Source organism: Pinus tabuliformis, chromosome X (genome assembly GCF_031772625.1).
Source record: "Pinus tabuliformis cultivar Carrire ecotype Pingquan chromosome X, CPIR1, whole genome shotgun sequence".
NCBI classification, from domain to species: Eukaryota; Viridiplantae; Streptophyta; class Pinopsida; order Pinales; family Pinaceae; genus Pinus; species Pinus tabuliformis.
In genome coordinates this window covers 739947049-741100481 of record NC_142308.1, presented here as the reverse complement: position 1 = coordinate 741100481, position 1153433 = coordinate 739947049, and positions in this window count along the sequence as shown.

Sequence of the window (1153433 nt, the reverse complement as noted above, 5' to 3'; positions counted from 1 at the left end):
GCAACAGAGAAATCAACTCCACCGATTATTTGATAATAATTCAAAGTCTTTAAGACTTTGATCATTTCTGGAGCGTAATGGCTGTCCCATGTGTCATCAAGCAATCTGAAATAAATTTTCACCTGTAAATTTGGTAGAGGATAAACCTTCACCAACTCTTCATTGAGATTAAGAAAAATACCAACATTTTTATGCTGCCAAGCCTGGCATTTTTGAATCCACTGATTTCTTCTTAATCGTAAACCAATGACCTTCTTTATTTCTTCAACAAGGTCAGGTAAGAGAAATTCTAATATCTTAAACCTCTGTACAAAAGTTTCAAAATGATCATCAAGAGCAGATTTATCTGAAATATCAAACATACTATGTTTATGTACATGAACCTTATTCATTTCTCTTGTCAGAGCATCAACTAAAAAATTTGAATTTCCTGGGATCCATTCAACATCAAACTCATACATCTGAAACCACATTTGCCATGCTAACAATCTTCCTCGAGCTAGCTGTTTTGAAATCTTTGCATTCAGGAAATATTTAAAATTCATGGAATCAGTCCGAATTAAAATTTTTGCAGGAGCCAAATAGATTTCAAACTTTTGGATTCCATTAAAAATAGCAAGGGTTTCTTTTTCAGCAGGGAAATAACCTTTTTGATGTTTCTGAAATTCTCCCGAGGCATATGCACAAAGAACTTCTTCAATTTCTTTTCCTTCTCCTTTTCTCTCAAGAAGAGTGGCTGCCCAAAAGTTATCTGATGCATCTGTTTGTAAAATCAAAAATCCATTACCTGGCGGTTTTAATGCTGGCAGATTCTGGCATTCTTGCTTAAGCAACTGAACCGCTTTAGTAGCTTCATTAGACCAAACTCCGTTAGTAAATTTACGAATTGGAGAAGTTTTTTCAGAGAGATTCGGAATATATTTATGTACATAATTTAAAATTCCTATAAATCTCTGAATCATATGTTTATCTGCTAGCTGATCAGGAAATTCAGAAAGTTTTGTTAACACATGAGGCTGCATCTGAATTTTCCCATTGCTGACATGTATTCCAAGAAAATCAATACTTTCTTGAAACAAGATCATTTTCTTTTCTGACAAAACAAGACCATGTGCTTTGGCCTCATCAAGAAATATCTGTAAATGTTTCAAATGAGATTCTAAATCTGAACTATGTACAAGAATATCATCAATATATACAACGATGAAATCATATTTGCTGAATATATGATCCATTCTTCTTTGGAAGAAGGCAGGAGCATTCTTCAGCCCGAAAGGAACAACTTTCCATTGAAAGAAACCTACAGGACATGTGAAAGCAGTCTTGTGTCGATCTTCTTCTGCAATCTGAATCTGATAATAACCTGATTTCATATCAAATTTGCTAAAGATTTTACTTCCTTGAATTTTCTGCAGAATGGTTTCCTGTCTAGGCATAGGATAATTAAAGCTTTTTGTTATTGCATTCAATGGCTTATAGTTAATAACCATCCTATCCTTTCCACGCACAATTTCTGAATGATTTCTGACAAGGAATGCAGAACAGGAGTAATGAGATTCGCTTCTTTCAATCAACTGAAGATCTAACAATTCTTGAATCTGCTTTCTCATTTCTTTCTCTTCAGCAGGGGTGCATGGTATTAGTTTACCAGTTACCCCATTATCATGTAATGTTATAATTTCTTGCTGTGGACTTTTTGTAGTCCAAAATGCCTGAGGGTTATTTGAACAACACTTTAACAATTCCTCATATAAACTGATTTGTTCAGTTGACCAATTGGGATCTCTATTAGCTTTCTGGGTAGGTTGTGATTTAGCCTCATACATCATCAACACTTCTCTCCAATCATGAGACTCATTCTTTATTTTCTTGGAACCTACCTTTTTTTGACTCTGCTCCTTTCTAGCTTCTGAGTTTGCCATTGTCAGTCTTGGAACTGCTACTGCTTTCTTTTTGACATTGCAAATAATTTTGTCTTCACTTATTGTTACAGGAAGTACTGAATTAATAAATGGAATTCCTTAAAATAGACTTGCAGAAGCATCATAATGCTGAATAGTAGAAATTTTGATAGTAACCCCCCCAAGTTTCAAAGAAACATTGTCGACATAATGGGTAAGGTTAACAGATCCACCAATAGTTTCTGAGACAATAATATGCTGCAATGGCTTCCATAAGCCTTTGAAAAGAGATGGGCATGCAAGATTATTGGATCCACCGGTATCAATAAAAGCATCAACACTAACCCATTCACCACGAACTTGGACTTCAACTGGAATGTACGAAAGATTATTTGATTTGACCATCTTTTTAAGAAAAGCATTTTCTTCATCTAGAGCAGAATTATTTACAGGGAGTGATGAGGATGAAGACGCGACTGTTTTAGGATAAGGACATAAAGAACTCACAGGTGGCTGTGGAGGCAAGGAATTTAAACTGGGAAATGAGTCCTTTAAGTCTGCTATAGTAACAGTTTCAATAGAAGAATGATCTGACTCTTCTTCTGTAAAGTCTCCTGTATCTGTCTCATCACTATAATGATGTTCTTCTTCTTCAAATTCACTTGGTTCACTTTCAAAACCAGAATAACAAATATTCATTTTTTGGCTGACTTCATGCATAGATTCAGTGTCAGATAGAGAAGCATCAGTCAAAATATATACATCACATACTTCATCATTTGAATCAACCACTGACCAGTCATCTGCAATTTCTTCAATTTCAGAACAGGCTTTCAATTTATTAGAGGAACTCTTGGGACATTTTCGGGCGAAATGTCCTTCTTGCTTGCAGATGAAGCAAGCATTATCTCTTTTTGGTTGTTTCCTCTTTTTAACATATCTAAATTTTCTGAATGGCCTTCTAGGATTAGAAACTCTTTTGGGTCTGTATTTACCATACTTCTTAGTTCGTCTTTTTCTAAAAGGAGTCCAGGGTAATACAGAACGACACACATTCAGATTTGGAGAAACATTATGAACCTGTTTTTGCCAGCACAAATATTTAACTTTTTCTTGACACCTGAATAGGAGATCTATCCAATAGATTTGTTCAATCTTTTTATTTTGAACTTCTATATCTTTCATAATCATATCTCCTAAATTTCCAGGTAATTTTGATAAGAAAGCAACCTTCTGGGTAGGGTCATTATTTAAATTTGCTTTAAACACTTTAGCCATGTACTCAGACCCAAACTGATCTAGATCTTTTAAATCTTTCAACTCCATTCTTGTTAGATCAGTAATTATTTGCTTTCTTTCATCTGTAGGTTCTGGAACAAATTGAGTAAGCAACAAAACTTCTAAAGTAGCTAAACCCAACGCTGCAACATTCTGTCTTTCTTCATTAGAAGCAGACATCCACCAGTCCCACACAATTCCTGCCATACGTTTCTCTGCTAGCAAGAAAATTGAGAAATTATCTAATTTAGACACAACTTGCATTTGGTACAAAGCACCAATCCATATTCGAATCGATTCAGCTGGATTTTTAGATTTATCCAAATCTAGAACATATCCAGATGAATTAGTAGCAAATAAATCCTCTTCAACTCGTGGATATTTTGGTTCTTTATACCTATTAGCTTTTTGCAGGGAGGGCATTATGAATGATGGAAATAGAGTAGCAGCATTTTCAAAGGTAGCCAATTCACTTTTATTTCTATGAATTGTAGTTGAATTGGGCTTCTCTATTTTGAAACCAATTTGGCTGTTGCTAGATTCAGCTACTTCTTCTTGGGAATCACTAGTTTCCCATTTTTGTGGAATTTCCATAGTTTTAGAAAACTTTGGAGGCTGCGATTCTTTCTTTTTCTTTTCTCTTCTTCTTCTTTCTCTTTCTTCTCTATGCTGTCTATCGGCTGTCTGTTCATCATGTAGAAGTTTAAGATTTGCCAGAATTAATTCACTTTGGCAACCCAAATCATATAAAACTTCTTCTGCATGTGCACAACATGTAGTTATATAGTTGCCGATCTAATATGTCTCATCGAGATCATTTGTATTTTGTGCATTATGTTCAATCAGGGGAGCACAATCTGCACGAGTGATTGGTTGTCAAGAAGAGGAAGAAGTAGTGCAGAACTTTGTGCGAGGAGGCCATTTGCCACCCTTGACAAATCTGCGATTGGCATATTGCCATTCTTCAACAGGAGGAAAACGACCTATGCGATGCATTTTATTTACAGTGGGTAAAAAAGGCTTAGAATCTGGTATGTACAATGTAGTGGATGACATTACAGGCTCAGTCTGACTCTGACTGGCTTCTTGGATAGTAGACAAATTATGACTACTTGAAGGAACTTCAGTTGGAGCAATAGGAAACACATATCTTTTTTGCTTGGTAATAGGACGAGGTACCTTTGGCCTTGGAGGAATCAATTTGACTTGGCCATTATCAATAGCAACTCGTTTTACTTTCAGTTCAGGCTTCTTTTCATCAGCTATAGATTTATATTGGAAATACCAATTTCCGGGTAATTCAGTAGGGTCATACAGTACTCCTTCAACTTGAGCATTAGATAGACCAACAGTAACACAGTCTTTAAGTACAGGCTGTTTCAGCTTTGGATGTGCAGTATTAGTAAGCTGAAATGAAGCTTGTCCTATCACAGAGAGGTATTCACTTTCTTCTGCCATAGCTAACCCTTGAACCCCAGTTAATAATTTCCAACAATCTTTCAAATGTACATCATTCAGGCTGATGGCATAGTCAGGATATATTGTTCCATATTGACAACCAGTAGCAAGGTTTCCCATAATAGTACCAATTCTAGCATGATCATAATTTTGATGACGGGTATCAAACAGTTCAGCAATGCAAGGAGTATTTATTCCATGATGGAATAGTGGTGCAAGTCCTATCCTTATACCTCCAAAATGAAGATAAAAATATTTTCCATCCTTAGCATACTGACGAAACTTTTGAATTTCATCATCAGAAAATAAGTTCAAAGCAAGGATTTGAGTAGAGGGTCCAGAAATCTTTATAGTTATCTCTAGTTCTTTCAGAAAAGTCTTTCTCTTTAGAACAAAGGTCATAGGAAGTTTATAGACATCAGTAGCATGCAAAGCAGGAGGAGTCCAATTTTCAGGATTCTCAACAATCTCATGATTTTCGTTTTCAGCAATTCAGACTCGTTAGACCTTGATGAAACTTCAGTAATGACTTTACGATCTATCGAAGAGAATGAGCGTAAAATATTGGCCATATTGTATAATCTAAACCAGAGATTGACCAAAGAAAGCGTTTATCTACTCAGCACAATGTTCAACAGAGATGCCTTTCGAAGGCTGCCTGGCTTTCTCTAGGCTCTGTCTGTAGATTATAGACTCAGGATTTTAGAACAGGGCTCTGATACCAATAAATAGATGATGGACTCAGTAACTTACTTGAACCAATTAAAGTGGACGCTTTCAGGCAGATTTCCTCACATCAATCTGAGAAATGCGCAGACTTACGCGACCCTTTCGCTTCTCCAACGCGCCTTACAATCTCATTCCATGCGATGATCTTGGAACAGAACAGTCCTCAGACTGGCGGCCTAGCAGGCTTCAATATTAATTCAAAATAAGATTACACACCATAGATAGCCTCAAGTATGAGAGCTCTGAATATACACACACTCACTCACAAAACACACGATGTAGAACTCCTTGAGAGTTCTTTCTTAAATAGCCTAAAATCGAATCTAACTTAGCTAAGTCATGTCATAAGATAGAAATAATTGAGGGTCCTGTCGGTATCTTTTTCCACCGACGATCTCTACTCAATTTTTCTTTTTGTACAAAGATTCCTGTCACAACATGTGATCAACAGTATCACACTGCTGACAAGAGATTCTTTACCATGAACCTTGCGGACTCCTATCACTATCAAAATCTGCTTCAAACTCTGAATCTGGTGGGGTCTTTATTCTTTGCCAAGAGTATGTTAAATTTGAAAGCGCTTCCTGTGGATTTTTCCATGAAGACGTAAGTCATGATAAATATTCCTTTTCCCAAGTAGGGTCATTTTGTACCTGAGCATCTTGATAGACATTGACAAATACGGTCTCTTTTTCTTCTCCAACTTTTGCTTTTCCTTTATAGTCATGGATTGCTATTGAAGATGCCTCTTTTTGTGGTGCATGTGAACTTTGGCCTGTGTCATACGAAAATTTTATGGAATCTGCAGTCTTCCGTAGACTCTTTGATGGAAAGAGATAATCATCTTTATTCCAGCTATTCACATATGCGAATGGATCTAGCACGCCCATCTCTTTTCAAAGGCTTATGGAAGCCATTGCAGCATATTATTGTCTCAGAAACTATTGGTGGATCTGTTAACCTTACCCATTATGTCGACAATGTTTCTTTGAAACTTGGGGGGGTTACTATCAAAATTTATGCTATTCAGCATTATGATGCTTCTGCAAGTCTATTTTTAGGAATGCCATTTATTAATTCAGTACTGCCTGTAACAATAAGTGAAGACAAAATTATTTGCAATGTCAAAAAGAAAGCAGTAGCAGTTCCAAGACTGACAATGGCAAACTCAGAAGCTAGAAAGGAGCAGAGTCAAAAAAAGGTAGGTTCCAAGAAAATAAAGAATGAGTCTCATGATTGGAGAGAAGTGTTGATGATGTATGAGGCTAAATCACAACCTACCCAGAAAGCTAATAGAGATCCCAATTGGTCAACTGAACAAATCAGTTTATATGAGGAATTGTTAAAGTGCTGTTCAAATAACCCTCAGGCATTTTGGACTACAAAAGGTCCACAACAAGAAATTATAACATTACATGATAATGGGGTAACTGGTAAACTAATACCATGCACCCCTGCTGAAGAGAAAGAAATGAGAAAGAAGATTCAAGAATTGTTAGATCTTCAGTTGATTGAAAGAAGCGAATCTCATTACTCCTATTCTGCATTCCTTGTCAGAAATCATTCAGAAATTGTGCGTGGAAAGGATAGGATGGTTATTAACTATAAGCCATTGAATGCAATAACAAAAAGCTTTAATTATCCTATGCCTAGAAAGGAAACCATTCTGCAGAAAATTCAAGGAAGTAAAATCTTTAGCAAATTTGATATGAAATCAGGTTATTATCAGATTCAGATTGCAGAAGAAGATTGACACAAGACTGCTTTCACATGTCCTGCAGGTTTCTTTCAATGGAAAGTTGTTCCTTTCGGGCTGAAAAATGCTCCTGCCTTCTTCCAAAGAAGAATGGATCATATATTCAGCAAATATGATTTCATCGTTGTATATATTGATGATATTCTTGTACATAGTTCAGATTTAGAATCTCATTTGAAACATTTACAGATATTTCTTGATGAGGCCAAAGCACATGGTCTTGTTTTTTCAGAAAAGAAAATGATCTTGTTTCAAGAAAGTATTGATTTTCTTGGAATACATGTCAGCAATGGGAAAATTCAGATGCAGCCTCATGTGTTAACAAAACTTTCTGAATTTCCTGATCAGCTAGCAGATAAACATATGATTCAGAGATTTATAGGAATTTTAAATTATGTACATAAATATATTCCGAATCTCTCTGAAAAAACTTCTCCAATTCGTCAATTTACTAACGGAGGTTGGTCTGATGAAGCTACTAAAGCGGTTCAGTTGCTTAAGAAAGAATGCCAGAATCTGCCAGCATTAAAACCGCCAGGTAATGGATTTTTGATTTTACAAACAGATGCATCAGATAACTTTTGGGCAACCACTCTTCTTGAGAGAAAAGGAGAAGGAAAAGAAATTGAAGAAGTTCTTTGTGCATATGCCTCGGGAGAATTTCAGAAACATCAAAAAGGTTATTTCCCTGCTGAAAAAGAAACCCTTGCTATTTTTAATGGAATCCAAAAGTTTGAAATCTATTTGGCTCCTGCAAAATTTTTAATTCGGACTGATTCCATGAATTTTAAATATTTCCTGAATGCAAAGATTTCAAAACAGCTAGCTCGAGGAAGATTGTTAGCATGGCAAATGTGGTTTCAGATGTATGAGTTTGATGTTGAATGGATCCCAGGAAATTCAAATTTTTTAGCTGATGCTCTGACAAGAGAAATGAATAAGGTTCATGTACATAAACATAGTATGTTTGATATTTCAGATAAATCTGCTCTTGATGATAATTTTGAAACTTTTGTACAGAGGTTTAAGATATTAGAATTTCTCTTACCTGACCTTGTTGAAGAAATAAAGGTCATTGTTTTACGATTAAGAAGAAATCAGTGGATTCAAAAATGCCAGGCTTGGCAGCATAAAAATGTTGGTATTTTTCTTAATCTCAATGAAGAGTTGGTGAAGCTTTATCCTCTACCAAATTTACAGGTGAAAATTTATTTCAGATTGCTTGATGACACATGGGACAGCCATTACGCTCCAGAAATGATCAAAGTCTTAAAGACTTTGAATTATTATCAAATAATCGGTGGAGTTGATTTCTCTGTTGCTGTTTATGTCTCTGCAAAGATGTTAGATCTTGAGGAAGTTAATATGAATGGGTTAGTTGAACGATTTCTAAAATCCCTCAAGATTCCTGATATGTTTGAAGAATTAGAGGCAGCCTTTTTGCAACAAGCAGATGAAAATTTTGTATCGACAGATTCTTTTCCACAATATGAATTGTTTCAACCTTTTGCTGATTGGGAAATAAAAAATGGCAGATGTCAAAAGAAAGCTCAGATCAAAGCTTCCCAGTGTGTAATGTGAACCCTTCAATATCTTATAACTTTTACAGAACCTTGGGATTATCAGAGTATGGAATTCCGCAATCCAATAGAACCTAATCCGTTCGCACAAGTGTATGGCACGGATAGCATTCTAGAATCTACATTGGCTGAAAATCCAGAGCAAATAAAAAAGGTTTCTTTGTGGCTTCAAGAATTCCACTCATTAAAATTACCAGAAAAGATCTCGATGATTAAAACACTGGAGCCGATGCAAGGAAAAAGAGGAGTGTTAAGGTTAATCATTAATCAAAAAGCATTAATATCTATCAGTGTTTCCTCAGGGAGCTGGACAGAAGATTCTGTATGTCTGATAAATTTGCTATTATCAAATCGGGTATGTTCAGCAATGATATTTGAAGTTGGGTGGCAAGATCAAGGACATGTCAGTCATCAGTGCAAATTGTGGGTTCAAGCAGCCATCGAGCAGTTAGTCAGCATGTTTCAAATTTTTAAGTGGGATTTATTAGATGGGGTTGAATTGGCAGTCCAATCCTTGCCAAATTTTAGAAAAAGTAAGAAAGATTCCTTCCTTGGGATTGAAATAGATCCATTCGCATATGTGAACAGATGGAATAAAGATGATTATCTCTTTCCATCAAAGAGTCTACGGAAGACTGCAGATTCCATAAAATTTTCGTATGACACAGGCCAAAGTTCACATGCACCACAAAAAGAGGCATCTTCAATAGCAATCCATGACTATAAAGGAAAAGCAAAAGTTGGAGAAGAAAAAGATACTGTATTTGTCGATGTCTATCAAGATGCTCAGGTACAAAATGACCCTACTTGGGTAAAGGAATATTTATCATGGCTTACGTCTTCATGGAAAAATCCACAGGAAACGCTTTCAAATTTAACATACTCTTGGCAAAGAATAAAGACCCCACCAGATTCAGAGTTTGAAGCAGATTTTGATAGTGATAGGAGTCCGCAAGGTTCATGGTAAAGAATCTCTTGTCAGCAATGTGATACTGTTGATCACATGTTGTGACAGGAATCTTTGTACAAAAAGAAAAATTGAGTAGACACCGTCGGTGGAAAAAGATACCGACAGGACCCTCAATTATTTCTATCTTATAACATGACTTAGCTAAGTTAGATTCGATTTTAGGCTATTTAAGAAAGAACTCTCAAGGAGTTCTACATCGTGTGTTTTGTGAGTGAGTGTGTGTATATTCAGAGCTCTCATACTTGAGGCTATCTATGGTGTGTAATCTTATTTTGAATTAATATTGAAGCCTACTGGGCCGCCAGTTTGAGGACTGTTCTGTTCCAAGATCATCGCATGGAATGAGATTGTAAGGCGTGTTGGAGAAGCGAAAGGGTCGCGTAAGTCTGCGCATTTCTCAGATTGATGTGACGAAATCTGCCTGAAAGCGTCCACTTTAATTGGTTCAAGTAAGTTACTGAGTCCATCATCTATTTATTGGTATCAAAGCCCTGTTCTAAAATCCTGAGTCTATAATCTACAGACAGAGCCTAGAGAAAGCCAGGCAGCCTTCGAAAGGCATCTCTGTTGAACATTGTGCTGAGTAGATAAACGCATTCTTTAGTCAATCTCTGGTTTAGATTATACAATATGGCCAATCTTTTACGCTCATTCTCTTCGATAGATCGTAAAGTCATTACTGAAGTTTCATCAAGGTTTAACGAGTCTGAAGTTGCTGAAAACGAAAATCATGCGATTGTTGAGAATCCTGAAAATTGGACTCCTCCTGCTTTGCATGCTACTAATGTCTATAAACTTCCTATGACCTTTGTTTTAAAGAGAAAGACTTTTCTGAAAGAAGTAGAGATAACTATAAAGATTTCTGGACCTTCTACTCAAATCCTTGCTTTGAACTTATTTTCTGATGATGAAATTAAAAAGTTCCGTCAGTATGCTAAGGATGGAAAATATTTTTATCTTCATTTTGGAGGTATAAGGATAGGACTTGCACCACTATTCCGTCATGGAATAAATACCCCTTGCATTGCTGAACTGTTTGATACCCGTCATCAAAATTATGATCATGCTAGGATTGGTACTATTATGGGAAACCTTGCTACTGGTTGTCAATATGGAACAATCTATCCTGACTATGCCATCAGCCTGAATGATGTACATTTGAAAGATTGTTGGAAATTATTAACTGGGGTTCAAGGGTTAACTATGGCAGAAGAAAGTGAATACCTCTCTGTGATAGGACAAGCTTCATTTCAGCTTACTAATACTGCACATCCAAAGCTGAAACAGCCTGTACTTAAAGATTGTGTTACTGTTGGTCTATCTAATGCTCAAGTTGAAGGAGTACTGTATGACCCTACTGAATTACCCGGAAATTGGTATTTCCAATATAAATCTATAGTTGATGAAAAGAAGCCTGAACTGAAAGTAAAACGAGTTGCTATTGATAATGGCCAAGTCAAACTGATTCCTCCAAGGCCAAAGGTACCTCGTCCTATTACCAAGCAAAAAAGATATGTGTTTCCTATTGCTCCAACTGAAGTTCCTTCAAGTAGTCATAATTTGTCTACTATCCAAGAAGCCAGTCAGAGTCAGACTGAGCCTGTAATGTCATCCACTACATTGTACATACCAGATTCTAAGCCTTTTTTACCCACTGTAAATAAAATGCATCGCATAGGGCGTTTTCCTCCTGTTGAAGAATGGCAATATGCCAATCGCAGATTTGTCAAGGGTGGAAAATGGCCTCCTCGCACAAAGTTCTGCACTACTTCTTCCTCTTCTCGACAACCAATCACTCGTGCAGATTGTGCTCCCCTGATTGAACATAATGCACAAAATACAAATGATCTCGATGAGACATATCAGATCGCAACTATATAACTACATGGTGTGCACATGCAGAAGAAGTTTTAGATGATTTGGGTTGCCAAAGTGAATTAATTCTGGCAAATCTTAAACTTCTACATGATGAACAAACATCCGATAGACAACATAGAGAAGAAAGAGAAAGAAGAAGAAGAGAAAAGAAAAAGAAAGAATCGCAGCCTCCAAAGTTTTCTAAAACTATGGAAATTCCACAAAAATGGGAAACTAGTGATTCCCAAGAAGAAGTAGCTGAATCTAGCAACAGCCAAATTGGTTTCAAAATAGAGAAGCCCAATTCAACTACAATTCATAGAAATAAAAGTGAATTGGCTACCTTTGAAAATGCTGCTACTCTATTTCCATCATTCATAATGCCCTCCCTGCAAAAAGCTAATAGGTATAAAGAACCAAAATATCCACGAGTTGAAGAGGATTTATTTGCTACTAATTCATCTGGATATGTTCTAGATTTGGATAAATCTAAAAATCCAGCTGAATCGATTCGAATATGGATTGGTACTTTGTACCAAATGCAAGTTGTGTCTAAATTAGATAATTTCTCAATTTTCTTGCTAGCAGAGAAACGTATGGCAGGAATTGTGTGGGACTGGTGGATGTCTGCTTCTAATGAAGAAAGACAGAATGTTGCAGCGTTGGGTTTAGCTACTTTAGAAGTTTTTTTTCTTACTCAATTTGTTCCAGAACCTACAGATGAAAGAAAGCAAATAATTACTGATCTAACAAGAATGAAGTTGAAAGATTTAAAAGATCTAGATCAGTTTGGGTCTGAGTACATGGCTAAAGTGTTTAAAGCAAATTTAAATAATGACCCTACCCAGAAGGTTGCTTTCTTATCAAAATTACCTGGAAATTTAAGAGATATGATTATGAAAGATATAGAAGTTCAAAATAAAAAGAGATGGGCGTGCAAGATTATTGGATCCACCGGTATCAATAAAAGCATCAACACTAACCCATTCACCACGAACTTGGACTTCAACTGGAATGTACAAAAGATTATTTGATTTGACCATCTTTTTAAGAAAAGCATTTTTTTCATCTAGAGTAGAATTATTTACAGGGAGTGATGAGGATGAAGACGCGACTGTTTTAGGATAAGGACATAAAGAACTCACAGGTGGCTGTGGAGGCAAGGAATTTAAACTGGGAAATGAGTCCTTTAAGTCTGCTATAGTAACAGTTTCAATAGAAGAATGATCTGACTCTTCTTCTGTAAAGTCTCCTGTATCTGTCTCATCACTATAATGATGTTCTTCTTCTTCAAATTCACTTGGTTCACTTTCAAAACCAGAATAACAAATATTCATTTTTTGGCTGACTTCATGCATAGATTCAGTGTCAGATAGAGAAGCATTAGTCAAAATATATACATCAGATACTTCATCATTTGAATCAACCACTGACCAGTCATCTGCAAATTCTTCAATTTCAAAACAGGCTTTCAATTTATTAGAGGAACTCTTGGGACATTTTCGGGCGAAATGTCCTTCTTGCTTGCAGATGAAGCAAGCATTATCTCTTTTTGGTTGTTTCCTCTTTTTAACATATCTAAATTTTCTGAATGGCCTTCTAGGATTAGAAACTCTTTTGGGTCTGTATTTACCATACTTCTTAGTTCGTCTTTTTCTAAAAGGAGTCCAGGGTAATACAGAACGACACACATTCAGATTTGGAGAAACATTATGAACCTGTTTTTGCCAGCACAAATATTTAACTTTTTCTTGACACCTGAATAGGAGATCTATCACTTATTGTACTGATTTCTTTTTGACATTGCAAATAATTTTGTCTTCACTTATTGTTACAGGCAGTACTAAATTAGTAAATGGCATTCCTAAAAATAGACTTGCAGAAGCATCATAATGCTGAATAGCAGAAATTTTGATAGTAACCCCCCCAAGTTTCAAAGAAACATTGTCGACATAATGGGTAAGGTTAACAGATCCACCAATAGTTTCTGAGACAATAATATGCTGCAATGGCTTGCATAAGCCTTTGAAAAGAGATGGGTGTGCAAGATTATTGGATCCACCGGTATCAATAAAAGCATCAACACTAACCCATTCACCACGAACTTGGACTTCAACTGGAATGTACAAAAGATTATTTGATTTGACCATCTTTTTAAGAAAAGCATTTTCTTCATCTAGAGCAGAATTATTTATAGGGAGTGATGAGGATGAAGACGCGACTGTTTTAGGATAAGGACATAAAGAACTCACAGGTGGCTGTGGAGGCAAGGAATTTAAACTGAGAAATGAGTCCTTTAAGTCTGCTATAGTAACAGTTTCAATAGAAGAATGATCTGACTCTTCTTCTGTAAAGTCTTCTGTATCTGTCTCATCACTATAATGATGTTCTTCTTCTTCAAATTCACTTGGTTCACTTTCAAAACCAGAATAACAAATATTCATTTTTTGGCTGACTTCATGCATAGATTCAGTGTCAGATAGAGAAGCATCAGTCAAAATATATACATCAGATACTTCATCATTTGAATCAACCACTGACCAGTCATCTGCAAATTCTTCAATTTCAAAACAGGCTTTCAATTTATTAGAGGAACTCTTGGGACATTTTCGGACGAAATGTCCTTCTTGCTTGCAGATGAAGCAAGCATTATCTCTTTTTGGTTGTTTCCTCTTTTTAACATATCTAAATTTTCTGAATGGCCTTCTAGGATTAGAAACTCTTTTGGGTCTGTATTTACCATACTTCTTAGTTCGTCTTTTTCTAAAAGGAGTCCAGGGTAATACAGAACGACACACATTCAGATTTGGAGAAACATTATGAACCTGTTTTTGCTAGCACAAATATTTAACTTTTTCTTGACACCTGAATAGGAGATCTATCCAATAGATTTGTTCAATCTTTTTATTTTGAACTTCTATATCTTTCATAATCATTCTCCTAAATTTCCATGTAATTTTGATAAGAAAGCAACCTTCTGGGTAGGGTCATTATTTAAATTTGCTTTAAACACTTTAGCCATGTACTCAGACCCAAACTGATCTAGATCTTTTAAATCTTTCAACTCCATTCTTGTTAGATCAGTAATTATTTGCTTTCTTTCATCTGTAGGTTCTGGAACAAATTGAGTAAGCAACAAAACTTCTAAAGTAGCTAAACCCAACACTGCAACATTCTGTCTTTCTTCATTAGAAGCAGACATCCACCAGTCCCACACAATTCCTGCTATACGTTTCTCTGCTAGCAAGAAAATTGAGAAATTATCTAATTTAGACACAAATTGCATTTGGTACAAAGCACCAATCCATATTCGAATCGATTCAGCTGGATTTTTAGATTTATCCAAATCTAGAACATATCCAGATGAATTAGTAGCAAATAAATCCTCTTCAACTCGTGGATATTTTGGTTCTTTATACCTATTAGCTTTTTGCAGGGAGGGCATTATGAATGATGGAAATAGAGTAGTAGCATTTTCAAAGGTAGCCAATTCACTTTTATTTCTATGAATTGTAGTTGAATTGGGCTTCTCTATTTTGAAACCAATTTGGCTGTTGCTAGATTCAGCTACTTCTTCTTGGGAATCACTAGTTTCCCATTTTTGTGGAATTTCCATAGTTTTAGAAAACTTTGGAGGCTGTGATTCTTTCTTTTTCTTTTCTCTTCTTCTTCTTTCTCTTTCTTCTCTATGCTGTCTATCGGCTGTCTGTTCATCATGTAGAAGTTTAAGATTTGCCAGAATTAATTCACTTTGGCAACCCAAATCATCTAAAACTTCTTCTCCATGTGCACACCATGTAGTTATATAGTTGCCGATCTGATATGTCTCATCGAGATCGTTTGTATTTTGTGCATTATGTTCAATCAGGGGAGCACAATCTGCACGAGTGATTGGTTGTCGAGAAGAGGAAGAAGTAGTGCAGAGCGAGGAGGCCATTTGCCACCCTTGACAAATCTGCGATTGGCATATTGCAATTCTTCAACAGGAGGAAAACGACCTATGCGATGCATTTTATTTACAGTGGGTAAAAAAGGCTTAGAATTTGGTATGTACAATGTAGTGGATGACATTACAGGCTCAGTCTGACTCTGACTGGCTTCTTGGATAGTAGACAAATTATGACTACTTGAAGGAACTTCAGTTGGAGCAATAGGAAACACATATCTTTTTTGCTTGGTAATAGGACGAGGTACCTTTGGCCTTGGAGGAATCAGTTTGACTTGGCCATTATCAATAGAAACTCGTTTTACTTTCAGTTCAGGCTTCTTTTCATCAGCTATAGATTTATATTGGAAATACCAATTTCCGGGTAATTCAGTAGGGTCATACAGTACTCCTTCAACTTGAGCATTAGATAGACCAACAGTAACACAGTCTTTAAGTACAGGCTGTTTCAGCTTTGGATGTGCAGTATTAGTAAGCTGAAATGAAGCTTGTCCTATCACAGAGAGGTATTCACTTTCTTCTGCCATAGTTAACCCTTGAACCCCAGTTAATAATTTCCAAAAATCTTTCAAATGTACCTCATTCAGGCTGATGGCATAGTCAGGATAGATTGTTCCATATTGACAACCAGTAGCAAGGTTTCCCATAATAGTACCAATCCTAGCATGATCATAATTTTGATGACGGGTATCAAACAGTTCAGCAATGCAAGGAGTATTTATTCCATGACGGAATAGTGGTGCAAGTCCTATCCTTATACCTCCAAAATGAAGATAAAAATATTTTCCATCCTTAGCATACTGACGGAACTTTTTAATTTCATCATCAGAAAATAAGTTCAAAGCAAGGATTTGAGTAGAGGGTCCAGAAATCTTTATAGTTATCTCTACTTCTTTCAGAAAAGTCTTTCTCTTTAGAACAAAGGTCATAGGAAGTTTATAGACATCAGTAGCATGCAAAGCAGGAGGAGTCCAATTTTCAGGATTCTCAACAATCTCATGATTTTCGTTTTCAGCAACTTCAGACTCGTTAGACCTTGATGAAACTTCAGTAATGACTTTACGATCTATCGAAGAGAATGAGCGTAAAAGATTGGCCATATTGTATAATCTAAACCAGAGATTGACTAAAGAAAGCATTTATCTACTCAGCACAATGTTCAACAGAGATGCCTTTCGAAGGCTGCCTGGCTTTCTCTAGGCTCTGTCTGTAGATTATAGACTCAGGATTTTAGAACAGGGCTCTGATACCAATAAATAGATGATGGACTCAGTAACTTACTTGAACCAATTAAAGTGGACGCTTTCAGGCAGATTTCCTCACATCAATCTGAGAAATGCGCAGAATTACGCGACCCTTTCGCTTCTCCAACGCGCCTTACAATCTCATTCCATGCGATGATCTTGGAACAGAACAGTCCTCAGACTGGCGGCCCAGCAAGCTTCAATATTAATTCAAAATAAGATTACACACCATAGATAGCCTCAAGTATGAGAGCTCTGAATATACACACACTCACTCACAAAACACACGATGTAGAACTCCTTGAGAGTTCTTTCTTAAATAGCCTAAAATCGAATCTAACTTAGCTAAGTCATGTCATAAGATAGAAATAATTGAGGGTCCTGTCGGTATCTTTTTCCACCGACGGTGTCTACTCAATTTTTCTTTTTGTACAAAGATTCCTGTCACAACATGTGATCAACAGTATCACATTGCTGACAAGAGATTCTTTACCATGAACCTTGCGGACTCCTATCACTATCAAAATCTGCTTCAAACTCTGAATCTGGTGGGGTCTTTATTCTTTGCCAAGAGTATGTTAAATTTGAAAGCGTTTCCTGTGGATTTTTCCATGAAGACGTAAGCCATGATAAATATTCCTTTTCCCAAGTAGGGTCATTTTGTACCTGAGCATCTTGATAGACATCGACAAATACGGTCTCTTTTTCTTCTCCAACTTTTTCTTTTCCTTTATAGTCATGGATTGCTATTGAAGATGCCTCTTTTTCTGGTGCATGTGAAATTTGGCCTGTGTCATACGAAAATTTTATGGAATCTGCAGTCTTCCGTAGACTCTTTGATGGAAAGAGATAATCATCTTTATTCCATCTGTTCACATATGCGAATGAATCTATTTCAATCCCAAGGAAGGAATCTTTCTTACTTTTTCTAAAATCTAGCAAGGATTGGACTGCCAATTCAACCCCATCTAACAAATCCCACTTAAAAATTTGAAACATGCTGACTGACTGCTCGATGGCTGCTTGAACCCACAATTTGCACTGATGACTGACATGTCCTTGATCTTGCCACCCAACTTCAAATATCATTGCTGAACATACCCGATTTGATAATAGTAAATTTATCAGACATACAGAATCTTCTGTCCAGCTCCCTGAGGAAACACTGATAGATATTAATGCTTTTTGATTAATGATTTACCTTAACACTCCTCTTTTTCCTTGCATCGGCTCCAGTGTTTTAATCATCGAGATCTTTTCTGGTAATTTTAATGAGTGGAATTCTTGAAGCCACAAAGAAACCTTTTTTATTTGCTCTGGATTTTCAGCCAATGTGGATTCTAGAATGCTATCCGTGCCATACACTTGTGCGAACGGATTAGGTTCTATTGGATTGCGGAATTCCATACTCTGATAATACCAAGGTTCTGTAAAAGTTCTAAGATATTCGCATTACACACTGGGAAGCTTTGATCTGAGCTTTCTTTTGACATCTGCCATTTTTTATTTCCCAATCAGCAAAAGGCTGAAACAATTCATATTGTGGAAAAGAATCTGTCGTACAAAATTTTCATCTGCTTGTTGCAAAAAGGCTGCCTCTAATTCTTCAAACATATCAGGAATCTTGAGGGATTTTAGAAATCGTTCAACTAACCCATTCATATTAACTTCCTCAAGATCTACCATCTTTGCAGAGACATAAACAGCAACAGAGAAATCAACTCCACCGATTATTTGATAATAATTCAAATTCTTTAAGACTTCGATCATTTCTGGAGTGTAATGGCTGTCCCATGTGTCATCAAGCAATCTGAAATAAATTTTCACCTGTAAATTTGGTAGAGGATAAACCTTCACCAACTCTTCATTGAGATTAAGAAAAATACCAACATTTTTATGCTTCCAAGCCTGGCATTTTTGAATCCACTGATTTCTTCTTAATCGTAAACCAATGACCTTCTTTATTTCTTCAACAAGGTCAGGTAAGAGAAATTCTAATATCTTAAACCTCTGTACAAAAGTTTCAAAATTATCATCAAGAGCAGATTTATCTGAAATATCAAACATACTATGTTTATGTACATGAACCTTATTCATTTCTCTTGTCAGAGCATCAACTAAAAAATTAGAATTTCCTGGGATCCATTCAACATCAAACTCATACATCTGAAACCACATTTGCCATGCTAACAATCTTCCTCGAGCTAGCTGTTTTGAAATCTTTGCATTCAGGAAGTATTTAAAATTCATGGAATCAGTCCGAATTAAAAATTTTGCAGGAGCCAAATAGATTTCAAACTTTTGGATTCCATTAAAAATAGCAAGGGTTTCTTTTTCAGCAGGGAAATAACCTTTTTGATGTTTCTGAAATTCTCCCGAGGCATATGCACAAAGAACTTCTTCAATTTCTTTTCCTTCTCCTTTTCTCTCAAGAAGAGTGGCTGCCCAAAAGTTATCTGATGCATCTGTTTGTAAAATCAAAAATCCATTACCTGGCGGTTTTAATGCTGGCAGATTCTGGCATTCTTGCTTAAGCAACTGAACCGCTTTAGTAGCTTCATCAGACCAACCTCCGTTAGTAAATTGACGAATTGGAGAAGTTTTTTCAGAGAGATTCGGAATATATTTATGTACATAATTTAAAATTCCTATAAATCTCTGAATCATATGTTTATTTGCTAGATGATCAGGAAATTCAGAAAGTTTTGTTAACACATGAGGCTGCATCTGAATTTTCCCATTGCTGACATGTATTCCAAGAAAATCAATACTTTCTTGAAACAAGATCATTTTCTTTTCTGACAAAACAAGACCATGTGCTTTGGCCTCATCAAGAAATATCTGTAAATGTTTCAAATGAGATTCTAAATCTGAACTATGTACAAGAATATCATCAATATATACAACGATGAAATCATATTTGCTGAATATATGATCCATTCTTCTTTGGAAGAAGGCAGGAGGATTCTTCAGCCCGAAAGGAACAACTTTCCATTGAAAGAAACCTGTAGGACATGTGAAAGCAGTCTTGTGTCGATCTTCTTCTGCAATCTGAATCTGATAATAACCTGGTTTCATATCAAATTTGCTAAATATTTTACTTCCTTGAATTTTCTGCAGAATGGTTTCCTGTCTAGGCATAGGATAATTAAAGCTTTTTGTTATTGCATTCAATGGCTTATAGTTAATAACCATCCTATCCTTTCCACGCACAATTTCTGAATGATTTCTGACAAGGAATGCAGAACAGGAGTAATGAGATTCGCTTCTTTCAATCAACTGAAGATCTAACAATTCTTGAATCTGCTTTCTCATTTCTTTCTCTTCAGCAGGGGTGCATGGTATTAGTTTACCAGTTACCCCATTATCATGTAATGTTATAATTTCTTGCTGTGGACTTTTTGTAGTCCAAAATGCCTGAGGGTTATTTGAACAACACTTTAACAATTCCTCATATAAACTGATTTGTTCAGTTGACCAATTGGGATCTCTATTAGCTTTCTGGGTAAGTTGTGATTTAGCCTCATACATCATCAACACTTCTCTCCAATCATGAGACTCATTCTTTATTTTCTTGGAACCTACCTTTTTTTGACTCTGCTCCTTTCTAGCTTCTGAGTTTGCCATTGTCAGTCTTGGAACTGCTACTGCTTTCTTTTTGACATTGCAAATAATTTTGTCTTCACTTATTGTTACCACTATTGTTATTATTGTCCCCTTACATTATTATTGTTATGTCGCTTTGATTATATTATGACCCTTTAGACTCCTATATATAGAAAGGAGTTCTTGTCATTTGTATCATCCAAGAACTGGTAATGTAAAGGAGGTTTCCCCCTTGAAGAGGCTTATTTTGACGGTGTTTATCTATCTTTTCTATCTTTTTGTGAGCTGGTTTCATAACATTTGGTATCAGAGCTTTGGATTCTAGGGTTTTGCTGCTCCAAACAGGTCATCATGGAATTTTCGCTATAATTGTTTCGGTACAAAGTTTTAGAAGCTAAAAAAAACCCATTTGAGCAGAAATCGGTCTAAACCTTGGGTCTGAATTTCAGATCTTGTCTCGCTATATTTTCAGAGATATGATCTGAGAAAGTTAGGGTTTTTGCAAGCTCCTGAATTTCATCTCAAACAGGTCATCGTGGAATTTTCACTATAATTATTTTTCTACACAATCTCAGACTTTGAAATTAAAACCCATTTGAATAAAAAATTTGGTGAATCTCGGGCCCAAATTTCAGATCTTTTTTCGCTATATTGTCAGAGATACAGTCCAAGACATTTAGGGTTTTTGCAAGCTCCCGAATTATATTACAAACATGTGACCTTGGGAAAATCGTCATAACTCTCTCTCTGAGCATCTGATTCAAATTTCATAAAACCTGACAGAAAGCAGACAGACTTTAGTTTGTTGGGTATCATTTCAGAACCTAAGGTCGAAATAGTGATGCATGCCATGTCGTACAAGTTCGTTCTGCTAAACCAATCTATAATTAGGTCATTGTGGGAGATTGGGAATAACTCTTTCTTCGGGAATCCAATTGCAATCTGACTTGCGGAGTTAGAAGGAGGACTTAGAGGGCTAGCATAGGTTGAAATTGCAAAACTTAAAGATCCGAAATTACAAAGTTACTGTAGTTTCAATATCAAGCTCCTAAAATCAAGAAAAAGTGACATGAGGAAGTTTGATGAAAAGGATCCAGTAAATTGGATACTATAGATGGAGCAATATTTTGATCTACATGAGGTGCAACTGTTACTAAAGGTACATATTGCATCTTTGTATTTAGAACCGAATCAATTTTTATGGTATAAAGGGATTTGTTCTCGTAAAGCACTTGTCACTTGGTCAATTTTCACGGAAGAAATGATAACACATTATGAGGATACAAAGAGTAACACCTTCTTTAGCCAATTGATAAATCTCAAACAAAAAAGTTCAATGGCAGAGCACATTGAGGACTTTCAAAAATTGAATATAAGGGTAAATGATATTCTAGAGAAGCAAAGGATTGATGTCTTCATAGGGACTTTAAAGGATAACATTCAACATGAGGTTCATCTTTGGGAACCTGATTCATTGGAGACGACATTCAAGTTGGGAAGAAAAATTGAAAGCAAAATTATGGAAACAAGGAATCCCACCATTCACAACTATAATTATGGAAGTGTTTTTTCTCCTAGCCTTCCACAACCTACAAGGTTTACACCACAACAATTGGAAGAAAAAAGAGAAAAAGAGCTTTGTTACAATTGTGATAGCAAATACACTAAAGGTTATAAGTGTGCCAAGAAGAAATTATTTTACAAATATTATGAAGAGGAGGAAGAAAAGGATCAAGAAACATAAAAAGAAGAGGAAATACACTAGGAACCAACCCCAGATAAATAAGAAATGAATCCGACCATATCTTGTAAAGCATTGGCAAGAATTACCACTCCTCAAACTATCAAGATAGAAGGACATATCAAGAAGAAAAAGGTTCAAGAAGTGAAAGATCACATCGAGAAAGAAGAAATGAATCCGACCATATTTGGTAATACATTGGCCGAAATTACCACTCCTCAAACTATAAAGATAGGACATATCAAGAAGAAAAAGGTTCAAGCAGTGAAAGATCACATCGAGCATCAACAACAAGTTCTCCAACTTTTAAAGGATAACGCCACTTTGGTGCAGAATCGAATGAAACAATAGGCAGATCAACATCATAGTGAAATAAGTTTTGATGTAGGCGATTGGGTATTTTTATGGCTACATCTCAAACAAGCTATTTATGAGAAGGAAATGTCAAAAATAACACATGCACTTAAGAAATGGCGACCTTACCTAATGGGAAGACACTTCAAGTTAAAAATGGATCATGATAGTCTTAAATAATTTTTAGAACAAAGATTATCTTTAGAAGAACAGAAAAAATGGGTCACAAATATGTTGGGTTATGACTTTGAAATCATCTACAAAAAAGGGAAGCAAAATGTTGTTGCAGATGCACTCTCAAGAAGGGATGAGGATGTGGAAGTGTTGTTTTGTGTTATTTCTATTATCTAACCAGATTGGATAAACAAAGCAAGGGATGAATGGAAGAAGGATGAAGAAGTGTGGCCACTCATTCAAAAGTTGTAGAACATCCCAGTTCAAACAATATTTCCAGAACTTGGCGAGGAAGGAAAAATCATATTGGAACCTGGAGCAACCACAGAAAAAGAACCCGACAGCTACGAAATCGATCAATTTCAGAGTATCTCATCAACTTGAAGAACTTATCCGCTGAAGATTCCACATGGGAGGACAAGAATTTTATACAGAAGTATCAAGAACTACTCAAGTGTTGAGGACAACACTTTTTGAAGGAGAGGGGCATGTTAGGTCCCTATACTACGAGTGTAACCCCTTATTGTTATTAGTACAACCACCTTATTATATTGTTGTGCCCATGTAGTCCCCATATTGTTATTATTGTGCCCCATAGAATCCCACTATTGTTAGTATTTTCCCCTTACATTATTATTGTTATGTCGGCTCTAATTATATTATGACCCCTTAGACTCCTATATATAGAAATGAGGTCTTGTCATTTGTATCATCCAAGAATTGTTCATTGGTGTAATGTAAAGGAGTTTGCCCCCTCGAAGAGGCTTATTTTGAAGGCATTTATCTATCTTTTCTATCTTTTTGTGAGTTGGTTTCATAACATTATTCGACTGGTTAGGGTAGTTACTAGAATTCAGGGTGATAATCATGACCAAGTCCTCTACCCATAGAAACATTTTATCTTGTAGAAGTTACCAGTGGTAGACAGAGAAACAAATAGAAGCAAAGCCATAGAATAAAGTCCAACACAGTGCTAGGTTGATCTCCAGGGTCATCAAGTCCAAAAATTTCTTTTCAGGAGATAGTAGTTACTAGCTGAAGAATCCCATACTTGCTAGTAATGATGAGCCAAAATTCTATGGTCGATGCAACTTGTTCTCATAATTTCCAAACAAGTGGAAAAAATCTCAAAGTTTGTGCCAGTAGCTATCAAGACACGAAACTCCCAGCAAAAATGCGTCGATAAGCAAGACTCCCAAGGCACTTAAGGTCATCATTGTAAGGTTTTTTTTACTTTAATTCATGACTCAATTAGGTAAGGATTTGCTAATCAGTTAGATATCACCATACTCGATACTGTGAGCCATCACCCCATCCTACCAGGATGGATTGTGCATGCATAATTTCCCCGTGCAATCTAATGATTTGAGTTTTCCCTATCTACACAATCCTTTTTCATAATAGAATTTTTTTATTCCAATTTATCCATTTACCTTCTTGTTCGCTTCAACTATATGAAAAATTGAGGTTTTTGGTTCTTCCCCACAAAGGACGGTATGGCCCCAAAACCTCCAGTCTTGGGATTTGAACCTACCAGTTCTGAATATCTCGACATATTTTCTTAGGGCCGTAAATAATTTGAGCAGGTTGGTCGGATTAAGTTTTTTCAAAAGGTTTAGGATATAAATTTAAAGTAAAGAGAGCCTTTGCAGAGAATTTCAATGGGAGGGTGGCTCGTTCCAACTAGCTCAAGTTGTTTGTCTAAGAGGAATCCATTGCACAACGTACATGTCTTTTGTAGGGAGGAAAATGTTGGTTCAAGGGAATAATGAAGGAGTTTGATTGTGACTAGTTCACGATCCTTCATAAACAAGGCCTGAATTGGAGCAAGGGCATACCTCGAGAATGGGTGAATAAGGAGTGGCATGAACCTCTATATTTGGTTCAGAAATACATCACTTGTGAAGGTAGATATACTGTCACTTTATGGTACCATATCAAGTTTCTGATTTTTTTTAAAGATAAGCAAAATATGAACCTTCCATTTTACTTGTAAAATATTTTGACCAAAATGGCCAAAAATGTTAAGGCTTGACCTAAAAATGTTGAGAATAACATGTTCCACCATGGCGTAATAAAAATTATAGTAGAAGTGGAATCACATAAGTAGGGTAAGACATTGGAACAATTTCTTTAGTATTGAGGGTTTTTGTAATGCATTATATTAGATATCATTTTGGATTCAACTATGTTAAGTAAGTCATTCATCTATGACCATTTCCATGAGAGGTAGTCGTAACTGACTAATTTCTCATGATTTTTGAATAGTCCACTTAGCACTCATTGCATCGGGTGATGCTCATAGGGGTGAAGAAGTGGGATTAAACTAGTGAAATGAATCACATAGCGTCAATCATCACTTCCGGGGCTTGCATGCGGTAACCAAGACTTCTCAGGAGGTCACCCATCCCAGATCGCCTCTGGCTCAAGCGTGCTTAACTATGGAGTTTTCCCCACAATCAAGCCCACTTAGCTTGCTACCCCATTTGCAGAACCTTAGCAAGTATTGTGCCTCATGAAGCATTCAAGTAGAGTTCCCTTCACTCTTTTGAAAGTGTTGGGGGTTTTCGCGGTGCATTATATTAGATATCAGTTTGGTATTCAACTGTGTTAAGTAAGTCATTCGTCTATGACCATTTCCATGAGAGGTAGTCATAACTGACTAATTTCTCATGATTTTTTAATAGTTCACTTAACACTCATTGCATCGGGTGATGCTCATAGGGGTGAAGAAGTGGGGAAGTAAGTCATAGATGAATGACTTACTTAATGCAGTTGAATCCCAAAATGATATCTAATAATTTCTTTTCTGGGGTGGATATGGGAAGACTTCCCTTTCATCTCCCTCAAACTAATTTTTATCTACTTCTCCGAGGAAATGAGACTTAGAAGATGAGTGTTCATATGAAGACCTAGTGTGGAGAAAATGAGTAGGGCACCAATGCACAAGAGAAACCTCTGTTTCTAAGAAGAGTAAAACCCTCTAAGAAGAAACCCTAGATGACCCCCTGTGTAAAAAAGAAGAATAAATAACATATGAGAAGGGGAAATAACCTTCATTTGAAGAGGAGGACATCCTAGCTGTAGAAAAGAATAAGCCTAGAGGGAAAGGCCATAAACAAAATAAAAGAAGGCACTCATGCAGAAGAAGACCAGGAAGAGTAAAAAGGTGTTTAAGGTAATTTCTCCTACGATTGACCATGATGAGTTGAATTCAAAAAGAAATATAAGTCTGAGGGAAATTCATATGAGGTGGTGGTCGTTAAGAGTGTACCTCATCGTCCCCACACCTGTTCATCGCTTAGACAGTCTACATGTTGGGAAGGGACAAATGAACCAGTGATAACCGCAAAAAGTTCAACCAAGGAATTTAATTTGTTAAAAATGGTATCTCATGTATGTCATGAAGTGAGTTAAAGTCTGTTTCATTTACCATATTATGATTCTAAAGAAGAGGGAGTGGGAATCCCTAGTTCCAAATTGAATTGGTGAAGGATGAGGATAATGTTGTGAAAAATGTTGTTAATGAGAATGTTGAAGATGTCTCACCCTTAGATGGTCCTAATATTGAAATGGGAAAGGAATTCCAGGCACTAAGTGCCTCTGGAGATAAATTACCATGAATAGTTCCAATACCAAAGTTACCTGAAGCCGGTATCAAGGAAAAGGTGGGAGTTGCTAAATTAGAGAGGTTTGCTAAAATTGTAGAATTAAACTCATAAATAGAAGCTTATAAGGAGGATGTGGAGTCTTTCTTGGGTGAGCCTGTGGGTTTGAAGTTACCATTTCTAGTTATAAAAGCGAAAATTTCTAGAAAGGAGAAAGTGTTGAGTTCTCCTAAGCTAGAATAACTCAAGGATACCCAAGAGTTTTGATAATGTTGGCATTGATGTCAAATGATCATGTTAAGGTCATTAATCTAATTGATGGGTGTTGATTGTGTTAAGATTAATTTACGTTGCTTGGAATGAAAAGGCTGAAAGTGATGTGAAGTGCAAAGACTATGATAATTAGTGTGAAGGATGAACATTGTTGATTGGTTGTGCATAGGCTATGATAATTAATGTGAAGGTTGAACATTGTTGATTGGTTTTTGATTGATGAAAAATGAGACATGATACATTGAGATAGAAGCTGGAGAACATATGCTTTCATTAAATAAGAAAACTATGTGGTACATGGTTGGAAAAGTAGCCAATACAAATCTAATTTGTCTCTTGTAATCATTACTTTTGAGCTATATTATTTCAACTCTATTTTATATTACAAAATTCAGTTTCAGATTTGGAAATAAAGATATAGGTAGGGAATAGTTTTAGAAGACCAAGAGACAATGCCTCATTTCATATTCCTGTAGAGAATAAAAACAACCAATAAGACATGCTTATAAAATATACATTGTTGAATGGAAAATGGAATTGGGTGGAGTTAAGCAATTTTTGTGAGAAGGTTCATGAGCAACAACAGAAGAGGAAACAAATTAAATAAGAGAGGCAGAGAATATGTGCAGTAGACTTGAAAACATAAATTAATGTCAGGTAACTAGAACACTTGAATTGGTATTATGATTGGGAAATTGCAGTCTCTTTTCATGTTGTAGCTTGATAAAGAACAGGTTGTACTCTATTGAGATAGGAGCCTCCTGTGGGTTGTAGCCTGCATAAAATTTGTGGGAGCTGGAACTTCCTTTGAGGTAGGAGCCTACAAAAATATTATGTAATGGGGAAGTAGGAGCTTTTCTTCACATCACTTTCAGCCAAAGGTTCGTCGTTTTCTCCCTTATGAGTTTCCACTTATATCTGATGTCTTCATGAGTTTTTTCTTGAATATTGTGTGAATTCTCTTGAATTATGAATAAGTACATATTCAAATATATCTCTCTAGTAACTGCAAAAGGAAACCATTAATAATTGAGTATATACATAAACCATTAGTCTCATAAGAAGAAATCTAAGTTAAGCAAAAAACAAAATTGAAGTTTTAAAATTACTGATTCCCCCCCTCTCAGTAATTTCCAAACATAAATATCAACTGGTATCAGAGCCAGTTCCTTCAATATCAGATTAACAAATGGAAGGAGGTCCTAAGTCAGTAGGATTGCTAGACTTCAGGAAGGATGCTCAACAAATAAAGCCCCCCTGTTTATTTGTACAAATTATGCCTTATGGAAAGTGAGAATGAAGACATATTTAATGTCTCTTGGAGTAGAAGTTCGGGCTGCTCTGATGTTAGGGTATGAAGAACCAAAGGAAAGGACTAGTGATAAATATGACAAACTAGATTTTATAGCTAATTCAAAAGCTATGAATGCAATTCTGAGTGGATTATGTGAACCTGAATTTATTGAAGTAATGCACTGTGGGACAACTAAAAATATCTGGGTTAAATTGGAAAATATTCATGAAGGAGATAAAAAGGTAAATATGTCTAAACTGTAAGTATATTGAACACATTTGATACATTAAAAATGAATGAAGATGAAGATATTGCTAAGTTCTTTTTAAGGGTTGATGAAGTTGTAAATGTCATTATGGGTGTAGGAGAAACAATCAAATAAAGTGTAAAAGTTAAAAAATATTGAGGTCATTACCTTCTAAGTTCAATCCCAAGGTTTCAGCTATAGAGGAGACAAAAAAATTTGAGACTTTGAACAGGAATCAACTACTTGCTTCCTTGACAACATATGTCATGATAATTCCAAAATGGAATTCAGTCACCAAAGATGCAACTTTCAAGGCAGACAAGTCTATAGAAGAAAAGGAATGTTCATTCTTAGGTTCTGATGAAGAAGAAGAAAAATTTGTTAGAAGGTTGAAGAAGAGTACATGTAAGTACAAAGGAAAACTTTCATTTAAGTGTTTAATTGTGGAATACTGGGGAATTATGCTTCAAATGTCCTCATAAGAAAGAAGAAAATTAGCCTAAAGGGAAAGAAAATAACAAGTCTAATAAGGTGCAAAAAGAGAAAAAGTTTAAAAGGAAAATATTCTATGCTTAAGAAGATAGTAGTATATCTAAAAGTTCTAATGAATTCTCTAGTGAAGACGGAACTAGTGAATTCATGTTGATGGCCTTGGAATAACTTGAAAAATATTATGAGGAATATGAAGAAGAAGAGGAAGGTAAGGTAGATATTAAGGGGGAGTTGATCCGTTCCTTCGATGAAATAGATATGCTTAAAAAAAACTAATAGAAAACATAAAGAGATATTGTTGAAATATTTAAAAGAAGAATCAAATTCAGAAGAAATTATCAAGTTGAAAGTTGAAAGTTGAACTTGAAGAATCAAATAAGTTGGAAGGCATTATGATGCAGTAAATAAAGGAGAAAATCTAAGAGTGTGAAAGATTGGAAGAAGAGGTGGTAAGTCAGAAAAGGAGGCTAGAAAAGGCACAAACTAATTTAAACATGAATATTCAACATATAAAAGGATATGAAAAACTAGATGTGATATTAAATGCTTAGAGGTCTCCACTCATGAAGGTTGGGTTAGGCTATGAAGGAGAATCCAGTGAATCCAAGGCAGAGGACAAAAAGACAATTAATTTTGTAAAATTTTTCAAGGGAGACAATGATAGTTCGCATTAATATGAGAACAAAAATTTAAACAACACTCAACATTAAATGAACAACTGCAAAGAAACACTACCCAAAAAGTGTAGAAGACAAAAGGAATGAACAATCAAACAACAAACTATTAGAGACCATACTTCTTTAGGAGACAAGATTATCAAATGTTAAGATGGTTATATCCTCAAACAACGTCCACTACCAGGTACATAAATTTTTTCTATGGGTATTGTTACTGTTGTAAAATTTTTGGACATAAAACCATAGGTTGTAGAACTTATGTCAAAAGAAATGATCTGGGGAATTCTAAGAGAAGTGAGGCTAATAATAGATTCAAAAACATCAAAACAAACATGAATCTATACAAAAAATCATTTTCTCCTCTCCTTAATATCACTGAATGTTTCTACTGTCATAACTTTGGGCACAAGTCCTATGAATATCTGTTTAAAGACAATAGATTACCATCTCAGAAGAATTGTAGAACAAATGACTGCATGCAGCGGAGAAAGAAGAAGGAAGAGAAGAAATTTAATAAGTGTGACCTAGTTATATATGCTCAAGATCAAAACAGTAAATGGTACGTGGACAGTGGCTGCTTTAGACATATGATAGGAGATAAAAGCAAGTTTGTATCCCTAGATGAAAATAAAACTGGAAATTTCACATTTTGCAATGATGAAGCAGGAAGAATTAGAGGAAAGGGCACAATTAGTCTGAATAATGGAAGAGGAAAGGCTTAGAATGTAATATTTGTAGATGGTCTAAAAAATAATTTGATGAGTGTAAGTCATATGTGTGACAAAGGCTGTGATGTTCTATTTAGAGCTTAAGACTATGAAATTAGGTCAAAAACTACTCGGAAGATTTTGGCTAAAGGATTTTGAATAGAGAATAATGTATATATTTTGAAGGAAGAGAATGAAGAATGCTACATCAGCAAACAAGATGAATCTTGGCTATGGCATAGGAGATTGGGGCATCTCAATTTTGATCACATCATCAAGCTTAGTAAGAAGAGAGAGTCATAGATCTACCAAGAATAAAGAAGCCTCAAACAATTACATGCAAGTCATGTCAAATGGGAAAACATACATGGATGTCATTCAAAGTCAAAGATAAATTGTCAAGTAGTAATCCTTTACAACTAGTTCATATGGATTTGTGTGGACCTTCCAGGACAAAAGCACCAGGAGGAGAAAAATATTTTATGTTGATAATTGATGATTATTCTAGATTGACATGGGTGGCATTTCTTAGAAATAAGTTAGAAGCATTTGAGAAGTTCAAAATATTCAAGACATTAGTAGAAAAACCAAACAGGTGCAAGATAAAGTGCATAAGGTGAGACAAAGGAGGTGAATTTACTTCAGATGAGTCATAAAACCGCAATATACTATTGTAGACACACCTCAAAAAAATGGAGTTGTAGAGAGACAAAAGAGATCTGTTCAGCAAATGGCCAGAGAAATGCTGCAAGAAAGAAACATTCCTCAAACCTTTTGGGCAGAAGCGATACATACAAGAATACATATTCTTAATAACGCACATCTCAGACTAAACTATGATAAGACACCTTATGAATTGTGGCATGGTAATCCAACTTCAATCAAACATTTTAAAGTATTTGGGAGTAAATGCCATATCAAAAATAATGATGAAAATCTAGGAATGTTGATTCTCCATTAGATGAGGGAATATTTTTGGGATATTCATAAAAAATTAAGGGATACAAGTGTTATAATAAAAGACTGCATAAGATTGTGGAATGCATAGATGTAAAGTTTGATGAAGAGTTACCTGATAAGAACAAGAGCACATGTTTTATCAATCCTCCAGACATCATCATCATGAAAATAAATAAAATGAAGTACAAGATGAAGAATTAGACAATACAAAGGCTCATTCAAAAGGTCCCTCAAGACACACACAAAAGAATCATCCCGAAAGTCAAATTATTGGAGATAAAAGTGAGGGAGTGCAAACAAGGAGGAAACTTGCAAAGAAATTAAACCAAGTTCATATTGCTATGTTGTCACAAATTGAACCAAAGAACTTTGATGAAATAAGTAAAGACAAAAACTGGATAGATGTTATGAACAAGGAGTTAGAACAAATCGAAAAGAACAAGACTTGGGAACTAACACCAAGACCAGTTAGAAAGAATTTCATTAGCACAAAATGGGTATTCAAAAACAAGATGAATGGACAAGGTTAAATTTTTAGAAACAAAGCTAGACTAATGTGCAAGGGTACAAGTAGAAGGTATTGACTATGAAGAAACTTTTGCAAGATTGGAGGCAATAAGGATTTTTTTGGCATTTGCTTGTTACAATGATTTCAAAGTATATGGAATAGAGGTGAAGTATGCTTTTCTAAATGGAGAACTTGAGGAAGAGGTATATATGGAACAACATGAAGGATTTTTATTATCAGATAAGCCTAACTATGTTTTCAGGTTAAATAAGGCATTGTATGGTCTTAAACAAGCACCATAGGCATGGTACTCTAGACTAGACAAGTACCTTCAAAAATAAGGTTTCAATAGAGGAGGAGCTAATAGTAATCTATACATAAAGGTTGCTGGAGATGAATTACTAATTTTGGTTGTGTATGTGGATGATATTATGTTTGACAACAATAAAGATCATCTAGTAAAATGGTTTACTAAAGGCATGAAGTTTGAGTTCTAGATGTCAATGATTGGAGAACAGGGAAAAATTTAAGGATGGAAAATTATCTTGAAGTTTAAAGACATTGGGGAATATCACTAGTCCCTAATATGCAACTAAAAAATGTTTATTGATATATTTGTAAAATAATTAAAATTTATAATGGTTTTATATATAGTCTCTATATAATGTTGGCTATTTCTAAGGTAAAATAATTTTATATTGTAAAATTTGGGCTAATCCTTTTTATAAAAAATGGAAATTGCAAATCTTTTTTGTGGAAAAATAATGGAAAATTAGTCCACCTACAAATATTAGTTCCTAAAATTTTCCATGTTGGAGAACTTACCTTTTATCTAGGGCTACAAATCTTACAAAAGTCTAGAGGCATAATCATTTCTCAAGAGAAATACCTAAGAGATATGTTGAAAAAAAATGGAAGACTATAAACATGCCCTCAACCCCCATGACAACTAGATGCAAGCTATGTGCAAATTATGAATGGATTGATGTTGATGAGAAGCTTTACAAATCTATGATAGGAAGCTTGATATACCTAACAACTTCTAGACCAGATATAATGTTGGTAGTCAGATTAGTGGCATTATATCAATCAACACCTAAAAAAAGTCATCTATTAGTAGCAAAGAGGATATTAGATACTTGAAAGGGACTACAAACTATGGACTATGGTACCTGTTAGGTTCCTATACCAATAGGTTTCATTTTTCATGATTGACTATGGAAGTGCCAAATATGTTCATCCTTGCATGCTGCAATGGTTCCATATTTTGTATAACAAAAGAAGAAAATTAAAAAATGTAAAGAGGGTATGCCCTAAAAGAAAAATCAAAGGGCAAAAAGAAAAATGAATTGGTCAGAAAAAATGATAGAAATGAACCCCAAAGAAAGACCAGGAAAGTGGCCAGTCAAAATGCCACTGCTATCTTGTTTGCAAGTTTACAATGTGAAAATACTGCTGCTTGTCACACTTGATGGATGGCCCAACAGTTCAATATGGACCACTCCATATTTAAATTTGCTGTTGTAGAATAGAGAAAGAATATCTGTCCAAACAATTTAAACTTGGCAGATGAGCAGATAGGTAGAGAAAGTAAAGGAGCCCAACTGCTTAATCTGGGCCCTTGGAAGAGATAAGGGTAGATTTAGATAGGAGGACAGTCAAAGAGGACGACCAGGGTTTGCCAGTTCAAGTGCACCCAATCAAGAGGAAGAAAATATGTTAGGTGTATTAGGCTGGGTAGGCAGTTTGAGGTTGCAGAAGTAGGTTTATGATTACTTTTGTCTAGTTAAGAAGGACTCATTTCATTAATGAAATTGGTACCATGGCAGTTGGTTGGCTGTAGAACAATGGAGGCATGACTAATTTCCCCTTTCACTCCCCCAGACATATTTTACTAACATCCCCTAAAAGAGCTTGGGATCTGCCCAAGGGTCCTGTTTCACTTCATTTCATGATAAAATGTTGAGTTGAGTCTTAACTCCACTTAGTGGAAAGAAGCCACATTTCTTGTGTAAAAATCATCATTACTCCATACCCCTTTCATCTTCTTATGTCTAAGTTCTTACTCCACATACTTAGCATTCACCCATACAATTTCAGTTCATAAGGTCATATTAACCTCTAATTCTATTATTTAGCTCCCTAACTCATTTTCCTATCCCTATAATACAAAAACTATATAAAAAACCCCAAAGAAGTGTAAATATCCCCACCCCTTGGCACTATAGCCAAATAACCTAAGTTTGGGAAATACTAAAGTCCATTTGGGACTTATATTAGCCCTTCCGCGTATATACCTTGGGATTAATTTAATATCCGGTTAAATTAATAACCATGCGCCCCCCCCCCTCACACATAAACCATACTTTATTAACCTTCCGCGCTCATATATTTCGGGGTTTGTTTGATATTTTAATTAAACAAATAACCATTACCCCAGCGCCAACACATACCCATATAACCTAAAGTTTTGAACCCCGCATATATTATAAAACATTAAAATATGCGCGGGCCCCCTCATTCCAGAACCCCGCAGCTTTCAATGTTCCGACCGCCGTTCGATCCAGGGCTTCGAAATCTAACGGTGGGCAGTTATATCGCGCGCCCCGATCTGCCAGAGATTAGCGTCCGGGGGATGGGCGGTATTGTTGTCGTACCCCTGCCACACGTCGATCTCCCAGCATGATTAGAGGCCCTCTCTGCAAAACTACCGCGGGCCAAAAGTGGTGCGGGGAAAACCAGAAACCACCCGCCCCTGCTTAATGACGGCAGGCCCCCGTCACCTTGTGACGTTGCGACACGTTGGCCCGTCGTTGCCCTATACCACTGCCACATCATCCGTCGGCGTCACCGCCCCACCACCGTGTCATGCCATGTCACCTCACACGTCATGCTGACGTCATCCCCGAAAAGCGCCAAAATGACCAAAATTCATTAAAAAGTCGTGAAAACGACTATTTTGTTTGTTTTCTATTGTGCGCCCGTGGAGTCGTTTGCATGCGATTTTACGTTCAAATCGCCCACCAACCTGCACAGTGCGTCCACCCACGAATTCGTCGCCATAGCTCGACTCCACAGTTCAAGGCACCCCTGCAAACTGTCCTCGGCGCCATAAAAAACAGGTATTTACCCGCTGTTGACCTATAAACCTTGTTTTTCCACAGTTTCCCCATTAAAGTTGATTAAACATCTGAAAATCTACACTAAAAGGCACTCGGCCCCCTGAAATTCTACCTGTAAACTCACTTGTCAACCCCTTGTTCAAAGGTAACCTGGAAAACTTGCCTACCTCTGCAAATTCACTGGTAAAAACGCATTTTGAGCTCATTTCCACCGGCAGTTCCCCAAACTATCCTGGCATTCACTTCCTTTGCCAAAATTCTCTGTAAAATTTCACTCCTTTGGCTAGAAATCCCCATTTCCCCTGCAGTTTACCAACAGAGCCTATCAATCCAATGATTTCATTTAAATAAAAAACTGTCTAAACTCTGCAGAATCTGCTCTTTTACCATAAATTACACATAGTGAAGGCCAGTTCCATATCTAAGCCCATTCTACAACTTCCTGACAAAGTTTCCAAGGAAATTCTCACTGTTTAGTTGTTTCACCAATCCAAATTTCAAATTACAGCCATAGAGCATGCAACATGGCCACTCCAGCAGCCTTGAGCATTGCTCCCCTTAATGCACCTCACAAGGAACTTGAAGCATTACCCCTGGCTGATAGGGACCACCTAATTCAGGATTTGGTTGGGGAGAGAAACCACTTGCAGACCTTCTATCAGCTAAGGAACAGTTACCTGAACAACAATGATATTTATGGCATTTGGGAATCAAATTTACCCATCTACTTTCTCCCCTCTGTCAATATTTTCCCTGAAATCATTCGTCTCTGCTGTGAAAACTATGACCCAATTTAAAGAGAAGTCAAGTCTCCATCTGGGAGCACCCTCTTCCAAATAACTCCTGATTCCATTAACCAAATGTTAAACTTCAAGCAAACCCAGCTTCTGGTTCCCCTCTCTATGAAATTCCTGCTTGATGAAGGTCCTAAACTCTCCAGCTCAGAGATAGCCCGAATTGCCAAAGTTTTCATGAGAGCAGACCGCCAGCCTACAGGGCCACCTCCCTTTCTCTATGAATGTTTCAATGAAGTGGGCAAATTGTTAGTAGATATGATATCTTATGTACTGGGCTTCAAGACAAATGAACATATTGATCAAACCATATTGGTCTTACTATCTGCATTCAGTCTAGGACAGCCCCCTGCTGTCAAGTACAATTATGCCAAATTCATTTCCAATAAGATACATGACCAACTGGTAAAACTGGACAGGGAGGGAGTTTTCAAATATTCATCATACATTTATCATCTATTCATGTTTTATCAGCCAGACTGCTTCCAATGCCCCATCAAAAGATTGGACTCTAAAGGAGAAAAGAGGTCTGTGATTTTCTGGACCTCAGTCTTTCATGAAGTCCACAGCTCCCCCTACTCTTACTATGAGTTCATTGACCTATTTGTCTATTCAGTCTCTTGTCTCCTAATGAGAACTCCTCCTGCTAGGCTATCCTATGACATGCATAAAATATTACAGCTTTCAAAGAACTACAAAATAGGTGACTGGTACTTTTACCAGAATCACACTGTCATTAGGATCTATGGCTGTGAGCTCTGTCCCTACAGGCTCCCAAGATATGTACCAATGAGACTGTTTTCGTTGGAGTATTATAGGCAACTCATCAATTCAGATTTAACTCATTTTCACAGTGCCAAGAAAAAGGCTCGCCTGAAATTCAAACACCAACTAGGCCCCTTTGTCATGAACAAGAAAGAAGGTTGGCAAGACGTTGATCAAATATTGGGCAAGAAACTCAAGTTAAAGAGAAGTTTTTGGTGGGTTCCTTATGACCCAGATGGCTTCATTAGTGCCAGAAAAGTAAAATATAGGCTGACAGCCTATGACCATTGTAAAATCCCACAAATTGAACAATATGCCAACCAAGGTGAGTGGGTGGCAGGGAAACTAGTTGAGGAATTCACCCAAGAAGAAATTATGGAGAAAAATGTCAAAAATTTGGAAAAAAACTCTTGACTTGGATTCTTTTGAGCAGGTAACTTTCAAACTGCCACAAAAAGTCAGAGAAGGCCTATCAATTGCTGCAGCTTCACAAGCTTCCCAACAAAGGTCTACACCAGCAACAGGTACAACAAAAGGCAAGGAGCCAATGGATGCAGAACAAGAAAAAATGACAAAACAACCAACCACCTTAAGGGAGCAAGGTCAAGGGCAAGCCCCTCCACAGTAGACTAAGGCACCATAGATTCCAGCTTTACAGACCCCTCTTAATGAGGAAAGAGGTAAAAAGAGGGACAGGGAAGAAACCACACCTCCAAGTGGGTCAATCCAGCAACCAGAAGCCAAAAGACAAAGAGTTGATCCTCAAGTTGAGGAAGAGATAAGTGAAGAAGTCATCGAAAGCCTGAGGAGAGAGAGGGAAACAAGCCAGCAGACACCTACTAGCTCATTCCAGCAAGAACAAGAGAGGCAACATGGTATGGAGGTGTCTTCCTCAAGGCAGCAAAGCAAGCAACCGCCTGGCATCAAAGCAACTTTCATGGAAATCAAGGCTCAGAATGAATTGTTAAAAGTGCAGCTATATGATCAATTCCTCAAGGCAACACCCTCCAAATAGCAGAGATTAATGGCAGCTTATGACTTCAAGGAGGAAAAGATGATTCTGAGTCATTTTAAGCCCAAGATACCACAGCCCCAGACAGCTGTAGATTATATAAAGACAAGCTTAGAGGTCCTCTCCAAGGACATACATTTGATGGACCAGATAGAGCTGCACAAGCAAACAGGTGAGATGGTCTATGCCACCCTAGCAGACAAGGCCATGCTGGCTCATCAACTGAAGGAGTCATTGAAAAACACAAACACTCAATTGGATTTGGAAAGAATGTCTTCCTCTGCCAAAGATAACCGAATAAAGACATTGGAGGAAATCATTGTGGATCTAGGGCATGATCCTAAGAAGGATGCTAAAGCCATCCAGGCCCTCATAAGGAAAAAAGAGGATGATATTGCTGCACTCAAAAAACAATTGAGGCTGCCTTCAACTATGCACCCACAAACTGCAGAACTTGTGCAAGAGAAAGAAGGTGAGGATACAATGGATCTGCTGATGCAAATGAACCAAAGAATAATTCAGATGGAAGAAGAGTTGGAGAGAGCACTACAAGGCAAGCAGGGAGAGTCGACCTCCCAGCCACCTCAAACAACTCCAACTATGGTCACTGTTCCTCCTACACAAGCAGTAGAAATCCCTCCTATTATCCCAACATCCACAACAACTGCAACAACCATAGATGCTACAGCAGCAACAACAACAACACCTGAATCTAGCATGAGCATGGAAGAAATGATGAAAGCAGTTAAAGAGCTAGAAGTTCAGGTAACAGAAGTGAAAGAGGCCAAAGAAAAGTTGGCCAAACTGGAAGTAAGCTACGATAAGTCCAAGATGACAGTAGCTGAAAAAACAAGGGAAATAAAGACCTTGAATGAAAAAATAAAAGCCTTAGAGAAGGAGCTTAATTTGGATAAAACTCTAGCTGAAATAAAGAAGATTTTGTGGGCCAAAATTGGCCAATCAATCACTGACCAGTGGCGATCGATTCAGGCCATATATGAACAAATACAATTGATAGGCCTAGCTCAATTTGAGAATCAAAGGGCCAGAGTAGCATTGGGAAATATGCCTGAGCAGGCCAATAAAATGATTCACTTCCTGAACACTCATACTAAAGAGGAGTTGGCAGCATTAGACATCAGTAATAGGACAGATACTATTCTGACAACAAAGAAGGTGCTGACCCTAAGAAGTTTTGTGCAAACTCTAGAAAGAAAGTGTCAAGAAATGCAAGCAGAAATAGATGACTTCAAGCTAAAAATGGCAGCATTGCAGAGCAGAGGATTGCCCAGCCTATTGACCAGCGCTGGAAGACTGCTGACTCGTGAGCAGTATGCTACCAGGATGAATAATTATATTTCAAATCAGATTACAACATCCTCCAGTACCTCAGAGGAAACAGGGCCTCCCTCGGGACAAAGTCTTTATGACAAGTTAGAGAACCTGTTTTATATTGAACATGAAATAAATCATATTTTTGAGGTTCCACCAAATTTCTATAGATACACTGAAGCTGATGAAACACTCATAAAGATACAAAGACATCAACTGCCTAAAGAATATTGGTGGCAAGCAATGCTGGAGATTTTGCCAAGGTAATTTCGGTCCTTTCCCTCTTTTGATTAGCTTCAAATTTTGGTCAGCTATAGGTCAGCGAAATTGGGTACACAGGCCACCGGTTAAAGCATGAAGACAGCAGGCAAAAGAAGTCAAAATATGACTACAACAATTTTATAAAAGACCAAGTATGCATGCCAAGAGCAGGACAGCAAAGCAATGACTCAGCAAAGCACCAGCAAAGCAAACACAGAAACCGTAAATTAAAGACGCAGCTTCAGCCGACTCAGTTGGCCCAAAAAGTCAAATTTCTCTGACAAAGTGAACAGCTAGGGCACCAACAATTACTGCAGCATTTATTTCTTTCATTTACTTCCTTGAATAGTTGGTGAGGGAACTTATTACATGAAGACTTATCTGCAAGATATTTTGTATCTCATTTTTGTATAAATACCTCCCCATAGAATGTATTTGGGGTTGGTGATTTTCTCTCTAAGCTGCGCTGTAATTTCTGAGACTCTCTAATACAAATGGCGGTTGAAGTTCATGGTTTCTGTGCTATCTGGATGTGTGTTTGATGTTCTGGGACCTGCTACTGAATTCCTGAGTCATTCGATGGAACAATAAGTTATTCTAACTGTGTTATATGTTTTCTGTGTTTACAAATTTCACATATGTTTCATAATCTTGATAACAGGGAGAAAGAATAGCCCAGGATTTGTTTAATTACACCCTGTGCTCAATTTTTGCTATTACTTGTGTTTTCCTCAGAATTAGTCATAGATATGAATTCTTAACTGCTCATGTTTGTGCTAATTCCTTCACTTTGAATACTGTTTAGGAATTCTTAACTGCTCCTGGACAATACTCATACACTTTCCCTCTGTCAGCATAATGAAAGATTCTTGATTGCCTTTCATTTCCTAACTTCATTCCATCAATTCCAAATTTGAAAATTGTTCCTAGACTGCCTACCTTGCTCTGTAGCATTACCATTTACCCCAAGAGACATTTTCAGCTGTACACCATCCCTGAATCCATAGCCTAATGGAACAGACTGTCTTAGACTTTCTCCTCATCTCTGCTTGAAATCACCATCCAACAAACTTAAAACAAAAAACTGTGCATAATAACTAGCCTAAAATACTCCAAAAACAAAGCTAAATTACAAAGAGAGAGCCCTCTCTGGTTGCAGGTAGGCTAGGACCTGCAGCTAAAATATTGGTTAGTGGTTACCTCAGTCATATTCCCTCTAGGAGGCAGGGAACAAACTGAGTGATAACAGTACCCAAAAGGTAATAACTTTACGTTGACGACTTACACTAATGTGGACTTGACCAATTGTGTGGATGACAGAAAAAGTAAAAGTGGTCTTGCATTCTACTTAGGAGACTCTCTGATTGCATGGTTAATCAAGAAACAATCATCAGTTTCTCTATCTACAACAGAAGTTGAATACATAGCAGCTAATTGCACACAAATGTTGTGGATGAAACTAACTCTACAAGATATGAAGTTGACTCTACAATACAAGTACAATAATCATTTCGAAAAATCTTGTGCTTCATTGCAATACTAAACATATCCCTATAAAGTATCACTTCCTTAGAGAACAAGTGGTTCAAAAAATAGTGAATATGGATTACATACCCACAAAAGAACAAATAACAAATATATTTACAAAGCCTTTTGCTAGAGAACCATTTGAATATCTGATAAACAAGTTAGGGATAGTTCTTGCAAATTCTTCTCACTAATGTGACTTCAAAAGGAGAACCAAAAACATTATAGAGAATATGAAATCTAGTGCAGTATCTAAGGGGAGACTATATGAGCACGAAGGAGTAAAGAAGAGGAACAAGAAACGTATGATTATGTCTAGAATTTGAAGCAGTCAAGAAGTAGCAAGAACAAAGGACCATATCAAATTGATCAAGTCATATTCTTCATAAACTAGCAACATCAATCAGGAGGCTCATTATTTGATTCAAGATTTTTTTATGCAAAATTGTGCATATATATGTATATTCTGTATATAAACATGTAAATAAACATTCTCAAATATACATAGTCCAGTTAGGCATATCTAGTCATTCCAGTTAGGCATATCTAGTCAAACCATGTTGAAAGATGAGTTTAGCTCATTGTATATTGGCATCATCTGAATTTTCTCAGAATTATTCAATTTATGATGAATTTGAATACGTATATGGAATGAATCAATGTATATTATGATATCTCATGTATTCAACTGACATTTGATCTATGAAAAAAAACCGAGGTCTATTCAAATATATATACATGCAAGCAACAACAAAGGTGTTGCAATCCCAGGAGAAGATCATATATATTCTTATGTCTAGCTTGTAGAAGCCTTCATCATGAAACATCATGAGATTGACCTCTCAACCATATTATTTGCAAGTACAATATTGGTGTAAAGGATCATTTCAAGCATATATTTTTTATGATAAAAAAAGACTATTGTTGAAGAAATCAATAAAAATGATTCTTCAATTAGAAGTCTGACATGAGATTGAGTCACTAGGATCTATCTAAATCCTTTAGCTTTGTATGTTGAGAACAAATATTTGAATGGTAGAGTTAAATGTATACACATGGTAGATGCTTGAAGTATTGGAGAAGAAATTCCTTGAAAAGCTTCTGTAACATAGAGTTCATTCTGTAAACAAGAAATGACATTATATGAAGAGATCATTCTCCATTTCTCTGGAAGAGACTATCTTTGACATAATGTTTTTGTGTACATCTATGAATAAAATAAAAATCTAAATGAAGATGACATGGAAGAAGCAAGTGCAGAAATCTAAGCAAATAATGAAGAAAAATTCAAAACAATACTATTGCAAAGGCATTTCACTAGCCACGAGTGCATGCCATTGAAAGAAATATTAAGAGCGTTGAATAACCAAATACATTGAAATTATACATATAAAAATGAAGCAAGGAAGAAAAAACCCTAAACATAAATATTTAGATCCATATTATGTGAATCAATCACAAACAAAGACCAATAGACTCTAAATGATCTTGATTGAGATTGTGGGCACAAACCTATGTCACTAAGAAAAAAGGGGATTCATAGCAAGACATTCACATACATCCTATCACAATAGAGAAATTTAAAATTGGGTAAAAGAGAACTAAAGAACAAGAAAATTGGGCATATATATATTTCACAAAAGGATTCTCAAGAATGAAACACAAGGTATGAATGCCAGGTATGAGGTGAAAGTGATAGACTGAACAAAGGCAGAGGTAAAAGGTAACACAGGAGATAGGGAAGCATATAATAATGACTCAGATAAAATATAATTAGTACATTTATTGGTTGATGTTATTCCCTATGCTATGTGTTATAATACTCAATAATATATTGCTCATCAATACTTAATATTGATACTACAAGCATTTCTCTGAGGGACAATACAAATCCTATTGACATATAAAGGAATATGACAATTGTATTTATGAAAAAATATTTTTGGCAATTCACTTTTTGAATAATTCACATTTCATTTATTCTTAACTATCCAACTAAGTATTACTACGAAATTAGGGTTCTCCACATATGGACATTAGTGGAATAATTCAATAAGTAAAATCTGGCTTCAATTATTAGACTTATTTGGAGAGAAAATCTATTATTCATTGGACTCTTATTTATTCTTTTTAATGTATTATCATATGGTATTTAGTGCTCTACATTCCAATGTTCACAATACATTTATTGTAGTGGCATTATTCAATTTTATGACATTCAATTTGACATCCATTTATTTTTTCTGAGCAACAAATTTGAAAATGGAGCAATGTTTACAAATGAAAGATCATTTAGGGTTTTATGCCCTAATGTGGACATTGTTCTTGAACAAATTCCTTAACTCCCACCTCTTGTGATGACTACTTGAAATTATTTTGTATAAGAGAATGTGTGAGAATCAATGTTAATCACATGAAAAACATTGCCAAGCGCAGTCTTCTTCTGATGCTCTGCGATATGGTATTCCAACGTTATTATGTATTACAGTGGTGTCCCCAAAGTTAATCTAGTATTACAATGGTGTGGAGTAGCGTTGATTTGAGTTGATACTACAATTATAGTGTTGAGCAACATTGAATTAAGTGTTTTGAGTTTGTACTAAAATGGCGTGAAGCAACATTAATTGTTGGAGAATCTAAGCCTGTGTAAGACTCCTTGAGAGTAACATAGAGAGACAAGTTTGCATAAGACTCCGTCAGAGAGCAGCAACATGAGTGAAGAGAAAGTGTAAGCCTCTTTGAGAGAGAAGCAGAATTTTAGTGTAAGCCACTTTGAGAGAGCAGCAAAAGTTTGAAGAAAAAGCTTTTTTTTATTCAAAGGAAGGGATTCATTTGAATTTTTTTTTTCAAAAAAATATATTTGTGAAAGTGTTTTTAAAGAAGGTTCAGTGAAGAGGCATAGTCACTATATTTCAAGTTTGATTTCTTTGTTGAGTCGCATTTCATCGGTGATCAAATGGGAAAATCCAAGAGGCTAAGAAAGTCAAACGAAAACATGAGATGTTTGAGATCTTTTTAGACTTAGAAATGAAGAGGAAAAATGACGACTTTGCATTGTGTTGTGTTCTTCAACAACCCCCCATTTATTAATAATAGTAGTTAATATTACGTTAATAAATTGGGACCCTTTAAAAAATCTATCCAAAAAACAAAACTTAGCATCTAGGCATTCCTTTTATTTTTGGAATAAAGCACAGATAACAATCAAAATCCCCCCTTTTTAAAAAAAACTACTAAAAACTTATCTTCTCACATATAGCATGATTAAAACCCTCCAAAAGACCTTTCTAACCCTCCAAAAATGATTAAGTAAGGACTCTATGCTCGAAACTATCATAAAATCCAACATAAACTAAGTCCTTAAGATTTTTAGGCTTAAGTCTCGCATCGCATATCACCATTCATAAAGGACCCGCTTTAAAAAGGTTATTGCGAAACATGCGAGATAAGAAACTACGATGGCATTGTAACCTTTATCACATCTCATTTAGGGAATTCAAATGAACACCGTATACTTACCACCAGCTAATATTGCGAAATGTGATCAAGACCTGGACCCACTCCTTAATATATCATAAGCAAAAGTTTTAGGTCTGCCACTCAGTAAAAAAAGGGTCTTTTACTTGGGATAAACCTGGCAATTAGCTACGTTTTGAAATGACTAACGAGCGGCTCGCATCTTGCATCTCGTAGAAACACATTGAGAGGTAAGAAAGACAAAAGGCATATTGCAATATTGCGATCTGTGATATTGCTTCACAAATCGCACAATCATTATCATCGCAGTTCAAAGGCTCGTCATCCTAGAAGCTTTCTTCCCATTTTACGATGCAAACATTTATGAGCATTAAAGTTAAGGGATAACGAATCATTAGTGGGCATTTAGTAAGAGATAACTGCATTTATGTGTGAAAATCCATTTAGAGTGATATGATATCTTCTTACATGCATTCAAATAAAACTCCTTTTATCACCTTTACAAGCTATCTGCATTATTTCGTTTTACGTTCATCTTTATGTATCCAATACCTCTTGTTCTTCACTTTCAGGAAAAATCCATAGAGCAAAGAGTTGAGAACAATGGTGAAGAAAGGCAAGGTATTCGCCTCTGAGAAGTCATAAATGACTCCTCTGTTTACGGATATTACATGCAACAGAGAGGGAGGAACCTCTACATGGGAGGATATGTATAATTTACTAGAGGAGGAGCAACCAAGGATTATGGAAACAAAAATTACAGTTGACGGACGTGATTCCTCAGACGCTTCCATGTTAGAGATGACATGCTCATTTTTGCACCACATAGCTGAAGATAATCCCTTATACCGACATGGTTAAATGGGTTATTGATGAAGCCAACATCTCAAACAGAGAATTCAAGATAGGAAGCCAAGAGGTTATGGGATCTTTTACCCCAGACAACCTACGACTTAAGTACCACCTTCCAGAGCCACAAGTCATCTACAACAGGAAGTTTGTGGAGAAGTTTGCCAAAGAGAACGATGACCCAGTAGACTACACCCAGACCTGGTCGAATAATGAGGAAAAAATCAAGAAAGACAAAAATGGTATGTACACTACTTCGTCTGTTTGTCCCCCTCATAGTTTTGCAATGGCCATGTTATGTAGACTATTTGACAAACCTGATAGTACTAAGTTCTCCCAAAAGTGGTTGGCATTAATAGATGCAGCTATTAATGCAACTGTAATGAATTGGGCACAAATTTTCTCTGACAATTTAGCGAAAACAATTCTCGAGTATAGAAGGAAAAGAAGCGTTGCTTCAAGGGTTTACCCTCCATTTTTTATGAGCGCCTATGTCATAGATGCAATTTGTTTTAGTTAGAAATTCCCTATCATGGGATGGAAATGGAATGTTCGAAATCCGCGTCCCATACACATATACCATAAGGACATGTGGGAATCCAATTTTCAACCACATTTGTTCATGATTTGTCATGGAGTTATTCTCCCTATTCACAAGCAGCTTTATAATTGAGATGTCCCCAAGTTTTCTCAACAAGCTGAAGTAGACATCCTCCAGGTGGCCAGATGGTTTCGGGAGGAAATATTTACATATATCAGGGTTTGTGGCAGCATCACCTCCCCCCATGTCCTTCCATACTATGTTCCAGATAAATTGATGGCTAGAGAGATAGCCTATCAAACAGCTAGTGAGGGAGGAATGAGCAAGACATTGAAGGAGTAAAAAAAGGCCATCTGGCCTACAGTCCCTGTAAAGTGTGGAGCATTTGCATTACATGACTAAGGGCATGCATTCAAAGAATAAGAGAACATGCTATCTCTGTGATTACCTAAATTCCCTGGAAGGCAATATGACCCGTTTGGCACTGTCGAAAATTTCACCTCTCTGGTGAAAATAAAAGTACTCAGTAATGAGGAGGATGCCTTTGATGACATCTTTTTGCAAAAAAACACCTTCAAAGAGGTGAAGCATATAGCACAACTACTTTTTGACCGTGAAGATCTGGAAAATTTTTACAGTTACAGAGAAAGGAGGTTAGCAAAGGTCCCATTGGACCAATTATTGATTGAACCAATAAGGGAGCTTACTTCTAGTGTGACTATAGAAGGTGACTCCAAAGAAAATTCTAAGACCAATTCTGAAGCGTAATCTCAAGAGAAGCCTACCAAGGAATCACAACAATCATCGCAAAAATGGGAAAGCAGAAGCATGGAGTCAGTAAAGGATACAACCTAGTCTACACAGAAAATAGCCGAAGAAACTTCAGTCAACAAGCACGCTAAAATCCCCACTACCTCTGCACAACCATTAAAACCCTTGGTACTTGATTTAGAGGAAGAATGGGACAATTTTAATAAAAGTCTCAACACAGAGGAATAGATGCCATAGTTGTAAACTCCTCAACAGAAAACAACTCTGAAAATTACAGTGGAAGAAACTGGAAATAGACAAGAGGTAGAGAACATACCTGTGACCCCCACTTCTGAAATAGTTTTGAGAATTGAAGAAATTCCCCCTCTAGATATGTTTTATATCCCACAGCATAAGGCCGTGGTATAAAGACAAAGAAAGAAAAGGAAATTGGACTCTACAGCTGCTACTACCCCTGAAAGTGAACCAATGGATGTTCTATGGAAAGACTCACCCATTGACCCATCCACCAGCCTTACTAGACTCTCACAGTTTGCAGGTGCTTACACTACAACGACCATAGACAAAGAAACAAAAGTAGAAATTTTACTTAGAGAAAAGGAAGATAAAATAACGTCACTTGAGCAACAATTACAACAAGAAAAATTCGACCAGCAGGCAGAGATACAGTTAGCCAAGATACAATGGGAATTCGAGGAGATGAAAATGGAACATTGAACCAGATTAGCCAAGAAGGAAGCATAGATACAGGAAATAACTGATCTACACAAAGACAATTCAAAAATTGATCAGTATGTTATCGAAGCACTTGGTCTTAACTCCCCGCTGATGCACAGAAAGAATTATTTTGCCAGAATATTTCACAGTGGAAATCTTAGTTTGAAACAAGCGATAAACTGACAAGTCAAAACATGGAAATGAGACTTGAATACGATGAGATATTTGAAAAGGTCTTCGATTTTATCGCCTGGAAAAATACATAATATGGGAGAAAGGCCGACCTTCCCAAGCTAGAATAATCGCATAAAGAAATCCTATTTGCGAGCTGGGATTCTCGGCTTAAAGAAGCAGAAAAGGCAACAACAGACGCAATGGCAGCAAAAAACAGTGTCATAGAAAACATAAATGAAAATTTACATAGTGCCAATCTTGTGGCATAGTCCATTCTAGGTTTCCTTCCTAATTCGAGACAACTTGAACAACAATGGAAACAGGTAGTGGAAGAAAAAGCAGAAGTGATAAGGCAAACGACCATGTTAAACTAGGAGGCATATGGGCAACATTTGGTAAAACCTCACAGCCAATGGATGACCCTGCAATGCCTAACCACTTCTATGGAGAAAATGGCGCTAGCACTGACCGATGCCATATTCGTTGGATAGTTGAAAGCTAAAGTCGGCTAACCAACACAGCTTGACAAGCCCATGATGGATATTTGCAATCTGAAGGACCAAATGCAGGATAGTTAATCACCTTGTTTATTTCCATTTTGATTTTATTTTTGCACCAATTGAGGCAGGTCATTTAAACCTCCTTAACTATTTTTGTAATAATCTATTTTTAGTTGTATAGTTTAAGTATTTAAACCCCTCTCATGCACTTAGAGAGGGGTCTAGAATTTTATCAGAAACAGTCTTCAAAACATGCATTTTTGTCCCTTTGAGGAAGTTCTGGTGAAATTAATGGAACAAGATTTATTTTTATCTGATTTAACATCTTCTACTGAAATTGTACTTTTGTACTCTTAGATGGTGTTGAATGGATTGAAGATAGATCAATATTGTTGAAACACATGGGTAGGATGTATTATAAATAGTACTTTTATCCCCTAATTATTTTTACTTGTGTATTAAGCAATGATTTATTTTCGAATTGTTTATGTATGAAAGTCTGAATTTTGATTGCCATTATTGCACTTTTGTATGGTGATGATCTATATTTTATACTGAATACATATATAATTCCTTATGCAATATATATTTCACAATCATTTCGGCTAAATTTTTATACGAAACGATTATTGTTAAAACAGATTCACTTCTCATCACAATTGAATGATATTTATTGCCAATTGCTTTAAGATATTATTGTAGATCGCATACATCAATTTAATCCCAGGGATATTTATAATTAGATAGTGCTTAACTTAGGATAAAATGCATTGGATTGTTAGCTTAGACTAGATTACTTTTAGCTTAGAAATTACTTTAAAACATCACATATCACCTCATTAGAACAAGCATTAAATAGATTGGGAAACTGGTCCTATTATCCCCAATCGGAGCCACTACTCCAAACGGAAAAGGAGCTGCCAACTAAGGTCCGGACCGGGTGGTTTTCCCTCATGTTGAAGCAACAATTTTCGAGGCTTCAACATTTTGGCACTAGAAGGAGGGCCTGACTGTGAATGGTAAGTAAATCTAATTAACAGGCCATTCTAAGAGTAAAACTCCCTCACCATCACCTCCAACTTATTGAAAGTCTTCCAAATCCCCTAATCCTAAGCGAGAAGTTGCACATAATATTATACAACCCGTTGCTGAAATCCCAAACAAGCTAGATCATTCTTCTTTTACTGAAGCCCCTGAAGTCCAATCTTTGATTCATAAATTATAGGGGATTTTTCTATCTCAAGAAGAATATGATTTATCCCAGGATAGTGTTACCTCTCAGTTCACCCCATCTCAACGATTAACTAAGCATAGAGTGAAAAGTTTGGAATTCCTTTATTCGAATTTCCTCTGCTAAGTCGTAAGAAAGCTAAGAAAACACCATCTGAATCTCACAGTGAGGTTTTATCATCATCTTCATTCATTCCATCTATACCCCCACAAGATCAATCATCTACCTCACCACTCCAGATCGTGATTCACACAGGTACAGGAGCTACATCTTCCTTTACCCAATCACCTTCAAACACTACTGTTACACCTTCCCCTACCCACATACTAGCAATGGCACAGAATCTTCCAAGGCCATGGAAAAATCAAGGGGCTGTTAGGATGGTTGGACCTTTACATCAATTACCAGCACACCTAGAGAAATGGGTGCCCAAATTCAATCCTGATAATGGCCTATTAGTTGAGGAACATATAAATATTTCTATGGTGTCCATTAAATTGAATGTAGTGGAAGAAAACAAAATTGTAAGATTATTCCCATATACTTTACAGGGAGCAAAAGAATCATGGTACTTTTCGTTACCATCAGGTTCTATTAATAGTTGGGATGCTTTTCAAGAGCAATTTTTAACTAAATTTGGAGATGATATATCTATGGCTACCCTAATCAATGATCTTTTCAATTTGAAAGCTAAACCAAAAGAACCCATTAAGGACTTCAACTCTCGCTTCAATAAATTATTGAATAAGATACCAATGGAATCTAAGCCTAGTGATGAGGTCCAAAATGAGTGGTACATCTCTGCTCTACCGTCAAACACAACTATCTTCGTTGATAGAGATGCCAAGATGCCAAACCCACTTTGGCAGAAAATATGAAAGAGGCAATAGCTGTGGAAAAACACATTTTAGCTGTGGAAAAGAAAAATGCATTAGAAGAACGGAAATCTAAGAAAGTAACCTTTAGAGATGACTCTAAGAAGAAACCACCAAAAGATCCTTTTGATCTTGAAGGGTTACAGAAAGTCCTCAAGACCATGTCTAACGAAATGGTTGATATTAAAAAACAGGTAGCAGAGACTTCCTCTAAAAAACCATTTACACCATTCAAAAGGAATTCCTTTGTTGATCCTAAACCCCCAAATGCCATACCAAATGCTGAATCAGATGTAGATGAGGACGAAGTTTCAACAAACGAAGAACAAACGGATGATGAAGAAATAGCAGAATTACAAGGAATATGGGATTTTATCCTTCCCAATGAAGAAACTCAATAAGCATTACCTATTGCTACCTAAAGTAAAAATCATGTTGAATTGTCACAAACAAATTTGAAACAAAAGGCTTCAATGACACCCCCTAGGGACAAAGCAACAAGTAAGAAATCTGTACCGAAATCCACTCAAACTACACCTGCTTAGTTGGATCCTTCTCCTTCATCTAAAACTTTGATAATTTCTGTTGAAATGGAATATAATGGTATTGGTGATATGAAGAAGACTAGGGCAAACATCACATTTCATTAGCTTAGTAAATTGAAACATCAGCAGAAGTTACTTCTTAAAGAACTTAAAGCAGTACTTACTGCGCCACTTCCTGCTGCCATGATCTCACAAGCTGCCCAAGAAATGGGAAGAACCCCTAGTGCTTCTTTGAACAAGATTGATCCAAATGATATAGCTTTATTTGGGGGAAGGTGAAAATCCCACACTCCGCCATTTCTTCTTAATTTTGAAGTCTTTAACAAAAGCTTACACAAATGTCTAGTTGATTCTGGAGCTTCATCTAACATGTTACCCAGAACAATTTGTGCAAAGTTGAATGTTCAGCCTTATAAATCTGTTGTACGAATAGTTTAGTTAGATTGATCTCATGTCAAAGTTGTTGGGGAACTTAACCAAGTAACCATTAGACTGTCATCAAACCCTAAAGTTTGCCAAGTCATTGACATACTTGTAGCTGACATTCCTGAGTTCTATGGCTTAATCCTTAGTAGAGACTGGTCAGAAAAACTTCATGGTTATTTTTCAACTAACTGGTCTCACATCTGGCTTCCCTATAATGGAAAACCAAATCAAATAAGGGTTGATCACGAGAAACATCAAAAGTTCATAGCCACAGAATTAAAGGAGAAAATGAACTAGTCGCATATAGCAACAATATCATCGGAAATTATTCTGTAGAATCATTCCTAGGGAATTTCAATGCTCATACTTCACCTTTATTATAAAACTTTGTTTTCTCTCACATTGAAATTTTTTCTCAAACAGACACTTCTAAATGTGTAAATTTTGTAGATAAACCTGTAGTTAGATCTTTATTTTGGAAATCATTATTTGGTGGATCTAAATCCAATGATGGAGTAGAAGCAGGTTGCATCTTAGTCAGCCCAGAGGGGGGAAAAACTATGTTAGCATGTAGACTTGAATTCGATTGCACAAACAACATCGATGAATATGAGGCACTAGTTCAAGGTTTGTATAAGGCAATTAGCCTTAACGTTAAATATCTCCAAGTATTCGGAGATTCAGAGATTGTCATAAAACAGGTGAGAAATACCATACACTGTTTGTCAAGACATTTGAAACATTATAAGTCATTAGTCCAAGACCTGACTCTCCACTTTACAACGTTTAATATTTCCCCTATTCCAAGAATTCAGAATGCTAGTGCCAATCTTCTAGACAATGTCACTTCCAAGCTTATCCCACCAAAATATTATAGCCCAGATCGATTTTCCATTGAATTAATTTTTAGGAATTCTATTCCTGACAATATCACCAATTGGAGAGTCTTTAATAACGATCCGGATATGATAAGCTTCCTAACCTCAGAAGACTCTTACGATGACCAGATAGTTGATGAGGACCAACATGATAACCAACTTAAATAAGAAACAATCATTAATGTTATACCAAAATCTGTAGTAAAGTTGGAAGATTTATATGACCTTAAAGACAAATTTAAACAATCCACCAATTCAAAACTTCAGAGTTCAACTCTGATGTTTGAATTGACCAATCTTGGGACTGATTTAAAACCTCAAAATATTAACTTAGGTCTCGGTCTTACGTCAAACGAAAAGAAAGCTTTTATAGGTTTGTTGAAAAGATACAAGAATGTCTTTGCATGGAACGATGATGATCTCAAGACATATGACACCTCTATTATTCAACATACTATTCCCATGATATCTGATGAAAGACCTATTCAATAGAAATTGAGGAAGATCCATCCTAATTTGGAAATTCAAATTAAATTTGAGTTGAATAAACTACTGAAAGCCAAAATTATTTTTCTTGTCAAGCACTCCCGGTGGGTTTCCAATCTTGTCCCAGTCAGAAAAAAGAACAACGATATTTAGATATGTATAGATTTCCGCAACCTCAATAAAGCTTGTTAAAAGGACAATTTCCCATTACCCCATATGGAATAGATTTTGTAATCAGTAGCAAGCTTAGAGCTATGTCTTTCCTAGATGGATTCTCAGGTTATAGTCAAATCTTAGTACATCCATATGACCCGCTGAAAACTACATTCAAGACAAAGCAGACCACTTACGCTTATCAGAAGATGCCATTTGGATTGATTAATTTCAGTGCCACTTTCTAAAGAGCTATGAATATAGCCTTCAAAGGTTTAGTAAAACAATTAGTAGTGATCTACTTAGATGATATAATGGTATACTCCAAAAAACGCAGTAATCATCTAAGAGATTTAAAACAAATCTTTGAACATTGCCAAAGGTATGGAATTTCTCTGAACCCTAAGAAGTAATTTTTTTGCATTAAATGAAGAAAAGATCGTTGGATTCATTGTGTCCAAAGCAGGAATTCATATTTACCCTAACAGAATTAGAGAAATTTCTGAAATACCTTTACCTCATAACAAAAAATCAATGCAAGCTTTCCTGGGTCAAATAAATTTTGTTAAAAGATTTGTCCCTGAATTCTCAAGAATTGTTTTACCTCTTCAATCCATGATAAAGAAAAATTCTCTTTTTAAATGGGAACATTCGTAACATGAAGCTTTTAGCTTGATAAAACAAGCAATTATAAACGCCCCATCTTTAGCAACACCGAATTTTTCCAATCATTTCATTCTATATACTTTCGCTTCTGAGAAATCATATGCGGCCATATTGACACAAGTAAATCAAGAAAAAGTTGAAGCCCCAATCTCTTTCTTTAGCTCCAATTTGCAAGGAGCTAAATTAAATTACTCAGATGTTGAAAAACAAGCTTTTGTTGTTTTCAAATCTATAAAACACTTCAGACCTTTTCTCCTCAAAACCCACACTAAAGACATAGTACCATTCTCAACAATGAGAAATATTTAAATACAAAGGGATGTAGGAGAAAAGAGAGAAAATTGGGTGACAGCCTTGCAAGAATATGACATAGAAATTAAACCAGCAAAAATTGTAAAAGGTCAAGGTTTTTGTAGGATGTTGGCAGGAGCATCGAATCTATCAGAATTGCAGCATTCAGGTGATGATGTACAAATCTATGAGGTAAGCCTTAATGACACCAAATCAAGGTATACTGATATCATATTTCACTTAAAATATGGATACGCACCAACCCAATTAAATTATACAAAGAAAAGAGCCTTGAGATTAAATGCTAGGCAATATAAAATTGTCGACGATGTGTTTTTTAGAATAAATTATGATTTTATTTTGCTTAGATGCTTTGAAAAATCCGATACAAAGAAGGTGTTGTAGGAACTTGATGATGGACCAGTTGGTGGTCACTTTGGAGGTGATACTACAACACATAAAATCCTGCATGCTGGCTATTACTGGCCAACGATATTCAAAGATGCACACAGTTATGTAAGGAGATGTAATATTTGTCAAATAGTGGCTGGAAGACAGAGAAAACCCATGCTTCCATTATAGCCATTCAACATTGACCAAGATCAATTTATCATCACTAGGTTTGGCTTACCATCTACTTTGATGTTTGATAATGCATCTTACTTTTCAGGCAATGCTATGACAAAGTTTTCTCTTAAAATAGGTTTTAAGCTTAAGTATTCAGCCAATTACTATCTGCAAGGAAATGGATTAGCCAGATCCACAAAAAAAAATCTCATCAGGATTATTAAATGAACTGTTGACCAAGGCCAAAAGCATTGGCATAAGTCGTATTCACTCAGAAAGTCTCTATTGGCACTTCTCCTTTTAATTTGGTCTATGGGAAAGAAGCAGTCTTACCAACAAACGTAGCTATTCCCTCCTTAGCCTTAGTTCAATTCATTGGAGAAACTCCTTTCTCATCTATGCAGGATACACAATTACAAATTCTTAAGCTTGAAGAGGAAAGGGAAAAATTCAGGACCACACATGCACATCATCAACAGTTAGTCAAAGCCTCCTCTGATTCAAATTTTGTAACTTCAAAGTCTTTTCAACTCGAAGACCTAGTATTAAAATGGGATAAAGCCCATGAAGAGAAAGGTAAGCATACCAAGTTCCCATAGATGTGGCTTGGCCCATTTCAGATTATGGAACAAATAAGCCTGTTGACATATCTGCTACAAGATTTATCAAGTAAGAGAGAGTCTCTACCTGTTAATGGACAGGTTCTAAAGAAATACTTTCCATAGAAGATGATCTCTTTTGTTCACTGTATAATATTGCCTTTAGTTAAGAATTTTCTTTTAGAAAGAATAATACCAATTGAAAAGAATTTACTTTTGGTTTTACAAAGGATAGTCTCTTTTTAATTTTGACTTTCCATTTGTTTAAGTAAAGATTGTTATGAAAGTAATCTTCACATATGAAATATATAGTTAAGTTCTGTTGCTCTTAAACTGCCTATTTTCTGCCTCAATTATCTGATTTTTTGATAAAACTTAGCTTTAAGAAAGAAACTTCTCCTTTACATCAGTCCAGAAAAGTATCTATAACAAAGCAAAGTCCCTCTCTAGAAAGGCATCTTTAAAACTCTACAATTGTCGTCCAGAAACTCTTAGGGAGCCAATGATTCTCCCCACTTAATCATCTTTCATTTTTAGAGTGTAATTCTAAAATATACTTAAACTTAAAGGATAAGAGGTCTCATCAAGAGCCAGCTTACCATGATCATAAGATTATAACTAACTGACATTACCAATACTGCATATCAAAAAAGAGTAATGGCTTAAGATTACAGTAATCAAAAGACAAGGGGTCTCATCATGAGCCAGCCTGTTCAGTTAAGTTATAAATCAAGTGAATGGCATAGTCAATATTGGTCACCAAACCAAGACATCATCCTTTAAGAAATAAAAAATGAAGAGCTGAAGCAACAATGAATTACTTCAGAAAATAAGGAAAGCAATAAGTACACTTACGAGCTTATCTTTAAAATTGCATTATGATTTAAGTGGGATACTAGATCATTGTTGGTTAAAAGGTAACCCTGTCGAGGCTATGAACGCCTGTTGGCAGCAAAGGATCTACCTATGACAACTGAGTATACCAAAAACTGATCTGAGGAGAGACTTATTACTTTTATCTTTAAAAAACCGAGTAAATATTGATGTAGCTAGAGTGACTTGTTATGGGAAAGAATAATCAAAAGAACGGTAATTAAGTATATGTTGTTTTATTAATAAAGAGCAGTACTTCTTACTGTATATTCCATGTAACTTATTTTATTTTCAAAACTATCTTTATTATGGAAGTTTTAGAAATTTCAAAAAGCTCTCAAAGATAACTGGTTCTTCCAAGTGAATCACCAGTTGTTGTGGTATTCAACAACCCCCCATTTATTAATAATAGTAGTTAATATTACGTTAATAAATGGGGACCCTTCAAAAAATCTATCCAAAAAACAAAACTTAGCATCTAGGAATTTCTTTTATTTTTGGAATAAGGCAAAGATAACAATCAAAACCCCTTTTTTAAAATAACTACTAAAAGCTTACCTTCTCACATATAGCATGATTAAAACCCACCAAAAGACCTTTCTAACCCTCCAAAAATGATTAAGTAAGGACTCTATTCTCGAAACTATCATAAAAGCTGACATAAACTAAGTCCTTAAGCTTTTTAGGCTTAAGTATCGCATCACATATCACCATTCACAAAAGAACAGCTTTAAAAAGGTTATTGCGAAACATGCAAGATGCGAAACTATGATGGCATTGTAACCTTTATCGCATCTCATTTCGAGCATTCAAATGAAAACCATATACTTATCACCAGAGGAATTTTTGAAATGCGATCAAGACCTGGACCCACTCCTTAATATATCATAAGCAAACGTTTTAGGTCCGTCACTCAGTAAAAAAGGGTCTTTTACTTAGGATAAACCTGGAAATTAGCTACGTTTTGAAACGACTAACGAGCGGCTTGCGTGTTGCATCTCACAGAAACACGGCGAGAGGTAAGAAAGGAAAAAGGCATATTGAGATATTGTGATTTGCGATATTGCTTCGCAAATCGCACAATCGCTATCATCGTAGTTCAAAGGCTCGTCACCCTAGTTTTTCATGGAAAACTAGTGTCGATTTGAACTGCTAGTCCCACTAAGATGGGTAGCTATCTTAGAAACAAACAATCAAATCAATTTGAGATTTCTTTAAGTGTAATAGATAAGAGGGAAGAAAAGAGGACCAACTTGGATCTTCCGCTTTGATCCTTGCTTGATTTCTCTTTCCCTTGATAGAATTTGCCACTCCTCTCCTACTTGTCTCGCTTCAAAGAGTACCTGTAGAGTCAAAGTAACAGAAAACCATCAAAGAATCTCTATCTAAACATCATAAACAATGCAGAATCAGAAACACATTGACCATACAATTGCATTCATAAACAATAAGATTGACAAATACACGATTATATGACAGAAAAGTCAAAGAACTTTATTAATAGTAGAAGAGAGGATTACAACCCAGCTGTCTGATCCAGCATCATCCTCCCAGCATAGAATCCCTCTTCACCTCATGAAAAGCAAGATCACCCAACAATACAATGTCTCTTCTCACAGATAAACCAACAACACTTCCTTACAAATTACAAAATTCTAGCCTCTAGATCTCTCATATGAGGGATCCATTTATAGATGTTTTGCAAGGGTGTGAGTCAGTTCTGCGTTTTTGATTAGTGTCATTCCACTGATAGTTCTTGGTTCCACTTGGAGATTTCATTGATCTCTTACTCATCCCTGGGCAAATTCAGAGAGGCAAGTGTCACAGGAGAAGTTTCTGGAAGATTCCATGATCATCCACTTAGAAAAATGTCTCTACCATTTGTATTTTCTCGCTCATTGCACCCCACAGAAGGCCATTTCAGTATGCATCACACTTGGCTAGTGTGGCAGCCAGTATGCATCGCACCTTGACCATGGAGCAGTCAGTATGGTCCAGTTTTGGCTAGTTCTGAGTAGTTTTTCATGTGGAACTTCTAGGAAATGATGTAATTAGTTGACCATGATCCTTTAGGGTATGAAGCAACACTTTTAGGGACTAAAGAGCCCTTGGTTTATGGACATATGAGTTTGCAGTTGCAGTGCCCAAATATGTCTATAACTGCTACCCCCTAAAGCATGAGGTCATAAATCTTCTGATGTCGGGTGAAATGCTTTATCATGAGGATCTAAGGTATTCGAACTGGAAGGTGACCTATATAAGATACAATACAATACATTATCATCATATTATTTTCATGATCTAGCTGAGGCGGGCATTCCCATGCTCAGCTTCATAAATTCATTTTCATGTACATAGGACAGAGTGATTCTTCATATGAAAAGTCATCTTCTTTTGCTTAGATGACCATCTGTGTAGATTCTATATACACTTGATGTCTTTATGTTCCTTAATATATCGCAGCCCAGATGGATGAAACTAGATCCAGGGTCTTCAAACTCATTCAATCTTTGCCCGATTGTACAAGTCGATCCATGTGAAAAAGATGTTCTGAAGTCGAACATGGAAGGACATCGTTTGATTACTAGCCAATAATGTAAGCTATTAACAAGCGCGAGAGGAATCACCAATAATGATAATGACCCTCAAGGTACTACAGTACAATTCATGTGGCGTGAATATATGAGCTGATGTTGAACACCACGCAAAATCTTTCGGTCGAAGGTCATTGATGTAAACCTGTCGCCAGAAGTGAGAAACTTGCCATTAAGGCATGGAAGCTTCAAAGTACTGAAAGGGTTGTTTCTAAGTCAACTTCTTGGATAATGAGCTGATGTCGACAAGAAGTGACCTGTCGTAGGAGGGCCTTGACGTATCCCACATCTACGATGCGAAACAAAGCAAATGATTTTTCTAGAGGTGAAAACGATATGATGATATAAGGTTCAGGAATGGTGGTCATGAAAAATGAAGGGTGGAGGTATTGCAGTGGATGAGGCATTTGCTGGATGGGGAATTCTCTGAATGACTTCTCTTAAACATGTCGACGACACTGATATGGACTGGTAGCATTAACTCCATGGATGGTATGGAAGACTAATGGTGATATGGTGAACAGAAAAACCAAACCCAACTCAATCATGGTGATGGAGTGAAAGTGTGATTTTCAAGAGTTATTTGTTACCAATAAAATTCAAGTTTTCTTCCCTTTTTCCCCAGTCATTGCTGACCAGTACCTCTTTATTTTTGTCAAGCTTGAGGAGGATAACATATGCTTGGTCTATAATTTTCCCTTCGGGCAAACTTGTCGCTCTATTTTTAGCGAGCCTAGTGTCAGTGAGACTCGTTCTTGTCTAGGTGGACAAGTTTGTCGCTATTGTTTTAACGAGTTTAACGAAAAAGATAACTCGTCCTTTTCTTATTTAGAGTTTGAAAAGGGATGAAAAGGAAACTCCAATAGTCCTTTTTCGTGGCATAATCCCTTAAGTCCAAAAAAGTATAAAATAATATGAAAGGGATGACTTTTCGATCACTTTAACGAGCCGAAAAAGACAAGCGCTTGATCTTTTTGTTTGATAATCCCTCAGGTCCAAAAAGATTAAAATATATGGGAGGGATGGCGTTCCCCTTACTTTAACGAGCTAGAAAGGCCAATGGCTCGACAATATTTTTATATTTAACGAGTCTAAAAAGAGTTTAAAAGGGACTCGTTTTTTAGGAACGAGTGGTATTTCCGGGTAGCAACTGGTTCCAGGTATGTTTGGAACTTCTCAAAACATGGCAGTGTGAAGAGGGTGGCAATTAGAATCACTCATCGCAGTTGTTCCTCAAAAGGGTAAATAATCAAGTGGAAGCGTATGATCGGCCAAATGAATGGAGGTGATGGTAGGAACACAACCAAGGTTCAAAAAGGTTGATAGCAAGGCGATCACAAAGGTTATTTACCAAAGGTGGTTTCATTTTTTAATGAGCTCGAACTAGGAGAAACTATGCTCAGTGGCAGGTTTATTTTTTAACGAGCTTGAACCTTGTGGGAACATTTCTCTTACCAATCGTTTGAATATGTCTCTTGGTAGATTTATTTTTAAATGAGCTTGAACACTACTATAATATGTGCTCATTGCCTTTTTATGTAGGTTAGAAACGACCAAGCTAATAGGCTAAAGGGTTGAGAACCTAAAAAACTAAAAAATCAAAATTTGTTTTTCACTTGCCTACAAAGGTTTGCATGTCCCCAGGTCTTTTAGAAAAGGAGATTTTCCAGGTTACCAAATGGAAGTTCCTGCAGTTAGGCAGGATTGTTCTTGTCGGCAGACAAAAACTCTTCCTTGGCTTTGTTCATCGAAATAGACGAAGGTGAATGGTGTGAGCTTCCAATCACATAACATATAAGGAAATATCTACTTTAGATTGATCAAATATCTGAACAAGGAAATGATTTTTCAATCCAATACATGACCTTCAAGAAAATATCTCTTTTCCTCTGGGTACACTTGCCGAAGCAGACCAGGCTGCATGCCCTCTAAACTTCAGAACATTCACTAAACTACCCGCGGTAATTAGGTGGATGGAATGAAGGTTGAAGAGACATTGTTGATGCAAAGAGACCATTTAGAGATGATGGTTGACATGTGGCTATGTTTGAGCCAGGAAATGAAAGATGGTCGACAAATTGCACTAGTTTACCTTCAAGTGGAAAACACATCACTCGAAAGAGTGTGGAAACAATAGCTTCCATGCTATATATATAGTCACGTCCAAGGAGTAGATTGTAATCTAAAGGCCCTTGAACTACCATCACGTTCAAATGAACGGTTTTCTTTCTCAAAGTTATCGGCAACTTTGGAAGGATCCCTAACGGTCGACTAGTTCCTTTGTTGAAGCCAGACAAATTTTGAGTTTCAGGCAAAAGCGATGGCGAACCAAGCACTTTCCAAGCAGTTGAGGAAAGGATACTCACTAAAGCCCCTTCATCTATAATAGTGCCAAACACGATCATTTTGTAAACTTGTACTATGATTCAGAATGGTACACTAGATGGAAGGCGGGGTTTTGCTAGTTGATTTGAATCAAATGAAATGACTAGACTGCTCGGAGGAGGTACCAGATAAATGGCCGGATAAATCTCATGAACTAGAGGGGTTTCTTCCTGTTGTAAAGGAACGGGTGGATTTTCCCCAAGCTCATTAGACTCTGTATGGACAAAAAGAATTTGAACGGTGTCGTTCTCATTCTCTTTGGAAATTGTATCATCCAAAGGTGGGCCTTGTGAAGGCAAGACTGGGTTGACTGCCATCTCGACCAGTTGTCTTTGGTCTGGTATGGACTCAGAAGGTTTACTTTCAATGATAAGCGATTCGATCGACAATTGAGTTATGCCAATCGGGTTTTCAACTAGCAAAGGACTTGGCAAGAGTTTCCTGTATCTAGGTGGAAGTCACTGTGGTGAAGCAGGACAGTTATCCAAAATGCTTTTGGCTTCATCCAGAAAAGGACAACGGGGAAGAGTATGATTACCTTCACATAACCCATAGGGAAATCAGACATGTCCATTAAGTTTTTTTTCACTAGCTGATGGTATACTGTCAACCTAATGGCTATAGGTTGATGACACTGAATGGTTCAAACGGGGAGACCATTCTCTCAAGATTCGCGAAATTCAAGGGCAATCTTGATGGTAATGGTTTCCTTTGCAAATTATGCATGGAGATTTTGGTTTGGAAAGTTTAGTGTGCGGATTTTCACCGGATGATGCATGGTTGCCTCCTTGTTTAGCTGGATTCTTGTTCTTCTCCTTCCCTTTCTTTTTCTTCTTAGCTACTTGGTTTTTAGTGTCACTAGTTTCACCAAGCGAAGAGGAAGAAGGGGAAGGAGAAACAAACAAAGTAGAAGGTGAAGGGGTAACTTCAGTATCATCTGGCTGCTGATTAGATTGTTGAGAAATTACGGTGTTTTGAACGACGAAGGCCGAGAAAAGCCATACCGGCAGGACGATTGTGATTCCTGGAAGGGACAATGTAGCCATATACGGAGAACCAATATCTCCCCAAGAGGAGAAAGGACTAGGATTCCCTCCAAGAGGGATCCCTTGATTGGTGGACTCCATTATCTCATCCTCAGATCAATGAAGGAACAGGGATGTTATTCCGATTTAAATAAATTTTAAGACACTTTGACACAACTTTCTTTTTCAATTTTTAAGAGTCGAGAAAAAGCTAAAGGTGACTCTAGTCACCTTCGATTTTTAACGAGCTCGAAGTGACAAGTGCTCAAATGGACTTTTTCTTTTAAGGAGTCGAAAAGGAATGAAAGTGACTACTCTGGAAATCTAGACAGAGGGATTACCAAACCAACCGCAAAACTGCAAAATACACCTTGGCGATAAATGGTAGATAAATTACCAAGGACTTATGTACGACAGTCAATCTTCCCGAATGCTGTGTTCAGTGCATTGCGATCGATAGGGCAGCAGACATGGCTTCCTAGGATAAAGGATATCAACCTATTGTGGTCTCCCAATATATACTCAACGGTACGGGGAGCACAAGTTTGTACTGGCACTTGTCATATCAAAGAGGAGGAATCACCCAACCTTCAATGAAAACGATAGTTACTAGGTTTTACGACGCTGGAACACGTCTCTAGCCTAGACTTCTAGATGTGTTGCGTTAGGTTCCAAAGCATTTTTATATTCATTGATATTTATTTTAGAGTTGATCTTGCTTAGAAGTTTGTCTTTCAAGGTTTACCGCGTGATGTAGATGTAAAATTCCTAAATATGCAATCTAAAATGATAATTAGTCATTTATTTTCTTTTAGCAATGAAAATTATAGCTACAAAGGAAAGAAGATTATGATTTTTCTTTCAGCAGAAAGCATAGAGCACACACTAAATGCACTTTCCTAGATCATATTCCGCATGCAGTCAAAATGCAAATGCACATGCATGTATTTGTTTTCCGTTTCCTTAATGTGTGAATGCCAAAAAGAAAAGCTAAGTACATATTTGAACTATTTTCTTTTAAAGCGACATTTTTAACAATTTCTTTCAAAACGAAAGGAAGACTAAGACAACACTTTTCGATTTTGAATTGAAAACTACTTTTGACACTTCAAATATTAATAACTCAAATCAAGTACAATGACAAAAGTACAATCAACTATCTAGAAGAGGAAGACTTTATGACACTCTTCTTTTGATTCAAAATGACAATTACGACACTTGCATCAAAAATGACAGTTCGATTAAGATACTTTTGGCAAAGGAAGACTGTAAATGATAGACAAATACACAAAAACATTTACAATTCCTAACTAATGGAGGCTGAAATATGTGAAGGAAGAAGGTTTCAGCAAGAAGATACTGATCATGAACAGCAAAACTACTGAATAGAGCTGAAAACAAGGAGGAACAAAACAACTTTCAGAGAGAGAAACAGTATCACTCAATCATCGCACCTGCAACATAGGGAAACAGGGATGCATCTCACCTGTAACACATGGGAGGTGCGATGCATACAGGCTGCCCAGTTACAAACAATGCGATGGACTAGGGAGCGAAATTGAGCTTGGTTTTTGCTCAAAATTTGCAGCTAAGTTCAGTGATTTACGTTGAGTTATGATGGCTAGTAAAAGCAAAGTATAGGGGTATGATCTTATGAGGTTATGAGCTACCACAAGGGAACTTAGAATGCTTGTAATTCAGATGTTCAGTTCATAAACCATCTCGGAGATTGACTGAAGTAGCATTCATCTACTTTGCAATTTCATAGCAAAGGCATTTCGAAGGCTAGCTAGCTAACTTCAGGCTCCGTCTGTAGTTTATAAAGCAAACAATAAATAAACAAAACAAACTATTCGTTCCCCAATGGAGTTTCCATTTTGTTTCAGGGAAAATTACTGTCTATTCGAACTGCTAGTCCCACTAAGATGGGTAGCTATCTTAGAAACAAACAATCAAAGCAATTCGAGATTTCCTTTAAGTGTAATAGATAAGAGGGAAGAAAAGAGGACCAACCTGGATTTTCCGTTGTGATCCTTGCTTGATTTCTCTTTCCCTTGACAGAATTTGTCACTCCTCTCCTACTTGTCCCGCTTCAAAGAGTACCTGTAGAGTCAAAGTAACAGAAAACCATCAAATCATCTCTATCTAAAACATCATAGACAATGCAAAATCAGAGACACATTGACCATACAATTGCATTCATAAACAATAAGATTCACAAATACAAGATTATATGAGGGAAAACTCAAAGAACTTTATTAATAGTAGAAGAGAGGATTACAACCCAGCTGTCTGATCCAGCATCATCCTCCCAGCATAGAAGCCCTATTCACCTCATGAAAAGCAAGATCACCCAACAATACAATGTCTCTTCTCACAGATAAACCAACAACACTTCCTTACAAATTACAAAATTCCAGCCTCTAGATCTCTCAGATGAGGGATCCATTTATAGATGTCTTGCAAGGGTGTGAGTCAGTTTAGGGTTTTTGATTAGTGTCATTCCATTGATAGTTCTTGGTTCCACTTGGAGATTTTATTAATCTCTTACTCATCCCTGGGCGAATTCAGAGAGGCAAGTGTCACAGGAGAAGTTTCTGGAAGATTCCATGATCATCCACTTAGAAAATTGTCTCTGTTATTTTTATTTTCTCGCTCATTGCACCCCACAAAAGGCCATTTTAGTATGCATCGCACTTGGCTAGTGTGGCAGCCAGTATGCATTGCACCTTGACCATAGAGAAGTCAGTATGGTCTAGTTTTGGCCAGTTCTGAGTAGTTTTTCATGTGGAACTTCTGGGAAATGATGTAATCAGTTCACCATGATCCTTTAGGATATGAAACAACACTTTTAGGGACTAAAGAGCCCTTGGTATGAACATATGAGTTTGGGGTTGCAATGCCCAAGTATGTCTATAACACCTAGAATCTTTCTTCCTGTTTTATGATGCAAACATTTATGAGCATTAAAGCTAAGGGATAACAAATCATTAGTGGGCATTTATTAAGAGATAACTGCATTTATGTGTGAAAAGCCATTTAGAGTGATATCATATCTTCTTACATGCATTCAAATAGAACTCCTTTTATCACCTTTACAAGCTATCTGCATTATTTCATTTTACGTTCATCTTTGTGTATCCGATAGCTATTGTTCTTCACTTTTAGGAAAATTCCGCAGAGCAAAGCGTTGAGAACAATGGTGAATAAAGGCAAGGAAGTTGCCTCTAAGAAGTCAGAAATGACTCCTCTATTTACAGATACTACATGCAACAGAGAGGGATGAACCTCTACATGGGAGGCTATATATAATATACTGAAGGAGGAGCAACCAAGGATTATGGAAACAAAAATTACAGTTGACGGACGTGATTCCTTAGACGCTTCCATGTTAGAGACGGCATGCTCATTTTTGCACCGCATAGCCGTGCGGTTGAAGATAATCCCATATACCTACATGGTTAAATGGGTTATTGATGAAGCCGACATCTTAAACAGAGAATTTAAGACAAGAAGCCAAGAGGCTATGGGATCTTTTACCCCAGAAAACCTACGGCTTATGTACCACCTTCCAGAGCCACAAGTCATCTACAACAAGTAGTTCATGGAGAATTTTTCCAAAGAGAATGATGACCCAACAGACTGCACTCAGACCTGGTCGAATAATGAGGAAAAAATCAAGAAAGACAAAAGCGGTATGTACACTACTTTGTCTGTTTGTACCCCTCATATTTTTGCAGCAGCCATGTTATGTAGACTATTTGGCAGACTCAATAGTACTAAGTTCTCCCCAGAGTGGTTGTCGTTAATAAATGTAGTTGTTAACGCAACTGTAATGAATTGGGCACAAATTTTGTTTGATAATTTAGCAAAAACAATTATCGAGTATAGAAGGAAAAGAAGTGTTGCTTCGAGGGTTTACCCTCTATTTTTTAAGAGCGCCTATCTCATAGATGCAATTTGTTTTAGTTCGAAATTCCCTATCATGGGATGGAAATGGATTGTTCGAAATCCACTTCCCATTCACATATACCACAAAGACATGTGGGAATCCAATTTTCAACCACATTTTTTCAAGATTTTTGATGGAGTTATGCTCCCTATTCACAAGCAGCTTTATAATCAAGATGCCCCCAGGTTTTCCCAAGAAGCTGAAGTAGACATACTCCCAGTGGCTAGATGGTTTGGGGAGGAAATATTACATATATCAGGGTTTTGGCAACATCACCTCCTCAAATGTCCTCCCATACTATGTTCTAGATAAATTGATGGCTAGAGAGATAGCCTATCAAATAGTTAGTGAGGGAGGAATGAGCAAGACATTGAAGGAATAAAAAAAGGCCAACTGGCCTACATTCCCTGTATAGTGTAGAGATTTTCATTACATGACCTAGGGCATGCATTCAAAGAAGCAGAGAACATGCTATCTTCGTGATTACCTAAGTTCCCTGGAAGGCAATATGACATGTTCGACATTATCGAAAATTTCACCACTCTGGTGAAAATAAAAGTATTTAGTAATGAGGAGGATGCCTTTGATGGCATCTTTTTGCAAAAAAACACCTTCACAGAGGTGAATCATATGGCACAACTACTTTTTGACTGTGAATATCTAGAAATTTTTTACAGTTACAGAGAAAGGAGGTTAGGAAAGGTCCCATTGGACCAATTATTGATTGAACCAATAAGGGAGCCTACTTCCAGTGTGACTGTAGAAGGTGACTCCAAAGAAATTTATAAGACCGATTCTGGAGCTGAATCTCAAGATAACTTTACCAGGGAATCACAACAGTGATCACAAAATGGGAAAAGCAGAAGCATGGAGTCAGTAAAGGATATAGCTGAGTGTACACAGAAAATAGCTGAAGAAACTTCAGTGAGAAAGCAGGCTGAAATCCCCACTACCTCCGCACAACCAATAAAACCCTTGGTAATTGATTTAGAGGAAGAATAGGAAAATTTTAATAAAAGTATCAACACAGAGGAATAGGCGCCAGAGTTGCAAAATCCTCAACAGAAAACAACTCCAGAAATTACAGTGGAAGAGATTGCAAATACACAAGAGGTAGAGCACATCCCTGTTACCCCCACTTCAGAAATAATTTTGAGAATTGAAGAAATTCCCCCTCTAGATGTGTTTAATAGCCCACAGCATAAGGCCGTGGTAAAAAGACAAAGAAAGAAAAGTAAATTGGACTTTACATTTGCTACTACCCCTGAAAGTGAACCAATGGATGTTCTATGGAAAGACTCACCTGTTGACCCATCGGCCAACCTTACTAGACTCTCACAATTTGCAGGTGCTTATGCTACAGTGCCCGTAGACAAAGCAACATAAGTGCAAATGTTGCTTAGAGAAAAGGAAGATAAAATAATGTCACTTGAGCAACAATTACAGCAAGAAAAATTTGACCAACAGGCAGAGATACAGTTAGCCAAGCTACAATGGGAATTTGAGCAGATGCAAATAGAACATTGAACCAGCTTAGCCAAGAAGGAAGCACAGATACAGGAAATAACTGATCTACACAAAGATGATCCAAAAATTGATTAGTTTGTTACCGAAGCACTCGGTCTTAACTCCTAGCTGATGCACCAGAAAGAATTATTCTGCCAGAAGATTTCACAGTGGAAATCTTATTGCGAAACAAGCGATAAACTGACAAGTCAAGTCATGGAAATGAGACTTGAATAAGATGAGATCTTTAAAAAAGTCTCCGATTTTATCTCCTGAAAAAATACAGAAGATAGGAGAAAGGCCGACCTGCACAAGCTAGAAGAATCGCATAAAGAAATCCTATTTGTGAGCTGGGATTCTCGGCTTAAACAAGCAGAAAAGGCAACAACATACGCAGTGCAACAGTAAACAGTATCATAGAAAACATTAATGAAAATTTACATAGTGCCGATATTGTGGTAGAGTCCATTCCAGGTTTCCTTCCTAATGTGAAACAGCTTGAAAAACAATGGAAGTAGGTAGCGGAAGACAAAGTAGAAGTGCTAAGGCAAACAACCAGGTTAAATTGGGAGGTATATTGGCAACATTTCGTAAAACCTCATAGCCAATGGATGACCCTGCGATGCCTAACCACTTCTACGAAGAAAATGGCGCCAACACTGACCGATGTTGTATTCACTGGATAGTTAAAAGCTGAAGTCGACCAACCAACACAATTCAAGCCCATGATGGATATTTGCAATCTAAAGGACCAAATGCAGGATAGTTATTCACCTTGTTTATTTCCATTTTGATTTTATTTTTGCACAAATTGAGGCAGGTTCTTTAAACCTCGTCAACTATTTTTATAATAACCTATTTTTAGTTTTATAGTTTAAGTATTTAAACCCATCTCATGCGCTTAGAGAGGGGTCTAGAACTTTATGAGAAACAGTCTTCAAAACATGTACTTTTTTCCCTTTGAGGAATTTCTGGTGAAATTAATGGAACATGATTTATTTTTATCTAATTTAGCATCTTCTACTAAAATTGCACTTTTTTACTCTTAAATGGTGTTGAATGGACTGAAGATAGATCAATATTGCTGAAACACATGAGTAGGATGTATTATAAATGGTACTTTTATCTCGTAATCCTTTTTACTTGTGTATTAAGCAATGATTTCTTTTTGAATTGTTTATGTATAAAAGCCTAAATTTTGATTACCATTATTGCACTTTTGTATGGTGATGATCTATATTTTATACTGAATATATGAATAATTCCTTATGCGATATATCTTTCACAATTGTTTTGGCTAACTTTTTATACGAAACGATTATTGCTAAACAGATTCACTTCTCATTGCAATTGAATGATCTTTATTACCAATTGCTTTCAGATATTATTATAGATAGCATACATCAATTTAATCTCGGGTATATTTATAATTAAATAGTGCTTAAATTAAGATAAAATGCATGTGATTGTTAGCTTAGATTATATTACTTTTGTCTTAGACATTACTTTAGAACATCACATATCACCCCATTAGCACAAGCATTAAATAGATTGGGAAACTGGTCCCATTATCCCCAGTCGGAGCCACTACTTCAAATGAAAAAGGAGTTGCCAACCAAGGTCTGGACCGAGTAGTTTTCCCCCATGTCGAAGCAATGATTTTCGAGGCTTCAACACATTGAAATATATAAAAGAATCTGTCAATGAAAATATTCTTCCCCTGATTTCAGAATCCAAGACAGCCAAGGAGGCCTGGGATACTCTTGAGAGATGTTTTGGTGCAAGGGGGAGCGTTGAAGTTGAAGATGAAGGTGGATCTACAACAATATATCTACAACGAGATGAAAGGATTGTTGAATCCCACTATGCTTAGCCATAATTGTATGATGTCTGTGAAGAAGTCGTAGAAACAATAGAGAAGGAGCACGTAGATGTTCACGAACCCCACTGTGCACAGCCACAAGTGGACAAAAATTTGGTGATTCCAGCAACAGAGCTTGTTGATGATGAAAATTTGATGATTCCAGCAATAGAGCTTGTTGATGAAGAGTTGGTAAATCCAACAACAGAGCTTGCTGATGAAAGTTTGGTGAATCCAACAACAGAGCTTGCTGAAGACAATGAAACTGCCATTGGAGCAGTCTATGCTATGGTGAATCCAACAATTAATATTGCTGATGTAAAATTTGATTAAGAGAATTTGGCTAATGATGAATCGTTACAGGTGATGCAGAAAAAACATCATATTGACATGATGTTATTTGGTGAGACAGTTGAAGGCAACCTGCTTGCAGTAGTACAAGGTTAGTACAGAAACAAAGGAAGAGGCAAAGAAGGAAGCCCAAAAAGAGAAAACAGAGATAGATGCAGAAGCAGCAGCTCAGAAAGTAGTGCAACAGGAAAAAGCTCTCATTACATAGCAGAAATAATAGAGCCAATGTGGTTATGTAGATGTTTTTAAACTTACCATTGATTTCCAATGTGCAGGTACAGAGAATGATTTTGAAGAACAGTTAAATTTTCTTGAAGCATGGCTTGCAACACCATGTCTAGATGAAGTTTTCATAAACGCTGCAAAAATGATCCTTGAAGAAAGCTTGGATGGTGAACAAATTAATGAAATTTTCAGGTATTGGAGTCTTGAAGAAATATTATTTTATTATAATCTTATGTTGCAACAAATTGATGATGAAAACAACACTATAGAAGATAATATGTGGCAGCAGCCCACATAAAAGTCAGTTCTTGAAGAAGTCTAGGGTATGGTTAGAAAGCCTAGAAGAATGGAAGAACTGCAACAGCAAGTGAAGAAACTAAGATTTGAAGAATACAACAAAGAGAAAAAGTTAAACAATTTAGAGGCTATAGGATCTAGAAAAGGAGAAGAATAAAAGTTGAAGTATTTTTTTAAATTGTAAACCTAGCTAAGACATAGACCAACAAGTATCTTAATTGAATTTTTATGTGGTTGTAGTTAAGGGGGAGTGTTGGAGAATCTAATCCCAACCACATGTTAGGTGTTAAAACCGTCCCTCCAAGTGCTCCAGTTCAGTTTTAGTTAGTTGAGTTTAAGTCGAGTTTAACTCCAGTCATTTATTAGTGATGTTTCCAATGTAATCTTATTTAACTCTTTTGTAATACTGAGAAGAGCAAGTCCTCTGCTCCACATTTTTTTCTCTTCCATTTTTGTCATTTATTAGTGATGTTTCCAATGTAATCTTATTTAACTCTTTTGTAATACTGAGAAGAGCAAGTCCTCTGCTCCACATTTTTTTCTCTTCCATTTTTGTCATTAATGTTGGGTTGTGTTATATTCTTTTCACGTAGTTAACAGGGGGTTTGAAGGGCACCTGTAACCCCACTTTATGGGGTCCGGGGCAGCGCCCCGAAAAATTTTGGTTTTAGACCCTATGTTAGGTTGGGCGGACCCACCTATGGTTTTGTGCATGATTTTCGCACATGTTTTTTTTGGACACAATGGTTTTTCAATCCATGGTATTGGATGTGATGGTTTTTAGTCCATGGTAATGGATACTTCGGCATGTATAAATATGTATTGTAACATTGAAAGGAATATAATGAAAAATCAAGCTGGTAGTCTCGGTTTTGGGATCCAGGGGAAAATCTCTATGTATATGTGTTTTATGTGTTATGCTCTCACATTGTTTATTTTCTATGTTTTAGAATTTGTATGCAGGTAATTTCTGTATGGGGTTAAAACCTACATTTGGTATCAGAGTTGTTTTGGCTTCAAGGGGATGCCTTTGTTGCTGAGGGGTTTCGCTCGGGCCTGTGGTAGACCCTATTCAGTGGGAGATCTGTGAGATTGATTCTGGTGGTGAAAGAAGATGGCAAGTAGTGGAAAGATAGAGATCGAGAAATTTAATGGTCAGAGTTTTGAGTTGTGGAAACTCAAGATGAAGGATCTGTTGTTGGATAAAGACCAGTGGATCGCGGTAGATCCAGGTATTAAACCAACGGGAGTGTTCGATGAAAAATGGAAGAAGTTGGATCGGAAGGCAAAGAGCACAATATGATTGTGTGTCTCAGATTCAGTATTGCTGAATGTATCAGTGGAAGCTACGACGAAGGCTTTGTGGGACAAGTTAGGGACTCTGTACCAATCTAAGTCTCTGGTGAATAAACTGTTCCTGCAGAAAAAGTTGTATAACCTGAGGATGAAAGATGGAGACTTTGTGACAGAGCATCTGAATGCATTTAACACTGTGGTAAGTCAGTTAGCATCTGTTGATATTAAAATTTCAGATGAAGATAAGTGCATCAGTTTTTGTGTTCTCTACCAGATTCATGGGATAGTCTGATTATTGCAATAGGTAGCAATGCAACTGCCTTGCATTTTGATGAAATAGTCTCGTCCTTGCTGACGGAGGAGATGAGACAGAAAAATATGGAGAGCCAAAATGGTGATGCCTTGTCTGTACGAGGGCGAACCCAGAACAGAAACAAAAATAAGTCATCAAGTGAGAGATCTAAATCTAAAGGGAGATCTAAATCTCTAGGAAAACCTGTAAAGGTGGTGTGCTAGAAATGTGGAAAGAAAGGGCACTACAAAAGGGACTGTAAATATAAAGCTCCTAAGAAAGGAAAGGGATCTGACGAGGCTTCTTCTGCAGAGGCGAAAACCACCTCAGATGAAGGTGGGGATGTGTACTTGGCTTCTTCAAGTACACATGTAGATCATGAGGCATGGTTGATTGACTTAGGTGCATCCTTTCACTTCACTCCCCATAGAGAGTGGTTCTGTGAGTATGAGAAATATGATGGTGGTGATGTCTTCTTGGGGGATGATAAGAAGGCTAGAATCGTTGGTCGCAGAAAAGTAAAGTTGAAGTTGCAAGGTGGAAGGGTTAGAACACTTCCAGGTGTTCTACATATTCCTGCATTAGCCAGAAATCTGATTTCCGTTAGCAAGCTGGATGATGCAGGTGTAAAGATAGTGTTCGAGAAGGATACTTGCAAGGTGGTTCGGGGAGCACTGGTATTGATGCGGGGAGTTCAGATTGGAACTCTGTACAAGCTGCAAGGTAGCACTGTTATTGATGGGTGCAATAATTCTGTGGTTCCTGAAAGTCGAGCAGAAAATCTAGTGGTCTCTAGAAAGAAGACCATGCTATGGCATCAAAGGCTTGGACATATTGGAGAAAAGTGTCTTGGAATACTTCATGGTAAAGGTATGGTAGAAGGTATGGGTAATGGTTCTGTGGATTTTGATTTCTATGAAAATTGTGTATATGGGAAACAGAATCGGGTGAGTTTCCCCTCTGGTAGTAAGAGGACGAAATAGATACTAGAACTTGTGCACAGTGATGTGTTTGGACCTATGAAGGTTCCATCACTGGGTAAGTTTGTGTACTATGTATCATTTATAGCTGACTTCTCAAGGAATACATGGATATATTTCCTTAAGAAGAAACCTGAAGTCTTTGATAGGTTTAAAGAATTCAAGGCTCTAGTGGAAAACCAGACAGAGAAGAAGATAAAGGTGCTGAGGACAGATAATGGTGGAGAGTTTTGTAATAAGGAATTTGAAGAATTCTGAAAGAAGTGTGATATAGCACGACAGAAGACTACTCCATATACACCTCAGCAAAATGGAGTTGCAGAAAGAATGAATAAGACGTTGATGGAAAGGGCAAGAAGCATGCTCAGTGGTGCTGGGTTAGGACAAGAATTTTGGGCAGAGGTAGTGGATACTGCATGTTACCTGGTCAACAGGTCACCTTCATTAGCGTTGGAAGATAAGACTCCACAAGAGGTATGGACTGGTAAGAAACCCTCTCTTTCACATCTGAGGGTATTTTGATGTGATGCATATCTACATGTTCCAAAGGAGAAATGAACCAAGTTGGATAGTAAATCAGAAAAGTGCATCTTTATTGGGTATAAGGATGGTTTGAAGGGTTATAAGCTTTGGAACGCAGTAACAAGGAAGGTTGTGTACAACCAAGATGTGGTGTTCAGAGAGGTGAAAGATGTTATTAAACATGAAGTCCAACCAAAGGAACCTGAGAAGATAGAGTTTGAGCTAAAGGAGGAAGAATCAGACTCTACAGCAGAGGAGGAATCAGGAGATGAAGAGCCACAAACTCCGGCTTTGAGAAGATCAGTTTGAGAAAGAAGGTAGCCAGAAAGGTATAGTCCATCTACTTTCTGTTTAAATTTTGCTTTGTTTGTTATTGATGATGATCCCAGAACTGTGAAGGAAGCAACGGATTCAGAGGATGGAAAACTCTGAAAAGAGGCCATGGTTGATGAATGGCATCTTTGCACAAAAATGAGGCTTGGGATCTGGTGGATTTTCCAGCTAGAAGGAAACCCATTGGCAGCAAATGGGTGTTCAAGAAGAAGACAAATGCAAAAGGAAAGGTGGAGAAATACAAAGCTCGGTTGGTAGCAAAATGTTATTCCCAGGTGTCGGGAATTGATTTTGGTGATATTTTTTCTCCTGTTGCCAAGGTAACTTCTATTAGATTACTTTAATCTGTTGCTGCTGCTTTTGATTTTGAGGTAGAACAAATGGATGTGAAGACAACATTTCTTCACAGGGATCTAGAAGAGGAGATCTAAATGAAACAACCTAAAGACTTTGCGGTGAAGGGTAAGAAAGAACTGGTATGCAAGTTAAAGAAGTCTCTGTATGGGTTAAAACAGTGACCAAGGATGTGGTATCAGAAATTTGATACGTTTATACAGGGACTTGGCTTCACTAGAAGCAAAGTAGATCACTGTGTGTATTTTAAATTAATTGGCGACCGTGTTATTTATCTGGTCTTGTGTGTGGATGATATGTTGCTGGTTGGAAACGACAAAGAAATTATCCAGGATTTGAAGACCCAATTGTCCTCCAAATTCGACATGAAAGATCTTGGTGCTGCAAACTATATTTTGGGAATGGAAATTAAAAGAGATCGGGCAAAGAGGAAGCTCTAGTTAAACTAGAGGAAGTATGTTGAGACAATACTGCAGAGGTTTAATATGCATAATAGTAAACCGGTGAAGGTTCCTATTCCTGTAGGTGTGAGTTTATCTGCTGAACAATGTCCCACGACACAAGAAGAGGAAGAGGACATGTCCCGTGTTCCATATGCAAGTGCAGTGGGTAGCCTGATGTTAATATGATATTATAGTGGTATTACAAAAGTGTTGAGGCCAAGCATTGATGAACCAAGCATGAATATGTCGTGTGGCGTTGATCCCTAGCCAAGCATTGCCAAGCCAAACATAAATATGCGGTTGAGTTGGAGTGTTGAGGTGGTTAATGGAATCACCCACAATTGTTTTAGGGTTTATGCCCTAGCAGCGTAAAGTAGCAATGGCATTGAAATGGTGGTATTATGTTAATTTTATGTTTGGGATTAAGACTCATACTCCAACGTTAATATATAAATGCTCCAACAATAATATATATGCTCCATGTTTGATATACACATGATCCAATGTTTAATATACAAATTCTCTAGCGTTAAGATGGAATGGATGGAAGTGTTAATATATTATGGAGGATAGTGTTGCATGGATTGTCTTATTTTAGTGGCAATATTAATATATTCCAACAATGTTAAATCCTGGCACTAGGAGGGTAATTAATTCAACGTTAATTCAAACTCAGCGTGGTATTAATTCAATAGTGGAGATGCAACATTAAGGCCCCTAACTCCTATTCAACGTTAATTACAACTTAACGTTAATTCTAATTCAACATTAATATTATATATGTGTTAACTTATTACAATGCTGCAATTGAGAGTCATGGTTGATTCGTGCTTTGAACTTAACATGGGTATGTCATATATACCAACAACATCATACATGTTATCTTTTTGTTAACATATACAACATATATACCATCATATATCGATCAGTGATTGGTATCGTTAACATATATATTTTTGAGGTGATAATATATGAATAATGATCTATATATACATAATTCCACATGAGGTGTATAATGGGTATGATGAACTTATATATTGTCAATAACAATAGATGGCTAAGAATTAAATAGAGTTATTTTTATTAATTAAGTCAGCAACATTTACTTGGGGTGAAACAACCTTGGAAGTAGTTTAAACACGTAACATTGTCTATATGCCCCATGTGCCCACTTTAATGAAGCAATTGCGTGTAGGAGTGTTAATATTATTAATACTATTTTTATGAGTTGTTTTCCCTAATTAGGGTTCTCCACCAGTTATTTCACATGATCATTCCTAGTAAAAATGACATATACAATGATTTATACACATTGGAGCAATGTTCATTCTTGCAAATTTGTTTCCTATTACATACACCGTTATGTAGTTTTTTTTGGCATAAAACTCAATTTTTTTTGTTACCTATTACATTCGAGATGCCTTTCCAAAAATTGCCTCTTTCTGAAGTGAGATTGGTTGGTCACTACTAATCCTTGTCATTGATGTCAAAGAAGGAGGTAGGCAAAAGTATGAGGCAGTTGAAGAAGAAGAAGCTTCCTTTGTCCATGATAAAAAATTATTGTGTTGTTGTCAATGCCAAAGCGGGAGAATGTTGATAATGTTGGCATTGATGTCAAATGATCATGTTAAGGTTATTAATCTAATTGATTGGTGTTAATTGTGTTAAGATTAATTTAAGTAGCTTAGAATGCAAAGGCTAAAAGTGATGTGAACTGCAAAGACTATGATAATTAGTTGAAAAATGTGAACATTGTTGATTAGTTGTGCAAATACGATGATAATTAATGTGAAGATTGAACATTATTGATTGGTTGTCATTGATGAAAAATGATACATGATATATTGAGACACAAACTCGAAAGCATATGTTTTCATTAAACAAGAAAACTGTGTGGTACAAGGCTGTAAAATTTAGGTAATACAAAGATGACTTGTCTCTTGTAATCTTAACTGTTGAGCTAAATTATTTCCGCTCTATTTTATATTACAAAATTTAGTTTTTCAGATTTGAAAATGAAGAGACATGTAGTGAACAGTGTTAGAAAACCAAGAGACAATGCCTCATTTCATATTCCTATAGAGAATACAAACAACCAATAAGCCATGCTTATAAAATATACATTGTTGAATGGAAAAAGGAATTGGTTGGAGTTAAGCAATTTGTATGAGAAGGTTCATGAGCAGCAACAGAAGAGGAACAAAAATGAAGAAGAGAAGCATAGAAGATGTGCAAAAAACTTGACAACAACAATTAATATAGGTAACTAGAACACTTGACTTGGTATTGTGATTGGGAGATTGCAGTCTCCTTTCAAGTTGTATCTTGATAAATAATAGGTTGTAGCCTGTTGAGGTAGGAGCCTACTGTGGGTTGTAGCCTGCAGAACATTTGTGGGAGTTGGAGCTTCATTTGAGGTAAGATCCTCTTGTAGGTTGGAGCCTACAAAATATAATGTAATGGGGAAGTAGGAGCTTGCCTTCACATCACTTGTAGCCAAAGGTTCATGGTTTTCTCCCTTATGGGTTTCCACTTATATATGTGTATTCATGAGTTGTTTCTTGAATATTGTGTGAATGTTCTTGAATTCTAAATAAGTACATTTGCAATATATCTTTCTAGTAACTGTAAAAGGAAACCATTAATAGTTGAGTGTATACATAAATCATTAGCTGCATAAGAAGAAATCTAAGTTGAGAAGAAAAAAAAAATGAAGTTTAAAAATTACTCATTCACCCCCCTTAGTAATTTCCAAACATAAATATCAAGGAGTTGCTAGAGATTGATCCGAAATGTTAGTAGATATGGAACTAAATTATATACGCTCTGGGAAGCAGTCAAAAGTAAACAAAATCCAAAAAGAAGTTAAGAAATTTGAACTTAAGTGTGTTCAATTGGATTTGGAGAATTGATCTCTCACTCAAAGTAATGATCATTTGAGAAAATCACAAGACCAGTTGACAGTTCGAAATCCATTACTGGATAAGTAGGACGAACCCTGGAAAACTAAGATGGATCGCGTGATGCAACATTTTCAGAGAATGCAAGTAAAATACTCCTAGAGGAAACAATGTTGGAAATAATGAAGGGGGGGGAGGTGAATCAATATTTCCTTTTACAATTGTTATTTTATACGAGTTAAGATCAATTAAAAACAAAATACAAAAATGTACAACAAAATAATAAACTTAATAATAATAATAATAATGAGGACTCCAATCCTATTTAGAACAAATCATGTACAATGATACTTCAGGGCTCCAACCCTAGATGGAGACTCCAATCTTCAAATCAGACAAGCTCCAACTTTTTCTATACCACCAAGCTCCAACTTGGTCTTATTTGAGGATTCCAACCCTCTCAAAAATTCATGCTTCAACCTAGTTTTCCATAACACTCCAACCTTGTGTGAGGACTTCAATCCTATAAGGCTCCAACCCTATCAATCTAGTTCATTTCTTCAAGGTGGATTCTCAAGACTTCCAAAATATTTCTTCAACAAGTCTTGAATAACATGTCACAAGGTATTCAAATAATTACTCCAATGTGTTCTTTAAATTTAGCCTCAAAGGGTTTCGAGGATGTCTTCAATGTGTTTCTCCTCAAGTACTTTTTAATTTGGCTTTTTGAAAGTGTCTCCAAATATTTCTTCAACAATGCTCCTACAGGGGTCCACTATCAACTTCAAAAGTACACCAAAATCTTCCTCCACAAGATCTCTTTCATGCCTCCTTGAAAGATTCTTCAAGGTTTTTTTCAAATTTACATCAAGATTTTTTCAGAAAGGAGACAAAAATTGTTCCAAACAAAAGTTCTCTATTATATTTTCAAGTCCCCTTAATGCTTCCAACAAAGGAAGGTCTTTTTTTTTCACAATGCCTAAGTAAATTCTCAAGGCTGAGGCTTGATGTTTTCACATGTCTGAGACAGGGTTTATAGTAGTTCCTTAACAAGATTTCACAAGCAGAAAAAAACTCGTACCAAAACCTGATCCAACCAAAGGTATTGAGGAATTGATTGAAGGTCTACAATTATGTATGTAAGTATTACAATTATATAAATATAGAGCTCTGTTTTCCCTACGAATCCTATAAAGCATATGTCACAACAAATTTGATTTCCCACCATAGACAATTCACTCTTTTTCTTCACCTCAGATCTTATGTGTTCTTGCCCTTGATCGAATATGTATTGACTAATCTCTACTTATTTATGTGATGTATTCCTTTAGATCCATGAAAACATCCTGTCAAATACACAATTTCCCTTCCTTTTCTTCTTTTCTACACCAATATCACATCCAAATGGAGGAGTATCTTCTTTGTATTTATACACTATCATGTCATTAAGGAAGGGTTGACTTGTAGTTTGAACTGTTGATGTAATATGTGGCCATCTTGTTAAGTTGAGAAACAAGCTCCTTGTCATTTGGAAGATGTAGGATATTGATGTCTCCACAATATGAAATCAGGCTCATAGAGCCATCCTCTGAAATGTCAAAGAATGGATAATCAATGTAAACAACCTTTGTAACATCATAGTTATAGGAGGATGGAAAAATCATGGAAACACTTTTCAGTCTTTGATGTGGAGACTTCAACCACCATGCAAGATATTTTCTTGATAACACTATAGTTTTTTTTTTAAATAGTTCCAACTTTCTTGAGGAAGGACTTAGAAGCCCCCGATTCATCCTTGTGATGAAAGTAATGCTCCTTATCTGACATGGCTATAAATTGAACTCACCTCCTTCTTGTTTATATATTATCAAGTCTTGGAAATATAGCTAGAGTCTTAAATTGTAGACATAAGAGTATGTGGTAATAGACTGAGTTTGCATGTTATTGCTATGAATAAGCATTGTGAAATCTCGAGCTTGTATAACAAATAAATGGATTACTTGAAGTCTTCACAAGTCTAATAGAGTATAACTTTTATGATCATAATATTCACATAACATAATCACTTTTTATGATTATCATGCTTAGGTGTTTTTCATGCATATAGGGTTTCATCTCCTCACTTAGGGTTTTCTTCATCTTTAACAATGTTAGGATCATCAATGACAACTTTATTCAACAATCTCCCCCTTTGTCATTGATGGAAATACTCTCCTTTCTTTAAACATTCTCTCCCCCTTTGACATCAATGGAAACTTCCTCATATGGATCAATGGAAACATCCTCAGTTTTCACTCCCCCTATCATTGTGTTTCTCATACTGCTCTTCCTATCATACTTCCCTTTCGTTAGTTTCTCATGCTACTCCCCCTACACTCTTATTGTCACTTCTTTGATATGTTTTACAATGTATTTTATTATTTTGGTTTTTCTCTTGGCACCCATGGTTTTAATTCGACCCGTCGTATAATTGAGATTGAGGCCAGTAACACCTTCAATAATAATGATCATACTCTTTCACATTTTATTCACCATCATTTTTTAGGCTCGTATGATAGTAGAATGAGTAGTCGTGTTCAATAATCCATAACTAGGATCCCTCAACACTTTATCATTCAGAATATTCACATCAAAATTATTCTCAACAAGTGCTTCACTAGACAAACCACACTGTGATCCTTACTCCGGGAAGCTCCAAGAGAAGTTTCTTCAACATGTTGAGAAAGAGTAACTGGCACATTTAAATTCGAAGAAAAATCAACCATTCTAGCTTCTTCAAATTGAACAAAGAATGCACATTTGGTTCAGTGGCTTCATCGTTAAAAAAATGATTTCCCACCAATTAGATTTCCTCCATATAACAGCTCTTATATGTCCAAAAGCACATGAGATAATACAAGGGGAAATCCCTCAAAAAGTGCCTTTACAAGCTCTTGAAGAGATACTTCATCAACTGCTTGAGGAGTACATAGACCAGCCTTATAAAGCTATGTAGCCCTTGTGCCCTTTACAAATGGAATTGAAGATTGGTTAATGATCTCTACTCTTACACCAAAGAAGACAAAATTTTTAAATTTTTAAACCAATCTTTTCAAATCGTGCAATCCTAGTCTTTGTGTCATGTCCCTTCCCAAATGAATTTGTAACAGGTTTTGGTCTCTCCACAATTTTGTATAAGATTTTGATAAGTAAAGGACCCAAGCAATTTTGAATTAGGGACTTAGGAGAAACGAAGGCTGGATTAAATTACTAGTGGAAGGTGGGGGCCACCCACATGGGAAAATGCATTAGGCATGTGGGAAATTCGAATTGCCTTAGAGGGAAAATTGTATGGCTTATGGAGTGGCCCACATGGGGGGAAAAGGAGGCCCACAAAGTTATAAGGATGAATAGCTCCTCAATTTAGAATTCATTCATACTTGCACATCGAAATCACTTGTATGTTTATTCGAGCTGCTTAGCCAAGTCAACTGGTTATTATCCTCAAGTCTCCCAGGCGGGAGATTCAACCCTACCTTTGGGGGACTACGCATACCACCCTAGGAAGGAATTTTAAGATTACCTTGAGGAGCATTGGGGTGATTATTGGTCATTACACTTAGTTAATAGACCAACATAGTGTATTTCTGGACCACGCATAGAGAGGAACACATAGTTGTGATCAGGGGCTCATCCGAGTAACACTTGTCGAATAAACTTGGAGAGTTGAAGTACATCAGGAGACAAGCCTTTGGGAGGAGTTTTGGAGCAAGTGGGTGCAACATTTGGGCAATTTTAAATTCATCCTTGGAATATTGCGTAGAGGGCCAGACTGGGATCACGTGGGTATTGAGGGAGAGAGCTACAACGGTGGGATTAGATTGGAGAAAGGTGGAAAGTCATAGGGGATAGCATCTTAGTGTTTTGGGGCAGATTTGGAGAGCCTTCCAAGAACATTTTAGATAGAAGAGATTGGCAACTTGAGGAGGAGGATGAGCTCCTTGGGGGTTGATTTTCAGGGGTCTAAACTAGGCCAAACCCTTCTTGGGTTTTGATTGAGGATCCGGGAGCTGAAGTTTCATAATTTTATGAGCAAGGGAAGTAGTGGTTTCAGCACATCCTTTCTAGTAGACAGCACAGTTTCTAGGGCAGTGTGGATCACTTCTAGAGCAGTAGTTGGGCAGGCATCAGATCATCATTTTCTCACCCAGGTTTTGTCACACTTATCCTTGGAGACAAGACCAGGTGCACCATTCCATTCACTGTTGTATTTACCCCATGGCGATTTAATAAAATGGCTCAGAACTTCTCTATTTCTAGCGTTTTCATGGGTGTTTAGTGATTGCATGTCATTTCTGGATGTTGGTTTATCTATTTGCTTTGTTTATCATTGAATTTCCTAGTTAGGAACATTATAGTGGTATTAGAGCCTAGATCTTGGCTCAACCATGGGGATTTTCTCTTGTGAGAGAAGGGGACCAACATAATATTACATACAAGAGGCAGAGGTATCGAAGCAAAGAAGGCGAGCTAGAGATCACTCTAGACACTGGGGATAAGGGAAAGGAAACAGTAGTAGAGGAAGACATGGGAGAACCCAAGAGTATGGAGGAGATGGCCTTTGATAGCCTCTTGAAGGCTCTAAATTATCTAGAAAAGGGAAAGAAGGAAATGTTAGAGGAGATCAAAATGCAGAACTAGGAGAAAACCACTCCTAGGGGATTCCTATTTGGGGAGACTTCAGGGGCCTCTCAACAATTTGACCACCCTTCACCTGCAGCACAATCTGCATTAGTGAGTGGGCCAACTCAAGCTACACTTCCCTCTTTTGTGCCTTTGGCATAGGTTGAACCAACAGGGGCTGAAGACCCTTCACAAATGGGAGAACACTTCAGAGAATGGCAGTCCATGGGAGCAGACTTCAAGGAAGCACTCTCTTTTAGAGATTTCTACAAGCTCAAGCAGAATGAGAAGAGCAAGGGCTATGGAGGACAGGGCACGTAGAGCTATGAGTTGTAGAGGATGATAGGGAGGATGTACTTCCCCACATACAATGGCACTACCAAGTGCATTGCTTGAGCTTGGGTTGAGAAGATGGACACTTATTTCCAGCTTAATCAGATGATGGAGTTGGAAGCCATCAAGATGGCCATGCTACACATAGAGGGGAAAGCCCATGACTGGTGGTTTCATGGCTTGGCTACCTTGGGGCATGCCAATGTGACTTCATATGAGGATTTCACTAGGAGGGTGGTGCAATGCTTTGACTAGAGGGATCCGGAGGCTCACTTCAGGGAGCTAACTGAACTCTGACAAACATGCAACCCATAATATTACATATCAGAGTTCTTGAGAGTCTCAGTGATGATGTCGGACCTATTAGATGCTCAGAGGGTATACACCTTCATAGGGGTCTTACTCGAGCCCTTGCGTGGGCTGGTGAAGTCACACAGACCCACCATGTTGCATGAAGTAGTTATGTGTGCCAAAGGTTTACAGGGGGGCATCCCCAAGACACGAGCACCCTTTCTTGCACATACCCCCAACCCCAGAAGGGGAATGATACTAGACCCCCACCTCAGATAACCACTAAGGGATGGGTCCAGTTGGATGATGAGACACGAAAGGACCTTAGGAGGAGGAAGTCGTGCTTTACTTATCGAGAGCCTTGGGCACCAAGCCATCGGTGCACAACTAGAAAAGCACACTACATTGAGGTCTTCTTAGATAATGACGAGGAGGACGAGGTGAAGCATGGGTGTGGTATGGGAGACATTGAGAGTCCAACAGAGAGGGTACGACCACCACCACCTCCACAGGGGGGGGCATCCTTTTCCCCATCTGGGGGAGTCCTTGCTTCTTTATGCAGGGTCCCCAAATTTCTGACATTGAGGATCAGAGGCACGCTACAGGGGTAGCGGGTATTAGTCTTAGTTGACATTGGGGCTACCTACAACTTCATAGATTCCCAGTTGGTTTAGAGGAGGGGCCTCACCATGACCGAGTTTGAGGGCTTTTCAGTCTTGGCGTCGACTGACTGTACCATGCAATGCACTCGCTATGTGCCCACCTTGATGGTGGCCATGGGGAACTATTCTATGAAAAACCATTTCTTTGTGGTTGATGTGCCAGACACCAACGTGGTGATGGGTGTCCAGTGGTTGTACTCTCTTGGGCATGTTACCACTGATTGGAAGAATATGGAGATGGAGTTCACTGACCCGGATGGAAAATCGGTGGTCCTTAGAGGCATGCATTCATACCCACCATAGATAGTCTCAACGCATAGGATGGGGGCATATCTGCGACATGGAGACATAGCATGGGCAGTGGAGCTTAGGGTTTCATAGGTTGGAGGGAAAGCCCAACCGCTACCTCTAGTTATACAAGCCTTGCTAGACATGTACTCAGTGGTATTTGGAGATATCACGCTAGGGCAGCCACCAGACAGGGGATTCGAGCACACCATCGAGCTGGAGCCTAGTGTGCAGGCAGTGATTACCACCCCTTATAGGTATCCTTAGGCCTATAAGGATGAGATTGAGCGGGCCATCAAGGAACTGTTGGCATTGGGCGACATCAGGCCAAGTTCTAACCCCTTTGCTTCTTCAGTGGTGCTAGTGAAGAAGAAGGATGGAACCTTGTGCATGTGCATTGACTATTGGTCTCTCAACATGAAGACATTGAAGAATCGGTACCCCATACCTCACATCGATGAGTTGATGGATGAGCTTAGAGGAGCCAAGTACTTCTCCAAGATAGATCTACGTTCGGGGTACCATCAAATCAGAGTGAGGGATCAGGATATCCCCAAGACAACTTTTCAATGCCATTTTGGGCACTTCGAGTTCCTGGTCATGCCCTTTGGGTTAACCAATGTGATGACTACCCTTCAGTCATGTATGAACCATGTGTTCTAGAGGCAGTTGAGGAGGTTTGTATTAGTTTTCTTCAATGACATATTGATATACAACAAAACTTGGGAGGAGCATCTCCAGCACTTGAAGGAGGTGTTGTGTATTTTGGAGGAACAATAGTTCTATGCCAAGTTGTCCAAGTGTGAGTTTGGCCTAACCGAGATGCTCTACTTGGGGCATATCATTGGCGCAGATGGAGTGAAGATCCATGAGGAGAAGATATGAGCTATTTGTGATTGGTCGGTACCCAAAGATGTGATAGCACTGAGGAGCTTCTTGGGCATCTGCACATATTACCGGAAGTTCATCAAGGAGTTTTCGTAGTTAGCAGCTCCCCTCACGGATTTGAATAAGAGAGGGGCTTTCACATGGATAACTGGGGCATAGTTAGATTTTGACCATCTCAAGGAGGTGATGAGTAGTTGTCTAGTATTGACACTTCCGAACTTCTCCCAACCCTTCACTGTGGAGTGTGATGCATCCGGGGAGGGAGTTGGGGCAGTACTATTGCAAGATGGGCACCCCATTTCTTTTGAGAGTCGAAATATTTTACCTCATGAGAGTTCATATTCTATATATGACAAGGAGATGTTGGCCATAATGCATTCCTTGGCCAAATTTTGATAGTATTTGGTGGTTAACAGGTTCTGGGTGAAGACTGATCACAACAATCTTCGTCACTTCATGGGGTTTAGGGCCTCAACAACATATAGCAAAGATGGGTTGGCAAGGTGTAGGCCTATGATTTTGACATAGAGTATGTCCTAGGGAAACACAATGTGGTGGATGATGCCCTATCCAGGAGACCCGCAAGCCTATCGCTCATGAGCATTTTCCATGATTGGAAGGCCCAGTTGTTGTTTGAGTATTCTAAGGACAGGAGGGCATGTGAGATTCTATAGGGGACCCACACAGATGAGTGCTACCAGGTGATGGACGAGGTTATCTACCACAAGGGGCACATATTTTTGGTCCCCAACTCATATTTGAGGGAGAGAGTGCTCCAGGCAGCACATGACTCGCCATTGTCAGGGCATCATTCAGGAAAACATACATGGTAGTGAGGGGGTGTTTTACATGGAAGGGCCTCAAAGGGTACATGTTGAGGCACATACAGGAATGTGAGGCATGTCAGAGGAACAAAGGGGAGTTGATTCATCTCGCCGAGTTATTACATCCGCTTCCCATCCCTGAGGGGAAATGGAAGAGTATCTCCATGGACTTCATCACTAGGCTCCCCACAGTATAGGGCAAGGATTTCATCTATGTAGTAGTTGATTGGTTAACCAAGTATGCCCACTTTTTTTCCATCCCAGCCTAATATTCAGCTTCACAGGTTGCGTATTTGTTCTTCAGGGAGGTCTTTCAGTTACACGGGCTTCCTAAGAACATAGTAAGTGACCGGGATAACAGATTCATGGGAGGATTCTAGCAGGAGCTCTTTAGGTTGGTTGGTACTGAGCTCACCCTTAACATGAGCTAACACCCCCAGACAGATGGCCAGACCGAGTGAGTTAATCCATGGTTGGAGGGGTACTTGAGGAACTATGTGACTGGGCAGCAGAGGGCTTGGATTCAATGGCTGCACTTGGGCAAGTATTGGTACAACACCACCCATCACATGTCCAGCGGTATGACTCATTTCCGTGACTTGTATGGCTATGATGCATTGTCTTTTGGTGACGTTGTTTTTTGAGATAGCCAGGCCCCAAATTCCAAAGATTGGATCCTAGATAGCCAAGACATCCTCAAGGCTCTCAAGGATAACTTAGTGACAACACAAAATCGGCAAAAGATGTACGCAGATAAGCACCAAACTTAGAGGCACTTTGAGGAGGGGGATTTGGTGTACCTCTGGTTACATCCATACACACCGTCCACCTTGAAGTAGAAAGGACCCGAGAATCTACAACCACATTTTTATGGGCCATACAAGGTAGTCAGACAAGTTGGGGAGGTGGCCTACAAGCTAGAGCTGCCTCCAGGGAGTAGGATTCACAACGTACTCCATGTCTCATGCCTTAATAAAGTGCTGGGACAACAGGTGACAATAGTAGTTGAGTTACCCCTATTGGATGATGAGGGCCATTTGGTTTTGGAGCCTGAGGCCATTTTGGAGAGACATGAGAGGAAGCTAAGGAGCAGGATGATTAGGGAGTTTTTGGTGCATTAGAAGAACCTGCCGGATGAGGATGCCACATGGGAGGGTGAGCACATTTTGGATCATCCAACGTTGAAGTTGCTTGAGGGCAAGCAACATTTGGGAGGGGAGGAATTTCATGCCCCTTCTCAAATGAATTTGTAACAGGTTTTGATCTCTCCACAATTTTGTATAAAATTTTGATAAGTAAAGGACCCAAGCAATTTTGACTTAGGGACTTAGGAGAAATGAAGGTTGGATTAAATTACTAGTGGAAGGTGGGGGCCGCCCATGTGGTTAAACACACTGGGCACTTGGGCAATTCGAATTGCCTTGGAGGGGAAATCATATGGCTTATGGAGGGGCCCACATGGGGGGAAAAGGGGCCCATGAAGTTATAAGGAGGAAGAACTCCTCAATTAAGCATTCATCCATACTTGCACATCGAACTCACTTGTATGTTTGCTCGAGCTACTAAGCCGAGTCAATTGGCTGTTTAGCCACGAGTCTCTCAGGTGGGAGATTCAACCTCACCTTCAGGGGACTATGCGTGTCACCCTAGGAAGGCATTTTAAGATTACCTTGAGGAGCACCGGGGAGATTTGTGGAGATTACACTTAATCCATAGGCCAATAGAGCATATTTCTAGACCAAGTAGAGAGGGGAACACACAGTTGTGATCAGGGGCTCATCTGGGCAGCACTAGTCGGAGAAACTTGGAGAGTTGGAGTAAATCAGGAGACCAACCTTTAGGAGGAGAGTTGGAGTAAATCAGGAGACCAACCTTTAGGAGGAGTTTTGGAGCAAGTCGGTGCAGCATTTGGGCAGTTCGAAATTAAGCCTTGGAGGACTGTGCAGAGGGCTAGATTGGTCTCACTTGGGTATTGAAGGAGAGAGCTACAATGCTAGGATCATATTAGAGAAGGGTGGAAAGTCATAGGGGATAGAATCTCAGTGTTTTGGGGTAGATTTGGAGAGCTTTCCCAACACATTTTAGATAGGCTCAGTTTGCCAGCTTGACGATGAGGATGAGTGCCTTGGGGGTCGATTTTTAGGGGTTTGAACTAGGCCAAACCCTTCTTGGATTTTGGTGGGCTTTGGTTGAGGATTTGGGCGCTGAAGTTTCATAATTTTATGAGCAAGGGAAGCAGCAGTTTCAGCACATCCTTTCCAGTAGAAAATGCAATTCCTGGGGTAGCGTGGATCACTTCTAGAGTAGTAGTTGGGCAGCCCCCAGATCATCATTTTCTCACCTAGGTTTTGTGATGGTTATCCTTGGAGTCAAGCCCAGGTGCACCATTCCATTCACTATTGTATTTACCCCATGATGATTTAATAAAATGGCTCATAAGTTCTCTATTTCTAGCGTTTTCATGGGTGTTTAGTGATTGCATCTCATTTATGGATGTTGGTTTGTCTGTTTGCTTTGTTTATCGCTGAATTTCCTAGTTAAGAACATGACACTTTGGAAGAAAGTAGAATCCATTGAATTTCTACAATTGGCACCAAAGATAGAACAAGTAGCTTATTTTGGATAGAAAAAAATGTGAGATTTTCATGCCTCTAGTTTCTTTTTTAGATGAATTTGATGAAGATTCCTTTGGAAAACACTCATCCTTTACTACAACATCATGCTCAAAGCTAACAAGGGTTTTTAATGAAATATTTAGTTTTTCTTTAACCAATTCATAACAAGCTTGGAAAACACTATATATACATAAAGCCTTTAATAGAATTTTCTAACAGATAGGAAATATGTTTCCTTCTCTCATTCTATTCACAAATCCTCCTCTCTCCTATCATAATCACGTCGAAGCAAAGATCTGTCATCATTATGACAATCAAAACAACTAGATCCAATGCTATATCCTTTATAATTCGATCATGACCCGATTCAGTGTTTGTTGCATCCATAGTGTTCTTTAATTCAATATTCAAGTCCTCTGGAGGGTAAATTCTTTTTAAAAGTAGGAATAACATCTTCAACATTACTCTTTCTAATAAGACATCAGGGTTATTTTGGAAAACATGTGAATATGAGTAATTGAATGATTGTAGGTACATCATCCATTCCTAACATCCAACGCCATGTTCTTAGTGTTGGAAACATTTAGTATGGTAACTATCTTAAGTAATTTTCCTTATCCTTGATAAAACCTTGTGAAATTATATTATCTTATTGTGTTCTTTATTAGATTATTTTCATCAAACAATTATCAAGAGCATCAACCATGAAGATCATTAAATACAATGGATGTCAAGTATAGGCTCCAATCTAGGGAAAAACTCCTCCAAGGGGAAAAATTAGAAAGAATTTCTTATCTTCCTATAGAATTTCATTCAAATGAGAACACCAAGACCAAAACCCTAACATCATCTAAACTCTACATTCTCCATATGAAGAGCCACATTTCACTCCTCTAGAGCTTAATATCTAGCCTAACATCTAAATTCCCTCTCCACGGAGCCTGAAGTCAAGCCAGCTAGCCTTCAAACTGCATTTGCTATGCAAGTGCAAAGTAGATCAATTCTGCTTCAGTCTATCTCCGGGTTTTGTTTATGAACTGAACAATCGATTTACAAACTCTCTAATTGCCCTTGTGGTGGCTCTAGTAACCTCCTTAGATCTACCCCTGTGATTTATTTACTGATTATCACTTGCTCGGCCAAAATCCCTGAACTGTGCTACAAACTGTGATCAAGAACTAGATTAAAAGTCTTGCATTGTACCATCGCACCCTCTCTTCAAGGATATCAGTATGCATTGCACTTCCCGTGTGCTGTAGGTGGGATGAATACTGGAATCCCTGTGTAACAGGTGCGCTGATCAAAAAGGGCTAATTTTGCCTCCAGACCTTGCTTTTTCACTCTTTTCAACTCTATTCAGGAGTTTTGTTGTCTGTAGTCAGTATACCTCTGTTGGAAACCCCCTTCCTTGCCATTATTCCACCTCCATTGTGCAAAGAACTGTAAATGTTTTTATGTATTGTGAGCCATTTTTAGTTCTCTTTTACAAAGAAGTAGCGTAATTGAACTGTCGTTTCTTGATTTGAAAGTGTCGCAAGTGTCGTTTTCAGTCATAGAAGAGAATCTGATTGTTCTTGATAGTCGATTACACTGTTACTCTTGTATTTGATTTGAATTAATAGTTTTTCAAGTGTCGAAAGCAAATTTTCAATTCCAAATAACAATGTGTCGTCATCGTCTTCATTTTGTCTTGAAAAGAAACTTGTTAGTAATGTCGCTTTGAAAAATAATTCAGATTTGCGCTTAGCTTTCTTTCTATCATTCACACATTAAGAAGGCTGAAAAAAAATACATGCATGTGCATTTGCATTTAGACTGTTTGTTGGTTTGATTTAGGACAGTGCATATAGTGTGTGCTCTCTGCTCTATGTTGAAAGAATATTGTCTCTCTTTCCTTAGTAGCTAGGATTTTCACTGCAAAAAGAAGATTAAACTATTGTTTATCATCTTAGATTGCATTTTAGGAATTGTATATTTACATCATGCGGTGAACCTGAAAGGCAAATTTCTTAAGCAAGATCAACTGTAAAATAAATTTAATGAATCTAAAAATGCTTTGGAACCTAATGCACAACATTTAGAAGTCTAGGCTAGAGACATATTCCGGCGTCGTAAAGCCTGGTAACTGTTGTTTTCATTGCTGGTTGGGTGATTCCTCCACTTTGAGAAGATAAGTGCCAATACGGACTTGTGCTCCCACATACCATCGAGTGTATATTGGGAGACCACAATAGGCTTTATCCTTTATCCATAGGAAGCCGTGTCTGCCGCCCTATCGATCGCAATGCACTAAACACACCATTCAGGAAGATTGACTGTTGTACCGTAAAAAGTATTTTGCAGTTTTGCGATTGGTTTGGTAATCCCTCTGTCTAGATTTCTAGAGTAGTCTCTTTCATTCCTTTTCAGACTCCTTAAAGGAAAAGGTCCATCTGAGCACTTGTCACTTCAAGCTCATTAAAATCGAAGGCGACTAGAGTCATCTTTTGTTTTTTCTCGACTCTTAAAAATTGAAAAAACAAGTTGTGTCAAAGCGTCTAAAATTTATTTTAATCGGAATAACGTCACTGCTCCCTCGTTGGTCTTAGAAGTTAGTCTCCCTTCATCGCAAGTTCTTGTAGAATCGCTAGGAAATATTTTGGATAGACTAGATATGTCTAAACAACCATCGACATCCAGGACTGTGTCAACTGACGCAGCAGAAGCAGAACCTCTTGCTGCTACTCCAACAATGTTTGCTGGTCTACCATCTGTCCTGGCAAGTTATCAACAACAAGACGGAGTCCAATTAGGGACTGTTTCGATGACATGGTCAGTTCCTATTTCTTCATCCAGATTATCATCTGGTATTTCTCATGTTGAAACTCAAAAAATTGATCCAATGTGTCTTCAAAGGCCAATCTACCCTTTAAGTACTGGATTGCCACCATATGGAGGGTAGTATGCCTTTTCATTGTTCCCTCCCGGAGAACAACCATATGGGAGTTTACAACAAAGTTCAGGTCAAACTGGAATTACATCCAACGGTTGGGTACTAATATTGCCTCAGCAACCAAGGGTTTTATATTCAATGAAACTAGTCCACCCTGTGTCGAATATTCCCACTATACCTGCTATGGTGACTGCATCGCAAGTACAAGCACTACCTGTTGTATGTCAACCCCAAGTTTTTCAGGTTGCAATACAACAGCCTCTCGTCTCAACGATTCAATCACAACCTCAGGTTAGTGCCTCCGTATCTGGAGTGACTCGGGCTAAAACAAGTACTATGACTCCTCATCTTAGTCAATCATTTAGTATTGGACAACAGCAAATGGTCCAACAACCATGGTTGGTTCAATCTCAACAACCGCAATTCCAGCAATCATATCAAGGACCTGAGCAACAAGTCTTTGTAAGTAATGGGCAACCGCATTTCCAAAGCAGTTATCAACAACCATACTATAATGGTTATGCCCATCAACCTTATCAATGTTACCAACATCAAAAACATTATGCTGGTATGCAAAGACCCACTGCTCACACGATTCCATCTTATCCTGGGTATGCTTCACCTAACCTGAATCAACAGTTGCCCTTTGTAGCAACTCTAGAATTACCAGATCTAAACCAGCTGACGAATGATCCAATTTCTTACGCCCCTTGGTGGCCAGCGATTCCACATAAACTTCTGTAAGATATTCCTAAATTTAATGGAAATCTAGGTGAAGACCCGTCGAATCATGTGATGACCTTTCATCTGTGGTGTTCATCAAACACCCTAAACGATGATTCGATTAGGCTTCGCCTTTTTCAGAGAACGTTAATTGGTCCGGCAGCAAAATGGTATATCAAATTACCTAGAGCTTCGTTTGATAACTTCAGTACCCTAGCCACAACCTTTTTAACCCATTTTCAGTTACCCACAAGGTACGAAACGGAAACAGAACTTCTTACCAATTTCAAATAGACAATGGCCACTCACATATCTGATCATATTCATGAGTGGCGACGTCGTCACAGAATGGTAAAAACATATGTTCCTTATTAGCTGCTAGTTGAATGGTTTATTAAGTCATTATTACCTTCTATCATAGAAGATGTGGCAAAGGGAGGAGTCGTCACTGAAGAGCAAGTTATTGCTCATGCACAATATCTAGACTCGATCTATACTCAGTCTGGCACGCTCTATGATAAAATACCTTATGCTCCTAGACCAGAATTTTTCGTTCCCCCCCTCCTAAATCAAACAAAGACTGTCATGCCGGAGATGGCGTGATAGGTATGACAAGCACGAAATCGACAAAGGCTACATCTAAGAAAGCGCATAATATTTCTGATCAAAATGAAAATGAAGAACTTCTCACCTCGGAGGTAAATGTCGTGTCGATCGACAAGGGCAAACAAATGAAGCAACCAGGGGGCAAGAAGAAAAAGAAAGGGAGGAAAAAGAAGCAGGATTACTCATCTCCTGAAAAACCTTCTGCAAACCCTTCTAGGTAAAGGAAACCCCCTGCGGGGTGTCAGATATGCGATGAGGATCATCGGACGAGAGATTGTCCACATAAAGCTAAAGTTAAGAAACTCTTTAAGAGTTCAAAAACCTCAGCGGTATTAACTGATCCGTTTCCAAAGCCGGGAAACAAACTGGTTGCTAATCAAAATGCTTCACGATCCCAAGTGCTTATGTTGAACATTTCAAAACAGCAAAATGATGCTTTGATATCGACAAGGAATAAAGATTACGGGAATCCACAGCTGTCGAACAACAGGGCTACTGATCAACTGAGTAGTTCGACAACAACTTCAACCGAAGTTGTGCCACCCATCATTCCTGAGCCAACAATAAAGCCGCCAAAGGGAGTAGTACACAAATCGACATTTAATCCTTGTGCCAAAGTAGCACAGAATTATAATATAGTAGAGGACCCAGCCCAATCACCGTCCGTTATGTCGACACTTGAGGTACCGCAAAATTGCCCCTCCCAAAAGCAGGCTCTATTATCAGTAATAGGTGGGATTGACCCAAGGGATTCCAATCTTGTATCCTTTAATCACAAAGGATATGACCCTCAGTTACCAGCTCAACTAGCTTTCCTTATTCAAGTGAAAGCCCTCAACAAAACTGTTCATCGAACAATTATTGATGAGGGGGCATTTACATGTACTATGTCGATGAGTTGCTCGAAAAATTTAGGCTCACCACCCTTGTCGCGATCGTCAACGATGTTAAAAGCATTTGATGGACGATCATACACTCCATACGGGATTTTAAGTAACTTGCAAGTTGAACTGGGGGAAAAACAGTAGAAATTGATGTTGAAGTAATCGACGGAAACCTCGATTACAACATCCTACTGGGAAGGCCCTGGATATATGCCATGGCCACAGTTGTGTCGACCTACTTTAGGAAGATTGCATTTCCCTTTCAAGCGGGAATTACAATCGTCGACCAACAAACATTTCTCCCCAACAGTTCACAAGTTACGGGAAGCATTCCAATGATACATGGAAGCAATCATTTGCTTCAAAATATCAGAGTAGGCCTCCTAAAAGACCCTGCCTTAATGGGTACTTTTGCCCTACCGCCTCTGAGTAATCTGGCGGAAGTGGCCACAGTGGAAACCTGCAATATGAAATCTTCTATATCTAATGGATTCATAAGATTCCTGAACATTTTGATAGCATGGGTCATCACCATTTTAGAAATATTGTAGCAATCAATTTTCTTGGCTTGGGGGACAAACCCAAATCAACGCTCATCAAGTGTTTGGATAGATAGGTCTAAGGAATATGGTACCTCTTCAGATCCTTGGTCGAATCTACATTCTACAGACAAAGGAATCATTCATTCAATGATGTTAGGAGAGGCACCATGGGAAGATTACCACCATCATTCCCATCTTCCGGATCACCACGAAGATTATTCCAGTGACCTTAATCATCCTTCAGTTTTTTATTTTCTATTAAATACTATAAATACAGTGGATTCTGAGGACAATTCCTATCTAATGTCAACCTCATTAAAAAATGAAACAACTCCCTTTCCAAATCGAGTCTTTGATTACGATCTCGTAAAATCCAAGTCGAGTCTTTCAAAGATCTCAAAGGTAAATCTTCATTCCAACCACCGCAATGAATGCAATGAAGCTTGGGGGGCATGCACCTCGATTTGTGTTATTATGCTGGGGGCATGCAAACTTATCACAAGCAGTGTTACCGCAGGGTTCAAGCTCGTTAAAAAATAAACCCGCCTCGAGCAGTTTTTATGTGGAGTTCAAGCTCGTTAAAAATTAAACATAAGCAATGAGCAAATGTTTCCTCCAGAGTTTAAGCTCATTCATTAAAAATGAACCAATTTCCGGTAAATAACCATCGTGAATGAATTATCATCAGCATTTGAAACCTTGGTCGTGTTCTCATCATCACCTCCACTCTATATTGGCCGATCATTCACCTCCATTTGATGGTTTACCCTTTTTGAGGAACAGTTGCGAAGAGTGATCCAGTTAGCCATCCTTGTGACACTGTCGTGATTGGAAAATTCGAAACCTTACCTGGAATTAGTTGCTACCCGAATTTATCACTCGTTCCTCGAAAAACGAGTCTCCTTTAAGCTCTTTTCATCTGACTCGTAAAATATGAAATGATTGCCGAGAAATTGGCCTCTCCAGCTCGTTAAAGTGACCGGAAGTGCTATCCCTCCTTTATATTTTAATCTTTTTGGACTTGAGGGATTATTACACAAAAAGATCGAGCGCTTGTTTTGTTTGGCTCATTAAAATTACTGAAAATCCATCCCTTTTGTATTATTTTATACTTTTTCGGACTTAAGGGATTATATGATGAAAAAGGATTATTGGAGTTTTCTTTACGTCCCTTTTTAGACTCTCTAAAATTGAAAAGGACCAAGTTATCTTTGTCATTAAACTCGTTAAAACCGAATAGCGACAAACTTGTCCATACAGACAAGAACGAGTTTCACTATCGCTAGGCTCGTTAAAACATAGCAATGGGTTTGCCGGAAGGGAAAATTATAGAACAAGAATATGTTATCCTCCTCAAGCTTGACAAAAATAAAGAGGTACTGGTTAGCAATGACTGGGGAAAAATTGGGAAGAAAACTTGAAGAAACTTTGTTGGTAGCAAGTCGCTCTTGAACATGACACTTTCACTCCGCATCCGAGTCGGGTTGGGTTGTTCCGTTCACCGGTCATATCACCATTGGTCCATCACACCATCCATATTTGGCGTTAACGCTACCAATCCATCATGTCAGTGTCTCCGATATGTTCAAAAGAAGTCGCTCAGTGAATTCACCTGTATCTCATCCACTGCAATACATTTACGCTCCATTCTTTCATGACCACCACCCTAAACCTTATGTCATCAGATCATTTTCACCTCCATTAAAATCATTTGCTCCATTCCGTGTCATTGATGTGGGATTCACTAAGGCCCTCCAATGATGGATCACTTCTTTTTGACATCAGCTCATTATCCAAGAAGTCGATCTAGGAACAACCCTTTCAGTACTTTGAAGCTTGCATGCCTCAATGGCAAGTTTCTCACTTCCGGCGATAGGTTTACATCAATGGCCTTCGACCGAAAGATTTTGCGTGGTGTTCGACGCCAATTCCCTTATTCACACCACGTGAATTGTACTGTAGTACCTTGAGGGTCATCATCATTATCAGTGATTCCTCTTGCGCCTGTTAACAGCTTACATCATTGGCTGGTAATCAGGCGATGTCTTTCCATGTTCGACTCCAGAACATCTCTCACATGGATCGACTTGTACTTTGAGTGAAGATCGAATGATATTGAAGACCCCGGATCTAGTTTCATCCATCCATGCTGCGATATATATTCAGGAAAATAAAGACATCAAATGTAAATCATTACTACATAGATAATCATCCAACCTAAGGGACGATGGCTCTACCAGAATCATCAGTCTGCACACAGACGATTGTCTGTCTTATGTACATGAAAATGAATTTATAAAGCTGAGCATGGGAATGCCCGCCTCAGCTAGATCATGAAAATATTACGAAGATAATGTGTTGTATTGTATCTTATTATAGGTCGCCTTCCAGCTCGAAAAAACTTCGGATCCTCATGATAAAGAATTTCACCCGACATCAAAAGATTAACAACCACATGCTTTAGGGGGCAATTGTTATAGACATTTTTGGGCACTGCAACCCCAATCATAAATGTCCATAAACCAAGGGCTCTTAAGTCCCTAAAAGTGTTATTCCAACCCCTAAAAGAACAAGGTCAGCTAATTACATCATCTCCCAGAAGTTCTCCATGAAAAACTACTCAGAACTGGTCAAAACTGGACCATCTCACCTGCTCCATGGTCAAAGTGTGATGCATCCCACCTAATGCACATGGGAGGTGCGATTCATATTGAAAATCCCTTCTATAGGGTTCGATGGATGAGAATAGACAAGTGGTGGAGACAGTTTGCGAGGTGGATGATCATGGAATCTTCCAGAAACTTCTCCTGTGACACTTGCCTCTTAGAATCGCCCAAGGATGAGTAAGAGATCAATGAGATCTCCAAGAACTATCAGAGAGAAGACACTAATCAAAAACCCAGAGCTGACTCACACCTCTACAAATATCTATATATAGATCTCTCATCCCAGAGATCCAGAGGTTGGAGGCTGGAATTTTGTATCTTGTAAGGAAGTGTTGTTGGTTTCTTGGTGTAACATCATAGTGTTGGGTGATCTAAGCTTTTCATGAGGTGAAGAAGGGCTTTCTTACTGAGAGGATGACGCTGGGTCAGAACAATTGGTTGTAATCCTCTTTGCTATTCTTGATTATTAATAAAGCTATTTAAGTTTTCCTCCACATTCTTGTATGATTGATGATATATGCATTTGTGTGGTCAATATATATCTGGTCCTATATTGTTTATGATAGTAGATCTCTGTTCTTGGATAGTGTTATGCTGCTTTGATTCCATAGGTGCTCTTTGAAGCTGGGTAGATGAGGAAGCGAGTGGCAAAGATCTATCAGAAGGGAGAGGAATCAAGCACAAGACAGAGGTTGGTCTCCTTTATTCCCCTCTTATCTACTTCTCATAAAGGAAAACAAAAGTGGTTTTAACTTGTTTGTTTCTAAGGTAGCTACCAGCCTTAGTGGGACTAGCAGCTCTGCATAGACACTAGATTTCCTCATAACAGTTGTATTATTGCAATTGCAACAGGGATAGGGGCCTTTTACCAAGCTTCATATTGTTTTTCCGATGGGATAGACCTAAAACTTTAACAAACACAATCTATAAAATATCGCATCTACCATCTTTATCGCATCACGATCAGAGAGGGGCCTATGTATTACATGGGGGCATAGGATGGACGGATGTGAAACACTTTAAAATATAGCGAAAAATCCTTTCGGATCCATCGCAATCACAATATGGAGGGGGCTTGCGGAGTTTTTTGACATATAGGAATTGTGATTGTGATCACAATTGATAGAATGAGTAGGAGTAATAGGGGCTATGACATAGAACTTTGCGATATGCAATAGCGGGATCGTGTGATAACATGTGGCTAGTGGGTCCCGGGTCTATTTCAGTGGGAGTGGAACCATAAACTCGGACCCGAAAACCTTTCAAATCTAGCCTATAAAAGAGCGCATCCACTGGCTTTCACCTGATCACATCGCAAACGAAGAGGGGATCTACAATTAACTTGCTATGTGAAACATGCTATTGTGATCACGCAATCGCAATCGGCAAAGGGAAGAGGTTTGGGGGCATGAAAATATTGAAACGTGCGACATGGCGACACATGGCCTGTGGGCCCAGTTTATGCTTCCGAGGTGGTGGGTTTTATATAATGCAATATATATAATAAAACGAACTTGCGACCATGGTTTATGAATGTTTTAAAACATTTAAAAGGGGAATAGGGAACACAACTAGAGTTAAATGTATAATACAAAATGGAAATGTGGCTAGAGTTGGACTATGAGACGGATTTCGGCTAGAGTTTGAAGATGAGTTTTTCCAAGGGAAAAATGAGTTTTGGCTAGGATTTAAGGATCTTCCAAGGAAAAAGGGGTTTTAGATAGAATGAGAGGATTTATGAGGGAAGGTTGAGGGAGGTATATGGAGTATGAATAAGGATGTTGAAACAAAATGAAATCTCTTTGAACATTTTTTCCCTATTTACTACTCCCATGATGATGATCTAGGTGATGTCATGACTCTTTTTTGACCATTTTGATGATTTGACCTTAATAATGACACCTAATGGATTTATGAACTGATGATTTGAACCTTGAACCTTGCAATATGACTGACCATGAGATGATGACTGAGATGGTTATTAAGAGATTTTACTGATGACTCATCACAAGGAGTGATGGCATGACCAAGATGGAATTTGGACCATGAAATGAAGGGAGTAGTAAGATACCTAGACACACTAACCAGTGACCAAATTTTTATTTGAAAACCTATTGAAACTATAAAAATTTTACTTAGGACCATATCAACCATATTGAAAAAGTACATTTGGTCACTAGTGACTAGTAGGATTGGCAGACACTAACATTGGCTCCAGCTGGGGATGACAGCTCCTTTAGGCAGTGTTAAGAACATTGTAGACCAGGTAGCCTCATCCATTGGGTGATGGAGTCAAAAATAAAAATCCAAACTCAATACTGAAATGATTGACTGATTGAACTTTAGGAAAACTAAAATTGACTTGACTTGACTGAAAAACTGACTTTACAATTTTAAAAAGGAAACAATAGTTGTTCATAGAAGCCTTATGCCCTTCTCCTTAGGCTTCAAACTTCTGATGGTAACTGCCCACATGCTGAAGATATATATACAATCATGTGATATGATCCCTACAGTGTAACCAATCCAGCAAATGGCTACTTACTTGAACCCTTCTTGTACTTTCCTTAAGCAGGCAAGGAAAACAAAAGATATCCAACTTGAAGTGTCCACTAAACATGTGCTCATGATCCATAAATACAAGAAAAGACATCTCCCTTGATGACTGAAATAAATTAGCAAAAGGATCTTCAAACAAATGTGCACTAAGTTTTAGCTCATCCAACAGATTGTAATTCTACTCTAGATGGTCTTTATACCAAGAATATAAATTTTCATTTTCATCCTTACTCGTGCGATTCTAACTTGTAATTGTCCTGATATGACTACAAATTTTTGGATGAAATTTGTAATGGGACTCTTGTTGAACATGACAATGAAGCCGATTGTCTGATCAAGTTTTTATCATCTCTATTTTTAAGCTCATAGTTAGCTAATGGACAAGGAATTTGACTATAGATATCATCCAAAACATCAGCTATTGGATCATGGAGACCCTAAGAAGACTGTTGCAACTTGTTATACATTGGTTCCAATGAGACTACATGATTTTATATAAGCTTGTCATTCTTTGCTTCAGCGATATTATAAAAAAATTTCTTCAAAAAGTGAAATGAATCAAAACTCAATGGTACAAAATTATCCTGTATCAATTGATATAATGTTTCAGGTTCTAAGCTTTCATCTGCGGTTCGAAACTCAATGTAACTTAGTGGCTGTGATTCTGGAGCAAAAGAAGCTTCCATATCATAAGTGACATCCTCAACCGGTTCATGAGAAAATTTCTCATTTATACTGTTGACCACTCGCTTATCTACTTGCTTATAGTTCTCTCTTATTTTTGCAAATGAGGAGAAACACAAGGGTAAGGAGTCTCGATCAAGAAGTTCATTGTCTTCTTCATGCTCAATATCAAAACTGAAAGACTGCTAATTATTTAGTTTTGGGAAAGTTTTCTCTCAGAAATTGAAATGAAGTGAAACATTAAGGCAAAGACCTTTCACTTACTTTGAAATTTTATACATTTTCTTCATTTTTGTCATGATTGATATGCATAGGCTAAGTGCTATATTTGATTTGTTGTAATTGAGCTTCCTCCTCCCAAAAACATGTTGTTGATTTCCTTGAAGAGTCAGCCTCTATTTCGACAACGTAATCAGCATCATACTGATCATACTTGGGTAACTCATCAATATAAGGAATTTCGTCAAGCATACACATTAGATCAGTAGATTTCTTCTCCGCATGTTGATCTACAAATCCAATTTCATAACTGTCCATAAATGAATACAAAAAACAATCATTCTTTGATCTATGGTAACTGGGATTAGCGGCAAAATGGTTAGGATCAACAACCTCTTATTCTTCTGCAATAAGTAGGACATGGTGTTTTTTAACAAAAAGTTCATCTCTCATGATGATCTTTTGCATCATTTCTTCCATCGTACTTACTAGACTGTTGAGCTTCAATTCTGAAGATGTCAGGTGCTCCTTCTCTATGTTCTCCCTTTCTTCTGCCTTCAACTTTGACCTTTTGACCAACAGATTAGCTTCCACATCTATTGCACTGTCCTGCATTCCTTCGAGTGTGGTAGTGTCCCTTTCTCTCAATTAAAATGCCATTTGTGGATCAAAGGCATCCTAGTGTAAGAGAGCTAAACCGGGAGGCGATTTTATATCAGCAGACATTGAATGGTATACTGTCACACGGAATCTGTCAAGGGTGCGGACACGACTGACCTTCCTAGAAGTCTAAGACATTCTAATGACAAACAAGACAAAATGGAGTGATCTTTCTCTAAATACACCTTTTACAACATGAAAACTACAAGTGTTTAGGCTTACCTTATTCCAAAACGCTGTTGTTGAAGTCCGTTCTTGACGATCCGGATGAGCTCCTCCTTCAAGTCAATTCCTGCAACCACAAACAATCAAACAATTACCAAGCACTTGCATTTCATATAATAAAACATATATTCAACATGCAGACCAAGGAACACATGAAATAACTCATTAACACAAGCTATTGAGAAAAATAAACCAGTTTGTATTAATAACGAAACAAAGAAACTCTTACAACCTGGCCTTGGTGTTGTGCAAGTTCCTCCCAGGGTCCATCAAGGGTTTTCCTCTACTTTGACAAAGCTCACCCTCTCCCAAGTAGAATCTAGTGAAGACAATCTCTCCTCACAAAGGCTCTAATGGAAGACCTAAATCCTGCAGCATTTACCCAAAGAAAATGTATAGCTCCAACCTCCTCTCCTTCTGGCTCAATGCCTTTATTTATAGTGCTGTAAAGAGGTTATTCAGGTCCACTATCAATGGGATCATCCCCCTCTATGGGTGGGATAGCTCCCTTATTGATGGGATAAGTTCCCCCTTAATAGAGATACATGAACCAACTGGAGGCGCATCCATTTCATCAAACCGACCTCTAGAATGTTCTAGAAGTAACCACAAGTAACTTTTTCAAGATAAAACTCGCGCATTTTGCCTTTTACAGAGGGACGCACCTGTCCCTTAACATACAGAGCGTCCATGGACGCAGATTTTGTGAACATGGTCAGCGTCCCCGCAGGTAAGGCTAGAGAGAACCTGCGACCCCAGAGATAAACATAGTTTTTACAAGACTTTCTCTCTTCTTTGAGTTTGAGATGGATAACAGAGGCATGAGACTTGCCTAAGAGGGTAGCATGACTGTTGATTTGAGCCATACTAACTGTAAGTAGTCAAGGTGACATTTTTTAGTGTAACAGATTGCCCCCTAAAGTGCGAAGCCTGGAATAGAATAGGGTTTTGTAATTCTAGGAAGGGTGAAGCGCTTTATCATTTCAAGGATTGCCTTGTGGATGGCCTGGTTGGAACCTGCAATTTTCAACACAAAATACATGGATAAGATTATATCATCACTGAGGTAGGCATTCCCATACTCAGATTCAAAACTTTAACTAATGGACTAACTATTCTGATACAGGAATGATCTTGCAGTACATCATTTTTATAGACTTTTGTAGACAAAGTATGGACGCAGCCATCTGTTTATGATTAGTCTACATAGACAATGAATACAAAACTCCTCGCAGCCTGGATGGTAGAAACTAGATCCAGGGTCTTCACTTCTACTTCCCGAATTGGTACGATTCTAGCCATGTGATTAAATGATTCGATGTCGAACATGGTAGAAACCACTTGATTACCAGTCAATGATGTAAACTGTTAACAAGCGTGAGAGAAACCACCAGTAATGTCAATGGTTCTCAAAGTACCAAGCACAACCCGTGAAATGTGAATAGATGTTTTGATGTCGAACACTTCACGGAATCCTCTGATCGAAAGTCAATGATGTAAACTGACGTCAAAGGCGAGAAACCTGCCATTGATGCATGCAGACTTCAAGGTACTGTCGATTCCTAAGTCATCTTTCTAGATAATGTGTCGATGTCGATAGAAAGCGACCCGTTGCAGGCAAGCCCACAACACGAAATCATTGTTCAAGTTGAAGAAATGTTGCTGTAAGGACTGACTCAGGGATGGTCAAATGGATGACAAGTATTTTGCAGATGAAAGTTTTTTCTTGCAGACCTCTTGAACACATAACGACACAACAGATGGTTTGGTGACGTATAACTCAAAGTTAACCCCTGGAACCCGGTTAAAGACTTTCAAAGTGATTTGGTCAACTGTGAGGTAAAAGATTTCCCAACCCAGGTGAATGAAAAGTGTCGTGTTCAAGAGTGGTAATAAAGTTTCTTCCGAGACTAAAGGTGACAAACAGGTTCATTCTTCTCTTTTTCCCCCACCATTTCTGGCAAGTACCTCTTTATTTTTAACAAGCTTGAGGAGGATAACATATGCTTGATTATAAGCTCATCCTTCGGACGAGTCCAACCTAGTTTAAATTCGAACCCTAGGAAGGAGTGGTTCGTTCCTGTTTGTAATTGAACAGGTCCTCTACTGTAAAAGTTTAACGAGCCCAGTATAGGAGAAACTCGGCGTTTTTCAATTTTAGAGAGTCTGAAAAAACTAAAGGAGACTCCACGTTGAACTTTTTCGTATATTTGTGTCCCTCAAGCCCGAAAAAGTATAAAATAATACCTGGGGGAACCGCTTGATCTTGCGACCAAGGAGTACTTTCATGATAGTGTCGTCGACCTGAAAAGTAAAAAGCGATCAAGGACACGTCGTTTTATTTCCTTATCGAGTTCGAAACGACAAAAACCCGGCAATCTTTTCCTGATTTTGCGGTCAGAAAAGAGCTAAAAGGGGACCGTCTTTTAATTCCGTTTTAACGAGTGAAAAAGAAACACTCGGCGATCTTTTCATGTTTTAGGAGTCAGAAAAGGGCTTAAAAGATGACTCTGATATTTTGTTTGTGAAAAAATTACAATTTCCCTCGAAATCCCTTTGTCCTGCACAAAAACGACACATTACTCATACCTGTTTAAAATAGGCAAAAATACATTCAAAAACATCTTTTCATGGTAAAAAATGAACTAATTCATCCAAAAAACCTATAAAAAGACCTTTTACCATGTCATTTTTACCGTTTCACTGTTGAGGTTGAAAAAGGAGCTTTTGACAAGAAACTTCCCGTGGTCGCTGCGGAAAATCTGACCGTTGGAATCGAACGCCGTCTCATCCAGGTATTTTACACATCCTACTCTGCATTTCTATCCGTTTAGAATCAATTTTTAGGTTTTAGTTTCATTTTTTGGGGGGGTTTTGGTTTTGGAATGCGCTTCTCGGTGGACGCAGGTGCCCTTCGGGTGACCTGCGTCCCCCGACTTTTTCTCATACGGGAAAACGGTCGGAAGACGCAGCCCGCCTTCAGGCCAGCTGCGTCCGGGCGCCCTGTGCTACAAAGCCGGGGTGCGTCCTCCGAGAAACGCGCATTTCAAAACCCCAACTCTCTCAAAAAACCACCAAAAATTCCCAAATTAATTTCTAATTGCTATTTTTGATATGCAGGGCATTAATCATGTTAGACTGGAGAGAAAGAGAGCATGTAGAGGAAGATGAAGCTGCGATAAATCATCAACCTTCCCTGGATGCCCTAAGAGCATGTGGATTATACAAATATTGGACCATACCGGGCATGAGGGGCCAGGTAAGATTTTTGGAATGGCTGGTTGAGCGATGGAACGTACAAGAACAATGCTTTTACATAGGAGGGCACCAGCTCGAGATAGAGCCCTCGGATGTATACTTTCTCACTGGCTTGCCAAACAGAGGTGAGCAACTCAGTCTTGCGGGGACTAGGCCGGGTGGCCAATCCCTTGATAGTCTCCGCGAGAATTGGTGCACACCTGGGGCTCATCATTCAAAAGGCATAGAAATAAAACACATCACTCTGCCGGAACTCAAAGTCATAGCGTTCACGGTTACCAGAATTTGCGGCGCGGCCGCTTTACACATTGCTTCCGGATCCCAAATGCGGATGGCAATTGACTGTTACCAAGGCACCATTTTCAACTGGTGTGAAGCTGTGTCGGCTCATATGAAGAGCCAACTGACCAAGGCAAAGAACGGACGACTAAAGACTTTTGGATATGGGCCTATAGTCGTGAGCTTTGCCTTGGAGAGAATTCCAATGCTGATCCCTCAGCAACTCACTGTTGATATCTTGGGTCCCCAGCAGCCAAAGCTGATACGATGGGTTGCGGTGATGGCCCGGCATCCTGACGAGGGCGCGACAGTAGTTCGATTCTCAGATAGTTATTTTGACTGGTTAGAGGGCCAGCTTTTTGTGATACAGGACTTTCCGTATGCCGGAATGGATTTCAGAGGTGATCCGGACATGGTTCTTCCACAGGGAGAACAATGGGACGACAGAGGTACTTTTTATTTTCACAAGTTTTCTAGTTATGTATTTTTTGTATTTTTTATATATATCGTCTCAAAACTAATAGTAAATCTTTCAAAATGCAGATGTTGGTCCACAGCGTCCAGCCAACCTCCGGCCTTATGATAGACTACATCCAGCTGCACCGGTACCGGCCCCACAGGATGCGACAGCAGAAGTACTAGCTGAGTTGGAGCATGATCTAGAGCGTCTCACGGCAGATATACCTGAGACTACTATGGACGACATTCCTATCAGGCTTCAGCGCTTCGTAGTCGCGGTCCCTGGACCGTTTAGGAGATTTTTGCGTAAGGTAGCCCGCGCAGTGGTGTCGTACAGAGAGCACCACCAGTGATTGACTAGTCACTTTTGTAGTCGCATGTGACACTTTTGACTTTTTGTACTATCATTTTGCCGATCATAAGGTGTTTTAAACCTATGATCGAAGACGATGTATATATTTTTTGACACACTTCTATCTATATATATCACTATTACCGGCTTATCTTGTTTAACATATGTGATGAAATGTTTTTAAATTTACTTGCATGATTATCGTAAATGTCTGTCCAACATTCGAGAAGCAATTGCATCTGCTAATGTATTCAAAGACCTTGGAATATGTTGATATTCAATGTAATCAAATTCACGTTCCAAGAGACGCACTCTCAAAAACAACCTTAATAACACAGGATTTCTAATGGCATAAACTCTATTAAGCTGTAATACAACAAGTTCAGAATCTAACCTCACTATCAAACGTCGAATTCCAAATGAAATAGATTCGGATAATAATTCAACCACTGCACTGTATTCTGCAATGTTATTCGTTGTTTGACCGAGGCTTACCCCATGCATAGAAACTAACTCGTCAGAGGGCGAATAGATAACCCAAGCTGCGGAAGAGATATTCCGTGTATTACGACAAGCACCATCAGCAAATCCAATGTATGTTTGGAGAGGCGTCGACATCTACAATATCAAGAGTAAAACCAAGATAAGCCAGAATAATGACGAAAAACCACACTTGCTAAGCTAAGCACACTGACTAAACTAACACACTTGCTAGCTAGAAAGAAAATCTAACCTATCTAAAAATTTCTCCATACCCATCATTTTAAGCATAATACCTCTTTAGGTAAAGTCCATTTCTGGGTTTACCCAAAGAGTCCCCATCAAAATCAACTAACTCATAAGCCCCTTTTGCTAACTTTCGTTTTACAATGTAGGGCCCATGCCACATGGGAACGAATTTTCCGGCACCTAGCTTATCGTTAGCTTGATCATATAATAGTACTAGGTCTCCTTCCGAAAAACTTCGAGGGGTTACATTTTTATCGTACTGAGCTTTCATTCGTTTCGCGTGAGTCTCGATAGCTAAAGTAGCGTCACGTCGAGTCTCATCTAATTTAGCCAAGTATAATAACCGTTTCTCCTCTTCGAAAGTAGCTGGAAGTAATTCGACAGCCATTTGAAGTGATGGGATTTCGCATTCAATAGGTAACACAGCTTCTAAGCCATAAACTAGCTGGAAAGGGGTGAAACCTGTTGAATTTTTCACTGAAGTTCGATATGCCCATAGCGCCGAAAATAACATGTTATGCCAATTCGTTCGATGGATACCAATGATCCGTCGAATCATGATGACTAGAACTTTGTTGATTGACTCAACCAAACCGTTGGCTTGCGGATAATAAGGAGTAGAGCTATCGTGGCGCAAACCAAGCTGGCTTGTAAGCTCAGTCATCATGACGTTTCGAAAATGGCTCCCATGGTCAGTAATGATTGCTTGTGGGACACCAAACCTAGTTATGATATGATTGAATACGAAAACTGCAGCTGTCTTGCCGCTTGCGTCGAATGTAGGCATCGCCTCGGCCCATTTTGTAAAATAATCAACCGCGAGGATGATATACGCATGCCCCCCGGCCGAGTGAGGGTTACAAGTAATAAAGTCAATGCCCCATTTGGCGAATGGACCAGCGGCAATTATAGGGTGGAGAGGAGCAGGTGGAGCGCGCATCTTTCGATCAAACACTTGACAGTTGTGGCATGTTCTGACAGCAAGGATACAATCTTTAAACATAGACGGCCAGAAATAGCCAGCGCGCAACACCTTCTGAGCTGTGGCATACCCAGACATATGACCGCCACATGCTCCAGAGTGACAATCATTCAAAACTCTCTCAGCCTCTTCGTGAGTTAAACAACGTCGAAAAACTAAGTCTGCCCCCCGGCGATAAAGTGTATCTCCAATAATTCTGTATTGCTGGGATCGAAACCGAATTTTTCGACGGTCTTCCTTGGAAGCTTCAGGCCGAAAGGTTTGGGTTTGGAGATAGATGATTATATCCCCATACCACGGATCTAAAGTGCTAATAAGAAACAAAGATTCGTCCACAATGGACTCCTCTGCCACAGTCTCTGTGTCAGCACTCGGGAAATCACACATCAATTCCGCAAAAACTAAAGATTTCTTAGACTTGGACTTCTCGAACTCCAAGTCGAACTCTTGCAGGATAACAATCCATTTAGAGTACTTGCCCCCTAGCAGTTGTTTTGTCAAAATATAAATCATAGGGTTGCAATCCGAAATAACTGTAGTCTTGCGGAGAAGAATGTAGTGACGAAAACGCTGGACAGCTTGAACGGCTGCCAGGGCCAATTTCTCCACATGTGAATATTTTAACTCAGTGGGATTTAAGGTTCTACTAAGATAATATATCACATGCTCTGCTTTGAATTCATCTTCTTGAACTAACACCATTCCAATGGTGGAATGCGAAGCTGCGAGGTATAAGAAGTAGTCCTGGTTGTAGTTGGGAGGATGCAATAACGGTGCATGGGTCAACGCGTGTTTTAGTGCATCAAAAGATTGTTGGGCAATCTCGTCCCAAAAGAATTGTGCATTCTGTTTCAACAACCGTGTAAAACCTTTAGTGACCTCGGCGTAGTTTGGGATGAATCGGCGTAAAAAGTTCGCTTTCCCTTGCAAACTTTGGAGTTGGCGCAAACTCGAAGGAGGAGGCAATTTGATGATAGCCTCGACTTTCGAGGGATCGACGCGAATGCCGGCTTTTGAAACAACAAATCCCAGCAATCGACCTGTTTCTATACAGAAAACACACTTGTGGGGATTCAACCGAATTCGATAATGCCTACACCTCATAAAGATTGCTCGTAGGTGGACAAGGTGATCAGCTCGTTATAAAGAATGAGCAGGCAAATCATCGAGATAGGGTTGCACAATGTGCTTGATGTCATGAAATGCATAAGACATCGCCCGTTGAAAAGTAGCGCCGGCGTTCTTAAGCCCAAAAGGTAATTTGCAATAAGCAAATGTCCCCCATGGACAAATGAATGCCGTTTTTGGTTGATCGGCAGGTAGAATATTGATTTGATTATAGCCTGAGAAACCATCCATGAAGGAAAACATCTCACTTCCGGCACAATCATCAATAATTTGATCGATATAAGGCGTAGGATAGTTGTCTTTTGGACAAGCTCGATTGATATCCCTATAGTCGATACAGATTCTTATTGTTCCTTGTTTTTTATTGACGGGAACAATATTCGATACCCAATCCGTTAACGGGATCGGATAAATGAAACCTGCTTTCAACAGCTTTTCGACTTCTGCTTTAATCGCAGCCGCTTTTCGAGGGTGAATCTGACGCAACCGTTGCCGAATGGGTTTAGCATCCGGGTAGGTTTTGATTTCATGAACAACAATGGCAGGATCAATTCCCGGCATTTCCTCGTAAGACCAGGCAAACACGTCGCGGAATTCTTGGAATAGGGCCTTGTAAGTTTGGATTTCTTCTTCAGTACATGCGGCACCTATATGAATGTTCTCCTCGATTCCGGGCTTCACTGAAATATCAATGGGAATAGTACGAGAAATATTCCCTAAATTCAGCTCTGAATCAGAATGTTTCGTTGGATCCTGAGCGTCTTTGACATATTCAGCGGTAAAGATAGATGAAAAATCATTTTCAAATGCATCATCCTTAGGTAAAAACGAAGATCTGTGATGGAGATCTTCCCATGGTAGATCGTCTACACTTAGGATTTCGCGAAGTTGTTCGTCAGATGACACTTCTTCGGGAAACGTTATCCGTTCTAAGGGTGAGGTGAAAAGTGACTCCTCACTGACCACATTCATTTGGTCGGTTGAATGAAAGTCGGTAAAAGACATAAGAGCTTCATAAGCAATCTCATACGGACTCAACGGCATAACATCACCGAGTGAGTCTAGCTCAGAGTCAGAGGGAACATACCAAGGATCATCATAAATAATGTTTTCTGACGTGATCATATGAATTGTTGCGAACGAAGGGTCTGCATTGAGTGGAGGGAGAGGAAAAGTTCCCAGTAAACCGGAATCCTTAACTAAACCTACACCAATGTCCCTATAAGGGATTGTCGTTTTACCAACATGCTGGATAGTTTCTAAAGAGGTTGGGTCGGATGAAAAGTATGTCAGCTGATCAATAGTCACGATCTTACCGTTATGTGGAAATTTAATGACTCTGAAGACCGATGAAACGACCGCTGTCATAGCATATGACCAACTTCGACCCAAAAGAAGGTTGTAGTCTAGAGGGGCATCAACCACTTCCACATCCAGACTAACGGTTTTACCTTCGACCCCTATAGGCAATTCTTGTAGAATACCAAACGGACGGAACCCACGGCCATCAAAGGCCTTAAGGATGGTGGGGGATTGGTTCAACGAAGGAGAACCAAGCGATCTCCAACATTGAATCGACATAATACACGTAGAAGCTCCCTCATCAATCACAGTCCGATGAATAGGCCTGTTTTTGACTATCACTGGAATTTGGAAAGCCATTTGATGGGGGAGACGTGGTGTACTACTTTCTAGATCAAAGATCATTAGGTTCGGGTCCTGAACATCGACAGCTCCAATAGCCGACAAAAGCAATTTTCGTTGCGCTGGACATGATTGCAGCACTTCGAGTGCCGACATTGCTGAAGGTGAAACAGCTAAGTCTTCAACAATGTTGTAATTCTGGGCTGCTCTCGCATGTGGATTGAAAGCAGACCTTCGAAGTACACCCTTGGCGGGCGGCTTAATCACTAAGTCTGGGTTAGGTTTTTCGATTGTAGTGGATCGGAACCAGGAGCTGAGGTTGATGGGTTAGAGTGAGAAGATTCTGCTTCTTTACCATCAACAGGAGCCTTACTACCATAATCTTGCGATCGAGTCGCAATCCTGACATGAGACATCATCAAAATGGGTTCTTCACTGGCATTCGAAGAAGAACCTATCATCTTATTCTCCTGCTCTGGAAATGGATTTTTTAACACAGCAGGAGTGGGAGAACCTTTGACTATTTTCACTACCTCGGCCCGATGAGGGCAGTCTCTCGTAAAATGATCTTCTTCACAAATAAGACAAGGATAGCGAGGTTTGCGCTTTTCGTCATTGGTTTCCGACTTTTCCGTTTTCTCCTTTGGAGCCTTGTCTGCTTTAGCCTTCTTCTTTCCTTTCTTCTTTCCACCGTTTTTGGATTTGGCCGTAGATGACTCTACAGCGTGAATGTCGGCGGTAAGTTCAGGAGGAGAAGACTCTCCTGTCGGAGAATCAGGCAAAGTGATAATTGGAGTATTGGAGGTCTTGGAAGACTTCTTCTTACTCTTCGTAGTCACGATACCGATCATACCATCAGCGGCATGAGATCCCGAAGGAGCAGCAGCGATTTGGTTTGACTTTGGAAGATCCGGAATTTTCTCATGTAACGTACCCGACTGAGTGTAAACTAAGTCAAGGTATTGTGCCTGAGCAATGACTTGCTCCTCAGTAACTACGCCGGCCTTAGCTACATCTTCAGTAATTCTTGGTAATAATGATTTGACAAACCATTCAGCTAAGATTTGGTCCGGGATAAAAACTTTCACTAATCTCCTTCGACGTCTCCACTCATGGATGTGATCAGAAATGTACGTGGATGTCGATTGTTTTAGCGAAGTTAATAATTCTGTACCATTATCGTATCTGACTGGTAACTGAAAATGAGTTAAGAACGAGGTAGCTAACTGGCTAAAGTTGTAAAAAGAGGCCCGTGGTAACTCAATGTACCACTTGGCTGCGAGACCAATGAGTGTACGCTGGAAAAGACGTAAGCGGATGGAATCATCTGAGATGGAATTTGATGCACACCAGAGGTGGTAAGTCATCACGTGATTAGACGGATCCTCTCCAGACTTACCTTCGAACTTGGGTATATCGCTGGGCAACTTATTTGGCATTGGCGGCCAGAACGGAAGATATTGAATTGGATCGTTCGTGAGGCGCGTCAAGTCGGGTAAATCTAAAGTCGCAATAAACGGTAACTGCCGGTTAGGATCTCTAAAACTCTGAGTCACAATACCAGCCCCAGGAGGAGGATATCCAGGATAACTAGGAACAGGAGTCGCATTGGGGATATTATATCCTCCTGGAAAACCAGGATTAACCGGACCGTACTGGGGTTGTTGAGGTGGTTGATAAGTGTACCCAGGATACGGTTGATACTGGTAAACCGGTTGTTGGGCAGCTTGCCCAGGTTGATACTGTCCCTGGTACGGAGGTTGAACAAATTGAGGTTGAGTAGTAACAACCGTACTTGTACCAAGTTGGCCTGCAGGCATCTGGACTGTGGTTTGAACCGTGGGTCCAGACAACGGTACAGATGTCTGAGGAGTGGTTACAGGGACAGTAGAAACCGGAGCTGCCGATACTCCAGAAGTAAGCATGGTAGATGAAGCGGTAGTTGCTACAGCCGTGTGAGGTGGAGTACCAGGTGCAATTGGCGGCTGAGTAACTACAGAAGTTACAGGGGTCTGAACACTTGACTGGACAGGTTGCGGTTGCTGGGGTGGACCAGGAACTGCAGGTTGTCCTGCTTGAGGTACCGACTGTATACTTGGTTGTGACATCTGTTGACCCTGTGACGGATCCCATGTTAACATTCCAGGGTATTGACTCGTAACAGGTTGAGGATACTGAGATCCATAGCCGTATTGAGGATAGGGTTGATAACTGTAAGGTGCAGTCCCATATGATTGCCCTTGAGGTGGTTGATAACCTTGACCAGGGTATTGACCCGTAGGTTGATAACCTTGAGGTAAATACGAATACTGGGGTTGACCTTGACCTTGAGGTTGGTATCCTTGAGGTTGATACCCTTGGGGTTGATACCCTTGGGGTTGCCATCCTTGAGGTTGCCATCCTTGAGGTTGATACTGATACTGAGGTTGACTTTGGGGTACATATTGAGGCTGGGGTTGATACCCTTGGGGTTGATACCCTTGAGGTTGCCCCCCAGTCACGAATGAAGTACCTTGAGGTTGCCCCCCAGGCATTAACGAAGGTTGCCCCCCAGGCGGTAATTGGCCACCTTGGGGTTGGTTAATGGGAGTTGAACCTGACATCATATAAACTTCACCTATACTCAATGGTACATTACCACTGTTTCCAACCAATAACCCATGATCAATGGGTTGAGGAGATGCTCCCACAAAGGTACCAGAAAGTGATTGATACCCAGTAGGAACAGAAGGACCGCCATGTAAAAATGATTCAGGACTTTGTGAAAACACAGATGACTGACCAGACATATTTACAGGAGAATGAATTCCTCTGGGTGGAACCGGAGTACGAGGTGTAGAAAAACCTACTGAGTTGTCTAAAAAATTGGTTAATGCAAGGTACCAAGATTCACTCCTAGGAGGACTGTAAAAGATGGATTCACGCTCCCTTAGATCAAGGGTAATTAGATCTTCAGAATCAGAAACGCCTATTTCTTCCTCTGGAACAAGTTCTTCTATAGCAATTAATCCAACAGGAAGATTTTCGGTGATAATTCTTTCTATTCTTGGTGAATCAGGAACACTAGGAGTTGGAGTAACAGGTTCTGAAATTTCAGGTTCTTCGCCTGTTTCACTGGCAGATGAAAAACTACCAGCAAGCTCGGAAACTGTAACAGCTTCGGGATTGTAACCTGTTTCTAAACTTTGGTAATCTGGATGGACTACCAAGGAAGATTCTCCTTCTTCAGGTGATCCTACTCTACTGCCACTAGGAGGAGTTACAAGGACCTTTAACCCTTCTAAATGACCCGGAATGTCTTCAGGAGATTCACCCCGCGATTTACGGAGTTTTCTTAACAAATCTATTCCGGTAACAATCTCAGGAGACTTGCCCCGAAGTCTACGGGACTGTCTCGATAATTCCGCCACAATTAAAGATTTTAACTACAACACACGAAAACAAAGTAAAAAATTTCAAATCAAACCACCTAAAGTCTTCTAAAGAACCAATCAAATTTGAAGCACACGCCTAAATAATCTAGAGCGTCAAACCACACACAAACAGTAGTCTTCCGGACCAAAAGCGCTAGTTGGTGATTAGGCCCAACCTCGCAGGATTCAGTACAGAAATAGTGGGTGGAACAGTTACCCCGGCAACCTGCTTAATGAATAGACTGGACCAAGTTCCTCCACTTTAACCGTCTCGAAGTGAAGCGAACCCCCCAGAAAATCCAAGTGAGTATAACCGACGTCTGCTCCAGGTACAGTGGGACCTTCCCTCCACCGTCACCTTGGGTAGAATCCTAGATATTATGGCCACTAAGGTTACCAATCACAACAATTACACCTGGGGGAACAGTCTAAACTCCGACAGCACGCAAGGGCAGAGTAGCAAGCTCCAATCCCCTTACCGGCTCCTTGACAACAATCCAAGGTTTACCGATAAGTGACCCCTGGCTCCTCGACAATGGTTAATCCGAGGTTTACCGTTTGTAATACGTACTGCCTGGCGTCGTTCCCAACGAGGGAGGAATGATCCCCTCACTGGTTCGGACACGAGCTCGTGCTTCTCCTTTAAGAGGAGCTTTCCCAGAATGTAACTGAAACAATTGGATTTGTTCTACTCAAGATAGACTATCTGTTTGGTTTTGTAGTCTTGGAGAGTTAAGTACTCACCTACTCCAAGACCCTAGCCTAAGCTATGTTGGTGCTTCAGAGCCCTAGAAAAAATAAAGATTACTAGATTGATTTTAATTTAAGCGTTACTTTTAAGGTTGTTTCTTAAGTCAAAAGGTGATGGAAGTGAAACTAGTGGTGTGTTGACTCGACTCGAAACCACTACAAAATGCACCTAGAATGATTTATCCACTACTTTACTTTTTCGATGAATTGCTTAACTAAAAAGTTGAGAGAATGCAATCTTTATAAAAGCAACTTCTTAATTGAAGACAATCAAAGAAACAATTCGTTTTTCTTTTCCAAGCATAAAAACATAACTTCTCTTTACATGCACGAAAAAACTCTTTTCTTCTTTTGAAAACAAAAAGCTACTTGAAACAAGACTTTTTAAGAAGATGTTTTTGTATTTTTCTTTTAATAAAGCAAGTAAATCTAATGTAACCAAAAATCAATCTTAACAACTCTTAAAATCTATGAAAATGCACTCATAAGCAAACTAAAGGCAAATTTACTCTAAGCAATCTTAACGAGGCCAAAACTAACAATGATTATTTCTAAGGTGTTTTACTTGATCACAATCAAATCAAGGACTAGCTTATTGCAGAATCAAAAACTAGCCAAAACAAAACTCTAATCTTTTTGTTCTTTTTGTAAAATGGAAATCAATACTTTATAAACAAGTAATTCGAGATTTGACCCAAAACAACTCAAATGGCAAGTTGCTCACAAAAGGAGACTTTACGACAGGCCTGACTTCTAAGAAGGTTGACTAACCAGAGAGATCTAAGGCTGGACAACTTTCTACTATCAAAGTCACTACAAAGCCTTTCCAAAAATCAAACCCTAGGTCTAAACTTCGTTGAAAACCACTAAAACACTCAAAGCTCACAAAACAAGTTTAGGTGAAAATTCGTGACAGGGTACTAAAGGATCTGGGCAGAAAACACTAAGGAAAAACAAAATCTAAAAGCAATTTAAAGCAAAAATGGAATTTTCTTAAGTTTTACAGGAAGACGCAGGCAACCCGTTGTCACAGGTGCGGCCCCGCTCTGTGCGGACGGAAACAGCGCGTCCAAAGACGCACTGTGCAGTACTAAGAGGGTGCGTCCTTCTGGAAAAATGAAGAAAAACCAAATCTAACTAAATTTAAAGCTAAGCCACCCAAATACTAATTCTCACAGTCAAAAACCAGAAAATAAAAATGATTTTCTCAAAGCAAAGTTCATATAAAGGAAAAGACTCTCTCATTAATGGAATCCCCAGCGGAGTCGCCAATTTGTCACACGGAATCTGTCAAGGGTGCGGACACGACTGACCTTCCTAGAAGTCTAAGACATTCTAATGACAAACAAGACAAAATGGAGTGATCTTTCTCTAAATACACCTTTTACAACATGAAAACTACAAGTGTTTAGGCTTACCTTATTCCAAAACGCTGTTGTTGAAGTCCGTTCTTGACGATCCGGATGAGCTCCTCCTTCAAGTCAATTCCTGCAACCACAAACAATCAAACAATTACCAAGCACTTGCATTTCATATAATAAAACATATATTCAACATGCAGACCAAGGAACACATGAAATAACTCATTAACACAAGCTATTGAGAAAAATAAACCAGTTTGTATTAATAACAAAACAAAGAAACTCTTACAACCTGGCCTTGGTGTTGTGCAAGTTCCTCCCAGGGTCCATCAAGGGTTTTCCTCTACTTTGACAAAGCTCACCCTCTCCCAAGTAGAATCTAGTGAAGACAATCTCTCCTCACAAAGGCTCTAATGGAAGACCTAAATCCTGCAGCATTTACCCAAAGAAAATGTATAGCTCCAACCTCCTCTCCTTCTGGCTCAATGCCTTTATTTATAGTGCTGTAAAGAGGTTATTCAGGTCCACTATCAATGGGATCATCCCCCTCTATGGGTGGGATAGCTCCCTTATTGATGGGATAAGTTCCCCCTTAATAGAGATACATGAACCAACTGGAGGCGCATCCATTTCATCAAACCGACCTCTAGAATGTTCTAGAAGTAACCACAAGTAACTTTTTCAAGATAAAACTTGCGCATTTTGCCTTTTATAGAGGGACGCACCTGTCCCTTAACATACAGAGCGTCCATGGACGCAGATTTTGTGAACATGGTCAGCGTCCCCGCAGGTAAGGCTAGAGAGAACCTGCGACCCCAGAGATAAACATAGTTTTTACAAGACTTTCTCTCTTCTTTGAGTTTGAGATGGATAACAGAGGCATGAGACTTGCCTAAGAGGGTAGCATGACTGTTGATTTGAGCCATACTAACTGTAAGTAGTCAAGGTGACATTTTTTAGTGTAACATATACTTGATTGAACCTAGCTGAAAAGTGTTGTACTGTTTCTCCTGGTTGTCTTTTCAAATGATTATATTCTTCTAAAATCAGAAAATTATTCCTCTTGATCACCCATTTATCAAGGAAGACTTTCACAAACTAATGGAAATCGAAAATGCTTGTAGCTGGCAAGTTTTTGAACCATTTCTTGCCTTCGCCTTGCAAAGATAGAGCATACTGAAATCATATTCTTCAACCTCAAAAAGGTCGAGAAAATTTTCAAAACTATGAATGTGCTTTTTACGAATGATGTTACTATATTCTCCATCAAACCTGGGAAGATATTTGTAATAATTTTGAGGGAACTCATGGAGTACGAGGTAAGATGAGAGGCTTGTAGCTATCTGGAATTTTACAAGGTATAGGAGTACGTAGAGAAGCTATGGGATTATTCTTGATCTCTTGAGGCTCATCAAGTTGAATATGATCAACATAAGTTTCAGAAGAAGGGACTTGATCAAAATCAAAATCGTAAGGAGAATTTGTATTCACAAGCTTCAAAGGAAAGGAATCAAATGCAAGTCTAAGATCTTTTGTCAAATATAGTATACTTTGGAAAAACTTCTTGACATTCTCAGGAAAAGTGAAGAAATAATTTAAAATAAAGCATATAATGTCTTAGATGAAATTCCAACTTGAATACTTGATCTTTCTATATTGTTTTTTCATGTTTCTGTTGGTAGGGTTCATCCTCCAGTGGAGTCTTCAAATCAGGTTGAAAGTTGATTGGAGTCATCAGTGAATGGTTCTGCTTTCATATGTGTTTGACTCTTGTCCACCATTAGCAAATCGGATCTAAAATTTGATAATGTTTCTCGAGGAATATGAAATTTTTCACTTCCCTAGTATGGTCACCAAAAATCTTAGCACTCCTCAGTGTCCCAAGGCTAAGAAAGGAAGTTTTTATCCCTTACAATTTCCTAGGCTAAGGAGGAGATCGAGAAGGGTAACCTCGTACCACTTTCAGCTCAGTAGCTAGCCTAACTGAGCCAAAGAGAGATATCTCCAATGATTTGTCAATGAACAACTTTAAAGAACAAAGTTTTTAGGCTAGATATGCAAGTTTATTTGTGTGTTTGTGCATTTGAGATTTTAAGGTTTGTTGGACTAGGGTTTAGAGCAAGTGATTAGGTCTAGGATTTAGGAGTGCAGAGACAAGTGTGAAAGGAGCTAGGTTATCAGTAGGTTACGGTGTTACTTGGAATGTTTGTCAATTTAGCATAGATTAGAGGTTTATGAAACACTGATAAGCATAAGTAAATATGATTTCATTAGTCTTAGAAGAAAATTAACATAACTATGAATTCCACATAAACAGAGCTTGAAACTCAAGAATCATGTCTATATATCTGCAAGGAAACTCATAAGAATATGATAAAGAATGTGAAGATAGATGATAAAACCATTATAAAACTGATAGAAAGAATAACAAACACCATGCACTCACTGAACTAGAGTTCCTTAAAAATAGCTGCAACTGCTCCTATATTAGCTGAAGAAAACATAAACATGCAAGCCTCTCCACAAAAGTCCAACCCTTCTCACTGAATGAGAAAACATACATATAGACTCCCAAAACCATTTCCCCACCTTTAGGGGTCGAATCCTAAGGTGGTGGAACAGTTAGCAAAATTCTCTCAACAAACAGGAAGAAGTAAGAAGGTCCAACACAAACTCTTCTTTAAGACTTCAAATTGAGTTTTGCCACCTTTATGAGGCTTTAAATAGACACTAAAACAACCTAGCATGTCTATTAACTTCACAATTACATCAGAAAGTCATTATTACATCCACATTACATCATTAAAAACAAAACTGGTGAATTTACATTAAAAAGTCTACTATAGGAAAATATAAACAGTGTAGGTTTTGCATAAGCATAGTGTCGGTTTACAGACCATTTTTGGAAGTCTTCCAGAGGTCAAATATGAAATGCAAGAGAATGGTTAACTAGAATTTTGAGTCTAGTTTCTTGATCAGTGCGAATTTTTGAAAATGGAGCACGGGAAGGCCTCCAAAATCGATTCTCCCGAGGTGACTCTGTACACACAACACATGTCCAAAACAGTGGCAGAATGTATGTTTTTTTACCTTTTTTGGCTTTTTTTCTCTTAACCAGTTTGCCAGTTTGCTCCCAAAAGTTGATTTCTGACATCCTTATGACAAGATCTATCCAAGCATGTATATTTTTCCTCATTTGGAGCTCTAAGGTGAAAGCGTAGCACCAAAGCGCTGCGCTTATAGAAATCCCTGAATTTGCAAAAACAGTCAAAAATGCCCAAAAATTTGAAAATGACAAAATTTTCCCCAAATTTCTTCAAAATTGTTGAGTAGGAGTAAAATGAAGTGTGTTAGGCCATGAGTGAGGCCTCAGCAAGTATCTCAAGGTTGTCCTTGTCTTTTTGGCCAATTAGGTTTTCCTTGAGTTTGTTCTTTAGCTGTTTGATTTTGACTTGGGATATCTTGTTCTTGGTGCAATAATGCATTGCCATGTGCCTCTGCAAGTTGTTATTCTTGTTGGCCTTCTTGAGGAGCTGCTCCAGGTATCCATTCACCTTGTCAAGCCAATAAACTCTATCTTCATTGATGTTTCTAGCGATTAGGTCATCTACCATAATCAACTTCTTTGGTGGTGAAGTTTCTCTTTGCTGCTCAAAAGCTCTCTTGGTTTCTCTAGTCCTAGGTCTTCCTGATGCAACTTGTTTGCCTTTACCTTTGGACACTTCAATTTGAACCACTACCTTTCCCTTTGTATCTTCCTTCTTTGACATTGTTGCCTTCTTGTCTAGCATCATCTGGTTCACCTTCAGTTGCATGTTCTCTTGCTCTAGGCATGCTATTAGAGCATTTTCCTCTATCAATTTTCCCTCTAACTTCTTGATTTCAGCCTCCTTAACCTTGATTATCTGATCTTTTATTTTTCCCTCTTGTTCTTTCTCTTTTGTTGTCACATGTGTGTCCGGATGAGAGGACTCTTCATGCTATGAGGAAACTACTTCTTTACCTGTTGTAGGCTTGGCCCCTTCAACCACCTCTTGAGAAAACACAAGCCTATCACCTCTAGAGTAGGTCTGAGACCCTTCTGACCTGTCCTTTCTCTTAGTTGATCTGCTTGAGGAAGCTATCTCTTGTTGCATAGGTGAAACTGTAGGCATGGTTTTATCATGAAACCTAGTTGAAGAAGATGAAGGAAATGCTAACTTAGAAAAATGGTCCCAAGACACATTTGCTTGTGCAAGTTGATGACAAACCAACACTTTGACTAGGCCATGATGAGACAAATTAGAGTGATATTTCTCCCCTTGTGATTGCACCTTCTCTGCCATTTTGACCAAACTCTTATACAAAAAATAGGACAAGTTTACTTGTTGTACACCAGTGAAATGCATGAGAAGTTTCATGTGGTACTTGTAAATCCTTGAGAACCTACCTTCACATGTGAAATACCTCATGATCATCTTCATAAGAAGGGTGTATTTATCCAACAAATGTATGAATGGAAAAATATAGGTTGGAGTTGCCTGGTACTGTGGTTTTAGGTATATTTTATAGAGTTGAAGGTCAAGCTATTCCCTTTTGAACCAATTCTCTCCAATGTATGGAATCCTTGTAGCTGAGGAGACAAGTTGGCTTGACACAATGATTTGGAACCCTGCTATGGTAGCTTTGTAATCTTGTAGCTTGGTGGAAAAGGAACTTGTTAGTTGGTCATGATATTTCAATTCTTCAAGATTTTGACAAAACTTAAGGCAGCCAGCATCTTCAAATGTTTTCATGACAAAGAGAGAAGACAAAACTTCATGGTTTGATGTGGGCTCATGCCTAATGACATGCCCTCGTCTATGCTTCTTTTTCTTTGAAGTTTCAAAATCCATTTGGTCTGTTAGCTCTTAGGATGGAAAACTAGGGTTAGACTTGTTGAAAATAAGGGATTTTAAAGGGTTGCGTGAGAGTTTAGGAAACTTGAGTTCGGTGAAAAGTATGTAGGTAGGTATATTTGAGGTAGATAATGGTGTGTGAGCACAAACATGTGAGTTTTATCAACAATTTGACAAGGAAAGAGTAAAACTCTCACAAAATGTAGAAATTTTGAATAATATGACACATATTCAACAAAGATTATCCCGATTATACACTTATAAGCGGAACATGCATAATACGTAACCTCCTCTACGTTGATCATCAATTTACAGAAGCAAAAACATTCACAGGTGCACATAGAAGCATCAATCAAACTCATTAACACAGTATGTATCCCGGGGAAAACATCTCGCTAAAAACCTCATCTGTATATTATAGTGATTGAATCATGTAACATTACAAAGTACAATGCTTATCACAAGCAATCAAGTACCAGCTCCACCTGTTACACACAATATAGCTCAGATCTGATCTCCAAATCTATTCCACTGCTTGCCTGCCTCTCCATCTCAATACCTGCTCAAGAACTGATGAGAATGTTTTACCAAACTCGTATTTCACCTGCAAAGAATCACTCACACTGTGTTGGACGTGAGCACAGGCTACAATTCTTGGTATTGGCCAATTCATTGGCATACTCAACCCCTCTGATTGTGCAAATCGTCATGCACAGCTATAGTCACAACTGATAGCAATCTGATCCTCTAACACCTGTCCCTGCTGAACTGAACATGCACTAACATGCAACTGAGTTAACTGATGTATTCTATAGTTGCATTATGAGTTAATAACTTGTGAATTAATTAATAACTAATTCACCCAGCTCATCTCTAGTCTATTGATCAGTTAGACTAAATACAACTAATTTAACAAAGTTAAATTGAACACAACTCCATCAACTGCACCTCCAGTCCACTAAACTCAACTCACTTGAGTTCTAACTGAAGTCCTGCATGCAAATATTAGTCATCCCATAGGTAACCACGTATTTCCTTCTGGGATCTGCATGTACCACATCCGTAGCTCATCCTGAAGTGCTCCAAGAGAATAAGATCAAGTTTATAGTCCAAATATTATTATGAGACAATAATATTTGACTTTTCTATTTTTGACAGCCAGTCTAAAAATAGACTTTGATCACTCATACTGTGATCACCCATACTGTGGTCACCCATACTGTGATCACCCATACTGTGATCATCCTTGCTGGGATCAAAAATAGAACTTGCGCCATAATTTGCATGCAGGCCCACTTAGTGAAGGCGACTCCTTTCCACTAAGCTCCATCATCTTGTTGCATTCTCAAAAAGCATTTCTTGTTGCACACTTTTCAACACTCCCTCTCAACAAGAAAGTCTTCCTCTCAAACCCAATCTTGTAACTCTGGAATGTTCTCTATGCAACACATCTCGCCGGTCCACTTGCTCTGTCATCAAAGTCTTTGACTGTTATTGCCTCTGTCGACTGAAAACTCTGCATCTCTGTTCTCTTCAGTATCTGACTGCTCTAGCCTCTTTCACTTTGATCTCTGACTGCATCTGTGCTGCTGCTAGTTCTATCTCCCAACATTGCATCCGCACTGCACCTCCCAACTGACCTCCTTGTTGGGCTAGAAACACCCTCTGATGCTGAAGCTCTACCTGCTGCTGACAAGTGCTCCCTCTCTGACATCTGCGCTACTGCAACATCTCCATGCATCTCGCACCATTGCACACCTCTCTGTGCCACCTAGCACTGTGCAAAATACTTGTGCCTTTCGCATTGCTGCAGCCTGCTAGCTATGCGATGTCCTGGGATTCCCTGCACTGTCACTCTCTCTGCTGCTCCATCCGCATCTGTCTCTACCCAATCAGTCAGTTCCTGCTACTACACATCTGGGGCTCCAGTAGCAAGGTCTCATCCAAGAGGTTGGGTACCTCAAGGATCCTACCCCTCCTCCTTGGGACGATCAATCCACATCACCCCACCTCCTACCTGGAGGTATGGCTGCATGCGATCCCTCAGCCCACCTGGCTCGAAGTTTCCCCCTACTGGAGGTCTCTGGATGAGTAGATGTCTCTACTCGATCTCCTCTCAGCTTCCCCTATTGTGGCTCCTCCACAACCTCCTGAAGCTGCTGCACCAATCGTGGCTCCTCCACAATCATCTGAGACTTCTTCTGGCTCTGCATGTTAAGAGGTAATACACACTCCCTCTCAACCACCAAGTCTGAATCAGTTGCCTCGTTGCTCAAGGCTTTGCATGCATCTTGAACCTCAAGAGCATATAGGTTCCCGACCCGTGAACCAATCTCATGACAACGAAAGCATCTCACCTTCGACTTGTCAACCTTCTTCCCATCACTGGAAGAACTAGATTCGGAAAGAGAACCCTTCTCCTTCCCCTTCTTCACCTTACTCGCTAAGGCACAGTTCTCCTCATCCTGCATGGATGAAAAATCGTCTCTAGTGCTCCGTCTAATCTCCTCCTGCACAAGATCCGACCAAAGTCTCTCCCATCCTGGCAGTTTCTCCCTTCCATTCACCGAGTCCTGGTAGCTATGCTAACTCTTAGGAAGGTCAAGGAGTTCTAGACTCACCATCCTCATCCGACAGTCACCCCCACACTTTCCAGCTCATCCCGGCATTTGGTGAACTTCGTGAGATATAGGGCATACTGTCTCCATTCTCACACTTAATGTTTCTGAGTTTTATCTCTTGCTTTGAAATTAAATTCGAATTCCACCAGCACAAAACTAAACCACTTCCAATCTAGAATTCGTGAGAACAAAGTATTTCTTGTACAGAGATCGACTATATGGGCATTCACCGGATATCTCACCTTCCAAAAGAAGGATGAATCTAGAGGCTACCTGGCCTGATTACAGACTCTGCCTGAAGAAATAAAATGTAAACACTTTCTGAATAATAGATCCGATGATCAATCCTCACTTGATATCCTGTAAAAATCTCTTATACAAATCAAGCAACTGATACCATGTAGAAATTTTGAATAATATGACACATATTCAATAGAGATTATCCTGATTATACACTTATAAGTGGAACATGCATAATACATAACCTCCTCTACGTTGATCATCAATTTACAGAAGTAGAAACATTCACAGGTGCACATAGAAGTATCAATCAAACTCATTAACACAGTATGTATCCTGGGGAAAGCATCTCTCTAAAAACCCCAACTATCTGTATATTATAGTGATTGAATCATGTAACATTACAAAGTACAATGCTTATCACAAGCAATCCAATACCAGCTCCACCTGTTACACACAATATAGCTCAGATCTGATCTCCAAATCTATTCCACTGCTTACCTGCCTCTCCATCTCAATACCTGCTCAAGAACTGATGAGAATGGTTTACCAAACTCGTATTTCACCTGCAAAGAATCACTCACACTATGTTGGACGTGAGAACAGGCTACAATTCTTGGTATTGGCCAATTCATTGGCATATGCAATCCCTCTGATTGTGCAAATCATCATGCACAGCTATAGTCACAACTGATAGCAATCTGATCCTCTAACACCTGTCCCTGCTGAACTGAACATGCACTGACATGCAACTGAGTTAACTGATGTATTCTATAGTTTCATTATGAGTTAATAACTTGTGAATTAATTAATAACTAATTCACCCAACTCATCTCTAGTCTATTGATCAGTTAGACTAAATACAACTAGTTTAACAAAGTTAAACTGAACACAACTCCATCAACTGCTCCTCCAGTCCACTAAACTCAACTCACTTGAGTTCTAACTGAAATCCTACATGAAAATATTAGTCATCCCATAGGTAACCTCGTATTTCCTTCTGGGATCTGCATGTACCACATCCGTAGCTCATCTTGAAGTGCTCCAAGAGAATAAGATCAAGTTTATAGTCCAAATATTATTATGAGACAATAATATTTGACTTTTCTATTTTTGACAGCCAATCTAAAAATAGACTTTGATCACTCATATTGTGATCACCCATACTGTGGTCACCCATACTGTGATCACCCATACTGTGATCAGATCTGATCTCCAAATCTATTCCACTGCTTGCCTACCTCTCCATCTCAATACCTGCTCAAGAACTGATGAGAATGGTTTACCAAACTCGTATTTCACCTGCAAAGAATCACTCACACTGTGTTGGACGTGATCATAGGCTACAATTCTTGGTATTGGCCAATTCATTGGCATACGCAATCCCTCTGATTGTGCAAATCATCATGCATAGCTATAGTCACAACCGATAGCAATCTGATCCTCTAACACCTGTCCCTGCTGAACTGAACATGCACTGACATGCAACTGAGTTAACTGATGTATTCTATAGTTTCATTATGAGTTAATAACTTGTGAATTAATTAATAACTAATTCACCCAACTCATCTCTAGTCTATTGATCAGTTAGACTAAATACAACTAGTTTAACAAAGTTAAACTGAACACAACTCCATCAACTGCACCTCCAGTCCACTAAACTCAACTCACTTGAGTTCTAACTGAAATCCTACATGAAAATATTAGTCATCCCATAGGTAACCACGTATTTCCTTCTGGGATCTGCATGTACCACATCCGTAGCTCATCTTGAAGTGCTCCAAGAGAATAAGATCAAGTTTATAGTCTAAATATTATTATGAGACAATAATATTTGACTTTTCTATTTTTGACAGCCAATCTAAAAATAGACTTTGATCACTCATACTGTGGTCACCCATGCTGTGATCATCCCTGCTGGGATCAAAAATAGAACTTGCGCCATAATTTTCCTGCGGGCCCACTTAGTGAAGGCGACTCCTTTCCACTAAGCTCCATCATCTTGTTGCATTCTCAACAAGCATTTCTTGTTGCACACTTTTCAACATAAACTACCTTCAAAAACCCTAGAAAAAGAGCTGGGACATAATGAGCTTAAGCAAAGAAAACCAAAGAGTATAAACCCCAAGGCAAGACTACCAACCTGTTTCATATGCAAAGAAGAGTCACCATGAAGAGGCCAGCAAGTGTAGAAAGCCCACTCCTTGGAGAAACGATAAAGCAGCAAACAGTGAATTCGTAGCAGAGGCAGATTTTTTGTGTAGCATAGGTTTCAGAACTTGGTTTTGAGTGCAAATCACCCTTCTTGGCATGGCATATTTATCTCACTGGAGTGATGTGGATGATTTGGTGCTCTGTGAATGGAGGAAATGACATGAAAAACTGTTAGGTGCCTATAATACTAATGATTACCCCATTACTATTGTAGTTATATCCCTTATTAATATTGTTGTGCCCCTATTGTCCCCATATTGTTATTATTGTGCCCCATAGAATCCCTCTATTGTTATTTTTATGGCTTTATATTATCATAGTTAGGTCGGTTGGGTTATATTGTGACTCCTTAGACTCCTATATATAGAAAGGAGGTTTTTTCATTTGAATCATCCAAGAATTATTCATTTATGTAATGTAAAGGAGGTTGCCCCCTCGAAGAGGTTGAATTCTAAGGCGTTGATCTATCTTTTCTATCTTTTTGTGAGCTGGTTTCATAACATTTGGTATTGGAGCTTTTGATTCTAGGGTTTCACTACTCCAAATAGGTCATCGTGGAATTTTCGCTGTAAATTTTTTTCTGCGATGTTTCAGAAGCTAGAAAAAAACCCATCTATGAAGAAATTGCGCTGAACCTCGGGTCCAAATTTCAGAGCTTTTCGCACTATATTTGTGGAGATATGATATGAGGAAGTTGGTATTTTTTCATACTCTTGAATTACATTCCAAACAGGTGACCTGGGGAAAATCGTCATAACTTTCTCTCTAAGCATTAGATTGAAATTTCATAAGAAGGTACAGAAAGGGGATGGACTATAGTTTCTTGTATATATTTTTCATAGCCAAAGGTTGAAACAGTGACTCGTGGCACGTCGTATAAGTTCGCTCTATTGAACTAGTCTATAATCAGGTCACTGTGGGAGATTTGGCATAAATCTTCCCTAGAGAATCCAATTTGGATTATACTTGTGGCATTGGAAAGAGGACGCAGAGGGCCACTACAGGTCACAATTTCAGGACTGGATGATCCGAAATTACAGAGATACATCAGATTCAATATCAAGCTCCTACAAAGTGAAAAAAGGTGTGTAGTTTTTTTAATTTTTGCATAAGCTTGGTTTGAAAAATTAGTTTGAAGGAATTAAAAGGGTATAGTAAAGAATTATTATCGGTAATTGATGTCCCAAGGAAAGAAAATGCAAACACCTAGTAAGCAACCTGAAAGCTCTAGCATGACTCATGAAGAAGAGGAAGAAATGCAACATGATATCTCAAAATTACGAGACCAAGTGCAACAAGTGTCACTTGCACAAAAAGTAACAGAATCTAAGATGGATGGTCTAAAGAAAGATGTAGAAGCTAAGATGGATGGTTTAAAGAAAAGCGTAGAAGCTAAGATGGATTGTTTAAAGAAAGGTGTAGAAGCTAAGATGAATGATGTGGAAACTAAGATGGATGATTTGAAGACAGACATGGAAGATTTAAAGACAGATTTGACAAAGTTTCTACAAAAAATGCTTACTAATGGTGAAAGGGTAGTAAAGGAAACTCATGATGAGAATGAAAGAAATGTTAATCATGATTTCATAGACTCTAATGTTGGACCGAAGACCCACCATATTCCAAAAATCGATATGAGGAAGTTTGAAGGCAAGGATCCCGCAACATGGATATTACAGATGGAGCAATTTTTCGATCTCAATCATGTGCAAAACACACAAAAGTTATGTATTGCAACTTTATATTTGGAACCAAATCAGTTTGTATGGTGTCAATGGCTTTTCTCTCGTAAACAAATTATCACTTGGGCAATTTTTACGGAAGAATTGACAACACATTGTGAGGATACAAAAAGCAACACTTTTTTTAACCAATTGATAAGTCTCAAACAAAAGGGTTCAATAATGGAGCACATTCAGGAGTTCCAAAAATTGAACATAAGGGTAAAAAATATTCCAAAGGAGCATAGGATTGATGTGTTCATAGGGACTTTAAAGGGTAATATCCAACATGATGTTCGCCTTTGGGAACCTAATTCATTAGAGAAGGCATTCAGGTTAGCAACAAAAATGGAAAGCAAAATTATGGCAACCAGGAAGCATACAACTCACAAATATAAATATGGAAGTGTTGTTGCCCCTAGTCTTCCACAACTTATAAGGTTGACACCACAACAATTGGAAGAAAAAAGAGAAAAAGGGCTTTGTTACAGTTGTGATAGCAAATACACTAAAGGTCATAAGTGTGCTGATAAGAAATTATTTTACATAGATTGTGAAGAGGAAGAAGAAAAGGAGAAAGAAAGTTCAAAAGAAGAGGATATACTCTAAGAACAAAGCCTAGATAAAGAAGAAATGAATCTGACCATATCTTGTAATGCATTGGCTGGAATTATCACTCCTCAAACCATCAGATAGAAGGACAAATCAAGAAGAAAAAGGTAATAGTGTTGATTGATTCAGGAAGTACCCACAATTTTATTCATTGTAAGATAGCAAAAATTATTGAATTGCTTCCTATATCCAGCACCAGAGTGTCAAGTGATGGTTGCAAATGGAGGAACGATAAATTGCTCTGGAAAGTGCCATAATATCAAGCTATCCATGGGAGAATATGTATTGACTAGCCCAATGCTTTCCATTCCAATGGGAGGTGCTGATGTTGTACTAGGAGTCCAATGGCTACAATCCTTGGGTAAAATAGCTTTTAATTTTCAAGAACTTTTCATTAAATTTTCTACGGAAGGAAAGAAAGTTGAATTAATGGGTATTGCAGGGAAACCGGCAAAGACAATCAGCTCTAATGGTATGACAAAGCTTCTAAAAAAGGAACAAAGAGGTGTAATTACACAATTATGTTCACTAGATGTTTCCACATTGGAATCATTTATTTCTCCATATCTCCAAAAAGTCTTGGACAATCATTCCAAGGTATTTGAGACTCCCAAAGGTCTCCCACCTATTCGTGATCATGGTCATTTTATTCATCTGATTCCAGGAAGTGTTCCTCCAAACATCAAGCCGTACAGATATCCCTATGCCCAAAAGAGTGAAATTGAACGTATGGTTGCAGAAATGCTAGAGGCTGGTATAATTCAACCTAGTCAAAGTTCTTTCTCTACTCCAATAGTATTGGTGCACAAGAAGGATGGATCATGGCGCATGTGTCTAGATTATAGGGAGCTCAACAAGCTCACTATTAAAGATAAGTTTTTCATTTCGGTCATTGATGAATTACTGGATCAATTTCATGGATCAATTTACTTCACCAAGTTGGATATTCGTTCAGGATATCATCAAATCAGAATGAAGACTGAAGACATTCCAAAAAAAACATTTAGAACTCATGAGGGTCATTATGAATTTTTGTTCATGCCTTTTGGCCTCACTAATGCACCTTCTACATTTCAAGGTTTGATGAATTCCATTTTCAAACCCTTCCTTAGAAAATTTGTGTTAGTATTTTTTGATGATATACTAATCTAGAGCAAGTCTTGGAAGGATCATGTTGAACATGTTGACAGGGTGCTACAACTATTGGAGGAGAAACAATTATATGCAAAGAGATCCAAATGTTTCTTTGGAGTACAAGAGGTGGAATATCTGGGTCATATTGTATCTCATGAAGGAGTTAAGGTAGACCCTAGCAAAATTAAAGCCATTAAGGAATGGAAAATCCCCACATCCATAAAGCATCTGCGAGGATTTCTTGGGTTGAAAGGGTATTATCACAAGTTTGTTAAGAATTATGGGAGAATAGTTGCACCTCTAACAACATTATTGAAGAAAGATGCATTTTCATGGACTCCAGAAGCAACAAAGGCCTTCGAACACCTTAAAGAGGCAATGTGCCAAGCACTGGTCTTAGCTACACCGGACTTCACAAAAACCTTTATTGTGGAATGTGATGCTTCAGGAAATGGAATTGGTGTTGTTTTAATGCAAGATGAAAGACCTATTGCTTTTGAAAGTTGTCCAATAAAGGGAAAGTTTTTACACAAAGATATTTATGAGAAGGAAATGTTGGCAATACTACATGCACTTAAGAAATGGCGACCCTACCTAATGGGAAGACACTTCAAGGTAAAAACAGATCATGATAGCCTTAAATACTTTTTAGAACAAATATTATCCTCTGAAGAGCAACAAAAGTGGGTCACAAAGATGTTGGGTTATGACTTTGAAATCATCTACAAAAAGGGGAAGCAAAATGTGGTGGCAGATGCACTCTCAAGAAAGGATGAGGATGTGGAAGCATTGTTGTGCGCCATTTCTATTATCCAACTAGATTGGATAAACAAAGCAAGGGAGGAATGGAAGAATGATGACGAAGTGTGGGCACTTATTCGAAAGTTACAACAAGATTCCATTACATCTAATACATTTAGCTGGCAAAATGATTCGTTATGGTACAAAGATTGCTTATACCTCTGTAAGAATTCCCAACTCAAAAAAAATATTCTTATGGAATTGCACACTTCTCCCTTGGGAGGGCACTCAGGATTTTTAAAAACTTATCACAGGGATAAGAAGGAATTTTTTTGGGAGGGCCTTAAATCGGATATTCAAAAGTTTGTGGCGGAATGTTTGGTCTACCAACAAAATAAAGTTGAAACAATTAAGACCCCGGGTCTATTACAACCTTTATCCATTCCAAGCCAACGTTGGGAGGAGGTTTCGATGGATGTTATCACAAGTTTACCCAAGTTTGAGGGAAAGAGTGTCATCATGGTGGTAGTTGACAGACTTACCAAGTATGCACACTTTTGTGCATTATCACATCCATTTAAAGCCAGTACAGTTTCTACGACATTTATGGAAACAATTCAAAAGATACATGGAAACCCAAAGATTATTGTAAGTGATAGAGATCCCATTTTCACTGGAAATTTTTTGACAGAAGTATTTTCTTGTCTTGGTACTTAGTTAGCTCATAGCTCATCTTATCATCCTCAATCTAATGGGAAAACTAAGATAGTAAAAAAATGTTTGGAAGGATATCTTTGTTGCTTTGTATCTGATAAACAGACACAATGGGTCAAATGGTTGCCTCTGGCTGAATGGTGGTATAACACTTCCTTCCATACAGCAACAAAAATGACCCCATTTATGGCACTTTATGGATATCAGCCACCATCCATCACATCATATTTAAGAGAAAATTCTAAGGTTCAAGCAGTGGAACATCACATCGAACATCAACAACAAGTCCTCCAACTCTTAAAGGATAACCTTGTGTTGGCACAGAATATAATTAAACAACAGGTAGATCAACATCATAGCGAAAGAAGTTTTGATGTAGGTGATTGGGTATTCCTATGGCTACAACCATATAAACGAATGTCCCTCAAGCAAGCTAAGAAGGATAATAAATTATCACCAAAGTATTATGGTCCGTACAAGGTGTTGCAAAAGATTGGTACTATGGCATACAAATTGGAGCTTCCTGTAGCTTCTCGAGTGCACCCAGTTTTCCATGTTTCATGTTTAAAGAAGGTTATAGGTGACCAGCTCCCAGTTCAAACAATATTGCTAGAACTTGATGAGGAAGGAAAAATTATATTGGAACCGGAAGCAGTCACAGAAACAAGAACTCGACAGCTACGAAATCGATCAATTTCGGAGTATCTCATCTAGTGGAACAACTTATCTGCTGAAGATTCCACATGGGAGGATGAGAATTTTATACAGAAGCATCCAAAACTACTCAAGCGTTGAGGACAACACTTTTTGAAGGAGAGGGGCATGTTAGGTCCCTATAATACTAGTGATTACCCCATTACTATTGTAGTTGTATCCCTTATTAATATTTTTGTGCCCCTATTGTCCCCATATTGTTATTATTGTGCCCCATAGAATCCCTCTATTGTTATTTTTGTGGCTTTATATTATTATTTTTAGGTCAGCTGGGTTATATTGTGACTCCTTAGACTCCTATATATAGAAATGAGGTTTTGTCATTTGAATCATCCAAGAATTGTTCATTTATGTAATGTAAAGGAGGTTGCCCCCTCGAAGAGGCTGAATTCTAAGGCGTTGATCTCTCTTTTCTATTTTTTTGTGAGTTGGTTTCATAACAAAAACAGTGACCAGGAGCATGAAAAAATGAGCTGATTTTGACCATCTGGGAGGATTATGAATCGTCGATATGGGCCTACTAATCTGGGCCAATTAAATCTAGGTTGTTGATCTGATATGTTGTATTATCACAATTGCAACAAGGAGAGGGCCCTTTTACCATGCTTCATATTGTTTTTCCGACCGGCTGGACATGAAACTTTAACAAACACAATCTATAAAATATTGCATCTGCTAGACTTATTTCATCGCAATGGGAGAGGAGCCTATGTATTACAAGGGGGCGTAGGATGGACAGATGCAAAATACTTTAAAATATAGCATAAAATCCTTTCGGATCCATCGTAATCGCAATGTGGAGGGGGCTGGTGGAGTTTGTTTACATATAGGAATTGCGATTATGATCGCAATCGGCGGAATGAGTAGGAGTAATAGGGGCTATGACACAAAACTTTGCGATAACACGTGGTTGGTGGGTCCCGAGTATATTTCATTGGGAGTAGAACCATAAAACCAGACTCGAAAACCTTTCAAATCTAGCCTATAAAAGAGTGCATCCGTTGTCTTTCACCTGATTGCATTGCAAATGGAGAGGGGCTCTACAGTTTAATTTTTATGTGAAACATGTGATTGCAATCGCAATCAATGAAGGGAAGAGGTTTGGGGGCGCAACAATATTGAAACTTGCAACATGGCAACACATGGCCTGCAGGCCCAATTTATGCTTTGGATGTGGTGGATTATATATAATGCAATATATATAATAAAATGGACTTGCGGCCATGGTTTATGAATGTTTTAGAACATTTAAAATGGGAGTGGGGAACACGGCTAGAGTTAAATGTATAATACAAAATGGAAATGCAGCTAGAGTTGGACTATGAGATGGATTTTGGCTAGAGTTTGAAAATGAGTTTTTCCAAGGGAAAAATGGGTTTTGGCTAGGATTTAAGGATTTTCTAATAAAAAATGGGTTTTGGATGGAATGAGGGGATTTATGAGGGAAGGTTGAGGTAGGTATATGGGGTATGAATGAGGATGTTGAAACAAGCTAAAATCTCCTTGAACATTTTTCCCGAATTACTACTTCCATGATGATGATCTAGGTGATGCCATGACTCTTTTTTGACCATTTTTATGATTTGATCTTAATAATGACACCCAATGGATTTATGAACTGATGATTTGGACCTTGAACCTTTCAATATGACTCACCATGAGATGATGATTGTGATGGTGATCAAGAGATTTTATTGATGACTCATCACAAGGAGTGATGGCATGACCAAGTTGGCATTTGGACCATGAAATGAAGGGAGTAGTAACATACCTAGACATACTAACCAGTGACTAAATTTTGATTTGAAAACCTACTGAAACTATAAAAAAATGACTTAGGACCCTATCAACCATATTGAAAAAGTATATTTGATCACTGGTGACTGGCAGGACTGACGACACTGACACCCTCTGCGCCTTCGACTATATGGTAACTTTTGGAACCTAGGGTTGGGGCCAAGCCCAAGCCCTCGACTCCCTTTCTCCTGTGGTCTTGCGGGTGTAAAGGTGACCAGGGGCTAGGGGCTTAGCCCTGACCCCATCCCCCAAATGAAATCCATCGGAACTTTATATAGCATTTGGGGCCTTTGTATGTTAAGACCAACCATAGGCAGACTGATAGAGCGCAGTGTTGTTTTTTGTGAGGTTGGGCGTTTGAATCCTATGGAGGCTTGCCCAACCATAACCATATTATTGGTCTGCCTCAAATGACCACAAACTAATCAAATTCTCCCAAATTCAAACGAACTGGAGGATGACACTTAGAAGCCTCTAATTGGCTCGTACCCTACATAGTCATTCTACTGACTCGACAATACGGTCAACCCAGTCAACTACCCAGTTAATAGACCTGCTCAAATTTTACATGTTTGGCAAAACGATCAGAATATGATATCTGGAGCATACAGTGTCAGATTGAGGTGAAATGAATGTCATTGGATTTTGAACAATGAGCACTTCAAATTGACACTGGTTTCAATACTTTTTGTGCACTTTCATTTTTGAGCAAAAAAATGATCACCTGATCACACCTCCCCACTAGGAACTTTTGGACTCCAAATGTTTACTTCCCTAGTCAATATAATGAGGCGGAAACTCAAAAACACCTAAAAACTCAATCCAAAAAGCTTACTTTTCAATTGGTGCTCTTCAAGCTCCAACTAAGGCACTTCACCTATCTTCTTCGTGAAGACCTTCTGTCCTATTAAGAATTGAGCCAACATTCTTATCGCTTGATGTAGGAACAAAATACTTATGAGTGGAATACGACCATTCTCTTTAATCTCATCTTTACATGGCTCAAAAACACTTCATCTTGAAGTTAAACTATTGAAGACAAACTTGAATCCATCTTGGAATTCATAAGCAACATAAACTTGATTTAACGTCTTCAAACTGAGCTTGTACATAAAAAGTACATTGTTGCAAATTTTTCAATGATATAATTGTCCTTGCCTACAAAACATAGTCATCTTGTACAATATTGAAAATAAAGATTCTATTCACACAAATTTCATATCGAATACTTGCATCAATGAACACATGACAAACTTTTAAGACAACTTTGAACGACAATCTTGTACATTCACAAGAAGTACTTGAACATGTGGACTTGTAATCTAGCAAATATATACATCAATGAAAAACACATACTTGTTGAACATAGTGACATTAATTATTCACTTTACAAAAGTACCTAAACAGGTAAACAAAAAGAAGTAATTACAAGATTTACAAAGCAACTTTACAATAAGTCTACCCAAACTTTTCCTGTTCTATTCCTATCGGTTCTATTTTTGCATCATATTTACCTTGAAGGTTTCTTAGGATTGCGGCGAGTCCTCTTTTCCACCTCTTTCTTCCCTTGCATTATGTTGCCCAATCTCTTTTCCTTTCTTTGAATGGATCTTTGGATGTAACTTCCAACATTGTTCAGTTCCATGTCCATGCATCTTGCAATGGGTACAGAAGAACTTTCTCTTGTTTACTGATGCAGAAGTTCTCTCATGCAAAGGAGAATCATTATGCTTGATGCCTGAAATATGATCCATCCTTTTAACCATTATCATACATTTCTCACATACATCCACAAAATGTTCAAATGCATCATAGAAAGTACAAGGGTACTTATTCCACAAGTATTCAAAATTATCATGCATTTGAAAACACCCATGAGAATTATACTCGTCTCTAGGGTTGTAGCTTTAACGAAGTGGAGTGGATGATGCCATGCAAGGTACCTTCAATCATTCATCTCACTGGGAGATGAATTAACATTGTCACAAGGTGGTGACATCTCATCCTCGTATGGTTAATGTACCTCAAGACGTTTGGAGCATTCTCAAAACTCCCTTCGACCATATCCCAATCCTTGATACTTCAATCTCTCCTCAACCATGATTGGATTGGTAATACCTTGGTCATTTATGATGAGGCCTCCACCTTCATAACCCATATTGGAAAGAAGCTTCATACCTATGCGTTTGGTATGAAGCTCAAATGCTGCAAAAGAGGTGCTATACACATAAGTAGAAGGAATTGTACTTGAAATGATAATTACCTCTTTAAACTTGCCATTCATCTTTTCATCTTCTAATGATGATGACAATGATATTGCATATGACTCTAGCCACCCACTCTTATCAACTAGCATATTACATGCTTCTTGAAGATGCTTGCAAAATGCACATGCATCATCTTCCTCATATGGTCCATAACCACTGTTTGAACCATGAACACGTACTAGTTTCATTATGGAGGTTTCTCTTGCTGGCACATGAGTAAAAATTTTAGCAACTTCTTCTTCTACCACATGCTGCAACTGAAGTCACATGTTCCTTTTCTCCTCTTCATCCATCTCTAGCATCCTTCTCAACTCTATGTTCTCCATATGAAGAGCCAAATTCCACTCCTCTATCTCTTGGAGACTCTTTTTGCTGCCCATTCTTACAACTTGGTCAACTGGTGCTCTTATACCAACCTGATATGAAAATGGAGTATGTGACTTCTTCCTCTTCTCCATAATGAAACAAAATAAAAATAGGACCATTCTAACGTTTTTCAAGGTAAAATGGGTCTTGTCACAAAACAAGTTTTTCTGTTGTTTCTTCAAGTCATGAGTTAGTATTCACATGTAAACTTAACATACGAAACATAATAGCACATAACTAATACATGCATAATGAAGAGCATAACAAAATATTTGTTAACAAAGTTCACCCCTCCTGGGCTACATCTTTGGGTCTTCCAACATAGCTAGACTACTCATACATTCAATAGAAAAAGGAAGTACATAAATGTTTTCTGATGGAAACATGTGGTTATTAACCCTACAAGGTAATGTTCTCCTACAAATAACTCTCACATACAGCAACAACACAAAGCATCTCCTACAAAGATTCCATACTCCAACTAAAATGAGCTAAAATGAGCATGTGAGCACTTCAATTCCATATTGAAGTACATAAAAAAAACTTCCCTCAACATAAAATAATGAGAAAAGTAAAACTGAGATGAACCTTGCAAGTAAAAACTGTTGCAGTAGACTTCTGAAGGTGAGAATACCCTTACAAGGTCTTCTCCATGCTCAAACACCTTCCACAACTACTTCCAAACCCTAATTGATCCATACACCCTTAGTCTCAAACATGCAAAATACTACTTAAATGTGCTCAAATAAGAAATTAGAGGTTACCAATGGATTCATAACATCCAAAACCCCTAAGTGGACTCTTTTTAAGCTCAATTTGGCCCAAAACTCCAAAATATATGGCTCCCAAGATCTCATATGAGTTTCACTATTAATTATTCTACAAATCGGACCAACACTCTAACTGTCCTACAAATACGTCATATTTTTCACTAACCGAGTGACAAATTTGCCCTTCGCCAGTGCAGTTTGTTGGAATTTTAATTTCACCAATAACCCTCAAGTCTGAAAAATAGGGTCACATTGGCACATAAGGTCATGGGTTGGGCCTTAACGCTTGCCCCCGCTGGCCTAGCCCTTATCCGCCATGCCACAGTTCTAACTTCTCCATAAGACCAGCGGCTAGCCCCCGAATCTTTGCGCCTACTCCTTTGCCCCTTCCGCCTTACACTATCAGTGGTTCTATGTGCCAATGGAACCAGGATATATGACTCCTCCTAAGTGCCCTCTGTAAGCACCCTCTGACATGGTCCTATGGTTACAGGTGACTAGGACCTGAGCTACCACCGAGCCCCTTTGTAGTTGGCACCTTCCCTTCGTGCCTCTAACTATATGGTAAGTTCCAAAACCTTAGGCCAGGTCTAATCCTGAGCCATCAAATCCATTTCACCTATGGTCTCGTGGGTGTAAAGGTGACTGGGGGCCAAGGGCTTAGCTTGACCCCAACCCCCAAATGCAATCCATCGAAACTTTATATAGTATTTGGAGCCTTTGTATGTTAAGACTCACTGTAGGCAGATAGGTAGAGCATAGTTTTGTTTGTTGTCAGATCAGGGGCTTGAATCCCATGGAGGATTGGCCGACCATAAACAAACTTTTTCATGACACTAGAATGCCACGTGGTAGCCCATGACTGGGCCATGTGGCACCATATTACTGGTCCACCTCAAATGACCACAAACCAATCAAATGCACCCAAATTTGAATGAACTGGAGGGTGACACTTGGTAGCCTCTCATTGGCTCATACCATCCACAGTCACCCTATTGACTCAATAGTACGGTCAACCCAGTCAACTGCCCAGTTAATAGATCTACTCAAATTTTACCTGTTTGGGAAAATGATTAGAACGTGATATCTGGAGCATACGGTGTTAGATTGAGGTGAAATGAATGTCACTGGATTCTGAACGACGAGAACTTTGAATTGACACTAGTTTCAATACTTTTTGGGAACTTTCATTTTTTAGCAAAACTTTAATCACCTGATTAGTGAATAATAACAATACTTCCTACTCCCTCTAAAGCATAAAGGAGATTCTTTTACTTCCTTTCAATTTGGAAGTCATAATCACAATATTTATAGCTTCTCTTCATAAATGTATCAACTACCAGTTCTTCCTGGGGATAATTGCATGGCTCCCTTTTTCCTTTGCGTATCATCATGTTGAGCTTCTTTCTTCCAAGATTTTCTAGAGCCATTCTTCCTTCAATATTGTGACAGGGTTGAGGCCATCTTCCTTACATATCACTTTCCTCTTTTTATCATTAATGGAGGCATTTTATTGAGCCTTATCAAACTTCAAGCTAGTAATAGCTTCTTCTAAACATTAAAGTGAACATGTACATCAGGTTATCTTCTTACACTACTACCTTTCAATCCCAAGATGATGATGTAAACATCTTGACTACATAGTTTCCAATATTCTCAATCCATATGTTCTTTGAATTGATTTCTACACCAATAATTGAACTTGCCTCAACTATCATCATGTATTCTTGTAATATCTTTCTAGACAACAAAAAAATATGTTAACAAGATAACCAATGTCAAAATATTCTTATCATGATGGTCCCTTTAATCATAGTATTTTATTAATTGAGTCTTTTGAGATCAACATCCTTTTGTATGATCCATCTCCATGCATTCATTTAATGAGAGTGCCAATTGATGAAACTTGATTACCAAGTTAAAATAACTTCCTTGGAGTTGTCATGGTTAACTCCCTTTCTTTCTTTCAAAGAATATGCTTGATGTTGATCAATATTGTCATATTTATGCCATGAAATCTTGTGTGAGAGTCTTGATCGCTTTTCATTCTAAAGCATGTCAAATTTCTTCTTTCAAGCATAATACAACTATATGGAAAACTTATCAAGCACACTTTTATAGCCAACTCCTTCTTAAGATTCTTGTAGATATGAACCCTACCCTAGAGAAGAGTTTGCATACCTATGCTTCCATACAATCATCTAGTCATCGTTTCTTGAACAAGCTTGATTCTTATACCTGTAGAAGGTAACTTCCTTTTCCCAGAAGTAGAAAGATTTTAATTTTGTCTTTCATACTGTAATTTGGCCATCTACATTCCTTCATCCTTCAATAGTATTGTTTCCATGCTAGATGGAATATATACCAGTCATGTCATAATGCTCCTTCCAAGAACCTTCCAAAATGATTGTTCTTATAGGATCTTGATGATCCCTCTTGACAAAATGATTACCTTTATCATTGTGTTAGACAATGATTGGATGAAATATAATACGCAATATGATCCTGTTCTTCTCATTTTTGTAAGCTATATCATTTCTATCAAAGAAACTTGATCATGTAGACTCTAAATCTTCTGATGTCATATGATTTTTTCTATGATGCCATGCTTCATATTTTGTTTTTCCTAGAGAATATAACAATGCATACTACATTATTAATGAACTTAGTAGCATCAATTCCTTCAAGGTCCTTACAATTCCCTCCTTTCATCATGCTTAGCAATTTCAAGGATTCATCAACAAGCATGAGTGTTTCTTGTTTTGTTCTTTCATCCTTCTTATTTTTCTTCCACAGTTTTGATGGCCTTCAAAATATACATGCAATTCTCAATAGAAAGTACAACCAAGAAAAATATACAAAGAGCATGATGTCAAATTTTTCAATCTAGGGTTTCTGTGATTTCTTAGAAGGTGAACTTCTAGGGTTTTAGTTACAAACCCTGTATATCTTGATCTAAACCTTGTTATGATTTTAAGGGATATCAGCCCTAGGTATTTGAATTTCAAGACCTAGTATTTATTCAATCCAACCCTTGCTAGGGTTTTATCGCATACCCTAAATTATCTTTTTAAAAATTATATTTGCAAACCATATATGTTAAGAGCTAGGGTTTTCTTAGAGGGAACAACCAATTAGGGTTATGGTTTTCGCTCCTAGGGTTAATTCAATATAAACAAAGAGTCCTCAAGACTACACATATATACAAACCCTAACAACTCTATAGTTATCAAAATCTACCATAAAGGAATTTCCAAAACCCTAACTGCAAGACCTCAACCATACAATAGACATATCTTGTATGCATGGACATATATTACATGAAAAAAGTACATACCTCTCTCTTCCATGATTAATGGGAGTTTCTTCAAAGATCTATTCGAACTTCATTTAGTTCCCAAATCATTCATTTCTAACAATCCTTAAATTCCTTCTTAATTATCAATGTTATGTTGTCCTTCTTTTTCTTGGTTCATGTAGCTCCCTTCTTCAATTTCAGCCCTCTGATTAGGGTTGATTGTAACTATATTCATAGTCCTACAATTAATGACAAAATTGTCTCCAAACATTGGGGCTTAGCAATTTTTGCAAGTCACTTCCTTTTAATCCCATTGCCAACCCACTGTAGGCTTTTTCATTCTTACAAATAGTCACCTACAGGTCTTCGACCTACAACTAGGGCACGCTTCAAAGAACTAGGATATGTTTCATATGGAAAGCAGTCATAAAATAGGCATATAATTGTCCTACGTAACTCATATTCTTCCATGTTTCTCCTCCAATCTCAACCCAAACAATTTATGAAAAAACTATCCCAAACATAATTTTCTCCTCCTTTGCTTGGCCTCTTTAGATCTATAGCTATTTCAAAGGTGATTTCTCCTTGTTTCTTTCAAGATCCTTCAAAGATTTCCTTCCTTCAAGATATATGCTCTTCTTCAAAATAGTGGAATGCACTTAGAGAACCTTTAAATAGAGCTTATAGTCTTCTTCCTCCTAGGTCGATAGATGTTCTTCTAAAGCCTTTACTTATGTCCTTTTGAAAATGGTTCCTTTTGACAAGTAATCTCTTCTTATGCCCATAAGATGATTTTCAAGATACCTTCTATTCTCGCTTTTGTTATGTTACCATGTTGGAAAAATTAAGTATGGCAACTATCTTAAACAATTTTCCTTATCCTTGATAAATATTGTGAACTTATATTATCTTCTTGTGCTCTTTATTAGATTATTTTCATCAAACAATTATCAAGAGCATAAACCATGAAGATTATAAAGAAAATGGACACAAAATATAGACTCCAAGACAGGGAAAAACCCCTCTAAGGGGAAAACCCAGAAAGAGTCTTTTCTCTTCTTATAGAATCTGCTTCAAATGAGGACACCAAGACCCAAAAACCTAGACCAAGTCCTCCTCCAAGCACCAAGTCATCCCTTCAAGAATTGCTTCCTCAATTAAGATCAAGTCAACAAGTTCAATGAAATTCAAACTCATTTCAATATGCTCTAAACTTAGATTTCACCCCTTTGCATCAAAATCTCAGCCTCCTATAATAGACCTGCAACTTTAGCCTCGCTGCAACTCTGATTTTTTACACATGTGAGATAGTATAGGGAAGATTTCTTTTCTTCTGGAATTTGGTTTCTTCTTATTCTAACCTTGACTTATTTTCTTAATTTTCTTTCTAATTTCACTCCTTATTCAAGAGATTGAACTGCCTATGTGTGTCTCAAATGAGGTCGAGCTCCTCTTATTTATAGTCTTCACATGAGGTTGAATTATCCCTCTCTAGGATGACTTGTCTTTGACTAGGTCCAACTTGGTATTAAAGGCATATTTGACTCTCTAAACTCATAATTTATATCTTTTACATGTTACAACTTGCCCAATAGAGTCTTATACATTTGAAAAATACTTTCTTAACTAAAGAAAATTATTCTTTTGACATGACAAACCCTAGAAGCATGAAGAAAATACTTTACCTAGATGACCATCAAAATGGAACATGAAACCAATGCTTAAAAATAATATTTTTCTTTCTTCTTTTTCTTGTAGCATAAGATATACATAATGATTTGAGTACATTGACAATTATGAAGACCAAAACTAGTTACATTTTCCAATACCTGGAACCTATGTGAATCCATAATTTACAACAAACTAGAAATTGGTGACCATAAGAGTATTTATGCTAAGAAATGCTCCTCCTAACAGTATGCATCATATTCCTTTTTCTAAGAGGAAGAATCTTGCATCATGGTTTCTGCCTATGATGCCTATATTTGATCAGCAACAAGAATCAATTCCCTGGTCATTCAAGGCACACCCAAGATGTTATTTTTTGCTTCAACATGCTTCCTTCTCCAAAATTCTCTTTTTCCATGTTGGAATGATGATTCTTCATATTTTCTAGGAACCCAATTTAAGTTACAATCATGAGCCATATGTCCAATATTATGACATTTGAAGCATTCAATTATGTACATGAATGAGGGAGCATAAGTTTTGCTGGTGAACACTTTGGAGTAACTTCCTACAACTTTCCTTTTGTGGAAATGATAAGAATCCTTATAAATCTCTTTGCTATATAACTTGCAATCCTTTTCCATGTGCCCAAAATTTGTACAAGAGTAACAATAACCAAAAAATATAGTTTGATACCTGGAAGAGGAGGTTTGCCTTGGTGCACTTTTGAAGTTGTTTTTCCTTGAGTTTCTTTGATGATATTCATTGATGCTTGCATAATATCTTCTTGGAGCAAAGGTTAGTCGAGTGTTATTTTGAATCATCTCCTTGGTTCTACTGGAGTTGGGGGAATTTTCACAACTTTCAAGATTCTCCACATTCTTGTTCTTTCATGCTTTAGGGTTTGCATCACTTTTTCTATAAGGCTCACTTTCTTATCCAAGACTAGATTTGTTAAGTGGTGATATTTGATGACTTAGGATTTCATCCAAGGCTTGATAACTTTTCAGACTCTTAGATAGCTTGTCCGCTTCATTTCTCAAGGAACCAATCTCTTCTTCAAGCCTTTAATAGTTGTATTATTTATTTGTTAGTTGGATCTTCATTACTTGTTCTTCTTTCTTTGATTCCTTTATCTAAACATTTAGGAAGTTGACTTCTTCTTCATGTTTACCAATTTTTTCTTCAGATTTATTCAAGTCCTCATATGTTTGGTTGAGATGACTTATCAAAATGTCTTCCATTTTCTTTGCTTCTTATAGTTGAGTTGTCAAAAAGGCTACTTCTTCATTACATTTCTTCTCATTCTGATGCAATTATGTCGTAATCTTGTTGAGATCCTTACCTCTTTCTTGTAACTGATACCTTAAAAGGAAAAATTCTTCCTTTATTTTGACAAGGTCATGATCAACATTTTCTACCTATTTCTTGATTTCCTCATTTTCCTTTTCAAACTACTTATCTCTTCTAGAGTAAACACAAGTTTTCCCTTAAGGACTACTTCAAATACCACTTCAATGTTCTCTTCATCATCATCCTCTTTTATGCAATTGGTTCCTTCATCCTTGTTTTCAGCTATCTTCTATGGTTTTAGATTATATTTGTGCTCTTTACCACCATATTCTAGATCCGAGGTAATGAGAAAAATTCCTTTTGTGTTAATATATTGAAGATTATCCCAAAGATATTTTGTTGATGAAAATTTATCCATTTTGAATTTTATGTGATATGATATTCCACTCAAGATTGCTTCCATTGATTTTGTATTGGAATCATCTGACTCATTTGTAGTAGTATGTTCAATAATAACTAATTCCCATACTTCACATCCTAGGGTCATCAAAAATTTCTCCATTCTTCTCTTCCATATTTCAAAAATTTTTCCATTGAATATGGGGGCTTTTCACATCTGATTGTCTTCTAATTTCTTAACTAAGGAGGAGACATATTCAAAGGGTTTGGAGCCTTTCTTCCTTGACTTTTCCATTTGTCTTCTAAGGATATACCTTCCAGTTATTAGGCTGAGAGTGAAGGTACTAGCTCTGACACTAATTCTTGGAAATATTAAGGGGCAGGGGGGTGAATCAATATTTCGTTTTACAATTATTATGCTATACCCGTTAAGATCACTTAAAAACATTACACAAAAATGTACAACAAAAGAATAATTTTTTAATAATAATAATGAGGACTCCAATCCTCTTTATAACTAATCATGTACAATGATACTTCAAGGCTCCAATCCTAGATGAAGACTCCAATATTCAAATCAACTAGGCTCCAACTTGTTCTATACCACCAAGCTCCAACTTGTTCTTATTTGATGACTCCAATCCTCTCAATAGTTCAAGCTCCAACCTAGTTTTCCACAAGGCTTCAAGATTGTGTGAGGACTTTAATCCTCTATGCTACAACCCTCTCAATATGGTTCAATTCTTCAAGATGGCTTCTCAAGAATTACAAAATATTTCTTCAACAAGTACTGAATAATATCTCACAAGGTCTTCAAATAATGTCTCGAATGCGTTCTTCAAATTCAGCTTCAAAGGGTTTCCATGATGTCTTCAATGTGTTTCTCCTCAAGTCATTTTTAATTTGGCTCTTTGAAAGTATCTCCAAATCTCCCTTATAATTAGCTTCAACAATTCTCTTACAGGGGTCTCAATATCACCTTCAAAAGTACACCAAAATTTGCTTCCACAAGATCTCTTTCATACCTCCAAATATTCTTCAAGATTTATTCAAATTTACTTCAAGGATGCTTCATAAAGGAGACAAAAATTGGTCCAAAAAAAAGTTTTTTGTTATAGTTTCAAGTCCACTTAATTCTTCCATCAAAGGAAGGTCTCTGTTTTTCACAGTGCCTAAGTATATTCTCAGGATCAAGGTCTGATGCTTTCATAGGTCCGAGATAGGGATTGTAGTAGTTCCTTAACAAAATTTCATGAGTAAAAAACTTGTACCAAACCTGATCCAACCTAAGGTATCAAGGACTTGATTCAAGGTTTGCAACTATAAATGTAAGGTCTTGCAATTATATAAATATAGATCTATGTTTTACCTACGAATCCTACTAAGCATATGTCATAGAAAATTAAATTGCCTACCATAGAGAAATCACTCCTTTTCTTCACCTCAGATATTATAACTTCTTGTACTTGATTGAATATATCTTGACATAGCTCTACTTATTTATGTGATTTTTTCCTTTAGATCCACGAAAATGTCTTGTCAAATAGATGATTTCCATTCCTTTTCTTCTTTTCTACACCAAGCTCGCATTCAAATGGAGGAGTATCTTCTTTTTATTTATACACAATCATGTCACTAAGGTAGGGCTGACTTTTATTTTGAATTGTCATGTCTTTAGAGGAAGAGCCAACTTGTAGTTTCATTTGTTAATGCAATATGTGGTCGTTCTGTTAAGTTGAGAAACATGCTTCTCATCATTTAGAAGATGTAGGTTATTAGTGTTTTCACAATCTGAAAGTAGCCTCATAAACCCATCCTATAAAATGTCAAAGAATTGATAATTAGTGTAAAAAACCTTTGGAACATCATAGTTATGTGAAAATGGAAAAGTCGTGGAAATGATTTCCAGCCTTTGATGTGGGGACTTCAACCACCCTACAAGGTCTTTCCTTCATAACACTATAGTCATTTTTTCAAATAGTTCCTACATGCTTGAAGAATGTCTTAGAAGCCCTCAATTCATGTTTGCAATCAAAGTAGTGCTCCTTGTCCAACATGGCTATATGTTAAACCACATAATTCATGTTTATATATTATCAGGTCTAAGAAAACTAGTTGAAGACTTAAATTATAGACCTAAGTGTATGTGGTAATAGACCGATTTTGTGTGTGTTCTTTTATGAATAGGAAGTGTGAAAATATCTAGCTCGTATAACAAAGAAATGGATTACTTGAAGTCTTCACAAATCTCATAGAGTGTAACTTTTATGACCATGATATTCACATAATAGAATCACTTTGTATGATTATCATGCTTAGGGATTTTTCATGCATTCAGGGTTTCATCTTTGCACTCAGGGTTTTCATCATCTTCAACAATGCTAGTGTCATAATTGACATCAATGAAAACTTTATCCAACGAACAAGAGGAGAGACAAGAGAAGCTTGACCATCCCGGTTAAGATTTTGATGGAATTGAGTACTAGCACATGAAACTGTCTGATGGGGGGGATGAAGAGCCTCAAAATCAACCTGTTTCCAACACATCCTAACCATCTCTAATGACTCGAAACCTCAAGCATTGACTCACATTTTCTTACAATTTACTTTTATTTCTTACTATTATGTGCCTTTAATTTCATCTCGATTATCAAAGGTGATTATCATTGTTTTTATGCGTTTTCCTGCTAAATTGGTCTGCACTTTAGTAAATTATGTTATCTAATGGTTGTAAGACTCTGCAACCCTTATTTTCCTAAGTACCAGGCTGTATGATCACTGGTTACTGGATCTAATGTTGCCTCAAAATCTATTGGAATGATCCATCCTATATGGTTACGGGAAGGGTGGATGTAATGTTCACTTTACATGCCATCTTGGATGCTCTGACCGTGACTTGCAGAGTCAAATCAATTGTTATTTTGTTATCTTTTAATATATTGTTCGAGTTTTATTTAGAACGATATTTTAGTAGTTTCATCCATTGTTATATTTCTAGAAAGACTAGCTGCTTAGTTATAACACTTTTCGTTACTCTTCGGACTGGATTGGATGATAATGGCTTATATATTTTATTATAACCAACTGAAGAAAGTTCGCTATAATGTTCTCGTGAGACTGCTGAAGCGGCTATACTTAGTTCTAGACTCTGTACTACATTTTTTATGACTTTATAATATATTTCACATTTTTTCTAATTAGTTTGTTGGAGTAACACATTTTTTTACCTGCAGTGCTTCTAGCCAGGTAGGCCCCCTCTGTCCAGAATGCACTTGCATAGGTTATGTATGTTCAATAGGTTAAGTGTGGTGCTTCACGATTTTTGTAGACATGTAACATTAATGTTGTAAATCATTATCTCATATTTTTTCCATTGCAATTGTTTAATGTTATTGATTCCTTTCTGAGCATTTCATTTCGATTTAAAGAAGTTGGATTGTTCCTCATTATTAAGGGCCTTGATTGTGTGTGTTAAGAGGCTACTAACCCAGGGATCCATCAGAGGGTTGAGAGACACCCCTAGGACTCATACCTGTATCCCTCCTAAATGTGTGGTTTTATTTATTATTTTTAGCATAAGTGTGAATTGATTGAGTAATTGTTACTATTACTAAACGTTTTTTTAACATTGATGAATGTAAATTTCTTTTGGGATTAATGTGTAGTAAATATTTGTTAACTGAGGGATGCATAAAATCATGTCCAGTAGAAAGTAATTATTAATTAAATGTTGCAACATGTGATAGAATTTTCCATTCATATATAATCCTGCATATATTGTGTCAGTGCCCAATTAACTTACTAGTCTCGGTTGATAATTTAATGAACTTCCAATTTAAGAAATTAAATTTCGCTTCACCTTACAAGCCTTAGAACACGACCTAGATTCCAAGTTGATCAATTGTAGTTTTATTACCAATTACCTACTAAGTACAAGCCATAAATTCATACATCCTAGCGGGGCACTCATGGCTACAAGGCACACATACCTTTAATGACCTCTAGACAATTCTCTTGTATGCTAGAGATGATGACAAATACTTGTTAGTCGCATCCTAATAGGGTTTCGTATTTCAAATCCCAGGTGCTACAACCAGTGGAAAATTCGTAGGGTAATTTGATCCCCAACTAACAATCAGCATCACATGAGAGGAGATACCACAAGTTGAATAATCACTAGATGTCATAATAATGAACTCAAAATTATTCACGGCCAACTTAAAGCCAAGGAGAGCTAGACACCATTTCCTTAGGTGTGGCACGAGTTACTAGACATGTCATAACTTCAACATAACTGGATTTGAGGACTCAATCATACATGTAACATACCTATTCTGCACAAATGTGATTAGTAAAATAAAATATGAAAGGGGTAATGACTAATGACAAGGAACACTTGCATGACACAAGTATAATGGTTTCTCATTCTTATTATTCTTTGGGTTAGGTGAGTAGTTTCCAAAAACACTATAGATTGGAACAATTTATGGTAGGAATATGATGAATCCACCCTGGAGATCCTTATAAAACCTTGATTTCCATGGAGTCATAACCCGCTCTAATACCACTGATATGGATCTTGAGGAGACTAAGATTCCTACCATGAAACTAAGCACATGAATAGCATTAAAATATTGTGTGAAATGAATACATCCCCAACAAAACATTGAAAAACACTTGAAAATAAAGAGAGAGAAAAAACCAATTCTATATTAATTTGCGAAGAAGACCCTTTCATAACCACATTGTGGAGGACCAATTTTTCTTTTTACTAGGTGAGGCCTATTATTTATGGTATGCCAGTGCCTTAATAAGTTATATCATTCAATACCATGGGTAAATACTATGGGTATTTACCACTTTCCATTTGGATCTACAAAAAATGGAAAAGGTATAGGATCTGCTATCCACCTTGCCTTTATCAATCCTGATAAAAAAACCGGTTATCTTGGTAAACCTATCTAAACCCTATCTATTTGACTCCATCTCCCGATGAAATATTGATTTCAGACCCATCCAAACCCTACATCAACACTACTTATCTAAAGATCTAGCCACAGTGTAAAGATCAGAGAGAGCACTCTTTGGATTGAAAGGGCTAGCCTTCAATCTATAAGTTGGAGTGAAAAGGTTACCTTCTAAACTTCTCTCCTATAGCCAAGAGAATATTTCTAAGTGCTAACATCTTGGCGACCATATTTGGAAATACAAAGGATTCATTTTCCCAAAAAATATTCTTCTTGATTATATATGATTCCACGGGAAATTAGGAATTTATACACAATAGAGTGTTAGTTTTCCTTGGCGAATCCATTTTCAAGAATCCAGAGTTCAAAGCTTCTGTGATGACTCCATTTGTCAAACGATCTAGAGCTTGAAACATGAAGGGGGACTCCATTGTCTGATGAATCCAAAGCATAATTGGAGATCCATTGACGTAATTAGTCAAGATGACAAGGTATGCTCCAATGAACCTTGAAAATATACCAAGTTTTCCAAATCTCATTTTGTGCATAGATTTGCAATCATATTTGCCAAAATTCAGAGATAAGAAAGGAGATGATGCAACTCTTCATTTGGTTAAATTTCATATGCAAATACATAGGCTAGGAGTTGAATTTCCTTAAGACTGTATGATGAAGATATTTATGGTAACCTTAGAAGAGAAAGAAAGATCTTGGTATGAAAGTTTACCATATGCTAGAATTTACTCCCTTGAATATTTCTATTCAACACTTTGTGTAAACTACAAAGAAAGATACCCTTCTATAGTGTTGGTTAAAAAAATTTGTGGAAATCTTGAAAGCCTTTTTTCAGCCATGGGAATTGATATTGATGATGAGGATCTAATGGAGTATGAAATCGAAAAATCCCTTTATGAAATGCCTTCTCATTATGAAGAAATTATGGAAGATAGTTGTCATGTTAATCAGAACACTTTTCAACGAACAATATTTACTCCCTTAGCTGAAAATAAAATCGAGCGGGTTCTTAATGATGATAGTCATATTCCATCTGAAGATTTGCATCAACTTTGCTAGTCTTTGTGTGATCAAAGGGAATCCTTAGGGAGTGAAATCATAGATGATCAAGATTACCCAGAATTGCAAGAGACTAGACAAGAGAAGCATGATGTGCTTGATCTATCATATGATGCAAAATCTGTTTTTAAAGGGTCTTCTCTTGAAACCATAAGTTCAGAAATTTTGTATAATCTGGATTGTTGTTCTTTTGAATTGCATAAGGTATATATTTTAGTCATTGTTGAGGTTATATTTCAAGAATAAACAATGTTTTTTCTTGAAGAGTATGATAAACCAGAGGAACAATTTGCTGCCATATTTTTTAAGAGTGATGTCGAAAATGAAGGTGTAAAATAGGACCAACCAACAATTATTAATGACGAAAATGCTTGTTTGTTTCTTGATTATGAAGAAAGGGTATTCATTCATGTATTTGAATATTCTTTTGCCAAGTGGTTGCACTTGTCACAAAAGGTGAGTTTTGTGTTATTCACCGGTGTAAGAATTGGACGTGAGTTGGATTTCGAGTTGCCATCTTATGTTATTTTCTTTCTACTCGATGAAAGTGTGAGCAACATTCTAGTGAATGGCCATCTAATTTCATGGCTACACTGGAAATTCTGTATCACTTGAATGAGCAAGGTGGTCAGCAGTTTAGTATAGGTAGAAGTTTGAATAAGCTCAATAGTTTCAGAATCTTTTTCAACATTTTTCAGATTTCAATTTCAACAGTATGCAATTATTTTCAAGTTTTAGTTTTTGGTTTTCAACAATGCATTTTCAGTTTGCAATTTTAGTATGGACTTCAGTGTGGTACATTTTACAGGTTGCAGGGTTACTTGGGATCATCCCAATGGATCAGGCTGTTGGGTCCCTATAATACTAGTGATTACCCCATTACTATTGTAGTTATACCCCTTATTTATATTGTTGTGCCCCTATTACCCCCATATTGTTATTTTTGTGCCCCATAGAATCCCTCTATTGTTATTTTTGTGGCTTTATATTATTATTGTTAGGTCGGCTGGATTATATTGTGACTCCTTAGACTCCTATATATAGAAAGGAGGTTTTGTCATTTGTATCATCCAAGAATTGTTCATTTATGTAATGTAAAGGAGGTTGCCCCCTCGAAGAGGCTGAATTCTAAGGCGTTGATCTATCTTTTCTATCTTTTCTTGAGCTGGTTTCATAACATTTGGTATCAAAGCTTTGGATTCTAGGGTTTCGCTGCTCCAAACAGGTCATTGTGTCATTTTCGCTATAACTTTGTTTCTATGACATTTCAGAAGTCGCAAAAAAAACCCATTTGAGAAGAATTGGCGCTGAACCTTGGGTCTAAATTGTAGAGCTTTTCGCGTGATATTTTCGGAGATATGATCTGAGGAAGTTGACATTTTTGCAGACTCCTGAATTACATTCAAAACAGGTGACCTGGGGAAAATCGTCATAACTCTCTCTCTGAGGATCGGATTGAAATTTCATAAAAAGGTACAGAAATAGGACGGACTTTAGTTTCTTGTATGTGTGTTTTAGATTCAAAGGTTGAAACAGTTACTCGTGGAACGTCGTACAAGTTTGCTCTACTGAACCAGTCTAAAAGAAAGTCACTGTGGGAGATTTCACATAACTCTTCCTTGGAGAATCCAATTTGGCTCAGACTTGTGGCATTGGAAAGAGGACGCAGAAGGCTACTACAGGTAGCAATTTCAGAATTGGATGATCCGAAATTACAGAGATACATCAGATTCAATATCAGGCTTATATAAAGTGAAAAAAGGTGTGTAGTTTTTTTTTTTAATTTTTGTGTAAGCTTGGTTTAACGGAATTCAAAGGGCATAGTAAAGCATTATTATCGGTAACTGATGCCCTGAGGAAAGAAAATTCAAACACCTAGTAAGGAACCTGAAATCTCTAGCATGACTCATGAAGAAGAAGAAGAAATGCTACATGATATATCAAAATTACAAGAACAAGTGCAACAAATGTCAGGCTCACAAAAGCTAACAGAAGCTAAGATAAGTGGCGTGGAATCTAAGATAAAGGGAATGGAAGCTAAGATGGATGATTCGAAGACAGATTTGAAGAGAGACATGGCAGATTTGAAGACAGATATGGAAGAATTGAAGAAGTTGCTACAAGAAAGGGTCACTAATGGTGAAAAGGTAGTAAAGGAAACTCATGATGAGAACAAAAGAAATGTTAATCATGATACCATAGACGCTAATGTTGGATTGAAGAATCACCATATTCCAAAAATCGATATAAGTTTGATGGCAAGGATCCCGCTACATGGATATTACAGATGGAGCAATTCTTCGATCTCAATAATGTGCAAAATGCACAAAAGGTACGTATGGCAACTGTATATTTGGAACCAAATCAGTTTGTATGGTATCAACGGCTTTTCTCTTGTAAACAATTTATCACTTGGGCAATTTTTACAGAAGAATTGATAGCACATTATGAAGATACAAAAAGAAACACTTTTTTAGCCAATTGATAAGTCTCAAACAAAAGGGTTCAGTAATGGAGCACATTGAGGAGTTCCAAAAATTGAACATAAGGGTAAAAGATATTCCAGAGGAGCATAGGATTGATGTGTTCATAGGGTCTTTAAAGGATAATATCCAACATGATGTTCGCCTTTGGGAACCGGATTCATTAGAGAAGGCATTCAGGTTAGCAAGAAAAATGGAAAGCAAAATTATGGCAACCAGGAAGCATACCACTCACAACTATAAAGACTGAAGTGTTGTTGCCCCTAGTCTTCCACAACCTATAAGGTTGACACCACAACAATTGGAAGAAAAAAGAGCAAAAGGGCTTTGTTACAGTTGTGATAGCAAATACACTAAAGGTCATAAGTGTGCTGAGAAGAAATTATTCTACATAGATTGTGAAGAGGAAGAAGAAAAGGAGCAAGAAAGGTCAAAAGAAGAAGATATACTTGAGGAACAAAGCCTAGATGAAGAACAAATAAATCCGACCATATCTTGTAATGCATTGGCGGGAATTACCACTCCTCAAACCATCAAGATAGAAGGACAAATCAAGAAGAAAAAGGTAATAGTGTTGATTGATTCAGGAAGTACCCACAATTTTATTAATTGTAGGGTAGCAAAAGAATTGAATTGCTTCCTATATCCAGCACCAGAGTGTCAAGTGATGATTGCAAATGGAGGAACAATAAATTGCTCTGGAAAGTGCCATAATATCAAGCTATCCATGGGAGAATATGTATTGACTAGCCCAATGCTTTCCATTCCAATGGGAGGTGCGGATGTTGTATTAGGAGTCCAATGGCTACAATACTGGGGTACAATAGCTTTTAATTTTCAAGAACTTTTCATCAAATTTTCTTCGGAAGGAAAGGAAGTTGAATTAAGGGGTATTGCAGGGAAACCAGGAAAGATAATCAGCTCTCATGGTATGACAAAGCTTCTAAGAAAGGAGCAAAGAGGTGTAATTGCACAATTATGCTCGCTAGATGTTTCCACATTGGAATCATCTATTTCTCCAGATCTCCAAAAAGTATTGGACAATCATTCCAAGGTATTTGAGACTCCCAAGGGTCTCCCACCTATGCGTGATCATGATCATGCTATTCATCTGATTCCAGGAAGTGTTCCTCCAAACATCAGGCCGTACAGATATCCCTATGTCCAGAAAAGTGAAATTGAACGTATGGTTGCAGAAATGCTAGAGGCTGGTATAATTCAACCGAGTCAAAGTTCTTTCTCAGCTCCAGTAGTATTGGTGCACAAGAAGGATGGATCATGGCGCATGTGTCTAGATTATAGGGAGCTCAACAAGCTCACTATTAAAGATAAGTTCCCCATTCCTGTTATTGATGAATTACTGGATGAATTGCATGGATCAATTTACTTCACCAAGTTGGATCTTCGTTCAGGATATCATCAAATCAGAATGAAGATTGAAGACATTCCAAAAACGGCATTTAGAACTCATGAGGGTCATTATGAATTTTTGGTCATGCCTTTTGGCCTTACCAATGCACCTTCAACATTTCAAGGTTTGATGAATTCAATTTTCAAACCATTCCTTAGAAAATTTGTGTTAGTATTTTTTGATGATATACTAATCTACAGCAAGTCTTGGAAGGATCATGTTGTACATGTTGACAGGGTGCTACAACTATTGGAGGAGAAACAATTATATGCAAAAAGATCCAAATGTTTCTTTGGAGTCCAGGAGGTGGAATCTTTGGGTCATATTGTATCTCATGAAAGAGTTAAGGTAGACCCTAGTAAAATTAAAGCCATTAAGGAAAGGAAAATCCCCACATCCATAAAGCATCTGCGAGGATTTCTTGGGTTGACAGGGTATTATCGCAAGTTTGTTAAGAATTATGGGAGAATAGCAGCACCTCTAACAACATTATTGAAGAAAGATTCATTTTCATGGACTCCGGAAGCAACAAAGGCCTTTGAACATCTTAAAGAGGCAATGTGCCAAGCACCGGTCTTAGCTACACCAGACTTCACAAAAACCTTTATTGTGGAATGTGATGCTTCAGGAAATGGAATTGGTGTTGTTCTAATGCAAGACGAAAGACACATTGCTTTTGAAAGTCGTCCAATCAAGGGAAAGTTTTTAAGCAAAGCTATTTATGAGAAGGAAATGTTGGCAATACTCCATGCACTTAAGAAATGGCGACCCTACCTAATGGGAAGACACTTCAAGGTAAAAACGGATCATGATAGCCTTAAATACTTTTTAGAACAAAGATTATCCTCTGAAGAGCAACAAAAGTGGGTCACAAAGATGTTGGGTTATGACTTTGAAATCATCTACAAAAAAGGGAAGAAAAATGTGGTGGCAGATGCACTCTCAAGAAAGGATGAGGATGTGGAAGCATTGTTGTGTGCCTTTTCTATTATCCAACCAGATTGGATAAACGAAGCAAGGGAGGAATGGAAGAATGACGAAGAAGTGTGGGCACTTATTCGAAAGCTACAACAAGATTCCAGTACTTCTGATACATTTAGCTGGCAAAATGATTCGTTATGGTACAAAGATCGCTTATACCTCTGTAAGAATTCCCAGCTAAAACAAAAGATTCTTATGGAATTGCACACTTCTCCCTTAGGAGGGCACTCAGGATTTTTAAAAACTTACCACAGGGTTAAGAAGGAATTTTTTTGGGATGGCCTTAAATCAGATATTCAAAAGTTTGTGGCGGAATGTTTGGTTTTCCAGCAAAATAAAGTTGAAACAATTAAGACACTGGGTCTATTACAACCTTTATCCATTCCAAGCCAACGTTGGGAGGAGGTTTCAATGGATTTTATCACAAGTTTACCCAAGTCTGAGGGAAGGAGTGTCATCATGGTGGTAGTTGACAGAATTACCAAGTATGCACACTTTTGTGCATTATCACATCCATTTAAAGCCAGTACAGTTTCTACTGCATTTATGGAAACAGTTCAAAAGCTACATGGAAACCCAAAGATTATTGTAAGTGACAGAGATCCCATTTTCACTGGAAATTTTTGGACAGAATTATTTTCTTGTCTTGGTACTCAGTTAGCTCATAGCTCATCTTATCATCCTCAATCTGATGGGCAAACTGAGATAGTAAACAAATGTTTGGAAGGATATCTTCGTTGCTTTGTATCTGATAAACAGACACAATGGGTCAAATGGTTGCCTCTGGCTGAATGGTGGTATAACACTTCCTTCCATACAGCAACAAAAATGACCCCATTTATGGCACTTTATGGGTATCAACCACCATCCATCACATCATATTTAAGAGAAAATTCTAAGGTTCAGGCAATGGAACATCACATCGAACATCAACAACAAGTCCTCCAACTCTTAAAGGATAACCTCGTGTTGGCACAAAATAGAATGAAACAACAGGGAGATCAACATCGCAGTGAAAGAAGTTTTGATGTAGGTGATTGGGTATTCCTACGGCTACAACCATATAAGAAAATGTCCCTAAAGCAAGCTAAGAAGGATAATAAATTATCACCAAAGTATTATGGTCCGTACAAGGTGTTGCAAAAGATTGGTACTACGGCATACAAATTGGAGCTTCCTGCAGCTTCTCGATTGCACCCAGTCTTCCATGTTTCATGTTTAAAGAAGGTTATAGGTGACAAGCTCTCAATTCAAACAATATTGCCAGAACTTGATGAGGAAGGAAAAATTATATTGGAACCGGAAGCAGTCACAGAAACAAGAACTCGACAGCTACGAAATCGATCAATTTCAGAGTATCTTATCAAGTGGAAGAACTTATCCGCTGAAGATTCCACATGGGAGGATGAGAATTTTATGCAGAAGTATCCAGAACTACTCAAGCGTTGAGGACAACACTTTTTTGAAGGAGAGGGGCATGTTGGGTCCCTATAATACTAGTGATTACCCCATTACTGTTGTAGTTATACCCCTTATTTATATTGTTGTGCCCCTATTACCCCCATATTGTTATTTCTGTGCCCCATAGAATCCCTCTATTGTTATTTTTGTGGCTTTATATTATTATTGTTAGGTCGGCTGGATTATATTGTGACTCCTTAGACTCCTATATATAGAAAGGAGGTTTTGTCATTTGTATCATCCAAGAATTGTTCATTTATGTAATGTAAAGGAGGTTGCCCCATCAAAGAGGCTGAATTCTAAGGCGTTGATCTATCTTTTCTATCTTTTCTTGAGTTGGTTTCATAACACAGGCACAGGGTCTACGTGTTCTTTACTACCTCCTAGGGAGACAATATCCCCATTGGAGCTAGCTATTAGCACCATCTAGATTTTATGCAGGCTCATGGGTGTTGCCAATTTTTTTCGTAACCCCCGAAGTTTTGGATGTTTTTGTAGTGCTTAAATTTTTGGATGTTTTCATATTTCCAACTCCACCAATGTTGGAACTGGTATGGTAAAACGAAAAATAGGTACAAATTCGAAAAAATTGCCTATTTTTGGGCAAATAAAAAATATGGCTTTTAAAGCCAATTTGGTCTCCAATTATGCTCTTGGGTCTTTATAGGTTTATTATAAGTTTTTATAAAATTTTATTGGGCCTAGATGCCACTCTCCATATAATTCAACATAACATCGAATGGTACAAGTCACGATAGACCAAGTATTAGATAAGCCACGTAAGTCTCAAGGGAGGAGCTCACAATGGGGCACACGTTTTCCGCACTTTGCATTGGCATGAGTGGTAGCCTGGTAGGTACTCATGTATATAAATTTGTGAAAATTGATTTGCATAGTATGAAACCCAACATTGAACTTATCAAATGCTAAAGGTATCAAACTGATTCCTTGTAATTAAATCCCAAGTGTCACTAGATAAATTGCTAAATGTAAAGAGGTGCCAAACAAATGTCAAAACCCTGGCTTACAGTTAGAAAATGAAAATGCCCAAGTGATCAACGCCAAAACATTAATAGTGGTTGAGCCTTATACTTAAGGATAAAGTTGGCTCATCTCAAATAGAAAACCTCCAAAATACATAGCTACAGTCAAACATGAATAACACTCATCACACAAAGTATCGAGGAAGGAAGTGCTCACAAGGAGCCAAAATAAATGTTCAAATGCTACAGGAGCGTCGTCAGATGATGGATATTGGTGCTACAGAATTTGGAAGAAGATATTGGTTTGATTGAGAATATTCTTATCAAACATATGACCAATGCAAATGTACAAGTTGGAACTATAGCTCTTCGAAAGTTGTTGCAGAATTTATTAATGGATGGTGAACTTCTCATGTGAATTCGAATTTGGTGTTCATGGACAATTTTAAGAGGGCCTCAAACATATTCAAAATGCACCATGGTTTTTACCCGTTTGAATTGGCTCGGTGTTTACGATTCTTATAAATGAAGAGTAGTGGGGTGCAGCGCAGAGTGTCTCTAGACAACAAAGGGACAATATTTGAAATTAAGGTTGGTATTGAAGCACACTTTTCAAGTTTGGTGCAGTTTGATGGGTCAACTATTGGTTGAAGCCCGATGTTCAGAGTTTACTGCGCATCAACAAAACTCTTAATCATTGGCTCTCTTGACAATGACCTGTAAGCAGATCGCAGTGTCACCCAAAGTGATTATGGAAGGTTGCAAAACCAAGTTTTCACAGCCTGAGGGATACTACGATGTGACTTCTATATTTTCTTGGGCTTTAATGTTTATAATCTACTTCTCATTCATGAAATACTTCGCAATTATATATTACTTTACATAATTAAACATTCATTGCTTAACATATTATAAATATCCATAAACTTCACAACATTGAAATCGAGTGCAAATATTAAGCAAATAAACACATGAAGACACATATTTTACCGTGATTCATCCCAATGTGGGACTACATCCACAAGGACTATTGCTTATAATAGAGAATTTGGCACAATAGTTCTTCACCTGCACACACAACTGCAGGTGGTCTGCGCACTAAGATGTACACACTCAGCTGTGGACCTAGGCCTCTGTGCACTCAACTCAGCTGTGGACATAGGCCTTCACACACTCAACTACGGAGCCTTTCCCTTTTCTCTGAAGTATAGATCACAAAAATATAACCATAAACAAGGATCTAAATCAATAGATTGATGTCCTTCTCTCTATTATTTATCCATATATATACTATTACATCGAGGAATCTTCTTGATATTACCATGGACTACCATGGTTTCCACAATACAAGGGACTATGGTCGAAAACCATCCAACTTATACAATATTATATTATTTTACAAAAAGGAGGGGCTTCGCCACAAAGTCCGTATATGACGCAATGAGTTGGTTGTGTGGTCCTTGTGTGGTCCATTTCTCTGCTGAGTGGTCCACTTTGCACTTCACGACATCCTTTATATTATGTGCTTTATCCACAAAATCCACATTCCTTGTCCAAAATCTGGCCAACTTGGGTTGCCCCCAACATCAACATACTCAAATTGTTTAAAAAGGAGGCATTTCCCATTACTGGCCCGAGCATATTGTTATAGACATATTTGGGCACTGTAACCCCAATCACATATGTCCATAAACCAAGGGCTTCTAAGTCCCTAAAAGTGTTGTTTCATACCCTAAAGGAGCAAGGTCAGCTGATTACATCATCTCCCAGAAGTTTTCCATGAAAAACCACTCAGAATTGGTCAAAGCAGGACCATACAGACTGCCCGGTGCAAAGGGTGCGATGCATCTTACCTGCCACATTCAAAAAGTGTGATGCATACTGGAAAGCCCTTCTGTAGGGTGCGATGAGCGAGAGCAGACAAATGGCACAAGCAGTTTGCTAGGTGGAGACCCTGAGAATCTTCTAGAAGCTACTCATTTGACACTTGCCTCCCTCAATTCGCCCAAGGATGAGTAGGAGATAATGAAATCTCCAAATGGAACCAACAACTATCAAAGAGATGACACTAATCAAAATCACAAAAGCTGACTCACCCCCCTACAAATATTTATAAATGGATCCCTCATCCCAAAGATCCAAGGGTTGGAATTTGGTAATTTGCAAAGATGTGTTGTTGGTTTCTCTTTGAAGACATTGTTGGGTGATCTTGCTTTGTGTGAGGTGAAGAGGGCTTTCAAGCTAGGAGGATGGCGCTGGGTTAGACCAAGTGGTTGTAATCCTCTCTTCTACTACTTTTACTAATAAAGCTACTTGAGTTTTCCTCCATATTCTTGTGTATCTCTGAATATTGTGTTGATATATGCATTTGTATGGTCAATATATATCTGATCCCATATTTTTTACAGTGAAAGATCTCTATGTTTTGATGGTATTATGCTGTTGTGAATCTACAGGTGCTCTTTGAAGCGGGACAAGTAAGGAAGTAGTGGCGAGATTCTGTCAAATGGGAAAGGAAACAAGCAAGGAGCCAAGCGGAAGACTGAGGTTGGTACTCTCTGTTTCTTTCTCATCTCTCTCTCATAAAGGAAAAACAAGTGACTTTAATCTATTTGTTTCTAAGATAGCTACCCGTCTTAGTGGGACTAGCAGCTCTGAATAGACACTAGATTTCTCGATAACAAAATGGTGACTCCATTGGGGAGTGATTAGTTTTATTTCTTGTCTCTATTTGTTTGATTCATAAACCACAAACGGAGCCTGAAGTTAAGCCAGCTAGCCTTCGAACTGCATTTACTATGCAAGTGCAAAGTAGATCAATGTTGCTTCAGTCAATCTCTGGGTTTGTTTATGAACTGAACAATTAACTTGCAAACATCCTAAGTTCCCTAGAGGTAGCTTGAGTAGCCTCATTAGATCAGCCCATGTACTTTGTAGTTACTGATTATCATTTTCTCAACCTAAATCCCTTAACTAGGCTGCAAACTGTGACCGAAAACCAAGTTAAAAAGTCTTGTCCCTGGACCATCGCACCTTCTCTTCTTGGCAATCTGGATACATCGCACCTCCTATGTGCAGTAGGTGGGATGCATCCCTATTTCCCCGTGTTACAAGTGTGATGATCAGACAATACTAGTTCTGCCTCCAGATTTTGGTTTTTCTTCACTCTCTTCAACTTTATTCAGGAGTTTTGTTGTCTGTGATTAGTAGACCACTGTTGAAACCCCCTTTCTTTGCATCATCCAACCTCCATTGTACAAATATTTGTGAATGTTTTTATGTATTTTTCACCATTCACAGTTCTCATTTACAAAATGGTAGCTTAATCGAATTGTCGTCTTTGGATTTGAAAGTGTCGCAAGTGTCATTTTCAGTCAAGGAAAATAATCCTTCTCTTTTTGATAGTCGATTACACTATTACTCTTATATTTGATCTGAATTAATAGTACTTCAAGTGTCAAAAGAAGTTTTCAATTCAAAATCGCAAAGGTCCATCTGAGCACTTCTCACTTCAGGCTCATTAAAAATCGAAGGTGACTAGAGTCATCTTTAGCTTTTTCTCGACTCTTAAAAATTGAAAAAGCAAGTTGTGTCAAAGCGTCTAAAATTCATTTAATTCGGAATAATATTTTTCCCTCTTATTTTGAGTTAATTGAATAATCCACAATTGTGGAAGAAAGTCAATCAAAACCCCATCGTTAGCGGAGACTGACGAGTCAACCATCTTTGACTCTGTAAACGAAACCATTCCGAGCCAAGCAAACTCGTTTAACTGGGTCAAAGTCTCCTAGTTTGTTTGAAACTTGTGTTTCAAAATCCTCTGAGACTTCGGTTACTCCAACCATTTCTGGTATCCCTGCCTCTATAGAAGAAGTTCCTCAGTTACAAGAGGACATTGGGACTGATCCTAGTGTAACAGTAAACACTTTGATTCCTGAATCAGCTCCATCTAGAATTGATTCGGAAGGTGTTATCCCTCTAGCATCTATTGCTGCAGAATCTATACCCTCTTCGGCACCAGAAATATTTTATGGACCTAATGGTCTGCCTCTTCCACCCGGATTGATTGCTATAGAAGAGATTACGGAGGATCTCCCATCCAGTATTCCATCGCATTTTGGGACTGGGATCCACCTATATCCTTCTACTTTAGAAGTTAATACCCCTTCATCGAAGTTCCTGTAGAATCACTAGGAAGTCTTTTGTATAGACTCGATATGTCTGGAAAACCATCGGCATCTAGAACTGTGTCATCCGATACAGCGATAGTAGAACCCCCTGCCACCACTCCAACGATGTTCGTTGGTATACCATCTATCCCAACTAGCTCTCAACCCCTAGAAGGATTCCACCCAGGGACTGTTTCGACAGTATGATCTGTTCTTGTTTGTTCATCCGGAATAGTATCTGTAATCTCTTATGTCAAATCTCAACAAATTGATCCTTCACAACAATATCAATTTGGGCAGTCTGGTCTCCAAAGGCCAATCATTCCTTTGAGCACTGGATTGCCGCCATATGGGGGTCACTACACCCATTCATTGTTCCCTCTGGGAGAACAACCATATGAGAGTTCACAACCGAATTCAGGTCCAATTGGAATCACATCCAATGGTTGGGTGCCAATACTACCTCAACAACCAAGAGTTTTATACTCAATGCAACCGAGTCTACCTGTGTCGAATATCCCTACTACACCAGCTATTGTGACAGTGTCGCAAGTACAAGCATTGCCTATTGTATTCCAACCTCAAGTTTCTTAGGTCATTGTACAACAACCTCTTGTCTCCGCGACACAACTGCAATCACCAATTAGTGGCTCCTTAACTGGAGTGACTCAGGCTCAAATGGGTACTATTACCCCTCATCTTGGTCAAATGTCCAGTATTGGGCAACAGCAAATGGTTTCACAACCATGGCTGGTGCAACATCAACAACCGCAATTCCAACAAGCTTACCAAGGACCCAAGCAACAAAACTTTGCAGGTAATGGGCAGCCGTATATTCAAAATGGTTATCACCAATCGTCTCAAATTGGTTATGCCCAACCACCTTATCAAAGCTATCAACATTAAATACATTATGCTGGTATGCAAAGACCCACTGCTCAGGTGATCCCATCTTATCCTGGGTACGCTTCACCGAACCTGAATCAACAGTTGCACTTCGTGGCAACTCTAGAGTTACCAGATCTAAATCGGCTAACAAATGATCCAATCGCTTATGCCCCTTGGTGGCCGGCGATTCCTCATAAACTTCCGCCAGATATTCCTAAATTTAATGGAAATCTGGGTGAAGACCCGTCGAATCATGTGATGACCTTTCATCTGTGGTGTTCGTCCAACACTCTCAATGATGATTTGATTCAGCTTCGCCTTTTTCAGCGAACGTTAACTAGTTCGGCACTAAAATGGTACATCGAATTTCCTAGAGCTTCATTTGATAACTTCAGAACCCTTGCCACAACCTTTTTAACCCATTTTCAATTACCAATAAGGTATGAAACAGGAACAGAGCTTCTTACCAATTTCAAGAAAACGACAGCCACTCACATATCCGATCATATTCATGAATGGAGACATCGTCGTAGAATGGTAAAAACATATGTTCCTGATCAGCTACTAGCTGAATGGTTTATTAAGTATTTGTTACCTTTTATAACAGAAGATGTGGTGAAGGGAGGGGTCGTCAATGAAGAGCAGGTCATTGCTCGTGTGCAATATCTAGACTTGATCTACACTCACCCTAGCACGCTCTATGACAAAATCCCTGATGCTCTGAGACCAGAATTTTCCGTTCCCCCTCCTCATAAATCAAACAAAGACTCTCATGCCAGAAATGGTGTGATAGGTATGATGAGCATGAAATTGACAAAGGCTACATCTAAGAAAGCCCGTAAGATTTCTAATCAAAATGCAAATGAAGAAATTCTAGCCTTAGAGGTTAATGCCATGTCAACTGACAAAGGAAAAGAACCGAAGAAACTAGGAGGCAAGAAGAAACAGGATGATTCGTCTCCTGAAAAATCTTCTGCAAACCCTTCTGGGCAAAAGAAACCTACTCAGCCATGCCTCATATGCAATGCGGATCATTGGACGAGAGATTGTCCATATAAATCTGAAGTTAAAAAATTCTTTAAGAATTCAAAAACCTCAGCAGTATTGACTGATCCATTTCCAAACCCAGGAACCAATCTGGTTGCTAGTGACAATGCTTCCCCGTCCCAAGTCCTTATGCTATCCATTTCGAAATAGCAAAATGACGCTTTGATATCGACAAGGAATAAAGATTACAGGAATCCACAGCTGTCGAACAACAAGGCTACTGATCAACCTAGTAGTTCGACAACAACTTCGACAGAAGTTGTGCCACCCGTCATTCCTAAGCTAACGATAAAGCCATCAAAGGGAGTTGCACACAAATCGACATTTAATCCTCATGCCAGAGCAACACAGAATTATAATATAGTAGAGGACCTAGCCCAATCGCCGTCCACTATGTCGACACTTGAGGTACTACAAAATTTCCCCTCCCAAAAGCAAGCTTTATTATCAACAATAGGTGGGATTGACCCAATGGATTCCAATCTTGTGGCCTTTAATCATAAAGGATATGACCTGCAGTTACCAACTTAGCTCGCTTTCGTCATTCAAGTGAAATCCCTCAACAAAACTGTTCATCGAACAATTATTGATGAGGGGGCATCTACATGTATTATGTCAATGAGTTGCTGGAAAACTTTAGGCTCACCACCCTTGTCGCAATCGTCGACGACATTAAAAGAATTTGATGGATGAACATACACTCCATATGGGATTTTAAGTAACTTGCAAGTCGAACTGGGGGGCAAAACAGTACAAATTGATGTGGAAGTTATCAATGGAAACCTCGATTACAACATCCTACTGGGAAGGCCCTGGATTTATGCTATGGCTGTCGTTGTGTCGACATACTTCAAAAAGATTGCATTTCCCTTCCAAGGGGGAACTACAATCGTCGGCCAACAAACATTCCTCCCCAACAGTTCGCAAGTTACGGGAAGCATTCCGATGATCCAAGGAAGCTCTCAGTGGCTTCAAAATATAGGAGTAGGCCTACTAAAAGACCCTACATTGATGGGTACTTTTTCCCTATGGCCTCCAAACAACTTGGCGGAAGTGACAACAGTGGGAACCTGCAATATGGTATCTTCCGTTCAGAAGATGTCCGAACACAATATTAGCATGGATCGTCACCAGGTGTTGCCTCCAAGCCCAATACAAATATTGTAGCAATCAATGTTCTCAGCATGGGAGGCAAACCCCAATGAATGCTCATCAAGCATTTGGGTAGATAGGTCTAAGGAGTATGGTACCTCTTCAGATCCTTGGTTGCAAGTAAATTCTACAGACAAAGGAATTGTTCAGTCAATGAACATACAGGGGGTACCATGGGAAGATTACCACCATCGTTCCCATCTTCCGGATTACAACGAAGATTACCCTGACAACCTTAATCATCCATCAGTCTTTGATTTTCTATCAAATACTATAAATACGGTGGATTCCGAGCGACATCTGTCCAATATTGAAGAAACTATTGCCATAAATATCTTGACCAAACCAGATGTTGTAGAAAATATTCATGTTGGCAAATCTTGTTCTTCTTCAGAACTGGAAGTATATTACACTCTCTTTCACGAGTTTAGAGATGTCTTTGCATGTCATATGAAGAAATGCCAGGCATCGACTCGAGCATAATTGAACACGAAATTAAGATGTATCCAGATGTCAAACTAGTAAGACAACAGCTTCGGTAGGTGCACCCAAAGAAAGCCGCTGCCATCAAGGCAGAAGTTGAAAAACTTCTTCATGCTGGTTTCATTTACTTAGTTCCTCTAACTGATTAAGTATCGAACATTATTCCTGTGATGAAGAAGCAAGGAAAAATTAGAGTGTGCGTCGATTACAGGGATGTAAACCAAGCTTGTCTAAAGGATAACTACCCTACACCCTTCATTGACCAGATAATTGATGAATGTGATAGATGTGAAATCTTTTCGTTTATGGATGGATTTTCCGGGTATAATCAAATAAATATCTACCCACAAGACCAGTCAAAGACTGCATTTATCTGTCCGTGGGGCACATTCGCATACTGTAAGCTACCTTTTGGTTTAAAGAATACAGGGGCAACTTTTCAGAGGGAAATGAATTATGCCTTCCATGACATCAAGAACATCGTTCAACCATACCTCGACGATCTTTCGGCTCACTCGTGAAAGCGGACTGATCATCCGCAACATTTGAGAGCAATATTTCTACGTTGCCGACACTACAAAATAAGACTCAATCCACACAAGTGTGTGTTTTGTGTCGGTTCTAGTCGTTTACTTGGCTTTGTAGTTTCTAAGGACGGAATTCGTCTTGACCTGTGCAAGGTTCAGGCAATCATCGATTTGCCTCCACCTTCAAATTTGCTTCAAATTCAGAAACTCCAAGGGAAAGCAAACTTTCTGAGGAGGTTCATTCCAAATTATGCTGAACTTGCTAAAGGTTATACACATATTTTGAGAAAAGAAGTACCCTTCAACTGGGATTAGGTCGCGCAAGCTTCCTTTGATGCTCTAAAGGAATCCCTAATAAAAGAATCATTAATGTACGCTCCTGATTATCAAAGAGACTTTAACCTGTATCTAGTTGTAGCAGATACGACCATCGTAATGGTTTTAGTTCAAGAAGACAATGGAATCGAACATCCTGTTTATTATTTAAGTCGAAACTGAAATGATACAAAAGCAAGTACTCATATGTTGAAAAGCTATCTCTCGCTGCCGTTCAATCAATACAGAGATTTTGACACTATGTTCTCTTTCGAAAAACTACCATTTTGTTAGATTGCAACCCATATCTTGTCGCGATAGTTTCTTGGGGGCAAATATTCAAAGTGGGTAGCAATTTTGCAGGAGTTTGATCTGGAATTCGTAAAATCCAAATCAAAGAAAGCTCTGGTTTTCGCGGAGTTACTATGTGATTTCCCATCATCGTCCAAAGATTCAACATCCAAAACAACAATCATGGATGAATCTTTGTTTCTGATATCTTCAAGCGATCCGTGGTATGGAGATATAATCATTTATCTCCAAACCCAAACGTATAGGTCTAATACCTCTCGCTCAGAACAGCGACGTACTCGATACCAAGCAAAAGACTACATGATCGTCGGTGATACGCTTTACCATCGTGGTGTCGATATAGTTCTGTGAAGGTGCCTCACCCACGAGGAGGCCAAAAAAGTCCTGAATGATTTTCATTTAGGCGCATGTGGGCAGCATCAATCTAGTTATGCTACGGCACAAAAGATTTTACGAGCAGGATACTTCTAGCCAACAATGTTCAAAGATTGCATAACTGCAGTCAGAAGTTGCCATGCTTGTCAAATCTTTGACCGCAAAACCAGAATACCACCCGCACCTCTACAACCAGTAGTTGATGTTGGGCCATTCACCAAATGGGGCATAGATTTCATGCAATGTAACCCCACCTCGGCCGGGGGGCATGGGTATATCATAGTCGATGTTGACTATTTTACGAAATGGGTCGAGGCGCTCCCTACATTAAACAACAGTGGCGAAACAGCCGCTCTTTTCTTTTCAATCATGTAGTCGCCAGGTTTTGCGTTCCACAAGCTATAGTCACAGATCATGGATCACATTTCCACAATCACATGATGGTTGAATTGGCTGCCAAATTAGGACTTTCCCACGATAGCTCTACTCTGTATTATCCACAAGCTAACGGGCAAGTTGAGGCAATCAACAAAGTCCTGAAACGCATGCTGCAAAGGATGATTGGAGTCCATAAACGGAGTTAGCACCTAATACTATACTCAGCCTTGTGGGCATACCGGAAATCGGTAAGAAATGCGACCGGGTTTACACCCTTTCAGCTGGTGTATGGCCTGTACACGATCTTACCAGTTCAGTGTGAAATTTTGTCTCTCAAGCTCACAGTTGACCTCCTCCCCGGTATTTAAAAGGAAGAGGCTCGTTTCTTAGAGTTAATCCAACTGGATGAAACCCGTCGTGACGCCACCTTGGCTAATGAAGCACATAAGAAACGGGTCAAAGCACAATTTGACAAGAATGTCAAACCTCACATTTTCTCAGAAGGTGACCTGGTCTTGCTTTACGATCAGGAATCCGATAAATTGGGAGCAGGTAAGTTCCAGTCTTTGTGGATGGGTCCTTATATTGTTAAGTGTGCATTAGCAAAAGGGTCCTACGAGCTAGTAGATTATGACGGAATTCCACTGTCGCAACCCCGAAACGGGTTGTACCTTAAGCGTTACTATGCTTGACTCGGTATGGTAACCTCTTCATATGATTTTGTTACATTTTTGTTTTCATTAAGAGTGATCGTTTTGGTTAGGTAATCCACTTTTGCATTTTGTTGCAGATGTTGAACCCATTGGAACCATTTGTTGGATATGCCGACGGGGCGAGTCGTAGTATGCGGAACCTATCTTCTGTAGCTTGGGCCATCTTTGATCCAAGCGGCGAGTTAGTTAGTTTCAGAGGGGTGTGTATCGATCAATCAATGAACAACATCACTGAATATAGCGCATTGATAGAACTCCTCTCTGATGCCATCGCGCATGGCATATGCCGACTTGTCGTCAGGCTAGACTCATAGCTCATCATTCTACAGCTTACAGGCATCTATTATGTTCGGAATCCAGCCATCTATCGTATGTTCCTAAGGGTCAAGATTTTGGAAAGGCAGTTCGATTCTATTCAATATCAACATATTCCCATAAACTTAAACACATTAACCGATTCATTAGCAAATTATGTGTTAGATAGACATTTGTAACATTTGTAAAAGGAAAGCATTTTATCAATAACTGCATCAGGATCATATAACTCAACTAAAATAAAACTCCGAAAATAAAAAATATATATATGACTGTTTATAGCTTGTACATAGTGTTCTGTGTCCAGCACAAAATCGGTCATATGACCCAAAAATTCAAAATGCAAGGGGCACCCTAGTCTAATGATGTTGGTGATAACTTGTCACTGCCTATGCAATCATGCGTAAGAGCCTAGTCCAACGGCTCGGCACGCCAGTGGTATGGCATTGTAATCTCAGAGGCAACTCATCGGTCCTCACGTCAGGAATACCAAGGGTGAGACCCTCGATCTGATCCTGCAACACTGCAAGGGTCTCGGATACATCCAGGTCACGAAGGATGGCCCTCCCTACAGCCTCTCCTGCTGGAACAGCAGCTGCTACTCTCGGACGCACTGTTGGTCGCACAGGCCCAATATCTGCATAAGCACATGAGTTTTGATTAGTCTTGATGAACATTTGAAAAACACAAGAACATTATAAAAACAATAAACAGAGATATGGTCAGAGATTTTCACCTATGGCACCCCACTGCTCGCCAGCCAGCAGCACCAAGTCTGGGTCACCCCGGAAGTCCATCCCAGCATATGGATACTCGGCATAAGTCATCAGCTGACGGTTGAACCACTCGAAGAAAGCATCAGAGAATGAAACCTGCGATTGACCAGCATGTCTGGCCATAAGGTCGACCCATCTCTGCATCCGTGGCTCAGTCGGTGGTGGCAAGCCAAGTGAGATGTACTGGGGCTGCATCAGTGGGATCCTCTCCAAGGCGAAAGTGGTCAGAATTGAACCATAGCCAAAGTTCTTAGATCTTCTGGTTTTCACCTTGGTGAGTTGTTCTTTGATCACCAGAAGTACTGCATCACACCAGTTGAATACCTTGGGTTCGAGACATTCCAAGGCATACTGCATATAGGACCTGTTGGCCAAGTGAAGGGTCGCGCTACCAGCCAGTCTAGCAAAGGTAAATAAAATAGTCCTCAAGGACCGGTCTATGACATCTCGGATACTGATCTTGCCATCCCTGCTCGGCTGAGATCCTTCTCTACAATATCGGCGAATATAATCCCTCACGGATTCGCCCCCACGGGTAGAACCTGATAGTGAGAGAGGGGCACCACGCCTCGATAAACCGGTCAAGAAATAGATGTCCTCAATAGTCATGGGGATGGATTTGCCTCTTATCTGGAACACTTGGTCGGTAGGATCCCATGCATCGAGGAAATATTGCAACAAATTGATTTGTTTCCTCATGCTAGACATGCGGAAGAACTTGAGCAAGCCACAGTTACGCAATGTAGTTACCATACCCGGATCATGAAGGGAAACCATGTCCTATTCTTCATGCTCGCATTCACTCCATGTAACAACCATTTTTGCTCCTATGAATCTCTAAAAAACAAACAAGAGAAGAATCAGGACCCTGATTTGGCAAAAAATAGGCAAAATTTCCATGAAAAATCAGTGCAAAAGTTTTCCTCCTTGCACCCATCGCACCCTAGCTGTGCACCAGGTGAGATGCATCCTACCTGGCCAGTGGCCAACCTAGGATGCATCACACCTTTCGATGTATACTAGGTGCGATGGGGGCAGAACGAAATTTTCAAACCCCAGGGGCCCAGAAAAGCAGGAAAACATGCTCAGAATTCAAAAAGGAAAGAATGCAATTGAAGAGCTTAGGTTTAGCTCCTACCTGGTCCAGATGGCACCGAAAATCATCCACAGAATCTCCCAGAATCAGCTGATGAAAATCAAGGGGGAAAGCACCTCCAGAGCTCCAATAGTCACAACTCCAAAAGAAATGGTAAAATGAGGGGTAAAAAACTATTTTAAGTTACTTTTCACGTAATTTAAGTAGGGTATTAGATTTTTAATTCATTTTTCAAGCATCTGTCCTCATTTCTAATCAGTTTGATGGAGCAATTAAACAGGTAGTACAACCGTCAAAAGAAAATAGTGTTAACGATGAATCGAATATCAATAACCATTATCACAAGCAGTTTTACGCGAAGTTCAAGCTTGTTAAAAATTAAACCTAGCAATGAGCATATGTTCCACCAGAGTTTAAGCTCATTAAAAAATGAACCCACCTCCAGTAAATAACCATTGTGAATGATTATCATCAGCTTTTGAGCCTTGGTTGTGTTCTTACCATCACCTCCACTCCGTTTTAGCCAATCATTCGCCTCCATTTGATTGTTTACCCCTTTTAAGGAACAACTGCGACGAGTGGTCCTATTAGCCACCTTCTTTAGACTGTCGTGATTGGAAAGTTCCAAACCTTACCTGGAACCAGTTGCTATCTAAAAACATCACTCGTTCCTCAAAAAATGAGTCTCCTTTAAGCTCTTTTCATCTTACTCATAAAATATGAAAAGATTGCCAATCAATTAGCCTCTCCAACTCATTAAAGTGATTGGAAGTGCTATCTCTCCTTTAGATTTTAATATTTTTGGACTTGAGGGATTATTACACAAAAATATCGAGAGTTTGTCTTGTTCGGCTCATTAAAACTATCGAAAAGTCATCCCTTTCGCATTGTTTATACTTTTTCAGACTTAAGGGATTATATTACGAAAAAGGAATATTGGAGTTTTCTTTCCGTCTCTTTTCAGACTCTCTAAAATTGAAAAGGACCGAGTTATCCTTGTCGTTAAACTCGTTAAAACAATAATGAAAAACTTGTTCATTCAGACAAGAGTGAGTTTCACTATTGCTAGGCTCATTAAAACATAGCGACGGGTTTGCCCGAAGGGAAAATTATAGAACAAGCATATGTTATCCTCCTCAAGCTTGACAAAAATAAAGAGGTACTGGTCAAAAATGACTGGGAAAAATTGGGAAGAAAACTTGAAGAAACTTTATTGGTAGCAGGTCGCTCTTGAACATGACACTTTCACTCCTTCACCATGATTGAGTCGGGTTGAGTTATTCCATTCACCGGTCATATCACCATTGGTCCACCGTACCATCCACTTTTGGGGTTAACACTACCAATCCATTTCAGTGTCGCCGATATGTTCAAGAGAAGTCGCTCAGAGAATTCACCTACCCAGCTTGTGTCTCATCCGCTACAACACCTTCACGCTTCATTCTTTCATGACCGCCACCTTGAACCTTGTATCATCAGATCGTTTTCACCTCTACAAAATCATTTGCTCCATTCCATGTCGTAGATGTGGGATCCATTAATGCCCTCCTATGACAGGTCACTTCTTGTCGACATCAACTCATTATCCAAGAAGACGACCTAGGGACAACCCTTCCAGTACTTTGAAGCTTGCATGCCTCAATGGCAAGTTTCTCACTTCCGGCGACAGGTTTACACTAATGGCCTTTGACCGAAATATTTTGCGTGGTGTTTGACATCAACTCATGTATTCACACCATGTGAATTGTACTGCAGTACCTTGAGGGTCATCATCATCATCAGTGATTCCTCTCGCGTCTGTTAATAGCTTACATCATTGGCTGGTAATCAAGTGATGTCCTTCCATGTTCGACATCAGAACATCTTTTCACATGGATCGACTTGTACTTTCGGGCGAAGATTGAACGAGTTTTGAAGACCCGGATCTAGTTTCATCCATCCAGGCTGCGATATATTCAGGAAAATAAAGACATCAAATGTGCATCATTGTTGCACAGATAATCATCCAAACTAAGGGATGATGGCTCTACCAGAATCATCAGTCTGCACATAGACAGTTTTCTGTCCTATGTACATGAAAATTATCAAGCTGAGCATGGGAATGCTCGCCTCAGCTATATCATGAAAATATTATGAAGATAATGTATTGTATTGTATCTTATTACAGGTCACCTTCCAGTGTGAAAAACCTTAGATCCTCATTATAAAGCATTTCACCCGATATCAAAAGATTTACGACCTCATGCTTTAGGGGGCAACTGTTATAGACATATTTGGGCACTGCAACCCCAATCACATATGTCCATAAACCAAGGGCTTCTAAGTCCCTAAAAGTGTTGTTTCATACCCTAAAGGAGCAAGGTCAGCTGATTACATCATCTCCCATAAGTTTTCCATGAAAAACCACTCAGAGCTAGTCAAAGCAGGATCATACAGACTGCCCAGTGCAAAGGGTGCGATGCATCTCACCTGCCACATGTAAAAAGTGTGATGCATACTTGAAAGCCCTTCTGTAGGGTGCGATGAGTGAGAGAAGACAAATGGCACAAGCAATTTTTTAGGTGGAGACCCTGAGAATCTTCTAGAAGCTGCTCATTTGACACTTGCCTCCCTCAATTCGCCAAGGATGAGTAGGATATCATGAAATCTCCAAATGGAACCAAGAACTATCAGAGAGATGACACTAATCAAAATCCTAGAAGTTGACTCACGCCCCTGCAAATATTTATAAATGGATCCCTCATCCCAAATATCCAAGGGTTGGAATTTGGTAATTTGCAAAGACGTGCTGCTGGTTTCTCTTTGAAGACATTCTTGGGTGATCTTGCTTTGTGTGAGGTGAAGAGGGCTTTCAAGTTGGGAGGATGGCGCTGGGTTAGACCAAGTGGTTGTAATCCTCTCTTCTACTACTTTTACTAATAAAGCTACTTGAGTTTTCCTCCATATTCTTGTGTATCTCTGAATATTGTGTTGATATATGCATTTGTATGGTCAATATATATTTGATCCTATATTGCTTACAGTGAAATATCTCTATGCTTTGATGGTATTATGCTGTTGTGAATCTACAGGTGCTCTTTGAAGCGGGACAAGTAAGGAAGCAGTGGCGAGATTCTGTCAAATGGGAAAGGAAACAAGCAAGGAGCCAAGCGGAAGACTGAGGTTGGTACTCTCTGTTTCTTTCGCATCTCTCTCTCATAAAGGAAAAACAAGTGACTTTAATCTGTTTGTTTCTAAGATAGCTACCAGTCTTAGTGGGACTAGCAGCTCTGAATAGACACTAGATTTCCCGATAACACATATTTGTTAGATCCAAATAATATAAGTGGTCCAAACTATGGAATAGCTTTGTCTACAGATGCCTAAAAGGTTGTTATGTCCAAAAGTTTCCTACGTCTAGGTTTCAATGTAAAATAAGTACCCACAAAACAAAATTAGTGCTAAAGGAATTACACATAAATGTTGAATCTTGTAGTCTTCAAATGATGGTATTAAAATCTAAATTCATCAACGCACAACCATGGTTTAGTTACCAAAATAAAATGGGTGTTGTGGGGTTGCATAGAGACAAGTTGACTACAGGATTCATAGAATGTTGAATATGTCATGCCAATTCCAAGCAGAATTAGAGCTTGTTTTCTTGGTCCAGACAAATCCCTATATTTCACTAAAATTTTTAGGTTTCATATTTCCATCATCTCAAGGAACTTTTATGCAGTTTTCTACCCAAACTGATCAATGAGCTCGAGGAATGCTATTACACTATGGAGAATATACTCCCCTGCAAAATGCAGGCAACAAAAACATCTAAGTTTGTTTGAAAAGGAGCTCAGTTAGTATAGTTGATTCCCTCTTATCTGTTAAAGGTATGGAATAAAGGGTTGCAGACTGGCAGAAAAAAGAATGATCGCCAGGACATAGCACAATACCACTCATAGGGTTTCTTAATTTTATTTTTTCTACTATGCCAAAGGCATTGAAAACATCCAAGGAATTGTTCGAAAATATTCAAACCCACCAAGAGGATCTCTTCTTGAGATTTGAACCACACTTAAAGATATTGCCAATGTGCCAATTTAAGAGCGTGTGAAGGGAATTTGGCATTTTTAGTTTTTAAGGACAGACCGATGGGTTTTGTAAGATTTTTTTGACAAAATTTCTCAAGCTTGAATGTAATTAGTTCAAGAGAAAAAATAGAAAGATCCTGTGACAAGAAGTTGCCAAATCGCACACATCTTTGCCTTGAATATGTCATCCAGGAGCCTGTCCCTCAGTTGAAACGTGTCATAAAAATTTATGATAATACACTCTAGTTCCTAGTTTTTATTTTGAAAGTGTGAAGTCATGTCTTTATTATCTGAGGATTTTTCTACAAGCACTAAATAGAGTAAGGTCATTTCTAGATCAGCATTGGATCATCTATGAAAATTAACTTCAGATTACTAAGGTATTAAATTATTAAAACTTCGATGGGAATATTTGAAGCAGTTGGTAAGGATAAAAAAACATATTCATTGTTCTCTGGATGATACCTGAACTATGATCAATGGTGCATTTTTTGAGCAATCAAAGGCAGCTGACAAATCAGATCTAGTTTTTTAGGAGAAAAATCAATAATCTAGGTTTTGGTGGTTGATAATACAATGTGGCAATCAAAGGATCTTGATCAGATTAAGAACAGGATACTTGGAAACTAGATTGAAAATCATCCCAATCTTGTAGGCACAAAATAAACCAAAGAAGGTAGAACCAAATTTCAAGGCAAGACATTTCTTGAAATACAAGTTGCAATTTTCGTGAAGCAAAATCAATATTCAGTTTTGTTGGTAGATTTGAACAGATTTCAAGAGAATTTGCAAACATAAATTTGCACACAAAGAAATAGAGATCCCATATTTTATGGCATGAGATCCAGATATCAAGGAATAATTCCATACTTGTAGAGCACAACTGGTAGATGGAAACTCTAGCATTTCGAATCTAGTTTCTAAATTTAGTTTATTTGATTTGATTTTCTTTCCAGAAAACCAATGAAGAGGATGCGTACAACAATTTTAAAATGTGTTGACCAATTTTAAAATGACAAATAGAGATTCGAATAGCTACAAGGATAGGTTTTTAAATATGTTTTGTAAATTAAACTCTCAGATAATGTAAATATTTTGGAATTATTGCTACCATACTTCAAGGAGCTGAAACTCTTTTGTATTTTCTATATATTTCATGAAGTATATGAAGAAAGGGTTGGATTTTGTGAAAAATACAGTCAATGTCTGTGTGCGTTTGAAAGCTTCAATTATTTCATTTTCCAAGATCAGTGGATTTTGACCAGTGATATAAAGGTCCATGCGATAGTAGGTTTTAGTATGTATGTTATTTATGTTTTTTTAGTTTCTCTATTTTAATCTCATGAATGTATTCCTTCTGAATGTTTGGAAAATATTAATTGATTCAGAATTCATCTCTATATTGATTCTTTGAGTTAAGCTTTTCTAAGGTTCCCATTTTGATCCTCTAAATCCACCATAAGTTTCATTGTATATGCCCTATTGTAGTGCATTGTTCTTCTTTTTCTTCATCCATCTACAACAAATGGCAAAGGTCTAGGATCTACTATCCACCTTGCCTTTATCAATCCTGATCAGACAACTAGTTATCTTGGTAAACCTATCTAAACCCTAGCTATTTGACTCCATCACCCAATGAACTATTGATTTCAGGCCCAACCAAACCCTACATCAACACAACCTATCTAAAGATCTAGCCACAATGTAAAGGTCAGAGAGATCCCTCTCTAGATTGAAGGGGCTAGCCTTCAATCTATAAGTTGGAGTGAAAAGGTTACCTTGGAAACTTCTCTCCTACAACTAAGAGAAACTTTCTAAGTGCTAACAATATTAAATAATTACTAGCAAGGATAACATGTAAATTGTGGTGTATTTTCATGACATATGAATCATGAAAATATTATTTCCACTTGGCAATGGCCTTGAGTTGTTTCAACTGTTAACCCTTCCCACATTGGATGCCTTCTTTTTTCTTGCGGTTAACCATAGTTGTGGCCATGGAGTAGTGCCTTCCTTGTCTAGATTGGAGTTGATTTGACGAACATCAAACCATCTTGGCATACCTAGAAACAAAACCCCTCTGGTGGATTTTCCTCTATATGTGTGTGAGTGTGCCAACCAATGATCAAGGATACAAGATTTGTATTGGGGTGACATGATATACAAACTATGTTAGAAAAAACAACTTATAACTCAACTAATTTATCAAAATAAGGGAAGTTATTAAAATTTGACAACTTCATACATTATGAGCTTGTTGTATCTATTTTCCTTGAGAATACAAGTGAATATGATAAAAGGGATAACAACGAGGTGGGAAGAGAGAGTGAAAAGGGTCAAACTTGGAACTTTGCAAAGTGAAAAATAATTCATAATGAAGGCCTAACATCTCCCCCACACTTGATATATTGCATAACCTCATGTGATCTGGGTGGACAACCAATAATGGCTTCAAAATTAATTCCAAAACTCTTCAAAGCTAAACAAAATTGTGTCTTGTTATATAGTATTTTGTCACACTCCCCGTCTCGTATCCTGAAGTGTCATAATGGTGAAAGATGTTAGTGTGTTCACCATGAAACATGTTCAGAAACATCCCTGAAGGAAAGAAGAAGAATTTCCTAGAGAGAATTATGAAGAAACTTGTCAAAAAACCTTGTTTTCAGGATCAACGCGTTTTGCGTAATTGGTGACCCGTGCTGGTAACGTGTTTCTCTATATAGTACTAGTGTTGTCAACGTGACTTTTATCAGGAAAAACTGTGTTGAAACTCTTCAAGAAGTTTTTCCTAAAGTGGAGGAGAAGCTTATCTTACTAGAAGTCCCAAGAATAGCGAGTTGGTTACAGGTGAATGAGGATTTCAACGATATCTCCTATTCTTGGTTCTTGATCCTATTTTCATGAATCTTTCCCTTGAGATGTGGAACATCTCCCTCCTTTAATGGATCCACAACTCCCTCTCCTTCCTTATAAATGAGATCCATACTATCCACTAATAGTTGGCTAATAATTGGTTGCCTTCCTAGTGCTGAAATATGCCCAATTGCTGCCCATTTTGCTAAGGAGAAAGGAGTGCTTGAAGGTTAAGGATAGGAATTGGAAACTCACCTAAAGGAGGCTTCCAAAATCAAGGCTTAAGTGGTTGTAATTCTCCCTTTACCATATATTAATAATACATTATCTATTTTCTTTCCATAAATGTGTCAATTAATGCTCATTTAGTGTAATACTCCTTGATATGTTACATGGTTTATATTGGAATGAATTTTCTATGTATGTGTTTTTTGTCTCCACGTGATATTCCTTGCAGGTATCCATCCATTATAGTGAAGAGGATATTGAGCTTGGAAACAAAAGAATCAAGGATGACACCAACGAATGTTAGCATCAGAGTGAGGTAGGTCATCTATCCTCCTTTGTGTTTTCTGGTATAAACTAGGAAAGTTTACACATATTTGTCTCGATTGTTGCTAGATCCTCCCATAGGACTAGAGGGATCGTTTCTGTCTGCAGAAAGGATTTCTTGCACAACAAAATGGTGACTCCACTGGGGAGCTTATAACCCTTCAAACCTCCTTTTTATGTTTGGTATTTTTGATTAGTTTGGCCAACCTCCTAGTGATTTGTAATTTAGGTTCATTATGGGGTCCAAATTCTGAGTAGTATGTTATTTAGAGTGTCAAGTTTGGATCTCTCTTTGAATTTCATTTATTTCATAAGTCTTTCTTTCCCAGCATGTTTTCTGCATAAACAATTGTGTTGCTAGCACTTTTATTGGCATTACAGTCGCACTAAAAACCCTGTCAGCACAGATTTTGACTATTACAGTCATGTTGATCCATAAAAATTGAGAATTTTTAGGGTTTATACCAGAAATTTCTAGTGTGTCTTGATCTCTTAAGTGTCTTCCTGCTTTGTGTGCATAGAATTTTCCATTATTTTTGTTGATTTCTTATTGGTTTGCAAAATTCCATCCCATTGTTTGACGTCATGAAAGTGAATTTTGGTTGAGTCTCTAGTTCTCTAGGTTAATTGAAATTATTGTTTGTTGCTTGTATGTGTGGAAGGAATATTGATTTTCTGTTGGTTAAAGCATTATTAATTCTATTAAAAACCATAAAATAAATGACATTTGTGTTTGCTTAGCTTTGATCTCAATTTTTACTTTTCAAAATTGCATTAGATTACATTTCATTGAAAAGTCATTTTTGGGATTATCATTGAGCATAGATTATATTGCTTAGTGTTCAAAGCTGAAAGGTGCATTCTCATTTATTGAAAATAAAAATGAAAAATTCATGTAGGTACATTTTAGTGAATAGAAATCATTTTACTTTTGGTGGGTGCATTGGAATAGTGAAAGTGCAAGATCTAGTTAGGAAGCCTTTTTTGTAGCATACTTGGTCGTCGTATCAATACTTGAACTTCTTCCCTATGCTAGATAGCCTTCATTGAAATGGAAAGAGTATTTTTTTCATACTAGTTGCATCATATGTGTGTTCAGGTGACATCAATTTTTGAGCTTTGAAACTAAAACATAATTCAAGATCAACTTTAAATTTATCTCAATTAACCTAAGGATAATTTGGAACAGTAAAGAAAACATCTAGAGGTCTAGGCTAGATATGTGTTCCGACATCGTTAAATGTAGGACTTGTCTTTATTTTCCAACATTATATCCCAGGGGTGAAATCTTGTTCCATGTATGTAAGTGTATAGGATCGTTCTACACGTACCTTCGAGTATATCAGATGGCACTTCACGCATGAAAAGTATAAAGGAACACTCTCATCAAATGGTTACACATTAGACAACACTACTACGGACTTCACTCCCACATACCATCACGTATATATTGGGAGTCCCCTATAGGTTGCTATTTATCCATAGGTAACCGAGTTTGTCGCCTTGTATACTGTGATATACCGAACACAACATTTGGGGAGATTGGATGGTGTGCATTAAGTCCTTGGTTCACCAAGGTGTATATAGCAGTTCATGGTTACCTAGTAAACCTTCATGCCTAGTTACCCCTTTTTGATTTATTTTTTGTTAATTTATAAAATCAATTAATTGACAGTGGAACAACATCCTTCCTATGGAAAAACTCCTTAGTACATCTTAGGTTGAGACAAATGGCAACAGTTCCTGAGTCCACCAATCAAGGAAACCCCTCTTACGAGAATCTAGGTCCTTTTCCTTCTTTTGGAAATACTGGTGCTCCTTATATGGCAATGTTGTCCTTTCCCTGATTTACCATTGGTTTTCCAGTTTGGTTATTTTCGACCCCTATGGTTCCGAATGTACAAACTGTTTCTTAATTGGGTTTTCCTCCACCTGAACAATATCAGCCTCTAGTTGATCATAAAATTGACTCCTTGCCTTCTTTGCCTATTCGGTCTTTTTTCTCTTCTTCATCTTCATCTAGTGAAATCTTGCAAGTAACCAAGTGGATAAGAAGAAGAAGAAAAGGAAGATTAAGAAGAAGAAGAATAAGCAGGGGGACAACCAAGACACCATTTCTATGGATGCAACTAGTGTGGAGAAACCTTCCAATCAGCCACGCAAATTTAAATTCTTTTGCATGATTTGTAAGTGTGACCACCTTCTTAGAGACTGTCCTGGTATTCCCAAGGTATTATAAGTATGGTCTACATGCTCGTATCAGCCTTTTTCATCAACCTTTGGAGATCATGCTGGTGATAAAATCTCAATTAGTGATAGTAAGGTCTATGGGAAGAAGGGTAAATTCAAGTTTCCCTGTAGGTTATGTGAAGGGAATCATCCTATTCACCTTTATCCTTGTATGGATGAAGCCTCAAAAGTGTTGGACAACCTTACAACTTCTCAACCTCATCTTCCGACTGGTTATCGAAAGCTTTCCCCTGATCCTTCATTAGTTGATCAAGTGATTGATCAGAATTTAGTTCTAATCAATCTCACTCTCTCTGAAAGAAAATCCCATGAGTCTATTCTGAACCAACCATTGGTTGAGAAAATGGTTGACTCAATTCCACCTTTAGTTGATCATACCTTTCCCGTAGAGAGTGAACTTCATACCACTAAGGTTCTTCTTGTTTCTTTAGATTCCCATGAATTTTGGGTAATCTTGTCGTTCCTACGGTATAGGGGGTGATCCTCCCATTCCCATAATGTAAGCAAGTAGTTCTCCCATTCCCATAGCACCCCCTCCAAGTAGTATGGTCACTTCCTTTGATTGAAGTTGACTCATAGGATATCGTCTTCCTTCTTACATGCCTTTTCAGATCATAATACAAGCTTATAATATACCCATACCTGGAATAATCATAGATGAAGGCGCATCTGTTAGTATTTTGTCCTCAACTACTTGGAAAACTTTAGGTTCTCTGCAGCTTGTGCCCATTACCTAGAATCTGTTGGCTTTTAATAGAGGAACACGTTAATCGTTAGGGATCCTTCCTAAGTTTCCTATTACTTTGGGAGGAAAAATCATCTATATCAATGTGGTGGTTGTCCAAGGCCCTTTAGATTTTAATTTTCTCCTTAGCCATGAATATGTTTATGTCACAGGAGCTCTTGTCTCTTCTCTATTTCATGTCATATGTTTCCCGCATAAAGGAAGAATTGTGTTCATTGATCAACTTTCATTCGTTGGTCTGATTTGACTCCCCATCAATTGTCTTCCCTAAATGGTCCTTGTATGCAAGTGGTATCACACCTATTCCATGCTCGCATCCACTGATGATCTAGTCGGTGATATAGTGTATCATGTACTAGGGACATTGGATCCTGATCTTTCCATATATCCCTTGACATGTATCCCTTCCAGAGCGTTGTTCTCCCATCTGATGAGAACCTCTTAGAATCCATGGCCTCTTATGGGCCATGATCAAGTTTCTTGGAGCACAATTCCTTGTCTTGTGTCAAGCTCCTTAAAAAATGAATCAAGGGTTTTGGAGCACAGTTCCTTTTCTTGTGTCAAGCTCCTTAAAAGTGAATCAAGGTTCCCAAAGTAGGGTTCTTTGTCTTGTGTCAAGCTCCTTAAAAAATGAATCAAGGCTCCCAGAGCGGAGTTCCTTTACTTGTGTCAAGCTCCTTAAAAAATGAAACAAGTTTTCAAGAGCACGGTTCTTTTCCTATGTCAAACTTGTTAACAAATGAAACAAATCCCTTTCTAATTCGAGTTTTTTTCTAGATCTTGTAAATTCCTAGTGGAGTCTTTCACTTGATCTCATAAATGAACCTTTATTTTGTCTACCTGTTAGTAATTAGTAGCCTACTTAGGTGAATGAAATGAAGCTTGGGGGGGATGTAACTCGAATTGAGTCATTGTGCTGGGGGCATGTAGACTTATCTCAAGCATATTTTTCTTTGTTTCAAGCTTTTGTAAAAATGAAACCAATCGCAAGCATAGTTTGTCTCCGTTTCAAGCTTGTGTAAAAATGAAACCAAATCTAAGCATAGTTTTTTCTCATGTTTCAAGCTTGTGAAAAAATGAAACCATCTTCAAGTATCTTCAATAATAGTTTCCCATGTTTCAATCTTGTGTAAAAACATTCCTACTTTACTTCTCATGATTGCCATTTTTATCAGCCTGTTTTTCTAGATGAGCCTTGACTTTTCCATCCCATTTTCACCATCTTTTTGGCCGATCATACGATTTCACTTGGTTGTTCTACCCTTACCTAGGGAACATCTACGATGAATGGTCTTATTACCCAACCTCTTGAATTTTACATGTTTTGAGCAATTCCATCATCACCGAAACTAGTTGATATCCTGTTATACCACTCGTTCCTCTAGATGGAGTCATATTTCAGCTCTTTTCTAACTCTTGAAATATGAAAAGATTACCGAGCACTTGTCTTTTCAAACTCATAAAAGTAAATGAAAATACATCTACTCAGTATAATTTTAACCCCTTTCTGGATTGAGATAGACTAAGTTTCGAAAAAGGAATACCTTAGTCACATGTGGCTAAGAGGTTCTCTTGAATATTATTTTCTACCTTTTCGGATTCGAGAGACTATCTACGAAAAGGGACCTCTGGAGTTTCCTTTTTTCCTCTTTTTCAAACTCTCTAAACATGAAAAATATGTTGGTTTACCCCTCTGTTGGACTCGTAAAACTGAAACAACGAAGGACTTGTCACCATGACGAGACCGAGCTACTCCTTCCTAGGGCTTGTTATAAATACTAGGATGTATTCGTCTAAAGGATGAACTTATACGACAAGTATATGGTATCATCTTCAAGCTTGAGATTAAAAATAATGAGATACTCACAAGAAAAAGTGGGGAAAATAGAAGTAAACATATATCCTGTATTTTGTAAAAAGGCATCATTTCGCTCTTGAACATGACACTTATTTGTTTCTCGTGTCAGGTTTGGGTTATCCTCACTTTGTCACTTGCCTGATTGGGTTTTGGGAATCCATTTTCCTCTCATTTGATTTTATCCTATTGTCACCATGACCTCTGATCCTATGTTGAGTCAAATGTTTCCAAATTCTGGAGTCGTGTCATTGATATGTTCAAGAGAAGTCCCATCTGCAATTCAAACCACTTATACCCTATTTGAAATTTCTACAACAATACTGAATCAATCTTGCCAACTCTGCAACATCCTATGTTTCGTGTCGATAATGTGGGATACATTATGGCCCTCCTTCGACATATTACTTCCTATCGACTCCAACTAATTATCCAAGAAGATGGTCTAGAAACTCCCTTTCATTACCTTGGAGCTTGCATGCCTTAATGATAGGTTCTTTGCATTCGACAATAGGTTCACATCATTGGCGTTCGATCGAATGATTCTGCAAGTGTTCGACTTCAACTTCATTTTTCAAACTCGTAGACTGTGTTGTTGTACCTTGACAACCATTGCCATTATTGGTGGTTTTATATCATGTCTGTTAACGCTTCACATCACTAAATGGTAATCAGGTGGTTTCTACCATGTTCGACTCCGACATATCTATTCACATGGTGGGATTCATACTTTGGTTGGATTGAGACAGAGATGAAGACCTTGGGTTTCATCTGATAAATTCAGGTTGCGTGGAGTTATTAGATATTCATGATTGTACACAAAATCCCTTCTATTCAGATCGCTGCATCCATATCCTTGATCCATACACATGATCCCTTCTATTTGGATGGTTGCATCCATGTCGTGGATTCATGTATTGTTCAATTCCTACTCAGAGATGTATGTTTATGCATACTTACATCAGAGATGTCAAATGTATTGTATTATTCTTGATTTGCAGGTCTCTTGATGGTGTTTCTCTAAGTCCCTGCCTTGGCTTGTAAATAACTTCAACCATCACTTCTCGGTCTGCCTTCATGAATTAGGGGAAATATGTTATACAATATTTTTTCACACTCCCCATATCATATCCTGAATTTTCAGAATGAAAAAAGTTGTCAGTGTGTTCACCATGAAATATGTTCAGAAGCATCCCAGAAGAAAAGAAGAAGAATTTCCTAGAAAGAATTCTGAAGAAACTTGTCAAAAAACTTTGTTTTCAGGATCAACGTGTTTTCCATAACCAGTGACCCATGATGGTAACTTGTTGCACAATAGAGTCCAAGCACTGCCAGCGTGAATTTTATTAGGAAAACCTGCGCTGGACCTCTTCAGGCATTTTTTCCTAAAATGGAGGACAATTTTCCTTTTCTAGAAGTCTTAAGAACGATGATCTGGTTATAGGTGAATGAGGATTGGAACGTGACCTCCCATTCTTGGTCCTTGATCCTACTTTCATGTATATTTCCCTTGAGATATGGAACCTCTCCCGCCTTTTATGGATCGTCAAATCCCTCTCCTTCCCTATAAATGAGATCCCTACTATCCACTAATGGTTGGCTAATAATTGGTTGCCTTTCTAGTTCTGAATTATGCCCAATTGCTGCCCATTTTGCTAAGGAGAAAGGAGTGCTTGAAGGTTAAGGCTAGGACTTGGAAACTCACTTAAAGGAGGATTCCAACATCAAGGCTTAAGTGGTTGTAATTATCACTTTACAATCTATTAATAATACATTATGTGCTTGCTTTCCATAAATGTGTAAATTATTGCTCATATAGTTTAATACTCCTTGATCTGTTACATGGTTTATATTGGAATGAATTTTGCTATGTATGTGTTTGTTGTCTCCATGTGATATTCCTTGCAGGTATCCATCCATAACAGTGAAGAGGATATTGAACTTGGAAATAGAACAATTAAGGAAGACACCAGTGGATGTTAGCATCAGAGTGAGCTAGGTCATATATCCTCCTTTCTGTTTTCTAGTATAAACTAGGAAAGTTTACACATATTTGTCTCGTTTCTTACTAGATCCTCCCATAGGAATAGAGGGATTGTTTCTGCCCACAGAAAGGATTGACTGCACAACATGGCTTCCAAAATAACTTTAGGAAAGGAAAGCAACATTTATCAGGGTCCACTTGAAAAATGGGGTTTGGATGTAATTGGAGAGATCACTCCCAATACTTCTCAGCTTCAAAAGTATATTATATACTTGACAAAGTATTACCCTAGTTGGATTGATGTTGTTTCCTTGAAGCAAGTTAATGAAAATAAGGTGATTTTATTCATCTAAAATAATATCATTACTAGATTTGGTGTTCCAAACTCACTTTTATTTCATAATTCTACTTTTCATCGTTAAAATTGATCGACTTTGCTTCAGAGAAAGGGATACAAATTAAATATCCTACTAAGTATTATCTGCAAGGTAATGTTGTTGCATAATCTACGATTTTTTTATTTGTATCCTTAAAAAGACTTATGGTTGAACACCAAAGGGACTAGCATCATGCCTTGTCAAATGCATTGTCGACTGATAGGGTCTCACCCAAGGTATCCTCAGGAAATTCTCCTTTCTTCCTTGTCTATGGAAAGGATGAAATATTTCCCCTTAATTCCTTCCTTCCCTCTTTACAATTGGCCCAATATTGTAGGGAACATGTTTGTATAGTAATGCAAATAAGAATTAATTCTTTATTAAAAAATGAAGAAGAACAAGAAAAGGATAAAAATAAGTTTCATGAACATTGGAAATTGGTCAAGAGGTGGTTTGATAAACACTCAATAAGCACTAAATATTTCCAGTTTTGTGATTTAGTGTTGAAGTCAGATGAAGCCAATGAGGCTAAAGGGAAGCATACTAGGTTTCAATAAATTTTCCTTGGCCCATTTCAGGTTGTTGAGAAGACCATTCACAAAACTTTTACACTGAAGACCTTGGAAGGAAAAATGAAAAATCTCCTTGTCAATGGTCAAATCTAGAAAAACAAATCATGACCATTTGTTGGTGGTCTTTATTATCCTATATGTAGTAGATTTTTATTTATTATGTTTTTCCTTAGTTTGATTTTGTTTCAATTTTTTATTGCTTTCATTTTTATCTATAGTTTTAAGTTCATATTTTAGTTGTATCCTATTGTTTCAAAATTTGCTTTCCTTCAAGTTTTGATTTTTTCTTTATGCTTTTGTTTTGAATGTGAATATCCTTTTGATATCTATTTTCAACTCCTAGGATCTTTAGTATAGGGGTAGGCCTGATTCTAGTCACAAACTAGATATATTCCTACAAGTAATAAGTAACCAAAGGTTATTATATCCAAAGTTTTCTCATAAAGTTCTTGAATATATGGATAGTAACCAATAGATTGTGGTGGAACTCGCACACCTTACAAACGATGTAATGGAAATATAAGAGGAAAATAAAGTGTGTATCTATCATTTTCTTGTGATATTCATGCACTTCAAACTAATAAACTAGTATCTACTATGATGTAAATAGGAAATACCCATGGGTTAAATTTAAAATGCAAATCATATGCTAAGCATGTCAAAGTACAACTCATAATCATAACTATATTATAGAAGCACTTAATTGGAATGAAAAGCAATGAGTTTCTTATTAATTGAATTGACGACAATACAAGACTTTGAAGTGTTTCTCTTTGGATTCGTATGCCTGGGAGTTACATCTTTAGATCAACATTAGGTGGTTGGCAATGGAATTTTAGGTAATGTGGCAGAGAATGAGGGTGGTGAGTGAAAAATCCCAAAAGGTGATGAGGAAGGGCATGACATTGGTATGAGAGATAAGATACTAAGAATATGTGTGTGTATGTGTGTGTGTGTTAGTGAATGGGTAATCATAATCAAATTGAAATAATAGGAAAAGGATCACATAATGATAATATACAAATATTTACAAAATCTCATAGTAGTTGTTCATAATTTTCCCATATTTTCAATAAAACAAAGATTTTTGAAAATTTCTTTTACCTTATGCTACTTAAATAATAACCCGGGTTGGCACTTCTAGATTCATTTATACATAAATTTGAAGAATGTAAATGAGGAAGAGAATACCAAAACTTAATGATCTTTGCACTATACAAAAGGAATGTTGATACTTTTCTATTGAGAAATATCAAGGCTGATGTTGAATGTTGGCATTGGATCTTAGAACAAATAAACATGTGTTGTTGCAGAAAAAAACATGGAGAGATGAAGTATAAGGCTATGAGTCACTTGGGCACGTATAACCTTCAAATTTGAAGTTGGTTTAAAAAAAACTCAGGCTATGAGACAAACCTTAAAGTGCACAACACAAAACATCTATTAATTATTTTGGAGATCTAGTAACTAATGAGAAAATTTCTTGAATGATGGATTGATTAATGTCAAAGTTGTTATTGGATAATTCTAGGAGTGTTATCATGTTCAAGGCACAAATTTTGAATGTTAACCTTCTCCTTTTTCTAAGAACATAGTGGGCTCTTGTAATAGATATCATGGTCACCCTAAATTTTTAATGTATAAAGTTTAAACCTTGAATGCTCTAAAAACCTATGGACCTAGATTATTAGGAAGGTTGTGCTAATTAAGTTTGCAAGCCTCCCACTTATTGTTGGAACTAAAAAATAAAATACAACTAATTTATTCTCTCACCTTAGGTTGCAAGAGATAATCTAATCTACTAAATCTAATATGGGATTTTGACCTACAACCTAGAAAAAAGAAAATGAATATTGAATTTTCACTGTTGAGGAAGGTGGAATGATAAATTAGTTGATAATTTTATGGGACTAATCTTACTTTATTGTATCTATAAATATAAGTATAGGATGTATTTTAATTTCTATGTATATGTATTTATAAGGATTTTAAAAGAAAGAAAAAAAAGAAATAAAGAAAATTTACAACATTTTTTTAATATTATTGTAGTGGAGTTTTATACCAAAGAAACAATAGACATGACTTTTTTTCTCCTATCCAAACTGAGCAAATTGAAGAGGTTTCAAGGGTTGGGCTTAGGAACCCAACGAGGGTTGAAGTCAGAGTAGAAGAAAAATATATGATTTGATAAGCCACTATGACTAATATGTCTTGCTTGAGGACACCTAAATAGACTCACATTGAGACCAATGGCATGAATCCAACTCATCTCACCATTTAAGGATTGTCCTAAAGCCCTAACTTTGTTCTGTAAAAAAAACACTAGGGCCTAATTCGTCCCAACCTTAAGACAAGCTACTGAAAAGAATTTGGCCTTGGTTAGGGATGTCTTGAGGTCACATTTTGAGACCCTTTGGTGCCTGACAGACAATAATATTTGAAGCAGGCCCCTTATTGTTTGAACAAATATTCTAGTTTTTGGAGCTAGTTGTGATAAAATTATTAAATAATAATTAAGGATTACAATTGTCTTATGTTGTGGACAAAATTGGTGAAGGAGGCCACATGCCTAGAAGAGGTCGAGTACCTCTATCTTATGAATAGAAGGAAGAGAAATTTTATGAAGATTAAGTCAAGGATGAACCTTGTATGGATCATTGTATGAAGAGAAAGGAACAAGGTTGACATTTGAGACATAAACTAGAACTTATTTGATGTTAGTTCTAAGTCAAATTTGAACTTGTGTTTGGGCCACAATAGCCCTGTGGAGGCCACATCTTGGGGCATCAAGTTTTGATCTAAGGAAAGAGTGAGGTTTGTTCTTTATTCCAAAAGGATGATTCATCTCAAGCATAAGTCTTAGACATATAATGATTGAACAATGAATGGATCTATAATAGGACTCAACTATTGTCTGAGAAAATATGAACCAAATTATGACCTTTATTAAGACTAGGTTGAAGCATTCTTGGCCTAGTCCAAGGCCCCTACCTTTAAGATAAATTTGAAGACAACAAGGGTTGATCCAAGAATTGGATCAAGCATGATGATCATTGTTGTTTAACATTTGCTCCATGGAGAATGAAGTCCTACTACCTTTGGATGTTGATGATGGGTTATATGGATTTATTCTTTGGTTGTTTTGGGACTTGGGAGAATTAATGCAACGAAGAAAGAAAATATAGCATATTAAATGACATACTATCTTTTATCTCAAAAAAATTAGATATAAAGTGACCAAGAATTCTAGTAATTGTGGATGAAATTTTCTATGTAGAAACATAAAAAAATTTCCTTTTAGGTTAGAAGACAAGATAATTCTCTATAATATGAAATAAAGGAGTATAGTTTGGACCTCCATACTCCATTTGTTAAATACATTGTCCAATCAGGTGACATAGGAAATGCAACCTAACTTAGCAGATGTCCCCTGCATAAGACTATTTGTGTTAAAACTTAAGAATGGTGTCTAGGATGATAATTGTTATTCATACAACTTTGAACTACATTATTGTTGTCTTCCAAGCATAGATGGTGGCCTCATTAGAACACTTAATGTTTCAATATGCATAATGAAGGCAATGCTTTCTTCGCTACATTTGTAGGGTTTAGCAGGGTAGAGTGAAACTTTGTTGCATTTGCAAAAGATAGAGATGTTAAATGTCATTGGTATACATTTCTAACTAAGGTCCTTTGGAAAAGGAAATGATGGCATTGTTGAATATGGTTACCAAAGATTAAATAAATATTGAAAGGGTTTTCATCATGGGATATATTGATAATTTTTCTAAGATGTTGGGGATTGCAGAGATACACTGATGTTAGGGTATGGAGTTGACATCAGAAAAAGATCATGTGTTATTTTTTATTACATTGCGATGAACACCATTATTTCAAAAGGATGCCTTTCACTAGTATTTTAATTATGAGATAAAGATTGTTTTACTAGAGTGTTATTGGTTGATTTTGACTACTGCTAGAAACGAAAAGGTTCCTCACCTATGAAAACTATAATGATGATATTCTCATATGGGTTATGATTCTCAAGGATTCGACTTGAATAAGAAATACCTAGGCCCTTATGGGTAAAACCCTAGAGCTAGACCTAGAATGGTGTTTCCACTAAAAGAATAAAACATGTTGATGAAGAGGATGCAGATGAGGATGATGAGTTTGTAGATGGATGATTTCTGTAAGAAGGAAAGGATCAAGAGGAAGCTGACAAATGGATGATTTAGATAGGCTAGTTACTTGTTTGGTAATTTGAATTCATTTCCTCTTCAAAAAATTCCATAGCAAGATTTGTCATAACCTCTTCTTTTGCTAATTGTTTTTTCTCATTGAAGGTAAATTTTGTCAACCAATGAGTGATAACTCTATCAATTCACAACACTAACAAAAAAAATTCAAATAAACAAATGAAAGGAATTTGAATTGTAAGAGTAATTTGGCTAGGTATGTGAATAAAACACCTAGGGGATGTAAATTTTCCTAGGCAATGAACAAAATGCACATGGGAATGTAAATTCACCCATTCATTTGATAAAACATCCAAAGATATGTCAATTTACCTATGTAGTGGAAAAAATGTTTAGTATGATGTAAATTCATTTAGTGATGGATAAAATGCTTGAAGTATGTAAATTCACTTCAATTAATGTATAGCTTTGTGGAAGAGGAAAAACAACAAAAAATAAGTAAAATGCTATGGATGGCCTATGGGAAAAGGAGAAACTCCCAACAAGAAATGGAATACTATGAATGACTTGTGAACAAAGGAAAAACATCCATCAATACCAATTTAATTCAGGGATTACGACGAACTAGTGTTCTATTAAATTAATGAACATAGCAAGGTGCCTACACTATGTTTATAAGACTAATGTTTTTGTAGCTCCCATATTGATCAAGTACACAATAGAGTAATGAACACATACTAGAGCCATGAAATTCAAACCATCACATATATATTTCTACATCCTTCTAAGACAAAATGTGGGATATTAAACTACAATGTAATTTTCCACAATATCCAATGTAAATCCTAATACATGCTAAGGGAATGGAGTATGTGGCCCATGCCCTTTATTTGATAGTTGTCCTTGCATAATCTTGGCTGATATAGCCCCAGAGATCCAACTCCAACTCATAAAACTTGCTTCCTACGCACAAGGGATCAAGAACACCAATATAAAACCCTTTCAAGCAATAGGAATATTGACTACGATTATATCTAACCTAATATACTCAAGGAAGATTATATCTACTATTTTTTTCCATAAAAGACTAAATACACAAGATAACTAAGGGGGAAATCATATATATCTATATCCATAACAAGAGACACTTTACATCAACCAAGAATTTTTACCTTGAGTCCCAATTGAAGGTATCCTATATTCTTACTCTAGCTCCTCCTTGGCCCTCACATAAATATGAACGCTTTGATCTCTAAAGGTTGTTGCAGAAGAGTTTTGTAGAAGATTCAATCAACACTTAAGGAATAAAAAAAATTAACAAACATTTTATGACTAAATAATAATTAAAAATACTTGAGTGTATGAATACATGAATTAGCTCCTCTTGGTTTCAAGAATAATTTATTGAATTAGTCTAATCTATGAGAAAATATCCCTTGATTTGACGCAACAACAATGAAGTCAACATTTACTTTGTTGTTGCTCTATTTTATAAAGGGGGGTTTTCTCCAAGATTATTAGAATCCTAATTTATTCTCTACTGAATGGGGCCAACCATGTGAAGGTGAAAACTCTTATGGCCCCTCCCCACCTCGCATCACTGCCAATTCCCTAGTACCCAAGCTATCTAGAGAAAATAGTTGAAAGCAACACATTAAGATTCATGCATAAACACTAGAAAAACAAAAATTAATAAATAAAGATATGTGGTTTTGTACATAAAGAAACATATAGAAATCATTCATTAACACATAAAATTAATTTATTCATAATCATAGACAAAAAATACTTCATCTCAATGAATTTTATCATAAAAAATGAGTTTCCATAATATGGTACATGATGTTTCTAGTTATATAACTAGTTCAAAGATTTATTTATTTTTCATTTTATTTATTTTTGACATGAATTGAGAAGGGAGGAACTCAATTTATTCTTCCAATTTAGTTATTATGGCCTCTGGAACCCTTCTCAACAACTTGGTCATGTCCTCATGAAATGGAGATACTACAAGAGGCGCAAATGATCAACTGCAACAAGAAACAAATGTCAAATTGATATTTTTGTTATTATTATTACAAGTATTTCATTAATAAAAAGAGCATTAGAGTGTTCTTTACATGCTTGAGTAGCAGAGGTAGGTAGAGTAGTTTCTTGTCTAGCCTCATCCTCTGCCTTCTCTGTAGCTAACACATGAAAGTTTATAATTACTACACCATTTGCAATTAAATAAATTTTAATCCTCTTTCTAAATGAAGAAATGGTGAGGCTACCCAACGATTCAGAGAACTCATTCAAAGGAAATATCATTGAATTAGTTCATTAATACTAAAAAAACCTTTGCAATGGAATTATTTACCTAGTGCACTAGTCAACACTATTAGAATGGCTACCGTTGTGCTCCTCTTCTGGTAGAAGATCCTCATGTATGACAGGCTTTGTCATTCAAAGAACAAAATTTATAAGTACAAAATCACAAATTACCATCATAAAATTGATATGCACAATCATGACATAGGACTCATCTAAAGTAATATCATGGGGTTGCACCCCACTTTCATGGGGTTGCATAAGAGAACCATGTTCTGGTTGCACTCCACTATCAACAAACTGCTTGTTGATATTGTTGCTCCCCTGCTTAAAATAAAGCAACACATTAAATTTTTGGATGATATCAAACATGATTTTATTTTGTAAGTAATGAAAGGCTAATGTAGATTGATTTTTATTTATCATGTCCTTCAAACTGGATCTTTGAGTTTGTCCCATTTTTATTTGGAAATCAACAACAAATTGAAAGCCAAACTTGAAACCAAGTTGAAAGTATTCCTTTGTGGCTTCGGTTCTAAACTCCTCACCCTCCAATGCACAAGAGTATTTAATTTTTTATTGTCTAGCATAATTCCCAGATAGTTGGAAGGCAATATAACAAATAATATTGTTAATAATTTTTGGGTACTTATAACTCTTGTCTGTAAATTTGAATAACTGCCCTAGCCTAGTTTGTTTTTACCATATTTCTAAAGCCTTTACTTGGTGTATTTTAGAGTGTCGGGGAGCCTACTAAAATTTTTAATTATGTTATACATCAAAATTTTATTTAAAACTAAAGAAAATTAAAATTATTGAATTGAAAATATTATTTACCACGGTGCACTAGGTGGCATTTTTTCTTCTTTTCTCTGTTTCTTCCCCTCTACATTAGCAATGAGGGCCTTCCATTTCCTCATAGGAATCATGGGAGGATTCTCATACCTAGAGTTCTTTTCTAGGTTACCCCTATACATGTCTCATATATATTTTAAATAATTTCCGACTGCGGAGGTGACCGCGCTATTATTGAAGGTATATACCCCAAATATGTCTTCAAGGTAGTGCACAATTTCTTTCTTCATGTTGGAATTTTGGGATTTCCACCCTATATATATCATGTGCCCAATAATCAACAACAATTTTCCATTCATGTGTTTATAGAACAAGTTGTTTCTTACATGCAAAAAATACGATAATTAATTTGAAAATAAAAATCTAGATTATTTATGTTTGGGAGAGACAACATGAAATAGTTAAAACATTAAAACGTATCCATTATTTTTGGTGTTTTTATTGGAATTCCTTTCTCATTCACCAAAAATGTGCAAGGAATTGTCTCCATGCTGGTAACACATGACGATCTAGGAAATGAACCCATAGTCTCATCAATGGGGTCACCTCCATCACCACCTCCAGAAGTTGATTGTGTGTTTGCCTTTGGGGACATGTGCTCAGGGGTTGGAGCCAAAGGTGTGGACCCAGTCTAACTATTGGGGTTATGACACTCAAAGGTGGAGAAGAAAATAGCTTCAGAAATATATGTTGGATCATGGTGGTTAGATGGTGTGGCATCTTTGCTAAATAATTCCATAAAAGAAAGAAAATGCTTTTTTGATTAGATAATGTAAAAGTAAAAAAAAAAAAAAAAAAATTCATAATTCAACTTATGACATAAAAAAACATCACTTTAAAATATGGTTATTACCTCATATCTCTTAATATCTTTGTTCAAGAGGTGCATCCTTTGTTTCATCTTAGGAGTTTTATCTCTAATGTGAATCAAACAAACAAGTTCTTTGTTCACTTTAACCACAAGTTTTTTTATTGTTTGTACTGGGTTGGGAGAATCAAACGACTCTTCCTCATTAAACCAATCACGATAACTATGGTCAAGTCCCCCGTACTACATATTTCAATAAAAGAAAAGTGTTTTCTATTATTTAAACAAATAATAAATTTCACATTCAATGTAAATTGAAATTGTTAATCATTTACCTTTCTGACTCTACTGGCGCTTTTCCATGATCATCTTGCCACATTATAATAAATTTTTTGTCTTAATAAATACATAATAAATCAGATGAAGACCAAATTTGGACTCTGGTTAGTTGGATCATATATACCCATTCTTATAAAAAATTTAGACAAAGATTCATTTATTTACCCCTCAAAAATGAAAAATGACAATAGATATAACTTTTTTATAAGTGAGTCATATGATGTTCATTGGCCATGAAATTTTGATACATGCCACCCCCATAATAGCAATGCAAACTGTATTCGATTCAAGTTGTAATTGATCAACAACTCTTCTCCTATAGCTATTGATTTTATTGCACATACGAATACACAATTTCATTCATGTCCCTCAAATATGCAATTGGGTTGCTTATTTGTTGTCCCAGTTTCTAAACTATTTATAAACCATGCAATATTTCTTGATGCTTTTGGCCTTCCATTAATATAAATAGATGATCCTTTATTTTAATCATTGTCTCTTAGTTGAATATATTTTGCAGCCACTCTATGTAGCTACATATCTCTCATATATTGGACCAGGTGGATCTAATCATTGTAAATGTAATATGGTCTGACATACTTCATTAATTCATTTAATCCACCATAACAAACCTTTATGCCATCCATGAAAAATAGCCCCAAACCATGTAATGATGATGGAATAATGCGATATATCCTCTCGTTGAGACAAAAATCTGTGTTTACTAGAGGAAGGTCTTTGGGTACCCATCGTTTCATTAGATATTTGTACCTCAAGAGCACCTCAATGTTGTCTATGCTCTCATCATCATAATAACATGAGCCCCATTTAGCAAGAAAAAATTCCATGTGTCTAGTGAATTCTCTTCTAATCTTCTCACTAGTTGATCTTTGTCTATTAGACATAATACATATCTAGTCTTCCTCTACTCTACTTGAACTTCCCTTGCTTGATGAAGATAGATCTGATAGGTACCTATTTGGTTGTACCTGTAGCCCATCAAATGAGAGAATAAGTTATCAAATTGATGGCCTATAACATGCAACTTATTTCTATCCAAAGAACTTTGAAGATACTTCAAGGTGGTTATCTAGCTGGAAGTAGTCTAAGAGAACCTCATTGACTCACAATATGGTTCATCATAGATTTGTTGTGTATGTATCTTGTTTTTCCTATCATATGTATGTTGTGCCAAGTATAAGGGTCGAGCATATGTATGTTTTGATAAGAACATGACTTGAAAACTTTGTAGCTTTGCAGACTTGTTTGTGGGATGTCATTACATGAAGGAACTATGAGAAACATATTTAACATTGTTGAATGGAACACATAAATGGGAAAGGAACTCCATATTAGAAGTATTCAAAAGAGGATAAGGATGTATGTAAAAATATATCTTTCTCAATTACTATTAGTTGGGATATATTGAGGTCTAGAAATGATATTAGTTTCAAAGATGCCCCATTTTCTCCAGTACACATATATTGGAGTAAAATTATGCTATGAAGAATACACAAACACTATGAAGAATAGGAAAAAGCATAAAATTAATCCTTTTGTAAGTGATGATTCTTGCCCATGTAGCTTCTTTGATGGTGCTTCCCTAGAAAATCCAAGTAAATATGGTGCATGGGATTGTCTTTATTTTAGTTCCTCTCATTATCTCTCTTTTTCGTTGGATCTTGGATAAGGGACTAATAACTAGGCATAAATATCATCTCTAGTAGCCCTTCTTGGATTAGCCATTAATAAGAATGTAAGTAGTGTCCAAGTCTATGGGAACTGGAAAGTTTCAATGGATTGGTTCAAAGGAAAAATCAGCATGCATAATTTAGGTCTTCAAGCAGTGACGAATTAGATATGATCAACTATAAGAAGACACTTTAACACAATCTATTTTTATTAGGTTTTTCATGAACATAACTCCAAGGTTGATTCTAAACTAAAGTTGGTGATCATTGGAGGCTATAATGATGAAGTTTATGGAGGAAAATGAGGGCGTTATCTTAGAAAATCCACCTATCTACCTTCTCTGATCTTCCTTTGTATTCTCATCCATTGATTCCTCTAGTGGCATAGTTTGATGATGTTCATGGTCTGTTGGTTGGTAATATTCCTATTTATTCTTGATTTTGTTGTGGAGTATGGATTGTAATGTAATCTTGCATATGAAATAGATTAGCTATAGTTTATATGGATGCGGTTGGTGATTTATGATAATATTGTTGGTATAATCCAATATGGCCAACAATTTTTGTGAAGTGAAGTACCATGTTGTGCAGAGGCACAAATTAAGAAGTGTAATTTGTTTGTTTTAACTTTTAATACACACACGCACACACATATATGCATTGTTTTCTTGTGGTGAAAACATGCACATGTACATGAAGCATGAATGTCATATGGCATTGTGGCACGATATGGAGTGTTACATTAAGCATGAATGCCATATGGAATTATGCCAAAATATGATTTGTACAACTCCCAAAGTGGTGTACCCTCTAAGTCTATCTCTCCACATTTCAAGCACTTCTTTAAGCAAGATGGTGCATACTCGACCAATGGTTCTTCAACTCAAGTGCTGCTTCTCAACATATGTGCAAGATGACTTTAATGATCCTAAGGCTCTATGCCCAACCTCACAATGCATAAAACCTTACTCCAAGGTGGTTATTCCACATGTTCTAAGTCTCCATCCTCCTCAATGAGAGCCCCCATATAGAAGATGTCTAACTAAAACGTGTGCAAACTACCACATCAAGAAGTGTGCTCCCTGTTACTAATCCTAAATTTAAGCATGTATTTTCTAAGCTTTCCAAATGTAAGTCAATAAAAACATAATAAATTAGCTAGGGGACCACAATCCCTCCCCATCACATGAAACACTCAGCTAGCTAGGTGAAAACATTTTTCAATCAACCTAAAGCTAACATCAAATTGTGGGAAATCTTTAGGACCAATGTTTTTCTTTGTTGACATCTAAGGCAACTTTAAAATAAATTCTTCAATAAATGCTTGAATATAAGTAATTTCATGAAATAAAAAATTGGCATAAAAATTTGAATGGTTAACCTCATTTCAAAGGGTTTGGTGGAGGAATCAAACCCATTAGAGCTCTCATGATGTAGATAGATTTCATGCATTTTTTTCAACTAAGAAATATTTTATAATTTATGCAAATTTGTAACCTATAACCACTTGATTATGCCTTACCATGACCTCATTTTCCACAATGAAAATAAATCCTTCCTTTCTTCGTGCTTCCTTCCCTTTGCCTTTACCCATTTTTTCTTTGATTTCCCTTTTCTAAGGAAAACAAAAAAAATCCTTAGTATCTTTGTCATCATTCTTAGGTTTCTCCTTTTCCATAAGAAATAATCATGGATCCCAAAGATTGTAATGGGATGTGAATGAGTGTGAATAAAATATTATTATGATATAAGGGTAAGTTGTTTAACAACATTTCATTAGCATCATCTTTTTCAACTTTGATGCCCACTTTATGTAGTTGTACTAATGTATTTCAAGCATTAACATGACTATACATTGACTCTACTAAACTGTATTAAATACAAGTATTTTTTCTTTTCTTCTCATCCAAGTAGCCTATTTAATTGCTCCCAAATTTCATTTGAACTTTTATATGGATCAATGTGATGAAGTTTTCTATTAGATCCACTCCTAAACCTATAACCTCTTTCTCATCTCTTAATATCCAGTCAATTTATTTACCACACATTGTTGGTATAATTATTTTTCCACTTCTATATTGCATACACAACGTGCATTGAGTGTTACAATAGTTTGAATTCCATGCATGAAAAATCCTTCCATTAAATTTCGTCAACTTGCTTGTATACTTTACCATGCTTTTTTCAGAATAAAAAAAAACCTTCTTGTTTATAAATTTTATAAAGTAACAAAAAAATAACACCTCCCTGCAAACCTAGATCACACTTAACCCATTTCTACAAAAAGAGCTCTTGGAAAATAATAATAATAAAAAAAATAGGAATAATTTTGTCCTCCCTCCATTGAAAGCTCCTACTGTTGTGCATTATTTAGGTATTCATTTTCTAATTTCCAAACCAAGGTGCAAATCAAGCTTAGGTGTGAAAAAAATCATCTCCATCCCACGTTTCGATTGCTAGCTCCTACTATTATTTTTTCCTTTTATGTTTTCTCAAGAATATATTAAAAAAATTCAAACTATCATACACATATAAATTAAGCCCTGGCTTGGAGATGCATAGTATAATGTTTAGTTAAGCAGAATACTAGCTATGTGGTAGCATAGTTTATTCTGTGTACGCATGCCTATGATGCTTACTCAATAGGGATGTTATTATATTCTTTGTATCACATATTCAATTCGTATTTGGAGGGCTAATTTTTTTGATTGATTAAAGGTAGAAGGATAGGCTTGCTCAATAGGTGGATCCTAAGAATAAACAAATGTTAGAGCTCATGGTTAGAAGAATCTTCTCCAACTCCCAAAGGGAGAAATGTTGGTTGTTGTGTCTACTTGACATGTGGGTCTTCCGACTCTAAATAAATGGTTTCTTTTAGAAATTTTTATTAGCTAGTGAATAAATAAATGATCAATGATGTATTCAATTCTCAATCTGTAGGCTTGTGCAGATTTCGAAGATGGAAGAAAATGATGGGGTGCAAATGGTAAGAGGATTATTTCACTCTCTTTTACTCCATATTTCTAAATGTTTCCTTACAACTGGAAGGCTAAGCTCTTATTCACATACACTCATTAATTGGAAATAATTGTTACAATTTTCCATCTTCAATACAATTTAAGCAACCTTCATTTTCCATCATAGTATACATCAAAATAATGTCAATCACTAAATTCCACCGACATATAAAACCTTATTGATGTATATAGGTTAAGGTTTTCCATCACTATGGAGGGTCGAGATCTATTGAGGTTTTCCACTGATGTGGGTTTATCATAGTGAGATAATTTTGGAAAAAAATTAGAGGTTGTTGAATCATGAACTAACACCTGTGAATAGTGCTTGGAGACAACTCTAGATTGAGAAGGTACAGAGGCAAGGACATCACCATTGGTTGGAGGAAGAAAACCACGTCAAGGCTCTGGATTTTGTCCACATCTCGGAGGAACAAATTAAGCATCGGGTGGAAACGAGAATGAGCCTGGGGAAATGAAAACACAAGGAGTGGGTGACCAATTTTTTATTTTTATAATATACTGAATTACATTTGCAAGGTCATATTTCAAAAAAGATGTGTAGATAAGACAAATTTATTCACCTTATTGTTCGAGTTTGAGATTAATCTAGGGTTTGATTTAAAATTCGTCGAATAGGGGACAAATTGGTTTGAAAAACCATTTTGACATAAAATTTAGACAAAACATATGAAATGCATCAAATTGGGGCTAAATTGGTTTCAAAAACCATTAAAAAAAAAAACATAATTTGTGATACTTGATATTTCCATATGAGTTCAGACTTGCCTCCATCTCACATCCTGGTACTCTCTTGGTGACCTTCTAGTGCTCACAAAATCCAAATATTCTTCCCCTCGAGAGATAGCTTCCTTTATTCAAGGTTTATGACACATAAGGCTGAAAATAATATAGTCTTAGAGATGGAAGGCTCACTTATGACTTGATGGAAAGAACAACCTAGACAATGCTCTCGTGATTAGATGACAAGAACAACCAGGACAACACAGAGGAGATATTTTGTTAGGTTTGGCCTGATGGCATGTTGGTTAGGGTTATAGCACATGACCCACAAAGAACGCCTACAGAGAACACAAGTAGGCATGTTGATCAAGGTTTATGGCATGCAGCCTGCAACAAACACCTATGGAGAATACAAAGCAAATTAAATAATATTATGGGTTGGCCTATGAAATAATATGGGTCGGGTGTTCATATATTGTGTTATAATATTATGATGGGTTAGGTGTTATATTGATTGTTGCATATATATTATATGTTATATATTATGTAGAATATATAATGTATTATATAATATATACTATATACATTACATTAAACATTTATATATTATATATTTTTAAATATTAAACATTTAAACACACATATATATATATAACATTTAAACCATATATTATAGAGTTTTTCATATGTTAAAATTTAAACATTTATTTATTTATTAATATATTATAAATTATATAGTTTTTTCATTTTATTGATATAATGTATGATCCGTGAGCAAGGTTTAGACACTAGTTAGCGAGTGGATGTGGCCCAAAGAAGAGATATGACCTCTAGAGAGCATGAATTAAATGCTCACTCAACAAATCAAGATCGACTATGGGAGTGAGAGAACCCCATAACATGTATGAAAATAAATTTAGCAACTCCTAGTCTCCTCTATTTTCCATATCCTCAAACCTCGTCATTGTTGACCATCGTATAACATGTCATGGCCAATTGTATAAATTAAAAATTAAATTTTTTTTTGTTAAATATTAAAGATTATATATTCCTTTTAATTTTTGAAAAATATTTCCTCTATATAAAAAATATATTTACATCAAAAACTCAAAAAGGGAAAGGAAGGGTACATATAGAGGATATTAAATATAGAGGTACATATATATGATAATTTTTTTTAATAGGGTTGAGATGTGTTTAATTTGATTTGAATTATTAATGGTGGAACTAATTGTTAATTGAGGCATATATTCCTTGAAGGAAGATTAGGATAAGAGGGCTAACAATATTTTTATTGTTAAATCTCATCATAGACACTAATCTTTAATTCCACTTCAATCTTGTGTTGGTGTTTTGTTATTATGAAAATTGAGAAATTTAAAATTTGAGGCAACCATGTGATGATGATTGGTATGTTGTTTCTTCTAGTAGTTGCTAGGATTTTTGCTTCTATGATCACATATTGCTACCCACATAATTTCATCTCCTTGACATTTATGTTATAATTTTGTCGAATTATTTTTGTGAGTCATATTTGTGTTTGGGAACCCTCCCATACCTTCAACACATGCATCTACAATAACCATGTCAAATTTTAGTGCATACAAGCACAAATTGAATTTTTTTCAACATTGGCCACATTCACAACCCTCGGCTATGTGTGAGGCCAATTAATTAAAGCATGATTTCCATTGGTTGCTAAATGTTAAGTGGATTGAACATTTATCTGACCCTGATAGTGTCAAGAGAATTGAACCCATCACCTCTCAATATAAAATTAAGGTGCTTTGAGGATGGTTTCTCGATCAATTGTGTGCCTAACCCTCGACAAGGCTAGTAAATACATAGGATGATAAGGATAGTGAAAAATAATCAATATTTTCATCTCCTCGAATTTTATGTTATAATTTTGTTGAATTATTTGTACGAGTCATATTCGAGTCTCAAAACCCTCCCATACTGTCAACGCATGCATCTACTATAACCATGTCAAATTCCAGTGCATAAAAGTATAGATTGAAAAAAATTCAATGTTGGCCCCATTCACAACCCTCGACTCTACACAGGGTCAATTAATTAAAACATAAGTTCGGCCAACTGCTAAATGTTAAGTGAATTGAACATTTACCTGACCCTAAGAGCATTGAGATAATTGAACCCATCACCTCTCAATAGTAAATTAAGGTGCTTTAACGATGGACACTCAACTCATTAAGTGCCTTGTTGAAAAATGTAACTAGGTTCAATCGTCATAATTATCATTGTAGTTGTATCAATATGAATTTCATGTAAAACAAAAAGAAGAAAAAAGAATTATTAAATTATTATTTTCTAGTCAAAATGTGTTCTTCATGCTTCTAGGGTTTATTGAGTCAATAAGAAAATTTGTTATGATTCAAAGTCCCATTTGGACTATTTGTAAGAAAATAAAAATTTTATTTTGAGTCAAAAGAGTCAATTTTTTCACGACAAGACCAGCCCTCCAAATGGACAAGTTGGCCAACCCATAAGTTGTGTCTCTTCATATGGTCGAACAACTATATATATTGGCAATTTTTCTCCACATGTTGGCAACCAATTCTATTTTTGTGCAAGTAAGAAGAAGTAAATCAATGGAGTCAAAGGAGAAAGAGAATGAGTCAAAGGAGAGAAAAAGTCTCGTGTTTTTTCCCTAATCCGTTCACACGTGCAAGTATCTTCTACATATTTTCAGAGCTATTATAGTGCCGAAATTTCAGGACCCAAAATTTCAGGGAGTTGATTTTTTAGGGATTGACCAAAATTGAGAAAGTTGACCAATGCTAACTTTTGTTGACTTTGATTTGTTGAAAATGGATTAAAGAAGGGATGAATTGAATCTTTGTGGAAGTTTTGGTCTTTGTATTGGGTGTTAGATATCTCACTTTGATATGATTCTATAAGAAAAGGATATTTTTTTGTTTTCCCCCTTGTGGGGTTTTTTCCTAGCTTGGAGCCCTACATCTTTGTATTCTTTGTCTCTTGTAATCTTTATGTTTTGTACTTTTGTTAATTGTATGATGAATAAGAGAACATTAAATTAATAAGAAGTTAATAAAAATTCACAAGTAATTATCAAGTTAAGATAAATCTACCCTAATCTACATGCATTCTGATTTCTCAACACCCCTGACCCTTGACGGGGCTAGTAAATACATAGCATGATAAATAAAGTAAAACAAATCAATAATTTCTTCTCCTTGAAATTTATTTTATAATTTTTTCAAATTCTTTTTTTGAGTCATATTTGAGTCTCAAAACATTCCCATACTATTAAAGCATGTGTCTACTATAACCATGTCAAATTTTAGTGCATACAAGCACAAACTAAAAAAACTTCAATGTTGGCCCCATTCACAACCCCTGACTTTGTGTGGGGTCAGCTAATTAAAGAAAAATTTCCATCGATTGCTAAATGTTAAGTGAATTGAACATTTACTTGACCCTAAGAGCATTAATAGAATTGAATCTTAATGATCTTCTCTTGGTTTCAAGAATAATATACTCTCTACTGAACAAGACCAACCACGTGAAGGTGGAAGCTCATATGCCCCTTCTTGCATCACTCTCAATTCCCTAATAGCCAATTTATATATTATGAAATATCTGAAAGCAACATAGTAAGAATCAACCATAGCTAAAAGTTACTAAGAAAATAAAAATTTAAGGCAAATGAAAGTGGACAAATCAACTGAAAACATATAAACACATACCTCATACATTTCAACATTTTGATATCATTAATATTATTCTTCATCCAAGTCAACACCTGTAGCATCCAGTTTATAATTGATGTTGAAAGGATTGTCCATATCAACATCATCATTAATGTCATCATTTCCAATCATATCATCATCGTTATCATCATTAGGAAAATTGTCTCCTATGTTTCGTTCAAATTCTTAAATTTATTCATGTTGGATAGTTGGCACTGACTAGATGGCTAGTGGAAGAAAATGTGTTGGGTTGATGAGTTCTTGGAAAGAGCTCTCCTATGGTATGAACCCTACAAAATACTTTAGAAGAGCAGGTTCCAGGCACAAGAAGAAGGGTCAATGTGCAAAGAATAAGAGAGAGTTTGAAGCCAATTTTCAGATAGAAAATCAAATCAAATACTACATCGAACCTACTCAAATGGAAATTGCTTTGAAATATCTTTCCAATGATATAAAGAAGTCTGCAAATGGCCTCCTGGATCAAAATTTTGAGGTAGTCAAAGTTGGCCTACTGTTATAGACATATTTGGGCACTGCAACCCCAATCACATATGTCCATAAACCAAGGGCTTCTAAACCCATAAAAGTGTTGTTTCATACCCTAAAGGAACAAGTTCAACTGATTACATCATCTCCCAGAAGTTCTCCCTGAAAAAATACTTAGAACTGGTCAAAACTGGACCATACAGACTGCTCCATGCATAGGGTGCGATGCATCTCACCTATTACACACAGGGGGGTGTGATGCATACTGGAAAGCCCTCCTGTAGGGTGTGATGAGTGAGAGCAGACAAATGGTAGAAGCAGTTTGCTAGGTGGAAACTCAAAGAATCTTCTAGAAACTGCTCATATGACACTTCCTCTATGAATTCGCCCAGGGATGAGTAAGAGATCATGAAATCTCCAAGTGGAACCAAGAACTATCAGTGAAATGACACTAATCAAAATCCTAGAAGCTAACTCACTCTCCTGCAAACATCTATATATGGATCCCTCATCCTAGAGATCCAGAGGCTGGAATTTTGTAATTTTCAAGAAAGCGTTGTTGGTTTCTCTTTGAAGACATTGTTGGGTGATCTTGCTTTGTATGAGGTGAAGAGGGATTTCATGCTGGGAGGATGATGCTAGATCAGATAGCTTGATTGTAATCCTCTCTTCTACTACTTCTATCAATAAAGCTATTTGAGTTTTCCTCCATATGTTTGCATATATCTAAATCTTGTATTTGTGTATGCATTTATATGGTTAATGTACTTTTGATCCTACATTGTTTATGGTTATAGATCTCTATGCTTTGATGGTATTTTGCTACTTTGACTCTACAGGTGTTCTTTGAAGTAGGACAAGTGAGAAAGGAGTGGCGAAAGCTCTATCAAGGGAGAGAGGAAATGAGCAAGGAGACTAGCGAAATACTGAGGTTGGTACTCTATACTTCTCTCTCATCTATCTCTCATAAAGGAAAACACAAGTGACTTTAGTTTGTTTGTTTCTAAGATAGCTAACCGTCTTAGTGGGACTAGCAGCTCTGAATGGACACTAGTTTTCCCGATAACAAAATGGCGACTCCACTGGGGAGTGAATAGTTTGTTTGTTTTGTTACTGTTGTTTACTTTATAAACCACAAACAGAGCCTGAAGTTAATCCAGCTAGCCTTTGATCTGCTTTTGCTATGCAACTGTAAAGTAGATCAACGTTGCTTCAGTCAATCTCCAGGTTGGTTTATGAACTGAACGTGTAGCTTGCAAACATCCTAAGTGCCCTGGTGGTAGCTCAAATAACCTCATTATATCAGCCCCTATACTTTGTGTTTACTGACAATCATTAGCTCATCCTATATCCCTGAACTTAGCTGCAAACTATGAGTGAAAACCAAGCTCATTCTCATCCCTAGACCATCGCACTGTCTCTTCTTATCAATCTGGATGCATCGCACCTCCCGTGTGTTGCAGGTGAGATGCATCCCTATTTCCCTGTGTTACAGGTGCAATGATTGACTTGGACTGTTTTTGCCTCCATATTTTGGTTTTTTCTTCATTGTCTTCAGATTTATTCAGTAGTTTTGTTGTCTATGATCAGTATATCTCTGTTGAAACCATATTCCTTTGCATCATTTAGCCTCCATCAAAAGGAATTGTGAATGTTTTGTTATGTATTTTTCATCATTTACAGTTCTCCTTTGCAAATAGTGGCTTAATCGAAATGTCGTCTTTTGATTTGAAAGTGTCGCAAGTGTCGTTTTCAGTCAAGAAAAAGAGTGTCGTAAAGCATTCCTCTTTTAGATAGTTGATTACACTTTTGCCATTGTATTTTATTTGGATCATTAGTATTTCAAGTGTCGAAAGCAGTTTTAAATTCAAAATCGCAAAGTATCATCTTAGCCTCCCTTTTGTTTTTTGAAGAGAAAATTGTTAGCACTGTCGCTTTGAAAGAAAATAATTCAGAGTACTTAGTTTTTTTTTTGTCATTTCTCACATTAAGGAAACCGAAAAGCAATACATGCATGTGCATTTGCATTTAGACTGCATGCTGGAATTGATTTAGGAAAAGTGCATCTAGTGTGTACTCTCTGCTCTATGTTGAAATAATTTCATTTCTCTTTCCTTAGTAGCTAGGATTTTCATTGCAAAAAGAAAGTAAACGACTGTTTATCATCTTAGATTGCATATTTAGGAATTGTATATCTACAACACGCGGTGAACCTTAAAGGCAAACTTCTTAAGAAAGATCAACTATAAAATAAACCTCAATGAACATAAAAACGCTTTGGAACCTAACTCACAACATTTAGAAGTCTAGGCTAGAGACGTATTCCGACATTGTAAAGCCTGGTAACTATCGCTTTCATCGTAGGTTGGGTGATTCCTCCTCTTTGAGACGATAAGTGCCAATATGGACTTGTGCTCCCACGTATCGTTGAGTATATATTGGGAGACCACAATAGGCTACATCCTTTATCCTTAGGAATCCGTGTCTGCCGCCCTATCGATCGCAATGCACTGAACACAGCATTCGGGAAGATTGACTGCCATACCATAAAAAGTATTCTATATTTTTGCGATTGGTTTGGTAATCCCTCTGCCTAGATTTTCAGAGTTGTTACTTTCATTCCTTTTCAGACTCCCTAAAAGAAAAGGTCCATCTGAGCACTTGTCACTTCAGGCTCATTAAAAATCAAATGCAACTAGAGTCATCTTTAGCTTTTTCAACCTTTTCTCGACTCTTAAAAATTGAAAAATCAAGTTGTGTCAAAGCGTCATAAAATTTATTTTAATCGAAATAATGTCATTGTTCCCTCATTGGTCTTAGGTTTAGAAATGGAGTCTACCAATCAAGGATTTCCCCTTGGAGGAAATCCTAGTCCATTCTCCTCTTAGGGAGATGTTGGTGCTCCACACATGGCTACATTGTCCCTTCTAGGACTCACAATCTGCCTGCCAGTATGGCTTTTCTCCAAATGATCTTGAAGTTTCTGCCCCACCTTCCACTACATTTGTTTCTCCCTCTCCTTCTTCCTCTTCGCTTGGTGAAGCTAGTAACGCTAAAAACCAAGTAACTGAGAAGAAGAAGAAAGGGAAGGAGAAGAAGAAGAAGAATCCAACGGCAAAAGGGGGAAACCGTGCATCGTCTGGTGAAAATCCACACACTACACCTTCTAAACCTAAATCCCCATGTGTCATTTGCAAGGGAGACCATTATCATCAAGATTGTCCCTGCATCCCACAGATCCTGAGGGACTGGTCTCCCCGCTTGCACAATCCGATGTCTTCAACCTCTGACAATCCCATTGAGAGCAAGCCATCAACTAGTGAAAACGAAGCCAACGGAAAGAAAGGAAGATCTAAATTTCCTTGTAGACCGTGGGAAGGCGACCATGTCCTCCACCGTTGTCCTTTCCTAGATGAAGCTAAAAGAGTCTTGGATAACCATCCTGCGTCACTGCAGCGACTTCCTCTTGGATACAAGAAAATCTTGTTGAGTCCATCGCTAGTTGAAAATCCGACTGACACACCATTGTTTTTGGTCGAAGCACCTATCATTGAAGATAAACCCTCTGAGTCCACACCGGACCAAAGACAACAAGTCGAGACGGCAGTTGACCCAATCGTGTCTTCAGAGGGTCCACCTTCAAACGATATTGTCACCAAAGAGAATGAGAACGACGTTGTTCAAATTCCTTTCGTAAACACAGAATCCGATGAACATCGTAGCAATATACCCATTCCTTTACCATAGGAAGGAGGTTCCTCAGAGATTTACCCGGCTGTTTATTCGGTCCCACCTCCAAGCAATCTAATCGTTTCCTTCGATTGGAATCTACTAGGCAGACCCCGCCTACCATCTAATGTACCATTCGAATCATAGTACAAGCTTACAGAATGATCATGGTCGGTACTATTATAGATGAAGGGGCTTTTGTGAGTATCCTTTCCTCAACTGCTTTGAAAGCACTTGGTTTGCCATCGCTTCTGCCTGAGATTCAAAATCTGACAAGCTTCAACAAAGGAACTAGTCGACTGTTAGGGATCCTTCCAAATTTGCCTATAACTTTGAGAAGGAAAACCTTTCATCTAAATGTGATGGTAGTCCAAGGACCTCTAGATTACAATCTACTCCTTGGGCGTGACTACATTTATAGTATGGGAGCTATCATTTCCTCACTCTTCTGAGTGATGTGTTTTCCACATGAAGGCAGAGTGATCCACCTAGTTGACCAGCTTTCATTCCCTGGTTCAAACACAGCTATTAGTCAAATGCCATCCCTAACTGGTCTTTTTGCACAAGGAATGTCTCATCAATCTCCAGTCTATCCTCCTGATGATCGCGAGTGATTTGGTGATTGTGACTGGAACCCAGGAGGCATGTGCCCTGGTCTGCTTCGGCAGGAAAGCCCTGGATATAAGGTAGGTTTCTGCGTAGGAATATGAATCTTTTGACAATCCTGTCTGTTTAGGAAAATGGATCAGACTGGAAAAGGATTCCCCCATCAAAGCTTATGTGATTGGCACTGACAACAGTCACCTTTGTCCATTTCGATGGACATTGCCAAGGAAGTGTTTTGTCTGCAACATGGATGGAACAATCTTGCTAATGCAAGAACTTCCATATGGTGACCTGGAAACTCTACTTTATACCTGGGGGCATGCAAACCTTTTTGCATGCAAGTGAAAAGTGACCATTTATTTTCTTAGTTTGTAGGCTCTTAACCCTTTAAACTCGTAGGTTGGACGTTCCTAGCTTGCATAACGAAAGGCTCGGGAGAAAAGTTGCGCATGGCGCAAGCTCCCTAAAAAATGAACCTACTGATGAGACATCCTTATTATATGACTGGCACGAGCAGTTTTATGCAAAGTTCAAGCTCGTTAAAAAATAAACCTAACCACGAGCAGTTTTACGCGAAGTTCAAGCTTGTTAAAAAATAAACCTAGTAATGAGCAAATGTTCCCCCAAAGTTCAAGCTCATTAAAAAATGAACCCACCTTCGGTAAATAACATAATTATCAGCTTTTGAACCTTGGTCGTGTTCTTACCATCACCTCCACTCTTTTTTAGCCAATCATATGCCTCCATTTGATTGTTTACCCTTTTGAGGAACAGCTGTGACGAGTGATTCTATTAGCCATCTTCTTTACACTGTCGTGATTGAAAAGTTCCAAACCTCACTTGGAACCAGTTGCTATACAAAAACATCACTCATTCCTCAAAAAACAAGTCTCCTTTAAGCTCTTTTCATCTGACTCGTAAAATATGAAAAGATTGTCGAGAAATTGGCCTCTCTAGCTCGTTAAAGCAATCAAAAGTGCCATCCCTCCTCTAGATTTTAATCTTTTTGGACCTGAGGGATCATTACACAAAAACATCGAGCGCTTGTCTTGTTTGGCTCGTTAAAACTATCGAAAAGTCATCCCTTTCGTATTATTTTACACTTTTTTGGACTCAAGGGATTTCATTATGAAAAAGGACCGCTGGAGTTGCCTTTATGTCTCTTTTTAGACTCTCTAAAATTGAAAAGGACCGAGTTAACTTTGTCGTTAAACTCGTTAAAACAATATCAACAAACTTGTCCACGCAGACAAGATCGAGTTTCACTATCGCTAGGCTCGTTAAAACATAGCAACGGGTTTTCCCTAAGGGAAAATTATAGAACAAGCATATGTTATCCTCCTTAAGCTTGAAAAAAATTAAGAGGTACTGGTCAGCAGTGACTGGGGAAAAAGGGAAGAAAACTTGAATAACTTCATTGGTAGCAGGTCGCTCTTGAACATGACACTTTCACTCCGTCACCATGATTGAGTCGGGTTGGGTTATTATGTTCACCAGTCATATCACATTGGTACATCGTACCATCCATTTTGGGGTTAATGCTACCAATCCATTTCAGTGTCGCCAATATGTTCAAGAGAAGTCACTCAGAGAATTCACCAACCTAGCTAACGCCTCATCCCCTGCAATACCTTCAATCTCCATTTTTCATGACCACCACCCTGAACCTTATATCATCAGATCATTTTCACCTCTTAAAAAATCATTTGCTCTGTTCCGTGTCATAGAAGTGGGATTCATTAAGGCCCTCCTACAATGAGTCACTTCTTGTCGACATCAGCTCATTATCCAAGAAGTTGACTTAGGAACAACCCTTTCAGTACTTTGAAGCTTGCATGCCTCAATGACAAGTTTCTCACTTCCAGCGACAGGTTTACATCAATGGCCTTCGACCAAAAGATTTTGTGTGGTGTTCGACATCAACTCATGTATTCACACCACGTGAATTGTACTGCAGTACCTTGAGGGTCATTATCATTATCGGTGATTCCTCTCACGCCTGTTAACAGCTTACATCATTGGCTGGTAATCAGGCGATGTCTTTCCATGTTCGACATCAGAAAATCTTCTCACATGGATCGACTTGTACTTCGAGCAAAGATTGAACGAGTTTGAAGACCCCGGATCTAGTTTCATCCATCCGGGCTGCGATATAGTCAGGAAAATAAAGACATCAAATGTACATCATTGCTGCACAAATAATCATCCAAGCTAAGGGATGATGGCTCTACCAGAATCATCGGTCTGCCACACAGACGATTGTCTGTCTATTGTACACGAAAATGAATTTATAAAGCTGAGCATGGGAATGCCCACCTCAGCTAGATCATGAAAATATTATGAAGATAATTTATTGTATTGTATCTTATTACAGGTCACCTCCCAGTTCGAGAAACCTCAGATCCTCATTATAAAGCATTTCACCCGACATCAAAAGATTTGCAACCTCATGCTTTAGGGGTCAACTGTTATAGACATATTTGGGCACTGCAACCCCAATCACATATGTCCATAAACCAAGGGCTTATAAACCCCTAAAAGTGTTTTTTCATACCCTAAAGGAACAAGGTCAACTAATTACATCATCTCCCAAAAGTTCTCCCTAAAAAACTACTCAGAACTGGTCAAAAATGGACCATACAGACTGCTCCATGCATAGGGTGCAATGCATCTCACCTATTACACACAGGGGGTGCGATGCATACTGGAAAGCCCTCCTGTACAGTGCAATGAGTGAGAGTAGACAAATGGCAGAAGCAGTTTTCTAGGTGGAAACTCAAAGAATCTTCTAGAAACTGCTCATATGACACTTGCCTCTCTAAATTCGCCCAGGGATGAGTAAGAGATCATGAAATCTCCAAGTCGAACCAAGAACTATCAGTGAAATGACACTAATCAAAATCCCAGAAGCTGACTCACTCTCCTGCAAATATCTTGGTGGGCTCCAGTATTGTAGCAATAATGCTACAACTCCTGGAACTCCCTTCTTTAATTTTATCAACCCGGTAGTTCGTAACAAACTTGGAAGCGACGACGCTGTATGCACAAGTACTAGCTCTTGCCGCAGCTGTCACTTGGTCAGCTGGCACAAGTCCGCTAGGAGCTTAAGCCAACTTCTATGAGCTCTTAGAAGAAGCTTTCTAAATGATGAACGAAGACTATCTGAAAGGAAATTAACCTACTTTGCAAGAATGAACTGAAAGCCAACAAAACCATGGAAACCCTAGTAAACCCTAATCTGACTAGTCTAATCTCTATGATGCAATGGTGGGAGTGCAAAATTCTAGAAATGATGCCATTACTTCTAGTGATATGAGATGCATGAATTTAAACTACTTCTACTGAAAAGAACATTGTTTTTGTATTTTTGCTTAAGTGGTTGGAGTTATTATGATTTTGTTTCTTATTAGGGTTTGACTGTGCAGGGGTAGTTCGAAGGGAAAGAAAGCTTGGGAAAGGTCAGGAGGGCTAGGAAAGGTTCCAGGGGATCCAAAACATCATTCCACAGAAGACCACAATGTTCAAGTGCTCGGCAACCGAGTTTGCAGGCTTCTACAGGATGTCTGCAGGAGATCCTACAGGATGTTCAGAGATTTCTACAGGATGTTCTGAAATGGGATTTTGGAGCATGGGTGAGTGAGGGAAGATGCATGAGTGGATGTGGAGGTAGGATAGGTGTCTGAAGTGGCCTAGGAACTGATGGATGGAGCTAAGGAATGGCGAGGATGGTTCAATTTGTTCAAGGGAGAGTGAAGCAATGTTGCACAAAAATTAGGGTTTTGGGATCGAATGGCAAACGTGAAGCAAGGGTTCTAAGTAGAGGGTGGAGTGGATGGTGCTGATGGAGAATAAGCAGATGAAGGAGTGGTACAGGCGCTCTGCAAGTCGTTTTTCCAATCTGAACCAACAAAGACTTATGAATTCAAAGACCTAATTACGTTGACCTAATTTGCTAGCTGTTAGTAAAGAGAATGAACAGAAGTGTGACCTGAAATGAAACCATGTATTTTAAATCATGCAAATAAGCAAATGAAAGTTTGAACTTGTAACCAACTTCTACACATGAAAATCAAACACTAGTGATTGCATGGCAAAGCAAAATCAGTGTTTTTGTGGGCAGCAAAGTCATCCTAGTCACAGCTCCTGATCCATCTAAGGGAGAGGTGAAACCACAGATGTTTGTTGGCCCTTTTCTTGAAGCTTTTTCTGTTAACAACCTATCAACTAAATCTGAGCATGAAAATCTATTTTACACATAAAAAAAAAAACAAACTAAATAACAACACAAGAGTTAGATCTAAAGAGCAGATTTTATTCTAAGAATGCAGCAAAAACACATAAAGATAATCAAAGGAGGTATTGGGCGCTTGAGATGGGCCCAACCCCAAGAGCTACAGCCTCCTAAGAGAGATTTAGAGCTGGTGCAAAGCTGGATTCATCTTTATTGATCAAGAAATGAAGAGTTACATCAAAACTATCCACAAGAAGAACTTGAACATGAGCTGAAAGCAAAGCTAATCTATTGCATACAAATCGAATTACAAAATGACTACAACAAAGCTATGAAATGACTAACTACTAGCTACTATCTACTGGCTAACTAGCTAACATCCACTGGCTACACTGGCTAACCCAAATGAGGCCCTAAGCCTTCTTATTTATACAATTTGAGGACCCAACAGTCCTCCTAAAATTTAGGGACTTGGCTGCCCAAGACTTGTAGTTAACAGCAGTCCTACTTGACTTGCTTGGCTGTCCTTGTGCTCATTGATTTGGTGGCCTTTGAACTCCGAGCTGATGGTGGAGAATTCGAGGTAAGGGCCCATAAATGAGGGGGACACCTTCCTACAAATCCTCTAGCTTGTTCTCCCACGAATTTGGCTGCCAAGTGCTCATTAAGACCTTCAATTTTGTCTCCAAGTGGACCAAAAAGGCTACACAAAGCACCCATTAGACTTGTTGGCATAATGACTAACCAAATTCACTCTATTAACATAAAAATAATCAAAAACATGCAATAAACTAATGAGAATGGTGGATTAAGTCAACTTAGGAGGTTGAATGAGCCCAAATAATTGTCCATTTTTGGGGCTCATCATCACCCCCCTACTGAAAGTGTTGCTCATCCTCTGAGCAACCAATCTCTCTCCCCATCTTTGATGGCCCTGGTGGCCTCCTTGGCTAAAACCTCGGCCAATTTCTCCTTCTGCTGCCCTTTCTCCAAACTTCCTGTAGAAACAGTTCTCTGTCTTCCTGTAGAAACAGTCTGCTAACTTCCTGTTGAACCAATTTTCTCTGATTTTGCTTGCTTGGCTGGGGGTGCCTTCTCCTTGAACTGTGCTGCTGGTTTGATCCTCATAGTTATTATTCTCGATGGAGCTTGGTGGACTTTGGGATCCAAAAAACCATCTCAATGAGGTCAATCTCCCTTTTGATCTCAGCCTGGTTAGAATTAATAGAATTATCACTCATATCATCATCTATGTTACAACCCAATAGCATATCAAGGTCAATATTTTGATCAGATGAATCACCATCTAACAGAAATGGGAAGTTGATGTCAGCATTAGACTCCATTTGAAAAGCTCCACCTCCTGCTACTACTACCTCAGAGTAGTCAGTCTTGTCTGGAGATGTGACTGCATTGGCAGATCCAGAACCCTTTCCATTACCAGTACCATTCATTACAAATTCACATAGAGGAATGCTATGGCTGCTGTCCATGGGAAAAGGGTTAGGATAGTTTTCTGGGTTGAATGTAAATGGCCCATCATCTCTTTGTGGAGATCCATCATCCTGAATCAAATGCAGGGTACTTGAGACAGTTGATCTAGGGTCTCCATGATGGTGATGCAGTTCTTCTTGAGTTTACATATTCATGATGGAATCACCTCTTTCAATTTTCTGCATATCCCCATGATGGTGATCCTTTTGTTCTTCAGTTTGCATGTTCATGATGAGTTCACCTCTTTCCATTTTCTGCATATTGAAAAACAAAGAATTGCAGGAATAGGAGGAAGTTGTATGAACATTTTCTACGTCCCAGGGTTTCCATACCGGGATACTTACCTTATTGCAGTTGTTGGGAGAAGAGGCCAGGCAATGAAACGCATTGTAGTTTTCTTGCTGCAGTTGAACCTGAACCTGTAGCAGCTGCTCATGTCGCTGCCGATCCCCTTGATCTGAATTAGATGACATTGCATCTAATATTGGTACCTCTTTCCTATCCTCATTGCAGGGCACTAATTCCTTCTTCTCGGCTTCTTTCAAATTCCTTATGTAGTCTGTTAAAATCGAACTTCTGTGTTTCCTATCATCTATAAAGCCATCCAGAGTTCTCCTTGATCTTCTGCGAGCAGTTTGCCTGCGTTTACCTGCATTCCAGTGGTTTTTTATGGCATTCTCCGTTCTTCCCGGAAGACGTTTGGCAATTTCTGCCCACTTATTCCCCACTTCTGCGTGAGCCTTCACCAATAATTTTTCTTCTTCTTCAGTCCACAGATCTCTCTTTCTTCAAGCTCCAAACTTGATGAAGAACCTTAGGCTTCTCTGCTCCGGAAGTCTCTGCTGCACTTTCCTGTAGAAGACCCCACCCGTTTCCTGTAGAGTGTGATTCTGCCTTTGAGTGAGCCCGATGCACCAGTGAAATTCGAGAACAGGTAGGAAACTCAGCGGAGGACGATAGGTTAAGCCGATTGTGGAAGCAGAGGATGTATACTTCGAGTTGAACAGGATGCAAGTGCAAGTTAACAGCAGTCTATGAGTTTCAGCTGAGCGCTCAGATTTCTGCGTGATTTTTGGAGTGAGGTGGCAAAACGTGTGCTGGCCCGGATGAACTGCTGTGCTATCATGAACTGCATGTCTTCTTCTATTTGTTAATCAATTGATGCCCTGTGCACTGAAGTTCAACAAATCTTCCATTGCCTGCGTTTCTCAACTTCCACGTGAATGACTATCCACGCATGCTGCGTGATTTTCTCGTGAGTGCTAGAGAACTGAGTGTCTTGCTACATTCATGGCTTAATTTCACCATTCCATTCGTTCATGCAATGCTTAGACTAGATTCATGCAATAGATGAACAAGGTTTAGTCACGTACCTGAAGTCAAACGGCTGCTTGTGAAGCTTTTTTCTGTTGCATGCTCTGATCTGCTGCTGCATGCTCTGATCCTTTGATTGCATGAGGCTTGGTTGATGATTTTGATTTCTTTTCCTTGTGCAGGTGTCCTCTGGCCGAATCTGAGCTGCATGCCATTGTTTTCACGTTCAGATCTGCACGTTCAAGCTGCTGCTGCTGCAATGTCACAGAACCAAAACTTGTTTTCGCCATTTCTCCCAAACGGTAAAGCGGATTGATCTGAATCTTGCTAAGCATGTTTCTATCATCATTATGCATCTCCCATAGCAAAATCATGATCAATGGATGCACGGATTTCGAGAAAAATGGAAAATGGCTGAAGATTTCAGAGATCGATTTCTCAGAAACCGTGCATCGGAATTGGCTGAAACTGCTTGGGTAGGCTACTATCACCCATGTACATCTCCCCATGAAACAGGTTTTAAAACGGATGCATGGATATGGAGAAAATGCAAAAAATGGCTGATGGTGATGGAGGATGATTTATTGGAAACCGTGCACCGAAATTGGCTGAAACTGCTCAAGCATGTTGCCATCACCCTTTTACAATTCCCCATAAAGCGGTTTGTCAAATGGATGCATGGGTTTCAAGTTATGGCAAAAACAAATTTTGTTCTATGGATTTTTGCTTCAAGGCACTTTGCATGTGTTTACATGGAAGGAAAAACTGAGCTTGGGCTGTGATGCAGGTATGGAGATGATGGAGGAGGAGTTGGAAGATTGCATGAGGGCTTCTGAACCCTTGAGGAAGCTACAATGTTCGCCAAACCACTTTTTGAAATCCATGTCTAGTTTCCCACAATTTCTACAGGAAGTTCCTGTAGAAGGACAATGAGGTGGAAAAAATGATGGAGAAAGGCAAGGGATGGACACACAAGTGCTTGTAGGCCTAATCAACAGATTCCCACCATTAGATTCACTTTTGAAATTGGATTTGGCTCGTCCAAAGGTTCTACAGGATGTTTCCTGTAGAAATACAGAGCTTCCTGTAGAAGGCACAAGAAAGATTCCTTTAACCTTGATTTGAGTGCTCCTCCTGTCATGAAACGTCCTTCTTGCAACCTGCAATGTCATTGCTGCAACATGAAATTATTCAATGGAGATTAGCTTTATTTTTCTTTTCCTTTTTCTTTTTTTTTTTTTTTTGAAAAACAACTAGGGCGCCTCATGGAGGTTTTCACCCTAATTGCCTGCCTTGGGCGCCTCCAAGGGAGGTTTTCACCCAAAGATCTTATTCTCTTTTCTCTTTTTTTCCAACCCATTGACCGCCTCATGGAGGTTTTCAATCAATGAGCCAATCTAAGGCGCCTCCGAGGAGGTTTTCACCTTAGATTTCTATTTTCCTCTTTTTTCATTTTTTTTTTTTTTTTTCTTTTTTTTTTTTCTCTTTTTTTCTTTTTTTTCTTTTTTCTACCCTACCCTACTTGAAAAACAAAATCATTTTCAAGTATAAGAATACTTCCAATGGAGCCATGTGCACATCGAGATTAGAGAAAAAATGATGTGAAGGCTCGAAATGCATGCTTTGATAGGTATCCAAATCTCAGAGACCAAATGATCTGACTTTGAAGGGATCAAACATAGCTGAGGAAGAGAGTACTGCTGCAACTTAGTGACCTTCAGAAACCATATCTCAATATAGCTTTGATATCCATGGTCCTTTTGCTAATGTGGATCATGCTTCATGTCACCTTCTATCATGACCTTCTCATCTTCCTCTTTTTGCTGATCTTTCTCTTGAGTACATGGAGGATTTGATGGTAACCATGAGGAAACTCTCTCGGTCTTTGATTCTGATCTATTCTCTTCATCAAGTGCAGCCCATGGTTCTTTGATCTCCTCTTTTGAATCTTCTTTTGCTGGATGTGATCCTTCAATGCTTTCAAGATGATCTCTTTTTTGCAATGCTTTTCCTGAGCTATGGTGAAGATCATTGAGCTCAAGAGGAGTCATTTGGATATATTGTGCCTCAGCTTTGCAATTGGGTTGAGCTGCTCCATTGTATGGTTTTGGAAATGGTGGTATGGGTAGCTGAGTGGGAGTGTGAAATTGAGATGGAGATGGATGACATTGTGGTTGGTAGGCATTTGGGGTTGCCTTGGTGGAGAAGGAGGCGATGGTTGTGGATGAGCAGGTGGTGGAGGAAACGAAGTGGGAGGAGTGTTGTACTGGGGCCTCCACCCCTGATGAGGTGCATTCCACTGAGGCTGTGGCTGAGCATAAGAGTGAAACGAATGAGCAGCTAGTTGGGCATAATATGGATCCGTGAAGGAACAAGGAGGAGGTGTGAACCAGGAAGGATGAGCAGGGGGACCCCAAGAAGGCATGAAAGTGGCTTGATAGGGGTCATAATAGGTCTCGGGTGTCCCTTGCAGTTCCTGCTGGTAAGATCTAGGTCCATGCGGCCAACTTTGGTTCATATAATAGAGTGGTTCAGTGGCTCCTTTGGCTCTCTGATATGCAGCTTTGATTCTGGGTAAGGAAGGGCACTGATCCGTAGGATGGTATTCTTCACAGACAAAACACACTTCTATGGAGTACAATGGACATTCGTTCCTAGGATGCTTTCTAGTGCACCTAGGACAAAAAATGACCAAAGCCCTCTTGGCTTCCTCTTGCTTCTGTTGGATCCGCAAGGTATCTAGTTGCATGGCAAGAAACTGCCTCATATCACTCTTGAAATCTTTGATCTGATTTTCAAATTCATCTTTGGACAAGATGTTGCTCCCAACATTTCTACTTGTAGCCATTTGCTCCAGAGGAATGTTTTCTTCTTCTTCTCCCCTAGAGGTTCTTTAAATATGCCTTGATGTCCACCCAGGGGTTCTTTAATCACAGCCATCGAAGAAGAGAGAACGTTGGCTGTGTGAAGCAGTGGGGGTGTTGTACAATCATTTTTCTAACTGATCTCTACTCCTACAAGGCATGAAATGAAATCTTTTTGGTTGATTTTTGCTTTTTTTCTACTTCTACTTGCAAAACTGAAATAGATTGAACTGCAACTAACTATCTTGCTAAAATGAAAATGCGGAATTAAAACGAAAGCAGGAAAGGACTAATCTATTTTGCTCAAATGAAATTGCAGGAATGAAATTCTAGTCTACGCTTGCGGAATTGAAATGCTAATCTACGCTTGCAAAAATGAAATTGCGGAATTGAAATGCTAATCTATGAAAGCGGGAAATGCTAATCTATGAAAGCGGGAAATGCTAATCTACTTTTGCATAAACGAAATTGCATAATGGAAATGAAATAAACTACTTAGCAGAAGATTGTAGTGGAAAATAGAAGAAAAGCGACAATCACCAATACTCTGACGCTTCCCCGGCAACGGCGCCAAAAAGATGGTGGGCTCCAGTATTGTAGCAATAATGCTACAACTCCTGGAACTCCCTTCTTTAATTTTATCAACCCGGTAGTTCGTAACAAACTTGGAAGCGACGGTGCTGTATGCACAAGTACTAGCTCTTGCCGCAGCTGTCACTTGGTCAGCTGGCACAAGTCCGCTAGGAGCTTAAGCCAACTTCTATGAGCTCTTAGAAGAAGCTTTCTAAATGATGAACGAAGACTATCTGAAAGGAAATTAACCTACTTTGCAAGAATGAACTGAAAGCCAACAAAACCATGGAAACCCTAGTAAACCCTAATCTGACTAGTCTAATCTCTATGATGCAATGGTGGGAGTGCAAACTTCTAGAAATGATGCCATTACTTCTAGTGATATGAGATGCATGAATTTAAACTACTTCTACTGAAAAGAACATTGTTTTTGTATTTTTGCTTAAGTGGTTGGAGTTATTATGATTTTGTTTCTTATTAGGGTTTGACTGTGCAGGGGTAGTTCGAAGGGAAAGAAAGCTTGGAAAAGGTCAGGAGGGCTAGGAAAGGTTCCAGGGGATCCAAAACATCATTCCACAGAAGACCACAACGTTCAGGTGCTCGGCAACCGAGTTTGCAGGCTTCTACAGGATGTCTGCAGGGGATCCTACAGGATGTTCAGAGATTTCTACAGGATGTTCTGAAATGGGATTTTGGAGCATGGGTGAGTGAGGGAAGATGCATGAGTGGATATGGAGGTAGGATAGGGGTCTGAAGTGGCCTAGGAACTGATGGATGGAGCTAAGGAATGGTGAGGATGGTTCAATTTGTTTAAGGGGGAGTGAAGCAATGTTGCACAAAAATTAGGGTTTTGGGAGCGAATGGCAAACGTGAAGCAAGGGTTCTAAGTAGAGGGTGGAGTGGATGGTGCTGATGGAGAATAAGCAGATGAAGGAGTGGTACAGGCGCTCTGCAAGTCGTTTTTCCAATCTGAACCAACAAAGACTTATGAATTCAAAGACCTAATTACGTTGACCTAATTTGCTAGCTGTTAGTAAAGAGAATGAACAGAAGTGTGACCTGCAATGAAACCATGTATTTTAACTCATGCAAATAAGCAAATGAAAGTTTGAACTTGTAACCAACTTCTACACATGAAAATCAAACACTAGTGATTGCATGGCAAAGAAAAATCAGTGTTTTTGTGAGCAGCAAAGTCATCCTGGTCACAGCTCCTGATCCATCTAAGGGAGAGGTGAAACCACAGATGTTTGTTGGCCCTTTTCTTGAAGCTTTTTCTGTTAACAACCTATCAACTAAATCTGAGCATGAAAAGCTATTTTACACATAAAAAAAAACAAACTAAATAACAACACAAGAGTTAGATCTAAATAGCAGATTTTATTCTAAGAATGCAGCAAAAACACATAAAGATAATCAAAGGAGGTATTGGGCGCTTGAGATGGGCCCAACCCCAAGAGCTACAGCCTCCTAAGAGAGATTTAGAGCTGGTTCAAAGCTGGATTCATCTTTATTGATCAAGAAATGAAGAGTTACATCAAAATTGTCCACAAGAAGAACTTGAACATGAGCTGAAAGCAAAGCTAATCTATTGCATACAAATCGAATTACAAAATGACTACAACAAAGCTATGAAATGACTAACTACTAGCTACTATCTACTGGCTAACTAGCTAACATCCACTGGCTACACTGGCTAACCCAAATGAGGCCCTAAGCCTTCTTATTTATACAATTTGAGGACCCACAATCCTCCTAAAATTTAGGGACTTGGCTGCCCAAGACTTGTAGTTAACAGCAGTCCTACTTGACCTGCTTGGCTGCCCTTGTGCTCATTGATTTGGTGGCCTTTGAACTCCGAGCTGATGGTGGAGAATTCGAGGTAAGGGCCCATAAATGAGGGGGACACCTTCCTACAAATCCTTTAGCTTGTTCTCCCACGAATTTGGCTGCCAAGTGCTCATTAAGACCTTCAATTTTGTCTCCAAGTGGACCAAAAAGGCTACACAAAGCACCCATTAGACTTGTTGGCATAATGACTAACCAAATTCACTCTATTAACATAAAAATAATCAAAAACATGCAATAAACTAATGAGAATGGTGGATTAAGTCAACTTAGGAGGTTGAATGAGCCCAAATAATTGTCCATTTTTGGGGCTCATCACATCTATATATGGATCCCTCATCCTAGAGATTGAGAGGCTGGAATTTTGTAATTTGCAAGGAAGTGTTGTTGGTTACTCTTTGAAGACATTATTGGGTGATCTTGCTTTGTATGAGGTGAAGAGGGCTTTCATATTGGGAGGATGATGCTGGATTAGAAAGCTTGGTTGTAATCCTCTCTTCTACTACTTCTATCAATAAAGCTATTTGAGTTTTCCTCCATATGTTTGTATATCTCTGAATCTTGTATTTGTATATGCATTTATATGGTTAATGTACATCTGATCCTACATTGTTTATGGTTATAGATCTCTATGCTTTGATGGTATTTTTCTGCTTTGACTCTACAGGTGTTCTTTGAAGCGGGACAAGTGAGAAAGGAGTGGCGAAAGCTCTATCAAGGGAGAGAGGAAACGAGCAAGGAGACTAGCGAAAGACTGAGGTTGGTACTCTCTGCTTCTCTCTCATCTATCTCTCATAAAGTAAAACACAAGTGACTTTAGTTTGTTTATTTCTAAGATATCTACCTGTCTTAGTGGGACTAGCAGCTTTAAATGGACACTAGTTTTCCCGATAACACCTACAAGAGTCAAAAACTCAACAGCCTGAAACCCCGGAATCCTAGAAGGTCAGAGCCCAAAGGTTTATTTAAAAGGGCAATGAGATTACAATGAACTGGGGAAGTGTAATCCTGAAATCCCAGAAGGCTCGGAAAACGGGTACCCCAGAAGGTCAAAACCTTGTAACCTCTTATTAGTTAAATTCCTTAAAAGCATCGGGGTTGCAGGGAGTAGGGATTTACAAAGGAAATCACTTGCAAAACCAAGGATCGAGGGACCCTTTCTCTCTCCTCTGACATGATACATGGTAGCATTTGATTGAATCTTAGGATCTGATGGTGACAGATGATGTCAACATGACATGGTTGTATGGGAGACACATGGCAGTCATATTTAGCATTTTTAGGTGGCCTAATGGGGAAAATCCAAGTGACACATGTCACCACTCAGGATATGCCACATGGGGTTGATGAAATAAGCATGATGTCACCTTGGCAGTATATCCCCAAGGTCAGAAATCATGTAACTTCTTTATATTTTCATTTTGATGAAGTGCGAGGACGGGAGCTTCAATCATTGTGTTGGTGCTTGGTCATGTAATCGTGAGAACTGGGGGTGTAAAGTGTTTATACATGGAGATAGGCCCTCAAAGGGACTCGGAAGGGCTTAGCACCTAAGCGCTCATCCACGGGTCACAAGACCTAGTCCTATGGTGGAAAATCAATAGGATCCGGAGCGAAAGGGCCTAGAGGCCATGCCCAAAACCCGATGAGTTCGTAAAGAACTTGAGAATCAATGTTAATAAAAGTTACAAGATGCATGGATACAAGATTGAAACACAAAGGTGTATGAAGGATGAATGAGTCGGAAACCAAGGGCAAATGCGCGTAGAAGAGTTGGTCACTGGAGTAAATGGCGACTGTCAAGATCATTAAGTCAAGGCAACGAGGACCACTACCAATATGACTCATGCTTCTCCTTCAAATACAAGCCTTTATACATACATATATCATCCTAAAAGGTCCTTTCACTTGCATCATCCAATATGTTGAATAAATATGCATTTTGCAAGTGGAAGGTCCCGCCATGCATTACATCATCATGTTCCTTTGCATTGAAACTTCATAATCATCATAGATTTTGTTGTTCAAGGAAAAAACATCAAAGTTTCCAATGGAATATACACAAACAAGTCAAGATTTAGATTATATTTCTCCATTTGGACAAATTTCATAATTTGGTATTCCTTCAATTTAAGAGTCTCAACTATTTTAGGAACTTCCTTGACTTTACCATCATAAAAACATATGCTCTCATTTCTAAAGACAATTCCCTATTTAGTTAGCTTTAACACACTAAACATGATGTCATACCTCTGGTTGAACTTAGAAAGTGTTATTTGCAAAGCCTTTTACTTTAATGAGTGACGCAATTATTATTTATCCATGCATGAAGGCAACATTAATGTTATGCATCTCTTGATATCCCTAACAAATTGGCATGTATCACATTGAAACTAAAATAACAAAGTTACTGATCAAATGAGAACTATTACCTCAAAATGAGAACTCCAGCCAAAAAACGCCAAAAAAACATGAAAAAACAGGCTGAACACGAAAAGTGTTGACGCTGAAATAACAATTTTTTTCAGAGTAAATTTTCAACATTTTTAAAAATGGCAGTGAAATTTTTTTGCGCAGAAGACACCCTGAAAATGAAAAGTGTTGATGCTGGAATAATGTCTTTTTAAGGGTAAATTTTCAACATTTTTTAGTAATACGTTAAAGATAAAATATCATGACTCCAAAAAACATTAAATTTCCAACGTTTTCAATCATGACATTAAAGATAAAATATCACATCTTTGAAAAACCTTAAAATTCCAACAATTTTTAGGCATGACATTAAATATAAAATATCACGTCTTTGAAAAACCTTAAAATTCCGACAATTTTCAGTCATGGTGTTAAAGAAAAATTACGTATAACTATTTCAACTATAGCATTAAAGATAAAATATCATGACTTAGAAAAACATTAAAATCCTGAAAATTTTTCAACCATGGAATTAAAACCAAAGATTATTATGACTACGAAAAAACCTTAAGTTTTCAAAATATTTTAAGCATGACATTATGGAAAAAATGTATGACTAAAAAAACTTTAAAAATGAACACCTGAATGAAAGAGTTATTATATCAAAAGTAATTTGTTTTTTAAATGTTAAATGTATAGCGATTTTAAAATCTTAGCCTAAGACAATTTGATACATTGCAACAAAAATTTAAAAATCAACCATCAAATTGACATGCAGTGTTGGTGAACTTGACCCATTGTAATGAAAACTTAAGGACCAACCATGAAATTGACACATTGTGGGGCAGACTCTATTCATTATAACAAAACTATTAAAATCAATTATCAAATTTCACATAATAAGATCAGGGGTTGCTAGTCGAGCATCAACACAAACCCTACACAAAAAAATAAAAAAATAAATAAATAAAAATAAAAACAAAAACAAAAATTCAATTATTGAAAAAATAAAAACAATAAAAAAAAGCACAAAAAATTAAAAAATAATAATAACATGTGGTAAAATAAAATAAAAAATTAAAAACATGACAAAAAAATTCAAATATATAAAATACATAGAAAAGACAAAAATAAACTATAAAAATGTAAAAAAGACAAATTTAATTTGTAAAAATTAAATATTTAAACACAGAATAAAAAAGATGTGTCCAATATTATAAAAAAAGACATAATTCCAGAAAAGGAAAAAAAATCATCAAAAACAATTTTTTAAAGTAAAAAAAAAACAAAAAAAAAGCAAAAAAAAACAAACCATAATTTTATATTTATCTATATATATATATAAAAGTTGAAAAAAAAAAAAAAAAAAAACAACAACAACTATAATTAAAAAAAAATGAAAAACAAAATTTAAAACAATTTTAAAAAATAAAAAATCAAATTTAAAAAATAAAAAATAAAAATTCAAAAAATTAAATTAGAAAAAAATTAAAAATTAAAAAACTAAAACAAATTAAATTTAAATCAAATAATTTTTTTGTTTCAATATTATTATTATTATTATTATTATTATATAATTTTTTTTTATTTTTTTTTTTTATTTTTTTAAATTGTTTTAATTTTTATTTTTTTACTTAAAAAAATTGTTTTCAATTTTTTTTTAATATTTTCCCTTTTTTTCTTTTTTTTTCTTTTGTTTAAATTTTTTATTTTGACAAGTTAATTTTGTTTTTTTTAACATTTTTATATTTTTTTGTCTTTTTATATATTTTATATATTTGATTTTTTTGTCATGTTTAATTTTATTTTTTATGTTTTATTACTTGTTATTTTATGATATTTATTATTTTGCTTTTTGTTTTTATTTTTTTTTGTTTAATTTTTTTATTTTTTTTATATAAATTTTTATATTTGATTTGTTTTTGTCATGTTTTTTATTTTATTTCTATGGCCTTTTACCGACATGAAAATAAAAAACCTTTTTAAAAAAATCCAGACTTAATACATTAGAAAATTTAAAGTGCAAAAAATAAGCCCTCTAAAGAAAAATAGTTGATGTTGCATCAACACTTTTCAAAATCAGCATGAAAATCACTAACATTTTAAAAGAAAATGTTCATACTTGATACATAAAAAAATTAAAGTGTAAAAAATAAGCCCTCTAAAAAAAAAAGTGTTGATGGTGCATCAACACTTTTCAAAATTATCATGAAAATCACCAACATTTAAAAAAAGGGTTACATAAGAAAATTTATAATGTCAAAAATATGCTCCAAAAAAAAGGTGTATTCTAAATAACCACTTTTCAAAATCGGGTGATTTTTTTGCTACCTCAAAAAAAGGGGTAATCGTTAATTTTCTCGTTTGATCGGTAACTATGTTATATATGCAAGATATCTTATAGTCTTCTAAAAAATTGTGACAGATGTTTATGGGATTTCAATAAGCATAAAGAGACAACAAACCTTATGTTAATCAGGCTCATATTTTGTACAGAAATTGAAAGATTGACTTTGCATGATTTATATTCTAAACACAGATATACTAACTTGTAAAGTATCAAGCACCTACTACACTTTCAAAACGCGCAAAACTTTCAATCCATTGGAAAAAAATATTATTTATTGTCAATGGGATTGTAGGTTAGTGGTGAAGTATGGGGCAAGTCAGGCCACCCACCAAGGTTGAATTCCTCCAAGGACATGAATAAGCAGTTGGAGCCAGGTGTGGATCCTAGGTAAATTTGATGAAACACTACCCTCCCTATTGCAGCAATCACATAACAAAAGTGCCTGGTGATCATTAATTCCAGGGAAAATTTTAAGGATGGAAGTTAATCTTAAAGTTTAGATACCTTGGTGAATCTTACTAGTCCCTAATATGCAAATTGTAAATTTTTTAGTGATATTTTTGTAGAAATATTTAGATTTACAATGATCTTATATTAGTCAATATAATATTTTGGCGATTTTTAAGGTAAAATAATGGTGTACTATAAAATTTTGGCGAATCATTTTAGAAAAAAATGGAATTAGTGATTTTTTTTTTAAACATGGAAAATTAGCTCACCTGCGAATATAAGCCCCTAACATTTTTCCTCATCAATTCATCACTTGAGGACCTTCTTTCCCAAACAGGAAGACCACTTGTGGTGACCAACCTATTTGGGCTAGTCGAAATGCCTTTGAACTGGTTGTAATGCATTTTTGCATTTAAAGGAAGAACTTTCAAAACAATAGGGGGTTTCAAGAACTCTTTGAGATGGAGAAATATATCAAAAGAATAGAAAGATGAAGAACCAAAAGTAATACAAAGTGCTACCCTCCTAGAAAATAAATGTACTATGTGGTTTATTAAGTAAAATTTTGTTTCGTGCTACAACAAATAAAGTTATTTGAAAACATTAAGCCAAAAACAATAAGACAGACTCCTCTCCAAGTGTTCGGTGAAACAATGAGAAACATTTACCTTGCAACAATTCCAAGTGAAATGGGGAAAGATGATTACATTTGATATAATGGAAATGCAATTCTACCCCCATGGCGTCTCTCCACCAATACCAAACCGATCAAAGTATCGCCTCTTCTATGACTTTGACATCTCGTTGGCATCCCTTTTGCTTGATGCTACATTCATCCTATATGTTTGACTCAATACATCCATATTTTCACTATCACAATCCTACAACCAATCCCATGTTCAATTTTAACTCCATTTACTTGATAAGTTTGATCTACTCACAACAATAACTTCTCAAGCCCAATGTTCTGAAAGTTTGCAAACAAAATCATATATTGGTGAAAAAAATCTTGGGTAGAACAGTTACCATTTCTTCCATGTGAGTTTGTTTTGCATACAAATACATTAACCCTTTTAAAGGTTCCAGGAAGAAAAATCTAGAAAAATAATGAGAACTCTTAGGAAATCACTCAAATAAACCTCAAGAAGCATTTTTTATGGTGTTAGAATTATTAAAAGAATCTAAAAAATAACTAAAAATTGGCTTCCCTAAGAAGAGCACTACCTATGAAACTTGTTTCGGATAAAGAACACTTTGCTTGGTTTGACACCAAGGTTGATCCAAGTAGTGCAAAAACATATTAAATTCAACAACAAAATTTCACCTCATCACAATGCCATATAAATAAAAAGAAATAGGATCTAGTTACATTCAAGGATACTATAAGTAAATTCTAGAATCTAAAATTGAAAAAGAAAATTTTCAATAAAAATCATCGAATAGGAAATTAAAAACCAAACCCTTAATGGATGTGGAGTGTAAACTATCATCATGTGATTTGCCTCAGGTAATGCAAAAAATGAGTTAGAACTATCACGTGCTTTAAAAAAGAGGTCATGGAGTGGGGGTAAAACAAAACTTACAAAATTAAAACAAACAATAAAACCATTAGATCAATTTCATTTGAACATGACTTCTGGTAAGAAACAAGACTAAAATTAGGAAGTGTCAGTTCTATCACGACTAAGATATATCAACAGTTAATACTATCACTAAGAGGAATATAACATAACTGCAACCACATTCTTAAGAATAAAAAACCCTAGTAGGTTTTCCTTCAACAACTCTGCAAGATTGTAACACATATTCTCTCCCATCTAATTTGATGCTTGTTAACAAGAAGCAATGAAAATTTAAAATAAAATTTCACCACTCTGATGCAAACATTTGATGCCATTCTGTAAACCATAGTAATAGAAGGAACATTATTAGAAAACTCACCTTTCCATCATGATTTCGTACCTATCATTTTGAATATATTAAAATGAACTTATTTTAATTTGAGGCCTCAACTATACTATCTAAACATCCTATGAACAAATTGATAGCAGTCAAAAGAAAGGTGGTGAATGAAATGCATACACCAGGACAAACCATTTAAAAAAACAAACTAGCTCAATTATATGCAAAAAATTCTTACATCGGAGTTGCACATATTAAATGTCACATATATTGCAACGTTCCGAATAGTCTATTCAAACCTACAACAACTTATGCTAGGATATCTAAAGTAGGAAGTAATGAGTCCTCCAATGACTCAACGCAAACCTACAGTAGGATGCATAGGAAAGATGAAGCACACTATATAGGAAGAGGGCAACAAGATCCTCTTTGCTCAAAACCTGAAAAATATATGATGTAAATTTGTACATATGTTTAGGTTCCTAGTGGAAGCCCAAGGCCATGGCCACACTAGAGAAGACATTAGACTTTGAGATCATAACTTTTCCTAAGTTGAAGTACTAAACAGGGAAAATTTTAAGGATACGAATTTATTTTTAAGTGTAGAAACCTTGATTAATCTTACCATTGTAAATATGTAAATTATAAAATATTTGTGATATTTTTGTAAAAATATTCATATTTCAAAAGACTTTATACAGTTTCTATAAAATTTTGGCATTTTCAAGGTAAAATAATTTTATCATATAGAATTTGGACGAATTATTTTTTTAGCAAAAATGGAAATTAGTGAATCGATTTTTGAGAAAAAACATAGAAAATTAACCGAAGGGTGAAATTTAGGCCCTAAAATTTTCCTTGGTACAAAAGTAAATTTTTAAGTGACAATGATGTAAAAATATGAAATATAATATAAGCTACCAAGTGAATGTGGAATATTGATTTGCCTAGGAGAAAGAGGGGGGTTATGACACAACAAGAAAGGAAAAATGAAATGGACATAAGATGAAAAAGCGAATAGTTAACTCTGCCAATTGTCAAACTCCCATACACACCCCCAAAAATAGAATTGATTAGTGAAAATGCACTCCATTTAAAGTGAGAAATCTAAAGAACACCTTTGATGTTGCATCATATGTATATTAGGATCGATGTTTTTCCTCTTCATGCATGTTGAGTAACCTTATAATATAATAGTTTATGAGAGGAGTCTTCGGTGAAAATCACATCATATTTTATTTGTTGACGCGTTTCGAACCCACGAGTGTGGTTCATCATCAGGATGAGTTGAAGAACCGTTGCAACTCGTCCTGACGATGAACCACACTCATGGGTTCGAAACACGTCAAAAAATAAAAATGATGTGATTTTCGCCGAGGAATCCTCTCATAAACCTGATATGGATCATAGAAGCCTCAATTCTACAATATAATAGTTGTTAGAGGGTGGTTAGGTTGGTGTTTATGGAATACCATAAATCGCACAAACACCTGGTTGTCATATCAATTATTCATGTCTTGAAGGATTGTCAATAATACGCGGAAACCCATCGTAGTTGATGTTACTACTAGCTACAAGAGTTCACTTATGAATTAGCAGTGATTATCATTATGAAAAAATAATTCAAAATTTGAAGGGTTGAGGAAGGATTTAGCTGATCAATATGCCTCAGGAAAATGGAATGGTGGTTGCAACTTTAGGCATCATTTCAACACTTTACTAGTAGCAAAATACATTTTATAATTACATAAAAATATTTTAAAAATTTGTACAAAGAAAATATGGAAGGGTATATATAATAGTGATCATATCCTCTTCCTGAAAGCAACAAGAGCTAAAAGAAAGTAAGAATACTTAGCTAGGTCCTATTATCACACAAACTCATGCTTAGAGACAAAGTCCAAAAAGCTCAATTTGGATTTGAGTGAAACTAAGAGGGCCTCACTGCCACCTCACCAACCCTCTTCTACACTTTAAGTCACTCTCTCTAGTTCAATGGGGGCTTCCCTAGCTTAAGATTTCTAGTGTTTTAAGGCAATGAATATCAAGGTGATATGAAGACTAAACCCAAAAAACTATTTTTGAAAGAATTTAGGATATGAAAAGTCATAAGAGGACCAAAGACTAGTGTATTTTCATTGCGCATATAGGAACAACTAGGTCTCTCTTGAAGAAGGTAAAGAATGGGTATTTAGTTAAGGTTGTCCACTACTAGTCTTAAGAAATCCTCCTATAAGGTGATAACTAAGGTTGTCCACTACTAACTTTAGAAGATCCTCCTATGTCCTTTAACAAGGTCTTAAGATAATATCAAGGGAAGGTTCTTCAATAGAAACCTTCCTAGGGTTTACAATGTAGGATCTATTCAAGAAAAATACAAGGAAAAAGCACCTTCACCACTTTGAGAAGCGCATTTGCACTTAATACCTCCAATAAATTAATTCACAAAGACTTAAAAATACCACTTACTAGGTAAATAAATGCTCATCCATAAAACCCAACCCTGAATTTGTTAAGAAATCCTTAGGGCAACATAGTTAGGATAATTATTAAATTGATTTCTCTTTTTTTGAAACTTTCTTGTAATGTTTCTTATTAATTCTTCTTTCCAATTATTGTATTCTTATCATCGAGACAAATTCCAAACAATGAATATCACAAACACAATAGAGAACACAAAATGTAGGCACTCAGCCTAGGCAAAGCCCCTCTTCTAGGGGAAAACCCAAAAAATCTTCTTCTCTTCTTTAGAAAAAAATAAAATGAGACAATTTAGACCTTTTTTACCAAGAAATAAACATCATTCATCCACCAGGTCAGCCCTTAACATAAAATCTTCAAATCAAAGCATCAAAAATCTTGAATTCTCCCCTACAACTCCTGAAATTCGGCCTGCACCTTCGACCCCTGCAACTTGCCTTAGATACTTCACATGCATGGCACATAAACACAAAATTTCAGTCTTCCTTGCTTGATAAAATTTTCTTCCTTATTTTCTTGAGGTGTCTCTTCTTTGCATCCCTTTCTTGGCTTCATTTTCACTTCGAACTACAAAAATTTGTCTCGTGGATGATTACTGCAATAGGTCGAGTGCTCCTTTTATTTATAGTCTTTACAAGGTGGAAACATACCTTCATGAGGCCACTAGACAATTGAAGGAGCTAACCTAGTGGAGGAGGGACAAGACACATTTTTATAATCCTTTTCTTTTGTGACACAAAATTCCCAAGGAGGGTCTAGAATATAATGATAATAACAAAGATTCAAGACACAAACCTAAAAGCCTTCAATGGAGGCTTGACCTAGAAACACAATACATAGAGAAAGAAACCCATGCTCATAAATAAATTTTCTTTTACAATAATTTTTCCTTTTTACAAATACATTACATCATGACTCAAATACAATTATGAAGATCGATACTATTTACATTTCTCAATATAATCATCCATCAAACTTTAGAAAGCATCCACAATTAGTCTCCTCAATAAAGGTGACTTAGCCTTCCATACAAAGCGCAAATCCAAAACAAAATTATTCCAACAAATTTTAAAAAATTCAAAATTTCTAAAGGATTTCTCCCACAATCCAACCATGAGAAAATGAGCGGAAGTGCATCTCTATTTATAGAAAATATTCTTAACTTAATTTGCATTAAAATAATAATTTATCATACTAAAAACCCCTAGTATAGCCTATGGAGGGTCCAAATATCCTCTTCACCATTTAACTAATCTAAAATATAGAAAAAGTTAGTTGTTCATGCCACATGTTCAATGATTTGTACCCAAAACCCCTCACAGAGAGGGACACTTACACAATTGATGGAATCAAAGGGCTTCATTATGTAGCATCCATCCAAAAAAGGCGCTTCAAGGTGGCAGTGTCCAACCTCCAAAGGAATCAAAGGGCTTCATTGTGTAGCATCCAACTAGAAAAGTCCCTTCAAGGTGGCAGTGTCCAACCTCCAAAGGCCCTTCCAAATGTGGATTCCCTGCCCAGTCTTCCCAATGTGCTGATGTGTCCCCTTAGGATCTCTCCAAGTGGGCGTATGGACATTAAGAATCTTCAAATGACCCAAACCGTCTCCACCTTAGCTTCATGAACCATGTATGAAGGAACCAACCTTAAATTTACTTAACTTTCAAATATTATAGGGGTCAGTCCCTCGATATCAACTCCGCAATCAAGACATCCAAAGGTAAACCTAACCATCAATATAGGTTAGTCTAATCAATTTTTTTAAGCGTATAGCGACCTTAAAGCTAGAACAAGTCAACAAGGTCAAATCTTTGTTTCAGGTTGACCCAATTCAATCCTACATTTTTTACATGTGCACCTTGAACTACATTAGGGCTACTCTGAAATACCTCAAACAAGAGTGTATTATGAAGCAATGGAGCATTGTCTTGGATGGTGCTAATTTTCAGTGGTTTCATATTATAGTTTCTATCTCATGTAAGCTATCCAATGGCCATGAATCTCAACTAGACCAAAAAAAATCTATTTAGGCCTGATTTCCCTCAGATTTCTGTTCACTTCTTTTAATCAGCATTACTGGGTCAGACATTCAAACCTGAGTCTAATGGGTTATCCAGACTGTGAAATATGGTTCTTTTAGCCTTCGATTTTCTTTAGTTTTCATGTCAAAAGCAGAATGCATGTATTTCTTATATTTAAGACTAAAAGCATTGATTACATCATCCTTGAATTGACCTTTTGTTCTAAGGAAAAACATTAATGTTGGTTGTAACACATCATCTTCTAGTGCTACAAGACCGAGGAATAACACCAAAAGGTTATGCATTACAACTAGCAAGCACCAGAAGATGGAATATTACAACCCGAATAAGTCTCTAAAGGACCAATGTCCAATATCAAATATGTTGAATAAATATCCAATATGCCAAATATTTTGTGGTATGTCGAGTCACCACAATCTTGATAAAAAAGGCTTTGTGACAGCAAAACCTTCCCTTGATAGTTTTCATAATATATCTAGATTCATAATCAATGATTGAGGGAAAACAAGGTTGGGGGTGTCCTTATTTGAAGCATTGAGGCCTTTTTGCAATTAGATAGGAGATTCATTGAAGAGGTTAAGACAATTCAACAGTGGTGAATTCCTTGGCCGCGGGGCCACAACCACAGGTCCTAGGAACAATGAACCCGATACAACACTTAAGGTAGTAGGATTTTAAGCGAGGGTTTGTCCACTATAATTTTAGTAGGCATCTGGCTCACTGGGGAATTATTAACCTAGAATAAATCTTTAGAAAGTTTGAATATTAATGGTTAAATAAAAAAATTATTTTGTAATTAATTGAAGATTGCTTGTGGATTAGTACTCATGATTTGGTTTCAATACTATTGGTGAGAGTTGGAGAAATAGCAAAGCCCCACTCTTCACCAAGAACAAGCATGCATGCTCACTCTAACTGAACCTTGAACATAGTTTCTTATGCAAGAGACAATATTCTATGTGTAAGTGGATAACACTATATGCAAGGCACACTTAAATGTAACTAGATAGATAAGATTAAGTTTGAAATAAACTACACATATCCACCATGACTAGTGTACCCTATTGGGTATGATAATTCCTTTACCATAAATAATTTCCAACCAATCATCACCCTGCAAGTATGATTCCATGTAACACCTATTTGATTTCTAACTTATTGTACATTTAGATTTTGCATAAATAAATGTAAATTCTAAGTTTGTCATGAGAAATTTTGTTCCTGTGAGGATGTTGTACTTGGTACAATTGAGTATGGATTCTACAACTTTAATATTAAAGAAATAAGGATACAAGTACCTAGTTGTGTTTATGGGATTCTTAGTTTTGCCAAGTTGTGTTAGTGGCTAAAGAGGCAGCTAAGTATGCAACATCGTAGCAAGATTTTGTCCAATAGCCATAAGATGCATAATGTTATAAACACTCAATCAATCGTGCATTTTGAATCAAATAAGGCTTTTACTTTTGAGGCTCCTAACCAAAATTCCTACTGAAAATGGAATTCTTGGGTGTTTGTATTCACTCTTGATGTGCTTTGATTTCATATATTAATTCTATTATTTCTTACCACGAAAGATTCCCTTTTTCTACTACAATCATTTTTTGTGTTCTATTTTATTTTATGTATTTTGTGTTGACTATCTTAAACTAATGACATATACAGTCATCAAATATTGTACCCTAACCCTGATTCGTAATCAAAATCAGAGAAACAAAGACATGAATTAAAAGTTAGCTGACATGGACAAAATTCCACATTGTCATGTAGCACGTGAAAAGATACCAAGAAATTACATAAGGAAAACCTAACCACCATTGACATGTTATCTTTATGGAAAAAATAGCACTAGAGAAGATGGGTCTAGGTGGAGTTCATGCAGTCATTTTCAAGTGAAGGAAGACGTCCAATCTAGCTCAACATCATAAACTAAAGACCATCAAAACTCACTGGAAGAAAGGATTATTGTCAAACCAGCAAAGCTCCTCTTGGTTTTAATTATTCATGTGAATGGAAAATATTGATTTGTAAGATGCTAATAATGCAATCCTAGATAATTTTTCACCCCAAGAAAGTTTTTGTACCATTGTAACACATATATGTGTAAATTATAGTGTGAATTTATTATTAGTTGTCTCACTTACTGCATAGTGGTTGTATATTATCGCTGTTAAATTCCTATTATAGTAGAGTATTTTTCATAAAACATAGGTGTAGAAGCATTTAATTGTTTTTATTTATTATTTTAAGTTATTTCTCATTCTATTCTTTGTTTATTTTAATTTCTCTCGAACACCTCTGTTGAATCCAACAAGGGCGTGCTTTGAAATCAGATCCATTTGCAACAATTCAAGAGTGATTTAGCCATTGTGTTTTTCAAAATTCTTGTTTTTCTAGAGAATTCCAAATCAAACCCAAAGACATGAAAATCAAATCTTGAAAACATGAAAACGACCAGAAATAAATGAAATGCATGCTAAGAAAACATAATAGTTAACGAAACGTATGTGTTTTTATCATGGAAACAGAGGCATTTCCAACATGTTCTTATTTGCAAAGCATATAGAGGTGTGGACAAAAGAAGTATCCAAACTTTTATTAACATATTTAATTGTAGATGTATAAATATTATTAATAGACAGGGAATTGAATACCTAAATTTCAGAATGACAAATCTCAAGAAACAATTATCTATCCATATTTGCACAATGATATTTCTCATATTGAGAAGATTGGCTAACGTGTAGATTTCCTTTAAATCAAAACTCTAAGAATGCATATGATTCATCAAGCAGTTGATCATGCAAGGAAGGAAATATTCAATTTATGAAATGAGTGGTCATAGAGTAGTTTGTAAAGGAAAAATATTCAGTGTAATATCGATTCCCATAAACCATCAGATCAATTTCCATAAACATCATCCAAATATTTTGAAAAAGCAGATAAACAAGGGCACAAAGGGTTGTTTCTCCTCAAATTTAGTCAATTGCAAAGGAGGGTCATCAATGATGAAATACGTTAAGGTCAACAGGTGACTACTTAATTTCATTTGGGGCATATTACATTGATTTGGTTCTCCATGAATAGTAAACATTGAAAGGTTGATTCAATACCACATTTCATTAAGATTCTTTTTTGAATAGTAACAAAAAGAAATCATTGCAATTTCATATACCCTAATAACTAGAATTATATTTTCATTGTTAAGGATTCAAAGAAGATGTCTACATACATGGTCTAACTTTAAGGTAACAAGAGCAATGTTTGAGGACGGGTCAAAAGTAAAATCAATTGAGGAACAAGAGCCATGGAAGAATGAAAAATACCCCATAGAATAAATTGCAAGCCTTCTTCACACAATCTTCTAGTTTGGTGACTCTAAGGGTGCCATCAACAGTCAAACACTACATAATGACCATGTAATAACTCTACTTGTCAAGTGATTCATCATACATGTAATTTCTTTTCATTCAATGTTAGGGTCGATTTGCACTTGTGCTAGTTGGGTTAAGCCTAGAAGACCTCTTGGTCATCATTGTTATTGAATATTTGACCAAATACCCAATTAGGTCCACCTACAAAGAGGTTACTTTAATGAAGCTCGTTCAACGAACTTGCACAACTTATATTATTGGGATCAAAACCCTGACATGAAAGAACAATGATACAACTGAAAATGGAGCAGTTTACCAGTCAGTTTTTGAGATAAAATAATTGATTTCATGCTAACAGGAATCATAGGGTGGGACATGGTGATGAAAATAAATAAATATGCCATGGAATTACATGGGATAAAATTTGACTAAGGGGTATAATGATATTGGATGTATAACACTACTCAAATCATCATGTATATACTCAAATCATCAAGATGGCACATTAAATTATGAAACACCATGGAACAACTTAGTTTAGAACTTATATCCAAAGCATCTAAGAGTTATAATAGAGTACTAAAGTGATCACAATAAAAATAATACGCATTGGAGATATCATATACACATGGATCATATATATCAAGTTAAATGTGGTAGTTAAAGTAACCTCTTCCCACACCTAGTGTCCTATATGGCCAAGGCAAGGTGTCATCAAACTAATGATACATCCATGAATTACATATAGATCCATATATCTTAGTTGGAAAATGATCAATGTCACAAGAATCACGAGGGTTGAGATGACAATAAATATTTAAAATTGTCCTCTGAAAACTCATATAGAAAGTAGGGTAACAAGTCCTATGACATCGAACCTACAATTTGTAATGGGAAATCCTCAAAAAAAATTATGAAGAAAGATGTCCCATTGAGGGGGTCGAGAAGAGGCATGAGTCCCCACTAATTTTTGGCTCTAAGTGGTTAAGGGCTTCAAGCATTAATGGTTAAGGGCTTCAAGAGTTAAGGGTTAAGGGCCAAGGGCTTGGGGGGCAGGGGATTTAGGGGTTAAGGGCTTAAGAGTTAAGGGATTTAGTTGTTAGGGGTTAGGGTTTAAGGTGTTTAGGGGTTAGGGGTTAAGTTTGAAGGGTCACAAGTTAAGAGCATAACGGGTTAAGGCTTAGGGGGTTCATGGATTATAGGTTAGGAGTTAGTGGCTTAATGTTTATTGGGCGTAGGGGTTGATGGGTTATGAGTTATGAGTCTATGGGTTAAGGGATTATGGACTGGGGTTAAGGGGATAGGGAATTTAGTGTTTATGGGTTAATGGCTTATGGGTTGTGATAATGGGCCCCCTAATCCCCGTATCATCACTATTGGGGGTTCCCTTTTCAATTTCTCTCGCTACCTTCCTTCTAGGCCCCTTAGCCCTTGTGACGTTAGTTCCTAAGCCTCATTCTCATTCTCTAATGATAGGATTATAGATATTAGTAAGCCATGCTTGGACAGTCCACTTCTACCCATCCATGTTACCCTTGTGTCCCCTTGTCTCGTTCAATACACCACAAGATACTCCTCCTAGATTTTTGGTCATACCATTCAACTTCTAATGTTATGAACCCAAAATTTTGTCCCATTTCCCCTACAACTACACACTTGTCCCCTGTTGGATAAGATATTAAATTCATCAGGGCTTATGGGTTGTGATAAGGGAGCCCATAATCCCCTTATCACAACTATTAGGGATTCCCCTATCAACTGCAATTGCATCATATAGAAGAGGAATTGAGAGAAAAAGACAAGGAACTTGGAAAATTGAAAGCAATTGTTGAAGAATTAATGCAATGGGAAGCTACCATGGAGGTGGGAAAATAAAATGGTGGAGTTGATCCAAAATTGACCAACAATGTAAGAATTACATGTGTAGACTATTTAATTTTTTTATATATGTTTGAGCTATGTTTGGCAATAAGGTTGAGTTCGACCTATGTTTTCTCCTCGTGTTGTATCTTCTATCCCTGCATATGTTGAGATTATTAGTGTAATTATGTTTAGAAGTAACCCCTTCCTAAAGAATAGGGTGATATTCTCACCAGATGAAAAAGGGATACCTAATTGGAAGATGACCATCGTCAACTTCGTATTGAAGGAATGAAAAAGGGGATCAAAAGGGGATGAACCTAGATATGGATATCTTGAAGATTGTTCCAGGAGCCTTTGGTATTCTCTACATTGCTCAGAGTACTCATGTTACCCAAGTCAACAAAGGCTACCTAACGAGTATTTGCGTTAAGAATTCTCTAATTCTCTTAGGATTAATAACTTCACTTAGTTTCCTTTTCACATTCCTCGTCCCTGAAAAAAATGGAAAATCCCTAGAGGAGCTATTTGGTGAAAATGGTGAAGAGAAAGGAGTTGAACTCAAACGAACTCTTTCCAAATGCAAAACTACACCAATTGAATAGATGGATAATTTGAATTTACTAGAACAAAGTTGTGAGAAAATATTTTAATAGTAAGTGCAATAAGCTAATCTAGTTTTTTGCAACACTATTATAGATGCTTGTTTATATTTATACTCTCCATACACATATCTACTAGGTGCGCATTTTAATCTTTTGAGTGTCATAACTTCCCCTTCCATTAGTTATCTTGCACACTATTTTACAGGTTGTATAATATATGTAAGTGTGATTATTCATAGCGTTTTCCACTTAATGTAAGTTGAACTAAACTTTTTTTGGTTTGTTTTTTTCGTATTCCCCGCATAAAATTACAGTCTCCATTAGTCTGATGCTATGGTAATGTGCGGGGTATGAAATGAGTTTGTGCAGAGCTCTACATTCTTGCACAATGAGCTAGTTCATTGTGTGAGAGTGCGGAGCTCCACACAATGAGCTACTAGGTCATGTTGACATAATTTTTAATTTATACAACAATCCCAATGCTAATTATGCAATTATGAAATATCCAAAAATTCTATAATACTATTATGTCTATTAAATCGATGGACTCTTTATCTCCATGTGGAGACCATAACCTAATGTTTTGTGTTATGTCAATAATATTAAATACTCTTCGCACTTATAGTTACTAAATAATAGCTATGTAAATAAATATTACCATTGGTTTTTTATTTAGAACAATTAAGTCTTGGGTTATATTCCAAAAACCCTGTCCCAACTTAATTTCACATAGATTGGTGAGAACAACGGCTTTGCTCTTGCATGCCCAAAAAAAATCACAACTCTACTCATAACTCCCTATCATTGAACAAAAACCTTGTTTCTTTAATGTTAATGGTAATAGCCTAAGTTATAAATGTGTAGAAGCTATGCAGAACGAGTTTGTGCAGAGAATGGTAATGTGTGGGGTGTGGAACAAATTTGTGTAGAGAATGGTAATGTGCAGGGTGCTAGAAAAGTTTGTGTAGAGCTTTGCACTTATGCACAATAGAGTGGTGGGGATCGGAACCACCTCGTAAATGTTTGTTGATTGCCGGCACACTTCCATGAATGCAAGTGCATCTAGGACCCGCATCAATTAATAAAATATTTGAATGTTAATGACTCACCGAAGGGCATTATTGAGAGTGGAGGAAGCGTGTGTGGAGGAATCTGTGCTGACTTGGTTGTGCGGAGGAAGATGTGCAAATAACAAATACTTGCGCACAGAGCTTTGTGTGAGGAGAATCGATTAACTAGCAGTAGAAGTAGGGACTATGCTACATCACAATTATTAATCTTGTTTTCATCCTTGTTAAAGTGATCAATAATACATGTTTTTTGGAAAAGAAATCACACATGTTTTTGTGAAGTGAAATTGTAGATGCATTTTTGTGAAGTGAAATTCAAAGTGAGAGTAAAAACTTAACATGTGGAAAAATTGAATTTTGAAATATGATATTCACATTTAATTAAAGTTATCACACCCACCCATCAACTATTATGTGTCATCTCTCATCCTATGTGTCTATTTCAGGCCTAGGTTCAAAGTAACCAAGGTGGTTTAATGAAATGCTTAAGCCATAACAAATTCAACATGCTCTCTCTTTATTTCAATATGTATTTGATTGATAACCATGGCAATATTCTATGCATGCTCATAGATGATGAAATTGAAGACATATAGAGCCCTAGTTACTGTAAATATACTTTTTTTTAAGAAATACATTTTTTAACTAATTCATATAACCTTTTTTTGCTTAACAATTAAAAAAAAAAAAAAAAAAAAACCAAAATTTATATTGCTCTACTAGAGATTATCATCTACATGTTTTCTTAAAAATCCATTTTCTTTATGTTACAACCTTTAAACACTGCACAAACACTTGATAGATTAATTTGTTGTGCACTCATAGACTTTTTGGTTTTTGTTGTTGGAATATGACAATATAATTTTAGGTGAGATTGTGATTTCTTATTATTTAAAATGCAGTTTTAATGTATAAATAGCACATTGTAGAATCCCTAGGGAATTAGACCTTTTGGCTTTTGTTGTTGGAATATGACAATATAATTTTAGGTGAGATTCTGATTTCTTATTATTTAAAATGCATTTTTAATGTATAAATAGATTAGCACATTGTAGAATTCCTAGAGAACTTGGATTTTATAGTACACAACTCAAACTTAAGATTCTAAAAAATTCCAATATTTTGGGTAAAATTAACAAAAACTGATACTTGAGAAAATGTCAAAATGTCTATTAAATATTTTGAATTTTGTAAATTTTTATTTTTGTTATACATGCTATATTAATTACATCATTTAGATATTCAAATTCCACTAATACAAACATTACATCTTATACTCTTCAAAAAAAAATTGAAAATTTTCAATAAATAAAAATTATATATTTAAAAAAAATTATTCAATTTCATACATTTCATCTCCTTACCTAAAATAATTCACTGTTTAGGTATCTAAAAATATCCATCCAAATTAAGTGACGGTTGTTTTTCCATATTCCTATTCTATCCAATGTCTTAAAAGGAGCCATCATCACCTAATTATCAAATGTGCATGTAAAAGTTAAAAAGATATAGACGTTAACTACACATAATCTAATATAAAAGTTAAAGCTTAAAACATGGAGAAATGTATATCTCTTAGGTTACAAAAAGAAGGAAAGTGTTGTGCAAAGTCATCACACTCATACACATCCATTTTGACAATAACTATGTATGCATTCCAATTGGCGGCAAGGATTAGCTATATGATAGTTATCAAATTTTGTATTTTTACCTTTCATTATGGAGGAGATGATTATTTTGGGGGAATTTTAATTATTATATATTTTTTTAGAATTTAATAATATAATTTTTGGTCGATAATTATTTTTGTTGTTTAAAATATATTTTTGAATTAATTCAATAATAAAATTTTTGGTGAGCTTATTATTTTTGTTATTATTTGAAATTTATTTTTGAATGCATAAATAAATTAAAAAACTCTAAAAAAATCTGGAAACATTTAATCTCTATATATTTTATTATTCAAAATTTTTATTTCAACGATTTTTATCTATTTTTAAAAAAAATTATTGAAAAATATTTCAACCATCCTTTTATCAAATTTTGAGAATAACTCATCTAAAATAAATTATCTTCAGTAAAACTTTTTAGATTTCATGGTTACCCAATAAGTGTGATTTTCCCGTTGATATAATTAATGTAATGATATATTGATTTTATGTATCCTCACACTTCCGACAGCAGGTCCTTCCACAGCTCTGACTCGCATATGTAGGGTGGATAAGGAGACGATCATTCAATAACGTCGTGCCAAGAATTTCAAATTTTATTTTGGCGCTTAAGACTTCAAATTAAAAAGTTGCGCGGTAAATTCGATCTATAGATTCATTTACAAGGAGCTTCGGGTCGCCATTAGTGGGTGTATACACCAAAAATTTTGGGCGAGGGGAGTTTCGGCGAGATTTACAGGGGCGTTCTCCCCAGGCCCAAAGAAGTAACTCTGTCGTAGGACGTTTGAGAGTCTGGTGATCAAACAACCCCGATGGCAAAGGTGCCGATAGTTCAATCTCCGCCCGCCAGATTGAACCGCGCTTCAGCGCTTAGCCCATCCCATCCCAGCCCAGCCTGCAGGGAGGTAGCATAGTGGATAGGAGTTCTTGTAAAAGGAAATCAAATAGAGAGGATAATATGAGCAATGCAGTTACTTCACTTGTTTTTACTTGGCCATGTAAAACCAACCAACCTGGATTAGCAATATTATGTGAAACCTGCTTTGTTCAGGGTGTGATTTATTTTCTATGACTGGGTGTGCTATTATTTCTCAAAGTAAGTTGCAGCAAAAACGGTCGGCGTACTGTTGATTTCAGAAAATTCAGCAGGGAACTTGTCGAGGATGAGAATGAATGCGCACCTAGTCGTGGTGGCCATGGCTCTTCCCATATTCAAATTCAACAATATCTGCGATAGCTTTTCAATACTTGAAAAGGTCCAGCAGCTGTTGAGAGGAAAAGAAACCCTAAGCCTCACCGCACCTCACATCAACGTATCTCAAGTCTGTCCATAATGAACAAATAAATAATTGAAATTTTAACATAGCGACCATGTAAATATCCTTGAGTCAAGTTTAAGAGGGGAATTAAAATTATCCAGAAAATGTAACTAAGATAGATAGATTTATTAACAAACAAAACACACATAATTTTAATGTTCATCCTGAAAAACCCACTCCAAGGAAAGACCAACTAAAAGAATATTCTATTAGTGTCTTTTGGCCAAGATGACTAAAAGAGCCTTTACCAACATCTTAGGCACATTACAATAAAGTATTTCCAAGTCCTTTAAAGACTTCATTACATGTCATCCATGACTACGAAACCATGGGAAACCAAAACCATGTACCCCAAACCACTGGTATTTGACTCAATAGCTTTAAATATTTCATGAAAGCAAGTTTTACCTAACATCCATCATCAATATTATCCGGGCCGTGTAAACAAATTAACCACTGGTATTTGACTCAATAGCTTTAAATATTTCATGAAAGCAAGTTTTACCTAACATCCATCATCAATATTATCCTGGCCGTGTAAACAAATTTTCACCAAGCAATCGGATATAAGAAAACAATGCATATACAAATGTTGCGTATATAGGAAATCTAAATCTAGTGCACATAATTATTATACAATTATTATAAAATTTAATATATTTTAACCAAACCAATCAACCAACCAAAACTAAGGGCCTTTAATGGTACCGATGGTCTAAGTGTGTCATTTTATCCTTCTCTTATATTAAATTCATCCCATTTCATCTTAGTTGGTTTCTTTAGGTGTAATTCTTCAAATATTTGTTTATTTTTCTCTCCAAGGACTCATGAAACTCTTATAAATTGAACATTCATGTGTGCATAGGTTATCTTATAGGCCCAGATTAAGTATTGCAAACAATAGAGCCAATGTTGTAATCTAAGGGTCTGTATGCAAATGTTATTAATAGTCCTTTACATAAAGTCATATGCAATTGATATACAAGTGTCATACAATAATATAGATCACAAAGATATAAGAGAGAAGGAAGATAAAAATTGTAATATGAAGACAAAAAATAATCACTTTATACAATATCAATACTACCACAACATCCACTATATGTTACATCCATGATCATATTTATATTGAGCTTTTAGTTACAACTACTGAACTACCTTGGTTAGTCGACTGGACTCGACAATAATCAACTGACTTACATCATTGACTATCTTCCTCTATTGACTAACTTTACTTGTGAGGATTGATGGGTCTACTTGATAGAGTCAACTAGCACCTCCAATAGTTTGATAGTTTGAATTGCCATCAAAGAGCCAATAGGAGTCAATATGAGGAGATTATTAAATTAGTTTCATATTTTCCCCAAATGGTGATAAAAGAGGATAATGATGATATATAAAAGGTGATATCTAGGAATGAGTTATCGTCTTTCCTTTCCATATCTGAGAATGAAAAAATTGTTAGTCTAATTGGTTGGACAATTGATTTCTATTTGTGTTTGTTTGACTTATTAAGTAGCAACTTATTAAGGGTGGTGAATAATGCCAATTCCTTTAGGAAGGTTCCAATATCATTAAACTTAACATTTGTTGCCTTGATTTTGAACGTTGATAATCCTAGAACATTTGGTGAGTTTGAACTCAAGTTTCTCTATAACTGCATTTATAAGATCGTTTCAAAGGTGTTGGCATTAAAATTAAAGAAGTTCATGTTTTATGTGATTTCCTTGAAATAGTTTGGCTTTTTGGAAGGGAGATAGATACATGAAGCTATTGTATTTTCATAAGAAGTTGTTCACTCTATTAGATCAAAAAATATACTTGGCATAGTGTTAAGACTCTATATTTCCAACAAATATGATAGATCTAATTGGTTTTACTTAAGACAAATTGGTTTCAAATAATTTGGAAGTTGTCAATTGCATAATGGGTTGCATTTCCTCTATCCCATTTGCTATACTTATTAATGGACACACCTTGTCATTTTTCACTCTTATAGGAGGACTAAGGCAAGGATTTATGTTTGTATTCCTATTTATTCTTGTTAGTTGCAGATGGGCTTAGCATGGCCATTCTAGAAGCCAAAAGAAATAGAGTTATTAAAAGGATTAGAATTGGTGAGAAAGAACTCACTCATGCTTCTCTAGTTGAAGGGAAAAAATGGTTCTCTACTTGAAGGGAAAAAGTTACAGGAGATTTTTCATTTGTATTGCAAGGCTATGGGAATGAAATTAATGTACATGCATCTATAATTAGTTCTAATAATATAATTGAGGAGATAAAAGGTTTTTTTTTCTAGAAATCTGTTCTCATAAATCAAATTCAATTTATATGTTTGGCTCAAATACTTTAGCTTTGTTTTGAAACCAAATGGTGAGAGGAAACATGGTTGGCATTGGCTTATTGGAATCCTAAAAGGAAAATGTCTAAACTTCTTTGGAAAGCTTTCATTAGATGACACATAAAGTGCATATATTATTATGGCGATATGATTTAATGTCTTAAAAAGGCATTCTGAAATGTATAGGTAGTGCAGCCATATAAATTAAATGGTTTCTAAATGCCTATAGGCATTGATCCATAATAATCATGAAAACACCTTTATAATACATCCACATTACTAAAATTAAAAAATGCTAAAAACAACTAAATTATAACTTTATTTTGAATTTTATTATTAGTAATTATAAAAAATTAATATATATGTTAAAAATATATAATTTTGGAAAAAGAAGGAACATCATTCTTATCTATGGAGATTCACACCTACTTTACCATGGAGAGGGAGGCGGGAACAGATTCTTACATTGATAGTTTGCACAGTGGAGGAAGTAAGTGGAAAATACGTAACTAATAAATCATCCATTTTTTACAAAGACCAAGTTTTCTTTTCAAGTGGGCTAGAAGGTATTGTCATTAGTTGTGGGAACAAGAGCAAGGAGGGTTTGAAATATTTTCTGGTAGAGGATTTGGGGTCGTCAGAAGCAATAAGGGGGAAATGACTGGATAGTACAACTGCATGCAAGAGTCCATTGCATTTACAGACTGGGGAGAACACTCGACAAGAAGTAAATCCCAATTAAGAGGTTTTAAGGGAAACTGGTTGGACCAAGGGTTTAAGGATTTTTCAGAAGTTTTTTGAGGCTGGGCAGGTGGTTGGTAGTGAGCAGCTTAGAGGGGAACTATTTTCATTCCTCTCGGCGGATCGGGAAGGATTCAATTAGACAACGCGACATCCAGAGGCGTGGGATATACCTCGCTCTGTGTGGGAGGAGGGCCAAATAGGGGAAGGTTTTTTTCTCATCCACCAAAGCAATTTGGGGGAGGGATGTTTAGAGCCACTCTTTGCAGCAGGTACCAATGTGGAGGAGACCTCACCAGGGACTGTGGAACAGGGGAGGAACCAGACTACAGGGGAGAAGAGACAGAAAAATAAGTTGATTAAAAAAAAGGAGATAATCCTGAATTTGGTGCTAGGAGTAGACTTACAGATAAATGAAGAAATGGAGGTGGCAGAAGTCACATTGGTCAAGAGGGCCAAAGGTAAAAAATACTCAGCAAATTACATCAAAGAATGGACTACAAAGGCTTGGAAGGAGGCACCAGACCAACATTTTGAGGTATCCACCCTTGCTAGGGGATGGTTCATGATAAAATTCAACAAGGGTGAAACCCTTGAATAGGTTTTGAAACGTAATTGGTGTTTTAGAAAAATCCCAATTTTATTTAAAGATGGAATCCCTTGTTTGATGCCCAAAGTGAGAAGGTGGATGAGACTCTGGTTTGGGTGAGGCTTCTGGGTTTACCCCCACCCTTTTGGACATAGTCGATCTTCAAAGAAATTGGTAATATGTTGGGTCAGTTTCTGGAAGCTGACATGTCCTTCTTGCAAACCATGGATAAAGGATTAGCAATAATTCTAGTAAGCTTAAACCCAAGGGAAGGGTTGGCAAAAGGAATTCACCCCAAATATAAGGAGTTAGCCTTTCCCCGGATGATTGATTATGAACAACTTCCTTTCCACTGTCATCGATGCCATAAATACGATCATCTTGCTAGAGAGTGCCCCTTCGGTTTTAGAAGAAGAAGAAGAAGGCAGAGAGGTGAAGTGGGAGTGGCAGAGAGAAATCAGGAGGAGGAGAAGGGGAAGGTCTATGTAGAGGGGAAGGGAGATAGGAAGGAAGGGGAAAAGATTCAAATGGAAGTTGAAGAATCATAGGACATGAAGATAGAGGAGAAACTTGTTTAGGAGCATGAGCATCTGGGGGAGCCGACTCGGGCAGAGACAATGGAATGTGAAGAAGTTGTTTCTGTAACTCAGTTGGAGGGTATGGTTCTGGAACCTATCCCTTCTTTTAATTCATCTTTCTTGTCTATGCTCAATTTAATTTCGAGGCCTAGTCCTTCTAGGCTTTTGAACACAAATATTTTACATGTTGATTCTATAAATGAAGCTCTTGATAACATCATAACATCTATACCTGAGATTCATCTGAACCATTATTTATTTTCATGCCTGGAGACCCATAGCATTTCATGTACTCCTTTAGAGAAGCCTCACTATAATCTTAGGCCTTGAGAGAAAAAAATTATTCCCTGGGAAGCTGTGGGTGGGTTGGGTACCCATTCGATTTCGGTTGGCCCTCACAAATCTAGAGGAAGGAAGTCAAATTTATCAAAGGCTCAACAAAGAGAAAAATCGACATTGCAGACAAGAAATAGTTATCACTTTCAGGGGTGCTTAGAGCAGCATAGAACCCATCCCATGGTTTTAAATGATTATAATGTCTTTTAATTGTCCAGGGTTTGCTAGTGCCACAAAAAAACTAGCTCTAAAGGCATTAATAAAAACCTATGAACATGATGTCATAATGATGCAAGAAACTCTTGGAGCTGGAGAGGAGATTAGTGGGGCATTAAACAAAATGTTTCCAGGCTAGAACTTTCAATCTATGGATGCCAAAGGAATATATGGGGGTTTGACGACAAGAGTCAAAGAAGGAAGACTGAAGGTTTTAAACAATTGGGGATTGGAACAAGTTTTGGGAGTAGAGGTATACTCGCTAGAGTTATGATCGAACTTATTACTCCTAAACATATATGGGCCTTGTCAGGACAAGATCTCTTTATGGAATAACCTTTTTTCAAAATCTTTTATGGAGAGTTTGAACCTGGTGAAAGGTGGGGATCTGAATTTCTATTTGGGCCTTTAAGAAACCTGGGGACCCTCAGCTCATGTTGACCCTCTGGTAGATTTTTTCATGAACAATATCAGCTCTAGGAAGCTTATAGACATCAATCTAATTAAGTCCAAGCCAACATGGAGGAATAGGAGAGTAGGGGAAGCTAGGGTGGCAAAGTGACTGGATCACTTTCTACTTAAAGAAGAGTTGGTGTCTAGACTTTTGGGTTTTAGACAATTGGGTGGGGGAAGGAGGAGACTCAGACCACGTCCTTATCCTGGTATAGATGAAAGGCCAAAATCAAAGACATGGCTCTCCGTCCAAATTCAATCTACTATGGCTTAAGGATGAATCTTTTAATATCTTGTTCAAATCCACATGGAGGCCAAGGGATGATGATTAGGATAGGGAGAAAGCTTATTTTTTCATGGAGAATATAAAACGTATGAGAAAGGAAACCATTGAATGGGAAAAAATCAAGAAAGCCTTAGAAGAAGCTGATCTAATAAAGATATGAGAGGAATTAGACCTTCTAGAGAGTCTGGAAGAGGATGGGTATGAGTCAACAGAGGAGAGGGATAGGATTAAGATGTTGGAATCTAATTGAAGTAAAATCCTCACTAATAGGGAAGAGTAGTGGAGACTAAAATGTAGAGCTATTTGGTTGGAAACCAGGGATGAAAACTCAAAATTATTCCAAAATTATGCCAAAGGAAGGAAAATATAAACACTATCTGGGGCCTAAAATCGGAAGAAGGTGACACTGCAAATTCTTTCGAGGATCTGTCCCTTCTAGGAAGAAACCATTTCAAAAATATCTTTAAAGCCCCAACAGAGGTTTCTATAGCTGAGGTGATTCGGGTTGCACAAAAATTACCAAGGTATGTAGAGGAGGAGGAGAATGATATTATCATGGGGCCAGTGACTATAGGGGAGGTAGAAGGGATCTTAAGGTCAATGTAGAAGGATAAGAGCTTAGGCTCGGATGGGTGGATAGTGGAGTTCTTCCAACACTTCTTTGTGACCATCCAGGATGAACTTATAGGGGTGATCAAGGAATCCCGGGTCAAAGGATTGATATATGAACCATTTAATGCCACTTTTTTGGCCTTAATCCCTATGACAGAGGATCCTTTGTCTTTTGAGGATTTCATACCTATCTCTCTATGTAATTGTATTTACAAAATTATTGCAAAAGTAATATCAGTCCAATTGAAACCCATACTCTCAAGGAACATTTCAAAAGAGAAATTTGGGTTTTTGGATGGAAGAAAGATCCATGAAGTTGTGGGGGTAGCATAGGAGACCTAACATAGAAGAAAAAGGAGTCGAAAAAAAGGAGAAATTGTTAAAATCGATCTCTCAAAATCATATGACCGTGTCAGTTGGATTTACATTAGAATGCTCCTAACTCACTTTGGGTTTAACATTGAATTCATAAAATGGGTGATGGGATGTATCACAAACATCAGTTTTGTAGGCCTGATCAATGGGGCGGATACTTCCTTCTTCTAGATCCAAAGAGGTCTTTGTCAAGGTTGCCCTCAATCCCCTCTTCTCTTTCTTCTAGCAGCTGAGGGCCTTAGTCAAATCATTTTAGAAGTAAGGAGAAGAGGAGATATAAAAGGTATTGAAGTGGTTGTCAACTTACATATATCTCACTTGTTGTTTGTCGATGACATACTTATTTTTAGTAATGGAAGTAGGAGTGATATCCGTAAAATAAAATCAATACTTGATCTGTTTCTTATAGCCACTGGAATGTGCATTAATGCACAAAAATGTTCTTTGATCCTTGAAGGACTCACAAGGGAGGAAACTAGAAGGATATCATAGGACCTCCCTTTCAAAACAAAGAGGATGACAAACAATTTTAAATATTTGGGATTCATCTGAAGCCAGATACATACATGATTCAGGACTGGTTTTGGCTGGCGGCAAAAATTGAGAATAGGGTAAAACACTGGATATATAAATGGTTTTTGAGAGCGGGAATGCTAGTATTGATTAAGTCAGTGATCATGGTGATCCCGATCTACTAGTCCATATTAACACGGGTACCCAAAGGAATACTATCACGAGTAAGGAAAGTTTGCAGCAGATTCCTGTGGTCCAGAAAAAAAGAGGACTCAATTCTACCATGGGTGGCCTAGGAGAAAGTGGCTAGGCCTATGGAATGGGGGGGGGGTGGGGTATAAAAGACCTTTTAGCATTTACTCCATCGTTAGCAGCAAAATTGGGATGGCAACTTAAATCTATGGAAAACCTTTGGACGACGATTGCCAAAAAAAAATCAACCTGATTCTAATGGATGAGTGGCTTAAAAACTCGGAAAAGAGATGCCCTCAAGCCTCTGTCATGTGGAAAGTTACACTAGACGTGATCAAGATTATTGAACAAGGGATTTCCTGGCATGTTGGGAATGGAGAGAAATTTAGACTAGGTCAGGATCCTTGGGTTAGATGCAACGAAGGATATGCCCTATCCCAGGATATCATTGATCATCTAAAGTCGAGAGGGGTGTATAGACTCAGCTAGATTGAGAAGGTAGGTCAGTTGACAATCTGGCACCAAGCTTGGAAAACAAGGGAGGATTTGCAAATGGAGCCCCAATGGTTAGAGGAATGGCAGAACTTCATTAAGGAACTTATGAGATCCAACGTCCACCTCAGAGATCATCCAGATTTACTGAGATGGGTACACACCCCCTCCAGAATATATTCACAAACGTATGGATATAATTATTTAATGTCGAGGACGGGGTGGGATGAGCCAGAGTGGTGGTGTAAATCCATCTGGAAATTAAAATGCCCAACAAAATCTAAATTGTTCTTCTAGTGTATCTTAAGGAATACAATTCGAACATGGGACAATCCCCAAAAAAGGAATAAGATGGGGCCAGGTTGGTGTTCTTTGTGTAAGGGACAGGAGGAATTGGTGCAACATCTATTTCTCAAGTGCCCTTTTAGCAAAAGAGTATGGGAAGAGTCTTTGAGGTTAACAAAGAAATCACAGGGATGGGGTGGAGATAATATCATAGAAGCGTGGCAAAAATGGTGGAATGATTCTTAGGAGGAAAATTTGAGAAACCTTTCGTTGATAATCTCATGGGGCACCTCGTTGGCTCAGAATAGGAGTATTTTCAAGGAGCTAGTTCCTTCCCATGAACAGATTGTGGTTGAATGTGCATCAATCTATGAGAGTATCCCTTTACCAAATCCAAAAAAGAAAGAGAGGGATATAAGGGAAGAATAGATTAGGGGAGACATCCCATGGGCATATTTCGATGGTACTTCTGATCAACAGATTATATGTGAGGCAGGAATAGTTATCCACACAAATGCACAAAAAAATTTCAAAGCCTCGATTGGCCTTGGAGCAGGAACCAACCATTATGTTGAACTACAATCCTTAAAAATGTTACTATGCTGGCTTATACATCTGGGTTTGAGATTAGTTCATATATTTGGAGACTCACAGGATGTTATCAAATGGTTTGATGGAGATTTCAAATGTCAAAAGTATATGTTGATTCCCTTGTTAGAAGAAGTCTTACTTTTGAAACATCATTTTAATTTTATTACTGTGTGCCATTTTTACAGAGAACGAAATAATGATGCAAACCTCCTATCTATGGAGGGTGTACAACTAGTTGTGGATGTTTGGAGTACAAAAGAAACAAACAACGATATGATCTGTGTGTTGAATCATCCATCTTTTGTGCATTGAAGTTTAAATATATCTGCATTTTCCTTTATATGGTTTTCAACTTGTATCTCCATGCTTAGACTTTGATCTATATGTAACAGGGATTTTTAGGACAAACAATTAAAAATCTTTGGTGTTATTTTTGTTTTTTTGCAACATGACACTTAACTGTTTATTTTTTTAATGAACATACAATATATCGAATGCTTTGGTGCATATACTATGTACTTTTTATTGCTTAATAGAAAGTTAGATTTTTCTCTGGAAAAAAATAATAACCAATTAAAAATAATATGATAAATTGTATAATAAATCAATATTTATTAATTAACTAAATATTAAAAATATATATTATTGCAAAATTCATTTTTTAATATATTTTATCCTAGTAAATAAATTTTCGTTTTGTGATTAGCCTTTCAAAAACTGAAAAGGGAGAAAATATTCCATTATTATTCCCGTCCCCTCCGATTTATGAGAATGACAATGGTTAAGTCATTGGTCCTTTCCACATTCATAATTAATATTCAAAATTTCAATTACTTATTTGTTCATTATGGAGAGACATGAGATACGTTGATGTGAGGTGGGGTGAGGCTTAGGGTTTCTTTTCCTCTCAACAGCTGCTGGACCTTTTCTTAGGGTTTCTTTTCCTCTCAACAGCTGCTGGACCTTTTCAAGTATTGAAAAGCTATCGCAGATATTGTTGAATTTGAATATGGGAAGAGCCATGGCCACCACGACTAGGTGCGCATTCATTCTCATCCTCGACAAGTTCCCTGCTGAATTTTCTGAAATCAACAGTACGCCGACCGTGTTTGCTGCAACTTACTTTGAGAAATAATAGCACACCCAGTCATAGAAAATAAATCACACCCTGAACAAAGCAGGTTTCACATAATATTGCTAATCCAGGTTGGTTGGTTTTACATGGCCAAGTAAAAACAAGTGAAGTAACTGCATTGCTTATATTATCCTCTCTATTTTGTTACTATTCCAAGAACTCCTATCCACTATAATACCTCCCTGTGGGTTGGGATGGGCTGAACGCCCAACTGCGTTTCAATCTGGCGGGCGGAGATTGAACTATCGACACCATTTCCATTTCCATTTCCATCTCCATCGGGGTTGTTTCATCACCTGACCCTCAAACAATGATCCGATCCGACCCGATCCTCTCCTCTCCCACCACAGATAGATTTACTTCTTTGGCCCGCTAGGGAGAACGCCCCTGTAAATTCATTTGGTCTCCGCATCCACTAATGGTGACACGAAGCTCCTTGTCTATATATCCAATTTACCGCCCAACTTTTTAATTTGAAATCTTAAGCGCCAAAATAAAATTTGAAATTCTTGGCACGACGCTGACGCTGACGCTGTTATTGAATGATCGTCTTCTTATCCACCACACATATGTACTGAGTCAGAGTTGTGGATGCGGACATGCTGTCATACATGTGATGATGACCATACATAAAATAAACATATCACCATCACATTAATTATATGAACCATAAAATCACACTTCTCGGGTAGCTGTGAAACTCAAAAAGTCGTATTCAAGACAATTCCATCGAAAAAGATATCTTAGGGAAAGAGAAAAATAGAAAATTTTAAATTAAGCTTACCTGTAATACTTTTCATTCTTAATATGAATTTAAAAATTATTAATATATAAAAAAAATATATATATATATATTGATTATAACTAAAATATTTTAATGTCTAACTTAAATAAAATATTTTTTTGCTAAGAGAGAATGATTCTTAGTCTCAAGACAAGAGTGATATTATTGGTACTAATTCAAACCATAATTGTTTGAAGCCATTACAATAATAATCACCAAAACATCAAATTTCATCATATCACTAGTGAGGATTTGAATTTGTATGGGTAAGATAATAGTCATTTTGCTCAACAACTTGATATAATCTCAATTCACACACACATGTCAACATCCATATTAAATAAAATATCTAAATATCAACTTTATACATAAAAATTAGTTAAAAATAAAATATTTATTATAATACATTGTTTAATATGAAGAAGATGAATGCAACATGGAATTGATATGTGGCACAGACATTCACACGCACATATAAAACCAATATAAATCCATCTTAGCTTTGATCTAAATTTAATGTGATTTTTTTCTTAAATTAAAAAAAATACATTTCAATGGATTTAACCACTTTCAAAGCATGATACATCGAAAATTAACATAAATCTACATTGTTGGTTAAAACATATAAATGAAATGTTAGTCACTATGAAGGGGATTTGTAATTCGTTTCATACTCAATATGCATTGGCATGTGTCACAAACACACGGATATGCAAAGAATGAATGCAAATTCATCGTAATTCCAAATTTATTATATATTGAGAGTGATCACGTCATTTAACACACACACAGTTTTTTAAACAGATTTAAAATAATAACCTAACTTCACTTAAAATAGAAATACCTTATAACCACTTTAGATCCTAGATCTATCTTAACCCCACACACGGATATGCAAAGAATGAATGCAAATTCATCGTAATTCCAAATTTATTATATATTGAGAGTGATCACGTCATTTAACACACACACATATTTAATATATATATATATATATATATATATCTATATATATATATATATATATATATATATATATATATATATATATATATATATATATATATATATTAAAATTTAAGTTTTTTAAACAGATTTAAAATAATAACCTAACTTCACTTAAAATAGAAATACCTTATAACCACTTTAGATCCTAGATCTATCTTAACCCCGGATCTATCAAGGGCGAAGAGGGATCAAATCTGTTGAGACACAAACATCGTTTTTTAGTGCAAAACTTGAGGAAAGGTTTGCACCTCGAGAGTTTTGATCCCTCTTAGTGCTTGATAGATCTAGGGTTAGGAAGGATCCAGGCTAGTTATATAATATCTAGATTTGTATCTATGTGTCTCTTTCTTATTATATCTTTCTATATCACCTCCCAAACATACACACTCTCTCTCCATATCTATATATCTCTCCCTCCCTCCCTCTTCCTCTCACACACTCTCTCTTCCGCTTCTCCCCCTCTCTCTTTCCTCTCTCTCTTACCTCCTGCTCTCCTCTCTCCCCCACTTTCTCTCCATCTCTCCCTTTTCACTCACTCTCTCTCCCCCTCAACTCCATATTTCTCCTTCTCTTTCTTGAGTCCTTTCTCTCCCTCTCCCATCTCCCTCTATCTCACCCCCCCATCTCTCTCTCTCTCTCTCTTCCCTTTAACTCTATCACTATCTCCCTCCTTCTCTACTTCTATCTCTCCACTTAATCTCTATGTCTCCCTCTCTATCGCTTCCCCTTCTCTCCCTATCTCTCTCCTCTCCTCTTCTCTCTTTTCCCTCCTCTCCACTCTCCCTCACTCTCTTCATATCTCCTTTGTCAATCCATCTCTCTCTCCACCTCTATCTCTCTATGTATTTATTATTTCCTCCCTCTCTTCCTCTTGAAATCCATCTCCCCTTCTCTCCCTCTCTCCTTCTCTCTCTCTCCCCTCCTCTCTCTCTTCCTCCCTCTCTCTCCCCGTCTCTCCCACCTCCCTCCCTCTCCCCACCCCTCTCTCCCCTCTTAAATTTTATCTCCTTGCATTGTGTTTAAGAAAGCATCTAATTAAAAAAACTCAACTGGTTGTAAAATATGAAAATTAATCATGTCAAAGAAAATACAATAATGAAAAATTTAAAAGAATCATCCACTATCTTTCCTATATTATTGTTAGTCACTTTTCTTTCTCTTGTTGCTTGGATCCTTAGTTAAGATAAATCATGTTGGTTCTTAATAATATTATTTATATTATATAAATTTCACGTCTTTATATATATAACTATTCTCATTTTTTATTTTATTATAACTTTGATTCAATTTCTATGGGAATATTTTCAATCGTGAGGATGGAGGGTTTAGATATATATAAAAAGTAATTATAATATTTTACCTGATGATGAACCATTGGATTCTTAGTTAAGATAAATCATGTTGGTTCTTAATAATATTATTTATATTATATAAAATTCATGTCTTTATATATATATAACTATTCTCATTTTTTATTTTATTATAACTTTGATTCAATTTCTATGGGAATATTTTCAATCGTGAGGATGGAGGGTTTAAATATATATAAAAAGTAATTATAATATTTTACGTGATGATGAACCATACGTTAGAAATGCGTAGACAACAAAAATTGAGATGTGATTTAAGGAAGTATTCTCTCATAATCTTTTTCCTTTTAGATTTAATTAAAAAAAAGTTATAAAATTATATCAAATTAAAATATTTATAAAATATTTTGATTTTGAGATAAGTTATGATTTTTGGGCATGTGGTATTGATAAGCCATGGTATTGTAACAAAGTGTATTTACAAGTTAATAATATCCATGATAAAGTGAGGATGAATATCCAAGGTTAAGAATCTGGTCATATTTTTATAAAATATTTTGATTGTGAAATAAGTTATGATTTTGGGCATGTGGTATTGATAAGTCATGGTATTGTAACAAAGCCTATTCACAAGTTCATAATATCAATAGCAAAGTCTGGTGAATATCCATAGTTAAGAATCTTGTCATATTGTTATAAAATATTTTGATTGTGAAATAAATTATGTTTTTCTTGGCATGTGGCATTTGATAAGTCATGACATTGGGCCATGATATTGTAACAAAACCTATTTACAAGTTAATAATATCCACGGTAAAATGGATGTAAATATCTATGGTTAAAATTCTTGTCATATTGTCATAAAATATTTTGATTGTGAAACAAGTTATGGTTTCTAGGCATGTGGTATTGATAATCCATGGTATTGTAGCAAAGCCTATTCACAAGTTAATAACAAAATCAAAATATAACAAATTTAATTTTATTATTTTTATTATTAATTGAGCCAACATTTAAATGTTCTGCGACACTAGGGTTTATATTACTTTTAACATTTTGTTAGCTACTTTTAAATTTTTATTATTAATCAAGTCAACATTTAAATTTTTACACTCATCTCCGATATCACTTTTAACTTTATATTACTTTTTAGTTGAGTTGACATTTAAAATTGTTTACATCTTATGGGACTGGAAAACCACTCAAACTCTTTTTGGGTTGATTCTCTATGGTTGTCAATTGTGGGCCAACAGTACATTCGACATGCAGTGGAAACAAGTTGAGAAAATTTAGAAGCATTTGATTACAAACAAATTCAAAATTAAAAGCGCAGTTCCTTATGCTATCTTGTTAAGTGAAACAGAGGCTGCTCCTATTGAAGCAATTGTTATGGTGCAAGTCATAAGGTATTTAAAAAAAATTGAACAAATGGAAGAGGGAAGATGGCCTAAGGTTGTCTTTAATGACATACTGTGCAAAAGAAAAAAGACTTGGGTGCAACAAAATAACAAATGGTTTAGTAAATGGGGTATTTTCTTGAACGTGTGTCCCATAAAAAGTAAAGAGATAAAATCCTTTGTTATGGATAAGTTCCACAAGTACTTGGGATAAGGAGCTAGGGAGAAATAAAAAGTATTATATTGAAGTGTTTAATCCCACTCATAATCATCAACAAAAAATGTACATAGAGGCCAATATTTCTTGGAGATCCAAAACTATTATTGCTCAGTTAAGGACTAATTCTCATCAACTCCATTATGAAATAGGGCATTGGAAAAGGCCAAAATAAGTGTGGGAGGAAAGAGTGAACTTTTTGTTCTTCCGAAAAAGTGGAAACATAAAAGAATTTCATTTTAGAATGTGAGGCATTCAAAGACAATGGGGAAAGTTATGCAAATATTCTGGCGGCTAGTTCTTGGGATAATCTATTTAGTGAGGGTTTTATCACGAAGATGGGAGCATTTATTGTGAGGCTTCACAGGAAAAGAGCCAAATACATCAACCAAATGAAGAAGCAATTTTTCCCATAGGCTATTTTTAGCCACGTGAACGTTAAAATAATTTTCTTTCTTTATTTATTTCTTACACTACACCTACACTGGGTTGTAGAATACCTCTTAGTGCAACAAAATATAGGTAACAAATACATAATATGAAGTCCATTGCAACTGCAAAAAAATAATCAAGAAAAATTCACGTCCATTGATACATCCTAAGACTACAATTATTGGTGTCATTTGATTCACATGTGTTTGGAATGAAATAAAGTTATTAGTCCCTACCGAAAGTACATACATGATGGATTAATCATTGAAAAAGAATTAGTTTCAATTTGACCATACTTTTTCAATTTGACCATATTTATTTTTAACAATTTCCAATGTTTGAAATATATTTCATTAGGAAATAAAAGTAGTTTGGGAGATTATTGTGTGCATCACTCTTCCTGATGTATATTTTTCCATTACATTAGCCTTTGTACTCTTATCATATAATTTTCATATTCCTTTCAAAGTGAAACCTCTCATTTTTTCCTTCAACCACCTCCCACCCACCATTCCATCACTTCTTTCTACCTACTGCTTGTCTGGGAAATGTGGTTACTATATCAAACCTACATAAAAAATTGCAATCACTATATCATAACAATTTGCAATCATTATATTATGCCTTACTTTGAGTGAACCATGCACCAAGCAAAGTGCTTGCCCAATCCAAAATTAAAGTTCTATGGGGTTTATGCTCTAGTCGTCACCTATACAAAAGAAACTATAAATTGAAATTAGATGAAACTCTAGAAGAGACTGCACGAAGCTGACATGACATTTCGTAATCTAATGCACTGATCCCAATATCCACTACTGGAAATTTTCATCATTATTATAATAATTTTACCCCAAAGAAAAATATATAATCATTATTGAAGATAAAAAAAAATTACTTTTATTTTATTATGTTTCTTTGGCCTTGATGGAATGGAACATGAAAAGCCAAAAAATGGGAAAATTGGTTATAGGTATGGCATTTCAATGCCTAGGAAATGTATTTTTTAATGCAATTGTGTAGAAAATATGGTTTTCTATGTTGTTGTTGTGCACTAGACATATATGTGATTCTAATGTTTGTATATAGACTTATAATTTCCTAACCACATGAAGTTGAGATCCCACTTGAAGAATAAGTGGAGGAATCCTTAGAGGAAGTTTTCTCATGTTTCTTTTTAGTGAAAACTATTACCGAAGGAGAAATGAATTGATTTGAGTGAATGAAGTAGTGAAGCATGTCCAACCTCACTCTTAGATTTAATGTCTACATATAAAGAATGATCTAGGAGAAAAGATTTGGAGATGATGTATTCATTAAATGGGAAAGAATTTGTAATCACAAAAATGATCGATACACATTCTCGTTGTACGAATAACTACGTATATGTTGTTTTTCAGGTAAGAAGCTGTTTGAAATGATATTGAATTGAAACCTTATTAGTAAGTACAAAGTATTCAACAGTTAGCATAATTGTTAAACATACAAACAAATATAGGAAATAAACCAACTATAAACACATGGAGCATGCATGCCCTTATCACCATTAAATAGATTTTACAATAAATCAAGAATGTTATAGAATTGTCTAGGACTAACCACTTCTATTGGTATATAGGATTCACAAGAATTTTCTAAAAATATATGGACTAACAATGTCTGAAAATACTAAGAAAATAAATAGAACTTCTTCACTAATTTTTCAAAACATAATACAAGACTAGAGTAGTGCCACAAGTTCTCAAGGGTTTGTAATGAAAATGAAAAACTCCAAAATTATTTAGGGCTAATTTGATGCTACCTTGGGAATAGAAAATGGGATCTATTAATACTACTAGATGATATGAGCCTAGTCCTTCAATCAAATAGGGATTTTAGCGCTTTTATACCAAAGGCTTTTTGGATTAAGATCCTTATACTTTGATGGCTATCTTTTGGTTCCTTGGAGTTTGACTTCAAGGAGATGAGCTAGAGGATCTTCTTTAATGCCTGATTGTGAGCTGGAGGTAGGTGAAGAGACATGATTCCTTTTTTTTCTCAAGCTACTAGGATAGAATATCCTTTGTGATTCAACTCGCCACATTAGTATACATATGGCACTAAGAAAGCAAACTTGGTCATAAGTGTAAAAATTATATAGTCATGAATGTTAATTGACTCATAATGCATATATTTTATACCATGCAAGGTCAAAAGATACATCTCATAAGTAAAAAAGGAGTTTAAAGAGTGTCATTATAGGACTCTAGGATAGAAAATGTGGAGTCCCATCAACTTATACACATAAGTTAGGGACATAGGACCTAATAGTTTCTTCTATGATTGAGACTCATTCAAAAGGCCTGAACTTCCATATAGTTCATGTGAATATGTAACCTTTCAAATATAATTAGTATATAGTTAGGATTTAAAATTCTATGTAAAAAGGATGGATGTTTAGGTCTAGGCCATGGTTTAGAACCATAAACTAGAGACATAAACCATAATACTTTTCTCTAGGGATCGGTCTCACTACCTCATGGAATTTTTCAATGCCAAAAACATTAGACTTAGATCCTAACAATTTGTCTTATATCTCACGATGAATGCATAAGGTCTTAGAGTGCAACAAATTCCCTACAAAGGGAAATATTTACCCCTAAATGGTATATGGGAATAACCTTAATGATTGGTGTATCTTGGGTGAGCCTACTTTGGAGTATGAACAAAGACATAGGTGATAATGGTTCCCCAAAATACCAGGGATATTATCATGAGTTCCAAAGTTTTGGTTATATATGAAACTATAAGCTAATAGGTATTTTAATCTAGTCCTTGCAATGCGCCCCTTGTACCTATAATCTAGTTCCTCCCCCCATCACCACCTACCAATGTTTTTTTTTGAATTGTTAGGAAACCTCTTTGAAGACACCTTTATTATGAACACAAATTTATTTCCTCAAGATCTTGGTGTGGCCTTGCTAACATACATTTAAGTAATAGTTTCAAGTGGAACATCCAAAATTATGAAATTCATGAAGTAAATCATCCAATAGAGTTTATTGCAACTATGGAAATTCCCACCAATTAGATATTTGTTTGGTCTACCACTTTAACCATAAACGAACATTTACTTAACATTTAGATTCCCCATTTATTCATGCATATAACCTCAAAATCACCTAAATAAATTCAATAGGGAATATTTTCCTGTGATTTGTATACATGCACAATTTTGACATTTAGTGTACATAATGGATGGGTGTCACTACCTCATGCAATTTTTCAATGCCAAAAACCCTAGAATTAGATCCTAATAATTTGCCTTATATCTCATGGGGTATGCCTAAGGTCTTAGAGTACAACAAATTCCCCACAAAGGGAATTTTTACCCCTAAAAGGTATATGGGAATAACCTTAATGATTGGTGTATCTTGGATGAGTCTGTGTTGGAGTAGTACCAAGGACATAGGTGCTAATGGTTCCCTAAAAGACCAAGGACATTATCAAGATTTTGAATGCATTGGCTAGATGTGAATATCTAGGCTACTGGATAAATCAACCTAGTCCTTGTATTTCTCCCTTGTACCTATCATCTAGAGCCCCTCCCCCCAACACCATCCCATCACCACTTCGCAAAAAAGATATTTTTAATTTTTTGGAAACCTATTTGAAGACACCTTTATTATGAACATAAATTTATTTCCTCGAGGTCTTGGCATGGCCTTCCTAACAAAAACTCAAGTGTGGAACATTAAAAATTATTAAATTCATGAACTTAATCATATGATAGAGTTTAGTGAAACTATGTCTATTCCCACCAATTGGATCTTCATTTGGTCCACCACTTTAACCATAAATGAAAATTTACTTAACTTGTAGATTCCTCATTTCTTCATATTCTAGATCAATATTAAATGATAACTTTTTTTAACCCTCCATCCAAGATAGCCTTTTAGTAGTTCCCAACTAACATAATTGGTTGTTATGTAGGTATTCCTCACACTAGTCTACCAAGGGTAGTTTTGGTATGCATTCTTGATATAGGGAGCATAATTTTCCATCTTAGGTGAGATAGGAATCAATTTGAGGCACACATTGTATTTTAAAATGGAATACAATTATGCCTCTTGAATAGGTGGGTTAGTGCTTCTATATCAACATTAACTCATTTATCTTCGATTGAAGTGCAATGTTTAACTTTGTGTGCCTAACCTCACTTTATCTTTCTCTTGGTTAACTTCTTTTTAAACAAGACTTTTTTAAATCTTAGATCTATCATTTCAAAGTATTCTTCATATTTGATTATGACTTGTTATTTAACTTAAGATGAGGACACTATTTCTCAATCTATACTTCAAAAATGTCATCCATAATGATTGATTTTCATTTTTAAACTTCAGTGTATATAGCAATCAATTGGGTAATCATGTTAATTTGGGCCTTATACTTGATTCCTTTGATATTGATTACATTATTTTTTGTAAGTTTGGCATTGGTGAGGCTACGTCATGGTCATATCCAAGAATAACACCCGAATAGGGCGGGGATTTGAACTTGTGACTTAACATCTAAGAGTGCCTTAACAATGAACCCGATCACCATATATCCAAGACCCTATTGACTTGATGATGATCAAATTGCATTGTTGGTCCCTTATTAAAAAATAAGCAAACTCAATCAGTTAAACCCATTGTAGTAGTGTTTTTGTAGCAATGGGGTACCAAAAGACACCTTCTTAGTAGTTGGTTGTTCCCTACAAAGAATAGCAGATAGATGGTTGTTGTTAGTGGACAATCATGAATAAAAAATGTAGAGTAAATGATGAAAACAAACATAAACAATAAACAAAGTTATAAACACATAAGTAATGCTTAATGAACAAAACAAGTCAACAAAGTAATGGAAAAGGGATCCCTTTATTGCCTATTGGTGGTGGAAGATGAATACAAGAGATGAATACTAAACACTCGGACAAAATTCTTTGAGCGATGGTGCTAAAAAATCCTCAACAAGGAGGTTCCTTTCCTCAATATCTTTCCAATATTCTCCTCTCTCTCAAAGAAGTATGAATACTCTCTCAATGGTGAACTCTTGTTCCACTAGAATGATGGATTGCTAAGAAGAATATTTTCCAACATACTAATGTTCTACTTCTTCTCAACAATGAAATGTAAGATTGCTTGAGAGAAATTTTTCTAGCATAAAATTTCCTTCTCTTTGGTTCTCCAATGGCTTGTTTATATAGAATTTTTTGAATCCCTCTTCCATCTCTTGGTTCATGAATAAAAATGACTCATGAGTAGGACAAGAGGATCCTTTGGGGCTACATATATTAAGGGAACTCAAATCTGATTGTCCTTGACTGGAACATGTTAAGGAATCTCATCTTCCAAGTGTGTGAAGTGGTATTGAATTACTAAGTCGAATTTTTATTTGACTGCACAACTATCAAAGGAAAAGCCATGCAGTCATCAATTTGGTCATTAGATAGGCCACGCAATTCAATTTTATACATGAGACCTTTGGAGAATTTTGATTTTTGTATTTCATGATGTATTCAGCTGGAAAATATTCACCTATATGTTTTGTTGGACGACTTTGGGCATCATTTGGATTGTACAAATATGTGTATGATTTTCTAGTGTTAACATTTTCCGCTTGATGTATGAGGGTAGGAGCAAACATATAACTGAAAAACATCATGTTTTTATTTTCTGACTAAGAGTTTGATAAAATTTTTGAGAGAAAAAATAACTTGCTACAGAGATGAGTAAGGAAAAACCTTGATTGAGGATAAAATATAACCATGCTCTGAAGAAAAGTTGATAAAAAAGTGCTTTATATGAAGTGGGCATGTCCCATGCTTGTTGTGATGACTAGTGACTAATTATTACAATCATACAAAAAATAGACCTATCAAGTCAACACTGTGGTGGCTGATGTGTTGATGGTTGATGATGATAATTGTTGATGCCCAGGGGTGCTTCTTGACAAATAGACCGAACTAGGCGCCCCCATGCATCAAAAAAGGTGAAGCACTACTTGAGTAAGGTGCTCGTGGATGCATGGGTCTTTGACTGTGGGTACCTCCCATGCATCAAAATGTAAGAATTGTTGAATGAGGTGTTAAGTGATGCACGAGCCTTTGACTAAATGAGAGAATTGAAATGCTCACGAAGTACAATACCACCCTGACATGAAAGCTTATGTTGGTGTCAAATTTCAGGGAGACCGATGACATCAATGGGAAAAAATTGTTTCCCATTGTGCCACTCGAGTATGTCCCTTAAGGGCGGAAGCACCAAAGTTAGTGCCTTGATCTTGGAATATGGGTGTCGAAGTCGACATGAAAGAATCTCCATCTGCTCGAAATGTTGATCCAGGGAATCAAGATATGGGATGGAAAAGACTGTAATAAGGTGGGTCAACAAGGAATGATAATGAAAGATGACGACATGAATGGATATGGACAACTTACCGAGGTCAAAGTTGTAATGCGAGTGGAGGAAGTCAAAACAATTATTTTGAGAGGAGTGGTCCTGGAGTTGGTAGGAAATCCAGGGGATGTGTAAGTATGTTTTGACTAGTGTGAAGAGGCTAAATGAACATGGATGATGTGTGAGCTTCGACCAAGGGTTACTATAAACTGCTACCAAGTACAAGGCATGAAAATATGGCTGGGAACCCTTTTCCTAAAAAAAATTGTACACTTGCCAAAAGAATGTAAAGGTGGTTTGGGATGTACATACATGGAGATGGGTCCCCCATGAAAATGGAGACCTGCATGATGATGGAGGTAAGGTGTTGTTTGCAGAGGGCAGGAACCCCATTGGTTGGTCTCGGTGTGGCAGTGATGAGGTGGATGATGTGACGCAAATGAGCTTATGTTGTATGGAGAGGTGACAGGTCAAATGTAGAATGCGAGGGTGAATTCATCTTGATCCGTCGCAAATGAATGAGGTGGCTTGGGAGGAGGTTTAGTAAGAAATAAGTGAAGAAGAGAAGGATGAGGCTAATCTTCAAGGCATGCAATTGAAATGGTTCTCAGGTCGGAGTGGATGGTCATGGATCCTAATAGTATGTGGGGGCTTATAACATGAGGTGATCTATGAATGGTGAGGTTCTATCAACCAACATGGACATTTACCCCATGCAAGGGGAGGTGTTGGTAGACGTGGTAGAGATTATGGACCCTATGGTGCATTTAGAGAAAGGATGTTAGGATATGCATATCTTTGTAAGAAGCCTATCATGTTGAGTTCCTACACTATCGACAACCACCAGGGTACTAATTTTGATGGGAAGTTACTGATTTACCTGCAACTTCGAAAACCAATACCCCAAGTGAAAAAATCTCGGTGAAAACATATATAAGCTTAAATTTGTTGAAAAAGATGAATCGAAGAACATGAGAAGGCACACCCAAAAGGTACTCTGAGCATGCGGTAGGTCCAAAAAATGGGTTTGGGTTGAAATGGAACACAGTGTACCATGATGAAGATGACATGGTCCTAATCCTTATGTCTTTGCAATTTTTGAGAATGGAGGTCTTGAGCTTTTGTATTGGGCTCTAGAACATGCAAAGAGGGAAATATATAGGGAAACATGGGCCATAGACCACCTCATTTGTACTTGTTTCTTTGGAGTGTTGAGTGGTTCCAGGAGTTGTTTTCTCTTGTTACGATCAGCCTGTGCACTCAGGAAGTGCACGAGGAGAGACATGTAAGAGATCATAACCAAAAATTTGTGATTTTGGTAGGTTAGGTTAGGTAGGTCGTACAGGGTGACCTGTACGAACCTATTTTGAGGCTACAAAGGTCGATCATGTGGGCGACTGTGAGATAGTCGCATGGTCCCCGCAAGCGACCGAGGATTAGGTGAGGGTTCTCCATGGGTTTAGGGGATGTAGTCGCACAATTTGTGTGGCTACGGGTAAAACAGCCGCGGGGTCTTTACATTGAAGACCTCACAACTTTTAGGGTGATAGACACGCAATTTGTGTAACTGTCAATGAACCAGTTGTGTGTTCTAAACTTCTGCATTTAGAATAGACCCGTGGTCATGAGGCTGACATCCCTGCAACTTAATGAATGACATACATGCTAACTACCAGTATGGATGGCACCATTGCATGGTGTATTGTGTGTCTTTGAGAGAAACAGACACGCGGACATGTGCCTGTTATGAAAACAAGCGTGTGAGTTTGTAAAAAGGGTTATTTTTTGAGCCTGTGAGGCTAATTATTTTATTTTTTCATCCTTTTGGCAGGATGGGTATGATGTGGAGAGAGTATGACTATTAGCCTCTCCACTCTGTGATTGTTGGTGATGCTACTATGAGCACCACTTTAGCGAGATGGGGGTTACTGAAGTTTTCTCAGAACCCATTGTTGAGGCCGTAGGATGAGTTCTTGCATTTTATGATATGGTGCTGGGACCCAGATCAAGAGGTGTTTCAGATCCAGGGTAGACAGGTGCCCTTTACTATTGTTGTCGACATTTATTTTGTCACATGATTGATGCCACACAGGGAGGTACTACAAATGCCACTTTGACTGGGTGAGTGGACATTCATGTGCGGGTGAGGGCCCATTGTGGGCCCAACGATGTTGATCAGGGTAATGTCTGAGTTGATTCCATTGTGGAATTGGCAGAGTGGGTTTCTTTGGAAATGATCGTGCACCTTGTTGGGCCAGCTACCTCTCAACGAGTGTCTGGGCCATAGATTTTTGTATTTGAGAGACTTCATGAGGGCCATTTCTTTGACTTGGCCTGATTTATTTACAAAGGGATGATATCACAGCTCACATAGGTGCGTCGGGGCCAGTCTCAGAGTTTTTTCTTTGAGAGCATCCTGTGTAACATCCTTTATGATAGGGTTGTGATGTTATGTCCCATACTAGCAATTCCGCCAACGCTTTCGAGACACCCACTGATACAACGATGGGATCCAGTGATGCCACGAGTAGGTGGGGGCAAGGTGGGGTGCTACTGGAACCCCACATGGAGGGTTGGTTTATGTCCAACCCTTATATGATTCTAGAGTACCCCTACCATGGTGTAGACTACGAGGGTGATCTAGACATGAGACTTCCTCCTGGTGATGCTTGGGGATCGGTAGGTATGTGGTTTGTGTTTTTTTTCATTTGTGCTTACTTTCATGTATTTATGATGTATATTTATGATGATACTTGTTATACACAAAATGACCTCCTCGTCATCTCAGAGGAGAAGGACACTATTGGCTTGATGGGCCCTGATCCACGTTCAACATTAATTAGCCAAGCTAATCCCTACACTACTGGACCTTTCGGCATCAATCCAAGGAACATGGACTGAAGTCTCACCTAAAGTAGTATGGGGGGATGCAGGAACCAAGTTTTTGCACCATGAGATGGTAGTGATGTTGTTTTATTCCCTAACCCTTCACACAGACCGATAAGCCCTTTAGAGCTTATCGATATACTTCTTTTGTTCGGCTTCGATTCCTTCACGAAGGTTTGCGATCGTCCTTCCCGTACCCTAAATAGATAATTCAGAAACTTACACACCTCTATGACTACTCTTACTGTCGTATTTACCCAGATTAGCTTAAGGGTTGGATAACTTCATCATGCATTAGGATTATCTTCGCGTAAATAGATATTCTTACTTGCATTCATATAACAAAGCAAAACACATATATTTGCACATCAATACATCATTAAATCATAAACCTAATATTCAACATAACATAACTGCATACATTCATAACAGAATTAAAATATCTCATACACAGGTATCTTTAGAATAATTATCTTTATTGATGTTCAGATCTACTTTATAGACTCTGACTACCCTACGCACACAGCTATAGGGGTCCGTGCACTCAGCTGCGGACTTCTACCCTAGGCCTCTACAAACTCAGCTACAGAGCATATTTCCTACACTAATATGCTTCGCTCTTAGCCCTCATAGGCCCATTACATTAATTAATTTCCAAAACCTACTAAGAACTACTTAGACTCTTCTAAGGCTCTCCTTTTTATACATTCCCATGGTCCATGGACCAAGGGTGGATCTCATAAAGCCGACACAAGTCACCTAAATTAAGGGCAGAAACCCTTGATGAATTTTTACATCTTAGCGCTCCGTGACCACAAAATGCAAATACTTTACATTCTTTATACAAAACTTGGGCCTTTAGTCCCAAAACTTGGGCTTTTAACCCCAAAATTGACCCTAGGGGACCCGTTCCCAACAGGTCCTCAACACAAATTTGGTGACTCACCCTCAAGTCAATTTTTTGGCATGAAGATCTTATCACAAAGACCTCCCAGCTCTACTTACACTACTGTGACCTTGGCGGTACACTGCGTCGCCGCCTGCTTTGCCTACTTGACCAATTGTTCCGTTGCTAGTCCTGCACTATCTGCTTGTATTTTTTGCTGCAGACTAGACAATTTTCCTTCAATGGAATATGTGAGCACATAGGCTTCATCTAGCCAAGGCCCAAACTTGGCCTTCAGTACTACCTCCTTACGCTCTGCTACATCCACTATTCCTTTAGTGCCTTTGCTTCCTGCAGCTTTGACAACCTCTGTGTGATGGGACGGCGTGCGCTGTCACTTTGACCTCGTCATACTTCTACTGCAGTTCCCTTTCTTTTGTTTCTAGCCATTGTACATTGGGATCTTCCTGCAGGCTGGTAACTATTTCGAGCGACTGCTTGAAAAGTGAAGTGCACTCCTTCCAGGTGCCAAACTAGTTGACGCCATGATGCTCCGCCCCACACTGTTTAGCACTAGAGTGGCCTGCATCTGCAGCTCATGTAGACCCATCTGAATGGCGACCAAGGCTTTCTTTTGCTAATATTTGAACTGCCACAGTAGTTCTGTGGTCGCATCCCTCACCATGTCCCCAATATTGTTAAAATCACCTTCAGTTAGAGTGAGTGGGTCAAGTGAGGACTCGTTGGCCTTGGACTTCCTCTGCAGCCCTACTTTCTCCTACTCCCTCATGTGCTTAACTCAGAAAGGAATAGTCTCCAAGTCTGCTCCTCCCTATTCTAAGCGCTGCTCTTCTTCCTCTGTCTGCGGGGAAGGAGACTTCTGACTTCTATCAGAGTCGCGCTCTTCCTCTTCTTCCTCCCATTCTGCTTGCTTTTTGGTAGTGCACTCTGCTTTGGCTTTGTCCTCGGCTTCCTTCTTCCTTCTTTCAGCGAACTGCTCCATCTTTAACCTGGCCTCTTCCTTCATCCTCTTTGCAACAGGCTTACTAGATCCAACTGATAAGTCTGAGGCCGCGAGCCACTCTACTGGCCAACTCTCTAGCATCATGGCAATTGCATCATCTGTCACCAGGTATGGAAGATCATACCATTTTTGCTCAGGGTCCTTCCTCGTTCTGATGGAAATGCAGTGGAAGTTCGCCTTGAACTCCACATATTCAGACAACTACTCAAAGATAGTTGTTGAGAGCCTTTACTTGCGGTTGATTGTGGCGTGGATGCTTGATTCCATTAAGACCCAAAATATGTTACTGTCCTTGACCCTTTGGGGGTCCTTTGTGGCCCAGAGTGAAGCAAACTTCATTGCTTCTGGCAGATCTGATGCAATCATTGGAAATTAACTGTCATCTAGTAACCCCCATGAAACCAATACAATTGACAGCAACAACCATGCATAATGGAAGGTCTTGCTTTGGTCTTGTGCTTCTCTGTAGTTTGCGAGGAATTCACTGCAGAGGTAGCGGGCCCAGTTGAATTGTACGCCCTCTTTGCAATGGGCCACTAATGACACAACTAGTGCCGACACTCCATCTGTGCGACACTTCCTCATTATTTTCCTAGCCAGGATTTGGGTGGCTACTTTAACCGCGGGGTCGGTTATGCTGGAAATGGAGTAGCCACGTGGCTTCTTGGCAAGCTTGAACTTGTCCTCCATTCATTCGACGAGGTCGAACTCACCCATTTTTCCACCAAATTCCATGGCTGGATTCAATCCTGAATGCGAAAGTAGAGTGATATTATGGATCAGCATGTCGGTGATCAGTATTGGTTCTCCTAACCATAGGCACCCATCGTGCACCAAGAATAACATCTGTTTGATCACTATCAAAGTTATGGGTGCACAGTTGTAATGTGGCACCCATAGTAGGTTCAACAGTCCTACCTTATTCACCCCTTTTATCCATTATCTTGGCTCCAACGTGGTCACACCAGAGTCTTTATACAAGACATGGTGCATGAATGTATCAGTCGCTAAGTGGGGAAACCGCTCAGTATCTGCTAGGTCCCAATCCTCGAGTTTTAAATGGGGGACACGAGTCAGGCGCGAGCCTTCGAATGTGATCTTGTCTAGAAATAGCAGTGTGTGAAGTGATATTTTGCTGTCATCGAGGTCCTTTGGGATCTTCACCTTGCCTCAGCGCAGAGGAACGTAGTTTGGTAACTTGGAGATAATGTCTGACCCCTCAACATCAATGTCTTATGCATCCATATCAACGTCTTCCATGCCCATATCAATTTCTTCTATGTCCTTGTCAGGTTCTAGGTCTACTACCTTGCCCTTCTCCTGCGTAATGGGCTTTTCTTTCTGTGGGTGTTTTCTAGGTGATGTGCGCACTAGCTGTGCCACTTTCTGCTTATCCTTCTTTGGTTTTGGACCCTCTCTAGTCGGTGTAGGCCTTGGCCTGGGTGACCTCAGTGATTTGGGTACTTCTGCAGGTACCTCTACACTCGCTACCTCCGGGGCAGCTCCCTCAGCTGCCATCACTTCTCCAACACTTGTGATCTCCATGGGTGCCGACATGATGCTAGTTAAGAGCTCCTGAGTTTCCTTCAGTAATTTCTCAAACACTGAACTCACTACTAAAGCCTCGAAATAGTCAAGGTTCATGCACGCTTGATAGCTCAACACCTCAATTCTCAAAATGCCAAGTGTTTTTCGTTGGGTGGCCATCTGTAATTTATAGGCAATTTCGAATTTGAATCTGACCGTTCCCCCAAAATCTGTTCATAAATGCTCTATTGGTGGCAAATTTCCAAATATCTTGTGCTTAAATTCCAACTTAAATGTGCCCCCCTGCTCCATTTAGCCATTTTCTCACTATCAAATCATGAACAGTGACCATAATGGTCACTTTCAGGCTGGCCTGCGCGGTCTCTCCTTCTTTAGCGCAACTCCCTTTGCGCTTCTGCCGATACTGTGACATTCCTTCCTTCCACGCAATTCCCCAGTCGCGGAGCTCTACAACCCAAGCAATGTAGTTTATAGTCTTGCACCTCCTTTCAGCTACCTGGAGTGCTAATGTGCTTCCACCATATAGTCATCTGGTTGGATCCCCGTGTATGTGATCCGAATAGGATCCATGAAGAAGAATCAAAAGAACCATGGCTGTACCAGGTCGGGACAGACTTCAAATAATTCAAAACAACGGTAAAAAACACCTCTAAACTAGTGGCAGTGGCAGCCAGTGTGGAACAACGAGGACCTCAGTTAAAGCTTGCTGATCGAGGCCCATGGAGACTGCATGGGAGGCTAAATTAGCCCCTGGGAGGCCTAGATCGGGAAACAAAGGAGGTTTTTGATGTGTGATTGGGCAAAAACTCAAAATGGGAAGCCCCAAGTGTTGGTCGCATGGAAGAGCCGGGAACAGTAGGGAAAAGGCTAAAGCTAAAAGGTGGGACCTGCTCTGAAATCGACGGTATTGATCGGGGGCTCCTTGAGCAGTAAGCAGAACTGGTGAAATTGGAGTGATCCCACTCAGTGCCCGACGCGTGGCAAGCGAAGGAGAGAGAAAACCGCTGCTCATCGCACACAACGGTCGAGCAAGTCAACCACGTGAAATGAGAGTGGACGGCGTTGGATCTGGGCGATCCAGATTTGACGATTGACATTGCACCCGAAAACAAGATCGGATTTAACAAGAGAATAAGCTACGATTTAGAAGGATTTGAGGTCTGCTTTTACCACAACGGTGGAGGAAGACTTGTTCGACAACGTAACCGAAGAATTGAACCGACGAAGTAGGCTAGCGCAGTTACAGGAGGACATGTGGCCACTCCCTATGAGCCTGATGATGACACTGAACAGGAACTCCAAGCATAGCTGCAGTAGGCGATTCGACGGAGGAGGAAGAGGAACTGAACAGACATGGGAATGAATGGCCTTAAAGCCATGCACAGGTAATGCAGAAAGACACTAGAACTTGAGAGGAGGACAGAACATAGAGAGAGGAAGACAGAATACAAGAAGCAAAGAAGACAGTGAAGCAAAAGCATTAAGAAGATAGAGGGTCGAGTTGACAAAGGCAGTGTCGAGCACCAGAGAGCTTGAGAGATTCAAGCCATCCCCAAGAGGATCTGTCAGACCAGAGAGGTCAAAGAGCTGGTAGGCAAAAGAGTCTATGCACTCTAGTGGCTTGGGGAATCCAAGAACCACCCTGCCAAACAAACTTGTTTCAGGAGACTCATATTGAGTCCCTGCATTGTAATTCTCTGCTTAAGACACAATAAAATAAGGCCACCACTGAGAGCTGGACCAAAGATGTAGCCTTGGAGGATAGGGTGAACTCCTTATTAATTTCTTGTGTTCTTGTATTTGCTTACTGTATTTCTCTGCTGTCTTTCCATTTCAAGTGTCTATGTATTTCTATCTGATCGATCCGTTGCTTAAATAACATAGACACACACACACCAACATATGTCTATAATACCTTTATTCAATAAATCTTTAACTGATGTCACTCATAGGGTGATTATCAGATCAAGTGGTATCAAAGCTTTAGGCTATAAGGTTAGACAAGCTTGTGTTGGTTTAGCTGTTGAATGCTCACTAGATCAAAGCTCAAATTAGGAGAAGGAGAGTTGGTCAAAACTAATCCTAAATTGGGAGAGTCTATCCTCGGAATACAATGTCAGAGGAAGGTTCTGTGGGGCCAAACCCTCAATTCATATCCTAGCTATAAATTCTATGGTAGAAGAAATGTATAGGGACTTTAGAAAGCATAAGGATGAGGATTCATCAGGTTCTAAACAAGACAAAGAAGAAGATGAGTCTCATTCCCATGACCACTCCAAGGGAAAAGGGAAAGAGGAAAGCTTTCTCACACCTCCTAATAGCCCTATGCATAACAAGAAAGCATCTTTGATCAAGCTAGATGTTAAATTTGATTTGCCTATATATGATGGAGAGCTAAATGCTAAAAAGTTGGACAATTGGATTAGACAAATTGATGTGTATTGCAGAGTACAAAACATCGACTCAGACAAGAGCAAGATTCAGCTAGCAGCCTATGCCTAGGAGGCATTGCCTTGGTTTGGTGGGAAGACAGAGCTCAAGCTGACATGAAAAGACATGGTAAGACTGGTGGGCTCTAGTATTGTAGCAATGATGCTACAACTCCCGGGACTCCCTTCTTTACTTTTAACAGCCGGTAGTTCGTAACAAACTTGGAAGCGACAGTGCTATATGCACAAGTACTAGCTCTTGCTGCAGGCTGTCACTTGATCAGCTGGCACAAGTCTGCTAGGAGCTTAAGCCAACTTCTATGAGCTTTTAGAAGAAGCTTTTAACTGTGATGGATGAAAGCTAATTCAAAGGGGCTAGTCTACTTGCAGAAAGGAGATGAAAGCTAAAAGGAAATGAAAACCCTAGCAAACCCTAGTTTTACCGACTAACCCTACTGGTGCAAGAAAAGAGATGAAATTTGCTGAAATGGATGCCATTGATTCTTTGAAAGGTAAAATGCATGTGACTAAGCTATTTCTAAAGTAAAATATGGAAAAAACATCTTTTTGTATTTTTGAGTAATGTGCTAATGTGCTTCCACCATATAGTCATCTGGTTGGATCCCCGTGTATGTGATCCGAATAGGATCCATGAAGAAGAATCAAAAGAACCATGGCTGTACCAGGTCGGGACAGACTTCAAATAATTCAAAACAACGGTAAAAAACACCTCTAAACTAGTGGCAGTGGCAGCCAGTGTGGAACAACGAGGACCTCAGTTAAAGCTTGCTGATCGAGGCCCATGGAGACTGCATGGGAGGCTAAATTAGCCCCTGGGAGGCCTAGATCGGGAAACAAAGGAGGTTTTTGATGTGTGATTGGGCAAAAACCCTCAAAATGGGAAGCCCCAAGTGTTGGTCGCATGGAAGAGCCGGGAACAGTAGGGAAAAGGCTAAAGCTAAAAGGTGGGACCTGCTCTGAAATCGACGGTATTGATCGGGGGCTCCTTGAGCAGTAAGCAGAACTGGTGAAATTGGAGTGATCCCACTCAGTGCCCGACGCGTGGCAAGCGAAGGAGAGAGAAAACCGCTGCTCATCGCACACAACGGTCGAGCAAGTCAACCACGTGAAATGAGTGGACGGCGTTGGATCTGGGCGATCCAGATTTGACGATTGACATTGCACCCGAAAACAAGATCGGATTTAACGAGAGAATAAGCTACGATTTAGAAGGATTTGAGGTCTGCTTTTACCACAACGGTGGAGGAAGACTTGTTCGACAACGTAACCGAAGAATTGAACCGACGAAGTAGGCTAGCGCAGTTACAGGAGGACATGTGGCCACTCCCTATGAGCCTGATGATGACACTGAACAGGGAACTCCAAGCATAGCTGCAGTAGGCGATTCGACGGAGGAGGAAGAGGAACTGAACAGACATGGGAATGAATGGCCTTAAAGCCATGCACAGGTAATGCAGAAAGACACTAGAACCTTGAGAGGAGGACAGAACATAGAGAGAGGAAGACAGAATACAAGAAGCAAAGAAGACAGTGAAGCAAAAGCATTAAGAAGATAGAGGGTCGAGTTGACCAAAGGCAGTGTCGAGCACCAGAGAGCTTGAGAGATTCAAGCCATCCCCAAGAGGATCTGTCAGACCAGAGAGGTCAAAGAGCTGGTAGGCAAAAGAGTCTATGCACTCTAGTGGCTTGGGGAATCCAAGAACCACCCTGCCAAACAAACTTGTTTCAGGAGACTCATATTGAGTCCCTGTATTGTAATTTTCTGCTTAAGACACAATAAAATAAGGCCACCACTGAGAGCTGGACCAAAGATGTAGCCTTGGAGGATAGGGTGAACTCCTTATTAATTTCTTGTGTTCTTGTATTTGCTTACTGTATTTCTCTGCTGTCTTTCCATTTCAAGTGTCTATGTATTTCTATCTGATCGATCCGTTGCTTAAATAACATAGACACACACACACCAACATATGAGTCTATAATACCTTTATTCAATAAATCTTTAACTGATGTCACTCATAGGATGATTATCAGATCAAGTGGTATCAAAGCTTTAGGCTATAAGGTTAGACAAGCTTGTGTTGGTTTAGCTGTTGAATGCTCACTAGATCAAAGATCAAATTAGGAGAAGGAGAGTTGGTCAAAACTAATCCTAAAATTGGGAGAGTCTATCCTCGAAAGACAATGTCAGGAGAAGGTTCTGTGGGGCCAAACCCTCAATTCATAGAAGGTTTCCTAGCTATAAAGTCTATGGTAGAAGAAATGTATAGGGACTTTAGAAAGCATAAGGATGAGGATTCATCAGGTTCTAAACAAGACAAAGAAGAAGATGAGTCTAATTCCCATGACCACTCCAAGGGAAAAGGGAAAGAGGAAAGCTTTCTCACACCTCCTAATAGCCCTATGCATAACAAGAAAGCATCTTTGATCAAGCTAGATGTTAAATTTGATTTGCCTATATATGATGGAGAGCTAAATGCTAAAATGTTGGACAATTGGATTAGACAAATTGATGTGTATTGCAGAGTACAAAACATAGACTCAGACAAGAGCAAGATTCAGCTAGCAAGCCTATGCCTAGGAGGCATTGCCTTGGTTTGGTGGGAAGACAGAGCTCAAGCTGACATGAAAAGACATGGTAAGACTGGTGGGCTCTAGTATTGTAGCAATGATGCTACAACTCCCGGGACTCCCTTCTTTACTTTTAACAGCCCGGTAGTTCGTAACAAACTTGGAAGCGACAGTGCTATATGCACAAGTACTAGCTCTTGCTGCAGGCTGTCACTTGATCAGCTGGCACAAGTCTGCTAGGAGCTTAAGCCAACTTCTATGAGCTTTTAGAAGAAGCTTTTAACTGTGATGGATGAAAGCTAATTCAAAGGGGCTAGTCTACTTGCAGAAAGGAGATGAAAGCTAAAAGGAAATGAAAACCCTAGCAAACCCTAGTTTTACCGACTAACCCTACTGGTGCAAGAAAAGAGATGAAATTTGCTGAAATGGATGCCATTGATTCTTTGAAAGGTAAAATGCATGTGACTAAGCTATTTCTAAAGTAAAATATGGAAAAAACATCTTTTGTATTTTTGAGTAATCTTGCAGAATTATTATGCATGTGCTTTAACTATTTTTGGCTGTGCAGAGGTTGATTGGTGAAAGGAAATGGAATGGGCACTTGTAGGAGGTTGGGAAGGTGAGAAAAGGGCCTAAGGGGTCCCTAGCACCCTTCCAAAGAGTTTCACAGCGATCAGATCTCAAGAAACTGCTCACGTGATCTTCTACAGGAAGTCTGCAGGGGTTCTACAAGAAGATCCGAAACAGGATTTTGGAGGGTTGATGATGGAAACATGGTGGGAAAGTGGAAATGGAGGATGGATGAGGATGTGAAGAGGTCTAAGACTTGGTAAATGAGGCTAAGGAGTGATGAAGATGGTTGGATTTGTTCAAGGATTGAGGGAGCAATGTTGCACAAAAATGTAGAAATTAGGTCAAATTGGAAAAGTGTGGCAAATGGAGGGAAGGAATCCAGAATTTGGGGTTGGAGCAGGTTGTGTGATGAAGGAAGGATAGGCAGGGATGTATTATAGCTGATCTGCACACTATCTCTCAAAACTAATCAAAAGAAGACTAGAGAAATCAAAGATCTATCTACTTTGACCTAATCTGACCTGAAAACCAGAAACATGATGAACAACAAGTTGTGAACAGGAAATCATGCAAGATAACTATGGAAACCTAAGAAAGAAAAGATCTAAATATGCAAGCATAACTGGTATAAACTTTTCCAACTAAAAATCTAACACTTGCAATTGTATTGAAAGGAAAAACAGTGTTTTTGTGGCAGCAAGTATGCCTTGGTCTCAGCTCCTGGTCCCAAGGAGGGAGAGATGAGATCAAGGTTTGGTTGGTTGCCTTTTTGTAGATATTTTCTATTATCAAACTGTCAAATCAACCTGAAGCATGAAAAGCTATTTTAATCATAAAAAGAAACCTAAGTAACAAAGCAAGATCTTAACCTAAATAGCAGAAATTATTCTATGAATGCAAAGAAAACACATAATAGTACACAAAGGAGGTACTGGCACTTGGGTTGGGCCCAAGCCCAAGAGATGTAACCTCCTAAGAAAAGCTCAGAGCTGGTGCAAAGTGAAATTTATCTCCATTACTCAAAAAATAACCATGTCACAAAAATGTTTACAGCAAAAGCTCGAAAATGAGCTGAAAGGCGGAGCAGCACCAAAGTGCAAAAAACAACTGTTCAAGAGCTAAACTGCCAAGGCCTGAAGCCTTCCTACTTATGCCCCACGAAGACCTCCAACGACCCTTCTTAACTTGAGGGGCTTGGCTGCTCAAAACTGCAAGTAATCAGCCACTTCACAAAAGCTGCTCGACTGCCCTTGGAAATCATCTTTGGTGGGCTGCTGAACTCCGAGCTGATGGTGGAGAACTTGAGGAAGGGGCCATTTAGTGCAAGAGACACCCTTCCTACTAATCCTCAGCCTTGTTCCCTCGTATTTGGCTGTCAACTGGCTCATAAATGCTTGACCTTGGTCCAAAAGATGTCCAAAAATCTGCAATAAGCACATATTAGACTTCATGGTCAAGTCACTGTTCTCATTCATTCAATTAACATAAATATACTCAAAAGTATGCATAAACTATGAAGAATGGTGGATTAATTGAGAATAATAGGAAAAATGAGCCCAATAAGTTACCCATTTTTGGGGCTCATCATCACCCCCTACTAAATGTGTTGCTCATCCTCTGAGCAACTAATCCAGCTCATCATCTTTGATTGCTTTGACTGCCTCTCTAACATCCCAGGCTTTCGAGGTGATGTCCTCTTCTTGGTCATGAAACCCTGCTTTTCTCTCTACTTCCTCCCATTGCCTGTGCTCTTCTTCTTCTTTGACCCCTTCCAGCAGTCCTAAAAGCAATGGAGGACTGAACTTTAGGCCGATCCAGTTGGCCTGTAGATTTTGCATTGACTATTTATAGAGTGGTACTCTTGCCAAGGCCTCCCTCATCCTTGTTGGGGAGTGGTATTCTCTTATTTTCAGACTGTGGGACAGTGTGTTCCATCTCCTTGTGTAAGCAGGAATGCAGTAATCCCCCAACGTCTTTCCATGTCCTCAAAGTGAGCAATGGCCTGAGCTTTTCTTTCAATGTAGTTTGGGAGAACCTGGGGGTTGTTGGCGAGGTTCCAAGGGGCATACACTAAAGCTGAGGGATCCTCTGGTTCTGCTCTGATCATGAGTGGCTCCCTTAGCTCCCTGTCCATAACATTTCAAATTTCTGCTGCCCTCTTTTCCTCATGGTTTAACCAAGAGGCCATGGCTGTGAGTTGCACATCTCCCAATGTAGCATTGGGGTCCCACAGATTCATGTTTGGAAGGGCCAAGTTGTTAAATAGAATTCTGATAACTTGGCCTTAGCTTCTATTGAGCTATTGTCACATAAGTTATAAACTAATGGTAATTCTGAAATGGAATGGTGCCCCTCTGGGCCAAGGTGTTAATTTGAAATTGCAACCATTGATCTTAAAGATATAAGGCATATGACTTAGCAGGTTGCCTACATTGTAAGGCTTCTATTGCCCAGCTGGCCATGCAGGCCATTTGGGCATCTTTTTCTTGCAACTGTTGTTTTAAACCCTGTATCTTTTCTGCTGCTTGAGACTCCTGTTCTTGCAACAGTTTTGTGAGCATCTCCACATTAGCTTGTAGCTTTGCCTCCTTTTGTTGTTTCTCAGTTGTATCTTTATCTACTGTAGGTCCTTCTTGCTGCTATTGCTCGCCCAAAATGGACAGCCTACCTTCGTTGTGGACTTCCCGTAGCTGTAACTGTTTTTTTAGCAGCTCATTCTCCTCCTGCAGCTGGGCTCTTTTGCAGCTTTCTACATGCCTGACCATGGCCAGTTCTCCTCTTAATTCTTTTAGCTTCTCCTCCATGTGGCCTATGTCCTCAATTCCCTTAGATTTCACAATTTTCATCCATGTGTGTGTTCTGATCCTCTCTTGTTCCAATGCAAAGAAGAGTGGCACAACAAATTTTCATGGGATGATTTTCCCACCCTCTAACAGATTGTAATATGAGCCCAAGCTAGGCTGAGGGGTAGGTTCAAGTATTTCTTTAGTTTTTCTCTCCCCTTGTGATTGTTTAGCTACTTTCTCCTCCAATTTCTCAGTCTCTTTTAACTTGGCTAGAGTTTTCTGTAGATATGTTGCAACTTCCTGTAGAACTACCTTTGAGTCCATCGAATTAATTTTCTCTTTCCACGTAGAGGTTTTTGGGCTTCCTCTTTCATAGGTGATGGAAATCTTGGAAGGAGACTCTTCTTTTGGTTTAGTTGTTGTGTCGTCAATGACAATTGGCTCCTTTGATTGTGGTTGGGGTCTGCCCACTTTGATCCTTGTGCTTCTCCTTGCTTTAAAGTACATGGAGGTTTTCCTCTTTCTCTTCCCTTTTTGTTTTGGAGTTGTGCTTAAGGCAGCAAGCACAGCTGATGCCTCTCTTGCCAACATCTCAGGTGATTTCTCCTCTTGTTGTTTTCTTTCCTTGCTTCCTGTAGAAACCTCTGTGTCCACTGTTTCTGTCTGTGTTGTTGACATCTGAGTGTGTGTCTTTCCCTTTTCTTTCTGTGTGCCTACTTTGGCTATGGCAGCCTGCATTTGGGATTTCTCAGCTTTTTCTTTTCTACTATGCATCCTTTTTTCCCTTGGTGCTTTTGCTGTTGTTTCTTCCTCTGTTTTAGGCTCAAAAATCCGGCCCATTTCCCCTTTTTCTTTTTGTTCTTTTTGTGTTTGAATGTCTTGTGTTCCTTCATCATTGGTTTCCTCACCTTCTTCAGTGTGTTCTCCCTCCTCACTGCTGGATGGGGTGATGTTTTCGGCCAAAATTCTAATATTGTCATGCCTGGACATGTTTCTGAAGATTTCCCAAGATATGGGGACAATGTAGGTGTACAAAACATCTTCCACCAATAGTTTGATGAGCCCATGATGGGCCAACTGATCTGGGATCCCTTCATTTAAATTTGTACCACATTCAATTAGTGACTGAAGAAGGAAATAGGGGATGCTCAGTTTCTTGGCTGGAGGCAAGTCAATGCCATGCCTTAGTTCACATAGCAACCTAAAATGATATCCATAGATGATGCTAAACCTCCCTTCACATGTGATATACTTCATAATTTGAAAACTAACTTCACTCGAGAGAGGAGGCAAGATGGTTCTTCTAACCCCATTTTTATCTTCTACAGGATGCTCCGTGGGCAGAAAAAATGACTTCTTAGAAAGTTGGCCCAATGATCTCTCTTCTTTGCTCCAAGGGAGCCCCAATGGTAGACCAGTAACTCCATTGATGAGCTCAAGGGTGAGTTCTAGGGTCAAACCCCTAAAACTAACTGTGGCATGTGTTTTTGATTGTGGTCTTAAGGACATTAAAAACTCCTCAGTTATCTCCTCATCATGCCACTGAATTTTGTCAAAGAAGGATATCCAATTTTCTCGGGTGAAAAGGTTCACCACCTCAGGATGCTCGTGCAGTTTGCTAGAGTCCGAGGGTTCTTTCCTTATGAATCCTCCTGGCATGGTGAGAGTGCTCTTTTTATGTTTTAATCAGAAAAGGAAATGCTCAGGCAACCAAACAGTCAATCTGAAACAGAGGATAGATGAATTTGGTTTCCCCTGAACTCAAGAAGGAATTTCTCGCATGTTCAATATCAACTAGCAACAATTTCCTTGTTTTAAGACCGCTGTCACCCAGAACTCGACTGTCTGTTTATGAAAGGAAGAATTTTGTTTTTACAGACAGAGCATAAGGATCAGGTTCCCTTCTCAGCACACACATAGATATGCAAATTCAAATTTTTTTCACACACAGGCTAGCCTCTACGGCTGTATATATCTTTCTTACAGGAGAATTTAAAAAGAAAATGTGGAGGAGATTTTTGATGCAGAGAAACTGGGGAAACTCAGTGCAATATGCAGGCAAATGTTTTACTTCCAATACACAGGTAGACTTTTCCTCTGATTTTTCAATCTGATGCCGTTCAATTCACCACCTTGCACAAACACATCATGCATAGAGGATTTTTTTCGAGCCTACCTCGTTTGGAGCTCCAAATTCAACGAAAATCCCAGGTTTTCCTGCTCCGTAAAGCTGTTCTGCCTTTCTTGTAGAACCCTTCCTGTAGAAGGCCCCGGTTCCTGTAGAATGACACTGCGCTTTTGAGCGAGCCCAATACGCGGGAGATTTTCGAATACAGGCAGAAAAACTAGTGGAGGACAACTGGTTAACTATTTTTGGAAGCGGTGGACACGTACTCTAGTCGAGGACATTGTGAGTGCAAAGTGAACAGAAGGTGGTGCATGTTTCAGATGGGCATCTTTTAACTGCGGTGTGATTCGTGGTGAGGGGATGAGGTTGCTGGACCGGATCATTGGTTCGACGTCACAGCCATAATGTTTCTACGTGTTTCTGACCGCCATCACCTCCTCTCTGCCATTATTTGCCGCCACCATTACTAGTCCCGACGATTTCTCCCTGAATGGACACTCCACACATGCTGGCTGCACATCTCGTCGACAATTTTGAATGTAACGGGGCTCATTTGGATCCCACGAGGATATGTAATTGGCCGAGGGTGGCCAGTTGACTGGCCACCGATTCCACTCAATCCGAACCATTCCCATAGGCATGCAGCTTTTAAAATATGATTTATGAAATTTCTGAATGAGTTTAGGCACTTACTTGTGTGGTCACAGCTGCGTTATGCAGATTTCGGGTTTTGGAACCCATTCCTTCGTTCGCTGTTGCTGCATGCATGGGTTTTGGAACCCATTCCTTCATTTGCTGTTGCTGCATGCACACTACATTCTTGGCTTCGGCTGCTGCTGATATTATTACGTTCACAAAGAGCTCTTTGCATCTATCTTTTGCCATTCTTGGCTGTCCCTGTCTCCAGAGTATGTATTCCAGAGGGATCAGCTGCTACAGGATTCCTGTAGGATGTCTTGTAGCTGCTTCTCCTCTTATAATGCAAGCTAGAATGAGTAGGGCTATACTGTTGATGAGGATTTTGGCTAATGAGGAGTCGAGATGGAGATTGACAGGTATGGTGAGTGAGAAACTGCTGCTTGATTTATCAATAAAAGTTTTTACTGGCAGTATGAAGAAAACAGGGTTTTCTGTGTGTGACTATGCAGGAACAAATAAAAGGATGAGTGAAACGGAGGTGTAAAATGATGGAAGAGGGTGACATATGGTGATGGACGGAAACTTGGATGTTTGCAGGTCTCATAGGCAGATTCCCACCCTTCGGATTCTCTTCCGAGATCAATTCTGGATTGTCTATAGGTTCTACAGGATCTTCCTATAGAAGACACAGAACTTCCTGTAGAAGACACAGAACTTCCTGTAGAAGACACAGAACTTCCTTTAGAAGGTGAAATCTTAACCCGGATGAGATAAAATCTTAGGAAAGGGTAGTGGTCATGGAGGAATTGATTGTGAGGGATGCTTGTAGCCTGGTGCTGACTTTTGTCCTTGTTTTGTGTGATCCTCCTAACTTGCAATGTCCTTCCTGCAACCTGCAATTTGTTCAACAGAAGTCAGGTTTATTTTTGTGTTTTTTTCTTTTCTTTTCTTTTTTTTTTGTTTGAGATAGTCGGGGCACCTCTAGGAGTTTTTCACCCTCACTACCTGCCCTGGGTGCCTCCAAGAGGTTTTCACCCAAGGATCTTTTATTCTTTTCCTTTTTTTTTTTGGTGCTCAAAATGTGGGTGGGGTGGAGACAGGGGCGTGTTCCACTACCAGCACTGATTTATCCAGAGTTTCAATGAACTCCTACTTAGAAAGGGGCTTCTTGTAGATCTTCAATCGATGCCCATTGACGAGCATGGGGATGGATTCTTCATCAATGGTCCTGATAAGGACTGAACCATTGTCATTACATTTCTCCACTGTATATGGTCCCAACCATCTTGTCCTTAGCTTCCCTTTGAAATCCTTGTATCTTGAATCATATAACAGCGCCCAATCTTCCGGCTGAAATTGCTTCTCTTTAAGGTGTCGGTCATGCCATATTTTTCTTTGGAGTTGGACCACCTCTTAGCAAAGGTGGCATCCAAAGCCAGGTGATTCAAAGCCAGAAGCAGTGGAGAGAGTTGCAGTTGTACATTATTCTCGTGTTATGTGTAGGTACCCGCCTTATTTGAAACACTCTTTCTTCATCTAGTCCATTCAGTTGAAGTAGTCTTTCCTGTTGTGCATGGCTGAGATCTAGGTCCAGCTGAGCTACCAACCTTAATGTGTTGTATTCAAATTCTATGGACAACAAAGCCTTCTTCCCGTAGACCAGCTCATAAGGTGTGAAACCTGTTGTAGTTTTCCAAGTAGTGTTGTAGGCCCAGGTGGCCTCAACCAAGTGATTTGCCCAATATTTTCTGCTGCTGCTCACCACTTTAGTCAAAATTTCTTCCAAAGCCCTGTTAGTGACTTCCACCTACCGATTTGCTTGTGGATGATAAGGGGTGGTTTGTGCTTAATCTTGTGATGAGAAAGTAGGTCTTCAATCAGGTTATAGGTAAACTAGCTTCCTTGATCTATGACTAATTATCTTGGGTAGCCAAACTTATAGAAGATATTTTCTCTCAAAAACTCAACCACTTTTTCTTCTGTTGCTGCCTTGATTGCCTTCGTTTCTACCCACTTTGTTAGGTAGTCCATGCACACAATGATGTAAGACCTTTGTTTTGAAGGAGGGTTGATAGGACCCACAAAGTCCGTACCCCACTTCTCAAATGGCTCGAAAGTCACCTGAGGTTGGAGGGGCATTTCATCCCTTGGAGTCGGTTTCCCCATCCTTTGGCATCGGTCACATTGGCTGATGTATCTTATGACATCTTGATGAAGAGTGGGCCAATAGTAGCATGCCTGTAGAATTTTGAAAGCGGTTCTTTTTGCTGCAAAATGGCCTCCATAGGGTCCATCATGATAGGTTAGGAGGATGTCAAAAACTTCCTCCTCCCTGACACAATGCCTCAAAATCTGATCTGCGCCAAGTTTGAACAGGTTTCCCCCAATCCAACTGAATGGGGCGCTTTTCCTCACGATCTTGCTCTTCTCTTTTGAGGATAGGTGTGGAGGGAATTGTGCTGAAACCAAGTAATTTGCTATATCAGCAAACCATGGAGAGAGTACTGAAATAGAAAACAGGTGTTCATCTGGCAATTGATCATCCACCACCCCTTCTTCACCTGCACGCAAATCTAGTCTAGACAGAAAATCAACAACAACATTTTCCTTACCTGGCTTATCAACAATGGTCAAATCAAATTGCTGCAATAAAAGTAAATATCTATTGATACGAGCATTTACATCAGGTTTATTCATCAAATACCTAATTGCAACATGATCAATGTGTATGAATGTTTGATAATCAGTGATGTAGTGCCTGAAGTTGTTTAGGGAATGGACTACAGCTAGGAGCTCTTTCTCAGTTACAGTATAGTTTAATTCTGCCTTGGACAGGTTTGTACTGACAAAATATATGGCATACGATAGATTCTCTTCAACTTGTCCTAAGGCTGCCCCAATGGCTTTGTTCGAGGCATCTGTGTGGATGTGGAAAGGTAGGGCCTAGTTTGGACCTCTCAAGATTGGGGCAGTTATCAGCTTATCTTTCAACACATCTAGAGCCTCTTGACATTTATCAGCCCATATTAACTCGACATCTTTCCCCAAAAGACCAAACAATGGAGAGGCTAGCTTACTGAAATCTTTAATGAACCTTCTATAATATCCCGCTAAGCTTAAAAAACTCTGTAACATCTCTTACCTTTTGAGGAGGTGGAACCCTTTGGATGATAGCAATCTTGTTGGGATCCACTTGTAAGCCTTGCTGAGAAATTGTATGACCTAGCATGGTCACTTCAGTCATCAGGAATTCACATTTCTCAGGACTGAGGGATAGGTTCATCTCAATACACTTGGTTAAAAATTTTCCCAGGTTAGTCAATGCTTCTTGGAAGTTGGACCCATAAGGAGTAATGTCATCCATATGGATTTCCACTGAATCATGAACCACCTCAGCAAATATGCTCAGTACTTCTCTTTGGAAAGTGGCAGGAGCATTGCATAATCCAAAGGGAAGGACCTAGTAGGCAAAGGTACCCCATGGACAAGTGAAAGTGGTCTTATCTTGGTCTTCCGGGTTTATTTGGATCTGATTATACCTGCTAAACCCATCTAGGAAGGAAAAGAACTTCTTCCCTGCCATGCCATCTAATACTTGATCTATGAAAGGCAAAGGGAAATGGTCCTTCTTGGTAGCTTTGTTAAGTTCTCGATAATCTACATAGATTCTCCACTTCCCATTTTTCTTGGGCACAAGCACTAGAGGAGAAACCCACTAACTGTTAGAGATGGGGTAGACGAATCCTGCATCCAACAACTTTTGAAATTCTTCTTTGACAATGTCCTTAAGGGCTGGGTTCATTCTCCTCTGAGGCTGCCTGACTGGTTTACAATCCTCTTTAATGTAAATGTGATGGGTACAGACTGAAGGGTGGACTCCTTTCATCTCCTTATAGCTCCAAGAAAAAGCATCCAAATGGTGGTTCAATAAGCTACACAACTCCTTCTCTTGAGAGGGAGATAGGGATGAGTTGATCTTCAAGGTTCTTTCAGGGCCAAATTCCACATTCTTAACTTGGGAAGAGGTTGGATGATCCAGATTTAAACATGAACGCAACAAATTACAGAGATAACCATATACACAAAGATGCAGCGGAAATAATACTTCATTTCATTAATGGAAAATACTGAAATATGCTTACAACTAGAAATGGAAATAAACCAGCTAGGGCGATGGTAGCTTATCTCTGAGAAGAGATGTGATGGCTACATGCCTCTGCATTGTGTTACAATGAGGCTCGAAGGCCTATTTATTGTTGAGAAACAATGGAAAACCCTTAACATTCCAAAACCTAACCCTAGGAGATGAAACGCCAAACTGTGGGCCCCGTTTGGGGGTAAATTGGTACATCAACTTCCCGGGGTCGTAACTTTGGCATATGATCTCCGTTTGACGCGTACAATAGCTCATTAGAAAGATCTATCCGAGCACTATCATTGTTGGAAACCCATGTTGCCCTCGGATTCCCAAAAAACGTCGTTTAGGGCCTCAAAATGGCTCCGGAAGTTCAGGACCCGAAAAACTGCTAAAAATAGTAAGTTGTGCTACAATTAAGGAAACTGAAAATGCTGAGAAAGACAATGGTGGGGGTCCAGGTGGACTTGGCAGGTGGCCACCAATATCCACCTGGATCATTCCTCCCCCCTTAGGAAGCAATGGTCCCCATTGCGTTGAGCTCCTCCATGAGATGAGGAAACTTCTGCTGAACTTGTTCCCTGGTGAGCCACTTGCCCTACTGAAGGAGTTGGCCTGCTTTGACAACTCGATATAGTTGGATATTCTGTTGGTGAGTGTTCTTGATCTGTGTGTCCATGATCCGATCAGTTGCAGCTTGTTCCATGCAATCTGGATTTAATTCTGTGGGTTTGAGCTGTTCTGCAATGTCGGATGTGTCTAGCAATGGTGGAAAGTATGGCCGAAGGCGGTCCACATTGAACACTGGGTGCAGGCCAAGGAATGGGGGAATGCTGAGCTCAAATGCATTGTCTCCCATAGCCTTAGTAATGGTGTAAGGACCATATCGAAGTGGTCTCAATTTCCGATAGGCTCCAGTAAGGCGTTCCTTTTGCAAATGCAACCAGACTTTGTCACCCACCTGAAACTTGTGTGGCACCCGGTGTTGATCATGTCGTTGCTTGTACTTGGCATTTGATTTCTCAAGAATGTCATGGACTTGCTGGCGAATATGTTGGATGCGCTCAATGAAGCTGGTGGCCTTATCTGTTTCGGACTGGACATGAGCTGAATTCATGTGAGTAGCTGCAAGGGGCATAGCCACATCAATGGGGCATAGTGGCTGGAATCCCAAACCCACCTGAAAAGGGCTATGGCCAGTGGAGCTGTGAAGAGCTCGGTTGTAGCTGTGCTGAACATAGGGGAGGCTCTCGTCCCATGTGCGTGGATGCTTTGAGTTATACATGCGCAGAATGTGCACAATCATCCTGTTGACAACCTCTGTCTGGCCATCAGTTTGAGGATGGAAGGCTGTGGACTTCGTGAGTTTGGTGTCCAACATTGACCAGAGACTGGACCAAAATGTGCTGAGAAACCGACTGTCCTGATCTGAGATGATAGACTGTGGGATCCCAAAGTGCACCCACACTCGTTCAAAGAAGAGTTTAGTAGTGGCTTCTGCTGTGATATTCTTCTTGCAGGCCATCATAATGGCCATCTTCGAGAACCTGTCGACGACCACAAAAACACAGTCATTTCCATGCTTAGTGGAAGGAAGGCCTGACATGTAATCCATGGAGATGGATTCCCAAGGTCGACTAGGGGTAGGCAACAGGGTATAGAGGCCGTGCTTCTTAATGGTCGGTTTGGCAATGGCACACGCAGTACATGATTGGATGTACTTCCCAACATCCTGTCGAAGATTCGGCCAATAGAAATAATTTTGCAGTACTGCCACTATTTTCTCGACCCCGAAATGCCCAGCAGCCCGACTGTAGTGTGCTTCCCAAATCATCTTGGCACGCTTGCTTGAAGGAACACAAAGGTGACCGAGGTGGCATAATAGGGCGTCCTGGAGGTGAAAATCTGCAACATGCCGACCCTCCAAGAGTGTCTGGTATGTGTGGCTGAATTCTGGGTCGCTTTTGTAGAGAAGTGGCCAATCAGAAGTCTCGTGCCCACAAGAGTTGAGCACGGTGGTTAGCGCCATGATCGGTGGCCGACTGAGGCAATCTGCAACATTATTGGTGCTCCCTTTTTATACTTGATATTCAAGTGAAACTGTTGCAGGTATGTAGACCACTTCTGATGGCGATCATTCTGCAATTTCCCTTGGGTCTGTATGAACTGCAGAGGTCGGTGGTCTGTGTGGATGACTGTTTCCTTCCCCAAAATGTAATGCTTCCATTGTCAGCAGGCCTGTACAATGGAATACATCTCTTTATCATAAGTGGGGTACTTCCGGACTGTGTCTGAAAGTGTTTCACTGTGATATGCCACTGGATGTCCATGTTGAGTAAGGACTGCCCCAATAGCATAGTCAGAGGCATCTGTCTCGACCTCAAATGGTTGTTGTAAATATGGTAACGCGAGCACTGGTGCCGTGCAGAGGCAATCCTTCAACTCCCTGAATGCCTTCTGTTGAGATTCAGACCAAAAGAATTTTGCTTTCGCCCCGCCCTTGGTGACTTGACTCAAGGGCCAAGAAATATGAGAAAACCCCAACACAAACCTGCGGTAGAAATTGGCAAGACCTAGAAAGCTGCGGAGCTCTGTTAGAGTGGTTGGAGAGGGCCAATCCCGAATGACTTGGATCTTGGCTAGATCGACATGCACCCCCTGTTCATCAATGATGTATCCCAGATACTGAACCTGGGTCATGCCAAAAGTGCATTTCTCCAAATTGGCACATAGCTTGTGTTGCCGCAGTGTTTGGAGAACCTGTCGGATGTGGTGGAGGTGCTCTTCCCAACTCTGGCTGAAGATCAGAATGTCATACAAGTATACTACTACAAAGGAGTTGGTGAATGGCCGCAAGATGTCATCCATTAGCCTCATAAAGGTTGCAGGAGCATTCGTCAATCCGAAAGGCATGACCAACCATTCGAAGAGGCCCTCCTTGGATTTGAAGGCAGTCTTCCACACATCGGAGGGTTCGATTAGTACCTGGTGATATCCTGACTTCAGATCGATCTTGCTGAAATATTTTGCCCCCTTTAGTTGGTCTAGGAGGTCATCAATCCGCGGGATCGGGTACCTATTACGGACAGTGATCTTGTTCAGCGCCCGATAGTCAATACAGAGTCTCCACGTCCCATCCTTCTTCTGTACCAACACGATCGGGCTCCCGCAGGGCGATGAACTCGGATGGATGTGACCTTTCTGCAGGAGCTCCTGAATCTGCCTCTTGATTTCATTGTTCTCCAGAACGGAGCGCTGATAAATTGGTCCATTGGGTAGCGACGCACCTGGGGTCAGATCGATGGAGTGCTTGACTTGACAGTGCAGAGGAACCCCTCCCGAGGAGGTGAAGATGTCCTCGTACTCCTCCACAACCTTGTCCATCTGTAGTTGTCGTGCAGAGGGACCCCGTTTGGAGGCCGCGACCACTGTCTTCTTCTTTCCTTGAGGGCGTATCATCAGGAAAACAAATTTCCTGGTTTTGGAAATGATCTTACTGCATTGTTTTGCAGTAATCAAAGAGATGGCGGCAGGTGGTGCTACCTCTGGTATCCTGAACAACTTATTTCCCAATGTAATAATAACAGCACGGGGCCTTGATTCATACACAGCATGTCGCTTCCACAAGTATGGTTGTCCTAGTAATACATCACAAACTTCAAGGGGAGCAATGTCACACAATACCTCATCTGTGAAGGGCTTGATGTTGTATGGAAGGCGACACTGCTGGCTCACGCGAAGATCTCGTCCTTGGTGAAGCCACCCAATGGTGTATGGTTGTGGATGTGTTGTGGTCGGTAAGCCCAACCGCTTCACGACCTTTGCTGAAATGAGGTTCTTTTGAATCCCGCTATCAACAATGAACTGTATCGGGGAGCCCTTTACCCATATCTGGGAGTGGAAGAGACGCTACTCCTCCTCTGGATCTTCGGGTTCATTTTTTTGGATCTTTGCGGTAGCAACAGTGGCACTGGGATCTGCATCAATGATCTGCTTCCCTTTTTCATACCCCTTATCGGGTTCTGACTCAGAGTCAGAACATGCATCTGATTCTGAAACCTTTAGCTCAGCCACCAGTGACTGCTTGGCCCGACACTCACTTGTGTTGTGAGTGGAGCTCTTATGGAACTCACACCATTTTCCCGTGTCATTTCTCGGCTTCGCGGCACTGTTCTTTGATTGCAGCTTCGGCTGGTTGTCTTGGGCTGTCCCACCTTGGCTTTGTCCTTTGTTCTGTGGTTTAGGGGCACCTTTCCCCTGCTTTGGATTCGCAGATCCAAAGTCTCGCTTCTTTTGTTTAAACTTCTGTTCGACCTTGACGGCATATCGGTATGCTGCGCCGAGCGAGGGGATGTTTAGGAATTGTATTTCTTCCTGGATGTACTTGTGCAGGCAACCATGGTATTTGAGTATCAAATGTTGCTCCGAATCCTTGATACCCAACTTTGTGCGAAGGATATGGAAAAGATTGGTGAACTCCAGCACGTCTTGGTCCCTTCCCTGCTGCAGCGTGGTCCACTTTATGTATTCATCCTCATAGCTTCCGACAGGGTAGTACTGCTCCTTGATGGCATCCCGGAACGAATCCCAGGTGGGTGCGGCTGAAAATAGTGAGCCAGTACTTTCATCCTTCTGTTCGTAGTATGTTTCCCACCAGTCCTTGACGTGGGGGGCTGCTTTGAGAAGAGCAAAAACAATCTTTTCCCGACTCGAAATTCATGAACAGAAAAATAACCCTCTAGCAGATTTAACCATTTATCTATGGCATTTGTGTCTATCTGACCCTCGAATATGGGGATTTCAAAATTAACTTGTACCTTAAAGGGTGTGGCGTTTCCAGAGTAGCTGCAGGAAGCCGATGCGTTGCTTCTGGGTAGCCGCTGAAGGATCTGGGTGAAGCTGTCCATCATCGTGTTCCATTGTCACTCGAGGGCTTCTTCGAGCAAGATTTTGATGGGATCTCCTGCCCCCTCGTCTTCCTCAAACGAAACATACCTCTACTGAGTGCAATGGGCACTCGTTCTTAGGATGCTTCCTTGTGCATCTGGGACAAAAGATGGCTAAAGCCCTCTCAACTTCCTCTTTCTTCTGTTGGATTTGAAAAGTATCTAGTTGCATGGTAATGGTCTATCTCACCTCACTTTTAAGGTCTTCCATCTGATTTGTAAACTCATGTTTGGAGAAGGTGGCACTAGCTGAAAGTGGATTCCCCCTACCTCTTTTCCGGGTTGGCCTAGAATGGTTTCTAAACACAATATTTATGTCATCATAAGGTAGTTGGTAGATGTCTCCTCCAGCTAGCAAATGGAGGGTATCTACAAGGTCTTCAGGGACTCCTCGGAGTAGAACCAGCTTCAGAGATTCGGGGTCAAGTGTGCACCTGGCCCTTTTATAACTGAGTTGGAACCTTTCTTCATAGTCTTCCAAAGACTCATCACTTCCCATGGTCATTTGGAAGATTTCTCCCTTCGTCTCCTTTGACCTACAGTAATCCCGGTATTTTTTGTTAAAGTCTTACTGCATCTGAGCCCAAGTTGTGATACTGTTTTCAGGTAACCCCATGAACCAACATAGTGCTGCATCCTTGAGGGTAGAGGGAAAGAGTTTCAACTTTTTCTCGTCTTCTGCATAGTCATAAGTTCGACAAAGGACAACAAACTCAAACAAGAAGGTATTAGGGTCTTCAGTGGTCAATCCATGGAAGTGAGGTAAGGTTGAGGGACTTATGTTTTTCATTTTTTCGTCCCCTTTTGTCTCTCGGATGGGAAAGGCACCTTCTATTCTCTCCTCATTCCCTATACTGTTCTTCTGTTCAACCATGGTCTCAGGAGGAACGTTTTCTTGCTCTTCTTCTGTTATATGATCTTTGTATATCTATGGAGGTTCACCTATAGGTTCTTCTGGATCACTGCCACCAAAGAAGAGAGAAGGGTGACTCAGTGATGTGGTGGGGGTGTTGGGTAAGAATTTTCATGTATTGTCTTTGTTCCTACGAGGCATTAAAGTAAATATTTTTGGTTGATTTTTGTGTTTTTTTTTTTTTGCTTGTACCTACAAAATTGAAATAGATTGAAATGCAACTAACTAAAATATATCTTGTTGAAATGAAAGTAGGAAAGGATTAATCTATGTTGCTGAAATGAAATTACAGGAATGAAATGCTAAGCTACGCTTGCAGAATGGAAATTGCAGAATTGAAATGCTAATCTACGCTTGCAGAATTAAAATTGCGGAATTGAAATGATAATCTACACTTGAAGAATCGTAATTGCAGAATTGAAATGCTAATCTATGAAAGCAAGAAATGCTAATCTATGCTTGCTGAAATGAAATGAAAGCAGGAAGTGCTAATCTACGCATGCTGAAATGAAATGAAAGCAGGAAATGTCTAATCTACTTTTGCGTAAATGAAATTGCAGAATGGAAATGAAACAACTACTCTACTCTTGCTGAAATAAACTACTTAGCAGAAGGTTGAAATAGAAAATAGAAGAAAAGCAGCAATCGCAAATACTATAACGCTTCCCTGGAAATGGCGCCAAAAAGATGGTGGGCTCCAGTATTGCAGCAATGATGCTGCAACTCCTGGGACTCTCTTCTTTACTTTTATCAAACCAATAGTTCGTAACAAACTTGGAAGCGACAGTGCTATATGCACAAGTACTAGCTCTTGCTGCAGGCTGTCACTTGATCAGTTGGCACAAGTCCGCTAGGAGCTTAAGCCAAATTCTATGAGATATTAGAAGAAGTTTTTAACTGTGATGGATGAAAGCTAACTCAAAGGGGCTAGTCTACTTGCAGAAAGGAGATGAAAGCTAAAAGGAAATGCAAACCCTGGCAAACCCTAGTTTTACCGACTAACCCTACCGGTGCAAGAAAAGAGATGAAAGTTGCTGAAATGGATGCCATTGATTCTTTAAAAGGTAAAATGCGTGTTACTAAGCTATTTCTGAAGTAAAATCTGGAAAAAACATCTTTTTGTATTTTTGAGTAATCTTGCAAAATTATTATGCATGTGCTTTAACTATTTTTGGCTGTGTAGAGGTTGATTGGTGAAAGGAAATGGAGCGGATGCTTGCAAGAGGTTGGGAAGGTGAGAAGAGGGCCTAAGAGGTCCCTAACAACATTCCAGAGAGTTTCACAGCGATCAGATCTCGAGAAATTTCTCACGTGATCTTCTACAGGAAGTCTGCAGGGGTTCTACAAGATGTTCTACAGGAAGATCCGAAAGAGGATTTTGGAGGCTTGATGATGGAAAAACGACAGAAAAGTGGAAATGGAGGATGGATGAGGATACAAAGAGGTCTAGGACCTAGTAAATGAGGCTAAGGAGTGATGAAGATGGTTGGATTTGTTCAAGGATGGAGGGAGCAATGTTGCACAAAAATGTAGAAATTAGGTCAAATTGGAAAAGTGTGGCAAATGGAGGGAAGGAATCCAGAATTTGGGGTTGGAGCAAGTTGTGTGATGAAGGAAGGATAGGCAGGGATGTTTTACAAGTGATCTGCACACTATCTCTCAAAACTAATCAAAGAAAGACTAGAGAAATCAGAGATCTATCTACTTTGACCTAATCTGACCTGAAAACTAGAAACATGATGAACAACAAGTTGTGAACAGGAAATCATGCAAGATAACTATGGAAAACTAAGCAAGAATAGATCTAAATATGTAAGCACAACTGGTATAAACTTTTCCAACTAAAAATCTAACACTTGCAATTGCATTGAAAGGCAAAACAATGTTTTTGTGGCAGCAAGTATGCCTTGGTCTCAGCTCCTGGTCCCAAGGAGGGAGAGATGAGATCAAGGATTGCTTGGTGGCCTTTTTGTAGATATTTTCTATTATCAAACTGTCAAATCAACCTAAAGCATGAAAAGCTATTTTAATCATCAAAAGCAACCTAAGTAACAAAGAAAGATCTTAACCTAAATAGCAGAAATTATTCTATGAACACAAAGAAAACACATAATAGTACACAAAGGAGGTGCTGGAACTTGGGTTGGGTCCATCCCCAAGAGCTACAACCTCCTAAGAAAAGCTCAGAAATGGTGCAAAGAAAAATTTATCTCCATTACTCAAAAAATAACCATGTCACAAAAATGTTTACAGCAAAAGCTCGAAAATGAGCTGAAAGGCAGAGCAACACAAAAGTGCGAAAAACAACTCTTCAAGAGCTAAACTACCAAGGCTTGAAGCCTTCCTACTTATGCCCCACGAGGACCTCCAACAACCCTCCTTAGCTTGAGGGGCTTGGCTACTCAAAACTGCAAGTAATCAGCCACTTCACAAAAGCTGCTCGGCTGCCCTTGGAAATCATCTTTGGTGGGCTGCTGAACTCCGAGATGATGGTCGAGAACTCAAGGAAGGGGCCATTTAGTGCAAGAGACACCCATCCTACTAAACCTCAGCCTTGTTCCTTCGTATTTGGCTGTCAACTGGCTCATAAATGCTTGAACTTGGTCAAAAAGATGTCCAAAAATCTGCAATAAGCACGTATTAGACTTCATGGTCAAGTGACTATTCTTATTCATTCAATTAACATAAATATACTCAAAAGCATGCATAAACTATGAAGAATGGTGGATTAATCAAGAATAATAGGCAAAATGAGCCCAATAAGTTACCCATTTTTGGGGCTCATCAAAGACAATCTTTGTTTGGAGTGAATTTGTTTCTGCAATTAAAAAGTAGTTCTATCCATTGGCCTACATGCAACAAGCCATGATGAGTTGGCAGAGTCTTTGACAGTTGAAAGAGAAAAGTGTGCAAGGCTACACTCAAGAATGTAGAAGGAGAGCATTGATTCTAGGGATCTCATTAGACTCACCAGAAACTATTTTGAAGTACATTGGTGGTCTACACAGCTACACGAGGCATACCATCCTCATGTTTAATCCCACTAGTATAGATGAGGTATCTGTACAAGCTACTCATCTAGAAACTAGAGGAAAGAATGGAAATCCAGAAGTTGGGGGACCATCCCAACCCACTGCAAGCAAGAGCAAGGAGAAAAGAAAGCAGAAGTGGAAAGAAAGGAAGGCTAACACTGAACAGAAAGCAAAGCTTCATGCACTCATTGTAAAAAGGATGGGCATGATGATGAGCATTGTTGGATTCTGCATCCAGAGTTGAGACCTAAGAAGTTTGAGGGCAAGAAGAAGAAGACTGTTGTAGCTGTTCAAAAGGATTTGGGGTCAGACTCAGGAGATGAAACAACTATTGCAGCCACAGTTATAAAAGGTAAGAATTCTGAAGCATCTACTAGTAATTCTGCTCAATCTGTTATTGATGAAGAAAATGAGAGAAAAAGACATGAGCTTTTCCATATTCGAGTTGTTTCCAAGCATCAAAAGATTGATACTTTGTTTGATAGTGGCTCACAAGTAAATCTAATTTCTGAAGCAATTGTAAAGAAATTGCGATTAGAAACTACACCTCACAAGAAACCATACCCATTAGGATGGTTGAATGATAAAGCATAACTACAAGTGACTAGACAGTGCAGACTCAAGTTTTCTTTTGGGTCAGCATTTGTAGATGAGGTTGAGTTAGACATGATTCCTTTGGATATATGTGGAATTGTTTTAGGAAGTCCTTACTTGTATGATAGAAAGGCTATTTTCTATAGAACTGAGAACAAGTATCTGCTTGTTAAAGATGGAATTGAATACTTTGTAAGAGCTCATAAGCTCAAGAATAATTACACTCTCATAAACTCAGGGTAGATGAAAAGAATGATAAATTCATGCAAACATTCTTATTGATGGTTGTAAAGGAAAAGAAACATGATAAAACCAATGTATTTGAGGGTTGTAATGCTAAGCAGCAAGCTCATATAGAAAAGGTTGTTTCAGAGTATTATGTCTTATTTCAAGAACCTAAAGGTCTGCCACCCAAAAAGGAAATAGTACATGATATTATTTTGTAGCAAGATGTTCCATTGCCTAACATTCGAATGTACAGGTTGTCTGCTTTAGAGAATGCTAAAATCAAGAAGTAGGTGCAGGAGTTGCTCGAGAAAGGGTTCATCAGGCCTAGCACCTCACCATGTGAGTCACTAATTGTTTTGATGAGAAAGACAGATGGCTTGTGTAGAATGTGCATTAATTACCAAGCACTGAATAAGATAACAACAAAAAATTGTTATCCCCTTCCTCGCCTAGATGATCTTTTAGATCAATTGAAGGAAGCTGTTTATTCCACCAAGCTAGACTTGCACAGTGGATACCATCAGGTTAGGGTTGCAAAGCAAGACACATGGAAGACTACTTTCAAAACAAAGTAGGGATTGTATGAGTGGTTGGTTATGCCTTTTGGCTTAACTAATGCTCCTGCTACTTTCATGAGATTAATGAATGATGTACTCAGACATTTTATTGATGATTTTGTTATTGTGCACCTGGATGACATTCTGATTTTTAGTAAAACATGGGAAGAACATTTAAAGCATGTTAAGCAGACACTATATGTTTTGAAAAGAGAAAAATTTTATGTTAAACTCTCAAAATGCAAATTTGGCAAGACATCTCTAAACTACTTGGGTCATATAGTAGGGGGTGGTGAATTGAAAATAGATCCCTCTAAAGTGGCAGTCATTGTAAACTGGCCTAAACCCAAGTCTGTTACAGAAGTGAGAAGCTTCTTAGGAGCAACACAATATTGGAGGAAGTTCATTTCTAACTTTTCCTCAATTGCAGCTCCCTTACATGCTTTAAAAGGATTGAACAAGGTGTTTTAGTGGGGAGGCAAACATCAGAAAGCCTTCGACACCTTGAAAGAAAGGATTAGTACAACACCTGTACTAGCACTGCCTGATCTGCAAAGACCATTTGAGATCAAAACTGATGCCAGTGACTATGCCATGGGAGCAATGTTGACACAGCACGGTAAACCCATATGTTATCATTCTGAGACTTTTAATCCTGTAGTAGTTAACTATCCTACATATGATAGAGAATTGTATGCATTAGTTTAGAGTGTGAAAAAGTGGAAACATTACTTACTGTGCAAAGAGACAGTAATACATACTGATCATCAATCATTTCAATATTTGCACTCCCAAACTAAGTTGCAGAAATCAAGACATTACAAATGGATGGGTTTTCTACAACAGTTTCATTTATTCATCAGATATAAAAAGGGCATACTAACAAAGTTGTAGACATGTTATCTAGACCCATTATAAATGCATCCACCATACTTAAGCATAATTTTGTACTACATGAAAGCTACATTGAACAATATGATCAGGATATGGACTTTAAAGATGTTTATGAAACTTTGAGTCAAGGAAAAAGAGTAGAAGAATTGGATTATCATGTGAAGGATTGACTCTTATACCATTATGGGAAACTCTGCATTCCACAAACTGAGAGAGTAAAGATAATTAGGGAAGCACACACTTCTCTGATATTAGGTCACTTTGGGGTAAGTAAAACAGTTGCACAGCTGCAAAGGTTTTGTTATTGGCCGAAAATGAATGAGATAGTTTCTAGATATGTGAGAGGATGTACTATGTGTGCTAAAATCAAGCCCAGTAACAGAAAGCTAGGCTTGTACACTCCATTGCCAGTTCCTTCTCACCCTTGGGAAAGTGTTTCCATGGATTTTGTTGGAGGACTACCTAAATCTAGGAAAGGTCATGATTATCTATATGTTGTTATGGATAGGTTCAACAAAATGTGTATTTTGATACCTTGTAATAAATAGATTATAGTTGAATAGACTGCAAAATTATTCTTTGAACATGTATGGGTTCATTTTGGACTACCCACTTCTATTATATCTGATCGAGACACCCGATTTGTGGGGAAGTTTTGGTCAAGTCTATGGGAACTGATGGACACCAAACTGAGGAAAAGCACAGCTTTTCATCCACAAACTGATGGCCAGACAAAAGTAGTTAACAAAACAGTGATCTAGTTACTGAGAGGATATTGCAGTAAACATCCTAAACTTTGGGATGAACATTTATGTTATGTGCAACATGCTTACAATAGAGCAAAGCATTCTTCTACACAAAGATCTCCTTTTGAGACCTGTTTTGGTTTCACACCAAGGTCTCCTTTGGATTTTGTCTTTGGTAAAGATACCATGGTTGATGGACATAGTGATGTGGACAGGGCAACTAGGTTCATTGAACAGATCCAGGGGATCCACCAGGCAGTACAGGAACAGTTGGAAAAGAGCCAAGCCAAATACAAAGCTAGGCATGACAAGCATTGGATGAGCATAGTTTTCAAGTTGGTGACTAGGTTTGGCTATATATCAGCAAGGACATGATGCAAGGTGAAGGTAAAAAGCTAAAGCCTATTAGGTATGGACCCTTTAGGATACTTGAGAAGATTGGTGAAAATGCTTTTCGCCTTGATTTACCAGCTCACATGCACATCTACTCATTCATAAAAGCAGATTGCTTGAGATTGTTTGAACCTTCAATGATTGAGGACCCTGAAGAGCAGAGTCAATTGCCTTCTATCGATGACCTACTACCTTAATATCTTAATGAATTGCAGCAAGACACCGTACTGGACAGGAAGGTAAGGATGATGCGCAGGGGAGATGTGGAGTACCTCAGGATTGGGCTCAAAGATTCAAAGCCAAGCAGTGCAAAATGGATTGAGCTTGGGCAAGTGAGAAAAAAATACCCTCACTTAGTCGATGCTTGAAAACCAACTTTTGGTGGTCCAAAAGATTTTCAGTGGGAAGGCCGTGATCTGAATTGGATCCATGAAGAAGAATCAAAATAACCATGGCTGTACCAGGTCAGGACAAACTTCAAAGAATTCAAAATAGCAGTCAAAAACACCTCTAAACTAGTGGCAGTGGTAGCCAGCATGGAATGACGAGGACCTCGGTCAAAGTGCACTGACCGAGGCCCATGGAGACTGCGTGCGAGGCGAAATTAGCTCTTGGGAGGCCTAGATCGGGAAGCATAAGAGGTTTTCGATGTGCTATTGGGTGAAAACCCTCGAAATGGGAAGCCCTGAGCATCGGTCACATGGAAGAGCTGGGAACCGTGGGGAAAAGGCTAAAGCTAAAAGGCGGGACCTGCTCTGAAATCGGGTATTGATCGGGGGCTCCTTGCGTAGTAAGCGGAATTGGTGAAATTGGAGCTATCCCACTCAGTGCCCGATGCATGGCGAGCGGAGGAGAGAGAAAACTGCCGCTCATCGTGCGCTAACAGTCGAGCAAGTCAACTACGCGATCCAGATCTGACGGTTGACATCGCGCCCGTCGACAAGACCAGATTTAACGAGGGAATAAGCCACGATTTAGAAGGATTTGAGGTCCTCTTTGACTGCCAGGGTGGAGGAAGACTCATTCCACGACATAATCGAAGAATTGAACTGACAAAGCAGGCTGGTGCAGTTACAGGAGGACATGTGGCCACTCCCTATGAGCCTGATGATGACGCCGAACAGGGAACTCCAAGTGCAGCGATAATAGGCGATTCGACGAAGGAGGAAGAGGAAATGAACAAACATGTGAACGAATGGCCTTAATCCATGCACAGGTAACACAGAAAGACACCAGAACCTTGAGAGGAGGATGGAACACAGAGAGAGGAAGACAGAAGACAAGAAGCAAAGAAGACAATGAAGCAAAAGCAGTAAGAAGACAGAGGGTCGAGCTGACCAAAGGCAGCGTCGAGCACCAGAGAGCTTGAGAGATTCAATCCATCCCCGAGAGGATCTATCAGACCAGAGAGGTCAAAGAGCTAGTAGGCAAAAGAGTTTGTGCACTCCAGTGGCTTGGGGAATCCAAGAACCACCCTGCCAAGCAAACCTATTTCAGGAGACTCATATTGAGTCCCTGCATTGTAATTCTCTGCTTAAGACACAATAAAATAAGGCCACCACTGAGAGCTGGACCAGAGATGTAGCCCTAGAGGATAGGGTGAAGTCCTTATTAATTTCTTGTGTTCTTGTATTTGCCTACTGTATTTCTCTGCTATCTTTCCATTTCAAGTGTCTGTGTATTTGCAATCTGATTGATCCGTTGCTTAAATAACATAGAGACACACCAGAATATGAGTCTGTAATACCTTTATTCAATAAATCTTTAACTGAGGTCACTCATAGGGTGATTATCAGATCAATATGGCTTCAATCCACTACCATTCACCTTCCCTAGAAATGGCTCTCCATTCAACTTCACCAACTAAATTTCTCCACCATCGGTAACCTTGATGACATAAGGCCCTAGCCAATGCATCCAAAATTTTCTTGGAAATTTATCAAACTTGTTGTCATATAATAACACTAAATCATTTACCTTGAAGGTGCACAATTTGATGTGTCGATCGTGTCATGCCTTTTCGCGCTCCTTCTGAAATTGCTGATGGAATACAACCAAAAACCTATCTTCTTCCAGTTATGTTAGCTGTGCGAGCCTTTCCTCCAGGGCTTCGTGATCTGCCATTCCTATGAATGCTGCTATGTGTAGACTAGGTACAATCGACATCATAGCTTCTATGCCATAAACCAACCTTAAAGGCATTTGTCCAGTCAACTTTTTGCAAGTCATCTTGTAAGCCCATAGCACCGCAGGTACGCACACATCCCAATCATTTCTTTGTGCATTGCAGACCTTTGTCAGAACGTTCTCCAAGATCTTATTAAATGCTTCCACCGTCCCATTAAACTGCGGGTGATAGGGTGTACTCTTTTGATGATAAACCTGGAACTCCTCCATCAGCGTGATGATTGTCTCATTAAGAAAATGTGTACCGCGATCACTCATCAAAATCTTTGGGAAACCAAATCTAGTCAGCACATACTCAAAGAGGAATTTTGTTGTTGTTTCCCCTGTACAATCCTTCACAGGATGCGCCTCCACCCATCTGGTTAAATACTTAGTCGCGGTGATGATTTACCACGTACCCATCTTCTTTCCTGGAGGCTGAATTGGTCCTACAAAGTCAATCGCCCACTTTTAGAACGACTATAACGAAATTTGTGGATTCAGGGGAAGCTCATCCCTCCATGATGGTGTACCTATCCTCTGACATGCATCACATGCCTTACAATAAGCCTTTGAATCATTATGAAGCATCAACCACCATAGCCTAGCGCATAAAATCTTTTGCGCAGTAGATTTCCTGCATAATGTCCTCCCGCGGCTCCTCCATGAGCTTCAGCAAGGATGCTCTTCCATTCAAGGTCAGGTACATAACGTTGCAAAATTTCATCTGAGCCCATTTTATATAAATTCCCTACAATGACAGAAAATTCTGTTGCCCGCATCACTAGCTCCTTCTTTTATTGACTAGTATACCATTCTAGAGCCGTCCCCGTCATTAAAAAGTGTATGATATCTACAAAGTAGTTTTCTGCGACATGCACTACAAAGAGTTGCACGTCAAGAATTCCTTCCTCCAAATTAGTGGGCTCCTCTCCTATTTCAATGCACGATAGATGATCCGTTCTGACATTCAATCATCGTAGCTTCACAATAACTTAGAAATCATATCTTGAAACAACAACAACCATCTGCATATCTTCCCCCCCAACACAGGCTTGTTCACCAAGTACTTCAATGCATAATGGTTTGTATACATCTTAAAGTGTCCGCCTAGCAAGTAGTGTTTGAACTTCTGGAGTGCGTACACCATGGCCAACCCTTTGCGCTTGTTGAATAATTCTTCTTAGCTTTAGACAAATTCATACTTGCAAACAATATAGGATGATCCAATTCTCCTTCACTGACTTGTGTCAGTACTGCCACAAGCGCAATACATGACGCGTCCACATGCACGTGAAATTCCTTTTTCCAATCCAGAAATACTAGGATCGGTGCGGTGACCATCTTTTCCTTTAACACATCTAAGCTTTACTGACATTCTTCATTCCAACAAAACGTAGCATCCTTCTTTAGCAGCTTCTCCATTGGTGCGGTAATCTGGGCATAGCCTTTAATGAACTTTCTGTAGTACCCTGTATGCCCCAATGTTGCACGCAATTGTTTCACACTTCTTGCTGCCTCCAAATTAATTATAACTGCAATATTAGTAGGGTCTACCACCATGCCTTGTTTGCATACCACATGACCCTTCAAGATCCTGAAAGGGACATAGAACAAGCATTTCTTCTAATTGAGCGCGATCTGGTACCTTCGACATGTATCCAAAATCAAGCGTAGACTAGCTACATGGCGCTTTACCAACCCAAACATCGTCCAATCATCGAAGTATACCTCCAAAAACTTGTGAATGAAGTCCTTGAACTCTGCGATGACCATGCACGAAAAGATCACTAGCGTGTTCTTCAACCCAAAATGCATTACCATATACTGGAAGCACCCCCACTCTGTGGTGAAGGTCATCTTACTTCTATCCTCCGACGCAATCTTAATCTGATGGTACCCCGAGAATCCATCAGTGAACAAATATGCTTCCTATCCTCCTACATTATCCAGCACCTCATTAGTGAACGGAGTTGGAAAGGGATCATGTACGCAGGACTCATTCAACTTCCTGAGATCTACGCGTATCCTTATTTGATCCTTCTATTTCTTGTCCTAAACTACCATTGGGCTTACCCAATCAGACTCTTCTTCTGGTTCAATGATGCCTGCCGCAAGCATTTTATCCAACTCTAAGCAGAACCTTTCTTTATACTTCCGATTGAGGCGATAAGACCTTTTCTTAATCGGCTTTGTGTCTAGTTTTAGTGTAATTTTCATCACCCCCAAGTCTCCTATTATCCCCTTTAGGTCTGAGAATTTCATAGGAAGCAAGTCCTAGTATTCATGGAGCAATTTAGCAACCTTATCTATGGTTGTGCCATTCCAGTAGTCCATAATCTTTGCAAACTTCGGCTCCACCTCTGTCCCAATGTTTACTTGTTTTGTTTTTAGCGGTGCGGTGATATCTGGATTTTCAATTTGCAGTCCTTCAACTTCGTGGTGACCCTCAGTCTTTGGGATGTTAATGTTCCTTGGGTTCTCGTGCTCTTCTTTGATAGTCACATTGTAGCACTCTAGCATGTGGCTTAGCTGGGTGGTCCAATCCGGTTGAATTAAGTCCAAGGGATCCTGTGGTACTTTGAAGATTGCTGCCTTAACTTCCTGCAATGCCTCGTTAATACTCTCAAACCCATCCTCAAAGATAAATGTCAGCAAGAATCCCTATCACAAAACATCCCATTCTTCCATGCCATCGCGAAGCTCTATTTCTAAGTACTAGTTCATCGGTATTACATCCAAAGTATGACAAAACAGATGCACCCATTCAAGCTGAGGCTCCGTTCCATAAACCTTAGTCCATTTGGCCAGGTGATCGCAAGGGTCATTCCTTCCATCATATTTCTCAATTAACTACACTTGTGGGTGACCAAACCGCACTCTCATCATCTTTCTATACACACGCCAATCATCAAAACTGTCCTTATGCATGCCCCACCATCTCACAGGTGTAGCGCGCAACACCCAATCCAAGGTCTGGAAGCAATGCTTCTCTGGCACTTTTCTCTCGAATGCATCCAAAAAGTTATCAACATTAATTAAACCATAATAGTAAGGCAATTTATTACCTCTGACGATACATAGTGCAATGACTTGGTCATCATATTACAGTGCAACATAGATACTTCATGTAGTGGGTTCTACCAGTTTTCCAACTCCTCATCTAAATCTGAAGTGTGGGAGCTTTCGCAGTCCCATGAAACACATCCATCCGCTATCGGATTCACCCAATCCTGATCTCATGCCATTATCTTATAAATCTAGTCCAAATTGTGATCACTTTGATAATCGCAGACTGGTTCAGTATAGCGCGGTCCTTCTGCAGGGTCCAGGGGCACCACTACATGGAGTGATTTCTCCTCAAATATCATCTTTCGTTTCTTAAAATTGATTACCCCATTCATGTTAGTGGCCTAATCGATCCCAAGGAGCACAGGGTAGGGATTGCTTTCATTCGCAATATTTAACACTTCGAAGTCAGCTAATGTGCTCATGCCCTCAATATCAACTATCACTCCCTACAATCTTCCCATGGGGATAATTTTCTACTGATTTTCCATTCTTAACTGAATCAAATACCACTGCAGCATAGGTTTCCCCATTCTCTCCTAGGTCTATTTAGGCAAGACATTCGTGTCCGACCCCAGACCCAAAATTACTTGATCCATCTCATATTCTCCTATCTGTGTAGTGAGCCTGATCTCATGCCTCGTTCTTGCCTTATGATTACCAATCTATCTGACTACGCGCGGTCCATTAGGAGCGTTTTATTTCCTTGCACAATTATTTATCAGTTCCTGTAGCCCCTTCACAACCTTGTTGTCACGCAACAACTTCATACAGGTCTCCAAGAAAGTAGTAAGCATGGACAGGTCCATCTCTTCAGTTGACTTGTCCTAACTTCCTGAGGTAGAGGCCTCAACGAAGCTCTTCTTTGCTTCCATGAATGTTTCCCGTGCATGTTTCAGATCAAAGTCAACCTCCTTTTCTGGAGATTTGCGGAACCATTCACTTTCTTTAGGCTGATTCCCCTTATCTTCGCCAATCATCATCCCACTCCACAACACAATATTTACCTTGGGATGCTTTTCGCAGGGCTCAACCCTCATCATCTGTAGGTTCTGAGTCAATTGCGGAGGTTGTGCCCCCTTTTCACATATCTTAGCTAGCAATACCAGGCAATCTTCAGTTGCGTGGTCAAACTGAGTAAAATATCGGCATGACAGATGTGTTGGATTCGTGTAGTCTCGCGCGTAGTGTCCTGGTCCTCCACAGTTGTAACAAATGACCTACCCTCGACCCCTACCAAGTCCTCCTCCACCTGGGCCTCATCCACGCCACTGATATTCACCTCGCGCTCCCCCAACACCTTGGTTCGGAGGCTGGGTTTCTACCTGCACCCTATATGTAGGCATTTTGTCCATCATTAATACATAACTATGGAAGTTACGCTCATCATGACCCACCGATTGATAGAAGTTGCAGAAGAGTTGTTGCGGTGTCTGTACGAATTTATGCAGCAAATGGAAATTGTCTATCGCATGTTTTCCAACTACTTGACAGTTAGCACACCATACCACGGGCCTTGTACTTGGCCCTTCTAGAGCTTCTGTCCTTAGAGGCATTGGTCCCCTTGCTGCAATGTAATTTGCGAAGACTGGACAATGATCTTTGTCATGCCCCTGGCCTTTGCACTTCAGACACCAAACTTCTTCGCACCTTGGGCCGAGCTGTTCTATCTTTCTTCAGAATCTGCATTTCTAGGCAAAGGTTCTATAACTGCGCAGGAATCTGCTAAACCCCCAGATTAGCATCTTGCATTGGTGTCTCATGCAATCTCATCGTAATTTCTAGGGCTTTCACCTGGGTCCCAATATTTTTTTATGAGAGCGCAACCCTTAGATGAGGCAGGAGTGAAGCCACAAACCATTCGTGGTGCTGCCCATCAGTCAGATTCATGTTAGCTTCGCGGATTGTACACTTCAATCTCTGATCCAGATCCCAAGGTGTCTCACTAGGCTTCATCATGATCTCTTTGAATCCCACAATTGATTGCGCTTCAGACTTAGGTCTACTGAATTCCTTATTCAGTGTGGTCTGGATATCTGCCAGCGTAGACATTGGGTTATCAGTGCAGTACTTAATATACCACATTAGCACGCGATCCCAAAAAGCACTAACAAACATTGCTTTCTTCATTTGATCATCTATGATACCCTGAGCTTCCCATACAACCTTCATGATGAAACAAAACGGTTTTGGATCTTCATTTCCCAAGCCCTTGAAAATGGGTGCTTTACAGAGTTCACCATATTGAACGGTGGCAGAGGTGGCGGTGGTGTCGGCGAAGGTGTATGCAGTGGAGGTGAAGATGGAGGAAATGTGGGTGGATGGGGTATTCGCGAGAAACCTTGCTTTATCAACTGAACAACGCTCTGTGGAGAAGACTGTGATACTTCCTTGTCATCACTCAGAGGAGGTTCAATTAGTAGGTTATATTCAGGTCTTGTTTTCCCTTTGTTCTTGAATGTGCTTCCACTTCCCGTAGCCCCAAACATCAAGGTGCTGCATAACATTTTTTTCACACAAGAACATATTAATCCAGGCATTTAAGAAATTTAAATACTTACCTCGCATCCCCTTGAAGAAGCGGCGCTCTGCTTCATTGTAACTGACTGAGGTATTGACTGCAAATTCTGTCACGAACCCTCCTATGATTCAATCGTGTCAATGATTGACAACGCATGTGATCTTATCATCAGAGGCTTCTAATCTCTGTACTAACTCCAAGGTACAGAATATTGGACCGTCAAGCCTCCACCTTCCTTGGCCGTATGCCAATTTCGTGATCCACTCGTACAACTTGATCGGAAAGGAATAAAAGAAGATCTCATGTATCTCTGTGTATAGGTATCTGTCCAACCATTGTTCTTTCGTCAATCGCAGATTCCTGTTCTCTTGTGCCGCGAATTCATGGATCTTTCTATCCAACTAGTCTTCGATATTTTTCTTAGTTGGATTCCAGTGATGCGACATCACACATTTATTTATGTAGATCTCGATCCCGACAATGGAACCATTTGTTGGCTTGATGGGCCCTGACCCAGGTTCAACATTAATTAGCTAAGAAAATACCTACACTATTGGCCCTTTCGGCATTTATCCGCAGAACGCGGACTGAAGTCTCACCCGAAGGAGTATGGGGGGATGCAAGAACCAAGTTTCTGCACCTTGAGATGGTAGTGATGTCGTTCTATTCCCTAACCCTTCCTTCGTGCAGATCAATAAGCCCTTTAGAGCTTATCGATATACTTCTCTTATTCAGCTTCGAGTCCTTCACGAAGGTTTGCAATCATCCTTCGTGTACCCTAAATAGGCAATTCAGAAATTTATGCGCCTCTATGACTACTATTACTGATGTATTTACCTAGATTAGCTTAAGGGGTGGATAACTTCAACATGCATTAGGATTATCTTTGCGTAAACAGATATTCTTACTTGCGTTCATATAACAAAGTAAAACACATATATTCGCGCATCAATACAACATTAAATCATAAACCCAGTATTCAACATAACATAACCGCATATATTCATAACAAAAGTAAAATAGCTCACACATAGGTATCTCTAGAATAATTATCTTTCTTTATGTTCATATCTTTTTTATAGACTCTGACTACCCTACGTACACAGCTGTAGGGGTCCGTGCACTCAGCTGCAGACTTCTACCTTAGGCCTCTGTGCACTCAGTTGTAGAGCCTCTTTCCTACGCTAAGACTCTTCACTCTTAGTCCTGACATACCCATTACATCAATTAATTGCCAAAAATTACTAAGAACTGCTTAGACTCTTCTAAGAATCTCCTTTTTATACATTCCCATGGTCCATAGGCCAAGGTTGGATCTCATAAAGCTGACACAAGTTACCTAAACTAAGGGCAGAAACCCTTGATAACTCTTTACATATTCATGCTCCGTGACCACGAAATGTGGAGACTTTACATTCTTTATACAAAACTTGGGCCTTTAGCCCCAAAACTTGGGCTTTTAACCCCAAAATTGACCCTAGGGGACCCATTCCCAACATACACTTTGACTGGAAGAAAAACACTAAGTTGTAGGCCCATTTTCCAAGGTAATGATCCCCAGATACAGAGAGAGGGAATTATAATGTTGCCCATGATGAAACAGGGAGCATTAGACCCTAGGTTAACACTATGCTTTTCCTAAAGGGAACCATTATTGGATATTGTGGGACTATGTAGGTCAAAGCACAAGTTGACTTACTAACACTCTACTTTTCACTCAAATGTCAGCTTGAAAAGTAGGAAACATCCGCCTCAAACCTAACTAAGGACATTGTTAATCCTAGAAAAACTACAAGGGAATGGAAAGAGAAATAAAGCAAGGAAGCCTCTAAGAGGAACTCATGGAGAAATTTTCAAGGAAAGAGCCTCTCCTCATCTATAAATCAGAGGCTAGGCCATTGTAACAAAGATAGAAATATTGAGATTAGTATTGTTATGTCATTGAAGAGTTGAGAGAGAGAGGGGGAAAGGAGATAAGGAGCTAAGGAAGACTTGATTAAGAAACCATGGTTATAATCATTCTTCTCTCATCAAATAATATAGATCTTCTCCTGTTTCGTCTATTTGATGATGTTGAGACTTCTTTTCTGTATATGTTGATGTGATTTCGAGATTGACAGTCCTAATAGATGCATGTTAGTTTTATATTCTCTTGTATGTTAATGTTTTTAATTATCAAGGTTTATATGTTGTGAAGGTTATTTCTTTTCTTTTCTATGTGAAGGTTGTGTTCTAGGTGGTTCTCCCTTTGTCCCACTGAGATCTCAGGCGGAACTACACTAGAGATTGAGAGGTAACTCTTCTCTTTTAATTTGTCGATCCTAGATTACCATGGATATGTTCATGTGTCTTTGCGAAATTTTAGGTCATGTAATCATGTTTGCCTTGGGTCCTGGGAGGTCCGAGATGGTTTTTCTGTCCTCAACCACCTGTGCATTAATCCCTACAACAGAATTTGCGACTCTGCTGGGGAACACTCTTAGTTCCCAACTTTTCTCTTCTTGTTCCTAGATCTCTCTTTTTCTCCAAGCCTTCCTACTTTTCTAGATTCATATTCTAATCACCCTATGTTCTTCTCGACCTCTTCTGTTACTCACAACTTCTGATTAGACCTTGGCACCTGTTGTGTTGAAAACACAACCCCCCCATTATTGACTTGCTCAACTCAATAAATGGGGACCCTTTCTATAAAAATTTTGGCTAAACACCTTTTTGGATTTTATTTAGTTGATTTCCCTACGCTTTTGTTAATTTTTCATTTTCATTGGATTCTTGTTTTGATTGCTTTGTTAAAATCAATTTTTTATAAGCTTCCCATTGACGCTTGTTTCGCCTCATTTGGTCAACTGGTTTGAAACTGACACTCCTTTGAAAGTCTGATCATTTATGTAGCCTGGGTTAAAAATGCATAAAATGTACAATATTGCATTTTGTAAATAAATTAATTCAATAATGCATTCATTTTAAATATTAACCGGTAGTGAGTTTTTACTAACATTTTTCCATTTTTAGTTATGCAACCAAATCATGAAGCATCAGAATTTTAGAAATTTACTTCAATTTCCAAATTTATTACTATTCTCGAAAATTTAGAACATCGAAGTGGCTGTAGTTTATTTTTATTCTTTTTATTTATTTTCCAAGTGGCTATAGTTTAGAAACTAAAACTCATAAAAATAAAACCAAAATAAAAAAAAAAAAAAAAAAAAATGATATTAAATTTTAAATTAATTAATATATTAAATATAATTAATTTAATTTTTAATACATTAAAAATATATATACTACAAAATAATAAAAAAGAAAATCAATCGCATCGGGGCTTTGGATCGGATCGGAGGTTTTAATCGGCACATATCATTTTGAAACCTCGATACCTCCGATCCCCGATACATACATACCCCCGATCGCCGATAAGCATAAGTCAAAGGATATTTACCAAATGCTAATAATACATTCGTTTGGCTTTTTAAACTCACTCATACGTGAGAGGAACAAATAAAATGGGAGTGGCAAGGCAATTTAGTTTAATATTAAAATTAATTTTTATTTTTTTACCCAATCAGATGATCGGAAATCGGAGCTATTGCATATGACAAGTTTGAAAACCCCCCGATAGCCTCCTTCCCCGATTGCCTATGCAATGGTTCAATAAAGCATGGGGTATTAAAACAAAGGCATGCCATAAGTTTTACATTTGTTTGAGTTTTCAAATGACTCATATGTATGAGTGAATTGAATAAATGTGAGGTAGTGTAGGATTAATTTCATATTAGAAATAATATTTATTAATTTAAATAATAATGTTTAAATTAATTAATATATGTAATATAATTAATTTAAATAAATAAAAATGTAATTATTATTTAGATTAATATTATATAGTTGGTAAATAATTAATTATATATTAGTTAGTGAGATTAATATTAATTAATAATTAGTTTAGTTTATAATTAGTGATTAAATTAGAATTAATTATTAGATAATTAGAATTCTAATTTAGGATTAGATTTTTAATTAAAACTCTGATTTTTAGCCTAGCAACAGAATTTCCAGATTTATGCCAGATTTCATCCATCAACTTTGGAAGCTCATAGATTGAGTTATACTTGGCCAAATGAGGCCCACGACGGCTCATTGGAAAGATAAAATCAAGGAGAATATTTTTGAGGAGGTTTCACTAACAGACTTAATCATTAATTGAGTCAAAAATCATGCAGAAGATCAAGCTTCGAATTTCTAAAATAAAATCAATTTTCTGAGTTATTTTCTGCATTTTCATTTGTCCAAAGCCTCTTCTAATTGCAGATCCATTGGTTAATAATATTCTTGGCCAATTGAACCATCTCAAACATCACTAGAGAGCTTATATTTTATTTTCAATTATTTATTTAATTGAATTTGATTGGATTTATTTTATTGCCAGAAATGATATTTTGATTTTATTGTTGCATCTTAATTCATTTTGATTTATTTTACAGGAAAACAGTAGAATAAATATGGAGAAAATGATCTCAATCAATGAGAAGGCTCTAGCAATTAAAAATTGGAATTTTGAGCAAATAAAATTGGATCTGACAGATTTCTCTTCAACAAACTTTCCTCTCAACAATTCCTTCACAAATATTATAAATAACAGATTGCAGAATGTAATAAAGGGCTGCTCTCCTCTGCAATTCTAGACTTCTAAAAGCACTAATGTAATAGGAATTTAGAGTTGTAGGAGAGAGGAGAGAAAATCTCAGAATTGGGGATTATTGAGGATTTTCCCTTTGTATCTTGAATTATACATGAAGGGAAAAGTTTGCACTATTGTGGCTTTAGCTTTGAAAGTAGAAGTTCAAGCAATGTAAAGAGCTGTTTGAGACCAGGGACAGAGAGATGGATGCAATAAATTGGTATTTCTAATACTACTGTTTTAAATATCAATTTTATTTTTATGGTAACATGAATGTGTCATTTTATTCATGTTTGTGCACTATTGTCAATATGGGTAATTTGTCTCAATGTTGTTATTATGTATCTCTGTTTTTATGAATTAATTTCTCATTTTTGAGTAACTACTTACTCAAAAATCTGTCTTATAAAACTGATTTATTGAATGGTAATGTGTTGTGAACTATTTCCACATATCATTATTCAATTATTGGATTTACTGATTTGATAATTAATATCATTTTTGTGAACTACTTCCTGAATGTTGTTGGTTTATTATTTCAGTTAAAAGGTCTCAATAGGATGTGTTTTGGTAACCATAATATCAGTTAATTGAACTACTTCATTAACTTGATATTCATTATAAACAAGACATATTTAAATCCCAATACTTTAATTATCTTGCTCTTAGTTGGGTTAGATCTATATCTGCCTAATTAAGATAGGATTTAGATTAGTTTCTTTTGCTTGCATCATAAAATAAGCTTGCATTTAGAGTAAATTCTACATTCTTTTAAGTCCTCTCCTCAAAGAGGAAAAATTTTAGTTGTGGCTTGGCTAAACCCAAATTAGCTTAAGGGTCATTCTCTTGCCTGATCAGCAAGAAGAAGTGATCTGATATCCCTGTCTATTGGTAGGTAAAGATACATCATAAACCAATAGCAATAGGGAGAAGGTCACTGGACCTAGTTAAACCAGTCAGAGCCACCACACCAAATGGAAAAGGAGCTGCTTTAAGGTCCGGACCGGGTGGTTATCCCCCATTGTTGTTGCAGTGATTTTCGAGGCATCAACATTTTTGGCGCTAGAAGGAGGGCTTGAGACTTTTTGTCTATTGGAGTCTTTTCAATTTTAACATTTTATTTAATCACGATGGCTCCTCTTAAACTTCCAATTTGGAGTTGTATCCATGGACGTGCATCTTCTAATACTCAACCTGAAGTGGTAAGACTCTTGTCTCAGGTAAAGTTCAATGGTAAGAGAAATTATTCTGCTTTTAATCATGTCCTTCAATTTATTCAAAACGTTTCAAATTATGATTTTCAAGGAATTGATGAAGGCATTTTATGCAGAATTTTTACTCTCACATTTGCAGTAAAAGCCAGAAACTGGTGTAGAACTCTTCCAGTTGCTTCAATTCACAGCTGGGATCAATTTATTACAATTCTCATTTCTAAATTTGACGGCTGTGATTATGAACATGTATGTGATGAAATTGAATATCTACGAAGATTTGAAAATGAGTCTGTTAATGATTTTAATACTCGATTTCATTTGAATTGTTTAATATTTAAAGTTGAAAATAAACCTACGAAAGAAGAATCATTAGATTGGTTTGAATATATTTGTTCTCTTCCTCCCATTCCCAATCCATATGAAATTAGTTCAAGTTTTGTTCCATTCTCTTCCAAAATAAATGAGAATTCCAATTTGGATGTGCAAATAAATTGTGATGAAGTGGTTTCACAAAGCTTGAAAAATATTTCTATTCAAATGCAAGAAGACAACATCAGCAATTTTGGAGAAAGAGCCGCCTTGAAATCTGAAAGCTACTTTGAGGTAAATTCAGAAAATCAGATTGGAAATCAGCAAGTGCAAGTAGCAATTAAAGTAAATAATAAAATGAAAACTATTGTACAAATTTCTGAATCTTTCCATGATGAACAAATGCCAAAATCAGAGCAGCAAAGCAGCCTTCTTCAAGAAAGCATGAACACGCAAATGAATGATCTGCAATCTGAAATTTACAATGAGCATAATGCACAAGAGTTCTCAAATAGAGACACTTTTAAATACATTGTTTCAAGTTCACATTTTTCCCTTTATCCTGATATTTTTAATGATGGTAATTTTTCCCCTCTTGGTATTAATGATATTTAAAAAAATACAGAGGCTGATCTAAATGAATTACCATTAAGTTTTCATCAAGATAGAGAAACAATTAACGATCTTTCTTTTGCCATTAATAAACATGAAATTCTTTTTTCTCCTTGTTTGGATATATTGGATAAGATTGAAGGGAATTATAGAGAATCTTGTGAGGTCATTTATGATAATTACTCTGACATTGAGGATGTTGATTTCAATTTTTCTCAAGAAAATTCTCATGATAAAATTCAAATAACATCTGAGAATGAGGAACGCTTCAATTTAGGAATTATTCCAACCTATCCTCATTTTAGAGCAACAAATTATCTTCATGATTTCACTATTCAAGAAAACATTCCAATTTATGATTCATATCATGATCAAGCTCTCATTCCTACTCATAATCATAATTCGTTTTCTAATTCACAAGTTGGAATTCAAAATTACTCAAATTCCATAATTCTGGCCAATCCTTGTGAAAACGAAATTATTTTAAAACGATCCCAATTGTGCTGTAACATTAGTTGTACAAATAGTGATTTCATTTTATTTTTGTTTCCTCACTTATTTTGTATAAAATCAAATTTAATTTCAGATTTAATTTTTCAGTTTTTTCACACTTTTCGCTGGCATATTGAGCACTTTACTATCAAACATTCAATTGATGCATTGCCCTATTGGGAAATTGAAGTTTCATGTTATAACCATGAGCATAAAAAACTATTAACATATCAATGTCAATCGATGTTCATTGCTTATCAAAAGCTTCTATCTTCTCAAAGGCAATATCAACGAAAGAATGTATTTTTACAATCTGTCCAGCAATCCAATTTAATTAATAATTTTCCATTTTATTTGAAAGACTTCCATCCATTTTTCATTAACCCATTTGAAAATTGTTTGGAATTTTTTCCTTCAAGGAAAATTGTCAATGATTTAACATTTTTACATAATACTAACAATTTTTTTCAGGCCTTTGAATTTAAAGGTTCATCTTTACAATCTGGCCTGTTATCTCTTCCTTTGAACATTTTTCAATCCTTAATAGAAATCTATCCAGATTTCTATGATCCAATTGGTATTCAATTGGAAAGGAAATTTCAAGAGAAAGAGATTTTAATTAAGTTGCTAACAATAACTGTACATTCTGATTTCAAATCTATTTTCCTCAGTTTAGTTAGATTTGTATGTTTATTATTAACATTTTAACCGTACATATATGCGGGAATAAAAATGAGAGAATGGTTACACTGGAAATATGACTATACCTAGTCATCTTCATGTATATGGTTAGAATAGGAGTAGAATTAGTTTAATTAGTTTGTTTTAGGTAGTTGATTTATTTTTAATAGTTTTGCAGATTAAAAATAAAGAAAGCAGTCAGCCCTTCTCATACATGTTCAGTGAAAACATTTTCTTCCTATCAGAAAATTTTAATTCTTGCTCTCCTTTTTAAAATTTCTTACAACAATACTTCTACTCTGTCTATTTTGAAAAATGTATTGATTAAATTCAATTAAAGTTGCACTTGGCATCAATTGCCTCAAAGCCACTTTTCTTCATTTCGGGATTTCCTTCTAAGATTTTCTTTTGAAATTTATATGGTAAGGATTTGAGGATATAAAAGCTTCATGACCCCATTATCCCATGAAATGTATGACTGTTTATGATAAGATTAATTCTAATTCAATCATTATTAGTCAGTCTAACCTTTCACGGTAATCATATGAAGTTCATATTATCTTCCTCGGAATTTGCTAAAGCTGACCTTAAGGATGTCCATTTTGCTGAGTGCACACATTCAAATTTGTTTTGATATTTTTCCACAATTAGTGGCTTTATCCTCTTCTGATCTTTAGTTGAATACTTGATGCTGCAATACGCATCATATTCATTTACTAAAGGCATTATTAAACAGTCGCTATAACAATACATATTTTTTTCAAGTTATTTAGAATAAGCAGAGGTAATAAATTGTTGTTTCAATTCAAAAGGGAAACCTATTTTTATATTTATTTCTGGTAAATTTTATATTTCCTGAACATGAATAAATAGATTTTATTTAGGCTGATTGCACACTTAGATTTAGAATAAAGGATGAGATGATTTTGAACAAAGGCAAAATTTTGATAAATCAAAGGAAGAATTTGAAGATTTATGAGGTAAAATCAATAGACAATTTCCTTCCAGGTACGCATCTACAAGTTCATTTTCATCTATTACTAGTTTCTATTTTTCTTAGTTTATTTTTTATTCTTGTTCTGTTTTAATTTGCAGGTTTTCATTTGTTTTCAAAACTTGAAGTAAGCAACAAACCTAGTTCAAATTTGCAACAGGTTCAGGGAAATTTTATTTGTTATTCATTAGAATTTGAACATTCTTTAACTTTGCTTTTATTCACTTAGAAAACCCAATTGAAATTTCAAGGAATATCATAAGACCATTTGCATCATAAGATTTCATCAGAAGTAGTTCTTAGCATTTCTTTGATAACAAATTGTTCATAAAATACCTCCGATGTATTATCTTACTCATATGCCATATCACATTTCACATATTGGAGCTTTGCAGTTAAAGTATACTTCCATTATCGTGAATCGCCCATCTCCGATAATCGACTTTACCGATATTGCTATGAACACATAATTCCGGACCCGGTATGAAATTCAAATCAAATTCATAAAAAATATTGCGTCTGATTAATCGCAATAATGGCAGGAGCATAACTTTAAAAGGGCCGATGTCTCGAATCCGATATGTTATTAAAATCCCATCATAAAAGTTATCGGGTCCGCTCTTCATCGCATATCGGCATCGCAAGAAATATATTGTGTTACATCAGATGCTTAAGCTTGCCAATCGCCGATTAGTTATGTCATCCATCGCATCGCCAATATTGCAATTGCTTCCTCGCATTTTTATTTATGGCCATATCACTATTCCAAATTTGCAATGCGCAATGTGCAATGTGCAAAATACAAATCGCGAGATGCGGTGTGCGATCTATGAATTGTAGCATGACTGTCCCCGATTCGCGATATAACAGTTTTTCAGTAGTGTGATCACTACATCTCATCACACATATTTTCCTCGCATAATCTCATATCTGCAATTTGCTATTGCAACCTCCGATGTGATAACTTCCAATGCATGCCTCTAAGCCATTAATATTTAATCGATATATGGCATAGCGACAAAGGTGAAGTCTTGCTTATTAAACTTGAAGCATGGTAAAGAAACATGTGATGCGAATCATCCGATACGACGATGTGTTATTTTAAAAGCAAGCTTGGGTAACCACTATGGTAAGAAAGCAGTTAATGACCAATTTGCAGCATATTTAAATCATTTTCATTTCTCATATATTTCAGTTTTAAATATATAATTCCATAATTAAAAAAGGAATTCAAGACCTCTCTATCTTCATATTTAAATTTTATTATCTTGGATTTGGTCTTGATTCTGGACAATTTATAAAATCATGGAATTTATATGAAACTTATAATATTTTGAGAAACAGTCATTACTGCAAATTTCCATTCTCATTTCTTCTAATTTCAATTCCCTTGAACACTAAGCATTCCATTTTTACATTTTACTGCTTGCTTTAGTTTAAATAAAATAAATAATGATTTTGGGTTACAGGATTTTGGTTAGTTTGACTTCTTTATGTTTTTAATGTTAATTAAAATAAGAAGTCAGCTAGTTTGGAGAAATTGATACTTTTCAGGTAAGATCAAAAGCAATTATCCAATGGTAAGATTCATGTACTCACTTTCATTAATTTCCATTTTGTTACTTTAGTTTCAGTTTTGTTTTTCTGATATATAAATCTGTTTTTTAGCTCTTCATAAATCCTCTGCCGGATCATATTTTCGAAGTCCTATATTTTTCTCTCGGCTCTATTTCAAGAAGCAGCGATAATCTTCGTCAAAACAGCTACACCAGGAAGTTTCTGAACCTTTAATTTGTTTCTTTAAGCATTCATTTTTTATAAAATGATTAAGATGATGTTTTGAAACAAGAAGATTGATATCAGATAGAAAGTTTTCATTGTGGCTGAATTTTATCGTCGCTGCTATCTAAAAGCCTAAAACTCTTACAACTCTGCAAGGTATGATTTTTCTAAATCTCGACATAAGAAGGAATGATTACACGATTATTTTCTTTTTCTTCATATTGTTGAGACATTGGTATAAACATTCTTGTTTGATTTTATCTTTTGAAACTTGGATTTTCCTTTCCACTTTTAAAATTTCTCTATTTTTATTTTGATTACTGATTTCTTTTCTCACTTTAGCATAAGAATTCTTTTCTTTTGGTTTTCAGTTTTGATTTTGGTGACTTTGCCATAATTTATATGGAAGGCCTACTTGTTACCTAACAATGGTCAACATACATGGAGAAAAATTGTTAATAGTCACCTATTAGCTTTTTCTTAAATCTCTTAGTAAAGTTTGATTTTCTTATTATAAAGGTAGACACACTTAAGGAAGAGATTACTAATCAAGAGAAGTTGGCAAAGTATTATAAAATCTAAAAAATTTCTTTTTCATCGAAATTGTAATCATTTTGAGATTTCAAAATTTTATTAGATCTTTCAAAGTTCTATTATCAGTCAAGAAAAGTTATTTTCAACCAAGTAAAGACACTTTACAGCAAGGCACCTTTAACTCTGAAATTGTCATTCTTAACTCTTAAGGAGTCAATGATTCTCCCTGTCCCAAATAGTCTTATTTTTCTAGAGTGTGATCCAAAAATATATTTAAAACTTAAAAGATAAGAGGTCTCATCATGAGCCTGCTTACCATGATCATAGGGGAAAATTACGTTGACATTACCAACACTGCTAAACAAACCAGGGTAATGGCTTATGATTGCAAACAATTATAAGATAAGGGGTCTCATCACGAGCCAGCTTGTTCAGTCCAATTATAACCAGTGAATGGCATTGTCAACTATCTGGCTACCATACCAGGACAATGGCTTTTAGGAACAAAAAAAATAAAAATAAACATATATAAATGGATTTATCTCTAGATCAATAATTCTTAAATAGATGAGATTCTGAATCATTTATGATTAAAAGGTAACCCTATCGAGACTATAAATGTTTGCTGGCAATGGTGGTTCTACCCATGACAAATGAGTATATTTTAAAAGCTAAGCTGTAAAGTGACCCCTGCTTTATCTCTACAACTAATTAAGGACTGATATAGAGTTTTGAAATATTTTAATTTATGAGAAATTTTAAGAAAAATTACATTTAGATGATTCTGGCTTTTATTCAGATTAATAAACTTAGTCAAGCATTTCAAGCATAATTCTCTCTTCTTTAATTATTTTTACTTTAATTTTAGGAAAATCTCATTCATATCAAAGAGAGATAACTGGTTCTTCTCCCGTGTGTCGCCATTGTTGTGGTGAAAACACAACCCCCCCATTATTGACTTGCTCAACTCAAATAATGGGGACCCTTTCTATAAAATTTTGGCTAAACACCTTTTTGGATTTTTATTTAGTTGATTGCCCTACGCTTTTGTTAATTTTTCATTTTCTTTGGATTCTTGTTTTGATTGCTTTGTTAAAATTCATTTTTTATAAGCTTCCCATTGACGCTTGTTTCGCCTCATTTGGTCAACTATTTTAAAAGTCGCACTCTTTTGAAAGTCTGATCATTTATGTAGTCTGGGTTAAAAATGCATAAAATGTACAATATTGCATTTTGTAAATAAATTAGTTCAATAATGCATTCATTTTAAATATTAACCCGTAGTGAGTTTTTACTAACATTTTTCCATTTTTAGTTATGCAGCCAAATCATGAAGCATCGGGATTTTAGAAATTTACTTCAATTTCCAAACTTATTACTAATCTCGAAAATTCAGAACATCGAAGTGGCTGTAGTTTATTTTTATTCTTTTTATTTATTTTCCAAATGGCTGTAGTTTAGAAACTAAAATTCATAAAAATAAAACCAAAATAAAAAATAAAAATAAAAAAAATATATATTAAATTTTAAATTAATTAATATATTAAATATAATTAATTTAATTTTTAATACATAAAAAATATATATACTACAAAATAATAAAAAAGAAAATCAATCGCATCAGGGCTTTGGATCGGATCAGAGGTTTTAATCGGCACATATCATTTTGAAACCCCGATACCTCCATACCTTCGATCCCCGATACATACATACCCCCAATCGCTGATAAGAATAAGTCAAAGGATATTTACCAAATGCTAATAATGCATTCGTTTGGCTTTTTAAACTCACTCATACGTGAGAGGAACAAATAAATGGGAGTGGCAAGACAATTTAGTTTAATATTAAAATTAATTTTTATTTTTTTTACCCGATCGGATGATCGACAATCGGAGCTATTGCATATGACAAGTTTGAAAACCCCTGATAGCCTCCTTCCCCGATTGCCGATATGCGATGGTTCAATAAGGCATGGGGCATTAAAACAAAGGCATGCCATAAGTTTTATATTTGCTTGAGTTTTCAAATCACTCATACGTATGAGTGAATTGAATAAATGTGAGGTAGAGTAGGATTAATTTAATATTAGAAATAAATAATAATTTTTAAATTAATTAATATATGTAATATAATTAATTTAAATAAATTAAAATCTAATTATTATTTAGATTAATATTATATAGTTTGTAAATAATTAATTATATATTAGTTAGTGAGATTAATATTAATTAATAATTAGTTTAGTTTATAATTAGTGATTAAATTAGAATTAATTATTAGATAATTAGAATTCTAATTTAGGATTAGATTTTTAATTAAAATTCTGACTTTTAGCCCAACAACAGAATTTCCAGATTTATGTCAGATTTCATCCATCAACTTTGGAAGCCCATAGATTGAGTTATACTTTGCCAAATGAGGCCCAGGATGGCTCATTGGAAAGATAAAATCAAGGAGAATATTTCTGAGGAGGTTTCACTAACAGACTTTATCATTAATTGGGTCAAAAATCATAAAAAAATATCAAGCTTCGAATTTCTAAAATAAAATCAATTTTCTGAGTTATTTTCTGCATTTTCATTTGTTCAAAGCCTCTTCTAATTGCAGATCCATTGGTTAATAATATTCTTGGCCAATTAAACCATCTCAAACATCAATAGAGAGCTTATATTTTATTTTCAATTATTTATTTAATTGAATTTGATTGGATTTATTTTATTGCCAGAAATGATATTTTGATTTTATTGTTGCATCTTAATTCATTTTGATTTATTTTATCGGAAAACAGTAGAAGAAATATGGAGAAAATGATCTCAATCAATGAGAAGGCTCCAACAATTAAAGATTGGAATTTTGAGTAAATAAAATTGGATTTGGCAGATTTCTCTTCAACAAACTTTCCTCTCAACAATTCCTTCACAAATATTATAAATAACAGATTGTAGAATGTAATAAAGGGCTGCTCTCCTCTGCAATTCTAGACTTCTAAAAACACTAATGTAATAGGAATTTAGAGTTGTAGGAGAGAGGAGAGAAAATCTCAAATCTAGGGATTATTGAGGATTTTCCCTTTGTATCTTGAATTATACATGAAGGGCAAAGTTTGCACTATTGTGGCTTTAGCTTTTAAAGTAGAAGTTCAAGCAATGTAAAGCGCTGTTGGAGACCAGGGACAGAGAGCTGGATGCAATAAATTGGTATTTTTAATACTACTGTTTTAAATATCAGTTTTGTTTTTATGGTAACAGGAATGTGTCATTTTATTCATGTTTGTGCACTATTGTCAATATGAGTAATTTGTCTCAATGTTGTTATTATGTATCTCTGTTTTTATGAATTAATTTCTCATTTTTGAGTAACTACTTACTCAGAAATCTGTCTTATAAAACTGATTTATTTAATGGTAATGTATTGTGAATTATTTCCACATATCATTATTCAATTATTGGATTTACTGATTTGATAATTAATATCATTTTTGTGAACTACTTCCTGAATATTGTTGGTTTATTATTTCAGTTAAGAGGTCTCAATAGGATGTGTTTTGGTAACCATAATATCAGTTAATTGAACTACTTCATTAACTTGATATTCATTATAAACAAGACATATTTAAATCTCAATACTTTAATTATCTTGCTCTTAGTTGCGTTAGATCTATATCTGCCTAATTAAGATAGGATTTAGATTAGTTTCTTTTGCTTGCATCATAGAATAAGCTTGCATTTAGAGTAAATTCTATATTCTTTTAAGTCCTCTCCTCAAAGAGGAAAAATTTTAGTTGTGGCTTGGCTGAATCCAAATCAGCTTAAGGGTCATTCTATTGCCTGATCTGCAAGAAGTGATCTGATATCCCTGTCTATTGGTAGGTAAAGATACATCATAAACCAATAACAATAGGGAGAAGGTAACTGGACCTAGTTAAACCAGTCGGAGCCACCACACCAAATAGAAAAGGAGCTGCTTTAAGGTCCGGACCAGGTGGTTATCCCCCATTGTTGTTGCAGCGATTTTCGAGGCATCAACAGCACCCTGATTCTCTGTAACACACCTCCCCGTGTATTTCAGAGCATTATAACGCTTCTCAGTTTTTGGAAGAGTGTGTTAATTCTGCCACCAACACTCTGATTGTCCTTCTGGGATTTGTTACTGAACCATTCTCTTTACATCCACCCTGCTCTGTGGATTCTTGGGTTGATAGGTTTCCTATGTTCTGGCCTTGGGATTTGAAACTGTGAAGTTTGCGTGGTTAGATACTTGCATGGTCATTTCTCTTTTTAGAGAATCACTTAATTGCATTTAATTTTCAAAAAAAGAAAATGAAAAAAATAGTTTAGCTTTCTGTTTTAGCTAGTTTGTTTGTGATTATATTGGGTTAGTTGTTAGAAAATTGTATCTTTGCATTTTGTGCCTATGTTTTTACTGCATTTGGATGTGTATTGCTAGAATGATGTATAATCTCTCCATGTAAGAAGCTCTTTTACATCGAATGAAAAACTTAAAGAATTTTTCTTGCATGGTTTGCGTCAAAGTCCCAATGAACTCCATACATCAACACCCCCTTTGGAGACATTAAGACAAGTTCACATAAAATCAATTGCTTAATAAAAGTAATTAGAAACTCTCTTTTTTAGCTTACACACATATTAGTTTAAGCTAGGGTCTTGGGCAAAGCAGTGGTGCGTAAACCTCCTAAGATCACGAAACTGAGACTAGTATCATTAATGAGAGTAAAATCCTTTCGCACTCATATCATCTGAGGCTGGTCCCCTAACAAAGGAATTAAGTGCGAGACAACATCAGATTGGGAGAGAAGGTAGCCTGCTTTTGATTTCATTTACGGTCGGTATTATATGTACTAGGGATCCCCTTGTGGATATCAGAATTGAGTCGGGGACTCAGGTGTCCTGCCCACACAGTGTACTATCCATGACCGTGACCCCCCCAGTGGTGTTTATGATTTGTGGTAACCTTAGTGGCCATAATTTTTAGGGGCGAACACAAGGTGGCTGGGGTGAGCTTCCTTGGTACCTAAATAGATGAACCTACTTTGTATTTGGTTTTTTTGGAGGATGCATGTCTTCACGAGAGTACTTGGCCCCTTCTTACCAAGGTTCGGGAAAAGCTCAGGAGTAATCATAATTGTACATTTGGTCATCTCTCTCTTTTAGCCACTATGATACTAGGTTTCATCTCCATCTAGTGGTGGTTATTAGACAAATTTATTTTCCATGACTGCTTAATGATTTCCTGTAGAGTATTTTATTTTTATTTTTAAGTGTTTTATTATTGACAGTGAGACTATAACAAATATCACTATTTTTATTTTTTTATAAAATATATCTATTAATGTGGCTACATTAGGCCCTCATTGTTTATCTAGATGACAATGAGGTCTTCCTCCACTGACCCTGGAAGACCTGTCGAGCCTTGGTGAGTCAGATTCTCCCTCTTCAGGAAATCAACCTCCAATGTCCAACACTGGATCACATAACACCTCCCAAGAAACCTTACTTTCTAAGGAATTTTTCCACGAAGAAGTTGTACCTCCTTACAACCCTCCTCTCACAAATCCTCTTGGTCCATTGTTGGTTTAGGAAACACTTGTACCTTTCATGTCTTCATTAGTTCCCACATCCAATATTCCTACGATGACTAATGGTTGGTGGTCCTTTGTGGACAATTTATCTCCACCATCACTTCCCCCGCCTATGGTCAGTACTACACAGCTGATTGGTCATCTTTTTATTCAGACTATGCCTAGTCTAAGAAACCTTGTTACGCTAGTTATGAGTGGAGTCCATTACATCCCAGTCTCCACCCATTTTGTGTCAGCTCCTAGACCACAGACTATCACTCCTAGTAGCATTGTTAGCACTACCTCCTTCAGTAACCCTTTTGGTTGGAACCCATTGCCAAGTTCTAATGCCTAAGTTCAAATGCCTAGGGGAAATGTTCCCAACATGCATATACCTTTCGGGGACATTTATGTTCCCCTTCAACCTATAGGACAACCTAGTTCTTCTCTTATCATCTTACCTTTTCTAAGTGGAAGTTATTCTAATGTCAGTCATGTGGCTACTGCAATCTATGTGGCTAGCGGTATTCCTCAACCTAGTCCTACTACATCCATTTGGGAACCACCTCCTAAACCACAATTGAGCCATGGGGTAAATTTCTATCTAGGGGAAACCAGTCTTTTGCCACCCAACCTAATATTCGATATGGACCTCCACCTTATATGAATGTACCACCACAACTAGGAAGTTATTGTAACAACCCTGGTTAAAAACTCATGTAAAAATATATAAGGCCATGGTTGATGGGACAGATATTCCAAGATGCATGTTGGGCAAGACATCCTAGTGTGGGTGTTCATTGGTTTAATGGATGAGGAAATTGGCAAAGGAAATGGCTAAGGCTCTAGAAAGGAAAAATGGAATTTTTGGCACAATTATTTACGAAAATAATGGAAATTAGGAGAAAATTAAGGTGAAAGGTCACAGGTTACATGCGAGGAGGAAAATGAAGGAAATATAGGCCACATTAATAAAAATGCTTCTAAGGATCAGTGTGCAAGATTTATCAGTGTTAAGCTCTTGGCTTAAGCTTTTGCTCAGGTGTTGCATTGGATAAAGAAAAGAAAATGAGCAAGTGACGAAGAGAAGGATCAAGTAGCTACATCAGGATTCCTTGCAGGCATCGATTTGCATGCATGCTTTCCTTGCTAGATTTGGAATGCATGGTATTTCATGTGGTTATTTTTTGTTATGGCATGGGTTTTTCTAGGTGTAACAGTGTTTTCAGTCTAGCCTTTTCATTTCTAGATAGCCATTGTGTGATGGGGTTCTCATGTTTTGGTTCAGCTGGATTGCCTAATGGATTTGAAGTTGAGTGAGGTGGATCTCTGAATGATAGAGCATGTGGCCTAGTGGTCCTTGAACCAGATTGTGGATCACAGTAAAGCAACTAGCCTAGTGACCCCCGAGCCAGACTATGGATTGTGGTAAAGCCATGATTGTGTTGCCTTGTTGGGCTTAGGAATCATTGTCAGTGAATGGAAATATATATGGTAAAGCCAAGAGGTGGTTTACTCTCTGTTGGGCCTAGTAATCTTGAGTTTTGGATATGCAGTAAATCCTAGAGAGTGGGTCTCTATTTAGGGCTTAGTGATCCAGGTTTGGATTGTGGTAAAACATGAATGACTAGGAGACAAGAAAATTCCTCATATAGTAGGTGGAGAAATTCAGTGGCATCCATGCCTGTTTTGCCTAGTGATTGGGTGGAGATCATGATCAAGCTTGTTATGATGCGTTCATTATGTTGGCCTAGTGATTCAGGATGGATTACGGTAAAGCCTGGTTCCTATTGATGAGGGTGAGGTGGTTTATCCTCAGTATGCCCTGGTTGGTTCTTTTGGTTTGAGTCCCACATTCATGCTTGGAATATGGCACGGGAGTGAATGGCTGAAGAAATATTTGGCTCAGTCATTCTATGGTCAGGTGGAACGTGGAAGTCCCATCTCGGGTTTGGATTTGGCATCATTAATGAAAGGTTATTTCTCCTTGTATTTCTATGAGTATTATGCTGGATTATATGTGGTCTATATACCTGTGATTTCATTGGTATTTTTGCTGCTACTATGCTAGTTTATATGTATGTGTTTTATGATAAAAACTATTTATGGATCTCATCATGTTTCTAGTTGTAAATGAATGAACAATGTATCTATGACCTAATGGATGGAATGGTAGTTAATGTGTTGAGGCATCAATTATTCATGGAGAATCTCAGATAAGTATGAGACCTCTATGCTCAAATTTGTTATGTACATTTGTATATTACATGTTTTTGGTGTGTTTGACTAAATGCTTGTCATGGCTAGTAGGGGTCCAGTCAAGATCTTATTGAAGTGATTGCATTAGTACTGTTATTTTCATATTAACTTATGGTTCTAAAGGTGTCATTTAATTCTGGGCAGTGACTTGGGCTCTGGGCCTGAAAATGTGGCTTAAATCCTTGGGACGATGGCACATCACTGAGCAAAAGAGCCCTTAGACGTTGGCGGGAAGGCCTGTGATAGCAGCCAAAGTTCCTTAGGCACCGACATGCCCATAACATGATAGTGTCCAGAGGTCAAGTTGTCCAAGAGTTTAGTGGGACCCAGGGGTTGGTTGGCTGGAAGGTTGGATTGGTCCTTGAGGGTCCTAATGCTGATGTTAGACTACTATATGGTGTGATTCTGTCAGTTCCACATCCTTAACATGACTTAGGAGGTCGATTCATATCATAGTGGCCTCTCATTGTAGAAATTCTACAAATTCTCTACAAATCTACCTCTGAGATCTATGTAGAAAATCTGACTGTAGATTAATCCAATAATGCAATATAACTAGAGCAAAATACTATAATCTACTTCTACTATCAATTTTCTTTATGGAAGCTTAAAGATCAAGTTGAATCAAAGTTGAACACATATAACCATAAGAAGAAGAATCAATGCACATGAAACACAGAAAATACTGAGGGGAAAGCCTCCGCTAAAATCCCCACTATCTATATTATCATACAAGGTGGAAATACATCAAGATTATACAAAGCCTTAGCTCTCACAGCTAGCCAGTTCTCAGTACAATCCTCCTGGATGCTCACAGGCAATCAAAGCTTCTCATAAGCCTTCTCCTCTACCCTCCAAGCTCCTATTTCCTTGTGCAGTTACCTCTGGGATGATCTCCTTCACCCAGTGTAACACTGCTCTCACACACTGCTCTAACACACTGTCAGAACTGCACAATCCTCAAGGAACCTTTCCTTGACTGCACCGATGAGTTTCCTTTATAGGAAAACACATGCAACTGATAATACATTTTCCTTGACATTTAGCTCAACTGGATCTTTCTTTGAATAGACATGCATGAGTTTCTGATGAGGGAATATTCAGTTATTTGGAGTACACTAGTTGAGTGCATGCATGCATCAACTGACTGATAACTCACAATTAGTTCCTCAAATAGTTTGGAACTAATTTAACTGGACTTAACTCAGTAAACTGTGCTAACTAATTACAACTCAAATATAACTCAATCTTATCTCCTTAATTAGGGGATAATCTCCTTAATTTAAGGGATAATTGTTGCATGACTTCAGAAATACTTATAACTTGAATTTATCCAACTAATTAAGCCATAATGAATTTATTAATTATTTTTCAAGTAGCTGGTGAGACTAAATTCGAATTTTAATTCACAATTTTAATTCAAGGACAATTAAAATTGGAATATTCTGGATTCTATTTTTATCATTTCTTGTTGCTATTTTCAACAATCCCTCTCAACAAGAAAGGAATTCAACTCAACCCTGATCCTGAACCTTTGGAATGTTTTGCATGCAACACTTCTCTCTAGTGTTGTTGCTCTAGTAACTCCAGAAACAAAAAAAACATCCAACCTAAATCAATATGATGCATCTGTCATCAAAGTCTTTAACTGCTATTGCCTTTGTCGACTGAAAACTCTGCGCTTCAGTTGACTCTGCCTTTCTACACTATTGTCAATCCTTCTCTACGCTCTTCAGTATATGACTACTCTAGCCTCTGTCATTTTGATCTTTGATTGCATCAATCCCACTGATTTCTCACGCTACTATGTACTTTGGGCTCCTGTAGCAAGGTATGATCCATGAGATAAAACATCTCAATGGACCCTGCCCAATTTCAACCTTCTTGAGACTGTCACTTCACATCGCCCCACCTCACACCTGGAGGTATGGCTACATGTGATCCCTCTGCCCACTTCTCCAATTGTGGCTCCTCCATAATTGTTTGAGACTTCTTCCGGGGCTGCATGTTGAGAGGTAATTTACTCTCCCTCTCAACCACCAAGTCTCTAACATTTTCCTTGCTCCTCAAGGTTTTTCATGCATATTGAACCTCAAGAGCATACAGGTTCTTGACTCATGAACCGATTTGTTTCACTTGTCTCGTGGTGATGTGTCTAAGGAAAACATTTCCCTTAATAAAGACAACATCATAGCCTTTTTCCTCCAACATCACAACCGATACCAAGTTCTTCTTCAGTCCAGGCACATACTTCACATTGGTCAGGGTGATAGGTGCTCCATGCTCCCTCTGAAAAGCAACTGTGCCCACTCCTAAAACACTAAACCTTTCGTCGTCACCCATCTCTATGTGAATCTTGAGGTCTTTCTCCTCCAAGGTACTAAATAAACTTTTATCGTCGGTCATGTGGAATGAGGCTCCACTGTCAAGATACCAACCACAACCCATCATCGATGACACCATGCATGCGATGAGGGTAAAGTCCATTTCTAACTTAAAGGCCAATGCCTCACCTTCTGATCCTTTCGAGGATCCCTTCTTGGACTTCTTCGATGGGAAATTAGTCGCATAATGTCCCATCTCGTGACAATTAAAGCATCTCACTTTAGACTTGTCACCCTTCTTCCCTCCATGAGAAGAATTCGATTTGGAATGGGAAGCCTTCCCCTTCCCTTTCCTTGCCTTACCTTCTAAGGCTATATTTTCTTCATCATCATTCTTGGATGAAGAACCATCTCATGCGCTCCTCCTAATCTCCTTCTGCATGAGATCCGACCACAGTCGTTCCTAATCCGACAGTTTCTCCCTTCCATTCACAGAGTCTTGGTAGCTATTCCATCTCTTTGGAAGGCCAAGGAGAGTGAGGCTCACCATATCATCATGGGCAGTAGTTATTCCCACACTACCAAGATCATCTCTACAAGTGGTGAACTTGTTCATAAATGTGGAAATAGTGTCGCCATTCTCCATCTTGATTCTTCGATGCTTATCCTTGAGTGCCAATTTCCTTTGGTCGCTACTGTTTGGGTAGAGGTCCTTCAATGTATTCCACATTGAATATGGAGTATCCTTCCCATGGAGACTGAAGACAATATGGTCTCAAACTCCCTCAAGGATGATCTATCTTGCCCTCGCCACACACTTCTTCCACTCAGCCAACTCTTGTGCATTAGTTGAACCTGGCTTTGGGATTTCTTGATCAATGAAATCCTTCAAGCCATTGTATTCTAATACAACCTCCATGCGATCCTTCCATGCTATGTAATTCGAGCTACCTTCCAAGGCATACTTGAGTCTCAATCCATAGAATGCCATTGGCCAACCTTGAAGTATGATAAGAATTTGATTTGCACCTGCAACCCCAAACTTCAAACTTTGAATTCTCTTCTCCATATATTGTTCACAACTCCGATAAACTAGGCTCCGATACCATGTAGAATTTCTCTATAGATCAACTACCTCTGATACCATGTAAAAATTTTGAAAATTCTCTACAAATCTACCTCTGAGATCTATGTAGAAAATGTGACTGTAGATTAATCCGATAATGCAATATAATTAAAGCAAAATACTATAATCTAATTCTACTATCAATTTGCTTTACGGAAGCTTAAAGATCGAGCTGAAACAGAGATGAAAACATATAACCATAAGAAGAAGAATCAATGCACATGAAACACAAAAAATACTCAGGGGAAAGCCTCAGCTAAAAACCCCACTATCTGTATTATCATACAAGGTGGAAATACATCAAGATTATACAAAGCCTTAGCTCTCACAGCTAGCCAACTCTCAGTACAATCCTCCTGTATGCTCACAGGTAATCAAAGCTTCTCACAAGCCTTCTCCTCTGCCCTCCAAGCTCCTATTTCCTTGCGCAGTTACCTCTGGGATGATCTCCTTCACCCAGTGTAACACTGCTCTCACACACTACTATAACACACTATTAGAACTGCACAATCCTCAACGAACCTTTCCTTGACTGCATGGATGAGTTTCCTTTATAGAAAAACACATGTAACTGATAGTACACTGTCCTTAACATTTAGCTCAACTAGGTCTTGTTAGCTCTGCTACATACTTCAACATTTGAGGGTCAAAGATAGCTTAGCCGTGTTGTTTGTGCCTAAAGAAAGCTCGCATCAATCATTCTTCTCTTGCTCCTTCACTCCGTTCATACTCTCATAAACCCCACTACCTACGTTCTTTCCTCCAAAACCCGGAATAAGCCTTACTTTTCCAAGCCTTGAGTACAAAACCTAAGCCTTGTAAAACCATAGTCATGTAACCCCGCGCTCCCATAGTCCATCACCACCTTTTGATCGTGGTCGTTGATTACCACAACTGGATCTAATGGTCCCTGCTGCATTCCATGAATGATCTGTCTGTTTATTTCCTCAGCCATCCAATCATCTCTGTCGTGATCGAACAACGATCGCTTCCCCCGCTGCCATAATCTAACCACTCGTTAACTCACGATAAAGGTGGTTTCTGCCGTGTCCCGTCATCCACGTGTCGTGCGATGAATGGGATCGCACGCCCGCGTACGATTACCACCCATCCTCCGAAAGTAGTGCGGGGAATATCGCTTATTGCTCGAACTGTTCTCCCACTCGTTATCTCTCGTGTACCTTCGACTCTCGATAGCCATTGGATCTGCTTGCTTGAGATCCAACAGCCAGCCTCGTTCCTCCATTCGGTTTGTCCACCTGCCATGAAGTTCATGCTTCTTAACTACTCTATGTGCCCAAAGGATGAGCATAATCAGTTCCTGGTACCGTTTGTAGCAGATCCTCAACCACCGCTTTTAAGAGACAAAATGGCTGAGAAGGGAAAGGACTAGCCTCAAGTAGATAAAACATTTATCAGTTATGGAACTTCTTTCATACAACACTCTACCTGCTCGAGAAGTACAACAGAGCATCAGAAAAGATCAAATTCATTCATTGAAGCAGACAGATCGCACCAAAGGCTCCATCAAGCAGTTAAAGCGGTTAGTGGTCCATTATGACCCCTCCACGCCTAGAATAGAAAAATATCTTTGTAATCAAACTATATATATACTCACAACACAGATGTAATCAGGGTTGATGGTTGTTGTTTTGGTGTAAGGTTCAAATTATGGAGACTGTAAATACTTTGATACTTGCAGTGTCTGGTCTTCATTTTCAGCTAATACAAGCTTCTTTTGCTGTTAATTGCTCACTTTCCATTTCTGCTTTGTTCTAGGTTGTGCCTGTTATGCATTTATTCATGTGCTCTTGATATTTAGCATTAGAGGGGCTGTCATCCCACCTCTGTGTTGAATTCTAGTATGTATCATTGAATGTGTTATGCAGGTTTTTGTTTACTTAATGCTAGAGAGTTGTCATCCTGTCTGTGCATTAGGAAATAGATTTGCAGACCTCTTTACTGGTTGCAGCTGGCCATCACATGGCCTTGTGCATCTGCTGGTGTGATTAGTATTCTCCATGTACACCTAATCCTCAAACTATGAGTGATTGGTGGTCTAAAGCCTTGTAGGCTGGGGGTGTTCACCCATGTCTGGAGTTAAGCACAGTAGAAGTGGTTATCTAGCTTGAACAAGAATCATTCCTTCCATTCATCCATTTCCAACATTTTGTTGAGTTTGTAGTGTTCTCGAGCATCTCCGAGATACAACCTAGGAGAGTTTCTTGGGGTGATAACATTAATTGGCATCATTTCTGAGGAGAGGAGATTGAAGCTTAGCTTCCCTGGGAGACGACACAGTTCCAGATTTTGATGATAGACAAAGTCTGAGCATATTTCTGGTTGTAATTATCTATCTGGCGACTCCACTGGAGGAAGACCAACCTTTGGCGACTCCACATTACAGTCCTGGCTCAGTTTGTGAGGCATACTTGAAGAAATCCTCAGAAATCACCAGCTGTCCCAGTGCTTGACCCTGAGAAGATTGTTAAGCCGAAGAAAACTTTGCAGAAAGGAGCATCAGGATCAGGTAAGCCCAGGAAATCTTATTTTTCTCTGCATGAGAAGTTTTTAGTTGAAGAAACATAGTTTGAGGATCTAGAACCTAGTACTGATAGGGAAGAATCAGCTGCAGAGATTTATAAAGCTCCTTGCTCATTTTTTCCACTTTGGATCTTAGTCCAAGGAATGCATCCCATACAATCCATAACATCACTTTGTCTCTGTCATCCATTACATTGCTTCAAACTACTCAGTCTGCCAGTATCCTTCCACATACCCCAGTCATGGTAGGCCAGCAAGCACCCACGAAGATAGAAAGAATTGTTGCTGCTAGATATGGACCTTTGGTCTTGCTTGTTCCTTTGAATCCCATGCCTGCGGGAGAATATCAGAAATATATGCCCAAATTCACTGGTACAGAGGGAGTAACAGCTGAAGAACACCTTGAATCTTTTTATAGTTATGCTGATAACCTGGATATCAGTGAAGATGATGTGTGGATGAGAGTTTTTGTCTAGAGCCTTGATAGAGAGGCTAGGAAGTGGTTTAGAGAATTGCCCCATAGGTCCATAACAGACATTGAAGTTTTGGATGATGCATTCCTGAAGCAATGGGGAGATACAAAAGACCTGCTCTACTACCATACAGAGTTTGGAAACCTAAAGAGGGAAAATGGGGAATCATTGCCTGATTTTAATAAAATATTTAACCGTATGTATAGTAAGATACCAGCTGAAGTAAATCCTACCCCCACCTCTGCCAAACTCACTTATGCCAGTGCCTTTGACTCTGATTTCTGCTTGTTGTTGAGAGAAAGAAGATGCGCTACCCTAACTGAAATGCAAGATGCAACACTAGAGGTAGAATCTAACATTATGGCTGCAGAAAAGCTCAGGAGTCATGCTGATAGGAGGAGGCAGAGAGGTGAGGCATCTTCTTCCTCTACCTCACCTTCCGATCCCAAATTTGATAAAATGACTAAGATGATCGAGTCATTGGCTGCTAAAATATCTAAGCTGGAGGTTGAGCAGAATTCTGGGAAGACAAGGTTTCCAAACACATTTGCTCCAAGAAACCCAAATCCATTCAAGAGAGCAAATGAGCAAATGCAAATCATTCAAAAGGGTAAAGAAGCTAGCGAAGATCAAAAGGTTAAAGCTCCTTTTCAAAATATGGCCATGGAGGAGGAGCAGATTGAAGATGAGGATGAAATTCTTTGTATGGAAGATAAAGGCAGTGCTCCATTTTTTACCTTCGCTGCGTATGAGGAATATTTGCTGCAGGAACAAGAAAGTCAAAGGTGGGACAGAGAGGCTTTTCTAAAAACTGAGGAGTAGCAAAGATATAATCTGAGGTCAAATGCAAAAAATGTCAAGGAAAATCTTGCCCAAAGAGCTACTGTCCAGGCAGAGTTACAGAATGTCAGACAGAAAAGGCTAGCAGGTGACCCAGTCATTCTCAAAGCACCAGCTCAAGAGGTAAGAGGTCCTAACAAGTCCCCTTCCCCTTCCAGTCTTGAATCAAAAGTCCAGAAGTTGAAAATATCTGTACCTCTGTTAGAACTTGTAAAGAGTGAAGTGTTTAGAAAGCCTATCCTTGAAGCTCTTGAGCTGAAAGCCATACAAACCTCCACCGACTCTGACAATTTGCAAGATGATAGGCCTGCAGTTGTGCTTAGCCCAATGACAGAACCTACTGATGATAATTCTCCATCTTTTTATGTCTCCTTGACCATTCATGATTAAATCCTCCACAATTGCCTACTAGACATAGGAGCTAGCCACAATCTGATGCCCAAAGCTGTCATGGAAGAGTTAGGCCTTGAAATCACCAGACCGTATCATGATTTATTCTCATTTGATTCCAGAAAGGTGAAATGTCTGGGGTTGATTAAATATTTAGCCATTACCCTAACTCAGCTGCCCATGAAGAGTATGATGATGGATATTGTGGTAGCAAATGTCACTCCGAAATTTGGCATGTTATTGTCGAGAGGATGGATTAAGAGACTAGGTGGGACATTGTAGAATGACCTATCTTATGCCACTGTCCCAGTTTTTGGAGGAGAAAGCAGGAGATTGTATAGAGAAGCACAACTGGCATATACCGTCAGTGATGAGAGGAATCCTTCTAACCATCCTATTTATGCTGTGGACACTAATTTTGGAGCATGCATCCTCCAAATTGAAGAATCTCAGAAGGCCTCGTTGCAGCTCAAGTCCTTGCCTGATAATGTCCACCATTGGAAAGTTTTTGAGGATGATGATGAAGCGAACAGATTCTTGCAAGTCATTGATGAATTTTCTGAAATTCAAATTGACCAAGAGAATGAAGCCTTGCAAGAAAGCCCACAATTCCAGCTTAGAAATAAGATTGGCAAAGATAGTATTGTCCATCTTCCCAGCAATCATATTCCTAAGGGTCTAATTCCTTTAGAAAGACTGTTTGACCAGAATGACGTGCCTTATAAAGATGCCCAAAATGAAGATCAGTCTACAGTCTGTAAGCATGATATAGGGATTCTAGGTCAGCCAAAATATTTAAATCTGTCCACTCATCTGTCTGCTGACCAATGTTCTGAATACTACAATTTAATGAGGCAGTTTGTTGATGTCTTTGCCTGGGAATATAGTGACCTGAAAACGTATGATAAGAAAATCATCCCGCATAAGATTACTTTAGAGAAATATGCCATACCTTTCAAGCAAAAGCTGAGACCAATAAACGCTTTGCTCCTTCCTCTGATTGAAAAAGAACATAATGAGGAAGAAGACATGGCAGAAGGGATCACTGACTTAGTAGAGGTTCATCAGATCAGAGAACAACTGATTGAAAGGGCTGCAGCACATCAGAATAAGATCAAGGAAGCTTTTGACAAAAGGACAAAAATAAATAATTTTCAGGTTGGAGACTTGGTTCTGAAGTGGGATGCACTAAAAGAAAAGAAAGGAAATCATGGGAAGTTTGATGCTTTCTGGACAGGGCCTTTTATCATTTCTCAGATTAAAGGGAACAATACCTTCATGTTGAAAAGCATGGGAGGAGAAGCAGTTTTTGATGGCCCAGTTAATGGACATTTTCTGAAAATTTATGTGATTTAAGGTCTTTTGGCCTTAAAGTTGTAAATATTTTGTTTTATCAGTTTAGTGTAAGCAAAGTAGACTCCATGCCCAATGGAACACTAGCAATTTTGCTAATTTGTTTTCACAGGAAAGGCATTGATTTGCAGGTTCTTGAGACCTAACAGGGAGGATCTCATCCACAGAAGGAGCCAGTGTTAGCTCTTCTACATACTTCACCATTTGAGGATCAAAGATAGCCTGGCCATGTTGTTTGTGCCTAAAGAAAGCTCGCATCAGTCCTTCTTCTCCTGCTCCTTCACTCCGTTCATACTCTCATAAACCCCACTACCTACGTTCTTTCCTCCAAAACCTGGAATAAGCCTTGCTTTTCCAAGCCCTGAGCGCAAAACCTAAGCCCCGTAAAACCACAGTCATGTAATCGCATGCTCCCATAGTCCATCACCACCTTTGGATCATGGCCGTTGAATACAACAACTAGATCTAATGGTCCTCGCTGCATTCCATGAACGATCCGTCCGTTTATTTCCTCCGCTGTCCGATCATCTCCACCGCGATCGGAGGCGATCGCTTCCCCCGCTACCATAATCTAACCACTCGTTAACTCGCGGTAAAGGTGGTTTTTGCCATGTCCTATCATCCACGTGTCGTGCGATGAATGGGATCGCGTGCCCACGTACGATTATTGCCCATCCTTCGAAAGTGGTGCGGGGAATACTGCTTACCGCCCGAACTGTTCTCCCGCTCGTTATCTCTCGTGTACCTTCGACTCTCGATAGCCATTGGATCTACTTGCCTGAGATCCAATGGCCTGTGTCCATCCCGATCTCATATCTCCCGATTCCTCCTGCAAAATGATCCCCGCCATCCATCTGCACGATCTGACGGCCAGCCTCGTTCCTCCATTTGGTTTGTCCACCCGCCATGAAGTCCATGCTCCTTAACTGCTCTGTGAGCCCAAAGGACGAGCATAATCAATTCCCGGTACCGTTTTTAGCAGATCCTCAACCACCGCTTTTAAGAGACAGAATGGCCGAGAAGGGAAAGGACTAGCCTCGAGTAGATAAAACTTTGATTAGTTATGGAACTTCTTTCATACAACACCCTACCTGCTCGAGAAGTACAACAGAGCATCAGAAAAGATCAAATTCATTCATTGAAGTAGATAGATCGTACCAAAGACTCCATCAAGCAGTTAAAGTGGTTGGTGGTCCATTATGACCCCTCCACGCCTAGAATAGAAAAATATCTTTGTAATCAAACTCTATATTTACCCACAACACAAATGTAATCAGGGTAGATGGTTTTTGTTTTGGTGTAAGGTTCAACTTCTGGAGACTGTAACTACTTTGATACTTGCAGCGTCTGGTCTTCATTTTCAGCTAACACAAGCTTCTTTTGCTGTTAATTGCTCAGTTTCCATTTTTTCTCTGTTCTAGGCTGTGCCTGTTATGCATTTATTCATGTGCTCTTGATATTTAGCATTAGAGGGGATATCATCCCACCTGTGTGTTGAATTCTTGTATGCATCATTGAATGTGTTATGCAGGTTTCTGTTTACTTAATGTCAGAGAGTTGTCATCCTATCTGTGCATTAGGAAATAGATTTGCAGACCTCTTTACTGGTTGCAGCTGGCCATCACATGGTCTTGTGCATCTGCTGGTGTGGTCAGTATTCTCCATGTACACCTAATCCTCAAACTGTGAGTAATTGGTGGTCTAAAGCCTTGTAGTCTGGGGGTGTTCACCCATGTCTGGAGTTAAGCACAGTAGAAGTGGTCATCTGGCTTGAACAAGCACCATTCCTTCCATTCATCCATTTCCAACATTATGTTGAGTTTGTAATGTTCCCGAGCATCTTCGAGCTACAACCTAGGACAGTTTCTTGGGGTGATAACAGGTCTTTCTTTGAATAGACATGCATGAGTTCTGATGAGGGAATCTTCAGTTATCTGGAGTACACTAGTTGAGTGCATGCATGCATCAACTGACTGATAACTCAAAATTAGTTCCTCAAACAGTTTGGAACTAATTTAATTGGACTTAACTCGGTAAATTGAGCTAACTAATTACAACTCAAATATAACTCAATCTTATCTCCTTAATTAGGGGATAATCTCCTTAATTTAAGGGATAACTATTGCATGACTTTAGAAATACTTCTAACTTGAATTTCTCCAACTAATTAATCCATAATGAATTTATTAATTATTTTTCAAGCAGCTGGTGATACTAAATTCGAATTTTAATTCACAATTTTAATTCAAGGACAAATTAAAATTGAAATATTTTGGATTCTATTTTTATCATTTCTTGTTGTTATTTTCAACATTCATCGCATGTTTACCTCGGCTAGCCAGTTGCTTGGGTAGATGTGGGAGGAGGGTGTTACAGAGTGGTATCAAAGTGTGGTTTCACTCTCCTTGGGATGTGTGTTGATCATGCTTTCATGTGTGTCCCTTATGCATGTAGTCCATGTGCTTGTTGCATTTGCATGGTGTTGATCATGGTTGTAGTGATGTCACCATGTGAAGGTTGAAGGTGTTTTCATGGAGTATGTCTTCATGTGTGTATGATTGATTATGTATTTTTATGCATGTCAGTGTTTGCATGTTATCAAAATGCATGGGATGTGGTTGTTGTTGTCATGCATGAGCTCATGGTTTGTGTATTTGGTATGGTCATGCATTGATGACTGGACTGTAGGTAGAATGATGTGTATATGGTTTGGTACTCATGTGTTATACCTCTATATGCAGTTGTTATGCATGTATGGTCTTGGTTATAGTTATGCATGAATAGTAGGTCAAAAATGCCTTTTGAAGTCATGGTATGCAATTTAGGTCATCATGGTGTTATTGGTATGTTGGCTGAGATAGAGTAGAGATGCAGATCATTAATGTGAAGTCGTAGCACTGGACCTCGAGGCAAGAGCATGTCATAATACAGGTTTGGATTTCGGGCATGCATGTATGTTAGTTAATGGATTTTTATATGCATTATGTTTATATACATTAGGTTCATGTACATCTATTGATGTTATGGTTACATACATGATAGATGTTAGTTGATTAGTGTAATTATATGATCATGTGTTGGATAGTCAAGAATGATAGTAACCTATGGTTGTATGCATTTCTATGGTTATTTTAGGTTAGATAAGTTGTTGTGATTATGTTATATGTTATATGTGGTTGTTGAATATGTTGTAGGTTAACTTTTTGTTGTTATATGATAGTTATCTTGATGTTTAGGGTTATTACATTAAGATCTTGATGTTGCATGCATCATGCTAGCTTGGATTGGTCTATGCAGATGATTATGGCGATGATATTCAGGTATGAGTTAATATGTTGTGATATTATGTCATACTAATCTAGACTAGTTGTACATATGTGATTGTTATGCATGAACGACAAATGTTTTTGAGCTTATGATGATAACATGTTAGTTAGTTACTACCATGGATATCATGATATTATTTATGTTTGAGTTGATAGGTTGTGAAGTTATATCATGCTAACTAGATTGATTGTGCAGATAAGATAGCCTCCCCTGAGATACATTAAGGTATGAGCTTGCTTATGTCATCCACTTTGTGCTTGAATTTTTGATTATTTCATCTATTTGGTGTCTGAGTTTTTGGTGTCTATTATGTCGACTAGTTGATCTATTTAACATGGTATGTTTGCAAGCTGGTTGAATGTTTGATGAATTGCATAATATGAGTATGTGTTCAAATGATCTTGTTTTAATATGACTGTACTAATAAATATGTTGAGACAATTAATATGTATTCGAGTGTAGTAGGTGACAGTTGTAGCATTATGTCTAATGGCTATGAGTTGACTATAGATTATGACATGATTGTTAGTCTTGGTAAAGGTTGATTGTCTTGATATTGGAACATGTGGTTGACATGTGTGAGAAGTTGTAGGGTAACATGCTTGGTATTAGCATGACAAGGTAACAATAGATGTGTTTACATAACTAACAATTGGGTCATGTGACAACGCATAGTAACACTCAATTGCAATAAGGAAAAGGTTAAAGAAAGGAATTAGGCAAGAATTCTTTTCGCTATGTTTGGAAACCCTGATTCCAAACACATGAGTGATTTGCATACAGGAAGTCTTATTAACTTTAATGTTGTCTGACATTATGTGGATATGTGCTAGATTCATGAACATGTACCTTACAGGTATACTAGCTAGTCTCTAGTTACAGGTGGATCTCTCAAGATAATTGGAGTCCCTTCAGACATGGCACATATGTGATTAGATACGGGGCAACATGCTTGGCACAACAAGATAAGGTAACTGGTGTATTGTTATGTTATATGTGCACTGATAGTTATGTATTTATGGTAGTATGATGTAGGGGATTGCATGGAAAAGGAAATTTCCATGAAATATTGAAGAAGGATCATGTTGAACTTTCCTTGGGAACCATGGATATTGAGTCATGGTGTCTATTGTTAGTCTTGTGATTTTGGTATTTTTCGATTGTTGCGCTTGATTTTCGATTTTGAGTGTGTTTAGTGCATAGATATGCCAATTTGTTTGCGGCGTCATATTGTTATTGAGTTTCCTGGTTTCCTTTTATGTTTCAAGAGACTTTGGAATTGGTTGGGAAAAGAGGAAAGTTAATGGATCTCGGGGAGAGCTATGTGGTACTCAACAGATAATGTAAGACGATGAAGCTCAATGTATGAGGAAGTGCAGTAGAAGTTAAGACTATGACAATCTGTTAGATTGGTTTGGTCCATTGGTGTAAATGGACAATGGAACTATAGTCATGAGAAAGGTAACATGAAAGGTGAAGTAAAAGGATCTGAGCTATCAGATGCCTTGGCTATGTTGGGAACGCTTTTTCTCAATGTTGTGCATGTTGTGCACAAATAAGGAATTTCTCTTAACCTAGACTTATGTTATCTAGTAATTATGTTTTGATCATGACTATGTTGATGTTTATATATGTATACATGTATGTATGTATGTATGTTGTGTTTGATAGGGTTATCATGGATCATGGTTGTTTGATGTATATATGTGTGTATGTATCTCATTGTCTGATAGGATGGTGATTATTTTATGATAATGATTATATATGTATGTCTATATGTATCTGTGTCATCATCTGACAGGGTTGTCAGGGATTGTTCTTGTGGAGGAATGATTGCTTATGCAACTAAACGGCATGAAGAGGTTCCTGGCTATGAGGAATCAAGTGGTAAGAGTAGTCCTAACAAATATACGAGGTCATTATCATGTGGTTATGAGTTGATATTATGTGATTATATTATGTATATGTTATGGAAACATTATATGAAGGGATACATCAGCGAAATGAATGCAGTATGGTATGCGACATGCTAGGACAAGCATGAATAAGACACTAGAAGCAAGGTTGCTTGGTAGAGACAATGTGGTTTCGGATGTGTGGTAGTACTGTTGTGCATATGTTGCATATGTTGTACATGTTTCATCTGTGATGTTGTGCGCATGCGGTGTGGTATATATATAGTGTGTATACATGTTGGAGATGTAGTGCTATGTACATATGGTGTTGTGTGCATGATTGTACAAGTGGTGTTGTGTGCATGTGGTGTTGTGTACATGTTGTACAAGTGGAGTTGTGTGTAGGTGGTGTTGTGTACATGTCATGCATGTGATGTTGTGTACATGTCGTGCATGTGGTACTATGTACATGTGGTATTGTGTACACGTTGTGCAGGTGGTGCAATGTGCATGTGGCGTTGTGTACATGTTGTGTAGGTGGTTCCATGTACATGTGATGCTGAGTAGACATTGTGCAGGTGGTGCTTTATACAGGTGGTACTATGCACGTGTTGTATAGGTGGTATTGTGTATGTGTTGTACAAGTGGTATTGGTGTACATGTTTATTATGTGTATGTTGTGCATGTTGTGTTGTGTACAAGAGGTACTATGTATGTGCATTGTGTAGTCATGTTATTGTGACATGTGTACTCGTTGTATTGTACTTTGTGTATTACATATATTGTGTGGCATTGTACATCGGGTATAGATGGATGTATTGTGTTGTACACTAGGTTTAGGTGTACATGTTGTATGTTAGGTGTAGATGTATGTATTGCATGGTGTTGTATGTCGTGTGTGGTTGTATGTGTGTGATGCACACTATGTGTATGTAAACATGGTTGAGGAGAAGGCACTGGGTGTTTGTCGGGTGTGGAAACCAATCCGAAGTGCATAAGAAATAAGGACAAAGGTTGAAGCTAAGGATTGATTAAAGGATAAGTATCAATATTTTATTTCAGTTTTATTATGCATGTGATCTATGATTTTGGTTTATGATGGTTACATGTGACTTATGATTTTGATCTATGGTGGTTTTGTTTCGAGCTAACTTGATGTGATATTTTTATACATGTTGAGTTTGTCAAATATGTTAGTTTGACTTTTTGTGATAGGAAGTAAATAGGATTGCAATTGTACCTTATTAACAAGCTACCGATGAGGTATGATTTGAAGATATTTCAATTTATTTTAAATCTGATGGAAGTTATGTGCTTGGTATAGGAAGTACAAAAATGATTGGTTGGGTGGTTGAAACTGACTACAAGAATTAGCAGCATCATAGAAAGGAATAGAAACATGCAACAATATGTTGGTAAAGCACTTCAGGAGAAGGGCCATTGTGGGACACTAGTTCCAATAGTCTCCATTAATTTCCATGAGAATGTTATGACCAGTATGATGGTTTTGAGGAAGGTATATGCCTTGGTTGTTGACCTTTCAATGTGAGGAAGCCTTGCCAAGGAATGGATCACCTGGGATAGGGGATGTCGGGGAACTTGGACGGTGAGTGACTTCACAGAAGGGGGTGACCAGATTGCCCGAGGAACTGTGTAGAAGAGAAGGGAAGGTTGGGGATGGATTTGTTTTGGTCATTATCATTTCCATATAGAATCAGATGCACATTGAGAGTGTGCCTTGGAAAAATGAGTTGGTAAATGTTCACTGAGAGGACAAGTATGTTAAAATTGGCAACTAGGGCCAAACTCCATGTGGGTCATCTTATTTATGGTAGCTGATATTTTTATTGGATCCCTCTCATCGAGAGGTGTAGGATTAATCTAAAGATGATCCGATTCCGATAAGTATTCATGGAGTTATGAATTTATTTATGTTATAATACAAATTGTCAAGTCGACCAACAACTTGTGTAGGCTCAGAAGCCCAATAGTTGTGTCTATTCGTCATCTACGTTTTAGTATAAATATAGAGGACTTGAAGTCATTTGAAAAGACACATACTCTTCATGTGTGGTCTCCTCCTCTCCACATCTTTGGGTTTTGGTGAAGGAGAGACACAATGAAGATACGCTGGCCTAAAGGTGATGCTCTAGCCACAGGATGATCTATGCAGCAAATAGAGACCCCTATATGCTGTCTAAGGAGATTCATACGCTGTCCAAAGTTGTAGTCTAGGAGGGTTCTTTATGCAGCTAAAGGAGGCTCTTAAACGCAGTAAAGGGGAGGACTTGCCACTGCCCTCCGTAGTCCTAAGTGCCCTAATTGCAGGCCTGATCTGCTGCTCTTGAAGAGCCCCCATACGCAGTCCAACAAGGAGTAATCTAGCCGCAGTCAAGGGAGCTCCTATGCACAATCAACGTGGTTAAGGAGATGCCTAATCTACATTTCCTAGGATGCTTCTATAACGCAGCTAGGAAAGGTTTTATCGCAGTCAAAGGAAGCCCTAAAAGACCCTAACCGTAGGTCTAGAAGAGACCTTAACTACAACATCAAGAGACCTAATTGGTAGTGTTATAGAAATTTTTAGGCACTGCAACCCCAATCAAATATTTCCATAAACCAAGGGCTCCTAAGTCCCTAAAAGTGTTGTTCCAACCCCTAAAAGAACAAGGTCAACTGATTACATCATCTCCAAGAAGTTCTCCATGAAAGACTACTCAGAACTGGTCAAAACTGGACCATCTCACCCGCTCCATGGTCAAAGTGCGATGCATCCCACCTAATGCACACGGGAGGTGCGATGCATACTGAAAAGCCCTTCTATAGGGTGCGATGGATGAGAATAGACAAGTGGCAGAGACAGTTTGCAAGGTGGATGATCATGGAATCTTCCAGAAACTTCTCCTGTGACACTTGCCTCTCAGAATCGCCCAAGGATGAGTAAGAGATCAATGATATCTCCAAGTGGAATCAAGAACTATCAGAGAGAAGACACTAATAAAAAAACTAGAGCTGACTCACACCTCTGCAAATATCTATATATAGATCTCTCGTCCTAGAGATCCAGAGGTTGGAGGCTGGAATTTTGTATCTTGTAAGGAAGTGCTGCTGGTTTCTTGGTGTAACATCATAGTGTTGGGTGATCTAAGCTTTTCATGAGGTGAAGAAGGGCTTTCTTGCTGAGAGGATGATGCTGGGTCAAAACAATTGGTTGTAATCCTCTTTGCTATTCTTGATATTAATAAAGCTATTCAAGTTTTCCTCCACATTCTTGTATGATTGATGATATATGCATTTGTGTGGTCAATATATATCTGGTCCTATATTGTTTATGATAGTAGATCTCTGTTCTTGGATAGTGTTATGCTGCTTTGATTCTACAGGTGCTCTTTGAAGCTGGGTAGACGAGGAAGCGAGTGGCAAAGATCTATCAGAAGGGAGAGGAATCAAGAAAGGAACCAAGCACAAGACAGAGGTTGGTTTCCTTTGTTCCCCTCTTATCTACTTCTCATAAAGGAAAACGAAAGTGGTTTTAGTTTGTTTGTTTCTAAGGTAGCTACCAGCCTTAGTGGGACTAGCAGCTCTGCATAGACACTAGATTTCTCGACAAAAAAATGGTGACTCCGCTGGGGAGCGAATAGATTGTTTGTTTTTCTATATTTGTTTGCTTTATAAACTTACAGACGGAGCCTAAAGTCAAGCCAGCTAGCCTTCAAACTACATTTGCTATGCAAGTGCAAAGTAGATCAATGCTGCTTCAGTCTATCTTTGGGTTTTGTTTATGAACTGAAAAATCGATTTACAAGCTCTCTAATTTCCCTTGTGGTGGCTCTAGTAACCTCCTTAGATCTACCCCTGTGATTTATTTACTGATTATCACTTGATCAACATAAATCCCTAAATTGTGCTGCAAACTGTGATCAAGAACTGGATCAAAAGTCTCGCACTGTACCATCGCACCCTCTCTTCAAGTATATCAGTATGCATCACACTTCCCGTGTGCTATAGGTGGGATGCATACTGGAATCCCTGTGTAACAGGTGTGCTGATCAGAAAAGGCTAATTTTGCCTTCAGACTTTGGTTTTTTCACTCTTTTCAACTCTATTAAGGAGTTTTGCTGTTTGTAGTCAGTATACCTCTGTTGGAAACCCCCTTCCTTGCCATTATTCTACCTCCATTGTGCAAATAACTGTCAATGTTTTTATGTATCGTGAGCCATTTTCAGTTCTCTTTTACAAAGAAGTAGCGTAATTGAGCTGTCGTTTCTTGATTTGGAAGTGTCTCAAGTGTCGTTTTTAGTCATAGAAGAGAATCCAATTGTTCTTGATAATCGATTACACTGTTACTCTTGTATTTGATTTGAATTAATAGTTTTTCAAGTGTCAAAAGCAAGTTTCCAATTCCAAATAACAAAGTGTCGTCATTGTCTTCATTTTGTCTTGAAAAGAAACTTGTTAGTAATATTGCTTTGAAAAATAAGTCAGATTTGCGCTTAGCTTTCTTTTTATCATTCACACATTAAGAAGGCTGAAAACAAATACATGCATGTGCATTTGCATTTAGACTATTTGTTGGTTTGATTTAGGACAATGCATATAGTGTGTGCTCTCTGCTCTATGTTGAAAGAATATCATCTCTCTTTCTTTAGTAGCTACGATTTTCATTGCAAAAAGAAGATTAAACGATTGTTTATCATATTAGATTGCATTTTAGGAATTGTATATCTACATCACGCGGTGAACTTGAAAGGCAAATTTCTTAAGCAAGATCAACTGTAAAATAAGTTTAATGAATCTACAAACACTTTGGAACCTAACACACAACATTTAGAAGTCTAGGCTAGAGACGTATTCCGATGTCGTAAAGCCTGGTAACTGTTGTTTTCATTGCTGGTTGGGTGATTCCTCCACTTTGAGACGACAGGTGCCAGTACAGACTTGTGCTCCCACGTACCGTCGAGTATATATTGGGAGACCACAATAGGCTATATCCTTTATCCATAGGAAGTCGTGTCTACTGCCCTATCGATCGCAATGCACTGAACACAACATTCGGGAAGATTGACTGCCGTACCATAAAAAGTATTCTGCAGTTTTGTGATTGGTTTGGTAATCCCTCTGTCTAGATTTCTAGAGTAGTCTCTTTCGTTCCTTTCAGACTCCTTAAAGGAAAAGGTCCATCTGAGCACTTGTCACTTCAGGCTCATTAAAAATCGAAGGCGACTAGAGTCATCTTTTGTTTTTTCTTGACTCCTAAAAATTGAAAAAACAAGTTGTGTCAAAGCGTCTAAAATTGATTTAATTCAGAATCATTTCCCCTTTATTTTGCGTTGATCGAGTAATCCGCAATCATGGAAGAAAGTCAATCGAAATCGCTAGAAAATCTTTTGGATAGACTAGATATGTCTGAAAAACCATCGACATCCAGGACTGTGTCATCTGACGCAGCAGCGGCAGAGCCTCCTACTGCTACTCCAATGATGTTCGCCGGTATACCATCTGTCCCAGCAAGTTATCAACAACAAGCTAGAGTCTAATCAGGGACTGTTTCGACGACATGGTCAGTTCCTATTTCTTCATCCAGGTTATCATATGGTATTTCTTATGTTGAAACTCAAAAAATTGATCCAATGTGTCTTCAAAGGCCAATCTACCCTTTAAGTACTGGATTGCCACCATATGGAGGGCAGTATGCCTTTTCATTGTTCCCTCCCGGAGAACAACCATATGGGAGTTTACAACAAGTTCAGGTCAAACTGGAATTACATCCAGCGGTTGGGTACCAATACTACCTCAACAACCAAGGGTTGTATATTCAATGCAACTAGTCCACCCTGTGTCAAATATTCCCACTATACCTGCTATGGTGACTGCATCGCAAGTACAAGCGCTACCTGTTGTATGTCAATCCCAAGTTTCTCAGGTTGCAATACAACAGCCTCTTGTCTCAATGACTCAATCACGACCTCAGGTTAGTGCCTCCTTATCTGGAGCAACTCAGGCTCAAACAAGTACTATGACTCCTCATCTTGGTCAATCATCTAGTATTGGACAACAACAAATGGTCCAACAACCATGGCTGGTTCAATCTCAACAATCGCAATTCCAACAATCATATCGAGGACCTGAGCAACAAGTCTTTGTAAGTAATGGGCAACCGCATTTCCAAAGCAGTTATCAACAACCATACTATAATGGTTATGCCCATCAACCTTATCAAAGTTACCAGCATCAAATACATTATGTTGGTATGCAAAGACCCACTGCTCAGGCGATTCCATCTTATCCTGGGTATGCTTTGCCTAACTTGAATCAACAGTTTTCCTTTGTAGAAACTCTAGAATTACCATATCTAAACCGGCTGACGAATGATCCAATTGCTTACACCCCTTGGTGGCCAGCGATTCCGCATAAAATTCCGTCGGATATTCCTAAATTTAATGGAAATCCGGGTGAAGACCCATTGAATAATGTGATGACCTTTCATCTGTGGTGTTCATCTAACACTCTGAACGATGATTCAATTAGGCTTCGCCTTTTTCAGAGAACGTTAACTGGTCCGGCAGCAAAATGGTATATCGAATTGCCTAGAGCTTCATTCGATAACTTCAGCACCCTAGCGACGACCTTTTTAACCCATTTTCAGTTATCCATAAGGTACAAAATAGGAAGAGAACTTCTTACTAATTTCAAGAAAACGACAGCCACTCACATATCCGATCATATTCATGAGTGGTGACGTCGTTGTAGAATGGTAAAAACGTACGTTCCTGATCAGCTGTTAGCTGAATGGTTTATTAAGTCATTATTACCTTCCATTCGAAGATGTGGCAAAGGGAGGAGTCGTCACCAAAGAGCAAGTTATTGCTTGTGCGCAATATTTGGACTTGATTTATACTCAGTCTGGCACGCTCTACGATAAAATCCTTGACGCTCCCAGATAGGAATTTTCCGTTGCTCCTCCTCCTAAATTGAACAATGAATCTCATGCTGGCGATGGCGTGATTGGTACGACAGACACGAAATCAAAAAAGGCTACATCTAAGAAAGCCCATAAGGTTCCTGATCAAAATGTAAATGAAGAACTTCTCGCCTCGGAGGTAAATGCCGTGTCGACCGACCAGGGAAAACAACTAAAGAAACCAGGGGGCAAGAAGAAAAAGAAAGGGAGAAAAAATAAGCAGTATGAGTCATCTCCTGAAAAACCTTCTGCAAACCCTTCTGGGCAAAGCAAACCCCCTGCGGGGTGTCTGATATGCGATGAGGATCATCGGACGAGAGATTATCCACATAAAGCTGAAGTTAAGAAACTCTTTAAGAGTTCAAAAACCTCAGCGGTATTGACTGATCCATTTCCAAACCCGGGAAACAAACTGGTTGCTAATCAAAGTGCTTCCCGATCCCAAGTGCTTACGTTTTCCATTTCCAAACAAAAAAATGATGCTTTGATATCGACAAGGAATAAAGATTACGGGAATCCACAGCTGTCGAACAACAAGGCTACTGATCAACTGAGTAGTTCGACAACAACTTCAACCGAAGTTGTGCCACCCATCATTCCTGAGCTAACGATAAAACCGCCATAGGGAGTAGTACACGAATCAACATTTAATCCTCGTGCTAAAGTAGCACATAATTATAATATAGTAGAGGACCTGGCCCAATCGCCGTCCGCTATGTCGACACTTGAGGTACCGCAACATTTCCCCTCCCAAAAGTAGGCTCTATTATCAGTAATAGGTGGGATTGAGCCAATGGATTTCAATCTTGTATCCTTTAATCACAAAGGATATGACCCTTAGTTACCAGCTCAACTAGCTTTCCTTATTCAAGTGAAAGCCCTCAATAAAACTGTTCATCGAACAATTATTGATGAGGGGGCATCTACATGTATTATGTTGATGAGTTGTTGGAAAAATTTAGGCTCACCACCCTTGTCGCGATCGTCAACGATGTTAGAAGCATTTGATGGACGATCATACACTCCATACGGGATTTTAAGTAACTTGAAAGTTGAACTGGGGGGCAAAACATTAGAAATTGATGTTGAAGTAATCGACGGAAACCTCGATTACAACATCCTACTGGGAAGGCCCTGGATATATGCCATGGCCGAAGTTGTGTCAACCTACTTCAGGAAGATTGCATTTCCCTTCCAAGGAGGAATTACAATCGTCGACCAACAAACATTTCTCCCCAACAGTTCACAAGTTACGGGAAGCATTACAATGATCCATGGAAGCAATCATTCGCTTCAAAATATTGGAGTAGGCCTCCTAAAAGACCCTGCCTTAATGGGTACTTTTTCCCTACCACCTCCGAGTAATCTAGTGGAAGTGGCCACAGTGGAAACCTGCAATATGAAATCTTCTATATCTAATGGATTCGGAAGATTCCTAAACATTTTGTCAGCATGGATCATCGCCATTTTAGAAATATTGTAGCAATCAATTTTCTTGGCCTAGGGGGCAAACCCAAATCAATGCTCATCAAGTGTTTGGATAGATAGGTCTAAGGAATATGGCACCTCTTCAGATCCTTGGTCACTTGTACATTCTACAGAAGAAGGAATCATTTAATCAATGATGATAGGAGAGGCACCATGGGAAGATTACCACCATTGCTCCCATCTTCCGGATTACCATGAAGATTATTCCAGCAACCTTAATCATCCTTCAGTTTTTGATTTTCTATCAAATACTGTAAATACAGTGGATTTTGAGGATGGTTCTTATCTCATGTCGACCTCGTTAAAAAATTAAACAAGGAGTCCGAGGACAATTCCTATCTTGTGTCAACCTCATTAAAAAATGAAACAACTCCCTTTCCAAATCGAGTCTTTGATTACGATCTCGTAAATTCCAAGTCGAGTCTTTCAAAGATCTCAAAGGTAAACCTTCATTCCAACCATCGCAATGAATGCAAAGAAGCTTGGGGGGCATGCACCTCGATTTGCGTTATTATGCTGGGGGCATGCAAACTTATCATGAGCAGTGTTACCACAGGGTTCAAGCTCATTAAAAAATAAACCCGCCATCGAGTAGTTTTTATGTGGAGTTCAAGCTCGTTAAAAATTAAACATAAGAAATGAGAAAATGTTTCCCCCAGAGTTTAATCACATTCATTAAAAAATGAACCAATTTCCGGTAAATAACCATTGCGAATGCATTATCATTAGCCTTTGAAGCCTTGGTCGTGTTCTCATCATCACCTCCACTCTGTATTGGCCGATCATTCACCTCCATTTGATTGTTTACCTTTTTTGAGGAATAGCTGCGAAGAGTGATCCTGTTAGCCATCCTTGTGACACTGCCATGATTGGAAAATTCCAAACCTTACCTGGAATTAGCTGCTACCCAAATTTATCACTCATTCCTCGAAAAACAAGTCTCCTTTAAGCTCTTTTCATCTGACTCATAAAATATGAAAAGATTGCCAAGTAATTGGCCTCTCCAGCTCGTTAAAGTGACCAAAAGTGCTATCCCTCCTTTAGATTTTAATCATTTTGGACCTGAGGGATTATTACACAAAACGATTGAGCACTTGTTTTGTTTGGCTCGTTAAAATTACTGAAAATTCATCCCTTTTGTATTATTTAATACTTTTTCGGACTTAAGGGATTATATGACGAAACACAATTGTTGGAGTTTTCTTTACGTCCCTTTCAGACTCTCTAAAATTGAAAAGGACCGAGTTATCTTTGTCGTTAAACTCGTTAAAATCGAATAGCGACAAACTTGTCCATACTGACGAGAACGAGTTTCACTATCGCTAGGCTCGTTAAAACATAGCGATGGGTTTGACTGAAGGGAAAATTATAGAACAAGCATATGTTATCCTCCTCAAGCTTGATGAAAATAAAGAGGTACTGGTCAACAAGGATTGGGGAAAAATTGGGAAGAAAACTTGAAGAAACTTTATTGGTAGCAAGTCGCTCTTGAACATGACACTTTCGCTCCGCATACGAGTCAGGCTAGGTTGTTCCGTTCACTGGTCATATCACCATTGGTCCATCACACCATCCACATTTGGGGTTAACGCTACCAATCCATCATGTCAGTGTCACCGATATGTTCAAGAGAAGTTGCTCAGAGAATTCACCTGTGTCTCATCCACTGCAATACATTTATGCTCCATTCTTTCATGACCGCCACCCTGAACCCTGTATCATCAGACCATTTTCACCTCCATTAAAATCATTTGCTCCGTTCTGTGTCATAGATGTGGGATTCACTAAGGCCCTCCTATGATGGATCACTTCTTGTCGACATCAGCTCATTATCTAGGAAGTCGATCTAGGAACAAGCCTTTCAGTACTTTGAAGCTTGCATGCCTCAATGGCAAGTTTCTCACTTCCGGCGATAGGTTTACATCAATGGCCTTCGACCAAAAGATTTTGCGTGGTGTTCGACGCCAAGTCCCTTATTCACACCACGTGAATTGTACTGTAGTACCTTGAGGGTCATCATCATTATCGGTGATTCCTCTCACGCCTGTTAACAGCTTACATCATTGGCTGGCAATCAGGCGATGTCTTTCCGTGTTCGACTCCACAACATCTCTCACATGGATCGACTTGTAATTTGAGTGAAGATCGAACGAGATTGAAGACCCCAGATCTAGTTTCATCCATCCGGGCTGCGATATATATTCAAGAAAATAAAGACATCAAATTTACATCATTTCTACACAGATAATCATCCAACTTAAGGGATGATGGCTCTACCAGAATCATCAGTCTGCACACAGACGATTGTCTGTCTTATGTACATGAAAATGAATTTATAAAGCTGAGCATGGGAATGCACGCCTCAGCTAGATCATGAAAATATTATGAAGATTATGTATTGTGTTGTATCTTATTATAGGTCACCTTCCAGCTCGAAAAAACTTCGGATCCTCATGATAAAGCATTTCACCTGACATCAAAAGATTAACGACCTCATGCTTTAGGGGGCAACTGTTATAGAAATTTTTGGGCACTGCAACCCCAATCAAATGTGTCCATAAACCAAGGGCTCATAAGTCCCTAAAAGTGTTGTTCCAACCACTAAAAGAACAAGGTCAGCTGATTACATCATCTCCCAGAAGTTCTCCATGAAAAACTACTCAGAACTGGTCAAAACTGGACCATCTCACCTACTCCATGGTCAAAGTGCGATGCATCCCACCTAATGCACACGGGAGGTGTGATGAATACTGAAAAGCCCTTCTATAGGGTGTGATGGACAAGAATAGACAAGTGGCGGAGACAGTTTGCGAGGTGGATGATCATGGAATCTTCCAGAAACTTCTCCTATGACACTTGCCTCTTAGAATCGCCCAAGGATGAGTAAGAGATCAATGAGATCTCCAAGTGGAATCAAGAACTATCATATAGAAGACACTAATAAAAAACCTAGAGCTAACTCACACCTCTGCAAATATCTATATATAGATCTCTCATCCCAGAGATCCAGAGGTTGGAGGCTGGAATTTTGTATCTTGTAAGGAAGTGCTACTGGTTTCTTGGTGTAACATCATAGTGTTGGGTGATATAAGCTTTTCATGAGGTGAAGAAGGGCTTTCTTGCTGAGAGGATGATGCCGGGTCAAAACAATTGGTTGTAATCCTCTTTGCTATTCTTTATATTAATAAAGCTATTCAAGTTTTCCTCCACATTCTTGTATGATTGATGATATATGCATTTGTGTGGTCAATATATGTCTGGTCCTATGTTGTTTATGATAGTAGCTCTCTGTTCTTGGATAGTGTTATGTTGCTTTGATTCTATAGGTGCTCTTTGAAGCTGGGTAGACGAGGAAGCGAGTGGCAAAGATCTATCAGAAGGGAGAGGAATCAAGCAAGGAACCAAGCGTAAGAAAGAGGTTGGTTTCCTTTGTTCCCCTCTTATCTACTTCTCATAAAGGAAAACGAAAGTGGTTTTAGTTTGTTTGTTTCTAAGGTAGCTACCAGCCTTAGTGGGACTAGCAGCTCGACATAGACACTAGATTTCCTGATAACAGGAAGCCACCATTCGCAGTCTTATTTTCTGTCATGAAACTGCAGAAGAAGAGGCCCTAATTAGTAGCATATAAAGACCTAAGACGCAGAAAGAAGAGTGGACTTATGCCTCAGCAAAAGGAAGTATCTTAGGGTTAAAGTCACATACCTGTAGCTGACATCGTGGACCGTTCTAGGCATGATCAAGCTATTCTTGAACTCGATATGCTGGGAAGAAGAATTTGCAATAAGAAAGAGCTAGAGCCTGTTGTGTAAGGGCTGTTTGGGTCACTGTTTGAAGGGACCCAAGTTACAGTCAACTGCTGGGCTAGGCCACAAGCCATAGCCAGCATTTGGAGGCCTTTTCGGAGCTGCGTTCTGGAAGTTAGCAACCCTATAATGTAGAGTATGGTTGGATGGTCTGTTTGAAGGAATACATATGGCAACATAATGAAGCAAAAGAAATATAGTGCAACATAATGATGAATGATGTAGCATGATGGGCATGAATAATGATGATTGAGACAGCATGATGATGATGAATAATTCAGCATGGTTATGGGAGCAGCATAGTGATGGGGGCAACTCAGTGACCAGGTGTAGCACAATGACGGGTGAAACATGAGTATGAGTTACAACACCATGATAGGTGAACCAGTCACCTTGGAGAATTAGTTGAAGCAATATGTCTTCAAATGATCTCATGCAGATATCATAAAGTCAAAATGTTGACTTCTATTGTAAATGTACTATCTCTCTCTCTCTCTCTCTCTCTCTTTCTTTGCTAAACTTTGAAGAACATAAAGGAAGAATTGATCAAGGGTTTCCCCACATTGGGGTTTATCCCTAGCTAGCACCACATCTTGTGTCCTGTTGTCTTGGCTTGCCTTATTCGATTTATATTTATGTTATATCTGATGTTTACTTTAATGCTAATGTGATTGCTAATCTGGAAAAGATACTGTGAAAATAAAATAAATTGCTCTAGCATAGAACATACCAAAAATTAACATGGTATTAGAGCTGAGGTGAAGACAATGCCCATGCAAGAGTGAAAGAGCAATCATCAAAGACAGTTAGGACAGGACAAAAGGATCAATGGGTTCATCATCCCTCTTCTAATTCACCTAGGGTGAAGTCGAAGCAGAGAATATTATCAGAATGGTGCAGTGGAAGTTTCTGATGGCCTACCTAAAGATCACTTCATTAGGAAGTTCAGATCTAAGGGTGGAAGGAAAGGCGGATTCCTTGGTTGCAATAAGTTCGGTCATTATGCGAAGGATTGTCCGAATGGCAGAGACACATCTCTTGATGAAGATAATAATCATTCCAGGGAAATCTTCAATGATATGAGGAATGATAATTAATGCAAGTCATCTAGGGCATGGCCGACTCTTCAGAGAAAGAAAGGAACCCCAGGTATGAAGAGTCAAATGTTGTTTATGATAAGATAAAGAAGCGTTATCTTGTATTTTCCCTCTCCTTCAGATTCTTTGGGAATCTGGATTATTGATTGTAGTGCTTCAAGGCACTTGAAGAACCTGGTGTACATTTCAGCAATGGAAGTCTAAGGTTATGAGGCGGCACTCATCGATGAAAAGTAGGTCGACAGGCTTGGAACAATCCGAGGAGTTTGAAATTGATGATCAGGAATCTCATGTATGCATGTGGAAGAAAGCCCTCTATGGCTTGAAGCAAAACACCCCAGGCGTAGTATGAGAGGATTGATAGTTGTCAGATGAAGCTGAGATTCACTAGGAGTGAAACCGATCCAAACCATTACTTGAAGGTTGTGGATGATAGACCTCTCATACTGACACCTATGTCTGACAAGTGCAGACCCTCTTGTTTGTAGAAGATAGAGGGAGTTGGATTCCAAATGTGGAAATATAAACTGCAAGCCTGTGACTACCTTGAGGATATTAACTTTCACAAGTTATATGGTAGTGATGTCGGACCAGATTTGGGAAATGCTTCTGAGTTTCATAAACTCATTCGCGTTGATGTTCTTGGTGAACCTCCGTCTAGACATATGTTTTGCAGTTAGCATGGTGAGCTCATATTTGGTTGAGCTTCACTAGATTGGTGCCTAGAATCTTCTGGGATATCTTTAGGGCACAATCTCTCATGGATTGAAATACACTTCCTGGAATACGAAACCACATGATTATTCAAATGCTGAGTGGGTAAGCAATGTGGAGGATCATTAGAGAACTTCTCAGTGCTAGTTCTCCTTGGACTCTACTTTGATATCATGGATGAGCAGAAAGCAGAAGTTGGTTGCTATAAGCATTGTCGAGACCGAATACATAGCTACGAGTATGATCTCGTGTGAAGCTGCATGGTTGTAGAAGCTCTTAAGTGAGCTATTTTTTCACATGATGAATACCATTGTGATTCTCTGTGACAACTAGAGGTGGGATTTGATTATTGAGGAATCCCGTATTCGATGACTGCTCCAGCAGATAAACATTAGATACTGCCTTATCTGGGATATGGTAAGTCGATGAGCGAGGAGGCTCCATCGCATTGAGACTGATGTAAAGGTCGCAGGCATTTTGTTTAAGCCCCGAAAAGGTCAAATCTGTGACTTTCTTGAACGACTTGGTGTCATTGAGAGACCTTCTTATAAGGGTCCTGCATGTTGCATGCACTGAGCTCTGGGAGCTCTAGGGGGCGTGGACACTTCTTGGAGCAACATATGACCACAAGGTGACTCACCATCCCTTGGTGGTGCACTTGTACAGGGTAAAAGAATCAAAACTTTCCCTGTGACACCCAATGGTGACTATGTAGCAAGATTATTAGTTCTCCTATGAGGTCTGGATGACGTGTTCTCTATGACGATTGTGTAGCAGGATGATTAGTTCTCCTGTGAGGTCTAGATGATGTCTTCTCCATGACAATTTTGTAGCAGGATGATTAGTTCTCCTGTGAGGTCTGGATGATGTGTTCTCAATGATGATTGTGTAGCAAGATTATCAGTTCTCCTGTGAGGCCTAGATGATGTGTTTTCCATGGCGATTGTGGAATAAGATGATTCTCTCTCCTGTGGGCTAGGATGATTAGTTCTCTATGGCATCCACTGGACAGGATGATTCGCTCTCCTGTGGATAGGATGATTAGGTCTCCTGTCGAGGCATCCTACCCATGTAGTCTAGAACTCATGGGAAGTACCTCTCATTTGATCAATGAGTAGAAAAATGAGGATAGGGACCATAGTAGTACTGATGGATGCATCGTTGTATCTACCATACTCCCTATGCTAGGATGACCTTTATTGATCTGAGATCAATGATACTAGTTTGGGACCAGTGGTAGGAGTTTTACCCATTATGACACTGACTTCAGGTCAGTAGAGGACTGGTCTGGGACCAGTGGTACATACTCTGAGACTAATTTTGAGTCAGTAGAGTACTGGTTTGGGACCAGTGGTAGGAGTTGTACCTACTATGACACTGACTTCGGGTCGGTTGAGGACTGGTCTGGGACCAATGGTACACACTCTGAGACTGACTTCAGGTCAGTGGAGAATGGTATGACACATTCTCAATCAATTCTTCTTCTTCATGGTTTAGCAGAGCTGAGTAGAGCAGAGTAGAGCTGAGCAGAGTAGAGCAAAGCCAGCAGAGCTGAGCAGAGCAGAGTAGAGCTAGTAGAGCAGAGCCAGCTAGCAGAGTTGAGCGGAGTAGAGAAGAGCTAGTAGGGATGAGAAGAGTTGAGAAGAATAGAGCAGAGCCAACAGAGCTGAGCAGAGTAGTGCAGGACACTGATGGCAGAGATAGTACAGTTGGGCATATGGATCAGCGAATGGAGTTCTCCCTAGTTGAGAGGGAGTGTTAAAATTAGCAACTAGGACCAAACTCCATGTGGGTCATCTTATTTATGGTAGCTGATATTTTTATTGGGTCCCTCTCATCGAGAGGTGTAGGATTTATCTAAAGATCATCCAATTCCGATAAGTATTCATGGAGTTATGAATTTATTTATGTTATAAGACAAATTGTCAAGTCGGCCAACAACTTGTGTAGGCTCAGAATCCCAATAGTTGTGTATATTCATCATCTACATTTTAGTATAAATATAGAGGACTTGAAGTCATTTGAAAAGACACATACTCTTCATGTGTGGTCTCCTCCTCTACACGTATTTGGGTTTTGGTGAAGGAGAGACACAATGAAGATACGTTGGCCTAAAGGTGATGCCCTAGCCGCAGGATGATCTACACAGCAAACATAGACACCTATACGTTGTCTAAGGAGATTCATACGTTGTCCAAAGTTGCAGTCTAGGAGGGTTCTTTATGCAGCTAAAGGAGGCTCTTATACGCAGTAAAGGGGAGGCCTTACCACTGTCCTCTGCAGTCCTAAGTGCCCTAACTACAGGCCTGACCTGCTGCTCTTGAAGAGCCCTCATCCACAGTCCAACAAGGAGTAATCTGGCCACAGTCAAGCCATGCCCTAGCCGCAGTCAAGGGAGCTCCTATACACAGTCAACGTGGTTAAGGAGAGGCCTAATCTACGCTGTCTAGGAAGCTTCTATAACGCAGCTAGGAAAGGTTTTATCACAGTCAAAGGAAGCCCTAAAAGACCCTAACCGTAGGTCTAGAAGAGACCTTAACCGCAACATCAAGAGACCTAATTGGCAGCCACCATTCACAGTCTTATTTGCTGTCATGAAACCGCATAAGAAGAGGCCCTAATCAGCAACATATAAAGACCTAAGACGCAGAAAGAAGAGTGGACTTATGCCTTAGCAAAAGGAAGTATCTTAGGGTTAAAGTCACATACCTGTAGCTGACAGCGTGGAATGTTCTGGGCATGATCAAGCTATTCTTGAACTTGATATGTTGGGTAGAAGAGTCTACAAGAAGAAAGAGCTAGAGGCTATTGTGTAAGGGCTGTTTGGATCACTGTTTGAAGGGACCCAAGTTATAGTCAACTACTGGGCTAGGCCACAGGCCATAGCCAACAGTTGGAGGCCTTTTAGGAGCTGTGTTCTGGAAGTTAGCAGCCCTATAAGGTAGAGTATGGTTGGATGGTCTGTTTGAAGGAATACATATGGCAACATAATGAAGCAAGAAAAATATAGTGCAACATAATGATGAATGATGCAGCATGATTGGCATGCATAATGGTGATTGAGACAACATGATGATGATGAATAATGTAGCATGGTGATGGGAGCATCATAGTGATGGGGGCAGCTTAATGACCAGGTGGAGCACAATGACGAGTGCAACATGAGTATGAGTTACAACACCATGATAGGTGAACCAGTCACCTTGGAGTATAAGTTGAAGCAATATGTCTTCAACTGATCTCATGCAGATATCATAAAGTCAAAATGTTGACTTTTATTATAAATGTACTATCTCTCTCTCTCTTTCTCTGCTGAACTTTGAAGAACATAAAGGAAGAATTGATCAAGGGTTTCCCCACATTGGCGTTTGTCCCTGGTTGGCACCACAACTTGTGTCATCTTGTCTTGGCTTGTCTTCTGCGGTTTATATTTATGTTCTATCTAATGTTTAATTTAATGCTAATGTGATTGCTAATTTGGAAAAGATACTGTGAAAATAAAATAAATTGCTCTAACATAGAACATAACAAAAATTAATAAAGTAGGATTATAACGTTGGACAATGATTGCAGATTTGACTTTGATAGTGGATTTTGGACTTCCTGGGTAGGAGGTGAATCTTGGTATTACTTTGAGGATGGAGGTGTGAGCCTTTGGATTACCTTGTTGCAAATGAAAGCATCATATCCTTTCATTTGCTGGTGAATAAAATGTGTATGTGTGTATATGTGGTGATTATTGTAAATACCGTAATGAGTTGTGTTATAAAGCTCCAGTAAATGGTATGTTTGCCATGTTTTAGTAGATGGTCATTGTAAATATGGCAATGAGCTATGTTATAAAACTCCATGGGCAGTATGTTTTGTTTTCAAAAGTCTTTTTGGTTATAGGTGTCATTGAACACCGAGGACGATGTTCCCCCAAGGGGGAGGGTTTTGTAACAACCCTGGTTAAAAACTCATGTAAAATTATATATAAGACAATGGTTGATGGGACACGTATTCCAAACTAAATGTTCATCAGTTTAATGGCTAAGGAAATTGGAAAAGGTAATGGCTAAGGCTTTGGAAAGGCAAAATGGAATTTTTGGCACAATTATTTATAAAAAAAATGGAAATTAGGAGAAAAGTAAGGTGAAAGGTTACAAATTGGATGTGACGAGGAAAATGAAGAAAATAGAGGCCTCATTGATAAAAAGGCTTCTGAGGATCAGTGTGTAAGCTTTGTCAGTGTTAAGCTCTTGGCTCAAGCTTTTTCTCGGGTTTTGCATTGGATCAAGAAAGGAAAAGAAGGAGCAAGCAAGTAAGAGAAGGATGAAGCAGCTAGAGTAGGATTCTTTGCAGGTATTGATTTACATGTATGTTTTCCTTGCTAGATTTGGCATGAACGGTATTGCATGTGGTTATTTGTTTTTATGGCATGGGTTTTGCCAGGTGTAATAATGTTTTCAGCCTAGCCTTTCCCTTTCCAGATAACCATGGTGTGATGGGGTTCTCATGTTTTGGTTGAGCTGGATTGTCGGATGGATTCAAAGCTGAGTGAGGTGGATCTCTGAATGATAGATCACATGGCCTAGTGGTCCATGAGCTAGATTGTGGATCATGGTAAAGGCACTAGCCTAGTCACCCTTGAGCCAGACTGTGGGTTGCGGTAAATCCAGGATTGTGTTGCCTTGGTGGGCCTAGGAATCCTTGCTGGTGAATGACATGATATATGGTAAAGCCAAGAGGCGGTTTTCTCTTTGTTGGGACTATTAATCCTGAGTTTGGGATATGCGATAAATCCTGGAGAGTGGGTCTTGGTTAAGGGTCTAATGATCTGGGTTTGGATTGCGGTAAAGCACGAGAGACCAAGAGATAGGAAAATTCCTCACAATGTAGGTGGAGAAATCTGGTGGCATCCATGCTTGTTTGGCCTAGTGATCAAGTGGATATCACGGTAAACACTGTTATGATGTGTTCATTGTGTTGGCCTAGTGATCTGGGATGGATTACGATAAAGCCTAGTTCCTATTGATGAGTGTGAGGTGGTTTAGCCTCGATATGCTTTGGTTGGTTCTTTTGGTTTGAGTCCCACATTCATGCTTGGAATATGGCATGGGGGTGAATGGCTGAAGAGAGATTTGGCTTAGCCATTCTATGGTTGGGTGGAACGTGGAAGTTCCATTCAAGGTTTGGATTTTGCATCATTAATGAAAGGTTATTTCTCCTTTTATTTCTATGAGTATTATGTTGGATTATATGTAGTCTATAAGGTTTTGATTTCATTGGTATTTCTACTACTACTATGTTGGTTATGTATGTGTTTTATGGCAACATCTATGTATGGTTCTCATCATGTTTCTACTTGTAGATGAATGAAAAATGTATCTATGACCTAATGGATGGAATGAAAGTTAATGTGTTGAGGCATCGATTCTTCATGGAAAATATCATATAAGTATGAGACCCTTATGCTCAGATCTATTATGTACACCTGTAGATTACATTTTTTTGATATGTTTGATGAAATGCTTGTCATGGCTAGTATGGGTCCAGTCAAGGTATTATTGAAGTGATTGCATTAGTAATTCTATTTCCATGTGTTGTGGCAAAACACAACCCCCTCATTTTCACTTAAATCTCATTACGTGGACCTTTCTAATTGATTGATTGGTATTATTACTATTTGATTTTGATAGTCTAGATTGCTTCAATGAGTTCAATATGTTCTTATTTGCCTATCATAACTTGTTTGACCTCATTTGGATTAATGGTTTGCAACTCATTCCTATTTGAAGATTGGATGTTTTCAACTGATTTGGCCTTATATATTGTACATTATCCTTATATTTTATTTTTATCTCTTTATTTATACTTTGTAATTAATTCACTTTTTATAAATATTACTTTTTATTTTTTGTATTTTATAAATATTATTTTTGCATTACATAACCCCCGAGACTAAGAACCATATCTAGGCCCTAGGCCTAAACCATATTACAAAGTGGAATATTATTATCATATCATAACTAAATTGAAATCATATATCAGAGTTATATATATAAGGCCATAACCCAAAAAACCCAAACTTTTTCAAAGAAACATTAACCCAAAGGTCGATCATATAGGGGGGTTTTATATAATACAGATAACCTAAATCTGTAGGTTATAAAGTGGTTGTAGTTTATTGAGGGGAGGCTCACGTACCACATAACCCTTTTCTGCTCCCTTTTTATCAGAGAAATCACATGTCACAACTTTGTTATGTGTTACCATGCTAACAACTCTGATTTGCTAAGAGCTCCGATACACAGACCCAATATAATAATCAATTATAGTCTATAAATTATCACATCTAGATGAATTAGAAATTTTTAATGGTTCACCACTTCAATCCTCCGATAGATAGATCCGATATTGATATTAACTATAATTTGTAACAATATCACATCCAGTTCCTAATCCACTCCCGCTCTAATCTCCGATTGTGATATTCCATTCACCTCTGATATGCCATCCCATCGATATTGCGATATAATTATCACTCTGATTATGATAAACCGCCATGTCACTTCAATGGTTGTCGATTTGATCTAGACCTGATATGGTATTAATTCCTATTTAATCAGGATTTCACATCTGCCTCAATCTCATAACACTTGTCATGTGAAAACATTTGAAATCGCAGATAAAATGGATGCAATATAGTTATTAAAGTGGGTTTAATCATGATTTCACATCTTCCCATATTAGAGTTTCCCAATATCGGCAAGTCGGTGTTTTTTTTTGGAGCCATCATTAAAATTTCTCATTCCCATTTCTCTGATATCACCATTTCTTTGGTATACGCTTTCCATTGGCCACCTATTGCCACCAGTCTCTAATTTGGTTTTTGGTTGTGATTTGTGGTTATGTTAAGTCCTCCCTCTATTGGATTTTATTCATAGTGGAAGTTTTAGCTTGTGTAACTCTGTTGGAAATCCCTGATATACATTATTTCTATGATGGTTTCTGTTGGATGCCACTCGTCTTACCAGGGGGCCGTTGTGTTTGTAATTTGTTAATTATTATAACTGTCTCTGTATATATTTGAAAGATGTTAGATTTGTATTGGTTTTGGTTTATAATTGGAATGATTTTGATATTGTTTCTTCCCTATTAAATAGTTAATCTATGATTTTATTATTGTTCTGTTGTAACAAGAATTTCCAGTCAGAGAGAGTATTAAAACTAATCCAGTCAATCAGTAACAGAATTCCTCTTGGTGGTAGAAAGAATCTCACAATTGGTAAAGAGGTAAAATTCCACAACTGTGAACTCCTTTAGATTTAAAAAATACTGGAAACCACTGATATTACTCTTATTCACTCATACCAAATTGGGCAATTCAATTCACCTGCTCCTATCGGGATTTTTGCCAGAGGTCCAATGGAAGAATTCATTCTATTGCACGATGGTTGTAATAGATTTTTCTTTTGAGGGATTTATGGGAAACCATTACTGTCCCCTGTCATGTATAAATATGCATTGATGGTTTGGGAAAAAATGGATTTGAATCATGGAAAAAGGCCTTCTTTACTCTGCAATTCACAATTCTAAAAGCACTACTATAATAGGGAGTTAGGGTTTGAGATTTTAATCTCAGATATGAGGAATAGAGAGATTTATATTTTACATATATGAACTATGTATGATATTACAACTTTTGTTTCATTAAACAAGTTTATGAGTTGTACGGGATTGTTGGAGATCAAAGCAAGGGAATTGGACTTAATAAATTGGTATTCATGACACTATTTTTTTAATACTAGTTCATTTTATATTAGCAGAGACTTGTGATTGTCAGTCATATTGGTGCATTATTTTCCATGTGAGCACTTTATTGCAATTATCTATTGTTTATCTCTACTCCTATGTGTTGAACTCTGATTTCTGAGTACTACTTACTCATAGAACAACCTTTTAGTTATGCCTTAACAAACAATAATATTATGTGAACTATTTGCTTGTGTTATTTTTTAATCATTCGAATTATTGGATTACTAATCATCATCATTTTTGTGAACTACTTCCTAAATGTTGTTGATTAATAATTTTGGTTAAAGGATCTCTGAAAAAGATATGTTTGGTAATCATAATATCAACTAATTAAACTACTTCATTAACTTGATATTCAATATAAGCTAGACATCTGTAAATCTCACTTAAATTAGTTATATTTCTCTCGGTTGGGTTAGATCTACATCTTCATAATCAAGATAGATTTAGGTTTTCTTTCCTTTTGTTTGTATTCTAGTGTTAGTTTATATTTAGATTGATTAACACATTCCTAAAAGTCCCCTGATCAAAGAGGAAAACTTTAGTTGTGGCTTGGCTAAGCCCTAGATCAACTTAAGGATCACTTTCTTGCCTAATCAGTGAGAAAAGTCGATCTGATATCTCTTCTCTATTGGTAGGTGAAGGTCATACTTTAAGCTAGTAGAGATAGAGAGAGGGTAATTGGACCTAATTGAATCAGTCGAAACCACCATTTCAATGGAAAAGGAACTATTTTAATTTCCCGACCGTGTGGTCTTCCTTAAAATGTTGAAAGGTCATTTTTTATGATCAACATTTTTGGCGCTAGAAGGAGGGCATGCTTTAAAATTTGAATTATGGGTTCCTCCCAAAAAAATCCTTTGAGATGCTTTAGTATATCACAATCAAACACTACTCCAATCAAGGGATTTAAAACATTATCAAATGTAAAGTTTAATGGTAAGTATTCTTCTTTCAATCACCTTCTTCAATTCACTTTAATTTCTCAAAGATTTAATATTGATGAGGTTGATCTTGGCAGGATTTTCACATATGCTTTGACAAGACAAGCAAATACTGGTGTCTTTCACTTTTGGTTGCCTCAGTACATAGCTGGGATGCGTTTGCAGCAATGTTACTTCAAAATTTTCAATGATATAACTACAAAAAGGTGTGTAAGCAGCTACTAGAATTGCATAGGACAAAAGGTGAATCTTTGGACCAATTCTCAATGCGATTTAAATTAACATTAATTCTATTTATATCCAATGATTTACCTCCTAAATATCAATTAACAAGTTGGTTCAAATATTTAATTTCGCTTCCTTGTAATTCTCACGAAGAATCATATAATAAGGAAGATACTAATGTAATTGTTTGTAATAATGAAAACATTGAACATTGTTCTTCTTCTTCTTCAAAAACAATTTTAATGATTTACATTCTTCAAATGGCTCTCTTTTTGAAGTTGAAAAAGATAAAAGTCCAAACATTTATTTTCATCTTCGTAATGATTTCAACAATCATGAATCAACTCCAGTTTGTGACTCCTACAATCATGATATACCTTTTTGTAGTCAAAATATTGAAATTTGCACATCCTTACAAGTAAATGGTAATAATGATTTTAATTTCATAATCACTTGCAGAAAGGAGATCTTAATAAATAAACTCCCACTATGTTGTAACATTATTTGTAACATTAATGTATACTACCGATTTCATTTTTCTCATTCTTTCCGATTACATTTTCTTTCTTTGTTGAATTTTATTTCTGATTTTTTTAATACCTTGCGCTGGCATTTTGAACAACATTACATTAATTTCTCATCTAATGCATTGATCAACATAAGTGAAGATTTATTTCAGAATTGCAATTATGAATATCGAATACTTATCTTTTTGAGATTATGTTTAATGTTTATGTTTGCCCAATTTTCGGATTTTCAAGTTAATTATTCATTAATGTTGACACTTGAAAGTTCATCAATGCATTCTGGCTAGCCATGTACTCCCTTCAGAAACCTTCCTCATTGTTATCCACTCAACTCTTTTGAAAAAAATATCTCTGATTTTTCTTTTTCTTTACAACAACCTTTCATTTGCAAAGATTTAACATTTAATACTGGTGTGACGTTTCCTCTTTCTTTGAATTCTTTTCAAACATCTAACTCAAATTCTTATCTTGATGATCATATAGAAAGATGTTTGGAAGAATTTCAGAGAAGGAATTTTGTAAATAAGTTGTTCTTTCTACATAATTTTTTTTTAGATGTATATAACATATTTAGTTTTGTTTTTGTTGGTATAGTTGTGCTTTTGTTACCGATATTTGACTGGTGTATACGTGCAGTAAACAAAGGACTTGAATGGTCACATTGGAAGTTTGATCTCACCTAGTATTAATGTCATTTTTAGATTAGGATTAGGAATAGATTAGGTTTATTTTTTATTAAATAAAAAGATGTTTTTAATAAATACATGGAAGAAGAAGAAGATCCATGAGGTAAACGTATTCTTGAATTTTTTCAGGTATGCATTGTTATTATCATTTGTTTGTGTGTTTTCATTTCAATTTGTTTTATTTTTTGCATTATCTTATATTTGGTGTTCTTTTTGCAGGTTGGGTTTAGTCCCACTTTTTCAAATAAGATAATTGTGATAAATACAAATGCTAAAAGGAGAAACTTTTCAAGACTCATTCAGGGAGATTTTAATTTTCCTTATCATTCTTATGATAAGTTTTTAAAGCAAATTTTGATGAAGGAAACTCATCCCCATAAAGCCCTTAAATGAAATTGTTAATCACAACTCTTCATTGGTTAGTTTTTAATAAACTCTTGAATAAGAAACACATTTAAACCAGACAACATTTTACTTGACAAATACATAAGAAGATCTTAATGCCTTATGTCAAGATATTACTTTTATCTTATTTTCGTAGTTTCTATTTCATGATTTTACTTGCAGTAGTTTGCTTTTATTTTTCATTTGATTGCATTTCTCTTTGCTCCTATTTTCGGATTCGATTTCATGGCATTTAATTTTATATCTCTTTGAAAATCCCCTTGTGTTCTTTTGGTTATATTACCAATATTTTAGTTGAAATGATTCTTTCAACCCATCTTTTGTCTGATACATGGGAAATTTTTACTCTTAGTTAATAAAATTCATGGGTAAAAGGAAGAACATCAAAATGAATATCAAGATTTCTATCTTTTAGATTTATATTTGGAACTTTGATTGTGTGTTTTCTTATCATTTTGATAATCTCACTTTATAATATAAGAGATATGATATTTTGCGACAACTTATCCTATAAATAGCTCTTGCTAAAAGCAATGCAAAGAAACATATAAAATTTTAGTTTTTAAACTCTTCCATGTCATCCCAAATCTCTTAAGGAGATAATTTATCTCTCCACATATTATCACCAATTATTAGAGTATAATTTGAAAGGTATAAGAACCTGAAAGATAGGGGGGTTTTGTAAAGAGCCAACCTACCATGATCATGGGTTTTGATAGTTATGACATTATCGATCTAGTTACTAAGCTAGGATAATGGCTCACAAATTCTCACTGTAAGGTAAGAGGTCTCATCATGAGATGACTTGTTCATAACTATCCAAGCTTGTGAATGGAATTTTCATGATCTGGCCACCAAGCCAGGGTGTTGGTTTTTAGTGTTTTAATAAAATAAGTTTCCTCTAAGTTACTTAAACATAGATGGGACAATGACATCTTCTTGGGCTAAGAGGTAACCCTGCCGAGGCTGTGGACGCCTACTAGAAACAGTGGCTCTACCTATGAAAATAAGAGTTCATCTTTATTACTAAACAAAATAATACACTTTTGTTCTTTAAGTTTAAGTTGTCACCAATTTAATTGTTGTTGTCAAACATAACTCTTATAATCAATTTCAGAGATACATAAAATGATAACATGTTGATATATGTTATAAGAGATTTAAATGAAAAGTCTAAATCCTAGCACTTTGATTAAATTTAAATTTATTCCTTTTTCCTTATAATTTTATCATCATTTTTGTAGAGATAATTAGTTCTTCCCAGTGTGTTGCCATTGTTGTGGTAAACCACATCCCCCCCATTTTTCACTTAAATCTCATTATGGGGACCCTTCTAATCGATTGATTGGTATTATTACTACTTTATTTTGATAGTATAGATTGCTTCAATGAGTTTGATATGTTCTTATCTACCTATCATAACTCGTTTGACCTCGTTTGGATTAATGGTTTGCGACTTGTGCCTATTTGAAGATTGGATGTTTTCAACTGCTTTGGCCTCATAGGTTGTATATTATCCTTATATTTTATTTTTATCTCTTTATTTATACTTTGTAATTAATTCACTTTTTGTAAATATTACTTTTTATTTTTGTATTTTATAAATATTATTTTTGCATTACATAGCCCCCGAGATCAAGAACCATGTATAGGCTCTAGGCCTAAACCATATTACAAAGTGGCATATTATTATCATATCAGAACTAAACTGAAATGATATATCACAGTTATATATATAAGGCCATAACCCAAAAACCCGAACTTGTGCAAAGAAACATTAACCCAAAGGTCGATCATATAAGGGGGTTTTATATAATACATATAACCTAAGTATGTAGGTTATAACGTGGTTATAGTTTATTGACGAGAGACTCACGTACCACATAACCCTTCTTTGCTCCCATTTTATTGAAGAAATTACATGTCGCAACTTTGTTATATGTTACCACATTAACACCTCCAATCACCGATATTGCAAAAGCTCTGATTTGATAAGAGCTCTGATACACAAACCCAATATAATAATCAACTGTAGTCTATAAATTATCATGTCTGTATGAATTGAAAATTTTAAATGATTCGCCACTCCAATCCTACGATAAGCGGATCCGATATTGATATTAACTATAATCTATAACAATATTGCATCCAGTTCCTAATCCACTCTTGCTTTGATCTCCAATTGTGATATTTCATTCACCTCCAATATGCCATCCCACCGATATTGTGTTATAATTATCCCTCTCATTGCGATATACTACCATGTCACTTCTCTGATTTTCGATTTGATCCGAACCCAATATCGTATTAATTCCCATCCAATCGGGATTTCGCGTCCACCTCAATATCGAAACTTTTTTGATGTGCAAACATTTGAAATTGCCAATAAAATGGATGTGATATAGTTATTAAAGTGGGTTTAATCATGATTTTGTGTCCACCCATATAAGAGTTTCCTAATATCGACAATTCGACATTTTTTTTTTTAGCCATTGTTAAAATCTTTGATTCCCATTGTGGTATACGCTTTCCACTAGCCACCTATTGCCACCAGTCTCCGATTTGGTTTTTGGTTGTAATTTGTGGTTATGTTAAGTCTTCCCTTATCAAATGTTATTGATAGTGGAATTTTTAGCTCGTGTAACTCTTTTGAAAATCCTAGATATACATTATTTATTCGATGGTTTCTATTGTATGCCACTTGTCTCGCCAGGGGGCCGTTGTGTTTGTAATTTGTTAATTATTATAACCGTCTCTATATATATATTTGAAAGATGTCAGATTTGTATTGGTTTTGGTTTATAATTGGAATCATTTTAATATTGTTTTTGCCATATTAAATGGCTAATATTTGATTTTATTGTTGTTCTATTTTAACAGGAATTTCCAATCGAGACCAGTATTAAAACTAATCCATTCAATCATTAATGGAATTCCTCTCGGTGGAAGAAATAATCTCACAATTGGTAAAGAGCTCAAATATTGTTTTCACCACTATGAACTCCTTTTGGTTCAAAAATGACTGGAAAACACAAAGATTACTCTTATCCACTCATACCAAATTGGGCAATTCAATTCACTTGCTCCTATCGAGATTCTGGTCAGAGGTCCAATGGAAGCATTCATTCTATTGCACGATAGTTGTAATAGCTTTTTTTGTTGAGGAATTTTGGGGAAACCATTATTGTCCCCTGTCATGTATAAATATGAATCGATGGTCTTGGAAAAAGGGGATTCGAATCATGGAAAAAGGCCTTCTCTACTTTGCAATTCACAATTCTAAAAGAACTACTGTAATAGGTATTTAGGGATGTAGAGGAGAGAAGAGTTTAATATCATATATGAGGAATAGAGACATTTATATTTTACATATATGAACTGTGTATGAGGAGCAGAGCTTGCACTATTGCAACTCCTATTTCATTTGCAGAGTTTATGAGTTGTAGAGGACTGTTGGAGATTAGAGCAAGGGAATTGGACTTAATAAATTTGTATTCAAGACAATATTGTTTTAATACTAGTTCATGTTATAATAGCAAAGATTTGTGATTGTCAGTCATATTGGTGCATTATTTTCCATGCGAGTGATTATTACAATTATCTGTTGTTTATCTTTGATTTTTTGTGTTGAACTCTGATTTCTGAGTAACTACTTACTCAAAGATCAACCTTTTAGTTCTATCTTAACAAATAGTAATAATATGTGAACTATTTCTTTGTATTATTGTTTAATCATTTGAATTGTTGGACTACTAATCATCATCATTTTTGTGAAATACTTCTTAAATGTTGGTTAAAGGATCTTTGAACAAGATATGTTTGGTAATCATAATATCAACTAATTGGACTACTTCATTAACTTGATATTCACTATAATCTAGACATATTTAAATCTCAATTCAATTAGTTATCTTTCTCTCTGTTGGGTTATATCTACATCTTCCTAATCGAGATAGCTTTAGATTTTATTTTCTTTTATTTGTATTCTAGTGTTGGTTTATATTTAGATTAATTAATACATTCCTAGAAGTCCTCTTATTAAAGAGGAAAAATTTACTTGTGGCTTGGCTGAGCCCTAGATCAGCTTAAGCATTACTTTCTTTCATGTTCAGCAAGAAGCGTCGATCTGATATCTCTTCTCTATTGATAGGTGAAAGTCATACTTTAAGCTAGTAGAGATAGAGAGAGGGTAACTGGACCCAATTGAACCAGTCAGAACCACCATTTCACTGGAAAAGGAACTGTTTTAATTTCCTAACCCGGTGGTCTCCCTTAAAATGATGAAATGTCATTTTTGTTGTTCAACGCCATGTTAAATTATGGTTCTAAAGGTGTCATTCAATTCTAGGAGGTGACATGGGCTCTGGGCCTAAAAATGTGGCTTAAATCCTGGGGATGCTAGCACTGAACTAATCAAAAGAGGTCTTGGACGTTGGAAGGAAGGCCTGTGAGAGTGTCTAGAGGTCCCTAGACGCTGGCATGCCCATAGCATGAGAGCGTCCAGAGGTCATGTTGTCCAAAAGTTCAGTGGGACCTAGGGGTTGGTTGGCAGGAAGGTTGGATTGGTTTCTGAGGGTCCTAATGCTGATGTTGGATGTCTGTATGGTGTGTTTTTGTCAGTTCCACTTCCTTAACGTGACTTAGGCAGTCAAATCATATCATAATGGCCTCTTATCGCATGTTTACCTTGGTTAGCCGGTTGCTTAGGTAGATGTCGGACGACGGTGTTAAAATTATTATTTGATGAATCCCATGTATCATGTTGGAAACAACTTGATGGTGGGACCCTTTGGTCCTTCAAGTCATCTTGCACCACCTTGGTCAGATTCAGGGGCACCTACACCTTTTCCTCTTGGAAACAGTTGATATCCCCGATCTATATAAGTTGACTAATGACCCCATCAATCAAAACTTTCATTGGCCTCTAATCCCGCACAAGATACCCATAGACATTCTGAAATTCGAAGGGAAAAAAGGTGATGATTTGACTACACATCTCACCACCTACCATTTATGGTGTGTATCAAAATCCATGGTTGATGACAATATGCGGCTCAAACTCTTCCCCCACACCCTTATTGGAAATGATACCAAGTGGTACATTGAGTTACCACGTGTGTCAATTAATACCTTTGGTGCCCCAGCAATGGAATTCTTATATCACTTCCAAATTCGTGTCTGTTATTTAACCAGAACGGAACTAATCACTACTCTACGCCAAGACACCTCTACCCACATCTCTGATCATATCCCTGAATGGAGACACAAGAGGAGGCTTGTCAAAGCCCCCATTCTAGATCACTTATTAGCAGATTGGTTCTGTAAGTCACTTCTTCCCCCATTGCCAAGGATGTTGAAATAGCTGGTGTGGTCATGGAAGACCAATTAATTCGTCGTGCCCAACATTTAGATTTTATGTAATCTTAATATGGCACACTCTATGATATAATCCACCATGCCCTTTGAACTTCCAATACTCCCACTACTTATCAACTTGACGGCCTCATTGAAACTACCTATGGGGTTTCTATAAAACAACTTAATGGGAAACCTGCCTAGTTACTGATCAACACAACTCCTACTTCCCAATCAGTTTCTCTTCCAAGTGTTGCGATAAAATCTATGCGGTCTACACAAAAACAAAGCGGTAAGAATAAGAAGAATAAGAAAAAGACCTATCCTTCTAAGGAGAAGCCTGCTACACAAAACAACCCCAAACAGAAAGTTGCTGCCAAATTTGATATCGGGAAGGAAAAATCTGTCAAGTTTCCTTATAAGATCTATGCAGAGGAGCACATGACTTACAAATTTCCTCACCTTCAAGAATGCACAGACCTTGTTACACAAAAGGACACTCGCCGAAAAGTATTACAAACTTGTCCAACACAAAGGAAAGCTTTACTTTCAGAAATTGGTGGAATTGACCCTCAAGATTCCACTCTAGCAATTTTTGACATGGGAAAAAGTAAGCCTTGCATTTCCCATCAACTTGCATTTCAGGTGCAAGTTATATCGAAAGGCAGAGCTATCCATCAAACTATCATTAAGAAAAGTCCTTCGACCTGCATAATGTCCACTTCATGTTGGCTCACCTTGGGTTCTCCCACTCTTTCACCGTCATCAAATTCCCTCAAAGCATTCAATGGCCACAATTTTGTTGCAAAAGGATAACTTGTTAGCTACCCCATCATTCTCAGTGGGAAAATGGTAATGGTGGATATTGAAGTCATAGATCGTCATCTCGACTATAATCTACTTTTGGGCCACAGTTGGACTTACGCCATGACTGCCATTGTTTCTTCGGTCTTTCGACTCATCCTCTTCCCTTTGGATGGGAAAATAGTCATAGTGGATCATATATCCTTCTGTACCTGAAATTAATCCTCGTTACCTAGCGATACCATGCCCTTAGTGGTTGGTATACCTGACTCCCATGTCAGTGTTGGTATCGATATTATGAAGGGTTCCTCCATTTTAGGTTATTTTCCTCTCCCGCTGCTCGAGGTTCCATAGACGGTTTCAATGGTGTCTTCCATCCCTAATGGCCCTACTGACCCCTTCAAAAACTGATACTATGGAGAACATATGATGCTTTCACTAGTTGAATTGGCTTATCAAGCTATTCAATCTGCGTTTGATTCTTCTGCTACTTTTGTTATGACTGATGATACCACTTCCTCTCCCATCGCCACTCTTTCTAAAACTCTCCTCAATGAATTCATACCTTTAGACGAAGCTATTCGAGAGATCATGTCTTTAGAAACACGACCTTGGGATGATTCTCATCACCACGCTGCGATATCTGATTCAGACGCAACATCTATAGAAATCCTACCTTTTGACCCACCTGAGATTGTTCCTTCGGCTTATATGACTATCCAAACTATGGATTCATAAGGTAAATTGGGAAATATTTTAAAAACTATTCTCATCGATATCTCAGTCAAAATAGGTATTTTGGAAAACATTCAGATTGGAGATAATTGTAGTCTTGAGGAAATTGTGAGCTTCACCTATCTTTTTATGGAATTCCATGATGTTTTCTCTTGGTCTTACGAGGAAATGTATGGCATAGATCCTTCTATTGTCAAGAATGAGATCAAGGATTACAAAAATTTTAGGCCTATCTAGCAAAGACATCAACCGATCCACCCTCGCAAAACAATATCTATCAATAGCAAGTCGAAAAATTGTTAAGTGCTAGTTTTATCTACGTCGTTCCCTTGACTGAATGGGTTTCTAATCTAGTTTCTGTAGACAAAAAACAAGGTACCATCCATGTCTGTGTCGATTACCATTATTTTAATGTTGAATGTACAAAAGACAACTATCCAACTATGTTCATTGACCAAATAGTTGACGATTGCGGCAATTGTGAATCTTTCTCCTTCATGGAAGGATTCTCGGGGTATGACCAGATTGATATCAAAGCTAATGAACAGCACAAAACTTTCTTCATCTATCCTTGGGGCATATTTTCATATTAGAATCTCCCATCTGATCTTAAGAATGTGGGTGAAACCTTTCAGTGGGCCATGGACTATGCCTTTCATGATATCATACATATTTTTCAAGCTTACTTGGATGATCTTCCGACTCATTCTAGGAAACGAGCCCAACACCTAGCTCATCTTTGAGAAATATATCTTAGGTGTAGGTTCTATAACATTTGCCTGAATCTACATAAGTGCGTATTTTTTGTTGAATCTAGACATCTGCTTGGGTTCATTTTCTCTAAACACGGGATATGGGTTGATCCCGATAAGGTAAAGGTGATTACTCAATTTCTCGCACCACAGTCCAACCTATAACTCCCATATCTATTTTCAGACAACCGTCATTGCATTTGCCACCAAGTTAAGCACTACTTAGTGTTGAATGATAGTTTATATCATTGTGGCACTGATTGAGTTCTTTGATGTTGTCTTAAACATGTAAAGGTTGAACACGTTCTTAACGACTACCATGCTGGGGAATGTGGTGATAATCTTTCTAGCATGGCTATTGCCCAAAAAATTTTATGCGCAGTATACTACTGACTAACCTTGTTCAAATATTGTATTACTGTAGTCCAACAATGTCATCCTTGTCAAATATACACAAAGAAAATGTGTGTGCCCCCTTCCCCTCTTCACCTAGTTATTTCCATTGACCCCTTTTCTAAATGGGGCATTTACTTCATCACTCGTAATCCCACTTCATCTGACGGACACAACTACATTATTTTGGATGTAGACTACTTCACGAAATGGGATGAAACCATTCCCACTTTTCAAGCTGATGGAGAAACCACTGCTCTATTCCAGGTTAATCAAGTAATATTTCATTTTGGTGTACCTCGAATGATCGTTATAGACCATGGCTCCCAATTTCAGAACCATATGACATCTTAACATATTTTCTCAGTTTTTGGCAAGAACATTCTTCTTCCTACTACCCTCAGGCTAATGGCCATGTGGAAGCCATAAATGGCATCCTCAAGATCATGATCCATCGGTTGGTAGGAAATCATAAAACCCACTGGCATCGAATGTTATATTCTGCACTTTGGGCATACCTAATGTCAGTGAAAACTATTGTAGGGTTCATGCCATTTCAGTATTCCTATGACCTGGAAGAAATTCTTCCTATCGAGTGTCAGATTATCCCCCTCAAACTAGTTGTTGAACTCCTGCTGAACACTACTATCAAAGGAGAGCGCTTGTTGTCACTAAATCAGTTGGATGAGACTCTTCGAGATGTCGCACTGGCTCTCAAATCACATAAGCAATGAGTCAAAGCTCAATACGACAAGCATGTCAAGCCTCAATCTTACTAAGAGGGTGACCTTGTCTTACTTTACAATCAGAAGCACGACATATTGGGGGAAAGAACAATTCAACCATTATAGGTCAGTCCATATGTCGTTACTAAGGTTATTTCTAAAGAAGCCTATAAACTTCATGATTGCGATGGAATCCCATTCGTAGAGCCCCGTAACGGGGGGCTCTATATGAAAAATTATTTCACCTAGTGTATTATTGGGCATATGCTTTATAGTTTTATGTATATAAGTTTTTGTTATTTTGGTGTGTCTAGATATTTTTGGCTTTTAAATGAGTATTTGTCTCATACTCATCTCTCTTTGCACATATGTCTTTGTCACCCTTAACATATGTTGGATATGAAAATGGTGCGAGTTGTCAGACATGGCACATTGCATCAGCTACTTGGGTTCTTTATACACCTGAGTCAGGACTACTTAGTTTTTGGGGGGGGGGGGGGGGTTTCTTGGTTATTCCACCAATAATATTGTTGAGCACATGTGCTTGAAGCTACATCTCGTGCCATCACCAATTTGGTTATCAGGTTAGACTCTCAGCTTGTTGTTATCCAGTCTTGTTATGTTACTTTTTAAGGGTAGAACTTTTAGAAAATAAATTCGAGTTATTTACTTATGCACACATTCCTAGAGAATCTAATGCATTAGCTGATTCATTGAAGAATTATGTATTGGATTGGCATCTGTCACTTTCTTTATACATACATGCATGAGTGTAAAATTTTCATCATGAAAATTTACAAAAAACACAAAACACATAAACCATCAAAATTTCCAATATATATATATATATATATATATATATATATATATATATATATATATATATATATATATAAATATAGATTGTTTCCAGTCTATTTACATAAAAAATTCCCAAAACTTGGGTGTTTTAATACAAAAATGGATCTGCTAAGCTGTTGGTACTATTTTATTGCTATTCTTTTCTTCTAAAAATCCATCATTTATCTACCATTTTCTTCCATAAACTCCTCATAGTCCATTGAAATTGATTAATGAAGCATTATAATTGTTATTTTACATTAAATTTAATTTATGGATTTTTATGTTAAAAATTGGAATTTTTCAACAAAATTACGGGATGTAATGACTTCCTATAATTGGTTTATGTTGTGACATGTGGCATGGCAGGAAAATTGAAACAGAAGATAAGGACGTGATCTAGGATGTACATACATGGTGGAAAATATATTTAGCATCGAATTTGGAGCTCCTGAATACATGGTCAATGCTGGTCAAACCCAGCCTATTCAGTAGAAAAATCTGAAGTTATAATGAATGTACTTGATCTTTTGCTTAAGATTAGGGACCCTAAACTGATTTCGATTTGTTTTAGAAATCAGTTAGGATTAGGAAGAACGAAAATAGCCTTTTTGGTTGTAAATTTTAATAAATAGGAGGATTTTGATTATTATTAAAAAAAGAATGCTAGTGAAGACATTGAAAAGAGCAGACTTAAGACTGTAAGCGTATTCCAGAACTCTGTCTTAATGTAATCTATTCTTAGAACTTAATCAAAGGCAGAATTTCATCAATTATGGTGTTTATGAGTTACCGTTCTTATCACTTGAAGTTTTTCAAAGTGTGCCATTAAAGGTGGAAGGGCCCTACGTGAGGATTTGTACACTTTCTTTTCTGTTTCATAGAATTTAGTATTCAGATCTGAATAGAGTTTTATTTCATTTCATTGCTTGTGAGTTTATCAATTTAATTAGAAGTTCTTGTGATTGCTATTTTATGATTCATAGTAGTAGCTTGAAAATTCAATTGCAAAATTATTGAATAAGTCCTTGTAAAAGGTTTAATTGAACATTGAATTTCATAATATTTCTATGAGCTCTGTTTTCATGAATTTGATTTTTAGTATGATTAGTGTGTTATTTTGAAAGATATCCTTGTAAGAGGATTGAGAACTCAGACTAGTAACACTCTGTTTTTTTTTAGAACAGTTAATTAAATTAGATGATATAAGTGTTTAAATTGTGAAAGGAAACATACTTCAATCTCTTGTAAAAGAGTGTTGTAGCCTGTCACACTAGATACTTATTTAGACAGATTAGATCCTTTTAGGTCTATAAAATTTAGACATGTGCCTCTAAGTTTACCTACCTTGGTTGACATTACATTTAGTCTAATCTAGAACCCTGGATTGGTCTCTACATAAGCCTCTCTCTAATACCTGATGGCCATAATATACTCCTTTTGATCCTCTTGCTCATGGTAACAGATCATTTCTCTAGATAACCTCCTCATAGGCACCAAAAATCACTCTGTCACACCCACTGTGCGTTGCTACATGTGGATAGGTATCTCTCTCATGGGAAGAGGTGACACACCCATGCTCAAACCTTTGAGGTTCCTAGAAACCTCATGTAGACTATGTGTGTCATCTTCCTCTTCGATGGTTTTCACATCCTATATTGTTGCTTTAGCCCCTAGTAGTTGATCACCTCGTCTAACATGGACAGGCATATCCGCAGGACGAATCGGTGCCTCATATGTGTCAAGAAAAAAATTCATGTCAAATGTTTTCACCCATAAATAAGTAAAAAATTGACATAAACTTCAAAAGACAAAAAATACTTTTAGCTTTGATCTATCCTCTTACATAGTGGCCCCCACTAAGTGTTGAGTGAAGATATCAGTTTCGGGTCCCTTGTATAGTTCATTTTGGCATACAAATAATCCTCAATCATGGAGATATGGCCTCTTACACACTTAAAGAATTCATCCTAAAGTAGATTTATAATCTGTCCCCCTCCTGTGTGAGGCAATAGGGATGCCCATCGATCTTTTCTAGGCTCCCTAGGACTAACTATATCAAGACTCACTCGAGACATCATCACGGGAAGTATCTCTTGTATGAAGGATATGATCAAAGTACCATACCCAATCTCTCTTTGGGCCCAAGTCTTACATATGTCAACTCTTCTTTCACCTGATGGAGGACTCCCTAACACCATTTGAACACTTTTGGTTGCAAGTAATCCAATGCTAGCAGCACCTAGGATTTTTTCGCCACATGTTGACTCTTAGCCCCTGCCAAGCACATGATCATCCATAGAATACACCTCAACGGTCTTGATGTTGTCCACACTATTGGAATATTGTTTCTCACTTGCTGAAAACCTTCAATGCAATGTGTTCAGATCAAATCCATAATGGTCCTTAGATCTACTCTCCCTCTTGTGAGGTTTACATGTAAACCTCTACATGATAAAACAATGAGGAAATGTATATTTTCTCGCTTGATTGAGAGCTCATGGTCCCAAATCTTGAACAATCCCTGTTGTTCATCCCACAGTTGGATAATCCAACTCAAGAGATCCTCTTGACTTTTCATCAGGTCAAGTATGGCATACTTTAGCAACCCACATCATCTCAAAGTTGCCAAACATGTAGGATCATTCAACATTTGTAGCTCCTCTTGGTCATGGGCTCTTTCTCTCTAAAGACTCATCTTATAAGCCTGATCCCTGCATCACACAACCCTTTTATTGGTTTCTAGATGGAAAAAAAACTTGGGAGATCAATCAACTCAAACTATTCTTGCACTTAGCCAGCTAACGCGACCCTCCTTTACTCACAGAGTGTGTTAATGCCCCTCCTCTTCATGGGAAATGTGTTTAATGCACCTCATGACCTGCGCGACCACGTTACCCAAACAAGCTACCTAGGGATTTATAAAAAATGATAAATTTACAAAAAACAAACATAAATTAAGGATTCAAATGCAAGATAAGGATCAATCCTCTTACCTAGAACTGAAGGAATGTTGAATGGTCTTCTGGATTGCTCACAATCACTTTGGAAAGTTCTACTCTTATTTCTTTCCAGAGCACTCTCACAAACTTCAAACAGTGAAAATGAGGGCTTGTCACCCTTCTTATAGTCACTGTGGAGGTATGACTCACTTGAGCTAGTCTTTGAAATTGAAGCTATTCATTCCTATCTTGTTTAAACATGCAACATCTCGCTATTCTATCAAATTTTTACTTATGATCCGATGATATTTTAGTGTTTTTATGCATAGTTGACCAAATTTGACTATGGATGAGCACATTCTTTTTTGGGACTTTTTCTCACTCTCAAACTGAAAAACCCTCGAATTACCTTCTTTGGGCTCATAAACCTCCTATGAAGAATATTTTAGCAATTCTTTTTATCTCTTTTTCTCGCTCCCAAAAAATAAAAAAAAGATATATCGAGTTTTCTTCATTTGACTCGTTCAAATTTTATGAAGGTATATCGAGTTTTCTTCATCTCACTTGTTAAAATTTTATGAAGATATATTGATTTTTTCTTTGTCTGACTCGTTAAAATTTCATGAAGAATATCGATTTTACTTTGTCTCCTCGTACTCGTAACAAAATGAGGCAGAAGTCTATTAAGCATAGGTTTCTCACTTTATCTAGACTCAATTGACTAACTTTAAGAAAAGGAACCGTGTTAGGTATACTATTAACCCTTTGTCACACTCGATCATCAACGTTGACAAATATACCCCTTGGAGTTGTATTTATGATCCTTTCAGACTCTCTAAATGTGAAAAGACCACCGAGTTTACCTATCTGAACTCGTTAAACTTAATCAGATTGAGAAAAATTGGATAGAATAGTGGCTCAATATCTATATTCTGAAGGATATTTTGGTAGAAATACTCTTATCACTCCCTTGAACATAGAACCCCCTCAACAATCCTCTTTGTCAGCTTCTCGCTAAAGCCTATCATCCTATGAGTTTAGCCTTGATAACCTGATGTTCTTGCATCCCTGTATCCTAACACTCTTTTGTGTTCTTGAGTCTAAGCTACCTGGTAACCTTGATGTCGTGCCTTCTATTGTTCAAGGGATTCATATACTCTCTACTCCATGTATCGACCATACCATCATATGCCTGAAATTTCCATCCATCTATTTGCCCCATTTCTCTAAATCTATCTCCAAAACAATCATTCTTGTCTCATTTCATGTCAACTAATGTAGGACACCTTATTGCTTACCTTCAACAGATATCTTCCTATTGACTTCAACATCATATCTAGGAAGAATATCTAGAAACATATCAGTACCATGGAACTTGCAGTCCTTAGTGGCAGGTTACCCTACCTTTGATTAGTGGTTTTCACTATTCGCTCCCAATTGAATTATTCTATGAGTGTTTGATGACAACAAGCTTTTCACACTCGCTAGATTATACTGGACATCTTGGAGACCATCATACTTATTAGTGGCCATCCTTGCGTATGTTAACAATTTCCATCATTAACGGGTAATTAGACAATTTCTCACATGTTCAACTTCAACTTCTTTATTCACATGTGCAAAAATATGTCATTCAGAGAGGCAGTGACCAAGAGCTTGGGTAGATGCTTACATCACTAAGCCTCATTTTTGCTCCCATGTTGCTTTAATTGTTTTCAAAGACAACTGTTCAGATTGATCATATTATGACACATCTTCCTCATTGTGCCTATCGGTGGACATGACAGTGATACCTCTTGTAATAATCACTCTTATATAGCTACTAAGCATGGGAATTCCCATCTCCGGACATGTTTACATATTTTTGACACATGTTGTTGTTTTCAGGTCTCCTACAGTTTCAAAGCGCTAATCCTCTCTCTCTCTCTTCAATTTATATAAAGTATTTTGTCCATTGTCTTCGTATTTGATGTCACACTTTAGGGGGAATCTATTATACACAAAATGACCTCCTCCTCAGCTCAGAGGAGAAGGGAACTTTGACTGGAAGAAAAAAACTAAGTTGTAGGCCCATTTTCCAGGGTAATGCACCCTAGAAATAGATAGAGGGTGTTATAACGCTGCCCATGACTCAACAAGGAGCATTAGTCCCTAGGTTAAAGCTCTGTTTTTCCTAAGGGGAGGCGTTACTAGATATTTGTGGGATTCTGGAGGTTAAAGCATGAGTTGATTTACTGAAACTCCACTTTTCACTCAAATGTCAACTTGAAAATTAGGAAACATCCGCCTCACTCCTAACTAAGGACATTGTTAATCCTAGCAAAGCTACAAGGGAACAAAAAGAGAAATAAATTGAGGCAACATCCAAGATTTTTACTCATTGGAACTCTTGGAGAAATTGGAAAGCAAAGAGCCTCTCCTCATCTATAAGTCAGAGGCTCGACCATTGTAACCAAGATTATAATATTGAGATTTGTATTTTTATGTTGTCGAAGAGTTGAGAGCGAGAGAGAGGGAAAGGAGACAACAAACTAAGGGAAGACTTGATTAATCAACCATGGTTTTCATCATTATTATCTCATCAAATAATATAGGTATGCTCCTGTTCTATCTACTTGATGATGATGAGACTTCTTTTCTGTATATGTTGATGTGATTTTGAGATTGATAGTCCTCTTAGATTCATGTTAGTTTTATATTCTCTTGTATGTTAATGTTTTTAATCATCAAGGTTTAAATATTGTGAAGGTTACTTCTTGTCTTTTCTATGTGCAGGTTCTGTTGTAAGTGTGGGTGGAGCAGTTATCCCTTTGTCACACTGAGATCTCCAATGAAACTACAATAAATATTAAGAGGTAACTCTTCTCTTTTACTTTATAAATTCTAGATTAACATGAATATGTGCATGTGTCTTTGAGTAGTTGCAGGTCATATAATTTTGTCTGCCTTGGGTCCTAGTGTTGATTGATAAATGGTGCCTTTTAAAACTCCTATTTATCCCACATTAATTATCAACCAGGGGAAGTGCTCTTATTTCAAGAGTGTATACAGTATGTGGCTGCTATTAATTCAGAGAGTAATGTTTCCTAAATCGTATTATAGATCTTTTAACACAAGAGTAAATAGATGCATCTAATAAATTCCAATTATAATTAAAGAAAACTCAATCCTCTAACGAAATCAAATCTTACAACAATGCAAGTAACAACAGCATTAGTTGAGAGTACAGTAGTGATAACTCATCTCTTCTTAACTGATTTAATCTAAGTCAAGCTCAATCTTCATTAAATAAACCAAACAACAATGATATCAATCTGAGAGTCCAATAGCGATAATTAAACCCTTTACAGTTGATTAAATCAATTCGAAAGTAATTCAATCTGCAATGAAGATAAACAGAATCAAACGACAATGCTATAAATCATATAAAGAAGAGATATTCTATCAATACAAGAAAACAATAAACAACGAAGGAGATAAAATCACATAAAGCAAGAAAACTATCAAACCATCATACTTGCGAGAATAAAAAATGTATGGCACAAAGAAAGCAGTTAAATCCACCAGAGGTTAGGCCCTTAGCCGCCAGCAAACACTGCTAATTTACTTCAGATAACACAAGGGAACAACAATTTCAACTATGTATTAATCATCGAATTGAAAGAGCATTACAATATATTCGTGTTCTTCTCAACAGCAAGAGTCTGTAATTAAAATTACAATTTCAATAATAACAAAGATTCCCCCCCTTCTTCTTACAATCATCTTCTTTTATAATCAGAAAGGGTAAAAGATAAATGGTAAATATGATCCCTCAGGATCTCTCGATCCTTAGGGATTTGCAACAGATTTCTAACTTTAGACATCCTTTCCTTTCTCGCAATGATCCTTCTTATTTTCCTTTAGCCTTGTCTGTAACCGCCGCATTCCTTTCGTTGCTTATTGGTTTTTGTTGTTCCTTCATTAGGGAACAACAATTGTCCCTTTTGTTGTTTTCCTACATAAAGAAGGATAAAAGTTAGCTAAATCGTAACTGCAAATAATTCCTTCATTTCTTACCATAATTCCTCAATAGATTAATGCATTAAGATATAGAAAAGATAAGAATAAAGAAAAAGGATGAGGATGATGAGATTAATAGTAAACACATACCCATTTCATGACTTAACATACTCCCCTACTTACCCTGTTTCATGGCCTCACGAAAAGCAAGTAATTCGTATGTAGAGTAGTTAAGGTGTAGGCTGGAGAAGGAACGTCGTAAAGTGGTCTAAAGCCATGATTCTAGGCCAAGAGCTCGAAGATGGGCCCTGTCTGTCCTTTAGGAAACTCGTATATAACCCAATGACCTTCAGCAGGATACCAAATGATAGGGCTACGGAACCGACATCCTAGCCAATAAGGCCCTTCTCTCAAAATGAGATTGCTATACGTGACAAAACGGTTTGCAACTAGTTTAAAATTTCTGTAATTAAATGGCTTTCTATCCTGTACACTACTAGTGGAGACTGTCCACTTGAGCTTGGCTACAACCAAAGAGATTTCCTAACTGGAGAGGTACTCCCTTCTGTACAATCTCTTTCTGAATATGCCCTAAAATTTTAATCACCCCTTCCCTTGTCATCAGATTCTTGTGATTGGCAAGCATTCACAAAGGGTGCTTGGGTTCACTTCTTACCCAAAGGTCCAATCCATGCTCTTGCCGTTGGAATTTTTTATGAGCCTTGAACCATTTAAGCTGATTGACTGCAAACGAGATAAAGGCTTGGAATTGAACATCTCCCACAAAAGGGTTGGGGTTCTTTTCCACCTCTTCCTCTAATACAAAATTGTGTAAGTAAAATTCACAAAGGAACCTTTGAACTTTTACCCCATGCTATTTACAGAAATTTATAAAATCCTCAATTGTTTTTAGTTCAATTGGTTTTCCAGCTCTCACGGCTTTGATTTTCAATAGCAAGTATCTTTCTAGCAAAAACAAGGCATAATTATTAGCAGGGGATCTGCATGCCAAGACATCTGTATATAGCGAGCAAAGAGTGTATGTTTGAATTATGACCTTATCTAGCCTGAGCTTGGTTTTCTCAAATTTCTCTTTTGCCTTTCGACATTTGTCAAAATTCTCGCTTTTTTCTTTTTTCACGTCCTGAAGCTGCCTCTGCAATTCTTGGTATTTTTGCTTGGAGACAGTTTCTTGTTCAAGCCATTCTAAGGCAAGCTGAGCTTGTGCTAATTCCTCTTGAAGATTCACTATAATGGGGTCATTGCGTGTCATAACATCTTTGGCTTGAATGGTTGTTTGAGTACTTTTGTTATGAGAAGGGATGCCTACTGTCTGTGTTTCTTTATTATGGAAGGTCCAATCCTCTGTCTGGGTAGCCATGTTGTAGGAGGATGCCATCTCCATCTGAGTAGCTATGTTATGGGAGGGTACAGCCTCTTTCTGGGTAGCTACTTCTGCAAGAATTTCATGTTGTTCTTTCCTAAGCTTCTTTAATTTGGCTCTATAATTTTTCGGAGGAGCTGCTATTTTGTTAATAGTTTCTTCTTCTAACGAGCCTGATTGCTCATCCTGACTCTGTTCTAATAGGACCGTGTCTCCAGATTGGTAATCATTTTCCTGGGTTATTTCTACTCCTTCAGTTTGGCCTATATTCTCCGTGTTTCGGCATGCCTGGCTAGGTTCTCCTGAAGGCATGTCACCAGGTTGGTTCACCTCTTCTTGAATAGCCTTTGCCTCTATTTCTGCTTCGCAACTTACATTTTCTGATACTCTCAAATTAAAATTGGGTGGGCTTTTAGGCTGTATGAAATCATTCATATTGGCCAGGATCTAGGCCAATTCGATATCATGCAATAAATCAACTTGGGGACTTGTGCTTGGTGTTGAGGGAAGTCCCAATTCATTTCTTGGTTCATCTCGAGAATGCTCTGTTTCTTCCTCATGGTTTGATTCAGGGTTATTCTGGCCTTCTATTTGCAAGTGTTGTTCACTTCTTGGGCTAGAAAATTCTATGGGTTGGATGACACTACCTTGAGGATTCTCGGCCACTCCTATTCTTGATCTCAGCCTTGAGGATTGTCTACGCTTTTGGGGTATGTTCCTTGCAAGGGTAGTCCTCTTTCTTTTAAGAATAGGGTTAGGCACAAGCAGAGCTAAACCTCCTCCAATAGAAAATATTAGTTCCTCCTAGCTTGATTGTTGTTGGGCGAGGTTATAACTAACTATCCGTCTGATAAAACAGTGGTGGCTTACTACAGTTTTGTATAGGTCGAGAACTTCTTATCCTTTCAGCGGTGTCATGCAGTAGAAAATTCAATAATGCAGGTAAATTCACAGAGCACTTTTGTTTCAAAACTGCTAAGAGTTTAAGTTGACGCGGCCTTACCATGTCTTTGCGCCCGTCGCATGTGATGTAATTCTGGACGATTCTTGCTAGTTCTCCCCATGGTTCTCCAAGGGATGATGGTCGAACACCTTTGTCTTTGATGATTAGCTCCTATCCTTCGTCCTTAAAGGCTTTGATCGCAGCATGCAATTTCAAACGTTTGTTAGCCCATATAGGTCCTTCAGCCGACAACCCATATACCTCTACTATCACAACGTCTGATACAGTGATTTTCCTACCCCTTACCATGGACTATCCATTCTATAGATTTCGTATGAATTCTATGGCAATTTCCTCGCTGGGTATCTGAAATCACGTAAAGTATGTTATCCACCCAGATCGAGCTAAAATTTCTCTGGCTGCATCAGAAACAGCTAGTATTAGTGGTTCTCTGCGCACTGTTCTTCCTCCCATATTGCTTGAATTCTACCAACGGTTAGTGTAACAGAGATAGCACAGTAACAAACAGAGCCGATTGGTGGAACAACAAATTGTTATAATGGATATATCAGATGATACTTCATAAATATACATACCATTATTGAGGGCTATCATCATACCACATGCTCTGTGATCATAGAATGTCGTATCATTCTGCAAAACCTAATGAAAATCTGATAGCATATGCATAAGTACACTGGAGGTCCCCACCACCTTCGAAATGTTAGGTCACCTATGAACGAATGAATGAAAGGGTAAAGTGCTGGCAGTGAAGTACAAGGGTGATGTATTGGCAAGGTATGCTTATTAATGCAAGGATCATAACGAATATTGGAGTGGTGAACTCAAGGCTTGTACTCGAGAATTATCAATAACTGATAGGTTGCCGTGATGTGATATGATAGGGAAAGAGGGATAATATGTGCTAGAAATAATACTTTACTGCCTTATCCCACGTAAAACTATTGTGATTGATTTTGTACAAAATTACTCATGCATAAAGGTTCAAGGGACTTTAGGGACATAGTCTCTCCGTAAAAATAATCATAAGAATAGGGTATTATAATAATAATTGATGTAAAATAAAGCTTCAATACCATCAGCATAGCTTCTGTTTCCTGCAGGCGTCCATAGCCTTGATAGAGTTGCTTTCTAACCCTTGGAACCATGGTCCTCTATGTATAATTTGGGGAAGTGTCTTATGAAGTCCATAATAGAGACCAATGTGTTGGCTTGGTAACCAGGTGAGCACATTGCCATTCACTGGGAAGTAGCGAAAGTGGTCAGGCCGGCTCATGATGAGACCTCCTGTTTCCAAGGACTTTGTTTATTTATGCATCCATTGGATTATATCCCTGGTGTGGTGGCCATAGTGGGAATGCTACTTTGCTGCTTCCTTATGATCATGGTAGGCTAGCTCGTGATGAGACCCCCTATCCTCCATCTATGGAAAAACATCATAAAACTTGTTAGTGAATATATATATATATATATATATACATATACATATACATATATATATATATATATATATATATATACATATATCTATATATATATACATATACATATATATATATATGTATACATATATATATATATATATATGTATATATATATATATATATGTATATATATATATATATATATATATATACATATACATATATATATATATATATACATATATATATATATATATATATATATATATATATATATATATATCTGGATGTATATATATCTGTATGTATATATATATATATATGTATATATATACATACAGATATATATATATATATATATATATATATATATATATATATATATATATATATATATATATATATATATATATATATATATATATATATATATATATATATATATATATATATATATATATATATTACATAGAGGGTGGCTCATCACTCCTTAAGAGTAGGGATGGCAGAAGAAGTTTGACATATCAATATAAAAAATATACCCATAATCTTATCGATACTACACAGAGAGGGTTATACAGGAAAGGGTGAACCAGCATGGTATAGATAATCAATCAGTTTGGCTTATAGTGAAAGTGAGAACAGTGAAGTGATATAGATAACTATGTCCTTTCCTTTTTTGATCATCACAAAGCAATCTTGTTAAAGATGATAGTATTCAAGATATTTTCTTGTTCCACTAGACTCCATATTTGTTGTCCTTAAATATGTATTGTACCTTTCATTCCATTAAGAGGGTTATAAAGAGTGAGTAGGGATGGTCATGCAAAGGGAAGAAAGGGTGTTCTCCAAAAAAATACTCACAAAGTGTTATGAAACAGCAAAAGAAAACTCCACACAAAAGGTGTTGTTCCTTATAGGGAACATCAAGGAAAGACATGCAAAAAAGGTGTTGTTCCTTAGAGGGAACAAAAAATGAAAAATATACATAGACCGTGCTATTCCCTATAGGGAACAACAGTTGTTCCTTGCAGGGAACAGCAAAAAGATATATATGCAAACGTGTTGTTCCTTATAGGGAACAATAGCTGTTCCCTGTAAGGAACAACAAAGGTAATGCATACGAAAATTGTTGTTCGTTGTAAAGGAGCAACAAGGGAAATACATGGTAAGTTTTTTTTTTGTTCCCTGTAGGGAACAACAAAGAAAATGCACGCAAAATGTTGTTGTTCCTTATAGGGAACAACAGTTGTTCCTTAGAGGGAACAACAACTGTTCCTTAGAGGGAACAACAACTGTTCCTTAGAGGGAACAACAACTATTTCTTGTAGGAAACATCAAGAAGAAAAAATGCATGCCGAAACTTCTGTTCCTTAGAGGGAACAACGACTGTTCCTTAGAAGGAACAATGGTTGTTCCTTTTAGGGAACAACAAGAAGTAAAACTACACGCCAAAACTGTTGTTCCTTAGAGGGAATAGTGGTTGTTCCTTATAGGGAACATCAGTTGTTCCTTAGAGGGAACAACAAAGTGAAATATACAGAAAAATTATTGTTCCCAGTAGGGAACAATAGCTGTTCCCTATAAGGAATAGCTAACCAAAATACACACAAACATTGCTGTTCCCTGTAGGGAACAACATTTGTTCCCTAGAGGTAACAACAAAGGCAAATAAAAAAACTAATATACAATAAATTATCCAAGCAAATCCAATCAAATATAAAGAAAACAGAAAGGTAAATTTATGTACAGGTTTCCAAAAAAAGAATAAATTCTTCACTGGACTGGTGTTATGGGAGGGTTTCCCTCCTTAGCAAGAAGTTGTATTGTGGGATCTTCACATATGTGATGGCAAAAGGAATCCCTTGTAAGGGGTTTATGGTAGAGGCGCACTCTATGCCCATTTTCTTTAAAAGAGTAACCAGACCCATTGATGGTGGTTAATGTAAGGGTGCCATTATGGTGCACCTCCTTTATCTTGTAAGGATCTAACCATCTGTTCTTGAGTTTGCCCAGGAAATCCTGGAACCTAGAATCATACAGTAGTGCCCAATCACCTTCATGGAATATCTTCTTCTTGATGAGGGCATCATGCCATTTTTCTCTTTGTTGTTGGATCAATGTAGTATGCTGAAGAGCTGATAGCTGGATTTCATCCAATTCATTAATTTGATGGAGTCTATTAATCTGTGCTTCATTCAGGTCCAAACCTACTTCTTGAGCTATCCTCAATGTTTAAATTTCAAATTCTATTAGGAAGATAGGTTCTTTGCCAAACACTAACCGGTATGGGGAGTATCTTGTGGTGTGCCTCCATGTTGTGCGATATGCCCACAGGGCTTCTGGAAATCAGGTAGCCCAGTCACGTTTATGAGATGCGACTGTCTTTGTCAGTATAGCCTCGATTACTTTATTGGTACTTTCTACCTAGCCGTTTGCCTGTGGGTGGTATGGAGTTTTGTGCATGATATGATGATTTTTTAATGTAGCAGCCATCTTGTGGCCCTCCATCCATGATTATTTCACTAGGCAAGCCATACCACACGAAAATCTAGAAAAGAAAGTGGATTACCGAATCCTCCATTGCCCGTGGTAATGCTTCTGCCTCCACCCATTTTGTCACATATTCTGTTGCAACTAGTGTATATGTATTTTGATTAGATGATGGGTTCACTGGGCCGATAAAGTCCAACGCCCATCGTTCAAAAGGTTCAATGACTAACTATGAATGTAGGGGCATCTCGTCAAACTATACAGGGCGACCCATTCTTTGGCAGTTATCACATGCTTGAACAAACTTCTTGGCATCTTTAAAAATGGTGGGCAAATAATAGCCCATATGTAAGACTTTGTGACCAGTCCTGTGGTCTGAAAAATGTCCACCGAAAGGTCCATCGTGGCAATCTTTTAGGATGTCAAAGATTTTGTCTTCCCTGACACACCTTCGGATATGCATATCGGCTCCTGTGTGAAAGAGGTATCCTCCGATCCAGGAGAACCGAGTGTTGCGTTGTACTATTTGTTTTCTTTCACTAGGCGTTAGGTGCTTGGGTAATTTTCCCACTGCTAGGTAGTTCGCAACATCCGCGTACCATGGTGTTTTTACGGTTATAGAAAATAATTTCTCATCAGGGAACTGGTCTTCTACTGTTGCCGAGTCGTTTGTCTTTGGCATACGTGAGAGGAATTTTGCCATTGGATTTTCCTTTCCCAGTTGATCCTTAACTGTTACGTCGAATTCCTGCAAAAGGATCAACCATCTTGACACTCTTCCATTCGTAACAGGTTTATTAGCTAGATATTTAATAACAGAGTGATCAGTATGCAAAACCACAGGATATCTTGTTATATAATGTTTGAATTTATTAATAGCCTAGATTACAGCCAGAAATTCTTTTTCGGTCATAGTGTAATTCAACTTAGCAGGAGATAGATTTTTGCTGATATAGTATATCGCATATGGTTTCTTATCTTCCTCCTAGCTGAGAACTGCTCCAATGGCCGTATCTGATGCATCGGATGAGATCTGAAATGGAAAATCCCAGTTTGGGCCCCGTAATACTGAGGCTGTTGATACTAGCCATTTTAAATCTTCAAAAGCAATGTCACATTTATCAATCCAAATGAAATCAATATTTCTTGTTAATGCATATAATGGTGCAACAATTTGGGAGAAATTATTTATAAATCTTCTATAATATCCAAAAAATCCAAAAAAACTACGTACCTCAGTTTTTGTGGATGGGGTAGGTATTAAGAGAATTATCTGAATTTTTGCTGGATCTACCTGAATTCTAGTTGCTGAGATGTAGTGACCCAAGATGAGGCCCTTGGTCATCATCATGTGTCATTTTTCATGGCTTAAACAGAGCCTCGTAGCAATGCATCTTTGCAGAACTTTCTCTAGTGTTTGTAATGCCGGCTTGAAGTCATCTCCATAGGGTGTAAAGTTATCCATGTACACCTCGAGCCCTTCATTTATTAAGTCTAAAAAAATGCTGAGTATAGCCCTCTGGAATGTGGAAGGTGCATTGTACAGTCCAAAAGGTAAGACCTTGTAAGAAAATGTTCCCCAAGGGTAGGTGAAGGTAGTCTTATCCTGGTCTTCAGGGGCAATTTGGATTTGATTGTAGCCGCTGAAGCCGTCTAGGAAAGAGAAGAAATTTTTTCCTGCCAATGTGTCCAAGACCTGGTCGATGAACGGGAGGGGAAAATGGTCTTTTTGGGTTGCTTTATTAAGCTCTCTATAATCGACACATATATGCCACTTTCCATTCTTTTTAGGCATGACAACTAATGGAGAAACCCATTTGCTATTAGATATGGGATAGATGAAATTTACATCTAACAATTTTTGTAGTTCATCTTTAACGACATCTTTAAGGTGAGGGTTTAACCTTTGTTGAGGTTGTTGAATGGGCCTCGCATCTTTCTCTATATAGATGTGGTGCATGCATAATTGAGATCAATCCCTTTCATGTCCGGGTAATCCCAAGAAAAATCCTCTTTATATTTTCTAAGGAGTTGAACAAGCCTTTGCTCCTGGTCATCAGTCAGGTTTTTGTTGATGTTTAGGAGTTTCCCTGGCTTAATTTCAATGGTTTTGCTGTTATAGATAGTAGTTGTTGGTATTGTTTGGTCATTAATATCTTTTAAGGGATCTTCTTCCATTTCGTTATTTAGAGCTGCTTCGATCATGTGACATTTTAGATTGGATACGACATCTGGTTGGTTAATGTAAGTGCTAATGATGTCATCTTTTGTTTGATCCTTAAATTCGAGAGAATCTTCTACAGTTAGTGGTGATCGAGTGTTTTCAGTTAAATATGATACAGGTTGTTTTCTAGTTTTTATTATTGTTAGGCTTGGCTGAGCTGGAGGATATAAAGCTAGATTTTTCTCATTACTTCCTCTTGCTATCGTCATGCTGCCTATTCGATAGCTTATGTAAGCATCTGCGGTCGCTAGCCAACGTCTACTAGAATTAGGGGATGTCCATCTAGGTAGTTTCTAGGATTGATAATTAGGAAATATGCTGGGTATTCCCAAGAATCTACAGACACCATTACATCCTGTAGTGTCCCTTCTGGTTTGACAACTGATTGGTCAGCAAGTTCCAGTAGGGTTGTAGTTGGATCCAAGGCTATAATGCCAAGTTTTTGACAGGTTGTTGTTGTGAGTATATTAATGGCTACTCCTAAATCAACTAATGCATTGGGGAAGAAACATCCATTTATTTTTACGGTGACTATAGGGTTTCCTGGGTCCTCATATTTTATCAGTGTTTCTCTGACTGATAATAAATCAGACAAAGTTCCGACTACGTGGACAGTTAGGGTTGTTTTTATTTCCCTCTTAGGCTTTTTAGTACACAATTCCTTAATATTTTTTGCATAAATGGGAATGTCCTGAATAACCTGGAGGAGGGGTATTTTTACACAAAGATTTTTTAATTCTCCCAGAAGATCGAAATCAGGATATTCTATTGCACGGGGTATAATCAATCTCTTTGGGAATGGTGGAGAAGAGGTAATAGTTTGATCGTGAATTTTCTGTTTAACTGTATTCTCCATTTGAGGTGTTTGTTCTATAGGTAACAAATCTTCTATTTATATGTTTTTTTCCCCTCTGACTCAATTATCCGCCCAGACCTTAATTTGAGTTCATTACACTCCCTCAACTATGTTTCTAGCTCCGGTCCTTCAATAATTTGTACAGATTGGATGGGTCTATTGTTGGGATTTGGGTTGGGCTGGGCTGGGAGCTATGGTCGTAGATTGGTTTGAGGGTTCTGTTGCAATGTGTAAGGTGCTGGTAGTGTAGGTTGAGATAGGGGGTTGTTCCTGCTGGCTGGTTTGTAGGTCTTTGCCAGCTAGACTGCCAGTTCTAGTTCTGTGAAGTGGAGGGTGGCCATTGGGGTTGATATATATTGTTTTGCCAAAATGGTGGGAAGTAAGGGGAATTTGGCCAACTATTATTTTGGTTTGATTGGTTGGACCAAGGTGGCATAGAGAATGGTTATTGTGACCAATTAGGAAAATGTGGCTCGTTCTGCCACATAGCTCCTTGTGTATTGTTGAGCATTATATTGCAAGGGATGAAAGGAAGAAGATGGGTTAGTAGGCGTACCTATTTGTCGTGTTTTCCATTGGCGACGCTGATTTAACAGGTAGACTAGTTCTGTTTCTTCCTTTTCCTTCTTGAAAACTACTTTTAACCTTGGGAGTGATGGTAAGCTTTCTTTGGCATGATATTTAGTACATATGGCACAGGTCTGTACCATATCTAATGGGCACTCTTTGTGACTATGATTCTTCCTATATCTCGGGAAAAATATCACCAGGTTCTGTTCTACTTCAGCTTGCTTCTGCTTGGCTTGCATGATGTCTAATTGTGTCGTCAAAGTTACCAAGATATATGTTTTGAAATCCTCTAGCAGGTTACCGATTTCTACACGAGTGATGCTTCCGCCAGAGATTTCTCTATCCTTGGTGGTCACATCATGTTCTACTAGTTTCAATCTTGCACTGCCTCTTGAGCACCTGATACACAATTTAATAATGTCAGCACAGTCTTCTTGATATATATCACCTTTACCCATAATATTTAATGTCTCTATCCATTGTTCTTTCATCCCTTTAATCAGTGTAGTTTTTAGCACATTACCAGGTAAAAGCAGATTTGCATAGGGAGACCTTTAGGGGTTATATTGGAAGCGCTCCACATACTCTTCCAATGTTTCACTGGGTCTTGCTACCATTTGAATATTTTGTCTTTCAGTTCCCTAGATCTACAATAGTCCTGATACTTTTTAAGCAAAGCAGTTTTCATCTGATCCCAATCATTTATGGTTCCCCCACCTAGTCCCATAAACCAATGTAGGGCTGCTCCTTTTAACGTAGAGGGAAACAACTTTAGTTTCTGGGGGTCGGTGGTGTAATCATAACCCAAACATAATACATCAAATTCGAACAGAAATGCATCTGGATCCTCTAATGTGAGTCCATGAAAGGTGGGAATATTTTGTAGAGGGATAGCTTTCATGGGTGCGTTGATAGTTGTATCAACGATGGGATACTGTAATGTAGAGGTTTGGGTGCTTGCAGATTGTTGGCCATTTGATCAAATATGAGCTAGTACCCTTCCAGGATTTTTGGAGCTGGAGAGTTATCCCTAGGGTGTCTAGAAGGGTTGGCAATGATCTTAAAAACACTCCCTCGGTCTAGGATACTGGGTGTTCCTTGCTCAATTACTACCTGAGAGGATATTAGCTCCTCTGTTTCCCCTGTTTCTCCTCCTCCTTCACGAATATTACAAAAATTCCCTTCTTGTGAGGAAAGTGGGCATGAATTTTCAATTTCTTGAAAACTCTACTCAGTTCCTACCGTTTTGTTGTGGACCTCAGAGTAGGCTACAGATGGTGAGCTTGTGGCCCGAAGGGAGATAGTAGGTTGCCTGGAAGCAACGTTTCAGGGACCTATTGATGGCTGAGATTCAGCTTTCTTCAAGATGTCATCTATGAAAGTTTATCATTCAAGGGTTACCAGTCCCTTAGATTTTTTAGGTTTGGGTAGTGGAATTGGATTGTTTTTAGGTTTTTTCTTCTTAGTCATTCATGCAAACAATTCAAATGTTTATCTCTACCCTAAGTTCCTAACAATTCTGCTAGAAAGAGGGCAGGGGAACAGGAATTTTTCATGCTCCATACGTAGGTTCTTACCTTTCGTTTTTAATACCCAGTGCTGAAAAGCGGGCGAAGGAGAAAGAACTTTACTTGCTCGTTACGTAGGTTCTTACCTTCTGCTTTCAATACCCAATTCTTCCTCAACATCAATTATCATATGTACATCACTCTTTGTAAATGGCTACACTCTCCCCAGCAATAGTGCCAAAATGTTGACTGATAAAAGGTGCCTTTTAAAACTCCTATTTATCCCACATTAATTATCAACCCGGGCAAGTCCTCTTATTTCAAGAGTGTACACAATATGTGGCTGCTATTAATTCAGAGAGTAATGTTTCCTAAATCATAGTATAGATCTTTTAACACAAGAGTAAATAGATGCATCTAATAAATTCCAATTGTAATTAAAGAAAACTCAATCCTCTCACGAAATCAAATCTTACAGCAATGCAAGTAACAGCAGTATCAGTTGAGAGTACAATAGTGATAACTCATCTCTTCTTAACTAATTTAATCTAATTCAAGCTAAATCTTCATTAAATAATCCAAACAACAATGATATCAATTTGAGAGTCCAATAGTGATAATTAAACCCTCTACAGTTGATTAAATCAATTCGAAAGTAATTAAATCTGCAATGAAGATAAACGGAATCAAACGACAGTGTTGTAAATCATATAAAGCAGAGATATTCTATCAATACAAGAAAACAATAAACAGTGAAGGAGATAAATCACATAAAGCAAGAAAACTATCAAACCATCACACTTGCGAGAATCAGAAATGTATGGCACAAAGAAAGCAGTTAAATCCACCATAGGCCGTGCCCTTAGCTACCAGCGAACATTACTAAGTTACTTCAGATAACGCGAGGGAACAACAACTTCAACTATGTATTAATCATCGAACTGAAAGAGCATTACAATATATACATATTCTTCTCAACAACAAGAGTCTGTAATTAAAATTACAATTTCAATAATAATAGAGATTCCCCCACCTTCTTCTTACAATCATCTCCTTTTATAATCAGAAAGGGTAAAAGATAAATGGTAAATGCGATCCCTCAGGATCTCTCGATCCTGAGGGATTCACAACAGATTTCTAACTTCAGACATCCTTTCCTTTCTCGCGCTGATCCTTTTGATTTGCCTTTAGCCTTGTCCACAACTACCGCGTTCCTTCTGTTGCTTATTGGTTTTCGCTGTTCCTTTGTTAGGGAACAACAATTCTCCCTTTTGTTGTTTTCTTGCATAAAGAAGGATAAAAGTTAGCTAAATCGTAACTGCAGATAATTCCTTCATTTCTTACCATGATTCCTCAATAGATTAATGCATTAATATATATAAAAGATAAGAATAAAGAAAAAGGATGATGAGATTAATAGTAAACACATACCAATTTCGTGACTCAACACCTGGGAGACCCGAGACAGTTTTTCTATTCACAACCATCCGTGCATTAATCCGTACAGAAATACTGATACCATGTATGTTTTCTTGCAAACGTGGGGCCCCGTGAATGACTGTTGGCTTACTCAGTGGTAAACGATGCCTGACAATTGGGTATATCTAGTGCGGAGGATGTGTCGATATGATGTAAAAATGATAGGGTTTAAGATGACCCTGAGAGACCACCTCAGTGCCATTGAATGAAGATAGGTGGTCCCTTTGGAGAGGGAAGTAGCACATCAACCCCATATTAGGTGGTGAGGTTTTGGGAGTGTGCAAATGATGTATAGGCTCATGAGGATGCTACAGAGGCATAACTCAAGGAGGCAGAGGATGATTGGAGTAGAGTGGCCACTGTGCTGAGGGGGGTGCCGAAGGAGGGTTGGCCGATGCTGTGGGAGGAGATGGTGTAGACAGTCATGGCTTGAGATGAAGTGTGGAATCCAGTCCTTTGTCGCCTTGTGATGGCAGTGATGACTGCTCCTCCCATCTTAGCTACAACACTAGATGGGGTTGGGGGACCTCAGGCGGGGGGTGGGCTTCAACCTTAGATGTTTTTATATGTACCAAGGAAAGCACCCATTATGAGGATGCTCCCCTATTTGATGAATTTTGTTTTTTTAGCTCGTGCCGAGAGATGTACACATATTTTTTTTGTACTCATATATTTTTTGATATATATTCGAGATGGTGATTTTTTCATCTATCATGATTTATTCTTATGTATAGGCTTCTATGCATGTGATGTATTTCTGCATTTATTTGATGGATATTATGTTTATGATTTGTGTCTTGATGATGATATATATGTGATACATGCCAGTCTAGGATTTTATTAGCTAAGATATCAACTATATGATTTTAATCTCTTGGTATATGTGTAAATGTGATATGATAAAAAATATGAGCTAACCTTTGTGCATGTATATATTTCCAAAAAAGGCATGGATCACGAACTTTGAAGGTTTTGTTCAAATGTGATACAAAAGTCTAGGAATCAAGGAATACATGCAGGTGACTGATACTTAGATGGGAAGCATCGACCAAAAGGCCTATGAAGACATCATATTCAACTTGATTATTTGTGACTGCCCTGATACATAGTCCATTGGTGTGACCTGGTGTGATTTCAGGAGAGTATATGGCACAGGTCGCTGCAACGAGGTTTTGTGACCATCGAGAAGCACCATTAACGAACCTGTGATGATAGGTTGGCAGATGATCCATCTATGCCACATGATGAGAGAGTGGGTTTAGTGTACATCCATGATGAGGTAGTCATCATAAAAATAAGTTACGGTGCATACATTGAAATTTGTAATGCTATGGATGGAATTTTTTAAGATAGATTCCATTGACGAGATCTTTCAGGCAAGTCTCATTGAGCTCTGCTAAGATGTATGCCCCATTGAGTAGACAATGTTTAATTATGTATGGGCCCTTCCTCTGCCCTAACACTTCTTTGGCAACATCGTAGCGAAGGACTCGTTCCCCCTCATTAAATGATCATGGGGTGACATTGAGGTTGAAAGAGGATTTAGTTTGCTTTTTGTGTGGTTCATTTACTGGAGAGACTCTCGTTGGCTTTCGTTAATGTGTTCCAGCTGCACCAATTTTTTCTATAAAGTTGTGGTGTTAGAGATAAGTTTGATGGTCGAGTGTAAGGTATGGATCTCACACTCGATGAAGAGAAAAAATTCAACCGCATAGACTAACTGGAAGTGCGTGAAGCCCATAGATGCTTTGACTACCATTTAGTACGCCCATAAGGATGAAAGAACCATGTGGTGCCAATTGGTTTTATGGTTGTTCACCATACATTTCAACATTGTTTTGATAATTTTGTTGACAAATTCTACCTAGCCATTGGACTAAGAGTAATATGGGGAAGAAAATTCATGAGAGAAACCAAGGTGTTGGGATAACTCCTGAAATATTTCATTCTTGAAATGTTTTCCATTATCAGAGACCAACTCTTTGAGAACACTAAACCGTGTTATGACATGGTTAAATAAAATTATGAAGTAGTGTCTGTGGTGTTATTATATGTGGGCATGGCCTCTACCCATTTGGTGAAGTAGTCGATAGAAACCAAAATGTACTTATGGTTTCCTAATGATGGGTGGTTACAAGTCATGAAGTTTATGCCCCATTTGCAGAAGGGGTCAACGATAATGACTGGGTGTAGGGGAGCTAGTGGGGCTCATGCCTTATGAACATATATTTGGCACTGCTCACATCTCTTGGCTTCTTGAATACAATCATGGAAAATGGTGGGCTAGAAATAACTGGCACGAAGTACTTTCTGAGTGGTTTCCGTCCCTGAGAGGTCACCACCACAAGCCCCACTATGGAAATAATTTAATACCTACTCAATTTGTTCATGAGTGAGGCATCAATGAAAGATGGTGTCAATGCCCCATCGATAGATGATGTCCCTTGGAAGGAGGTAACAAAGGGATTTGTGGTGCATGTGCATTTGGTTGTCACAAGTAAGCTGAGGTTTGAACTTCTGAGTTCATAGAAAGAGGAGGATATCACCATACGAGGGGTCATCTAGTGATACTAAGAACAGATATCTATTGGGGAAAGCATCATTAACGAGGGACCCTTGGGTCTCTTTAGGGAGATTAGTGATGAAATCGACAAGGATAAGGGCCTTCTTGATCTTGGGGGAGGAAAATTGTAGGTCAAATTCCTACAGAATAAATACCCATCGAGCGTATATGTGGTTCATCATATGGTGAGTGAGAAAATATCTCATGGGGTTGATATTTTCTATTATAGTGGTGGTCTGTAAAATGATATAATGTTGAAGCTTTAGTATGAAGTGTAATATTGCTAAGGCTATCTTTTTGGCTGGCTCATACTTCAAGGCAGGCCTAAAGAGGTTCTTGCTGATGCAATAAATTAGGTGCTCTCTATTATTAGGTCCTTCTTGGACTAATACCCCTACGTTAGATGGTAAGAGGTAAAGGGTATAGTCCTTGTTGTGGTTAGAGGGGCTAATCAAAGGGGCTTGAGGTAATGCATCCTTTAGGGCTTCAAATGAGTTTTGTGACTTTTGATCCCAGTGGAAATGTATATCCTAACGAAGCATGAGCAAGAAGCAGTCTGCAAAGTGGTTTAGTCAGGAACAAAACAATGTAAGAAGTTTGCCTTACCCTGCAAGCTTTGCAGTTTCTTTAAAGTTTTTAGAGGTGATATTTCCTTGATGGCCTTGAATTTGAAAAGGTTGAATCTAATACTTTGCTAGGAAATAGTGAATCCCAATATTCTTCTTGCGTTGATACAGAAGAGACACTTGAGAGGGTTCAAGCCTAGGTTATATTGTTGACATCTCTGAAATACCAGGCATAGGTTCTCCAAATGATCAGTGCGCCTTTTGAATCATATAGTAAGGTCATCCGAATACGTGAGGATGAGATGAGTCGGATCGTGGAAGATGTTCTTCATAGCCTACTGGAAGGTGGCACCAACATTTTTTAAGGCCAAAGAGCATGCCTTGGTATGCGAATCTGCCCCAAGGGGTTACCAATGTAATTTTATACTGATCCTTATGGTGAATCTAAATTAGATTATACCCGCAGAACCCATCCATGATGGATAGGGCTTCATGTCTATCAAAAGCATCGATAACTTGGTCGATGAATGGTGTAGGGTAATTTTCCCTAGGACATGATTTGTTCAGATCTCGAAAATTAGTACAAATGTAAATGGTGCCTTGTTTTTTCTTAATGGGTATAGGGTTGGAAACCGAAGAAGTGTAAGTGGTAGTATATATGAAACCAACTTTGTGTAGTTTATCAATTTCCTGCTTGATCACTTTTTCCTTAGAGGGATGGAGTTGACGTTGTTTCTTCCTAATGAGGCAGGCATTAGGCCAGGTGTCAATATGGTGTTCCACAATGGTGCGATTGATACTTGGAATCTCAGAGTAAGCCCATGCAAAGATATCCCTATATTCTTGGAACATGGCAATGCATGAGGCCACATCCTCTTTAGAGCATGTTGTCCACAGCGATATCTCTTCAACTATGCCAGGTTTGTTTGAAATATAGACCTTAATGGTAGGTGAGATATTTGACATGTTCCATTTCTCGAATGCATATGGTGTGAGGATGGGATTCTTAAACCCAAATACCAGTATTGGTGGTAGGAAATCCTTTGATTCTATGGCACAAATATTGTGGCTTCATGCGTCAGTAGGCACAAATGATTTTTAGGTAGAAAAACCGAATGATGGTGCATGGCATCCCATGGACATTTAAGTTCTATCATGGCCTCTAGAATATCTTTGTCTGAGTGAAAAATATTATCTAATGTTGAATTAGGTTGTGTAAGGTTGTGAGGGTGGAGTTCAGGCCTAGCTGTGATGGTAGACAAGCAAAAATATGATTTGGTGGTTGATTACATAGAACCTAGTGAAGTTTACAATGTGCATATGGGATGGATTTTGACCATCAATGATGGTACCACTGGTGTGGTGGGTTTAGTAGTATCGACACCAAAAAATGATGAGAAAACAACAAGAATTAGGGCATGTGATATTGTGTGTCGTCAACATTAGGCGGTGGTAAAGTTTCCGTAATGGATATTTGATAATGAGTGGGAGGAAGTTCCTGAAACCTCGTTGGAATTTGAGGAGCCAAAGTATCTTCCTCCATGTGAGGTTGGTGTTGAATCCTAACTTGTCTAAATGTTTGTAACATCAGACATATCTCAGAACTATGAGAGTTGTTGGAGATCCAAACTTAAACAAGAACGCAAAAAATTATAGATATAAAAATAAATATAGATATGTAGCATAAATAACACTTCATTTCATTAATATCAAAATATTGAAATATGCTTACAAACATAATGGAAATAGACTAGGTTGGGCGATGGTAACTTATCTTTGAGAAGAGATTTTGCAGCTACATGCATCTGAAATGTGTTACGATGAGGCTCAAGGGCCTGTTTATTGTTGAACAATAAGAGAAAACCATAAACAACCAAAAGACTAAACCCAAGAGATGTAACACCAAGAGTTTGCGAGACCTGTTGGGGTTAGTTGGGCAACCAACTTCCCGGGGTCGTAACTTGGTCATATTATTTCCATTTTGTGCATACGATACCTTGTTGGAAAGGTCCCCCCGAGTACTACAAGATTTGTGGCAAGCCCTTGCCAATGGAAATGGGCCTACATCAAACCTCAAAAAACACCATTTAGGGGGTCAAAATTGCTCCGGAAGTTCAGGATTTGAAAAAATGCTAAAAATAGTAAATGCTGAAATAAATAAGAAAACATATAAAACCAACTAGAGGTCTAGGTGGAATAGGTGGGTGGCCACCAATATCCACCTATATCAGTCCTCCCCCTTAGGAATAAATGGTCCCCATTGTGTACAGTGCCTCCATGAGGTGAGGAAAGTTTTGTTGAACCTAATCCCTAGTGAACCACTTTCCTTAGTAAAGGAGTTGGCCTGCTTTCACAACTCGATATAGCTGGATCATTTGTTGGTGAGTGTTCTTCATATGTGTGTCCATGAGATGATCAGTTGTGGCCTATTGCATGTAGTCTGGGTTGAGCTCTATTGGTGTGAGTTATTCTGCGATTTTAGATGTGTCCAACAATGGTGAAAAGTATGGTCGAAGGTGGTTTATATTGAACACTAGGTGCAAACCAAGGAATGGTACGATGCTGAGCTCAAAGGCATTTTCATTGACATCCTTGGTAATGGTATATGGACCATATTGGAGTGAGCGAATATTGCGGTGAGGTCCACCAAGGTGCTCCTTCTACAAAAGTAGCCAAACTTTATCACCCACCTGGAACTTGTGCGACACTCGATGCTAATCATGGTGCTGCTTGTACTTAGCATTGGCATTGTCCAATATATCATGGACCTACTAGTGGATGTGTTGAATGTGCTCAATGAAGTTGTTAGCCCTATCTGCTTCAGACTGGACATGAGCCAAATCTTCCTGAGTGGTTGCAAATGATATGGCCACATTAATGGGACATAATTGTTGAAATCCCAACCCTACCTGAAAGGGGCTATGGCCTGTTGAGCTGTGGAGAGATCTATTATAGCTGTGCTAGACATAAGGGAGACTCTCATCCCATGTGTGTGGATGCTTCTAGTTTTATATGCACGGAATGTGTATGATCATCCTGTTGACAACCTCTGTTTCGCCATCAGTTTGGGGATTGAAAGATGTGATCTTAGTAAGTTTTGTATCCAACATCAACCAGAGACTTGGCCAAAATGCACTCAAGAATATGTTGCCTTGATCTAAGAAAATAGACTATGGGATCCAAAGTGTACCCACACTCTCTCAAAGAAGAGCTTAGAAATGGCCTCTGCTGTGATACTCTTATTGCAGGCTGCCATGATGGCCATATTAGAGAATTTGTCGACGACCATGAAAACACAGTCATTGTCATGCTTAGTAGAAGGAAGGCTCAACATGTAATCCATGAAGATAGATTTTGAAGGTTGACTAGGAGTAGCTAGAGGAGTATATATGCCTTGCTTCTTGATGGTTGGTTTGACAATGGCACAAGCAGTGTAAGATCTAATGTACTTACAAAAATCCTAACAAATTTTTGGCCAATAAAAATACTTCTACAATACCACCACTATTTTCTCTACTTTGAAATATCCAGTGACCCGACTGTAGTGCACCTCCCAAATCATCTTGGCACACTCACTTGAAGGAACACATATGTGTCCCAGGTGGCATAATAGTGTATCCTGAAGAAACTTTCTTCCCTTCTAGGAGTGTCTAGTATGTGCTACCAAATTCTGGATCGCTCTGTTAAAGATGCAGTCAACCTAAAGTCTCGTGCCCACAAGAGTCAAGCATAGTGATCGGTGCCATGAATGGTGGTAAATTAAGGAAGACTGTGACATTATCGGTGCTACACTTCTTGTACTTAATGCTCAAATGAAACTATTGCAGGTAGGTGGACCATTTCTTATGGCGATCATTCTGCAACTTCCCTTGTGTTTGTATGAAGTGTAGGGGCCAGTGGTCTATGTGGATGGGCGATTTCCTGCCCTAGAATGTAATGATTCCATTGATGGTAGGCCTTCACAATGGAATACATTTCTTCGTCGTAAGTGGGATACTTTTTTACTATGTTTGAAAGTGTCTCACTGTGGTAAGCCACATGATGCCTCCGATGAGTAAGAACTACACCAATAGCATAGTCGGAGGCATTTGTATTAATATCAAATGGTTGCTACATGTCTGGTAATGTGACCGCTAGTGCAGAGCAGAGGCAGTGCTTCTTGGCATACGTCTTATGTTGGGTTTCAAACCAAAAAGACTTTTCTTTCACTCTTCCCTTGGTGACTTGACTTAAAGGCCAAGTGATAAGAGAACCCCAACACGAACCTCTGGTAGAAATTGTCGAGACCCAGAAAGCTACAGAGCTTTGTTAGAGTGGTTGGGGCTATATAATCCTGAATGACTTGTATCTTGGATGGGTCCACATGCACACCCTTCTCATCAATGATGTACCCTAGATATTGAACCTGTTTCATGCCAAAAATTAATTTCTCCAAATTGGCACACAACTTGTGCTGTCGCAGGGTTTGAAGGACATGTTCAATATGGTGGATGTGCTCTCCCCAAATCTTGTTGAAGGTCAAGATCTCATATAAATAAACCACCACAAATTCATTGGTGAAGGGTCGTAAGATGTTTTCCTTCAACCCAAAAGGCATGAACAACCATTTGAAAAGGCCCTCCTTGGATTTGATGGCAGACTTCAACACATCAGAGGGTTTGATAGGCACCTAGTGATAGCCGGACTTCAAGTCAATTTTGCTGAAATACTTGGCCCCTTGAGGTCGTCTAGAGGGTCATCAATCTATGGCATTGGGTACCTATTCCATATAATGATCTTTTTTAGTGCCTAATAGTCAATACAAAGTCTCCAAGTCCCATCCTTCTTTTGTACCAATACAATCGGGCTCCCACAAGGTGATGAGCTTGGCTTGATGTGCCCTTTCTGTAACAACTCCTGAATCTGTGGCTTGATCTTATCGTTCTCCAAAACAAAGTGTCAATATATTATTCCATTGGGTAGAGGCACGTTGGGGGTCAGATAGATGGAGTGCTTGACCTGAAATTGCAAAGGTACCCCTATAGGTGACACGAAATGTCCCTGTACTCCTCCATGACCTTTTCCATTTGTTGTTGTTGTGTGGTGGAGCCCTGTCTAGAAGCTGTGGCCACAAACTTATTCTTTCCCTGAGGGCATATCATAAGGAAAACAAATTTCCTAGTATGGGAAACAATCTTACTACATTTATTTTCCGTGATTAAAGAGATGGTGGTAGGCAAGGCTACCTTTGCTATCCTGTACAACTTATTTCCCAAAGTAATATTCACAGAGATAGGTGTAGGCTCATAGACACCATGTCACTTCCACAAGTATGGTTGTCCTAATAATACATCACAAAATTCAAGAGGAAAAACATCACACAGTACCTCATCTGTGAAGGGCTTGATGTTATAGGGAAGTTGAAACTTCTAGCCGACACAAAGATCTCGTGGGAAGGAGACAATGCTAGTTGACGCGAAGATCTCGTCCTTGGTGAAGCCACCTAATGGTGTAAGTATGTGGGATGTGTTGTCATCGGTAGGCCCAACCGATTAAAGCTCTCTGCTGAAATGAGGTTCTTTTGGATCTTGTTATCGATAATGAATTGTAGCGGAGAACCCTTCACCCACATCTCTGAGTGGAAGAGGCATTCCCCCTCCTGTAGATCTTCATGATCATTCTTATGGATATTGGTGGTGGCCATAGTGGCACTAGGCTTTGCATTAATGATCTACTTCCCTTTTTCATTCCCCTTGTTGGGTCCTGACTCAGAGTCAGAACTTGTGCTTGACTCAGAAGCCTTCAGCTTTGCCACTAGTGACTACTTGGCTTGACACTCACTTGTGTTGTGAGTGGAGCTCTTATGGAACTCACACCATTTTCTCGTGTCCTTCTTTGGCTTCATGGCGTTTTCATTTTCTTGTGGCCTTAAAAGGTTGTTCTGGGTCGCCCTTCCTTGGCTTTGGAATTTAAACTATGGTTTGGGGAGCCTTTTCCTTTCTTTAGATTCGCAGATCCAAAGGTTCGCTTCTTCTATTTACACTTCTTCTCTATCTTGACATCGTATTGGTATGTCATTCCAAGTGAGGAGATGTCAAGGAAATCCATCTCAACCTGAATGTACTTTTGTAGACAACCACGGTACTTGACTACCAAATGCCGCTCAGAATCCTTTATACCAAACTTCGTGTGGAGGGCATGGAAAACATTTGTGAACTTTGACACATCTTGGTCCCTTCCTTGCCATAGCATGGTCCACTTTATGTATTATCTTCATATCTCCTGACAAGGTAATATGGTTCCTTGATGGAGTCTTGGAAATAATCCCATATGGGTGCAGCTGAAAACAGTGAGGATTCACTCTCGTCCTTTTGTTCACAGTAGGTTTCCCACCAGTGCTTGACGTGTGGGGCGGCTTTGAGAAGTGAAAAATTAATCTTTTCCTGATTGGAAAAGTCATGAACTAAAAAATATCCTTCCAATATATTCAACCATTTATCTATAATGCCTGCATCTATCTGACCCTCAAATATGGGAATATCAAAGCTAACTTGTGCCTTAAAAGGAGTGGCACCTCCAAAGTGGCTACTAGATGGAGATGCGTCACTTGTGGGTAACCCTTGAAGGATCTGGGGAAATTTATCCATCATCGTGTTCCTCTATCACTTGAGGGATTCCTAAATTGATACTTTGAAAGGATGTCCTGCCCCCTCATCTTTCTTTTCTTCTGCCATGGGAGGCCATCGTGGTTTGCGAGGCTAGTCTTGCAAAGGTTCAACTAGATTGAGCCCTAACTCCTTTTACCATGAACTCGTTGGAGACATGAAAATAAAAACAGAGAATGAGTAGACCGCTCTTATACCACTAATATGAACTTAAACAAGAACACAACAAATTATAGATATAACCATAAATACAGAGATGCAACATAAATAACACTTCATCTCATAAATATCAGAATAGTGAAATATACTTAGGCGATGGTAGCGTATCTATGAGAAGAGATGTGGAAGCTACATGCATTTGAAATATGTTATAATGAGGCTCAAGGGCCTATTTATTATTGAACAACAAGAGAAAACCCTAACCTTAGGAGATGTAATGCCAAAAGTTTGTGGGCCCCATTGGGGTTAGTTGGACATCCAACTTCTCGGGGTTGTAACTTGGTCATATTATCTCCGTTTTGCGCGTACAATACCTTGTTGGAAAGGTCTCCCCGAGTACTACAATATCTATAGTAGGCCCTTGCCCATGGCTATGGTCCTACAATGGACCTCAAAAAAGCATCGTTTAGGGGGTCAAAACTGCTCCAGAAATTTAGGACAAAAAATGCTAAAAATAGTAAATGTTGAAATAAACAAGGAAAAAGATAAAATCAGCTGGAGGTCTAGGTGGAATAGGTGGGTGGCCACCAATATCCACTTGGATCAATTGGTGAAAATATTGCACGTAGAATGGGTAGTAACAGAATAAATGGTGTGGGTTTTATCATTGTCCATAGTGTGAGACGATGACACATGGTTAGAGTCTTAAGAAGGGGCATTTTGGGGTGTTGGCCATCTCGGGATCTTAGTATAGACATGTTGTGATTACCCAAAGTTATTTGTCTCAGTGGTGTTCTCACTACTTGAAAACGTGGGAGGTACTAGAAATTCCACGTATGATGTGCTTGGGAACAGATGTGACACTAATGGTGTGAGTGTCTAGAGTGGTTCACATGAGTAGGTCATGAAATATGGACCAATAAGAGAAAGATGTCTCTAATCTTGCCCAATTCCTAGCATTGATTTACCATATGGTTGGGTCTATTGCATAGGGCACACATGTGGGGTGATTTTGACAATATTCCCTAAGGCATTTTTTTCTTCCTTCTAGATCTTAACCGATGGTGGTGGGAGGTAACATGTTGATGGTTTCTTGGTTGTATTGCAGGCGATGGTTTTTCCTCGAACATGCATAAGATGGTCTTAGATCCATCGTCCCCTACTGGTGTGGTGTTATCTAGGGATGGGGTATTTGGTTGGACTAATGCTGAGTTATAAACAATGAATTGATGCATAAAATCCATTGTTACATGGAATCGAGGAAGGTGTGAAAAAAACCACGTATGATGGTTTTATGCACAAATGTATCAACTATGATGTCTACACCTAGGTTTATTGCTAGGCACAAGATGGGGGATCGAGTACCATTTGTTAAATGCCCACAACTCAGGACACTGGTTAATCAAATAGTCTATTCCATCACATAAGGTGCATATTTAGGCGGGTATTGCTAATTCTGTTTGCCTCCTTTTCTGGTGGGTTTTTGGGTCTCTTTTTTGAGAAATGGAAATAAGAAATTACAGTTTAATTTGTCCTTGAATTAAACTGTGAATTAAAATTGAATTCTACTCTCATAAAAACTTGTAAATAATTAATTAAGTTTAATCAATTTAATTTGCTTAGGAATTTCTAGTTGAAGTATTTCTGTAGTCATGGATATGTTCTCCCTAAATTTTAGGGGTCCGGGATGAGTTTATTTTAGTTGTAATTAGATTAACTCAGTTTAGTGAGTTATGGTCATTTAAATTAGTTCTAATTGTTTTTGGAACTAATAGAGGACTAACAATCCGTTGGTGCACTGATGCATCCATGAGTGTTACTCTAGTTAACTGAAGATTCCCTCATGAGAAACTCATGCATGTTAGTTTAGAGAAAGACCCAGTTGAGACTAGAGTGCAGGGGCAATGTACTATCAGTTGTATGATTTACAGAGTTTTAAATATCATGCATGCAATCAGAGAAGGACCTATGTTTGGATTGCACAGTTTTGGAAGCATGAATTCCCTTTAGAAAAAGGCTATTCATCCTAGGAATTGTGCAAGGAAATAGGGGCTTGTCAGGCAGTGGAAATTGGCTAAGTTTTGGCTAATAGTTGGCTTGTGAGGTAGAGAGTAGAGAATATTTTCTTTGGACTTTTTCTAGTGAGAACAATATTTGTATCTTCACTCATATTTGTGATTCAATGCTATATATATAGGTGATATTTTGAGTTGTGGATTTCCTTAGGAAAATTATTGTTTTATGTGCCATTAATTTGTGTTCTTCTTGTTCATATTGTTTTCATTGATCTGTTGGATTATGCTGGTTGAAAGTAGAAGTAGATTCTTGTCCTATGTTTTAGTACATTGCATGAGCTTGTGAATCTATAGGAAATGCTACATGGTATTGGAGTTGAATTCGATATACTAGAGGAGATTTTGAAGTTTTGGGTTACAGGTGAAATTTGAATTTGCAGAACATACTTTAGGATCGGTAGGTGGCATTCTATGGTTTACTGCTCGAGTATGCCTTGGAAGGAAACTCGAATTTTATAGCCTAGAGGGACAAAATGGAGGCTATGCTAGAGGATAATGGATTGAAGGAATTTGTTGATCAAGAAATTCCTAAGCCAACAACATTAGATGCATAGAATCTGGCTGAAAGGAAGAAGTGTGTGGAAAAGGTGAGGTAGATAATCCTTGAGGGAGTTCAAGACCACATTGTCTCGAGTATCCATTGCAAGCAAAACTCTGTATGCTATGTGGAAAGCATTGACAAACTTGTATCAAAACAACAGTAACCAAAGGAAATAGGCACTGAAGGACAAAATTCAAAAAATCAAAATGGAGAAAGGCGAGACTATTCCAAAATACTTGACCAAGCTCACTTAATGTCATGATGAACTTGGAAGTGTTGGAATCACAGTTACTGAGGATGATATTGTGAGTCTTTCTCTTCTGGGACTCCCAAAGAGTTGGCATAATTATCATAACTCTGTCAATGGTCAAGAGAAGCTACCAAATTGGGAACGAATATGGTCAGATTTGATGTAGGAGGAGATCAGGGTGATGGGGAGTTGTTAGTGTCTCAAGGTAAGTATGCCAACGAGATACTGAGGAGGTTCCACATGGAGAGTTGGAAGCCTATGGAGACTCCTCTAGGTGTTAACTGGAGGAAGGAGAATGCTACTTCAGGAGAGGTAGTGGAAGCTACTATTTACAAGAATCTTGTGGGTTCACTCATGTACTTGGTAAACACAGGACCGTAGATGTTCTATACAGTTAACCAACTGAGTCAAGTGATGGTTAGGCCTACTAAGCTATATTGGAAGGCGACAAAGAACGTATTGAGATACATCAGGGGCACTACTCAGTACAAATTATGGTACAAATGGATAGAGGGAGTGAAGCTTCAAGGCTTCACCGATGCAAATTGGGCAGGGAGTCCATCCGATCAGAAAAACACATTAGGAGGGATTTTCAGTATTGGGTCAATGATAGTTTCTTGGTACAACAGAACACAGAGATCTGTTGCACTCAGTTCGGCAGAAGCAGAGTACATGGCTGTCAGTGAGGTAGCATGTGAGGCCACCCGGATGAGGAATATCTTGGTTGGTCTGTTTGGCTAGTAGATGGATCCGACAACGATTTACTGTGATAATAAGAGTTGTTTCAAACTATCTGAAAATCCAATTTTTCATGATAGGTCCAATCACATTGATATCTGATATCATCACCTTAGAGATTGTGTATTGAGGTAGATCATGTTGTTAGAGTACATTCCCATGAAGGAGCAAGATGTTGACATTTTGACAAAGGCATTGTCAAGATGTAAATTCGAGTTTCACAGAGATAGGATCGGGGTAGCAGATAATCCCTTTCTTGTTGAGAGGGAGTGTTGAGAAATGGAAACAAGAAGTTCAAGTTTAATTTGTCCTTGAATTAAACTATGAATTAAAATTGAATTATATTCTCATAGAAACTTGTAAATATTTAATTAAGGTTAATCAACTTAATTAGCTTAGGAATTTCGAGTTGGAAGTCTTTATGTAGTCATGTATATGTTCTCCCCAAATTTTAGGGGTCTAGGATGAGTTTATTTGAGATGTAATTAGATTAACTTAGTTTACTAAGTTATGGTCAGTTAAATTAGTTCTAACTATTTGTGGAACTAATAGAGGACTAACTGTTAGTTGGTGCACTGGTTCATCCACAAGTGTTACTCCAATTAACTGAAGATTCCCTCTTGTGAAATTCATGCATGTCAATTTAGAGAAAGACCTAGTTGAGACTAGACTGCAGGGACAATGTACTATCAATTGTATGATTTACTGACTTGTAAATATCATGCATGTAATCAGAGAAGGTCCTATGTTTGGATTGTGCAGTTTTGGAAGTATGAATTCCCTTTAAATATGAGATATTCAACCTAGGAATTTCACAAGAAAATAGGGGCTTGGTAGGAAGTGGAAATTGGCTAAGTTTTGGCTAATAGCGGGCTTGTGAGGTAGAGAGTTGAACACACTTGTTGGGAATTATTCTAGTGAGAACAAGCTTTGTATCTTCACTTATATTTCTGATTTAATGAAATACACGTAGGCGAGGTTTTGAGCTATGGATTTCCCCATAAAAAAATTATTGTGTTGTGTTGCATTGATTTGTCTTCTTCTTGTTCATATTGTTTTCATCGATCTATTGGCTTCCACTGGTTGAAAGTAGAAGTAGATTATTGTCCTGTGCATTAGTACATTTCATGATCTTGTGAATCTACAAGAAATTATATAGGCTATGGGTGTGAGAGGAATATGGTCATGAAGCTTCTTCCCCTAAAACATAAAAGATGGTTTTGGATACATCATATGGCAGCGACGTGGCAGGTACTGATGGAGTGTCGGTATTGGCTTGAACGAGTGCACTCAATGCATCTCAATATCGAGGTATTTCAGGTAAATGATGAGTGTAATGCCCGTATTCCATGCATATAGTCCATGCATGGTTAGTGCACAATGCCTTGTTACGTGCTATTGTGGCCTTCTCTCCAACAGGTGGAGGTGGGGTCACTTGAATTTTTGCGGCATGCAAAAGAGATTTTAACTAGTCTAACCTAGGGAATATATTAGTAGGGTGCCCAAATACTTCAAAAAAATCACAGGGTAGATGTACCCTAGATGAGTTTGACACCTCCACCTTTTTTCCTTTTTTCATATCCCTTTTACTAGCTGTTGAGCCTCAACCTTGCACTCATTTACCTGTCCTCCCAACAGCTTTTCCTCATTCACTTCTCTCTTCTGACATCATTTCCTCCATCAACTTGTTAAATTCATTGCATTATATGTCTTTTAACATGATTTGATTGACTGTGCTAATGATTGATTGTTTGTTTAGAATTTTGGTACATGTTCAGCAATTCCGCAGCTGTTCTGCAATTCCGCAGCTACTCAGCAATTCCGCAGCTATTCAGAGATTCCGCAGCCTTTTTGTTGTTTGCTATACTCCACGTGTCTTCTCCAGGAACGAGCCACATGGGCATGTTGGTATGGATGTCCACATGGATCGTATGCTATTGGTTGGGCCAAATCAGTCACGTATGCCCCCGGTCAACGCAGGAGCACCCACGGTCAAACAGTCAAGTTGCAGACGGTGGCACGGCTCTGCGTGAGCAACTGAGACATGGATTCACAGCTGGCACTTCCTCCACGCCACGAAGACAGCAGGGGACAAGATCTAACCATATATTTACTCCCCATGATGACCGTTTCCTCCAAATGTGCACAGAGCTGCCTGCGTGTTGCTGCGTAGTTAATTAGTTAGGCTTGTAGTTGCTTAGTTTACGCAGAGGGCAGTTTACCCCTATGCCTATAAATAAAGCGTTCTTCAACGCTTAAAGATTAGCTCTTATTATTGTAATTGCCATAATCATTTTGGTTGTAAAACTCTATTTTAAAGACTGCTGTTACAACACTTTTTCACTGTATTTTGACATGTTGAATTAATAGAAGAAGACTGTTTCTGCTCATCTCTGCGTAGCTGATATTTAGTTGGTTGAGTGGATGGAGGGCCCCCATCTATCACAACCTATGTACAGTAGCATTTAATTTTATTTTCCTGCCTTTCTTTGTTTTCATTTTCACATGTACAATAATGTATAGTTTGATTTCTGCAATTTTTCATTTCTTTGATCATGTATAATAATGTACAGTTTGATTTCATGCCTTTACATTTCCAGCACTTTTCAGAACTGATCAGTTTGTTTATGCAGGTGTGATAGAGCCCGGGATAGTGTGTTTTTATTTCACTGATGGTATTTGAAGTTGTCTTGTCTTAGCTGCTGATTTTTACTTTGCTTACGCAGTTTCATTGCTAGTTTACTTTTTAAAGTTTTGACAAGTTGCTTACTAACTTTTTGATGGTCTTCTTATCATAATTATCTAACTTTTATTGGACCAGAATATCATTGAGTGACAGCTTGATTTGGTTAACTTTTTGACTCATATTACTGATCTCTTCTTAACTGTTTTTCACATGAACAATTACAGCTAGAGGCAGAGTGTTAAGAATGAATGAAGTGTTATGATTTGTCATTTAAGTTTTGCAGTTAAAGTAGTGTTTTTCACTTTCCATTGAGTTAACATAGATGCTATTTTTTTTTGTTCTTATCAGCAGCATAGATAGTAGACTAGTGCCATTAGTCATTTTGTTTAATGCTTTGCTTTCATTCGAAGTTTCAATTCCACTGTAAGTCATTTTTCAAGCTTTCTCTTTAAAAAGTTTTAGGAGTATTTAGTAATCACCATATACACACACACACTCATCTGTTTATAAATCCATCACTCCATCTTAGGAAGTTAAATCAACCACAAACATCATCTAAAAACGACAAAAAGAACTAGGAAAGGTTACTTAAGTACATACAGTACATATCACTTCATCAGCTTACGAGCCCCGGGTTGACAATTAATGATAGCAATTTAGACAACACTAAATTGACCAAACATTTTGGCGCCGTTTCCGGGGAAGTGAAATTAGGTAGCCAATTCTAAAAAAAAAAATTAAGAAAATTTCAAGAAAGGGAAATTGATAACCTCTCAAAGTATGCTCTCCTCTTGCACCTAGAGTGATCTGGAGGATCAGAAAAGAGAAAGTTATTGGTTTAATAGTTTCTCAAGTATGCTCTCTTCTTGCACCTAGAGTGACCTGGAAGATCAGAAAAAGAATTATTAACCTGACTTGAAGAAAAATAAAAAAATGACATGCATAGAGCTAGAGATTCTAGGGGAAGGTTTTTAGCTAGAGCCAAGAGTTCGATTTTTACAAGTCCATCTACTCCAAGGGATAGACAAGAGACACCTCCTTTATCTCCAACTGATACTCCTAGCCCTAGGGTTCCCGAAATTCAGGAAGCAGGAGTTGAATCTCCCATACCTTCCATCGAGTCTGAAAGAGATCCTTTCCTTCTTTCTCCAGAGAGGCAAATTATAATTGAAGAAGTAGAAACACCTGAAGAAGAAGGAGGGAATCCTTCTCATACACCCTTAGTAGAAGAACCAGAAGACTCTGAAGTCTCTGGGGAAACTACCATGGCAGAGGAAGAAGCACCTGGATTCGGTAGAGGTAGAGGTAGAGGAGGAGGAGGAAACAACAATGGAGGAGGTAGAGGTAATATTGGAGGAAATAGGGATGGGGATAACTCATTCGGATTCCCTATAGTTGATGAGGATTCCCAAGCCACCATGAAAAACATCTCACCATCTGTCCTCCCAAACTTTCATGGATCAAGGAATGAGGACCCTGAAACATTCTTATTTGAGTTTGAAGTTGTATGTAGAACTTATGACTATTTGGATGACACTCAAAAACTCAAATTGTTCCCTTCCACATTGAAAGGACAAGCTTTGAAATGGTTCATGGGGTTAGTCACTCAATCCATTAGGTCTTGGAATGATATGAAACAGACATTTTTGGATAGGTACCTGGACTATTGTATGCCCACCAACCACAAGGATGAGGTATTCAAAATGGTACAAAAATAGGATGAGAATTTGGAGGAACTGATTGAAAGATTTCAATATAATTTGAAAAGAGCAAAAATGAGTAACTTGGATGAAGAGACCTTGAAAGCCCTATTACTAAAAGCCATTAGAGATGAATGGATAGATCTTTTGAATATGATGGGGAAGGGAGATATATCTCAGCTTCCACTTTCTGATATAGCAGAATTATGTGTCCATCTCTCAAGGGGAAAATCAAAAACTCAAAAAGGGCCTAGGGATCCTTCACTCCTCAGAGCAAATAAATCTGCAACCGGATCAGTAAGTAGGGCTGAAATCGGAAATATGCTCGATGAATTCAAAACTGATATCTTAGGGAGTCTTAGTGAACAATTAGACACCCTTAAGATCCACAATAAACAGAAAGCAAAGCCGAGGCCTTGACCATCTTTTGTCCGAAATGTAGGAAGAAACATGCTTTAAGGGAATGTCCCCTAGAAGCACAAGTTGTGGAAACATGTGTAATTTGCTCAGAAAACCATGAGACCAAGGTTTGTCCTTCAATCCCTGGACTCAAAGCAGTCTTTCAAGAAGATCCAAATACACTTGAATCTCTCTGTTTTGTTGCAAGGAGACCATGGCAGGGGCAACAAACTCAAGGGTTTAACAACTCTATGAATTTTCAACCCCAACCAAATTGGAATCCTTGGCAACAACCTTGGCCTCAACCTCAAAATCCTTTTCAAGCATGGATGCAAAGCATGCAAAATCATTATGGGAGATTTGCTCAATTCTATCAATATCCTCCATCTTTTCAGAATCAGCAAGCTCCACAACTTCCAAATCAAAGTCAACAACTCTCATTACCATTCCCTCAACAACAACAACCTTCTCCACAAAATCAAAACTCTCAACTCTTGCTCCAATCCCAACAAAAGCCAAATCAACTTCCATCTCAGCCATTGCCAAACCCCAATAATAGGAACCCTCAAAATGCTTACATGATGGAAGGTCAACCATTCCCTACCTATATGATTGTTCCTCTCAATGAAGTACAACTTAGATCAGGTAAAATCTTAGATCAACCTTCTATAAATGTTCAACAACCAAGCATTTCTGAGGAAGAATCTCTTAGAGCTAATAAGGGTTCTGAAGCATCCCTTCAACACCCAAACATTCAAACAGAAAAAGAAAAAGAAAAAGAATCAACTCCCATAGTTGAGCAACCTACATCTGTGGCCACACCTCCTTTTCCTGAAAGGTTACAAATCGACAAAGGAGTGGAAAAGCAAATTTGGTTGCCTGACTATAATTTTCTAGATGAATTGAAGAATGTCTGTATCAAGATTCCCTTGTTACAAGCCATTAAAGAAATTCCAATTCTAGCAAAAACAATAAAGGAGTTGAGCCTTAAGAGACCAGGAAGGAAACCAAGAGATACCAGAAAGATCCACCTGGTAGGAAAAATTGCAGACATTATGATGGGAAAGATTACCATGCAGAAATATGTAGACCCCGACAGTCCAATTGTCAAAACACATATCAATGGGGTAGAAATACCAAATACTTTGATTGATTTAGGGGCTGCTATCAACATTATGAGTAGACAGACCATGGACCAGTTAAAACTTCCTAACCTTCTCTTTACACCTACTTTACTGCAGCTTGCAGATAGATCGATCATTAAACCTGATGGTGTATTGGAAGATATTCCAGTCTCCCTAGACTCTTGGGAATATCCAGTTGATTTTATGATTTTAACTCCCAAGAACAATCTAGGAGGACATCCTCTTATTTTAGGAAGACCTTGGCTGGCCACAGATGATGCTTTCATAAGTTGTAGGTCTGGGGACATGTATATTTCTGATGGCAATTCAACAAAGAAGTTCAATTTGTATCCTCCAGCGAAAGCAATTACAGAAATAGGAGAGAATGAGTGGGTTGATGATGAAGATACTATACAACCTGTCTTTACCATTTCTGAGATTAGTGAAGACAGTCAAATTCTGAATACATTAGAAAATTTCGAACCATCTTCAGAATATGACTCTACACAATTTCAGTTGGATTCTGACATAGAGTGTCTATCATCTAGACAAATGTCTCTTTTCTCTATGGAAGAATTTGGTAGTTCTGCCATTGAAATCTTTCCTGGAAAAACATTAAACATTAACAAAAACTTGGAAAAATTCCAACAGGAAGAGCTAACCAAAGTCTTGCAAAGACATTCTACTGCTTTTGCATGGGAGTATACCGACATGAAAGGTATTGACCCTAAGACTTGCATTCATCACATTTACATTGAGGAAAACAGTAGACCAATCAGACAACCTCAAAGAAGGATGAATCCAAATTTTAGGGAGATAGTGAAAGAAGAGCTCCAGAAGTTACTCAATGTAAACTTCATTTACCCTATTTCAGATAGCCAATGGGTTTCTCCCTTGGTCATAGTACCTAACAAGAACGGTAAATGGAGGGTTTGCATTGATTACAGAGAATTAAACAAAGAAACCTTGAAGGATCACTTTCCTTTGCCCTTTATTGATCAAGTATTAGATACTTTAGCAGGTAAAAAGTTTTTCTCATTTTTGGATGGTTTTAGTGGTTATAATCAAATTCAAGTAGCACCTGAAGATCAAGACAAAACCACATTTACTTGTCCTTGGGGAACTTTTGCTTACCGAGTACTTCCTTTTGGATTATGCAATGCACCCGCTACATTTCAAAGGGCTGTGCTAGGAATTTTTTCAGATCTAATTCATGATTGTGTAGAGGTCTACATGGATGATTTCACAGTATATGGTAATACATTTGAAGAAGCATTAGAAAATTTGGAAAAAGTTCTAATTAGATGTAAAGAAACAAATCTTTCATTAAGTCATGAAAAGTGTTTTATGATGTTTACTGAAGGAATTGTTTTAGGACATCATATTTCGGGAGATGGAATTAAAGTTGATAGATCCAAAGTAGAAGTCATCTCCAAGTTACCTGTTCCAAATTTCCAAAGAGATGTTAGGAGTTTTCTTGGGTTTACCGGATATTACAGAAGATTTATTGAAAACTTCACTAAGATAACATCTCCTCTTTTCAAATTACTTACCAAAGACTGTGAGTTCAAATGGGATCCTGAATGTCAGTCTGCCTTTGAAACTTTAAAGAATAGAATATCTGAAGCACCCATTTTGAGAGGGCCAAATTGGAAACTCCCTTTTCACATTTCTACTGATGCTTCAGATACAACTCTAGGAGCTGTTTTGGGACAAAAACATTTGGTCCCTTATGCCATTTATTACACCAGCAAAAATTTGACTCCCACTGAGTTAAATTACACTGTGACTGAAAAAGAATTCTTAGCCGTTGTTCATGCAATCAACAAGTTTAGACACTACATAACCGGCTATGAAACTTTTGTCCATACTAATCACTCCGCAATTAGATATCTCATGAACAAACCTATTACTAATGGCAGAGTTACAAGATGGCTTTTACTTTTACAAGAATTCAACATTACTGTGTTAGATAGACCAGGAAAACAAAACACAGTAGCTGATTTCTTGTCTAGAATCCAAAACACTAACGAAGATTCTCCTGTGGAGGATAAGTTTCCAGATGAATACTTGTTTGCAGTAACTACCAAGACTCCTTGGTATGCAGATATTGCTAATTATCTAGTTACAGGGAAGCTACCTCCACACTTATTTCCTAATGAGAAAAGGAAAATCATTCAGGAGATTTCACATTATTCTTGGATTTCTAATGAATTGTTTAAAACAGGGCCAGATTGTATGATCAAAAGGTGTGTTCGGGAAGATGAAATGCCTGACATCCTTAAGGCATGTCATGATGAACCATGCGGCGGACACTTTGCTGACAAGAGGACAGCCTATAAAATCCTTTCTTTAGGATATTATTGGCCTTCTCTCTTTAAAGATGCAAAGCAATATGTTAGAAGGTGTGACAACTGCCAAAGAGTTGGGAGACCAACTCCTTCAAATGACATGCCACTACAGCCACAGGTATGCATCGAACCCTTTGAGAAATGGGCTCTAGATTTCGTTGGACCTATTAATCCACCATCTAGGCAAAAGAAGTATATATTGGTTTGCACTGATTATGTTACTAAGTGGGTAGAAGCCAAGGCATTGCCTTTTGCCACTGAAAATTCAGTTGTTCAATTTCTTTTTGAGGATATTTTTACTCGTTTTGGTGTCCCAAGAGAAATTGTGACAGATCAAGGAAGCCAATTTACATCTAAATTGATGGAGAAGCTGATGGAGGAATACAAGATCAAGCATAGAACATCTACTCCATACCATCCGCAATCAAATGGTCAAGTGGAATCTACAAATAAAGTCCTTGAAGGCATTATCACCAAGACTGTTCATCTTCATAGAAGAGATTGGGCGGAAAGGCTTCCTGAAGCCTTATGGGCCTATAGAACTACATGGAGAAACACAACAGGACATTCTCCCTATGAACTTATTTATGGGAAGGAAGTCCTGCTCCCCATTGAGTTCCAAATTAAGACCTTCAAGATGGCAGTTCAATTGGGGATGAGCCTATCGGAAGCTCAAAAACACAGAATGGACCAGCTAAATGAGCTAGATGAAATGAGACAAGATGCAATTCTAAGGACCGATCTAGTTCAGCACCAAAGAACTAAATGGCATGATCAACATATCAAAGAAAGAAAGTTTCAGAAAGGAGATTGGGCACTATTGTTTGATTCCAAGTTTAAGGACTTCAAAGGAAAATTTCAAACTCATTGGCTTGGGCCATATGAGATTGATGAAGTCTTTAAAAATGGAGCAGTTCGAGTGAAGACCATTGATGAGCTTCAGACTCCTCTCATTGTGAATGGCCATAGATTGAAAGTCTACCATAAGCCACTCTCAAGAGAGGAATTTGTTAAGTTGTTCCAAGAAGATTCTGCAATGAGGCTAGTGGAGAAGAATTCTTCTCCTCCATCAGCCTGATCTTTGTTTCTTTCAGTTAAAAAAAAAAAAAAAAAAAAAAAAAAAAAAAAAAAAAAAAAAAAAAAAAAAAAAAAAAAAGAAAAAAAAGAAAAAAAGAAAAAATCTCTTGTATAAGCCTGAAAACCAATCTTGGATTGGCAGTCTTATGCAGAAAATATGAAGTGAAAATCAGGGTCACCTGACGCTTTATATTTTCTCTTTTGTTTTCCTTCCCATCTCATCCATCTCATCCATTTCATCATTTTCATTCCACCTCATTTTCCTTCAGTCCATTCATTCCATCTCATTTTCACCAATAAAGTCCCTCTCAGGACTATTCCATTCAGTCAAGTTGTTTTAATCCTCTTTGTGCACGCAGAAAAGTGTTGCTGCAATTTCCACAGCTAGAAGCCAATTCCGCAGCTGACATCAAGATTCCGCAGCTAATACACTCTGTTCCTGCAACCAAAACAAACTCTGTTTCAAAAAGAAAAAAATCTGCAGTCAAAAGCACCAGCATCATTAAAAGAGCAAGGACACATGGCATATACACAGGCAACAATAAATCAAAGGTTAGGGATCAAAATGCAATGATACGAAGGTATGTTCAAAATCTCTAACTAACAGTCATATCATTTATGTATGGTTTTCGGATTGTGGTAGGAGGCATGTAATGTAATGATTGACAAGATCCCCGTCCACTCCTCACAATCCTCAACCATTACGCTGCGTAATCCACCTCACTGCCTTCCTAACGGTTCCCTAATCATTGTGATTTGAACTTAATACGGCCTGCTCTCTCTCATCAATTCTTCGTACCAGAGTGACGTGTACTGTTGTACCACGGCTCTCCAATTGGTTATTCCGCAGCCAAGTGTACGCAACCACCCGACGTTCAGGGATTCGGCCGTTGTATCCTCTACCCATAACTCCGCTTCTCGCATGCATAACCTCATCTTCGCATTGTTATCTACGCCCTCACCGTTTTCACTTCCAGTTTCATTCATCACGCTGTTTCACCGTGAACATACTCTGTTCTATTTCTCACCTCTCCGCTCAAAACCCTGACCACCAGTTTCGTAATTGCATCACGGCCATTCTGATGTAGCCGTAAAACCACTGCTGACCATTCTGCTGAAGCCGTAATACCCACTGCTGAGCACTGTTTTTCCCGTATTCGAACAACGCTGTCAGAGCAGCAAGAGAGCTGGTAACCGAAATGGGCAAGTTATTAAGAGCAGAGCCGGACAGTTCTAAGTTTTTAGACGGTTACCCACAAACGAAGAATGCCCTGCAGAAGGCCAAGTGGTTAAAATTTATTCAGAAGTTCAAAGGATATCACAAGGAAGTCACCAAGGCCTTTGCTCGGTCGTTTGATGGAAAAACAAATACTGTGGAGATTGGAGACCTACAATTCACTGTCACCGAGAGCAGCCTGGCTCAAGCAACTGCTTTGACTCGTACTGGGGAACGTTGGTTCAAAAATCAAACTGTTGAAGGCCAGGAGTGGAAGAACATGTTGAAAAATCCAGGTATGGATACCACTATCTTCACCAAAGGAATACCTGTAAGTGTCATTAAAAAGGAATGGACTGCCTTACTTTTGCTAGTTCAGAAATTTTTAACATGTGAAGGCAGATTTGGTATAATGTATGTTTATCATACAAAGATAATGATGCATTTTATGGGTGAACATACCATCAATCTTCCTTATTTCTTGCAGGCTAGTCTAAAAAAAATGAGTGCCACTGTTCAGAAACATGTGGGAAACATTGAGCCCCACCTATATCACCATGGACTCATTAAAATCTTGATTGAGGAGCAGTTGAAAATCAGAAAGGATACATGGGAGAAATTCCTTGTTAGAAACCATTTTCAAGAGGCAGCAGAAGCCTCTAGTAGCTCTCCTAGGGTGCCAAAAAGAAGTAGAAGAAAAGGGAAAGGAATAGTCACCCAAGAAGAGACTGCTGCCCAAGATACTGCTGTAGAAGTTGAAGAAACTGCCCAAGAAATTGTTACAAAAACTCTTCAAGAAATTGCCCAAGAAACTGTTCAAGAAACTATTCAAAAGGAAAAGAAAAAGGGGAGCAGAACAAAAAGACAAAAGGAGGATAAAGGAAAAGCAATTTTGCAAGAGTCATACCCTTCACCTGAACCTTCAAGTGAGGAAGATACCCAAACATTAGCTCATAGGCTTGCTCAGCTTCATGAAACTGCCAGCTCCAAAAAGAAACAAAAGCAAAAACAGCAAGAACCAAAAAGTACGAGCCTACAAATAAGGAGAAGCAGTAGACTTATATAGAAGAAGAGTGTGATTAAAGAGAAACAGTCTCATTTCATTGATTTGGGCACACCTGAGAAGACTCCAATTCAGCTAGCTGTTGAGCTAAGTCCTCCAAGAGAGGAAAGTCCTGACCAGCAAGAGAGAGAAAGCAGTTTTCAAGGATTTGAATTTAGACCAAGACAAACACTTGACATTGACCCTGTCCAGCAGGAGGCATATGATTATTTGGAAACATTAGAGCAATCTGTTGCTGGCCCTAGTACTGTCTTGCCCCTTGAACAACAGGTTCAATCTTTGAAGCAAGAAGTATTTGAGCTAGAGGTCCTAAACCGTCACATCAAACAGGAAAATGAAACACTGAAAGAACAGAGGAACGTGGACAAGATGATCCACGATAATATAATGCTTCATCTGGGTCTTTGGCAAAGAAAGAACAGGAAATTGAAGAGGAAATGCAGGAAATTGAGCAGAGCCTTGGTCAACTTGAAATTCAGATGCTTGGTTAAGAAACCAAGAACAAATGTGGCAACAGGAAGGAAAAGGAGAAGGTTGGATGTCTTGGCAGAGGCATCCGAACATGTGAACTGAAAGATTATGATAAAATTTTGGTTGCATGAGGACATGCAACACCCTCGCAGTGGGGGTATGTTGAGCCTCAACCTTGCACTCATTTACCTGTCCTCCCAACAGCTTTTCCTCATTCACTTCTCTCTTCTGACATCATTTCCTCCATCAACTTGTTCAATTCATTGCATTATATGTCTTTTAACATGATTTGATTGACTGTGCTAATGATTGATTGTTTGTTTAGAATTTTGGTACATGTTCAGCAATTCTGCAGCTGTTCTGCAATTCCGCAGCTACTCAGCAATTCCGCAGCTGTTCAGAGATTCCGCAGCCTTTTTGTTGTTTGCTATACTCCACGTGTCTTCTCCAGGAACGAGCCACATGGGCATGTTGGTATGGATGTCCACATGGATCGTATGCTATTGGTTGGGCCAAATCAGTCACGTATGCCCCCGGTCAACGCAGGAGCACCCACGGTCAAACAGTCAAGTTGCAGACGGTGGCACGGCTCTGCGTGAGCAACTGAGACACGGATTCACAGCTGGCACTTCCTCCACGCCACGAAGACAGCAGGGGACAGGATCTAACCATAGATTTACTCCCCATGATGACCGTTTCCTCCAAATGTGCACGGAGCTGCCTGCGTGTTGCTGCGTAGTTAATTAGTTAGGCCTGTAGTTGCTTAGTTTACGTAGAGGGCAGTTTACCCCTGTGCCTATAAATAAAGCGTTCTTCAACGCTTAAGGATTAGCTCTTATTATTGTAATTGCCGTAATCATTTTGGTTGTAAAACTCTGTTTTAAAGACTGCTGTTACAGCACTTTTTCACTGTATTTTGACATGTTGAATTAATAGAAGAAGACTGTTTCTGCTCATCTCTGTGTAGCTGATCTTTAGCTGGTTGAGTAGATGGAGGGCCCCCATCTATCACAACCTATGTATAGTAGCATTTAATTTTATTTTCCTGCCTTTCTTTGTTTTCATTTTCACATGTACAATAATGTATAGTTTGATTTATGCAATTTTTCATTTCTTTGATCATGTATAATAATGTACAGTTTGATTTCATGCCTTTACATTTCCAGCACTTTTCAGACCTGATCAGTTTGTTTATGCAGGTGTGTTAGAGCCCGGGATAGTGTGTTTTTATTTCACTGATGGTATTTGAAGTTGTCTTGTCTTAGCTGCTGATTTTTACTTTGCTTACGCAGTTTCATTGCTAGTTTACTTTTTAAAGTTTTGACAAGTTGCTTACTAACTTTTTGATGGTCTTCTTATCATAATTATCTAACTTTTATTGGACCAGAATATCATTGAGTGAAAGCTTGATTTGATTAACTTTTTGACTCATATTACTGATCTCTTCTTAACTGTTTTTCACATGAACAATTACAGCTAGAGGCAGAGTGTTAAGAATGAATGAAGTGTTATGATTTGTCATTTAAGTTTTGCAGTTAAAGTAGTGTTTTTCACTTTCCATTGAGTTAACATAGATGCTATTTTTTTTTGTTCTTATCAGCAGCATAGATAGTAGACTAGTGCCATTAGTCATTTTGTTTAATGCTTTGCTTTCATTCGAAGTTTCAATTCCATTGCAAGTCATTTTTCAAGCTTTCTCTTTAAAAAGTTTTAGGAGTATTTAGTAATCACCATACACACACACACACTCATCTGTTTATAAATCCATCACTCCATCTTAGGAAGTTAAATAAACCACAAACATCATCTAAAAATGACAAAAAGAACTAGGAAAGGTTACTTAAGTACATACAGTACATATCACTTCATCAGCTTACGAGCCCCGGGTTGAAAATTAATGATAGCAATTTAGACAACACTAAATTGACCAAACACTAGCACCAATTGGTGTTGATGTAGGAGTTGCTCGATTTTAGGTGGTTTCCTTGGGGGAGGGTACAAGAATGATGCTTGTTGAGGTGATACCTGAGTTTTTTGACATGACCAGAGGGGCTAGACACTAGACTGGTATAGTGAGAGACATATTTGGCAATGTAAATATTTCCATGTCTTGGTGTGAGACAAAACCAGGTGGAGGGTATAAGAAGGGTGTTTGAGTGATAATATATGGTAGTTATGTAGAATAAATAGTTACAACACTCATGGTGTCTAGAACTGGTTCTTGAATTGGGGGGGTGTTTGATGAACTCATCATGCACACTGAAGCTATTGTGGCTACAAGAATGTCCTCCAGCAAACGGGGGTCTCCAGGGTATGTACCGAGGAGTGTTGATGGTTTAAATTGTTTAGGTTTGAATTTAGTGTAGGTTGTTATTAACTCAGGAGAAGATCCTACAAATGGTAGCACACCATCAGGGGAGGTTAATGTCCTTTTCTCATACTATGTGAGTTGGTCAACTATAAAAAATTTTCCTTCATGGGGGGACATTATTATCCAAAATACAGAAGATTTCACTACATTCATTTCATACATGTAGCTTGGGCCAAGTAGGATATTGTAATCCAACTGTGCGTCCAGGACTTCGATGTCAATGAGAATGGTCTTACCTGAAAGTTGTACCGACACATCTTGGAACAACCCTACGGGGGCTGAATGGCGCCCATTATATGCTCTCAAAGTGATGTTAGATGGTTTGAGTTTGGGAGATCCATGTTTTTGAAATTTTTTTTTGGACATAATACATGTGGATGCTCCTTCATCAGCTATGCAATGGTGAATGGTGATATTCTGGATTGTAACTAGGTTTGGGAAGAAAATTATCGATGGAAGACACATGGCAATGTTATCTAAGTTGAAAGCCATTAAGTGAGAATCAACAAGGTCAATTTCTCCTAATGCGAAAAGTAGGACTTTCCATTGGGTTGGGCATTTTTGTAGAAATCCCAATACTGATACAGTTGATGGAGACTGAGTTAAGTCATTGACTATGATGTAGCTATGAGTAGCCTTCGATTTATGTCTTGTTCAACGTAAAGGCCCTTTGACCATTTTTGGAATGGGCTCTATAGGATGTCGAGGGATTGTCAACGATGTTATAGAACTGCAGTGGTCGAGGTGGACGGGTTAGTTTTTGGTGGGGTTTCGTAATCTTGGTTTCACTTCTGTAGGATAATGTCTTCCCCTTCCATATAAATGTCGTGACTTGAGGTATTTTGGGGACCCCCTCTAGGAGGGTTTTTACGTTGTTGGGAGGGTTCCTACTAAGTATTTACAACTCCCTAATGAGGGAAGGGATTATGCATTTATGTATTTTGTTGGTCTTTCCCTCACCTTCCCCCTAGTATCTTTCATCATTTTTAACTTGGGGAGTTGACGAAAATGATGTGTATAATGTTTGTATTCCCCACAGATGGAACAAGCATGACTAGTTTGTAGATTGGGGTTCTTTTTTTTACTCTATGGGTTATTATTGGTCTCTCCCTAGTTTGGATTCTAATTGGGGTTGCCCCTAGTTGGTTCTTGCAAAGGTTGTTGTTGATTGTTGCCCCCCTGGACAGACTCTCCCTTTGGCTTGCTCTTTGATTTTTTCTTACCAGCGTTAGGTGAGTTAGTTGTGTTTAGTTGTTCAAAATATTATTGTTGTTGAGGGAGATAAGGTTACATTAAATTAACTCCTACATTAGCTTTGACTAGTGGGTTATTCTGTTGGGTTGTGGGGAAAGGGAAATAGGGATTCCCCTGTCCTTGGTTGGAATATTTGTTTTGGGAAGAGGGAATTGCTTCAACATTCTTAGGGGGTGATGATTTTCTTGTGAGGGAGGAAATGAGCCACCCTGCATGTGATGGTATTGGCATTAACGGAATTTTGAGGTCTAACATGGGCCTCCTAAGGAAATTATAAAATAATAGTGAAAATAATAAAATAAGATTAGATTACATCATCAAATTTTAGAGAGAAAAAAGGAAAAACTATTTTTTCAACTTATCTCCTTACGGGTTTACTCAAATTTCGAGCTGTAACACTTGTTGGATGCAGAATTTGATTCCTCATCCATGGAGTACCCATGTTGCATACTTTCGATGGACTTGGCTACACGAAAAATGAGAATTACATGAAAAATGTGATTGCAATAACGTTTTTTCATGTCTTTCTCATTTTTAATATAACAGGGTCCATCAAAAGTATGCAACATGGGTACTCCTTGGATGAGGAATTAAATCTTGCATCCACTGAGTACTCCCACTAGAAATTTTAGTAAAAACTTAGGGAGATAATTTTAAAATACGAGTTGAAAAAGTAGTTTTATTAGTTTATTATTTTTAAATATTTTTATTTTTTTACTCTAAAAATAGTGAATCATCCCCCATGGTTGACATCATCATATTGAATCCTATTGGTTCTTCTAAAGTTTATTTTAGTTGTACATTTTTCTTAGGAGGCCCATTTTAAACCTCAAAATTCCCTAATGCCACCCTGCATGGGCTGGTATTGGTTAACCTGAATAACAAGATTCTGCATAGGTGTAGGTTGATAGGGGTAATATCTTGTATTTTGTGGTGGTGGTGATGCAGGTGTGGCACTCAATGGTTGGCCACTATAAGTATATCCAGGGTAATGGAAGGTGTTGCCAGGTTTATTTTGGGTTATGGTCCCAATCAATCCTTCGAAAACGTAGGATGCAGCTAGTAACTCTTGTTTAAAAGTACACAGGCGGGGGGCATCTAGAAGAACATGGTAGAGGTATCCAAATTGTGTGTATATGAGCTCTAATTGTTGAGATTTTTTGATATCCTTTTCCTCATTTTGTGGGGATGAATTCACCACATATTTTGAGATTTTTGATGTGAGAGATATAAAAAATAGGTCGAGGAGGAGTTTTGCTTCCAGATGAGCTTTGCACAAGCTAAGACGTTTCTTCCATTCATAGATGTGGTATGATATGTGTGTAGAAAGTGTGTTACACAAAATTTTGTCACTGTCCTTGTACTCCCCATTCCTTGATCCTGGAGGAACTCTACAGTGAACCTACATGCTTTTCCTTCATGGAGAAACTCCCATTATGCCCCTCTTCATGAGCAGATCATTTCCCTTTTGCACCATTTCCCCCGAAACTTTCGTTTTTCCCAATTTACAAGATCGACGCTAATGACCTTTGTCTCCCCTACATCGATGTGCAGAGATTAGCACTATTACCTGTGCCGATCGGTGCAACTGAGCTGTGTTCCAGTTGCATCGGTCCTGTTATGGATTTTTTTTTTTTAAGTTAGAGCTGAAGCTTCCATCTCTAGAAGCTCTGTAATGGAAGTCTGGTAAATGGTTTGGCCGGATGGGGTCGAGGATGATAGTTTGGGCTCCTTTCCCCTATAATGATGGAACTACTTCATGGGATAAGTCCTTCTCCCATGAGAAGAGGATCCATCTCCCATCCATCTTTCCTATATAAACCTCCCTTCTTCCCAAGCATAGACTAGTGTGAAAGACAAAGTCAGAGTTTTGGCTGAGTCTGAATATACAATTTTAGACAAGAAAGCTATTACTAGTTGTAGCCATCTAGTTGTGTGAGGGAGAAGTGTGTTTGGTTTGGAGTGAAGCCTAAAGGGAAGAGTCTTTAAACTTTTGTTGTTTGAAGCCATCATGAAGTGCTAGCAGAAGTGTGTAGGAACTTGGCCTTGTTAGAGGAAGACTGTGACGTCAAGATGAATGGTTGTAATCTCTCTTTGAATATTAATATATGCAACTATCAATTTATTTCCTACATGTTTTGTAATATTACATATTCGTGTCTTAATGCTTCTTGACTTATGAAGTAGGTTGAATAACAATTTGTCTATTATTATGTTTGTGTGTTGCTGTTGTTTACTTGTTTTAGGAGCTTGAAGAAGGAAGCAAAGATTGTTGGAGTGAGTAAGCGAGGACATCATCAAACAGGATAAGTGACCAAGAGGTAGGCCCTCTTGATTGATTCTAACCTAAGGAAATATTCCATAGAATGTATCCAATGTGGCTGGACCCATTATTGGGCTAGAGGAATTCGTTCATGTCCGCACTTATAATTTTACTTCACCACAAATTGGCGACTCTGCCGGGGACATCCCATCCTTTTCCTTGTTTTGGATTTCATGATTTCGTGAGAACTTTGCTAGTTTCACATTTTCCCTTTTGTTCTGTTGCTTTTCTCCTGCTTACTGGCCTAAGTCTAAAATCCATAGTAGCAGATCTAGTCCTTGTTTTGATTTTTTTTTCTCCTTAGTTCCCTCAGACAATGCGTTTAATCGGTTGACAGTCGCACTGATCAGTGTGAATTGCGGAGGAACAGTCGTGTCGACCCTCCTTTGGCACTTTTTGTCAGTTAGGCAATCACGCCGGTCCTTGTAAGTGAAGATTAGGGCTAGACCCCAATCTTGGCCAGTGTGTTTTTCTCTTGTGTTTTTGACCCAGTGAGCCTTTTGATTGTTTTCTCCTTGATTAGAAAGCTACTTTTCGTTTGGTTTTTGCTTGCTTGTAGGCTTGTCATCTTGCTATTTGATTGATTGAGCCATTGAGTGGACAACAACACTAAGACATATAGTTAGTCATCAATTTAGCAACTTGTGGACTCATCGAGTCTGGCTAAAGGTGTGTTTGCTCCTTACATTTGTTTTTGGTCCTCTCTATGATTTTGGTCTCTTTTGCACAAGTTTTTTGAAAAAGTTTCGTTTACTAAGTTGAACATATTTTTCCGGCATAGATTACATTGTCGGCCTTGTGCTTGACAAAGTCGGTGTTTTGTTGATTTGAATGAACTTCTCTTTTTATGTTTTCATCTGCTTGAAGAGCTCATAGTCTTGGAAACTTTTTCATTGAAGGATTGTATTCGAAAAGTTTGTTTCATTATTTTATGAGAAAGTGTGAAATTCTAGCTTGTTGCAATAGTACAATTCACATCTCTTAAAAAACTAGAATTACATCAGCATTTGAAAAAGTTGTTTTTTTGTTCTCTCATTTTGAAAGGACTAATAGATAAGTGCTTGTCAGGAAATTAGGAATTGCAATGCATTTTTCGTTAGTTTATTATCTGAAAAATAAAGTAGTGAAAAATCATTTCGTTTTCAGTTGCTTAGCTGTTTGCATTTTGATTGAGCGGTTTCTACTCTCTCTAGTGTAAGAATTTCATCGAATTGAAAGGGTATTCTCTCATTTAGTTGCATTTTTAGGTTTTTTGAGTAGCATCGCTAAGACCTGAAAACTGAAACTTAACTCAAGATCAGCTCTAAAATGAATTGAATTAACCTAAGGTGCATTTGACATTAACGATCACATCTAGAAGGTCTAGGCTAGAGACGTGTTCTGGCATCTGTAAACTAACAGTTGTCATTAAGTTTGGCATTAGACAATGCTAGCACGAATTTGTGCTCCCCATACCGTCGTGTATATAACAGGAGACCTCACCAGGTTGCAATCCTTTTATCCTTAGGAAGCTGAGTCGGCCGCCTTGCGAACGTGATACACCAAACACAACATTCAGGGAGATTACCTGCTTGTACTTCTTTGTTCACCAGGAGGTATTCTGCAGTTCATGGTTGCCTGGTAATCCTGTTTACCTAAATCATCTAGAGTAGTAATTTGATCTTTTTGACTCATTAAACTTAAAAGATCATCCAAGCACTTGTCCTTTCGAGCTCGTTTCCAATCGAAAGTGATAGAGTCATCTTTGTTTTTTTATCGACTCTTAAAAAATGAAAGAACTTCAGCCATTTATGCATCTTCAATAATTGATTGCCCACAATCCAAAACATCCTGTTAGATTTTTGACGGAATCGTAAGTTCCCTTAAAAATACATTTTAAAGCCTTGAAGTTATTTGTTCTATCGACTACGACAAGGCCATCGTGGCTGAACCATCTGGTTCACCCATTTCCTCTTCCTCTCCTTCGTCTGAAATATTGTCTGAGGAGCCGCCTCCTGAGTTATCAGAGGTGTTTGAGGACCAAAATTTTGAACTCGCAATTTTTTTGAGTGTTCAACATTTATCATCTCATCCTCCACCTACTTTTTCTTCAAGGTAATCTACTAGTCTTGACTCGGAATCTCCAGATAATCTTGTTCGAACTCCAGAGAACTCACCGACCACTGATGTTCAACTTGGATTGGTTATCTATCCTCCAAACCCTCTGTTTGATGCTATTGAGATATCACCACAGTGCCCTTATAGTCCATACGATCAACCGGGTGTTCCTTTGGAACTATCCCCCAGTACACGTTCGGCTGCTCGTCGTTGTTTTTTTTTCAGACATGGAACCTGAAGGCGATGCTCCAGTCACCTCTCCTAATGAGTCCAAAGTCTCAACTCCACACGCTATTGAGGGGGAAGAATTGAAGTTTCAGTTCCCTCTTGAGGTTTTCCCTTATTCAGAAGGTATTCCCGCCAGCTTGCCACCCAGCTATGTGTCTTTGGGACACTTAGTTTTAGGCACACCTGTGACCTAGTGCCACATCACTCTACCATAATTCTGTTTGCGCGTTAGGCGTCAAGCCTATGTCAGGGCCATTTGTCATGAACATGACTTCCCAACCAGTTGTTACTTCAGTCCTGGTGCAACCCACCATCCTGAACACTCTTGTATCATCGATCCCAGTTACGCGTCGATCTCAACCGGTGGTTTCAAAGATAGTCTCTACTAGTTCTTCTGTCCCGTTAGTCAGTGGCAAGATTGTGCCACCATTTGGGGGGTAGAACCTGAATGTCTCTATGGTGTCAGGTGCCACTAATGTGAGTGGTTCACAAGCTCACATGCTTGGTATAAACCAACCCTCTTCTGGTATTATTTACAGCCCTACTAACCCTACTGGATCAAACAATGTCCATTACCAACATGTTTAGAATCCTGGTGGTCCATCTGGATCGAGCAATGTTTAGTATCAGCAGCCTTATGGGGCTCAGGTCCAATAAAAAAATACTTAAGTTCCATATGGTTCTCAAGGATTGGTTAATCAACCTTACACCCTCCAACCTGGGCAGTACATCCATCCTGGCTACGGCCAGATTCAGTTCGGTAATTTCTCGGGCACTGTTCAAGTACCCTTGCAACAACAAGGACAACTTTTGCAACAACCTAGGCAACCTTTGTTACTACAAGGGCAACCTTTGTTGCAGGAAGGGCATTCCATGCAACAACAAGGGTAGATTATCCCGCAGCAAGGTTACTTGCAACAACCTCTAGGTGAGTCCTTTCAACAGTTGCTGCAGGCCACGCATCAGCAGATGCAATATGATATGCATACCTCTCAATCCATACCCTCGCAGGGCTAAACTCTACAAACCCAAGGACAAATTTTTCTACTGCAAGGTCAAAAAAGCCAACCTGGGCAACAACAACCCTTGTATACCTATTAACAAAGGGGTTCAAGGTCAAGTCCTGCACCAGCAAGTGCAGAATCCTCTTTTCTAGGGCCAACAAGTTTAGAATTCTGTCGGCTAAGGGAACTGGGTACAAAATCCCTACGTCCAAGGGCAACCAGCATATCAACCTTATGCCTAAGGACTGCAGGTCCAGAACCCTCTTGTTCAGGGAAAACAGGCCCAACAACCCTATGTTTCATGACAACAAATCCCATACCCATATGTCCAAGGTCAACAGGCCTTTCACCACCAAAATCGATCTCTCAAATCTCCCACTGAACAGGGTCTACCACAGGCCTGAGCAAAACCCCTCAGCAATAAAGGCATCCTCTTCAAGCCAAAACAACTCTGATACCAAAAGTAGGTTTTAACCCCGTACAAAAAGTACTTGCATACGAATTCTAAAACACAGAAAATAAATAATGCGAGTGCATAACACATAAAACACATATACACAGAGATTTTCCCCTGGATACCAAAACCGAATCTACCAGCTTGATTTTTCATTATGTTCCTTTCAATGTTACAATAAATATTTATACATGTCGAAGTATCCAATACCAGGGACTGGAAAACCATCGCATCCAAAACCATGGACTGAAAACCATCGTGTCCAAAACCATGTGCGAAAATCATGCACAAAACCACAGGTAGGTCCTCCCAACCTAATATAGGGTCCAAAAAATAATTCCCTAGGGCACTGCCCCGAACCCCGCAGAGGGTGGCTACCCACCCCTCTCAAACCCCTGGAGTTACTACAACACATAAAATCCTACGTGCAGGCTATTACTGGCCAACCCTATTCAAATATGCACACAGTTATGTAAGGAAATGTAAGATATGTCAGACAGCTGCCAGAAGACAGAAGAAACCAACATTACCGTTACAACTAGTCAACATTGATCAACCATTTGAACAATGGGGATTGGACATAACAGGTGAGATCGTTCCTCATTCTTCTAAGCATCATAAATATATCCTTACAGCCACTGATTACTTCACCAAATGGGTTGAAGCAATTCCACTCAAGGTAGCCAACTCTGAGAACATTATTGAATTTATATATCAATTTATTATCACCAAGTTTGGTTTACCTTCTGCCTTAATGTTCGATAATGCATCTTACTTTTCAGGCAATGCTATGACAGAGTTTGTTCTTAAAAGAGGCTTTAAACTTAAATATTCTTCTAATTATTATCCACGAGGAGATGGGTTAGCCGAATCCACAAATAAGAACCTTATTAGGATTATTAAACGAACTGTTGATCAAAGTCAAAAGAACTGCCATAAATCTTTAGTGTTTGCTCTATGGGTAGATCAAATAACTCAAAAAACCTCCATCGACACGTCTCCTTTTAACTTGGTTTATGGGACAGAAGTTGTCTTACCAACAAACATAGATATTCCCTTGTTTGCCTTAGTTAAATCCATCGAAGAAACTCCTTCCTCATCTATGCAACTTAGACAATTACAAATCGTTAAACTTGAAGAGGAACAAGAAAAGGCTAGAATTACCCATGCACATCATCACCAGTTAGTCAAAGCATACTTTGATTCAAATTCTGCATCTTCAAAAAATTTCCAAGTCAGAGACTTAGTGTTAAAATGGGATAAAGCCCACAAAGAGAAAGGAAAGCATACTAAGTTCCAATGAATGTGGTTTGGCCCATTCCAGATTGTCGAGCTAATAGGCCCATCAACTTTTATTTTACAAGATTTAGCAAGTAAGAGAGAACCTCTACTTGTTAATGGGTAGGTCCTAAAGAAATATTTTCCATAGAAGATGATCTCTTCTAATCATTGTATATTATATTCTTTAGTTAATTTTCTTTTGAAATAATAATACAAGTTGAAAACATAGATGGTGACTCTAAGGAAAAATCTAAAACCAATTTTGGAAAGGGATCCGAGAAGTCTTAAAAAAATAAGAAAATCAGGAGCAGGGAATCAATCCAGGATACAGCCCAGTCTGCAGCAAAGACAGATGAACAGACTTCTACCATCAAGGAGATTGAAACCCATACTCCCTCTATACAGCTGATAAAGACTATGGTAATTAATTTGGAAGAGGAGTGGGATAATTTCAACAAAAAAATCAACATAGAGGAACACGCACCAGAGACAAAAATGACACATCAAGCAACAACTCCAGAAATTATAACAGGGGGAACTGTGAATACTCAAGAAATAGAACATATTCATGTTACCCCCACCACTGAGATTGTTTTAAGAATAGAAGAAATTACCCCTCATGATGTAAATTACAGCCGACAGCACAAGGTTGTTGTTAAGAGACAGATAAAGAAAAGAAAATTGGAATCCACAACTACTACCACTCCAAACAATGAGCCGATGGATGTCCTCTGGAAAGACTCATCCACCGACCCATCGACCAACCTCACCAGGCTATCGCAATTCACAGGTGCATATGCTACGGAAACCATTAACAAAGAAATAGAGCTGCAACTGTTTCTTAAAGAAAAATAAGACAAAATTTTGACACTCGAACAACAGTTACAGCAAGTCAAAGCCAACCAACAAGAAGAAATACAATTGGCTAAGTTACAACAGAAGTTCCAAAAAATGCAAATAGAACATCAAAGCAACTTGGCAGGTAAGGAGGCACAAATATGGAGCATAACAGATCTGCATAAGGAAGACCCAAAGATCGATCAGTTTGTCATTGAAGCACTAAGCCTCAACTCCCAGCTCACACACCAAAAAGAATTGATATGCCAAAAAATCTCGCAGTGGAACTCTCACTGCAAAACAAGCGACAAATTAACAAGCCAAGTTGTGGAAATGTGACTTGAATATGATGAAATTATTAAAAAGGTTTCATATTTCATAACTTGGCAAAATTATGAGAATTAGAGAAGAGTCGACATGTGCAAACTGGATGAATCACATAAGGAGATCTTATTTGCAAGTTGGGGTTCTTGGCTCAAAGAGGCAGAATAGGCAACAAAGGATGCGGTAGCAGTGACAAACAACATCATTAAAAGTGTAAATGAAAATTTGCATAGTGCTAATCTTGTGGCAGAAACCACCCCTAGTTTCCTTTCGAATGTAAAACAGCTTGAATTATAATGGAAACAGGCAGCAGAAGAAAGAACATAAGCAATTAGGAAACTGAGCAGGTTAAACAGGGAGGCATATTGACAATATCTAGTAAAACTACACAGCCAATGTATGACACTGAATTGCCTAATTGTTTCTAACAAGAAAATGGTGCCAGCGCTCGTCAATGCCGTATTTACAGGACAACTGAAAGCCGAAGTCGGCCAACCTACACTCCTCAAGACCATGCTAGATATTTGTGATCTGAAAGATCGAATGCAGGATTAGTCATTATGCACATCTCTAGTTTTTTTTTTTTTTCTTAAACTGAGGCAGGTTGTTTAAACCTCCTCAACTTTTTTTGTAATAATTTATTTTTAATTTCATAAGTTAGTATTTAAACCCCTCTCATTGTTAGAAAATTATATATTATAGAGCAATGGAATGCATAGAATATTTCATAAATATAAACACAAAAAACGCATAAAACCAGAGAGACACAGATATAGATGGTTCACCCAGTTTGGGCTACGTCCACCCCGAACAGCCAGTCCTTCCTTTCTATTATCCAGCAAAATGAAGAGATACAACCTATAGCAGATCCGCTATAACACTCTCTTCTCTCTCAATCTCCTCTCTCTTTCTCACTCAGAATATAGAACTACAAAGATGCAATACAATTCCCTCATATATCATGAGGGGTTGTCTTCTAGAGCAAAAAACCCTAAATTAAACATAACTTATGCCGTCAGATCTCCGCTTAATGAACGACCCAGATTGACTAGAAATTACTATAATTTTACAAGGCAATTTTATATCTGTTCTTAGCTTCGAGGGCACTACCCCCGAAACCCCCCGCCATGGGGGGGCTCCCTAAAGGTCGTAGCTGCCCCACCTAGAACCCCCCCGCAACAAATATTTTACGGGCGGCGTTGCTGCCCCATTTTGAACTAGGATCCAATGCGGTGATACCTTTGAATACAGAAGATAATCAGGCTCCACACCCAACAATCTCCCACTTGGAGACTGATTATAGCAACTCCATCGCTGCTTCATTTGCTGGACAATGACTCCTCTTTGGACTTGGCTATTTCTCATCTTCATCGTCATCCTTGAAGACCAATTGAAACTAAGGATATTCTCAGTTTCTCCCTGGTTACAACTTTTGTTAGCATATCTGTAGGATTCTGGCTAGTGTGTATCTTTTCCAGCTTCAACTCTCCACCTTCCAACACTGATCGTATGAAATTGTACTTGAGCTATATGTGTTTAGTCCTAGAATGAAATGCTGAGTTCTTTGCAAGATGAATGGCACTTTGGCTATCACTATATAATGTTCCCATATCATGCTCCTTACCCAACTCACCCATAAACCTTTGTAACCAAATCATTTCTTTACTAGCCTCTGTAGCAGCGACATACTTTGCTTCTGTTGTTGAAAGTGCAACAACACTTTGGATTTTTGAAACCCAACTGACAGCGGTTCCACCTATAGTAAATACATATCCTGTAGTGCTCTTCCTGTTATCTCTGTCACCTGCCATATCTACATCAACATATCCCTGTAGAGAAATGTTTGAACTACCAAAGAATAATGCTTGATTTGTGGTACCTTTCAAATATCTGAAAATCCATTTCACTGCCATCCAATGTTCCCTTCCTGGATTTTTCATGTACCTACTTACAACTCCCACTGCATGTGCAATATCAGGCCTTGTGTAGACCATTGCATACATTAAGCTTCCAACTACTAATGCATATGGAACTTTAGACATATAATCCATGTCTTCTTGGGTCTTTGAGCACATTTCCTAACTAAGTTTAAAATGGCTAGCAAAAGGTGTACTAACTATTTTTGCATTGTGCATATTAAATCTTTTCAACACCTTTTGTATGTACTCATTCTGAGACAATGTTAGTTTGCAATTTTTCCTGTCTCTAGTTATTCTCATACCAAGGTTTTTTTTTTCAGCTCCCAAATCCTTCATTGCAAATGAATTTGCCAATTTTCTTTTGAGCACATTTATTTCCTACATATTAGACCTTGCAACAAGCATGTCATCTACATACAATAACAATATAATATAGCTGCCATCATTTTGCTTTTTCAGATAAACACAATGATCAGAGTGACATCTAGTATAACCTTGTTCAGACATAAACTTGTCAAATTTTATATACCACTATCTTGGAGCCTGTTTTAAGCCATACAAGCTCTTCTTCAACCTACACACTAGTTTCTCCTTCCCTTTTACCTCATATCCTTGTGGTTGCCGCATATATATCTCTTCCTCCAAATCCCCATGGAGAAAGGTTGTCTTTACATCTAACTTCTCAAGATGCAAATCTTCAGCTGCTACTAGACTTAGAATAGTTCTGATTGAAGTCATTTTAACAACAGGAGAAAATATTTCATCAAAATCAATACCTTTCTTCTGTGCAAACCCCTTCACCACAAGTCTAGCTTTGTGCCTTTGTTTTCCTCCATCTTCTTCCTTCAGCCTATAAACCCATTTATTCTTCAATGTAGTTTTTCCTACGGGCAACCTGACTAAGTCCCAAGTCTGGTTATGCATTAAGGAGTCCATCTCTTCTTCCATGGCTAGCTCCCACTTCTTCCTACTTTCAACCTGCATTGCTTCTTCATAACATTCGGGTCCACCAGAATCAGTCAACAATAAATAATTTAATGAAGGAGAGTATCGTTCAAGGGGTCTACTTATCCTGGTAGATCTTCTAACACCACTTTTAGGTGTTTGGGGTGCCTGTTGCTGTTTTGGTGGTTGTTGTTGTTGTGGTTGTTGATTATTATTATTTGCAGGCACCTTTACTTTTTCAATGATCTCATCAAGAACTGCGTATTCCTTGTTTTCTTTTTCATGTTTCTTTTCTTGCAACTGATTCTTATACAAGACCTTTTCATTGAATATTACATCTCCACTCCTAATGATTTTTTGATTTTCATAATCATATAAGCGATAACCAAAATCATTAACACCATATCCAACAAAGGTACATTTATTTGATTTTGCCTCAAGCTTTGTTCTATTTTCTTTATTAATATGGACAAAGGCCTCACAACCAAAAGGCTTTAAAAAAGAGTAGTTTACCTTTTTACCTATCCATGCTTCCTCTGGAACACCACCATCCAAGGAACTTGAAGGCCCTCTGTTTATTAGATAAACAACAATATCTATAGCATCTGCCCAAAATTGTAAAGGCAATCTTGCATGCAATCTCATGCACCTTGCACGCTCCATGATTGTTCTGTTCATCCTTTCTGACACACCATTTTCTTGTGGTGTTCTTGGAACTATCTTCTCTCTACAAATTCCATGCTCTGAACAGTACCTATCAAACTTGTTGCTGTAATATTCACCTCCATTGTCTGATCCAAGACACTTCAATTTCTTTCTTGTCTCAATCTCAACCAAAGCTTTCCATTTCTTGAAAGTATCAAATACATCAGATTTATTCTTAATACAATAAATCCAAGTTTTTCTAGTTGCATCATCAATAAAAGTAACATAATAATGAGAGCCACCGAGAGATGATACCTGAGCAGGTCCCCATACATCTGTATGCACAAGCTCTAATTTTTTGCTCTTCTTTTCTTTCCCAACTCTGAGAAATCCAACTCTCTTTTGTTTTCCATAAATGCAATTCTCATATAAGTGCAAATCAACATTCTTCAAACCGGCAACAAATTCCTTGAGTGAAGGATCTTCATCCCCTTCTCACTCATATGTCCGAGCCTATGATGCCATAATGTTGCATCTGCTCTTTTGGAAGTTAAAGCATTAACAAAGTTAGAAATACCATTGCATAAATACAATGTACCAACCTTTTCGCCTTTTGCTATTACTAGAGCTCCTTCGGTGACCTTCCAAGCTTTATCTGTGAAAGTTGTCACACAACCTTCACCGCCTAACTACCCTATTGAAATCAATTTTTTTTTCAGATCTAGAACATGCCTTACCTCCTTTAGTAGCCATTGGTTTCCATTCTGCTGTTTTACAAGAAACTGACCCATTCCAACAATTTTACAGGGTTTATCATCACCCAAACAGACTTGTCCAAAATCTCCTTGAACATAGTCATGAAAGTATTTCTTATCAGGTGTGGCATGGACTGAGGCCCCTGAATCTACCACCCAAGAATCAGTAATATTTTTGAAAGAAAGAATCAAAGCATCTTGTAACACCTCACCTGTCACATTTGCTTCATGATTGTTTTCTTGTTGTGCTTCTCCTTCTTTTCCCTTCCGAGATCTACAGTATTTCTTTAGGTGTCCTTTCTTTCTGCATTTCCAGCAAACTATCCCCGATCTAGACTTGGATCTTCCTTTCCTTGATTTACTGCGATATCCTGAACTCTTTCCTCTTTCCATTTTTCTTCCCCTAGACTCTACACTCAAAGAATTACCCGATGTCTCACCGGAGCTTTTCCGGCGCATTTCCTCGCTAAGGATAGCACCGACAACATCATCAAACTTTAAAGTACTAGATCCAGAAACAGAGTTACTAATGGCCATTACTAAACCATTCCAACTTTCTGGCAATGAGCACAAGAATAACAGAGCTATAACTTCATCATCAAATTTTACCCCTACAGAACTTAACTGACTTGTAATAGTATTAAAATCATTTAAATGGTCTGCAACAGATCCACGTTCCGACATCTTCATATTAAATAACGGTTTCATAAGAAATACCTTGTTTGAGGCCAAGGGTTTTTCATATAGTTTCGCCAGCACCTCAATCAAACCCTCTGTCATTGTTTCTTTTGAAATGTTGAATGTGACCGACACTGCGAGGCACAACCACACTGTTCCGAGTGCCTTTCTATCGAGAATGTTCCATTCTTCATCTGTCATACCCATTGGCATCTTTGTTTTTCCGCCCAATGGTAGGTACAGATCTTTCTGATACAAATAATCTTCCATCTGCATCTTCCACAGTGAGAAGTTTTGGCCGTTAAATTTCTCAACCCTAAACTTACCATCTTCCGCCATTTCTCCCACTCGAACCAGGAACCCTTCTCTCCTGCGAGTTTTTCAGCCAAATAGACCTTCGGCTCTAATACCAGTTGTTAGAAAATTATATATTACAGAGCAATGGAACACAGAATATTTCATAAATATAAACACAGAAAACGCATAAAAGCAAAGAGACACAGATATACATAGTTCACCCAGTTTGGACTACGTCCACTCGAATAGCCAGTCCTTCCTTTCTATTATCCAGCAAAATGAAGAGATACAACCTACAACAGATCCCCTGTAACACTCTCTTCTCTCTCAATCTCCTCTCTCTTTCTCACTCAGAATACAAAACTACATAGATGCAATACAATTCCCTCATATATAGTGAGGGGTTGCCTTCTAGGGCAAAAAACCCTAAATTAAACATAACTTCTACTGTCAGATCTTCACTTAATGAACGGCCCAAATTGACTAGAAATTACTATACTTTTACAAGGCAATTTTACATCTGTTCTTAGCTTCAAGGGTGTTGCCCCTGAAACCCCCCGCCAAGGGGGGCTCCCCAAAGGTCGCAGCCACCCCCCCTCGGACTCCCCCTGTAGTGAATATTTTACGGGCGGCGTTTCTGCCCTATTTCGAACTAGGGTCCAATGTGGCGATACCTTTGAATACATAAGATAATCAGGCTCCACACCCAACAATCTCCCACTTGGAGACTGATTATAGCAACTCCATCGCTGCTTCATTTGCTGGACAATGACTCCTCTTTTGACTTGGTTGTTTCTCATCTTCATCGTCATCCTTGAAGACAAATTGAAACTGAGGATATTCTCAGTTTCTCCTTGGTTATAAATTTTGTTAGCATATCTACAGGATTCTGGCTAGTGTGTATCTTTTCCAACTTCAACTCTCCATCTTCCAACACTGATTGTATGAAATGGTACTTGAGCTGTATGTGTTTAGTCCCGGAATGAAATGTTGAGTTCTTTGCAAGATGAATGGCACTTTGGCTATCACTGTATAATGTGCCCATATCATGCTCCTTACCCAATTCACCCATAAACCTTTGTAACCAAATCATTTATTTACTAGCCTTTGTAGCAGCAACATACTCTGCTTTTGTTGTTGAAAGTTAAACAACACTTTGGATTTTTGAAACCCAACTAACAGCTGTTCCACCTATAGTAAATACATATCCTATAGTGCTCCTCCTGTTTTCGTTGTCACCTACCATATCTGCATCAACATATCTCTGTAGAGAAATGTTTGAACCACCAAAGCATAATGCTTGATTTTTGGTACCTTTCAAATATCTAAGAATCGATTTCACTACCATCCAATGCTCCTTTCCTGGATTGTTCATGTACCTTCTTACAACTCCCACTGCATGTGCAATATCAGGCCTTGTGCAGACCATTGTATACATTAAGCTTCCAACTGTTGATGCATATGGAACTTTAGACATATAATCCATGTCTTCTTGGGTGTTTGGGCACATTTCCTTACTAAGTTTAAAATGGATAGCAAAAGGTATACTAACTATTTTTGCATTGTGCATATTAAATCTTTTCAACACCTTTTGTATGTACTCATTCTGAGACAATGTTACTTTGCGATTTTTCCTGTCTCTAGTTATTCTCATACTGAGGATTTGTTTTGCAGCTCCCAAATCTTTTATTGCAAATGAATTTGCCAATTTTCTTTTGAGCACATTTATTTCTTGCATGTTAGACCCTGCAACATGCATGTCATCTACATACAATAACAATGTAATATAGCTGCCATCATTTTGCTTTTTTAGATAAACACAATGATCAGAGTGACATCTAGTATAACCTTGTTCAAACATAAACTTGTAAAATTTTATATACCACTGCCTTGGAGCCTGTTTTAAGCCATACAAGCTGTTCTTCAACCTACACACTAGTTTCTCCTTCCCTTTATCCTTGTGGCTGCTGCATATATATCTCTTCTTCCAAATCCCCATGGAGAAAAGATGTCTTTACATCTAAGTGCTCAAGATGCAAATCTTCAGCTGCTACTAGACTTAGAATAGTTCTGATTGAAGTCATTTTAACAACAGGAGAAAATATTTCATCAAAATCAATACCTTTCCTCTGTGCAAACCCCTTCGCCAAAAGTCTAGCTTTGTACCTTTGTTTTCCTCCATCTTCTTCCTTCAGCCTGTAAACCCATTTATTCCTCAATGTAGTTTTTCATGCAGGAAACCTGACTAAGTCCCAAGTCGGGTTATGCATTAAGGAGTCCATCTTTGCTTCCATGGCTAGCTCCCACTTCTTCCTGCTTTCAACCTGCATTGCTTCTTCATAACATTCGGGTTCACCAAAATCAGTCAATAATAAATAATATAATGAAGGAGAGTATCATTCAGGGGGTCTACTTATCCCGGTAGATATTCTAACACCACTTTTAGGTGTTTGGGGTGCCTGTTGCTGTTGTGGTGGTTGTTGATTATTATTATTTTCAGGCACTTTTACTTTTTCAGTGATCTCATCAAGAACTGTATATTCTTTGTTTTCTTTTTCCTGTTTCCTTTCCTACAACTGATTCTTATACACGACCTTTTCATTGAATATTACATCTCTTCTCCTAATGATTTTGTGATTTTCATAATCATATAAGCGATAACCAAAATCATTAACACCATATCCAATAAAGGTACATTTCTTTGATTTTGCCTCAAGCTTTGTTCTATTTTCCTTATTAATATGGGCAAAGGCCTCACAACCAAAATGCTTTAAAAAAGAGTAGTTTACCTTTTTACCTATCCATGCTTCCTCTGGAACACCACCATCCAAGGAACTTGAAGGCCCTCTGTTTATTAGATAAACAACAGTATCTACAGCATCTGCCCAAAATTGTAAAGGCAATCCTGCATGCAATCTCATGCACCTTGCACACTCACCACCTAGGAATCAGTAATATTTTTGAAAGAAAGAATCAAAGCATCTTGTAACACCTCACCTGTCACATTTGCTTCATGATTGTTTTCTTGCTATGCATCTCCTTCTTTTCCCTTCCGAGATCTACAGTCTTTCTTTAGGTGTCCTTTCTTTCCGCATTTCCAGCAGACTATCCCAGATCTGGACTTGGATCTTCCTTTCCTTGATTTATTGTGATATCCTGAGCTCTTTCCTCTTTCCATTTTTCTTCCCCTAGACTCTACACTCAAAGCATTACCCGATGTCTCGTTGGAGCTTTTCCTTCGCATTTCCTCACTAAGGATAGCACCGACAACATCATCAAACTTTAAAGTACTAGATCCAGAAACAGAGTTACTAATGGCCATTACTGAACCATTCCAACTTTTTGGCAATGAGCACAAGAATAACAGATCTCTAACTTCATCATCAAATTTTACTCCTACAGAACTTAACTGACTTGTAATAGTATTAAAATCATTTAAATGGTCTACAACAGATCCACCTTTCGACATCTTCATATTAGATAATTGTTTCATAAGAAATACCTTGTTTGAGGCTGAGGGTTTTTCATATAGTTTCGCCAGCGCCTTAATCAAACCCTCTGTCGTTTTTTCCTTCAAAATGTTGAACGCGACTGATGCTGCGAGGCACAAATGTATTGCTCCGAGTGCCTTTCTATCAAGAAGGTTCCATTCTTGATCTGTCATACCCATTGGCATCTTTGTTTTTTCGCCCAATGGCAGGTACAGATCTTTCCGATATAGATAATCTTCCATCTGCATCTTCCACAGTGAGAAGTTTTGGCCATTAAATTTCTCGACCCTAAACTTACCATCTTCCACCATTGCTCCCACTCGAACCAGGAACCCTTCTCTCCTACAAGTTTGTCAGCCAAATAGACCTTCAGCTCTGATACCAGTTGTTAGAAAATTATATATTATAGATCAATGGAACACATAGAATATTTCATAAATATAAACACAGAAAACACATAAAACCAGAGAGACATAGATATATGTGGTTCACCTAGTTTGGGCTACGTCCACCCTGAATAGCCAGCCCTTCCTTTCTATTATCTAGCAAAATAAAGAGATACAACCTAAAGCAGATCCAATGTAACACTCTCTTCTCTCTCAATCTCCTCTCCCTTTCTCACTCAGAATATAGAACTACATAAATGCAATACAATTCCCTCATATATAGTGAGGGGTTGACTTCTAGGGTAAAAAAACCCTAAATTAAACATAACTTCTACCGTCAGATCTCTGCTTAATGAATGGCCCAAATTGACTAGAAATTACTATACTTTTACAAGGAAATTTTACATCTATTCTTAGCTTCATGGGCACTGCCCCCGAAACCCCCTGCCAGGGGAGGGTTCCCCAAAGGTCGCAACCGCCCCCCCTGGACTCCCCCCTGCAGCGAATATTTTACGGGCGACGTTGCCGCCCCATTTCGAACTGGGGTCCATTGCAGCGATACCTTTGAATATAGAAGATAATCAAGCTCCACACCCAACACTCATGCATTTAGAGAGGGGTCTAGAAATTTTATCAGAAACATTCTTCAGAACATGCACTTTTGTCCCTTTGAGGAAGTTCCGGTGAAATTAATGGAACAGGATTTATTTTCTACTTCAATTTGACATCTTCTACTGAAATTGCACTTCTGTACTCTTAGATGATGTTGGATTATTTGAAATTAGATCAAGTTATTTATGTATGGAAGTTTGAATTTTAGATTGCCATTATTGCACTATTGTATGATGATGATTTAGTTTATGCTCAATACATGAATGATTTTTATGCAATATATCTCTCATATCATTTTGATGAACTTTTATACGAAACAATCATTGTTAAATGGATTCACTTCTTATCGCAATTGAATGATCTTTATTATCAATTGCTTTCAAACATCATTTTAGATTGCATATATCATGTTACCCTCGGGATAATCATAGTTAGATAAATATGCTTAATTACGACAAACTACACATGCCTATCAGTTAAATTAGATTTGTTTGAGGCTAGGTATTACTCCAAAAATCTCAAAAATTCATCCCATTAGCACAAGCATAAAAATATATTGGGAAACTGGTCCCATCATCCCCAATCAGAGCCAATATTCCAAATGGAAAAGGAGTTGTCCGAAGGTCTGGACCGAGTGGTTATCCCCCTTGTTGAGGCAATGATTTTCGAGCCTTCAACACATTGGAATCTTCATCTCTCCCAAAGACCATGTCTAAGGGATCCTTTGGAAAATATCCAAAACATGTCTCGAATGGTCAGCTCTGAGTGTATGAATGCACAGTCATGTTGTATGCATGTTGTACATAAGGAACCTTCTCATCGGACAACTTGGGATACTTGCCACAATAGCTCTGGAGTAAATGTATCACTGTACAATTTACAACCTCTATTTTCCCGTCATTCTGCAGATGAAATGTCTTACTCCTATTCATTTTGGTGTCCATCATTCTCCAAAAACTTGTCCAGAACTCTACAAGGAAACAAGAGTCTTGATGAAACATAATAGATGTGGGAAACCCAAAGTGGACCCATGTAAAATGGGAGAAGAGATGAGTAGTTTTCTCTACGATGATCTTATTTTTAAAAGGAATTAAGACACACATTTTACTAAATCGATCCACAATGACATATAAATAGTCATTACCTTTCCTATACAGATGAAAATCGCCAACAAAATCCATTGACACACTTTCCCATGGATGACTAGGGACGGGGAGTGGTGTGTAGAGCCCCAATTTTCTATTAGTGGGATTGCAAACAGAACACACAACACATCCCTTTACATATCTTGTTACAATGTTTTGCGTGTGAAGCCAATAACAGAACCTTTACAAACGACACAAAGTTTTCCCTACACTGAAATGACCCGACACATGAGAGGTATGTGTCTCCCTGATTACATGTATTCTTTCAACGGTCAGGATATAAAGTTTTCCAAGGTGGTACAACAATTTTCCCTAAACATGGTAATTGTCTACCTGCGATCCATGAGTTAGTTTTGCATAAATCTCCTTAAATATTCATCAACAACATACTATTCAACATAACTTTCAAAAGACAATGAAGCATTTTTCAAAACAATATATGTAGTAATAAGAGGATGAGAGGGAATATCTTGCACTTTCTTTCTAGTTCCTATCTTATACTTTATTGGCAAATGAAATTGTTGAAGAAATCCCATCCATCTGAAATGGTGTTCCTATTGAAGCTTGGTTTGTGAATGGAGGTACCATAAGGGCTGGAGATCTGTGTGAATGATGGTCTCCTCACCAATAAAATAGGTCTTCCACTTCTTCACGCTTTGGACCGAGGCATACAACTCCTTGTCATATGTGGGGTAGTTCACAACAGCTTGGGAGAATGTCTCTGAATGGTAACATACAAATTTCATTTTTTGCATCAACATGATTCCCATGGCATATCCAATGGCATCAATTTCAATTTCAAAATTTTGTTGGAGGTCAGGCAATGCCAAAACTAGTGCAGTACTAAACTTCTCTTCCAGTGTATCAAAGGATTTCTTTTGCTTTCCTCCCCACTAAAAGGTATGCTTCACACTCATCAAAACATGCAAGGGGGATGCAATGACAGAGAAGTTGGCAATGAACCTTCTCCAATATTGTACGACATCCAAAAATATATGAACCTCTGTAACATTACTGGGCTTAGGCCACTTTACAATCACATCAACTTTAGAAGGATCTATTTTTAACTGGCCACCTCCAACAAGGTAACCCAAGTAAACCAAAGAGGTCTTACCAAATTCACACTTAAACATTTTGACATGCAATTTTTCGTTTTGCAAAAGATTAGGCACCTTTTCAACATGACTCACATGATCTTCCCAAGTTTTACTAAAAACAATAATGTCATCAAGGTAGACAATTACAAAATCATCAAGAAAAGATCTAAAATTGTCATTCATCACCTCATGAACATTGTTGGAGAATTTCATAGTCTGAATGGCATTGCCAGTCATCCAAAAAACCCCTATTTTGTCTTGAATGCGGCCTTCCATATATATTGTTCTGCAATCCTTACCTGATGATAGCCACTGCGCAAGTCCAGTTTTGTGAAATAGAATTTTTTTTCAATTGGTATAATAAATATCAATGTGAGGGAGAGGGTACCGAATATTCATTGTTATTTTGTTGAGTTCCCTACAGTCCACGAACATCCTCCATGTGTCATCCTTCTTTGGAACCAACAGGATGGGTGAGCCACATGGAGAAGAACTTGGCCTTATGACTCCTTGGTTCAACAATTCCTACACTTGTTTCCTTATCTCCTCCATTTCAATGGTTGATAACCTATATATACCAATATTTGGTAAAGGATCATCCTACTGGAAGTGAATTTCATGTTTGATCTCATGCTTTGGAGGCAACCTAATTGGTTCTTGAAAAACCCCATTATAGTTAGAAACAATTTCTTACAATTATTTTTTATGAGTGGGATCCCAACCTTGGAAACTTTTAGATGTCTCTGCATATTTTTCTCTCACAACTATGAGCACGCACCCGTTTCTAGAATTTTTCAATCTCTTCATCTAACCTGCACTTACATGAATTTCACTAATCTTGGCCTGATGAGCCCTAACAATGTATTCCACCTCATATTTCGTGAGATGGTATTTGTTTTCATGGTGAAATAAAACAACTTTCCTGTCATACAAATATGGAGGTTCCCTAATACAATGCCAAAAATATATAAAGGTACAACATCAAGATCAACCTCATCTACAAGTTTGGATGCAATCATAAATCGAGCCCTACATTGTTTGGCTACATGTAATTTCTCTTTGTGACACATGCAACCAAGAGGGTATGGTTTTCGATGAGGCTTGGTCTCCAATCCTAATTTCTTAACCAAGGATTCTAAAATCAAATTTACTTGAGAGCCCAAATCAAACAAGGTTTCCTATTTAGTATGTTTCATCTCAATTCTAATATGAAACAATTCAGTCCTCTTTTGTTCATTAAAAAGAGACTCATTTGAAGAACTTGTACTTGCATGCATTTCAGAATTTTCATTAGCATGAAGAGAAAGGTTACCTTGTATGCCAGTTGTTGTGATTTGTGTCTCATCACCAGAGTCAGATCCAAGGTCCTGCTACACGGTTTCCACTATCTTTTGTTTTCTGTTTCCACCAAATATATTTGGTTTCAATTCTAGATACAACTTCCAACAATATTCATCATCATGGATGCCCTTCTTTCAATGTGTTTAAGATGGATTTCCTCCTTCCTTATTGGTTGTAGTTGCCTTCTTGTCCTTTCCCTTTCCTTCTCATTTAAACTTTCCATTATGAGGTTTGAAACATAATTTCTTGGGATGATCCTCCATGACTTTTTTCTCCCTGCTTTCAAGGTGAATGGACTTCACACTAGCCACATCAATAGTAGTAGGTTCAAACAACAACCAAGAATTCTTGATATAACTATGTAATGCACCAATATACTTTGTTATGGTTTCTGGAGAATCAAGTGGAATTCCCAAATTTAAAGCTTGTTTTCAAAACTATTTTGTGAAGCTAAACACATTTTGACCCTTGCCTTATATTAAATATTTCTATTCCATTAAATCATTTTTTCAATGTCCAAAAGGATGGAATTGATATTTTAATGTGGACATAAAATAGGACCAACAAGAAAGGATATTACCCAAATTTTTTCTACCTTTCTATCGCTTGCTCTCCCACCAAATGAGAGTGGCTCCACCCAATTGAAGCAATGCTAATTAGATCTTGGCCTCATATTTATTGATCTGTTGAATCTAGAAATAGATCTCAATCTGTCTAATCCAATTGTCCAAGTTTTATGCATGGCATTATCCATTATATGTGGGAAAATAAAAAATTACATCAAGCTTTAAAAATGGCTTTTTATATGCATTCCTATGATGCATATTATAATGATGAGAAGAGGAAGAAGAAGAGCTTGCATTGGAAGATGGAGAGGGATGTTCAAAAGGTTCCCCTCCTTCTCCATGATTTACTGAGGCACAATCATTTGGCTCTTTCTTCTTTGGCTTCACCATTATCTTATTCATATTCTGCAAACAATTTGTCCACTTTTTCTACCATGGTGTAAAAGATCTTGCGATAATTTCGCTTTTCCTCCACCTGAGCTTCCTCATCTTCCATTTTCCATCTCCGTGCTACACACCCCACTTCAGGATCAAAGGATTTGAGTTTTCCTTCACCTCTTTGGAGCTTCTTCATGGTTAGCATTCACTCATGCAATCCTCATCAAGAAGACCCACTTTGACACCAAACCTGATCCATATATTTTACTTCAAGCATGCATACAAAATTGCATTTAAAAAAGCATGTAACCATATCAAGAATACATATAAAATAAGTGGAAATAAAAAGCAACCATGAGAACAAAGGCACAAAAACAAGTTGATAACAAAGTTCACCCAATGTGGGTTACGTCTTCAGGCCCTACTCAATGTGGGGAGGTCTCTTTTATTAATATGCATCGAAATCAAATTACATGCAATTACAAAATGACACCTTATACCTCCACTTCTGGGGATTGCATGAAAATGTAGACCTTTGTTGAAGAAATAGACTGTACCATTGAGTTTGTGGCAAAAAACCATGAAAAATGACTATAAAGTTGACCTTGTTCTGTGTTGGTGACCTCTGGGGCTCTAGCGAATCTTTTAGATTCCCTACAAGATTCTTTCTAGGAATATTCCCAAAAGACTCCTAGGAACCATTCTAAAAAATTGTGCCCATTTTCGATTTGATATCGGTTCATTGTGTTTCGAGGACTTTGAAAATTTGGCCTTCTAGGAACCTCCTAGATCAGAGAGAGTTTTCATACTTCTTTGAGAGAGAAACAATGTAAACTTTGAAACGGGAACTGATATTGTTACCCATTTGGTAGAGATAGCAAAAAGGTGACCTAATTTTGAAAGGGGGTGATGCAAAACACACATGTTTTTTTTAGAGCATAGTTTTTGCACTTTATTTTTTTTTATGTACATTGCTTTTTAGAATGGTAGTGATTTTCATGTTGATTTAAAAACGTGGTAATTCTGCATCAGAACCTTTTTTTAAAAGACCTATTTTTTGACTTTAAATTTTCTAATGTATAAAATGTAAATAATTATTTTTTAAATTTAATAATTTTTGAAGTGGTCGTTTTCTTCATATTTTCTTGTTTTTATTTTCTTGTTTTGCATTTTTAAATTAGAAGGTCGATATTTTGAATTTTCGATATTCTACATATTTATACATCCTTAATTAATTTTTCAATCCACATGAAATAATTGTTTCTAAAAAACAATATTTTTTAACAATGACCATAAAAATAACCATTTTTAATGTAAATATAATTAAAAAATTACACGTTTTGATAATTTTTTGCTAGAATTGACATGTCAAAATCACAATTTTTATACGAAAATTTTAACTAAAAATGGTTAAATAATAGTTTTTTTATGAATTTCATGTCAAAAAAATAATAATAATAACTTTTCTTTTCAAAAAATAATGATTAACTTAAAAATTAATTCAAAAATCACATATTACAAATATTGAACGCATAACAGTATCAGTTCCCGTAATCGGAATCGAATAACCACTGCCCGACTGCCCATGCGGGTGGCTATCTGATTCTCGGAATTGGATAGCCATCATCCGACCACCCCCACGGGTGGTCGAGCGGTGGCCATCTGATTCTGAGAATCAGATAGCCACCGCGGGTGGCTGGGTAGTGGCTATCCGATTCGAAGAATCGGATAGCCACTGCCCAGCCACTCGTGGGAGTGGTCGGGCGGTGGCTATCTGATTCTCAGAATGGGTGGCCAGGCAGTGGCTATCTGACTCTCAGAATTACATAGCCACCGCCCGACCACCCCCACGGGTGGTTGGGCGGTGGCTATCCGAATTCGAGAATCAGATAGCCACCCCGATGGGCAACCGGGCGATAGCTATTCGATTCCAAGAATTGGATAGCCACCCGCACGGGCATCTGGGCGATGGCTATTCGATTCCGAGAATCAGATAGCCACCACCACGGGCGGTCGAGCGATGTTTTTTCGATTCCGAGAATCGGGTAACTACCCCTGACCGCCCTTGAGGTGGATATCCGATTCTCAGAATCAGATAGCCATTGAGCGGTGGCTATCTGATTCTGAGAATCAGATAACCACCACTCGGCCACCCCCACAGGCGGCTGAGTGGTGGCTATCTGATTCCGAGAATCGGATAGCCACCGCACAACTGCCCATGGGGGTGGCTGGGAAGTTGCTATCTGATTCTTGGAATCGAATAGCCACCACTCGACCGCCCGTGGGGGTGGTGGCCAATAAAATTGTTTTTGTTTAAATAAAAAATAAATTTTGTTAAATATGTTTATTGTATATATATATATATATATATATATATATATTTCAAATGTTTTTTTAAATTTTATATATATTTGTAAATATATATATTTTAAATATTTTAAATGTTATTTTAAAAAATATCAAAAATATATTTAGCTTTTTTTAATTTTAATGTTTTTTTGAAAATGATGTTTAATTTGAAAATATGTATTTTTAAAAAAAATTAATTGTTTTTCGAGTTTTTATTTTATTTTTAGTTTCAGCGTATTTTTGTTTTTTAGGGTTTTTTGAAAATGTTTTTAATCTAAATTTTTGTAGTTTTTTAATCTAGTTTGTTTTTAATTTAATTTATTTTTTTAGTTTTTCTTAATGCTTTTTTAAAATTTCCTACTTTTACTTAATTTTATAGTTTTTTTTTTTTTTTTCCAAATTTTTTTATGGATTACCACATTTAAAAAAATGTTATTTTTTGAAAATATGTTTTTCTTATTATTTATTTAATTTTTTTATTCTTATATTTTATAGGATAATTTTGTTTTGTTTTGTTTTGTTTTTTTTTTTTTTTTTTTTTTTTTCCATTTTTATGATTGTTGTTGTTGTTGTTGTTTTTAATTTTATGTTTTGCTTTTAATATATATTTTTATTTATGTTTTGGTATTTTTTTAAACTTTTTTTTGTGTTTTTTTCATTGTTTTTATTTTTAATTTTATGTTTTCATTATTTTTTTGAAATTTTAATGTTTTTCGGAGTCATAACAAAATCTTTTACACCATTATTTCAAAATGTTGAAAATTTACCCAAAAAAAAAGTGTTATTCGAGCATCAACACTTTTCATTTTGAGGGTGTTTTTTGCACAATTTTTACACATAAAAATTCGGTTTTACTGGCATTTTTTTAAAATGTTGAAAATTAACTCTAAAAAAAAAACCATTGTTCCATTATTAGCACTTTTCATTTTCAGGCTGGTTTTTGCACAATTTTTGCACAAAAAATTCGTTCTCACTGCCATTTTTAAAACATGTTCAAAATTGACCTTAAAAAAATACCATCGTTCTAGTATACACACTTTTCGTTTTTAGCATTATTTTTCATGTTTTTTCGGGATTTTTTGGGAAGAGTTCTCGTTTTGAGTTTATAGTTCTCGTTTCAAAGTTTACATTGTTGATAGGAGAAGCTTGCAAAGAGATTGAAGAAAGGAACCTCCTTGTTGAGGATGTTTTAGCACCATAGCTCAAAGAATTCTCTCCAAGTGTTTAGTATTCATACATTGTATTCATCTTCTAACACTAAAGGGATACATTTTCCATTGCTTTGTTGATTTGTTTGCTTCATTAAGCATTACTTATGTAGAAATTAATGTGTATATTCAATATTGCTCATTTAATTTGCTAAATCACAAGACTTGAAGCTACTCTACTAATCTTTTAAAGTTAAGTCACCATCTATAATAAGAATCATAGACATGCAAAAGGAAACATCACACATGAACATAGATAAATATAGGGGAAAGCAACTTCTCAAAACCCCTTACTATCTATATTACATTAATCAAAAAATAGAGATGAAATACATATGCTTTCTCAAGTCTGAGCACACCCTACAACTATATAGCCTATCCCTCTATCTGACTCACTAACTCTAGCCAATTTTCAAGCCCTCCAAGCTTCTATTTGCTTGAATTGTTTCCTTGGGAAATTGACCCTTATTATTTAGGAATTTCCCATTATTGAATTGTGCAATTGCCTAGGGTCCTTCCTATGACTGTATGCACCACCTGTACACATTGGAATATGCTACAATTGATAGTACACTTCCTTGGAATCTCCATCTCAATTGGGTAACTTGAATTATCTACATGCAATAATTATTTTGGGTTGATTGATCAGTGAACTAGTTGATCACTGAGTGTGATTGAAGTTCCACTTCCACACCTTTACCTCCTTTAGTTCTTCTTAGAGTTAGAACTAGTTGAACTCACAACAACTCAAATTAACTAAAACAGATTGCCACAAATTAGTAATAAACATATTAAATTAAACGCAAGCTTCCCCAACTCGAATTAACTAAGTTAACTGAGTGACAAGTGCCATGTCACCTCAGTTAACTATCTCCAAGTATTCTACTCAAATTTTCTCTAGTTTGATCAAGGAAAATTCAAATTGAGATTTTCTTACTGTAGTTTCAACACTTCTTCTTAGCAAAATGATGATTGTAGGCCACCCCTATCCAGCACCTGTGGAACTCGCACTTCCCTCTTGACAATTCCTTTGTCAAAATATCAACATATTTTTCCTCTATTGGAATGTACTAAAACAACATAATTCGCCTTTGCACACAATCCCGTAGATGGTGATATTGAATATCAATATGCTTGGATTGATCGTGAAAAATAGGATTCTTAGATTGTTTGATACAACTTTGATTATCACATTAAATTATAATATGATCCATCATCTGACCAAAAAATCCAACAAGTATCTTTCTCATTGAGATCGACTCACATGCTTCTTGACTTCCATCCATGTGTTATGCTTATGATGAGCTAAGGGCCACTAATATTTTCTTCCTGCTATACCAAGAAACTGTTGTGGACCCAACACTAAAATTTCCACCTAATGTACTCTTCCATTCTTATGGACTTCCCTCCCAATATGCATACATGAAGCCACACATCTTCACTCCCTTTGTCCATCTATACCAAACTCCAAACTAGGTAGTACCTCTGAGGTACCATAGAACATGCTTAGCTTCCCTCCAAAATAATTTGGTTGGCGGAACCATAGCCTGAGTTAGCTGGTTGACTACAAAGTACTTGTTTGGTCGTGTTTTCACAAGATACATGAGTGAACCAACCAAATGTTAGTAAATATTTGCATCCACTTCCTCACCTAAAGTTGCATCCTATTTCCTCGAGTTGGTTGCTAGAGGAGTCTCCATGGGTTTGAACCTATCCATGCGGAACCTTTAAAGTATCTTGTTGGCATACTTTCCCTGAGAGACAAACATTTCCCCATCACCTTGCCATACTTCCAACCCAAGGAAGTAGTTCATGACACCCATGTCCTTCATCTCAAACTCTCTTGCAAGGTCCTCCTTGGAAGATCTAACCAACTACTCACTACCAGTCAATATCAAGTCATCAACATATAAAACAATAATAAACAATTCACCTTCTACCAGAATATGACATAGTTTTGCATCCACTTCACTTTTGGTGAATCCCAAACTGGTGAGATAGTTCCATCTTGGTGTACCAAGCACAAGGTTCTTGCGTGAGACAATACAACGCTTGCTTAAGTCTTCACACATGAAACTCTTGATCAAAATTCTTAAAGCCTTCTGGTTTCTCGATACACACCTTCTCCTCAATAAATCCATTGAGGAATGCAGTTTTAACATCCATTTGGTGGATCTTCCACCCCATCTGTGTAGCCAAATCAAGGATTGATCTAATGGAGTTGTACCTTTATATAGGAGAAAAGGTCTCCTCATAGTCAATCCCCTCCACCTAAGAGTACCCCTTGACCACAAATTTGGCCTTGTACTTTTCTATCTTTCATTTGTTGCATGCTTCACCTTGAAGATAAATCTTAAGCCCACAACCAATTTGTCTGTTGTTCTTGGGACCACTTCCCAAACATTGTTCTTCACAATTGATTTGTCCTCCACCATTCAATAATCCCATACAAGTTTCTCTACTGCTTCCTCGAAATAGGATGGCTCAGTCTCTACTAGATTAGTCATTAGAGCCATGTAGCCAGTGTACCGATCTGGTGAGCTTCTCTACCTATGCTGATTAGAAGGAGCACCCACATTCTCCCTCGCATCCTGCACAAGTATCTTAGCTTCTCTATTTCTCTTCTTTCCTTCTCTATATGGTCCTACTTGAGTGGTTTTCCCCACTCTCTGCTCCTCAACTTGTGGTTTATCCATAAACTCATGAGGCTCCTTCTTTAGAGCTAAAAGCTCCTCCTCTAGTGGGATCTGAAGCTCCCTCTCAAGAGAGCACCGCATGGCTTTGTCTTCATCAAATTTTACATCCCATCGCACAATTATCATTCTGAGGGATAGAAAATAAACACAGTAGTTGTGAGGAGTTTTTGTGTAACCAAAAAATACCCCCAACTTTGTTGTCGGCTCTAGCTTCTTCCTTGATTATGGAGGCATGGTGTGATCATGCTAAGAATCCGATGAGGACTCTTATTCTGCAAATAGACCACCATGTTTCATGCTTTAGCCCACAAGTGCAGAGGTAGGATTTGGTCATGCAACATCGTCTGTGTTGCTCCCACAATGTTGTGGTTCTTCCTCTCAGCTACCACATTCTACTATGGGTTGTGGGGTCTTATCAACTATTGTATAATGACTTATTTTTCACACAAAAAATTGATCTCATTCGACACGTACTCACCTCCATTATTGCTCCTAAGAGCCTTCACGTTCCTTCCCATTTCTTTCTCTGCCAGTGCCTTGAACTTTTAAAACTATGAGAAAGTATCTTCTTTATTCCTCATGAATAAGTTCCAGCACTTCCATGAGTAGCCATCAATAAACATGACAAAATACTTGTATCTAGGAGTGAAGGTTATCAATAAAGGTCCACAAACATCAGAGTGGATCCTTTCAAGGACTACATGTGCTATGTTTTCCCAATCATGGAAAGTGTCTTTTGTGTAATTCCCCAAGGTACACCCTTTACATGTGTCATGTTTCTTTAGTTGTCTTTTAGGGAGGCATGTGATAGTATTCTGCATGATCTTCAAAGCTCCATGATGCAAATGACCAAGTCTTCTATGCCAAAGCTTTCTAACATCATGACCCTGCACCTTCTCCACCTTTGTGCTGAATGCAAAAAAATTCACCACATCTAGCTTGTAGAGATTATTCACATGAATACTAATCTAATTCACCTGTCTCGTGGCTATGTCTCTCAAGAATGCCTTTCCTTTGCTGAAGATCACATCATAACCACAATCTTCCAAAACAGTAACGGAGACAAGATTCTTCTTTAGACCTAGAACAAATATCACATCCTTGAACCCGAGAGGGGAGCCTGAATCCCTCTAAAAAGTGAGTGTACCAATCTCGTTCTCATTGTACCTTCCATCATCTCCCATATTGATGCGCATTTGGAGATCGTTCTCCTCCAAATGACTAAAAAATATTTATTCCCCATCATATGGAACGAGGCACCACTATCAAGGTACCATAAACTTCCCATCATTGTGTTGGCACATGCTCCTCCTCCTGAGGTCTTCTTTCTTGTCTTCTTGTGTGGACACTTTGTGGCACAGTGCCTAAATTCATGGCAGCGAGAGCACTTAGTTTTGGATAAGTTTTTCTTCTTGCCCCCATTGACTAGATTTTGCTTTGGATTGGGATTTCTTCCCTTTCCATTTATTTTCCTTTCCATCCAAGGCATAATTAACCTCATCCTTTCCCTTAGATGAAGTCTCATCTCTGGTATTCTTCCTTATTTCCTCCTATATTAGGTTTAACCATAATCGCTCCCAAATTGGTAGTTTGTCCCTACCATTTATTGAATCTTGATAGCTATGCTAGCTCTTGAGAAGGCCCAAAAGGGCTATAGATACCAAGTCTTCTTCAAGGACATTAACACCAACCCCTCCAAGTTCATCATGACATCGTGAAAACCTGCTCAAATACTGTAGAATTGTGTCATTCTTCTGCATGTTGATACTTCTAAGATTTTCCTTGAGTTCCAGCTTCCTATGGTCACTATTGCTCTCAAACTATTCTATCATTGTTTTCCACATTGTGAATGAAGTCTCTTTTCCATGGATATTTGAGAAAATATGATCCTATACTCCCACCAATATGATTATCCTAGCTTTGGCCACATCTTTCTTCCACTAAGAAATATTTTGAGCATCCTATGCTCGAGGTTTTTCTACATCTGTCTTGATTTATTATAGCAGCGCATTGTCATCCAATATTGCCTCGATTCAGTCGTTCCATGCAACAAAGTTTGAGGTGCCTTCCAAGGAATACTCGAGCCTGAGTTCATTGAAAGCCATATTCTCGGTCCTGAAGAAAACCTGCAACACTGATCTTCAAATTCGAACATCCTCACTTTGAAATATTTTTTCTTAGTGATTCCAACTCCGATACCATGTAGAAATTAATGTGTAGATTCAATACTACTCACGAAATTTTCTAAATCACAAGACTTGAAGCTACTCTACTTATCCATGGAAGTTAATTCACCATTTAGAATAAGAATCATAGACATTCAAAAGGAAAAATCACACATGCATAGATATTTATCTAGGGGAAAGAAATTTCTCAAAACCCCTTACTATCTATATTGCATTAATCAGAGAATAAAGATGAAATACATATGCTTTCTCAAACTTGAGCACACCCTCCAAGTGTAAAATCTATTCCTTTTCCTAAAATCTGGCCAACACTTGCAATTTTCAAGCTCTCTAAACTCCTATTTCCCTATCTTGTTTCCTTATGAAATAAGCCCCTATTATTTAGGAATTTCCCACTATTTAATTTCACAATTTTGTAAGGTCCTTCCTCTGACTGCATGTACCACCTATATACATTGGAATATTCTACCACTGATAGTACACTACATTGGAATCTCTGTCTCAATTGGGTACCTCGAATTTTCTGCATGCAACAATTATTTTGTGTTGACTGATTAGTTAATTGTTGATCACTGAGTGTGGTTGAAGTTCCACTTCCACAACTTGACCTCCACTACCTCTTCTGACAGTTAGAACTAGTTAAACTAACAATATCTCAAATTAACTGAAATATATTGCTACAAATTAGCAGTCAAACATATTGAACTAAACTCAAGCTTCCCCAACTTGTATTAACTAAGTTAACTGAGTGAAAAATGCCATGTCACCTCAGTTGAATACCTCCAAGTATTCTGCTAATAAAGAAATTTGAATTTTCTCTATTTTGACCAAAGCAAATTCAAACTTAGATTTTCATGCTGCATTTTCAACAAATTATGTGTTTATCTCTTTTTTTTTAGTTTATGTTTGTGTATGCATTGTTTTCATCATTTATAGTGTTTTTTCTATTCATTATTGTACACTAACAAAAACCATATTTGTTTTTCTTTACAGGGAACAACCAGCTGCTAAAAAGGTGTCTTTTGGTACCCCATTGATATAAAAACACTACTACGTTAGATTTGGCGACACCATTATCCACAAATTATTTATTTATTGTGAAAGGAACAATAAAAAATTGGTGTAATTAGGAGGATATTGTAAATGATCATCACATATCCACATCTTATCACACTTTGTATATTCACTTATCCACTTGCACACACATTACACGTCACACACTAAGATTTTATAAGCTTTGTACTTAGTTTCTGGAGCTTTTGGACTTAGTTTATTTTTTCTTACATTTACACACCATAAGAGAAGCAAGACTCCTAAAAGAAACCATAACTTGAACCAACTAAATTTCCCCACAGGGGCCACAAAATAATTTATAATTTAGGTTAGGGCCATTAGGGGTAGGCATCCCAAAAGCCGCCATGGTCATGTTACATCTTTGAAACATATAATTTTACTTTTAGGGTGCTTAAAATACTTCATCATCCCACGAAAAAGACTACCCTAGCACATCTGAAACCTGATTCAAAGGGGCTTCAACTTAGGTCTAGTGTGTTTGGTACTATTTTGGGCTACCCAACTCATCAAGTGCTCAGTACTAGTAACTGACTACCAATAAGCTAAAGACTCGATTTCTCATGTAGAATGAAGGTATCTTAGTGGAAAAAATGTAGGGCATCCTTTCCTTATAGGAGGAGGTGCAAGAAGAACTAAAGCTACTTGAAAGCGTTGGCTATTTTCTCGGGATGTTGCCCTAGTACCCATCAGAAGATATCTCCATAAGGCCTAGTTATTTTGAGAGTGGAAATGATGAATATGTCTTCATAGGGTCTTTTATCATACACAAGAATAAATGAAAGCCATTTTTTTTATTTATCACATCATATAAGTTAAAGGGAAAGTAATCATTTTATTTTTTTCTTTGTTTTATGTATGTGATTTACTTACTTAGTATTTATGTCCTTCACTCAATCACACAAAGTAACCCACACTCTACTTGACACCATAGGGGACCCCACGATTCCCCATTTCTCTAGAATTTTTCAAAACCTCCTGCCATTATTGGGAGGTGTGCTAGGTTTCTCGCCATTTAAGTGTAGAAGACACCAAACAAACACCGTTATAATAGGATCCTCTTTTATCGGTGCAACTTTGCTTGGCACCCTTCCCTATCAAAACACCCCTTTAACTACCCTTAAGGTTCCCCACATGCTACCCATTTGGGAAGCCTGCACACCACCCCTCCGGAAAGTCCACAAGGCACCTACTAGTGTATCCTTTCTCACACTTCCCCATAGAGAACCCCTTTGCATATAATTTTTCAAAATAATTTTTCAATGGCGAACAACTTTTAGGTCCCATTTTTAGCCTCCATAAATCCCCCTCATTTAATTCATTAAACCAATGACCCTATCGCACATGGCCCAAACTGGCCACCCATGCCAACTAATTTACCTTCGAATGTGCCAAAATTCAAAGGGAATCAAGGAGAAGATCCTAGAAACTATGTCATGACCTTTCACCTTTGGTGTTCATCCAATAGTATCATGAAAGACACTATTTTCCTACGATTGTTTCAATGCACCCTTATAGGGGCTACAAACAAATGGCAAATAGGTCAACCCTATGAGACACATGGAAACTTTGGTTGTCTAGCTACAAGTTTCCTTACATTCTTCTAGCTCCGGGTTTGCCAAGACTCGGGCCTGGAACTCCTAACCCATTTTAAGAAAACACCTTGTGGTGAAATAAAATTATAAGTGCGAACACGAACAAATTCCTCTAGCCCGATAATGGGTCTAGCCACAATAGATACATTATATGGAAGAATTCCTTAGGTTAGAATCACTAAAGAGGGCCTATCTCTGGTTGCTTATCCTATTTGATGATGTCCTCACTTGCTCACTCCAGCAATCTCTCGCTTCCTTCTTTAAGCTCTTAAAACAAGTAAATAACAACAACACACAAACAGAATAATAGAAAATTTGCAATTCAACCTACTTAATAAGTCAAGAGGCATTAAGAAATAAATATGTAATATTACAAAACATGTAGGAAATCAATCGATAGTTGCATATATTAATATTCAAAGAGAGATTACAACCATTCATCTTTACATCGCAGTCTTCCTCTAACAAGACCAGGTTCCCACACACTTATGCTAGCACTTCATGATGGCTTCAAACAAAAAAAAATTAAAGACTTTTCCCTTTAGGCTTCACTCCAAACCAAACACACTTCTCCCTCACACAACTAGATGGCTACAACTAGTAATAGCTTTCTTGTCTAAAATAGTATATTCACACTCAGCCAAAACTCTAACTCTGACTGTCACACTAGTCTATGCTTGGGAAGAAGGGAGGTTTATATAGGAAAGGTGGATGGGAGATGGATCCTCTTCTCATGGGAGAAGGAATTATCCCTTGAGGTAGTTCCATCATTATAGGGGAAAGGAGCCCAAATTATCATCCTCGACCCCATCCAGCCAAACCATTTACCAGACTTCCATTACGGAGCTTCTAGAGATGGAAGCTTCGACTCTAATTTAAAAAACTTTCCATAATAGGACCAACATGACTAGAACAAAACTCAGTCACACTGATCAGCATGGGGAATAGTGCTAATCTCTGCACATCAGTGTGAGGGAGACAAAGGTCATTAGCGCCGATCTTGTAAATTGGGCAAAACATAATTTTCAAGGGAAATGGTGCAAAAGGGAAATGATTTTCTCTTGAAGAGGGACATAATGGGAGTTTCTCCATGAAGGCAAAGCATGTGGGGTTCACTGTAGAGGTCCTCTAGGATTAAGGAATGAGGAATACAGGGGCAATGAAAAAATGTTGTGTAATAGATGCCCCTTAAAGCGTGAAGGCCGAGCCAGAGTGAGGGATGAAATGATTTATAAATCAGTGCGAGGAACCGGTCTGCCATTGGAAAACCTGCAAGAAAGTACATATACATATACATAAAATGAGATCTTTGTCAAACGATACATGAATCATGGCATGGACGCAGCCATCCAGAGAATGATCATGTAAATGGATCTAGGCATGGGTGCAACCATCCATCAAAGAGGATCATAATGAAACCAAGGTATGGTCACAGCCATCCAAATAATGAGAAGGATCACATATGATAACTCATTGTCTGTCTGCAGCTAGCCACTTGAAAGAGACATGCATATCATTATAAACCATGTCACACCACTTCGCAACTTGGACTTTCATGATCTGAGTCCAGGGTCTTGTGCTCCAACACGACCCAATAAAAGTACAAATTCTAACATGTAAATAGATGTGTTGACGTCGAGCATGCTAGAAAGTCACTTGATTACTAGTCCATGTTGTAAACTATTAACAAGCATGAGAGAAACCACCAATAATGATGATGGCCCTCAAGGTACTATCAGCACAATCCACAGGATGTGAATACAGGAACTGAAGTCGAACGTTCGCCAAATCACTCGATCGAAAGCCAATGATGTGAACTTGTCATCGAGTGTGAAGAACTTTCCATTAGGGCATGCAAGCTCTAAGGTACTGGAAGGGAGTCTCTTGGTCAACTTCTTGGATAATGAGTTGAAGTTGACGAAAAGCGACCATGTCGAAGGAGGGACATAATGAATCCCACATCATCAACACAAGATGAGAGCCTGAAAAATGATTTTGGATGATACAGAGAATCAGAGGTAAGTGTAACTGTAGAAGGGCAACTCTTGAACATATTGACGACACAAACTGGAAGTCTGACAGCTTTTAGATCCATAGTATCAATGGTCATGATGATGTGGGAGAGATCAAATGGAAGGAAAAAATGAACGACCCAAACCCAGGAAGGTCAATGATACAAAGGAGGATATCCCTACTTGACACGAAGCAAAGAGTGTCATGTTCAAGACTGAGCTACCGACACAACTGATGGATTTCAAAATTTCCCCCCACCATTTCTAGCGACTACCCCAATTATTTTTTGATTGTAAGCTTGAAGGGGATATCATATGCTTACACTGTAAGTTCATCCTTCAGATGAATCCAACCTAGTAAGTTTAACAAGCCCTAGGAAGGAGAAGCTCATGTTCATCATGATGATGAATCTGATGTTGTTTAATAGTTTAACAAGTCTGAAAAAGGTGTAACGCGGTATCTTTTTTATGTTTAGAGAGTTTGAAAAAGACACGTAAAAGAAAAATCCACATGGTCCCTTTTCGTACATTTGTGTCTCTCGAGCCCAAAAAGGTTGAAAATAATACTTGAGAGAATTGCTTGAACATTTCAGTCAAGGAGTACCCTTTTTGTAAATAGTGCCTCCTAGCCTGAAAAAGGGGTAAAATTATACTGGGCGCATGAAGTTTCGCATCCATTAATGAGTTCGAAACAACAAGGGCTCAGCCATCTTTTCGTTTTTAAAGGGCCAGAAAAGAGTTGAAAGTAGACCCACCATTTTTATTCTCTTTAACGATTCAAAAAGGGAAAAATACCCAGCGATCTTTTCACATGAGTTTAACGAGTCGAGAAAAGAGCTGAAATATGACTCATCGCCATTGTTGAACATCCATCACCTGTCACTACACAAGCAAGGCAAAGTGTATTATCGAGTCCTTGAGGCAAAATAGGTTGAAAATATTTACAAAACTTGATATTTTCATGAAAAATGAATAAAAAGGGAAAATGTAAATATATTTTTACCATTTACCATTTTACCTTTGTAGTGAAGACTTTTTACCCACTTTTCCCTAGTTATTCCGGAGCGGATTGCGAGAGATCTGGGAGGTCAATCAACAAACCATCAGTTCTAGGTAATAGCCAAAGCCCGAGCTCCATTTTCATGCTATTCATTTCTATTTTTAGCCATTTTTTTGGATTTTTAGGGAGGTTTTTGACAAAAAAATTTGCCCTCGGCTGGCGCGATTTCCGGGCATGGGACCGCGCTGGCTGAGGGTGATTTGCACACCTGGCTATGCCGACCGGTGTGAATGTTTCTAAAACGGGCACACCGACACCATGAAAGGGGAAAAATGATTTTTTCTCAAGAACTGACCGTTGAAATTTGGATTTTATGTGCCAAAATTGATCACTAACTTAAATAAATGGCTTTTGCAGGAAATAAATTATCGAAAATGGTGGATTGGAAGGAAAGAGAACACGAAGATGTGGACACCCAGGCAATGAATGATCCAAATTGCCCGAAGGCTTTGAGGGCTTGTGGGCTCCTCAAATTTTTCCTTACACCAGGGATGCGGGCCCAGCCCGAATTTCATCGATACTTGATAAGCCTTTGGGACATCAATCGTGAGATTTTTGTCATTGGGGATCAAGAGCTGGAGTTGACAACTTTAGACATATACTTCATCACTAAGTTGTCCCACAGAGGTGATTCAATGAACTTGTATGGGTCACATCCGATCAGGGCAAGCATATCTTCCCTAACTGTCGAGCATTGTCCTAAGGCCCTGAAATTCAAAAGTGGGAAGATCGAGATTTCCAGTGTGCGGGATTTGACACTGAGGGTGCTTTTGTTGACCATCAATAGAGTGGCAAGGTCCCAGGTGGAGCATGAGACTAACAAATCAAAGTTCCTTTACGCTGTTGACTACACAACTCCTACAATCTTCAACTGGGTAGAGGCCATGAAGATGAACATCAAGTGCCAATTGTCCAAGGCCAAGGCAGGAAATATGAAGCAATTTTGCTTTGGATCAGTACTTGTGACCTTTTTCCTAGAACGAGTGCCATTGTTCGAGTATCATTTGACTGAGGTTGATCCTCCTGTGCCACGTGATTCGCAGATGGCGCACTGGAGTTGTTTGATGCCCAGGATCACTGGGGGTCAGCAAATTTCCTACCGACCAACATTCTTTTCATGGCTACGACGATAGAAAATCATCGTGGAGGACTGGCCGTATAACAGCACTGATTTTTGTGGAGACTCGGATATGCCCTTGCCAGATGGGGAGGACTTTGATGACAAAGGTAAAAACCAATCTTTTGATTTTGATGTATATATATATATATATATATATATATATATATATATATATATATATATATATATATATATATATATATATATGCATGCTTATAATATTTCACTTGTGTATGCAAATGTTGGAGCAAAGCGGCCAGCTGAGATGTCCCCGATAGCCAGGTGCTACCCCTGTCCTATTGATGGTGTCATCCCTTATTAGGAAGGGAGTGATAATGAGGAGGATATTGCAAGGAACCTCGAGGGGTTGACTCGTGGTATCCGAGAGTATGCTCGGATAGGAGACATGCCTCGGCGATACCAGAGGCACACAGTGGGAGTCTCAGACCGGATCCACTCATTGTTGAGTCGCGTCATACGAGTTGTCTCATGCTATCATGACCACCATGCTGAGTAGTTCCTAGGTCCAATACTTACATATTTTTTGAGGTCTCCGTGCCACAGACGTTCGAGGCCTTCAAGCCACTTATGTTATTATGGACATACATATTATTTTTTGTGGTTTTAATGTATCAAACATTCTCACACACACACACACACACACACACACACACACACACACATATATATATATATATATATATGTTGTATTTTCCTAATTATTATGGTATAAATGGTTTGTCTTATCTTTTACATGTTTCGCAAATGTCTATCCAACACATAATTAGCTAATGCATCTGTCAATGTATTCATGCGTCTAGGAATATGATGATATGTAATATAATCAAAATGTCTTTCCAACGGACGGATACAAATATACATTCATAAAATTTAAGGGTTTCTGATGGAATATTGCCCATTGAGTTAAAGGATGACAAGCTGTGAATCCAAGTTGACAACCAATTCTCTGATACCCAGAGCAATGGCTTCTAATAACAGTTCAATGACCGCATTGTACTCAGCAATGTTGTTGGTTGTACGACCTAGGGAGATACCTTGAGGTTAATCAACTCACTGTTATGGTTATAGATAGCCCATGCCGCGGATGATAGGTTCTGGGTACTACGACAAGCACCATTGGCGAAACCAACATGAGGAGACGCAAACATCTGCAAAGCAAGAAAAGCATAGTAAACAAGAGGGTTGTTTGAAAACTTATCACACAAAAGGATGTTGTACAAAAGTGAATCACACACTAATTTACATAAGTAACCATGCAAGATGACTTATGCATAGTAATTTTTGAGGTAAATCCCATCACGAGGCTTATCGAGAGGATTTACTTCATAATCAATAGGTTCATTGGCTCCTTTCCACAAAACGTGTTTTACAATATAGGGCCCGTGCCACATAGGTTCAAACATTCCTGCCCCCAACTTATCATTAGCTTGGTCGCATAGCAGGACCAAATCACCCTCAGAGAAAGCGCGAGGGGAGACTGACTGGTCGAAATGGGTTTTGACCTGTTTCTTTTGTTCTTTGATGACCATGGCAATGAGACAACGAGTCTCATCCAGTTGTTCTAGCTATAAGAGGCGTTCCTATTGAGGTGATGTTTCAAGGAGGAGTTCAACAGCTAACTTAAGTGAAGGAATCTCACATTCGATTGGTAATGTTTCTTCTAGACCATAGACTCGCTGGAACGGTGTGAAACCAGGGGCGTCTTTGGTTGAAGTTCGATAGGCCACAGAGCTGAAAAAAGCATGAGATTCCAATTTGACTTGTGCATCCCAATAGTACACTGAAGCATGGTGACCAAAACTTTGTTCACGGCTTCAACTTGGTCATTGGCCTGAGGGTAATATGGGGTCGAGCCATCGTGGCTCAAGCCCAATGTAAATGTCAGTTCTACCATCATGTAATCTCTAAAATGGGAGCCATGATCTGTGACAATGGCTTGGGGTACGCCGAACCTGGAAATAACATGGTTAAAAAGGAATTGAGCTGTCGTCTTACCATCTGCAAAATATGTAGGCATCGATTCAGCCCATTTGGTGAATTAATCCACAGAAATGATAATGTAGCCATGCCCCCCGACAGAACAAGGGTTACATGTCATATAATTGATGCCCCATTTGGAAAAGGGACCAACAATAATGACGGGGTGTAGGTGAGTGGGTGGGGCACGCATATTACATTGGTAGATTTGGCATTCATGACACTTGCAGATAGCAAGAATGAGGTCTTTGAAGATGGATGGCCAGAAATAACCAGCGCGAAGGATTTTCTGAGTTGTAGCATAACCAGATATATGACCATCACATGCCCCAGAATGGAAATCATTGAGTGCTCTTTTAGCTTCCTCAATTGGGAGGCATCGGCGAAGAACAAAATCGACATCGACACGGTATAAAGTATCACCAATAATTCGATAGGGTTGAGAATGATGTCGAATCCTTCGATGATCATCTTTGGTCAATGCAGACTGAAACGTGGAGGTTTGGAGATACACGATGATATCACCGTACCATGGATCAAGGGTGCTAATCAAGAAAAGGGTCTCATTTGGGAGTTTTCGAATACTTCATGGTAAAGTTATGGTAGAAGGTAAGAGTAATAGCTCTCTAGATTTTGATTTCTGTGAAATTTTTTTTGGACCCTATATTAGGGGTGGTGGACCTACCTATGGTTTTGTGTATGATTTTCGCACATGGTTTCGAACGTGATGGTTTTTGGTCCATGGTTTTGGACGCGATGGTTTTTTAGTCCATTGTGTTGGATGCTTCGGCATGTAAAAATATGTATTGTAACATTGAAAGGAACATAATGAAAAATAAAGTTGGTAGTCCCAGTTTTGGGATCTAGGGGAAAATCTCTGTGCATATGTGTTTTATGCGTTATGCACTGACATTGTTTATTTTTTGTGTTTTAGAATTTGTATGCAGGTAATTTCTACACGGGGTTAAAACCTACATTTGGTATCAGAGCTGTTTTATCTTCAAGGGGATGCCTTTGTTGCTAAGGGTTTTTTTTCAGGCCTATGGTAGACCCTGTTTAGTGGGAAATCTGAGAGATCAATTCTGGTGGTGAAAAAATATGGCGAGCAGTGGAAAGATAGAGATTGAGAAATTTAATGGTCAGAGTTTTGGGTTGTGGAAACTCAAGATGGAGGATCTGTTGGTGGATAAAGATTAGTGGATTGTGGTAGATCTAGGTACTAAACCAATGAGAGTTTTCGATGAAGAATGGAAGAAGTTGGATAGGAAGGCAAAGAGTACAATACGATTGTGTGTCTCATATTCAGTATTGCTGAATGTATTAGGGGACGCTACGACGAAGGCTTTGTGGGACAAGTTAGGGACTTTGTACCAATCTAAGTCTCTGGTGAATAAACTGTTCCTACGGAAAAATATGTATAAGCTGAGGATGAAAGATGGAGACTCGGTGAAAGAACATCTGAACACATTTAATACTGTGGTAAGTCAGTTATTATCTATTGATATTAAAATTTCAGATGAAGATAAGTGCATCAGTTTATTTTGTTCTCTACCAGATTCGTGGGATAGTGTGGTTATTGCAATAGTTAGCAATGCAAATGCCTTGTAGTTTGATGAAATAGTCTCATCCTTGCTGACAGAGGAGATGAGACGGAAAAATATGAAGAGCCAGAATGGCGATGCCTTGTCTGTATGAGGACGGTCCTAGAACAGAAACAAAAATAAGTCATTGAGTGGGAGATCTAAATCTAGAGGGAGTTCTAAATCTCCAGGAAAACCTGTAAAGGTGGTGTGCTAGAAATATGGAAAGGAAGGAAAATACACAAGGGACTATAAATCTGAAGCTCCTGATAAAGGAAAGGGATCTTATGATGCTCCTTCTGCAGAGGTGAAAACTACCTCAGTGAAGGTGGGGATGTGTACTTGGCTTCTTCAAGTACACATGTAGATCATGAGGCATGGTTGATTGACTCAGGTGCATCCTTTCACTTCACTCCACATAGAGAGTGGTTCTGCGAGTATGAGAAATATGATGGTGGTGATGTCTTCTTGGGGGATGACAAGAAGGCTAGAATTGTTGGTTGCGGAAAATTAAAGTTGAATTTGCAAGGTGGAAGGGTTAGAACACTTATGTGTGTTCTACATATTCCTGCATTAGCCAGAAATCTGATTTCTTTAAGCAAGCTGGATGATGCAGGTGTAAAAACAGTGTTTGAGAAGGATACTTGCAAGATGGCTTGGGGGGCACTGGTATTGATGAGGGGAGTTCGGATTGAAAATCTGTACAAATTGCAAGGTAGCATTGTTTTTGATGGGTGCAACAGTTCTATGGTTCCTGAAAGTGGAGCAAAAAGTCTAGTGGTCTCTGGAGAGAAGACCATGTTGTGGCATCAAAGGCTTGGACATATTGGAGAGAAGGGCCTTCGAATACTTCATGGTAAAGGTATGGTAGAAGGTATGAGTAATATCTCTCTGGATTTTGATTTCTATGAAAATTATGTCTATGGGAAGCAGAATTAGGTGAGTTTCCCCTTTGGTGGTAAGAGGGCGAAACACATATTAGAGTTTGTGCACAGTGATGTGTTTGGACCTATGAAGGTTCCATCACTGGGTAAGTTTGTGTATTATGTATCATTTATAGATGAATTCTCAAGGAATACATGGATATATTTCCTTAAGAAGAAATCTGAAGTCTTTGACTGGTTTAAAGAATTTAAGGCTCTGGTGTTAAACCAGACAAAGAAGAAGATAAAGGTGTTGATGACAGATAATGATGGAGAGTTTTTCAGTAAGGAATTTGAAGAATTCTGTAAGAAGTGTGGTATATCACGGCAGAAGACTACTCCATCTACACCTCAACAAAATGGAGTTGTAGAAAGAATGAACAAGGCGTTGATAGAAAGGGCAAGAAGCATGCTCAGTGGTGTTGGGTTAGGACATGAATTCTGGGTAGAGGCGGTGGAGATAGCATGTTACCTAGTTAGTAGATCACCTTCATCAGCATTGGAGGATAAGACTCCACAAGAGGTATGCACTGGTAAGAAACTCTCTCTTTCACATCTGAGGGTATTTGGATGTGATGCATATGTACATGTTCCAAAGGAGAAACAAACGAAGTTGAATAGTAAATTTGAAAACTGCATCTTTATTGGGTATAAGGATGGTTTAAAGGGTTATGAGCTTTGGAACCCAGTAACAAGGAAGGTTGTGTACAGCCGAGATGTGGTGTTCAGAGAGGTGAAAGATGTTATTAAACATGAATTCCAACCAAAGGAACCTGAGAAGATAGAGTTTGAGCTAAAGGAGGAAGAATCAAACTCTACAGCATAGGAGGAATCAGAAGATGAAGAGCCACAAACTCCGGGTGCGAGAAATCAGTTTGAGAAAGAAGGCATCCAGAAGGGTATAATCCATCTTCTTTCTGTTCAAATTTTTCTTTATCTATTACTGATGATGATCCCAAAATTGTGAAGGAAGCAGTAGATTCAGAGGATGGAAAACTCTGGAAAGAGTCCATGGTTGATGAAATGGAATCTTTGCACAAAATTGAGGCTTGGGATTTGGTGGAGTTGCCGGCTGGAAGGAAACCCATTGGAAGCAAATGGGTGTTCAAGAAGAAGACAAATGTAGAAGGAAAGGTGGATAAACACAAAGCTTGGTTGGTAGAAAAAGGTTATTTCGAAGTGCCGGGAATTGATTTTGGTGATATTTTTTCTCCTGTTGCCAAGGTAGCTTCTATTAGATTACTTTTATCTGTTGCTGCTGCTTTTGATTTTGAGGTAGAACAGATGGATGTGAAGACAAAATTTCTTCATGGGGATTTGGAAGAGGAGATCTACATGAAGCAACCTAAAGGTTTTGTGGTGAAGGGTAATAAAGAAATGGTATGCAAGTTAAAGAAGTCTCTGTATAGGTTCAAACAGTCACCAAGGATGTGGTATCAGAAATTTGATACATTTATACGGGGACTTGGCTTCACCAGAAACAAAGAAGATCACTGTGTATTTTAAATTAATTGGTGATCGTGTTATTTATCTGGTCTTGTATGTGGATGACATGTTGCTGGTTGGAAATGACAAAGAAATTATCCAAGATTTGAAGACCCAATTGTCCTCCAAATTCGACATGAAATTTAATCTTGGTGCTACAAACTATATTTTGGGCATGGAAATTAAAAGAGATCGGGCAAAGAGGAAGCTCTGGTTAAACCAGAGGAAGTATGCCAAGACAATATTGCAGAGGTTTAATATGCAAGATAGTAAACCGGTGAAGGTTCCTATTCCTGTAGGTGTAAAGTTATGTGCTGAACAGTGTCCCAAGACACAAGAAGAGGAAGAGGATATGTCCCGTGTTCCATATGAAAGTGCAGTCGGTAGCCTGATGTATGCAATGGTCTGTACTAGACTAGACATTGCACATATAGTGGGAGTATTGAGTAGGTTTATGTCAAAACCAAGGAAGGAGCATTGGACAACACTGAAGCGGGTTTTCAGGTATTTGCATGGCACTAGTGATTATGGTTTGTGCTACTAAGGAAGACCAGGATTGGACAAAGTTTTGGATATCCATGGCTTTGTTGATGTGGACTGGGCTAGAGATTTGGATCATAGAATATCTACAAGTGGGTATGTGTTTAACCTATTTGGAGGTGCAGTCAGTTGGATGAGTAAGAAACAATCTGTAGTGGCACTATCAACTACAGAGGTAGAATACATGGCAGCCACTCATGCAAGAAAGGAAGGATTTTGGTTGCAAAGATTGTGTTCAAGTATGGGGTTAGTATAGGGAGCTATAAGGATAGACTGTGACAGCCAAAGTGCAATTTTCTTGGCAAAGAACCCTGCTTACCATTCAAAGACAAAGCACATTTATGTTTAGTATCACTTTGTGAGGGATATGATAGAAGACAAAAAGGTGTTGCTAGTAAAGGTGGACACTTTGAAGAATACTATAGATGCATTGACAAAATCTGTGAGCTCTGAGAAGTTCTCATTGTGTAGAGAAAAAATGGGCGTTGCAGGGCTGGATGAATGGCTAAGCTCTCTTGTGGCCCCTTGTCGAAAGAAAACAACAAGTGGGAGAATTTTGGGTTGTGTTATTCTTTCCATGACTAGCCCACATTTTGGACCCTATATTAGGTTGGGCAGACCTACCTATGGTTTTGTGCATGATTTTCACACATGGTTTTGGACACGATGGTTTTTTGATCCATGGTATTGGATGCTTCAACATGTATAAATATGTATTGTAACATTGAAAGGAACATAATGAAAAATCAAGCTGGTAGTCCTGGTTTTGGGATCCAGGGGAAAATCTTTGTGTATATGTGTTTTATGTGTTATGCTCTCGCATTGTTTATTTTCTATGTTTTAGAATTTTTATGCAGGTAATTTCTGTATGGGGTTAAAACCTACAAAATTTAACTACGGAAAACAAGGGAATATCTATGTTTGTTGGTAAGACAACTTCTGTCCCATAAACAAGGTTAAAATGAGAAGTGTTGATGGAGGTTTTCTAAGTTATTCGATCTGCCCATAGAGCAAACACTAAAGATTTATGGTAGTTCTTTTGACTTTGATCAACAGTTCATTTAATAATCCTAATAAGGTTCTTATTTGTGGATTTAGCTAACCCATTTTCTTGTGGATAATAATTAGCATAATTTTTAAGTTGAAAGCCTCTTTTAAGAGAAAACTCTATCATAGCATTGCCTAAAAAGTAAGATGCATTATCGAACATTAAGGCAGAAGGTAACCCAAACCTGGTGATGATAAATTGATCTATAAATTCAATAATGTTCTCAGAGTTGGCTACCTTGAGTGGAATTTCTTCAACCCATTTGGTGAAGTAATTAGTGGCTGTAAGGATATATTTATGTTGCTTAGAAGAATAAGGAACGATCTCACCTATTATGTCCAATCCCCATTATTCAAATTATTGATCAATGTTGACTGGTTGTAATGGTAATGCTTGTTTCTTCTATCTTCCAGCAACTGCCTGACATATTTTACATTTCCTTATATAATTGTGTGCATCTTTGAATAGGGTTGGCCAGTAATAGCCTGCACGTAGGATTGTATGTGTTGTAGCATCTCTTGCAAAGTGTCCGCCAGCCAGTCCATCGTGAAGTTCCTGCAATACTTTCTCTACTTCAGATTTCTTGAGACATCTACGCAAAAAAAATCATAATTCATTCTAAACAACACATTGTTGACAATTTGATATTGTTTAGCTTTCAACCTCAAGGCTCTTTTTTTGTGTAATTCAAATGTGGAGGTGCATCTCCATTTTTTAAATAGAATATTATATCAGCATATTTTGATTCAGCATTGTTAAGGCTTACCTAATAGATTTGTACCTCATCACTTGAATGTTGTGATTTTGACATATTCGATGCTACTACCAACATCCTGCAAAAACCGTGACCTTTCACAATGTTTGCTGGTTTGATTTCAATGTCATATTCTTGCAGATACATAACCCAAGTTTCTCTTTTTTCACCCACATGCCCTTGTACTAGAAGATTTCTTATTGTTGGGAATGGTACTATCACCTTGGTGTGGGTTTTGAGAAGAAAAGGTCTGAAGTGTTTTATTGATTTGAAAACAACATAAGATTGTTTTTCAACATCTGAGTAATTAAATTCAACTCCATGTAAATTAGAGCTAAAGAAAGAAATCGGGCCTTCAGTTTTGTCTTGATTTGCATGTGTCAATATGGCTGCATATGAGTTCTCAGAAGCGAAAGTGTACAAAGTGAAATGATTGGAAAAAATCAGCATTGCTAAAGACAGGGCGTTTATGATTGCTTGTTTTATCAAGTTAAAAGCTTCATGTTCCAACTGACCCCATTTAAATAGAGAATTTTTCTTTATCATGGCCTAAAGGGGTAATACAATTCTTGATAAGTCAGGGACAAATCGTTTGACAACATTTATTTGACCAAGGAAAGATTGCATCGATCTTTTGTTATGGGGTAAAGGTATTTCAGAAATTTATTTAATCCTTTCTGGGTCAATATGAATCCCTGTTTTGGACACAATAAATCCACGGAGTTTTCCTTCACTTAACACGAAAAAAGACTTCTTGGGGTTAAGGGAAATCCCATACTTTTGACAATGTTCAAAGATTTGTTTTAGATCTCTCATATGATTACTACATTTTTTGGAATATATAGTTATATCATCTAAGTAGATTACCACTGACCTCTTTACTAAACCCTTGATGGAAATGTCCATAGCTCTTTGGAAAGTGGCACCAGCATTAATTAGTCCGAACGACATATTTTGGTAGGCGTAAGTGCCCCATTTTGTTATGAATGTCATTTTCAGTTGATCATTTGGATGGACTAAGATTTGATTGTAACCTGAGAAACCATCTAGAAAGGACATTAGTTCTGAGCCTGCAACTGATTGCAATATTTGTTCCATAGGAGGCAACGGAAAATTATCCTTTTGGCAAGCTTTATTGAGATTGTGAAAGTCTATACAAATCCGAATATCACCATTTTTCTTTCTAACTAGGACGAGATTGGAGACCCACCTAGAATGCCTGACAGGAAAAATAATTTTTGCCTTTAGTAGTTTATTTAACTAAGATTTAATCTGGCTTTCTAAATTAGGTTGAATTTTCCTCAATTTCTACTAAATAGGTTTTTCATCAGAGGTCATAGGAATAGTATGTTGAATAATAAAAGTGTCATAGGTTTTAAGATCTTCGTAATTCCAAGTAAAGACATTCTTATATTATTTCAACATACATATAAAAGCTAATTTTTCTTCCGATGTGAGTCGGAGACCTAGATTGATGTTTTGTGGTTTTGTGTCAGTTCCAAGATTTGTCAGTTCCAAGATTTATTAATTCATACCTCAGAGTTGAACTCTGAAGTTTTGAATTAGTAGATCGTTTGAATCTATCTTTGAGGTCATATAAATCTTGCAATTTAACTACAGATTTTGGTATAGCGTTGTTGTTGTTTTCTTGCTTAAGTTGGTTGTCATGCTTGTCTTTATCAACTATCTAGTCATCATAAGAGCCTTCTGAAGTAATGAAGATTACGATATTGGGATCATTGTTAAAGAATCTCCAATTGGTGATATTATTAGGAATAGACGACCTAAAGATTAATTCAATGGAGAGTCGATCTAGGCTGTAATATTCTGGTGGAATAAGCTTGGAAGCTACATTAGCTAGGAGATTGGTGCTATCATTTTGGAGTCTTGGGATAGAGGAAATATTAAACGCTGTAAAATGTGAGGTCAGGTCTTGGAATAATGATTGATAGTGTTTCAAATGTCCTGACAGACAGTGTATAGTATTTCTTACTTGTCTAATGACAATTTCAGAATCTCCAAACACTCGGAGGTATTTGATATTAATACCAATTTCTTTGTACAAACCTTGAACCAACGCTTCATATTCAACAATATTGTTTGTGCAATCAAATTCAAGTCGACATGCTGGCATAGTCTTTTCCCCTTCTAGGCTAACTAATATACATCCTGACCCTGCTCCATCATTAGATCTAGATCCATCAAAAAATAATTTCCAAAATAAAGATTTATGTACAGGTTTATCTACAAAATTCACACATTTAAAGGTGTCTGTTTGGGAATAATTTTCAATTTGAGATACAATAGAGTTTTATAAGAAAGGTGAAGTATGCGATTTGAAATTCCCTAGGAATGACTCAACAAAATAGTTTTCGATTATATTATTTCTATACGTTGCCAGCTTATTTTCTCCTTCTAGTTCTGTCACTATCTATTTTTGATGTTTCTCCCATTCAACCCTTATCTGATTTGGCTTTCCGTTATAGGGAAGCCACATGTGAGACCAGTTAGTTGCTAAGTAACCATGGAGCTTTTCTGACCAATCCCTATTGAGGATCAAGCCATAGAATTTAGGAATATCAGCTACAAGTATATCAATGACTTGACAAACTTTTGGGTATGATGAAAGTCTAATGGTTACTTGATTAAGTTCTCTGACAACTTCGACTTGAGACCGATCTAATTGTACTATTCGTATTGTAGATTTCTGAGGCTAGACATTTAACTTAGCACAGATTGTTCTAGGCAAAATGTTAGATGAATCACAAGAATCAATTAAACAGTTGTGCAAGTTTTTATTAAAGACTTCAAAAGTAAGGAGAAATGGTGGATTATTAGATTTAGATATTCTTCAAATTAGAGTGATTTCGGTTGGATCAATTTTGTTTGCATAAATACTAGGGGGTCTTCCAATTTCCTGAGCGGCCTGTGATATTACTGCGACAGGAAGCAGGGTAGTGGGAACTGCTTTGAGTTCTTTCAGAAGTAGCTTCTGCTCATGTTTTAATTTACTAAGCTCATGAAAGGTGATGTTTGCCCTATTTTTCTTCATATCCTCAATAATATTGTATTCCATTTCGTCGGGAATTATTAGAGTTTTGGATGAAGGTGAAGAATCTGTTTGGGTAGGGTTTGTTTGAGTAGATTTTGGTGAAGATTTCTTATCTACGACTTTATCTTTTGGAGGTGGCATTGAAGTTTTTTGTTTTGAATTTGATTGAGGTGGATCATGCTGATTTATGCTTCTAGTGGCAATAAGTAGTGCTTCCTAATCCTCTTCGTATGGAAGGATAAAATCCCACATTCCTTGTAATTCCGCTATTTCTTCATCGTTAGTTTGTTCTTCAATCGAGGCTTCTTCCTCATCTCCATCTAATTCAGCATTCGATATAGCATTTGGAGGTTTAGGATCGGTTGGGGCATTCCTTTTATATGGTCTAAAAGGTTTCTTGGAAGAAGATTTTGTTACTTGCTTTTGTATGTCAACCATTTCGTTAGACATGGTCTTGAGGACGTTTTGTAACCCTTCCAGATCAAAAGGATCGTTTTGTGGTTTTTTCCTAGAATCATCTCTAAATGTTACTTTCTTAGATTTTATTTCCTCTAATGCGTTTTGATTTTCTACGGTGAAGATACGTTTTTCAACAGTTATTGCTTCTTTCATATTTTCTGCTAACGTTGGTTTGGAAGCTCTATCAATGAAGATGATTGTATTTGAAGGTAGAGCAAAAATGTACCATTCATTTCAGACCTCCTCGCTAGGCTTGAACGCTATAGGTATTTTATTCAATAACTTATTGAAACATGAGTGAAGTCCTAAATGGGTTCTTTTGGTTCGGCTTTCAAATTGGAGAGGTCATTTATCAAAGTTGCTGTAGACCTATCATCTCCAAATTTAGTTAAAAATTTCTCTTGAAAAGCATCCCAACTATTAATAGAGCCTGATGGTAACGAAAAGTACCATGATCCTGCTGCTCCTTGTAGAGTATATGGGAATAATCTTACAACTGCGTCTTCTTCTGCTACTCCATTCAAATTAATGGACAACATGAAATTATTTATATGTTCTTCAGCTAACAGGCCATTATCAGGGTTAAATTTAGGTAACCATTTTTCTGGATGTGCTGGCAATTGGGACAAAGGTCCAGCCATTCTAATAGCTCCTGGGTTGGTCCATGGCCTTGGTTGAGGTTGATTTTGTGCCATTGTTGGAATATTAGTAGAAGAGGGTGAAGCAGTGGTTGAAGGTGATTGGGTAGAGGATGGTGCAACTCTTGTACCTGTGTGAATCACGATCTGGAGTTGGGAAGTGGGCATGTTACATTGCAATGATATGGGTGAAATGGATGATGATGATGAAAGAACCTCACTTTGAGATTCTGATGGTGTCTTCTTAGCCCTTTTATGACCTGGTAGAGGGAATTTAAATGGTGGGATTCTAAGTTTTTCACTCTGTGATCTAGTTAGCAGTTATGATGGGGTATATTGAGAAGTTACACTGCCTTGTGATAACTCAGATTCTTCTTGAGATATTGAAATCCCCTGCAATTTGTGGATCAGAGATTAATCTTTAGGGGGTTCAAAAGAAGAGCTGCTTTTCTTGTTTAGGATTTCAACAGTGGGCTCTGTATTTTTCTTTTCAACTTCTCGCATGGAAATAAGATATTTGGAATGCGAACGAGAAGTTGGAGGTGATGGTGAGGGAGTTTTACTCGTAGAATGACGTGTAGATTTAGATTTACTTGCCATTCATAGTCATGACCTCCTTCTAGCGCCAAATATGTTGAAGGCTAAAAAATTGTTGCCTCAACAAGGGGGATAATCACCCGGTCCAGACGTTGGGACAACTCCTTTTCCATTTGGAATAGTGGCTCCGACTGGGGATGACGGGACAAGTTTCCAAATCTATTTTTATGCTTGTGCTAACAGGATGATTTTTTGAGATTTTTGGAGTAATAACTAGCCTCAAACTAATCTAATTTAACTAATAATCATGTGCAGTTTTTCCTAATCAAACATATTTATCTAACTATCACTATCTCGGGAGTAACATGATATATGCGATCTAAAATGATGTCTGAAAGAAATTGATAATAAAGATCATTCAATTGAGATAAGAAGTGAATCCATTTAACAATGATCGTTTCATATAAAAAGTTAGCCGAAACGATATGAGAGATATATCACATAAAAGTCATTCATGTATTGAGCATAAACTATAAATCATCATAATACAATAGTTCAATAATGGCAATCTAAAATTCAAACTTTCATACATAAATAACTTGAAGATAATGTATTGCTTGACACATAAGTAAAAAGAATTAATAGATAAAAGTACCATTTATAATACGTTCTACTCATGTGCTCCAACAATATTGATCTACTTTCAAACCATCCAACATCATCTAAGAGTACAGAAGTGCAATTTTAGTAGAAGATGTCAAATTCAAGTAGAAAATAAATCTCATTCCATTAATTTCACCAGAACTTCCTCAAAGGGATAGAATTGCATGTTTTGAAGAATGTTTCTGATAAAATTTCTGGAACCCTCTCTAAATGCATGAGAGGGGTTTAAATACTAACTTATGAAAATAAAAATAGATTATTACAAAAAAAGTTGAGGAGGTTTAAACGACCTGCCTCAATTTAAGCAAAATAAAACAAAAATAGAGATGTGCATAATGACTAATCCTACATTCGATCTTTCAGATCGCAAATATCTAGCATGGTCTTGAGGAGTGTAGGTTGGCCAACTTCAGCTTTTAGTTGTCCTGTAAACATGGCATTGATGAGTGCTGGCACCATTTTCTCGGTAGAAACAATTAGGCATTTCAGGGTCATACATTGGCTGTGTGGTTTTACCAGATATTGCCAATATGCCTCCCAGTTTAACCTGGTCACTTTCCTAATTGCTTCTGTTCTTTCTTCTACTGCCTGTTTCCACTGTAATTCAAGTTTTTTTGCATTAAGAAGGAAACTAGGGATGGTTTCTTCCACAAGATTAGCACTATGCAAATTTTCATTTACACTTTCAATGATGATGTTTTCCACTACTGCCACATCCTCTGTTTCCTGTTCTACCTCTTTGAGCCGAGAACCCAAACTTGCAAATAAGATCTCCTTATGTGATTCATCTAGTTTGGGCATGTCAACTCTTCTCCCATTCTTAGAATTTTTCCAAGTTATGAAATCTGAAACCTTTTTAAGAATTTCATCATATTCAAGTCACATTTCAACAACTTGGCTTGTTAATTTGTCACTTGTTTTGACAGTGAGAGTTCCACTGCTAGATTTTTTGGCATAACAATTCTTTTTGGTGTTTGAGTTGGGAGTTGAGGCTGAGTGCTTCGGTGACAAACTGATCGATCTTTGGGTCATACTTATGCAGATCTGTTATGCTCTATATCTGTGCCTCCTTACATGCCAAGTTCTTTGATGTTCTATTTTCATTTGTTGGAACTCTTGTTGTAACTTAGCCAATTATATTTCTGCTTGTTGGTTGGTTATGGCTTGTTGTAACTGCTATTTGAGTGTCAAAATTTTGTCTTCTTTTTCTTTAAGAAACAATTGTATCTCTGTTTCTTTGTCAATGGTTGCCATAGCATATGCACCTGGGAACTGTGAGAACCTGGTGAGGTTGGCCGATGGGTCGGTGGATGAGTCTTTCAGAGGACAACCATCGGCTCATTGTCTGGAGTGGTAGCAGTTGTGGATTCCAATTTTCTTTTCTTTCATTGTCTCTTAACAATGGACTTGTGTTGTGGGCTATAAAATACATAAAGAGGGGGTATTTCTTCTATTCTTAAAACAATCTCAGAGGTGGGAGTAACAGGAATGTGTTCTATTTCTTGAGTATTCATAGTTCCCCCTGTTATAATTTCCGGAGTTGTTTCTTGATGTGTCATTTGTGTCTCTGAAGCTTGTTCCTCTGTGTTGAGTCTTTTATTGAAATTATCCCACTCTTCTTCCAAATTAATTACCAAAGGATTTATCAACTGTATAGAGGGAGTATGGGTTTCAGTGTGCTTGATGGTCGAAGTCTGTTCATCTGTCTTTGCTGCAGACTGGGTTGTATCCTTGATTGATTCCCTGCTCCTGCTTTTCTTATTTTCTGAAGACTTCTCAGATCCCTTTCTAGAATTGGTTTTAGATTTTTCCTTAGAGTCACCATCTATGCTTACACTAGGAGTGGGCTCCCTTATTGGTTCAATTAACAATTGTTCCAATGGGATCTTTGGTAAGCTCTTTTCTTTGTAGCTATAAAATGTTTCAAGACCCTCTTGATCAACAAGTATCTGTGCCATATGCTTCACTTCTCTGAAGGTATTCTTTTGTAAGAAAACATCATCAAATGGGTCCTTATCATGGCTGAATATTTTTACTTTGACCATAGTGGTAAAATCCTTGACAATACCGAATGGGTTGTATTGTCCTCCAGGGAACTTAGGTAATTGTAGAGATAACATATTATCTACTTCCCTGAACGCACGTCCAAGGTCATGTAATGAAAACACTCACATGACACAGGAAATTGAGGCCAAATGGACTTCTTTGACTCCGTCAATGCTTTTCTCATCCCACCTTCACTACATGTATGATAGGCTATCTCTTTAGACATTAATTTATCTGGGACATGGAAAGGGAGAACATGGGGAGAGGCGATGCTACCAAATACTTTGATGTATGTAAATGTCTCTTCCCTAAACCATCGGGCTACTGGGAGGATGTCTATCTCGGCTTCTTGGGAGAATCTAGGGGCACCTCGGTTATAAATTCGTTTATGGATAGGAAGCATAACCCCGTGACAAATCTTGAAAAAATGTGGTTCAAAATTGGATTCCCACATGTCTTGTGGTGGATGTGAATAGGAAGTGGATCTTGAATAGTCCACTTCCATCCCATAAGAGGGAATTTATAACCAAACAAATAGCATCCATTACATAAGCACACATGAAAAATGGAGGGTAAACCCTTGAAGGAATACTCCTTTTCTTTCTATACTCTATAATTTCTTTAGCTAAATTATCAGGCAGGATTTGTGCCCAATCTATTATTGTTGCATTAATGGCTGCTTCTATTAAGGGCAACCATTCTGAGGAGAGTTTGTTACTGTCGGGTTTGCCAAATAGTCTAGAGAGCATAGCCACAGCAAAACAAAAAGGGGAACAAACAGATGTGGTGGTGTACATACCATTTTTGTATTTCTTAATTCTTTCTTCATTATTTGACCAATTCTTTGTGTAGTTCGTCGAGTCCTCATTTTCTTTGACGAATGTCTCAACAAATTGCCTGTTGTAGGTAACCTATGGCTCTGGTAGGTGGTACATAAGCCTTAGGTTATCTGGAGTGAAAGATCCTATAACTTCCTAGCCTCGTGTTTTGAATTCTCTGTCAGATATATCAACGTCGTCAATGATCCACTTAATCATGTCGATATAAGGGATTACTTTTGGACATGCAGCTATTTGGTGTAGAAATGAGCACAAAAGTTCATTTATGGAAGCATCAGAGGAATCGCACCCATCAACTATAATCGTTGTCTCAAGAATCCTTGGTTGTTCTTTCTCCAATAATTGATACATAGCCTCCCATGTAGATGTCCGTGCTTCCCTATTACAGGTAGTATCCGTGAACAGAGGAGTCATTTCTGACTTCTATGAGGTGACTGCTTTCACTTTCTTCACCATTGATTTCAGCTCCCTGTTCTGTGGCATTTTCCTGAAAGTTTCAAGAGGAACATTTTATCGGATAAAAATGATTTTGAACGTAGGAATGAATCGATGAAGAAAACCAGTAAAGGTGATAAAGGTGTTTTATTTGAAATCACATAAGAATATATCAAATCACTCTAAATGGCCTTTCACACATAAATGCAGTTACTTCTTCATAAATGCCCACTAATGATCCGTTATCCTTTAATTTGAATGTCCATAAATATTCACATCGTAAATCGGGAAAAAATCTCCTAGGGTGGTGAGCCTTCAAACTGCGATAGTAGTGATTTTGTGATTTGCAAAGCAATATCACATAATTTTTTTCATTTAACTTACCACTTTTTTAGTTTGTGCGAGATGCGAGATGCGAGAAACAAACGTCATTACTTATCGGGCTTCTTTTTAATGAATAATGGACCTCCACATGTGTTGGTGGAAATATTAAGAGGTCGGTCAAGGTTGAGATCGCATTTCACAATATCGGCATATAATAGGTTGAGGCTTGTGTTGGGTGCAGGAATTGCACTTAAGGAAACTCCTCAACACTTAATTATTAACCCGAGGGATTCGTAAACTTAGAGATGAAGCACAGGAAATACCAGAGATGGTATGAATATTTCTAATGTCAATCTCTACTTTCTTTAAAGGAAAGATTGCGGAATCAAACTAAAGAAGGAAAAATGGCAACTTGAACCATTAGAATAATCCAAGATTGGAACAAGGAATAATGCATTTGCAAAAGAGATTTAAGAATAAATGAACAATCACTCTAGCTAACTATTGATTAACTACTGAGTGTGTGTTTTCCTTTAGCAGAGACACTTTAGCAGTCTCAACAAATGGGCCCTTCAAACCTGCTTATATAGAGATTACCTTCTTGCACTAATCTATCTTGCACTGGTGCAGTCTGCTTGCACTAGTGCAAGAACAAAATTTTATGTAGAGGGTATAAATGGTGTCTGTACTAAAATTGTTTTCCTTCGTGCAAGGACTTGAAATTTCTCAAGTTCAGAGCATTGAGATCCTATGGCAAGAAACTGGTTCTTGCACCAAATTAGAGCTTCTTACACTTAGTATTTAATTCTTCAAATAAAAGCTTAACTACTGCAAATGTTGTGAAATCAGATTGCACAAATGAATGTTTCTGATTTTAACATAGTACAAAAAATAAAGAAACAATCCTTATAATTTATCCTATCATGAAGTATTAATGAAAGCAAGAAAACTGCTGGAAGTAAACTAAAAAGGCTTACTACATCACACTGACGTGCACTGGTGCAGGTTCATTTCTCCTACTTATACCAGGTGGGAAAACCAAATCAAACAGAACTGTAGAAGGTGAATAGCACACCAACATGCACTGGTGTAGGGTGATTTCTCCTGCCTGGACCAGGCGGGGAAAACCAAATCAATCAAAACTGCAGGAAATGAATAGCACACAAACGTGCACTAGTGCAGGGTGATTTCTCCTGCTTGGACTAGGTGGGGAAAACCAAATCAATAAAAATTGCAGGAAATGAATAGCACACCAACGTGAACTGGTGCAGGGTGATTTCCCTTGCTTGGACCAGGCAGGGAAAACCAAATCAAAATCAGATGCAGGAAAATAAATTCTAACTACTTCACACTACGGATCCGCTTTCATTCAAACAAGAATTCATGTGTTGTACATTAAATCACACTTAGCAGTATAAACATGAATTACAAGAACAAAAAATAGGATAAACGTGCTAGGTTGGTTGGGCCCTAGCCAACCAATGCATTTCCCTTTTTAAATAGAAACGTTGCTCAACACTTTATCAATTCGTCAACTTTTAAACAAAAATATGATTCATGAAAACATAAGGCAGAGCTCCCTTCTTATTAATTCATAGAGGAAAATACATGTGTGATTACACAGTCCAGCTCAGATTTTGGCGATAACAAAAATACAAGCCTGTTACCGCCTTCCTGGTTATATCTCTATTCTATACAAACTTATCAAAAATTATCTCGTCCTATTTACGTTCCTTGTTATATAGATCCTTGGCCGAAGGCCAAAAGGATCATTTAACCAATTACATAACTAATATGCAGAAATTAGCTTTTGGCCTTCAAAATTAGGTAGTTTAAGAAAACTAGCTATAGCCCATGTCCAGCTGTTCTTTCTTCATAAATCCAATCTCAGCTACCTTTGGATTGCCTTGCTGTTGTAGCTGGAGCTTGGCTGCCTTCAGATCTAACCTACTATCATGGTTGAAGTGGCGCAAAACAAGGAAATGATCAAGGAGGTCCGGATCTACTATAAAGATTCATTATGCTAGCACTGGTGTGAGATCTGATCCTGCATTAGGATCAACGATCATGGTAAGCACTTGACTATCAATCAACATTGGAGATATCGATAAGTTACAAGAGTGATTATAAGCAAGAAATCATGTAATAAATAATTAATTAATGCTAAGTTAAGTTAAAAATATGAAATGTAAATTTCATGCAAAATATGTCATCGTTCTTGGACTTGTGCAAGATGAGGGTGTATAAGTGAGGTAAAACAATGGTAAATAGTCATGATTTAGGAAGGGAAAAATGGTCAAAAAGGAGCAAATTAGGGGGATAACATCCTCCCATCCCTAAACTGTTATGTGTCCTCACACAACTCTTTACCTCTACAAAAAAATTCAAAACTTTAAGCACTCCCTCTCAATCCTTCTCAGGCATACTGTCATCACCCTGCAATGTTTCAGACTTCTTCTTTTTGGCACTCTTTAACATCTTGGTCACCTTTTTAAGCTGCCTAAACATTGCACAGCTCGGTACTTCCAGAATTTAACTTATTTTTTCTTCTTCTGTATTTCTGCCGTCAATTCTCCTCTACTCTTATTCTTTGTCCTCCTGTGCTTTGGCTACAAGCTACTCTAAATTTTGTACCTGAAGTTCTAACTTAACTATCTGAGCATTAACAGTTACCAATTCCTTCTCTTTTTCTGTTTCGGTAGGAGCTGTGTCTTTCTCAGGGACCTCCATATTCACCATGGTTACATCAGGAAACTCTTCTCCCTCTCATCCCTTTTCTTCCAGTTCTTCCTCCTCTGGTTCTTCTTCTTCTGGTTCCTCCTCCTCTGGTTCTTCTTCTCCTGCCTCTCCTTCTCCTGCTTATTCTTCAGATTCCACCTCTTCTTCTTCTTTTTTTGCTTCATCTTCTGTAGGGTCTGCCTCTTCTTTTTTGGGTTCCGCCTTTTCTTCTTCAGATTCTACTTCTTCTTCTTATGTGGGTTCTTCGTCATCTGGTTCTTCTCCCTATGTCTCTTCTTCTTCCACTTCTTTCTCCGGCTCTTCTTCTCGCACTGGTGCTTCTTCCTGTAATAGTGCAAGAGGGGATTCCATGCCTTGTGGGGACTGTGGTTCTTTGCATTCATCAGAGACTCTACTCTTTCTTCGGGCCTTCTTGATAAAATTGGCCAACAAAGCATCGTCCTTGACCTTTGCAATCTTGGCTGCGTCTGCAAGGACTGATAGGTTGTCATTTCCAGGGGTCGAAGTGGTCTCTTCAGCTGGTGTGCTAGCCATCCTCTCATTTGAAGGCGAGGCCTTCTCTGCTTGTTCATATCACTTCTTTTTTGCACTGGTGCAAGAAGGACTTTCCTTTTCATTTTTGCTTGGTCTCTTGCTTGTGTTGGCAGGGTCCTCTATCCCCTTTCCAGCGGCTGTCCCTTTGTGCAGCTGTTTTAATAGCGCTTCCCATGTCATACCTTTCGCTTATAATTATTTCAAGACCAAGATTTTTATCAGGCCATGATGATATAACCTTGTGTCACCCTAGTCTACCCTACCGTCCTGTACACTTTTAGCCATTTTCTCCAAGATTTTGAGCAAAAAATAAGGGAAATTCATCCTCCATTGGACATGCCGGCCGGCTTCAAAATGTTGTAGCATCCTAAAGTGATATACCGAGGTGCAGGTATATCTTCCTTCGCAGGTCACAAACTTTTGTAAAATGAAGAGGAGATCTTTCCACTGACCCAGCAAGGCGCTGCATGGAACTCCTACTTTCCAGTCTACCTCTATCTTTTTATCAATGATGAAATGCTTCCAGCGTTTCCTTTCTAGCTTCTTATTCTTGAACCATTGTTCTCTAGTGTTCTCTAAGCCCGTCGCTGCTACTATGAATTCCTCAGTGACTTTGAATTTGAGAGGGCCAATTCTCACTCGGTCATTTCTAAAACTCCTTGCGAAATGTAAAGCCACTTCCCTATCATATCTGTCAAACTTCTACAGAAATGGAAGAAAACTTGAGTCTCGCAATAGTGAAAGACTATTGTGATACTCGGTGGTCTACTCTATTTTGCTGAGAGACAGGGGTTCATTCCGAACAAGCGACATTTCTGCTTAACGGCTATGAACAGTCGAGTCCTAAAATTTTACATGCAATATCGACGAAATCAGTCCTTATAAATAGAAATCTAATTGCCCCCCTATCCTTTCCATCAGATCACCAGTTCAGTCACCGTAGATGCATGTCATCTCTGAGGTCAGGCCGGATTGGTACTTGTGGCGGTGGTTTAACAACTAGGTGAGGTAATAATTATGAGTAAAGGACATTTAGGATTATGGCAGAGAGGGGTAATCATGTCCAAGAAACGATTAAAGTATTTCTGCATTCCTTCATAATTCAAGAAAAGAACTTAGCAATTATTAAAAAAAAATCATGATTTCTAACTTAAAAACACCTTGTACTTTAAATAATTTCTCCTAGTTAGTATGATAGCATAAGTACTTCGTCGGTTAAGTGAAAGGACTTCATATAGATTTCATGATGACCACTTTCCTATGCCATATGTTATAAAAATAACTTGTACTATGTTGTTGATGAGGTGTATGCTTGCACTGATATGCTTGCACCACTTAAATCTGCTGGTACTTTTCTTCTTATTTTATCATATAGGACAACACACTTGCACTAGTGCAAGCATAATATCTAAAACAAAGAATTTAAATAAAATATAGGCTGGATTTTCACATGACTTCCTCAACTTATACTGAAAATTTGCTTCGCCCTTCTTGATGCTTTAGAGCATATCCTTTTGCTGTTTGTGTGAGATCCTACAATAAATTCATGAGGGAATAAAGAAGTGGGAAAGGGGAATTTTCAGAATGGGAAGGAATTCTGTTATAGCGATTCCAGGAATAGTACCAAAAGAGGGAATAAATAGAAGTGGGATAGGAAAAAAATTTCAAGGGTAAAGTGGGATTTCTTCAAAGCGGATAGGGTAAATTTAGAAGAATGTGGGAAGGTTAATCATCTGGGATTGAAGAAGCAAACTGAGGGGATATTACGAAAGTGGAATATGGAGAAAGGCAGAAAATTTTATGGAAGGTCTTCCTATACTGGTGCAAGAAAAAATAACTGCAGCGAAAATTAAGCGTTACTTGAGTAAAAATATCCATGCCAATTACCCCAACTATAAAGGTTCGTTATGTAGAACCTGGTTTTACCTGGTGGTAGCTAGCATATCTAAAGATCAAGCAACATTTTCTTTTTATTAGAGATTTTTGATCTTCCTGCCAGCAAGCTGGTTTTCAGGTTGATCCTTCTGCAATCATGTCAGCGCACTGATTTTCATAATTACATGGAAATATTTTTTCTTTACTTTTTTTATTTTTTATTTTTTTATTTTTTTAAGAAGAAAGAGAATTCATGTTTTCAAAAGGTTGGTATTACCATTCACCACTACCGTCCCAAATTGTTGTTGGACTTGTTGTGTAAAATCTTTCTTGGTAGGTGGCTGAAAATACTTCCTTAGCCTGTGTCCATTTACCAAGAATACTGAATCTTGTCCATCAATAGTTTTAACTTCTACTGCTCCATTCTCAAATACTCGGATCACTTCATAAGGTCCCATCCAATGTGTATGGAATTTCCCTTTAAAGATTTTAAATCTAGAATTGTAAAGGAGCACCCAATCACCTGGTTGGAACTGCTTTTTCTGAATAGACTTGTCATGCCACCTTTTACGTTGCTGCTGAATTAGTATGTTCTATTGAACAACATCCCTACAAAATTCATCTAGCTCATTTAATTGGAGAAGACGCTATCGTTGTGCCTCAAAGAGATCTAGTCCTAACTAAACTACAGTTCTGAAAGTTTTGATCTGGAATTCAATTAGTAATAGAACATGTTTGCCATATACCAGCTCATATGGTGTATGTCTCGTGCTATTTCTCCAAGTGGTTCTGTATGCCCACAAAGCCTCTGGTAATCATTCAGCCCAGTCCTTCCGATGCATATTGACTATCTTTGTAAGAATGGACTCGATCACTTTGTTCGTGGATTCCACCTAGCCATTTGCTTGTGGGTGATACAACATGGATTTCTTGTCCCAAATCTTATATTGCTCCATCACACCCTATACCAGATTAGAAATAAACTGCAAACCATTGTCAGAAACAATTTCTCTAGGCACACCAAATCTAGTAAAGATTTCACTAAAAACAAAATCAACAACAACTTTTTCTGTAGCAAAAGAAACAACTTTAGCTTCTACTCATTTTGTAACGAAATCTGTACAAACCAAGATATGATTTTTACTTAATGATGTTGGATTTATTGGCCCTATAAAATCAATAGCCCATTTTTCAAATGGCTCAATCATAACTTGAGGGCACAAAGGCATTTCATTAGTTTGATTAGGCTAGCCCATTTTCTGACAGCTATCACAATGCTTGACATATTGTTTGGCATCCTTAAACAAGGAGGGCCAATAGTAACTAGCACGCAATACTTTATATGCAGTCTGCTTATGAGTGAAGTGACCTCCACAAGATTCATCATGAGCAGATTTCAAGATGTCAAACACCTCCTCCTCTCTTACACACCTACGGATAATCAGATCTGGACCAGTGTAAAAGAGATCTCCTTGAATCCAGGAATATGCAACACTTTTTTGAACAATACTCCGCTTTTCACGAGCGGACAAGTGGGGTGGTGTTTTCCCAGTAACCAAGTAATTAGCAATGTCAGCAAACCACAGGGAATCTATTGACATAGCAAAAAGACGTTCATCTGGAAAATCATCATTAACAGGAGTTTCTTCACCAGGATTATCTAATCTAGAAAGAAAATCTGCTACAACATTAGATTTTCCTGGTCTACCAACAATAGTAATGTTAAATTCCTGCAACGATAGTAACCACCTAGTCACTCTACTGCTAGTTAATGGTTTATTCATCAAATATTTAATCGTTGAATGATCAATATATACAAATGCTTCATCCTGTAATATAGTGCCTGAACTTATTAATCACAAAAATTACAGCTAAAAACTCTTTCTCTGTAACTGTATAATTTAATTTAGCGGAAGACAAATTCTTACTAATATAATAAATAGGATAGGATTGTTTATTTTCCTCTTGTCCTAAAGGTGCACCAATAGCCAAATCTGAAGCATCAGAGGAAATATGAAAAGGTAGAGACCAGTTAGGACCTCTTAAAACTGGTGCTCGCACTAACTTTTCCTTCAATGTTTCAAAAGACTGTTGGCAAGCTATAGTCCAAGAAAATTCACTATCCTTAGCTAGAAGTAGAAAAAGAGGAGCAGCTATCTTAGAAAAATTTTCAATGGATCTCCTATAATAACCAGCGTGTCCTAAAAAACCTCTTACTTCCCTTTGAGTTTTGGGTGCAGGAAGATGTAGAATGATTTCGTTCTTTGCTGGATCAACCTGGATACCTTTAACAGAAATGAAATGGCCAAGTACTATTCCCGCTTTGCACATTAATCTACATTTCTTGTCACTCAAGGCGAGATGGGCTTCCTAACAGCGAAGAAGTACTTTTTCCAAATTTTCGAGAGCTTCCCGAAAAGAACCACCAAACACAGAAAAGTCATCCATATAAATTTCTATAAATTCTAGCTCAGCAAAAATGGCCAAGACTGCCCTTTGAAAGGTAGCCGAGGCATTACATAAACCAAAGGGGAGCAATCTATAATAAAATGTACCCCATGGACATGTAAAAGTAGTTTTATCCTAATCTTCGAGTGCAATATGTATTTGGTTATAACCATTGAAGCCACCCAAAAAGGAAAAGGATTTGTTTCTTGCAAGGGTATCAAGCACCTGGACAATGAAGGGGTGAGGGAAGTAATATTTGAGAGTGGCTTTGTTTAATTCTTGATAATCAATACAAATACGCCATCTTCCATCTTTCTTAGGTACTAGCACTAATGGAGAGACCCACTGACTGTCATAAATGGGATAGATAAACCCAACATCCAAAAGCTTTTGTACTTCTTCCTTCACAATATCTCTTAGAGTTGGATTCATTCGCCTTTGGAGTTGTCAGACAAGTCAGGCTCCTTCCTAAATATAGATGTGATGTGTACAAGTTTCAGGGGTGATGCCCTTCATATCTTCATAGCCCCATGCAAAGGCACTAAGATGGTTTTGCAACAAATTCACAAGCTACTCCCGCTAAGATGAGTCCAAATATGAACTAATATACATGGATTTACCAGGGCTAATCTCAAAAAGAGTAGTATCAGGCTTAGGAGTACTCAAGGGGGTGACCAAATGCAGCTGCATAGAAGAATGAGAATCATGGTTATCTTGAAATTCTAGCCTGAAGATCTGGCTCAATAGCTCAAATTAGGCATAGTGTCTAGATTATTCAAGAAATCTTGAATCTCATCTTCTTGTGAAGATCCAGTATGCTGATGGATAAAGGAAATGGGCTGAGTCTCCTCATCACTGCTCTGGTCTAACCATAAAGTATCTCGAAGGTCCTGAATGGATCTGGCAGGGGGGTATAAGGTAAATTTCTTCCTATAATCCCCATGTGAAATATACATATCACGGAGCGACATCCAATATATGCATCGGTTGTAGCAAGCCATGGTCAACCCAAGATCAAGGGATGTCTTCCTACTGGGTTCTTTGGCTGAAGCATAATGAAATCAGTAGGATATTCCCAAGAATCTAATGAGATAATCACATCGTCCAATACTCCTTCTAGATTAATTTTAGATCTATCTGTTGATTCAAGCAGTGGGAGTAGGGCGAAGATGAGATAACTGAAGTTGATCCATGGTTTGCTTAGTCATGACATTAATGGCTGTCCCTAGGTATATAAGAACATTAGAGACAACGAAATTACCAATCTGAACTGAGACAACAGGGTTTCCGGGATTAGTATATTTTTCCATAGACACACATCCCATCATCAACTCATCTGCCCTACCAACAAATTGAATGGTTTGGGGTTCCAATATCTTCCTCCCAAGTTGCTTGAGAGAGAGTTCCTTGATAGTATTAGTGAAAATAGGGATCTTTTTGATGGTTTGGAGCAAAGGTATCTTAATGAAAAGATTTTGAAGCTCTGATGCCAAACTAGTCTCAGAAATAGGCTCACTTCTTTCAATTACTAGCCTCTCTGGGAAGGGAGGCTGGTTGGAAGAAGGTGACAAGGATTCAGAGGGTAAGGGCTTCTTAATGACAACTTTTGGAGAATGATTAAGAGTTTCCTCTTCTTCTTTCTCTTTAACAATCACTCTAGGTTGCTTCTAATTTTCTGATGTCACAGTCCTTCTCGATCTTAATTGAATATCATGAACCCCAAATGGAATAGACTGGTACTTGAATAAAGGTGGGTTTGTTACATAGATCATTTGCACTGCTTTATTATTGTTAGGATTGGGCATGGGCTAAGCAAGCAACTGAGGAGGTCGAAAAGGTGGAGGTAAGGGTAATGGTGAAGTAGACTGACTCGAAGGTTGAGGCATTGGATAAGGTGCATGTGTAGATGGATATGACTGCATGGGTGGCTGGTAGGAATATGGAGAATGAGTTGGCCCTCTCCAACCTTGTTGCCATGGTTGAGAAGGTTGCCCATGTTGATATTGGTTTCCATACTGCCACTTTTGATTAGTGTTAGGATAATAATATACATGTGAATTATAACCAAAATAGTGTGGAGAAAATTCAAGAGTCATACTTGCACCTACCTGAGGCTAATTTTGTTTTGCTCCCATAGCATACAAGTATTCAGCTTCAGGTTGTCCCCCTGTAAATACAACTTTAAGTCCTGGTATGGAGGGACATTTTTCTGTGATATGGTCTTCTGCACAAATAACACACTTATTAGCTTCTTTCAAATTAAGAGGACATTCTTTAGGAGGGTGCTTGTCTCTACATTTAGGATAGAAAATACTTAATCACTCTTGTTACTTAATGAGTTTTTGTTGAAATTTTAAAGAGTCCAACTATTTGGTAACAATATTCATTATATCAATTTTCATTTTTTCCATTTTATTTTCTAGTCCAATAATCATTGCATCAGTAGATTCGGTTTTCTATTTCTATTTCAAGTTCCTCTACCGGATCTATACTGATTCCTGGAAAATTTCCTGCATAATTCACAAATTTGTTCAAAAGTTCGCTGAAAAATATCACCTTGTCCTAACAGATTTAAATTATTTCTAGCATTATCAGTAAGTCCTCTTAAGAACAAGGTTCTAATAGTACTGGAATCAAGCTTAAGTTTTGACCTTTGTAAAATATATAGAAATATTTCTAGATAGTCTTCAAGGGTTTCATCATCATCCTATATGATTGTAAAATTCTCATCCTACATGTCCTGAGTTTTGCAATATTCTTGATATTTAGATAAAAACACTCTCTTCATCTGATCCCAAGAGGCTATAGTGTTTCCTCCTAACCCCATAAACCAGTGCAAAACTGAGTCCTTGAGAGTAACATGAAATAATATTAGCTTCTGAGCATCAGTTGAATAATCATAACTTCTACACAAAATATCAAACTCAAATAGAAAAGAGTCAGGATCTTCATGAACTTTACCATGGAAATGAGGGAGAGCTGATGGTGGAATGTTCTTCATTTGTGCCACAGTATCAGGTTCCACAATTGGAAACAAAAAAGTAGATTGTTCCCCACTTACTTGGTTTTCATCAGTCCTTTCCTCATGATATTCACAGTCTGCCATTGTTTCCCTTTTGCTCCCAACAGACTGAACCACACCTGAGTTGTCGTTACCAGAATCCAGGTGGACTGTTCCTGCATGATGGGTTTGAATTGGATTGGGCTTCCTGCTCATAGAAGGAGACCCAATATGAGAGTGGTTTTCAAAATTCTTTCGGCCCTTAGTGGGCTTTGAACCCCTATCTTTTCTAGGCATTCATTTCAAAAAAGAAACAAAAATAAGCAGAACAATTTCTAATAAAAAATGTTGTCAGAAATCAATCAACACCAGTAGAATTCCTTCAAAGAATCCTCAGCATGATACTCAAAACTGTATCACGATGTTGAACGATAACGCAGGTACATGTTGCAATATGCAAGTCACGCATGAAAACAATGATTACAACACGCAGAAGAATCCTCAGTCCATATCTCAGGTATGTGCTGCAACAGTCATATATACGCAGACAAACAATGATTACATGGATCCTCTTGAGACAACGCAGGTTGAAACCAATTACCCCCCATCTAGCGCCCATTTAAATAGCTCAACTTTGAAAACTAATGAAGCTCCCCACGCAGATGCCACTGACTACATCAAGAACCCGACAAATTCAGTCAACAACTCAATTAGAAACACAACCATAATTAACCTCTCACAACTAGCATTAGACGATAACCTGAAATTGCTCTTAGAAAAAGGTCTAAATTTCGCTTTATCTCCAACCAAAATTCCTATAAATGACATCATAAGCAACATTGAAGTCATTATCAAAAACATTGATCAAAATGCTGCAGAAGAAATAAGACAAGACGTTTCCAGAATTCTCAGAAATGCTAGACCTCCTCCTAGCAACATATCCATAGAAGAAGCCAAAGCTTTAAAGAACATCAAGAGTAACAAAAATATTATAATCTTAAAAGTTGACAAAGGAAATGCCACTGTTATTATGGATAGGAAAAATTAGGATTATAAGATGGAAGAACACCTAAACAAGAGTGGCTGCTATAGATTTCTTAACAAAGACCCTAGTAGCAAAATCCTTCGCCAAGTGAGTAACAAAATTAAAAACTCCTCTCTTGATTCTACTATTAACAATAGATTAATACCTAATAATGCCATTATCCCTAGAATATATGGTGTGCCTAAAATCCATAAAACCAGAGTTCCATTGAGACCTATAGTAAACACTATAGGATCTCCCACCTACTAGTTAGCAAAATACCTTGCTAACAAACTTAGACCTTTATCTGGTAACACTCCCTCTTACATCAAATATTCTACTTCCTTCATAGAATGGATTAAAAACCTAGAAATTTGTGACAATAACCTAATGGTTAGCTTTGACGTAGTGTCTCTCTACACCATGATTCCAGTGGATGAAGCCATAGAAGTATTGAAGAAAATCACAGAATATCTTTTCAAATAACTATTAATAGCTCCATATTTTTCACGCCCTCTCTTCTCAAAATACAAATCACATTGCCCTGATGATGGACTCACCAAGCTAGTCCGAAACGTTGGTTTCATAAACTGTTCACACGTTTTTCCACAAACATAAAATTAAAAAAATAATGCAAAAATGAAGGAAAAATTACCTATATAGTATAATTAGAAAATTCTTACCAAATCAAATCGCTTCCCTAGCAACGACGCCAAAATGTTGGGTGCAGAAATTGCACTTAAGCAAACTCCTCAACACTTAATTGTCAACCCGGGGGATTCATAAACTTAGAGACAAAGCAGAGGCAATGCCAGAGATGGTTTAAATATTTCTAATTTCAATCCCTACTTTATTTAAAAGAAAGATTGCAGAATCAAACTAAAGAAGGAAAAATGGCAACTTGAACCATCAAAATAATCTAAGACTAGAACAAGGAAGAATGCATTTGCAAAAGAGATTTAAAAATAAAGGAGAAATCACTCTAACTGACTATTGATTAACTACTGAGTGTGTGTTTTCCTTTAGCAGAGACACTTTAGCAGTCTCAACAGATGGGCCCTTCAAACCTGCTTATATAGAGATTTCCCTCTTGCACTAATCTATCTTGCACTGGTGTAGTCTGCTTGCATTAGTGCAAGAACAAAAGTTTATACAGAGGGTATAAATGGTGTCTGTACTAAAAGTGTTTTCATTCGTGCAAGGGCTTGAACTTTCTCAAGTTTAGAGCACTCAAATCCTATGGCAAGAAACTGGTTCTTGCACCAAATCAGAGCTTATTACACTTAGTATTTAATTCTTGAAATAAAAGCTTAACTACTACAAGTGTTGTGAAATCAAATTGCACAAATGAATGTTTCTGATTTTAACAGAGTACAAAAAATAAAGAAACAATCCTTATAATTTATTATGTCATGAAGTATTAATGAAAGAAAGAAAACTGCTGGAAGTAAACTAAAAAGGATTACTGCATCACACCGACGTGCACTGGTGTAGGTTCATTTCTCCTGCCTGTACCAGACAGGAAAACCAAATCAAACAGAATTGTAGAAAGTGAATAGCACACCAACGTGCACTGGTGCAGGGTGATTTCTCCTGCTTGGACCAAGCATAGAAAACCAAATCAATCAAAACTACAGGAAATGAATAGCACACCAACGTGCACTGGTGCAAGGTGATTTCTCCTACTTGGACCAGGCGGGGAAAACCAAATCAATAAAAACTACAGGAAATGAATAGCACACCAATGTGCACTGGTGCAGGGTGATTTCTCTTGCGAAGACCAGGCGAGGAGAACCAAATCAAAATCAGATGCAGGAAAATAAATTCTAACTACTTCGCACTGCCGATCTGCTTTCATTCAAATAGGAATTCATGTGTTGTACATTAAATCACACTTAGCAGTATAAACATGAATTACAAGAACAGAAAATAGGGTAAATGTGCTGGGTTGGCTGGGCCCTAGCTAACCAACGTGTTTCCCTTTTTAAATAGAAATGTTTCTTAACACTTTATCAATTCATCAACTTTTAAACAAAAATACGGTTCATGAAAACATAAGGTGGAGCTCCCTTCTTATTAATTCATAGAGACAAATACATGCGTGATTACACAGTCCAGCCCAGATTTGGGCGATAACAAAAATACAAGTCTATTACCGCCTTCCTGGTTATATCTCTGTTCTATACAAAATTATCAAAAACTATCTCGTCCTATTTACATTCCTCTTTATATAGATCCTTGGCCAAAGGCCAAAAGGATCATTTAACCAATTACATAACTAATATGCAAAAATTAGCTTTCAGCGTTCAAAATTAGGCAGTTTAACAAAACTGGCCATAGCCCATGTCCAACTATTCGTTCTTCATAAATCCAATCTCAGCTACCTTTGGATTGCCTTGTTTTCATATCTAGAGCTTGGCTACCTTCAGATATAACCTGCTGTCATGGCTGAAGCGGTGCAAAACAAGGCGGTGATCAAGGAGGTCCGGATCTGCTGCAAAGATTCACTGTGCTGGCACTGGTGCAAGATCCGATCATGCACTAGGATCAGCGGTCACGGTAAGCACTTGACTATCAAACAACATTGGATATATCGATAAGTTACAAGAGTGATTATAAGCAATAAATCACATAATAAATAATTAATTAATGCTAAGTTAAGTTAAAAATATGAAATATAAAGTTCATGTGAAATATGTCATCGTTCTTGGACTAGTGCAAGATGAGGGTGTATAAGTGAGGTAAAACAACGGTAAATAGTCATGATTTAGGAAGGGAAAAATCGTCAAAAAGGAGAAAATTAGGGGGCTAACAACTTGTGTCATATGATTGAAATGCGATGCGAGAAGGCTATTATACCATCACAATTTTGCAGATCGCAATCTCATAGATCGCAATATTTCGGGGTAACCTCTTAATAGAAGTCTTTTATAATTTGCGATGCGAGACTTTAGCATTTTTTTAAAGAAGCTTGAAGGACTTTCTATCATTATGACTGTCTTTCAAATATAGATTTGCTTTTTTGATTATTTTATTGTTTCATCGTAAATCGTGGTGGGTTAGAAAGGTATCATTTGTGATGCATTTCATGCTAAATAAGAAAAAGTAGCATTTTAATGGTTTTATAGGTTTTTTTTGATATCTTGATTTATTCTAAAAATAAAAGAAATACCTACATGCTAGGATTGATTTTTTGGGTATATAAATTTTTTTGAAAGGGTCCCCATTTATTAAAGTAATATTTTACTACTAAAGTTAATAAATGGGGGGTTGTTGACAAGCACAACACAATGAAAAAAATGACAAGGACAAGGAACAAAAATTCATTTAGTGAATTCAAATTATTCACTAAGCATTGCATGAGCAATTGGAGAAAAGTCAATGTCAATATAAGGCTCGACATGACAAGCACCATGGAAAATTTTAGGGGCTAATGTTCACCCAGTGGGCTAATTTTCCATGATTTTTCCACAAAAAAGATTCGCCAATTTCCAATTTTATAAAAGACGATTCGCCCAAATTTTAGAATATAAAATTATTTTACCTTAAAAATCGCCAACATTATATAGAGACTATATATAAAATCATTATAAATTTGAATAATTTTACAAATATATCAATAAACATTTTATAGTTTGCATATTAGGGATTAGTGAGATTCGCCAATGTTTTTAAACTTCAAGAAAATTTTCCATCCTTAAAATTTTCCTTGACAAGCACCAAGTTTATCACCAATTTCAGGTTGGAGACAAGGTGTGGCTCCATATCAAAAAATACATAATGAAAGGGCAAGGAAAGAAGTTGAGACAAATTCGATATGGTCCTTTCAACATATTAGAGAAGATTGGAGACAATGCTTTTCACCTCGATTTTCCAGAATACATGCAGATGTAGTCAGTGGTGATTGAAAACTTGAAGCTCTATGAGCCTGCTTTGATCATGGACACTAAGGAGGGTTGACAAGTTCCTAGAGTGGAGGATTTTGCACCTGAATACATGGACAAACTACCTAAATATAACATTCTTGATAGGAGAACTAGGACTTCATAATGGGGAGATGTGGAGTACCTTCGTATTGGCTTCAACAAAATGCATCCAAGTAAGGCCTATTGGATTGAAAGGGATAAAGTGGCGAAGAAATTCCTTCACTTTCCAATTGAATGATAGGGCTTTTGGAGGCACAAAATATTATTAGTGGGGAGGAATGATCAAGGAGGATTCTAAAAGGCCAAATTTTCAAATTCTTCGAAATGTAGTGAAGCTAAACTCAAACTGAAGAGATCATCATTTGAATCCAACAACGTAAACGACACCTCAATTCAACATCGTATGACAAACTTATGGCTTGCTGAAGATTTTGAGAAACAACTATTTTTTTTTGCATGTAGGACCCTCAGGAGGACACATGGCACTGGCATCAACAATACAGATGTTGATGTCATCCATACGACTGATGAAATTAGCATGATGTCTTGGCATTACGCTCAATAGCAAGCCAATCGAGATATGACACATGGTAGGTGACATTAGCATGATGCCAGCAACCTAGTCAATGCCCTAATTGGTAGTATAGATGAATCATAATGCACCTTGTGGCATGTAGTCAGAATTCATTTGGTTTCTTAAGGAGGTGAAAATTTTCACCTTTGCAGTAGTCAGCAGTGACGAAATTTTCACTTGATTAATTTATCCAGTGAGCCTAAAAAGAAGTTGGTGGGAAAAAGTCTGTTGAGCTATATTACATAAGAATTAAAAAAACTACCATCGGTCGGCAGACGGTCAAACCCCGCTAGCTAACCCATGGTGGTATATATATATATATATATATATATATATATATATATATATACTTGCATGTTAATTTTGATTTGAATTTTGTTTGGTTGGAGTTTGCACTGGCACAGGCAGCCATGCCGGGCGAGTTTGACTCATGCAAACCAATGACATGAGTCAAACTCGCCCGGCATGGCTGCCTGTGCCAGTGCAAACTCCAACCAAACAAAATTCAAATCAAAATTAACATGCAAGTCAGGGGGTTCGACCTCGGGTCTCCCAGGCCCAAATCGGGTGGCCACGAATGCACCAACAAATGGACTTTGGTTTGTCTTCCCGTCCACCTATATAAAAGGCCCTTCAATCCAAGAGCCAAATAGAAGGAGCCTGCATGGGGCATTGTTAGAGGCCAAGGACCATCAAAATTATAGTTTGCAAAACCTAGAGTGAGAACCACACCCTGCCTAGGTGTGATTTTTGAGAAATATTTCTAAGAATCTTGAGAGGATATTCCTGCAAATAATCTTGCATAGAATCTAAAAGATTCCCTAGAGTCCTAGAGTTCACCAGCACATAACAGGGTTGCCTTTATAGTCATTTTTCATGAATTTGCACCACGAACTCAATGGTGCAGTCTATTTCTTTAGCAAAGATATAGATTTTTAGGTCATCCCCTGAAGTGGAGGTATAAGGTATACTTTTTTAATTGCATGTAATTTGATCTCACTACAAATTAATGAAATATGCCTCCCCACATTGAGCAAGGGGCAAAGACATAGCCCACACTTGGCAAACTTTGTTATCAACTTGTTTTTGTGCCTTTGTTCTCATGGTTTATTTTGATTTCCACTTCTTTTATGTGTATGCTTCATATGGTTACATGCTCTTTTAAATGAAATTTTGTATGCATCCTTAAAGTAAAATATCTGGATCACTCTCAATGGTGAACTCTTCTTCCACTAGAATGATGGATTACTAAGAAGCAATTTTTCCAACATACTAATGCTCTACTTCTTCTCAACAATGAAATGTAGGATTGGTTGAGAGAAATTTTGCCAGCATAGAGTTTCCTTCTCTTTGGTTCGCCAATGCCTTGTTTATATAGAATTTTTTGAATCCCTTTTCCTCTCTTGGTTCATGAATGAAAATGACTCATGAGTAGGACAAGAGGATCCCTTGGGGGCTGCATATATTTAGGGTGACTCAAATAAGGTTGTCCTTAACTAGAACATATCAGCGAATCTCATCTTCCAAGTGTATGAAGTGGTCCCGAATTACTGAGGCATTTTTTTCTTTGACCGCACAACTATTGAAGGAAAAGTCGTGTGATCATCAATTTTTTCCTTTAGATAGGCAACGTGGTTCAATTTTATACATGAGACCTTTAGAGAATTTTAATTTTTATTCATGATGTCTTCAACTGGAAAATATTTACCTGTACATTCTACTGTATGACTTTGGGCATCATTTGGATTGTATAAATGTGTGTACAATTTTCTAGTGTTAACAGCCATAATGAGTGATTAATCCTTTCCTTGTCCTTCTGTCCTCATTTATGTGCGGGAAATGAAGTGTACTACACCCTTTACATGGTACACATGATAGTAAGAAAATTATTATTTTATATAAGTGTGGGTTGTGGGTAGTTGGTCTAATGTGTTATAGGTCAAGATCATTCCAACACTAAGGAGGGATATTGCTTTTGGACATTATTAAAGTGATAAATCATACATGTGCTTTGGTGAGATGAAATTACATACACATTTTAGCAAAGTGAAATTCAAAGTGTAGGAAAAACATATTGGAAATACTAAGAAGGGGGGTGAATCAATATTTATTTGAATTGTTAGATTATTCTAGTTTAGATCATATCGCAAATTACACCTGAACACAAGACATAGAATACAAAATAATTTTATTAATAAACAAAGTGAGGAATTCATTCCTCTAAAATGGTTCAAGCTCCAACCAATACAACAAAAAGCTATTTATTTCAATGCTCCAACCTTGAATGAGGACTTCAATCTTCAAATATCAATCTAGGCTCCAACTTGGTCTTAACAAGGCTCTGACCTATTATGAGGACTCCAATACTTGAGTGATCCAACCCTCTCAATTTAGTTCGATCCTTCATGGTGGCTTCAATACTTCCAAAATATTCTTCAAAAAGTCTAGAAAGAGTCCTCCAAAAAACTCCTTTAATGCTTCAAGGATTGACAAAAGGCTTCTCCAGAATTGAGTAAAAGTATGCACCCAACAAGGTTGTAATACTTCACAACTACAATTTTGTTGTAGCTCAATCACAAGGCTGAAATATTAATAGGTTTATGTATGCTATATCTCCTCAAGTCTACAACAAGGAATCTCCAAGTCTGCTCATAAAATTATGCTTCAAGAAAGTTCTTAATGATATGCTAAAAAATTCTTTAATAAGGATGCTCTAAAATATTTGCTTCAAAAACTCCAAGTCTTCCCAAAATTATTCTGCAATAGCCTTCAGAAATTACTCCTAAGAAGCTTATTCAAAGTCTACATAAGTTTAGTCACAGGAGGTTGAGTTCCATAGGTTCGAAATATTCCTACCAAAGGACAGGGGATTCTTCTCCAGGAGGACGAGATTCTACTCCAAATTTGTCCATAGAGGAGGCCCTAAATAGTAGTTTGTAGTTACCTTAGATCCATCATTTATTAGAGGTATAAATTTAGAATATTAATGCCAAATTCTAGGTAATAGATCTCTTCAACAATCTTCAAAATGCTTGAAAAAAACACTTATGTTTGTCTGAACACTCTTTTTCATTTCTTCCACGAGATTTGGATTTTCCTTGACTGAATTCTCCTTGGAAGTATTTTTTATGTCCTCTACCTAATTCAATTTTTTCTCATATAGTCCTCATTTCTCTTGTTGATCCGTAAACTGTCGTGGATGTTCCACTAGAAAGTTCATCATAATAGATATGAATAAATTATATTTAAACTATGAATTTCTATACTATCACAATTTTATTAGATTTCAGGATTTTTGTATTTATTGTTAATAATGTATGCATGTGAATTTAAAATTATGAAGATAATAAATAACAAAAAAACAAAACCTCTGAGACACATTTGACACAAGATATGATATGGGGAACCCTTTTGAGAGAAAAACCCAGTTGGAAGGTGAGGTCACTCTGCTCTCTTTCTCTTAATGGAAATATAGTAAGAGTACAAAGAACTATGGCCTGTTTCCCATGGGCTACTATAGTTCATAAATCCTCTTTATGTGTTCGATCTCCTATCCCTCTTAGATATTTTTTCTCAACTATGGAACAAATTCACTTGAAATAATGCAACCCCTTTTCCTCCTAGTGGCTCGATTATAACACAACCTGATAACCTACTAGTGGTTAAGTTTGAATACCTAAACTCTTAACCATAGTTACAATATAGACTCTTCTAGAGTCTTCTACATAATAATCATATGGCTAACCCATTTTTCAAGAATAATGAGGTTGATGTGGTATCCTATCGAATTGTGGTGGTGAAAACAGGAAGGATAACTTCAAAGTGGCATAACTTTTAGACATGGACTCTTTGTGTATAAAATAGGAAGAAAAGGTGTGGCACTAGAGTGACAAAGTTTCACCCCAAAAAATGTCATTTGATGCCTCAAAATACTCCTGGAAGGTTTCAGACCCCAATTTGCCAAACTGGCTCCCGCTAGTAAAAATGATCCTGAGAGCTTATTCCTCCACTTTTTTCCATTCTAAAATCACCATTATGGATGACAAAAAATATAATGATTGAATTTGGATCACTTGTTTTCTTGACCAAAATCATTTACAGATTAGACAATTTTTATACCACCTTTTCACCACTGAATTTTGTGTCATATTGGAAGACACATTTGTATGTATAGTGGATGTAGAGTTATAAAGGATCCAACATGTCCTTTTAAAGAGACACATTTTATTTAATCAAAGTTGACTTTCTTACAAGCTTATGTAAATAATTAATTCATAAATTAAATTTTTAATTATTCAAACCATCAATTTGTTCGATCAATTTCATCTTTGTTCCTGATTCATAGGTGGACAACATTGATAGTATAAGGCTCTAAAGAAGATAGAGTGATCAAGTGATCAATATTTAGCTCAAAAATTAGAGTGCTCAGAATTGCTCAAACACTGAACGACCACGCCCGCCTCGGTGATACAATCCCAATGCAACTTGTTTCACACAAAACAGAGCTCGTATGAGGAAGATATCGTGTTCTGTCTGCTTTTCCACATAGAGGAATTTTGAAAAAAATGGTATAGTCACTACACTGTCAGTAGTTTGTACTACTGACGTGGCATATGGCTGTGCAGGTCAAAGGTTGGTCAACGGCCAATGGGGTCTTACCAAGTGGCGCAAATTAGTTGGTCTGCATTTGGTGAGTTGGCTTGATTTTATTGGTTGGAGGAGGACCAATGAAGAGGAGACATGTGGCAAGCCCGGAAGTTTTCACGTGTCCCTTCCCAAAGGCCTGGGCATCAGCGCGTAGTGGAAAATTATTATGGGAAGGTCGGTGGAGTCGAACCTGTGACCTCGCCCGCACAAGACCAACACTACACAACTATACCCCCAAAGCATTACTTAACATGTAATGAGCACGTTGATTATTTAAATGTTATGACATTGGAGTTTGGAGGTAAACCGTTAGCGGTAACCCCTCCCATGTGATCACTACCACAAACCGAAGGCTAGTGCTAACCATAACTGCACCATTAAACGCGCTAACTGCAGATTAACCTTTAATTAATCAAGCTTATCCATAATTAAATCACATTTTAAGTTGGTAGTAATTTTGGTGGAGCCGACAAATTCGAGATTTTATCCAAAATTGGTGGAGCTAATTGGAGTTTCTTTAGTTTTAGCGGAGATTTCCTAGGAGAAATGGTTTTGGCCATAACTTTTGCAATTTTCGACGAATTTTGGCTCATAAAAAGTCATTCCTAGATGATTTTGATGTTCTGAGCACATTGAAGCAGGTTTTATGAGTAGTAGAGCATTGTAAATACCACTTTTTTCCATTTTGATCTAATACATAGGCCTAAGCCATGGAAGTTGGACCAAGGAGATGTAGCCCAGGAGGGGTTAACTCCATCAAAACACTATGTTAAGTGTTCATTTTGATGGTTTATTATATATTTTATTGACTTTGTTCAACACTTTACTTACATGCTATATTCATCGTGAATTTGACATAAAACTTGACATATTTACCTATTACATTCACAAACACCATAAATGAAACCTATGCACATAAAGCAAATGATGAAAAATTGTTTTTAATTGTAAAGTTGAAATTAGCACAACAAAACTAACATTCAACGACTGATCAAGTTGGTATCAGAGCAAAGGTTATTTTCTTGATTTCTTGAGTTTTGTGCAAGTAGGGTTTTAATGGTTGCAAATTTGTGATGCTTACAAGGTTAAAGTTGCAGAGGGGAGAAGGGAAACTATTGGTTGAAAATACTGAGGTAATCCCAGAAGAAGGAGAGCCACAAGGCCACAATTTCCACCCAAAGTTTCAATCCCAGCTAAACTTGAAGCACATCAAGTTTTACCTTCAATTGAGATTGAGGAGGTACAAGCTGTACCAGATGGTGAGCTTGAATCCAAAGCCATCATGTCTGGAGCAAGAGAGACTGAAGGTCTTTTAGAAGAGGAAGCATACAAGAAAGATTTCTATGACTTAACTGCCATTGTTAGAGTCCTGTTTGAAGAAAGGAATACTACAATGGTTGGAGAGAGTTCTAAGTCCCCACATGGAGAGGGAAGCTCAGAAGATAAAAAAGATGAAAAGAAGGATTCAAAAGGTAATGGAGGAAAAACTCCTCCATTTCCACCATATTCATCATCTTCCTCATCATATTTGTTATCACCAAAATAGGACCCTGATAGGCTGTTGATCAGACTATCTCAGTGTAACTATTTCAAACCAATCTTTTAGCTGAGGGTTAGCCTCCTCAGCCTGAGAGGGCTCTCTCAAAGGATTAATGATATTGATTGATGATAATATAGATGGCTAACTCTATCTTGGTTTTGTGTGTTTGTAGGTTGAAAAGATGAAGGCTTGCTACCATTGGGCTATGGAGTCAACAAGTCAATAAATTCAGTGGTAAGGTTTCTTGACATGAAAGCTAAGGCAAATGGGGTTTTCAAACAAAGATAATTCACTCAAGGAAATAGGTCATCACAATAGTTCCATTACTAAAGGAAGTCAGAGCACATGGTTTTGAATTCTGAGTAATAACAATGAGATCTACTTCATAAACACAACAATTCCATTACTAAAGGAAGTCAGAGAATAGGGTTATGAAATCTGAGTAATGGTAATGAAACTTGTTGCTAGTAGTTCAAATATTGTTTACTCACAAACTGCAAAAAGACACAGTCATCTCATTTCTAAAAGAAGTCAGAGCACATAGTTGTGAATTCTAAGTAATAGCAATGAGATCTACTGCAAATGGTTCAAAGTAACATATAAATCAAGACAACATTAACCCCATGAGAACTCAGATCTGTTAAGTAAAACCTCTCTGCATTACTGATCATAGATCATAGCATAAAGCAGCAGCTAGGCCAAAAAGTCTTCAACCCTTTGCTAATTCGACCTCTTGCTAGATATATAGCATTTAAAATTAGGATTCCATCATCCCTCATCAAGAGAATTCGAATTTTCCATCAGTGACACCTATTCTAACCATAAAACAAACCTTTAAATGCATTTGACATCTAACTAGCAGTCCTAGAGACCTAATACAACTAGGAGTGTAACTCCTTATTATGATTACAAAAACATTATCTAAACACTTAAATGCATTCTTTGACAGATGAAACCTCATGAAGTCGAATTTGATGAAGCCTCCCACGTGGTCACCTAACTGTTGATGACAAACCCTAGAAATTAGGGAACATGTTTCCCTGTTTTTAGGTTTAGATCCTTGAAAATTGGCTCGTGGGACAGAGCCTTTATCTCCTCATCCAAGACACATTTTACGAAACTGAAGGAGGTTTTTGTACTCCATGTTGTCTAGAACAAAAACCTCTACTGGTTTTTTAAAACATTCCTCCAGCTGTCCCGAATTTATCCTTGAAAAACACGTGTCAAACAGGAAAACTCCATTTTCTGAAATTAAGGTCTCAATGAAAGCTTAGTATCTCCCAACTGAAAACACTTATGAAGAGAGTGAGATAGGTTATTGTAGTTGGAGAGTTTATGAAGAGAAAACTCCTTCAAAATTCCAAAATACCTTTTCATCTGACCAGAAACTTATCTTGAAAAAGACTGCTAAAACCAGAAGACCAAGCTTGACTTTCAGCAGTTTCGTAGTGCACGTTTAACCATACATTCCTCCCACCTCAGAACGAATTTGAAGAAAATGAAAGAGGTTTTTGTAGTTTTGCATGTTAGGAAGGAAAGCCTCTTTTTTTTTTCAAAATTGAGTTCTCATCTCCTCAAGAACCCTTCTAGAAGTTGACTAGTAAAAGCCGAAAATAGAGACTTTTGTGCTAAAACAGGCTTTTTCAGGGGTTTCGTAGCGCGCTATGAAAACACTAATTTCATAGCACAAAATAGGATTTTTACATTGTCTACGCTACGAAAACGTGGATTCATAGCTAGTTTCAAAATTTTCTCTAAAATGATGTGAAATCTGACCTCTAAACACATGGTGAGGCTTCTAGGACATGGAATGAGGCTGTCAAACTTTATTTGAATATGGACGTGAGAATCTAACCCTATGAATTAGAATCTAAAACATAAAAATGACTTGAACATGACAGATAGAAGAATTGAGAAACCATGTAAGTTGTCCAAATTTTTTTAAGGAAGCTTTACAGTGATAACAATGGCTCCACTAGGAATAGTGTGCCCTTGTGGTACATTAAGAACCTGTAGCTCCAATGCCGCTATCCATCCTCTAGAAGAAAACTTTGAACTTCTGCCCAATTTGCTCCTCAAGCCTTTAATGATTTCTGAATGAAGAATTCCAGCTGCACCTACTGAAACAGATGCTCAGTCAACCTTGAGCTTATTTGCATTTTCCTACCTACCTACTAGCTGCAATTTCCACTTTAGGTCAAGCAACATGGTATTTCCAATAAAGCCAATCAATTGTCCTTTCTGATATTGGAGGCTCTTGACTGCATTCAACCTCAAAATAACCATGATAGTGAGATGACCAAATCAACTTATAATGTATATGATCTTCATAATGCAAATGAAAATGAAAAACTGGTGTGCAAAACTTTGCCATGTATTCATTTATAGGGTCAAAGAAAACATGGTTATTTTGATAATCATCATAACATTCTATCTCTTCAAACAATTGATCCTCAGCCACAAAAGATTCCTTTGATGTACTATCCAACTTCCTTTCTACATGATTCTCATAGACAATGTAATTTTCCTCACTATAAAGATCATTCTTTGATGCAAGCTGCTGCAAGGAATTACAAAATTGAAAAACCTTTTCCTCCGCCTGAGGGCTATAAAAGCTATTTTCTAGTACTTCTTCTTGATGTTTGCAATCAATTTCATGCTCATAATGATCTGAAGCTTGACAATTTTTCTACATCTTCTCATTTATATCAAAGGATGAAACATGGTTTTCATAAGTAAACCCCTGCTGATCTTCACGCTGCATTTCATGAGATGTTATACTTTCTTCTTGGTGTTGAAATGCATTGTTATGAAGAGCCTCTAAAATTTCTTCATCCATAAATTCATCATCATCATAACAATCCTCCAAGTACTGAATAATACTTAAAGAATGTCTACAGCAATCTTTGAGCAACAATAACGAAGGATGAGATTCTTTATACATCTCATAGAATTCATCATGAAAATTAGCAAGCGAATATATTTAACCATTTTCCAAACCTTTATACCAAGACCATGCTTTTCCTTCTAAAGTGGTCATAAACATCTTCATGAGACAATCTTCAGGGAAATGAACCTTAAGACTGTGTACATGCATATGGAACCTAACCAAATGAAGAGCAGCATTGTCTTTCTTTTCATCTTTGAATATTGGAAGATCATCTAACCAATCAACCTTTGGCATAGGATTTGGAAAACCAGGGATATGAGACCGATTCATAGGGGCATACCTGGCATTCATTCTTGCAATGGAATTCATTTTGAAACTTCATCAAGCTACCGATCTTCTAGCAGTGGAGTCACCTTCCAATTTGTTATTTGATGTGTGGAGTCGCCAAGGTAGTTTTGCAGCCTCAAAAAGATGTCTGAGCTCCTGCTACCTTCAGAAGTTCAGCTTCTTGATTTCAGGAATGAATAGACTTTAGGCTCCCGGCAGACGCACCAAAATGTTATCACAAAAATAGGACCCTGATAGGCTGTTGATCAGACTATCTCAGTGTAACTATTTCAAACCAATCTTTTAGCTAAGGGTTAGCCTCCTCAGCCTGAGAGGGCTCTCTCAAAGGATTAATGATAATATAGATGGCTAACTCTATCTTGGTTTTGTGTGTTTGTAGGTTGAAAAGATGAAGGCTTGCTACCATTGGGCTATGGACTCAACAAGTCAATAAATTCAGTGGCAAGGTTTCTTGACATGAAAGCTGAGGCAAATGGGGTTTTCAAACAAAGATAATCCACTCAAGGAAATAGGTCATCATAATAATTCCATTACTAAAGGAAGTTAGAGCACATGGTTTTGAATTCTGAGTAATAGTAATGAGATCTACTTCATAAACACAACAATTCCATTACTAAAGGAAGTCAGAGAATAGGGTTATGAAATCTGAGTAATGGTAATGAAACTTGCTGCTAGTAGTTCAAAGATTGTTTACTCACACACTGCAAAAAGACACAGTCATCTCATTTCTAAAAGAAGTCAGAGCACATAGTTGTGAATTCTAAGTAATAGAAATGAGATCTACTGCAAATGATTCAAAGTAACATATAAATCAAGACAACGTTAACCCCATGAGAACTCAGATCTGTTAAGAAAAACCTCTCTGTATTACTGATCATAGTTCATAGCATAAAGCATCAGCTAGGCCAAAAAGTCTTCAACCCTTTGCTAATTCGACCTCTTGCTCTATATATAGCATTTACAATTAGAATTCCATCATCCCTCATCAAGAGAATTCGAATTTGCCATCAGTGACACCTATTCTAACCATAAAACAAACCTTTAAATGCATTTGACAACTAACTAGCAGTCCTAGAGACCTAATACAACTAGGAGTGTAACTCCTTATTATGATTACAAAAACCTTATCTAAACACTTAAATGCATTATTTGACAGCTATAACCTCATGAAGTCGAATTTGATGAAGCCTCCCACGTGGTCACCCAACTGCTGATGACAAACCCTAGAAATTAGGGAACATGTTTCCTGTTTTTAGGTTTAGATCCTTGAAAATTGGCACGTGGGACAGAGCCTTTATCTCCTCATCCATGAAACATTTTATGAAACGGAAGGAGGTTTTTGTAGCCCATGTTGTCTGGAACCAAAACCTCTCCTGGTTTTTTAAAACATTCATGCAGCTGTCCAGAATATGTCCTTGAAAAACACGTGTCAAACAGGAAAAATCTATTTTCTAAAATTAAGGTCTCAATGAAAGCTTAGGATCTCTCAACGGAAAACACTTATGAAGAAAGTGAGATAGGTTATTGTCGCTGGAGAGTTTATGAAGAGAAACCTCCTTCAGAATTCCAAAATACCTTTTCATCTGACCAGAAACGGATCTTGAAAAGACTGCTAAAACCATAAGACCAAGCTTGACTTTCAGCAGTTTCGTAGCGCAATTTTAACCATACATTCCTCCAACCTCAGAACGAATTTGAAGAAAATGAAAGAGGTTTTTGTATTTTTGCATGTTAGGAAGGAAAGCCTCTTTCAGTTTTCAAAATTTAGTTCTCATATCCTCAAGAACCCTTCTAGAAGTGGACTAGTAAAATCCGAAAATAGAGACTTTTGTGCTAAAACAGGCTTTTTCAGGGGTTTCGTAGCGCGCTACGAAAACACTGATTTCGTAGCGCAAAATAGGATTTTTACACTGTCTGCGCTACGAAAACATGGATTCGTAGCTAGTTTCAAAAATTTCTCTAAAATGATGTGAAATATGACCTCTAAACACATGGTGAGGCTTCTAGGACATGGAATGAGGCTGTCAAACTTTATTTGAATATGGACATGAGACTCTAACCCTATGACTTAGAATCTAAAACATAAAAATGACTTGACCATGACTTGACAATGACTGATACTAGAATTGAGAAACCATGTAAGTTGTCCAAATTTTTTTAAGGAAGCTTTACAGTGATAACAATATTCATCACCCTCATCATCACAAACAACATAATCTTCCACTTCCGCCACAAAAAGTATTCGTACTCATTCAAAAACCCCAAGAAAAAAAACTCCCTTACTCAAATTCGACACTAACTTTGAACTTCCCATGTACAATGGTGAGTAAATGCAGAAAATTTGGACAATTGGATTCGACAATTGGAGGTATATTACAGAATTCAAAACCTTGAAGAAGATGACATAAAGATCCACTTGGCTTCATTGAGGCTAGAAGGAGCAGCACTAGTTTGGTGGGAAGCAACGACTCAAGAGGAAATGTGAATTCATGGTAAGATATCCATTTCTTGGGTTGAATTTTTTTCTTCAATTAAAAGACAGTTTTATCCTTTAGCCTATATGCAAACAACCACTATGAGTTGGAAAACCTTTAGGCAACTCAAGGGCCAAATAGTTCAAGACTATACCCAAGAGTTTAGGAAAAGGGATTTGTTGTTAGGAGTGAACTTGAATTCCCAAGATACTCTCTTGAAATATATTGGGGGTTTACATTCCTACTTAAAACACACTATCCTTATGATCAATCCAAGAAATTTAGATGAGGTATGTCTACAAGCCACACACCTTGAAGCAAGAGGAAAGAACATTCAGGAAGAGGGTAGTAAGAAGAATCCATTCAAGGGTAATGTTATAGAGATTTTTGTGCCCTACAACCCCAAGCATGAAATGTCCATAAACCAAGGGCTCCTAAGTCCCTAAAAGTGTTTTTCTAACCCTAAAGGAACAAGGTCAACAGATTACAGCTTCTCCCAGAAGTTCTCCATGAGAAACTACTCAGAATTGGTCAAAACAGGATCATTGCAGCTGCTCCACTGGCTAAGTGCGTTGCATCTCACCTAAATACACTGCGAGGGTGCATTGCATTTCAAAAGTCCCTTCTGTGGGGTGCGATGGGCGAGAAATGACAAATGGCAGTGTCATTCCACAAGGTGGATAGGCAATGGAAGCTTCCAGAATCTTCTCCTGTGACACTTGCCTCACTGAATTCGACCAAGGATGAGTAAGAGGCCCTCAGTCTCCAAGTGGAAGCAAGAACTATCAGAGAGAAGACACTAATCAAATCACAAGCTGACTCATCCCCCTTACAGATATCTATATATGGATCCCTCATCCTAGAGATCCAGAGGCTGGAATTTTGCATATTGTAAGGAATTGCTGTTGGTTTCTAGAGACAAACATCAGATTGCTGGGTGATCTAAGCTTTGTTTGAGGTGAAGAGGGGCTTCTTTGCTGGGAGGTTAATGCTGGGTGAGAACAACTGGTTGTAACTCCTCTTGGATCTTTTCTTGTTTATCAATAAAAACTATTTGAGTTTTCCTCCATGCTTTTGTATCATTGATGCTTGTTACATTTGTATGGTCAATTTACATCTGATCCTAGATTGTTTATGATTATAGATCCATGTCTTTGTATAGTGCTCTACTTCTGTGATCTTACAGGTATTTTGTGAAGTTGGGCGTGCAAGGGAGCAGGTAGCTGAGGACTATCAAAGAAGAGAGGGATCGAATCGAAGGATTAGCGCAAGACAGAGGTTGGTCTTTCTGTTCCTCTCTATCTATAATTCATAAAGGAAAAACAAAAGTAGTTTTTCTTTGTTTGTTTCTAAGGCAGCTGTCACACCTTAGTGGGATAGAGCAGTTCTAAATAGACACTTTTCCCTGTAACAAAATGGAAACTCCGCTGGGGATCTAATTAGTTTGTTTGTTTATCATTCTTTGTTGTCTATTTCATAGACTTACAAGTAGCATTCGAACTGCATTTGCCATAACAAATGCAAAGTAGATAACTGTTACTTCAGTCCATCCACTGGATCTGTTTATGATTTAAACAACTGATTCACAAACTATCTGATTGCCCCTGTGATAGCTCTTAGATCCTCCTTAGATCTACCCCTGATTGTTGCATCACTGATTGCTTTTTACTCGGCCAAAACCCAAGAACTGAACTGCAAACTGTGACCCGGAACCTGAACAGAGTCTCGTTTCTGGCCCAGCACAGGTACTGTTCAGAGATTCTGAATTTCAGCGCACTTCCCGAGTGGACAACCTGTGCTGCATTTCAGATTCTCTGTGTTATAGGTGCACTGATCAGGCTAGCTCTGTGTAGCTGTGGCTTCTGTGATTCATTCTTTCCAGTTCTATTCCTGAATCTTGCTACCTGTGATCAGTATATGTCTATTTGAAACCCCTTTTCCTTGCTGTTATTCCGCCTCCTTTGTACAAAAGAACTGTAGATGTTTTTGTGTGTTTGTTGAGTCATTTGCAATTCTCCTTTGCAAAAGTAGCATAGTCGTACTGTCGTCCTTTGATTTGAATCTGTCGCAAGTGTCGATTTCGATCGTAGGTAAAAGTTTGATTGCTATTGATGGTCGATTATCCTGTTACTATTGATTTTGGTCTAAATTTGTAATTTTCTAGTGCCAAGAACAAGTATTCATTTCAAAATTGTAAGGTGTTGTAATCGTCTCCATTTTTTGATTTCGAAAAGAAGCTTGTTTATATTTGTCTCTTGAAAAGAAATTAAGAATTGTGCATCAACTTTCTTTTTAGCATCCATATACTAAGAAAGTCGAAAAACAAATACATGCATATGCATTTACATATAGACAGTCTGATTGGCTTGATTTAGGAAAGTGCATTTGGAGTGTGCTCTTTGCTCTTTGTGAAAAGATTCTGTCTTTATTTTCCCTAGTAGCTAGGATTTTCATTGCATAAAAGAGATAAAAAGTTTGTTTATCATCTTAGATTGCATTTTAGGAATTACATCTACATCTCGTGGTGAACCCGAAAGGCAAACTTCATAAACAAGATCAACTTAAAATAAATTCAATGAATCTAACAACGCTTTGGAACTTAACGCACAACATTTAGAAGTCTAGGTAAGAGACGTATTCCGACGTCGTAAAGCCTGGTAACTGTTGTTCTCACTGATGGTTGGGTGATTCCTCCACTTTGAGACGATAAGTGCCAGTACGGACTTGTGCTCCCACGTACCGTCGAGTATATTTCGGGAGACCCCAATAGGCTTAATCCTTTATCCATAGGAAGCCATGTCTGCTGCCCTATCGATCACAATGCACTGAACACAACATTCGGGAAGATTGACTGCCGTACCGTAAAAAGTATTCTGCAGTTTTGCAATTGGTTTGGTACTCCCTCTACCTAGATTTCCAGAGCAGTCCCTTTCGTTCCTTTTCAGACTCCTTAACGGAAAAGGTCCATCTGAGCACTTGTCACTTCAGGCTCATTAAAAATCGAAGGAGACTAGAGTCATCTTTTGTTTTTTCTCGACTCTTAAAAACTGAAAAAACAAGTTGTGTCAAAGCGTCTAAAATTCATTTAATTCGGAAACATACTTCCCCTTTATTTTAGTTGATCGAGTAATCCGCAATCGTGGAAGAAAGTTAATTGAAACCCCGTCATTCGCGGAGACTTACGAGTCAACCGTCTTTGTCTCCAGAATCGAAGCCAGTACGGACAAAGCGAACTCGTTTAACTGGTTCCAAATCTCCTATTAAAGTTAGAACAAGTGTTCCAACGACATCAGAGACTCTGGTTACTCCAAACATTTATGGAATCCCTGCCTCTACAAAAGAAGTTCAGCAGCCACAGAAGGACAGTGATACTGATCCTAGTATGAGAGTAAACACTTGTGTTACTGAACCAGTTCCATCTACAACCGATTCGGAGAGTCTTGCTCTTCAAACATCTATCGTTGCCGATTTCACACCTTCTTCGGCACCAGAAATATTCTATAGAACTGACGGTCTTCCCCTTCCACCTGGTCTGATTGCCATAGAAGAAATTGTAGAAGATCCTCCAACAAGTACTCCAATGCAATTTGGAGTCGGGGTCACTCTATATCCTTCTTCATCAGAAGTTAGTCTACCACCAGCGGAAGCTCCTGTAGAATCGCTAGGTAATATTTTGGATAGACTACAAATTTTTGAACAACCGTCAACATCTAGGACTGTGTCGTCTGACACAGCGACGACAGAACTCCCTGCTATCACTCCGACAATGTTCGCTAGTATACCATCTGTCCCGACTAGCTCTCAACCGCTAGAAGGAGTCCACTCAGGGGATATTTCGACAGTATGGTCTGTTCCTGTTTGTTCATTTGGAATAATATCTGGAAACTCTTATGTTGATTCTCAACAAGCTGATCCATTTGGAGGTCAATTTGGGCAGTCCGGTCCCCAAGGGCAAACAATTCCCTTGAGTTCTGGATTACCACCGTATGGGGGGCAGTATACCCTTTCATTATCCCCTCCAGGAGGATATCCATACGGGAGTTCACAACAACATTCAGGTTATACTGGAATTACCTCAAGCGGTTGGGTACCAATACTACCTCAATAACCAAGAGTTGTAAACTCAATGCAACAATGCTTACCTATGTCAAATATACCAACTACGCCAGCTATTGTGATGGTATCGCAAGTTCAAGTGCTACCTGTTGTATGCCAACCTTAGGTTTCTTAGGTTGTAATGCAACAGCCCCTTGACCCTGCGACTCAACCACAATCACCGACTAGTGGAATGACACAGGTTCAGATGGGTACGATTACCCCTCATCTTGGTCAAACTGTTAGTATTAGTCAACAGCACATGGCTTCACAACCATAGCTAGTACAATACCAACAACCGCAATTCCAACAAGTATACCAAGGTTCTGAGCAACAAATCTTTGCTAATAGTGGACAACCGTACATTCAAAACGGTCAAAATCAACCATTTTACAATGGTCATGCCCACCAACCTTACCAAACATACCAGCATCAAAGGCATTATGCTGGTATGCAAAGACCAACTGCTCAGGCAATCCCATCTTATCCTGGGTATGCTTCACCTAACCTGAATCAACAGTTACCCTTTGTGGCAACTTTGGAGTTACCTGATTTAAATCAGTTAACAAACGATCGAATCGCTTACGCCCCTTGGTGGCCAGCGATTCCACATAAACGTCCATCATATATTCCTAAATTTAATGGAAATATGGGTGAAGATCCATCGAATCATGTGATGACCTTTCATCTATGGTGTTCATCAAACACCTTAAATGATGATTCGATAAGACTTCACCTCTTTCAGAGGACGTTAACGGGTCCGACGGCAAAATGGTACATCGAATTGCCTAGAGCTTCGTTCGACAACTTCAGTACCTTAGCCACAACCTTTTTTAACCCATTTTCAGTTACCAATAAGGTACGAAACGGGAACAAAACTTCTTACCAACTTCAAACAGACAACGGCCACTCACATATCTGATCATATACATGAGTGGCGACGTCGTCGTAGAATGGTAAAAACATATGTCCCCGATCAACTCTTAGCTGAATGGTTTATCAAGTCATTACTGCCTTCCATCACGGAAGATGTGGCAAAGGGGGAAGTCATAACAAAAGAGCAAGTTATCGCTCATGCGCAATATCTGGACTTGATTTACACTCAGTCCGACACGCTCTACGATAAAATACCTGACGCCCCTAGATCGGAATTCTCAATTCCTCCCCCTCCTAAATCGAACAATGACTCTCATGCCGGCGATGGCGTGATTGGCACAACAGACATGAAATCGACAAAGGCTACATCCAAAAAGGTCCGTAATATTTCAAGTCAAAATGCAAAATATGAACTTCTTGCTTCGGAAGTAAATGCCGTATCGATAGATAAAGGCAAAGAAACCAAACAACCAGGAAGCAAGAAGAAAGGCAAAGGGAAGAAGAAGAAACAGGAGGAATCATCACTTGAAAAATATTCTTCAAACCCTCCTGGAGATAGGAAACCAAAAAATCCATGCTTCATATGCAATGAGGATCATCGGACCGCAAATTGTCCACACAGAGCTGAGCTTAAGAAATTCTTAAAGAATTCAAAAACCTCTGCAGTGTTAACTAATCCGTTTCCCAATCCAGGAACAAATCTGGTTGAAAGTGGAAATGCTTCCCCGTCTCAAGTGCTAATGTTATCACTTTCAAAACAACAAAATGATGCTTTGATATCGACAAGGAACAAAGATTATGGGAATCCACAGCTGTCGAACAACAAGGATAAAGATCAACCTAGTAGTTCGACAACAACTTCGACAGAAGTTGTGCCGCCTACCATTCTTGAATTGACGATAAAACCGCCAAAGGGAGTAGTACACAAGTCGACATTTAATCCCCGCGCTAGAGTGGCACAACATTATAATATAGTGGAAGATTTGGCCCAATCGCCATCCGCTATGTCGACTCTTGAAGTACTACAGAATTGCCCATCCCAAAGGCAGGCTTTATTATCAGCCATTTGTGGGACAGACCCAAAGGATTCCAATCTTGTATCCTTCGATCATAAAGGATATGATCCTCAATTACTAGCTCAACTAGCTTTCCTTGTTCAAGTGAAAGCCCTCAACAAAACTGTTCATCGAACAATTATTGATGAGGGGGCATCTACATGCATTATGTCGATGAGTTGCTGGAAAACTTTAGGATCTCCAACCTTGTCGCGATCTTCGACGACATTAAAAGCATTCGACGGAAGGACATATACCCCATATGGTATTCTAAGTAACTTGAAAGTTCAACTAGGAGGGAAAACAGTAGAAATAGATGTTGAAGTAATCGATGGAAATCTTGATTACAACATCCTACTAGGAAGGCCATGGATATATGCTATGGCGGCTATTGTGTCGACCTATTTTAGGGAGATTGCATTTCCCTTTCAAGGAGGGATTACAATCTTCGATCAACAAAAATTCCTCCCCAATGGTTCTCAAATTACAGGAAGCATTCCCATGATCCATGGAAGACCCCATTCGCTTCAAAATATCGGAGTAGGCCTATTAAAAGATCCTATACTAATGGGAACTTTCGCCCTTCCACCTCCAATCAACCTGGCGGAAGTAGCATCGATAGGAACTTGCAACATGATATCTTCTAAAAAGATCTCAGAAAACGATATCGACATGGATCATGCAATGGTTTTGCCCCCAAGCCTAACGGAAATATTGTAGCAATCAATGTTCCTAACATGGGAAGCAAACCCAAATCAACGCTCATCAAGCGTTTGGATAGATAGGTCTAAAGAATATGGCACCCCTTTAGATCCTTGGTCGTGAGTGCATGTCACCGACGAAGGGATTGTCCAATCAATGGTAATTGAAGGGACACCATGGAATGATTCCCACCATCGTTCCCTTCTTCCAGATTGTGGAGAAGAAACTCAAGATGACCTTTATCATCCTTTAGTCTTTGATTTCCTATCAAATACTGTAAACATGGTGGATTCCGAGCGAAACTTGTCCAACATTGAAGAGACTATCGCCATAAATATCTTGACCAAAACAGATGTTGTAGAGAATATTTATGTTGGCAAATGTTGTTCTCCTTCAGAACTGGAAATATATAACGCTCTTTTTCGCGAATTCAGAGATGTCTTTGCTTGGTAATACAATGAAATGCCAGGCATTGACTCGAGTATCGTTGAACACGAAATTAAGATGTATCCAGATGTCAAAATAGTACGACAGCGGCTAAGGCAGGTGCACGCCAAGAAAGCTGTTGCCATTAAAGTGGAAGTTGAAAAACTTCTCCATGCTAGTTTCACCTACCCGGCTCCTCTAACCGATTGGGTATCGTATATTGTCCCTATTATGAAAAAGCAAGGAACAATTAGAGTGTGTGTTGATTATAGGGATGTAAATCAAGCTTGTCCAAAAGACAACTATCCTACACCCTTCATTGACCAGATAATTGATGAATGCGCCAGATGCGAAATCTTTTCATTCATGGATGGATTCTCCGGGTATAATCAAATAAATATCTGCCCACAGGACCAATCAAAGACTGCATTTATTTGTCCGTGGGGCACATTCGCATATCGAAAATTACCCTTTGGTTTAAAGAACGCAGGGGCGACGTTTCAGAGGGCAATGAATTATGCCTTCCATGACATCAAAAACATCGTTCAACCATACCTCGACGACCTTCCGGCTCATTCGCGAAAGCGGACTGATCATCCACAGCATTTAAGAGTGATATTTCTACGTTGTCGACACTACAAGATACGACTCAATCCACACAAATGTGTATTTTGCGTCAGTTATGGTCGTTTACTTGGCTTTGTAGTCTCCAAGGATGGGATTCGTCTCAACCCATGTAAGGTCCAGGTAATCATAAATTTGCCTCCACCTTCGAATTTGCTTCAAATTCAGAAACTCCAAGGGAAAGCAAACTTTCTGAGGAGGTTCATTCCAAATTACGTCGAACTTGCTAAAGGTTATACATGTCTTTTGAAGAAGGAAGTGCCCTTTGTCTGGGATCAGGATGCGCAAGCTTCCTTTGATGCTTTAAAAGAATCCCTAATGAAAGCATCATTAATGTATGCTCCTGATTATCAAAAATATTTTAACCTGTATCTGGCTGCAGCGGATACAACCATCGCAATGGTTTTAGTTCAAGAAGTCGATGGAATTGAAAATTCTATATATTATTTAAGTAAAAACTTAAATGATAAAGAAAGCAAATATTCTTACGTTGAAAAGCTAGCACTCGCAGCTGTTCAAGCGATACAGAGGTTTCGACACTATGTCCTCTTTCGGAAAACTACCATTCTGTCAGATTGCAACCCCATGACTTATATATTGTCGCGACAGTTGTTGGGGGGAAAATATTCAAAATGGATAGCAATCCTTCAAGAGTTTGATCTGGAATTTGTAAAATCCAAGTCGAAGAAAGCTCTAGTTTTTGCAGAATTATTATGCGATCTCCCATCGTCGTCCAACGATGAAACATCCGATGAAACAATCGTGGACGAAAGTTTGTTTCTGATATCTACAAGAAATGAGTGGTATGGGGATATAATCATTTATCTCCAAACCCAAAAATATAGGCCAAACACCTCCCACTCTGAACAAAAACGTATTCGATACCAAGCAAAAGACTACATGATCGTCGGTGATACACTTTACCGTCGTGGTATCGATACAGTTCTAAGAAGGTGTCTCACCCATGAGGAGGCCGAGAAAGTCCTGAATGATTGTCATTCAGACGCGTGTGGGGGGCATCAATATGGATATGATACAACGCAAAAAATCTTACGAGCAGGATACTTCTGGCCAACAATGTTCAAAGATTGCATAACCGCAGTCAGAAGTTGCCATGCTTGTCAAATTTTCAATAGCAAAACCAGAAGACCACCCGCACCTCTGCAGCCAATAGTGGCTGTTGGGCCATTTGCCAAATGGGGCATCGATTTCATGACATGTAACCCCACCTCAACCGGGGGGCATGGGTTTATCATAGTCGCAGTTGTCTCTTTCACCAAATGGGCCGAGGCGATGCCTACATTAGATAATACTGGTGAAACAACTGCCCTCTTCTTTTTCAATCATGTAGTCGCCAGATTCGGCGTACCACAGGCTATAGTCACAAATCATGGATCACATTTTCGCAATCACATGATGGTTGAATTAGCTGCCAAACTAGGGTTGTCTCACGACAACTCTACTCCATATTATCCGCAAGCCAACGGACAGGTTGAAGCAATCAACAAAGTCCTAAAGCGCATGTTGCAAAGGATGATTGGAGTTCACAAAAGAAGATGGCACCTAATATTGTACTCAGCTTTGTGGGCTTACCGAATATCGGTAAGGAATGCAACCGGGTTTACACCTTTCCAACTGGTATATGGCCTGGAAGCAGTCTTACCAATCCAGTGCAAAATCTCGTCTCTCAAACTCGCAATTGATCTCCTCCCCGGAACTTCAGAAGAAGAAGCTCATTTCTTGGAATTAATCCAACTGGATGAAACCCGTCGTGATGCCGCTTTGGCTAACGAAGCTCATAAGAAATGAGTCAAGGCGCAGTTTGACAAAAATGTCAAACCCCATGTCTTCTCAGAAGGTGACTTGGTCTTGCTTTACAACCAAGAATCCGATAAATTGGGAGCACGTCAATTTAAGTCTTTATGGATGGGACCCTATATTGTTAAACGAGTGTTAGCAAAAGGAGCCTACGAGTTAATGGATTATGACGGAATTCCACTGGCGCAACCTCATAATGGGTTGTACCTCAAGCGTTACTATGCGTAATGGTAACTCGTATGCTTTTGTTATGCTTTTGTTTTCGCTAAAGTGTTTATTTTGGTCAAGTAATCCACTTTTTACATTTGTTGCAGATGTCAAACCTATTGGAGTCATGTGTTGGATATGCCGATGGAGCGAGTCGTAGTTCGCGGAACCTATCTTCCGCAGCCTGGGCTATTTTTGATCCAAGCAGCGAGTTAGTAAGTTTCAGAGGGGTATGTATTGGTCGATCAACAAATAACATCGCTGAATATAGCGCGTTCATATAACTTCTCTCTGATGCCATCACACATGGTATACGCCGACTAATTGTCAGGCTAGACTCACAACTCGTAATACTACAACTCAATGGTATGTATTCCGTCCGAAACCCAGCTATTTATCGCATGTTCCTAAGGGTTAAAATTTTGGAAAGACAATTTGATTTTATTCAATATCAATATATTTCCAGAAACTTAAACACATTAACTGACTCATTAGCAAATTATGTGTTAGATAGACATTTGCAACATTTATAAAAAGAAACATATCATCAATGTTTGCATTTGGATCATGTAACTTAACCAAAATAAAACTCCGAAAATCAAAAACATATTTATAACTGTTTATGGTTTACACATAATGTTCTGTAACCAAGACAAAATCGGTCAAGTGACCCAAAAACTCAAAATGCTAGGGGGCACTCTAGTCTAATGATGCTCGTGATAGCAAGTCACAGCCTGTGCGATCATGCGTAAGAGACGAGTCCATCGTATTGGCAGACCAATAGTATGCCACTGTAGCCTCAAAGGTAGCTCGTCAGTCCTCACATCTGGAATACCAAGAGTGAGGCCCTCAACCTGCTCCTGTAATGCTGTGAGAGTCTCGGCCACGTCGAGGTCACGAAGGATAGCCCTTCCGATGGCCTCTCCTGCTGGGGCAGCAGCTGGTACTCTCAGGAGAACTGCTGGACGGACAGGACCAACATCTACATATACACATGAGTTTGATTAAAGTCTTGATAGAATAAAGCACAAGGACATTATAAATGAAAAACCAGAAATATGGTCAAAGATTTTACCAATGGCGCCCCACTGTTCACCATCTGACAGTACTAGATCTGGATCACCCCGGAAGTCCATGCCAGCATATGGATACTCGGAATAAACCATCTCCTGATGATCAAACCGCCTGAAGAAGGTATTAGAAAATGAAATCTGAGACTGGCCAGCATGCCTAGACATATGGTCAACCCATCTCTGCATACGTGGTTCAGTAGGAGAAGGTAAATCGAGTGCAATATACTGCGGCTGCATCAGTGGTATCTTCTCCAAGGCAAAGGCGGTCAAAATAGAACCATACCCAAAGTTCTTCAACCTCTCGCTCTTTATCTTGGTCAACTGTTCTTTCATCACAAGAAGTACTGCGTCGCACCAGTTGAACACCTTCGGTTGGAGGCATTCCAAGGCATACTGCATATAAGATCGGTTGGCTACATGAAGAGCCACACCACTGGCCATCCTACCAAAAGTAAACAGAATAGTCCTAAGGGACCTGTCAGTGACATCACGGATGATGATCTTGCCGTATTTACTCGGCTGAGATCCTTCTCTGCAGTACCAGCGAACATAATCTCTCACAGAGTCGCCTCCCTGGGCCGAACCTGATAAAGAGATGGGGGCACCCCGCCTCGACAAGCCAGTCAAGAAATAGATGTCTACTACGGTCAAGGGGATAGATTTTCCCCTGATCTGGAAAACCTGGTTGGTAGGATCCCAAGCATCGAGCAAATACTGCAGTAAGTTGATCTGTTGTCTCATGCTAGAAATGCGGAAAAACTTTAGCAAGCCACAGTTCCGCAGTGCGTTTACTGTAACTGGATCATGTAGGGAAAGCATGTCCTCTTCTTCATGCTCACGTTCTCGCCATGTAATAGTCATCTTACTCCAAAGATCTCTGAAAAACAAACAAGAGAAGAGTTAGATCCTAATTTTGGTAAGAAACAGGCAAAAATTCCATCAAAAATTGTGCACAGAATTCCTTCTCTGCGCCCATCGCACCTACAGCAGTGCTCTGGGTGCGTTGCATGTCAGATGCCCTCCAGACTGGCCAACATTCAATGCACCTTTCGATACACGGAGGGTGCACTGAAGGTAGAATGAGTTTTTCAAACCCCAGGGGCTCAGGAAAACTAGGAATCAAGCTCAAAATGCAAAATGGAAACCATAAAATGAAAGAGCTCAGGTTTAGCTCCTACCTAGTCAAGACGGTGTCGAGAATCGTCCACAAAATCTCCCGAAATTAGCTGATGAAAATCAAGGGGGGAAAGCACCTCCAAAGCTCCAACAAACCGAAGTTCAAATGAAATGGTAAAATGAGAGGTAAAAACACTTTTTCATTACTTTTTACGTAGTTAAAAGTAAAATATTGGTGTTCTAACTCGTTTTCAAGCATATATTGTTCATTTCTGACTAGTTTGATGAAGCAGTTGAAAATACAGTATAATATTTGAAAGAACAAAGCTATTTATGGTAAAATCAAAATGGGACCATTCAATCGAGCAGTTTTAACACATAGTTCAAGCTCGTTAAAAAATAAACATAAGACATGAGCAAATGTTCCCCCCGCGTTTAAGCTCGTTAAAAAATGAACTATTCCCCGGTAAATAACCATCGTGAATGTAGTACTTCAGCCGTTAAAGCCTTGGTCGTGTTTGCACCGTCACCTCTACTTTTTCATTGGCCGATCATTCACCTCCATTTGATTGTTTACCCATTTTGAGGAACAGCTCCAAAGAGTGATTTCACTAGCCATCCTTGTGACACTGCCGTGATTGGAAAATTCCAAACCTTACCTGGAATCAGCTGCTACCCGTTTTATCACTCGTTCCTCAAAAGACGAGTCTCCTTTAAGCTCTTTTCAACTGACTCGTAAAATATGAAAAGATTGCCGAGCCATTGGCCTTTCCAGCTCGTTAAAGGGACGTGAAGTGCTATCCCTCCTCTAAATTTTAATCTTTTTGGACCTGGGGGATTATTACACAAAAAGATCGAGCGCTCGTTTTGTTCGGCTCGTTAAAAGTATCGAAAATTCATCCCTTCTATATTGTTTTATACTTTTTCGTACTTAAGGGATTAGATGACGAAAAATGAATTTTGGAGTTACCTTTACGTTCCTTTTCAGACTCTCTAAAATTGAAAAGGACTGAGTTATCTTTGTCGTTAAACTCGTTAAAAAGATTAATAGCGACAAACTTGTCTATAGACGAGAACGAGTTTCACTATCGCTAGGCTCGTTAAAACATAGCGATGGGTTTGCCCGAAGGGAAAATTATAGAACAAGCATATGTTATCCTCCTCAAGCTTGACAAAAATAAAGAGGTACTGGTCAGCAATGACTGGGGAAAATTGGGAAGAAAACTCAAAGAAACTTTGTTGGTAGCAAGTCGCTCTTGAACATGACACTTCCACTCCGTGTCCGAGTCGAGTTGGGTTGTTTCATTCACCGGTCACATCACCATGGTCACGCCATACCATCCACATTTGAGGTTAATGCTACCGATCCATCACATCAGTGTCACCGATATGTTCAAGAGAAGTCATTCAGAGAATTCACCTGTGTCTCACCCACTACCATACATTATACTCCATTCTTTCATGACCGCCACCTTGAACCTTATATCACCAGATCGTTTTCACCTCCATTAAAATCATTTGCTCCGTTCCGTGTCATTGATGTGGGATTCATTAAGGCCCTCCTGTGACGGATCACTTCTTGTCGACATCAGCTCATTATCCAAGAAGTTGATCTAGGAACACCTCATTCAGTACTTTGAAGCTTGCATGCCTCAATGGCAAGTTTCTCACTTCTGGCGACATGTTTACATCAATGGCCTTCGACCAAAAGATTTTGCGTGGTGTTCGACGCCAAGTCCTTTATTCACACCACGTGAATTGTACTGCAGTACCTTGAGGGTCATTATCATTATCGGTGATTCCTCTCGCGCTTGTTAACAGTTTACATCATTGACTGGTAATCAAGCGATGTCTTTCCATGTTCGAATTCAGAACATTTCTCACATGGATCGACTTGTACTTCGAGTGAAGATCGGACGAGATTGAAGACCCTGGATCTAGTTTCATCCATCCGGGCTGCAATATATATTCAGGGAAATAAAGACATTAAATGTACATCATTGCTGCACAGATAATCATCCACTCAAAATGATGATGGCTCTATCAGAATCATCAGTCTACACTCAGACGATTGTCTGTCCTATGTACATGAAAATGAATTTATAAAGCTGAGCATGGGAATGCCCGCCTCAGCTAGGTCATGAAAATAGTATGAAGATAATGTATTGTATTGTATCTTATTACAGGTCTCCTCCCAGCATTGAAAGAACCTCGGATCCTCATAATAGAGCATTTCACCCGACACCAAAAGGTTAACGACCTCATACTTTAGGGGGCAACTGCTATAGACATTTTTGTGCCCTACAACCCCAAGCATGAAATATCCATAAACCAAGGGCTCCTAAGTCCCTAAAAGTGTTGTTCTAACCCCTAAAGGAACAAGGTCAATAGATTACAGCTTCTCCCAGAAGTTCTCCATGAGAAACTACTCAGAATTGGTCAAAACAGGATCATTGCAGCTGCTCCACTGGCTAAGTGCGTTGCATCTCACCTAAATACACTGTGAGGGTGCGTTGTATTTCAAAAGTCCCTTCTATGGGGTGCGATGGGCGAGAAATGACAAATGGCAGTGTCATTCCGCGAGGTGGAGAGGCAATGGAAGCTTCCAGAATCTTCTCCTGTGACACTTGCCTCACTGAATTTGACCAAGGATGAGTAAGAGGCCCTCAGTCTCCAAGTGGAAGCAAGAACTATCAGAGAGAAGACACTAATCAAATCACAAGCTGACTCATCCCCCTTACAGATATATATATATATGGATCCCTCATCCCAGAGATCCAGAGGCTGGAATTTTGCATATTGTAAGGAATTGATGTTGGTTTCTAGAGACAAACATCAGATTGTTGGGTGATCTAAGCTTTGTTTGAGGTGAAGAGGGGCTTCTTTGCTGGGAGGTTGATGCTGGGTCGGAACAAGTGGTTGTAACTCCTCTTGGATATTTTCTTGTTTATCAATAAAAACTATTTGAGTTTTCCTCCATGCTTTTGTATCATGGATGCTTGTTACATTTGTATGGTCAATTTATATCTGATCCTATATTGTTTATGATTATAGATCCATGTCTTTGTATAGTGCTCTGCTTCTGTGATCTTACAGGTCTTTTGTGAAGTTGGGCTTGCAAGGGAGTAGGTAGCTGAGGACTATCAAAGAAGAGAGGGATCGAATTGAAGGATTAGCGCAAGACAGAGGTTGGTCTTTCTGTTCCTCTCTATCTATAATTCATAAAGGGAAAACAAAAGTAGTTTTTCTCTGTTTGTTTCTAAGGCAACTGTCATACCTTAGTGGGATAGAGCAGTTCTAAATAGACACTTTTCCTTGTAACAGGTAAGGATAAAGAGAAGGGTGGAAAATGGAAAGGAACGAATAATCCAAGTCTAAAGAAAGAAGGGGAGAAAACTATATTCAAACATTGTTCCAAAGAAGGGCATGATGACACCCACTATTAGAAACTACATCCCAAACTAAGGCCTATGAAACCAAACAATAAGGGGAAACAAAAGATGATTGCTACCACACAACATGATCTTGGATCTGATTTTGGTGATGAGACAAAGATTTCAGCCATGGTCACAAAAGGAAAGGAAGCTATAGAAAGAACTAGTTCCTCACATAGTCACAACAAAACTCCAAATGAAGAATCAAGGATAGAGTTTATTCCATGTAAGGGTAATCTCAAATCATACAAAGATTGATGCATTATTTGATAGTGTGTCACAATCGAAGTTAATTTTGGAAGACTTGGTCAAAAATCTTAACCTTGAAATTGTACCTCATCAAAAGCCATATCCCTTGGATTGTATGGTCAATAATGCAAATTTACAGGTTACAAGGAAATACTTATTCAGGTTTTCCATTACTAAAAAATTCATTGATGAAGTTGAGATAGATGTAGGTCCACTTGACATCTCAGGAATTATTCTACGGAGCCCATATTTGTATGATAGGAAAGAGGTATTTTATCACCATGAGAACAAATATCTATTGCTTAAGGATAGAGTGGAGTATATTGTGATATCCCATCGCAAAAAGTTAAACATTTCTTTGGTTAATGCAGGGAAGATGAAGAGACTAGTAAATGCAAGTAAATTTTTTGTGCTTCTCATGATCAAGAAAAAGAATGATATTGATTATGAATCTTTTGAAGGTTGTGATGATAAGTTAAAATCTGATTTGTTTGATGTGGTAAGAAAGCATGGTGAGATATTTAAGGAACCAAAGGGGTTATCTCCCAAGAGGGGAATTCAACATGAGATATAGCTGCAACAGGATGTTCCACTTCCAAACATTGGCATGTATCACATGTTGATCATGGAGAGCATGGAAATCAAGAAGCAAATTCATGAATTGCTAAAAAAAGGTATCATACGCCCATCTACTTTGCCATGTGGTTCACCCATTGTCTTGGTGCCAAAGAAGGACGTGACTTGACGCATGTGTGTGGATTTCCATGCACTGAATAAGATAACGGTAAAGAATCGTTATCTACTCCATAGAATTGATTATTTTCTTGATCAATTGAGTTATGAAAAGTATTTCACTAAGTTAAACTTATGAAGTGGTTAAAATCAAGTTATAATAGTTGAAGAGGACATTTGGAAAACCACATTTAAAACTAAACAAGGATTGTTTGAGTGGCTTGTTATGCCTTTCAGTCTTACAAATGCTCCAGCTACTTTCATGAGAGTTATGAATGATGTATTGAGACCATTTATAGATGATTTTGTCATTTGTTACTTAGATGATATTCTCATATTCAACAAATCCAGAGATGAGCATGTCATGCATGTGAACAAAGTACTTGATGTCTTGAGAAAAGAACAATTATTTTTAAAGATTTCAAAGTGTGAATTTGGCAAGACTTCTTTAGTGTATTTCGGACACATTTTTGGAGGAGGTGAGCCAAAGATAGGGCCCTCTAAGGTTGAGTTCATTGTGAATTGGCCCAAGCCCAATATAGTTACAGAGGTAAGAAGCTTTCAAGGGGCAACAAAATATTGGAGGAAATTTATTGCTAATTTTTCTTCCATTGCAACACCACTACATGCATTGACTAGTGTCAAGAAATTATTCCATTGCATAGATGTACATCAAAAAGCATTTGAAGCTTTAAAACAAAAGATCAGTTCAACACCGATATTGGCTCTTGCAGATATTAGACAACCATCTAAGATTCAAATGGATGCTAGTGATTATGCCATGGGAGCAGTTCTTATGCAACATGGTAAACCCATTTCATTTCATTATGAAAATTTTAATGGTGCTATGACTAACTATCCCACTTATGAAAAAGAACTTTACACATTGGTACAAAGTGTTAAGAAATGGAAACACTAATAGATGGGGAAGGATACCATTATCCGTACCAACCATCAACCATTGCAGTACTTACAGTCATAGTCAAAGTTACAACAATCACGACACTTCAGATGGATGGGTTTTCTACAACAGTTCATTTGGTTATCAAGTACAAAAAGGGAATCTACAATAAGGTAGCTCATATTCTTTCTAGACCTATTGTAAATTCATCTATTATACTCAAGCACAATTCTATTTTACATGAAAGTTACATTGAGCAACATGCATATGATAATAACTTTCAAGATGTGTATGCAAGCTTGAGGCAAGGAAACCAAATTGAAGAGTTAGATTACCATGTACATAACAATTTGTTGTATCACTTGGGCAAGTTATGTATTCCACAGGGAGAAATAAATAGTATCATAAGGGAGGCACACACTTCATTGATCGCTGGAAATTTTGGTGCAGGCAAGACAATAGCGAATCTCCAAAGGTATTGTTATTGGCCAAACATGTTTGATAATGTATCTCGTTTCATTAGAGGATGTTATTTGTGTGCAATAAGTAAGCCTAGAAATAGGAAACTAGGATTGTACATTCCACTTCCAGTACCTTCACATCCATGGGAGAGTATCTCAATGGATTTTGTAGGAGCTCTTCCATTGTTAAGGAAAGGTCATGATTACTTGTATGTAGTTGCAGATAGGTTCAACAAGATATGTATTCTAATGCCATGTAAAAAGAAAATTACAACTAAACAAACAACTCATCTTTCCTTTCAAAATATTTGGGTTCATTTTGGTCTTCCTACTTCCATTATAAGTGATCGAGATTCTCGATTTTTTGGGAATTTTTGGTCAAATTTGTGGGACATGATGGACACTAAGTTGAAGAAGAGTACAACCTTTCATCCGCAAACAGATGGAAAAATCGAGGTGTTCAATAGGATAATAATTCGTCTTCTTAGAGGATATTGCAGCAAACATCCCAAGTTGTGGGATGAACAAATGCATTGCATACAACATGCATACAACAGGGAAAATCATTCTTCCACAAACACATTGCTATTTGAGGCATGTTTTGGGTACTTTCTAAGATCGCCATTGGACTTCATCTTTGAGAAAGATGTCGCCATCGATGGTCATAATGACATCGATAAGGAAAGGAAGTTCATTGATCAAATTCAGTTAATACATCACACAATGCAAGAACAACTTGAAAAGAGTTAAAGAAGCTACAAGGCGGGGCATGAAAAACACCGTGTCGATCATAAATTTCAAGTTAGAGATGAAGTTTGGTTATATATTAGCCAAGAGAGACTTCAAGGCGAAGATAAAAAGCTGAAGCCAGTCCGTTATGGTCCTTTCAAAAGTCTGGAAAAGATTGGTAACAATGCATTTAAGCTAGATTTGCCTCCTTATATGCAAATATACTCTATTGTTAATGTTGAGAATTTGAGATCGTTTGAGCCTCCTTTGGTTGATGATAAAGGAGAGCATGTTCAACTGCCGTCAATAGATGATTTCTCACCATAATATCTTGATGAAGTTCAACAAGATCTCATACTTGACAGAAGAACCATAACTTCAAAGAGAGGGAATGTCAGATACCTTCGAGTGGGACTCAAGGGACAAAATCCTTCTAAGGCCAAATGGATGTAGATTGAGAAGGTGAGGGAGTTGTACCCTCACCTCCTGAACAATTGATAGTATCTTTTGGGGTCCAAAAAGGCTTCCAATGGGGAGGAATGATTAGGTGATCAATATTTAGCTCAAAAATTAAAGTGCTCAAAACCACTCAAACACTGAACGAGCGCATCCATCTCGGCGATATGAACCCAACACAATTCATTTCACTCAAAACAGATCTCATATGAGGAAGATATCATGTTCTATTCGTTTTGCCAAACATAGGAGTTTTGAAAAAAAAAAAAAAGGGTAGAGTCACTACATAGCCAACTGTCTGTACTACTGACATGGAAGATGACTATGCAGGTCAACAACCAATGGGGTCTCACCAAGTGGTGTAGTTTGGTTGGTCTACAGTTGGTGAGTTGGCTTGATTTTATTGGTTGGAGGAGGAAAAATGAAGAGGAGACATGTGGCAAGCCCGAAGGCCACCTCGTGTCCCTCCCCAAAGGCCTGGGCATTAGCATGCAGTGGCAAAATTATTATGGGTAGGTTAGCAGAGTCGAACATGTGACCTCGCCTACACAAGATAAACACTCCACCACTATACCACCAACATGTTACTTAACATGTAACGGACACGTTGCCTATTTAAATGTTATGACGTTGGAGTTTGGAGGTAAACCGTTAGTAGTAACCCCTCCCATGTGACCACTACCACAAACTGTAGACTAGCGCTAACCATAACCGCGCCATTAAACGCGCTAACCACAGATTAACCTTTAATTAATCAAGCTTATCCATAATTAAAGCACAGTTTAAGTTGGTAGTAATTTTGGTGGAGTTGACAAATTTGGGATTTTCTCCAAAATTGGTGGAGTTAACTAGAGTTTCTCCAGTTTTAGTGGAGATTTCTTAGGAGAAACTGTTTTGGCCATAACTTTTGCAATTTTCAACGAATTTGGGCTCAAAAAAATTCATTCCTAGATGATTTTTATGTTCTGAGAACATTGAAGAAAGTTTCAGGAATAGTAGAGTAATGTAAATAACACTTTTTCCATTTTGAGATAATACAGAAGCCCAAGCCATGGAAATTGGACCAAGGAGATGTAGCCCAGGAGGGGTGAACTCCATCAAAACACTGTGTTAAGTGTTCATTTTGATGGTTTGTTGTATATTTGATTGTTGTTGTTCAACAATTTACTTACATGCTATTTTTCTCATGAATTTGACATAAAACTTGACATATTTACCTGTTACATTCACAAACACCATAAAGGAAACCTATGCACATAAAGCAAATGATGAGAAACTATTTGTAATTCTGAAGTTGAAATTAGCATAGAAAAACTAACATTCAACAAAAAATCATAGAGTAATGGCTATTTTGTGTTTAAGTATTTTCCTACTATGTACAATTTTAAATTCAAAACTAGTTATGACAATTGTCTCAGAGACATTTAGTATTTGTGAATTGTGCAATTTATGTTCCTTTTTTAAGCCCAAATTCAAGTGTTTATAGCCATTTTGAATTTCCTCTCTCAATTGCAAGATATAATACTAGTAAAAATGAATTTGTAATTCCATCAACCAGTTCTGCAACTTTGAGCTTGAAAAGTCATCAATGACAAGTCTGCCTAATGTCAATGATAAATCTTGCCCTGTGGTCTCCCCCTTGTATTGACATCAAGGAAAATTCTTCAACACAATGTTAACACGTGGCAAATTTGAACTTCAAAATAGCATGCTTGCATTTAATAATGGTTATCCCACCCTCCCATCGCCTATTAAATGTTATCTCTTATCCTATGTGTCTCTTTTACACCTAGGTTGAAGTAACCAAGGTAGTGGAAGGAAGTGCATAAGCCATAGAAAATTAGAAAATTCAACATATATATATTTTTTTCAATATCTATTTGTTTGGTAAATAATCATAATATATTAGATATACTCATAAATAATAAAACTACATACATACGTGCCTTGTTCATGTAAATTGTAAATATACAACCTTTTAAAAAATAAATATAATATTTTGTGTTTAATTTCTTTTTCTAATTTCGTCATGATATAACTTATTCCTATAGATTTTTCATTCCATAACAATTTCGAGAAAACTAAAAATATATTACACTACTAGAGGCAAGTCTTTACATGTTTTAAAAACCATTTTCATTATGTCAGAACCTTCCATCACTACAACACTTACACATACTAATTTCGATATAGTGCACTTTCTCAATGAAAAATAATTGTGAAACAATTTTTATTTTATTTTTATTTTATGTTTTATTTAGACAAATAACCCCACATTATTACCCTTGGTTTTCTACACATATCATTTTTATTTATTGATTGTATCATTTAGGCACTTGACACCTTATACTCTGAATGAAAAATAAAATATCAATATTAGAAAATATCAAAATTGATACAACTATTAAAAAAAAAATCAATACAAAAATATTACAAAGCTTAATCAATTTCACACCTTTCATATTTTTATCCTAAATATAGATTCATTGTATAGGTATCTAAAAATATCCATGCAAGTCAAGGAATACTTGTTTTACACTACTTTTACGGTATGTGTAATTTATTAATTTAAAAAAAATATAAATTAATTTTTATTTTCTTGGAAATATATGGCTGCATTAGTATTCCTTTTCTTCTACATATATTATTTTTTTATTTATCATTTCTATCATTTATATACTTAAATTTTGCACACCTTATACGCTTCACAAAATGATAAAATGTAAATGTTAAAAAATATCAAAATTGATACAAATATGAAAAGTTCCAATACATTTATAAAAAGAACCATATATTTAAAAATATTATTTAATTCCACCTTCTTACCCTAAGTAGCTTCATTGCATAAGTAGATTCCTTTTAATAGTTTATATAATTATAATAATAACAAGGGGCTGCGAGGCATCAAGTCCTTGCCTTGAGTGGGGCAGTAATTAAGCCAAAACAGACATAGTGAAATACATAACACAACCTTATATAAGTTACTTTATCTGCTGAGTGGATTGATTTCTAGACCTGAAGTGTAACTGGACAGAGACAGTACATAAATGATTCTTGTGGACAGTGTGAATTAGTAGGAACAATAAAGTGCTTAGGTCATACTCCCATGGTGACAAGCTAAGAAGTAATGTTTATGAGCTTTGTACAAGTATACTAAAGCATGGGAAGGTAATTACTCTAACACATTGTTATGTAGTAATGTAGACAACGGTAGCTTAAAACAAACAATTGAAGCCTTTGCACAAGCTAGTAAGCACTCAATCCCAGTTGCATCATAACAAAATGAATTTCTTATTGCTCATAAATAGCTTAGACACATTATTTGTGAGTTTGCTATCTACTTCTGAACTTAATATTGTTCACTAGTAGGCAATACCTTCCACTAGTTAGTGGTTATAGGAAATCAGAGGTATCAAACGATCTGCTTCCATTCTTGATTGTTAAGAAAGCCAGCATGGTATTCATTCTAACTTGCTTGCCAAGATATTATACATCCCATGCTTTCTCAAGACCACTTTTGGAAATACAAACAAAGAGAATTATTGAACACATGCAACTTATGAAAATACCTACAAATAACACTGGTTGCAAATATTTAGTTCTTACATGGATGCACTCTTTCATAATTCTCAATGTAGTTATTTCTCAAAAAAACAATTTTTGCAACAATTAACCCAATTATTTACTCAATCCCTTATTTATAAGGGCTTCAGAAAAGTAGGAATTAAGAAAAGCAAGAATTAAAATAAAAAATTACATTAGGAACAAAATAAGAAGCTGGAGGGTAGCTTGAGAGAGAAAGAGAATTCTCAAAATGCCTTAAGGACCAAAATTTGTTAGCGAAACAAGTTGCAAGTCCTTCTTGGTTCTTAGGTATAATTTACAATTATATAGGAAAGATCCAGAATATTCTAGGGATTACAGGCAACCAGGAAATGGAATCATTCTGAAATCAAGAGACTTGAATTGTATTTAAGGAAACCAAAATGGATCAAGGATAAAAAATTGTTTGAAAGAAAGGGGTGAGAAACACTTTTGAGAATTGTTCATTATGAAAAACTAAACTAAAAAATCATAGGTCGTGTGGAAAGTATGACAAAGATAGCATAGATGATAGAGTTGCTTACCTTTATCCAATTCAAGCTCTATGGATTCCAAGTCCATCTAAAGCTTGGTTACTATATCCTGTAGATGATCAACTTGGGTGTCCACAATGTGCACAAGGAGATTGGAGACCCTAGTGGGCATAGGGTTATCAGCCTGCTCGGAATTATTCACAATCAACAGAAACTCTAGAACATGCTCTCTGATGACAATTCCATTGGGCTCTGTGGCTTGTTCAACATCCATGTTGCTATTTCATACCTCAGAAGTTTCTTGAGACTAATGCGAGAAAATGCATGTTGGGCTTTAATCTTACATTCATAAATTTCAAAATGTATGATTGTTGCACATAAAAGTTACAAATTCCTTATTGTAGGTTGTAATTATATTAGAGTAAATACACATGATAGTGATGGCATGCATATTCAAAAGTTAAAAATTCCTTAATTTTATATTATAATTATATTAGAGTAAATATAATTATATTAGAGTAAATAGTCATGCTTAGAAAATAGTGATGTCATGTAAATTCAAGAGCGAAAAGGAGAAGGGAAATTGATTACATTATTCGAAATCCTATTGATATTCAGAAAATCCTCATTTTGTAGAGTATTTACCCATATCAAATGGTCTAAATGAGGGTGCGTTGCTAAACCAGAATCTACATACATGAATCTTAAAAATCAAAACACATAATAAAATAATCATAAAAATAGGAGAAAACAACATAGCACAGCACATTTGCCATGGGTTCACTAGTCCGTCCGTCTGTGGCCTTTATGTGGTGGCGTACAATGTCCATAGGTCTCATATATTTTCCCTCACTTTATTCCTTTTTCTTCTAATCTAAGTAAAATAAAACCATCATACTATGCAGGGCAAGGTGTTACATTGGGATTGATGAGAACTATAGACTTACAGAATTCCTGACTGGAGTTTGTTCATCCCTACTGGAAAGCATGCATTGGTTGTGTTTGTTGTCCACTCAAACACTACAACGACCATGGCTTTGTACAAACTGCCCCCTCATTTAATGTTGTTGTATGCATAGATTAGTCCGTGAAGATAAAGATATTTCTAACAAAATAAGTTGCAAAGTTTTGCATAAAATTAACTGTAACGTACTTCAGGAAAAATTAACTGTAACACACATCAAGAAAAATTTGGGGGTATCGATGAACAAAACTTCACGATATGGAGCAAACAATAAATTTGTTGGGACCAAAGAACCCTTTCTTAACTTCAAATAGGAAACTTGACACAATAAACCTCAAATTTTATGGTATTTGAATGCAAACCTCTAAATTTAGGTTTTTTGTCTCCTTTTCCATGTTAATTTCTAGTGCTGAGTAAAACGCTCCATGACTACCATCGAATTGGTTGTGTAAGAATATCAAAATCACCATTATCTGGGAGTTTCACCCTGCAGAAATGGTTTGTTTACTCTTGGGGTTGATATACATTATATATTTCTAGAAGAGCAACCTCATAAACAAAGTGTTACATATATAATACCACTCTTTTTCTTGGAATTTCTCACAACTTTATAAGTTAGGAACATATGTACAGAAGAAGACCTAAAATGAAAATGATGGTTCAAGCCAGGAAACACAGCGCACTAGCACTGCAAGAACCAGATTGAAGAAACAGAGTGTGCCAGCACAGCAAAGCACCTCACCTGGTTCCATTTCCGGCGTTCCATTGCCCCTAGAATTTTCGAGAGCCTATTCTTCTGCGTATAATTAGAGTAATCCCACGACAACACATCCCAAACCTCATAATTCAGTTGTTTAGCTCACGACACATCATTGGCCGACATTTGCATGAATATATAGGTGGCAATGACAAAGCCCCCTGGTAGAGAAAGAGAACATCTTCAATGTATGTCAATATGTAAACATAACAATATAACATAAAATGCCACGAACTAATGTCAGCATTACTTAATTGACGTTGGAAGTTTTTGTATGAGTCCATTTTTATCCTAAGTATAACTACTTATTGCCTCGATATGAGGCCAAATAAGACCTCTAAACTGTTAATTGGTTGAAATGACGGTTAAACGAAACTTATTGGATGATAAAAATATAGTTTATAGAATATAAATGGAAAACATAGACTTTAATTTATTTGTTCACCTTTGGTTTTTTTGCAATCACTAATGAAAAGCGGAGAGCTGATTACAATAGTCCCTACCATCCTCGAAGGGGTAGGGACTAAAAAGAATCATATATTTAAAGAGCTTATTTAATTCCACACAATTCATCTTCTTACCCAAAATAGATTCATTTCATAAGTAGATTCCTTTTAATAGTTTATATAATTATAATAATAAATATGGTTCCCCAAAAAATACTAAAAAAATTATAAATGAATATAGTATTGATTTCATGTATAAAATTAAAATTAAATGTTTCCCAAAAAATATATAAATTTCTTTAAAAATTTGTAATAATATATATATATTTTTAAATAATAATCAAGGATTTTGTATTAAAAAGTTATGTGTTGAATTCATAAGTTACATGTTATTGATATCAGGAGAGGCTCTCTCGATGATTCGTGATTCAAAATTTTTACCATTCTTATGAGTTAAAATTTATTTTTTATATTTTTATTTCTAATTAAGCTACAACAACTTTTGTAACATATACAAAATCTATTTATTAGGAAACAAAAGGAGTAATGCATTTAAATACCGGAGAGAGATTGGAATCCTTAGCATGCACTGTCTTCCTCATGTATGTCTCGTGAATGTTGATTTTGAAGCCTGTTTGTGTCGTTTACCAGAGGGACCTTCACGCTTTAAACATCTCTCATGTCTATATGATTATGATTGATCTAGAATTTTGAGTAGAATGTAATATTGTAATGTTTCTTGTGAGAGGAGATGTTGACTTCAATTGATAATTCTCTTATGGGGCTTGTTTAATAACCAGGCGGCTGAGCCCTGAATTCTACACAGAGAGAGCACCTAAAAATTGAATTCCATAGACTTTTCCACCATGGTAGCATCAATTTTTGTTCTGGGTTTAGAGCTCAATGTGATTTATATCAAGGGATCATCCCTAGACATTATAAAATAGGGCAACCAAACCAAAAAATTTAGAAGGGCTAGGTACACGCCACCCCCATTTGTGACCCAGGATAAACTCAAACCAAAATATATAGCGAGAACAAACACACAAATACTTATAGTCTGCCACAGAGGGGCCCAACATTATAACATTATCCAAAGATGTAGTTGATTATGAAGCAAATCTCAAGAACTACCCCTGAAGAGCAGATCCTATATACAAGTAATCAAAACAATTGAACTCATAGAGACAAGGACCAATCCTTTGATATCTAATCCCCTCGATCGGTAGTAATGCTCCACCAACCACCACCAATTTTCCCCATAATGTCGCTTAGTATTGTCCTCCACTTGTGAAATTATGTAATGAACATTGCTCCTCACATAAAAATCAAATGCTCCCTCTTGAAGGAGCCAACAGGCTGAATTCTCCATGATCATCATTGAATCAACATGTCAGCTCATTCTTCCATGTCGATGAGGTGTGAAATATTTCAAAACCTACCTGAAAATGATTACGAAGTACCATATATGAAATGGATCGAAGCTTATGGGTGTCATCTCCAAGTGAGGGCACCTATATGGGCCTTCTATGTCGATGATACATCCATAATGAGATTTGTGTTGTGACCTTTATAAGAATTCCATGAGATAAGTTATGTGGGGGCTCGTATATGAGTTTTCCATTCCATTCAAGGTTTCCCTTGGGGAGAGATGTCCCATGGTAATTGTTTTCATAAAATTTGGAATTATTTACCCTCTACTCATGATAGAAGTGAGATCTTGGGACATGATTCAAAAGCTTGAGGATTCTTGAGATGATTTGAGTAATTATTACATCTTGGGGTAGATTTTGTTTTGTTATCCTTGATATGATAAGGAGGGAGTCTCCTATCATGTGATTTCTTGTGTATTCATTTTCACAACTTATTTTATCCCTTGAAAGAGAGTGTAGGATTTAAAAACATTATTGGTTTCATATCCCAATCCCCAAACATATTTATATTCTAGATGATTCTCAGGATGAATAATCATCCCTCGCCCCCACTCATGTCACCCCTGGATTTACTTTCTCTACCCCGTCAAAAAATAATATAATGCTTTTATGTTGGGATACCCATTTCTTAGAGTATTCTCTTGTTGTTCTAATTTTCCAGTTCTCTTTGGGAGTTATGAGTTTCATTGGTGAATAATATATGTTGAATGTGTTGATATAGTCAGATTCATGGGGGTCCAAATTGGAATCCTCATCTTTTATCCCTTTAGCCCTAATAATTTATCCTATGAGAGCAATGATCCTAGTTGTAACTTTAATATTGTTTGTTTCCTCATTTTGAAATATGATTTTGTTTCTTCTCACCACTAAAGGATTCCATATAGCAGCTAGATCATCTTCCTATTATATCAGAAATGTTGTTAGGCTCCCTGATTATGTTTCTGAACGGATTGAAGACTATGCAATGGGTTTCCTTGGTGAATGTACACTCAATAGTCAAATGATCAATGATCTCTTGATTTTTCTTACATAGAACACACCAAGAGGGACCTTGAATTCCTCGCTTTAAGAGATATTTAACTATTAATATTTTTTTATGTGTTAAGGTACACCAAAATACATTAATCTTGGGAAGGCATCTAGGGTCCCAAATTTTCCCCAAAATTGGTCAAGTAGAATAGATCGACCAGGGTGAAGGAGGGAATTGTATCCTTTTTTAACCAATAAGGAAGACGACCCCCAACCTCTAGATTCCTCCTTCGATAATAAGGTCAGGGAACAACTGAATAATAGGGATTCCATTTATTTACTTGTTGTTATAATCCTCTCTGGAATGTTTCTGCAATACCAAGATTCCCAGATGACATCTGCAGACCATACAAAGACATCATCGAGGGATAATTTATTATGTCTATGAAGCCACTCCTATATGGGATGGAGGGAGGGAGTCATTCCTAGGGGATGTCCTCCCAAGATGTTGAATTTGCATAGGCTAATATGCTTTGTATTCCTAGGAATCTAAGTAATTTTAGACAAGATAAGAATTATAAAACCTTCAAGGGTTATCTAGATTTGAGAGTTTCCCATGTTTGGTAGTTGATGGAGGAAAGAATGTATTTCCCTGAAGAAGTATTTGAAATGGAAAATATGCTTCCACCAATCCTGATTACCTATTATTAATCGACACACTAATCTAACTCCCGTGGAAATATTCAATATGATTGGATCACTAATTCCTAATCCCCCCATATTTTTAAGAAGATGAACCATTTTCCAATTTGATTACATGAAATTTTTTAGTGTTGTATTTTCCCCCTTTCCATTGAAATTTCCTAATTTCCTAAGCCATTTTATGCTTCACAAACATGGGAGTTAAGAGAACCAAAAATTTATATATGGGCAACGTTGAAAGGACTACTTTTATTAGGATTATTCTTCCTGCAATGTTCAACCATTGAGCTCCCCATTTCTCAAAATTATTTTTAAATTTCTCTATCAGACTATTCCATGAGGGTTTGGGAGAAGGCTCGAGACAAATGGGAATCCCTAAGTATTTGAAGTTAGACTGGGAACCTTTACCAGATATCTTGAGGATTTGAAGGAGCTTCTGTTGAAGGTCTTTGCTAGAATTCCAGCTACATAAATGGAATTTCCTTCATTCATTTTACACACACAAATTTCTAGGAAATCATCCAAAACATACCTGAAGTTTCGCACTATTATATATGAATCTCCCCCTAAAATATTTGTATTGTCAACAAATTGGGAATGATTTATACTTTTGATTATTTTCGTATATCTAGTTCCTAGAAATTGAGAGGTGATTCAGTCTTGTTCTAGTCTCCTGCTCAAGGATTCTTCCATCATGATAAAGAAAATGGGGGGGAGAGAGCACCCCTACCTGAGTCTATGAGAGGCTCGAAATAATCTCACAAATTTTCCGTTGTTTAGAGGAGAAATCTAAGGAGACGATATACATGGATTTCCAATTTAAGAAATCTTCAGGAAAGCTCATTTTTTAGAGAACAATGAATAAGAAGGAATGTCTTATTCTTTCAAAGGAATTAGCTAAAACTAGTTTAATTTCCATTCCTTTTTCCCCTTGATATTTACTAGAGTGGATGGATTCTTGAAAAATGATGATGCTATCTAGAATTTGCCTTTGTTTTATGAAGCCAATTTGATTTTCATAAATGAGGATGGGAAGGATAGGTTGCAATCTTTTTGACAAATTTCTTGTGATTATTTTGTAAGTTGAAATTGCATTAATAAATTAGAAGAAATATTTCAAAATATGAAGATTTACCTATTAAGGGACCAAGTAAAGGCAGGTCGAATTAAGAGCTCCTCCCATTTTCCTAGATTTTTGGACAAAGGAGGCCATCTTGTATAGCTATAACTTGACCAAATCCTAAAACTTTTGATAGAACAATCTAGTGAATTCGACCGGGCCTAGGGCCGAATTGCTTCCCATATTTCTTCATATGTAATGGTTAACATTACCTTTCCATTGGTTCCTAGAGTAATAAACTTTGGGATGTGCTACATTTACTTGAATTTGATTGATATTGTTTCTAAATTCCCTCATTTTTGTTTTCTTATGAAAAAAAAATGGTATTTATGTTCCCGAATTTTAACCATAGCCTTCTATATTTTAGTTTCCATGACTCTTCTTCCTCTCTTATTTTTTATGTTGATTTTCATATGTTTCCTTTTATTTTGTAAGGAGCTCCTCAATTTTTCGTTGGGTTTCTTTGAGTTGTTTTTGTAGGAGTTGCACTCTAATGGATTTGGAACTGTATATATCTCAAACTTGTTTCTTTATTTCTTCCTCTATGCCTTTTTTTTGTTCCCATATGTATATTAGAGAGACCCTTATATATCATTGGATAATTATATGAATTCTGGATCACATGCCCAAAGGGGATTGAATCAAAAGGGGATCAAACCTTGCTTTGATATCCATTCTATGCTAAACCTGATAGGAAAATGGTCAGATCCCCCCTAAACAAGATGAAAGGAGGAGATGGAAATTGCTTGACCAAGAAGATAACTCCCAACCAAAAATATATCCAACCTAGCCACTATGTGGCCTAGGCCTATTATTTTATTGTTCCAAGTGTACTTTGACAACTTTGGTTTTATATCTACCGGGGCAAGCTCTATAATTAACTCCTCCATTTTTTTCTTCAAATTTGTCTCTAACTGGGTTACCCCTTTCTTCTCCCAGTGATGTCTCATGGCATTCAAGTCCCCTTATAATATAATATGAGAGTTTTGAAGAAGCTCTAAATTTTCAAGAAAGGAACCCCAACATTCAAATTCATCTTGATCATTATTTGGTATATATATAGATTGAAAATATTACAAAATTTCCGTGTTGGGATGTGGAAAATTTTGGATTTTATCCAATGATATGATTTCTCTTCAAAGATGAGGTGAATCCAAGAAGAGGACCACATGGTGAATAATCCCCTCGACACCCCTCAAATCCCACTGGCACATCATTAGAATTTTGAAATATCCTTTGACATATCTAGAGAGCATAAACCTCTCCTAACTTAGACTCCTATAGAAGCAAAAAGTGTGGATTCTATAATCTTATTATATTTATAATCTCTTGTTCCCTTCACTCACCACTAATCCCCTTGTAATTCCAAGAGACAAAATTCATTGTTTATTGTTTTCTTTGAAATATCCCTATAGTGAGGAGCCAAATGGACCATTTTTCTTTTGATTTATGAGGATTTTGAATGTTGTACTACTCGTCACTCCCTGTGTGCCTCTTTATTTCTCACATTCAGCAAGTTTATGCCTAACTTCCTTGTTGGATTTTCTCCTGAGTTTCCTTGTGTATCTAGTTTGAACCGCCACTTAGTCAAGTTGTGAGTCTAATTTCTCCTTTGTGGAGATGTTATTTTCATGTAAACTCATTCTTTCCTTTGGGTATTTTGTCTCCTCTTCATACTTCAAATATTGTGTTATTGGAGGGGCTTATTCTAATTCAGATATTCTTATTGAGCTTCTGTCCTCACCTTACATTAGGGGAATTTTGAGATGTAAAATGAGCCTCCTAAGAAAAATGTAACACCAAAATAAACTTTATGAGAAACAATAGGGTTTAACATGATGATGTTAACCATGGGGGATGACTGACCATTTTTGGAGTAAAAAGGTAAAAAGATTAAAAAATAATAAAATAATAAAACTATTTTTTCAACTCGTATTATCAACTTATCTCCCTAAGTTTTTACTAAAATTTTGAGAGGGAGTACTCTTTGGATGCAAAATGTAATTCCTAATCCAAGGAGTACCCACATTTCATGCTCTCGATGGATCCTGCTACACGAAAAATGAAAAGCAAATGAAAAGATGTGATTGCAATCACGTTTTTCATGTATTTCTCATTTTTCGTGTAGCAGGATCCATCAAAAGTATGCAACATGGGTACTCCTTGGATAAGGAATAAAGTTTTCATCGAATGAGTGTTTCCACTTGAAACTTGAGTAAACCCATAGAGAGATAAGCTGAAAATACGAGTTGAAAAAATTGTTTTTTATTTTTTCCCTCTAAAATTTGATGATGTAATATAATCTTATTTTATTTTTTCCACTATTATTTTATAACTTCCTTAGGAGGCCCATTTTAGACCTTAAAAATCCCATAATGTTCCTATGTAATGACATTGTTTGGATTTCCTTGTGGAGTTTGAGTATCTCCTTCTTCCATTTCCACATTTGTGGCATCCAAGGAGGCAAAATGATTTTTTGAGTGAATTTTTTTCATCTTTTCCTCTCCCATCTCTGGTGGAGATTTCCTATTAGGATGGGGGGAGGGCCATAGGTTTCATTCCATTTACCACATTATTAATTCTAACAAGCCTATTTTTTCCTTTTCCTTTGAGCTTTCCATTGGCCTTCTTCCTCTTAATTTGTATCCATTCCTTCCTTCATAGGAAATTTTTTGGAAAAGTGACCATGTTCATGGAAATAATGACATGTAAAAGGAATTTGATCATATTCTACTAGTTGGATTAAGGACCAAACATTTAAATAAAGTTGGAGAACTTTAGGTAAACCTTTTTCTAGATCTACTTCAACACATATTCTAGCACAAGCATACATAGATTATCTTACCTTAACTCTATCAATATATTTGTTGAGAGTGTTCCTCATATTTTTTATAGTTTCCTTGTCCCAACAATGAAGAGTCCATCATGCATAGTTGAAGGAACATCATTTTCATAATTGAGATATAGTGTCCATCTATCCAGATATAGACCCTAAGCTCCCATGAAGTAAGGTCCATTTTTTAATATGAGATCTTTGTCCTACTTCATCTCAAAAATGAATGTATAGAATCCTTTCCCACATAAGACACTTTCAATATTCCATTTCATGAAATGTTTCGAGTTTTTTCCAACCCATTGATGTAGGGTTTTTGGGGATGGCCATATCCTAATGAACTAACCCACAAGCCTACATTCTTCCATATTGAGAGTTTTAGATATGGATTTATTAGAGTTTACTATTGGAAAATGTGACTAGGTGTGGTCTTCATAATGTCTTATGTAATATTGATTTTATTTGTTTGATGTAAAGAGAAAAGAAAATATATTATTAATTTTTTTGTAGCACGGGTTCATGCTCTAGATCATTTTATTTATAGGTAAAGCACCCATTGTGTGCTTCTAGGATTTTTCATTGAGTCAAGAAGTCAAAGAGTCATTGAAACATGAAAAATACCCTATTGGGCATCATGTATCAAGTCAAAGGAATTTATGTGAGTCAATTTGTGTCATAAATACCCTCCAAGATCAAGTCAGCCTACAACCAGTCAACAAGTTAACCTACAAGTAGAGACAACTTAGCCTCATTAGGGTTGTTCGAGCTCCAAGAAAATCCTATGTATAAGAGGTACTTGACCTAATTTGATGAGCACATACAAGGAATTTGATAAATGACAGAAAAAAGTCCGATCTCAATAGAAAATAAGTCTAAAGATAAAGAAAAGTTAAAGTAATTAAATTTGAAGTTAAAAAATCTATTTTGAGCCTCCATCTCTCACATGTGCGAGTTGTAGCTAGGGTTTCTAAAATTACAAATTCTAGTCATCATAAGAACCAAAATCTATTGTCAATAAGGTCACACTTGCAAGCCAAAATACTAAAGAAAGAATACAAATTCAGGTGAAAGATAGAGAAGGCATGTTTCACCATCATTTCCTCACATGTGAAGCTATGGTTTCTGCAGTACAACCATAATTATAGTCAAGAAGTTACAAGTCTGAATTTGTGATGTTGCAACAGTTTTGGGACAATTTAACTTGGGTTGAATTTGTGAATAAAAATCTCATCAAAGGGGAGGTTGACTTGTTATTGGAGGGGTATTTGTTAATATTCTTAGGTATTGGAATTCATCATTTAAAGGTTCTATAAGAAGAGAAGAATTCTTTTGGGTTTTCCTCTCAAGAGGAAAGGTCTTGGCCCTAGCTAGTAACCTATATTTTGTTTCCTCTTGTCTCATTGATCTTCATAGTTTTATAGTTGTTTCAGATGATAAGAACACAATAATAATCAAGTGAAAGAAGAAGCTAATTACAAGTACATCAAGTTAAGTAAAATAACATCACAAGCAGTTATCAAAGTAAGTAAATCACCCTAATCTAGCTTCCCTTGATTTCTCAACACGGTTTCAGAGCCAAGGTGATAAGAAGAAGAGGAAGCTTTAAGATAACTCCATTGAAGAAGGATACATAAGGGCCAAAAATAAGAACAGAATAAAGTAAATCAAGTCATTAAGGAAAAATAAAGAGCATCAAGGAAGACTACTTTACACATCATATTGAAGGAAGGAACTCTTGAAAGAAGAAAGAAGACCTCATGGACCCCACCTCCACTCAAAATACTCTACACACTTGAATTATTATTGGAAGCATTCTCATTTTGTCCAAAGGAAGCAAGAAGAAGCACTTCATCATCAAAGGAATCAAAGTGATATCCCTCACATTGAAGAAAGGATCACATCTCAAACTTCCTTGAATAAAATCATATTTCCCCATCTAGAAAAAGAAGCACTTCCTTTTTTGAAGAAAGAAGATCATAAAGAAAGAAATTGTCATCAAGAAGGCGTATTCAATTGTCAACAACAAAGGAGTAGTGGAAGTCAAAATAATCAAGAAGGAATCTAGTTGAAGATATCATTGTCAAATAAGAATCTTCACTTGACAAGTAAGTATTTTATATTTTATGTCTCAATCTACAATGACTTCTTTCTGTAAGGAGAACAATAAACATGTTGGGACATTGAATTACCTTGTATGGAAGAAGAGATTAGATTTTATCCTCATATAAAATAAAGTTAGTGAATATGTCACGAGCTCAATCATCTAACCTCCTCAAGAGAAATATCAAGCACTATCAAAGTATATGAAAGGAGAAGTAAGAGCTCAAATAATCCTTATTGAGTCAATTAATAATTCCCTCACTCCCTATCTAGAAAAGTTGAAGACATCAAAAGATATATGTGAAAAATTGGTGGAATTTTTCTCAGTAAGTACTGAAAGAGAAATTATATCATTAAGAACTGAAATATACAAAATGAAGGTATCAAAGGAAGAAGGGGCAACCTCATACCTTATTAGGGTATCTCAAATAAGAGATCAACTACAAGAGTTATGAGAAGTAATATCTGATTGAGAGATGACCACCATTCTGCTCAATGCATTACCCGGTGAATGGGGCAACTTTGTATCAAGTATCTATGGAAAGAAAGAAACTAAACAATTCAATGATCTATGGTCATTATGCAAAATTAAGGAAACTAGATTGAAGTAAAAGAATGATGTTGGATCAAGTGAAAATCTCGAGCATATGCAGTTATGGAAAGGAAGAAAGCAAAGTCTCATAAAATATTTCAAAAGAAAATTGACATGTCTAAAATTCAATGATGTGAATGTCATGAATATGGGCTTTTCAAAAGGAATTGTCCTAAACTCAAGAAGGACAACAAGAAGTGAAAGGAATGAAATAAAGTCCATATCACCAAAAAAGTAGAAGAACTAAATAAGAATATTTCAATGAAGGAAGAAGTGATAGACCTGCACTATTAGAAGGTCTCTCACACTCAAAATTTATATTTCAAGTACATATAAGTTAGCAAGTAAAATTAGGAAGCATCACAGTCATGATAATATGCATTATAGCAGATATTAGATGACATCCCCATAGAGGAAAGGAAGGATAGCCAAAGTAGAAGTTTATATGGTTGAATCAATCATATTACATGATAGAAAGGAAGTAGCTCATGACATCTTCATTGGTATCATAGAAGGATAACTGAAGTAACATATTAAATGATTAAAGAAATTCATCTAGAAAGATATGAAGATTAAAGTTTGTCACACGTCATCTTCATTAGAAAGAATCATTTGCAGAATGAGGATCATTAAGATCCTCCATCAAAATCTTTGTTAAAAGGTTCACTTCTATTTAGAAGAAGCAAGTGTCTCATAGACAGTCTATAACCCACCTATTGTGGAGTCTACTGGTTAAAAGGATAAAAGTATGGTGATAGAGGAGTGCAACATGTCAAGTTGGTTGAAGCATTTCTGTCTTCAAGCATGGAAAGGAAGCTTCCAAAGGAAGTCTAGATGACCACATGAAGGAGAAGGTATGTATAACTTTGGTAATAGATAGATAAATTCATTTCATCACATAGTTCTAGATAGAATGGTTAGAATGTTCTATATCATAAGCATGATGAAAGAAAAATGAACTCTTCCTTATGTATGATACATGAAGGCATGGATACTATGTGCCTTGAACTCTTCTACATGATGACATGATATGACCTCATGAAGACTATAAGGTGATTGACAACTATGGTTGCTATGATGAAGGAGCTATGTCTAGAAGATCATGAGGAAGCAATATGTGAAGAAGATGAAATAAGAGTTTGTAAAAGATGTATCTATAGTCAAGAAAGATAAGATAAGTGATAAACACATATAATGTGAATAATTAGCTATGAAATATCCATGGAGAAGGTGTGAAGACCCTAATATATATATGTTGGCTTAGTGGGTCCTGACCCAGGTTCAAAGTTGATTGCGCCAAACAAAACCATACACTACTAGACCTTTTGGCATCAGCTTGTGTAGCGCAGACTGAAGTCTCACCTGAAGCAGTATGGGGGGATGCTGGAACCAAGTTTCCACATCCAGAGATCAGTGTGATGTCTTTTACTGCCCTAGATATACCTTCGTGTAGATCTATTGTTTGGGTTGTGTTATATTGGGGGGTTTGATGGGGGCGGTAGCCCCACTCTACGAGGTCCGGGACAATGTCTCAGGGAAATTTTTGTTTTGGACCCTATATTAGGTGGGCAGACCTACCTATGGTTTTGTGCATGGATTTGGCACATGGTTTTGGGCGAGATGGTTTTTGGTCCATGGTATTTTGTAGATCCAGTCAAGGGAACTACGATTATGTTCTAATCCAGGGTTAATGGATTGGGATTTATGGATGCTTTTGCATGTATATATATGTATTGTAACATTGAAAGGAAAATAATGAAAAATCAATTTGGTAGTCTCGGTTTTGGGATCCATGGGAAAATATCTGTGTATATTTGTTTTATGTGTTATCCTATTACCTTTGTTTATTTTCAATTTTTAGAATTCATATGCAGGTAATTTTTGTACGGGGTTAAAACCTACATTTATAAGTCTGTAGGGTTCAGTATTGCAACTTCCTCTAAACAGCCTCTAGACCTTCGCATAGGTCTACAATAGGTCTTTGTGGACCCTTAACAGGTGAATCGGCCACTTACACACACCATAAAATAACCCTAGGTCTGAGTTCACGCAGATCTACTTAAGTACTTAATAGACATAAGAGAATGAATTATAATCTTCGCGAAAGTACTTAATAGACATCGTGTTCAGTTAATAAGATTTATGCAATAGAGTCTCACATCAATAGATCAATATTCATAAATGAATTATTTCATCACAACATATATCACAACATAAATAACAGAAGTAAACAGATGAACACATGAATTTCTTCAACAATCTTCTTTATTGATCTTCAATACGAGGTTGCAGACTCAAAACTGCCCTACGCACTTAGCTGCAGGGGTTCACGCACTCAGCTGCAGACTCTACCCTAGGTCTCCGCGCACTCAGTTGTGAAGCCTTTTACCTTCTATCTACCCGCTGCTTACTTGTCCTTTTTTCCTCTCTCAAACATAGACATCAATATCTACCTTAGACTCTCTAAGATACACCTATTTATAACTTTTTACATACAATCCATGGTCCGCGGACCATGGGTGGATCTCAAAAATAGACTTGAATTTACATAGACAAGGGGCTAAAACCCATTTTGACTCCTAACTATGTACATGCTCCACATCCACAAATTGCAGAGACTTTACATCTTTTTACCAAAATTTACATAAAATCATGGGTTTTTAACCCCGAAACTGACCAAGGGGACCCCATCCCAATAGGTCCCCAACACAAAGGTCATGAATCGCCCTTGCATCACTCAGCTAGTGCTGTGATCTTGCTGCGAATATCCCCAAAATCCACCTGCACAACTGCAACCTTGACAGTGCTCTGCGTGGCTACCTTCTTGACCTCTTCTACGAGCTATTCTGTAGCTGGTCCTTTCGTGACCATCTTCATATTTTGTTGTGTTTTCTGCAAGCCCGTCATCTTCTATTGAATATTGGTTGATACTTGGTAAGATTCTTCTAACCAAGGTCCCAACCTGGCCTTAAGCATGACCTCCTTCTTCCGAGCTGCTTCAACCTGAGTGACGAGTTGCTTCCCCTCCTGCAACTTGGCGAGCCGTTGCACTATGAAAATTGAATGTTCTATCACCCTGAACTCATCGTAATGCTTCTAGAGCTCACAGGTCTCTGTATTCAATATTTGTAGGTTTGGGTCTTCCTATAGAGTCATAACCAACTCCATCGCCTGTTCAAACAAGGTCGTGCAATCAGCAACTGCGGAATCCAAAGTGGCCATCCCTTCCTTGATGGTAGCTCTACGCTACTCCCTGACCTCAGGCAGAGTTATAGGTTGTAATTTGAGCTGAAGATCTATGATCTTCATATTGATTTCAAATTGAACTCGCCCAACTTCTACCGTCACCTCGTGCACGCCTGCAGCTAATTTCTAGATCTTGGCTTTTGGATGTGCGTCCTCTGGTATGTGCAACTCTAGCACTGTTCTGCACGCCTCTGCTACCGCGGCCTCCAGCCTAGAAATTTGTGCCTACATTGTATATTTTTCCTTCAATGCCTGCGTTTTCTCGGTGAACATATTTCGTTGTTCAACCTGTATTCTCTTATTAAATTGAGAGTGCGCTGCTCCCAAGCTCTCAATTTCTTCATCACGCCTGCCTGCGGCACATGAAGAATCTCATTGGGAAGCATTGCAATGTTCAACCCAATGTTCTTAAGGGTTCTTAAGATTATGCGGTCATCGTCGACTCTGCACAGAGGGACCCTTTCGGTAAAGAAACTATGCGAAGGTACAGGGTCCTTACCAATTATGCATCCTGACTTGTCCTCGGTGCTAGGCTCACTTGTGTTGTGCTCGCTTGTTTCACACCCACCTGTATCCTTCTAGTTTGGATCTGCAGCTCATGCAGATCCTTCTAGATGCTCCTGAGTTTCTGCATATACTGTTGTTCAAATTGTTGTAACAATTTAGTTGTAGTATCTCGGACTTTGTCGACAATCTGATTAAGATCACCCTCTATAAATTTCATGGGATCAACATGCATTTTGTCTGACTTTTTCTTCTTATGGGGACCTTCCCACTGCTCCTATCTGCGCTTCCTTAGCCGAAATGGGGTGCTTTTCCCCTCATCTTCATCACCGCCCTGTTCATATTGTTCTTCCTCCTATGTTGCAGGCGAATTTGATTTACTGCTTCTCTGTGATTCATGTTGCTCTTGTTCAGCCTGCTCCTTAGTAGCACACTCCTTCTCCATCTAAGCCTTCTTTGCGGCTTCCTTCATCGGCTGCACGACCAACTTCTGCATAGCCTGCTTTGTTGGATCTTTCCTTTTCTTTTCAGCCTAGCTGCCTACACCCTTACTGGTTCTGACATCCAAATCTGATGGGGCACGCCATTCTACTGGCCGTTGCTTGATGACCTCCTGTATGTCATGATCTGTGACCAAGTATGTTAAATCATACCATTTTTTATGTGAGTCCTTTCGTGCCTAAATGTAGACGCGGTGGAAGTTAGCTTTGAACGTGGCATATGCCGACAAGTACTCATACAAGATTGTGGACAACCTTTGCCGCTAATTGATGGCCATGCAGAGACTCATTTCCATCAGGACCTAGAATATTTTTGTTTCAGTGACCCACACGGGGTCCTTCATGGCCTAGAGGGAGGCGAACTCGGCCTCCGACAATCCTTCCTTCAACAGAGGAAATTGGTTGTCCTCTAGTAGCTACCATTCGACCAACATGATGGAGAGAAGCAACCACATATAGTGGAATGGCTTGGTCTCATCTTGGACCTCACAACAATTCACGAGGAATTCGCTACATAGGTACCTTGACCAGTTAAAATCCACACCCTTCACGCATTGTGCCTATAAAGAGACCACAGGCGTTAGAACCTCGTCCGTGCAAAACTTCCGCATTACCTTTCCTGCCATGATTTATGAGGCAATCTGCATCACGGGATCGTTGATAGATGTGATCGAATATCCACGCGGCTTTTTCACAAGTACAAACTCCTTTTTCAGCTTGTCCACCAATTTTTTTTCTCTTGCCTTTCCACCAAACTCCTTGGCCGAATTCAAGTCCTCATTCGGCAGGTGCGTGATCTTGTGGATGAGCATGTCAGTGATGGGTATAGGCCCTCCAAGCCATAAACAACCATCGTGGACTAGAGTAAGCAACTGATGCACATAGGTCATGTTAATAGTGGTGAGGTGATAATGGGGTACCCACAATAGGTTCGACAACTCGGAATTCTCCACTCCGCGGATCCATTCCACTATTTCTAACTCAGTGACACCTGAGTCTGGGTTATAGACATGCTTCATATAATTTTTTGTCACGACTTGAGGGAATTGTTCATGGTTTTCTAGGTCCCAGTATTCCATCTTCAGCAGGGGGATCCGCACAAGGCATGAACCTTCAAAGGGGACCTGCTCCAGTAGCAGGGGTGTAGAAATAAAAAATTTGTCTAAGTCTAGGTCCTTGGTGACCTTTGTTTTCCCCTTGCGCTGAGGGATATAGTCCAACAACTTTGAAATGGGATCCATTCCCTCAGCATCTATATCCTTAATGCCCTATCCTTTGTCGGCCTCCAAATCGACAACCCTCTCATGCTACTTGTATTTCTTCTGCTTTTGGGTTCCATAATATTTCCTATGTGACTCATGCACTAGCACCGACTTCTTTTGTTTATCCTACTTAGGCTTCTGGGTTTCTCTAACAGGGGTAGGCTTCGACCTAGGTGACTTTGATGCCGCAGGCACAGGTGTCGGAGCTTCCATACTCACCACCTCTCGAGAAGCTCCTTCAGACGTGACATCTCCCCCCTTGCTCACAGTCTTAGCAGGGCTTGGTCCTAAAATGATGTCAAGGATGAACTTCTGATTCAACTCTGGTAAATTGGCAAATGCAGGGCTCACGACCAAATCTATAAAGAATGAGTGATTCATAAGCAACAGAGAACACAACTCAAAAAATCTAATTGCGCAAAGTGTTCTCTATTTCACCAACACATGTAATTTATAGGGGTTTTTGAATTCAAATCCAGTCGTTCCCCCAAAAATCTGATCATTAATGTTGTTTTGGTGGCAGATCTTCAAATATTTTGACTTAAATGTCGCCAGCCTTCTCCTATTAACCATCTTCTGGATGTCAAATCATGAATAGTGACTCTAATGGTCACTTTCCTGCTATTTTGCGTGACACTTTCCTCCATATCATAGCTACCTGCGCGCAACTTCTTATACTGTAAATTCTCCCTTTTCTGCACAACCCTTCTGCCGCGTAGTTCTCCAATCCTGGTAGAGTAGTTTATAGTCCTAAACTCCCTTACAACTACCTAGAGCACTAAGATTGTCCTATCGTCATATAGTCATTGAGCTGGATCTCTTGTATATGGCTTCAATTAGATTCTATTTACCCTTCCCGGAAAAGGTTCTCCATTCATATTTGCGAGCTGAACCATGCCTCCATTTGTATTCTCTTTGATAACATATGACTAAGGCCAGTGCATCTGAAATTTCCTCGGAAACTTAGTGAACTTTCTATCATATAATAAAACCAGATCATTTACTTTGAACATGCACAACTTGATGTGTCAATCATGCCATGATTTTTCACGCTCCTTCTGTACTTGCTGATGGAATCGAGCTAAGAATATGTCTTCTTTAAGCTCCATCAGTTGCATGAGCCATTCTTCCAAGGCTTCACGATCTGCCATACCTGTGAAAGCTGTTATGCATAGACTAGGCACAATATATTCCATAGCCATCAGAGCTTCTATGCCATAAACCAATCTAAAAGGTGTCTATCCTGTTAGATTTTTGCAAGTAGTCATGTACGCCCATGGCACTATAGGTACAAGCACATCCCAATCATTCCACTGCGAATTACAAATCTTCGTCAGCACGTTCTCCAAAATATTATTAAATGCCTCAACTGTTCCATTAGCCTGAGGATGATACAATGTTCTCTTCTGATGATAGACCTGGAACTCTTTAGTCAACACGCTGATCATTTCATTTATGAAGTGCACACCCCGATCACTCATCAACACTTTTGGGCAGCCAAATTTGGTTAACACATACTCAAACAAGAACTTCATTGTTGTAGCCCCTGTACAATCCTTCCCCGACTATGCCTCCATCCATCTAGTTAGATACTCCATCGCGGTGATGATATATCGTGCACCTGTCTTCTTTCCTGGGGGCTGAATGGTCCCAACAAAATCAATTGCCCATTTTTCAAATGGATGCAACGATACTTGAGGATTCATTGGCAAATCGCCCCTTCTAGATGGTCTTCCTATTCGTTGACATGCATCGCATGCCCTACAATATGATTTAGAATATTTATGTAGCGTAGGCCACCATAAGCTTGCACACAAAATCTTTTGCACTGTCACCTTTCTTGCATAATGTCCTCCCGCAGCCCCTCCATAAGCTTCAGCGAGGATGATATTCCATTCAAAATCTAGCACATATCGTCACAATATCTCTTATGGCCCCATATTATACAAATGTCCTGCAATCACTAAAAAAATTTCCTCATGCACTACTAGTTCCTTCTTTTGTTGACTGGTATATCCTTCCAGCATCGTTCCTGTAGTCAAAAAGTGGATAATATCTGCAAAGTGGTTATTTGCTATGTGCACTGTGAAGAGCTATGCATCGGGCAATTCTTCCTCCAAATTAGTAGGCTCCTCTGATGTTTTGATCTGTGATAGATGGTCAGGTCCTCCATTCAACCTCCCTAGATTCAAAATCACCTCAAATTCATACTCTTGGAATAGCAACAACCATCAGCATATATTCCCCCCCAACACAGGCTTATTGACCAGGTATTTCAAGGCAGAATGATCTGTGTACATTTTTAAATGTCCACCCAATAAGTAGTGCCTGAACTTTTGAAGCGTGTATACCATAGCCAATCCTTCACAGTCTATCTTTGAGTAATTATTCTCGGCCTTTGATAATTTCCTGCTCACGAAGGCTATAGGGTGGTCCATCCCTTTCTCACCGGCGTGTATTAGCACTTCTCCCAACGCAATGTAAGAGGCATAACATGTACATGGAATTCCTTTTTCCAATCCAGGAAGACCAAAATCAACACAGGACCATCTTATCCTTCAATACGTCCAAACTGCCCTGACATTCTTCATCCCAACATAATGTAGTGTCATTCTTTAGCAGTTTCTCCATGGGCGCGGTAATCTGAGCATAATCCTTGATGAAATTTCTATAATATACTATATGTTTGAGCATTGTCCGCAACTGTTTGACACTTCTTGGGGCCTCTAAATTTACTATCACCGTGATCTTGGCAGAGTCCACCATCAAGCCTTTCTTGCACACCACATGACCCAGCAAGATCCCAAAGGGGACACATAATAGACACTTATTCAGGTTCAACGTGATATGGTATCTGCAACATGTATCCAACATTAGACGCAGACTTGCTACATGGTGCTTTACTAAACTGAACACTGTCCAATCATCAAAATACACTTCAAACACATAGAAAAACTTATCTACATTAGTTAAACCATTATAATAGGGTAAATTTATTACCTCTAATGACACACAACGTAGTGATTTAGTCATCATGTTGCAGCGCAACGCAGATACTTCATCCAACCTATTCTGCCAATGCTTCAATTCTTCATCTGAATCCAAGGTACAGGAACATTCCTGGTCCCATGCAATTTGTCCACCACCTGTTGGATTAATCTAGTCTTGATCTAGTGCAGTTATTTTATAGATCTAATCCAAGTCATCATCACTCTCTTCATAGTCACAAACCAGTTCAGTATAGCGCGATCCTTTTGCAGTCCAATGGTACTACAAGCTGAAGCGATTTCCTCTCAAACAACATCGTCCTCTTCTTTAAGTTGATGACTCCATTCATATCAATGGCCTAGTCAATTCCAAGGAGTGTGGGGTATGGGTTGTTGTCGTCGACAATCTTTATTACATCAAAATCAGCCAGCGTGCTCGCACCTTCTATATCTATGGTGACTCCATGTAGTCATCCCATAGGGATGATCTTCTGTTGGTTTTCCATTCTAAGCTAGATCAGAGACCACTGTAGCATAGGTTTCCCCATTCTCTCCCATGTATGTTTAGGAAAAATGTTCACGTCAGACCCTAAATCCAAAACAACCTGGTCCATCTCATAATCTCCTATCTACACGGCGAACCTCATCTCACACCCTGATATTGCCTTATGTTTGCCACTTTTTCTTACTACGTGGTCTCCATCAAGAGTGTTTTCTTTACCATCACACTTGTTTATCAATTCCTGCAGACCTTTCACAACCTTGCTATCGCGCAAAATTTTCATGTAGGTTTCCAGGAACTTGGTAAGTATAGACGGATCAACATTTGTAGGCGCGCTGGTTTCTAGTACCTTTTTCTGACTTCCTGAGGTAGATGCCTCATCGAAGCTTTTCTTGGCTTCCATAAATGATTCTTTTGCATGCTCTAGATCAAAGTCGCCTTCCTTTTCTAGGGCCTTGCAGACCCATTTGTCCTCTTCAGGATGCTTTATCTTATCATACCCAGCTGTTATTCTGCTTCTTAGCACGATATTCACATTCAGATCTTCCTCACAGTGTTCAACTCATCATTTGTAAGTTCTGCGTGGGTTGCTGAGGCTGTGCCTTCTCCTCCTGCATCTTGGCTATCAACACAGGGCATTCTTCTATGGTGTGGTCAAACTAGCTACAATATTGTCATGATGGGTGTGTCTGATTCTGAGACTCCTGCGCATAGTGCCTTGGTGTCCCACAGTTATAGAAAATAACCTGACTGCGACCTCTACCAGTTCCTCCTCCTCCTTGGCCCCATCTTCTTCCTTGATAACCTCCATGTGCTCCTCCTACGCCCTGATCTAGAGGCCGAGTTTCTGTTTGCATTCGGTAGGTAGGTGTTCTTTTCATCATCATCTCATAGCTATGACAGTGGCGCTCATTGTGGCCCACCGATTTGCAGAAATCATAAAACAATTGTTGTGATGTCTGAATGAACTTTTGCAACAAATGACAATTATCCGTTACGTGTTTTCCATCCACCTAACAAATAGCACACCACAGTGTGGGCCTTACACTTGGTCTTACTAGAGCTTCCTGCCTCATGGGAATCGCTCCCTCCCATGTAATATAATTGACGAAGACAAGGAAGTGGTATTTATCATGCCCCTGACTCTTATGCTTGAGGCACCAGACTTCCTCGTGCACCTCTGGCCTAGCCTCCTCTTTTTTCAAGCTCTGTAATTCCAAGCAGAGGTTTTGCAACTACGAGTGAATTTGTTGAAATCTGAAAGTTGCATCCTGAATAGCCGTCTTGTGTAATATCATCGTGATTTCTAGGGCTTCTGCCTAAGTCCCTATCTTCTATTGGCATTATGATAGGTGTTGTCCTTGATGGAAACTCACTCAGATGGCAGATCACTGTTCAGGCTCTTAGAATGAAAGAAAAGGAGATATATGCAGGTTTCCTTTGACTAAGTTGTGTATACACGCGGTATTGCCATTCAAAAGTCTCATATGCATATGCACGCATTTTCATGCACGAAAAAGCGTGTACGTGTGGGAAAACATATTTTTGGTCCATGGTATTTAGTCCTTGGTATTTGGACCTATGGTTTTGGACCATAGTATCTTGTCTGAAGTGTTGAACCCAGGTATTTGGTCCAAGGTATTGATTCGTTATGGTTTTGGACCATGGTATTGTGTAAGGCCTAAGACTATAAAATGGGAAGGAGATCATTAGGCATGGACAATTGACTTAAGTATTGAATATTTGATGAAGAGCTAAATCTAAAATACTGGTCATTGGGTTATTGTGCATAGCTAGATCTGAATCTAGAAGGAACCTGAGCGTAAGAAGAAGGATAAGTACTATTGATGGGTCAAGATCTTAGGGCTTGAATAGTAGTATCTTTGTGTGATTTTTGATCTGTTATTTTTGGCGCATGACTTGATCTATAAATCTAATAATCTGGGTATAACTAATGTCTGAATAAGTAGAAAGGATGAATTATCTTTTATAGATCTGTACGCAGGTTCAGTGAAGAAAAGGCGCGTATACATTCACAATAGCGTATACGCAGGTTGGCCTTAATTCAGAAGCGTATGCACACAGGTTGTACACATTGAAGTAGCATATGTCTCTTGATATATGTTTTAGCTACTTCTGTTTATTGCTGCAGTGGTTTGGGTTCAGAATTGGTGTCTGGTTACTGTTACTATTTTCTGGGTACAACATTCAGAGAAGTGACTATTTGATTTAGTTTTGTTTGGTGCAAAGGAGATTGGTTGATACAGATATACTTGATGTTTGATTGATGTTATTCATGGATCCAATCTGAAAATTTATGAAACGTGGTCCCTAGAAGAAAAGAGAAGGTTGTAGCCTTCTATAGGTCAGCACATATGTACTAGTACCTCAACTAGTACAAGAGCTAAGGGGATTGTAGCTCCCTTCCAGGAGAAGCTGGAGAACGAGAGAAGGTTGTAGCCTTCTACAGGTAGCAGCCTGCGTACTGGTATAAGACTGCACTGGTACAAAATCATTGTAAAAATAAGTTTCTAATTAAAAGAAGATAGAGGCGAATTGCAGCAGGTGGTTTTCACCCACATTGGGTTTCCACCTTATATCTTTGTGTCCATGTGTGTGATGATCTATTCTTTTTTACTACTCCTGTTTACTGTTCTTATGATTAATGAAGTCCTGATTCATTGATTAAAGATAAAAAATTAATGAATCTTAAGTTTTCTGATATACACTGGTTTCTTTAGACACAATAGCGTATATACACAGTTTCCCATAGCTGAAGTAGCATATACAAATCTAATTGTGAAATGAAAAATAATTGATTTGACAATACTAATTCACCCCCCCCACCCCCCCTCTCAATATTATTTCCAACAATTGGTATCATAGTAGGTCCTTCAGAAGAGGCTTGATTGCTTGAAGGAAGATCTATCATCATGAGCAACTACGAAAAGGAGGCATCTATCAGGCCACCGATCTTTGATGGAAGCAACTAAGTCTATTGGAAGGTAAGAATCACAGCCTATCTTCAATCTCTTGGTACAGAAGTTTGGGATATCGTGGAAACAAGATACACATTTCCATCAACAACTCCTACAGATACGACTGGTAAAAAGCAGTATGAAACAAATGCAAAGGTTGTCAATACTCGATTAGGGAGTTTATCTCAATCAGAATTCGTCAAGGTTATGCAGCACAAAGCTACAAAAGAAATATGGGACAAGATCATTCTGAGCTATGAAGGAGATGATCAGGTAAAACGTGCAAAACTACAAACTCTCAAAATCCAATATGAAAATATCAGAATGCACAATGATGAAAGTGTGGCTAATTATTTCTTACATATAGATGAGATTGTTAATTGTATGAAAAACTTGGTTGAAGAGATAAAAGAAGCTACTTTGGTTGAAAAGGTTCTAAGATCTTTGTCTTTTAAGTTTGAATCAAAAGTTTTGGCCATAGAAGAAAAGTAGAATCTTAAAAGCATTACCATGTCACAGTTGCACGGAATCCTAACTGCTTTCGAAATGAGAAAAAGGGGACCATCAGACATTAGAGAATCTGCATTCAAAGCCTCAGGAAAAGGAGAATACAATGAGTCAAGACATATGTCAGAAGGATAGGAAGAATCAAACTTTGTCAAGAACCTTCAACGGGGTTCTAGAAGATTAAGAGGTAAGCTACCTTTTAAATGCTTTGCTTGTGGAAGAGTCAGTCACTATGTAGCCAAGTGTCCTCATAAAGATAAGCTTGATAAAGATAAGGAACCAGTTAGATGGAACATAAAACAAAATGTAAGTAAGAAGAGCTATTATACACATGAAGACAGTGATGGATTTTCAAATAGTGATGAAGATGAACAAGGTAATGATTATAGACTTTTGATGGCTTTTGAAGATGATGATTTCTTGGATGTTATAGATGAAGAAGGTCTTTATGAAAAGATTTCTAAACTTAAAATTTGTTTAGAAGAAAAGAATATGATTATAGATACTCTGACATTCCAACTTGCTGAAAGGGAAAAACACAATGAAAAGTTAGAATGTGAAATTGTGGGACTTAGAAAATATATTGAGAAAACAAAAGCTCTTAATCTTAGATTTGCTAAAGGATCTAAAACTTTATATGAGATTATCAAAGTGCAACGTTCTTCTCTAATCAAGACAGGTCTTGGGTATACTAAAGAAGAATCTCAAGCACAAAAGCCATCTACCTCCAAAATTTATCTTGAAGTAGCAAGGAGAAGTGAATAGGTTGACAATCGACAGCAAAGGAACAATGTAGATCACCAGGTAAATCAGGGAAAATTTACTTCAAGAATGAACAGAGATCACCAAGTAAATCGAGAGAAATCTACTTCAAGGATGAACAAAAGCTACAACAAACCGCAGGTAAATCATTCTCAATTTACCTCAAGAACGAATGACTATGGAAATTACAATCACCTGGACAGAAGGCTTGATAATCGTAGGAATTTCTTCAATGGCCAATGTTTCTCTTATCATAACTTTGGGCACAAAGCAGCTCAATATGTTGCCTACAAGACCATCATGACCAGAGAAGCACAAAGTCAAAGGAGTGTGACTGGAATCATGAAAAGAACCTACAATAAATTTTATGCTCTTGAAAATGAAATAGAATGTTCTATTTGTAACAACTTCGGTCATGAAGATTTTGAATGCAGGAGTAGGTTTCGGAAAAAAACTCGGAAGGAGCAAGCTTCATTGAGTCCCAAAACATGGAGGAAGAAAGAACCACAACCAGAAAGATGTGGTATAGCCTTATATGCGGAAGGGCGGGAAAATCAGTGGTACATCGACAGTGGATGCTCGAAACATATGACAGGTGATAAAGAAAAACTTCAATCATATAGTGCCTTAGAAAAGGAAAAGAAGGTCTCATTTGGAAATGACACCCATGTATTCATAAAAGGTAAAGGTTCTGTCTTTTGAAAGAAAAGGTCAAAGCTAGAAATGTTATGTATGTTGATGGCTTAAAGCATAATCTATTGAGTATAAGTCAAATGTGTGATCAAGGAAATGAGGTAATATTTCGATCAAATGGATGTATTGTTCGTGAGCTTGATACAGGAGAAATAGTGATCAAAGGCATAAGAACACCAAATAATTTATACATACTCAAGGGAGGACAACAACAATGCTATCTAAGCAAGAATGATGAACACTGGCTATGGCACAGAAGATTGGGGCATCTAAGCTTCTCTCAGATAAGGAAAGCATGCAAATATCAGGCGGTTCGTGATCTCCCTAACATCAGAATTCCAGACAATACAATATGCAAATCATGTCAGTTTGGGAAGCAAACTAGAACTAATTTCCTTGAGAACGAAGGATCAACTAGTAGGACACTTGAACTTGTCCATACTGATGTATGTGGTCCAACTAGGAAGAGGTCACCTCGAGGAGAAGAATACTTCATTTTGTTCATTGACAACTTTTCAAGGATGTGTCGGATAGGACTCCTGAAGCATAAAGACGAAGCTTTCGAAAAGTTTAGAGAATTCAAATCCTTGGTTGAAAACGAATCAGATCGCAGAATCAAATGCCTTAGGTCTGATCGAGGAGGGGAATTTACCTCAGATGAATTTTTCGATTTTTGTGAAGAACATGGAATAAGAAGGGAATTCTCTACTACAAGGACTCCTTAGCAAAATGGAGTAGTGGAAAGGATGGATAGAACGGTTCAACAAATGGCTCGTGCTATGCTTGATGAGTCTGGAACTCCCACAACCTTCTGGGTGAAGCTGCATTTGCTGCGGTTACTATTCTCAATAAGACAAACATCGGGGTGAATAGCACTCAAACTGCTCATGAACTTTGGTATGATAATACTCCCACGGTTAAATACTTCAAGCTTTTTGGAAGCAAATGTTGCATCAAAAGGACTGATCAAAACCTTGGCAAGTTTGAACCTAGAGTAGATGAAGGCATTCTCCTTGGTTATTCTCCCCACAGAAAAGGATACAAGTGTTACAATAAAATACTTGGAAAAATTGTTGAAAGTATTGATGTAGTGGTTGATGAAGAAGGAAACATTCCTAGGTAGGTCAAACCCAAATATTTCGAAGATGATGAGGACTATCCTTCAACATTAAATCAAACATGATGAAGAAGATACCCATGAGGCACCAGAAGATCAAATAAGGATAGAAGAAAAGACTCCATCTAGGTACGTTCATAAGAATCATCCAGAAACTCAAATTTTGGGGCAGAAAGAGGTGTGTGTACAAACAAGAAGAACTATTTCAGAAGCTTCAAGCTATCTAGTATTGCTCTCCTCCACTGAACCACAAAATGTAAGAGAAGCATGCAAAGATGAATGCTGGGTCAAGGCCATGAATGAAGGACTTGAGCAGATTGAAAAGAATAACACTTGGGAGTTGGTTCCTAGACCAAACGATAAGAATGTCATAGGGACAAAATGGATATTAAAAAACAAGCCGAATGAAAATGGAGATGTTATTAGAAACAAGGCCAGACTTGTTTGTAAAGGGTATGATCAACAAGAAGGTATAGACTTTGAAGAAACTTTTGCACTGGTTGCTAGACTTGAAGCCATAAGAATGTTCCTTGCTCTTTCTAGCTTTCAGAAGTTCAAAGTTTTTGAAATGGATGTGAAATCTACATTTTTAAATGGAGACTTTGAAGAAGAAGTGTATATTGAGCAATCGGATGGATTCATCCTTGGAAATGATCCAAAACTTGTATGCAGACTTAAGAAGGTACTCTATGGTCTTAAACAGGCTCCAAGGGCTTGGTATTATCGTCTGGACAAATACCTCCATCAACAAGGTATTTCAAAGGGATCAGCATATAGCAATCTATATGTAAAAATTGAGAATGATAAATTGCTAATACTTGTTGTGTATGTTGATGATATCATCTTTGGTAGCAATGAAGAAGCCACGAGTCAAAATTTTTCTTTACTGATGCAGAAAGAGTTTGAAATGTCCTTGTTTGGTGAGATGACATATTTTCTTGGTTTACAAGTCCAACAAAATAAAGACGGTATTTTTTTGTCACAAACCAAGTACCTCAAGGAGATCTTGAAGAATTATGGCAGGGAAGATTCAAAACTAGTATGTAACCCTATGGTAATAGGATGCAGCCTCAGCGCCAATGATGATTCAGTAGCAGTACATCAACCAACTTATAGATCCATGGTTGGTAGTCTGCTCTATCTGACAGGTACCCGACCAGAAATCATGCATGCAGTGGGAATAGTTGGAAGATTCCAGGCAAATCCGAAAGAAGCACACCTTCAGGCAGTTAAAATAATTTTCAAATATCTTCAAGGGACACAAAACTATGGCTTATGGTATCCTAGAGATACAGATTTCACACTTCATGCATATGCCGATGCAGATTGGGCAGGGAGCGTGGATGACAGAAAAAGCACTAGTGGTGGTGCATTCTTTATGGGTTCCAGATTAGTTTCTTGGTTCAACAAGAAGCAAATTTCAATTGCTTTATCTATAGCTGAAGTGGAATATGTGGCTGCTGCATCTTGCTGCACACAACTCCTTTGGATGATGCAAATTTTGCAAGATTTTCTAATCACTCGTACTCCACCTATCTCTATTTTATGTGATAATACAAGTGCAATCAACATTTCAAAAATTCCAGTCATGCATTCAAAGACCAAGCACATACATATCAAATATCATTTTCTCTGGGAACGAGTGCTTGAACAAAAGGTCAAATTGGAGTATGTTCCCTCCAAGGAACAGGTTGCTGATATACTAACCAAACCACTGCCCAGAGAGACATTTGAATATCTCAGACAGAAGCTGGGAATAGTTGATGCATCATCTTGCTGTTGAAACTTGTTTGTTTCAGAGAAATGTGGTTGTACACGAGTTTAATGAGGAGAATTCGCATACATACGCCAGTTTATGTGGATACAGTCGCGTACATGTTGGTTTGAAGACAAATAGTGGGCCAGGCTTAGGATGAAAGGAGTCTGATATGGATCAGACAGAGACCATCTAGCACAAGTTTAGGGGGAGCATATATATTCTTCTAATAATGCATTGTTGGCATTATCTTGGTTCAAGGTCACAGTGTTTTGGTTTCAAGGGGAATAGGTGCAGAAGAAGAACATGGTTGCTGGTCTGAATGATGATTGACAGATGTTGTTGATGATAGTTGTTGATAACTATCATAGTCTGGTTCTAGATATTTCGTCTCTATGTCATGTATTTCTTTTCTTATTAAGGTCATGTAACGACCTACTTTGGTTTCCCCACTATGCCTGGGATGGACAATGTAATGTTCTTGTTTTATCTTGTGTAAACTTTTGGTGTATCCCGACTTGGTTGGGTGAATGAGTCAATCCCCACTTGGTTTGGAGATGGATGTATGTATGAGTCTTTGGTGGGAGGAAGGTCATTTATGATGTATAAAGTTATGTATCTTTTTGTAGAACATCTTCTTGTAGACCTTGCCTACAGTCAGGGGGAGAATGGTTAGCACAGTAGAGCAAAGATTTCAGCATGAACTCAGGGGGAGCATAACCCTTTTCCCTTGATGTCAAAGGGGGAGAATGACTTTGAGTGACTTGGGGTTGCCATCAAGTTTGAAGGGGGAGATTGTTGGCATTATGATAGGTGTTGTCCTTGAGCATGATTGTTCAGAGGTCTTTGTTTCAGTTGGATGTATACCCCAGGAAGTTTTGTACACCCCTCCACGCGGGGTTTTTTGCCCTAGAAGGCAACCCCTCTCTTTGTATGAGGGCATTGTATTTGAGGCTATGTGATAGATGTGTATTATGTGAGTGAGAAACAGAGAGCTGAGACTGTGAGAGAAAACAGAGGATATTACAGCGGATTTGTTGTAGGTTGTATCTCTTCATTTTGCTGGATAATAGAAAGGAAGGACTGGCTGTTCGGGGTGGACGTAGCCTAAACTGGGTGAACCACGTATATCTGTGTCTCTCTTGTTTTGTGCGTTTTCTGCATTTATATTTCTGCAATATTTTATGTGTTCCATTGCTCCGTAATATATAATTTTCTAACAATTATCACTACGATGGAGTATTTGACTCATTGGGCAGAAGCACAGCCGGTGAAGGATTTCACGGGCACAACTACCGCGAATTTCTTTTTTGAGCATGTACTAACATGATTTGGATGTCCAAATATCCTGATGAGTGATCGTGGTATGCACTTCTTGGATGAGACAATCAACGCACTGACGGAGGAATTTTAGGTATATCACTAGAAGAGCACAACTTATCACCCATAGGCTAATGGGATAGTAGAGGCATTCAACAAAGTGCTCAAAAATGCGCTAACCAAGGTTTGCAATGCTCAGTGAAGATATTGGAACCTACAAATACCTGCAGTACTGTGGACTTATTGGACGACATGCAAGAAGTTGACTGGACAAACCCCTTTTAGGCTTGTCTATGGCGTGGAAGCAATAATGCCTATGGAATACATTGTACCTAGCCTGTGCATAAAAGTGCTCACAGGTATGACGGATCACAGAGCCCTGGAGGAGAGGCTCACGCAGCTGGATGAGCTTGAAGAAGAAATATTTTTAGCTAGATTTCACCAGCAAGTCCAAAAGCAGTGCAAAAAGGCATGGCATGATCGACACATCAAACTATGCACATTTAAGGAAAATGACCTGGTTTTATTATATGATAGTAAGTTTGATAAATTTCCAGGGAAATTGAGGATGCACTAGTTAGGGCCTTATGTTATTAAGGAGATTACCAATGAAGGAGTGGTACAGCTAGTCAAATTAAATGGAGAACCCTTCCCAGGAAAGGTGAAAGGCACTCTCTTGAAGCCATATATCGGTGGTCCAGACATGTAACTAAATGAAAGTAGCATAGTCTTAATGCTCCAGGCAGCTGAAAGGAGGCACGGGACTATAAACTACACTCCCGAATTTGAGAGTTGCGCGATTGGAAGATGGTGCAGAGTGAGGACGTGTCATTGGGTTTGTCGCAGCGCGGAAGGAGCTGTGCCACCCAGGGAGAAATCATGCAGGTCGGCTGGAAAGTGACCGTTAAAGTCATTGTTCATGAAAAGACGGCAGAAGTGAGGCCAAATGGAGTGGGAAGTCATCATTTAAGACAAAATTGATGGCTTAGATCATTGTAAATATGCCACCAATCCAGCATTAATGAACCGATTTTGGGGGGAACTACCAGATTTGAATTCAAAATGCCCTATAAATTATAAGTGGCTATCTAGCGAATAACACTGGCATTTTGAGTATTCAGCGGTTGAGCTCTGAAGTGCCTATGAAGCGTGAGAAATACGAGCTTTTGATAGTTTTTGGGGTATTTGCAACTTTGTCGGTGAACACACAGGAATTCTTGCGAAGTTCATGTCAGTGCCCCCAAAAGTTATCAATACACAGCAAGTAGTAGAGGAGCCGACATAGGAAAAGGAGAGAGAGGCTGAAGTAGTTGCCCTGGATGTGGCCGAAGTTTTGTGGAGGTCCCTAAATCCCTAATAACACTGAGACCAAAGCCAATCCCAACCAAAGAGACCATGAAAGACAAGAAGGGCAAGCAGCCTGCCATACCGGTGCGCGTGTCGCCAAGACAAAACCCACCAAAGCCCACTGCCCAGTAGAAAGGCAAGGTCATAAATCTAGAGGCAAAAGAGGCGGATATCGAAGACATCCGCATGGACGATGAGAATGTGGGAGTGGAAATAGAGGAGTTTGAAGCCCAGGGTGTGTACCCTATCACATGATTGTTGAAGTATGTCCCTCCGAGCAAGCCTAAGTCCAAGGGCCCAAAGGAGATTGATGAAAGTAAGACTCCCCTGCAAACCCCTCTACTACCAGATGAAATCACTTTCGACAGTCCGCGTTTGGCACGGACGCTGATTTTGAACCTTGAAGACTGGGACTTGGAGAACCATGAGAAGTTCTTGCACCTGGAAACTGAATAGTTTATGCACCACATCATATACATGAATACGGGGATGACTGCAATGGAGCCACGGAAGTGGCTTAAAGGAGTAGAAAAGGCAAGATTACTCAACCTGCTCTAGGTGCCGTACAATAACCACACCCCCATGATAGTTTTGGTCATCAAGCAACTACTGTTCTTGGTGCATGATGGGTGTTTGTGGCTGGAGGAGCTAATACCCATCACTGATATGTTGATTCACAGAATAACGTGCCTGCCATATACTGGTGAAAATCCATCTATGATCTTTGGCAACAAGGGTGGCAGCAGGTGCTCGCAAAATCAATGAAAGAGAAGTTCAAACTGGTGAAGAAGCTATGTGGGTATGCTATCTCTAACATTTGCAACCCCACTGTGAAGGAGGTAGTGCAGATCCTTGCAGGGAAGGTGATGTGGAAGTGTCGCGCCGACGAGGTGTCAACGCCTGTCATCAGACTCGCACAACAATGAGCGGAAGGAGTCTATTTTAATTGGTGAGACTACCTTCACAGAGAGTTCCTGGTGAACTTCCACAAAGCACAAGAGTAAAGCAAGACCTTCCACTACGCATGGCTCTTGCTATCGATCATGCTTGTAGCGTGGGAGCTACCAAAGGAGAACCAATTCCACTCAGTTGTGCTAGACCTTCCTGAAGTAGCGAAGTACGCTTCGCTATGGGCGACCAAAGACGCGGAGTGCGTTCAAGACAACAAGATCTTTTGGATATTGATGGAAATGAATATCAGGATGGCTATCAATCACAAGCCATGATTTTTGCCCATGGTATATGCTAACTTGCATAGATATGCCGAGTTTAATGTTGATTTCCTTCGGATTTCAACCAGGGCGTGGAAGGACCCTGCGCAAAAGTGTTATAATTTGTTTTACCTAGCCACAGATGATGCCATCGATGCGGTGCTGGATAAATGGCTGGCAGAGTGGCGCATTACCATGGAATTGGCGGTGGGTGGAAGCAAGTCCACCGCAAAGAAGAAGAAGGAAGAGGCCATGCTGAAGATGGCACAACTAGTCGAAAAGAGGAAGAAGGAGGCCATTGAGAAGGGCTAGGCAGAATAGACAGGAAAGGAGGCAAGAAAACAAATAGCTGGCATAGAGTAGGGCTCTAACAAGGGCACGCAGTCACCTTCACCTGAAACTCAAGAGGAGGACAGAAAGCAGCATGGTGCGGTCCCTCAGGAGACGTCCTTGTTGGACTAAAAATTGTCACCTTGACATTTTGCTATCTGTGTGAGTTCATTACCACTCACACTTTCCTCCTCTGCAAGTCTAAAACATCAGTTCCTCATATCAAGTCTAGAAAATAAGAGAAAATCTCTCAAAAGTTCTTAAGACTCTAGTTCTGCACTTTCTCTTTGTCTTACCTGTTGTCCCACACCTAATGGTCATGTCTCCCGTGCACCTGACCGCACTGTCTCTGTATTAAAGGTGTGGACCCCTATAAAAGTTAAAAATGCGCGAGTATACTCTAAAAAACTCACTTTTAGTTATTTCTAGAGGCTTCTAGAAGGAATATTGAGATGGCAAGTTCACTCTTTTAACGTTCATGTATCCCATACCTTAAGGAGCTAACCCCTTGATGTGAGGAGCTTATCCCTTTAAAGGAGGATTCTATCCCTTCACAGGTGGACCTGTAACCTCCTCCTCTACACTATAAAAAGAATCATTGGGCTGGTTACTAGGGAGAAGCTTAGTATTTTTTGAGGTGAAATGCTACTGGAACTTAGTCTTCTTTAGTTGAGTTTTTATGAGGAGAGATTACATACCTCTAAGATCTCATTTAGAAGAGTGCAAGACTTGTCAAAGTAAAGGAAATTCCTGTTTCAGACCCCAGGAAGAGCTTGTTCAACATCAAGGCTGAAAAGGTTGTAAGGTTCTTCTACTATTCAAAGTTAATACAAATATATTTGTTTTTCTCAATAAGCTGTTAATTCATGGTTTATTTTATGGATTCCTTGATCACCATAATAGACATGATTTATAATATTTTCTATGCAAGTGCTATTTAATGTTTGCTTGTTTGTGATTGCAGGTCTTCAAAGGTAACTCTTTCGAATGACTAGAGGATGACTACTACGAACAAGCATTGGATCTAAGGTAGGATCTCGACACCTTTGTAGTATTTACTTATAAATCACATATGTCTAGAGAAAGATAGGTTTGTTTGTCCATTTTTTGCTAGACTATCTTCTGATACTAGGGAGATCGGTCTTGTCTGTAAGATCAATTTATCCGGCCAACAAATTGGCGACTCCACTAGGGATGGTATTTGATTTTTGGTTTTCCTTTGTTTTGACTTGAGAAAATTGTTTCCTTTTTGGTTTTTTGATTTATGTATGCTGGCTTGGGTAGCTTTCAAAATCTGGAAGTGTTTTTGTTTTTTTTTAAGTTTTCGAGGGACTGCACTTTCTCTTTACAGATAGTGCAGGCATCTCCGCATTTTTCCTTTAGTAAACAGTGCGGGACAGCACCTGTTGCTTCTGGAGCCTGTGGACCCTGTAAAAGTTTTTGAAAAACCTAAGATATCTTCTTCCAGTTATGTTTAGGTTTGATTTAGGATTTTTAGTGTCTACCCAGATCTGCATTTTTCCTGTCAAAAATCTCTTATGAGTGAGTTCCAATGGTAGTTTTGTTTTGAATGATTTTCTAGAAGTTTTGCAGGCTTGGAGTGGTTTTCACTTTGTCTCTGTAGTGACTCAAAGATCAGAAGCTTGAGAAACCTTAGATCACCCTGGTGTCTTTTCATCTTCTTGATGAGTCTGACTTGGTTGTGAAATCTATCCTTTGTGAGAAATAGATTTAGTTTTCTCGTTGAAAATCTTTGAACAAACTTTGTTATAAGTTCTGAACTTCATTTTTACAAAAGAAAACATATCTGGATGTTTTTTATTGGTTTGTTATTCTGAGCAAATGAATCCTTAGTTTACTGAACAACTAAGTAAAACGTCCTCAAAAAATATTTGAAACTTTTATTCAATTAGATTTTTAAAGTTTTTAGATCTCAAAATTAGTTTTTGTAGTTTTGAGTGTTTTTCTAGAACTTGTAGATCTCTTTTCAAGCAAATTGTTTTTTTTTGTAGTTTCGAGTTTTGAAAAATGGAAAGGGATTTATTGTGAGAATTAATTATTTGCCTCGTTTTGAGTTCTCATTTAAAAAGACAAAAATATTTTCTTTCCATTTCCATGTTGAAAAAAGAATTGTTTCTTAAAGAATTGCATTCTCGAACTCTTTCTTTTAGCTAGAATTTCATTGAAAGAAAAACAAATTGCTTATCATTTTAGGTTCATTTTTTAGTGTGTTTGGAGTTGAGTCTTCACATCATCAAAGTTTCATTTCCATACCTATCAACTTAAAGAACATCCCATAAAAGCAACGCTTCATTAAAATTGACCTAGTAATCTTTTCTATTTCTAGGGCTCTTATCACCAATATAGCTTAGGGTAGTATCTTGGAGTAGGGAGTAATTAACTCTCCAAGATAGTTAAAACAAACAAGTAGATACATCTAGTGGTAGGAAATAAATCCAATTGTAATTCATAAATTCTGGGAAGCTTCTCTTAAAGGAGTCAATCACGAGATCATGTTTGAACCTTTGAGATAATCAATTATGTTTCATTGGGAAAGATAGAATATTTTCACGTATTATAAATGGTAAACCTCGGATTAACCATTGTCGAGGAGCCTGGGTTCACTTGTTGGTAAACCTCGGATTAACCATGTCGAGGATCCTTTAAGGGGATTGAGCTTTGTTACTCTTCCCTTGCGTGTAGATCGGATCGTAGACTGTCCCCCTAGTTGTATTTTTTGTTGTTGATAACCTTAGTGTCCATAAACTTAAGATTATTTCCTAAGGTGACGGTGAAGGAAAGATCTCATTGTACCTAGAGCAGATGTCGACTAGACTCACTTGGACTCTTTGGGGGTTCTCTTCACTCAAGATGGTTTTGTGAAGAAACTTGTGCCATTTTGTTTCATTAAGTAGGTGTTCAGGGTAACTGTTCCAACCGCCCTTTCTGTATTAAACTCCTACTATGTTGGATTCCATCACCAACTAGTTTTTTTAGTACGGGAAGTTATTGTTTGTGCACGGTTTGAACTCTTAGATTTTTTAGGCATGTGATTCAGCTGTTTGTTTCTTTAGAGACTTTCAGTGTTTTTATTGAAATTTTCTTTGTTTGCATGTGATTAATTAATATTTAATAGTGGCCGAATTACCGAGAAAATCTCGTAAACTTCAGGGGAAACCTCCTCAATATACACCAAGCCAACTTGAAGGGCTACAAGCTCTTGTATCACCTAGTGACAATAGAGTTGGATCACCAGAAGCCGAAGAGTCATCTTTAATTGTTCATCCTGATTATCAAATACAAACAACAGAATATATTCAAGAGCCAATTTCATTTTCCAAAGTTACTGGTAGTATTTCTCCTTCCAGTGAATTAGTTGAAGAACCTGAAATTTCTGAGCCTGACACTAAACCTGTTGTTTTGGAACCATCTTCAAGATTTGTTACTCCAAATTCTAGTGATCCTGGTTCACCTAGGGTAAGAAATATCATTACTCAAAATCTTCCTTCTGGCCTCATTTCTATTGAAGAACTTATTAGTACAAACGAAGACGTAACTCTTCCTGAAAACCAATAGACTTTAAATCTTAGGGAGCGTGAATCAATATTCTACAGTCCTTTTAGGAGTGACGCTTGGTATTTATCATTGACAAATTTTTTAGAAAACCCGGGTCTTAGTTTTTCACCACCTCGAATTCCTTTTCATCCTACACCAAGAGGTTATTATCCGTCATCGATCATGTCAAGACAGTCATCTATGTTTTCCTAATCACCGGAAACATTTTTATCCGGTGGTCCTTCTGTTCCTTCGGGGTATCAGTCACTCTCTGGTACTTTTTCAAGAACAACTCCTCGACCAACTGAACAAGAGTTATCATCTGGTAGTAATGGAACTCAAATGTTGAACGCAAAGCAAATCCTTACAATGTCTGGTAGTATTCCAAATCCTAAACCTCAAGGTAGTCAGTTATCGCCTAGGGGGCAACCCCAAGGTAGTCAATTACCGCCTGGGGGGCAACCCTAGGGTAGTCAGTTACCGCCTGGGGGGCAACATCAAGGTAGTCAGTTACCACCTGGAGGGATACCTCAAGGTTTTCAACCTTCAGAACAGTACATACCCCAAGGTCAACCCCAGACTCAGTACATATCCCAAAGTCAACCCTAGACTCAGTACATACCCCAAGGTCAACCCCAGATTCAATACATGCCTCAGGGCTATCAACCTCAAGGTTATTACCCAACTCAAGGTTTCTAACCACCTTCTAGCCAATCAGTTTTACTAGAAGCTGGAAATGTACCACTTAATTATCAGCCCTACGTTCAACGAGGTTATGGTCCTCCATATGCACAACCTTTTATGGGTCCATACTCCAGAATGAACATGGTGTGGGATCCGTCTCAATCTCAACAGACTATGCAACCTAATGTGCAGTTACCTAATCAACCTGGAAAACCTTTGGTTTCTGGTCTAACCTAGCAACCTGTCCAACCTACTATTCAAATCCCTGCACCTGGTTTAGTTCAGTAGCCTAAACCTAGCACACCTCATACTCCACCTCAAACTGATGCAACTACTGCATCTTCTATTCAACCTACAACACCTGTTTCTGGAGTATCTCTAGCTTCGGTTTCTACTATCCCTACATCAGTGCAAATTCCTCAAGTCTATGTGCCACAGTCAGGACCTACAGTTCAGACTTTAGTCCAGATGCCTGCAGGACAAGCTAGTACAAGTACGATTGCCACAAGTCAACCACAATTCATCTATCAACCATACTAGGGACAATATCAATTTGGTCCTACTGTACAAAACCCATTTGATTAGTATCAACCATATCCTAGCTATACTTATCAACAACCTCAACAACCCCAGTTTGGTCTAGTTAATCCTGGTTTTCCAGGAGGTTATAACATTCCTAATGCAAATATGATTCCAAGTTATCCTGGATATCCTCCTCCTGGAACTGGTCTCATTACTCAAGGTTTTAGTGACCCTAACTGTCAGTTACCATTTATTGCAACTTTGGATTTACCTGATTTGTCGTGCCTTATGAACAATCCGATTTACTATCTTCCGTATTGGCCGCCAATGCCTAGTAAGTTTCCTAGTGATATCCAGAAATTCCAGGGTAAGTCAGGAGAGGATCCGTCAAATCATGTTATGACTTATCACCTCTGGTGTGTATCTAATTCAATCATTGATGATTTAATTTGATTGTGTATTTTTCAACGGACTCTTATTGGTCTTGCCACCAAATGGTACATTGAGTTACCATGAGGCTCTTTTCATAATTTCAATCAGTTAGCCACTACTTTCTTAACTCATTTTCAATTGCCTGTCATATACGACAATGGAACAGAACTGTTAACTTCACTGAAACAATCCACGTCCACGTATATTTCTGATCATATTCATGAATGGCGACATAGAAGGCATTTAGTGAAAGTTTTCATTCCAAATCAAATTTTAGTGAAATTGTTCATTAAGTCATTGTTACCCAAAATCACTAAAGATGTAGCTAAGGGAGGAGTTTTTACAAAAGAGCAAGTCATTTCTCAAGCTTAGTACCTTGACCTCGTCTATACGCAGTCAGGTACTTTACATTAAAAAACCCCTGATCTTCCAAAACGCGGTCAAATAATTGCAGCTCCTTCAGGGTCTCATGCTGTTGATGGTATGATTGCTTCAATTAGTACTAAAAGTAAGAAGAAATCTTCAAATAATTATTCTCCTATAATAACTTTACCTAATTCCATGACAAGATATTCTTCCGCTAAAATTTCTGCCGACATCCATGTCGTAGAATCATCTATGACCAAATCAAAATCTAGTAGTAAAAATAAGGGGAAGAAGAAAAAAAAACAAAATTCAAAAGATAAAACAGATAAAAATGAATCTACTGACGAAAAACGGAAACCTCGCTATCCTTGTTTCATTTGCGATGAGGATCATTTTACCAAAGACTGCCCACATTGAGCAGAGGTTTCGAAATTCATTAAAGGTTCTCAAACGCTTGCTATCTTGAAGGATCCTTTTCCTACTCAAAATAGTAATATGATTGGTTCTTCCTCGAATGCCTCAAAAGAACCCATTACGATGATGTCTCATGTCAGGATTGCGATGCGATCGCAAGATTATGGTAGTAAAAATTGTGTTGGTGGTAAAGAAACAAAATCTTCTAATTCAAACACATCAACTACACCTCCTCCTGGTTCTGATCCACTACAGATCAAGAAACCCAACACTGACTTAGTAATCAACCCGCCTGCTAAAGGTGTACTTCAGAAATCAGCATTCAATCCACATGCGAGAGCTGCTCAGAATTACAACATTGTTGAAGACTTAGCTATTTCCCCTTCAGCAATGTCAGCTTTAGAAGTGTTGCAATCGAGCCCAGCATAGCGTAAACTACTATTGTCTACTATAGGAGCTATCGATATTCAAGATTCGAACCTAATAATCTTCGATTTAGAGAATAGTACACCCTACCTACCTCATCAAATGGCTTTCCAGATTCCAGTTTCAGTCAAAAACAAACCTTGCTTTTGGACTGTGATTGATGAAGGGGCTTCTACGTGTATTATGTTGGTCCAGTGTTGGAAATCGCTTGGTTATCCCACACTCAATTAGTCTCCTACAATTCTAAAGGATTTTGATGGTTGAGGGTTCCATCCTTTTGGTATTTTGCAGGATTTATCTATAGGGGTTGAAGGCAAAACTGTAAATCTAGATGTGGAAGTGGTCGATGCCCCTCTAGATTACAACCTTCTCCTGGGTTGCAGTTTGTCTTATGCTATGACTGCTATTGTTTCATTGGTTTTTTGGCTTATCAAGTTTCCTCATAATGGAAATATCATTACGATAGACCAGCTGACTTATTTTTCATCTGACCCAGCCTCTACAGATAGTATTCAGCACATCGGTAAAACGACTATCCCTTACAAGGATGTTGGCATAGGTCTGTTTAAATATTCTAGTTTACTGGGAACTTTTTCATTCCCTCCCCCTAATGTATCACCTTCTATTGCAAATATTCATATGATTTCATCGAATACTGTTACCTTTGATGATCCTTGGATCGTACCTTCTGATTCTGAGGTGGATTCATTTGATGGCGTGATGCCTTTGAGTCCCTTTGAAATTGCATATCAGGCTGTACAGTTGTTTTCTAATTCCTGTTCAACCGAAACTGATATTCACCCTATAATTGCTGTCAGTCCTTTCACAAAGTGGGGTATTGACTTTATTACAGGTAACCCTCACTTGGCCAAGGGGCATGCATATATTATCCTAGAGGTAGATTATTTTACTAAGTGGGCCAAGACAATGCCTACATTTTCGGCAGATGGAAAGACTGCTGTAACTTTCATATTCAATCATATAATTGCTAGATTCGGTGTTCCTCAAGCTATTATTACTGATCATGGAAGTCACTTTCGAAATATCATGATGACTGAACTGATAGATCAACTTGGTCTATGCCACAATAGTTCTACTCCGTATTACCCATAGGCTAATGGTCTGGTTGAAGCTATCAATAAAGTTTTAGTCATTATGATCAAACGAATCATTGGTATTCATAAGTCAAATTGGCATGCCATGCTATTTTCACCACTTTGGGCTTATCAGACCTCAGTAAAAACATCCACTGGTTTCACTCCTTTTCAACTAGTCTACGGTTTGGAAGCAGTGTTACCTATTGAATGCAAAATTTCATCTTTACAGTTAGCCATAGAATTACTCTCAGCTACTTCTAAAGAAGAGAAACTTTTTTTGTACATAGCTCAGTTAGATTAGAATCGACGCATTGCTGCAATAGCAAACGAGACTCATGTGAAATGAATGAAAGCTCACTATGACAAAAGTGTTACACCTTGTAATTTTTCAAAAGGATACCTAGTTGTAGTATATGATCAAGCGAATGATAAGTTGGGGGCTAGAAAATTTGTACCTATGTGGCATGGTCCTTACATTGTTAAGCAAAATCTGGCAAAAGGGGCTTATGAATTGATAGATTTTGATAGTGCCTCTTTGGGTAAACCCAGAAATGGACTTTATTTGAAGAGATATTATGCTTAAATTCTGTGTGGATATTTTTTGTTAGATTAGTTTCTTTACAGCTGGTGTGTTTTAGATTATAAAAAGTGTGCCTCGTTTAGAGGGTTATCTTATCATTATTCTTTCTGTTAACACCCAGGTTGTTCCCTATGACTCCCAAGGGAATACGGCCGGGGTAACCACTAACCAATCTTTGGATCACGGTTTCTAGCCAAACTGTGATCAGAGAGGGCTCTCTCTTTATGATTTGTATCTGTTATGATGGTATTTTTAGGCTATCTATTATGCTCAGGTTTTGGTTTGTGTTTTGGTTGAAGGATTTCTTTCAGGTCTTATGATGTAGTGTTTAGATAGTGAAATACCATTGGGCAATGGAGTCTGGAGTTGTAAAATGGCTTGATATGCTGAAATGGTAATGTTTAAAATGCAGGGCCTATTGTGTATTTGGACCAACAAAATTAGATTAAATGGTGATGTATGTCAACCAACAGAAAGCATTTAAGAATTTTCTGTTAAGTTGGTGAGGTGAAAGTGAACACACTGCACAGGAGCAAGACTTGAATTCCTGTGACAAAGGCCACTGTGAGAGGTGTATTCTGAAAGTGTAGCATTTAAGAATTACACTTATCTAGATTACAGCTGAAGAAAACATTCATAAACAACAAAGATTGAACTCAGGGTACTCAGTGAATAAATCCTGAAAGTTATTCTTTTTCCTCGTTGTTTAGTATTGAAAATCAGAGAAACACATAAGGATTATAACAAAACAACTAAACAAGAGAGAGAGTTATAGAGACTTATTGTATGGAGAAATACACAGGTATCCAGCAATTGTCAACAGGCACCGGAACGCATTCAAGACTTCAGAAATCCGAGAAATTCCATCGCTTTCTTTATTAAACTTCTGAAAGGATTACAGCATAAGAATTTCTTTAGGAGAAATCAACCAACCCCTCATACTAGTGTGAGAGGCATATATATAGCATTTTACAAAAAATATCTATGGCGTTGAGTCATCTGAGAAATCAATGCTTCACCAACTTTACACATTACATCAGAAAAGAAGTTATTGTTGTTTTGATTACAATCATAAATGCAAGGTCAGAAGATATTTCAGCTTTGGTAATCCAACGAGTCGGTTGGAGTGACCGGTCATTAATGATAGATAACGCGTCCTTTGAGCCGTTCTGTTGTCTTTCTTTGTTCTGGACACCTGTATCTTACTTTTCATTGCTGGCTTCAATGTCTGCTGAGTTGGCTCAGCCTTTATTTCAGTCGCTTGCTGACTTTGCTGATCTGTACTGTGGGTGACAGTTTTGAATTTTCCGCTGTAATCAAAAATTTGGTGGGCGGCTCCCTTTCTCATAAAATCTTCTGAATAGTCTGTGTCCACCATGTCTGTGTGGGTAGCTGATGTCTGAGGATGGCTTCCATTGTTTCCTCTGCTTCTGTATACTTGTAAAAATTTGGAGCCACATCAAATAAATGATTAATCTCATTCATTTTAAAAAACAAATTTTCTATTTTACCATAGAAAGCTTGCCCTGTAATAGGCCCTGCTTCTTCAGAAGTGCTGGCCTTTTCATTGATCTGGGTGGAGGCAAACACATTGACTCTCTTGGCATATTGCTCATGGGTAAACAATTTCCCTCCGCTGTTCAGCAAGCTGGGGAGTCCTCTGTTCTGCAATACCTGGAACCTTTCCATGAACCTGTTTACTTCTGTCTGCATGTCCTGGGTTCTTCTTTGTAATGTTTGCATCAGACTTCTTAAAGTAAGAACCCTTTTGATCAGCTGAATGGTCTCAGTTCTATTGGTGATTCCCATAGTGGCTAACTGAGAACTTGTCTTGTGGTTCAGCACATTGATCATCCTGGTGGCAACCTCAGGCATATTTCCCAATAAGGCTCTTGCTGTTCTAACCTCTTTTTGTGCCTTTGGGATGAGTTCCAGCTGCTCATGTATTGTCTCAATGTATTGCCATTGGTTTGTGATTGATTGGCCAATATTAGACCATATCATTGCTCTGAGTTCAGATATGATTTTATCTAGCTTGAGCTCATTCTCAAGCCCTTTGATCCTGTCTTCCAGGGCTTTGATCTCCCTGCCCTTTTCTGCTACTTCCCTCTTTGTTTTGTCATGCCTCTCATTTACCTTGGCAAGCTTTTCCCTGGTTTCATGCAGCTCTGTCATCTGAGCTTCCAAGATTTGTATTTCATTCTTTAATTTCTGCATATCTAGGCTCTGTGCCTGTTCTGTGCTTGTAGGTGCTGCTGAAGTAGATGTGGTTGTTTGTTCAGCTTGCTGAGGTGGAGGCACAGTGGTAGGAGCAGTGTCCTCAAGATTGATGACTTGAGGAGGAGGTTGAGATGTCTGACCTTCTTGTGTTTGCTTCAGTGCTGCTTGCAAGGCCGCTTGAGCAGCTTCAGATTCTCCTAATTTATCTTGTGCCTGCACAAGCTCTCTGTAAATGGAAATTAGCAAGGCAGTAGAATCCTGCTCATGCCTTTGCTTGGCTACCTCATCTGTCTGTGGATGGATGGTGGCTGGAATTTTGACTTTCTTCCTTAGTGCAGCCATGTCAGCATCTCTTAGTTTCAAGATCTCCTGAATCCCTTTGATATCATTGGGATTATGCCCAATTTCTACAATGATGTCCTCTAGGGATCTTATCCTATTGTCTTTGGCCTGAGATGAAGCCCTCTCCAGTTCTAGTTGGGAAGCTGTGGCATTCAGACTGCTTGTTAACTTATAATTTTCCAAAGTCTTGTTGGCCAAGGAAGCATACATCATTTCACCAGTTTGCTTGTGTAGCTCAATTTTGTCCATTGGGTGTATGTCCTTGGCCAGGACTTCTAGGTTAGTCCTGAGATAATCAGCAGTAGACTGTGGCTGGAGCGCTGTAGGCATGAAGTGACTCATGGTCAACTTGCCTTCTTGTACATCAAAGGCGGACATTAACCTTTGTTGATTAGAGGGAGCCAATTTCAACAAGTGGTTATATAATTTAATCTTCATAGGTTCACCTCGCCTCTTCATATCTATAAACTGTTGTTTGATTCCTACCTCTCCTTCCCTCTGCTGGCTGGAGGAAGTGACCTCTCCTCCCATGGTCCTGTCTTGTTCTTGGTGGAAGGAGCTGACCGAGGCCTCCCTGCTGGGCGTGCCCATACCCATTGCCTGTCTGATTGTTGCATCTTCCTCAGGGAAATAATTTAATCTCTGTCTCTTTTCCCCTTGGTTGATGGATGAGGTCACGGGAGTTTCTCTGTCCCTTTTCCTACTTAGGTCCTCCTTCTGTGGGGTTTGAAGGACCGAGGCCTCAGTAATGATCTCAGGTCTTAAGTGCTCTATAATCTGGGCCTGTTGCTCAGTGGTAGTTGGAGTGTCTACCACCTTTTCTTGCTGTAAGGGCTGCTGTGTTTCAGATTGCCCTTCTCCTTGCTGCTGTCGCTGTTGTTGCTGCTGCTACTCCTGCTCCTGCTCTACCTGCTGTTCTTTCTCTAGCTATTCTGACTCTATCTCCATCTCTTTACCTTTGCCTTTCTCGGAAATGTTTTCAACAACTCTTGTGGCTTGCTGTTGGGCAGTTGAAGAGGACGTTGCTGCTCCAATTTGTGTGCTTGGCAGTGAGGTGACCTGTGAATAAAACTCAAGGTCAGCCATCTTCTTGAGGTTTCTTAGAGCTCTTTGATTAAGCTCTTCTTGGGAAACACCTTCTTCTAGAGTCCCTCTCCTCCATTTGCTTTGATTTGCATGTTTTTCTATGTGAGGGAGGCTGCAGTGATCATAGGCTGACAATTTATATTTAAGCCTTCTCATAGTAATGAAGTTGTTGGGGTCATAAGGTTTCCATAAGAAACTGTATTTGAGACCAAGGCCCCCAAGCATTCTATCTGCTTCCTTCCACCCTTCATCCCTTTTGTTATAGAGGAAATGGCCAAGTTGACTTTTGACCTTTAGCTGTGCCTTCTTACCTCTCCCTGAAAAGTGGAACATATCCACAAAGCCAAACTGCCTGAAATATTCTAAGGCAAATAGCCTCATAGGCACATATCTGGGTAGTCTATATGGGGGCAACTCACACCCATATATTCTGATGACGGTGTGGTGTTGGTAGAAGTACCAATCCCCAATACTGTATGCTTTTGATAAATGCAGGATTCTTTGCATGTCATCGGTCAATCTTGGAGGAGGTGAGCCCAAAAGCAAAGTCAAGGCTGGATGGATGAAGAGATCAATGAACTCATAGTAAGTGTATGGAGAATTGAAAGTGTCATGAAAAACAGATGTCCAGTACACTACCGATCTTAGATTTCCCTGTGCATCCTCTCTCTTCATTGGGAAGGAGAACTTCTCATGTTGGAAGTATAGAAGCAAATGATATATGTAGGAGGTGTATTTGAATACCCTCTCTCTTGATAGGTTCATCAACTGCTCATGCATCTTATCTGAGATGTATGTGGCATAGTCATAGCAGACTGGTTTTCTACCTGGAGAAAACATGAGCATTATGTGCATAACCGTTTCATCCACATACTCCACTGAGTCATATCCCAGGATGGGACTGATCATGTCAACAAGGTCCAGGCCCAATTGGTTGAGGTAGACAGAATTGATAGGAGGAGTTTGCACAACATCAGAATTGATGAACAACTGGTTAAGCTTTGTAATCTGGGCCTCTGTTATTCTGGCTCCCTGTACTATCAAATCAGTTAGTGATAGAGGGACCAATTTCCTATCTATCTTGAACTGCAACATCTCCCTGATGGCTTCAGGGGTAATGAGAAACAGAATTGTGCTTGAAGAATCGAGCACTGCCCTCTGGGATGCATCATAATATTCAGCACATAGGTGGATGATTTCTAGGAACTGGTTGACCTGAGGTAGCTTGAAGATTGGGAGAAAGGAATCCCAAATTCCCAAGATGTCTGTCCCATTCTGATGCTTGGTTTTAATTTCATTTAATATTTGGAGATGAAACCTGCTCCGGCTTAGCATTTCTTCTGATATTTTGTAGTCTAAGTCAGCTAATGCTTTCCAGCCCAATGCTTTGTGAGAGGCATTCAGAGGAGCTACATTGAGGGCTATGGGAGCCACAGGGGGATCCATGATTCTCCTTGGGATTTTGTTCTTCTTAGGACTGGTGTTACTATGCAGAGTAACACAACCAGAGTTTCTTGCCAAAAATGAAAATTTTCTGAGAAAAGGGTGAATGTAGAGGCTGCAGCAGTTGAAATACTGCCTTTGAGTTAATAGGTGAGTTGCAGACCTGAGTAGAGTTTGTTTTTGAGGCAAATTAGCTTCTTGCAGGTGACTGGTTTACGATTGTGTGAACCAGTGATAAGTTTACGTTCAACTTGCCTAATGTGGCCCTATAAAGGTGTAGTGTCAGCTCTAGTTTGGTCTGAATGCTAGTTTAGTGGTCTTTTAATGGTGAATTTCGAGTTTGGAGGTCTGTTACTAGTTATACCCGAAATTCAGTGAAAATGGAGCTTTAGAGTGCAAATGAGAAGTACCTGTAGAATCTGGTCGGTTAGAACTTGCTAGCACTTTGAGGGATGGACGTTCTAGCGGTCCGGAAGTCTTTTCCACAGCTGGTGCAGGTTTGGACGTGAATTTACATGCAGAACAAACAACAAAGCTTGCGCCCAAAAATAGCAAAAAACACGATTTTTGGCATAAATATACTTTTTGGTGATTTTGGCGCGTTTTCGTGCTGACGTCACAGGTGGGGTTAGGGTCGGATGATGTCAGCAGGACGTCATCCGGCCAGGTGGCGGCCTCTGGTTGGTCCACGGGGACAGTGAGATGGCAGGACAGGTGGACCAGTGGTTGAGCGGAGAAATGATGCGACGGCGTACCTGGGGGTGACGTGGGGTGACGGAGCAGTGATGTGGCGGTGAGGTAATACAAGTGGGAATGATAAAACTGGAAACCGAGGCGGTTTCATATCGCACCGCCTACGGTACGGTGGCGGTATGCGTCAGTGGTACCTCCGATGGGCTGTGGAGTGGACGCGTGGCTGCCGCATGACGTAGCCAGAATACGGCTGTCGGGAGATATCGTTCGGGCAGCAGATCGGCTCCGATGCTATAGTGGCCGTCGGATCTGGAGGAGAAAGATCTAACGGTTGTCGGGAGCTTGACGTGACAGGAGGATAGTACAGTTAATGATCGGGCGTCAGAAGGGGTCCGATGTGATCAGGGCCGTCGGATCTGGAGTTGCTCGATCGGACGGTCATCGGGAAGGTGAAGCGATAACCAAGTACGGGGAAGGGCGGAGGCTTATTTTAATATTGTCCTGGGGATCTGCGCACTGGCGGAAGCTTTGGAACAATGGGTTTTCACGATTTTTGTTGAAAATAGACCCGCCCTTTAGACTTAGGATAAGAGAAAAATGTTGGTTTTTTGATGTTTTTAGCCATTTTGAAGCAGGTGAGGGTAGAAACTAGGCTCTTAGGGGGTTTCATGTGCAAATGGGGGTCAAAAAGTGAGGAAATGAATTTGCAAAGGAGAAGGGAGATTTAGCTTAGGTTTATCAAGATGACCAGGTGTCATCTGATCCCTGACATGTAACTTATTGGCTATAATACCAAGTGGAGGGTATTTATATAAGAGTTGGGGTTTATACACCATGGTGTTAGTAATATTAGGGAAAAAGGTGATATAAGGGATTTATATAATAGGGTTAGTGTTAGCATGGATAATGGAAGTGAATGAAGGGGAAACCATTAAGTTCATTTGAAACAAACTTGGTTTTAAGAGTAGATCAAAATGAAAAGAATTTTAGACAAGAAATGTGGCTTCCAAAAGATTTGATTTCAATCATAAAACCACAAATAGTTCCTTGGAATGCCCACTGAAAGGGGATATTAGTAAATGACATGGAAGAGGGATAAAAGGGAAATTAGACATGCTCCATAGCTTTCCTTTCTTTTTTGGATTATCATGATTGGAATTTGAATTGAAGGCCATTTCTGCCACTGCTTCTACCTACCCAGCTACTTAGCCTAGCATTTTTTGTTTCTTCTTGGAGGGTGCATTTAAGCTTGCAAACCCTTATTTGCCTTTTCTTTTCTTTGGCTTTTTCTTTTGTTGTCCTATCTACTTCTACCCTTATAGCTTCCAAGGTCCCAGATTAAACAGTTGGGAACCTTACTTTCTCTACCTAGGCTAATTGTCTGCCAAGATTAAGCAGTTTGGACAGACTTCTTTCTCTATTCTACAACTGAAAAATTGAAAGCATGGCATGACCCAGATTAGACTGTTGGATCATCCATCAAAATTGAAACAAGGCCATCAAATTTGAACCAAGGAGAAGCTCTTTACACACCTTGTCTCTTATAGAAAATATGGGATCTTTGTGAAGTCAAAGCAGAGCATATTTGGGCTTTTCCCTTGCCAATCATGAAATATGAAACCTATTGGTATAGGTATCCAACAGTGGCTCCACATGGGGATGGTTTTTCATTTGAAAGACCAAGAACAGCAGGTCAGATTGCCTTGGCTCCTTGAACGCTGCCTGGTCTTAAACTTTGACTTATGCTGCTTTGAAAAATCAAAATTGCTTTTCCTTCTTGACATAGCTCTGAGTCTGTACTTTTGCTGATATTCAAATAAACTTGAGAATTGCATTTTTACAACCTACAGAAAATAATATATACAATCTGCATATGTACAAGGGACCTTCAGTGTACTCTCATGGGTGGTATTCAAAATAGTGTTTGAGCATCCTGCCATTCACAGGACCTTCATCCAAATCGGTTTCACTTAGGCTTTTCAGGAAATAAGTGTTGTTTCCTTGTACTGCTTGGACAACAAAGGGTCCTCTCCATAAGGAGTCAAACTTTCCATGTTTTCCTTTGTCTTCTCTTCTTGCATCCCACTTGAGGACTTTGTCTCCCACATTGAAATCTTCTGCTTTGGTTCTTTTGTCAAAGGCCTTCTTTAGTTTTTCTTGTAATATCTGAACTCTGCTGAAAACTTGATCTCTGGTTTGCTGCAGACATATGATCTGATTGATCCTTCTTTGCATACCATTAGGTTCCGCTTGGCTTTCTTGAAGAAGCTTCATAACAGGCACTGCTAATGATGAAGGGAATTTGGCTTCTAGTCCATAAACCAACTCATATGGGCTGGTCCCAATTGATCTTTTGGTTGTTAGTCTATCTGCCCATAAGGCATTGACTAGTTTCTTATGCCAATTCTTTTTATTTTCTTCTAGTACCTTCTTTATGATGTTCACCAGGCTTTTGTTAGATGATTCAGCTAGGCCATTTCCTTGGGGATAATAGGCAGTGGAATGACCCAAAGTAATATGAAACTTGTGGCAAAAGTTCACCATTTTCTTGGACCTAAAAGCAGCAGCATTATCTGTTATTATTTTGTCAGGGCACCCAAATCTAGCCAGTATATTGTTTTCCAAGAACTGAATGATTGTTGAGTCATTTGCTTGTCTGCATGGGGCAGCTTCAATCCATTTGGTGAAATAGTCTGTGGCTGTCAGAATCCATCTGTGTTGTCCTGAAGATGAGGGATGAATTTCCCCAATGAAGTCCAAACCCCACTGTTGAAAAGGTCTTTCTGTGGCAATGGGTCTCAGGGGAAGTGGCAGCAACTGTCTTTTGCCCTCAAACACTTGGCATTTGTGACATGAGGTTGTAAATTTCTTGATATCAGAGAACATGGTGGGCCAGTAATAACCAGCCCTCAGTATTTTGTCCACAGTGGATTTCCAGTACAAATGTCCACCACAGTCTCCTGCATGAAACTCTTGCATGATATTGTTAGTTTCATTTTCCATTAAACAATGCAGCAATATTCCTTCATGGTTTTTCCATAGTAGATTTCCATCCATCACACAAAATCTTGATGTTTTCATTTTTAAAAATCTGCATTTAGTTCTGGACAGTCCTGGGGGAGCACACAGGTTTTGCAATACATAACAGATATCAGAGTACCAAGGGGATTGTTCAAAGGCTACATTGATCTTTGGAGTCGCCAGCTCTGTTTCACTGTCCAGCTGATTGATATCTAGGGCTTGGAAATTTGCTTCTGTCATTAACTTGGCCAGACCTTGCCCTTTTATTAGTTTTGTGGGTTTGATTTCAATATCAAATTCCAGGATATTAGCAATCCATTTTCCTCTTCTGCCTTCTAGGTTTTCTTGAGTGAGTATGTCCTTTACAATAGGACTTGGCACATATGCTATGACATGTGAACAAAGGATATAAATCCTAAAATCTTTGATTGCTTTGACCAAAGCATAAGCTTGCTTTTCCATGATTTGATATTTCAAAGGTGCATCTCTAAGAGCCTTGCTAAAGAAAGCAATTGGCTTTTCATTACCTAGATCATCTTTTTGCAGTAGGACAGCAGCAATAGTATGCCGGGAGGCGAAAGAGAAGATGATAAAGTCCCTGTCAAACTGAGGATTGGTCAAGACTGGGGTTTGAGTGAGGGCCAATTTTATACCTTCAAAGGCCTGATTGGCTTCAACAGTCCATTTGACTTTGGAGTCCTTTCTAAGCATGTTATTTAGCAATCTGATTAGCTCTGCTAAATTCGGGATAAACCTTCTTAAGAAATTGATTTTTCCCAAGAATCCTTGCAATTCCTTGACATTCCTTGGGTGGGGCATTTGTAGGATAGCTAGTATCCTATCTGGGTCAATTCTAATGCCATCCTTTTAGATGATGTGTCCTAAGAGCTTGCCTTCTTCCAAACCAAACAGAGATTTCTTAGGATTTAAGGAAATTCCATATTTTCTGCATGTTAGGAAAATTTGTCTTAAGCGTTTTAGATGCTCTTGGTCAGATTTTGAAAAAGGTGTTAGGTCATCTAAATAAATGACTAAGAAGTCATGAATTTCCTTCGCAAAAGCAATATCCATTGCTCTTTGAAATGTTGCCCCTGCATTTTTCAATCCAAAATGCATTTTTACATATTTGAATGTTCCCCATGGGGTTGTAAATGCAGTTTTGTCTTGGTCATCAGGGTGTACCAAGATTTGATTAAAGCCTGAGAATCCATCAAGCAATGAGATCCTTGAGGCACCTACCACTCTTTGGAGAATGTGATCCATTTTGGGTAAGGGGTAATTGTCTTTGAGAGACACTTGATTTAGATTCCTTAGGTCCACACAAAGTCTTATCTCACCAGTTTTCTTTCTTGTGGGGACTAGGTTTGAAATCCAATTAGAGAACCTAATTGGTGCTATGATACCAGCTTTGAACATTTTTTGTAATTCATTTTCAATTGATGGGAGGAGCATGGGATTGATCCTTCTCAGTTTTTGTTTGAAAGGTTTTTGGTTAGGCTTGAGGGGAATGGTATGCTGGATGACTGAGGTGTCATAGGATTTTAAATCCTCATAGCCCCATGCAAAGACATCTTGAAACTCTTTAAAGAGATCAATGTATTTGGGTTTTTGATCAGGGGGCAAAGATGCAGACAGTTTTACTATTTTGGGCTTATCAGTGGTGCCAATATTGCATTCTTCAATGACTGCATTTAATGGTTGCATTTTTGGCTTTCTAGGAATGTCATTTGAGTCAAAGATGTCTTCTAGAGGAGTAAGGCCTGTGGGAAGAAAATTATCTTTCAGTTCTATAATTTCAGCTTCAGCACTGGCCACCTCTTCACAATTGATTGGTTGAATGTTTTGAATGTTTTCCTTATTAAAAATGGTTGGGTGCAGTATTTGTTTTGCTGTCCTAGGTGATATTGGGTGAGCAGTTTGTTGAAATTGTAGTTGTGATTGACTTGCTCTATCAGTGTCAATATTTAACCCTGCAAATTCTTGTTGTAAGGTTAAAAAATTGTTTATTTGCAAATCATCTTCAAATACTTGCCAGTCTTTGACATTGTTTGGAATTGAGGGTCTGTGTTTTATTTCAGCTGTAAAACAGTTGTGGGGCTCAAAGGGCAGCCTACAGGTACTCGCAAAGGTGGCTAGACTATGAGCATGTAGATTTTGTGTTCTGGGAATTTTCGTAATTTGGAATTCAGAGAAAAAGTTTAGTACCTCAGCAACAACAGCTCTATAAGTCCTTAGTCTTTTGTCATTAGTGACAAAGTTTCCTTTCACTTGTTGGATAACTAAATCTGAATCACCCATGATTGAAACCCTGGCAGCTTGTAAGAACTTTACTAACTTGAGGCCTAGTAAAAGAGCTTCATATTCTGCCATGTTGTTGGTACATCTGAAATTCAATCTATAAGCTCTACCCTCTGCATGACCATTTTCTTCATTGTGTATCCAAATTCCAGCTCCTGCCCCTAACTTGTTGACTGAGCCATCAAACTCAAGGAACCATAGAATGTTTTGTCGGGAAGGAGATTTGGTGACCTTTTCATGGGATGGCAATGTAAGCAGAAGTTGTGGTTTCTTCTCTGGCTTGTTTTCTAGGACAATTTCATCATTTAGTTGGGTGTTCTTGACAATTAAGGCAGCAGCACTGTCAAATGTTTGATTGACTGTTGTTTCATGAGTGATACTACTCTCACTTACATCTTCCTCCTGTATGAATATCTTGGTTTCAACTGCACCTTTTGAGGGAGTGGTTGTATCATTGAAGAGAATGTATGAGTCTATGTCTGAATGGACAGCATATATAGGAAAATTTTGAGGTTTTTCTTCACTGCTGACCATGTATTTCATGAGTGTTTCTCTGTACAGTCTTTTTGGTTGCCCAAACACAGAGATGGTGGCATATGACATGTCTAATTGTAGGGAACCTTGGAGTTTGGCGCCCCATGATCTTGACAACAGCATCCCATACTTAGGTGGGATATCAGCAACTACCACATCCATTAGGATTGTCTTGTTTGGAAATTGAACTAGAGAAACACATAAGTCTTTTATGAGACCTAGGCACTTGACTTGACTAGAGTCAAAGGAAAAGAGATCTTTGTATGGTCTTGTTATGTCTAAATTTAATCTCTCCATGACTGCTTTTGGCATAAGATTGTGAGAGGCACTTGAATCAAACATTGCATTATGTAGTATTTTGTCATGAATATGTAAACTGACATAAAAAGGCAACACCCCTACGACTACTGTTTTTCCATCCACTTCTAGACCGAACAAGAGTTCTAGGGTGTCATCCAGCACATTGACATCATCTTTGTTGCTGGTGAGTTGAAGAGACCTTTTGATTTGCCATTTGTAGCTGTCATGCTTGGCTAATTCCAAAAGAGGAATAGCTATTTTTATTTTGCCAATTTTTGTTTCAAGATCAAAAGATTTTTCAGATTGGGCCTTGGAGTTATAGGTGATAGTTCTTTTCTTGCTCATTGCATCTTCTTCTTGATTTTTGTTTTGACTTTGAGATTTATCCTTTTTATTCATCTCTTGAGGAGTAAGATTGGGATGAGAAGGTAAAGTGTCTAAAGACTGCTGTCTTAAGGACAGTGGCTGAGTGATTTCTTCAACAATCACTTCTTCTGTAGGTGAATTCAGTTTGTCACTAGGTTGTGTGACTATCACTTTTTCAGGCTGCTGATTATCCTTTTTCTTCTCAGGCTGGTTAACATTCACAGTTCTGCTCCTTAGCTTGTATTGTTTATGGACTTCATAAACAGCAGTATCATAGCCTTGCTTAAAGTCAAAGGATTCACCTGATTTAGTTTGGAATAGTTTGATTTCATCATCCTCATGATCCTCTTGTGTTAAGAACACTTGACTCTCACCATCTAGACCCATCAAGTTAATCTCAGGGTCCTCATTGGGTTCTGCTGATGTAGAAGTTTCTGCATAATTTTCTTGGAAAGGAGGTCTTATGTCCTGCTCAGCACTAGTTCTACCCATGCCTGGGTTTTGAGTTTTCCTAAAATTTGGATTCCTAGGAGGATTGTTTTGAGGTGGTTCCCATGATGATTTTCTTTCAACCGATTCCACTCTTTCACCTAATCCCTTCATGCTATTTAGTATTGCATCCAACTTTTGATCAAAGCCCGAGGGTTCTTCTTTATATATGCTTCTGTTTTCTAACCTTGCCCTGTTTCTTTTGGCAATCAGGTTTGCTTCCACTGTGACAGCAGCCTTTTGAGCGTCTTCAAGGGTTTCAGGTTCTCTTTCCTTCAACTGATATGCCATGTCAGGATCAAATCCATCAGGGAATTTGTACAAGGCCAAATCAGGAGGAGGTCTTAGATTTTGCGGTATCGCATTGTACACATTGTTGAATCTAGCACAATACTCCAGAACGGTCTCTTGAGGACCTCTCTTGATTGTCTCATATTCAGCAAGTATGTGCAGGGGATCTTTCTTCTTCTCCCATCTGGTAGTAAAGGCTTGATAAAGCTCATCAGGTGTTGCAATAGAATTTGCATTCAGGGATCTAAACCAGGTCCTAACATCCCAGTTAGGCTTTGAACAAACATCCTCATTCTGACACTGTCATCATCTATTTCATAGGTTTCAAAGTGGTCCTGCATTTTCTTAGCATGTTGAACAGCTGTCAGGGGGCCATTGGAGTCAAAATATGAGATTTTGGTTTGGTAGTCTTGGGGTAAGGCTGCAGCATTAGCTGGTATCTGTAAGGGTGCATATCTGTTAGCCATATTCACAAGGTTTAGGGGATTGACAGGGGCTAATTGAACAGCAGGGATGACAGGTATAACAGGGTTGATGGAAGGGGTAGAAACTAGGATGTTGGTTAAAGGGGTATGTGCAGTGGATAAAGGTGTGAAAGGAGGGCTTTGAGATGTGGAGGGGGAACTAGGGGAGTCAAGGGTAGATCGAAATAAAACCTTGATTGGAGTAGGAACAGGGTTTGGATGAGCTGCCTCAGGACTCAAATCAGCAGGCTGCTCCTGCCTTTGCTGCCTCCTAATGTTTCTTGAGATGGTATTTGGATTATCAACAATGATAGGTGGATTAGGGTCAGGATTCGCCCTAGTGTGCCGTGGATTTTTCTTGGGAGCCAGCTTCCAACTGTTTTTTAGGATTTTGAAAGAGATTTTCTTTCTTTATATCTGAGAGAATTGGATGAAGACTTTTGAAATAGCTATATATTCTCAGGGCTAAGATGAAGATTCCCAAAACAGCTCTTCCCTAGAACTGTCAATGTTATACAGAAACAGATTTAAGGCCTCTTGACTTATTTCCGGCTTGATAATAGCTCATGGAAGATATACAGTAATTAAAAATCTTAAGCAGTCCCCAGTGGAGTCGCCAATTATGTTAACACCCAGGTTGTTCCCTATGACTCCCAAGGGAATACGGCCGGGGTAACCACTAACCAATCTTTGGATCACGGTTTCTAGCCAAACTGTGATCAGAGAGGGCTCTCTCTTTATGATTTGTATCTGTTATGATGGTATTTTTAGGCTAGCTATTATGCTCAGGTTTTGGTTTGTGTTTTGGTTGAAGGATTTCTTTCAGGTCTTATGATGTAGTGTTTAGATAGTGAAATACCATTGGGCAATGGAGTCTGGAGTTGTAAAATGGCTTGATATGCTGAAATGGTAATGTTTAAAATGCAGGGCCTATTGTGTATTTGGACCAACAAAATTAGATTAAATGGTGATGTATGTCAACCAACAGAAAGCATTTAAGAATTTTCTGTTAAGTTGGTGAGGTGAAAGTGAACACACTGCACAGGAGCAAGACTTGAATTCCTGTGACAAAGGCCACTGTGAGAGGTGTATTCTGAAAGTGTAGCATTTAAGAATTACACTTATCTAGATTACAGCTGAAGAAAACATTCATAAACAACAAAGATTGAACTCAGGGTACTCAGTGAATAAATCCTGAAAGTTATTATTTTTCCTCGTTGTTTAGTATTGAAAATCAGAGAAACACATAAGGATTATAACAAAACAACTAAACAAGAGAGAGAGTTACAGAGACTTATTGTATGGAGAAATACACAGGTATCCAGCAATTGTCAACAGGCACCGGAACGCATTCAAGACTTCAGAAATCCGAGAAATTCCATCGCTTTCTTTATTAAACTTCTGAAAGGATTACAGCATAAGAATTTCTTTAGGAGAAATCAACCAACCCCTCATACTAGTGCGAGAGGCATATATATAGCGTTTTACAAAAAATATCTATGGCGTTGAGTCATCTGAGAAATCAATGCTTCACCAACTTTACACATTACATCAGAAAAGAAGTTATTGCTGTTTTGATTACAATCATAAATGCAAGGTCAGAAGATATTTCAGCTTTGGTAATCCAACGAGTCGGTTGGAGTGACCGGTCATTAATGATAGATAACGCGTCCTTTGAGCCGTTCTGCTGTCTTTATTTGTTCTGGACACCTGTATCTTACTTTTCATTGCTGGCTTCAATGTCTGCTAAGTTGGCTCAGCCTTTATTTCAGTCGCTTGCTGACTGTGCTGATCTGTACTGTGGGTGACAGTTTTGAATTTTCCGCTGTAATCAAAAATTTGGTGGGCGGCTCCCTTTCTCATAAAATCTTCTGAATAATCTGTGTCCACCATGTCTGTGTGGGTAGCTGATGTCTGAGGATGGCTTCCATTGTTTCCTCTGCTTCTGTATACTTGTAAAAATTTGGAGCCACATCAAATAAATGATTAATCTCATTCATTATAAAAAACAAATTTTCTATTTTACCATAGAAAGCTTGCCTTGTAATAGGCCCTGCTTCTTCAGAAGTGCTGGCCTTTTCATTGATCTGGGTGGAGGCAAACACATTGACTCTCTTGGCATATTGTTCATGGGTAAACAATTTCCCTCCGCTGTTCAGCAAGCTGGGGAGTCCTCTGTTCTGCAATACCTGGAACCTTTCCATGAACCTGTTTACTTCTGTCTGCATGTCCTGGGTTCTTCTTTCTAATGTTTGCATCAGACTTCTTAAAGTAAGAACCCTTTTGATCAGCTGAATGGTCTCAGTTCTATTGGTGATTCCCATAGTGGCTAACTGAGAACTTGTCTTGTGGTTCAGCACATTGATCATCCTGGTGGCAACCTCAGGCATATTTCCCAATAAGGCTCTTGCTGTTCTAACCTCTTTTTGTGCCTTTGGGATGAGTTCCAGCTGCTCATGTATTGTCTCAATGTATTGCCATTGGTTTGTGATTGATTGGCCAATATTAGACCATATCATTGCTCTGAGTTCAGATATGATTTTATCTAGCTTGAGCTCATTCTCAAGCCCTTTGATCCTGTCTTCCAGGGCTTTGATCTCCCTGCCCTTTTCTGCTACTTCCCTCTTTGTTTTGTCATGCCTCTCATTTACCTTGGCAAGCTTTTCCCTGGTTTCATGCAGCTTTGTCATCTGAGCTTCCAAGATTTGTATTTCATTCTTTAATTTCTGCATATCTAGGCTCTGTGCCTGTTCTGTGCTTGTAGGTGCTGCTGAAGTAGATGTGGTTGTTTGTTCAGCTTGCTGAGGTGGAGGCACAGTGGTAGGAGCAGTGTCCTCAAGATTGATGACTTGAGGAGGAGGTTGAGATGTCTGACCTTCTTGTGTTTGCTTCAGTGCTGCTTGCAAGGCCGCTTGAGCAGCTTCAGATTCTCCTAATTTATCTTGTGCCTGCACAAGCTCTCTGTAAATGGAAATTAGCAAGGCAGTAGAATCCTGCTCATGCCTTTGCTTGGCTACCTCATCTGTCTGTGGATGGATGGTGGCTGGAATTTTGACTTTCTTCCTTAGTGCAGCCATGTCAGCATCTCTTAGTTTCAAGATCTCTTGAATCCCTTTGATATCATTGGGATTATGCCCAATTTCTACAATGATGTCCTCTAGGGATCTTATCCTATTGTCTTTGGCCTGAGATGAAGCCCTCTCCAGTTCTAGTTGGGAAGCTGTGGCATTCAGACTGCTTGTTAACTTATAATTTTCCAAAGTCTTGTCGGACAAGGAAGCATACACCATTTCACCAGTTTGCTTGTGTAGCTCAATTTTGTCCATTGGGTGTATGTCCTTGGCCAGGACTTCTAGGTTAGTCCTGAGATAATCAGCAGTAGACTGTGGCTGGAGCACTATAGGCATGAAGTGACTCATGGTCAACTTGCCTTCTTGTACATCAAAGGCGGACATTAACCTTTGTTGATTAGAGGGGGCCAATTTCAACAAGTGGTTATATAATTTAATCTTCATAGGTTCACCTCACCTCTTCATATCTATAAACTGTTGTTTGATTCCTACCTCTCCTTCCCTCTGCTGGCTGGAGGAAGTGACCTCTCCTCCCATGGTCCTGTCTTGTTTTTGGTGGAAGGAGCTGACTGAGGCCTCCCTGCTGGGCGGGCCCATACCCATTGCCTGTCTGATTGCTGCATCTTCCTCAGGGAAATCATTTAATCTCTGTCTCTTTTCCCCTTGGTTGATGGATGAGGTCACGGGAGTTTCTCTGTCCCTTTTCCTACTTAGGTCCTCCTTCTGTGGGGTTTCAAGGACCGAGGCCTCAGTAATGATCTCAGGTCTTAAGTGCTCTATATTCTGGGCCTATTGCTCAGTGGTAGTTGGAGTGTCTACCACCTTTTCTTGCTGTAAGGGCTGCTGTGTTTCAGATTGCCCTTCTCCTTGCTGTTGTCGCTGTTGTTGTTGCTGCTGCTCCTGCTCCTGCTCTGCCTGCTGTTCTTTCTCTAGTTGTTCTGACTATATCTCCATCTCTTTACCTTTGCCTTTCTCGGAAATGTTTTCAACAACTCTTGTGGCTTGCTGTTGGGCAGTTGAAGAGGACGCTGCTGCTCCAATTTGTGTGCTTGGCAGTGAGGTGACCTGTGAATAAAACTCAAGGTCAGCCATCTTCTTGAGGTTTCTTAGAGCTCTTTGATTAAGCTCTTCTTGGGAAACACCTTCTTCTAGAGTCCCTCTCCTCCATTTGCTTTGATTTGCATGTTTTTCTATGTGAGGGAGGCTGCAGTGATCATAGGCTGACAATTTATATTTAAGCCTTCTCATAGTAATGAAGTTGTTGGGGTCATAAGGTTTCCATAAGAAACTGTATTTGAGACCAAGGCCCCCAAGCATTCTATCTGCTTCCTTCCACCCTTCATCCCTTTCGTTATAGAGGAAATGGCCAAGTTGACTTTTGACCTTTAGCTGTGCCTTCTTACCTCTCCCTGAAAAGTGGAACATATCCACAAAGCCAAACTGCCTGAAATATTCTAAGGCAAATAGCCTCATAGGCACATATCTGGGTAGTCTATATGGGGGCAACTCACACCCATATATTCTGATGACGGTGTGGTGTTGGTAGAAGTACCAATCCCCAATACTGTATGCTTTTGATAAATGCAGGATTCTTTGCATGTCATCGGTCAATCTTGGAGGAGGTGAGCCCAAAAGCAAAGTCAAGGCTGGATGGATGAAGAGATCAATGAACTCATAGTAAGTGTATGGAGAATTGAAAGTGTCATGAAAAACAGATGTCCAGTACACTACCGATCTTAGATTTCCCTGTGCATCCTCTCTCTTCATTGGGAAGGAGAACTTCTCATGTTGGAAGTATAGAAGCAAATGATATATGTAGGAGGTGTATTTGAATACCCTCTCTCTTGATAGGTTCATCAACTGCTCATGCATCTTATCTGAGATGTATGTGGCATAGTCATAGCAGACTGGTTTTCTACCTGGAGAAAACATGAGCATTATGTGCATAACCGTTTCATCCACATACTCCACTGAGTCATATCCCAAGATGGGACTGATCATGTCAACAAGGTCCAGGCCCAATTGGTTGAGGTAGACAGAATTGATAGGAGGAGTTTGCACAGCATCAGAATTGATGAACAACTGGTTAAGCTTTGTAATCTGGGCCTCTGTTATTCTGGCTCCCTGTACTATCAAATCAGCTAGTGATAGAGGGACCAATTTCCTATCTGTCTTGAACTGCAACATCTCCCTGATGGCTTCAGGGGTAATGAGAAACAGAATTGTGCCTGAAGAATCGAGCACTGCCCTCTGGGATGCATCATAATACTCAGCACATAGGTGGATGATTTCTGGGAACTGGTTGACCTGAGGTAGCTTGAAGATTGGGAGAAAGGAATCCCAAATTCCCAAGATGTCTGTCCCATTCTGATGCTTGGTTTTAATTTCATTTAATATTTGGAGATGAAACCTGCTCCGACTTAGCATTTCTTCTGATATTTTGTAGTCTAAGTCAGCTAATGCTTTCCAGCCCAATGCTTTGTGAGAGGCATTCAGAGGAGCTACATTGAGGGCTATGGGAGCCACAGGGGGATCCATGATTCTCCTTGGGATTTTGTTCTTCTTAGGACTGGTGTTACTATGCAGAGTAACACAACCAGAGTTTCTTGCGAAAAATGAAAATTTTCTGAGAAAAGGGTGAATGTAGAGGCTGCAGCAGTTGAAATACTGCCTTTGAGTTAATAGGTGAGTTGCAGACCTGAGCAGAGTTTGTTTTTGAGGCAAATTAGCTTCTTGCAGGTGACTGGTTCACGATTGCGCGAACCAGTGATAAGTTTACGTTCAACTTGCCCAATGTGGCCCTATAAACGTGTAGTGGCAGCTCTGGTTTGGTCTGAATGCTAGTTCAGTGGTCTTTTAATGGTGAATTTCGAGTTTGGAGGTCTGTTACTAGTTATACCCGAAATTCAGTGAAAATGGAGCTTTAGAGTGCAAATGAGAAGTACCTGTAGAATCTGGTCGGTTAGAACTTGCTAGCACTTTGAGGGATGGACGTTCTAGCGGTCCGGAAGTCTTTTCCACGGCTGGTGCAGGTTTGGACGTGAATTTACATGTAGAACAAACAACAAAGCTTGCGCCCAAAAATAGCAAAAAACACGATTTTTGGCATAAATATACTTTTTGGTGATTTTGGCGCGTTTTCGTGCTGACGTCAGCATGACGTCACAGGTGGGGTCAGGGTCGGATGACGTCAGCAGGACGTCATCCGGCCAGGTGGCGGCCTCTGGTTGGTCCACGGGGACAGTGAGATGGCAGGACAGGTGGACCAGTGGTTGAGCGGAGAAATGATGCGACGGCGTACCTGGGGGTGACGTGGGGTGACGAAGCAGTGACATGGCGGTGAGGTAATACAAGTGGGAATGATAAAACCGGAAACCGAGGCGGTTTCATATCGCACTGCCTACGGTACGGTGGCGGTATGCGTCAGTGGTACCTTCGATGGGCTGTGGAGTGGACGCGTGGCTGCCGCATGACGTAGCCAGAATACGGCCGTCGGGAGATATCGTTCGGGCAGCGGATCGGCTCCGATGCTGTAGTGGCCGTCGGATCTGGAGGAGCAAGATCTAACGGTTGTCGGGAGCTTGACGTGACAGGAGGATAGTACAGTTAATGATCGGGCGTCGGAAGGGGTCCGATGTGATCAGGGCCGTCGGATCTGGAGTTGCTCGATCGGACGGTCATCGGGAAGGTGAAGCGATAACCAAGTATGGGGAAGGGCGGAGGCTTATTTTAATATTGTCCTGGGGATCTGCGCACTGGCGGAAGCTTTGGAACAGTGGGTTTTCACGATTTTTGTTGAAAATAGACCCGCCCTTTAGACTTAGGATAAGAGAAAAATGTTGGTTTTTTGATGTTTTTAGCCATTTTGAAGCAGGTGAGGGTAGAAACTAGGCTCTTAGGGGGTTTCATGTGCAAATGGGGGTCAAAAAGTGAGGAAATGAATTTGCAAAGGAGAAGGGAGATTTAGCTTAGGTTTATCAAGATGACCAGGTGTCATCTGATCCCTGACATGTAACTTATTGGCTATAATACCAAGTGGAGGGTATTTATATAAGAGTTGGGGTTTATACACCATGGTGTTAGTAATATTAGGGAAAAAGGTGATATAGGGGATTTATATAATAGGGTTAGTGTTAGCATGGATAATGGAAGTGAATGAAGGGGAAACCATTAAGTTCATTTGAAACAAACTTGGTTTTAAGAGTAGATCAAAATGAAAAAAAAAATTAGACAAGAAATGTGGCTTCCAAAAGATTTGATTTCAATCATAAAACCACAAATAGTTCCTTGGAATGCCCACTGAAAGGGGATATTAGTTAATGACATGGAAGAGGGATAAAAGGGAAATTAGACATGCTCCATAGCTTTCCTTTCTTTTTTGGATTATCATGATTGGAATTTGAATTGAAGGCCATTTCTGCCACTGCTTCTACCTACCCAGCTACTTAGCCTAGCATTTTTTGTTTCTTCTTGGAGGGTGCATTTAAGCTTGCAAACCCTTATTTGCCTTTTCTTTTCTTTGGCTTTTTCTTTTGTTGTCCTATCTACTTCTACCCTTATAGCTTCCAAGGTCCCAGATTAAACAGTTGGGAACCTTACTTTCTCTACCTAGGCTAATTGTCTGCCAAGATTAAGCAGTTTGGACAGACTTCTTTCTCTATTCTACAACTGAAAAATTGAAAGCATGGCATGACCCAGATTAGACTGTTGGATCATCCATCAAAATTGAAACAAGGCCATCAAATTTGAACCAAGGAGAAGCTCTTTACACACCTTGTCTCTTATAGAAAATATGGGATCTTTGTGAAGTCAAAGCAGAGCATATTTGGGCTTTTCCCTTGCCAATCATGAAATATGAAACCTATTGGTATAGGTATCCAACACCTTCTTATCTTGATTTTACTCTTGATATTGCAGACGTCGACGTCTCTTCAAACATACATTGGTTTTGCTGATGGTGCTTGTCGTAGTACATGGAATGTTTCTTCCACAACTTGGGTTATCTATTCACCCTCTGATGAGTTAGTATCTATGCATGGGGTAAGCCTCGGTCAAACAATGAATAAAATTGCATAGTATAGTGCAGTGATTGAGTTATTATCTGAATCCATCTCATTTGGGATTCAGAGTTTGACTGTTAGGTTGGATGCTGAACTCGTTGTATTACAGCTTAACAGGGTTTATGCCATTAGAAATCCAGTGTTATTAAGGTTATTTTTGAGAGTTCATCTCTTGGAACGTGAATTTGATTACATTAAATATCAGCATATTCCAAGACATTTAAATACATTAGCAGATGCAGTTGCTTCTAGTATGATAAATAGACATTTGCAATAATCAAAATAGTAAATTTAAAACATTCGATAACATGTTACATGATATAGCCAGTAATAATGATATATCATAGCATAGAAGTGTGTTTCAAAATATATATCATCTTCGATCATAGGTTGAAAAACACCTTATGATCGGCAAAAATGATAGTACAAAAAGACAAAATGTCGTGAGTCTACAAAATCGATCATCCTATCCCTGGCGATGATCATGATAAGAAACTACTACTCAAGCCACCCTACATAGGAACCTCCTAAAAGGTCTTGGGACCCCAATCACATATCTCTGTAACCTAAGTGGAATATCATATATATCAGTCTCTAGAATATCTAGTGTCAAGCGCTCTAGATGATGATCCAAGTCGGTTAGGATCTCTATTGATTGGTCCTGTGGGGTTTGTGCTACTGCAGCTGGTTGTCTCCTCTCATAAAGCTGGAGAGCAGCTAGTCATCATGGACCCACATCTGCATTTAAACTTTTGATTATCAATTTTGGACGATTTAAAATATAAAAAAAAATGAAACTTAGAAAGTGTTGAAAATGGTTTTTACCTGAATCATCTAATTTCTCTCTTGGTGGAAGAATCATGTCTAGGTCATCGCGGTAATCCATCCCGATGTATGGAAAGTCCTGAATCACAAAAATTTGGTTGTTCAACCAACGAAAATATTCAGGCAGAAATTGAACAACCTCTGTGACCTCCTCAGGGTGACGGGCCATCAAAGCAACCCAACGCACCATTCTAGGCTCTCGAGGAAGACCAACATCAACAGGAATATGCTATGGGGCTAACATGGGGATCCTCTCTAGAACAAAGCTGACTATGATAAATCCATATCCAAAGTTTTTCAGCTCCATTCTTTGCTCTGGTTAGTTGGCCTTTCACATTTGCCAACACAGCCTTGCACCAGTTGTATATGGTGCCTCGAAAACACTCTATAGCCATCTGCATCTAGGATCTAGTAGCCACATGCAATGTTGCACTTCTACATAGTCTGATAACAGTGAATGCAATAAATCTAAGCTCAGTACGACTGATAGTTTTAATATCAATCCGTTTATCCTTGGGGTTTGCTTGATCATCGCAAAACTCCAATGGAAGATTAGCGACAGACTGGTCACCTAGCCTAATCCCGAAAAGAGATAATTGTTCACCCCTCCTGGACAAACAAGTCAAAAAGTATATGTCCTCCAGCTCGATTTCGAGCCGGTGGCCACCAATCACGAAGCACTGGTCCTGTGTGTTCCATCTGTCTACTAGCCATGTCAAGAGGTCTACTTGGGCCCTCATGCCCTGTATGCCCTAGAACTTATACAATCTGCATGCTCTCAATGCCTGCAATGTGGGCATATCATTCATTGCGGCATAATCTACATCCTCGTGCTCGCGTTCTCGCCAAATAACCATTTTGAATGTCCTACAATGCATAAAAAGACATATTAGAACAAGCTTGTTCGAAAAAGTTTGGGCAAAAGTGGAGAAATTTAAATTTTAAAATTCGTTGAGCGGGGTCCACACCCGCTACTTACAAATTGTGCATAGGTCTGCATGTCTTGTGAGAATAGGTGCGGACCCATGACTTTTTTCTTTATAGAAAAAGTCAAGGTTCGCAGGGCCCGTGTGTTGCACCTGCGGACCCCCGCGAGTGACTTTTTAAACCTATTTTTCCTTTAAAAATCAAATTTAAAGCCTAAAAACAAAATGTAAACAGATGAAATGCAAGTTAAGGAGGACATGTATTACCTGGAGCTGGCGGTTTTTGATTCCGACGGATGGATTTTCTAGAATATTCATAGGAACCTTTTTACCCAAAAGCTCTCACTTCTCACTCTAAACTCAAATGGTAAAAATGAAGTTAGAAAAACCCTTTTTATAAGTTTTTTCGAATAAATGAATTTTTAATTTATCTATTTTTCACTTTAAAAAGGTAAATTTTTAAAACATTTTTATTTATCTTAAACAGGTATGTGTAATGTTTTAAGTTTTTGTGCAAAATATTCGATTTTTCAGGGAAATTGACTATTTTTCAACAAAGAGCATACTTTTATCACTTTTTCAGACTCTTTCAAAAATTTACAAAAAATCAAAACATTGGAGTCCTCTTTAAGCTCTTTTTAGACTCTCGAAAATTGAAAAGATTGCCAAGCACTTGATTGTTCGAACTCATTAAAATAAATGAATAATCGTCCCTTCAATATAAGTTTACCCCTTTTATGGACTGAAATGGACTATTTACGAAAAAGGTATACGTTGACTAATTAAGGTCAATAGAGTCCTCTTTAAACCCTTTTCAAGCTCATTAAATATGAAAAGATTTTCGAGCGCTTGTCTTTTCCAGCTCCTTAAAGTATTGGTAATGTCACCCCTCCTATATTATTTTATCCTTTTTCAGACCTGAGGGATTAATTTATGAAAAAGTACCCCCATGGAGTTTTCTTAAGTTTTTCTTCTGACTCCCTAAAATTTAAAAACACCGAGTTTTTCCTATATTGGACTCGTTAAAATTTAACAGTAAAGGACCTGTTCAATTTTAATAGGAACAAACCACTCCTTAGGGTTCGAATTTTAAACTAAGTTGGACTCATTCGAAGGATGAGCTTATAAACACACAAATTTTATCCTCCTCAAGCTTGTCAAAAATAAAGAGGTACTTGCCAGAAATAGTGGGGGAAAAGAGAGAAAAATGAACCTGTTTGTTACACTTTGTTTTTAAAAAAAAAATCCATCAACCACTCTTAAACACGTGTTGGGTCCCTATAATACTAGTGATTACCCCATTACTATTGTAGTTATACCCCTTATTTATATTGTTGTGCCCCCATTACCCCCATATTGTTATTAATGTGCCCATAGAATCCCTCTATTGTTATTTTTGTGGCTTTATATTATTATTGTTAGGTCGGCTGGATTATATTGTGACTCCATAGACTCCTATATATAGAAAGGAGGTTTTGTCATTTGAATAATCCAAGAATTGTTAATTTATGTAATGTAAAGGAGGTTGCCCCCTCAAAGAGGCTGAATTCTAAGGCGTTGATCTATATTTTCTATCTTTTCTTGAGCTGGTTTCATAACATTTGGTATCAGAGCTTTGGATTCTAGGGTTTCGCTGCTCCAAACAGGTCATTGTGGCATTTTCGCTATAACTTTTTTTCTGTGACGTTTCATAAGTCGCAAAAAAAACCCATTTGAGAAGAATTCGTGCTGAACCTTGGGTCCGAATTTCAGAGCTTTTTGCACGATATTTTCAGAGATATGATCTCATGAAGTTGGTCTTTTTGCAGACTCTTGAATTACACTCAAAATAGGTGACCTGGGGAAAATCGTCATAACTTTCTTTCTGAGCATCGGATTGAAATTTCGTAAGAAGGTCACTGCGGGAGATTGTGCATAACTCTTCCTTGGAGAATCCAATTTGGTTCAGACTAGTGGCATTGGAAAGAGGACATAGAAGGCTACTACAGGTCACAATTTTAGAACTGGATGATTCGAAATTACAGAGATACATCAGATTCAATATCAGGCTTCTACAAAGTAAAAAAAGGTGTGTAGTTTTTATTTTTTATTTTTGCATAAGCTTGGTTTGAAGGAATTCAAAGAGCATAGTAAAGCATTATTATCGGTAACTGATGCCCCGAGGAAAGAAAAACAAACACCTAGTAAGGAACCTGAAAGCTCTAGCATGACTCATGAAGAAGAGGAAGAAATGCTACATGATATATCAAAATTACAAGAACAAGTGCAACAAATGTCATGCTCAGAAAAGCTAACAGATGCTAAGATAAATGGCGTGGAATCTAAGATAAAGGGCATGGAAGCCAAGATGGATGATCTGAAGACAAATTTGAGGACAGATTTGAAGACAGACATGGCAGATTTGAAGACAGATTTGACAAATTTTCTACAAGAAATACTTACTAATGGTGAAAAGGTTGTAAAGGAAACTCATGATGTGAACAAAAGAAATGTTAATCATGATTCCATAGACTCTAATGTTGGATCAAAGACCCACCATATTCCAAAAATCGATATGAGGAAGTTTGATGGCAAGGATCCCGCCACATGGATATTACAGATGGAGCAGTTCTTCGATCTCAATAATGTGCAAAACACACAAAAGGTACGTATGGCAACTTTATATTTGGAACCAAATCAATTTGTATGGTATCAATGGATTTGCTCTCATAAACAATTTATCACTAGGGCAATTTTTACGGAAGAATTGATAGCACATTATGAGGATACAAAAGCAACACTTTTTTTAGCCAATTGATAAGTCTCAAACAAAAGGGTTCAATAATGGAGCACATTGAGGAGTTCCAAAAATTGAACATAAGGGTAAAAGATATTCCAGAGCAGCATAGGATTGATGTGTTCATAGGGTCTTTAAAGGATAATATCCAACATGATGTTCGACTTTGGGAACCTGATTCATTAGAGAAGGCATTCAGGTTAGCAAGAAAAATGGAAAGAAAAATTATGGAAACCAGGAAGCATAGCACTCACAACTATAAAGACGGAAGTGTAGTTGCCCCTAGTCTTCCACAACCTATAAGGTTGACACCACAACAATTGGAAGAAAAAAAAAGCAAAAGGGCTTTGTTATAGTTGTGATAGCAAATACACTAAAGGTCATAAGTTTGCTGAGAAGAAATTATTCTACATAGATTGTGAAGAGGAAGAAGAAAAGGAGCAAGAAAGGTCAAAAGAACAGGATATGCTCCAGGAACAAAGCCTAGATGAAGAACAAATAAATCTGACCATATCTTGTAATGCATTGGCGGGAATTACCACTCCTCAAACCATCAAGATAGAAGGACAAATCAAGAAGAAAAAGGTGATAGTGTTGATTGATTCAGGAAGCACCCACAATTTTATTCATTGTAGGGTAGTAAAAGAATTAAATTGCTTCCTATATCCAGCACCAGAGTGTCAAGTGATGATTGCAAATGGAGGAACAATAAATTGCTCTGGAAAGTGCCATAATATCAAGCTATCCATGGGAGAATATGTATTGACTAGCCCAATGCTTTCCATTCCAATGGGAGGTGTTGATGTTGTACTAGGAGTCCAATGGCTACAATCCTTGGGTACAATAGCTTTTAATTTTCAAGAACTTTTCATCAAATTTTCTGTGGAAGGAAAGGAAGTTGAATTAAGGGGTATTGCAGGGAAACCAGGAAAGATAATCAGCTCTAATGGTATGACAAAGCTTCTAAAAAAGGAGCAAAGGGGTGTAATTGCACAATTATGTTCGCTAGATGTTTCCACATTAGAATCATCTATTTCTCCAGATCTCCAAAAAGTCTTGGACAATCATTCCAAGGTATTTAAGACTCCCAAAGGTCTCCCACCTATGCGTGATCATGATCATGCTATTCATCTGATTCCAGGAAGTGTTCCTCCAAACATCAGGCCGTACAGATATCCCTATGTCCAAAAAAGTGAAATTGAACGTATGGTTGCAGAAATGCTAGAGGCTGGTATAATTCAACCGAGTCAAAGTTCTTTCTCTGCTCCAGTAGTATTGGTGCACAAGAAGGATGGATCATGGCGCATGTGTCCGGATTATAGGGAGCTCAACAAGCTCACAGGATATCATCAAATCAGAATGAAGATTGAAGACATTCAGAAAACGGCATTTAGAACTCATGAGGGTCATTATGAATTTTTGGTCATGCCTTTTGTCCTTACCAATGCACCTTCAACATTTCAAGGTTTGATGAATTCAATTTTCAAACCATTCCTTAGAAAATTTGTGTTAGTATTTTTTGATGATATACTTATCTACAGCAAGTCTTGGAAGGATCTTGTTGAACATGTTGACAAGGTGCTACAACTATTGGAAGAGAAACAATTATATGCCAAAAGATCCAAATGTTTCTTTGGAGTCGAGGAGGTGGAATATTTGGGTCATATTGTATCTCATGAAGGAGCTAAGGTAGACCCTACCAAAATTAAAGCCATTAAGGAATGGAAAATCCCCACATCCATAAAGCATTTGCGCGGATTTCTTGGGTTGACAGGGTATTAGCGCAAGTTTGTTAAGAATTATGGGAGAATAGCAGCACCTCTAACGACATTATTGAAGAAAGATGCATTTCATGGACTCCGGAAGCAACAAAGGCCTTTGAACATATTAAAGAGGAAATGTGCCAAGCACCGGTCTTAGCTACACCGGACTTCACAAAAACCTTTATTGTGGAATGTGATGCTTCAGGAAATGGAATTGGTGCTGTTCTAATGCAAGATGAAAGACCCATTGCTTTTGAAAGTCGTCCAATCAAGGGAAAGTTTCTAAGCAAAGCCATTTATGAGAAGGAAATGTTGGCAATACTCCATGCACTTAAGAAATGGTGACCCTACCTAATGGGAAGACACTTCAAGGTAAAAACGGATCATGATAGCCTTAAATACTTTTTAGAACAAAGATTATCCTCTGAAGAGCAACAAAAGTGGGTCACAAAGATGTTGGGTTATGACTTTGAAATCATCTACAAAAAAGGGAAGAAAAATGTGGTGGCATATGCACTCTCAAGGAAGGATGAGGATGTGGAAGCATTGTTGTGCGCTATTTCTATCATCCAACCAGATTGGATAAATGAAGCAAGGGAGGAATGGAAGAATGACGAAGAAGTGTGGGCACTTATTCGAAAGCTACAACAAGATTCCAGTACGTCTGATACATTTAGCTGGAAAAATGATTCGTTATGGTACAAAGATCGCTTATACCTCTGTAAGAATTCCCAGCTAAAACAAAAGATTCTTATGGAATTGCACACTTCTCCCTTAGGAGGGCACTTAGGATTTTTAAAAACTTACCACAGGATTAAGAAGGAATTTTTTTGGGATGGCCTTAAATCAGATATTCAAAAGTTTGTGGCAGAATGTTTGGTTTTCCAACAAAATAAAGTTGAAACAATTAAGACACCGGGTCTATTACAACCTTTATCCATTCCAAGCCAACGTTGGGAGGAGGTATCAATGGATTTTATCACAGGTTTACCCAAGTCTGAGGGAAAGAGTGTCATCATGGTGGTAGTTGACAGACTTACCAAGTATGCACACTTTTGTGCATTATCACATCCATTTAAAGCCAGTACAGTTTCTACTGCATTTATGGAAACAATTCAAAAGCTACATGGAAACCCAAAGATTATTGTAAGTGACAGAGATCCCATTTTCACTGGAAATTTTTGGACACAATTATTTTCTTGTCTTGGTACTCAATTAGCTCATAGCTCATCTTATCATCCTCAATCTGATGGGAAAACTGAGATAGTAAACAAATGTTTGGAAGGATATCTTCGTTGCTTTTTATCTGATAAACAGACACAATGGGTCAAATGGTTGCCTCTGGCTGAATGGTGGTATAACACTTCCTTTCATACAGCAACAAAAATGACCCCATTTATGGCACTTTATGGGTATCAACCACCATCCATCACATCATATTTAAGAGAAAATTCTAAGGTTCAGGCAGTGGAACATCACATCGAACATCAACAACAAGTCCTCCAACTCTTAAAGGATAACCTCGTGTTGGCACAGAATAGAATGAAACAATAGGCAGATCAACATCACAGTGAAAGAAGTTTTGATGTAGGTGATTGGGTATTCCTACGGCTACAACCATATAAGAAAATGTCCCTCAAGCAAGCTAAGAAGGATAATAAATTATCACCAAAGTATTATGGTCCGTACAAGGTGTTGCAAAAGATTGGTACTATGGCATACAAATTGGAGCTTCCTGCAGCTTCTCGATTGCACCCAGTTTTCCATGTTTCATGCTTAAAGAAGGTTATAGGCGACAAGCTCCCAGTTCAAACAATATTGCCAGAACTTGACGAGGAAGGAAAAATTATATTGGAACCGGAAGCAGTTATAGAAACAAGAACTCGACAACTACAAAATCGATCAATTTCAGAGTACCTTATCAAGTGGAAGAACTTATCCGCTGAAGATTCCACATGGGAGGATGAGAATTTTATGCAGAAGTATCTTGAACTACTCAAGCATTGAGGACAACACTTTTTGGAAGGAGAGGGGCATGTTGGGTCCCTATAATACTAGTGATTACCCCATTACTATTGTAGTTATACCCCTTATTTATATTGTTGTGCCCCCATTACCCCCATATTGTTATTAATGTGCCCATAGAATCCCTCTATTGTTATTTTTTTGGCTTTATATTATTATTGTTAGGTCGGCTGGATTATATTGTGACTCCATAGACTCCTATATATAGAAAGGAGGTTTTGTCATTTGAATAATCCAAGAATTGTTCATTTATGTAATGTAAAGGAGGTTGCCCCCTCGAAGAGGCTGAATTCTAAGGCATTGATCTATCTTTTCTATCTTTTCTTGAGCTGGTTTCATAACAACACGACACTTTTTGTTCACCTGGGTTGGGAAAATCCTTTGCCTAACAGTTAATCAAACCAAATTGAAAGTCTTCAGCCGATTTCTGGGTATTATCTTTGGGTCAATTGTCACCAAGCCATCTGTAGTGTCATTATGTGTTCAAGAGAACAGTTCAAACAAACCATTCATCTGCAAGATATATGTCATCCATTTTGACCATCCCTAATTCAGTCCTTGCCAATATATTTCTTCAAAACTTGATCTATGATTTCGTGTTGTGGGCTTGCCTACGATGGATCGCTTTCTATCAACTTCAGTATATTATCTCGGAAGTTGATCTAGAAATCATCAGTACCTTGAAAACTGCATGCCCTAATGGCAGTTTTCTCTCCTTCGACGATAGGTTGCATCATTGACCTTCGATCGAATGATTCTATGAGATGTTCAACTTCAGCTCATTTATTCACATTTCATGGATTATACTGGGTACTTTGGGAGCCATTGACATTACTAGTGGTTTCTCTCACACTTGTTAATAGTCCACATCATTGACTAGTAATCAAGTTTTTTTTACCATGTTCGACTTTGACACATTCATTCACATGGATAGAATCGTACTAGTTCGGGAAGCAGAAATCAAGACCGTGAATCTATTTTCTACCATCCAGGCTATGAGGAGTTTTTTATTCATTATACAGTGGACTATTCATAGATAGATGGCTTTTTCCATACTATGTCTACACATGTCCATACTCTTGATGTATTACAAAATCATTCCTGTATCATAACAGTTTAATCAATTTTCTAGTCAGTTTTGATCTGAGTATGGGAATGCCTACATCAATGATGATATGTCTACATATATATATTTTGCATTGAATGTTTTTACAGGTTCCGACTGGAATGTCAACAAGATGATCCTTGAAATGATAAAGTACTTCACTCTTCATACATGACAAACTTTATTTTCATCTATTACAAAATTTGCACTTTAGGGGGCAATCTATTGCACTAAAAATTGTCACCTTGACATTCTACTATCTATGTGAGTTCATTACCACTCATACTTTCCCCCTCTGCAAGTATAAAACATCAATTCCTCATATTAAGTTTGGAAAATAAGAGAAAGGCTCTTAAAAGTTCTTAAAACTCTGGTTTCACACTTTCTCTTTGTCTTACCTGTGGTCCCACACCTAATGGTCATGTCTCCTGTGCACCTGACTACACTGCCTATGTGTTAAAGGTGTGGACCCCTGTAAAAGTTAAAAAGGTGCAAGTATACTTTAAAAAACTCACTTTTAGTTATTTCTAGAGGCTTCTGGAAGGAATCTTGAGGTGGCAAGTTTGCTCTTTTAAGGTTCATGTATCCCATACCTTAAGGAGCTAACCCCTTGATGTGAGGAGATTATCCCTTTGAAGGAGGATTCTATCCCTTCATAGGTGGACCTGAACCTCCTCCTCTACACTATAAAAAGAAACATTGGGCTGGTTACTAGGGAGAAGCTTAGTATTTTTTGAGGTGAAATGCTGCTGGAACTTAGTCTTCTTTAGTTGAGTTTTTATGAGGAGAGATTACATACCTCTATGATCTCATTTGGAAGAGTGCAAGACTTGTCAAAGTAAAGGAAATTCCTATTTTATACCCCAGGAAGAGCTTGTTCAACATCAAGGCTAAAAAGGTTGTAAGGTTCTACTATTCAAAGTTAATACAAATATATTTGTTTTTCTCAATAAGCTGTTAATTCATGGTTTATTTTATGGATTTCTTGATCACCATAATAGACATGATTTATAATATTTGCTATGCAGGTGCTATTTAATGTTTTCTTGTTTGTGATTGTAGGTCTTCAAAGGTAACTCTTTCAAATGACTAGAGGACGACTACTATGAACAAGCATTGGATCTAAGGTAGGATCTTGACACCTTTGTAGTATTTACTTATAAATCGCATATGTCTAGAGAAAGATAGGTTTGTTTGTCCATTTGTTGCTAGACTATCTTCTGATACTAGCGAGATTGGTCTTGTCTGTAAGATCAGTTTATCTGGCCAATAGTCCTCCTGCATTAAGCGCCCGAGAGAGCTAGAGAAGGGAGGGTCCAGAAAGAAATCCAAGGCAACCAAGACCTTGCTGGACCCTATCACATTAACAAAGGGCGAATTATGTGACATCAATGACACAGTCCGAGATGACACTATGGAGGCCTTGCAACAATTTGAAAAGCAACAACAGATCATCCTACGGGCCATCCAATCTAGACTGCAAGAGTTGCAGACCCACGCGTCGTAAGTTGGTACGATGTCTACCAGCTTGGCTATCAACACATCAGAGGCTGCCGATATGCTGCGCACGAAGGCTTCCAGCAATGTGCTAGTGGTACTGGATGGAGCACTGACAACAGAAAATGAGGCTAACAGGCCCATTGTCAGCACCTTGAAGGCAGTGGGATTGAACCTAGCAGCACTCCCGCGCGAAGCACTCCACCTCTTACAGGATGGAGTAATTGCAGAGTTGAGGGCCCATGAGCATAACGCCCTCGAGGTGATCAGTGAACAAAAGATAAACAACGAGTAGATGGCCCTACAAAGGAATGTTTGCATCGCTGTTGAGGCCGAGGCGACCAGCGAGAGGAAGAAGATCCTATAGGTCGTGGAGGAGGCATGCAGAATGGTATCAGAGTTGGCCATTTCGGAGGAGGAGTGAGTCAAGGTCTACATTGGCAAATTGCCCACAGGGGTGCACGACACTTAGATAGAGATAGCGCGGGTTCAGTTGGAGTTGAACCTCTAGATTACAGAGGTCTAGTTGAGGGATCAACCTTCAACACCACAAGAGGTAAAGGAACAGTGGGCGGATGCTATCACAAAATTAGTTGCGACAGTGGAGAGTGCAGTAGCAGACTGCACATAGTTGTTGGAACAATCGTTTTAGGTCGTGACCAGCCTGCCGGAGGACCCAAACATCCAGAGGCTAGAGATGGAAGTGTGTGAACTCCAACAGTGCAATGACGAAGTTAAGGGCATAGGTGTTGACACAAAGGTTAGCCAAGCTGCAGGAAGCCAAGTAGCTAAAGGAACAGGTGGACACAGCTCTGCACAAGGAAGTAGTGTTGAAGGCGTGACTACAGCCTGGGCTGGAGGAAGCTTATGCAATCATAGGAAACATTGAAGGTGAGCTTACAACTCTATAAGCGATGCAATAAAAACCTCTGGCTAGCAGCGTAGGGGCGGTAACCTAGCAAAGAATTGAAGATGTGAAGCATGCAGCAACTCAGTGCACGACCAAAGTTGCGGTCATTAAGGTCGAGCTAGATGGACTCTGCGCAAAGATCTCCCTGCCTACCGAATGACTCGACGGTGAGTCACGATGTTTGTGTTGAGGGCCTGTTGGGAGCGAGATCCCCCAAGGGCAGTTTTGGGGCTAAAAGCCCATGTTTAAGTCAATTTTTGTAATATTATTATAAATTCTCTGCATTTTTTGGTCATGGAGCGTGAAGGTGTTATGTGTTATAAAGGGTATTCTGCCCTTAGTTTTGTAAAGTAGAGTCATCTGTAAGAGATCTACCCATGGTTTGTGGACCATGGGATTGTATAAAAAGAGCTAAGCTCTAAATACTTTGAGAGACACAACATGTAAGGGAGTCATTTCCTTAGAGGAAGAAATCTAATTCTTAGGTTGTAGTGTAGGTAGAGGCTCTGCAGCTGAGTGTGTAGAGGCCTAGGGTCAAAGTTCGCAACTGAGTCCGTAGACCCCTACTGCTGTGTGCATAGGGTGAATAGAGTTTAGAACTCTTGGAAGATATTAATAAAAGGAGTTATTCTGCAATTTTTGTGTATAAATTTCCTTTAGTAAGCTTATATGATGCGTGAATGAATGCAATTACATTGAATAATTAAACGCAATTACGAATATCTAATTACGCGGTGATAGCTTTAAGTATTCAGCAAGATAAGAAAATCACTTAGGGTAATTGAGGAATCTGCACGACGCGCTGCCATAATAGCACGAAAGTACCTGAGCCACAAGTTAGGGCTCGCAAAGTTCAATCGTATACTTTTACGAAGGTATTGAAAGCCGGAATAGAGGGTTTGTCTTACAAGCCATAGAGTGAGATCACTTGCATGAAGGTAGGGATAAAAGAAATCAAACAACATCACAACCATCTCAGGGTGCCTAAACTTGGTTCTAACATCACCCCATATTGCTTCGGGTGAGATTTTGGTTTGTGCTCCATGAGCTGATGCCAAAAGGGCTAGTAGTGTAGGGATTTGTTTGGCTACTTAATGTTGAACCTGGGTCAGGCCCCCTTAAGCCAACAATATCACTATTCACATCAGCTCATTGATCCCACAATTAGCCAAATTTTAGAAATTTCCCCAATAACTTAGCCTCCTCCAACCATCCTCAACTGCACAATGCGCAGTTCCAACCCTCAAGCTACAACCTTTCCCCTTGAAACCGTGCAATGTGTAGTTCCTGCCATCGAGGACTCAACAATTTTTAGTTCTAGTACTCAACACCAGACCTTGGCCCCTAGAATTACACAATCTAGCCCTCCATCCTCGCCTCAACAATGAACTTCGTAGTATCTAACCTCAATCTCATCCATTGAGCTCTTGACCTACATAATTGTGTAATCACCAGGTCTTCTTCGAATCCCAAATCTACATAGTTGGTTGCAACAATGCAAAACTCCTCAACCTAGCCCACTAAGTCCAAAAACTATGAAATATTCCTACCTAGTCCTACCTAAACTATGCATTAGATAGTCCTAATGCTTAGGCTTCACCCATGACTACCTGAATTATGCATTTTCACAGTCACTGATCCTCTCCCTCAACCTACCACTCGGTTTCATCTTATTAAGTGGATCAATATGCACCATCTTATACTAGGGTTTTATCAGATTGATGTTATCTCATCATGAGTGAATTTCATATGCAGGTACTCTATCATACCATGCCTAGATGATGAATAAGGATATGAAGAATGGAAACATGTTGAAATACATCCTTGTAGCTGATTATGCAAGATGACCAATCAAGAGAAAGAAAGGGACACCAGTTTGTGACCACATCTCAATACTTGATATCATTGAATACTCCTTACATCTAAGCCATATGGAGGAGGATAGAAGAGCATACTCAATAAGACACATAGCAAGGAGCAGTAAGAATAGCCTGACATTTCCATGTCATCATCCAGTCTATACCAACAGTATCATGTCATGTCATGTCAAGAGTTTTCATATGCCACATCATTATTTTGGATTATGTAATTATCTATTTAAAATGTATTGTAAAGTTGAAGTCCAAATGACACATACAAAATGTCAAGAGTCATGTAAATTCAAAAATTCATAGGAAGTCAAATAGTCATGAGGATAGTCAAAGAGTCACAAGGAGGTGATGCATCACCCAATTGGTTATATATACACCCTCATTGTATGAGAAAAGGACTTTCCACCTTGGCTTCTCCCATAAGGTATCAGAGAGACAGAGTTAATACTTTTGGGGATAAAGTCATGGTTCCAATGCTCCATTATTGGAGCTAGTGATGCTTGTTGTATTCATGTATCATGGAACTTTTAATTAATACTTGAAACCTGATGGATAACACATTTTCATGCATGGATTGTGAATATTTGTAATATTCTTGTGTGAATATTTGTAATAATTTTCTGTGAATATTTATTCTTCATGTTTTCTTTCACCTGTACTAAAGTAGTTGAACTATTTTAGTTATTTTAGTGCTTATATAATTGAATATATGTTGTAATGGTTGTAACAATCGTTGCATCTATTTGGACTACTTTGATTATGTTAGGCAGTTATCTTTTCACTTGTGTGTTCCTCTACTAGGGTTGTAATATTACCTCTCTCTTAAAGGCTCACCTTTCTTCCCTCCATAGTAGAAGAACCTAGATACACTGGAAACCGAACATTCACTAGGCACGCTCACTTGCTTTTCGCAAAGGCACATATACGCTTCTCTCTCTTGTTTATAGTTAAAGCTAAGAAAATCTATAAGAAATTATGGCAAGGTCGATTCTCTGAATCGGGATCCTATTCCAAATAGTGTGAGGTCTAACTGGGAATTCACATTGGGGAGACCCTCTCGGTTGATGGATTTCTAGCACCATCAAAAGTACATTTCTCTTTTCTTTGGAAAACCTTTGATATCAACAAAATCCATTTTCAACAATATCCCCCTTTGTTATTAATGAAAATACTTTGATATCGACTCTTTTGACAGGTACTCCCCATGTTTGAATTATCTCCATACTTCTTGTTAGTTCCTCCCCCTATTTACCTATTTTCAACACTTCCTACTAGTTCCTAGCATGTGATCCTCTTTTTCTGTCATTGAGGATTGTTTCCCCTAAGTCTGTCTCTAATATTCATCTTCATATCAATGATTTTCATCCAATGTTGAAAATGGATGTCTTGCTCCATAGCTCAAAACATGACATGTATATAAATCACGTGTGATACAATTATGCTTCATTTAGTTGACTGTTATATGTATGTTTAAAGTGTCCTCATGATTTGATAGACCTAAATCCACCATGTAGAAAGTTCTCATTCTTTTGTTCCATTGATGAGGTAGAACTTTATTCTTTTAGGGAAGTAGAAGCTATATCTTGGGGATAGCATTGATTGTTGTAAATTTCTATCCACAGATACTTTTGTTTTTGTTACCATCCAACATTCCTCCTGAAAAATAGACAGTAACCCATGTATTTTGTTCTAAATGTTGCCTTGATCTTATAATCCTTTTCTAGTGTTGACATGATAATGACATCTCTCTTTAGTGTAGTGGTAAATAAAGAATGGGGGTGTAAATATTAGGTCCAACAAATCTATTTTTCCCCACCACAATGTCTATATACTCTTTTCTATTTCATCAACACACCCAATACATACAATATTGTCTCTTAAACCTGTGGTAGATGCCATGAAACGACCAAGTTTCGAATCTTGTGGAGACCTTTTTCATTCCAATATGAACATTAAGATTTGAAGAATTAGCCAATACTAGGCCATCTACCAATGAATTTTCTTTCCTGGAATCCTGTGTTACTTTATTTTATCAATTCCCAACTATACCAAGTTGTCATCACAAATAAATTTTAGAGGATAACAAAAGTACAAAGAAAATTGGTGCAAATTTCAATTCATTCTCCACTTGAAAACCTTATTTCCATTGAAAAATAGTAGAGATCAACACTTTGTGTGAATTCACTGATTTGAACACACTGTTTTTCACTCTATAATTTTTTTTCAATCCTAAATTTTGTTTTGGAATTATCTCCATGTGAGGAACTAAAATACAAGCCATCTTTTCATTAGACAATAACATGAAAGTTTCAACAATTGTTGGAAATGCTCCAATAATGTTTGTTTCTTTTCATTGTACATAATATTCTCTCTTCAACAATGGTATTCTAAAAAATGAACTTGTAGCTTTGACTATAGGTTGTTACAAACTCCCCATGTTTGAGACAACAAAGTACAAATTTTTGGGGAAAGAGAACTTGCTTATTGATACAGACGACATGTATATCAAATTGTTGAAAGAACTGAGAGACATCAAGGGTTGTAAAACATCTAATTGAGGGATATTGGACATTTATCGAACTATATAATCACTTTCCTCCTTTGTTGGGACATGTAGAGTTACTTGTGCAATAATTGAGGACATGATCCAATCAATAGGTTTGCAAGAAAAGAAAAAACATCGTTAATATTTCAATGTTCTAGCTCACAAGATCCTCTATTTTTACTTCTATTGAAAAAATCCTTAGGTGGTGGTGATTTAATAAACTTTTAAAGGGACTTTTACCTATATATACCTCACATTTGTTCCAATATTTTTTATGAATCTCCTCTTTTCCAATATTTTTAGGCATTGGCGATGATTTTTTTCCCTTTCATAAATCCCTTTCCAGAATATTTCTCTAGTAGAAGGCCATTGTTGTCTTTTTGTAAGGTTCTCATAATATACCTCATTTTCCAGATCCTCATCCATGGCCTTTAAAATATTGAAATCAAACCATTCTTCCCACATATGATCTCCCTGATGCTCAAAATTGTGGTGGTTTTGCATGACACTTATTTTTGGGTTCACATAAATCACTCTTTGTACACTGTGATATGCCTACACATTTAGAAGCAACTCTAGAACCATATAGTAGTAGTGATGACCCTCCATATATGAAAGGATCAATTATTCATAATGTTGTGCATGCAAGGAATCAACAAACATTCTTGGAAAAATAAATAACTCTAGAAATGATGATGTTGGCATTGCCCAACTATGCAAATAAGACTAGGACTCCCCATCCATAGGCATGGCTGGAAGTCTCTTCCAACTTGCAGGTAGGTTGTACATTCTTTTGAATGCATCAAAGAACACAACCTTAGTGTGATCAATATGTAGTCAAACATAACATCATATTTCATAGTAAAGACTTCCCTTTCTTCCACTACCTCATAGCATTTAACCTTGCATATACTTGAAGAACCTTCCAACAACAATTTAGATCTATGTCTTGAGCATACAAATCCATATTTGGCTCTTCCTCTTTTTTCTCCACACCTTCGTGTATTTTTATTTATGTCTAATAGAAATATCTTCTTCCTTGTTTTATTTAGGATACCATCTCATGTTGCTTCTTTAGTCACCTATTATATGCCCAAAATTGTGGAATTTGTAGGAATCTGTATTGTAATTCAATAAGGGAGTGAATGGATTATGATTTCTATTGATTTACACATTAGGATATATGATTTTATTGCCTGTAATTTTTCTTCTAGGGGTCTGATCAATGCCTCTTTCACTTAAATAATCATTTCTGGCAGAGTCTCTATAATCCCTTGCTTTATGTCCAAATTTTGTACATGAAAAACAATGACAAAGAAATATGGTTTGATATATGATTAAGAAGGACTATCTTGATAAAACTATTCTTTTGAAGTTTTTCTACCTTGGAAAAGATTCAACTCTTTTTTAATCATTGTCTCTTATTACATTTTTTCTTGTATTGTGTAGGGACCTCTTGAGGGCATCAACATATCTTCTTGGTGAAGTATTTCTTCCAAACTCATCCTAATTTCTTTCCTTGCTTTCACTAATATTGGGCATGGAATAATTTTATTTTTTGGTGACTAAGGGATTAGATCCTGTTTGTATGAAGTCTCACCTACATATTGAAAACCTATTTTTTCTTGTGGTGATATTTGATTCCTGAGAATAACATCCAACATTTGATAACTTTCCAAGTTGAGTGTGTCTTCTTCATTCCTTAATGAGACAATTTCTGCTTTAGTTTTCTCATAGTAACTTCTTTTTTTTGAGGATGAATTTTCATCACTTCTTATGTTCTCTTTGCTTCTTCTAGCTAAATTTTCAAGGAGTTTAATTCTTCCAAGTTTTTCTCTTTTTATTTCTATTTTTGATCAACTTTTTCTTCTATCTTCTCATCAGCCTCAACCTTTTACTTTAGTTGACTTAACAACATTTTTTCTCTCTTCAAATATTTATAACTTCTCATTAAGCCTTATATTTTCTTTCTAGAGTGTGACTACTTGTTCTTGAGAAGCCAAAAATTCTACTTTAGAAACCATTTCAGTGACTTATCCTTTCTTTACATATCACTGTCTCTTCTGATTGTATTCATATTATTTATAATTTTATGTATTAATGGTTATAGAGGAGACTTATTTCAAGGGTTTGGAATCTCACCTTCTTGAACTTGCCATATATGTTTCTAAGGTCCACCTTCTAGTTGTTAGGTAGTGCTTGAAGAAACCTACTCTCAAAGAAATTGTTGGAAATAATGGGGGGGGGTGAATCAATGTTTTGTTACTATTAATAATTTTTATTTTTTAAAAACATTTGATGCACATAAATAATGAAACACAAATATTTATATAAGAAACTCTTATACATTTTTTCTTTGTAAATATTTTGTAAACTTCCCTGTACAAAGTGATAACCAACTTACAAATTTTGCAGGAACCATCCTATAGGAGATTTGAATTCTTTAACAGAGCATCAAATCAAAAAAATTGTAGGAACCAACCTATATGAGACTCTAATCCCCTCAACTGAGTACAAACTCAGCTATTTGTAGGCACCAACCTACTTTTTAAAAGACATTCACAACTCTTCCTAGTTCACAAAAATTACTTTTCTTTAGTAGAGTTGTCACCCAACCATGTTGTTGAAATATGTAACTAGGTCTGGTCTTCATATTGTCTCATGTAATAATCATTTTATGTATTTTATGTAAAGAGAAAAATAAAATGTATTATTGTTATTTTGTAGCATGGGTTTCATTCTGTAGGTTAATTTATTTATAAGTCAAGCACCCATTGAGTGCTTCTAGGGCTTTGTCATGAAGTCAAAAATTCAAAGAAGTCATTGACATATGTAAAGACCCTATTAGGCATGTTGTATCGTGTAAGAATAATTTATTTAGAGTCAAAATATTCAAATTTCCTCCTCCAAGACCAAGTAATCCCGCTAGAAGACAAGTCGACCTAGTTGTGACAAGTTGGCCTCATTAGGGCTACTCTACCTTCTCAAAGAAGCTGTTATATAAGAGAAACTCAACCTCATTTTAAGGTGTATCCAATTAAGTTCGACTATAAGAAAATAAGCATATTAACCAAAGAATAAGAGGAGAAAAAGGGGGAAGATAAATTGAATTTTTGGAGGATTGTTTTAGGGTTGAATGTCTCACATGTCCAAAAAGGGTTAGGGCATCATCTTATTGTAGCAAGACTGAATTGAAAATATTCCAAGAGAAGGGGAAGTTTGGGATCAAAGGGATCACATTTGTAAGACAATTTACAAAGGAAGAAGAAACATACCAAGTGAAGGAGAAAGGAGTCTCAATATACCATATTTCACCCACATGTGCAAGCTAGGATTTCTATGGTAGAGACTGAAAAATGCAGACCTAAAGCAGTGACCGAAAATTTGAAACAAGGCTAAAAGCTAAAGGTTTGGGGTACTTTTACTTGGGTTGATTTTGTGAAGGAAAAGCTCATCAAAAGGAGAAGCTTACTTGGTCTTGGAGGGGTATTTTTCAAGGGTCTTAGGTCTCGAAATTCATCATTTGAATATTCTATAAGAAGAGAATAATTCTTGTGGGTTTTCCTCTCAAGAGGAGAGGTTTTGACCATGGCTAGTAGCCTATATTTTGTGTCCTCTTGTCTCAATAATATTCATAGTTTGGAAAATATTTAATGATAAGAAAATAATAATAATCAAGTGAAAGAAGAAGTTAATTACAAGTACATCAAGTTAAGTAAAATAACATCACAAGAAGTTATCAAAGTAAGAGAAATCACCCTAATGTAGTTGCCCTTGATTTTTCAACATGGTATTAGAACTAAGGTGAAAACAACAAGGAAAGGAAGCTTGAAGATCATCTAATTGAAGAAGGATACATAAGGGTCGAGCAAAAGGATATCATCAAGGATAACTAAGAATCATCAAGGAGAACTATCCATCTCATCACAAGGATCATATCATCTAGAAGGAAAAACACTTTAAAGAAGAAGAAGACCTCAAGGACCCCACCTCTATTAGAAAATCAGAAAGGAAGAAAGGTTTTCTTATGTCGATAATTACTTGTGATATTTTTATGTTCTTATTAACTTTATTATGTTCTTATTTTAACTTTGTTTCATTAATAAATTGTCAAAATAAAAACATGAATATCAGTGACACGAGATGTAGGTGGACATCCAGGGCTAAAACCCCTATATAGGGGATAACCCAGTCAAGAACTCTTCCTTCAGTAATTTAGATTGAGATGGACCAAGAACCTAGACCAATATACTTTTCTCCTCCTCCATGTTAGCCTTCCAAGATGATATAGTAGTGTATTATTCTCTAGTAGTTATAGCCCAAAAACAATCCATAAATTCGACTTCAGAGTTATAGAATTTCGACACTCAACAATAAAATTTCGGCCTCCCTGTTTTTGTGGAATTTCATCACCCTTCCAGTAGCACAACTTCACACATGTGGGAAAGAGAGAGAACATTTCAACTTCTTAGGCTTTTGAGATAACTCCTTCTCCTTTGCTATATTTCTTCCTCTTCTTCATTGAAATTCACACTTTTTCTAGCCCTCGAAGTTATAGATCGAACTTGTTGTGATTGAGTGACAAATGAGGTTGAGTTTCTACCTTTACATAGTGATTCTGCTACCCCATTGTAGGCCGAATTATATGTTTCTTAGGCCCATTGAGCGTAGAAGGCCTAAAAGACTAATTTTAATATAAAATACATTTCTTTCTTGACAAATAATTCCCAAGAAGGGTTCCTTACATTATGACATGGACAACAACACTTGACACAAACCTTAGAAGCCTTCAATGGAGGCTTTGACCTAAAAATAATTGACCCAAGCATTAAATACATGTTTTAATAATTCAATTTAACAATAATCAAAATCAATTTTTATTTATTTTTACAAATACATTATACTGTGACTAAAATATATTTATGAAGACCAAACCTAGTTACATTACACTCCCTCTTAACTAGGGATGTATTCATAATTATAAATATAGATAGGTACATGGAATATCTCCACTATGAACTACGAACAGTGCTGAGGATTAGATACCTAACCAGGGTTATCTATCTGGGTGGGACTAAGATGGACTAAAGCTTTTAGCTAGTCTAGGTACCATCAGGTTTACTAACTAACCATCAACCCAGGGATCTACATGCATATCCAAGGTTAGTGATCCAAGGCCAATGCCACCCCCCCTCTTCGGGATATAGACATCAACATATAGGCTGACCAGATGTCCTCTGAAGCATCCACCACTATATTATTCAACTCTCCTAATAAACTAGATATATCCATTTATCTAAGCATGCTTCTCAAGTGATCATCTTTCTTCATGGAGAGATTTACCTATACAATCACAACCCCAATGAGTAATAAACTTTCAAATATATATGTAAGTAAACAAAAACCTTCACGGTCCTCAATATTACTGATCCTCCTTTCATCATCAAGTTATTCATATATAATTTGTTGGAAGCTTTCTTCTTCTTTCATTTCTTTGGCAACACCAAATACATCCTCAGATCTTCTCAAGTCTATTATTTGCAACTTCATATTCATGAATAGTACTTTTTCTTACTTCAAGGTATTTATTTTCATAATATTCCCTCCCTCTCAATTGGGGAGATATACCCTTTCTTCTATCTAGGATCCCTCTTAACTTAGGGAGATCAACTACTTTCTTCTTATATAACATCAGAGAAGCTTCAACCTTTCATAATTTCATCAAATTCACCTTGATCATGTTTATATAGACATCATGTGTACCTGCAAAAATTTAATAGCAAGTGAAACCTATTATAAATATATAAAAGAATGAAGTTAAAGTTATGTCAATATAATGGAACCATCAAAACAATCAAATACTTTAGACATCAAATACCTAAACCTAGTTAGGTTCATAATCAATAAGAAGCATATACTTCTAAACTTCAACTTCTTGCTAGGGTTTTGTTACAAACCATACAACATAAAGCAACTTAGATCAGTACCATTCTATATAGATCCTCAATATTATTTTCAAATATATATGACAAATTCTATTATGATCCATTACAAACCCTAGATTTCATCTTATAGACACAAAACCTTAGATATCAGTAATTAATAACAATTCTGCCATGCATATAATGTTTCAACAATGTTATAATTCACTAAGGTGATGCGAACCCTAGACTAAATCATATCGGAAATAAAATCATGATATCGTAGAATATCAATCTCTTCTAGGGCTTTGTTACAAACCCTAGAATTTACATGAGTAACAACAATTAGGTTAGAATACTCAAATATACATATCTAGGATGCATTTCTAATTAATATTTATTAGGTAAACCTAGGACACAAACATCAATACATTAAAATTAGATATATAACAATTTATTCAGACTAGGGTTTTTGGTCATACAAACGAATATACACTTAGGGTTTTATCCCTAGAATCTTACTATAGACATTACAAAGGTTTTGGTCATAAACCATAATTTAGCAAACCCTAAAGTTTTAGGTTTAGGGTTTCATTTAAACATTAAAAACAAACCATAAAGTATTAGGGTTTCTATTATAACAATACCAAGACTTTAAACATAAAGAGAATAATATTTCTAGACTTCACCATAAACCCTAAGTAGACTAGGGTTTGATATATATAAACGTACCCTTAGGTTAGGGTTTTATAGAGAACCTTTTAGGGTTCCATACGAATGGCCAAAATATAATGAGGTTATATTCAATATAATGATTAATCACTCAAACAAGAATCTCTTACTATTCAAAACCATCGACATAACGATGTTAGTAATGTATAGAAAAATTTAAAAGAAGAATAATTGTACCTTTATATGAAGAGAAAATTTTAGAAAATCTTATAGGCTAAGACATACCTCGGGTTATTTCTTAACAAACCTTGTAGGACAAAAATTCTTGAAGGGTTTCAATAGAACATATTTCGTGCTTCAAGTCTATCCTTTGAAGTCTTCTCCATAACCCTTGAGCAATTAGCAAGATCTCCTAGCCAAAGAAGATAGGTTATTAGCATATAATACATACATATATAGATATGAGAGAGAAAATAAACACAAAAGAGGAGAATATGAATAAAATAATTATCTTTTGGTAAATGATGGAGGCTCCCTCTTAATCCAATCTAGAGGGATACCTACAACATTATCAAAATAAAATGTGTTCTAACAAGACCCGTTAGACCTACAAATTATAGAGATCAAAACATAGAGGAAAACAATTCAAAACTTAGAATAGAAGACCAAGGAAGGATATGTGTAAGGGAGGACTTAGTAGTATAATTCATTGACTTCTAATTCTTCTTCAGTCTTGTTCTTCTTATATGGAGCTTCATCAACGACATTATATTGATCCCTATTTCTTTTCTTATTTCTTGGATTCTCAAGACAATGAAGTTGGTAATGTCCCTTGTTGTGGCAATTGTAACATTCAACCTTGGATAGGTCCATTTTATTATTTGGTCCTATGAACTTCTTGAAGGTTTCCCTTCTTTTTGTGATGAGAAGAGTAAGAATTCAAGGTGTTTTCTTCTTCACTCTCCTTTTTGTTTTTTACCACCGATATTTTGGCTTCTTCTAGAGTACACACATTCCACATTTGTTCAAATGTTGGCATATCTTTTCATCTGCTGAGTCCTAAGGCAAAGGCACTCCAAGATTTATGTAGTCCTATAATTACAAGCTCCTTTTCTGGGATGAATTCATGTATTGCTTGGATTTCACTTATGATTATATATATCCTTATAAAGTATGATGAAACAGTATCATTATTTGTCATCTTAACAATTCTTAGTTCTTTCTTGAGGCTTTCTATTTGACCAATGTTCTTGATTGTGAATAACTTGGAGAGATCCTCATACATTTCTTGATCAGAATTTATGTTTGATATGTATGGAATTAATTTATCCTTAACTCCATCCACTATTAGATTTATAGCCACAATTTCAAGTTCTCTAAACTTCATGGATTACTTGATTCATAGTAGGATTCTTGACATTCCCTTGAACAAGATCTAAACTTTTATTCTTTTTCAAAACGAGATCTACTCTCCTTTTCTAGGCCTTGTAGTTGGAGGCTCCGTATAGTTTGTTCTTTGCCTTCATTGAGTTTGTCATGTTGATATCCTCTATTTCTAACCTTGAAACTCCTTATTCTCCTTTTATCAGATCTTCAAGCTTCATTTTTCCTTCCTTATTTCACTTTATCTTATGTTGATAATTACTTGTGATATTCTTATGTTATTATTAACTTTCTTATGTTCTTCTTTTATCTTTATTTCATCAAGAAATTATCAAAAGAAAAACATGAAGATCAGTGACACCAGATGTAGGCAGACAACTAGGACAAAATCCCTATATAGGGGAAAATCTAGTCAAGAACTCTTCCTTTAATAATTCAAATTAATATGGACTAAGACCCTATACCAATCAAATTTCCTCCTCCACCAAGTCCGCCTTCCAAGATGATATAGTAGTATCTTATTATGCAGTAGCTCTAGCCCAACAACAATCCAGAAATTCAAGTTTGCAATTGCAAAACTTCGAACCCCGGCAGGAGAACTTTGGCCTCCCAGTTATTGCAAAATTTCAGCCCCCTTCCAACAACTACATAGCTTCACACATGTGGGAAAAAGAGAGAAAAATTTGACTTATAATGCTTGTGAGATACCTCCTTCTCCTTCGTTATCCTTCTTCCTCTTCTTCCTTGACATTCACACTTTTTTTGGCCCCAAACGTTGTTGATTAAACTTGTTGTGAGTGAGTGACAAATGAGGTCGAGTTGTTGCCTTTATATAGTGATTTTTCTACCCTTTTCTAGGTTGACTTATCCAATTTTGAGGCTGATTTGGTGGAGGATGCCTAGAAGACTAATTTTAATATAAACTGAATTTATTTCTTGACAAATAATTCCAAATAAGTGTTCTTTACATTATGACATGGAAAAGGACACTTGACACAAACCCTAGAAGCCTGCAATTGAGGCTTTGACCTAAAAAAATTGACCCAAGCATGAAAACCATGCTTTAATAAGTCAATTTAATAATAATCAAATTTCATTTTTCTTTCTTTTGACAAATACATTATATTGTGATTTAAATCCATTTATGAAGATCGAACCTAGTTACATTCTTCAACAACCTCCACTCGAAATACTCTATACACTTGAATTATTCTTGGAATCCTTCTCATTCTACACTACATATAAAGAAAGCAAGAAGAACACTCGATCATCAAAGGAATCAAGGAAATCTCCTTCTCTTGGAAAAAATATCACATCTCAAAAATCCTTAAAAAGGATCATGAAGCAATCATCATCAAGGAGGCATATTTAATTTTCAAAGGAGTAGTGGAAGTAAACAACATCAAGAAGGCATCTAGTGAAAGATATCATCATCAAAGAAGCATATTCACTTGAAAAATAATTATTCTATATTTTATGTCTCGGTCTACAATGAATTTTTTATGCAAAGGGAACAACAAACTTGTCGGGACATCAAATTACCTTGCATGGAATAAGAGAATATATTTGATCCTCTTAGAAAATGAAGTTAGTGAATATGTGACGGGATCAATCACCAAACCTTGTCAAGATAAATCTAAAGCACTATCAAATTATATGAAAGGATAATTAAGCACTCAAAGAATCCTTATTGAGTCAATCAAGGATTCCCTCATTCCCTATGTAGTAATGTTGATTAGAGAAAGAAATATATGAACAAATGGGTGGAACTATTCTCTATAAGTATTGCAGGAGAAATTATATCATTAAGAACCAAACTATACAAGATGAAGGTATCAAAGGAAGAAGGGGTAGCCTCATATCTTATTAGGTTATCTCAAATAAGAGATCAACTACAAACTCTAGGGGAATTGATGTTTGATAAAGAGATGACCACCGTTATGCTCAATGGACTCTTTGATTAATGGGGAAAAATTGTATCTAGTGTTTATGGAAAGAAGGAAACTACCCCATTCAATGATCTATGGTCATTATGCAACATTGAAGAAGCCAGATTGAAGGCAAAGAACAACATTGAATCAAGTGAACAAACTCAAGCATATGAAGCTATGGAAAAGAGGAAAGGGAAGTCTTCAAAAATATTTCAAAAGAAAATCGACATGTATAAAATTAAATGTAATGAATATGGGCATTTCAAAAGGAATTTTCCTAAACTCAAAAAGGACGACAAGAAAAGAAAGGAAAGAAATGAAGCCCATGTCATTGAATAAGTAAAAGAACTAGAAAAGAAGAGGTCAAAGAAGGAAGAAGTGATATACCTCCACTATTAAAAGGTCTCTCACACATTTAATCTATTTTCAAGTACATAGAAGTTAGCAAGTAAAAGTAGGAAGCATCACAGTCGTGATAAGATGCATTATAGTAGAAATTGAGATGACATCATCATACAGGCATGAAAGGATAGATGAAGTAGAATTCCATATGATTAAAACAAACGTCATGATATAAATGTAGTATCTCATAGAATATTCATTGAAAGCATAGAAGGATAATCAATGTAGTAGTTTGAATGAATAAAATCATCTAGAAAAATAACCAGATAAGAGATCATCACACCTCATCATCATTAGAAGGAAGAATTTGATGAATAGGGATCAAGTTCCTCCATTGGAATATTTGTTATAAGATTCACCTCCACATAGAAGAAGCAAGTGTCACATATATGGTCTACATTCGACCTTGAGTGGGATCCACAATCTAGAAGTATGATGGTATGATGACAAAGATGTGCAACATGTCAAGTTGGTTGAAGTATTTTCATCTTCAAGCAAGGAAAGGAAGATGCTATAAGAGATTCTAGATGACCACATGAAGGAAGAGGTACATATATATTTGGTAATAGGTTGATAACATCATGTCATCATATGGTTGCAGATAGAATGGTTAAAATGCTCCATATCATGAGCATGACAAAAGAAGAAGCAACTCTTCCATAAGAATGATACATGAAGGCATGTAAAAAATGTGCCTTGAAATCTTCTACATATTTACATGATATGACCTCATGGATAATATGATGTGGTTGAAAACTATGGTTCCTATGATGAAGGAACTATGTATAAAATATCATGAGGAAGCAGTGTGTGAAGAAAGGTGAAAGAATATTTCATTATATATCTATCTATAGTCACATAGCATAAGATAAAATATCAACATCTAACAACAAGAAGGATTAGCTATGAAATATCCATGAAGAGGGTATGAATACCCTAATATGTACGTTGGAGAAGGAGAACCTTGGTAATGTATGTCTTGGATATGGATTCATACATTATGTGAAGGATGTTGATGTTGCAAGAAGTAGATGTCATGACAAAGTTCCATCATAAAGAGGTAATTTTAATTTGATATTAATTTTTTATTTTTGAAAGAAATCATCTTGTTGGGGTGTAACAGGGTTACCAAAAGAGGGTTGTAGAAGTTCATCTACAACTAAGATTCGATGGAAGAACCTTGAATAATCATGATTTGCAAGAGGTAGTAGTATGAAAGTTAAATAGATGATGAATAACAAGGTCACTTCCTGCTGAAGAGAATGATGACATGACTATCGGTTCAATACTATGTTTCGTTGAAGGGAAGTAATGGAGAATATGGTCGATGCCCTAAAAATAAGTTCTAGAAAAAGATGGCTCCATGATGAAGAATTTGAAGTTAATATATGGCATGATGATGTAGATAGGAGGATCTCTACAAGCAACTGATAGTACCATTATCTTCACCAAAGAGTAGATATTTTTTTGTTGTAAACAAGTCCCTAGTTAAGAGGGAGCTTGGGAAAGTCCCTAGTTAAGAGGGAACTTGAGGTATATTCCTTTTATAGGAATTAGTACATCCTCCCTAATTTAGAGGGAGATATAGACACATCATTATTGTCTTCATGTCATGAAGAAAGAATGGAGGATTGGATAAGAATCTAAATTCTGACACTCTTTGAGGATGAGGTATGGCATCCAATACATAAGAGTAATCAAAGAGGAAATTCCTTGAGGATGTGTCAATCCAAGACATGAATGGTCCTAGAAGGAAATGCCTTGTGAACATCTGGATGGAGTATGTGCCTTGAGAAACAATGTTGAAGGTGTCTATAAATCATTTATCTCCCTAACATTGTGCTCTAATCTAGTGGAGAGATAGATTTATTAGTCAAGGCTTTGCTATATGACATTGTTGGTTGATATGATGAGATGCATTGATATAATATGAATAGATAGCTTATGAGATGGCTTACCAATATGAATCTTCTTATGATAATTACTTAGTATGAGAATGTACATGTACCTTTCATATATTATGAATACCTCCCTAGTTAAGAGGGAGTGTTGGAATATGTAACTAGGTTCGGCCTTCATAATGTCTCATGTAATCATGATTTTATGTAAAGAGAAAAATAAAATTTATTATTGTCATTTTGTAGCATGCGTTTCGTGCTCTAGGTTAGTTTATTATAGGTCAAGAACCGATTGAGTGTTTATAGGGCTTTGTCATGAAGTCAAAGAGTCAAATATGTCATTTTCATATGTAAATACCCTATCGGCCATGTTGTATCACGTAAAAAGATTTTATTTAGAGTTAGAAGAGTCAAATTTCCTCCTCCAAGAACATGTCGACTTGCTACAAGACAGCTTTTCCTAATTGTGGCAAGTCAACCTCATTAGGGTTACTCAACCTTCTAAAAGAATCCTATATACAAGAGAACCTCGACCTCATTTGAAGGTGTATCCAATTAATTTCGTCTACAAGAAAAGAAGCCTAATAACTAGTGAAGAAAAGGAGAAAAAGAGGGAAGATAAATCAAATTTTTGTAGGAATTTTTTAGTGGTGAATATCTCACATGTGTGAAAAGGGTTATGGAATCATCTTATTGCAGCAAGACCAAACTATAGATCTACCAAGAGAAGATGAAGTTTGGGATCAAAGAGATCACATTTGCAAGCCAAGTTACAAAGGAAGAAGAAATATACCAAGTGAAGGAGGAAGGAGTCTCAATCTACCATATTTTACCCACACATGTGAGCTATGATTTTTGTAGTAGAGGCCAAAAATTGTAGATCTAAAGCATCGATGAAAAATATGAAGTAGAGGCCAAAATCTGAAGGTTTGGAGCAAGTTGACATGGGTTGACTTTATGAAGGACAAGCTAATCAAAAGGAGAAGTTGACTTGGTCTTGGAGAGTTCTTTTTCAAGGGTCTTAGGTATTGGAATTCATCATTTGAATATTATATAAGAGAAGAATTATCATGGGTTTTCCTCTCAAGAGGAGAATTTTTGGTCCTCGATAGTAGCTGTTGGACACCTAATCCTAATGGGTTAGTGTGGAAGTCGAATGGACAAAAGCAGTCCAAGAGACCTTGGGATCTGAAACCCAAGAGTCACATAATGTACTATAAATGTAAATCATTTGTCAATAAAAATGGAACTGTATGATTATCGTTCATATCTTTCTTTGTTGTCCATGTGTGTTTAACATGGTATCAGAGCAGGCGTATTCCTGAACTGCATAATTAATGTGAGCCATTTGTCTTATGGCCTTTATGTGCAGATCATTTCTGCCATCTATTCTGCATTTCATGAATATTTTGTCATGAATATTTTCTCAGCTAAATTTTAGCTGCAACCTGTTATTTCCCAGCGCCATTTTTATTCACCTGCCTTCTAAAAATGCTCCTTGTTTAGACCTGCCATCTCTGCCGCCCTAGCAAGAACACACCTCTGACTTATCATTGTTGGCACGTTTTTTACGAGTGTAACGTCTCTTGGTCTTCCAGAACTGGAGCGTTGAATCTCTATGATGACTGCTCAGCTTCCGCGTCGAATCTCTATAATGAAGGCCCTCTGTTAAAAGATCTGTTGCAAACACTGTGTGAGTGTCATAGACGTTTTATATTCTCCGTAACTCTTGCTGAATCTTTTGGCTGCATTACTTCTCTGCGCTGAATTGAAGGCTCTGCATTAACCATCGCTGCTCCCGCGCTCTCTGTTTCTCTTGCCCTATCAAAACTTTGCTATTCTAAACCCATAATTGTTCGAGTCACTGTATTATTCTTTGTGATGAATAGTCGGTTTCTCAGCTTTCTCGGCTTCAGAAAGACGTTGTGACTCTTTGCAAGCTACTGTATCAGATTTTTTAAGTATTCTATCACTGAAATACCATGAGCTGTGGGTCTCAGAGTTTGATAAAATCCTTCACCTGCAATGGCTCCATTACCCACTTTCGTATCTGGTTCTAGCGGGTAAAGGCTTCTGTCCAGCAAAATTTTATTTTCACTGGGGTGCTCTCAAATCAAAATTTCCAAACTGTCCCAGTACTGGAATTCCTTGAAATTCACGCCATTGCTGATTCCGGATATCTAAGAAATTACACAGAGATTTTCCATCCTTTCTGTGCGTATATTGGACGGTGACATTGTATTGAAGGAGGGCGGAACTACTGATGCTACTTTCATCGATATGCCGAAAAACACAGCTGCTCCTTCGATTTCAAGGCTGCCGGTTGTGAGGCCATTGCCAAAGCCAACCCTATCGTGAAGGCTACCAAGATTGATAAACTCTGACTGGATTTTAAATGCTTTTAGATTCTATTTGACAAAAGGCCACGACATCATGAAGAACCGGATTGATTCTTGGGTGGAGTTCAGATCCTTGAACCGCATCACACCTTTTCGTTATTAATTGGCTTTCAGTGTCTTTTAGTTTCAGTGATTTCTGGTCTGTGTTTGCGTTAAGCTTTCGAGGAGAAATCATGGCGGAAGCTGGTGAAGTTGAGACCTTTGCGTTCCAGGCTGAGATCAACGAATTGTTTGTCTTGTCTGGGATAATGTGAATAAACAGTTCTGGTTTTGCATCCAACTTACTCTTGTCCGTGAGACTCTCAAACCGGATCTTGTCCAAAGCTTCTGATGGGTTGCAGTGCTTTTAAAAGAATGCGGAGACATTCAACTTCGATTTGGTATTAGTGAAGGCGTTTCTAAAGATGATGCTATTATTAATGTTGTTCCTCAGGACCACAATGAAACTGTAGTTGACAAAGTGATTTCTGATAGGTTTTTAACATTCAAGGATATTCATGGAATGGTGGAACAAAATTGTCAGCTTCGTAGCTTAGTGCGTACTCTTGCCCTACACTCTGAACGTGACCGACTTCATTTGGAAGCAACCTATGCTCGTGAAAGGTTAAATTCATTTATGAAGGATTCAGAAAACCGGCGGAATGAGATGAATGCTATTCTAGCAAGGAATGTAGAGTTTTCCCAAATGATAACAGAGTATCAACGGAGATTGCATGAAAGCTCTCAGAGTACTCAGGCAGTTGAGGAGCGTGCTCGGAGGTTTCAAATGGAGGTCTCTGTACTAGAACATGAAAAGGAAATTCTATCGAATGCAGAGAAAAGGGCATCAGAGGAAGTGATTCTATTGTCAGATAGAGTACACCGATTACAGGCTACTGTGGATACAATTCAGAATGTAGATGAAATTCGTGAGAGTTCAAGGCAAGCGGAAAGAAAAAAAGAGTTTGCGCTGGTGGGCACTGACAAAGTACAACAGATGAAGAATGCAGCACAATTGCAAAATATGCAAAGCTCTGGTGTCCTTGAGCAGAACTTGAATGGTCAGCAATATTTCCCTACAACTAGGGACAATTCTTTGAGAATTGGCAGTTCAAGTGACTCGACAATGAATGTGAGTCCCCTATCTGGCAGAGGTGTGGAGATGTCTAATAATTTAGGAGATATTGAAGGTGATTTTGATTGTATACCATGCACTGTAGCATCGAATTTGTCCAAATATGAGAATCATGAATCAGTTAGGGAGATATCCATCCACCAAAGTTCTATGGTTACAACTTCTTCGAGTCGTGTTCATCATGTTTTTGATAGTTATGCACAAAATGACATCTCCGACCTTGAGAATTGTAGCATAATGAGGGATAAACTCAAAGTTGGTACAGGTCTTGGAGGCCCGCTTACATCAAAGCCATCCTCTACTTGTGATACCTCTTTTTTGACACAAAAAGATTCAACAACTCGAGTCCCTGAGGACACAGTTATGTCGATAAACATGGAGGACAAAATAGAAGATGTTGTTGGGTTTATAGAACGTCTGAGTGAGCATGCATCTTCAACATACCTGGAGGCAAAGAAGTTTTTGACTGCTGAAATTGAAAAACCAAGCATATCACAAACTAAAATGACCAGACTTGATAATGCATTAGAGTTGTTAAATACTCTGATACATTCCACTGTTGATGAGATGGTTAAGATCAACAAAACCTCTCTATTCAATATTAAAGTATGTCTACAAAATGCACAGGAGAATATTGAGTTTTTGCAGCTTGAGACAAAGCTACAGCAAGAAGAATTACAGCAGTGGAGTCATCATTCTGAACCTATTTCTATTCAGAAAATTGAAATAGACTCTCATAAACAGCAAGACATTAATGTTGCAAATTCATTGCCTAATACAACAACAGATTTGCATGCAGATGTAAAAATTCAATCTGCACTTCCCAAGCCCATCATCAGACCTTGGGAACAACTTGTCCACAACAAGCACAGAACTGGTCTTGGATATGACAAGGACTTGTCCTTTCATATTCCAGACTACTCAAAGCCCATTCAGTTTCAGAGTGCTGGATTTATTCATGACAGCTCACCTGCTCTTCATGACAGTTCACCTCCAGCTATTCCAGATTCTGCCCCTCTTCCACAACAACAACAACAACAACAAAAACAACAGATCGTGAAATGCCAACACTGTGATCGAGTTGGCCATCTGAAATATCATTGTTTTGATCTTCATCCATGTAAGCACTGTCATAAAACCAGTCATTCTTCAAACAGATGCTTCAAAAACAAACATCCTACAAGAACAAAGATTCATCTTGGATGGATCGCTTCTTGGCAATGGGCATCAACAGCCAAGAAGATATTCCAAACACATGTCAGAACTTGTTCCAGAATATTGAACAGTCTTGCAGTTGAGTTTTCTCCATCTTCTCACCTTGTATCTGACAGGGGAGGAAATGATGGTCATCTACAAGCTTCAAAGCCACATCAAGCGAGCCTGAGCCACAACCTGCCACACCAGTTTCAGAGTTGTAGCCAGAGACAAAGATGCCTAAACATGCCTTCAGTTGGAAATTTGGGACACTTCCTCTAGCAGAAGACTCCAGCTTCTTGCCAGTTTTGGAAGAGTTCCAGGAATCGCAGAGTTGTTGGTCATCCTTAAACCATCACAGATTAAGAACACTTCCTCTATTTAGAGAGAATTTTTCGGCAAAAATCACAAGGAATATCATTTGTCGACGCGTTTTGAACCAACCAGTGTGGTTCATCGTCAGGACAAGTTGAAGAACAGAACCAGCTTAGCGTGTTTAAATAGCTAGAGCAGAGACACCAACGGTTACCAGGGGGAAAGGTTGACTCAAGGAGCAAGGTCAAATTTAGTTATATTAGGTAAAAAATAAACAAATAAAAATCTAAATATATAAATGATGAATTATAATATAATAATAAAAATATATAAAAATATATATAAAAATATAAATTTAGTTATACTAGGTGTAAGAAAAATATAAATTAACAAATATAATAGTAAATCAATTATAGTAATATTATTAAATAAATTAATTTAGTTATATTAGTTATATAAAAGTAATAAATAAATTAATTTAGCTATATTAGTTATATTAGTAATTTAGTTGTATAATAGTAAATAAAATAACAAATATAATAGTAAATAAATTATAGTTATATTAATAAATAAATTAATTTAGTTATATTAGTTATATAATAAATAAATTAATTTAGTTATATTAGTTGTATTAGTAATTTAGTTATATTAGGTAAAAAATAACTAATTATCTAAATATATAAATGATAAATAATAATATAATAATAAATAAAAATAAATAAAAATTCTTATATAAAAATATAAATTTAGTTATATTAGGTGTAAGAAAAATAATAATAAATTATTCATTTAAAATATAAATGAAGAATATTAATAAACTTTTTTTATTTATTAAATAAATTAATTAATTAATAAATATAAAAGCAAAAATAAATTAATTAATTAATTTATATAAATAAAAATAAATGGTATCATTAGCAGGGTAAATACATCCATATATAAATTTAGTTATATTAGGAGTAAGAAGAAATATAAAACTAATAGTAAATTATTTATTTATTAAATAGATAATAATAAATTTCTTATTTATTTATTAAAAAGGAATAAATATATAAAAATAAATGAAAATATATATATATATATATATATATATATATATAAATAAATATATATATATATATATATATATATATATATTAACAACTATAATAGTAAATAAATTTTTTATAAATGAAAAAATATACATGTTACAAATTAAATGGAAGAAGTTACGCACCGAGTTAATTAGTTAGAATTAAATAATCCAATAAATAGGAAGAGGAAATAAGAAAATAAAATAAACTAATTCTAGTTACTAAAAGGGTAATATAACTAATAATAATAATAATAATAATAATAATAATAAAATATATATATATATATATATATATATATATATATATATATATATATATATATATATATATAAATATAATAAAATATAATATAATAATAAATAAATAATAATAATAATAATAATAATAATAATAATAATAACAATAATAATAATAATAATAATAATAAAATAAAAACAAATAAATAAATAATAAATAATAAAAACAAAAATAAACCCTAAGGAGGAGGGCGGAAGCCCACTAGGAAGAGAGAGCAGGGACCCAACATCTACTAACTTTCCAGCCATCGTCTCTATTAAGATTGCTAGGCCTTTTTTCAATCTCAAGCGCTTCCCTAAATTTACGATGATGGAAATGCGAAACCCTAGCAATAACACTAGCCTCCTCAATACAAACATGATGATTGGTTTTCTCAGCATGAACAGCTAAAGCGGAAGACTTAGCTCTCCTATGCCTAAGGTCCGCAGCGTGCTCGCTAATCCTTTGATTGATGGAGCGACCGGTCTCTCCAATATAGGGGGTCCCACAGGAACAAGGGATCAAATAAACACCTTTCATATCCTTAGGGTCGATCGGATCCTTTACAGATCTTAGGGACCCATGAATGGTGTTCAGGGGCCTGAAGGACACAGGGATACTATGCTTCCTGAGAATCCTTCCAATTCTATCAGTGGTCCGTTGAACATACGGAAGAAGGACACCAGGAATCCGCTCCTTCGGTTCCCTCTTAGTAAGAGAATTCTTAGAAGCCTTAAGAAAAGCCCTCTGACCCAAGAATCTACTATAACCATTCTCAACAAAGACATCAAGCAGATGGGATTTTTCTTCCTCAAAGCTCTTTTTGTCGGAGATTCTTAGGGCACGAGTGGCAAGGATATTGAGGACACCCATCTTTTGAGCCGGGAAATGGTGGGAATTGGCATGAAGATACTGCTCCGTATGAGTTTTCTTACGAAAAACCCGATGGGCGAGGGAACCATCACTATTCTTAGAAATAAGAATATCAAGGAATGGAAGACATCCGTCAACTTCCTGCTCTTTAGTGAACTTAATGGCTGAGGATTGACTGTTGAGATGATCAAAAAAGAGATCAAGCTCAACCTGCCCATGAGGCCATATGACATTGGTGTCGTCCACATACCTTCTCCATAGCTTAGGCAAGAGTCGAGAAGAGCGAAGAGCCTTGGACTCAAAATCTTCCATAAACAGATTAGCAACAACAGGGGAAAGGGGGGAACCCATCGCAACCCCGCAGGTTTGCTCAAAGAACTCACCTTCAAAACAGAAAAAGGTGGAAGTGAGACAGATCTCAACCAACTTGGCCGTGTCAAGATCTGTTAGACGATGGATCACCTCCATGGCTTCATTGATAGGGATGCAAGTGAACAAGGAGACAACATCGAAACTCACCAGAATGTCCCCAGGATCAAGCTTAATGCCCTTGAGCTCCTCAATAAATGAAGCAGAGTCTTTTACGAAGGACTCTGTTCTACCAACCAAGGGTTTAAGCTTTAACGCAAGAAACTTTGCAAGAAGGTAGGTAGGACCCCCAATGGTGTTTACGATAGGCCTTAAGGGGGCACCTTCCACCTTTTTCTGTTTTGAAGGTGAGTTCTTCGAGCAAACCTGCGGGGTTGCGATGGGTTCCCCCCTTTCCCCTGTTGTTGCTAATCTGTTTATGGAAGATTTTGAGTCCAAGGCTCTTCGCTCTTCTCGACTCTTACCTAAGCTATGGAGAAGGCATGTGGACGACACCAATGTCATATGGCCTCATGGGCAGGTTGAGCTTGATCTCTTTTTTGATCATCTCAACAGTCAATCCTCAGCCATTAAGTTCACTAAAGAGCAGGAAGTTGACGGATGTCTTCCATTCCTTGATATTCTTATTTCTAAGAATAGTGATGGTTCCCTCGCCCATCGGGTTTTTCGTAAGAAAACCCATACTGAGCAGTATCTTCATGCCAATTCCCACCATTTCCTGGCTCAAAAGATGGGTGTCCTCAATACCCTTGCCACTCGTGCCCTAAGAATCTCCGACAAAAAGAGCTTTGAGGAAGAAAAATCCCATCTGCTTGATGTCTTTGTTGAGAATGGTTATAGTAGATTCTTGGGTCAGAGGGCTTTTCTTAAGGCTTCTAAGAATTCTCTTACTAAGAGGGAACCGAAGGAGCGGATTCCTGGTGTCCTTCTTCCGTATGTTCAAGGGACCACTGATAGAATTGGAAGGATTCTCAGGAAGCATAGTATCCCTGTGTCCTTCAGGCCCCTGAACACCATTCGTGGGTCCCTAAGATCTGTAAAGGATCCGATCGACCCTAAGGATATGAAAGGTGTTTATTTGATCCCTTGTTCCTGTGGGACCCCCTATATTGGAGAGACCGGTCGCTCCATCAATCAAAGGATTAGCGAGCACGCTGCGGACCTTAGGCATAGGAGAGCTAAGTCTTCCGCTTTAGCTGAACATGCTGAGAAAACCAATCATCATGTTTGTATTGAGGAGGCTAGTGTTATTGCTAGGGTTTCGCATTTCCATCATCGTAAATTTAGGGAAGCGCTTGAGATTGAAAAAAGGCCTAGCAATCTTAATAGAGACGATGGCTGGAAAGTTAGTAGATGTTGGGTCCCTGCTCTCTCTTCCTAGTGGGCTTCCGCCCTCCTCCTTAGGGTTTATTTTTGTTTTTATTATTTATTATTTATTATTTTTTTATTATTATTATTATTATTATTATATTATTATTATTATTATTATTATTATTATTATTATTATATCATCATATTATTATCATCTATTATTTATCATATTATCATATATTATTATATATATATATATATATATTATATATATATATATATATATATATATATATATATATTATATATATATTATATATTATTATATTATTATTATTATTATTATTACCCTTTTAGTAACTAGAATTAGTTTATTTTATTTTCTTATTTCCTCTTCCTATTTATTGGATTATTTAATTCTAACTAATTAACCGGTTCGTAACTTCTTCCATTTAATTTTACCTTACTATTGGTAACATGTATATTTTTTCATTATATAAAAATTTAAATAAATTTAATATTATATTATTTATATATAGTTATTTATATATATATATATATATATATATATATATATATATATATATATATATATATATATATATATATATATATATATATATATCATTTATTTTTATATATTTATTCCTTTTTAATAAATAAATAAGAAATTTATTATTATCTATTTAATAAATAAATAATTTACTATTAGTTTTATATTTCTTCTTACTCCTAATATAACTAAATTTATATATGGATGTATTTACCCTGCTAATGATACCATTTATTTTTATTTATTATTATATTATTATTTATCATTTATATATTTAGATAATTAGTTATTTTTTACCTAATAAAACTAAATTACTAATATAACTAAATTAATTTATTTATTATATAACTAATATAACTAAATTAATTTATTTATTAATATAACTATAATTTATTTACTATTATATTTGTTAATTTATTTACTATTATACAACTAAATTACTAATATAACTAATATAGCTAAATTAATTTATTTATTACTTTTATATAACTAATATAACTAAATTAATTTATTTAATAATATTACTATAATTGATTTACTATTATATTTGTTAATTTATATTTTTCTTACACCTAGTATAACTAAATTTATATTTTTATATATAAATTTATATATTTTTATTATTATATTATAATTGATCATTTATATATTTAGATTTTTATTTGTTTATTTTTTACCTAATATAACTAAATTTGACCTTGCTCCTTGAGTCAACCTTTCCCCCTGGTAACCGTTGGTGTCTCTGCTCTAGCTATTTAAACACGCTAAGTTGGTTCTGTTCTTCAACTTGTCCTGACGATGAGCCACACTGGTTGGTTCGAAACGCGTCGACAAATGATATTCCTTGTGATTTTTGCCGAAAATTTTTCTCTAAATTGATATGGATCACAGAAGCCTGAACTCTAACACTTCCTCTAGCAGAAGACTCTAGCTTCTTGCCAGTTTTGGAAGAGTTCCAGGAATTGCATTAAGCATTCCAGAGTTGTTGGTCATCCTTAAACCATCACAGATTAAGAACACTTCCTCTAGCAGAAGACTCCAGCTTCTTGCCAGTTTTGGAAGAGTTCCAGGAACTGCACTAAGCGTTCCAGTGTTGGTGGTCATCCTTAAACCACCGCCCTTTATACCAACATTTCATAGAGCACATTCAGCCTAGTGCTGCCATGCATTTTTTTGCACATTTTGTATTACAGCTCTCTTCTTGGACTCATACATAACCCTTCGGATTAAGGGGGGGAATGTTGGACACCTAATCCTAATGGGTTAGTGAGGAAGTCGAATGGACAAAAGAAGTCCAAGAGACCTTGGGATCTGAAACCCAAGAGTCACATAATGTACTATAAATGTAAATCATTTGTCAATAAAAATGGAACTGTATGATTATCTTTCATATCTTTCTTTGCTGTCCATGTGTGTTTAACAGTAGCCAATATTTTGTGTCCTCTTTTCTCATTGATCTTCATAATTTGGTAGTTGTTTGATGCTAAAAACAAAATAATAATCAATTGAAACAAGAATTTAATTACTAGTACATCAATTTAAGTAAAATAACATCACAATAAATTATCAAAGTAAGATAAATGACCCTAATTTAGTTTCCCTTGATTTCGCAACACATGCCACTCTTAGATTTTCTCCTTAAATCCTAATCATAACTAGTTTTCTTGATATTTTTCCATGTCCTAGTCATTGGATCAGGCCATTTAGGCTTTGCTCCACATCTTAGGTCACTATATCGTCTGAATTTTATATAAATTTCCCAACCTCAAAACACTTGAAGTTTCTCACAAACAATTGCTCTTATCCTATTACTAATGATCATTATTGTCTATGGATTAGGAAAATGCCTCCTTTCTGACCTCGAGAGATCACCCTTGTTTACCACTAAGATACTATAGTAATAACAAAAAATTCTCTTTGTTTGTTCCTTTTAGTATGCCCTACATTCCTTCATAATCGTCTTCTCTTAATCTCTTTAAAACCCTCCTAACCATAATGAATTCTACACAAATTTCCACAAAAATGTCACTTTCTTAAGCACTTGGCGTTTGGTATTTGCAGGGGTTAGTTCAAGCATTCCTTTGCAAAATTTTCCTACTTCAATACACGGTAGACACAAAGATTTTTTAATCAAAATAAATTTCTCTATTCGAAGCTTTTAAACACAATAAATTTTACCCATAGAGATAACCCATAAATCATTTTCACTTCTCTTTAACTTTCCCTACAAGCTTGTGGCCTAGATAGACTATGGATCAACTTTATCTAGAAACAACCTAGGATAAAAACACAAAATGTGACCTGTGTCCTAAGGCTCAACCTCTGTTGGCTTGTTGGGGCCTGACCCAGCTTCAGAGGTGATTTATCCCAACAAATCATGGTACTATTGGCCTTTTCGCAACAGTCCATGGAGCGCAGACTGAGGTCTCACCTGAAGTAGCATGGGAGGGTGCTAGAACTAGGTTTCCACACCCTAGAGATGTTTGATGGTATCAAGTGGTCTGCGGTTCGACCTTGTGTGTACGTCGCTACGCACACTTACCTGTACCTCACAACCTGAGATGCTGCCTTTGCACAACCCTATTTGGGGACCGAACAGTGTTATTACCCAAGTCCTTACTCATAGCTTGATATTAGTTGATTAACTGAACTTATTTATACCCTTTTAGTTATACTTAACAATGCTCACAATTCATATAAGTGTGCGCAGTAAACATACAATATAATTGCAAATAATATCAAACATGTAATAACTCAGAACAAATACACAGGATTCAGATAAAACTTCTCTTTATTATTTTCTTCATTCTATTACAGACTCAACCTTACCCTACACACTCAGCTGCAGGGGTCCGCGCACTCAGCTGTGGACTCTACAGGGCCTCTGCGCACTCAGCTACAGAGCCTCATCCTACTACTATGACCCAACACACTTAGACTCTTGCTCTATGCTTCACTATCTTTCAGACTCCATCCATTGGTTAACTCCTTTACAACTTAGAGCCTCACTCTATTTATATAATCCCATGGTCTGCGGACCATGGTTAGGCCGACACTACCTTCAAAACTTAGGGTGGATAGCCCTATGACTCTAACATACAATTCGCGCTCTGTGCCCACAATTCACAGAGTTTTTACAACAAACAACTCAAAACTTGGGCTTTGAGCCCCAAAACATACTATGGGGGGATTCCATGCCCAACAGGCCCCCAACACAAACATCATGACTCATCCTTGAGTCACTCTATTAGTGCGACAATCTTGGCGGGAGTCCCTCCAACTGATCTCAAATGGTCTTGATGTCTGCAACGCACTGAGCTGCTGCTTGCTAAACCTGCTGCATTCTCTCTTATGAGGCCTCTGTAACTAAAGCATTCTCATATAGTTGTACCAATATGTATTTATAGTCCCGCATCCTTATCCGGCTTTCTGAAGCGTGAAGACTATACTCTTGTCGGCTAGTCATATAGCCGACCCAACTGTATAAGGCTTCAAACGACTCCTGTTCACTTTTCCTGGGAAGGGTTCTCCATTTAATTTGACGAGCTGGACCGCGCCTCTGTCTGTGACTTCCTTAACCACGTATGGTCCTAGCCAATGCATTTTGAATTTGCCTGGAAATTTTTCAAACTTACTGTCGTATAGCAGTACTAAGTCATTTACTTTGAATGTGCGCAACTTAATATGGCAATCATGCTAAGATTTTTCACGTTGTTTCTGAACCTGCTAATGAAAACTTGCCAAGGACTATTCCTCCTCAAGTTCTTCCAGTTGCGCGAGTATTTTCTCCAAAGCTTCATGGTCTGTCATCCCTGTGAGTGTTGTTATTCATATGTCATCCCTGTGAGTGTTGTTATTCATAGACTAGGTACGATATATTCCATTGGCATGATAGCTTCCATGCCATAGACTAACCGGAAAGGGGTTTGTCCCATCAGCTTCTTGCATGTCGTTCTCTAATCCCATAGTGCTACAGGTATGTGGAGGTCCCAATCGCTTCGCTGCACATTGCATACTTTGGTCAGCATGGTTTCGAGTATTTTGTTGAATGCCTCTACTGTCCCATTCGCTTGTGGGTGATATGGTGTACTCTTTTGATGATATACCTGGAATTCTTCCGTGAGCACACTGATGGTTTCATTTAAGAAATGTGTTCCGCGATCACTCATTAAGATTTCCAGACAACCAAAGCGGGTTAATAAGTTTTTGAACAAAAACTTTGTAGCCGTAGCAGTCGTGCAGTCTTTGACTAGTTACGCTTCAGCCCATTGTGTCAGATACTCCGTTGTGGTGATGATGTAGCATGCACCCGTCTTTCCCTGAGGTTTGATAGGTCCTACAAATTTGATTGCCCATTTCTCGAATGGTTGTAGTGTCATCTGCGGATTTAATGGCATCTCGTCCCTCCGTGATGGTTTTCCAGTCCTTTGACATATATCACAGGCCTTATAGTGCACTTTCGAATCCTGGTGCAGGGTTGGCCACCACAACCTTGCATGGAGAATCTTTTATGTAGTTGTCCATCCTACATAATGTCCTCCTACCATTCCCCCATGTGCTTCTATGAGGATCTGACTTCTTTCAAATTCAGGGATGTATCTTCACAATATCTCATCATTTCCCATTTTGTATAGGTGCCCCGCGATGATAGAAAAATATGTCACGTGCACGACCAATTCCTTCCTTTGTTGGATGGAATATTCCTTTGGTGCAGTCCCTATTGTCATAAAATGGATTATATATTCAAAGTCCTTGTCCGTGATGTGCACCGTAAAGAGTTGTGCATCTGGTAATCCTTCCTCCAGATTAGTGGGTTCCTCGTTTGTCTCAATGCATGATAAATGATCTGGTCTTGCGTTCAGGTGTCTCGGATTAACTACAACCTCAAAATCATATTCTTGGAACAATAAAATCCACTTTCATATGCGCCCCCCCCAACACAGGCTTATTGACCAGGTATTTCAGTGTGGAATGGTTGGTATACATATTGAAATGTCCTCTGAGCAAATAATGTCGGTATTTTTGGAGGGCATACACCATTTCCAACCCCTCGCACTTGGTGGTGGAATAGTTCTTCTCTGCTTTATACAATCTTCGACTTGAAAATGCGATAGGGTGATCCACACCCTCCATGCCCTCCTGTGTGAGTACTGCTCCCAGCGCAATACACGACGCATCAACATGTACATGAAACTCCATATCCCATTTTTGGAAGACAAGGATTGGAGCAGAGGCCAATTTCCCCTTCAGGACATCCAAAATCTTCATGCAATCATCATTCCAGCAAAATGTAACATCCTTTTTCAATAGTTTTTCCATTGGCACTATTATTTGGGCATAGCTTTTGATGAAATTCCTATAGTACCCTGTATGTCCCAAGGTAGTGCATCGCTATTTAACATTTTGTGGTGCTTCCAAATTTAGAATAACGAAAATCTTGGTAGGGTCGACCATTAGCCCTTATTTGCAGACCACATGTCCCAACAGGTTCCCAAAGGCAACCAAAAATGTGCACTTCTTAAGGTTTAGTACAATCTGGTGTCGTCGGCAAGTATCCAGCATCAAGCGTAAGTTTGTTATGTGGTTCTTAACCAATCCAAAGACCATCCAGTCATCCAGATAAATCTCCAGTAACTTGTGGATGTATTCTTTGAACATGGAAACAACGATGTGCGAAAAGATGGCAAGTGTGTTCTTCAATCCAAATGGCATGACAGTGTATTGAAAGCATCCCCATTTTGTTGCGAATGTTGTTTTGCTCCTATCTTCTGGCGCAATCTTGATTTGGTGATACCCCGAGAACCCATCCATGAACGAGTATGCTTCTTGTTTACCAACATTTTCCAACACCTCATCTGTGAACAGTGTCGGGAATGGATCGTGTACACAAGCATCATTCAGCTTCTTGAGGTCGATGCATATTCTTATTTCTCCCTTCTACTTTTTCTCCTGTACTATCATAGGACTCACCCAGTCTGATTCTTCCACTGGCTCAATAATTCCTGCAATGAGAATTTTTTCTAACTCTACACGAACCTTTTCCTTGTACCTAGGATTCAAGCGATAAGGCCTCTGCTTGACTGGCTTCGTGTCAGGTTTTAGATTGATCCTCATCATTCCTAGGTCACCAATGATCCCTTTTAAGTCCGTAATTTTGGTCAGTAATAAGTCTTGATATTTGCAAAGTAACTCTGCAACCTTATCTATTGTGGCATCATCCCAATAGTCTCCAAGCGTTGCATACTTTGTTTCTGACTCCATTCCAATGTTTACTAGTTTTGTTTTTTGCGGCGTGGTGATGTCAGGGTCCTCAATCAATGGTCCTAGAACCTCACGACAACCTTATGTTTCTGGAAAGTTAATATTTCATGGGTCCTCATCATTCTCCTCAACATTTACATTGTAACACTCTAGCGCGCAACCCAGCTGTGTCTCCCATTCTGGCTAAAGCACGTCAATTAGCTCCTGGGGTATTTTGAAGATAACTACTTTTACTGCTTGTAGTGCATCATCAGCAATATCCCACCAACAATCTTCAAATGTGAAAGTTAACAAAAATCCTTCACTCAAAATATCCCATTCACTCATACCATGGCAGAGCTCCATCTCAGTATACCAATTCATGGGTATGACATCCAAGGTATGACAGAACAAATGTACCCATTTAGGCTATGGCTCGTCCCCGTAGGCCTTGGTCCATTTCACGAGGTGTTTACATGGATCATCTTGTCCATTATACTTTTCTGCTAGACACATCTGTGGTTTCCCAAATCGTAGGCACATCATCCTTCTACATCTGTGCCAATCCTCAAAGCTTTTCTGATGCATACCCCACCACCTTGCGGGCATAGCATGCAATGCCCACTTCAGAGCGTCAAAACACTATTGTTCTGGCACTTCGCTTTCAAATTGGTCAGAAATTCATCCACCACTCTCAACCTGTCAAACCTAGGCAGATCCCTTATCTTTGTTGTCATGCAGCGCAGTGATATTATCATCATGTTGCAATTGAGCGTGGTTACTTCATGTAACCGATTTTGCCAGTCCGAATTCAATGTGCAGGAGCTTTCTCACTCCCACGAGATCCTACCATCTGTTGTTGGATTCACCCAATCCTGCTCTTGAGCAATTATCTTGTAGATACGGTGGATATCGTCATCACTATCATCATCGTGCACCAATTCTATGTAGCGTGCTCCTTCCATAGGGTCTAAAGGTACCACTACGCGTAATGACTTCTTCTCAAATATCATTTTGTGTTTCTTTAGGTTTATGACTCTGTTCATATCAGTGCCCGAGTCTATGTCTAGTAATGCGAGATAGGGATTGCTATCATCGACAATATCTATCACTTAGAAATCCAACAGTGCACTCACACCTTCAATATCCAAATTAATCCTTGCAATCTTCCCATGGGTAGGATCTTATGTTGGTTCGCCATTCACAATTGAATAGGAGACCATTGTAGTGTGGGTATGCATGCGCATTCTCATGTTTGTTTTGGTATTACATTTGCATCTGATTTGAGATCCAGAATTACTTGATCCATTTCGTACTCTCTGATTTTCATAGTCAATCTCATTTCCCTTCTTGTTCGCAATGCATGCTTTCCAAGTTTCCGGAATACACGTGGTTATCCTAAACCTGCGCACCTAGTGATAAGTTCTTGCAGTCCTTTTACAACCTTGCTATCCCGCAGCAGTTTCATGCATGTCTCCAGAAATGTAGTGAGCATTTAAGGATCCATCCCTAGTTCTAGTTGATCCTTACTACCTGAAGTGGAGGCCTCCGTGAAGCTCTTCTTAGCTTCCATGAATGTCTCCTTTGCGCTTTCCAAATCAAATTTAGGTTCCTTTGTAGGAGCTTTGCGAACCCACGCACTTTCTTCTGTCTTCTTACCTTTGTCATCTCTGGTTGTGATACCACTTCAAATCACTATGTTTACATTCAAGTCCTCTTCACGTGGCTCAGACCTCATCATTTGTAGGTTATGAGTCGGGGGAGGCTAGAGTAATCCTTTATCGTGCAACCTCACTATCACTGTAGGGAAGTCCTCTGTCGTATGATCAAACTGGGTATAGTATAAACATGATGCTCTCGTCGGATTCATACAATCGCAGGCATAGTGCCCTGGCCCTCCGAAATTGTAACAAATCAGTTGTCCGCAACCCCTTCCTGGTCCCATTCCACCTTGACCTCGTCTGCGCCACTAAAATCCAACATGCGCCATCCCTGCATTCAGATCAAGGGCTCGTGTTTCGGTTTGCATTCTATAGGCAGGGGTCTGATCCATCATCAGTAACTTCTATAGGTGCCCTCATCATGGCCTACCGACCTACAGAAATTATAGAACAATTCCTAGGACGTCTGCGTATACTTCTGCAATAGGTGACAGTTATCTGTATTGTGTTTTCCTCCTATTTGAAAAATTGTGCACCATAATCCAAGCACCATTCTAGATCCTGCTTGTGCCTCTGGTCTTAACGGCATTAGCCCTCCTCCCGCCAAGTAATTCATGAAAACTGGACAATGGTCCTTGTCATGCCCCTGGCCTTTGCATTTTATGCACCATACCTCCTCATGCACCTTTGGCCGAGTTGTCCTATCTTGTTTCAAACTCTACATTTCCACACATAAATTTTGCAGTTGCGCATGGATTTGTTGGACTCCCAGACCAGGATCTTGTATAGGGGTCTCGTGCAATATCATTGCAATCTCCAAAGCTTCGGCCTGGGTGGATAGCTTTTGTTGTGACAGCGCCGTCCTTAAATGTAGTGTTAGTGACGCTACAAACCATGCACAAGGTTGTCCATCTATCAAGGTCATGTTCGCTCCGCGAATCATACTCTTCAGTCTTTGGTCCAGATCCCATGGCGTCTTGCCTGGAAGCATCACAATTTCCTTAAACCCGATAATCAACTGTGTCTCTGATGTTGGTCTATTAAATTCCCTGTTTAGCACGGCCTGGATATCTACGATCCCTGCGTTTGTATGGTCATTAGAATGCTTAATGTACCACGTTAGTGTGCGATCCTGCAACGCGCTTACTAGCATTGCCTTCTTTATATTGTCATCCATGACTCCTTGTGCTTCCCATATAGCCCTTACTATGAACCAAAATTGGTCCAGATCTTTGTTCCATACTCCTTTAAATACCGACAGTTTAATCATGCTTTCCATATTGAACTGTGGTGGTGGCGGAGGTGGTGTGGGTGGAGATGGGGGTGATGATGGTGAAACTGGTAGCAGCGTAGGTGGGGGTGAGATGCGTGGAATTCGTTTCCTTATCAGATTGTTCACGCTTCTCGGAGAAGCTTTCATGAACTCTTCCTCACTTTCCTGTTGCGGTGAAATCAAGGGGCTATTTTCTATCCCTACGCTACCTTCATTTCTGTAAATCCTCCCACTTCGCATAGTCCCAAACATGAATTTATTCATATAACCCGCTTTTCACACAATAGAATTTTGATCCAAGTGTTCAATGATTTAATGTACTTACCTCACTGTCCCTTGAGGAAGCAATGTTCCGCCACGTTGTAGCTGACGGTCATATCTATCACGAACTCAGTGATAAATCCCCCTATAATTTGATCAAGCCAATGGTCCACAGTGCGCACGATCTTATCTTTTGATGCTTCTAGTATGCGCACCAATTCCAAATTCCACACAATCGGTTTGTTGAGCCTACACCTTCCCTGACTGTCTACTAGCTTTGTGATCCACTCGTACAGCTCAGAGGGGAAGGATGCAAAGAAAATTTCATGGATTTCTGTATATAAGTATCACTCTAACCACTGTTCGTTTGATATTCGCAGATTCCTATTTTCCTGCATCGCAAACTCGTGAATCTTCCTGTCAAACCACCCTTCTATTTCTTTCTTTCTTGGATTCCAGTGACATGACATCAGAGATCCCTTATGCAAATCCTGGTCCCGACAACAGAACCATTTGTTGGCTTGTTGGGGCCTGACCCATGTTTAGAGGTGCTTTAGCCAAACAAATCCAGTACTACTAGCTGTTTCAGCAATAGTCCGTGGAGCATGGACCGAGGTCTCACCCAAAGTAGTAAGGGAGGGTGCTAGAACTAGGTTTCGGCACCCTGGATATGTCTAATGGTATCAAGTGGTTAGAAATTTGACCCCGCACGCACGTCGCTATGTGCGTGTTGGGCCTTAGTTTTGGTCTTATTTTTTCTCTAAGAAACTTACTAATCCATCTATTTGCCATCCATTTTCCCTTCATTCATCCCATTTTGATATATATTTGATATCCATTCAGGTATTTAATTTTAATTTTTCAATTTCTAAAGTTTTTATGAAAGTTTGGTTTTAAGTGCAAAATTGGCAGATTCAGAAATTCCCGTAATAGCTCTATGGTTGATATGGTTTCAGGACACTTCGGCATGAATTGAATGCATGGATGGATAGCTTGGGAACTAGGACTAAGCCAACTATGCTTAGCTCGAACAGAACAAGCTTAATTAGGCCCATTTAGTGCTAGTCAATCATGACTAGTCATTCAGAAATCCCATAGAAATAGGGCAGTTTTGAGATTCTATGAGATTGATCATATCTCTTGGGATGGGAGTGATGAATTCAACTTAGATAGATGGATAAGAGTAGATGGGTTTGTTTTAGTGAATATAGATCAGTTTTTTTCATGAGACTTCTTATTTAAGAGCCAAGACTTTGATGGCTTATGTATTGACTTATTATACTTTTATGCTGAGACACTTTTGGATCGGAGAGTTAATCTGAAGACTTGTGTTATTATTATTTTTCTGCTCAATGCTATGGATGTGTGACTGAATTTGAGCTTCTGATATCACTTCTCAAGTGTGCAAAGCAAGGGTGGAGGGCCCCCATTCCAAAATAAGTACACTTCCTTGTTAACTAGTTTTATTTCTTGTAATCTGGTTATTGTAGAACTGGGTTTTCATGCTTTATTTCAAATTGCTTTATGGTTAATGTATGGTGATTGATTTCATTAGATATTAGCTTATTCATCATCTTATTAAGTTGGAAAAACAAAGTGTTCAAGTTGAGCACCCCTTCTACTAATATGATGAATTGAAACTAGTTTCCTTTGATTGCATGCAAGTAGTTTCTTTATGTGATTTTGGTATTGAGATGAATGAATTATGATGAAACACATTATGTGTCTCTTAAGTTAGGATCCTTATTTCATTAATAATTTATCCATCTTAAGTTCTCGGTTTTAATCTCTGATTCATTAAGTTGTAATTGAGACAGAAGTGGACTTCTTGAGTCAAGAACCAGTTCAATATTTTTCCTCTTTTCAAACCAATTGAATTAGAGTTGTAGGATATATTGCTTTAAGCTTTAAATAACTTATCTTTCAAGGTTTGATTATATCTGATCTTCACATATAGTGAACTTTCCTCAAAGCATAAACAACCCGGATTGATAAGAAATATTTGTGTTAATTTTCGGTAAATAAATTAGCTCAACATTTTGGCGCCGTTGCCGGGGAGGCAAATATCGGCATAGTCAATAGAAAGATAAATTTCAAATTTTTCTAAAAAAAAACAAAAACATTAGTTACATTCCTTTTTAGTTATGTTTCTTTATGCCTAGATATAGAGATCCTCAAGGTAGATTTGTTAAAAACCCCCCACAAGTAGAGATAGGATCATCAAACACCCCAGTTACTGGTAATCCAATAATTGAGGAATTGGCAGAAAAACAAAGAACTGGACAAAGATTAACTTTGATTGAGAGGCAAACTTTGTTAGCTTGGGAAGAAAAACAAAAACAACCCTCAACTTCAGGAAAACAAAAAGAAATTATCGAAGAAAAACAACCTATCTTTCCATCTATAAATCAACCTGCCTTCCAACAACCTGAATCTCCACTCAAAATTGAAATAACTAAACCAATGGCAGAAGACAGACATGGATCTGCTATTTTCACTCCTCAACAACGAATTGAGTATGAAAGACAACAAAGAGAATGGAGAAGAAAAAGAGAGGAGGAGGCAAAACAAGAAAATGATAGGAAGATAGAAAATGATCGGAAAAGACAAGAAGATGGTCATGATCAAGAGGCTACCTTTGGCTTTCCAATAGTAGACACAAGTGCAATATTAGGAGAAGAGGTGAAACTGAAAAATATTCCACCTTCTGTATTGCCAAATTTTTATGGAATGTCAACGGAAGATCTTGATGCTTTTATGTTTTAATTTGATATTCTATGTAGAACATATGGATACACTGATGACATTCATAAACTTCATCTTTTCCCTGCTACATTAAAAGCAGCAGCTTTAAAATGGTTCATGGGTTTAGGAGAACAAACAATAGCTTCTTGGGATGATATGAGATCGGTCTTCCTTAAAAAATATCAAGCTTATTGTAGATCTAGAGATTCAAAGGAAGATGTTTTCAGAATGACACAACAAGAAGATGAAAGTTTAGAAGAATATTTGGAAAGATTTGCATATAATCTACAAAAATCTAAACAACACTCTCTAAATCAAGAAACCATTCGAACAATCTTTCTCAAGGGTGTAAGGGATGAATACCTTGACATTTTGAATGTGATGGGTAAAGGAGACATTTCAAACCTACCATTCGAAGAAATTGTTGAGTTATGTCAAAAATACTCTAGAGGAAGATCCAAAACTGGAAAGAGAGAAGCAAGTTCAAAAGCAGCAAAGTCAGCTGCAGGAGGGATAACAAGAGCGGAAATAGGAAGCTTATTGGAAAACTTCAAAGAAGACCTCTTAAGTACATTAGGAACACAAGTGGATGTTCTAAAGGCAAATAAGAAGAAAGAAGAGCAAGAACAAGCTCTAGCAATCTTTTGTTCCAAATGTAGAAAGAAACATCCATTGAGAGAATGTACTTTGGATAGTATTCAGGTATGTGGTCTTTGTACAGAAAATCATTCCACAGAAAACTGTCTAAGATTGAAAGAATTACAAATGAACTCAATGGAAGAAGTGCCAGGAATAGAAGGTTTTTATTATGTAGCACCATGAAGACCATGGCAACCTAGGATGCCTCAACAAAATCAACAACAATTCCCTCAACAAAATTACCTCTATCCACCTCAAAATCTTTGGACCCCTCCAATTCCATGGCAAGCTTGGCCTCCACAACAATATCCACAAAAACCTGCACAAGGTTGGAGAGGATATGGTTATGGAAACCAGCCACCTCAACAGTATCAACAACAATACCAGCAACAATACCAACAGCCATTTTCATATCCACAATATTCACAGTCCATACCATTTCCGCAACAAAATTCTGCATATCCACAATCCATGCCATTTCCACAGCAGACTCCACCACCATTGTTGACTCAAACACAACAGTTACAGCTACCCACAAATCAACCCAGACCAACTCAATTACCAGCCCAACCAATGGCAAATCCAAATAATAAGTTGGACAAATCTGCATACACTATAGAGGAAGCAGCATGTTTTCCCACATATTCTATTCTTCCTCTTAATGATGTCCATCTAAGGTCTGGAAAATTTCTTAAAAAGGATTCTCCTCCAATCATAGAAGAGCCAACTGAACAAGGAGAATCACCTGAAACATCACAAACTGAGATACAAATTCAGAAAGGAAAAAACATTACAACTCAAACACCACCTTATCCTGAAAGGTTAGTGGAACAACAAAGAGAAATGATCCTTCCTGAATTTGATATTTTAGATGAGTTAAAAAATGCTTATGTAAAAATTCCTTTGTTGAAGGCAATTAAAGAAATACCAATATATGCTAAAACAATAAAGGAATTGTACATTAAGAAAACAGGAAAAAAGAAGAAGGATCCTACTACAATCCAAGTCATTGGTAAATTAGCAAGCCTCATGTCTACACAAACCATTGTAGAGAAATATATTGATCCTGGTATCCCTATGGTTACTATATCAATAAATAATTTCTCAGTACCAAACACATTAATAGACTTGGGAGCAGCTATAAATGTAATGACAATGGAGACAATGAAAACTCTGCATTTAAACAACATTAGATCAACTTCTACAATTTTAGAACTAGCAGAGAGATCTAAAGTTGTTCCGGAAGGAATATTAGAAGATATCATAGTCTCTTTGGATTCATGGGAGTATCCTGATGACTTCCTTATCTTGCAACCAAAAACAAATTTGGGAGGACATCCTCTAATCTTAGACAGACCATCGTTAGCTACCGCTGATGCCTTTATAGGATGCAGATCATGAAGCATGATTATTTCACATGGAGATGAAAGGAAACACATTGCTCTTTATTCACCTGCACAATCATCTTCTTTAGAATCAGTACTTGAAACTCAAGAAAAACAGCAAACTAAATCAGTTTTAAATATAAATCAATTCTTTGACTTTAGAGAAGAAGAAGAGAATGAAGATTTAATGGATCTTTTCATTTCAGAACCAAGTATTTCAGAGCAACTTAGAGAGGTTCAATATGAAGCTGCAAGTAATCTTTTGAATCAATGCTTTTAGGAAACTTGTACTGTTCAAACTTTGCGGAATTCTTTTATAGACATCTTTCCTGTAAACACAATCTCCAATCCAACAATAAAAACAATTGAGGTATATCTTGGAAAACATTTGAACATTGAAAACCAGTTGCAATCAACACAAGAACAAGAGGTAATTGCATTAATACAGAAATATTCAAAGCCTTTTGCCTGGGATTATACTGACATGCAAGGAATTCATCCCAGCACATGTATCCACCACATCTATGCAAATGATCAACTCAAACCTGTAAGGCAACCTCAAAGATGAATGAATCCCATGATGAAAGAAATAGTGAAAGAGGAACTGCAAAAATTGTTAAATGTTGGATTCATCTATCCTATTTCAGATAGTCAATGGGTTGTCCATTGGTTATAGTACCAAAGAAAAATGGAAAGTGAAGGGTATGTGTGGACTATCGAGAATTAAACAAAGCCACATTAAAAGATCATTTTCCACTACCATTCATTGACCAGGTGTTAGACTCATTAGCTGGAAAGAAATTTTTCTCCTTCTTGGATGGGTTTAGCGGGTACAATCAGATTAGAATAGCAACAGAAGACCAAGACAAGACAACATTCACTTGCCCATGGGGAACCTATGCATATAATGTTTTGCCATTTGGTTTATGCAATGCACCTGCAACCTTCCAATGAGCAGTGCTTGCAATATTTGCAGATCTAATTCACGAATGTGTAGAGGTTTATATGGATGACTTCATAGTTTATGGAAACACCTATAATGATTTCCTCAACAACCTTCAGAAAATCTTCAAACGATGCATTGAAACAAATTTGTCATTGAGCAATGAGAAATGCTATATGATGTTGATAGAAGGAATAGTTCTGGGACACCATATTTCCGCTTCAGGAATTAAGGTGGATCCAGCAAAAATCCAAGTCCTAGTTAACTTAATGCCTCCTACAACACAAAAAGAGGTAAGAAGTTTCTTGGGCTATGCAGGCTACTATAGACGATTTACTGAAAACTTTAGTAAAATAGCCCAACCTCTGTTCAAACTATTAGCAAAAAATATTGAATTTCACTGGGCAAATGATTGTCAAAATGCATTTCAAATTCTAAAAGAAAAATTATCAATTGCACCCATTCTCCATGGGCCACACTGGTCTTTTCCATTTCATATTTCAATTGATGCATGTTCTACTGTTCTCACATAAATTAAATGTAGGAAATTATCCACAGACAACTGACTTGAGGACAAGTCAAATCTTAAGCAAGGGGGAGAATTGCACAAGAACTTTAGCTATGCAGCTGAAGTACAGATGGAACTTGTATTGTCAACAGCTGGGACCTGAAAATGTCAAAGCAACATGTACATATTCCATAAGCATTACAGAGGGACCTGAATCAAGAAATCATTACAGAGGGACCTGAAGGACCTGAAAATGTCAAAGCAACATGTACATATTCCATAAGCATTACAGAGGGACCTGAATCAAGAAATCATTACAGAGGGACCTGAATAATAATTCAAGAACCAGAGGATGCAGAACAAGGAGCAGCAATAAATTTTAATTTTCAATCCATCTACAACATTTGATCAACTGATTTCATCCCACTTGTACAGACATCATCCAAGGGAGTATATGTATAGTCATTTTGTGCTTGAAAATTCAAATTTTTCTTAGAAATTTTTAGTCTTTGTTAAGTTGGAATTAGTACCTAAAGATATTAATTATCATTCCATACCCTATATTCCCTATACATACCCTATAACCCTTACACATCCTATTCCTTTTCATATTCATAAATATCCTATCCCATTTCATGTTCATTAACCCCTAGGTATTTTTCTTTAGAAGCATAAAAAGACCAAACTAGGACAACTTTTCAACCTGCACATACAACTCAATGATTAGCAATGGTGATAATTTTAAATATGACCCACGACGGTCATTTTAAAATTATAAAGATATGCATATAACCTTAGAAGTAATGCGCTATATGTAAATCTATATATGCCATATGCAAAACAAACAAATATGTAATGCGCTATAGGCAATATGGAATAAAAACGAAATAATATGCATATATAATAAACTTTGGATATAAGGCAAGGCAATATGCATATAGCGCATAGCATAAGGAGGCTTGACCGCATGCAATACAAAGTCAAATTTATAAGTGGCAGCAGGGTATTGCATATTGGCAAAAGGTTAGTTGTGCATCACCCAAAATCATTGCATATACGTGAATGAGTGCCAAGCAAGGTTTTAGCATATACGTGAATGAGTGCCAAGCAAGGTTATAGCACACGACAGTTTATATGATGGTCCTATATAGTGCGGAAATCATATAACATGCATCTAAGGTAGAGCAGGTCATGAGTAAAACGACAATCCAAATCAACACGTCACACAACGCAGGCCAGCACACAGGTACGGGGTAAACAACGTGGCATGGCGACCATTTCCCATTGGACAGTGCGTTGTGTAGGGAGTTATGCACATACATTCAAACTAAAAACATAATTCGGCCATCCTCATGACACAGTCGGGCGACTGGTCAATAGGACAACCATATCAACCATACGTTGAAGCGCCAATAAGACTCAGTGCACTGTACACCCATGAAACGGTCATGAACTGACCGATGGTTCCTGCACTGTTCAAAACTAATTCTTCATCACCGAATAGCTCAGAACGATTGTGTTTGAGAGCCGCAAGCTAGTAAAAGGGAAACTGAAGCGGATTTGTGAGGATATAAGAAGGAAATTGTCCCGAACATAACGCCGAGTGATCACTGAACTTTCGGGATCTATTCAGGTAACGGTGTGATTTGTTGAGTTCAGAAACTATGAGATGTGTTGTATACTTCCTATGATTAATGATCAATGCTCCTGCTCTTGCCACCAGTCAGCCGAACGTAGCTACAGGGATTCAGAGCGCCATTTAACACTCCTCAGCGCTCGTTGACAGCCAGGTAAAAATGATGAAACCACGCATTAATTCTTGAAGTAACAACCTTAAGGTCGGTTGACAGCAGTTAATAAATATAAGGCTAGGCGATAAGATTCATCGCGTATATCACGGCATAAAAAACTATGAAACAATGCAACAATTTAGTTCAATCTTGTTGCATGTATAACACGTTAGTGGCATGGGCTCGCATGTGGAGTTTTGCAAACCAAAACACAGTTTATAAAACAGAGGAGGCAGAGTCTAGTTGCTAGCGCCGAAGATGTGATTTTTATTATGATATGCTTGTTTTTGTTGCACACTGTTGGTTGATTTCATTGTTTTTATGCCTGATATATCGCATGCCTTTGAATGGAAACGGCCTATAAGGAGAAAAACATGAAGGATGTGTCTTTGTTCTGGTTAATACAATGGGTTGGAATACTATAGTGAAGTTTGTGTAGGTCGAGCCATTTAAAGTGTTGTGTGATGTTTAAGTTTTTTAGGAGGCCGAGCACTGATTTCCAGAGAGAATAAAGGCCGAGCCATTTAAATTCCATCTTATTTAAATGTGCTATTTGGTTTTTCAAAAGTTTTCATTTGAGGCAGAGCGCTGTTGATTTTCATGTTTTTAGATAAGCAGGCCGAGAACCATTTTGGTGATTTTTAAGTTTTTATATTTGAGCCCGAGAGCCATTTGAGAATGCACTGTTAGTTTTTAAGAGCTTGTATATACACAGTAAATACATTGTTTGTTTTTAATGACTATATATACATAATAAACGTGCTGCTTGATTTTGGTGACAGTATATACAGTGCAGGGTGATAGGCATACATGGAACAATATAAGAATAATTCCTAAACAAATACATTAGAAAACCAAGGACCCTTTACGGAAAAGTTGTTTTCATATGTATTTTGTTTACCAGAACAGAGTTTAACATATTGACAGGGATATACAGGTGTTTGATTACTTGGACAGGGATTTAAAACATTGATGCTACAGAGAAAGGGTAAACAAAGGCTGAGGAAATCAAATTCAAATTGTTGTGAAGAAGCAGGTAAGCTTCTCTGCTTTCAGAATTTCATTTTGGAAAGAACAGTAGTCATAAATTATTATTGTCAAGATGAAATTAATAACAGCAGAAGCGTATATCCACTGGTTTTCAGAAACAATGTCAGCCAGAGTAGAGCCAAAATTTCAAATAGAGAGCTGGAGGAAGGAAACTATAGAAAAACTTTACCAAGCAGGACTGATAGGCTTTTTGCAAAAATTTGATGGCCACTCTGAAGAAATAACCAGGGACTTCATAAACAATTACAGTCAGGACCAGACACAGGTAGGAGATGTTATTATTCCTGTGACTCAGGAATACCTTTCCCAAGCTTTAGATCTTCCAATGATAGGTGAAAAATATTACAAAGGCATGCACTTCAAGGAGAAAGCATGGACATTCTTTCTTGAGAAGAACCGGAAAGGGACTTTTGATAGAACAAAGGGGATACCAAGGGAATGGTTCAATGAACCATGGGGTGAGTTGGTTCTGGTCATCCAGAAGTTTTTGACTTGTGATAGAGGATATAGTGTTGCCCACCTGTATCATGTCCAGCTTCTACAGCATATTAAGGGAGAGGATAGGATTAACTTGCCATATTTCTTATTTAGGAGCCTTTTGAGAATGATTGAAACAGTGAGACATGAACACAGGCCCAAAGTAGGACAAATTTACCAGCAGGGATTGATCAAAATCCTAGTTGAGTATCAAGTGAGGTCACAAGGCATAGTATGGAGGGAGTTCATGTCTAAAAATCAGTTTACTGAACAGATTAATGAAATACAGGATAAAGTATAGCAGGAAAATAGAGGATTGATGAGTTCACCCTTGTATCCCAGAACAAGAGCTAAACAGCAAAATAACATGGCCATGCAGGAAAATGAAACATCTGTTATGTCTATTCCTAGAAGATTTAGGAATAAAAGTCCCATTGACTTAGAAAAGGAAGTAGATACATATTCTCCAAGAAAACAGGAAGAAAATGACATTGCACAAGAAGTATTTGAAAGGGATTCTTCATATGATGATGCAGCAGTAGCATCACTAATCAAAACAACACAAGATTTTGAAAAAGAGATCAATTTGGGAAGAATCAGGGACTTAACTGACCAATTAGAAATTAGTAAAATCCTAGAAAAACAATTAAAAGAGGAAAACAAGGCAAGTAAGAAGGATAATACTAAGTTGGTCAAGGCAAATGAAAAGCTAAATGAAGAGCTAGGGAGACTAAAACGGAAAAATGATCTACTTTCTAAGCAAGCATTTAAATGGTTAAAGGAAAAGAATATATGGCAGGAAAAGTATGAAAAACAGAAGGTAAAAGCAGATTTGTTCAGGGAAAGACATGACTCAGGTTTGGATTGTTTGGTCAGGGCAGCACAACAGGAAGCATCTACAGGTACAACATCTACTACAGAGAGAAGAAGATCAAAGAGGAGTAAGCAAGCATGGGGACATGCTTGATGATAAGCAAGGGGGAGATGTTGGGCCTTAGTTTTGGTCTTATTTTTTCTCTAAGAAACTTACTAATCCATCTATTTGCCATCCATTTTCCCTTCATTCATCCCATTTTGATATATATTTGATATCCATTTAGGTATTTAATTTTAATTTTTCAATTTCTAAAGTTTTTATGAAAGTTTGGTTTTAAGTGCAAAATTGGCAGATTCAGAAATTCCCGTAATAGATCTATGGTTGATATGGTTGCAGGACACTTGGGCACGAATTGAATGCATGGATGGACAGCTTGGTAATTAGGACTAAGCCAACTATGCTTAGCTCGAACAGAACAAGCTTTATTAGGCCCATTTAGTGCTAGTCAATCATGACTAGTCATTTAGAAATCCCATAGAAATAGGGCAGTTTTGAGATTCTATGGGATTGATCATATCTCTTGGGATGGGAGCGATGAATTCAACTTAGATAGATGGATAAGAGTAGATGGTTTTGTTTGAGTGAATATATATCAGTTTTTTTCATGAGACTTCTTATTTAAGAGCCAATACTTTGATGGCTTATGTATTGACTTATTATACTTTTATGCTGAGACACTTTTGGATTGGAGAGTTAATTTGAAGACTTGTGTTATTATTATTTTGCTGCTCAATGCTATGGATGTGTGACTGAATTTGAGCTTCTGATATCACTTCTCAAGTGTGCAAAGCAAGGGTGGAGGGCCCCCATTCCAAGCTAAGTACACTTCCTTGTTAACTAGTTTTATTTATTGTAATCTGGTTACTGTAGAACTGGTTTTTCATGCTTTATTTCAGATTGCTTTATGGTTAATGTATGGTGATTGATTTCATTAGATCTTAGCTTATTCATCATCTTATTAAGTTGGAAAAACAAAGTGTTCAAGTTGAGCACCCCTTCTACTAATATGATGAATTGAAACTAGTTTCCTTTGATTGCATGCAAGTAGTTTCTTTATGTGATTTTGGTATTGAGATGAATGAATTATGATGAAACACATTATGTGTCTCTTAAGTTAGGATCATTCTTTCATTAATAATTTATCCATCTTAAGTTCTCGGTTTTAATCTCTGATTCATTAAGTTGTAATTGAGGCAGAAGTGGACTTCTTGAGTCAAGAACCAGTTCAATATTTTTCCTCTTTTCAAACCAATTGAATTAGAGTTGTAGGATATATTGCTTTAAGTTTTAAATAACTTATCTTTCAAGGTTTGATTATATCTGATCTTCACATATAGTGAACTTGCCTCAAAGCATAAACAACCCGGATTGATAAGAAATATTTGTGTTAATTTTCGGTAAATAAATTAGCTCAATAGTGCGCTTACCTATACCTCGCAGCCTGAGATGTTGCCTTCATGCAGCCCTATTCGGGGACCGAACAACGTTATTACCCAAGTCCTTACTCGTAGCCCAATATTAGGTGATTAACTGAACTTATTTATACTCTTTTAGTTATACTTAACAATGTTCACAATTCATATAAGTGCACACAATAAATAAATAGTATAATTGCAAGTAATATCAAACATGTAATAACTCAGAACAGATACAGAGGATTTAGATAAAACTTATCTTTATTGTTTTCTTACTTATGTTATAGACTCAACCTTACACTGTGCACTCAGCTACATGGGTCTACGCACTCAGCTACGGACTCTACTAGGCCTCTGCGCACTTAGCTTCAGAGCCTCTTCTTACTACTATGACCCAAGACACTCAGAATCTTGCTCTATGCTTCACTATCTTTTAGACTCCATCTATTGGTTAACTCCTTTACAACTTAGAGCCTCACTCTATTTATACAATCCCATGGTCCGCGGACCATGGGTAGGCCGACACTACATTCAAAACTTAGGGAGGGCAGCCCTATGTCTCTAACATACAATTCCCTCTCCATGCCCACAATTCGCGGAGTTTTTACAACAAAAACTCAAAACTTGGGCTTTGAGCCCCAAACATGTTGTGGGGGGATTCCATGCCAAAAAACCTCCTTCAAAACCAACAATATTAAACACAGAATGTGACTAATGCTTGACCTCTTTTATAACCAACAAGAGTACTAAAGAATTTGTCCTGGCACAGAGTAAAACTATAAAAGATATAAACAAATATACCTATGAAATATTTGGTATTTTGGCATCCTTCCTTAGCCAATTCTTGTTCAGTCTACTCCTTACTCATCAACCCGACATTATTCTTCCTTAACTCAAACCTTATGTGGTTTATTTCAGACCCTATTCCTCACACATACATCGAGTTGATGTCTCAATGAGCCACACAAGTGGCCTATTTATAGTAAATATTTGGGGGTTCAAAGGGCCAACTTGTTCCCTTAAATAATGGATTAAATAAGGCTTTGATAGAGGGGCCTACTTGAGTTTGGGTAACAATATATAATTAAATGTATTAAAAATTTTATTTCTCCTTAACTGTGAGGAGTTAGAGGACATGGCACCTGCCATTCGAGAGGTCCTGAAAAATTCTATTTGACTATGTAACTTTCCCTTTTCTTTGGACAACCTTTGACATCAGTAACAACCATCTTTAGTAGGGTTTCTAACCAACAATGGTAAAACAAATTAATGACTGTAAAAATAATAAATTAAAATATGATAATAAAAAATAACAATAAGTCACAACTCTTCATTAAAATACACTTTAAGCCATATTTATAGGTTTATCCCTCCTAATGTATAACATTTCATCACACACACACACACTTCTTATGTCATTATTTCAACAATAGTTGAATGGTCTAGTTGTACTTGCAATGGTTGTTGACTTGTAGTTCTTAAAGTAAATATTGTACCATATACTACTTTAATTTCATGTTTTTCTAAAGAAAATAAAAAGAGAATTCTTCGAGTTAAAAGTTAAACCGAAAAATAATATTTCTGTAATGAGAAACATGACTGAGATTAACTCAAGCATAGAGAAACTAGAGAGAAAGTCTTAAAAAAATTACAAAAAACTTGAATAAAAATTTGATAGAAACCATAAAGAGTTAAACGAAAAAATTAAAATCTTAAATATGAACTAACATGCATTCTCAGAGATGAGATTACTACATACAAAGAAAAACAAGATAAATCAAAGCATAGATAAGATAAGAACATAAGAGTTCAAGAAGAAAATAGATGACCAATTAACTTCTTGGTTAGATAGAATTGAGAAGCATCTTAGGAACAAATAACCCTTGGTAGACATGAACCCATGAAATATGACTCCTTAGCAACCTATGTATCCAACTATGCACTCAACAACCTAACCCTATGAGTGCAACTAGCATGCAAAAAAGGCATGTTTTCATAGGGCTTACCAATTGCTAATGTCAACTAATAACAACCTATTTCAACTCAACTAATATTCAAATACCCAATGATGTTAAAATTAGAGTTACCCAATTTGATAGAGATGAAAAAGAGAGTGTAGATTAGAGTAACCTAATTTGATAGAGATGAAAAAGAGTGTGTGGCTTGTAATAAGGCAAGAGAATATTTCAAGATGCACAAAATTCATTTTGATGATGAACAAATATAGTATGTTTTTATGCATCTTAAGGACTACGCATATAACTAGTATATGTCATAGAAGTTTTCAACCAAGACAAGCCAAAATTGTTGGGCTAGGTTCAAAGTTGAGTTTTTAAAGAGGTTTCAAGGTATGAGAGAACATTCTTTTTGTAAAAATATCTTGAATTAACAAATAAATGTATATGAGTACACTTACAAATGGGAAGAGTTATCAACATAAGCCCCTAAATTATAAAAATAGCAATTACTTCAGGCTTATGTGTATGAATTAATTCCTTACATAAGGGGGGATTACAAATTAATAATATTACGAGCATGGAGAAGGCTTGACATAAGGAAAGACTCATCAAAAATAAGTTTAAAAAGTTATCAAAAAAAACATTGACTGGGTTTATTCAATGAATAAATCACCTCAATGCACACATTTTGAAATTCAAAGTATATTTCATTCCATTCCAAAGAACAAAAGTTATAATTTAGAATTCCAATGATAACGAGAGGGAAAACTAAAATATTGTGAAGACAAGTGGTCACCATGGCATAGATTCAATGATCAAAAGTCATACAATTATGAAGATGAAAAAAATTAGACACCATAGTTCCTTATAGGTCATGGAGATAACCATAGAGTCTCGGTAAGTCTCAGGATAATATCATAGTACACGACAATATCACAGTAGAATATTGAAATAGGTCTTGGGGAAATCATACCTATCAGGAGCAAATACCAGTCCCCAGAGCTAAGAAGAATCCATCCTTCCTAACAGACAATATAATGAAGCAATTGGATCTATGAATGTTTTCTTTATTCTAGCTAGCTTTACTTATAGTGATTTAACTATCACTTTCTCTTTATCTCACCTTGGAAGCAATGCACTCCTTAGCTTCCCTCACTTACCATTATTAGTGAGTCTGAATGAGTGGACTAGGTGTTTCTCCTTCACTAGCATTCTTAATGAGGGATTCTGAATGGGAGGGATAAGCTGTTGATTAGTCATTTTCTTCTGTAGAAGCAAATTAAACACATCGGTAGCAAAGCTAGATAGCTAAGGTACGGTAGACATAGATTGAGATACAGATATAGATACACCAGTAGCAAAGACTAGGGATGTAGGATCATAGGCTTAGACCAATGCAAAGCTAGCAAAACCAAGAGTAGCATATACAGTCCCAAGAGATGGTTGAAGCACATGTTTATTAAGAACCACAAGAAGAGCTAATTGCATAATAAGTAAACGCAGTACCAATGGCATAGAGAGAACAACCGGAAAGGGTTGGGGGGGGGGGATAATTAACTTATTGATAGTTGGAGATAATATTGCATTGAGAAGCATAAGTGGCGTCGATTATGAGGAAAAAATGGAAGGAAAATAATTGTTGAAAATGCTAAAAAAAGATGGTTTGAAGGCCATAATTATGCATCTAAACATCTATATCATTGAAAAATTATAAACAAAAAGGAAGTATAGGTTTTTGTTGAGGAAGGAATTTCATATTGTTATAAAGATGAAAAATCACCAAAGGTATCATTAGCATTAATCACACATATGAAGAGAGATTATAGGGAAGATGAATGAAGGGGTTTTAATGAGGCTACATCATGTTACATCCCACCTTATTTGAGAAATAATGGTATCATATATAATAATGATGGTGGATAACCCATCATATAGCTTCTTGTATTTATATGAAAAATGGAGCTAAGAACCATAAAATTCAAGGGAAACATTAAGGGTAAAAAAATCACAATATGTGTAGGTTTGAGATGTATGCACGATTTCATAGATATTAAACTCACTAGAGAATCAAATATTGTTGTGTATCCTATAAGGAACCTCGTGTCTACAAAAGCCAATGGTTAGTGAGTCAAAGTCCTAAGATGATGTGATAAAGGCTCTATACAGATACAAAATTTGGAACTAAAATCTAGATATTACACTTTACTCAGCATAATAAACAGTGTTAGGGGAAAAATGGTTGATGAAATTGGGAATCATAGCCACAAACCTATAATGCCAATTAATGGAATTCAAGTGGATGTGGAAGAATTACAAAGTACATGTATTAGAAATATTACATCCCTCTCTAAATGAACACTCTAGTATCCAAAAACAAATTTGAAATCAATATGCCTTTGTACGATTGAAGAAAAAATCCTCCAAGATTTCTTTGAGAAAAAAAAAATTAAGGGGAAGAAAATGATATATAAATAATTATAATATATAAAGTTCAAATGAGTTTCATCAGATATCATAGGTTACCAAGAATAATGAAGTGTAAATCACCAATAGTAGAACCATTTAATGATGGTACAAATAATAAATTAAATATAATAATAGAGAATAATAGTAGTAAGTGACAACTATTCACTAAAGTCTATCTTAGGCCATATTTATAGTTGTTAAATTCTTAATAGATATCATCTCATCATTTTAATCATTATTAAACATATATAAATTTATACATCTCTATGTTATTATTTCATCACATTATTATTTTAGCAATTAATATCTATTGTAGATATTTTTGGATTTTTATGCACTCTTCCCCTAAAGGTGCATGTCCGTAAGTAGGATCCATGTGTTACCCCTTATATGACATGAGTGTTAAACATATATTTATAGGGGTAACATTCCTTATTTCTTTGGTTTGATATGGTTGAGCATAGTGGACCTCTTGGATGGGTCATGTGGTATGCTTGGTGGTTTCTTTCTTCATGTTTTCTTGCTCTTTGGTTGATGGTATTAGTTCACGCTACATGGTTACATTAGATGCCTAGCTCGTTAATGGTGATATGCTCCTAAGTACTATCACATGATCAACTTGATGATGTTGTTAATTCCTATTACATGAGTTTGTTGCTTGCATATAATATGATGGTCATGGTTTTGGTTCTCTTCTTATAGTTTCACATTCTGGTGGATGAAGTTTTGTAATGAAAAACTTTTCTCTTTAAATTTAATTTGAATATTGGAAGCAGAGTGGTATTTTTATAGCCTTAAAGAAAACTTATAGAGTGTATCTAATGGTTATTAGTTTCATTTACCACATACGTGTAGGTATGAAATACTAACAACACCACAAGAAGCAATAATAAGTAAATATAATGTTGGAGACTTATTTATTTTATGATTTATTGTATTTTTGTAGGTTCCTTAAGTCAGAATCCTTGCATGTCATGATCCAAATCAATTAAATTAATAAATTTCACAAAAAATAAAGAGATAAGGAAATATAAATAAGACATAGGGAAAGACAAATAAAGACATAGAGAAAGACAACTTGAAATAAAATTTAATTATGACAAGTGGAATCCTCGGATCTAGTCTTTTATGATGGATGGAAACTGTATAAGAAAGGGAGAAGTAAGAAGAGGGGCATATTTTTGGGAAAGAGAAATTCTTTGTAAAGTCTAGAAATAATAGATTGAGCTTCTGTTGACTACTGGGAGGAGAGTCATTTCTTATCCAAAGGAAAAAAATTGAAAAAGGAATTCCTCAAAAAAGGTATGCACCTTAGCCTTATTATTTTATAGTATTACATGTGGTGTTAGAGTGATTTTCAACCCTTGATACCTATGGGAATTAGCCTTATGATAAAATGGTAGATATAAAAATATTCTAGCTCTAGTTGTAGCTCTGGTTGTAACTATGATCACCTTCTAGTATTAGATGTTAATAAATTTATAATTTCAATTCCATATTGCAACATGGTAGTGGTGTGTATTTTAGATATAAGCTATAAATAATAATATTGATAACCAAGTAAGTCATACATGAAGAGAAAATGTATTTAATCTAGTGGATAAGTGTACGCTACAGATCTAGGTTGATCTCTGATCCAGATCAAGTCAAAGTTATTTAAACAATTCTTGTAAGTTGTTGATCAACAATTTGTATAAGTTCTCTTTTATTAGAAATCTTGCATTTTTGTCTTATAATCCAACGCTGATAAATTATTTATATATGCAATAAAATATCTATGATTTCTATCACAATGCTTCCAAATTTTTTAATGAGAAATAATAATAAAAAAATTGATGCTATGAAAAAAATATTTTAACCAATCCAATATGCGATGGACGCTTCTAAGATTGCTTGAAATTCTATGCAATAAGTGTTGTCATGTCAAAATAAAAGATTTCAGATTCTAAGGTTGTCATTATTCATGTTTATTGATAAATTTTCACCCACATGTATGGTAGTTTCAGGCTTAAGCTATAAGAAGGATGAAAATGAATATACACAATTAAGATCATGAGAGGAATATATAAGCCTTAAACAATACTCTATAGGGATTCAAAGCCAGTTGATCACTTCTAGTGGTATAATGACATTATTAACCCAATCAGGTCCTCCTAGTCATCTTGATTCCAACCTTGTATGCTTGTTAAATAAATAAATAAATAAAAATCATTAGATATAGTTGTTTTTCATTTAGTTGGAAACTTTTGATATTATGAAAGGGATTTGGTTCTAAATGGAGCCTGGTTTCCCACTTCAATTAGGGTTCTGAGTAATTTTTCAATATAATCATACTAAGAGTCATCCTCACCATCATACTTTCAACAAAATTGGTTGCAATTGTAAACTAGTATGGATATTTTCAACAAAAGGCTATGAATCTTTGTAGATCCTAAAATCACGAAGCAATGCTCACATATCTTGAAAGTAATAACCCATGAAAAATACAACTTATACATTAGAGTGGCTATTGAGAAGAGGAATAAATGTGATAATTTATTGAAATAAGCCCAACAGTGAGATCTTACAAGATACAATCTAGATATCATCGCAAAAGCTTAAATTATTTTCATGGTATGTAGACCATGGCCACACACAACTTGGGTAAGTTGTGGGACAACTCATTACTAATTTAAGATTTATATTATTCTTTCATATCTGAGTGTATGGGGCTATGTTTAAAAGGAAAAGAAAAAATAGAAACATTAATCACAAATAGAAATAGAAGAAATCACACATAAAGAACACCTAGAATTACTTTGGGGAAAAGCCTTGACTCTGGGGAAAAACCCAGCCTAGTAGAATTCTTTTAGTTTTATACCAAAACTATGACCAAGAATGTTGGGGAGCCCTGCTCAACCCATGGTCCCATACATTAACCGGGGAGACCCTGCTCAACCCTTGGCACCTTAATTCTTGGCACACTTACAATGGAGACAAATAAGCCATTATTAGGCTTCATTCCAACCAAATACAACTCACATAAAACCACGTGTCACAATACCATGTGCCCTAAACCATTAGTTGTACACTATCATTCCCGAGTCAAGGTTAATCCTAACATATGGTTCCAAATCACATATATTTTAACAGTGGGAATCAATGCACCATGATTTTGGAAATTGTTGTATATGGATGTCTTACTTTGAAGTAATTTGGATGCACTAAACTATTTACTATGCATTTTATCACTAACTGCCATTTTACCATGGAATTGAACTAATTTCCACTAATTGTGTTCCATTGAATGCCTTATAACTAGAGTTATCCCTTCATTCATAAGGCATTTTGACAGGTGTGGGTTTCATTTTCATGTATGAAATAGCAGAAAATATGATCAGTTATGAAAATGAATGTACATTGATTTGTTACAATTGGTTACAACTTTTTGAACATACTACATCTCTAAGAAATCACTATGGTTGTTATGAGTTGGTGGTGCAATTTGTGTGGTTACTTTTGATTTCCGTTCGCAGTGGGCTTCTTTGAGGGACTACTTCTTTGAGGGAATATGGTTTTTTATGCCATGAAAGTAGTAATGATCCATAGATTGAGAGCTATTTATTGATTCTATGGGTGATGGTTTATTTTTCTTTAAAATTGGTTGTCTTTGGCTTTCACTTTGATGAGAAATGTTTCCTTGAATTCTCATGGAATGAATGTGTGCATGGAACTTGTGCTTTACAATTACATAATTCATGTGTTTTCAATATTTTATTTCGGGTAAAGCTTTGTGTAAATTATTTTTTTATTTTAACGTGGTTGTGCTAATAATTTGTGAATCACTTATGGTTAGGTTTGAGTTTTTTCAAATATATGGAATATAATTTTAATTTTACCAAGTTTCCTCTCAATTTTAATGGAATATTTTTTTCTCTTTTATGTTAAAAAAATTTATAGCAATAAAAAGGAGGTTCCATAGATTTTTTATTTATTTTTTAAATATATGATTATTATTCATTTTTTTAATGTTAATTTAACACATATTCCCACGTAAAGAGAATAAGTTATAAACTTTATCCACCTTTTGGTGTGAGATAGGTCATCCATTTAAATTTTTTAGTAGCAAATTATAGCATGATCATATCGTTATTCCATTTCAGTAGAAATCGTGGTCATTACTGTGGAATATTCATTATTTATTAGAGTATTCTTACACTACAAATTATTTCATTTCTATTTTCTATTTTCTTGATCAAATTATTGGAGGCTACTAGGACAAGTCGAAATTCTATTGAATCTTCTTACTTTGAGGACATCTGTAACAGGGGAATAATGGTATTAATTTGAAGTAATGTAATTTATTTTCACGTGTTAAATTTTGAAATCAATCTGTTATCTGAAATATTGAGAAGTACTCATGGCTCCCAAGCTTGAAAGACAATCTCTGGTAAATCTTGAAGTTGAAACCCCACTTCATGTTGACTCAGGGGTTGGAACCCTAGCTAAGCAAACAAGAAATGAAAAATATCTTTAAAGATTGTATTGCTAGTCAAGGTCAATGGAAAGGGAATCATAATAGAAACAATGGCAAGACCAAGACCTTTCTACCAATGCCAGGAGAGGTATAGAAACAATATATATTATGAAGGAAGTTCAAAAATCAAAACTAATTGAATTCATAAGTCAAGATGAGGGTTCCTTAGAAAAATATTGGATTTTTGGGATTAAGAGGACTCTACCATTTAATACATAATCCTAAATGGAAAATGCAGATATAGAAATGAGCCTTCTCAAGGGAGAAACTCTATTATGGTGATTAAATGAATAAACTAAATTACAGGTTAATCCTTTGCATGTTACACAAGTAATGCTTGGGGACTCATTTAGAATGAGGTTCTTGTCAGAAGAATACAAACCCCAATAGGTAGGATCCTTTCATGCACTGAAACAAAATGGAAGATCAATAAATACCTATGAAACATAATCTATGCATTAGTCTATCATGTGGACTATATGGTTGATGATAAGTGATAAGATGAAATATTTTTTCATGGGATTGATCCTTTTCTTCAAGCTGAAGTTGCCATGCAGAAACCCACCACCATGGAAACAACAAAAATTTTGGCTAAACAAATCCAAAAGATGATATATATGAATAATCAACTAAATAAACCTGAGGAAATGATCAAATAAATCTCCAAAGAAAAGACCAGGAGAATTGGAAGGAAACAATGGGTCCTATGAAAATATACAAATCTATCTAGGATGGCTAGTGAAACTTGTGGGTCACCTTTAAGGAGATTGAAGTTACTGAAGCCTCCAACCCATTTGAGAGGAACAATAGGGAGAGGAAGATAATTGGATGGTAAACATCAAGATCATACAAAGAATCAAGGTCCATTGAATTGTTGGGAATGTGGTGGCCCATATTATAGATAGTTTTCCAATACTTCATGTTGGATCCAAGTAGCAAGGACGTACATCAAGAAAATATCAACCTTAGACACAACACCAAAGTCATGCTATCATAAAACACCACCAAGTGAAGCATTGGGCCAAAATAGTGGAATTTGATGGTATGATAAAAAAACACTTCCCTCTCTATATTAATTGATTCAGGTGTCATTGATATTTTTATATCTCCTTCTACTTTAATTGGATGTGGGTTGGTATCTCATGACCAAATTAAATTTAACTTGGTAGAAATGGAATTAAGGGTTAAGAAAGAAGTAGGCTAACAATGGGGATTGTATTACAAAAATGAACCTATATAACACAATTCTAGGGTCCTATGATTTAGTTGTAGGAATGGGTTGGCTTGAACTCCATCAAGCCTTAGTAGATGCTATAATAAAGTTGTTATTTTAAAAATTGATCAATGGGATCCTATAACAATTAAAGGGATTAAGTTAGAAGTTACCCTACACCTCATTTCAACCAAGAAGATAAGTAAATTTATGAAAAAAGGGTGTAAAATTTATAACTAATGAAGACAAATATCCTTCTAATATACTTCATTTGATTTTTTTTTAATTTACATATGTATTTCCTCCTAGTCTACCCTCTGTAATAGAATTTGATTTCTAAATTTCCTTGAAATTGGGGTCAAAACCCATATCTAAAACTCCTCATCGAATGATTATTCCAAAACTTAGCAAGTTAATTATACAACTTAAGAAACTTATTGATAAAGGTATGATTAGGCTCGACGTGTCAAATTGGGGAGCACCAGTGATCTTTGTGAAGAAGAAAGATTGAACTCTTAGGTTATGCATTGATTATTGTGACCATAACAAAGAAACCATTAGGAATAGGTATACCATGCTTGGTGTTGATGTTCTCTTTGATCAATTAAAGGGGGCTTCTATTTTTTCTAAGATTAACTTGTAGTTGGATACCACTAGTTAAGAATGGAGGAGGAAATACCAAAGACTATATTTAGAATAAGGTTTTGTCACTATGAGTTTATTGTAGTTCCACTTGGGTTGACTAACCCCAATAACCTTAATGAACTCGATGAACAATGTATTCGACATCTATCTAGATCCTTTTGTTCATGTGTTCCTAGATGACATTCATATATACTCTTAAAGTGAAATGGAAAATCTAGATCATTTAACATTGGTACTCCAATTACTAAGAGAAAATAAGAATGGAAAATTTTAGGGGCTAATATTCGTAGGTGGGCTAATTTTCCATGGTTTTTCAAAAAAAAAAAATTGCCAATTTCCATTTTTTCTAAAAATAATTTTCCCAAGTATTATAAAAAAAATTATTTTACCTTAAATATTTCCAAAATTATATAGAGAGTACATGTAAAATAATAATAAATTTGAATGCTTTTATAAATATATCACTAAATATTTTATAATTTTCATATTAGGGACTAGCAAGATTTGCCAAGGTTTCTAAACTTTAAGATAAATTTCCATCCTTAAAATTTTCTTGAAAGTAAGTTGCACGTAAAACTATAAAAATGTTCATTCTTCCAAATATAAATCCAATATTTTGGCCATGTCATTAATGGAAATGGTATTGTAGTAGGCATAGTAAAAGTGAAGCTACAATACACTATCCTACTCCGAAAAACACCAAGGAAGTGTATGAGAATGTACCAAGGAAACTATTTAAAATTTTCTTCTTATCCTTAATAATTGCTTGTGATATTTAGTAAGATTCTTCTTATTCTTTATTATATTCTCTTCATCAAACAATTATCAAGAGCATAAAACAATAAAGACAATAAACAAGAAAAGTAGGCTCTAAGCTATAGGGAAAAACCCCTCCAAGGGGAAAACCTAGAAATAATCTCTTCTCTTCTTATAGAATGTACCTCAAATGAGAAAACCAAGCCCAAAAATCCTATACCAATTCCTCCTCCAAGCACTAAGTCAACCCTCTAAGAAACAATCCCAAACAAGTTAAATTTTGACCAAGTCAACCAAAGTCAAATCACATTAAATTAGCTTCACTTCAAAAATTTCAGTCCTCTGCATCAGATCTATAATTTAGGCTTCTAGACTTGTAGAAACCCTAACTTACTTTTAAGAGTAAGCTCTCCAAGAGATCCTTATTCAAACTAGAAGTCTGCAAAGTCAATAAGATTCAAACTAGGTTAAAATAATATTTCGATCCTCATTCCAAGTCTACAATCTCAACATGCAATATTTGACCGTGAAAGAATTGCAAAAATCCTAATTCCTTCACATATGTGAGAGAAACTAGGTCCAAAAAGGAGTTATTATTTTCTCCTTTGACTTTCTTCCTTCTTCTTTGACTTTCACTCATTTTTTTATGTCTTTCTTGCTTCAGATCGAGTTCCTTCTTATTGAAGATCGATTTATGTTCTAAGGAGGTCAAATTTTCTCTTATATATACCAATATAAGGAGTTCAAATAGCCTCTTCTAGGCCGAATTGTCATTGGTAGGGCCAACTTGCACTTGGAGTCTCACATTGACTTTCTAGACTCAAAACAATATCTTATACATGTTACAACTTTCCCAATATGGTCTTATACAAATGATAAAGTCTATCTTGACTCAAGAAAAATATTATTTTGATTTGACAAACCCTAGAAGCATGAAGAACATGCTTGACCTGGTTGACCAAAAAAATGGAGCATGAAACCCATGCTTAAAATAATATTTCTCTTTTTACTTTTTCTTGTAACATAAGATATACATAATGACATGAGTATAGTGACAATTATGAAGAACAAAACTAGTTACACTTTCCAACACTCCCTCTTAACTAGGGAAGTATTCATAATTGTACAACTGGTACAAGGATATTCTCAAACATAAGATTTCTCATAAGAAGAATTGAATTTGTAAACCATCTTTAAGCATCAATATTATGACCATCATTTTCAACATAGTAAGGCCTTAACTTGACAAGATCTTCTCATATCAAAGAATAATGTTGGGAGGCTTTACGTGAGATACCACACTACCTCTTCAAGGTACATGCCCCATCTAGATGTTCACTAGCTATGTCCTTTTAGGATTATTCTTATATTGGATTCTGTTGTAGTGGCTACAACCACTCTCCAAAATTTTTCCTTAGCCTGTTTTGGAGCCTCCCTACCAACCTTCACAATAGATTGCCTTGCCTCATCATGTCCTCAAGCTTCAGTGTCTTTCTTGCTCAAAGCCAGCCTATCGATCACAGTTTGATCTTTTCCCCTCACAGGCTACTCACCCGGACTTGGTTCAGCTGTAGGTTGAGCAACTTCCCAGTGAAATTTGTGCACTTTTGGAGGGAAACCAACCTTCCCTCCAAGAATTGTGCAATTCCCTCTAACAGCCTAGTCTCTAGGATTGCACAATCCTAATATCCAACCCTCCCGACAGAATTTGCACAAATTTGGGCAGCACTCAGCTATTGGGCCCAGAAATTGCACAATCCCCTTAGGAAGTCAGTGCAGCTTATAATCAGGAATGCACATTTTTCCCAAGCAGTTGAGCACTAGCATGCATGGACAGTCTGGTTGACTATTTCCACCCGGGACCGAGGAAACTTGACTTGCATGCATGCATGATTTGATCTTCCCGAAATAGAAGGGGACAACATGCAAAGACATCCCATGATTTAGGGAGCTATTTTTATCAGCCAAGGCTTACATGAAAAATTGTTTTAGAAATTTCCCTCCAAGTGTCGCTTTTTCCTAGATTTGTGGTATGCCCGTGTTGATACCAAAATTATTCATTCGATGCTTCATAGCTCTTACATTCACATCAATCTTGTAGCTTGTTAGTGTCGGTATCTTCATCCCTCCTTGAGTGATCAAATTCCTCTTTTTGCATGCATATTAGGTGTCCCATCTGATCAGTTGCATTCCATTAGGTCATGGATCAAGTGATGGTAGTGGTTCTTTGTCAATTTCCCTCATGTCATTTACCTGCTAGCCTGTTTTCACATGTTCAGGTCATTTACTGTTATTTTATTTCATTCCATTTACCAAATTCATTTCAGGGTTTTAGGTCTCACTGGGTCTAGGGTTTGTCACCATGGTCTTAAAAAACTCAATAAATGGTTAGCAGGCACATGAGGATGTCTAATAATTCCATTAGATAAAAATTTCACCAAAGCTTTTCTCAATAAATGGTTTTTACCTCAAAATTCTGTTTTGAGGTGAAAATAGAGTTTTTATTTCTATGTACCAAAATTCTATGTAATTTCAATATTTTCTATATGTAATAAGTTTAAAGCTGCTGCCCTTGGTCACCTTGCCAACTCCAACCATTGCAAGCAAAACACAAGCATCAAAAGAATCAAGTTTACCAAATGATTAAGGAAATTCAATTCCAATGGAAAAACAAAGCTTATGATCAAAAGTGAATGGGACATTAGAAAAGTGGGTTTGTATGAGTGAAAAATTTAAAGTCATCTATATATAAAGTGAAAAGGGAGTTATTCATCATTTTATTGTTGCAAAAGACTATTGGAGAGAAAAAACGCGATTTGGAGCAAAGGAGATCAAAAAACCCTATTTTCCAAAGAAAAATGCCTGGCGCTATGCATCATAGGCAGTGCGTTGTGCATCAGTGGTTGTCTTGCAATGTAAATTTGCACGGGCACTGCGCATTCGGCCCATTGCGCTACGCATCAGTCTATAAGCTGCCAAATCACTCCAAATTGCTCAACAACCCTCAAAAACACTGCATTTTCGTGCTACAAGTAAGTAATCATCATTCTAAAGCTGAATTTGAGGTCATACTTGTGTTCTTCTTAAATCTTGCATGTTTAAAGTAAAACCCTATCTTACCTCGTTATTTGCCATTTCATTGTCAATTTTCACTCCATGGTCATAATCCATATCATTAAAACCCTTTTCCCTCTCTCATTACCCTAAATTACTCCATTTATCCCATTTACCCTATTCCACTCCCCTAAAATAACTAAATCCCTCACCAAACTCTAATTCCCTTCACTAAACCCTAGTTTCCCAAAAACTAATTCCTCCATTCCCAAATTCCATTTCCTTTGTAAATCTCGTTATACTCATCATTGTTGTCCTCCCTCATTACCATTTTTCACCACATCATCATCATATCACTTTCCTAAGAAAAGCACTAGCACCATGGCAAGAAACAGTAAATCAAGCTATGAGGAGGAGACATTAAGTGACAGTTCAAGAGAAAGGAATGTATAGTCTAGGAGACCTCACAAGGGTGGGAAAATTATCAGAGAGGAACCTATTAACATTGCTGAACTCCTTGCTTGCCCCCTTGCCACAACTTGTTTCAGATACCAATCTTTCTTTGAGTTTTGTGAGATGGTTGAGAGGGTTAAGTATCACCATGAATTGGCAAGGCAAATTTTCATCAACATGGAGGACAATATGGTAAACCTTGCTCGCATTAATTTCACTCTTTCACCAGCCATTATTGCAGAAGTAACTAGGATGCCTGATGTAGGAGACAAGTGGAACAAAAGACAAAATATCAACAAACAACACCATGAACCATACATTAAGGCAAAATATCATGGAAAATTGAGCAGGGTGTTTCCTTTCAAGTTCTTGGAGGACCGGTATGTTCCACTTATGAAACTCATCATCAAATACTTCACATGTGAGGGAAGCTTCTCTAGACTCTATGCTTATCATATCAGATTACTTATGCATTTTACTAGGGGAAGAATGATGAGTATTCCATATTTCATTTGCAAGAACATAGAGAGGATGATTGTGATTGCAAAGAGAAAACCATACCCACAGCAGCTTAACAGTATTTATCACTTTGTTGTCATCAAGATTATTGGTGTGCATCAACTTACTCAATTGGGAGTGTCATGGGACACCTTCATTGCCCATGAAATCTTCAAGGGGCCTCAAATTTTTTCAAATCTTCAAGAGGAAGGTGGACCTTCCAGGAAACAACAAGAGCATGAAAGAAAAACTAAAGAGACTCACATTCCTGTGTTTATAACTTATAAAAGAGGTACAAGAAGACTTTTGCAGCTGCCAAATGAGTATTATCTCCACCAGGGGTGGAAGGGGTCTCGTTTCCTTCACCAGACCATAGTAAAATGCTATCTTCACCTAGGGTGAAAGGGGATTTGCCTTCTTCTTCAGCAGTACAGGTATAGGATAAAGGAAAGCAACCTTTGCATGATGAAGGGTCTTTTGAAGGTCAAGATACAGATTTTGTTTTGGTTCAAGAAGAGGACATTGATTTGGACTCCCAAAACCCAAGACCCAAGACTTAAGGAGATTATCAAAGAGAAAGAAGTTGACATCCATGCCTTATCACTTGACCTTGAGAGGGCTAATTGGATCATTAACTTCCTTGAGCAATAGAACAAGCAATTGGAGGACAAACAAACAATCATGGAGCTGCAAACCATAAGGGAAAACTAGCAAGTGGAAAAAAGAAGGAAAGTCAAGATGACATCACTAGAACAAGAAATAGAGGCTAACCGAGAATCATGGTTGGAAAAAGTGAATATCCACCTTGAGAAACTGCTTGATAAGGCTAACAAGGAGAAGAAAATGTTGCGCGACATGGCTTATTACTATTTGGCCTGGAACAAAATTTGTAAGACAAGAATAAGTAGCTTAAAAGCCAAGTTAAAGAGAGCCTTAGAAGCTCCAACTTAGAATTTTGGCTGAAGCTTCCTTGGCTCAGTAAAGCAACTAGTAGGCTTTCCACTTGCCAAATTTGAGGCAATTTTGAGAATTTTTTGTCATTTCCTAAATTTTAATTGCAAAACACAGGAAATTTCCTCTGATGCACAACACCACTGGCGTTGCGCATTAAGCTGGGTTGGAATTTTGCAGAATGGTCTACATTTTTGGATTCCTCATGGAAAAATACTTTAACCCAGAAAGTTTCATGAATTTTGGAGGAGATCTGGGTCACCTAAAGGGAAAAAAACACCTAAAAAATACCCTCTCCACCACTTTTTGGACCCACAGGAAGTAGTCTTGGGAGAAGTGATTTTTGAAGGGGAAAATGGACTCCAAATCCAAAAACTCAAGTTTTCCTAAAAAGAAAACAGATAGAACTTTCCAACAAGCCCTTTTGGAGCTAATTTGGTGAAGGGGAAGGCCTTCAAACTCAGCCTTGAAGTGGTGTTATGCATTAGGCAGATGGCGCTGTGCATTAGGTAAAATTTTGCCAATTTTGCTCAGAAACTCAGAATTTTGCCTAGTTTTCTACCAGTTTGACTTTTTCTTCTCTCATGCTCAGCTTCATGATGTAAGATGATGTAAATTGATATAATATGATGTAAAAATGATGAAAATTGACTTAATAAGGTAGATGCATCAGTTTTAGGTGGTTTTGAACTAAATGAATCAATTTCCATAGTTTTAGAGGCAAGTTGTTCCACTGCCTATTTTTCAGTTCCTAGTTTAGATCTTGTTGAAACAGCTCCTTGACTCATGGATTCGACCCCTAATGGCTAGCATAGGTGGTTCTATGCCTATATCTTGTACTTTATTAGTCATTTGTCAAGGTTGGACTCTTGTGGATGCATTGAGCACTATTGTACATCACTTTTGCAGTTTGGCAAGGAAATAAACTAGGGTTTTGCAGACTTTTCTAGGATTCTTGTGGCAAGGTGAATTAGTATTGTTTTCTCTCTGTTATTCAGTTTATCATATGTTAATGTGTGCCATCATCTCTCTCTTTTTCTGCATAACTAAATGAATCAAGTGTAAAGTGTGGAACTCATTGATGTTCGGTGCTCTTCCTTGGGGTTTATTTAGTTTTACATGTTTTTTGTTGTTTAAAGAGGACTCATGAAACTTTCATGCCCTATCCAACTCCTCACCAGTCTTTAGACTCACTATTACACCTAATTCAAAGTGCTAAAACACTTGCCTACCTCGCTCCACAGAAACCTCTGCAAATCTGAGTTCGTTTCTCGGACCCAAAACTACCTTCCTCATCTGATCCAACAAACAACCATTAAAATCAATAAAACTCCGCTGAGCATATACCTAGCCTGAAATTAATATTTAAATCAGTCATCTCTTGCATTATTTGTCATATTTTCCTAAGATTGACAAGGAGAGAGCCCTCTCCCGACTTGGTAGGGCTAGCTACCAAGTTAAGCATGATTTGATGTTACCCTAGATGTTATCAGGAAAAGTGTCTATTTAGAACTGCTCTATCCCACTAAGGTGTGACAGCTACCTTAGAAACAAACAGAGAAAACTACTTTTGTATCTCCTTTATGAACTATAAACAAAGAGGAATAGGAAGAACCAACCTTTGTCTTGCGCTAGTCCTTTGATCCAATCTCTCTCCTCTTTGACAGCTTCTAGCTACCTGCTCCCTTACTTGCCCAGCTTCACCAAGTACCTGCAAGATCACAGAAGAGGGAAACTATACAAAGACATGGATTTATATTCATAAATAACTTAGGATCAGATTTAAGTTAACCATACAAATGCAACAAGCATCAATGATACAAAAGCATGGAGAAGAAACTCAAATAGTTTTTATTGATATACAAGAAGATCCAGGAGGAGTTACAACCGATGATTCCTGACCCAGCATCAACCTCCCAGCAAATAAGTCCCTTCTTCACCCCCAACAAAGCATAGATCACCCAATTCTCTGATATGTATCTCAAAACCAACAGCAATTCCTTACAATGTGCAAAATTCCAGCCTCTGGATCTCTGGGATGAGGGATCCATATATAGATGTATGCAAGGAGGATGAGTCAGCTTATGATTTGATTAGTGGCTTCTCTCTGTCAGTTCTTGCTTCCACTTGGAGACTGAAAGCCTCTTACTCATCTTTGGTCGAATTCAGTGAGGCAAGTGTCATTGGAGAAGATTCTGGAAGCTTCCATTGTCTCTCCACCTCGCGGAATGACACTGCCATTTGTCATTTCTCGCTCAATGCACCCTGGTAGTGCATTTAGGTACGTTGCAACGCACCTAGCTAGTGGGTTTAGCTGATATGCAACGCACTTGGCTAGTGGAGCAGCTGAAATGATCCTGATTTGACTTATTCTGAGCAGTTTCTGGTGGAGAACTTCTGGGAGAAGCTGTAATTTGTTGACCTTGTTCCTTTATGGGTTGGAACAACACTTTTAGGGACTTAGGAGCCCTTGGTTTATGGACATTTCATGCTTAGAGCTGTAAGGCACAAAAATGTATATAACAGTTGCCTCCTAAAGTATGAGGCCGTTTATCGGGTGAAATGCTTTATTAGGAGGATCCGAAGTTCTTTCAATGCTGGGAGGAGACCTGTAATAAGATACAATACAATACATTATCTTCATACTATTTTTATGATCTAGCTGAGGCGGGCATTCCCATGCTCAGCTTTATAAATTCATTTTCATGTACATAGGACAGACAACCGTCTAATGGTAGACTGATGATTCTGATAGAGCCATCATCCTTTTGGTAGGATGATTATCTGTGCTGCAATGCTGTACATTTCAATGTCTTTATTTTCCTGAATATATATCGCAGCTTGGATGGATGAAACTAGATCCGGGGTCTTCAAACTCGTCCGATCTTCACTCGAAGTACAAGTTGATCCATGTGAAAAATGTTTTGAAGTCGAACATGGAAAGACATCGCTTGATTACCAGTCAATGATGTAAACCGTTAACAAGCACGAGAGGAATCACCGATAATGATAATGATCCTCAAGGTACTACAGTACAATCCACGTGGTGTGAATAAAGGACTTGGCGTCGAACACCACGCAAAATCTTTCAGTCGAAGTTCATTGATGTAAACATGTTGCCGGAAGTGAGAAACTTGCCATTGAGGCATGCAAGCTTCAAAGTACTGAATGGGGTGTCGCTAGACCAACTTCTTGGATAATGAGCTGATGTCGACAAGAAGTGATCCGTCATAGGAGGGCCTTAATGAATCCCACATCAATGACACGGAACGGAGCAAATGATTTTGATGGAGGTGAAAACGATCTGATGATATATGGTTCAGGGTGGCGGTCATGAAAGAATGGAGTATAATGTATGGTAGTGGGCGGGACACAGGTGGCCTTTCTGGATGACTTCTCTTGAACATGTCGGCAACACTTATGTGATGGATTGGTAGCATTAACCCCAAATGTAGATGGTATGGCGAGACCATGGCGATGTGACCGGTGAATGAAACAACCCAACCCGACTCGGGCACGGAGCGGAAGTGTCATGTTCAAGAGCGAATTGCTACCAATAAAGATTCTTTGAGTTTTCTTCCCAATTTTTCCCCAGTCATTGCTGACCAATACCTCTTTATTTTTGTCAAGCTTGAGGAGGATAACATATGCTTGTTCTATAATTTTCCCTTCGGGCAAACCCATCGCTATGTTTTAACGAGCCTAGCGATAGTGAAACTCGTTCTCGTCTAAAGACAAGTTTGTCGCTATTAATCTTTTTAACGAGTCTAACGACAAAGATAACTCGGTCCTTTTCATTTTTAGAGAGTCTGAAAAGGTACGTAAAGGTAACTCCAAAATTCCTTTTTCGTCATCTAATCCCTTAAGTCCGAAAAAGTATAAAACAATACAGAAGGGATGAATTTTCGATTAGCTTTAACGAGCCGAACAAAACAAGCACACGATCTTTTTGTGCAATAATCCCTCAGGTCCAAAAAGATTAAAATCTAGAGGAGGGATAGCACTTCCCGTCGCTTTAATGAGCTGGAAGGCCAGAACTCGGTAATCTTTTCATATTTTACGAGTCAGAAAAGAGCTTAAAGAAGACTCTTTTTTTGAGGAACGAGTGATAAAATGGGTAGCAGTTGATTCCAGGTAAGGTTTGGAATTTTCCAATCACGGCAGTGTCACAAGGATGGCTATTGCAATCACTCTTCGCAGCTGTTCCTCAAAATGGGTAAACAGTCAAATGGAGGTGAATGATCGGCCAATGAAAAAGTGGAGGTGATGATGCAAACACGACCAAGGCTTTAATGGCTGAAGTACTACATTCACGGTGGTTATTTACCAGGGGATAGTTCATTTTTTAACGAGCTTAAACGCGGGTGGAAACATTTGCTCGGTCCGGGTTTATTTTTTAACGAGCTTGAACCTCGCGGTAAACACTGCTTGATCCGGGTTTATTTTTTAACGAGCTTTAACCTCGCGGTAACACTGCTCGATTAATCCAGTCATATGATAAGAATGTCTCATATAAAAACGACAATTTTTAGAGTTTTTCCCCACATCCTTTCTTTATGCAAGTTAAGTAACGACTAATCTAAAAAACAGATAAATAATCGCTCTTTGCTTGCACTCCAAAAGGTTTGCATGCCCCCAGGTATAAAACAGAGTTTCAAGGTCACCCTCTATTCGAGCTGACAAAACATTTGTTTTATTAGGAAGGGTATACCTCTTACAGGCTACCCAAAGATTGTTCTATTCGCGACGCAAACAAAACACTTCTTCGGCGATGTCTACCGAGATAAACAAAGGTGAGTGGCGGCGCTCGCCAACTCACATAACTTTGATAAGAGAATCCTGTACTAGAATAACCCCCTCTTCCAATCACGGACGGGGGTATAGACTAGGCATATTCTCCCGTGGAAACCTACTCTATACCCGAAGTTTTCCTGCCAAAGCAGACCAGGATGCATGCCCCCTGGGTTTCAGTCATACCCCTCCGAATTACTTGCACTCATCGGGAGGACGGACTGGATATTGAGACATTTCTTTGCTTGAAAAGACCATTTAGGGACGGTATATGACTATTTGCTATGCGTGATCTAGGAAATGAAAGTTGGTCCACGAGCTTGACCACTCTTCCTTCGTGCAGAAAACACATTACTCTAAAGAGTGAGGAGACAATGGCTCCCATGCAATAAATATAGTCTCGTCCAAGGAGTAGGTTATAATCCAAGGGTCCTTGAACTACCATTACGTTCATGTGAACTATCTTCCTTCTCAATGTTATGGGCACATCGGGAAGGATCCCTAAAGGTCGACTGGTTCCTTTATCAAAGCCTGTCAGATTTCTCATCTCAGGCAAAAGCGATGGCGAACCAAGCACTTTCCAAGCAGTTGAGGAAAGGATACTCACAAAATCCCCCTCATCTATGATGGTACCAGCCATAACCATTCTATATATTTGAACGATAATTCGGAACGGTACGCTAGCTGGTAAACGGGGTCTGCCTAGTTGATTCCAGTCGAAGGAGACAACTAGGTTGCTTGGAGGTGGGACCGAATAGACGGGCGGGTACGACTCTGACGAACTTCCTTCCTGTGGTAAAGGAACGGGTAAATTGCCCCCATGTTCGTCGGAGTCTGTGTTTATGAAGAGAATTTGGATGGTGTCATCCTTATTCTCTTCAGTGACTGTATCATCTGAAGATGAAACTTCTGAAGGCAAGACTGGGTCAACTGCCGCCTCGACCTTTTGACTTTCATCTGGTATGGATTCAGATGGTTTATCTTCAATGATAGGTGCTTCAGCCGACCGCCTGAGCGGGCCAGCTGGATTTTCAACTAGTGACGGACTCGGCAAGAGTTTTTTATATCCAAGAGGAAGTCGTAATGGTGAAACCGGACGATCATCCAAAACTCTTTTAGCTTCGTCTAAGAAGGGACAACGGTGGACGGCGTGATTGCCTTCGCATAGTTTACAAGGAAATCTAGCTTTTCCTTTTTGTCCTGGGACTTCACTTTCACTAGCTGACGGTGTGTTTTCAACATGATCATCAGAGGTTGACGACACCGGGTTGTGCAAACGAGGAGACCAGTCCCTTAGTATCCGGGGGATGCAAGGACAATCTCTGTGAAAGTGGTCTCCTTTGCAAATGACACATGGCGATTTAGGCCTGGTCGGTGCAGTGTGTGGATTTTCGTTAGACGACACTCGTTTTCCCCCATTCGCCTTTGGCTCCTTCTTCTTCTTCTCTTTCTTCTTCTTTTCCTTCTTCTACTTAGGAACTTGGCTTTTAGCTTTACCAGCTCCATCAAGCGAAGAGGAAGGAGGGGAGGAAGAATTAGAGGAAGTAGAAGGCTAGTGGGCAACTCTGGACTCGTCTAATTGCTGATTCGATTGTTCAGGAATGGTGGTGTTCTGAACGACAGAGGTTGAGAAGAGCCATACAGGCAAACCAATTGTCAGTCCTGGAAGCGACAATGTGGGCATATGGGGCGCACCAACATCTCCCCAAGAGGAGAAGGGACTAGGATTTCCACCATGGGGAATTCCTTGGTTGGTAGGCTCCATTTTCTCAACCCAAGATCAATGTAGGAAAGGGGTATGAATATTCCGTTTAAAATAAATTTTAACACGCTTTGACACAACTTGTTTTTGCAGTTTTTAAGAGTCGAGAAAAAACAAAATATGACTCTAGTCTCCTTCGATTTTTAATGAGCCTGAAGTGACAAGTGATCAGATGGACCTTTTCCGTTAAAGAGTCTGAAAAGGAATGAAAGGGACTGCTCTGGAGGTCTAGGTAGAGGGAGTACCAAACCAATCGCAAAACTGGAGAATACTTTTTACGGTACGGCAGTCAATCTTCCCGAATACTGTGTTCGGTGCATTGCGATCAGTAGGGCGGCCGACACGGTTTCCTATGGATAAAGGATTTAAGCCTATAGGGGTCTCCCAATATATACTCGACGGTACGTGGGAGCACAAGTCCGTACTGGCACTTATCATCTCAAAGTGGAGGAATCACCCAACCATCAAAGAGGACAACAGTTACCAGGCTTTACGACGCCGGAATACGTCTCTAGCCTAGACCTCTAAATGTTGTGCGTTAAGTTCCAAAGCGTTGTTAGATTCATTGAATTTATTTTAAGTTGATCTTTCTTATGAAGTTTTCCTTTTGGGTTCATCATGAGATGTAGATGTAATTCCTAAAATGCAATCTAAAGATGATAAACAAACTTTTATCTCTTTTCAGCAATGAAAATCCTAGCTACTAGGGGAAAAGAAAGACACAATATTTTCGCAAAGAGCAAAGAGCACACTGTAAATGAACTTTCCTAAATCAATCCAAACAGACTGTCAATATGCAAATGCACATGCATGTATTTGTTTTTCACTTTCTTAGTATTGATGCTAAAAAGAAAGTTGATGTACAAATCTGAATTTGCTTTCAAGCGACAAACATAAACAAGCTTATTTTCGAAATCAAAAGGTAGAGATGATTACGACACTTTATGATTTTGAAATAAATACTCGTTTCGACACTAGAAAGTCACAAATTCAAACCAAAGGCAAAAGTAAAAGCATAATCAACTATCAACTGCAAATAAACTTTCTCCTATGATCAAAATCGACACTTGCGACAGATCTAAATCAAAGGACGACAGTACGACTATTATACTTTTGCAATGGAAAACTGTAAATGACTCAACAAACACATAAAAACATCTACAGTTCTTTTGTACAAATGAGGCGGAATATCAGTAAGGAAAAGGGGTTTGAAACAGTCATATACTGATCACAGGCTGCAAAAATCAGAGACAAAACTGAAAGAATGAAGCAAAGAACCTCAGCTGCACAGGGCTAGGCTGATCAGCGCACCTGTTACACAGAGAAACTGCATTGCAGCGCAGGTAGCCCTCTCGGGAAGTGCGTTGAAATGCAGAACCTCTTCACAGTGCCTGCGCTGGGGAAGAAACGAGAATTCTATCCGGGTTCTGGGTCACGGTTTGCAGTTTAATATTTGGTTTTTGGCCGAGTAAAAGCAATCAGTAATGTACAATCAGAGGTAGATCTAAGGGGGGTCTAAGAGCTATCACAAGGGCAATCAGTTAGTCTATGAATCAGCTGCTCAAATCATAAATAGATCCAGTGAATGGATTGAAGTAGCAGATGTCTACTTTGCATTTGCTATGGCAATTGCAATTCGATTGCTACTTATAAGTTTATGAAATAAACAACAAGAGAAACACAAACAAACTAATTAGACACGATCCCCAGTGAAGTCGCCATTTTGTTATCGGGAAAAGTGTCTATTTAGAACTGCTCTATCCCACTAAGGTGTGACAGCTACCTTAGAAACAAACAGAGAAAACTACTTTTGTATCTCCTTTATGAACTATAAACAAAGAGGAATAGGAAGAACCAACCTGTGTCTTGCGCTAGTCCTTTGATCCAATCTCTCTCCTCTTTGACAGCTTCTAGCTACCTGCTCCCTTACTTGCCCAGCTTCACCAAGTACCTGTAAGATCACAGAAGAGGGAAACTATACAAAGACATGGATTTATATTCATAAATAACTTAGGATCAGATTTAAGTTAACCATACAAATGCAACAAGCATCAATGATACAAAAGCATGGAGAAGAAACTCAAATAGTTTTTATTGATATACAAGAAGATCCATGAGGAGTTATAACCGATGATTCCTGACCCAGCATCAACCTCCCAGCAAAGAAGTCCCTTCTTCACCCCCAACAAAGCATAGATCACCCAATTCTCTGATATGTATCTCAAAACCAACAGCAATTCCTTACAATGTGCAAAATTCCAGCCTCTGGATCTCTGGGATGAGGGATCCATATATAGATGTATGCAAGGAGGATGAGTCAACTTATGATTTGATTAGTGGCTTCTCTCTGTCAGTTCTTGCTTCCACTTGGAGACTGAAAGCCTCTTACTCATATTTGGTCAAATTCAGTGAGGCAAGTGTCATTGGAGAAGATTCTGGAAGCTTCCATTGTCTCTCCACCTCATGGAATGACACTTCCATTTGTCATTTCTCGCTCAACGCACCCTGGTAGTGCATTTAGGTATGTTGCAATGCACCTAGCTAGTGGGTTTAGCTGCTATGCAACACACTTGGCTAGTGGAGCAGCTGAAATGATCCTGATTTGACTTATTCTAAGCAGTTTCTGGTGGAGAACTTCTGGGAGAAGCTGTAATTTGTTGACCTTGTTCCTTTAGGGGTTGGAACAACACTTTTAGGGACTTAGGAGCCCTTGGTTTATGGACATTTCATGCTTAGAGCTTTAAGGCACAAAAATGTCTATAAAACTAGACCTGCCTTTCTCAACCTAAGGTAGATTTAGGCCATAACAGAGCTCTAACATCCCACATCACATCTAGGACTCTCCGACACATTCAACTTAGCTATTCATGGGTAAGTGGCCTCAACTTGTCTTTTTCAACATTTCTGTCTCTTTTTGTGTATTCGCTAGTGTGAGTGTTGTTTTCTTGGTTTCCTTGAATACCTGCTATCATTTACATATATTCTAGCTTGCCCTAGCTCTATTTCAATTTCCTTTGCTATCTCATTGTTGTCACATGCATGAAACTATTTTGCACAAACGTTCACCCAATTGGCAAATGGCCTCACTCACATGTATGTTAATCTATTTGCTCAATCTTCCATTAACATTTTTCATGCATTGTTTATCACTTATGCTATCACTTAGTTTTTCCATGAATTTCATTGACTTACTTGATTTTAGTTGCCCGTCAGCAAGTTGGGCCAACCTTGGCCCGGTATTTGCCTTCATCAAGGCTGCATTGCACAATTTGGAGAAGGAAGGCTCGCCTTCCTCTCCAAATTTGGGCATTCTAGCTTAGCACTCACCTCCTAGATTGAATTGCACATTTCTAGAGGTCAGTGGCTGCTTGGCCCAAAAATTTGCGCAAATTTGTCCCTGGGCCCACAGTCTTTCCCAGCTGTAATCACACATTAGACAATCCCAACAGCCAACTACCCAACTGGATTATGCATTGCATAGGTCCAGTAGTCATTCAGTCTCTCGGAAGCCTAGACTATGCCTTGTGTAGTCTTGGCAGTTGGTCTCCTGACCTCCCGACCAAAATTGCGCAACCTTCATGATCGTTCACCTAGGTTTGTTGCATGTTAGTTCTCATGCTCATTTTGGTTTTCAACTGATAGATTGCTTATTATGAGTGTTGCCATGTCTCTAGGTATCATAAGTGTTCATCTGCCTCTCAATACAAGTATAATGGTCTCTAGGAGAGCAAAAACGAAGACACCATTCAGAGCACGCTTGGGGATGCAGTAGATCAAGTGTCCATGGGCTTACCTACTCACAAAGACATCAAATTGTTCATGGACAAGGACATCAAGCACCAGCATCATAGTAGCAACATCATGAACAGTGGTTGAGGGCAGCATACCGAATGCAACGAACACAGTGAATGCAGTGAATGCAGCAAACACAGCGAATGCAAGAGGAAGGTTGTTGACAACCTAGAGGTGGAGAAAAGTTGCAAGATCAAGCAAACCTACTAATAATGAAAGAAACTTTGGAGACCCAGGCTATGAAGTGACAGTGCAACATGAAGATCACGCGAAGGCAGAAGATGGAACAAAGAAGGAGTCACATATATTGAAGCAACAACTCAGGAAGAACATGAAACTGCACAGACATTCCAATGAGTTGAAGTAGGAATAGGAACAACTATGGGTGTAACATGCACTCACAGATGAAACTGCACCAGTACAAGTTAAGGATCCATCCCAACAACTGACACAGAGCAAACATGGTGAGTAGTGTTGTTTATCACATGCAAAGGGTCCAACAACATGCATGTCATTGAGCACACGCATGCAATCCAACCCATTCAACACATCCAACAAGGCGAAGACAAGAACCAAGTCCAACTGGGGATGAACATGCACTTCAACAAGTTGATGCGCATGACCACCAACACACACTTGAAGATCAACATAGACACTATGCATCAGTGTGTTTCCAGTTCAAGTGTACCCAAGAAAACCATGTTCATGTTAGCAGACGAGTTGGATGAAGAGGCCGAACCAATGCACCAGTTACAACGGAGGTAAGAGTTCGCTTCAGCAAGATGTCACAATGAGGTGCATGCACACCATCACGGACGACTAAGATTGGCATCATCTCACCAACTTCACCATCACAAGAATTTCAAAGAGTTGGTCTCACCATAGTGGACCGAGTGTAAGTGATGTCTTGCAAGGCTTTCTCAAGCCATGATGTCTCACATGAGTACATGTGCATTGTATTGTTGAGTCATGTCAAGTGTAAGTCGAGTGTCAACAATTAGATGTAACAGTCATAGAGTAGGTGAAGAGTCATGAGGGTAATTGAACTGTCACCATGGGGAATGTTAAGGGTCACCCCACCCTTTTCTATAAATAGTCCCTCATAACTCATTGTAAGCGCTTTTGGTCACCCAAGCTTCTATTAAGACTATCTTGAAGAAGGCTTGGATAGTATTGTAGCGTGCCTTGGCTTCTCCACTACACGGAGCTAGTAAATCTCTTTGGAGGAGCAGTTAGATGTGGTTGTAACATTCCACTGATGGGGATAGCAGGTTTACACGATTTATTATATGATTTGACTTACACTTATTTAATAGTAAGAGCCAACACATTTTCATTCATATATTGTTATTGTAGTTGGACTGTTCTGGTCACCTTAATGATATATGTTGTTTAACTTATGTACTTGTATATGAACTGATTTGTATGCATTTATATGAATCTTGTTGTTAGTGTGTTGCATATGTTGTTAATGTTGTCACCGTCCGTGTCGATTTCTCTACGGACATCAGAAAAACCTTTCTCTAAACCTTGTTATATCAACCGTCACACTCATCTCGAACTAATCCATGAGTGTTGTTCATGTTATCTTACCTTGTATGTTGTGACTGTCGTATCTTGTCGACTACTCTGCCGAAATCTATGCACGTTCTTTGTGTTGGGTGTTCCTAGCCAAGTTGGGACTGATCCCTTTCAACATGGAACTCACCTTCACCTTCCTCTCCCTTCAAGTGTTGGAACCTCTCATGCTAACTCCTTCACTCTCTGCATTAGTCACACCCTTGCTACTTACAGAATTATCTCACTTTCCTCTATCCTGACATCGACGTCAAGGCATTACCTTACGACCCACTACTAAGACTCCTACACCAAATGGTCTGAGGTCTAATTGGGACTTCTTACCAAGGAGATCCCCTTAACACGTTGGCAGGTCCAGCACTGTCAACATTTTTGGTGCTAGAAGCAGGGCTTGATGGCAAGCAGTGTCCTCTCATCCAGTTTTGAACCTTTGCATATCTTTCATGGAGTCTTGCATTCTTCTTCCCCCGTGGTGTTTTTAGAATCATGAAGATGTCTCCATCTTGAGGAAGATTTTCAATCTCTTGTCCACTCACACGTATGATGTTGAAGGTGAAATTGCCTAACCTGAGCACTTACATAACTTTATTTCCATGATTTATGAGGAAGATGAGTTTACTGATGAACATGTCGGTTTGCTGCTTGCATACACACTTCGCGGATCTCCATTTCGTTGGGTGCTCAGCCTACCGACTGCCATCGTGTACTCATGTGAGAAATTTTGTGATCTTCTTGAAGACACATTCTATCATTTTGATCCAGACCATCTTGACCAGAAACTGTTACAACAATGAAGGGCTCTGCATGAATCTGTTACTGATTTTTTGCAGTGATTTTGTGACTTGCAGTTCCAAGCTCCGAAGAGCCAGATGAAACTTGCTTGTCTTTGGGACTAGTTCGAGTATTGCCTTAAGAAATTTTCCCGTCCCAAGAGGAAGCTTGATATCAAGCCTCACTTACCATTCTTCATTGATGGAACTACACAATCTCATGTGGGAGTAGGCACTGTCTCAACGAACTATCCACCTCCCTCTCATTCAATAGTTCCACCATCACCATGTGATGTTGAGGATCACGTTCACACACCTATTCAACCTTCACACCCTCCTAACATCACTCCACACAATTTTCGTGTAGATTTGGTTGTGAGTCCTTCGAGTTCTCATATGCATATTTTTTCGACCTCCATCTTTGCACCCAGGTGTTCCTCTAGATGATGTTGTATTCTGTTCATCCATTCTAGACTCTTCACTTGTTGTGAATGAGGAACAACCCACTCACAAAGTTGGTGTTGCAAAACCAACATGCGCTGTCATTCATGAAGAGTATGAGTGGGAGCTTGAGCATCAACACGCGGTGAAGGATGCCTCCCTTTAGTCCCAGCCCCCTCCGTTCTTTCCTAACATCATCGGTGAACCTGCCATCCATGATTTTTCATGTGTGTCTTCATCTATAGATGCATCCATTGTTGATCTTTCGCAGGACACATCGTATGCTTTCCCATCATACGATAATGGGGAGGACCAATCATTCATTGAAAATCCACTTGATCTTTCATCTGCTCTTTCCAGAAATACAGAGGGTGAACATCCTTCCTTCTCATCTACTCCTGTGTGTGATTCATGAGGTTGTCGACCAACATCCCGAATTTTCTGATCTTGGTTGTCATGATCTCTTCACCTCATCATCTAATCACGATGTTGATTCACTCGTTGTTAATCCGTTTAAGCCACTATTCTCTGAAGATCCATCTGTCAACAAAGTCAAACCCCATAGACCGTCAAGGCACTTTAGCTTGAGTTGATGGTTATGTTAGGCCCTTGCTGTCCTGAGGTTGGTTTTGCTTCTGATCAGGAAATTGTTCAAACACTCGACGCTCCTCATCACTCATCTGTATGCACTCAAGATCAATCTAACACTCAGATCACACTTCCTCCACTTGTCCTGCATGATCCCATTTCTCATGCATTGGAGGAGTCTTATATTGCAAGCACTGGTGCGTGACGCAAGTTATCCTTGTTTATTTTATTTTCTTGCATGTCATAGTCAAGAGTGTGATTGTGCTTCAAAGTTGCACGTAGTGTCACACAACACCATGATAAGTCCACAAACTTTCCATCATGCACATGCACTCACTTATGTCCTGTGGGCACTTTGAAACACGAAGTGTGGCTGTCTTCACTGTTATATCTTTCTTGAATGTTGGTCCACATGACTGGGTTACTCGCGTACCAAGCCTTCACCAACTTGGGTCTACCAATGCACCAGTGGTTGCATTGGAAGTATCGCTTCACGTGATCAGACCCATGCACTGTTAGTGTAGGAGTAGGAGTAGTTTTTTTCTTTCATTTGTTTGCTTGCATGCTTGTTTTCTTTCATGATTTGATTGCTTGTTTGTTTGTTTGCTTGTTTGTTTACTTGCTTCACTTTCATTTTTTCTTCTACTCTTGGTTTTCTTTGTTGATTGTTAGTTTTTTCACTTGTTTTGTTTGTAGGTTAGTTCGCATGAAACCATGTGTGACTCATGAAACAAGTTGGGTAAAGCACAAGAGGGTTTGTACAAATATCACTACTTGGTTATCTATCATCTTGCCTTTGTATGATGAACTTGTTACTCTTAGTCCATGATATGTCGAAGGAAAATATGTACTCTTCAAAGTGAACCTTGGTGTAAATACAACGCTTGCACGCTAACTAGTGTCACCTACTCTAGTCGGTTGTTTTTGGGTTAACCCTTTTCAGCTCAGTCAAGTAGAGCAAGGTGAGGAGGAAAACCTTAACAAGAATGTCAGAGATACAATAAACTACTTCTCTGCTGGAACAACCTCTTTTTCTCTTAATAAGTTGAGATCCCTCTTCTGCCTCCAAAATGAATAAGTGCTATGCACAGTGTAAAATGAAAAAAATGAAAATTCAAAAAATTCAAATGAAAAATGGATAAGGTGAAAGAATAGAAAGGTTTCTTGCTCAGGGAGGTGATGCAAGTAACTCCGCCGGACTACTGACTAGGCTCGCTAGTAGCGGAACCATGATTGTGTTCCTATGTGACTCCACCGAGGTACTGTCCAAGCCTACTGGCAGTGGAGCAACACCAGAGATGAAACTTAGACTCTGATGACTATACTGCTTGTGCAGTTATATACCCCTCAACACCAATCGAAATAGATGTGTTGCCTTAGCTTGGAATGTGTGTCAATCGACCAAGGGTTGGACAGATGCTACACCTTACATCAAGCTAGTGTGAAGCCAGGACGAGCTGAGAGGTGAACAATACTTCCGGAGGTCTTAGACTTGATTTTCATGAACAAGGTCCATTTAGAGAGTTGGAGTTCTACCAGTGTGTCACCAAGTGTTGTAGCGGTTACAACCACCCTCCAAAATTTTTCCTTAGCTTATTTTGGTGCCTCCCTAACAACCTTCACAGCAGCTTCCCTTGCTTCGTCAAGTCCTCATGCGTCATTGTCTTTCTTAATCAAAGGCAGCATGTCGATCACAGTTTGATCCTTTCCCTTCACAAGCTACTCACCCGGACTTGGTCCATCTACAGGTTGAGCAGATTCCCAGTGAAATTTGCACATTTCTGGAGGGCAACCAGCCTTCCCTCCAAGAATTGCACAATTCCCTCTAACGACCTGCTGGGCTCTAGGATTGCGCAATCCTACCAGCCAACCCTTCCAGCAAGATTTGCGCAATTTTTTCCATCAATAGGCCGTTTAGCCTAGGATTTGTGCAAATCTAGGAAGAAGTCAGCTGCTGGGCCCAAAAATTGCTCAATCCCCTTAGGCAGTTAGCCCAGCTTACAGTCAGGAATGCACATTTTTCCCAAGTAGTTGAGCACTGGTATGCATGGACAGTCTGGTTGATTAGTTCCACCTGGGACTAAGGAAACTTGACTTTCATGCATGCATGACTTGATCTTCCCGGAATAGAAGAAGACAACATGCAAAGACATCCCATGATTCACATGCAAAGTTGTTTTATAAATTTCCCTCCAAGTGTCGCCTTTTCCTAGATTTGTGGCATGCATGTCTTGAGAAAAAACTTATTCATTCTACACATCATAGCTCATTAATTCACATCAATCTTGGATCTTTGACATCCCACAACACATCCAGGACTCTCCAACACATACGACTAGCTATTAACGGGTAAGTGGCCTCAACTTGTCTTTTTCAGCATTTTTGTTGCTTTTTGTGTATTCACTTGTGTGAGTGTTGTTTTATTGGTTTCTTTGAATGCTTGTTGTTTTTTACATATATTATAGCTTGTCCTAGCTCTGTTTCAATTTTCATTGCTATCTCACTGTTGTCACATGCATGAAACTGTTTTTAACGGACATTCGCCCAACAGCCGAATGAACTCACTCACATGTAGGTTGATATGTTTGCTCAATATTCCATTCATGTTTTTCATGCACTGTTTACCACTTCTGCTATCACTTAGTGTCGCCATGCATTTCATCAACTTACTTGCTTTTAGTTTCCCGTCAGCAAGTCGGGCCAACCTTGACCTGATCTTTTCCTTTACCAAGGCTGCATTGCGTAATTTGGAGAAGGAAGGCTCACCTTCCTCTCCATATTTGTGCATTTTGTTCCAGCACTAGCCTCCTGGACTGAATTGCACATTTCTGGAGGTCATTGGTTGCTTGGCCCAAAAATTTGCACAAATCTGTCCCTGGGCCAACAGTCTTTCCCAACTGGAATCACGCATTGTGCAATAACAACAACCAACTACCCAACTAGATTGTGCATCGCGTAGTTCCAACAGCCATTCAGTCTCTCAGCAACCTAGACTGTGCCTTGTGTAGTCTTGACAGTCGGTCTCCCAACCTCCCGGTCGAAATTGCGCAACCTTCATGATTGTTCACCCAGGTATGTTGCAAGTCAGTTCTCATGTTCATTTTTTCTTTCGAGTGATAGATTGCTTTCTATGAGTGTTTCCACGTCTCTAGGTATCCCAAGTGTTCATCTGCCTCTCAGTAGTATAGGTACAATGGTTTCTAGGAGAGGAGAGATGAAAACACTGTTCAGAGCATGCTTAGGGATGTAGTCGATCAAGTGTCCATGGGCTTACCTACCCACGAAGACATCAAGTTTTTCATGGACAAGGACATCAAGAAACAACATCACAGTGAGAAGCATCATGAATAGTGGCTAAAGGAAGCATACCGAGTGCAGTGAATGTAGTGAATGCAGTGGATGTAGTGAATGCAAGAGGAAGGTTGTTGACAACCTAGAGGTGGAGAAAAGTTGCAAGATCAAGAAAACCTACTGATAATGAAAGAAACTCTGGAGACCTAGGCTATGAAGTGACGGTGTGACATGAATATTGCACAAAGGTAGAAGATGGAACAAAGAAGGAGTCACATGTGTTGATGCAACAACTTAGGAAGAACATGAAGCTGCAAGAACAGTCCAATGAGTCATAGCAGGAATTGGAACAACAACGTCCAACATGCACTCACGGATGAAACTACACCAGTACACATTAAGGATCCATCCCAGCAAATGACACAAAGCAAACATGGTGAGCAGTGTTTTTGATTGCATGCAAATCATCTAGCAATATGCATGTTATTGAGCACACGTATGCAATCCAACCCATTCAACACACTCACCAAGGCGAAGACAAGAAGCAAGTCCGATTGGGGCTAAACATGCACTTTGGCAAGTTGATTCACATGACCACCAACACACACTTGAAGATCAGCATGGACACTATGAATCAATGTGTTTCCAATTCAACCGTACCCAAGAAGACCATGTGCATGTTAGTGGATGAGTTGGATTAAGGTGCTGAACCAATGCATTGGTTGCAACGGAGGCAATAGTTTGCTTAAATGTCACCATGAGGTGCATGCACACCATCACGAACGACCAATCTTGGCATTAGCTCACCAACTTCACCATCACAAGCATGTCAAAGAGTCGGTCTCACCATAGTGGAATAAGTGTCAGTGATGTCTTACAAGGCTTGCTCAAGCCATGATGTCTCACATGAGTACATGTGCATTGTAATGTTGAGTCATGTCAAGTGTAAGTCGGGTGTCAACAATTGGATGTAATAGTCATAGAGTAGGTGAAGAGTCATGAGGGTATTTGAACTGTCACCAAGGGGAATGTCAAGGGTCACCCCACCCTTTGCTATAAATAGTCCCTCATAACTCATTGTAAGGGCTTTCGGTCACCCAAGCTTCTACTAAGACTATCTTGAAGAAGGCTTGGACAGTATTGTAATGCACTTTTGCTTCTCCACTGCATGGAGCTAGTACATCTCTTTGGAGGAGTAGGCAGATGTGGCTGTAATGTTCCACTGATGGGGCTAGCAAGTTTACATGGTGTATTGTATGATTGTGACTTACACTTCTTTAACAGTAAGAGCCAACACATTTTCATGCATATGTTGTTATTGTAGTTGGACTATTCTGATTGCCTTAATGATATATGTTGCTTAACTTACGTACTTGTATATGAACTAATTTGTATGCATTTATATGAATCTTGTTGTTATTGTGTTGCATATGTTGTTAATTCTATCACCGTCTGTGTCGATTGCTATGTCGGACATCAGACAAACCTTTCTATGAACCTTGTTATGTCAACCATCACACTCGTCTCAGACTAATCTATGAGTGTTGTTCATATTATCTTACCTTGTATGTTGTGACTGCTGCATCTGTGTCGACTGGTTTGTCGGAAGCTATGCATGTCCTTTGTGTTGTGTGTTCCTAGATGAGTTGGGACGAATCCCTTTCAACATGGAATTTACCTTCACCTTCCTTTCCCTTTGAAGTGTTGGAACCTCTCATGCTCATTCCTTGACTTATGCATCAATCACACCCTTGCTACTGATAGAGTTATCTTACTTTCCTCTGCCCAACATCGCAGTCAAGGCATTACCTTACGACCCACTGCTGGGACTCCTACACCAAATGGTTTGAGGTCTAATTGGGACTTCTTACCGGGGAGATCCCCTTGACATGTTGGCAGGTCCAACACTATGAACAGATTCACAATCCTCAAAGAACATTGCTCCTCTTCAACCACTCATGTCTTGGAAACCTATCCAATCTTCAAAGAGTGTCTGTCAAGAAGAACATTTCCTATCTTGGATTCTTTATCCTCAAGGATTATTAATATTTGATTCTTATCCAATATTCCATTCTCCCTACCATGGCCTTGATTTATGTGTATAGTTGTTATTCCTTACCTAGTGCATGACACATGATAGAAATAGAAGACAATGTACATCATCACCCCCTCTCAATTAGGGAGGATATCCTCATTCCCTCTTAATTAGGTAATAGATCCTTGCTCCTTTTTAATCATTTAAGGAGACTCCTTTACTCCTTCTCAAATATAGAGGACATACCTAACTTCCTTTCAATTGGGAATTTATTACCACAAGCTCTTTGGCTTGTCTTCATAAATGTATCTTCTACTAGTTCTTCATGGGGATCTTCAAGTAGTAGTTGCATGGATCCTCCTTTCTTTCATATCTTATCTTATTGATTTTGTACCTTCCTGGATATTAGGGAGCCATCCTCTTCCTCTAATCTTGTGATAAGGTTCAGGCATCAATATTACACATCACTTTCCTTTAGTCACCATCAATTAAGGCATTATGTTAAGATTATCATAGCTCCCTCTAAACATGAAAGTGATCTTCATTGTTATCGAAACATGAACATCAAGTTATCTTCTTATACTGCTAACTTTCTCTTCCAAGATGGTTATGTAAACATATTGAATACATAATCCTTTAAGGATTACCAAAACCATTCACTCAATCCATATGTTGTTTGAATCGATTTCAACAACAACAATTGAACTTTCCTCAAATGCCATCATGCATTTCTACAATATCCTTCGAAGTAGAAAACAATATGTTGACTAGATAACCAATACCAAAATATTAATATCAAACTTACCTTATCATGATGGCCCTTTCATTAAAATATTTTCTTACTTGAATACTTTAAGATCAACATATTTTTGCATGATCCATCTCCATATTGTACGATAATATTTTTCCATGCATTCATTTTTAATCAAGGTGCCCATGGATCGAGCTTGATTATCAAGCTATAATATCTTTCTTGGAGTTATCATCATTAACTCCCTTTATTTCTTATGGAGACTATATTTTATGTTGATCCATATCATCATGTTTATGTCATGTTACCTTGTGGAAGCGTCTTTATCTTTTAGCCATTTTGAAGAATATTAAACTTCTTCCTTCAAGCATCGAGTAACCACATGGAAGACTTACCTAGCACACTTTTATAACCAACTCTTTTTGTGGGATTCTTATAGATATGAACTCTACCCTAGATAAGAGTTGCTTAAAATATGCATACCTTTTTTTCCATACAACCATCTAACCATCCTTTCTTGAATGAGATTGCTTCCTATCAAAGATATGTTTCTTTTCCCAAGAGTAGAAAGAATTTAATTATGACTTTCATATTGCAACTTGACCATCTACATTTCTTAATCCTTCAAGAGTATTATTTCCATACTAGATGGAATATATACTAGTCATAATGATTATTCCAAGAACCTTACTAGATCATGGTTCTTATTAGATCTTGATGATCCCTATTTGCAAAATGACTATCTCTATCATGATGTTAGAGAATGTTTAGATGAACTATAATATGCAATATGGTCCCAATCTTCTCATTCTTTAAAGCTATATTATTCCTTTCAAATAAACTTTATTACATAGAATCTAATTTCTCTACTTCGTATGCTTATTTTTATGATGCCATGATTTTACAAAAACAAGTCTCTTATGAACGCTACTCTACTTTATACTTAATAAGAGAGAAAAATTTCATAAAAACCCTGATAGAGATGAAGCTTGCTTTAATAGTAAAGATCATTGGGATATTCTCCTTTTGGCCTCTTCTTAGGTTCTCCCTTTTATTCAGCTATGTGAGCTTCACTTATTTCCTTTATTTTGTTTTTCTTCTTATTTGAACAATCCCTCTTAAAGTGTCCATACTCATTGCATCCAAAGCATTGAATCTTGGACATATTTGGATTTCATTTGGACTTTCCAAACTTTCCTTTCTTCTACCTCTTTGATCCAGGTGGATCTTTAGACACCATGGCATGGAAACACTCAAAAAGAAAAGTGATCATAATGATGTCAAACCAGGACCAGATCGAAGAGCTCATCTTCCTGATTGTGGAGGTGTGAATGGTTCGTTCATCCGAATCCAGATGATGAAGTTATTGCAAAAAGAAGGTGGCTCTGTTCCTTAAGAAAATGAGACATTTTCTCATAAAAATGGGTTTCTTTTGCCTTAAAGGCAAATTGCAATAGGCATAATCCAAAGGGTGGACTTAAGGCGGGCCTTTAGGACCCCGATCAGCGATCTCTGATATCAGAGTCGGAGCATGATAGTTGCGATATCGGCGCTATATAGGCTTGTGAACCGGTGATGGAGGATCGGTGTCGACGAAACCCAAAGGCTGAGGACTGAGACCCCTGCGATTAGCGATCACCGATATCGTCGATCGGCGATCAACAATCTGTGATCCCGAGTTGTGATTAGGCGCAGACCCAATGGAACTATAGATCCAATCTAATAAAATTTGAAATCTGGGGATTCAAAATTTTCAGTGTATTCCTGTATATTTGTGGTTTTAGTCAAATCCACTATTCGATGCGATAAGCTATTAAAGCAGACCCGATAAGGTTTGTAGGGCTCATTTAAACTGTTTTGAAGTCTAGCTTTAAAGGGATTTTGTCAGGATTTATTAGTTTTTTGAGTATTTTCTGTTTAAACAGAAAGAAGGCTATTTTCATGGTTTTGTTGCAACAGCCGATGCTTCTATGAAAATGGCTTACATTATAAACAACAGACCTCTGATTTGTATGTGGCCATGTCCCAAACGTGTATAAAACATGATAGGTGATACAGAGCCTAGGGGGAACGTGGAAGGCTGTGTAACAGTGGTATGACAGAAAGCCTGGGAAGCTGCGTGCGAGAGGAATAAAAAGGCTAGAGAGAGCCTGTGCTACAGAGAGTCTGCATAATAGAGGGAGAGAGAGAGCTTGAGAGCATGTGCTGAGTGCCAAAATCACCTCAATGAGGAGGTCACCTCGATCAAGATCCGCAACACGAGAGTATCAGATAGCCATAGGTAGCTAGACAGTGTCGCATTCACTCAGAGAAGTTGGAAAGCTTGCTAGCTAGAGCGCCACAGGGGCTGAGTGCATAGAGCGTGATTGAAGTACTACGAGACCTGCAGGGGCTGAGTGCCATAGAGCGTGATTGAAGTACTACGAGAAGGCAGCGAAGAACCAGAAGTATAGGCAAAGCCACAGAGCTGCAAGAATGTAGCCAGAGCACTGCAAGACACCAGATAACCCAAGAGCTATAGAATGAGAAGACCCGAATGCTTTGAGATCGATGTTTCAGTGAGCTTTAGCACTTTGACAGTTTGCTTCAGATGCCCACTTCTTCATATGGCTAGTTGTAGTGAGACCATGACAAATTGGGAACACTCTATGCCTATGCATTGATGATGTGAACCGATGTTCACTATGGATCATTTTATCCACTTCTTCATTCATATCTTCAGATGGCTCGTGGTTGGTGTGAGGTATATGATTTATTCATATATTTCTTCTTTTACATTATGTTGCAGATCCTTGACTGATATTGATGCAGGATCTTCTTTATTTCTTGTTGTCATGATTCCTTGCTTCATGTTATGAGGAACCTTTATATGATGTACTTTATGCTTTGAGATCCCTTGTTGTATGTTGCTGGGATACTCTTGTTGTCATTGTGCATGTCTTTTTCTTTGACATACCTTTTGTGCCTTGTTGGCGGGATGCACACCATGCATGTTTTTGTATCATACTGATAGGAGTGTTTTGATTGAGTGTTCTAGTTGTAGAACATCTCATAGAGCCACTCCTGTGTGAGGGCCTTCTTCCTTGTATGATCGAGACATCATCTCTTGTGTACATCACTTCTTTTGACAACACATAATGCAGCAGCCTACACCACCTTGAATGGGGCCCAGAGACGTAGTCCCTCCTAGATGAACTCCGTTAACAACGGCTTATGTTTTCACGGGATGATGATTATTATGTTCCTCTTCTTTTTCCGCATGCAGATGTATTCGTTTATGTTATTTTAAAAAGCAATTTTAACACATCATGAAAGCAAAAGGTCTTGGAAGGGTCCGTGCTTAATATTTCCAAGAAAGTGGAAATTGTGTTTGAAACTCTACAAAAAGAAACAGAGGAAAAGGAGCAATTACAACTTCAGTTGAAAGCCACCGAAGAGGCCATGGAGGAACTGAGGCAAAATAAACATAATATTCAAACCATGAATGATGAATTGAATATTTGTCTACATGAAGAGAAAGAGGAGAAGCAAAGTTTGCTACTACAACTGCAAGCAAAGGACGAGGCCTTGGAAAAGCTGCAGTGAGACCCATGTGAGGTAAAAAGTAATTCTCCATCTTCATGTATGTTTCCTGATGATGATTTCGTTATGTTTGAAAATCATACCACAAGAATTGGCTCCAAACTGCTGAAGAGAATGGGATATGAAGGAAAATGCTTGGGCGTTAATGGCCAAGACATTGTCAATCCCATCAAAGTAGAGGAATTACCCCGTCAGGAAGGACTTGGGTATGTCAGGAAAGAAGTTGGGAATGTGATCCACCAACAACAAATGATGAGAAACCCTCATAAATTCTTTCCAAATCGAAAGATAAGGTAAGAGATGTTGATTTCCTTTCGATTTCATCTTCTGATAGTATGATGTCTGTTGGAGATTTGGAGATCCCAATTACGGGGACAAATATGAGGCTCCTTACAAAGACAAGGCACGAGGAGAAAGAACTTAGTGCTAATAACCAAGGAATCACTCAACCCTTGGAGGTTATGCAAGAACCTTGATTTGCAGGCTCAAGGTACACTAAAGGAGAGTGCTAAAATGTGTCATATTCATCCGAGACTTCGTCAAGGAAAGAGAATGATGGGAAAACATCCCCATCATCCCATGGCAGTTTCCATTATAGGGAGAGAGCTGGGGCAAGCTCTCATCACCATACTGACATCAAAAACAGCAAAGGAAGGTATAATCACTTTCGATCTTTGAATTTTCATTATGATCATGTTGTAAATAAGGAACGAAGACAAAGGAATAGAAAAACATGCACTTTTTGTGGTTTACCTAACCATACCTTTTCCAAATGTTGGAAAAGAATGGTAGCACTCATGAGGCGTGAAAAACCCTTTAGAAAGCATGAAAAGAAATAGGTTAAGCAGGTATGGAGGAAGAAAACATACTGCAGTCATTGCGACAGAAATGGCCATTAGAGAGCCACTTGCTGGAAGCTCCATCTAGAGCAGTGCCTTAAAGACAAAACATTGGTGCATGAACCAGGTAAAGCAGTTGTTCGGCCAGCAAAACCACCTCAAGGAGGTGACCCATTGACAAAGATAAGTGAGAAATGGTTTCTAGACATGTTCGCATTTCATGGTCATTCTTTTGTAAATCATTTGTTGCATTGATCCAAGTGGATATTGGTGGCCACCTGCCAAGTCCACCTGGACCCCCACCATTGTCTTTCTCAGCATTTTCAGTTTCCTTAATTGTAGCACAACTTACTATTTTTAGCAGTTTTTCGGGTCCTGAACTTCCGGAGCCGTTTTGAGGCCCTAAACGACGTTTTTTGGGGAATCCGGGGGCAACATGGGTCCCATTCCAACAATGATAGTGCTCGGATAGATATTTCTAATGAGCTATTGTACGCATCAAACGGAGATGAAACGCCAAACTGTGGGCCCCGTTTGGGGGTAAGTTGGTACATTAACTTCCCGGGGTCGTAACAAGTTACGACCCCGGGAAGTTGATGTACCAACTTACCCCCAAACGGGGCCCACAGTTTGGCGTTTCATCTCCGTTTGACGCGTACAATAGCTCATTAGAAAGATCTATCCGAGCACTATCATTGTTGGAACGGGCAACATCGGTCCATTCCATGGACCCATGTTGCCCCTGGATTCCCCAAAAAACGTCATTTAGGGCTTCAAAACGGCTCCGGAAGTTCAGGACCCAAAAAACTGCTAAAAATAGTAAGTTGTGCTACAATTAAGGAAACTGAAAATGCTGAGAAAGACAATGGTGGGGGTCCAGGTGGACTTGGCAGGTGGCCACCAATATCCACCTGGATCATAAAATGTAAACATGATGATGTGTTTCTATCACGTAGTTGGCAACAATGATGTCTGGTCATGTTTTGAGTCATATTTTGAGTTGCATGTTAAAACTCTAAAAGTGATGTTATGCTTCCATCACTTGTCCACACAATAGTGTTTGGCCTTATGAATGTAAATCATGTGTTTCAGTGATGAGGTGTTTTCCATCACTTTTTGAAGAAACCATGATGAGTTGGCCTTGTTTTCATAGCTGGAGTATTACATCCATCTTGTTGATAACTTGACCAACAAGTATGAGTTATAAACTCGTGCCAAGTATGGGATGTTTGTGTCTTTAGTTGGTCATGTCATTTAGAGCATGTAATTTCCAAATAATGTACTACAGGTTTCAAAGGTAGCTGGTGTCTGTTCATCGCGTAAGGCTCTGAAGAACAAAGGTTAAGGAGATGGAAGTGAGACCTTTTCAGGACATTTATGATGTAGACAGGGTACAGAGAAAGATGCAGATTACTTTTTATGCATTTGGAGGACCAAAAGCTCCTTAGTGGGGAGGATTGATCCAGGTGGATCTTCAGACACCACGGCATGGAAATGTTAAAAAATCAAAGTGATCAGAATGATTTCGAACTAGGACCAGATTGAAGAACTCATCTTCTTGATTGTGGAGCTGCAAACGGTTCGTCAATCCAAATCCAGATGATGAAGTTATCACGAAAATAAGGTGGCTCTGTTCCTTAAGAAAATGAGACATTTTCTCATAAAAATGGGTTTTTTTGGCCTTAAAGGCAAATCACAATCAGCATAATCCAAAGGGCGAACTTAAGGCGGGCCTTTAGAACCCCAATCAATGATCTCCGATATTGGAGTCGGGGCATGATAGTTGCGATATCAGTGCTATACAGGCTTGTGAACTAGCGACGGAGGATCAGTGTCAGCGAAGCCCAAAGGCTGAGGATCGGGACCCCTGCAATTAGCGATCGCTGATATCAGCGATCGGAACAATCGATGATTGGCAATTAGCAATCTGTGATCCCGACTTCGGATTTGGTGTGGACCTGATGGAACTATAGATCTGATGTGATAAAATTTGAAATTCGAGGATTCATACTTTTCAGTGTATTCCTGTATATTTGTGGTTTGGGCCAAATCCACTATGCGATGCAATAAGCGATTAAAGCAGACTCGATAAGGTTTGTAGGGCCAATTTAAATTTTTTGAAGTCTAGCTTTAAAGGGATTTCGTCGGATTTATCTTCTATTTAAACAAAAAGAAGGCTATTTTCACAGTTTTGTTGCAACAGCCGATGCTTCTATGCAAACGGCTTCCATTATAAACAATAGACCTCCAATTTGTATGTGGCCTTGTCCCAAACGTTTATAAAACATGATGGGTGATACAAAGTCAAGGGGGAGTGTAGAACACTGTGTAGCAGTGGTATGACAAAAAGCCTGGGAAGCTGTGTGCTAGAGGAAGAAAAAGGCCAGAGAGAGCCTGTGCTATAGAGAGCCTGCATACCAGAGGGAGAGAGAGCCTGAGAGCCTGTGCTGAGTGCCAAAATCACCTCAATGAGGAGGCCGCGCCAATGGAGAGCCACAGCACGAGAGTATCAGATAGCCAGAGGTAGCTAGACAGTGACACGTTCACTCAGAGAAGCTAGAAAGCTTTCCAATCAGAGCGCTCCAGGGCCTGAGTGCCACAGAGTGTGATTGAAGCAATGCGAGAAGGCAGCCAAGAACCAAAAGGACAGGCAAAGCCGCAGAGCTACAAGAATGTAGGTAGAGCGCTACAAAACACTAGATAGCCCAAGAGCTATAAAATGAGAAGACCCGAATGCTTCCAGATCGATGTTTCAGGGAGCTTCAGAACTTTGATAGTTTGCTTCAGATGCCCGCTTCTTCATATGGCCAGTCGTAGTGAGACCATGACAGATTGGGAGTAGAATGTGCCTGCGCATTGATGATGTGAACAGATGTTCACTGTGGATTTTTTTATCCACTTCTTCATTCATATCTTCAGATGGCCCATGGTTGGTGTGAGGTATATGATTTATTCATATATTTCTTCTTTTACATTATGCTGCAGATCCTTGATTGATATTGATGTGGGATCTTCTTTATTTCTTGTTGTCATGATTCCTTGATTCATGTTATGAGGAACCTTCATATTATGCACTTTATGCTTTGAGATCCCTTGTTGTATGTTGTTGGGATACTCTTGTTGTCATTGTGCATGTGTTTTGCTTTAACATCCCTTTTGTGCCTTGTTGGCGGGATGCACACCATGCATGTTTTTGTATCATACTGATAGGAGTCTTTTGATTGAGAGTTCTAGTTGTAGAACATCTCTTAGAGCCACTCCTGTGTGAGGGCCTTCTTCCTTGTATGATTGAGACATCATCTCTTGTGTACATCACTTCTTTTGACAGCACCTAATGCAGCGGCTTCCACCACCTTGATTGGGGCCAGGAGATGTAGTCCCTCCTAGACGAACTCTGTTAACAACGGCTTATGTTTTCATGGGCTGATGATTATTATGTTCCTCTTCCTTTTCCTCATGCAAATGTATTCCTTTATGTTTTTTTAAAAATAAATTTTAACACATCATGAAAGTAAAAGGTCTTGGAAGGGTCCTTCTTCACACCTGGACCTCAGATCATTTGTGTACCTCGCAATAAAGGCTTGAGATAGTTCATTTATTTTGTGTCATCCTTTACCTCTATCCTAGATTCTTCTAAGATACATTGAGCCCATAACAAATCAAAAGGAGCAGTATCCTTTTTTGAGTAGATACTAGTTTCAAAGTTGCTCCAATAAGGTGTTCAAGCATTTAATACACAAGTAGTTATATCATAATCAGAAGAAACTTCCCCAAGCCCTTGCAACTAATCTCTTATTTGTGATATCTTCTTAAGATAAGTGGCCATATCTTCATTCTTTGATTTCCATATTCTATATAGTTGATTCCTTAAGGGTATATTTTGACCTGACGTACTTATAGAGTACAATTTTACCAACTTATCAGTTTTTTCAAATCAGAAACAAAGGGAACATGATGATATTTTATGGATTCAACAATGATCCTTTGTGCTCTAACTTATCCCTTATTGTATTTTGCTAACTCTTGAGTCTTCTCTTTGTCTGGTACAACAACTTCCCCAAGAACATATTCCACAACTTCATTTTCTATGAGTGTCAAGTCAATCATCTTCTTCCATGCTAGGAAGTTTGTTGATTCAATGAGCTTGTTGCTTTCCTTGCAAAATGTAGTCATATGATCTACAGATTGAGACATAGAATATAATATGAAACTTACTTGTCAACCAATATTTCTCCCTTTAAATAATTTCTCTAACTATCTTGATTCTTTCAATACCTTTAAAGAGACTTTACATATGCCCTAGAATGATTATCTCTAGGATGCCTTCAATAATAGTGTCTTCAAATAGTTTCGATGAGAGGATGATAATCCAAATATTATTTGATGCTTCCCCTTCTTCAAGATGATGGAGTGCACTAGAGAGCCTTCAATAAGAGCTTATTCTTCCTTCCTTAAATAAGAGCTTGATGATGAGGTTTTCAATGAAATCTTGATGTAATAACCTTTCTTCTAGGTCATTATATCTTATTCTTATATCCTTGTGTCATTTTGAAAATTATTCCCCTTGAAAAGAAATCTTTATAATGTCAACAAGATGTTATTCAAGCTGTCTCTCTTTCTTTACCTTAGTTCTGATACCATGTTGGGGAATGTAGCAGGGTATCAATTTAAACTTTTCTCCTTATTCTTAATAATTTCTTGTGATCTTTATTTATATGCTTATTATTTTTTATTATAGTCTCCTCATCAAAAAATTATCAAGAGCATAAAACAACAAACAAAAAACACAAGAAGTAGGCTCCCAACTAGAGCAAAACCTTTCTAAGGGGAAAACCCAGAAATAATCTCTTCTCTTCTTATAGAATCTTCTTCAAATGGAAAAACCAAGACCCAAAACCCTAGACCAAGTCATCTCTCCAAGAATAAATGCCAAACAATTCAAAGTTTTACCAAGTCAACCAAGGTAAAATATCATTAGAAATTTTAGTCTTCTACTTCAGATCTATAATTTTGGCTTCTAGATTACATAAACCCTAACTTACTTTCAAGAGTAATCTCTCCAAGAGATCCTTATTCAAACTAGTTTAAGTATCTGAAGTCAATAAGAGTCAAACTAGGTTAAAAAAAAAATTTGGTCCTCCTTCCAAGTTTGCAATCGCACCCTGCATTCTCCAGTCTTGCAACAACTATAGAAACCCTAATTCCTTCACACGTCTGAGAGAAAATAGGTCCAAAAATGAGTTCTTCTTTTCTCCTTTGACTCTCTTCCTTCTTCTTTGACTTTCACTCCTTTTGTTATGTATTTCTTGCTTTAGATCAATTTCTTCTTGTTGCAAATCGAATTGTGTTCTAAGGAGGTCAAAGCTACTCTTATATATGTTGATCTCAGGAAGTCGAATAACCTATTCTAGGACGACTTGTGCTTGGAGGCTCACATTGACTTTCTAAACTCAAAGAAATATCTTTACATGTTATAAATTTCCCAATATAGTCTTTACAAATGATAAAGACTCTCTTGACTCAAGAAAAATATTATTTTGATTTGGAAAACCCTAGAAGCATGAAGCATGCTTAAACTAGTTGACAAAAAAAATGGAGCATGAAAACCATTATTAAATTAATATTTTTCTTTCTTCGTTTTCTAGTAACATATGACATACATAATGACATGAGTACAATGACAATTAGGAACACTGAAACTAGTTACATTTTCCAATAAGAAGTACACAACTTTATGGGACTGGCAAGTTACTATAGGAATTTTTTTGAAGGATTTACTTGAATCACCAATTCCCTATGAAATTGTATAAGAAGGGTATCAAATTGAATGGAGCAATAAATGCGAGGAGGTAGTCATCAAGCTAAAATAATGATTAACAATTGTCCCAATTTTGAAAGTGCTATACATGGACAAAGACTTTTGTGTATGCACAAATGCATCAAGCGAAGGATGAGGAGCAATATTATTGCAAAGGATGAGTGATTTCTTATGCTTCATGTAAACTTAGGAGTGATAAAGTAAATTATTCCACCCACAATATAGAGATAGCTGCAATAGTAATGGATTTGAATCAACATTATCGAATGGGACTTTAATTTGAATTTAAGACAAACCACAAAGGTCTTGAGCACATTTTTACTCAAAAGGACCTCAATGCTTCACAACAACAACAGAGTGAATGTTTCAATGAATATGATTTAAAATTATATTTCATAAATGGGAAATAAAATAAAGTGGTAGATTCCTTAAGCATAAGGCACAGACTAAATTCAATACTATCATTGAAAGCAAGCCTAAGTGACTAGATTTTAAGCCACCCTGTAAAATACCATTATGGTCAACAAATAAAATCTTCCTTCGAGGGAGGAATACCAATAAAATTTAATAAGGGAGGATATACAATATACAATTATGGATTATTTTGTTATAAACATAAGATGTATGTACCATAAAACAAAGAGCTTAGGAGATTGATATTGAAGGAAGCCCATAGAGCTCCTTATGTTGCACATCCAGGACTAAGAAAATGCATGAGGAATTGGAAAATATGAGGAATGAAAAAGGATATATCACAGTTCGTAGCTCATTGCCTAGAAAGTCAACTAGTTAAAGTAGAAAATTGTTACCCTATAGGACTACTAAAACCACATGATATTTCAAAAACGAAGTGGGAAGTCATTTAAATGGATGTTTTTGGGGTATTTCTATAACACCCCAAAGAAATGACTACATTGTGGTAGTTGTGGACAAACTCACTACAAGTGACCACTTCATTCAAGTTCAAATCACCTACCACTGCTATTACTCAAGTTATTCTAAAAGAGCTAATCTGCTTGCATGGAGTGCCTTGAAAATCATATCCGATAGAGATTCATGGTTTACTTCTAGATTTTGAAAACCCCTCCTAAATTATATGGGAATGCAACTCAATTTTGGTACTAGATATCATCCAGAGATTGATGGGAAAACATAAAGAGTAAGCCAAGTACTAGAGGATATGTTGAGAATGTATGCCATGGATCAATAGAATCAATGGAAGAAATATCTTCCCTTAGTGGAATTTTGTTATAATAATAGCCATTGTAATTCCATTAAGGAAACTCCATATGAAATTCTCTATGGAAGGCCTTCTTGTACACCCCTAAGATAGGATAGATTGGAAGATGGAGTGATATTGGGACCAAACATGTTGCATGAAATGGAAGAGTGGATTATTATAATAAATCAGAGATTGAAGAAGGCAAGGGACCGATAGAAAATTTATGCTAATGCAAAAGGAATTGATGGAAGTTATAAGGAAGGTGGAAAGGTTTTTATTAGAATTAGACCTTCAAAGAGTTCCTTTAGGTCTCGCAAAGGATCCAAACTATCCCTAGGTTCATCGTCCATTCAATATTCTAAAAATTATTGGACCAGTAGCTTAAAAGTTTGAGCTACCACCTGTTGTGGCAAAACAACAACCCCCCATTTTTACTTTATTATATTCATAATAATAATGAGGACCTCCTGTGTAAATTTTGGTCATATCACTACCTTTAATGATTTGGTTTGGTTAATTTTGTGGGATTTTCACTTTCTTGATATTTGTGTTTTAATTTCTTCATTTGGTGTGGTTTCTTACTAGCCTCCTAATAGCTATGATTTCGCTGAATTTGGACTTACTGTTTGTAAATGGTGCTTATTCAAACTTTCGGTGATTTTCATTGTCTAGGCTTAAAATAAATGCATAAAATGTATTTTACTTTTATTTGTAAATTTAATTAATTTTAAAATGTAAATAAAATTATTATTTAATTAATTGTAATTAATTAAGCTAATTAATATGTAAATAATAATTGTTAATTATTTCATTAATTCAATTTAATTAGGACAATTATAAATTAATTTGTAAATATTAATATTTACAATTATTTAATTAATTTAATTTTTAATTGATTGTTAATTTTAACTACCGTACAAAACCACCGAACCAAGATTGTATATATATTAACAATTTTAAATTATATATTTTAAATAAAAATAAAAAAATATATAATAAAATACTTGGAGCCCGGAGGAAAATCTAATTCATTTCAAAAAGTTTATAGGCTTACGGTCTCCCAAGCTTCTCAAGGAAAAAATAGCATAGTGGTGTAGTTTTTTCTTGTATATAATATGGAGAGAGGGTCCCACCTCCATATGGGCCTCCGCTCCTCTCCCTCCTATCTCTTTTCTACCATTTCGGCTCCCATTTCCAACTCCCTTTGGGCTCCCCTTCCCTTTGGGGCTATGGGTTCCTTCTCCCCCTCCTCTCCTTTCTCCTTATTACCCGACTCCTCATTTCTCTTGGGTCGTGGGCCCTTCCCTCCCCCCTTATAACTCCTCCCACCTTATAACTACATTCCCTCTCTATTAATACTCGCGGGATCATTAATGAGCCTAAGGTCCACCATATAATACTTTTTAATATTTTAATAAATGTTGTTTATTTTTTGTGATTTAATTATTTCATATTTTTAACTTAATTAATTTATAATTCCAATTTTATTTAATAATTGTTTAATTTAAATTATTTCATTATTAAAAAAAGTTTATAGTTAGAATTTTATTTAATTTTTATGTATGTGTATATATGTTATTAAAAATACTAAAATATTGATTAGGCAAGTATTTTTTAGAAATCTCGCAGTTTTGACACCTCAACTTTCGAGAGCTTTATTTTGAGTTTTATTTGGCTAAATGAAGCCCAAGAAGGATTGTTGGAAAGTTAGAATCATGCAGAAAAATATAGAGGCATCAAACCAACCAGATTTTGTCATTAAATATGCCGAAAATTAAGCAAAAATGAAATTATGAAATTGTAACAAAAAATTAATTTGAGAAATTTGTTTTAAAACAATTTCAACTACTAAAACCTTTGTTGTTGAAAATTGGTTTGAATTTAACCCTCTTGAGCCATAAAATTCTTGACCATGATAAATGACAAGCATGATTTTATTTTAATTAATTAATTTAATTTGATTTTAATTTGAGATTTTGTTTTCCTAATGTTGATCATTTGATTTTAATGAGAAAATTCATTTATATTATTTTGCTTTTTATTGATTTTTATAGGAGATTTGTTGGAGAGGTTGAAGCTAAGGTAATTTGGAGCAATGGTATTGCACCAGAAACAAATAAATGGAAGATTTCAAGCTCCAAAATTGATGGATCTGAACCACTCCCAATAACTCTCCATTTTTAGAATTATTTGTAAATTATTAATATGAGTCTTGAGGATGAGTAAAGGGTTTTTCTCCTCTGCAACTTAGAATCTCTAAGAAATTTTGTAATGATAATTTGAGTTCTAAATAGGGAGGAAAGCTCTGATATGGGTAATTAGGGGTTTTATTTTTTAGATCTAGTCTTTATATTAGAGGCAAAGCTTGCACTATTGCAACTTTTTCCATTTAGTGGCAAAGATTATGATTATGGAAGGATTGTTGGAGATTGAATCAAGGAATAGAGCAAAGAGACTAAGTTTCATCAGTTTGTATTTGAATACTCTAATTTAAAATGTAAATTTTATTTTTTGATGGTAGATCTGTGTAAAAAATTTCATATTGTGCACTCTTATTTAATACGAAGACACTTGCCTTTTGGATTAGCTATCTAATTCATTAGTATCATGGATTTTTTGTTAATTTTCACTTTGATCATATGCTCCAATCATATTTCTGAGTTACTATTTACTAATCAATCTGTCATTTAAATCAATTTAATTGTCATCAGAATTAAGTGAACTATTTCCTAGTTTTAATGGAACATCAGTTTTATTTTAAAATATACACACAAAGCATGCCATGCAACCACTATATTAGTTGGTCGAAGTTTTTATATGATCTAATATTCATCATAAAAGGGACATCTTAAATCCCCATTCATTTTAATAACCTTTCTCTCGGTTGGGACTGGATCTACATCTTCCTAATCGAGATAGATTTGTTTTATGTTACTTGATTCTTAGAGTAGATTTGCATTTAGATTAATTTGCATTAAAAATAATTTTAGAAGTCTCCTAATAGAGGAGAAGCCTTAGGTGTGGCTTGGATGAGACTTGATTTCAGCATAAGGGTCGCTTTCCTACAAGAGAGTAGATTTGATATCTCTCTTCTTGTTGGTAAGTAATAGAAATATCACAAGTCAATGAGGAGAGAAAGTGGGTAACCAGACCTAATAGAACTAGTCAATGCCATCATTTACAGATAAGGGCATGATTTGGGACTCTGACTTGGTGGACTTATCAAATGTTGATGAAGCCACTATTGGCCATCAACACCACCCATCTAAGAAAGATGTGTGATCTCTAAGTTTAGGCTTATGTGATGTAAGCAATTTTGATTTAATACTTTCAAATCTATCACGTTATATTTTTTTTGTTGATGTTTCAATCCAACAAGCGTGTCTCATCATTAGAACGTTGATGGTAAATATGTTCAAGCTTTTTTAAATAAATACGCGAGAGATGCTGAGGGAAAAAACAGAAAATTGTGATTATTTAAAATTGTGATTTATTGTCTTCTTTTTATTTTTTAATCACCACATATTTATAATTCACTATTAACAAGTGTTTATGGTTACTTATATGATCATTATACTTACTTTGTCCTTTCAATCTATAGTAATGATTTAATTTTGTTTTTCTAATGCTTTAGATTATTAAGATCATATGCTCTTTTCAAAAATCACAATAAATCACAATGCATGAGGTGGTTTTGGATATATGTAATCCATTGCTCAAATAGGTGGAAAAGCGACAGAGTAGTTGTTGTATTAATCAATCATATCTTTATATTTTGTCTATTTTTCATGGATGAAAAATTATTGAGAATATTTTATGGAGGACGTAATCCTAAATCCAAGAGGGATCCTATCAATGTGTGTTTTTTATTAAGTTTGTGTCCTAGCAAATGTTGTAGTGTGTAATTGTAGCAATTATTCTGATAGACATCTCCCGATTGAAAGTTCACATATTAATTTATTTTCTCATCTAAATATTTACGTTAAAATCATAAATGATGCTACCATATTGTTATAATTATGAAGTTGTCATACAAAATTATCTGGGTGCAAACGACAAGCTTACGTAGGACATTTGCTAGTAAATAACAAAAATTAGTCTATGCAGATTCAATTAACTCTCACTAATATTATGGGATGTTTTGGTTGGCCATGTAAAATTGAACATTTAGCACAACTTGATATTCAAGTTTAGATTGAATTTTAATTATCTTAAATCCATATAACATCATATCTATCATACATCCAGAGGAATCAAATCCATCCAGGTGCAAACCTTGTTTTGGAGTGTAGAAAATGAGGAAAGGTTTGCACCTTGAGGCATTTTATTGCTCTAAGTGCATGATAAATCCAGTGTTATATGGATCTAAGCTAGGTCGAGTTGAGGTAAAAAATGTCACATTTTTAGGTTATCATTATTATGTATATGTTTGAGATAAACTTAAAAATCCACATTATGTTTTCTTTGTTTGACTTAGTCTGTGATTCTTGCCTTGAATGGTTTGTACATCTGTGTTTGGATGCTTTGAGTAGTTTGTGTGTTTATGTGTTTGGATTTGGATGGTAATGTTTGTGAATGTTGTAGTTATTGTGTTATATTTCTATATGTGTATGTAATTATGTATTAGTAATTAGTTGGTGATGAAGAAGGGAGACAATCCTACTAATAATTTGTAGGAGGATTGATAATGCACATCTATTTCATCTAATTTTAGGCATCACAACTTTTGACAACTAGTTAACTCTTAATAACGTCCCTCCTAGTATTAATAAATATATATTGAAGAGTAGTTTTAATAATTTACTATGTTAGGATTACTCTTGAAATAATTTTTTTCTTTGCTAATGTTTGAAATGGTTTATTTCCTTCAAGAATATTTTGATTTGTTTTGAATGTTTATAAATATATATTTCCCTCTAATAAATATTTTGAATACATTATTGTATGCAATTATTTATTAGTAATTTTGAATATATGTAATTATCTATTAGTAATTAGTTGGTGATGAAGAAGGGAGACGATATTGTCAAGAATTAAGTTGCACTTTGCAAAAGGATTTGTTATTCCCATCTATTTCATTTTAATTCTATGCATCACAACTTTTTATAGCTAATTAATTCTTAATAGTGTCCCTCGAGGTATTATTAAATATATCTTGAAATATATTTTTAATAATTTACAGTGTCAAGATTAACAACGTTTAATGCATCTAATGCAAGGAATCAAATAGGATTAGAAAATAACATATATCCTTAAATTAATGCAACTAATGAAAGCAATCAAATAAAATTAGAAATCAACATCTACAATGAAATCAATGTATTTAGTGCAAGAAATCAAATATAATTGGAGATCAACATCTACAATAAAATCAATGCATATAGTGCAAGAACTCAAATAGGATTAGAAATCACCATCTACACTGAAATCAATGCATCTAGTGCAAACAATCAAATAGGATTAGAAATCAACATCTAGACTGAAATCGATGCATCTAGTGCAAGTAATCAAATATAATTAGAAATCAACATCTACACTTTAATTAATGCATCTAGTGGAAGAAATATTCTTCCCTCTCTCCCCACTCCATCGATAACTATATCTCCCTCAATCTCTCCTTCTTTGTCTCTCTATCTCAGCCCCCCAAAACACATACAAACACACACAGTCCATATCTATCTATCTCACCCTCCCTCCCTCGCTCTCTCTATCTCTCTCTTCCTCCCTCTCTTCACCTTCCATATATATATATATATATATATCCTCTTGTCTCTTTATATGACCCCTAAAACAGCACACTCTTTCTCCAAATCTATCTATCTCTCCCTCCCTCTTCCTTGTTGGAAAATCTAACTAGATTCGGTCTTCATAAATAATTTTGTAATCATGACATTAGATATTTTATATGAAAAGAGAAAAATATTTTTTATTTATTCAAGCATGGGTTTCATGCTCAAAGTCTAGGTCAAAGCACATTCTTCATGCTTCTAGGGTTTCTTGAGTCAAATAAGAATTTTTGTCATGTATTATTATCCTATTTAGTATTTAGACTTGTTGTAACAAAAGAAAATCATTATTTTTAAGTCTAGTAAGTAATTTTGTCCTTCAAGATCAAGTCGCCCCTGCCAAGGAGAAGTTGGCCTAGAAGAGGCCTATTCGACCCCTTGAGAAGAGTATATATAGAAGAGACATTTAATTCCTTGGATCATAATCATCAAGTTCGATATGCACATGGAAGAAGAAAGAAATCAAGAGTGAAGGTCAAGGAGAAGATTAGAAGTCAAAGCAAGATAGGAAGAATCAAATTTTTGTCATTCTCCACCCACACATGGGAAAACACTAGGGTTTCTGGGAAACTGCAGGACCAAGAATTGCAGGTTTAAAATTTAGAGCTATGCTAGAAGGCTGAAATTTTGAGTGAGAGCATAGTTTCAGAAGTTTGACTTTCATTGACTTCATGAAGCTTGACTTGTTTAAGGAATATTTTGTTGGAGGGATGACTTGGTAATTGGAGGAAGCCTTGGGTCTTGGATTTCTCAATTGACCTTATTCTATAAGAAAAGTATAGTTATTTCTAGGTTTTCCCCTGGGAGGGGTTTTTCCCTAGCTTGGAGCCTATATCCTGTGTTCATTTCCTTTTCTTGTGATATTCATGCTTTTGGTAATTGTTTTATGAAAAGAACATAATAAGAATAGAATAAGCTAACATAATATCACAAGAAGTTATCAAAGTAAGGAAAATCAACTCTAATTTGTAAATACATTGATTTTCCAAGATGGTATCAGAGCTAAGGTATCATAGAGGCTGCTTAAAGATCAATCATGTTGGCATAGTTTCATATAGATCTATGATAGTTCCTGCATCGAAGAATCTATTTAAACAAATGCAAGATTATGTGGCAAAGAAGGAAAGTTTTCCTCGTAACAGAGATTCGAAATTGGTTGATACAAGTACAAAGTATGAAAGATATCTATGCTTGGCACATATAAAATTTGTGTTCTAAAGCATAACAAGTAATCTGAGTTCCCTCTAAAATAAATAAGGGCTATTCATTGCAAAGATGATATGAAGATTCAATCCAAGTTATCTCTTGATGCTAGAGATCTGAGAATTATCTATACAAGTATGATGAACGGGTCCTATTTTGATAAGAATTGATACAACTGTAAAATGAATTTTAGAGAAGGCATAGAACTTTTTGTTGACCGAAATCTAAGCATGTGATTCAAGGTATTGTGATGTGAGTTCTCTAAGGAATGAAGGTATCCAAATTATGAAGACATCAAAATTGTATATTTGTGGAAAGACATCCAAATCATGCTTCTGTAAAAATCTATTCGAATTATTTTTTGGAAGGTTCTACATGAATATGTTAGCCAAAGTTTTGTTCCTGAGACGGATATCCAAATTCTATTGGAGATGTAACAACCCTGGTGATAATTTCAAGTAATAAAATTTAGAAACAATAACCACGGATGAATGGCACACTTATTCCAAGTTGAATATTGCACAGGACATCCTAAAGGGGTGTTAATTTGGCTGTTTATGTCTAAGGAAATTGGAAAATGAAATGGCTAAGGATTTGGAAAGGAAAAATGGCATTTTTGGCACAATTATTTATGAAAATAATCGAAATTAGGAGAAAAGGGAGGTGAAAGGTCATATGTTGCATGTGAGGAGGAAAATGAAAAAAATAGAAGCCTCATTCATAAAAAGGCTTATGAGGATCAATTGGTAACCTTTTGTCAGTTCATTTTTGGAGAACTTGCATTATTCTCTCTCTCTCATACTCTTGGACACTTGGAGTTTTCTTGGAGCACTTAGATTTTTCTTGGAGCCTAGTAACCCCTAAACCGGGTTGTGGGTTGCGGTAAAGTCGGATTTTGTGTTGCCTCGAATGGCCTTGGAATCCTTTCCAATGAATGACATGATATGATAAATCCTAGAGGTGGTTATATCTCCGTTGCGCCTAGTAATCCCAAGTTTGGGATACACGATAAAGCTTGGAGGGAGGGTCTCAGTTTAAGGCCTAGTGATCTAGTTTTGGATTATGGTAAAGCTTGAGATACTAGGAGACAGGAAAATTCCTCACGGTGTAGGTGGATAAATCTAGTGGCATCCATGCTTTTTTGGCTTAGTGCTCGGGTGGAGATCACGGTAAACCCTATTATGATGTGTTCATTTTGTTGGCCTAGTCATCTAGGATGGATTATGATGAAGCCTGGCTTCTATTGATGGGGGTGAGGTGGTTTACCCTCGATATGCCCTGGTTGAGTTCTTTTGATTTGAGTCCCACATTCATGCTTGGAATATGGAACGGGGGTGAACGGCTGAAGAGAGAGTTGGCTCAGCCATTCTATGTTCAAGTGGAACATGGTAGTCCCATCTCTAGTTGGTTCATTTCATTAATTAACGAGAAATTTATTCCTTTGATTTTCATGTGAAAATGTATTGACGTATATATGGATTTTGATGGTTGATATGTTTATGGTATTTATGTTCCTATTATGTTGGTTATATGTTTAGTTTGTGACAATAGTTATGTATGGCTCTCAGCATGTTTTTAATTGTAATTGAATGGATATGGTATCTATGACCTAATAAGTGATAAGGCAGAAAATGGAATGAGGAAACAATGGTTCATAGTGATTCTCAGATAAGTATGAGATCCCTACACTTAATTCTATTGTTTACACATGTAGGCTACATGCTGTCAATATGTTTGATGAAATGCATGTCATGGCTAGTAAGGGTCTAGTTAAGGTCTTGATCAACTTATTTTTTTTGCATCATTGTTTCCCTGTATTTTACTTGCTTATGAGATTTCATTCCATTCTAGGCAGTGGCCTGGGCTCTGGGCCTTAAAAAGTGGCTTAAATCCTGATGTCGCTCGCATATAAATGGAAACTTTAGTCTGTAGTCACTCGCAAGCAGTCCTATGAGAGAAAATTTAGGTCTTTGGTCGCTCCCTTGCCTATAGCATGAGAGAGACTATGCCCTAAGAGGTGTAGAACAACAGTGGGACCCAAGGACAAGTTGTCTGAGTGGTTGACTTGTCTCCTGAGGGTTATGTTGATGATGTTGGATGACTTTGTGTGATGTTCCATCGATTCCACTTCCTTAAAGTCACATAGGAGGTCAAATCTAATCATATTATCCTCTCGTCTCATGTTTACCCCAGTTGGCATGGTTTCTTATGTGGATGTGGGAGGAGGGTCTTACAAAGTGGTATCAGAGCATGGTTCAACTCTCGGACTAGATGGGTTGAATGTGTTATCCATGCATGCATTTCAGTTGCATGTGCTTCTCTTACACTTATATATACTTGTTGAAATTTTTTGATGTTGGATTAGGTTTGTAATATGGTTATCATGGAGAATTTGATGTTGATTTTGTGAAGAATATTTGACATGAGTATGTGACTAGTTGTATATGGTTATTTTTCGCTTACATGTCAATTTTATGGTGCTTACATTCTTGAATATTTGGATTACATGTATTAGTCTTGTAGGTTGATTACAAAAACTAATTGATTATGTTCAACTACATGCCTTTATGTGTATTTGTAGTTGGCTAGGCATTGCTTATGCATATTGTGAATTGCATGTATAAATGTGTATAGTGGTGTAACGATTTTTGCGTGCATGAGGTCATAGCATGCATTGTTGATATGGCCTTACATTGATGACTAGATCCTAGTTAGAATGATGTTTATGTGTTGATACACTTACTTGCTTATGTCGATATCCTTTTAGGATTATGTTATACGTGTATCATGATAATTTGGTGATATTGTTGACAAGGTATCCTCCCCGAGCTATACTAAGGTACGTTGGTTTATTTTGATTTCGTTTATCTGACATATTATGCATTGTAGGAAGAGAAAGATCAAATGGCTAGCAAGATGGTTGACGATAAAGACTCTCCCTGCGAATCCGAAGAGCAATATGGTGTTGGGAACTCTTCAGATTTGGTAGTTACTATCGAGAAGTTTGAAGGAAGAGATAAGGATTTGTAAGGCAGATAATGATCGAATCATATAGGCACAAGAGAAGAAAGCAAAGTTCAATGTTATACTTCTTCAGAGTTTGTCAAAACTGCAGTGATAAGGTCTGCTTCAGATCAGCCATGGACATGCAGATCGAACTAATGGGGCATATGGGAGTAGATCTCCTGGTAGACACAGGTCAGATAGATCTTATACAGTGAGAGATGGTAGGTTATTGGACACTCCAAAAAGGAGGGGCGATGAGTATAGGGTTTATTCTAGTTCTGATTTTCATAGACATCATGATCGTTGTCGCTATCATCCTTACAGGAGGAATGATAAGGGATACATTTTGGATGAGCTCAAGAAAGAAAAACCACCTACATTTGATGGAGATATGAAGAAGTCGAAAGATGCATAAACTTGGATACTTGGAATGAACAAATGTTTTGAGTTGTGTGATTAGACAGATAACATGAAGGCTAGAATAGTTATCTTCAACTTGAAAGGTAAATCAGACATCTGATGGGAAGATGTTAAGTGGGTTAGAGACATCAGGACAGATGAATTGATCTGGAGGGAGTTCAAGAGACTTTTTAGGAAGAAGTACTTGTCATAAAGGTACTATGATAGTAAGGACAAATAATTCTATGAGCTAAATATGGGATCAATGGCGAACGAAGAGTACACAACCAAGTTTCTAGATCTATAGAGGTATGCACCATATCTTACTAATGAGAAGTATAAAGTTCAATGGTTTTTCAATGGTTTTCCATTAAAATTTAGAGATCAGATTGAGTATCATGAGCCTCGGTCACTTGAGGAATTTATCGGGAAACTGAAGCATTTCTATGAGCAATAAAAGCGTAAGAATGAATCTCAACATGGGTGGAAAGGAAAGGACAAAGGTAAAGGTAAATGGAAGACTGAGAGGACAAGGCCTCAACATATAGATGAGAAAGAGATTGTGGCTAACCGCAAAAGAGATTTAATGTAGCTAGATAGGGACATGAGTCACAATAGCAACATAGAGGTGTTGGTATTGGTTGGTTGGAATGTTGGATATGTGGCAAGGAACTGTACCTTAAGATAGATTCTCCACAAAACTAGGGTGGTAGGCCTCATATGTACAGTGCATAGGAGGTGCATATTGTTAGGGATGTTGGTCAGAGTATTCCATATATCTATACAGCAGTGGACAACAGGTGGGCAGAACACCATGTATCTATCATTGAGATGGACGGTAAGCTTTGTGATCAAGTTATTTCTATTTTGATTGACCTTGGATCTAATTATAGCTATGTTATTCCTAACTTGGTGGATAAGTGTGGTTTGAATAAGGAGTTGCATGCAAAGTCTTGGTTAGTGCAGTTGGCTACAAGTACAAAGAAGTGAGTTCATCATTGGGTAAGATCTTGTGCATTTGATTTAAATGGTATGCCTAAGACAACACATTTGAATGTGTTACCATTAGGATCATACAATATGTTGTTGGGCATGGATTGGTTGTATCTACATAGAACCAAGGTTGGATGCTATGACAAAGATATTGAGTGTGAAGATGACAATGAAGAATGAAGGGTCTTGCAACGTAAGAAGAAAGCCACATCGGTTAGGATAGTGACAACTATGCAATCAAAGCGTAGTCACAGGAAAGTGCAAGCTATTTTCAATACACATTTATAGTGATAAGGGTAAGGAGGTTAAGGATGAAAATGTGTTGAGTAGATACCCAATGTTGTAGCAGTTTCAGGATGTATTTCCAGAGGAAATTACAGAGTTTCCACCTCATAGGGAGGTAGAATTTTCTATTGAGTTAGTGCCAGGGGCATCTCCAACATCTAAAGAAACTTACAGGATGAGAACACCTGAGTTGGTTCAGTTAAAACTGCAGCTGGAGGAAATTCTGGACAACGGATATAATAGGCCAAGTGAATCACCTTGGGGTGCACCAGTCTTGTTTGTGAGGAAGAAATATGGTACCCCCGGATTATTCATTGATTACGGGCAACTGAACAAAGTGACTATCAAGAAAAAATATTGTTTGTCGAGGATTGATGACTTGTTCAATCATCTGAAGGGAGAAGTAGTGTTCTTGAAGATACAATTGAGATCTGGATACCATCATGTAAGCATTAAAGAGGAGGACATTTACAAGACTGCATTCAGGACCAAGTATGGCCATTATGAGTTTGTTGTTGTTCCATTTGGCCTAACTAATGCTCCAGATACATTCATGTGTTTGATGAATATTGTGTTGCATCCATATTTGGATAAGTTTGTTATTGTGTTCATTGATGATATACAGGTATATTCTAAAAATGAGGAAGATCACATCGAGCACTTAGTAGAATTATTGAGATTGTTGAGAGAGCATTAGTTGTATGCTAAGCTCAGCAAGTGTAGTTTCTTTCACTCAGGTGAACTACTTGGGTCATGTTGTCTCCAAGGAAGGCATTGCAGTAGATATAGATAAGATAAGGGCCATCATGGAGTAGGTAGCTCCTAAGAATGTGGATGAGGTGAGATCCTTCAAGGGTTTGGCAGGTTACTACATGAGGTTCTTCAGGAACTTCTCACAGATTGCTTATCCTATCACATCTTTGCAAATAAAAGGTAAGAAGTTTGAATGGACAAAGGAAAGTGAGGCTAGTTTTGAGCAGCTCAAGAAGTTGTTAACGCATGTGCTAGTGTTGAAGATTATAGACTCGAACAGAGAGTTTTGTTGTGTGCACACATATGTGAAAGAGAGGACTTGGTGGAGTCCTTATGTGGGATGGATAGGTAGTATGTTATAAGTCACAGAAACTGAATGAGAATGAGTATAACTATCCCACGCATGATCTTGAGTTAGAAGTGATTATGCATGCATTGAAGATGTGGAGGCACTATCTTGTTGGAGGGTGGTTTATGCTTATGAGTGATCACATTGAGGTATTTGTATGATCAGCCGAATATGAATTCCAGGTAGTCTAGATGGTTGGCCACGGTTAGCGAGTTTGATTTTGAGATCAGGTACATCAAAGGTAAAGAGAATTGGGTGGAAAATTCTCTCAGTATATGGGTACATGTACATCGCTTGGCAGTTATGAGCTCCTATGATATGCACTTATAGGATAGGATCTTGCAGGTAGGACAACATGATGTCAGATATATGGATATTGTGCACAGGTTGTAGTAGGGTGATAGTACAAGTATAGGTCATGGTATAGGTACAGGTATAAGTATAGGTACATGTAGTGGTACAAGTAAAATTGAAAGTACAAGTATAGTTATAGGTACAAGCATAGGTACAGGTGAAGGTGCACAGGGCATGGACTATCGTCTTACAGTAGATGGATTGGTTAGATTCTAAGACAGGATATATGTACTGGATAACAGTGAGCTCAAGAAGGTGATCTTGAGGGAGTTTCATGTGAAACCATATTCAGGTTACCTAGGTTATCAAAATACACTGACAACAGTGAAGAGATATTATTATTGGCCGAACTTGAAGAGGGATGTAGTAGAGTTTGTGGTTAGATGTTTCGACTATCAGTGAGTGAAAGAAGAGTGTAAAGATCTAGGTTGATTGTTACATCCATTTGTGATTCCAAAATGGAAATGGGAGTTCATTTCCATGGACTTCATCACAAGGTTTTCGAAGACATTAAAGGAGCATGATTCCATCATGGTCATTGTGGACAGGTTAACAAAGGTTGCAGACTTCATTCCAGTGAAGTCTACATTCTCAGATACTGATGTGCCACAGGTGTTCATCAGAGTTGTGGTTAAAATACATGGTGTTCCGAAGAAGATTGTGTCAGACATGGATGCAAATTTCACTTCCAAGTTTTGGAGGGATTTATTTGCAGGTTTTGGGCACAAAGTTATCCTTCAACACAACTTATCATCCGAAACAGATGGACAGACAGAGAGGGTCAACAAAATATTGGAGCACATGTTGAGGATGTATGTGATGCATCAACAGGGAAAGTGGAAAGCATATCTCCCTTTGTTAGAGTTCTCATACAACAACGGTTATTAGGAGTCATTGAGGATGAGTCATTTTGATGCATTGTATGGGCGGAGTTGTAACACTCCCATTAGTTGGAATGATCTGGTTAGCAGAGTGTTTATTGGACCAGTTATGTTGGAAAACATGGAATAATAGATCCAGGTGATCAAGAAGAATCTCAATGCAACATAAGATAGGAAGAAGACTTATGTAGACAATAATGAGTTGTTCAAGGAGTTCTAGGTTTGGGAACAGGTGTACTTGCACATCGAACTGAAGAAGAGCTCCTTGCGGATTGGATCATGTGCCAAGCCAACACCACGATTTTATGGACCCTTCAATATCATTGAGAGGATTGGGCCAGTAGCCTGTCAACTTGCACGACCTCCGACAGTGAATGTCCATGATTTTTTCCATGTATCTTTGCTTAAGAATTATGTTAAGGATGTTAATCATGTGATTGACTGTTCTGTATTATGGGTGGAACCAGATGGAGAATTCCAGCCAAAGCCTGAGTGTATATTGCAGAAAAAGGTGATCATGCTCCAAAACCAGGCAATTAAATAAGTAAAATTGCAATGGAAGCACTTTGGGCTCAATGAAGCTACATGGGAGATGGCGGATCATATGTGGGCCATCTATCCTTCCTTGTTTTCTAGTTGAGGCAAAGAAGCTTGATATGGTGGTTTGGTAATTGCTTATGGTGGCTTGATATTTTCTTGTGGTGGTTTGGTAATTTCTTATGGTGGTTTGGTATTTTTTTATGGTGGTTTGGTACTTGCTTATGGTTGTTTGGTATTTGCTTTATGATGGATTGATATTTTCTTTATGATGGTTTGATATATGCTATATGATGTTTTGATATGTGCTTAGACATGGTGTTTAGTATATTTTTTGATATATTCTTTGGTATATGATTTGACATATGTTTTGGTATCTATATTTTGATGATGTTTTTATATCTACACATAGGTTGGATGTAAGTACCATAACGAGCTAAGTTATAATGCTCCATTATGCGGTATGGGTGTCATGTTATTATTCTATCATGTGGCTATGTTATCATGATGTTATGATGTTATATGAGTTGGAACTCAATAGGATTATCATTGTAAATACCATAATGAGTTGTGTTATAAAGCTCCACTATGTGGTATGTTGTCATGTTGTCATGATGTTTTTCTCTTGAGCAGATCTTTCATTGTAAATATTGCATCGAGCTATGTTATAAATCTCCATGAGAAGTATGTCTTCTTTTAGTGGGTTGCTAAGATATATGAGTGGTTGAACACTGAGGATGGTTTCCCCCAAGGGGGGGGGGGTTCTATAACAACCTCGGAAAAAATTCCATGTAATAAAAATTAAAAACAATAACCATGTATGAATGAGACACTTATTCCAAGTTGAATGTTTTGCAAGATATCCTAGGGGGTGTTAATTTGGTTGTTTATGGATAAGGAAATTGGCAAAGGTAAGGCTAAGGCTTTGGAAAGGAAAAATGGCAATTTTGGCACAATTATTTATGAAAATAATGGAAATAAGGAGAAAAAGGAGGTGAAAGGACACAAGTTGCATGTGAGGAGGAAAATGAAGGAAAATAATGGAAAATGAAGAAAATAGAGGCCTCATTCATAAAAAGGCTTCTGAGGATTAGTTGGTAACCTTTTGTCAGTTCAGTTTTGGAGCACTTTCATTATTCTCTCTCTCTGATACTCTTGGACACTTAGAGTTTTCTTGGAGCACTTTGGCATTGGAGCAAGAAAGGAAAAGAAGCTAAGAGGAAGCAAGGATCAAGTAGGGAAAGGCAAGATCAAGCAACTACAACATGATTCATTGTAGGTATTGACTTGCATGTGTATTTTACTTGCTATATTTGGCATGCATGGTATTTCATGTGGTTTGTTTTTATCAAATCATGGGTTTTTCCAAGTATACTAGTGTTTTAAGCCTAGACTTTCCATTTTTCAGATAGCCATGGTGTGATAGGGTTATCATGTTTGGTTGAGTTGGATTGTTGGATGGATTTGAGGTTGAGTGAGGTGGATCTCCAAAATGATAAAACACATGGCCTAGTAACCCTTGAACCAGACTGTGGGTTACAGTAAATCCAGATTTTGTGTTTCCTCAAATAGCCTAGGAATCCTTGCCAGTGAATGGAAAGATATATGGTAAAGCCTAGAGGCATTTTTCTCTCTATTGGGCCAAGTAATCATGGGTTTCGGTTATGCGGTAAATCCTAGAGAGAGGGTCTCCTTTTAGGACCTAGTGATATGGGTTTGGATTGCGGTAAATCCTGAGAGACTAGGAGATAGGAAAATTCATCACAATGTAGGTGGAGAAATCTGGTGGCATCCATGCTTGTTTGGAGTAGTGATCAGGTGGAGATCATGGTAAAGCCTGTTATGATGTGTTCATTGTGTTGGCCTAGTGATCGGGTGGAGATCACGGTAAATCCTGTTGTGATGTGTTCATTGTGTCGCCCTAGTGATTCGGGATGGATTACAGTAAAGCCCGGTTTCTATTGATGATGCTGAGGTGGTTTAGGCTCAGTATGCCCTGGTTGAGTTCATTTGATTTGAGTCCCAAATTCATGCTTGGAATATGGCACGAAATTGAATGGATAAAGAGAGATTTGGCTCGGCCATTCTATGGTCAGGTGGAATGTGGTAGCCCCATCTCCGGTTGGTTCATTCATTAATTAATGAGAAATTCATTCCCTTGATTTTCATGTGAAAATGTAATGATATATATATATATATATATATATATATATATATATATGGATTTTGATCGCTGATATGTTTATGGTATTTTTGTTATTATGTTGGTTATATGTACATTTTGTGACAACAACTATGTATGGCTTCGAGCATGTGTTTACTTGTAATTGAATGGATATGGTATCTATGACCTAATAAGTGATAAGGCAAAAAATGGCATGAGAGAACAATAGTTCATAGCGATTCTCAGATAAATATGATATCCCTACACTTAATTATGTTGTTTACACTTGTAGACTACATGTTGACAATATGTTTGATGAAATACCTGTCATGGATAGTAGGGGTCTGGTTAAGGTCTTGATCAAATTATTGATTTTGCATCATTGTTTCCTTGTATTTTACTTGATTCTCAGCTTTCATTCCATTCTAAGTAGTGGCCTAGGCTCTGGGCATAAAAAGGTGGCTTAAATCTCAGGGTTCTAGCACAAAATTGGCAATTTTAGTCCACAGTTGCTGGCAGACATGCAGAGGGGATTCACTCAATGAACCTCTGGCATATCGCCTGCGTTCATGACATACTAAACAATACCCCTAATTTGACTACATATTGGAGAATACCTCTAAAAATCACATTATATAACCCCATACTAATATGAACCCAATACACCTCCCCAATTTAAAAAAACCCTATTTTCACTAGATATTATAGGTATCCATTTTTTCCATTAACATTTTTTATACCCCTTTATATTTTTTCATTAACTTTGAGCTCCATTTTTTATAGCCATAAATATAAAAACCCTTTACCCCCTATATATCCCCCAATATATTAAGTCAATTTTACCTCAATATATCTCCCCCAATATGAACCCACGTGGTATGGTATTGGTACCCCAATGAATCCCTCGTGCAAGCAGGCCTATGAAAGTGACTTTAGGTCACTGGCAACTCCCTTATGCATATCACAAGAGAGATTATGGCATAAGAGGTCCAGAACAATAGTGGTACCTAGGGACATGTTGTCTGAGTGGCTCACTTGTCTCCTAAGGGTTCTGTTGATGATGTTGGATGACTGTGTGTGATGTTTTGTTGATTCCACTTCCGTAAGGTCACCTAGGAGGTTGAATCTGATCATAGTAACCTCTCGTCTCATGTTTACCCCAGTTGGCATGGTTACTTGGGTGGATGTGGGAGGAGGGTATTACAAGAGAGATACATGAGTTCTTACCTAAAATGATATATGAGATCCAAGAGAAGGAAACCTGAATTCTAAGAAAGCACTATATTTTGTTTTAAAGAAAGAAGGGCACCAAGTCCTATCATGAGAAAAGTATGATACTTGAGCTGCTACAGTGTGAAAATATAGTATGACATAACAATAATATGATGAAATATTGGTAGAAGTTTAAAATGCTACTAACAATGACATTTCTATGCTTCACAAGTCTAAGAACCTATCTACAAAGTGAATCTCTTGGAGAAATGTAAGAGACGTGATTTGGTTATGGGTATAGCAAATGAGAAATCTGGACATTAACATGGGATAATAATCTAGGAACAACAAATTTGATTGGACTTGAAGAAGAATCAAATCTTCAAGCTAAAATGGATAAGGTATTTACAAATTTTAGGTACTTTTCATGTTACGTGTCAATGGTAATCAAGAAAAAGGATCTCGATAAATATTAGTGACAACATCATGAAAACAATTGATGATATGCTATGTCTTATAGACTAATAATTTCATTGGTGTTTTGCAATATGATAATAACTTTGAAATTTCTAGTGTTTATATAATATTTATATGATAGATCTTGAAGACCTAAAATTTATGGTTTCACAACTAACCTTCCAAACTGATGAATTCATTTGAGGAACACATTGAAAGAACCCAGTTGCAATATGAAGATAGAACATGCAAAATAATGTTGATTTCAGAGGGAGAAAGTAGAAAAAATTAACATGGCACTCTAACTAGATGATATAATTTGGAAAATCTAATATTGAAGATCTAATTGGGATTTTACTTGGCTCCTTGAAAGGACATATTGCAAAAAAAATTGAAAAGGATGGAAGGAAAGTATGGGTGATGACACTAATCAACATTTGATGTGATCTATTGAAAGAAGTAAGCAATGACAACTTCAAGTAGGAAGGTTGATCATGACAAAAATAATATCATGGACATGATGTTAAACCTGGTTGATTAGCTCATTCCATAACCATGTTGATTGATGATTGATATCATGGTGAAAGCTTTTGATATAATTTGAAGAAAGACCATGTGAAAGAATGTTTATTTCAAAGGAAACAAATAAGAAAAATATGTTACCTTAACGAGAGGCCATCATTTTGAGGTAATTATGATATTGATGTTTTGGTATTGGTTATCTCTATGGTATATGGTTTTGCTACTTGGAAGAATGTTGCAGAAATGCATAATGGAAGTTGAGGCAAGTGTATCTATAACTATTTTATTTTGGAATCAATTCAATAAATTCATGAATTGAATGGATGACCTTGATAATCCTTGGAGGAAAATATGGTCAAGATGTCTACATCATCTTAGGATTGAAAATTAACAATACAAAAATATAACTTTATCTTTATGTTTCGATGGAAATGAAAATCACTTTCATTATTAGAGGGAGCTATTATTAGCTCTAATTTGATTGGATCAATATAATGTCTTTGTTGATATTTACTAGAGGAAAGTGACATGAAATTTTAATGGCTTGAACCCTATCTATTATGTGTAATTCTCACTATTGCGAACAAAGGTGAATTCCCTAGATCTAGTGGTCTGATATAGAACAATAAAAGGAAAAAATATCAAAGTTTAGATTAGAGAAGTTAGAGTATGGGAAAGAAGCCTACCTATAATCTGTATCAAGCATTCCTTTCCTCCTTTCTTATAAGCTCCAACTCTAGCTCCAAATGTTATAATTAGAACCTGCACACACGACTAAAAAAAGAAAAAGAAACAAAATCCACGTAATGTTCTCTAAAATATCTATTCAATGAGTTAGCTTGAAATCAAAATACATGAGTGCAAATATAACACAAAAAATATAGGAAAACAAGATGCTTCTTGTATAATTGATATAGGAGAGAATTTACAACTATAAATATGTTGTAGAGGCTACAAACACCCTCCAAAATTTTTCCTTAGCCTATTTTGGAGCCTCCCTACCAACCTTCACAGCAACTTGCCTTGCTTTGTCAAGTCCTCAAGCTTTAGTGTCTTTCTTGCTCAAAGGTAGCATGTCGATCATAGTTTTATCTTTTCCTTTCACAGGTTGCTCATCTGGCCTTGGTCTAGCTACAAGCTGAGCAACTTCCCATTGAAATTTGTGCATTTATGGATGGAAACTAGCCATTCCCTCCAGGAATTGTGCAATTCCCTTTGATAGCCTACTGGGCTCCAGGATCGCACAAACCTGCCAGCCAACCCTCCCAACAGGAATTGCACTTTTTCCCATCAACGGGAAGTTTAGCCCAGGATTTGCACAAATCTGGGTAGCAGTTAGCTGCTGGGCCCAGAAATTGAGCAATCCCCTTGGGAAGTCAGCCCAGCTTACAGTCAGAAATGCACATTTTTCTCCAGCGATCGAGTAGTCGCTTGCATGTGCAGCTGAGTTGACCGGTTCCCTCTAGGACTGAGAAAAACATACTTGCATGCATAGGCTTCTTCTCCCAAGGAAGAATGAAAAGGCATCCCTTGTTTCAGGGATCTATGTTTAGCAATTGGAGATTACATGCAAGGAGTAATTCTGAAACCTCCCTCCAAGTGTCGCTTCCTCCTAGATTTGTGGCATAAGCATCATAACCTCGATGTTATCAAAACTCATCAACCAGATGCTGCAGAGCTCATTCCTCACATTAACCTTGTAGCTATAACATCCCACATCACATCTAGAAGTAGTTGGCACATTCAACTCAGTTGTTTTTTGGTAAGCTCACATCCTATGCCTTGTTCTGAATTTATGTTGCTTTTTGTGTATTCTCTTGTGTGAGTTCTGTTTTCTTGATTTCTTTGAGCGCCTACTATCATTTACATGTATACTAGCTTGTCCTAGCTCTGTTTCAGTTTTCACTTCTATCTCATTGCTGTTGCATGCATGAAACTGTTTTGTACGAATGTTCGCCCAACTTGCGAACTGCCTCACCCACATGCATGTTTATCCATTTTCTCAAACCTCAATTCATGTTTTGCATGCACTGTTTATCACTTCTGCTATCGCTTAGTGTTTCCATGCATTCATCGACTTACTTTCTTTCAGTTGCCCATCGGCAAGTCAGACCAACCTAGGCCTGGTCTCTGCCTTCACCAACGTTGCACTATGTCATTTGGAGAAGGAAGATTCACATTCCTCTCTAGATTTGTGCAATATGGCCCAGCACTAGCCTCTTGGACTAAATTTTGCATTTCTGGAGGTCAGTGGCTACTTGGCCCAAAAATTTGCGCAAATTTGTCCGTGGGCCAGTAGTCCTTCCTAGCTGGAATCGCGCATTCTGCAATCCCAACAGCCAATTGCCAAAATGGATTGCACATTTTGTAGTTCCAATATTCAGTTAGTCTCCCAGCAACCCAAACTATTCCTTGTGTAGTTTTGGTAGTCAGTCTCCCAACCTCCTGGCTGAAATTACACAACCTTCATGACCATTCACCCAGGTATGTTTCAGTTCATTTCTCATGTTCATTTTGGTTTTCAACTGACATATTGCTTGCTATGAGTGTTTCCATGTCTCCAGGTATCACAGGTGTTCATCTGCCTCTCAGCAGTATAGGTACAATGGTTTCCAAGAGAGTAGAGACAAAGACACCGTTCATAGCACACTTGGGGATGTAATTGATCAAGTGTCCATGGTCTTACCTACTCACGAAGACATCAAGTTGTTCATGGACGAGGACATCAAGCAGCAACATCACAGTGAGCAGTATCATGAATAGCAGCTGAAGGCAACATGCCAAATGCAACAAATGCAGTGAATGCAGCGAACACAACAAACACAATGAATGCAAGAGGAAGGTTGTTGACAACATAAAGGTGGAGAAAAGTTGCAAGATCAAGAAGATCTAATGATAATGAAAGCAACTTTGGAGACTCAGACTATGAACTGACGACACGAAATGAATATCACACGAAGGTAGAAGAAGGAATAAATAAGGAGTTGCATGTGCTGAAGCATCAACTCGGGAAGAACATGAAGCTGCATAGGTTGTCCAATGAGTTGCAGTAGGAACAGGAACAGCAGCGGGTGCAACATGCACTCACGAATGAAACTATGCTAGTACAAGTAAAGGATCCATCCTAGAATAGGACACAAAGCAAACATGGTGCGAAATGTTTTTATCGCATGCAAAGGATCTAGTAGCATGCATGTTGTTGATCACATGCATGCAATCCAACCCATTCAACACACTCACCAAGGTGAAGACAAGAAACAAGTCCAACTGGGGCTGAACATGCACTTGGGCAAGTTGATGCACATGACCACCAACACACAGTTGAAGATCAGCATAGACACTATGCATCAGTGTTTTTTCCAGTTCAACCATACCCAAGAAGGCCATGTGCATTTATCAGACGAGTTGGATGAATGGGACAAACCAAGCACCGGTTGCAATGGAGGAAAGAGTTTGCTTTAGTGAGATGTCACCATAAGGTACATGCACACCATCACGGACGACCATGCTTGGCATCAGTTCACCAGCTTCACCATCACAAGCATGTCGAAGAGTTGGTCTCACTATAGCGGACCGAGTGTCAGTGATGTCTTCCAAGGCTTGCTCAAGCCATGTTGTATCACATGAGTACATGTGCATTATAATGTTGAGTCATGTCAACTGTAAGTCAAGTGTCAACAGTTAGATGTAACAGTCATAGAGTAGGTGAAGAGTCATGAGGGTAGTTGAACTGACACAAAGGGGAATGTCAAGGGTCACCCCACCCTTTGGTATCAATAGTCCCTCATAACTCATTGTATAGGCTTTTGGTGAGACAAGCTTCTACTAGGACTATCTTGAAGAAGACTTGGACATTATTGTAACGTGCCTTAGCTTCTCCACTGCATGGAGCTAGTACATCTCTTTGGAGGATCAGGCGGATGTGGCTATAACGTTCTACTGATAGGGATAGTAGGTTTACATGGTGTATTGTATGATTGTGACTTACACTTCTTTATATAATAAAACCCAACACATTTTCATGCACATGTTATTATTGTAGTTGGACTGCTCCAGTTTCCTTAATGATATACGTTGTTTAACTTACGTACTTCTGTATGAACTGATTCACATGCAATTATATGAATCTTGTTGTTAATGTGTTGCATATGTTATGAATGATGTCGCTATCCGTGTTTACTGCTCTTTCGAACATCAGACAGACCTTCCTCATGAACCTGGTTATATCAACTATCACAATCATCTTGGACTGATCTATGAGTGTTGTTCATGTTATCTTACCTTGTATGTTGGGATTGTCGCATCTATGTCGACTGCTCTGTCGAAAGTTGTGCATGTCCTTTGTGTTGTGTGTTCTTAGCCGATTTGGGACTGATCCCTTTCAACCTGGAACTCACCTTCACCTTCCTCTCCCTTTGAAGTGTTGGAAACTATCATACTCATTCCTTGACTCATCGCATCATTCACACCCTTGCTACTGATAGAGTTATCTTACTTTCCTTTGTGCGACATCGTGTTCAAGGCATTACCTTACGACCCACTGCTGGGACTCCTACACCAAACAGTCTGAGGTCTAATTGGGACTTCTTACCGAGGAGATCCCCTTGACATGTTGGCGGGTCCAACACCATCAAAAAAATAGTAATTGACTTTGTAGGTGTCTCCCCAAGTTGACTTGTCCTTCCTTGTCACAAAGCACACCTCAATATAAACCCTAATGCATGAATATGATGACTCTTTTTGGTTAAAAGTAGTATCATGAGGGCACTAGCAATCTCTAAAAGCCAACCCAAACCTTATGGGAGGCAATAAATTTATAGGATGAGTGTGGTAGTTTAGGATTTACCATTATGGGCTTGAGATCCACATATGATGGGAGGATGAGTTCAAGGTATAAGAGACGAGGTCTCCAAGATAGGATCATATAGGAATTCTAGCTCTCTATCTCTGGTAAATAGTTAAAACTACCTTGGAATCTTCAGAGATATTTTTTAATTTTCCCAAATTTCTAAACTGAGGGCACCTACAGAAGGGAGCAACATGTGCTAACTAGTTATGGTGAACAACCATGAAGCATACACTAAATGCAGGTGACCAAGCAAAAAATGTGCACTGGGGCTAAAAACAATGTTTTTGAGCAATTTTCCCAAAAACTCAGACTTTTTGGAGAAGTGATGCTTAGGGATTTGTGAAGGGACAATGACAAAATGTTCAAGGATGTTGATTGATCCAGTTTGCAGGCCTATTGACTAGATGTGACAAAATGGCCATAACATTGTCATAGACTAAATAAATGTTGGCTCTATTACAAAAACTCAATAAGATGAGATGCAAAGGAGAGGAGGAGCCATGCAAATACTACTTGAAGATATCCATGAAGAACTAGTAGATGATGTAGTGATGAGTTCTGTGATAGGTTAAAGAGGTTTTGGTTATGTCTTCCTAATTAAAATGAAGTAAGGAAACTCCTTTATGCTTGAGAGGGAGTAAGAAGTCTCCTTAAATGTTTATGAAGGAGAAAGGACCTATTCCCTTTAAAGAGGGAATGAGGATCTCCTCTCTAGCTAAGAGGGATTTATGTTAGACATCATATTATCTATGTGGAATGGACTAGACCAGGAAAAACAACCATAAGTCTAGTGAAGGCACTAAGAAGGAGAATGGAGGATTGGATAAGAATCTAAGGTTGATACTCCTTGAGGATATAGAATCTGACATAGGAAGTAGACTGGAACTCTTTGAGGTTTCGATAGGGTATCGAAGACAAAAGTGGTCGAAGAGGACCAACATTCTTTAAAGATCGGGAATCCAAGATAAGGATAACCCTAAAAGGACATATCTAGTGAACATCGAGATGGGGTATGTGCCTTAAGAGGTAGTATGGTGTCTCACGTAAATCATCCCAACATTATGCTCTGATAGAAGTATATATTTTTAGTTAAGGCCTTGCCATGTTGATAATGTTGGTTATGATGTTGACGCTTAAAGAGGTCTTACCAATCCAAATCTTCTTATGAGAACATTTTAGATTGAGAGAATCCTTATACAAATTATGTAATTATTAATATCTCCCTAGTTAAGAGTGAGTGTTGGAGAATGTAACTAGATTCGGTCTTCATAATGACTTTTGTAATCATGATATTGTATATTTTATATGAAAAGAGAAAAATAAATTTTATTTGTTCAAGCATGGGTTTCATGCTCAAATTCTAGGTCAAATCATGTTCTTCATGCCTCTAGATCTTCTTGAGTCAAACAATAATTTTTTTCATGTATTGTAGCCCTATTTAGACTTGTTGTAACAAAGAAAATAATTATTTTTTAGTCTAGTAAGTCATTTTCTCCTCCAAGGTCAAGTCATCCCTACCAAAGAGAAGTCATCTCATAAGAGGCATATTTGACCCCTTGAGAAGAGAATATATAGAAGAGACTTTGACTTCCTTGGATCATAATAATCAAGTTCAATCTTCACAAGAAAGAAGAAATAAATCAAGAGCAAAGTTCAAGGAGAAGATTATAAGTCAAAGCAAGACAAGAAGAATTGGTTTTTTGTCATTCTCAACCCACATGTGCAAACAAGCTAGGGTTTATGGGAAACTGCAGGACTGAGAATTGCAGGTATGAATTTTAGACCTATGTTAGAAGGTCAAAATTTTGACTGGGAGAAGAATTTCAGAAGTTTGACTTTTGTTGACTTGTTGAAGCTTGACTTGTAAGGAAGGTTTTGTTGGAGGGTTGACTTGGTGCTTGGAGGAAGTATTGGATATTTGATTTCTCATTTGATTTGATTCTATAGGAAGAGAAGCGTTATTGTTGGGTTTTCCCCTTGGAGGAGTTTTTCCTTGGCTTGGAGCCTATATCTTGTGTTCATTGTCTTTTCTTGTGATCTTCATGGTTTTAGTAATTTTTTTATGAAAAGAACATAATAAGAAGAAAAGAAGCTAACATAATATCACAAGTAATTATCAAAGTAAGGAAAATCAACTCTAATTTGCACACACATTGATTTTCTGACATTCCTCTCCCTCTCTATCTCTCTCCCTTCTCTCCCTCTCTTCCCCCTTCTATATCTCTTCCCTCATTCTCTCCTCTCTCCTTCTATCTCCATCTCCCTTATCACTCCCTCTCTCTCTCTCCACCCTTATCTATCTATGCATTTCTTCTTACCTCCCTCTCTCCCACCTTCTCTCCTTCTATCTCTCATGTCCTCTCTCTCTCTTCTTTCCTCTCTCTCCCTTTCTCTCCCAGCTTCCTCGGTCTCACTCCCTCATCTCTCTCTCTCTCTCTCTCTCTCTCTCTCTCTCTCTCTCTCTCTCTTTGCCCTCCAACTCTATCACTATCTCCCTCCCTCTCTGCTGGCTTGAGGGGGCTTGGACCCAGGTTCAGAGTTAGTTGTGCTAGCCAACAAAACCCTAAACTACTAGCCTTTTCGGCAATAACGCACATAACATAGGCTACAGTCTCACTCGAAGCAATATTGGGGGATGCTAGAACTAGGCTTCTGCATCCATAAGGCTATGTGATGTGGTTTAAGGTGTTTCTTATCATTTTAGTTTTGATATGACCTTCGTGAACCCTTATTCATGAACTTAAATGATTTTCTATTAAATAAAGTTATAAACTATGTGTAAATATTTAATCATGCATAAAATAACATATAACAATAGATCTTGATCTTCACGGAGTTCTTAAGATAAAATATAGATAAATGTCATTTTATTACGTGAAAATATAGAAAATACACAAGTGGATAAAATTAGACACAAAGTTGCTTCAAATATCTTTTATTAATTTAGATCTTCCTTATACAACTTTCCTAACCCCGCACACATAGCTACAGGGGTCCACACACTCAGCTATGGACTTACCAAGGTCTCTGTGCAATTAGCTGCAGGAGCCTTCCTATTCACCCGAAATCAGAAAGATATTACAAAATCGGACTCAAAAGTATTTCATCCCTCAAGTAATTGATTCCCTTAGACCCACTAAGACACCTATTAATACTCTTTTCTATTACAATACCATGGTCCGCAAACCATGAGAGGATCTCAAAACAATTCCAAAATATAAGGGGTTTTGACCTTCCTAAAACCCCTTGACTCCTATTTGACCTGCGCTACTCATGCTCCACTCCTCAAAATGCAAAGACTTACATATTTTAACAAAATGGACCCAAGGGACCCTGTCCCAATAGGCCCCCAACATAATTATGTGACTCGTCCTTGAGTCACACCTCGGGTATGATTTGGATGTTTTCTTTTAGGCTGGTGAACAAATAGTTCACTCGGTGAAGCACCTCCATGCATTGAACTACTTCATGTCGAACGTATTCAACAAACTTTTTCATTGTTGGCCCTTCTACTGTTAGGCCGATGGTTTGCTACGTCTGCTACATACTCTTGAGTGTGCCTTCCACAGTTTGTGAGAGTTTCCCTACTTCTTTTTCCCATGGCTGCATTTGTGTAGTGATGATCTACATCTTCTTCTACAGCTCCTTGATCATTCCTTATAGGGATGTCCCCTCTTTCAATCGGGAAAACCGTTGCACAGGGGCTAAGATGTGTGTCGTTGCCTTTATCTCTTAATACTACAAATTTTATCCTGAATGGTGATTTCGATCTTTTTCACTTGTGGGTCCTCTTGTAGCAAGGCCCACAGTTCTAGAGTCTCTTCAAACAACTAGCTACACTCCTTGATTACAACATCGAGCTTTGCCTTGTCTATTCTGATGGCATCATCATGTTACTCTCGGATCTCCGATGGTGTGGTGGTCTATAGCTTCAATTGAAGATCAGTTATTTTTAGCTACAGATCAAAGCAAACTTTATCCACGTGTGGCTTTTATTCTCTAAACACATATGCCATCTACTGCACTATTTCTTTAGAAGTGAACTCTGACTGAATTTAGAGCTTAGGGAGATCATTGCATACTCTGGAAATGGACTTCTCTAATTGTGCCCTTCTCTCAGCTGCCTCATCACGATCCTAGAGAGCTTCATGTTTTTCATCTCGCATCTGTTGACTAGTGATCTGTGCATCCTTGATCACCATGAGAGATTGTTTCTCTCACACTTGAAGCTCATTTATTACACCCTAGTGTAGCTCATGTAATGTTTATAGGGGGAGAACTACGAGGTTAGTACGTATGTCTTTAGGCAGCTAGCAACTTTCCCATTCTGCGACATCATTCAAATATAGAGATCAATCAGGTAAGGGTACAACATGGAGCTCTGAAGTGAGGACCGACTGCACACTACCAAATTCCGTTGGTTTCTCACTCGCTTGAGATCAGCTCGCTTGAACCATGCTCACTTGAACCTGGCTCACCTGAACTTGCAACTATGTGAGGCCTGCATGGACCTTTCTCAAAACAGACTGATATTGTTCTTCAATTTGGCCCCAAATTTCTTTTGTCGCAGACCTAATAGTATCTCCAATTTCATCAAAGTCCCCCTCAGTGAGGGCCATGGCCTCTGCACCAACAAACTTATTAGACTTGTGCATATTTTGTGTGCCTCCCACACTTGACTTTTCATATAGTTTAAGAATAAAGGGAGAATCAACATTCTCCTGGTCTACAAAGGGGTCTTTAGTACCCTAATCCAGTTCTTTTTTATGTTGCACTTCATTGTGCTCACCCTCTAGTTCCTGCATGGTATTTTTCTCTAGGTCGATGGTCACCATCTTCTTTTCCTTTTGTGCCTCTTCATTGGTGCTTGCTACACCTTCTACACTAGTCCTTGTTATACCTTCGACAATATATGTTGGAAGAGCTAGTCAGTTGGCCACTGAAGGACCAAAAATGGCAACGCCGTCCATTTCTTCATCAAATCATGCCTCACACAGATGTATACATGATGGAAATCATCCTTAAAATATGCAATGTGCTGATATTATTTGAAAAAAATGGGTGACAATCATGGTTTCTGGTTAATCACCATACGCACTTCCATTTCAAACATTACCCATAACATCATATTTTCAATGACACAGGCAGGGTCCTTTGTTGCCCACAACGAGGAAAATTTGGCAGCCTCAAATAACACTAGACCTGTCATTGGGAACTAGCAATCCTCTGACATCCTCCAAGCTATCAACGTGATCAATAATAGTAGCCATGCGTAGTGGAATAATTTTCCTTCCTCCTGTTCTTTGCGGTAGTCATTAAAGAATTATTGGTATAAGTACTTTGCCCAATTGAATTGGACCCCCTTGCTACAATGTGCAGCAAAGGATACCACTGGTGTTAGTACTTCATCGACACAACATTTTCTCATGATTTTTCTTGCCAAAATCTATGCAGAAAAATGCACAGCTTCATTTGAGATAGAACTAATGGCATAACCCCATGAGTTATTCACCAACCCGAAGTCACTTTTCATTTGGTTTGTGAGATTTTTCTCCTATGACTTCCCCACAAAATCATCTGCAGGATTCACACCCTGATATGGTGGCACTGTGATTCTGTGGATCAACATATCATCAATTAGGATGGGCCCTCCCAGCTAGAGGCACCCATCATGAACCAGTGCCAAAAACTGGCACCAAAAAATGATAATAATAATGTTGTGGCTAAAATGTGGGACATACAACATATTGAGCAACCCTGCACACTCAATATTGGCTGCCCACTTCATTGGTTCAAGTCTTGTAACGCTTGCCTCCTCATAGTAGACTGTCTTTAAGTACTTACTAGGTTCCAATTGTGGAATTTTCTCATGATCGCCCAAATGGTACCCGGGCCAATAAGTTGTCCTCAGTAGGTGATTCCTCTGGCAGTAATGGCATGAATACCTTAAATTTCATAGAGTCAGGGTCCCTAGTTACTTTGGTAGTTGGTTTTCATGGGGTTATATGCAGCAGAAGTAGAGAAATTGGCTCCACGCCTTCTATGATGATATCCTCAATCCCCACATTCATCTCTTCTTTGTCTAAGTCCTGGCGTTCCATAGGATGCTTGTTTATACCCATATAACCCTTCTTTCTCTACTCATTTCGGATCTTCCATGGCGATTTTTGAATCGGGGGTTGTTGTGGATTTTTCTACTTTTTCTCTCCTGTCGCAGAGGAAATAGGCTTTGGCCTAGTTGACTTGGGTGTTGTAGTAGGGATTGGGATTGTTTCATTCATGCTGTTTCATACCCCTCTCTTCAAGAATTCTAGCTCAACTTTTTCTCAATTCAGGGAATCGGACATAAAACAATACACTTAGCTTTTTAAGAAAAACAACACATAACAAATTCTCAAGAAGAAAAGTGGCCAAGTGTGGAGCGGGGTGTGAAATTTATAACTTGATTCAAGTTCAAACTGTACATTCCACCATAAAGCTTTCTCATAAATGTGATTTTGGCAGCAGATGATCCCATATTTTCACCTTAAATGCACTTCCCCCACTCCTTTTAATGGAAAATAGTTGTCAAATCAACTGTAGTTGCTCCATCAATCACTTTCTGGGTAGGATGCATGACAATCCTCCTTGTGGTGTAGCTACATTGTCACAGCTTCCATCTGCACACTCTCCCAACACATCGCGCAACCTTCCTTCATCGATAAATTTTTTCCTTGGAAGAGTAGTTTATAATCCTGCACTTTCTTTTAGTTACCAGAAGCATTAAGACTTTCCTATGTCCATGTAGTCATTGTGCAAGGGCAATATCATCCCTATAAACCTTTAGCCTTCTCCCATTAATCATGCCCGCAAATAATTCCCCATTTAGCTTCCCGAACTACGTCACCATCCGAAATGTTCTTAATTGCATATCATCCCAACCAATGCATCTGAAATTTCCCCATAAATTTGGTAAAATTACTATCATACATTAGTATCAAATCTCCATTTTTGAAGGTGTGCTGCTTGATGTGATGATCGTGCCATGCCTTTTCTATACCTTTTGTACCTGCTAATGGAAGCTAGCCAAAAAGCGGGCTTCCTGTAATGACAGCAACTATGTGAGGTGTTCCTCCATGATGTTGCAATCTTCCATCTTAGCTACTGTTTTGATTCTTAGGCTGGGCACTATGCATTACATCGGCATTACTACTTCTTCTCCGTAAACCAGTCAAAAGGGTGCTTTCCTAGTCAATTTCTTATAGGTAGTCCTATATGCCCATAGAACCGCTGGTATGCGTACATCCCAATCATTCCTATTAACATTATATACCTTTCAAATGGAATTCTCCAATATCTTGTTGAAAGCTTCAATAGTGCCATTCGCTTGGGGGTGATATGGTGTACTCTTCTTATGGTACATCAAGAACTCTTCTATTAAAGTTGTAATTGTCTCATTTATGAAGTGTGACCCTCTCTCACTCATTAGAATCTTCGGGCATCCAAACCTTGACATAATAAAATGAAATATGAACTTCACAGCAGTGTCCGTGATGCAATCCTTCATAGGTTGTGCCTTGGCCCAGCTGGTTAAGTATTTTTTCGCAGTGATAATATAATGTGCTACCGTCTTTTTTCTCAGTGGCTGAATAGGTCCAAAAAAGTCAATTTCCCATTTATCAAAAGCTTGTAACATGAAATGCAGATTTAATGGAAGTTCATCCCTTCGCGATGCTCTCCCAGTCCTTTGAAACACATCACATGCGTTTTAGTATTCCTTGGAATCTTTATGTATTTTTGGCCACCATAATCTTGCACGTAGTAGTAGCCTGACCTCCATAGTGCCTTCCAATGACACCACCATGTGCTTCAGCTAGAATATTGTGTCTTTCATATTTAGGCACATATCAGTGTAGAACTTCATCTGACCCCATATTATATAGTTGTCCTACAATCACAAAAAAATTGGTAGCCTTGACAACTAGTTCCTTCTTTTGTTGTGTTGTATAACCTTCAGGAGCTATGCCAGTAGATAAAAACTAAATGATGTATGAAAAAAGCGTGTCCGCGACCCTGACAGTAAAGAGCTATGTGTCAGGTAATCCTTCCTCAATATTTGTATGTTATTCACCATTTTCGATCTGAGAAAGGTGGTCCGATCTAGCATTCAATCTCCCGGGATTCACTATTACTTCAAAATCGTATTCTTGGAAAAGGAGAAACCATCTACAGATTGCCCCACCCCCAACACAAGCTTATTGACCAGGTACTTCAAAGCAGAATGGTTTGTGTACATCATGGAAAATTTTAGGGGCTAATGTTCGCCCAGTGGGCTAATTTTCCATGATTTCCACAAAAAATATTCGCCAATTTCCACTTTTTATAAAAGACGATTCGCCCAAATTTTAGAATGCAAAATTATTTTACCTTAAAAATCACCAACGTTATATAGAGACTATATATAAAACATTATAAATTTGAATAATTTTACAAATATATCAATAATCATTTTATAGTTTTCATATTATGGATTAGTGAGATTTGCCAGTGTTTTTAAACTTCAAGAAAATTTTCCATCCTTAAAATTTTCCTTTGTGTACATCTTAAAGTGCGCACCTAGTAGATAATGCCTGAACTTCTCTAGCACATAAACCATGGCCAAACCTTCGTGCTCTACAGTTTAGTAGTTCCTTTCATCCTTAGAGATTTTCCAACTGGCGCAGGCAATTGGGTGATTGATATCTCCTGCCCCTGGTTGTGTTAAGACAACTCCCAACACTATGAAAGACACATCCACATGTACGTGAACTTTCTTCTTCCAATCCAGGAATACTAGGATTGGCATAGTAACCATCTTCTCCTTCAGAATATCCAAGCTCTTCTGACAATCATCGTCCCAAAAAAATGTAACATCCTTCTTTAACAACTTCTCCATGGGCGTAGTGATCTGTTCATATGCCTTAATAAACTTCCGATAGTACCTGGTATGAGCCAATGTCGTGTGTAGATGCTTTACATTCCTAGGGGGCTCCAGATTGATAATTACAATGATCTTAATAGGGTCTACCATCAATCCTTGCTTACAGACAACGTGACCTAAAAATATTATGTAAGGTACACAGAAAATGCATTTCTTCAAGTTTAAAGAGATCTGATACTTCCTACAGGTATCCAACATCAGGCATAGACTAGAGACATGCTTCTTGACTAGCCAAAACACTTTCTAATAATCAGAGTAGACTTCCCAAAACTTATGAATGAACTCCTTGAATGTTACAACAACCACCCTACAGAATATTGCAAGAGAATTTTTGAGTCCAAAAGGCATAATTGTATACTGTTGTAGCATTTTTTGGTTTTGATAAGATAGAATAAAATAGTCAAAAGATAAAAAATGATATTTTGAAAAAATGTTAAGTTAGGATATGGACATAATAATAGTGAATAAAATGTTTTTGAAAAAAATATCTTGATGATGATGTCCATATCAAGGAAAATGTTAGGTTAGATGTCCTAAAAAAAATCAAGACAAAAAGAAAATGTTAGGATAGAAAGAAAAGAAAACAAATAAACTCTGAAAGTAAGCAAGTCTAAATGCCACTACTATTGTTTTTGCAAAATAATGGTTGTGTGCAGCTTGTTTTAAATGCCACAACCCATGAAAGTCAAACTGTTTAATCTTGACTGTTTCATGCTTTAAATTTGATGTTATAGTTAGAGAATAAAGATCTGGCCAAACTGTTTAATCTTGGCAGATCAGTAGTTAGGTAGAGAATAATAAGGTTCTCAACAGTTTAATCTGAGCCCTTGGAGGTTATAAGGTTAGAATTAGATAGTTTGTTTTTTGTAAAATAAAAAGAAAGGAAAAGAGTTTTCTAGCTTAAATGCACCCATTAAATGAAGAAAAAATGATAGGATAAGCAAAGGGTAAGTAGAAGAAAGATTGCAGAAGTATGATAATTCATTGGAAAAAATGTACATTTATCATGTTTTACTATATTTTTTTATGTCCATGAGGCAATTACACAAAGCAAATGAAGGTCTACAAGATAAATTAATTAACTTCCCTCATCCTCATTCATCCCTATGTTTACTAATTTCCCCTTCCACCTTCATACATTTCATATTCATTCATTTTGCATAAAAAACCCCTTTTCCTAAGGTTAAAAACCTTTTTTCCTAGGAAAAGTGAAAACCCCATGCTAAATCCCCTTTTACCCTAAATCCCACAAAAAGTTGTTTAGCCTAAGTATTAATGTATATATGTGAAAAGCAAATAACTCATAAAAAGCATTATACTTAGTCTATTTTCCCTTTCTGCTCATATTTCATATTAACACTAACTTAACGTATTAAACCCCTAAAAGTTCACTTTCCCGTATATATTAACTCCCTTTATTAAAATACCCCGAAACCATTAGTTTTATTATAAAAACTTTATATTTAATAAAACATCACGTCGGCGGATCACAAGACTTTCAATGTGCATACACTCTCCCCACATTGTGATATGAGATGGACAATGGGCCCTGACCCGACGCAATATATATCACAATCCATTGCCATATCGCATCCGCCCCTCATTGCAAGTCCCGACTAAAAAAATAACCCTCTGCCGTTGCAATCTCCGATTACGATGGACCCGAACCTGACGCAATATGTCTTATAATTCATTGCCATTTCGCATCCACCCCCATCGCAACTCCCGGTTAAATCATATACCCTCTAACATTGCAATCTCCGATATGTGATGGGAACCTGGACCCGATCACAGTATTAACCATTTTTTATTTCCACGTCGAGTCCGGACCCTATCACATTCCTTTGCGATGGGACTTCCTCCACTAAACTGCGATTGCGACATGCGATATGAACCTGGACCCGATGCCATTTATCCGCCCACATTCATATTATTTCAAGTCTGCCATATCTGTTTTGCAAAGGATTTCTTTGTTAAAAGAATTTTATGGTTTAAACATAAAACACCGCTAATCTGGGTTCTTAACCATAATAAAGCCCATACCACCATGATTAACCACTGGGTCCCTCCATTGCTCTTTCCTCTTCCCTCCACACTAATCTTTTGCTCCAACACTGTCTTATCTAAGGCATTCAAATCCAACGACCCTCAACAATTTCGGGTTGGCTCTCTGTACGAGCATTACCCTCCTGAAAAGCGGTATTCCACTGACTTCCCTTTGCTACATGTCAGGCTCAGATTATTTCAGGTGACCCCTCCCAAAACCGCCCACGCCTCATAAAGCAGTGCAATGAAAACCAAAACCACCTCTCACATATCGACAAAATAACCACTATTCACTTTTCCCCATATTTAAAAAAGAAAGCCATTTTTCAGTTTAAACGCAAAAAAAACACCATTTTTCGTTTGTTTCGCCTGTTTTCACAGTAAACCCTTCATAAGCCTCTGCGACCAATAAAGCCATTGTTTTACCTTCTGATACGCTCTGGACTCCTTCCAATATCCTTTTGAGCTCAATAAAGCCATTGATGTCCTTCTCTATTGCCCATGTTTTCTTAACAATTTCTGTGTTTTGCAGGTAAAAACTTATATTCCGGGCTTACAAAGAAAAAATCTTGCATACACTTTGAAGATGAATACGAAGAACTTACTGTTGAAAAACACAGTAAAAACCTGAAATGCATAGTAAAGGTAAAAAGGAACACATTAAAGGTTACTCAGCAAGGTCAAAGGATATTCACAGAGTTTAAAGAGAATCAGATGAAAGATCAAATGAAGAAATTAACCAGCGTAAAGGATACAAAGAATCAAGCAGCTTAAAGGGGAAAAATATCAGACAACAAAGCCAGCACAACCTAAATAAAAGGAACAACAAGAAGCAGTTCAATAGCTGCCCCTATCTTCTTGTATGAAGATCTTTCCTTTCCTAGAATAAATCTTAATCAATTTTAAGATATTTTCTTAGTTTCATTATTGTATAAATAACTCTCTTTTCAAGTTGTTATAGGTTCGAAGTTAAAGAGTCATTATTCATTACTTGTTAAGTAGCGACTGTTCATTCTAATTTTAACCTAGATTGCACCTTTGAAGGGAGATTTTCTAAACACTTGATGTACTCAATCTTTCTGGAACCTTAATACAAAGCAGAGGATTCTGAATTTGGTTTTACATAGTTTGTGTTATCCTATAAGTTTTCCCAGTTATCAATCATTATGTTTTTCTTCATATGCGTATGACTTATAGAGATATCTAGGTAGGAATAATTGTGTCTCAATTAATTCCTATAAGCTCCTGAAGTGATCATCTATTAAGAGAATGGATTAATGAACTGTCTGTTTAGCTAATCCCCTCTAATCAATAAATCATCAGCATCTTTTGTAAGCTTAATTATATTTCCTTGAATATTTAGAACATAGTTCAGAAGGTTTTCACACTTATGATTGTTCTCTTTTACAGTCTGGAAATTGTGATAATCATATTATTTTTTGTCTTCTTCTCACCACTATTTTTTATCTATATCACTGTGTAAAGCTTTATAGCAGCCCTTTGCTGAGATATTAATATAACCCAAAGGTTTAAGTATTTCAATTATACATCTGTCTTCATTCATTGGTCTTCCAAAACAAAAACCAAAAACCCAAAAACAATTATTTTAGATGCTCTGACATTGGTAGTTGACCTACTACTATCTCAGAGGTACAACATGCATAAATTTTTGAGTTCAACAAGCATAATTGTATACTAGAAGAATCCCCATTTTGTAGTGAAGGTAGTATTTCTTCTATCCTCTAACTCTTTCTTAATTTGGTGGTATCATGAGAATCCATCTGTAAATGAATAAGCTTCATGTCCACCAACATTCTCGAGAACTTCATCTGTAAATGGCATAGGAAATGGATCATAGACACTTACATTGTTTAAATTTCGTAGATATACGTAAATCTTGATATCACATTTTGTCTTCTTCTCTTGGACCACCATAGCACTGACCCACTCAGATTCTTCTACAAACTTGATTATTTAGGCCACGAGCATTTTATCAAGTTCCTCTCATACCTTTTCCTTGTATTTGGGGTTCAAGCGATATGGGCACTTCTTAAGTAGCTTCGCATCAGGTTTTAAATTCATCTTCATCACCCCCAAATCTCCTACTATCCCTCTCAAGTGAGAGAACTTGGTTGGAAATAAATCCTTATATTCATGTAATAATTCAACTACCTTATCCACTGTATCTTCATCCCAATAGTCATAATTTTTTGTGAATTTTGGTTTTGCTTTTGAACCAATGTTCACCTACTTTGTGTGCACCAGTTGCCAAATATCAAGGATCTATGCACTAGGTCCAAAAACTTCACATTGTACCTCTAATTCAGGGATATTAATATTCTATGGATCCTCATCAACTTCTTCCATTGTAACATTATAACATTCTAAAGCATGCTGCGTCTGGGTACTCTAGTCAGGTTGTACCCACGTGATATGTTTGATGGGTGTTCGGAAGATTGCTGCTTTAATTTCCTAAAGTGCTTCATCAATGCATGTGAACCCATCTTCAAAACTGAATGTCAGCAAGAAACTTTCTTTCATCTCATCCCAGTCAGCGATCCCACGCCACAACTCTATTTATAAGTACTAGTTCTTTAGGATAACATTCAGGGTATGAATAAAGATATGAATCCACTTAGGTTGAGGTATCTCACCCCACGCCTTAGTCCACCACGCCAGATGTTCACACTGATCATCCTTCCCTGTGTATTTTTCAGTGAATCAGGTGTTTGTGTAGCCAAATATTAATTGCATAATTCGACAATATTCCTTCCAGTCAGCAAAATTATCCCTGTGCATACCCCACCATCTTGTAGGCATAGCTCTTAATGCTAGATCTAAGGCCTAGAACTGATGTTCCTCTGGTACATCCCTTTCAAAATGTTCAAGAAATATATTGACATCACCGAAGCCATCATAATAGGGTAACTTATGTACCTCAGTAAATACACAACGTAGCGATTTTGTAAGTCGGTTACTTCTCAATGTAGAGACCTCATGCAACTGATTCTTCTAGTTTTCTAACTATCCATCTAAATTTGATTGGCAGGAGTTTTCCTTCTCCCAGTGGATCCTTCCATCCACAGTAGGATTGATCCAATCTTCATTTCACGCAGGTAACTTGTAGATGTTCTCAATGTCGTCATCTTCATAATAGTCATGGTTTGGTTTTGTGTATCACACACCTTTAGCTGGATCCAAATGGACGATTACTCGAAGTTCATTCTTTTCAAATACCATGCTTCACTTCTATACGTTAATGATTTCATTCATGTCAAAGGCCCAATCAATCCTGAGGAACGTTGGGTATAGATTACTATGATTGATGATCTCAATAACTTAGGAAATACGTTAGCATCGGAGCACAAGTCTAGGATTCGTGGTCCATTTCAAAATCACCAATCTGTGCAGCCAGACGCATCTCCCTACCGATTATTTTCTTGCCTTGGTTTACCTTATTGATTGTGTGTTGTCCTAGAAATGGCTTATCCTTACTGGCATAGTTATCTATCAATTCTTACTGTCCCTCTACTGCCTTTCGATCTCGTAGTAACTTCATGCAGGTCTGCAAAAATGATTTCAACACTGTGGGATCTGAATCTTGTGTTGCAATAGCATCATCAAATTTCTCCTTTTGCGAGACTATCAACATTGGGTTTTGAGATGTAGAAGAACCTGGACTCATAAAATTATTTCTTTCCTCCATGAATGTCTCTTTTTCTTTATGTAAATCAAACCCAACATTCTTCTCACTAGTTTTTCAGAACCATGACTCTAATTCTGGCTGTTTTCCTTCAACCTTGTCTTCACCAGTGGCTACACTGCTTCGCGTGACTATGTTGACACTGGGATTGTATTCACGTGGCTTAGATCTCATCATTTTAATATTCTGTGTCAGCTGCTGGTTCTTCTTCTCTTGTATCTTCGCTATTAAGATCAGACAATCTTCTATAACATGATCAAATTGACGACAGTACTGACACAAAGGGTGTGTTGGATTCTGATAGTCACACGCAAAGTGCCCTAGATCTCCGTAGTTGTAACAAATAATCTAGCCCTAACCTCTTCCATCTCCTTCTCCTCCTCCTCTTCCCCATGCTTGAAATCCTCCACGAGATGTAGGTTAGTCTTGTTCATTCTTCACAGGTTTTTCAACCTACATCCTATATAACGGACTTTTTTCTACCATTAGTTCATAGCTTTGACAATTCCTCTCATCATGAGTAACTGATTTATAAAAGTTACAAAAAAGTTGCTTTGGAGACTGTATAAACTTCTATAATAGGGAATAGTTATCGGTCAAATGTTGTCCTAAAACTTGGCAAATACTACACCAGGTACTTGTACCGGTGCTTGATCCAATAGAATATTCTGGTTTTAGCGAGTTAGGACCTCCTGCAACTATATAATCCTTGAATACAGGGCATTGATCATTATGATGACCTCCAGTGTTGCATTTTGTGCACCAAAGTTTAGAATGTGTCTCTGACTTAACCTCCTTTCCCTTCTTTAAATCCTGCAACTCCATATGCAGGCTTGCTAGTTGCGCCTGGATCTGCTAAAATCCTACATTCGTATCCTAGATTGACAAAGCTTCTAGCTTCATTGTGATTTCAAATGCTTCGACCTGGGACCCAATCTTCTGTTGAGATAACGGTAATCTTATGTGAGGTAATAATGAAGCTATATATCAATCCCTATGTTGTTCATCTGAGATCTTAAGGTTAGCTTAACTTAGTAAGAACTTTAGTCATTGATCTATATCCCACGTAGATTCATTAACCCTCTTCTTAATCTCCTTAATCTCGGTCACACATTGAGCTTTCGACTTCGGCTTCGTAAATTCCGCATTCAGCACATCCTTTGTTTTAGCCAATGAAGTAGTCAGATGAGTCGTATTGTATCTAATATACCAGGTAAGCACCCTTTCATGTAGCACTCTAATTAGTTTTTCTTTCTTCATATCATCATCATTGATATGCTGTGATTTCCACATAGCTTCTGTGATGAACCAAAATTGTTTGGGATCCTTTGATCCCTAACCCCTGAAAACAGGAATTTTCACTGTATTTTCCATACTGAATAGTGGAGGTGGAGGTGTAGGTGTATGAGGTGGAGGCAAAGGTGGAGGTGGAGTGGTTGGATGTTGAATTATATAAGTACTCTGATCTACGGTCTATGCCACACCTCTGGGCATACTAGGGCTACATCGTTCTTCTTCACTTTCAGACTCTCCCAATAAGGGACTCTATTCACTTTTGACAAATTTGTCTTGATCTACTACGAATCGCTTTCCACTTCGCGTAGATCCAGTCAGACCCCTCTTAAACATTAAGGTAAAGACATAACCCTCTTTTCACACAAAAGAATTTTAATCTAGGTTTTTAGCGATTTTAGGTACTTACCTCTCGGACCTTTAAAGAATCATCGTTCAACTTCGCTATAGGACACAGATGTATCTATTGAATATTCAGAGAGGAAACCACCCAAGATACTATCAATCCAGTAATCAACAACCCTCTTAACCTTATAATCAAATCTTTCAAGATGTTTGACTAATTTTGGAGTCAATACAATAGGATCATCATGCTTCTAGGTAGGTTCACAATCTGCTAATTTGGATAGCCACTCCTATAATTGACAAAGGAATGATGAAAAGAAAACTTTGTGTACTTTTGTGTAAAGATACCTCTGTAACCACTTTTCTTTTGGTAAGTGTGTATTCCTATTCTCTTGGCTTGCAAAATCATGCATCTTTCAATCTATCCACTTCTAGATTTTCGTTTTAGTTGGTATCCACTTATGCCACATCACACATCCCTGAGATAGATCTTGGTCCCGATAACAGAACCATTTGTTTTCTTGAGGGGGCTTGGACCCAGGTCCAAAGTTAGTTGCGCTAACCAACAAAACCCTACACTGTCAGCCCTTTCGGAAACAACCCACACAGTGCATACTACAGACTCACCCGAGGTAGTATTGGGGAATGCTAGAACGAGGTTTCTGCATCCAGAAGTCTATGTGATGTGGTTTAAGACATTTCCTGCAGTTTTAGTTCTGATCTAACCTTCGTGAACCCTTATTCATGAGCTTAAGTGATTTCCAGTTAAAGAAAGTTATAAACTGCACATAAACATCTAATCATGCATAAAACAACATATGACAGAAGATCCCAATCTTCGCGGAGTTCTTATGATAAAATACAAATAAATTTCATTAGGTTGTGTGAAAATATAGAAAATACACAAATGCATAAAATTAGACACAAAGTTGCTTCAAATATATTATTTTATTACTTTGGATCTTCTTTATACAACTTTCCTGACCCTGTGCACACAACTGCAGGGGGCGCACACTCAACTGCTGAATTACCAAGGTCTCCACGCACTTAGCTGCAGGAGCCTTCCACTTTGCCTAAATATATAAAGATCTTACAAAATCAGACTCACAAGTATTTCATCCCTTAAGTAATGAATTCCCTTGGACCCGCTAAGACACCCTTTTATACTCTTTTCTATTATATTACCATGGTCCACAAACCATAGGAAAATCTCAAAACAATACCAAAATATAAGGGGTTTTGACCTTCCTAAAACCCCTTGACTCCTATTTGACTTGCGCTACTCGTGCTCTGCTCCTCAAAATGTGGAGACTTACAATATTTTAACAAAATGGATTGAGGCGACCCCGTCCCAATACTCTCTCCTTCTCTCCCCCCCTTCCCTCCATCTCTATTTCTTTGTCTAACTATCTCACCCTAAAGCATACACACTCTCTCTCCATCTCTCCCTTGTCCCTCCCTCTATCACTCCACTTTTATCTCTCTATGTCTTTTATCTTCCCTCCCTCTTTCCCCCTCCAACTCCATCTCTTTGTTTCTCCCTCTCTACTCCTATCTCTCCCTCCCTCTCTCCTCTTCTCTCTGGTGTTTCCTCTCTCTCCCTGTCTATGCTACCTCCCTCTCTCTGCCCCCATCAATTTCTCTCTCTCTCTCTCTCTGCCCTCCAACCTTGTCACTATTTCCCTCCATCTCTCCTCCCCTCTCTCCCCTCCATCTTTGTGTCTCCCTCTCTCTCTCTTACCCTTCTCTCCCTATCTCACTCCCCTCTTTCTCTTTCTCTCTCTTCATTCCTCCTCCCCCCTCTCTTTCAGTTTATCTCCATCTTTCCCTTTTCACTCCCTCTATCTCTCCACCTCTATCACTCTATGTCTTTGTTCTTCCCTCCGGTATATATCTAGAGTTAATGTATATCATGATATATTAATACATATTATAATAATATAACAAATATTATATTATATTATATTTAATGTTGTATTAATCCAAAGTTATTAAATTTAATAATATTAATATTAATCTTTTAATATTAATATTAGATTTAATGACATTTTTTACATGGCACGATAACAAAATTTGTAATAAAATTATATCAAATTAATAATTTCAAATATTACAACTTTGATGTGGAAATATTTGTCTTTAAAGATTATAATATATCCATAAGACGTGGTTTTTCGTTTTAAAGATTTATTTTACAAATATTTAATTAAAATAAATATTAAAAGATTTTGGAGCGATTCTTTGTGTTGAAATAACCTTTTTCCTTTGATTTAATAAATGGTACTGACTTTAGTAAAAAGTAAAGATATTTAAAAACTTACCTAACTTGAAATTTTAATATGGTAAATTCTTTTCTTGAAAATAAATTTATGATCCATTCAAATTCAACATATATGATAAAAGAACTATTAAATACATAAGATAATTTGTTATCCATTCAAATTATATATAACCATACATAGTTATTTTATAATAATTAATCTTAATCTATTAATAAAATCAAAAAATTATGTATAATCTAAGATTCAAGTTTTTCTTCAAACAAACATAAATCTAACAACCTCATGTATGATACTTAACACACACATTACTTTTATTCAGACACATTCTATTAATTATATTGCAGCCTTGAGTCTTAACACGCATTCTATTTAGACACAATCTATTAATACTACCACATTTTGAGCCTTACAATGATTTTTCATCATGTACATTAACAATAATAATAGAGAACTATAGTGAAACTATAAAAATAAAAAAGTTATATATAATCCGAAATAAAAGAATTTAAAATTTAAAAGCTCGACACATTCGGAATACATAATAATATTTTAAAAGGAAAATTTACCTCCATAATACGTGATTTACTTATATGTGCTCTTGATTAAGGATTCATGTAGGTTTTAATGTACGTTTAGCTATAACCTTCGATCTTTCACTTTTCACTTTAGTAGAAATGTATTTTCCAATTGAATGGAAACCAATGAATTTGTGAAAACTTACGGTCAACTAAAACAATATATTAAATTCAATCAACTAAAACAATATATTAAATTTAAATTAAATTGCCTTCAGCAAAGAAATTATTCTACCTAAAGGGAAATTAGAAATAAGATTTTCAAAAATTAAGAAAATAAATTTTAAGTTATTGAGAAATATAAATATTTAACATTTTTCAAATTATTTTATATAAGATAAAGGGAAATTAGAAATAAGATTTTTATAAATTAAGAAAATAAATTTTAAGTTATTGAAAAATGTAAATATTCAACATTTTTCAAATTATTTTATATAAGTAAAAATTAGAAATAAGATTTTCAAAACTTAAGAATAAATTTTAAGTTATTGAAAAATGTAAATATTCAATATTTTTCAAAAACTTTAGTTAAAGTTACTAAAGAATTTCAAAAATTTGGTAAACTAATTCAGAGTCAAAAGACTTTCACTATGAGGCAATTGCTATAGTCCATGACAGAGACAAGGACTAATAACCTAATACAAATATATTAATAAATAACTAAATAAATATTAGGTTGTTTATTTTAGTAATTTATTAATATACTTGTATTAGGTTACTTATTTTATATATATATATATATAAAAGGCCTTTATCCCTGATTCTTACATTGTTATTTATTTATTTATATACATATTTATTACATTATTATATGATTTTATTAATATTATATTTATATATTACAGACTCTTCAAATTATTTAGTTTTTTTTTTGTTATATTTTGATTTTTTTAACGTTTATTTGACCTAACGGTCATTATATTTTTTCTATTTTTTATTCCCTCAGCATCTCTCACCTATTTATTTAAGGAAGCTTGATCACATTTACCATCAATGTCCTAATGACTAGCCACACTTGTTGGTCCCAAATGCCGACCAAAAAAACATAATGCGATGGATCTAGAAGTATTAACTCAAGGATGCATGATGTTTTTCATCTTTATCTGCTTTGGAATTATGTACTTGACCCATCCCATGTAGTAAAATTTGAGGATTTGGAGGTTTTCGAGGGGTGTTCTCTCCAAATCGAACCATTCTCTATACACCACAGGGTTTGATGGCTCAAGAACCAAGAAATTGCAAACGTTAAGGTCCAATGGGACCAATATAGTCTAGGGTCTACTGTTTGAGAGGACACCAACACTATGCATCATGATTTTCCTTATTTATTTTATTATGATTGATTAACATAAACGCAAGATGAGAGTTTTTAATAATTTTCTTTTGATGGATAAATTGTGTCTAATTGAAACTATATTATTATGTTTTAGTACATGATATGATGTGACATAATGTGATTGTATAAAATTATATGACGAGGTGTTTAATGAGTCATGCACAAAAGTAATCAAATCTGTGTGGATGGTATTAGTAGCAAAAACAATATGTCTTTTATGATGACATGAATTTATAAAAGTTCCTACTACTCATAATGTGGATTTATTTTCTAGAAGAAAATGATGAAATAATTACATTAAATGAAGGAGAGCCAATTTATTCAATGAACTAGATGAAGCTAATTTATTTGATGATGGATGGTATGTAATGAACCAATGAATCATGACGATAATGCTTTTGAGAATTATGGGTTTGTTCTCTTCGTAAGATATTTGTTTATGTATTATTTGGGTCCGTGATCCATATTTATGAAGGGACAAATTGAAATACATATATAAACATAAACACAAAGATACAATGGAAACAAAACTCCAATTCATTAATAAAAAAGTATTGAAAATTGTTTACATGCAGAATGGAAATAAACTAGCTCAGACAATGGCATCTTATCTCTAAGAAGAGATGTGGCATCTACATGCAATGAAACTCGAAGGCCTGTTTATTATTGAGAAATAATGGAAAACCCTAAACATCCAAAAACCTAACCCTAGGAGATGAAGCGCCAAAAGTCTATGGGCCTCATTGGGGTAAATTGGTACCTCAACTTCCCGAGGTTGTAATTTTGGCATACGATCTTTGTTTGATGTGTATGATATCTCATTAGAAATATATATTTGAGGACTACAAGTTTTGGATAAAAGCCCCTACCGCAAGTTGGTGGTTTTCCCATTTTCTAAAAAAAATTCATTTAGGGCATCAAAATAACTTCAAAAGTTCAAGACCCAAAAAATACCAAAAATAGTAAAGTGTGCTACAATTAAGGAAACTAAAAGAAACAATGGTGGGGGTCCAAGAGGAATAAGACAAGAGGCCACCAATATCCACCTAGATCAATCTTCCCCCCTTAGGAAGTAATGGCCCCCATTATGTTGAGTGCCTCCATGAGATGGGGAAACTTATGTTAAACTTGGTCCGTGGTGAGCCACTTGCCTTCATGCAGAAGTTGGCCAGATTTGACAACCTGATACAGTTGGATATTCTACTAGTGAGTGTTGTTGATTTGCGTGTCCATGATCTAATCAATTATGACCTATTCCATGCAATCTGCGTTTAGATCTATTGGTGTGAGTTGCTCTACAATGTCTTATGTGTCCATTAATGGTGGAAAGTATGGCTGAAGGTGGTCGACATTGAAAATTGGGTGTAGGCCAAGGAATAGGGGAATGTTGAGCTCAAAATAATTTTCTCACATAGCCTTGGTAATGGTGGAAGTCCCATATCAAAGTGGTATGAGCTTCGGATGGACTTCAGTAAGACGTTCTTTCTACAAATGCAACCAAACTTTTCACCTGCCTGAAGCCTATGTGCCACCTGATGCTGATCATGTCTTTGATTTTTCTTAGCATTGGACTTATCCAAGATGCCATGCACCTATTGGTGGATGTGTTGGATCCATTCAATAAATCGGGTTTCTTTATCAACCTCAGACTATACATGTATGGATTATGTTTGTGTAGTCCCATGAGGCATGGACACATCAATCAGAAACAATGGTTGAAAACCCAGACCCACTTGAAAAATACTGTGGCCAGTCAAGCTATGGAGAGCTCCCTTATTGTTGTTGGGAAAAGTATCCAATATGGAATGACCCTATCCCACTCTAAGGGTGATAGTACCTCAGCAACAATCAAAGCAAAGCTATTCAAGATTACTTCTTTATGAGATGTAAGAGAGAGGAGAAAGAGATCCACTAACCGTTATCTTCCGCTAATGATTGATCCAATCTTCCCTCTTTGCTACTTGCTCCCAGCTCCTTGCTCTTTCACTGGCCCAGCTACACAAAGATCCTGCAAAAGCACAAGAAAGGGAAACTACAAGAAGCATACATCCATAATTGATTCAAGGATTAGAATAAATCAAATATACAAGCATCAATACGCCACAGAGACACATGCATATAGAAGAACCTCAAATGCTTTATTAATGGAAGAAGTAAAGTTTTGAGAGTGTTACAACCATAAAAGGCCCAATCCAGCAACACCTCCCAGCAGAAAGAAATCTCCTCTTCACCTCCTTCAAGCAAATCACCCAATAGTTCTACACTCAAACCAACAACACTTCCTTACATTCACAAGATTCCAGCCTCCCTAGACCTCATGAGAGAGCTCTATATATAGGAGATTTGGAGAAAGGATGAGTCATCTTGAGCTTGGCATGAAACTGACTAGTGTCCTCTCCCACTTCAGTTATACTTCAGTTCTTGAGTCCACTTGGAGTTTCTTGCTTCCACTTGGAGACCTAGATCCTCTTACTCATCACAAGGCGAATTCCCTGATCCAAGTGTCATTTTGGAAGCTTCCTGGGCATTTGACACCTTGCAGAATGACTGTGCCACTTGGCCAATCTCGCCCAGCGCAGGTAGCCTTCATTGCTTTTGACATTCAGCGCAGGTACAGAGTGGAGCAGTTGACATTCAGCGGAGATGCTCAGTGGAGCAGTTGACATGATCCAGAATTAGCCTGTTTTTGAGTGTTTTCAGGTGGAGAACTGATATTTAGTGCTGTGGTTTGCTGACCTTGTTCCTCTAGGGGTAGGAACAACATGTTTAGGGACTTTGGATCCCTTAGATTATTGACATTTCATGCTTCATGCTGTAAGGCACAAAAATGTCTATAATAGTTGCCCCCTAAAGTATGAGGTCGTTTATCGGGTGAAATGCTTTATCAGGAGGATTCGAAGTTCATTCAATCGCTGAGAGGCACCCTGTAATAAAATACAATACAATACATTATGATTTATTCTGCTTTCATGATCTAGCTGAGGCGGGCATTCCCGTGCTCAGCTTTATAAATTCATTTTGGTACATAGAACAGACGATCGTCTGATGGTAGACTGATAATTCTCTGCTGAAATTATCATTCTTTGAGAAGGATGATCATCTGCTGCAATGATGTACATATCAAATGTTTTTATATTCCTGAATATATATCGCAGCCCGGATGGATGAAACTAGATCCGGGGTCTTCAAACTCGTTAGATCTTCACTCTAAGTACAAGTCGATCCATGTGAGAATTGCTCCGAAGTCGAACATGGAAAGACATCGCTTGATTACCAGTCAATAATGTAAACCGTTAACAAGCGCGAGAGGAATCACCGATAATGATAATGACCCTCAAGGTACTGCAGTACAATTCACGTGGTGTGAATAAAGGACTTGGCGTCGAACACCACGCAAAATCTTCTGGTCGAAGGTCATTGATGTATACCTGTCGTCGGAAGTGAGAAACTTGCCATTGAGGCATGCAAGCTTCAAAGTACTGAGGGGGTTGTTCCTAGATCAACTTCTTGGATAATGAGCTGAAGTCGACAAGAAGCGATCCGTCAAAGGAGGGCCATAATGAATCCCACATCAGTGACACGGAACGGAGCTAAGGATTTTAATGGAGGTGAAAACAATCTGTGAAATATGATTCAGGGTGACGATCATGGGTGGATGAAGGATAATGTATGGCAGTGGATGGGACATGGTTGACTCTTTCTGAACAACATCTCTTGAACATATAACGACACTGATGTGATGGATCGGTAGCATTACCCCAAATGTGGATGGTTTGGCGAAGACCATGGTGATGAGACCGGTGAATGAAACAACCCAACCCGATGTGATACGGAGGACAAAGTGTCATGTTCAAGAGCGACTTGCTACCATTAAAGCTTTGAGGTTCTCCCAATTTTTCCCCAGTCATTTCTGACCAGTACCTCTTTATTTTTGTCAAGCTTGAGGAGGATAACATATGCTTGTTCTATAACCTGCCCTTCGGGCAAGCCCATCGCTATGTTTTAACGAGCTTAGCGATAGGGAAACTCGTTCTCATCTAAAGACAAGTTTGTCGCTATTTAATCATTTTAACGAGTCTAACGACAAGGAAAACTCGGTCCTTTTCATTTTTAGAGAGTCTGAAAAGGTACAGAAAGTTAACTCCAAAATTCCTTTTTCGTCATCTAATCCCTTAAGTTCGAAAAAGTATAAAACAATACAGAAGGGATGAGTTTTCGATAACTTTAACGAGCCGAATAAAACAAGCGCTCGACCTTTTTGTGTAATAATCCCTCAGGTCCAAAAAAGATTAAAATCTAGAGGAGGGATAGCTCTTCCGGTCAATTTAACGAGCTGGAAGGCCAAAACTCGGCAAACTTTTCATATTTTACGAGTTAGATGAAAAGAGCTCAAATAAGACTCGTCTTTTGAGGAACGAGTGATAAACAGGGATAGCAGCAGATTCCAGGTACAGGTTGGAATTTTCCAATCACGGCAGTGTCACAAGGATGGCTAAGTGAAATCACTTTTCGCAGCTGTTCCTCAAAATGGGTAAACAATCATATGGAGGTGAACGATTGGCCAAATGAAATGGAGGTGGCGGGTGCAAACACAACCAAGGCTTTTTATGGCTAATAAATTTACGATCACAATGGTTATTTACCGGAATAGGTTCATTTTTTAATGAGCTTAAACTCTGGGGAAAACTCTTGCTCACGCTTTTCTATTTTTTAACGAGCATAAATTCCGCGGTAAAACTGCTTGATCTTATGTTTATTTTTTAACGAGCATGAACTATGTGCTAAAACTGCTCGATATACCAGTCATAAGATAAGAAATGTCTCCTGCAAGATTCCAATTTTTATAGAGCTTGCACCTCACATAAGCTATGCTCCCTCTCATCCTTTCTTTATGCAAGTTCGGAAACGGCTAATCCCAAAAAAAAATAAATAACCGCTCCTAGCTTGCACTCCAAAAGGTTTGCATGCCCCCAGGTATAAAGTACAATTTCAAGGCTGCCCCTACTTATCCGATAAAACATTCGTTTTAAAGGGTGAGGCTTGCCTCTTTCTGGTTACCCAAAGATTGTTTTGTTAACACCATCAAACGAAAACACTTCCTCGGCACTGTCTACCGAAGTAGACAATGGTGAATGACCTTTTTCAAACAAGTAACCTTATCAAAAGAATCTTGTTCTAGAACAACCCCTCTTCCTTCCACGGACGGGGTACGGACTAGTCATATTCCTTCGCGGAAATTCTACCTTATACCCAAGGTTTCCTCTGCCCAAAGCAGACCAGGATGCATGCCCCCTGGGTTCCAGTCCCATCTTTCCGAATCACTTGCACTCATCGGGAAGGAGGACTGGGGGTGGAGACATTTCTTGGGTGAATAGACCATTGAGGGTTGGTATTTGACTATTTGCGATGCGTGATCCCGGAAATGAAAGTTGGTCTACGAGCTTGACCATTCTTCCTTCGTGTGGAAAACACATTACTCTAAAGAGTGAGGAGACTATAGCTCCCATGCAATATATATAGTCTCGTCCAAGGAGTAGGTTATAATCCAAGGGTCCTTGAACGACCATCACGTTCATTTGAACGGTCTTCCCTTTCAATGTAACAGGTACATTGGGGAGGATCCCTAATGGTCAACTGGTTCCTTTATCAAAACCCGAGAGATTTCTTATCTCAGGCAAAAGCTCCGGGGAACCCAGTGCTTTCCAAGCAATAGAGGAAAGGATACTCACAGATGCCCCTTCATCAATGATAGTTCCAGCCATTACCATTCTATAAATTTGGACTATGATTCTGAATGGTATACTGGCTGGTAACCGGGGTCTGCCTAGTTGGTTCCAATCAAAGGACACAACCAGGTTGCTTGGTGGTGGAACCGAATATACGGACGGATATGACCCTGACGATGTTCCTTCATGCGATAAAGGAATGGGCGCATTGCCCTGATGCTCATCAGAGTCTGTGTTGATGAAAAGAATCTGGATGGTGTCATCCTTATTCTCTTCAGTGAGGGTGTCATCTGAAGATGAATCTTCAGTGACGGTGTCATTTGAGGATGAAACCTCTGAAGGAAGAACCGGGTCAACTGCCGTATCGACCTTTAGACTTTCGTCTGGTCTAGATTCAGTGGGTTCATTTTCAATGACTGACTCTTCAGCTGACCACTTGAGCGGGCCAGCTGTATTTTCAACCAACGAAGGACTTGGCACGAGTTTTTTGTATCCAGGAGGAAGTATTACCGGTGAAACCGGACGATCTTCCAAAACTCTCTTCGCTTCGTCTAAGAAGGGACAACGGTGGATGGCGTGATCGCCTTTACACAGTTTGCAGGGGGATCTTGCTCCCCCTCTTTGTCTTGAACCTTCACTTTCGCTGGTTGACGGTAAGCATTCAACATGGCTATCAGAGGTTGATGCTCCCGAATTGTGCAAACGAGGTGACCAGTCCCTTAGTATCCGGGGAATACAGGGACAATCTCTATGGAAGTGGTCTCCTCTACATATGACACATGGCGATTTAGGCCCGGTCTGTGCTGTGCGTGGATTTTTGTCAGATGTCTTTTGCTTGCCCCCAGTCGCCTTAGGCTCCTTCTTCTTCTTCTCCTTCTTCTCCATGGGAGCTTGGCTTTTGCTGGCTCTACCTTGCGAAGATGAAGGATTAGAGGAAGAGTTATAGGAAGTGGAAGGCTGGTGGGCAGCTCTAGACTCATCTAACTGTTGACTCGACTGTTCAGGAACCATGGTGTTCTGAACTACATTGGTTGAGAATAGCCAAATAGGCAGGCCAATTGTCAGTCCTGGAAGCGACAATGTGGCCATGTGGAGCGCACCAACTTCTCCCCAAGAGGAGAATGGACTAGGATTTCCATCATGTGGAATTCCTTGGTTGGGGCGTTCCATGTTCTCAACCTAAGACCAACGCGGGAATAGGAGGTGATTATGTTCCGTTTAAAATAAATTTTATAACGATGCTTTAGACACAACTTGCTTTTTCACTTTTTAAGAGTCGAGAAAAAGCTAAAGATGACTCTAGTCTCCTTCGATGTTTTAACGAGCCCGAAGTGACAAATGCTCGGATGGACTTTTTCAGTTATAGAGTTTGAAAAAGGCCAAAAGAAACTGCTCTGGAGTTCTAGGCAGAGGGTGTGCCAAACTTTTCGCAAAACCACAGAATACGTTTTACGGTACGAGTGGTCGATCTTCGTGAATGCTGTGTTCACTGCATTGCGATCAGTAGGGCGGCCGACACGGCTTCCTATGGATAAAGGCTTTGTTCCTATAGGGGTCTCCCAATATATACGCGACGGTACGTGGGAGCACAAGTCCATATTGATACTTATCGCTTCACCGTGGAGGAATCACCCAACCACTCAACGCTAAGATATCACGTTTAACGACGCCGGAACACGTCTCTAGCTTAGACCTCTATGTGTTTGCGTTATGTTTCAATGCGTTGTTATGTAAATTCAATTTATTTTAAGGTTGATCTTGTTTAGCAGTTTGCCTTTATGGATCACCACGAGATGTATGATAACACTCCTAAATGCAGTCTAAGATGATAAGCAAGCTTTTCAATCTTTCAACTTTGAAAATCTTAACTACTGAGGGAAAAGAAAGATAACATCTTTTCACACAGATCATAGAGCACACACTAATGCACTTTTTCTTAAATCAACATGCAAACTGTCATAATGCACATGCACAATGCAAGTATTTCTTTTCTCTTTCTTAATGTTTGTGCGACACAAAAAGAAAGCTGTTGTATAACTTTGAATTCAATCTCAAGTGAAAGCAAACAAGCTTGTCCAAAATCAAAAGACACCTTAAGATTTACTTGTTTCGACACTAGAAATATATAAATTCAAACCATATGACGAAAGAAAAAGCTCAATCAGCTATGAACAGCAAACAAACTAACTCTTAAGATCAAAACGACACTTTATCACAGGTCTAGATCTAAGAGGTCACAACAAGACTAGTTCACTTCCGTTATGGGAAACTGTAAATGATACAAGAAATACACAAAGAACAAACACAGTTTCTTTATACAACCGAGGCGGAATAGTGGCAAGGAAAGTTGGTTTCAGATAGGCACATTGACTGGTAACAGGTAGCAAAAACAAGAGTGAAAACAGGGCAAGAAACAGCAGGAAACCCCAGTAGCACAAGGCAAGACTGGTCCAGCGCAGGTGGTACACAGGCAGTTTGACCTTCAGTGCAGGTAGCCCCTTCGGGAACTGCGCTGAAATGCAGACAGCCTTCACACAGCCTGCACTGAAGAACGAAACTTTCGTTTCTCTTGGTTTCCGGGTCACAGATTGCTAAAAAATTCACAGTTTTTGGCCAAATCAGAAGCTATCAGTCAAGGACACACTAAGGGATGAAAAGGAGGATGAAAAGCTATCACTAAGAGCTTATTAGAGTCCTTGTGGATCAGCTCTTCAAATCATAAACTTGCCCAGAAACCGAGCTAGAGTAGCTGCCCTCTACTTTGCATTTGAAAGATCCAAATGCAGTTCGATTCGGTACTCCCTGTGTTTATGAAATGAATAGCAAAAACACAAACAACCAACAAGATATGATCCCCAGCGGAGTCGCCAATTTGTTGTTGGGAAAAGTATCCAATACGGAATGACCCTATCCCACTCTAAGGGTGATAGTACCTCAGCAACAATCAAAGCAAAGCTATTCAAGATTACCTCTTTATGAGATGTAAGAGAGAGGAGAAAGAGATCCACTAACCGTTATCTTCCGCTAATGATTGATCCAATCTTCCCTCTTTGCTGCTTGCTCCCAGCTCCTTGCTCTTTCACTGGCCCAGCTACACAAAGATCCTGCAAAAGCACAAGAAAGGGAAACTACAAGAAGCATACATCCATAATTGATTCAAGGATTAGAATAAATCAAATATACAAGCATCAATACGCCACAGAGACACATGCATATAGAAGAACCTCAAATGCTTTATTAATGGAAGAAGTAAAGTTTTGAGAGTGTTACAACCATAAAAGGCCCAATCCAGCAACACCTCCCTGTTATCACCCAGGTTGTTCCCTATGACTCCCAAGGGAATACGGCCGGGGTAACCACTAACCAATCTTTGGATCACAATTTCTAGCCAAACTGTGATCAGAGAGGGCTCTCTCTTTATAATTTGTCTTTGTTCTAATAGTATTTTAGGCTAGATGTGAAGTTTTAATTTTGGTTCAATTGTTTGGTTGGAAAAGTTTCAGTCAAACGTGTATGCTCTTACCAGCATCTTATATAACATTGGGCAATGGAGTCAGTGGTCCTTTGGTTTCGTGTGCTATGTTGATACAGTAATGAAAGCTGCAGAGCAGGGTAATTGTCCGGGGAACAAAGCTTTGAAATTGGGTTTGTGTACAACATGTTCAGGATAAGAAAGGCAATTAAGGATCTTTCTATAAACTGGTATGAAAGGAAATGCAATTGTTACCTGGAAGCATCTAAGAATTTCTAGATAACATTCACAACATGGAATTAAATGTGACATGAGCATTTAAGAATTCATGTCTGTTTTAATCCTGAAGAAAACACTTACAGCAATATAAGATTGAGCACAGGGTGTTAAGAAACATGTCCTGAACTATTCTTTTTCTTTATTGCTAGATATGATGAAAATATGAAAATGAAATAACATAGGGAAACGAAACAGAGTTTAAAGAAGACATATCATTCCACCAGACAACGCAAGGATTCTGCAACAGCACTTAAATTATCAACAAGACACCATAGCTTCAGGAAATCACTGAGCTGAAATTTCTCTTTGTATTAAACTTTTCTGAAAGTACAGAGTATACATTCCTCAGAGTAAAAATTACCAACCCCTTATGCGTTACTAAGGGGAGTATATATACAAATTTACATAAGAAAATATCAGAAAGGAGAGTGAATGTTCCATAAATGCTCAGTTAATTGCTGGAGTGTAGCCGCTGAGAGAGTAAATGCTGTGATTACTTTTTAGTCCCTTAGCTGTCAGAAAAAGGTCAGAGACTGCTGACTTGATGGCTCTTGGAGTTGGTTAGGGGTGTACCGCCAAAATTTAAGCATTTCTTTATCTTTTTGGCTAGCCGACATAGTCTAAATGCTGAGTCTGCATTCAGCTGATTTTAATGCTCACTTTATCCTTCTGTTTGTTTTTTAGTGACCTGGAGCTGGCAGTGACTGAACAGCTGGAGCTACCGTGGCAGAATTTGAAGCATTGCTTACCACCAATCTTCTTTTGGCATCTGATGCCTCCTAATCTTTATTAAGGTCTCGTCGGCCTCCGTATACCTGTAAAAATTAGGAGGAGTCTCAAAAAGGTGGTTCACTTCATTTTCAATAAAGAAAAGGCCTCCCAGTTTATCATATAAGCTCTGTCCTGAGGGGGGCCCTGTCTGTTCAGATGTACTGCTTGATGAAGTAATCTGATTCTCAATGTATGATGCCATTCTGTTGGTAAATTGATCTTGGGAGATCAATTTTCCTGCACCAGTTAGGAGGCTGGGGAAGCCTTTTGCCTGTAGTTCTGCCAATTTGACCCTGAACTCTTCCACATCTGCTGTGATCTCATTGCACTTCCTCTCCACATTTTGTACATAATTCCTGAGAGTGAGTACTTTCTTGGCAGTGAGTACGGCTTCTGTTCTGTTGGGGATACCTATGGCTGCCAGTTCCTCCTGTTCCTGCCTGTTTAGGAAGTCTATCATTCTGTTGGCCTGTTCTGGTCTGTTTCCCAGCAGTGTTTTGGCCTTATTGATTTCTGTATGTGCTTGGCCCAACAATTCCATCTGCTGATGTATCGTTTTTATTGATTTCCATTGTTGGGTGATAGATTGGCCTATTTTGGCCCATAAGATCCTTTTTATTTCGGCCATGGCTGTTTCTAGATTCAATTCTTTTTCTAAGGCCTTTATTTTGTCCTTGAGGGCCTTTATTTCTCTGCCCTGCTCTGCCACAGTTACCTTGGACTTGTCATATTTGGAATCCAACTCTGCCAATTTCTCTTTGGCTTTCTTTATTTCATTGGCCTGGAGTTCCATCTCTTTGACAGCTTTGGTCAATTCCTCTATACTTGGACTGGCCTCTTGGGCTGCTGTTGTGCCTGCTGCTTCTGTTGTGGGGGCCACTGCTGCCCCTGATGTTGCTGCTGTTGCTGATGTAGTTGGGGGAGCTTGGGAGGTGGAATCTGCCTGTTTTTCCTGTAGTATTCCCTCCAGCTCTTTCTCCAGCTCTATGATCCTTTGGTCTTGCTTCATTAGGAGGTCTAGCTGGTCGTCTGCCCGTTTTTGCTCTTGGAGCTCTGCTGTTTGAGGGTGCTCTGTGGGCTGCAGCTTTAGCCTCTTCTTCATTGCGTTTAGGTCATCATCCTTTTTCTTCAGGAGGGCCTTTACACCTGTTGGATCACTAGGATCATGTCCTAGATCAACAATGATCTCCTCAAGAGACTTTATTCTATTGTCCTTGGCCTTAGAGGACATTCTCTCAAAATCCAGCTGAGTATTGGTGTTCTTTAGGGATTCCTTCAGCTCATGGGCCAATGTGGCCTTTTCAACCAAGGTGGCATAGACCATCTCCCCAGTCTGCTTGTGGAGTTCAATCTGGTCCATGGGATGTATATCTCTAGCTAGGACCTCCACCCTTGTTTTTATGAAATCTGCAGCTGTCCTAGGCTGCGGCCCTTTGGGCTTGAAATGACTGAATATTATCTTTTCTTCTTGGATGTCATAAACAGACATCAGTCTCTCTTGCTGGGCTGGTGTAGCATCTATGAACTGTTTGTATACCTCAGCCCTCAATAGCTCATTCTGAGCCTTTATTTTCTTGAAAGAAGCCTTGGTGCTCTTGGGCTTCTTGCTTTGTTGTGAAGGAGAGGATACCTCCAAGCCAAGCTGTAAAGTTTGCTCCTGTAGAAAGGAGCTTGTTCCTGTGTGCTGGCTGCCCTCCTTGTCTCTTGCTGTACTGTTCAAGACATCTTCAGTAATGTCTTCCACCTCTGGGGAGTCTGCCCTTTGCCTTTTGGCTTCTGGCTAGTGGGAGGATCCACTGAGAGGAGTGGACTCTTCTCTTTCTCTTTTGATTCCCCTCTCTTCATGTGCTGGGGTCTGCAAAATTGGGGCAGTCAATGGCTCAGTTTGAGGTGGCGGTGTTTGCATTATGGGGGTCTCTGGCAGCCCAGTCTGTGGCAGAACAGTTTGTCCTTGTTGCTGCTCTGTTTGCTGATCTGTTTGCTGCTCTGACTGTTCTTTTCCTGCTTCATCCTCTGCATCCATTTTGCCTTTGCCTTTATCTATTGCTGCTGCTGATGTAGAAGGTGCCTGTGGTGCAGTCCTTGTAACTGAGGTCCCTTCTCTCACTGAGTGAGGCGGTCTGAAAGGTACCTGCTGCACATAATCCAGGTCAATAGTCTTCTCAAGCTCTTTCCTATTTTTAAGCATTCTTTCTTCTTCAGTTAAGCTCTCAGATAGAGTGTCCAGCTGCCATTCTTGTAAGTTGGCATATTTTTCTATGTGTGGGTAGTGGCAGTGCTTAATAGCTAGGAGCCTATACTTATTTCTCCTAGCAGTGATGAAACCCTGAGGGTCATAAGGGACCCATCGAAAACTATAGGACAACTTATATTTGTCCTTGAGGATCAAGTCTGCAGCCTCCCATCCTTCCTTCTTGTTCATAATGAAGGGGCCCAACTCATGTTTGAAATTAAGGTGGGCCTTTTTCTTGGAGCTGTGAAAATGGGTGAGGTCTGACTGAATTAATTGCCTGTAATACTCTAAGGCAAACAACCTCATAGGTACATACTTGGGGAGCCTGTATGGACAAAGCTCACATCCATAGATCCTGAATACAGTGTGGTGTTCATATAGGTACCAGTCACCTATTTTATATTTCTTAGAGAGCTGCAGAGCTTTCTTGATCTCATTGGATATTCTGGGAGGGGGGGACTTCATTAGCATACAAGAGATTGGGTACACAAATTGGTCAACAAATTCACAGTAGGTATAGGGTGAAATTGTGACTTTGTGATAAACTGAGGTCCAGAAGATGACAGATCTTCTCTCCCCTCTATGGTCCAGCCTTCTGATGTAGCATGGGAAGGCTTCAGGATGATGGAACATGAACAGGTGGTAGATGTAGGCTGAGTATCTGAAGACCCCCTGTCTGTCCACTTTGCTCAATTGACCATGAATCTTATTGGCTATGAACTTAGCAAAGTTATACTTTTGGGCAGGGGGTTGGTATGGGCTGTAAACAGACAGCAACACTAGCATGGCTTTGTCCACATGCTCACTGTTTTGGTATCCCAATACATAGGCTATCATGTCTAGTAACAGCCTGCCTATATCATTGAAATGTACACTCAGATAAGGAGGTGGCCCTGTAGGCTGGCACTCAGGTCTCATGAAGGTCCTGGTGACCTTTTGCAGCTCCTCACTGGTCATCTTGTCACCAGCTTCCAGCAAGTAACTCATGGAGAATGGGATCAGCAACTCTGTCTGATCAAAATGTAGCATCTTGTTGATGGTTTCAGCATTTATGTAGAAAAGGATCCTCCCTGATGGAGTATTGACAGCTCTGTGCTGGACAGTGTTTAGCACATAGGTGAATGATTTCAGGGAAAACATTCACGGCTGGGAGACGGTAATAGGGCAGGTTTGACTCCCATATCCCATGTGTGCCATGACCATCTTTATAGTCTTCCCTCAGTTGAGTAAATATCTGCAGGAAGTCCCTGTTTCCCTCAAAATCTCCAATGAGACAATCCTTGTCAATAATTTGCAAGGCCTCCAGCTCCTTATTTGTTTGATTTAGTGGAGCAACAATGAGGGACGAGGACGCAGAGGCTGCCATGATATAATCTGAATCTGTACAGGTAGAGGTAATGGTTTGACAGGTCCTTCAAGATTTGAGCAGCAGGTCCACTGTAAACATAGGCTAGTGTCTTCCTTTAAATGAAAAATGCAAGCTGGCTTTTGTGGTTTACTGCAAATTCACAGGGATGTGAATTGCTAATGGCAAGCTTCAGAGACAGTGATGTTTCTTTGGTAAGAATGCAGGTGGTCTGTGCTTGGCAAAAGGGAACAATGCCGAGCACCTGGGGGGCAATTTCACAGTTTCAGCCCGCGGAATGAGCGCTCCAATGTCAAATTATGTTTCAGGGGTGGCGCAGGTTGCTTGGGCTCACTTCAGATGGCAGGCAAAGCTGAACTTAGGAGTTTTAGCAGTCTTTTAAAGGTGAATTTTACAGAGAATTGGAATGCATGGGCAAAGTAGGAAAACTGGTGAAATACCTGGAAAAAATGACTTGAGAGCTTGCGGGCCGGCCTGTGGAGGCTTAATGCCGTCGAATCCTGAACTTGCAGCGGTTGAACTGTCGAATTTGATGGCTGGAGGACAAATTTCGCGGCAGCTGGTCGACAACGGCTACTTCTTTTGCGCGTGAAAATGACCGAAAACGACTCATTTAGTCGTTTATAACGTTAATTTTGGAAAAAATGTGCATTTGGCGCTTTTCCGCCGATGACGTCAGCATGACGTCATGGCGGGGCCCGGGTACGGAGGTGACGTGTCTGCTGAGGTGTCCGCCAGGGTGGCAGGACATGGTGGCGGGTGGATGCAGTGGCAGGACTGCGTGGAGGGCCACGGGACGCGGGGGCGGGCATAGGTGAGGTGACGTCAGGATGACGTGCGCATGACGCAGGGGGAAGGGTGATAACAGGGAGGGTGGTAAGCGGGTTCCCCGCACCGCTTTTGCTGGCGAGTGGTATTGGCGAGGGGGGCTCCGAACAACCCCAGCGATTGACACACGTCCAGGGTACGGAGGTGGCAAAACCGCTTTCCCCGGACGCTAAAGGTCGGCAGGTCGGGGAACAGCAATGACCGCCCACCGTAAGATCTGGGCGGCTCGAGATCGGACGGCTGGCGGGTCCTCCGACGGATCGTGCAGGTTGGGGGGGACCCGCCGGCCGATTAAAATATTCTTTTTAAATATTTCGGGCGGGGACCTTAGGATAGTGAGTTTTTATGGGTTTTTTCGAGATTTCTTGGGTTTTTTCAATAATTTGAATGGGGTTTATGGTTAGAAAGGGTTTTTATAGGCTTTTCTTTGCAAATGAGGGTTAAATGAGTGGATTGAGCTGTAGCAAGGGAGAGAGAGACAGTGTAGGTTCATCAAAAATGACCAGATGTCATTTTGATTCCTTTTTAGAGAACATATGGCTATTATGCCAAGGGGAGGGATATTTATAGAAAATTTGGGGTTTATACACCATGGTGTTTAATACTAGTAGGGGAAAGGTAAGATAGGGGAGTTATATAGTAGAATTAGAGGTTAATATGGATGAGGAGGGCAGATGAAGGGGATATCACTAAGTTTGTTTGAAACTCACTTAGTTTAAAGAGTAGATCAAAATGAAAAGAAGTTTACATAGGAAATGTGGCTTTCACAGCCATAAGAACCACCATGAAACCATGAATTTTTCCAAGAATCCCAACTGATGAGGAGATGTTAGTAAATGACATGAAAAGGGAAAAAGGGAAGTTAGACATGCTCCTTTGCTTGCTGCAACTTGATGCAGAAGAACACCTTGTCAATTGATTGACTTTGCTTTGGAAAACATAGTTCACACATCTGTAATGGTAAAGATAACCTTTCTGCAACCCCAACTACTTACCCAGCTACTTGCCTAGCATTTTTTATTTCTTCTTGGAGGGTGCACTTGGACTTGCAGACCCTTGCTTGCCTTTTCTTTTCCTTGGCTTTTTCTTTTGTTTCTCTATCTACTTCTGCCCTTATTTCTTCCAAGGTCCCAGATTAAGCTGTTGGGAACCTTTTTTTCTCTACCTAAGCTAGTTGTCTGCCAAGATTAAACGGTTTGGACAGACTTCTTTCTCTATTCTACAACTGGAAATTTAAAACATGGCATGATCCAGATTAAGCTGTTGGATCATCCATCAAAATTGAATCCTTATCAAGATATGTACATACCTTGTCTCCTTATGAAAATATGGGATCTTTGCATCATCAAAGCAGAGCATATTTGGACCTTTGAAACCAATCATGAAATATGAAACCTATTGATATAGGTAGCTAACAGTGGCTCCACATGGGGATGGTTTTTCATTTGAAAGACCAAGAACAACAGGTCAGATTGCCTTGCCTATTGACTGCCTTTGCCAATCTTGAAGTTTACTACTTTGAGATATCAAAATTTTGTGCCTCCCTTCTTGGTAATCCTCTGATTCTATCTACATTTTGCTGACAGTCAATAAACTTGAAAAACTGCATTTCTACAATCTAAACAGAAAATAATATGTACATCTGCATATATACAAGGGAACCTCCGGCTGCACTTATGGGTGATATTCAAAATAGTGCTTCAGCATCCTGCCATTGACAGGACCTTCATCCAAGTCAGTTTCATTAAGGCTTCTTAGAAAGTAAGTGTTGTTACCTTGCACTGCTTGGACAACAAATGGTCCTCTCCATAGAGAATCAAATTTTCCATGTTTTCCTTTGTCTTCTCTTCTTGCATCCCACTTGAGGACTTTGTCTCCCATGTTGAAATCTTCTGCCTTCGTCCTTCTATCAAAGGCCTTCTTTAATTTCTCTTGTAGCACTTGAACTCTGCTGAAAACTTGATCTCTGGTTTGCTGTAGACATATGATTTGATTTATCCTTCTATGCATATCATTTGGTTCAGCTTTGCTTTCTTGCAGAAGCTTTATGACAGGTATCCCTAGTGATGATGGAAACTTGGCCTCTAGTCCATAGACCAACTCATATGGGCTGGTCCCAATTGATCTTTTGGTTGTCAATCTATCTGCCCACAAGGCATTGACTAGTTTCTTATGCCAATTCTTTTTATTTTCTTCCAACACCTTCCTTATGATGTTCACCAGGCTTTTGTTTGATGATTCAGCAAGACCATTACCTTGGGGATAGTATGCAGTAGAATGGCCCAAAGTAATATGAAATTTGTGGCAGAAGTTCACCATTTTCTTGGATTTGAATGCAGCAGCATTGTCTGTTATTATTTTGTCCGGGCATCCAAATCTAGCCAAAATATTATTCTCCAAGAACTGAATGATAGTGGAATCATTTGCTTGCCTTCATGGAATAGCTTCAATCCACTTGGTGAAGTAGTCTGTGGCTGTTAAGATCCATCTATGTTGGCCTGAAGATGAGGGATGAATTTCCCCAACGAAGTCCAAGCCCCATTGTTGAAAAGGTCTTTCTGTTGCAATAGGCCTTAAAGGAAGTGGCAGCAGTTGTCTCTTTCCCTCAAATACTTGGCATTTATGACACGATGTTGTGAATTTCTTGACATCAGAGAACATGGTGAGCCAGTAATAACCAGCCCTCAGTATTTTGTCCACGGTGGACTTCCAGTATAAGTGTCCACCACAGTCACCTGCATGAAAGTCTTGCATGATATTGTTAATTTTATTTTCAATTAAACAGTGCAGCAATATCCCTTCATGGTTTTTCCAAAGCAAATTACCATCCATGACACAAAATCTTGATGTTTTCATTTTTAAGAACCTACACTTAGTTTTGGACAGTCCTGGGGGAGCACACAGGTTTTGTAACACATAATAGATATCAGAATACCAGGGGGATTGTTCAAAGGCTTCGTTGATCTTTGGAGTCGCCAGCTCTGTTTCACTGTCCAGCTGATTGATGTCTAGGACTTGGAAATTTGTTTCTGTCATTAATTTGGCCAAGCCTTGCCCCTTTACTAGCTTTGTAGGTTTTATTTCAATGTCGAATTCTAGTATGCTGGCAATCCATTTTCCCCTCCTGCCTTCTAAATTTTCTTGAGTGAGAATGTCTTTGACAATAGGACTTGGCACATATGCTATAACATGGGAATAAAGGATATAAATCCTGAAGTCTTTAATTGCTTTGACTAAAGCATAGGCTTGTTTTTCCATAATTTGGTACTTCAAAGGTGCATCTCTGAGGGCTCTGCTAAAGAAAGCAATTGGCTTCTCATTTCCTTGGTTATCCTTTTGTAACAAAACCGCAGCAATAGTATGTTGGGAAGCAAAAGAGAAAATGATAAATTCTCTGTCAAACTGAGGACTGGTCAGGACTGGGGTCTGGGTAAGGGCCAATTTTATACCTTCAAATGCTTGATTAGCTTCAACAGTCCACTTCACCTTTGAATCTTTCTTTAACATGTTGTTTAATAATCTGCTTAGTTCTGCTAAGTTTGGGATAAACCTTCTCAAGAAGTTAATTTTTCCCAAGAATCCTTGTAATTCTTTGACATTTCTTGGGTGAGGCATTTGTAAGATGGCTTGGATTCTATCTGGGTCAATTCTTATGCCATCCTTTGAGATGATGTGTCCTAAGAGCTTGCCTTCTTCTAAACCAAAGAGAGACTTCTTCGGGTTCAAGGAGATTCCATATTTTCTGCATTTTAGGAAGATCTGTCTTAAATGTTCGAGATGTTCTTGGTCAGATTTTGAAGAAGGTGTGAGGTCATCTAGGTAAATGACTAAAAAGTCATGAATCTCTTTGGCAAAAGCAATATCCATTGCTCTTTGGAAAGTTTCCCCTGCATTTTTTAATCCAAAAGGCATTTTTACATATTTGAAGGTTCCCCATGGGGTTGTAAACGCTGTTTTGTCCTGATCATCAGGGTGTACCAAGATTTGATTGAAACCTGAAAATCCATCTAGCAATGAGATCCTTGTGGCCCCTACCACTCTTTGGAGAATGTGATCCATCTTGGGTAAAGGGTAGTTGTCTTTAAGGGATACTTGGTTCAGATTCCTTAAGTCCACACACAGCCTAATTTCACCGGTTTTCTTTCTTGTAGGGACCAAGTTGGAGATCCATTCAGAGAATCTGATTGGAGCTATGATGCCTGCCTTAAACATCTTCTGTACTTCTTGTTCCATCGCTGGGAGAAGCATAGGATTGATTCTCCTCAATTTTTGTTTAAAGGGCTTTTGATCAGGTTTGAGAGGGATAGTGTGCTGGATAACAGAGGTATCATAGGACTTTAGATCCTCATAACCCCATGCGAAGACATCCTGGAATTCTTTGAAGAGGTCAATGTATTTAGGCTTTTGGTCAGGAGGTAAAGAAGCAGATAATTTAATTATTTTGGGCTTTTCCACAGTCCCAATGTTGCATTCTTCTATGGCATTGTTGATGGGCTGCATTTTTGGCTTGCTGGGAACATCATTTCAATCAAAAATGTCTTCCAAAGGAGCTAAGCCAGTGGGTAAAAAATTGTCTTTCAGCTCTATGATTTCAGCCTCAACGTTGGCCATTTCTTCAGAATTGATTGATTGGATTTGCTGAATGTTCTCTTTGTTGAAAATGGTTGGGTTTAGCATTTGTTTTGCTGTTCTAGGTGATATTGGGTGAGTAATCTTTTGAAAAAGTATTTGTGATTGACTTGCTTTGTCAAGTATTTGTGATTGACTTGCTTTGTCATTGTCAATATTTAGTCCTGAAAATTCTTGCTGCAAAGTCAAGAAATTGTTTATTTGCTTGTCATCATCAAACACTTGCCAATCACTGACATTGTTTGGGACAGATGGTTTGGGTTTTACCTCAGCTGTAAAGCAGTGGTGGGGCTCAAAAGGTAACTTGCAGGTACTTGCAAATGTAGCCAAGCTATGGGCATGAAGGTTCTGGGTCCTAGGGATTTTCATAATCTGAAATTCAGTAAATGAATTTAATAATTCAGTAGCAGCAGACCTATAGGATCTCAGCCTTTTGTCATTGGTGACAAAATTACCCTTAACTTGTTGAATAACTAAATCTGAATCACCCATGATTGAAACCCTGGCAGCTTGTAAGAGCTTTACTAACTTGAGGCCTAGTAAAAGAGCTTCATATTCTGCCATGTTGTTAGTACATCTAAAATTCAAGCTATAGGCTCTGCCTTCAGCATAACTATTTTCTTTATTGTGTACCCAAACTCCAACTCCTGCTCCTAACTTGTTGACTGAGCCATCAAACTCAAGGAACCATAGAATGTTTTGTTGTGAAGGAGTTTTTATGATCTGTTCCTGGGCTGGCAATGTAAGCAGAAGTTTTGGTGCTTGTTCTGGCTTGTTTTGTAGGGCAGTTACATCATTTACTTTGGTATGCTTGAAGTCTAGATCATCAGCGGTGTCTAGTATTTGATCAACTGTTGTTTTGTGAATTATGATTTTTTCATCCGAGTCTTCTTCTTGTATGAGTATATCAGTTTCAACATTGTTTTTTATGAGAGCAGCACTGCTGTTAAAGAGAATGTATGAGTCTATGTCCGAATGGACAGCATATATAGGAAAATTTTGAGGTTTTTCTTCGCTGCTAACCATGTACTTCATTAGTGTTTCTCTATACAGTCTTTTTGGTTGCCCAAACACGGATATGGTGGCATATGACATGTCTAATTGTAGGGAACCTTGGAGTTTAGCTCCCCATGATCTTGATAGCAACATCCCATATTTAGGTGGGATATCCGCAACTACCACATCCATTAGGATTGTTTTGTTGGGGTATTGAACTAGAGAGACACATAAGTCTTTTATAAGGCCTAGACACTTGACTTGGCTGGAGTCAAAGGAAAACAGATCCTTGTATGGTCTTGTTATGTCTAAATTCAATCTCTCCATGACTGCTTTTGGCATAAGATTGTGAGAGGCACCTGAGTCAAACATTGCATTATGTAGTATTTTGTTATGAATATGTAAACTGACATAAAAAGGCAGTACCCCTGTGACTACTGTTTTTCCATCCACTTCCGGGCCAAACAAGAGTTCTGGGGTGTCATCCAGTACATTGACATCATCTTTGTTGCTAGTGAGTTGAAGGGACCTTTTGATTTGCAATTTATAGCTGTCATGCTTGGGTAATTCCAAGAGAGGAATAGCTATTTTTATTTTACCAATTTCTGTTTCAAGATCAAAAGGTTTCTCAGATTGGGTCTTGGGGTTATAGGTGACAGTTCTTTCTTTGTTCATTAAGTCTCCTTCTAGATTTTTATCTTGACTTTGAGATTTATCCTTTTTACTCATCTCTTGAGGAGTAATATTTAAATTAGGATGAGAAGATGAAGTGTCCAGAGACTGCTGTCTTAAGGACCGTGGCTCAGTGATTTCTTCAATAATCACTTCTTCTGTAGGTGAATTTAGTTTGTCCCTAGGTGGTGTGACTATAACTCTTTCAGGCTGCTGATTATCCTTTTTCTTTTCAGGCTGGTTGACATTCACAGTTCTGCTCCTTAGCTTGTACTGTTTATGGACTTCATAAACAGCAGTGTCATAGCCTTGTTTAAAGTCAAAGGATTCCCCTGATTTAGTGTGGAACAATTTGACTTCCTCATCCTCATGATCTTCTTGTGTTAAGAAAACTTGACTTTCACCATCCAGCCCTATTAAATTAATCTCAGGATCTTCATTGGGCTCGGCCGAAGTGGAGGTTTCAGCGTAATTTTCTTGGAATGGGGGTCTGATTTCCGGATCAGCATTGGCCCTGCCATTGTTTGTATTTGGGTTCCTCCTAAAATTTGGATTTCTAGGAGGGTTATTTTGCGGAGCTTCCCATGATGCTTTTCTTTCAACTGATTCCACCCTGTCACCCAGTCTCTTCATGCTATTGAGTATGGCATCAAGTTTTTGATCAAAGGCTGTGGGTTCTTCTTTGTATATGCTTCTCTTTTCTAACCTTGCCCTGTTTCTCTTGGCAATCAAATTTGCTTCTACTGTGACAGCAGCCTTTTGAGCGTCTTCAAGGGTTTCAGGTTCTCTTTCCCTCAACTGAAATGCTATGTCAGAATCAAATCCATCAGGGAATTTGTACAAGGCCAAATCAGGGGGGGGTCTCAAGTTTTGTGGTATTGCATTGTACACATTGTTGAATCTGGCACAATACTCCAGAACAGTTTCTTGAGGACCTCTCTTGATTGTTTCATATTCACCAAGTATGTGTAGGGGATCTTTCTTCTTCTCCCATCTGGTAGTAAAGGCCTGATAGAGCTCATCAGGGGTTGTAATAGTGTTTGCAGCGATCGACCTGAACCAGGTTCTAACATCACCTGTCAGACTTTGGACAAAAATTCTCATCCTCACACTGTCATCATCTATCTCATAGTTTTCAAAATGGTCTTGCATCCTCTTAGCATGTTGGATGGCAGAGTAATGGCCAGTGGAGTCAAAATATGAGATTTTGGTTTGGTAATCTTGGGGTAGAGCTGGTGGATTAGCAGGTAGCCGCAAGGGTGCATATCTATTTGCCATATTTGGTGGGTTGGGTGTATTTATAGGGACTGCTGGGATAATAGGAACAATGGGTACCACAGGGGTAACAGGTGAGGTTGAACCTGAATGATGGTTGAAGGGGATATGTGCAGTGAATGAAGATGAGGGAGGAGGACTGTGAGATGTGGATGGTGAACTAGGGGAACTTGGAACAGACCGAAAAAGGACTTTAAGTGGAGTAGAAAGGTTGGGAAAATCTGCAACGGAGGTCAAAATAGCAGGCTGGTCCTGCTTTTGTTGCTTCCTGATGTTTCTTGGAATAGTGTTTGGATTATCAACAATGAGGGGTGGATTAGGGTCAGGATTAGCCCTTGTATGTCGAGGATTTCTCTTAGGAGCCAGTTTCTAACTGTTTTTCAGGACTTTTATAGGAAGTTTTTATATATGCAAGGACTGGATGAAGATTTTGGAATGGCTATATATGTTTCAAAGCTAAGATGAAGATTCCCTAACTAGCTCTTCCCTAAAGCTGTCACTGTGGTACAGAAACAGTTCTAAGGCCTCTTGGCTGGTTTCAGGCTTGATGGTAGCTTTGGAAGATAGATAGTAATTGAAAACTCCTAAGAATTCCCCAGCGGAGTCGCCATTTATGTTATCACCCAGGTTGTTCCCTATGACTCCCAAGGGAATACGGCCAGGGTAACCACTAACCAATCTTTGGATCACAATTTCTAGCCAAACTGTGATCAGAGAGGGCTCTCTCTTTATAATTTGTCTCTGTTCTAATAGTATTTTAGGCTAGATGTGAAGTTTTAATTTTGGTTCAATTGTTTGGTTGGAAAAGTTTCAGTCAAACGTGTATGCTCTTACCAGCATCTTATATAACATTGGGCAATGGAGTCAGTGGTCCTTTGGTTTCGTGTCCTATGTTGATACAGTAATGAAAGCTGCAGAGCAGGGTAATTGTCCGGGGAACAAAGCTTTGAAATTGGGTTTGTGTACAACATGTTCAGGATAAGAAAGGCAATTAAGGATCTTTCTATAAACTGGTATGAAAGGAAATGCAATTGTTACCTGGAAGCATCTAAGAATTTCTAGATAACATTCACAGCATGGAATTAAATGTGACATGAGAATTTAAGAATTCATGTCTGTTTTAATCCTGAAGAAAACACTTACAGCAATATAAGATTGAGCACAGGGTGTTAAGAAACATGTCCTGAACTATTCTTTTTCTTTATTGCTAGATATGATGAAAATATGAAAATGAAATAACATAGGGAAACGAAACAGAGTTTAAAGAAGACATATCATTCCACCAGACAACGCAAGGATTCTGCAACAGCACTTAAATTATCAACAAGACACCATAGCTTCAGGAAATCACTGAGCTGAAATTGCTCTTTGTATTAAACTTTTCTGAAAGTACAGAGTATACATTCCTCAGAGTAAAAATTACCAACCCCTTATGCGTTACTAAGGGGAGTATATATACAAATTTACATAAGAAAATATCAGAAAGGAGAGTGAATGTTCCATAAATGCTCAGTTAATTGCTGGAGTGTAGCCGCTGAGAGAGTAAATGCTGTGATTACTTTTTAGTCCCTTAGCTGTCAGAAAAAGGTCAGAGACTGCTGACTTGATGGCTCTTGGAGTTGGTTAGGGGTGTACCGCCAAAATTTAAGCATTTCTTTATCTTTTTGGCTAGCCGACATAGTCTAAATGCTGAGTCTGCATTCAGCTGATTTTAATGCTCACTTTATCCTTCTGTTTGTTTTTTAGTGACCTGGAGCTGGCAGTGACTGAACAGCTGGAGCTACCGTGGCAGAATTTGAAGCATTGCTTGCCACCAATCTTCTTTTGGCATCTGATGCCTCCTAATCTTTATTAAGGTCTCGTCGGCCTCCGTATACCTGTAAAAATTAGGAGGAGTCTCAAAAAGGTGGTTCACTTCATTTTCAATAAAGAAAAGGCCTCCCAGTTTATCATATAAGCTCTGTCCTGAGGGGGGCCCTGTCTGTTCAGATGTACTGCTTGATGAAGTAATCTGATTCTCAATGTATGATGCCATTCTGTTGGTAAATTGATCTTGGGAGATCAATTTTCCTGCACCAGTTAGGAGGCTGGGGAAGCCTTTTGCCTGCAGTTCTGCCAATTTGACCCTGAACTCTTCCACATCTGCTGTGATCTCATTGCACTTCCTCTCCACATTTTGTACATAATTCCTGAGAGTGAGTACTTTCTTGGCAGTGAGTACGGCTTCTGTTCTGTTGGGGATACCTATGGCTGCCAGTTCCTCCTGTTCCTGCCTGTTTAGGAAGTCTATCATTCTGTTGGCCTGTTCTGGTCTGTTTCCCAGCAGTGTTTTGGCCTTATTGATTTCTGTATGTGCTTGGCCCAACAATTCCATCTGCTGATGTATCGTTTTTATTGATTTCCATTGTTGGGTGATAGATTGACCTATTTTGGCCCATAAGATCCTTTTTATTTCGGCCATGGCTGTTTCTAGATTCAATTCTTTTTCTAAAGCTTTTATTTTGTCTTTGAGGGCCTTTATTTCTCTGCCATGCTCTGCCACAGTTACCTTGGACTTGTCATATTTGGAATCCAACTCTGCCAATTTCTCTTTGGCTTTCTTTATTTCATCGGCCTGGAGTTCCATCTCTTTGACAGCTTTGGTCAATTCCTCTATACTTGGACTGGCCTCTTGGGCTGCTGTTGTGCCTGCTGCTTCTGTTGTGGGGGGCACTGCTGCCCCTGATGTTGCTGCTATTGCTAATGTGGTTGGGGGAGCTTGGGAGGTGGAATTTGCCTGTTTTTCCTGTAGTATTCCCTCCAGCTCTATGATCCTTTGGTCTTGCTTCATTAGGAGGTCTAGCTGGTCATCTGCCCGTTTTTGCTCTTGGAGCTCTGCTGTTTGAGGGTGCTCTGTGGGCTGCAGCTTTAGCCTCTTCTTCATTGCGTTTAGGTCATCATCCTTTTTCTTCAGGAGGGCCTTTACACCTGTTGGATCACTAGGATCATGTCCTAGATCAACAATGATCTCCTCAAGAGACTTTATTCTATTGTCCTTGGCCTTAGAGGACATTCTCTCAAAATCCAGCTGAGTATTGGTGTTCTTTAGGGATTCCTTCAGCTCATGGGCCAATGTGGCCTTTTCAACCAAGGTGGCATAGACCATCTCCCCAGTCTGCTTGTGGAGTTCAATCTGGTCCATGGGATGTATATCTCTAGCTAGGACCTCCACCCTTGTTTTTATGAAATCTGCAGCTGTCCTAGGCTGCGGCCCTTTGGGCTTGAAATGACTGAATATTATCTTTTCTTCTTGGATGTCATAAACAGACATCAGTCTCTCTTGCTGGGCTGGTGTAGCATCTATGAACTGTTTTTATACCTCAGCCCTCAATAGCTCATTCTGAGCCTTTATTTTCCTGAAAGAAGCCTTGGTGCTCTTGGGCTTCTTGCTTTGTTGTGAAGGAGAGGATACCTCCAAGCCAAGCTGTAAAGTTTGCTCCTGTAGAAAGGAGCTTGTTCCTGTGTGCTGGCTACCCTCCTTGTCTCTTGTTGTACTGTTCAAGACATCTTGAGTAATGTCTTCCACCTCTGGGGAGTCTGCCCTTTGCCTTTTGGCTTCTGGCTGGTGGGAGGATCCACTGAGAGGAGTGGACTCTTCTCTTTCTCTTTTGATTCCCCTCTCTTCATGTGCTGGGGTCTGCAAAATTGGGGCAGTCAATGGCTCAGTTTGAGGTGGTGGTGTTTGCATTATAGGGGTCTCTGGCAGCCCAGTCTGTGGCAGAACAGTTTGTCCTTGTTGCTGCTCTGTTTGCTGATTTGTTTGCTGCTCTGACTGTTCTTTTCCTGTTTCATCCTCTGCATCCATTTTGCCTTTGCCTTTATCTATTGCTGCTGCTGATGTAGAAGGTGCCTGTGGTGCAATCCTTGTAACTGAGGTCCCTTCTCTCACTGAGTGAGGCGGTCTGAAAGGTACCTGCTGCACATAATCCAGGTCAATAGTCTTCTCAAGCTCTTTCCTATTTTTAAGCATTCTTTCTTCTTCAGTTAAGCTCTCAGATAGAGTGTCCAGCTGCCATTCTTGTAAGTTGGCATATTTTTCTATGTGTGGGTAGTGGCAGTGCTTAATAGCTAGGAGCCTATACTTATTTCTCCTAGCAGTGATGAAACCCTGAGGGTCATAAGGGACCCATCGAAAACTATAGGACAACTTATATTTGTCCTTGAAGATCAAGTCTGCAGCCTCCCATCCTTCCTTCTTGTTCATAATGAAGGGGCCCAACTCATGTTTGAAATTAAGGTGGGCCTTTTTCTTGGAGCTGTGAAAATGGGTGAGGTCTGACTGAATTAATTGCCTGTAATACTCTAAGGCAAACAACCTCATAGGTACATACTTGGGGAGCCTGTATGGACAAAGCTCACATCCATAGATCCTGAATACAGTGTGGTGTTCATATAGGTACCAGTCACCTATTTTATATTTCTTAGAGAGCTGCAGAGCTTTCTTGATCTCATTGGATATTCTGGGAGGGGGGGACTTCATTAGCATACAAGAGATTGGGTACAAAAATTGGTCAACAAATTCACAGTAGGTATAGGGTGAAATTGTGACTTTGTGATAAACTGAGGTCTAGAAGATGACAGATCTTCTCTCCCCTCTATGGTCCAGCCTTCTGATGTAGCATGGGAAGGCTTTAGGATGATGGAACATGAACAGGTGGTAGATGTAGGCTGAGTATCTGAAGACCCCCTGTCTGTCCACTTTGCTCAATTGATCATGAATCTTATTGGCTATGAACTTAGCAAAGTTATACTTTTGGGCAGGGGGTTGGTATGGGCTGTAAACAGACAGCAACACTAGCATGGCTTTGTCCACATGCTCACTGTTTTGGTATCCCAATACATAGGCTATCATGTCTAGTAACAGCCTGCCTATATCATTGAAATGTACACTCAGATAAGGAGGTGGCCCTGTAGGCTGGCACTCAGGTCTCATGAAGGTCCTGGTGACCTTTTGCAGCTCCTCACTGGTCATCTTGTCACCAGCTTCCAGCAAGTAACTCATGGAGAATGGGATCAGCAACTCTGTCTGATCAAAATGTAGCATCTTGTTGATGGTTTCAGCATTTATGTAGAAAAGGATCCTCCCTGATGGAGTATTGACAGCTCTGTGCTGGACATCATAGTGTTTAGCACATAGGTGAATGATTTCAGGGAAAACATTCACGGCTGGGAGACAGTAATAGGGCAGGTTTGACTCCCATATCCCATGTGTGCCATGACCATCTTTATAGTCTTCCCTCAGTTGAGTAAATATCTGCAGGAAGTCCCTGTTTCCCTCAAAGTCTCCAATGAGACAATCCTTGTCAATAATTTGCAAGGCCTCCAGCTCCTTATTTGTTTGATTTAGTGGAGCAACACTGAGGGACGAGGACGCAGAGGCTGCCATGATATAATCTGAATCTGTACAGGTAGAGGTAATGGTTTGACAGGTCCTTCAAGATTTGAGCAGCAGGTCCACTGTAAACATAGGCTAGTGTCTTCCTTTTAATGAAAAATGCAAGCTGGCTTTTGTGGTTTACTGCAAATTCACAGGGATGTGAATTGCTAATGGCAAGCTTCAGAGACAGTGATGTTTCTTTGGTAAGAATGCAGGTGGTCTGTGCTTGGCAAAAGGGAACAATGCCGAGCACCTGGGGGGCAATTTCACGGTTTCAGCCCGCGGAATGAGCGCTCCAATGTCAAATTATGGTTCAGGGGTGGCGCAGGTTGCTTGGGCTCACTTCAGATGGCAGGCAGAGCTGAACTTAGGAGTTTTAGCAGTCTTTTAAAGGTGAATTTTACAGAGAATTGGAATGCATGGGCAAAGTAGGAAAATTGGTGAAATACCTGGAAAAAATGACTTGAGAGCTTGCGGGCCGGCCTGTGGAGGCTTAATGCCGTCGAATCCTGAACTTGCAGCGGTTGAACTGTCGAATTTGATGGCTGGAGGACAAATTTCGCGGCAGCTGGTCGACAACGGCTACTTCTTTTGCGCGTGAAAATGACCGAAAACGACTCATTTAGTCGTTTATAACGTTAATTTTGGAAAAAATGTGCATTTGGCGCTTTTCCGTCGATGACGTCATGGCGGGGCCCGGGTACGGAGGTGACGTGTCTGCTGAGGTGTCTGCCAGGGTGGCAGGACATGGTGGCGGGTGGATGCGGTGGCAGGACTGCGTGGAGGGCCACGGGACGCGGGGGCGGGCATAGGTGAGGTGACGTCAGGATGACGTGCGCATGACGCAGGGGGAAGGGTGATAACAGGGAGGGTGGTAAGCGGGTTCCCCGCACCACTTTTGCTGGCGAGTGGTATTGGGGAGGGGGGCTCCGAACAACCCCGACGATTGACACGCGTCCAGGGTACAGAGGTGGCAAAACCGCTTTCCCCGGACGGTAAAGGTCGGCAGGTCGGGGAACAGCAATGACCACCCATCGTAAGATCTGGGCGGCTCGAGATCGGACGGCTGGCGGGTCCTCCGACGGATCGTGCAGGTTGGGGGGGACCCGCCGGCCGATTAAAATATTCTTTTTAAATATTTCGGGCGGGGACCTTAGGATAGTGAGTTTTTATGGGTTTTTTCGGGATTTCTTGGGTTTTTTCAATAATTTGAATGGGGTTTATGGTTAGAAAGGGTTTTTATAGGCTTTTCTTTGCAAATGAGGGTTAAATGAGTGGATTGAGCTGTAGCAAGGGAGAGAGAGACAGTGTAGGTTCATCAAAAATGACCAGATGTCATTTTGATTCCTTTTTAGAGAACATATGGCTATTATGCCAAGGGGAGGGATATTTATAGAAAATTTGGGGTTTATACACCATGGTGTTTAATACTAGTAGGGGAAAGGTAAGATAGGGGAGTTATATAGTAGAATTAGAGGTTAATATGGATGAGGAGGGCAGATGAAGGGGATATCACTAAGTTTGTTTGAAACTCACTTAGTTTAAAGAGTAGATCAAAATGAAAAGAAGTTTACATAGGAAATGTGGCTTTCACAGCCATAAGAACCACCATGAAACCATGAATTTTTCCAAGAATCCCAACTGATGAGGGGATGTTAGTAAATGACATGAAAAGGGAAAAAGGGAAGTTAGACATGCTCCTTTGCTTGCTGCAACTTGATGCAGAAGAACACCTTGTCAATTGATTGACTTTGCTTTGGAAAACATAGTTCACACATCTGTAATGGTAAAGATAACCTTTCTGCAACCCCAACTACTTACCTAGCTACTTGCCTAGCATTTTTTATTTCTTCTTGGAGGGTGCACTTGGACTTGCAGACCCTTGCTTGCCTTTTCTTTTCCTTGGCTTTTTCTTTTGTTTCTCTATCTACTTCTGCCCTTATTTCTTCCAAGGTCCCAGATTAAGCTGTTGGGAACCTTTTTTTCTCTACCTAAGCTAGTTGTCTGCCAAGATTAAATGGTTTGGACAGACTTCTTTCTCTATTCTACAACTGGAAATTTAAAACATGGCATGATCCAGATTAAGCTGTTGGATCATCCATCAAAATTGAATCCTTATCAAGATATGTACATACCTTGTCTCCTTATGAAAATATGGGATCTTTGCATCATCAAAGCAGAGCATATTTGGACCTTTGAAACCAATCATGAAATATGAAACCTATTGATATAGGTAGCTAACACTCCCAACAGAAAGAAATCTCCTCTTCACCTCCTTCAAGCAAATCACCCAATAGTTCTATACTCAAACCAACAACACTTCCTTACATTCACAAGATTCCAGCCTCCCTAGACCTCATGAGAGAGCTCTATATATAGGAGATTTGGAGAAAGGATGAGTCAGCTTGAGCTTGGCATGAAGCTGACTAGTGTCCTCTCCCACTTCAGTTATACTTCAGTTCTTGAGTCCACTTGGAGTTTCTTGCTTCCACTTGGAGACCTAGATCCTCTTACTCATCACAAGGGGAATTCCCTGATCCAAGTGTCATTTTGGAAGCTTCCTGGGCATTTGACACCTTGCAGAATGACTGTGCCACTTGGCCAATCTCGCCCAACGTAGGTAGACTTCATTGCTTTTGACATTCAGCGCAGGTACATAGTGGAGCAGTTGACATTCAGCGCAGATGCTCAGTGGAGCAGTTGACATGATCCAGAATTAGCCTGTTTTTGAGTGTTTTCAGGTGGAGAACTGATATTTAGTGCTGTGGTTTGCTAACCTTGTTCCTCTAGGGGTAGGAACAACATGTTTAGGGACTTTGGATCCCTTAGATTATTGACATTTCATACTTCATGCTGTAAGGTACAAAAATGTCTATAACACTTATAACTATGATGCACATAAGAAAGTCTCTCATCCTACTTTCATGGACGCTTGGAGTTTTACATGTGTAGTATGTTCACTATCATCCTGTTGACGAAATCTATCTCGTCATCATTCTAAGGATGGAATTTAGTCAACTTGGTGAGCTTAGTGTCCAATAATGTCTAGAGGCTCGACCAGAATGTGCTTAGGAACATTCTATCCCAATATGATATAATGGTATGAAGGATTCCAAAATGTATCCATACTTGTTCAAAGAAGAGTTTAGCAATTTCCTCTGTTGTGATACTCTTCTTGCAAGATGCCAATATAGCCATCCTAGAAAATCTAGCCATGACCACAAATACCTAGTCATTACCATGCTTGGTAGAAGGGAGCCTCGATAGATAGTCCATGAAGATACATTCCCATGGCTAGCTGGGAGTAGGAAAGGAGTGTATAAGCCATACTTGTTGATGGTTGGCTTGGTAATGGCATAAGAAGTGCAATATCTGATATATTTTCCAATGTTCTATTGGGTTTTTGGCTGATAAAAATGTTTTATAGTATGACCACATTTTTCTCCACACCGAAGTGTCATGTGACCCGACTATAGTGTGCCTCCTAAATCTGCTTTCCACGCTCACTTGAAGGCACACAAAGGTAGCCTAGGTAGTATAATAATGCATCCTAGAGGTGGAAATTTGGAACTTTCTTACCATTGACTAGCATCTGGTATGTGGTTGAGAACTCTAGATCATTTTTGTACAATTGCAGACATCCGCGGGTCTAATGGCCGCAAGAGTTGAGAAACGTATTAAGTGTTGCAACTGGGGTTCGAATGAGGCAATCTACAACATGATTGGTGTTTCCCTTCTTGTATTTAAGGTTCAAGTGGAATTGTTGCATAAACTAAAGAGGTTGGTGATTTGTGTCGATGATCATCTCCTTCCCCATAATGTAATGTTTCTATTGTCATCATGTATGAATGATGGAATAGATCTCTTTATCACGGGTGATTTATTTCTGAATTGTATCAAAATGTGTCTCACTGTGATAGGCCACCAGATGCCCCTGTTGGGTGATAAATGCGCTAATAGCATAGTTGAAGGCATATGTGTCAATTTCAAATGGTTGTTGTAGGTATGGCGATATAAGTACAAGTGTAGAGAAGATGCGATGCTTTAGCTCAATGAACGCCTTTTGGTTGTACTTAGGCCATAAAAGAAATCTCTCGCTCTACCCTTGGTAACCTGACTCAGAGACCAAGTGATATGAGAGAATCACAACATGAACCTCTGATCAAAATTGGCAATGCCCAAAAACCTATGAATCCCTGTTAGAGTGGTCAGGGCTGGCCAATCCCAAATGACTTGGACCTTATCTGGATCCACATGCATTCCTTTAGTATCAATGATGTAGCCCAGATATTGGACCTGCCTCATGCCAAATGTGCATGTATCCAAGTTGGCACATAGTTTATGCAACCACAGTGTTTGAAGGACATGTAGAATGTGTTGTAGGTGCTCTTCCCAACTCTTGCTAATTATGAGGATGTCCTCTAGACTTACATACATGAACGAGTTGGTGAAGGGCCACAAGATGTCATCCAACAACCTCATAAAAATTATAGGGGAATTTTTCTACCCGAGAGGCATGACTAACCACTCGAAAAGGCCCTCCTTTGATTTGAAGGCAATCTTCCATACATTTTTGAGTTATATTAGCACTTGGTGATAACTAGACTTCAAATCAATCTTGTTGAAATACTTGCCCCCCTTGAGCTATTTAATAAGGACATCAATCCATGGGATTCGATACCTGTTCCTAACAATGATTTTGTTTAGTGCTCAATAATCAATTCAGAGTCTACAAGCCCCATCTTTCTTCTATACAAGTAAAATCAAGCTCCCATAAGGTGAGGAACTTAGTCGGATGTGCCTTTTTTGCAGAAACTCCTGGATCTGCCACTTGATTTCTTCATTTTCCATAATAGAGTAGTGGTATATTGAATGATTAGGTATAGGTGCTCCAGGAGTTAGATACATCAAATGCTTGACCTAAAGTGAAAAGGTACCCTAGTGGGTGAGGCGAATATGTCCCTATATTCTTACATGACCTTGTCCACCTACTTCTACTAAGTGGGGGAACTCTTCCTGGGGGCCATGTATGTGGCCACTAACTTCCCCTCGCTTTGAGAGTGAATCAGAAAGAAAAAATTTCCCAGTCTAGGAGATGATATTATTGCATTACTTAGAAAAGATCAAAGAGATGGAAGTAGTTGGGACTACCTCAGGAATCCTGTATAACTTATTACCCAAAGTAATAATAATACTGTGAGGCCTAGACTCATACATGGCATGACACTTCCAAAAGTATGGTTGGCCTAATAACACATCACAAACTTCAAGAGGATATTTTCCATTCGTGAAGGGCTTGATGTTGTAGGGAAGGTGGCACTACTAGTTGACGCGAAGATCTCATCCTTGGTGAAGCCACCAGATGGTGTATGGATGCAGGTGTGGTGTGGTTGGTAGGACCAAATTCTTCATGACCTCTATTGAGATTAGGTTATTTTGGTTACCATTGTTGACAATGAACTGTAGCAGAGAAACTACCACCCACATCTATGACTGGAATAGACGCTCCCCCTCCTCTGGATCTTCAAGCTCAGCCTTTTGGACCTTGGTGGTTTCAACAATGAAACTATGTTCTATGTCAATAATATTCTTCCCCTTGTTGGGTTCTGGCTTAGAATTAAAACATGTATCTAACTCTGAAGCTTTCATCTCGACCACCAATGATTGATTATCGCAACACTCATTTATGTTGTGAGTGGGGCTCTTGTGGAACTCACAACTTTCCTGTTTCCTTGTTCATCTTCATGGTGCCATTCTTTTCTTGTTGATTTGATGGGTCATCATAAGTCGCTCCACCTTAGCTCTTTCCTTTGTCTTGTGGTTTGGGGGCTCTCTTGCCCTACTTTTGATTCGTAGATCCAAAGTCACACTTCTTTTGTTTAATTTTTTTTTTTTTTTTTTTTAATCTTGGTATCATATCAGTATGTTGCACCAAGTGAGGAGATGTCTAGGAACTCCATTTATTCCTAAATGCATTGTGTAGATAGTCACAGTACTTTAGTACCATATTTCGCTCATAGTATTTGATACCAACTTTGTGCGTAGAGTATGAAAAATATTTGTGAGCTCATGCACATATTGGTCCCTTTTATGTTGTAGTGTGGTCCACTATATGCACTTGTCCTCATAGCTCTCCATAGGGTAGTATTGTTCCTTGACAACATCTCGGAAAGAGTTCTAAGAGGGGGTGGCTATAAACAAAGAGGGTTCCTTGACCCTTTTCATGTAGTAGGTTTCCCACTAGTCCTTGATGTGGGGGGCAACCTTAAGTAGTGCAAAAGTATTCTTCTCCATATTGAAGAAACTATGGACCAAAAAATAACCTTCTAACAAATTCAACCATATATCTAAAATATTTTCTTCTATTTGGCCTTCAAATATAGGGATATCAAATTTCACTAGTACTTTGAAGGGGGTGGCACCTCCAAAGTGACTACTCGATGAATATGTGTCACCATTGGGAATCTGTTGAATGATTTGGGAAAAGTTGTCCGTCATCTCATTCCTTTGCCACTCGAAGGATTTTTCTAGCAACAATTTGATAGGATCTCTTATTCCATTGTCCTTGTTTTATCTCGCCATGGACAGTTGTCAGTGTCAGCGAGGACAATATTGCAAGGGCTCAAATATTTCAAGTCACAACTTCTTATACCCTGACCTCGTTGGGGACATGCACAAAAAATAGAGAAATAGCAGATTTCTTTGATACCAATGATACAAATTTATGAAGGAATAAAATGAAATATACATATAAACATAAACACATAGATACAACGAAAAAAAAACCTTAATTCCTTAATAAAAAACTATTGGAAATTTCTTACATGCAGAATGGAAATACACTAGCTCAGGTGATGGTAGCTTATGAGAAGAGTTGTGGTGGCTAATGCCTTCTCAACTATGTTATCATGAGGGTCAAAAACCTATTTATTATTGAGAAACAATGGAAACCAATAAAAATCCAAAAACCTAACCCTAGGAGATGGAGCACCAAATGTTTTTGGGCCCTATTGGGGTAAAATACTAAAATGGTACATCAACTTCTTGGGGTCGTAAATTTTTCATACGACATCCATTACACACATATGATACCTCGTTAGAAATATCTATTTGAGGAACTTACGACTGCAAAATCTTAATTTAAGTTTTGGTTTTTTCCATTTTCCAAAAACACGATGTTTAGGGCCTCAAAATGACTCCAGAAGTTCATGACCTAAAAAATGCCAAAAATAATAAATTGTTCTACAATTAGTGAAATTGAAAGAAACAATGGTGGAGGTCAAAGTGGAATAGGTAGGTGGCCACCACACCATATGTCAAAAGGCCGATGATGGTATGAGATAACATGAGGTGTTCCCCTCATGCCTCGAATCTCAACGCTAGCCTATAAATTATGTTCGCTCCATGTGATAAGTGTTTTTGTTTGATTCACATTCCCGTGTGTTGAAAGACCAATGAAGGGATGAGATAACATAAGGTGGTCCCCTCATGCTTTGAATCTCAATACTAACCTATGAGAATTATGATATCATGTGATTTCATTTATTATGTTAATATGTATATAATGCAAATGTAGTGACATTATAATATTATGATCATATTTCACGATGTCATGGTATGGGGACAACTCAATATACTCTTTCTAGTATTTCTTATGCCTTAGATTAGTGACAACAATTTTAGAAGGAAGGATGAAATCGTAAATTATATGTCAACCACAAATTCTTGACATGGTGGTAGATAATATTCCTATCTTGGTGATAGAAGCTTGTCTTGGTGACAGATGCATGCCTTGATGGAAAATGATGTCCTTGTCTTTTTGAAAATTTCTTGTAGATGATGTTCTTGTCTTAGTGACAAATGGTTTCCTTGGTGATAGATGATGTTCTTATCGTGTTGAAAAATACATGCCTTGGTGGTAGATGATATTCTTGTCTTGGTGATAGATGCCTACAAATGATATATCTATCTTGGCACCAAATTGTTTCCTGAGTGGAAGGCGATATTCTATCTTGGTGATAGATGACTTCCTTGGTGGGAAACTGATATTCCTCTTGCTGATAGATGTCTACCTTAGTGGCAGATGATGTTCCTGTCTTGGTTGTAGATTCCTTCCTTGGTGCCATATGATATTAATAAGACACAGGGAAAGGAAATAAAGACACAGAGAAATAAAACTTAAGATAAAAGATAAATATGACAAGTGGAATCTTGGTATTGCGTCCTTTATGATGGAAGGAATCTATATAAGAAAGGTGTAAGTAAGAAGAGGGGCACATTTTCGGGCAAGAGGAAATACTTTGTTAAGTATGACAATGGTATATTTAGGCTCGATGGTGGTTGGATTTTGTGTTGAGCCTATGGTTTGTGAGGAGATTCGTTCCCCATACCTTCATTGTAGAGTTGTTGAAGCGACAGGAAGGAGATGAAAAATCCATTCTTCAGATAAAGGTATGCACCTTAGCATTCTCCTTTTATGATATTACATTGCATAACCCAAATGATTTTGGGAATTAAAATTTTGTAGTAAAGAACCAAGGAAAAAATGTGCCTTGATACTAATTTACATATAAAAAATTATGTGCACCATGGGAAACAATAAATTATAGAGAAGAGAGTGATAATTTGAAATTCTTTCTATGAAGAATCAACCAGTAAAGAGGATAATAAGGTTCCTTTTCTAGCATTTAGATAATTATTAAGATATATGGTGCTATAAAGATTGTTGGAAATTAGTTTTTATTGATGTCAACCCAAGAAACAACTAAAAGAACTCTTGCATTAATTAAATAAAATGTATGGGAAGATCAATTAAATCGCTAACAAGTCCATCAAAATTTGATAGAGCTCGTCATTCCATTTACAATGGTAGGTAGAACACCACATAACTCCTCATGATTGAGGAGATACGCCATACTAAAGTTGAAGCCTTGAAGTGTGTTCATGGTGCTCAATTTTGAATGATGCTTCTGGTTCAAATTTGTCTTAAAATTAAATTGGAAATATTATGGTCTTGGAAATTTCATTTTGTTGATGAAATTGGTCTTAAAAAGGGGAATGCTTATTATTAAAGGGGGATATTTATTATTGAAAATGAGTTATGGATCCCCTCGCTCTAGTATAAAAAGGGCATACATATGCCTTCAAATTGTATAGTTTGAACATCATTGTTATTTCATGTAAATAAATATAAAATTATCTGAGGCAACACAAATATTGTAAGTCTATTGTCTACCATCTAAGGCACGTAGAGATTATGAGCCTATTGTTTATAATCTGAGGCAACATAGAGATTTTGTGATTGTTCTGGGCATTAAAGAAATTATTTCTGGAAGGATTTATGTGGTATAAACTAGTTTTTGAAGCCTTGGTCTACTAGATGTCTGAGAGTGTTGTTCAGGTTGCATAATAGTTCAATTGTTACAATTTGGGTTTGTTATTGAATTCTAAATTGGAAAGAGTATAATCCATGATCGCATAACAAATTAATACATCAAAGAAGTTTGATTCCTAGAGAATTGTAATCATACAAGTCTAGATTCTAAAATAATTTCATAACTAAGGACTGAATTTTGACGAATAATTCCTTGGCTATCTAGATAGAAACATATGGTTCAATGATCCATCCAGTATGTATTCCTAGATCAAAATTTGTTGATTAGTTTTATCGAGATCCCTAGAAAATGAAATAGAGTTCAAACAACTATTGGAGATCATCATTTGTAGCAAAACTTTTGGGGTCCTATCTAGAATCTATAGAAAATGGTTCGATTCTTATTTAAATTAGTTTTTACAAATCAAATGGTTTGATATATTGATCATTATAAATGCACTAATTAGCCATGTAACCAGAGATGCGAAGGAGGGAGCCTATTCAGTGAATATTTTGATTTTGGATTGATCTAGATCTTGAAAAATTTTGGAGATCACACTGTTACGCTTAAAAATCAAGTCATTTCTTTGTAATTCAAAGAGATTATGTGGTGGATGTGTTCCCTTTTGGCATATATCACCAGTTTGATGGTGTGATTCCAATAGTGCTCCAATTTGTTGGCAAAATCAATATTTAGACACATAAATTATTGTTGATGTGGGTATAAGGTTACATGGATATGATTCATATATTATATATTGATTGATCACAAATTGGGTCCAGATCCTCCCTTTGAAGTCAGTTCAACCATACAAAAGTATTTAAGAAGCCCTATGTGAAAAGGGATAACAAACAGAGTAATTGGTCACCCATTTTGCATGTATGTCTATGGTTTACAAGTCTGATTCCCCCATGGATAAAAGGTCAATTCACTTCTATTTTTCAACCATATAGCCATTCTTTCACATGTTTAGCAATTGCTAGTGGTTGGTATTGGAATCCGTCAAGTCATTTGGAGGGTGCCTGGAAAGAATCAAACCATAGAAAGTTGAATTCAATGCATGGTTCTATATAGTTATTTTGGATCTAAATTGGAATCTAGAAGAAGCCAAGTGATCATGGCTCGGAGATGGATGCATCTAGATATGTTTGATAGTGTCTTTGCTAATGATTGATTGCCAAAACCACTTAGGTGTGTTTTTAAGAATCATGAGCTTATTGCAAGTGTTTTAAACACATGAAGTCAACATCAAATGAATAAATTATTATTGCAAAGTAAATACAATGTTAGTGTGTGTTGTGTTGACAATAAAAATACTAGAACCACTAGCAGCAGTATTATGATAATATTATGAGAGAAGCAGAGGCATTGCAACAATGTAGTTATAACAATAGTTATGTAATGCAATAATTAAGTGTAAGTAACTGAGTAGCGTATTCAGTGTAATCTATTTTATTTAGTTATGTTATATTCAGAGTGGTAGGGTGGTGAGATTGGAGTTTCCTTTAGGTTGGAGTGTGAGAACACTTCGGGGGTGGCAGGGCAGTGCTAGGGAAGGTTGGTGCATGTGCAGGGTGTCAGAGCATCCTTTCGGTTGGAGCTGATAAAACTAGGGCGTTAGAGCATCCTTTTAGTTGGAGCTAATAAACCAATGGGTTAGAGCCTCCTTCCATTTGTTATTGGTAAATCGAGGAGTTGGAGCTTCCTTTTGGTTGGATCCTGTAAACTATGGGATTGGTGCCTCCTTAATTTGGTGTTGTAAATATTGGAAGTTGATGCTTCCTATTGATGTAATTTTCAAGACATATATTAAAAGTGTTTGGTGGTTTTTCTCTTGGAAGGGTTCCACCTAAACATTTCATGTGATGTCATGTTGATTTATATTTTGAATTGATGCTAATGATAATTCATGCTCTGAAGTTTAAAATTAATTTATTGAAGTGAAATACTAATTCACCCCGCTTCTCAGTATTTCCAACAATTGGGATTAGAGCAGGTTCCTTCAGCTACATCCTAATAGCTAGAAGGCAGATCTAAGGAGATCAGAGATGGAAAAATCAAGGAAGAATGCATCCAAATGTTTAAAGTAAGTCTATGGTATTGCACTAGTTTTAGGACCTATTACAACTAAAGAATATAAACAGGTTGGTCCAATTTCTTTGTTTGATGAATCATGGTTTGAATTTTTGAAAGGTATAATGGAAGCCTATATGGGAGGTCTTGGATATGATATATGGGATTTTTTTATTTCTAGAGACACATCTACAAATGAATCAAGGAGGTACAGTTCAAAATCCATGAATTTCATTCTAAGTGCTTTTCCAAATGCTATGAAATCAAAAGTGGATCAATACTCATCATCCAAAAAACATTGGAAGAAGCTTCAAAGTATTTACTTAAAGAAGCATGTTGGTCAAGATGAGGATATTAATGATGATGATGATTCAAATAAAAAAGATACTTAGGACAAAGAATCTGATGATCATGAAGAAGAAGAAGTAGAAGTGGCCATGGAGAGATAATTTATCAGTGTCATAAGTGATCTTAGAAATATGGAGAAGAAAAATAATATACTTGAAGAAGCAGTTTCTCTCCTAAGACTTCAAGTGCAGGAAGCTGAAAAGAAAGTGAAAATCCTAACAAGCCAATTAGAGGGATTTGTTCATAAGTATGAGGTAGAAGTTATTCAAATGCAAAAGGATTTTGATGTAGCTCCAAGTAAAAATAAATAGGATCAAGGAATAACAGAAAGAGAAACTATAGGATGTTGAAAAGAAGAATAATATCATTGATGAAAAGGATCAAGAAATTTCTCGCTTAAATACAAAGGCAAAATAAGTAGGTGAATATCCATGCAGTGAATGTACACGTTCCAATTCCAAAAAATAAGGTTGAAGATAATATTGAAAGCAAAGTCATCATCCTTTAAAGGCCAAATCAAAGTGAAAGACAAAAGAATATTAGAAGTGTTGATGCTCCAAGGATTTATGTTAATTATTAAAAGACTAAACCTCCTCCAAGAAAGAGTGTCTTCAAAATACCAACAATGAAACACCTCACAACCAGGTACCTTAGTATATCTTTTGGTTACTATTTTTCATGTACTAACATTGGGATTAAGGCTAGAGAATAAAACTATTATGATAGGGGTGATTATCAAGGTCATCATTAAAACCCTAGAAGCAAGCTTGCAGGTACACAAGATACATATCCAAATGGTTTCATCAACATAAAGTATATGTCAGTTGCTCCATATTTCAGGGATCATATAGAATGCGTCAAATTCCATAACCATGGACACATAGTTCATTATTGTAGATATATGATGAAATATTCTAGGAGAGGAAATATTGGCATTAAGTACAAGAAGGTTTGGAGAAAAATACAAAATCAAGAAGAATAGGTGAATGAAGAAATCTCAACAGTCATGCTATTAGGATTTTTGAAGTTGCAATACCATGATGAATCTACATGTACAAAGGATGATGTAAAGGTTCAAAATGATCCTGAAAAAAATAAATTTCATATATCATTCTAAATAATCTATCTTGGAGAGTCTTAGTCCTATAAATGCTAAAGAGGGGGAGACTAAGTAGCACCATCTACAAATTTCAAGATCTATCCTTTAGAAGTTTAGGAAGTCTCTCAGTGATTTCATGATGGTTTTTGGAATGTATCATGTCATATTGGTTGATGCACTCATGGTGCAATTTAGTGGTTCATGATTGAATTCAAGCAAGAATATGTATTGCAACATATTGGAAAAAGTCGTTAGAGGCAAATTAGTTAGCATTGTGAGCATTGGATTTGAAAAGCAGGTCATGGAAAACTTTGTGGCCCTTCAAGAGTAAGATCAGGAAGTATTTCAAAAGGGATCATTTTCATTATTGCGAAGGGTAAGGTTAAAACATGCTTATTGACAAGTGGAACCTATTAGGAAAGTATGACAGGAGAGAATTTGTCGGGGGGGAGATGGTTGAATGGAGTTGTCAATGATATCATAAGCACATCTTATTTGGAAGAAGAGAAGAAATTAATGAAAGTATTAACTTGAACACTTTTAACATACATCAGTAAATTGCTTTATCTAGAAGTACCAATGGACAAGAATCCATAGAAAAATATTGAGGGAGAAAAGCATATTGTAGGAATACAAATACAAATAATTCATCAGGGGGAGTCACCATTTGCTATTGATGTCAAAGGGGGAGAGAAATCGGGAGAGGAATATCAATTAATGTTGTTATGGGGAGTAGTAGTCACAATGGGAGAAAGCATGTTTTCATCATTACCAAAGGGAGAGTTTGTTGAAAATTGGTTGTCATTGATGTCAAACCAAGAAACAACCAAACTAAGTACCACATTAATTAAAGAGAACGTATGACAAGATCAGTGAAATTGATAAGAATTCCATCATCATCTGATAGAGCTCGTCATGTTATTTCCAATAGTTGGCGGACTGCCACATAAATCCTCATGATTGAGGAGATATGTCATATCAAAGTTGGAGCCCCAAAGTGTGGCCATGGTGCGCAATTTTGAATGCTGCTTTTGGTCCAATTTTTTCTTAAAATTAAATTGGAAATATTATGGTCTTGGAAGTTTCATTTTGTTGACAAAATTGATCCTAAAAAGAGGAATGCTTATTATTTAAAATGAGTTATGGATTCCCTTGCTATAGTATAAAATGGGCATATGTATAACCTCATATTACATCGATTGAAAATCATTTTTATTTCATGTAAACAAATATAAAATCATGCAAGGAATCACAATGATTATAAATCTATCATCCACCATCTGAGGCACATAGATATTCCAAGTAATTCATTTATCATCTCAGGTAGTGGAAATATTTTGTGATCATTCTGGGCACTAAAGAAATTATTTCCAAAAGGATGTCCTGGTATAAACTAGTTTATGATGCCTTGGTATAATGGATGTATGAGAGTGTTGTTCGGGGTGCATAATAGATCAATTGTTATAGTTTGGGTTTGGTATCAAATTTTGAATTGGTTGAAGTATAACCCATGATCACACAGAAAATTAATACATCAAAGAAGTATGATTTCTAGAGAAGCGTAATCATTCAAGTCTAGACTCTGAAATCATTTCATAACTGAGGGCCAAAGTTTGATGAATGATTTCGTAACTATCTGGGTAGAAAATATGGTTTGATGATCCATGCGATATGTAAACTTGGATCGAAGTTCGTGGATTAGTTTCATTGATCTCACTAGAAAATGCAATAGAGGTCAAACAACTGTTGGAGATTGTTATTTGTAGCAAAAATTTGGTAGTCCTATCTGGAAGATATAGAAAAGGGTTTGATTCTTATTGAAATTGGTTTTTACAGATCAAATGTTTTTATATATTGATCATTATAAATAGATAGACTGGCCATGCAACTAGAGATGTGAAGGAGGAAGCCTATTTGGTGATGTTTTTGATTTTGGTTTGATCTAGATCTAGCAAAAGTTTGGAGATCGCATTGTTATGCTTAATAATCAAGTCATTTCTTTGCAATTCAAAGAGATCATTTATTTGCAATCCAAAGAGACTATGTTGTGGGTGCTCCTTTTTGGCATATATCACCAATTTGATGGCGTGATTTCGGTGGTGCTCCAATTCAATAGAAAATTCAACATTACAACATGTCAATGATCGTTGATATGGGTATACGGTTACATGGATACGATTAAGATATTGAATATTAATTGATCACATCTTGTGTCCCAAAAAACCCTTTGAAGTCAGTGAAATAGTGGGAAAATGTTTTATAAGCACTATGTGAAAATGGATAATAAATAGATAAATTTGTTATGCATTTCGCATGTATGTCTATGGTTCTATATAGTTATTTTGGATCCAAATTAATATCTAGAAGAATTCGAGTGGTCATGGCTTAGTGATAGATGTAGCTAGATATCTTTGATAGTGTCTTTACTAATGATTGATGAAGAAAATCACTTAGGTATGTTTTGAAGATCCATGAGCTTGTTGCAGGTGATTCAAACACATGAAGTCAACAACATATGAATAAGTGATTATTGCAAAGGTAGTACAATGTCAATATGTGTTATGTTTTCAATAGTAATACTAGGATTACTAGCAGCAGTATTATGAAAATATTATGAGAGAAACAAAGACATTTCACCATTATGGTTAAAGTTGTAGTTATGTAGTGCAGTAATCAAGTGCAAGTAGTTGAGCAGTGTAATCAGTGTAATATATTTTATTTATTTATGTTATCTTTAGGGTGGTAGGGTGGTGCGAGGCAAAGATTAGAGTCTCCTTCAGGTTGGATCTTGACAACACTTTAGGGTGGCAGGGTGGTGCTAGGGTAGGTTGGTGCCTGTGTAAGGTGTTAGAGCATCCTTTCAATTAAATATGATAAAAATATGCTATCATAACATCATTTGAGTTGGAGATGATAAAGCTAAGGTTTCAGAGCATCCTTTTAGTTGGAGTTGATAAAAGCAGGGTGTTAGAGAATCCTTTCAGTTGGATCTCATAAACCAGGGGGTTGGATCCTCCTCCAATCATTGCTGGTAAATTAGGCAGTTAGAGATTCCTTCAAGTCCTACCTTGTAAACCAAGGATTTGGTGCTGTAAATCTTGGAAGTTGGTGCTTCCTATTGATGTAATTTTTAGGACATATTAAAAGTGTTTAGTGGTTTTTCTCTAAGAAGGGTTTCCACCTAAATATTTCTTGTGTATTGTTCATGTGATGTGATGTTGATTTATGTTTTTATTTGAAGATAATGATAATTAATTATATGAAGTTTAGAATTAAATAATTGAAGTGAAATACTAATTCACCTCCCCTTTCAGTATTTCCAATAGAGAGACCAGATTCAACTTAAGTTCTAATTCAAGGATTTGTTCGACATAAGTCTTACTTAGAATACATGGTTTCCAATGTTTTTAAGGGGGCATTTTATCAAGAGGTGACTTTACTCTAATTTTTTTAGGGTTTGAATTTTCCAATAAAAACGGTTAGGGATAACCTAATCCTAATTAGAAAGACAATGGCCAACTTCCCTAGTTCCACAAAGCTAGCACCAATCCTTAGGGATTCAATCTAAAGGTGTTGGTTTGTGTGGAATGAATGAGTTGAACCAATGACCATAAATTTTGTAGTGAATGGAAGAAAAAATATACCACTTCTAGGTGAAAAATCCTTGATATGTTGAAGACAAATATGTTGTGCGAGGCTAATGGGAGTTTGCTAATATGTCAATATCAAAATATGTACTTGCTATGCATGATTGTTGAAATATAAATCCTATTTTTTATGTGGAATTGTTTATGATTGGGTTGGTTACAAAGTGTGTGTGCTACATTTAAGGTCTTACATTTGTGATTGATCATATTACTAGTGCATCTGAGAAATTCAAAGAGTTACATACATGAGGGGAGCCTATTTTGGTGGTGAGAGGAGTTATGTTCTCATGCTATATGTATGGTTAGTTGTATCATTGCATATAGATATGGGATTACAAGGTTGTTTCAAATGAGCTTACGTGTTGGGGGTTTTATCAACTATAAAACCCAATGTCGATTTACATGCATGCTCGTTCATTTATGGGAAAATGTACGCACTAAATTACATTTATTATTATTAAAACTTAACAAAAAATAACATGTCATGCTTTCAAATTTGTGTCAAACCATGCCAATGTATTAAAATGACCATGACATCGAGAAATGGTTTCCATGAGAGAATTCAATATTCTTTGGTTTTAGCAAATGCTTGAAAAAAATATTTTTCCTTTGATCCTTATATTTTCAAATGTTGCATGGAAATTTTATTTTATTGATAACTAACAAAAGAAATTGGTTATTATTAGTGTTATTTTTATATAATATTTCACCAATCAAGTTGAAATATTGTAGGGTATATAGGCATGTGAAGTGATCAAATTTTTAGGATGTTGAGAACATGTAGTGGGTTTCATTCATGTTCACCCTAAGTTTATTAAGGGTTGGTAGTTCTTACTCAACCAACTATTGTTAGAATATTATGCATTGGATTTATCTCTTTAATATATTTATTCTATTATGATTTTTTCTAAAGTATGAGAAAACTATTGGTACTTTACTTTGGCGTAAGCTTCATTGGTAGTATTGGAAAACCTGGTCAATGTTTATGTTGGGGTTGTTGACACACTTTGGTAGGCTATTTATCTTTCTAGATGGCTAGTATCTCATGAGATTTTTAGGACCATAGCAAGCCCCATTGTAGTTAGCTAACCAAAGTAGTTTATAGACTTAGTGTAGGTCCAAAGGTTGTTTCAATTCAATATCGCTCATGGATCCTTCCATTCCTTCCTAACTAGGTCATTGTTGAGGTTATGTAGGTATGAATAATTTGCAGGGTTCACCTTAATTGAACTTATTTCCATACTTGATAGTGAGAGGTAGAAACCCTATTGTAGTGTAAGGACATGCCAAAGTCCATGATGTTGTACTTGTATTAAGCATGATAGGATGATATTTAATAAATAATTAATAATTTAAACAAAAATGTTCAACAATTGGATCAATCTCATATTCACATGACAAGGGTGTAGGTTTTAACACCGTAGAGAAATTACCTGCATACGAATTCTAAAAACTAAAAATAAACAATGGTGAGAGCATAAAACATAAAACAAATATACATAGAGTTTTTCCACTAGATCCCAAAACCAGGACTACCAAATTGATTTCTAATTATATTCCTTTCAATGTTAATATATAATATATATATATATATATATATATATATATATATATATATATATATATATATATATATATATATATATAATATATACATGCCAAAGCATCCATAAACCCTAATCCATTAACCCTGGATTAGAACATAACTGTAGTTCCCTTGATTGGATATAAAAAATACCATGGACAAAAAACCATAATGATGAAAACCATGTGTGAAATCCATGCACAAAACCATTGGTTAGCCTATTCACCTAATATACGGTCCAAAACAAATTCCTAGGGTGTTGCCCCGAACCTCGTAGAGGCAGGATACCGCCCCACCCTGCACGTGGGGTAGTTGTGGAAAGAATATAACACACACCCAACATTATCCCACTTGTTGTTTTATTTCCATAGGAGAGCTTCATCATTGGTCTAGCCCTGCAACGCCCATTGTTTCTCTACAACAAGAGAACTTCTCAATGCTCATAGACTTTTTCAATGCATCTGTAGTATTCTTCAAAGTGTCCACCTTTACGAGCAACACCTTTTTATCCTCAACCATATCCCTCACAACGTGATACTGAACATCAATGTGCTTTGTCTTTGAATGATAAGTAGGATTCTTTGCCAAGAAAATTGTACTTTGGCTGTCACAGTCTTTCCTTATAGCTCGTTGTACTAACCCCATACTTGAACACAATCTCTACAACCAAACTACTTCCTTGTTTGCATGAGTGGTTGCCATGTATTCTGACTCTATAGTTGAAAGTGCCACTACAAATTGTCTATTACTCATCCAACTGACTGCACCTCCAAATAGGTTAAACACATACCCACTTGTAGATCTTCTTTGATCTAGATCTCTAGCTCAGTCTACATCAACAAATCCGCAGATGTCCAAAACTTTGTCTAATCCTGGTCTCCCTTGGTAGCACAAACCATAATCACTAGTGCCACATAAATACATGAAAACATGCTTCACTGTTGCTCAATGATCCTTCCCCGTTTTTGACATAAGCCTGCTCAATACTCCCACTATGTGTGCAATGTCTACTCTAGTATATACAATTGCATACATCAGGCTACCGACTGCACTTGCATATGGAACACGAGACATGTCTTCTTCCTCTTCTTGTGTCTTGGGACACTGTTCAGCAGATAAATTTACACCTATGGGAATATAAACCTTCACCAGTTTACTATCCTACATATTAAACCTCTACATTATTGTCTTGACATACTTCCTCTGGTTTAACCAAAGCTTCCTCTTTGCCTAATCTCATTTAATTTCCATGCAGAAAATATAGTTTTCAGCACCAAGATCATTCATGTCAAATTTGGAGGACAATTGGGTCTTCAAATCCTGGATAATTTCTGTCATTTCCAACCAACAATATATCATCCACATACAAGATTAGATAAATAACACGATCACCAATAAATCTAAAATACACACAATTATCTGCTTTGTTTTTGGTGAAGCCAAGTCCCCATATAAATGTATCAAATTTTTTATACCACATCCTTAGCGAATGTTTTAACCCATACAATGAATTTTTTAACTTGCATACTAGTTCTTTCTTACTCTTCACTGCAAATCCTTCATATTAATTCATGTAGATCTCTTCTTCTAGATCCCTGTGAAGAAATGTTGTCTTCACACCCATCTGTTCTACCTCAAAATCGAAAGCAACAACAACATATAAAAGTAATCTAATAGAATCTACCTTGCCAACAGGAGAAAAAATATCTCCAAAATCAATTCCCAACACCTGGGAATAACCTTTTTCTACCAATCGAGCTTTGTATTTCTCCACCTTGCCTTCTGCATTCATATTCTTCTTAAACACCCATTTTCTACCAACAGGTTTCCTTCCAGTCAGAAACTCCACTAGATCCCAAGCCTAATTTTTTTGCCAAGATGTTATTTCATCAACCATGGCCTCTTTCCACAGTTTTCCATCCTCTAAATCTGTTGCTTCCCTCATAATTCTAGGATCATCATCAATAATAGATAAATAAAATTTTGAATAGAAAGAAGATGGATTATACCTTTCTGGCTGACTTCTTTCTCAAACTGATCTTCTCACAACTAGAGTGTGTGGCTCTTCATCTTCTAATTCCTATTATGCTGTAGAGTATGATTCTTCCTCCTTAAGCTCAAACTCCATCTTCTTAGGTTTCTTTGGTAGGACTTCATGTTTAATTAGATCCTTCACCTCTCTAAACACCACATCTCAGTTGTACACAACATTCCTTGTTTATGGGTTCCAAAGCTTATAACCTTTTAAACCATCCTTATCCCCAATAAAGATGCACCTTTCAGATTTATTATCCAACTTTTTTATTTTCTCCTTTGGAATATTTACATATGCATCACATCCAAATACCCTCAAATGTGAAAGAGAAGGTTTCTTATCAGTCCATACCTCTTGTGGAGTCTTATCCTCCAACGTTGATGAAGGTGATTTGTTGACTAGGAAACATGCAATCTCCACCGCCTCTACACATAATTCCTGTCCTAACCCGACACCACTGAGCATGCTTCTTTCATTTGCCATCAACATCCTGCTCATTATTTCTACAATTCCATTTCTCCGAGGTGTGTATGGAGTATTCTTCTGCTTTGATATACCACACTTCTTACAGAAATCTTCAAATTCCTTCTTGCAAAACTCCCCACCGTTATCTATCTTCGACACCTTTATTTGCTTCTGTGTCTGGTTTTCCACTAGATCCTTAAATTATTTAAACCTGTCAAAGACTTCAGATTTATTCTTGAGGAAATATATCCATGTATTCCTTGATAATTCATCTATAAATGATACATAATACACAAACTTACCCAGTGATGGAACCGACACAGGTCCAAACACATCACTATGCACAAGCTCTAATATTCATTTCTCCCTCTTAGCACCAATGGGGAAACTCACCTAATTCTGCTTCCCATATACACAATTTTCATAGAAATAAAAATCCAGAGAGAAATTATACATACCTTATACCATACCATTCCCATGAAGTATTCAAAGGCCCTTCTCTCCAATATGTCCAAGCCTTTGATGCCATAGCATGGTCTTTTCTCCAGAGACCACTAGATTTCCTGCTCAACTTTTAGAAACCACAGAACTGTTGCACCCATCAATAACAGTGCTACCCATAAGCTTGTACATAGTTCCAATCTGAACTCTCCTCATCAATACCAGTTCTCCCCGAACCATCTTGTAGGTATATTTCTCGAACACTATTTTTACACCTACATCATCAAGCTTGCTTATAGAAATTTGATTTCTAGCCAATGCAGGAATATGAAGAACACCCAGAAGTGTTCTAAACCTTCCACCTTGCAACTTCAACTTGAATTTTCCATGACCAACAATTCTAGCCTTCTTTTCATCCCCTAAGAAGACATCACCACCATCATATTTCTCATACTCCCAGAACCACTCTCTATGGGGAGTGAAGTGAAAATATGCACCTAATTCAATCAACCATGCCTCATGATCTACATGTGTACTTGAACAAGAAGCCAAGTACACATCCCCACTTTCGTTTGAGGTGGGTTTTGCCTCTACAGAAGGAGCATCATCAGATCCCTTTCCTTTCTCATATTTATAGTCCCTTTTGAAGTGTCCTTCCTTTCTACATTTTGAGCACACCTTTACAGGTTTTCCTTGTGTTGGCTTAGTGGGCCCTGACCCAGGTTCAAAAGTGATTTAGCTAAACAAATCCCAAAACTAATGGCCCTTTCGGCAACAGTCCATGGAGTGCAGACTAAGGTCTCACCCGAGTTAGTATGGGAGGGTGTTGGAACTAGGTTTTTGCACCCTAGGGATGTCTTGATGAAGTCTGGGAAGTTCGTGAATCGATCCTCTGTGCTTACACTATGCCGCATAGTCGTTTGTCCTTCACTCGTGCAACTACTTCCGCGTAGCTCTATGAAGGGCGCGAAGAGGGGATGTCTAGATCCTTTATCGTTATTATGCGTTTATTATATATCTTAACTTAATTATGTGGGCCCAATATTCTAATTAATCATTCAACATTTATAACCAGTGCGCACAATCATAAACTATAAAGAGATGCATAAATAATCACAGAAACAATAAATACTTAGTATTCCATAATCATTTATCTTTTATTAATCCTTTTTTCAAGTACAATCCCAACTCTGCCCTGCACACTCAACTGCAAGGGTCTGCGCACATAGCTACAGACTCTACCAGGCCTCTACGCACTCAGCTGCAGAGCCTCTTCCTACTACTACAACCCAAGACTCGGACTTACAAACTCAGATCTAATTCAACATCCAAAACCCATATCGTTTCTCCAAGTTAATACTAAAACTTGAATTTACACATAGAGCCTTGCTCTATTTATACAATCCCATGGTTCGTGGACCATGGGTAGGCTGACACATTCTATATTAAATTACGTTATTTTAGGGTAGACAACCCTAGACTCTCACGCTCTGTGCCGACATTTTGCGGGTATTTTCATTACATTGACCAAAAATTTGGGCTTTAAGCCCCAAAAACATGCTATGGGGGGATCCACTACCCAAAAAGCCCCCAACATAATCATTGTGACTCGTCCTGAGTCACTCGGCTGGTGCGTTGATCTTTATGTGGAGTTCATCCAGCAACCTCTGCACTTCGCTGACGTCCATCACACATTCTTCCCCTGTTCGTTGTACCACTTGTGCACAACTCTCTGATGCATCATTGTCAGGGGCACCTTCTTGCCTTAGCACATATTCACCCTACATCTGGGCCAACTTTCCCTCGATCGTGGCGGTGACCGTGAATGCTTCCTCGAGCCAAGGCTGGATGCGTGCTTTAAGCACTGCTTCTTTTTGGTGTGCTGTGTCCACCTGTTCCTTCAGAGCCTGGGCCTCCTTCATCTTGGCAAGTCGTTGAGTAAGGGCGATCATCTGTACAGACCCCGTAATCCTGTCATATGCCTATTGTAACTACGATGCTTCTATCTCCAGATGCCGTATAGTTGGATCTTCCTACAGTGAGGCGAGTGTGAAGAGGAACTGATCCAACAGTCCCATGCAGTCCTGTACAGCGTGCTCTATCACTTCCAACCCGGATTGAATGGCGTGTGGCACTACTCTCTAACTTCCAGGGGTGTAGAGGGTTGTGCCTTCAGTCGTAGCTCAGTGATCTGCAGGCTCAGCTCCAACTGAACCTTCGTGGCCTCCTCCTGGGCCTTGCGGACTCTGGCTGCTAGTTGGTGAATCTTTTCCACTATTGGGAGTGCCACTGGCATGGCCAACTCTGGTATGCTGCTACAAGCCTCCTCCATATCCTATTCCAATCCCTCGGTTTGTACGAACAAGTTGTCATGCTGTAGGCTGAGCTGTTCTACATTTAACTTCTTCTCGCTCAAGACTTGGAGGGTGCGGCCCTCCCTAGCGCGAAGCTCAACAGCTACCCCATCCTACATCTAGTATAGGGTTTCCCTGGGGAGGGTGACTAAATTCAACCCCCAGCCCCTCATGTCACCCTCAGCTGATACTAAGACTGTGCCTTCTGGTAACAAAAAAGTGCTCGTTGTGTGGGCACACAACATCTGCTCGGCTTTGGATGCACCTCCCGCAAGGTATGGTGTCATCATTCCTGGGTGTCGCACCCGTAATGCCTACAACTACACTGTGAGCACCCCCAACACAGTTGTCTACTCCATCATTAATTCTTCAAAAGCATCCTTTATCTGTGGTACCTTTGTCTTTTTCCACGGGACTAACTTCTCCTGGATGCGCGACCTCTTGAGTTGAGTCGATGTCAGTGTCGGGTTCGCGCATCCCTCCGTTTAATCCTCCCCCTGTTCATCCTACTCCATGGACATTTCTTGGCTTCCCTCAGGCTCTTTGACTGGTGCAGTTGTAGTCTCTGCCGTCTGCACCATTGCTGTTGCCTCAGCTGCCTTCCGCTATGTGGCTGCTTCTTGTTCTTGGTGCTTTTTCTCTGCCAGCTGTGCGAGGCATAGCTTGGTTGTCCTTTTTTCGTTGCTGCATTGCGATCTTCTCCAGTTCTGCCAAGTCCAGAGCGCACCACTTCGAAGACCATGACGCCATCACATAAAATATTGCATCATCCGTTGCAATGAACGGAAGCTTCACCCACGTTTGGGTTGGATCCTTTCGCTCCCAGATATACAGGTTGTGCATATCAGCCTTGAACTCTGCCATGCTCCGTAAGCTATTGTGGACTGTAGGGGACAAGCGCGACCTGCGATTGATCCATGTTCGTATGCTCACCTCTACAAACACCCAAAACACCTTTATTTCATGAATCCTCGTCGCTCTTTTGTTGACTAGAACGAGGTGTACCTTGTGGCTTCGGGTAGGTCACACTCAACCATGGGAAACTAGCTATCTTCTGGTAGCTCTCCTACAACCAATAGGACGGATAAGAGCAACCACACATAGTGGAAGGTCTTACCCTACTCCTGGGCCTCTCTACAGTTTGTTAGAAACTTGTTATAGAGCAACTGCGCCCAGTTGAACTGGACCCCCTCTGCGCACTGTTCTGCCAACGCAATTACAGACACTGGCACTTCATCTGCATGGAATTACCTCATTAGCTTGCCAACGAGCAACTGGGTGGCTATGCGCACCCCTTGGTCCTTGATACTTCCGATTGTAGACCTTTGCTTCCTCTTCTCCAGCTTATATTTGGCCTTCATAGCTTCTGCGAGGGTCAAGTTGCTGCTCTTCCCCACTATGGTTGTAGGGTCATTTCCTTTTATGTGCAGCCGAGAAATCCGGTGAATTAGATCAGCCGTGACGAGAATCGACTCCTCCAGCCAGAAATACCCATCATGTACTAGACACAATAGCTGCCGGATGACAAAAATAGTGACAGGTGTGGGGTGGTAGTGGGGTATCCATTGTAGATGGATTAGCCCATCCTTCTCTACTCTCCATAGCCATTTCTACTTTAGTAATTTCTCTGCATCCAATTGCGGGAACTTCTCACCATCTGCGAGGTCCTAGTCTTCAAACTTCATATTAGGTATTCATCCCAATGGCAGACCTTCAAACCTTGTCTCACCAGGAAGGAGAAGAGTCTGGAGTGTAATCTTCGTGGCCTCTAGGTCATTTGGTATCTTGGCTTTCCCCTTCCACGGGGGGATGTAGGGGGTAACTTTATTGCCGAAGGCACTTGGGAGACATTCTCCACCTCATCATCCTGTGCTTCAATTTGGGCGATTAGGGCTTGCAAATATTCCTCCTCCCCCTCTGTTTCGAAGGTGACAGGTTTTCCCTTCTCTGCCATTGACAGTTTACTAAACCGTGGGTTTCGTGGTGATACCCGAACTGGCCCCATCATCTGCTTGTCTTTCTTTGGTCGTAGTGTGAGGGGTGGATTTGGAACCTCTAGTGTAGTTGCCACCTCTCCAGGCTCCTCCTGGATCATACGGGGCTCTGGGGTGACTTCTGAGAATCGCACTCTGGTTCTTGCAGCCGACATTGTGTCTACACTAGATTCATTCGGTTGCGTACTCAAGGGTGGCAAGAGTGCTTGGTGCTCTATTCTCTGTATTGGCTCAAATCTTAAATAACCAAGTGTTTCCTGGAGGCTAACCCAAGGGATTTTGTAGTATCATTTGAATTTGAATTCAACCATTCCCTCCACTTCTGAGTCATTAATACCTTCTTGGCAGCAGATCATCCTGAATCTAGCTCTTAATTTCTATCTTAATTTCCCGTTGCCCACTCCTTTTTGCCTTAAATTGGATCTCTTGTCATGAATGGTGACACCAACGGTCACCTTCCAGCCCACCCACATAGCAGCACAACCCATTATGTGCGACCATGACCCTTGTGACATACTAACCTTGCGTGTAACCTCGTTCTTGTGCAGCTCCCCTACAGACTTGTTTATAGTCCCACGCTCTCTTTCAACTGCTTGGAGCGCTGAGACTGTGCTTCCTACAGATAGTCAGGTGGTTGCACCCATGGTGCGATGCTTCAAGTAACCTTTCAACCCATTCCGCATGCCTCCCTTAGTTACCCTTGCGCTAGTCAATGCTTCGCGTTCTTCCTTATATGGTGCGCTCCCCTGGTTATGTTGTTTGATAAGGTGCGGTTTCAGCCATGGTAGTAGAGCTAGAAATTCTCGGTGACAATCTTCTAATGCGGTGGTATGGCTACCCGTATCTTGTCTTTCCCTTCCATTGACGTGACATGTTTGCATGATTTCGGTCTCTAGTTTTCTAATTTCCACATCTATTACCATGCTTTTCTGCTTCAGTCGTACCCGAGCCTCTTCGAGTTCGTGAAGGTTAAAGTTCCCTCTTTGAATGGCTTCCTGTAACTGCATAATTCTTTTACCCAAGTCCTCGCATTCTATCCTAACTGTGGGAGCTATGGTATGGGGATTCTCCTCTACTCTTATGGTTTCATCTCCTCTTGTCAATGTTGGGATCGTTTCCGCACTCTGGTTCTTGCTCATGGCCCTATAGGCCCATCGAACTGCTTGTACGCGCAAGTCCCAGTCAATTTGTCCTGCATGGTAAACTTTGTTCATGATTCCGCATATCTTTGTGAATGCTCCGATGTGGAATATTTGTGGTGTGTGCCACTTTCCCTGTTGCCGTGTTGGGTTTTGATTCTCAATCCTTAGTATGGGATGTGCTTGCATAGTACACGTCTGCACCCATCAACATAGGTGGGTGCGCACACTGCTTCATCCTGGCTGCCCAGCTCTCTTTCGATGCTAGGGACTTCCAAACTATAAGCACATCTGTCTTCCACATTCACAATAGTTTCCAATAGTCTTTTGATGTGTACTCCACCATCGTGCAGGTGTTTCGCATAGCGCCCATCCCAGCGCATCATACCACTGCTGTTCCAGTACTGCACTTTCAATTTTGTCTAGGAATTCATCCACCAATGTTACTCCATCATATGTTGGCATTTCCCTTGGTTCTGTCGTCATGCACCACAGTGATTTGATCATCATGTTGCAATTCAACGTTTTTACATCGTGCAACTGGTTCTACCAACATTCTACTTCTTCGTCTAAATCTGAAGTATAGGAACTGTCACGCTCTCATGAGATTCTCCCATCTATAGTTGGGTTCACCTGATCCTGGTCTTGTGCTGTTATCTGGTAAATGCAATCTATCTCATCATCATGCACAGGTTCAGTGTAGTGCGCTCCTTTGGCTGGGTCTAGTGAAATTACTACGCATAGGGACTTTTTCTCGAATATCATGTTCCGCTTCTTCAAGTTGATGATGCCATTCATATAAGTGGCCCAGTCTATTCCTAGCAGTGTGGGATAAGGATTGCTATCATCAACAATATTTATAACTTCAAAGTCCATCTGCATGCTTGTGCCTTCGATATCAACTATTACCCGTTGCAACCTCCCCATGGGCAAAATCTTTTGTTGGTTCTCCATTCCTAATTGAATAGGGCACCACTGCAATATCGTCCTGCCCATGCGTTCCCATGTCTACTTTGGTAACACATTCGTGTCCGAACCCAAGTCTAGGATTACCTGATCCATTTCATATTCGTCAATTTGTGCTGCTAGTCTCATTTCCCTTCTAGTGCACAACGTATGCTTTCCTAGTTTTCGAACTACACGCAGTTCACCCGACCCTGCACACCTAGTGATCAGCTCTTGTAGTCCTTTAACTACCCTATTGTCATGCAACAACTTTGTGCATGTCTCTAAAATTGTAGTAAGCATAGAAGGATCCATTCCTGGCTCTGGTTGATCCTTACTACCTGAAGTAGAGGCCTCTATGAAGCTCTTCTTAGCTTCCATAAATGTCTCCTTTGCGCATTCCAAATCAAACTCAGGTTCCTTTGTAGGAGCCTTGCGAACCCATGTATCTTCCTCAAGTTGCTTCCCTTTATCTTCCCCTATGGTCGCATCGCTTCTAAGCACCATATTCATGTTTGGGTCTTCTTCGCGCGGTTCAGACCTCATCATTTGAATATTTTGAGTTGGAGTAGGCTGAAGTACTCCTTTCTCGTGCATTTGTGCGATCAATGTAGGATAATATACCATTTCATGATCAAATTGATTATAGTACGAACAAGATATTCTCGTTGGGTTGGTACAATCATGAGCATAGTGCCTTGGTCCTCCACAATTGTAACATATTAACTGTCCGCGGCCCATTCCTAGTCCCATTCCTCCTCATCCTCGACCTCGGCCCTGAAATCCAGTGCGCACCATCCCGACGGCTGGGTCGAGGCCTCGCGTTTCCATTTGAATTCTATAGGCTAGGGTCCACTCCATCATCAATTATTAGTTGCGACAAGTATGCTCTTTGTGGCCCACCGACCTACAGAAATTACAAAATAGCTGTTGCGGAGTCTTTGTATACTTCTACAACAAGTGACAGTCATCCATCGTGTGTTTTCCTCTTATCTGACAGATCGCGCACCAGAGCGCGGGTGTCACACTTAGCCCTGCCTGTGCCTCCAGTCTCAACGGCATTGGCCCCCATCCTACCAAGTAGTTTGCGAATACTGGACAGTGGTCTTTGTCATAGCCCCTACCTTTTCATTTTATGCACCACACTTCTTTGCGCGCCTCTGGTCATGGTGCCCTATCCTGTTTCAAGCTTTGCATCTCCAAGAATAGATTCTGTAGTTGCGCGTGGAATTGCTAGACTCCCAATCCCAGATCATGTATCGGTGTTTCATGTAACCTCATCGCCATTTCCAACACTTCGGCCTGGGTTGAAATCTTTTGTTGTGACAACGCCATCCTTAGGTATGGTGTCAACGATGTCACAAACCATGCGTGGTGCTATGCATCCGTTAGCATCATATTAGCCTTGCAGATCATACTCTTTAGCTGCTGATCTAGATCCCAAGGGGTCTCGCCTGGAAGCATCGCGATCTCTTTAAATCTGATGATTGGCTATGTCTCTGATTTCGGCTAGCTAAATTATCTGTTCAGTGTGTTCTAGATCTCCGCTACTCCCGCATTTGGGTGATCATTAGAATGCTTGATATACCATGTCAGCGCATGATCCTGCAATGTGCTCACCAATGTGGCCTTCTTAATGTTGTCATCTGTGACCCTTTGTGCTTCCCACACTACTCTTACCATGAACCAAACTGATCTGGATCCTAATTTCCTACTCCTCTAAATGCAGGTAGCTTGATTTCGCTCACCATGCTGAACTGGGGTTTTGGTGCAGGTGGGGTAGGTGAAGATGGAGGTGAAGTAGGTGAAACAGGTGATGGTGTAAGTGGAGGGGATAACTGTGGAGGGCTAGCTAAATTCTCTATTCAGCGTGTTCTAGATCTCCGCTATTCTTGCATTTGGGTGATCATTAGAATGCTTGATATACCATGTCAGTGCATGATCCTGCAATGCGCTCACCAATGTGGCCTTCTTAATGTTGTCATCTGTGACCCCTTGTGCTTCCCACACTACTCTTACCATGAACCAAACTGATCCGGATCCTCATTTCCTACTCCTCTAAATACAGGTAGCTTGAATTCGCTCACCATGCTGAACTGGGGTTTTGGTGCGGGTGGGGTAGGTGAAGATGGAGGTGAAGTAGGTGAAACAGGTGATGGTGTAAGTGGAGGGGATAACTGTGGAGTGCATTGCCTTATCAAATTGACTGCACTTCTCAGAGAAACCCAAGCGAGCTCTTCCTTGCTCTTGTGCAAAGGTGAAATTTACGGATTGTTTCCTAATCCCTCGGTACCTTTATAGATATTTCCACTCCATGTCATTCCAAACATTAATGTATTTGTATAACCCGCTTCTCACATAACAACATCTTAATCCAGGTATTCAGGGATTTAATGTACCTACCTCGTGGTCCCTTGAGAAAATGTCGTTCTGCTTCGCTATAGCTCACAGTCATGTCTACCACAAACATAGTGATAAACCCTCCTATTATCTAATCAAGCCAATTGTCCACATCTCGCGCGATCTTATCTTCTAATGCCTCTAGTTTGCGCACTAACTTCAGAGTCCACACTATCGGTTGATTGAGTTTTTATCTTCCCTCACTGTTGGCTAATGTTGCGATCCAATCATACAGCTCTGATGGAAAGGATGCAAAGAAGATCTCATGGATTTCCGTATACACATAGTGATCCATCCACCTTTTCTTAGATAGTTGCGGAGTTCTATTTTATTGTATCACGAACTCGTGAATCTTCTGATCCAACCACTCTTCAATTTCTTTCTTCATGGGATTCCAGTGTTCTGACATCAGACATCCCTTAGGCAGATCCTAATCCCAGCAATGGAACCATTTGTTGGCTTAGTGGGCCCTGACCTAGGTTCAAAAGTGATTTAGCCAAACAAATCTCGAAACTACCGGCACTTTCGGCAACAGTCCATAGAGCGCGGACTGAGGTCTCACCCAAGGTAGTATGTGAGGGTGCTGGAACTAGGTTTCCACACCCTAGGGATGTCTTGATTAGGTCTGGGAAGTTTGCGAACCGATCCTGTGTGCTTACACTGCACCGTGCAGCTGTCTGTCCTTCGTGCCTTGTGCAACTGCTTCCACGTAGTTCTGTGAAAGGTGTGAAGACGGGCTATCAAGATCCTTTATCATTATTGTGAATTTATTATAGATATTAACTTAATTATGTGGGCCCAATATTCTAATTAATCATTCAACATTTATAACCAATGTGCGCAATGATAAACTGTAAAGAGATGCATAAATAATCACAGAAACAATAAACACTTATTATTCTAGAATTACTTATCTTTTATTAATACTTTGTTCAAGTACAATCCCACCTCCACCTTGCACACTCAGCTGTAGGGGTCCACGCATATAGCTGCAGACTCTACCAGGCCTCTGCGCACTCAGCTGCAGAGCCTCTTCCTACTACTACAACCCAAGACTCGGACTTACAGACTCAGGTCTAATTCAACATCCAAAACCCATATCATTTCTCCAAGTTAAGACTAAAAACCGACTTTACACTTAGAGCCTCACCCTATTTATATAATCCCATGGTCCGTAGACCATGGGTAGGCTGACACATTCTATATTAAATTACATTATTTTAGGGTAGACAACCCTAGAATCTCGCGCTCCGCGCTCGCATTTTGTGGGGTCTTTACATTACATTAACCAAAATTTTGGGCTTTATGCCCCAAAAACATAGTATGGGAGGATCCACTATCCAACACCTTGAGATTTAGATCTCCCTCTAGATTTAGATCTCCCACTCAAGGACTTATTTTTGTTTCTGTTTTGGGACCATCCTTGTACAAACAAGGCATGACCATTCTGACCCTCCATAGTTTTCTATTTCATCTCCTCTGACAGCAAGGATGAGACTATTTCATCAAACTGTGAGGAAGTTACATTGCTACCTAGTGCAACAACCAGACTATCCCACGAATTTGGTAGAGAACACAAAAATTGATGCACTTATCTTCATATGAAATTTTAATATCAATAGATAATAACTGGCTTACCACAATATTAAAGGCATTCAGATGCTCTGTCACCAAGTCTCCATATTTCATCCTCAGGTTATATAGCTTTTTCCGTAGGAACAATTTATTTATCAGAGACTTAGATTGGTACAAAGTACCTAACTTGTTCCACAAAGCCTTTGTCAAAGATTCCCCTGATATATTTAGAAATACCGAATCTGAGACACATAATCATATTGTGCTCTTTGCCTTTCGATCTAGCTTTGTTCAGTCTTCAGGTGAATTGTTGTTGGTTTAGTACCCGGATCTACCATGATCCACCAACAAATCCTCCATATTGAGTTTCCTCAACTCAAAACTATGATCATTAAATTTCTCGATCTCTACCTTTCCACTAATCACCATCTTCTTTCACCACAAAAATCGGTCCTGTAGATCTCCCACTGCACAGGCTCTACAGCAAGGCCGAGCAAAACCCCTTAGTAGAAAATGTGTCCCCTTGAAGCCAAAACATCCCTGATACCAAATGTAGGTTTTAGCCCTGTATAGAAATTATTTGCGTTCAAATTCTAAAAACAGAAAATAAGAAATGGCGAAAGCATAAAACATAAAAAAATATACACAAAGATTTTCCCCTGGATCCCAAAACTGGGACTACTAGATTGATTTTTCATTATATTCCTTTCAATGTTACAATACGTATATATAAATGTTGAAGAATCCATAAACCCCAATCCATTAACCCTGGATTAGAACATAACCATAGTTCCCTTGACTGAATCTACAAAATACCATGGACAGAAAACCATCATGCCCAAAACCATGTGCGAAATCCATGCACAAAACCATAGGTAGGTTCGCCCACCTAATATAGGGTCAAAAATAAAATTTCTTGGGGCGCCCCTTAAACCCCCCAACAAGGGGCATTGCGCCCCCCCTATGACCCCCCTGCTACCCCCGGCGTAACGTACAGGGGGGGCTACCCCCCCCCGCATCAGGTAGTCATGCAAAGAATATAATGCACACCCAACAAAGGGGTCGATTTTGACCCTACCACTTTAACCCTTAAGTGAACCACTTCATCCCCTAACACTTAACTAGGGTTTTGAATATGGGACCTTTTAATCACAATTATTTTAAATTTCATGGCCTTTCCAATTGAGCTCCCTCAGGGGGGTAGCTATTTGATTCACCTTGAATTATTTTCTCTTATTCAATTTGGAGCTAATCTCTACTTTTCTCCATAACCTAATTTAACAGCCCCCAAACCTTTAAACTCTATTTTACTAAGGTTACTCTCAACTTTGCTTTGTGCCTCATTTCTCGGTCTTAGTAATTCCACTAGGGATACCCACCTTGATTCATAGGAGAGTCAACCTAAAGTGAAGAGGATAGGTTACCGCGGTGAGAGTGTTGGCCATCCTAATAGTTTCTCATTGAGTTGTACATTGTGGATTGTGGATTTTATCATTAGGTATAAGTTGAATCCTAACATTTTTGTGCCATTTCCATGGAAAAGGTCCATTCACTTGGAAATTTGAAGACAATGCTTCATCAATTGTGAGGGATATTTGAAGAGAGTTCATCTTGGTGACTCCATATTTGATATTGGAATAAGGTATGCATTTTATTCTCATATTTTTATGTCTCATAATAAATATCTCAAATAGGATATGGATTCTACATGGAGAATTTTGGATTTATCAGAAATTCTGAGGTATCCAAATAAGTACCCCCTTCGAATCACTTGAGAAAAAGATGATTTTCATTGGAGAACCTCATAAGGTTGTTGAATATGTTCGGGATTTTATGGTTTTTATGGTAGGCATAAACACTATTCATGAGGATAATATGAAGAAATTATTTTCCTGTACATTAAAAGGAATTGCATCGGAATGGTTTTGTAAAGGTTGTCTAAGGGGTGCATCTTCAATTCTAAGTTCCATCAAAGTATTTTGTAAAAAATTATATGGCATATATTTTCTATTTTAACTTGGTCTTAAAAGAAGAAAAAAGTGTGAGGCTATTATGTAGGGCCTCTAAGTCAACCCTATAGACGAAATGTTCATTAACTTAGCTCAAAGGTATGACACAGTAAATTTATGGGTTGATGTCATATAAAAACAATACCATTAAAGTAGTGATCAACCCATCATATTATGTAAAAATTTATTAGAGAATCATGTAGTAGAGGAAAATGATGAAGCCATCATTGAGTAAGACATTCTAGATTCAAAATAATATCAATGTTTCAACATTGTTGTAGATAGGGAAGAAAGGGAATAACACCCTAGTTAACTCCTGGTCTGTAACATTCCCCACTTCATTTGAAGGATTTTATCCCTTGTCATATGAATATGTAATTGTTCCACCAAAAGAATAGTTACATGATAGGGATGATGAAGAGGGTGATCATATTTCTGGTGATCTAATTTAAAAAAAAAGAAGTTGAACACATTCTTGAGGATGAAGGGCTTATGTTCAATGCCCCATTTATATATTATTATGGTGATTTCATCTAAGCACAGGATGAAACATTAAGCAATAATGTGGAAAACCACTTGTTTTTAGATTGCAACATTGACCTAGACAATGCATTATGTGAGTGGTCTATGGTCATTTACAGCTCCACAATGATAGACTATATTTCTTTCCAAAACTAGATATGTGATACATGTATCTTAGATTATATGGAAGCTAATGATGCTGAGGAACATGTCTAAAATTTGAAGCTCCTTGGAGATAGAACTTTTTTTTCCCTAAGATATAGACCAACCTACTTTTAGTAAGGAGAAACACATCCATGCTACTATATCAGACTACCTATAGCGCTTGTTTTATATCCTAGTATATTAATTAAAAACCTTGGATACTAATGGAAGTAATGATCATGGTCCCCAAACTTTCTCAATTATTTAAAATGGAATTTTAGAATCATGTTGGAATTGGAGAAGCATGTTTCTCTCCTGGGATTTTATTAGTAACAAAACCATTCACTACAAATTTTGAAAAGGGTAATCATGAATTTGTTGTGTGTTTCAAAGGCCTCCTATTATGAAAATTATGATCAATATGATGAACAGGAACATAAGACTATTCTTCTGACCATAATAAGCCATGATCTTGATGACATAGAAGTAGAGGTTGTCTCTTGTTGACTATGGTTATTCATTATTATTGTTGAAAATTGAAAGAGGAAATGTTTAAAATACATCAAGAAAATCCAAATTTAATTTTTTCCTTGAATTGAAGTGGGAATAAAAATGTAATTCCACATCTCACGACAACTTGTATTAGTTAACTAAGTTAATTTTACTTAGTTTCCTTAGTTAATTCGATTTGAGGGTCTAACTTGAATCATGTAGAGTGTCTCCTGTTAGCCTCCTGCTGCAGCAGGTTAATCATCTTTCATGATCGACATTTTTACATGCCAAATATGTCATACTTTGCTTGCTGCAATGCTCCATATTTGCTACACATGGCCAGAGAAGTATCCATGAGAGTGTTCTAGTCTAAATGCCACTGCTGTGTTCTAGTTTTGATGAGTAATCCATTTTGATCAGTTTTCAAGTATAGGGAGGTCCAAACAGCTTAATCTTGGTCTCCCTAGGTTTCAATTTCTTGTTGTTGAATATAGAGAATAAATATCTGTCCAAACAGTTTAATCTTGGTAGATTTGTAGTTAGGTAAAGAAACAAGGGTGCTCAACATCTTAATCTGAGCCCCTGGCTAAAATAAGTGTAAAAGTAGATAGGAGCACAAGTAAGAAGAAAATAACAAAAGCTGGGTATGCTAGTTCAAGTGCACCCAAACCAAAAAGAGGAGAAAATGCTAGGTGAGTAGGTCAGGTAGGTAGCTTTGTGGTTGCAGAATCATGGCTTGTGATCCATTTCATATTGTCAAGTATTATATCTATCATATCACAAGTTGAAGGTGGTTGTTCAGTTGGAGGACTTCAAGCGAGGCATGTCTAACTTCCCCTTCTTCCTCTTTCCCCAAATCACTCATTAACTTCCCCTAAAAGAGGTCAAGATCTACTTGATACCTATTAAATTCATCATTCTCCATACCATTTGCCTTGGTGAAGATCTGCTTCACTCAAGGAATATTCACACTTCTTCTATCAAGTCATTTTCCCCCATTGATAGCCTAAGACATCATTCTTAGCACTCTCTGATCATTTGTCATGTTAACTATTAACTTTACTATGTAGCTCCCTATCTATTTTCCCTCCCCCTACTAAAACTATGTTAATAACTCCCCTATATACTTATCCCCTCCCCTTGGTTGAAAAATAACCATAAGTACACTTTGGAATTACTAAGTTTGCCTGAAACTTAGTAAGAACCCTCATTTTCCTCCTTAATCATCTTCCAAATGCATTAGGACTCATTCCTAAGCATAAAATCCCCCTCCAAATGTATAAAATCCATCGTTTGGCCTTGTTTTACCTTTTCCAAGGCATAAACCCCTTTTTGGCCTTAAACCCTTCTCAAAGTATATAAAATTCCTCTTAAATGCTTTCTGACTCCTTCCAAGCATTAAAACCCATCTTTTAAAGCTATCGGACCCCTTTCGATGCCTTAGAATCCCTTCAAAATATTAAAAGGGCCCCTCTGATTCCACAAAAGCCTCCCTTTAGTGTTAAAACCCTCCTCCGAATTCATTTGCCCCCCTCCGACGCGATATCGCTGTCGGAGGTCGCAGCGATCATTGTAAGCCCCCTTTCTATACCTCCGATCCATCCCTCGCCGATGCGATTTCGCAATCCGCGTATCACAACTCATATGTGCACATATATATGCCCCCGACCCCTCCGCCAATGCGATATCGCTATCGGGAGCTCTCCGCATCGCAATTTCACGTTTTACCGCATATATCACATTTTACTGCATAAACCTAATTTTTTCATAAAACTTAAGTTTATTGCAAAAAACCCACATTTTCACCTATTGCAAGCCTTATCGCGATATTTCCGACAGTAAAACAACGACCAAATCATAACCGTCCATCGTCCCGCCCAGATCAATGGTTCACATCGTTTCGACGATCGCACATATGTGTATACCCGCTGCCCCGCCGATTACCGAAGTGCCGATTTAATCTCAGCCGCCCATTCGGGCCCACTGATCAACGGCTCATATTGATTCGCAGCAACCCCATATATGGCTCCAACCAGTGGAGCCGAAAAGTAATATAGGTGCGGCACATAAGGATTTCGGGTCCGAAAGGAGCCCGTCACACAGCGAAGAGGGATTGCTCCGATATGGCGGAGCCGAAATAACAAATGCAGCAGAGTTTAAAGGATTTTGGGTCCGCGGACCCGTTCCATTGTAAATCCGCCAATTTGGGTTCGCCGATGGGCCGGACCCGAAATGCAATAAAGAAGGGCCTATAATCAGATCGGGTCCGCTAGCTATTTCGTTCATCGGAGGTTTTATGTGTTGGGACCAATGGTCCACCCCGATGCGAGTTAGCGCCAGCCGTCGGATCGGCCCGTGCCGGATCAATGGTCATGATCTGTTCGCGGCTCTCCCCATGTCCTACTGGTGGAGCTGAAATAAATTATAGCGTGGCACAATAAGGATTTCGGGTCCGTAAGGATCCTTTGTACAGCGAAAAGGGAAGGCTCCGATATGGCGGAGCCAAAAAGTTATAAAGGGTAGCCTCAAAGTATTTCGGGTCTGCAACAGTTTGGAGGTTTTATGTGTTGGGACCAATGGTCCGCCCCGATGCGAGTTAGCGCCAGCCGTTGGATCGACCCGGGCCAGATCCAACGGCTATGATTTAATCTAATGAACAGTGATCGCTCCCGCCCTAGTTTTGGTAAAATTTCATGTTTTAAGGCATTTTTGACTTATAAAAGGAAAACGACCATTTTTCATAGGGTTTCTTCTAGCGCTCGCGCCCGGCTCCAGTTAAAGAAATTCATGCATCCTTAAGCCATTATGGATTGCTCCAAAGCCCTGTTTAGCTCCAGAAGCCAGTCTCGGCCTCAGCACGATCAACAGCATGCAATTCCTCCTTTTTGCGGCATTTCTTCAGAGTTTAATACTATTTTGGATCAGCCAGCGCCGATAGCATCCCAAAGGCCACGGAAGTCTTTGCAGCAGTTATTTTTGCATTAAAAGGTAGAAGGGGGCAATGGGACAATTTAAAGAGTATCAGCGGTGAGAAAAGGCCCAGATTCAGTGCCAAAATGTATCAGGATGCGGCAAAGAGTATCAGTCCAGTTTTTCAAAGCAGATGAAAGAAAAGCAAGCCCAGCAAAGTCAACAAAGCATCATTCAGCCATTAAGGCTCACCAACACTTCTTTTGTTGCCTTAAAGCCACCTAAAGGCATAGATGAAGGCTTTCAAGGCAGAGTTATTGAAGAGACATTGTTCCTAGTCATATTTTTGGAGCAGCGCTGCTTCCTTAATTGCGCAGTTATCACACAGAGGGCAACGCGTGGCTCAAGGCACTCTTTCAATCCATTTTTGAAGCTGCAGGACCCTGTGCAGCCCTAAAGAGCCATTTTGATGAGGCTGCTCCCTCATGTACAGCTGTTCTAGATATTTTATTGCATTTATTTCCAACACAACTTAGCATTAGAAGAAATTATTGCACATATCTCTTTTGAATATGTTTTGATAGATATTTTGAGATATTTTCTCCCTTGACACCTGTTCAAGGGATGTTTGTAAATATTTTCTATTTAAACCACCCTCTGCACTGTTTTAAGGGTTGGTTGGTCGATAACTTCCTCTAGACTTGCATTGTATTTTCTGAGAGTCTTTATAATCAAAGATCGCTGGAATGTTTGGGAGATGAACTGACTGTTGTGTTTTAATGTCTGAAGAGTGACTATGGAATCCTAACGCTTCTACATAGCCCAATAAGTGTTTCTTATCTCTGTTTACAGGTTATATGTGTTTATGCCATCATTGTTTCACTATCTAAATAGCAGAAAGAAAGAATAGTTCAGAGCTCACTTAGTTGTATTCTGTTCTCAATTTCTGTGATTTATCTATGTTTTCCTCTGAATTAGTCCTAAATATGAATACTGATTTGCTCATATTTACACTAGTTCCTTCATATATGAATGTTGTTTAGGAATCCTTGATTGCTCCTATATAATGTTCATTCACCATCCCTCTGTTAACATAATGAGAGCTACTTAGTTGCCTTTCATTCACTGACCTTCATTCCATCCTTATTTCAGTTTGATATTGTTTTATGTGTAGCTATCCTGCTCTGTATTCCTCTTGTGACCAAGAAAACGCAACAGCAAGCCTAATCCACGACTCCATGCCCAATGGTTTGAACCTCTCACACTATGCATCCCAACTCTGTTTGAAAGAACCCTCCATCCCACCAAAATCAAAACAAAACCCAAGAAAATCATAACTAGCCTAAAAGCAACCCAAAACAAAGCTAAATTATAAAGAGAGAGCCCTCTCCGATTGCAGGTAGGCTAGGACCTGCAGTCCAAAGATTGGTTTGTGGTTACCTCGGTCGTATCCTTTAAGGAGCTTTAAGGACAACCTGAGTGATAACATAACGGCGACTCCACTGGGGACCATCCTCAGTTAATTTCACAAATCAAGTTGGAAAGCTCCACTGGGAAGGAACCAGACCTTCAAAAGTTTCTTTCTAACCCTTATATTCTTAGAAAAATCCCCAAAAAACAAGCTAGAAGCTAGCTCCCAAAAAGAATTCATGTTATACAAGGTCAAATCCAGACCCAAATCCCCCAACAGCTTTTGAAAATCCCAATATAATCCCAAGGAACCTCAGGAAGCTAGAGCAAAGAGAGGATTTTGCTGATAATAGTCCTAAAGCAGTTCACCCACGCTGTGGCCCAACCCCTGTCGAAGTTTTATTTCGTTCAACCCCTAGTTCCCCTTGTTCTTCATCCACCTCTTAAAGAACTCCTTCCACACCTCCATTCACTGCACATACTACCACTACTACTCCTATTATCCCAATTGTTCCTATTGTCCCTCTTATCCCTGTGAGTATGGCTAACAAATATGCACCTTTGCAATTACCTGCTAATCCCGGGGCTATGCCTCAGGATTACCAAACTAAAATCACATATTTTGATGGCACAAGTGCCTGCACAGCCCTTCAACATACAAAGAAAATGCAGGACTACTTTGAAAGCTATGAGATTGACGATGATGGTGTGAGAATGAAGATTTTTGTCCAAAGCTTGTTAGGTGATGTCAGGACTTGGTTTAGAGCACTTCCAGCCAATTCCATAGCAGACCCAGAAGCCTTATACCAATCATTTATCAACAGATGGGAGAAAAAGAAAGACCCCTTGCACATACTAGCTGAATATGATACAATTAAAAGAGGCCCTCAAGGGACTGTTTTGGACTACTGTGCAAGATTCAATAGCCTTTATAATGCTATCCCACAAAACTTAAGGCCCCCACTTGACCTTGCCTTATATAAATTCCCTGATGGATTTGACCCAGATATGGCCTACCAATTAAAAGAAAGAGCCCCTAACAGCCTTGCAGACATGCAAAACGTGGCTGTCACTGTGGAGGCAAATTTAATTGCCAAAAGAAATAGAGCTAGAATTGAGAGAAGAACCACCTTCAAGGAAGAGCCCTCAGCCTTAGATCAAAAGCTAGATGCTATTATCAATGGCATGCACAGGCTGGGAGACAGAGTAGAGAGTGTTGAGAGGAAATCATCATGGGAAGGACAACAGCCCAATACCATAAGGAACCCAAATTTCAGGAACACTCAGAACTCAAACGCTTGTAGATCTAGCCCAGACCGTGATATAAGGTCTCCTTTCCAAGAAAATTATACAGAAGCATCCACATATAGTGATGCCATAGAGGACACTCACATGAACTTGGTGGATTTGAAGGGTGAGCAACAAATTTTCCTAACTCAAGAAGACCAAGATGACCATGAGATAAGTCAATTTCAGACTAACTCTGGTGAGTCTTTTGACTTTAAACAAGGTTATGATTCAGCTATTTATGAAGTCCACAAACAGTATAAGCTGAGGACAAGAACCATAGATGTGCCCGAAAAAGTTAAACCAAAGGAGGGCAAACAGCCCAACCAGATTAGAGGCAAGGCTATTATAACAGAAACAACTGATATAACTGTCCCAAACCCGCACCAAGTGACTGTAGAGGACATAACAGACATACAACTTTCTGTTGATCAGCCTCTGCCACCTTCTCCCTCGAAAGAGAACTTGAACACCACTCCTAAAAGCATTCCCAAAATAGAAATAACGCAAGGCATCACTCACCATAACACTGATAATCAAGAGGAAAATGCAGAAAATACACTTGAAAAGGGGAAATCTGCTATTGCCAACACAAAGACTCCATTGGAGAAACCATTCAACTTAGAAGTAGAAATAAGCAAACTTAAGATTTCCATCCCCTTATCTGAACTTGCAAAGCATGATGTGTATAGGCAACAAATCCAAAGATCACTGCAAATGCCAAAGAATAGGGATGATGTGAATGTTTTAGATGATACACCTGAGGTGCTTTTTGGTCCAGAAGTTGATGGCAAATCAGCACATGGAGATGTTCTACCTTTTTATGTCAGTCTGCACATACATGATAAAGTTTTACATAATGCAATGTTTGACTCAGGTGCTTCACATAACCTTATGCCCAAAGATGTAATGGAGAAGCTAAACCTTGATGTAACAAGACCATACAAAGATCTATTCTCCTTTGACTCAAGTCAAGTCAAATGTTTAGGCCTCATCAAAGACTTGTGTGTCTCCTTAGTCCAATACCCAAACAAGACAATCCTCATGGATGTGGTGGTTGCTGACATACCACCAAAGTATGGCATGCTCTTATCAAGATCTTGGGGAGAAAAACTCCAAGGATCTCTCCAATTAGACCTCTCCTATGCCACTATTTCAGTCTTTGGGCAACCAAAGAGACTGTATAGAGAAACACTGATGAAGTATGTGGTAAGTAGTGAGGAAAAGCCCCAGAATTTCCCTATCTATTCAATCCATTCTGATATGGATTCTTTTATTTTGTTTAATGATGAAACAAGTCCTCCAAATGATGATAAGCCTATGGCTTTAGTACAAAAAGCACACATCAATGAAGAATCAGTTGCACATACCCATGAGACTGTCACAACAGCCAATGCAACCAGTACACAAGAAAAACCTCCCAAAACACAAGACTCGGGTCTGCCCAATCCTAAAATGACTGAAACTCTTAATACTAACCACAAGCAAGAAATCACATGGTATTTAGAGTTTGATGGCTCTGTTAACAAGTTAGGAGCAGCGGCAGGAATATGGATTCACAATACACATAACAACCATGCAGAGGGTCATGCTTATAGACTGAGTTTCAGATGCACCAACAACATGGCAGAGTATGAAGCTCTCCTTTTAGGCCTTAAGCTGCTCAAAGCTTTAGGAGCTGCCAAAGTTTCCATTCTAGGTGACTCAGACCTAGTAATCCAACAAATGAAAGGCAACTTTGTTACCAATGATAGAAGGCTAACAGCTTATAGGACTGCTGCCACTGCAATATTTGATACATTCACTGAATCCAAGCTTGCCAAGATTTCAAGAAATCATAACATTCTTGCTCACAGCCTAGCTACTTTTGCTAGCACTTGCAAACTTCCTTTTGAGTCAAATCACCACTTTACTGCTGAGATAAAGCACAGGCCTGCTGTCCCTAAAAATGTTAAAGATTGGCAAGTGTTTGAGGATGATGCTCAAATCAACAATTTTCTTACCTTACAGCATGAGTTTTCAGGCCTAAACATTGATATGGATGCTATGGATGATCCTCTGCAAGCAATAAACCAAATCCAGCAAACTGTAACAGCTGAAACAGCTAGAAAATTGCTACAGCCAACCATCTTTGATGAAGAAAACATAGAAGAGCTGAAACAGATGCATTTGGAGGAAATAGCCAAAACAGAGGCCGAAATCATTGATCTAAAGGACAATTTTCTCCCGGTTGGCCTCACCTCGGTAGAAGACATGTTTGACGCCAATGATGTCCCCAGAAAACCAAAATTGCAACCCATAAACACTGAGATAGAAGAACATAACATTGGGACAGCAGAGAAGCCCAAAATGATCAAACTATCTAAATCTTTGCCACCCGATCAAAAGCCCAAATATGTTGATTTGTTCAAAGAATTCCAAGATGTATTTTCTTGGAGTTATGAGGACTTGAAGTCCTATGACTCCTCAATTATTCAACATACCATTCCCTTAAAGCCAAATCAAAAGCCCTTCAAACAGAAACTGAGGAGAATCAATCCTGTGCTTCTCCCTTTAATTGAGAAAGAAGTGAAAAGAATGTTTGAAGCAGGTATCATAGCACCCATTAGACTTTCTGAATGGGTATCCAATCTTGTTCCCACAAGAAAGAAAACAGGTGAGATTAGGCTTTGTGTAGATTTGAGAAACTTAAACCAAGTCTCCCTTAAAGACCACTACCCATTGCCCAAAATGGACCACATCCTACAAAGAGTAGTAGGGTCATATAGAATCTCTTTGCTAGATGGCTTTTCAGGTTTTAATCAAATACTGGTTCACCCAGATGATCAAGGCAAGACAACCTTTACAACACCTTGGGAAACATTTAAATATGTGAAAATGCCTTTCGGCCTAAAGAACGCAGGTGCCACCTTTCAAAGGGCCATGGACATTGCATTTTCCAAGGAAATCCATGATTTCTTGGTTGTATATCTTGATGATCTTACCCGTTTCTCCAAATCTGATCAAGAGCACCTAAGACATTTGAGACAAGTGTTCCTAACATGTAGGAAATATGGCATTTGCTTGAACCCCAAGAAGTCTTTATTTGGCCTTGAAGAAGGCAAATTACTTGGACATATCATTTCAAAAGACGGGATTAGAATTGATCCGGAAAGGATCCAGGCCATTCTCCAAATCCCATATCCAAGAAACATAAAAGAGCTGCAAGCATTCCTAGGAAAGATCAATTTCCTAAGGAGATTTATCCCAAATCTAGCCGAGCTGATAAGACTGTTGAGCAACATGTTAAAGAAGGATGCCAAGGTAAAATGGTCTCTTGAAAACAAGCAAGCATTTGAGAGTATCAAAGTTTCCTTATCTCAAGCCCCAGTCCTCACAAGTCCTCAATTTGATAGGGACTTTATCATATTTTCATTTGCATCTGATAATACCATAGCTGCTGTCCTATTGCAAAAGGATGACCAAGGGAATGAAAAGCCAATTGCTTTTTCCAGCCGAGCCTTAAGAGATGCACCCCTGAAGTACCAAATCATGGAGAAGCAGGCCTATGCCCTTGTTAAAGCAATCAAAGACTTCAGAATTTACATTTTATATTCACACGTGATTGCCTATGTCCCAAATGCTGTTGTAAAAGACATATTAACCCAAGAGGGGTTAGAAGGCAAAAGAGGCAAGTGGATCGCTAACATTCTTGAGTATGACATAGAAATAAAACCAACCAAGCTGATAAAGGGACAAGGTTTAGCTAAACTGATGTCCGAAACACACTTTCAAGCCTTAGACATCAACCAACTAGACAATGAACAGGAGCTGGCGACTCCACAGATCAGTGACACGTTTTTGCAATCCCCATGGTATGCTGATATTTGCTTTGTATTGTTAAACCTGTTTGCTCCCCCAGGATTGTCCAGGACCAAGAAGAGATTTTTAAGAATGAAGGCTTTGAAATTTTGTGTCTTAGATGGTGCTTTATTTTGGAAGAATCATGAAGGCATATTGCTTAATTGTTTGACCATGAATGAAACTAATAATGTCATGAAAGAATTCCATGCAGGGGACTGTGGAGGACATCTATATTGGAAGTCCACTGCTGATAAAATTTTAAGGGCTAGTTTCTATTGGCCCTCTTTGTTTGCAGATGTAAAGAAGTTTGCTATCTCATGTCACAAATGCCAAATCTTTGAGGGCAAAAGAAAGTTGTTTCCCTTGCCTCTTAAGCCCATCTCAACCGAAAAACCTTTTCAACAATGGGGTCTTGACTTCATTGGAGAAATCCATCCCTCCTCCTCATGCCAGCATAAGTGGATCTTAACAGCCACCGACTATTTCACTAAATGGATTGAGGCCATCCCATGTAGGCAAGCCAATGACACCACCATTATCCAATTCCTTGAGTGCAATATCCTTTCTAGATTTGGCTGCCCTGAAAAGATCATCACTGACAATACCGGTGCTTTCAAATCCAAAAGGATGATCAATTTTTGCCATAAGTTTCACATTACTGTTGGAGAGGTAAATCCCCTCTATGGATAGAGGCGATCCCTACTAGCCCAGCAAGGGTCTAGCAACAATCAGTCAATGCTACTATGCATGTTCCTAATTGCAATTAAACAAGAGGTAAAGAGCACCTACTTGGATTCCAACGATGTTGTTTGATGAAGAGATACCACCTTCGCTCCCTCGCTTTGGCTGGTCACGATCCTCCGCGATCTCCGCGAATAGATACCTGCACACACGAAGAGGAAACAAACACAAGCGTGAAATCTAATAAGAGCAACTATACATCAGTCAGAAAGGATGTAATTCACATTAACCATTGCATAGACAAATGAGAATGGAACAATAATAGTAGTCATCTATTATTAATCAAGCATAGAAGAGTACAACCAAATGTTCTGACGTCGGTAACCTTCTCAGGAGGGGCCAGTCAGCAAGTGTCTCAAGCATTCACCTTTGGAAATGATTCTCCCAAGACAAGAAACTCTCTCTCTCACACAAGCAACACAACACAACCTTCCCTAAGCTATCATGCACTTCCACACTTATCACACCAAATACCTATAGTAGCAGCAATCTGAGCACTATAAGCTCTACACAATCCAAGCTATTCCAAACTAGCTGCTCATGGTAATGGTGGAAGTTTATATAGGAGAAGGAGCCTCCTAAAAGGGTGGAAGGATGAGCTTATCCTCAAGGGAAGTGGTTGCAAAGGGTCGAACAGACATGCCATAGAAGGGAGTCGATACTCACAAAGCCAACAACCAAGCCTGGAGTTATCTGGAAGGCTGGCTGTTGGAACAAATTCGCCCAAATAGGATCAGCGCGGATTATAAGGTAACTGACACGCTGACGCCGCGCCTAAATAACTAGGAAAGTCATGTCAGCGTGACCCAATACAAAGGAGAGGTGCGCTGGCTCATGAAATGCGACCAACGCGGAAAAGTGATGTGCTTCCGCGCTGGCAGCGCACTGAATACACTACGAGCCGCCAGTCATCGCGGATATTTTAGAAACAGACGCGCTGATGAGGAAAACTTTGGAAAAAAGGGTTTTTGGCTAGTTCAGGAGGCATGAACTTGATTATTGTGAATTCCTGACACAGTAGGGTGACTGACAGGGAGACAGTGACAAATTACTGTGTAACAGATGCCCCCTAAAGCATGAAGACCGAGAGAGTGGGAGGGGTGAAATGCTTTACAACACTCGCCGAACTGGAACACCACCAGGAAGGACCGAATATCTCTGATAATCAAGTACATGCAGTCTAGGCATGGGCGCAGCCATCCGAAAGACATGCGAAAAGGTCTGTGGAATGGACGCAGCCACCCAACGAAAGAGACCAGAATAATGATAAGGTATGGTCGCAACCATCCATGAAGACTCAGGTATGGGCGCAGCCATCCATCAATGAGTCATGTAATGATCATCCACAAAATCGCAACCTAGACCATAACAGACAGAGATCCAGGGTCTTGCGCTCCGTCCCGACCCGAACAAAGTACAAGTCCAAGCATGCGAATACATGAGCTGAAGTCGAACATGCATGAACATCGTTTGATTACCAGTCAATGATGAAAACTGTTAACAGACGCGAGAGGTACCACCAATAATGACAATGGCCCTCAAGGTACTATAGGTACAATCCGTGGCGTGTGAATCAATGAGCTGGTGTCGAACACCCGCAGAATCATCCGATCGGAGGCCAATGATGAAAACCTCGCGTCGAACATGAAGAACCTGCCATTGAGGCATGCAGGCTCTAAGGCACCTGAAGGGAGTCTCTAAGTCACCTTCCCGGATAATAAGCTGAAGTCGACAGGAAGTGACCTTGATCGAAGGTGGGCCATAACGTTTCCCACATCATCGACACGAGACAGAGGTAAAATGATTGGTGTGAGATAGCAGATGAGGTTGTATTATTGCAGAGGTCAACTTCTCTTGAACATATCGGCGGCACTATAGCGGATTTGGCAGTATTTGACATCAAATTAGCAGAGGGTATGGTGACGATGGTGATGAGCGGATGAGAGGTCAAATAGGATAACCCAAACCCACGGAGGCCAGTGAAAAACAAGATGAGATGGTCCCACCCAGACACGAAGCAGAGGAGTGCCATGTTCAAGAGCGACATACTGCCGACACGACAATTGTAGTTCCATTTTCCCCACCATTTCTGGCAGGTACCCCGATTATTTTTGGATGACAAACTTGACGGGGGTAGCATATGCTCGAAAAAATGTCATGTAGACAATGTCCGATGTCATCAAGTGTTTAACGAGCCTGACAAAGGAAAAACTCGGCGTCTTTTCTTGTTTAGAGAGCCTGAAAAGACAGCGGAAAAGGAGACTCCAGGGGGGTCCTTTTTCGTACAGTTGTGTCTCTCGAGCCCGAAAAAGTATAAAACAATGCTCGAAAGAACCGCCCGACCATTACGATCGAGGAGTACTTTTCGTAAATAGTGCCTTCGACCCGAAAAAGTAGAAAAGCGGTTGAAAACACGTCGTTTTAGAGCCAATAACGAGTGCGAAATGACAAACACCGGACAATCTTTTTAAGTTACACGGTCGGAAAAAGAGCTTAAAACGACCGCCTCTCGTTCCCTTTAACAAGCTGAAAGGAAGCTCGGCCATCTTTTCTTGTTTCATGTCGGAAAAGAGCTCAAAGACGACTTTTTTTGGAACCAAGTGATTTTAGGACCATTATGACTTCACCGATTCTGAGGACCTGCACAATAAAAATACCCGCATAAATCCGTTCGACATGTTAAAAAACATATTGAAACATGTATAAGACATTGACAGAAGTGCTAAATCCATGGTAAAAGCATGATAAAACCCACATTTGTAAAATCTATAGCTAATTAAGCCATTTTTACTATAAATAGAAGGGTAAATAGTCATTTTTACCATTGTTACCATATTGAGCCTTTGAGAACGTTGTGAAGCTGTGAAGTTGACAGAGCGAATTCTTCCTCGTGCGGACAACATTCATCGAACGGCTTGCTCCAGGTAGGTTCCCCTTGCCATGCGCTCTCTTTTGAGTCCTTTTTTGAGCATTTTAATGGTGGGATTGGCTCAATTGGGCAATTTTTTGAGTCATGGGTGCGCTCTCGGTCAGCGCGGGTTTCCCGCTCGGGACCACGCTGACCGATTTAACATTACACTTACCAACTTTGTGGTCAGCGCGGAAAACCCGTGTTCTTCCGCGCTGACCTGAAGAAAATACAAAGCGCTGCCATGGTCAGCGCGGCTGTTTTAAAAACAGCCGCGCTGGCGCCGTTAAATTTTGTTTTTTAAGTTTTGAACGTAAAAATCTTATCAGCCAGCACTCTAATTATTTTTAATGCTCATGCAGGACGCAATGGCCTTTCAGTGGAAAGAGAGGGCCCATGATGTTGAGGATATAGCCGCTTTTGCAAGTGCGAATTGCCGAAATGCCATGCGGGCGTGCAGATTCATGAAATTCTTCCTTACTCCACGTCTGAGAGCTCAGCATGACCTACTTGAGTTCCTGATCTGGGCATGGAACCCGATAGATGGCAAGTTTACCATCCGAGGCAAAGATATTGAGTTCGATTATATGGACATTTATTTTTTGACTGGATTGTCACGTCGGGGCGAGAGGCCTATCATAGAAGGGCAACGTCCCAGCGGCGAGACTCTTGACCAGCTCATGGCTCGGGTATGTCCAGAGGCTATGAAATCGCGAAGTGGGAAGGTATCAATTCCCACAGTGACGGATATAGTCCTTCGCACCATCCTTTTTATGGTAACCCGGGTAGCGAGAAGCTTGGCCAACCATGAGGCCTCGAAGACCCACCTATTGCTAGCTCTCGAGTGCTTACAGCCTACTGTGTTTGACTGGGCCACAGCGGTGACCAACAGCATGAAGAGGCAACTCAGCAACTGTCGTCGCGGGGAGACGAAACAGTTTGGCTACGGGTCGCTCTTACTCCCACTCATTCTGGAGCGGGTGCCAGCCATGCAGCTGCAGACTATGGCCGTAGATCCACCTAGAGGTCCGCGGGAGATGAGGGCCACTCGATGGGCTCGCATCATGCCCCGCGGAGGTGGTGGCCGTCCAACTGCTTGGGGAGTGTTCTTTCGAGAGTGGTTGGACCAGCAGATCATTTTCGTGGAGGATTGGCCATACGCTGGTATGGACTTCCGCAACGATCCTGATATGGTACTGCCTGCGGGAGATCGTTGGGATGATGGAGGTATGACACTTGATTTTTGAGTTTTTTAATGTTTTTTTATTTTTTATGTACATGTCTTGATAAATGTCACGGTGCGCAGATGTGGGACCTTTTAGACCCATCGGCCTAGCCCCAGAGGCACGGAGAGAGGGGCAAGGAGCTGGAGCCCTGGCCTTAGTCCCTCCAGGAGTTTATACTTCAGAGGCAATAGCTCGCAACCTTGAGGGTTTGCTGGAGGGTGTGCCAGACTACCAGGGAGTCGAGGAGGTTCCCATAGAGCACCAGATCCACACAGTGGGGGTGGCACCTAGGGTGCACCGCTTGTTGAGGCGGGTGGCACGAGCAGCTGTGTGCTACAGAGAGCACAACCCAGCACCGTAGTCGCCTAGGTTTCCTTTTGATGTTTTGAGAAACATATGTCTCGAATGTATGGAGAACAGTGACTCTTATTTTTGACACATACACTTATTTTTGAGCGCCTCAGTGCGCCACACGATATATATATATATACATACCGAATTTTGGATGGATCTTGTTACATGTGATGATGTTTTGTTTATGTTATGCAAGTGTTTAGTACAAATGTGATCTTATGTATGAATTGCACAACACATGACCCATGTATTTTAATGTTTTTTAAATGCAAGCTTAAAAGCACACACAGCACGCATGCAAACTATGCTTGAGAAAATATCTTATTTATATATGCTTTACTCTACTATGCTTTCTATGTCTTCTTGTATGATGTTATCTATTTCGCAAATGTCTGTCTAACACATGATTTGCCAATGTATCAGTCAACGTGTTTAATCGTCTCGGAATATGTTGATATGTGATATAGTCAAAATTCCTTTCTAACAATCTGACACGTAGATACAACCTTAGGATACGTTGGTCTCTGACGGAATATCACCCGTTGAGTTGATGAACGACAAGCTGGGAGTCCAGGTTTACCATCATTGCACGAATGCCGAGATCAACTGCTTCGGCTAGTAGCTCAATTACGGCACTGTATTCGGCAACATTATTAGTGGTACGACCGAGGCAGACTCCTTGAAGATCTAGCAACTCTCCGTGAGGATCATAGATTGCCCACGCCGCAGAGGACAAATTGCAAGTACTACGGCAGGCGCCATCAGCGAAACCAACATAAGGTGCACTAGACATCTGCACAAGAAGGAGAAAACACAATAAGAGGCAAACACGCCTTCACACCAAAGCAAAACATGAAATCATGCACACAAAACACACTAAACACGCGTATGTACAAAGAGAGTGCACGAAGTCATGCATAATATTTCTTCAGATACAACCCGTTGCGGGGCTTGTCAAGAGGATTTCCTTCGTAATCAATCAACTCATATGCGCCCTTTTGTAAAACTCTTTTCATGATATAGGGACCTAGCCACATGGATTCGAGTTTTCCTGCCCCCAGCTTATCTTTAGCTTGATCGTAGAGCAGTACTAGATCTCCCTCAACGAAGGAACGAGGATGAATGTTCTGGTCAAAGTGAGCTTTGACTCTCTTCTTTTGCGCTTCGATAGCCAGAGAAGCTAAACGACGAGTCTCGTCTAACCGTTCTAGGTACAGAAGCCGTTCCTCCACCGGAGTGGTGTTGGGAAGCAACTCGACAGCTAATTTCAACGAAGGAATCTCACATTCGACGGGAAGGGTAGCCTCCAGTCCATAAACCAACTGAAACGGAGTGAAACCGGTGGCGTCCTTCACAGAAGTCTGGTAGGCCCACAAGGCTGGGAACAACATCAGATGCCAATTAGACTTGTGCGTATTGACGGTGCGTTGAAGCATAGTGATCAAAACTTTGTTCACGGCTTCGACTTGATCGTTAGATTGTGGATAGTACGGTGTCGAACTATCTTGACGCAAGCCTAGTTGGGTCGTTAGTTCCGTCATCATGTGATTACGGAAATGCTTTCCGTGATCCGTGACAATAGCCTGAGGGACTCCGAAACGAGTAATGACATGATTGAATAAAAACTGCGCCGTTGTGTAACCGTCTTCGTTCAATGTAGGCATCGCTTCGGCCCACTTGGTGAAATAATCCACAACAACGATAATGTACCCATGCCCCTCGGCCGAACGAGGGTTACAGGACGTGTAGTCGATGCCCCATTTGGCAAATGGACCTACGGTGACAACAGGGTGCAGTGGTGTAGCAGGTGCATGCATCTTCCGGTGGTAAACCTGGCATTCATGACATGCGCGTACAGCAAGGATGCAATCCTTGAAGATGGAAGGCCAGAAATAACCAGCATGGAGGATCTTCTGGGCGGTAGCATATCCGGACATATGACCGCCACAAGCACCGGAGTGGCAGTCATTCAACACCCGCTCAGCCTCCTCGAGAGTCAAGCAACGACGGAGAACAGAATCAACGCCGAGGTGGTACAGGGTATCGCCCAAAATGCGATAGGGTTGAGCTTGGTGACGAATTCGCCGTCGAGCATCTTTCGATACATTTGGACGGAAGGAAGACGTCTACAAATATACAATAATGTCCCCGTACCACGGGTCGAGGGTGCTGATGAGAAACAATGTTTCATCCGGGATATGCTCCTCTGGACGAGATGGTGCAGAGTGAGATGGTAAGGAACAGAGCGGTTCAGCAAAGACCAGAGATTTCTTAGACTTGGCCGCGGTGAATTCCAAGTCGAACTCTTGGAGGATTACAATCCACTTCGAGTATTTGCCCCCCAGCAGCTGACGTGACAAAATGTAGGTCATGGGGTTGCAGTCAGAGATCACGGTCGTTGTGCGCAACAGGATATAATGGCGGAATCGTTGGATGGCGCAGACAGCTGCCAATGCCAACTTCTCGACATATGCATAGCGAGTTTCCGTATCCAGAAGATTGCGACTAAGATAATAGACAACGTGCTCGGTGCCGGCATCATCATCCTGCACTAGAACCATGCCGATGGTGGTGTCAGCGGAAGATAGAGAGTGTAGTCACGGTGGTAATTCGGGGGTCTTAAGAGCGGAGATGAGACAAGAAGGTCTTTAAGGCGCTCGAAAGATTCCTGGGCGATAGCATCCCAACGAAAGGGTGTGTCTCGCTTTAATAACCGTGTGAAACCCTTAGCCACCTCGGCATAATTCGGAATGAATCGTCTGAGAAAATTAGCTTTACCCTGCAAGCTCTGCAATTACTACAAAGAGGCAGGGGGAGGAAGATTCAAAATGGCCTCGACTTTGAGGGGATCCAGACGGATGCCTTCCCGAGAGACGATGAACCCGAGTAGTCGGCCAGATTCTACGCAGAAGACACACTTATGCGGATTGAGTCGAATACGGTAGTGTCGACAGCGGAGAAAGATTTCGCGTAGATGAGATGGATGGTCTTGACGTTTAGCCGAATGAGCTGGGAGGTCATCCAGGTAAGGCTGTACGATGTGTCGAATATCATGAAAAGCATACGACATCGCACGCTGGAAAGTAGCACCGGCATTTTTGAGACCGAAAGGAAGCTTCTTATAAGCAAAGGTGCCCCAAGGACAAATGAAAGTTGTCTTATGCTGGTCTGCGGGGGCTATGTTGATCTGGTTGTAACCAGAGAAGCCGTCCATAAACGAATAAATCTCACTTCCTGCACAGTCATCGATAAGCTGATCAATGAAAGGCGTAGGAAAGTTATCTTTTGGGCAAGCACGATTAATATCGCGGTAGTCAACACAGACCCGGATAGTACCCTGCTTTTTATTCACAGGGACTATATTGGATACCCACTCCGTGAGGGGAATGGCATAGATAAAACCAGCTCAAAGAAGCTTTTCAACTTCGGCCTTGATGGCTGCAGCCTTTCGAGGGTGCACTGGACGTAAGCGCTGATGAACAGGCTTAGCGCCTGGATAAGTAGGTATTTCGTGCACCACAATACTAGGGTCGATACCGGGCATTTCCTCGTAATACCATGCGAAGACATCACGAAATTCACGAAATAAAGCGGTATAAAGCTGAACTTCCTCAGGAGTGCATGTGACTCCAATGAAATTTTTTTCGACAATCCCTGGTTTGACAGAGATGTCGATAGGCTGGGTCTGCGTGATGTTACCCATATTGCCTTCCGAAGACACTTGATATAGCTGAACAGGTGTTTGGAGAGGCGGAGATGGGACACATGAAGCAAACCGCTCGAGACATGCGACCATTTCCGAATGCGGAGGGAGGAACGAAGAGCGATGGTGGTGATCTAACCAAGGGAGCTCTTCGAGAGACATAGTCTCTATGATGGCCTCATCGGAGGGAAATGATTCCTTCAGAGGATCCGAAGTGGCCTCATCACCCAGCCAAGGGAAATGATCGTATGAATCGGGAACACTGCTTAGAAAAGCAGGTTCAGGAGGAGGAGCCGACGTAGCGACAATCTCGATGTAGTTGAGCTCGACAGGACTCAACGGCATCATATCGCCCCAAGAGTCTTCCTGATTCAAGGAGGAAGAACCCATGGATCAGAACGCACTGAAATCATGTTGACAGGGGCGAGATTCGGAGGTGGGAGGGGAAAGACTCCCATTAAGGAGGGATCTTTGAACAGTCCAGCACCCACACTCACTAATGACTTGGAGGTATGCTCCACGAATGGCACATTTCCTTCAGAAGAGGAACCAAAAAAGGATAGCTGGTCCACCGTGACGATTCTTCCTTGATGGGGGAAGCGAACGACACGGAACAAGGAGGAAGCCACGGCTTGCATGGCGTATGTCCAGCTTCGTCCAAGGAGGAGGTTGTAAGTGAGATTAGCGTCAACAACTTCAACCTCCACTTCTACGGTTTTCCCTTCTAAAGAGATAGGCAATCGTGGGAGGATACCATATGGACGAGATTCTCTTCCATCGAAAGCTTCCAGGGTCGTAGGAGACTGGCTCAGAGCAGGAGAACCAATAGCCTTCCAGCAAGCAACTGACATGATGCAGGTTGAGGCACCTTCATCAATGACTGTACGATGGATCGTTTTGCCGTTGATGAGGACCTGTATAAGGAAAGCCACCTGATGAGGCAATCTCTGTGTGAAACCCTCGAGATCAAAAGAAATTAAATCTGAATCTGCCGGGTCTATGCCACCAATTGCTGATAGCAGGGACTTCCTCTGGGAGGGGCAACTCTGGAGGACTTCTAACGCAGACATAGTAGACGGAGCCTGAGCTAAGTCCTCGACAATGCTATAGTGCTGGGCAGCACGAGCATTGGGGTTATAAGATGACTTCCTGAGTACACCTTTGGGAGGGGGTCGAGGGATCGTCTCAGTGCTGGGCCATTCGATGTGAAGGGGACCAGAACTGGACGGAGGAGCACTGGAGGGAACCTCCGGCTCTTTCCCGGCTGGAGATGGATAATCTTTCGCTCGAGTCAAAACATGGATGGGGATTGTTCCAGCCATGAACACTTGAGAACCGAACGAGGAAGAGGATTGAGAGGGATCTTCCACCTGATGCATCTGCTGGGAAGGGAAAGGCTCTTTTAGCATAGCAGGAGGCCCTGGAGCACCTTTCAAAAGTCGACTAACCTCGGACCGCCTTGGAAAATCCTTGGTGTAGTGATCCTCATCGCAGATGAGACAAGGATACTTAGGCTTTCGTTTAGCTCCTTCCTTGGAGGGAGGTTTAGGAGGGCTCTGCTTGGGCTGTCCAGATTTATCTTTAGCTTTCCCTTTCTTTTGCCTTTCGAGGATTTATCCGCTGCGGTGGACTGGACGGCGTTTACCTCGGAGGTAGTCCCAGAAATTGATTGGCCCTGAGAAGCATTTTCGTTAGAGGTGTTCTGTTTCTGCTTCCCAGGGTTCACGGCCGATTTCTTAGATGACGAATTCACAGAACCAATGACTCCATCAACAGAAGGCTTTGGTGGAGCTTTGGGCTGTCCAGGCCTTGGGGCATCTGGCAAATACTCATACAAAGTACCCAACTGAGAGTACACTAAGTCGAGGTACTGAGCTCGCGCGATTGCTTGCTCTTCAGTTACACATGCTCCCATTGCGATGTCTTTTGCAATCTTAGGGACAAAGGAAGTCGTGAACCAGTCGGTCAGGAGTTGATCAGGAATCCAAAATTTAATCAAGTGACGATGCCTTCTCCATTCATGTATATGATCAGAGATGTGCGTAGCCGTATCCTGTTTGAGAGACGTGAGAAGATGTGTCCCAGTCTCGTACTGAATGGGCAACTGGAAGTGAGTCAAAAAGGCCATAGCCAACGAGTTGAAATCTTGAAACATGCCGCGATTCAGTTCGATGTACCACTTAGCGGCTGAACCAGTGAGAGTCCTCTGAAAGAGGTGAAGCCGGATAGAATCATCAAGCCATGAGTTTGATGAACACCAAAGGTGATAAGTCATTACATGGGCCTGAGGGTCTTCACCAGCTTTTCCGTCAAACTTTGGACAGTCACCTGGTATTTTGGTTGGAACTGGTGGCCAATATGGATTATGCAAAATAGGATCGTTTGTTAACTTGGACACATCAGGCAGTTCCAACGTTGCTAAGAATGGTAACTGTGAGTTGAAGGACATTTGTGGCTGCGGATTCGAGGCGACATTAGGGTTCCAACCAGATGGTGGTTGCCCCCACGAACTATGTCCGGACGGACCTGGCCCAAAAGGGCTTGGCGCGTAAGAACTTTGTCCCGATGGACCCGGCCCAAAAGGGCCTGGCGCATAGGGACTTTGTCCGTAGGGGTTTTGTCCATACGGATTCTAGCCATATGCGGACGGCTGTCCCTGTGTCTGCCCCCCAGCTCCCCATGTATTAGCAGCTTGCCCCACAGGTGCACCATACTGATAGTTTTGGTAAGGAGTGACCTGTGGTTGTTGATAATTTTGATAAGGAGCAAACTGATTTTTCCCCTGGGGTTGCTGGTAGCCATATGGTTGCTAGGCCCCATACTGAGCCTGATAGGGAGGCTGCGTCTGGTAAGAAGATTGATAACCCGTTTGAGTTTGAGGCCCAGAGTAATGTCCTTGAACCGGCTGGGGTTGAACCATCTGTCCCGAAGGTTGACTTGGTTGGATTTGAGATGGACCTGGTTGGCCAGCAGGATGGACTTGTTGGGTACCAGGTTGTCCGTGAGCCACCAAGGGTTGTCCTTGCGGAATGGATGACTGAACTGGCTGGACAGCTGGTTGACCCTGAGGTTGGCCAGCTTGTCCAGATGGACGATTAGGGCGGACAGCAAGTTGACCTTGCTGCATAGAAGGTTGGCCCGTTTGCCCCCCAGGGTGCACAGACTGAGCAGAGGGCTGGCCTTACTGTATAGCGGGCTGCCCCCCTTGGTGCATAGGCTGAGCAGTGGCTTGGCCTTGCTGTATAGCAGGCTGCCCCCCTTGCCTAGAAGGATTCATGGATTGAGCAGTAGGTTGACCCTGCTGAACGTAGGGCTGCCCACCCTGCCCAGAAAGATGACCAGACTGGGCAGTAGGTTGGCCCTGCTGTAAGTAGGGTTGCCCTCCCTGCCCAAGGGGATATCCCTGCTGGGCTGCTGGTTGATTTTGAGGATTGTAAACTGACCCAGTTTGTCCAGATGGGTACCCTTGTTAGAAACCGGGTTGGCCTTGTTGAATGTAAGGCTGCCCTGGTTGTCCAGTTGGGTAACCTTGCTGGGTACCAGGTTGCCCTGGATATCCAGTAGGTTGACCTTGATATGAATACGACGGACCTCCAACGGCCGAGGGTTGTCCCTGTGGGCCCCCAGATTGTCCTGGGTAAGGCGGGCCATAAAGTGGTTGCCCTTGAGGGGTTTGCACATAAGGCGGCTGGCCTTGGTTGGGTGGTCCTTGAGGCTGTCTGGGAGGATTCCGGTGTCCATGAAAAACATGAGTAACGGGATCATATGTAACGTCCAACGGTTCCTGGTTTTCCTCGAAAGGTCGACGAGGCAGGGACGAAACGTTCTCGAGGTACTCGCCGTTCGCATCATAATAAAAGAGTGGACCTTGGTAATCTGGATCCACAATGGGCTGCCCATGGGCATCATCTGGCCCTGCTCCTGGAAACCACCAGGAAAGGGCCCAGCTTCAGGGTTTGTAGATGAGGATGCTGGTACAGCACTGATGACCGGAGTCGAGCGTTCTACACAAACGGTTGGATTGGTGGGAACTGAGGTAACAGGCGTGTTAAGACCTGAAGTAAGAGGTGTATTAAGAGGTCGCGAAATAAAGGGCCCGGTGGTGGCAATAAGACTAGGATCCGATATAGTCGTAGAAGTAGTTCTAGCGGCTATCCTATCCCTCATTGATTGATATCGTGGAGGGAGTGGAGAGGAAGCCGGGATCGGAGTCTCAATATCCATCACCACGGGTGTCTCACCTGTGCTGGAAGCTGTCTCATCCATGGTGGAAGTAGACATTGGAGACGACATACCGAGAGGAGTACGAGGGGTACGAGGGGTATAATCGCTGTCAGGCTCCCAGATAGGATTCCAATCTTCTATGTAATCTTCGTCGCCTAGGGCACGTACATTGATAGGCTGGATACTCGGAACAATGGGAAGAGTACCACTTACAACTGGTACCTCTGGAGCAACAGAAGATGGAGAACCTTGATCACTTGGACCGGGAGTTGATGGGTCAGCCAGGATGACAAGACCCCTTAGAAAACCTAAAGCAAACTAACGATAAAGACCCTACTCAAAACTAACGCACACAAGATCTAATCAGGTGAAGTTATCGTGGCCGAATTAATTTTAAGACACAAGAACCAAACTTGACCTTTTCATGTTTCAAGAGTCAAGAAAAGGACGAAAAGATGACTCCAGTCTCCTTCGAATGTTTAATGAGCACGAAGTGACAAGATGCTCACAGGCACCTTTTCATTTAGGGAGTCCGAAAAGGATCAAAAGTGACTGCTCTGGAGACTCTAGGTATAGGGTTTACCAGGCGACCCGTAAAACTGCTTATACACCTTAGCAATCGTATGAGAGCCAAGGACTTTCCGTACTGCAGTCAATCTTCCCGAATGCTGTGTTCGGTGCGTTACGGTTCACAAGGCGGCAGACTCGGCTTCCTATGGATAAAGGATAAAAGCCTAGTGGAGTCTCCCTATATACGCGACGGTACGTGGGAGCGCAGTCCGTGTTAGACCACTATCGAGTCACAGAAGGAGGAATCACCCAACCATAATGTGAAACAACAGTGACTATGTTTAAAGACGCCGGAACACGTCTCTAACCTAGACCTCTAGATGTTTGCGTTTAGTTCCAATGCATTTTTAGATTCATTCGGTCCATTTTATAGTTGATCTTGAAATTAAGTTTCGATTTCAGGCCCTATCGTATGTTCTCTCACAATTACCTAGATGCAAACTACATGCCAAAGAATACCATTTTGTTCGATGAATTCTAGCTATGAGAAGGTAAAGAATTTTGATCAAACAAAACGAATACAAGCAATCAAACAACCTAATGCAGCTAAAGGCAAGGAAAGGAAACTTTTTCTTTTGAAAATGCAAATCAACGAAATGTTCTTTTCCTTTTCAATTCTCAAAAGCAAAACTACTAGTTTGATTTTCTTTCAATGGCACAAAGCATCTAAATGAATTTGGAGGAACCGGAACACCAAGCAAATCACTCAATGAAAGCACACAAAGCTCCCAAAACATCCAACAAAGGCTTCCAAATCAAAATAAAGAACTAAGTTCTGCACGAGCTATGTGATCTAAGCTCGGCGAGACAAGCAAGGATTCAAACAAGGAGGAAGCGAAAACCACTCGGAAACACGACCAAAAACACTTCAAAAATCACTGAACGTGTTCAAAAACAAATCTGAAGTTGGCTGGTCAGATAAGAAAACAAGATCCCTACGGAAGGCTTGATACGCACACGGCCACTAGATGCCCTAGGGCTAGAATGCAAAATCAAAGGAAAAAGGCGAACACCCGAAGGATGAGAGTTACAACCAGTCAAATAGAGATTCAACACAATCCAGCAGCTGTAAAAGTGATGGCAGAAACACAAACCAAGCAGCAAAAGCAAAGAGGAAGGTATTTGCAAAACCGAAAAATGAGCAAAAACGAAATCCTGTGGAGCAAGACCTCGCAAACAAGCACCTCAGAGTTCAGGTAATGAAAAACAAGTCACAAACCAAGTGGAGAGAAGAGGGGAAAGCTAAAGCAACAAGTTCAGGAGGATAATCTGGACAAAAGTGAATTCTACAGGATCAGCGCGGGTAGCCTTCAGCAACTCGGCGCTGAAAAGAGGAGGCCTGTAGCAACTTTGCGACGTCAGCGCGGAAGTACACGGATAAAGGGCGCTGTCTCAAAAAAACGAGGTCAGCGCGACTGTTAATCACACAAGCACGATGACAGGGAGGACAAAGGAGCAGGTGTGCGACGTCAACGCGGAAGCACACGGATAAAGTGCGCTGTCTCTAAAAAAGAGGTCAGCGCGACTATTAATCGTGCAGGCGCGATGACAAGGATAACAAAGAAACAGGGGTGCGACGTCAGCGCGTCTGTTCTGAATTAAACCGCGACGAAGGTGAAAACGAGTAGAATCAAGGCAGAAAACTCCCAAACCAAAGGTAGCAAGTCTTTTAACAGTCAAGACACTTCCCAGATGGACCCAAGAAGGCTACAAGCAGAAAAACAATCCCCAAAACTCGAAAAGAGAGAAAAATCAAATTGAAACACAAAGAGTGGACACAAGAGACAAAAAGGCTGATCCCCAGCGGAGTCGCCAAATTCTTGGAGACGTAAATCCCCTCTACGGATAGAGGCGATCCCTACTAGCCCAGCAAGGGTCTAGCAACAATCAGTCAATGCTACTATGCATGTTCCTAATTGCAATTAAACAAGAGGTAAAGAGCACCTACTTGGATTCCAGCGATGTTGTTTGACGAAGAGATGCCACCTTCGCTCCTTCGCTTTGGCTGGTCACGATCCCCCGCGATCTCCGCGAATAGATACCTGCACACACGAAGAGGAAACAAACACAAGCGTGAAATCTAATAAAAGCAACTATACATCAGTCAGAAAGGATGTAATTCACATTAACCATTGCATAGACAAATGAGAATGGAACAATAATAGTAGTCATCTATTATTAATCAAGCAGAGAAGAGTACAACCAAATGTTCTGACGTCGGTAACCTTCTCAGGAGGGGCCAGTCAGCAAGTGTCTCAAGCATTCACCTTTGGAAATGATTCTCCCAAGACAAGAAACTCTCTCTCTCACACAAGCAACACAACACAACCTTCCCTAAGCTATCATGCACTTCCACACTTGTCACACCAAATACCTATATTAGCAGCAATCTGAGCACTATAAGCTCTACACAATCCAAGCTATTCCAAACTAGCTGCTCATGGTAATGGTGGAAGTTTATATAGGAGAAGGAGCCTCCTAAAAGGGTGGAAGGATGAGCTTATCCTCAAGGGAATTGGTTGCAAAGGGTCGAACAGACATGCCATAGAAGGGAGTCGATACTCACAAAGCCAACAACCAAGCCTGGAGTTATCTGGAAGGCTGGCTGTTGGAACAAATTCGCCCAAACAGGATCAGCGCGGATTATAAGGTAACTGACGCGCTGACGCCGCGCCTCAATAACTAGGAAAGTCATGTCAGCATGACCCAATACAAAGGAGAGGTGCGCTGGCTCATGAAATGCGACCAGCGCGGAAAAGTGATGTGCTTCCGCGCTGGCAGCGCATTGAATACACTACGAGCTGCCAGTCATCGCGGATATTTTAGAAACAGACGCGCTGATGAGGAAAACTTTGGAAAAAAGGGTTTTTGGCCAGTTCAGGAGGCATGAACTTGATTATTGTGAATTCCTGACACAGTAGGGTGACTGACAGGGAGACAGTGACAAATTACTGTGTAACAGAAAGAATTCCATGCAGGGGACTGTGGAGGAAATCTATATTGGAAGTCCACTGCTGATAAAATTTTAAGGGCTAGTTTCTATTGGCCCTCTTTGTTTGCAGATGTAAAGAAGTTTGCTATCTCATGTCACAAATGCCAAATCTTTGAGGGCAAAAGAAAGCTGTTTCCCTTGCCTCTTAAGCCCATCTCAACCGAAAAACCTTTTCAACAATGGGGTCTTGACTTCATTGGAGAAATCCATCCCTCCTCCTCAGGCTAGCATAAGTGGATCTTAACAGCCACCGACTATTTCACTAAATGGATTGAGGCCATCCCATGTAGGCAAGCCAATGACACCACCATTATCCAATTCCTTGAGTGTAATATCCTTTCTAGATTTGGCTGCCCTGAAAAGATCATCACTGACAATACCGGTGCTTTCAAATCCAAAAGGATGATCAGTTTTTGCCATAAGTTTCACATTACCTTAGGCCACTCTACAGCCTATTAACCTCAAGGTAATGGCTTAGCCGAGTCATCTAACAAGAGCCTGATCAGTATTATCAAGAAGATCTTAGAAGAAAACAAGAAGAACTGGCATAGAAAGCTCACAAATGCCCTATGGGCAGACATATTATCAACCAAGAAATCCATTGGGATGAGCCCTTATGAGCTAGTATATGGCATGGAGGCCAGATTTCCTTCATCACTAGGCATTCCTATTATCAAGCTACTGCAAGAGATTCAAGCTGAGCCAAATGATATACAAAGGAGGATAAACCAAACAATTCATTTGCAGCAGACAAGAGAGCAGGTCTATGACAGAGCTCAAATTATGCAAGAAAAGCTCAAAAGGATGTTTGATAAGAGGACTAAGGCTGAGAATTTCTGTGTTGGCAACAAAGTTCTAAGGTGGGACTCACGAAGAGAAGACAAGGGAAAACATGCAAAATTTGATTTCCTTTAGAGAGGGTCATTTGTTATTTCTGTTGTTCAGGGAAATAACACATATTTCCTCAAATCTGTAGAGGGCAGCACTGCTGAAGAAGGCCCTGTAAATAGCCGTATGCTGAAGCATTATCATGATCCCTTTTGTTGAACACAACGCAACTTTGTATATATATCTTTGTACATTGATATTTGTATATATCAGCACTTTTGTTTTTATTTTTGTAAATAGTCTGATTGTTAGAGGAACAACAACAAAGTTTGTGAAGACACAGCCAATGCAAGTCCTCTGTTTTTAAGCTCTGTCTCTGTAGTAATCTCAACAAAACAACAAGAGCAGCGCTGTCATATCACAGTGATTTATGTTAAAGAGAATCTGTTTGCAGCTTGTAGTCTTCAAGTCAATAGTATCAAAAGGAAAGGATGATTTTCAGTTTACTTCAGCACCCTTTCAAAGACAAGAAAAGAAGAGCTCCAGTTTTATTCCCTTTTTTATGTTTATTTCACAAGGCAGTGCTCAAGCAAAAGTGTATGCAATATCAAGCACGCAGAAGAAAGCAGGCGATGCTTTATTTTTCACAGTGTTTCAGTTAAGAAGGAGTGCTGCATTCAGAAGTTAAAGTTCTAGTCATTCAACAATTAGCACAGAAGAAATTTTCAATTAACAACAACTACAGAGGATCAAGGCATTCTGACCTGCTGTTCTTGGCTTGTCACAAGGAAAATCCATCCCCAGGTGGAGCCACTGTTAGCCTCCTGCTGCAGCAGGTTAATAATCTTTCATGATCGACATTTTTACATGCCAAATATGTCATACTTTGCTTAATGCAATGCTCCATATTTGCTACAGATGGCCAGAGAAGTATCCATGAGAGTGTGCTAGTCTAAATGCCACTGCTATGTTCCAGTTTTGATGAGTAATCCATTTTGATCAGTTTTCAAGTATAGGGAGGTCCAAATAGCTTAATCTTGGTCTCCATAGGTTTCAATTTCCTGTTGTTGAATATAGAGAGTAAATATCTGTCCAAACAGTTTAATCTTGGAAGATTTGTAGTTAGGTAAAGAAACAAGGGTGCTCAACAACTTAATCTGAGCCCCTGGCTGAAATAAGTGTAGAAGTAGATAGGAGCACAAGCAAGAAGAAAAGAACAAAAGCTGGGTATGCTAGTTCAAGTGCACCCAAACCAAAAAGAAGAGAAAATGCTAGGTGAGTAGGTCGGGTAGGTAGCTTTGTGGTTGCAGAATCATGGCTTATGATCCATTTCATATTGTCAAGTATTATATCTATCATATCACAAGTTGAAGGTGGTTGTTTAGTTGGAGGACTTCAAGCGAGGCATGTCTAACTTCCCCTTCTTCCTCTTTCCCCAAATCACTCATTAACTTCCCCTAAAAGAGGTAAAGATCTGCTTGATACCTCTTAAATTCATCATTCTCCATACCATTTGCCTTGGTGAAGATTTGCTTCACTCAAGGAATATTCACACTTCTTCTATCAAGTCATTTTCCCCCATTGATAGCCTAAGACATCATTCTTAGTGCTCTCTGATCATTTGTCATGTTAACTATTAACTTTACTATGTAGCTCCCTATCTATTTCCCCTACCCCTACTAAACTATGTTAATAACTCCCCTATATACTTATCCCCTCCCCTTGGTTGAAAAATAACCATAAGTACACTTGGGAATTACTAAGTTTGCCTGAAACTTAGTAAGAACCCTCATTTTCCTCCTTAATCATCTTTCAAATGCATTAGGACTCATTCCTAAGCATAAAATCCCCCTCCAAATGTATAAAACCCATCTTTTGGCCTTGTTTTACCTTTTCCAAGGCATAAATCCCTTTTTGGCCTTAAACCCTTCTCAAAGTATATAAAATTCCTCTTAAATGCTTTCAGACTCCTTTCAAGCATTAAAACCCATCTTTTAAAGCTATCGGACCCCTTCTGATGCCTTAGAATCCCTTCAAAATATTAAAAGGGCCCCTTTGATTTCAAAAAAGCCTCCCTTTACTGTTAAAACCCTCCTCCGAATTCATTTGCCCCCCTCCGACGCGATATCGCTGTCGGAGGTCGCAGCGATCATTGTAAGCCCCCTTTTTATACCTCCGATCCATCCCTCGCCGATGCGATTTCGCAATTGGCGTATCACAACTCATATGTGCACATATATGCCCTGTTAACGGGAAAAGTGTCTATTCAGAACAACCCTATCCCACTAAGGTGTGACAGTGACCTTAGAAACAAACAGAGAAAACTACTTTCGTATTCTTCTTTATGAACTATAAATGAAGAGGAATAGGATGAACCAACCTGTGTCTTGCGCTAGTCCTTTGATCCAATCTCTCTCCTCTTTGATAGCTTCCAGCTACCTGCTCCCTTACTTGCCCAGCTTCAGCAAGTTCCTGTAAGATCACAAAAGAAGAAAACTACACAAAGACATGGATTTGTATTCATAAATAGCTTAGGATCAGATTTAAGCTACACATGCAAATATAACAAACATCAATGATACACAAGCATGTAGGAGAAACTAAAATAGTTTTATTGATATAACAAGAAGATCTAGGAGGAGTTACAACCGATGATTCCTGATCCAGCATCAACCTCCCAGCAAAGGAGTCCCCTCTTCACCTCCAACAAAGCATAAATCACCCAATACTCTGATATCTATCTCAAAACCAACAGCAATTCTCTGCAATGTACAAAATTCCAGCCTCTGGATCTCTGGGATGAGGGATCCATATATAGATGTATGAAAAGAGGATGAGTCAGCTTATGATTTGACTAGTGGATTCTCTCTGTCAGTTCTTGCTTCCACTTGGAGACTGAGAGCCTCTTACTCATCCTTGGTCGAACTCAGTGAGGCAAGTGTCATTGGGGAAGATTCTGGAAGCTTCCATTGTCTTTCCACCTCGCGGAATGACGCTGCCATTTGTCATTTCCTGCTCAACGCACCCTGGTAGTGCATTTAGGTGCGTTGCAACGCACCTAGCTAGTGTACTTGGGTGCTATGCAATGCAGCTAGCTAGTGGAGCAGCTGAAATGATCCTGATTTGATTGATTCTGAGCAGTTTCTGGTGGAGAACTTCTGGGAGAAGCTGTAATTTGTTGACCTTGTTCCTCTAGGGGTCGGAACAACACTTTTAGGGACTTAGGATCCCTTGGTTTATGGACATTTCATGCTTAGAGCTGTAAGGCACAAAAATGTTTATAACAGTTGCCCCCTAAAGTATGAGGCCGTTTATCGGGTGAAATGCTTTATTAGGAGGATCCGAAGTTCTTTCAATGCTGGGAGGAGACCTGTAATAAGATACAATACAATACATTATCTTCATACTGTTTTCATGATCTAGATGAGGCGGGCATTCCCATGCTCAGCTTTATAAATTCATTTTCATGTACATAGGACAGACAATCGTCTGATGGTAGACTGATGATTCTGATAGAGCCATCATCCTTTTGGTAGGATGATTATCTGTGCTGCAGTGCTGTACATTTCAATGTCTTTATTTTCCTGAATATATATCGCAGCCCGGATGGATGAAACTAGATCCGGGGTCTTCAATCTCGTCCGATCTTCACTCGAAGTACAAGTCGATCCATGTGAGAAATGTTTTGAAGTCGAACATGGAAAGACATCGCTTGATTACCAGTCAATGATGTAAACTGTTAACAAGCACGAGAGGAATCACCGATAATGATGATGACCCTCAAGGTACTGCAGTAAAATTCACGTGGTGTGAATAAAGGATTTGGCGTCGAACACCATGCAAAATCTTTCGGTCGAAGGTCATTGATGTATACCTGTCGCCGGAAGTGAGAAACTTGCCATTGAGGCATGCAAGCTTCAAAGTATTGAATGGGGTGTTCCTAGATCAACTTCTTGGATAATGAGCTGGTGTCGACAAGAAGCGATCCGTCAAAGGAGGGCCTTAATGAATCCCACATCAATGACACGGAACGGAGCAAATGATTTTGATGGAGGTGAAAATGATATGATGATATATGGTTCAGGATGGCGGTCATGAAAGAATTAAGTATAATGTATGGTAGTGGATGGGACACGGGTGACTTCTCTGGATGACTTCTCTTGAACATGTCGGCGACACTTATGTGATGGATTGGTAGCATTTACCCCAAATGTGGATGGCATGGCGTGACCATGGTGATGTGACCGGTGAATGAAACAACCCAACCCGACTCAGGCACGGAGTGGAAGTGTCATGTTCAAGAGCGACTTGCTACCAATAAATATTCTTTGAGTTTTCTTCCCAATTTTTCCCTAGTCATTGCTGACCAGTACCTCTTTATTTTTGTCAAGCTTGAGGAGGATAACATATGCTTGTTCTATAATTTGCCCTTCAGGCAAACACATCGCTATGTTTTAACGAGCCTAGCGATAGTGAAACTCGTTCTCGTCTAAAGATAAGTTTGTCGCTATTAATCTTTTTAACGAGTTTAACAACAAAGATAACTCGGTCCTTTTCATTTTTAGAGATTCTAAAAAGGTACGTAAAGGTAACTCCAAAATTCCTTTTTCGTCATCTAATCCCTTAAGTCTAAAAAAGTATAAAACAATACAGAAGGGATGAATTTTCGATAGTTTTAACGAGCCGAACAAAACAAGCGCTCGATCTTTTTGTGCAATAATCCCTCAGGTCCAAAAAGATTAAAATCTAGAAGAGGGATAGCACTTCCTGTCGCTTTAACGAGCTGGAAGGCCAAAACTCGGCAATCTTTTCATATTTTACGAGTCAGTTGAAAAGAGCTTAAAGAAGACTCGTCTTTTGAGGAACGAGTGATAAAATGGGTAGCAGCTGATTCCAGGTAAGGCTTGGAATTTTCCAATCACGGCAGTGTCACAAGGATGGCTAGTGAAATCACTCTTCGCAGCTGTTCCTCAAAATGGGTAAACAATCAAATGGAGGTGAATGATCGGCCAATGGAAAAGTGGAGGTGACGGTGCAAACACAACCAAGGGTTTTATGGCTGAAATGCTTCATTCATGGTGGTTATTTACCGAGGAATAGTTCATTTTTTAACGAGCTTAAACGCGGGTGGAACATTTGCTCATGTCTTATGTTTATTTTTTAACGAGCTTGAACTATGTGCTAAAACTGCTCGATTAATCCAGTCATATGATAAGAATGTCTCATATAAAATGGCAACTTTTAGATTTTTGCCCCACATCCTTTCTTTATGCAAGTTAGGTGACGACTAATCCTACGAGTTTAAAGGGTTAGAGGTCATAAAAATTTAAAAAATAAATAGCCGCCCCTCGCTTGCACTCCAAAAGGTTTTCATGCCCCCAGGTATAAAATATGGTTTCAAGGTTACCTCTACTTTAGTCCACCAAAACATTTGTTTTACCGAGAGAGGCCTACCTCTTACAGGTTACCCAAAGATTGTTCTATTTGTGGTGCAAACAAAACACTTCTTCGGCGATGTATACCAAGATAAACAAAGGTGAGTGACGACGTCCGCCAACTCACATAACTTTGACAAGAGAATCTTATTCTAGAATAACCCCTCTTCCACCGACGGACGGGGTACAGACTAGTCATATTCTCCCGCGGAAACCTACCCTATACCCGAAGTTTTCCTGCCGAAGCAGACCAGGACGCATGCCCCCTGGGTTTCAGTCATATCCCTCTGAATTACTCGCGATCATCGGGAGGATGGACTGGGGACTGAGACATTTCTTGCGTGAAAAGACCATTTAGGGATGGTATATGACTATTTGCTATGCGTGATCCGGGAAATGAAAGCTGGTCCACGAGCTTGACCACTCTTCCTTCGTGCGGAAAACACATTACTCTAAAGAGTGAGGAGATGATGGCTCCCATGCAATAAATATAGTCTCGTCCAAGGAGTAGATTATAATCCAAGGGTCCTTGAACTACCATTACGTTCATGAGAACTATCTTCCTTCTCAATGTTATGGTCACATCAGGAAGGATCCCTAAAGGTCGACTGGTTCCTTTATCAAAGCCTGTCAGATTTCTCATCTCAGGCAACAACGATGGCGAACCAAGTGCTTTCCAAGCAATAGAGGAAAGGATACTCACAAAAGCCCCCTCATCTATGATGGTACCAGCCATGACCATTCTATATATTTGAACGATAATTCGGAATGGTACACTTGCTGGTAAATGGGGTCTGCCTAGTTGATTCCAGTCGAAGGAGACAACTAGTTTGCTTGGAGGTGGGACCGAGTAGACGGCCGGGTATGGCTCTGATGAACTTCCCTCCTGCGGTAAGGGAATGGGTAGATTGCCCCCATGTTCGTCGGAGTCTGTGTTGATGAAGAGAATTTGGACGGTGTCATCCTTGTTCTATTCAGTGACTGTATCATTCGAAGATAAAACCTTTGAAGGCAAGACCGGGTCAACTGCCGCCTCGACCCTTTGACTTTCGTCTGGTGTGGATTCAGTTGGTTTATCTTCAATGATAGGCGCTTCAGCCGACCACTTGAGCGGGCCAGCTGGATTCTCAACTAGCGATGGACTCGACAAGAGTTTTTTATATCCAGGAGGAAGTCGTAACGGTGAAACCGGACGATCATCCAAAACTATTTTCGCTTCATCTAAGAAGGGACAACGGTGGATGGCATGATTGCCTTCGCACAGTTTACAAGGAAATCTAGCTTTCCCTTTTTGTCCTGGGGCTTCACTTTCGCTAGTTGACGGTGTGCTTTCAACACGATCATTAGAGGTTGATGACACCGGATTGTGCAAACGAGGAGACCAGTCCCTTAGTATCCGAGGGATGCAAGGACAATCTCTGTGAAAGTGGTCTCCTTTGCAAATGACACATGGCGATTTAGGCCTGGTCGGTGAAGTGTGTGGATTTTCGTTAGACGACACTCGTTTTCCCCCATTCGCCTTTGGCTCCTTCTTCTTCTTCTCTTTCTTCTTCTTCTCCTTCTTCTCCTTAGGAGCTTGACTTTTGGCTTTGCCAACCCCATCAAGCGAAGAGGAAGGAGGAGAGGAAGAATTAGAGGAAGTGGAAGGCTGGTGGGCAACTCTGGACTCGTCTGGTTGCTGATTCGATTGTTCAGGAATAGTGGTGTTCTGAATGACAATGGTTGAGAAGAGCCATACTGGCAAGCCAATTGTCAGTCCTGGAAGCAAAAATGTGGCCATATGGGGTGCACCAACATCTCCCCAAGAGAAGGGACTAGGATTTCCACCAAGGGGAATTCCTTGGTTGGTAGACTCCATTTTCTCAACCTAAGACCAACGTAGGAAAAGGGTATGAATATTTCGTTTAAAATAAATTTTTAGACGCTTTGACACAACTTGTTTTTTCAATTTTTAAGAGTCGAGAAAAAACAAAAGATGACTCTAGTCTCCTTCGATTTTTAATGAGCCTGAAGTGACAAGTGCTCAGATGGACCTTTTTCGTTAAGGAGTCTGAAAAGGAACAAAAGGGATTGCTCTAGAGATCTAGGTAGAGGGAGTACCAAACCAATCACAAAACTGCAGAATACTTTTTACGGTACGACAGTCAATCTTCCCGAATGCTGTGTTTGGTGCATTGCGATCAGTAGGGCGGCCGACACAGCTTCCTATGGATAAAAGGTTTTAAGCCTATAGGGGTCTCCCAATATATACTCGACGGTACGTGGGAGCACAAGTCCGTACTGGAACTTATCGTCTCAAAGTGGAGGAATCACCCAACCATCAGTGAGGACAACAGTTACCAGGCTTTACGACGCCGGAATACGTCTCTAGCCTAGACCTCTAAATGTTGTGCGTTAAGTTCCAAAGCGTTGTTAGATTCATTCAATTTATTTTAAGTTGATCTTTCTTATGAAGTTTTCCTTTTGGGTTCACCACGAGATGTAGATGTAATTCCTAAAATGCAATCTAAAGATGATAAGCAAACTTTTATCTCTTTTCAGCAATGAAAATCCTAGCTACAAGGGGAAAATAAAGACACAATCTTTTCTCAAAGAGCAAAGAGCACACTGTAAATGCACTTTTCCTAAATCAAGCCAAACAGACTGTCAATATGCAAATGCACACGTGCATGTATTTGTTTTTCACTTTCTTAATATTGATGCCTAAAAAGAAAGTTGATGTACAAATCTGAATTTGCTTTCAAGTGACAAACACAAACAAGCTTCTTTTCGAAATCAAAAGGTAGAGATGATTACGACACTTTATGATTTTGAAATAAATACTCGTTTCGACACTAGAAAGTCACAAATTCAAACCAAAGGAAAAAGTAAAAGCATAATCGACTGTCAACAGCAAATAAACTTTCTCCTAAGATCAAAATCGACACTTACGACAGATCTAAATCAAAGGACGACAATATGACTATTCTACTTTTTCAATGGAAAACTGTAAATGATGTAACAAACACACAAAAACATCTACAGTATTTTTGTACAAAGGAGGCGGAATTAAGGCAAAGAAAAGGGGTTTTTAAACAAACACATACACTGATCACAGGCTGCAAAAATTAGAGACAAAACTGAAAAAATGAAGCAAAGAACCTCAGCTGCACAAGGCTAGGCTGATCAGCGCACCTGTTACACAGAGAAACTGGATTGCAACGCAGGTAGCCCTCTCGGGAACTGCGTTGAAATGCAGAATCTCTTCACAAAGCCTGCGCTAGGGAAGAAACGAGAATTCTATCCGGGTTCTGGGTCACGGTTTGCAGTTTAATCTATGGTTTTTGGCCGAGAAAAAGCAATCAGTAATGCACAATCAGAGGGTAGATTTAAAGGAGGTCTAAGAGCTATCAAAAAGGGCAATCAGATCATTTGTGAATCAGCTGTTCAAATCATAAACATATCCAGTGGACGGATTGAAATAGCAGATGTCTACTTTGCATTTGTAAATGGCAAATGCAGTTCGATTGCTACTTCTAAGTTTATGAAACAAACAACAAGAGAAACACAAACAAACTAACTAGACACAGTCCCCAGCGGAGTCGCCATTTTGTTAACGGGAAAAGTGTCTATTCAGAACGACCCTATCCCACTAAGGTGTGACAGTGACCTTAGAAACAAACAGAGAAAACTACTTTCGTATTCTTCTTTATGAACTATAAACGAAGAGGAATAGGATGAACCAACCTGTGTCTTGCGCTAGTCCTTTGATCCAATGTCTCTCCTCTTTGAAAGCTTCCAGCTACCTACTCCCTTACTAGCCCAGCTTCACCAAGTTCCTGTAAGATCACAAAAGAAGAAAACTACACAAAGACATGGATTTATATTCATAAATAGCTTAGGATCAGATTTAAGCTACACATGCAAATATAACAAACATCAATGATACACAAGCATGTAGGAGAAACTCAAATAGTTTTATTGATATAACAAGAAGATCCAGGAGGAGTTACAACCGATGATTCCTGATCCAGCATCAACCTCCTAGCAAAGGAGTCCCCTCTTCACCTCCAACAAAGCATAAATCACCCAATACTCTGATATCTATCTCAAAACCAACAGAAATTCTCTGCAATGTACAAAATTCCAGCCTCTGGATCTCTGGGATGAGGGATCCATATATAGATGTATGCAAAGAGGATGAGTCAGCTTATGATTTGACTAGTGGCTTCTCTCTGCCAGTTCTTGCTTCCACTTGGAGACAGAGAGCCTCTTACTCATCCTTGGTCGAACTTAGTGAGGCAAGTGTCATTGGGGAAGATTCTGGAAGCTTCCATTGTCTGTCCACCTCACGGAATGACACTGCCATTTGTCATTTCCCGCTCAACACACCCTGGTAGTGCATTTAGGTGCATTGCAACTCACCTAGCTAGTCTACTTGGGTGCTATGCAACGCAGCTAGCTAGTGGAGCAGCTGAAATGATCCTGATTTGATTGATTCTGAGTAGTTTCTGGTGGAGAACTTCTGGGAGAAGCTGTAATTTGTTGACCTTGTTCCTCTAGGGGTCGGAACAACACTTTTATGGACTTAGGATCCCTTGGTTTATGGACATTTCATGCTTAGAGCTGTAAGGCACAAAAATGTCTATAACATGCCCCCGACCCCTCCACCGATGCGATATCGCTATCGGGAGCTCTCCGCATCGCAATTTCACGTTTTACCGCATATATCACATTTTACCGCATAAACCTAAGTTTTTCATAAAACTTAAGTTTATCGCAAAAAACCCACATTTTCACCTATCGCAAGCCTTATCGCGATATTGCCGACGGTAAAGCAGCGACCAAATCATAACCGTCCATCGTCCCGCCCAGATCAACGGTCCAAATCGTTTCGGCGATCGCGCATATGTGTATACCCGCTGCCCTACCGATTGCCGAAGTGATGATTTAATCTCAGCCGACCATTCGGGCCCGCTGATCAACAGCTCATATTGATTCGCAACAACCCCATATATGGCTCCAACCAGCGGAGCCGAAAAGTAATATAGGCGCGGCACATAAGGATTTCGGGTCCGAAAGGAGCCTGTCACACAACAAAGAGGGATTGCTCCGATATGGCAGAGCCGAAATAACAAATGTAGCAGAGTTTAAAGGATTTCGGGTCCGCGGACCCGTTCCATTGTAAATCCGCCGATTTGGGTTCGCTAATGGGCCCGACCCGAAATGCAATAAAGAAGGGCCTATAATCAGATTGGGTCCACCAGCTATTTCGCTCATCAGAGGTTTTATATGTTGGGACCAATGGTCCGCCCCGATTCGAGTTAGCGGCAGCCGTCGGATTGGCCCACGCCAGATCAACGGTCATGATCTGTTCGCGGCTCTCCCCATGTCCTACTGGCGGAGCCGAAATAAATTATAGCGTGGCACAATAAGGATTTTGGGTCCGTAAGGATCCTTTGTACAGCGAAAAGGGAAGGCTCCGATATGGCGGAGCCGAAAAGTTATAAAGGGCAGCCTCAAAGCATTTCGGGTCTGCGGTAGTTCGGAGGTTTTATGTGTTGGGACCAATGGTCCGCCCCGATGCGAGTTAGCGCCAGCCGTTGGATCGGACCGCGCCAGATCCAACGGCTATGATTTAATCTGATGAATGGTAATCACTCCCACCCTAGTTTTGGTAAAATTTCATGTTTTAAGGCATTTTTGCCTTATAAAAGGAAAATGACCATTTTTCACAGGGTTTCTTCTAGCGTCCGCGCCCGGCTCCAGTTAAAGAAATTCATGCATCCTTAAGCCATTATGGATTGCTCCAAAGCCCTGTTTAGCTCCAGAAGCCAGTCTCGGCCTCAGCACGATCAGCAGCATGCAATTCCTCCTTTTTGCGGCATTTCTTCAGAGTTTAATACTATTTTGGATCGGCCAGCGCCGATAGCATCCCAAAGGCCACGGAAGTCTTTGCAACAGGTATTTTTGCATTAAAAGGCAGAAGGGGGCGATGGGACAGTTTAAAGAGTATCAGCGGTGAGAAAAGGCCCAGATTTAGTGCCAAAATGTATCAGGATGCGGAAAAGAGTATCAGTCTAGTTTTTCAAAGCAGATGAAAGCAAAGCGAGCCTAGCAAAGTCAACAAAGCATCATTCACCCATTAAGGCTCACCAACACTTCTTTTGTTGCCTTAAAGCCACCTAAAGGCATAGATGAAGGCTTTCAAGGCAGAGTTATTGAAGAGACATTGTTCCCAGTCATATTTTTGGAGCAGCGCTGCTTCCTTAATTGTGCAGTTATCACACAGAGGACAATGCGTGGCTCAAGGCACTCTTTCAGTCCATTTTTGAAGCTGCAGGACCCTGTGCAGCCCTAAAGAGCCATTTTGATGAGGCTGCTCCCCCATGTATAACTGTTTTAGATATTTTATTGCATTTATTTCCAACACAACTTAGCATTAGAAGCAATTATTGCACATATCTCTTTTGAATCTGTTTTGATAGATATTTTGAGATACTTTCTCCCTTGACACCTGTTCAAGGGATGTTTGTAAATATTTTCTATTTAAACCACCCTCTGCACTGTTTTAAGGGTTGGTTGGTTGATAACTTCCTCTAGACTTGCATTGTATTTTCTGAGAGTCTCTATAATCAAAGATCGCTGGAATGTTTGGGAGATGAACTGACTGTTGTGTTTTAATGTCTGAAGAGTGACTATGGAATCCTAACGCTTCTACATAGCCCAATAAGTGTTTCTTATCTCTGTTTACAGTTTATATGTGTTTATGCCATCATTGTTTCACTATCTAAATAGCAGAAAGAAAGAATAGTTCAGAGCTCACTTAGTTGTATTCTGTTCTCAATTTCTGTGATTTATCTATGTTTTCCTCTGAATTAGTCCTAAATATGAATACTGATTTGCTCATATTTACACTAGTTCCTTCATATATGAATGTTGTTTAGGAATCCTTGATTGCTCCTATATAATGTTCATTCACCTTCCCTCTGTTAGCATAATGAGAGATACTTAGTTGCCTTTCATTCACTGACCTTCATTCCATCCTTCTTCCAGTTTGATATTGTTTTATGTGTAGCTATCCTGCTCTATATTCCTCTTGTGACCAAGAAAACGCAACATCAAGCCTAATCCATGACTCCATGCCCAATGGTTTGAACCTCTCACACTATGCATCCAAACTCTGTTTGAAAGAACCCTCCATCCCACCAAAATCAAAACAAAACCCAAGAAAATCATAACTAGCCTAAAATCAACCCAAAACAAAGCTAAATTATAAAGAGAGAGCCCTCTCTGATTGCAGGTAGGCTAGGACCTGCAGTCCAAAGATTGGTTTGTGGTTACCTCGGCCGTATCGTTTAAGGAGCTTTAAGGACAACCTGAGTGATAACATCTCCTACATTATAGGAGCCGTGGTTGAGTTTATTTTGTGTTGTAATTAATTAATTCAGTCTAACTGAGTTAAAGTCAGTTAAACTAGTTTCAATTGTTGGAGGAACTAGTGGGAGGTCTAGTAGTGTGGCATTTCCTGCAATGATCAACCAGTAAACTAATGATTCACTCATAAATAAATCATGCATGTCATATTTGAGAAAGCCCTAGTTAATATTGGAGTTCAGGGACACTGTATTATTAGTTGTATAATCATCTAAATTGTACAGGTGGTGCATGCAGTCAGAGGAAGTCTTATGAGGATTGCGCAATTCGAATTGAGGAATTTCCATAATTAATAGGGAGCTAATTCCAAAGGAAATAATGCAAGGAAATAGGGACATAAGCAAGCATAAAATTGGTTATGTATTGGCTTGCGCTTGTCTAGGAAGCTATGAGACAAATAAAGATAGTGTAGAGGTTGCTTGGGCTTGAGCAAAGCATTGTAATCTTCTCATATTTTCTGACTAATGCAATATACAGATAGCAGGGGTTTTTAGTTGTGGCTTTCGCTAGGAAATAATTGTGTAATGTGTTGATTGAATTCCTTCTTTTGTATGCTTCATGTTTTTGTGATCGTTTACTTGTTTCTGTTCATGAGTAGAGTGGATTCAAGTCTATTGTCTTAGCATATTACAATTAGCAGTTTGAATCTACAAGGAATTTCTAAATGGATTAGAGCTGAAATCACTATATAAGAGGAGAATATGAGTTTGTCTTTTGCAGGTGAAATTGAGTTTGCAATATCATACTTCAGAGCCAACAAGATGCCATTCTACGGATTGAGACTCGAATATGACCTTGAGGGTAATTCTAACTAATTTATTGGAAGGAAAGGATGGAGGTAGTGTTGGAAGACAATGGGATTAAGGAATTCATAGACAAAGATATTCTTAAGCCTCTAGTAGTTTATGCTCAAGACCTAGTAGAGTGGAGAAAAAGTGTGGCAAAGGTGAGAATGATTATCCTAGAAGGAGTTAGAGATAATATTGTCTTGAACCTCCATGGTAAGGAGACTCCATATGCAATGTGGAAGGCCTTCACAAACCTATTTCAAAAAATTAGTGACCATATGAAGCTGGCACTGAAGCACAAGATCAGAAAAATCAAGATGGAGAAGGGCGACACAATACCAAAGTACTTTACCAAGTTCACCCATTCTCCGGTTGAGCTTTGAAGTGTTAGTGTTAGTGTTGTTGAAGATTATTTAGTTAGCCTAGCATTTGTAGGCCTTCCCAAGAGCTGGAATAACTACCAAGACTCAGCTAATGGGAAGGATAATCTAACAGGGTGGGAGCGTTTGTGGTCCGACTTGGTGCAAGAAGAGATTTGACGGAACACCACAGATGTGACCTCATTAAAAGAAGTGGAAAAGGATTTTGCATTAGTTAGCAAAGAAAATAAATCCAAGGGAAAGAAATCCCAAGGTAAGGACGGAAAGAAGAAATAATTTTCCAACATCAAGTGTTTTCACTGTCATGAGTTCTAGCACTATTCCACGAAATGTCCACAGAAGAAGGCAAGTAAGAAGGAGCTTACAATAGCAGCATCAGGTGAAGCTCTAGCTTCACAATTTGAACTTGATTTCACTCGAATTTCATGAATGGAAATCACAATAAGGGGAAGAGTGTGGTATCTCGATAGTCGTTCCTCGTTCCATATGATTGGTAATAGATATCTCTTTAGTGACTTGGAGGAGAAAAACATCAAGAAGAACATTGAGTTTAGAGATGATGGGAGGTATAGCGCGATTGGTATCAATACAATTACTTTTAAAAGGGAGTTTGGCTCCCCTCTCAGACTCACAAATGTGTTGTTTGTTCTAGGACTAAGGAAGAATATTGTTTCCATCATGGTATTGGAAGACCATGGCTACAATGTGATATTTATCAAAGGAAAGGTTTTCCTTAGATACATTTCCATGATAAAGGTGAAACAAATCGGTGTACAAATCAATCACATGTATGCACTTGAGGTTGAATATGCATGAAAATCTTTGAGGAGAAAGGAAAAAGTTAGAGACTTGGTGGTTGAGAGGGAACATAAATTACCTCTCAACATGCAGCCTCAGAAGCAACCTCAACAAATTGTGGAGCAGCCACAATTGAAGAAGCAGAGAGGAGCCAAAGTAGAACCATCCACTCAAGTAGATACCTCCAGTTAGGGGGAAATTTTGATCCAAGTGGGTAGAGGGAGCACATGCAGCCATACCTCTAGGTGAGAGGTCGGGTGATATGAAGCAATAGTCCCAAGAGTGCAGAAATTTGTGCACGATCCATTGAGGTGGTTTTTTTCTAATGGACAATTACCTTGCTACGGGGCCCAAAGTATTCAATAGCAAGAGGATGAATGTTAGTCATATACTAAGGAGTGCAGAGAAGTGTTGAAAGCAGAGTAAGAGGCTTAGCAGAAGAGTTAGCAACAACATAATTTTCCTAGTAGATAGTTATACACACAATTGATTCACTTCATTTTTTTTTGGATGCTTTTCAGTTGCAGATGTTGTAGTAGCAACAACAACAGTTACAAGTGTTTCATGTAGAACATTCCAAAGGTACTGGATTGGCATCGATGTGAATCCATTTCTTGTTGAGAGGGAGTGTTGAAAATTGCAACAATAAATGTTGAAAATGCAACAAGAAAATCCTAATTTAATTATGTCCTTGAATTAGATTGGGAATAAAATTGTAATTCCACATCTCATGACAACTTGTATTAGTTAACTAAGTTAATTTGAATTATTTGGCTCAATTAATTCGATTTGAGGGTCTAACTTTAGTCATGTAGAGTGCCTCCTACATTATAGAGTGCCTCCTACATTATAGGAGCCCTGGTTGAGTTTATTTTGAGTTGTAATTAATTAATTCAGTCTAATTGAGTTAAAGTCTGTTTAACTAATTCCAACTATTGGAGGAACTAGTGGGAGGTCTAATAGTGTGGTGTTTCCTATAGTGGAGTGTGTTGTTGCCTGCAATGATCAACTATTAAACTGATGATTCACTCATAAATAACTCATGCATGTCAGATTTAAGAGAGACCCAGTTGAGATTGCAGTTCAAGGATAATGTATTATTAGTTGTATAATCATATGAATTGTACTGGTGGTGCATGCAGTCATAGAAAGACCTATGAGGATTGCACAATTCCAATTGAGGAATTTCCCTCATTAATAGGGGGCTAACTCCCAAGGAAACATCACAAGGAAATAAGCATTGGGCAAGCAAAAAGTTGGTTAAGTATTGGCCTGGGATTGTCTAGGAAGCATTGAGACAGATAGAGATAGTGCCGAGGTTGTTAGGGCTTGAGAAAAGCATTGAAATCTTCTCATATTTTTTTACTAATGCATTATACAAATAGCAAGGGTTTTTAGCTGTGGCTTTCCCTAGGAAATCATTTTGTAATGTTTTGATTGAATTATTTCTCTTTTATGCTTCGTGATTTCACATTCGTCTAATTTTTTTACGTTGATGAGTAGAGTAGATTCAAGTCTATTTTAGCATATTGCAATTATCAATTTGAATCTACAAGGAATTTCTACAATGATGAAGACAATGGAAGTGGAAAAGATGGTTATTGTGAATGTGTCATAATCTATAGAAGCGGTGAACCTTATAGTTGGAAACCCTAGGGTTAGTTGCAGTAATGATTCATATGTGTAAATAGGATTCAAATAGCCTTATGAAGCAGGTATCAATATATTACTTGGTGGATAAAGAACCTTGTGTTATGTAGCCTTGATGGAGGAATCATAGATCATATTGTTTGTGTTCGAACGGCCATCCTATGTATGTTCGAGAAAATTCAAACACAAATGTCTATTCTAATTTAGATGATTTGTAATCTTGTTAAAGTATATATATTGGATATTGACCATTAATGGACTTGGAGTAACACTAGCTTATTAAGCAATTTTTTTCTATAGATTACATTGAAAGAGGATGTGATTGTCATGAACTTGTAGGACTTGAGTAGCTTGGAAAAAATTATGTTTGTATTTTGGATTTTACAAATGATGGAGCAAGTATTTCACAACATGATATAAGCATTCTCAAATCCCATTTTTTGTGTTTTAAAAGAACGCCAAATTGTAATGTTGATGGTAATTATGGTGAGAGTGAGTGTGGAAGTAGGTATGTGGTACAATGTAAACATACAACATCCCATTACCATGGTTACACATGCACAATATCTCCCTCAACCTATGCTAATGTGATATAATTGATGGTTTTCCCTATAGGTAAACTAATGGATCTCTTATGAAATATACCTCACAAAGTTTCATTGGTTGTCATAGTGTAGCTGTCAAGAAACCAATACCAAAATAGATTGAAAATAAACAAAATATTAATTTCATGCCTTCATAACTAGATATATTAATGAAATATAATCCTCTTTGAGGGGGAAACCTCCCTTTATAGTAGAACAAATGTACAAGTTGAGATGCCCTTAAGACTAGGTCTTCAAGGTATATATATAGGAGAAAATGGGTACAATTATAATTAAAGGGTCTAGCTGACAACACTACGATAAGTCTAAATATAAGCTTATCATGGGGATTTTTCTAGGGATTAACTTTCCCCTCTTCTTCAAACAAGTGTTTCCCTCAACACTTGAATTGTTGTGACTATTTCTCCATGAGGAACTCATCTTTTGACGTTGCTTGTTTACTGGAAGGTTCTTCAATATGATGAGGTTCTTGATAATTGCTTGATTGTATAAAATCTCAATCCCTATTTTAGGACTTTTTATGTCTTTTTTTTTTGTATCTAGAGGAATTGACAAATGGGTCAGTCTCATATTCGCATGACACGGAGTCGATTCTAACAGCTACCACTATATCTCTAGGGCCTACAACCTGTCCTTCTCTTCATAAAATAAGATAATGTAGGGGATTTGAACCATGGATATTTTATTTTACACTATATTTCATATCATGACATTTTCCACTTGAGCTACACCTTGGGGACTTGAGGAATTTTTATGTTTGGAATAAAATCATAGAGAAATAGAATCAAAATGATTGAAAATAAAACATAAAATGAAAATAAAAAGGATACACCAATATATGTGGTTCACCCAATTTGGGTTACATACATGGAGAAATAGAAAATCCTTCCTTTTATTTTGTCCAACAAAATGAATGGATTACAACTTGCAACACATCCATTGCAACATCCTCTCTCTCTCTCTTACAATATCCTCCCTCTCAATTACAATTCACTGTTAATAATGCAAAACTACAATATAATTCAGTCATAAAAGATGCTTTCCTTCTACAGTAGAGAACCATAACATAAAATCAAATGTAAAATATGAGACCTAATGACAAACAATCTAGATTGATAATGAAATTACAATATTTTACAAGGCAATTTTTGCAAAAATTATCTTTGGGGCAACTACCCCCAGAACCCCACTGGGAGGGATCCAAAATATTTTTGTCTCTCCCCCAGACCCGTAGCAACACTAATAGGGGGGAAATTCCCCTAAACCCCCAATTAGGAACGAGGTCCAAACACGAGAAAAAAATAAGACCTCTAAATTAGGAATATAATTAGGCTCCACAACCAACACATCCCACCTGGAGACTGATTACAACAAATCTACTGCTAATTTCTCATACTCAACAACATGATTGAATACCAACTGAAACTGAGCATAAACTTGGGTTTATCCTTGGTTACTTCCTTCATTAAAATTTATGCAGGATTCTAGCTACTAGCTAGTATGTATCTTTTCCAACTTCAACTTTTCATCTTCCTAGATTGATTACATGAAATGGTACCAAATATGTATATCATTAGTATTGGAATGAAAGGTTGAGTTATTTTGAAGATTAATGGAACAATTTCTATCCTTATAAAACTTTTCATTCTCCTTGTTCATTCCCAATTCCTCCATGTACCTCTGTAACCAAATGATCTCTTTACTAGCCCCTACAACAACAAAATACTATAATTATTTTATTGAAAGTACAACGACCATTTACAATTTTGAAATATAACTTAGTTTTGTTCCACCTATAGTAAAAACATGCTCTGTGGTGCTCCTCTTGGTATCTATATCACCTGCCATATGTCAATCAACATATCCTTGTAGAAAAATGTTTGAACCTCGAAAGCATAGTTCCTGAGTATTAGTACTTCTCAAATACATAAAAATCCACTTTGCTACCTTCTAATTCTCCTTACTTGGATTGTTCACATGCTTTCTCACAACTCCCACCACATGTGAAATATGTGGCCTTATGCACAGCTATCACATGCATCAATTTACCAACTCTTAATTGAATATAGAATTGTAGACATGTAATCTATATTCTTTCGTGCCTTAGGACACATCTCCTTAGTCAAATCAAATGGGTATCCAAATGTGTACTAACTGGTTTTTCATCTTTTGTTTTAAAAGTTTCCAACATTTTTTCTATGTACTCATTCTTAGACAATGTTAATTTATGATTTTTTCTGTCTCATGTTATTCTCATACCAAGCATTTTCTTTGTAACACCCAAATCCCTTGTAGCAGGTGAATTATCTAATTTTCTCTTGAGAAAATTTATATCCTACATGTTACCCTACAACAAGAATGTCATCTACATACATTAAAAGGATAATATAGCTGCTCATATCTAGTTTCTAAAAATAAACACAGTAGTTAGACTAAATTATACAATAACCTTATTCTATCATAAACTTTTCAAACTTTAAATACCATTTCCTTGAAGCTTTCTTTAATCCATACAAGCTCTTATTCAATATGCATACTAATTTTTCCTTACTTTTGACCTCCTATCCTAGTCATTGTTGCATAGAAATATCTTCCTCCAATGAAGAAAAGTTGTCTTTACATCTAACTATTCAAGATGAAAATATTCTACTATCAATCAAGTTATAATAGTTCTAATTGAAGTCATTTTGACAATAGGAGAAAATATTTCATCCAAATCTATATATACTTTATGTGTAAACCATTTATAAAAAGTTTGAACGTATACCTATTTTGCCTCCATCTTCTTCCTTCAACTTGTAAACCCATTTATTCTGCAATGTTATTCTATCTATAGGAAATTGATCTGTAAATTGTTGTGGATATTCCATTGGATAGTTCGTCATAACAAATATGATAAATTATACTTAAAAATCCAAAATATAGACTATGAGGGTTTATTTATCTTTATATTTTTGGATCCGTAAATTATTTTTATTTGTGTATTCATGGAAATTATAATTATGTAGAAAATAGAGAAAAATGAAACGAAAATTCATAAACCATGGTTGACACAAGATATAACATGGGAAACGCTTTCGAGAGGAAATCTAGCTAGAAGGTGAGGTTTCTCTACTCTCTTTCTTTGAATAGAAAATGGTTATGATTACATAGGAGTAAGGCATATGGACCGTGGGTTATGAGAGTGATAAAAACCTCTTTGTGTGTTCTCTCCCTATCCCTATTGGCTACTCTACTTGTCTATGGAACAAAATTCCCTAAGAATGAATGGAACCCCTTTTCCTCCTAATGGATTGATTATAACACAACCTTATAGCCTAATATGGTTAGGTTTGACACCTTTATCTCTTAACTAGAGTTACAATATGGACTCTTATAGACTTGTCATCATGATCATGTGCCTAGCCCATTTTCCATGAGTAATGGGTGTTGATGCTGTATCCTCTCAAATTATGGTGATCAAAATAGAAAGATCAACTTCTGAGTGGCATAAATTTTGCATACATATTTTTATTGAGATTTTTATTGTGTTGTTGGAAATGTTTTCATATGTAGAATAGGAGAAAAATATGCCACATTAAAACAACACAATTTTATCCCAAAAGAACTTCATTTGATGCCACAAAATTCTCCCAAAATGTTTCAGACCTCAATTTTGCAAATTGGGTCTTGTAGGTAAAAACGATCCTATGAGCTAATTCCTTCACTTGTTTCACTCTAAAAGCCAATTGAGATGGATGAAAAAATATATAATGATCCAATCCAAATCACAACTTCCCATTTTGGGAGGCTTTTGGTCCCAGAAGTATTCTACTAAATGAGGTGAGGAAAGGCTTTCTCCACCTTCTCTTGGGTGTACTATTTATCCATGCCTAGAAGTTGTGCTTTCAACCAATCTTCCAAATGTCATACTACCCCTATCTTGTATTTCTATACCTCTTCTGCAAAATGACGTCTTCTATCAATTCTACATGAGAATTTGGTGCCAAATCCTCTACAAAAGGTATGACATGTTCTTCTTCCCGCTCTAACATGGAAGTCTCATAGAGTTTAGATTCTCTACATTCATAGCTACGTAAATTTCCATGTATGGGGGTATACAAAGTATATAGGTGTTATCTCCCACCTTTTCTAGAATCTCAAAGGAACCATAATTCAAAGCTTTGATATTATTATTAGGCCTCTGAAGGCTCTCCTTGTTCAACTGTAACCATACCTTGTCTCCCACCTTGAACAACTTATTTGTTCTGTGTTGATCATGGTTAGCCTTATATTTTTCTAGTGACTTCTAGAATGTCTCTTTTACCTATATAAGGACTTTCTTGATCTTCTCCATAATTTTTTCATCCCTCAAGGAATCCTTTATAATATCCCCCACTCTTCCTTGTTGTGGATATGCAATATGAAAAGGTGAAGGTGGAAAATATCCAAAACAAGATTCAAATGGGGACTTACCAGTAGAAGTGTGGACTTATCTATTATAAGAGTGTTGTATATATACTAATTTTTCATCCTCAACCTTTGGATGCTTTGTAGCCACTCAAAATCTGCTCCATAGTCCTGTTGATTACTTTTGTCTACCCATTTGTCTGTGGATATAATGTTGTAGACCACTTTGACTTCATGTCCATATTTTCTCACAATGTATTCCAGAATGCATTGATAAATCTTGTGTCCCTATCTGAAAATATGCTCCTTGGTATCTGAAAGTGCACCCAAACTTGTCCAAAGAAGAATTTCCCTGCTTCTTTCCTGCTAATTGTATTTTTACAGGGCATCTAAACACACATCTTGTTGAACCTGTAGACTACCACAAATAGGTAGTTATGTTTATTATTGGTTGTTGGTAAACAGCCCAAAAATTACATGGAAATGATTTTGGAAGGATGAGTGGGTACATGTAAGGGATGATATAGACTCTGTTTCCTATTACTAGTTTTGTTTTAATAACAAAGCATGCATCCTCTTATTAATTGGGCTATTTATTCATGCATCTTGGGCCAATACGCATACCTCTACAACTTGTCCATTGTCTTCCCTACACCAAAATGGATTACAACCTTGGAGGTGTGAGCCTCTCTATTCAACTGTAATTGATCACCTTTAGGAACACATAACTTATCCAACCCATAGAGTAACATATCCGAGACACTATAATCAATTATGTTGTCACCATCATGCACATGACTATGTCTTTTCAACTATTGAAACACCTCCTTGAAGTCCTCATCCTCTGAATATGGACCATTGTATGCATCATGGTTGAATGGATCCATTTGTGCCAAAGTTACCAAAGTCATGATATTTAATGTGGGTTGCTTTGAAAGCTTGTCAACTAACTTGTTTGTGATGCCCTTTTTGTACTTGTTCTCTAAATGAAATTTTTGTAAGAACCCATCCACTTGTAATGCCTAGTTCATTGTAGCTTACTTTGGGCCTGCAAGTACTATAGTGGCTAGTGATTTGTGTGGATTATTGTCTCCTTTCCCATCAAATAGTGCTTCCACTTCTTCACATCTTGCACTAGGGAATATAGCTCCTTGTCTTAGGCAGGGTAGTTAGGAAATTCCCCATGAAATACTTCATAATGGTAGCATACATGCCTTCCTCCCTGCATCATGACTACTCTCATAAGGTACCCACTCACATTTGTCTCCAATTTAAAGGGATATTTCAAGTTTGGTAGTGCTAGAACTTGTGCTTGACTGATATTCTTCTTTAGTTGCCCAAAGGCCATTTGTTGACCCTTTCCCCACTAGAAACTCTTGCCACTTGTTGTTATGGTGTGGAGTGGTGCTTCTACAATTGAAAATGAGGTTATGAATTTCCTCATGTACTGTGTCTCCCAAACAAAACCCCTAACGTCAGAAACATTAATAGAAACCAATCATTTCATTATGGCCTCCATCTTAGTAGGATCTATTTTTAGCTCTCCTCCACCTATCATGTACCACAGGTACACCAAATACTATTGTGCAAACTCACACTTGTTGATATATTCTAGGAGTTAGTGTTTCTTTAATGTATCCAATACCTACGTCAAATGTGAGACGTGATCCTCATAGGTAGAATTGTATGCCCGTATATCATCCAAATATACAATAGTAAATGAATCTATAAAAGGGTGCAATATATCATTCATGAACCTCATAAACATAGTTGGTGCATTGCATAGGCCAAATGGTAGGACTAACCAATCATACAGACCTTTCCTAGTTTTGGAGTTGGTATTCCAAGTATCTTCTTCTTTGAATCAAACCTGGTGATTCCAGACTTTAAGTCCAGCTTGGTGAAATATTTCACTTTCTATAACTTATCCAAAATGTCATCTATTATGTGTGGGGAGTACTTGTTCTTGAGTGTAATTTTATTTCAATTCCCTATAATCTATACACATTTGCCAAGTACCCTTCTTTGGTCAAATGATGATGATGACCCACATAGTGATGTACTTCATAAAATGAAACCCTATTCATATAGTTGTTACAATTGATTCTTCACCTCAATTGCTTCTATAATATATTGTTTATACAACCCAATGTTTGGTAATGGGGAGTCTAGAAATAGCTAAATCTTGTGCTCCAATTCCCTCTTGGGTGGTAGCCCTTTAGGCTCCTATAACACATCCCTATATGTATGTAGAAACTACTATAGTTGTTGGTTTTTTTTCTTAGTGCACCCCTATAGGGATTCCTTTGTTGTTACTAACTCTTCTACAAATTTATTTTCTCTTAAAAATAGTAAAACATACTTCTTGCTAGAACTAATAAATTTCTTGGCTTGGTCGGCACTTACCAATGAAATTTTTGACTTGCCTTTGTACCCATTGATGTTGAATGATTTACCATCCTTGACGAGATGGTACTAGTTGGCTCTTTGCATAAATATTGCATCACACATGTACATGCAAGGACTTCCAAACACCTCACTGCATGTCGTAAGTCCAAATAAAAGCAGTTTATGTGATATTCATTGGATGCATCTTTTTCAGGATCAAACTTGGGAGGAAAACTTTTTGGTTTCTTGGAAAGATTATGGATTGGTCCTATGGGATTTAAGGCTTCATATTACATCCACCATGGTTGAGGTTGCAAGGATATTTTGAATGTTATACCTCCATGATGAAATTATTATTCAGAAATCGAGGAGTAATTAGGATGATGAACATGATTGGCTTCATTGTCAACATCCAAGTGTATGTGAGTGGATGGGGGAGAGATGTAAGGATTTGGAGAGATATAATCAAAATTATCGTACATTAATTTGAAGGAATGCTCAATCAAATCCTCAATAGAATCAACTAGGACATCAACCTTAGTGACTAGTCTTGTAATTTCCTTCCTTCTAGGGAGATGAGGAACTACAAGAATTTTGTTGATTTTTTTAGCATAAGTGTGAGTAATACACTTGAGAGTGTTCATCTCGACAAGACAAAAACAATATAAATATTTTTGGCAAGATTATAAGTTATGCAAGATTAGAGACAATGTCTTCATATCTTCTCTCTCTTGGAATTCTCAACATGAATAGATAGAGTGTGGGGTGGTTGGGTGGGATTTCGTTCACATAAAGTGTTTTATAAGTTATAGTAAGGAGTTTTATTAGCCATGTAGCTTGGGTCCCTCCTTCTAGTGCCAAATATACTATAATGTCCCCAATTTTTGGATTGCCTTGTCATGAGATTAGGAGGGATTTATAAAGCTTATGTTAGTCAAGCCATGGGAGCAATATTATATGATTGATCGGCCCATAAGGTTTTGAGGAATTTTATGGGGGTGATTGGGATCACTTTCCATTTTTCATCATCAGGAATAGTTCCACATAGTTCAATCTTGGTTCCATTGCATTCTAACTATTTCCATAAAACTAAGCAAATAACAAGAATATTTTAATTAATTATGCTTAAGGTGTTGTTTTGAGTTGATTACTTGGATAAACACCTTAGTGTAATGGCTAGTTGGAATTGCGGAAAAAAATATCTACAAGGATGGATGATAAAAAGGGAATTTGGGTGGTTTTTGTGATCATGGATGTAAATTAAGCATTTTCCAGGGTTAAAAGTGACTTTAATTAGTTAATAAAAGTAACTTTATTAATTAAAGAAAGGAAATGTGCTTTTATTATTTAATTGCAGGAAAAAGGCTAAAAGAGTGGAAAAAGTGGTGAATGAGTGATAAAAAGGGAAAACAGAGGAGTATCTCATGATTCTTGCATTTTCTCAATTGAGAAAAAATAAATTTGGAGATCTCTTGAGGAAGAGTCTAGGGATTTTGGAAATCCTCTTTGTTGGTTGCTATTTTTGGTGTTGAAAATATACACCCTAGCTAGTTTGGGAGTGTGATTTCTCATATTTATCCATTGAACTTCAATAGAGAAGAATATAATAGTAGAAGAATTAATTTTCATGGTGTTATTAGTTGATTTTATCTTCTAACCATGAGTATTCCATATTCTCTTCACAAACGAAATTTCCAAGCTTCATATGAGGGCCAAGTTTTGCCAAAAATTAGTGGGCTGAGTGTTATGAACCAGCTCACAAAAAAATAGAAAAGATAGATCAACAACTTCAAAATCAGCCACTTCAAGGGCCCAACCTCCTTTACGTTACACAAATGAACAATTCTTGGATAATACAAATGACTAAAACTCCTTTCTATATATAGGATTCTAAGGGGTCACACTATAATCTAAGCTGACATAACAAGAATAATATAAGGGCACAACAATAACAATAGTGGGATTCTATGGGGAAACTAATAACAATATTGGGACAATATGGGCACAATAATAACAATAGGGCTACAATGACAATAGTAATGGGGGAATCACTAGCATTATAAGGACCTAATATGCCCCTCTCCTTCAAAAAAGTGTTGTCCTCAACGTTGAGTAGTTATGGATGCTTCTGTATAAATTCTCATCCTCCCATGTGGAATCTTCAGTGGGTAAGTTCTTCCACTTGATGAGATCCTCCAAAATTGATTGATTTCGTAACGGTCAAGTTCTTGTTTCTGTGACTGCTTTAGGTTCCAATATGATTTTTCCTTTATCGTAAAGTTCTGGAAATATTGTTTGAAATGGGAGTTTATTACTTATAACCTTATTTAAAATGAAACATGGAAAATTGGGTCCACTCAGGAAGGTGCAGGAAGCTCGAATTTGTATGCCATAGTACCAAACTTTTGCAACACCTTTTATGTACCATAATATTTTGGTGATGATTTATTATCCTTCTTAGCTTGCTTGAGGGACATTTGTTTATATTGTTGTAGCCGTAGGAATACCCAGTCACCTACATCAAAATTTCTTTCACTGCGATGTTGATCTGCCTATTGTTTCATTCTATTCTACGCCAAAGTGAGGTTATCCTTTAAGAGTTGGAGAACTTGTTGTTAATGCTTGATGTGATATTCCACTGCTTTAACCTTAGAATTTTCTCACCAATGCACCTTCAACATTTCAAGGTTTGATGAATTCAATTTTCAAACCATTCCTTAGAAAATTTGTGTTAGTATTTTTTGATGATATACTAATCTACAACAAGTCTTGGAAGGATCATGTTGAACATGTTGACAAGGTGCTACAACTATTGGAGGAGAAACAATTATATGCAAAAAGATCCAAATGTTTCTTTGGAGTCCAAGAGGTGGAATATTTGGGTCATATTGTATCGCATGAAGGAGTTAAGGTAGACCCTAGCAAAATTAAAGCCATTAAGGAATGGAAAATCCCCACAGCCATAAAGCATCTGCGAGGATTTCTTGGGTTGACAGGGTATTATCGCAAGTTCGTTAAGAATTATGGGAGAATAGCAGCACCTCTAACAACATTATTGAAGAAAGATTCATTTTCATGGACTCCGGAAGCAACAAAGGCCTTTAAACATCTTAAAGAGGAAATGTGCCAAGCACCGGTCTTAGCTACACCGGACTTCACAAAAACCTTTATTGTGGAATGTGATGCTTCAGGAAATGGAATTGGTGCTATTCTAATGCAAGATGAAAGACCCATTACTTTTGAAAGTCATCCAATCAAGGGAAAGTTTTTAAGCAAAGCTATTTATGAGAAGGAAATGTTGGCAATACTCCATGCACTTAAGAAATGGCGACCCTACCTAATGGGAAGACACTTCAAGGTAAAAACGGATCATGATAGCCTTAAATACTTTTTAGAACAAAGATTGTCGTCTGAAGAGCAACAAAAGTGGGTCACCAAGATGTTGGGTTATGACTTTGAAATCATCTACAAAAAAGGGAAGAAAAATGTGGTGGCAGATGCACTCTCAAGAAAGGATGAGGATATGGAAGCATTGTTGTGTTCCATTTCTATTATCCAACCAGACTGGATAAATGAAGCAAAGGAGGAATGGAAGAATGACGAAGAAGTGTGGGCACTTATTCAAAAGCTACAACAAGATTCCAGTACTTCTGATACATTTAGCTGGCAAAATGATTCGTTATGGTACAAAGATCGTTTATACCTCTGTAAGAATTCCTAGCTAAAACAAAAGATTCTTATGGAATTGCACACTTCTCCCTTAGGAGGGCACTCAGGATTTTTAAAAACTTACCACAGGGTTAAGAAGGAATTTTTTTGGGATGGCCTTAAATCAGATATTCAAAATTTTGTGGCAGAATGTTTGGTTTGCCAACAAAATAAAGTTGAAACAATTAAGACACCGGGTCTATTACAACCTTTATCAATTCCAAGCCAACGTTGGGAGGAGGTTTCAATGGATTTTATCACAGGTTTACCCAAGTCTGAGGGAAAGAGTGTCATCATGGTGGTAGTTGACAGACTTACCAAGTATGCACACTTTTGTGCATTATCACATCCATTTAAAGCCAGTACAGTTTATACTGCATTTATGGAAACAGTTCAAAAGCTACATGGAAACCCAAAGATTATTGTAAGTGACAGAGATCCCATTTTCACTAGAAATTTTTGGACAGAATTATTTTCTTGTCTTGGTACTCAGCTCATAGCTCATCTTATCATCCTCAATCTGATGGGCAAACAAAGATAGTAAACAAATGTTTGGAAGGATATCTTCGTTGCTTTGTATCTGATAAATAAACACAATGGGTCAAATGGTTGCCTCTGGCTGAATGGTGGTATAACACTTCCTTCCATATAGCAACAAAAATGACCCCATTTATGGCACTTTATGGGTACCAACCACCATCAATCACATCATATTTAAGAGAAAATTCTAAGGTTCAGGCAGTGGAACATCACATCGAACATCAACAACAAGTCCTCCAACTCTTAAAGGATAACCTCGTGTTGGCACAAAATAGAATGAAACAACAGGCAGATCAACATCGCAGTGAAAGAAGTTTTGATGTAGGTGATTGGGTATTCCTACGGCTACAACCATATAAGCAAATGTCCCTAAAGCAAGCTAAGAAGGATAATAAATTATCACCAAAGTATTATGGTCCGTACAAGGTGTTGGAAAAGATTGGCACTATGGCATACAAATTGGAGCTTCCTGCAGCTTCTCGATTGCACCCAGTTTTCCATGTTTCATGTTTAAAGAAGGTTATAGGCGACAAGCTCCCAGTTCAAACAATATTGCCAGAACTTGACGAGGAAGGAAAAATTATATTGGAACCGGAAGCAGTCACAGAAACAAGAACTCGACAGCTACGAAATCAATCAATTTCAGAGTACCTTATCAAGTGGAAGAACTTATCCGCTGAAGATTCCACATGGGAGGATGAGAATTTTATGAAGAAGTATCCAGAACTGCTCAAGCGTTGAGGACAACACTTTTTTGAAGGAGAGGGGCATGTTGGGTCCCTATAATACTAGTGATTACCCCATTACTATTGTAGTTATACCCCTTATTTATATTGTTGTGCCCCTATTACCCCCATATTGTTATTTCTGTGCCCCATAGAATCCCTCTATTGTTATTTTTGTGGCTTTATATTATTATTGTTAGGTCGGCTGGATTATGTTGTGACTCCTTAGACTCCTATATATAGAAAGGAGGTTTTGTCATTTGTATCATTGAATAATTGTTCATTTATGTAATGTAAAGGAGGTTGCCCCCTCGAAGAGGCTGAATTCTAAGGCGTTGATCTATCTTTTCTATCTTTTCTTGAGCTGGTTTCATAACAGTGGATGATATCCATAAAGTTCCATAAATGGGGTCATTTTATTAGGTCCCTATAACACTAGTGATTCCCCCATTACTATTATCATTGTAGCCCTTATTTTTATTATTATACCCCTATTTCTCCATATTGTTATTAGTGTGCCCCATAGAAGCCCACTAATTGTTATTGGTGTGCCCTTATATTATTATTGTTATGTCGGCTTTGATTATATTGTGACCCCTTAGACTCCTATATATAGAATGGAGGTTTAGTCATTTGTATGATCCAAGAATTATTCATTTGTGTAATTTAAAGGAGGTTTCCCCCTCGAAGAGGCTAATTTCTAAGGCGTTGATCTAACTTTTCTATCTTTTTTGAGCTGGTTTCATAACATAACATTTGGTATCAGAGGTTTGGATTCTAGGGTTTCACTGTTCCAAAGAGGTCATCGTGGATTTTTCACTATAAATTTGTTTCTGTAACGTTTTAGATGCTAAAACCACAACCCATTTGATAATCAATCGCGATGATATGTGGGTACGAATTTCAGATCTTATCTCGCTATATTTTCGGAGATATGATCTAAGGAAGTTAGGGTTTTTGTAGGCTCCTGAATTACATCCCAAAGATGTGACCTTGGGAAAATCGTCATAACTTTCTCTCTGAGTATCAGATTGAAATTTTGTAAGAAGTTATAGAAATAAGATGAAGTTTATTTTTCTGTGCATAATTTTTAGGTCCGAAGGTGGAAACAGTGACACGTGGCACTTCGTACACATTCGCTCTACTAAAAATGTGTAATCAGGTCATCTTGGCATATTGGGAATAACTCTTTCTTGGAGAATCCAATTTTGATCAGACTAGTGTTGTTGGAAAGAGGACTTCGAGGGCTACCATAGTTCATAATTTTAGACCTTGGAGATCTGAAATTTTAGAGATATATCATATTCAATATCAAGCCCTACAAAGTGAAAAAAAGGTGTGTAGTTTTTCTTAACTTTTGCATAAGTTTGGTTTGAAAAATTAGTTTGAAGGAATTCAAAGGGCATAGTGAAGCATAATTATCATTAATTGATGCCCCAAAGAAAGAAAATGGAAACACCTAGTAAGAAACCTAAAATCTATAGCATGAATCATGAAGAAGAGGAAGAAATGCAACATGGTATATCAAAATTATGAGACCAAGTGCAACAAAATTCACTCTCACAAAAAGTAACAAATGCTAAGATGGATAGTTTAAAGAAAGGTGTGGAAGCTAAGATGGATGGCATGGAAGATAATATGGATGGTTTAAATAAAGGCAAGTGAGCTAAGATGAATGATGTGGAAGCTAAGATGGATGGTTTAAATAAAGGCGTGGAAGCTAAGATGAATGACATGCAAGGAAAAATGGAATATTTGAAGACAAATTTGACAAAGTTTCTACAAGAAATGTTTACTAATGGTGAAAGGGTAGTAAAGGAAACTCATGATGAGAACAAAATAAATGTTAATCATGATTTAATAGACTCTAATGTCAGATTGAAGACCCACCATGTTCCAAAGATCAATATGAGGAAGTTTGATGGAAAGGATCCTGTAACATGGACACTATAGATGGAGCAATATTTCGATCTCCATAATGTGCAAAACACGCAAAAGGTAAGCATTGCAACTTTATATTTGGAACCAAATCAGTTTGTATGGTATCGATGGCTTTTCTCTCGTAAAAAAATTGTCACATGGGCAATTTTTACGGAAGAAATGATAGCACATTATGAATATACAAAAATCAACACTTTTTTTTAGCCAATTTATAAATCTCAAACAAAAGGGTTCAATGATGGAGCACATTGAGGACTTCCAAAAATTTAATATAAGGGTAAAATATATTCCAGAGGAGCATAGGATTGATGTGTTCATAGGGACTTTAAAGGATAACATCCAACATGAGGTTCACCTTTGGGAACCTGATTCATTAGAGAAGGCATTCAAGTTGGCAAGAAAAATCAAAAGCAAAATTTTGGCAACAAGGAAGCCTACCACTCACAAATATAAATATGGAAGAGTTGCTTCCCCTAGCCTTACACAACCTACAAGGTTGACACCACAACAATTGGAAGAAAAAAGAGCAAAAGGGCTTTGTTACAATTGTGATATCAAATACACTAAAGGTCATAAGTGTGTTGAGAAACAATTATTTTACATAGATTGTGAAGAGGAGGAAGAAAAGGAACAAGAAACATCAAAAGAAGAGGATATACACCAAGAAAAAACCCTAGAGAAAGAAGAAATGAATCCAACCATATCTTGTAATGCATTGGCTAGAATTACCACTCCTCAAACTATCAAGATAGAAGGACTTATCAAAAATAAAAGGTAATAGTGTTGATTTATTTGGGAAGTACCCATAATTTTATTCATTGTAAGATAACCAAGGAATTGAATTTCTTCCTATATCCAGCACCAGAGTGTCAAGTGATGGTTTCAAGTGGAGGAACCGTAAATTTCTCTAGAAAGTGTCATAATATCAAGCTATCCATGGGAGAATATGTATTGAATGACCCAATGATTTCCATTCCAATGGGTGGTGTTGATGTTGTACTAGGAGTCCAATGGCTACAATCCTTTGGTACAATAGCTTTTAATTTTCAAGACATTTTTATGAAATTTTGTTTGGAAGGAAACGAATTTGAATTAAGGGGTATCACAGGGAAATCAGGAAATATAATCAGCTCTAACGGAATGACAAAGATTCTAAAGAAAAAACAATGAGGCGTAATTGCACAATTATGTTCGCTAGAGGTTCCCACATCAAAATCATCTATTTATCTAGATCTCCAAACAGCCTTGGACAATCATTCCAAGTTATGTGAGACTCCCAATGGTCTCCCACCTATTCGTGATCATGATCATACTATTCATTTGATTCTAGGAATTGTTCCCCCAAACATCAGGCCTTACAAATATCCTTAGGCCCAAAAGAGTCAAATTTAATGTATGGCTGCAAAAATGCTAGAGGCTAGTATAATTCAACTTAGTCAAAGTTCTTTCTATGCTCCAGTAGTATTGGTGCACAAGAATGATGGATCATGGCACATGTGTCCGGATCATAGGGAGCTCAACAAGCTCACTATTAAAGATAAATTTCCCATTCCTGTCATTGATGAATTATTGGATGAATTACATGGATCAATTTACTTCACCAAGTTTGATCTTCATTCAGGATATCATCAAATCAAAATGAACACTAAAGACATTCTAAAAACAACATTTAGGACGCATGAGGGTCATTATGAATTTTTGGTCATGCATTTTAGCTTTTCCAATGCAACTTCTACATTTCAAGGTTTGATGAATTACATTTTCAAACCCTTCCTTAGAAAATTTGTGTTAGTATTTTCTGATGATATAGTAATCTACAACAAGGCTTGGAAGGATCATGTTCAACATGTTGACAGGGCGCTCAAATTATTGGAGGAGAAAACGTTATATGCAAAAAGCTCCAAATGTTTCTTTGGAGTACAAGAGGTGGAATATGTGGGTCATATTGTATCTCATGAAGGTGTTAAGGTATACCCTAGAAAAATTAAAGCCATTAAGGAATGGAAAATCCCCACATCCATAAAGCACCTACGAGGATTTCTTGGGTTGACAGGGTATTATCGAAAGTTTGTTAAGAATTATGGGAGAATAGTAGCACCTCTAACAACATTATTGAAGAAAGATGCATTTTCATGGACTCTAAATGCAACAAAGTCCTTTGAACATCTTAAAGAGGAAATGTGCCAAGCACCATCTTAGCTACGCCGGACTTCACAAAAACCTTTATTGTGGAATGTGATGCCTCAGGAAGTGGAATTGGTATTCTTTTAATGAAAGAAGAAATACCCATTGCTTTCAAAAGTCATCCAATCAAAGGAAAGTATTTACACAAAGCTATTTATGAGAAGGAAATGTTTGCAATATTACATGCACTTAAGAAATGACGACCCTACCTAATGGGAATACACTTCAAGGTAAAAATGGATCATGATAGTCTTAAATATTTTTTAGAAGAAATATTATCTTTATAAGAGCAACAAAAATGGGTCACAAAGATGTTGGGTTATGACTTTGAAATCATCTACAAAAAAGGGAATAAAATTGTTGTGGCAGATGCACTCTCAAGAAAGGATGAGGATGTGGAAGCATTGCTTTGCGCCATTTCTATTATCCAAACAGATTGGATAAATGAAGCAAAGGATGAATGGAAGAATGACGAAGAAGTGTGGGCACTCATTCAAAAGTTACAACAAGATCCCAGTACATCTAATATATTTAGCTGGAACAATAATTCGTCATGGTACAAAGCCTGCTTATACCTATGTAAGAATTCCCAACTCAAACAAAATATTCTTATTGAATTTCACACTTCTCCTTTAGGAGGGCACTCAGGATTTTTAAAAACTTACCGAAGGGTTAAAAAGGATTTTTTTTGGGATGGCCTTAAATTGGATATTCAAAAGTTTGTGGCAGAATGTTTGGTTTCCAAACAAAATAAAGTTGAAATAGTTAAGACCCCAGGTCTATTACAACCTTTGTCCATTCCAAGCCAATGTTGGGAGGAGGTTTCTCTGGATTTTATCATAGGTTTACTCAAGTCCAAAGGAAAGAGTGTCATCATGGTGGTAGTTGACAGACTTAACAAGTATGCACACTTTTATGCATTATCTCATCCATTTAAAGCTAGTACATTTTCTACTGCATTTATTGAAACAATTCAAAAGCTACATGGAAACCCAAAGATTATTGTAAGCGACAAAGATCCCATTTTCACTGGAAATTTTTGGACATAATTATTTTCTTGTCTTGGTACTTAGTTAGCTCATAGCTCATCTTATCATCCTCAATTTGATGGGAAAACTGAGATAGTAAACAAATGTTTGGAAGGATATATTCATTTCTTTATCTTTGATAAACAAACACAATGGGTCAAATGATTTCCTTTGGCTAAATGGTGGTATAACATTTCCTTCCATACTGCAGCAAAAATGACCCCATTTATGACACTTTATGTATATCATCCACCATCCATCACATCATATTTAAGAGAAAATGATAAGGTTCAAGCAGTGGAAGATCACATCGAGAATCAACAACACGTTCTCCAACTCTTAAAGGATAACCTCACTTTGGTGCAGAATATAAGGAAACAACACGTAGATCAATGTTATACAGGAAAATGACCTTCTCATTAGTTCAGAGGGCAAAGACATGATGATTGAAGCAATGAACAAGTTCACAAACCTTGTTTCCAAGCTAACGTTGTCTATACACTAGAAACATTCTTTAAAAGCTTCTTAGCAAGCCTAAGGGAGCATTAGTGACCCAAGTAACTCTACTTGTTAACTCAGGAGCAGTGTTAGTGAACCCTAATGAGGATCTAAGGGTCAAAGGAGTGGATTGACTAAGAAATATCCCTATATTCTCTCCTAAATCAACTCAAAAATTCGAGGAAACATCCAAGTTCAACCTATTTGGGGAATTACTAATCCTAATGGAGTATGCAAATGGGAAAGAGCTCAAAAGAATGGCAACATCATTGATTTTACCTAAAGAAACTCATGGAGAAACTTGGCAACCCTAACCTCACATGATACATAAGCAGAGCTAGGGCTATTGTGAAAGGGGTTAGATCATTTGAAAGGATAGCGTTCTTGATTGTCGAGCAGAGTCTCAGACTTAACCATAAGAAGTTGGTAAGAAGGGAAAGAGAGAAAGGAGCTAGAGGGGTAAGGGAAGGCTAATGCAACTAATGGTTGTAATCATTCTTTCGACATTAATATAGAACTACACTTGTACTGTCTACTTTGTGGTGTTGGTACTATAATTCGTTTATATGTTTATTAAATGTCTTTTAACATGAGTAACTTAGTTATGTGCAACTAGATGTATTTTTTATATTCATGCATTGATTATCAAGGTTTTATGCTGTGATTACACTTGTCTTTTCTATGTGCAGGACTTGATCTAGAGCTGGCTCAGGGGACTTCCGCCTAGCTGCATTGCACTCTCCAACAAATCTACATGGAGACTTGAGATAATGAATCCGTCCCACTTTGATAGTTAGTTGTTGAGTATGGACATGCATGTATCTTTGTGAGAGCTGCAGATAATCTTACAATCTGCCAAGGGTCCCGGGAAGACCCTTGAGGGTTCCTTCATTATCCATACACCATGCATTAATCCCTATAGCATAATTGGTGACTCCACTAGGGACTACACTTTAGTTCCTCGTTTTCCCATAAAGTTCCTAGATCTCTCCTTTTTTCAGACCTTCCTGTACTTCTTCATTCCTTTTCTGACCACTCAGGACCTTGCAGCACTCTTCTTTCATTTCTCAGCCCTAGATCTGATCCCCACAATGCTTTTTTGAAGTGTTTTCCATCACTAACATAGGTTACTAGTGTAAACAGAGCTTTATAAAGCATTGTAGCTTCACAAACAGAGCATTAGTGCCACCAATAACTCTCTGTGGCCTCTAGCACAAAGCGTTAGTCACCCAATTTTTGATAAACAATAGAGTCTGTGACCTCAAAGGGTTGGGAAACTTGCTTCTCGACTGATAAGGGATCTGTAGCTATGTTTTTTTTACTGATCTATGTCCTGAACAAATAATTTTCTTAAGAAAATAGCTTTCCTTCTTAAAGTTTTTATTTTAATAATAGAAAAAATAAAAAAAAAATATTGTTTTCTGCTTAGTTTGTTAGTTATGCATTAGTTTTCAGTATTTTTTAGTAAGCATTGAAAATTTTTGTCGGTTATGTGAATGTTTTATTGAGTAGGATGCATGGAATGAATATTGATGTATGAATGACTCTCCCTTTGTAGAATCAACTTATTCGTCGAAATTGAACATTTACAAGCATTGTTTTTTGCATGATTTGAGTCAAAGCCCCATAAAATCTCATACATCAACACCCCTACCAAAGACTCTAACAAAGTAAACTTAAAATATACCTAATAAAATCAATCAAAAACTCTTTCTAGAGTAAACATACATTAGTTAGGCTAGGATCTTGGGTTAGGCAATGTGAGTAAACTGCCCAAGATCATACACCAAAATTATCGTCATTAAAGAGAGAAATCATCTTGCACTCATACTACCAGGACCACTCTAGTAAAAGCGGAGCTAAATACGAGACAAAATCAGACTATAAGTGAAGGTAGCCCGCCTTTGTTTACATCTCGTTTGGGTATTTTTTGTATCGGGGATCCCTTCGGGGATATCAAAGCTAAGTCAGGGACTCAGGTATCCTGCCCCCATAGCGTACTGTCTGCAACTATTTCCCCCACGATAGTGTCTGTGATTTGAGGTATCCTTAGTGGCCATACTTCTAGGGACTAACACAAGGTGACTGGGATGGGCTGCCCTGATACCTAACATAAACTGACCTACTCTATCTTCAGTTTTTGGGAGGGTGCTCATCTTCACGAGAGTACTTGGCCCCTCAATCTGAGGTTCGAGTGAAGCTCTAGAGTAATCATAACCGTACATTTGGCCAACTGTCTCTGTTATTCATTGTGATACTAGGTTTCATCTCCAATGATCAGTGCTTATTAGACAAGGTCATTTCCCTCTACTTGTTGATTGATTTACTTAGTGTATTTTTTATTTTTTAGGTGCGAGAGTGTTATCATTGAGACTTTAATAAAAATCACTGTAAAATTTACTGATAAAAATTATCAGTGACTATGACTACATCCGACCCTTGTCATCAATCTAGATGATTGTTAGGACTTACCCCACTCACTGTGGAGGATCCACTGATCTCCGATGAATTGGATTCCCCATCTTCGGGAAATCAGTTTCCAAGATCTCACACAAAATTATTTTGGACATCCGACGATTCAATCTTATTGGAGGATTTCTTTATTGAAGGATTTCTTCCTCCATACAACCCTTCAATCATGAATCTGTTGGGCCCACTCTTGGTTCATGTTGCATCTGTACCTCCTTTGTCTTCAGTTGGAACACTTCCACCCATCCAAGTCGATGATCAATGGGTCGTGGGAAATTTTGGACACTTTTGGTCCCCCACCACTTCCCCAATTGACAATCAATACCACACTGTTGATGGCGAACCTTGCTATCCCATTTTTCCTAGGTTCAACCCCTATCATGAAACCCTACACAAGTGGAACCCTGTCAATTTAGGGTTCCACCCCTTTAGTGTCAAACCATGTACCTTTGACAAGTGCTACATATAGCGCTCCTTATAATGCTCAATATATCATGGTTAGCGTGGGTCCGTTCAACCAAAAATATGGTTGGAATCCATTGTATAGTTCTAACCCCTAGATTCAAGTATTTGGGGGCACTCCCAATATGCATATACTGACTGGGAAAGTAACAGTTCCCCCTCCATTTTCAGGCATGCATAGTCAGTCACTGATTGACATGAACACTCCTTATGCTAGTCAAGGACTTATGGTTAGTTTTGTGGCAAGCTGGAATCCTTAAGGAGGTCCCAATCAATCCATGGGGGCACCCTACTCACAACCTCAAATGATTCAAGGGGGAAATTCTATCCCCCAACCTAAAAACCCTACAGAAATCCACATTACACTACCATACCCCAAGGCACTTACTATACCACACAACCTGTGTATAATATTGGGAACAACACAATGGAAGGACTGCAAGGATCCTTAAGTCATATGTCATTGCCTTGGTCCGATTCGTGGGCATCACATACTCTACCTTTCTTGGCAAAACTTGATATTCCCCAGTTGTACAAACTTACAAATGACCCCATCTATCATAACTTACTCTGGCCGCCAATCCCGCATAAAATACTGACATACATCCCTAAGTTCAAAGGCAAACAAGGGGAGGATTCGGGTACACACATCACCACCTATCATCTACAGAGTGTTTCTAACTCCATGGGGGATGATAGTATTAGGTTACATATTTTTCCCTATACCCATACTGGCAACGCAACCAGGTGATATATGGAGTTACCACATGTGTCAGTGAATACCTTTGACACTCTTGCGATGGAATTCTTAAAGCACTTCCAGCTACCGATCTGCTCTGAAACTGGGACAGAACTCCTCACTTCATTACGTTAGGATACTGCCACCCAGATATTAGATCATATACATGAATGGAGATGTAGGCGGAGGTTGGTCAAATCTCCCCTCCCAGACTATCTCTTAGCAGATTGGTTCTGCAAGTCTCTACCCTCCCAAATTGCTAAGGATGTCATCTTAGGTGCTGCAGTCATAGAAAACCAATCCATACATCGTGCCCAACACTTAGATCTGATATATTCATAGTCTGTCACTATATACGATGTAATTCCCAATGCCCCTCACAACTCCAATGCTCCCGCTACATGGTAACCTGGAGCACACACCGATGGGATTATCAGCATAACCTTCGAGGCTACTATAAAACAACTTAGTGGTTGCATTGCCTAGATGTTAGTGGACCCCTATACCAAATCGACTACTCTTCCTACCACCATGATCAAATCTGTGCAGTCTACACAAAAACTCAGTGGTAAGAACAAGAAGAATAAAAAAAAGACCACTCCTTCTAAAGAATAATAAAAAAAGCAGTCTAAATCTAAGTAGAAGGCAGTTGTGCCCTCTGACGATAGAAAGGATAAACTCGCCAGATTCCCTCGCAACATCTGTGCTGAGGACCACATGACCTATCACTGCCCGAGTCTTCAGGAATGCATAGATTTCATTGCTAAAAATGACACTGGCGGGACCCCCGCTATCCTGAATAATCCTTTCCCCACTCAGTAGCAGCAACACCTTATTGCAAACCAACCCCAACCCCTGCAAGGGGGCAATGGTGGCTCGCAAAATCCTTCAGCCGGTGAAGGACTTTCTACCGTTTACACCTTTGAAATGGTAGACCTACAAACCAAATCCAAATCTTATAGAGCTCCTGTCACTCATGTAGAGGAACCCTCCTCAAGTCAAAAACCCACTACCGCCTAACGAACTTCATATCGAAAGGCTGGTTGTTGACCTTGTGATTCACCCCCCTAAAGGGGCACTTCGACGCACAATGCACCATACCTCTGCACATGCCGCCCAAAAGTACAACATTGTAGAAGACTTGGTGCAAGTGCCATCGATTATGTCAACGCTCGAAGTATGACAAACATGTCCAGCACAAAGGAAAGCTCTATTTTTGACCATTGGTGGTATCGACCCACAACATTCCATGATTGCAATTTTCGACATGTAAAAGTGTAAACCTCCCCTTCTCAACAACTTGCATTTCAGGTGAAAATATTTTCGAAAGGTAAAGGTATACATAGAACTACCATTGATGAAGGTGCTTCTACCTGCATAATGTCGGCTTCATGTTGGCTTGCTTTGGGTTCTCCAACCTTATCCCCACCGTCTAATTCCCTTCAAGATTTCGACGGCCACACTTTCATCCCAAAAGGTTACCTAGCTAGCTACCCCATCACCTTGTATGGGAAAATGGTAACGGCGGACATCAAAGTCGTAGATAAAAAGATCAACTATAATCTCTTGTTGGGTCACAGTTGGACTTATTCCATGACTGCCATTGTGTCTACTGTCTTTCACATTATCCTATTTCCATTGGATGGAAAGGTAGTTATAGTGGACCAACTTTCCTTTTGCACCCCTGATTATTCCCCATTACCAAGTGGCTTTGTACCCTTAATAGGTGGTGTACATGACTCTTACGTCAGTATCGGTATCGGTATACTGAAGGTCTCTTCCCTGATGGGTTGTTTCCCTCTTCTGCCACCAACGGTTCCATAGATGGTCAATATGGTTTCAACCATTCCTCATGAACCAACCGATCATTGGATCCTACCGGCCCATTTAGACATTAACACTTACGGAGAACAAATGTCATTGTCACTAGTTGAATTGGCCTACCAGGCCATTCAATATGCATCCGAGTCTTCGGTCACTTTGGTCATGACCAATGGTACCACTGCCCCTCCCGTAATTGCTTCTTCTTTCGATCCCCTCAATCAAGTCCTACGTACAGACAAAGCTATTAGAGAGATCATGAGTTTAGAAGAGAGACCCTGGGAGGCCTCATACCATCGTGTTTCGATATCTTATTTGAACATGATGCCTCTTCAAATCCTGTCCCCTGATGCACCTGAAATCGCTTCCTTACCATATACGACTATCCAAACATTGGACTTAGAAGGAAACATGGTAAATATTACAAAGACATTGATCATTGATATTTTTTTCATGACAGGCATCGTGGAAAACATCCAGATTGGCGCAGATTGCAATCCTAAGGAAATTGCAAGCTTCACCTGCCTTTTTAAGGAATTCTGTGATGTATTCGCTTAGTCTTACGAGGAACTGCCCTGCATAGATCTGTCTAATGTCGAGCATGAGATCAAGGTATACGACAATGCTAAAGTTGTCCGCCAAAGGCTTTAACCAGTCCACCCCCACAAAATGGTAGCCATCAAAATTGAGGTAGAAAAGTTGTTACGTGTTGGTTTCATCTATCTTGTTCCCTTAATAAAATGGGTTTCCAATCTAGTTCTTGTCAATAAGAAATAGGGAACCATCTGCGTATGTGTCGACTATCAAGACTTGAATGCCGCGTGTCCAAAGGATAATTATCCCACATTTTTCATCAACCAAATCATCGACGACTATGCTGGTTGTGAATCATTTCAGTCATGCATGGACTCTCAGGTTACAACTAGATTGCTATAAAACCCAAAAACTAGCATAAAACTACCTTCGTTTTTCCATGGGGAATCTTCTCTTATCAAAAAATCCCATTCAGTTTAAAGAATGTTGGAGAAACATTTCAATGGGCCATGGACTATGCATTTCACGATATCAAGTATATCGTTCAAGCTTACATGGATGACCTTCCAACCCATTCCAAGTAGTGAGCACAACACCTAGATCGTTTAAGAGCTATCTTTCTTAGGTGTCAATTTTATAACATACATCTAAATCCACATAAATGCATTTTCTTTGTCAAGTCTAGACACTTATTTGGATTCATTGTCTCCAACTATGGGATTAGGGTTGATTCTGATAAGGTAAAGGCAATTACTCAATTTCCTAAACCACAATCCATTATGCAGCTCCAACATTTGCAAGGGAAAGCAAACATTTTACGATGGTTCATCATAAACTATGTTGAGTTGATGAAAGGCTTTATGCACCTACTTAAGAAGGGATTGTCGTATCCGTGGGATGATCAAGCTCAATGATCATTTGATTCCTTGAAAAAGGCACTTATATCAACCCCACTCCTTCGCACTCCCAATTATGGATGTGACTTTCTTCTATACCTGGCAGCCTCGCCATCCTCTCTCGGAATGGTCTTGGTTCAAACTCATGATGACCAGAGTGAACATGTGATATATTATCTATCAAAAGGGCTGGTTGGGCCTGAACTCAGATATTCACATGTGGAAAAGCTATCATTGGCAGTCATCGTTGCTGTCAACCGCTTTCGACATTACACACTACTGTGACAAACTACTGTCATCACCTTGGAGAATCCTAGGAGACACATTTTGTCTCATCAAGTAATTGGAGGGAACTATTCAAAATGGATCATGATCCTCCAACAATTTGATTTCATTTTCACTACTGCCAAGGTGAAAAATTCCTTAGTCTTCACCGAACTTTTGTCAGATCTTCCCATTGTTGATCCTAATGAGATAGCCCACAAAACTCTTTTGGATGAAGCTGTCTATATTATCAACACTACTGGCCCTTTGTATAGTGACATTCTTGTCTACCTCCAAGCACAATGGTTCCGCCCTGAGCTATCATCAGGTGACCGTCATCGCATCTGCCACCAAGCACGACACTATTTAGTGCTTAACGATACGTTATATCGTCATGGTGCGGATACAGTTCTTCGACATTGCCTCACTCATGAAGAGGCAGAACACATTTTAAATGAATGCCATGCTGTGACATTTGGCGGTCATCTTTTTGGCATATCTACTACACATAAAATTTTGCGCGTGGGCTACTGCTGGCTAACCTTGTTCAAAGATTATATCAAGGCTACCTTGTCAAGTGTTTACAAAGAAAATGTGTGCTCCCCTAACCCTCCTACACCTGGTTATCTCCATCGGCCCCTTTGCCAAATGGGGGATAGACTTGGTAACTTGCAACTCCATTTCCTCTATTGGACACAACTATATTAGTGTAGCTGTGTACTATTTCACAAAATGGGCCGAAGCCCTTCCCACCTTCCGGGCCAATGGAGAAATCGTGGCACCATTCTTGTTTATTGAGGTCATATGTTGCTTCAGTGTACCCTGCATGATTGTTACAGTCCATGGGTCTCATTTTCAGAATCACATGATGTCTGACTTAACATCGCTGCTAGGTTTTCTCCAGGATCAATCATCCTCCTACTACCCCCAAGCTAATGGTCAAGTAGAGGCCATCAATTATGTTTTAAAAAACATGATCCATAGGTTAGTAGGGAATCATAAAACCCATTGGCATCAAATGTTATATCCTACACTATGGGCATACCAAACTTCAGTTAAGACTATTATAGGCTTCACACCTTTTCAACTAGCTTATGGCATGGAAGCAGTTTTACCAATCGAGTGTCAGATTCCTTCCTTACAAATCGTTGTTGAACTCTTGCCCAACACTACTTCCAAAGTGCAGCACCCTCTATACCTAAATCAACTAGATGAAACCCGTCGAGATGCTGAATTGGCACTCGAGGCCCACAAGCACCGAGTGAAAGCCCAGTATGAAAAAAAGGTCAAGCCTCATTCTTACCAAGAGGGAGATCTTTCTTTACTATACGATCAAAAACATGAACTCTTGGGGGTAAGAACACTTTAACCCTTATGGCTCAGTCCATATGCCGTCAAAAAAGCCCTTTCAAAAGGGGCATATAAACTTGAGGACTAGGAAGGAGTCCCCCTCGCTGAGCCCAAAAATGGGCTCTATTTGAAAAAGTATTATGCCTAGTATTTCACTAGGCATGTGCTTTTCAATTTGATGTATTTATAAGTTTTTCTTCTTTTTTTGATGTGATTGGAGTTGTTATCACCCTAAAATCTTTGTCTCTAAGCTTTGGAGAGTTGTCTCGTTTCTAGTCATAGTCTTATAAGTTTTGAGTCATCTCATCACAATTAGTATCATTCTCATTTACAAACCCTTCTTCTAGTCATGGTGTTAAAGGGTCTGTAGGTCATTTCATGTTTTAAGGGTTAGGTCATAAGGTTAGAAGTCTTTCAAGGTCATATCTATTTTCCAAATAAAGTTTGACAGCCTCATTCCATGTCCTAGAAGCCTCACCATGAGTTTAGAAGTCATATCTCACATCATTTTGGAGAAATTTTCAAACTAGCTACGAATCCACGTTTTCGTAGCATAGACAGTGTAAAAATCTTGTTTTGTGCTATGAAATCAGTGTTTTCGTAGCGCGCTACGAAACCCCTGAAGCAGCCTGTTTTAGCAGAAAAATTGTTTTTACTAGTTAACTTCCAAAATCTTTCCTAAGCAGCTAAGAACTCAATTTTTCAAACTGAAAGAGGCTTTTCTTCCTAACATTCTGAACTACAAAAAAATCTTTCAGTTTCTTCAAATCCATTCTGAGGTGGGAGGAATTTATGGTTAAACTTGCACTACGAAACTGCTGAAAGTCAAGCTTGGTCTTCTGGTTTTAGCAGTATTTTTCAAGATCAGTTTCTGGTCACATGCAAAGGTATTTTGGAATTAGGAAAGATTTTTATATTCATCAACTCTCCATCTACAATAACCTATCTCACTTTCTTCATAAGTGCTTTCAGTTGGAAGATAATAAGCTTTAATTGAGACCCTAATTTCAGAAAATGGATTTTTCCTGTTTAACATGTGTTTTCCAAGGACAAATTTTGGATAGCTTGAGGAATGTTTTAAAAGCCCAGGAGAGTTTTCTGTTCTAGAAAACATGGGCTACAAAAACCTCATTCAGTTTCATAAAATGTGTCATCGGTGAGGAGATAAAGGCTCTGTCCCACATGCCAATTTTCAAGGATCTATACCTAAAAACAGGGAAACATGTTCCCTAATTTCTAGGGTTGTCATCAGCAGTTGGGTGACCACGTGGGAGGCTTCATCAAATTCGACTTCATGAGGTTGCAGCTGTCAAATAATGCATTTAAATGTTTAGATAAGGTTTTTGTAATCATAATAAGGAGTTACACTCCTAGTTGTATTACGTCTCTAGGACTGCTAGTTAGCTGTCAAATGCATTTAAAGGTTTGTTTTATGGTTAGAATAGGTGTCAATGATGGAATCCTAATTGTAAATGCTATATATAGAGAAAGAGGTCGAATTAGCAAGGGGTTGGAGACTTTTTGGCTCAGCTGCTGCTCTATGTGCAGACTGTGTATATTTTTAACCTAATGCAGATTTCTACTTAGACAACTCAAGATTCATGAAGAGTTCTTGTATGTTCTTGTTATGATGGCATATTCCAATACTTACATTGCAGTGGTGTTTACTTATGATACTTAGAACACATCGATGATGCTCTGACTTCCTTCATAGATAAACTAACTATGTTTCACTGTTTTGTATTTTCATTTCTGCACTTGAACTTGTTGAAGCCCCGAAAATCGGGTCAACAATAAGGGGGATACCCACCCGGTCTGGACCTTGGTTGGCAGCTCCTTATCCGTTTGGTATAGCAGGTCCGACTGGGGATAATGGGACCAGTTTCCCAATCTAAGGGTGTGTGTGTGTGTGTAGAGTTGGATGATGCTGATCTAAGAGTACTTAACGCTAATTTAATTCAAACTTCTAAACTAACTCTATGCTATTGTAATCTAATGAGAAACAACACATCTAATATACACTAACCCGGGGTGTATTTCTCCTATTATGCGATCTAAAGAGATTTCAAACAATAATGGGTAATAAAGATCATTCAACTATCATAAGAATAGAAATCAATTAAGATAAACCACTTTGCATAAAAAGTTAGGCAAAACAGTTGTGAACAGCGTATCGCATAATAAGTTATTCATATATCAAACATAAATAAATGACTCCACCGTACAAAAGTGCCAAATGGTAACTCACACATTCATGCAATAACATATAAACAACTGAAAACTGTATATCACTTTAAGAATATAAGCAGAAATGGCCAAGAGATAAAAGTACCATTTATGACTAATCCTACTCATAAGCTTCAAGCAACAACGATTTATCTCTACTTGTTCTAACATCTACTAAGAGTACAAAAGTGAACATCAGTAGCAGACATCAAATGTAAACATTAATAAATCTCGATCCATCCATTCATCAAAACCTCCTCTGAGGGTGCAGAAGTGCATGTTCCGAGGACAAGTTTTTGACAAATTTTTGGACCCTTCTCTAAATGCATGAGAAGGGTTAAAATACTACTTCCTAATTCTAATAATAGTGTTTTTACAAAATTTAGGATGCGGTTTTCAAATGACCGTCCTTTTTCTATTCTAATTTGAAAGAAAAAACAACATTCTAAAATAAGGCTACTCCTGAATTTGGTCTTTAAAGCTGCAAGTGTTCATCATGGGCTTGAGGAGAGTCAGCTGGCTGACTTCTGCGCTGAGCTGGGCTGCGAAAATAGAATCTATGAGAGCTGGAACTACTTTTTCGGCCGCGTTTATGATGCATTTCACAGTCATCCATTGAATATGCGACTTGACCAAGTATGCCCAGTAACACTCCCAATTTAAGCTGTTTAATGCTTGGATCGCTTTTCCCTTTTCTTGCACCTTCTGCTTCCATTCTGCTTCCAGTCGTAGTTTATTTGGTAGGTACCCCGGGGTGGTCTCTTCATACATCATTCTATACAAGGATAAGATAAGCCCTTGACAAATCTGGTAGAAGTGTGGGACGAACTGAGAATCCCATAACACCTTATGATAAACATGGGTAGGTAATGGATCCTGGGTAGTCCATTTCCAACCCATAGTGGGAAATTTAGACACATAACAAATAGAATCCATAACATATGTGGACAGATAAAAAGGAGGATAGATCCTTTGAGACAAATATCTTTTAGACCGGTAATTGATAACAACCGTGTATAGATTATCAGAAAAGATCTTGGCCCAATCCATAATATCGGCATTTGTGGCAGCATCTATTAATGGTAGCCATTCAGACGAAAACTTATTGATATCCGGCATCCCAAATAATCTACAAAGCATGGCCACAGCAAAACAATACGGAGAGGTGAGGGAACCAGTGTTGTACATACCATTTTTGTCCTTTTTGAGCGGCTCCTCTTTTCTGGACCAATCTTTGGTGGTCTCTGCTAGGTTTGGGTTCTCTGCCACAAATTTCTTAACGAATTGTGCATTGTAAGTCGCCTGCGGTTCAGGAAGATGATACATAAGCTTTAAATCTTGCGCAGCGAATGATCCTATGAGCCCATGTCCTTGAACCTTGAATTGTCTGTTGTTCATTTCTGCATTGTCAAGTATCCACTTGATCATATCCGTATATGGTAGAATTTTGGGCCTTGCTGCTATCCGGTGAAGAAATGAACATGCTAGCTCCTCTAAGGACGCCTCGGAAGAGCGTTGTGAGCCCGCGACAGCAGAAACCTTCATTATTCTAGGATTTTCTTCTTCAAGCAGCCTGTACATGCTTTCCCATGTCGATATCCCTGCGTCTCTGTTACAGGCTGTGTCTATATACAAAGGCGCCATTTCCTTCGTCTTTTCCTTCGCCTCAGAGCCTTGAGCTTTATTTTTCTTTCCCATTTCTTCCTGCGTTTGGCTTTGAATCATCTTTAGTTCTTCGTTCCTGCAGATTACGAGTGAAATGGAAATGACTGATCAAGAAAGGTGATGGGAGAGTTTTAAATGCAACAGATATATCAAATATGCCACCTTACGTGAAGTAATTCTTTACAAAAGCACGCGTCTTCATTTCATTTAATAGCTGACAACTAATTCCTTTACTATCATTAAAAGCGCATGATCTTGAGTCAGATTATGGTAAGTGGCTTTTATTTGGATGGCGTGCCTGAAGGATTCATGATGAAGTGATTTATGATTTTCTTACGTAACATCACAGATCGCGCCATCGCAAATCGCACCATCGCAGATCGCGCGAATATAATATCGCAGCGATTGCAACATCGCAGGTCGCAGAAGTTTAATGTTGGTTGAATCTTGTCAGCTCATTTATGTGATATGCGATCTTGCGATCGGCGTTATCGCAGATCGGTAAATCTTGAAGTTTTTCTTTATGAGAATTACTTTATTGCGATGCGATATTATGCTTAACACGAGAGTCTTGCGCATACCGATATTATAGAGAAATGGAGGCATTTCCTATCTTTTTTGCAACGCGGTTTTAAAGATATTTCTCTTATCGTAGACTTAGGTTAAAAATATTCAAAAGACCTTTCTAAGCTTACGATGGTAACCTTATTTTGAAGAAAGGAAACTCTTGCTTTTTTCTTTAAAATTTAACTAAGGGTCCCCATTCATTTAGTATTTTGGATAACACTTAAATGGACAAGGGGGGGTGTTGCTGGCCACAACAGAACTCTATAATGCCTTGACTTCCATGCTAGGTAGAATGTTTTGGCTTCACTACTCAGGATTAAAAGAGAGATTTTAATGTAATATTGTCTCATGGCTTTCCTCTTTCACTTACTTGCAGTGGTATGAATACATGTTACTTAGAACTCATCAATCATGCTCTAACTTCCTTCATGTATTTATAAACTTTGTTTCCTTGCATTGTATCTTTGTTTTGTTGATGCATAAAAGCTCTCTATGCCTTGACTTCATGTTAAGCTAATCTTGTTGTGGTAATAAAACATACTTTGACTCCATCGCCCAATGGTAGCCAGCCTCATCTTTCAGCCTATAAACATATACAATTACAAACCATAGAGTTAGCCATCTATTCATGTCTTTAATCTAAATCATTAACCCTTTGAGAGAGCCCTCTCAGGCTAAGGATGCTAAGCCTTAGCTAAAAGATTGGTTTGAAACAGTTACACCGAGATAGTCTGATCAGTAGGCTATCAGGGTCCTATTTTGGTGATAACATTTTGGTGCGTCTGCTGGGAGTCTGAAGATTATTCATTCCCGAAGTCAAGAGGCTGAACTTCTGAAGGTAGCAGGAGCTCAGACATCTTTTGAGGCTGCAAAACTACCTTGGTGACTCCACACATCAAATAATAAATTGGAAGGTGACTCCACTACTAGAAGATCAGTAGCTTGATGAAGTTTCAAGATGATTTCCATTGCAAGAATGAATGCCAGGTATGCTCCCATGAATCGGTCTCATATCCCTGGTTTTCCAAATCCTATGCCAAAGGTTGATTGGTTAGAGGATCTTCTGATATTCAAAGATGAAAAGAAAAACAATGCTGCTCTTCATTTGGTTAGGTTTCATATACATGTACGCACTCTTAAGGTTCATTTCCCTGAAGTTTGTCTCATGAAGATGTTTATGACCACTTTAGAAGGAAAAGCATGGTCTTGGTATAAAGGTTTGGAAAATGGTTCAATATATTCGCTTGCTAATTTTCATGATGAATTCTATGAGATGTATAAAGAATGTCATCCTTCCTTATTGTTGCTCAAAGATTGCTGTAGACATTCTTTAAGTCTTATTCAGTACTTGGAGGATTGTTATGATGATGATGAATTTATGGATGAAGAAATTTTAGAGGCTCTTCATAACAATGCATTTCAACAAAAAGAAGAAATTATAACATCTCATAAAATGTAGCATGAAGATCAGCAGGGGTTTACTTATGAAAATCATATTACATCCTCTGAGATTGATGTAGAGATGCAACAAACTTGTCAAGCTTCAGATCATTATGAGTATGAAATTGATTGCAAACACCAAGGAAAAGTTCTAGAAGATAACTTTTATAACCCTCAGGTAGAGGAAAAGGTTGTTCATTTTTGTAATTCCTTGCAGCAGCTTGCATCAAAGAATGATCTTTATAATGAAGAAAATTACATTGTCTATGGGAATCATGCAGCAAGGCAGTTGGATAGCACATCAAAGGAATTTTGTGTGGCTGAGGATCATTTTTATGAAGAGATAGAATGTTATGATGATTATCAAAATAACCATGTTTTATTTGACCCTAGAAATAAATACATGGCAAAGCTTTTCACATTAGTATTTCATTTGCATTTGCATTATGAAGATCATATACATTATAAGTTGATTTGGTCATCTCACTATCATGGTTATTTTGAGGTTGAATGCAGTCAAGAGCCTCCAATATTAGAAAGGACAATTGATTTGCTTTATTGGAAATATCATGTTGCTTGACCTAAAGTGGAAATTGCAGCTAGTAGGTAGGTAGGAAAATGCAAATAAGCTCAAGGTTGACTGAGCATATGTTTCAGTAGGTGCAGTTTGAATTCTTCATTCAGAAATCATTAAAGGCTTGAGGAGAAAATTGGGCAGAGGTTCAGAGTTTTATTCTAGAGGATGGATAGTGGCACTGGAGATACAAGTTCTTAGTAGACCACAAGGGCACATTATCCCTAGTGGAGCCACTGTTATCACCCTAAAATCTTTGTCTCTAAGCTTTGGAGAGTTGCCTTGTTTCTAGTCATAGTCTTATAAGTTTTGAGTCATCTCATCACAATTAGTGTCATTCTCATTTACAAACCCTTCTTCTAGTCATGGTGTTAAAGGGTCTCTAGATCATTTCATGTTTTAATGGTTAGGTCATAAGGTTAGAAGTCTTTCAAGGTCATATCTCTTTTCCAAATAAAGTTTGACAGCCTCATTCCATGTCCTAGAAGCCTCACCATGAGTTTAGAAGTCATATCTCACATCAATTTGGAGAAATTTTAAAAATAGCTAAAAATCCACGTTTTCGTAGTGCAGACAGTGTAAAAATCTTGTTTTGTGCTACGAAATCAGTGTTTTCGTAGCGTGCTACGAAACCCTTGAAGCAGCTTGTTTTAGCAGAAAAACTGTTTTTACTAGTTAACTTCCAGAAGCTTTCCTAAGCAGCTGAGAACTCAATTTTTCAAACTAAAAGAGGCTTTTCTTCCTAACATTTTGAACTACAGAAACCTCTTTCAGTTTCTTCAAATCCATTCTGAGGTGGGAGGAATTTATGGTTACACGTGCGCTACGAAACGGCTGAAAGTCAAGCTTGGTCTTCTGGTTTTAGCAGTCTTTTTCAAGATCAGTTTCTGGTCACTTGAAAAGGTATTTTAGAATTCAGAAAGAGTTTTATCTTCATCAACTCTCTAGCTACAATAACCTATCTCACTTTCTTCATAAGTGTTTTCAGTTGGAAGATAATAAGATTTAATTGAGACCCTAATTTCAGAAAATGGATTTTTCCTGTTTAATACGTGTTTTTCAAGGACAGATTTTGGACAGCTGGAGGAATGTTTTAAGAAAACAGGAGAGGTTTTTGTTCTAGAAATCACGGGATACAAAATCCTTCAGTTTCATAAAATGTGTCATGGGTGAGGAGATAAAGGCTCTGTCCCACGTGCCAATTTTCAAGGATCTAAACCTAAAAACAGGGAAACATGTTCCCTAATTTCTAGGGTTTGTCATCAGCAGTTGGGTGACCACGTGGGAGGCTTCATCAAATTCAACTTCATGAGGTTGTAGCTGTCAAATAATGCATTTAAATGTTTAGATAAGGTTTTTTTAATCATAATAAGGAGTTACACTCCTAGTTGTATTAGGTCTCTAGGGCTGCTAGTTAGCTGTCAAATGCATTTAAAGGTTTGTTTTATGGTTAGAATAAGAGTCACTGATGGAAAAATCGAATTCTCTTGATGAGGGATGATGGAATCCTAATTGAAAATGCTACATATAGAGCAAGAGGTCGAATTAGCAAGGGGTTGGAGACTTTTTTGCTCAGCTCCTGCTCTATGTGCAGACTGTGTATATTTTTAACCTAATGCAGATTTCTACATAGACAACTCAAGAATCATGAAGAGTTCTTGTATGTTCTTGTTATGATGGAATCTTCCAATACTTACATTGCAGTGGTGTTTACTTATGATACTCATAACTCATCAATGATGCTTTGACTTCCTTCATAGATAAACTAACTATGTTTCACTGTTTTGTATTTTCATTTCTGCACTTGAACTCTATAATGCCTTGACTTCCATGCTAGGTAGAATGTTTTGGCTTCACTACTTAGGATTCAAAGAGAGTTTTTAATGTAATATTGTCTCATGGTTTTCCTCTTTCACTTACTTGCAGTGGTATGAATACATGTTACTTAGAACTCATCAATCATGCTCTAACTTCCTTCATGTATTTATAAACTGTGTTTCCTTGCATTGTATCTTTGTTTTGTTGATGCATAAAAACTCTCTATGCCTTGACTTCATGTTAAGCTGATCTTGTTGTGGTACTGAAACACACTTTGACTCCATCGCCCAATGGTAGTCAGCCTTCATCTTTCAACCTATAAACATATACAATTACAAACCATAGAGTTAGCCATCTATTCATGTCTTTAATCTAAATCATTAACCCTTTGAGAGAGCCCTCTCAGGCTGAGGAGGCTAAGCCTTGGCTAAAATATTGGTTTGAAATAGTTACACCGAGATAGTCTGATCAACAGCCTATCAGGGTCCTATTTTGGTGATAACAGGAGTTTTGTTATTTATTGAAGTATTTGTCTCATACATCTTTCTTCTAATGCAAATGCCTTCATTACCCTTAACATACGTAGGATACACGGATGGTGCCAGCCGTCACACGCAACACATTACATCAGCTGCTTGGGTCATTTACACACTTGAGTCAGAACTATTTTGTTCCGGGGGATTCTTCCTTGGTACTTCTCACTGAAGCGTCATCAAGGGACATCTCCAATTTGGTGGTTAGGTTAGACTCTCAGCTTGTTGTTATGCAATTGACAAATCGTTATCACATTCGTAATCTAACCTTGTTACGCCATTTTTTAAGGGTATGACTCTTGGAATGTCAATTTGAAGTTATCACATATGAGCACATTCCTAGAGAATTTCATACCGTTTTTTATTCATTGGCAAACTATGTGTTAGATTGGCATATGTCTCATTCACTATAGATACATGTATGAAAAGTAAAAATTTACAGAGTCAAAAACTTACAAAAACACTTAAAAAACATTTACATCATAAAATACCAAAATATATATATATATATATATATATATATATATATATATATATATAGATATATATATATATATATAGTCTTTTACATCAAAATATTCCAAAACTTGGGTGTTTTAAGTACAAAATGGCTACTAAGCCTAGCTATAAACACCTGCTGGCTATGTCAAAGCACCTGCTAAATAGAGCCTATTGCTCCTAAAATGATAACACTGCTCTAGCTATCCTCTGAAGAGGAACCAGAAATCGCTCAGGCACACCGACTGTGTGTTGTTGCATATGACCGGGGATCTTCCTCATAGGAAGGGGGGTCACACCCATGCTCAAGCCCTCCAGGTTCCTCAGATATTTGTGAAGATTGTCAACATCAACCGCCCAGTAGGTAGTTGGCCTCCCCGCCTCATATGGCAAGGTTCACCCGCAGGTTGTACTGGCACCACATCTGTGTTAAGCAAAAAGCTTCATTTTAGTGCTTGTTCACCCCTAAAATCAACAAAAACATAACAGAAATATTCAAAAGCATAAAAATACTTTAAGTACTCTCAAAAATCATTCTAACCTTAAGGACCCCAGTTGGTTCCAGGAGGCAGCATCAAGTCAGGGTCGTCGGTGAAGTCCATGCCCTCATAGGCATAGTCGTCAATCATCATAATCTGGCCACGAAGCCACTCGAAGAACTCTTCCTCGAAGAAGTGTCAGATAGGTCCTCCTCTTGTGCGAGGATCAAGTGATGACCATCGCCCCTGTCTCAGCTCCCTCAGATCAAAGGGACCTAAGCTCATCCTTGGGTGCATAACAAGTACCCTCTCAAGTGTGAATGAGACAATGAGAGTGCCATACCCAAAACTCTGTTGGGTTCGAGTCTTGCATGCGATCAATTCTGCCTTCAACTGGAAAAGCACTGCTTCACACTAGTGGAACATCTGAGGCTAGACACAGCCAACTGCAAGAAATAGTTGGGCCTTTTTTGTAACGTGGGGACTCTTTGACCCCGCTAAACACACAATCAACCATAAAATGGCCCTCATAGATATGGACCCAATCCTCTCTATAGGGACTCTGTTGCTGACAATTCCACTCTTAGGGATACACTAAGATTGGACCAGATCTAGGGTCGATTGAGGATCAGGCTTACCCCTGGTCAGGTTTGCTAGTGCTCCTTAGCACAACAAACCAATCAAAAATTAAATATCATCACGGTCAATGGCCAACTCATGATCTACAATCTTGAACACCTGCGCATGTTCATCCCAGCGCTGGAAAATCCATCGCAATAATTCCTCCTGCCCTTTCATCAAGTCCAACTTCACACACTTTATCAAACCATAATGGCTCAATGAAAGTATGCATGATGGATCATTTCATATCAGCAATTCCTAGCTGTCACGGGCCCATTCTCTCCATAGGCTAGTCATAATGGCACGAAACCTGTGAAAAACAACCCAAAAATCAGTGAAAATGGGGGAAAAAAGCTTATGTAATCATTGCATGGGGTTTTAAAATGCACTCTAAGGCTTTAAATCCCCCCCAAGTGGTACACAGGGAGGATTAACGCCCTCCAGCAGGTCGTAAAAGGTGTTTAATGCTCCCTACAGGACTGCCAGAGGGCATTAATGCACAAATACTGAGTTAGGGCTCCCCAGATCTACAAAAATTCACCCCGGAAACTGATAAGAAAGGTTAATTAAAGAAAATATTATGGTTTTGGCATCTACCTGGGATTGATGGCATGTCGAATGGTCACTCGGATCTCCCGTAATTGTCCGTGGAAAATCTGCTCCTCTTTGACTCCAAAATGCACTCACAGTTCCCAAATAGTGAAAATGGTGAATGTGAAAGCTCAAAAACTTTCTTATCTTTATGTTTGGAGACATGATTTATTGAAATCATTAAAGAGGAAGTAGTCCATTCCCCATGATTTTTATAATGCATGACCCCATGTTGACATAAATTGCTACATTTTTCTACTTTTTTATGAAAGTACTTTGAGGAGTGAATGGTAGCAATCACTACATGCAATTATCAATGAGCACTTTCTTTTACGGGATGTTTTATCACTCTTAAAATCAAAAAATCCTCGATTTTTTCATCGTTGGGCTCGTTAAACACATACGATGACGGTCCAAGCAACTATTTTTCACTCTTTTTCTAGCACATTAGACTGAAAAAGATCATTTGAGCATTGCTTCTAGGTGCTTTTTTCTCACTCATAAAACTTAAAAAATCTTGAGTTCCTTCTTAAAACTCATTAAACACTTATGAAGAAGCTCCAAGCATTATTTTAGGTACTTTTCTTGCTCATTAAACTGAAAAATCCTAAGCTTTTGTCACCGGGCTTGTTAAAAATTTACAGCAACAACAAGAGCACTTGCTTTTTTGGGACCATTTCTCGCCCTTAAAATCAAAAAATCCCCGAGCTTTTCCCTTCTTTGGGCTCATTAAATATACGAAGAAGGAAGGAATGAACAGTTCTTTTACCTCTCTTTCCTTGCTCACTAAACTGAAAAAGATACTTTGAGTTTTCTTCATTTGACTCGTTAAAATTTGATGAAGGTATTGAGTTTGTCATCACGTGACTCATTAAAAATTCACGATGAATATTGAGTTTAGTCCATCTCCTCGTACTCGTAACGAAATGAGGTCAACATCTATTGAGCATAGGTTTCTCTTTATCCGGACTCAATAGATTAACTCACGGAAAAGTAACCAATCTGGGTATACTATTAAACCTTTGTTGCACCCGGTTAATAACTATGACAAAGGGACCACCTTGGAGTCATTCTTTATGATCTTTTCAGACTCTAAATATGAAAAGACCACCGAGTTGTCTTGTCTACACTCATTAAATTACATAGACAAGTTGTAGAGTCACTCTTTTTACAATCCTTTTCAAACTCTTAAAACATGAAAAGGTCGACGAGTTTTCCTGTCTGGACTCATTAAGCTAATCAAATAGGGCATAGAGTCGCTCTTTTTGTGGTCCTTTTCAGACTCTTAAAATATGAAAATATCGATGATTTTACCCGTATGGACTCACTAAACTAATCAGATGGGGAAAGTGGACAATACAACTATTTTCAGTATTTGAAAGCATGGTTTGGCAGCAGTCGTTCCCTTGAACATGGCACTCCCTCAGATAAACCTTCCTTGTGATGGCCTCTCAATATGAATCTTATCATCCTGTGAATTTAGCCTATATACCCCGATGTTCTTGCATCTTCGTATCCTAAGACTCTTTGGTATTCATGAGTCTAGTGCTACATGGTTAAAACCATTGTTATGCCTTCTATTGTTCAAGGGAGAACCTTTTTTCTTTTGTTTCCTCCATCAACTCATCAAGCATATCCTTTCATCATGCCCTCTATCGTTTTTACCCAATGCTCAAATATTCCTCAAAAAACAAATCATTCTTGTCTCGTTTCATGATGATTGATGTAGGACACATTATTGCCTACCTTTCAACAAGTCTCTTCCTATCGACTTCAACACTCTATCTAGGAAAAATACCTAGAAACACTTCAGTGCCTTGGTACTTATAGACATCAATGGCAGGTCACTTTGCGTTTGATCAAGGGTTCTCATTATTGGCTCCTAGTTAAATGATTCTACAGGTGTTCGACGACACAACATTTTTCACACTCGCTAGATTGTACTATGCATCTTGGAGACCATCACCATTATTGGTGGCCTTCATCGCATCTATTTATGGTCTCCATTATTGACTGCTAAGCAGATGATTTTGTGCATGTTTGACATCAATGCATATATTCACATGTATCGATCTATGCTGCTCGATGAAGCGGAAATCAAGACCTTGGGTAGAGGCTCGCATCACTCAGCCTTGTTTCCTCTCCCAAGTTGTGTATATTGTTTTTCGGAGACAGCTCATTAGAATGATCCTATTATGACACTGGTTCCGCATTGTGCTTATCAGCAACCAGCATCATCATATCTCTTTTATGAGAAAATCACTTTGACATAGCTACTAAGCGTGGGAATTCCCGACTGAGGACATGATTTTAGTTGTTTTATATATATGTGTTGTATCAGGTTTCTTGTACTGCCCGAAGCTCTGATCCTCTCTCTCTCTTTTTCAAGAAGCAACAGAACAGTTAACTATAAAGTGTTTCGGCCATCGTTGCAACCTCTAATCTCACACTTTAGGGGGCATCTATTGTACAGGAAAATGACCTCCTCATTAGTTTAGAGGGCAAAGACATGATGATTAAAGCAATGACCAAGTTCACAAGCCTTATTTCCAAGCTAACGATGTTTATACACTAGAAACATGCTTTATAAAGCTTCTAAGCAAGCCTAAGGGAGTGTTAGTGACCCAAGTAACTATACTTGTTACCTCGGGAGTAGTGTTAGTGAACCCTAATGAGGATCTAAGGGTCAAAAGAGCAGATTGACTAAGAAATATCCATATATTCTCTCCTAAATAAACTCAAAAAAGCAAGGAAACATGCAAGTTCGACCTATTTGGGGGATTACTAATCCTAATGCAGTATGAAAATGGGAAAGAGCTCAAAAGAATGGCAACATCATTGCTTTTACCTAAAGAAATCATGGAGAAACTTGGCAACCCTAACCTCACATGCTACATAAGCAGAGATAGGGCTATTGTGAAAGGGATCAGATAATTTGAATGGATAGCTTACTTGATTATCAAGCAGAGTTTCAGACTTAAGCATAAGAAGTTGGTAAGAAGGGAGAGAGAGGGTGGATCTGGAGGGGTAAGGGAAGGTTGATGCAACCAATGGTTGTAATCACTCTTTTGACATTAATATATAACTGCAGTTGTACTGTCTACTCTGTGGTGTTGGTACTATAATTCATTTATATGTTTATTCAATGTATTTTAGTATGAGTAGCTTAGTTATGTGCAACTAGATGTATTTTGTATATTCATGCATTGATTATCAAGGTTTTATGCTACGATTACGCTTATCTTTTCTATGTGCAGCACTTGATCTGGAGCTGACCCAGGGGACTTCCACCTAGCTACATTGCGCTCTCCAGCAACTCTATAGGAGACTCGAGGTAATGAATCCATCCCACTTTGATAGGTAGTTGTTGAATATGGACATGCATGTATCTTTGTGACAACTGTAGATAATCTTATAGTCTACCAAGGGTCTCGGGAAGACCCTTGAGGGTTCCTTCATTCTCCATACACTGTGCATTAATTTCTATAGCAATCAACATCGCAGCGAAAGAATTTTTGATGTAGGTGACTAGGTATTCCTATGGCTACAACCATATAAACAAATTTCCCTCAAGCAAGCTAAGAAGGATAATAAATTATCACCAAAGTATTATGGTCCATACAAGGTGTTGCAAAAGATTGGTATTATGGAATACAAATTGTTAGAAAAATTATATATTACAGAGCAATGGAAAACATAAAATATATTGCAGAAATATAAACACAAAAAACACATAAAACATGAGAGACACAGATATAAGTGGTTCACCCAATTTGGGATACGTCCACGGAGAAACAACCAATCCTTCCTTTTATATTATCCAACAAAATGAAGAGATACAACCTACAACAGATCTGCTATAATTCCCTCTTCGCTCTCACACAATCTCCTCTCTCTTTCTCACTCAGAATAAATATCTTCATATACATATTACAATTCCCTTGTATATAGTGAGGGGTTTCCCTCTAGGACACAAACCCTAAATTAAACATAACTTATACTGTCAGATCTCCACCTAATGAATGACCCAGATTGACTACGAGATTACAACATTTTACAAGGAAATTTTACATCTATTTTTAGCTTTGAGGGCACTGCCCCTGATCCCCTGCCGGGAGGGGGGGCTCCCAAAGATCATAGCCGCTCCCCTTGGACCCCCCTTTCAACGTACATTTTACGGGCGGCGTTTCCGCCACATTACGAACTGGTGTCCAATGTGGCGACACCTCTAAATAAAGAAGATAATCAGGCTCCACACCAACACAAATTGGAGCTTCCTGCAGCCTCCTGAGTGCACCCAGTTTTCCATGTTTCATGCTTAAAGAAGGTTATAAATGACAAGCTCCCAGGTCAAACAATATTTCCAAAATTTTAAAAGGAAGGAAAAATCATATTGGAACCTGAAGCAGTCATAGAAACACGAACTTAACAGCTATGAAATCGATCAATTTTAGAGTATCTCATCAAGTGGAAGAACTTACCCACAGAAGATTCCAAATGGGAGGATGAGAATTTTATATAGAAGCATCGTGAACTACTCAAGCGTTGAGGACAACACTATTTTGAAGGAGAGGGGGATGTTAGGTCTCTATAATACTAGTGATTCCCCCGTTACTATTGTCATTGTAGCCCTTATTGTTATTATTGTGCCCCTATTGTCCCCATATTTTTATTAGTGCCCCATAGAATCCCACTATTGTTATTTTTGTGCCCTCATATTGTTATTGTTATGTCGGCTTTGATTATATTGTGACCCCTTAGACTCTTATATATAGAAAGGAGGTTTAGTCATTTTTATGATCCAAGAATTATTCATTAGACTCTTATATATAGAAAGGAGGTTTAGTCATTTTTATGATCCAAGAATTATTCATTTGTGTAATGTAAAGGAGGTTGCCCCCTCGAAGAGGCTGTTGATCTATCTTTTCTATCTTTTGTGAGTTGGTTTCATAACACATTTTTTCTGTAGTATGGAAGGAAGTTTTATACCACCATTTAGCTAGAGGAAACCATTTTACCCATTGTGTTTGTTTATCAAAGACCAAGCAATGAAGATATCCTTCTAAACATTTGTTTACTATCTCAATTTGCCCATCTGATTGAGGAGGATAAGATCAGCTATGAGCCAACTAAGTACTGAGACAAGAAAATAATTTTGTCCAAAAAATTCCAGTGAAAATGGGATCTCTGTGTCTTATAGTAATCTTTTGGTTTCCATGTAGATTTTGAATTGTTTCCATAAATGCAGTAGAAACTGTACTAGATTTTAATGGATGAGTTAATGCACAAAAGTGTGCATACTTGGTAAGTCTGTCAACTACCACCATGATGACACTCTTTCCTTCAGAATTATGTAAACCTATAATAAAATCCATTGAAACCTCCTCCCAACATTGGCTTGGAATGGATAAAAGTTGTAATTGACCTGGGGTCTTAATTGTTTCAACTTTATTTTGTTGGCAAACCAAACATTCTGCCACTAAATTTTTAATATCCGATTTAAGGACATCCTAAAAATATTCCTTCTTAACCATGTGGTAAGTTTTCAAAAATCCTGAGTGCCCTCCTAAGGGAGAAGTGTGCAATTCCATAAGAATATTTTGTTTGAGTTTGGAATTCTTACATAGGTATAAGCGATCTTTGTACTGTAACGAATCATTTTTCCAGATAAATGTATAATATGTACTAGGATCTTGTTGTAACCTTTGAATGAGTGCCCACACTTCTTCATCATTCTTCCATTCATCCCTTGATTCATTTATCCAATCTGGTTGGATAATAGAAATGCACAAAGCAATGCTTCCGCATCCTCATCCTTTCCTGAGAGTGCATCTGCCACAAAATTTTTATTCCTTTTTTTGTAGATGATTTCAAAGTCATAAACCATTGTCTTTGTGACCCATTTTTACTACTCTTCTAAATATAATCTTTGTTCTAAAAAGTATTTAAGACTATCATGATCCGTTTTTACCTCTAAGTGTCTTCCCATTAGGTAGGGTTGCCATTTTTTAAGTGCATGTAGTATTTCCAACATTTCCTTCTCATAAATAGCTTTGTGTAAATACTTTCCTTTGACCAGATGACTTTCAAAAGCAATGGGTCTTTCTTCTTGCATTAAAACAACGCCAATTCCATTTCCTGAGGCATCACATTCCATAATAAAGGGTTTTTTGAAGTCTGACGTAGCTAAGACTGGTGCTTGGAACATTGCCTCTTTAAGATGTTCAAAGGCCTTTGTTGCTTCTGGAGTCCATGAAAATTCATCTTTCTTCAATAATGCTATTAGACGTGTTTCTATTCTCCCATAATTCTTAACAAACTTGAAATAATACCCTGTCAACCCAAGAAATCCTCATAGATGCTTTATTGATGTGGGGATTTTCCATTCCTTAATGGCTTAAATTTTGCTAGGATTTACCTTAACACCTTCATGGGATACAATATGACCCAAATATTCCACCTTGTACTCCAAAGAAGCATTTGGAGTTTTTTTCTTATAATTGTTTCTCCTCCAATAGTTTGAGCACCCTGTCAACATGTTGAACATGATCCTTCCAAGACTTGTTGTAGATTAGTATATCATCAAAAAATACTAGCAAAAATGTTCTAAGGAAGGGTTTGAAAATGGAATTCATCAAACTATGAAATGTAGAAAGTTCATTGGTAAGGCTAAAAGGCATGAGAAAAAATTCATAATGACCCTCATGAGTTCTAAATGTTGTTTTCAGAATGTCTTCAGTATTCATTCGATTTGATGATATCCTGAACAAAGATCCAACTTGGTGAAGTAAATTGATCCATGTAATTCATCTAATAATTCATCAATGACAGGGATGGGAAATTTATATTTAATAGCGAGCTTGTTGAGCTCCCTATAATCGGCCACATGCACCATGAAACATCCTTCCTGTGCACCAATACTACTGGAGTATAGAAATAACTTTGAATAGGTTGAATTATACCAGCCTCTAGCATTTCTGCAACCATACATTCAATTTCACTCTTTTGGGCATAGGGATATCTGTAAGGCGTGATGTTTGGAGCAACACTTCCTGGAATCAAATGAATAGCATGATCATGATCAGAAATAGGTGGGATGCCTTTGGGAGTCTCAAATACCTTAAAATGAATGTCCAAGACTTTTTGGAGATCTGGAGAAATATATGATTTGATTTGGGAACCTCTAGTTGTAGGTTTTAACCCCATACATAAATTACCTACATATGAATTCTAAAACATAGAAAATAAAAAATATGAGAGCATAACACGTAAAACACATACAATACATATTTATACATGCAGAAGCATCCAATACCATGGACTGAAAACCATTGCTTCCAAAACCATGGACCGAAAACAATCGCATCCAAAACCATGTGCAAAACCATGCACAAACCCATAGGTAGTTTTTCCCAACCTAATATAGGGTCCCCCTAAAACCCCCTATGACCCCCCCACTATGTAATCGATGCAATGAAGGGGGGGCTCCAGCCCCCCTCTAACCCCTTGGTTAACTACGAACGCTAGTCGTGGAAAGAATATAACACAACCCAACATTCTCCGACTTGTGGTTTTCTGGTTTTCTTTCCATAGGGGGCCACATGAGAGCTTAATCATTTATCCAGTCCCATAATGCCCATTGTTTCTCTACACCAAAAGAACTTCTCATAGCTCACAGATTTTGTCAATGCATCTGCAATATTCTTCAAAGTGTCCACCTTTACCAACAACACCTTTTTGTCTTCTATCATATCCTTCACAAAGTGATACTGAACATCAATGTGCTTTATCTTTGAATGATAAGCAGGGTTCTTTGCCAAGAAAATTTCACTTTGGTTGTCACTATCTATCCTTATAGCTCCCTGTACTAACCCCATACTTGAACACAATCTCTACAACCAAACTACTTCCTTTCTTACATGAGTGGCTACCATGTATTCTGCATCTATAGTTGATAGTTCCACTACATATTGTTTCTTACTCATCCAATTGACTGCACCTCCAAATAGCTTAAACACATACCCACTTGTAGATCTCCTCTGACCCAGATCTCCAACCCAATCTGCATCAACAAAGCCATGAATATCCAACACTTTGTCCAATCCTAGTCTTCCTTAGTAGCACAAGCCATAATCACTAGTGCCACACAAATACTTGAAAACCCACTTCACTATTGTCCAGTGCTCCTTCCCTGGTTTTGACATAAACCTGCTCAATACTCCCACTGCATGTGTAATGTCTGATCTAGTACAGACCATCGCATACATTAGGCTACCAACTGCACTTGCATATGGAACACGGGACATGTCCTCTTCCTCTTCTTGTGTCTTAGGAAATTGCTTAGCCGATAACTTTACACCTACAGGAATAGGAACCTTCATCGGTTTACTATCCTGCATATTAAACCTCTGTTTTATTGTCTCGACATACTTCCTCTGGTTTAACTAGAGCTTCCTCTTTTTTCGATCTCTTTTAATTTCCATTCCCAAAATATAGTTTGCAACACTAAGATCTTTCATGTAGAATTTGGAGGACAACTGGGTCTTAAAATCCTGGATAATTTCTTTGTCATTTCCAACCAGCAACATATCATCCACATACAAGACCAGATAAATAACATGGTCACCAATTAATTTAAAATTCACACAATGAACTGATTTGCTTCTGGTGAAGCCAAGTCCCCATATAAATGTATCAAATTTCTGATACCGCATCCTTGGTGACTGTTTTAACCCATACAGAGACTTCTTTAACTTGCATAGCAGTTTTTTCTTACCCTTCACCATAAAGCCTTCAGGTTGCTTCATGTAGATCTCCTCTTCTAGATCCTCGTGAAGAAATGTTGTCTTCCCATCCATTTGTTCTACCTCAAAATCAAAAGCAACAACAACAGATAAAAGTAATATAATAGAAGCTACCTTGGAAACAGGAGAAAAGATATCACCAAAATCAATTCCCGACACCTGGGAATAACCTTTTGCTAGCAACTGAGCTTTGTATTTCTCCACCTTTCCTTTTGCATTTGTCTTTTTCTTGAACACCCATTTTCTGCCCATGTTTTTCCTTCCAACCAGCAACTCCACTAGATCCCAAGCCTCATTTTTGTGCAAAGATGCCATTTCATCAACCATGGCCTCTTTCTAGAGTTTTCCATCCTCTAAATCTACTTCTTTCTTCACAGTTCTGGGATCATCATCAATAACAGATAAATCAAAATTTGAACAAAAAGTAGATGGACTATACCTTTCTAGCTATCTTCTTTCTCAAACCGATCTTCTCACACCCAAAGTTTGTGGCTCTTCATCTTATGATTCCTCCACTGCTTTAGAGTATGAATCTTCCTCTTTAAGATCAAATGCTATCTTCTCAAGTTCCTTTGGTTGGACTTCATGTTTAATAACATCTTTCACCTCTCTAAACACCATATCTCAGCTATACACAACCTTCCTTGTTACTGGGTTCCAAAGCTTATAACCCTTTAAACCATCCTTATACCCAATGAAGATGTACTTTTCAGATTTACTATCCAACTTAGTTCTTTTCTCCTTTGGAACATGTACATGTCCATCACATCCAAATACCCTTAGATGTGTAACAGTTCCCCCTCCTTTTTCAAGCATGCATGGTCAGTCACTGATTGACATGAACACTCCTTATGCTAGTCAAGGACTTATGGTTAGTTCTGTGCCAAGTTGGAATCCTTCAGGAGGTTCCAATCAATCCATGGGGGCACCCTACTCACAATATCAAATGAGTCAAGGGGGCACTTCTTATCCTGGGGGCACTTCTATCCCCCAACCTAACAACACTATGGAAATCCACATTACAATATCATACCCCAAGGCACCTACTATACCACGCAACCTGTGTATAATATTGGGAACAACACGATGGTAGGACTGCAAGGATCCTCAAGTCATATGTCATTTCCTTGGTTCAATTCAGGGGCATCACATACTCTGTCTTTCTTGGCAACACTTGATATCCCCCACTTGTACAAAATTAGAAATGACCCCATCTATCATAACTTACTATGGCCGCCAATCCTGCATAAAATACTGACATACATCCCTAAGTTCGAAGGGAAACAAGGGGAGGATTTGGGTACACACATCATCACCTATCATCTATGGAGTGTTTCTAACTCCATGGTGGATGATAGTATCTGGTTACGTCTTTTTCCCTGCACCCTTATTGGCAACGCAACCAAGTGGTACATAGAGTTACCACGCATGTCAGTCAATACCTTTGATGCTCTAGCAATGGAATTCTTAAAGCACTTCCAGCTACCCAGACGCTATGAAACTAGGACAGAACTCCTCACTTCATTATGTCAGGATACTGCCACCCACATCTCAGATCATATACATGAATGGAGACGTAGGCAGAGGTTGATCAAATCTCCCCTCCCAGACTATCTCTTAGCGGATTGGTTCTGCAAGTCTTTACTCCCCCAAATCGCTAAGGATGTCACCTTAGGTGGTGCGGTCACAGAAGACCAATCCATACATCATGCCCATCACTTAGATCTAATATATTCATAGTCTGGCACTCTATATGATGTAATTCCCAATGCCCCTCACAACTCAATGCTCCTGCTACTCGGCAACCTGGAGCGCACACCAATGGGATTATCGATGCAACCTCTAGGGATACTATAAAACAACTTAGTGGTTGCATTTCCCAGATGTTAGTGGACCCCTCTACCAAATCGATTGATTTTCCTACCACTGCGATTAACTCTGTGTAGTCTACACAAAAACCCTGTGGTAAGAAGAAGAAGAATAAGAAAAAGACCACTCCTTCTGAAGAACAATCAACAAAGCAGTATAACTCCAAGTAGAAGGTAGTTGTGCCCTCTGATGATGGAAAGGATAAACCCACCAAATTCCCTTGCAACATCTGTGCCGAATACCACATGACCTATCGCTGCCCGGGTCTTCAGGAGTGCACAGATTTCACTGCTAAAAAGGACACTGGCAGGACCCCCGCTATCCTGAATAATCCTTTCCCCACTCAACAGTAGCAACACCTTATTGAAAACCAACCCCAACCCCACAAGGGGGCAATGATGGCTCGCAACACCCTTCAGTCAGTGAAGGACCTTCTACTGTTTACACCATTGAAATGGTACACCTACAAACCAGAGCCAAATCTTATGGAGCTCTTGTCACTCATGCAGAGGAACCCTCCTCAAGTCAAAACCCACTGCCACCTAACGATCTTCATATCGAAAGGCTGATTGCTGACCTTGTGATTCACCCCCCAAAAGTGGAACTTCGATGCACAACACACCATGCATCTACACATGCCGCCCAAAACTACAACATTGTAGAAGACTTGGCGCAATCACCATCGATTATGTCGGCGCTCGAAGTATAACAAACATGTCCAACACATAGGAAAGCTCTTCTTTCATCCATTGGTGGTATTGACCCACAGGATTCCATGCTTGCAATTTTCGACATGGAAAAGTGTAAACCTCCCCTTTCTCACCAGCTTGCATTTCAGGTCCAAATCTTTTCGAAAGGTAAAGGTATACGTAGAACTGTCATTGACGAAGGTGCTTCTACCTATGTAATGTCGGCTTCATGTTGGCTCGCTTTGGGTTCTCCAACCCTGTCCCCGTTGTCCAATTCCCTTCAAGATTTCGATGGCCACACTTTCATCCCAAAAGGTTACCTAGCTAGCTACCCCACCACCTTGTATGGGAAAATGGTAACGGTGGACATCGATGTCGTAGATAAAAATCTCGACTATAATCTCTTGTTGGGTCACAGTTGGACTTATTCCATGACTGCCATTGCGTCTACTATTTTTCGCATCATCCTATTTCCATTGGATGGAAAGGTAGTCACAATGGACCAACTATCCTTTTGCAACCCTGATTATTCCCCATTACCAGGTGGCTCTGTACCCTTAATAGGTGGTGTACATGACTCTTACATCAGTTTTGGTATTGGTCTACTGAAGGCCTCTTCCCTGATGGGTTGTTTCCCTCTTCTGCCACCAACGGTTCCACAAACAATCAATATGGTTTCATCCATTCCTCACGAACCAACCGATCCTTGGATCCTACCAGCCCCTTCAGACATTAACACTTACGGAGAAAAAATGTCGTTGTCACTAGCTGAATTGGCCTACCAGGCCATTCAATATGCATCCAAGTCTTCAGTCACTTTGGTCACGACCAATGGTACCACTGCCCCTCCCATAACTTCTTCTTCTTTCGATCCCCTCAGTCAAGTCCTACCTACTGACGAAGCTATTAGAGAGATCATGAGTTTAGAAGAGAGATCTTGGGAGGACTGACACCATCGTGTTTCCATATCTGATTTGGACATGATGCCTCTTCAAATCCTATCACCTGATGCACCTAAAATTGTTTCCTCACCATACATGACTATCCAAACTTTGGACTCGGAAGGAAACACCAGCAATATTACAAAGACATTTCTCATTGATATTTTTGTCACGATAGGCATTGTGGAAAACATCTAGATTGGAGCAGATTGCAATCCTAAGGAAATTGCAAGCTTAACCTAGCTTTTTAAGGAATTCTGTGATGTATTTGCTTGGTCTTACAAGGAAATGCCTAACATAGATCTATCTATTGTTGAGCATGAGATCAAGATATACAAAAATGATAAAGTTGTCTGCCAAAGGCTTTGACGAGTCCACCCCTGCAAAATAGTAGCCATCAAAATTGAGGTGGAAAATTTGTTACATGTTGGTTTCATCTATCTTGTTCCTTTAATGGAATGGGTTTCCAATCTGGTTCTTGTCGATAAGAAACAAGGAACCATCCGCGTATGTGTCGACTATCAAGACTTGAATGCCACGTGTCCAAAGGATCATTATTCGACACCATTCATCGACCAAATCATTGACGACTATGTGATCCAGGTGGATATTGGTGGCCACCCGCTAATTCCACTTGGATCCCCTCTAATGCTTGTTACAGTTTTTTTCAGTTTCCTTAATTATAGCACAGTTTACTATTTTTAGCAGTTTTTCGGGTCCTAAACTTCCGGAGCCGTTTTGAGGCCCTAAACGACGTTTTTTGGGAAATCCACCGCCAGCGATTTTTCTAATAAAAATCGTCTTTTCCGTCGTAGTCCTCAGAGAGATCTTTCCAACGGGCTATCATGCACGTCAAACAGAGATAGTACGACCAATTCGCGACCCCGGGAAGTTGATGTACCAACTTACCCAAAAACGGGGCCCACAATTTGGCGTTTCATCTTCTAGGGTTAGGTTTTGGAATGTGAAGGGTTTTCCATTGTTTCTCAACAATAAATAGGCCTTCGAGCCTCATTATAAGACAATTCAGAGGCATGTAGCCACCACATCTCTTCTCAGAGATAAGCTACCATCGCCCTAGCTGGTTCATTTCCATTTCTGTTTGTAAGCATATTTCAGTATTTTACAGTAATGAATTGAGGTATTATTTCCGCTGCATATATGTCTTTATGGTTATCTCTGTATTTTATTGCGTTCCTGTTTAAATCCGGATCAGTGGTATCAGAGCGGTCTGCTTCTCTTCTTTGTTTTTCTTTGCATGTCCCCAACAAGGTCGAGATATAAGGAGTTAGGGCTTGAACTGGTCGAACCTTTGCAAGACCAGCCTCGCAAATCCCGACGGCCTCCCATGGCGGATGAAAAGAAAGACGAGGGGGCAGGAGATCCTATCAAAATCTTGCTCGAAGAAGCCCTCAAGCGACAAAGGAATGCGATGATGGACAACTTTGCCCAAATCCTTCAGCGGCTACCCAGGGGCGACGCATCGGCTTCCAACAGAAACTCTGGAAACGCCACACCATTTAAGGTACAAGTTAATTTTGAAATCCCCATATTCGAGGGTCAGATAGACGCAGATGCCGTCGATAAATGGTTAAATGTGCTAGAGGGTTATTTTTCTGTTCATGATTTTTCCAGTCGGGAAAAGATTATTTTCGCTCTTCTCAAAGCAGCCCCCCACGTCAAGGATTGGTGGGAAACCTACTGCGAATAGAAAGATGAAAGTACAGGCTCACTATTTTCAGTCACACCGACTTGGGATTCATTCCGAGATGCCATCAAGGAGCAGTACTACCCTGTCGGAAGCTATGAGGATCAATACATAAAGTGGACCACGCTACGACAGGGAAGGGACCAAGACGTACCAGAGTTCACCAATATTTTCCATACCCTTCGCACAAAGTTGGGTATCAAGGATACAGAGCAGCATTTGGTACTAAAATACCGTGGCTACCTGCACAAGTACATCCAAGAAGAAATAGAATTTCTGAACATCTCCTCGCTCGGCATGGCATACCGATATGCCGTCAAGGTCGAGCAAAAGTTTAAACAGAAGCGAGACTTTGGGTCTGCGAATCCAAAACAAGGGAAAGGTGCCCCCAAACCGCAGAACAAAGGACAAAGCCAAGGCGGGGCGGCCCAAGACAACCCGCCAAAGCTGCAAGCAAAGAACAGCGCCGCGAAGCCGAAAAAGGACACTGGAAAGTGGTGTGAGTTCCATAAGAGCTCCACTCACAACACAAGTGAGTGTCGGGCCAAGCAGTCACTGGTGGCCGAGCTAAAGGTTTCAGAATCAGATGCATGTTCTGACTCTGAGTCAGAACTCGATAAGGGGAATGACAAAGGGAAGTAGATTATCGATGCGGAGCCCAACGCCATTGTTGCTACCACGAAGATCCAGAAGGAGGAACCTGAAGATCCAGAGGAGGAGGAGCGTCTCTTCCACTCTCAGATGTGGGTAAAGGGCTCCCCGCTACAGTTCATTGTCGACAGTGGGAGCCAAAAGAACCTCATTTCGGCAGAGGTCGTGAAACGGCTAGGCTTACCGACCACAACGCATCCACAACCATACACCATTGGGTGGCTGCACCAAGGACGGGATCTTCGCGTGAGCCAACAGTGTCTCCTTCCATACAACATCAAGCCCTTCACGGATGAGGTATTGTGTGACATTGCACCCCTTGAAGTTTGTGATGTGTTATTAGGACAACCATACTTGTGGAAGCGACATGTTGTGTATGAGTCAAGGCCCCGTGCTGTTATTGTTACTTTGGGAAATAAGTTGTACAGGATACCAAAGGTAGCACCGCCTACCGCCATCTCTTTGGTTACTGCAAAACAATGCAGTAAGCTCATTTCCAAAACTAGGAAGTTTGTTTTCCTGATGATACGCCCTCAAGAAAAGAAGAAGACGGTGGCCACGATCTCTAGACAGGGCCCCTCCGCACGACAACTACAGATGGACAAGGTCGTGGAGGAGTATGAGGACATCTTCACCTCCCCCGCAGGGGTTCCTCTACACTGTCAGGTCAAGCACTCCATTGATCTAACCCCAGGTTCGCCGCTGCCCAATGGACCAATCTATCGGCGCTCTGTTATGGAGAACGATGAAATCAAGAGGTAGATTCAGGAGCTGCTGCAAAAAGGTCACATCCATCCGAGTTCATCGCCCTGTGGGAGCCCTATCGTGCTGGTACAAAAGAAGGATGGGACTTGTAGACTCTGTATTGACTATCGGGTGCTGAACAAGATCATTGTTCGTAATAGGTACCCAATCCCATGGATTGATGACCTCCTGGACCAACTAAAGGGGGAAACATATTTCAGCAAGATCGATTTGAAGTCAGGATATCACCAGGTACCAATCGAACCCTTCGATGTGTGGAAGACTGCCTTCAAAGCCAAGGAGGGCCTTTTCGAATGGTTGGTTATGCCTTTCGAATTGACAAATGCTCCTGCAACCTTCATGAGGCTAATGGATGACATATTGCGGCCATTCACCAACTCATTTGTAGTGGTATACCTGGATGACATCTTGATCTTTAGCAAGACTTGGGAAGAGCACCTCCACCACATCCGACAGGTTCTCCAAACACTGCGACAACACAAGTTATGTGCCAATTTGGAGAAATGCACTTTTGGCATGACCCAGGTTCGATATCTTGGATACATTATTGATGAACGGGGGGTGCATGTGGATCTAGCCAAGATCCAAGTCATTCGGGATTGGCCATCTCCAACAACTCTGACAGAGCTTCGCAGCTTTCTAGGCCTTGCCAACTTCTACCGCAGGTTCGTGTTGGGATTTTCTCATATCACTTGGCCCTTGAGTCAGGTCACCAAGGGAGGAGCGAAAGCAAAATTTTTTTGGTCTGAATCTCAACAGAAGGAATTCACAGAGTTGAAAGGTCGACTCTGCACACCACCAATTCTTGCATTACCAGACTTGCAACAACCATTTGAGGTTGAGACAGATGCCTCTGACTATGCTATTGGGGTAGTCCTTACTCAACACGGGCATCCAGTGGCATATCACAGTGAGACACTTTCAGACACAATCCGGAAGTATCCCACTTATGAAAAAGATATGTATTCCATTGTGCAGGCCTGTCAACAATGGAAGCATTACATTTTGGGGAAGGAAACGGTCATCCACACAGACCACCGACCCCTGCAGTTCATACAGACCCAAGGGAAATTGCAGAATGATTGCCATCAGAAGTGGTCCACATACCTGCAACAGTTCCATTTGAATATCAAGTATAAGAAGGGCAGCACCAATAATGTCGCAGATTGCCTCAGTCGACCACCAATCATGGCATTAACCACCGTGCTCAACTCTTGTGGGCACGAGACTTCTGATTGGCCATTGCTCTACAAAAGCGAGCCGGAATTCGGCCACACATACCAGACACTCTTGGAGGGTCAACATGTTAAAGATTTTCACCTCCAGGATGACCTGTTATGCCACCTGGGTCACCTTTGTGTTCCTTCCAGCGAGCGTGCCAAGATGATCTAGGAAGCACACTACAGTCGGGCCGTTGGGCATTTTGGGGTTGAAAAAACGGTGGCTGTATTGCAGAAATATTTCTATTGGCCGAATCTTCGAGAGGATGTCGGGATGTACATCAGATCATGCACTGCTTGTGCCATTGCCAAACCGACCATCAAGAAGCAGGGCCTCTATAGCCCGCTGCCTACCCCTAGTCGACCTTGGGAATCCATCAGGCCTCCCTTCCACTAGGCATGGAAATGACTATGTTTTTGTGGTCGTCGACAGGTTCTCGAAGATGGCCATTATGGCGGCCTGCAAGAAGAATATCACAACAGAAGCCACTGCTAAACTCTTCTTTGAACGAGTATGGGTACACTTTGGGATCCCACAGTCTATCATTTCGGATCGGGACAGCAGGTTCCTCAGTACATTTTGGTCTAGCCTCTAGTCGATGCTGGACACCAAACTCACTAAGTCCACAACCTTCCATCCTCAAACTGATGGCCAGACTGAGGTCGTCAACAGGATGATCGTACACATTCTACGCATGTACAACTCAAAGCATCCACGCACATGGGATGAGAGCCTTCCCTATGTTCAGCACAGCTACAACTGGGCTCTCCACAGCTCGACTGGCCACAGCCCTTTTCAGGTGGGATTAGGATTCCAGCCACTATGTCCCATCGATGTGGCCATGCCATTTGCAGCTACTCATGCAGATTCTGCTCATGTCCAGTCTGAAACAAATAAGGCAAACAACTTCATTGAGCACATCCAACATATTCACCAGCAGGTCCATGACATTCTGGAGAAATCAAACGCCAAGTACAAGCAGCGACATGATCAACATCGGGTGCTACACAAGTTTCGAGTGGGCGACAAAGTCTGGTTGCATTTGCAAAAGGAACGCCTTACCGGAGCCTATCGGAAACTCAGACCACTCCGATATGGCCCTTACACCATTACCAAGGCTGTGGGAGAGAATGCATTTGAGCTCAACATTCCCCCATTCCTTGGCCTGCACCCGGTGTTCAATGTCGACCGCCTTCGGCCATACTTTCCACCATTACTAGACATGTCCGACATTGCAGAACAACTCACACCCACAGAGTTAAATCCAGCTTGCATGGAACAAGCTGCAACTGATCGGATCATGGACACACAGATCAAGCACACTCGCCAGCAGAATATCCAACTGTATCGAGTTGTTAAAGCAGGACAACTCCTTCACCAGGGCAAGTGGCTCACCAAGGACCAAGTGCAGCAGAAGTTCCCTCATCTCATGGAGGAACTCAACGCAATGGGGACCATTGCTTCCTAAGGGGGGAGGAATGATCCAGGTGGATATTGGTGGCCACCCGCTAATTCCACTTGGATCCCCTCTAATGCTTGTTACAGTTTTTTTCAGTTTCCTTAATTATAGCACAATTTACTATTTTTAGCAGTTTTTCGGGTCCTAAACTTCCGGAGCCGTTTTGAGGCCCTAAACGATGTTTTTTGGGAAATCCACCGCCAGCAATTTTTTTGATAAAAATCGTCTTTTCTGTCGTAGTCCTCGGAGAGATCTTTCCAATGGGCTATCATGCACGTCAAACGGAGATAGTACGACCAATTCGCGACCTCGGGAAGTTGATGTACCAACTTACCCAAAAACGGGGCCCACAATTTGGCATTTCATCTTCTAGGGTTAGGTTTTGGAATGTGAAGGGTTTTCCATTGTTTCTCAACAATAAATAGGCCTTTGAGCCTCATTGTAAGACAGTTCAGAGGCATGTAGCCACCACATCTCTTCTCAGAGATAAGCTACCATCGCCCTAGCTGGTTCATTTCCATTTCTGTTTGTAAGCATATTTCAGTATTTTACAGTAATGAATTGAGGTATTATTTCCGCTGCATATCTGTCTTTATGGTTATCTCTGTATTTTATTGCGTTCCTGTTTAAATCCGGATCACTATGCCTGTTATGAATCATTTTTATTCATGGATGGATTCTCAGGTTACAACTAGATTGCTATAAAACCCAAAAACGAGCACAAAACTGCTTTCGTTTTTCCATGAGGAATCTTTGCCTATCAAAAACTCCCATTCGGTTTAAAGAATGTTAGAGAAACATTTCAACAGGCCATGGACTACGCATTTCACGATATCAGGTATATCATTTAAGCTTACTTGGATGACCTTCCAACCCATTCCAAGAAGCAAGCGCAACACCTAGATCATTTAAGAGCTATCTTTCTTAGGTGTTAGTTTTACAACATACGTCTGAATCCACATAAATGCATTTTCTTTGTCAGGTCTGGATGCTTACTTGGATTCATTATCTCCAACTATGGGATTAGGGTTGATCCTGATAAGGTAAAGGCAATTACTCAATTTCCTGAACCACAATCTGTTCTGCAGCTCCAACATTTGCAAGGGAAAGTAAACATTTTATGACAGTTCATCATAAACTATGTTGAGTTGACAAAAGGCTTTATGCACCTACTTAAGAAGGGAGTGTTGTATCTATGGGATGATCAAGCTCAATGATCATTTGATTCCTTGAAAAATGTGCTTATTTCAGCCCCACTCCTTAGCACTCCCAATTATGGATGTGGCTTTCTTTTATACTTGGTAGCCTCGCCATCCTCTCTCGGAATGGTATTGGTTCAAACTCATGATGACCGGAGTGAACATGTCATATATTATCTTTCAAAATGCCTGGTTGGGCCCGAATTCAAACATTCACATGTGGAAAAGCTGTCATTGGCAGTCATCTTTGCTGTCAACCGCTTCCGACATTACATACTATTGCGACAAACTACTGTCATCACCTTGGAGAATCCCATGAGACAATTTTGTCTCATCAAGTAATTGGAGGGAAAAATTCAAAATGGATCATGATCGTCCAACAATTTGATTTCATTTTCACTACTGCCAAGGTGAAAAATTCCTTAGTCTTCGCTGAACTTTTGTCGGATCTTCCCATTGTCGATCCTAACGAGATAGCCCATGATCCTCTTTCGGATGAAGCTGTCTATCTTATTAACACTACCGACCCTTGGTATGGTGACATTCTTGTCTACGTCCAAGCACAACAGTTCCACCCTCAGCTATCATCAAGTGACCATCGTCGCATCTACCACCAAGCGCGACACTATTTAGTGCTTAACGATACGTTATATTATCATGGTGTGGATATAGTTCTTTGACGTTGCTTCACTCATGAAGAGGCGGAACACATTTTAAATGACTACCATGCTGTGGCATTTGGCGGTCATCTTTCTAGCATATCTATTGCACAGAAAATTTTGTGCACAGGCGACTGTTGGCCAACCTTGTTCAAAGATTCTATCAAGGTTATCCAACAATGGCATCCTTGTCAAGTGTTTACAAATAAAATGCACCCTCCCTCGACCCTCTCACATTCGGTTATATTTGTCGGCCCCTTTTCCAAATGGGGGATAGACTTCGTAAATTGCAACCCCATTTCCTCTATTGGACACAACTATATTATTGTAGTTGTGGAGTACTTCACGAAATGGGCCGAAGCCCTTCCCACCTTCTGGGCCGATGGACAAGTCATGGCGCCATTCCTGTTTATTTAGGTCATCTGTCACTTCGGTGTACCCTACACGATCTTTACAGACCATGGGTCTCATTTTCATAATCACATGTTGTTTGAATTAACATCACTGCTAGGTTTTCTCCAGGATCAATCAGCCTCCTACTACCCCCAAGCTAATGGTCAAGTAGAGACTGCCAATTGCGTCTTAAAAGCCATGATATGTAGGTTAGTAGGGAATCATAAAACCCATTGACATCGAATGTTATATCCTACGCTATGGGCATACTGAACTTCAGTTAAGATTGCTATAGGCTTCACACCTTTTCAACTAGCTTATGGCTTGGAAGCAGTTTTACTAATCAAGTGTTAGATTCCTTCCGTACAAATCATTGTTGAACTCTTGTCAAGCACTACTACCAAAGTGCAGTGCCCGCTATACCTAAATCAACTAGATGAAACCAAGCGAGATGCTGAATTGGCACTCGAGGCCCACAAGCATCGGGTGAAAGCCCAGTATGACAAAAAGGTCAAGCCTCATTCTTACCAAGAGGGAGATCTTGTTTCACTGTACAGTAAAAAACAAGAACTCTTGGGGGCAGGAACACTTCAACCGTTATGGCTCGGTCCATACGTTGTCAAAAAATCCCTCTCAGAAGGGGCATATGAACTTGACGACTAGGAAGGAGTCCCGCTCACTGAGACCAGAAATGGGCTCTATATGAAAAAGTATTATGCCTAGTATTTCACTAGGCATGTGCTTTGTAATTTTATGTATTTATAAGTTTTTCTTATTTTTTTGATGTGATTGGAGTTTTGGTATTTATTGAAGTATTTGTCTCATACATCTTTCTCACAATACAGATGCCTTCATTACCCTTAACATACGTAGGATACACGGATGGTGCCAGCCATCACACGCGACACATTACATCAGCTGCTTGGGTCATTTACACACATGAGTTAGAACTATTTTGTTCTAGGGGATTCTTCCTTGGTACTACCACCAACAATATTGTTGAGTACATGTCCTTAATTTCTCTTCTCACTGGAGCGTCATCAACGAACATCTCCAATCTGGTGGTCAGGTTAGACTCTCAGCTTGTTGTTATGCAATTGACAAATCATTATCACATTCGTAATCCAACCTTGTTACTGTTGAGCTATGGAAAAGGTATGAATTTGCCATTTATTTCCTTATCTTTTCCTTTTATCATAATTCATTTTATCCCTAAGATGATAATATATCAAAGAATTATAGCGAAAACTAGGGAGTTATTGATTATTGCAAATTAGTTAATTATTGTCTTTTTTCCATGCAGAAAATAGAAGAAATGGAAAATTACCATTTTGAAGGAAAAGACAAAATAGAGTAACTACTATTCCTTCACCAGGAAGCCGTATCCAGACAAGCAGATCAGGATCAGAGTGCATAATTAAGGATAAGGATGGAAAATCGCAGCATCAACGCAAGAAGACAAAGGGATTGACTGGAGTTAGAAGATGGAGAATATCCTTCAGGATCTCTTGATCCTAAGGGATCGCTATTTTACAGTCTATCTATTATTCCTTGTTTTATCCTTGTGTCCATTATAAAAGGGACAACACTTGTAAATATTAGGGATGGATTATCAATTATCTTTATTCAAAACTCACTGTTGTATTTCTACTTTTATTATCGACTCTCATTGATTAAACCAGAGTACGATTGCTTGTAACATTTTCATATGATTAATACATAAGTCAGTTGTTGTTCCATTCATTTATACTGAAGTAGTTTGGCAGTGTTTCACTAGCGGCTAAGGGCCTGGTCCTGGTGGATCCACTTTCTATCTGTACCATTACTTTCAATCACAGTCATGTGATGGTTTGGTTTGGTTTTCATTCATTTAAATCACATTAATTTATTGTTCTTCGTTTCCAGAGTTTATGAATTGTCTTACTGTAACTGAATCGCATTGTCGTTCCTTTTCATCATAATAAGATTATTATCTTGAGAAACCATATTATTATGATGTTCATTTCAATTATAAAGCTTCGCTATTCATTCTAGTAAACTAACTTTATTGTTCATTGCATATTGCCATTCGTTTCTATTAAATAAGATTGTTGTTCATTTCTGTTGAAATTGCTGTTCATTTCTACTAGATAACATTGCTGTTCATTTCTTTTCTGCAAGTATTTGGTTTTGCCTTTTAGCATCATTACATTTAGCACATTTATTCCATTTTCTATTAGTAGCATTGTTGATTTGATTCCTTGACATTTCTCATTAGTTTCTTTAGTGTGGAGTGTGAGATAAACAACTGTAAATAACATTGTCTACTATTGTCAGAGTTCTCAGATTGTGGATATTGTTTATATTTGATTTCATTTTCAACAATTGACAAAGGAAAGAGTTATTGCTACTGCATCCTTGACTGATAGTTGCTGTTAATTTTCGAGTGAATGATTTAGTTTCAAAGCATTGAGTTTCTTTTATTTGCAAATAGGTTTTATTTCAAGCATTTGTTTACTCTTGTATTTGAAGCACTATACTGCAAATTGGAAAACATTACTCTTGGATTAAATTTCCACCTCAAACTAAGTACACTCTTGAAATAGAAAATCATTCCTGGATTGATAATTAATGTAGGATAAATAGGAGTTAAAAAGACACCTATTATACCTCAACATTTTGGTGTCGTTGTCGGGGAGAGTGTAGCCATTTTTTTTCTTTCAGAGAGTAGTGTGAATCTGATGAGTGCCTGCTAGGAAAGAATTGGGTATTAAAAACGGAAGGTAAGAAACTTCGTACGGAGCATGTAACAACCCTAATCCCCCGCCCACTTTCCAAATTTTTTTTAAATTTTTTGTGCGTAGAAATAAACATTTAAGTTGTGTGTATGACTATGAAGAAAAAAACTTGAAAATACTCCAAAACCTCTACCCAAACTTGACAAAGCCAAGGGACCAATGACCCTTGGTTGACTAGCCTTCATAGACGATATCATTAAGAAAACCGTATCTCAGCCATCAGTGGGCCCTAGAAAAGTTGCTTCTAGACAACCTACTGGCTCCCTTCAGGCCACAGGTTCACCATCTGTAGCCTTTGCTGACGTGCACAGCAAAACAGAAGAGACTGAGCAAGATTTTCAAGAAATTGAGAATTCTCACCCAATTTCTTTTCAAGAAGGGAACTTTAGCAATCTCCGCGAAGGAGGAGGAGAAACAGGGGAAATATAAGAGCCAAAATCCCCTCTCGAAATAGTTCTAACACTCAACAACCCAGATAAGGGGAGTGTTGTTAAGATCATCCAAAACAAAAGAACCTGAAGAGCCAAAATCCCCCCAGATAATAGTTCAGCAAGGACCATTCATTATCCCAGACCAAGGAAGTGTTGTCAAGGCCATTCCTGCTCGTTCTAGTCAGCCTAGGAATAACTCCCTAGAAATCCCAGAAGGATATTGGCACATATTTGATCAAATGGCCCAAAACCAGCCACCACCTCAAACCTCCACACTGCAATATCCTATTGTGGACACTATAGTTAATTCACCTATGAAGGCCATTCCTCTCCAGCATATTCCTACATTCCATGGCCTAACATAGGAAGATCCAGATGCATTTCTGTTTTAATTCGATGTATTATGTCGGGGGTATGACTATACCACAGATCCCAAAAAACTAAAACTATTTCCCTCCACATTAAAAGGAGAAGCTTTACGATAGTTTATGGGGTTAGGTGGAGGTGTTATAAATGACTGGGATGAGATGAGAGGTGATTTTCTAAAGAAATATCAACATTATTGTAGGTTTATAGAATTAAATGATGAAATATTTCAAATGACAGTAAGACCTAATGAAAAACTGGAGGAGTATGTAGAATTCTTTCAATACAATCTTCAGAGATCTCCTTATGCATCTTTACCCTTGCCTGACAATGTGTTAAAAATTACATTAATTAAAGGAATGAAAGAACAATGGGTTGAAACATTAAACATTATGAGAAAAGGTGACATATATGAGGAAAATTTTGTTGACATCATTTATTTATGTATCAGGAGTTCGAGAGGTAGCATAAGACTAATGCCGGCAGAATGTGACATGATCACAAGGGATAGTAAGGTCCCCATTGGAAGTATAACCCACGCAGAAATCGGCAATCCACTAGAGGATTTCAAGACTGTTATTCTAGGGACTCTGAAAACTTAGTTCGACCTCATGCAAGCTAAACAAAAGCAAGCAGAAGCAAAGCAAAATTTTTCAATATTGTTGCCCTAGATGTAGAAAGAAGCACAACCACAAAGAGTGCTCACTGATATAGTCCAATTCTATGCCATCTGCATGAAAGATCACCCCACAGAAAGCTGCCCCTCACTTCCGGGATTGAAAGCAATTTACAAGGAAGTAGAAGAAGAAACAAAACCGATTTACCTACTCAATCAGCACCGCCAGTGGCAACCATGAAAAATAGGTATGCCCGTTGATCCATCCTCTTCTTTTCAGCCTCCTCAATATAATGCTCAACAATATAATGGAATATGGAAGAATCAACCTCCTTTCCCTAACTGGCCACAACAACCATTTCCCATATCATCATGGCTAAATCAAACAAATCAAACCAATTGGCTGAACTTTCCTTATTGTCCACCATTTTGGAAAAATAATGCATATCCAACATAATGGTCACCCTCCACCTCGCAGAGTCAAACTTGGCAGTCGAACTAGCAAAGACCGATGAATCAGCCAGCTGGAACAATTCCTCTCCCTCAACCTACACTACCAGCACCTTATACATTGCAACAAAATCCCCAGAACAACTTAAGACCACAACTCCCAGCCCAACCCAACCCAAACCCCAACAATAAACCAGTTCAATTTGTTCAAATAATCGAAGTACTAGAACTAGAAACCGAGTTAAGGGAGTGCAACGACATTCAATTAAGATTTGGGCGCATAATAGAAATAGAGGGAGACAAAAATGCTTAAGTTGAAAATTTGTTACCTTTAGAACAAACATTACAAGAAGAGAATTTGGTTAGACAAAAAACTCATGAACAAACAACCACATATTCTCCTCCATTCCCAGAATGATTAATCATACCTCACCCAATAGAACATTCTAATTTTGATCTTCTGGGAGAACTAAAAAAATTGTGTATAAAAATTCCACTCCTCCAAGCTATCCAAGATATCCCAATTTATGCAAAAACCATCAAATAATTATGTATAAAAAAGCCAAATAGGAGAATAACAACTAACCCAACTATCCAAGTAGTCGGCACCCTATCTGACTTACTATCAGGAAGAGAAGCACCTGTAAAATATGAGGACCCAGGGAATCCTATAGTTACGGTGCAAATCAATGATGCTCCTTCCCAAATTCCTTGGTTGATTTAGGAGCTGCAATCAATATTTTAACAACCACCACTTGTCAAAAGCTTGGCATTACATCATTAGACCTAACCACAACCTTATTGGATTTGGCTGACCAATCGATAGTTAGACCAGAAGGTACACTACATGATGTAATGGTATCTGTAGACTCCTGGGAATACCTTGCAGAATTTTTTATTATTAATCCCAAAAACTGACTAGATGGACACCCTTTAATTTTAGGTAGACCTTGCCTGGCAACAAGTGACGCTTACATTGGATGTCGACAAGGCAACATGACTATAGAAAGAGGGAGTAATGTCAAGAATTTAGCCTTATACCCTCTAGCCCAGTCAAGCCTCACAATAATTAAAACAAAGAAACAACTTGTATCATACCTCACAGAAAACATTAGATTACCATTAACCATTGAAGATGCCCTCGAATTTAAAGACCAAGTGGAGGACGACATCATTAACAGCTTCATTAACCAACCAGAAACCAAATCCCATTTACAATGTCACATGATTGAGGCAGCATTTGTTAATGATGTAGAAGAAGATCCCCTGAAAGACACTCATGATCATTCAATACCTACTACCTCTGTTTACAACAACAAAACTATAGAAATTGAACCAGGAAAAACTTTGAACATTAACAAAAATCTTACCACTGAACAAGAAGAAAAGTAAGTCCAACTACTGAGAAAATATAAGGAAGCTTTTGCATGGTATTCCCCAGACATGAAAGAAATTGATCCCCAGTTGTGTACACACCACATTTATACAGAAAAGGATGATAGGCCCGTTTGCCAACCCCAAAAGAGATTAAACCTTCATCTTAAGGATATTGTGAAAGCCGAATTACAAAAACTTTTGGATGTAAACTTTATTTACCCAATATCTGACAACAAGTGGGTCTCCCCACTAGTAGTGGTCCCAATGAAGAATGGGAAGTGGCGCATATGTGTAGACTACAGAGAATTGAAAAAAGGAACCCAGAAAGACCACTTTCCCCTTCCATTCATTGATTAGGTATTAGACACATTAGCAGGAAATAAATTCTTTTCTTTCCTAGATGGCTTCGATGGACACAATCAGATTCAGATTGCCCCTGAAGATCAAGACAAAACCACTTTTACCTGTCCTTGGGGAACATTTGCTTACAGAGCCTTACCCTTTGGGTTATGGATTTCTCTTGCCACATTTAAGAGGGCCATCCTCAGCATTTTTTCAGATCTAATAAATGAAGGGCTTGAAGTATATATGGATGATTTCACACCTTATGGAGATGATTTTGAGCCTACATTACAAACACTGGAAAAAGTGTTGCAAAGATGTATTGCCACCAGGCTCTGCTTGAGCCATGAAAAGTTTCATATGATGATGACCGAAGGATTAATCTTAGATCATTATATCTTAGCAACTGGAATACAGGTAGATCCGACTAAAATTCAGATAATTTTGTTAATACCTACTCCTACCACAAAAATAGAGGTATGCAGTTTTCTGGGATTTTCTGGTTATTATAGAAGATTTATAGAGAATTTTTCTCAAATTACTGCACCTTTATATGTACTAATAGGGAATGTTGATTTCATTTGGATAGATAAGTGTGACCATGCTTTTGACGATCTGAAAAAGCTTGTATCGATAGCCCCAGTGCTTAGGGGCCCAAATTGGGATTTGCCATTCCAAATTTCAACTGATGCTTCAGACACAACAATTGGAGAAGTTCTTGGGCAGGAAGAAGATAAAAATCCATATGCAATTTATTATATTAGCAAGAATCTATCTCCTGCTGAATTAAACTATACTGTGACTGAAAAAGAATTTTTAGCTGTAATACATGCTGTAAATAAATTTAGACATTATATAACTAGGTATCATGTAGTTTTATATACAAATCACTTTGCCATACAATATTTAGCAAATAAACTGGTTACAAATGGAAGAGTAACAAGATGGTTGATTCTCTTACAGGAATTTGACATCACAATTAAGGATCGACCTGGAAAAGAGAACCCCGTAGCTGATTTTCTCTCACAAATTAGAAAGCCAGCAGATGTAGCAGCAGTCGAAGATCAATTTCCGGATGAACATTTGTTTGTTGTTACTATCAGAACACCATGGTATGCCGACGTTGCAAATTACTTAGCAATAGGCAAATTACCTAAGCATTTAATGCCTAATGAATGAAAATAGATAGTGTAGTGCAATACCCGATTCTATTGGATTGGGGGCTACTTATTTCAAACAGGGGCAGATATGCACATTAGAAGATGCGTCCGAGAAGATGAAATATTTGAGATTCTAAAAGCATGCTACGATTGGATGTGTGGAAAACATTTTTCAGACTGCAGGAACGGTCACAAGGTTTTACAAACAGGCTATTACTAGCCCACTATTTTTAAAGATGCTAAAATGTTTGTTCAAGCCCGTGATAGCTGCCAGAGGGTAGGACGCCCTAGACAATTTGATGAAATGCCTCTGAACCCACAGTTAGTAATCAAGCCATTTGAGTGATGGGAACTCGATTTTATTACTCCTATTAGCCCATCATCAAATCAGAAAACATACATATTGTTTGCAATAGAGTATGTTACCAAATGTGTTGAAGCAGAGGCATTGCCAAGAGCTACAGAGGATTCTGTAATACATTTTCTTTTTCAATTATTTGTGTGATATGGCCTCTCAAGGGAGATAATTATAGATGGGGAACCACAATTTGTACGTAATAAAATCACTGCAACATTAAAAAATTACCACATTCGGCACAAAATTACAATCCCATACCACCCATAGGCAAATGGCCAAGTAGAAAGCAAATCAGGTAATTGAGGAAATACTGACAAAAACAGTTGCATCACACAGACACAACTGGGCTTCAAGATTTCTGGAAGCCTTGTGGGAAGACCAAACAACGTGGAGAAACACCACCGGGTATTCACCATATCAATTAGTATTTGCAAAAGAACCCATATTTCCAATCAAATTCGAAATTCAAACATTAAGAACAGTGCAAGAGGTGGATTTGAATTTAAATGAGGCCCAAACTAATAGATTACAACAAATCAGTGAGTTAGATGAAATAAGGCTCTCATCTCTTCAACACACTGCATTAATTCAACACCAGAGAACAAAATGGCATGACGCCCTTATTAAAAAGAAGATCTTCCACGAAGGAGATTGGGCACTCCTATATGATTCCAGGTTTCAGGATTTTCCCAGAAAACTCCAAACATGATGGCTTGGACCTTATGAGATACAGAAAGTGCATGACAATGGCACCATTACATTGACTACCATTAATGGATCTGAAAATTCTTTCAAAGCAAACGGTCATCGAGTGCGACTTTATCACAAACCGCTTACTCGGGAATCCTTTTACCATCAATTACGGGAAGATTTCACTATGCAGATTCTTGCTGAGGAAGATAATCCCTCCTCAGCATTAATCCACTGAACAATTCCTTTATTTCTGAATTTTGTACATAAAATTTTCCTTTTAAATTTCGCTTGTATAAACTGGTTTTTTGTACAGATTTTTACTGCTGTTCCATTTAAGGAACAACTGTTGTTCCTCTTAAGGAACAACAACCGTTCCATTTAAGGAGTAGCAGATGATTTCTTTATTTTATTTTATTTTCATGTTGTTCCTCTTAGGGAACAACAACCATTCCTTAAGAGGAACAGTAGTCGTTCCATTTAAGGAGTAGCAGATGATTTCTTTATTTTATTTTATTTTCATGTTGTTCCTCTTAAGGAACAGTTGTTGTTCCTCTTAAGGAACAACAGCCATTCCTCTTAAGGAACAGCTGATGTTCCTCCTAAGGAACAACAGTCATTCCTCTTAAGGAACAACACTTCTGCGTGTTTATATTTTCACTGTTCCTCTTAAGGAACAACTGTTGTTACTTCTAAGGAACAACAGTCGTTCCTCTTAAGGAAAAACACTTCTGTGTGTTTATATTTTCGTTGTTCCTCTTAAGGAACAACTGTTGTTCCTCCTAAGGAACAGTAGCCATTCATCTTAACGAACAACACTTCCACGTGTTTATATTTTTGTTGTTCCTCTTAAGGAACAACACTTCTGCGTGTTGTATTTTTGTTGTTCCTCTTAAGGAACAGATGTTGTTCCTCTTAAGGAACAGCTGTTGTTCCTCTTAAGGAATAACAATCGTTCCTCTTAAGGAACAACACTTCTACATGATTGTATTTTTGTTGTTCCTCTTAAGGACCAACTGTTGTTCCTCTTCAGGAAAAACAACCATTCCTCTTAAGAAACAACACTTCGTGTGTCTCTATTTCTTTGTTGTTCCTCTGAAGGAACAACTATTGTTCCTCTTAAGGAACAACAGCCGTCCCTCTTAAGGAACAACGACTCTGCGTGATTCATATTTTTTCTATCCATTTAAGGAACAACTGCTCTTCCTCTTAAGGAACAACAGTCGTTTCTCTTAATGAATAGCAATCCGATTTTTTTTTTTTAGCTATTCCATTAAAGGAACAAATGTTGTTCCTTTTAAAGGAACAATGGTTTCTCTATTTTTGTTTACTTTCTGTCATTCCTTCTAAGGAACAACCATTTTGATTTGGAATGGTTTTTGGCTATCCCACTGATAGATCAACACTTTATTTTTCATTTTCTTTACTTGTTGTTCTGCTTAAGGAACAACTGTTGTTCCTCTTAAAGAACAATTGTTGTTCCTCTTAAGGAACAACAATTTTGCATGTAATTTTCTTCTTTTTTTTTGTCATTCCTCTTAATGGAACCACAGTTTTGTGTGCAAATGTTCTTTTTGCTGTTCCTCTTAAGGAACAGCAGCTGTTCCATCTAAGGAACAACACTTTTTTTAGTGCATCCTTTTTGCATTTTCTCTTAAAGAACAACATTTTTTTAGAGTCTTTGTGAATAATGTTTCACTCTTCATGATCATTTCAAGGCAAAGATACAAATACATGTGAGGACAAAAAAATTAGAGGTGACTGAAATAAGCAAATCAAAGAAAAATTGTCATTTTTTCAAGAGATTCCTTTGTTTTGATAAGAAAAAGCAAAGGACACAACTATCTATATCACTTTGCTGTCTTTATCTTCACTTAAACTTAAATTGATTGATTATTGTTGTCTTGTTGGTTCTTCCCTAATTCTCTTAATTTTCTTTGATTATTATTATTGAATAAGAACAAGGGCATATTTTTTCCCATTGAGATGTTCAGACTTCTTCCACCATCCCTACTCTTAAGGAGTGTTGAGCCATCCTCTATATATAAACAGGAAGTGCTATATAAAAGAAAAGAAAAAGAAAAGAAAAAAATTATCTATATGATTACTAAAAATTATATGATTTGTCAGATGGAGGATACGGGGGTCTCATCAAGAGCTAGCCTACCATGATCATAAGAAGGCAGTGAAATGGCATTCCCACTATGGCCACCACACCAGGGATATGATCCAATGGGCACAACAGAAAAAATAAGAGTCCTTGGAACAGGAGGTCTCATCATGAGCCGGCCTGCCCACCTTTCACTCCTTGGTGAATGGCATTGTGATCCAACTGGTTACCAAGCCAGCATAATGGCCTCCATTTTGACATCACAAAGCACTTTCCTAGGCATATATGAAGGATTATGGTTCCAAGGGTGAAAAAGCAACTTTGTCAAGGTTATAAACACCTGTGAGCAATAGAGCTCTACTAATGGTATTGGAGTCATATTTTTCAACACCAATAGTAATTATAAACCCTTTTCTTATTTCTTTATATTTCAAAAGAGGTTATGTTCCCAAATTCATTTTTGAACCTTCTATGCATGAATATCGTTTAAAAAAATCAATCATAACGGTTTAAGTGGGATAAGGACCGAATAAGCATTTTACCTACGTCAATTATCCTTTTCCTTTTTTCACATCACTCCATAGCATCTCCATATGTATTCACGATTTTCATCATAAGCCTCGATTTCAGCAACTCGACTTTTTGTGATATTTTCATGGATATGTACATCTTTCCTTTTTTACACTGTACGATTGTCGTCCAGTACACTGCTCCTCCATTTAAATCGGTCGAGGACGACATATCATACTTCAGGGGGCTACGGTGACTTCAAAATACTCCTACATACGTGTCAGTTTCCTATTTGGATGTACTAGACTACATCAAATCCATTAATAACAAAGTTTTAATGGTATTGATGTTAAAAAAGGAATATTATCCGATATGCATAGTTTGATGTTCCATTGTTATCTCTGTGTATTGATGTGCAAAATTAACAGTGTGCAGAACTTAGACAAAATTGGTGGTCGATTAGTACGCAGCAAGCCATAGGTACTAACAATTTCTGACGCTGCACGAGAAATTTTAGTAAGATCAGGATGGATCACCTATTTTACACAGTTACAACAGCCCCATGAAACTTTGGCTATCTAATTTCTGCAGAATTTGCGGGAAGATCATTCCATAGTAAGAGGAAGGAAAATAATAGTGACAGATACAGTAATTGTAGAAGTATCTGGACTACCAGCAGTTGGTCCCATATGGACACATAAGAAAGTGAGACTTCAAGATGCCATGGCCACCTTTCGGGACAAGGGACAGAACCTGATCGTTAAAGGAAAAGGAGTCCAACCTTCATCTTTGGGGGAACCATGGATGAAACTAGCTAGAGTAGTGTAGAGATACATTACATATGACGAGAGAAAGGATGTGGTAAGACCATGCCACCTAAAATTATTATCAATATTAAAACAGAAATGTGCCGTAAATTTGCCTTCATATCTAAATTTTTTTGTTGCATGATGCTGCTAAAAGCATAAATAAATACCATCATATAGGTATTGTAGTGAGCCACCATTGTTTAATTCGATTAATAGTAAGTTATAGCCTTGCTCAACAACATACCAGTTGGGAAGAATTGGTGTTTTCCATAGATGGGGGACTAGCCTTACCAGCCCCAAAAAGAAAAAGAACTGCCAACACAGCAAGCAGGCCTCCAAAATGCAGACACTCCTCCAGATTAAGAATAGGCAGGGGAATGTTTGAGAACCTCCAGGGTAGTAGTAGCCAACCCTTAGAATTACTCAGTTCTGAAAATGAGCAACCTTCACAACCCGAAGGAAAAGATAACCAAGAGTCAGAATTGGAGGAAGAAATTGAACGCACTAGTGAAGAAGAGAGGGAGGGAACTGAACTTCCTTTAAACCCCACTGTAAGTCCACCACAAAACCCATTAATTAGGATGAATTGGCCCAAATTTTGACCAATATGAGTGAGTACATTCAGTGCCAAAGTCCGCTCAATCTCAATATTGAGTTGGAGAAATCACAGGAACACTCTTCCCACACCAAGAATTCATCAGAAGAAATAAATAACGAGGAAGAAGTAGGTGCAGAAGCCACTTAGGAAGTGGCAGACCAAACTAGGGTTACCCCTCCAACGGAACCTAGTCCAGATAATGTAAACACTGAAGAGAAGCTCCAAACAAAGGATATGGAAACCAGCTAGGGCAAAGGCACATCGCTCGAAGAGAAAAATCCAACTGAACGGCCGAGCCAAGAAAGAATAGAGACAGTTAGGGAAATAGTTGTTCCTCCTGAGAAGAAGAAGAAAAGTTAAATTAAGAGGCTGTGAAAGGAAAATCTCAACAAGAGTCCTAAAAACAGTGGATGCAGCCATACAAACTAAACCCCATGATACAAAGGTTGTGGAGACTCAAACCGAGCCCTTACGCATTCAATATGGTAAGGAACAACATGCAGCTGTTACAGACGCAACTGCCCAAATACAAAATTCATATGTCTGGGATAAAGATGTTTAAATAGAAGCACTATCCTCCAGCAATACGGCCACCTAGACATTTCGTGATAAAGAGACATAGACTATGGGCACTCGGAATTGTGATAAGAGTACCCAAATAAATCTTCAACCCAAAAATGTTTTGATAAACAACCACCTTGGTATAACAAAACTCCAAGAGGATCTGGCACAAGCTCATCGGACTATAGAGAAGCTTGACGAAGAGACTGTTCCTTAGAAGAAATACCAAGGATTACAGCAGCAATTAAGGAACATCAATGCATTAGAGAATGAAGCCTTCGATAAATATCAAAGGCTAGAAGAAAAAGTTGAAGAGGTAAAGAACAGTCTGAAAACAGTCAGGAGTCAAATGAATACTCTCTGTTCTTTATATACAAATGTTCTAGCATGTAGGTCACCTGCCAAAAACTATGCTTTATTTCTGTTAGAAAGATATTTACAGTTAAAAATTAAGGCTGTTAAGGCAAGGAAATCTATAAAATTAAAAAATGTTGATAAGTTTATAAATTGCTGTAAACACCATGGAGTAAAAGTTCAACGATTACTCTGTGAGTTTTATTTAACATAATTTTATATTGGAAGAAGAAATGGAGAAAAATCCCAGTCCTTTTGTGGGTGATGTACAGTTTCAAGCATTTATTTCATTTGATGTTAACCAGTTAAAGTGGCTCAAGGCCCATAATACTTTTCAGATACAAGAAAATAGGCTAGAACTTTGGGTTAGGGGTGAACCGAAAAACCCATTACAGCTGCTGGCTAAACATAAAAGCCTAATGAAAAAGGAAGGAGTGATCCAAACCCTAGGACCCATCCAAAAATAAATTTTCCAGCAAGGGGTAGAATATTTCCTCTCTATCAAAGACAATTCCTTGGTTGTAGCTAAATTCAGATGGAAGACTTCCAATCAGAATATACAAGATAGAGAGCCATTCAATTACAAGAACCTCAAGTTAGTTGCAGATCGTCTGGTTACCTATAGTAACTTCATTTTGAGGGAAGGCCTATATTGGCTTGGTTGTAGGTTTTGAAGCCCTATTATTTGGTATCCTGCATAAGGGTACAAGGCCATATATAAGTTTCCTGAAGGGCAAACAAGGCCCACGTTTGAAGTTTTAGCTACAAATCATGATTTTAGACCACTGCATGACAATATCCCTCTCTATCCTATTCTTTGATTTCTTTGCATGCAAATTACATGGTTTTCATGAGGCCACAAAAAAGGGTAAGCAGGGGGGTGTGTTGAGCTATGGAAAAGGTATGAATTTGCCATTTATTTCCTTATATTTTCCTTTTATCATAACTCCTTTTATCCCTAAGATGATAATATATCAAATAATTATAGCGAAACCTAGGGAGTTATTGATTATTGCAAATTAGTTAATTATTGTCTTTTTCCATGCAGAAAATAGAAGAAATGGAAAATTACCATTTTGAAGGAAAAGACAAAATAGAGTAATTGTTGTTCCTTCACCAGGAAGCCACATCCAGAAAACAGATGAGGATCGGAGCGCACAGTTAAGGATAAGGATGGAAAATCACATCATCAACATAAGAAGACAAAGGGATTGACTGGAGTTAGAATATGGAGCGTATCCCTCAGGATCTCTTGATCTTGAGGGATCGTTGTTTTATAGTCTATCTATTATTCCTTGTTTTATCCACCTGTCCATTATAAAAGGGACAATGCTTGTAAAGATTAGGGATGGATTATCAATTATCTTTATTCAAAACTCATTGTTGTATTTCTACTTTTATTATCAACTCTTATTGATTAAACCAGGGTACGATTGCTTGTAACATTTTCATATGATTAATACATAAGTCGGTTGTTGTTCCACTTGTTTATACTGAAGTAGTTCGGTGGTGTTTCACTAGCGGCTAAGGGCTCGGCCCTAGTGGATCCACTTTCTATCTATACCATTACTTTCAATCACAGTCGTGTGATGGTTTGGTTTTGTTTTCATTCATTTAAATCGCATTACTTTATTGTTCTTCGTTTCCAAAGTTTATGAATTGTCTTACTGTAATTGAATCACGTTGCCGTTCCTTTTCATCATAATAAGATTATTATATTGAGAAACTATATTGTTATGCTGTTCATTTCAATTATAAATCTTCGCTGTTCATTCCAGTAAAATGACTTTGTTGTTCATTGCAGATTGCCATTCGTTTCTATTAAATAAGATTGTTGTTCATTTCTACTAGATAACATTGATGTTCATTTCTTTTCTGAAAGTATTTGGTTTTGCCTTTTAGAATCATTATAGTTAGCACATTTATTCCATTTTATATTAGCAGCATTGTTGATTTGATTCCTTGACATTTCTCATTAGTCGCTTTAGTGTGGAGTGTGAGATCAACAACTGTAAAGAACATTGGCTACTATTGTCAGAGTTCTCAAATTGTGGATCTTGTTTATATTTGATTTCATTTTCATCAGTTGACAAAGGAAAGAGTTATTGCTACTACAGCCTTTACTGATAGTTGTTGTTAATTTCCGAGTGAATGATTTAGTTTCAGAGCATTAAATTTCTTTTATTTTCAAATAGGTTTTATTTCAAGCATTCGTTTACTCTTGTATTTGAAGCACTGTACTGCAAATTGCAAAATATTACTCTTGGATTAAATTGCCACCTTAGACTAAGTACACTCTTGAAATAGAAAATCATTCCTGGATTGATAATTAATGTAGGATAAATAGGAGTTAAAAAGACACCTATTATACCTCAACAATTACGTCATTATTTAAGGGTACGACTCTTGGAATGTCAATTTGAAGTTATCACATATGAGCAAATTCCTAGAGAATTTCATACCGTTTTTGATTCATTGGCAAACTATGTGTTAGATTGGCATCTGTTTCATTCACTATAGATACATGTATGAAAAGTAAAAATTTACAGAGTTAAAAATTTACAAAAACACTTAAAAAACATTTACATCATAAAATACCAAAATATCTGTAGATATATATATATATATATATATATATATATATATATATATATATATCAAATCTAGTCTTTTACATCAAAATATTCCAAAACTTGGGTGTTTTAAGGTAAAAATGGCTACTAAGCCTAGCTATAAACACCCACTAGCTATGTCAAAGCACCTGCTAAATAGAGCCTACTACTCCTGAAATGATAACACTGCTCTAGCTATCCTTCGAAGAGGAACCAAAAACCACTCAGGCACACCAACTATGTGTCATTGCATATGAGCGGGGATCTCGCTCATAGGGAGGGGGGGCACACCCATTCTCAAGCCCTTCAGGTTCCTCAAAACTTCATGAAGACTATCAGCATCACCCCCTCCAGCAGGTAGTTGGCCTCCCCACCTCATATGGCTAGGTTCACCAGCAAGTCGTACTGGCGCCACATTTGTGTTAAGCAAAAAGCCTCATGTCAATGCTTGTTCACCCCTAAAATCAACAAAAACATAACATAAATATTCAAAAGCATAAAAATACTTTAAGTACTCTCAAAAATCATTCTAACCTTGAGGACCCTAGTTGGTCCCAGGATGCACCATCAAGTCAGGGTCACTGGTGAAGTCCATGCCCTCACAAGCATTATTGAAAATCATCACAATCTGGCCACGGAGCGACTCGAAGAACTCTTCCTCGAAGAAATGTCGGATAGGTCCTCCTCCTGTGCAAGAATCAAGTAGTGACCATTGCCCCTGTCTCAGCTACCTCAGATCAAACGGACCTAAGTTCATCCTTGGGTGCATAACAGGTACCCTCTCAAGTATGAATGAGACAATGAGAGTGCCATACCCAAAACTTTGTTGGGTTTGAGTCTTGCATGCGGTCACTTCTGCCTTCAACTGGCGAAGCACTAATTCACACTAGTGGAACATCTGACGCTAGACACAGTCAACTGCAAGCAATAGTTGGGCCTTTGTTGCAACATGGGGACTCTTTGACCCCACTAAACTCACAATCAACCATAAGATGGCCCTCATAGATCTGTACCTAATCCTCTCTATAGGGACTCTGTTGCTGACAAGTCCACTCATAGGGATACACTAAGATTGGACCAGCTCTAGGGTGGATCGAGGATCAGGCCTACCCTCAGTCAGGTTTGCTTGTGCTCCTTGGCACAACAAACCAATCAAAAATTAAATATCATCACGGTCAATGGCCAACTCATGATCTACAATCCTGAACACCTACGCATGTTCATCCCAGCGCTGGATAATCCATCTCAACAATTCCTCTTGCCATTTCATCAAGTCCAAATTCACATACTTTATCAAACCATAGTGGCCCAATGCAATTATGCATAATGGATCATTTCATATCAGCAATTCCGGGCTATCATGAGCCCATTCTCTCTAAAGGCTAGTCATAATGGCATGAAACCTGTGAAAAACAACCCAAAAATCAGTCAAAATGGGGCAAAAAAGCTTATGGAATCACTGCATGGTGTATCAAAATGCACTCTAAGGCTTTATATCCCCCCCAAGTGGTACACAGGGAGGATTAACGCCCTCCAGCAGGTCGTAAAAAGCGTTTAATGCTCCCTACAGGCCTACCAGAGGGCATTACTGTAAAAATACTGAGTTAGTGCTCCCCAAATCTACAAAAATTCAACCTAGAAACTGATAAGAAAGGTTAATTAAAGAAAATATTATGGTTTTGGAATTTACCTGGGATTGACGGCACATTGAATGGTCGCTCGGATCTCTCGTAATCGTGCATGGAAAATCTGCTCCTCTTTGACTCTAAAATGCTCTCACAGTTCTCAAATAGTGAAAGTGGTGAATGTGAAAGCTCAAGAACTTTCTTATCTTTATGTTTGGAGACATGATTTATTAAAATCATTAAAGAGGAAGTAGTCCATTCCCCGTGATTTTTATCATGCATGACCCCATGTTGACATAAATTGTTGCTTTTCCCTACTTTGTTTGTGAAAGTACTTTTAAGAATGAAAGGTAGCAATCACTGCATGTAATTATCAATGAGTGCTTTCTTTTACGGGATATTTTCTCTCTCTTAAAATCGAAAAATCCCTGAGTTTTTCGTTGTTGGGCTCGTTAAACACATACGAAAATGGTCTGAGAAACTCTTTTTTGCTCTTTTTCTAGCTCATTAAACTAAAAAGGATGATTTGAGCATTGTTTTTAGGTGCTTTTTTCTCGCTCATAAAACTTAAAAAATCCCGAGTTCCTTCTTCAAACTCATTAAACACTGATGAAGAAGCGCAAAGTATTCTTTTAGTTACTTTTCTCACTCATTAAACTGAAAAATCCTAAGTTTTTTTCACCGGGCTTGTTAAAAATCTACGGCAACAACAAGAGAAGTTGCTTTTTTGGGACCATTTCTCGCCCTTAAAATCGAAAAATCCCTGAGTTTTTCCCTTCTTCGGGCTCGTTAAATCTATGAAGAAGGAATGAGCAGTTCTTTTACCTCTTTTTCCTTGCTCACTAAACTGAAAAAGATACTCTGAGTTTTCTTCATTTGACTCATTAAAATTCGGTGAAGGTATTGAGTTTTTCATCACGTGACTCATTAAAAACTCACGACGAATATCGAGTTTAGTCCGTGTCCTCGTACTCGTAACAAAATGAGGTCAACATCTATTGAGCATAGGTTTCTCTTTATCTGGACTAAATAGATTAACTCACAGAAAAGTAACCGATCCGGGTATACTATTAAACCTTTGTCGCACTCGGTTAACAACTATGACAAAGGGACCACCCCGGAGTCATTATTTACGATCTTTTCAGATTCTCTAAGTATGAAAAGACCACTGAGTTGTCTTGTCTACACTCATTAAATTACATAGACAAGTTGTAGAGTCACTCTTTTTACGATCCCTTTCAGACTCTTAAAACATGAAAAGATCGACGAGTTTTCCTATCTAGACTCATTAAACTAATTAGATAGGGCATAGAGTCGCTCTTTTTGTGGTCCTTTTCAGACTCTTAAAATATGAAAATATCAATGAGTTTACCCATCTGGACTCACTAAACTAATCAGATGGGGAAAGTGGACAATACAACTGTGTTCAGTATTTGAAAGCATGGTTTGGCAGCAATCGTTCCCTTGAACATGGCACTCCCTCAGATAAACCTTCCTTGTGACGGCCTCTCAATATGAATCTTATCATCTTATGATTTTAGCCTATACACCCCGATTTTCTTACATCTCTGTACCCTAACACTCTTTGGTATTCATGAGTCTAGTGCTACATGGTTAAAACCATTGTCGTGCCTTCTATTGTTCAAGAGAAAACATTTTTTCTTTTGTTTCCTCCATCAACCAATCAAGCATATCCTTTCATCATGCCCTCTGTCGTTTTGACCCAATGCTCAAAGATTCCTCAAAAAACAAATCATTCTTGTCCCATTTCGTGACGATTGATGTAGGAAACATTATTGCCTACCTTTCGACATGTATCTTTCTATCGACTTCAACACTCTATCTAGGAAAAAGACATAGAAACACTTCAGTGCCTTGGTACTTGTAGACATCAGTGGCAGGTCACCTTGTATTTGATCAGGAGTTCTCATTATTGGCTCCTGGTTAAACGATTCTACAGGTGTTCGATGAAAAAACATTTTTCACACTCGCTAGATTGTACTGTGCATCTTGGAGACCATCACCATTATTGGTGGCCTTCCTCGCATCTATTAACAGTCTCCATTATTGATTGGTAAGCAGATGATTTTGTGCATGTTCAACATCAATTCATATATTCACATGTATCGATCTATGCTGCTCGGTGAAGTGGAAATCAAGACCTTGGGTAGAGGCTCGCATCACTCAGCCTTTTTTCCTCTCCCAAGTTGCGAATATTGTTTTTGGAGACAACTCATTAGAATCATCCTATTATGACACTGGTTCCGCATTGTGCTTATCGGTGGCCAACATCGTCATATCTCTTTTATGATAAAATCACTCTGACATAGCTACTAAGTGTAGGAATTCCCGACTGAGTACATAATTTTAGTTGTTTTATATATATGTGTTGTATTAGGTTTCCCGTACTACCCGAAGCTCCATTCTTCTCTCTCTTTTTGTCAAGAAGGAATAGAACAGTTAACTATAAAGTGTTTTGGCCATCCTCACAGCCTCTGATCTCACACTTTAGGGGGTATCTATTATACAGGAAAATGACCTCCTCATTAGTTTAGAGGGCAAAGACAGGATGATTGAAGCAATGACCAAGTTCACAAGCCTTGTTTCCAAGCTAACAATGTCTATACACTAGCAACATGCTTTATAAAGCTTCTCAACAAGCCTAAGGTAGCATTAGTGACCCAAGTAACTATACTCGTTACCTTGGGAGCAGCGTTAGTGAACCCTAATGAGGATCTAAGGGTCAAAGGAGTGGATTGACTAAGAAATATCCCTATATTCTCTCCTAAATCAACTCAGAAAAGCAAGGAAACATACAAGTTCGACCTATTTGGGGGATTACTAATCCTAATGTAGTATGCAAATGGGAAATACCTCAAAATAATGGCAACATCATTTCTTTTACCTAAAGAAACTCATGGAGAAACTTGGAAACCGTAACCTCACATGCTACATAAGCAGACCTAGGGCTATTGTGAAAGGGGTCAGATCATTTGAATGGATAGCTTACTTGATTGTTGAGTAGAGTCTTAAACTTAAGCATAAGAAGTTGGCAAGAAGGGAGAGAGAGAGAGGAGTTGGAGGGGTAAGGGAAGGTTGATGCAAACAATGGTTGTAATCACTCTTTTGACATTAATATAGAACTGCAGTTGTACTATTTACTTCGTGGTGTTGGTACTACAATTCATTTATATGTTTATTCAATGTATTTTAGCATGAGTAGCTTAGTTATGTGAAACTAGATGTCTTTTGTATATTCATGCATTGATTATCAAGTTTTTATGCTATGATTACGCTTGTCTTTTCTATGTGTAGGACTTGATCTGGAGCTGGCTTAGGGGACTGCTGCCTAGCTGCATTGCGCTCTCCAGCAACTTTACACAGAGACTCGAGGTAATGGATCCATCCCACTTTGATAGTTAGTTGTTGAATATGGACATGCATGTATCTTTGTGACAACTGCAGATAATCTTACAGTCTGCCAAGGGTCTCGGGAAGACCCTTGAGGGTTCCTTCATTCTCCATACACCGTGCATTAATCCCTATAGCAATCAACATCATAGCGAAAGAATTTTTGATGTAGGTGACTGGGTATTCCTATGGATACAACCATATAAACAAATGTCCCTCAAGCAAGCTAAGAAGGATAATAAATTATCACCAAAGTATTATGGTCCATACAAGGTGTTGCAAAAGATTGGTACTATGGCATACAAATTGTTAGAAAAAATATATATTATAGAGCAATGGAACACATAAAATATATTGCAGAAATATAAACACAAAAAACACAACAAACAAGAGAGAAACAGATATAAGTGGTTCACCCAATTTGGGCTACGTCCACGGAGAAACAACCAGTCCTTCATTTTATATTATCTAGAAAACTGAAGAGATACAACCTACAACAGATCCGCTGTAATTCCCTCTTTGCTCTCACACAATCTCCTCTCTCTTTCTCACTCAGAATAAATATATTCATAGATGCAATATAATTCCCTCATATATAGCGAGGGGTTTCCCTCTAGGACAAAAACCCTAAATTAAACATAACTTCTATTGTCACATCTTTGCCTAATTGTTACACAAAAATATCGTCACCATGACTATTTGCAGTCAGTATGGGTCTATCAACACTTGTACTGTCCTCCTAAGCAAGTCTCAGACCTCAGCTCTTCAAGTCAAGCTTTGAAAATGAGAGAAAGACATTAAAAATCAACAAAGCTCTGGTTCCGCACTTTCTCTCACTGTTGCCTGCGGTCCTGCACCCCTTGTTCACATAACCTGCGGACCTACCTGCTCTGTCCCTAAAGGAGTGGGTGCGGATCCCTGTGAAAGTGAAAAAGGCACAGGTTTATTCTAAAAAACTCACTTTGGGTTAATTCTAGATGATTCTAGAAGGAATTTTGACGTGGATTGGTCGCTCTTAGGTGGTTCATGCATCCCAAAAGAGAAGGAGCTAATCCCTTGATGAGAGGAGCTATCCTTTTGAAGGAGGGCTTTATCCCTTTGAAGGAGGACCTAGTAACTTCCCTCCATTGCACTATAAATTAAGGCATTGGGCTGGTTGCTAGAGAGGTTAGAAGCTGAACATTTTTTAGGGTAAATGATGGTGGAATTGAGACTTCCTAGTTAAGCTTGAGAGGATAGATCACATACCTTTTTGGCTTCATTGGGAAGAGAGTGAAACTTGTCAAAGTAGAGGAGACTTCTTGTTGGACCCTGGGAGGAGCTTATACAACATCAAGGCACAGGTTGTAAAGTTCTTCTTTGATTTGAATTAATACAATCAGATCCATTTTTCTCAACAAATTGTCTTATGTCATTTGTTTCATGAATTCCTTGATCATCATGTCAAGTATGCTTTATGATATTGGCTTTTCAGGTGCTATTTAATTTGTTTTCTTGTTTGTGTTTGCAGATTCGCGACAAGGGAGCTCATTTGGATCAAACGAGCGAGGCTTCCAAAAACACTCATTGGAACCAAGGTAGGCCTAAAACACTTGTTTGCCTTTGTTTATAATTGCATATTTAGAGAAAGATAGTTTTTGATTGGCTTGCTTGTCACTAGATATCTTTAGATACTAGGGAGGTCGACCTTGCCCGCAAGATTGACTCATTCCATGTGACAAAATGGCGACTCCGCTGGGGCCTTGATTTTTTCCTTATTTTTACTTTGACCTGAGAAACTGTGTTTTTGTTTATGTTTTTGGCTTGTTGTGTGTGGAATTGGGTAGATTTAGTAGATCTAGGATTATTTTTTGTTTTTCATAACTTTGGGAGAGGACCGCACCCTCGGCTTGCAACACAGTAAGGACCTATCCGCACTTTTGCTTTTCACACCGAGCGGTACCACACTTGTGTGAACTGTGGGCCTGCGAACCCTACTAAAATTTTGAAAAACTTAATATTTTCTCTTTCAGTTAGTTTAGTTTTTGCTTAGATGTTGTTATCCACTGCCCAGACCTGCATGTGACTTGTTAAGAAATTTCCTTAGGTTAATTCCATTGGTGTTAGGGTTTTAGGTGAAATTCCTAGAAGTTTTGATTGCTGGGCTTGGTTTTCATTTTGGTCTTGTAGTAGCTCAAAGCTTAGAAGCTGTAGAAGCCTCAGATCACCTTGGTTTTTACTGGCCTGCTTATGAGTCTGACCATTTGCAAAATCTACCTTTGTTGAGGAATCCACCTTGTGTTTTCTCTTTGCGAAACTTCAAAAATCTTGTGTTAAAAGTTTGGATTTCATTTTTAGAAAAGAAAACGAAAATTGGTTGTTTTTTTACTGATTTGTGATTCTGCATAAATTGGTCCTTAGTTTGCATATAGCTAAGTAAAACATCCTTGAAAAAGACATCTTGTAAGCTTTGACTTCAAATAGTTTTTTATAGTTTATAGATCTCAAGATTAGTTATTTCCATAGTTTTGAGTGTTTTATAAAAAATATAATAAAAAATATCTTTTGAAAAAGTTTGTTTTTGTAGTGTTTGAGTATTTTGAAAGAAAAGAGAAATTTTTGTGAAAATAACTAGTTGTCTCGTTTTGAGTGCATTGGAAAAGATAAAAAGCTCTTATTTTAATTTGTTTGTTAAGAAATATTTGTGTTTACAAGCATTTGCATTCTCAAACTCTTTCCTAGCTAGAAGCTCATTGAAGGGAAAAGATTGCTTAATCATCTTAAGTGCATTTTTTTTAGTGATTTCGAGTCGAGTCTTTACACCACGAGTTTCATCTCCGCACCTCTTGACTTAAAGAAAAACCAATAAAAATAACACTTATATCAATCTAGTAATCTTTTTGTTTCTAGGGCTCTAATACACCAACATAGCTTAGGCTAGTGTCTTGGAGTAGGGAGTAATTAACTCTCCAAGACAGTAAAACAAACAAGTAGTTGTATCTTGCGGTAGGAGAAAAATCCAATTGTTGCATTTATGCTTTGGGAAAGCTCCTCTTAAAGGAGAAGCACGAGATCGTGTCCGAACTAGTGTGGGAATCAATCCTTCCTCATTGGGAACGATGCCAGATATTCATGTATTAAAAACGGTAAACCTCGGATTAACCATTGTCGAGGAGCCTGGGGTCACTTGTTGGTAAACCCTGGATTATGTCAAGGAGCCTTCAAGGGGATTGAGCTTGTTACTCTGACCTTGCGTGCGTATCGGATCGTAGACTGTTCCCCTAGGTATATTTGTTTCCGTTGGTAACCTTAGTGACCATATTCTATAGGATTCTTCCTGAGGTGACAGTGGTGGGAAGATCCCACTGTACCTAGAGCAGACGTCGGCTAGATGCACTTGGATTTTCTGGGGGGTTCTCTTCACTCAAGACGGTTTAGTGGAGGAACTTGTGCCAGTCTATTCATTAAGCAGGTTGCGGGGTAACTGTTCCAACTGCCATTTCTGTATTGAACTATGCGACGTTGGGTTTCATCACCAACTAGTGTCTTCAGTACCGAAAGTTACTGTTTGTGTGTGGTTTGATCTCCTAGATTCTTTAAGCGTGTGATTCGAATTTTTTTGGTTCTTTAGAGACTTTAGGTGGTTTTCATTGAGATTTTTCTTTGTTTTTGTGTGGAGTAGTTAAAATATTTAACCGTGGCTAAATTACCGAGGAAGTCCCGTAGACTTCGGGGCCAACCTCCTAAGTTTTCACCGAGCCAGCCTGAAGGGCTAAGAGCCCTGGTAACTCCTAGAGATAGTAGAGTTGGGTCACCTGAAGAAGGAGAGTCTTCTTTAGTTGTACATCCTAATTTTCAAGCTTTAGTAGCAGATTATAATCCACAATCAGTGTCTATTTCCGAAATTACTGGTAGCTTTTCATCTACTAGTGATATAGGTGAAGAACCTGAAATATCTGAACCTGAAAGTGAATTTGCTGCCACTCCAACATCGGGGTTTGCCTCTCCAACTTCTAGTGGTCCTGGTTCACCCAGGGTCGAAAGAATAATTACCCAAAATCTTCCTTCTGGACTAATAGCTATTGAAGAACTTGCTACTCCGGAAGAAGAAGTAGGTGTTCCTATCCTTGAAAATCAACCTATTATCGAACTTAGGGAGCGTGAATCAATCTTTTACAGTCCACCTAGGAGCAGTGCTTGGTATCTTTCATTGACTAACTTTTTGGAAAACCCGGGACTAAGTTTTTAACCACCTCGTATTCCTTATCACCCAACACCTAGAGGTAACTATCCTCCGTTAAATATGTCAAGACAGTCATCCATGTTTTCTCAATCGCCAAAAACCTTTTTTTACGACGACCCTTATTAGTCACTTTCTGGTACTTTTGCGGGAGCATCTCCTTAACCTATTGAACAAGGGTTATTAACTGGAAATAATGGTACTAATCCGTTGAGTGTAGAAGATATTCTCATGATGTCAGGTACTATTCCTAATCCTCAACCTCAAGGTGGCCAGTTACCGCCTAGGGGGTAGCCTCAAATTCCTCATGTATCCCCTGGGGGGCAACCTCAAGGTACCCAATTTGCGCCTGGGGGGCAACCTCAAGGACAGTACATACCTACGGGACAGTACGTTCCTCAAGGTCAACCCCAGACTCAATATGTACCTCAAGGCCAACCCCAATATCAATATGTACCTCAAGGTCAACCCCAGTATCAGTACGTGCCTCAGGGTTATCAACCCCAAGGTTAGTACTTGAACCAAGGTTTTCAACCCCCTTCCGGTCAATCATATGTTCAAGGATCTAGAAATGTACTGTTGAATTATCAACCCTACCCTCAACCCGGTTATGGTCCTCAATATTCTCAACCTGTTATGGGTCTGTACCCTGGAATGAACTTAGTGTGGGATCCATCTCAAACTCAACAGGTCTTGCAACCGAATGTACAGTTGTCATCCCAAACTGGACAACCCTTAGTTTCTGGTTCACCCCAGCAACCTGTCTAGTCAACTATTCAAACTTCTGTACCCTTGGTAGTTTCTTAGCTTGGGCCTAGTACGCCTCATACTTCGCCACAAACGGCTGCTGCAACATCTGTTCAATCTACCCCACCTACTTCTGGAGTATCGACAGCTCCAGTTTCTACTGTCCCTGTATCAACTCCTCAGACATCTTTACCTCAGTCTGGATCCACAATTCAAACTTCGGTTCAGATGCCTGTAGGACAACCTGGTTCAAGTACGGTTGTCACTAGTCAACCTCAATTTACTTATCAACCGTACCAAGGACAGTACCAATTCGGTCCTGTTGTGCAGCAGCCAGTCTATCAGTATCAACCGTACCTTGGGTATACATATCAACAACCTCAACAACCCCAGTATGGTCCGGTTAATCCTGGTTTTCCGGGAGGATACAATATCCCAAATGCAATTCCAATTCCTAGCTATCCTGGATATCCTCCTCCTGGGGCTGGTCTCATGACCCATAGTTTTAGGGACCCTAATCGTCAGTTACCATTTATCGCAACTTTGGACTTGCCTGACTTGTCGTGCCTAACGAATGATCCAATTAACTATCTTCCGTTTTGGCCGCCAATGTCGAATAAGTTGCCTAGTGATATTCCTAAGTTTGAAGGAAAATCAGGAGAGGACTCGTCGAACCATGTGATGACTTATCACCTCTGGTGTGCGTCTAATTCCATTTCAGATGATTCAATCCATTTAAGGCTTTTCCAGCGCACTCTAATTGGTCTTGCGGCCAAGTGGTACATTGAGTTACCACGAGCCACATTTTATAACTTTAGTCAGTTAGCTACTTCGTTTTTAACTCATTTTCAGTTGCTAGTCAGATATGAAAATGGCATGGAATTATTAACTTCATTAAAACAGTCGACGTCCACTTACATTTTAGATCACATTCATGAATGGAGACGTAGACGACATTTAGTGAAGGTTTTTATTCCGGATCAGATCTTAGCTGAATGGTTTGTAAAATCTTTATTGCCAAAGATCACTAAGGATGTAGCTAAGGCCGGAGTCGTTACTGAGGAGCAAGTAATTGCTCAAGCATGGTACCTTGACTTAGTTTATACTCAGTCAGGTACGTTACACTAGAAAATCCCTGATCTTCCCAAGCAAAATCAAATCGTTGCAGCTCCTTCAGTTTCTAATGCCGCTGACGGTATGATTGGTACGGTTAATACCAAAAGTAAGAAGAAATCTTCCAAGAATTCTTCTCCTATCATAACCTTGCTAGATTCTCTGAAGGAGATTCTTCCACGGAGATTTCCGCTGATATTCATGTTGTAGAGTCATCTACAGCCAAATCAAAATCCGGTGGTAAGAAGAAAGGGAAGAAGAAAAATAAAATAGACAAAAATTCGAAAGAGAAACCAGAAAAAGCGGAATCAACTGATGAAAAACACAAACCTTGTTATCCTTGTCTCATTTGTGATGAAGAGAATTTTACAAGAGACTGCCCTTATCATGTAGAGGTTGCGAAGGTTGTCAAAGGTTCCCAAACTCCTGTTGTTTTGAAGGATCCTTTTCCAAGTCAAGACAGTAAGATGATAGGTTCTTCCTCAAATGCCAATGAAGAACCCATATTGATGATGTCCCATGTTAGGATTGCGACTCGATCACATGATTATGGTAGTAAAAGTCCTGTTGATGGTAAAGAAGCAGAATCTTCTCATTCTAATCCATCAACCTTAGCTCCCGGTTCCGATCCGCTATAGATCGAGAAACCTAATCCAGACTTAGTAATCAAACCGCCCGCCAAGGGTATACTTCGAAAGTCAGCTTTCAATCCACATGCGAGAGCGGCCCAGAATTATAACATTGTTGAAGATTTAGCTGTTTCACCTTCAGCAATGTCGGCTTTGGAAGTGCTGCAATCGTGTCCAGCACAACGTAAATTACTTTTGTCGGCTATAGGATCTGTTGACGTTTAGGACTCGAACCTTATAATTTTCAATCTAGAAAATAGTACACCATTCTTACCTCATCAAATGGCTTTCCAGATCCCAGTGATAGTAAAAAATAGACCTATTCATAGGACTGTGATTGATGAGGGAGCCTCAACGTGTATTATGTCGATACATTGTTGGAGATCGCTTGGTTCTCCTTCACTAAATCAATCCCCGACGATTCTAAAGGCCTTTGATGGCTGTGGCTTTCATCCTTTTGGCATTCTATAGTATTTACCTATAGGGGTAGAAGGAAAAACTGTTAATCTAGATGTGGAGGTGGTTGATGCCCCTTTAGATTACAACCTTCTCTTGGGTCGTAGTTGGACTTACGCTAAGATAGCTGTCGTTTCATCGATTTTTCGGGTTATAAAGTTCCCTCATAATGGAAAGATCATAACAATAGACCATCTGGCTTACTTTTCATCCGACCCAGCCTCTTTTGAAAGCATTCAGCATGTCGGCAAAACGACTATCCCGTATAAGGATGTTGGAGTAGGACTAGTTAAAGATGCCGGTTTACTGGGAACTTTTCCTTTTCCTCCTATCAACGCATCGTCTTCTTTTGCAACCATTCATATGATTTCATCAGACACCATTGTTTATGATGATCCTTGGATCGTACCTTCCGGATCTGAGATAGAGTCATTTGGTGATGTTATGCCTTTGAGTCCATATGAAATTGTGTATCAAGCCGTGCAGTTGTTTTCCGACCCATCTTCAACCAAAATTGACTTAATGAATGTGGTCCATGAGGAATCACTTTTCACATCAAACTCAGATTCAACAACGTTTTCCGAACTTGTTCACTCTGATGAGCAAATTCGTGAAATCCTATGTGTCGATGATTTACCATGGGAAGATCTCCATCATAGATCTTCGTTTTTACCCGAGAGTGATCGTTTTGAAAATGATTTTTCATCAATTTTTACGATTGAATATGTCAAGGAACCTCAGAATCCAATTAAAAATCCTGATTCAGAATTAAATTTGGGAAACATTTCTCAAACTATTCCTATTGATATTTCGGTTAAGCCTGGGATTGTTGAAAACATTCATATAGGTGCCTCGTGTACGGAAGATGAAATTCAAATATATAAGGCCCTATTTCAATAATTTTGTGACGTGTTTGCCTGGTCATATGAGGAAATGCTAGGAATCGACCCCTCAATTGTTGTCCATGAAATCAAAACTTACCCGGATGCTAAACCGTCCGGCAACATTTGTGTCAGATTCACCCGAGAAAAGCTACTGCTATTAAAGCGAAAGTTGAAAAATTACTCAAAGCATGTTTCATTTATCCGATTCCGTTAACGGATTGGGTATCAAATATTGTTCCTGTTAACAAAAAGCAAGGGACAATAAGAATATGTATCGATTATAGGGACATTAATCGAGCCTGTCCAAAGGACAATTACCCAACTCCCTATATCGATCAAATCATTGATGATTGTGCCGGCAATGAAATATTCTCCTTCATGGATGGTTTTTTCGGATAAAATCAAATCAATATTCTACCTGTCGATCAACCAAAAACGACTTTCATTTGTCCATGGGGGACATTTTCTTATTGCAAATTACCATTTGGGGTCAAGAACTTTTCAAAGGGCCATGTCTTATGCGTTTCATGACATCAAGCACATTGTGCAACCCTATCTCGATGATTTGCCTATTCATTCATTACATCGAGCTGATCATCTCATCCATTTACGAGCAATCTTTATGAGGTGTAGGCATTATCGAATTAGGTTGAATCCGCACAAGTGCGTTTTCTGTATAGAAACGGGTCGGTTACTGGGGTTTGTTGTTTCGAAAGCCGACATTTGCGTCGACCCCTCGAAGGTTGAAGCTATTGTCAAATTGCCTCCTCCTTCGAGTCTTCACCAACTCCAAATTTTGCAAGGGAAAGAAAACCTTTTACGACGATTCATTCCTAACTACACCGAGGTCACAAAGGGTTTTACCTGGTTGTTGAAACAGAATACTCCATTCTTTTGGGATGAGATAGCTGAGAAATCTTTTGATGCGCTAAAACACGCGTTGACCCATGCACCGTTATTGCATCCTCCCAACTACAACCAGGACTACTTCTTGTATCTCGCCGCTTCCCATTCCACCATCGGGATGGTGTTAGTTCAGGAAGATGAAATCAGTACTGAACATGTGATATATTACCTTAGTCAAACGTTAAATCCAACTGAGCTAAAATACTCACATGTGGAGAAATTGGCATTGGCAGCCGTTCAAGCTGTCCAACGTTTTCGTCATTACATTTTACTATGCAAGACTACAGTAATTTCTGATTGCAACCCTATCATCTATATTTTGACCAAGCAATTGCTAGGGGGCAAGTACTCCAAATGTATTGTGATCCTGCAGAAGTTCGACTTGGAATTTGAAAAGTCTAAGTCAAAGAAATCTTTAGTTTTTGTAGAGTTAATGTGTGACTTCCCACGTGCTGACACGGAAACTATGGTGGAGGAGCCCATTGCGGACGAATCCTTGTTTCTAATCAGCACTTTAGATCCATGGTATGGGGATATCATCATTTATCTCCAGACCCAATCCTTTCGGCCAGAAATTTCAAGGTTAGAACGTCGAAAAATACAATTCCAGTCCCAACAATTCAGGATTATTGGAGATACTCTTTATTGCCGTGGGGTAGACTCTGTTTTTCGACGTTGTTTAACTCATGAGGAAGCTGAAAGGGTTCTAAATGACTGTCACTCTAGAGCATGTGGTGGTCATATGTCTGGGTATGTCACAGCCCAAAAGATATTGTGCGCTGGCTACTTCTGGTCGTCTTTGTTTAAAGATTGTATTAACGCGCTCCGAAAATGCCACAACTGCCAAATTTTTGATCGAAAGATGCACGCTCCACCTGCTTCTCTCCACCCTATAATTGCCATTGGTCCTTTTGCCAAATGGGGTATCGATTTTATTACATGTAACCCTCACTCGGCCGGGGGGCATGCATATATTATCCTTGCAGTAGATTATTTTACCAAGTGGGCCGAGGCGATGCCTACATTTGAGGCAGACGGAAAAACAGCTGTGATTTTCGTGTTCAATCATATAATTACTAAGTTTGGTGTTCCACAAGTGATTATCATGATCATGGGTGTCATTTTCAAAATGTTATGATGACTGAACTTACAGGCCAGCTTGGCTTGCGTCACGATAGTTCAACTCCTTATTATCCACAAGCTAACAGTCTGGTTGAATCCATCAACAAAGTTCTAGTCATTATGATCTGACGAATCATTGGGATTCATCAGTCGAATTGGCATAACATGCTATTTTCAGCGCTTTGTGCGTATCGAACCTTAGTAAAAACATCAACAGGGTTCACTCCTTTCCAACTAGTTTATGGTCTGGAAGCTGTGTTACCCATTGAATGTGAAATCCCGTCATTGCAAATGGCCATCGAGTTACTTCCAGCCACTTCCGAAGAGGAAAAATATTTGTTATACTTGGCTCAGCTAGATGAGAATCGACGCGATGCTGCATTAGCGATCAAAACTCATGCAAAACATATAAAAGCTCAGTATGATCGAAATGTGACCCCTCGAAATTTTTTGGAAGGAGACCTAGTCTTATTGTATGATCAAGCTAATGATAAATTAGGCACTGGAAAATTCATACCTATGTGGCATGGTCCCTATGTTGTCAAGCGAAAGCTAGCAAAAGGGGCCTATGAATTGGTAGACTTTGACGGGGACTCTTTAGGTAAACCCAGAAATGGTCTTTACCTGAAGAGGTATTATGCTTAAAAAATGGTTGTGGAGACTTTTAGTTAGGTTAGCTTTCTTTCTAGCTTGTGTGTTTTAGTTTTAAAAAGTGTGCTTAGCTTAGAGAGTGTTTTTCGTCATTATTCCTGCTTATCTTGGTTTTACTCTTGATATTGCAGATGTTGATGCCTCTCCAAACATACATTGGTTTCGCTGATGGTGCTTGTCGTAATACACCGAACATTTCTTCCGCAGCTTGGGTTATCTATTCGCCCTCTGACGAGTTGTTATCTATCCATGGAGTAACCTTCGGTCAAACAACGAACAACATTGCCGAGTATAGTGCAGTGATTGAGTTATTATCTGAATCTATTTCATTTGGGATTCGGAGTTTGATAGTGAGGTTAGATTCTGAATTCGTTTTATTACAGCTTAATAGAGTATATTCCATTAGAAATCCAGTGTTATTGAGATTATTTTTGAGAGTGCGTCTCTTGGAACGTGAATTTGATTATATTGAATATCAGCATATTATGAGATCTTTAAATACATTTGCAGATGCAATTGCTTCTCGAATGTTAAGAAGACAATTGCAATTATCATACATGTAAATTTAAAAGCATTCCATAATATGTTTTACAAGATAAGTCGGTAATAGTGATATAGCATAATATAGGAGTGTGTCAAAATATACATCTTCCTCAATCATAGGTTGAAAAACACCTTATGATTGACAAAAATGATAAGTACAAAAAGCAGAAAAATGTCATATGTGTCTACAATAGGCGATCATCCTATCACTGGTGATGATCTCAATAAGAAACCACTGCACGGGCCACCTTACAAAGGAACCTCCTAAAAGGTCCTAGGACCCCAATCACATAGCGCTGAAGTCGACGAGGAATGTCATCTATGCCGGTCTCCAGAATGTCTCCTGTCAAGCGCTCTAGATGGCTCTCCAATTCGGCCAAAGTCTCTGTTGATTTGTCCTATGGGGCTGGTGCCGCTACAGCTAGATGTTTCCTCTTGTAAGGCCGGAGAGCGGCTGGTCGCTGTGGACCTACATCTGCATTTGGAACTTTTTACTATCAATTTTGGGATGAGATAAAAACAAAAAAAAATTAAATTAGGAAAATGTTGAAAATGATTTTACTTAAGTCATCCCATTGCTCTCCCGGTGGAAGAGCCATGTCTGGGTCACCGCGAAAATCTACCCCAGCATAAGGAAAGTCCTAAACAGCAAAAACCTGGTTTTCCAACCAATGGAAATACTCAGGTTTGAATCGAACAACCTCTGTCCCCTCGTCAGGATGACGGGCCATAACTGCAACCCATCGCATTATTTTGGGCTCTCGAGGAAGTCCAGCTCCAACAGTGAGGTGTTGTGGGACCAACATTGGGACCCTCTCCAGACCAAAGCTCACAACTAAAGCCCCATATCCAAAGGTCTTCAGTTGTCCATTTTTGGCTCTGGTCAGTTGGCCTTTTACATTAGCCAACACAGCATTGCACCAGTTGAAGATGGTGCCTCGAAAGCAGTCAACTGCCATCCGCATCTGGGATCCAATGGCAATATGTAGTGTGGTGCTCCCACAGAGCCTGGTAACAGTAAACGCGATCACCATGAGTTCAGGACGGGATATGGTTTTGATGTCTATTCCTTTGTCTCTAGTCTGGTTGTTGCAGAACTCTAGCCGGAGGCTATCGATAGACTGGCCACCTGGCGTAGTCCCGAATAGAGTCAAGTCTTCGCCTCTCTTAGGAAAACCAGTCAAAAATTATATGTTTGCTGGCTCAATTTCGAGCTGGTGGCCACCAATGAAGAAGCACTGGTCCTGTATGCTCCACCTGTCTACCAGCCATTGCAAGAAGTCCACCTGCCAGGTATGGCCCAGAATTTGTACAAGCTGCATGCCTTCAATGCATCAATTGAAGGTTGGTGATTTATCGCGGCAAGCTCTACGTCCTCATGCTCCCGTTCTCGCCAATCAAGCATGATGTATACTCTACATCCAATAAAAAGGCGAATTAGAATATGTAAAATTGATTTTTTTGGGCGAAATTTGAGTTTATTAAGGTTTAAAAACCTTTGCGCGGGGTAGGCACCCTCTCTATTAGAGACAGTGCGTGGGCCCGCACCTTGCCTTCACAGAAGGTGCGGACCCTTGACTTTTTTCCCATTGCGAAAAGGTCGGGGTACGCAGGTCCCCTATGTTACACCTGCGGGCCCCCCCGCACGGGTTTTTTGACCTAAAAACTCCTAAAAAATGAAATGAAACCCTAAAAAACAATTTTAAATGGATGAAATTGAAGAGTAGGATGATGTGGATTACCTGGAGGAGACGACACTTGATTCCGACGGATGGATTTTCCGCAATCTTCACGGGAAGTTTCTGACCAAAATCCCTCTTTTCTCACCCAAATCTCAAACGGTAAAAATAAATTGATGAAAGCCCTTTTTATAAGTTTTTTGAGTAAATGAATTGTTAATTTGTTTATGTTTCACTTTAGAAAGGCAACTTTGGCAGCATTTTTACCCATTTTAAACAGGTATGAGTAATGTTTGAGTTTTTGTGCAGGAGAATGGATTTTTCAGGTGAAATCAGTCATTTTCGACGAAAAAAAATTTAGAGTCACCTTTAAGCTCTTTTCTGACTCCTAAAACATGAAAAAATCGCCGAGTTTTTCTTTTTAAACTCGTTAAAACAAAACTAAAAAGACGGTCCACTTACAACTCTTTTTCTGACCATAAAAACATGAAAAGATTGTCGGATTTTTGTTGTTTCAAATTCGATATTGGTTATAAAACGACGTGTCATTGATCACTTTTTTACTTTTTCGGATCAGAGGCACTAATTACGAAAAGTACTCCTTGGTCGTAAAGATCAAGCGGTTCTCTCAAGTATTATTTTATACTTTTTCGGGCTTGGGAGACACAAATTTACGAAAAAGGTCAACACTGGAGTCTTCTTAAGTTTTTTCAAACTCTCTAAAATTGAAAAATGCTGAGTTTCTCCTATACTGGACTAGTTAAAATTTAAGAGTAAAGGACCTGTTCAATTACAAACAGGAATGGACCACTCCTTCTTAGGGTTCGAATTTAAACTAAGTTGGACTCATCCGAAGGATGAGCTTATAATCAAGCAAATGTTATCCTCCTCAAGCTTGTCAAAAATAAAGAGGTACTTGCTAGAAATGGTGGGGGAAAAGAGAGAAAAATGAGCATGTTTGTCAAACTTTGTAACCACTCTTGAACACGACACTTTTATTCATCTGGGTTGGGAAATCCTTTGCCTAACAGTTGATAAAACCACATTGAAAGTCTTCAGTCGGTTTCTGGGTATTAACTTTGGGTCAATTGTCACCAAACCATCTGTTGTGTCGTTATGTGTTCAAGAGATCAGTGCCAATAAGCCATTCATCTGCAAAATATTTGTCATCCATCTTGACCATCCCTGAGTCAGTCCTTGCAACTAAATTTCTTCAAACTTGATCTATGATTTTGTGTTGTGGGCTTGCCTACGACGGATCGCTTTCTATTGACTTCAGCTCATTATCTAGAAAGATGATCTAAAAATCATCAGTACCTTGGGATCTACATGCCTCAATGGTAGGTTTCTCGCCTTCGACGACAAGTTGCATCATTGACCTTTGATCAAAGGATTCTGTGACATGTTCGACATCAACACATCTATTCACATCTCATGGATTGTATTGGGTACTTTGAGAGCCATTGACATTACTGGTGGTTTCTCTCACACTTGTTAACAGTTTACATCATTGATTGGTAATCAAGTGGTTTCTACCATGTTCGACTTCAACACATTCATTCGCATGGATAGAATCATACTATTTCGGGAAGTAGAAATGAAGACCTTGGATCTAGTTTCCGCCATCCAGGCTGCGAGGAATTTTGTATTCATTATACTGTGGACTATTCATAAATAGATGGTTGCATCCATACTGTGTCTACATGTGTCTATACTTGTGATGTATTACAAGATCATTCCTATATCAGAGCAGTAGTTAGTTTTCCAGTTAGTTTTGATCTGAGTATGAGAATGCCTACCTCAGCGATGATATGATCTCATATATATATTTTGCATTGAATGTTTTTACAGGTTCCAACAAGGCTCTCCACAAGATGATCCTCGAAATGATAAAGTACTTCACTCTTCCTAAATGATAAATGAAATCCTCATCTACTACAGACTTCACACTTTAGGGGGCAATCTGTTACACAAAAATATCGTCACCATGACTATTTGTAGTCAGTATGGGTCTATCAGCACTTGTACCATCCTCCTAAGCAAGTCTCAGATCTCAGCTCTTCAAGTCAAGCTTTGAAAATGAGAGAAAGACATTAAAAATCAACAAAGCTATGGCTCCGCACTTTCTCTCATTGTTTCCTGCGGTCCCGCACCCCTTGTTCACATAACTTGCGGACCTGCCCGCTCTGTCCCTAAAGGAGTGGGTGCGGACCCCTGTGAAAGTCAAAAAGGCGCAAGTTTATTTAAAAACTCACTTTGGGTTAATTCTAGATGATTGTAGAAGGAATTTTGACGTGGATTGGTTGCTCTTAGGTGGTTCATGCATCCCAAAAGAGAAGGAGCTAATCCCTTGATGAGAGGAGCTATCCCTTTGAAGGAGGGCTTTATCCCTCTGAAGGAGGACCTAGTAACTTCCCTCCATTGCACTATAAATTAAGGCATTGGGCTGGTTGCTAGAGAGGTTAGAAGCTGAACATTTTTTAGGGTAAATGCTGGTGGAATTGAGACTTCCTAGTTAAGCTTGAGAGGATAGATCACATACCTTTTTGGCTTCATTGGGAAGAGAGTGAAACTTGTCAAAGTAGAGGAGACTTCTTGTTGGACCCTGGGAGGAGCTTGTACAACATCAAGGCACAGGTTGTAAAGTTCTTCTTTGATTTGAATTAATATAGTCAGATTCATTTTTCTCAACAAATTGTCTTATGTCATTTGTTTCATGAATTCCTTGATCATCATGTTAAGTATGCTTTATGATATTGGCTTTTGAGGTGCTATTTAATTTGTTTGCTTGTTTGTGTTTGCAGATTTGCGACAAGGGAGCTCATTTGGATCAAAGGAGCGAGGCTTCCAAAAACTTGCATTGGACCCAAGGTAGGCCTAAAACACTTGTTTGCCTTTGTTTATAATTGCATATTTATAGAAAGATAGTTTTTGATTGGCTTGCTTGTCACTAGATATCTTTAGATACTAGGGAGGTCGATCTTGCCCACAAGATTGACTCATTCTGTGTGACACTAATGAACGACCCAGATTGACTATGAAATTACAACATTTTACAAGGCAATTTTACATGTATTTTTAGGTTCATGGGCACTACCCTCGATCCCCTGCCAGGGGGAGGCTCCCAAAGATCGCAGCCACTCCCCCTAGTCCCCCCTTTCAACGTACATTTTACGGGCGGTGTTTTCGCCACATTACGAACTAGGGTCCAATGTGGCGATACCTCTAAATAAAGAAGATAATCAAGCTCCACACCAACACAAATTGGAGCTTCCTGCAGCCTCCTGAGTGCACCCAGTTTTCCATGTTTCATGCTTAAAGAAGGTTATAGATGACAAGCTCCCAGTTCAAACAATATTTCCAAAATTTGAAAAGGAAGGAAAAATCATATTAGAACCTGAAGCAGTCATAGAAATAAGAACTCGACAGCTATGAAATCGATCAATTTCAGAGTATCTCATCAACTGGAAGAACTTACCCACAGAAGATTCCAAATGGGAGGATGATAATTTATACAGAAGCATCGTGAACTACTCAAGCATTGAGGACAACACTTTTTTGAAGGAGAGGGGCATGTTAGGTCTCTATAATACTAGTGATTCCCTCGTTACTATTGTCACTGTAGCCCTTATTGTTATTATTGTGCTCATATTGTCCCCATATTTTTATTAGTGTGCCCCATAGAATCCCACTATTGTTATTGTTGTGCCCGCATATTCTTATTGTTATGTCGGCTTTGATTATATTGTGACCCCTTAGACTCTTATATATAAAAAGGAGGTTTAGTCATTTTTATGATCCAAGAATTATTCATTTGTGTAATGTAAAGGAGTTTGCCCCCTCGAAGAGGCTGATTTCTAAGGCATTGATCTATCTTTTATATCTTTTGTGAGTTGGTTTCATAACACATTTTGTTGTAGTATGGAAGGAAGTTTTATACCACCATTTAGCTAGAGGCAACCATTTGACCCATTGTGTTTGTTTATCAAAGACCAAGGAATGAAGATATCCTTCCAAACATTTGTTTATGATCTCAATTTTCCCATCTGATTGAGGATGATAAGATGAGCTATGAGCTAACTGAGTACCGAGACAAGAAAATAATTTTGTCCAAAAAATTCCAGTGAAAATGGGATCTCTTTCGCTTATAGTAATCTTTGGGTTTCCATGTAGCTTTTGAATTGTTTCCATAAATGCAGTAGAAACTGTATTGGATTTAAATGGATGAGATAATACACAAAAGTGTGCATACTTGGTAAGTCTGTCAACTACCACCATGATGACACTCTTTCCTTCAGACTTATGTAAACCTATGATAAAATCCATTGAAACCTCCTCCCAACATTGGCTTGGAATGGATAAAGGTTGCAATTGACCTGGGGTCTTAATTGTTTCAACTTTATTTTGTTGGCAAACCAAACATTCTGCCACAAAATTTTTAATATCCAATTTAAGGACATCCTAAAAATAATCCTTCTTAACCCTGTGGTAAGTTTTCAAAAATCCTGAGTGCCCTCCTAATGGAGAAGTGTGCAATTCCATAAGAATATTTTGTTTGAGTTTGGAATTCTTACACAGGTATAAGCGATCTTTGTATAGTAACGAATCATTTTTCCATATAAATGTATAATATGTACTAGGATCTTGTTGTAACCTTTGAATGAGTGCCCGCACTTCTTCGTCATTCTTCCATTCATCCCTTGCTTCGTTTATCCAATCTGGTTGGATAATATAAATGCACAAAGCAATGCTTCCACATCCTCATCCTTTCTTGAGAGTGCAACTGCCATAAAATTTTTCTTCCACTTTTTGTAGATGATTTCAAACACATAACCCATCGTCTTTGTGACCCATTTTTACTACTTATCATGATTCATTTTTACCTCTAAGTGTCTTCCCATTAGGTAGGGTCGCCATCTCTTAACTGCATGTAGCATTTCCAACATTTCCTTCTCATAAATAGCTTTTTGTAAATACTTTCCTTTGACTGGACGACTTTCAAAAGCAATGGGTCTTTCTTCTTGCATTAAAACAACACCAATTCCATTTCCTGAGGCATCAAATTCCATAATAATGGTTTTTGTGAAGTACAATGTAGCTAAGAATGGTGCTTGGAACATTGCCTCTTTAAGATGTTCAAAGGCCTTTGTTGCTTCGTGAGTCCATGAAAATTCATCTTTCTTCAATAATCTTGTTAAACGTGTTTCTATTCTCCCATAATTCTTAACAAACTTGCAATAATACCTTATCAACCCGAGAAATTCTCACAGATGCTTTATTGATGTGAGGATTTTCCATTCCTTAATGGCTTTAATTTTGCTAGGATCTACCTTAACACCTTCATGAGATACAATATGACCCATATATTCAACCTTGTACTCCAAAGAAGCATTTGGAGCTTTTCTCATATAATTGTTTCTCCTCTAATAGTTTGAGCACCCTGTCAACATGTTGAACATGATCCTTCCAAGACTTGTTGTAGGTTAGTATATCATCAAAAAATACTAACAGAAATGTTCTAAGGAAGGGTTTGAAAATGGAATTCATCAAACCATGAAATGTAGAAAGTGCATTGGTAAGGCTAAAAGGCATGACCAAAAATTCATAATTACCCTCATGAGTTCTAAATGTTGTTTTCAAAATGTCTTCAGTCTTCATTCTGATTTGATGATATCCTGAACAAAGATCCAACTTGGTGAAGTAAATTGATCCATGTAATTCATCCAATAATTCATCAATGATAGGAATGGGAAATTTATCTTTAATAGAGAGCCTGTTGAGCTCCCTATAATCGGTCACATGTGCCATGATCCATCCTTCTTGTGCACCGATACTACTGGAGTAGAGAAAGAACTTTGACTAGGTTGAATTATACCAGCCTCTAGCATTTCTGCAACCATATGTTCAATTTCACTCTTTTGGGCATAGGGTTATCTGTAAGGCGTGACGTTTGGAGTAACACTTCCTGGAATCAAATGAATAGCATGGTCATGATCACGAATAGGTGGGATGCCTTTGGGAGTCTCAAATACCTTAGAATGAATGTCCAAGACTTTTTGGAGATCTAGAGAAATATATGATTTTGATGTGGGAACCTCTAGCAGTAGGTTTTGACCCCATATAGAAATTACCTACATATGAATTCTAAAACATAGAAAATGAACAATGTGAGAGCATAACACATAAAAGACATATACACAGATATTTTCCCCTAGATCCAAAAACTGGGAGTACCAGATTGATTTTTCATTATGCTCCTTTCAATGTTACAATACATATTTATACATTTTGAAGCATCCAATACCATGGACTGAAAACCATCACTTCCAAAACCATGGACCGAAAACCATCACATCCAAAACCATGTGTGAAACCATGCACAAAACCATAGTTAGGTTTGCCCAACCTGATATAGGTCCCCCCTCAAACCCCCTGTGAACCCCCTATGCATAATCGACGCAACGAAGGGGGGGCTCCACCCCCCCTCTAACCCCTTGGTTAACTACGGACGCTAATTGTGGAAAGAATATAACACAACCCACCATTCTCCCACTTGTGGTTTTCTTTCCATAGGGGCCACAGAAGAGCTTAGTCATTTATCCAACCCTACAATGCCCATTGTTTCTCTGCACCAAGAGAACTTCTCATAGCTCTCAGTTTTTGTCAATGCATCTGCAATATTCTTCGAAGTGTCTACCTTTACCAACAACACCTTTTTTCTTCTATCATATCCCTCACAAAGTGATACTAAACATCAATTTTCTTTATATTTGAATGATAAGTAGAGTTCTTTGCCAAGAAAATTTCACTTTGGCTGTCACAGTCTATCCTTATAGCTCCCTGTACTAACCCCATACTTGAACACAATCTCTACAACCAAACTGCTTTCTTTCTTACATGAGTGGCTGCCATGTATTCTGCATCTGTAGTTGACAGTGCCACTACAGATTGTTTCTTACTCATCCAACCAACTGCACCTCCAAATAGGTTAAACACATACCCACTTGTAGATCTCCTCTGATCTAGATCTCCAACCTAGTCTGCATCAACAAAGCCATGAATATCCAACACTTTGTCCAATCCTGGTCTTCCTTGGTAGCACAAGCCATAATCACTAGTGCCACACAAATACCTGAAAACCCACTTCATTGTTGTCCAGTGCTCCTTCCTTGGTTTTGACATAAACCTGCTTAATACTCCCACTGCATGTCCAATGTCTGGTCTAGTACAGACCATCGCATACATCATGCTACCAACTGCACTTGCATATGGAACATGGGAATATCCTCTTCCTCTTCTTGTGTCTTGGGACACTGCTCAGCAGATAACTTTACACCTATAGGAATAGGAACCTTCATTAGTTTACTATCCTGCATATTAAACCTCTGCAGTATTGTCTCAACATACTTCCTCTGGTTTAACCAGAGCTTCCTCTTTTCTCGATCTCTTTTAATTTCCATGCCCAAAATATAGTTTGCAACACTAAGATCTTTCATGTAGAATTTGGAGGACAATTGGGTCTTCAAATCCTGGATAATTTCTTTGTCATTTCCAACCAGCAACATATCATCCACGTACAAGACCAAATAAATAACATGGTCACCAATTAATTTAAAATACACATAATGATTTGCTTTGCTTCTAGTGAAGCCAAGTCCCCATATAAATGTATCAAAATTCTGATACCACATCCTTGGTGATTGTTTTAACCCATACAGAGACTTCTTTAACTTGCATAATAGTTCTTTATAACCCTTCACTGCAAATCCTTCATGTTGCTTCATGTAGATCTCCTCTTCCTGATCCCCATGAAGAAATGTTGTCTTCACATCCATTTGTTCTACCTCAAAATCAAAAGCAGCAACAACAAATAAAAGTAATCTAATAGAAGCTACCTTAGAAACAGGAGAAAACATATCACCAAAATCAATTCCCGACACCTAGGAATAACCTTTTGCTGCCAATTAAGCTTTGTATTTCTCCACCTTTCCTTTTGCATTTGTCTTCTTCTTGAACACCCATTTTCTACCAATGGGTTTCCTTCTAGCCAGCAACTCCACCAAATCCCAAGCCTCATTTTTGTGCAAAGATGCCATTTCATCAACCATGGCCTCTTTCCAGAGTTTTCCATCCTTTGAATCTACTAATTCCTTCACAGTTCTAGTATCATCATTAGTAACAGATAAACAAAATTTGAACAGAAAGTAGATGGACTATATCTTTCTAGCTGCCTTCTTTCTTGAACTGATCTTCTCACACCCGAAGTTTATGGCTCTTCATCTTCTGATTCCTCCTCTGCTGTAGAGTATGATTCTTCCTCCTTAAGCTCAAACTCTATCTTCTCAAGTTCCTTTCATTGGACTTCATGTTTAATAACATCTTTCACCTCTTTGAACACCACATCTCGTCTATACAAAATCTTCCTTGTTACTGGGTTCCAAAGCTTATAACCCTTTAACCTTCCTTATACCCAATAAGGATGCACTTTTCAGATTTATTATCCAACTTGGATCTTTTCTCCATTGGAACATGTACATATCCATCACATCCAAATACCCTTAGATGTGAAAGAGAGGGTTTCTTACCAGTCCATACCTCTTGTGGAGTCTTATCCTCCAACGCTGATGAAGGTGATATGTTGACTAAGTAACATGTTGTCTCCACCGCCTCTGCCTAGAATTCTTGTCCTAACCTGACACCATTGAGCATGATTCTTGCCCTTTCCATTAATGTCTTGTTCATTCTTTCTACAACTCTATTTTTCTCAGGTGTGTATGGAGTAGTCTTATGTCATGCTATACCACACTTCTTACAGATTTCTTCAAATTCCTTGCTACAAAACTCTCCACCGTTACCTGTCCTCAACACCTCTATCTTCTTCTCTGTCTGGTTTTCCACTAGATCCTTAAATTCTTTAAACCTATCAAAGACTTTAGATTTCTTCTTGAGGAAATATATCCATGTATTCCTTGAGAATTTATCTATAAATGATACATAGTACACATACTTACCCAGTGATGGAACCTTCACAAGTCCAAACACATCACTGTGCACAAGCTCTAATATTTGTTTCCCCCTCTTACCACCAAAGGGGAAACTCACCCAATTCTGCTTCCCATATACACAATTTTCATAGAAATCAAAATCTAGAGAGTTATTATTCATACCTTCTAACATACCTTTACCATGAAGTATTCGAAGGCCCTTCTCTCCAATATGTCCAAGCCTTTGATGCCACAACATGGTATTCTCTCCAGAGACCAACAGATTTTCTGCTCCACTTTCAAGAACCACAGAACTGCTGCACCCATCAACAACAGTGCTACCTTGCAGCTTGTAAAAAGTTCCAATATGACTCCCTACATCAATACCAGTGCTACCTGAACCATCTTGCAGGGATCCTTCTCGAACACTATTTTTACACCTGCATCATCCAGCTTGCTTACAGAGATCATATTTTTGGCCAATGCAGGGATATGCAAAACACCCAAAAGTGTTCTAACCCTTCCACCTTGCAACTTAAACTTTAATTTTCCACAACCAAAGATTCTAGCCTTCCTGTCATCCCCTAAGAAGACATCACCACCATCATATTTCTCATACTCGCAAAACCATTCTCTATGGGGAGTGAAGTGAAAGGATGCACCTGAGTCAATCTACAATGCCTCATGATCTACATGTGTACTCGAAGAAGCCAAGTACAAATCCCCACCTTCATTTGAGGTGGTTTGCGCCTCTACAGAAGGAGCATCATCAGATCCCTTTCCTTTGTGAGGAGCTTTAGATTTACAATCCATTTTGTAGTGCCCTTCCTTTCCACATTTCTAGAAAACTGCCTTTATAGGTTTTCCTGGAGATTTATATCTCCCTCTAGATTTATATCTCCCACTCGATGACTTATTTTTGTTTATGCTCTGGGACCGTCCTCGTACAGACAAGGCATCACCATTTTGGCTCTTCATATTTTTCCATCTCATCTCCTCCATCAGCAATGATGAGACTATTTCATCAAACTTCAAGGCAATTGCATTGCTACCTATTGCAATAACCAGACTATACCATGAATCTGGTAGAGAACACAACAGACTGATGCACTTATCTTCATATGAAATTTTAATATCAAAAGATAATAACTAACTTACCACAGTATTAAATGCATTCAGATGTTCTGTCACCAAGTCTCCATCTTTCAGCCTCAGGTTATACAACTTTTTCAGTTGGAACAATTTATTTACCAGAGACTTAGATTGGTACAAAGTCCCTCACTTGTCGCACAAATCCTTAGTCGTAGCTTCCCTTGATACATTCAACAATAATAAATCTGAGACACACAATTGTATTATGCTCTTTTCCTTTCGATCCAACTTCTTCTATTTTCATTGGACACTCTAGTTGGTTTAGTACCCGGATCTACTACAATCCACTAACCTTTATCCACCAATAGATCCTCCATATTGATTTTCCACAACTCAAAACTCTGACCATTAAATTTCTCGATCTCTATCTTTCCACTTCTCACCATCTTCTTTCACCACCAAAATCGATCCCGCAGATCTCCCACTGAGCATCGTCTACCACAGGCCCGAGCGATTCCCCTCAACAAGAAAGGCATCCCCTTGAATCTAAAACATCTCTGATACCAAATGTAGGTTTCAACCCCATATAGAAATTACCTGCATACGAATTCTAAAACATAGAAAATAAACTATACGAGAGCATAACACATAAAACACATATACACAAAGATTTTCCCTTGGATCCCAAAATGATGACTATTAGATTGATTTTTCATTATGTTCCTTTCAAAGTTACAATACATATTTATACATGTCGAAGCATACAATACCATGGACCGAAAACCATTGCATCCAAAACCATGGACTGAAAACCATCGCATCTAAAACCATGTGTGAAAACCATGTGTGAAAACCATGCACAAAACCATAGGTAAGTCTGCCCAACCTAATATAGGTATGCTAGTCGTGGAATGAACATAACACAACCCAACACTAGCGAACATAATTGTGAAATTACGCGTCATTGTTCTTTCTTTATAAGACTTGTCATTCTATTAGAGTTGATTATCTTTCCCAGATTCCCTGTGATACCCCTTAATTCAACTTCCTTTCCTTCCAAACAAAATTTCATGAAAAGTTCTAGAAAATTAAAACCTATTGTACCCAAGGATTGTAGCCATTGGTGTTATCGGGAAAAGTTTCTATTTAGAACTGCTCTATCCCACTAAGGTGTGACAGCTACCTTAGAAACAAAAAGAGAAAACTACTTTTGTATCTCCTTTATGAACTATAAACAAAGAGGAATAGGAAGAACCAACCTATGTCTTGCGCTAGTCCTTTGATCCAATCTCCCTCCTCTTTGACAACTTCCAGCTATCTGCTCTCTTACTTGCCCAGCTTCACCAAGTACCTGTAAGATCACAGGAGAAGAAAACTATACAAAGACATGGGTTTATATTCATAAATAACTTAGGATCAGATTTAAGTTAACCATACAAATGTAACAAGCATCAATGATACAAAAGCATGGAGAAGAAACTCAAATAGTTTTTATTGATATACAAGAAGATCCAGGAGGAGTTACAACCGATGATTCCTGACCCAGCATCAACTTCCCAGCAAAGAAGTCCCTTCTTCACCCCCAACAAAGCATAGATCACCCAATTCTCTGATATGTATCTCAAAACCAACAACAATTCCTTACCATGTGCAAAATTCCAGCCTCTGGATCTCTGGGATGAGGGATCCATATATAGATGTATGCAAGGAGGATGAGTCAGCTTATGATTTGATTAGTGGCTTCTCTCTGTCAGTTCTTGCTTCCACTTGGAGACTGAAATCCTCTTACTCATCCTTGGTCGAATTCAGTGAGGCAAGTGTCATTGGAGAAGATTCTGGAAGCTTCCATTGTCTCTCCACCTCGCGGAATGACACTGCCATTTGTCATTTCCCGCTCAATGCACCCTGGTAGTGCATTTAGGTGCGTTGCGATGCACCTAGCTAGTGGACTTAGGTGCTATGCAATGCACTTAGCTAGTGGAGCAGCTGAAATGATCCTGTTTTGACTTATTCTGAGCAGTTTCTGGTGGAGAACTTCTGGGAGAAGCTGTAATTTGTTGACCTTGTTCCTTTAGGGGTTGGAACGACACTTTTAGGGACTTAGGAGCCCTTGGTTTATGGACATTTCATGCTTAGAGCTGTAAGGCACAAAAATGTCTATAACAGTTGCCCCCTAAAGTATGAGGCCGTTTATCGGGTGAAATGCTTTATTAGGAGGACCCGAAGTTCTTTCAATGCTGGGAGGAGACCTGTAATAAGATACAATACAATACATTATCTTCATACTATTTTCATGATCTAGCTGAGGCGGGCATTCCCATGCTCAGCTTTATAAATTATTTTCATGTACACAGGACAGACAATCGTCTGATGGTAGACTGATGATTCTGATAGAGCCATCATCCTTTTGGTAGGATGATTATCTTTGCTGTAATGCTGTACATTTGAATGTCTTTATTTTCCTGAATATATATCGCAGCCCGGATGGATGAAACTAGATCCGGGGTCTTCAATCTCGTCCGATCTTCACTCGAAGTACAAGTCGATCCATGTGAAAAATGTTTTGAAGTCGAACATGGAAAGACATCGCTTGATTACCAGTCAATGATGTAAACCGTTAACAAGCGCGAGAGGAATCACCGATAATGATAATGATACTCAAGGTACTGTAGTACAATTCACGTGGTGTGAATAAAGGACTTGGCATCAAACACCACGCAAAATCTTTCGGTCGAAGGTCATTGATGTAAACCTGTCGCCGGAAGTGAGAAACTTGCCATTGAGGCATGCAAGCTTCAAAGTACTGAATGGGGTGTTCCTAGATCAACTTCTTGGATAATGAGCTGATATCGACAAGAAGTGATCTGTCACAGGAGGGCCTTAATGAATCCCACATCAATGACACGGAACAGAGAAAATGATTTTGATGGAGGTGAAAATGATCTGATGATATATGGTTCAGGGTGGCGGTCATGAAAGAATGGAGTATAATGTATGGTAGTGGGCGGGACACATGTGGCCTTTCTGGATGACTTCTCTTGAACATATCAGTGACACTGATGTGATGGATTGGTAGCATTAACCCCAAATGTGGATGGTATGGCGTGACCATGGTGATGTGACCGGTGAATGAAACAACCCAACCCGACTCGGGCACGGAGCGGAAGTGTCATGTTCAAGAGCGACTTGCTACCAATAAAGATTCTTTGAGTTTTCTTCCCAATTTTTCCCCAGTCATTGTTGACCAGTACCTCTTTATTTTTGTCAAGCTTGAGGAGGATAACATATGCTTGTTCTATAATTTTCCCTTCGGGCAAACCCATCGCTATGTTTTAACGAGCCTAGCGATAGTGAAACTCGTTCTCCTCTAAAGACAAGTTTGTCGCTATTAATCTTTTTAACGAGTTTAACGACAAAGATAACTCGGTCCTTTTCATTTTTAGAGAGTCTGAAAAGGTACGTAAAGGTAACTCCAAAATTCCTTTTTCGTCATCTAATCCCTTAAGTCCGAAAAAGTATAAAACAATACAGAAGGGATGAATTTTCGATTAGCTTTAACGAACCGAAAAAAACAAGTGCTCGATCTTTTTGTGCAATAATCCCTCAGGTCCAAAAAGATTAAAATCTAGAGGAGGGATAGCACTTCCTGTCGCTTTAACAAGCTGGAAGGCCAGAACTCGGCAATCTTTTCATATTTTACGAGTCAGAAAAGAGCTTAAAGAAGACTCGTCTTTTGAGGAACGAGTGATAAAATGGGTAGCAGCTGATTCCAGGTAAGGTTTGGAATTTTCCAATCACGGCAGTGTCACAAGGATGGCTATTTAAATCACTCTTCGCAGCTGTCCCTCAAAATGGGTAAACAATCAAATGGAGGTGAATGATCGACCAATGAAAAAGTGGAGGTGACGGTGCAAACACGACCAAGGCTTTAATGGCTGAAGTACTACATTCACGGTGGTTATTTACTAGGGGATAGTTCATTTTTTAACGAGCTTAAACGCGGGTGGAAACATTTGCTCGGTCCGGGTTTATTTTTTAACGAGCTTGAACCTCGCGGTAAACACTGCTCGATGTGGGTTTATTTTTTAACGAGCTTGAACCCTGCAGTAACACTGCTCGTTTAATCCAGTCATATGATAAGAATGTCTCATATAAAAACAGCAATTTTAAGAGTTTTGCCCCACATCCTTTCTTTATGCAAGTTAGGTAACGACTAATCTAAAAAATAGATAAATAATCGCTCTTTGCTTGCACTCCAAAAGGTTTGCATGCCCCCAGGTATAAAACAGAGTTTCAAAGTTACCTCTACTTCATTTCTGCCAAAACATTTGTTTTACCGAGAGAGGCCTACCTCTTACAGGCCACCCAAAGATTGTTCTATTTGCGGCGCAAACAAAACACTTCTTTGCCGATGTCTACCGAGATAAACAAAGGTGAGTGGCAGCGCTCGCCAATTCACATAACTTTGACAAGAGAATCCTGTACTAGAATAACCCCATCTTCCAATCACGGACGGGGGTACAGACTAGGCATATTCTCTTGCGAAAACCTACTCTATAGCCGAAGTTTTCCTGCCGAAGCAGACCAGGACGCATGCCCCTGGGTTTCAGTCATATCCCTCCGAATTACTTGCGCTCATCGGGAGGACAGACTGGAGATTGAGACATTTCTTTCATGAAAAGACCATTTAGGGATGGTATATGACTATTTGCTATGCGTGATCCGGGAAATGAAAGTTGGTCCACGAGCTTGATCACTCTTCCTTCGTGCGGAAAACACATTACTCTAAAGAGTGAGGAGACAATCGCTCCCATGCAATAAATATAGTCTCTTCCAAGGAGTAGGTTATAATCCAAGGGTCCTTGAACTACCATTACGTTCATGCGAACTGTCTTCCTTCTCAATGTTATGGGCACATCGGGAAGGATCCCTAAAGGTCGATTGGTTCCTTTGTCAAAGCCTTTCAGATTTCTCATCTCAGGCAAAAGCGATGGCAAACCAAGCGCTTTCCAAGCAGTCAAGGAAAGGATACTCACAGAAGCCCCCTCATCTATGATGGTACCAGCCATAACCATTCTATATATTTGAATGATAATTCAGAATGGTACGCTTGCTGGTGAACGGGGTCTCCCTAGTTGATTCCAGTCGAAGGAGACAACTAGGTTGCTTGGAGGTGGGACCGAATAGACGGCCAGGTACGGCTCTGACAAACTTCCTTCCTGCGGTAAAGGAACGGGTAAACTGCCCCCATGTTCGTTAGAGTCTGTGCTTATGAAAAGAATTTGGACGGTGTCATCCTTGTTCTCTTCAGTGAGTGTATCATTTGAAGATGAAACCTCTGAAGGCAAGACAGGGTCAACTGCCGCCTCAACCTTTTGACTTTTGTCTGGTATGGATCCAGATGGTTTATCTTCAATGATAGGCGCTTCAGCCGACCACCTGAGCGGGCCAGCTGGATTCTCAACTAGTGACGGACTTGGCAAGAGTTTTTTATATCCAGGAGGAAGTCGTAATGGTGAAACCGGACGATCATCCAAAACTCTTTTAGCTTTGTCTAAGAAGGGACAACGGTGGGCGGCATGATTGCCTTCGCACAGTTTACAAGGAAATCTAGCTTTCCCTTTTTGTCCTGGGGCTTCACTTTCACTAGTTGACAGTGTGCTTTCAACATGATCATCAGAGGTTGACGACACCGGGTTGTGCAAACGAGGAGACCAGTCCCTTAGTATCCGAGGGATGTAACGACAATCTCTATGAAAGTGGTCTCCTTTGCAAATGACACATGGCGATTTAGGCCTGGTCGATGCAGTGTGTGGATTTTTGTTAGACAACACTCATTTTCCCCCATTCGCCTTTGGCTCCTTTTCCTTCTTCTCTTTCTTCTTCTTTTCTCTCTTCTCCTTAGGAACTTGGCTTTTAGCTTTACCAGCTCCATTAAGCGAAGAGGAAGGAGGAGAGGAAGAATTAGAGGAAGTAGAAGGCTGGTGGGCAACTCTTGACTCGTCTAATTGTTGATTCGATTGTTCAGGAATAGTGGTGTTCTGAACGACAGAGGTTGAGAAGAGCCATACAGGCAAACCAATTGTCAGTCTTGGAAGCGACAATGTGGCCATATGGGGTGCACCAACATCTCCCCAAGAGGAGAAGGTACTAGGATTTCCTCCAAGGGGAATTCCTTGGTTGGTAGACTCTATTTTCTCAACCCAAGATCAACATAGGAAAGGGGTAATGAATATTCCGTTTAAAATAAATTTTAACACGCTTTGACACAACTTGTTTTTTCAGTTTTTAAGAGTCGAGAAAAAACAAAAGATGACTCTAGTCTCCTTCAATTTTTAATGAGCCTGAAGTGACAAGTGCTCAGATGGACCTTTTTCGTTAAGGAGTCTGAAAAGGAACGAAAGGGACTGCTCTGGAGGTCTAGGTAGAGGGAGTACCAAACCAATCGCAAAACTGCAGAATACTTTTTACGGTACAGCAGTCAATCTTCCCGAATGCTGTGTTCGGTGCATTGTGATCAGTAGGGCGGCCGACATGACTTCCTATGGATAAAGGATTTAAGCCTATAGGGGTCTCCCAATATATACTCGATGGTACATGGGAGCACAAGTCCGTAATGGTACTTATCGTCTCAAAGTGGAGGAATCACCCAACCATCAATGAGGACAACAGTTACTAGGCTTTACGACGCCGGAATACGTCTCTAGCCTAGACCTCTAAATGTTGTGCGTTAAGTTCCAAAGCGTTGTTAGGTTCATTGAATTTATTTTAAGTTGATCTTTTTTATGAAGTTTTCCTTTTGGGTTCACCACGAGATGCAGATGTAATTCCTAAAATGCAATCTATAGATGATAAACAAACTTTTATCTCTTTTCAGCAATGAAAATCCTAGCTACTAGGGGAAAAGAAAGACACAATCTTTTCACAAAGGGCAAAGAGCACACTGTAAATGCACTTTCCTAAATCAAGCCAAACAGACTGTCAATATGCAAATGCACATGCATGTATTTTTTTTTCAATTTCTTAGTATTGATGCTAAAAAGAAAGTTGATGTACAAATCTGAATTTGCTTTCAAGTGACAAACACAAACAAGTTTCTTTTCGAAATCAAAAGGTAGAGACGATTACGACACTTTATTATTTTGAAATAAATACTCATTTTGACACTAGAAAGTCACAAATTCAAACCAAAGGCAAAAGTAAAAGCATAATCGACTATCAACAGCAAATAAACTCTATCCTATGATAAAAAACCGACACTTGCGACAGATCTAAATCAAAGGACGATAGTACGACTATTATACTTTTGCAATGGAAAACTGTAAATGACTCAACAAACACATAAAAACATCTACAGTTATTTTGTACAAATGAGGCGGAATATCAGTAAGGAAAATGGGTTTGAAACAGTCATATACTAATCACAGGCTGCAAAAATCAGAGACAAAACTGGAAAGAATGAAGCAAAGAACCTCAGCTGCACAAGGCTAGGCTGATCAGCGCACCTGTTACACAGAGAAACTGCATTGCAGTGCAGGTAGCCCTCTCAGGAAGTGCGTTGAAATGTAGAACCTCTTCACAGTGCCTGCGCTGGGGCAGAAACGAGAATTCTATCCGGGTTTTGGGTCACGGTTTGCAGTTTAATCTTTGGTTTTTGGCCGAGTAAAAGCAATCAGTAATGCACAATCAGAGGTAGATCTAAGGAGGGTCTAAGAGCTATCACAAAGGGAAATCAGATCATTTGTGAATCAACTGTTCAAATCATAAACAGATCCAGTGAATGGATTGAAGTAGCAGATGTCTACTTTGCATTTGTCAGGGAAAATGCAGTTCGATTGCTACTTATAAGTTTATGAAACAAACAACAAGAGAAACACAAACAAACTAATTAGACACGATCCCCAGCGGAGTCGCCATTTTGTTATCGGGAAAAGTGTCTATTTAGAACTGCTCTATCCCACTAAGGTGTGACAGCTACCTTAGAAACAAACAGAGAAAACTACTTTTGTATCTCCTTTATGAACTATAAACAAAGAGGAATAGGAAGAACCAACCTGTGTCTTGCACTAGTCCTTTGATCCAATCTCCCTCCTCTTTGACAGCTTCCAGCTATTTGCTCTCTTACTTTCCCAGCTTCACCAAGTACCTGTAAGATCACAAGAGAAGAAAACTATACAAAGACATGGGTTTATATTCATAAATAACTTAGGATCAGATTTAAGTTAACCATACAAATGTAACAAGCATCAATGATACAAAAGCATGGAGAAGAAACTCAAATAGTTTTTATTGATATACAAGAAGATCCAAGAGGAGTTACAATCGATGATTCCTGACCCAGCATCAACCTCCCAGCAAAGAAGTCCCTTCTTCACCCCCAACAAAGCATAGATCACCCAATTCTCTGATATGTATCTCAAAACCAACAGCAATTCCTTACCATGTGCAAAATTCCAGCCTTTGGATCTCTGGGATGAGGGATCCATATATAGATGTATGCAAGGAGGATGAGTTAGCTTATGATTTGATTAGTGGCTTCTCTCTGTCAGTTCTTGCTTCCACTTGGAGACTGAAAGCCTCTTACTCATCCTTGGTCGAATTCAGTGAGGCAAGTGTCTCTCCACCTCGCGGAATGACACTGCCATTTGTCATTTCCCACTCAACACACCCTGGTAGTGCATTTAGGTGCGTTGCAACGCACCTAGCTAGTGGACTTAGGTGCTATTCAACGCACTTAGCTAGTGGAGCAGCTGAAATGATCCTGTTTTGACTTATTCTGAGCAGTTTCTGGTGGGGAACTTCTTGGAGAAGTTGTAATTTGTTGACCTTGTTCCTTTAGGGGTTGGAACAACACTTTTAGGGACTTAGGAGCCCTTGTTTTATGGACATTTCATGCTTAGAGCTGTAAGGCACAAAAATGTCTATAACAATTGGACTCCTAGTACAACATAAACACCACCCATTGGAATGGAAAGAATTGGGATATTTAATACATATTCTACCATGGATAGCTTGATATTATGGCACTTTATAGAGAAATTTATGGTTCCTCCACTTGCAACCATCACTTGACACTCTGGTGCTAGATATAGGAAGCAATTCAATTCCTTGCCTATCTTACAATGAATAAAATTATGGATATTGCCCAAATCAATCAACACTATTACCTTTTTCTTCCTGATATGTCCTTCTATCTTGATAGTTTGAGGAGTGGTAATTCCAGCCAATGCATTACAATATATAGCCAGATTCATTTCTTCTTTCTCTAGGGTTTGTTCCTAGTTTATATCCTCTTCTTTTGACATTTCTTGTTCCTTTTCTTCCTCCTCTTCACAATCTATGTAAAATAATTGTTTCTCAACACATTATGACCTTTAGTGTATTTTCTATCACAACTATAACAAAGCCCTTTTTCTCTTTTTTCTTCCAATTATTGTGGTGTCAACCTTGTAGGTTGTGGAAGGATAATGGCAACAATACTTCCATCTTTATAGTTGTGAGTGGTAGTCTTCCTGGTTGCCATAATTTTTCTTTCCATTTTTCTTGCCAACCTGAATTCCTTCTCCAATGAACCAGGTTCCCAAAGGCAATACTCATGTTGGATGTTATCCTTTAAAGTCCCTATGCACACATCAATCCTATGCTCCTTTGGAATATCTTTTACCCTTATATTCATTTTTTGGAAGTCCTCAATGTACTCCATCATTGAACCCTTTGTTTGATATTTATCAATTGGCTAAAAAAGGTGTTGCTTTTTATATCTTCATAATGTGCTATCATTTCTTTCATAAAAATTGCCCAAGTGACAATTTGTTTATGAGAGAAAAGCCATCGATACCATACAAACTGATTTGGTTCCAAATATAAAGTTGCAATGCGTATCTTTTGTGCGTTTTACACATTATGGAAATTAAAATATTGCTCCATCTGTAGTATCCATGTTATGGGATCCTTGCCATCAAACTTCCTCATATCGATCTTTGGAACATGGTGGATCTTCAATCCAACGTTAGGGTCTATGAAATCATGATTATCATTTCTTTTTTTCTCATCATGAGTTTCCTTTACTACCCTTTTACCATTAGTAAAAAATTCTTGTAGCAACTTTGTCTAATCTCTCTTCAAATATTCCATTTTTCTTTCCATCTTAGCTTCCACATCATTCATTTTAGCTTCCACGACTTTCTTTAAACAATCCATCTTAGCTTCCACATCATTTGTCTTAGCTTCCATTCATTTCTTTAAACCATCCATCTTATCTTCCATGCCATCCATCTTAGCTTCCACGCCTTTCTTTAAACCATACATTTTAGCTTCTGTTACTTTTTGTGAGAGTGAATTTTGTTGCACTTGGTGTCGTAAGTTTGATATGTCATATTGCATTTCTTCTTCTTCTTCATGAGTCATTCTAGAGCTTTCAGGTTTCTTACTAGGTGTTTCCATTTTCTTTCTTTCGGGCATCAATTAATGGTAATTATGCTTCACTATAGCCTTTGAATTCCTTCAAACTAATTTTTCAAACCAAACTTATGAAAAAATTTAAAAAAACTACACACTTTTTTTCACGTTGTAGGAGGTTGATATTGAATCTGATGTATCTCTGAGATTTCGGATCTTGGAGGTCTAAAATTGAGAAACGTGGTATCCCTCTGAGTCCTGTTTCCAACACCACCAGTCTGATCGAAATTGGATTCTCCAAGAAAATGTTGTGCCCAAGCTCCCAAGATAACCTAATTATATACTTTTTGATTAGAGCGAACTTGTACAAAGTGCCACGTGTCACTATTTCAACCTTCAGATCTGAAAAGAATGAACATAAAACTAATATACTTCCTCTTTCTGCAACTTCTTATGAAATTTCAATTTGATACTCAGAGAGACAGTTATGACGATTTTCCCAAGGTCACCTGTTTGGGATGTAATTTGAGAGCCTGCAAAAACCCTAATTTCCTTAGATCATATCTCTGAAAATATAGCGAGATAAGATCTTAAATTCGAACCTGAGTATCATTGCAATGTTTTCTCAAATGGGTTGTGTTTTTAGCTTCTGAAACATCACAGAAACAAATTTATAGCAAACATGCCATGATGACCTATTTGGAATAGTGAAACCCTAGAATTCAAAGCTTTGATACCAAATGTTATGAACCAGCTCACAAAAAGATAGAAAAGATAGATCAACGACTTCAAAATTAGTCTCTTCGAGGCGGAAACCTCCTTTACATTACACAGATGAAAAATTCTTGGATGATACAAATGACTAAAGTTCCTTTCTATAGATACAAGTCTAAGGGGTCACAATATAATCAAAGCTGACATAACAATAATAATATAAGGGCACAACAATAACAATAGTGGGCTTCTATGGGGCACACTAATAACAATATGGGGACAACAGGGGAACAATAATAATAATAAGGGCTACAATGAAAATAGTAATGGGGGAATCACTAGTATTATAGGGACCTAACATCGAGATTGTGATAGAAGGAGCCAAGTTTAATGTGATTTTGGTGAAATGAATCTATGGTAGTTTGCTAAGATAGAGGGTTGAGTTCTTGTACTTGTTGGTAGTGACCTTTTTACCAAGGGGTATAAGTTTACTACTACTAAAAAAGGGGCCAAGTTTACTTCATCTTACTGGATAGAGGAAACACTTATTAAGGGTTTGCGTTTTGCAGTGTAAAATGGGGAAAACTTTATGTCACTTCATGGTGTTGAATGTGTCATCCTTGGGGTCGAGCTATAACTATTTAATGGAGGTTGAAACCCTATATTTTGGTACTAGTTCGAACTGTTGTTTATGGGATTCATTTATGGGTTGAGCCTATCTATTTGAGGGCCTAGCTATAGCTAGTCTTTAAGTAAACGAGTTGTTGGTTTATTAATATTGTTTGTATGCCTTGTGTGTGGAATTATATCTATATGCGAAAAGGCCAAGTTCACAATCATTTTCGGATTGATATTTTTAATGATTTCTACTATTGGAGCTGCCAATAGAGGACTGATGTGTTGAAGCATATATTGCTAAAGTCAATCACAAAAATGTCAAGTGAGGCTGAACATGAAAGAGGTATTTGATTTGTAGCCATCTAGAGTTGGTAAAGACAATATTTGCATGGATTGATATTTCTATGTGAAAGGGGATGGGCTATAGTAATCTTGAAGCCTATTTCTCTTAATATTGAATTGTTGGAACCATGTCATAAATCGCTCAATTTAATGAATTTCACATTGTTGATTTATTCCCAGGTTCCTCTACTCCTTTTGCTCATTGTGTATTATTGTTCCATGTGAATAAAATGACAATATATGTTCAAGCTATGGTTATGGAAACTTGCATGGGTAATATATACATTTCTGGCTTTAGTTCTAAGAACATAATATTATTCAAACATATTTCTTTAGCATGTGATAGCTATTGTGCATGTTTATTTGAATTTAAAATAGAGAAAAAGGAACCTGCAGTAGTTAACAAACCAACTGTCTGACAAAATATCATAAATATTGGACCAAGCAAAACTCATAAATTTTGTGTGAAATTTAACGTATTCCCAAGGGGATATCGTTTAGTGGTATAAAAGCATGGTCTTGGAAAATTTTATGGTTTAAAGGGAAATATATATTAGCATTTTGATGAATTTGGAAGACAAAAATACATCACTTACAAGAGAAGCTACCAATTCAGAGCATAATTTTGCCCAGTTGTGGGTCTATATCAAGGTGATACCAAGAAGAAAATTCTAGGACCAAAGTCAAAGGGGAAAATTGAGGGGTTTAATTAAAAAAATCCTCATAATTAATTGTTGCAAGAATAATTCAGATAAGGTCTTAAAATTTTGAAGAATATAACAACAAAAATCACAAATATGATAGAGTGAATTTGAGCATGGATGACAAAGAAAAAAGGAAGTTTCAGATATGTAGATGATGAAAATGAAAAGAGAACAACTAATGAAGAAAACCCCAATGTCAATGTTGTGAGTGTAGGAGAAATAATGATTAAATGTTAGGACTATGCTCAAACCTCCTGGGACAACGTGGGAGAAGTAATACTCGTTGAAGGTGAATATAAGGTTCACTCCAGCAGATTGGTACAATGGTTTGGGATGGAAGGGAGTCAGAAATTTCTACAGAATTTCTATAATCACTTAGAAATATTGTTGAGCTAGATGATGAGTATAGGGAAAATCATGAGGCTATGAAAACATATGATGATTCCCAAGAGGTGTGCAAACATGATAACGCATATGTAGTCAGCAGTGTGAACCCAGACCCATCAGTTGAATTATTTTATGAATTATATGTTGCTCATAAGCCTACTTGTGCCCACAACTTGGAAAAGAAATTAAAGATGAGTGAAGAAAATATTATGGTAGCCATGGGGAATTATGATTATACAGAGGCATTGATGGTAGATTATTGTTGGAGAAGTGGAGTGACACATGACAGTTTGGTAGGAGAGCCTTCACTTGCATATTTTCAAACTATTCGAAAATCATTGGTAGAGATGAAATCTAACTACCTACATGTCCTTTCAGACGGAAATCACTTATTCATGGTTGTTTATATATATCATGATGCACTATTAGGGAAAGAGAAGGAAGTTGAAAAGATTACTCATGAGCTTGAGATATCCTAGGAGTCCTTCAAGAGAAATGAGAGGGCCCTTCAAGAATCAAAGTTGTAGACCGAGTAGCTTTGTGTAGAGTTGAGTCATGTATATTATTTTATGGAAACCATCACACAAGAGGATCTTTAAGGTATTCATGATTTGATAGATGAGCCTCCATATGAGGTTTCTAATTATTCTCCCATAAGATGTAGAGAAAAACATATTTTAGACAAGAAGACATCTATCTGGGATCTAGGTTCAATTGACATGATTAGGGTGGATATTGGAAGCCCAAATTGGCATTGGGATCTAGGTGAGGCTTTCCATCATATACTAGAGATGCAGGATGACTATAGAAATGGTGGCATGGTTGAGCCAAAGGCTGAGTGCACACATTAATTAGGGGAGTTCTACTCAGCACTAGTGGCCAGTTAGTTTATGAGCAAACTCTGAGAGATGTCTTGGCACATATTTCATTTCCATGGTTACAAACAGGAGTTATTCCGATGGGAGAGCCTTAGTATGCCACTAGGTAGGGAATTGTATGGATACCATCCTCCTCCATTGATGTATTGGGTACATGATCCATTGAGGATCAAAACAACACTGACATCCCCATTAGCATGTGAGGAGTTATGCCTCTCAAGTCTATATGGATAGATGAGGAGATATGACTCATACCATAGTGGGTTCACTAGAAAAGTGGAAACTACATTGGCATATGTAGGATATGAGATGATACAAGGTGGAACAATAGTAGGAAATGGTATCCAGTGGTGCATAGAGAGATGTCGTGGAGTATAGTTTAATGTAGAGGGGTGCGAGGATATGTGGTTGTGTGTAATAGTGTATGATGTTGCATAATAAGATTTTGGAGCATTTCCTTTAGAGAGATCTCTTGAAAAGGACATTAGGTATACCATTGCATTTATCTTACCTAGGATCAATGAGGGAACTTACGAAAATATCTAAATCATACCACTAGGGAGTCACACACGTCTCTCTCCTATGTATTGCTTATAGTCACAAAGGATTTGGTTACTTTCCCTCGATGCTCTCATCGTGAGTAGTAGGATGTGGGAAGCTCACATGAGTGATCCAGGTGGATATTGGTGTCCACCAACCTATTCCACTTAGACCCCACCATTGTACCATTATTTCTTTCAGTTTCTGTAATTGTAGAACAATTTACAATTTTTGATAGTTTTTCGAGTCTTGAACTTCCAGAGCCATTTTTAGGCCCTAAACAACATTTTTTTTGGAAAACGTACAAAAATGAGTCTTTAACTCATGCTTGTAGTCGAAAATTATAGTCCTCGGATAGATATTTCTAACGAGGTATTGTGCATGTCAAATGGAGATCGTATGCCAAATTTACAACCCCGGGAATTTGATGTACCAATTCACCCCAACAAGGCCCATAGTTTTGACGCTTCATCTCCTAGGGTTAGGGTTTTGGATGTTTAGGGTTTTCCATTTTTTCAATAATAGATAGGCCTTTGAGCCTCATTGTAACATAGTTCAGAAGCATGTAGCTATCACATCTCTTCTCAGAGATAAGCTACCATCACCTGAGATAGTTTATTTCCATTCTATATGTAAGCATATTTCATATTAATGAAGTGAAGTTTTATTTCTACTACATCTCTGTGTTTAGGTTTATATCTTTATTGTAACAACCCTTGTCAAAAATACATGTAAAAATTAATAAAGTCAAAATAAGAGCTTGGTCATGGGACAGGTATTCCAAGATGAATTTTAGGTAGAAACATAGCGATGGGGAACACTTGTGATTAATTAATGGCTATGGGAATTGGCAAAGGAAATGGATAAGGCCTTGGAAAGTAAAAATGGAATTTATTAGCATTTATTTATGAAAATAATGAAAATTAGGAGAAAAGGAAGGTGAAAGGTCGCAGGTTGCATGTGAGGAGGAAAATTTGTTGAAAATAATACTGAGGGGGGGTGGGGGGGTGAATCAGCATTATCAAATCAATAAATTTTTCATTTCCATAGTTAGATTTATATACGCTACTTCTGTTAAGGGGACCCACGTGTACATGCAACTGTGTCTAATGCAACTAGCGTATATCCAGTAAACTTATGATTCAGTTAATCCATTAAATGTTAATCTTTAATCAGTGCACCAAAACTTCATTAACCATATGAATAATAAACAGGTGTAGTAAAACAGAATAGATCATCACACATAAGAAGCACACATGAACACCATGATATAAGGTTGAAACCCAATGCGGGACAAAAACCACTTGCCACTGTTTTCTTTAATATAAGCAAAACCTGTTTACAATCTTGTACTGGCGCAGACTCATACCAGTACGCCAGCACCCACTTGTGGAAGGTTACTACCTTCTCTCATGCTCCAGCTTCTACTGGAAGGGAGCTCCAACCCCCTGTCTCTTATACTAGCCGATATATTTACTAGTACGTAGTCGCCAGCCTACAGAAAGCTACAACCCTCTCTTTTCTTCTAAGGACCGTGTTTCATAAATCATCATACTGGATCCATCAATAACATCAAAGCACAAAATAAATCACCACTGCAATACAACCATCAACCACATCTACATCATTAATCTATGAATCACCCAACAACTGAATCACTAAAACCCTATCATCAACACAGTCACTAGAACATAGAGCAGAACCCAGAACTGTGCAACAACAACCAGATCCAATCTGCAACTTCAAATATCATACTTCAAATAATATACATGAATTTGATGAGCTGAACCTGCGTGTATACATGCTTTTACCAAAGAGAACCCGCATATACATCTGCAAATATTAACTCAGAAATTTGCAGCTATACCAGACATCAGTCATACCCAGATCATAACATTTATACAATAAAACATGCGTGAATAATTTAGATCTAGTCTATCCATGATCAAACCACATAATGATAATACATTCCAAGCCTTATGACCCCGATCCATCATCCATCTTCAACCGCATAGGTGCATCCTTGGTTCAGATCAAGCAAAGCATCACAAACCCATAACTTGCATAATGGATCTCACACTTCATCAAATATTCAATACTTTCACACTTGTTATTTGGCCTAATGATCTTCTCCTCCTTATATAGGTTTAGGCCTCTCTCAATACCATGGTCCAAAACCATGTAAGACCAATACCTTGGACCCAATACCTCGGACAAAATACCATGGGTCAATGCCAAAATACCATGGACCAAATACCACAGACCAAAACCATGGTTTCCAACATGTATGCGCCTTTCCTTCTATGAAACTGTGTGAGTACATATACATGCCTTTAATACATCAAACCTATGTGTATATGCTACTTTGTGACAATGAAACTACGTATACCTCTCTCTGATCATTAATTCTTTGCTCTTGACCTGCTGCACTATGATTTGTCATCCGAGTGAGTTGCCACCAAGGACAACACCTATATCATACCTATATCATAATGCCAACAAAATGAAGGAAAATAATGGAAAAATGAAGAAAATAGAGGCCTCATTAATAAAAGGGTTTATGAGGATTAGTTCATGGCTTTTGATCAATTCAATTTTGGAGCTCTCATTCTCTCTCTCTCTCTCTCTCTCTCTCTCTCTCTCTCTCACTCTCGGACACTTAGAGTTTCTTGGAGCAATCTTAGAGGAGTGTGGCATACTTGGGATTTGGAGCACGAAGGCAAAGGAAAAGAAGATAAGTGCAAGAGGACATGGGGATCAGCAACTATAGCGGATTTTGCTTGCAGGTACCGAGTTGCATGTATGATTTCCTTGGTAGCTTTGGCATGCATGGCATATGAATGTGGTTATTTGGTTATGATATGTCATTGGCATGGAGGATTTCCTGGATTGACAATGGTGTTTCCAAGCCTTTCCATTTCCTAGATAGCCATGGTGTTTGTGGGTTTTACTTTATTTTCTAGTTGGTTTTGTTGTGCCTTTCGCTGTGGGTTGAGTTATTAGTTTCTAGAAGACTTGGGTGGAAAAGCACTTTGGAAGCCCTATAACAGCTTGGTTCAAGTTACTAGTCCTGGAAGCCTTCGTTGGAAAAATTCTCTGGAAGCCCATGGTGGGTTGAGTTACTAGTCCTGGAAACCCTGATTGGAACAAATTCTCCAGAGCCCTCAACAGATTGGGTAGAGAACAATCTAGTGATGGTTAGTGATGTTTGACCATGAGGTGGAATCATTGGTTGAGGGTTGAGGTGGTTTGGCCTCTAGAAGCCTTGGATTGTTTTGATTTTTTTTTTTTATGAGATACCACATTTATTCTTGGAATATGACTTGGGGGTGAATCACTAAAAGAAAGATTTGTTTCAGCCTATTCTATGGTCGGGTGGTTCATGGAAGTCCCATAGTGGTCAGCTTATGCAATCATCAATAAGAGCTCTCTTTCTCCTTGGAATTTTATGGGCAATTATACTAGTTTATACATGGCTTATATGGCTTTTATATTCTTGATATTTTTGTTGGTTATATGTTGGTTATGAATGAGTTTTATGATAGTGAAAATGTATGGATCTAATCATGTTTTGGTTAATCATTTAATGTACAATTAATATGTAGCTTAATAAATGGTAATGTAGTTATTGTGATGATGCAATGATGCTTCTTAGTGATTCTCAAATAAGCTTGAGACTCATATGCTCAGATATGTTGTTTAAACCTGTAGGATGCATATTTGTGTCATGTTTGACTAAATGTATGTCATGTCTAGTAAGGGTCCAGTCAAGTCCTTGTCCAAGTATTTAAATATGTACCATTGTTTCAATGTTTTTTTTTCATTTCTGGAAGTTTCATGGAGTTCTGGGTAGTGGCCTGAGTCTTGTCCCTGAAAAAGTGGCACAAAATCTGGAGTCGCTGTTATAGAACTAATTGGAAAAGTCCCCAATTGCACACATGCCTTACTATGGGAGATATTGGAGGGTCCCAGTCACATGCATGCCCATGTCAAGGGAGCGACTATGGCTTTAATGCAACAAAAATTCAGTTTGTGTCAGGGTTTGGTCACCTGGATCGGTTGGATGGCTCTTGGGGGTTCTATTGCATGTGTAGAAGGTTAGGTTGTCTGTGTTTTGTCAATTCCACCTCCTTAAATTCTACATAGGGAGTTGAATCATGTCATAGTAACTCTTTGTCACATGTTTACCCCGGTTGGTCAGTTACTTGGGCAAATTTGGGAGGAGGGTGTTACAAAGTGATATCAGAGCAAGTTTCATTCTCTTCGGGTGGTGTTTTATTTATGTTCTCTTTGTGTGATATCTGATACCATAGAGTCGTATCAGAGCATGGTTCACCCCTTAGACTTGATGAGCAGTGTGTTTGTCATGAATTCATGTCAGTTGCATATATGTGTTCCTTATGCTTTTGGTCTATGTGCTTGTTTCATATGAATGATGTTGGTCATGGTTGCAATGATGTCACCATGTGGAAGTTGGTGGTGTTGTTGTTGTATGTGGTCCTCATGAGTGTATGTCGATTATGCATTAGTTATGCATTTCATTTCTTATATATCATTATGCATACAATGATGTGGTTGTAGTTGTCATGAATGAGGTCATAGATGTGGTTAGTATGGTCATGCTTTAATGACGGGATAATGATTGAAACAATGCATAAATGTTGATATTATGATGTTTATATATGTTTGTGTGTGTGTTTTGCTAATCTGGTTGGTCTTGCAGACGAGACATCCTTCCCTGAAATAGATTAAGCTATGTTGGTTTATTTGTATTTTGGTTTAGCTGACATGTTATACCTTGCAGGAAGAGAACCAACAAAGATGAATACCAAGATGGTAGACTACATTTCCAGAGACTCTCCCTATGGATCATATGAGCAGCATGGTGTTGGGAATTATTTTGACTTACGAGATACATTGAGAAATTTGAAGGCAGAGATAAGAAGTTGTAAAGTAGATGATGATAGAATCATGCAGGCATAGAAGAAACAAGCAAAGGTTAATGTAGTAATCCTTTAGAGTTTGTAAAAACTATAGAAATAGGGATCACTTTGTATCATCCATGGAAAAGAGGAAAAAACTAATGGGGCATATGGTAGTATGTCTCATGGTGGGTACAGGTTGGATAGAGATGACACGATCAGATATTGAAGGTTCTTGGACACTACGGATAGGAGAGGTGATGGACACATGTAATATTCTAGTTTTGGTTCTGACAGGTATCATGGTCATCATGATTATAATCCTTACAGGAGCGTGATAGGGGATATTTTTCGGCTGAGTTCAAGAATGAAAAGCCACCTACATTCGATGGGGAAGTAAAGAAAACAATAGGTGCATAAGCATGGTTACTTGGAATGAATAAATTCTTCATATTTCATAATTATTCAAAGAACATGAAGGCCAGAATAGCTACATTCAATTTTAAAGGTAAAGCAAATATCCGGTGGGAAGATGTAAAGAACGTCAAAGATATTTATTAGGAGGAGTGAATTCGAGAGGTTATTCAGGAAGAAGTATCTATCAGGGAGGTACTATGACAACAGGGAAAAAGAGTTTTATGAGCTAAAGATGGGCTATATGACTGATGAAGAGTACACTAGCCGATTTCTAGAGTTTTCAATGTATGTGCCTTACCTGAAGGAGGAGAAGGCGAAGATTCAGAGATTCATCAGTGGGTTGCATATAGCATTCAAAGACAAGATTGAGTTTGATGGGGCTAGATCATTGGAGGAGGACATATAGAAGCTAAATCATTGTTATGAGCAATCAAAGTGCAGATATGAGATTAAACCAGACTGGAAAGGTGATTATAAGAATAAATGGAAATGCGATACGAAGAGAGCAAGGCCTCAGGACATAAGTAACAAATAGAATGCAACACCACATAAGAAGTTTAATGCATCTAACAAATGGAAGGGATTTCAGTTTAAGTATTAGAATGAGGATGCAAGCTGGAAGCCTATACAATGTTCGACTTGTGGCAAAGATCAGCGCAAGAGAGATTGTCCACAACATCAGGGTGGTAGACCACAGATCTACAATGGTCACAAAGTTTAGATAGTGGGGTATATTGGACAGAGTTTTCCTAGGATATATGTAGCATTGGATAACAGACAGCCAGAGCACTAGGCATCTATTATTGAGATGGACCGAAATCTTTGTGATCAAGTTGTTTCTATTTTAATTGACACTAGATCTAACTATAGTTATGTTAATCCTGACCTAGTGGATAATTGTGGTTTGAATTAAGAAGTGAATGCAAAATCTTGGTTAGTACAGTTGGATACAAGTACAAAGAAGTGAGTTCATCATTGGGTAAGATCTTGTGAATTATAGTTGAATGGTATGTCTACATCATCACATTTGAATATATTGTCATTGGGTTCGTATGACATGATTTTGGGTATTGATTGGTTGTATCTCCATAGAACCAAGGTGGACTCTTATGAAAAATCTATTGAGTGCATGGATGACAATGGAGAATAAATAATATTGTAGGGTAAGAAGTAACAAACGTCAATTAGAATGGTGATAGCTAAGCAAGTGAAGCACAACCGTAGAAAAGGGTGTGTGTTATTTTTAGTTCACATTTTTAGTGACAAAGGTAAAGAAGTTGAGGATGTGGATACCTTGATTACGTACCTAGTTTTACAATATTTTCAAGATGTATTTCCCACAGATATTTTTGAGTTGTCTCTTCACAGGGAAGTGGTTTTTTCTACTAAGTTGGTATCAGGGGGGGAACTAGCATCAAAAGAACCATACAAGATGAGCACTCTAGATTTTGTATATAGTTAACTTTGCAGTTGAAGGAAATTCTTGACAAGGGATACATTAGGCCAAGTGTATCACCATGGGGCACATCAGTATTTCTTGTGAAGAAGAAGGATGGTACTTTCAAGTTGTGCATTGATTATAGGAATTTGAACAAGGTGAACATGAAGAATATGTATCCACTTCCGCGGATTGATGATTTGTTCGATACGTTGAAGGAAGCAATAGTGTTCTCGAAGATTAATATAAGTTCCAAATATCATCAAGTACGCATTAAAGAAGATTACATTCACAAGACAAATTTACAAACTAGGTACTTACATTATGAGTTTGTTGTAGTTCCATTTGGTTTGACTAATGCTCCAACTACCTTTATGTGCTTAATGAATAGTGTGTTACATCCTTTTCTAGAAAAAAAATTATTGTGTTCATTGATGAAATCTTGATATATTATAAAAAGGAAGAAGAACATGCCAAACATTTAGCAATAGTGTTGAGATTTATAAGAGAGCATCAACTGTATGCTAATCTTATCAAATGCAGTTTCTTTCAGAAAAAGGTACATTACTTGGGACATGTTGTTTCCAAGGAAGGCATAGAAGTAGATCCAAAAAAGACAAGGGTTATCATGGAATGGGAAGCTCCTAGGAATGTTGATGAGGTAAGATCATTCATGGGGTTAGTAGGTTACTATAGGAGGCTCATCAAGAACTTCTCTCGCATTGCATATCCTATCACGTCATTGCAATGAAAAGGTAAGAAGTTTGAATGGATAGAAGAATGTGTAAAAGGTTTTTAGCAGTTGAAACAATTGTTGACAAATGCTCAAGTGCTAAAGATTGTAGATTCATACAAAGATTTTGTGGTATGCACATATTCATGCAAGAGAGGACTTGGTGGAGTTCTTATGCAAGAAGGAAAAATAGTATGCTATGAATCACAAAAACTGAATGAGCATGAGAAAAATTATCTGATACGTGATATTGAGTTGGCAGTGATCATGCCTGCATTGAAGATGTGGAGGCATTATCTTCTTGGTAGGAAATTCATCTTGATGAGTGATCATAGTGGATTAAGGTATCTATTTTACCAACTAAATTTGAATTCCACGCAAGATATATGGTTGGTCACAATCATTAAGTTTGACTTCGAGAATAGGAACATTAAAGATAATGAGAACTGGGTTGCAGATGCTATTAGTAGGCAGATATAGGTGAACCACATAAAAGTTATGATTTCTTATGGGACATATTTATAGGCTCAGATTGTACAGGAAAGTTAGCAGGATAATAGATACATGGAGATCTAACATAGGTTAGAACATAGTACATGTACAAGCATAAGTATGGGTACAAGTGCACAGGATGTGGACTATTGTCTCACGGTAGATGGCTTGGTTAGATTTAGGGGCAGGATATATGTGTCAGATGAAAACGAGTTCAAGAAGCTTATCTTGAGAAAGTTTCATCCGAAACTGTATTTAGGTTACCCGGATATTAGAAGGCATTGATAGTGGTGAATAAATTCTACTACTGGTTGAACTTGAAGAAATAAGTGGCAGAATTTCTAGCTAGATGCTTGGATTGTCAACAGGTAAGTATAGAGTGTAAGCATCTAGGCGGGTTACTATAGCTGATATCAATTCCAGAGTAGAAATGGGAGGTCATTTCCATCGAATTCATCACAAGTTTTCCAAGGACTTCTAAACAACATGACTTGATTATGGTTGTTGTGAACAAGTTAACTAAGGTAGCGCACTTCCTTCCAGTGAAGTCTACTTATTCAACTAATTATGTAGCAAAGGTATTCATCGGGGATATAGTGAGGTTGCATGGTGTAACAAAGAAGATCATATCAGACAGGGATGCCAAGTTCACTTCTAGGTTTTGGAAAGACTTATTTGTAGGTTTGGGTATAGAGTTGGCCTTTAGCACATCTTATCGTCCACGGATAGATGGAAAAACAGAGAGGGTCAACAGTATATTGAAGGATATGTTGAGGATATATGTGATGCAATAGTAGTGAAAGTGGGAAGAGGATCTTCCACTAGTAGAGTTCTCTTTCAACAATGGGTATTAGGAGTCTTTAAGGATGAGTCTGTTTGAGGCATTGTATGGGCGAAGTTGTAATACTCTCATCAGTTGAAGTGATCCAGTGAACAGGTTGTTGATCAGACCAGACATGTTGGTAAAAATGGAGCAGGAAATACAAGTAACCAAGAAGAATCGAAAGGAAACACAAGATATACAAAATATTTATGCATATAAAAATAGGTTTTTTGAGGAATTTCAGGTTATGGAACAAGTGTGCTTGTGCATCAAGCCCAAGAAGAGCTCCTTGTAGATTGGATCATGCACCAAGTTGGCACCTCGGTTTTGCGAACCTTTCAAGATTCTTGAAAGGATTGGATAAGTATCCTATAGAATTGCACTACCTATGACAGTGAAAATCCATGATGTTTTCCATCTGTCATTTCTACTAGTCAATTGTATGATCAACATCTTTAACATATTTTTTAAGAAATGTGTTCAAGATGTTGATCATATAAGTATGTATTGCAGGTGGAGCCAAAATTATATTTCCAACTAGGACCGTAGTGTATATTGTAGAGAAATATTCTCATGCTTCAGAACTGAGTAATCGAGTAGGTTAAAGTGCAGTGGAAGCACTTTAGGCCCGATGAAGCTACATAGGAAATGACAAATCATATGTGGAATATGCATCCTTCTCTATTCATTGTTTGAGCGAATGTTTGGCATATGTTTGGTATATGTTTTGGTGTATGTACATATGTATATGGATGTAAATACCACCACATGTTGTGTTATAAATCTCCAATAAGCAGTATGGGTATCATGTCATTATGGTTATCATCTTGTTAGGTTGTCATGTTGGTTTGCTTCTCAGTAGGTTGATCATTGTAAATACTGCAACGAGCTAAGTTATAAAGCTCCATGGATAATATGTTTTGTTTATATAAGTTGTGTGGTTGTAGATATCATTGAACACCGAGGACGGTTTTCCCCCAAGGGGGAGGGTTCTGTAACAACTATGGTAAGAAATCCATGTAAAATTAATAAAGGTAAAATAAGACCTTGGTCACAGGACACGTGTTCCAAGATGAATGTTGGGTAAAAAGCATAGTGATGGAGATCACTAGTGATTAATTAATGGCTATGGAAATTGGCAAAGGAAATTACTAAGGCTTTGGAAATGAAAAATGGCATTTATTGGCATTCATTTATGAAAATAATGAAAATTGGGAGAAAAGGTAGGTGAAAGGTCATAGGTTGCATGTGAGGAGGAAAATGAAGGAAAATAATGGAAAAATAAAGAAAATAGAGACCTCATTAATAAAAAGGCGTATGAGGATCAGTTCATGGCTTTTGATTAGTTTAGTTTTGGAGCTCTCATTTTCTCTCTCTCTCTCTCTCTCTCTCTCTCTCTCTCTCTCTCTCTCTCTCTCTCTCTCTCTTATACATGGGATTTGGAGAAAGAAGGCAAAGGAAAAGCAGGAAAGTGCAAGATGACATCGGGATCAACAACTACAATAGATTTTTCTTGTAGGTACCGAGTTGCATGTATGATTTCCTTGCTAGTTTTGGCATGCATGGAATATGCATGTGGTTGTTTGGTTATGATATGTCATTGGCATGGAGGATTGCTTGGATTGACAATGGTTTTGCTAGCCTTTCCATTTCCTCAATAGCCATGGTGTTGTGGGTTTTAATTTTGTTTTTTGATTGGTTTTCTTGTGCCTTTGGATGTGGGTTGAGTTATTACACTATGGAAGCCCTATAATAGCTTGGGTTGCGCTACTATTCCTAGAAGCATTGGTTGGACAAACTCTCAGGAAGCCATTGGTGGGTTGAGTTTCTAGTCCTGGAAGCCCTGGTTGGAAAAACGCTCTAGAAGCTCAATGGAAACAATGGGTTGTGTTACTAGTCCTGGAAGCCCTGATTGGAACAAATTCTCTAGAGCCCTGGATAGCTTGGGTAGAGAACAATCTGGTTATGGTTAGTGATGTTCAACTGTGAGGTTGAATCACTGGTTTAGGGTTGAGGTGTTTTCGCCTCTGGAAGCCCTATATGGTTTTGATTTATTTATTATATGAGACCCCACATTCATGCTTGGAATATGGCATGGGGGTGACTGGATGAAAGAAAGATTTGATTTAGCCTAGTCTATGGTTAGGTGGTTTGTGGAAGTCCTATACCTGGTCGGCTTATGATATCATCAATAAGAGATCTCTTTCTTCTTGCCATTTTATGGCTAAATATACTTATTTATATGTGGCTTATATGGGTTTTATATTCTTGATATCTATGTTGGTTATATGATGGTTATGAATGAATTTTATGACAGTGAAAATATATGGCCCCCATCATGTTTTGGTTAAGCATTGAATGTAGAATGAATATGTGGATTAATAGATGGTAATGCAATTATTGTGATGAGGAAAAAATGCTTCTTAGTGATTCTCAGATAATCTTGAGACTCATATGCTCATATATGTTATTTAAACCTGTAGGATGCATATTTGTGACATGTTTGACAAAATGTTTGCCATGGCTAGTAGGGGTCTAGTCAAGTCCATGTTCAAGTATTTGCATCTGTATCCCTGTTTCAAAGTTATTTTTCATCTTTTGAAGTTTCATGGAGTTATGGGCAGTGGTATGAGTTCTGGCTCTGAAAAAGAAGTTAAGAATCTGAAGTTGTTGGCACAAAACTACCTAGAAAAGTCCCCAGTCACAATCATGCCTTGTTGTGGGAGTGAATGGAGGGTTCCAGTACATGAATTCCCATGTCAAGGGAGAAATTGATGATTTAATGCAGAAAAAAGCTAGTATGTCTCAGCGAATAGTCACTTGGATGGGTTGGATGGCTCCTAGGGGTTCTGTTGCATGTGTAGAAGGTCAAATTATCTATGTTTCCTCGATTACACTTCCTTAACTACTACATAGGGAGTTGAATCATATCATACTAACTCTTTGTCACATGTTTACCCTGGTTGGTCCATTACTTAGGTATATGTGGGAGGAGGGTATTACATTTATTCTGTTGTTTCCTGCATAAGTATGGATCACTAAGATAATTGGATGGGACACAATGCATCAGGAGAGAGACTTCCCAGTTGTGGCATATGGTCAAGGCATGTGTTGGTAGATGTAGGCTTAGGGATGGTCCGATCTACTACAAAGATAGAATATATTCCGCCCCTGAGCTCACACTCGAGGAGATGCATGACACACTTTTAGAAGGACATTCCAAGGTATTACATGAGCATGTACAATAGGTGGTAGACCTCTCTTACATGTGGATGTTTAGACTCTATACAATATTAGGGTGTACCACTAGAGATGGGATAAAATATTTATCTGCATGATTTGGCAGGAGGAAGGAGGTTTACTGTGCACCAAGCTCGTTATCAATGCATGCAATTCATCTATTGCTTGCATATAAGGATCATAAATGAGGCACAGATGGGTTCCAACAACTCTTTGTAGTATAAAGCAACAACCAGTAGTGTTTGGGAGTTGTGAAATATCACTTTCGCTAGGGGATCTACGGATCCAGTTGATTGCTAAATCACTCCACTTCTCGATCATCATGGATATGGAAATGAGTGATCTAGTTGGTTTTGGGTTCACACATCGAGGGTTGTAGAGGACTTTGCCATGTGGTGATACCTATTTTCCCTATTTTTTCCGAAGATCAAGTCTAGTTGTAGACCAATAGACTATGACCTCATTGAGATGCATTTTCAAGATGTGATTCATGGTTTTGTTTTTAGATCTTACCAATATTTCATCATGTGGTTCTAGGCAAGGAGGATTTGATATGAATGTAATGAGCAGTTATTTATGACTAGAGTGCCATGGTGACAACATAGAAGCCTCTTTCCAATATTAGCATGGGACTTTGGCATTACACAGCTTGGAATTTCAACCACCGTTATTGATGAGATAGTTTTTATAGGGGGAGACCATTCATATCTTCCAATGGAACTCATTTTCATGGAGATATTTTCACTCCTCTGTGAATTGTTGATATTTTGGAGCACCTCATTAGTATGGAAAAGTGATCAACAAGAGGAGGCCATGGTTAGTTCACATGGAGGAGGACCCTTCTCAGTAGGAGTTGGGTTGTACCATCAGGATTTCACTCTTTAAGTATAAGAGGTTTTTTTTTTCAATAGAGTATCTTCTTGAGGAGATGATCGAGATTTTTTCATTTTTGAAATGCTCTACTTATTGCCCGTACGTAGAGGGCCTCTGGTGTCTATGCCTTATTGGGGAGTGAGTGGAGTGAGGAATGCTTCATGATGGTTAGGATGGTTTGGGACCCTGGTATTAGTTTGGATCAACTTTTGGAGTGACAACATGTGGTGAAATTACTTGAGGATAAGAAATTTTGTGGAGGGGAAACTGAAATGTCCCCAATTTTTGGATTTCCTTGTGATGAGATTAGGAGGGATTTCTAGAGCTCATGTCAACTAGGTCACAGGAGAAGGTTTATATTATTGGTGGGTCTAGAGGGTATTCAGGAGCTTTATGGGGTTCAACGGGGATTTCTTTCCATTTTTCATCATCATGATTAGTTCTACAAATTTCAATCTTTCTTCCACTAAATTCTGCTGACTTTTGTAAAATAGAGTTATTAACAGGAATATTTTAATTAATTGCACTTAAGGTGTTGTTTTAGGATGATTACTTGGAGAAACACCTTAGTGTGATAGCTCGTTGGACTCTAGGAAAAAATTTCTACAAGGATGATAAAAAGTGGGTTTTGGTGGATGGTGTGATCATGGCAGTGAGTTATGCATTTTTCAAGGTTAAAAGTCGCTTTAATTAATTAATAAGAATAAATTTATTAAATAAATAAAGGAATAACACTTTTATTATTTAATTGGAGGAAAAGGGTAAAATGGTGGTGGCGAATGAGTTATAAAAAGGGAAATTAAGGAGTATCTCATGATTCTTGCATTTTATCACTTGAGAAAAAGAAATTTGGAGAGCTCTTAAGGAAGAGTCTAGGGTTTTTGGAAACCTTCTTTGCTAGTTGCTAGTTTCAGTGTTGAAACTATACAGCCTAGCTAGTTTAGGAGTGATATCACTCATATTTTTCCATTGAGATTCAATGGAGAAGAGGATAATAGAAAAATAAGTAAGTTCCATGGTATTATCAATTTATTTTATCTTCCAACCATGAGTATTCCATATTTTCTTCACAGACCAAGTTTCCAAGCTTCACATGAGGGCCAAGTTTAGCCAAAAATCAGTGGGTCAAGATGGTAATAGAAGGAGCTAAGATTAGAGTGGTTTTGGGGAACCAAATCTCTGGTAGTTTATTAAGATAGAGGGTTGAGTTCTTGTACTTGATGGATGTGAATTTCTAACAAAGGGGGTCAATTTTACTACTACTGAAAAGGGGCCGAGTTTACTTCCTCTTACTGGACAAAGGAAACACTAATTATGGGGATGGGTTATGTAGTGTAAAAGGGGATGAGTTATTTGTCACTTCCTGGTGCTAAATCTGTCATCGTTTGGGTCAAGTTATAACTGTTGAAAGGGGGTTAAAACCCTCTCTTTTGGTACCAGTTCAAATTCTTGTTTGTAGGAGTAATTTTGGGTTGATTATATCCATTTGAGGGTTGAACTACAACCAATATTTAAGTGGATGAGTTGTTGTTTTATTAAGATTGTGTGTACAAACTGTGTATTGATTGATATCTCTATGGGAAAAGGTCAAGTTCAAAGTCATTTTGAGACTGATATTTCTATATATTTCTATTTTTTGGAGCTTCCAACAAAGGACTGATATATTGAAGCATATATTGCTAAAGAAAATCACAGAGATTTGAACTGAGGTTCAATATGAAAGAGGAGGTTGATTTTCAGCGAATTTAGAGGCGAGTATATACAATATTTGCATGGTAACAAGATTTCTATGTTAAAGGGAGACAAGTTACAATCATTTTGAAGCTTATTTCCCTTCATATTGTATTTTTGGAACCTATTGCAGTTGTTGCAACACCCTCCAAAATTTTGGCTTATATTCAATTTTGGAGCCTTCCTTGCTCTTTTATATTGTTGTTGCAAACACTAGAGCTCATTACATGAGCTTCCTTGATGTTCTTTGGTCCCTTTTGCATGTTTAGTTAACCATCATCTTTTGGCATGTTTGGCTGTCGTGCAATGTTTGTAAGACTATTCTGATGGTTTCAAAGGTTGGTATTTGTGTATATGAGTTGTCCTAACCATGTAAACATTTTTTGCATCCATACACAAAGTCTTGAGCATTATCACATAAAGTGTCATCACGGTCATCCTAAAGCCTACCATAAGTGTCGCACTTATCGTATCTCTTCGTGAGGTAGTCACATGGAGGGACATGCACTGTTCATGTGCTCCAATTATCTATGTTATCGTGTCATCAAAGTATGTGAAGTGTTGATCACATTAAAGGTTCATCATAGTTCATTACCTATCCCACACTTATCCATTTTCAGAAAACATTCTCGACCTAGAAACTTAGCTTCACAGGGCGAAAATTAAACTGAAAACTATGTAGTATTAGCCCTCTAAGTTGTGACCTTGTTGCTTGAAACTATGTAATGCACATTTCTTGTTCCCCAGGGATGTGGCTTTGCACAATTCCTATACCCAACTCCTGAACTTAACCCCCAGAATTGTGTAGTTATGTCTCACAACCTAGCTTCAACTATGCACATCACATCTTCAACCCTCAATATTTTCCCTTGGCTGTTGTAATTATGCAATGCATAGAATCCTAGCCTCTCTTGACATCCGAAACTGCACATTTGGCTTTTCCAGTGTCCTTTCCCTCAGCCTGACTCCATTGCCTCTAGAAACTATGCAGTCTTGTCCTTCAAGCCTCCCTGAGCTACACATTGTACAGTTTTAGAGCTCAAACTCTCCCCCTAACTAGTGAATTGTTCTATGTGTAGTTATTGAGCCCCTGTCCCCAGCCTGACACTTGTCCCGGGCTAATTTGATGGATCAAAATGCATGATCTTAGACTAAGGGGTTTTCGAATTGATGTCTTCTCGTCATGAGCGAATTGTAGGGACATTTACACTATAATGTCATGGAAATATTATGTAGAAGGAGAAGAAGGAGGGAAGCATGCCTAAAGACTCTCCTATAGATGAACTCACAATTGGATCAATCGAGAGAAAGTGATGGGACACAATTTTTCAACCACCATCCAAGACTAAATATCATTGAATATTCAGCATCACCAAGCCATAAGAAAGTGAAGAGAAAGCATATACAACATTGACTTGACATTACCACATCATCAAGAATTCCATGTCAGCAGTGTCATGTCATGAGAAATCATATACCACATCACTATTGTGGGCCATGTATATTGTATTCAAATGTACTATAAAGTGGAAGTCCAAATGACACACATGGAATGTAAAGAGTCATGTAAGTTGAAAATTCGTAGGAAGTCAAACAGTCATGAGGGTAGTCAAATAATCACCTTTGGTTATATATACTCCCTCATTGTATGAGTAAAGGACTTTTCACCTTGGCTCCTCCTACAAGGCATTAGAGAGATCAGATAGTTCTTTGAGGAGAAATAAGTGGCTCCAATGCTCCAATATTGGGGCTACTTATGTACATTGTAAACATGTCTATTGGAACTTTTACTTAATAACAAAAGCCTTCAAGGCTAGCATGTTCTTCAGGCATGGACTATGAATTTTTGTAAGACTATTCTGTGGATGTTTTTATTTTATGTTTGCTTTCACATGTGCTAAGATAGTTGAAATATTTATATTATTTTAGTACTTATCTTATTGAGAATGTGTTGTAACATTTTTTAATGTTGTTCCATCCTTGTGGACTATTTCGTGGGATATTAGACAAATATTTCTTTATTTGTTGATTGTAATGACCATCACATACGTTATGGACTATTCTATTGGATGTTAGATGGACCATTCTAGTTCATGTGTGTCTATTCTTGGGTGGTACTATTACCTATCGCTTAGAGGCTCACTTTTCTACCCACTCTGCAATAGAAGAACCTTGACATAGTTGCAACTGAACACTTACTAGGCACACCTTATTTCTTTTTGAAGGCACCATTCCATCCCTCTCCCATGCTGACAATTAGATCCAAGGCATATCTTTGATATATATGGAAACCGGGATGATATTCTGGATGGGGATCCTACACCAAATGGTGTGAGGTATAATTAGGACTTCACATCAGGAAGACCCCTTGGTTGATGAATTTCCAGCACCGTCAAGAGTGGCTCTAGATGGAGGTCCAGATGAAATGTTGAGACTGTTGAATCTAGTTTGAACCTCTTATTTAAACTAGATCATACTCAAATCTTACTCCCAGGGTGTTTCTCTAATTTTTCCCTTTATCAATTTTCAATCCCTAATGAGCCTCTCTATCAATTGTCCCAGTTAAAGTTTGATAGTGGGGATGGAACATCCATAACCAAGCATATTTCTAATTTTCTTAAATTTTGTGAATCTTATGAAATCAAAGATGAAGAGTTTGTTTGTGTACTTTCCTTCCTCACCCTTGAAGATCGTGTTAATCGATGGGGCCATACCTTGCCACATTCTTCCATCAATTCCCTTCGTCATTTCCTTAGGGAGCTTCATCAAGCCTTTGATAGGAATAATTAATAAGATGTTTGTAAAATATTCAATCTCTTAAGAATGAAGCCTAATGAGTCAATTGATGATTTTGTTTATCAATTCCTTTACCTTTGTTGTGAAATTCCTAGAAAGGATATGAATTAGGACTTCTTGAAGCAATATTTTGAGCTCTTGGTTCTTATCTCTTTACACGGTGAACTTAAACCCCTTGATTTCACTACTCCCCCAACTCTTGTGAATCATGGGAAACCCCTAATTTCATAGGAGGAATCTACTGCCTATTTTGTTCCTTGTCCTCCTCGTTTTCAAGTCCTGATGTGGGTGTCTCCTTGCAAAGCTTGTAAAGTTGGAAAATTTTCAAATCAAATTCCTAATCCATCTTCTCATTTTGCTTCTTCTTTTCATGATTCAGATTCAATGGAGGAAATTCCAAAATGGCTTATGAAGCCTATAGCGAAGGCAAACTCCTCCATTCCACACGATATTATCACTGTTCATAGTTCTAGCCTTGAATATGATATGGATTCCCATTATCCTCTATCATCTATATTCCATGACTCTTTGTACCATGACCCACTCAATCAATTTGCTCCATAAGCTAGTTTTTCACACTCTCCTGATCTTCACGTTGCTGGTCCAAATTGCGATAAGATACAAGGTAGTCACATTATGTAGGTATATGAGTAGGGAAGGTGGAGATGTTTTCAATATTTCCTCTCTTTTCCAAAATCCTCCATGTCAAAATAATGCGCTTCCATTCTTGGATGATTCTCATCTCGGTAGAAAATTGAATGCAATCAATTCTTTCAATCAATTTGTATCCTTGTGCAACAACCATTCCAATGATGATGAATTTATTGATGCATGCAATCACAAATTCCCATGTGCATCAGCTGATCTCTTGATTTCTCATGAATATTTTACTTTGGATCCTGAATCTAATTCAATCAAAGAAGATTTTCTTATTGGAACTTCCTCTTCATCTCAATATCCCTTGTTCTCTTTTGTCTGTGATGCATCTACTTGCGATGGGGGTAATCCATGTTCTTCAAGTCCATCATCTGATGAGTTAGCCTCTCAATTGGCACAAGTTGGTGAGATTATCCATGATGCAAATGAAAACAATCAAAACATTGAGTACTCTTCGCTTCCCTCATCATCTCTTCAGTTGCATGAAGACAAATCTTCAAATCATCTTTCTCATGAAAATTTCTCGATTCATTTATCTTTGAAGTTGTGATTAGAATAACCTTTCAACTTGAGTAACCTAGTTATTGAAGTTGAATAATATAGTCAAACTAGTGGAAAATATGACTACCATCTGGTAAGTAGTGGGATTATTGAAACTGGTGATAGCAGTTATCCTCACACCATGCACGATTTGGTACAATCTTCAAAATGTGATTTTACAATTCTGGAAGGTTTTGAGGCTTGCCAAGGAGTTGAGTCACTTCAAATTTAATCAATGGTTATGTCAGGATCTCGCAACTCTGGTAAGCCCCCTGAACTAAGTCAGATCTAGTTTCTCCCACACGATCCTTCTCTTTTCATGGTTTCACTTGATAAAAATTTCTTCTTGAGAAATGTTTGGTATCTCAGATGTGATCTTTCAAATTTCCAAGATTTTACTTCTGATCGGATTCATGAATATTTTTCAGTTCATTCATCTCCACACAAATATCTCCTAGCAAACTCAGGTTTGGAATGTGTATCTCTCATAGAGCAATGTAATTGCAAAGTTGATCATTCCAAAGACCATATTTGGCTGAAGGAATCATACCTATCAAGTTCATTTCATGATGAGCAGCTCCTGGATTTCCTTGTGAATATCATATCGCAAATAGTTCTCTTCATCACACCTAATATCCTCTTCAGTAATAACGAATGAATGGTTTATTACACGAATCAAGTTATTCTCCATTCACCATGTCCTAACTGGTCTCATGTATTTGTTGTGCTGACATCCCTTTTAAATTATTTTCATGATTACGATGCTTGCACAATTTATCACCAGTTCGATGAAAATAGTGTGTCACATTTGTCTTGCGAGGAACTTGGTTCGATTGCTCAGAGAATTCACATAACTGTTCAAATTGATTTATCTTTGTTTATTACAAACTAGGAATTTGATGCTTTAATCATCTCATCTAATCGTTATTATTTCTTCAATGTCTGTCATTCATGCTATCATTTTCTCACCAGTATGTCCAATGGTAGTTTTTTTATATCATTCGATCTTGATTGTTCAACATCTTATTATCAGATTTTTGTCAAGCGGTTGAGGAACTTCAGTCTCTACTGATGGTTATGTCGAGTCCTCGTTGCCTTGACATGACTACTGAATATGATCATATCTATTTTCCCTCACATGATTCTCATTATAATCCCATTCCTCTAATTGAAAATCCATATTTTCAAAGATTTCAGAGTTTTATGATCCAATCGTTGAATGGTTGGAGCAGTATTACTCGGAAAGCTCCATTGTAATAACATGTTTTGGCCTTTTCTCGTGCTTTCTAAGTAGGATGACACATAAGAAGGTACATTCATGAGAATTCTTTGAGGTTTTTCTGATTATGCTTTTTGTCGAAGAGGTAAGAATGTGGATTGTATGAAAGTATTGGTTGTGACACATCTTTCTGCCCACATACAAGACCTTCAAATGTTTGTGCAAGTTATTCAAGTTTTTATCTTTTCTGTTGCACATTAATTTATATCTGTTTTAATTGTTCATATCTTTGTGGATGCATGTTAGGAGAAACTATGGTGTCTTCACTGGAAATTCCATTATATGTGATCCTAACCTCCTAGTTGTTAGTTTAGGAGTAGTATTAGTTTCACCTTATTTTCCTTCTCTTGCACCCATCCCATGTTCTCTTCAGTATCTCTTGTATTTTCTTACTTTCTCTTGCAGTATGATTTGGTTTAGCTTCTTTTATTTGTCTTCTGATTTTTCCCCTTGTTGTGTGTTGTCTTTCCTTTCATTTTATTTATTTATTTTTATTTCTTGTCGTTTGTATCTTTTTGTTTTCATTGTGTGAAAAAGTGTTGTCCCTACAAATTTTTTGGCTTTTTAGTATGTGTGTGGCTGAACTATAAAGAGTCTTGTGACACTTCAAAATTTGGTTAACATTATGTCTGTCTTCCTTGTGATGGTTCCATATTTTGGCTGATAAAGTTCTGATGGAGAATACAATCCATCTGTAAGGAGTGTTTTGGTCCAACCATGAACCCATGTCTAGTCCGGAAACCTCATGCCTATACTCAATTTTTCTATTTTGGTGTCTTCAATCTTATCCAGCTAGTAGAAATGGTGAAAGGGAAAAATATAAATGAGCAAACCTAAACCATAGGTCTCTATATGATTCTCTGAAGGAAGAACCTCCTCTTCTCTCAATAAGTCAGGATCCCTCTTTTGCCACAAAATAAATAAGTGCCAATGCACAATTTTATTTAAATAAATAAATAAAAGTGAAAGAAGAGAAAGTCTTCCTATGCAAAGATGTGAAGCAAGCAACTCCACTGTGGTAATTTCCAAGCTCACTAGAAGTGGAGCAATGTTTTTGTTCCTGTGTGGCTTTGTCAGGGTATTGTCTATGCCTACTGGCAGTGAAGCAACACCAGAGAAGAAACAATATACTCTGAATATCTTAAGTTCACGAGCTACACTGCGCTTGCCAACTTGAAACATTGTGATTATGATGAATCTTATGGCGTGTTCAACTGACAAGGTATAGAGGGGACCATGTCTATTTTTTGGGTAAGTGGGAAGGCCAAAGTAATCTACACAATGAATCAACACTCCTTAAGGAACCAAGGCCCTGCACAGAAAAATTTAACCAAGGCAGACAAGTTGGAGTTCAACCAATGTGTCACCAAGTGTTATAGTTGCTGCAACACCCTCCAAAATTTTAGCTTACACTAAATTTCAGAGCCTTCCTTGGTAATTTATATTGTTTTTTCAAACACTAGAGCTCATTTCATGAGCTTTCTTGGATTGCTTTGGTCCCTTTTTCACGTTGGGTTAACTGTCGGTTTTTTGGATGTGTGGTTGTATTGCAATGTTTTCAAACCTATTTTGATGGTTTCGAAGGTCGTTATTTTTATATATGATTTTTCATAACAATTTAAACATTTTCCGCATCCATACACAAATTCTTGAGCACTATCGCACAAGTGTTGTCACGATCATCCTAAAGCCTATCTTAAGTGTCACACTTTTCGTAGCTTATCATGAGGCAGTCACATAGAGGGAAATGATTTGTTCATGTGTTCCAATTATCTATGTTTTTGTGTCATCAACATATGCTAAGTGTGTGATCATATTCAAGGTTCATCATAGTCCATTACCTATCCCATAGTTATCCATTTTCAAAAAACCTTCCTGTCTGAGTAACTTAGCTTCACCAGGCCCCAACTAAACTGTACACTACGCAGTATCATCCCTCTAAGCTGTGACCATGATGCTTGAAACTACAAAATGTGAAGTCCTTGTCCCCTAGGGCTACTGCTCTATGTAATTTTTGTGCTCGACTTCTGAACTTAACCCCCATAATTATGGAGTTATCTCCCACAGCTTACCCTGAACTACACACTTCACATCTTCAAACCTTGATATTTTCCTTTAGCTACTGGAACTGTAAAATGCATGGAAGCGCATACTCCTTTAGCATCCAAAATTGTGCATTTGGATTTTCCATTGTCCTTTCCCTCAGCGTGACTCCACTACCTCTAGAAATTGTGCAGCCTTGTCTTTCAAGCTTCTCTGAGGTGCGTGTTTTATAGTCTCAGAGCTCAAGCTCTCCCCCTTGACTGCTAAAACTATGTAATTTGTAATCATTGAGCCCCTGTCCCCATCCTATCACTTATCCCAGGCTCAGTTGATGGATCAAAATGCATCATCTTAGATTAGGGGATTTCTGGACTGATGTCATCTCATCATGAGTGAATTGTAGGGACACGTACACAATCATGTCATGGAAATGTGATGAAGGAGAATAAGGATGGAATCATTCCTAAAAGCACTCTTGTAGCTGAACTTAGAAGTGGATCAATCGAGAGAAAGTGAAGGGATACAATTTTGCAACCACCATCCAAGACTAAATATCATTGAAGATTCTACATCACCAAGCCATGCGGAGGTGAAGAGAAAACATATCCGAGAAGACATCCAACACTTAGAAGAAATTGTGACTTGACATTGCGACATCATCAAGAAATCCATGTTAGCAGTGTCATTTCATGTCATGAGTGGTCATATGCCACATCACTATTGTGGACCATGTATATTGTATTCAAATGTATTGTAAAGTGGAAGTCCAAAGGACACACATGGAATGTAAAGAGTCATGTAAGTTGAAAAGTCATAGGAAGTAAAACAATCATGAGGGTAGTCAAAGATTCACCCTTGGTTATATATACTCCCTCATTGTATGAGAAAAGGACTTTTCACCTTGGCTCCTCCCGCAAGGCATTAGAGAGATCAGCTAGTTCTTTGAGGAGCAATGAGTGGCCCCAATGCTCCACTATCAGGACTATTGATGTAAATTGTGAACATGTGTCTTGGAAATTTTACTTAATAACAAAAGAATTCAATTCCAGCATTTTCTTCATGCATGGACTATGAATTTTTGCAAGACTATTATGCAAATGTTAGTATTTCATGTTTGCTTTCACATGTGCTAAGATAGTTGAACTATTTCGGTTATTTTGGTACTTATATTATTGAGAATGTGTTGTAACAGCTGTTAATGTTGTCCCATCCTTGTGCACTATTCCATGGGATATCAGACATATATTTCTTTATTTGTTGGTTGTAACAACTATTACATCCATTGTGGACTATTCCGCTAGATGTTAGACCAACCATGCTGGTTCATGTGTGTCTCTTCTTGGGTGGTACTATTACCTCTCACTTAGAGGCTCACTTTTCTCCCCCTCTGCAGTATAAGAACATTTACATAGTTGCAACTGAGCACTCACTAGGCACACCTTATTTCTTTTCAAAGGCACCATTACATCCCTCTCTTATGTTGACAGCTAGAGCCAAGGCATATCTTTAAGATATATGGCAACTATGTTGATATTCCAGATGAGACTCCTACACTAAAATGTCTGAGGTCCAATTGGGACTTTACATCAGGGAGACCACTTGGTTGGCCTATTTCCACCACTGTCAATAGAACCATATCATAAATCCCTCAATGTATTGAAGTTCACATTGTTGAGTTATTCCCAGGTTCCTCTACTCTTGTTCATTATGTATTATTGTGCCATGTTAATAAAATGAAAGTTACATTCAATTTATGGTTATGAAAACTTGTATGGGTACTATATGAATTTATGGTTTTAGTTCTAAGCACATAATATTGTTCCAAAGTATTTCTTTGGCATGCGTTAGCCACTGTGCATGTTTATCGAAATTGAAATTGAGAAAATGCATCTACAACCACATGTCTACAAAAATAATGTTTGACAAAACTCCTTAGTGAGAGAAATTATTAAACTTAGAAAGTTTATTAGAAAATTTGAGATATTCCTAAGAGGGTATATTACGTATACTATTGATGGGGGGAAATTGCCTAGAAAAATTCAAGGGGTTCTCTCCAGTATGAGGTCCTAATTATCTCACATTATTTGAGATAAGAGACCCATCTAGATTTTCGCTTGATAAACATTTTTTATTTTAAATAATATTGTGAAATATAAGGGATTGTTACAACAAAGGTGATGTTGATTTTAAACTAAATTAACAAATTCACTAAGATGAAAATGGTATACATTATGCTAGTAGTGAAAATATAAAGGGAAAACATGAAGGAATGAGCTAGTAAACACACAAATTCATAGGTAAGGAAACAATTAGCTATAATCCAAGACAATAATAGATGTTCAAATTGCTCGAAAAAAGTGAAGTATAATCAACATTTAGATCTAAAAAGTACTCATACGTTGAATTAAAAAAGTTGAAATAGAAAGTACGTGACAGAAACTATCTAATCTACGAAATAATCCATAATCTCAATAGTATACATCCCAAACAATAAACACATTCATGAACAATTAATGAATAGTTAGAAACATGGATAAGATGAATGTGATCACATAGTTCCAGTGTTGGCTTGTTGGGGCCTCACCCAGGTTCAGAAGTGATTTAACCAAACAAATCCTGAAATTACCAGCGCTTTCGGCAACAGTCCGCGGTGCGCGGACTGAGGCCTCACCCAAGGTACTATGGGAGGGTACTGGAACCAGGTTTCCACACCCTAGAGATGTCTTGATGAGGTCTGGGAAGTTCACGAATTGGTCCTGTGCACTTGCGCTGCTCCGCGTAGCTGTTTGACCTTCGCGTAGCTCTGTAAAGAGCGAAGAGGCGTTGTTTAGATCCTTTTATCCTTACTATGTTATTATTATAGGTCTTAACTTAATTATATGGACCCAATATCCTCATCAATCATTCAAAATTCATAACATGTGCGCGCAATCATAAAATGTCCAGAGATGCAAAGATATAACAAGAGCGTAAACACACAGATCTACAAGCAGATGAACAATATTTCAGAATCAACTTATCTTTTATTAAACTTCTGTTCTATTACAATCCCAACTCCGCCCTGCACACTCAGCTGCAGGGGTCTGCGCACACAGCTGCGGACTCTACCAGGCCTCTGCATACTCAGCTGTAGAGCCTCTTCCTACTACTAAAACCCAAAACTTGGACTTACAGACTCAGAGTGAATTCCTTATTCATAAACTTATATCCCTTAAGATCAGGACTAAAAGCTTACTTCTACCCTTAGAGCCTCGCTCTATTTATACATTCCCATGGTCCATAGACCATGGGTAGGCTGACAAATTATATATTATATTACAATATTTTAGGGCACACAACCCTAGACTCTCGCACTCCGCGCTTGCATTTTGGGGGGGTCTTTACATTATATTGACCCAAAACTCAGCTTTAAGCCCCAAAAACCTGCTATGGGGGGATCTACTACCCAACAGGCCCCCAACACAATCATGGTGACTCATCCCAAGTCACTCAGCTGGTGCGTCATCTTCGCGTGGAGTCCATCCAGCAACTTCTGCGCTTCGCTGACGTCTACCACACATTCCTCCGTTGTCTGTTGTATCAGTTGTGCATGACTCTCAGATGCATCCTCTTCAGAGGCACCTTCTTGCCTTAGCTTATATGTATCCCACATCTGGGTTAGCTTTGCCTCGATCGTGGCAGTGATTGTGAATGATTCCTCGAGCCAACACTGGATGTGTGCTTTAAGCGCTACTTCTTTCTGGCGTGCGGCTTCGACCTGTTCCGTCAGAGCCTGGGCCTCCCTCATCTTGGCCAATCACTGATTCATGGCGATTGTCTGCACGGTCCCTCGGACATTGGCATAGGCCTATTGTAACTCCCGCGCTTCTGTCTCTAACTAATGTAGTGTTGGGTCTTCCTGCAGTGAAGTGAGCATGAAGAGGGACTAATCCAACAATCCCGTGTAGTCCTGTACAGGGTGCTTTATTACTTCCAACCCTAATTGAATGGTGATTAGAGGGTGTCTCGCCTAGAATCATCATGATCTCTTTAAATATGATGATTGACCATGTCTCTGATTTTAGCCAATTAAATTCTCTATTCAGTGCAATCTGGATCTATACTATTCCTGCATTTGGGTGATCATTCGAGTGCTTGATATACCATGTCAGTGCGCGATCCTGCAGCATGCTCACCAATGTGTCCTTCTTAACATTTTCATCTATGACCCCTTATGCTTCCCACATAGCTCTTACCATGAACCAGAACTGGTCCGGATCTTCATTCCCTACTCCTCTGAATACGGGTAGCTTGATTGTGCTCGCCATGCTGAACTGCGACTTTGGTGGAGGTGGGGTGGTTGAAGATGGAGGTGAAGTAGGTGAAGTGGGTGATGGATTAAGTGGAGGTGATAACTGTGGAATGTGCTACCTTATCAAACTGACCGCATTTCTCAGAGAAACCCAAGTGCGCTCTTCCTCGCTCTCTCACGAAGGTGAAATTAAGGGACTATTTCCTAATCCTTTGGTACCCTTGTAGATCTTTCCGCTCCGCGTCATTCCAAACATTAATGTATTCGCATCACCCGTTTTTCACATAACAACATCTTAACCTAGGTATTAAGGGATTTAATGTACCTACCTCACGGTCCCTTGAGAAAATGTCGTTTTGCTTCGATATAGCTCATGGTTGTGTCTATCACAAACTCAATGATGAATCCCCCTATTATCTAGTCAATCCAATGGTCTACAGCCCACGTGATCTTATCTTCTGATGCCTCTAGTCTGCATACTAACTCGAGAGTCCACACTATAGATTGATAGAGCTTGTACCTTCCCTGGCTGTCGGCTAACCTCAGGATCCAATCGTACAACTCTGATGGAAAGGATGAAAAGAAGATCTCGTGGATTTCCATATACACGTAGCAATCCAGCCACCTTTTCTCAGATAGTTGCATAGTTCTATTTTCCTGTATCACAAATTCGTGAAGCTTTTGATCCAACCACTCTTCAATTTCCTTCTTTGTGGGGTTCCAATGTTCCGACATCAGACATCCCTTAGGCAGATCCTGGTCCCGACAACGAAACCATTTGTTGGCTTGTTAGGGCCTCACCCAGGTTTAGAAGTGATTTAGCCAAACAAATCCCGAAACTACCAGCCCTTTCGGCAACAGTTTGCAGTGCGTGAACTGATGTCTCACCCAAGGTAGTATGGGAGGGTGCTGGAACTAGGCTTCTGCACCCTAGGGATGTCTTGATGAGGTCTAGGAAGTTCGTGAATTGATCTTGCACGCTTGCACTGCTCTGCACAACTGTATGACCTTCACGTAGCTCTGTAAAGTGCACGAAGAGGATGTGTTTAGATCCTTTTATCCTTACTGTGTTATTATTATAGATCTTAACTTAATTATATGGACCCAATATCCTCATCAATCATTCAACATTCATAAAATGTGCACGCAATCATAAAATGTCCAGAGATGCAAAGATATAACAGGAGCGTAAACACACAGATCTACAAGCAGATGCATAATATTTCAGAACCAACTTATCTTTTATTAAACTTATATTCCATTACAATCCCAACTTCGCCCTATTCACTCAGCTACAGGGGTCCACGCACACAACTACGGACTCTACCAGGCCTCTACGCACTCAGCTGCAAAGCCTCTTCCTACTACTATGACAAAAAACACGGACTTATAGACTCAGAGCAAATTCATTATTCAAAAACTCATATCTCTTAAGATCAGGACTAAAAGCTTACTTCTACCCTTAGAGCCTCGCTCTATTTATACATTCCCATGGTCCGCGGACCATGGGTAGGCCAACACATTCTATATTAAATTACAATATTTTAGGGTGGACAACCCTAGACTCTCACGCTTCGCGCCCACATTTTGCGGGGTCTTTACATTATATTGACCAAAACTTAGCTTTAAGCCCCAAAACCCCGCTATGGGGGGGGTCTGCTACCCAACATCCAACAATGGCCTTTCCAAGCTTCTCCATATTATTGACCAAAATCTAAAGTAACCAACTTCCTATTTCGGGACTTCAATGATTTCAAAGAAGAACAATAAATCCTAAAATGGGAACTCTTTCTAAGAGTTTTCAAAAGTGAAAAGTTTAAAAAATTCCCTTCTTACATATAGATTTACAATACTTATAGATTTGAGTTAGTAATTGCTATTGTGACTATTCAATATATTGTTAGTTCGATGAAAACTCTTTAATTTCCCATAATTTACAAATATAATAAAGGGGAATATTGAGAACCTTCATAATTAGCTAAACAATTATCACCCTTTTATTGGGTTCTTTATGGCAGTTTGATAATGTTATGAATGCATCAATTAGTCTCTATCTCAATTGAATAATAGGCTCTAGATAGTGACATGGCATTCTAAATAAAAGACCATTTTTCCATATGTAATAACTAGTATGATTCTTTGATTTATTTTTTCTTCTTTGGCATAACCTTCCTTTAGGTATTTGATCTTATTTAGGTTGTATTCAGGCTGATCAATCATCTAAAATTTATCTTTAGATTTATATATGTTACTAGGTGTGTATATTTCTAAGCTTGATTCACTTAGGGTAGACCATATTTTTGAAATAATTAACATGTTCCTAACACTTTGTGTTCCAAAATTCTTGACCAACTTGGTTCTCAAGATCCACTCGCCTTGGGGAGTCAACCATTGAAGTTGAGCATGTTTACCTCTTTCATGCATGCATGATTTTCTTGATCTTTTCAAGTAGCCAACTCTCCATGACGCTATGGTACTCTGTTGTGTCTTGAGAAAGAACTAATATATGCTTCCTTAGGGAAACTAGGAATGAGTCTAGTGCTATTTTTTGTTTAGTAGAATTTGTAGGTTGTCTTTAGCAAGTTCACTAGTGAGGATATTGAAAATAACTCCCTTTTCTTTTAACAACTCTTCCAATTCTTAGCTTGTTCAGACTAGTTCCTACTTGGGTCCTAATTGATGAAATTAATTAATTTTGATCCTCTCACTATGGAGTGACACTTTCAATATTAGCCATTGTTATATTTTATTTATAGAATACAATTCTCTTCTCTTATTTGAGTGCTTTTCTCCCAAGTTAGTCTCCAAATGGGTAGCATTTAGATTGAAACATCTTGTGTAATAGCTAAAACAATAGGAACCCATTATGTTGATTAGTATACCATGCTAGATACATAGAGTTGAGGAGATTGTTTTCATGGTTGACTATTGGAATAGAGATAATAGGTTGTAGTGATGAGTAGATTGTAAAAATAACAAATTTAACCATGGGATGTTCGTTAACCGTCACAATTGCTTACAATTTTTCCCAATATGGTTGTGTACTTCCCCAAGGAAAGTCCTCTATGTCATAATGGGAGGAAAATTATGGTTTTCAGTAAGGATCATAGTTGTTTATGTACTTATTCTTGAAGATAGAAATTTTGTAAATATCCAATCCTAAAAGCTAATCTGAGAGTCCTTAGATGCTTCTCAAGAATGAAACCCTAAGGTTTATAGTGAGGGAAACACTACGAAACCAAGGGGGAACACTATCCTAAATCTATTAGGACAATTATAAAATGTTTTTCATGAGTTTTAGTTACTTGAAACACTACCCATTTTTGAATTGAATTTCACCTAAAATTTAGGTCACTTGTTTCACATGGAAAGTTTACGAAAAAACACCTTAAGTGAGAACAAACATCAGAAAAATCAACCCAAATGAAACTAGAAGCTTAAGGGAGATATGTAGCACTGGTATGATGCTTATTTTGGTGCTATAGTTTTACATTAAAGGTTATTTGTATGGTATTATGAAGGAGGAGGCCAAAAAAATGAGTATTTGAGTGAATTTTGAGACTATAAAGTTGTGAAGAAGGCCAATACAATCCTATAGTACTATGAATATGGTAATGTGAAAGTTGAAGGACAAAATTAAGGATAAATAAAGATAAATTTTTCTAGAAATAGGGATAGTAATGTACTACAAAGGCTCGTGGAGGCAAAATTTGAGGAAAAACACCAAAAATTTGTCTAAATTTTGACCTCGTAGCACTAAAAAGAGGGGCAAGGTAGCACTATGAAGCTTAGGAAAAGGTTAAAGGAGATTATATAGTGCAGAATTAAGTCTTAGTTCTATGTTATAGCATTTAAATCAGGGTTAACATAATTCTATAGAGGTTGGAAGAAGAAAAAAAATGAGGAAAACACCAAAATTTCACCAAGTTTGGACCTATAGCATTTAGAAAATGGGAAAGAGAGCACTATGTAGCTAAGGGGAAGGTCAAAGACATGATATAGTTCTGAATTAAGTCTCAGTGCTGAAATACAAAATATTGGAGAGGTAAAATGTTGAGGAAAAGTGACAAAAAGTGACAAGATGATGTATGTTTTGAGGTTCTAACACTTCACTTAAGATTAGTATAGTGTTATAGAGTTGTGTAAATTCTTAGTGGTGCACTAGAAAACGGCTCAAGTCATAAAAAAGTTCAAGAGATATTAGTTTAATACCTTCCCCAAGGGTTATTGTTGTAGTGTTTTTGGAGCACAAGTGTACCAAGAAACACCCCCTTAGCAATGGATTGTTACCTGCAAAGGATCACAATCAAAATTGGTGTTGTTAGTGGACAAACTTAAATAAACATAACATTGTAAATAATGGATACAATGCATACATAAACATAAACTTAAACAAAGAGGTGCATGAACATAAAAATTCTCAAATGGAGCGAACACATCAATAATATATGGAAATATCTCCCTTTATTGATTGTTGTTGGTAGTGGTTGAATACAATCAGAATACTAAAACAGTTGAAGAGAATTCCTTGAGATAGGGAGCTTAAAAATCCTCAAAAGGGATGTTTCTTTTCCTCAATCTCTTTGCAATTTTCTCCTCTCTCTCAAAGAAGTGTGAAGACTCTTCAAAGTGCGGAATGGTCTTCACTCACTAAGATTTTGGTTTTATTAGAAGAAATTTGGCCAACATGATAGTGCTCTTCACTTCCTTAGTTCAACAATGAAATGGTTGTTTGCTTACAAGAAATTTTTCTAGCATAACAATGTCTCTTCTATTGTCACTCACGTGGCCTATTTATATAGAGTTTTTTGAATCCCTCTTCCCTCTCTTCGTACATGTATGCTGAAGACACATGAGTAGGACAAGAGGATTCCATTAAGGGTTGCACTTCTCCAGGTCGACTCGAATTCAGTTGTACTAGGATGATCTTGTATCAAGAAATCGGCTCCAAGTGTGTAGAATGGTCCTGGACTGCTGAATCACCTTTTCTACAATCGAGTGGCTTTTTGAGGATATGTTGTGCACACACATTTATCAAATAAATCTACGCACGACCTTATTGATTTCCTTTATAAACTTTGGACCTTAGGAGAACCTTTGATTTTTGAATCTTTAAAATGTATTCATCTCGAAATATCTCCACCTGTGCATTCAGCTGGACACTTTAAATGTCTTCTAGATTTTACTAGAAGGTATATGATTTTTCAGTGTTAACAGGTGCCCCATGATATATGAGGTTAGGAGTAGAAGTATAGCCCAAATACATCAAGTTTCCATTTTCTTTGGAGAGTTTGATTAACTTTTCAAGAGAGAGAATAGCTTGTTTTGGAGATGAGTAGAGAAAAATCCTTGACTAAGTATGAAGGATACCGATGCTTTGGTAGAAAAATGAAAATAATGGTGTGTTTTATACAACGCGGGCATGTCCCATGCTTTTTATGATGGATGTTACACAGTTTTTTTTCATGCCTCTTGTACTTCCCTACGACATACCCTAAAGTGCCCGAAACATGACCATTACATAGTATACTCATCCATGTATACAACTCAGATCCCTCCCTTAACTTTGCTTGGAAAATCTCTGGAGATTTCCCTGAAGAAATAACTCTTAAAACCCTAAAATGAGGGTCATTACTCTTATGAAGCTCAAAACCACGATGGTCACTTGTTGCACTGTGTTAGGCCCCCACAGTGGAGGATTTTTCCTCACAATGGAGGATTTTCCCCCATAATGGAGGATTTTTTCATTTTTAGACTTCATTGCTTGTTTGTAGTCAATGTCACTTTCTGGTAGATGTCTAAAGATTGTTAATTTGAATTGTTCTTGAATATTTTGAGTTTCTTTTTTGTTTTCCTTTACCATCGTGGGTTTGGCCCTGACAGTCCCAATGATATCGCAGGTTTTCTAGTTATATTAGAGATGATAGCTACTTTCTTCCTAACAGGTGTAATGATTGCAAAGAATTAAGAAATTTAAGGTTTTTCTTCTCATTTTCAGTTTTGTGTATCTTCTCCCATTGATTTACCAATGTGATCTTCATTGACTATTTTTTTTGTCTAATTACAATTGTCTTTTAACCTGGATTGAGTGTCCTTGAAGTTTGATTAGCCTTTTAGGGTTTCTAGGTCTTCTAGTTCAACCTACGTCCACTCGTTGGTCTTCCCATAAGAGATTAGAGATCAATAACCCGTGTTAAAGAGTTTTTGTGTGTTCATACATACTTTGCATATCACTTTTTGGTTCTTGTCTCGTAAGTTGTTTTCATTAGTGGATATTGTGAAAGTCACTTAAGTTTCTTTTTAACAAACGATATATTACAAATCGATTGTCTCATTGGAATCAAAAGGAAGTGTTTGCTTTGATTGTTGTGTTTCTAAGAGTGAAAGTGATATTCGTTTCATATTTTAAGAAGCATTTTGAGTTGCATTCAAATCATTGATGTGAAAGATATTTTCGTATTTCTTGGCTTGCCTACATTCTCTTTAACTTTGCACTAGATTACATTAGTTGCATTTTGAAAAAGAGAAAAACTCATCATTATACCTTAAGGAAATTTGTATTTAAGGTTTGTTTTGGCATTGCATTTGCTTATCATATGAAATATTACATTTCATATTTTACTTTTAGAATTTGAAGATTGTCATGGATACACTTTTGAATTTGGTTTGATGCATGATTTGAGTGATCTTCTTCCCTACATAGATAGCTTTCATCGAATTGAAGGATTTCTTTTCATCATCTAGTTTCATTTTAGGAGAAAGTAACATCGTTAAGGCCTTGAAATTGAAACACAATTGCAAGATCAACTTTAAAAATCTATCAATTAATCTAAGGAGCATTTGAAACATTAACATTTATATCTAGTGGTCTAGGTCAGAGATGTGTTCTAGCATCTTTAAAACTTACCAGCTGTCATTCGCTTCGGCATTAGATAGTGCTAGCATGCACTTGTTCTCCCTGTATCGTTGCGTATATAAAGGGAGACCCCCATAGGTTGCAAACCTTTATCCATAGGAATTCGAGTCTGTCACCCTGTAAATGCGATACACGGAACACAGCATTCAAGGAGATTGCCTACACATACATCAAGTCCTTGATAAATTTATTTGTTGAGGTGTATATTGCAGTTCACGGTTACTTTTTACTCCTTTTACCTATAATAACCCGAGTAGTCATTTTGATCTTTCATGACTCTTTAAATTTGAAAAGATCATTGAGCAACTTGTCTTTTCAGGCTTGCTAAATTATTGAAAGTGACTCGAGTCACCTTTTTGTTTTTTTCTCTACTCTTAAAAGATGAAAAGGCAAAGCTTTTGTTTCTAAAAATAACTGCCCATGATAAACTTGTTGAACCCAAGTAGTTGCTTCTTGGACCAATATTGAGTAATTCCATGTTAATTTAAAGATTCAAAAAAAAATCCCTAAATGAATCTCCTTTCCTTTTTTTTTTTTTTCTATTGAGAGGATGTCATCGTGGCTGAACCATTGATTTCATCTCATAGTTCCCCTTCATTGTTTGATACTAAAGGGTCCTGCCAAGGAGTTCATTAGGAACTTCCTCAAACACTTGAGGATCAAGGTTTTGAACTTAGTATCATTCTAAGTATCCAACCTTTGTCTTATCACTTGCCTATATCAGATTCCTGATCACCTCAAAAACCTGATCAGGATTCCTCAGATAATCCTACTCAGACACCTGAGAGTCTGCAGACTCCTAAGAGTCTACGGGGGCTGGTTGTCTATTCAAAAAATCCATTGTTCGATATTTTTGTGATATCTCCTCAGTGTCCTTACAGCCTATACGATCGACCTGGTATTCCTTTGGAGTTATCTCCTTGTACATCTCAGGTTCCTCGTTACTAATTATTTCCATTTATGGAGTTAGAAGGTGAAATCCTAGTCTCTTCTTCGAGTCACTCGGAAATTTCTGCTACCCATACTCCTCATGTGGATGATGAGCAGGGATATGAATTCCATCTAGAAGGCTTTCCTTATATAGGAAGAGTCTCGTCTCACACCTATCTTGAAACTAGTGGACCCATGTTGCCACATGGTTATACCACTTTAGCTCAGTTAGTCTTGGGTACTCCTAGTGCCTCATCATTATATCAAAACCCCATCAAGTCTTCTAATGCTATGCCTACATCAGGTCCGTTCATTCCAAAGACAACCTCTTGAACTAATCTACAAACTGAAGTCAATTCAGTTCCTTTTCAACCAACCATTCCATCACAATCTCTTCCATAATTTCAATCGACTCTTCTGGTTCAACCGAATATCTCAGGTCAGGTCTCGGTAAGTTATTCTACCCCTCTATCAAGTGGATAAAATGTTCCACCGCCTAGGGGGCAAGATCCAAATTTTCCTCTTGTGTCAGGAGAAACCAATGTGAGTGGATTAAAAACTCACATGGTTGGAGTTAATCATCCCTATTATGGTGTTATTCCTAACCTTGCTGGTCTATATGGGTCAGGAAACATCCAATATAAACAGCCTTATATGGCTCAGGTTCTATTCCAACCGGCTTATGTCCCATATGGTTCACAAGCCTTCGTTAATCCATCTTACATTCCTCAAGATGGATGTTATGTTCAGCCTGATCAATCCACTATTCCTAGTGGATATGACCAGATCCAACTCAGGAGCTATCAATACCCTTAGGGTATAACCCAAGGAACTGTCCAACTACCCTTGCAGCAAAAAGGACAACCTTTCCAACAACAAGGGAAACCTTTGCAGCAGCATGGGAAATATTTGCAGCAGCAAGGGAAAGAATTGCACTAGCAAGGGCAGCTGTCATAGGAGCAAGGGAGACCTTTGCCGCAATCACAATAGCCTTTGCAGCTGCAAACTCAGTTTGTTTAGCAGTCGTATCTACCTTTGTCCTTGCAAGGCCAACCGTTGGAGTAGCAAGGTCAACCTTTGCAGCAACAAAGTCAGCCTTTGTAGTAGCAAGGTCAACCTTGGCAACAGCAAGCTTTATATGCGTATCCTCAAGGGTAGCCTTTGCAAGGCTAAGGTCAACCCCTACAACAGCAGGGTCAATCTCCTTACGTACAGGGTCAGCAAGTTCAACAATTGTTTAACCCGTACGTTGCGTAGCATGCTTATCAGTGGCCTATGGTGGGACAATATCAGGCCTACCCTGGACTAAATCCACCTTACAGTCAAGGGAACCCTCAATGGGGAGAAAATCAGATTCCATATGGACAAAATCCTCTACTGTGGGGGAGAAATCCTTACCAACAAGGATGGACTCCGCAGTTTAGGTCTCCTCAAAGGCCCTATATTCGATTTAATATGCAATTGCCTTTTTTGGATACATTAGAGTTTCCAAATGTCTTGAGGCTCATGAAGGATCCCATTCTTCATTTGCCTTATTGGCCTCCACTTCCAATGAAACTTTTGAGAGATTTCCCCAAATTTTAGGGAAAAGCGAAGGAGGATCTGCAAGCTCATCTGATGACATATCACCTTTGATACTCCTCCAATTTGTATGTCGATGATTCTATCCATCTTTGACTCTTTCAAAGAACTCTCATAGGTGTTGCCACTAGATGGTACATCGAATTGCCTCGAGGTACCTATGGTGATTTCAAATCTCTGGCTATGGCTTTCCTTACTCATTTCCAATTGCTGGTTTGGTATGAAATTGGCACTCATTTTCTTACATCCCTTAAGAAAGACACCACGACCCACATTTTTGATCATATCCATGAATGGATATGTCAGTGTCACCTCATCAAGTTTGAGATTGTTGATTATTTTTTGATAAAATTGTTCACAAAATTATTCCTTAGAAAGATTGCTAAGGACATAGCTATGGGTAGATGTGTTATTGATGAGCAAGCTATCGCCCATGCCCAGTATTTAGACTTGGTCTATTCACAATCTGGAAAATTGTATGAGATGTTACCTGATGATCTGACACAATCACTGGATTTGACAGCATCAAAGTCTCTAGATACACCACCTGTTGATGGTGTAATTGGTTTCTGTCTTAGACTTCCGCAAAAGCTTCTTCGAATAAGAAATTTGTCTCGAACACTGGTTCCAATAATCCCTCCAAAAATTCATCCATACCTGGTAAAAATTTTGAGGTACATGTTTTATAGTATACCGTAGTAGATAAGACCTCTAAAGGTAAAAAGAAGGGCAAAAGTAAGGCCAAATATGATTCCCCTAAACAGGACCCTCCTAAATCATCTACTAGTAATGCTTCTCGAAGAAAGTTGAAATATCCTTGCCTCATCTATGAGGAGGATAATTACACTAAGGATTGTCACCGATGATCTAAAGTTAGTTGCTTGCTAAAAGGGACTCCGGATGTCTTAAAAGAACCCTTTCCATTATAGCAGATGCAGTTGGTAGACCAACCTCAGTCCTCTACTTTCATAGGTTCTCAAGTGTTCATGATGCAAGGTTCATCACCTATCTCGATCGCTACTCGAACTAAGGACTATCAAACCACATCTAAGAAGACAATGAGAAAGAGGCTATCAATCTTCCTTTTACTTCTACTCCATCCAGTTCTGGTCCACTCCATATCGAGTGCCCTAACAGTGAGTTCGTCATCTGACCACCTCCCAAAGGTTTCCTCCGGAATTCATCTTTCAATCCAAATGCTAGAGTTGCACAACATTATAGTATTATTTATGATTTAGCTTAGGCACCTTCAGTGATCTCTGCCTTGGAGGTTCTCCAATCCTATCCAATGCAGCAGAAGTCACTGTTGTCTGTTATAGGTGTTATCGATACTTCTGATTCAAGTCTGATTACTTTCTATCTAGAAAATCATGTACCTAGTCTTCCTCATTAGATTGCATTTCTGATACAGGTCCTTATTAAAGGAAGGATGATTCATTAAATGGTTATTGATGAAAGTACCTCTACATGCATCATGTTAGTTTCATGTTGGAAAGCCATTGGCTCTTCTTCTCTTAACCAGTCTCCAAACACTATGGAAGCCTTTGACAGTAGAGGTTCACGTTCTTATGTTATTCTCATGACTTCTTCAATTACATTAGAAGGAAGGACTATTGAATTAGATGTAGAACTTGCAGATGAAAATATCAACTACAACCTTCTTCTCGGGTGAAGCTAGACCCACACCATGTTTTTTGTGGTGTCTTTTTTGTTCCACGTACTTCATTTTCTTCATGATGAAAAAATTGTCACGGTTGATCAACTGTCCTTCTTTTCTTCTGGTTCATCAAATGGCTATGCTCCTTACTTGGGAAATACTGAGATTCCTTACGAGAGTGTGGGGGCAGGTGTCTTCAAATACTCTGCCTTAATGGGTACTTTTACTCTCCCGCCTGTGAATGTTCATTTGGTCAATATGATCTCGAATCTACAAATCCTTGGATTATCCCTACTCTAGATCAGATTGATTTATTTGGTGTTGCTATGCCTTTAATTCCATTGGAGATAAATTATCAAGAAATTCTCTTAGCTTCGATGGCCACTTCAGAAAGTAATATTGTCTTTAGTATGAACCTGGACACTTACATGCCATCTCCCTAGCTTGGTTCTTGGAATTCTCTGGACCCTTTGAATGAGACATTCCCAATCAAAGAGAGTATCATTAAGGTCATGTCTCTGGATGAAATTCCATGGAACAGTCTACATCATCGTTCTTCTTTTCTTCCTAGCCTCGATGAGATGCCTTCTTGTCTTGAAGCATATATTTATCATTATCCTACACCTCCACTTCACACACCTGTCCTGGTGCATGAAGCCTTGTAATAGGGTAATATGGGGAACATCACTACTACAATGCCTCTTGACATTTTTGTTAAACTGGGATTGTTGAGAACATTCATATGGGGGTTTCCTGTTCTCCATATGAAATCAGGATTTATACTTAGCTTTTTAAAGAATTATGAGATGTTTTCACTTTGTCATATGAGGAAATTCCTCGTATCGATCCAGCCATAGTGGTGCATGAGATTTTGACTTATCCTGGTGCGAAGGTTGTTCGACAACAGCTTCACCATGTGCACCCTCGAAAGGCTGGTTCTATTAAACTAGAAGTAGAGAAGCTTTTGAAACCAGGTTTAATTTATCCTATTCCATTGATAGATTGGGTATCCAATATTGTCCTTGTTTCCAAAAAGCAGGGAACGATATGTTTTTTGTTCATTACCGCGATATCAATCGTGTGTGTCCTAAGGAGAGTTATAATACTCCCTTTATTGACCAAATCATCGACAAATATGATGGGAGTGAGATTTTTTCGTTCATGGATAGCTTTTCTAGCTATAATCAGATTAACATTTCACTCGCCGATCAACATAAAACGACCTTTATCTATCCTAGGGTACTTTCTCTTACAAAAAGATTCCTTTCAGTTTGAAGAATGCTAACGCTACCTTCCAACGAGCAATGTCTTATGCATTCCATGACATTTGACACATTGTTCAGCCATACCTCGACGACTTACCAGCTCATTCAGCTAGATGTCTTGACCATCCGAATCACTTAACAACCATCTTTTCACAATGTCAGCATTACAATATTTGTCTCAATCCACACAAGTGTGTGTTTTGCGTCAAGTCTTGCCAGATCTTAGGTTTGTGGTTTCTCGTTAAGGTATCAGGATCGATCCTTTGAAATTTGAGGCCATAGTCAATTTAGCCCCCCCACATCATTACTGCAATTGTATATCCTATAGGGAAAATCTAATTTTCTCCATCAATTTGTCCCTAATTACGCCGAACATGACAAGGGTTTTACTCTCTTACTTAAGTTGGGGATCCCTTTTATTTGGGATGAAGTTTCCCAAAAATCCTTTGATGCTTTAAAGAACATGCTGATTAGTGCTCCTTTACTACATCCCCCCGATTATCACTGTGATTACTTACTGTACTTGGCTACAACTGATACCACTATTCTTATGGTGTTAGTTCAGGATGGAGACGATAACAATGAGCACATGGTTTATTATTTGAGCTGGAATCTTCTTGATACTGATTATCAATATGCTCATGCCGAAAAGCTTGTCTTGGCAGCAGTACCTGTCGTCCAAATGTTTTGACACTATATCCTTTTACGGAAAACCATCGTGATTTTTTATTGAAACCCCATGACATATATACTAACTCGTCAATTACTGGGGGGAAATACTCCAAATAGATTGTGATCTTGTAGGAGTTTGATTTGGAATTTACTCCTACCAAATCAAAGAAATAGTTCGTCTTTGCTGAGTTGATATGTGCTCTTCCGTATAGAAGCACTCCAACTAATTTTACTGAGTCGATACCCAACGAAACTATGTTTATGATCAGCACTCTTGACGCATGGTATGGAGACATTATTGTTTATCTCCAAACCCAAACTTTTTGATCTAAGTTGTCCCGATATGACCGATGCTGCATTCGGCATCAGTCCCAACCCTATCAAATCCTTGGTGATACATTGTAATGGGTCGATGTGGACTTTGTTCTTCGGAGGTGTCTCACCCTAGAAGAGATTGAGTGGGTCTTAAATGATTGCCACTCTGGTTCCTGTGGTGGTCATATGTTTGTATATGCCACTTCTTAGAAAATATTCTGTGCCGGTTATTTCTAGCCTTCTATCTTCAAAGATATCATTCTAGCTATCCAAAAATCCCATGAATGCCATATTTTCAACTGCAAGCAGCACGCCCCACCCGCACCCCTACACCTAGTGATTATCTTTGGCCCATTTTCCAAATGGGGCATTGATTTCATGACATGTAAACCTTGCTTGGCTGGGGGCCATGGTTATATCATCGTTGTTGTTTACTATTTTACTAAATGGGCTGAGGCGATGCCTCCATACAATATTGATGGTATCACTGATGCTTGGTTCCTTTCTAACCATTTCATAACACATTTTGGTGTTCCACAAGTTATCATGACCACGGATCACATTTCCGTCAACACATGATGACGGAGATGACTTCTTAGTTGGGCCTTCAACATGATAGCCAAGTTGAGGTAGTTAATAAAGTTTTGATTACTATGGTTTAGTGTACTATTGGGAAGCACAGAAAGGATTGGCATTTAATGTTATTCTTAGCTCTCTGGGCTTACATAACTTCTTCTAAGATGGCCACTAGATTCACTCCATTCTAGTTGGTGTATGGTTTAGAGGGAACTCTCCCAATCGAATGTGAAATCCCTTCACTTAAGCTAGATATCAAACTTCTTCTGAATACCTTGCCTGAATAGGAGCAACTTTTGTATCTTGAGAGGCTTGACAAGACTCGCCGCATTGCTGCGATGGTAATCAAAGCAAAAAAGAAGTGAGTCAAAGCTCATTTTGACCAAACCATTTCTCCTCACACTTTTTCTAAAGGCGACTTGGTCTTTCTTTACAATCAATCCAATGATAAATTGGGAGCAGGAAAGTTCAAACCCATATGCCATGGGCCCTACATTGTCAAGTGTGTCTTATAGAAACGTGCCTATGAGCTATGTGATTATGAGGGTAATGCATTATCACAACCCTGTAATGGATTGTATCTCAAGAAGTATTATGCGTGAAATTCATGTAATAAATTTTGTACATTAGTGTGTTAATTCATTAGTGTACATTTTTTATTTTTGGTGTGTTTGTTTGCTTTGCAGACATGTCTTTTCTACTTACCCTGTGTTCCACTCGATTTGCAGATATCTTCAAGCCATTACGTTGGTTTTTCTGATGGTGCTTGTCATAGCACACAGAACCTCTCTTCCACAACATAGGTACTCTATGACCCTAATGGTGAGCTGATTAACTTACAAGGTATCTGCCTTGGTCGAACAACCAATAATATTGTTGAATATAGTGCAATTATTGAACTCTTGTCAGAAGTAGTTTCTCTTGGCATTAGGGATTTAGTTGTCAAGTTGGATTCGCAACTCGTTGTGTTACAATTAAACAATCATTACTCAGTGAGAATCCACAAATATTGTGTATGTATCTACGTGTTAGATTTCTGGAAAGAAATTTTGATTACATTACATATCAACATATTCCACGTAATTTAAATGCATTAACCGATGCATTAGCAAATTTTGTTCTTGATAGGCATTTGCATCATTTATAAAACTAAATCATGATATGAATACATAAGTAGAAATAAAACATTCATATATCTATATATATATATATATATATATATATATATATATATATATATATATATATATATATATATATATATATATATATATATATATATATATATATATATATATATATATATATATCGCATCGGCCATAGTTCTTACATGAAAATGTCAAAAAATAGAGTGTTCTGAGACACTTGGCTTTCAAAGCCTACAAAATGTGTAAAAGACCTAAATAAACTATCAAAATACATGGTGCTCATGGTAGCATGAGACCTCCCTGATCACTCGGCCTAGCAGCCGATGTAGTCTTGCAGAGACTCCCATAGTGTGTCTCTGCCAACGTAGTGGAACATCATCGATAGTGGCATAATCTGGAACTCGTCGAGTTATTACCTCCGGCTTGCACTCCATCTCAGCTAAGGATTCAACCACTTCTTCGTAGTCTGCACCCACTATTAGATGAGCAGCTCGTTGTGCTATTGGTGACATGCCTGGTGGTCTATCTAGTCCCACATCTACAAATTTATCATAATTTGAGTCTTATTTTACACTTTTACAAAAAAAATCATAAAAATTAAAAAAATCCAAAAAATAAGTATTTACCTGCATTGGTCCATTTTTTTCCTGGTGGCAAAGGTAGATCTGGATCCCACCTAAAATATCTGCCAGCATAAGCATAGTCATCTACCACGTCAAGTATTTTTCGTTCTAGCCAAGTGAAGAACTGTGGTGGATGATGCATATGTTGACCCATGCATCCTCGAGGCATGAACTCACTCCATCTCATGAGTCTCAAATCTCAGGGGGCAAGATCTGGTACCTCTACCCACTGATACCAGAATAGGGGCACTCACTCCAAAAAGAAGGTCACCAGTATAGAACCAAACCCAAATTGCTTCAGGTTTCCATGCTTCCCCTCGGTCAGTTGACATTTCATGTTTTCCAAAAGGCCTCCACACTAGTTGAAGATGCTGGGGGTCAAGCATGCGATAAAATATTGGAACTAGGATTTTGAATCCTCATGCAAGGCTTACATGATAGATACACGTGCCATAGTGAATAAAATAGTTCTCAAGACGAGGTTGTTGGTGATTGTCGTTATCTTCACCTTACCTCCATTGGTTATTTCAGCACCTGGATAGTACCTCTGGACTAAACCCCTTGTACTCTCACCTCCTTCACGAGATACAAAGAGTTGAATTGCTTCCCCTCATTGGGACAATCATGTGATGAAGTAGATATCCCTCTCCTCAAGTTCTAGTTCCTGGCATTTTATGATGAATATATCTCTCTATCTACATCCCAAACACTGATCAAATAGGGCAGCAATTCCATATGAGACCCTAACCTTGTGGTCCTAAATAATTTAGCAGCCTGCAATTCCTCAGAGCGTTTATGCATTTAGGATCTTGAGCCGCTTGAAAGTCTTCGGCCTCATGGCCTCTTTCTTTCCACTCCAAGACCATATTCTCCTGCAAAACAACATTTAACAATTACTAATTCCTTTTTCATGCATCAAAATCATCATTTTTTCTGTAAAAGAGAGCTTTATTTCTTTAAAATCCACCCTCAGTGCCATCGTGCCTGCTTTTACAAATAGTACAATGGCATTAGGCGAGCCTTTAGGCTCAAGCATGACCATCGCAGGTCTGATGACCATACCCACGATGCTTGTCGGTGCCCTAAATTTTTAAAAATCATCCTTTCTAGCATAAAAATCACAATTTAAAATGCAAAAAAAGGTAATAAAATGCAAGAGCAGGGATGAGGCTCTTACCTATCACAAACGCTTAATGAAATGGTACCCTAGATCTCCAACAATAGCCACTCGAAAATCAAGAGAATTAGGGCACAAAAAGCACTTTCAGAGCTCAGTTTGGTAAAATGGTAAAAAATGAAATTACTTTGACCTATTTATCACTTTTGAAAGTCATTTTGTCAAATATTTTCGTAATATTTTAATGTTTTCTCTCAATATCGGTGATGGGTGTGTTTCTTGTGTATTTATAGGTGCCTTCAATGTGAACAATGATCATTATTGACTGATTCTAGGAGTTTTATTTTGTCTCTTTTTCGTGTCATTAAACCCCCCTGGGGTCATCTTTCAACTCTTTTCTGACTCTCGAACACTGAAAAGATTGTTGAGTACTTGTCGTTTTGAACTCTTTAAAGTAAATGAATCAACATCACCTCAGTATACATTTACCCCTTTTTAAGGCTCAGATTGACTATTTACGAAAATGGTACACCTTGGTCGACATGGTCAAGAGTTTCCCTTGGATATTGTTTTCTACCTTTTCGGATTCGAGGGACAAATTACAAAATCTATAAACATGAAAAAGATAACGATTTATTCTTACGTTGAACTCGTTAAAAATTTATGACGAAAGACTTGTCACCATGATGACACCGGGCTTCTCCTTCCTGGGGCTCTTAGAACTTACTAGGATGGATTCATTCGAAGAATGAACTTACATGACAAGCATATGTTATCCCCTTCAAGTTTGTGATAAAAATAATTGGGGTACTTGCTAGAAATAGCGAGGGGGAAATGAAGATGACACATCCTTTTTATAGGCAGCATGTCACTCTTAAACATGACACTCTTCTGCTCTCATGTCATGTTTGGGATATCCTCACTCAGTTACTTGTCCTCCTGAGTTTGGGTGATCCATTTTGCCTCTCATTTAATTATTCCACACTTTCATCATGACCTTTAGTCCTATGTCAAATCAGATGTTGTCACACTCCAGATTCATGTCCCCAATATGTTCAAGAGAAGTCCAATCTAATGTTATTTACCTATACATTGTTTTGAGTCAGTTTTACGGTCCTGAATATTATTCCACTTTATTCCTTGTTTCATGTCAATGATGGGGGATTCATCGTTGCCATCCTTTGATGGGTCACTCCCTGTCAACTTTAGCTCATTGTCCAGTAAGATGACTTAGGAACTCCCTTTCAGTACCTTAGAGTTGACATGCCCTAATGGCCATTTCTTCACATCCAACAACATGTCTTCATTATTATCTTTCGATCAGGTGATTCCACGAATGTTTGACCTCGGCTTCATTATCACATTCAAATATTTTATTGTTGTACCTTGAGGGCCATTTTCATTATTGGTGGTTTCTCTCGTACATGTTAACGGTCCACATCATTGGCCAGTAATCAGGTGGTTTTCTAGCATGTTCGACTTCAACTCATTTATTTGCATGTTAGGATTCGTACATTGATCGGGTTAGAATGGAGTACAAGACCTTGAGTCTTGTCTATTATGACTCAGGTTGCATGGAGTTATATGTCATTCATGATTGTACACATGTTTCTACTATATGGATGGTTGTGACCATACCATGAGACTTTATATCTATGAAGATCCTTGTTATCTAGATGGCTACACCCATACCATAGATCTTTTCATATAGTCTTCATCATCCGGATGGTTGCTTCCATGTCATGGCTTCATGTCTTGATCTTAGATATGTATATGTGTATGTGTCCCTGATTTGTAGGTCTCTTGACAGTGCATGTCTTCGTCCTTGCCAAGAGATCGTAAAGCATCTCATCCATCACTCCTCGTTCTGCCTTCTTGCTTTAGGGGGCATCTGTTATAGAGTATTTTGTCACACCTCCTGCACTTCCCTGTGACATACCCTAAAGTGCCCGAAACATGACCATTATACAGTATAGCATCCATGTATACAGCTCAGATCCCTCTTTTAACTTTTCTTGGAAAATCTCTAGAGCTTTCCCTGAAGAAATAGCTCTTAAAACCCTAAAATGAGGCTAATCGCTCTTATGAAGCTCAAAATCGTGATGGTCACTTGTTACACTATGTTAGGCCAACGATGGCATCACTATGTTCCCTTGCATACCCATGATGGTATCAAAAAGTAAGTTTTCCCAAAGAGGATGAGAAGCTTCGTGATCTAGAAGCTTCCAGAGCGGCGAGCTAGAGGTGGTTTCACATAGATGAGGTCGAATCCTCCTAATTTGACCTCTTGGTCTCATCCCTATGAGCTACCTCCTTGCGATTTTGGCCTAATCCTATATTTGGAGAAGTCCTAACTCCCTTTCCCTACCTATAAATTCCTCCTCTCCCATTCCCAAATGGTTGGTCTATGTCCATTTGCACCCCTATGCTGAGCTTGTGCTTAGAGGCTATTGATTAGACTTGGAGAAGGAGTGTTTGGGGATTTCTTGGCTTGGACATGGATTACCACTCAAGGAGATCCTTTCAACATCAAGGCTATGGTTGTAAGCATCCCTTTATTATTTAAATATTATACAATTTCTGGTTCATCTTCCCAAAATATATATGTTGATGTATGTATTAGCTTGGCATTCCTTGATCAACTAAGTAGGTTATTATTGGATTTTATATTGGTTTTGGAATTCTTTGTTGTATCTTGATTACTTTCACAAGTACATAAGCACTGAGAGAAGTAGGAACAAGTCTGTGACACAAGTAGTTCGAGGATCTCAACTAAGGAAATCGAGATAGCATCAGAATGAGGTAGGATATCTCTCTCGTTATACTTTTCAATTATGATCTAGGAAGATATCTATTTGATTGTCACTTCAGTTTCTAGACCCACTCATTGGGATAGATGGATTTTCTATGTCTGTAGAGAGGATTAACCTTGTCAACAATGGCTAATTGGAACTGATTACAATTGGACAACAATTGATTTGTGTCTAGTGAACTTTTTGGTTGTTGACATTCTGATATTTGATGATGAACATTGTTGACGCTCTCACAGGAGCTTTCTAGTCAAATAGGTGAAATATATTTTCCTATGTATATTGTGGTGAAGAACTTTGTTGATGGGTGTTGTGGTATGCACATATATTTGGTGGTAGGTACCTTCCCCACCTCATAATATAAGCATTGCTGAATGAGGTGCTTAGTGAAGCGGGGGTCTTCAACTATGTGAATGGGCTGCAACAGTAACTAAGTACGGCACCACCTTGACATGAATGTTTTAAGTTAATGTCGAATTTCAAGGGAACGGATGACATCATTAGGCAATAATGGTTCCCAATATGCCACTCAAGGATATCCCTATTAAGGGAGGGAATATCCAAGGTACTACCTCTTTCCTAGAATACATTTGTTGAAGTCGATAGGAAAGGGGTGTCATCCACCTGACGTTGTGATTCGGGAAATAGATATGAACAGATTGTAATAACTTGGGTTAGATAGTCATGATAGCAAAGGCTATTGATATTGGAGGATACAGATATCTATTGTGAGGTTATAGCTCGAGAGGCAAATGGCGGTGGTCAAAACATGCTTTCTGATGATCCTGGAGTCGGTAGGATTTCCAGGATGGGTGTAAGTGATTTTTGATGGATGTGAAAAATGGGGATGATTTTCTGATGACCTATGACCAAAGGTGATCAGAGACTATCAACGAGCGAGGGTATTGAATTGTAAAAATCAAATGTGGATGGGAGGATTTTTATTTTTTTTTGAAAAAATCTTTGTACCATTTCCAAAAGAATAGGGGTTGGTTTGGGGTAGTGTTTAAGGATATAATATTGAAAAGAACATGAAGCGGTGCTGGTAGAAAAACCACAGAGCTAGGGTTTATAATAGAAGGTCAGTGTTGGGCACCATGGAGAGGCAAGATGAGGGGAGTTCCACTCCCTCCTATAGTCAGGCAGTCTCTAATCGATTCAAGAAACTAGTGGGGGCTGAAACTGGGGTTCTTGGAGGAGGGAAACAGGAACACAGAAGCTCACAGGGGTAGGAAGATACGCAGGAAGAAGTCAAATGAGAGAAGTGAATAGAAGGAGGAAATTAGAATGCTAACACCAGAAATCGGACTGGACCATGTAAGCTAAGGGCAACCATCACACCCCGAGTGGTGTTAAGTGGTCCAGTGCTATAGGCACATAGGGAACACATGGCGACTTGTGCAGTCATTTGTAAATTCATGGGGTTATGGTCAATGGAGAATGCTTTACATGCATGGATAAAGAATCATTGGAAACTTAAGGGGGATATAGATCTACACCTTGGATCCCAAAGTGTGAGACATTCACTTCGGTCCCGATTTGGGTAAGGCTCTATTCCCTACCTCTGGATTATTGAAAGCCAGAATCATTAAAAGTAATAGGAAATAAACTAGGGTATTTTGTAAAAATATCAGAAGTCACACTGCGAGAAAAGTATACCCCCTTTTCCTGTATATGTGTAGAGATGGACCTCTCTGGAGCTCTACCAGATGAAATAATTCTAATTTTTGATGAAGAATGGGTGCAAGCAATGGACTATGAGCATGTTCCTTTCAAATGCCGCAAATTTCATGAACAAGAGAATCTATTCAGAGACTGCCCCTTAAACAAAATGGAAAGCAAAACTAAAGCAACATCAGGGAAAGAAATTGAAAGCTTCAAAAAAGTGGGGTGCAAAGGTAAAGGATGGAGAAAGTACCAAAAAAAATCAACGAGGAAAATAAATCAAGTTAGAATAGGTTCAAGGTATTAGAGGAAGAAGAGGAGCATGATAAATTGAACCAGACACTGGAGGACAACCCTATAGAGAAGGAAAAGGAAGAAAGCATGGAGGATATACCTGAAAACAAACAACAAAAGGAGGATCTCCCGAACACTATGGAACCTGATAGGGACTAAGAGATGACCCCCAACGAGGTGGGAATAGAGGATCATGAACTACAGGATATTCTTAAGAGGGAGCATCTAGATCTGGAAAAGTTCCTAGAGCAGGGAACTAGCAAAGTAATAGATTCACTACCTCAAGAGGAGTTTAATAGAGTGCAACAGATATTCCTATGGACAAATCAGGAAAAAGGTTCGAGAGTCAAAAGAAACCATGATATTCAGGACAAAGAACGGGTGAAAATAATGAAGGAAACATCAAAACTAGCTCCTAGGAAGCCAAGCAAGAAAAGAGGGAGGAAAAAACAGAATGAGATGCTGATAGAGTGTAGGAAACTCATGATCGATTTAGGTAAGATGAAAGACCTAACTAGTTACTCATTTACAAATATTTCTTAATGAAGCTCACAACATGCAATATTAGGGGTCTAGGAAGTAAAAGGAAACAAAGAATTCTTAGCAATACAATGAAAGAAGAAAAACCTGATATGATTTTCATCTAGGAAACAAAATGTTCAATAGAAAAAATAAGAGAGATACATAGCAAATGGCTTATCAAATATGAATAGCTAGAAGTTAAAGTAGACAAAGCAGTAGGAGGGATTCTCACACTCTGGAACCCTTAGAAACTTGTCATCCTAGATGCTGAAGCAACCATGAACTATTTATCAATGGTCATCCAACTGTTGGGGGACAAGGAAGTTTATTTGCTCACAAATGTGTATGGTCCACAAAAGTCGGAAGATAAACTCAGACTTCTAACTTCATTGGAGGAGTTAAAAGGAAGACATCCAGGTATCCCCTGGATTCTGGGAGGGGACTTCAATATGATCAAGTCTCTATCGGAAAAAAAAGGGGAACTATATCACTAGGCAGAGATTCTATAGCATTTCAGAATTTCATAAACAACATGAAACTTGTAGACATAGAGACTAGTAATGGCATATTTACCTATAATAATAAGAGAGGATGAGCATCTCAAGTGGCCTCGAAACTTTATAGATTCATTATCTCGGAGGACCTCATACTCACAGGTCATAACTTGGTATCAATGGTACTTCCTTTTGGAGGCTTGGACCACTAACCTATTCAACTTGAAGCATCCTTTATAGGAACTCCAAGAAACAGACCTTTCAGGTTTGAAAACATTTGGCTTACCCATCCTGAATTCATCAGCAATATTGAAAGATGGTGGATAGAAGATACACAAGTACGTGGTACTAAAATGTTCCTTCTCCATCAGAGATTGAAACACGTCAAACAAAGGCTTAAAGATTGGAATAAGAATGAATTTGGCAATATATTTGAAGCCAAAAAAGTAGTAGAACGGAAACTACATGAAATTAACCAAACCCTTATTATAGAGGGCTTCACCAAGGAGAGTAAGGAACAGGGTGATTATGTTCAACAAGAATGGGAAGGCTTATGCAAGTAAGAGGATATTTTCTGGAAACATAAATCGAAGTTACAATTGTTAAAATAAGGAGAAAGAAATACAAGGTTTTTTCACAAATCTACCATCGATCATAGGTCGCAAAACAGGATTTTAAAAATCAAAGATACTCACGGAAAATAGCTCACTACACACCAAGAAATAGAAACTATTATGGTTCAGCATTTCCAAGACATAGCCGAGGAGCCTCTCATAGACAGATCTCAATTTATCAAGGACTTCACAAAGGACATTCCTAAGCTAGTGACAAGAGAAGACAATTATAATCTTAACAGGCTAGTGAATGAAGAGGAAATTAGCGTAGTCATCAAAGAAATGCAAAATCGGAAAGCTCCAGGTCTGGATGGTTTCAACGTTGACTTCTTCAAAGCATGTTGGGAAATAGTCAAGAAAGATATCCTCGATGTGGTGGAGGACTCAAGGAAAAACAAATCTGTTCTGAAGGTGCTCAACACCTCTTTCATAGCCCTGATTCCAAAGCAAGAGAATGCTATCACAAAAAAATAGATTTAGACCCATAGCATTATGCAACGTGGTGTATAAAATTATTTCAAAAGTAATTGCGAACAGACTTAAACCCCTGCTCCCGACTCTCATGTCTGAGGAGCAAACTGGATATGTGGAAGGTAGGAAAATTCTTAGTAGCATCATACAAGCTCATGAGGTGGTTCACTCACTTAAGAGTAATAAGCAAGCAGGTATGATCATTCAGCTTGACCTAGAAAAGGCTTATGATAAGCTGAGTTGGGCTTATATCAAGGAAGTGCTAATAGCATATGGCTTTGACCATAACTGGATAAGATGGGTAATGGCCCTTGTAGCCACCCCAACTTTTTCAATCCTGCTAAATGGATCACCATCAAAGACCTTTAAGCCCTCGAGAGGACTTATACAAGGAGATCCACTCTCACCCTTCCTATTTATTCTCATGATGGAAGGGCTAGGCAATGCGATTAAATATGCCAAAGGAGAGGGCAAAATTCAGGGTCTCAAACTCACTTTAAATGGGGATTCCTTGACCCATCAAAAATTTGTGGATGACACCATGCTGTAGGGTATACCCACAGTCAAGGAAGCTCAAGCCTTCAAACAAATCCTGAACGACTTTGATATGGCTGCAGGGATAGAGGTAAGCCTAAGAAAATCAAAGATTTTCTTTTTTAATACTGATATTTCTATTCAGAGAAACCTCACCTGAATTCTAGGCTTCCAAAGAGATATGTTACCCTCTAGATATTTGGGAGTACCTCTAACAGACAAACCTCTAAGCAAGGCAATTTGGGAGCAGGTTACTAATAAACTTCGGGACAAAATTAGGAAATGGATTGTTAGGTCTTTGAATATAGTAGGACGGTGAGTACTTACAAAATCTATCCTACAAATTGTCCCCATCTTCATGCTCTCAGTCCTTCCAGCTCCTAAAGGAGTAATGCAACACATCAAAAATATCCAAAGGGATTTTCTTTGGGGCAAAGGGGAAGAGAAAAAGAAATGGGCTTTGGTAGCCTGGGATAAAATATGTAAGCCAAAGATACATGGAGGTTTGGGACTTGATGACCCTGAAACCCTAAACAAAGTCTTGGGGGAAAAACTATGGTGGAGATGGCTAAAAGAATCGGTTTCCCCTTGGGTCAAAGTATGGAAACAGAAATATGCAAGAAATTGGCAAGAAATGGATTACATTAGGATGACGGGACTCATCAAAGGCTCCCACATTTTGAATAAAGCTTGCGAAAATAGAGCCATAGTTTAGAAACACAGTTTCTGGGAGATCAAAAATGGAAACCTCGCTTGGTTTTGGGAGGATAATTGGAAACAGGAACCTAGACTGTTAAAAGAATAATTTGTCAATCTCAAGAATGAAACTGATGATAAAGGGTTACTCAAAGTAAATGACTTTTGGGATCAAGAAAGAAGTGATGGAAAATGGAGAAAATGGAAGAACCTAGTTTACAGTGATGACTCCCCACTGAAAGCCTGGGCAAAAGCTCTTACAGTCATCTTGGAATAGAGAAATATTCTAATATCAACATCTTTAGATCAACTAAGATGGGGTAAAAACAATGAGGGCAACTTTAACCTCATAGAGGCTAAGCAAATAGCCCTGGGGCTAGACTCCCAAGCCCTGATAAGGTATGGAAGGACCTATGGCAGAGCCAAAACTAGATGAAAATTAAACTATTCATGTGGTTAGTGCAACATAAAAAAATTCTAACTTGGGAAAGTCTTAGGAAAAGAAGGGTAGTTGGACCATCCAGATGCCAGCTATGTGAATTACAGGAGGAAGCTATGGAACACCTTCTCAGCCTATGCCCATTCACCTCCACCTTATGGAATTGAGTGGCTTCAATCTTTAAACAAACAGATAGGGACATTGGAAACGTTACCAGTGCTTTGAGGAATTGGAGGAAAAATTTCTCAGCAAATGAACTAATCAACAAGGCATGGGCTTTAGTTCCAGGCTTTATAATCTAGGATGTCTAGGAAGAACGCAACAATAGAATCTTCAAGAACAAGATTGGATCACCACAAAGCATCATGACTCAGATCATAAGAGAGCGTAGAGAGATTATAGGAACCCTTTTAAGAAATCTCCCTGATAACCAACCTCAAGATCAGGATGAGCAGATACTTCTAAATTTGGGACTGCAGGGGCTTCCCCCAAGGGCACAAACAAGAAAGTAAGTCATATAACAACTGATAAGGAATTCTGGCAACCTCCACCTCAGGGTTTTATGAAACCCTGGTATGGTTGGGTATGGAGGAGTCATAAGAGATGAAAGAGGTTTCATAAAAACCATATTTCACTGTCATTTGGGGAAGGCCACCAATAATATGGTAGAGCTCATGGCCATGGAACATTTCCTAGAAATCCTAAGGGATTCAAATCTACATAACATCATAATTGAAACTGATTCTGAATTGATAATTAATTCGGTAAAGAAAATTGGTAATGGATCAGCACCAGACAAAGTATTGAGACACTGGAGGTTACTGCAAGTTTATCAACGCATTCAATCCCACCTGCAAAACATGAGAACCCTTAGTTTTATCCATGTGCGCAGAACAGCCAATAGATTAGTGGATATTTTGGCAAACGAAGGCATGCTCTGTTCAAAAACCAATATAAGATATCACTGGATAGGGACCCCCCAAGCACATTTGAGGGAATAATGTTCCAGATAGGTGACCTTAGACAGAGAGCTCTATCAAATCAAGGAGAATCAATAGGATGAAGATTGTGGGAGACAAAGAAATTTTTGTCCACAGGGGAAAGAAGTATATGGAAAAGCGCAAGCCGAAGATTCGGTATCCCTCTAAAGTCTACATTTGGCCCTTGACAGAAATTGCTCCTGCAACTTTATATATTAATGGTACTCAGGCTGGAGAATACAAATAGGATTAGGTGGGCCAAAGATACACTTATGGACCCTAATTACATCAGGATTAGAACATGGACCCTAATTCATTGGGACACAGCTACAGATAAAAGCAAGGATAATTTTAGGGGCGAATGTTCGCCCTTTGGGGAATAAAGGGGTTTTAAATTTTTATTGGGCGAATATTTTGTATCATAGTACATTTTTACAAATCACCTCAAATAGCCCACCTTATTTTAAGGGAGAGGGTAAAAAAGGTAAATTTAGCCCTTGAAATTAGGAGTTACAACCTTCCATTCGCCCATTTTCAAGAATAGGTTTTATTTAAGTGAATCCATTCGCCCATTTTCAAGAATAGGTTTTATTTAAGTGAATACTATGGGCCAAATACCATATTTTAAAATAGGTATGGTAAATTAATAAAAATATAAAAAAATGAGAGGTATGGTAAATAAAAAAAACATTTTTATATTTACTCCATAAGTCACATGGTGTAAACAAATAAAAATATAAGTAAAGTGGAGGTATGGTAAATAAATAAAACGTTTTTTTATACTTACTCAAAAGGTATGGTAAATAAATAAAAATATAAATAAACTAGACGTATGGTAAATAAATAAAACCTCTTTTTATATTTAGTCCATAACCCTCATTCTATTTATGAGGGCTCAAGAAAGAGGTTTTATTTAAGTGAATCCTATGGGCCAAATACCATATTTGTAACAGAGGTATGGTAAATTAATAAAAATATAAATAAACGAGAGGTATGGTAAACAAATAAAACATTTTTCTATATTTACTCCATCAGTCACCTTATATTTACAAACACTCCAAAAATGGGTTATATTTAGGTGAAACCTATGGGCAAAATACTATGGGACAAATACCATGGACTAGATTGTTATTAATACCATGCAAAAAACCATTATTAACCCTCATATTAGAATTAATAAAAATAAAAATGGCACATGGTATTGACCCATGGTATTCACCAAAATGGCACATGGTATTGACCCATGGTATTCACCTGGAATGTAGCCTATTTAAATGGGGGAATTAAACCAGCATAGATCCATCTTTACTCTGGATCTACTAACCCCCGAGAGGTATCAAATATCGTGATATGCAAACTAGCATAGAGTGAAAAAATATTTGATCCTCTTGGGGCTTGGTCAAGAGTAAAAAAGGATGTTGTAATTTAATGTAGGTTAAACATTTTAGCTTGGTTAAAATAAAAAATAAAATAAAAATAAAATATTAATTTTATTAATTTTTAAGCTCCAGGTTTATGATAACCCATGGTATTGACCCATGGTAATACCATGGTATTCATGTGAGCATAGACTATTTAAAGGGGAAATTATATCGTCTTAGATCCATACAAAGTTTTATTATTTAGTGAAAGACTTGCCAAGAGCTTACAAGATTTTATAATTGAGTAAAATATTCGCCATGCCTGGTGAGAGATTTGCCAAAAAATTATATATACATATTATATTATTGATAAAATCGCCTTCCATTTTTCCTATATACCATGGAGATTCACCCATTTATTATATTTATAAATTTAGGGGGGGTTCTTAAAATTTTCCCTGGATAAAAGGGAAGTAGGTCGGTGAAATCGCTACAATCCCATGCATTTCGCATGGATAACAGCACAAAAGATAATGAGGAAACTGGACCCAAATTTTTTTAGGCGAGATATTAATCCAGCTTGGGGTCCGAATCAGAGGTTAAGTTCCGTGCTGATCGCACGACCTCATTGAGATCGCGAGAAAATGGTGGATTTCGAGCAGGAAAAGTGCTCGGAGGTTAAAGCCCCAAATAGACATGAAATGCTTATTAAACATGGTTCATTGGGCTTATCGAATCTAAATTGAAGGTTAAAGTGTGAGCTTGTTTACCACTCGAAATGATTATCGACCGCTAGATCTGTGGCGGAGGATCACACGGTAATAGGAGGACTATTGGTTATGTTTTGTGGGCCATCAACCCATTGTTTAAGATGAAGTCTCAAGATCATAGACTTTGGTGGGCCTGTCATATCGGTGGGCCTCACCTCCCTGATCTTTTTTGTATATTATGTCTCTTTTTTAAATAAAACAATAGAATTACCCACTCTTGCCTTAGCAAAAAAAGAATAGGGGTTGGTTTGGATGTACAACCATGGAGACGAGTCCCCTATGATGATAGTAACATGTACGAAGGTGTAATGTATCTACTGAGGGCAGGGGACCCATTGGTTGGTATCCATGTTGGGTGGGTGGGTGAGGTGGTACAAATGGGCTATGTGATGCGGATGAATGGTAGGCCAAATGTAGGATGTGGAGGTACATCCATTAGTATTTTGTTTTGGGGCCTAAGAGAATTGGGTGAATGCATAAATTAATGTAGAATAATGAGGCTAAACTTTCATATATTATTTGAGATGATTTATGGGCCGGAGTCAGTGGTCACGGCTCCTTTGTGTGAAGAAGGATCGACAATGGTGAGGGGAGCCATGGGGGGAAGGGGGGGAGGGAGTTTATATCAACCGACGTGAATGCTTATCATGTACAAGTGTGAGATGATGATAAGCATGGTCAACATGTTGGACCTTATGGAACATTTCAGAGAAATGATATCAAAATATGCAAAGATTTTAGGGTGAACCCTATCATGGTGAGTGAAGAATGATACCTCCTTTTTTTTTGCTTGTCAAGGTGCTGGTTGAAGCTGACCATGTGTGATATTCTTGCAATGGATACAACCAAAACCCAAAGTGAAAGAATTCTTCAAAACATATATATGTAATAAATGTTATGGACTTAGAGAGCTATAGAATTTCCTGACATGTGCGATAGGTCTAAAAAATGACTTTTGTTTATGGGAAGAGAGGATTCCATGATGAAGATGTTGTGGGACTGATATTTTCATCTCTTCCGATTTTGTCACTAGATATCCCAGGCTTCTACTATCTTCCCCAAGAGATGGAAAATAGAGCAATAGATAGGGTTGTGGGGCCAGAATATCAATCATTTGCATTGTTGATCTATGGAGATTAGAGAGCTTTCCTGGAGTGTTTCTTGTCGTTGCGATCACCCTATGTACTCGAGATTCAATCGGTCAGAGACATGTAAGATCTTGAGCTGATACATTTGTCATTTTCAATTTGATATATTAGGTAGGCCTTACAGGGGTCCCCTATATGGCATTTTTGGGTCATGTTTGAGGATCGTGCAGGTGACTCTGTTTGAGATACCCCACATAAAAAGGATACTCAAACAGGTGATGTGCAAATCTGAGTTATGGGTTTGTGTGACGAGCCCTACCAGGGGTTCGTCGTGACTTTCCCAAGAGATTGGGCATTAGGTGCACACCTGTATGGGATATAGACGCACACATTGTAAGCTATTCTGAAGAATAGGCATGTGAACCATGCATTGTTCTAAATAACAGTCGCGCACACCATGCACTATTATGAAGAATAGGTACATGCATTGTGCACTATTCTGAATAAAAATCACATGGACCATGCGCCTACTTAGGAAACAAGCGTGAGGTGGGGGGAAAATTGGTTTTTCCCCCAATTTTGATTTTTTGAGGACTTGAGGGGTTCCCGTTTTTGACTTGTGGCATCCTTGGTGGTAGGATTTTCTGGAGAGAGAAATACTATAATCTTCTCCAGAATGCTCTGACGCAAGATGCTGGTGTGAGGCAGTAGCTAGTGCAGTGGGGCTTACTGAAGTTTCTTCGTAACCCTTTGATGAGGTCACAGGACAGGTTCCTGCAATATCTCGTTAGTTTTTGGGATTTGGATCTCCAATTGATGGTTAGCCGTCATATAGACCTCCTGATCCTGGCAGAGGTTGACATATACTTTTTTACCGGCTTGAAGCTGCGAGGGGAGGTGCTTCAATATCCCCTTCCAGGAGGTGATGTTGGCATGAGTCTTTGGGCTGAGGGGCACTACGTTCCAGACCCTATTTCAGATAGTTGTGTGAAGATCATAGTAGTGGAGGATCTAACCGAGTGAGCAGCACTGGCTATGATTGTTAGACTTGTAGGGTCGACGTCCCCCAACCGGTACTCAAGGCTACATATCTCAGTTTTGCAGCGACTTCAAGAAGGGAAATTCTTTGACTAGGCCTGACTAGTGCAGTAGGGGACAGTGTCACAACTTAGCCAGGTTCAATGATTTTCATTGAAGAGTTTTGATTATAGGAGTGTGATTTGCAGCATACTCTATGAGAGGGTGGCTATGCTTCACCCTGTTCTTGCAGTACCAGCGGGGCCTCCTCGGGAGCCTTGTATGTGCTGTTGGGGATGATCAATGCCTCAGGAGGGCAAAGGAGAGGTGCCTTGGTACTGGACCGATGTGGTACACAATTGGTTGGAGTTGAACCCCCAAATGATATTGGACTACCCGTACCATGGGGTTGGCTCCTGGGGAGATCCGGAGATCGGGCTCCCTCCAGGTGCTACCTAGGAGCGATCAAGTATATGTTTGCTAATTATGCATTTGTATACATATGTGTTTTTTCATGTATTTATGATTTACGATGATATTGACACTATGCTTTATTTACTTGCATATGTGGGGCTGCGAGGACATCCACTAGCCTTTCTGGGTGGCCAGGATCCAAGACATATGGGAGTTGCAGGGGAAATACATGTTCCTCAGAGACCCTGGGTACCGGGGCCACCGATTTCGCCTTAGGATGATTTAGAGCAAACAACATCGTGGCATCAACTGGAGATTAGTGGGCCCTCTAGATAGGGGGCTATGGTTATAGAGAGATTGGTCATGCGAATTGAGGAGGTTGAGTCACAACAAGATGTTGCAAAGGTAGAGTTACAATGGTACCATGACTCCTCAAGATGAGTGGAGACCTTAATTGCAGGTGTGCCCTTTGAGGGATGGGCTCACCTTCTAGAGGTTGTGGTTGAGACGGCGACGTCCCAGGAGCGGGAGCATCAGACGACTTTGGGTTGTCTTGTTATGGCGGCGGCTACAGCTAGTCACATCTTGGCTCCTGATGCACAAATGGCACCACCAGGGCCTTAGGGGGGTTGATTATGTACATTTGTTTTGGGTTGAGATGATGTATGAGCCAGGGAAAGCACCCATTTATGAGGATTCTCCCTTATATTTTTTATGACTTATCCTTATTGGTCGTGGGACGATGAATTTTTGTACTCATATATATATATATATATATATATATATATATATATATATATATACAAGGCATTTTTTGGCGGTTCTCATGATGTGATATATGCGTCCATACTTCTTGGCATATTTCTAAGTTTGTGTTTCTAGGTATATCTTGTGTTGATGTTTTTATATATCTTGATGGTTATATATGTGTGATGCATTCCAGTCTAGGATTTGATTAGCAATGCGATTAGCTATATGATTTTGATGTCTAGTTATATGTGTGAATGTGATTTGATCAAAATGTCTAACTAACCTTAGTACATGAAGATACTTGTGAAAAAGGCATGGATCATGGACTTGGAATGTCCTCTTTAACTCGGATACTAGAAGCTGGGAATCAAGGAATACATGCAGGTAACAGATACCTAGGTGGTGGGCATTGACCAAGAGGTCTATGACGGAATCATATTCTGCTTGATTGTTGGTGGCTAACTAGATACATAGCCCATTGAAGAGACAAGGTGCTCGATCGGCAGAGTATATGGCCCATGTTGTGGTAGCGAGATTTTGTGACCATTGAGATGCGGCATCAGCGAACCCATGGTGGTAAGCTGGCAGAAGATTTATCTATTTACATGAGATGAGAGAGATATTTTTAGAATATATATATGATGAGGTGATCATCATAAAAAATAAGCCATTGTGCATACATGCTTACTCTAACATTTTATGGGTGAATTTTTTTGAGGTAGATACCATTAACAGGGTTTTTTAGGAAAGTCCCGTCGGGCTCTAATAGTATGTATTCCCCCTTGTGGAGGCAATGTTTGATGATGTACGGGACCTTTGAAAAGGTTTTGAATTTCCGTTGTGCCATCCACACAGTTTATCTAAATTGGTTTGGCACTAACGGCATAGATGGTATGAGAGATGGTGCTACTCATGGCATGGGATGTTGATGCCCCTTTTTCATTGCATGACTGGATATCTTGTGGAGGTATCCATCTCTGGGGCGAGGTTTGGTTATTATGAGATAGGATATCTTGTGGAGGTATCCATATCTAGGGTGAGGTCTTGCTACAGTGAGATAGGATATCTTATGGGGGTATCCATCTCTGGGGCAAGGTCTTGTTATGGTGTGGCCTGTTTGCGTGGGTTTATTTTCTGCTAGGGACAAATGTTTCTTTGGGTAAGAAAAATGAACGATGATGCATGGAATCCCAAGGAAACTCGGTTTCCATCATGGCCTCGAGAATATCTTCATCAGAGTGGAAACGATTATCCAAGGTTGGCTAGGGGTGGACCTAGTCTTGAGATGTAGACTTGGTAGTGCTAGTGGAAGAACAAGAATATGACTCATCAGCTGAAGTTGTAGAACCTAGAGAGGTTGACAAGGTGCAAATTGGATGGTTTTTCATCATCAAAGTTGGTACCACCATTGGGGTGGACTTTGCAGTCTCGACACCAAAAAATGAGGAGAAGACTGGATGAATCATGGTTCCTACAGATGAGGAAATAAATCCTATATGATGTTGTGTGTCGTCAGCAATGGGTGGCGGCAGAATCTAAGTTATAGGTAGTTGTTGCCTTTTTGGAGGAAGCTCTCACTCTCTTGTAGTTGTACAGGGGACAAGAGAGGCTTCTTCCATGGGATTGTGGTGTTGAATCTAAAGTTGTCGAAATGTGTGTAAAATAGGGCAGGCTTCATTGGTATGAGGAGCAACAGTACATATTCTACATAATGGCCTCATAGTATTAGGTGTTGATGCCTAGTTACCATATGGAATATTTGATCTATTTTGGTGGTGTTGAAGGGGCTCATATAATAAGGGTTAGGTCTTGTTGCTAGGAGTCACTTTTCTTCGAACACACATAGAATGGAACTTGATGCTTCATTCCTGGGGGGCAATGAATGCCTTGATGGTTGGGTCTCTACTATGGGAAAATCTGAATTCTCTGTGATACCCTAACATTGGACGAAATGGAGAAATATGGGAACGATGTCACACATGATGGTTGCTAGCACAAATTCGACAAGTGTGTTATAGACATTTTTGTGCCCTACAACCCCAAGCATGAAATGTCCATAAACCAAGGGCTCCTAAGTCCCTAAAAGTGTTGTTCCAACCCCTAAAGGAACAAGGTCAACATATTACAGCTTCTCCTAGAAGTTCTCCATGAAAAACTACTCAAAATTGGTCAAAACAGGATCATTGCAGCTGCTCCACTGGCTAGGTGTGTTGCATCTCTCCCAAATACACTGTGAGGGTGCATTTCATTTCAAAAGTCCCTTCTGTGGGGTGCGATGGGTGAGAAATGACAAATGGCAGTGTCATTCCACGAGGTGGAGAGGCAATGGAAGCTTCCAGAATCTTCTCCTGTGACACTTGCCTCACTGAATTCGACCAAGGATGAGTAAGAGGCCCTCAGTCTCCAAGTGGAAGCAAGAACTGTCAGAGAGAAGACACTAATCAAATCACAAGTTGACTCATCCCCCTTACAGATATCTATATATGGATCCCTCATCCCAGAGATCCAGAGGCTGGAATTTTGCATATTGTAAGGAATTGTTGTTGGTTTCTAGAGACAAACATCAGATTGTTGGGTGATCTAAGCTTTGTTTGAGGTGAAGAGGGGCTTCATTGCTGGCAGGTTGATGTTGGGTCGGAACAACTGGTTGTAACTCCTCCTGGATCTTTTCTTGTTTATCAATAAAAGCTATTTGAGTTTTCCTCCATGCTTTTGTATCATTGATGTTTGTTACATTTGTATGGTCAATTTACATCTGATCCTAAATTGTTTATGAATATAGATCCATGTCTTTGTATAGTGCTATTCTTCTGTGATCTTACAAGTACTTTGTGAAGCTGGGCGTGCAAGGGAGTAGGTAGCTGGGGGACTATCAAAGAAGAGAGGGATCGAATCAAAGGATTAGCGCAAGACAGAGGTTGGTCTTTCTATTTCTCTCTATCTATAATTCATAAAGGAAAAACATAAGTAGCTTTTCTCTGTTTGTTTCTAAGGCAGCTGTCACACCTTAGTGGGATAGAGCAGTTCTAAATAGACACTTTTCCCTGTAACAAAATGGCGACTCCACTGGGGAGCTAATTATTTTGTTTGTTTATCATTCCTTGTTGTCTATTTCATAAACTTACAAGTAGCATTCAAACTGCATTTGTCATAACAAATGCAAAGTATATAATTGCTACTTCAATCCATCCACTGGATCTGTTTATGATTTAAACAACTGATTCACAAACTATCTGATTGCCCTTGTGATAGCTCTTAGATCCTCCTTAGATCTACCCCTGATTGTTGCATTAGATTACTTTTTACTTGGCCAAAAACCAAGAACTAAACTGCAAACTGTGACCCAGAACCCGAACAAAGTCTCGTTTCTGGCCCAGCGCAGGTACTGTTCAGAGATTCTGAATTTCAGCGCACTTCCCGAGTGGACAACCTGCACTGCATTTTAGATTCTCTGTGTTACAGGTGCGCTGATCAGACTAGCTATGTGCAGTTGTGGCTTCTGTGGATCATCCTCTCCAGTTCTATTCCTGAATTTTGCTACCTGTGATCAGTATATGTCTGTTTGAAACCCCTTTTCCTTGCTGTTATTTCGCCTCCTTGGTACAAAAGAGCTGTAGATGTTTTTGTGTGTTTGTTGAGTCATTTACAGTTCTCCTTTGCAAAAGTAGCATAATCGTACTGTCGTCCTTTGATTTGAATCTGTCGCAAGTGTCGATTTCAATCGTAGGAGAAAGTTTCATTGTTGTTGATGGTTGATTTTCCTGTTACTATTGTTTTTGGTCTGAATTTGTAATTTTCTAGTGTCAAAAACAAGTATTCATTTCAAAATCGTAAGGTGTCGTAATCGTCTCTATTTTTTATTTCGAAAAGAAGCTTGTTTACATTTTTCGCTTGAAAAGAAATTCAGATTTGTGCATCAACTTTCTTTTTGGCATCCATATACTAAGAAAGTCGAAAACAAATACATGCATGTGCATTTGCATATAGACAGTTTGTTTGGCTTGATTTAGGAAAGTGCATTTACAGTGTGCTCTTTGCTCTTTGTGAAAATATTCTGTCTTTCTTTTACCTAGTAGCTAGGATTTTCATTGCACAAAAGAGATAAAAAGTTTGTTTATCATATTTAGATTGCATTTTAGGAATTACATCTACATCTCGTGGTGAACCCGAAAGGCAAACTTCATAAGCAAGATCAACTTAAAATAAATTCAATGAATCTAACAACGCTTTGGAACTTAACGCACAACATTTAGAGGTCTAGGCTAGAGACGTATTCCGGCGTCGTAAAGCCTGGTAACTGTTGTTCTCACTGATGGTTGGGTGATTCCTCCACTTTGAGACGATAAGTGCCAGTACGGACTTGTTCTCCCACGTACCGTCGAGTATATTTTGGGAGACCCCTATAGGCTTAAATCCTTTATCCATAGGAAGTCGTGTCTGCCACCCTATCGATCGCAATGCACTGAACACAGCATTCGGGAAGATTGACTACCGTACCGTAAAAATTATTCTACAGTTTTGCGATTGGTTTGGTACTCCCTCTACCTAGACTTCCAGAGTAGTCCCTTTCGTTCCTTTTCAGACTCCTTAATGGAAAAGGTCCATCTGAGCACTTGTCACTTCAGGCTCATTAAAAATCGAAGGAGACTAGAGTCATCTTTTGTTTTTTCTCGACTCTTAAAAACTGAAAAAACAAGTTGTGTCAAAGCGTCTAAAATTTATTTTAAATGGAATATTCATTACCCCTTTCCTACGTTGATCTTGGGTTGAGAAAATAGAGTCCACCAACCAAAGGATTCCCCTTGGAGGAAATCCTAGTCCCTTCTCCTCTTGGGGAGATGTTGGTGCACCCCATATGGCCACATTGTCGCTTTGAGGACTGACAATTGGTTTGCCTGTATGGCTCTTCTCAACCTCTGTCGTTTAGAACACCACTATTCCTGAACAATTGAATCAGCAAATAGATGAGTCCAGAGTTACCCACCAACCTTCTACTTCCTCTAATTCTTCCTCTCCTCCTTCCTCTTCACTTGATGGGGCTGGTAAAGCCAAAAGTCAAGTACCTAAGGAGAAGGAGGAAAAGAAGAAGAAAGAGAAGAAGAAGAAGGAGCCAAAAGCGAATGGGGGAAAACGAGTGTCGTCTAACGAAAATCCACACACTGCACCGACCAAGCCTAAATCGCCATGTGTCATTTGAAAGGGAGACCACTATCACAGAGATTGTCCTTGCATCCCTCGGATCTTAAGGGACTGGTCTCCTCGTTTGCACAACCAGGTGTCGTCAACCTCTGATGATCATGTTGAAAACACACCGTCAACTAGTGAAAGTGAAGCCCCAGGACAAAAAGGAAAATATAGATTTCCTTGTAAACTGTGCGAAGGCGATCACGCCGTCCACCGTTGTCCCTTCTTAGACGAAGCTAAAAGAGTTTTGGATGACCGTCTGGCTTCACCGTTACGACTTCCTCCTGGATATAAAAAACTCTTGCCGAGTCCGTCACTAGTTGAAAATCCGGCTGGCCCACTCAGGTGGTCAGCCGAAGCATCTATCATTGAAGATAAACCATCTGAATCCATACCAGACAAAAGTCAAAAGGTCGAGGCGGCAGTTGACCCGGTCTTGCCTTCAGAGGTTCCATCTTCAGATGATACAGTCACTGAAGAGAACAAGGATGACACCGTCCAAATTCTTTTCATAAACACAGACTCCAACGAACATGGGGGCAATTTACCCGTTCCTTTACCGCAGGAAGGAAGTTCGTCAGAGTCGTACCCGGCCGTCTATTCGGTCCCACCTCCAAGTAACCTAGTTGTCTCCTTCGACTGGAATCAACTAGGCAGACCCCGTTTACCAGCTAGTATACCAGTCCAAGTTATTGTTCAAATATATAGAATGGTTATGGCTGGTACCATCATAGATGAGGGGGCTTCTATGAGTATCCTTTCCTCAACTGCTTGGAAAGCGCTTGGTTCGCCATTGATTTTGCCTGAGATGAGAAATCTGACAGGCTTTGATAAAGGAACCAGTCGACCGTTAGGGATCCTTCCCGATGTGCCCATAACATTCAGAGGGAAAACCGTTCACATGAACGTAGTGGTAGTTCAAGGACCCCTAGATTACAATCTACTCCTTGGACGAGACTATATTTATTGCATGGGAGTAATTGTCTCCTCACTCTTTAGAGTAATGTGTTTTCCGCACGAAGGAAGAGTGGTCAAGCTCATGGACCAGCTTTCATTTCCCGGATCATACAGAGCAAATAGTCATATACCATCCCTGAATGGTCTTTTCACGCAAGAAATGTCTCAATCCCCAGTCCGTCCACCTGATGAGCGCGAGTGATTCGGGGGGACATGACTGAAACCCAGGGGGCATGCACCCTGGTCTGCTTCGGCAGGAAAACTTCGGGTATAGGGTAGGTTTCCCCAAGAGAATATGACTCCTAACTTGCATAAAGGAAGGATGAGGGGCAAAACTCTAAAAGTTGTCGTTTTATATGAGACATTCTTATCACACGACCGGATTAATCGAGCAGTTTTAGCACATAGTTCATGCTCGTTAAAAAATAAACATAAGACATGAGCAAATGTTTCCACCCGCGTTTAAGCTCATTAAAAAATGAACTATTCCCTAGTAAATAACCATTGTGAATGTAGTACTTCAGCCATTAAAGCCTTGGTCATGTTTGCACCGTCACCTCCACTTTTTCATTGGCCGATCATTCACCTCCATTTGATTGTTTACATATTTTGAGGAACAGCTGCAAAGAGTGATTTCACTAGCCATCCTTGTGACACTGCCGTGATTGGAAAATTCCAAACCTTACCTGGAATCAGCTGCTACCCGTTTTATCACTCGTTCCTCAAAAGACGAGTCTCCTTTAAGCTCTTTTCAACTGACTCGTAAAATATGAAAAGATTGTCGAGCCATTGGCCTCTCCAGCTCGTTAAAGGGACAGGAAGTGCTATCCCTCCTCTAGATTTTAATCTTTTTGGACCTGAGGGATTATTACACAAAAATATCGAGCGCTTGTTTTGTTTGGCTCGTTAAAAGTATCGAAAATTTATCCCTTCTGTATTGTTTTATACTTTTTCGGACTTAAGGGATTAGATGACAAAAAAGGAATTTTGGAGTTACGTTTACGTTCCTTTTCAGACTCTCTAAAATTGAAAAGGACCGAGTTATCTTTGTTGTTAAACTCGTTAAAAGGATTAATAGCGACAAACTTGTCTATAGATGAGAACGAGTTTCACTATCGCTAGGCTCGTTAAAACATAGCGATGGGTTTGCCCGAAGGGCAAATTATAGAACAAGCATATGTTATCCTCCTCAAGCTTGACAAAAATAAAGAGGTACTAGCCAGCAATGACTGGGGAAAATTGGGAAGAAAACTCAAAGAAACTTTGTTGGTAGTAAGTCGCTCTTGAACATGACACTTCTACTCCGTGTCCGAGTCGGGCTGCGTTGTTTCATTCACTGGTCACATCACCATGGTCACACCATACCATCCACATTTGGGGTTAATGCTACCAATCCATCACATCAGCGTCGCCGATATGTTCAAGATAATTCATCCAGAGAATTCACCTGTGTCTCACCCACTACCATACATTATACTCCATTCTTTCATGACCACCACCCTGAACCTTATATCACCAGATCGTTTTCACCTCCATCAAAATCATTTGCTTCGTTCCGTGTCATTGATGTGGGATTCATTAAGGCCCTCCTGTGACGGATCACTTCTTGTCAACATCAGCTCATTATCCAAGAAGTTGATCTAGGAACACCCCGTTCAGTACTTTGAAGCTTGCATGCCTCAATGGCAAGTTTCTCACTTCCGGCGACAGGTTTTCATCAATGGCCTTCGATCGAAAGATTTTGCATGGTGTTCGACGCCAAGTCCTTTATTCACACCACGTGAATTGTACTACAGTACCTTGAGGGTCATTATCATTATCGGTGATTCCTCCCACGCTTGTTAACAGTTTACATCATTGACTGGTAATCAAGCAATGTCTTTCCATGTTCGACTTCAGGACATCTCTCACATGGATCGACTTGTACTTCAAGTGAAGATTGGACAAGATTGAAGACCCCGGATCTAGTTTCATCCATCCGGGCTGCGATATATATTCAGGGAAATAAAGACATTAAATGTACATCATTGCATCACAGATAACCATCCTATCAAAAGGATGATGGCTCTATTAGAATCATCAGTCTACACTCAGACAATTGTCTGTCTTATGTACATGAAAATGAATTTATAAAGCTGAGCATGGGAATGCCCGCCTCAGCTAGATCATGAAAATATTATGAAGATAATGTATTGTATTGTATCTTATTACAGGTCTCCTCCCAGCATTGAAAGAACTTCGGATCCTCATAATAAAGCATTTCACCCGACACCAAAAGGTTAACGGCCTCATACTTTAGGGGGCAACTGTTATAGATATTTTTGTGCCCTACAACCCCAAGCATGAAATGTCCAAAAACCAAGGGCTCCTAAGTCCCTAAAAGTGTTGTTCTAACCCCTAAAGTAACAAGGTCAACAAATTACAGCTTCTCCCAGAAGTTCTCCATGAAAAACTACTCAAAATTGGTCAAAATAGGATCATTGCAGCTACTCCACTGGCTAGGTGCGTTGCATCTCACCCAAATACACTGTGAGGGTGCGTTGCATTTCAAAAGTCCCTTCTGTGGGGTGTGATGGGAGAGAAATGACAAATGGCAATGTCATTCCGCGAGGTGGAGAGGCAATGGAAGCTTCCAGAATCTTCTCCTATGACACTTGCCTCACTGAATTCGACCAAGGATGAGTAAGAGGCCCTCAGTCTCCAAGTGGAAGCAAGAACTGTCAAAGAGAAGACACTAATCAAATCACAAGCTGACTCATCCCCCTTACAGATATCTATATATGGATCCCTCATCCAAGAGATCCAGAGGCTGGAATTTTGCATATTGTAAGGAATTGTTGTTGGTTTCTAGAGACAAACATCAGATTGTTGGGTGATCTAAGCTTTGCTTGAGGTGAAGAGGGGCTTCTTTGCTGGGAGGTTGATGCTGGGTCGGAACAACTGGTTGTAACTCCTCCTGGATCTTTTCTTGTTTATCAATAAAAGCTATTTGAGTTTTCCTCCATGCTTTTGTATCATTGATGTTTGTTACATTTGTATGGTCAATTTACATCTGATCCTAAATTGTTTATGAATATAGATCCATGTCTTTGTATAGTGCTATGCTTCTGTGATCTTACAGGTACTTTGTGAAGCTGGGCGTGAAAGGGAGCGGGTAGCTGGGGGACTATCAAAGAAGAGAGGGATCGAATCAAAGGATTAGCGCAAGACATAGGTTGGTCTTTCTATTCCTCTCTATCCATAATTCATAAAGGAAAAACATAAGTAGCTTTTCTCTGTTTGTTTCTAAGGCAGCTGTCACACCTTAGTGGGATAGAGCAGTTCTAAATAGACACTTTTCCCTGTAACAAAGTGTGACACCTGTATCTTGATCTTGTTGGTTGGGTGACATGAATAACTGGATACAATCAATTAAATGCTTGTAACTTAGGGAATTGGTTGATTAAATGTTATGATGTGTCACACATAGCACATGTGAGTGATGGTGAGGTATCTGTGCTAAGGGTTCCTCTGACCATGGGTGGAGGTTGACGATCCTGTCGGATTAGAGGAGCAAGAGTATTATTTTCTTATGATGTAGAAAATATTTTTGGAACCATCCTCTATGGAGAGTAATGGGGAACTAGTTTGAGTGAGTGTTACTAACACATATTTGTATCGAGGCACTTCAAGGCAACTATGGGCATAATTCCCATACTCAGCGTAGATGGAACATGCGTGATTGGTGAGTAATGATTTATAATGTGTGAGTAAATGCTTCTTCTCAGTAGAGGTTAGATGGTTTATAGGCTTTTGTGGGGTATGTAGTAGATATTTTAGCCTCTTTAGTTCTGGGCACTTATCGATGGGGTTCCCTATGGTTTCACACAATGCATAGGGTTGAGGGGTCTTAGAGGAGGAGGTGCTTAGGGCTTCCATTTTTTACCTTTTTTATTATCCATTGGTTTTTGTTTAGCTGGTGCTGGTATTGTCACTTCTTGTGGCATAGGTGAAACCTAGGTAGGTGTCGTATCGGGTGCCTTATTGTCCTCGGGAGGTATAGGGAACACCCCTATTACAGTGTAACTTATGCTAGTTGGCGTGGTCTTGGGGGATAAATACCAGAGTGGTATTGTGAGGGCTAGGCCAAGCAACGTGATTGTTGCAATGACTTGCTTCTACACAAAACCTGGTGGTGGATATAAGAAGGATGTTTCTGTAATTGTGGAAGGTAAAGACCTGACTTCTTCAGTTGCAGGTGTTGAAGTGTCTAGAACTAATTCCGATGTTTGGGCAGTTTTTGATGAAGTCATCATGTAAACCGATGCTTCGGTATTTGGGATAATCTCTTATATTACTGAAGCATCTCTTGGGAATCTTCCGAGGAGGTCTGATGGTTTAAACTGGCCTGGGCAGAGCTTAGTGTAAGTAGTGACCACCTCTTGGGATACTAAGGGAAACACTCCATCTACTATGGGTGAAGTTGTCTTCTCGTAGTACATGGGTTGATCAATGGTATTGACCTGCCCATCATGGTGGGACATCATGATTCTGAATGCCGATGAGATGACTGTGAGCATTTTGTACATATAGCTTTGACCTAGGAGGATGTTGTAATCCAACTGGGCGTTGAGTACTTCAATGCCTATTAACACATTTTTTTCAGCCAACTCAATGGACACCCTACGATATAGATCAATGGGAGCAGAAATGCATCTGTTGTATGTGATGCACATTATGGCAGAAGGCTTAACTTCATAGGATCCTAATTTTTTCCAAAGAGATTTGGACATGATGCATGTGGAAGCCCCTTCATCGATGATGCAACGATGGATATTGATATTTTGGACTGAGACAGGGATTTGGAAAGCAATAGCTGAGGGCAGCCAAGGAGTAGCTTCGTCGAAGTCAAAGACCATGAGGCACAAATCGGATGGGTCAATTACGCCTAAAGAGGAAAGTAGGGCTTTTAGTTGGGTTGGCCATGTCTGTAGGACTTCAAGTGCTAACATAGTTGACAATGGTTGAGCCAATTCATTGAATATGTTGTAACTATGGGAAGCTTTTGAATTGGGCCTTGCATGTCGTAAAGGTCCTTTAACCATTTTGGGCATGACATATATGGGAAGTCGTGTAATGGTCAGGGGTCCAGTAGGTATGGCCTTAGCCGAGGTGGATGTATTGGGTTCTAGGGGAGCCTCATAAGTTCGACTCCTCATTTGCAAGATGAAATCCTCTCCTGCCATGAAGATATCATGGTTAGGAGTATTGTTGAGGTTCCCTCCCTATGGGTGGGCTTGGGAAGTTTGTTGTGTGTTAACAATTCCCTGATGGGGAAATGGTTCTTGCATGACTGTAGATAGTTGGCCAATTTCCCCCTACTATCTTATATCCTTTTTAAATCAGGAAGTTGGGGATAGTGATGGGTATAATGGATGCACTCCCTACAAATGGTGCATGCATTATTAGTCCGGACACTAGTATTATTTCCCTGTTTCGGTGAGTTGTTATTGGCCGTACCCTGGTTTTGGTTCCTGTTAGGGTTTTCCCTTCATGGTGCCCTTAGGGATTGCTGCTACTTATTTCCTCCTCGCTTGAGCTCTCCCTTTGGCTTATTTTTTGGTTTTTTCCTAGCACTGTTAGATGGATTAACCTAATTTGGTTGTTCTTCTGATCACTGAGTTGAAGTAAGAGATAATTGCACTAGATTTACCCGTGCATTGTTTTTCTTTGGCACGATATTCTGTTGCTGTGTTGGGGAAGGATAATATTGGTTCTCCCATCACTGGTTAACATACTGGTTCAGGGGAGCACGTTTTTTATTTGTACTCTAGGAGGAGCATTTATTTCCTTGTGGGGGATTATACGAGCCTCCTTATGGGGGCTGGTGCTGGTTAACCTTGTTGCCTATATTCTGCATAGGTGCGGGTTGACCATTATAATACCTTGTATTTTATAATGGTGGTGATGCATCATAATATGGGTCATTCATTAGATACGTAGGGTATTGGAAGCTACTACTGTGATGTCTTTAGGATAGGGCCCCAATTAATTCGTCATTAGTACTAGATGTGCCTACTATTTCTCGATAAGATTGTAGGTGTAGGGCATCTGGGAGTATGTGGTAAATGTACCCCGGCTGGATGTAGATCAGCTCCAGTAATTTTGCACAAGCTACGGTGTTTCCACCATTCATGGATATGGTCTGAGATGTGCATAGATTGTGTTTTTTGAAGTTGGTTAGAAGTTCCAACCTAGAATCATGGTGGATTGGGAGTTGGAAGAAGGTAAGGAATGCTTTAGCTAATGAGCTAAGCGTTCCATAAGATGCAGACAATTGGTCCATATACCACTTGGCAGTGGGCCCCTCTTAGGGTGCGTTGAAATAGCCTTAATCTAATATTATCTTTTGTCATAATTTTAGATGAACACCATAGGTGAAATTTCTTAATGTGGTTCCCTGGGTTTCATCCTACTTTCCCTCAAATTTTGGAATATCCGAAGGGAGCTTTGTGGGCATAGTTGGCCAGTTTTGGCCATGTTCGATCGGGTCATTTGTGAGCTTACTTAAATCTAAGAGCTTGCTTAAATCTAAGAGATTTAATGAAGCTAAAAATGGAATAAGTGCATTCCCTGTCATCGCAAAGCGATTCTGGACAGTTATATGGAGTGAAATCCTCTATGGAGATGTCATGGGAGGATTAACCTGATGGGTAGCTCAGGGAATGTCTGAAGGAGAAGTCTGTGTGCTCCCAAAGCAGGTAGCGTGCGGGGATCCTTCAGGTGTGGTGAAGGGTGTACCTTGCCATGGAGGAGTTCCAAGAAAAGTTGCACCAATAAAGGAAGATCCAATAATTGTGGCTAAATGATGTCTTCTCCACTTAAATAGTGAGAGTCTTGATAAACCTCGCGTAATGCGGGGAGGTTTAAAAAATGCCTAAATCGACGGGGAGCTGTGGGTTCCCTATGGTGTCTATTTAGATTGTGCGCTACTTTTATTTTGGTGATGGACAAAGATATATATATATATATATATATATATATATATATATATATAATTGGATCACATACATAAAGAAAAGAGAAAAAAGGGGTTTTTATTTGTTGTGTATGATAAATAGTCCTATGAATACCTCATCATCCTATCCACTCTCAAAGTAACTGAGCCTTGTGAAGATAAATAATGATGGGTACTAGGGAAACATCCCTAAAGAACTGGGCATGCCTTCTAGTAGCCGAGGAATCAACCAAGGTAATGGTAATGAGGGTCGAGTGTTGCCTACACCGTCACCTATAAGGAAGGATGCCCTAGATTTGGGCACTAAATACCTTCGTCCTGCATGAGAATTCAAGTCTTTAGATTCTTGGTAATCATTTACCAGTACTGAGAACTATATGGGTCAGGTATCCCCAAATATTACTGCACGGATTGGGCCTAAGCTGAACCCCCTCTGAATCGAGTCTCTACCATGCTTAGGTTCTCTCTTCGTGTGATTGTTGAAGGATTTTTAAGCTCCCTAGAAAGTAAAGAAATATGTTTCAATGGTGAAGCATCACCATGGTGGCTTATGGGATGCCTACCCCCAATGGTCCTAACCTGAACTATAAATTTTTTGGTGGCCCATGTGCGAAAACTTAATTTTTTCAAGTTATGGTTGTTTTTAAAGAGAATTTTTTCACTTATGGGGTTACTTGGTAAGCCAAAATAGACTAAGTAACCAAAGATCAAAAAGTTGAATGGCCTTTAAGTAAAAAATGTATGGAGGCTTATTGTGTGATGCAAGTGAACATACAAGTGTGATAAGATTTGGATATGCGATGATCCTTTTCAATATCCTTTTAATTACACTAGGTGTTGGTTTTTCCTTGCATGGAAAAAGAAATTTATTTGTGGATAATGGGCCACATGCTTTTTCCTATTAAAATATGTGGAGTTTAATAATGGAGATGGAAATTCAAATATTTTCAAGAAGGTTTTCATATGCAATCCCAATATATCTAGGAGATGCAAGGGAAGTAGGGATTACTCACTTTATTTTTGCTAACATTTTTTCCTAGTCCCGAAACAATTGCTTTGGTTAGTAGTAAGATTCATTGATAATGTGCCACTTACTTGCTTTACTAAATAAGCTAATATGATATGCAAAAAATTAAGCAAAATAGTTTGAAAACATATGTGGATTATTGCCACTTACTTTCCTCCCTAATTAGGCTATGTGGGTATTTGTTTTCAAATAAATAAAATCTAATTTCTTGTTGAATTAGGGGTTCATTCAAGCAACAAGGGGTACAAAATAGAAAACACAGAATGTAGAGGTGAAGGAAATTCACTAGAGGCTTCCAATCACCTGAGAAAACTAAAAAATACAAGGTCTTCTTGTTGTTTTCATGTCCACCATGTGTGTTCTATAGAAATAAACGCGCACTTCACAGTTTTCATAGACATAGACGTGCATTTCGTAGTTTTTGCAAACATAGACGCGCGCTTCACGTCTTTCAAAGAAGAAAACATGTCGAAGAGAAAATTCTAAAAATTCTTCACTTCCATGGGCTCAGAACAGGTCCAGGGTGACTGTAAAAAATTCTGGGAGGTGAGGAGCACCTTGAAGGATGTTTGTGCAGAGGGGAGGTCCTCCAAACAATCTCTAGATTAATGAAAAGAGATCAATGGAGTTGATATTCATATTGTATGGTTTTTGGAGCATAAATCTACCAAAAACACCCCCTTAGCAGTGGATTGTTATGTGCAAAGGATCATAGTCCAAATTGGTGTTGTTAATGGATAGACTTAAGTAAACACAAAAATGTAAATAATTGATACAATGCATACATAAACATAAAATTAAACAAAGAGGTGCATGAACATAAGAATTATCAAATGGATCAAACACATCAATAACATATGGAAAAATATACCTTTATTGGTTGTTGGTGGTAGAGGTTGAATACAATCAGAATATTAAAACACTTGAAGAGAATTCCTTGAGCTAGGCAGCTCAAAAATCCTTAGCAAGGACTTTTATATCTCTTTGCAAGCTTCTCCTCTCTCTAAAAGAAGTGTGAAGACTCTCCAAAGGGTGGGTTTCTCTTCACTCACTAAGATGTTGGGTTGCTTAGAAGAAATTTGGCCAACATGCTAGTGCTCTTCACTTCCTTGGTTCAACAATGAAATGGTGGTTTTCTTACAAGAAATCTAGCCAACATAACAATGTCTCTTATTTTATCTCTCTCATGGCCTATTTATATAGAGTTTTTTAATCCTTCTTCCCTCTCTTGGTACATGTATGATAAATACATGTGAGTAGGACAAGAGGATTCCATTAAGGGCTACACTTCTCCAACGCGACTCGAATTCGGTTGTACTAGGCTGATCTCATTTCAAGAAATTGGCTCCAAGGGTGTAGAGTGGGCCCGAACTGCTGAGTCACATTTTCTGCAATTGTGTGGATTTTTGGGGATATACCCAGTGTGCATGTTTATCGAAGAGATCTATGCACGACCTTAATTCATTTCCTTTATAAATTTTGGACCTAAGGAGAACCTTTGATTTTTGAATCTATATAATGTATTCAACTGGAAAAATGTCCGCCTGTGTATTCTGGTGGACACTTATAATGTCTTCAGGATTGTACTAGTAGGTGTATGATTTTCTGGTGTTAACAATTACCTCAGATAAACTAAGGGTTGTAGGGCATCTTTAGAATGATAGAATGGCCAATAAAACTTAGTGAAACAAATAGGTTTTACTTCATGTTTCAAGTCATTGTGAGGATGATTAAAACTTACAAGTTTTGGTAAGGTGACTTTTGAACTCACTTGAAAAGGTGGGCCCCTAAATTCCCTCCATGCTCAGGCCATGGAGAGGAATTGATAAGAGTTGTTATAGGAGCCACAACAATAAATTTTTGAGAGTTAGGAGTGGATGTACGGGATGTGATTGGCATGGCTCTCAAAATCACATCTATATGGTTTTATGAGGAATTTATGGAGATAATGTATCATATTGTAGTATCGTGATATGCCTCTACCACTTCATTCTACCATAATTGTGATGATTATTTAGATGGAGGAGAAGTTGTAAAACTCAACAGTGGTGCTTTAGGACCATAAGAAATCCATAGCACAAATCCTTAAGACCCCGCCACACAACAGAATTCAAATAACATTAAGGAAACTATTAGAGCCTCAATGACGAAGATGAAGAAGAAGGGCTAAAAAAGGAAAAAAGATACCATGTGGTAAAGGAGGCCTTCAGGATAAAGAAGCTCCTTGATGATTATTATTAGCCTAAGGAAGCCTTGTTGGAGCATATTGCTAGTTTTTATGGATCAAAATATGATAGACAATGGTATAAAATCAATGGAAATGAATGCTTCCATCCCCTCCTATTAGAGAGCTTTATGGAAACCATACAAATGTTCAGGGAACTTGATATGAGAAATGTTCTTGCCAAATTTTGAAATGGGAGTCTGAATTTCCTATGTTCATTCTCCTAGTTAACTAGAAATATTACTCAATTTCTCCAAATTCTCATTGTTCCAGGGTAATTTATCAATTTCCTGGTTGCCATGTGTGCGACTAAAGTAGTAAAGAGATTGAATAGAAAAGTTTCTCAACTTACAAGGTTGTGTTGGTTGGCCATTAACCCCCATTTGATTTCATATTTTTAATGAAATTCCCCCCTATTTCTTATAATATATTTTTGAGAATTTTATCAAGTTATTGATTTTCAACTTCGATTTTTATAACTCCTTGCATAGTGTTATACCACAAAAAGTATTTACTTATTTGTGACCTTGATTTGATCCTTGAATCAACTTTGAAACAAGTTTCCTTGTATTGGTTCCATGCATTTTTTTAATATTGATTATTTTTTATTCATTTTCATTGCAATTCCTAATATTTTTCTAACCTTAAACTAGTATTTGACCTTTGGATTTCATAAAAGGATAAAAGCACTTATGTTTTTATCACTTTAATGTTATATAGATATTGTAATTTTATACTCCTAAACATTATTAGGGATTGAACTTTGGTGAATGCATAAAAAATTATATATAATACATATATTGTTTCAGGGTTAAAATCTATAGTTATATGGTCCTAACCCCATTTTCAATTATGAATTAAACGTATTACTATGGAAACCTATGCATTTTGTGGTTCATTAATAATGTCTACTAGAACATAATGCTTAATTTATGGCGCCTATCCCTATGTCGATAAATAAAATTATGAGTGGTCATTTCGTTATATATGTGATAAGGCTGACAATTAATTCATTCATTGGTTTATTGGTTATGTGGAAATGTTAGTGGTTATGTGGCATATTACGTGTCTGACATGTGGACTAGGTTTATGATGAAATATCCTGAGGTTTGATTTATTTCACTATCACTCTAAATTGGTTTTATTATCACCCTATACTGTTAGTACCTATTCCCTCATATCACTTCAAATTGCCTCATATCCAAGGCCTTTTGGATTCTGTATATGGTAATTTTTTTCATTTGAAACCCTACTGTGGATGTTTCACAGATGATATCAGTATGTTGTTTTGGCGATTTTCAAACCCTATCCAATTTCCTTGCTACTCTTTTATCGATACTCTGGTCAAATTCTTTGTCATCTCCTTGTGAATAATTTAGGAACATTTTCATGCCTCCAGTTGTAGGAATCTAGCCCATTAGAGGTGAAACTATTAAGGCTTATGATGAATACTTTGCCCTATTCAAGAAAGTGGGTTGGTGGGAGTTTATACAATCTTTCAGGGGACACAATGTTGAATTGGTGAAGGCATTTGTGCAAAATTACAATGTTAAAGTCACATGAGTTAGGGATGTGGAGGTTTTAGTGAATGAGGCTTTTATTGAAGAGGCTACAAAGCTTCCTACGGAAGGTGAACATTGGTCGAAGAACTGACCAATTAAGGATGGGATGTGGGACAAATTATTTTTCTCAAAGAAAACCACATAAAATATAAAAGGTACTCTTGTGAACTCATTGAAACCAAAGTGGCATGATCTGTTTTTGTTATAAAATTATGTATTACAGAGCAATGGAACACATAAAATATTGCAGAAATATAAACACAGAAAATGCATAAAACAAGAGAGACACAGATATACGTGGTTCACCTAGTTTGGGCTACGTCCATGGAGAAATAGCCAGTCCTTCCTTTTCTATTATCCAGCAAACTGGAGAGATACAACCTGTTAGAGCCTAGATTTGCCTCAAGCTGAAAAGACAAGGTTCTAGGTCCACATCAAACCACGCTCAGCCTCGTAGCTAGCCCTATGAGGACAGGAGAGGGCTCTCTCCGGGTCAATCTCAGTGAAAGATAATCAATGGGGCTCAAGATGATTGAAATAAAAGCTAATTTTAGGCTAGGTATGAAGTACAAGGGTTTGTTGTGAGTTTTTGGGGGTTTTGTGTTGGAAACAGGGAAAGGAAAATTGGGCTCGGGGATGAGGCACAGTTTCTGCAGAGTTCTGATTGGGGCAAGGAAGGCAATCATTTTGATGCTTTAAATTGAGTGAATGAATAGATCAGACTGGTGAGGAGCTAAGGAGAGCAAGAGAGTCTCAAGAATTCTCCTTAAACAGATGAAAACATGGAAATTTAAACAAATTCAAAGGCAGAGCATAACAGTTAATGGATTCCACCTTAATCACTCATTTGTTCAAATTCAGAAGAAAAGAGAGGAAAATTATACACATAACAATAATGAACTTACAATTACTTAGAGAAGCACACCATCAAAACATAAAGCCACATGGATCCCAAACAGTGCTGCAAAACCCTGGTCTTTCCTTAGCCAAAAATGCAGAGATAGAATGTACAATGATATGCCAAAGCAATCCCAAGTGTCCAACCCTGAAAATGACTTAGAAATTAAATAATATAGGCAAGCCAAACCTATTCCCTTACCTCTAGGGGTCGAGCTCATCATTCTAGGAGTTCTTTCAACCAATTCTAAACAAAGCACTAAAATCTAGGCAATCAAAACAACTTGCCTCTATAAGTTAGGAAACTGATTCATTCATTAAATTTTCACTTTTTAGTGAATGAATCCTCTAGAACAAGTAAATAAGTGCCAAAATTACATCACGTTTATCTAATTACATCAAGATAGATCAAAAATTACATCACAAATCAAAACTAGTCAAACTGGCCGAATTTCTGAGCTAGAAGGTGAAAAATTGAGCAAAAATCCTCTGTGCGCCACGCCAATTTCTCTATGCATCGTGCCACTTTGAGGCTGAGTTTGAGGCACTTTGGGAAGTCAAAATTGAGCCCAAGTTTTCCTTTTTGAAATCTCTACCTATCTACTTTCCAACCCAAGTGGAATTTCTGAATTTGGTGCCCATTTGCCCCTCCAAAATGGCAATCTCCCAAGGCTGCTTCCTGTGTGTCAAAATAGGGGCAGAGAGGTCATTTTTTGAGTTTTTTTGACCTCCTGAGAACTCAAAACTTGCCCAAACTTTTTGGACATGCACCAGAAGTCATGATTTTTCATGAAAAATCCAAAAATGTAAACTTTTTGCAATTTGGAGCTCCCTAGCAAAAGCGCGTGCACACAAGGAGAAAAACCCTGTTTTTTAGTGCAAAAAAATTCAAAATGTCAAAAATTGCTCCAAATTTCTTGAAATTTGGGCTGGATCTTCTTCATCAAGAGCTATGGTGGGCCAAGGATGCCTTAGCCAATATCTGGAGTCGATCATGCTCTTTTTGCCTCTTTTGTCTTTATCCTGGACCTGTGGCGTTGATGTGTCAAACTGTGTTGGACTATCTTAATGATTGTGCAACCTCTGCCACCAAGGAAAAATAGTGAAAGAAGGAAGGGGAGGGAAAATTAGTGAGGGATTAGGGACTATTGGGACTATAGGAATTAGGGAAATGTAGGAGGGTTTTGAGGGATTTGATGAGTAGGGTTAGGAATTGTTGTGCAGGGTATGAGGTGTAGGGTTTGAGAATTTGGGAAAGGGAATATAGTCGAAGGAATTGATGAACTTAGGGAGATAGGGGAACATAGGGAATGATGAAATCAAAATACAAATGAGATGAGGGAGTGAACTTGGTGACAAAACAGTGATTTGAAATCCTAGCAACAAGTTTCCTTGAGGTATTTTAAAAGATAGGGTTTGATGTTTTTGTTTTAACCATTACCATCCATCAATCACCCTACCCTAGCAAAAAATTGGATGAAACACACAAATGGAGGCTCTACCTACTTGTGGAAAGAAGAATTTGCAATTTGGAGGAAGATTTCAATGAATTTAAGGCCTTTTAGCCCAGGTGTGTCGCGCCTCCCCAGTGCGCCGCACCTTTTTGCAGGAGCCTTTTGGAGGCCTTCCCGGTGTCCAAATTGGGCGTAGGATAGCTCGTTGGAAATTTATTTGAGTATAATTTCCAACCCAACTAGAATTGTTCAATTTGGAGTTCATTTTCTCTGTCAAAAATCAAATCTCCCAAGACTGGTGAAAATGTGCCAAATGAGGCTGCCTAAAGGCAGAGTGTTGTTACAGCCAACGTTTGAATGCCTTCCTCAATTCCAAATTGAGCTCATGATATCTCATTGGAAATATATTTGTGTCTAGTTATCCGTTTACTCATAAAGCAAGTCATTTGACCAACCCAGCTAGGATAAAACTTTATTTTCCCAAGGTCACTTAAGAGGTGCATCAATTCTCCCGGGGCGATTGTATGTTTGACATTTCTCTAAAACCATGACACCTGTGTAAAAAGTGAAGGAGGTTTTTCTTCCTTGGCATGTTTTGAAAAGAAACCTCTCTCATGTTTCAAAAACTCATATTTTATTTCTCAGAAACATCATTTGAGTGAAACCTATCCCGATGTGTGGAACAGGAGATTTGTCTAAATGAAGCGAAATGAAGGGGATAGGGGGCTTCTAAATTCTTGAGGAAATTTTGGGAAGTAGGGAGGGATGTTAGGAAGTAGGGGAAAGTGGAATCTCAGAAATTGAGTGAGGGGAAGGGGTCCAAAAAGGAAAAACATAGGCCTAGCCTTGAAAATAGGGTTTGTAGCAAGAAACTAGGGTTTGTGCGAAAATGAGGAATTTGGGGGATATCAATGATGAGAAGTGTTTAATAAGGTATATTAAGGATGGGGGAAGGTGTATGAACATCAGGATACAAGTTTTGCTAATGATTTGACCGTCCAAGAGAAATTGCCTTCAAAACCCTAGAAGAGGGAAATGAACCTTACCTAGGCGCAACGGAAACATGAACAAGGTGTAAAATGACCCGGTGGAACTTAACATGATGATGACAACCCTCTAAATGATGGTAGACTCAGCTGAATAGTGACATATACCAACATTTGGACAACTTTGAAAGGAGTGAAAGAAAACCCTAGACCTAATGCCTAGTGACCAAATTTTACTTGAAGACTCACTGACATGATAAAATTTGACCTTGACACCTTAAAATCACTTTGTAATAGCATGTTTGGTCATTGGAGGAAGCCTGGAAAGACTAACACTAACACAACCTACAACAAATCCGCAGTAATTCCCTCTTCGCTCTCAATCTCCTCTCTCTTCCTCACTCAGAATGCAGATATACATAGACGCAATACAATTCCCTCATATATAGCGAGGGGTTGCCTTCTAGGGAAAAAACCCATAAATTAAACATAAATTCTACCATCAAATCTCCGCTTAATGAATGGTCTAGATTGACTATGAAATTACAACATTTTACAAGGCAATTTTACATCTATTCTTAGCTTTGGGGGTGCTTCCCCCAGACCCCCCCTGCAACGAATATTTTATGGGCGGTGTTGCCACCCCATTACGAACTAGGGTCCAATGCAACAATACCTTTGAATACAAAAGATAATCAGGCTCCACACCTAACAATCTCCCACTTGGACACTGATTATAACAACTCCACTACTACTTCATTTGCTCGAAAACGACTCCACTTTAGACTTGGCTATTTCTCATCTTCTTCATCATACTTGAAGAGTAATTGAAACTGAGCAAATTCCTAGTTTCTCCTTGGTTACAACTTTTGTTAACATATCTGGAAGATTCTTGCTAGTGTGTATCTTTTCCAGCTTCAATTGTCCATCTTCCAACGCTAACCATATGAAATGGTACTTGAGCTATATATGTTTAGTCTTGGAATGAAATGCAGAGTTCTTTGCAAGATGTATGGCACTCTGGCTATCACTGTATAACTTGCCCAACTCCTGCTTCTTACCCACTTCATCCAGAAACCTTTGTAACCAAATCATTTCTTTACTAGCCTCTGTAGTAGCAACATACTCTGCTTCTGTTGTTGAGATTGCAACAACACTTTGTAGTTTTGAGACCCAACTGACAGTTGTTCCACCTACAGTAAACACATACCCTATTGTGCTTCTCCCGTTATCTCTATCACCTACCATATCTGCATCAACATATACATGTAGAACAATGTTTGAACCACCAAAGCATAATGTTTGATTTGTGGTACCTCTCAAATACCTGAGAATCCACTTCAGCGCCATCCAATGTTCTTTTTTCGGATTTTTCATGTACCTACTTACAACTCCCACTGCATGTGCAATATCAGGCCTTGTGCAGACCATTCCATACATTAAGCTTCCAACTGTTGATGCATATGGAACTTTAGACATATGAGCCATTTCTTCCTGAGTCTTGGGACACTCCTGCTTACTTATTTTGAAATGGCTAGCCAAAGGTATACTAACTAGTTTTTCATTATGCATATTAAACCTTTTCAACACCTTTTCTATGTACTCACCTTGAGACAATGTTAATTTGTGATTCTTCCTGTATCTAGTTATTCTCATACCAAGGATTTGTTTTGAAACACCTAAATCCTTCATTGCAAATGAGTTTGCCAATTTTCTTTTGAGCACATTTATTTCCTGCATGTTAGAACCTCCAACAAGCAGGTCATCTACATACAATAACAATATAATATAGCTACCATCATTTTTCCTTTTGAGATAAACACAATGATTGGAGTGACATCTAGTATAACCTTGTTCAGACATAAACCTGTCAAATTTTAGATACCACTGCCTTGGAGCCTGTTTTAAGCGATACAAGCTCTTCTTCAACCTACACACTAGTTTCTCCTTCCCTTTTACCTCATATCCTTATCGTTGTTGTATATATATCTCTTCCTTTAAATCCCCATGGAGAAAGGTTGTCTTTACATCTAACTGCTCAAGATGCAAATCTTCAGCTGCTACTAGACATAAAATAGTTCTAATTGAAGTCATTTTAACAACAGGAGAAAATATCTCATCAAAGTCTATACCCTTTTTCTGTGCAAACCCTTTCACCACAAGTCTAGCTTTATACCTTTTTCTACCTCCATATTCTTCCTTCAACTTGTAAACTCATTTATTCTACAATGTTGTTTTACGTGCAGGAAACCTAACTAAGTCCCAAGTCTGGTTATGTGCTAAGGAGTCCATCTCTTCTTTCATGGCTTGCTCCCACTTCTTCCTAGTTTCTACCTGCACTGCTTCTTCATAACATTCTGGTTCACCAGAATCAGTCAACAATACATAATATAATGAAGGAGAGTATTGTTCAGGGGGTCTACTTATCCTGGTAGATTTTCTAAAACCACTTTCAGGTGTTTGAGGTGATTGTTGCTATTGTGGTTGTTGTTCTGGCTGTTGATCATTATGATTTTCAGGCACCATCACTTTTCCTATGATCTCATCAAGCATTGTGTATTCTCTATTTTTTTTTCCTATTTCTTTTCCTGTAGCTGATCCTTATACAAAAACTTTTCATTGAATATGACATCTCTGCTCCTAATTATTTTCTGTTTTTCATAATCATAAAAGTGATAACCAAAATCATTAACACCATATCTAATAAAGGTATATTTCTTTGATTTTTCCTCAAGTTTTGTTCTATTTTCTTTATTAATGTGGACAAAGGCTTCACAACCAAAAGTCTTTAAAAAGGAGTAGTTTACATTTTTACCTGTCCATGCCTCCTCTGAAATACCACCATCCAAGGAACTTGAAGATCCTCTGTTTATTAGATAAACAATAGTATCTACATCATCTGCCCAAAATTGTAAAGGCAATCCTACATGCAATCTCATGCACCTTGCACGCTCCATGATTGTCTTGTTCATCCTTTCTGACACACCATTTTCTTGTGGTGTTCCTGGAACTGTCTTCTCTCTATGAATTCCATTCTCTGAAAAATACCTATCAAAATCTTTGCTGCAATCTTCACCTCCATTGTCTAATCTGAGACACTTCAACCTTTTTCCTGTATCATTTTCAACCAAAGCTTTCCATTTCTTGAAAGTATCAAATACATCAAATTTATTTTGAATACAATAAATCCAGGTTTTTCTGGTTGCATCATCAATAAAAGTAACATAATAATGAGAGACACCAAGAGATGATACCTGAGCAGGTCCCCATACATCTGTATGCACAAGCTCTAATTTTTTTCTCTTCTTTTCTTTCCCAACTCTAATGAATTTGACTTTCTTCTGTTTTCCATAAACATAATTCTCACAAAATTTTAAATCATCATGCTTCAAACCTGGCAACAAATTTCTTGCGTGAAGAATCTGCATCCCCTTCTCACTCATGTGCCCGAGCCTATGATGCCACAACACCGTATCCTCTCATGTAGAGGTTAAATCATTAACAGAATTAGAAATACCATTGCATAAATACAATGTACCAACCTTTCCTCCTTTTGCTATTACCAGGGATCCTTTAGTGACCTTCCAGGTTTTATCTATGAAAGTAGTTACACAACCTTCACCTCCCAACTACCCTGTTGAAATCAGATTTTTCTTCAGATCTGGAACATGCCTTACCTCCTTCAATAGCAACTGATTTCCATTTTTCTGTTTTATGAAAATTATACCCATTCCAATGATTTTACAAGGTTTATCATCACCCAATCGAACCTATCCAAATCTCCTTGAACATAATCATAAAAATGTTTCCTATCAGCTGTGGCATGGAATGAGACCCCTGAATCTACCACCCAGGCATCAATAATATTTTCTAATGAAAGAATCAAAGCTTCTTGCAACACATCACCTATTACATTCGCTTCATGATTATTTTCTTGTTGTGTGTCTCCTTCTTTTCCCTTTCGAGACTTGCAGTCTTTCTTCAGGTGTCCTTTCTTCCCGCATTTCCAGCACACTATCCCTAATCTAGACTTAGATCTACCTTTTCTTGACTTACTATGATATCTAGGGCTCTTTCCTCTTTCCATTTTTCTTCCCCTAGTCTCTGTAGTCAAAGCATTACCTGATGTCTCACCGAAACTTTTCCATCACATTTCCTCACTAAGGATTGCACCGACAGCATCATAAAACTTTAAAGTACTAGATCCAGAGACAAAGTTACTAATGGCCATAACTAAACCATTCCAAATTTCTGGCAATGAGAATAGAAATAACACATCCCTAACTTCATCATCAAAAGCTAACCCTACAGAACTTAACTGACTAGTAACTGTATTAAACTCATTTAAATGATCAGCAACAGATCCACCTTCTGACATCTTCATATTAAATAAACGCTTCATAAGAAATACCTTATTTGAGGTCGAGGGTTTTTCATATAGTTTGGCCAATGTTGACATTAAACCCTCTATTGTCATTTCCTTTGAAATATTAAATGCTACCGACGCTGCTAGGCACAACAGTATTGTTCCAAGTGCTTTTCTGTCGAGAATATGCCATTCTGTGTCTATCATACTCGTTGGCTCTTTTGTCTTTCCACTCAATGGTTGGTACAGATCTCTCTATTACAAATAATCTTCCATCTACATCTTCCACAACTAGTAGTTTTGGTCGTTAAATTTTTCAACCCTAAACCTACCATCTTCCGCCATTGCTCCCACTTGAACCAAGAACCCTTCTCTCCTGTGAGTTTATCAACCAAATAGACCTTCGGATCTGATACTAGTTGTTAGAAAATTATATATTACAGAGCAATGGAACACATAAAATATTGCAAAAATATAAACACAGAAAATGCATAAAACAAGAGAGACACAGATATATGTGGTTCACCCAGTTTGGGATATGTCCACGGAGAAACAGCCAATCCTTCCTTTTCTATTATCTAGCAAACTGAAGAGATACAGCCTATAGCAAATCTGTTGTAATTCCCTCTTCACTCTCAATATCCTCTCTCTTCCTCACTCAGAATACATATATACATAGACGGAATACAATTCCCTCATATATAGCGAGGGGTTTCCTTCTAGGGCAAAAAACCCTAAATTAAACATAACTTCTACCATCAGATCTTCACTTAATGAACATCCCAGATTAACTATGAAATTAAAACATTTTGCAAGGCAATTTTACATCTATTCTTAGCTTGGGGGGTGTTGTCCCCACTCCCAAAGGTTGCAGCCGCCCCCCCTGGACCCCCCCTGCAGTGAATATTTTACGAGCGGTGTTGCCACCCCATTACGAACTGGGGTCTAATGCAGTGATAACTTTGAATATAGAAGATAATCAGGCTCCACACCCAACAATTTTTTTATTGTTAGACAATATATAACATGAGAAGGATGATATGGTCGGGTATTTTATCACCATTTTAGGTTGATTATGGTGGTCTTAGGCTATAAGTTTAATCTGCCATATTATCTGCACAAAATCCTTATGAGAATGTCTAAATTTTATCAAAGGGGTTTTAAGAACCCTGATCACACCCTATTTCATTATGGATTGATCTGCATATTGGTTGAATTTATATTAAACTAGTTAGGGGTTTCATGGGATGCTTTTCTATGTCGAAATAATTTCATCAAATCCTCAGAGAATTCTTGTGAGAAAATATTGCCACTCACTAAGAAAATTAATAAGGGTTTCCATGAACATGTCTAAAAAACCATTGCCTCTCCACCTCGGCCAAGAAAACATAGCTCTCCATATTCACTAGATATATCGTATGGCTTGAAATAACATCATGTTGATTCATCTCCTACCTGAATTACTTGAAGCATTTCCAAAAGGATTAGAGTCGGCTTTTCTTAGAAATACCCTAACCAAACACTTCTAGGCAATCTCAAGACTTGGTTGAATGACTGTGCATTTTGACCGTTGTGAACCTGCAAATGACATAGCTAGATGTGAGAAAAATGTGATTTCATGAACTTAGGTTAAAAGTAAAAGGTTGGGAAAAATGATTTCTTGAGCTAAACGAAACATGCATAGGAAGAAATCATCTCCAACTCTTCATATAGATGTTCCTGGAGGGTCTTCACTAGAAAAGGAAAAGCCCAAAGTTGAACCTGTCAAGGGTTGTGGAGACAACCTTGTTTTCAGTATATCTAATAACAATGTTGATATTGATTGTAGAAAACATAAGGATTCTCACAAATTATTCTAGATGTGGTACTGGTAAGAAAAATATGTGGTCGTATTCCCTTACCTTAAAGAATAAATTCATCCTTTATAGGAACAAAATTCACAACTAAGGTCACAAAAAAAATCCTTCAAATATCGACATGAAAAAAAAAATGTTGAACTTAGGGAAAAGCCACAAGTGAACGACAAGCAAGTTATTATCAAATCTTTTGGTATCAATTAGATAAATACTTTATATTTGCAAGGTTTTACTGCTTCAAAATAAATGGTGTTCAAGGTCATTGTATTTCTAGTTTTTTCTTTGAGAGGTATAAATTGTTATCCATCTGTTTGATAATTTTGTTAATAATACCTACATAATCTTATATTATATAGCCATTATTTAAGTTAAATGATTATTTGTTAATTAAATTGATCTCTTATCCTATAGGTATTTCTTGTAGCTATGTGGTCAAACATCAAATTCATATTTGGTCTTCTTGGTGATCATTTCCTACTACCATGGTGATGGCATATTGAGTTATGATATTTGTTTATATTTAAAAGCATTCTTGTTATGATCAATGTGGTCATATTTGTAGGATATACCTTGGTACCGATATTTTGGGAACAATGAACTCTATTTTTCATTCATAATTATTTTATATGGGGATCCTTTGGTATAAATAAATTATATACTTTGATAAAAAAACATGAACATGTATACTATATAAGGGTGGGATAGATAAACAATGTAATTTCTTGGTGTTGAAAGTGTTAGAACCACCAAAAAAGGGGATCTCCCTGATGTGATTTACCAACTAGACCTCACACCATTTGGTGTAGGAGTCCCATCTGGTATGAAGGCCTAGTTTCCATATACTTAGAGATCTGCCTTGGCTTTAGCTTTCAACACATGAGAGTGTTACACTACTATCTTCAAATAGAAAGGTATGTGTTCCTAGTGAGTTCGTAATGTAATTATGTCAAGGTTCTCTTACTACAAAGGGGGAGAGTAAAGTGAGCCTCGAAATGATAGGTAGTAGTACCACCCAAGAAGAGACACACAGGAACTATAAAGGTCTGTACAACACCCAATAGAATAGTCCACAATGGATGCGACAGTTGTTGAAACCGAGGTGAAGGAGACAACACATACACCACCTGACGGAGTAGTCCACGCAGATGTGAAAGTCGTTATAAACAGGAAAAAAAGATGGTTTGTAGAGTATCCTGCAGAGTATTCGACAAGGATGTGACAACAGAGATAGCCAATACAAAAAGGTGATCTGTCTATTATCCCATAGAGTAGTCCACAGGGATGATACAACGGTGATAAGAAATACAACACATCTTCAAAAATTTAACCGCTAACATAACCAAATTAATTCAACTATCTTAGTACAGGTTAATAAAACATGCATTAAAAATTTGTAAATATTATTCTTACAGACATCCACAAAACATGCGTGAAAATGTGCTTGCCTTAATAGGCTTCTGAATTAAGAAAAAGTCCCAAGACACATATGTACATCATACATCACTAGTCCCAGTAGTGGGACGTTGGAGTCATTACTTGCTCCTCAAAGAATAGACTACAAACTCTCAAGGCTATGTGGGAGGAACCAAGGTGAAAAGTCCTTTCTCATACAATGAGGGGTGTATATATAGCCAGGGGTGATTCTTGACCCTTGTGACTCTTGGCCTACCCTCATAACCATTCAACTTCCTATGACTTTCAACTGACATGACTCTTAAAAATCTTGTGTGCATTCATTGGACTCTCACTTTACATTACATTGAGTTACAAAAAATATGGCCCACAGAGGTGATGTGGCCAAGACAACTCATGTTACAACTCCACATGAAACTGCTGACATGTACTAGCTGACTGTGGTGTCCATGTCAAGTTGCTGCGTTGTTGAGTGATGGATGTACCCTTGCTATGATTTGTCTTCTCCTCTGCATGGCATAGTGTTTCAAGGTCTTCGATGGTCTTTGAATTTCATGATGTCTCAATGCATCTGTTCCTTTCATTTGTTTCTTGATGTGCTTGGTACGCTCGTCCAACTACAATCAAGTCTTCTAGCATGTGCACTACTTCTTCGTCTCATTCGTCATCTCATTCATCATCTCGCCATGATCTATCAGTGTACCTATTCCTGAAATTCACTCATGATGGGACGACATCAAATTCAAAACCTCCTAGTCTAGCATGATGCATTGTTCTTGTGTTTCGGGTGATAGAGAGGGAGGACAACTCACTGAGACAATGCAGAGCATAGCTCGAGATGGAATGAGGAACTCCAAGAGGATAGCCTGCATTATCGATACAAATTGTGCAGTGACCACTGGGAGACATAATTGCGCATTGGAGAACATTAGTGGAAATTTCAAGGTGGGACCCTTAGGGGCATTTCTATGCATTTCCTAAAGGGAAGGGAAGACAGAGTTGCAAGGGAGCTACTAAGCATGACTGCATAGTTTTGGAGAAAAGTGCAAGCTAGACAGCAAAGGGCCTACTAGACATATTTGCACAAGTTTTGGATGGAAGGAAAGACAGAGTTGTAAGGGACCTATTGTGCAATTCTGCGTAGTTTCTGAAGACAGTACAGGGCAAGGCAATAGAGGACCAACTAGACATGTCTGCGCAGTTTTGGGGAATAGTGCAGGATAGAAAATAAGGGGATTACTAAACATGTCGGCACCCTTTATGAATGTAGTGTAGAGCAAGGAAGCAGGGGACTAGCTGGACATGTCTACATAGTTTCTGAAGGCAGTGCAAAGTAAGGTAATAGAGGACCAACTGGATATGTCTGCATAGTTTCTAAAGGTAGTGCATAGTAAGGGATCAGAGAACCATCTTTGCATGTATGTGCAGTTTTGGGGAACAGTGCAGACCTAGGTCTCGATGTAGTGAAGGGTTCTGATAGACCATAATGAGACTTAATAATTGTGTTTGAGGAATTCAGATTTCAGTTTGGACATGAAGGAAATTTATACACAATTATGGGAGTTAGACACGATGCTCACCTCCGGGATTGCGCAGTGCAATTGACCTAGAGGAAAACATGAAGCACTACATAGTTCTAGGTAGTAGAGAAGGATCACTAAGGGCTAAAACTACACAGTGCAGCTCAGTTGAGGTCTGGTGGAAGAGGGTTGTCCAATCGGATATATTTTTAGGAAAATGGCTAAGTATTGAAAGAAAGTGAAATTGTGCAAACTTGACATTGTGATCATACACTTAGCATAATTCAATGACAAGACAACATAGACCATCAATAAAACAATAATAAAAGATGCCCTCGATGAGATTGTCTTAGAGCTGAAAGTGACAAGCGTGACACTTGAAATAGACCTTAAGATCACCGTGACGACACTTGTGTGACAGTGCTTACAACTTTTTGTGTGATCATGACAGACATTTACATAGCGAAGACAACCCAAACACACAAATACAAACCTTAAACTCACTAGAACAAGATTGCAAGCATGATAAGGTAATCAATATGCAAAAAGATGATTGTTGGTCAAACAAGAAAAAGGGTGAAAAGTCTTCACAAGATCTCATGGGGTGAGCTCGAGTGTTTGCAACCATCAAAGTAAAAACCAAGGAAGGCTCTAAAATTTGGATGCAAGCCAAATTTTGGAGGTTGTTGCAGCTGCTACAACACTTTGCGACACACTGGTTGAATATCAGTTTCTCTGTTTAGTTTGTTTACAGTGCAAGACCTTTGTCCATCGGGAAGTATTGATTTTTTGTGTAAATTACTTCGGCTTCCCCACTCACCCCATGGGAAGACATAGTATCTTGTGTAACAAATCAGTTAAACGCAACATAAGCTTCAACCATATCACAGTGTTCCGAATTGGGAAGGGTAGTTTAGCTCGCAATCTTAAGATTTTTCGAGTATAGTTTTTCATCTCTAGTGTTGCTCCACTACCAGCAGGACTGGATAGTACCCTTGTAGAGTCACGGAAGAACACAAGAATTGGTCCATTTCCAGAGAGCCTGGAGAGTACCTCGGTGGAGTTTCCTACTTCACCTCTCTGTGTAGGAATCCTTTCTCTTCTTTCGCCTTTGTTTATTTTTGAAAGAGAACTGTGCATTGGTACTTATTTATTTTTTGGGTGGAAGAGGAATCCCGACTTATTGAGAGTAGGAGAGGTTGTTCCTTTAGAGAATCATGTAAATACCTCTGATTCAAGTTTGTGCATTTAGATTTTTCCCCTTCTCCATTTCTACTATTTGGGTAAGCTTAAACACACCAAAGCAGAAAACTGAGTACAGGCATGAGGTTCCTAGACTGGATGTAGGTTCATGGTTGGATGAAATCTCTCCTTACGGACAGATCGTATTTTCCGTCAATACATCATCAACCAAAAGTTTCAACCAAACAAAAAGAAGATGGACATAGGACTGGCCAACAGATGAAGTGTCAAAAGACTCTTTGCATTCCAGCCACATTTACATTCAGTAGCCAAGATGAAGTAAGGCACAACACACATGTGCGTAGTGAAACAAAATGAAAACTCAACATGAAAGGGAAAACAAGATGAGAGGATAGGAGTACTCAACAAGTAAACAAAACTAGAAGACAAAAAGAAAAATGGCCACAGTTAACATGATGTAAAATAAGAAAACCATCACGAACTACGAGTGCAAGATGAGTGCAAGGAAGGGAAAGCTAAGATGCAACTAATCCTACTCCTATCCTAACAGCTAAATGGTTGGGGTTATGTGGAATGAAATTTCCATTGAAGCACTGTAGTCACTCCCGGCCTGCATCTACAAAGATACAGATGATTAAAATAGATAAAAAGTAGTGTACAACAGAAAATTAAAAAACTTGAAAAACTTGCACATGGGAAGGAAGGTCTTGCATGTGGGTAGAATGACGTGTCACAACCACCCAATACATATGAATACTTTTATGATGGACACCATTATTCAACAAACCTCGGAAGCCTCTTTTGAGTGTGTCTTTGTTTGTACTAAGCTTCTTAGAAAGCATGAGGAATAATTGAAGCTTATTACCTGTAACATGGCTTGCCAAGTCAGATTGTTCTAGTTAATGAGTGATTCGACCATAAAATTCATGATGGTTGTTTGGATAGCCTCATGATCTATGAAAGGGTGAATTTTCAATTTGACAGACAGGATCATGATGGGAATATTGTAACGAAAAACATGTCTGATCATTCTCAATAGTCATGCCAAGGAAGTGAGGACCTACAATAACCATCAATGCTAGATGAAGTGCCTCATCTACTTGATGGAAACCCAAAGAGAGATTTCAAATGGTGAAGATTAGAGGGCACAAAGCAACTGCCATGACAGTCACCCAAGACAGAGGAATGATTAGGTGAGCTTGTTGAAATGTCACATTACCAGTTTGAAATGAACAAAGACAAATTCATTTGAAAAATCTTGTGAATGATCTAAACAATGAAAACAAGTTTTCTGTGAGCTAGACATGACGGACCACCTTCCTACAACTGGTGAAAAATTGCGCAGGCACCATGGTCATCACAGAAATGTAAAAAGGATTCCATCAATGTGAATGTGTGAAACCAGTTTCAGCATGGTGAATGAAGAGGAATTTAATTCGTGTGATAGCTTGTGCATTCATCATCACTCCAAGAGATTTCTGTTGTGATGAGAAAATAGATTTGCATTAAAAGGATTGCAAGAAGACTAAGGCGTTGATCATGAGAGAGGAAAAATCAATAACTATGATCATGGGCAAAGAGAGTATTTGAGATTATCAACTTCACAGTTCCATGATTTCATGAGAGACAAACACTCCCAGCCTGAGTTTGATGTAAGAGATGTGCATGAAGATGGACGTGCTGTAAAATATTCATGGATTTGGTCATTAGTGAAAATTTGAAAATTTGAAAGATCACACCGAGAATACCAATAGTTTGATACATGGGGATCCACATAGAATGAAACCATGCATATAGATGAATTGTGCATGAGAAACTAGATCTGATTCAGTTCAGGGGGCTTACCACAGTTGCAAGGTCTTGACATAACCATCAACAGACATTGAAGTGCCTTGAATCCCTGGTACATCGTGGAACTTTACAGAATTGAAGAATCGTACTTTGAAGCTTGAACCAAATCATGCATGGCTTGAGGATGGTTTTTGTTTCTAAATTCAAAACTGCTCTCATAATGGCATCCATCTCTATCATAGGTTGCAACATATTTTTCAGCTTTAGCAAGCTGACTTGAAGAGTTGTCTTCATGCAAGAGAAGAGATGACAAGGAATGGAAAGTACACTATATGATTGGATTGTTTTCAACTTCATCATGGACAACCTCACTGTCTTGTGTCAATTGAGGAGATAATTCACTGGATGAAGAAACAAGAGAACGTGGAGTATCTCTAATGCATGTAGATGCACTATGAATGGTAGGACACACGAGCAAGTGAGGTGAAGAGGAAGTTTCAATATGGATGTCTTCTTTGACTGGTGCACATTCCAGATCTGAATTAGAGTCTACATGAGAAAATGGAATATCACATGATGTGCTTGGACGTTCGTCACGACACACAGAAATGTAGAAGTGATGACTTCCCAAGACTGGGGGTTGATTGTATAGGATGTTCCACCAATATTAGTAGATTGAGAATCATTCAATAATGGAAGCTCATTGTTTTGATGTGAACAATTTTGAAATAGAGAAGATGAATTGATAGTCTCCTCACTTTTCTGCTCCTCTGACTATGAAACATGACTACCTTGTGCCTGACCGCAATTTGAACCAGCAACTTGAGAATTAAGGGAATGCGCACAATTGTTTAATGGAGAATATTGATGAAGTGAGTCATGGTTCAAGGAGTCATGACTTGTAGATAATGGAAAATGGCAGAGGCACATATCAGGTTCAAGAATCAAGTTATGAATGGTGACTTCCTCGTGTGGATTGGAGAAGATGGAATGGGGACATGCTGCACAGATTTCTCAGCTTTGCAATCACTACAAGGGGGCACCCATTGCGCAGATTTCTCATCTTTGCAATCATCGAAAGGGGGCACCCACATCGAGACTGGAAAGGGGAGAGGACAAGAAACAAACAGGGTGTTGGGCTCCTCCTCTCCACTCTAATTTGCCTCATGATCCACAAGAGTTGGGGAGGAAGGGAAAATTGGAGGTTCACCGTGTTTAGAAATACAAAACGAGCATTTAAATTCTTTTGTCAAGAATTCCAAGTTCACAAGTTGTTTAGGAATTTCATAATGGAGGTGAAGGAAGTGATCATAAAAGTACTAAATTGATTTATCATGCTCCATACTTAAACAAGATATCTTTTCATGGAAATCCTAGTGGCTATACTCATCAAACATTTTAATCATTATTTCAGCAAGATGACAAAATGAATCGATAGAGGCAAATGGTAATGTGTAGCACCACCGTTGAGCACAACCTTCGAAGGTGAGGGTGAGTAATACAATCTAGAGATCTTCGTACTCTATCTTGTGGCGTAAGAAAAATTTTATAACTTGGCACCCATACGCACGAAAAGATGGTTCACCCTCACCACTGAACTTTAACTTGGACAGGTCATGGATAACTTCTGCGAGGATGGTACATTCGAACTTTGTATAAAGACATCCTAGGATTATGACATCAAGAAGAGCCATTTTTGAATAAGAGATTCAATCCAGACTCTACGGGCACAACCTATCGTTTGCCCTCTATTGGAAATAATACTGAGAAGGAGGGGTGAATCAGTATTATCAAATCAATTATTTTTAATTTCATAATCAGATTTTTATACGCTACTTCAGCTATGGGAAACTGCGTATATACACTACTGTGTCTAAAGCAACCAACGTATATCAGAAGGTTTAAGATTCATTAATTATTGATCTTTAATCAGTGCATCAGGACTACTTTAATCATAAGAACAGTAAACAAGAGTAGTAAAACAGAATTGATCATCACACACATAGACACAAAGATATAAGGTGGAAACCCAATGTGGGTGAAAACCACCTGCTACAATTCGTCTCTATCTTCCTTTAAATTAGAAACTTCTTTTTACAATGATTTTGTACTAGTGCAGTCTTATACCAGTACGCAAGCTGCTACCTGCAGAAGGCTACAACCTTCTCTCGTTCTCTAGCTTCTTCTGGAACGGAGCTACAACCCCCTTAGCTCTTGTAATAGCTAAGGTACTAGTACATAGGTGTTGACCTACAGAAGGCTACAACCTTCTCTTTTCTTTCAAGGACCACGTTTCATAAATTTTCAGACTAGATCCATGAATAACATCAATCAAACATCAAGTATATATGCATCAACCAATCTCCTTTGCACCAAACAAAACTGAATCAAATAGTCACTTCTCTGAATGTTGTACCCAGAAAATAGTAAAAGTAACCAGACAACAATTCTGAACCCAAAACACTGCAGCAATAAACAGAAGTAGCTAAAACATATTTCAAGAGACGTAAACTACTTCAATGTGTACAACCTGCATGCATACGCTTAAGGCCAACAAGCGTATACACTATTTTGCATTACAAAACCAGCATGTATACGCGCCTTTTCTTCACTGAACCTGCGTACATATCTATAAAAGATAATTTATCCTTTTCACTTATTCAGACATCAGTTATACCCAGATTATCAGATTTATAGATCAAGCTATGCGCCAAAATAATAGATCAAAATCACACTAAGATACTACTATTCAAGCCTTAAGATCTTGATCCATCAATAGTACTTATCCTTCTTCTTGCGCTAGGTTCCTCCTTGATTCAGTTCCAGCTATGCATCATAACCCAATGACTAGTATTCCAGATCTAGTTCTTTATAAGATATTCAATGCTTGAGTCAATGCATTTGTCTAATGATCTCCTTCCCCTTTTATATTCTTAGGCCTTACACAATACCATGGTCCAAAACCATAAAGAATCAATACCTTGGACCAAATACTGTGTTCAACACTTCAGATGAGATACCATGGTCCAAAACCATAGGTCCAAATACCAAGGACTAAATACCATGGACCAAAAATAAGTTTTCCCACACATACGCGCTTTTTCGTCCATGAAAGTGCGTGCATACGCATATGATACTTTTGGTCGGCAATCCCGCATGTATACGCGACTTAGTCAAAGGGAACCTCCGTATACCTCTTTTTCTTTCATTCCGAGAGCGTGAAAAGTGATTTTCCATCTAAGTGAGTTTCCATCAAGGACAACACTTGTGTCATAGTGCCAAACCTATGTCATAATGCCAACAATCTCCCCCTTTGGACTTGATGGCAACCCCAAGTAACTCAAAATCATTCTCCCCCTTTGACATCAAGGGAAAAGGGTTATGCTTCCCCTGAGTTCATGCTGAAAGCTCTGCTCTGTTGTGTTGTCCATGCTCCCCCTGACTGTAGGCAAGGTCTACAAGAAGATACATAACTTTATACATCATAAATGACCTTCCTACCACCAAAGACTCATACATACATCCATCTCCCAACCAAGTGGGGATACACCAAAAGTTTACACAAGATAAAACAAGAACATTACATTATCCATCCCAGGCATAGTGGGGAAATCAAAGTAGGCCGTTACATGACCTTGATAAGAAAAGAAATACATGACATAGAGATGAAATATCTACAACCAGACTATGATAGTTATCAACAGCTATCATCAGTAGAATCTATCAATCATCATTCAAACCGGCAGCCATGTTCTCCTTCTGCACCTGTTCCCCCTAAAATCAAAACATTGTGAACTTGAACCAAGATCTTCTAGGATAATGCCAACAATGCATTATTAGAAGAATATGTATGCTCCCCCTGAGCCTGTGCCAAATGGTCTCTGTCAAACCTATATCAGCCTCCTTTCATCCTGAGCCTGGCCCACTGTTTATCTTCAAACCAACATATACGCGACTGTATCACATAAACTGGTGTATGTACATAGATTCTCCTCATTAAACTCGCGTACAACCACTTTTCTCTAAAACAGACAAGTTTCAACAGCAAGATGATGCATCAACTACTCCCAGCTTCTGTCTGAGGTATTCAAATGTCTCCCTGGGCAGTGGTTTGGTGAGTATATCAACAACCTGTTCCTTGGAGGGAACATACTCCAATTTGACCTTTTGTTCAAGCACTTGTTCTCGGAGAAAATGATATTTGATAGGTATGTGCTTGGTATTTGAATGCATGACTGGATTTTTTGCAATACTGATTGCACTTGTATTATCACATAAAATGGAGATAGGTGGAGTACAAGTGATTTGAAAATCTTGCAAAATTTGCATCATCCAAAGGAGTTGTGTGCAACAAGATGCAACAACCACATATTTCGCTTCAGCTGTAGATAAAGCAATTGAACTTTGTTTCTTGCTGAACCAAGATACTAATCTGGAACCCATAAAGAATGCACCACCACTAGTGCTTTTTCTATCATCCATGCTTCCTACCCAATCTGCATCTATATATGCATGAAGTGTGAGTTCTGTATCTCTAGGATACCATAAGCCATAGTTTTGTGTCCCTTGAATATATTTGAAAATTCTTTTAACTGCCTGAACGTGTGCTTCTTTCGGATTTGCCTGGAATCTTCCAACTATTCCCACTGCATGCATGATGTCTGGTCGGGTACCTGTCAGATAGAGCAGACTACCAATCATGGATCTATAGGTTGGTTGTGTTAGTGCTTGGAATTCACCTAGGCTGAGATAGACAAACTCTCAAGGCTACATCAAACCATTTCACCTCGTAGCTAGCCCTACGAGGTATGAGAAGGCTCTCTCGGGTCAGATTCGATAGATCTTTCAATATGATTAGGCTGACCAATTAATAATAAAGATTTTAGGCTAGTAAATTGATAAGGGGGTTGATTTAATGATTTTTGGGGTTTTTGGTGGCAATTGGTGGAAGTGCAATTCAGGGTGCGGGGAATGAGCACAGTTTTTGTAGGATGATCTTAGGGGCAAGGTAGGAGTGAGTGCTGATGCCTTAATCTGAGGTGGATGATCAGGAATGATAGAGGAGGAGCTGAAGAGGGCAAACAACCAATTTGAATCCTCTCTAGACAGTAGAAAACATAAATATTGAACAAACTAAAAAGCTGAGCATGTCAAAGCATGAATTCAAACTTTACCACTTCATCTGTCCAATTAGAAGCAAAAGAGAGATGTGGAATACATAAACAAAACTTACAAGAACATGTAGAGAACACACCATCAACACAACAATCCACAAGAATCCACAATGATGTCTGCAAAACCCTGGCCTTCCTTTTCCTTAAATTGCAGAGATAGATGTACAATATACAATGAAAGCTTTCTTCCACAAGAGTCCAACCTACAACCTTGAAAAATGAGTAAGAGAAGGCATAATATAGACCATCTAACTCCTTTCCCCACCTCTAGGGGTCGAGCTCAGCTTCCTAGGAGCAGTTTGAACTAATTCTAAACTAAGAACTAGAAAATAGGCAGCCAAACAACTTGCCTCTATTACTTAGCTAACTTATCCATGCATTAATTTTTCACTTTTTACATCAAAGAAGCTTCTAGAAGGGTAAAGAGAGATAAAATCTACCAAAGTGCCATGAAAATATTACATTTATCCTTCATCTACAAGTAAAAATAGTCAACCATAGTCAAAACAGCGTTTTTTGACCAAAAAGGTCAATTCTGGCAAAGCTGGAACTTTTGGTCGCGCCCCCTGAAGTTTTGGTCGTGCACCTTAAAAGCTGTTTTTGAGTGGGTTCCACTGGTCCAAATCCGGTGCAAGATGGCTCATTGGAAAGCTTGATCTGTCTATTTTCCATCCCAAGTGGAATTTCTGGATTTGGAGTTGATTTGACCCCTCAAAAATCAATTCTCCCAAGGTCACTTTCTGCAACTCAAAAAGTGGGCAGAAAGTCATTTTTTTGATGTATTTTGAGCTTTTGGAGGCTCAAATCTCAAAATCAGGCTTCTCCCAAGTATTGGTAATTTTTCTTTTTGCATTCCCTTTCCAAAAATGCCAAGTTTGCAAAATTCCGAGCAGCCCTTCAAACTGGTCTCACTCGGGGTGAGATCGGGTGAGACCAGTTCTTGGGAAAAACCTGTAATTTTACCAAAAATTTTCAAAATGCTCAAAAATCTTCAAAATTTTCACATTTTGGTGCTGGATCAAGGCTGATCAGTACCATGATGAGTGAGGGAGGCTTCAGCCAAGATACGGAGCGGATTTGTCCTTTTCCTCCTCTTCAGGGCCTCCGATAGCTTTCTTTGGAGAATTTTCATTCTCGCCTTGCAAACATGTAATCTTGCCCAGTAGTGTGTCTTCATGTTCCGGAGCAGCTCTTTGTCACGGTTTGCCTTGTCTAACAGTCCCTCCAAGCACCAATTTGCTCGGATGAGCAATAACTCTCTATCCTTGGGCAGTGGGTCCCCAGGCCTCCTGCGGTTGATGACTCGGTCGAATCGAATCCTCCATAACTCATCCAACTCCTTCTCGGTCTCCAGCTGTTTGTTTCGCTGCTCTAAATAAGTGATAGTCCACTGAGCCATCTCAAGCTTCCGCTGCAACACAAGGTTCTCTTCCTCTCTCTGCCTAATGAGCTCATAGAAATCTGAAGAGGAAGGAGAATGAGCATCACGACCAGTGAAATCATCATGTGCCTCGCCAACTGCCTCATCCTCAACCATGGGCTGCTTGCCCTCTCGTACTGCCTGTGCCGATGAAGAAAGCGAGGCCCCTTCCACCTGGTGTGGAGATAACACTCGCTGCTCTGATGATGAAGACGAGACCCCTTCCACTGGCTGTAGAGAAAGTACTCGTCGGGCTGCTGCAAATAAGGTCCTGTGACCTCTCTGATATGTGACCCGAGGAGAAGAAGCCATGTGTCTCGAATGCTGGTCTCGGGCTGATGTGATGGCCCTCCCTCCTCATGAACTGCCTCCGGCCCTGAATGTGGTTGTGTGAAAACATCTCGGGAGATGAAATCCGCCCAAGGGATGCCCTGCTGGCTCAGATGATGGGAAACTACTAGCTGAATAAGACCATGATGGCATAGGCTCCGAAGCTGCTGTACTGGGGTCTGTCTCCGAAAGGTAGTGGCCATCCTCTGAATGTCGTGAAATAAGTATGCCGAGATGTTCATCATCCTCACTCTGGTGAAGTGCATCATCATGCGGATATGACAAGAAAATACTCGAGAGAATCTCCCCTCGCATGTGAAGTAGTGCATAATGAGTCTCATGGTGTCTATATACTCTGCTCGGAGGAACTTGATAGGAAAGTTCCTTGACAAGTGATGCACATAGGCAGGCCTAACATATGGCTCATAGTATACCAGGTCCAGCCACTTGCGCCTTGGCCATACCTCACCCACATTGGGTATCCCGGTAGCATCTGTGATAGCCTCTGGAGAAAATACAAAATTCACCCCTGCAAGGGTGACCTGCCTGTCATGGAGATGGAGGACAAACAACCGGGCCAAGTCTCTGTGATGCTGGATGTGTGACAGCCTCTCACAAAACTGAAAACAAGCCATATGCTGAAAGCAAGATACTGCCAATGGGCAAGCCTGCAACTCTGTCAATGATGTGGGCTCTTCTCTCCTGTGGTGACCACCTTTGCCTCCCCTACGAGGCCTCCGCTGTGTCTCAATCTCAGTGGATGAAGATCGGTCATCACCTTGCTCATTAGTCTCAGTGGTTGACATGGTGTTATTGAGCAAGGTGGAATAAATAAGTCAAGATGACTGCTGCCCTGCCTGCAAAATGCTGTGAAGTATGCTGTTTTCAAGGGGAAACATCATGAGGGACATGTTAGGGGAGGGAATTTACATATTGGAAAGGGAAATATATATATATAAGCAGGGAATTCTGAAGGAAATCATCACACAATGCTAAACATGTCATTCCATCTTTCGTCATTTGCAAATTAATACTTTATTAGGGAAAATTTGTGTTTTTAAGCACCAAGGGAAAGGACAATGAAAATCTTCATCATGGAGGGAATGATGTCATGGGCATAGGGGAATAGGGCAGCATCATTTATAAACCATTAACAGGTTGTTCTCCTTAAATTTTGACTTTGAATGTCTTTTAAGAGCATACTCTGTTTTTTCATAGCTTTTGAAATGGTCATTGATACTAAATGGGAAACAGGATTTTGTTATTTTGATTACAAGGGGAAGAGAAGGGTTTTTATGATAATTTGAAAAGGAAATGGGAAAGGGACTGTATCAAGGGAATTAGGGAGATGGAGGGATATGGGAATTAGGGTTAGGGAGTAGGAACCCATCAACAATGCTGCCAACCATATTTCATAACAGCAGTCCTTTACAATGCTGGCAGCTTTCATACTTTTGTCATATGTGAATTAGGGTCTTCAATTACATACTTTGTCAAAAGGGAAGGGTATCAATTGCATAGGGATTTTAGGGGATTAATGAGCAATTGAATCAAGGTTTTTATGAGGGGAAAGGTAAGGGAAAACAGAGTTTAGGGATAGGGAGATAAATACCATGTCACTTTGCAAACCCTAGCACAGCAAAACTGCTCTTTTGATAACTATGCAGCTGTATATTTAATGAATTTTTGTCATGAGCACCATACAACTACTAATCTTTGACATTTACACAGCAAGAGGTCATTTTTCTTTTGTTTTTATAAGGCTATGCAAGTTACATTTTTCACTATTTTTTGTGTGATATTCATAAGCATGCCTTGCTATCATTTTTTCTTTTTGTTTTTATATTGTTTCTTTTCATTCTGCTGTGTATTTACATATGTAAATTTGCTGTATATACTAGTGTAGGGTTTGAACATGACACATGGGGGGAAACTAGGGTTTTGAAATGGTTTAGAAGGGGTTAGGGTTTCATAGGATTGGGGGTAGGGTTTGAGCTTTTCTTGCAAATGAGATTAATGAAAATGACATGTTAACATATGTAATTTAACTTTGGGAAAATGAATGGAGGGACTAGGAAAAAGTTGCCTTGAAAAACAACAAACAGTCAAACATATGCATGCAAAACATCAAGTCAATTCAACCTATCTTCTATGGATTCTTGGCATAAAATCATCATCATAATCTTCTTTTGTAACCTCAACACCATCACACAACACGTGGAATAGGCATACCTTTAAAAATTTGAGTGAATTTGAGCGTTTGGGAGAGTTTCAAGGCGGGCATACTTTTTGGTTGCGCACGCCCTCAGAATGGTCACGCCCCTTCGTTTGGTCGCGCCCGTGTTATTTAACACTGCGCTTTGGCCTCCGTTTGGTCGCGCGCACCCAGGTGGTCGCGCACCACTTCTAACCTTGGAACTTGCAGAAACTTGCCCGAATTGCCTCCTTTTGCCTCTAACACAAATTTTTTGACTTTCAAATGCACAATAAGAGTGAATTGAGAGGGAAATTAGCTTTTATAGGGTCACTTTAAAAAAAATTTAACTTTAGAACCCACTTTCTAATGTTTTCAACTTGCTTTGCTTTTTAACACTGTTTAGAGTCTTTTTGTCCTGAAATGAGCTCTCTTGATGCGTTTGACTCCGTTCTTTTTGCAGGTTGACCGCCTGAGGGACTGTAGTGAAGGAACCAGGGTTATTGCCGGCACTTTTACAAATTTTTGAGAATTTCTTTATTTTTTCAAATTCCACATGGCCTTGGACTTAAAAACAGGGTTTTTAAATCCAAGGCATAAAATGAACTGTAGCTGAAGAAAATGATAATGAAACATATGTACAAAACTCCTTCCGGCTTGCTGGGCACTTGCTGACCATGACTCATGACCTTGAAAAGATTTTGACTCAAAACCCTAGACCTAAGACCATGGGACCTCAAGACAAAAAACAAAAACAAGTATGACTCAATTACATTGTTGTATGACCTGATCCAGCAAAGCCAAGAAGGGAACAAAGACCAGCTCCTCCATTCAGTGTTATGGCATGCCTAGCGGGATGCAAGACTGACACTGATGAGACCACTACAAATGCACATGCAAAGAGCTATTGATCACTGATGGAGGGCTCAAGACTGACACTAACAGGTTGATAAACTGCTGCTGAATCATCATTTGCGCTGAGGCTGAATCCTATTACCATAGGGGTACATAATGGTTTCAAATCTTCCATGCCATATTTCTTCAAGATCTCCTTGAGGTACTTGGTTTCTGACAAAAAGATACCGTCTTTATTTTTTTGGACTTGTAAACCAAGAAAATATGTCAGTTCACCAAGCAAGGACATTTCAAATTCTTTATGCATCACCAAAAAAAATTTTTGACTCGTGGCTTCTTCGTTGCTACCAAAGATGATATCATCAACATATACAACAAGTATTAGCAATTTATCATTATCAATTTTTACATATAGATTGCTATCTGCTGATCCTTTTGAAAAACCTTGTTCATGGAGATATTTTTCCATATGATAATACCAAGCCCTTAGAGCTGTTTTAAGACCATAGAGTGCCTTCTTAAGTCTGCATACAAGTTTTGGATCATTTCCAAGGATGAATCCATCTGGTTGCTCAATATACACTTCTTCTTCCAAGTCTCCATTTAAAAAGGAATATTTCACATCCATTTGAAAAACTTTGAACTTTTGAAAGCTAGAAAGAGCAAAGAACATTCTTATGGCTTCAAGTCTAGCAACCAGTGTAAAAGTTTCTTCAAAGTCTATACCTTCTTGTTGAGCATACTCTTTACAAACAAGTCTGGCCTTGTTTTTAATAACATCTCCATTTTCATGTAGCTTGTTTTTGAATATCCATTTTGTCCCTATGACATTCTTATTGTTTCGTCTAGGAACCAACTCCCAAGTGTTATTATTTTCAATCTAATCAAGTTCTTCATTCATGGCCTTGACCCAGCATTCATCTTTGCATGCTTCACTTAAATTTTGTGGTTCAATGGAGGAGAGCAATGTTAGATAGCTTGAAGCTTCTGAAATAGTTCTTCTTGTTTATACACTTGCCTCTTTCTACCCCAAAATTTGAGTTTCTAGATGATTCTTCTGAACATACCTGGATGGAGTCTTTTCTTCTATCCTTATCTATTCTTCTGGTGCCTCATGGGTTTCTTCTTCATCATAAGTCTGATTTGATGTTGAAGGATAGTCCTCATCATCTTCGAAATATTCGCATTTTACTTGCCTAGGAATGTTTCCTTCTTCATCAACCACTACATCAATACTTTCAACAATTTTTCCAAGTCTTTTATTGTAACACTTATATCCTTTGCTATGGGGAGAGTAACCCAGGAGAATGCCTTCATTTTCTCTAGGTTCAAACTTGCCAAGGTTTTCATCAGTCCTTTTGATGTAACATTTGCTTCCAAAAATTTTGAAGTATTTAACCGTGGGAGTCTTACCATACCAAAGTTCATGAGGAGTTTGAGTGCTATTCACCCGGATGTTTTTCTTGTTGAGAATAGTAACCGCAGCAAATGCAGCTTCACCTTAGAAGGTTGCGGGAGTTCTAGACTCATCAAGCATAGCACGAGCCATTTATTGAACCGTTCTGTTCATCCTTTCCACTACGTCATTTTGCTGAGGAGTCCTTGTAGTAGAGAATTCCCTTCTTATTCCATGTTCTTAACAAAAATCGAAAAATTCATCCGAGGTAAATTCCCCTCCTCGATCAGACCTAAGGCATTTGATTCTGCAATCTGATTCATTTTCAACCAAGGCTTTGAATGATTTGTACTTTTCAAAAGCTTCGTCTTTATGCTTCAGAAGTCCTATCCAACACATCCTTGAAAAGTCATCAATGAACAATATGAAGTATTCTTCTCCTCGAGGTGACCTCTTCCTAGTTGGACCACATACATCAGTATGGACAAGTTCAAGTGGCCTACTAGCTGATCCTTCCTTCTCAAGGAAATTAGTTTTGGTTTTCTTCCCAAACTGACATGATTTGCATATTGTATTTCCTGGAATTCTGATGTTAGGGAGATCACAAACTGCCTGATATTTGCATGCTTTCCTTATCTAAGAGAAGCTTAGATGCCCCAATCTTCTGTGCCATATCTAGTGTTCATCATTCTTGCTTAGATAGCATTGTTGTTGTCCTCCCTTGAGTATGTATAGATTATTTAGTGTTCTTATGCCTTTGATCACTGTTTCTCATGTATCAAGCTCACGAACAATACATCCATTTGATCGAAATATTACCTCATTTCCTTGATCACACATTTGACTGACACTCAATAGATTATGCTTTAAGCCATCAACATACATAACATTTCCAGCTTTGACCTTTTCTTTCAAAAGAATAGAACCTTTACCTTTTATGAATGAAAGGGTGTCGTTTCCAAATGAGACCTTCTTTTCCTTTTCTAAGGCACTATATGATTGAAGTTTTTCTTTATCACATGTCATATGTTTCAAGCATCCACTGTCGATGTACCACTGATTTTCCTGCCCTTCCACATATAAGGCTATACCACATCTTTCTGGTTGTGGTTCTTTCTTTCTCCATGTTTTGGGACTCAATGAAGCTTGCTCCTTCTAAGTTGTTTACCAAAATCTACTCCTGCATTCAGAATCTTCACGACCGAAGTTGTTACAAATAGAACATTCTATCTCATTTTCAAGAGCAGAAAAGTTATTGAAGGTTATTTTCATGATTCCAGTCACACTCCTTTGATTTCATGCTTCTCTGGTCATGATGGTCTTGTAGGCAACACATTGAGTTGCTTTGTGTCCAAAGTTATGACAAGAGAAACATTGGCCATTGAAGAAATTCCTATGATTATCAAACCTTACATCCAGGTGATTGTAATTTCCATAGCCATTCATTCTTGAGGTAAATTGAGAATGATTTACCTGTGGTTGGTTGTAGCTTCTGTTCATCCTTGAAGTAGATTGCCCCTGACTTACCTGGTGATCTGCATTGTGCCTTTGTTGTCGATTTTCAACCTATTCACTTCTCCTTGCTGCTTCAATATAACTTTTGGAGGTAGATGGCTTCTATGCTTGAGATGCTTCTTCAGTATACCCAAGGCTTGTCTTGATTAGAGGAGAATGTTGCACTTTTATAATCTCATATAAAGTTTCAAATCCTTTAGAAAATCTAAGATTAAGAGCTTTTGTTTTCTCAATATCTTTTCTAAGTCCCACAACTTCACATTCTAACTTTTCATTGTGTTTTTCCCTTTCAGCAGGTTGGAATGTCAAAGTATCTATAATGATATTCTTTTCTTCTAAACGAATTTGAAGTTTAGAAATTTCTTCATAAAGACCTTCTTCATCTATAGCATCCAAGAAATCATCATCTTCAAAATCCATCAAAAGTCTATAATCATTACCTTGTTCATCTTCATCACTATTTGAAAATCCATCACTGTCTTCATGTGTATAATAGCTCTTCTTACTTACATTCTGTTTTCTGTTCCATCTAACTGGTTCCTTACCTTTGTCAAGCTTATATTTATGAGGACACTTGGCTGCATAGTGACCAACTCTTCCACAAGCAAAGCATTTAAAAGGTAGCTTACCTCTGAATCTTCCAGAACCTCATTCAAGGTTCTTGACAAAGTTTGATTCTTCCTCTCCTTCTGACATATGTCCTGACTTATTGTATTCTCCTTTTCCTAAGGCTTTGAATGCAGATTCTCTCATGTCTTATGGTCCCTCTTTTATGAGTTTGAAAGTAGTTAGGATTTCGTGTAGCTATGCCATGGTAATGCTTTGAAGATTCTGCTTTTCTTCTATGGCTGGAACTTTTGATTAAAACATAGAAGACAAAGATCTTAGAACCTTTTCAACCAAAGTAACTTCTTTTATCTCTTCACCCAAGTTTTTCATACAATTAACAATCTCGTCTATAAGTAAGAAATAATTAGCCACACTTTCATCATTGTGCATTCTGATATTTTCATATTGAATTCTGAGAGTTTGTAGTTTTGCACGTTTTACCTGATCATCTCCTTCATAGCTCAGAATGATCTTGTCCCATATTTCTTTTGCATTTTTGAGCTGAATAACCTTGACAAATTTTGATTGAGATAAACTCCCTAATAGAGTATTAACAACCTTTGCATTTGTTTCATATTGCTTCTTACCAGCCATATCTATAGGAGTTTCTTACGGAAATGTGTATCCTGTTTCCACGATATCCCAAACTTCTGTAGCAAGAGATTGAAGATAGGCTGTGATTCTTACCTTCCAATAGACGAAGTTGCTTCCATCAAAGATTGGTGGCCTGATAGATGCCTCCTTTTCTTAGTTGCCCATGATGAAGATCTTCCTTCAAGCGATCAAGATTCTTCTGAAGGACCTACTCTGATACCAATTTTTGGAAATAATGCTGATGGGGGGGTGAATCAATGTTATCAAATCAATTATTTTTCATTTCACAATCAGATTTGTATACGCTACTTTAGCTATGGGAAACTACGTATATACGCTAATGTGTCTAAAGCAACCAGCGTATATCAGAAGACTTAAGATTCATTAATTGTTGATCTTTAATTAGTGCATCAGGACTTCTTTAATCGTAGGAACAGTAAACAAGAGCAGTAAAATAGAACAGATCATCACACACATAGATATAAGGTGGATACCCAATGTGGGTGAAAACCACCTGCTGCAATTCGTCTCTATCTTCTTTAAATTAGAAACTTCTTTTTACAATGATTCTGTACTGGTGCAGTCTTACACTAGTATGCAGGTTGCTACGTGCAGAAGGCTACAACCTTCTCTCATTCTCCAGCTTCTTCTGGAACGGAGCTACAACCCCCTTAGCTCTTGTACTAGCTAAAGTACTAGTACGTAGGTGCTGACCTACAGAAGGCTACAACCTTCTCTTTTCTTTCAGGGACCGTGTTTCATAAATTTTCAAACTGGATCCATGAATAACATCAATCAAACATCAAGTATATCTGCATCAACCAATCTCCTTTGCACCAAACAAAACGGAATCAAATAGTCACTTCTCTTAATGCTGTACCTAGAAAATAGTAACAGTAACCAGACACCAATTCTAAACCCAGAACACTGTAACAATAAATAGAAGTAGCTAAAACATATTTCAAGAGACGTATGCTACTTCAATGTGTACAACCTGTGTGCATACGCTTAAGGCCAACAAGCGTATACACTATTCTGCATTACAGAACTAGCATGTATACGCGCCTTTTCTTTGCTAAACCTGCGTAAAGATCTATAAAAGATAATTTAACCTTTTCACTTATTCAGACATCAGTTATACCCAGATTATCAGATTTATAGATCAAGCTATGCGCCAAAATAACAGATCAAAATCACACAAAGATACTACTATTCAAGCCTTAAGATCTTGATCCATCAATAATACTTATCCTTCTTCTTGCGCTCAGGTTCCTCCTTGATTCAGATCCAGCTATGCATCATAACCTAATGACTAGTGTTCCAGATCTAGTTCTTCATAAGATATTCAATGCTTGAGTCAATGCATTTGTCTAATGATCTCCTTCCCCTTTTATAGTCTTAGGCCTTACATAATACCATGGTCCAAAACCATAAGGAATCAATACCTTGGACCAAATACCTGGGTTCAACACTTCAGATGAGATACCATGGTCCAAATACCAAGGACTAGATACCATGGACCAAAAATAAGTTTTCCCACACGTACACGTTTTTTCGTCCATGAAAGTACGTGCATACGCATACGCGACTTTTGGTCAGCAATCCCACGTGTATACGCGACTTAGTCAAAGGGAACCTATGTATACCTCTTTTTCTTTCATTCTGAGAGCCTGAATAGTGATCTGCCATCTGAGTGAGTTACCATCAAGGACAACACCTGTGTCATAGTGCCAAACCTGTGTCATAATTCCAACACCCTCCTTCTAGTGCCATAAATTTTGACGCTATCGGACACGACAACATTCAAGGGATCTCCACAATTTGAAGTCCCAACTATACCTCACACTTTTGGTATAGGAGTCCCATATGATATGAAGGCCCAGTTGCCATATACTTATAGATATGCCTTGGCTCTAGTTGTCAGCGCATGAGACTGTTACACTCGTATATTCAAAGAACAAGGTATGTGTTCCTGGTGAGTGCATAATGTAACCATGTCAAGGTTCTCTTACTAAAAAGGGGGAGGATAAAGTGAGCCTCTAAATGATATGTAGTAGTACCACCAAGAAGAGACACAGATGAACCAAAAATATCTGTTCATCACCCAGTGGAATAGTCCACAACGGATGCGGTAGTCTTTAAAACCGAGGTGAAGGGGAAAACATGTACACTACCCAAAGGAGTAATCCACACAGATGTGATGGTCATTATAACTAGAAAAAAGAGATGGTCTGTCGAGTATCCTATGGAGTAGTCCACAAGGATGTGATAGCGGTGATAGCCAATACATAAAGGTGGTTTGTCTAGTATCCCGTGGACTAGTCCATAGGGATGAGACAGTGGTGATAAGAAATACAACAAATCTTCAACAATGTAAGTCCTAAAATAACCAAAGTAGTTCAACTATCTTAGTACAAGTTAAGCAAACATGCATTACAAATGTTTAAAAAGTAGTCTTACAAACATCCAGAACAAATGTGTGAAAACATGTTGGCCTTAACAAGCTTCTAAATTAAGAAAAAGTCCCAAGACACATATGTACACCATACATCACTAGTCCCAGTAGTGGGACGTTGGAGCCATTTCTTGCTCCTCAAAGAAAAAACTACAGACTCTCAAGGCTATGTGGGACAAGCCAAGGTGAAAAGTCCTTGCTCATATAACGAGGGGTGTATATATTTCCAAGGGTGATGCTTGGCCCTTGTGACTCTTTGACTACCCTGATGGCTCTTCAACTTCCTATGACTTTTCAACTGACATGACTCTTAAACTTCTTATGTGTATCCATTGGACTCTCACTTTACATTACATTGAGTTACAATGGATATGGCCCATAGTGGTGATGTGGCCAAGACAACCCATGACACAACTTGACACTACTCACATGTATTGGCTGACTGTGGTGTCCATGTCAAACTATTGCGCTGATGAGTGATGGATGTACTCTTGGTTTGTTGTGTCTTCTCCTTTGCATGGCATATTTTTTGTGGGTTATTGGATGGTCTTGGTATTTCATGATTGTTCAATGCATATGTTCCTTTCATTTGTTTCTTGATGTGCTTGGTACGCCCTTCCAACTGCAAGCAAGCCTTCTAGCATGTGCACTCCTTCTTCATCATGTTTGTCGCATCACCATGATCTATTGGTGTACATGTTCCTTCAATTCACTCATGATGGGACAACATCAAATCAAAAACCTCCTAGTCTATCATGATGCATTGTTATCATGTTTCGAGTGACAGGGAGGGAGGAAAAAGCATTGAGATAGCACAAAGTGTAGCTCAAGATGAAATGAGGAACTCTGAGAGGATACCCTGAACTATCGGGAAAAACTACATAGTGACCACTGGGAGGTAGAATTGCCAATGGAGAAGACCAGTGGCAACTGCAAGGTGGGACCCTGAGGGGAATTTCTGCGTAGTTCTTAGAAGGAAGGAAAGATAGGGTTGCAAGGGACCTGCTGAGTGTGACTGCGCAGTTTTGGAGAACAATGCAAGACAAGCAACAAAGGGCCTACTAGACATATCTACACAGGTCTTGGAGGGAAGGAAAGATAGGGCTACAAGGGACCTATTGGGTAGTTTTTCGTAGTTTCTTAAGGAAGTGCAAAGTAAGGTAGTAGAGGACCCGCTAGGCATGTCTGCGCAGTTTTGGAGAAGAGTGCAGGACAAGAAAGAGGGGGATTGCTAGACATGTTTGTGCAGTTTCTGAATGCATTACAGAGCAAGGCAATAGGGGACTAGCTAGACATGTCTATGTAGCTTCTAAAGGAAGTGCAGAGAAAGGCAATAGAGGACCAGCTGGACATGTATGCATAGTTTATAAAGGAAGTGCATAGAAACACAACAAAGGACCAGCTAGGCATGTCTGCATAGTTTTTAGGAACATTACAGACCTAGGTCTCAGTACAGTGTAGGGTTCTAGCAGACCAGAAGGAGACTTAATGACTATGCTTGAGGAATGCAGAGTCAGTTTGGACATAAAGGTAATTTCTGCGTAGTTCTGGGAGGTAGACAGGTTGCTCATCTCTGAGATTGCGCAATGCAACTGACCTGGAGGGCAACCTCAAACACTATGTAGTTATGGGTAGTAGAGGAGTGTCACTTAGGGCTGGGACTACATAGTGCAACTCAGTCCGAGTTCGGTGGAAGAGGATTGTCCAGTCTGACTGATTTTCAGGAAAATGGCTAAGTGTTGAAAGCAAGTGAACTTGTGTAGACTTGAAATTGTGATCATATACTTAGCATACTTCGACGATGAAACAACATAGACCATTAGTATAACAAGATAAAACCTTCCCTCAGTGAGACTCTCTTAGATATGAAAGTGACAAGCGTGACACATGAAATAGATCTTTGGACGACCATGATGACACTTACGTGAAAGTTCTTACAACGTTATGTGTGAGTATGACGGAAATTTAAATAGCGAAGACAACCCAAACACACAAAGACAAACCTTAAAACTCACTAAAACATGATCACGAGCATGAAGAAGCAATCAATATGCCAAAAGATGAATATTAGTCAAACAAGTGAAAGGGTAAAAATACTTCATGAGAGCTCATGAGGTGAGGTTGATTTTTTGCAACCATCAAAGGAAAAACCAAGAAAGGATTTGAAATTTAGATGCAAGACAAAATTTTGGAGGGTGTCGCAGCCTACAACACTTGGTGGCACACTGGTTGAATACCAACTTCTCTGTTTGGTTTGTTTACAATGCAAGACCTTGGTCCATCGGGAAGTATTGATTCATTCTGAAAATTACCTTGGCTTCCCCTCTTACCCCATGGTTAGACATGGTCTCCTATGTACCAAATTAGTTAAACACAGCATAATATTCAGCCGGATCACAGTGTTTCGAATTGGGAAGGGTAGTTTAGCTTGCGAGCTTAAGATTTTCAAAGTATATTTTTTCATCTTTGGTGTTGCTCCATTGTGAGCAGGCCTAGATAGTACCCCAATAGATTCATGTAGGAACACATTCATTGCTCCGCTTCCAGTGAGCCTGGAGAGTACCTCGATGGATTTTTCTACTTCACCTCTCTGTGTAGGAAGCCTTTCTCTTCTTTCAATTTTTTTTATTTTTTAAAGAGAACTATGCATTGTCACTTATTTATTTTTGGGGTGGAAGAGGGATCCCGACTTATTGAGATAAGGAGAGGTTGTTCCCTCAGAGAATCATGTAAATACCTCTAATTTAGGTTTTCTCGTTTAGATTTTTCCCATTCTCCATTTCTACTAGTTGGATAAGCTTGAACACACTAAAGCAGAAAACTGAGTACAGGTATGAGGTTCCTAGACTAGACATGGGTTCATGGTTGGACAAAGGATCTGCTTACAGACGGATCATATTTTCCTTCAATACATCATCAACCAAAAGTTGCATCCAAACACAAAAAATAAGGACACAGGATTGGCCAATGGCTACAGTGTCAAAAGACTCTTTGAATTCCATCCAGATTCACATTTAGTAGCCAAGACACATTAAGGCACAACACACATGCACATAGTGAAACAAAAGGAAAACTCAACATGAAAGGGAAAACAAGACGAGAGGATAGGAGTACTCAACAAGCAAACAAAACTTGAAGACAAAAAGCAAAATGGCTAAAGTGAACAACATGTAAAATAAGAAAACCATGATGGACTACGAGTGCAAGATGAGTACAAGGAAGGGAAAACTGAGATGTAGCTAATCCTACTCATATCCTAACAACTATATGGTTGGGGTTATGTGTAATGAAATTTCTAGTGAAGTCACCATAGTTGCTCCCGAGATGCATCCACAAAGATACAGATGATTAAAGCAAATAAATCGTAGTGTGAAACATGGGAAGGAAGGTCTTTCCTGTGGGCAAAACGATGTGTCACAACCACCCAATACATATTCTTACTTTTATGATGGATACCATTATTCAACAAACCTCAAAAGCCTCTTGAAAGTGTGTCATCATCTACACTGAGATTCTTAGAAAGCAAGAGGAAGGATTGAATCTTTTTATTTGCAACATGGCTTGCCAAGTAAGATTGTTCTAGCCATTAAGTGATTGGACCATAAAATTCATGATGGCTATTTGGACAGCCTCGTGATCTGTGAAAGGGTGAATTTTCGATTCGATGGATGGGATCACGATGGGAATATTGTAAGGAAAAATATGTCTGATCATTCTCAACAGTCATGCCAAGACAGTGAGTCCCTACCATAACCATCAGTTGATAGACGGAATTACTCCCCTAGGGCTTTTTGGGTTGAAACCCTAGCAGACTGAAAGTTATCTATTCAAAGAAACATGCATTCATACAACCATTATGCTATTGTAAGCAAATTCTATGATAAGGGTACGTACCTTTGGTCCTAAGTTTGAGAAGGCCTTTAGGGTCCAAACCCTTCTTGGAGTTCCCTTCTTCTCTTTTGCCTTGCAAAACAACCAATTCAAAGAACACAACAGTACAAGGACAAAAAATTATAACGAAACCATCTTCATGTTATAAGGAAAGGTAGTTAGTTATGAAATCCAAACAACCTTTTATATATGAATTCTAAACATGAATATCATTAACATAAAGAAGATTCATTTCAGGAACCAAGACATGTGTTTCTTTTATTATAGACAAATAAAGTACATAAAAAGCAATATTTTCACCTGAGTCACCTTCAGCAGGCTCCAAGCTAAGCTTCCTTCCGGATTTGTTCCAGCCTCAAGCCTCTAACAAACTCCTTCCATGACTCTCTCCATGATGTCATAAATAGTGGATGAACATCAACACACAAGGAAACAAAGGTTTCCTGTACAAAATGGGGGAAGTGCAGAAGGCACAAGGGGCTTCAGACCTGGTCAAGGGAAAAATCTCAGCATAATAACCTTTCTCTCTCTTCTCTCCTCCCTTAGGCCTTCCCTTTGAGGTCTTTTTATACCATCTCCAAAGTAGTTTTTTAGTTAGGAGTTGGTTGGGAACAATTGGGCCACGGGCACTAACAGGTGATCAGCAGGTAAAACCCGCGGTCTCCGCCCGAAAATAAGGAGTGTTAGATTTTTTTGAGTGTTTTAATACATACACGCGGGTTGGCTATACACCTACCCGCGTATACACGCGTTTAACTCAGGGCAATGTCGCGTATAAGGGATAAAACACTGTTTTTTAAATTTTAGGACTAGGTCTGGAAGGAGGGGTTGCCCTAGGCCATGAGTACAACATCACAAACCATAAGAGTGAGATTTGGAGCTATAACAAATGCCCCCTAATATATGAGGTCAGAAGGGGTACATGATGGCCGAAATATATTATGCGTGTACATGGAAAGGAAGTCTGTCAAAACCGAGGAGGACTTCACCAGAATTCAGCCTACCAAGCCACCAAAGGAGATAAAAAAGAAACACTGTCTGAGGCGGGCATACCCATGCTCAGAAAAAGTAAAGCATGTCCGCATATCAAGTACAAGCGGATCCACTAAGTATACAACTATAAATGACTGAAAGATAAATAATGGATCATCTGATCATAATGAACAAGTACATGTTTGAATATCACATATAAGACTGTCAATGATGCTGAAAGATGCAACGGATCACTGATATCAAAGACTGATCCCCAAAAGGTACCAACTAAACATGATGGAATAGGATGGTACTACACTGCAAACTCAGGTGCCAGCATATAGAATGTCGCCATCACTGACTGCAACATGTAAAGTGGAGTGGTATCAACTAGCAACAACAGGAGCAACTGTCAAGTGAACCAATGAATGTTGATACAACCTGAGGTCTTCACCGACCGTCGTGGTACATTTCTACACCATGGGAATAAATGATCTGAAGTCGACCATGTGAGAAATTGTTTGATTACCGGTCATTGATGTATACCGTTAAAAAACGTGAGACTACTCACTGATAATGATAATGATCGTCAAGGTACCCAGTACAATCTAACAAGTGTGAACAGATGAGCTGGAGTCGAACACCTGTAAGAATCTATCGATCAGGAGACAATGATGGTTTCCCATTGTCGATAGTGAAGGATCTGCCACTAATGATTGCAAACCCCAAGGTACTGCCAAATGGACTCTAGATCTTTGCCCCAGAGCAATGAGTCGGAGTCGATAGGGAAAGATCCGCTAGAAGGAAGGCATTAAGGCATCCTTCATCAATCTAGCGCGAGTGTAGCCCGTAGGCCAATAATGTGGAAGGAATCGGACGAAAAAGATGTAGTAACCCAACCAAAGTACGTTTCCGGCGTACACAAGATGTGGCTAGCGCACGGCAGAAACCCTCTGAACCAACCAATAATGAAAGCTGACACAGAGGCGAGGTATCCACCAATAGGGTCAAATGGAAACCAAGGTATTTCATGAATCCTAATGTGTGATAATGTAAGCTGATATCGAACACAAGGGAAACCACTCAGTCAAAGACCCATGATACTGATCGATGCTGAGCACAAGGTAACCTATCAATAATGAAAATAGGGCCAGGGTGCAGCTCTAGGCCTGTCCTCAGAGCAAGATGTCGTCATCGATAAGGACAAGACCCGCCAGTAAGAAGTCAATGGGGACCTTCTCAAACCGGCACGAGTAAAGGACCAATATAACTGATGTGATGATAGACACTGACACTGACAACCAGGGATGGCCAACTGAAAAATGAGTCAAGAGACACCGCAGAGAGGTCGACTCAGGCTAACTTCCCTTGAACAAAAGCACGACTCAATGTGACTATGTGGCAGCATATGATGACTCTGTATAAGTTCGCCATGCAGGAGGCACGAACGAACCCTCCATATGATTGGAAGAGATAACCAATCGGTGGAGAACTGACTCAATAACAAGGTTATGGCGTACCTAAGTCAAACTAAATCCCACCCATACGGAGGACACTTTGTTTTGAGTGCTTTGTTCAAGGGCGACACAACTGACTCTAGCTGCCAACAATAAATGGAAATAATGTCTCGTTCCTGCTCTTTTTGGAATATTTAATTTTTTTGTCTTTTTCTGTTAAGCTGGAAAAAGAATAAAAGAATGCTATGTTACAGTGGAAAGAACGAGTGTCGGTGAAACAGATGATCTAGTTCCTGGGAAAGGAACGTTCCTATGCTCAATGCAGGGAGGTGAAAACTGGTCAGTGACACTCAAAGGTATGTTCCTTCCACAGGTCAAGGAGTGTCAAGCTGCAGAAATCAAGGGTATGCAAGGTTGATTTTGTAGATGTCATGGTCAAAAGTTGGCTTAAACACGAGTCCAAGTGAAGCTGACTCTAGGCCAAAAGGTGCAAGTGGTCAACATGCAATGCAGTAGTACAACTCAACACAAAGGGGCCTCTAAGGTATATGGCCAGAACAAAGCGGAGAAGCTAAGAGGAATGAGTCTTCAACGCATAAGTCATGGAGGGACTACAAAGGACTCTCGAGCCTACTCAAAACGAAGCAGCATGGGCAAAAAATGTTAGTGAGGTGCTAACTAGGATGCCCATGTAAAGGATGGCTCTACCATCGTGTCATGATTTAAAGAATCGGCGAGTGAAGATGGCTTACGAACCATAACACGATGGGGTCAACCCTATGGCAGATGTATCGGTCAAATGGAGGCTAGTATGCATAATGCAATGGAAAAAATGGTATCCCTAACCTATATGCCAGTGAGAACAAGATACCTACCATGACGGGTCAGCAGTCATGGAACCGTCTCAAAACTGAAAATCGTCCAAAATGTCCTGAAAAACAGACCAATCTCGACATTCCAAGCTCCCAAGTTAAAAGTCACATGAGGCCAAACAAAATAAAATTTTGAAAAAAAATTGCATTTTCAAAACTTATAAAAAGCATTTTGGACTTACCACTTTAACCATTTGAGTTTGAGAGAAAAGGATTTGGAGCAAAAGGAGCAAACTTCCCACAGCTAGATTCAACCGTTCAAATTCGTCGAAAACCTCCAGGTAACTCTTATACTTAGCTTGCAATTGATTGTGACAGGTTTTATGATTTTTGGTTGATATTTCACCGTTGAATTTTTGTCCAAAATTTCCTCGTGGCGTATACGCGGGTTGGTAATATCGAACCCACGTACACGCGGGCCCTATACGCGACTGTGTGCATAGGAAACCGCGTATACGCCGCGAACCATTTTAAACAAAATCTAACGGTTTTGAATCAATTTTTTCTCAGGATGCCTGTCACGTGGCGAGAAAGAGAGCACGCAGCGGTAGACAATGAAGTTATGAACAATCCAGAACCATTAGATGCCCTACGGGGATGCGGTTTGCTTAAATTTTTCAAATTGCCAAATATGAAAGTGAACACGCGTCTGCTTGAGATGCTCATTGATTATTGGGATGTCGATGAGGAAGCTTTTATGATCGATTAGATGCCGCTCAGGGTAGAAGTGGAGGATATCTATTTTATCACGGGCCTTTCCCGAAGGGGAGAGGTAGTACAGTCCTGGGGCAGGACACGAAGTGCCCTTTCGATAGAGGACTATGTACAGATATACTGCCCGGGACATCCCAAGAAGGTTGGGAGCCAGATTTCCATCACACATGTGGCGCGTTTATCACTTAGGATAATCCTGTTTACCATGGCTCGGGTGAACAGATCATCCTCTCTGCATCAGGCGTCACGGCAAAACATGAGCGTGGTAGTTGACTGTCTCACTACAGTGTTCCACTGGTGTACTCCTCTTCTGGCCAACATGAAGAGCCAGCTCACTTCTATCAGGAGGGGTCAGACTAAAAACTTTGGATATGGGAGCATCTTGTGTACTTTCTTTTTCAAGAAGGTTCCCGCACTCCGCCCCAAGGTAGCAGTTTCCATCAGCACCCCACGTGATCCACGCATGGGCCGGTGGGCTGATTTGATGAAACGTCTGGGGGGTGGGGAGGTCCCAAGGACTGCCTTCGGCGATGACTTCTTCACCTGGTGGGACCAGCAGATCATCGCCATGGATGACTACCCCTATGGTGGGCTGGATTTCCGAGGAGATCCTGATCTAGTGTTACCACCGAATGCAACATGGGGCGAGATTGGTAAGATTTTTGATTTTATGATTTTTTTGGATTTTTCAAATATAATGATGAATTTTGAAAAATATTTTTGATGAGATTCAAATGACTGATATGATGATCATGTTCCAGACATCGGGCCGGTACGACCAGATGGATTCCCGCGGCATGGACGACGCGGCCGAGGAGCCGAAGAGGCGGCTGCTGATACAGAACGGACTCTGAACAACGTCCAGCGACACTTGGCGAGATTGAGCTGTCGAGTACCGATGGCCGTCATAGAGGACCTTCCTGAGGATATGCAACGTCATGTGGTTGGCATGCCACGTGACTGGGTTCGCATTTTTCGGCGTGTGGCCAATTCTATAGTGACATACTTAGACGCTCATCCTGAGCCAAGGCATTAGATATGCCGGACATGATTATGGGCATTTGAGTCCCAATTTTGTATATTTTTTGGACACACATATGTACACTCGAGACGTTTTACGAGATATATATATATATATATATATATATATATATATATATATATATATATATATATATATATATATATATATATATATATATATATATATATATATATATATATATATACAGTTTGACTTTTTGATACTTGATTTTATTGTGAAGAATGATTGATATGCCAGTCTAATGCTTGATTAGCGATAAAATCAGCTAACCAATTATGAGATCTTGGAATATGCAAATAATTAATATAAGTAAATGATCTTTGCAACAACCTTACCCTTAAATACTGGCGATATAAAGATGGATCCCATACCCCATAAATGTTATTTAATTGAGACACTATCAATTGAGAATCAAGATATAATACCAACAAGTCGATCCCATGAGAGATTGCCTTGGATAATAAATTAATAACAGCAGTATACTCGGCCATATTGTTTGAAGCAGGACCGATGCACACGCCTCTTGATGCCATCAATTGACCAGTTGGATAATAGAGTACCCAAGCTGCGGAAGCAAGATTCCAAGTGTGCCGACTAGCACCATCGGCGAACCCAAAATAGACCAAATCATCCATCAACACCTGCCACAGCAGACCAAAAAGTGCTGATATCAGAAAACTCTTGATGATATATGTACAAATATACATAAAATACAAAGAAGCCATTGCCTGGTCAAAACTAAGAAAAGTACTTCTTTAGGTAGAGCCCGTTTCGGGGCTCTGCCAGCTTGTTTCCCTCGAAATCAATTAACTCATACGATCCTTTTTCTAAAACTCTTTTAATAATGAAAGGACCATACCACATAGGCTTAAATTTTCCTGCCCCCAAGGCATCCTTATCTTGGTCATAGACCAAGACAAGGTCACCTTCAGAAAAGACTCGAGGACGGACAAACTTATCATACTGCGTTTTAACCCTTTTCTTATGGGTCTCATTCATTGTGGCGGCATCTCGACGCTTCTCATCGAGATGTTCCAAGTGAACTAGGCGCTCCTCGAGAGTCGAAGTCTCCGGAAGAAGCTCAACGGCCAACTTAAGAGATGGAATTTCACATTCAATTGGAAAGATAGATTCCATCCCATAAACCAACTGAAAAGGAGTAAAACCGGTAGCCGTTTTGACGGAGGTTCGGTATGCCCAAAGAGCCGAATACAACATAATGTGCCAGTTGGACCTATTTTTATCGATTATCCGTTGGAGTATCGTCCTAAGAGTTTTATTGACTGCCTCGACCTATCCATTGGCCTGAGGATAATAAGGGGACGAATGCTCTTGGCGGAAACCTAATTTAAGAGCCAATTCGGACATCAGTTGATTCTGGAAATGACTGCCATGGTCAGTGACAATCTCTCTTAGGATACCGAATCTTGAGATAACCTGATTGAAAAGAAACAAAGCTGCCGTGTCACTATCGTTCTTATAAGTAGGCATGGCCTCAGCCCACTTCGTAAAGTAGTCTACAGCCACGATAATGTACTTGTGATTCGCCGCTGAAGGTGGATTACAAGTTGTAAAATCAATACCCCACTTGGTAAAGGGACCGATGGTGATAACGGGAAAAAGGGGAGCTGGATGCGCGCGCATCTTCCGAGTAAAAATTTGACATGGGTGACAGTGTTTGACCGCTTCCACACAGTCTTTAAAGAGTGAAGGCCAAAAATAGCCGGCACGTAAGATGCGCTCGGCTGTAGCAAGCTCTGATAGATGACCACCACAAGCTCCACTGTGGCAGTCATTGAGCACAAACTCTGCTTCCTCTAAGGTTAAACAGCGCCGAAGGATTGAATCAACCCCTCGACGATATAATGTGTCACCAATGATAACATAGTTTTTAGCCAGGTGACGTAATTTTCGACGTTCATCCTTGGAGAAAGTAGAGGGAAACTTCGAAGTCTGGAGATAGACAATGATATCTCCATACCAAGGGTCGAGTGAAGAGATGAGGAATAAATGTTCGTCGGGAAAACTTTCCTCATAAACAGTATCCTTTCCACAAGGAAGCTCAGAAATTAGCTCTGCGAAAACCATGGATTTCTTAGACTTGGCAGACAAGAACTCGAGATCAAATTCTTGCAAAATGACTATCCATTTATTATATTTTCCCCCAATCACTCGCCTACTAAGGACAAATTGAAATGGATTGACCGCCGCTAAGACAAAAGTTTTGCGTAGCAAGATATAATGACAGAGCCTCTGGACAGCATGGACAGCTGCCAAGGCCAACTTCTCAACTGGAGAATGGCGAAGTTCAGGACCTATTAAGCCTCGACTCAAATAATAAATCACGTGCTCAGCGAGAGCATCGTCTTCCTAAACTAGAACCATACCAATGGTTGATTTTGCTGCGGTGAGATATAAAAGGAAGTCTCTACCATAATCCGGTGGACTCAAAAGCGCGGCAGAGACTAATGCCTTTTTCAAAGCATCAAACGACCACTGCGCAAAGTCGTCCCACACAAATGGAACTCCTTTTCGTAGCAAACGCATGAACCCTTTAGTGATCTCGGCATAGTTTGCTATAAACCGTCTTAAGAAATTAGCCTTCCCTTGAAGACTTTGAAGTTGTCGAATTGAGGACGGGGGAGGCAACTGAACTATTGCCTCAACCTTGAAGGGATCAACCCGAATCCCTTCATTAGATAAAATGAACCCTAACAATCGACCGGAGGTAACCGCGAAAACGCACCTGTTGGGATTCAACCGGATTTTATAAAAATGACATCGTTCAAAAACCAATCGAAGATCACTAGGATGATCGGTTCTCTTTCAAGAACGAGCAGCGTGATCGTCCAAGTATGCCTCGATGACATGTTTGATGTCGTGGAAAGCATATGACATGGCCCACTGAAAAGTGGCTCCAGCATTTTTAAGACCAAAAGGCATCTTTCGATATGCAAAGGTACCCCAGGGACATATAAAAGCTGTCTTATGTTGATCTTCAGGACAGATAGAGATTTGATTATAACCTGAAAAACCATCCATGAAGGAAAAAATTTCATTACCCGCACACTCATCGATAATCTAATCAATGAATGGCGTGGGGTAATTATCGTTCAGACAAGCCTTGTTTAGGTCCCTAAAATCGATGCATACTCAGATTGTTCCTTGATTTTTGTCCACAGGGACTGGATTAGAAACCCAATCAATAAGAGGAACAGGGTATATAAAACCCACCTTTAGCAGCTTCTCAACCTCAGCTTTGATAGCTACGGCTTTCCTAGGGTTAACCGGCCGAAGCCTCTGACGAACCAGTTTCGCGTTTTCATATGTCTTGATATCATGTTGAACTATAGAAGGATCAATGCCAGGCATTTCTTCATAAGACCAAGCAAATACATCACGATATGCCTTGAACAGGTCAGTGTAGATTTGAATTTCTTCAGGGGAACACTCAATTCCGATGAAGATATTCTCAATGACGCTAGGGTCCCTATAGATGTTTATATGTATCATTTTTGAAATTACCGACATATTACCTTCGGCATGACTGTGTGCTGGAGCCAAAGAGTTTGACACCATACAAACATCACTAGTGAGGAGCTCGGAGAATCTAGATTCTACTTCCTGCAATGGAGGAAGAAAGTATGAACGATGGTGTAAGTCTTCCCAAGGTCGATCTATACCCATCATTACTTCGAGGATTACTTCTTCAGAAGGTAAAACCGAATCTAAGCAGTCCAAGGCAGAGGTAGAATCAAGGCTCCAAGCCGGGGCCACATGACCATCTAACTCCTCTTCGGAAAAAGGAGTAGAATGGTTGTCTGCAGAGTCTATGATAGACTGATATCTAAGCTGAGCTGTAGATATAGGGAATGTCATTCCATTTACTTGTCCTTCAACTAATGTGGTCGTAGGTGAAGGCAAGGTCCAAGGGTTTGCAAAATAACGAGTTCGAAAGAACTCTTCTCGAGGAGACTCCTTTGATGATGAAATAGCATTGATTTTAGCGAAAGGAGAGGGAAGATCAAATGTACCCATCAATGAGGAATACATCCCTACTCCTAAATTCTCAGTTGGTGGGCGAGGGTTATCCACTAAAGGGACAGTAGAGTCAGAGCTTGCTTGAGGATCGACTGGACAATAGTCCAATTCATCAACCTTAACGATTTTCCCCTCATGAGGAAAGCAAATGACACGAAACAGAGTCGAAACAACTGCATCCATCTCGTATACCCAGTTCCTTCCTAATAGGAGATTATAGTCTAGGTTAGTGTCTACGACCTCTACTTCAATATTGACGACCTTTCCCCCAACACATATAGGAAAGGCCGGGATAATCCCATGCGGCTTATGAGAATGACCATCAAATGCAGTCAAGATGGTGGGTGAAGGAACAGCCGAGGGTGATCCAATAGCTTTCCAACATGACATCGACATAACACATGTGGAAGCTCCTTCATCTATCACGGTGCGAAAAATATTGATTTTTCGGTATGTAGACTTTATTTGGAAAGCCATATGATGAGGGAGTCGCTTTTTTACATTTAACATGTCAAAAGTGAGCACTAAAGAGTTAGGTGGATCGACTGCTCCAATTGCGGAGAGTAAAGCACTTCTCTAAGCCGGACACGACTGGAGAACCTCTGAAGCAGACATGGTGCACAGACTCTGAGCCAGATCCTCCACAATGGAGTAATTCTGGGTAGCCCTAGCATTAGGATTAATCGTCGCGCATTTAGCAGAACCTTTTGGTATCCATGGTATTGTCTCGACAGGGGGTCGCTCAATATGAAGGTCAATACTTCTAGGAACAGTCTTGTCCTTGGAAGTTTCGGCTTCACCATAATCATGTGACCGAGTAGCCACATGGACATTAGAACCCATCATGAAAACATTTGACGATTTTTCCCCTTCCTGGTTGCCCCCAACGGAGGTTCCAGGGTTTGAACTCGCGCCAGCAAGAAGTTTTTGCCCTTGGGGAAACGGGTTGGTTAACACAGCTTGAGAACTAGAAGTCCCTTGCTGTCCTAACAAGCACTGAGCATCTTCAATCTTAGGGCAGAGGTGAGTTAGATGGTCTCCACTGCACAATTTGCATGGAAACTTAACTTTCTTTCTTGACTCATTTCTACCACCACCAGTGTTGTTGCCGGATTTATTTGCATCAGGCTTCCCATCCTAGTTCTTTTTCTTACCTCGTCCTTTCTTTTTCCCGTTGGAATTTCGATTTCCTTTGGGGTTATTAGATTGGACGACATTTATTGAAGAAGTTTGGGAAGCGGGGGGATTAGACGATGTGACTTGGTTGTTAGAAGCAGCTTGTAAGGACAACTGTTGCAATTGATTCAACAAGTTCACTGTAGTTGTGTCTACTAACCCAATGATACCATCCGCGTGCGGACCTGGCTTCGACTTAGCTATGTCAACCGTAGATCCAGGAGCATCTGGCAAGTATTTCTGTAGGATCCTAGACTGAGAGTAGATCAATTCTAATTGTTGGGCCCTAAAAATGGCTTGCTCCTTAGAATAGACTCCAGACATGGAGACATCCTTGGAGATCACGGGTTGTAAAGACTTCAAAAACCACTCGAGATGGTACTCCGGAGGGATTTCGGCTTTAATGAGCCTCTTTCTCCGTATCCATTCCTGAATATGGTCAGAAACGTGGGTTGCCTTATCCTGACAAAAGGTGGCTAGAAGTTCAGTTCCGGCATCATAGCGGATAGGCAACTGAAAATGATTTAAGAAGATATTGGCTAAGTCAGCGAACGATGTAAAGCTACCCCCTGGAAACTCTATATACCATTTGGCCGCATTACCAGTCAGGTGCACTGAAAGAGTCTCAACCTAATCGAGTCATCGATAAGGGAGTTAGATGAGCACCACAAACGGAATGTGGTTACATGGTCGCCTGGGTCTTCACCACTCATCCCTTCGAATTTTGGAATGTCCGAAGGGAGTTTGGTTGGGACCGGAGGCCAGGCCGGATTGTACTTGATTGGGTCATTTGTTAACTTAGTGAGATCTGGCAAGTTCAACGTTGCCAGAAACGGAAGCCTAGGAGGACCTTGGGGATTCCACCCGGATTGGGCAGAACTCCCAAAGCTCTGAAAAGATTGTCCTGGAATTTGGGAGGCACCAGGCTGCCCGAAGTAACCAGTAGAACCCGCTGAACCAAAAGGCAAGCCTTGTGGTCTAGCAAAATTCGGAGTTTGACCAACTCCGGCCGTATAACCTCCATAACCAGCAAAGTTTCCTCCTAAAGGATTGTAAGGAGTTGATAACCCCTGATACGGATTCCAAGTCGAAGCTAGAGGAGGAATAGTTTGAAACGAGCTAACTGTGGAGTACGACCTATTCCCTTGTTGGCCGATAAACAGATTCCCAGTTCCCACGCTACTAACCCCAGGGTTATTCCAACCTTGGAAAGGATTGCTGCTTTGTCCTACAGAAGAAAAAGGCATGGATCCTACCATCAGGTTGGAATGTGGTATATGACCACTTCCAAAAGGAAAACCCTGGAATGAAGCAGATCCGCCCATCATGGACGTAGTGGCACTAAACGAAACCGATGGAATACCCTGTGAGTGGATGCCAAATGGGAAGAATCCAGTACCAAAAGCATTGGTTTGGGCATTTCCACTCGTGGACGGAATGGAGGTAGACCCAACTAAAGATGTGCTAGCAAAAGATCCAAACAAGGAAGCAGAGGAGATGGAAATGGTTCCTCCCCCTTGCACCGATGTTGGGGTTTTCATAGTCGTAGCACTTGTAGAAGCCATGCTTCCAGTAGTGGTCATCGATGGTAAGCGCATAGCGTAACCTGGACTTGACGGTCTATGCATCGGAGTCCCAACGTATTGCAGTACATCTGGATGAGTAGATGGTAGAGGAGAATTTGGAGCCGCTAACGACTCTGAAAGTTCTTCTACCTCTATGTTATTCTCTGCTTGAAAGAGAACTCGAGAAAGTACTGGAGTGTCCCTCTCTTGTTCAGAAGTGCCAGGCCTTGCTTGGCCTCTAATGCCCCCGAGAGGAGGATCAGTCCCCGATGCGTCAACCGGCGTGAAACGGAACCCACCGGTAGTATTGCCTCTGCGCCTTCTAGGAGAAGGCTCTAAAATTGGTGGCGAAAGACCATGAAGTCTTCGAGACCGTCTTGGAGATCGGTCAGCCACTTTGAATTTTTTGTTATGATCTAACTAAAGACTCAAAAAATTGAAAGCTAGGCCAACTAGGAGCACAGAGCATGCACTATAAAGTCCCTAAAGATACAGCCAGTCAAACAACTTCCAAGTATTTCCGCTCCGGGTGATTAAGACCGGACACCAAAATACGAGAAAGTGAAATAAGGGGCCTTTCAAAGATAGTCTGGGATGATGAGGGCCCAGTCCTATCAACGAAGGTATCAGAGGAAGTTACGCTGACCTCCTAACAACAGCCTGCGCCAGTGCAAGCCCCCAAGCTTTGCAAGGGTTCCCTCCAGTAGTACTGTCGAGAGTGATGCAACATCAACCTCAGGTGCCATGAGATTCCCCTTCGCAGCCACCTATGTAGTTCCCTAGGAGTAGCAACTATGGATACCAACTCGTTGCAGAAGCCAGGTAGAACAGTCGTGAGGTAAGTTCGGACAAGTAGGAGAGGGGGTATCTCTCTTCCCTGTCTTCATAGACCCTCGTGCTTAACTCCCAGATCCGGAGCTTTCCTGGTCTTCCTAACGCTATTGGATTTTCTCTCGTTATTTAGACCCCTACGTTTGACGTTTATATGGCCTTGGAAAGTTAACTCTCCACTCGCCTAATCCAAGTCCCTAAAATCCTAATCTTGTTGGTGTAACTAACTAAAACAAAAAGTTCTAGTGAATTTTAGTTAGCGCTTGATTTTATTAGGCTGTTCTTTAAGTCACAAGGTAACGGAAGTGAAACTAGTGGTGTTTTTTTTGACGCAAAAGAAATTAATAAAAACTTAACTACATGCACATGCACTTTTTCGTTTTTCGATGAAGAGCAATTTCTATAGGGTTCAGAGGTACTTCTAATAAAACAAATTTTTCTTTTCTTTTCGTTAATTCATACTTCACACTCACAAAAGCTAACAAAGCTATATATGCCTAAAAGGGGATGCAAATCTATCCTAATGCAACAACTATATGTGGATGCAAGATTCAAAACTACTCTAAAAACAAAAATGAAAGTTGCTTGCTTATCAATCTTCATCTTGCCACTTAGAATGCCTAGATGGAATATGAGATGCTACCATTCATTTCGTCTAAACACTAAAAACAAGTTCTAAGACAAACATAAAGCGCTTTCACTTCACTAAAAGGAAACCAAATGAAAAGCAAGTTCAAGAAAGCAAAACTAGGATTTTCAAAATATTTTCTTCAAAGCAACAAGCAAAAAAGTCTTTTCAAAAATGCTCTCAACAACACTGAAACTTGTGATTGAAGAATAGGCAATTAAACACTTTTGCGAATCAACACCACTCAATGGATGAAAACTCAACAAAAATAAATGTGCTTGAAATCGCTCTTAACAATCAAAAGCAGCAATGAAAGCTTTGGCAATGAAAACCAAAAGATCAAAAAGACAAATTCCAAGAAAGTGTCAATCAACAACTTTCATGAAACAAAGAAGTGGATGGTCACAAAAAGCGGTTTTGTCAAGCAAACAAAAAGTCACCAAAAGCAAGATTAACACAAAGATTGAATTCAATCTTCCTACCCTGATGAAACAGAGCAGCCAAGATTCCTAGCAAGAAATCTTGCGTGCTTTAGCCAAAAACGATGACGCTTGCAATCAACAAAAAACAAGACCAATACTCCTTGTAATCAGAGAGAATTCAGAACAAGATGCTCGCTGTAAAACAAATAACTGATACTGGAAAATGACTGTTTCAGACTGACTCAAACCACCAGACAAACCTTCAGAGACTAAAAAGATTTATAAATCTTGAAAATTGCAATATATACGCGACTGTACTTAAGTACAGATTGCGTGTATACGTGACTGTGTTTGAGGAAACCTGCGTATACGCGGGTTCACTCAAAGAAACAAGCGTATATACGCCTCTGTATCTAAGAAAAACAGCGTGTATGAAAAGCTTCAAGAAAAATAAAAAACAAACTGAAGAAACTGGCAAAGCTTAAAGTTCAAGAACAGACCAGACAGTAACAGCAAGCAGACAAGGCAGCTGAGCCCTGATTGGCTTGAAAAACACCCAAACTAGGAACAACAAGAGTGTTGTCCCCAGTGGAGTCGCCAATTCTGATAGAGGGAATTACTCCCCTAGGGCTTTTTGGGTTGAAACCCTAGCAGACTGAAAGTTATCTATTCAAAGAAACATGCATTCATACAGCCATTATGCTATTGTAAGCAAATTCTATGATAAGGGTACGTACCTTTGGTCCTATGTTTGAGAAGGCCTTTAGGGTCCAAACCCTTCTTGGAGTTCCCTTCTTCTCTTTTTCCCTGCAAAACAACCAATTCAAAGAACACAATAGTACATGGACAAAAACTTATAACGAAACCATCTTCATGTTATAAGGAAAGGCAGTTAGTTATGAAATCCAAACAACCTTTTATATATGAATTCTAAACATGAATATCATTAACATAAAGAAGATTCATTTCGGGAACCAAGACATGTGTTTCTTTTATTATAGACAAATAAAGTACATAAAAAGGAATATTTTCACCTGAGTCACCTTCAACAGGCTCCAAGCAAAGCTTCCTTCCGGATCTGTTCCAGCCTCAAGCCTCTAACAAACTCCTTCCATGACTCTCTCCATGATGTCATAAATAGTGGATGAACATCAACACACAAGGAAACAAAGGTTTCCTGTACAAAATGGGGGAAGTGCAGAAGGCACAAGGGACTTTAGACCTGGTCAAGGGAAAAATCTCAGCATAATAACCTTTCTCTCTCTTCTCTCCTCCCTTAGGCCTTCCCTTTGAGGTCTTTTTATACCATCTCCATAGTAGTTTTTTAGTTAGGAGTTGGTTGGGAACAGTTGGGCCACAGGCACTAACAGGTGATCAGCAGGTAAAACCCTCGGTCTCCGCCCAAAAATAAGGAGTGTTAGATTTTTTTAAGTGTTTTAATACATACATGCGGGTTGGCTATACACCTACCCAAGTATACACGCGTTTAACTCAGGGCAATGTCGCGTATAAGGGATAAAACACTATTTTTTAAATTTTAGGACCAGGTCTAGAAGGAGGGGTTGCCCTAGGCCATGAGTACAACATCACAAACCATAAGAGTGAGATTTGGAGCTATAACATCAGTGCATACTGAAGTGCCTCATCTTCTTGACAAAAATATGAAGAGAGAGATGTCAAACAGTGAAGATCAGAGGGTGTGAAGCAATTGTCATTCGATGTGGAATTGGGAAAATGATAAGTTGAAAGACAGTCACCGAAGATAGAGGAATGATTAGATGATATTGTTGATATGAACAAAGACAAATTCATTTGAACAATCTTGTGAACGCTCCGAATAATGGAACTAGATTCGTTGTGAGCTAGACATAACAAACCACCTTCCTGCAACTGGTGAAAAATTTTGTAGGCACCATGGTCATCATAGGAATGTAAAATGGATTTCATCACTGTGAATGCATTAAACCAGTTTTGGCGTGGTGAATGAAGAGGAACCTGATTCATGTGATAATTTTTGTGTTCATAATAATCAAGAGAGATTTCTAGTGTCATGAGTGGACAAATTTGTAGTACAAGGATTGCAAGAAGACCAAGGAGTTGATCGCGAGAGGGAAAATTCGATAAACATGATCGTGGGAAAAGGTAGTCTTTGAGATAATCAACTTCACAATTCCATGATTTCAAGAGAGAGAGACACTCCCAACCCGAGTTTGATGTAAGAGATGTGCATGAAGATGGACAGGCTGTAACATATTCATGCTTTCGGTCATGAGTGAAATTTTGAAATTTTGAAAGATTACACCCAGAATACCAAACATTTGTTACACACTGATCCACATCAAACAAAACCATGCAAATAGATGGATTGTACATGAGAACCCATATTTCATTTAGTTCGAGGGGGTTACCAGATTCGCATAGTCCTGACATAACCATCAATGAACGTTAAACTGACTCAACTCCCTGGTACGTCCAAGAACTTTCTAGAGTTGTAGTATCTTATTTTGAAGCTTGAAATAGATCATGCATGGTTTGGGGATAGCTATTGTTGCTGATTTCAAAAATTATCTCAGGATGGCAACCATCTCTATCACAGGTTGCAACAATTTTTTTAGCTTCAGCAAGCTGACTTGAAGAGTTGTCTTCATGCAAGAGAAGAGATGATGGGGAATGGGAAGGGAGCTATATGATTAGACTATTTTCAACTTCATCATGGACAACCTCAGTTCCTTTTGTCAATTGAGTAGATAACTCATCGGATGAAGAAACAAGAGAGTGTGAAGTATCTCTAACACAAGTAGATGCGATGTGAATGGTAGGACACACAGCAAGTGAGGTGAAGAGGAAGTTACAATATGGATGTTTTCTTTGACCGGCACCCATTCTACATCTGAGTTAGAGTCTACATGAGAAAATGGAAGACCACATGATGTGCTTGGGCATTCATCACGACATATGGAAACGTGGGATTGATGACTGCCCAAGACTAGGGGTTGATTGAAAGAATTGATTGTATAGGATGTTCCACCGAGACTAGTAGAATGAGAATCATTCAAGAATGGAAGCTCATTATTTTGACGTGAACAATTTTGAAACATAGAAGAAGAATTGATATTGTCCTCACCTTTCTGGTCCTTTTCCTATGTAATGTGACTGCCTTGCACCTGACCCTAATTTGATCCGACAACTTGAGAATCAATAGAATGCGCACATCTCGCTAATGGAGAAGATTGATCGAGTCATGGTTCAAGGAGTCATGACTTGTAGATGATGTAGGATGGCAGAGGTAGAGATCAAGTTTGAGATTCGAGTTATGAATGGTGATGTCCTCTTGCAGAATGGAGGGGTCAGTCTACATTGTAGGCTTTCTGAGCCATTCCGGAATGTCCTCCAATGAAGGGGAGATGGCTGAGAAGATGGGTTGGGGACACACTACACATATTTCTCAGCTTTGCAATCACCGCAAGGGGGCACCCACTACACAGATTTCTCAGCTTTGCAATCTTCGGAAGGGGGCACCCACATCGAGACTAGAAAGGGAGGAGGACAAGGAACAAATGAGGTGTTGGGCTCCTCCTCTGCAATTTGAGGTGCCTCATGATCTGCAAGATTTGGGGAGGAAGGGAAATCAGGAGGTTCACCATGTTGAGAAATATGAACCAAGCGTTTAAAATCTTCTCTCAAAAAGTCAAAGTTCACAAGTTGTTCAAGGATTTCGTAATAGAGGTGAAGGAAGCGATTGGAAAATTCCTTAACTGATTCATCAAGATCCATACTTAAACAACATATTTTTTCATGGAAATCCTGGTGGCTATACTCATCGAACGTTTTAATCATCATTTCAGCAAGCTAACCAAATGAATCGATAGATGCAAAGGGTAATGTGTAACACCAACGTTGAGCACGACCTTTGAATGTGAGGGTGAGTAATACAGTCCATAAATCTTTGTACTCTATCTTATGGTGTGGGCAAAATTTTATAACTTGGAACACATGCGCATGAAAAGATGGTTCACCCTCACCACTGAAATTTAACTTGGACAAGTCCTGGATAACTTCCACAGGGATGGTACATTCAAACTTTGTAGAAAGACATCCCAGGATTATCATGTTAGGAAGATCCGTTTTTAAATAAGATATTCAAACTAGACTCCATGGGCACAGCCTATTATCTTCCCTCCTTCTAGTGCCATAAATGTTGATAGTGTCGAACCCACCAACATTCAGGGGATCTCTCCGATGTGAAGTCCCAACTAGACCTGACACCGTTTGGTGTAGGAGTTCCATATGATATGAAGGCCTGGTTTCCATATACTTAGAGATCTGCCTTGGCTCTAGTTGTGAGCACATGAGAGTGTTACGCTAGTATCTTCAAAAAAGAAGGTGTGTGTGCCTGGTGAGTGTGTAATGTAACCATGTCAAGGTTCTCTTACTACAAAGGGGAGAGTAAATTGAGCCTCTAAATGAGAGGTAGTAGTACCATCCAAGAAGAGACACATGCAAACTAGAAAGGTTTGTCCATGACCTATTGGAATAGTCCACTTTGGTTGCGGCAGCCATTATAACCATGGTGAAGGGGACAACATGTACACTACCCAATGAAGTAGTCCATAGGGATGTGATGGTCGTTATAACTAGAAAACAAAGATGGTCTATCAAGTATCTCATGGAGTAGTCCACAAGGATGTGACAGCAGTGATAGCCAATACACAGAGGTGGTATGTCTAGTATCCCATGGACTAGTCCATGGGGATGAGGCAGTGGTGATAATAAATACAACACATCTTCAACAATGTAAGTACTAAAATAACCAAAACAGTTCAATTATCTTAGTACAGGTTAAGCAAACATGCATTAATTTTTTTTTAAAAGTAGTCTTACAAACATCCATAAAACATGTGTGAAAATGTGTTGGCCTTAATAGCCTTTTGAATTAAGCAAAAGTCCCAAGAAACATTTGTACACCATACATCACTAGTCCCAGTAGTGAGACATTGGATCCACTACTCGCTCCTCAAAGAAGAAACTATAGACTCTCAAGGCTATGTGGGATGAGCCAAGGTGAAAAGTCCTTGATCATATAATGAGGGGTGTATATATAGCCAAGGGTCATGCTTGACCCTTGTGACTCGTGGACTACCCTCATAACCGTTCAACTTCCTATGACTTTTCAACTGACATGACTATTCAACTTCTTATGTGCGTCCATTGGACTCTCACTTTACATTACATTGAGTTACAATGGATATGGCCCATAGTGGTGATGTGGCACAGACAACTCATGACACAACTCGACATGACACTGCTAACATGTACTGGTTGACTGTGGTGTCCATGTCAATCTATTGTGCCACTAAGTGATGGATGTACTCTTGGTGTGCTTTGTCTTCTCCTCCCCATGGCATAGTGGTGTGGGGTCTACGATGGTCTTGGTATTGCATAATGGCTCAATGCATATGATCCTTTCAATTATTTCTTGATGTGCTTGGTATGTCCCTCCAGTTGCAAGAAATTCTTCTAGCATGTGCGCTCCTTCTTCATCTTGTTCGTTGTCTCACCATGATCTATAAGTGTACATGTTCCTACAATTCATGCATGATGGGATGACATGAAATCCAAAACCTCTTAGTCTAGCATGATGCATTTTTCTTGTGTTCCAGGTAATAGGGAGGGAGGACAACTCACTGAGACAGAGCAACACAGGCTGGAATGAGGAACTCCAAGAGTAAATCCTACACTGTCGGGAAGAACTGTGCAGTGACCACTGGGAGGGAGAATTATGTAGTGGATAACAACAATGGCAGTTGCAAGGTGGGGCTCTAAGAGGTATTTCTCCACAGTTCCTAGAGGGAAGGCATGACAGGGCTGCAAGGGACCTGTTGAGCATGACTGCACAGTTTTTGAGGATAGTGCAGGACAGACAACAAAGGGCCTATTAGACATGTTTTCACAGTTTCTATAGTGAAGGAAAGACAGGGTTGAAGGGGACCTCCTAGGTAGTTCTACGTAGTTTCTGAAGGCAGTGAAGAGCAAGGAAGTAGAGGAATAGTTGGGCACATCTGAGCAATTTTGGGGAACAATGCAAGATAGGTAGTAGGGGGGCTGCTAGACATGTCTACGTAGTTTCTAAATGCAGTGCAAAGAAAGGAAGCAAGGGACTAACTGGACATGTCTGCGCAATTTCTAAAGGCAGTGCAACACAATTCAATAGAGGACCAACTGGACATGTCTGTGCAGTTTCTAAAGGTTTTGCAGAGAAAGGAAGTAGAGGACTAGTTAGGCATGTCTTTGCAGTTGTGAGGAATAGTGAAATTCAGGTCTTGGTGCAATGCAGGGTTCTGGTAGACCAAAAGGAGACTTGATGATTGTGCTTGAGGAATGCGCAGTTCAGTTTGCACATGAAGGCAATTTCTGCACAGTTCTAGGAAGCAGACAGACTACTCACCTCCAGGATTGCATAGTGAAACTAACTTGGAGGAAATCCTCAAGCACTGCGCCGTTTCGGGAAGCAGAGAAAGGTCACTGAGGGCTGAGATTTCACAGTGCAGCTCAATCGGGGTCCGGTGGCAGAGGGTTGTCCAGTCAGACAAATTTTCAGGAAAATGGCTAAGTGTTGAAAACAAGTGAACTTGTTCAAACTTGAAATTGTGATCATACACTGAGCATACTTCAATGACAAGAAAACACATACCTTTAGTACAACAAGATAAAACATGCCCTGGGTGAGACTGTCTTAGAGCTGAAAGTGATAACCGCGACACTTGAGATAGACCTTTGGACAACGGTGACAACACTTGCGTGACAAGGCTTACAGCTTTTTGTGTGAGTACAATGGATGTTTACGTAACGAATACAACCCAAACACACAAAGACAAACCTTCAAACTCACCAGAACAAGATCGCAAGCATGACAAAGCAATCAATATGCTAAAAGACGATCGTTGGTCAAACAAGTGAAAGGGTGAAAATACTTTGCAAGAGCTCAGGGGGTGAGCTCAAGTGTTTGCAACCATCAAAGTAAAAACCAAGGAAGGCTATGAAAGTTGGATTCAAGCCAAAATTTTGGAGGGTGTTGCAGTTGCTACAACACTTGGTGACATTGGTACTTTTCATTATATATTGTGTTAGAAAATTATACATTACAGAGCAATGGAACACATGAAATATTGCAGAAATATAAACACAGAAAACACATAAAACAAGAGAGACACAAATATATGTGGTTCACCCAATTTGGGCTACGTCCATAGAGAAATAGCCAGTCCTTCATTTTATATTATCCAACAAACTGAAGAGATACAACCTATAAAAGATCCGTTGTAATTCCCTCTTAGCTCTCACACAATCTCCTCTCTCTTTTTCACTCAGAATACAGATCTACATAGATGCAATACAATTCCCTCATATATAGCAAGGGGGTGCCTTCTAGGTAAAAAAACCCTAAATTAAACATAACATCTATTGTCAGATATCTACCTAATGAATGGCCATATTGACTATGAAATTACAACATCTTACAAGGCAATTTTACATCTATTTTTATCTTCGAGGGCGCTGCCCCCAATCCCCCCACGAGAGGGGTACTCCCAAAGGTCGCAGCCACCCCCGGACACCCCTTGCAACATATATTTTACGGGAAAATTTTCTGCCCCATTACGAACTGGGGTCCAATGCGGCGAAACCTTTGAATAGAAAAGATAATTAGGCTCCACACCCAACATATTGTAAGTTTATATTGAATGAATTTAATATAATTTACAATTTTGTTTCAATAAGTTCTTTGTGGGCATTTTGGGATTTCAAAGATTTCCTTGACTGTGTTTTAGGAGGTCTTGATATTTAAACAACAACACTCATTTGAATGTGCTTCAGTGAGTTTTTGTTACTAAGGTTTATATGTCTATTTGTCATTAATTAGTTTTTCTTCTATATTTTGAATTAATTTATTTTTCTTACGATTATCATCTACAAAAATATAACTTAATTTACATATAATGTGCTCTTTCTATTGATGAACAATATCCTTGTAAATTGAAACTATTACTTGTATGTATTGGGATGAAAACAACATTAATAATTAAGTTGATTTATTTTTTGTATTTGTTTACTATCTTTCATTTAAAATAAAAGGGTGATTCCAGTTTGTACTAAATGAATGATTAGTCTGAATTGATAAAGAAACAAAATCGGTTTTGTAGTTAAATATATCTTTACTTGGCCACAGCATGTCTATAAATAATAATTTTACAATTGTACAATTGTGTTGTTTCTCATTATCTTTTTAGTTATGAACATTAAAAGTCAGTTGTATTTTATAATCATTCTTTTATTTGTATAAATATAATTCAATATTTTATTTTCACAACTTATCTCACACAAGTTAGAGTTATTCTTCTGGTGATTCCCATTCAATTTGTATATGTACATAATTATTAACTCCTCCTAACCAATTGTAAATATACACAAATATGATACCTAATTTAACTTTAACAATTCGTTTCTCAAAACAAGAGGGAATAGTAGCTAACAAACCCATAAAATATGTGAGGAACAACTACTACAAATGGATTGGGTTATTAAAGAGCCTCAGTTAGAGCTATTTCCTCCTATTGAGGTGTGGTCATTTCTTCTCGTCAACAAATGACACTAGAAGGAGGGTCTCTCCGGATTTAAATGGCTAAAGGGAGCCACAAGAAACCTCCTATCACTCATTCTCCTATAGTTATTTTTAGTAACACTATGGGTGAAACTACCGTTACCTCTCACATAGATCAAACTTTCACATCACCCACTCATCTTGAGCATACCAATGAACCTGTTACTTATCCACCTTCACGAATCACATCCAAGATTGAAACTTTGATCCAAAATTCTCACGAAGGGCTGTCTAGAGCTTAAGAGAGATTAATAACAATTATATTTGTTGAGTGACAACTACCCCAATGCCTTGTAATGCCTATCAATTTACAATTGGAATACCCCATTGTGCTTGATCCCGAGCCAGGAAACTCCCAAAATACCAACACAATTAATGATAGACTATACGATATTGTAATCTTTCGAATTGATCCTAATCAACCAGATCTTGAAATCCCTGTTGGTGAATCTACATAATCACAACCTACTCTTCTTAAAGGGTCTAGTCTGCCACCCTCACCAGTTAGTTCCTCTTCATCTTCTTTCGCTGAGGATTCCACTAGCAAAGAAAGTTGCTCATCAACAAAATCAACTAATACATAGGGTTTTCCCTCTATGGAAAACAAATAGGAAAATAATGAAGGGAGCATCCCTACTACCACATGGATTGACCAAGATGTGGTTGTTGTACCACGTGTACAACACCCTTTACCTAGAAATCCTCAAAAATTCTCCCAAAACTTGACCTCAATTCTAAACAACCTGCAAATGATCACATTAAAATGTTATGCTAACTATTAGACAAAAGAATGTACATCATGAAGATTTCATCTATAGATTGTTCCCATATACCTTTGAAGGGAAGGCCTCAACTTGGTACTTTTCTAAACAACCTCATAGAATTACATTATGGAATCAATTTGAAACTGCATTTTTATAAAAAATTGGGGATGATAAACTCCTGAAGTTTTAAGCATGGAATTGTCTAACATGAAAATGGAGAGGAAGGAAAGAATTGAAAAATTCAATATGAGATTCCTCACCTTGAAAAATAAAATTCATGCTAAGTCCATGCCTATTGAAAACCATGTGGTTCCCTATTAAATTAAGATCTTACCTACTTATACTTCCATGTTGGTGAAAATAGCCCAAAAAGAAACCCTCCAAGAAGCCTTTGAGGAAGCCATTCTTGTTGAGAAGGACATCCTTATCCTCAAGGCTAATCCTGACACCCAAGGTGACCAAGCTTTATCCTCTAGGAATAAATTTGAGTCATCCTCCAAACCTCCCTTGACTAAGAAAGAATAGGGATCTCTTGATCTTGAGAGTCTCGATAAGGTTATAAACAAGTTACCAAATGAGATTATTGACCTGAAGAAGGACTCAGGGGAAGGGACATCAAATAGAGGAAATTCCAGACCCTTCAAGTAGATTTTTCCACCTAAGTCTACTTCTCCTACTGAAGGGTTAAGTACTAAACAGGGAAAATTTTAGGGGCTAATATTCGCCCATGGGCTAATTTCCTATACTTTTTCCAAAAAAAAGATTCGCTAATTTCCATTTTTTTATAAAAATGATTCGCCCAAATTTTATAGAACGAAATTATTTTACCCTAAAAATCACCAAAAAATTATATATAGACTATATAAAAATATTATAAATTTGAATATTTTTACAAAAATATCTCCAAACATTTTATAGATTTCATATTATGGACTAGTGGGATTCGCCAAGGTTTCTAAACTCTAAGATAAATTTCCATCCTTAAAATTTTCCAGGACTTGAGAATATCCTCCAAGAATTGATATATGAGGCTAACTCATCCTCTAGTGACAAAATTAATGAACCAAGTGAAGGTGAGGAAGATATTGATGTCAATAATAATGAATATCAATATCCTCCTACTATGAGTCACTTTGATGGTCTAACCTATAATCTATTTGATGAAGATCATGAAATTGTCTTCGTGAATCAGCATCCCTATAACACTTGTAGTAAAACTGTTTCTGATGATTCCAGTCCATTTACCGCCGTTGAAGGTAAAAATGTGAAAAAATAGGTAGAACCTCCCAAAAATCCTGCTATCCTAGATTTATAGTATGATCTTATTGAAGATCTTAAAAAACTCAAGGTGAACATTTCAGTTTATGAGTTGCTAGAAATTCCTATGATGCAACAAAATGTTCAACATACTCTAGCTGAAATTGCTAGTAAGAAAATGACCCCAAATAATGAATTAGAAAATTTTGATAAAAATGGGACAAATCTAGTCGCTATAAAGAAACATTCTTTATATAATTTCCCTACACAAACTAGGAAGCCTAATGTCCCTCCTTTCTTGCTTACCTTTGAAATTCACAACATAAATGTACATAACTACATGATTGATTATGGTGCATCTTCTATTGTTATGCATCTTTCTATTTGAAAAAAAATGAATGCTAACATAAACCATATGAGGTGAAAATTATACAACTTGATCGCACAAATGCTAAAGTAGTGGATGAGTGAAATGATGTCCTTACTAGAATTTCCTAATACCATAGGGTCCATTAGATAATAGAAATTTTTTTTGTTGATATTGTCGAAGATTATGGTTTATATTTTAGAAGAGATTTGTCACAGCGTCTTAATGGTTATTTTTTACCGATTGGTCACATCTATGGCTACCTTGGAAAGGAAAACCAAATAAAATTAGGATCAATAGGGAATTATATATGCAACATACTGTTTTTGATGTCAATGATCATAACGAGTCAATCCTAATTAATGATTCTGTTGTGGAGAGTTTTGATTTTTTTTGGGTAAATTTCCTTCTCAAATTTCCCTTTTCTGAATTCCAAAAAGCAATATGAACTTATATCTTGTACAAAAAATCTTATACCAGTTAAAATTTTGATTGATACTAAAATTATTTGTAACACTCTGTAATAATAATATTAAAGAATAAAACAATAAATAATAAAGAAAATGTAATAACAGCAAATAAATAATAAATAAAGAATACAAGATAATAAAAAAAATTAAAGATTGAAGTTCTAAATAAATATATATAAAAATCAATTATAGTAAGAATAAGTAAAGTTAACAAAAAGTTTAAAACGAATAAAATAAGTAAGAGTTAAATTAGGACAAATATTGGGTTAAATAAAACTTAAGGAAAAAAATAAAATTTGGCATGTTGACACATGGATTGTGGGCATTTGGATCCCTTTCCATTTTTGGAACAAAAGGGAGATGAGAAACATTCATTCATTTCGAAGGAGAGTGTTGTGAGACAAATGATTCCCTAGTAGTAGTAGTTGATTGAGGGCATGGGGGTGGCGAGCTGTAGAAAGATTATGTGCAACTGAGTTTGTGGTTTGCTGGAGAGTTGTCCCCGAAACATTGTTGTGGTCAACAAGATCCAGATAACATTGCAACTCTGAAAGCACCAGTGAGGTATACTGTCACCACATGTAAGTCTTCTCTGCTAATGCTTTCAAAATCCTATGCTAATTAATTGAATTGTTTGGGTGTCGACTATTAATCACATAGTTTGATGTTATTAGTTATATATTGAATTCCGGGTCGTTACATATGGTATTAAAGCATAGGCTCCAACCCATTACATCCTCTGGGATTTCTTCAATATGAAACCACTGGAATTAAAAAAAAAAAAATCGTAATATATAAATACAACAATTCTTTATATTTGATACCTATTTGAAATATATATTATTAAGGAAAAAAATATTGTTCAAATTTAAAATATATGTATACATCTTGATAAACATTTAAATACACAATTAAAAAAATCCTTTAATAAATTATTTTGATAATTTTATTTTGTAAATAAAATATATATAATATTAAAAAAAATACAAACTTTATTAATAAAATGATGTTGAATGAATTAACAACTCACCCTGGATAGGGTGAGTTGTTTGTAAAACTAACTATAAAATATTTCCATGTACTTGTACTTCATGGAAGGATTTTCAAAAGAACCCATGAAAGCAATATTTATCAACAAATATGGAGTATTTTGGGCAATCAATAGTTATTCAACTTAAAATTAGCCTTAGTGTTCCGGCCAAAATGAAAACAATTCAGATTTAGGAGAATTAGTAAGTGAAGTACAAAGTTGTTAGTTCAATTATCCAGCTCTCTAGGTGCAATAGCCGAAGCTTAGTAGTGCCCCCACTTCGCTGTATCTCATTAAACCTTATCAAGAGAGATAAAGTACAAGAGGAATAAAGTATAACTTAAAACAAAATAAATTATATTAGGTTTATATTTTATTTATTTTTCGTAAAGATGTTTCGAAAAACCGAAAAAAGAATGTTTTTTTTATTAAACTTTTGTAATATTAATTATATTGTAGGGTAATTTTATTAAATTTTTGTAATATTAATTATATATATATATATATATTAATATTATTTTAATAATAATATTATTAGTAATTAAGATATAGTTTTTTCTTTATTGAAGTTATTGTCATTTTAGTAAGTTGTGATAGAAATAGTAATGGTGATTTATTTTTGGGAGTTAGAAATATTTCTTAATATTATTTTAATAATAATATTATTAGCAATTAAGATATATATTTTTTTATTGAAGTTATTGTCTTTTTTATAAGTTGTAATAGAAATAGTAATGGAAATGATTTATTTTTGGGAGTTAGAAATATTACTCAAATAAATTTTTATTTGCGATGAGAAACAAGATATTTACCTGAGTTAAAGAGTAAGTGTAGTCGAAGATTTTTTGAAAAAAGTGGATTTAACTTAAAATATTAAGTAAATTCAAGGAAAACTATTGGATGAAAATATGGTCATAAACAAATTTATATATGATGCCAATATATTGAAGGAATAGTGTTTTACCTTGCTCTAGAGTAAGTCACCTCTGGAAGGAGGGATGAATAATAAGTAATAAATGATTTAAGGGGAATATCAAATTCATAAATATGCATAGAGTTAATGATTATTTTGTATTTGCACTAATATTTTTCTATATTCACAAGAAATTAACCAAGGTAAATGAGTTGTCGTTTTAAGGATGATTATTGTATTTATGAATCTCTATTACTTATTAGGTGGACCAAGAAATTATAGAACTTTATGATATGAAGTGCATGATATAAGCAACCTATGTCCTTACAAGATAGGCATGAAACAAATGAAGATATGATTAAACTTGTAGACACAATCTGCACTAAAATAAATTGATAGGAAGGCAAAATTAACTTATTGATTTTCTAATGGTGATAATAAAAGGTGGCCCTAATAATGATGACCAACTTGGAATGATGAGATGAACAAACAAGAGTACAAGATAGGTAGTAAGGGGAGAGAGTGCAAGTTTCATAAAAGAGTGTAAAAAAGAAAAGAAAAGAGAAGTAGTGACATATCCTAGAATATCATGGAGGATTTTTGAATAACTTAACACTTTAGATGTATCGTGTGAATGAAGATCCCTATGGTAAATGGATGTGGAATCATAATAGTATTTCAATATTAAGAACATAATAACGATCACCATTAGATCTAAGTAAGGACGATGCCTATTAGGAACAAAATATTGTCAATGAAGATTTATAATCGTAATGATGACGAAGGGATTTTTAAGGAATTGTAGGAAATATGGTGACATTAAACTATAGAGGAGATACACCCACGAGAACGAATACAATAAAAATAGAAGTTAGGAATACTTCACTTTCGAAAAAGGGGAAAATGATTTAGTGTAAAGATAGTATTTTCATGGTAGTTTCAATATTATTGATAGTTGAACAGGATGTCAAATTTCAGGATTGGATTAACTAATAGAATCTAATAAGATTTCTTTAAGGCATATAATATTGAAGGGTGAATGGAAATATGAAAGCATAATAATATCTAGGGCCAATTTATGTGATAATGCTAAGGGTTCTCTCTCTCAAGTGGTAAGTTCTCTTAAGGATATTGATGAATGCATTGAGAAATATAATTGATGAGGGTCATAGTGATGACATATACAATTCTAAGGTGTCAAGATGGGGAATTATGAAATGGAAACACTTGCATAGGATCAAAGGTTTAAATAATAAATGATACATAATTGTCTACCTTTTCATAAAGGAAATAAACTATGTAGACTAATGAGAAAACATCGAGCATGAAGTGTAGGAAGAAACATTGTTGGAAATTCTATAATCATACTTTTAGAAGGATTACACATAAATTGACAAAAGGATTCAGAATCGACGAATAGAAGGTATATGTGAATTATTTTCACTCATTCTTTCATGACTAGATTGATGATATATTGAGGCCTTTCATAGATAAATTTATCAAGTTGTTCCATGGGAAATGGAAGAAGTTATTACTAAAGCAAACAAATTATATACAAATTTTCAATTGATAATAATGGTAGTAGTGGTTCAAGTGTTTCAATTCAAAATTGATGATAGTCTTAGCAAGCCAAAAGTGAAAAGGAATAATCTCTAGCCCAACTTGAATAAGGGTGAATCTATGATAAAAGAGATCAAGTGATATTGAGGTAGGAAATTGATGAGACAAGAAAATATTATTTAGTGTGAACAATAATAAAGACCAAGTGATGGATAAATCACCAACTAGCCCATGCACAAATGGATTAGGCACGACAGAAGGCTTAACGACGACCTAGTATTGGGTTCCATTGAGAAGAAGGGTACTATAATGGATAAGTAAAATATGTATAGTGATCTCGAAATTTTAATGTGATATTGATGATTTAAGGAATGATTGTACAACCATTAATATCTTAAGGATGAATTTGATTAAATCTACTTAGGAAAGGAAGAATACATGACTAGAGATTAATGGTCACAATGATGAGGCTTATTTGAAATTTAACAATGTACTTAAATGACTATACCTATTGTGTAAATAGTCAACTTCCTAGTTGAAAGAACAAGAAATGATTATTGAAAAGTAATTGGTATCTTGATAAAAAAAATGACACCAATAGTATTGATGAGATAGCCTATATCCTAGATGGATGTTGAATAATCTTATTTCATCGTCAATATTCATTGTTTGTACAAGAAAACAAAATTGATTTTTTTGTTGAATCATGAAGAATACTTATGGTGTATTATTGCTCTATATATGATATGTATTGATGTGATTCTCATTTTTTGATGTTATGATACGAGGTTGTACTGACATGTGGTTCCATTTATTGTGTGATCTATTTGATGCAGTTATGTTGATATCATAACTTATGATAGTTTTTGATGATATGATACATGTGATAATTGCATGAAGATTTTATGACCTACATGTGCATGCAGTTTTTACTATTCAAAATGTGCAATAACAATGATTTTTTGTTCTCATGATTGCATGCAAGAGATAGCACGTGGACTATTTTCTATGATATTATGATGTTATAACTAATACATTGGCTTCATGTTGAGCTATGGTGATTCACATGAACTCCACAAATGGGTCGAGAGGAATAATTTATTTGATGATCTCGTGGGAGCCCATATCTGTGAGGGACAATATGTAACACCATATGGGCTAGAGACAAAGTCAATCAACACTATATATGACAGCGGTTCTTTTTTCTTGTATAGCTCTTGATGTATAACTCTTGAGGGGTTATGGGACCATGTTGAGGAGGTCAAGTGCCTGATATTGGATTGGGATGCCAAAGTCTAGAGGGGGCACGAGGAATTCGATGCCTGGGGTTGTGTACCTTAGTGAGTGTGGTGGGAGTCAAGCCAACCTTGTGAGATGCATGAAGTCATTGAGTACTGGGACGGGATGCCTGCCTTGGGGCTATGCTATAGAACGATGAGGCTTTATGCCTGGTTCCAAAAGTTGGGAAAAATGACTTGAGATTCCTTGGTATTTCTGTGGTGTTGTGTAACTTTCGATGGTTGTTAGTATATTAGTCCAACAGAGGGTGTACAAAAAATAGGATGTAATAAATAACTAAATAAAATAAAATGAAAATTTAAATGATTAAACTTAACTTTGGGACAAAGTTCCTTAAAGAGGGGGGAGTATGTAATGCCCCGTAATAATAATAATACTAATATATAAATGAATAAAACATAAAATGATAAACTATAAAAATAGTAAGAATAAGTAAAGCGAACAAAAAGTAAAAAGGGAATAAAATAAGGAAGAGTTAAATCAAGAAATTTAATGAGTTAAGTAAAACTTAAGAAAAAAAATACAAATTAGCATGTTGACACATGGATTTTGTGAATGTGGATCTCTTCCTAATCCTCTTCCATTTTTGGAACTGTTTTTTCTATTTAATGGACAAAAAGGGAGATGAGAAGCATTCATTCTTTTCGAAGGAGAGTGTTGTGAGACAAATGATTCCCTAGCAATAGTAGAAGATTAAGGGCTCGGGGTGGCCATTTGTAGGAATATTATGTGAAGTTGAACCTACGATTGGGTGGAGATTCTTTCTTGCAGTCAGCAGGATTCATATAGCATTGCAAATCTAAAAGAAATAATAAGGTATATCGTCAGTAAATGTAAGTCTTATTTGATAATCGTTTCAAAATTCTATGCTAATTAGTTGAATAGTTTGGTTGTTGAGTATTAATCACATAAATTGATATAATTAGTTGTAAGTCTAATTTTGGGTCATTATAATATTAAAAGTGATGATCATGAAGTATGGTCATTATATTTTGATGGGTCAAGATCAAAGGAAAGTGTTGGTATTGGTTGCTTATTACTCGATCCAAAGGGAAATAAAATGTTCATTTCTTGTAGGTAGAATTTAATTGTACTAATAACATTGCGAAGTACAAAGTTCTCATCCAACAGCTCAGAAAATCTATTGATCTGAATTGTAAAATTTTCACTGCCTTTGGTGATTTTGAGATAAATGTTAAGTAGGTAAGAGATTCCATTCACTGTATTTTTGCCCACTGAAAATATTACCACACTGAGGTATGGAATTTTGTTTCAAACTTTTCAAATTTAAATATTTCTTTCATTCTTAGATCTATCAATCAAGAGTCGAACTTATTAGCGAATGTAGGTTCTAGATTAATTCATGTTGAAGGTTTTGAACCTGATTATTATTTTTTTTTTTAATTTTTAATTTTTAATTTTTTAATTTTTTTTGATGAGTGGATTTATATACCTTCCATTCTTGATAGCATTACTAATTAGCATGTCTTTTATAATTACCAACAGAGCATTGAATTCCTACACATGGAAGACAACTTCCAAGATGAGATGATTGATGGGCTTACTCATGATGCAATTCTTCGAAGCTTCTTACAAGATAAAAAACAATGTTCATATGAAGAAGCATTAAATCTAGTAAATTTGACCCCTAAATATGTTGTGAGATTAGATTTTTTATGATTTGCATGATAAGCTTAAAAAGGTGGTAAATTGCAAACTAACAGTTCCTTCGTGAGATATGAAACCATTAATTTGGGAACTAAATATAACCCCCAAGACATCAATTTAGGGAACAAATATACCCCAAAAGAATGATCAAATTTTATTTGTCTGTTCAAGGAATACAAGGATGTATTCACTTGGATTTATGATTTGCATGATAAGCTTAAAAAGGTGGTAAATTGCAAACTAACAGTTCCTTCGTGAGATATGAAACCATTAATTTGCGAACTAAGTATAACCCCTAGGACATCAATTTAGGGACAAAATATACCCCAAAAGAATGATCATATTTTATTTGTCTGTTCCAGGAATACAAGGACGTATTCACTTGGATTTACCATTAGAGGAAATTTCAGCTTAAAAGTGAACTCCTAAGATAAAATCAAGAAATTAATAAAAAAATGCGATGTACACAATTTTTTTAATATTACTTTACTTTTATTTATGTTCCACAATATTTATTAGCATGAGATTTAATAGAAAAAATTAATATACTATTCTATTTTTTTTTTTTAGTTTTATCGAAGTCCCTCAATATACGAAATTTTTATTAAAATAATTGCCTCAAAATTTAACTATCTATATTCATATTTTATCTCTCTCTCTCTCTCTCTCTCTCCCTATATATATATATCTATATCTATATATATATATATATATATATATTATATAATATATATATATATATATATATATATATATATATATATATATATATATATATATATATTATTCTTTTTTTGTTTGTCAAGTGGTCTGAGTTTATCAAAGATTACATTAGGCTTGACCTATGGTTTGAGAAACTGCAACACAAGGGCATCTAAATCATCAAAATGACCTGTGGATCACACTCGGCTTGGACCACACCAGCCCTTAACATGACTGGATTTTTTCCCACAGAGTTTTGAACTAGTGATCTTAACATCACAGAGTGACTTAATAATACACCCCATCATCATGATCTATTATACGCCCTATGGGCATATTTAACTATTTTTTAACTATTTAACTATTTTATTTTTAACTATATATTCTATTTTTTGACTTGATTCTAGTAATTAATCCTTTCTGGAATACATTTTTTAACTAATTAATTGTTTTATATTTATCTATATATTTATATTTTTGGTTTGATTTCGGTAATTTGTCTTTTTGGAATTACATTTTTTTAAACTATTTAACCATTTTATATTCAACTATTTTATATTTTATATATTTAACAATTGTTTAATTATCTAACTATTTTATATATGTATATATAAAAGATTAAAAAATTGTTAAAAATTTTAAAATTAAATTTAGATAGTTAAAAAATTGTTATATATATATTATATATATATATATATATATATATATATATATATTTTTTTTCTTTTTGGGGGGCTTGGTTATTAATTTCAAATGGGCTCACACTTTTAAATTATATTTTTTTCGCTAATATCAAGATTTACATTGCATTAATAACATTTTCGATATTCTAATTCATATGGGTAGGGTAGGTAAATAATATTAATAAAATATTTCATGAATACCCAAATTAATAATAAAATATTTCATCGATACCCAAATTTATAATAAAATATTTCACAGATATCCAAATTAAATAATTTAAAATTGTTTTAGCCATGTATTTAAAACATGTATCTCTTTTTAAATTTAAAGGATTTTGATTGGTTTACATATTATGACATGGAAATTATGTGAAAATTTCATGGGTAATTTTAGGTTGAAATTTCCTCTAATGGATGATCTAAAATTCTTTGATCCCAATGCCATGCAACATGTCATTCCAATGAAACAACAAACCAAACCCTTTCAGCAAAAAATAAGGAAGATGCACCCTAGTCTAGATCCTAATGTTAAGGCTGAACTGGAAAAATTGATTACAGACTAAATAATCTTCCCTCGTTGTCATACATAATGGGTTGCCAATCTAGTACATGTTAGGAATAATAATAGAGATATTCATTTATGTTAATTTCCAAAATCTGAACAGATCCTATGATAAGGATAATTATCCTATTCCACCCATGGAATAGATCCCATAGCATATTTCTAGCTTTGAAATGTTATCTTTACTGGATGGTTTTTCAAGGTACAACCAAGTTATGATTTGATCTACTGATCAACTAAAAAAAACATTCAAAACTCCATGGGGAACCTTTGCATACAAGAATATGCCTTTCAAACTCGTTAATTCTAGGGAAACCTTCCAAAGGGAAATGCATATTTGTTTTTATGGCTTAATTAATGAATAAATTGTATTTATTTGTATGATGTCGTCGTGTTTAAAAAAAGGAAACCTAACCACATATCTCACTTGAGAAACATATTTGAGAGATGTAGAAAATTTGGCATTTCCCTTAATCCTAAAAAAAAACCATTTTCCATATCATTAAGGGAAAACTACTTGATTTTGTTGTATCTAATAATGGAATGGCGATAGGTCCTGAATGAACCCAAGAAAATTGCTAGCTTGTCACATCCTACTTCTAAAAAATGAATGAAACCCATTCTCACAAAAATTAACTTTGTTAGGAGAATCATTCCAAGTTTCTCAGTGATAGTGAGACCATTGCAAAATCTAGTCAAGAAAAAATATGTCTTTAAGTGGGGATACCAAGAAAGGGAAGCCTCTTAAATCATCAAGAAAGCCATTTTTAAAGCTCCTACTTTGATGAGTCTCGATTTCACCAATTTAGCCTATATACCTTTGCTTATGATACTAAATATGTTATTTTTCACACCTAAAAGAATAATCATAACGATGAAATTCCTATCACCTTCTTGATCTATGCTTTTAAAGGGGGAAAACTCAACTATTTAGTAGTATAGAAACAATCTTTCATTATCTTCAAGGGAGTAAAACATTTCAGAACTTATCTGTTGAAATTTAAGATGAAAATAATTGTCCCTTACGCAACAGTGAGAAATTTGTTGGTTTAAAAACATCTCGGTGAGAAAAGAGCACATTGGATGATAGCCTTCACGAGTATGATCTTGAAATTAAACCTACACAAATTGTTAGAGGTCAAGTCCTCTGTAAGTTGGTTGTGAACTCTGTTAATTTTCCAAATGAAAATTCCTATTTAGATAATAAAATTTCTATTCAGGATGAAATTTTATGCACACCATCTAATTTTGATTTTTGGTACATGGACATAAAATTCTTTCTGATACATGGCACACCTCGATGTAAAGAAAATATGAGCACTTTGATTAAAATCAAGTCCTTTTTTCTTTTTCTTTTTTTTTCTTTTTTTTCTGAATACGACTAATTATATTATCATACAAAACAGAGATACATATAGAGTACAGTGGGCAAGGCTATGGAGATTTACCTGAAGACAAATAGACTCTGAACAGACACCAGGACCATGGACTGACCCAGACAAAGACAGACAGACACATGAACAATTACATCCGACACATTGACATAGATGTCGATGCCACTTGGCAGAATCATAAACAGAAAACCCAAGAAATGCAGCTGAGGTTACCGGGAGCGAGCTCATTCTTCATCGGTGGTATAGGGCACCTCTTCTACTCGGCACCCGAAACGGAGAGAATCATCGGAGTCTGAGAGAGGGATGAGCGCGCCAGAGGTCCCTCCCTGTGCTGGCCTGCTTGGACCAGCAAGCGCTGAAGGATCGGCGGCAGGGACGCAATTCTTAGCTGGGCGCGCGAGGTCAATTTCGAACTCTCGTCTAGGGGCCAAACGACTAGTTCCTGCCTCAACCAGAAGGCACGCGATGGGGGATTCCTCTCTACTGTAGCGTTGCCAATCCGGTGAAGGCTCTGCCCCTCGCACAGGATGGCTTGCTGCAATAATTGTCTCTGTCTTCGCGCTTTGAGAGACTCCCGGCTCAATCATAATGGAAATTACCAGAGTAGAATTGGCTTGAGGGCAAGGGAGCCTATACCTGAGCGTGGGATGCTCCGTCTGACCCTCCTCTGACCGTGTGCTTCTACCAGCACATCCGCCACCTTCCTCATTGCTTCCTTGGAACCTCTGAGGCACTGACGTGACTTCAATGGAGGAGGAAGGTGAATTGTGGCCTTACCGCTGCGTGGAGGCCCTGCCTCTGGTTCCCCCTTGCCTACTGCACATGCGTGGCCTCTCCCTCTGCATTTCTGGCTTTTCCAATTGCACCCTCACACAGGCACCCGGAGCTTCTTCAGCGCTTAGGACAAACACAATCTCAGCACAGTGGCAGGGCGTGCTCGTCCCTGCCCTGAAACCGGCAGAATGCACTTCTCCTCTTTCTCTTCTGAACGCAACAGGGCATCAACGTAATGCCATCCAACATTCCTCTGTGGAACAAACCCTTTCCCGTTAAAATGCTCCATGGCACCGTTAGCCAAGCAATTCGCGCGAGCTGAGAAGACAGGCATTAATGCCTTCGGCCGTCGGACTGCATGCGGGTTGATATCCCGCCTCACCTGGTACCTCCTGTCGTCACGGGCCTGCCACCTGCCCACGTGACCACTAACGCCATCAACACGTCGTTCCTGCACCCGCATCCGGGAAAAATCAAGTCCTTTTTAACTGATAAATAATATTCATTTTTGGAAAAATTATGGAGTATTACTTCATTGTTTCGGAGATAATTTAAGAAAATTTAAATTAATTTCATTCTAGACCTGCTCGTAGTCTTTATGGTGGAGAAACCACTACACAAAAGGTTTTAATGGTTTACTACTATTGGCCCACTCTATTTAGAGACGCTCATGCCCTCACCCGAAAGTGAAAAATCTAACAAAAAGCTATTGGTAGGATTAAAAACCTACGTTTCCCCTACAATCTATTGCAGTCGATGCTCCTTTTCAATAGTGGGGCTTAGACATCATTGGTCCTGTGAACCTTGCCTCATCTCTCCAACATAAGTTTATTATAAAAAGAATTGATTATTTTACAATATGGGTGGAAGAGGCTCCTCTTCGGGTGGTAAACACAAATAAGGTAATATCATTTCTAGAAACTAATATTATCACTCGATTTGGTGTTTCAAAATGATTTTTTTATGATGCATCCTATTTCTCTTCTTTTTATGTTAACATTCACCCTATAAAAAAGGGATCAAAATTAAATATTCAGTAAACTATTACCCTCAGAGTAATGGGCTTGCTAAATCAACAAACAAAAATTTTATCAAAATATTGAAAAGAACTGTTGTTGATAATCAAAAGAACTGGCACACAACTGTGTTTAATGAATTATGGGCTAATAAGGTCACCCTAAAACCTTCCATTAGAAACTCACCCTTTTTCCTTGTGTATGGGAGAGAGGCCATACTTCCTCCTAATATATTTCTTCCTTCATTATAGTTATCCCAAAAATTACAGTAAACTGAATGTACTACCATGTAGACCATAAGCAATGCCCTACTCAAGTTAGAAGAAGAGGGAAAGAAAGCCAAGAAAAATATTGATGAACATCAACAAATTGTTAGGTGTTAGTTTGATGATAATTCCTCTTCTGACAGAAACTTTGAAGTAGGTGATTAGTACTTAAGTGGGACAAAATACATGATTCCCTTTGGGGAATTTTATTTTGTAAATATTTCATTTATAGCTTGTATTTTTTTTGTGTTTTGGTTTGAGTTGTTTTTGTTGTTTTATTTTTCTTGATTTTAGCTTCATTTGTGTGATTTTTCTTAACTTTGTCCACTATAATCACTTGGGAAAGAAAAATTTCTTCCTTAAACACTATTATTCATGAAATATTTTGAAAATATGTCTCTATACTTCTGATTAAATTCTCTCCAATTCTGGTAATCTGTAATTTAAATTTCTAAAAATTACTTGTACATCACTGTCATTTATCTTGAAACATATTTTTAAATTTTTGTAATTTTATTAGGGCATTCATATTACAACAATTATGTTTGGGAAAATATGATTAACCAGTCAAAAGAAATGGTTGTGATCAAATTCTTATGCCATCCTTTCTCTTAAGGAGTATTTCAGATTCACTTCATATATATATGATACTTTGTTTTGAAAATTAACTAAATGAAACAAGGTTTTTTGTATAAGCAATTAGTCAAAGGATATGAGTTGACCTACCATGATCATAAATTCTTATGAAATGTCATTACCATATATGGTCACCATGTCAGGGTAGTGGCTTTCAGTTGTAAAAATGAAGGACGAGAGGTCTCATCATGAGCCAGCCTACCCATTTTTGTAAGCTTTGTGAATGGAATTGTAGATAGCTGGTCACTAAGACAGAACAGTGGCCTTTTGCTAATTCTCTAGAATTCAATAAATATATAATTTTAACATATGGGATACATGCATCTGGAAAATGGTTAGAGTGTATCTATGTTAAGGCTATCAACACTTGTTGGCAACAATGGTCATACACATGGTATTGAAGTTACTTTTTTAATACCATAAATTGTATGGTTAATTCATACTTCATATGATTTATTATTGTTGATCATTATTGTCCTTGCAAGCAAAAATAGACATGCTCTTTTGTATCAACTTCTTGATTATGGTGGTGATTATGCAAAAAAATCATTAACTGTTTGACTAAATCATTATTATTATTATTTGAATGGGAGATAAAAGTATTTTACTTTATTTAATTTGAACATCTTATTTTTATTTCCCTGATTTCAATAGAGATAATTTATTCACTAAGCCAATCACCATTTATTGGCTTCCCAACAAATCCCCTTTTATTTCTTATTTTTGAATGAAATGGGCCCTTATTCCTTATATTATATTTTTCAGTATTTGATCATCTTATTGATTTTGGACATCATTTTTTATAACTCCTTGTAGAGCGTAATACCATAGAAAATATTTACTTCTTGGATTTAAGAGATCTGTGGCTAGTGTTTGGCTACTTCTTGTAAGCTTGATTGGAGCCTTGAGTCAACTTTCCAACATGTTTCCTTTTATTGGTTCGATGGTTGTTTTCATATTATTTTCAATACAATTCATAATGTTTTTTTCACCGTAAATTAGTGTTTGACCTTTGGATTTCATAAAAGGATAAAAGAACTTTTTTTTTATCACTTTTATCTTATATCGATATCACTATTTTATAATGCTAAACACTAGCATTTGCACCTAGTGTTGCAAAGGAAACGCCGTAAGGCATAGTGTGTGGAAGAATATTGAAACGTGAATAGGCTTTTGCGGGATTTTTTGGAAGCAAGGGTCGACGAATTCGAGCTTTAATTTGAGGGAGCGATGCCTAAAACCGTTGAAATGGAATGCAAGCAGCCATAAATATGCATTGAACCTGTTTAGAGACCTTTGTTTGTAGTTGGAAAAATTGTGGAGTTAAAGGTGAAGATAAATGAATGAATCCATGCGAACAACAACTGGGCAACCATATTGATTTGGAAAGGGCTATTTAAGAAATCATTATTCAAATGGGAAATTAAATTAATATGCGAACAACAACCGGGCAACCATATTGATTTGGAAAGGGCTATTTAAGAAACCATTACTCAAATTGAAAATTAAATTAATATGAAGATATATTGAAAACATGTATTATAATCATTAAAGTCAATTGATTTTGTAAACAAAATATGTTAAATCCCATTGACAATGAAATGGTTGTGAGGACATAAACTATCAAAATGGCATTGATCTCAAAACATCCCTTTTTAAGTTTGAAACGGGAAACACAAATAGTTGTGAGGACATGAACTATCAAAATGGTATTTGATGTTGAAACATCATTTTTTAAGTGTGAAATGGAAAATACAAATAGTGTATTGTAACATCCTTTTTAAAGTTTGAAATGGAAAATACAAATAGTGTGTTGTAACATCCTTTTTAAAGATTGAAATGGAAAACACAAATAGTTGTGAGGAAACAAACAATGAAAACGGTATTTGATCTTGAAACATCCCTTTTCAAATTTGAAATGGAAAATACAAACAGTGAATTGTAACAAAAGAGGTTCGAGAAGGAATATAATAGTCTAAAGAACATTGTGCTTGTCATTCCATATTTGAAGTTGTACGAAAACATGGTGGAGGCAGCGAAGGCCTGAAGAAGCAGCAATGGACCTGCAAAATTTATATTTTGTTAGAATTAGTAATATGTAAATCAGTTGCAGAAATTTATTAGTAATACTCTACAGGTGAGTTGTGTTAAAATGAATCTAGAATGAATGGTAATGAAGTTACCTTTGCTATGGGGATCCATATATTGTTAGTGGAAGATGCATGGTGAATAACGGCATATTGAACACCATTGGAGGTCAATGCGCAGCTGGAGATGCAGTTTTTTTGCTTGCCAATCTACATGTAGTTGTGCAGGTATGTTATTTCTAAGCCCATGTGGCCTACTGCAAAAGAAAGAAAAGGTTAGAATGAGATGTACAGATAATATAAAGACATTCTAATATCTGCTTATTTACTAATATTGATTAAAGTTTGTTGTTGTTGAAAGATATGAAAAGTATGTTATGAAATAGAATGAGGTAAATAAATGGAGGAAACCTTTTGGTGATGTCAAAGTACGGGTTGGAGCAGATTATCTGGAGGCGGCATTGAATGGAGAATTCCTTCTGCGTGTTTTCTGCGAGCAATGTTTTTGTTGTCCTTCATTTTACTGTAATGATCGAAACTGAATGCGGGGTTAATCTGGAGATCTTGTAGAGAAGGCACTCTTGAAATAGCTGTGAATGTGAGACCTTGACATTCTGTTTTTCCAATTTCAATTGTTGCTTTTGGAAGTGTCATACCTTGAGATTTATGTATGGTTAAAGCCCAAGCCATCTTCAGTGGAATTTGTGCACGACCATTTCTTTTTACTGCTGGAATAGGCAAGTGAGTGGGGTTTCTTTCATCCCAAGGAGGCCCAATGTACTTGGGGAAATCTACGACAACAAATGTTGGAATTTGTGGTGGTGCAGTTGATTCTTTGTCAAAAATGGTTACAATTTTTCCAAGGGAACCATTAACAAGACCGGCTGAAACCCAAAGGTTGGAAGTCAACATAACTTTTTCGCCATTGCATAGCAATACAATTCGCTCAAGTTGCTCATCTTCAGAGGAAAGACTGGAATATGTGTTGTCATCTTCAGCAATGGATCGTGCGATAGGAGTGTTTAGAGATTTCATCATTTGCTTATTATGGACCATTGTTTGAGCATTTGTTGGAAATAGATGCATGGAATCATGGAATGAACATATTTCTTCTTCTGATAAAAAGGAATCTGTGCACGACATGAGTACGTTGTAGTCGTCGATTGTTAGATTTGCATCTCTAATGTTTTGGAGAATGTTCCTGAAAGTAACCTGTACGATGTCGTCGCCTTGTTGACGAAATATTGTGTCTAATGTGATGACTGTGTTGAAGGTGTTCCACAGTGCGCTTCCGTGGCTCGTCCCTGCATATAGAGGTATGTCTTTGACGGGTGGTAGCTGACCGAGATCACCAACCAATATTATAGAACAACCACTGAAAGGAGTGTTTCTTTGGTGGGGAAATGCCTCACGAAGATGTTCATCAATATGGCTGAGAAGCTTTGGCCCAATGAAGCTCATTTCATCGATTAGTATGTATCTTATATGCCTAAGTTCTTCTTGGAATTTTTCAAGAGCACTACCTTCTAACGGCATAAGATCCTTTCTAGTAAGGTGCAAACCAGAATGGATTGTCGATGCTTGTATGTTGAAGGCAGCAACCCCTGTAGGGGTGAGGAGCATGATCGGTGAAGGTTCCAGTCTTGCAAGTCCTATGAGCATATCTTTGATGCAATTAATAAGGAGGGATTTTCCCGTACCAGCAGTGCCTTGTATTATCATTCTGAGAGCGGGTAAATAATCATTCCTAGCAAAATGATTAAAAATAATATTTAGAGCTTTTCTTTGCATTGGAGATAATGTAGTAAGGGTCGGCAGGGTATGTTGATGTGTTTGAAGAATGCGGTGGATGGAGCGGCTATTCTTAATGAATTGTATTGCATTATTTTGTAGATCCAATGGGATAGTGGTATGATTCCAGTTATGGGTGTCATCAAAGCCACGAAGACCAAGCATGTCAAGGTCGTTTATGAGAAGCTCATTTGTAGGGTGTAATTGGGAAAGTAATTCCCATTCATTTATTTCCATGGTGTCTGTTGGATTGGCTTCATTCATAGTTGAGGTATCATTTGTGACAGATTCAATATCAGATAGTGTGTGGTGTTGATGCCAAGGATTGTAGAATGGGCGAAATGTTTGCCAATTTGCGATGAATTCTGCAGCAGAATCTCCTATATCTTGTACGATACGGCAAAAAGGTTTGTATAGCATAAGTTCAACCCTGCAAAATTCAGTGTAGCAAGGTCCTGTTGTGGATGGTATGGAGGAGTAACGTGGTATGACCCGAACAATTGCTTTTGTAGGCCTTTGTTTCCATTTGTTTGTTTTGCGACGAGGATCATATGACCAGGATCTTGCCAACTCTATTAGTAATGTGGACTCTAGGGTAGAAGGGCGCTGGATATATGTATCTATGAAGTGCAGGGATGTAGTGGAGGTGGTGTCCGTTTGTGGAAGGCGCATAAGAATTTTTTGGTTTACATTTAAAGAAATGAATGGCCGACTACATAATGTTAGCGGTAATTTTTGCAGCATATGGCAGGTTCTTGTGCTCCAATGTCACGATCAACAAGGGTTTCTGCAAGAAATTTTCGAAATGCGGATGTTGCTGGGTCAGCAATGGGTGAAGCCAGGACAATTCTACGTAGCATGTCGTGGAAGCTTTCAGATTTTTTTTCTGCTTTGGATGCATATTTGGCGATATATTTTTGTACAGTGTGTATGGAGAGTACTGGTTGGCAGTCAACATTTACACGCCAAATAGATAGGATGGTAGGGTTATGGCTATTGAGTCGATCGTCGTTCCGAGCAGGGGTGTATGTTTTTTGGCCATTGGAATCAATGAAGAAGGCCGATTTTGGATGTAATTCCCACGGTGCTTTATAACAACATTGGAGTGAGGATCCATTTTTTCTTAGGCACGTGCTTTCTGAGCATTTTGTGTGACGTTCAACACAATTGACGAGTTGTTCATAGTCACTGAAAGGATTGGTTCTGAAGATTTGTGGTGTGGACAACAGGAAAGGGTCTTTGGGATTTGTCCAAGCATTTGGTTGGTCTGAATTCGAAGGAGCACGAGGGTTCCAAGCAGAAATATATTTGTCGAAGAACTGCCTTGCAATATCGACTGCTTCTGTGTCTTCCCAGTTGAGATTCTCCATATCAGGTGCATTTTCTATCCAAAGGAAACCATGGATGTGTGCAGATCCCCTATGTTTCCATTCATACCTAACAAGTATGCGTTTTTGTAAGATAATTTTGCAATAGGTGAGGAATGTTGTTTAGAGTTCTTGGAGGAAAAAAAATGCGGTAGAATGCGTACCTGTACCAATAATCTTTTGTATTCAAGTGTTTCTCTAAGATAATCTCACGAAATGCTGTGAATCTATGGTGCATATATAGTGATGTTAAATGTGGGTTAGAGATGATGTTATCATTTCTCCACTTTTATTGTTTTCCAATATTAGTAGGAAGACATCCGGGCATGACTGCATGAAGATCAGGCCATTTTGTATCAGCTGCACTTAATGTGAAGAAGAACGTCGGGCAACAGAGTTGAGATATCATGTCCATTAGTTCATTTTTATCTTTGTGCCAAAATGACCTTGTTCCATGTAAAGAGCTACCGAATCGCATGACTTGCTCTGCCAATTGCTCATCTGGAAATTGTTCTAATCGAATGTTCAGATCTTGAATAGATATTGGAAAGTTATCTGTGATGTTTTTTTCACAAAAATCGACGCTGTTGCTTGACTGCGATGCCGCATCATGAGATTATATATGTAATAACAAAAGCATGGGTGGCTTCCAAATCTGTTATCATAGTAACGTATGAGATGAAGTGCATATTCATGTAACTGCACTGCTTTCATTCCTGGCTGATTTGGCATTGCAGCACCTGTCGGGAAAAGGGTGGGGAAAGCCATAGAGAGTAGACCTTCTGTGTTGTATTCATTGACTGGCGATAAACCAATTGTTGGCCACTCAATTGTAGTATCAGATTGATGGTTGTAAGCATGCAAATAATGGTGGATTTCTTGGATTTCTGTATTTTTATTGGGTATGATGGGTACAAACGATGATGTTTGGCCAGCGGATGGGTCTGTGAAATCTTCGGTGAGCTCATGGGGTGGTTCAAGTGGAAGGCGAACAGTGGTTTCTGTAGTATTGGAATGGTGAAGGGAGGAGGAGACATCGGTGGGGATTGCTGGTAAGGATGCCAGTGCGTTGGAATCAATACTAACATTCTTATAGTATGGGTCATTAGCCAATTTGTATTCCAATGCAGCGAGAACGCGATGTCTACTGACAATGAAATCATAAGCCTTATGGTCATTACTATGACACGTGACAATTAGGATGTCCAAGTGCTCAACATGTCGTGGCAACATGTTTGCGATTTTTGTTATGTCTTGAGGAAAACAAATTGTGTGGCCATTGTATTTATACTGGCCACCACGTGCATGTGTTACCTGCAGTATAGGGTTAACCCTAGCAATGAGCATTTCTTCTATTTGTGAAAGAGACGTAAGGGTAGCTGGTTGAGGGCCAGGGTCCATGTTGTTTGATAATGAGAAGCGATGACCCTTTGTTTCAGAGGCGCATCTGGAGCAGCAATACATGTGGTTGGAATTGCGGATATGTATTCCAGGATATGATTCAAGACAAATGGAGCATGGGCATTTAGGTGGAAGTTTATCAAGCTTTGAACGGAAATATCGATGTGCTTGATCAGTATAAACGTTGCTGAAAGCATGTGCAAAGGAGGGGTTAGGGCAATGAGGCATGGATGTATTTGTTTGAGAGGTTTGCTGAGAAGATAAAGAGTCTGATAATTGCAAGGGAGGATTGTTTTCAGGGTGGGCCATTTCAGACGAGGAAGGTTGGTCACCCTTTTGTTTTTTGTGTTTTTGACATTCTATGATGTTTTTTTTTGCTTCGTAAAGCTCACGGCGCCGTGCATTTATTCGTTCTTTATTTGTTGCATAGTATCTTCGAGCACGTTCATCATTAGAAGAAGAAGCCATTCGCAAAATTTATGTTACCTATAAGCAAGGGAGGGGAAAAGAAGAATGTTATTTGGAGACAACAACCATGTTATTGTATGAAAGCGAAAGAAGGGTAAAAAATGCAAGCGAAAGCGAAAGAAGGGGAAAAAAATCTAAGTTCTGAATAGTGCCATGTGAATTTTTTTATTTAAGAAATGTTTTTGAAAGAACGTATTAGTATTTTTTCTGCATACATGTAGGTAGTTTCATGTGTAAAGCTGATAAAAGGAAAAAAAAATGTGATTTTTTCTACTAACATAATGCTAGATACAATGGAGAACGAATATTTATTTCAATGGTATATAAGAAAATTTCATAAGAAGACATGCAACAATATATCTTGTAAAGTTGTATTTATAAAATTGGACAATAGGAATTGCCAAAAAACAAGGAACACATTCTGCAATATTTATCTACAATGTCGAGATGCTCTGAATTTCTCGAAGGATGTTTTTGCATTCTGTCGTGAAATGCAGTTTTTCTTCTTTTATGATAACGCATTTCAATCGTGGGACTTCTTTAAAAGTTTCTGTCTTCACCGATAGTGTGAAGATATGATCTGTCCATAGAGCTCTAGAGACAATTTCCTTGATTAGTTCTGGATCTGAAGATAATAGATAGAAGTCTTTGGCATTATTTCCAAGAATTGTAGAGCCCGCGTCTTCGAAAGCAACAGTTGAAGCCAATTCACCAGTGTGATCTTGTATGTCGATTTTCAATAAGTATCTGTAATCACAGTCGCTTACTTCAGCGTTGCATTTTGGACAGAACCACATCTCGGTATTTTGTGGAATAAGTTTTTTCATGCATTTTTTCCCACCAACAATCGACGGGCAAGAAATGTAGTAAAAACTATCCATACCAATCTTTGTTATTGTGCCCTTTAATTGGAAAAATGTTGGTTTCTCTAAGGAATCCAACGAGGGAGCAGTGATGTTATTCCGATTTGAATAAATTGTATGACACTTTGACACAACTTTCTTTTTCAATTTTTAAGAGACGAGAAAAAGCTAAAGACGATTCTAGTCGCCTTCGATTTGGGAAACTCTAGTATCATCTGGTTGCTAAGTTGATTGTTCAAGAATCACGGTGTTTTGAACGACAGAGGTTGAGAAAAAGCATATTGGCAGGCCAATTGCAAGCCCTGGAAGGGTCAATGTAGCCATATGAGGTGCACCAACATCTCCCCTAGAGGAAAAGGGAGCAGGATTCCTCCATGGGGAAATCCTTGATTGGTGGACTTCATTTTCCTACCCTAAGACCAACGAGGGAATAGTGAGGTTATTCCGATTTAAATAAATTTAATGACACTTTGACACAATTTTCTTTTTCATTTTTTAAGAGTCAAGAAAAAGCTAAAGATGACTCTAGTCGCCTTTGATTTTTAACGAGCCTGAAGTGACAAGTGCTCAGATGGTCCTTTTCTTTTAAGGAGTCCGAAAAGGAATGAAAGTGAGTACTCTGGATATCTAGACAGGGGGATTACCAAACCAATCGCAAAACTGCAGAATACTTTTTATGGTACGACAGTCAATCTTCCCGAATGCTGTGTTCAGTGCATTGCGATCGATAGGGCGGCAGACACGGCTTCCTAAGGATAAAGGATATAGCCTACTGTGGTCTCCCAATATATACTCGACGGTACGTGGGAGCACAAGTCCGTACTGGCACTTGTCATTTCAAAGAGGAGGAATCACCCAACCTACGATGAAAGTGATAGTTACCAGGCTTTACGATGCCGGAACACGTCTCTAGCCTAGACTTCTAAATGGTGTGCATTAGGTTCCAAAGCGTTTTTATGTTTATTGAAATGTATTTTACAGTTTATCTTTCTTAAGAAGTTTGCCTTTAAGGTTGATCGCGTGATGTACATATACAATTCCTAAATATGCAATCTAAGATGATAAACAATTGTTTACTTTCTTTTTTGCAGTGAAAATCCTAGCTACTAAGGAAAGAGAAGCGAAACTGTTTGAACATAGAGCAGAGAGCACACGCAAAGTCCTAAATCAATTTCCGCATGCATTCTAAATGTAAATGTACATGCATGTATTTGTTTTCCGCTTTCTTAATGTGTGGATGACAAAAAAAATGCCAAGTGGAATATAATATCAATACAGGGATATGACTAGTCCAGAATTCAGACAGACATAAGCAAAGGTATTGAAGTTTGTATCTAAGATTTTCTAGAGTCTGTTCACTAAAAACAAGACAGCCACGATGGCACCACTTTGCATTAGTTTAACACAAAGGAATAAAGTTTAAATTATCAAGAAAGCATATATATAACTGAATCATTTCAATCGGAAAATAATTTTGAATGAAATTTATAAGACTCTTTAGTTGCTCAGTGGCTAATGTACAATTGATGGAAGAGGATTTTGTATCATGGCCCATGGATGAAATAGAAATGAAGCAAAAACTCGGAAAGGAGATTAAGATTGTTACCGGAGATGAAGCAATACAGAAAACGCCCAAAAATGTCCCTCAATGCTGAAAGTTGGATTGCTCAGTGACAAAATAGAGTAGGCCAAGGCAAAGTATCTGTATTTAACATTGTTGTGTGAGTAACCAACACAAGCTACACAGTGCTATGCAAATTAATAGTCTTTGCGAGAAGAAAACCCAACATAATCCACACAATCTAATCCTCACGAGGAAGGTTTTGCAGGGATTTAAAGGTTTTCTTATGTTATAAAATCCTAGGCAAATGTGGGTGCCCCAGCAAATAAAAATGTTTACCATAATACCCACTTACTATTAAGCATTGTCTCCAAAGGAACTTGAACAATATGATAAAAGACTCATCTTTTACTTCTATAATATACATAATGTTAAATATATGAAAAACACTTTCTGCTTTCAAGTAAGACTCTATAGTTGCTAAGTGGCTAATGTACAATTGATGGAAGAGGATTTTCTATCATGGTCCATGGATGAAATAGAAATGAAGCAAAAACTTGGAAAGGAGATTAAGGTTTTTACCGGAGTTGAAGCAATACAGAGAACATCCAGAAATGTCCTTCAACGCTGAAAGTTGAACAGCAACTACAAATTAGTTTGCAACTGCTTCACATATAGTAAAAAATGGATATTGTCAGATAAAGGTAGGGAGAAATTCAATAACAAAACAAAGATTAAACTACATGCAAGATGATCCGAGAACAAGTAGTTTAATATCATATTTTAATATAATTTGATGGTTAAAAAAATATGTTGCATCATTCAAAAGTTATCAATTCAAATTTACAAATAGAATATGCATGACTTTGCACACTAAAAATAGAATATGTATAACTTTGCAAACTTAAATAGTGATTTCAGAAGTAAAATATATAAATACATTTTATGAGTCAAATTACCTCCAAAGTTAACAAGATTGGATCTCGTTACAAGAAATTCCAGCCACCTTGTTGTAAGACCTTCATATTTAAAAACATTTTACCTACTTATACTCTGTAATTGAGAGTATAGCTAGAATATAAGGTTGTACTTCGTTACATGGGAAATATATATATATGCACATCAAAGCCTGATTGAATAACCTGAGAGCAAAGTTCAAAACGGAGTCCTCAAAGATATTTTGTTTAGTAAAAGGATGTATTCGTATGGTTTTGGTAGGGGATGTAATCAAAAGATACATATTTAGGCAATCCTAAAAAGCCTGGGTAATCTAATAAGACAAAAACTCCACAGGGAGAATGGCATGGTAAGATTGATGTATTCAAATTGTTTGGTAAGGGATGTATATAAAAAGCATATGGGTAGACATAGCCTCAAAAATATATAAAGACTGTATACATTAGTTCCGGAACAACCCCAACATAAGCTGCACAGTTGATTGTGTAAATGGACAGCTTCTGTGTGAACAACAGCTATTGTTTGCATCTCATTAGGTTCAATGATATTAGTGTGTGTAATCACCATCGCTCTGAGAGTTTTTTGGAGAAATCTTGAAGCCTAGTGAACAAATCTTGAACCAGAAGTAGAAGAAGTACCTTTTGGGGCAGACCTTGGGTTAACTTTTGGAGCAACATTGTAGCCTCTCTTGAAGTAGACTTGGAGATGGTAGTATGGTGCCAATAGGTGCCAAAAAAAATCATGAAATTGTTAATGCTATTTGATTCAACCTAACAGTGATGTGCTATCAAACTCCTCCAGCTGAAATGCATGCTTGAAGACGTCAATTCACAAGTTTTACATGCAATAACAGAAAATAACCATATGCATAGCCTATCCATTGAATAGAATTCAATGTAACAATGATGTGCTATCAAACTCTAGCTGAAATGAGTGCTTGAAGATGTCAATTCACATATTTTAAATGCAAAAGCAGAAAATAACCATATGCATAGTCTAGCCACTGAAAAGAGAATGCAAAATAAAACACAATATATAAGTAACCCGTAATTCACGAGGAACACTATAATATTTCTTTAACTGTCATAACTTCCAAGGCATAAAAACATAAATTAATGCATATAACAGGCCAGCTAACCATAGTAATATGTCATATCAAGAAGTTGCTGGAATCATGCCCACATTGGGAGAGGGCTCTTTGTCCTCAAGGTTCTATGCCTCCATCCATAACTTGCAGGTTTAGGATCAGTCACAATGGATTTTCATCCATAGCTTCCTTCTTGGACTCTTCACATCACTCTAGCTCAGAAATGGCTAGAAGGATGGTCAAAATTTATCAAACTGGGGAACTTTTGAGCCCTGGAGTACAAACCAGCAACTTTGCCTCTCTTGATGTTCACAAAAATCTTGGCCTACCCTATGCTGAGGCCAACACAGGGCAATGATTACCAGAAGCTCTAGGATGAGAAGAATGCATCAGCAAGCATTCATCTATGGGGACTATACTCATGGTGTAGGGCACACTGTTCTAGTTATCCAAAGCTCAAAAAAATGCGCCACTTCCAAGCCCACCTTCCTTGCTTGAGCATGGATCTGTGGATATAGATGGGCACATATTAGGGACCCATCATGCCAGTTAAGTTATGTTCATTGGTAACCGAACACTCATTTCTTGTTTCCAAGAGATAATATATAATTCCAACTCAAAAGTCTAATCCACTGCCATGTTGTGTGAAATTCCAAGGCCAATGGGAGAGAATCTCCAAAAGTGGTTTTCTAAGTTTGAGGCAATACCAGTCAAGATGGAACGAGAAGAAAACCCAACATAATCCACACAATGTAATCCTCACGAGGAAGGTTTTGCAGGGATTTAAATGTTTTCTTATGTTATAAAATCCTAGCCAAATGTGGGTGCCCCAACAAATAATTTTTTTTACCATAATACCCACTTACTATTAAGCATTGTCTCCAAAGTAACTTGAACAATATGATAAAAGACTCATCTTTTACTTCTATAATATACATAATGTTAAATATATGAAAAACACTTTCTACTTTCAAGTAAGACTCTTTAATTGCTGAGTGGCTAGCGTACAATTGATGGAAGAGGATTTTCTATCATGGTCCATGGATGAAATAGAAATGAAGCAAAAACACGGAATGGAGATTAAGGTTGTTACCGGAGTTGAAGCAATACAGAGAACGTCCAGAAATGTCCTTCAACGCTGAAAGTTGAACAACAACTACAGATTAGTTTGCAACTACTTCACATATAGTAAAAAATGGATATTGTCAGATAAAGGTAGGGAGAAATACAATAACAAAACAGAGATTAAACTACATGAAAGATGATCCGAGAACAAGTAGTTTAATATCATCTTTTAATATAATTTGATGGTTAAAAAAATATGTTGTATCATTCAAAAGTTATCAATTCAAATTTACAATTCAAATTTACAGATAGAATATGCATGACTTTGCACACTAAAAATAGAATATGTATAACTTTGCAAACTTAAATAGTGATTTCAGAAGTAAAATATATAAATACATTTTATGAGTCAAATTACTTCCAAAGTTAACAAGATTGGATCTCGGTACAAGAACTTCCAGCCTCCTTGTTGTAAGACCTTCATATTTAAAAACATTTTACCCTACTTATACTCTGTAATTGAGAGTATAGCTAGAATATAAGGTTGTACTTCGTTACATGGGAAATATATATATATGCACATCAAAGCCTGATTGAATAACCTGAGAGCATAGTTCAACACAGAACTTTACAAGGTTTACCCCAGAAAGGTATAGATATAATGAACACATTTTATTTCTAGATCAAATTCAGTTTTCTTCTTGATATTCTCAACTCTGTACATTTTATCTGATGGGAACGATTTTTGCCTCAGTTTTGTTGGAAATCCAGGTCTCTGTGGCTATTGGATTGGATGACTTTGTGGGATATCTGCCAGACAACCAAAAGGTGATAACAAAACTATATATTACAAATCAGATTCCATAGATTTGTATTAAATATCCTTTAGATTATATTCATAGTGTTATCTATTGATTGTGTAAATGGACAGCTTCTGTGTGAACAACAGCTATTGTTTGCATCTCATTAGGTTCAGTGATATTAGTGTGTGTAATCACCATCGCTCTGAGAGTTTTTTGGAGAAATCTTGAAGCCTAGTGAACAAATCTTGAACCAGAAGTAGAAGAAGTACCTTTTGGGGCAGACCTTGGGTTAACTTTTGGAGCAACATTGTAGCCTCTCTTGAAGCAGACTTGGAGATTCCTTGTTGCAGACTTGAAAAGATTTGGAGCAGAAAATCTGGGGCTCACTTTTAGTGCAGATTGGAAGAGTATTGGAGCAAAAGTTTGGAGCAGACATTGTAGTCCTTCTTAAAGCAGATCTGAATAAGACCTTGAAGACCAAGTTGAAGCCTAGATTTATATTTAATGTTGCACAAATTTGGCAGAAAGCATAGGATAAACCACTGACAAAATATTATTTACTTAGTTTAGTAACTTTATATTTCAAGATGCACAATTACACTAACCAACAGCTAGACAACTAATTTTTGTATTTCCTACCAAAAGAAAATTTATTACAGTTGTTGGGCCGCTACTGCCAAGTTATCCCATGACAAAGTGCAAGAACAATTAGATATATGCTTGAAGGAACATAATTAGAGCTAACAGTACACAACAACTATGTAACAATGACAACTATCATGTATACATGAGATGTTTAGTCGAACCAGATAGGACCGAAGAAGAATCATACAGGAATTAAACATACATTATCAACACACAGGTAAACCTGAGTCAAACATCTCATCCATTTACAAACAAATTTACCAATAAACTGAACCCATCAAAAGTAATTCGTTTAGACACAAACAAATCAAAACTTGCTAAGATGTCTCTAATTAAATAGGCATAGATATATATATAACATTACATGACGGTGAAATCCCATTGTAACAGTAAATTATACGGTAATAAGCCTAGATGCGAGTTAGTACGCAAGACTGAGTGGTAAACAGTCGCCTAGTTAGGCGGAAATTTGCATCATAAAACAGAATACCCCACTGGGGTTGATGGGAATCAGCGACACGAAACACAAATAACAATAGAATAGTACTATGTTCTCGACATTCAAGCACACACTTTACAAATTTTGTAATTCAACACCATCATTCAAAAGTTATCAAATCAAATTTATAGATAGAATATGCATGACTTTGCACACTAAAAATAGAATATGTATAACTTTGCAAACTTAAATAGTGATTTTAGAAGTAAAATATATAAATACATTTTATGAGTCAAATTACTTCCAAAGTTAACAAGATTGGATCTCGTTACAAGAACTTCCAGCCACCTTGTTGTAAGACCTTCATATTTAAAAACATTTTACCCTACTTATACTCTGTAATTGAGAGTATAGCTAGAATATAAGGTTGTACTTCGTTACATGGGAAATATATATATATGCACATCAAAGCCTGATTGAATAACCTGAGAGCATAGTTCAAAACAGAGTCCTCAAAGAGATTTTGTTTAGTAAAAGGATGTATTCGTATGGTTTTGGTAGGGGATGTAATCAAAAGATACATATTTAGGCAATCCTAAAAATCCTGGGTAATCTAATAAGACAAAAACTCCACAGGGAGAATGGCATGGTAAGATTGATGTATTCAAATTGTTTGGTAAGGTATGTATATAAAAAACATATGGGTAGACATAGCCTCAAAAATCTATAAAGACTGTATACATTAGTTCCGGAACAATCCCAACATAAGCTGCACAGTTGATTGTGTAAACGAACAGCTTCTGTGTGAACAACAGCTATTGTTTGCATCTCATTAGATTCAGTGATATTAGTGTGTGTAATCACCATCGCTTTGAGAGTTTTTTGGAGAAATCTTGAAGCCTAGTGAACAAATCTTGAACCAGAAGTAGAAGAAGTACCTTTTGGGGCAGACCTTGGGTTAACTTTTGGAGCAACATTGTAGCCTCTCTTGAAGCAGACTTGGAGATGGTAGTATGGTGCCAATAGGTGCCAACAGAAATCATGAAATTGTTAATGCTATTTGATTCAACCTAACAGTGATGTGCTATCAAACTCCTCCAGCTGAAATGCATGCTTGAAGACGTCAATTCACAAGTTTTACATGCAATAGCAGAAAATAACCATATCCATAGCCTAGCCATTGAATAGAATGTTAGGACTCAGAATTGACCAATTTTGACCTTATATTTTTGCCATAATATTATCCTTTTTCCAGTCATAGGTTGAAAGTTGTGGTTGTATAATGACTTAATCACCCCAAGGTACGAAGTAACTCTCCGCATATCTATATGTTTAATTGTTCATTGCATATTCATGAATATCTTTATATTTATCTGTGGAAAAGTCAATTAAGTTGCCAAATAATTGCTGGAATGTTTAAAGACTGCAGGAATTATAATTATAGTTGCTGAAACAACAGAAACAACAACTACGCAGTTGCTGCAACACTAGAAGTAGCAACTACGCAGTTGCCACAGCCAGCAACGGCAACCATCTAAAAGCAGGAGAACGCTATTTTTGCAACAACTGGAAATAACAAACGGAAACTATCTGGAGATTGCCAGAATTCCACGATGACGCGGAATAATCAGCAACTACCCAAAAAGAGCAAAACAAAGTTACGATTGCTCAAGTATCAGGAACAGTACGGGTTTTCTAAATCAGCAACCATGGGGAAATGGCGAAGGATAATACAAGGATCCCAAGAGCACGGGCAAAGTTCAGGAACCGGCTGAGTAACAGAAATAAACTCAAGAAAGAATACACTGTTGCAATGTTATAACAGCATTTTGTAATTCTTATTTTTGGCTAACTTAATGAACCGTGATAATCTATTGTAATAGATGTCTCCTCTATAAAGAGGAGACATCTACATTAGAGAAGGGGATGATAATTTTGTAAGGGGAATTTTAAAAGACAACAGCAAAGTCTGAACTTTTATTGTACTAAATCTTTTGGCAGATGAATAGAAGATTGTTCTGAGTCCTTAATCCAATAGTTGTGTTCTGGGGAATCTTGTGAGAGGGACTGGGCCCACCTTCTTCACAAGATTCACCCATTTACTTTTCTGTCAAGTGTGTAAGTGTGTTTGGTGATTTCTTTATGCTGGTACTCTGTTTTGGATTCTGTAAGCATTACCTTTGATAGTTTCCTTTTTGCTGGCACTCTGTTTCGTTAATCGTTTGAAGTTGTACTTCACCGGTGAATTAGAATTTCAGTGTGCATTAGCAATCTGGTTATAGGGGCAGGTGTTGAACATCCTTGTTTGGAGGATAGGGTCCTGATCCTCTGATAACAGAGCATCCATCACTCTTCTTCTCGGATTTATTAACTGTTTTTATTTTATCTTTACAGTACACTGTTATGACATAACGTGAGAATTACACATACTACAACTTTTTAATGCTTTTAGAGTTAAAGTACATACAGTACGCAGTGGCCTTTGAAATAAAAGGACTTTCCCAGGTTGACAATTTAATGTGGTACTTGATTGTTAATTAATAAACAATTCAACTAGCCAACATTTTGGCGCCGTTGCAGGGGAAGGCAACTAGAGATTTCTAAAGGCATTAATGATTTCTTTTTGAGAATAATAGGTGCATGAGAGGACGCAAGAAACCTAATTTCACAGGCGGCAAAGGCGGAGGAGGAAGAAAAACTTATATTGACGAAATCATCTCAAATGCTGAAACATCACAGAGGACAAGTTCCCGGAGACCTCAGATCCAGTATTCCTCACAAACAGATCGACAGACAGAGGAAGTACTAGGACCTGAAAGGAAGCTGGAGGTACCAGAATACACCGAGGAACCGGTAGAAGAACCTGAAGAAACAGAAGACACAGAAGATAAAGCAAGTGATTCAGGAAAAAGACCAATGGAGGATAACAGAACAGAAGGAAGAGGGGAAAATTCGCTCTCTACCCTGGAATTCCCTATTGGGGAGCTCCCGAGAGGAGCAACTCCCATGAAAAACATTCCACTCTCAGCATTACCCAACTTTCATGGGTTATCCTCTGAAGATCTGGATGAATTCCTCTTTGAATTCGACATACTATGTAGAAGTTATGATTATGTGAGCCCTAATAAGAAACTAAAACTATTTCCAGCAACACTGAAAGGGAATGCGTTAAGATGGTTTATGAGCTTAGGAGCTCAGGCAATCACTACCTGGGATCAGATGAAAGAGATCTTTCTGGCTAAGTATCAAGATTTCTGCCGGACGAGAGAAAGGAAGGAAGAATTGTTTAAAATGGTTCAGAAAGAGGACGAGAATTTGGAAGATTTTGTGGAAAGATTACAGTATAATCTGCAGCGGTCTGACCATCCTAATATGAGTAAAGATATTCTGAAGACTATATTGCTGAAAGGGGTACGAGATGACTGCTTGGACATGTTAAACATGCTGGGATAAGGGGACATTTCCAAAGAACCATTTGATGAAATTATCAATCTCTGCATGAGATGTTCAAGGGGATCAGTAAGCAGATCAAAAAGCAGAGATAATGTATATTCAAGAGTTCAGAAGTCAGCAAGCGGAGGAGCAACAAGGGCTGAAATAGGTAATTTATTAGAAGAATTTAAAACTGATATGTTAAGCTCTTTTGCTTCACAAATTGATGCTCTGCAGGTAAAGAATAAACAGGCAGAAGCAGAAGCTGCCCTAGCTATTTTTTGTTCCAAATGCAGAGAAAAGCACCCACTCAGGGAATGCCCGCTAGATAAGGTACCAATCTGCACAATCTGCGAAAAGGACCATGAGACCCAGCAATGCCCCTCTCTGCCTGGAATTAAAGCAGCATTGCAATCAACTGAAGAAGAGGCTGAAGCAGTGTACCTGATGACACAGAGGAGGCAATGGCCACAAAGACAAGGTATGAATTCTAACACAACATTTAATCGTTGGAATAATCATTCTCCTTTTCAAACAAATTACCCACCCATGAACCAAATGCAGCACCCACCCTTTAACACAATGAGTTTTCCACCTATGCAACAACCAAATCTCCCTTTTCCTGATCCTACTATATGGAATCCTTGGGCTCCCCAGCAACCATATTTCAATCAATGGAACCCAGGCTGGGCAGCCGAACAGATGCCATTTCCTCAACAACAACAGTCTCTTTCCTTACCATCTAATACTCCTCCAAATAACCAGGCAATTAGACCGCAGCTGCCTGTGCAACCCAACCCCAACCCAAATAATAATAAAGCTTTACAAGTAATTGATATTCAAAATCAGCCTGTTTTCCCCATGCAATGTAACGATATCCATCTTCGTTCAGGGAGAATTGTTGAACCCATCATTGATGACATCACTGACTCTGATAAAGAGGAAGTTAGAAAAGAAAAACATACTAACAATAATGCTGAAACAGTCGAATCGACATCTAACAACATTGATCAGACAGCAGATCCACCGTTCCCTGAACGATTGGCTCTCACTAAAACACTAGAGCAACCTGCTTTTAACCTTTTGGGTGAACTGCAGAATTTATACGTTAAAATTCCATTGTTGCAAGCGCTAAGAGATGTTCCCATTTATGCTAGGACTGTTAGAGATATCTGCATAAAAAAACCTGAAAGAAAAGCTAAGGACCCCCTCACAGTTCATGTGATGGGAGAGCTGACTGCTTTAATGACAGAGAAAGACCCTCCTGTGAAATATGGTGACCCTGGTCACCCTACAGTAACAATGCAGGTTGGAAAAACTCTTGTCTCTAAAGTTCTAGTAGACTTAGGAGCTGCAATAAATATTATGACATTGGAAACAACACAATTGTTTCAATTGAAAAACTTTATTAGGGAAACACCAACCATCCTAGAACTGGCTGATCGCTCTACAATTAAACCTGAGGGGGTCATTGAAGATTTAATAATTTCTGTAGAATCCTGGAATTACCCAGCCGACTTTGTGGTGTTACAGACTAAAACAAAGTTGGGGGGTCATCCACTGATTCTGGGAAGACCTTGGCTGGCTACAGCAGATGCTTTCATTAGCTGTAGATCAGGATCAATGACCATCTCCAATGGACAAGAAACAAAACAGCTTACCCTTTATCCTCATGCTACACCCATGATTAATAATGACAGCTCTGTATGGGTGGATTATGAGGATGAAGAAACCCAACCTATACTAACTATCGGACAAACTTTAACCTTCAAAGATTCTACCGAAGATGAATTAATTAGCAGCTTCATTTCTGAACCTTCTTCGGTCAACCCAAAAATGTACAGTCATTTTTCTGCAATCTTGGAATCTGAAACTCAGCAGAACCTGGAAGATAAGAATTTATTTCAGAAAGCAGTAGGCAGCCCCTCCAAAAGCACAGCAATAGAAATTGAGCCTGGCAAAACATTAAATATAAATCCTAATTTAAGTGACAATGAAAAACAGCAATTAATAAAGTTACTCCAAGAAAATAAAGAAGCATTTGCATGGGACTATACAGACATGAAAGGGATCTCCCCTGAGCTATGCACTCACTGGATTTATATTAAAGAAGGATCTCGGCTAGTCTTTCAACCCCAGCGGCGAATGAATCCTAATCTAAGGGAAATCGTGAAGGAGGAACTTCAGAAACTCTTGAATGCAGGATTTATATACCCTATATCTGATAGTGAGTGGGTTTCCCCACTTGTAATTGTACCTAAGAAAAATGGTAAATGGAGAGTATGTGTTGATTATAGAGCATTGAATAAAGCCACTCAGAAAGACCATTTCCCTTTACCATTCATCGATCAGGTATTGGATAATCTGGCAGGTAAGAAGTTCTTTTCATTCTTGGACGGGTTCAGTGGATATAACCAGATTAAGATTGCACCCCAAGACCAAGACAAGACCACGTTTACTAGCCCTTGGGGGACCTTTGCTTACAAGGTACTTCCATTTGGGCTATGTAATGCTCCAGCAACATTTCAAAGAGCAGTGATAGGGATTTTTTCTGATATGTTAAATGATTCATTAGAAATATTTATGGATGACTTCACCCCTTATGGAGTGACTTTTGAGGATGCACTGCAGAATCTTGAAAAAGTACTCAAGCGGTGTATAGAAGCACACCTTGCCTTAAGCACTGAAAAGTGCCATATGATGATGAATCAAGGTATTGTATTGGGTCACTTTGTCTCATTCCTTGGAATTCAAGTCGATCCAGCTAAAATACAGGTAATTCAGACTCTCCCTATCCCAAAAACACAAACTGATATAAGAAGCTTTTTAGGACATGCTGGATACTATAGAAGATTTATTAAGAATTTTTCCAAAATAGCTTCTCCTTTATTTGTGTTATTAACAAAGAATGCTGAATTTAAGTGGACTGATGATTATGAAAAAGCGTTTAATGAACTTAAACATCAGTTGTCTACAGCTCCCATTTTGAGAGGACCTGATTGGGCACTACCCTTTCATATATCCTCTGATGCCTCAGACACTACAATTGGAGCTGTCTTGGGTCAGGAAGAAAATAATCTTCCCTATGCCATTTATTTTATCAGTAAAAACATGACACCAGCTGAATTAAATTATACAGTCACCGAGAAGGAATTCTTAGTAGTTATTTATGCAATAAATAAATTTCGACACTATATTACTGGCTACACTACTTTTGTGCATACTGATCACTCGGCCATTAAATATTTGATGAATAAATCAGTTACAAATGCCCGAGTCACCAGATGGTTGTTATTATTGCAAGAATTTGACATCACAATTGTGGATAGGCCAGGAAAAGAAAATGTAGTTGCTGATTTCCTTTCTCGACTAAAAACTGATGAAAATGCTCCAGTAGATGATTATTTTCTTGATGAATATTTATTTGCAGTATCTGCTCACTCACCTTGGTATGCAGACATTTCCAATTATCTAGTTGCAGGAAAATTACCATCACACCTATCACACAGGGAAAGAAGAAAGATCATTCAACAGAGTGCTAGGTACAGCTGGATAAGCGGGTGTCTTTTCCGTACAGGAATTGATCAGGAAATCCGAAGGTGCATTGGTGAAGGTGAAATTTATGATGTACTAAAAGCTTGTCATGATGGCCCTTGTGGAGGACATTTTGCAGATAAAAGAACAACACACAAGGTGCTTAGAATGGGTTATTATTGGCCATCACTCTTTAAAGATGCTAGAAAATATGTCAAGTCCTGTGATAGCTTTCAAAGAATAGGCCAGCCTAATCACAGGGATGAAATGCCTCTCAATCCCCAGGTAATTCTTGAACCTTTTGAGAAATGGGCATTAGACTTCATAGGTCCCATTAATCCTCCATCCAATCAAAGAGTGTACATATTAGTATGCACAGATTACATGACTAAATGGGTAGAAGCTAAGGCACTCATTAAAGCTAATGAAGAAGCAGTACTAACATTTTTATTTGAAGAAATCTTTGTTAGATTTGGACTGCCCAGAGAATTAGTCACAGATGGAGGACCTCCTTTCAACTCTCATGGCTTCAAAAATACGCTTCAAAAATATCATATTAAGCACAAAATGACTACAACTTACCACCCCCAAGCAAATGGGCAGGTAGAAAGCACCAATAAAATCATAGAAGCCATCTTAACAAAAACAATAAAGGAAAATAGAAGGGACTGGTTTCAAAGGTTGCCCGAGGCATTGTGGGCCTATAGAACTACTTGGAGGAATACCACAGGTTTTTCACCCTATGAATTAGTTTTTGGAAAGAATGTTATTTTCCCTCTAGAGTTTGAGATCAAAAATTTAAGAACTGCTTTAGCTGTTAACCTTGATTTGACTGATGCACAGACAGCCAGGTTACAACAACTTCAAGAATTGGACGAGAAAAGACTGGATGCCATCCATCAGACAACCATGATACAACAACAGAGGAGCAGGTGGCATGACAGAACCATCAAGCAAAAGCAGTTTCAGAAAGGTGACTGGGCTCTACTCTATGATTCCCGTTTTGAGAATTTCCAAGGTAAGTTAAGAACAAGGTGGTTAGGGCCTTATGAAGTGGATGTTGTTTTTCCAAATGGGACAGTTAGACTTTTAACAATTGATGGAAGAAGAACACCGCTACTAGTGAATGGCTATCGACTTCGGTTATATCATAGGCCTGTTTCTAAAGAAGATTTTAAAGCCACTTGCATGGCAATTAAACAGTATTCTTTTCCGAGGGAACTTGTTGTCCCTCAAAGCACTTAAATCTTTGTTTAATTATGCATTTTTTTTAGATTAGATATTCTTTTTATTTAATTACTAATAATCCCTGCCAAGGGTTACCATATTATGTTTTAGTATTTTGCAGATATGAAGCTGTGGGAAATAGCTGAGTACGAAAGCTTTAAAGGAATAACTTTGCGAATTTGGAATTCCTGTTGCTGCAACACCAATTCCTGTCGCTGCAACACCATTTCCTGTTGCTGCAACACCAACCCCCGTTGCTGCAACACTGATCCCCGTCACTACAACATCTTTTCCCGATGATGTAACATCATTCCCAGTGGCTGCAACACCGATCCCCGTTGCTGCAACACCACTTCCCGATCCCGTAATACCTTTTTAGCAATCCTCTCATTTACAAAAACACCAGTTTTATTACCTCAGCTCCCAAGAAACGAGTTTTTATGAAATACACCACTTTTTGCGATGATTACAATCCTTCACTATCACTTCCCGTCATTATTATTAGAAATCACCAGTATTCCCATGCTCCTAGACCCGTGGTAATCATTATGATCCAGCAAAAGATAAGACAAGACTTTTTGACGCAACGACCCAAAAAGGTAAAACATAAAGGTACGCATGATTATGTATGGACATTAAATAATAGTTAATGCGGAGAAGCTGATAGGACTACCAAATAATTGTACTTCCAATCATATCACTTACGCGTAGGGGGGGGGATTACCAAAGCGCTCTCATAATTACATACTACGCCAACTGCTGCCGTCCTTAACTCTCTCGGCAATATGTAAAAGTCACCTTATCACGGCATGTCACCATTTGCAACAGTTTACTCTGAACTGAATTCGGAAGCTCGGCTCTGAACTGTGAATTCACTGAGATAACAGCTATGGGAGGAAACCTCATTACACATGAACCTGGCACAACAGCACTTCTTGAGCTCTATCCCAAGGTTTATCAGATCTTTCTGCAAGCGGGATGGATAGATTACTTCCGGAGACTTCCAGACTTCGACAAGCAGCAAGTCCTCGAATTTGCATGCAATTTAACAGAGGGATTCTCTGTTGTTCAAGGAGTCCAAATCCCAGTTACGGAGGAAGTCATAGCCCAAGTCACCAGGCTACCAGCTAATGGCATACGATGGTTCAGTAGAAAGCACTTGATCCTTAATGTGCAGTAGGATTTTCTTCAACCTGGTGAGCAGGTGGAACCAAAGGGCAGAGGTGTAGCACTTCAGTCATTGCCTCAACCATGGCCGAAAGTCGTTGAATTTGTAAAGCAATACCTGACGTGCGAAGGCCGGTACCAGGTAATTTACCAGCACGATTTTGTCTTGTTGAATCATTTGAGAAATCGTTAGTTGATAAACATGCCATATTATTTATTGGGATGTCTTAAAAATATGTCACGTTATACTGTTAATGCAAAGCGTCCGCTTCTTTCCCTGAAACACCACCGCCTAGCTCAATTACTGATAAATAGAGGCCTCACTTTAAATAACCCTCCACCTCCCATTAATCCCCATCAAGAGGCAGAAATTCCCCAGCCAGAACATGAAATTCCTCAGCAAGATGAGGAAATCCCTCAGCAAACAGAGGACATTCCTGAGCAAGTACCCTAAGAAATCTCTCAGCAAACAGAGAATATTCCCGAGAAAACACCTGAAGAAACCCCTCAGCACGCAGACGACATCCCAGAGCAAATTCCCAAAAAAGTCCCCCAGCAAACACCCCCGCAAGTTGCTGAAAATGAACAAGCAGCAGTAGAAATACCCGTAGAAATAACCCCACCCCCTGATAGAACTAATCCATCCATTCCCATACTGGGTATTTCTACCGATGACTCGGAGGATAACATCCCTATTACCTTTCTCAAACGAAAAATGCAGAGGAAAATAGAAACCCTACCAAAAAGAAGAAGAACTAGGGCTTCAGCTAAAGTAGTTGCTATTTCTGCCACTATCCCTAAGAAAGCCAGCCGGAAAAGAAAAATGACTGAATTCCCTGCCTCTCTACCAAAGCAAAGGACTCGGTTGTCTGCAATAGCTGAATCTCCTAGCCATACCCCTCCCAGTTCACCACCCATCACCCTGAAAACTCGCATTTCCACCAGTCCTCGAAACTCCTCTCCCTCACCCTCGGAGGCTGAGATGCAGAGTGTTCACAGTTTCGTGACATCATATTTTGAGGCAGCTGACACACAAGAACCAGCTGCCGACACCCAAGGTAATATTGGCCAAGACGCTGCAACACAAGGAACAACCACTACCCCAGGTGACACACAAGAACCACCTGTTAAGGGTATAAGTGATCAAACCAATGATGAAGCACAACCTCTGCCTCCACTGGAACCTGCTACTCCACAAGCTCAGCCCACCATATCGGCTCTGCAGGAAGAAATTGAATTTTTAAAAGCTCAAATACAGGACTACCAGGAGGAAATTATAAGGGTCAAGGAAGCCTATCAAAATGAATTTAGCCTGCATATTTTAGCACGAGTAGCATCTGCAGCAGAGAAGAGTAAGGACAATGAATATGTGTGCACTGGTTGTGGTGAACTATATACTCAAGCAGGATACAAGATAGTGGCAGAATCAATGAATGAAGACCCTGCGGTTGTGGTTGAAACAAAAGAACCTGTTGCGACACAGATGGAAACACCACAACCCTCCGCTCGGAAAGAAGAACCTGTTGTCACACAAGAACCAACAGGCTCTCCAGAAAAGATGCAGGAGCAGACAGAGAAACCTGTTGTCACACAAGAACCAACAGGCTCTCCAGAAAAGGTGCAGGAGCAAACAGAAGAACTTACTGACACACAAGAACCAGTAAGCTCTCCAGAAACTGCACCAGAGCAAACAGAAGAACTTACTGACACACAAGAACCAGTAAGCTCTCCAGAAACTGCACCAGAGCAAACAGAAGAACTTACTGACACACAAGAACCAGTAAGCTCTCCAGAAACTGCACCAGAGCAAACAGAAGAACTTACTGTCACACAAGAACCAGTAAGCTCTCCAGAAACTATGCAGGAGGTAACAGAAAATAAAGAAGAGGAAAAGTCACCACGGCCTACCCAAATTGCCATGGAACGAGAAGAAAAAGAAGCTACAGCAGAGGATGAGGAAAAAGGCATACTCTCACCCCGGCCTACCCAAGAGGAAGAAATGGTTACAGAAGAAAACAAAGAAGAAAACAGGGACTCACCCAAGCTTATTCAGACTGCCATAGAAAAAGAGGAAAATGAAGAAGAAAATATAGACTCACCCCGGCCCACCCAAATTGCCACCAAACAAGAAGAGGAATCAAATACACAGGAATCAATACAGAATATAGAACATGAAGAAGAAACAGTAGCTAGAAATGGAAAGGAAGACATTGGATCATCCCGGCCTACTCCAATAATCACAGAGCAGACTACCCTTGTTGATGCCTTTACACAAACAGAACTTCCTTCTGTTAGTGATGCATGCACAGAAACAGACAGTTTTCAGGAACTAAAAGGAAAGTGGTGGAGAGAATATGAGCTGTCACAAGGCAAAGCATTCCAACAGCAAAAGGGGACCTGGTTCAATTATGCATATAAGAACTGGGAAGCACTTGAGCAATGTAGAGCTCAGTACAAAGAAATTAAGGAGCTAAAAGCCAGATTGTCCCAAATGTTTGAATTATTCCAAAGAATACTTGCCACGAGGAAACCCTCTTTCAATTATGCAACATTTTTGAGGGAAAGACTCACATTCTTACAGATGAAGGCTGTTAGAGAAGGTAGACCTCACCAGGTGGTTACATCAGAGCAATTTATGCAAACCTTTGCAGAGGCACCGAAAAATGATCAAAATTTGTTATGCGAGCTCTATCTCCATAATGAAGCCATGTCCGAAGAAAGAAATATGAATATGATACCTGTAGTTGGTGACATACAGCTGAGAGCCTTCATCTCCTTTTTAGCTAACCAACTTACATGGCAGAACGCCTTTGCCTCAGCTCAACATAATGAACAAAATTGTCTTCTGTGGATTAGAGCTGAACCGCAGAACGCAACCACCTTCATTGCACAACACCTAAGAATGGTAAGTGATCCTGAAATGAAGGACCACGTCAGGAAACTGCAAGCAGTGGTCCTAAGAGACTGTCAGCATTATGTGAAGACTAAGGCATCCTTGGCTGTCAAGGAAAATAACTTGTTTTGGGAAAACTGTCCCAAAGAAAGGCAGGAATATCACCCTTATAATCCACCTAATTTACAGGTAGCACTCTCAAGGGTACCCCACTATGTTAGATGCATGCAACACTGTGCTGAAAATTGGATGGGTTACAGATTTAAATTTCCACTTTTATGGTTATCTGGTGAACATTACAAGGGCCAGTTTGGATTATCCAACAAAGAAGAAGCAGCAGCATGGAGGCAAATACAGACTGTTTGTGGGTTCAGGAAGAAGTTTGATGTCACCTCCTATAACTATTGTCTCAGTAATCTACATTGTTCATCCCAGTACTCCGACTCAGACTCAGAATAGGCATTGCATAGGGACATGCAATATCTTCAGTTGGGGGGATGTTAGGTCTCAGAATTGACCAATTTTGACCTTATATTTTTGCCATAATATTATCCTTTTTCCAGTCATAGGTTGAAAGTTGTGGTTGTATAATGACTTAATCACCCCAAGGTACGAAGTAACTCTCCACATATCTATATGTTTAATTGTTCATTGCATATTCATGAATATCTTTATATTTATCTGTGGAAAAGTCAATTAAGTTGCCAAATAATTGCTGGACTGTTTAAAGACTGTAGGAATTATAATTATAGTTGCTGAAACACCAGAAACAGCAACTACGCAGTTGCTGCAACACCAGAAGCAGCAACTACGCAGTTGCCACAGCCAGCAACAACAACCATCTAAAAGCAGGAGAACGCTATTTTTGCAACAACTGGAAATAACAAACGGCAACTATCTGGAGATTGCCAGAATTCCACGATGATGCGGCATAATCAGCAACTACCCAAAAAGAGCAAAACACAGTTACGATTGCTCAAGTATCAGGAACAGTACGGGTTTTCTAAATCAGCAACCATGGGGAAACGGCGAAGGATAATACAAGGATCCCAAGAGCACGGGCAAAGTTCAGGCACCAGCTATGTAATAGAAATAAACTCAAGAAAGAATACACGGTTGCACTGTTATAACAGCATTTTGTAATTCTTATTTTTGGCTAACTGAATGAACCGTGATAATCTATTGTAATAGATGTCTCCTCTATAAAGAGGAGACATCTACATTAGAGAAGGGGATGATAATTTTGTAAGGGGAATTTTAAAAGACAACAGTAAAGTCTGAACTTTTATTGTACTAAATCTTTTGGCAGATGAATAGAAGGTTGTTCTGAGTCCTTAATCCAACAGTTGTGTTCTGGGGAATCTTGTGAGAGGGACTGGGCCCACCTTCTTCACAAGATTCACCCATTTACTTTTCTGTCAAGTGTGTAAGTGTGTTTGGTGCTTTCTTTATGCTGGTACTCTGTTTTGGATTCTGTAAGCATTACCTTTGATAGTTTCCTTTTTGCTGGCACTCTGTTTCGTTAATCGTTTGAAGCTGTACTTCACTGGTGAATTAGAATTTCAGTTTGCATTAGCAATCTGGTTACAAGGGCAGGTGCTGAACGTCCTTGTTTGGAGGATAGGGTCTTGATCCTCTGATAACAGAGCATCCATCACTCTTCTTCTCGGATTTATTAACTGTTTTTATTTTATCTTTACAGTACACTGTTATGACATAACGTGAGAATTACGCATACTACAGCTTTTTAATGCTTGTAGAGTTAAAGTACATACAGTACGCAGTGGCCTTTGAAATAAAAGGACTTTCCCAGGTTGACAATTTAATGTGGTACTTGATTGTTAATTAATAAAAAATTCAACTAGCCAACATAGAATTCAATGTAACAATGATGTTCTATCAAACTCCAGCTGAAATGAGTGCCTGAAGATGTCAAAAGGATGTATTCGTATGGTTTTGGTAGGGGATGTAATCAAAAGATACATATTTAGGCAATCCTAAAAAGCCTGGGTAATCTAATAAGACAAAAACTCCACAGGGAGAATGGCATGGTAAGATTGATGTATTCAAATTGTTTGGTAAGGGATGTATATAAAAAACATATGGGTAGACATAACCTCAAAAATCTATAAAGACTATATTCATTAGTTCCGGAACAACCCCAACATATGTTGCACAGTTGATTGTGTAAATGGACAGCTTCTGTGTGAACAACAGCTATTGTTTGCATCTCATTAGGTTTAGTGATATTAGTGTGTGTAGTAATCACCATCGCTCTGAGAGTTTTTTGGAGAAATCTTGAAGCCTAGTGAAAAAATCTTGAACCAGAAGTAGAAGAAGTACCTTTTGGGGCAGACCTTGGGTTAACTTTTGGAGCAACATTGTAGCCTCAGTGTCAAAAGATTCTATACATTAGTTCAAACTAATAGTTCCAGAACAACCCCAAACCAGTGCCAAAAGACTATATATTAGTTCAAACTAATAGTTCCGGAACCCCAGACCAGTGTCAAAAGACTATACATTAGTTCAAACTAATAGTTCCATAACAACCCCAAACCAGTGTCAAAAGACTATACATTAGTTCAAACTAATAGTTCCACAACAACCCCAAATCAGTGTCAAGTCAAGTCAGATAAGGTTTGCTTTGATAGCCATTTTCAAACTCAAGACTCATAGCTGTAGCCTAACCATCTTGCCCTCATTAGGGGTTTTTCTCGCTACTTTAAAATGTGGCTGGGATGGGTTTTCCACAACTACAACTACACTAATAGATTGGGATTTATGCATTGTTATCGGTGATAATGATGTGAAGTAAATATCATTCATAGAAAATAAACAATGATATGACAAAATACCGTCCTGGAGGGCTTGAGAAAACAGGAACCCATTACTCCTCATACATGATCAAGTGTAGTTCCGGACATCAAAAAGCAAGATCCCAAAAAGAAAAATCGACAGCAATTAAAATCGTGGGGTGATCAGAAAACTTTGAAGACATTTTCTGTGAATGAACAATTTGTCTGGGAATATTCCTGTCACACAGAACTTTACAAGGTTTACCCCAGAAAGGTATAGATATAATGAATCAAAACTTGCTGAGATGTCTCTAATTAAATAGGCATAGATATATATAACAATACATGACGGTGAAATCCCATTGTAACAGTAAATTATACAGTAATAAGCCTAGATGCGAGTTAGTACGCAAGACTGAGTGGTAAACAGTCGTCTAGTTAGGCGGAACCTTGCATCATAAAACAGAATACCCCACTGGGGTTGATGGGAATCAGCGACACGAAACACAAATAACAATAGAATAGGACTCCGTTCTCGACATTCAAGCACACACTTTACAAATTTTGTAATTCAAACACCGAAAGTATTTCAGCATCAGGAATTTCAGCCCAAAAATTTGTCCTAAGTATCTAGGACAAACCATTCATATTACAAGGAGGTGACCAACCTTGAAAACCATCAAAATCATAGAGATGAAGGTGAGAAGTGCTAATGTAGTTAGAAAGAGCCGAGGCTCATGCCATGAACCAAAGTGTAGTGCATACCTAGAAAAACATTGAACAGGAAAAAAAATAAGTTGGGAAGGCTACCTTGCCATCTAAAGCGATTTAAGTAAAATAAAAAAATGATTTATCAAAGGATTATGTGTGCAGAAGAAGAGCATCCCTCTATCTCGTGTTGGAAAATTGATTAATCAATGCATGATACCCTTCAAATTGACCGGATAGAGAGTTCATACCTTGGAGGACTTGGATCATAACTGGATACTTGACAAACCCAAAAAGCATGTAAGCTTATAGAAGAGACAGCTATGTAGTATGAACAGTAGGAAAACGTAAACGATGAGGGTTTGATCTAATACCTAAGTGGAGGTGGTGGGTCGAACCTTAAATAGCTACTAATCCACTGAATCATGGAGGCCAAATAATATAACTGTCGACAAGAAAGACATGAAGAGTCTTTGCGAAGAGTCTCTGAATAAAACACCATTAAAACACCATTTTTCTATGAATAAAACAGATTAAACGAATGGCAGAAAACACTCCAATCATCTAACACACAAAATCAATGGCTCATGATCGCACACATCACATTTTAGGGATGTCTTTCTCAGAGGGAACGCCTTACGGCGTAACTAATACACAAAATCAATGGCTCACGATCGCACACGTCACATTTTAGGGATGTCTTTCTCAGAGGGAACGCCTTATGGTGTAATTAATAGGGATTGACCTTTAGTAAATGCATTGAAATTTATGTATAATACCCTACAATGTTTCAGAGTTAAACTCTATAGTTATATGTTCCCAGCCCCCTTTTCAACTATGAGTGAAACTTATTACTATGGAAACCTACGCATTTGGTGGCTCATTGATAATGTTTATTGGATCATAATGTTTAATTTATCACGTGTATCTTTATGTTGATAAATCAAATTATAAGCGGTCATGTCGTTATATATTTCATAAGGTTGGCAGTTAATTCATTAATTGGTTCATTGGTTATGTGGAAATATTAGTCACGTCGCGTATTAAATTCCTGACATGTGGACTAGGGTTATGATGAAATATCTTGAGCTTTGATTTGTTTTATTATCACTCTGAACTTGTTTTATTATATCCATGTAGTGCTAATACATATTCCCTCCTATCACTTCAAACTACCTCATATCCAAGGCCTTTATAGATTATGTATATTGTCATTTGTTTTTCATTCAAAACCCTACCCTAGTTGTTTCACAGAGGTTCTCAGAATGTCATTTTGCTTATTTTCAAACCCTAACCAGTTCCTTTATTGCTCTTTTATCGATACTTTGGTCAAATTATTTTACATATCCCTATGAATAATTCGGGCACATTTTCATGGCTCTTGTTATAATATTTGAGCCCATTGGAAGTGAAATTGTTGAGGTTTATGAGGAATACTCAGGCTTACTCAAGAAATTTGGTTGGTAGGAGTTTATATAGCCTTTCAAGGAACATAATATTGGGTTGGCGAAGGTTTTTTCACAAAATCACAATGGTAAAGTCACGTGAGTTAGGGATGTGGAGATTTGAGTGAATGTGAATTTCATTATAGAGGCTACAAAGCTTCCTACAGAAGGTGAACACTGGTCAAAGAATTGTCCAGTTAATGATGAATCATGGGACAAATTCTTTCTCTCGAAGAAAACCACATAGAATATAAAAGGTACTCATGTGAACTCATTGAAACCCAAGTGGCATGATCTGATTTTAATTGTTAGATAATATATAATGTGTGAAGGATGATATGGTCTAGTGTTGTATTACCATTTTATGTTTCTTATGGTTTTCTTAGGCTATAAGTTGAATCTACCTATTATCTGCACAAAATCCTTACGTAAATGTCTAAATTTTATAAAAAGGGGTTTTAAGAACCTTGATCGTAGCCTATTTAATTATAGATTAATCAACATATTGGTTGAATTTAGATTAAATCAGTTAGGGGATTGATGGGATGTTTTTCTATGTCGAAATAATTTCATCAAACCCTAATAGAATTCTCACAAGAAAATCTCACCACTGGTTGAGAAAATTAATCAGGGTTTCCATGAACATGTCTCAAAAACTCTCGCCTCTCCACCTTGGCTAGAAAACCTTAGCTCTCCATCTTCAATGCATACATCGTATGGCTTGAAACAGGAGCCTATTCATTCGGCTCCTACGCAAATTACTTGAAGCATTTCCAAAAGGATTAGAGTGGGATTTTCCAAGAAATACCCTAACCCAACACTTGTAGGAAATCTCGAGAATCAGTCAAATGACTATGTGCATTTTGACCATTGTGAACTTGCAAATGACATAGTCGAATGTGAGAAAATAAAGATTTTATCAACTTAGGTTAAAAGTAAAATATTGGCCAAAATGATTTCTAAAGCTAAAAGAAACAGGCGTAGGAAGAAATCATCTCTAGTTGTTCATATATTTGATCTTGAAGGGTATTCACTTGAACGGGAAAATCCAAAAGTTGAACCTATCAAGGGTTGTGTAGAAATTTCTTGAATAGTCAAACGACTAATTATAATATGCTAAAACAATAGACTTGAATCTACTCTAGTCATCATCAGAAACAATTAAACAATCGTCAAATCATGAAGCATACAAGAGAAGGAATTCAATCAACACATTACACAATGATTTCCTGGGGAAAGCCACAACTAAAAACCCCTTCTATCTATATATTGCATTAGTAAAAAAATATGAGAAGATTACAGTGCTTTTCTCAAGCCCAAACAACCTCTGAACTATCTCTATTTGTCTCACTCCTTCCTAGGAAAGCCCGAGCCAATACTTAACCAATTTTTTTCTTGCCCAAGTCCCTATTTCCATGTGTTTTTCCTTGGAAATTACCCCCCTTTTAATTAGGGTCCTCAATTGGAATTGTGCAATCCTCATAGGCCTTCCTTTGACTGCATGCAGCACCTGTAAAATTTAGATGATTATACAACTGATAGTACACTATCCCTGAACTCCAATCTCAATTGTGTAACCTTAAGATATGTCATGCATGAATTATTTATGAGTGAATCATTAGTTTACCAGTTGATCAGTGTAGGCAACACCACACTACACTGCAGAAAGCACCACACTACTAGAGCTCCCACTAGTTCTTCCAACAATTAGAACTAGTTTAACTGACTTTAACTTAGTTAAATTGAAATAATTAATTACAACTCAAAATAAACTCAAACAAAGCTCCTATAATGTAGGAGACACTCTACATCACTCAAGTTAGACCCTCAAATCGAATTAACTGAGCCAACTAAGTCAAATTAACGTAGTTAATTAATACAAGTTTTCATGAGATGTGGAATTACAATTTTATTCCCAATTTAATTCAAGGACAAAATTAAATTAGGATTTTCTTGTTGCATTTTCAACACTCCCTTCCCTCTCAACAAGAAATGGATTATCTTCTACCCTGATCCTGCCTATATGAAAATTGAATTTACACCTTGATAACGACTTCGTCAAAATATATGCATCATGTTCCTCTGTAGGAATGTACTCTAGCAACATGATTCTCCTTTACACACAATCTCATAGATGGTGACATTGAATGTTGATATGCTTGGAACGATCATAAAAAACTAGATTCTCATAGAGTTTGATACAACTCTAATTGTCATACTAAATCACTGTAGGATTCATCTGCTAACCAAATAACACAACAAGGATCTTCCTCATCCAGATAACGTCTCAAGTTGTTTGACTAGCAGCCATGTACCTTGCTTCTGCCAAACTTAGTGCAACTAATATTTGCTTCCTACTATACCAAGAAACTATTTTTGGCCCAACACTGAAGGTTCCCCCTGACGTGCTCTTCCTGTCGAATGGACTTCCTACCCAATATGCATCCGTGAAGCCTTGAAGCTTCACTCCCTCTGTCTGTCTGTACCAAATACCAAATTGAGTGGTTCCTCTGAGGTCTCTCAACACATGTTTAGTTGCCTCCCAATAGAGTTTGGTTGGCTTAACCATTGCTTGACTAAGCCGGTTGGCTGCAAAACATATGTTCGGTCGTGTGTTCACCAAATACATAAGTGAACCCAAAATCTGCATGTAAATAGTAGCCTCCACTACTTCACCTGAAGTAACATCTTCCTTCCTCAAATTCCCTACTAGAGGAGTCTCCATGGGTTTGCTTCTCTCCATGTGGAACTTCTTCAGTATCTTGTTGTTATACTTTCCCCAAGAGACAAATAGTTCCTCATTTCCTTTCCATAATTCCATACCAAGGAAATAATGCATGAGCCCCAGGTCCTTCATCTCGAATTTTCTTGCAAGATCCTCTTTGCAAGATTTTACCAGCTTCTCATCACTTGTTATAATTAAATAATTGGCATATAATAATATAATAAAAAATTTACCTTCAACCATGATATGGTAAAGGTTCACATTTTCTTCAATTTTGGTGAAGCCCAACCTGGTGAAATAGTTGTCAATCCTAGTTTACCAAGCATGGGGTGTTTGTTTCAATCCATAAAGCACTTGCTTGAGTCTACACACATGCAAATCTCTGTTGAAGGTCTCAAATCCTTCTAGATGATCAATGTACACCTCCTCCTCAATCACAACATTTATTAATATTTTCTTCACATCCATCTAATATATCTTCCATCCTATATGTGTTGAAAGTGCTAGAATAGATCTTATTGAAGAGTACCTTACTACCGGAGAAAAGGTCTCCTCATAATAGATTCCCTCTACTTGAGAGAACCCTTTGGTCATAAATATGGCCTTGTGTTTCTCCACACTCCCATATGCTACTTCCTTTACCTTGTTAAGCCATATGGAACTCACCATTGACTTGTCTGCTGGTCTTGGGACCACTTCCCAAACATTGCTTCTGATAATGGATTCATACTTCTCAACCATGGCATCAACCCATACTAGTTTTTTCACTTCTTCCTTGAATGAGGATGGCTCAATATCTACATTCTCGCTCATCAGAGCCATGTAGCCAGCATACCAATCTAGTGAGCTCCTCTACCTGCGTTGTGATGTAGGTGCTCCCACATTCTCTCTAGCATCATGCATCAATATGTCATCCTCTTTGGTGCACTTCCTTCCATCTCTAGAAGTCTCTTCATGAGTGGGTGCTTCCAATCTCTACTCCTCTACATGCAATTTCTCCACGTCATCCTATGGTTCTTCCTTTGGATCTAAAAGTTCCTCTTCTCAATGCAACTGAAACTCCCTCTCAAGGGAACATCGCATGACCTTATCTTCATATAACTTCACATATCTATAAACCACTGTCATCCTGTGAGATGGAAGGTACACCTGATAGTTGTGAGGTGTATCAGTGTACCGCAAAAATATGCCCAACTGAGCTATCAGTTCTAGCTTTTTCCTTCCATCCTTGGTAACATGACAGTGGGTAGATGAACCAAAGATCCTAAAGTGTGCCACATCTGGTTTCTTACCTGACAATTATTCTTCTAGCATACTCATCCCTAGAATTCGATGAGGTCTTTTGTTTTGCACATATATAGTTTTTTGCATGCTTAAGCCCACAAGTGCAACAATAAGCCCTAATCATGTAACATCGTCTGTGGAACTCCCACAATAATTATGTTGTTCCTTTTAGCAACCCTATTCTGTTGTGGGTTATGGGGTGTTATTAACTCGCGTCAAATACCTTATTATGCACAAAATTTCTTGAATTCGTTTGACACATATTCTCCATTGATATTGATCCTAAGAGATTTAACTTTCCTACTCGTGTCTTTCTCAAAAGGTGCTTTAAATTCACAAAATTTAGAAAACTTCTTATCTTTATTCTGCATGAATAAAATCCAACACTTATGAGAAAAATCCTCTACAAATATTGCATAATACATGTGCTTGGTCATGGAGGTTGTCGAGAATGGTCCACACACATCTGAGTGAACTCTTTCAAGGATTTCTTATGCTTGACTGTCCTTATCATGAAAGGTAGCTTTGATGTACTTACCCAATGTACACCTTTTGAATGTGTCTCTCTACTGTAGTGTACCCTTGGGAAGTCCTATAGAAATTTGTTGCCATATATTCAAATCTTTGTGGTGTTCTATGTCACAACTCACTGATGTCTTGACTCCACACCTTCTTTGCTATTGTGCTCAAAGCAGCACAATCTTCTACATCCAATTTGTAGAGGTTATTCACCTGAACCCTGATCCACTTCACTTTTCCTAAGGCTATGTGACGAAGGAAAGCCTTTCCCTTGCTAAATATCACATCGTATCCATGGTCCTCCAACATGGCAACTAAAACTAAATTCTTCTTCAAACCCAGAACATACATCACATCTTTTAATGTGAGAGGAGAACTAGACTCCCTCTGAAAGGTAACAGTAAATATGTATGTCACGCTATACCTCCCATCATGTCCCATTTTGATGTGCATCTAGAGGTCCTTCTCCTCCAAGTCACTGAAGAATTATTTGTTGTCGTTCATACGGAATGAGGTTCCACTATCCAAATACCACACAGTACCCATTGTCGATGTCACCATGCAAGTGATGAGGGTGAAATCCAGCTCGAATTTTGAAGCAAGAGCTTCACCTGCCTCTCCTCCTGAGGGATTATTTCCAACCTTCTTGTGCGGATACTTCGTGGTATAGTGTCTTATCTCGTGACAATGAAAACTTTTAATATTCAACATGTCCTTCTTTTTGCCACCTTCACTGGAATCGGATTTAGAATGGGATGACTTCCCTTTCCCTTTCTCCACCTTTCTAGATAAGGCATAGTTCTCCTCATCATCATGCTTAGATGAGGATCCATATCTAGTGTTTCACAAAATCTCTTCTTGCACCAAGTCAGACCACAAACACTCCCACTCTGGTAGCTTCACCCTCCCATTTACCAAGTCCTTGTAGTTTTTCTAGCTCTTAAGAACACCTAGAAGTGCTAGGATGACCATATCATCTTCAGAAACTATAACACCATCAATTCCAAGTTCATCCTGACATTAGGTGAACTTGGTCAAGTACTTTTCTATTGTGTTTCCCTTCTCCATCTTGATTTTCCTATTCTTTTCCTTCAATGTCAACATCCTGTGGTCACTGTTATTTTGAAACGGGTTTATCAAGGCCTTCCAAATTGCATATGGGGTCTCCTTACCATGGAGGTTCGAGAAAATATGATCTCGAACTCCTTCTAGGATAATAATTCTTGCCTTTGAAACACATTTTCTCCACTCTGCTAGATCTTGAGCATTAGCTGTTGTAGGTTTAGGAATATATTTGTCTATGAATTCCTTAAGCATGTTGTCTTCCCACACTGCCTTCGTCTTGTCCTTCCAAGTAATATACTTCGAACTACCCTCAAGGGAATATTCAAGTCTAATTCCATAGAAAGACATCCTGTTGGCTTTGAAGAGTGATACTGCAAATTTGATTTCACTTGCAAAAGACAAACTTGTATTCTCCTCTTCTAGAGTGATTTCTACTTTGATACCATGTAGAAATTCCTTCTAGATTCAAACTTCTAATTGTAATATGCTAAAAAAATAGACTTGAATCTAATCTAGTCATCAATGGAAATAATTAAATGATTGTGAAAATCCACAGTTAAAAACCCCTCCTATTTGTATATTTCATTAGTGAAAAAACATGAGAAGATTACAATGCTTTTCTCAAACCTGAGCAACCTTTGCACTATCTTTATCTATCTCACAACTTCCAAGACAAGCCCAATCCAATACTTAACCAATTTTATACTTGCCCAAGTCCCTATTTCCTTGCGTTGTTTCCTTGGAAAGTATCCCCCTATTAATTAGGAAGATTCCCCAATTGGAATTACGAAATCGTCATAGGCCTTCCTCTGACTACATGAACCACCTATACAATTTGGATGATTATACAACTGATAGTACGCTATCCATGAACTCCAATTTCAACTGGGTAACTCTCATATCTAACATGAATGAGTTATTTATGAGTTAATCATTATTTTACTAGTTGATCACTACAAGCAGCACCACACTACTAGACCTCCCACTAGTTCCTCCAATAGTTGGAACTAGTTTAACTGACTTTAACTCAGTTAAACCGAATTAATTAATTAAAACTCAAAATAAACTCAACCATGGCTCCTATAATGTAGGAGACACTCTACATGACCCAAGTTAGACCCTCAACTCAAATTAACTCAACCAACTAAGTCAAATTAACTTAGTTAACTAATACAAGTTTTCATGATATGTGGAATCACAATTTTATTCCTAATTTAATTCAAGAACAAAATTAAATTAGGATTTTCTTGTTGCATTTTCAATAGGTTGTGAGGATAACTTTGTTTTCAATAAATCTGGTAACAATGTTGATATTGACTATAGAAAACATAAATATACTCACAAATCCTTCCAGATGTGGTACTAGAAATAAAAATATTTGGTTGTAGTTCCTTACCTTAAAGAACAAATTCTTCATTTACATGAACAAAATGCACAAGTAAGGTCACAAAATAAATCCTTCAAAAAGTAACATGAAAAACAAACTGATGAACTTAGGGAAAAACTAAAAGTGATTGACAAGCAAGTTGTGATCAAATCTTCCCGTGTTAATGTGATAATTACTTGATATTTACAAGGTTTTACTGCTTCAAAATGAATGGTTTTCAAGGTCAATGTCTTTCTATTTTTTGTCTTTGAAAAGTATGAATTATTATCTATCTTCTTGTTAACTTTGTTAATAAAAGATACATAATCTTAAATTCTGTGGCCATTATTTAAATTAGATTATTTGTTATTATATTTATCTCTTACCACATAGGTATTTCTTATAGCTATGTGGTCGAACATCAGTTTCCTATTTGATCATTTTGGTTATTATTGTGTGGTGAGATGACGTATTAAGTTATGATATTTATTTATCTCTAAAAGCATTCTTGTTATGACCAACATGTTCGTATATATAGGATAGACCTTGGTACCGAGATTATGAGAAAAAAGAACATTATTTTTCATTTCTAATTATTTTGTATGGGGGCCCTTTGGTATAAATACATTATAGACTTTGAAAAAGGGGGGAACCTAAATATTGTATAAGGGTGGGATATACAGACAATGCTTAATTTTAATTTCTTAGTGACATTGATACTTTTCATTATACACTGTAAGTTCATATTGAATGAGTTTAGTATAATATATAGTTATTTTTCAATAAGGTCATTGTTTCCTTTTGGGATTTCAAAGATTTCATTGACTATTTTTTATTAGGTCTTGATATTTAAACAACATCACTCATTTGAATGTGCTTCATTGAGCTGGTGGTACTAATTTTTATTCATATATCTATCATTACTTAGTTTTGTTTTCTTGTATTTCGAATTAAGTTATTTTTCTTACAATTGTCATCTGTAGAAATATAACTTAATTTGCATATAATTTTCTCTTTCGATTGATGAATTTTGTCTTCATAAACTGAAACTGTTACTTGTATGTACTAGGATGCAAACAATATTAATAATTAGATTGATTTGTTTTCTGGATTTGTTTATTACCTTTCATTTAGGATAAAAGGTGGTTTCTAGTTTGTACTATATGAATGACTAGTTTGAATTAATCAAGAAACAGAATCAATCTTAAATATATTTTTAATTGGCCAAGGCATATCTATAAATAATAGTTTTTCATTCCATTTCTGATTTTTGATGTAAAATCTTTTAGATCAAGTTGATAGTTATTTCATTTTTGTTCAAGTAATAGTGAGTACAACTGTGTTCTTGCTTGTTATCTTTTCATTTATGTTACATTAAAATTTAGTTGTATTTTATAATCATTCTTTAATTTCCACAACTTATCTCACACTAGTTAGAGTTATTCTTTTGGTGATTCCCATACATTGTGTATTTGTACATAATGATTAACTCCTCCTAACGAATTGTAAATATACACACATATGCTACCTAGTTGAACTTTAATGATTCCTTTCTTGAAACAGGAGGGAATATCTGGCTAACAGAGCCATAAAACCAGTAAGGAACAACTACTCTAAACAACTTGGATTATTAAAATACCTTGGTCCGGGTTGTTTCCTCCTGTTGATGAGTGGTCATTACGGCCCTTCAAGAGGTTGTCATTGGAAAAGTGTCTGGGAGAGCCTATAATCAAATTTTTTTTATGAAACCTTATATGAGAACTTCAAAATGATGCTACAATTGGATTTGCAAGGAGTAGAAGAGAAAAATGTTCAAATTGAGCTACAAAAACATGGTTCATAGGGGGACAAAGGTCCAGTAGCTTTACTCATTAATTCTTGCATGACAAAGGACTTGAAGGATAATGTTGTGGCAGTATGCCTTGTTTCCAAAGATGTGATAGGAAAGAACATGATTATGGATAAGTTCACTCACTTTCAAGGTGACTACAAGGAAATAATTTAGAATCCAAGTTCCTTAAGTCCTCCCATATTTGGAAAAAATGAATGTAGATGGTGCTTTGAGTGGAATTCAACTATGGAAATGTTGTCTAGGCGGAAAACAGAGGAGAAAAATAATAAAATGTAATTTGGAGAAGGTTTTGGTACCTACACAACATGTTTTCATCTTAATGGCTAGAATGCCTTGACATAGCTCAAGGTTGTACTAAATAACTCCATGGATGTACAAGAGACATAGAAGTTTCCTTTTTTATTCTTTGACTATAAGTGTAAATATGTAAAGGCCTTAATTTTTGAAAAAAACAAAGTAGAAGAAGATGGAAGAATGACAATTTTTTTTCTTTTTGCACATTACTAGCCCTGATATTCAATAAGCATTGTTTGTACACCACATGTTAGGAAAATCTACTATAAAGAGACTCAAGGAATTAACATACCTTAGATTGGAAATTAAAAACCCACTTTATGAAATCATGTTTACATAAATAATGATGGAATGGAGAACTTGAGGGAAGACTAAAGAACTAGTGGAAACAAGTGCACTTTTCCAAAAGGAGATCTTAAAAATTCTAGATGATATACACCTAGAAAGCATTGAATATGGTTACCTTGAGTTGGTTATAGTGGAATTTACCTTGGGAGATTTTATTTATGTTGTTATAAGTCAGGGGATGAGACATAATGAAGAAAAGGGATTATTCCTCATTAATTTAAATATAACTCATTGATTGATGCACACTATAAAGTAGGAAAGATGATATAGGATTTTGATTGGTTTCATGAGATGCAAGTCAGGGGAGTGATGTGAAATTTCATCACTCACCATGTACTCATTGTAGGGCTCTGTAGAGTAGGAAAATTGAAGGATTCATGCATATATTTGAAGAAAATGGTAGTTGTGGGACCAGTTCCCAATATTGTTTCTTTCAACACTCTTAGCCATTGATATTATGATGAAGGAAATTTTAAAAGGGAAAAGAATTTTTCATAGATTCATATGACAAGGAAAACAATATGGAGGAGGCATTAAGGTGCAAAAATTATATAGAGGGGATAAGTCTAAAGCTAAATATTAGAACATATATTTCCCTCATAAATTAGTTCTACTTGGGACACATGATGAAGGATGCAAATAATTTGTTCAATATGATGCAATACAAGTGGATGGACCTTAATGTTACTTACTGTTGGAAATAATACTGAGAGGGGGGGGTGAATTAGTATTATCACATCAATAAAACCTTTTCATTTCCATATTCAGATTCATATATGCGACTTCCACAACTTCTTATGATTCAATTAGTTGATCCTTAATGAGTGCATTAGAACATTATCAACCATATTAACAGTAAACAGGTGCAGCAAAATAGAACAGATCATCACACATAAGCCACACACATGAACACCATGATATAAGGTGGAAACCCAATGTGGGAGAAAACCACCTGCGGCAAGTCATCTCAATCTTCTTCTTAATAAGAAAATCCTTTTACAATATTTCTGTACTGGTGCAATCTTATAACAGTACGCAGGATTCTACCTGCAGAGAGCTACAACCCTCTCTCGTTCTCCAGTCTCTCCTGGAAGGGAGCTACAACCCCCATAGTTCTTGTACTAGCCGATCCATTTACTAGTATGCAGGCTGCTACCTGCTACAATGCTCCAAAGTTTTCAACTGCTACTGGAAGGGAGCTACCACCCCCTTAGCTCTTGTACTAGCTAAGATACTAGTACGTAGGCGCCGGCCTACAATCTTCTCTCCTCCAGGTACCACGTTTCATACATTTTCAGACTTGATACTCCTGAAGCACAACACATAATCTGAAAGGCCACGTTTCA